This window comes from Phyllosticta citriasiana (genome assembly GCF_038021145.1).
Source record: "Phyllosticta citriasiana strain CBS 120426 chromosome Unknown IWZ02scaffold_6, whole genome shotgun sequence".
In the NCBI taxonomy this organism is placed as follows: domain Eukaryota; kingdom Fungi; phylum Ascomycota; class Dothideomycetes; order Botryosphaeriales; family Phyllostictaceae; genus Phyllosticta; species Phyllosticta citriasiana.
Window position 1 is genome coordinate 1112852 of NW_027117283.1, and position 1012325 is coordinate 2125176.

Sequence of the window (1012325 nt, forward strand, 5' to 3'; positions counted from 1 at the left end):
GCAGACGGACGGATAGATGTGCACCGCGTAGATAATCCAGCAGTCGGATCCGGGAATCGACTCGTCCCGCATCTTGCGTTTTCTTGCCAGACAATGGAAAATGGGGCAATTTGATATCACCACCGCGCGTCTAAACTTCCCCTTTGCCTCCCTCCTCTCTGCACAGCAGTGCTAGCCGTGATGGACGAGCCCAGTGGAGATAATGCAAAAGCGCCACGCCATGCCTTAGGATCGGATTCCATTGCATTGCTCGCACGTGTCGTTTGAGGAAGGGCAACTTTATGCGACCAGTAGCATGAACCACGAGCAACACTCCCATCTGGACTACGGCGCCCAAGGTCATAGACATGTTTGCAGCCACCCGTCCTCACACCACTCTCATCCCTCACTGTGGACGCCACCATGCGGAGAGGGCCGCCGTCCGCCACCCGCCCACATCCTCTCCCTGGCCTGCGCGCGAGCACCACTCCACCCACCCACCCATTTTTACCTACGCTCGACGACGCACCAGTGCACGGTACGGCACCATCCACGCGAGTGAGCGAGGGTTGTTTTGTTGCCTAATTTTGATGCTCCTTGATTTCTCCTTCCCCCTCTCCTTCTCACGCTCCCCTTGTCCATCTTTGGCGGTGGGGTTGACGACAGACACCGTGTTTACCAAACATGGCCTTCCAATAGACCATTCATGGTCTTGACTGGCCGCAGCACCATGGATGCTAGACCCGGAGAGCCGACGGACGGTAATCAGGCTCGGCTTGTGGGGGTGGAGAGAGGGTGTGTGCTCCAGATGCCTCCCAACCGCTGTGCTCCGTACCACGTTAAACGCGCAAAGGTGGGGAGCTGTCCTTCCCTGTTCTCTTTCATTTGCCTCATTCCTGGCTCCGCCGCGCTGTTGGACCCATGGTCCAACGGTCGCAGACAGGATGAATTTTCTGCTCGCTGTATCCGCTGTAAGCATACACAGCAGCACGTAGGACCAGAACTACACAACGGTGCGTAGACGCGTGCCGGACCCAATCTACCCTCTTGGGCCTAGACTTTTACATGCTTGATGGTACATGATGCGCACGCCGCGACATGCGTCCATCTTGCTCCCCTCTGGCTCCGGCTGACAGCGGACTGCCTGACAGACATCGTTGCCACGTGCCGGAGTTGCCGCCATGCCATCACCGCATCCTGCAGCTTCTCCGATGTATTGCGCCACGATGTAACCACGCGCGAAGGAAGCAAAAGAAAAATCGCTGCTTCGTGTGCTTCGCCGTAGGGCATGAGTGTGAAGGCAAACATCTTGCTTGCTTTGCAAAGACCCCTAGCTGGTAGTGGTGTGCGGTTAATCTTTCACGCAGACTACTTGCCTCCTGCTTCCTTTTTTGTTCTGCGGAGCCGGTGAGAAGTCCATTCAACAGTGGTCGGACTATTGAGCGGCTGCTCTGCTCGACGGGTCCTCTACGCCCCATCATCTCCATATCATCTCCGCAAACACATCGAAATGGGTTTGATGACTCGAAGTCAGCCAAGAAACAATCAGACCAACTCGTTTCGACACGGACAGACAGGACGATGTGATGAGACGAGCGCGACATGCCCCCAACCTGCTGCCCCCTCGCTCGCTCGCTCAGCGTCACACGCATGAGAAACAATATTGAGCCCTCGTAGAATGCGGTTCCTATCCAAATCCATCTCAGCGCGCACCAACGCGATCCATCCGTTCGTCTAGCCCTTCCTGTTTCTTCCTGCACCACTTGTCTCCTGCTTCTACTGCGCCTGCTTGCTCCCGTTTCTCACACCTTGCCCCCGCCTCTTGCCTCCCTTTCGAGCTTGCAATACATATAGACGTGCATCCTGGCTCGTTCGCGCCCGTTTGCCTGCGCGGGATGGAAATATGCTTGGTTTCATGCCATGCCGCCATGCGATGCGCGGGCAATGAGCTGCTGGGAGTGGCATGGATACTACATACTTGCGCGCTTTGCGGTACTCGTGGCTGGCTGGCTGGCTCGCTCGCTGCTTACCCGCCAGATGCTCTCTGTGCTTCTCTCAAGATAGCGATCCAGCTGGCGTCGGCATGATAGGTCCGCCACGCGGCCCCAGGCCATGGACGGATGTTTAGGTACGTGGCGCGTTTGCGCTGTCTGCTGGACTTTCCCCATCCCTTCTGGTCCTTCATCAAGTCTTGTGCTTGTCGGATTGATCGCTTTGATCACCTTGGCGTGGGAACAGGAGGAGAGCCGTTGGGCACGTAGTTGTACACACATGCCAAGAGAATTTCTGAGGCCATCTCCCTAGCCGATCACTTCTCGTGGCCCCTAGAACGCGTTGAAGTTTCGACACCGGCCGACAGAGTCAGAATCATGCGCAGAAGAAACATGTCTCTCAGCGCACGCCGCGCCGTCGCGTCTCACATCCCAGTACACCACCTAGCGCAGCAACACAACCACAGACACTGCCGGCACCTGAAAAGCCCGTCTCAACCTCGACTTCCACTGCTCCCATCCCTTCACACCACGCACTCACGCCTTCATGAGTGGCAAGCCGACGCTAACTATGCACAACTGCATCCAGCTTGCTTCCATGCAGGCGGGTACGTAGGCGGGTGGCACAAGACAGCGTGCTTCGGCCACCGGTAGCACAAGAACCTCGTGGCGTTTTCTAAGCGCTGCGCTGCGTGCGTGCGAGCGTGCGTGCCTTGTGCCCCCTCCCTTCCCTCCTCCCCGCCAATTTCGGGACGCCATGGCCGCCTTTCCGTGCCGTCGTCATTGGAAACTTTCGTGCTTCTCCCTTTGGCTTTTTTCATTCTTGTGTTCCCTGGACTGCTCCGTCGGTCTTGCATTGTGAATCAATCTTTGCTCGGCGGTTCGAGAGTGGCGCTGTGATGCAGAGTATCCATGCGGGTTTGTGACAGGGCACGAGTCATTGCGTTCACGGCTCAGGGGGAAAGAGGGACAGTTGGGTGCCGCACTTTCTGGTCTGAGCTGCAAAGACGATCATGTTGCTTTGGACTTGCTTATCATTTGCGATCTTTGACGCCAGTTTATGAAGGGCCTCATGCTGTGTTTAGCGATGGGTTCGCGCTGTGTCGTTCAAATAGAATCAAAGCAACGTCAGGGGGTTTTAGTTTTGGTTTTGCTGTTTTGGGCTAGCGGCTTGTGACAAAGTATCGCTCTGCACAGCGCCAATCGCAACGACACTTTGCTCAATTCGCATAGGTGACAACTGTAATCTATTGCGATCTATTCTTGAAATCTGAACTGACCTCTGTGATCGAATCTCCAATGATCCAATTGCTAAAGCTCGTCGCTTTTCAATGGTGTTGACTGACGAAAGTGCTTCCGAGCTGTTGCTTTTCTTCAACCGATGCTTTGCTCACTCTCGAAAGCTTAGCGATTGAACATTTGGGCAGTATTCTCTTTAAGTAGACCACAGCTTCCACATGCATTTCGTGGTGAACGTTTGATGTGGTCAGCGAGATGGACTATGCATGTTCCAGAATCGCAGCGGGATTCGAATGTCGTCATCCCGGGGTCATCCGTTATTGTTGATTACAACATGAACCATCACAGTCCACGACAAGGACGACTTCAAAAACACCTCCTCAGTGACTCTATCCAAACACTCAGTGCCCCCGGAAAGCTTCATTGGCCGACTCATACAATAAAAAACCCATGGCATTAGCTCCCAAGTTCGCCGGCCAAAAGGTCGCCGGGTCGGGCATCAAGACCGTCCACACGCTCGAGCTCTGTAAGCATTGCTCGGAGAAACTGCAGAAGAGAAGAGGTTCTAACCATGGAATGCATCGCAGATCTCGACTACGTCTGCCCCGTAAGCAAACCTCAGTCGCTCGACGCGACAACCCGCTCAACCCAGCTAACCACGCGCCCCGCAGTTCTCCAAGAAGATGTTCAACACCGTCTACGAGCACGTACTCCCGATAGTAAAGACACGCTACGCCTCGTCGCTCCAAATCATCTTCCGGCAGCAGATCCAGCCGTGGCACCCGTCCAGCACGCTGGTGCACGAGGCGGGCGCCGCGGTGCTGCGGCTGGCGCCGGACCGCTTCTACGACTTCAGCAAGGCGCTGTTCGAGCAGCAGACGGCCTTCTTCGACGTGTCGGTCGTCAACGAGACGCGCAACGCCACGTACAAGCGGCTGGCCAAGATCGCGGGCAGCGTCGGCGTCGACGAGGCGGACGTTTACGGCTTGCTCGAGATACCGGGTAAGGCGGAAGGGGATGCGTTGAATGTGGGGAACAAGGTCACGGACGATGTCAAGGTCATGGTCAAGACTAACCGGCTTGTCGGCATTCATGTGACGCCGACGGTTGTGTTCAATGTGAGATACCTTATTCTCCCTCTCTCTCTCTCTCTCTCTCTCTCTGCCCGGCCTAAACCCCCCTGGCTTCCCGCAGACCAGGTCGACTGACGAGAAATACAGGGAGTCGTTGAGAACAGCATTTCCAGCAGCTTCACCGGCGAGCAATGGGATGAGTGGCTGAAGAAGAATGTTGTTTGAGCCTCTCTCACTCTCTCTCTCTCTCTCTCTCTCTCTTACAATACCAGAAGAGCCACCCCACCCCTGCTGGGCAACTAATTTACAAAACAAAGGTCAGCAACGACATCGATCTGTCCTTTTCAGCGGGCGACGGCTTTGGTTCAAGCAAAATTTGATGTATCTATGCAATCTACGGACATGTCCTTTTCTGGCAATGCAAAGCGTGAAGGAAAATCTTGTCTCTTGTCACGTCTTGCGTCAAGACCCAGAAATGACAGGCAGCTCACTCAGCCCGACCCATCACACATTCAGAACATGAAGATCAAGCTCGCGCCCAAGGTCAGGAGCAGGACGCCGCTCTGAACAGCAAGTCCGGCTGCAAGACTCAACGGAGCCTTCGTGTGTCCACCATGATTGGGCCTCGACAGCTGCGAAGGCGAGTCAAACTCGTGGATTCCAGTCGGCAAGAGGTTCTGCACGGCGCTCGGCTTGTGTCCGATCTTGTGCTTGTGCTTGGGGTCCTCCTGCTCCTCAACCGAGTCAATCTTGTGAACTTCAAAAGGCCGCCCGTTGATGTTTTGCTTCTTCTTCTTCTTCTTCTTGTCGCCAGGCTTGTTCCTCGGATCGTCGCCATCCCGATGTTCGCCCAGCGTCTCCATGTTGCCCGCCCACCCCGAGCGGTCCACAAACTCGTAGTACTTGGAGTGATAGTCGTTCTTAACCATGACCTTGCGGACATACATCTTCCACGGCTCGTCCAGCGCTGTGACATTCACGTTGCCGCTGGCCATGGCGCCGATGCGCACGCGGGACGGCGTGTGCGGGTAGGCGGGCCCGCCGGCCGTGTCCTTGGCCGTCATGCCGCGCACCTCCACGTCGTCGAGCGACCACGCGATGCGGTCTTCGCTCCACTCGATCGAGTACTTGTGGAAGATGGGCTCGTTGTCCCACGTCGAGATCGAGGGCGCGCTGACGTCTCGCCGGGTGCCGGCGACGCCCTGCCCGGCGTAATTGATCTTGGGGAATGCCAATTCGTCGCCGTACATTTGCTGTGCGTGGTCAGTCTTGCACTTGCTCTGTTCTTCATTTCCCAACCAGGAATGGGGTTCGGGTCAGAGAACTCACCCAATTGATCTCGTCGCCGGTGTCGCTCAACAGCGTGATGGCGCTGATGGCACCCTTGCCCTTGATAGCTTTCATCTCGACATCGACGCGGCCATACCAAATATACGAGTCCAGCTCCATCGTCGGCCTATCACCTCGCCTGGCAAGCGTGAATTCGGCGCCGTCTGGCGTCCCCGTCCAGACGATACTGCCGCTTTCATCGCTGAGCGCGTTCCAGGCCTTGACCCCGCCGCTGCCGCCGCCGTGCTTGTTGTTGTTGTTAGTGGGCTTTTGCGAAAAGTCGTACGTGACTCGCCGCGGGTCGTTGAGCCCTGGCATCACGGGGCATGGGGAGGCCTGCGGAGGAGTTGGGTTGCAGGGTGGATTTAGCTGGTGTGCTGTGCTGAGGGTTGGCAGCGTGGCTAAGCCGAGCAAGGCGGCTAGCTGGAAGAGGTGGCGTTGCATAGTGATGCTGTTGTCGACCTAGAGGGAGCTGCTGTGATGAAGGAATGAAATGGAGGAGGAGAAGGAGCGGGAGAGGAACATGTTGTGTTGTAGCCAGAGCAGGCCAGGGACAGGCCTCACGGGTAGGGTAGTTGCGGAGAGAACAGTACCATTTTCAGTAAGTTGAGGAGATGGTGGTGGCGAGGGAGGGCGGAAGAGCTGGCTCGTTCCAAACCATGGTTGTTGTTTACAATCTCCTTGGCTCCGCAGTAATGTCTTGGAACTGCCGCCATGCTGGATTGTGTTGTCAAAGCCGCAAGAGAGTCACTTGTCTTGGAGAGTCGCAGGCACCGTGGGTGTCAAAGCGGAAATGGCAGCTGATGCAAGATGCTGAATGACGGGCTTCTGTGTAGTCGCAAAGACAGGGGTGAGTTTTCCTGTGGTACCCGCTTTCCATGGACGACAACGACAGCGAACCGTAGTCCACACACAGGTAAGATTTCTTGAATCTGAGGAACGGTCGAAGGAGCTGAAGAGAAGAAAAGGGACTGAGATTTCCAGAAAACGCTATGCTCTACAGCTCCAAGGCAAAACTCACAATCACAAGCACAAGAGACGCCGTGACTCCCTCCGCAAAGCATGGATGCTCTGAGAGGATCACCTCTCACAACTCATCCCGTTTCCTCTCGCCCTCGCCCTTTGCATGTGCTGCCTGTCGCTGCTGCTGCTCCGCCTCCTCCCTCGCCATACGCTCCTTCTCCTCCCCCACATCCATCATGCGCTTCTTCGGATTGCGCGGCTGATCCGACTGCTGCAGCGGCTGGCCGTCGCCGCGGCGTGGCACGTCGTCTCCCTGTCCCTGCTGAACTTGCTGCTGCTGAGCCCCAGCGGCCTCAGCCATGCGACCAACTTGCTGCGACATGCTGCCGTCGGGACTAGGGTCTTGCTCTTTCTGTTGGTGTTGTGGTCGATAGGGTTCCTGGGCCTGAGGTTCGCCCGCTTTGACGCCGACACCGCCTGCGCCTGCGCGGATGTAATGTGCTTGCTGGCCTGGTTGACGGGGTGGCGGTCTGTTTGACGCGGAAGGCTTGACAATCAAGCTCGACGACGCCGACGATGAAAAGACTGCTGGGGCAGTGGTGGTGTTGGGTGCGGAGCCCGAGAGCCCGACGGCCGCGAGTACGGCAAATACGAGCTTATAGGTGAGCTTGAGAGGCAGCCAGATAAGCCACCAGGTAGGGCCGTAAAGGAGGCGGCGGTACAGAAGCCAGACTAGTGTTGTGAGAAGTATATAAAGTGTGGTCTCAAGATACCAGGTGTCGGTCTTTTGGCTGCGAAGAAGAGTGTTGACCAGGGTCTTGGAGCTGGAGAGGAGCGTGTTGAGGTCTATATAGCGTTCGCCGAGCTCGGCGAGGGCCGCGGTGCTTTGGTCGAGTGTCTCTTGAGCGAAGCGCGAGCGTGACAGCTCTGATGTCATCAAATGGTGGGTTCGACGCAGGGCGGCAGTCACGTCGGACGAGGCGGCCGCGACGATTTCGTCCTGGGTGAGCTTCGAGTTGGCGTCGCGCCGTCGGCCTGCTGAGGGGAGTGTGTTGCCTTCTTGGATGCCGGCAAAGAGGAGCTCGCGTTCTTTCTGCTTGGCGGCTTCGGCGTTGCGTTTAGCCTGGAGTTGGGCTTTGCGGAACTGGCTGCGCGCTCTGCAGGAAATTCTTAGATCCTGATCGTCTTAAGATGCCTGGTTCTCTTACTGTTTGAGGTCTTCTCCTAACCGCGCGACCTGAATGCTCAATCGGCTCTTTTCCCGCTCTTTCTCGCTTTCCTTTGTCCCGGTACGAATTACCCGACTGCCAATAAGCTCCTCAACTTCCTGTCTGAACAATTCTAATTCCTCTTCTTGCTGCTTCAAGCTGTCGTGTATTTCGGAGCTGAGTTCAATGCGAACGTCGCCTTCGTCGCCTTCGAGCGGGGCGCTTCCGGGTTGAAACTGGAGCTTCGCGAGGCGGTGGATGAGCTGGACGGTCTGCTTGTTCTGGTCGGATAGACTGGACAAGCGCGTGGCGAGGGCTTGTGTGGTTGTCATGCTGCAGGAGCGCGGAAGAGCTGCGGACGCGGTGGACGGATTCTTAGCTGCCCAGCTGGCGATGTCATGGGCGGTCGATCGGCGGAGCGGAAAATGCCGGGCCAGCGACTCCTCCATTATTGCTGAAGGAGACGAGAGGGTCCGCGCGAACTCTAGGACAGCTTCCACGCGCCCACTGCCCGTCCAGCCGCTGCAAACCTCTTCGTCGAGTGCGTCTTTCACACTTTACTGCGTCAACTTGTGCCTGACAGTGGTGCAGAGGTCTAGAAAGGCTCTTCTTTCCCGGTCCACGCCAGCCCGCGCAGCTTCCGCATCCAGCCCGCCAAACCGAGACACGCTCGTCCAGTCGTCGAAATGATTACCCGCTATCTGACCGACGTGTCGTTGAAGTTCAATCCGTTCAGCAAGACGGGCAAGGTTGCGCGTAACTTTTTGGCGCTGCTGCCGCCGAACGCGAGGGCAGATGGCATGAAGATTGACGCGAAGCTGCTGCCGCGCTACAGCAAGGACGACACGCCACTGAGCCTCAGATTCAGTACGTCAACTACATACTCCATAGTCTTCGAGAAAATGGGCCGGATCATGGATGGCTAACAAGGGCGGCAGAGGATGGCAAAGAGATGAAGTTGGACCTTTCCAACCTTAAAATCAGAGACGTGCAGGAGGAAGTCAACCGTCATTCGCGCGGACTGGCGAGAGCAGAAGAGCTTCAGGGTTAAAAATGAACGGCGAGGCAGTCATCACGGAACTTGTGTCATCATGCATTTCACGGAGTTGTGTTGAAAAGAGCCCCCGGGCCACAGGCCCAATGGCACTACATTGTTGTGCTTTTGTCTATACCATCTCTGCAACTTCGACTATGTAGAGCCAATCAAATCGTCTCCTAAAGGGCGGCATGCGGGGTGTGGATGGCTGAGCAGGTTGACAACCGCTTACTGGGTGGGGGCACCAGAGATGAAGAACCACTTGTCGATGCTGGGGTCGATGGGAGCGGGGGAGTGGCTCTCGCCCTTGGGGATGTTGACGGAGCTGGGGTCAACGCGGTCAGGGGAGTTGGAGACGGTGGTGTTGGTTCTGTGCTGTATTAGTACCGATAATGAATGATAGCAGCGGTTCCGAAACTTACAGAGCAATGTCGCCCTTGGGGGTCTTGCCAACGATCAGGCGGTCCCAGGCCTCGGCACACTCGCGGATGACGTCCATGGCGTACCTGGTTGAGAAAAGTCAGTAAAGGACCGACTCATGCTCCCGGGGACACGTACTTCTTGTTCTTGCACTCGCCGGAGAAGGCGAACTGGTTCTCGGGCTTGCCGTCGGGGATCTTGTAGATGCGGAACCACTCGTTGGTGGCCCTCAGAAGACCGGGCAGGTGCCTCTCAACGTCCTCAATGTCGTTGAGCTTGGGAGCCAGGGGGTCGTTGACGTCGATGACAATGACCTTCCAGTCGGTCTCCTCCTCGTCGAGAAGGGCCATGACACCGAGAACCTTGACCTGCTTGACCTCACCGGGCTTGGCGACGAGCTCACCAATCTCGCAGACGTCGAGCGGGTCATTGTCACCCTTGGCCTTGGTCTCCGGGTGGACGGCGTTGGGGTCCTCCCAGGTCTGTTGTGACAATCAGCACTAGAGGTATACGCGACGATGGGCGCAAGCCGTACCTGGGGGAAGGCACCGTAGTTCCAGAGGTAACCCTTGTGGGGGAAGCAGTTGCGGACGTAGCGAAGCTTGCCCTTCTTGGTGTCCTGCTTGATGGGGTTGAGGGTCTCCTCCTTGGAGATCTGTCCGTTGCCAGGGGGGGTTAGCTGACGAAACGTGCGCAGGACAAGGGCGTTGCAACTTGCCTCCATCTTCGCATTGGTCCAGCGGGGGACCTCAACAATCATGTTGAGGACCGTCTGGGAGTCATTGGCGTAGAGGGGGAGGTCGTGGAAGGGCGAGATGGGCTGGCCATCCTTCTCAATGTAGATGCGGTGCTCAAGGGTGTTGGGAGCTCCAATCTTCCTGGCAGTGTAGGCGGGAGACATGGTGGTGGATCGAGCTGATGAGAAATGAAGGTGACCCGCGACGAGATGAGTGCGACGTTGAATTGTGGTGTCGAGTGTAGTGGGGTTGCGGGAGGTGGAGGGGTTGGGTGGATTTTTAGGCGCCGCCAGCGTTGCGAACGTCAGGGCGGGCGGTCTGCGCGAGACTGCCTGCCGGAGGCCGAGTGCGGGCGAAATCTGCAGACCACGGCTCAAAGTCCTTGCACACGGCGGGACAATGGCAGCGCACATCCAGTACGTCTTGCGAGCGCGGTTCGGATGGAGGGCTAGCTATTCAAAAAGGTTGTAGGGCGGTGTTGGACGACCGAGGTCTTGAATTCAAGTCGGAAAACCTACCTACGCCCGCCGCCTTCTGAGCATCCGATCTCCGCCGTGCCGGCACCACGTAATCTAATGCTCGCCGTGTACCAAAGTATCACATTACGTTGCCTAGTACAGCTTATGCCGTCTCCAAGTCCACTCGCCCTGTCCTCCAATGGCCGCTCTCGTGCTCGCAACAACCTCATCCGCCGTCGGACCTGGAGACCCTTCAAATCCTCCATCATATGCTTCATTCCGAACACCCGTCATGTCGAGGCCGTCGTCTGTCCAACCCCGAATCTCTCCGAATCCGATATCTGCGTACGCAGTTCCGATGAGGTTGGCATAATTGCCCATGTCAACGTCGTCTTCCAAATTCTCGCATGGGACCTCTTCAACTCCATTTCCCGACCACTGCCTTTCGTAGAAGCTCGGACGACCACGAATTGCACCCGACGCCCATCGTTGAGGCATCGAAGGGCGATAGACTTCATCTAGCTGACATGCCAGACCATCCCAGACGACCGGTAGGCTTTTAGAGACTGGACCCGCCTCCAAAGGGCTATCCCTATCTAGACAGCAATCATTGCATGCGTTTTCACAGTTGCGTAGCAATAGGCCCAGCGGCGACGAGGATCTTGGCGAAGTTGAGACTTTTGCTTTTGCATGGTCATTCTCGTTAGAATCAGCGTCGAGGAACATGGCATAGTCGGTGCGCATTTTGCTTTTCTTAACACGGCAATCAGGGACATCTCGGTCAAAGACGGGGCGACTTGGCTCATGTTGCTTGCCTGCAGTGTTCACAGCACCATCAACTTTTTCTTCCTCGGACTTAGCAGTCAGGAAACTCTCGTCCAATTGGCCATTGAATCGAGGAGATCCTTTTTCCAGTCGTGGCTCGTGTTCTGGGACCGTTGACTGATTTGATGTCGAGGGCACTAAGCGCTCAGCGATTCCCTTTGGTGTCGAGTCGCGCTCGCGATGCTCAACGTTGTGAGGAATGCCCCTTGAGTTATGAGATCTGCCACTTGTGGATCGCATGGCAACTTGGCTAGCCCGTTGAGACCTTTCGCCTTCTCCAGACGCGCCTGTGTCGCGACCAGGATGTCCACCGACCGACCCACGTGCCTTCGTACTCTGTTTGTGAGGTCGAAGCGATGACTGCATCGGTGGAAGCGGTGCGTCAGATGGCTGGTATTCCTGATGACTGGAATCCCGTACCGACTCGGACCATGGAGTGTAATAGGTGGGATCCGATGCAACTGGGTCGACAACCCGACTTCCAAATCCCAAATGCGGCTTATCGGGGAGCTCCATCGTTGGCTTCGCCGACTCGAAGCGTGTTGAAGTACGGGTTGGACATCTCTGGCGCAGGCTTGCGGACTTAGACCGATGCTCTGATGGCCTTTGTTGGATGTTCCGATGCTTGTCGGCGAGGGGGGGCCGTTTGGCACCAAAGTAAGAAGAAATTTCTTGCCCCTGGGCCTGGGTTGGGTCCTTTCTTTTTCGTTTGTTACGTGTCCCTTCTTGGGCCTGGTCCCTTGTGTCATCCTGCTTCTGCAAAAACCGCATCTCGGAAAATACCAGATCAGGTACTACGTGGGACATTAGGAGGTCTGGCGTGAGTCTGACGAGCCAAGGAATTCTTCACTCACAGCCGCGTCCTTTGACTGGCGTTGATGCTCGACCCTTTTTGAAGAGACCAATGCTTTGGTTAGGCTTCATCTGCGCACGCGTCAGTCATAGTAGACTGCACCAGACGACAGTCTACCCTACAGTCAGCCTTTCCTTGGTGACGTTTGTGGCCTGAAAGGCGTGCGCATGGTGCGATGGCCTGTCCTTTGCAGCCTTGCGCCGGGGCTTGGGCTTGGACCTCTTCTTCCCCTGCCCTTCTTTTTCCTTTTGGCGAGTTTGCTTCGCCATTTCCCTGTCACCCCCCAGTTTAGGCTCGTAGATCTCAGGTCTCGTCTTACGCCGAGGCCTACGAGCGTACAGGTCGGGGCCTTCATGTTGTTGCGGGTCGGAGGCATCAGAGGGAACTGTGGTGGGTCTGTCCTCCTCCAGAGATTGCCGCGGTGGGCGACCAACGTGGTCTGGTTTGTGCGCAGAGAGTCCTTGAACGCTGTCGAGGCGAGCCACCTGGACAAGTGAGCTGTCTGAGAAGAGGTGGTTGCATCTGCGCGTCTGGTGGGATGATGTTCTATCGTTTTGCTGGACCGGCTTTTCCCTTGCGTCGCGGCCTGGGGGCAGAGTCAAAGTTGCAGGAGGACCAGGGCCGACGGTCTCTTCTAGCCACTTGCAAACGTCCATGTACGTCGGTGGCTGCTGGCCGTGGGGGAGTCGAGCAAGCTCCAACGTTCACCGACTGTCTCCAGGAAGTGGTACAGCAGCGAGCGTATCGCAGTGGTCAGGCTAAATTGTCGTCGAGGGCATGACGGCGGCGGGGCAGGAAGCCGAAAGAGACGGGGAATGGCAATGTGGTGGCACAGCGGCAGAGGGTCTGGTCTGGCTGGCATCAAGGATGGCGATAGTACCTAGTGGCGGTATCGGGCGACAGTAGACGTGATGAAGAGGATGAAGGTGAAAAGAGAGAAGGAGGCTTCAGACACTGGAGTCAGGCGGCATGGGCTAAGGACAGAGATTTCTGGAATAGAGAAGGCAGTGGCCCAGAGAGGGTGCAGACGAGGGTGCAGCATTCCTGGTCGGGGTCCACCTCAGTCAACTAGTCCGTCCCGTCGCGCGCAGGGCTGCTTCCCATCCAGGACAGCGCAGCGCGCAGCACAGCGCAGCACAGCGGAGCGCAGAGCAGAGCAGCGCACACGTCGAAAAGCAGCGCAAATGGACCAAGGCTGGCGAAGGATGCAGACGCGCACGAATGAATGGTGTGGAGGGAGTCGAGCGGCCGCAGACGGAAGAAAGCGCACCCAGGCTTGTCGCAAAGGCCAACAGCAGGGAATCGGCATGTTCGCACGGCACACGGCACTGGGGATCCCAGATGCAGAGGCGACGATGGCGACGCGGATTGGAGGTGAGGGCGGCATGCGTAGTCAAAGGGTGTGACAGGACGGCGGTTGTATAGTGTAGTCGTTGTTCCCAGGCTCGCGGTGCTACACTGCAGCGCGTACAGGGCAGCAGGACAGTCGAGCAATGCATTTCACGATGCTGGCCTCGACAACGAGGTGCCGTCAGCTCTCGCCGTCTCAGGGCGCCCCGGGGGGGGAACCAGTGTCGACGGTGAATAATGTACTCTGCTGCCATTCCATTCAATAGGCCTTACAGGGCGAGCTTAGCTGCTAGGCCGCATGATCTTGCGAACACGGGACAGGCGCGTGGGTGGGTGTCGTCCAATGGCGCCCTCATGGACGGATGGGATGGCTTTCCCTACCGTCAGTCCCGTCGGTTCAATCAAAATTCTTCCCTTTTGTTGCTAGCCTTGCCTTGACGTGCCTACTGCCCCGCCGATTGACACGCACCGCAGCCCGCTCTCCTCTCCTCCCGCCAACACCTCAACACCTTCCCTCCTCCCACTCACCCACCCACCGACTCCTGCCACCTGACGGCTCCAAATTCCAACCCTTCGTCCACCTTCCTGCTCGTCACTGCGCTCCCGGTTCGCTCCTCCGCAACACCATACACCTCTCGTCGGTCTTTTCCAAAAGTCTGTCAAGCTCCAAGTAAGTCCCTGCCTTCCTAATCTAGCACCATGTCCCTGGCCTGGCCTGGACTGGCCTGGACTGGACCCTACTGCCCTGCCCGCCCTGCCCCGGTCCTCCCAAAACCCTCTAGAGCTCTTCGCGCCGTCGCAGTCGCCTTCGCCGTCGCGTGCGCGCGTCGTTGACTCGCCTCCCCTCTGTCGCATTGCTAACGCGACTGCCATCTGCCAGCTTCACTCCTGCCAAACATCACCATGTCCAAGCTTTTCATCGGGTAAGCTCCGTCCCAGCTCCAGAATCCAAGCCCTCCCGCTGACCATGTCACAGTGGCCTCGCCTGGCACACTGACGATGCCACCCTTCGCCAAAAGTTCGAAGAGTTCGGCCAGGTCGAAGAGGCTGTGAGTCATCAATTGCAAACGCGCGCCCCACACATGCACAAATCTGACGTGATGCCTCTCCAGGTTGTCGTCAAGGACCGCGACACTGGCCGTAGTCGCGGCTTCGGCTTTGTCCGCTTCACCCAGGAGACTGATGCCGAAACTGCCATCCAGAACATGAACAATGTCGAGTAAGTTCCGCTTTGATCCGGCAGGGCGACGGCTCCACGCTTGTCGCGACGTGCCTTGCACACCATACCTGCTCGTATCCTCAATGCGCTCTTTGCTCACCGTTGGCCAGGTTCGATGGCCGTACCATCCGCGTCGACAAGGCTTCTGAGCGCTCCGGTGGCGGCGGCGGCGGCGGCGGCAGCGGCGGCGGATTCCGCGGTGGTTATGGCGCTCCTCGTGGCGGCGGCTATGGTGGCGGCTATGGTCAGTCCTTCACTTACGTTCATTGTCCCCAGTGCGGCCAGCAGAGTCCTGCCTGCCAATGCTCCTTGCATGTCGGAGCCCAGACCTATTCTGGCTACCCCTTCGGCCCGCCGGCCCGAGCAGGCTTCTTACACGCGTCAAACAACCTCCCCAGCTTCTATTCTGACATGTCGTTTGCAGGTGGCGGCTATGCGCGCGGCCCGGGCGGTAAGCATGCAGCTCAACAACAGAGAATCGAAACGCTGACGCTCCCTCTCAGGCTACGCTCCCAACGTCCCTTCGTGGGGACCCGGTGCTGGAGGCTACGGCGGCCAGCAGCCCTACGGAGGCCAGCCTGGCTGGGACCAGGGCCAAGGTCAGGGCCAGGGTCCGCAGGGCGGCTGGTAATTGGGATTCCCCGTCCTTTTCTGCTATTTGCGTCAGACCGGCTGGTTTTATGACAAGACCACCGGAGTGATACCCACACTCTTTGCGGGCGCCGGGAGGCTCTGCCAGGGCGCAAGGACGGGCGGCTTGGATTTTGTTTACCAAGATTGATTGATTGCATGCATTGGGGGGGCTGGACGACCGGGTTCGAGGAGAGAAGATAACGAAAACCTGCATGCTCTTTGACCGCTCCCTGGATGATACCCCGAATGGATTGACGCAATCGTTGATGGGTTTTGAAGGACAGACGGCTGTTGACATGTCGTGATCACGCAGTGGTGGCCCCTTGGGCCAGGCCAGCGCCTTGGCTGCAGGCGGCATGTTACACGGTGCATGGGTCTCGCTCAGAGGGACTTGGAAGCCATGTGTGGTGAAGCAAATGGCGAGACATGGAGCTCAAAGGGCGTACAAAATGAGCTTTGGTTTGATTGGCGACAGGGGCAGGCGGACGGGCCGGTCGCTCGCGAGAGACAGCATCCGAAGAAGCTTCTTTCGGTTGGTGAGCAAGCTTAACCGGAAAATTATTTGGACCTTGCCTGGATAGCCTTTCGGCTCTTGACTTTGTGTCAACACCCACCGCAGCGAAGACCGCCAGCCAGGCCACCACGTGACAGCAAGCTGCCTACCTAGGTAGGCGCCCTGAGGTGGGTCGGATGGCAGCTCAATTCCTCAGCTTCCAAGACGGCGGTCAGCAGGCCTTCCAGCTCCATGGACCAATGTCCGTTGCGCCAAAGCTGCTTCGCCCAAGATAGCCCCCTCCCCCACCCCACCGCTGAAGCCTTATCGCCGCCGTTGGTGCTGCTTTTTCAACCTCCGCAGCGCCCAAGCTGCTCGCCTCATTTTTGTTCCTCCACCTCGCCGGCCTCACGATGAAGCACTTCAGGCTGTCGGTTGCGCCGACGCCGTCTACACGTAGCCCGTCCCCGGCCCGCCGCGCCGTCGTCTCGATTCTGTGCGCTTGCCTGGCCGTCTGGACCCTGGCCCGCCTGCATCTTTTCACGTCGACTGCCTGGCCAATCAGCAGACCGTATTTAAAACCCACGTTCTTTTCGTGGAACACTGTAAGCTATCTGTCTCAAATCCGAAATCTGCTGACATCTGCCAGATTCCAACGACGAGAAAGATATCCCTCGTGCCTTGCCATGGCGACTATCAGTGCACCAAAGTGGAGCTCCCGCTCGACTACTTTAATGGCACCACAGATGGGAAAATCAGCCTAGCCGTGGCCGTGCTTCCCGCCAAAGTCCCCATCACGGATCCACGCTATGGAGGGCCCTTGCTTGTCAATCCCGGCGGACCAGGAGGATCCGGCGTAGATCTTGTCCTCGAGACTGGCCACTCCATTCAAAACATGGTCGATTCTCCACTTGACCCCGCCGCCGCCACCACCAATGCAACCGCAGCCAAGTATTACGACATCGTTGGCTTCGACCCGCGGGGCGTCGGACACAGCTCTCCAGGAGCCCACTGCTTCGAGGCTGGCTCCATCCGCGAATCGTGGGAGCTGCGCCTGGACGCGCAGGGCATCCTGGGGAGCTCAGATGCCGTCCTCGGTCAGCGCTGGTCCATGACCAACGCGCTGGGAGACAACTGCGCTGCCACTGCCAATCAATTTGATGTCAAGCGCTATGTGTCGACCGCGTCGGTGGCGCGCGACATGATTGAGCTGGCCGAGTTGTTTGGCCAGCATCGCGAGCTGGAGAGCAAGCGCCGCATCCATCACTCGGTCAAGTGTCAGCAACTGCCTCTTCCGGCTTCTGCCACGCCTTACGTATACGAGCCCGGTGCCGAAAAGGTCCAGTTTTGGGGCTTTTCGTATGGCACACTTCTTGGCAGCACCTTTGCTTCAATGTTCCCATCAAGGGTGGGACGGCTGATGCTGGACGGCGTCGTGCACGGGTCCGACTACACCAAGGCACTCTGGTTCGACAACCTGCTGGACACAGAAAAAGAGATGGCACTCTTCTACAGCCGGTGTGCCGAAGGGGGCCCTTCGTCCTGCGAGCTGGCAACGCCAAACGCCACAGCCGCCGACATCGAAGCCACGGCGGCCGCCATCCTGGCCAACCTCTACCACAACCCGCTGCCCGTCGCGCACGAGCTCTTCCCAGAAGTCGTGACGTGGTCTGACGTGCGGCTCTTCATGTTCATGGCCCTGTACGGGCCCATGGAGGGCTTCCCCGCCATGGCCAAGATGCTGCACACGCTGCAGCAAGCCGACGCCTCGGCCCGCATGGCTGAGTACCTGTCGTCCAAGCACTTTTACACGTGTGCCACACCCCCTGGTGGTGGCAGCGACGGTGGCGGAAACGGCAACGACACCCAGGGCGCGCCCGTTGATGGAGAAGCCCTCCAGGCCATCATGTGTGGGGATGGTGACCCACAGGACTCTCTCAATATTACTGCCTTTGACAAATTTTGGCGCGAGCTTGATGCTCTGAGCCCGACGGCCGGCGCCATGTGGGCAAGACATCGCATGAATTGCGCGGGGTGGCGGATCCGTCCAGTGTACAGATTTGACGGGTCGTTTGGAGGCGAGACGGCCGCGCCTATTCTGTGGATAGGCAACACGGCGGACCCAGTGACCCCAGTTATCAAGTACGTGCCCCCTGGCATACCCTCTCCTTGTTCCCGCTTTTCCTCCCCTGATGATTCAACCTGACCATCCCTCTAACACCAAATTCCCTACAGTGCCCACAAAATGGCAGCCCTCTTCCCCGACTCTGTCGTCCTGACCCAAGAATCGCCTGGCCACACGTCGCTCGCCGCCTACAGCCCATGCACCGTGGCCGCGCTGCGCGCCTACCTGCACAACGGCACAATGCCGGCCGCCGGCACCGTGTGCCAGCCCGTCGAGATTCCGTTTGTGCGCCCGCGCCGCAGCGACAGCGAGCAGCGCACGCCGTGGGCGGCCGCGGCCGCCAGCTCAATCTCTTCTTCTGATGATGAGGCCGAAGCGAGCGAGGTGAGAGACTTGGTGCTCGCGGCTGGCGTGCGCGCGACTGACCTCGCGGTCGACGTGCATGGGTGGGACGTCGGTGAGATGGTCAGGGCGGGCGTCAACTTTCGACGAGTTAGTCGCGCGTGGAGTCATGGTCGCCATGGCCTTGGTGCCAGGGGTTTTGGAAGGGGTTTCTTTGCATAGAGTATTGTGGAGAGGAGAGAGAGAGGGGAGGGGCGCGTGTGTGATGAGAAAGAGAAGGATGTGAGGGCTACGTCCAGCGTTTCCGGCTTGTCTTTGGAGCTGGCTCTTGTGTTGGCTGGCTGGCTGGCTGGCTGGCTGGCTGGCTGACGTGCAACTCATTGAGCAAAAGTTGGCCTGCTGGCGAAGCTTCGACCGGTCTGGAGGCGGCGACGCATCATACCAAGCTCGCCTTGCCTATACGGTCAGCTCAGCATGCCATCATGGTTTTCGGCGTCCCAGCCAGCCGGCCAACCTAGAACCGTGTTCCCCCATCTGCGATGGTTGCTCATCAACACCATCATGCAAAGCAGCAGCAGCAGCGCCACCACCACTACCACAACCACCACAACCACCGCCATCAAACGTCACACCACACCACGCACAATGTCATGGTGGCTGCCCAACTTTCGGCTGGTAGCTTCACGTATGCGTTGTTGTTGCAGCGCAGCTACCCGTGTGTCTGCCTACCTGTCTCAGCTGAGCCTCAACGTCAGCCCCAACCAGGTTCTTCAAGTTCAGCTCAGGAGAAGCCGCAGCAGCCTCTCGAAGTCGACGATAACAACATCAACAAGAAGAAGGACAAAGACACACGACACACAACATACACGTATACGACAACGGCTGAACCAGAGCTCAAAACGGGCGTCTTCCGCTTTTCCTTCTTCAGCTGGCTGTGTTGCTCAGTTTGCTTGGTTCGGTTTGCTAGGTTCTGTTTGCTTGGTCTGCTTTGATTGCTTGGCTGCATCCATCACAATTTTTTTTTTTTTTTTTTCTTTTTTCCCCGGTTCTGACTGAAATCTCTCAATTCCTACACCTCCATTTCCCTTCCTTTCGACGCGTGCGCCTTCTCGTCCAAGGCGCTTGCCCGCTGCTCTTTTGAGCGACCGACGGCGCATTTTCCTCTTTGATTTGATTCGCTGCTGGCACGGTAGCGGTTGGTTGGTTGGTTGGTTGGTTGGGTTGATTGCTTGATTGGCACATCAAAGATAGGCACACATGCACGCACGCTTGAGCGGTTCTCATGTCTGGTCTGGTTTTGGATGATGACACACCATCCACCATCCATCATCCATCATGAAAGAAGGAAGGAAGGAAGAAGTAGACTTGCGAGCGCCTAACGATCTACGATTTGTCTGATTTTGTTCCTTTCTTCCTTTTTCCGGTTCGTTTGTTTATACTCGACGCTTCGTGTAGTCTCTCTCTCTCTCTCTCTCTCTCTCTCTATCTATCTCTCTCTCTCTCCACAGACAGACAGACAAACGAACGGACAGAAGGGGGGGGAAATCCACGAAGTGGAGAGTCGTACCCAGCAGAGCAGCAGCCAGGAAAGGAAGCAGTAGTACAACAACGACAACAACAACAACAACATGGCAATCAGCGAAGCGGGACGGACTGGCGAGACGAGACGAGACGAGAGGGGACACAAGGGCTTTGTTTTGATTGATCTAGATCATTTGTTCTTTCTTTGAAGCCACGCTCTGCTACCGCTATGACGGTCAAACCATGTTGTTGATTGAGAAGTCTATTCAGAGTACTCGTGCTCTTTTAAATGTGGATGGGCAGCGACGCCGCTCTCACGACTTAAAAAGTCACTCTCACCCAACACACATACACACACAGACACAGACAGACACAGACACACCAGGAAGAGGAATCAATTCACGCACGTAGCATCGGGTCATTGGCGAATAGAATGATTGGTTGGATTGAGAAAACACAAATGACGTGACGTGAGAGGTATAGAACGGGGGAAAAGTCAAAAAATCATGGAGGGAAGGAGAGGGAGGAGGGGAGAGAGAGAGAGAGAGAGAGAGAAAGAGAGAGAGAGAGAGAGAGAGAGAGAGAGAGAGAGAGAGAGAGAGAGAGAGAGAGAGAGAGAGGAAAGTAGAGTTGCGCGGCATGAAGGAAAAGCAGTGAGTACCACACAGAGGACGACTGTCTCTGTGTAAAGCCAGACGGCAGCGCCTCTTGAATTCACCCCATCTTCCTCATCATAGCTGTCCATCCATTAATCACGCCGACAGAATGAATAAGGCGAGACGGGACGGGACAGGAAGTAGATGAAAAAAGAAAAAGGTGGACAGGATAGGTCTCCATAGATGGGTGGTGGTATACTGCGCTCTCAACGTGCTACACACAACACGATGATGCCTCTCCTTCTCTCTCTCTCTCTCTCTCTCCCTCCTCCAACAAACTCACACATGCAAGTAAAAGCAGCAAAACAGCAAACCGACAAATGAACAAACAAGGCAGCAAGCGAGCAAACAAACAAACAAACAACATCAGCTCACCCCAACAACTCTCCTCTGATCTCCTCTCCCATAGCAAAGCGAAGCAAAAAATAAAAAATAAAAATAAAAAACAAAAAACAAAGAAAAAAGGTAAAAACCACACAACAGCCCGAAAACAGCAACAAAAAGCCACAGCCCGAAAAGATGTGACAAACGCGGCCAACGAACTAACTCAATCAATCAATCAATCGACCCGACGAGATGCAGAAAATGCAAAGCAAAGTGTGCCGCCAAACGTTCTTTCTCTCTTTCTATGATTCGTGCGCGCATGCCATTGGCGAACTCACTGCTGCCAAGGGCCTCCTCCTCCTCCACCTTTCATCCACTCACTTCTCTCAAACAGCGTGGTGGCTAGCTAGCTAAGTAGCTAGCTGCAACCCCACGTGTGCGTATGCTGGATGCTGGATGCTCAGTCGCACCCGTGGATAGATAGATGATGCATCGTCATGTCGTGCGTCGTTGTCGTGCTTCATGATCCCGTCGTATTCGTCTCTTCGTGTGTTTCGTATGTGTGTGGCGTCGTATGCGTCGTTCGATGATGATGATGATGATGATATTATTGGTGTGCGGGGAGGTTGAGTTGATGGGTAAGTGAATTGGAGTGGTGTTGTCCAGAGCTAGGTCGTTTGCTGCGCAGCTGATTGCCACTAGCATGTCGAGAAAAGGTAGACGGCGGCGGCGTGACAGAGGATTTGGGAACGTAGGGTCATGAGAGGCCCTCTGTACCTCTGCAGAACGCATCCCATCTCAAGTGGCGTGGTCCTTGTCACTGTTCATACCAGGAGCTCTCCCAAACCCATCCCTCGCCGCCGTCTCTGCGTCTCGGTGAGTCTGACCCGCGTCTCGCCCTCCATGCGATGTTCCTCGATCCACTCCAACGGTACGGTCCGGTACCTCTCCCTGTCCCTGCTCTTTTCCCTCTTTTGGTGGGTACGCAACGGCACGACTCTAGCCATACGTCCACGGCGACAAGCACCACCGCCGCCGGCTTTTGCGCTGCCACCATTCTGCGGCTGCACTTGGCCTTGCTTCTGTCGGAACTCGTGATGCACCGCCGCCGGCGATGACGAGCGCGCCATGGAAAACTGCTCAGCTTCGCCCCATCCAATGCGCTCAAACTCCATGATTCCGCCAAACTTGGCGTCGGCGTTGGCGACGAAGAAGCTCGACCCGTCAGGAACCCAGCTGACGCCTGCGACGGCGCCGAAAAAGTCTATCTTTTGGCTCTTTTGGAAGCTCACTGCGTCAATGACACTGACCACATCGTCCGCCTCGGCAGCCAGCAGCACGCGCCGGCCGCCGCCGACGGGAGAAAAGTGCAAACTGCGCGGGCATGCCATGCTCGAGGTGAACCACGTCAGGGGCTGCGACCAATTGCGCGCATCCCAGATAGCGATCGTCGAGTCCTGAGCGCCTGTCGCAACGTGTATTCCGTCGTCGGCCCAATCGCACGCAAATGCGTGGTCGCCGTGGACGCGGGGCAGGCGCTGCAGAATGGTGCCAGAGTCAGCATCGGTGATGAGGCCTTCCTCAAAATCACCGACAACGACGCGGAGGCGAGCATCCGGGGCAGTTGCGGCGCAATTGATGGCTTCCTCGTACGTTTGCGTGGCGGTGAGGGTGGCGGTATTACAGTCAAGGAGTCGCAAGCGGCAGTCGTTGGACGAAAGGGCGGCCGTGGGAACAGAGCCAGCGGCGCGGGAGGGGAAGATGTGTACGTGGTTCGTGATGCCATTGGCATTGTGTGTAATAAAGCCCTGAGTGGGCTTGGTTCCCTGTATGGCAGAGAGCGACGTCAGGGCGAATTCACCGTGGAAGCCGCCAGCAATAAGGAGATTGTCCGCAGCCGAGGTGGCCATGGAGGTTATATCAAATGTTGCCGAGTGCAGCGGGGAAAAAGACGTCCGTGCAAGGTCCATGACACAGTTGGTCGACTGACCAACGGAATCGGTGCGCATTATGCGCGAGCGGCCGGCATAATATATATCTTGGCGCGAGGTTGCAGAAACGAGGTTGCGGAGCTGAAAGTGGGCGATGAGGGCGTGGTGGTTGGTGTTCATCCTCCGAAAGTCGACATATCTCTCGGTGCCTCGTAGCCGCGAAGCCGTCCCTCCATGCATGAAGCTCTGTCCTGTGAGATGGTAGAGGCCAGACCTGGCATTCCTGGCGTGCTCCCGGGTGGTTTCGAGCTTGTCCCAATTGATACCCTGCAGATCGTGGCTGTTGCCCCGCAGATCATCCCTCGTGATGCTCCTTGGCCGTTGCGAATATCTGAGTCTTGAAGCCTCGGAGCCGACCATTGGCAAATTGCGGTATTCCTTGAGCTGGGAAAGCACCCTCCAGTGTTCGACAAATCTGCAAATGTCAGGTTTAAATGAATAGTCGTCGATTGACGGCGTGTTGGCCTCAATGTCAAAGTATTGCGGAACCGAGAAAAGAGCGTTTCCCAGACTGGACATGGTGGCGGTCCCAGCTTCTTCTGCGTCGTTGCTGGCGCTGTTAGGCATGGCGGGCGTGCTGGCTGATTCCATCAAGGCGGTTGTATTTTGGGACTGCCACGAGGCATTTTCGTCAATGTTGTCGTCGACTGTGGGCTGCGCGGGGCCTGTTGGAGCGGGCGGAGCAAAGTGCGGTGCGGCGCCTGATGCCAAGTGGGCGTGGGTTTGCGGGATCCAGGCGGCGTCTTCCATGTCTGAATCGTCATCCTGGGGCGGCATGTCCAGAGGGACGTCGACGTCGGGGTCCTCCTGAGAGGCAAGCAGCATGGCAGAGTGCGAAGACTGGTGGGTCAGACGGTGGAGGAGCAGAGGCGAGTCGGCGACCGAGGAGGGGTCATCGGGCGAGGCAGTTGAAGGTGGGAATTGGTCCGCGACAGAAGAGGCATGGCCAAGGGGTGCCATTTGGAGGCGTGAGGTAGAAATATTGAGAGGGGGCTAGAAATGGAGATGCGAAGAAGTCAACAACGGCGTATGTGCAGGAGGGCTCTCGGATGGCAGGCACGAAAGGCGGTTGGCTATGTACAGTAGAGAGAGCGAGGGGTGTTGCGTTAGTCGTCTGCCAGGACGGCAGGGTGCATGGCAAGAGGAGGGTGGGAGGTTGATGCGGAGAGGGTGTCTCGGAGGGGCACAGGCCTCGTGCAGGCAACGGTAGGGGAAGCGGAGGTGGTGATACAGGGTACAGGATGAAGCGATCATGGACGCATGAGGGACGGAGGATGCTGGGATGGATGCGAAGTGATGATGGGCGAGGTGGAGGTGCGAAGATGGGCTGCGCTGCGCTGCTCTGCCCTGCGCTGCGCTGCTCTGCCCTGCCCTGGAGCGATGGATGGATGGGGGCGGCGGCTGCGCGGGCTGGCGCGCGACCTTAACCGACGGTGGGAAGGCAAGGCGGGGGGGGAGGGGCTCCTCTACTGCTGCTGCTGAAGACTTTCTCTCACCACCTCCTCTCGTCGACTCGTCGACGACACACAGCCATCGCGTGGCCAGCTGGCTAGCTAGCTCGGGCCTCAGTCGTCTCCCTCTTTCAGCCGTTAGCTTGGCCTCGGCCGTGTGTCATGGCATGGCGGGCCAAACGGCTGCATGTGTGTGCAACCACGTCGTCCTCGCTCTTCTTCCGAACGCGTCCACCGGCATCGTCTGCTTCCAGTCGCCTGCATATCTCCCCCCGGCCGGCATGCCCCTTTACAGCTTTTGTTGGCTCTCTCTCTCTCCATTACTGATGCGTCCCCAGATTATCTGCCTGACCTCCGCTGCCGTCTCTCTCTACCTGCACGAAATATGGACATTGGGACAAGCAATGCATATCAACACCATGCCCAGCCCCTGCATGCCCGAGTTGCGCTACGCCCTCTTCATTCAACCCTCCACCCGTCAGCTCGGCGCCCCCCGTTCGTGTCATCCGTGTGACCGCCCACGTTGATGCACTCTTCTACGCTTCAAGTCGGACCATGCCTCCTATACCCCTGTTGCCCAATCACCCTCGCTCAAATGCAACAAACAGCCGCCTTGTGCCACGGCAAAAACGAAATGCCATGGAAAGAAAATACAACTCCCCCTCTCCTGTTCAAATCAGAGCATCAAATGCGCCACCATGCACCCCTTCTACTCAATCGTACCCCTGCTGCTGCTGCTGCTGCTGCTGCTGCTGCCACTGCGACTGTTGCTGTTGTGCCGACGCCCAGCCCGCCGAACTCGTCTGCTGCGTCCATCCGGCCGTGGATCCTTTGAGCCGTCGTTCTGCCGCCAAATTTTGTGAGCATCCTTTTTTGCCTGCGAAAATATGAGAGAATCAATGCTTACCCGCCTCAAAGTCTGTCCACCGCTTCATTGTAATCTTGCTGCTGTCAAACTCGCCTTCGTACTCAATGCCCGCCTTCTTCGTCTTCTCTCCCGCCGTCTTGCGCGTGTCACCCCAGCTGAAGTCGTCAAACTTCCAGTAGGCGTACGTCGGGAGCACGAAGTTCCAGATGGGCAGTGAGACCAAGTAGATCATCATCCATGCCACGTAAGACCAGCGGTGAGCCGTGAGAACAATCAGGACGGCCGGCAGACCGAGAATCAGGGCCAGCAGCACCAGCGGGATTGTCGGCACTTCGGTGTGGTTGATGGCCGCCATGATGGCCGCCACGACTGGACTCTGTCAGCATGTTGCATCTTCCAAAATTGCAAGGAAAAAAAAAAAAAAAAAAAAAAAAAAAAAAAACTCACTCAAGTAAATGGTAAAGGAAATGGCCGCCGGCAGCACCAGCGTGCCGACTAACTCAATGAAGACGACGAATTGCATGCTAAAGCAAAACGTCCCACACAGGTCTCGCACAAGCACGAGCTCCATCAAGTTGTGGACGGTGCTGTTGATCCATCGTCGCCGTTGCGAGAGCAAAACCTTGAACTCGTCGGGAACCGTCGTCTTGCATACCGCCTGGGGCACAAACACCTGCTTGCGTTTGGGAAACGTCTTGAGCATCAACGTCGACAGATAACGGTCTTCACCGAGAAGAAGCAAGTTCTTCTTGTGCAGCGTGTCCACCACGTTCTCCGAATAGTGCTCGACCACGTCGGGATTTGCCAGGATTGGCACCCAGTAGTTCTGCCCGCCCTTGGGCGCCTTGATCCGGTACATGCAGAAGCATCCAGGGAGACATGTGACACCGCCAAACACGGATTCGAACGACTTGGCCTGGTGATGAGAGATGAAGTACCTGTTGCTCGTTAGGGAAATTTGCGGGCCTCAAAAAAGCACAGGCCGCACACTTACTCGAACACTTGAATCATCGACACCCAAGATTGTCGTTTGTTGGCGATCTTGGTTTCACCGCAAAGGCCCATAATTTCAGGGTCTTTGACCATGGCGGAGATCATGTGTGTCAGGCTGTCGGGGAACACCTTCGTATCGGCATCCACCATGAGCACCGTTTCGTAAAAGTCGGGCGAAATGCCCGTAATTTTCCAAATGCCGTTGAACATTTCGTACTCGAGCTCCGTCATACGCTCGTCAAACATGACCTTTTGGAGAAACGACATGAGGATGATTTGGCTGTCGCGCTTGCCGCGATTGCCCGGCTTCGCCTTGTTGGCTTCGTCTGGAGTTCCGCACTTGACCACCACCACCATTGGCACGCGTTGCTGCTTCTCGTGCGGCACGCGCGAATCGTGGCCGTAATCGTAAAACCCAGAGTAAATCTTGGCCATGTTGTGTCGCTTGGAGCCGCTTGCGACGGCGACGTACGAGTACGGCTGGACCTCTTCGGGAAGAATCGCGTGGTCCTTCATCATGCCAAGGCACACGTCCGGGGTCGACAGCTTCTCGCCCTTGCCCTTGATGATACCGTCGCAGATGACGAGAATCAGCTTGTGGCTGTTCGGATATTCTGTGGTGGCAATCGAATCGAGCGTCGACCGTATTCCCTCCTCGCCTTCAGAATAGCAAGTCACCAGACAGATTGCGTGCGCTAGAGGGTAACCGAACGGCTGCCACTCTGCAGGGGGTTGTGGCACAACAGCCTCGTGTATGAAGCCAGCAGGGCCGGAACCTTCCGAATCGCCCATGTAGCTAGTGTTCCTCTGGTCTGAAGCCGGCGGCGCCATCAAGCTGACACGACTGTCGCTGCCGGGCCTGCTCGAGTCGTAGCCGACTGTGAGCTCGCTGCGATTTCCGCCGCGAAATGCAGGCTGCATGAGCCGCGCAGACGAGCTCTGGCTGGCCATGGTTGTAGGCGCCGGGCGGGATTTGCGAGAGTCGATTGCATAAGGGCTGGTGAAGCGCGAGGTGTTGGGCAAAAACCTGCTTCCGCGCTTACTGTTGCGATCTGGCGATGGCTGTGCAGCATCAATCAACTTTGGCGGCGGACGGTAAATGTCTTCGGCCCAGTCTTCGATTTCCTGCTTCCTCTTCTTCGAGTCGACGCCAAGGCTTGACCTATCAGCAGCATACTTTTTGGAGAAGAACCACTGGAACCACAAAGCAAGGACGAACTTGGCAACCACGATGGACAAGATAAAGGCCAATGAAACGTAAAGGACAACCTTGGAGGCAATGCAGCCAATGGTTTCCGTGTCAATCGAGCCTACTTTGATGGTCTCGGTGAGGCAGAGGGCAATCTTCCTGTCCTCTGATGAAGTAAATGAACGAGTGGCGTCAATTCCACGCAGGTCGGTGTTGTTGCGGATCTCGTCAAACTTGGTTGGATACGACACTTGGGTCTTGTTGAACCAGTCCAGCAGATTGAGGTCGAGAACGTCGCCGTTGTATACCATCAGGTTGCGACTTGAATTCTTGACGTCTTCCCAGGTAAAGTAGACATCTCCGCTGCTCCTGAGAGAATAAAAGGCATCTCTTCCGTTGGATCCTGTATGACAAGCATAGCCCGAATAATAGGGAGTCGTGAAGTTTGGCTTGGAAGATCCGTCTTGGTTGAAGGTGTTGCAGGGAAAATACCACGCGAGCTCGGAGCCGTCGTTTTGGGTCGGCACATCCGAGTCTGGAGCGGCTGTAATCAATCCTTTGCAGTGACCGTTGACGTTTTGAAACAAAAAACTGCCGTCTTGACCGCCAAACTTTTCCGGCAAATCAAACAGGACATTGGTGTTGGCAGGAATGCCAATTGCAGCCGGGTGGCGCGATTCCGAAAGATCGTAGGCTTGGCCGTGGAAAATCATGTACCCTCTGTCGACTTTGTTGACGCGCAGTCGCATGGGGCCGCCATTAGGACACACGGTCTGTGTGAAACCAAAAGTCAAGAATCCGACGAATGCGCAAATGAGCAAGATGATGCTGATGAGACCAATCTTTTCGCGCCACGCCTGTTGTTGGGCCTTCGCGGGCTTGCCCAAGACTTTAAGACAGCAATTCGGGCACCAGAAGGTAATGATGGCGCAGTAAATACTCCACAAACTTGGCGGTCTTGCTCCTTCGAGGGCGCGCCTGCGAGCCTTTTCTTCTGCAGTCTCCTGGTGGGACCTCTTTCGCGATCGCTTCTCGAGTCTTCGTTCGCTGGGATGTCGCTTGTGGATTTTGGGGGACTTTTCATTGTAACTGTTGCCGGAGCTCGTGTGTTGGACTCTGGGGTGGAGATTCTTGATTTCGGTACTCCCAGAGCTCGCCGTCTCAGCGTCGTCAGTGGTTTGAATCAGAGGATCGATCCCGGTGGTCGAAGGCTGAACATCCATATGCTGGGCATGTTGGCGATAGTAATAGTTTGGGTGGTCTCGATCAATGCGACTGCGCTCAGGACGGACCAGGCTCTTTTTCTGGCGCAGCTCAGTTGCGGGTAGCACCATTGGATCGTGCTCGGTGTGGGTGGGAGTGCGGGGTGAAGAGGGTGAGTGATGGTGGTGGTGGCGGGGTTGGTCTCTCCAGGATCTGGAAGGGCGCGATTCGTGAGAAGGGCGAGCGTCAATGTCTGAAGGTCTGCGACGCCTGGAGGAAGTTTCGCGGTGAGACGATCTCGTGTGCGAAGGGCGGCGCGAGTGGGTATGGTCGCGGCGCCTGGGCGAGGAGGGCTGGGACCTGTGCGGTGCCGACATGTTGCCTCCTGGCGACGATTAGCTGGCATTCCTCAAGGCTGGGCGAAACAAATCACTGACGACGGGACCAAGCTGGTCCGTTGGGCACGGGCGGCCGGAGGATGGAAGAGAGGGGACGTGTGGTGTTGGAGGAGTTAGTCTGCCAGTCGGGCGTTGACGAAACGAGGGACGGTCGACTGGGTAGCAGCGGCGGGCGAGGTGTTTGGAGTGCACGGTAATGGTGGTGGGCCGGGGAGATGCAGATTGTTGCGTCAAGCCGGCGACGGAATTCTGGTAGCGAGCGAGGGCGTCGCACAGCAGCACAGACAGAGGTGTCGTCGACAGCAGCAGCGTGGGGAGGAGAAGCCAGTACAGAAAGAAAGGCGGATGGTTGGGTGTGTGGGTTGGTGGAAGTGAGGGTGGTTGGATCAACGGACGGCCGGGGATTGCCCTGGTCGCGACGATTGACAGCAGCTGACGGTACTTTTTTAGCTTGACCAGGAGCCAGGGCAGGGTCAAGGGCATGGGCATGGGCATGGGCATGGATGGCTTCATCAACAACTTAGGTTTAGCTTCTAGGTTCGGTTCGCCGTTCCGTTGCTCGAGCAATCCCGCACTCGGGCAACCCTTCGCATACTTTTGAAAAAAAAAAAAAAAGAAAAAGAAAAAAAAAAAACCTGTGGACATGGCCATCGCATCCCACCGCATCGCGTCGCTCCCCTCGAGCTATTTCTGATGATGGCAAAGCGCCTCTCACTAGGTAGTGAGCCGCAACGCAACGCCCGCGTCCTGTGGCCGCCACAGCCTGTCCGCATTGGACGACAACACGGCCGGGTGCCTGATTGCGCGATGCCGGCGAGAATCATGTAGAAAAGAGAGAGAGAGAGAGAGAGAGAGAGATGCCCAGTCGTGCGCAGCCTGAAACCGGCCGGATGTTTCTTCACGCACGGGAGGGGCAATTTGCCTGTGCTCTCTCTGGTCAAAGTCCGGGTCCCTCTGTTGCTGTCGCTCAGGTCATCACGCGGAGCCTCAGCCGCGCCCCCACAGCCGTGGCCTTTGCACCCGGTTATTGTATGACTGCGTGCTCAAGACTCGACCTCTGTAAGAAGAAAGCGCCGGCGTCGCCAAGAGTGCTCGTCAAGTACGAGCATTAGCAACGCCATCCTTTGCACCTGTCCGCAAGGGTCGGCTCGCGCGCCTTTTGGACTCTCTGACACGTTGTCAGCTCCTCTTGTATAGCCAGTGATCCTCCTCTGTCTTGTTCGCAGCTCCTGTTGCTTCGACCTCTTTCATCCCTGGCTCACGCCAACCAGCCGGAGCTATCGGAGCTACCAGGCTCGAGGTACCTTCCTTCTCGACTGCTGTGACAGACCTGTCTCTCTCTCTCTTCCATCACCTCTCACGCACACACACTTTTCTTCTTCTCCAACCAAACCCCTCGCTCGCTCACGTCCCCCCTTCGCCCCCGACAACGCATTGATCCTCGACTCCCTCCGCACACGCAGACGCCTTGTCGATCTGCCGCCCACCGTCCAACCTCTGTCGCTATCGTCAGGGCGCACCGTCAAGGATACGGATAAGCCTGCTGCACGGTTCTGGGGTCCACTGCAAAAACAAAAACCTATTCGCTCTTCTCTTTCATCATGGCCTTTTCGGACGCCATCCAGGTCGATTGCGTCCCCCCTCCTCCACCCCACCGCTTCTCCGCCGTGAGCGATTCTGCCTCAGCTCCCTCGTCGTATGCAATTCGCAGAAAGAATGTTCCACCAACAAGTCAAGCTCAACCTGTCATTGCCATCTCAAAAACCTCCTTGGACTCTGTACACGGCGACCTGGCCAACAATCATAAAGACAACAGCTCGACGCAATCTAGAGCCTCGATTTCGAGCTTCGCTATGCTCTCGGGCGACTCCACCGACGCAGAAATCGCCGAACCCGAAGCTCACGTCGGCTCCGACACACCAGCATCGACTGCCCCCGATGGCTCCGTCAAAGCCCACTCCGAATCCAATGATCCCGAGCGCCAGTTCTCTTTCACTGCCGAAGACTTGATTGAGCAAGCCAAGGTGACCAGCGAGCTCAAAGCCAAGGAAGAGGAGGACTTGAAAAAGTTTGGACCAAAAAAATACAAGATCGAGGAGCCGGAATTCGAGATGCCTCAGTACTTTCACGCGCCTTACAAGCCTCTGCCGGTCAAAGTTGAAAGGCCAGAGGGTCAAGAACGACAATCGACTTATTCGGACTCTCAAGGTTTCTCGAACGGATCTGTCCCCGCTACTCACAGTGCGCTGGCTCTCTCACTAGGTGCGGATTTGCCGGCCCCTCAGCGAAACCCATCTCCTCTTTCAGTCAACCACCTTGCTCCGTCACCTACGCCTTCTCCCGCGCCACATGCTCGATCTACGGCTCAAAGTCGCAAATCCCCTGAGAGCCGATATTCCTATGTTGATCTGCTTCACAACATCCCGTATGCTCAGCAACATGCCCGCACGTACGATCTTACTCAAGATGCCTTGCGCGAATTGGTCGGTGAAGACGCATCTCTGCTAGACACTCAAAAGACAGTCGACATGTACCTCGCCAACGTCAAAAAGACACCAGACGCCATTGCCCAGTATGAATTTGGAGTTTTCCTGGTCAACTCTGCAAAGGCCTTTGTGCGCTCTGAGGATGCCAGCAAGAAAGAATACGCCGAGACCGTCATGATCAAGGAAGCGCGCGCCATTTTCCAACGCCTATCAGACCGCAGCTACCCTTTTGCTCAGTACATGCTGGCTGATGGCTACTACACGGGATTCTTCAACAAGGGCAAAAGGGATCCAGAAAAGGCGCTGCCGCTCCTCGTAGCAGCTAGCAAGCACGGCCATGCCGAAGCTGGCTTCCGCGTTGGAGTCATGTACGAATTCGGTTCAGGCTGCCGCAAAGACCTCGCAAAGGCTGAGCAGTTTTACCGCGCGTCCGCGTCCAAATACCACCCGGGAGCCTCCGCGCGCCTAGGCGAGGCGTGCATCTATGGCCAGCTTGGTCTTGGACGCCGTGATCGTGAGGGGCTAAAGTGGCTCAAGCGCGGCTGTGAATCTGCGGATGAGCAATACAACAGTGCCCCTTTCATCCTGGCCCAGTTGCATGAGACTGGCTATGGCGCCGACTGCTTCAAGGACGAGGCATACGCTCTGGAGCTTTACACCCAAGCGGCGGAGCTCGGCCACGCGCGGGCTTGTCAGAAAATGGGCGAAGTCTACGAGCACGGCCTACTGGGTTGTCCCAGGGATCCGCCTCTCTCTGTGCATTTTTACACGGGCGCGGCCGTGGCAAATATTCCAGAGGCCATGATGAACCTTTGCGCGTGGTACATGATGGGCGCGCCGCCGGCATTGGAAAAGGACGAGAATGAGGCTTATGAGTGGGCGAAGCGCGCAGCAGAATACGGTAAGCTTGATAATTCTCCTACCCATGCACATTGCGTACCCCTTCCGTCCACTTTCGTTCGTTCCGCACGTTCCTGGCAACGCATGACTCTAACCACGAGGCGTACGCGTCACGCCGCTATTTAGGTCTCCTCAAAGCCGAGTACGCTGTGGGCTACTTTACCGAAATGGGCATCGGATGCCGCCGCGACGTTCTCGAAGCCAACGTCTGGTACGTCAAAGCCGCAGAAAAGGGCGATGAGCGCGCAAAGCAGCGTCTCACTCGGATTCGCGCCGCGGCGTCGGGCGAAAGTCCCAAGGCCTTAATGGCGGCCGAGAAGAACAAGGTCAAGAAGAGGGGAAGCAAGGACGACAAAGACTGCATCGTCATGTGAGCCTTGTTGGACTCGAGAGGTGCTAATACCCAGGCCGGCATCTAGTTGCTTTGTACCACTCGCTCGACGTCCGGTCCGTTTTTCCATTTGGATTCCCGTCCTCTGGTCTATGAAGCGACAACAATTCATTACTCGGATTCCTCCGCCAACGATACCACCTTGCTATTTTTGTCGCCTGGTTGTCCATTGTTCATATGCCCCTAGCGCAAGTCTCTGAGCCCTGTTGAGTTCCATTCGTCATTCTCGGTCGGGTCTAATTTTCTTTTTGCTAATCGGCTGCCTCATCCGACTTGTTTCCTTTCTCTTTCCATTGAGATGGATGGCATTGGTCTTGGATTTGGCGGGTCGCAATGGGACGGACATGATGGGGTTCAGGCGTTGGGATTCTGCGCGCCCTGCCTTTCTTCGCGCCTAATGTTTCTTCTCCTCTTCACTCAAAGCCCGTTTTCATTTACACGCACTTTGCGAGCACCACGCACAAGCTTACGGCGGACCGTCCCCACAAAAACACAATTCGCGGCATAACCTTGATTGCATCTGGGATTATCAGAGCAAAACTGCAAAGTAGGCGCAGCAGCAAAGAGGGGTTTCATTTTCATGTCGTTGTCCGGTTGATGTCTTCTTCTCGACTGTGCATAGATTGGACACGCAAGCCAAACACGCGTCATATGCTTGACGATTTTCTTCACTATAGAACTGCAGCGGCGTCGCAGATGCAAGGTTTCTCATCGTCCCCCTGCCGCCCTCGCACCGCAACCATCCGCGCACTTACCGCCCATCGACCACGCACCTGAAGTCCGCCGTGTGGATTGGTGGCTCGCCAACCAACGCGTCCACCTCCATCTATCCCGCCGCTACCTACCCACCTCCACCTAACACGATTCAGCAAAAGCCGGCGCGCGCGCGACCAATCATGCGAGCCAGATCGCCCTTCAGCCCATGTGCCTCCGTCTGTCTGTCTGCCTGTTCTCCTGCCCCCGCCTAGCAACGTCCCGCGCACATGCACGTGTCTCTCCAATTTTCGCCATGTACGTGATACGCACGATACAAATTGGCACTTCAAATCGGTAGTAAGCGCGCCTCTGCACCACGCGCGCACACACACACACACAGCACACATGTAATAGATGTCTCAGCGCACGCACACACGCCGGCACGCACGGCAACAACGAGGCAAGTAAGTCAAACTAAAGTCACGACACAAGCGATACGCTTATCCACCTTTACCTTTTCTCTGCTTCCTTGGTCCAGATTTGCTTCGATGTCGCAATTGCGCCAATACGTCAATACACGACTACAAGGTGTGTACCTTGCCTTGTCGGATGCGGGTGGAAGGGGCAGGCACACTCGGTATATGCTTACCTACCTACCTGGTACCTTACCGCGCAGCCAGCCAGCCAGCCAGCCAGTCCCGCTCGCTCACCCGCGCGCACTCACTCACTCACTCACTCGCTCGCTCGCTCGCGCGACTCGTTCTTGACGTCGTGGTGCCTTGCGCGAGCTCTACCTCACATGGGTAGTTGGAGCCGGGCTCCCCAGTCGGCAGCCGGCGGCGCGTGCCCGGGCTGGCTGGGGTGCTGCCTGTTTGTTTCGAGGAGGTGCTGCTGCTGCTGCTGCTGCTGCTGGTTTGACCGAAGCGGAGGTCGGTGGGTTGGCAGTGGCAGGTAGGGTACCGGGACATGTGCAGTGTGGGAGCGGCGTGTGCGCGCGCGGCCGAGCGAGAGCTGCAGCACTGCACAGCCACAGGTTGGCTTTTTGCTCGTTTGGGCGCGGGACGGGGGACTAGGGATAGCCTTGCTATCCTGGAGATAGGGATGAGGCAGGGGACTGGGGCAGGGGAAGTGGTACTCCTGGGAGATCCTGGTCATGATTGTGTTTCGCGTTTTGCGTTTTGCGTTTCCTCGCTGCGGGGAGGGCAGGGCAGGGCAGGGCAGGGCAGGCTAACCACATTGATACTGCCGTTCTTTTTTGGAAAGTGACGTCTTAAAAGGGCATTTAACGGTCCCATTCTGTGATCTGTCTATTCGACCGTGCTACTTACTTTTTCTTCCAGTTCGTACCCAGATGCAGTGGCGCCCTCTCGCTCTCTCTCTCACACACACACACTCTCTCTCTCACATGAGGCACTACTTGCACAGCTGATGTTCCGTCTGCTGAGCTGAAGAGGCACTACAAGACGGGCCGATTCCAGAGTAGACATCGACATGGTGAGACACGATAGAGTGGCTGCACCCATGAATGACGGGCGCCAGATCAGAGCAAAGTGGAAATTAGCAAGTGCATGCGGCGGATTTTCAGCTCGATTTGACAGGTTGAACAGACTGTCCAGTTGCTCTTTTCATCGTCGCTGTAGCGAGCACTTGAGAGGTCTGGATACATCAACATCCATAGTCGCGTTCGTGGGCCGGCCCGTGTCGGACGGACGGACGGACGGACGGGCCTACCTCAGTGGCGTGGAAGCGCTGCAATCAATGGTGGGCAAGCGGGCGCGCGTGGATTGCATCCCGCGCCCCGCCCGCCTTGTTCTGCCGCTACGGGACGCCTTCTTCCAGGAGCATTTCCTTTGGGCGACTTGAGCCTGCGCGTCCTTGGAGTTGACCGGGATACTGCTGTTTCAGACAGGGAGGTGTTACTGGCGGGCTCCAGACGGGGGGGGCTTCTGAGACGGCCGAGTAGTGCTATACAGTAGTTTTGCCCGAGTCGGACAGGAATAGAAGCGGCTAGCAGGGCGAATAGTAGGGCGTTGGCTGTGCTGTCCTGGTTAGTTCGCGCGGAAAATTTTTGATAAATGGATGGAGCATCTGCGAGGGGTGACCGATGGGGATTTTCACTCGGACTGCTCGCGATGAGATCTTCAGCGGAAAAATGTGACTTGCGGACGGGTTGAGCTTGATCAGCGGTTGCATACGAGGCCAGAACAAGCACGGTCTGTGAATATAGAGACGCACGGCAAAGATGATGGCGATGTATCGATCTAAGTTGGAGTCGAAATAAGCAGCTGTGCGAAGACGAGGACCTGTGCGATGTGGCCATAGCTCCCCCCCCCCCCAACCAGCCCAGGTCAGAGACACTCACGGAGAACAAGTCCGCATCCAACGTTCAATGTTTTGCCATTGGAAGAAATTTTAAACGATTTCAGGCGCTTGCATCCTTCTTTGTTTTTCTTCTCCAAAAATGGAGGCCACATTGCGACGCGAAATTAGACCAACCATCCCAAGGAAGCTTGCCCAGAGGACCAAGCATTCCTGACCTCCGTTGTTGTCCAATTTTGTTTGCATTACGCAAAGTGGGCCAAGCATTCATTGCTGCAGCTTGTCTGCAGATTAATCACTGGTAGACGGTCGATGTTGTCTCTCGACGCTGACCATGCCCAAACGGGAGAGCTGCAGCTCACTGTCAATAAATGTATACGGGCGCCAGCGGTAGCATTGGCGTAATCCGACCGTTAGAGCTGCAGCTCGGTCTTGAAGCTACCTGTACCTTAGTCTGGTGCTAGCTCTGTTTTGTATGAACTCCCACTCCTTTGCTGTGGCCTGCGGTCGCCCAGTGTGCTCCGCATGCCTGTTATGGCGCCCTGGACTTCAGTTGCTGCAAATTGCAGTCCGCGCAGTCTAGACCCTTGGCTGCCTTGTCCTCTTCGAGCTGCAAAGAGAGAGCACATGACGTAGCAGGGCTCCAAGCCCGGATCGAGGGCCCAGTCATCCCCGGATTTGAGTCGTGCCATGGTTGAGATGGGCGCCGGCTCGCCGCTCGTGGCCTGGATCAAGATGTTAACCACCAGACGGCGAAATTCAGGCAAATTTCTGGTACGGGACATCGGCGCGATTCGCCAATGGCCATCTTCGCGTTCAATCCGGCGATCTTGGAGGGTTTGCTGCCACATGATCAGCCCGGTGAGCTCAGAATCCGGAATCTCAACCACCACAGCAGCTTCTGGGGCGACTACCCAAGGCACAAAACATCTGTAGAGTCATCAGTGAATATCATTGCAATGAGAGCGGTCTTTGTATGGTTGAACAGTAATTCGCTGTGCTGTGTTGTCACATCAAGGTGTTAATTTTTTGGCCGAGTCCAACAACTTTCTCGAGACAGCTAGACCGTCACTTCCTCTTGTACACGGCGATGGCCCTAGTTTTCGCTTCAAGGCAGGCCCGAGAGCCCCTCGCTGGACTATTTCATCCACCTTCGCTGCCGCCAACTCCCAAACAACCAACCTTTTCCACTCCCCTCTCAAACACACTCTTTTCATATGATACCACGCAACAATGGACATCGACGACCCGTCTGCAAGACCGGACTATGGACCCTTTGATCCACCCAGGCCGGCGATCCAACCACCACCACTCCGCCCAGGCTCTCCACACACCATCAAAATGAAGCGGGAACCGAAAAACAACTCATTCTCGCCATACACCCTGTGGGAGAAGCGGAAGATTCGCGAAGGCAAGAGGCCATTGAGAGACAGGACCAAGCGAAGGTGCCCAGTCCGGAGACGCACAATTAGCGGAGACGACGCGATTCGACGTCCCAAGTCACCCACGGACAACAAGCCCTCTTTGCGACGCGAGGAGACGGAGCCTCAGAGTCTCAGCCCTCCCTGCCGGTCCACCATATCACTGGCGAGCCACACATCCAACAATGACGACTGGGATGGCACCAGGCCTCTACTGCTTGATAACGACGAGGATAACACTGAGACCTCGCCCCAATTGGATCGCCGCTTTAGCGTTGCAGTGCTCGATCAGGTCAAGAAACCGTTTTTGCGCCCTCGAGTCCGTCCAAAGTCAACCGACCGAAATGTCCACGGCCAGAATCTCGCCGACCAAGAGCACTGTTCTCGAAGCCAGCCGTCCAAGACTGCCAGTGGGCGCGACAGCAAACCTCGCTGCGGCTCTTCGCCCGCCACTGAAGGCCTCCCATTCTTCTCCAGGCCCTTTAACCCTTTCTCCGGTCTTACTTTTTCCTGGAACAGCTCCAACGAGGCGACACCTCCCGGGACGAGCACGGGAGTCTCTTCTTCGCCGCGAGAGCATTCGCCCAGGGCAAGCCTCGAACGTCAAGAGCCGAAGCCACAGTATTTTCCCGTAGGCGCGGCGACCAAGGCCTTGATCTCACAGCCAGGCGCTTCGACGTGGCTCCGCGACCTGGAGACAAATCGTACCACGACCTGGTCTCTGCCGCGCGAAGCAGTCAATGGCGCCCGCTTCGAGATGGAGCAGCAGCGTCCGCAGAGGGATCCGAGCCGCGAGGCCTACTTCGTCGATCGCCCGCACAGTGTATTCGACCTGCGCACGTGGGGAGAGGAGAAGAAGGGGGAGGACGAGGACGAGAACGGTGCTGTTGCCGAGGGAGACGAGCCCGAAGAGAGGCCTGGAAGGCTGAGGCAGAGGATGGACTCGGCGCGCGAGTCGATTTCGAAGGGACTGCAGCGCCTGGTCGGGAGGAAGAACTCGAGTCCTGCTTGAGCTGGCTGGGATGGGATGGGAGAGGGTTCATCAGTTGATTTTGGGGCTTTTTTCGTTGGTGGTCGGTCGAGTTCCTTGTCTTTCTTCCCCCTTTTTCATTGTTGCGATGGTTTACCTTGATGCTTTCTGCTTGGACTTGGCGGTATACCCCCTGGTGATTGGTCTCAAGTCTGGAGTACGGCGTTGCTTACTTGTAAGCCACGGCTCTTTTTGCATCAGTCTGGCGTTTGCTAGCGTCGATTGACGTTGAAGATTCTGGGTAGTCTCTGTGAATGACGAGACAATCTTCCTCTCTCCGTGCCCTTTCAAATGTTGTGCAAACCACTTGTCTTGAAGCATGAGCACTCAGTCGCATATCCAATTATGAGAGCACTGCTTTCGGTCCGGGTAAGTGATTAAAAAAGCCATTTGACGTCGCATTATCGAATGCCAAGCAACATGTGCTAGCTGTACGACCGTCTCCCCGGATATGCTGTGCGTGCCGCATGTAGAAGAAAACGAGCCGAAGACGTAGAAAAAACCAAGTGCTAGACCCAGAAGAAAAGCCTTGAAATCCAAGGCAAATCGAATAGAAAATCAGACGATGTGTAAACTTCCACCCGTCCTTCCTCACATTAGCTTAGGAAGAAAGAAAGAAAAGACGAGACGACATGATCTGGATCGTAAATGATACGTATGCGTGGGAAGAGAAAGATCCTGAATGAAAGGTCAGTTTGTGTCGTCTGATGGGCCGTGAGATTTTTGGAGACTGTTAATACGAGGAGACTAGAATTGTGGGAGCGAGGGATGAGTGCAGCGCGTCGGGAGGTGAGGGTCGCGTGCTTGCCCACAGAGGTAGGTATGTTTGGGCAGGATGAAGGGCATTTGATCTTGCAGCGGCGATAGGAAGGGAAATGGGAAAAGGGGGAGAAGGAGGGGGAAATGAATTCGCAGCGCGAGACCTGCGCATCTGTTTGAAAGCGAACACTGAAATGAAACGTGGACGAGAGTTGAGTATGTGGGCGAAGAAAGCATGTGCTTCGTCCTCAAGTTCAGCTTCCTCTCTGGTTCATCCCCGCGTGCGTGTGTAGCAAATGCAGCAGCAGCCGGCTTTGACGTGACCACTTGAGAGTCGCAGCTCATGTTTGAGGGTCAAGAGAGATACCCACCCACCTCCACATGAGCGGGAGAATGGAAAATATCTGCTGACGGAGGAAGTACCCACGCTTAATGGTAGTGCTGCTCACCGCACCCATCCGATAGAAGCGAGAAACGTGGACCCTGGGACCCACTGCTCGCTCGCTCGCTCGCTCACTCACTCACTACATGATGAGATCGGAGTCATCTTTCAGCACCTCGGACACTTCACGTCATAGCTCTACTCGTCGGTGCGACGAATGCTTGACTCAGTAGATCCCAACTGTGGAGGAGATAGTAACGGAAATAAAGGAGAAAGAGAATTATCGACGAGGGGGACAAGAAAGGGGGAAAAAAAGAAAGAAAAAAGAAGAAAAGAAGGAGAAATTCCACGGGTGCTCGCCACCGCACTACTGCCACTAGGCGAGCGACTCAATCGGAGAAGCACAGCCGCACTATTGCGCGCGCGAGCACACCACATCTGCCCATGTGCTGAGTACGTACATACCTACCACCGCACCCACTCATTCTTGTACAAAAGTCACGAGCGCAGCAGCTAGGCGGATAAGCTCAGCGATTAAAGCCGGGAACCTCGCTAGCCCGATGCGGCAGGGCAGGCCTGTTCGCTCTCGGGTGGGTCTCGGGTGTGGAGAAAATGGGGGGCCTGCTACCCTGTCTATTGGGTGGCCAACAACTGGCCGGCCGGCCGGCCGGCTCGCTCGCTCTTGTTCAGCTTTGCCTGCTGTGCGCTGGACCGTAGAGTACGAGTACGGAATACGCGGGTCGTGTGTGGTGTGAGCGAGTGCGGGAGAGCGTGCGTGGGGATTTATACTGATTTTAGCAAGGCAATGAGGAAAGGACGGTGTGGAGGAGAGAAGAAGCATGATAGGGCGCTGAACAGCGGACACAGCGGTGGTTTGGATGAGAGCGAAGCAAAAGGAGAAAGCCAAGGACCTCTCGTATATAGCACGTGTTGGGCAACTGATGCATTGGTCCCACTGCGCGTAATACGGTTCGTGAAGAAGATGGAGAATATCGAAAGGTGGGGAGGGGCATCAAAAGAGGGGCCTTCGCCAGCCTATCGGCTCTTTCGATAAATGGTGTGTACATCGATACCCGGCACATACCGAAGGAAGCGAGACAAAGACATGACTGACGCCGCTGAAGACGACCGGGTTACAGTGAAGGAGTGGGGTAGTCAACTTCTCTTGCCCACGGTTATTCCTACTTGTCGTCGGGCAATGCAGGGTAAGCTCTATTTTGTGACACGCGGAACGCGCAGAGGAAGAGGAAGAAGCCAAAGGCTGCGGGTCCTCCTCCCGACGCAGAACCACAGACACAGCACGGGATGGACCGACATGCGGATGGATCCCGGACACTGTAAAGGACGATGGAGGTGTTCGTGCCATCATGGCGATAGGCGGGCTATAAATATGCCTGACTGCGTATTTGCATGCGCGTACCCGTAAAAGCAGCCAAGAGACGACCTCACCACGTCCAGATGCACGACGACGGCTCGGCAAAATTTTCCGTCTGTCGAATGTCGTCTGTTGTCTGCTTTGTCTCCGGAATCGTGAGTCAACGTTCGAGGTTTCTGCCTTGCGCCTAGCGGACGGGAGGGATGGCGTAGCGTCCACTTAGTGGCCGTGAGGCGCGCTTTGTTGGGTCGGCGTCTCTCGGGTGATGGAGCATGTTGCGGCGGCGGCCTCCGATGTGTATTCGCCTTGTTGTTGTGGGACGGACCGCAGACGAGCCGCAGCGGTTGACGGATGACGCGCGTGAGATGACTGAAGACTTTGTTGGTCCATGTGGCATTTTATGAAGGGAGAAGCCATAGTGTGGCCTACCATGTGAGACACCAAGCCCGCCGTCGCAAACACGGAGAAAAACTCCTTGGTACAAGCAAACCAGTAGCTATTTAGCGTGCTAAGTACCTAGTCGAGTCGTCCCATTACCTCGAGACCCCGCCGCTTTTTCCCATTCCGTCGAAGTCAATGTTTTGAAATTTCATCCCGTCACTTCCCCTTTTGATATTAGGTGCATGTAAGAGTCGTGGTAATGACACGTTTCATCGTACAGATTGCCCTCATGCTTTGGCCTCGTCATATGCTGGAGAATGAGAAAACAGCTGGAAATGAACGACCTGATGCCGTAACGCCCTGCCACAGTATGCCGCACGGATTTGTATGAAGAAGCTGAAGTGTTGGGCAATCAGAGAATCAGAGCAATGCCTCCGAACAAGCCACCAACAATGACGGCCAAGCCATAGCTAGCGCCAAAGTCGATGGCCATTGCGCCGGCGCTTGTTCCACTTCCTGATGAGTCAAAGCTACCGAAGTTGGAGCCACCGGTTGAGGACGCAGTGGCACTGGCGACGGCCGAGCTCGTAGTAGTGGTGATGTTGTAGCGCTTGGGACTCTGCGCACCGCAAGGGTTCGACGTTCGGCAGTTGCTGGCGCATTGGTTATTGCCAGAGGAGCATTTGGCAACGCATTGGTTGTTGTATTCGGTACACTCAAAGTATGGAATGGTCTGGCTGTACTCAGATACATTTGGCGACGCACCGTTGGCGCAGACGCAAGAGTAGTCGAGGGTGTCCTAGTAAGGTATCAGCCGATCCTGGTCGCAGTGCATCGTGGGATGTTTCTGCACTCACAGGGTCGCAGTCATTGTGCTGGGGGTCCGAGGAGCCTGTCGAGTTTTCGTAGACCTGCAGGCAGATGAGAGGGCACTGTGAGGTTTGCGAAGTGCACCATTGGTCTAGAAAGTGTCAGCTTCCAAGCCTACCTACAGCATGACGCAATCGCGGCATGTCCTACCTCGGGTTGAGCTGGAGACAGTGTCGGGGTCAATGGTCTGCGTCGAGGAGAGGCGGGCACAGCCGGCAACCAGGGCAATGGTTGAGAGAAAACGCATTGTGACAAGTTGGTTGACGTCTTTTGTTCTTGTCCTGGGGGGTGGAAAAGGTGTCAGGTCGCGGTTTTGATGGGGTTTGTCAGGAATGTAGCGGGCAGGAATGTTTGCACAGGGACGAGGGAAGGAGCAGGCAGGGTGGAATTCTCGTTTGAGGTTGAGCGAGAGATTGAACGGCCCTTGGAGGAGTGCAGAGATGGTGGAGCGACAGAGGGATTTATAAAAGCGCGGGAAGGAGCAAGGCCAGTGCCCGAAGCACGAAATGGGTAGGTAGGTGATGAGCTTGGAATTGGACTGTTAGAGGATTCATGCCACCAATGTCATTGGTCTCATCAACACTCACTCGGCAGGATGGTTGCCCGGGGTCTGCGGCCAATGGCTGGGCCCCAATGGAGCTCTTCAGGCCATGCGGCTGGGTGCTGATCCATAATGGTAGTACACGATGCGGACAGTGATGTTCGGTCTGGTGCTGGTGCATGCGGCTAAGGTAGGCAAAGGGTCTCCGCCAGCTCCAGCAAACGCCCGCCGGCCCGCCGCCAGGACCAGCCAGCCTCCTCGCTTGCCCAAGAGACCTGAGACCCGTTGGTTGTCATGTGCTCCCATTGAGCTAGGAGCAGCCTTCATTCCATCGCTGGGTGGCGAACGGCATCGGTGGCGTTGGAGCTACCTGTGCGGCTGACATCAACACCACGGCCATCTATCGTGTTCGCTGTGGCAGGGTGCAGGCCGACGGACCAGGGTTGCTGACCCCTCATCCGTGCTCCATTGGCTCCAATCGAGGGGGGCCAGAAGGCGGCAGATGCAGAAGCCGTGGGTGAGAACGGGCGTGGAGCTCGTAATGGGGAACCTTGGGAGTGCATGTGTCCCAAAGCATCCACCGCATCCACCGCATCCACCGACAGTCTGGAGTCTTTGTTGGGTGTCGGGTCTTGTCGAGGCGACGACGCAATAGGATACGGCCTGGGTCAGACGGACGGGTCCGCAACCTAAAGTGCTGGGATTAAGCATAAAGTCTACTCCACTCCTCGACCCGGACAACTTTGTGCCGGCGCCCTGCAAGTCATTGTCGAAATACATGGACACGACGACATGACGCATCACGTGTCGCTGTCTCCTGGTTTCCATCCACCGAACTTCTTTTTCTCCATGCAAGTGCTTTGGCTCTGTTCCGCACCGCTACCCTGTCGCTCGCCCCAGACTTCGCACAACCCCTTGCACCTCCTTCGCATCTGTTTGGCATCCTTCCCTTCGCTAGATGGATGGACGACACAACGCCTGACGGCCGTGGCTCGACCCCGACCCCGGACGCCGCCCAACACCAAGACATAGTTCCGCCATACTGGCACAGCCGTAACCGCACCGCCTCGGTCGCAAGTCACGCTTCTTCTGATCAACACCGGCCTGCTCCGATCCGTCTCGAGGACCACACTGTCGAAAACTCTGACCAGAGTAGAGCTTTGTGGGCACGGTCCGTCTCCATCGACGACTACGTCATCGTCAGCGGCAATGTGCCGGGCATGGGCGACTATGTCGTTTGGAACTGCACTGTCCAAACGCTGAATGTACGTCGCGTGCAAGGTGGTGGTTGGTCCTCCTAAGACGCTGATCTTGCGACAGGGTGGTCCTATGAAGATAAGAAAACGGTACGCCCCAAGCTGTCCCGGACCTGTCAGATGCGGCTCCCACTCATGGCCCGAATGCACAGCTATTCCGAGTTTGACGATTTACGGCAGCGTTTGGCAAGGACGTTCCCCCATGCCGAGGCTGCTCTGCCCGAACTCCCGCCCAAAAGCTTCGTTTGTACGGCAAAGTGCCAGCAGTTTCAAAGCCATCTCAAGCTGACCAACGCTGCACAGCGAGATTCAGGCCACGGTTCCTGGAGAGGCGAAAAGCCGGTCTATCTTACTTTCTCAAGTAAGTTGCTTGGCGCTGTGTATCGCAATCCAGCCTCCTAATGTCTCGCAGCTGTGTCTTATTAAACCCAGAGTTTTCAGCGTCTCCTGTGCTCAAGGACTTTCTTTTCTCATAGTATCATGCCGCGTTAGTTCTTCTTGCATAGCCGCCGGTCACAAGAAGATAATGTCTTATCAGTAATCGTCGGAGCCTTTGATAAACGATGGGCAAGCGGACCTGGTTGGATGGTTATTGTATGGAATTGCTTCTAGAACGAAGCGATCAAGTTCGGTTTCAAAAGAGCTGCTAATCTCGAATTCAAGGAAGTGAAGAGATGACTTGGAAGGTTTGAAGCAGCAAAATCGCCACGGCGCTGCGGTAATGAGGACAAATGCGCCGCTCGCGATCATCTACATGGAGCCCTCGACGCGGTCGACCAAACCACTCCAAGCGGGAATTTCGCCATCCAATATGCGTCAATGGCCAGAACTACTCATGAGACGCAAAGTTTGGACTTGAAGGTGTTGGCAAACGTTGGGAGATTCCTTGTGCAGCAGAGGCTTTTCGAACCTTTGGCCAGGCGCTCCGAGCTCGAGTAGCGGATAAGCCCAAAGGCAGGATGCTAAACAGTGTCTTCCTTTTGGCTTGTCCTGGCGTAATTGTGCATGCAACTGCGAAGTGAACAGAGTGAATGATGCTGCTAGCCCTTGCGACACGCAGAAGGCTTTCCCTTCGCCTACAGCCACGACCAAACTCAGAAGGGTCCCCTAACACGATCGCGGTACGCCCGAGCTCGCAAGCTTCCACAACGCCCATCAAGCACGCGGAATCCCCGAGACAAAGGCAACAAAAAGATGATCTTGGGGAGCCAAGTGAACAATGGTCAGCTCCTCGCGACCATTGAACCGCTCCTCAAGTGGGCGCTTCACACGTCGAGGTCCTAAAAATACCGCGACCGACAAGTCAAACGAGACTCACCACCACCCATCCATCACCGCGCCAGCCACGTCTGCTTCCCACCAAGACGCGCCATCACCCACCTCCAGCACGCCGATCGCTCCGCCCGACGACGATTCGTCGCTGTCATCCAACGACCCGAAACTGAATCCGTTGTTCGACTCCCGCTCGGCGGCGAGCAGTCAAGGCCCGTCGCGAAGAAAGCGCGCCACCCCGATCGCCAACTCTGAGCACCCGAGACCTCCGACCGAAGTCACAGTCACACAACCCCATGGTGGGCTGGCACAAACGACCAACGGCGTGCAATCCTCGCTCAATATCCCCCACGATCCATCTTCATCGGCGATTGCCACTCCAAGGCCCGACGCCCAGCGCGTCCAACTTGTTCCAGGCCCCGCCAGCGCCCAATCCCAAGACAAGCGTTCATTGAGGAGTCACGATGGGGGTTCACGACTAAAGAGCGACCTGGCAATATACTTTCCAAACTATGACGAAGTCATTGCGGGCACAGAGAGGAAGCCAGGTATGCTTTAGCAAGGGATGTTGTCAACACTGCGGCTGACGGGAAACAGATTTTCTCGATGTCGACACGCCAATTCAGGTTATAGACGAGCCACTGAACGAAAATCACACCGTACCAACCTCACCAAGGCATCCCTCTCCCACTGCAAAGCGTCGTTCCTCACTCCTCAACACTCTTCCAACCGAACGCCGAACACTCAACGGCTACAGGCCTGTGGCTCAGGTCAACAGCGGCATACAGTCTGTCGACTTTTCCACAATAGTCCGACACACTCCTCACCACATAACCAGCGATCCTCTTGGTGATGATGTCTTCTTTAAGGCACATCGCCGCGCTGAGCGCAAGGAGAAACAACTCCGAAACATAGAGAAGGAAAGGGCGATGCATGAGAAGGTGCAGCTAGAGCGGCTGTTGGACGGGCTTCTCGGCCACGACTGGCTCAAAGTCATGGGCGTCACTGGTATCACAGATTCGGAAAAGAAGGAATACGAGCCAAAACGCGACTATTTCATAGCAGAGGTCCGAGCACTTGTGGACAAGTTTCGAGTCTGGAAGGAAGAAGAGAAAAGGTTGAGAGTGGAGAAGGAACAGGCTCAACAGGCCAAGGACGATGAAGAAGACGATGCCGAAGACGAAGCGGTACCGGACTCTAGTGACGAAGACGCCGGGGCAGCGCGGCAATTGCAACAAGAGGCCATTTCTGCGAGCGGTTCGAGTGCTAGCAAACCAAAGCCACCGCCTGCGCCAGTCTACAGGTGGATGTTCAGAGAGCCTTCACCCGAAAAACCGTTCACATCTTTCTACTCGAAACCGCACTTGCGGGCTGCTGCCCTGGGACAGCAGCGGCATGGACGGAGTGTCACGGCCTTTGGTCATCCCATACCAGAACTACCCGAGCAGGAATTCTCTTTGCCGGACGACTTTATAACACCAGAAACCCTTGCAGCTCTTGAGCGAGAGAAGCGACGAAAGAGAAGAGCCGAAAGAGAAGAGAGATCAGCGCAACGAAAGAAACAGGCGCAAGGACAGGATGAGGCGTCCCGGGAGACGAAAAGACCGAAACAACAACAACAACAACAACAACAGCGACGGTCGTAATCCATCCATGGCATCGGCATTCATTGACATGGCGTTTACAACAAGGGGATTGCTGTGGGTGATATCAAGGCTGGGGCCCGGCGTTCGATGGATACGGTCTCGCAAGCCAACGGCACTTTTCCTGACAGGCTACCGTGGATCAACTTGCTTTCAGTAGCCTGGTTCTTTGTGTCTATATAGCTAGCATGGTGGTTTCAAAGCTATGAATTGCTGAACCAAGGTTTGACATTGTGAAATTTTCGAGTATTCACATGAAAGCCAACTTTCTCCATGAAGCCTGAAAACACCTGACGAGATTTTCGTGGGTGTGAATTTTTGGTGAGTTGAAGTGTAGATCATACTGACATGCACCTTCCTGTCTCCAAATCCTGGATTCATTTTGAAAATGTTTTGTTCTAAACTGTTAGATTGCTGTCGAACTCACAGCACAGGTCCGGTCGCCCGCCCGGCGTTTAGAGATCTTGGTGCCAAGACGGCAATTCTCCGGTCTAGCCACTTCCTGCCGCGTCACAGCAGCCCGCGCTGGGTGAGTTGAACGGCAGCCGTCTCTAGGTTGCGACAAACCCATCTACACCACCCGACCCGCCTTTCCCCCGCCAACGCACTCTCCAGCTCCAACGGCGCGCTCACGATAGACTCACCCGCTTATCGCCGACCTCACTCAACTGTCGGGCTCGTTGTCCCTGCGCCCGCCGACCTCGAGCGCGCCTTGGACTCTCGCGACTTTCACGACATTACCTTTGACTCCGCGTGTGTACCCGATCCGGCGATGAGTAGGGCAACATTTGTGCTGTGGATCACGGGTTAAATCCTGCGACGGCATTATGCCTGGTCCATTCGAAAATCCATCCTTGGCCACGGCCACTGACGCTTCGGCGCCCGGTCACGGCTTCTCTGTCGACAGCGTCAAGATTGACCTGGACATCGACTTCCTGCGACGCTCTGTGCGTGGCGAAGCGCTCTTGAATGTGCAACCGCTCTCTCGAGACCTTGATCATATTCGCCTCAATTGTCGGCAAGCCTGTATCCTTCGCGTCACGGTGAACGACAAGGACACCCACTGGGAGCATGACGATCCTCATTCACACATCTACCTGTCATCGAAGAGTACGGTCTTCCATCATGCCGCTTTGCGCCGAAAAGTGGAGGAAGACCTTGACGGAGTCGCTGACGACGACCTTGTCGTGCATATACCGCGTGGCGTGCGGATAAGAGAGCAGGATCCATTCTCTGGAGGTGGATTTGGAGGATTTTTAAACAACACAACGGCACTAAAGTCGGCGGATGAAGGAGGCGTTGTCTTTGCACCACTGAAAGTCGTCATACGCTATGAGATCAAGCACTTCCGGGACGGTCTACACTTTGTTGGAGTGGAAGACAACGACCCAAGATACCCGCATGTGTACACGCGAAACTCCCAGTTTCCTGGCACGGCATCCTGCTTGTTCCCTTGTATAGATGATGGCACTACGCGTTGCCCGTGGGACATCTCAGTCAAATGCCCAAGGACAGTTGGGGACATCTTCCGGAAGGCTCACGAGCCGACCAAGAACGGTGTCAACGGTCATTTGCCCAACGGGACGCTCACAAATGGCCTTGCCAAAAGCGCATCTGCCGATACCGATGTCCACGTGTCTGACGGCGACCTCGACTGCAATGGCCTCACGGAAGAAGATAAGGCTTTGGAAATCTCCGTCATTTGCTCTGGTGACTTGACCGATGATGTAGGTAGATGTGCTAATAATTTGAAGAACAATTCTGACGGTCACCCAGATCGTCGATCCCAAGGACCCTTCGCACAAGACCGTAACTTTCAAATGTGAAAGTGCCGTCGCGGCTCAGCACGTCGCTCTCGCCGTTGGTCCTTTCGAGCACGTCGACTTGTCAGACCTGCGAGAGAGCGACGATGACGAAATGATGGGTCAAGCGGCAATCCGTGTCCACGGCTTCTGCTTGCCCGGAAGGGGCGATGAGGTTAGGAACACGTGCATGCCGCTTCCAAAGGCAAGACCCTCAAACGCTCGCGGATATGGCGCCGTGCTAATTCTTTCTAGGCTACCGATCATTTCAGCAAAACGTACATTTCGTATCCGTTTACAAGCTACAAACTGGTCTTTGTCGACGACCTGCCTCAAGACTTTGCTCATGGCGCTTCAGTCACGCTGTGCCGGAACTCTTTGCTCTATCCTGAGGACGTGCTGGACCCTATACTCCCGGTCACGCACAAGCTCGTCCATGCCCTGGCCAGTCAATGGATCGGGGTCAATGTGTTGCCAAAAAGCCCTCAAGACTGGTGGGTGATTTACGCCCTGTCGCATTTCATGACCGACGACTTTATGGAATTGCTGTGCGGCCGCAATGAGCACCGGCTCCGGATGAAGCAAATGGCCGACCGTGTTGTGGAACTGGATGTCAATCGGCCTTCTCTCCAAGTTCTCGGAGACTACTTGGCGCTACACCCTTCGGAAATAGAGTTCATGGAGATGAAGGCACCGTTGGTCATGTTCATCTTGAATCAGAAGATCAAGAGGATGGCCAAGCTGGGCATAACCAAAGTCATTTACAAGGTCCTTCTCTATGCCAAGACCGGCAAGCTTGCAAATTGCTTGATTTCCACCGAGGACTTCACAGGAATCGTCGACAAGTACCTGGAGAGCAAACCGATCCCGGATTTTTGGAAACAGTGGGTCTATGGCGCTGGCTGTCCGCATTTCTACGTCACTCAACGGTTCAACAAGAAGAAGTCGGTCATCGAACTTGCCATTCGGCAGACGCAGGGGGATCGCAGTGACTTGGGCGAGACCGGGCGTGATCTGGACCCCGCGTCTTTCATGAAAGACATCAAGGAGCGCAACTCTGGCATGTCTATGAAGAAGGCAAATCGGCTCTTCACAGGGTCCATGACCTTTACGGTCCACGAAGCAGACGGGACTCCTTACGATCACATCGTCCCTATCAATGACGTGACGACGAAGTTCGACGCAACCTACAATACCAAATACACCCGCTTAAAGCGCAATCGCAGACAGAAAGAGAGGGCCGCTGCAGCCGCCGGAATAGACCTCAACGGGGACGGCGAAATCCCCGACGAAATACCTCTTTACTGTTTGGGCGATGTGCTGGACTCTGATCAAGATATTCAGGAATGGGGCTTCGAGGAATGGTCCAAAGATGAGGAAGAAATCATGAGCACTGAACAATTTGAGTGGATCCGGGTCGACGCCGACTTTGAGTGGATCGGCAAAATCACATTTAGCCAGCCAGTCTGGATGTGGGTTGCGCAACTTCAGCAAGATCCAGATGTAGTGGCACAAGCTGAAGCCTTGCATTATCTCTCGCAACAAAAGCCGACCAAGCTACTCTCGACAGTCTTTGCAAGAACACTAATGGACCGTCGATACTTTCATGGCATCCGCACTTTGGCTGCTCAGGCGCTCGCAAACTGCGCAAGGGCCCGCGCTGAGGATGTCGAGCTCAACTGGATTGGCCTCACTCACCTCGAAAAGGCCTTTCAAGACATGTTCTGTCTTCCAGGCTCAGCAATGGTGCGCTCCAATGACTTTTCTGACCGCAGCCAATATCTTGTGCAATGTGCTATCCCTAAGGCCATTGCCAAGGTGCGTGAGCCGAATGGAAGGGGTCTTATGCGAGCCAAGAGGTGGATTCTCGACAAGCTCAAGTTCAATGACAACTCGCATAATGCCGTAGGTTGTCCAAGTTTCTGAGTTGTCCGACCAACTGACGCGGAATGCAGTTCTCTGACAGCCACTATGTCGCGACGCTGCTTGCTTGCCTTGCGGAGCAACTAACTTACCAGGAGACGAGCACGATCAGCTTCGACTTCGATGATGATGAACAAGATGACCTTGAGTTTCAGAAGGATGCCCTCGATGAGATCAAGCGTCACTGTCGCCTTGACGAGTGGATACCTTCATACCACAACATCATAACCGTCACAGCTCTCGAATGTCACCGGATACTCACGCAGTCTGGGATTGTCAAAGGAGGTATACTCGAGTTTCTGCACTACACTAACCCGATGGCCTCAGATCTCGTCCGTCTAAAGGCTCTGCAGTGTCTTGTAGATTCAAATATGCTGAAACAAGGGGGAATACTTCGCCTCATCATCTTCCTTTTGGCATACGACCGTTCGCCTTACTTCCGGGAGCAGCTCCACTACATTGTCGGCCGCGGTCTCGGGCGCATTGCCATTGGTGTCAAGAACGAGGAAGAGCCGTCATCAGCTGAGTTTGGCGGCCTAGTCATTGAACAAGAAACGTCTACGGAGGCGAGAGCGACGATGATCGAGCGGACGCAAACGCTCGAAGGTGCCAAGAAAGCTCTGAAGATGGAACTCGCAGACAACAAGGTACTCCAGGAACAACTTCTGCTGGCTCTCAAGTCTCCTCGCGTGGGTTTGAGAGAGTGGGGGCAGTTGCTCGAGATCTGTTCTCTGATTTACGAGCCGAAGGCATCCTTGCCCGTCCAGATCACATATCCATTCTACTGGAGTGTGCAACATCTCGGCAAGGCTAAGATGCGCTTCTTCCGCAACTCTCACCGGCGCACCAAGCCCCTCAGCAAAATAGAGGAAGAGCAGGCCCCCATCCTCGCACAGAAGCTGGCAGAGAAGCGCAAAAGACCTTCAGTCTCCGACGAGCCCAACAAGCGCCACCAAGTCGGTCCGGCACACCTTCACAAGTCCAATAGCTCGGTTTCGCTCAAGATCAACCTTGCGAACTCCAACAAGCCGAAGTCGACCAGCGTTCCATCACCCGCTGCGACTCCCTCTGCACCACCATTTAGACCAGCTGGCAGCTCAAATTTCAAGTCATCGACGCCCATTCCTTCATCGAGACCGTCGAACGTTGGCGTCAAATCGGGCTCTTCTCATTCAAGTCCCATTATCAAGCCACCCACACCGCAACCACCGCAAAGGCCACCATCGTCTTTTGCAAAGCCGACTGCGCCTCTCATCAGAGGGCCAACTCCCAGTGGCTCCAGAGCACCTACTCCTACCTCTATGCCTGCCTCCGAGGAGAGGCCAAGGAAGAAAGCTCCTAGCAAGATAGTGAGGCTCAGAGTGTCGCCATCCAAACTTGCGGAAATTGTCTCGCGTGCGCCTCGACCCAAGACCATGACTGGGCCCAAGCCACATTCATCCAATTTGCACAAGGTGCCCAAATCCAAGGAGCACAAGACTCATAAAATTCACCAAGAACCGAATTCGCGTCCCCCCAAAATTCCCAAGGGCCACGGCGAGGTGAAGGAAGGGAGGAAAGAGGGCAGCTCACGGCCCATGAGTGTTTCGATACCTCCATCTCAAGTGCCCCGGCCTACAAACCAAGCTTCAGGTCAGGGAGGCACTCCTGGCACAACGCCTTCGGCCATGAGTCCGCCAGCAAGCAGTCCGCCAGTGGGCACGCCCACGGGCGAAAAGGCAGGCGGATTTAAGCTGAAATTGAAGCTGGGCAAGCCGAAGCCAAACGAGTGACGAGGAGGGGTTCACGGAGAAAAGAAAAAAAAAAAAAAAAAAAATTGTTTAGTCGACTCCCAAAACGTTGCGGGCTGAGGGGAGTCAACTTTTCTTGAACGTTGAAAGTACCTAGTCATCAGTGGGGTGAGAGCAGCCTGGCGTTTTGGGACTGGGTCCATAGCGGCGGTGTTTTTGCCTTGTTTGCGTTTCCTCGTCCAACAAGTTCCTACTTCTCATTCTTCGTCGATGATTCTCAGACTTGAACGCGAGTTGGGAGGATATATGGAAGAGTGGAGGGCCCGTTTGTGGAATCGGGGTGGAGCTGAGCAAAGAAAGGGCCGGTTGGTGGGCGGGGTACGTACCTAGGTAGTACCGTGGGTGCACGGCGTATCAAGCGGCAGGCGAGGAACAGACAGCTTCGATATCAAAATGAGCATGATTGTAAAAATGAAGGACAAGAAAAGGAGAGTGAGCAACGACGTCGAGGTACCGGAGACGACGTTCAATAGGAATTGCCGAAAGGTGGGTTGGGTTGGTTAAAGGGCGCACGTGAAAGCTTTGATGGCCGCCCGGGGGCGGTAAACAAACCAAAGCTCTGCGGGCAGGGATGACAGCCGGCCCGCCTTCGCCTTAGCTAAGACAGGCAAAATTTCGTTTCGCGCGAGCACAAAAGTTCGTAGCCGCGCTGGAAACCCTTCTTCTTCACCTCCTCAACCTCCACCCTCCCCCTCGAAAAAAAAAAAATCTCTAGCCATCATGAGTGACGAAGTCTACGACGGTGCGATCGGTATCGATCTTGGTGAGTCTCAATTGCCTCTTCGGATCCTCTTTGAATCGACAGAAATCGCTGACGCTCCTCTGCGCAGGCACCACCTACTCCTGCGTTGCCAACTACGAGGGCAACAACGTTGAGATCAGTATGTCTCGCCCCGACCTCCGCCTCTAACGACTGTCATACTCATGCACAAATTTTTTCAGTCGCCAACGAGCAGGGTAGCTTCACCACTCCCTCTTATGTCTCGTTCACTCCCGAGGAGCGTCTCATTGGAGAGGCGGCCAAGAACCAGGCTGCTATGAACCCGGCCAACACCGTCTTCGATGTCAAGTAAGGCTAGAATTCAACTGCGCTCGGTGGCCGTGATCTGACTTGAAAACAGGCGTCTCATTGGTCGTCGCTACGACGATGAGATTGTCAAGAAGGACATCGAGTCCTGGCCCTTCAAGGTCGTCGACCACGACGGCAGCCCCATGGTCCAGGTCGAGTACCTCAACGAGACCAAGACTTTCTCGCCTCAGGAGATTTCCGCCATGGTTCTTGGCAAGGTGCGTAGAGAAAAACTTTGATTGTGCAGCGTTGAGCGCCTGCTTACACCCACACAGATGAAGGAGGTCGCCGAGACCAAGCTGGGCAAGAAGGTCGAGAAGGCCGTCATCACCGTTCCGGCCTACTTCAACGACAACCAGCGTCAAGCTACCAAGGACGCTGGTGCCATTTCCGGCCTGAACGTCCTCCGTATCATCAACGAGCCTACCGCTGCCGCCATCGCCTACGGTCTCGGCTCCGGCAAGTCTGAGAAGGAGAGGAACGTTCTGATCTACGACCTTGGTGGTGGTACCTTCGATGTGTCCCTCCTCCACATCCAGGGCGGTGTTTTCACTGTCAAGTCCACCGCTGGTGACACTCACCTTGGTGGCCAGGACTTTGACACCAACCTCCTTGAGCACTTCAAGAAGGAGTTCCAGCGCAAGACCAAGAAGGAGTGAGTTTTCCATTCCCCGAGGTGGGTCTCGAAGAAAATGGCGTTTCCTGGCACCTTGATGGCACATAGGAAGTAGCCAGATTTTTCGAGACACTGTGCGCTTACCCGTTGACTTATTCTGACAATTCGCAGCATCTCTGGCGATGCCCGTGCCCTCCGCCGTCTCAGGACTGCTTGCGAGCGTGCCAAGCGTACTCTTTCCAACGCCACCCAGACCACCGTCGAGATCGACTCCCTCTTCGACGGCGAGGACTTCAACTCGAACATCACCCGTGCCCGTTTCGAGGAGCTCAACCAGAAGTCCTTCACTGGCACTATCGCCCCTGTCGAGCAGGTCCTGAAGGATGCTGCCATTGACAAGTCCAAGGTTGATGAGATTGTCCTGGTCGGTGGTTCCACCCGTATCCCCAAGATCCAGAAGCTCCTCAGCGACTTCTTCAACGGCAAGAAGCTTGAGAAGAGCATCAACCCCGACGAGGCCGTTGCCTACGGTGCCGCTGTCCAGGCCGGTATCCTCTCCGGCAAGGCCACTTCGGCTGAGACTGCCGACCTCCTCCTCCTCGATGTTGTTCCCCTCTCGCTCGGTGTCGCCATGGAGGGCAACATCTTCGCTCCCGTCGTTCCCCGTGGAAACACGGTCCCTACCCTCAAGAAGAGGACTTTCACCACTGTTGCCGACAACCAGCAGACCGTTCAGTTCCCTGTCTTCCAGGGTGAGCGTGTCAACTGCGCCGACAACACCTCCCTCGGTGAATTCACCCTTGCTCCTATCCCTCCCATGAGGGCTGGTGAGGCCGTCCTCGAGGTTGTCTTTGAGGTCGACGTCAACGGCATCCTCAAGGTCACCGCCACTGAGAAGACCTCTGGCCGCAGCGCCAACATCACCATCTCCAACTCGGTTGGCAAGCTTTCCTCCACTGAAATTGAGCAGATGATCGATGGTAAGTAGTTCGGAGACGATTTTGAGGAATTATGCAAGCTAACAGTGCTCCAGACGCTCAGAAGTTCAAGACCAGCGACGAGGCTTTCAGCAAGCGTTTCGAGTCCAGGCAACAGCTCGAGGCCTACATCTCCCGTGTCGAGGAGATGATCTCGGACCCTGGTACCTCGATGAAGCTCAAGCGTGGCCAGAAGGAGAAGATCGAGTCGGCCCTGAGCGATGCCATGGCCCAGCTCGAGATCGAGGACACTGGCTCCGAGGACCTCAGGAAGAAGGAGCTTGCCCTCAAGAGGACCGTCACCAAGGCTTTCTCCACCCGGTAAATTTGATATCACAACGCGGATGGAGGGGTTGGTCGGAGTGGAGCGGGGTTTCTGGGTTTCTCTTGCTTTTTTCACTACTACTCTACGAGCTGCTTCTTTGTTCTAGACATGCGGGTGCGTTTTGGGCTCTAAAATTTTCATGATGGCTTTGAATATGCACCCTGGGGTCTCTTTCGCCGGTTGTCATGGGATTGAGCGGGTCGACTCCGCTATGAGGTACTGCTTGCTTGCTTGGTACCCAGGAGGCAACAAAAAGTACGCGAGGAAGGGTGCGATGACACACAATCATATTTCTTGGTTCTACCACTGCGGTTCTGCTCTCCTACTTTTGTGTTATGCTTGGTTGCATCGTTGCCCGGATGTGAAGGCAAAACTGTCTTGGTTGGTGCCGAAAGGCATCGCCCGCTAGAAGCACGGAACTCAGAGAGCGATCATTCAGCACTGCGGATGAAGCCAGGGAGCTGCCGATTCTCTCGAGTCCCCATGGTACCGTTCTCTTCGCATATCCCTGGTTGAATTCTTTCCAACCTTCGTATATGTCATGAAGAGGATGACTGGGGTACAAGTCGCTCACATATTTCTCAATGCGGCTTTACCAGTCTACAAGATTTTGACAGGTATGTTACACCTTGCCTGCGCAGAACTTCTGGTGTCTTCCTTTGGGGGTCACTCTACGATGGTGCGATCGTGGTGTTGAGAATGCAGCCGCCAGATTGAAGAAGATTCGTGAGAAGAGTCATGAGGGAATCTGCCTTTGGTGAAGGTTAGTCGATATTTGAGGTGAATTACCGCAGGCTCCTGTTATTAGATAGCTTACTTTGATTCTACTAGACTTCCACACCATGAAGGGCCTGGGTTTTCGTTATGCGCCGTTCAAGTGGCTAGGGTTGACACTTCAGGTGTCCGGCGGCAACTTTGTAGTTGTCGCCGTCGCGGCTCAAGCCCTTTGAAGGTCCACGCCTTCCTCCAGTCAGGCAGTTAGTGGAGTTTTAGACGCCTACGTTGACATCGTCTGCCCCCCAAGGCCACGACCCAACATCTTCGCCCTCGTCCGCCAAAATCCCAATCCATCACCAGCATTCCCAGGAAAGCATCAAATCCTTGACATCCGGTGCGCATTCTCATGAACTCAAGATCAGACCTCGATGTTTCTGACAATCAAGATTTCTCAGCGTCTAAACAGACTTTCCCACGTTGTCGCATACCTACCGAAGAATCAACGCGACAACTCACCTAGATCAAGACCTGGAGTTCTGAACCACATTACATACGGGCGCAAAGCAAGCGCCTCACGACCCCGCCAAGTTCTCGACACTCCTGTCGCTCTTTCACTTCTAGCCCAACAACACCATGGGTGTGCTTGACCCCATCGTCATCACCGGCATCCTTCTCGTCGTGGTTTCCATCATTGCAGTCGCGCTTCTGCATTTCCGCATGTTGCGCCGAGACAGGCTCAAAGAAGTGCGCGGAGACGTCACAGACGACTACGAGTTGGACTTCATGAGGTCTACGAGAATCCCCATGGACTAGCTGTGACGAGGCTGGTCCTCGCACAGGATTCTTCCCTTCAGCTTCAAACTTCGACTGGGAGACCTGCTTTGTTGGATGACTTTCGTGCTCTATGGGGCGTGATATTGCCGAATGTCGGTACGCGCTGAAAGGGTCGCGCCAGGATGGGAAGGAACTCTCGCGGGCACGACCAACCGTCGACTAGGAGCAGGATTTGCACATCAGCCATAATGGGGGAAGGAGCTTCGCGTCGTCAACTCAGAGAAGGGCTAGGAAGGAATTACTTGCGTGCTCTGGGCCGGGCTCCTTGGATCGAATTCTGTGCTACTCGTGTCAGTCCTCAGTCTCTCCTTTTGCATCACTCACCCAGCAATCGATTGTTGACACTTGCCAGCGCTACTTTTCGAGTGTCATTTTGCATCTCTATCCGCACCATCTCTATGTTTCTTTTCACTGCGAGATTGAACCGCAGATCCGCCTCCACGTCTCGAATAATCGTATCAGCCTGTCTCTATAGCCACTCGTCGTTCGCGCAATACACATTCCGCCTGCTGGATATTATCCACATACCGTCATTAACTTCGCGAGCATGCCCTGCCGCGACACCTCCCACAGGCACAACCAATTCATTTGGCTCTGCTCCGGCGACTTCTCCATTTGCGATTGCGAACGTCTGTGCGACTTTTGCAGGGAAGACAAAGAACGCAAATTCGATTGGCGCTCGGCTTCCAAGCTCGTTCAGCATGTACAGAAGGTACACGGACCGTTTGGAACCCTCCAGGATGTCCCCTTTATCTCGATTGGCAAGCACACCGATGATGAGGATGAGCTGAACAAGTAGTATGTCTTGGTGCTCGATGTTCGGCTGGAGAGAAGCTGACCCGTCAACAGTATTCGCATTTGCCATTGCCACTCAGACCGTGATTTTCCTTTGGAAAAATACTTGATCCCGAGGAAATCCGATGTCCAGGAGGAAGAGCACGTTGAAGAGGCACCAGCGCTTGACTACCTCCAACGGGCTTATTCTCCTCCAACGGGGTTAGACCACCGTGCATCAAAACGACGAAAAATAACCGAAGAAGAAGATAAGGAGAACGATGCCTCTGGAAAATTGACTGCCTCGCGCAAGGAGGAGGAATTACCGATTGATCACTCCCAACGGAAAGACCTTTCAATCCGTCGACGAAGTCCACGAAAAAAGAAGGACAAGGATCAGGAAGACGTTGGCTGTCGGACATCCACTTCCCAAGAAAAAGACCGCGAGGTTGTGGACTTAACGGTAGATGACTTTGAATGGGTAGATCATCCTGTCAGTCCAAAACAACCACAGAATACTGGAGACGAGGATGACGATTGCTTTGTCATTGTCGAAAGTGTGGAGAAAGATGATGATCTAACGATATGTTCCCCTAAGCGCCGGGCAGCAGGTTCCCGCCCTCGACCGCGAAACAAGTCAATATCGCCTCGCAGAGTTCCTCAAGGCGCAGGCGATTCCGATTCTGAATCCACTTCAGGGAGTCGAGAACGCTTGTCCACTCGGTCTTCGCATCTGACGGCACCGGACGTCCGCAATGAGTACAAACTGCCGATCCGATGCATTCTTCGAGGTGGTGGTGGTATTGGTGATGAAGATGAGTTTACTTGTAACGACAATTCTCCGTGTCCAAATACCCGAGGACCCAGCACAAGCTCGACCATGTCTCCTGGCCTCAGTCCTCGAAATGACGACGAAGAGAACCAGACGGGTGTTACACAACAAGATGCTATGGAGATGACTGTTGAACGGTCGGGGGTACACAGCAACAGTGGGATGCCGGATGATGCTGTTGATGTAGACCACGGTCGTAATGTCTCCAAGCCTTCTTCCCGGCGGCCGTTTCGTGAAATATTGATTGCAGGTTATTTGGCCCTCAAAGTCAACGAAAACCAAATTACGAAAGACGAAGGGGACGATGCAATTATGGATTACGATGTAGAGGCTGTCGAGGACGAAAGAGAAAACCGCTTTGCTCGCCTGATGCAGGAAAAGGCGGTGTCAGAACCAGTATCGCTGAGTCCAGCGGACCGGGCTCAATTGCAGCAGGAGAAACGCAAAGCGATGGATACGTCTCTTCATGGCGTTGAATCGCAGTTTGGAAATCTCTCTGTTGTAGAAGAAAGCCGGAGGTCAAGCCATGTTGGGTCGAGCCCCATTGTCACATTTGCCCCTGACCGCACCAGCCTCTCGATCACACCTACAGTCAGTAATCCCTCGAATGGCCCGCTTTCAGATGCCATTCAGAAGTCAGTCCCGTTGTCTCATCCTTCGAAATCAATACCGAAGCAGGATCCGATCGAAGAAGAGCAGTTTCATGATTCACTGCAATCCAAGACGGAAGACCTACATGGAACGACATCGCCGGTGGAACCGGAATCACTCTCGAAATCGCCAGATTCAGTGGATATGGACCGATTTCATGAGATCCAGGAACGTAACAAGCATCTGGACCTCCTGCCGTGCGCCAGTGATCCGCATCCAACGTTGTTGAGACACATCAACGTCACACCGAGGACGTCGCCAACTCATACCAGAAACTCCAATCACTCGGCCCTATACGGTCCGCTTCGACGTATAAACTTGACGCCGCTCCGTACTCCGCCTCAGCGAGATGACCCGTACCCTTGCCGTAGCCTCAATCGTTTGACACCGCGTCGCACGCCACCGCAGCCTCTGCAACCTTTTGATCGCCTCAGATTAACTCCACGCCGCTCGCCGCTACAGCAACATCCCCTTCATGCTTTTGGTGGTCTTAATTTGAGTCCAGTCTCCTCGCCACTGCGAAGATTTCCCAGAACACGATTCGATTCGCTGCCTACGCGAGATGATGATGCTGGCAGCAGCAATGCTACTTCTCCCCAGAACAACGGCTTTCACCGTCGGCGTCGTCCACGACCGCCTTCACCGTATCCTGGCAGCCACTTGCGTCAGCGCAGGCGTTTTCGGCGAGAAGAAGGCGATGAAGAAGCGAACACATTGATTGAAGAGGATGAGGGAGAGGGCGACGCAGGACAGACGGTCAGAGCTGTCGCTCGGGTCCTGGGTTATGCCACTGAAGACGGCCGCTTGTCCCGGTCGTTTGCCAGCAGACTGAGAGGGGGTGGTCGGACACGAAAAGTCATGCGCAAGTTGAAGAGCCTCTTCCGTCGGAATCGTCCCAGGCCTCTGCCCACTATTGAGATACCAGGGGATGGTCAGCGCATCATTTTTCGAGATTTACGCCACAGAGCTCGGAGCTTTCGGGGGCAGATGGCCGATTTCGTCGCACAGGTTGGAAGACGGTCGGATTTGAATGATGAAATGCCACGGCCTGTGAACCCTCCAAGCACTTCTCCAACGCCTGTCAGTCATCTGCCGCATGGTGTTCAATCTGCTTCGAGGCCGCAGGGTCTTGTTCCCACTCCTTGGGCATCTCCGTCACTTCCATCGCAGGCTAGCCTTGGTGCATCTCTTCTGTCAAGTCGACAAGCTTCTCCACACCCACGACTTCAGAGTCATGATAATGCAAGCACTATGGGGCTGGCTGGAAGCAGTGTTGGGGATCGACAGGATTCCTATCAGCAATACGGGAATACGTGTGCTGATCGGTCCGGGATGCCACCACAACGGGAGCCGGAGCGACGTCAAGGTTCTAACCACCGACCCCAGCCAGCTGGGGAGGGTGAAGAGAGGCCAAGGACAGGCAGCAGTAACAGCAGTCTGCGCTCTCAATTTCAAAGGTGGCGAAGACTGAACCCACGCGTTGACGAAGATTCGTTTGGACCTTTCTTACATCAGAATCTGAGCAACCTCTTCCCCCAAAGAAGCCGGTCGTCAGAGCGCGATGCAGAGGGCGGCCAAGGAGGCAACCAAGGAGAAGGCGCTCTCCACCCCACAGAAAACACCAGGGAACGAAGACCGCGCAGCCGGCAAGGATCGACGAGGCGTTCCCTCAATATCTTCGTGGAGGGACCCTTGAATATCTTCGTGGCCCAGCGTCATAATATAGAGCGCCCGCGTGCTGTTCCCGGTGGCCCTCAACCGAATCCTCAAGGTGGCACTGCTGGAGGGCAGGTGGGCACGGCACCAGATCCTCAAGGCGGTACTGCCGGAGGACATTTGGGTACGGAACCAAATTCTCAAGACGACACTGCTGTAGAACAGGTGGGTACGACAGTTGACGGAGCAGTTGACACCACGGGCGGCCTCAATGGAATTCAGAACGCTGTTACCAATGGCTATGGACCGAATTTTGAAGACGAGATTGCCGTGTGGCCAGTGGTACCATTTGTCAACGGAGTCAACGGAGTCAACGGAGTCAACGGAGTCAATGGACATGGAGGTGGCTCCCCAAACAACAGTCCTCGGTCCAGCATAACACCATCCTCGTCCACATTTCCGGTAAGGAGTGCTGTAAATGACCGCCACGTTCGCTTCGCGCTATCTGTCTCCTCCATCAACACTGACGAAGTGGGCGGTGATGGACAGAATGCGACTCAACCCACAAGCTCGTGGAGCCCGAGTTCGTCAACCTCCACCGAAATGGAGCAGGAGAGAGGGCCGTTGCACGTGGTCAATGGCGACGACCAGGACGTGAACAATGGGAACGGCACTCTGCGCGTGGTCAACCCCGACCCCCTGCCCGTGACCAATGGCGTTGATGCGCACGAATCACCTGATCCAACTGACAGAGAAAACGGCAATTCAAATGGTGGTGCAGGGCCTTCAGCATTGCCCCTTCTCGATGGTGCTTTTGATGATGAGTTCACTTCACCCGTCAATGCTTCTGTTGGAAGCCCCATAGTTGAGCTTGACTGTGCCGCCGATGAAGCTATTGCTTCTCCTGCTGAAAGCGTAATTGAGGATCCAGACGATACCAGCATCAGTACTTCTGTTGCCGCTGGAAGTGTGAGTGAGGATGGTCAGCAAACCGATTCGCCTCCACCTAGCCACCACGACATTGATGCAAATCCAATTTCTGAAGCACACCAAGGCAATGTTGACGCCACAAGCGCCGATGCTTCCGCTCGTCCTCACCGCCCATCAGATTCAAGCATACAGTCGTATTTGCGCGTTGTCAACTGGCAGTATCAACAGGAGGATCGCAATCGACAGAAAAAGGTCAAACCCTCCACTGTAGTCGCTCGAGGCAGCGTCCGACCTGACGGACAGGTCATCCCCTCCATCAGTGTCATCCCTCCCTCGAGTTCCTCGGACGATGCAACCACAGCCCAATCGCCAGATTTGCACCTCCTCAGACCCAAAGCACTGCATTTTCACAGATCTGCCAGGTACGGGCTACGCCACTGCACGCAATGCCAGGTTTCCCATGTTCCTGGACCCAGGGGCGTCGATCTCAGGAGCTTCAGACCGTGCAAACGGTGTCGCCAGCTTATCATCAAAGGCGAAAAGCCATATCCGTGGAAAAGGCACTGTTTGCGGCAAAAGAGCTCCAAGAAATGTCTTCATAATGCAAGGTCAAATGCTTCGGCAGAGATGGCCGATGAGGAAAGCGAGAGCTTCTGGTGCTGCTGTATTCGGATCCGATTCAGAATTAATCCAGACCGTCGTGGGAGGCTGAGAGGTGGTGGTGTTGCTAGCGGTTCTGGGTCATTTGCATCCGACGGAGACTATTACACTGCGCCGGAAGGTGACAGCGATACCGATGAGAACTGCGATACTCTGCAGGATGATTCCAGGTCGCACTCGGACAGCCTCGTGGAAGAGTATGATCCGCCACCGCCGTTGCCGTGGTATCGTGGGGGTCGTGGAAGCTCGATTGCCTCTCTCATGACATTGAAGTCGAGGAAGAAGTTGGAGAAGAAAGCGAATGCACTGAAACAAGTCGATCGTTCACGCACATCCACTTTGAGAGATGCAAATCCCGATAGTGGTGTTTACATGGATTCTTCCGCCTCGTGGGAAGACGTCGAAACCATTGCAGACGCGGAAGGCTTAGAAAGCGCCCCTGCCGGCGTCCAAACACCTGGCCGCACATCGGGCATGGCTCTGCCGACAACTCCATTCAGCTACCAGGGCGGCGAAGAGGTACTTTCAGTAAGGGACTCATTTCGTCGCCTCTGTCGCCGCAGAGCCTTCTGGAGGGCAAAGGACGGAGAGAACGTGGTGCAAGGTGGAACAGACGACCGAAACCTCAGCCAACGAGCTGGTGTGTGCGTCCCTTGCGAGCTCGATGGAGCCAGGGAGCTTTGCGATGGCGCAACTCGTTGCGGGCGTTGCGGGATCTATGGGTACGAGTGCTATCCGTGGCAGCCGCAGCCGGAGCCGGAGCCGGAGCCACAATCTTTCTTTGATTTCGATTCCGATTCCGAGGAGGACAAACCGAAGCGAGGAGGTAAGCGGAAGGTGAAGTCCACGTTGAGGAGACTCAGGCGCCACTTTAGTTGTGGATTGGGTTGATGTCGTGTCGTTGTAGAAGTGGAGGTTGGCTCATTCGTTGGAGCATCTTTCTCTTTGACAATGCGCGGAGCAGGCTTAGCTTTCGTTTGGGTATCCATGTCATCTTTCTTTCAAGAACCAGGTCATTGAACCAGAATAGCAATCGTTGAATTCATCTTGGAATTTCGATGTCGTGTGGGATGCCGACTTGCTTGATCAGCGTTTGCTGTTGTTGGCTGTGCCACAAGTCGGTGACCAAACGGACTGGACATGGCCAGACAAAACACATCGATCCATCCCCGCAGTGCAGCAAGCAAGCCAGCCAACCATCCGGCGAGCAAAGCCGCCCCAGAGCCTCATCCGCCCGCCTTGCGTGCGTCTGGAGAGCTAGTCCCGGCAGCATTCAGGCTGTGCAATCACAGCAGTTGCGGACGCAGTGTTTCCTCGCACGCTTAACCTCTTATGCCGCCTCTTCACCGTCTCGTCTTCTCCACAAACAAAACCACCATCATCCGCCCTTTTGCTATTCAAGCCATGCCGTCCGGCGCCGCTGTCAAAAAGAAAGAATCGGCCGGTTGCTGATGTTTGATCATTTTGCGATCGCTGGATTGGCGCGCATTTGATTCCACAACCGACGATGCCGCCTGGACAAGAAGAAGAAAGAAGGGAAGGCGGACCAAGTGATGCAGAGGCCAGAGAAGAGAGGTGGAGTACCAGTCATATCAATGTCAGAGATGACGCCGCCGCCGTTGCCGTCGCGGACGTCACGGTCCCTGCAGCGGTGCCTCCCGCGAGCACGTCATCTGGAACGCTTCCGATAAGTGGGCACGCGACCATGGAGACCAACGACGCCGCCGCTGATCTCGAGACTGAAGCAGGCGCTGAGGAGTTGGCTAAATCGGCAAATTGCTCTTCGCTGCACTGCCCTCAAGCTAGCGGTGGAGTTGCTGGCGGGGATGGTCAAGCTGAGCACAAGGAGGGGAAGGATTCAACAGCTTTTTTTCGCACGACCAACACCACGACTGCGGCATCGGGAACAAGCTTGAGCTCGTCTTCTTCGAACGCGCGCGAGGGCAAGGATGAGGGGAAAGAGTATGAGGACGGCAGCGAGCCCAAGGATAAGGGCAAGCGCAGAGCAGACGACGAATTCATTGACGCCGGACCATGCAATCACGAAAAGAGGCCACCTGAGGACCTCGACGACACGAAGCTCAGCAACCCGAACCTACGCGAAGCCACGGAGCTCGCTGCTCTGCCTCCCTTTTCGTCGTCCTCGTCTTCCTCGGCGACAGGAGCAGCGTCTCGGTTGTCCCGGCGCCGGACTCATGGAAGTGGGAATGAACCGGGAGACGGCGGCAGTGATGCTCTATCACAGACGCGCAGTGGCGCGGGCAGCGGCAGCGGCAGCATGCGGAGCACTCTGACCGGCCCTCGGTGGTGGCAGGCGGTGCAGCGGTGGTGGAAACGGCACGTCAGCGTCACAGTCGAGGTCAAGGGCATGAGAGATCACTTGGGTAAGTAAGCAAAGCAAAGCAATCAACTCCACGTATCCAAAGCCTCGAGGAACCCCCATCTCCTCCAACCCAAGATCACCACCACGCTAACTCATGACCCCTCGGACTTTGTTCTACAGCCCTCGAGCGCACCTATCTCGGCTACCTGCGCACCAGCATCGCGCTGAGCATGACGGGCGTGATTCTCGCCCAGCTGTTCCGCCTGCAGCACTCGCTGCACCCGGATGCCCACCTGGGCTTCTACGTGCTGGGCATTCCGCTGGCATCGACCTTCATCGGATGCGCCATTGCCGTCGCGCTGCTCGGCGCGTTCCGCTTCTGGCGCCAGCAGAGCGCCATCATCAGGGGCAAGGTCCTGGCGGGCGGCTGGGAGATGCTGGTCATCATGATTGGCAGCTTGCTGGTATGTCTCGTGCTGCTCGTTTTGGTGGCTTTGGCGTAGATGGGATGAGTGGCCCAGAATCCTGGCGCGGTTTGAGATGATTGACTGACTTGTGCGTGATTTCAGCTGACGACGGCAGTCTTGATTCTGCTAATCTTGGTTGACGTGAGAAGAGAAAGTGATCCAACCTGGAAGACGTAGATGGCGAGCACAGTTGCTTCATGATGGCAGCCAAACTTTCGAGACACAATCAGGCAATAAATTCGACTAAAAACCTACCGCAAGCGCCAATCCCCTGTTTCCTTCATCCCTTGAGCACATCACAGCTCATCGTGATCCTGGTCCTCTTCCTTCGGCTGCTCCTTGACTGAACCTGCATGGGTAGAAGACTTCTTCACCGTCGGGTTTTCCGGGCCCGGAAGCTTGAATCCCTGAACCACAACACCCTTGGGGAGTTTTTCTTTCTTACCCTCGCCCATCTTGACCGCATCAATCCAGTCCTCCAGGTTCTTAGCCGAGAAGTCATCCTTGGTGTAGTGCTTCCACCATCCCTTTTTCGCGTTCGTAATAACAATCTCAACTCCTTCTGCCTTCAAATCTAGCTCCTTGCGCAGCTTGGCCGATGATTCGATGTCCGCAGGTACCTGATATGCTGCAAATGTGCGATGTCCGCCTCTCTGGTGCTTCTTCAGCACGCCAGCGAGGCCATCCAGAGCCTCCTTTGCATCTCCCGTCGCTTCCTCGCCTTTCTTGGTGGGGAGGAACGCCACAATGCAATTGCTGCTTTGGGTGGTCAGGCATGCGCCTTTGAGATGGCCGTCGACTTCGATGACGGAAACCAGCGGCTTTTTTTCCTTGGCTTCCATTGGCTTTTGAGCGTCAGACTCGGGAGCAGGCTTCTTGTCTGTTGGTCAATGTTAGCACGTTGTCATTTGCTAGCCACCGAACCAAATGGACACAGCGACTTTTGAGGATTGAGGCATCGAGCGCTGATACACTCAGGATAGGATATGGCTGGAATTCTCTTACCCTCAGGTCCCTTCTCCTCCTTGATGTCAGTCTTGCTCTTGGTTTCCTTCTTCTTGTCTTTGGTCTTGGGGTCCTTCTTCGAGTCCGCCTTGGCATCACCAGGTTTGGGATTTGGAGCGGCAACCTGGGAAACGAATTCCACCATTGGGTCCTTCTTGAGCTCGCCATCATAAACAAGGGCCGTTTTATCACCGCCGGGCAGCAGGACGAGCATAGGGAATTTTTCGACCCCAAATGTCTCTACCGCCTTATTCTCCTTGTTCCGGATCTGGGCAAATTGGACGCTTCCCAAAAAGTCAATCGCAAGCGCCCTCAAAAGCGCGCTTGTTGTGCCCTTCTCAGTGAAGAGGATAGCCTTGGCCGTGTTGTTGGCCTCGTTCAAAAAGTCGTCCAAGTCCTTGTCTCCTACTCTCTTGACATGGTTGGGAATCTTCTCCATAACGGCATCCACAATGGCTTTCGCACTCCTGGCGCCCTCATAGTCTTCAACAACAGGGTTCTTCTTGCCAGGGCGAACAACTTTCAGGGTCGGGAATCCTTGCACTCCCATTCGTCCGCAGAGCGGTTTGTTATCCTTATCGTCGCAGTCGATGGCGGCGACTTGGGCGAGACCGGCGAGTTTCATGGCGGCCTTTTCGTAGGCAGGCATGAATTTCTGGCAGTGGCCGCACCAGGGCGCGTAGAATCTGGGGTGTTCGCCATTAGTCAGTCTGGGGTAAAGTGGAGTCGTTCAGCAGGGCTTACTCCACGATCTGCGCAGTGGTCAGCGTGTGCTGCAGGCGAATTGGTCCGCGAAGGTCTCCAAATCACTTACAGAGGTGTAATTGGATTTTGCAATTAGCTTGTCGTAGCTTTTGTGGTCGATTTGGAGGACGGGCGAGCTCTTCGTATACAGTCTCTCAGCCAAAACTGGGGCTGAGAGACAAAGGGCGGCTGCCGCAGCAGCGAGAGCTTTGAGTTGGACCATAACGAACGTGAAGCTGTAGGGGAAGCGCGAGAGGGTGGTAGTACAGGAATGGGAGTAACCAACGCGGCAGAGCGCGGACGGGGTAGTTTATAGCTTGTTCAGTTACGGCAAGCTGGCCTCAGAATTTCGCGGGGTTTCGACATGCTCCCGGTGGCCAGAGCTCCCGCCGATCCCGACAGGCGGTGAAAGCCGCGGCAGAATCCCTCAACGTCCCACCACCAGCCGCATCTGCACCTGCTCTCTGCCACTCTTGCAACTGAATCCCATCAACCATGCCGCCCCAAATTCCTGCGGGCCTCAAGGCGGCCGACATTACTCGCTTTTCCCTGCGCGCCTCTCAGCTCGAAAAGATCAAGCCCGTCATTGCCTACTGGTGTAAGTTGCAGCCAAACCCCGACAACACTGGCGACTAACAGGCTGCAGGCGAGTACCATGTCGTCAACCAGATTATTGGCAAGGGCCTTCATACGAACGACGAGGAATGCATGACATACACGACCGCCCTGATGGACAAGCTCGAGAAAATAAAGGAGCAGAATCCCGACAACGACGCCATTTTGGACGAGGTTGCAGCCAAGGCGTACCTGGAGCAATTTGCGCTCGAGACGTTCCAAAGGGCTGATAATACTGTGAGGGCCAATAAAGTGACTGCGTATAGAATCTGTCTCCCATGTTCAGTGCAAATTTCTGACGCGATATAGTCAAACGGCCGACACTTTTCGTGCTGCCGCGACCTTTCTGGACCTATTGGCCATCTGGGGCCCACTTGAACCTGAAATCGCAGCCAAGTCCAAGTTCGCCAAATACCATGCCTTGCGTATAGCCAAGGCCTTGAAGGCAGGCGAGGATCCCAACTTGTCGAATCCTGTCCAGTCTCCATCTCCCGCCCCGGAAGAAGATCCTCCAGCTCTCGATCCGAACGACCCCGAAGTACAAAACATCAACAACGGCCAATCGCTGCAACCGACTGTGGAAGACGCGCCTCCATCTTTTGCGCCCTCCCCAGCTCCAGCTTTTGACCGATCCGGGACAGAGGAAATCGGGCCTTCAGGGCCTTCCAACGCGGCTCCCTTCCCTCCACCACCCCAGCATGATGTCTCTCCGCTAGATTCTCCCAGCCGAAAGGGTTCAACAACCTCGGTTGGGGGTGGATTCTTTCCAACGGTTCCAACCTTTACTTCTGAAAACGCCGCGCCAGGTTTACCAACTGCTCCGGAGCAGCCGATGGATACCGATACTCCAATGGCATCAGCACCTTCTGCCCCTGCAGCACCTGCGGACCCTGCGGCATCACAGCCCTCTGCTTCCGACCCTCAGGACTTTTATCGGTCTGCCCCCGCCCCCTTGCCTACCACAAACCACATTCCTCCAGCCCCTCGTGCTGCACCACCAGCGCCGCTCGACATGCAAATGAGCGGCGTGACACCCAGTGTTGAAAGCACGAGCTCAAGGGCATATGAAATGGACGATGATTCAATTATGAATGCTCAAAAGCACGCCAAGTGGGCCATTTCGGCGTTGAACTTTGAAGATGTTCCCACCGCAGTCAAGGAGCTTCAGATTGCACTGCAGTCGCTCGGTGCTCGCTGACAAGCTGGTCCCCCGCAGTGGCAGCTGAGACATCTTTGCATGGCATTTTCTAAATTATATAGTCAGGAGGTTTGCTGTGGAGGTGTTGAGTTGATCTTGGATTGGAATTCTGCACGTTCTTTCTTGTCTGTTTCGAAGATACCCCACGACAAGCATCGTTCGATCCCTTGTTCTGTCTCCCACTTCCGATTTGACTACTGTCGCGTGCGTGGTGCTGGCCGTGCTAGGCCCTTTGTTGTTGGATATTCCCACAAGCTCCTCAGGCGGGCATCCGCGTGTCGTTGTCGGGGGTCTTGTAACCACCTGTCTCGGTTCCATTTCCCGTCGGTTTCGCGAAAAGCCAACCGGCAACCGCGCTCACGACGCCGCCAACGACTGGTGCACCGTAACCACCCATGGCCGCCGTCTGGGGCGTGGCGAAAAACCAGCGCGCAGCAACGGGACCGATCAACGCCTGCCACGCGGCCGCGATGGAGCCTATACCGCATCATCCTCTGCGTTAGCACAACGAAGCCGCGACACAGCTACAACGTTGACGACACTGCAACTTACCAGCGGTAGGTCCAGCAGCCGTGAATCCAAGCATTCCAAGCAGCGGGCCAGTGATGAGTCCGGGCGCGAAGAAGACGACGCCGCCGACGACGCGAAAGCCGGCCTCGCGCGGGTTCTCCTGGACGTACGTCTTGATGTTTTCGGGCAGGTCCTCCCACTTGATGGAGAAGACGTACTCGGTCGTTTTGTCGAAGAGCTTCTGGGCTTGCTCGGTGCAGTTGGTGATGAAGTTGTTGAAGCTGTTGAAGAAGTTGTTGGCCATTTTGGAGGCTGAGTTTAGCCGATGATCGCGACCTCTGACAGTAAGCTGATGGAGAGGAGAGGATGGAGGTTGAGAGATGATGGCGCTTGCTGGCTTGTTTATCTACCGTTTGTTTGCCGCCAACGACACACGAATCTCGGCGGGGCTCTGCTGTGCTGTGCTATGTGGTGAGGTGACTGGCTAGCTGCCTGACTGCTACGCGTCGTCAAGCCAGATAAACCAGAAGGCTTGGAAAGGTCTTCAACAGCAGAGGGCGAGCAGGCGGCGCTTGCTTTTCAAATCTTCACCAAGTAGCATCCCGAGGCCAAGGAGAAGTGGCAGAAGAAGAAGTACAAGGTGTCAAAGCCATGATTCTTAATCATCTACTGCTGGTCGTCCATTCCAACACCCTGCATGCAGTACCCCTACCCTCACACCTCCAACCTATCAAAGCTCCCTCAGCATTTCAGTCGTACCCTCCAATCCCGCTCTCCTCTCGTACCCAGCATCATCAAGACCCTCAACCTCCATCGACCTATCGCTCATCATAATCGCATTCAAATCATCAGTGGCATTCGCTGCCGCGGCCGCCAAAACGGCAACAGCAATCTCCGACCCCAGAGCGCCAGTTTGCACGAGGCCACCCAACACGCTCAACAATACACACAAGAGTAAAGAAGACACCATCACTTACCAGCCGCCGGGCCACTCGTCGTAAGCCCCAACGCATCGAGCAGCGGTCCCGTCAGCATCAGCTGGACCGGCGCAACGAACGGCAGCCCGTTAAGCGCGAACAGCGATGCGCATGGATAAACGCGAGGACGGCTGCGGGCAGCGTCGCCCCAATCGACGCCGGCCAGCGCCGTGGCGATTTCTCTTCGACGGAGAAAGATGACGGGGATGGACAACGACGACGACGACGACGACGACGACGACGATGATGATGATGATGCTGCGTCGGTGAGCCATGGCAGCACATCGCTGGCGACGGCTTTCTCGACGTCTTGCGCCGCGTGATCGATCCGTGGTTTGGCTTCGGTGGCTGATGAAGCTATCGACGTCTTTGGGCGGCTTGATCAATCCGCGGTTTGGCTTCGTCGTTGACAAAGTTCTCCACGCCTGCTACTGTGGGTCGTCGACGGTCTTTTTTTTTTTTTTTTTTTTTTTTTTTTTTTTTAAGCGTTGGCCAAGAAGCTGTCCTTGAGTGAAATGAAATGACGTTGGGTTGCGGCCTCCTACCGTGCGTTGGGCTGTTGTCCTATGGTTGGTACTTGAGGCACAACCTAAGGGATGTGAATGTCATTGTGTTTGAAAAGACACAAGACTGCCAAACGTGATGGTCAGCGCGATTGTTTGCTCTGTGTGGTGTTATGGGTTACTCGCGTTGAGGACACCAACCTTTCGGGCTTCAGGAGTGTGGTCCTGAACTTTCAATTAAAACCCCCTGTAGAATGAAGGCTTGGTCTAATACTGAGATGTCATTCGTCGCAAGTCCTATGAAAGCCTGCCGGGAGGCTTTCCATAGTCATCAAACCTAATTCAGATGCCGATTCGACTTGTTCTGACCCTGTCCAATATTTCGTAAATCTTCAAGCGACGGTTACACTAGATCTTTGCAAATGATTCCAGAGTTGATGTTTTCGACTTCCTGCTGCTCACGACCAGGAAAGTACGAAAATCCGGAGGAGAAAATAAAAGGTCATCATCATTGTATTTGGTGTTTTCGTGAGCTAAGAACGTCGAGATGTCGTCCTGAACCTAGGAACCTCGTCGTTGGTCGTTAGGTGGGTGGAAAGATACCCAATCCCGCCGATCTCCCCGACGCCTGAAAGGCTTTTCTGCGAAGATCATGAGCCATACTCAGCACTCGCGCCGTGTTCTGTCGCCAGTTCAACATGGCTTGGAGCCAAGCGGAAGAGCGACTGGATCGGGTGCAAGGCCACTACAAGAACTTGCCAGCCAGCTTCATGAGGCCACCGCCGCTGCTGGAACCGCCACCGGAGCCGCCCATCTCCGACTTCATGTACATCTTGAGCGCCGTCTGGGCAGCCGACTGGATAGCGTCCTGCTTGGTGGCGCTGGAGTGCTAGAAAGGGGGTCAACAAGCGCACGTTCTCCAAGATGAATTCGAAGGAACACTCACAGCCTTGCCCGACGACTGCTGCTGGTCAAACAGCTGGCTGGCAAGGGACATGGCGGTGCCAATAAACTCCGTCTTGCCTCCACTGCCTCCACTGCCGCCCGAAAAATGCTTGAGCGCCTGCATCGCTGCGGCGGCGCCCATGTTGTCCGAAGTAGCCTCATGGCCATTGCCATCGTCCGTGTACATGCGCTTGTGCTGGCGCACGGCGTCCTCCTCGTCGACGTCCTCTTGGGCCAGGCTGCTCTTCTTGCCCGAAAGCATGCCTAAGGCCTGGCTGAAGAGCGAGTGGTCTCCGCTGCTGCCGCTGTGCTTGGATGCATGCTCCGCTGCGCTCGAAAAGTCGTCGTCGTCGTCGTCGTCGTAGCGCGCGCCCCCGCCATACGATGTGCCCGTTGAATGGCCGTAGCCGCCTTCGCTGCGGCCGTAACTCTCTTCGCGGCCAAAGCCGCCCTCGGAGCGACCGTAGCCTTCTTCACGGCCATAGCCTCCCTCGCCGCGGCGGGAGTATTCGTCATTGTAAGACATGGTGGGGATATTGAGGTGGTCTGAGGATTGCGGGGTAAAAGCGTCAGTTGGGCGTTACAAAGTTTGGACGCGGGATTGAGCGATTCAGTGAGTCCGAAGGGAAATGAGGCTCTCCTTTTACGTTGGGCAAACAGGCAGAGGGGTAGGCAAACAACGGCGACTAGACAAGCTGGCGTGAACAGGTGCGTCAGGGGGTGCGGAAAACGGCGGCGGGGAACCGTTGTGGAGCTCAGGGCCTGACTCGCGGGGTGATTGAATCGAGTGGCACGTACTTGGAGAGGTTTTTTCAGATGTGATTGTTTGCTCGGGTGGTTTAGCGAGGCGGCTTGACAGTCGCGGGGTGGAGAGAAAGTTCAAATTGGAGCGGTGATGGAGCGGGGGAGATGTTTGTCGTGTCAGAGTAAGAGGTGTTTGAAATTATGCCTGATGACGCATGGGGAGGGGCACCACCTAAGGGACGTCGCGGCCAAGATTGGCGCGTGCACCTCGACCAAGCTTGTTTTGGATGTGAGATGTCGGCTCCGTTCCGTTTTAAACCCGCCTCTCTCCAGCGACCAGCGATTTTTTTTTTTTTTTTTTTTTTTGGGCTCGAGTATTGAAAATGTCGTTGACCGTCAGGGATGACCTTGGAGCACATGGCGCGCAATTCGTGGCTGCGTCTATTTCAGGCGCACACGCGTCGGTTGTTCCACTGGAGCATCCGCCACGATGGAATTCAATGCTGCCATGGCGTTGGACTTTTACATCTCTCCGCATTGCGCGATGGTAACGTCCTGGACGGGCTTCTCCCGCTGCGTGCGAGTGTTTTCAATCTTGCGCACAACGTCCATGCCGTCGACGACCTGGCCGAACACGACATGCTTGTTATTCAAGAATGGCGTGGGCACGGTCGTGATGAAGAACTGGGAGCCATTTGTGTCGGGCCCAGAGTTCTATTGGGCGTGGTCAGCTGTGCGTGCATCATGTCCAAAACGAGTCGACTTACGGCCATGCTCAGCAGTCCGGGCGAGTCGTGCTTGAGCTGGAAATTCTCATCGGCAAAGGAGCGCGAGCCATAGATGCAGGTCGAGCCAGTGCCATCACCGTTGAGGAAATCACCACCTTGAATCATGAACTCCTTGATCTGAAAGATGAGGGCATGGTCAGCAAGAAAAGGAGCGGCTTGCATGTCGAGGAATACTTACGACACGGTGGAACTTGCAGCCCTTGTAGCCCTGAGGCCTGCCAAGAGCATTCCTGTTCTCGCCGGTACAAAACTGACGAAAGTTTTCAGCCGTCCGCGGGACGACGTCTTTGAACAGCTCCATCTTGATGCGGCCAAGCGGCTCGCCTGTCAGATTCCAAGAGTCAGCACAAGTGGCCGCAAATGAACGACGCCACGTGCGTGGACCAAGGCATGATTTGCAGCAAGGCAGAACAACATGTAGCAAATGCAGAGACTCGTGACGGTTCAATGTGTACAGATTCAGGCTTAGCCAATGGCGGGCAGCGCTAGGTGGAATCTAGTTGGTGGCGATCAAGCGTCGAGGATGGCTTTTGCAGGAGATCGGGCCATGGCGAGCAAAAAAAAAAAAAAAAAAAAAACCCGAAGTGGTCGGGGGAGAGAGACAAAGGAGACGGGGTTCTAGCCTACCACCGAGGGAGACGTCGAAGAAGACGATGGGGTTCTCGGGATTACGGAGTGACGCAGCCATGTTGGGATGGAAGTACAGGTACAGGAAGGTAGAGAATGAAGAAATGGGATGGTGGTGACGACAAGACGTGGGCACACATGTGAGTGTCAAGTCAAGTGCAGGTGGCTTGGCGGCGTGGCGGCGGGGCGGCGGGTAAGTGTTTGGTGTTGGTGTTACTGGGGCAGACGGCCGGTCCCGGCGCTGGAGGCATGTCAAGTCAAGTCAAGTCAAGCCAAGCCAAGCCAAGGCACAAGCGGGGGGTCCTCACCTCAGTCAGTTCTGGACTCGTCGCACTCAACTCGACTCTACTCTGCTCGCTCACTGATAAACCACCCCGTCGACCTTGCGCTTACTCCCTCGGTCTCCCCCGTCGTCCGTCCAGTCAGTCTTCCTTGCCGCCTGCCCGCCTGTCACCTGTCGCGCCTCCTAGCTACAGTAAGGTAGCTAGACCTGACCTTAGCCGGTTCTTGCTAGCCGCTCCCGCCCAGCCCAGCCCAGCCCAGCCCAGCCCAGGCCTGCTCCATATTCAACTCAGCCTTTGTCGTCGCTCCTCTGACGCCATCTGTCAAATCCAACCCAATTCATCCCTCGCGCCCCCGGCCAAGCGCCTCACTCCTTCTACATGAGTGCCCTACTCTTCCTTTGTACTTGGTAGGATTCTTCACCAAGAAACATTTCGCGTCGCACTGCGCCCGAGCCCACCATGAGCAACTCGACGAGTAGCGGCGCGCCTTCGGCCACCTCAAACTCCAACAGTAACAACAATGGAGGCGGCGGCCCTACAAACTCTCCCCTGCTCTTCTTCGTCGCTCTCGGCTTCGGAGTTGTCTTCACCAATCTATGGTTAGCGCTCCGCACAACCGCCGCAAAATCTCGCCCGGCCTTGCTGATTGATACTTTGCTCAGGATCATCGTCGGCGTCAAGTACTGCTTCCGCTACAACCAGCGCAGCCGCCGCGCCCGCCAGAATGGAGAGGCCGAAATCGATCTCGGCCAGGTCAATCCTCATCATCGCCGTCGTCGTCGCGAAAAGAAACTCATGACAATGGACGAAGTTAACGACCGCTTCCCATTGATCAAGTACAAGACGTGGCGCTCTGGACGCGAAAAGGACGGCCTCCCGACTGCTGGAGGTATCTCAAGGCCCGGCAGCCGCGCTGCCAGCCTTAAAGATGCCGATGCCATGGTCAGCGCTGAAGCCGTTCATCACGAAACGATTGACGCCGAGAAACGGGATTCGCATCCACCCGATCAACCCTCGCCATCTACTGCTACCGCCCCGACTGAGACCAACAGAACAGAGAACAACCGGGACTTGTCTACCGAAGAAAAGGACCTCGAGCTGGAAAAGTGCAAGACAGTGGCTAGCACTGTCGAACATCAGCACCTCAAGCCTGCCGGCGCCGAGGACGACGATGAAGATGACGACGACGACGACGACGACGACGAAGATCCCATCAGGACGGCCGCTCCGCCAGAACTACTCTCTTCCCGTGGCGACACTTGCGCGATCTGCCTTGAAGAACTTGAAGACGATGACGACGTTCGCGGTTTAAAGTGTGGCCACGCATTCCACGCCGGATGCGTCGATCCCTGGCTCACTAGTCGCCGCGCCTGCTGCCCATTGTGCAAGTTCGATTACTACGTTCCCAAGCCTCGTCCAGAGACGGAAAACGCTGGCGACACAGGCCGGCGCACTCCTGGGCTGCGCATGCCGCAAACACCAACCTCTGTGTGGATCTCTGCCAGCCCCCGTCGGCCACTGCGTACCGCACGTCTCATGGTCATTGGAGACCAGCGCAACGAGGGGCGCCGGAGCCCCCGAACTCCTCGCACACCTGCTACACCTGCCGCTCAGCAAGAAAATGCGCAGTCTCCTGGCCTTGGTGCCCGGTTGCGAGCTTTCAGTCCAACCATACCGTCTTTCAGCAGGCCATTCAGATATGTTTGGCGTCGCTCGGAGAACTCGAATGAGGCTAGAGCTGCCGCGGCACCTTCAGCATCCACAGCACCCACGGCGACTCCAAGCCAGTTGGAGGCAGGCACCCGCTAATTCACCACGTGCACATTCTCCTTGCATCCCACGACAATCTCATCTCGGTTCGACCGATACCCCTGTGCATTCCAGCATAGGCCGAGAATTTTATAATTATTGGCCAAAGCACTTGCAGTGGGATGCTCAAAAGCATCACATATTCCTCACAGCTTGGGGATTCTATGACTATAATCTCTCCTTGCCTCCTACCAAGCAAGATTTCCAGGGATGCATCTTTTCCGGCGCCGGCTAAGTCCGCCTACGGTTCTCGACAGGTGCGCAACGGCTTCGGTTTCTTATCTACTCTTATACTGTCACATCTTTTTTCGGGCAGCGGATGGTCAGGCGGTTGGTGGACGGCAGGGCTAGGGTTCAACAGGCTTTTTTTTTTTTTTTTTTTTTTTTTCAGAGTTGGGATTTTTTCCGTGTTTCATTGTCGCCGTCAGATACCCCATCTTACTTCCTTTGCTCTCTGTATATGCAGTTGAACGTTGCTCCGGTCGCTTGCTCGCCGCATGCCGCGGTCGATCGACGCTCAACGAACAACAACGTCAGCAACCCCCCATAGCGTCCAGCGTTTGCGCTTGCCAAGAACCACAACCAAAAAAGGAGAGCCGTGCGGAGCCAGCTTTGATAAGAGGGCAAAAATAGTCGAGACAGGTGGTGCGTACGGACGCGCGGTTTATGTCTCTTGTTTGATTCCGTCCTCTCCTTTTCTTCCAGCGCGCATGATGGGCTCTCCATTTGTTCTAGGATGATGACGCCTGCTGGGACCGTTTCTCTCATGGTCGCGCCTTTCCCATATTTCCTTGTCTCTCTTTCTCTCTTGTTTGACCGCCCCTTCTTTCCCCAGCTTGGAGCTTTCGAGGCATAAGCTCACTCCCTTCGTGGACTTGCCTCGTCATCTTTGCTCCTTGCTCACGACCGCTTCCCCAGCGCTATTGCTGTCTGGGGCAGGCGGTGCAGTGTACGTTTACTTACATATGTAGTTAGACTCGACTCGGCGGTGGCGGCGTTCTTTTTGATCCGTCTAGGAACTGGCTCGGACACACGGCGGAACGCTGCTCTAAGTATCATGACTGTTTCTCCCTGAACTTCATCGCTATGTTTGTCTCTGTCTTTCAGTTTGTGGATGAGCCTGTTGCCAAAGCTGCAACTGCTCAGGGGCTGTCCTCACCGACAAACTCCCCCTTTCCTCCCGATGGCCACACCAGGTACCCTCTATCGCATAGCAGCACTTTGTCGCCTCAACATCGCACGCATGAGCCAGCACGTCATCCAGGCCCTTCCGATCGATCGCCACCTATCCGCCCATCCACACACAGAGCCAACGACCCATCGTCACACATGCCCTGTTAAGGCCAGCCATGGTCATGGATCCATGCACCTCTCCACGTGCGTGCAGGAGTAGCAGCAATAGCATTAGCAGCGCACCACCCACGATTCTACCTACCCCAGCTAGAGCCACAGCTTAAAAAAAAAAAAAAAAAAAAAAAAAAAAAAAAAAAAAAAGAGGTAGCTAGCCGCACGCGCCGAAGCAGTAGCTACCCACCTACCTACCTACCTACCTTGCCTTAGCTTCTCCATAGCGCGCACGCGCTGCTGCTCGTCGTCGCTCTTACTTAAACCCCATGCCATGTCCGTCCCCCTACCTTTACGTCACACACCTCAATCACTGACAGCGGCTTTAGCTCCCGACGACGCTTGATGAGAGAGACTAGCAGTCCCCGTCTTCAGCATCTGCCCGTCTTTTGGCGCATTGGGTGGGTACGTACGTCATGAGCGGGTGGCATTGATGATATGGCGCAACGTCACAGGCATGGGTTCTATTAATCTACTGTACGAATCCAGGAAGGAAGCAAGGAAATGAAAATTCCTCGGATGCTGGGTATCCTGGACGGGGCACTGCTCGATGGACTGGACTGGACTGGACTGGACTGGACTGGACGCTACAGTACAAAGTGTGTAGATACGTACCATGAGCAAACCACCAAACCAAAGCGTCGAAAACTGGCGCAGACGGCAAGAAAGATGGAGAAGCCAACGTAGGCAAGGCAACGATGGCGAGAACCTTAAGACCCCTGCAGGCTCTGGCTCGTCCCCGCTTCCGCGCCATGCTTCCTGCCTGTCTACCTGTCTGCCTGTCTCCCTGTTGGCTGAGTGAGTGAGTGAGTGAGTGAGTGAGTGAGTAAGTGGGTGTGGTTTTGCGGGGTGCGTATGCGCGCGCCCGATGTCGGATGGATGCGAAAAGGGTAAGATGTGGGGGGGAACGACAGGATGACACGACGCGAGGCGAGGCGAGGCGAGACAAGCGAGGCGATACTCCGCGCCTCCACCATTCCATTAGCTGTATTGCGTTGTTGTTGTTGTTGTTGTTGTTGTTGTTGTTGCTGCTGCTGCCAAGGAAGGCGGAGACGGAGACGCCGCTGCGGGTCTTAGTGTGGTAATGGGGTAATCCCCCATTGGGACGGACGGACGGACGGACGGACTTGGTGTCGGGAAAGTGTGTAGGCGGCGGAGAAGGAGGGAGGGAGGGAGGGAGGAGGGAAGGAAGGAAGGAAGGAAGGAAGGAAGGAAGGAAAATGTCAATGGTGAGTGACGATGGGGTGACAGTGTTGATTCCTGGGTACGCTTGCACGGTTGTCAATCACCCACCCGCCGATCTAGTTAGGTATTTGATCTGCTGTGCTAGTAGCTGTAGTAGTAGTGCTGCTGCTGCTGCTGCTGCTGCTGCTGCTGCTGCTGCGGTCGTGGCTGTGTCTGTCTGTCACAAGTACATGCACCGTGTATAGTCTCTCTCCCATCTTTCATGCGTGGCATGTCTCTGATTGATCGTGCTTACATGTCGTCGCGCGATATGGACATGGATATATACAGATATGTACAAGTGCCAGTGAAGAAAAAGGCGTGGTCAAGTACAGGACCCACGACAGGCAACACACACATTCGGACGCATGAATGTGTAATGTAGACATTCCCCATGACCCAGAGGCGTCCGCAGTGCTGGAGGTGGCTTAAGCGCGAGTACCTTTGTGTTTTGTTTGATGCACCACATCCGCCTCCGCATCTGTCGTCTATGTACGCATACAGTACTTACAACTAAATCTGAGATTCTACTCCGTATCTGGTCAGGCAGCGAAAAACACGCTTTTTATAAACAGCAAGCCAAATGCAGAGAAAGAGGTATTTTGTAGCAATGGGGAAAAATATGTCATGATGTCGTTAGGTATATAGCAAGGACAGATATGGTACTAATGATACTACGAAGCAAAGAAGAAAGGGGATGGTGGAGGTTGGTGTGCGGATTAGGTCGTGCTAAGAGGAATCGGACAAAGAGTGTGAAGGGAAAGGGGAAGTGATGGGAAGCCATCATCGTCATCGGAAGAAGAGAAGAAGGAAAAAGAGAAAATCGATGTCGTCGTCCATTCATGTCCAAGGGGGAAACGGAGGAGAAAAGAAGCCCTACCAGTGGGAATGGTCATCTGTGGATGCCCGTCTCGGCAACCTCGATGTCAAACCTCCCTCAACGCCAAACCTTCCACCCACTACTTCCCCTCCTCTTGTGCTGCTTGGCGACTCCTACATCCTCAACTACTTCATCCGCGCCTCCGCAATCCCTCGTCTGCGCCTGCGTCGTGCTCGTCCTCGCGGCCCCGCCGCCGCCGCCGCCACCACCACCACCTATCAGCACCCTTTCCGCCCCGCCGACTTCCTCGCCCAGAATACCCCTATCTCCCAGCACAGCCCTGTCGCCCCTTCTCTCTACGACAAAGCTCCTCTCCTGACTGGTGCTTGGCCGACGGAACCCCGCGCTCAACGCCCGCAGCCCGCCTCTCAGCTCCTGCTTGACCTCGCCAAACGCATCCTTGAAGCCGCGCCCGCGCCCGTTGCCAAGCCCGCCACGGTCATCCTCGGCGTCCCAACTGCGCATGCTCGCACTCGTGCTGCGCCGCGGAATGTTGGCATTGGGGTTGGCGTTATTGTGCGTTTGCGGAAGCGAGTCGGACGACAAGTACCGCCCCTCGCGCGCTGGGTCGGCGCGCTGCAGGTTGCGGTTTGTTCCGTAAATTGGTCCTTGCCCGTATTCAACATTTGGCTCCCCTGGAGCAGGGCGTTGCGAAGCAGGAGGAGATCTAGCACGGCGCGAGACGCCATTGGATGGATGCGTGTCGCGTTCATGAAGGCCAAAGGTGGCATCGCCGCCGAGGTCGCGTGTCCGCGAGCGAGATCGAGAGCGCGTGCGCGTGCGAAGATGAGAGGTACCCATGTGTTGATCAGAGGTCCGTGGCTCAGTGCTCAGAGGACTGGCGTCGCGGCTGTCAATATAGGAGTCCCGCTCGCCTCTGCCAAATCCTTTCCGTCCACCGAGCCCTCCGAAGCTGCCAAAGATTCCTTTGAGCCCAGGACGTGCGGCTTTCTTCTTCATCACCTCATCGACGCTCTCATTGACGGGGCCGTCGTACTCAAGCGCGGGGACGAGGAGGCGGTACGGTGTCGTTATGCCTGCAGGATCGTGCTGCGAAACCTCGAGGTTGAGCACTACGTCGAGGCCATGCTCAAGGTTGATTGCGCCAGCCACATTATCTGGATCGTCCGAGTCGTACCCAGCATCAGGGTCAAACGGGCCTCCCTTGCGAGCGGCTTTGATGCTGAGGCCAGTGGGGCGGCGATGAAAGGGATTTGGACGGGGAGGGTCAGCAGCTGGGCGGTGCAGCTGTGGTTGGCTGCCGGTTGCATTGGTGGGAAGCGTCGAGTTCGTCTGGTTGGGATTGCCGGCATGTGAGATAGCAGTGCCGTCAAAACTTGCGGACCTTTGCCGGCGGCTGTCGTTGTAAAAGGCTGGAGGTGGTCCACGTCCCGAAAGTCGCCTTATGATGTTGCCCGGCTTAAAATCATTTCGGGACAGTGATCGTGTCCGACGGACGTGGGCTTCCTCAGCAAAGGAGCCATCTAATGAGCGGGCGCGCTGGCTGGGGGTCGGAGGCGGCGTTGATCCAGACCTATACTCGCGGAGAGAGCACCAGTTCCGCCGGGGGAGCAGGTGATGATTGTTGCGCGGCTTTCCATCTACATCGTGGGTGAACATGGGAATCATGTCCTCGTCAGTGTCTTCGTCAAGATGATGGACCTTGTTGCGCTTATTGAGGATGTCACCCATGAGCTCCGGTGGCGGCGTGTTGACTATGGCCGAAGAGATGATGTTTGGCATGTAACGATGGTCTCTGTCTTTGGGGATGTGTAGCCTTTTGTTGCTGTAAAACTGTCCCACGGCAGCCAAGTGGACGTCGCCACCAAGTATCGTGACTCGGACAGACTTTTCGGCAGCAAGCTCTTGCATTTCTTGGATGAACCAGTTGCGCTCCGCCTTGTGGTGCTTGGCCGTCCAGTGGTCGTCGAGGTCGTCCAGAATTTCAACACCGCCGTCAAACTTGTTGATAAAGCCGCCGAGCATGCCAGTGCGGCCCAGAGCCTTGATAGGATCCATGACTCTGGAAGTGAGGAGATTTTCCAAAAAGTTCAGTCGAGGATACGCGATTGGCTGACGAATTAGCATTGGAAATTAGATTGGATCATCATGCACTTACCACTCCAAGCAGCACAATCAGATGCTTGGTTTCGCCCTTTCGAATCTCTATACGGCATCGCTCAAAGATCTTGTAATAGGTGTCCTCGCTGAGAACTTCGTCCCGCATTCTCTCTGTCCGGCAATCGAGCCCCAGAAAAGCAACGTTCTTGCCAAGGAACATAAAGATGTTTCGGCTCAATTGGTTGATATATGGGCCAGGTGCCGCTCCCAGTAGCCAGGATTCCTCGTGTCTCTCGGTCTCATCTGGCACGCTTTGGTGTTGGAAAAGCATGTAATACTTGAATGCAACAGCCCCGAGACCGCAAAAGACTGGATTTTTCATAAAGTGATGAGGGTAGGAACCGAAGCCGTCGATGATGTCGTGGTCATCCCATACGTTGACCATCGGAATTTGGCTGGCCGCCATTCCAAACAGGCCCTGAGAAAACCACATGGCATAGCGTTCGAGGTAGAATTGCTCGAGCTCATCCCGCATTTCCGGCGTGAACTGAGCTGTGTGTTTGATCACAGCATTCTTGGTCGCCAGCCATTCTTTGAAATACGTCGTCGCCTGCGTCGACTTGTCATTATAAATTTGGTCGCCACCTCCAATCATGACATGAAACGGCCGAGTCTGATGGTTGTTGAGCACATCGCGCCACATGGGGTCCGGTCCGCAGAACTGATTTGGGTCGACGCTCAGAGAAAAGCCGTTGCAGCTGTGGAACATGACGTTCATGGTCTCGCCCCTGGCAGGCACCCAAAAACCAATGGCAGGTCCACGGTTGATGCGGTAGGCCAGGCGTGACTGCACCTTGCCGAGCTCAACTTCAATATTGAAGCGCCAAAAGGTGACTCCTCGCTCGGCGTGGAGTCTTGCCGCCTTAACCTCGCGGAACTTTCCTGCTTTTTCACCATCTTTTCGGCTGATGCGAGATCTGTTGTTTGATGCACTGCGTGATAATTCAAACAGGCCAGTGTCGTCTTCACGGGTTGATAGATCGATGCCTTCTTCAAGATCCTCAACTGGTCGGACGTATAGGGTCTTGCCCGTGCGACTGGACTTGGCTTCCCCAGCCAGGGGGTCTACGTACTCTGACGCGAGTTTTTGACCGGTGCTCTCGTCAAGTTCGGCCGGAGGAGGAGGCAAAAGATTTCTTGATTGAACAAAAAGACGCAAAACGGGTGGGGTATCGTAATTGGAATATCTGTCAATGGTTACAATCATCACACTGCCGCGCCACAACCAGCGGTCATTGCGGCCCATGCGAGACTCTCTCCTCATGCCAGTATATCGCAACAGCGGACCGCATTTCATGTAGAGGGTTGGATTGAAGCGTGTTTGGCCTGTCTGGTCATCGAAAGAACCGTTGAGACCGTCATATTGCGCTGAAGCGATGCCAGCCTGGCTGGTCCTCCGACGATGGGAGCCGGTGCGCTCCCACCAAGCTTGGGTAAGATCAGTCTCGGAGTCACCGTCGACATTGAGGTCGTCAGCTGTCAATATCGCCTTGTCTGCGGTCTTCCAGTCATCCAGTCCCTTAAAGGGTGCATATCGGCGTTCTTCGGAATGGTGCCGATGGAACAGCCCCGAAAGATGGTGGTGGCCACGCTCTTCTCTGTCCATGGCCACCACAGCCGGATCTTCTTGGTTGAAGCCAAGTTTATCTTGCGCACGCCGCGCACCCGCAGTCTGAGGCGGCACGTCGTATCTAGGGCCTTCGGAGGCCGGCTTGCGGGCTACCTCTCTTGGCACAGGATCAGATTCATGGTGAGTGTCAGCAGCTCGAGTGCCTTGGGAATGGCCCATGCGATCACTTGACAATTGTCTGTATGCATCTGGCGCTTTGACATTGTCCCGGTTTGCAGGAGGTGGCTGATATTCCTTGGGCACGATGCGCTTCTGCAATTTGCGGCTGTTGCTCCGACCCAAGCTACCGTTTCGTCCCATGGCAGGTTGAGGCTCTTGACGAAGCTCATTAGGACTGTCGATGCCCGCAAGCGCAATACCAGCGCTAGTGGCCACGGCTGCAGCCCCACTCGAGTGTGGTGTACTTGCATCGGGCTCGCGAAAGGTCACCGAGCGTCCAGGGCCATTTGCGGCGACGGCAGCCCTTTTGTCACGGTCGTCTGTTTTGTAGCTTTCCCGATTACGCTGGGCGCCTCGACGTGAGGATTCGGCAACATGTTGGTCCTGGCCTACAGGCTTCCGGTGGATGATGGCTTCATCGGTGCCTCTCTTTGGTCGATGAGACGCCGATTGCACAGGCTGCGGCATGGAAACATTTCTTCTATCACTAGACACCCGTTCTACGACTGGTTCGGGTGCGGCGGCACTGAAAACACGGCGATTCCTTGTTCTGGTGGTGTATTCATGCTGTTCTGAGGCATGTCTTGCGGCAAGTCTCTCTTCGGCCCTCGCTTCAGCATCGGCTACGCGTGCCCTGCGCTCCTCCTTGCTGATGTTGTCCAGCGCACCTTCGAGCTTTTGAAGGGGCGAGCGGTGCGAGACGGAGCCGCGTCGCACGGGAGCGGAGGCAGAAGAATCGTTGCGGTAGTCTAGGGCAGGTGGAGCGACGTTGGGGCTTGTCGGAGTTTGGTGGACCTGGCGCATCGGCTCGACTTGGGTGTAGACGTGGGCTTGAGGTCGGGCCCGCGTGGACCCTTCGGTTCGCATTGCCGGAGCCGGTTGGTAGCGCTTATGGCTCTGAGATCCCGCGGGAGCTGCGAAGCTGCCCGTGTAGACGTCGTCATAACGCAATGTCTCTGGAGCTGTCGCATAGCTTGAAGACTGACCGTTTGTAGAACGCGAATTGGATACGCTGCCCCGACGCTTGCTAGGTCGAGCTGAGCCGTTTGGGGCCGGCCCGCTGTATTGCTGAGCATAGATCAATTCTTCTGGGGGACGAGCGTAGGTTTGAGTGGGCTGCTGTGGGTAGCGGCGGTACAAGGCAGGCTGGTGGAGGTTTTGAGCCTGGTAAGCCTGAGGGGGCGGCGGTTGGGGGCCTCTTGTGTAGGGCCCGCTGTCAAGGCGGGCGTCCATGGCAGCGGTATTGATGCGTGCAGAGGTTAGAATGGCATTTTGAGAGTCGGGCCAAAATAAAGCGTTAGGTTGCAGTATGCGATGGTAGCGGTGGTGCGGAGAAGGCGGAAGGGCTCACGGGTGCGCCCAAGATGACGCGGGGGCAAGGCAGTAATCAATGGATCAAGAATTAGAACAAACGTCGACCATGATGATGCAGATCTGAGATGGGACGGACGGAAGAGCAGCGGAGGACCTGGACAAGCTGAGCGGTGAATTGAGTGTGCGAGCAGGCAGGGAAGAGGCAGCAGCACAGCACAGCAGGTGGTGATGTGGCTGGCATATGCCCGCCAGCCACAATCAGATGGCGACGACATGGGACGAGGAAACATGCAGGTGAGATGCAGCGCCTCAGCATCGTCGGACAGGTAAGGTAGATAGATAGATAGATAGATAGATAGATAGCCATGAAGGTGGTGACATGCAGGGCAGAATCTTGTCCGGTTCGTTTTGGGCCCTCAAAAGATATCCCAAACCCGGGCCAACGTAAGGCCGCGCCCCTGGTGCTGCTGGTGCTTGTGCTTGTGCTGGTGCTTGTGCTTCTTGTCCCTTGGCTGCCCGTTCCTTTCACTCCCCTTGCCTTGCCTGGCCTTACGACGACGACTGCTGCTGCTCACCATGTCCCAGACACCTGTTCTTACTTCTGTCGCTCTTTGACCTTTGTCCTCTTCTACCGTCCACGTCCCCCGCCAGACCCCAGGGTCTGCTCTGAACACTACTCCCTCACACTACCGCTACCGCTTCACTGTACGCGCTTGGCCCGCCTACGACACTAGCTCGACAACGGCCGCTAATTCGTCCCCACCCTTTCTCCAGAAGCGCTCCTCCGCCGACTTGCGCTCCCTCTCTCACCCTTCTCGACCACAGTCTCTTTGCGCGTCGCTATGCGGCGCTCCATCCTTTGCACGCTGCTGGCGGCGGCCTCGGCACTCTGCGCCCAAGATCTTCCCCCGCGCGACTACACTACCCACGACTTTTACGCCCTCGAACTACACCCCGACTCCTCACCGGCACAACTCGCGCAACATCTCGGCCTAGAGTACGACGGTCCCCTCGGCGACATTGACGGCCACCACCTGTTTCGCACCGCAAAGCACAACCATGACATTGTTGGCGACGCTGTCACCGAGCTCAAGAGGCGTAGACGGAAGAGGGACCTCCCCTTCGAACCAAGTCCTCTGGACCATGTCAGATTTCACCAAAAGCAATTAGCGAGAAAACGTCTCGTCAAGAGAGGTCCGATCCCGGATCCTGTGAGCGTCGATATTTCTGACTCGTGGTCCGGAGCTGTCGCCCTGCCGTCAACCATCGAGGCTGCTGGACAATTTCGCTCTAACCTCGTCGAGTCTCTCCAAATCCAAGATCCCATTTTCAAGGACCAGTGGCATCTGTTCAATGGCAAACAGCTCGGCAATGACTTGAACGTCACTGGCCTGTGGCTCGAAGGCATCACTGGCGCAAACTCGACTGTATGCATTGTAGACGATGGATTGGACATGGACAGCGAGGACCTCAAGGAAAATTACTTTCAAGCCGGATCTTATGATTTCAACGACCACGTCAAAGACCCCAAGCCCCGACTTTCTGACGATAGACACGGAACAAGGTGTGCCGGCGAGGTTGCCGCCGTCAGGAATAATGTTTGCGGTGTCGGCGTGGCCTACGATGCCAAGGTCGCTGGTGTGCGCATTTTGTCTGGAGGCATCACAGACGCCGACGAGGCGCTTGCCATGAACTACGCCATGAACGAGAACCACATTTACTCATGCTCTTGGGGTCCGCCGGACGATGGTGCCTCCATGGATGCGCCCGGAATCCTGATCAAAAAGGCCATTGTCAATGGGGTCCAAAACGGCCGCAACGGCAAAGGTTCCATTTATGTCTTCGCGGCAGGCAACGGCGCTGCCAACGACGACAACTGCAACTTTGACGGGTACACAAATAGCATCTACAGCGTTACGGTTGGGGCCATAACCAAGCACAACCAGCACCCCTATTACTCGGAGCAGTGCTCGGCTCAGTTGGTCGTGACGTACAGCAGCGGCCCGACTGATGGGATCCACACGACCGACGTAGGCACGGACAAGTGCAGCAGCACCCACGGAGGCACTTCTGCCGCTGGCCCACTCGGTGCCGCCATCTACGCTCTCGTACTCTCAGTTCGGCCTGACCTGACCTGGCGCGACATTCAGTGGCTCACCATTGAGACTGCTGTGACCGAGGGACTCGTGGGCGAATGGCAGGACACGCCCTATGGCAAATACAGTCACCAGTTTGGCTATGGCAAGATGGATGGCTACTCTATGGTCCAGACCGCCAAGAACTGGGAGCTTCGTAAGCCCCAGGCGTGGTACTTTTCGCCCTGGATGCACGTCAAGCACGAGATTCCCCAAGGCCAAGCGGGTCTGGCTAGCACCTTTGAAGTCAGCAAAGATATACTCAAAAGGGTCAATCTCGAGACCATTGAGCATGTCACGGTCACCATGAATGTCGAGCACACGCGCCGTGGCGACCTTAGCGTCGAGCTCCGCAGCCCCAGCGGCGTCGTCAGCCACCTCTCAACGGCGCGGCGCCACGACGACTACAATGAAGGCTACGTGGACTGGACTTTCATGTCTGTTGCGCATTGGGGCGAGCCTGGCATTGGAAACTGGACCGTCATTGTCAAGGACACCAACGTCAACGAGCACAAAGGCACCTTTACCGACTGGAGACTTCGCTTGTACGGCGAATGCATTGACGCCAAAAGCCAGGGCCTCATCCCCATGCCCGACGAGCACGAAGACGACGACCACGATGTTATCGTCACGCCCCCGCAGACCACCATCCTGCCCGTCCCCACGGCCACGGCCTCTGCCTTGGTTCCCCCAATCGACTCGCCCGACCGCCCAACCAAGCCAAAGCCCACGGGCACCGCCGCCACGGTCACGCCCTCGCTCCCAACTGCTACAGCTGGCTTCGAGAGTCCAGAAGAGTCCACTTCGGACGCATTCCTCCCGTCGCCGTTCCCCACCTTTGGCGTCTCCAAGCGTACGCAAATCTGGATCTACGGTTCTCTTGCGCTCATTGCCCTCTTTTGCGCTTCGCTGGCTGGCTACTTTTGGTGGGCGCGTCGCAAGCGCCTGCGGAACAACCCGCGCTCCGAGTACGAATTCGAGCTCGTGGGCGACGAGGACGGCATGGACGGCGACGGGGCCAACGGTGCCGGCGCGGGCCGAAAAGGCAAGCGCCGCGCGGGCGAGCTGTACGATGCGTTTGCTGGCGAGAGCGACGAGGACCTGTTCAGCGAGAGCGACGATGGCTACCGGGATCGCGATGATGATGATGATGAGTATGATGAAAAGACCGGCATGATGGGCCGCAGTGGCAGTGGAAGCGGTAGTGGGTCAAGCGACGAGGGCCGCAAGGGGTTAAGGTAGTTGCTGAGTGTTATAAATCGAGCTAGTTGCGTGCATGGTCGGCGGTGTTTGGATAGAGATGACTTTTTCTCTCACTCTGCGTTGTTGTTCGTCCTGTACAGTTGCATTTTATTTGCTCCTTTTTCTCTTTCCCTCTTTCATTCTTTCGCTGCCCTCCCTCGTCTCCGTCTGCTCTCACAGCGACGAGCGAGGGACGGGATCGCCCTTCTTAATCGTTTGGCATGTCTTGCATTATCACCGGTTCGGAAGCATGGGTCAGCCAGGCTACTTATGTGGATTGATGCATCATGGTTGGCTGCCATGAGTGGATGGATGGAGAAACAAGAGGTCGGGACAGCAAAGAGCGTAGTGCAATGGAAAAAAAAAAAAGACAGCAGCTACATAGAACGACCGAGCCTGCCGTCAGTCATGCACAGGTGGATGGACGACAGGGTCAGGACTTGGCTGACCCATTGATGCGTGACGAGAGGGTTTATAGAAGGATTGGCTGCATTGAACACTTGTTTTGGTTCTCGTCCCATCTTCCTCCGTGCCATGCTATCATTTGCCCATGTCTCGTTATCGTCGAGCTCGCCACGTACATCCGCAATATGACCATGAGTTGCGCAAAGGTTTGTTGTTTGGTGTTGGTTTTTTGAAAAGATAATGGAACATTGCCAATGTAGGCAGCTGGTCCTTCTTACCTCTCCTCCCAACATACAACATCGACAACCAAAAACCTTCAAAGGCCCGACCCGGTGTTAGTCTTGAAGAAAGTAATGTTGTCGGCGACGGAGCTAGTTGTATTTCTAATTCTCCTCGAATTCAACCTTTTATTAATTTTTATTCCCCCCTCCTCAAACACTGACTCAGGCCAGCACGCGGCGAGTTTTGACATGAGAGCATTGCACTAAAAAAAAAAAAAGCAGCGTCAACTATCCCAGTATAGTTCATAGATTCGAAAAATCATTACTTCGAATACCTCTAGAGGACGCGGAGATAATTCCGCAGAAAAGTCAAGACCACCAACGTCACCGTCCAAAGTAAAGCGGGGGAAAAGAAAAAGAAAAGAAAAAAAAAATTCCCAAATGGAAACCAACTCACTCTGGCTCCGAGGTCTAGCCAGCCAGCATCCCATTTCACTTACTCACCGCTGCGCCACCTCGCAGTGCCAGCAGTCGTTCAAGAAGGAAAAAAAAAAAAAAAAAAACAAAAACCCTCCAGCTCATCATCCGCCTGCGGCGCGTAGTCAGAAAACGCAGGGAGAGTGATGATGAGTTTGAACGACAGACAGTCGGACGGGGGCGGTGTTGCACCAGTCGACAGGCAGGCCATCCTTGCTGTGCTGTGCGTCCGTGCCGCGTCAGCGGGGCGCCACACCCGCACCGCTCTCGCTGCCAATGGTGGTGGTGGTGGTGGCCCGACCGCCTGCGCCCCTCGCCTCGCCATCACATCACCGCTGCACGACAGCGCGGAAACAAGGGCGATTTGGACTCTCTAAGGACGCTGACAGCGCCATCGCTACGTAGTGAAACTCATGTCAATTTTCACTGTGCCATAGTCTTTTTTTTTTTTTTTTTTGCGCACTGTTCGGGAGCCAGGAGGGCTCGCTAAGGTTGGAGTTCGAATCTCCCACCTTTTTGTGAGTAAATATATACTGATGCAGTCATTCCGACCTAAACAACTGGCAGCACTCCCCTTCCCCAGCGAAGGCGGTGTCCTCAATGGCACTTTGGCGGAGTGGTTAACGCGCTGGCCTGCTATACAGCGCTCGCCGAGCATCGGTGATTAACAGCTGGAAGCTGATGAGCCAGTTCCTTCGGGAGCGTGAGTTCGAATCTCACAGGTGTCGCGTCGATCCGGAGACTTTTTTGGTGTTTTGAGGGCTGTCGAGGGTGTTGGGGTGAGGTGTGTCGCTGGTGTTTTGGTAGTTCGAGGTTTTTTTTTTTTTTTTTTTCACCATGTCATTTTGGTGGGTGGTGGCGGAAGGAGCGGGCTGGCGGGCGCGTTGTAAGATCTCGCGTATGCTCTTCAAACCTCGGACAACGTGCGTAGGCTTCCTATCTAAGCGTGTCGGTGTCGGGGTTGAAGTGTTTGGTGTTTTGGTGATTTAGCGATTTGATATTTTCTTTTTCACTATGTCGTTTTGGTGGACGGTGAGGGGAGGAGCGGGCAAGCGGCAGGTTCTAGTTCGTGAGCAGACTTCGCTTACAGTTGAGACGACAGAAAACGCGCGGAGGCGTGGTCATTGCAGCAGCGTGTTGGTAAGTTTGGTGGTTCGGGGGGGGGGGGGGGGGTTTCATTGTCGTTTTGGTGGGTGCTGGAGGAAGGAGCGGGTCGGCAGGCAGGTTGAGGTTGAACTTCGTGAGCAGACCTCGCTTATGCTTTCGAGACGACAGGAAACATTGAAGAAACCAGTCAATTGTGTGTCTTGTGCTGGACAAAAGCAGACGCGCGAAGCGTTAAAACAACTACATACTAGGTACCTGTACGCAACCAGTCACCTTTGACGTCACTTGTCGCCGACCACCCGACGCGTGGCGCACAGGTCTCATTTCCTCCATCAAACATGCGTTGGCCCTGTTGTCGCAGCGTGTGGATGTTCGGCTTGTGGAAGAGACACTCAGAGAGCAATCAGGAGAGCTGGAATTATTTCAATGATAGCGATGGAATACCGAGTTGTATGACACCAAAGTCAATCCAAGAGGCCGAGAAACACCAAATCCCAACCATTCCAAAGTCCAATGAAAGTCCAATGCCACGATCAAGCTCGACGTTTGATCGTCAAGTCCAGCACCTATCCGTTTCGGCTGCCAACAGTCAGCATACCCCCAGGAGGGGCGTCATTAGTCGACTCACTTACCCCGTAGGAGCTCCCTCGTCGTTGTCATCCTTGTCCATGTCCTCATCTTTATCCTTGTTGTTTTTGAAGTCGTCCTCGGAATCTTCCCATTCCTCATCGTACTCCTCGTCCCCAATGAGAGTTTCCGCGTCATCGTCTAAGTCCTCGGTGCTCTGGATTCTGGTGATGCCCTGAACGCTATGCAAAGTAGGGAGCGAAATTGCATTTCTTCTTCTGCCAGGAAGGGATCTGGATTCTGTAACACTGGCAGCAGCAGCGGCAACAGCAGCAGCAGCTACAGCATTGGCGGTTTCTCTGTGCGTCCGTAAGCAAAGAAACGTTGATAAATTCTGGTAGATTGATAGGAAGATAGAGGTCCAGAAGATGGTGGGGGAACTTGGCACTGACTTCAAATCTGGCTCGAATAGTCTCTTTCCCATCAAAATTTTGTATATGTATGGCTTGGGCCTTGACACAATCAGTCAGCCACAGTTTCTCATGAAAACAAGAGCTGACCATACCATTTCTCCGGCTCGTCTGGATATTTCTTTTTCGCCCGTCGAAGCCTCATTTTGTAGTTCCTTATTTTTCGCCGCTCGAGTGGTGATGGCCGTGAAAACCGTTTCATTGTGAAATGAATGAATGAATGAATGAATGACTGTAGACTGGAGGGATAGGCGAGATGGGGCAGCTGTGTCGACTCAGCGCGATGGAGTAGTCGGGGCACGGGGCGTCAGTTCCATGTTCCAACAACGAAGCAGTTTTCAGAGCAGGAAGGCCCCCTCCTGCTCTCTTCAGAGTCACCTTCCAGGCAAATCCCAATTAATGACATTCCTGATCCATCCCCGCCATCCAAGCCAAACGACATCACTGGACGCCTTCTCTCTATTGTCATTCAACTCGGAGCATTTATGTCCGCTACCACAATGGTTAGAAAAGTACTTCCTCTAAAACTTATCCATGTACTCACAGTCACACCCCTCGCAGTATGAATCCGACGACGTAGAGCAAGCCCACGAGATGGAGCCCGAAGAGAAGAGCACACAGCAACAGCGGGGTGAAGCTTCTCGGGAGCCATGTGTACATCAGAATCGCCGAGGGCAACCGGATGAAAAGCAGCGACAAAAGTCTCGCAAGCGACGTTGGTATCTCCTCTCACTTTAGCTCAAGAGCTTGCTGACAATCTCATCGCAGGTTCAGATGGCGAAGCTCCTTCGGACGATCCCCGCATCACCAAAGCTCGCAAAGTTTCGGAGCACGACGCCGAGGCAGATTCCGTCATGATGGAGACAGAGCGGGACGAACGACAAGATTCCGAGGAATTCCCCGACTTGTTGGCCGATATCCCGATGCCCGATAAAGAAGGTAACAAGGACAATGGCCTGATCTCTCGCGCGGAATTCGATGCCCTCAAGCGAAAGCAGGACGAGACTCGTGCCAGGTTCGATGAGCTTTTCGGGCATATTCACGCTACTCGAGCATGCAGAGATGCGCACGGTGGAGGTCATCGCGGAATGAATGATGAACAGAGGGGTTGACAGGAGCGGTTTTCATGATACAGGGATAGGGTCAGCGTTCTTTTCTCAAGGCCAATCAATACAAGTGCATTTCTTCTTGTGCCTTTTACATGCAGACGTAACGTGAAAGTTGTGACAAGTAGAAGCTCCAGGAGGATGTAGGTAAGGGGTTGTGGCTCCCCATAACAGACCTTGTCTCTTCCTCTAAAACAAGCAAAGAGTCCGTCCCCTGAACTCACTTCCCCGAAACAAGATATTTCTCATCTGACCTTTGCTTGCTGCAACTCTGCATTGAGACGTACTTGCAAGTCCTATAACCAATCCCTCAATCTTCCCTCCTCTCCCTGCAAAACTTCTACCCTTCCCTTACCCAGACCCGCCGCGCTCCTTTCAGCCCCGCCAGCACTGATTGATTCGGCACTGGCACCATCATCGACGCCAACAACCTTGATTCTACGCTTCAACTCTTCACGTGCCTTGCCTCTTTTCCGCTCCCGCTGCATCTCAACAGCCTTGCGCATAAGCGAAAGGCCAGGAGTGACGAGCGAGCGCCGAGGCGCGTCGTCTGCCAACACAGAAACAGGCGTCACGGGCAACGATGTCGACGTCGTCGTGGCAGAGGAGGAAGACGACGCCGAAGGCAAGGGCGGTAGCGGCGCAGAGCGCGGCGAGAAGTCGGGCAGAGTTGAGGAGCTCGGGGAGAGCATGCGCGGTTGCGGGCTGTAGTCATGCGGAGGAAGGGGCGGAGGGGGTGGCGGCCCGGGGCTGTGATGTGGACGCAGAGACAGTGCTGCTGCCGCAGTTTTTGATTTTGTTTTTCGGCGCGGCTTCATCGACGAAGATGTGGGCACCAATGTCGCCGATTTGGACGGTTCAGCACGCGTCATCGGCCGCGGGTAGCCAACTGATGGGCTCGGGGTGCGTGCGACATTCGCCGGTGCCGACAGAGGCGGCGAGGGGTTTGGACTTGGCTCTGACGTTGTGAGAGCGATCCCAGGGGTAAAGAGCTGGGTGTGGGTAAGGCCATGCTGGAGCGGTGAGGGTGCGTGAGGCGTCTTGCCTGCCGACAGAGGAAGACGCGGGCTTTTGGATGCCAAAGAAGCGGTTGTGGGGGCGGGAGAGAGAAACATTGGAGGCGAGGCGGCCGATGAGGAGGAAAATTGTGAAAAGTGCGATTTTAGGTGCAGAGGTGCCGGCGGCCGCGCCAGCGGCTGCTGTGGGTTGAGTCCTGATCTTTGGAGTGCATTTGGACCCTGTGGCCGAAGGCGTCTTTGCGCGAGAGTCGTGCCTTTGACCGTGGCAAACGCAGATGGCGTTGATGGAGTTGATGGACGACCGGTAGTGGACCTGGGCGTCCCAGGAATTGGTGATATCGGAGGGAGACGCCGGCGATTTTCAGCAGAGGGTCGAGGAGAGGATTCGGTGGATAGTGTAGTAGGCAGGGTTAGAGGAAGCGGAGCCGTGTAGGGCGTGGACTTGTCAATTGCCTTGTCCTTTTTTTTCTTCTTGCTCTTCTTGGACTTCTTGGTTTCTGCAGGCTGAATTATAGAGCGAGGCCGAGAACCGTACATGCCCGAATATCTCTTGGTAGCAGGATACACGCGACTGCGAGGGCGCTGTCTGTTATATCTGGCTGGATTTGATCGTCCACTCTTCACCGGTGCCGTCTCGTTGACGCTAAAGGTGGTGGTTTCAGCCGGCGCAGAGATGGGAATATCACCACTAGTGGCGCTAGTCTCACTTGGCTTTCGGTTATGTTGGGATGGCAGTATCATCTGGAGGGTTCCGGTGGCCAGAGCTGGAGTCTTCTCTTGCACGCTCGCTCTGCGTCGTGGTGGAGACGGGGACCGCGTTTTCGGCTGCGGTTCCTGGTCCACTCCGTCGAATTCGTTCAAAGCTCTTGCCAAGCTGATCGTTTCGATATCGCGCGGACTCTCCACCGGACCCTTTTGCAGTCTCAGAGGTTGCGGTGCCATGTTGGAGTCGTCAGGAGAGACGGGGTGACGGACCAATGGCGGGGTCTCATCATCATCCTCAAACACATCGGGTGTAGGAGCTGCCAGTTCACGATATTGCTCCGCCAAAGCTTTGTGATAATCATGAGAAATTCGGTCCTGCGTCACTCGCCTCGTGGTCTCTTCAAAGTCTTCCCACTCGTCGTTGGCGCCAGGAGCTGCAGACCGTGGAACAAGTTTCTTTGGTGACGTGATGCGGATGGAGAACTGGTGCGCCAGCCCTCTGTCTCCAGGCGAGCCATTTCGTGTAGTTTTGCGGCCTCTTGGCGTCGAATCTGGGGTTTGCAAGCCGTGATTTGAAACTGACTGGCCGCGGCGATCAGGAGTTCCATAGACGGAGCTTGGAGTAACGGGTTGGCTCTCCTTCGCATTAGCAGAAGGCGACGGGGATGGAGGAGCTGGAAATTTCTCCAAAAGAGAAGTTCCCTTGACCTTGTCGGGCACTTTCAAGGGCACTGGTGGAAGCGGTGCTCTTGGGGGTGATCCTCCTGACGCCGGTCTCGGAGAAAATTCCACGATGGTCTCGTATTCAAACGGATGGCGATTTGTAGGTTCCGGGCTTGGGAGTGGCGAAGTATCTGGTAGGAGAGGATCAAATGCCCTTGGCTCCAGAAAAAGCTGTCCAGGTCCTTTGCCTCGATCCGCACCAGCCTGGTCTCGCGAGGGTGGAACATAAGTTTCGGGTTGCAGGACAATGCCATCTGGAGAGTGCACCTCGAATTCCGGCTTAGATTGAGCGTCGTCATAATCCCATGTTGAAGGTCTTGTCCAAGAGGATTCTCCCGAGATGCTGCTATGTGGATTCGGGGTCGTGACTGAGCCTGGGGATGAAGTTTCTGGCAGCTGAAAAACAGATTGGCCTGACTGGATTGGCGAAGGCTGCTGTGGTGGTGAATTTGACGGCGGAACAGTCTTTACAAAATCTCTAAAAGAAGGAACCTGCTTCTCTGCGCCGTCAAACGACTGTGAAGCCGGCCCATACAGAGGCCGCGCAACTGGGTGGTTGTAAGGCATCATTCACTGCTTCTTCACATGGAAGAGGAGCAGGCTAGGAACCTTCGCATCATGAAGGCGAGTGTTGCAAACACATTTGACCGTCTTCATCCAAAACAAAGGACCTTGAAGGTCCACGTGCGGAATGTCACAAGCATTCCGGATCAAGTGCTTGGCGATGTGAGGACAAAGAGGGCAGACGTAAGATGACGCGATTGGGACTCGACTGGGGCTTACGGATATATTTTTATGACGCAGGATGCGTCGTTTCTTTGCGATCATGTTAGGTATGCCATTTGGTGAAAGCGAAGGTAGTGCCAACAGAACAAGGCAGAGAGGGGGGTCGGCGGCCGCCTCGGTGCAGTGAATGCCTTGATATTGTGCTGCGACACAAAGAAGGTAAGTGTTGCACTCACTGCCTCCGGCACATTGAGCAAGAGAAAAGAGTAGTAAATCAGCTTAGCGTCACAACAAGCCATCCAATCCTGAGGGAATCTCGGTCGAGGGCTGGCCGAGCGTGCCGTGCCTCGTCAGCTATATCCGGGTGGCGAGCCGAGCGAGCGTACGTGGATATCAGAGAATTCATCATGGCGCTGAAGAAAGAGAGGGCGACTACGGAATCGGGTTGTGAGAGTGGTGCTCGGAATAGCTGTTGAGAGGTTTCGACGGAAGAGGCGGACAGACGTCCAGGCCCGCTAGCCATCATGGCGCTAAGCCTAGAGCGAATAGGAACTTGAGTCGCCACTCCCAGCCTCCCAACCACATGTGGCAGACTTCACTCCACCAACGCTAAAACTTTTGCTTCCACGTCGTTTTACGCACCTTTCAGCACCAGTCGCCAGCTCATGCAGCTACCTCCCACCGAGCGGTCCTGCCCAGGGCCTGTGGGTGCGGATAGCGGCTCCCCTGTGCAGATCTGGCACGGCTTGGGCCAGCATGAGACCCTGAAGAGAGCGGTATACAACATTTCTAATTTCCTGACCCAGTGACCGCGCCATGAGGTGGTGCAGTGGGCCCGCTGTTTGGGACGATTAAGATTCCAATGGCAGCCACGTTCTGTTCCGTTCAAATGTAGTCTCGGATCCGCCGGAGCCAGGAAGGGTCCCGGAGAAGAAACAAAGTCCAACACCAAGATTTGGATTTCGCCAGCTTGAGAGCGACGCGCAGCTCATTCGTTTGCCCATGTAGCCGAAACTATTGTCATATCTGGGCCGTTGACCTTGTCCCACTGGCGTCATATGTCAACACAATTGCCGGTCATCGCCCAGTAAGTACTTGTACTAGTCTCACTGCATGGCCAAAGTATAAGCCCAACCGCTTGGACCAGTCTGTTCTATTCTGTCCCCAACGGTCTAGTCTGCAGTCCATTCCTCCGCCCCCGTCTTTAGGTTCAACTGGAGGTATCAGGGCAAACTTAGCACATTCTTTTGTACTTAACTGAGAAGCCCTCTACATTGTACAGCGTCACAAGTCAAGCAACATGTCGCCTCCGCCCAACATGTCGTATCCATCACACCATGTGGGCGAGGAGCACCCGCAATTCTTGTCGCCATCCACCCATGATTCCTTGTATTCATCAATACCGGAATCAGCCCTGACAACGGCACCAACCTCGAGAGCCCTTTCCATGAAGTCTGGGCACTTTTCCGGTCACTACTTCAGCAGTTTCAATTCCACCGAAGTCCTTGCCTTACCAACACGAAGATTATCATACTTTGAACACGACGACGAGAACAGTTCTTCGAGGACGAATTTTCGGCTTTCAGATTTCAAGCCCGGCTGGCGTTTCTATGTTGCTTTTGGTTCGCTTAGCGTTGTATCTTTGATGGCGGCTCTAGATGCAACCAGCATTTCAGTTGCACTCCCGGTATGTTCTTCTCTTTTCAGTGTGCCCATCCAAGATATCCTTTTCTGATTCGCATGCAGGTAATGGCAAAGAAACTCAACGGATCTGCCATTGAAGCATTCTGGTCTGGAACATCATTCCTTCTCACATGTACGGTGTTCCAACCCGTCCTGGGAACATTTAGCACAGTCTTTGGACGCAAGCCTATCCTGATCTTGTCCTTGATATTCTTCGGCATTGGTGCCATTGTGGCTGCGTTGGCCAACGACTTCGGAGTCATTCTGGTCGGACGTAGTATTCAAGGTATCGGAGGTGGTGGAATCCTGGTCCTGGAAGAGGTCATTGTCACAGACATGGTTCCCCTGCGGGATAGAGGCAAATGGATGAGTGTTGTCAGTGCAGTGTGGGCACTTGGTACTGTCGCAGGACCGGTCCTGGGTAGGTCAGCTCCTCGATCACTTTTGACTGTTCTAACATACAGTTTAGGTGGTGGTTTCTCCGAGAATGTGAGTTGGAGATGGATCTTCTGGATCAACCTTCCGTTCATAGGTGTCGGCGCACCTCTCGTCCTGCTCTTCCTCAACCTCCACCATCGACCCAGCGACTTGATCGACAGACTGAAATCCATCGACTGGATCGGAATTGTCGTCTTCGTAGCATCAGCAACAGGTTTCCTCATTCCCGTCACCTGGGGCGGCGTCATGTACGAGTGGTACTCGTGGCGCACGCTTGTCCCTCTCTTTGTATGCGGCGCTGCTCTTGTCGGCTTTGTCATCTACGAGGACCGATTCGCTACGAACCCTATCATCAGGACTCATCTCTTCAAGAACCGCACTTGTGCTTCGGCCTTTGCTCAGACTGTTCTTCACGGCCTCGTACTTTGGTGCGCTCTATACTACGGACCATTTTACTACGAAGCTGTCAAGGGCTATTCGCCCGTCCTCGCCGGTGTTGCACTTTTCCCCCAAACATTTACAGTCGCTCCAGCCGCCATTGTGGTAGGTATTGCCATTGCCTGGACTGGCCGCTACCGCTGGGCTTTGTGGTCAGGCTGGTTCCTGACCACCTTTGGATACGGCCTGTTGATCTACATGGACGTCAACACGACCGTCATTCAGTTCGTTTTCCTCAACATAATCCCCGGTGCCGGTACCGGCATCCTCTTTCCCAGCATGGCCATGGCAGTACAAGCCGCAGCCTCCAATGCCGACCAAGCTGCAGCTGTCACCTTGTTCACATTCATGCGTGCATTGGGCCAAACCATTGGCGTTGCCATTGGCGGCGTCGTCTTCCAGAACGAGATGCGCAGCAAGCTGCAATCGTTTGGAGGGGAGCTCGCCGCGCAAGCAGGAGACCTCTCCAGGGATGCCAGTGCGCTTGTGCAAGTCATCAAGTCGATGCCCGACAGCGCTGAAAAATACAATCTCCGCCTCGCCTACGTCTTCGCGCTGCGCCGCGTCTGGATCGTCATGTGCGCTGTCGGCGCGCTCGCCTTTGTCATCAGCTTCTGGGTCGAGGGGTTGCCGCTGGACCGAGCCCTCGAAACAGATCAGGGCTTCATTCACGACCGTCGCTCAGAAATTGACGACGAGAAGGATTGAAACAACTAATGTAGTGCTTTTCTTTTACTAGAGAGAGACGGGGCGGAGCAGCATGTTTCGAATTTGAACGGGTAGAATACCGCGGCAGCGACTGATTTGCAGAAGCGTTGGCGCGCTTTGCTTGATTTGGAGATTGGGACGGCATTATTTACCTATCTCATGTTCAGGCGTTTCCGGGATGTTTCCATGCTCGCTGGCTGGCTGGGTGGGCCGAATTCACCATACCATACCAACGCTTGTTTCCAGTAATCATGTGGCTCTACATGCAGCAGAAATTCTACACCATCATCTTCATCCACCGTTCTGGCTCAATGCTTCCCCCACAACCTCACTTGGATGCAGACGCGCGTTTCATTCGCCTCCCAACGCCTCTCTCCGCATGCACCTCCTAGCGAATGATACCGCGGCTCGGCGGGAGAGGCAAAAGGGAGGCCCCGTGTCGAGCCGAGCGGCAGAGGATTAGCGACGGACCACCCACCCACTGCGGCTCCAAAACACACGAAAGCAAGAGGCAGGCCCAAAGGACGCATAAGATTGGTTTGGTTTCGACGCGGGACGCCATGCCGGATCGAAACAACGATCCGTCTGCCGTCTTGCCTGCTCACTGGACGACGGATCATGCTAACGCCGGTGAGTATGAGTTTACTCCTTCTCTGAGACAAGCCCTCGCGATTTGCGCCACGGGTAGCTCGGAGGGCGGCCGGCAGCTACGGTAAGGTGGGTAAGGGAGGTAATGTACCAACCTATCTTACTTGTCGCTTGCGCAATCAACGTGGGTGAGACGGTTCCGTCGTCTCTTTCCTTTCCTTCCATTCCCTTATCCGCAGCCAACCGCGCAGCCACGCGGATGGATGGACGGAAGGCGCGCGGGTGGATACCTCCTACGCGTCCATCCACGCAGAGGGTGAAGGAGCAACGAGGCTAGTCTGGCAAACGGTCACCTGGGTGGACGATCATGTTGGTGGTGAAGGACAGGCAAGCCAATGCGTAGACAACAACACACTCTACTCAGCGCGAGGGCGCATACAAGGGAAGCCACCAAGTCTACCTATCCAACAAAAAGTCGCCATACAATCTGCTCAAAAGAAAAAAAGAGAGAAAGAGAAAAAATGAAAAAAATGAAAAAAGAAAAAAAGAAAAAAAAAAGAAAAACTCTCTTGAACGAGCCGCAGCGCCTCGGCCGAGTTGGTGTGTGAGTCCCTCTTCCAATCTTTCCGCGATAAATCCCTTTCCTAAACTCTGTATTTGGCCACCCAACTGAGTCTGTACCTTGACTTGTGCACATGCTTCGTGTTGGGATCCAGTCGGAGCGTCTTATTTCTGCTTTTCTGCGCTTCTCGTCCTGTGCTGTCCACGGCTGTCTGTCAAGACAATCTTGGCACGCAATCAATGAGCCGGGAACATCCGTAAACTCATCAGATCACTCTGGTGCGCATTGGCGTAAGAAGTGGTATAGTGACAGTAGTGGTACATGACAGATTGAAAAACTCCCATTCTCTTTGAAATTGCCTGCTTTTCTGCCTGCCCTGCCTCATAGTGCAGCATCTCTTGCGAAGCAGCCGTGACGTTTCCCGTGCCTTTACCGAAGGAAATAAAAAAGCAAAATTCATCCCTCGATTGCGATTCCATGCTCTTTAGAAATTTCGAAGTATCTTCGTCATCGTCGATGTGAGATTCCATCGATTGTGGAGATGGGTTTGGGGTTGGCCGTCTTGAGCCATTCGCCGTTGAAAGCGTTGATGAGCCAGTTGTTCAGCTCTACGGGCAAGTCAGCAAACGGTAGAGCACGAGACAACGAACGAGGGGAAAGCTTACTATCATAGACGATCGTGTTTGCATTGTGAAAGAAGATGCCGTGGTCGCTGTCGGGAAAGACGTGGACGTCGTAATTCTCGACGCCCGCAAGGTCCAGGCGATCGAGCAAGGCCAGGCTGTTCTGGAAGTGGACGTTGTCGTCGGCGACGCCGTGCATGACGAGGAAGCGCACGTTCCGCGCCAGCGCCGTCGTGTTGCGGATGGCGACCTGGTCGTAGCCCTGAGGGTTGTGCTGCGGCGTGTGCATGTAGCGCTCCGTGTAGATGCTGTCGTAGTACCGCCAGTCGGTTACGGGCGCTACCGCCATGCCGTACTTGAACGTTTCGCCCGCGTCTTGCTCCAGTGTCTTGAGCGTCATGAAGCCGCCATAGCTCCAGCCCCAGATGGCCATGCGCTCCGCGTCGACGTAGCTCTTCTCCCTGAACATCTTAGCGACGAGGATTTGGTCGACCGATTCGTAGTGGCCAAGGTTTCCGCGGACGACGCAGCGCCCCTTGCGGCCGATGAAGCCCGTCCCGCGACCGTCCACGGTGACGACGATGTAGCCGAGTGCAGAAGCGACATAGGCCTGAAAGTCAACCGAAAACTTCTTTGTGACTTGCTGGCTGCCAGGGCCGTTGTAAAGGAAGAATAGGACAGGATACTGCTTGCTGGAGTCAAAGTGAGGAGGACGTCTCTCAACAATGTTCAGATCCAAGTCGTCGACTTTGAAGGTAGAGTAAACCAGAGTTGGCAGCTCGTGTTGCCGTGCCATAGTTGCCAGCATGGGATTTTCTTCGACGATGCTCGAGTAAGACGACGAAGAGCTGGGAGTGCTAATAATCTTTTGCCAAGGAATGTTGGGCCCTTGATATGAGAGAAGCGCGTACCCAGCTCCACTAGAAAATTCGACATCGTGGTAGCCCTCCTGGCTAGTATCTGTCAAAGCCTCGAAGGCACCACCTTCGAGATTGACACGGTAGACATGTCGCTGAATGGAGCTCTCCCGAGTGGCGACAAAGTAGACGTAGTTCTTCTTGAGGTCGACGGCAGATGGTGCATCAACGACTTCCCAGTTGCCTTCTGTAAGCAGTACTGGCTTCGAAGAATTCAAGGGCGTAAAGTAACCGAGATGGTCAAAACCGTTGTGAATGATCATGTCAATGTAGCCGTCATGAGGACGTCCGTTTTCTGGGTCGGCGGGGACAAAGGTCGTCTTTTGATTGACCTCAAACCATCCATCGTCCAGGGCGGCGACATTTTCAGTACGCACAATTCTTCCATTTCGAGCACGAACGTCGACGAGGCTGATTTTGAGTACGTCGCTTTCGCGGTTCGTCTCGCGGATCAACACCTGCTCGTTCTTGGCCCACACGACTTCTGTAATCAATCGATCGAGATCAGAGAAGTCTTGGTCGATTTTGACGGAAAAGACCTCCTTTTTCTGAATGTCATAAAATTGTAGGCTGACGATCGGGTTGGGCGCCCCTGCCTTGGGATACTTGATGTCGCGAACCTCTGGATAGTCCTCTTCACCTCCCTTTGGTTGAGCGCCGCTAGGCCTGGAGAAGAAATACTGGACAGGATACGTTGGAACCTGAGACTCGTCGGTGCGGAGAAAGGCAATGTAGTTGCCATCCTGGGACCACCAAGTAGCAACGCGGCCGCTAAATACTTCCTCTTCATAGACCCAGTCAGGAACGCCATAGAAGAGGTCGGGGCTGCCGTCGCTGGTAATTCTCGTAAGTGTGGTGGTTTCTAGCCGGCGCAGGAACATGTTGCTCTCTCTCGTAAACACGATTGCGTCCGAATTCGGAGACCACGTCGCAAGCTGAATTCTGACATCCGGGTGCTGGGTATCCAAGGGCTCACCAGTCTGCGTTTCCACGTTGAAGAGATAGTAGATTCCGTAAAAAGAGTGTCTCCAGTTGTGCTCCCTGTTCGTCATGACGAGCACCTTTTTGAAATCCGGCGACGGCCAGACTTCCTGCGGTTGCACCCATTTATCCCCAACGTAAAAGCCCGCACCCTTCATGAGAACGGTGGTATGTTCAGAAGCTTCTTTTTCGTCCCTGTGATGGACATCTTCGACAATGAGGTAGCCCTTCTTGTGCTTGCCACCCTTCTCCAGTAGCAGTCCATCTTCACCATTGGGTCCAGCTATCCAGGACAACCAATGTCTTTTAGGACTCCACTGTCCACGAAGCACCTCGTCCAGCTTAACTTTGCGTCCGGATCCTCTCGAGCTTGTCGCGGCCGGGTCGTGTGGCTTTGTCGAGGCGTGGTGGTAGGAGCCTTTGGAGATGAATGCGACCAAAGCAAATGCCCACCCCGTCGCGCATATTATACCAAGGATCCATAACCATCGTTGGAGTCGTTTGTCTGCGGGCCGCACTCGACCGTAGTGGTGGCCATCCTCAATGTCAAATGCCTGTCCTCGCGACGTGTTGTTGGGGCTGTTTGCGTCCGTGTATGGCTCGGATGCCCGCGCCTTCGAGTACTCGCCGTTCAAACCCTCGAGGACTAGCGAGGTGGTCGACGCAGTGCTCGTCGAGGCACGCGGCCCGTCTTCTGATTCCCGCGGCGCATCAGCGACTTCTTTGGTGAGTGGCTGCGTCTCCTCGTCGTTGAGGGGACGCTCCTTGGACATGGCGAGTCTCTCGGCGGTGGTTGTATGGTCGTGGGGTTGGTGGGCAACAACACTAGCAATTGTTTAGCGCAGCCGCCATCAGCTAGCCCGCTGGTCGGCCGGAAAATTAATTAGAGACTGGAATGTGTCGGTTCCTCGCATGGAGGCTGGTGGATTGCAAGTTATCTACTCAGAGCACGTTGGGCATGAATGCAGGCATCCTCCGGGCGACGCCAAGAGAGCTCTTTATTGGTGTGCGCCGAATTGACCGCTATTGATCACTATTTGCGGACCGACCAACATTAACACACACGACACATGTCAAAGGAATGAAAAACTTGTAGATCCTGCATGTATTCCATCAATCGGCTGGTTTGTGGTCCACAGCCACGCATAATCGTTTCGGAGACACGTCGGAAGGCCTCCCGCGTCCATTGTTTTGCATTATTTGGTGATCTGTTGCCCCCAAAATACGACGAGAGCATCTGTAGCTTCGTTGCTTTCGTTTCGCAGGGCGCTGGAAATGTGGCCCTGTGGCAAACTTGTTGGTCTGGGAACCTTGCCCTTCCCAGTGTCGCACAGTCGAAGCTCTTCCGTTTGATCAAAACGGTTCGAAGCTTGCGGACTTTGCCTGTTCGAGTATCCAACTCCATGTTCCCAAATATTACGGGTTCTCGTTGAGAGGTCTGACATAAACATAAGCAGCAGCCCCAGGAGTACAGTTGGAAGGGGCGGATGTTCAACGTACCCAAGATAGTCCTCCTTGATGGTCGCAATGGCGTACATGTTGCCCATTTCCGTACGGAGACCCTTGATCTTGACACGGACGTGGGTGCCTTTCTCAATAACCTGATCTGCGTTGTTGGTCCACTGTGGAGGAGTGGCGTTGCCGTCGTACTTGATGTTGCTGGGAATCATCTGGTTGGAGTTAGAACCTGCGCCTCGACGGGCCTCGAGCTCGATTACATACGCTGGAGACTACGAAGCCGTTGAGGGGGCCGATTTCAACAAAGAAGCCAGAGTCGTGGACAGCAGTGACGATTCCGTCCATCTGCACGCCGGTCAATGCCCAGATCGTATTCCGCAGTGCATCTAAACCTACAATCTCGCCTTTGAAGGGTCTCCACACAATGGCCTTGAAGTGAACGTTGTATTCAATATAGCCAGTTCCAGGCATCACGCGACCTTCCGACTTGTCCTGGGAGTCCATGACGCAGATGATGAAGTAGTTTTCAATCTGAATTCCCTCAACATCTTGTTTTAAGCGCTCCTCGATATACTCGTGTACGTTGGGGCCCAGAAACGATGGATGAAGAGTGATGGTGCGCTCAAGCTCGTGGAGAAAGAACATGATGCCGGAGTGGCGCGCAGCGCAACGGGGCGCTCTGAAGACGGCGGTTTTCGAGCTTGGGTCGGAGGAGCGATCAGGCGGTGGTGCGGCCGGGGTATAACAGGGCGGTCGGCGAGTGCGACCTTGGTTAAAGATGCGCAGGTATCGAAGGCGGTGGTGGGAGTTGCAGGCGTGGTAGGTAATTGGGTGGAAGTTTGGACGGAAGAGCTCTCCCCACGGGTGCGCACCGAGCGAGCTGGTCCAGGCCGACGACGCGCTCGCACACCCCGCAGTCGAGGACGGCGGCACTGCAAAACGAGGAGGGAGCACGCGACGGCGGGACAGCGCGTCTGGGGACGGGCGCTGGGGCGACACGAGCAGGTCGAGTAAGGCAAGGTACGACTGGAGGTGACAGGCGGTGATGTTGAAGTTGCGGAACAGGCAATATTTGCGCGCGGCTGGCACATGTGACGGCGACGGCGACGGCGACGGCGACGGGAGCTGCGGCTGGGGAAGAAGCCGACGGCTCCATGACGAACGACGGCTTGGTCTGTCCGCTCTCCACGGAACGGGGTGCCCACACCACCTCGGTCACCATATATCTCCTGTAAGACCTCTTCGGCTGGCCATTTTTCGACTCTGCTTTGGGACTTCTTCTTTCCGCCTCTCTCCACCCAGTCCTATCTACTGTTGCTCCCACACGGCCTCACTCCACCATGGCTCTGAACCTCGAGAAGCAGCTCACCTTTGTACGTGCCGCACCAACCTCAGCACAGCCTGCGCCTGTCGCATGAGCTAACGATCGCAGTATGGGAGCTACCACCATAACCCGGTACGATGACCTCTCGTTGGATTCAACCAGCGCAAATTGACACTCTTTCCAGGTCAACATTGGCGTCCACATTACTTGCGTCCCGCTTATCATGATGACGGCCTTTCTTTTCGTAAGCCTTCTGCGCGTTGTGGACCCAGCTACACCGTGACTGACCAGCAATCGCAGCTCGCCAACACCCCGGCGATTTCTCTTCCAGCGGCCGTCTCCGTTCCGAATCTCCCGCTCAATGCTGCCACCGGATTTGCCGCCCTATATTCATTTCTGTACATTTTAATGGAACCTGTAGCTGGAGGACTGCTTGCACCGCTCCTCTTTGCGGGCACAGCCTGCGTTCAACACCTGCTGGCCACATACGGCGCGACTGCCAACTGGTGGGCGCTAGGCCTTCACATTTTTTCGTGGGTCGCCCAATTCGTTGGCCATGGCAAGTTTGAGGGTCGCGCTCCAGCCTTGCTCGACAACATTGTGCAAGCTTTGTTTCTGGCTCCTCTGTTTGTGTGGCTCGAGGTCCTGTTTTACTTTGGGTACCGCCCCGAACTGAAGAGCCGAATCGACAGTGCCGTAGCGAAGAACCTCCAGAAGTTCAACGAGGACAGGGAAAAGAAAGCAGCCGCGAATGGCAAAGCAAATGGAATCAGCAAGTGAGTAGAGGGGATGCACATAAAAGAGGACGAGGGTTTTGTAAAAGCATAGCTTGGACGGCGGGAAGTGCATGGTTCTTTGACGTAATTCAGCAGATCCACTGGTCTGGGCAGACATATCACGGGAGCTGGTTCAAATTTAAGATTACGCTAGTGGTCCTCTGGGTGGCTCCAGGGTATCAGTCGACCGTCAGCGTGTTTGCACGCAGTTGAGGCGCAACCTGCATAAGCGCCGTTGTAGCCGGGTAAATGCCTTGGGGGGTTCGTCCCAGTCGGGTGTGCCATTCCGGGAGAGGTGTTGAGGTTGAGGGTGGTGGGTAGCACAGCTCGAGGGTTTGGACGAGGCAAGAGAGATAGAAGGAAGCTCGTAGTAAAGCAAACTTGATAAATTGAAAAAAAAAAAAAAAACCCCCCATCAACCTCTACCAAAGGCTGTCAGCGCCGTCCCGTGGCCGGCCGACGGGCGCGATGTTCGGATGCTTGGCGCTTTACTTAAGCGGACTAGCGGCAGTGCGAAGTTGAGAGGAGGCTCGGGTCCTTCGTCCTCTTCCACCAAGAGCTCCATCCCACCGAGCACCACTCTCCCCTCTCCTCCCCCTGCTTCAATCTCAATTGATAGCAGTGCTATCGAACGAAGCTTTCTGAGCACGCAGCCATGTTCAGGAACGCCCTCAGACAGTCCACCCGCACCGTCGGGGCAATCTCTGCCGCTGGCAGAATTGCTTCGGTAAGTCCATCAATCTCATCGCCGCCACGCCTCTCTGCGCGATGCGTTATCGAACCAAGCTTCTTCGACCTCAGTCCTGTCACTTCCGACCCTTTGGACCCCGAATTGGCGCTGCGGCGGCGTCGCTGCAATGCGCTGGAGCTCTTTGCAGGACCCGAGCGCTGACGATTTTTCCGCGCAACCTCAATAGACCCGTACCACCCCCGCTTTCTTCAACGCTGCCTCCAACGGCCTCCGCAGCTATGCCTCCGACGCCAAGGCTGCTCCCACTGAGGTTTCCTCGATCCTCGAGCAGAGGATCCGCGGTGTGCAGGAGGAGGCCGGCCTCGCCGAGACCGGCCGCGTCCTTTCCGTCGGGTACGCTCCCTCGCCAACATCATCAAAACGACGACGAATGCGCATTGGGATTTCTTGGGCTTGTCTGACACTTGGATTGCAGCGACGGTATTGCCCGTGTTCACGGCATGAGCAATGTCCAGGCTGAGGAGCTCGTCGAGTAAGTGCCACCGCGGTTTTGACACGCGGCCTTCCATCAATTGACAGCTTTACAGGTTCGCCTCTGGCGTCAAGGGCATGTGCATGAACCTCGAGGCCGGCCAGGTCGGTGTCGTCTTGTTCGGTTCTGACCGTCTGGTCAAGGAGGGTGAGACCGTCAAGCGTACGGGCGAGATTGTATGTTTCTGAAGCTCCAATGACGTATCCGACTGCAAGGCTGACTGTTATTCACACAGGTCGACGTTCCTGTCGGCCCTGAGCTTCTCGGCCGTGTCGTCGACGCTCTTGGTAACCCCATTGACGGCAAGGGCCCCATCAAGACCTCCGAGAAGCGCCGTGCTCAGCTGAAGGCTCCTGGTATCCTTCCCCGTCGTTCCGTCAACCAGCCCGTGCAGACTGGTCTCAAGTCCGTCGACGCCATGGTTCCCATTGGCCGTGGTCAGCGTGAGTTGATCATTGGTGACCGTCAGACTGGCAAGACTGCTGTCGCTCTCGACGCCATGCTCAACCAGAAGCGGTGGAACTCCACCAACGACGAGACCAAGAAGCTCTACTGCGTCTACGTTGCCGTTGGCCAGAAGCGTTCGACTGTCGCTCAGCTCGTCAAGACCCTCGAGGAGAACGACGCCATGAAGTACTCCGTTGTCGTTGCTGCCACCGCCTCCGAGGCCGCTCCCCTGCAGTACATTGCGCCCTTCACGGGTTGTGCGGTTGGTGAGTGGTTTAGGGACAACGGCAAGCATGCCGTTATCATCTACGACGACCTTTCCAAGCAGGCCGTCGCCTACCGTCAAATGTCCCTGTTGCTGCGTCGTCCCCCCGGACGTGAGGCCTACCCTGGCGAGTAAGTAGTTCCCAGACTTGAGATATGCATCCTCTAACATTGTGCAGCGTTTTCTACCTCCACTCTCGTCTGCTCGAGCGTGCCGCCAAGCTCAGCGACAAGCACGGCGGTGGTTCGCTGACTGCCCTTCCAATCATTGAGACCCAGGGTGGTGACGTGTCTGCCTACATTCCCACCAACGTCATTTCCATCACCGACGGCCAGATCTTCTTGGAGTCCGAGCTGTTCTACAAGGGTGTGCGTCCCGCCATTAACGTCGGTCTTTCCGTCTCTCGGGTCGGTTCCGCTGCCCAGCTCAAGGCCATGAAGCAAGTCGCGGGTTCGCTCAAGCTTTTCTTGGCCCAGTACCGTGAAGTCGCTGCCTTCGCCCAGTTCGGTTCCGACTTGGACGCTGCCACCAAGCAAACCCTCAACCGTGGTGAGCGTCTGACTGAGCTGCTTAAGCAGAAGCAGTACACTCCCATGGCCGTCAACGAGATGGTTCCCCTCATCTTCGCTGGTGTCAACGGTTTCCTCGACAACGTTCCCGTCAACAAGATTCTCCAGTGGGAGGCTGACATCCTTTCCCACCTCAAGACCAACGAGTCTGAACTTCTTGCCACCATTGACCGCGAGGGTGCCCTGAGCAAGGACCTCGAGGCTAAGCTGAGGGATGTTGTCAGGGAGTTCACCAAGAGCTTCACTGCTTAAACGGGGAGGCTCAAAAGGAGTATGTTCTAAGCAAAAAAATCACATTGGTTAGAACGTCGCTGATGAGGGTGACGTTTTAGAGATGTATAATAGAGCATGGTGATTCAAATGGCTGCCTCCAAGTAGGAAAGACCTCTAGTGCATTCTCGAGACCACCTCAAACCACGTCAACTGCATCACCAATTTTCTTTGTCTCTGCTGTTGACACACCAGCCTTTAAGCACGTGGCGACGGGTAGGGACGGTTCTAGCCAGTGTAGTTAAGCGCAATTTCGTTGTCCTCTTCAAAGCAATCTTCCATGACGTGATCACGTTGAATTTTCCTCATCCGAACTGTAGGTTTGCGCTGATGGAAGAGCATGGAAAAAGACATCCAAAGTTGGTAGAAGAATTGAAGTGGATACAGAAGGAAATGAGACCTCTAGGCAATGGTCGTCCGTCATCAAAGCTATGACAAGAGCGCAGTCGTTCGCCATTATAGCTGCGTTTAGGGAGCCATCGTCCGCTATCACAACGGCACCTGGGGAGCTGGTGCCCATAACGGCAGCTAGAACCAGGGAGTATCATTTTTTCTAGCACCTCCTGGTTAGTGAGCCACCAAGGACCCCCCCTCCGAATCGAACACGTCTCACGACTGAATGTTCTGGGCAGTACTTTCGAGTTCAATCCAGACCCATGGCTTGTGATTGCGCTTTGACACCGCAGGGGGCTGAGGTGACTGCTTTCCAACCGCCGAATGTCTTTGGTGCCCGCCGCCAACCAACTCCAGCACTACAACCTTTTTGACCCACCAAGACTTATCTCACAACGACTCAAAAATGGCATTCATGCCAACTCCGACCTCATGTCCTAATTTCGAAGAGCACCGCTCTGATTGTCAGTCTGCGGCGGAAGAGTTTCGCGAAGTCGTCTCATCTGAGCCGTCCGCCAACGACACCAAGGCTCTCGAAGCCCACCTGCGCATGCAATTCCACTCCGCCGAGAAGTTGATTCATCTCCTGCACATCGAAATTGACGACCGCCGCGAGATCAACGAGCTGGACATTGAAAAGATCTGGTACCTCTCCGACACTATCGCCGGCACCATTCAGCTGCTTAACGAGCTGCTGAAGTACTCCGAAAACATCAAGCAATTCCTTGAGCGCCACCGTGAGCTGGCGAGGCGCCACGACGAGAAGGAGGCGCGTTCAATCAAGTGGAAGGCTCGCTGCGACGCGGTTTTGGACTTTTGCGGCTTGACGTCGTTTGTTGCCGACATCAAGACCAAGATGGGCAAGGATGACGAGTCCAAGGACAAGAGCAGGTTCTCGGTTCGGCATGAATACAGCGTCAAAGCCGAAACTACGACTGACTCTGACAACAACACACTCAACGCTTCTCACAACATCCGCGCCGACTACAAAAAGCCCGAAGATCGCGACCTCTTCTCCAGCAATGCTACGCACTCCACATCTAAGGTCAACTACAATAGTCCGACCAACACTTACAAGGGCCCCATAGAGCACGAGACCTGCGCCTCCCTCGGCATCGGTTGCGCCGACGACTTCGATCTCGCTCTGCAGATCATCAACAAAAACTCGATCCAAATTGCCCGCCACCGCGGCATTATGAAGAAGAAGCTGGAAGACCTCACGGCAGGTAAGTGGCAGGTTGGATTCAGAAAGGACCTCAGGAAGCGCGGCGTCATGCCTTTTTCTCCGGCTTCGACGAGTTGAGGAGCCACCAGCTATTGCCATTGGGTTATTCATGATTTGGTGGCTCAGATTGGACATGGATGGATGCCCTTTGGCCGGATTGAGCTGCGACTTTGATTGAAGATCATGGTGCAAGCTACCAAAGCAGGAGCATACGCGGCCTTTGGTCTGTTGGATTGTCCAACATGTTGACCTGGGCTAAAGGAAGGGAAAAAATGATCAGGAAAGGAAAAGGCTTGAGAAGACCTCAAAGCAGACACGATTAGCCCCAAGAAACGGAAGTGTCAAGTCATCAGTACTAGAGATTCTCGTGAAGCCATTGATGTTGTGAGGTGCAGGTGGTGTACCGGCGGAGATCATACGGACGTCAACAACGCCACAGCTGTGGCTTGCCTCCAGCCCCGCTATGACGTGGGCAGTCCGACAGCACTTCCATGTCGGGAGCTTCCTTCCAATCCATCCTCACCACTTCAACACACGACTACAATACCTCGCCTGCTTCTTATGCTGTCCTCTTCTAGCTTGCAAAGTAATCTGCAATTGCCCTCCTCCGTCTACGAACGACAATCCATTGCATAAGCTCTATATTCACGAACCATGGCGGCCTCTTCAAGAAAAGAGCTCTTGTTCAAGGTGTCCAAGATGGTTCCGCCCATGCTCGAGAGCTTCCACAAAGGCAAGCAGTCACCAAAAACTCATGTCCAAGCTCCTGTTGGGGGCTAACAGACATAGCAGGTCAATTGGGACGAGTAGCCGTCATTGGAGGCAGTGAAGACTACACCGGCGCACCATACTTTTCCGCCATGGCCTCCGCAAAGCTGGGCGCAGATATGGTATGTCTACTTCCTCTCCAATGTTTCTCAATATCCCATTGATGGTGGTCCAGTCCCACGTCATTTGCGAACCCGGCGCTGGCGCCGTGATAAAAACCTACTCGCCAAACCTGATGGTGCACCCGTACATGCGCCAATCGAAGAACGCAGGCAGCGACGAGACGGCGTCGAGGGTGAGCGAGCAAGTCATCTCGATGCTGCAACGGCTGCACGTGGTCGTGATCGGGCCCGGCCTGGGGCGCGACCAGCTGATGCAGGACGTGTGCGCAGCTGTTATCAAGGAGGCGCGCGCGCGCAACATGCCCTTCGTGCTTGATGCCGACGGTCTGTACCTGGCGCAGACGCGGCCCGAGCTCGTCCAGGGCTACAAGGAATGCATCCTGACGCCCAACGTCGTCGAGTTTGGGCGGCTGGCGAAGGCAAAGGGCATCGACGTGAGTAGCGGCGATCCGACTAAGCTGTGCAAGAAGCTGGCCAAGGCCTTTGGCGGCGTCTTGATCATCCAAAAGGGCGCGCAGGACTACATTTCGAATGGCGAGTTTACGCTCGTTGGAGACGGCGAGGGCGGCTTGAAGAGGAGCGGTGGCCAGGGCGACACTCTGACTGGCAGCCTGGCGACCCTGTTGGCCTGGCGCAAGGCCTACTTGGACCGCATCTGGGACCACGATGGTGACCTAAGCGCGAGCGAGCTGCTGGCTCTGGCTGCGTATGGTGGCAGCTCCATCACGAGGGAGGCGTCAAGGTTGGCCTTCAAGGACAAGGGCAGGGCGCTGCAGGCCAGCGACTTGACCGAGCATGTGCACCAAGCCTTTTTGAACATCATTGGAGAGCCAGGGTCCAAGGCGGCTAAGATCTAAGGTGTTGAACTGTCAACTTGGTGGGGGAAGTAATTGAGGAGGACGAAGACGAGGTCTATGAATTCTACCAAAAGCAACAGCAGATAGTTGATCACATTTTTAAAACAAACGCACGATACGCGGAGGCAGCAAGATAAAAGAATGCCGATTTCGTATGAACTGATATCAATTGTATCCTCAGGAACCCCAATGCCCAGTTTTGATCTGAGAACCCCCATCCTTTCAACGCCATGCCATGTCCACGCAAGAAAAGCCCACGTACCATTCGAAAAGGGTATACCACGGCAAAGATGAAAAAGAATGATGCGAACCAGCACCATCACTCAACGCTGCTACTACTCATCATCATCATCGCCCAGACTAGCCTTCTTGAGCTCCAAGTCGCTCATCAAGCTCTTAACCTTTGCCATGAGGCGCTGCTTGAGCAACGGATTATTCTGGCGCTCCATCTGCTGCTTGGCATTGTCGACCTCGCGCTTGAGGTCGGCCACCTCCTCGCGCAGCTGTGCCTTCTCCTCTTGCGCCGCCAGCGCCGCCTCGTCGATTTCGTCGTCCTCGTCGTCATCGGCGTCGGACCCGGACGATACCTCTTGCTCCGTGTCGCCGCCGGCCGCCGACGCGCCGGGCGTCTCGCCTTCGGCCCCTGTGGGCGTGCCGACTTCGAGGTCGCCGCCGAGAGCCTGCGCTGCGACAACGTGCGCGGCGTCGATATCGTTTGCGGTGGGCGGCGCTTCGACGCTGGCCATGGGTTCGTCTTCGGCTTCTAGCTGCTGCTCCATCAAGGCCGTAAGGGCGTCTGCGTCGACATCTTCGCCCTCGGCGTCGAAGAGATGGCCCTCCTCTTCCACGGTGGATTGATCTTGTTGCGCCAATAACGCCTCGAAAGCGCCAACGTCTTCGTCAGGCTCGTCGGGCTTGTTAGGGTCGACAAGCTCATAGACTGATTCGCCGCCGGCCTCTTTAGCTTGTTTGTCTGCAGTGAGCAATCTTTCGAGCTCCTCTTCCACAGCGTCTATGACGTGGCGGGCCACACGCGGACGGAAGCGGCGTTTGCGTACGTAGTGCATGGGAGGCGTGAGACCGTGTGGGTATTGCCACGTCTTGTCGTCAATCTCCTTGGGAAGCGGCTTGGTTCTCGCATCCTCCTCCTTATCCACTTGCGCCCAGACTAGCAGAAGCTGGCAAATATCTGTCGTTTTGTACCAAGCACCTTTTCGCTCCCAGCTTTTCATTCCCTCAACCACACACGGTAGATCAAGCAACGATGCCGCGTAGTGATGTCCTTTGATGGTGACGCAAGCTCGCCGACCGTCTCTGTCAAAGAAGCGAAACGAGACGTCTGCGCCTCCTTCCTTAAGGGACACACCAATCTTCTTCTCACTGATGGCTTTGGCAAGATAATCGCAATCCGGGCCGGGCATCATTCGCAGTATGAAAGCATGTTCAATGGAGGGGTCTTCCTCTGCTTCATCGTCCTCGCTGTCGTAGCCGTAGCCTGGCAAACGCGGCGGCGGCTTTCCCGCATGCTTGACCTTGATCCTCGTCACCGTTGGAGTCTTTGGCTGCGTATTCCGAATCTTGAGAGACATTTTTGTGTTCGCAGCCGCGGCAGCAGGGAGCCCCGTCTTGAGCGACAGAGATGGCTTCGTCTTCTTGGCCGAGCCCGTTGCGCCATCTTCTCCACCCTCATTCTTCCTCTTGCGAGACTGCTTTGGACTGGTGGGCTTCACAGCAGCGGCGGCACCTTCGCCGGCAGCCTTTTCCTTGTCAGCCTTCTTTGTGTATTTCCGCTTAGGTTTTGCAGGCGCGGCGGGTTGCGGTGCAGGTGCAGGAGCAGCAGCAGGTGGTGGTGGTGCTGGTGGATTCTCGCTGACGGGCGTATTCTGCGCGGATTGGCCGCCCCATTTGATCTTGATCTTGTTGCTGCCACCAGGAGTCTGCGCGCTGGGCGTTTGGACGGAGGGCGATTGAGCTGCAGCGTCAGACGCGCCGGCGGGTCCAGACTTGGATCCGGATTTGAGCTTGAGCTTCATGATTGTCGGTCGTGGGTTGTCTGGAGATGACATGTCGGGATGAGACAGCAGCGACAAATAGAGTTTACAAGGTCGTGAACAGTCCGGCGGAAGGCGCCACCCCGATGCGGTTCAGTTGTGAATCTCGTTCTGACTGCCTCAGAAAGACGGGTGACGTCCGTTCAGAGCCGCGCCAAGACTTGATGCGCACTGGGGCGGGAGCTCTGCACTACCAACTCACTACGCTCCCATCCTCAACAGCCACCGCAACCTTTATCCTCGCAACTCCAGCATGATCTGTCGATGATAGCTCACCCTCTGCCATAATGTCTGCTCAAGAGCTCCACGCCGCATTACTCCGACCCGCTATCCTCCATATTCTACGCGCCGCTGGCTACCACAGCGCGCGTCCCTCAGTCGTCGATGCCGTCTCCGACATTGCTGCGCGATACATGCTTCTGCTGGCTCAGCGCACCGCCTACCACACGTGGAGCAATCACAATGATCCGGTACCGACCGTGACTGATGTGCGCATGGCCTTGTCCGATGCCGGCTTGCTCATTCCGTCCATGACGGGTGCCGAAGAGGCTTGGAAAGAGGTGCTTAGGAAGCCCTTGTCCGAGTATCCAGAACGCAACGGCATGCGCATGAAGGAGGCGCGGCGGCGAGATCTGGAAGACACGGCCGACGTCCGCGAATTCATCGATTGGGTCATGGGCCCGGCGAACAAGGAAATCATGAGAGTGGCAGGATTGGATGTTGGTACAGGTGCTGGCAAACCATTGGACGTGGCTACAAGTGCCAACGCGTTGAGAGAGGACTACTTGACGGGTGCGTGGAGACTAAACCTATCTTTCACACAGCTTTTCGTCCGAATGCTGACGAGACAACAGCGCTCAAAAAGAAGCACAGCAAGACAGGCGAAGAGTCACGCTTCCAGGGAACTGTCCTCGGCATTCCGGCAGAAGACAAGCACGTCCGCATCGAAGGTGGGCCTGAGTCGCTTCACGACTGGATCAAGCAGACGTCGGACAAGGCCGCCGCAAAGGCCGAATCATCAACAAACGGCAGCAGCAAGAATGGGAGGCAAAAAACACCCGAGCAGACACCTTCGCCCCTGCCGCTCACGAAAACCGAGGACGAGGATGCCGTCATGGAGACTTGAGCGTCCGAAGCCACGAACTCGAGATTTGAACAAAATCCCTCTTCACCCCTGCCTTGCCACATCATGTTGGTCATGCGCAACACGGGTGTGCAATCGACGCTTCCATTATTCGCCGCGGCAACTCAAATATCGACACCCGATTCCAGTCCTAGACAAAGGGCAACCGCCCGCTTCATCGACGTAGTCATAGCCATGGTTTGGCCCTCTCTAGCAACCCTGCAACACACATCGCCAGGCACGGAGAAGAACTGTCCAAGCAGGACTGCAATGTCGCGCTCAAATTCATACTACCGACATCCCACTTCGCCAGTACTAGTCGGTGCAGAAACCGAGCACGCTCTCACGTTGAGAAAGAGCTGCGCATCTTTTGGCGGGACGCCAGGATGAAGGGCGGACAGGGGGTGTTGGTTTGGCTTTCGGGGACAGTCAGCTGCACTGTCTCATTTCTATCTGAGATGCCACACGGCGAGAGGGCAATAGTAAAAGGGCAGACAGAGAGAAATGCGGGACACCACTAGGCAAACAGGTGGCATGTTCGGACGGAGAAGCTGGCAAAAAGACAGTTGGTGGGCTGTCTGACTGAACCAGTAGTGGCATTGGCATAACGGAAGCCTCAATCATTCCCGGAGCCAACGAACTCCATTTTTCCTCTATTCGAGTATCTTTTCTCTTGGTAAAGCTTCTATGTATTGTCTGATTCCCCCTCCGTCTTTTTCACTCAAGCCACCGTCCGCCAGTTGTACCGAAGCCAGTCATTTTCCAATTCCCATTCTTCGCTCAATCCCGCTTTAGGACACCGGATTCGCCGGGCCTCCTCTCTGCCCCAAAACGCCGCCGACATCAACGTCGTGCTTCCTCTCCTCCTTGACGGCCTCGCGCAACGGCGCCTGCTCCGCCTTTTTCCTGCACCACGAAAACAACTCGTCAGCTGTCATCCTCAATATTCGAACCCATCAAACCCGCACGAGACAGCAGGAATCAAAGTAGATGAAAAGAAGAGGAGACAAACTCACCGTCCCAGATCCTCCTCAGTCCCCAGCCCCCCCGCTCCCGCGGCGCCACTCTTCCCCTGCCCGCCGACCACCGCATCAGCAACGGCGCCTTCGCCCGGCGCTGCCATTTTCTCCTGGTCGTCGCGCGAGTCGCCTTCAGCTGTCGTTTTGTCTGCTTCGGCTGCGGTGCCGTGCACGCCGCGCGCCAGCGACGTGGGGACGCCCGATGATGATGATGATGGGGCGGACGAGGGCGTGCGGTGGGCTTCGGCCGAAGAGGAGTTTGTGTTGGGTGTGTTGGAGGAAGAGGTCGTGGTGGATTCGGCTGGGTTGCGGGAGACGGGGTTGTTGGATTGCGCGTAGGCGGCGGATGTGGGGGGTTGCTGGGGTGCGGAGGAGGAAGAAGACATGTTTGTCGTTGTCGTTGTTGTCGTTGTTGTTGTTGCTACTTAGGAAGTCTTTGTCTTTGGGGTGAAGTGTTTGAGTGAGAGAGAGGTGAGACGTCGTGTCGGTTGGATTCGCAGATGAGCTCTTCGTTAGGACGTCCTAAGGGTCGCAAGCTCGCTATGTGGTGGATGGCGAATTTTGTCTCTGGTTGTCGGGCGCGGATCGAGAAGAGACAAGCAAGTCGCTCGCAGAGGTGTGAACCAAGGGAAGTGGGAAGATAGTGAGCAATTCTGAATGCCAAAAGGTGTGCTTTATGCGCAGGGCAATATCTTGCGGTCGTTCAAAGGAAAATGTCTGAATCTAGTGTAAAAAAGAGCCCAGTCGTGAGTGTCGAGATGATGTCGAAAGTGGGCTGTCGAGTGGCTCCAGTCAGAAAGAAGGAAGGCGGGGAGGAAGCGCGCCTGGGTGCCGGAATGCAGGCAGTGACGTATGCGGGGCCAGGGCCAGGGCCAGGGCCATCCACCCGACGCCTCCCTCACATCGGATCTGATCTGATAAACGACACCACCGCACCCAATTGATCATGACCTTTTGCAAGACAGTTCATCAATAAATCATCTTTCCATCTAGCTGCCCATATCGCCTTCCACCTCAATCCGCGTCAATCGGGTGCCCCGGCCCAACAACAGCAACAACAACTTTAGAAACACAAAAAGCAGCTTCATCATTATAAGTAATAAGAATTCCACCAATCATACACTGTGCACCTGAGTAAGCGTAGTTACGCATTGGTACAGCTTCTCCCAGTTATGAAGCTAAGCAAAGTCATGCGGCTGGTTGGTATCAGGCGCTCATTGTTGTGCGTCGAACTCGAACCTGGGTACGATTCCTCCTCTCCCCTGCCTCTCCCTTTCTTTTCTTTTTGAATCTCGCGTCTCGCTCTGTTCTTGTTTGTTGAAGGCGTCCATATTGCTTCGTACAACACGTCCAAATTGGTAGCTAGTATGATTCAAGTGTGCCATGCGTTGTAGCTAGGGAGCGTGTGGTTGATCAATCCGTGGCCTACCCAAATACGGAAGCAACTATATCACGGCCGCGTCTAAGGGCAGTTCACGATTGCAGAACACTTGTAGCGACGAAAAGAGGTTGGAATACGATGAAATGGATTTTTGTCTAACAAAACGAGGACAAAAAAAAGCCAAGATCCCTCATAAGCAGAGATTAGGTGGTAGTCCTAGTCATGCCCTTCCCAAAAAAGACGAAAAGGAGATAAATTGATAGCCGCAAAACGCCGTCCCTTGCAACGATTTTCCTTGAGCAGGTAAACGTAGCTTGATCTTCCAACAATTCCATTACTTGATGCGTTCCAGGCGAGCACGGTTCATGGCAATCTGGTCGTCGACCTTGTCCGTCTGTGAAAGGTCGTCAGCAATCCGAACGTGCCGTGAAATTTGGTAGAATTTTGTCTCACCTTCTCCGTGATCCTGGTGATGTGCCTGTTCTGCTCGTCGACCTCCTTGCCCATGGCGCCAGCTAGGCCCTTCAGACGGCCGGCCGCACCGTGGAGAGCGTCCAAATTGGAATCGATTTCGTTTTCCATCTCGTCGTCCTCAGAGTCGGCCTCGAATTGGTACTTTGACCGCTCGGCCAGGTTACCCTTGCCACCGGCGCCACCTGAGCCACGCAGGTCGCGCTGGAATTGTTGCTGACGCTGGCTGGACTGGTAGGCAGCAGCGCGGGTGGCGTCGCGCTCGTCACGCTCGCGGCGGTGCGTCTCCATAATGGCTTCGTCACGCTGATTGCGGCGCTTAGACGCCGTGAAAGGATTGGAGACGTGCATGCTGCGTTACAATCAGTCGTTGCCAACGGGGCGCGGCGATGCCGCCAAGACGGATACATACGCAAACATGGACTTGTTCAGAGTCTTGAGCTCGCGAGCCTTTTCCTCAGCAAGCCTATTCTGGTTTGCCGAAAGGTCAAGGTTGCGCTCCGTGTTGTGGATGCGCTCTCCTTGAGCGCCCAGACGACCGAGAGTGTCTCGTCCGGTCTCTTCAGCCTGGGCAGCAAGGCGCAGAGCGTTTCTCGTCGAGGAAACATCCTGCTGCTTCATGAACCTGATTTGTTGCTTGGTGGACTGAATGTCCTCCTCTTCTTCCTCCCTGCAAAGCCAGTCAGCCATTGTTTCATTGTCACAGTATTCACCAAACTCACTCAGCAGTCAGCTTGCGCTCAGCGTAGCTTCCGTAGCCGCCGCTTTCGCCACCGAACCCAGCCGTACCAGAGACGCCGCTCTGCGCAGCTGGAGGCGGTGGTGCCTGCTGGATTCTTTCGGCAGCATTGCCAAAGAGCTCTTGTCTTCCAGTATCGTCGGCGGAGCCCATGCCGCCGTAACCACCAGCCCGGGCGGAACCACCACTGGAGCTTCCGCCGCCGAATCTGTCCTGGCCGTATGCGCCAGCGCCTCCGAAGGCACCACCACTGCTGCCATAGCCGCCAGGGGGAACGGGGGTCTTTTCGGCACGTTGCTGGGGATTTGGGCCGCCGCTGTAGGGCGGAGGAGCAGCCTGCTGGGCATAGGGATTCGAGGGCGCAGGCGACGAGCTGTTGGACTTCCGGTTGCCGAAGAGGGCCTTGCGGTTGGAGTCGTCGCCGGCGGCTTCTTTGTCCTTTTTGCTAAAGAGACCCATGGCGGGCGATCGATGTGTAGGATGTGGGTAACGGGAGGGTTGTGGGGTCGATGGTTGAGGGGTGGTTGGTGCTGCGAAGGGCACCGGCGACAAGAGGGAGAGATGGACCCTTTCTTTGGGCGGTGGCTGAGGGCGATGACGAGATGTCAAGGGTGAAGGAGGATGAGAGGGAGGAGAGCGACGATTCTGCTCTTAGGACAAAATACGGATACGTGAGGCAGTGCAGGTCTCAGTCTTAGCCTCTCCTAAAGCCCCCCCCCCCCTTCTCTCTCTCTCTCTCAGCCCAGGTCCCGTCCAGGTCCAGGTCCAGGTCCAGGTCCAAGCCCGGGCAGTCAAACCGAACGGGGGCTTCCGCGCTACCTTCCGCTTCCGCTTTCGCCGCAGCCGCCGCGGCCGCGGCCCGTCTTGGCTTGGCCGCCCTCTCGTGAGTCTCGTCCCCAACTGTTTGACCTTTTCTTCAAACGGTCGCTTAGCTCTTCTTCATCTTATCAATTTGGCGCAGTATCATGTAAATGGCATTGCACTACGTATACACTGCATCTAATTCCCTCCTGCTGCTCCACCAACATCAAGTGTGACCACAACTGAACAATGGAAGAAGTGATCAGCCTCCCGAAACTCTGGTCCAACAAGATGCAACGCGATGGGGTATCGGTACAACTCTACAAATGCTCGCTTCTACACCGTCCCGCCAGACGCCTGCAGATGGAATAGCGCTCGATCATTCCACGTGTACTCGTCGTCCTCTCCCGTCGTCGACTTCTCGTCCAATGCAGCGTGCTCCTCTTCGGTGAATATCTCATTCCCTTCCACGACCGGAAATGGTGTCAGAATTCTGCCAATGTCTCCCCACCACACCTCCCCGAACTTGCGGTACCAGTCAACCGTAATCTTCAATCCTTCGTCGAAGCTGGTCCTTTGTCGCCACCCTAGTTTGGCGAGCTTCGTGCCATCAGTAGCGTAGCGATGGTCGTTGAATGGACGGTCTGTCGTGTGCTCAATCCACGCAGAGAATTCGCGAGGACTGGAGCTCGGAAGACCGAAAAGCTTCAACAGTCGATGACACAGATCCAGGTTCGATATTTCATCACGAGATGCGACATTGTAGATTTGGCCGATGGCGCCCTTGTGGAAAATTGTGTCGAGCGCGTCCGACACGTCTCCCGCGTACAGGTACCGGCGTGTCGGCGAGCCGTCTCCGTGCAGCAAGAGCTTGCGGCCTCGGTGCAGCAACATTGCAAACTTGGGAATAATCTCTGTCGCAAAGTGGCTATTAGCATCCACATTGCGAATCATTGGTCGGTTGGAAGACATACTTTCCGGGAACTGGTGTGGCCCGTAGACATTGTTGGACCGCACGATTATGACCGGGAGCTTGAAACTCTTGTAGTAGGCGTTGACCATCATTTCGGCCGCTGCTTTGCTGGCCGAGTACGGGTTTGTGGGGGCGAGCAAACTGCTCTCAATGAGGTCGTCCCTGTCGGATGCCACCTCGCCATATACCTCGTCGGTCGAAATGTGTATAAATCGCCGGATTCCATGCGCTTTGGCGCTCTCGAGCAAAACGTGCGTGCCATAGACGTTGGTGTTGGTAAATTGGTAAGAGTTGCCAAAACTCAAGTCGACATGCGACTGGGCCGCAAAGTGGAAGATGGTGTCAATGTTGTGCGTGCGAAGGCAGTGCATGACGTCCGCTGGGGACGTGATGTCACCCTGCACAAAGGTAAAGTTGGGGCAGCCATCCAGGATCCGAGTGTTGTTGAGCGACGCGCAGTAGTCCAGCTTGTCAAAGGACAAGACGTGGTAGTCTGCCGGGTATGTCAAGACGAGATGGCGAACAAACCAGCATGCGCTGTTCCTGTCGTTAGCTGTGCAGAGGTCGTAGGGGAGCGAGCGCATCGCGCTCCACTCCCCGGATCCACAGTCGCGTGGTCGACTCGACGTACATGAATCCCGCTCCTCCAGTCACCATGATATTCCGCGTGTCGGAGTGCGGCTCGAATGCGGTCGAGCCCTTGAGCACCGGCGCCTGAGTCCATATTGCGGCATCGACGTAGGTCCGGGGGTTGAGGACCGTTGAGCTTCGGCGACCTGGTTTGCAGTCAGCGCCGCTACTGAGCGGGCCAGTGAGCGACGGCAGAACTCACGAGAGCGCCTGCTGGCGGCTGGCGGGACCAGGTCATCCGGAGCGGGAATGTTGTTGACCTTGGTTGCCATTATACGGGCGGTGCGGGCTGGAGTCGCACGTTGTCCTGCCGAGGGAACAGGCTCCGCGGTGAGATCATGCTAGGTGTAGCATCGGACGTGTGCAAAAGGGCGCATAATAAGACCAAGGTCGCAAAACTCAACCGCGGCGTCTTGAGGTCAGACAAAGCCGCAAAAGGCGCGTCCAGTAAGCGAGATGTCGTATGTCCAACCACCGAATCCGCCTCACCCCCTCCGACGCATCCTTCCCAACGCCCATGTCACCCCGTACCGTCACCAAAAGGCACAGGTCAGACGGTTGGAGCTTTTGTGCGGGGATCACCGGTTTCGAGGTGCGCATCTTGATCTGGATCAATAAACAGACGTTTCGGCTATGATGAGAGCCGCATTGATCTGGTACTGTTACTACTTGGATATTCTCATCCGCACCTTTGCTCGCCATTCCTCAAACTCGCCACCTTCCAATTCACTCCTCGTCCGAATGCTTTTAAATAACTGCTAACCAAGCCGCAGATTTTGACTGACACAACTAGGAAAGCCCTGCCTTTGGCTACTCCTCGAACCGCCCCATTCAGTGCTGTCTGGGCTCGCGTTCAATAGAGCCTATTTACCAACCCCGCCGCGCATGGAACCCACCAAGCGTTGCTGAGCGCCGCTTCGCTGGCGAGACCTCTGTTGTACCCTTTTGATTTACCAAGCGTCGACGTCAAAATACTCCTGCAATCATGTCAGCAAGGTCCTTGTCAATGAATCTCTGGAAAAGCGAACCTCGCTGAAAAACGTCACCACAACGGTGCGGTCCGCAAATTTCCTGCCGGCTAAAGCACGGAGTGCCTTTTGCGCCGATTCAGGGGTGTCGTATTTGATGTAGATTTTGCCGACGCCCTTTTCTTCCTTGCCATGGAGGGGTCTCGGGATCTTGAGATCCACGACTTGGCCGTACTTTTCACACTCCTCCTTAACATCCTCGCAAATTTCTAATTTTGTCAGTCAGTTTGTGATTCATATGAATCATCCATAGTTGACTTACCGTCGTACTCGTCCTTGTCCATCAATTCCTCAGCAGTGACCATGTTCAGGAGCATTAGAACTCTGCCCTGCTCGACATCTCCTGAAGAAGTACCAGCCAGCATGGACATGGCACTGACACCCATCTCAAGTCCAGAGGCTTGCTGGAGACCGACGCATGCTTTTTGGACCTTGATGTATTGGTCGCTGATTTGCATATTGTTCAAGCCTTCAACGGCAATGTCAGTGGCGGCGGGATCGAGATATTCGCAAAAGGCAATACCCTGTCCATGTTAGTAGAGCTCCTGCAGTTGCCAGTAGACTCTTACCCTGGACTGGTCCGTGCCACTGTCCTTGACCATGGCGAATGCCTTGAGCTCTCCAAAAGAGCCCAGCAGCTCGTGTGCTTGCTCTTCCATGAGGGCAGTTGGCAAGTTTGTGACCATGATCTTTTGCGGGCTGTCCTTGACCTTGTTGGAAATTACACCCTCTTGGTGCTCCTCCTCCTCAGCTTGTGCCGGAACGATGTAGTCCTTGGGACGGCGGATGACAAGACCAGAGGCAGCACCGTTGCTCGATCCGTTTGTGGCGCTGTCTGCCTCCATAGAAATGCCGTCCAATGCCAGAGCTGTTGTAGCATCCTCTGGCGTCTTGAATTCCAACAGCGCAAAGGTGCGGTCTTTTGAGATCTGAGCAGAGGTACAAGGGTCCGGGCTCGAGATGACGTTGAGGTGGTTAAGCTGGAGATTGAAAAAGTCTTGAACGGCCTCATCGTTGACGTGCGAGGGGATGTTGTAGACGAAGAGACGCTTTGACTGGCGGGCGTTGGATGCCTTTAGGGCGGAGGCATTGGCAGAGCCAGCAGGCTGGTTCATGAAAGCCTGCAGACGGCTGGGGTCCATTGGCTGTTGGCGAGGAGCTCCAGGTAGGGGAAACATGCCAGAAAGCTTGGCCTGTTCAGCCGTTACGTTCTCGTATCCCGGCGGCTTGATATCCCACTGCGTCATGCGTCTCTTGCGCTCCAGAACCGAGACGACATTGGTCAGGTCTGGAGTAGGCTCTCTCTTCTTGGGAGGCGGCGTTGCACTCCTTCTCCTGCCGCCACGGCCACCAGCATCATCATTCCTGTCTCGGTCTCTCCTGTTGCGTCCACCGCGGTCGTCGAACAGATCGCGGTCCCGGCGCGACGGCCTCTCGTCGTCATCTCTTCTATCCCGCCTGGAGCCACGGTCCCTGTCCCAGCCACGCTCCTCACGGTGCCGATCTCTGCCACTGTAGCGCTCCTCGCGTTCGCGTTCCCGGTAATCGCGGCTCGAAGAGTAGGTGTCTACCTCGTAATCGCGCCTGGAGCGGTGACCAGGCGACCTCGAGCGGCGACGGTCGCGGCGGCGCTCATCTCGATCACCGCGGGACGACTTGTAAGCTTGTCAGTAGGGGCTCGTCAAGGTAAAATGTCGAGGCCTTACGTAGTAGTCGCGCGAGCGGCCGCCGTCTGAAAAGCTACTGTTGGTAAGCTGTTTTGAGAAAGGCAGGAGAGAGCGATGCGGACCTCTGTCACCATTCATCTTCAAGGATGCAGCGCAACCCAATTGTATGCGGTGAAGTGCGCGACGGTGAAGGTCGCCGAAATGGTGAGGCGCTGGCGAGCGGAAGTGGACGGTGTAGGAAGAGCAGTGTCGCGGAGCTGGCCAACACGCAAAGGTGGTTGACGGGCGTTGCCGTCTTGCCCGCGCTAAACTCATTCAACGATGGAAACTTTGACTGCCCGTAGCCCGTGCACGCGGCCAAGAAGACGCGCTTGAGTCTGCTCACCGCGACTCGAGTCTCTTCACCAAAGCGGCAACTCTCGACAAGGACATTTCATGCTTATTCCTGGCTAAATACCCCAGAAGTCTCTCCCGCGAGCCCACGCAACGCGTCCAACGGCACCACGGGCAGCCAAAACGCGTCCAAGTGGCGTCGCGTCCTGCATTTAGTCTCGGGCGGAGACTGGCCACTGAGCATTCCTCTTTGCCTTCTTGATCACTCGTCCTGTCATCCACGAAATCTATTTGCAAACTCTTGCGTTGACAAGCTTGTCCTGCCTTTATCATCTGACAGTTGTGAACCCTTCGTCTGCTCCCATCTTCTGCCATGGGCAACCTCCGCATTACAGAATGGCAAAGATTGCCAATCAGCTTGACGGAATTGTGCATTAACACGACTTTGCGCTGTGGGCAATCATTCAGGTCTTACCTTGTATCTACGCGCCTCTTGTTTGCACTGACACTCGTCCTAGATGGCGCAAATCCGGCGACGATGAATGGTCTTGCGCACTTCACGGCCGCATACTCTCCCTCCGCCAGGATGCCGACTTCCTCCACTACCGCGCGATATTTCCCTCAAAGTCCAATCATCTCTTGCCCACCCCACCGCCTTCTGCGACCCCATCGGCGGCCGAGTCCCCGAGTCCGGAGGGCGACGACACATTGGCTCTGATCGAGCATTATTTTAATCTTCAGCCAAATCTTGGCCAGCTGTACGAGGAATGGGCGACCGCGGATAAGAATTTCAAGAGAAAGGCCCCGAAGTTCACAGGAGTACGGATATTGAAGCAGGACGCGTGGGAAGCACTTGTGGGATTCATCTGCAGCAGCAACAACAATATTGCGCGTATTTCGCAAATGGTGGAAAAGCTGTGCACAAACTATGGACCGTTGATCGGGCACCTGGGCCAAACTCCTTACCATGACTTTCCTCCAGCATCGGCATTAACGGATGCCAAGGTCGAGCAGCACTTGAGGCAGCTTGGCTTTGGATATCGGGCCAAGTATTTGTACCAAACGGCGCTCATGGTTCAAGACAAAGGCGAGGCATGGCTTGATGGTTTGAGAAACCCAGAAAGTCCTGTGCTGGGTGCTGAGCCATGTTCCGGTGGAGAATTCACAGATGGGGGGCGGGAGGGCTACAGAGCTGCCCATGAGGAGCTCCTGGCGCTCCAAGGCGTTGGACCAAAAGTCGCCGACTGCGTCTGCCTTATGGGTCTTGGATGGGGAGAAGCCGTACCCGTCGACACTCATGGTAAAGTCTTTAGTACCTCCATGCTTCGACCGCTAACCAGATGTAGTCTGGCAAATCGCCCAAAGAGACTACAAGTTTGGAAAGGGCAAGCACAGCAGCCTGACCAAAGCCACCTACGACGCGGTCGCAAACAAGTTCCGCAGTCTGTGGGGAAAGGAGGCTGGCTGGGCGCACTCTGTACTGTTCGCGGCTGATCTAAAGACTTTCTCTGAAAGACTTGTAGCCAAAGTGGAGGACAAGGAAGAGAAGATTGAGGTCAAGGTCGAAGAGGAAGACGTCGCCATTACCTCAAAGACTGAGGAGAAAGTCGTGATTAAGAAGGTGAAGCGGGAGGCAGAAGATGAGCACCAGACGGTTGAAGTTCAAAGCAGGACGACCAAGAGGACGAGAAGAAGTAGAGCGCGATAGGCGCATCTCTCAATTGCAGTCGTATGACAGGTCGCTGTGAGAACGAGAGCAGAACCAGGGTTCAGTGGGAAACATGTTTCGGCTCTGTTAGGGCAGCCATGCAGGCTGAGGTAGCGGGGATCACCTGCAACCTCAAGGACCTGGACCCCAGCCTCCAGCCTTCCAGCCATTCTCCAAAAACTACCACCACCACCACCCACCTCGCCATCGCTACCAAACCTCCACCTATTCAAGCCGGCGCAAAGGCGCCTCTTTGTACCACCTGAGATCCTCTGACCAAACACCTGAGACCAGAGACGATTCGAGCGGTGCGCAGCAGCCAGTGTCCGACCTATTACGTCACCTCACCTCGTTTGACAGCCAGGACTCGGACCGCCGCGACAACTGCTCGTCTGCTCCCAACATTTCGATCTGCGCGCCCGGTGCATGTTGACACAAACCTGCTACAACTGGATAGGCGGATCTACGGGCTCATTGCGCTTCAGTCACCATGTCGAGCTCGGCGCAAGCAAAGGCGCTTCCGCGTTATTTTCGAAACGACCAAGCTCTCACCAAGAGAGATGCCTTCAAACAGCTGGCAGCTTCGCTCGATCGCTTGATCAACAACTATCCGCCGGATAAGATCCCTCCTGGCGGCGGCCTATACTATGGCCCAATCAGTGTGTCGTTCCTCTTTTTCCGCCTCCAACAGCTCTACCCCGAAATGCTGGTGGGCGAACATCCGCTCGGCACCTGGTCCGCAGCCTACCTTGAGCTTGCTCAAAAGTCGATGAAGGAATACCCCGGACCCAGCACCAGCAAATGCGGCATCAGCGACGACATCATGTGTCTCCTGGCCCTTGGGGCAGCTTCGGCAAAGGATGCAGACATGGCCAAGTCTCTGTGCGACTATGCTGCCATCGCAATCGACGAGGAGGCTGGTAATGAGTGGCTGTACGGACGCGCCGGATACCTGTACCTGTTGCGCTTGGTGAGGGCCTCTTTTGAAGATGACGAGGAGACGACGATCATGATTGACGACGCCGCGGATGAGGTCATTGAGGCCATCATGGACTCTCCTCGACCGTGGAAATGGCATGGAAAGGCTTACCTCGGGGCTGTCCACGGCACCATTGGCATCATCACGCAAATCGTCCTCACCGATCCCGGCATGGCACCCAAGCTGGAGGCCGACCTTGGTGCTCTGCTCAGCTACCAGTACGAGAGCGGCAACTGGCCATCATCCATCCCGCCTGGCAAGGACCGACTCGTGCAGTTTTGTCACGGCGCGCCGGGCGTGGTCGCGTCGCTCCAGTCGATCCGCCAGTATTTCCCAAAGCTGCAAGAGCGCATGGACAGGGCCATCAAAAAAGGCCAGGAGTGCATACTGGAGCGCGGTCTCTTGACAAAAGAACCGTGCTTGTGTCACGGCATCTCGGGCAACGCGCTTGCGCTTGACGACCCGCACTTCGAGCACTTTCTCACTTTTACGACTGGCCATGAGATCAAGCAAATGGACAAGGAAGGCATGATGGAGCGCAGCGATGACCCATCGGCGCTGTGGTGCGGCGAAGCCGGCCGAGCATGGACCTGGGCTGTAGCAGACAAACACCTGGAGAAGCGGTTCTTGGGCTACAACGACATTTGAGAATGGAACGGCTTTTTCCCCCTGCGACGACTGGACGACTGTTACGAGATTATGAAATTGGATACCGAGGACATGGCGCGTGGGGTTTCGGTAAGGGTCGTTTGCTGGGGGTACGATGGCAGCGGCTCATGTGGGCCTGAAACCGTGGGACGCTGCGGCATTCAAGCATGCACGGCAGGTTTCGGAGGATTCAAGTGCTGCAGCAGCGGCAGTGGTACTAGAGAGGCTAGCATTATGAATCGACAGTTTTGGTCTATGGGGCGCAAGGTTGGTCAGTGAGCGAGCTGTGGAGCATAGACGCGGCGGTTGAGGCTGAGACGCGACGGGAGGCGTCAGCCGTGACGGAGGCTGTGGGCGGGTAGATGCAGGAAGGGAGTTGCACAACCAGCCAAGGCGCAATCACGGCACACACACACACACACACGTAGGTTATCTTGATAGGAACGGCGGTGGTGTTGACGACTACCTATGGCTGCCACGCTCCCGAGCACGCAGCGGCGAAGCAAGGAAGAGGAATGGCATGCCATGTTCAAAACAACGGAAGCCAACAGTGGAGGGAGGAACTGGAGATTGCGGCTCGCACATGGGTGCACCTCGGGAGAAAACATCATGTGGTCTTCTGCAGGTCCATGTCGTCTGCAAGTGATTCCAATGCCTAGGAGGACCATGTTAGAGTTTGCCCGCCGTGGCAGCGCGGGCGGGAGCCACGTCGAGTAGCCCAGCTGCTATGCCATAGTCGTCGTGGTGGATGAGCCCCTTGCAGCTTTCCCGTTGTGTCCGTACGGGCTTTTTTTCATCTCCTGCCTCGAGCGAGCGGTGGCGCGAGCGACGCAGCAAGACTGGAGCCAAAACCAAAACCAAAGCCAAAGCCAGAGCCAGAGCCAGAGCCAGAGCCAGAGCGCAGCCGACGCAGATGCGGCCAAGGACCCAGAGCGACGCCAGTGCAGAGCCAGACAGACCCGGACACGCCCGTCCGTGTCCTGTCTGTTTTCCTTCTCCTCCTCCCTGACCCATCCTCCTCCAACAGCCCAGGGCCCTCAGTCATTCCACAAACCTTCTCCCGCAGTTGCTGCCGTCACTCGTTAACCGATCGAAACGATCCTTTTTCTCTCTCTTGCATCATTCAACCAATCCCATTCTCACCACAGTCACTCGTTCCATCCTGTCGCAACCCCCCCCCCCCCAGACCGGCCTGCCCCTGCGAGTCTCAGCTCCCGGCCCTTCTTCTAACGTTTCCGCAAATCTGTTCGTGGACCCCGATTCGCTGTCATCCTTCAGATCTCTCATCTGCTGTCAAACCCCCCCCCCGCGACATGTCGGGCTCGCTACGATTTTGATCCTCTCGTTATCTCTTCTGCTTAGTCGCCGTCGCGCTTAGTCGTCGCGACTCCACGCTCTCTCCCGACTGACGTCTTCACCTACCTCCTCGCTGTCGGCCACGGCTATGAGGTTCCACTCCTCATCGCCAGGCTCCCCGGCCGGCAGACTCGTCCTCCTCCTTCTGACCTCCCTTTACGCTGTGCCGCTGTGCGCAGCTGTCAACTTCACTGCAGCAACCTCTCTGAACCTAGACCTCGACTCCCTCGGCCATGTCGCTCTCGCAGGCAACTTCGACGCTGTCTCCGTCTACGAATGGGTTGGCCAGAACCAGGCAACCTACACCCTTAACGGCAGCCAGTCAATCCTCTCGCGCTTTCCAAACGGTGTCTTCGCCCACATCGCTCAAGGCGACGCAAACATTAACGCCATGTGCCCCTGGGTGAAGGATGGCCAACTCCAGGGCATCGTCATTGGCGGCAACTTCACTAGTCTCGACAACCAGGCCGCCCAGGGTGTTGCCTTGTTCAACCCCAACACCTCACAAGTCACGCCCATTTCAGGTCTTACCGGCAGCGTCAAGAGCTTGTACTGTGACTCGGAGTCTGGCATCGTCTACATGGGCGGTTTCTTCAACGGCGAAAATTCAACAAACGCCATTGCTTGGGCCGACGACAAATTCAAGGACCTCCCCTTTGCCGGTTTCAATGGACCCGTTTACTCCATTGTCAAGGACTACGACGGGCATTTGCTTTTCGGTGGAAAATTTGACGGGCTGGGAAATACAAGCTCGCCCGCCCAGAAGGACAAGCAGGTCATTCCCTTGGGTGCCGGAAACATCACGGCAAGCGGTTCCTCGTCGACCGACGGCTTTGGCGATCCGAAGAACATTGTTTGCAAGACAGGCCAAGGTGGCTCAGGCAACGTGTGGCTCTTGGAAGACAACACTGCTGGATACTGGAAGGCCGAGTTTCAGTTTGGGTTCCAGCCAACCAAGTTACGTCTCTACAACACCAACCAGGATGGCCGCGGCACCCAGACCTGGCGCTACACTGCGCTGCCAGACAACGGAATCATGAACTTCACGTACATCGATTCGGACGGAAAAAACAAGAGCTGTGACGCCCGATGCCCGTTACCCCAAGGCAATACGACGTACCAGGACTTTCGCTTCGTCAACAAGGTTGGAATGAATTCGTTTCGCATCGACATTTCGGCCTGGTATGGAAGCGGAGCAGGCCTCGCCGGTATCGAGTTGTATCAAGATGACATTTACGCTTTTGCGATTAACTCGTTCAACGAGCCAACTTGTACCAGCGTCAACCAATCAGCTCAGGCAACTACCACCGGTGATTGGCAGATCGAACCTTCACACTCGAGCAGCTCCGAATGGCTGTCTGTCAACTTCACGGCCGGCGAGACGGTCAACAGCAGTTCTGCGTCGGTTGTTTTCGAGCCCAACATTCCTGAAGCTGGCGATTATACAGTCCTTCTCTACACTCCGGGATGCAAACAGGATGACAGCTGTGACCAGCGTGGCATTGTTAACATCACTGGAACCGTGAGAAACAGCAGCAGCACCTCGTCGAGCGCGCCCATTTCGACAACCCTTTACCAGACCAACTACTACGACAAGTATGACACGATCTACTACGGCTACATTGATGAGATTTCGGGGTCTTTCCGTCCCTCAATTACCCTGACGCCCGCCGATGGTCAGACCGGTCCGTTGAACGTTGTTGCCCAACGCATGCGCTTTGAGCTCATGAGCGCAAACTCTGGTGGCCTCAACGGTATCTACGAGTATGATCCAAGTATGGGAACCGTCAGCGAAGACCTTTCCACTTCCGCCATCAACGCCGCTGGCAAAAGTCTGGGCGACGAGGCAGTCATAAATGCCATGGTTACAGACTCCAACGCTGTGTTCCTTGGCGGCAATTTCTCCAGCACCAACGTCAGCAACATTTTTGCGATTCGCGACAACACTTCCGTGGCCCTTGCAGACCGCGGACTCAACGCCGAGGTTCACGCCTTGTACCTGAATGGCTCGGAGCTCTACATTGGCGGCAATTTCACCAACACTGCTGACAACAACTTCGAGGGCCTGGCTGGTGTCGCAATGTACTCGATTTCGGACAATACGTGGTCTGCGCTTGGCGCCGGTGTGCAGGGCAGCGTCATCAGCATCGTGCCTCTGCAGCTCAACCTGACCAGCGGGAGCCCCGAGTATGTCATTGCAGTTAGTGGTGACATTACCGAGGTGAATGCCTTTGGAAGTAACGAGACGTTCGCTGTCGAGGGCGTTGCGCTGTGGTCTCCATCGAGAAAGAATTGGGTCCACAACCTTGAAATCGCCTCCATCTCCGTAGCTGGACGCTTTTCGGCCATGACGGAAGTTCCTGGAACTGAGCCGCTGTATGCTGGTTCCATCTCGTCCCAGTCCGTCGAAGCTCGTGGCATTGTTTCTCTGCTCGAAGACGATGACACCCTTGGATTGTCGCCTTACTTTATCGACGTTACCAAGAACACAATCTCCAACTCGTCTGGTGTCACAACAGCCATGGTTTACGACGAAAACAACATCAACGTCACCATTCTTGGAGGTCAATTTACCGCCACTTCCTCGAACGGTACCACATTTTATAATCTCATTTTTATGGATTCCGCCAACAACAATGCCGTCACCGGCCTGACCAATGAGCTGAACGCCACGGCGACCGTCAAGACCCTTGCTACATCTGGCACTACGCTATACGTCGGCGGCCAATTCAGAGGCAATCTAACCAGCGCCCAAATCGACGGTCTGTTGGTCTGGGACCTGCAAAACAGTCAAGCTGCCTCTACTCAACCGCAATCTTTGGTCAAAGACGATGGCCAGGTCAGCGTCAATGCTGTTGCTCCTCGTCCCAGTTCGTCAAGCGTTTTCGTCGGTGGCGACTTTGACTCTGCGGGTGCTTTTGGCTGCCCTGCGTTGTGTGTCTACGCCACCGACCGTGGCCAATGGACATCTCCTGGTGGCAGCATTGAAGGCTCGGTTTCGTCTCTCTACTGGGTCTCGCAACACCAGCTCATGGTCGCCGGAAACATCACGGTTGGTGGAAATACAACGACGCTTGCCCTCTTCAACGCCAAGCAGTCCAACTTTCAGACTGTCGATGGTGCCAGCAATGTCCCTGGAGTCGTCAACTCCATGACGGCGGCCAACAGCGATGGATCCCGATTCTGGATTGCTGGGACAGCCACCAACGGCTCAAGCTTTGTCATGCTCACTGCGTCTGACCCCGCCGATTGGAAGAGCATCGGGTGGGCTCTTGGGGCCGACAGTGTCGTCAAGGGCATCCAAGTCCTGCCAGTGTCCAAGAATCACGACTCCTCGGACAAGATTGACAAGGACAAGGTCCTAGTGGTTCTCGGTGACATCAATTTGCCTAACGTTGGCAAGGTTTCTGCTGCCGTCTACAACGGCACCGAATTCTCTCCATTCATCCTGTCGACGCAAGGCAACAATCAAGGCAGCCTGTCGCAGATATTTGTCCAGAATCCGCAGAATGTCTTCAAGTCAAATGGTAAGCTTACCACATCTTCTGCCACGCACACATCTAACACGTTACAGGTGACAAACTGGCCTTGGGTCTCGTTGTACTTGTCTCACTGGCTATTGCTCTTGGGCTGACAATGGCCATTGTCGTAACCGGCATCATCGCCGAGCGCATACGTCGCAGAAAGGAGGGCTACATGCCTGCACCTACATCCATGGGCGATAAACACACCAACTTGAACCGCATACCTCCAGAGCATATTCTTGGAAATCTGGACAACCCGGGGCAAGAGCGCCTCTAGTCGATAGTGATGCCCCGAAAAGGAAAAATGCAGCAGTTGGCGTTCGCTGATTCCCCTTTCTTTTTCCCCCCTTCCGAGCAAGGGCGTAATGACGGCATGTACAGAAGAGAGTTGGAGAGAAGAAAGGGTCATTCAAAGCGTTGTGTTTTGATAGCAAGGCGTCACCGGCGGATTTTTCGTGTTCTATTACCCTTTTGAGTTTGTTTTCTTTTGCTTCGATTTCGAAGACTTTTCTCCCTTTTTTCAGTTCGTGTCGAAATCATCTGTCTTGGTTTGAGATTTACCGACCAGGCGGGATTCATAGAATCGCCGACATCGGAACGATGCATTGATGGATGGGATGGACGGAGGCTGGGAGGGTTCGGATGCATGTGCGAGAGCACGCTTCTTTGTACGAACTCGGGGTTTCTATTACAATCACTTTCTATCAATGCCGCCTCTGCCAATCTGCTGCCCTTTTCTTTTTCTCCTCTCTCTTCCCCCCTCTCTATCAAAATTTCCATATCTTCATCCCGCCCGGTTGTACGCGCGGTCCTCTCTCTCGCTCTCTCACTATCTCTTTTCCTTCCTCTTTACCACTGCTCGCCCGCGCGGGCCAAATAGTCGACCAACACGCTACCGGCAAAGGGCTGTTCGGCTTCACAAACCGTAAAAGTCGTACGGAAAGCCACTGTACCACTCGGTCAAGTATCCCACAGATAACGGGATGTCTCTGGACTGTCACCTGTTTGGCTGGATTGTACATGGACGGTATGGGATGAGTTGAGACGGGACGAGCTTTTTCTGCATTCCTTCCGTTTTAATCATATCTCCATCAGCACCACCGCCATCATTACCTTCACGATGACGCGTTCCACGGCCTATTCGCAAGGATTCGTCCGTCATGGTTGGCTTCGGCTTGGGCCCGTCGGCGGGGACAAAACGGGCAGAAAAGGGCAGGCGGACGTACCGTACCGTTTTAGTTCTTAATGTGTAGACCACGACCACGACCACCACCACCACCACTATTTCTCCTTCTTTCTCCACTTTGTTTCTCTTCTCCATGAGCTAGTATTCCTTTTCTCCGATTCGACTCGCTTCGATTCGGTTCGTCTAGATTTAGTAAGTTCGTAGTCTTTTGTGCCAGCGGTTTGTTGCTGTTGCTGTTGCTGTTGCTGTTGCTGTCGTTTTTTTTTATCGCAAAGCTGCAAGGCGCTTGACGTGTCTTTGACCGTCGGCAGTCTGTTGTGTCAGTCGGTTTTGTCGTTTTGCCACCTAATTTTGCTCTGCTGCTGCTGCTGCTGCTGCTGCCTTTCTACCCGATGCATCTCTGATGGCACTTGATGTCCGTTTCAATGGTTTGCCCGTTATGTTTATTTGCTTGTTTTTCTTGCGCTTTGACGGCATACCATACATGCGTTCTCTCTCCCTGCCTGCCTGTCTAGGTACCTGCCTCGATTACGACGATATCCACCGATCCATCCATCCGTCGCCGCCTCAACGCTCGCTCGCTCGCTTTGTTTGCGCTGGCTTGCGCTGGCTGGCTTGCACGAGCCCCATCGTTCACCGCGAACAAGCACAATACAACATAACACAACACAGCCGGACTCGACTCGACTGGACTCGACTCGACTCGACTTGCACGCACGCACGCAACGCGACGCAGTAGCTAGCTGGCCTGGCTACTCTCATGATTGACTAGTATTGGATTTATGGGTTGATGGATGGATGGATGGATGGATGGATGGGATGGATTAGATGGATTGGAATGAGGATGAAGTGGAACTAACGGATTGACGGATAGTTGGATACGACCACATTTAACGAATGCTGATATGATACGAGAAGATGAAGAAGATTTGAAGACCCATTTGAGGTATATGTATGACGGAGTAGTGGTGTGCGAACGAGGCTTGCATTAGGTGGTGGTTAGTTGTCTTTTGCTATGCACAATCTTCATGTCACGATGGTGCTTGGGTTTTCGTTGTGATTGATTTTGGATTTTCCGCGTCTACTTTGCGGCTTGGTTTCTCCCGGCTTCGACGTAATTAGTCCTGTCCCAAACTCCTTTTCGATTCCATCATCCATGCGGCCCAAGTAGTGCCCACGTTGCGACAGCTTCGCCCTTTCACCTCCCTCCACCTCGGCCACCTTTCTTTGCTCCCTCTCGACATCCCTCGCCCCACTCCCTCTCCACGTCGTCCCAGCAGTCGTACGTCAACAGCCAATCGCCAACGCCTCCCTGCCGCCAGGGAAACGGGTCGCTGCCCTGCTGCAAGCCCTCGGCCGCGGGGTCGACGTGCTCGCCGCGCGCCCGCCTCTCCTCGACGTCGTTCCATGCGCGGAATAGCGCGTCCCGCTGGTCTCGCTGCGGGCCGTCGTGCACGTGGTACAGGAACTGCTGCTTGTTGCCGCGGGCGACGACGGCCTCTGTGCGCTGCTTGCGGCAAGCCTCGTAGACGCGCAGGGCGCGCGCCTTGCTGGCCTTGGTTTTGGTGGATAGGCGGCCCAGGCAGAGGCCCAGCACGCAGGCGTCCTCGAAGCTCATGCCCGCGCCGCTGGCCAGGTACGGCAGCGTGGCGTGCACGGCGTCGCCGAGCAGCGTGAAGGCGGCCGACGCGTGGGACCACGCCGGCTCCAGCGTCGGCCGGATGCAGAGCCGCCATTTGTGCACCGATTCGCAGAGGGCTAGCAGCTTGGGGATGCGCGGGTCCCAGTCGCGGAACGGGGCTTGCATCTCTGGTATCGAGCCGGGCGAGATGGACACGTTGGGAGGCAGGTCGTCCGGAACCAGGAGCACCATGTTGAAGTATTGGCCGCCGCGGAGAATGTAATTTACTAGTGGTCTTGTTAGGGGGTGGGGCTTGAATCAAACAGAGAGAGGAGAACATACCAGCGTGCATGTCTGGACCCAACCAGTAGTTCACTTGAGGATCAAGCACCAAGTCTCTCAGCTCGTCGTCCTCGAGCATCTTCTCCGTCCTCAACAGCAGCCTGTACGCCAAATCGCCCGTCAACACTGGGGGATCTGGCCGGACCAGCATGATCTCTCGACACCGGGAGTTGATGCCATCAGCACCAACAACAATGTCCGCGCGCACGCGCTCGCCACTTTCCAGCACCGCTTCCGCAGCGCTCTGGTCCGGTCCCAAACCGCCCTCGCCTAAATCACCGTCGAAGCACACGACATCCTTGACGCGGCAGCCAGTCCGGACGGCGCCGCCCAGCTCGAGGAGGCGCGCAACGAGAGCGGCGTGCAGCTCGGCGCGGTGGAAATCCCAGAACTCGCTGCCGCCGCCGATGCGATCCGCGTACGATTTGAACGGCAGACTGGCCAGCACCTCGCCCTTCCACGACAGCATGTTGCAGCAGCGCGGCGTCGTCAGGTGCGGGGCCAGGTGCGGCTCGAGCCCCAGCGCCTTGAGTATGCGCACCGAGTTGGGAAGACATTGGATGCCGGCGCCGACGTCTGAGAGCGCCGCTGCCGACTCGAGGATTGTTACTTTGTGGCCCGACAATAGCAGTGCGATGGCGGCGCATAGTCCGCCGAGGCCCGCGCCGATGATGACAATCTAGGACCGTTAGTACGTTATAAATAACATGGGAACGACAGAGAGTACGTCAAGTCGTTCATCGGGAGCGCGGTGTTTTGGCGCAAGGACCGGAGGCGCGCGGGCTTGCGGCAAAGACATGACCACAATGCTGACGCCGGAAGTGTATGAACGAGTCTCAAAGCTTCAAGCAACTAACGCAAGCAAATAAGACCAGTCTTTACTGAGCGGCAAAAGAAGGGCAGACACACGTGAGACTCAAGTGCTCCCGACAGAAGGTATTTGAAGCATGACCGCGATGGAGCGCGGATTTGATATGGGCGTGGACATGGCAGCGTGGTACGGCGTTCCGATGTGTACGGCACGAGAGTTGAGAGCTACGTAGCTGGGGTTGCTAGCATGGAGCTAGGAAGTAAGTGGTGGCTTCCATGGATCGAGAAGTCCCGTTGTCGGTCTCGCCGAACGAGCAAGCAGCAGAAGTGGGGTGAAAGGTGGGAGGCCAAAAGTAGTTGCCGGATGCGCCGGCTCTGCACTATGCTGTCCGCCAAAATAATTTTATTCAGTATGGCCATTTGTATTGCTTTCATTGTAACACAGGACACAATGGAATCAGCCCGGAAACTCATATCTTTCCAGTTTCAATTTTTCATCTTCCTCGTTGTCGCCCGTGCCATTAGACTCCCACCGGCGGCTTCTTCAACATGTCGCCCGCAGCAGCGGGCATCAGAGCACCCTCTGGGACTGGATTCCTGGCCTTGAAGTCATCACACATTTGCTCCATTGTCACCCACTCGACGCCCTCGTGCTTGTTGATGTGCTCGATGATCCTACAGACCAAGTCAGCTCGGACCCGGGCACGTTTGCGCCGAGAACAACGTACCTCTCATGCATCAACAGCACATGCGGCCTTCCACTGACATCGGGGTGAATGGTCATGGGGAAGACGAACTCGTCGTACTCGCGGTAAAAGTAGTCAAAGTGGTCCTTCCACAGCTCCTCGACAACCTTGGGGCTGACCCAGCCGTGGCTGTTGGGGGCGCCCTTGATAAACATCATGGGCGGCAAGTCGTCGATGTACCAAGACCCAGGAATCTCGACGATGCCCGTGGGCTTGCCCTTGACGAGGGGCTTCATCCAGTCCCTTGCGCGCTTCGAGTAGTCAATCTTTGTCCACGAGTCGTCGGTGCGCAGCCAGTAGCACTGGTAGTCCGAGTGGCTCATCGAGTGGTCGTACTCGATGCCGTAGCTGAGCAGCAGGTCGGCGCCTTCGCGCGACACCTCCCACCACGGCGCCACGCTGCCGCGCGGCGGCTTGCCCGCAAACTCGCTCAGCATCCGGTACGTCTTGTCCAGCACGTCGCGCTGCTGCTCCAGCGTCATGTCCTTGGGGTTCTCGTGGCTGTAGCCGTGCAGCCCAATCTCGTGCCCGGCGTCGCGGATGGCCGCGCAGTCTTCCGGGAACGTCTCCAGACTATGGCCTGGGATGAACCACGTCGCCTTGATCTTGTACTTGTCGAAGAGCTTGAGCAGTCGCTGGACGCCAATTGTGCCAGCGAAAATGCCTGCAGGGCGTTGTGAGCGCATAATTCACACCAAAATGGAGGGCTGTTTACCCCGACTAATGTCGCTGGTCGAGTCCTCGCCGCCATACGACCCTAGCCATCCGGCGATGGCATCAATATCGACACCATAGCTGACCAAAACGCGCTTCTTGCCCATTGTTCGGATTGAATCCAAGTCGGTTTAGAAATAAACAAGCCCTGTGGCAGCCGTTCGGAATTGCTTCCTCGAAAGTACAAGCAGACGAGCAGAGGGTCGAGCAATCAAGTTTGTAAAGCAGGTAGGTTGCATGGAGAAAAAGGAGCAGAGGGAATAGAAAAGAAGGAGAACCCCACCATGCGACCAGCTCGTAACCCACCGGCAGATTGTAGAGAAGGCAACTAAGCTCTCCCTCGTCTTCCCGCGCCGCCACCGCCGCCGCTGCCGTCCATCCATCCATCCATCCATCCATCATCCATCGTATCTCCCAACCCGATCTCTTCTTCACCCTACTCCGCATCCACTCCCCGTTCACCACTCACACACGCGCGCCAGACGCCGTGCCGTCCATATGCCCAACTTGCCCTCCGCACCTTTTGCCAAACTATACAACTCAGGTTCATACATGTACCCAAGGAAAAGACTAATCCGCTAGATATATGCCCAGTTGGCCCCCCTCCCGCGCGCATATGCCCAAGCCATTTCTAGCCCAACACACTTTCACTCCCATTGCCTCTCTCTTCTTCCAACAAACAGAGTCGTCCTTCGGCCTCTGAACGCGCCCGCTCGCCATCCCCGTCCCCAGCCCCGCGTCGTGTGGTGTGGTGTTGTGTAGCTCTCGTATCGCGCAGCCGCAGCCGGTCACATCATCATCATCATCATCATCATCATCCATTCCCACTTAATTTTCCGGCACTATTCTCGAGAGGACTATTCATTAACATGGTCGTGCGATGATGGCGACGGCGGCGCGAGAGTGGGGGAAAGAAAGTGGGTGAGTGGTGGACAAGGGCCAGGGCCGATGGCCATAGCTCCCACCCCCTTTTAGGCATAGCGCCTTGTTGGACCCCGCATGATGTGAGGGTGCGGTGATTGGCTGCGAGAGACAGGGACCAAACCGGAAGACGGGGAGACGGGGAGACGGGGAGAGCGGAGCTAGGTAGGGTTGTAAGACAAGGTTGCGGTGCTGTGGAAACGAACATGTTTCTGGGGAGACATGGATTTAATTTTTTTTTTTTTTTTTTTTTTTTTGCCCTTTGAGGTGAGAGGTACAGTTGTGATGCGAGTGAGGAATGCAAGTTCATTGGTTCTGTTTATGCTGGATTCTAGGCCTATCAGACCACGAAAGCTCTCTTTCCAAGCTGTGCTTCTATGTCCATTCGTTGTGAAAATAACCAACCATGCAATTCAATCACCCGTCTGCCTGATAGAAGAAACGATCCTTTAGTCATTATCGTGCGCCTGCTTGCTTGCGAGATGGTCAAACCCATTCAACGCCCTCATCCTTCTTCCGCCAGAGATATTCATGCTGTTCTTTTATGCTTTCCGACCCCTTCTTCTCTAAACCTGATTAGTATGCCTGGCTGGGCAAATCGCACGTCAAAAAGCGCTCAAAGTAATCATCCAAGAAGCGCATGGCCTCGGCACCCTTCTCCCTCGTCGTGCCATCGTCCCAAACCTTGAGCGTGCCGACGTAGCCATCGGGGCGCACGACGGCAACGGCTACCTGGTCGGCGTCGAGCGTGTCGGCGCCCAGCCACTTGTCGGTGCACGACTGGCTGCGCGTGTCCATGTGCGCGACGTTGTCGAGGTAGACGGTCCACGGCGAGTCGCGCAGCACTTGGGGCAGGTCGGCGATTTCGAGCCGGTCCTTGGCCATGCGCGTGACGAGCGCAAACGTGAAGAGGCACGAGATGGGCGTGTAGCGCTCCGGACACACGAACTCGTCGTGCGGCGCCGCCACGGGCGGTTGCAGCGTGTAGCTGGCGTTGGCGGCGGCCGACACGCGGCCCATGAAGCTGGTGCTGCTGTTGGCCGTCGAGCAGGCCTTTTCGAGAAAGGGGCGGCTGCGCAGCGCGTCGTTGGCGAAGAAGTAAATGCGGAATTGGCCCAGCGTTGGAATGTCGAGCTGGATGTCGACAGGGTTGGCGTCAGTGTAGCGCGTCACCTTGGCCGGCGTGGGCAGACAACCGGGTCGCAAGTCACCGCAGCCCATCGATTCTGTTGCAACGTTGAGGTCGTTGGTGCCATACTCGGCCCCAATGCCGCTGATGAAGCGCACATTCTTCATGAAGTTCTGCGCCAGCGCCGTCGAGTCGCCCGCGGCAAAGGCGTTTGCGTGCTCATAGTCAAACGAAATGAGGTCCTGGGCAATCTTGCGGCGTTCTTCTTCGTACGAAGCCAGCAGCTCGGGCGTTGCGATTTGGCGGATGACGAGGTTGAGCTTCCAGGCCAGGTTCCAGGCATCGTGAAGCGAAGTGTTCATGCCTTGAGCAGCCTTTGGCGAGTGCGTGTGGCTGGCCTGTGCAGTTGGTGAGCTTTGTCCCCTGACATGGTAGCATGAACGAATCCTACGTCTCCAGCGATAAACACTCGGCCCCTGTCGTCGACAAATTTGGTCGCCACGCGCTGGCCCACTTGATACCTGCCGTACCATTCTGCAATCCTCTTGTTAGTAACTTTTCTCGTCTCCTCTTCCCCGAACCGACTCACCGACCGACTTCCATTGGAGGAAAAATGGGTGCATAATCTCCTGCGCCCTCTGCATGACAAACTCTTGCGTGAGCTCGTCCTTGGACGCGCTTCCTCTCGACTCGGACTTGAGTTCAATGTACAGCCGCGTCAGGTTACGCTCGCGCGGGATGATGAGCACCGAACCCGCCTCCTCCGAGTAGATGACGGCCTTGGACCAGAGGTCCGGAAAGTCCGTCTCTATCTGCCCGTCCAAGACTCCCCAGATGGCGTCCGAAGATGCTCCCAGCGGCTGTGCCCCGGGCATCGACTTGCGTACCTGCGAGTGCGCCCCGTCGCATCCCACAATGTAGTGCGTGTTCATGGTCCTCTTTTGCTGCTGCACGTCGGCCTTGCACGTGACTTGGATGGGTGATGTCTTTCCTGAAAGATACTCAAAGTCCATAAAGGCCGTGTTTCTTTGCACATCTACTCCCCTTTCCCGGAGATCGTTGATGAAGAGCTGCTCAATCATGCCCTGGTGCACGAGCAGAATGTAGGGATCCAACAAGTCTACTGTTTCGTGCGGATAATGCACCTCTCTTCCTGCTCTGTGCATCTTCTCCGTCAATGATGATCTCTGGGGAACGTTAGTGCCCAAAAACCAAGAAATATTGGCTCGCGCCTACCCAAAAGCAAATGTCAAAGACTTTGACACCTTTTCGAAGAATGGGATCCGCAATCCTCATCTGGCGCAGCGTCTCGATGGATTTTGGCTGAAGGCCATCCGCTCTTCCCGTCAGAGTCCGTTCTGGCCGGTCATCGATAATTTCCACCTTGATTCCAAAGCGGGCGAGGTTGTCTCTGGACGTTGATTTAGTCGGGCACGATTCACGTGAATTTGGACCGAGACGTACGCAAGCATAAGGCCGGCCGGGCCGGCGCCTACAACGAGGACCTCACTTTTCGAGTGTGTAGGGTCATGGGATGAACCAGGAACATAGGGGATATTGGCTTGTAAGATGTCGACGCTGCCTTCTCTGAGTTCGCCATTCGGAATTCTGCTGGGGGACATTTTGAGGAACCTTGGAGGAGTGCTGCGCTTGATAAGCCCCCAGATATGCGGAGCCATTGCAATAAAAAGGGCGTAGACAGTGGTGGAAGAGTGGGAAGAGTGGTGGTGGGAGTGGCCATATTGAAGAGTCGCGATGGGGTGTTGGAGGCAGCAGGGGGAGGGGGGGAGGGGGGGCACACATACACACAGTGGTTCAAGGATGCCGTTGCGGGTGGCCTGACTGCGATCCAGAATTTTTTTTGGTCGCAAGCAGCAGAGAGAGGTCCGTCATTGGGGAGCAGTTTGAGCCAGAGCAAAGAGGCGTGGGTGGTGTTCCGTTGGCTCCCCCACTTCCGGCATGCTACTCTTGCCGTGCTCCTACGTCGTCTCGTCTCCCACGCACGCTACAACGACGGGACTCGACTTAGTTTTCTTAGTGCTGCAGCCGAGCAATCGACCAGCGCCATCGGTGAGCTTCACTTGCAGACTCTTTTTTGGTCGACCGCACGCGCTGTTTCCGGCGTCGGAAGCGGCACATGAACACCAGCTCCAGTGTACGTCAACATGCCCTTTACGGGAGCCTCGGACGGGTGGCATCGCCTACCGCCCAAAGCGCCGTAAGAGATCCGACATGGCGCCGTCTTGGTCTTGGAGGCTTCCTGTTGTTCTCTTCGGGCTTTTTTGCGCCCTCAGGCGAGCCATACAGAGGCAGTGTTGAGGTCGTGTCCTCAGAGTAATGCAACACCACAGGACTCCATTTCACGAAGATCGTGACCCTCTCTCTCATCTTTGTCGAGGCTGCCTCACTGGGACAAGGCAACTAATTTCACCGACTCCTCTACAAGCCGGGCCATCCGGCCAAATAGCAGGCCGGTTTCTCCAGCGTCGTGTTTCAGCCTTACTGAACGGCTCGCTACCAGTCCTACGTCTCGGTCTGCAACCCTCGATTCCTGACTCGGCTGGACTTGGACTGACTTGTGCTCTTCACTTCCGAGGGATTCAGGTTCCGGGCTTGAAAAAGCTGTCCAAAATGTGGAAAAAAAGGCCAGAAATTCCGTCGTCGGCCGGGCCGAGCTGCTTGGCTGACCAGTCTCTCTTCTTTCTTCATGCTCGTCTGGTCCATGCACTCCTCCACACTTTGAACCCTGCATTTTCCGCTGGATCGCCAATTGTGGTGCGTTCCCCGTTTAGCCCTCCGCCTTCCAAGCGAAGCGAAGATCCTCTGCGCGTGGCTTTTGTTGGAGATGGCATCGTGCTCACCCCCTTTTAATGGTGCACCGCGGTAATGGCAGGACTTCGCTTGTACGACCAAAAGTGCTCTCGACGACGGTGATTTTCTAGCACTTCAATCTTGGGTTCCGGAGAGGCCTGTGGGCGTACGAACCACATTACGCACTTTTACATGCCCACCATGCGCTCGGTTCCATGTCCTCGGGTAAAGCCGCGCGAGGGTGCATGCATCTCCGCAAGACAGTAGTCGATGTCTGCTCTTCACTGGCGACCGGGGTCTCCATATTGCATCTCAGTCGACATGACGAAGTTCGAGCAGGGCTGAGCACTTGCCAAACTGGGAAGGCGAACAACCAACGTCCACATAAGATCCGATGACCCGTCTACTCGTTGGGTAGAGTGCTGGATGCCAGGCTCGAATCATCAAAGAACCTTTGTTCAGTCATATCAGCACGTGTGCCTGGAAGTCCTGTATTCAAGGGTTCGGGAATATCAAACCTCGACAGAATTGCCAAAAAGGGGTTGTTTGCCAGGTCAGATCAATCTTCAGCAACAGCGTCAAGATGATTGCGATGGCAGAGGACCAAGTCCATCAGAAGGGTTTTGATTGAGAGATGCTCGCAAAAATGCAGACCTGCTACTCCAATGGCATAGATGAAGGCTCTAACAGCGCAAAGGGCAAGCGCACTGCATTTTGGAAGCGCCCCTTGGACTTCGATACCTGGTTCGTTCGTTCGCAGAGGAACACGAAGCTCAGAGTCAGTTCGAGCCTCGTTTTCGACTGTTCAATTTCATTGCTAACGGCAACAGAATTTTGAGAATTCGCCCCTCCTTCGCATCCCCCGCGAACTGCGCGATGTCATTTGGGAATTTTCCCTTGCCAACGTCGAGCAGGTCCGCCTATTCGATGCAGTTACCCTATGGGAGCAGTCGTCCGCAGTCACAGCTACGCCTAGGGAGCAGCCGTCCGACATCCATCACGGCTTCGTCTTAAGGAGCAGTCGTCCGCAATCCATCACCACTTCGTCTTGGGAACGGCCGTCCTCGGTCACAGCTACCGTACCCCTTGGGAGCAGTCATCCGCCGTCACAGCCACACCTTGGGAGCATTCATCTACCTGTACTGCCACAACAGCGCTTGGCCAGCCGTTGTCCATAGACAAGTTAGAAATTCTCCAAATTGCCCAAATTCCTTCCATCTACTCCACTCCAACATCAAAATGCCATCCACAATGGACAAATTCAAAACCAAACACCCGCCAAACAAACGAATCAAACACTCCCGATATCAACACCACCCAAACCCATCCTAATACCCATTCCAACATCCACGCCGAGTCCCAAAACGCTTCCAGCATCGGCACCAAACGCAGCGCCACCGTTACCGCCAGCATGGTGAGCAGCGCCGAGCCCAGCCAGTCCCATGGCCGCGGTAGAGACGGCGGCTTCGCCACCAGCAGCAGAGTGACCGGCAGTAGTACTGCCGCTGAGCCCTGCTCCATTCATCGCAGCCCCATTACTTGAGGCGGTAGCGATGGCAGCAGCAGGGGACGCTCCGAGCCCCAGCCCCAGCCCCAGCCCCAGCCCCAGCCCGCCGCCGCCCAAGCCGCCGACGACACGGCCGGGCACCAAGCCGCGCAGGACCATCATGCCATCGTGAACGACGGCCCAGCGGACGCGGCTCAGGGCGTGAGCGACGACAGCCGTCAAGGCGGCCGTTTTGCGTTTGATGTTTTTGATACGCGGGAGAGCCAGGGGCGCGGCGTTCTGGGGCTGTGTCTGCGAGGCTGAGGAGTTCGATGCGGCTGCGTTCGCACTGCTGGTGTTGTCATTGTTGCTGTTGGTGTTGTTGGAGGGCCTGTTCGGCCACGAGGGCGGGGGCGGCTGAGCTACCATGGCTCTGAGCAGAGCATGCATTTCCGACGCCGGGTTCCAGATGGGCGCATCATCGTCGATGTCGTCGTCGTCTGCATCCTCGTCTGAACTTTGGCAGTATCCGTCGAGAGACTCGGTGTCTGGGTTGGCCGGCTGGCATTGAGAAGGTGAGCGCTGGCGCAGACGTCTTGTCGAAGCATCTTTTTCCCATGGTGCGTTTAGAGAGTCGCGTCTGTTGGAAGACGTGCCCGTTTGTATCTCGTCTCGCGGCTTTGCGTGCCAGTAAGCCCAGATACACAGACAGGCAAGATACAAGCACCAGGGGTAGTGGAACAAGCCGCCGGCGTCCCAATCGCGGAGACGCGTTGCCCCATCTCGGATGAGAGCGGCAGAGTGCCATGCAGCTTTGGCAGCATTGCTGTTCGTCAAGTTTGCCGCTTTACCAGAGTTCGAAGCTTCTGAGTTTTTGCTAGTCGACAGGTTGGCGCAGTCTGCAACCCTGGCTGCCCACCTCTTGACGACGCGCTGAGACCGGACAAAATCTGCGCGCTGCACTGGACGACCTAGAATGTGTCGAGCGCCGGCGTAAATCTGAATATCGAGAAACTCCGCGTTAAGGTGAAACTGCGCGGCGTGGTAGATGGCGGTGTTGGCAGTGGCGAAGAGGCGGAACTCGTTCTGGAGACTATGCTGAATCGATGACGGAGCCATAGTATGGTGATTTGGACAATAGCGAGAGGTATACGACGCGCAGTAAGCCTCAAAGTCAGACAGCCATGCTTCGTAGGACGCCGAAATGCGAGATTTCCAGTCACCAAGCGGTGTGTTGTTGACAAGTCCTGGGGTCCCGGTCAGATTATCGCAAAACCCGCAGTCAACCCAACTGACCTAGAGACGTCTGGTCTCTCCTCTTCATATCCCAGCTGATGGACATCAGGCCATGTAAAATCATCACTCTCGATAGAGCATTCAAATGTTTTGGAGACGACACTGGCTTGGGCGTCACCAGATAAGTCTTGAGCGTGCTCAAAAACAATGGAGGACGGGAATGCTTCTTCCACAGCCTGTACCATGTGTCTGGCGAATCTGCCTCCCAGAGCTGTTGGTGGGACGGTAGCGTCGACCGCAACTCAAAGGCAGACATGCAAAGAGATTGGCAGAAGAGTACTGCGTGCTGAACGTCCCACATGAAACAATGATAAGCAAGTCTGCGTTTGATCAGAAAATAGTTCAAGATTGGTTCAAAGGTGATTGGTTACCGCTTCTTTTGCTCTGCAATCACCCAGTGCTTCCATACCGAGTCCAGACTGTTTGAGGAAGGATCAAGAATTGATGACCCGACAGTTTGGCAGTCACTCCGTCGGATCAGGTTGATCAAGAGTCCGTGGAATAAATGAGCCATGTCGTGCTGCTTCTGGCCAGCGCGGCTCTTGCCAAAGCATTCGACTAGTAAAATGGTCTGCAGGGCCCAAAGATCGGGCTTGGCGTTGAAGCCGGGATGTGCAAAAATGTGAGGCCGCAATACGTCGTGAATGCATACCTACGTGGATTAGCGTAAGACTTACAATAGGGGCGTCCCTCTTACAGCCATTTGATGTGCGTCCTTTTCGCAATACGTGGCCCCGATGAGCAGGACAGACACAAGCAATAGAGGCTCAACACTGGCAGGATCAAAAGTAGGCTGGTGGATGAGTGGATACGCAGTGTTGAAGCGGGTAAAGTACATGTTGCTATACGTCTGTAGGGAGGGCAGCGTCAGAAGGGGGTGGCTCCTCGAAATGTAGAACCCATCCGGAGTGACGGGTTTTGCAGCATCAATCAGATCGACAATTTCATTTTTCGTAGCTTCATCTATTACTGGTAACATTGCAGATCGATTGAGAGTCGACATTGGCCGCTCAAAGTCCATGTCGGAAAAGCTCTGGGTCGGAGCAAGCGACTTGCGTGAGCCTCTGGCCTCGTTGGCTCTCAAGGACTCGCTGCTGTTGGCGACTGAGCTTCTCATAACGCTGGAACGCGGTGGACTATTGTCTGCGAGGGTTCGTTGCGGGGCTAGCGGAGGCAGTGAAATGCCGGTTTCCATGCTCCGCTCGGGTATCATGGCGTAATGGGACTGGTTCGTTGCATTCATGGCTCTTCCGTTCGTGGATGTGGCAAGATCACTGACAGCTGGCGTATGCCTCCTGTTTAATCCTATTTCCAAGGTATGAGTGGACGCTTGACTTTCAGGAGCTTGGTGTACGTGCGTTGGGGCAAACAAGTCTGGAGACGTCGACGGCAACGACGACTGCTGCGTGGCAAGATGATGATCCAAGTCAAACAGCCAGTTGTAATTGCTCATGGTGGTGAAGGGCATGTTGAAGGAGCTTGCTGTTGAAAAGTTAGCGCCGCAAGTCTACTGGGCTCATTCAGAATATACCAGTGTCCGGATTGAAAATGTCGTCGTAGGGTACGTCGTCATAGGGCTTGCTTATCCCAGCTGAGGATGAAAGCCCCTCGGTTGACCCCCAGAATCGCTCTGTCTCCTGGGGCAGCGTCTCCGTGTCTTGGTACAGCTCTGATGATTCGTGACCAGGACTAAGAGCCAGAGGAGGAAAGACCCAGTCGTCACTGGCAAGCTCTGTTGCAGTCGTGACGTGTGATGCTCTCCTCTCAAAGGTTTCGGAAGGATTCGAGTTGGCGCTGGAAATGGGAGGCGAGATTGGAATTTCAATGCCAAGGTCTCGCGCGTCGTCTTCGATGGATGCAGCCACGGAAGGCGACTCGTGCTGGATCTCTCTTGGAGAGCCTTGTTGAGAGTTGGTGCCGAGGTTGGGACGCTTTGTGACGATTTTCCCATCTACGTCCTTCCACATGCGCTTCCTGGTGTTGAGGATGCCATGGCCTTCGCCACCTGCTTCCTCGTCCTTTTGGCGGTGACGTTGCATGTGCCGTTCTTGGATCCATGTTAGTGGATTGCGGTGTGGTGGAACATGAAAAAGTGGGATGTGAACTGGTCCATGTTGACAGCCTTAGAGGACGGAAATAACCATGCACCCCATTCTTGACAACCATTGACCAACTGTGAAAAGTAAAATATCGAAAGGTGTACATATAAAACGCGCGGGCTCCCACGTGGGAGAACGGGTCGCCACACGACCAGATTCCATCCATTGTTCGACACGAGTCAAAAGGAGCTTACCAAGCAGGTCCTTGCGCTTGAAGTGAGCACGGCATCTTTCACAAGTGCTTTCTCCTTCGGTGTGGTTGAGCAAGTGTCTCTGGAGGTGCTCCGATCGCGTGAAGCTCCTGCCGCAACCCGAGTAACCACAGGCGAACTTTTTGACTGCAGAATCTCCAGAGACGCTCTTCTTGCGGGAGTGGGATCTCTGCGAGTCGGTGGACCCAGTGGCGGACGACGCTCTGCGCATGGCGAGGTGGGGGGAAAGGGCGATGTCGGCAGATGAGCGATTCAATGGCTTGGAGTGACAGTTCACAGAGAAGAGGCGATGTAGGTTCAAGAGCAGCGCAGCAGGATAGCAGCGGATACTCGGGTTTGACTGGTCTTATCGGGGTGTAAATTGAACTGGTAGACCCTGTCCAGGAGGAGCCGCAGGTCAGGCACGCACGGTTGCACCTGTTCTCCGCAACCCCTCTTGGACGAGCGGCATGTCGCCATTCAGGGCACAGGGATGGCCATGGTGTTCGCATCTAGCCATGGCGCGCGGCCGACGAGCGCGTTTCGGCTTCGGCGTCGACGATCCGACGGCCTGGGCATGGGCTGCGCGGCCTGTCACTCTGCCACGGACTGAATCAAGAGTGGAGACGACGGACATACATGAAGAGCAGCTGCTGAGTGCCATGTCCGTGATCTCAGCCCGCGCGCCTCGTGCACAGCTGGGTAGACGGAAGCACGAGACGGGAATAAGTTCCTGGAATCAGAAAAGCAAGATTTAAAAAAAAAAAAAAAAAAAAAAAAGGTCGAGGGCGGTCAGTCGACGGTCGACTCGCGCTGGGCGGCAATAGGATGGATAACGGCGTCTTTAGCGCCGTGATGGCACGGCATTTGCCCAAATTGGCCGAGAAGCTTTGGGGTTGGGCTTTTGATATCCGAAGGCTGTCGGTTGCGGTTGGGGCGGGGTCGCCTCGCGGAGCTGCCGCTTTGGGAGCCTTCGTATCTTGTACAGGATAGGATGTACTACTCACTGGAAAAAGCGTCATGGCCCCACCCTCTGCCGCCATCTCAGTGCAACGGAAACAAACAGATTTCATCCAGCTGTCTCTCACGGCGCCAACTTCTCGTCGTCTTTTGTCCCGACCGCGTCAATGGCCATCCACCACCATCAGGGCTAACAAATACCTAAACACCAACAACCTAACGCTTTCGTCATTGGTAATCAGCACAACATCGCTACGGCGCAGCGACACGGTCCGCGAACAAGCTCATCTCCGACAACTAGGTACACACTACTGCACAAGTTGATGGACCGCTCTTTGCTGGACCCAGAATCTGATAGCCCATCAATCATCGACCGGATGGTCCAAGTCCCGCCCTGAAAACGAATCAGATGGATGATCCGCGGGCCTCGACGGTCACGGAGCGGCCCACGCCCCCACGTCGATGAACACAACTCTTTCGACCCAGCAGCGAGTCCGCATCGCCGTGACTCCCCTCGATAAGCGAATCTTGTGTGAGGAGAGCCCTTCGATTTGGTGTTTGGTGCGCGAGTCTGTTCGTCCCATCATCAAGGGCGTCTCCATATCGCTTTACTCTACCGCATCTGTCAAGGCCGACAAGACAAGCGAAGTGTCCCATGCAGCCATGCCGCAGGGCGGAAAAAAACAAGAAATGCTTTCATTCTTCACAGCGTAACCCGGTGCCGATCAGTCTGGGAGCACCCACGCGCTTCCTTGCCAAACGCCAAACCACAACACCGTCAATGCCCACGCTCGCCGCGGATGAAAACTTACACGTTGGTCAAACTACGCCACCTCCACAAAAAATGCCTTCTCGCCATCCTTTCTCTCCACAGCCGACCGTTTAACAATATCGTCGCCGACTGCCAAACGTAACCGCTCTGCCGTTGCCGGTCCATGCAAGACGAGCGGCTCAGTGACGCCTCTCTCTACCCGTGCATCTCTCACGGCCTCCCTCAGCGCGAAGAAGACGGTGGCGCCCAAGAACAGAGGCGGTTCGCCAATGCCCTTGCTGCTCTGCACGCTGCGCAGCTGGTTCCACGTGAGCGCTTCGCCATTCTCATCGATGCGCAGCATGCCCGCGTTGAAGACTTGCGGGATGTCGGCAAAGGCCGGGATCTTGTAGGTGCCTGGGCCTGAGGTGGCGAGGGCGCCATCGCGCGCTGTCCAGAGTGACTGCTCGGTCGTGAAAAGGCCCATGCCCTGGATGAAAGCACCCTCGATCTGTCCGTAGTCAATGGCTGGGTTGATCGACTGGCCAACGTCCATCAAAATGTCGCTGCGCAGTACAGTGTGCGCGCCCGTCAGGAGGTCGAGCTCGACTTCGGAGCAGGCCACGCCCTAATGCATGTTAGCGATGGGATCAGGGTCAGGGAGAGAGCAAAAGCAGGGGGTGATTGATTCGCCTGAAAGCGAATGCGGTCAAGGAGCATAAAAGCTTCTCAACTTCTGGTGGTCTACCACGTACCTGCGTCCAATAGTAATACATTGGCTTGGCCTTCTCCGCATCATACGTGCCCCAAATGTATCCAATGCGAGGCATCTTCCAAAAGCCGTTGGCCGCCAAGTTGACGCGATCGAGATAGGCCGCGTGTGCAATGGTCTTGAAAGCAGCGTCTCGTCCAAACTTGTCCCAGTACGGCTGGAGACGCTGATTGAGCTGGTCGCAGGCGTCTTTGACCGCCATGCCGTTGAGGTCGCTGCCGCTACTGGCAGCCGTAGGACTGGCGTTGGCTGTCTGGTAGCTCTGCGAGTCTTGCGTGTAGACGGCGTCAAGAGGGACGCCCAGCTCCTGCGCCGCAATTTGGCACATTTTGGTGTAGAGGCCCTGGCCCATCTCGGTGCCTCCGTGGTGCAGCAACACACTGCCATCGGCGTACACCTTGACCGATGCGCCCGCCTGGTTTAGGTGGATGGCAGTCGCAAACGAAAGTCCAAACTTGCAGGGGACGAGCGAGATTCCCCTCTTGCGCCAGCGGTGAGAGGCGTTAAAGGCCGCGACATTGGACTTGCGCTGCTCATAGTCGCTCGACTGCTTGAGCTGCTTCAACATCGTCGGCACATGCCAGTCGTCGTCAATTAGCTGGTGGAACGGCGTGCGGTCCCCAATGTTGTACAAGTTGCGCAGTCGCAGTTCATCGACGTCCAGACCAAGTCCCTCGGCGACAGCATGCATCATCTGCTCGGCGATGAACATTGCCTGCGGCCCGCCAAAGCCGCGGAACGCCGTGTTGCTATGGATGTTCGTCTTGCAGAGGCGCCCGCGGATCCACACGTCCGGCACGTTGTAGCAGTTGTCCAGGTGCGTGCAGCACCGGTCCATGACGCCGCCCGACAAGTCTTGCGAAAACCCCGAGTTGGCGTATAGGTCTGCGTCCATGACGAGGAGTCTTCCTTCGCGCGTCGTTCCGATTTTCCAACGCGCCTGCACTGGGTGGCGTTGTCCAGAGGTCGCCATGTCTTCATCACGATTGAGCATCACGCGGATTGGCCGGCCCTCCTTTTTGGCAGCGATAGCGCAGTAGCAGGCAAAGGGCACACTGCGCGATTCCTTGCCTCCGAACGCTCCTCCCATGCGCTTCACGCGTACGTTAATGCGGTTACTGGGGACTCCAAGTACTTGACTAACAAATTCCTGCGTCTCCATGGTGTTTTGCGTCGACGACCACACCTCCATCGACCCATCTTCCTTTGACGGAATCGCCAGAGCAGCATTGGTTTCGAGGTAAAAGTGATCCTGTCCACCAACTCGCGTGACGCCAGTGAAGATGCGGTCGCACTTGGCAAAGGCCTCGTCCATGTTGCCGGCGACAGCAGCTCCCTTTCTGAGTTGGTTTTCGTGCTCATACATGCTGCCGGCCTCGATTGCCTCATCAATGGTCAAAATGGCTGGGAGATCCTCGTAGACAATCTTGACTGCTTTGGCAGCTGCAGAGGCATGCAAGGACGTGTCTGCGTAAACCATGCCGACAACTTGACCATGCGCCAGGACTTCGCTGTCGGCAAAGAATGGCTCGTCCTTGTATTTGGATCCCCACATATTGGCTTCTGCTGGTATGCTCTTTTTGTCAATATAACCGACTACACCAGCCAAGGCCAAGGCCGGAGTCCAATCGATGTCCGCAATCCTGGCGTGGGCTTTTGCAGAGAGGACCAGCGAGCCAAAGAGTTCTCGATCTTGTCGGGGGATATCATCTAGGTACTCTGCCTCTCCAGTGCACTGCTTCAGAGCTGACAGGTGCGGTACCTGCTTGCCGACAACTCGCTGCTCCAGCGGGTTGTAGTCGTCTCTGGTGCCAGTGGAAAGCTCACGATGAATCCCATCGATAATATCCTTGTCGAACCTGCCAATTCCAAGTTCTGCGACGGCTTCGTGCCAGAATCGGAAAAAGAACGAGAGCGCTAATGCTCGTCTGTAGTGCGCCATGCCTCCCGGAACAGTGTAGCTGAGATTGAAATCGGCAGCCAACGCATCGAGACCAGCTTCGAGAGTTGTTGACTCAAACCATCTTTTCCCGAGCAAAGCCTGCTGCGTTTTCTTGGCCTCAACCGTTGTTGGAGCCATTCCCCCGTATGCTAAGCAGACGTCTTCTACATGGGAGCCTTCGTCCAGGCGTACGCGGAATCCGGCCGTGACGATTGCAATGTCGTCGTCTTTTCTTTTGGCCTGCTTGTACGCTTTGGTAACTTCTTTGGCGCTTGCTGGGGGCAGGGGAATGCGTATGTGTGTGATGACACCATCGGGTGGCAGCGTTGTCGTCCTGTATCCGACAAAGAACTTGGACATGGGCAGAGTGATTGAACCTTGTTCTTTTGTTTGGACAATAATGTCCGCACCGGCGGCTAGCAAAACTGGGTTGCCGTCGGAAATAGGAGAGGCGGTAGCAACATTACCAGCCAGCGAAGCAACATTGCGAATCTGGCGGCCAGCAAAGTAACGAAGCTGCTTTCTCAAGGCCTCCAGAGCCAAGGCCCTCTGACCAAGCTTGCTGTATACGACTTTGCACACGTGTTCCAGTTCAGACAATGGAGTGTTTGCGCCCAAGTACAGTTCCGTGAGAGCATCCCACTCGGCATCAGTTTGGGGCACCCTGGTTTCTTGGAGCTCTTCAATGTCTGACACGTAAACAGACACGGCGAAACTGGAATTTTTGAATCTGACTTCGACCTGGACTTCACTGGCACCTCCTACAAGCTTTGCAGAGGGATACGCATTTTTCAGCTGCACAAGCTGCTCCAGTGTGACTGGCCTGAACCATAATCTCCGGTCGTCGCCGAAGCAGAGAGGAGTCTTTGAATGTTTCCAAAGAGAAGGTGGAAAGATGAGCTCCGTGTTGGGTTGATAAGGCTTGAAGATGTAGTGTGGAACTCCTTGCCTCGAAGCAGCAGGGGCTGCATCTAGGGCCGTTTGTGCTTTGGTGTTTTCCGGTTTTGCTCCCTCCTCTTTGGTCTCTTTGGACTTCATTGGCTTCGCATAAGCTGCGCCTGTCAAACCAACATCCACTTCCTGCTCGTCGCCAAGGCTGGCCGCTGCAGATGACGAGTCCGGTTCAGTCAGCGACGAGGACGACGATTCGACAGTTTCGCTGTCGGCTCCACTGCTACTGCTCGAGGGGCTTTTGTCCCTGCAACATCCTCCCGGTTTGCCGCAGGACCCCGAAGAGGACGATCCACAACCGCCCCGCGAAATCTCGGTGAGGTCAAAGGCAGGGTCCTCCTTGGAGTAGGATATGGTGCTTGGAGCTAAGCGACCATTTAGGTCCTCCCTAACGAACGTCTTAGCCGCATGAAGGATAGGTTTATAACCGGTGCAGCGACAGAGGTTTCCGTCGAGGTGGCCCTCATCCTCGATTTCATGCTCGCTAAGGTGGAATTCGCCGGTATCCGGATTGTATGCATTCCTTACAAGAGCATACAGAGACATGACGATGCCGGGGGTGCAAAAGCCACATTGCGAGCCATGGAGTTTGGCGATCCGCTCTTGCAAAGGATGCGGGCTGAGGACATTTCCGATTCCCTCGATGGTGATGATGTGCTTGCCGTCCACACCGACCAAAGGGAAAAGACAGGCATTGACGGCGAGGTACTCTATCTTCTTGGTCCGCTTGGAGATTTTGGGCGAGCTGAGTACGACGGTGCAGGCACCGCAGCCGCCCTCACCACAGCCGAGTTTGGTGCCTTTGAGGTCATGGAAGTCGCGGATAAAGTCGAGAAGAGTCCAGTGAGGGTTGGGGTTGTGGAGCTCGACTCTGTTGCCGTTGAGAAAGAAGCGGAGGGTAGGTGACGTGTAAGTGGTTTGGATGAGAGGTGTCAGAGCTTCGGCAGCGGAGACGTCGGTAGCGGGTCTCCTGGTTGCGAGGGGTGGTTTTGGCAGGGGAGACATGGTCCGTCTTTTGGTCAACAACAACACGACACGCTTCTTTGCAACACGAATTTCTGCTTCTTTTGAGGCAACAAAAGGCGCAAGGCCTTGTGGCAATGCCTCCTACTCCTCCTGAACGTAGCAGCTAACGTGCGGTGCGACAGCCGCGTTGCACCGGCCATTCAAGGCCCAGCCATTACGGATACCGCGCTTATCCGACTCCCACTCCTCGCCCACTCTATTCATCCCATCCTCCACTGTTCCGAGTGCATTTGGTGTAGCTGCTCACGTTAGCCTGCCATTGGCAGCCTCAAAGGTCGAAATGGCGCCGCCATATTTTTTGAACGTCGCGTCGCCCTTGTTCTTCGTCCTGCGGCACCTGGTTCGCGTCGCTTCTATTCATCGCCCGCCATGACTGTTACCAACGGCTCCTCACAAGCCAACAGCAGCGCCAATGGTGCTTCAAGCTATCCTCCTCTGAAAGATTCTACCTTGTTTACGCCGTTCGAGCTTGGGAAGGTTAAGCTTGAGCACCGCCTTGTCCTTGCCCCTCTAACGCGTCTCCGTGGCCGCAAGGTGAGCGACGGTGTGTACGCGCCGTCTGACCTACACGTGCAATACTATGGGCAGCGCGCGTCAAAAGGCGGCCTCCTCTTGACAGAGGCAACTGAAATATATCACCGCGTGAGTTGAATGAGTTTACGCCCGAAATAAACCCATCTAACAACCTCCAGTCCTGCGGATATCCTGGCGGACCGGGTGTGTATGACCCAGCTCAGTTGGCCGCATGGAAGAAAGTCACAGATGCTGTACATGCCAAAGGCGGCTACATTTTCTGCCAGCTGTGGCACACTGGACGCGCTTCTCCGGCAACTTTCCTTGCCGGCCAACCGCCTGTGAGCTCTTCTGATATCCCCATCAAGGGCAAGGCGGCAGATGGCAGCGACTTCGAGGCAACCCCCCCAAGGCCTTTGACGGTGGAGGAAATCCACCATGTCACTGAGAAATATGCTCTTGCTGCCAAATTGGCAATCGAGGAGGCCGGATTCGATGGTGTTGAAATTCACGGTGAGCTTCAATTTGCCCAGAACATTCTTTCTCAACTAACAACGTCAAAGGCGCCAACGGCTACCTCCTGGACCAATTCCTCCACGACAATGTCAACCTCCGCACTGACGAATACGGCGGCTCGATTGAGAACCGCTGCCGCTTCCCGCTCGAAGTTATCTCGGCCGTGTGCGAAGCAGTCGGCCCCGAACGCGTCGGCATCCGCCTGTCCCCTTACAACTACTTCCAGGATACGCGCGACAGTGACCCCAACTCGCACTGGGCTTACCTGTGCCAGCGCATAATCCAGCTGCCGCAGCGACTGACCTATGTGCACATGGTCGAGCCGCGGTTCGACGAGGTGCTCGACCATCAGGCCAAGATGGACGCGCTTGCCGCCTACAAAGCCAATGGCAACGGAAATGAGGCGGAAGCCACGCGTGGGAAGGAGGTTGCATACAAGCCCTCGCTGGCGCCTTTCTCAAAGATTCTGGCCAACGGCGGCGTCAAGTTCTTGACGGCTGGCGGGTTCAGTAGAGACAACTGCACCGTGCCAGTCGAAGAGGGCTATGGCGACGCGATTGTGTTTGGACGCTGGTTCATTTCAAACCCGGATCTGCCAAAGAGGTTGGCCGAGGGACTCCCATTGAATCAGTATGACAGGTCAACCTTCTACGGCGCGGACCCTCCCGAGAAGGGCTACGTTGACTATCCTACTTACGAGGAGACTGTTGCGGCATAGATGGAATGTCTGGCTGTCATTTGGGCACTAGAATGGACGTGAGACGGATTTTAGATCTTTTTCTCCCTTGAGGTACGATTTTCGGACACAGTGGCACCAAAATACTAGTCAATCACGACTTTGAAAATATCTTCAAATCGAGCACCTGCCTTCTCTACGTATCACTTTCCTGCGATCATGGATCAATGACTTTGCCAAAACTTCATTAGAGGGTCTTACATATCTCCACGAAAGAATCGTTGTGTTCGGCGCTCAGGCAGCCAGAGGCCCCTTGCCGATTGAGCCCATCTTCCAACGCGTGCAGGACCTACAGGAACATTCCTGGAACCCTCAACCAAACCCACCCTCACCTCCAATCCCCCGTGCCTTCAGCCGACGACGTCATCGGCTAGTCCACCGTTCCCTGATCCGACTTCCATTCCAAACCTCACGGCTGCCCATGGTGGACGGTGCTCTGAAAATAAAAGAGAAAAGGAAGCCGAGGGCCTCTTCTTGAACTTTTGGAGGAAAGTACATGTAGCTGTCAGGTCTACATCTCGCACGGCAATGGTGATGCTCAGCCGGAGACCCTCGATCGTACTAACACAAGTAGATACATATGAGGTACCGTAGCACGGCAATCACGGCATACGTTTCGTCTCGTTTCGCGCAACGACCGACAGACGCGAGGATCGAAGATCAAACGGAAAAGTCTCAAAAGAAATTGTCGTATGAGATCGCGAGTGGGCGTGTAGCTGCCACATACGGCAACTGCCCTATGAGGTAAGTGAGCTTGCTAGCTCGGACAGGGACCAGGCACCTAGGCTTCGTAACAAAAGTCGTGGCACACGCAAGTATGGGTTCCCGCAAACTGGGCCTTGAATGCTCCTTGTTACTATCCATCATAGACACATAGATAATCTATCCGCGTGTTTGAATGCTCCTTGTTACTGTCCGCCATAGATATATAGATAGGTAATCCATTCCGGTGTATGAGTGCTCCCTGTCTGCGGTGTTGTGTGCCACGACTTTTGTCACCAAGCCCTGCACGGAAAAGGGCGACCGGGATCCCAAGCTCGGAAGCGGGCTGCTCGGGGAGGGCTATCAAGAATGGAGGTGGGGAAAGGGTGAGGTGGGGGAGGATCCCACTCTTGGCCACATCATCTACCACTTCTGCTGCTGTGCGTCCGTATGGCCTGAACTGCGGGGAGCAGCGGGAGCAGGGGTCTCGCGTGCTGTATCTGGAGGTGGACGACAATGGAGGGCGTGTGCAGGGGTTCGGGCTGAAGGTGGGTTGCGCTTTGCTGACACAGCAGCGCCACGAGAGCGCGGCCGACTACCTTGCGCTTTCAATGATGGGAGACCCGATCAGTCGTCTGTTGGTAACTGTGTGGTCAAATAAGTGCGAGTGTGCTGGGTGTTAAGACCACCGGCTGGATTGCCTTGCACCAGCTCTTTGCTGCTGTAGAACGAACGACTCCTAGTCCGGCATCGTGATGGCGGCTTCTGAACCCAACACTTCGCGCAGCCCGCCGCTGCTCGACTTTTCGGTCTTCTACTCGCAGGATCCGGCGGCCAAGAAGAAGCTCGTTGATCAGGTGCGCGACTGCTGTTTGCACAATGGCTTCTTTCAGATCATCAACCACCCAGTGCCCGTCGAGCTGCAGCAAAGGGTCATGCAGTGGAACAAGCGCTTCTTCGACTTGCCGTTGGAGGTCAAGAAGAGCGTTGGGAAAGGTACTGTATTCGGGAGTTCCGATATTATGTCAAATGCGAACTTCTGTGCTGATGCATTAGTAGATCTCAACACTTGGAATCGCGGCTACGAGCTGCTCCGCTCCCAAATCCTGGAGGAGGGCACACTGCCCGAGCTCAAAGAGGGTTTCTTCATTGGCGAGGAGATCCCCAAAACGCACCCTTACCACGTGAAGAAGAAGCTCAACTCGGGCCCCAACGTGTGGCCGTCGACAGAGCTGCTTGCAGAAGTTGAAGACTTCAAGACGACGTGCATGTCCTACTATTCCGCCGTAGTGTCGCTAGCCAGGGACATCCTCAAAGTGCTGGCATTGACGCTGGACCTCGACGAGAGCTACTTCGGAGGCTTCAGCGACGGTGCAGTTGCCACAATGCGCCTTTTGCACTACCCGCCAACGGAGAAGGGCGACGGCGAGGAGAGGCTGCGGCGCGGAATCGGCGCGCACACAGACTTTGGCGCCGTAACACTGCTGCTGCAGGATGAAGTCGACGGCCTGCAGGTCTGGGATAAAGATGTCAAGCAGTGGTTCGACGTCATGCCCATTCCGGGCGCCTTCGTCGTCAACCTGGGCAACCTGATGATGCGCTGGAGCAACGACCGCTATATCAGCAACTTGCACCGCGTCATCAATCGTTCCGGCAGGGAACGATACAGCATCCCAGTCTTCTTCTCCGGCAACCCGGACTATGTCATTGACTGTCTGCCAAACTGCAAGCCCGCGGAAGAACAGGCCAAGTACCCGCCGATTACGGTTGAGGAGGCTGTCGGTGGGAGCTATCGTGAGAGTTATGGAAGGGCCGAAAAGTGGAAGGAGTCGCAGAAGAAGCAAGGTGTGGAGAAGGCAGTGGGCGCGCCGGTGGGAAACCCTGTCGCCGTCGCTTGAGTTTGCTGTTCATTTTGAACCATTTTCTTGGGATGGCGCGCTTTCTGTTCCGTGTTTGGTTTGGCAGTGGGCAGATGAAATCTTCCATGGGGAACCCCAGGTTTTGGTGATCATTCGCAAGTGCCACAGAGAGGCCATGGTCCGAGTTGAAGATGTCAGGATGCGATGATTTGATCGTGATTCTGGTGTTGAAAATTTCGATGGAGATCTCAACTTGAGAGCTAAACCATGTCGATAATGTGGTCCAAGTAAAACCCGAGAAAAGTCAAGGGAGATGAGTAAGAAGTAGTAGAGTTTGGCGGCGGATACTCGGCGGGTTCCAAAGCTCAGATGGAGTTGATGCTGATGAAATGCAAAATGAGAGCGTCGTGAACTGTCGAAATCCAGCAGCTGGCCCGAGCTTCAGCCCCACGTGATGCGCCCAATCCGGGGCCCCGTCGACATCGTTCGACGAATAGCATCACCGCCAACTCCAACCTCACCCGTTTGGCCGTTGGAAGCACCACCAACTTCCAAGCCATCATGTTCGCCGTCCGCCGAAACGCAGCTCGAATTGCGCAGACTGCCCGCGTGCAGCTCGCTCACCAGCCCCGCCGCCTCGCCCACGACTCCCACTCCTCGCACGCCCACCATGACGTCCCCGCCGACGAGCCCTTAGGCGTACGTTCCCGTCCCCGTTTGGCCTTCGCGCGGATCTCAATCCGAAGGGGAAAGGGAAGAGTGAGAAGACGAGCTACAGCTGACGGCGACTGGCGCAACAGAAAGGTTTCTGGATAGTGGTCGGGCTCATCCCCGTCTCCTGGGGCGTTTACAAGCTCGCGCAGCCCGACAAGGACGGCAAGCTGCCGTGGTTCACGCGCATCATCGACTACTACGGCGATTGGAAGGAGCAAAATATGGCCGACCACGTCCTGCACTCGCGCTTCCAGTCGCAGGCCGCCTTCGACAAGAACCTCTTCTTCAACTCCAAGCCGCACGGCTACCACACGCTGCGGACGCCCGAGTACGTGCTCAACGACTACCACCGCCGTCTCAGCCCACCACACTCTACTTTCAAGGGAAAAGAGAAAAGAAAAAGGATATGCTGATTTGGTTTCACAGGATGTTCAACACGGGCTCCCCCTTCAACGTCCCCGCCGGCTTCAACATCGACCTGACCAAGGTCGTCGAGCACTACGAGCGCGAAAACTACGAGGCCCAGCGTCTCAAGCATGAGCAGCTCAAGAACGGCTCCGTGCCCTGCGAGCAGCCCCCGCCGCGCATGGGCGACGCGGATTACCCCTCCCGTTTCTTGTGAGGACAAGCGTGACAAGTGCTGTTGATGATGGGTATGGCGGTTTGGGTGCGTTAGACAGCTGGAGATATCTAGATTCTATGCGGGGCTGTGTGATGATTGGCTGCTGACTGAAGCGGAGGTGGCAGGTAGGTCGGTGTTTTTCTGACGCAGTAGATGTGTGATGGTGGGTAGACAGCATCAATTCAATGCTGAGGGTTTTATGAGATTTTCTGTTCTTTGTTTCTTTCTGGGGCGCTTCTTCTTATGTCCTAACTCCATCTCCACCTCGTCGTTCTCGTTTCCTTACTCTACGTCCATTTTTTAATTTTCCTAGAGACCGCCTGGAGCATCCAAGACTCGCATCGTAGACGTCATGAGTGGATGCGAAAACTCAAGGGATTGACCATTACTGGCCGACCGGAACACTGCTTGAGGCTAGGGGAAGTATACTCAGATACAGTCACGCAGCACAGGAACCAAGTACGGAAGAATCCATGTTCACCTTCTGTTCAGCTACCTAACCACACTCAGGTCCATCCAGTATAAAGCTAAGGACCTTGGGAGCCATTATAATCCGACTCTCTTTACGCCGAGCCGGTCTCTGCCGGGAACGTCGCGACAGCTGGAATGGTCACGCTGCTGGCTGAGAAGGGCCAGACCGTGTCCGTCATGGTCTGCTCCGCCGTGGTCGCCCAGTGGATGCGACGTCCGCCCTCGACGGTGAACGTGCCTTCTTGGACAACTGTGATCGTATAGATCGGGTCCATGCCCACGGTGGTGAGCTTGACGGGCTCCGTGACCATGGTGGAAGCAGTCGTGGGCGTTGAGTCATTGAATGAAGAGGTCTCGAAGACGGTGGTCGAAGTGCTCGTAGAGGCAGTCGAGATCAGCATAGCTTGGCTCATGCCGGGGTAGTGGAGCGTCCAGAAGGCCGTCGTCATGTTCTGATACATGGCGGTCACGGTTTCCATGGCCGAGGTGCCAGCCGAACCACAAGCGGACGTAATGGACACCGTGTGGGTGATGGTGGTCGGCGTGTTTGGGCGGCCCATGCCAGGTATGATGGCGTCGGAGCTCGGGGCGGAGGGAGTAGTCAACGCCTCGACCGTCGTGGTGTTGCCGCTGCTCACAGGAGCCGTCGCGTCGCGCTTGGGGATGACAGTGACAGACGGAGCCGCGGTGACACCGTCAAACGTGAGCAAGCCTGCAACCTGGATCGTGGGAAATGCCTTGACACGGAGCATCGTGTCTTGAGCATGTGTCAGCTTGAGTTCTCAAGTGAGTTGAGGTCACATACCATTTTCCGTAACTTGGGCGAGGATCGAGCCGGAACCAGAGTGAGAGATGTCGGGCATGGTGCCAGAGGCAGAGAGCTCGGTGGGGATGACCATGTTTTCGACGACATAGGACGGCAGGGTCAGGTCGGAGGTGACGGTCGTGAACGCTGAGTCGACGAGGACCACGAGGGCCATCGCCATGACAACGAGGGACATGGAGAGCTTCATGTCGGCGAATTGAACGGCTTTGAGAAGAGTCAAAGAGCGGAAGTCTTCAAACGCCGGAGGGCAAATCGTCAAACGAACGGACAGGTTTGTGGTAGTTGGCGACTAATCGTCGTCGATGACGTTTAAATATGCGCGAGGTGGTAAACGCCATAAGCGAGGGCGCTAGGAGCGGAGGTTGCGTCGCCGGAGGCAGGTGCAGTCTTCTCTTGGACTCTTCTGACCCAGATTACCGTAAGTGGACTGGCGTGAATCAGAGCTGGGGGACTGTGCCAGGCCTTACGAATGCGGCAGCTTAGAAGCACTGGCTGCTGTTCGAGGTATAAGGCTAGAGATCATTCACTGACCTCGCCAACTTCCTCTGTATAAAACAATTCACAGGCTGTCCCGAAGCATCTGAAGAGATAGCTCAAGGGGGTGCCATGTCCAAAAACCAGACAGGATCTAGCACTTAAGGATATCCACAGGATGGAAGCACGCAACTCTCTGTTTAAACGTCTTCTAGATTTTTTGCTGAAAACATAGCAGAACACAATTTCTCACAAACACCCTCCTCCTCTTTCGCCGAAAATCAATCTCCAAAACTTTGAGACAAAAGACAACAAACGCACCGAACAACCTCCAACCCGAACGCCCTCATCCCATGCTACCCCTCCTAAGGCGACCAAGGAAAGCACTTAAGACTAGTAATGCGGCGGCTCATTCCATACGCACCCAAGTTGGGGGTACCAGGGTTGAAAACACTGACCGACTTGCCACGGCAGTAGTTGGTCTCATACAGCGTGCACATGCCGTACAGCTCGGGGCCGACGGACGCCATCTGGTCGTTCCAGGCGTTGCCCAGGTTGTAGCAGTAGCCCGGCGTGAACTGCTTCTCGATGCAGCGCCCCTTCCAGTTCTGCTTGTTGCAGAAGTAAAGCTTGATGGGCGGCGTGCGCTTGTCGTGTGTGTGCCACTCCTCGTCGCCGCCAGTGACGGCGTCGGTCGCGTTGAGCGTGAGCGTGGGCGCGGAGTCGTCCGCGATGAATTCGCCTGGTATGATGGCGTCGGTAGCAGCGGGAGCGGGAGCGGCAGACGTGGACGCGGCGAGTGCTACGAGAACGACGCTAATGAGTGCTTTGGTGTACATGTTTGCTGGCTTGACTTGAAGTAGGTGGGCTGGTCTGTTTCGCTTTGACAACTGGTGTTTGCGAAGTGTGTTTGTAGCGTAGCTGGAATGAGCGTACAAGATTTGGAATGAGTGTATAGGTCGGTGAATTGGCAATCAACTGGCTTGCAGTGAACAACAGACAAATATCGGTGGGTATGAGGAAGCAGATTCCTCGAAACGAGCATCACTTTATAACCATGATAGAAACTCGAAACGCCAAAAATAGAATTCACGTTGACGTGCATGCACGGAGAGTGCACAAAGACGGGGACCGTTCTGGATTCTGGAGCAAAGTGTGGGCGTTGGCTATTGAAACCCCGATTAGGAAGGTCAGTGGTGGTTTACAAGCCTTTTATCCTTGTGTTGACTGACATGGACGTTAGAGATGAGAATGTGACTTGCGAAGGACAAAGAAGGACTTGAAGACAAAGCTCGACGTGCCTTTGGGCAAGTCGAGAAGAAAGAATTATTTTGAAATTGGACAACCAGACAAGATGCCGACGTCAGAGTTGGAATACCGAAGAGTCTCGCCATGTCGGAGCAAACAGCTAGATTTCTACCCATGAGAGGTATTCGCAAACAGATGTGATATCTAGCAAAGGGCAAAAACAACCGAAGTGTCCAAATCCAGTACGCAGCAACGCCTTGCTTTTGAAAGACGAGCAAAACATCCTGACAGCCTGACCAGCAACATGGAACTGTAAGAATACTGCAAATATCAATCAGCAACAAAATCTTCGACCCGGGACACCTTTTCCCCAGCTACACGGCTCGCAGGAAAAGCCCTCAGATGATATTGAGCATTTCATCATCCTCCGCAGCCCCAGCGCGTCCAACACGATCGCTCTCCGGACTCTTCTCTCTCTCGCGCGACAAAGCTGCCGCAACTACCCCCTCGAACACTTCCACATCAACAGCGTCATAGCCTTCTTCTGACCCAGCTCTCTGCACGCACGTCCTCAGTTTCGCCGCCAGCGCCGTTACCATGTCGGAGTGGGCGCAGCGCAGCTCCTCGAGCACAAAGCAGTCGTATCCGTCTTCTGCTTCCTCCTTCCAGTCGGGGCGATCGAGTTGTGGATCGAGTCTGCTCACATCAGCAGCAATGCTGGGGATTGTGTCGGGACGAATCGTGAGACGTAGATTTTGCGTGTACGAGTCGCGGGGGCTGCGCTCCAAAGGGAGGTGTGCGGAACGCGATTTAGTTCGAGTTCGAGTGCGAGTACGAGGGCGGGTTGAAGGGCGAGGGGTGCTGATAGGGCCTTCGTCTTGATGAGGACTTTGTTCGGCGTTTGCGTTGGTTGGTGCAGATTGAGGGCGTAGTTGTCGCGTTTGGTGACCTTGGACACTTGGTGCATGTTGTGTGGGACCCTGTCCATGTTGGTTCCACGACTCGTCCGGCTCTTGCAGTCTTTCTGTTCTGCGGGACACTCTTCTCCGACTATGACCCTGATTGCGAGGGGTCTGATGTTCTTGGTGATTGGATTCTTCTGGATTGAGTGGTAGAGCAGCTGCAAATGAGTTCGTTGTCTGCCGTGCAACCTGCGGTACCTGATCAACGCAGTAGTCTGGATCCATAACAGCAGGCGTGACTGCAGCGGCCTGACGACGTCCCATTCTAGTGGCCATGAAGTCTCGAATGTCATGATTTGGGTCACGCTCCGGGTTGTTAAACTTCGGATCTGGACCGTCGGCAGAGATATGACGCATGCCGTTGCCTTGCCATTCGGAAACAAAAGATTGAGGCTCAATACGTCTGCCAGCTCGCCTTGGACTCGTAGTCGCTGAAGTTTTGGAATTCAGATTCATCATTGGGGACTTGAAGGGCTTGTTCACGCGGCCAGCCGGACGCTTCCTTCGGTTACCTGTTCGCTCTTGCTCTGTAGGTAATGCTGTGTCATTGCAAAGATCCATCGCGTTGTTTGGATGGTTGATGGGCATGAAGCCGCTCCTTGGTTGAATGCTGCTGTTCTGATTTCCTGAGCGAGCGGGACTCACGGTCGACGTTAGCATATGTTGATGCTTACGTGGAATTTCTGAAGATCGCTGAAGACGTCTAATGCTCTGTTCCATTTCAACATCGTCTTGAGGACTAATTTGGTGGGGTGGTGAAGACGCTTCAGGACTTGACTGATGTTCATTTCTCAGCGGCGACGAAAATTTCGGCGTGTTGGGCGGAGCGTTCAGTCGCGCCGGTGACCTCTCCCCTAAAGGTGTTGAGCGCTGGGAGAGCATAGTGACTGGACTACTTCGCGTTTTAGACGAGTTAATTTTCGCAATGGTCCACGGATTAGACAGAGCAACGCCCCCATTCAGATTTTCCACGTCGTCCATATCCACCTCTTCCGGCTCAGGCCGATGTGAAAAGTCCAGGTTTTCTTGTGAAAGGTCTTCCATGTCGAAATCGAACATGTTAGACTTCCAGGTCCGTCTTCTTTTCGGTGGTCGATCACTTGTGTCATCGCAGTCTATTGTTCTACCAGGGTCAGGATCGTCAGCATCAGGTTCTGGAGCACAAGGGTCAGATTCGGCGACGGTATGGCTTGATTCGGTTGAGGGTGTTGCTGCACGAGCGCCCCTTAAGATCTGACGCTCATACAAAAGGCTGAGCTCATCAACGTCTCTGTTCTGATCGAACGGAACGACCTTTGAGGAGTTGACATCAGGATCCGATCGTATTGGGACTATGAAGTCCCTTCTCCTCAACGTCGCCTCATCTTGCAAGCACTCATCCATATTTTCTCGGTGATCAATCAGAGCGACTTGCGAAGATTCCGCACCACTGTCTGGTCGAATTGCAAGTGTGAACCGGTTCTGAGATGTCGGCTGGTCAGGAAGACCCTTTGACGCTTCCAGCCGTGGTGTTCTGAGTCCCACTATGTCTGGAAATGGGGAGTTCTCCTCAACCGAGTCCATCTCGACGTCTCCAGCAGTCTCAGAGAGTTGCGTGAGGTCTTCTTGCTGTTGATCCGGCACAGCCTTTTTGAAGAAATTCTCCACGACCCGCAAGACCAAGCCCGATTCCACAAACAAGACGTCATCTTTGACCGGCTCGACGTTCGGATCGTAGGCTCCTGTTGGACACTTGATGTCCAATCGAAGGAAGGGATCCTTGATGCCCTCAAAAGCCCTTGCTCTCTTCTTTAGCCGTTCCTTGAAAAGTTCGACCAACCTCTTCAGTGTTCCTTTTGAAGTGCCAACGGGCCTCGTATCCACGCTGATGAATTGCCCGGTGCCGCCAATCTTGCTCGCGTCAGCGTCCCCTTTCGGCACCAATCCCTCGACCACGAATCCCTCCTCTTCATGCACCATCAAAGAGCATTGATTTATGCAGCTCAGGCCGAACACCGCCAAGCAGGCGTCCTGCATGGAAGTCTTCCCGGGACTTGGCGCATAGATCCAATTGCCCCTGGTAGCGCCCGCCTTGCCCTTGCCCTTGACGACTTTCAGCTGAAAACGGACTGCTGGCCGCGCCACAGCATACGCCATCATCAGTTTCTTGACCTGCCCAATAAACTTGTCCGCGTGCTTTAACGCTGCCTGTTTGCGAACAGGGAAGCGATCGAAGAAGCCTCTCGCCGTCACTGTCGTGCCAACCGGATGACTCTTGCGTCCAGGCCGTCCCTTGAGCTCGCCATTGCTGCCAACCTCCATGACGGCTCCCACCGGCTCGCCCGCGACGCGTGTTACGATTTGGAGGGTGCCCGCGCTCTCAGCTACCGCGGCCAGCGCTTCGCCACGGAACCCTAGGCTCGTGCCTCCAAGGCGCGCCACGTCGGCGAGGGATCGAATCTTCGATGTGCAGTGGCGTCGAGCAGTAAGTGGGCGATCGGCTGGGGGTATGCCGTGGCCATTGTCGCGAAGTTGGATTAGGTCAATGGTGTTTGCCGAAAGCTCGAGGGTCAGCGACGTTGCATGGGCATCGAGGGCATTGTCGATCAGCTCTTTCGCGATGGCAGCTGGTGTTGTAAGGAGCTGCGCGGATGAGAGAGTGCTGCAGGTTTCGGGCGGCAGAGTGTGCATAGTAGGTGGTGGTGCCAGAGCATCGTGAGCCGCCATGGTTTGATCGAATTCAACGCACTTCTTTAAGAAGATACCACGCCGAATCGATGGAAGAGCAGGAAAAGACGCGAAAGACGCATAGACGGCCTCAATTGGGTGGTTCGCGTGAAGGAGACGGGACGGCCGGAAGACGCGTAGAGGTGACGCCTGGACACGTGCTATCGATGACGTCATCCGTCATCCCCAACAACCGAACATGAACCAGGAACCCGACCGAAGTGGTCCGGGTACCTGCAGGTAACTAAGATACAGTAAGTGGTAGGGTTTCTTGCTTTGTAGTTGTTTGCAGGAAAAAGAAATCACTGAACAAGCTCAATGATGTTGGACACAGCATTCTTCTGCATTAGACCTTATAATCTGGAAGGGGCCACTGTACCTACCTGATGTACTATTGAAATTCAATCGCCCCGTTTGCAAGCAATCAGCGGCAGGACGCGCAGACAAAACCGAACCAAGTATTGTACAGCCAGTCAACCGGTCAGTCAGGCCGGTCCAGCCAAACTTCAGCTCATCCCGTGTGGAAGAAAAAGACGTGAAAAAAGACCTGGGTACAGAATGTCGAGGAATGAAGAGGGTACCAAGGGGAATAGTAAAATTCGCACAAACAAGAAGAGATCACTCCTGCAGCCAATCAATCCTGATCCATCGTCGCCGTAAAGTTGCAGCCCACCATCCATATCTCATGTGTCCGCCGACGCCAATGACGCCCATTCTCATCATGTAATTCCACAAGCGACCTACCTGATTGACCCCAAACTCATGAACTCGTCATTTCGACGTCGTCTCCTTTTGACTCGCGACCGGCGGCCTTGGAACCAGACTCCACAAGCTCCATGAATTTGGCCTTCCGAGAGTCGACGACGTCCTTGTCAAGGTCTTTCATCCAAGCGTTGTTCATCACGAGTTTCTCGTGTGCCAGATTGGAGCGGTTTTCCTTGACGTGCTCCATCTCCGTCAAACCGTCCTTGCTACCGCTGCGCGCTCGGTCGTTCTTAACCAAGTACTCGAACGAGCCAGGCTCGAAGACGATGTGGAATCTTTCCAGACTGATTCGGATGACCAGGTTTTCTTGACTCCGGTCGATCTCGTCAAAGCGTTCGTCTTGCTCTTCATCGTCTCCGGGAATGTCCCGTCTAAGGACCGGCCAGCGGACGCGACCATGAGGCACACCTTCGGTCGGAGCAATACGCGTGTAGGAAGAGAGATAGGCTCGCCATTTTTGCTCGTGACTGGCCTGCTTGGCATCGAAAGTGGGTTCTTCCCGTTTGAAAATCATCACGCGGGCGACGGAATTTGGTTTGTTCTGTTCATGTCAGCAAGTCATCAATGAAATCAAAATTGCATTACTCACATAAGTAATCTTATAAACGTCACCGTCTTTCGAGTACTTCTCAACTGTTCTCCGGTAGTTGAGCTCGGCGTCGTGAGTCGTCTCCTCCAGAGCACGATCCTTGCGGAACAGCTGGTAGATATCGTAGGTCTTGTCTTTGGAATCGCTGCTGAGAAGCGCAATAGCAAACCTAACCAACGAGCTGAGAAGCTTGTCAAACGAGTAGAGCTGCCATCCGGTCTGGAGGTAGTACCGCCTAAGCGTCTCCTCAATCTGGCCAAGCTCAATCTCACCCTTGATCTGATCCATGAACATCTCCAAGACTTGCTGATAGTAGTTGGCCATCGGCGAGGTATCGCGGAAGAAGTCCTCTGGACGCTTGTCAATGAGGTTGAGATCCAGGGCAGGCTTCGTCTGCTGCGCCCTCTCGACGAGCTCATGCACCTGATCCTCGTTTCTCTTGAGGTTCGCGAGACGTTCATAAAGAATGACGAACATCCGGAAGAAGCAATATATCGGGAGGTTGCAGTACATATTATAAGTATCCCGCCTGTAGGGGCAATCGGGAGCAATGTCCTGGACATCCATGATATTGCCGTCGATGGGGTGCTCGAGCCAGCGATCTGAGGTCGCATTGCTGGTCTGTGGAGCCTCTGCATCATCGGCCATCTCTTCATCGCCTGCCGATCCCGCCTCGGGAGTGCTGCCGCGGCTGCCAGACGCGACGCTGTCGTCGGCGTCTTTGCGCGAAGCCTTGCCGCTCCGGCCGGGATCAAGGACTCCACGGCGCAGATCTTGGGTTTTCCCATTGACCTTGTATCCACGACGCGAAGGCTCCTCTATCCCGCCCATCTCGTCATCCGTGTAGTCGGATTGAGGAGACCCGATGGCGTGGTCAAACTTTTGCGCATCTAAGCCAAAGAAGAGAGGGACGAACTCCTTGACAAACGTGTAGAGGCGGTGTGATTCGGCAGAGTTGCTATTCTCCGCATGCATCAGGAGCAATCGAGACGCATCCAAGAGGACATCGACGTCGCCGAAGCAGTATTCGAACTGGTACTTTGGTACAGGGAGACCTTGTACCTCGCGTTGGCGCTTCTGCTCTTCGTATTTGACCTGGATCTCGTTCTGCAGAGTCTTTGCCTGGAACTGACGCTTGTCGGCAGCCTTCGCACTCGCGCTCTGATGGTCCAAGCTCTTCCAGAAAATCCTCTGGGTCTGCTCACGCCACACCTTCTCCCACTCCCGCTGGGCGGCTTTCCATTCCTCCAACTTCTGCTTCATGCGGTTGAGGAGGACCGGGATTACGGTGTACGGTGTGGCAAAGAGATGCTCGATGACTGCGTTGCCGCGCTCGCGATTGTAGATCTTATAAATAACTCTCTTGAAGATGGTCTCACTCTGGCCGCCTAGATTAGATGGTAGTTTGAAGGCGATCCTCTCTTCGGGGCTCATGTTGATGAGTTGCTGAGCGATGGGCTCTAATTGCTGAATAGTCCGCACACATGCTTCGATAGTGTGATCGTAGTCATGACGCTCTTCCTCAATCCTATGCAAGCCCTCCTCAAACTGATTCTTGCGGTGAGCAACGAACCCGCTGTCTTCGGAAGCCCAGGTAGGGTGAGAAGCCCATTCGTCGTTCAAGACAGAATGACACAGTTCATCGCGACCACTGCACGGCCGCATCTTTTCCGCACGAGGCAGCTGGCGGTAGCTGGGACCTAGACCACGGCAATTCGACAGGGCGACACGGCCACTCGGAGGCTTGGGACGGTTCTCGAGCTTGTCTTCTTCCTTGTCGAACTCCAAGAACTTTCGAAACCAATTCATGAGCTCTGGATTGCCGCCAATGAAGGACTGCGCGCGGTGTAGCAGCAGAGACTTGTCGATGAGATCATTGGAGAAGAGATTGCACAGCTTGAGAAACTCGTTCATGGTATTCTTGTTGCTGATGTACTTCTTGACGCGGTCGAAGAAGGCCAGCTCGTCGGACTGGGCGGCGAGCGTCGTTGTTGGCAGCATCGGTTCTGGTGGCGCAGGGGTCAAGGTCGGCGAGACAGCTGGGCCATCGGCGATACCTGGCTGCTTGGCGCCATGTTGCTTGGGCCGCTTTGCAGAAATGTATTAGCGACGCTGTCAATGCAACTAACAAACACAAGGAATTCAAGGTCTGATAGGCCAAGCAGTCTAAACTCTGAGCATGAAGGGGTTTGCTCAAGAGGATACATAGACACAGAGAAAAGAGTCTTCAGGGGCAGGTAAGCTGAAAAAGCTGTTGGTAGGTAGGGTAGTGTGTGAACAGCGGAGCCGAGCTGGTCGTCCAGGTGGAGTTGGTCCGTGCGACAACATAAGCAATCAAGAGAGCACTTACCTTGCCCATGCCCGCTCCCATTGGAAGACCGCCTCTCTGACCACCAGTAGCTCCATCTGCCGGCATAGAAGTCGGCATCAGTGTTGAACTGGCTACAGTTCCCTGTCTGTCTCCCCGTTTCCTCTTGTTGTCGCGGCTTGCGCTTGGCGTGGGAGCGAAGTTGCCGACAGGAGGCAAACGTCCAGGACCCTGCTCGTTCCGAGGGGTGTGGTGCATTTGAGGAGTTCCACCGGGCTCGCCGCGGACGTTGCTGAACATGTACTGCTCCTCCGCCTGCTGCCTTGCCTGGGCTGCTCGGTGTTGAGCAGCGGATTCTGGTAGAAATTGCTTGAAATCCTCGAGAAGATCGGGGGCCGAGTTGAAGAGCTGCGTGACCTGAGCGTAGACATCTTGTATGGGCTTTGATTCTCGCTGGTAGGTCTGGAGGATCTCTAAAAATTGTTTGTAGATGTCCGGTTGGGTCGCGAAGCGATTCTAGCTCGCTTGTTAGTTTCATCAGCATCTCAACTTCATCTCAACACGCACCTTGATCTTGTTCACGTAGCTGATTGCATGGTTGAATTCGACAGGTCCCTTCTTGTCCAGTCCGCCTGGCGCGCCAGCTTGCTGGCCCATGGCGCCAACGCCGTTCATGTTTTGACCTCCCATCTGGTTGGGGGCTCCACCTGGTGCAGACATAAGGTCAGGCCTGTTCAGCATGCCTGTCGCAGCTGATACGGCGTTGCTCAACTGGGACACCCCTCTCTGCTCTTGTTGATGCGCGAGCGCGGCAGCAGTCATTGCAGCTTGTTGTTGCTCTTGGACGTGCATGTCCGGAGAAATCGGCGCTTGGCTGGTTTGGCCTTGCTGAGGAGGAAAGTGAGCCTGCCCAACTGGGCGGCTGGGACTGAAAACGTCGGCACCGCCCCCACCCTGTTGCTGGGGTTGCTGTTGGGGTTGCGGCTGCTGAGTTGATGACTGCTGGGCCCACGCCGCTATGGGCCCGCGGGAGTTTGCGTCGTAAAACTGCTTCTCGGCATTATTTGCGCCATCACCATTGACTGGCACACTGCGAGGATTCGACAGTGGACGAGGAACAGGCATCGAAGAGACCGTAGTCCCCATTGGTGTAGTGACCCTGATCGCATTCGGGTCGCCGCCCGTTCCACACTCAATCTTATAGCCCGGTGGAAGAAATGTATTGAAACCTTGGATGAGGTTCGGATGCCCTGCGAAAAGCGTCGAAACGCGCTCGATCACACCCGGGGTATCAATTCTGCCACTCGCACATTAGCAATTTTCTCGCGACGCTGTCAGTACTCGAGTAACTCACGCTCCACTCTTAAAGTCTTTCATGATATCCAAAAACTTGTTGTAAACGTCAGGGTGCTCGTGGAACTGGACCTTAACCTGATCAAGATAGCTCAACGCGTCCTGTGAAAAATTAGTCATTTTCTCACCTGTTTTGCAAACGACCAAGTTTGCAGAAATAACTCACATTCAAGATCGGTTGCTGTCCTTGACCCATGGCCAAGGACTGCTGCATACCCGGTGGGCCACCAAAGGGCACCATGAGGCTTTGTTGAGCTCCCTGAGCTGGATGTTGCATGCGAGGACCACCGTCACTTTGCTGCTGACCAGGACCAGCACCAAAAATTGCAGCCGGGCCATTCGGTCCACCCATGGAGGATGGGAGGGAGTTTGGTCCCATTTGAGACGAGTTGCCCAGTATGCCATTTGGGCCGTGCATGGCACGCACCTGTGGCCCTACAGCCACTGGCTGGTGCAGGTGGACGGAACCAGCGTGATTCTCGTGCGTTGCTTGCTCAGCTTGCTGGCGCTCTTGTATCTCGCGATCCCGATGCTCCTGCAGAGCCACTTCCTCTGCACGCCTGTCGTCCCTTATGTCTCTGCCCCGCTCACTGTTTTCCTGCGGTCCGTGGGCCAACTGCTGCTGTTGTATTTGACCGATCCCGGGAAGGGAATACCCAGGTCCTTGTGGCCCAACTTGATGTGCCTGCGGTCCGACGCCTGGATCTTGGGAGGAGGGTGTTAACCGTGACGTCTGGGCAGGCGATGCTTGTGACGATTGGCTCAACCCTGCGAGACCAGGTAGGTTATGCCCCGATGGCTGGTTCGGCGAGAAGAAGGGCGCTGTATAATGCCAGTATTAGTATGTTGTTTGGCTGAACAACAACATAGCTGGTGATGGTTCAATTTTGCTTACCGTTGGGAGGAGGAAGGACGGTTCCGCCACTCTGCGCAGAGACTTGCTGCGGAGGCTGTTGATTGGGAGGGTTTGAGCTGTAGAATGACGGCATTAGCTTCATGACGTGACGGGATACCAAGCTCCGGCGTTGGTGTCGAGTCTTGCAGCATCCACAGTCCAGCCTGCGTCTGCCCAGCTGACCCTGGGTAAAGGAAACGCTTACCCAAACCCACCCATGGGGCGAGAAGCGTGCGCCTGCGCTTGTTCATTGTTCTGAGAAGCACCAGCGCCACCCTGGCCGTGCGATGGAGGCCAGCTCTCGCGATTCGCTGGATTCATGACGATGCGACAGGAGTCGAGAGTGGAGGTGATCGGCGCGCACACGTCGTTGCGACGAGGGTCTCGATAGGAGAAGAAAGAGTAGTATCAGCCTGTGAATGACATGTGCCCCCAGAATCGGAGCTCGTCCAGGCAAAAGGCAGCGGTTTTGACGTATGCTGGAGCTTGCAGTGTGGACGTGTGCGAGGGCTGGCAAACGAATCCGGACGTCGAACGCAACAGAGGTGCCCGGTGTAAAGGATGTGGCGACCCTAGCTGGACAGTCTCAAGGGGCCGTACATGCGCAAGAGACCGCTGAGGAGCGATGTCTGCGTGGGTAGGTTGGCGGCTTGGAGCAATGGTGGGCTAGCTTGTGGTAGAAAGAGTCGCGCATCCACCGCGCGGGCCATTCCGTTCGCTCGGCACAGAGGAAACTCCGATGACGCATTGCCTAAACGGGTTCAAGCGTCTCACGTGGTGCGTTCACCGCCCGGGCAGAAGGGACCTGGGAGCTCCTACAGCATTCTGGCTCTGACGCTGCTACCAAAACCTTCCGTTCCGTCCTTTGCATGTCAGGGTCAACTGACAGAAGCTCACCATCTGAGCTCTGTCATCACTCATCTCACAAAATGCTTCGTTGGTAGCTGCGCCTGTGGAAAAATTGCTCGCTTCAACGTTCTTTCGGTGCATCAACCCCCACGTCACACGCTCAATTGCACGCATCTCATTGGCTAAGTACCTTCAGGCACTGATTGCATCATCTCGACTTCCACCACCATCTTCCTGTGCCATAATTTGAAAAACTGCCCTATGTCCCTGGCTCAAATCACTTTCCGAAGCACATCTCCGTGGCTTTGCAATCCCACAAGACTCCAGTGTGCTATTCGGCAACCCACTCGGTGCGCCAAAAGTCGATGGTATTTTGGGCATTCTCTTCTCCCATCTCTTCCACCATCTTCGCCCAGGCCTCCCGGCACGCAGCATCATTCGGGTCTGCCGTTGCTGCAGTGGCGATACCCTTCAGACTGGGGAACATGTCTGTCAAGGCAATGACGGCGTCTCTGGGGAGGGGTCCGATGCCTGCGGTGCAATGCGGAAGAATGTCGAGAGCTGCATCGCTGAGAGGGCGACTGGGTTGGAGAGTCGGCTGCGGATTCTCGAGATGACGCATGTATGATTTCAAGACTGACTCCAAACCCGAGATTGCTGGAACTGGAAGGATTGGCGGGGTCGAGCTGGAGCTGTCGTCCAACGCTCCTTTCAGGCGGTGGTAGGCATTCATGCCAGAGTGTGATCCAGGACATGAGCTGGGGCGAACGACCGTGATTCTTTCCGTCGTGAGTTCGATGCTCTGACGTTGTGACTCGAAAGGGTGCACCAAGAATAAAATGACCGAATGAGCGCCACCTTTCAAGGTCGAGAAGCGATGAACTCGTTCAAGAGTGGATGGTAAGCGATCCGTGGCCACTGATTGAGGCGAAAGGAGCAAGACCAGGAGATGATCTTGTTGGGATGGCAAAGGAACGGCGAGATCGTGGGTCTCGAGTGCGTTCTCTGACTGGAGTGAGCGAGCTGACTGGCGACGAGCGTTGTGTTTGACGTACCTTGAAGACGAAGTCCATTGGCAGCAGTGACAATCGGTATCACTGACGCAGTCGATGGACGACGTCGAAGACTACTGCAGAACATGGTGGGTTGGTGAGTGAGGCTCCAGATGAGAAAAGTTGTGATTCTCTCAACTCCGTGGATGAGGATGTAGGTAGGAAGAGTTGTGTGAACCTGCGAGGCGAGAAATCAAATACCTGGGTAGCCTTGACAGGTCATCACAAGACGTCTTCTGCTCGAATGCTCCTTGTGTGCACGTGGCCGATAGTCGAGCTGTCTTTCACAACTCAACTTACGCTGCTTCATGTATACTTCGCTTTGGGTCGGTATTTGATGATTCTATACATGGCAAAGCCCTGCCACCAACTCCAAATGCTGTGAGAGCCAAGTCACCATCTATGGACCAACAAATAGATAGTACACTTGAATATCCAAACCTTGCCAACAACGCCCAATTTTCTAAAAGTTTTTCAACAGCGCACGAATATGGCGCAATAAGTTCGGGTATCGAGGAGAGAATCTGAGCGTGGAGAGGGACGTCGGGTAAGGCGCGTGTCCAAAAATCGACCGGTCATGGCTTTTGAGCAGACTCAGGCTTCGAGTGAGGTTTGTTCTCGGGAGCATCAGAGGCCGCAGGCTTTTCCTTTTCAGTCTTGGATGCCTGTAAATGCGGCTCCACGGAAGTACCCTTATTTTCCCTGCCACCGGTTGAAGGAAGCACAGAGGCAATCTGAGTCTTCAGCGCAAGAAGCTCATCCTTCAGCTCCTGGTTTTGGCTCTGAAGCTCCTCGAGTTTGTCATCTACCTCATCCCGACGGCCGCTTGCCTTTTTCCTTGATCTCCACTGCTCAAATACAATGACGGCACCGGCAACCAAGAACATGAAGGTCTCAGATATGAAGGTCGCCCCCATATCGATAGCCTTGGCTTCTGACAGCGGCCGTACCTTGACGGGCCTCGACGACTTCGCCTTGACAAGTTGCTCTTTCGTCTTCTTGAGCGCTTCCTCGTCGGCCTTGGACTCCGCTTCGGTCTTGACCGTTTGGCCCTGGGCAGCGCGGCGTTTTGCTTCGGCTTCCTTGAGTTCTCGTTGTACTTGCTTCTCGATTACAACCGGATCTTGGAGCAGTCCGACGCGCCACCGCACGTCTAACCGGTGCAAGCCTTGAGCAAGCTGGACACATCGTCGGCGAAAGGCTTCGTGATCGCGGGCATTGCGCTTGATGGTATTCTAGGGAAATGGGTTAGCTCCGACGCAAACTTGCCCTCGATGACATCACCCACAGCAATTGGTTTTGCCAGCGTCCTGATGAACAGCGACCCAATCTTGAGGCTCAGCGACATGGCTGCAGAGGCTGGTGGAGGGACTCGGGGTGCGCCGGGGTTGGATGTCGAGGAATAGTTCTAGCAGGCCATGGGCTCGTCAGACAAGGTCCGAGGCAATTGAGTCAAGACAGTCCTTGCCTTGAAGGCTGCCGCTGACGCTGCGCCATGGTGGGAGCTCGTGGTTGCGGGTCTGACGGGGCGTGCTCGGGCCTGCAGTGCGCCGATGCAGACGGTTGAGGTAGCCGGTCCCTCCTGCTGCCGGGCGAGATGCGACGACGATTTGAAGAAGGCGCATCGAGAAGGGAGCAGACAAACTTCGACGACGGATCCAAACCTTGTCTCATCACCAGCAGAACCTAGCACACGACGATACCACAGCGCGCATCTTCAGCTAATCCAACATTCACTTGACAGCAGGACCGGCCACGACTTGGGTCAACGTCGGTTGCGGAGTGGCAGCCGCCCGAGGGCGGTGAGCGGGCCCGGTTGCTATGCGGCGGTTGTTTACAGCGATAAACCCACCCGCTCTGTTTTCTCATGCTGTCTCGTCCCGCTACCCGCGTCCATCTCCGCCACAACACCATCACCAGATGTCTGTCCACGCCGATCCACCGCCTTCGCGGGTGCGGGAGCCTCAGCGCTACGAGTATGATACGGCGGAACAGTTGGGCAAGGGTGGCTTTGCCATATGCCACCGCGCAACCGTCCTGGACCAAGGCCGACCTACGGGCAGGATAGTTGCCCTTAAAATTGTCAAATCAAAAATGGAGCCCCCGAAGCTTGCACAGAAGGTACTCTTCCCTCAATTGGAGGCTTTCTGAGACGCAGCATCATTAACGCCGCCGGTCACTAGTTTGTCACGGAGCTACAGATTCACTCCAAATTGTCGCATACCAACATTGTCCAATTCTACCGCGCCTTCTCCTATTCCAGCAGTACATACGTTGTCCTCGAAATATGCGAAAACGGCTCCCTTGCCGACATGCTCAAGAAGCGCAAGTTCTTCACCATGCCCGAGATACGGAGATTCCTGATCCAGACTTGCGGAGCCGTTAAGTATCTGCACCACCGTAACATTATCCACCGCGACCTGAAGACGGGTAACCTGTTCCTCGATGGCGAAATGAACATCAAGGTGGGCGACTTTGGCCTTGCTGCCGTCCTTGTGTCTCAGAACGATCTAGGGGCTAGACGGACGACCATGTGTGGGACACCGAATTATCTGGCTCCCGAAATCCTGGACAAGGGGGGCAATGGCCACAACGAAAAGGTGGATCTTTGGGCAATTGGTATCATCGCGTACACTCTGGCCATTGGAAGGGCTCCTTTCCACGCTCCAAAGAGGGAGGACATTTACAGAAAACTTCAAAACCGAGAGTACAGCTGGCCGGAGGGCACGGTGGGGAGCGACGTTTGCGAGGCGCTCAAAGACCTAGTGGGATCGCTTCTCGTGCACGAGGACGACCGTCCAAGCCCTGACCTGATTGTAAGCCACGATTTTTTCAAGCTGGGATACATGCCGCCGAGACTGGACGCCAAATACAAGATGGGGGCGCCGAAGTTTCCCATAAGATCGCTGTCGTCATCGACGAGGGCAAGGGGATATACGGACGAGTGGTTTAAGATATGCAAAGAGTCGGGGGTCGGTGAATACGCCCCTGGCAAAATATTTCCACTTCTCGGCGGCAAGAGAATTCGCTCGGTGGTTAAAGATTGCGAAAAGGAGCTCGCCTTGGGTCGTCAGCCTGTTGTACCGATACCATCGGACGTGGTGTACGTACCGTATCCGGACCGAAACGACTGGGACGATGCGAATGGTGGAGGCTTGAGCCAGATTGCAGAGGAGCGGGAGTCTTCACAAGAGGATGCAGCATATCTTGCCGAGATCAATGCGAACGACAGAAAACAGTCGGCGCTCAACAAGCCGCCCACCAGAGGCAACCGATTGGGTCTGTACAAGGAAAATGTTGCGCCGCAACCGCTTCAGACAGGGGAGGCTTTGGAAAGACCCAAGCGGACCAGGAGTACCCAGACGGCGATTCGGACTGTAAGTGCACAGCGGCCCCCGCGGCCGTCCAAAGAAGTCAAGCCCAATCCTGCCTTAACAGGAGCTGCAATAGGAAGGAAAGCCGCTAGGTCTCCGTCGGAGGAAGAGGTGGAAGATTTGGAACCTATCCCAAAAGCTGCTCCTCAGCCTAAGAGAAAAGGATCAGAGAGGATCGACTCCTTAGAGCCAATACCCACCCGTTCAGCACCCACATCTTCAACTCCCCGGTCTTCTCCGTCTTCAGGAGTGCCTTGGAGTGACCCAACATCGGTTCTCGAGCGCGTGTCCACATTCCGCGACAACATTGCTCGGGCCCTTGCCGGCAGGTCTACGCCAGGAAGAAAGCCGAACAGCGCGTACAGACTCCCTTTTGTCGCCAAATGGGTCGATTACTCGAGGAAACACGGCGTCGGCTACGTTCTCGAAGATGGAAACGTGGGATGTCTGCTCAGCGCAACTTCCCGTGATCCGGTCACGCATATTGTCGTCCGCAAAGGGTTCCAACACTTGCAATCCCTTTCCAAAGACCCAAGCTCGGTGGACAACGTTCCTATGACGTACCTCACAGACTGCGGTGAGGATGGAATCCAGATATCGGAGCTTTCACGAGAACGGAGAAGGACGTGTGGCATTTTGTGGGCAAAATTCGGTAAATACCTCTGCCAGCAGTATGTCGGCAACGACACGGAGCAGAATGAGCAAGAAATGCCCATGTTTGTCAGGTTTTATCAACGACTGGGGAGTGTAGGGATTTGGGGATTTGCGGATGGCTCTTTTCAGGTTCGTATTTTGGCGACTAGCGACGTTGAAGCGGTGCTGACAGTCAGGCAGTTCAACTTTCCAGACCACACTAAGCTGGTACTATCAGCAGACGGTTGTTTCTGCAACTTTACATGCCTCTCGCTCGAGGCTACTCAGCACCTTTCGGAGTTTGGAGAGCTTCCTTTCAAGTACATCAGGCAGCGGAACGTCTTGACGTGTCTTTTGCGCACTCTTTTGCATGCCCAGGGGTCCAACGGAGCAGAGATTAAGTCGCTTGCGTCAGCGAATCTCCTCAAGGAAAAGCTTGATTTCATAGTCATGGTGGTTGATGCCTGGATATGTGGAGGCGGGCTTGGACGGTCGTCGGATCGGCTCCAATGGAACGGGCCGCAATTAGACGACGGCAAGAAGCAGGATTGGATCACGGTCGGACGTAGTGGGGGTGATTGTCCTCGAGGTGTCTAGGCACCCGGATTGGAGATGACGTTGGTCTTTTCTCGGCTTTTCTGTTTTCTTTGGCGTCGATTATTGCCCTCATTTAGCGGAGGAGTTCGGGAAGCAGCACCGAGGCGTTGGCGGCGTTTTGGAGACAAGGCGGACAAGGAAGCTGTACAGGTGATGAGACGTTCCGGATGATGGATACCTAAGGGAAAGGCAACAGCAGCAGTATTTGTATTGTCAAGTCGTCGACGCGCAGTGAGTGAAGTGATGCGGTGTGGGAGCTGGGCTGCCCTGGCTGAGAAGTGATTGCGCGTAATGCACCGCCACCACGCCGCCACACCTCACCTTTCCAGTCGCAGGACCCACTCACGCCCGCGCTGCCCTACGCTGTGACGTCCGCTCGTCCCCATTCATTTGACCCTCCGTACCCAACCACATCACCCTTGACCCATCATCCTCGACTCTCTCTCGTTGCGACCCGTCCGTTCCTGTGATACCCTCCCCATCCTCTCTCCCGACTGAACAGGCCTGGATTCCGCTCCCGCCTGTCCAACCCACACCGCATCGCGCCCATCTGCCGTCTGCCTGACCAGAACCTGACGGCGCTTCGGGGCGAATTTTGGACCCACCATGGTAATTACCTCGACCGCCAGGCTGCCGCCCAACGACCACCTGTCCGCAACCTGTACTGACTTTTCAAGGCTGTCACCAAGCGCGCAGGGCGCAAGAAGGACGCCGGCGCCTCCAAGCAACCCGCCGCAGGCGGCGGAGGTGGAAAGGGCGGCTTCGCCAAGAAGGCCGTCTTCGAAACGACCAAGAAGAAGGAGGTGGGAGTGTCGGATCTCACTCTCATCAGCAAAATCTCCAATGAGGCCATCAACGACAACCTGAAGAAGCGCTTTGAAAATGCCGAAATCTATACCTACATTGGCCATGTCTTGGTCTCGGTCAATCCTTTCCGCGACTTGGGCATTTATACTGAGCAGGTTCTGGAAAGCTACAAGGGCAAAAACAGATTAGAGGTGAGTATGGGCATGCTCCAATCGCATTGGGTGCTGACCGTGTCTTCAGATGCCCCCGCACGTGTTTGCCATTGCCGAGTCGTCGTATTACAACATGAATGCCTACAAAGAGAACCCGTGTGTTATCATCTCCGGCGAGTCGGGAGCAGGCAAGACGGAGGCGGCGAAGCGCATAATGCAATACATTGCAAATGTGTCTGGAGGCTCCAACTCGTCGATTCAGGAGACCAAGAACATGGTTCTGGCGACCAACCCGCTCCTCGAATCGTTCGGAAACGCAAAGACGCTAAGAAACAACAACTCTTCGCGCTTTGGCAAATATCTCGAAATCCAGTTCAATCCGCAGGGAGAACCCGTCGGTGCAACCATCCAAAACTACTTGCTGGAAAAGTCGAGAGTTGTCGGCCAGATTAAGAACGAGCGCAACTTCCACATATTTTACCAATTCACCAAATCGGCGCCGCCAAACTATCGCGAGCTTTTCGGCGTACAACCTCCGCAATCTTATCTCTACACGAGCAAATCGCAATGTTACGACGTCGATGGCATTGACGACCTCGGGGATTTCCAAGAAGTGCTCAGCGCAATGCGCACTGTCGGTATGACGCAAGACGAGCAAGATAACCTTTTCCGAATGCTGTCGGCTGTGCTATGGCTTGGCAACATTTCATTCATCGAAAATGACGAGGGAAACGCGGCGATATCGGACCAATCAGTCGTCGATTTCGTTGCCTATCTCCTCGAAGTCGATTCGGCCCATGTCAATAAGGCTTTGACGGAAAGAGTGATGGAAACTAGCAGGGGTGGTCGGCGAGGCTCGGTGTATGACGTCCCGCTAAACAGAGCGCAGGCTAGCGCGGTCCGGGATGCCCTCGCCAAGGCCATCTACTACAACATGTTCGACTGGATCATCCTGAGAGTGAACCAGTCGCTCAAGGCGCGTGGTGGACATGCCCAGTCTATCGGTATTCTGGACATTTACGGATTTGAAATCTTTGAGCGCAACAGCTTTGAGCAGCTGTGCATCAACTACGTGAATGAAAAGCTGCAGCAGATTTTCATTCAGTTGACGTTGAAGACGGAACAAGAGGAATACGCCAGGGAGCAGATTCAGTGGACACCTATCAAGTACTTTGATAACAAGGTTGTCTGTGAATTGATTGAAGAGAAGAGGCCCCCAGGTGTATTTGCTGCTCTCAACGATGCTTGCGCCACAGCCCACGCAGACCCTGCCGCAGCCGACAACACTTTTGTCCAGCGTCTTAATGCTCTCTCATCAAACCCCAATTTCCAGGCTCGCCAGGGGCAGTTCATCATCAAGCACTACGCTGGAGACGTCGAGTACGCCGTACAAGGCATGACGGACAAAAACAAGGACCAGCTGCTCAAGGATTTGTTGAACCTGGTGGCCGTCAGCCAGAACCAATTCCTTCACACCCTTTTCCCACACCAAGTCGACCAGGACAACAAGCGCCGGCCGCCTACAGCTGGTGATAAGATCAAGGCCTCTGCTAATGACCTCGTCGCTACGCTAATGAAGGCGTCGCCATCATACATTCGCACCATTAAGCCGAACGAAAACAAGTCTCCTTCCGAATACAATGTTGGAAATGTTCTTCATCAAGTCAAGTACCTCGGTCTGCAAGAAAACGTCAGGATTCGTCGGGCGGGTTTTGCTTCGCGTCAAACGTTTGAAAAGTTTGTTGAGCGTTTCTTCCTACTTTCCCCCAGGTTGTCTTATGCCGGTGAATACACATGGACGGGCGACTTCCAGACTGGAGCACGGCAAATATTGAAAGACACCAACATCCCCCCTGAAGAATGGCAGATGGGTGTCACAAAGGTCTTCATCAAGACTCCTGAGACGGTCTTTGCGCTGGAAACGATGCGCGACCGATACTGGCACAACATGGCCATCAGGATTCAACGAGCATGGCGCAACTACCTCCGCTACCGGACTGAATGTGCAACTCGTATCCAGCGCTTCTGGAGAAAGCTCACTGGAGGCAAGGAGTTTATCGAGTGGAGAGACCAGGGCCACCAAATTCTTGGTGGCCGCAAAGAGAGACGGCGGTACAGTTTAGTCGGCTACCGCCGCTTCCTGGGCGACTACCTCTACATGAACAGCGACAACGGGCCTGGTGCATACATTGGCAACAGCGTCGGAATTAAGAACGGAGACGTTCTGTTCTCCTGCAGGGCTGAGGTCCTTATTTCGAAACTCGGTCGCTCGAGTAAATCTGAGCCTCGGTCGTTGGTGCTGACTAGGAACAGCGTATACCTCATCAAGCAGGCCATGATCAACAAGCAGGTCCAAATCGTCGCTGATCGGACTATAAGTCTTGGGGCCATCAAATTCGTCAGCTGTTCCAACTTGAAGGATGATTGGTTCTCGCTGGGTGTTGGTTCTCCTCAAGAACCTGATCCTCTACTTCACTGCTACTTTAAAACGGAGTTCTTCACGCATCTGAAGAATGCGACCCGCGGCACTTTCGACCTCAAGATTGGTCCCACGGTCGACTACAACAAAAAGCCAGGCAAAATTGTTTCGGTCAAGACGCAGAAAGATCCCCAGGTTCCGTACTACGTAGACGTCTACAAGAGCAGCACGATCCATACCAGCGCTGGCGAACCCCCCAACTCAGTTTCGAAGCCCACGCCAAAGGGCAAGCAAATCGCAGCCAAGCCCATCACAAAGGGCAAATTGCTTCGCCCCGGCGGTCCAGGTGGCGCTCCCTCGAAGTTGGCCAACCGTCCCAGGCCAACTCCAGCACCAGCAGCAGCACCGGCTGCTGCGGCCTCCAGGCCTGTTCCTCAACCCGTCGCAGCCCTTTCCAACGGTGCCGCTCCAGCAGCACGTCCAAACTCCTCGGGTGCCTCGAGAGCCCCGCCGCCACCTCCGCCGCCGCCTGCTCCCTCTGCCGCGCCAAAGGAACCCACGTACAAGGCGCTATACGACTTCAATGGCCAGACGAGCGGTGAACTCAGCGTCAAGAAGGACGAAATCGTGCTGGTGCTGCAAAAAGAGAACAACGGTATGTCTTTTCTCCCAACCTTGTCCCTACGTTTTCCGAAAAGGAAAGGATGACAGGAACTGACGCGTCAACCAAACAGGCTGGTGGCTAGCCAAACGCCTCGACAACAGCGCCCAAGGCTGGGCGCCCTCGGCCTATCTCGAAGAGCACATATCCGCCGCCAAACTCGCGCCGCCGCCGCCGCCGCCCGCTGCACCCGCGCGCGCCGTGCCCACCCCGCTCAACGGCAACGCAGCCAACGGCACCGCTTCCGCCGCTGCCGCAAAAGCAAAGGGCAAGCCCGTCCCCCCTGCCCCGCCGGCCAAGCGACATGCTGCGAAGGGCAAGCCGGCGCCTCCGCCTGCGCCTGCGCAGCCCAGAGATAGCGGCGTAAGTGCTGGTAGTAGTGGTGGCAGCATGGCGGGTGGTTTGGCGGAGGCGCTGAGGGCTAGGCAGGCGGCGATGCGCAAGGGTGAGGATGGCGACGGGGATGACTGGTAGATGAAGACTTGAGGTCGGATGGTAGATTACCTATGGAATGGGAGTGGGTAGAAGGTTGATGTGGACGGGTTTTGTCTTTTCTGATTTCTTCTTGGTTTTCGTCTACTTTGCTTTGTTTTCCTTTCGTCTTCACTTCTCTTCTTCTTTCTTGCAACAGCGAGCGAGGCTACCATGTCGTGTCGTGTCATGCGTCCGTGGAAGCGTGGGTCTGAGATTGCTGACCGCAGAGGGACGGGGACTGATTGATTGTTTGATGGATGAATGGATGGATGGGGGCTTGTTTGGCTGTCCTGGGACGGACGGTCTGGTAGGTAGGCAGGACAACAAACGACGGTTTTCGCATGTAGGCAGAGCAGGGAGTGCAGGTATTTTTTTTTTTTTTTTTTTGAGGGATGTTTTAGACGGCGGCGGCACTCAAGTCGTGGTCGTGGTGTATTGGGGAGCTAGCTAGCGAGCGAGCGAGCGAGCGAGTGAGTGAGATAGTAAATGAGCAGTGATTGAGACTTGACATACACCTATGCAACCAAGTATTCATGCCACCCACGTAAGATGGACAGAATGGCAGGTACGAGAGCAAATGAACATAGATCCGTTTTGAGCTTTGTTTTCGTCAGATAGACAGCCGAGTTTTAGAAAGCGAAGTGTAGGGTCTACGGATGCCCACACATGTTGCTGCAGACAGGTAGGAGTATTCATATCCCTTTGACCTTTAACAGGAAGAAAGTCATGAAGAGCAGCACTAAACGCTGCTTCAGGCCAAAGAATACTTCAGGACAATCGTTTTTCGAGCATTTAATCAATTAATAGTGTCGGCGACTTGGAGAAGAACCCGAGCGAGCACTTGAGCGCGCGATTTCTGGAGTCTCACCCGGCCTTGCATCCCAATTAAATAAATCAGGGCGATCGATCGATGTTATCCAGAAATTCCATTGGCGCTTCACGTTTTCGGTGGCATGTACTTTTTTTTCGTTTCTCTAAATAACAACCTGAAGTATTCAAGAAGATTTGGAACGAAGAAAAGCATGGCACGGCAAGGAAACAGGCAGATGAACGTTTTTCAATATGATTTCAACTCAACTCAACCCAAGTCAACAACGCATTGCTTCGTCTCCTCAATTCATCAACATCTACGACTAATACTACTCAACTCATATATTTGGCGTTTCTCATCCATTTCCAACGTCTCGCTTTCCCCATCCCTTCGAAGCTACTGACTGTTACCGCAATCGCAACCGCCGCTGCTGCTACTGCTGCTCGCGCCGCATCTATCCGAATGTAGAAACACACACACACAACACCGTGTACGGAAACAGTACAACAAGAGAGGAAGGAGGAATGTAACAAGTTCCAAGAGGGCTTTAAGGGTGACAAGAACGAGAATGATTAGGTAAGGCAGACAAACAGACAGCAGGCGGGAGAAATAGAGAAAGTAAAAGAGAGTGTGTGTGACGCATACATGCGTGCATACGTACATGCATACGTACAATACAGTCCGATACAGTACAACGACAGATAAAAAGAGAGTGTGGTGGTAGTGGTGATGCACTACTGTTTTTGTAGTTCCATGTACTGACTGGGAGCATTCAACGGCTGTGAAGCTCCTGAGCAATAAAGAGAGACTAGGAACAGGCGTGAATGTCTAGAAGCAGTGTTATTACCGTTCCAAAGGACGAAGAGGAAAATAACAAGAGAGATAGGAAATGGGGGCGCAAAACCCAAGCAAAAAAGCACCTGTTTCAAGGAAACGCCGGTGGGAAAAGGCTAGGCGGTGGGCGTGAGGGGTTGTATTCGAGGGACGCCGGTGCGGCTGGTATTTTTCGTTTGGGTAATGTGGGAATACAGAAATCTACGCAACCAAAAGTAGCAGGTCAATGGCATAGGAAATTCTTTTTTGGTTGGGTGCGGTCCTTGTCGGCGGTTCTTCAAGCTCTAGTGCCTGTGGCCGTTGGCATGGCTGTGTCCATTGCCATTCTGTGTCGTGCACGAGTCTTGCGATCCCTCTGCAGGTGGAGTCTTTGGCGGACAGCATTGCTTACCGTCGCCGCAGGCATCTCCACATTCCAGCAGACAACGGGCCTCCGGATCATCCTTACTGCCCTGACCGCCACGGAGACTACCCGTTGCGCTGGTCTGCTTGGTGAGAGTAGTTGACTTGGTATTGCCGTTGCGGTCGCCGTCGCAGGAGCTGTCGTCGCCGTCGCCTTCGCGGCCAACATGGTCGTGTTCTTCGTTGAGGCAGAATTCGGGCTGAATGGTAGAGCTGTGGATGCCGTACTCATGGAGGCACTTGCGAATAGCACGGGCCAATTCCATGTAGCGCGCAGATCCTTGGCCCTTGAAATCGAATTCAACCTGAACGTGGAGAGAGGCAACGAGCTTGGTGTCGCTGAGCTGCCAGACGTGCAGGTGGTGACAGCTGATGATGCCTGGGAGCTGAACGATGTCGTCCTGGATATCTTCAACGTTGATGGAAGAAGGGGCAGCTTGGAGGAGAATGCGCGACGCAGCCTTGCAGAGAGGGATGGCGGAGCACAAGATGATGACGGTGATGATGAGCGAGATGGCGGGGTCCGAATAGAAGCGCCACGAAAACGGAGTCAACCAAATGATGAGCGCAGATGCAATGACGCCAACGTTTCCGAGCGCGTCGCCCAAGACATGGAGGAAGACACCCTTCATGTTGAGATCTTCGTGGGAGTGACCGTGTCCACCAGTGCCCGATTCCTTGGGCTTTGCGTGATTGTGGCTGGCGTGCATGTCCTGTGAGCGGCGGTGGGAATGGCCCTTGTGCTGGCCAGAGTAACGCTTGGTGTCCTTGTTCAACAAAGGCGAATTCTCGCTAGGGTTGCCGTCCTCGTCAACAGCATCATCCTCAGAATCACTTTCGTCCCTGCGCGCAGCATTGATGATTTCGTTGCGAAACGAAGCGGGGTGAATGGGAAAGTCGTCAACCCTGGATCTCGAACGGCTGTGGCGGCGGTACTGCTGGCGTGTAGACGAGGATCCATCCTCAACTTCAGCAGAGTTCCTCTTCACGTTCTTACTTTGAGGCCAGTTGCCAATCTTGTTCTGAGGAAGAACGTCCGCCACATTTCCACTCTCATCGGTGACGGGATCGTGAGTGTGTCCATGTCCTTCCTCGGCCGCACTGAGCTCGTCGTGGCTATGCGAGTGGCCTTGTCCGCCGTGACTGTGACCGCCATGGCTGTGGCTGTGGTCGTGGAACAGGAAGAGACCGATGATGTTGGAGGCGAGTCCGAAGGAACCGACAATGAGAATGAGCTTGGGGTTGGAAACCTCTTGAGGCTCGACGAATCGCTGGATGGCTTCGAGGAAAATGGAGAGACAGAGGGCGACGAGGAAAACACCGTTGACAAGGGCTCCCAAAGTTTCGGCGCGTTGGAACTGAGGCACAGTCAGCCGACGGCCGTTACGAAGCACACAAACTTCTTACGCCATATGTATAGACGCGAGACCTCGTCTTGGAATTTGCGACCCGAACGGCCCATAGCCCTACGCACAGAGAGAGGACATCGTTGAGCTGGGCAGAATTAGTGTGATGTCACGGCGGCGCAATGTCTTGGTGTAACCAACCATGTGAAAAGCATCCGCCACCAGCGCCAGCGAATGCACGGCATAGCCTGTAGAGAGTCAGTCGCTGATGTTGACGGGTCAGAGGGAAAAACATACCGACAATCAGCTCGAGCAGAAAAAAGGCCGTGTCAATGGCGAGCAGGATCAAAATCCTGTTTGTCTTGGAGAGGCCCATGGCTGTCGCGCGCACGCAGCGAGGGCGAAAGCGATGACGCAGAGATGTAGAACCGGCAGAGAGGTCTGGTGATGGGACCGAGAGACGGTGCAAGACGGGTCGCGGAGGGGAGAGCTCAAGGCACACTCATAGGCAGGTGGAGAGAGAGTGGTTGGGGCGGGAGTAGAAGGAAGTGGGCGACAGGCGAGTATTGTCGGTTCGGGGTCGGGAGGGTTTGGTACCTATCGATAGCGGCCAGGATTTACCTTAGTTCCTCAGTTTGGCGATTCCGGAGGGTTCGTCGGTCCAAGTCGCTGCTCACGCAATCATCCGGCTAAACCAGTCCAGTCCACCCAGAGTGCAGCCAGCCAGCCAGCCATACGTCAAAGCTGGCGCCGGATCCAAACCAAAGGGTTGAGACGAATACACCTCGCTTCACAAGCCGCCGAGCGACGTGCCACCCGCTCAGGCCAAGGGGCAGGAAGGGGAGAGATTCATTTCCCACTCGCCGTCGACAAGCCCGCTGCAACATGTTTCGCCCGAGCGTGGCATTCCTCACCCATTCAACACTTTTCCAGCTAAGTACAAACGTACGAGGCATCGGTCCAAAGAACCGTCGGTCAAATTGCTGAGCCGAACTACGGCATCCATGGTCTTTAGGGAAGCCCTCCCCGCCTCCGAATCCAGGAACTAGCCCTCGTACTAGGAAACCTAATTTGATTCGTTGGGCTGCGTCCGCCATCTGTACATGACCGTCTGCTGTGCCATCCGACGAACCGAGCGCGTGAAAGGCGCAAGACGGACTAGACGTCTGTCGAGCCGCTCACCATCAACGGCCGCTATATTTGGGGGTACGTATCGCTACATGCGCGTCCTCCGTAGCTTCCAGTTTGCAAAACACTACAGCCTTCGTCTTGAACAGCACGGCAAACCTCACGGAATACTCCAATTGTGCAATGATACACAAGTGTCTATGACGGTCCTGACTGGGCAATCGACGTGTCGCTCATGATCTGGCCTGGCATGACTTGTCCACATCCCTGTAGCAGCACTTCAAGGTCGTTGTCGTTCTGTTTCTCGGTGCGTGCAACAGAAGGAGAACGGGACGGTGTTGAGCACCACGTAGGGCAATCGGGACTATACGCCTAGAGACATAGACTACTCAAGAAGAAATGGTCTATAGTGGGTAGAAAGGAACTGTACATGTAGATAAACCATGCATTGCCGCGAGCCCCGCGCCAATCCTTGCTCAGCCCTACCACGCACAGACCACTGCTTAAACGTCATGATGCCAAACTGGAACCGCCTTGTACTCGGCTACATGTACATGTACCTAAGGTACTTACCTGCCTACCTACCTACCTACCTACCTACCTACCTACCTACCTACCTAGCTCACATCGCTTTTTCACTATCAACATGTCCTCCCTCAGCCCTCGCATGGCCGACGCCATGCTCATGCTAGGCCTGGGCGTGGGCATCGCCCTCGTCGTGCGGGGCGTCAGCTTTGGTCTGCACACCATTTATCGCGACACCGAGGTCGCAGAAGATCCGGATCCGCCTCACGCTGTTTCGCAAGGCACCGAAGAAGGCATCAAACCCCCCTCACCAACGACAACCATGCAGTATATTGACAAGTCTTCCTGAGCAGACATTCCTCTTTCATCGCTTGGCATGCTAGCCACGACGCATCAAAACCTCGAAGTCCGCAAAGCCGCCATCGTCATCCTCACCAACCGCTTCCTCAGCGACACGGCCAACATCGGCGCCCTCCTCAACGACGCCCGCCAGCCATCCGGCACGCCGCACCAACGCGCCGCCGAGCTCGCCATAACCATGATCCGCGAAACCCACGGCGTCGACCTCGAAGAATGGGACGCGCGCGGCCAGCGCCAGCACGTCCGCCACCAAGAAGTGGTGCAGCAGGCGCGCCAGCTGTGGGAGGTGCTCCCGTCCGAACCCGACGAGCACGGCCGCTGGGAAATGCAGCCCTCGTCGCGCTACCCGTTCGTCGAGGACCGCGACGCCGCCGCCGCAGACGCCGATGAGTCGACATCGGTACAGCTCACGTTTCCGTTGCTGCCGCGCAACGCGCCCGCGCCTGAAGAGCCCGACGATGACGATGATGACGTCGACGACGACGATGAGGAAAATTGGGATGGCGGTGTTTTGGATCACCATGCGCGACTCACGCGTAACCTGACCGTCGCGGCTCGCCGGCGTCGCGACAGGTCCGAGGAGGTTGCCCGGCGGCGTGTAAGGCGCGAAGCTGTCGTCATCAACAATGGAGATCGGCCCATCACCCAAGACGATATTTTCCAGCGCCCCGCAACCCGCTCAACCACTGTCAATCTGCTGGAGCTCTAAGTTTGGGCTTGGACAGTGCAACGTTGAGGCACGAGCTAAAAGAAGCTGGTATTGAAGAGTTGGCTGGCGCATCTTGATACCCCCTGTATTCTTTTCTTTTTTCTTTTCTTTTTTTTTTTGGCCTAAATTATCCCCTTTTCTTTCAGGTTTTTCAAAAAGCATGGGACGCCACTGCGGTGGCAGAATCGAAAAAGTTTTGAGAATTTACCATACCGCACCTCGGTCAGGCGTCCGCAAGACACAACACCCGTCAATGTCAGCCTGACCCATCTACTCATCTACTTGAACAAATGGTTCTCGGAATGGCCAAGACAACAACTGGGTATCAAATTCAACGAAAGGCAAACGGCCTCCTTCCCGTCTCACTCACTCACGCCTTGCCCTCTTCTCCCAATCCAGTCCCCTGCCCATCCATATCCATCCACACGCTCACAACCCACGCCATGATTAGCGCATCTAGCGCACGCCGCTCGAGAGGCCGCTCGAGCCGCAACCAGCGTCCTGTCGTTTTGGTTTGCGCTTTCCTCGCCCTCTCACTCTTCTTCCATGGCGTCGGCGACGAGGCCTCCTTGTCTACGTCTACGCTGTCGTCGATGTTGGAAGTGGTGTTGTCCGTCCGCAGACTGACGCGACTCGCGACGCGCCGAAGAGCCAAGGCCGTGCTGCTGGACCGATGTGCGAGGCGTGAGGGCGTCGTGTTTGTGGTGCTCGTCGTGCCCGCCCTTCTCCTACTGCTCTGCAAATCGCTATCTCCGACTCCGCCGTTTCCGCGCAAATTGCCCATCGTGGGCGGTGCCGTTGCCGCGTGCGCAGGGACGTTGGTGGAGAGGGTTGTTGTGGTGGTAATGGCACCCGAAGTTGCGAGGAGTTGGGTTGGCATTATTGTCGGGGAGCTGACGGCTTGTGTGGAAGAGATGGTCGAGAACGGGGGAGACGGCGAGGAGAGCGAAACGGTGCCCGCGCGCCACTCGAAGACGCCATGGTGACGGCGCTGTATTTGCGATGGCTGTTCGGCGAGACTACCCTTCCGCCTGACTCGGCGTCCCCCTCCCTCCCCTTCTCCCTGCCCGCCACATCCCCCCGAGACCCCCTTGAACCTCTCCTTCCCCGTCCGCTTCGTCGCCGCAAACACGACATCGCGCCTCCACACCTCCTTCTCCCTATACTCCCACCGCCCATCTCTTTCCCCGCAGTCCGTCCTCTCCCGCGTCAACCGACACAGCTCCCAGCCCGCCCCCTTACCTTTCCAGCCGCGTCCTGCTGCCGCAGCAGCAGCAGAAAAAGACGACGTCGAGCTCGGCACCAGCTGTCCCGCTACCGTCGATGCTTTGTACCCGCGTATATCGGGCACCGCGGCGCGCGGGGAGTAGTACGTCGCGGTGTACAGCGTGAGGTCAATATCAAACGGGATCGCAGTCGTTGTTGTCGTAGCCGCTGCTGCGCCGCCAGTGGTAGTGGTAGTGGTGGTAAACGCGACGCGCCTGCTCTCGCTCCTCGTCAGCCGCCGCAGCGCCAGTTGGTGCGGGCGGCCGGCTCGCGTGTGCGAGAGGGAGACTTGGTAGCGTGGCGTTGATGAAGACGAGGAGGCGTCGTTGCTGCTGGCGTAGATGTAAGGGAAGGAGATGTGGAAGAGGAGGGTGTGGGGGTCGAAAGGCGTGTAGGCTGGCGGTGGCGGTGGGACGATAGATGCGTAGCCGTAATGGGATGGTGGCCTTGAAGGTGGGGGAAGGATGGGGAGGGGTTTGTTGAGGTTGACAGCGTTGCTTCTCTCAGACGCTGCTGCGTTCTCCTGTCGAGATGACTGGGAGTGGGGAGATGACGAAGCGCGTGATGAGGTGGTTGAGGCAGGAGACGGTGGACCTGGCGATGGCAGCGACTCGGGCGTCTTGAAAGAGTCTGTAGAGCTTGAGGCATCGCTCGATGGTGGGTACGTTGTAGGAGGTGTCGAGAGCGTGGGATTCGACGACGAGACCTGCAATTGAAGCGTAGAGTCTCTGCGAGCTTGCTTGCTCCTGGTTGACGATGGTCCTGAAGTGCTCTGGGAAGACAGGGACGAAGAGAGTGCTAGACTCGGAAGCCTTCTTCCGCGGCTCCAGAACCAGGTACTTGAGGTCTGATCTTGAATCATTCTAGAAACCTGACGAGATGATGGGAAAGACTGATGGGAAAGAGAGAATGCGACGTGCAACACAAGGACTTGGCACGTCTAGAACAAACCACCCTAGAGAGGCACCGTCGCTCGATAAGAAGACGACGTCTAGGAACCATCGTTTATATTGCTTGGTGAGAAACCAGCATGGCCAGGTCTGCGAGCCAAGCTCCAAGGCCGACTATCATCAACAAGCCGTATTAGCTGGAGCTTCATCGTTTTAGCGTTTGACACGACTGTGGGACTTGGCTGGAGAGACGGGACTTGGCAATGGGGGTTACAGAGCTGGGTGTCGTAGATGATGTGCTCGCGGGCTCATAGTCTTGGACGACGACATCGATTGGCCTGGCCGGGTTGACGCAGAGCGGGAGGCTGTCTATGAGGCGTCCCGCTGGCTTTTTGGACAGGGGATGCGGTGTGAGACAATGCTGTCAGCAGGCCCGGGAGTTGGCGAGGCTTGTTGTCGTTGGTGAGTTGTGGACTGAAGGGCGGAGGGCATCCTTGCAGTGGTGTAGTGAGCAGGGGGTGGGGGTGGTACTCGACGGGCAGAGTGCGGAGAAGAGGATGGGCGCAGGCATGGTCGACCCACGCCTCGACGGTGCTCCGCTGCTCGACACCATCGTCTTTCCATACCGACGCACGCGAACAATCAATTGCGCCACCAGGCTGCTTGTGGCTTGGGGCCTATGCAGCCATGACGTTGTGACAGAGTCCAGGCCTTGTCAGCTTCCCTGCTGCAATCCAATCACCACTTTCCCATCACACTCCGGATCTCGCAAATATCCATCCTCACTCTCCTCTTCTCCCCGTCTCTCACCTCCACTCTGCTCAAGCCTCCGGTCAACTTGAGCCGCCATGGTCTCGCTCTGGGGAACGACGAAGCGAGACGACGACGACGACAATGAGTCGTCCGAGCCTCGCCCTGGTCAACCGTCACGTCCGTCCTACGAATCGCGCGAGCCAGATGAGAATACACGACTGCTGGGCTCGCAGCGCCAGCGGCATGCCGACGGTTACTTGGACCCCAATGATCCTGCTGCAAGTTGCCGCTCTCATGTAACAAGATTGTTTCTGACATGGCCAGGTCTCGCCGTACAACCTATGGAGCGTTCGTTTCACTCGCTACCTGACCGTCCTCATCCTCGTCGTTACCTTCCTATGGTGGGTGCTGCTGCTGGTGTCAATCTTCGTCTCGCCTCCCGGCATGCACTCGCGCGGCTCCGGCTTCTTTGACTGGTCCTACACGACTTTGACCCTTGGGAATCTTCTGGTCGCTCTTCTATTCTTCGCTACCCCTTCAGCCGCGATGCGCGTATCGGCCGCACTGATAGCTCTGATACTCCTTGTTGACATGATTCTCATACTGTCTGCGAAGCGCATCCGTCTCGAAGAGGGCTGGGTTGGCATTGCATCCGTGGTCTGGGCTGTCGTGGTCGCCATCTGGTGCGTGATTGCCGACAGAATCGTTGCGTGGGGCAAGGCGGAAGAAGAAGAACGTCTCACTGGGAGACCAGAGACACGGCGCTCGCTTCGCGAGTGGTTCGCTGTCTTTGTCTCGACCATTATCCTTGCCATTTACGTCGTCATTACCGTTTTGATGACTGCGACGCTCATCATTCGCGCGCGCGACGCAACGCTCGGAATGCCAGGCGAGCGCTATCTGGTCGACGGTGACAAGTATGCCGTTCATCTGTCATGCGTCGGCAACGTGACTTATACCAATGAGCGCAAAAATCCAACCATTTTGCTCGAAGCTGGGGAGCATCCCAGCGAGTACAACTTCGAGCACTGGGCCTACAGCGCCAGGCAAAACAATACCATTTCGCGTTTTTGCTACTGGGATCGCCCGGGCTATGCCTGGTCGGACAATGCCCCTTCTCCGCATTCGGCTGGCATGTCTGCAGACGCGCTGAGTGAAGCTTTAGCTCGTGCCGGAGAAGAGGGCCCCTGGATCCTGGTCTCGGCCGGCATCGGCAGCGTTACGAGCCGCATCTTTTCCTCACGACACTTGCGCGAAGTCACGGGCATCATGATGGTGGATCCGATGCACGAAGACTTGCTCCACCGCATTGGGTCTGCAAGCCGCGGCTTCATCTTGTGGGGTTGGGGTGTTATCTCACCACTGGGTCTCCAGAGAATAGCCGCGGCCTTGTTCAAGGGTCGCAGTCGCGAGGATCGCGTTTACGGACGAAACGCCTATCAGTCGGGCAAGTACATCAAGGCGCAGCTGCAGGAAAACCTCGTCGCCGATTCGCTCAGTAAAAGCGAAGTCGTCAGCGCCCGCGCCATCCAAGACCGCAACACTCCGGTCGTCCTAGTCAGTTCAGGGATCGAGGTGCGCAAGAGCAGCGAATGGGAGCGCAAACAGCGGGATTTGGCTACCTTGACTGACAATCTGGTTGCGTGGGAGGTTGTCAACAAGGCCCCGCACCAGGTGTGGCAGACGCTCGAGGGCCGCACCGTCATGGAGAGCGCGCTGGCAGAACTTGTCAAGGCCTCTGCGCTCTACTCAAAGCCATGGGATGGGGGCGAGCGAAATGGCGAGCGAAAGCATGGACAAAAAGGAAAGCACAAGGGCGAACGTAAACCAGTGGCTTGGTAAACTGAGGATGGGGTGGGACTTTGCATGAGCACATCGAAACATGGACAAACGTTCTTGAGCCTGGCGCTGGATTGGCCTTTTTGTCTCGGATTTCTGGATTTTCTTCATGGGTTTCCCAGGCTTTGCGGTACTGTGAAACATTTTCTTACCGTCACACTTCTTTCCAAAGCACATCAGGGCGTCTTCAATTGAATTCGTCGCACTCGGCTTTCCCAGCAGGCAACTCCCAGCAACGGATGGAGCTTTCTTTCTCTATCATCGCTCGCACTAGGGAGCAGTCATCCACCACCTGGTAGTTGTCATTTCTTTCGATACCACACACTGTGCCGACACTTTGGCGAAATACCCTAGCTGCAGGCACCCCATTCCGGCATTCTTCCGGCCCCCAATTCTCCTCCAACTTCAGACGTCGTAATAAAGCAGCAGACGAAGCGCCGAGATTATGCTGGGTCTGCTCAAGCGCCAGCGCCAGCCAATGTCAACGCAGTGGGGACACGCAAAAACATATCACAGCCAACAGGGCCAACTTCAAACGTCTACGCATTCATACCAACGGTTGCCTGCATGGTGCGCTAGTCCGCAACAAACGGCGGGCGTCCGCGATCCCTGCAACTTTGAACTTCTGATTTCCCATACCGAGCTACGTGACCTGCTTTGGGATTCTCCTTTTCGCTGTTCTCGGTCCAATTTCAAACGTCTGATGGTCGCTCCGACAGGATCGATCTCTCTCGTCTCCCCCGCGGGCTTGAGGTTTATGACGGACGAGCGTGCCACGAGCAACTTTGAACGTGGTGCTTTTTATCCCCGCCGCAAGCCGGTCTCCAATGTTACTCACCCCCGGCAATAATTTCTGTCCACTCTGGTAACTGCACCTACCCAGTCGCTTTGACCCTTTTCGGAGTGCGAGTGACCCTTGCCGTGGTGGCACAGCACGGCGTCAATTTCCACCCACCACTCAAACACGGGCGCTCCCGCCAACTTCGAACGTCGTGAAGCAGTCTCCCGTCCAAGTTGTTGCACCAAACAAAAGCACGACAGCAGCGTGTCTCCACAGCAAGCGAGCCAGCCAGCCAGCCAGCCAATCCAACGCTTCGTCTAAGCGCCGCCGCGGCGCACATGAATTCCCTAACGCCCGTCCGTCCGTCCATCTGCATAGAAGCCGTTGTGTTACTGCGGCACTGGCCATTAGAAGCTGCTGGTTTGCCAACTTCAGACGTCTTGCGCTCGCATTCTTTTGTCGTCGACTTGGTTACGGTGAGGACCTGATGCAGCCAGGAAGGGGAGGAGTGTACATGTAAACAAACAGCATGACAGTTGTGCAGCCAGCCAGCCAGCCCGTGGTGGGTGGGTGTTAGGCAAATGTTGGAGTGCGAGGTAGCTCTTCTCTTGATTAAGCCTCTGCCGCTCGCTTCACCCTCTATCCCACCCACTGCTGGAAATGCTTGAATGCTTCTTGCGTGAGGATGCTCCCCACTGCCATGTGCCTGCCGCGATGGTAACTATTTCTCAAGCCTGTCTGCCTCCCTCCCTCCCAGTCCTATGCATCTTCCCTCTCTCTCTCCTCACTGCTTACTGCTAGGCACAGCTTGCTTGTACCACATCATACACATACTTAGACGCATGTGAGCGTGGGATGATACACGGAAAAAAGACCCACTCACCCACTTGCCCATGTGAGACGAAGCAGCAGCCAAGTTCGAACGTCGCACTCAATCTTACCGGCAGCATACGGTTACACGCGCGCGCGCGGGGCAGTTGGCTACTTGGGTAACTCGTCTGTGTGTTGCTTGGCTGCTTGCTTGGACCTCCGGGCACGAGTGCGTAGCCATAAGCTCAGCACTTGTAGTGGAGGTGGGTGGGTGGTCAGCTATGTACATACATGTGGATTGGAGAAAAATGTGATAGAAAACTGATCTCTCGCTGGACCCCTCTCCCGCCTTCCCCTCCCCTCGTCCAGTCCCAACTGAGCTACCTACATTTTGTTCCTCAGCTCCCCTTTTATCATCGATATTCCGAGTTGGCGTGTAGTTTTGTACAGCTCTTGCCCCCGTGCTTCTCAACGTACTTCACCAAGGCATCAAAAGACGGACAGGGCAGACTGCCCAAATGCTTGTTTCTCCAATCAAGCGTCCTGCTCTTACATCAGGAGACCGTTGAATGTACGGCATCTTCCTCTTGTCTGTCTTCTGGGAGCAAAAGCCAGGCCCTGCACAACCTCATCTCGAACAGGGAAAACGATCATCAAGGTAGTTGATTAAGAGAACATCTCGCTCAATAACGTCGTGCCTACTATATCGCATCTCTTCGCAATTCGAAAACCGCTTTGCGTACCACTGATGTTTGTCTGTCCTGTGGTCAGTCGACAGGATCCAGCATATCTTCCAACGTTCCATCTTCCGTGACAGCTTCTCGGCGTGAGCCCATTAGTTCAACCATCTTTGCTTCACTGTTCCTCCTTGCTCCCATCACCCGTTTCCCGTCCCATCATCAGGCAGCTCGACGCAGATGGCACACCTCAACCTGCCGTCTTCAGCCTCCCATTTCGCGTTTCCCTCCGCCACCCCGTCAACGCCGGCAACTTGTGCTTTCCCGTTGCTTCTACGGCTCAGGCGAGCCGTGAGTTCGGGATCCAAACAGCGGCGATGCCACAAGTGGCGGCAGGCAAAGACTACGAGCGGCTGCAGCGGCCCATTGGACAACGAGGCTTCGCCATTCGTCGACCTCGCGACTGAAATCTCTCCTGAATTTCCAGCAGTGCCATCTCCAGGTCCAACGGCAGACTGCTCAGCGCTACCATCAGCGTCGTCGGCCCCGGCTTCAGCGATGTCGACCATGTCGTCGAGCGGTTCCGCCTTGCCCTTGCCGCGGCGCGCCCTTGCGCCCTCCACGCCGCCGCGCCGCTGGACGTCGCGCTCCCAGCGTCTGCGCCACGCCGCCTTCTCGCGGCGCTCCCACTCGTCCCAGATGCGCGCACCACCCTCGACGCCCGGGCCCCACACGCGCCGCCGACAGCCCTCGCATACGTTGCCCTTGGGCCGCCAGCCGCGGCCGCGCCGCAGCGTCACGTCCTCCAGGCGCGAGAAGACGTCCTTGTCCAAAAAGGCGTTGGCGAGAGCGAGGATGGTCGATTCGAAGGCGTAGGCTGCGAATATGGAGGACAGGACGGTGCGGAGGTCGGAGAGCGAGGGCGAAGAGCGTGACGCGCGAGTGAGGAAGGCGCGGAGGATGCGGAGGAATGATGGGGAGGGTTGTCCAGCGGATGCAGGCGTGTGCTGTTTGCGCGCCGCGGCGATGGCGGCCGAATGGGTCAAGGGCTTGGGGGCTTCGACAGTGGCCATGCAGGCAAGAAGAGAGGAAAAGGTGTTTTGGACATTAGTGCGAAGGCTGTTTGAAATCTTTGACGTGTCCAAAACTTGGGAAGGCGGAGGAGTTCTGGGGGTGATCTTGCTGGTCGCGGTGGAAACCTCCTTGGTCATTACGACGACAGCATCGAGAAGATCGAGCCAAAGGAGTTCGTCCATGTCTAGCTCTTTTTCAAACTCTTTCATGCCATTGACACGGGATTTCTTTTCACCATTGACCTGCTTCTTGGCTCTTGTCTGCCCTTGACACAACCACACGCCGATTTTGGTGTACTTGTGTACAGCCTCCAGCAAATCTGCTGCAGCTTCTTCTGTGTTTGCGGTATCCGGGCTATTTCCAGACTCTTCAAGCAAGCCAACCAAGGCTGTCTCTAATGTTCCCAAGTGCTTGACAAGTCTGCTCATAGCATCATGTACCAGACCGTCTTGCGCCATGAGGACCACGGCTGCGTCAATGACGCCGCTACTCTCCATGGCTGGTAGGACCTTGTCGAGCCGCAAATTGCCCGAGCGAAGTAGACCAACATATTCGGCAACATGTCCCGGTTCATACTTGCACATGAGCTGAACGAATCTTTCGACGAATGCTGCTGTGGGAGATTCTGGTGGAAGAGATGTCTGTGCTGAGCCAGGCTGCCTTTCAGGCTCCAGCAGTGCTCGAAGAAACAGAAACTGCAGGTACGGATCCGGCTCCAGCTTCTCAAGGACACCTGCGAGAAGCGCTGGAGTGTGGCTCCGGATAGTACGGGCAGTCTTGGCTGCATCGACACCAGCAAGCTCGAGTGCATGCCGGAGGATCACAGTGTGGACCTCGCCAGTCTGCTTCTTGTTGAGACCTCTGCTAGGGCGGAGAATATCCCTGATACAATCAAACACTGCATTTCGGTCGTCAGAGTCATTCAAATATGCTTCGAGAAGCCGGGCATATTGTTTGGCGTTGCGAAATACTGCTTTGAGTACACGATGAAAGCCCGCACGCTCAAAAAGAGGCACGAGAGAGTCAATGTCCGGCGGATGGTAGACTGAGAGTAGGTATTCGACACTCAGCTGGCAGTCGTCCGCTACTGCCTTGGATGGATAGTCGCAAAGACCCTCGAGCAGCTTGTGTAGAGTACTTCCAGGGAGGATGATGTACTGAGGAAACTTGGGCAGATTACGTGCGATGAACATGTAGAAGTAAATGGTGTCCTCGGGGTTGAATTGGCCGTTGTTCATGACACCCAACAGGATGTTGAGAATGTACTGCCGTGTGGGCCTGCGAGCCGAGGACCTTTCTATGGCTTTGCCATTGACCGTGCCGTTTGGCGAAGTTGTTGGTTCTCCATTCAGGTACGAGTCCTCGAATGCTTCGTTGAGCATGCTCATGAAACTCCCCGTGTCAAATCTCAAAATCATCCGAAGATAGGGAAAAGAGTCATCCGCGCCGGCTTCTGCCGGCGGATTGAACACCTCTTTACTTCCTTTCGGCCATTTCACTGCTTTTCCCGAAAATATGTACGAGTACAAGGCCGCCTTAGCCTCGTCCGCCTCTTCGTCTTCCAAAGTGACGCCGCCGGGGTATATTCTTCCAGTCAAAGTGTATGCGAGATAAGGAAATATCTTCATTGCAGATGTCATTTGCTGCTCGTAAGCGACATCGCTGAGCTGCGAATTTGAAAGCAAGGTCCCAATGATCTTCAAAAGGTCTATCAGGGGAGTGATGTAGTCGCGTAATGACCGTGTCCAAACGTAGATGAGAGCATCGTACAAGTTGTACTGTCGGCAGAGAATCGTGACCTGATTAATGTCTATTGTAGAGGTGTCCAGTCGGCAAATGAGCTCCTCCAATTGGCTGGCTTGACCATCGGAGGCATAGTGGGTGATGAGGTTCTTCAAGACGTCGGGCGGAACCGAAGTGATTTCTCCGTCGACGATACGCGGCTCAAGCACGTCAAAAAAGATTCCTTGCAGATTTGCGCCCTGGAATGCTTCGAACACATCCTCGAACAGATCGTCCAGGTCACCCATACTTAGACAGGCGTTGAAGCTGGCGGTAGCCAGTGCGAATAGCTGTGATCGGGACGCTTCGTCATATTCTGACCAGTTTCGCGAGAATGTATATCTCAGGGACGCGGAAAGCATGTCGAGCAGTTTTTCTTGAACCAAAGCTTGTCGGGCATCGTCATCACTAGGCAATCCGACGGTCAACTTGTCAGCATCGCCGTTGTAGTATGCTGTGGCCAACTCCAGGGCACCTATATAGTCTCCTTCTTCCATCAGCGCCAGTAGACGATCAGCCCAGTTCGACAGTGTTCCAATGGAGACATCGTTAAACCCAAGGAGGAAGAGCCTGCCCTTGAATGCGCGAAAGCTCATGTAAAACGCATCAGCAACGACTCCATGCAAAGAATCGTCCCTCTCGTCGTGTTGCTCAACGACCGAGTGAAGCTGACGTGAGAAAAGGTCCTCGTGAAAAATGTGCTTCTGGATAAGATCATAGGAGTCGGTTTGTCTTAAGGAGTTGTCTTCCAAGATGACGAGCCGCTGGCTGATTGTCAGCACTCCAATGACAGATCTGCTGAGCCATTGCACAGCAACAATAGCTTCTTCAGCTCTCCACCTGCTGCGAGGCTGGAAATGGAGGATTGGGGGCTTGTTCTTCTCCGGGTGTTCCTGCGCATCCACATCCAAGACGGTCAAGATGTTGGACCAACAATACACAAGCTTCGTCTTGGAGACACCTTGCTCGTCATTGCCTGCGGCGTTTTTCAACTTGACAGCCGGGAACCAGGCCAGACAGCCGCTCAACGTGCCATGGGGAGCCATTTCCTTGGGTCTTGTAGCTTTATGTTGCGTTTCAGCAATGGGAGTAGTCGAAACTATTACCAGCAGGTAAGGGGTTAACAGGGCAGTCAGACCAAGAGTGTCCGTGGGTTGCTCAACATTTCCAAGGGGAAGTGGAGAAAAGGCTAGAACTGAGCTTGCCTTGCGAGCCGGCTCTGGGGTACTTGGAGAAGGAGGATAACGGCCCAGGATTCGAGTAGTCTTCACTGTCCGACCCATTGCTCCAAGTCCCCTGGTGGCCAAGTGAGAAAAGGCCATGCCGCCTTCGTCTGCAGATACCAGGGCTGTGTGGCGCGTGCCCAGAAACCCCAGGTGGTAGACCGAAACATCCGAGACATGGCCGTCGGACTGTCTGTTTCCGAGCTCTGATTTTGCAAGGGGTGGAATGTGGAGAAAGGGTCTTGCAGGCCGTGCCAGCTCCCAGGTAAAGATGTTGCCAGAACTGTGCCCGCCTGCAACAGTGCTGTGGTCGGCGGAAATAGCCAAGGCAGTGATGGCGCCACTTTCGATTGCTTTTGTTCCAAGGCCGATAATAGACTTGAGCGTCTGGTGATAGTCAAAAACCAGTATCAAGCCCTTGGAGGTACCCAGAATAATTGAAGAGGCCACGGCCAAACACGTTGGTCGACCAAAATTCCGCTTTCCCAGCTCAGAAAAGGCTTGACCAGATATCTTGCGCAGCTTTGTCCACCTTACAACCTCCCAGGGCGGCTGTGGTGTCTCTGCTTCATCCTGAGTTTGAAAAATCTGACTTGATAGCGATGACTGGCGGGAATGCGCGTTGAGAAAAGCCGGCGAGTCTGCTCTTGGCAAACCAAGGCTGGAGGAGGATGATATTCTTGCGGAAAATCGTCGCTCGAAGGGCTGGAGGGGAGCAGGGCGAGCTCGTTGAAAGGCGGCGAAAGAAAGTTGAGTGCTGCCACTTGGAGAAGATGGCGCAGAACCCTGAGAATATGAGTTGGAATACAAGCAAATCGAGACGGAGACGCACCTGAACGGATGGAGTGTCATCTGGTGGGGAGATGGAGCCTTCTGGGCTCATAGGACCAGCTGGTGGATCCTGGCGTGGCAGCGGCGCTGACAAGCCTTCAGACGCGGCATCTTCTTGTTCCTTGACCTTGCGATAGCCATGAAAGCTGGCGCCATTGGTATCTTCTGCCGATTTGGCGCCCAATTCCCTTTGCTCTTCCTCTATTATGTGCCTGAGCTCGGAGCTAGGACGTTCCGCACTGTCTGTCGCCAGACCATCTCCAGAGAGCGTGTTAGCGCTGACTTGTTCTCTGCCGCCGCTGACATTGCTCTCTCCGTCTACGGAGCTCATCGGGCTCGACTCTCGATGTTCATCGCTCCGCCGGAGAGGGCGTGGGGATTGCTGATAACTAAAGGGCGGTTCGGGCTTGGTTCGCGGCGACGATATGCGGGACCGTGGGCAGAGAAGAAGCACGAGCACCGGGACCGGAGCGGAGGCGGGGGCGGAGAGGGGAGGGGTGGAATTGGAGCTGTTTGCAGAGCGGGCGTCCGAGTCGCGATGGTCTCCCAGGTGTTTCTGGACGAAGAAATGGGGAAACGCAGCGGCATGCGAAGCCGTTGGTGAGGTGCAGTAGCTAAGGTACAGAAGATCAAGGTCGGGACGCGCCACGTGCTTGCGAGTGTTCCCTGCCTGAGGTGCCTTACCCTGCCACCACCTACCTAGATGCCGTACCCTACGACTCAACTGGGGTCAACCCTTAGGTTTTTACCACCTCCGGGCGCCAGCCTCCGCTCATGTTGCCCAAGATGCTTTAGCTATATTCTCTTCTCATCCGATCGTTTGCTCAGCACCTGCGTCTCTTTCTCCCTGTATCGACTTCTCCCTCCAGGCCACACTAGTTACGACTGTCTGACGGCCTCTTACATTGCGTGAAACTCGTTGCGTTCCGCCCTCCACAGCCACAGCTCAGGTCTCTCCCAACTTCACCGCCACGTCAATTGTCTGTCATTTGTCTGCTCTTTCTTTCCTTCTCATTGTCCTGCTCCAATCCCTTCCGTGTCTACTTCTCTTGCAAAATGCTTCTCCCTCGTCAAAATACCAATCTTCCAAGCAACAACAACAACGACCCCATTGTGCTTGATGATGGCGACCGGTTCGACAACTTTTGGTTCACACGCGTAAGAAAACAGCCAAGCTTGGCATTGGGCGGACTCATACTAATGACCCAAAGACTGGCTTCATTATCAAGTTCACAATATTCGGAGTTTTGATGCTGCTCTTCCTGCTCTGGTTTGTTGGAGGATACTATCATGCTCAACGCCGTATGAAGAAGGGACTGGCTCCTCTGCCATACCACCGTGTAAGCCAACAGGCTCCACCCATTCCAGCGCTGCTTCTGACCATGACAGTGGCTGCTTCCTCGTCATCAACGAGCTCGCTTCGAGCCGTACTTGCGCGAAGACTACACCATCTATCGCCCCAATCCCCAGTATCACGGCCACAACATGCAGGCTTACCCAGAGCCTCTGCCTCTTTACAACAATGATGTTCCCCCGACGTACCAACCGCCAGTGGGCTCAACAAAGGTCGCGCCGGAGCAACATTACGGTCCTCCGCCTTCCTCTTACAGCCCACCTCCTGGCCCCCCACCATTAAGTGGTCAAACAACTGGTGTGGTCGATGAGCCATCCCAACCCGCGCAGGCGCACCAAACGGCAGGCTCCACCCCTTGGCGACTTTGAGATCTACGGCCTGAAGCGTGAGGCATTGTGGCGTTGCACGCCAATCAGGGTCATGGCGACACCATCGCATACGTAGCATTTTTGCGCACTCCTTAATGATGAAACACGGCCTCATTGCTAGCAGGCAGTTCTGTTTCGGGGCAGGTAATCAAAATTGATTCGTCGCGGGTCGCATTTTGCCGTGACTGTTCGCTTGCAGTGTCTCGCTCGTCATTCAATATCCATTGGCTCTACGTCCATCTCCTGCTGGAGGGCATCGCCGTCAGTAGCCATCTCTTCGACATCCTGGGCAACAGCTTGTGCGCTGGTGGTAGGTTGCGTCACTGGAGGATTCTCCGGCGGCGACCAGTTTGGGCCTGCTCTAGCTCTAGCTTCGATGATGGCCTTCCTGACGCTGTCTTTGTCTTCTGGTACGCTCAACGATTGAGGTATGCCGTACAGTACTAGCTGGTTGTGCTGCGTAGGTTGCGGGACTTTGCTGGTCTTCAGCAAGTGGGGTGGGATGCGGTTGAGATGCTTCTCAATGTCCTGTAGAAAGATCGGGGTCTCCTCGTCCGATTCAATGTCGGCGAGCTCCTGATCCAAGTCGCAAATATAGATTCTGTCCTTGGTCTCGTCTATGGGCATCCAGTCGTCGTCAGCGCGGGCAGTATTGCGCTGGCTCGATTCGCCGTTGGGGAGGGGCTCGCGATGAGGCGCACTGGCCGTGGCGGGGTTGGCGGCGACGGGAATGTAGAGCTTGCCATTGCTGTCTGCGCGTAAGGTCAGAAATGGGCGCAGCGGAGAAGCGGAGTCGTTGAGCATACCGATGGTTAGCAGATTAAAGCGCTTTGCGAGGCGCTGGTCGCTCTCGAGTGCTTCGGAAGCTGGGCGCTTCTTGTTGACGCTGGAGGCTGAGGATGCCATTCTGCGGCCATCACAAACCATTCAACTTCATTCGCGGCGACATGAAGCTTGGAGCCGAGATCGATTTCGCGTCGTCAAAGAAAGCTGCGGGCCCTAGTGCATTTCGCGCAACGCCGGATCCTTTAATCGTCGACTTCAACCGAGTGAATGCTGCGTTGCAGAGTTGGCGCCGTGAGTCACGGTCGATATTTGACCTCGCTGAAGTCTCGCTCGAAGCTTCTACAAATTCCTAGCAACAACACCACGACCACCTCTGCCTCCACGCACTCCACCGTCTCTACTCGCGCCGAATCCAGCCTCCTCGGCCACTCCACCTGCCTTCCTCGTCCTCGCCCTCGCCGTCGCCCAGCCCCTCTGCTGCTTCCCGCGGCGTTTTACCGCACCATGGCCTCCGCCGCCGACCAACATCCCACCTGGTCTGCCTCCAAGGTCCGCGCCGCCTTTCTCGACTACTTCAAGCAAAATGGCCATACATTTGTGCCTTCGTCGAGCGTTGTGCCTTTGTCCGATCCGACTCTGCTCTTCACCAATGCCGGCATGAATCAGTACAAGTCCATTTTCCTTGGCACTGTCGACCCAAACTCGGACTTTGCCACGCTGAAGCGCGCCGTCAACTCGCAAAAGTGCATTCGCGCTGGAGGAAAGCACAATGACCTGGACGACGTCGGCAAGGACAGCTATCACCACACATTTTTCGAGATGTTGGGCAACTGGAGCTTTGGCGACTACTTCAAGAAGGAGGCCATTCAGTACTCGTGGGAGCTGCTGACCAAGGTCTATGGCCTGCAGCCCGACCGCCTGTACGTCACGTACTTTGAGGGCGACGCGAAGCTGGGTCTGGAGCCGGATACAGAGGCCAGGGACTACTGGAAGGCGGTCGGCGTATCCGACGACCACATTCTTACGGGCAATGTCAAAGACAATTTTTGGGAGATGGGAGACCAGGGCCCTTGCGGTCCTTGCTCCGAGATCCACTATGACAGGATAGGCGGCAGAAACGCTGCACACCTCGTTAACATGGACGACCCCAATGTGTTGGAGATCTGGAACAACGTTTTCATCCAGTACAATCGTGAGCCGGATAGGTCTTTGAGGTCGCTGCCCTCAAAGCACATCGACACTGGCCTGGGTTTTGAGCGCTTAGTTTCCGTCCTGCAAGACAAGACGTCCAACTACGACACTGATGTTTTTACTCCGCTCTTCAAGACTATCCAGGAGATCACGGGCGTGAGAGACTACCAGGGCAAGTTTGGTGACGAGGATGCCGATGGTATTGACACCGCCTACCGCGTTGTTGCGGATCACGTCCGTCTCCTCACTTTTGCCATTTCCGACGGTGCTATTCCAGACGCTGTTGGTCGTGGGTATGTTGTGCGCAGAGTGCTCCGGAGAGGTGCGCGCTACGCTCGCAAGTATCTCAATACCGACATTGGCAATTTCTTTTCAAAGATTGTCCCCACACTTGTCGCGCAGGTCGGAGACATGTTCCCTGAGATCAAGAAGAAGGAGAATGATGTCAAGGAGATTCTGGACGAAGAGGAGCAGGCCTTCGCGAAGAGCTTGGACCGCGGTGAGGTTATGTTTGACAGGTATGCCAAGCAATGTGAACAGGCGGGTACCAAGAAGCTCTCTGGTGCCGATGTCTGGAGATTGTACGACACATACGGATTCCCCGAGGATTTGACCCTTATCATGGCCGAGGAGCGTGGTCTCACCATTGACGATGCAGAGGTGAGGGCGGCGCAGGCGAAGGCGAAGGAAGCCAGCAAGGGCGCCAAGAAGGCCGGTGCAAACTTGGTCAAGCTCGACGTGCACGCAATCGGAGCTCTTCAAGAGATGAAGATCGCGCCAACCGAGGATGACTACAAGTATGGCCGGGATGATATTACCGCCCACGTCAAGGCCATATTCCACCCCGAGAAGAAGTTCATCAAGAGCACCTCCGAACTGGCCGAAGGCGAGCAGTTTGGTCTCATCCTGGACAAGACCAACTTTTACGCTGAACAGGGAGGTCAAGAGTACGACACTGGCAAGATCATGATTGAGGGCGCCAATGAGGCCGCCTTCGATGTCCAGAATGTACAGGTTTCCAATGGATACGTCTTCCACACTGGCTACCAGTCGTACGGAACCATCTCGGTTGATGACGAAGTCCTCTGCGAGTACGACGAGCTGCGCCGGCACCCTATCCGCAACAACCACACTGGCACTCACGTTCTCAACTATGCCTTGCGCGAAACCCTGGGCTGGGAGATTGATCAGAAGGGCTCTCTGGTCGCCCCTGAGAAGCTGCGTTTCGACTTTTCGCACAAGACGGGCGTAACGGAGCAGCAAATCGAAAAGATTGAAATAATCTCCAACGCTTACATTCGCGAAAATCGTAGTGTCTACATTCAGCCCCTTGCTCTCGCAGATGCTTACAAGATTCGTGGTGTGCGTGCCATTTTCGGCGAAAAGTACCCGGACCCGGTGCGCGTCGTCTCCATCGGTGTGCCCGTTTCCGACATCATGAAGGACCCTGACAATGCTGAGTGGGAGAAGCTCTCCATTGAGTTCTGTGGTGGTACGCACGTTGCGTCCACGGGTGAGATCAAGGAACTTGTTGTTCTCGAGGAGGGTGGTATCGCAAAGGGTATCCGCCGCATTATTGCCGTCACTGGCCAAGGCGCCTATGACGTGCAGCGCGTGGCCAACGACTTTTCCGTCGAAATAAATTCTCTCGAAAAAATGCCCTTCTCGTCCGACAAGGAAGTCGCTGCCAAGAGCATCCAGACCCGCCTCAACGAGCTCACCATTCCGCTTCTTGAAAAGGAGAAATTCCGTCGCCGCGTCGCTGCTGTTGCCAAAGGCATTCTCGACGAGCAGAAGAAGGCTAGCAAGGCTGAGAACCAGAAGGTGCTGGATGCGGTCAAGAACCACTTCGCTGCCAACAAGGAGAGCAAGTTTTGCGTCCAACGTCTTGAGTACAGCCAGCACACAAGCAAAGCCATCACCGAGGCCATCAAGTACGTCAGTACAAAGGAGAAGGACAAGTCGGTCTACCTGGTGGCTGGCGACGAGAAGGAGGGGAAGGTTGCGCACGGATGCTACATTGGAGAGGTGAGTGACTTCAGGTCCTTCATGCGGTCTGAGCACAGACTGTCCTCTGTTTCGACGTTTCTGGTCATGTGCGGTGCATCTGCTGACTGTTTACAGTATTTTGAATCTCAAGGCGCCTCCGCTGCCGACTGGGCCAAGGCTGTTTCCGCCATCATCGGTGGAAAGGCTGGTGGCAAGGGCAAGACGGCCGTCGGGCAAGGCACGAACCCGGAAAAAGTAGACGATGGCGTTGAGGAAGCCAGGAAATACCTTGAGAAGTTTAAGATTTAAGATGAGGTTGTCTAAAGAAGAAAACAAGAGCTGAGGTAGAAAAATTCCATCGCTAGTCATTCAGAAAAGAATGAAACCTTTTCCGCCATGGTCGCTTATTCTAACAAGCCAGCAAGACCAGGGGTTGAGCCTCGCCAAGGGGTTGGGCATCAGGGGTGACACAGCAAGGGCGACCTTTTGCGAATAACGGTGGAACGAATGGACCAATGAGCACGGCGGCTGGTCAAGAATATGGAGAAAAAAAAAAAAAAAAAAAAACCCCCCCCGGAGAAAAACCATGCTCGCGGTATTAAGCTTACTCGGGGGTGCCGCCAGCCACCGCCCTGTGCCACGGCACGCAAGCCCACAGTCGAGTCTGGCCCGACTTGAGAAGCGGCTAGGCAGGGTCTTGCTCGCGTCTCAAGACTCTGGTATAGCAGTCGCGCATGCATTCTAGAATCGTAATCGGCTAAGGTCGCAGGATGTGCAAGCTGGTGTGCTCGTTCCACAACTCCCTGTCATAGATAAGGCAATTGGGTGAAGGCAGACCGCGGGCTAACATTTTCAACATCTTGCAGACCTGTTTGTCCTGGTTGGGATCCGAACGCTTCCAGTCGGGCAGTGAGGCAGAGCGCCGATAGCCGTTGAAGAGACGTCTGACGGGGATTGATTGAGCAGCGCATGTGAAACGGCTCGCGGAATTAGCTCCACACGGCCGCAGTTCCAACACCTGCGAGGCGGACTTCCAATAAGCTCCGGGACTAAGGGCCACGGCGGGGATGGCTCGATTAAAACAGGCATCGCCCCCCAAAACCCGAAAGTCAAAGTGCCCAGGTACAGGTCGACGTCGACCAAAGTTACCTCGCACATCCATGCGACGCGGAACTAAAAGTGAAAATGGAGGACCCTTCACAAAGAGGGGAACGGATGGGCGAGTCGGTGCAGATGTATCACGCGCCGGCGGCGGATGAGATCACCTTTTCAACCCACACCTCGAGCTGCATTCCGACATCCTGCCTCCCAACTCCGTCGCGCCCGCGCTCTCGCCTGTCCAGGAGACGACCAAATAGCCGCCAGCAGCAGCACCCCGACATGGCGGAGAAGAACTCGACAAACCAGCAGGGTTCAGAGAACGAGGTCAGCAGCCCGTTGCGTCACCATACAAGGGGTGGTGGGGGTGAGCCGTCCAACTGATCTTGTCCTTGCAGTCCAAATCGCAGCGGCCGCAGAGCCCGTCGAGCCCGCGGCCATCAGCGCCCACGTCGACCGCAGGAGACGCGGAGCGACTTCAATGGAAGAAGGGCAACTTTCTCATCGAAGTCGTGCGCCAGCTGGAGCAAGAGTCGGAGCACTATGAGCGGCAGCTGTCGGAGCTGCGCTCCGAAAACAGCGCCCTTAAGGCAGAGGTCACGTCGCTGTGGAAGGAAATCAACCTGACGCACGAGCTCAAGAACGAGGTGTCGGCGCTGCGCAAGGACGGCACCAATAGCACGGCGCCGCTGCGCGAGGAACTCGACGTCGTGAAGACGCGCAATTCATCGCTGCAGTCTGAAATCACCGACTTGACAGAGAAGAATCGCCGCTTGGCTGAGGAAGGCTCTGCGCTGAAGGAAAACCTCCGCCGGCTCGAGCAGACGGTTACAGAAAAATCAAAGGAGCCTGACGTTCCGCCCGAGGTGCAGGAGAAACTCAAGTCATTCGACGCGGTTGAGCGTCGCCTGCAGCATCTGGAACACGTGAGTGATACACCCCTGGCAGTATCCGCCAAGCCACTCATACCCCCTTGCCCCCTGTATTCTAACCTACGCAGCTCCTCACCGGTGGCCCATCTCCCTTCCCCGACGACACTTTCTACACGTTCCGCCCGTCGACGTCGGGCACGGGTGGCGCATCCGGAGGAGGCGGCATGCTGGGCGTCGGCAAAACCAGCGTCGACTCGTCGCGCGCAACCAGCGAGTACTTCACCGGCGGCGACGCCACCAAGGGCTCGCCCAACCCCAAGACGCCTCGCGGTATCGACACGTCCAAAGCCGGTCACAAGGACGGGAAGGAGGGCAAGGGCGGCTTGGTCAGTGGCTTGGTCAGCCCGAGCAAGAGCGCAAAGTACAAGCGCGTCTTGCGGCCGACGGGTCTTGTGCCGAATTGGCCTGGCAGTGCGAATAGCGAGAAGAACCGTGACGGCGACCGGAAGGATTCAGGTGCGGCGTAGGAGTGGTGGAGCAGTCTGATGTTGGTGTTTTGATGAGCGGTCTCGTGGGTGTATGTGTGGATATCCATGCGTGTGTTGAAGCTTCTGGATGCATTCTTTACTTTGGCTTTGCTGTTGTAAGTAGTGCTGTCTTCTTCCCTTTTCCATTATTTATCTGAACGTCTGGAGTTGATGATGCGCTGCCTTTTCCGAGGTCAAGATTGTGAACTTCACGGATCTTCCCCTGCCACGCACAACTGCGCGACTTGGATTAAGAAGCCAGTGTGGCCGTACGCCTGCCGAGCCGAGGCGTGGGCCTGTCTTAGTATGCGAACCTAACAAAACTCGTGGTCTGCTGGGGAATTGATGCGTCCGGAGAAGTTTGTGTATTTCGGTGTGGTATTGCACGTCGCTTGATGTCCTGCCGAGTCGCTGATTGGACCAAGGGTAGCTGCTGGCGAGCTGACCGTTACACACACGAATAGGTCCATAAAAAGCGACTTCACGGTCTTTGGATGCTCCTGGGGGTCAGCGTGGAAACGCGCTGTGTACCTGGGGACTACCTACCGTAATCAGAACAAAGCCGGTAAGGACGAAGAAGGCAGTTGCTACAGATTGCTGCACCGAGCAACTGCCACTTGTTACTTCCGCAGCCGTCGATCTACGGCGGTAGCCTTTGGCATCGCAACCTCCAAGGGAACAAGACGAAGACATGATGGTCCCTCAATTCGAAAGGAGAAGAGCGACGACAAGGTGCAGTCGACATGACCCTGCGCCTGCGCGAAGGTAAACTCACTACCCGAACAGGTCAAGTCTTTCTCGGGTAGCTTACCACACGCTGCGCATGTCTCGCCCCTCACTTTTACCCCGGAAAGCCCCTAGAGCCCAATTAGCGGCCGAGAACACCTATGAAAGACCGGAAGGAGCATGACGAGCGCCACCCATGTACTGAGAAAGCGCACGAGCTGGGCACGAGCTGAGCAAGGTGCGCTAAAATGTGTCCTAGGTCGAGTTCTCGCCTGGCGAGCGACCTCACGCAGCCCTGAGGTGCCGCCTCGAGCTAGGAGAACACGCCCTTTGTGAGGGGGCGAGAGAGAGAGAGAGAGCTTATCGGGTCCTGCAGTACGACGGAAACGTATCATCAATCTGGCCAACAACGGCGAGCTTTTCCAACCTTGTTGATCGTCTAACTGTAAAAGATGTAAAAGACAGTGGTTTAACCATTCCGCCTTCACAAGCCGGAGTCCCTTTTTACCGTCATCCTCTTGGTCGCTCTTTCGGCCTTTCTTGTTCCCTGTTTGATTCCTTTTGCTTCCCCCGGCATTCGTGCTTTCGGGAGCCGCAACAAATTGAGGGCATTGGAGCTTGTCGCAGTGTGAAGACACTCGACTTACCTACGTCTGATCTATTCAATCGAGTTTTCTCGTTCATCCAGGATTCGTGCAATTGGAAAGCCATCATGGATCGCACCAATCGTTTCCATCGCATGTCGGGGACTTACACTCGTGTGGAGTCCATGTCCGATAGGGACCTCTCTTCAGACTGGCGCGCTTCGTCCAACTAGTAAGTCATTGGCACCTGCCTCTGTTTCCGCAACTAACAGGGCCCAACAGCTCAGGCTCGAGGCGTCCCCAGGAGATAGAGCTTGAAGAGCAACCAAGCTCCCGCGAAAGGCCGGGCCTTGATCCCCTGGCGAATGCAAAGTATTCCAGCGTGGAGACCGCCGTCGAGGTACCCGCAGAAGATCACATAAAGTCGAGCTCATACGGTCTCCTCAACAATAGCACACTGGAAAATGCACACCAGTCGACTCGTCCAGGGAGCGGATGGTGGCAGGGGCAGATGCTCGTTGACAGGTCTCTTATGATCATGGCGAATACAATACTCTCCTTGGCACTCGTCATGATTGTCATATGCCTTGCATTGACGCCGAAATTTCGCAAGCATGTTGGGTGGTCTTCTTCGACGACGTCTATTGCCATTTTTTCGGGCAGCGAGACGCAGATAAAGAACTTGAGCGAGGTACGTCTGGTCTACATACCCTATCTTATACACGAACATGGCTTAAGTGCACATAGGGCATCAAATTCGTCATCAACATTGCTGCAACCGTCATCTTGAGCGCATCCAACACCTACCAGCAGTTGTTGACGTCACTGACGATCAAAGATTTGAAATTTGTCCTGACACATTTTGGGGATTCCCGCGTCGGCACCAATTCTCCGTTTGCCATTAAACATAAAAGGTCTGGTCACGCAAAAGCCTGGTGTGGCTGGATCTTCCTGGTGGCTACTTCCATGGTACGTACTGCCTTGTAGTGGATGTTGAAAGAAATGAACCACCTCGGAGGCCCCCTTTCGTTCGCCATGTACAATGAACGTGGGTTATATGTAACATTTCTACAGCCAATCCATCTTCTCGCCAACTCCGTCGTGGGAGTTGCCTATTATCCGGAGAACACAGTCTTTGAGCCAACGAAACCCACCCCTGACAAATACAATATGACTGCGGACGAATATTCGTACAACCGAATGCTTTTCAATCCCGACGACAATGCGTGGGTAGATTTCCGAATAGGTGCAAAATATCGTGATATTTACCTTAGAAATCCACCAGTAAGCTCCGATGATACCAATACTTGGCCTTATGTCGGCAGCTGCGGGAACCTGCGACAGGATCTGTTGGACACCGCCCCCAATCCTTTTAACGAATCTGCAAATAAATGCGGAAAAATCGTGGTTCGACGCATATACTACGACAAGGATGCCTGTGGGGCATTGTTTGGCAAGCTCAAAAACTATGATGAGGCAGAGTCGGAATACCTTGATTCAGCTTGTTGGAAATACTTGAAGGAGTGGCAGTACACAGCTTCCATGGCTCTTGAGAATCGCACTTGCCCTGGACTTTCTATCAAAGATCAATGTACCGGGTCCGACATTGGCTACGTTGCCTCAGAGGAGGAAGCTTGCAAGTCGTACAAGTTGGTCGTCAGGTTGCTCGCCGCTCTCATCCTTGCCGCTTGCACCTCGGCAAAAGCCATCTACATGGTCGCCAGCAACATGCGTTCTCGATCCAAGGTCAAGTCGCACTGCTTAACGTTTGGAGACGTCATAGTTGCGGCTGTTCTGGAGGACATTCGGATCCCGAGCGAATGCCTCGTCAACGGCGGCGATTTCCACCGGCGGACAGTCTCTCACACATGCCACAAGCACTGCGAAAAGGGCATCGTAACTTCAGCCACGGGCGACGAGATCGGCCACTGCCAAAAATGCAAAAAGTCCAACATTATCAACAACATGCCAGACCTTCCGTGGCCAACGCTGGCGACCAAGAGCAAAAAGAGCCTGATCGCCAATTTTGGCCAGACGGCTGTCACACAGATGCTTACCCTGTCCTTCGCCTCGACCGGCATGCTGGTGGCCTCCATATTTGTCGGACTGGGCTTTCAATCAACTTACCGGCTGCCCTTTTGTGCCGGCTGGACCACGTTTACCAAGGCATCGACGCGGCCCATGTTGATCACTAGCTTTGGCGGCAGCTTTAAATCTGGGCTGGGCCCTGAGATGTCGGCTTTTGCCGTGTCCAACGGCGCGCAGCTCATCTATTCGATGCTGTACCTTCTGCTTTTGTACAACATCTCGCTCATATGCATGGAGTATGAGTGGGGAAATTATGAGAAGAAGCGCAAGCGGTTGCGCTGCACAATTGTCAAGAGCGAGAACTTTGAGCAGTCGTATCTGCTCCAGATGCCAGCCAAGATCATGCTACCTATCGTCGCTTACAGTACGACCATGCACTGGCTGCTTGGCTTGGCTATCTACGCTGACGAGACGGTCATGGCGAGCGACTCCCGTCAGGATTCGGTTTACAAGGTACGTCTCGGCCCGTCCACGCATTTCTCTGGTTTTGACATTCAAGCCAGGTCGTCACGGTGCCGTCGGCGCTTTGGGGCTCCTTTGCTCTCATGCTCGTCATGACGTTCGCTTGTGGGTGGGCCTTTACGTACAGCCGTGAGGGATACATTCCGCAAATGTTTGGCTCCATGCGTGCCGTTTGCTCGGCCGCCAGCGAATTGAATGATTTTCCCAGAGAGGGGATAATGTGGGGAGACTGTGAGTCTTTCATTTCATTCTTCCAGCTTGGACCATTCTCACTTCTTCCTTGATTGTCTCCCTTGGCGCTGTGCGTCGAATGCTCCTCGGCTGCTGACTTGAACAACCTTCACAGTGACAGGAAAGCCCCCGGACGAGATTAAGGGCGCATGGCGGCATGCTGGGCTCTCGTCTGGGCCTGTCGACACGGTCATACCGAACGAGCTTTATGCTGGGAGACATGGCGAGCCTCACGATTACCCTGAAGAAGCACACGAGGCATTGGCTCGCAAGAAAAACGTCTGATGAGTTCGGCACGTATTTTTGGTGCGAGGCAGCTCGTGCGCTTTGACACAAGTCATGATCTTTGATCCTCATCGGTCTTCCCTTCTATCTTTGCCCTTCTGATGTCTCAACTAGCAGGCGAGCAGAGAACCGGCGATATGGAACGTACACGAGTACCTCAGGCAATCCGAGCAAGACAGTATTCTACAGCGCACAGTCTTCATTTGCGTAGATGCGGAAGAATTGGTACAGTAATTGAGAAATTCCAACCCGATTTGAGGCAGCTTTTCTCCACGGGAGAACCGAGAAGTGCCGGCTCGTTTTACCACCCATAGTTGTTCTAACCCCTCACATCATTGTCATACCCCGACGAAATCCACCTCGATGTTTCCCACGCGCCCAGACACTGTCTCAAAGGAAGCCGAAAACACGCTCCAGCACAGCGCCGCCGTATCCGCCCATGGCCGCGCTCTGGAAAACGGCAAGGACGCCGCCGGCAGGAACCCATCCGAAGAAAGACAGCGTGGCGGCAGCCAGCGAACCTGAACGATGCGTTTGTCAGTCAAGGTTGAATGGACACAGGAAGCATTGGTCTGCTTACCGGCTATGATGCCTCCAGGGCCGAAGCCAGCGAGACCGAGCAGAGGACCAAGGAGAAAGAACGGCATGTTGTGACTGGTGAGAAGCTGCGAGTGCGACTGGTGTTTCGAGGCGAAGTAGAGGATGAGAGCAGCGGGTGTTGTGGTCTCTTTCCGCTTTCAGAGAGCATGGTAGCGGGGCTGGCCGTTTTGACCAGCAGACGACAGATGAACGTAGAGCGCCATTCCAAGCAAGCCTCCTGTAGAAACCACGCGTCAGCAAATCTTCGACGCGTCTCGAATGTGGTAGGTAGGTAGGTAGTCAAGTTGAGCACTTACCAGCAGCAGCCGCACTGGCAGCGACGCCGGCCGCGACGCCGCCGGGCGAATACACAACGACGACGGCGCAAAGCGCAGCAATACAAGTGAACAAAAGAGCTGCTTGCCCCGGATGCTCCTCGATCCAGAATTCGGTGTTGTGGAAGAGCATCTCGGCGTTGATGCCCGCCAGAACGAGCAGCGGGCGGACGGCGAAGTAGATGGGCCTGGGGCATAGCAGCCAGAAGACGAGCTCGTACTTGTGCGTTTTGGTCCAGTTCCAGGCGTGGCGGGGCACTTGGCGCCAGTTGATGGTGCGGATGCTGTCTGCCATGTCGTGACACTCTGTCTGGATGAAGTGTCTGGTCTTGATGATGGCTGAAGAGAGTAGAGCTTGCATGGGAGTGCTGGGTACGGGCATGGTGAAAGAGAGCTGGACAAGCGTGTTTTTTGCGAGAGGCACTCATTGATAGTTTCGAGCATTATCTTCAGGAAACACACGGTAGCAAACGGGGCAAAGGTGAGAGTGACTGAGGTGAAAGACAACAACAACAACAACAACAACAGAGCAAACAACAACAAAGAAAGAACCTCAGCAATCATCCCCAACGTCCCGCCCAAGGCGAGCAGCGCCAATGAAAAAAGCGAGTAGTGGTAGGTGCCCGTGGAAAACAACAAAAATTCTGCCAGAGGAGCTCCCGAAGGAACTTCATGCCAGGCAGCCGCCGCGATGTGCAATGCAGGGCGTCCTGGCAGCTGGAACCGCCAGCTTGAGCGCGGCCAGCCCAGCAAGGTAAGTGTAAAGAAGAAGAAGAAGAGGAGGAAAAGAGTTCGTTAGATGCGCGACGACGCCGTTTTTATAGCTACAGGTATGGCTGCTGGTGGCTCGTGCGGCGTCGCTTGTGCTGCGCCTGCCCTATGCCGGATTGGGAAGGAGGGTGCGCCTGGAGGGGCGTTGGGGAAGGCGCTGGGAAGTGGGCGCAACCATTGAGGTGGTCACGGCGGCAATGGATCTTGGATTACTCTTCGAACACTGGCTTGGCCCATGACTACGACATCATGGACGTGAGCCTGGTATACCGAGTTGTCTCTAACGTTCATGCGCCACACAGAAAAAGCCACACAGCGGTCGAAGTCAAACAGCGCTCAAGCTCCAAGAGAACCGGGCAAAGTCGTCTCAGTATTCGTGTCCCATGTCGTCGTCTCAACACCAAACGCCTCACTATGCCAGAAGCGCAGAAAAAGTCGTCAATTTCGTCTCTTCCACTCTCCCCTCTCATCATATCGAACCATGCGGCGACGACGCGGCCGAAGACGACGACGACGCATGGCTGTGCTGCTCACGCACCGAAAAGGCCTTTGTGACCTTGATGACGTTGGCGTTGCCCTGCTCGCCGGCCAACGTCACGTCGTCGTCGTCGCTGGTGCCGCTCTGCGAGCGCACCGTCTCGGTGACGGTCAGATTCTTGCCGTACGCCGAGCCGCCGTCGAGCTGGTACACTTCGGAATTGCGGTTCATGGTGTTGCCGGCCCCCGTCCTCGATTGCAGCGTCTTCCTTTGGTTGTTGGCGCGGCTGCTTTCGTTTTGTGACTCGAAGCCAACGAAGTTTAGCTTGCGCAGGAATGGCCGCAGCGAGGCTAGACAGGACGCCGTCATGCCCAGGCCGACTTCGACTACGGTCAGGAAGAGGGCCGGCGCGATGAGCCCTGCAGAATCATCAGTACCTGCCGGGTTCGATTAAAGAAGCTTGTCGTCTTACAAAGCGGGTCATGTTTGTCTCCAAGCGTCTTGACGTATTTGATGCGGATAATATTGACAACGGCAGCACTGCGTCCCGTCAGCAAGATCGCCACCTCTCTTTGCCTTCTTCCCAACTTACCTTACACCGAGGCTTAGGACGAACATGAGTGCGCCCTTGGTCTTGCGCGGCATGTTCAAGTTCCAGAACATGATCCACGGCAGCGTCGCATACACAACGTCGAGGATGATGGTGGCCGAGCACACCGAGTACCCAATGACCACCAGCGCCGTCCAACTGAAGCACTTGCCCTCCTTGTGCGGCAACACCTGCTCCCACGCATACGTGACCGGCCGGCAATGCAGCAGAAAGAGGCAGAAGCTCGTGATCGTCACGATGATGTTGGCAATCATGGAGAAGTAGAGAAAGTAGACGTATCGGCGCTGCACCACCAGCCGCAGCAGCGTCGAGCTGATGGATAGCTTGATGATACCGTTCAACCAGATGTACGACATTTCAAACATGCTCAAATACTGAAATCAGTGTTAGATGGGGAGGCTTGACAAATTTGGAGAACACATCTACCTTTATCGCCGGAACGATATTGATTGGCGGTTGGATATCGAGGAGGTGTTTTCCGATCCCATAATGCGTCCCCATCTTCAGGAAGGCAACAAAGACGAAATATACAACCTGCGAGCAGCATCAGCCACCATTTCGAAAAACGTTTCTTGTTTTTCTGGACGACTGACCAAGGCAAGTACCATTATCCCATCGTCCCAGCCAAAGTTTCGCACTACAAATGCCCGCGTATAGGATCGCAGGCACACAAGTATCGTACAAAGCACCAGGAAGAAGTATGCCGCTCCCATGAGCTTGTCACCTCTGTTCGCCATGACGGGCAGAGGGAAGACGGAGCGCGCTGATTAGAGTCCAAGGAGTGGAGACTGTGGAGGAGCGTGTGTATGAAGGAGAGAAAGAGAAAGATGTGAGAGCTGGCTGGAGAACACTGGAGGGAGAGAGAGAGAGGGAGCAGGAAAGAAAGGGCTTGGGGTCAATTGGGGAGGGGGATGAGACACGCGCAACGCAAAGTAAAGGGATCTTTACCGAAAAAGACGTATGCCATCAACCACTGATTCCCAAAAGACCAATGGCGATCTTGAAGGATCTCCGTCGATGAAGACGGCTCCTCGGAGGAAGGCTGGAGCTGGAGCCACGCTGCCCTGTCCCCCAGAGCCCTGCGACGAGGCGCTCCAACTATGCCCGTTGCATCCACGGATGAAAGCTGTCCCAGTAAGGCTCTGGGTGCTTTACGTTGGCAGAATATTGCTCCACCCAATCATCCAGCTTGCTTCCCTCGCTGCACCTGTCGATTGGACGAATTCGCCCGGCACCTAGGATAGCCACCTGGAATCTCATCTTCCCTTTTACGTTAGCTTCATTGATTTGCGCTGGCCGCGTGAAAGGGCTACGGATCAATTCAAGGTTCTGCGACTATTGCGGCGGGATTAAGAATACGATGTAATGGTTAGCAGGTCTTCGCGCCCTCTCTTCAACAGACAGCACGTTCGACGCTCTGACAACAGCGAAGGTGATCTGGGCGAAACAGACGGCTGATGAATTCCAGCCCCAGCCGGGCTGGCTGACTACGCTTCGGGTCGCGTCAATCTCCTGCAAGTGTGTGGGCAGCAGCGGTCCGTCCCGACATCTGCATTGCGCCAGACAAATGAATAGCGATAGCCCTACGAGTACAGCCGATTGGGTAGACAGTGAACGAGTCAAGAGCGAAGCCGTGTCCAAAGCCGACTCTGAAGCCCCGTCACACCATAACAAGTGAACATGTCGCCCAGCACGAGAGCTTCTAGAACGATCTATTGGCTCTCAGAGCAGCTGGGAGCGGTTCTCTGGTCTCTCCCGCAGATGGCGCTTTCCGATAACCTGTTGGAGAAGCTAACGAGTTTTCGACTAGATGCGCCGGTATTTGTGGTCGCTGGAGCCCTCTATTGCCGCAACCGAACATGAAGCATCTCAGAAGTTTAGGATACCATGTGCCTTATCGAATTTATAGACGTCCCTCGACTTGCGAGCTGCCTGCGCAATGACAGCTCGTCTGTGCAACGCTGGCTTCGAGCCGTTGGACAGCAAACATGCTATGCGTCTTCAAAAGTCTCAGAGAAGTCCTACCGGCGCATCATGTTGACAGGCCGCCAGGGACCTATTGAGGCAGAGGGGAGGACCCTTGCCGAACTCCTCGGTCCGAGATGCACTGTTGAGGGACAGCTGACGGAAAAGGAGCTAACCCGATGAGGAAAGTTTAGCTGCAGCCAGCCTTGGATCCAAAACTTGCTTGTTCAGCAGATATTGACAGCCCTCTGTTCCGGCGAGCAGGACGCGCAAGCCGAATTTGTTTCAGCTCACGCATCATTGGGAGACTTTGCTTGAGCTCTTGGTGATCTTGGAGTGCGCCAGAGGGAACTTGTGTCGATCAGCCAAGTCGGTTCAAGAAGAATGGTGTTGATTGCCAGGAATCAGCGATGCGAAAGCGACGGGGTTTGGATGAGCAAACTTTTTGCTTTTTCGCAGGTTCCAATACTAATCCCTTCGACCCGCATGCAATGCCTGTCTCCCTGCTTGCTTTCCTCGGACCAACGCAGCATCCGCACGACCCGTCCAAGCTGTTGGTCAGGTACGGCTCGAAACCAACATCCCTCGATCAAGTTCCGTGCCGGGCCTGGTGACCACAACTGTGTTTCTGCTCGCGGGACGGTCGCAAGCAGAAGGAAAATCGGACGACGCACGATTGGACTCTTGGATGCCGCCAGAGAGGGAGTGACTTCTCGGCGCATAGACGGCAGCGGGCTTCTCGAAGACAACAGTCTGTGTCGATTCCATGCGCACTAACGCAGGGCACGGCGTCCGAGAGACAGACTCTGAAGCCCAGCCGATGGCCAAGCCGAATGGGCTGGCTGCATCTAGCTCAACATCATCGACTACCATCGGCAGCACGGCCTGCGACGACCTCAGCAAAACTCTCTCCGCGGCGGACGTACGATCATGGCCGTGCCGCACGTAAGCACACTCAAAACTCACCAGCTCACCACCTGCCGGATGAGATGGCCCCTTAGTTTTGCCTCTCTCGGGCGATGATGCCCAAAGCCAGGGCGCCGTCCGACCCAGCGCGGAAAGGGCGCTAAGCCCAAAGCGTCGCCTGTTCGTCTTCTCTCGCAACCCTAATCATCGCCATTCCACCTCGCTGGGTGGGCCCAGCCGGCTTTTGCCGGACGCTGTTGCGTGTTGCCTTTGCCACCTTCGAAGCAGCAGCTCTTGATTTGACATGTAGGTATACTGTACAGTAGCTGCACCTCTGTGTAGCCATGTATGCGCGAGCGGTTGCAAAAGTCCATCATTGTGCGATTTAACCGCCAAAACAATTCACGGTGTTGTCTGCAGCGAGTGAGCCGCTCAATCAAATTTTGTCCCAACTTTCACCGTGTCAGGCGTTTTGGTAGAAAATAGATGCTCCACTCGCGCGGACTGTTCAACTCAATTCGGACCAGAAGGTGACAAGGTACCTCTCTCAAACAAGGCTGGAAACACAGTATTCAGTATCAGGCTCCAAACGTACAACCTTTTCTTCTCTTCTCCTCCTTGGCTGTCCGTCCATGGGCTGACGTATACTGCCCGTACTACGGCAGCAACTGCTCCGCCCTCCCCCCTTTTGACATCCGTCCGCCTCCATCATCGTGTTCATCGAGCACAAAGAAAACTCGACTGATCATAACCCAGTCAGTTCTGATTCCCCCGGCTGGCTGGCAGCCTGCGCTGCGCTGCACCACCCGGAGAGCAGCTCGTGCACGTCATGAATATGCATGTTGCCCAGCTAGCCAGCCAGCCTGTCAACCCTTCCTTCCTGCAGCGATATACGGGAGTCAGCTGGGCAGCAGCGCCGCGTCAACACATGCTTTTACGCTCGCTGGGAATTGACCCCGCCCCTGGTGCAAATGCCGTATTGGGGAGTTAAGAGATGCGGAGTAAGGAACACCGTCAGGGATAGGAGAGAGTGTGTGGATGGGTGCCATAGGTCGGGAATGGCCGGGTAAGGCTTGTTAATTCCTTGTCCTCAGTATTTGCTAGCCAGCGAAGGTCATGTAGCAAATACACGTCAAGTCATTGTGAACCTTCTCGTCATGATTAGTAGGTGCACTCACGACGATGAACCTGATAGCTGAAACAACGAGTTTATACGTCTCGATCCACAATGAAGAACACGTAGAAAGCGAAAAATAAGCAGACACAATCTGTTACCGCACCGAGCGCGGATAAACTACAGCAAACGAACCAGATTACACAATTCCAAACCAATTGTCCGTTATGATGAGCATCAACATCATCACCCCCAACGTGTCACCTTGAAACAAATCCACTAGATCCTGTAGTACACACTCAGGCCTTAAGAGCGCGAAACATCCTGTGTTTATAGCCACCACCGGTACCAGAACCGGATTCACCATTTTTCGGAGGTTGTTGCTGCTGGGTGTTTTTCTGGGTGTTTTGCTGGGTGTTCTGCTGGGTGTTCTGCTGGGTGTTCTGCTGGGTGTTCGGCGGGGCGTTCTGCTGGGTGTTTTTCTGCGTCGTTTCTAACTCATTGGTTGACGGAGGACTTTGCGGAGGGGAACCTGACTGAGGGTTGGACGCAAGAGAAGTAGTTTCAGGGCCGCCAGTACCAGGCTCTCCCTTTTTATCAGTGTAGGCATATTGACCGCACTATACTTTGTTAAAACACATCCCCTTCTGGCAACAGTGAAGACTCCAAAACTTACAGAGGCAAAGGTCACGATGTCAACAGAAGTTTTGACGTCTTTGAGACATGCATGGGCTTCCCGATCGTTACCGCACCTGAACGCCCTGCCCTCACTCCCAGTAGACGACTGCTCGCCGGTAGATTCGGAGGGATTGGAACTTGGCGCCGTTTGTTGCGTACTTAGTTGAGTGTTTGGCTGAGTGTTTGGCTGAGGGTTTGACTGAGGGTTTGGCTGGGGATTTGACTGAGTGGTTTTCTGGTTGTACATCGGAGGGTTCTGCTGATTTGGAGTTGTAGGAGGGGGATTATTGGTATTCGTCTTCAGGGCCGTGGATGGAGATCCCGCGGCTCCGGCTAGAGATGCTGGCTCATCACCAATACCGTCGTGCATGCCAATAGTCTCCACCCAGAAGAGGCCATCGTAAGTATGTCCAAGCGAAACGTCGGGCGAGCAGCCTGCGAAGTAGCCCGAAATCTGGGTTACATCACCAGTTGCTTGAAGATTCTCGTCGAGTTTCGGCACACGGTAAAAGGTGAGATTTTTATTGCAAAATTCCTCGATACTCTCAGATAGTAGCTGTCGTTGCGTGCAGAACGGGAGACCGTACGCCCAGGCAACAATGACACCATCAAGGTCGGTGTGCGAACTGAAGCGACAGTCAATATATCGAATCGGTATGCGGAAATAATCACTTACACCTCTTTCGCCAATAGGAGGGAGTAAGCGGATCCAACCGGAGAGACAGGGGGAAGAGGCTCACCCACCCCGACCTTACCTCCAACTGTGCTCAATCCGGATTGTTCGGTGGTCGGCGCAGTGCTCTGTGTTTGCTGACCAACGTTGGCGTCCGTGCCAGCAGGTGTCTGGGCCCAAGGCAAGGCGAGGGCGCCACCTGCGAAGATTGAGACGAGAAACGCTTTGCCGAACCCGTACTGCATCGTAAATACTACCCTTGGCGTGAAGAGAGGAAAAACGATTGAGTATTGAAAGAGCGATGGTATAGGTCAACGTTAACAGGTAAAGCAACTCTTTGTATATATAGTGTACACGGCTGGAAAGCCTCACCAGAGGTCCCGTATTCTTAGAACAAATAGATTGCAGGATTTGCACTAGGCAATCTTACCGGCTTCGGGAATCATTTCTACAGCGACAGCGAGGTGCAGATGCCCCATGTAGCTTGGCCGCGGAGACAAGGAGCGACAGGGTCTGGGGTAATGGATAATTGGCCTGGTGGAGCAAACTCATTGCCTCCGCTCAAAAGCCGCCTGCGGCCAATGCTTAGGAGCGCGCTTGGGAAGGTAGACTTGCAGCGTGACAAGGCTGTGGTTGAGACCGTGCATGGACGAGCATCAGGTATTGGTCATTGCCCTTCTCCACCCACAGCTGTTTACCCGGCTTCCGAAAGTACCGATTTCTTGAGTTTCCCTGTAGGCCAGGGAGCTCGCTGCCTTGTGGTAACAGCGTTGAATTGTGATTTGCGAAAACCCATGAAAATGCATGCTGTAGTCAACGGGCAGACCGAGGCCAAGGTTGTTCTGGAAACCAGGGTCTCGCAGTGGCGGCGGGGACATCCACTCGGTCATGCTGCATGGCCACCACTGGCGCCTTTGGCGTCGACAAGATTTTTGGCTCTGCGTTCCTGCATACGACGAGGTCTTGGGGCCTAGGTACAGCTGCCATGGCATGTTTGGCTCATCTGATAGTTTGTCAACCGTTCCTAGCTCTTGTTGATACGCTTGGCCTCTTGCAGGCCTCACGACCCGTTCCTGGATCTAAGAAACAATGCGGCATCGACAGTCCAAACTTTGCTATGCAACCATGCTAGAGCTCGCATTTGCGGTATACTCGAGTGAGTGGGAATGACATGACAACTTCCTCAGTTTCGTAGCTTCGCTCCGGGAGGAGTACGCGTATTCCCGCTTTGGAATGACACGCTGCTGCCGAGGGGCCAGCCAAGAGCATCCACAGCAATGTATGCTAGAGGATCGATGCCTGAGGTGCGCGAGGGCCGTTCCGTCCGTAGCCGATTAGTCAGTCCAAGAGGTAGGGGAGGAGGAGTGCCATGTTAGACGTTCCGCAAGAGCCTATTCCATCATGGTTATTACTCGCAAGGTTCTGGAGCCGTAAGCACATCAACAGGAGAACGCGGTGAATTTGGCCGCATGCATGAAAGACTTTTGCATGGAAATGACGCTTCGTGTCGCTCTCCACACTCTGGCAAAAACGTGTGCGCTGCGTAGTGCGGGTGGAGCTCTTGACCTGTTTCCGTTAGCTTGGTTGCCCGGGGACGTTGGATTTACCCCTGTTGCGACAAGAAATCACAGACCCAAGATTCCCGTCGCAGCCTTGCAGGCTCGCATTAGTAGCCTTAAAACCCTGACTAACTATTTTTGTTCTATCAGCGATCTTTCCCATCACAATTGGCCACCACATTCAGAGCCTCAAGGCACCACGTCGGTCATTTGCAAAACCAGCACCGTGGGCCGCATTTGTTGGACAGGCAGGCGGCTAAAAAGGCAAGAAAAGGTGCACGTCAGAATTGTTGGCCACGGGAAACAGAAAGCTCGTTGCCACTACCAGAACAGGCAAGGTCGCACAGCATGGGAACGCTGCCAACACCAAGACAATTTTGCGGGAAGACCGTTGAAGTGGCCTTGATCTCGTGGTCGCCGCAGCATGGCAGGTGTGACGAATGATGTGATCCCACAAGTTGCGCCATGAAGTACAATTCGGGTCTCCGAGCTTTGTTTACCCCTGGTTGATAGACTTGTCTGCTTGTCCACGTCGCGGTAAAAGGCGAAATTTGAAGAGCTTAACCCCATCGTGTTTACCAAATGAGGACTTTGGCCTGAAAATGTGCGTTCATAGCGTGCCTTCGATCTTTAAACTTTGTTATCTGCCAGAGAGTTGCAGAATGCGAGCCAGGTACCTGTGCTTCGCGCACGTCCAATTCTGGCCTTTGCGAACAACCAAGTTGAGCGGACTTTCGCCTTAGAGTTGCGCACGGCAGCACAAGATCCGTTATTTTGTTGTGCTACAGACTGTGGCCTTTGTGGATCGGCCCTCCTGAGCGCCCGAAACTCTGTGAAATGAAGCTAGAGTCGTCCCATTGGCAAGAACTCAGGTAGCCACCTAGGGGAATTTGCAGCTTTGCGCTCATCAACTGGTTTCGGAACAGGGAAGCAGTCGGTAAAGAAGGCTTGATCGACCGCCGGAAAACGGTGGCCCTCTTGTTCTGATTGGAGACTTACTGAGCTTGGCAGGTACACTCGATGGCTATGCTTTGGAACAGTCTCAAGGTGCGGATGCTTCCAGCAAGAAGCCCCAGGAACCAAAGCATGATTAGCAACACACGCCACTCGGTGGGAATTCATTTTCTTCTATTTCGCTGCTCATCCGCGCGAAACCATCCATGATTGGGATATTAAACTAGGAAATAAGACCATGGCGACTAACTCCAAGAAGGGGACCGTATCGACGAGTCAGAGATAGAGATTTATACGTAGGCGCTTAAACACCATAAGCGAAGGGATAATCACCATTGCGTGTCTCGCGAGCTAGTGCCATCACCGTCAGTGGCACCGTAACGCGCAGCCCTTGCTTTGGAACGACCAGTAATGTCTTGCCAGGTAGCGTTGAAGCGGCGGCCAGTACTAGCCAGCAGGCCTTCCTCTTCTTCTTCTTCGAGGTCAGCATCGAGCTGGTTGGTGTCAAGCTTTGGAGTGCGGAATATGGTGGTGACGAAGAAAATGAGGTAAATTGCTGTCAAGCGTGAGCGTGAATGCGCAATCTCGCATGGTGACCATTCAACTTACCGAGAAACGCGAATTGAGCCCAAAAGTCAACCACTCCAAAGAAGGGGAAATTAACGGTCACCCGGTTGATGAAAGTGCTGACCACGCTTGGCGTGCAGACATCCTTTGCGACTGGGTTCTCCGCCAGCTCTGTGCATTGTTTGATCGCACTTTTGTTGTTGGAGCAATCTGGTTGTCCACCAGGAATCTGTGCAGGTCGGTCGCAGTATGTCTGTGGGCCCCATGTCGAGTATTGAGGAGCAATTATCATCGCAACGGAGTAGTTGATGGCCAATACGATCAACGTCAAGAGGACTGTTGACAGCAAAAGCGCTTGCGGGCTAGTGTGGCCTTTGCGGATGCGGAAGATGGTAACCCACAAAAATCGAATACCAACTGTTGCGATGCCCACAACCGAGGAGCAGAATAAGAACAGGAAGAGGAAGAAGAAAATTATGTAATCAATGGGGAAGACCTTAGCAGATTGGACCAAGATCCAGTTGATGGGCTGGAAAATGTTGATGTGACCCAGAACGTATCCACATCCGGCCTTGCATATGGAGTTTTTGGCCTTGTCGATGCCCGTTATAAGCATAGATGCAAAGATGATAAGAGCGAGAAGCACCAACAGAACCCCACCGAGGAGCTTCAAGGGTCTGAAGACGGCTTCGATCTTGATCCAAGTCTTGACCAACCAGCTGCGATCTTGGCCGCTAGACTCCGCGGCGAGACGTTCCCGTCGAACAAGCGTACGTTCTTCACGCAAAAGAGCCTCGAGCTCCCGCCTGTCACGGGAATCCAGGCCATCTTGATGACCTTCGTTGCGGCGCTCGAGTTGCCTCTGTCTTTCGCGATTGGATTCAAGCTGAGCAGCTGAGCTTTCAAAAAGAGTCGGCACTGAGACTGAGGGAGCGGATTTGATCATTGCGACAGGCAGCAGAGCCAGACCACTTGCTGTGTAAAGTGTGTATACCAGCGTTCCGACGGTGATTAGTAGACCGAGAGCAAAGGTAAGGGCTCTCTCTCCGTCTAGTAAAGGTCAGCAATTTTGTGTTTTGAGAGGCAATTAAACATACGATTCTCGGCCAGCAGGTTTTTGAAATAGTCGAGATCCACATGTTTTTGCTTGGTGCTCCTCGCGGCCGGGACGAAGAAGCCGACGAGAAACAGAATCACTACCAATGCTACAAAGGCAATGGTGTACTTGAGGGCGCCCCAGATTCGGCCTCCGACATTCTGGGTTCCCTCGGCCTCTGCTCCCTCGTCATATTCCTCATAGAAAAAGTACGTGAAAGGGACGACCAAGAGACAGAGGACTGCGTCCAAAGAGTACAGCGTGTAGTAGACGACCTTGAGGGTGAAGACGATGTCATCGACCTTGTCGGGCGTGGCCCAATCCTTTCTGCGACCTTGTTTGGAGATGTTGGTTGATGAGACGAGGGCAACATCAACAGGCATGAGCAGGACAGTGGCAAGTAGGGCGCTTGTGGTGAAGATGCAGATTGTCGTAACCGAGGCGGCGCGATCTCGCGGAGTCTGGTAGAGGTAGACAAAGATGGAGGCGATTGCCAGCAGGATGACGATGGCGACGGCGTAGGCCACCCAGATCAAGCTGGTCTGAATGAGGGCCATGGCGAGGATGGAGCGGAGGTCGAGAGTGGTGATTGAGTCGCCGGGGCAGGATGAGGATGAAAGGGCGACATGCGTGAGCGAGAATGGAAGCAAAGGAGGGTGGATAGGTAGGTCGAAGCCTGCTTTGGGGAGCTGACCTGACCCGGCTGGACGTTCAGTTGACGGCGGCGATGACGCCAGAGGGGATGCAGTGAGGACGGCCCGGGAGCTGGAGCTCGGGCCATTTGGTGGGGCCTGCGCGCGAGCTGATCGGCGCCGGGGAAGATGGGTCCGCGTCTCTCCCAGACGCGACAACAATTCGTCTCCCAAACCACCACCACCACAGCAGGATGCTCCCGTCCTCTATGATTGACCATCCCATTCATTATGCAGGTCTACACCGAGCTCACCCCGCCGACCGCTGTCTCCCAGGCCGTGAACCTCGACTTTCTCGGTCCCAAATCGCACAACCTCGTCGTCGCAAAGACATCTCTGCTGCAGGTCTTTGAGCTCAAGTCTGTCGTCACCGAGGCAAACAAGGATGCCCAGTTCCAATCCTCATCTGCCGCCGAGGCCGGCGAGCCTGCCGACATGTTTGTGCAGCGCACAGAACACACTACCAAGCTTGTGCTCGTCGCCGAATACCCTCTCGCCGGCACCGTCATATCAATGGCTCGAATCAAGGCCCTCGAAACCAAGTCTGGCGGAGATGCGCTCTTGGTAGCTTTTCGAAATGCCAAGATGAGTCTGATCGAATGGGACCCGCAGAACCACTGCATCTCTACAGTCTCGATACACTATTATGAAGGGGAGGAACTGCAGGGTGCTCCATGGGATGCGGACCCAAGCCAATATCACAACTTTCTGGCGGCAGACCCGAACAGTCGATGCGCGGCGCTCAAGTTTGGGGCCCTTCATTTGGCCATATTGCCCTTTCGCCAATTGGGTGACGATCTGGTCGAGGGCGACTACGACCCCGATTTTGACGAGCCCATGGGGGAGGCGTCGGCACCACAGGGTCAGGCCACAAACGAAGATGGAGCGACTCAGACGCCTTACAGATCGTCCTTTACCTTGTCGCTCCCGCAAATAGACCCATCTCTCACTCATCCTGTGCATCTCGATTTTCTGCATGAATATCGAGAGCCCACATTTGGCATCATCTCTGCACCCAAGGCAATGGCTGCATCGTTGCTTTATGAAAGAAAGGACGCCCTAACATATACGGTGTTTACTCTAGACTTGGAAGAAAAGGCCTCTACGGCCTTGCTCTCTGTCCCGGGCCTGCCTTATGACACTCATCAAGTCGTCCCTCTGCCGCTCCCTGTCGGCGGCGCCCTCCTCGTTGGTGCCAACCAGCTAATTCATGTCGACCAAGCGGGAAAGACCAATGCAGTCGCAGTCAATGATTTTGCGAAGCAATGTTCTTCTTTTCCCATGGCAGACCAATCGGATTTGGGCATGCGATTAGAAGGGTGCCGCATCGAGCAACTGTCATCTGAAACTGGTGACTTGCTTGTTGTGCTCAGGGACGGAATTTTGGCCATAGCCAGCTTCAAGCTCGACGGCAGATCAGTCTCTGGGCTTTCGCTGCAGCGTGTAGGCCAAGACAAAGGAGGGCTAGTTCTGGCGACAGCGGCTTCTTGCACCGCCAGTCTTGGTCGCAACAGAATGTTCGTTGGCAGCGAAGAGGGCGACTCCGTAGTTTTGGGCTGGACGCGCAAGACTGCGCAATTATCCCGCAAGCGCTCCCATGCAGAAATGTTGGCCGATGACGCCGAGCTTTCCTTTGATGAAGAGGACCTTGAGGATGACGACGATTTGTACGGGGACGGGGCGACAACTACCAAAGCTGCGAGCAACTCCGCAGAGCTGAACGACCCTGGAAATTACACTTTTAGAATCCACGACTTCCTGCCCAGTCTGGCCCCGATAAAAGACGTCGCACACGCCAGCCACAAAACTCGGGACCTGTCAAGAAGCACCTTTACCAAGTCGGAAGATCACGTTGATCTTGTCATGGCCACAGGCAAAGGCAAGGCCGGTGCCATCGCTGTCGTGCGGCGAGAAATCGATCCCGTTGTGCTTCGCAAAGGGCAACTCTCGAATGCCAGGGCAGTGTGGTCTGTCCATGCCAAGAAACCAGCTCCGGAAGGGATCGAGTTCGCCGGCAAGGATGACGCCGAGGCCAAGCTCTCTGCAGACGTGGACTATGACCAGCTCCTAATTGTTTCCAGATCGAACAGCGCAGGTAGTGAAGAGACTGCAATCTTCAACATCACCGCAGCGGGGTTGGAAGAGAATGACAAGGGAGAATTCGAAAGGGAAGATGCCGCAACGATTGATGTCGGGACCATCGCGGCAGGTACGCGCATCGTCCAGGTTCTCAAAGGAGAAATTCGAAGTTATAATTCTGGTAAGTCCGATCTCTTTTGCACAAATCATTCTCGTAAGTTTTGCCTCGTCTGCGAATGCATTCGAAGTGGAACGAATCAAGCTTGGGCAAGTGTGCGGCACAAAGACGGCTTGCGATGCAGCGGATATATGCATTACGGTCCTTCAAAATGGCGTCTCATTGTCATCTTGCCTCCTTCGTCCAAAGCTGTGCTCCCTTGGGAACCACCAGCCTTGCAACATCAGCGGAGACTGAGGAGTCGGACAAAAAACATACCAGATCATTTGCTGATTAATCAATACTATCGCTTCCCCTCGCCACTTGTGCTCCTCGTGTCTGAATCGATCTCTTGTAAGCATGTGGCTAACTTTACTTCCCATCAGAGCTCGGCCTCGAACAGATGTTGGCCATGGAAGACGAGAATGACCAAGAATTACGAATCATTAGCACTAGTTTCTGCGACCCGTACATCTTGGTCCATCGCGAGGATTCCAGCGTCATTATCCTTCAGGCAGACTCAAATGGCGAGATGGAGGAAATCGACCGCGGCGACGCTGTCTTGTCTACAAAGTGGCTCTCTGGATGCATCCACAGATCAGTGTCCACTGGCGATAAACCTCTGGTCTACCTCCTCGGTGCTGAGGGAGGTTTGCATGTACGGTACCACTGATGATTTCGTCTTTGAGTAGGTGCTGATCGAAAACTAGGTCTTTGATCCGTCAAACTTCTCAGAGCCCGTTCACGTCGTTAACAGCCTAAGTTTCCTGCCAGCCTACCTGACTGCGGATTACACTCCGCGACGTTCATCTGCAAAAGCCACTCTTACCGAAATCCTCATGGCCGAGCTGGGAGACAATGTCTCCAAGTCTTCATATCTCATAGTAAGTCCTTCGCTTTGCAGAAAAGAATGACATGCTCACAAGACTAGGTGCGGACATCATCCAACGATATTGCTCTCTATAAACCTTTCCACTATCCCTTTCAAGAATCCAGGCAGTCCTTCGCCAATAACCTTCGATGGCTCAAGGTCCCGCAACCGAAATTGCCCGAATTCTCTGAAGAACCCGCTCTTGAAGCCGAGGACATGGCACTCGGTCGAGAGTCAATCTTGACCGCTCTGCCTAACATCGGAGGCTACAGCGCAGCCTTCATGACAGGAACCTCGCCTAGTTTCATCCTAAAAGAAGCGTCAAGTCTGCCTCGAGTGATCAAGCTCGAGGCCAAAGCTGTAAAATGTGTCGGCGGATTTCACACCGCGGATATCGAGAGAGGCTTCGCAATGGTAGACCAAGATGGTTATATGCAAGTTTGCCAGTTGCCCAAGGGCTGCCGATATGGTGATGTTGGCTGGGTGGTTCAGAAGATTCCCATGGGACGCGATGTCCAGAGTCTATGCTACCACACAGGAAAAGACGTACTTGCCGTGGGATTGGCGGAGAAGGAGGATTTCTCCCTGCCCGAAGACGAGCACCATCCAGAGTGGCGAGATGAAGGTAAGGTTGAGATTTCGTCGCAACAAGCACAGCTACTCATGCAATTGCCAGACATTTCTTTCAAGCCTCAGGTCGAACATGGCACTGTCAAAGTTTTCGAGACCGACAATTACACGGAAATAGACAGGTACAGACATTGGACCTCAAAGAAGGACCACAGTGCTGATAGTAATCTCAGATTCGACCTCGAGTCGACCGAGGCCGTCCTCACCATCAAAATCCTGAACCTGGAGGTCAACGAGATAACACATGAACGCAAGCCTCTGATCTGCATTGGCACTGGCTTTATACGCGGTGAAGACTTGCCCAGTCGCGGGTGTGTCTACGTCTTCGAAGTCATTAACGTCGTGCCTGAGCCCGGCCGCCCCGAAACCAATCGCAAACTCAAACTCGTTTCTAAAGAGGAGGTTCGCGGTCCAGTCACGGCAATCACGCAAGTCGGCAGCCAAGGTTTCCTTCTCATGACCCAAGGCCAAAAGTGCATGGTCAGAGGTCTCAAGGAAGACGGCACACTGCTTCCCGTCGCCTTCATGGACATGCAGTGCTACGTGACTGTCGCCAAAGAGCTTGCGGGAACTGGCATGCTCATATTTGGCGATGTAGCCAAGGGCTTGTGGTTTTCGGGGTACACGGTACGCAAGTGCACTCTGTGTTAGCAGATATCAGCTTGCTAATCATCTCACAGGAGGATCCCTACAAGATGATTCTTTTCGGAAAGTCACGCACCCACATGGAAGTCATGACAGCCGACTTCCTTCCGCATGGGAAAGAGTTGTTCATGATCGTAGCCGACGCCGATGGAGACCTCCACGTACTGCAATACGATCCAGACCGTTTGTCAAACCAAGCCCATGATCAAAACAACAAAATGCTGACCTACTCAATCCAGATCCAAAGTCCGTGAGCGGCGCGCGCCTGCTACACAAATCCACCTTCCAAACCGGCCACTCCATCACAACCATGACACTGCTCCCCTCGACGCTTTCGCCAACGCCCACCCAAGCCGACGGCAGCGGCGCGCCGAACGACGATCCCATGGATCTCGACGACGGCAATGAGTCGAAGCCGGGCGCCGCGGTCACGCACCAAATCCTCATGACGACGCAGACGGGTGCCCTGTCACTCGTCACGGCCGTCGACGAGCAAATGTACCGCCGCCTCACGGCCCTGCAGACCTTCCTCACCGCCTCGCTCGATCACCACTGCGGCCTCAACCCGCGCGCGTACCGTGCTGTCGAGAGCGAGGGCTTTGGCTCGCGCGGCATCGTCGACGCCGGCTTGGGTTTGCTGGGCCGCTGGGCGGAGCTGCCTAGTGGGCGTCGCGCCGAGGGTTGCGCCAAGGTCGGTGTTGAGGAATGGGTGGTGCGCAGCGACTTGGAATTTGTCGGTGGCCGCGGATTGGGGTACTTGTAGGAGATATTGGTGTGAAGAGAGGTCGTGGGTACATTGGCTGCGAAGCCAGGAGAAGAAAATTCAACAAGCGCATAGATGTGGTCTCCTTTACTTGAATGAAAACTGGGCTATTTCTGCCCCAAGAAAGAATTGTCACCCACTCCCTTCTTGCCCCACAGACATTGTGTTTGTGCACAACATGCACAAGTCTTCCAAAATTTGATGTTTCTAATCTTTTGTATGATGTACACACACCGACGACCTGGAGTGGACCAAAAGCGCTGGGTCTAGAGGCTGAGGCATCCTTCCTACTCCGTTGCGAAAAGGGTTCAAAGTGGGCACCAATTCAAAATACGCCAATCATTGACAACGTCGCTAGTCAACGTCAACTCAATTCATTTCAACAGGCATCTGTGATTTGTCAATGGCACACAATATGGTGCTCTGACTGATTGAATCAATCGACAAAACATTGACGTGAAGTTCAGACTTCGGTTTTTGGTGGCGGGACTAACCTGTGAGAGCTGGCGCATTGGGATATTATTTGTACAGCATGAGACCATTTACCGAGCCAAGTGATTCTTTTCTTCAAATTGCATATTGCTCGCGATACGATTCGACCGCGCACTCGAAAATTTCCCGCGACAGGAAAGCGGACAGACAAAAAAAAAAAGGGGGGGGTGGAGCTCTCCGGAAACTCACCCCTGCTCCCGTATACCAGCGGAGTGCAATTGGTCGGGCCCGATAACATCATTGGTCGGGTTCCAGCTCGAGAAATGAAATGAAAGGTTTTGGTTTTGTATCGATTTTTTCTGATGCGGCTGCTGCGTCTACAGGATATGTTTGTGAGAGGAGTGTCCTGGTTGAGTTTCAAGACGGCGCTTCAAAGTCAGGGGTCGATGGGCCCGAAAATCTCGAGAACGGCTTGCGAACTTGTGGGAAAGCCAACCGGCTCGTAGAACTTTCGTTTGGTAGCGGCTCATGGCATCCCAGACAGTGACTATTGCGTGCGAGAGAGTTGGGGACAGGCGTTCGCAAAGCTCTCTACAGAGACGTTTTTGAATGGCTATCTAACCATCTCACAAGTCCCTCTTCGTAGTGGGCGATTTTTTTTAAAGGTGATTTTTGGCCAGGGGGAAAAAGTGGTAAAGTGTGATGGTGTATATTTGGTCCAAATACCGGTCAATATTTTCCAATCCAATTCAATTCACAATGCATTCCGGTCTCCCTGTTGTCGACGCAGTATTAAACACTGGACGTCGTCAACTCGATATAATTCGACTCGCCTGTTGATTGAATTGGATTGATACCCATCCCACAAAGGTCTACTAGTCCATAGACCATCGCGGGTTCCTTGAGAAAGCAGGGAAAAAAAAAAGGTGCGACTTATTTGTTCACCTTTCCCAGACATTGTGAAAAATCCCAGGAGCAGCGGGTCAGAGGGGTGAGTTGAGTCCAGGGGGTTAAGTTGAGTGTCCCAACAAACGCTTTTCAGGACACTCGGGCAGTCCATTTTCCTGGGCCATGATGGTTACATAGGTGGTCCTACTTCATCGATTACCAAGATGTGAACAAGGGTTTGAAATGAAGCTAGTCTGGTGATGTGCCAGTGTCTGTGCGCGTATTCGCCGGATGAGCAACAGCTAAAATGCCAGCATGTGAGACGGTTATGGCACCAGTCATCTAAAAGACACCAGAGACACCAGAAGCAGCAGTATTGTCTCTCTTGCCTTACCTGGTACTCCCCTGCAGCACTGTAGGATCGACAGACGCATCGCAGACCCTTTTCCGACCAACTGTGTCCAAGCGCAAGTGAGGTTAGCAGATAAGGTTCTTCAAGACCACGGGGCGGGCCGCCGAACAATGACAGAAAGTCGTCGTTAGCACTGGAGGACTTGCAAAAGCTCTGTGCAGGTGGCTTCAGGCCTGATTTCCTTGTACGGCAGGCGAGTAAGTTGGTAGCCCCACCGTCTCCAGATCCTTACTTGTCCTCCGACCCGCTTTGCGAGTGCTTGCTACACCAGATTGAGCAGAAACCAGAGAGGGAGAGGTTAGTGGGGGGATTCGATCGGCTGGCTGGTCGAGATGACAACTATCTTGCAGAGAAGAGAGACGGACCTTTGCCAAAATGGATGCTGGTAGGCATCTGACGACTTTCTAGACAGATGGATGAGGCAGTCATCTACGCGAGAGTCTTGGCAAGACGGACAATTGGGATGAGGCTCAGCGACGTGGTTGGTTGGACGGTTCCCTGGCCCCGACTGGCGGGTAACTGGCGAGTATATGGCGAACCTGACTGGCTGACTGGACGTAATATGGAGTTTTTTTTTTTTTTTTTTTTTTTTCCTTCGCAGTCACGCGAGCTGAGTCGACGATAACGAGAAAACAAGCCGAACGATTCTTCTTCCTTCAGCCTGGATAGAGGTTTCTCATACCGCCTGTAAACGGGACGTTCGATCGTCTTTTGCAAGGACATGGGAGCTTCGCAGGCGGGTGATGGGCGCTCGTGCCCTGGAAACCTGAGTAGTGACTCGTCAACAACACACCGAATCGATGTGTGGCTCCAAACTTGTTGCATGGTGAGCGGTGGGGATTCGATCATGTGGGGGAGAGGCAGAGGGAGATTAGAGTTTGCGGGGGAAAGAAGGCCAACCAACGGAGTTTGGGCTGGGGCTGGAGTGGTGGACTAACTTGGGGAATGTGGGACGGCGGAACTGACTGGGGTCAGGCGCCAGCTGATACACTCACACATACGTCGACGCTGTTCGGTAACTTGTTTGCTGGAGGTCAGACGGAGGTCAGGTATATATGGGGCCTCCCAGGACGTATCGCTTATTGACTTGCTGCTTTCCGGGCGGGCTGTTTCGTCCTTTTGGTATCGCGAGACTTTGGATCGGAGAGAGGCGCTCACTTGTGAGGGTGACTTCAGTTGCTGGTGGCTCACGATCCGACCTTGGTGGTAAGTGCACAGCTTGCGAAGCTTCGAACAAGACGGTGTTCATTACTGACTTTGGTGGCGCAGGAGCTCTTGGCTTAGGCTTTGTAGATGGTTTTGTGGAAGTGTTAGTCATCACGGCTGTAGGTTCCATTGCTGTTCTCCTCCTTCTGCCCGTCGTTTCCCGCAAGAGCGCTTTAAAGTTTGCTGACCTTTGATTCAAAGGTTCATATAGTACTTCACTTAGTGGCTCGATACTTTGAATGTCAACGATTGCACGACACTTGCCTCCATTTGAAGACTTCCCACTGAGGTCCATTGACACTCAATGAAGGGGTACGCCTAGATAGAGAAAGGCAACCAGGACAAACCAGGGGTCGACAAAGGCTTCCCTCTCATGTGGCCAACATTCCATCCTCCACCGCCTTCCCAACACTTACGAGTCAATGGAGAGTGTCCCGGCCTCATGTGGGCTCGAGCAAAGGATGAGATCAACTTCTGATCACGAGTCACGTCGGTGAGTGTTGGCCTCCTGGCGCTTGTCGTAAGCTGTGCGCTGCACTGTCTTATTCAAAAACCTTTTTTTTTTTTTTTTTTCTCTTACACTTTTCGGCACTTCGTCCTCATGTCGTTAATGGTTTGATCAATCACAGCCACTACATCGTCAACTTCTGTTCCTCTCTCCTTGACACCACCGTTCTCCAACACTCCCAGATCGATCGAGCCTGTTGATGGATTGCTTTTCTCCGGAATTTTATTTCCGCCATTTTCGGCAGCATTTCCACCGAACGGATTGCCCGAAAATACAGGGCAGGACGTCGTGACTCATTTCCATGAATAATCGACAGGAAAATGAAAAGAGCACAGTGGAGTCGGACAACGGAGTTGGCAGGGTCCCGGAGCGCCGAAGGTGCTGTGAGGTATGACGAAGGTCCAATGCCAAGGATATGCTTCCCCACGACACCCCACGATTCCGCTTGTTTGGGCTCGCCAGCTCTTCATCACACCTAATCATTCGATCGACCATGGAATTCTCCGCCCCCGAAGCCATGGGGACCCACATGGAATGACGCCGCAGAGTTGCGTGTTGACAAAATGCCGTCGCTCTGGACATTCTCCGCACCGTCAGGCCAGTCTCACGGGCCCCAAGCGCGGTCGCGACCGAAAGTGGACAACTTCTCACCACGCTCACGCCGTCACCGATAGCGCTCTCGCGACTCGGGGATGCTGCCATTCGCGCCGTTGCAAGCCTACCCCAGGTCTGCACCGCGCCGCCTGCGCGCCTGGCAGCCTCGTCTCGACCACCGCTTCCATCACCAAGTTATCTCTGGCCATGGAATTCTTCCACTCTGGATTGTGACGAGTATGACGAGTGATCAGTCGGCTGAAGAGCGGTGCAGACATCAGACGGGGTCGATTTTTCAACAGATCGCACGACACAAAGGTCAAGAGAAGGTACTTGGGCAAGGGTTTGAGCCGCAAAGGTTTCCGGTCAGTTCAGGTTGAGCAGGGCCCTCGTGGAGAGCTGGAGAAAGTTCGGCGCACATTCCGGGGGTGGAGAAGATGGAGAAGAGTCGACGAGTTGGGGAAGCCGGGCCTCCAGAACTTCTCTCTCGGCCGCACTCTCGGCCCGACCTTTTGCCGCCAGCGACTCTGCTTCTGCTAGGAGCTTCGTACCCGATCCCAACTGACCACGAGGACATTCACCAGGAACATGTACCGGGCCCCAGCTTGACGCTGCTCGTCGGAGTACGAAGAACTCCACCTTATTCCCTCAGCTGTGGAAATACCCGTGCCAGCTGCCAGGCCAGCACTCTATATCCAACATAGTCACTGGGCGCCTGAGGGAGAACCAGGGATCACACTTCTACACCACCCGTGGAATTTGAGTGATTGGATTTTTACCTACTTGGTCGACAGGCCCGTGCCATATTCCCGGGCCAAACCTACCTCGGGGCGCCTCCTCTTACTACCACCGCGGTATATCTCCGGACATTGTTCGTGATGATTGACCATGTGCCCTCGCTTGAACGGCCAAAAGACTTGGGGGTGGAGCCTGCTTATGCCCGCCAACGCTTTCCTCCCCGCAAATTTACTTTGTGGAGCTCCCTTGGCCATGGAAGCATTCGCCAAATGACGTTTCTATCGTGACCATGGACGGAGCAGAGGCCCTCGGCGGGAACGTTCCCCCTTCCCACGCAACAATGGGCGTGGTTAGGGCGTGCCGACAAGTTGCCGTGGTTGTCAATAAGTATGCCTGAGAACCCGGCACCTGAGGATACTCAAGCCAGGCTTCGAACGACTCGACATTGACAATGGCGCCTCTCAAGAATGTGGCCGCTCTGCTCATCGGCGCTGTAGCAAGCGTCGAGGGCGCCCAGGACTGGGACCATTCCCTCTTCACGACTAGCCCGCCTGTCTACCCTTCCCGTAAGTCTGATTGCTAATGGCGGTTTTGGCAAACACTGATAATCTTGGCAGCCAACATGACTGGCGTGGACGCTGCCGCCCTCAGTGGATGGAGCGCCGCTCTTGAGAAGGCTGAGGCTTTTATTGCCAAGCTGACCGTTGAGGAGAAGGTCGTCTTCACCACCGGCGCCCCTGGACCTTGCGTTGGGTAAGTTGTCCGCCAGTGGACGTGCAACGCACTCTAACGTGATCTAGAAACGTCGCACCCATTCCTCGCGTCGGATTCAAGGGTCTCTGTCTTCAGGATGGCCCTCTTTCCATCAGACAAGCCACTTATGCTTCCGTCTTCCCCGCCGGTCTGTCCACTGCCGCCTCTTGGGACCGTGATCTCATGAAGCTCCGTGGCCAGTACCTTGGTGAGGAGTTCCGTGGGAAGGGTTCTCAGATTTACCTGGGACCTGTTGCTGGTCCCCTTGGAAGGTCTGCCCTTGCCGGAAGGAACTGGGAGGGCTTCTCGCCCGACCCTTACCTGACTGGTGTTGCCATGGAGGAGACTATCACTGGTGTCCAGTCTACGGGTGTCCAGGCTGTCGCCAAGCACTGGATCGCCTATGAGCAAGAGACTCAGCGCAACCCTGAGGGTACTTTCGACAAGGACACTGTTCCCAGCGTCGACCAGATCCAGTCTGTTTCGTCCAACGTTGAGGACCGTACCATGCACGAGCTCTATGTGTGGCCGTTCGCCAATGCCGTCCGTGCGGGCGTCGCGTCGATCATGTCGGCCTACCAGAGGATCAACGGCTCTTATGCCGGACAGAACTCTAAGACTTTGAACGGTATTCTTAAGGGAGAGCTGAACTTCCAAGGGTTTGTCATGAGCGACTGGATGGGAACTCACAGCGGTGTTGCTTCAGTTGAAGCCGGTCTTGACCAGACTATGCCCGGTAAGTCTACCACCGTGGGCGTCAGAAAAAATGGTGGCTCTTCTCTGGTATTTCGGCTGCATTTCGGATTTAGTCCAACAATGCAGCAAGATCCAGGGAGAATTAATTCTTTCTGCACCCACGCTGCTACTACATCTCAAACATTCAGAGCAAGTGCTGATTTTCCTAGGTGCCTGGAACTGGGAGCCTCACTTTGACGACGTCCCCTCTTGGTATGGTGGCAACCTCACTAAGGCTGTCCAGAACGGCACTGTCGCCGAGTCTCGCCTCGACGACATGGCCAAGCGCATCTTGACCCCCTACTTCCTCCTTGGCCAGGACGAGGGCTTCCCTGGCGTCGACCCTTCCAGCGGCATGTACCCCGCCAACAACAACTTCGAGCCCGAGAGCGACTGGTACGACCTCTGGAGCTCGGCTGGCTCTCTCAACAGCGAGTCCAACATCGATGTCCGTGGCAACCACTCCAAGTTGATTCGTGAGCTCGGTGCTGCTGGTATGGTCTTGATCAAGAACAACGGCGCTCTTCCTCTTAGCAAGCCCAAGGACATTGCTGTTCTCGGCAACGCTGCAGGTGATGTTGAGAACGGACTCTTCTTCCGCGATGTCAACTACGCCCCTGGTGTCCTCCCTGTCGGCGGTGGTTCCGGCACTGGTCGTTTTGAGAACGTTGTTGCTCCTCTCGAGGCCATCAAGGCGCGCGCCAAGGCCGACGGTACCCACGTCCAGTACATTCTCAACAACACTCGCCTCATCACCCCTGGTGGTTACACTCAGATGATCGCTCCCCAGCCTGAGGCCTGTCTCGTCTTTGTCAAGGCCTGGGCCTCTGAGGGTGCTGACCGCGAGACCCTTGAGCTTGACCAGAACGGCAACGAGGTTGTTGAGAACGTTGCCCAGAACTGCAGCAACACGATTGTCATCACCAACTCTGGTGGCCAGAACGTCATCCCCTGGCACTCGCACCCCAATGTTACCGCTATCCTCCTTGCTCACTTCCCTGGTGATGAGTTTGGCAACAGCGTTGTTGACATCCTCTACGGTGACGTCAACCCCTCCGGCCGCCTCCCCTACACTCTCGCTGAGAAGGAGAGCGACTACTACTTCGCCAACATCACCAGCTCTGTCAGCAACCCCAACGACACCAACGCCTGGCAGTCTGACTTCACCGAGCGCCTCCTCATCGACTACCGTCACTTTGACTACTACAACCTGTCGGTGCCGTACGAGTTTGGCTTCGGTCTGTCTTACACCAACTTCTCCCTGTCTGACTCGATCTCCGTCACCCCGGTCTCCGACTCGACCTCGCTTGCTGGCGTGCCCGTTGCGGCGACCGCTCCCGGTGGCAACCCGGCTATCTGGGAGGACGCATACAAGGTGACTGCCACTGTCAAGAACACTGGTTCTTTGACCGGCAAGGCCGTTCCCCAGCTGTACATCCAGCTCCCCGCGACTGCCGGCGAGGGTACTCCCGTTAAGCAGCTGCGCGGCTTCGACAAGGTCGAGCTGACTCCCGGTGAGGAGAAGACCGTCACATTCACCCTCTCCCGCCGCGACCTCTCCATTTGGGACGTTGTTGCTCAGGAGTGGAGCGTCCCCACTGGCACCTTTGGCGTCCACGTTGGTTTCTCCAGCAGGGACATCAAGGCCAAGTCGAGCTTCACCATTTAAGGGGATGAAGTAATTGTTGAAGTTGTTCATGATTGAAATGATTTGCCGAATTATGTTTTGGTTTCGGCAAAAAACAGAAGATACTATGTAAATATTTCCTCGCTACTCCTAATGCCAAGTCTTGATTGACAAGTATATATCTGCTGTTCATTGTTTTTGTTGAAGCTGTTTTCATGCTGTATTGGTGATGCCTCCTAATCTTGCGATGCGCGGAGGGAGCTGTCGATCGGTAATGCATCCACGCTTGAAGAGCATCCATTCACCAACACCGTTGCAACTAAGGAGCATTCATGTACACCGTGTGCTGGCGTCCAAAGCACTGTTGTCCCACGCTTCAACCACGTCCAGGGAGCAGTCAATCACAACCACCGATATAACCCCCAAGGGACATTCGCGGGAACCACAGGCCGTCGTTCGAGCAGTCTGAATCCGATACTCCAGCTGCTGCGCTCATGGAGCTGTCACTTCTTTCAAAGTTGTTTGACTGTGCCAGATGATGTGGATGCCACAGCCACACGATGGCAGTGGCGCATAGGCATGTGGCGGGGCCTCGCACCCGCATCCGTCACTCGACGATGACGTTCCTGCGCTGCAGTCGGGTACCCGTACCTTAGCCGACGGCACTGCTTCCTTTCCGACACCAGCGGACCGACAGCCATCATTAGCTTCCGCGGTCTCTTTGGTGGTCTTTAATACTTCTTTGGAGCTTGTCGAAAGAGTGCATTTGAATCCATTGCTTTGCCGCAAAAATTGAGGAGCTGAGCGAAACAGGTACGTCATTTTGGATGTCACGATATATGGATGTGTTCGGTATGTCCGCGTACTTTGGTTTCTGTGCAGCTTTATGCGTGTAGCCTCGTAGCTGACGTGGCTTAGCAGACTTTGAATCTTCTCCCAGTCAAGGACGCTTTCTTGCCTGTGTGCTCGCAGAAAGAGCAACTCAAACACAGCTCGAAGGCCGATCATCACTCGCAGGAAACATACGCACGGCGGGTGCCGTCGGGTTCAACCAAAACCAAAACAACAACAACAACCACAGCAGTTCAAAAAGAGAGGGATATTCGAACGAACTGCCAACCTACTACACACCACAAACGACCACGACACCACCCAAACCAACCATGGCAACACCCCAATCCCACTCCTCCCTCCTCCACACCCACATCTCCTCCTTCCTGTCCACCCTGACTCCCCCCTCCCCTCCACCCTCGCCCCCCGCCCTCCTCTCCACCTACTTCACCCCAACAAACCCGACAATCCACGAACACGGCCCCGCCTTCACCCAGCGCCTCCTCCCCTTCCTCGGCCGCCCCTTCACCGGCCGCGATCAGTGTCTGCAGTATTTCGACCAGATGGGCACGGCGCTGGAATTGCAGATTCAGCGGGGCAGTGTGAGCGTGGCTGTGGATCCTGATTTCGTCGGCGGCGGCGACGACGACGACGATGATGTGGTGGACGAGGAGGACGAGGAGGACGAGGAGGACGAGGAGGAGGAGGACGAGGAGGAGGGGAAAGGAGGTGATGGTGCGTGGAAGAAATGCCCCGGTCGCGCCGTCGCGACGGGTCGGTGTCGCTGCGTCTGTCGCGCGACGGGACGCGCGTGGAGCGAGGATGTGGTGTGGGTTTTTGGCGGGTTTGAAAGCGCGGGGGGAGAGGGGGAGGAGGAAGTGAGGTTTAAGCGGTGGGATATTTGGGCCGATGCGGCGAGCGCGTGGGTTGCGGCCGGAGGTGGCGATGCCGAGAGTGTGGGATGGAAGGAAGGAGAGGAGAGGGATGGGTGAGAAGAGGCGGATCGGGGGCAAAAGCAAGTGGTTTGGTCTATGAAGCCAGTTAGGTAGACAGTCCTGCTCGGAGTTATTGAGCAACCCTATTGCAAAAACCTCTGTACGCAATGCCGTCGCTGCAAAACACTTGACTGCATGGCTCGCTGTGGATCAATTGGACATTCGCACATGTTCTCTTTCGCCAAAAAGGGGTAAAGAGGAGAGAAAGAAAGGCTCACAAGGATACAAGAATCAGACCGAGAAATTGACGGAAATAGAGTATGAAATTGTTCTAGATAATTCCATCCAAACCAAGTCTGTTAGCAATGCAAAAAGGCAAAAGTCTACGCCCACGCACCCACCAAAGCCATTAGCGCCGCACCCGCAACCACGCTGCCGCACGCCTCGGCTCTCCTGCGGCCCCTCAGAGACACGTAGCTGTGATCGCTCAAGAAGTCCTCCGCAAGCAACTCGACCAGGCCCGCAAAGAGCAGCAAACCGGTGCTGACAGCATTCATGATGCCCACCATGAGCAGGCCCATCTGGGAAGCGGGGTCGTAGAGGCGGTGGACGGCGAGACCAATGGCCTGGCCAAGAGGGGTCGTGGTACCGTATGCGAGGGCCATGAGCCAAGGCTTGGGGGAGCCAGAGGGGAACGAGAGACTGGCGATGCGGCTGCCAAGCGCCAGACCCTCGAACGTCTGGTGGAAGGATATGGCGAGCAGGAGAATGAGGAAGGGCGGGCCCGTCGAGACGGAGAGCGCCATGCCGATGAAGACGCTGTGGAAGAGAATGCCGGCTTCGAGGAGCAGACATTGCAGGAGTGCCTTGCTTTGCTGCTGCGACGGCGAGAGGCGTCCGGTTGCTGCTCCTCCGTTACCGGCCACGTCGCCTGCGCTGTGGCTGCTGGGTCCGGCAGAAGCAGACGGCGAATCGCGCGAGCGGCGGTGCGTAGGAGCGCCATTCAGCAAACCGGCTGAGTCGGTCGTCGTAAACGGATCCTCCATGTCGAGGTCCAGCGACGCGGTGTCGCGGTGGTCGTCTTCCTTGTCGTAAGAGCTTGGGGAGCGCGGTGTCGGCGGCATGGCCGATTGCGGCGTCCGCGGCGACCTGCCTTCGACGAGCCCGTCAGTCTCGCCCGGAGTGTGGTCGTTGAGCATGATAGTCGCTGGCCGCTGGCTGTTCCCGTTGCTGCCGCCCCAGTTGCCCTGCTGCTTGAGCCGGTTGAAGCTCAGGCTGCCTCTGCGCCGATTCGCGCTACCGTTTTCTGCTCCCCCACTGTGCCCGTGGTGATCATGTTCAACCTCGCCCGCTTCGCCGCCGTCCAGGAGTGTGTCATAATCTCCCGTGTGGACGTGTCCAGCGCCTCTGCTCGCAAAGAACATTTCTATGCCTACCACGACGAAAACCGACACCATGGCGATCAGACCCGCCATGGGCGGGTATTTCTTGTTCCAAAAGGGCGGGAGGCATGGATCGGTGAGCGACGTGTACGCTGTGGGAAGCAGGTGGACAAAAGCCGTTGCGATGAGCACTCCGGTGCCAAAGTGCCGCGAGAGAAATAAGAAGTGGTGCGGAACCGGGAGTTTAGGGAAGCGCCGCACGATGATGGGAAAAGAGCACGCTGGACGCGATCAGCACTAGACGCGTTTATTCGAGCAAGTCCAAGTACCGAATACGCTCAGCACCAATATCAATATCAGCGCAAAGACGTGTAGCGGGGTGTTGTACGACCCCTTGATGCCGGACCCGCATTCTGGCCGCTCGCCATCGTCTTGTCGTCTCTGCAGCTCTCGCCTGAGCATGTCGAGTGGGAGTTCAGACCATGATGCCAATGTATCTACGCGATGGCGCGTCAGTTGATGCTAGGCCAGGGGGATTCTAGGCGCGTTATACCTCTGGCAGCTACAAGATGGGCATGCTCAGTCATGGCTCAGTCGCGAGTCGCGGGGAGTGGAGCAGTGCGCGGGAGACGAGGTCACGGAAGGAAGAGGTCGGTAGAAGAGATCATTGGTGAAAGAGACTTGGAAGATGGACACGGGCAGTGTTGAATTCACGGGCAAGCCCGGAGGTGTTGGGACTCGGGGCTGCGGGAGGAGTGCAGATGGCAGGGCGCCGGCCGCAGCAATGACGCCAAGCCGTTTCATGGATTCCAGTCGGCGCTGCCTGCACGAGAAAAGTCACGGACATCACAGGCGAACAAAAAACAACATGAAAGCCGCTTTGTCCTACTGACAAAACTCTCTCGCTCATTCAGTCTCGCTATCTTCCACCACATAACGCCTTCTATGCCGCTGCCTCAAGACGTCATTCTCGCGATCCGAGCTGCTCCTAGCGACCTTCGCCGTTGCCTGCCCCTTGGCAATCCTCTTTCGCCCAGGCGTCTTGAGCAGCGTGCCAATGTCTGGCAAATCATCGTCCTCTTCCTCGTCATAATCGTTGTGCCTCGGGTTGTCGTTGTAATCTTGCGAATCTGAAAAAAGCTTGACTGGCTGCCGCGGTCGTCCAGGAAGGCTTGAACTATATATTTGCACTTCCTCGTTGTCGTCTACAATAAAGCTCTGTAGCTCCGAGTCTAATTGCTCGTCTTCTGGATCATCAAACCCCTCCGTGTCCTGCGTTCCGAGGTTGATGCCTTGCGTCCCGATACGCATGCGCGGATCTGTTGGTGGCGGACTGCTCTCGTCTGCCTCCATGACCATGTCTGAGATGCGGTTTCGGGGCCGCGCTGGCGTTCGCGTGTCTTCGTGGTCTTCGGCAGCGACCATCTCAACCTCACTCTCTTCGTCCGCCGACTTCCAGCCGTCGAGATTGGAGGAGTGATGGTTCCTCTTGAATGCATCAATGCGCAAATGGTCTGCCTCGTGCACGAGATTCATCGTCGTGACAAATGCCAGGGAAGCACGACTGCTTGGAACATATTTGGTCGTCGTCAAGAGACGCTGAGACGCAGGATGCGCATCCAAAGCCAATGGCGGAACCTCCAAATCACCCTCCGCGTCGTGCACGTTTTGATACTGCCGTAAAAGGTCGTTTGTTTCTCGCTGGCTGAGAAAGACTTCATCCGCCGGGACTCGCTCTTCAGGAGGGTCGACATAAGCAGGCTGCTTTTTCCTGGACTGGAGGCGGATGTTGCCAAGTTCATCCACGTCTCCGCCATTCATTGTCGACGCCTTGATGAAGCCGTCCATGACTCCATCCGGCATGTGGAACTTTTTGGGCTGGCGCTTGGGAGCTCGACCTCCTTTCTTCGGCTCGGGCAAGTCAGGTTGCGAGTTCTCAATGGGAATCTCCACTTGTCTCTTGTCCACTCTGGGATCTACGCCTCTCGGCACAATCCTCCTCGCCAGGTCTGTGTGAAAGTTGAAATCGTCTCCCTTGGCAATCTTTTCTTGCATCTTGTTGTAGGCGTCCTTTGCCCTTTCAGAGTCATCCTCTTCCTTGCCAGCCATCATGAGCAGCAGAATGTTGCCCTGTCTTTTGCGGCCCGTCCGCCCCATTCGTTGCAGCATGCGAATGGGAGATGCCTTGGAGTCGTAGCAGACAATTAGGTCAATCTCTCCGATGTCGAGACCTTCTTCGCCAATCGATGTGGCCACCAATGTATTGTATTCTCCAGCCTTGAATCGTTGAACGACCTCCAGCTGCTTTTTCTGGTCCATGGCCTCGGACGTCTTGGTTGCCGCCTGTCCGACGAAAACGTGTGGTCGAATCATGGGCGAACTGAGCTTCAAAACTCGCACGATATCTTCTGCACTGTCTCGCCAATGCGCAAAGACCATTATTCGGGTCTTGGATCCTGAGGCGTCTGTCCCTTCACCGCAATCGAGGAAGTGGTTCAAGACTCGCTCTCGCAGAAATTCCAGCTTCGGATGCCCAATGTACTCTGGGTCTTCTGTCCAGTGCCTCAGTGTGTCCATGAGCTTCACAAAAGACGAATGGTCAACAATTTGTTTCTTCGTCTTGGTAGTGGCCTCGTTCTTGAATTCTTTCAACAGCCCGTAGAAAGGGCGGATGCCATGATACTTGAGCAGGTCGACACTGCGCGCCAAGCCTGTCAAGGTCATGAACAAAGTGTTGACCATGCCTTTGACAGCACCAGGTGCGTTTCTACCAGCCTGTGACCTCGACCACTCCGACCTCGCTTGAGTGAGGCCATAGAGACTCAGCTTCATGGGGTCGCGTGACCAGTACGCGTTGTGCTGGTTGAGCCTGTCCAAAACTGGTTGCACTGCTTTTGAAAAGAGATCGCTGCACACGAGTATATCTCGATTTTCACGTAGCACGCTCTTCTCGACGTGGCGGGAGTGGACGAATTGCTGAATGTCAAGCGAGTTTTCGGTTCTAATCTCGACCCTGGAAATTTCCAGATTGTCAATGACCTTTTGGACTGCTTCGACCGTCGCGCCAGGTGTGGCTGTCAGGGCCAGGATTCGAAAGCTTGTGTTGAATCGTCGAATGAATTTAACAATCTCGACGTACGCATATGCGCCTGTCGCGCGATGTGCCTCGTCGAAGACGACCAAAACGATTCTTTTCGGATCTGCGATTCCTCTTGCGAGATCGTTGACCACGGTTTGGGGCGTCATGAAGAATACGCGCTTCGTCTCCCACTCTTGCTGGCGCAGAGCTGGAGGAGTGTCGCCCGTCAAGAGCGTAGTTTGAGAACGGGAAATTCCAGCAATGTTCAAACATGCCTCGACTTGCTGGGAGACGAGCGGTTTAGTTGGTGCTACAAAAAGGACCTGGGCCTTTTTGGTCCATCTCAGCCAGTTAAGCATAACGGTTGCTGCGATAAAGGTCTTTCCTAGGCCTGTTGGAAGTGCCACAAGCAGGTTGTGGAATAGACCTCGGTGGACAATGTTGTATTGGTAGTCTCGAATGGTACCGATGTTTGTAGGGTAGACCCATGTTTCCATGGCTCCTTGATCGAGATCGTGATGCGTGGGTGGTTCTTCTCGGGCATAACTATAGCGTTTGTTGGCCTGCGACGGTGGGACGGGAGCTTCATTTCCAAAAAGAGTCGTCTGTCTCAAGCCGTTGAGGGGTGCTACTAGGCGACGCGGGGCAATTTCGAGGGCTATCTGAGATGAGGTAATTTCTGTGGCTTGCACTGGAGCCTTTCCTTTTGGATCATCAGGAAACGATAACTCTGAATCAGAAAATGCATCTGAAGGTAAATCTGCCAGTTCAGCCTCGATATCATGAGCCTCGGATCGACTAGAACAGTTAGTCACTCATTCTTCGTGCGTTTTGCGAATCCTTACCCTGGAGAGACTTTTTGCGAAGGGCTTTTGGCAGTGCTGGCGGGCACAGCGGGAGGCGGCATCTGGTTACCTGCTTTCGTGGTTCGGGACGTATCACATTCTTCCTCGAAATCATCATCGAAGATTGCCGAGGGAAAGTCATCGAATTCTGATTCTTTGGGGATATTCGGAGGAGAGCTTGGGCATTGTTCTAGGTCCACCTCTGCTTGGACTGGTTTCGGACTGGGAGCACGCTCCGCCTGGGTTGGAGATGCCTTGCTACTAGCATGAACAACTGATGCGGTTCTATTTTGGGGATGAGACTGCGGGCTTTTACTCCGCCGAGCAGGTCTGAGGTTTGGTGACAGGCTGTATAGCGAGTTAGGAGAACTTGGGCCAGAGGGGTCTGAGATGCTGCCTGGAGACTTTGCAGGCTTGGTCTGAGCTGGACCAGATCTATTCACAGGAGAAAGAAAGGTCTGCCTTGGGGGAGGCGGCGGATGTGCTTTTTGCTGAGGTTGAAAGGTCTGGAACGCAGGCTTTGGTGGTGGGGGCGGTGGTGGCAGGTCCTGCTTTTGCCAAACGGCTGGTCGTATCGCCCATGGAGGACTCTGGCCTCGGGGCAGTTGGGTCAAGTAGGTATCCTGTAGCGCGACATTGTACGTGGGTTCATAAATTTTCAGCTTTTGGTTTTTAGATGGCTTGTCAACATCAGGCTCGTCTGCCTCGTCGTCTTCCAGGCTGTTGCGTTTCTTCTTTCGTTTGGGTGGTGGAGATGCCTCATCGTCTTCGACAGTGCTCTTGCGCGCTCTACGGCGGGGCTTTGGAGGAGCATCATCGTCATTTTGCACACTCTTCCGCGGCCTTCCTCTGGGCTTTTTGGGCGCGTCGGCGTCTTCGTCGGCCTTGCGCTTCCGGGACTTCGGCTCCGGTTTCTTTGGAGGCTCGATCACGAGAGTACCGATGCCACCTCTAAATCCAGGTTCGTGGTCACTGCTGTCGGGAATGGTGACGGTGCGCTTTTTGCGCGGTGGCATGCTGCTGTGCGAAGGAGGTGTGGCGAGGGCTGCAGTCGGCTCGTATAGCCGTGCGCAGCGTTAGGTGCCAGGTCGGCGGCGGCAGAGCCAAGCACTGGACTGACAGGGAGGCAGGCTTGCGGGTCAGACGACTCGAGGGTTGCAACGGGGCATTCCAGGAATGGCGCAGAAGAGTCGAGCAGTGTACATACAATACTACAGTACAGTAGAAGACGCGCCAGGACGACGAGCATGCCAAGGTCTGCTTAATAAGGCGTTCAAGGGCGGGCAGCGGCGGACCAATGACAGCGGCGCCAAGGTGGAATGGTAGCGATTTTGGTATAGCCCATGTTTATTTCTGCCTCCCGCTTGCAGCCACCGGCATCCCATCGTGTCCGTCCCACAGATTGGCGCCAACACGAGCAGAGCCCATGCATGCTGCCTGCCCTGCCTGCGACCTGCCAAAAGGAACCGAGCACCCGAGACAGGGTTCTTGTCGCCTCCAGACTTGTTTATTTCTAGTGTCGTGTAGTGTATGTAGTCTAGAGCCCCCTGCCTCTGCTCTCCTGCCTCCGCTGGACCCCTTAGCCGGATCAACTTGGTTATAAGCTTCCCCATTCACTCGCTCTCCATCCCATCCCATTTCTCTCGCTCAAAACAAAACACTCGCTCCGCTACCCCGCTACCAACAACCTCAGTCTCCAACATGCGCTTCTCTACTCTCGCCTTCAGCGGCCTCGTCGCCTGTGCTCAATTGGCTCTCGCCGCCGACGAGCCCGCCCCCGAGCTCAAGCCCAACAGCACCGAGCTCTCCTCGACCTTGACCTCGACCTCGCTCTCGCCTACCGCCTCTTGCATTGCCGCCTGTGACGTTGGCGACGTCGACTGTCAGGCCAAGTGCGTGGGCGTCGCGCATCCCAACAGCGCTCAAGCAAACCAGACGACCGAGTGCGCGGCCAAATGCAACCAGGGAGACGGATCCCCCAAGGCTGCCCAGGAGTATGCCGACTGCCAGCAGGCCTGTATCAGCTCGTACTTCCCCATTGGCAGCGCCCCCAACGGCGTTGCTGCCACTGCCACTGGAGCAAACACGGCCGCGTCTGCTTCGGCCACAGCAACCGGCACCGAGGGTGCCAGGGAGACTGGCGCATCTGCTAGTGCAACCAGTACGTTTATCCCGAGTCAGGGATCAATTGGCAAAACATACACTGACATTGTTTTCCGCAGACACGTCTTCGGGAGCCAAGTCGTCGTCGACTGGCGCGGCGAACAGCAACTACGCCTACAGTGCGTCTCTGGCCGGACTTGGCGGCCTCTTCATGGGTCTCTTGGCACTCTAAGGGGTCTTTGAAGGGGACGCCGGCGTGCGCCAAAAAAAGGGTTGAGGTTCCCGGCGGAGAGGTTGGTTTCGGAAATAACAAGGTTGGGGGGGTGTTGTCTATCCTTGGCAATTCCTGGCGATGGTTGGGCATACCCGTCTGTGAAGGTTTTATTCTATTTTGTGTATTCTAATTGACTTTGCGTTGCACCAGCGGTAGCGTGCATTCCGTTGCGGAGGTAATGGTCAGTAGCAGGCGGAAAATAGCAATTTGGGCGCAGCGCAGGAGTTGAAACGCTAGCAGGCAGTTGGATGTCCTTGTTGCGAGGGGACTGTGACTGTCATGAGTTGATGTTTGGGTTTCGCGTTGCGGAGAAGCGGGCCAAGCGAAGCGAAGCTACGGGCCCGCTAGCTCCCAATGCGGCAGCAGATCGGCGGCGGGCAACCCCCATGTACATGTTGGTTGCTGTCAACTCTCCAGACTGCGACACCACTAGACCTATCACCACCTCAACCAGCCCGCTACCAACCTCACCATGACCTCCGCAGACCCCCTCGACAGTGCCCTGTCAGTCACCTCGCCCGCCCCGCCCCTCTCCCCCCCCCAGCAACCCACCAGCTCCAGCTCCAGCCCTCACTGACGCGCCCTGCGCCCGCGGCCAACAGGGACCTCCTGCGCCGCCTCAACCCCAAAGACACTTCGGCCCACGTGGAACGCATCTGCAGCATCAAGCCGGACCTGACCGAGGACCTGCTCGAGTCAGTGGACGTGCCGCTGGCCGTGCGACGATGCCCCAAGGAGAAGCGCGACTACCTGTGCTGCGACTACAACCGCGATGGCGACAGCTACCGCAGCCCGTACAGCAACGAGTTCGACCCGCCAATTGAGGATGGCGAGGGGATCTTGCCCAGCGAGCGCGTGCGCAGAATGGAGGTCAAAGCCAACGAGGCTTTTGACGTGTACAGGGAATTGTGGGTGCCTTCTAAGTGCCGGACCATGTCAGGGCGGAAGTTGATGGCAATGCAGGTACTTCGAAGGCGGCATATCCAGCGTGTACCTGTGGGACCAAGACGACGGATTCGCAGGCTGCGTGCTGCTGAAGAAAGGTACGTCGTTGAAACAAGCACAGAGATTAAGCACCAAACCCGCGCCCTTCTGCCAGCCTCCCCACCGCCTCCCGTGGTTAGTTTCCGGCCGCAGCTAGCTGACAAGGCCTCCTAGCCGTCACCCCCAGCAACAAGTCCAACGGCAGCTGGGACAGCATCCACGTGTTCGAGGCCTTTGATCGCGCACGCACGTCGCACTACAAGCTCACGTCGACCGTCATCCTGTCGCTGGGCACCGCTGAAGAGGCTTTGGGCAGCATGGACCTGTCGGGCAACCTGGTGCGCCAGGTCGAGCAGGACCACCCCGTCGACGACGACACGTCGCACATTGTCAACGTGGGCAAGATGGTCGAGGACAACGAGCTCAAGATGCGCAACCTGCTGCAGGAGGTCTACTTTGGCAAGGCCAAGGATATTGTCGGCGACTTGAGGAGCCTGCCTCCGCTCAGCCAGGCCAGTCGCGATCGTGAGACGCAGAGGCAGATGCTGAGTGACATGGGCAGTCGGTAGGGTGAAGCAAGCTTACATATGCGGACTGTAGCGGAGCAAATGGCAGCGTTGAAAATAACAAGCAACACGTTTTCGTTATCCGCGGAAGTCACAAGACAGCAGACAGTGACTAGAGACACGGACGAGTACTGAATGGTACCCGGGTAGACCACTCGACCCACCCTCTATCCCTCGCTCGCTCTACTTGCATACCCGGGTGCGTGACTACTTGCTCCGTCCCTCCTTTTCCCCTACCCACACAACACCCACAGGATGTGTCAAAAGTACCAACGTTCGCGCCCCAGCAGGAGCGGTCATAGCCGTTGGCACTACCACATGGGCGCTCACAGAGCTGCTACTCAACACCACCACCCGCTGCATCCCCATCTGTCCATCCATCTGTCGCCCGCTACCCACCATTCCATCCCAAAAAAGCACTTCCCCCCTCCCTCCCAGTCCAAAACAACTAACGACCACGCAACCAACGCAACCAACCATGCAACCGCCCGCCCAATGTCAAAAAATAGAAACAATCAACCACGCTCACGTCTGCCCGGGCCGCTGCCGCCCCGCCACGCCACGCCACACCACACCATGCCAGACCAGGCCACCCACCATGTCACACCTACATCACACGTACCTACCTACCTACCTACCTACCTACCTACCTACCTACCTTACTCCCCTACATTGGTCTAACAATTCATGCAATACTTTGGGCAGCAGCAGCAGCAGCAGCAGCAGCAGCAGCAGCAGCAGCAGCAGCAACAACAGTTCCCCCTTCCCCCCCTATTCGGCTTGGGTAGTGTAAGGTAGTAGGGTACGGTCGGGTCGGGTCGGTTGGGTTGCGGTACCTTTGGGGATTAGGGTTCGTCCCGTCCGTCTTGCCGTCTTGCCGTCTTGCCGTCCTTCCGTCTTTGCCGAGCGTCTGTTACTTGCAGCATGCAGCATGGGGCGTGCGTGCGTGCGTGCGTGTGAGGATGGTGAGGATGGTGAGGATGGTGAGGATGGTGTTTGATCTCGAGTGTGGGTATTGCGTTTGCAGTACACGTGCACGTACACGCGCGCACCCGTTTACTGACTCTTTCTTTTCGACGCAGTGGGTGGAGGAAGAAGGAAGGAAAAGGTGGGAGAGGACATTGAGGTAGGTGAAGATGAAGGTGTTTGTGATGTGGGGAGTATGTGGTGTGGTGATGGAAGAAAAATTGGTGAGAGAGAAAATTTGTGGAGAAGAGAGAGAGAGAGAGAGAGAGATGCAAAAGGTCAATTATGCAAGGATTCATGGGTTGGTAGGTAAGGTACACATTTTATACATGCGGTATGCGGCTGCCTATACTCTGATTTATCCAAGTGTGTCATTCTTCCACAATGTATAATCCAGTGGCCCAACCTAGTCCTACCTGTACCTTTCAACTCTCACTAATCCACCACAACGACAAACCACAATGAAGTGTAAGAGCGAAACATGTAGAAACAGGGAAGGGGAAGACGACCTTCTTTTCTCTCATGCCCACCTCCTGCCTCCTTCATCTTCCCCACTGTAATACCATCACAACCGCCATGACAACCAGCTCAATCTGAGGAGAACTTGGAAGGCTACAACAAGTAACAAAAAGGAAGCGGAAAAGGAGTTGTGAAAGCAGTGACGATTGCCGCCCACCCAGCCTAAAACTTAGCCTATCCTACCCAAACCTGACCCAAACCCGACCGATTCCCACTTTGATTGACTTGATGAAAGATATCCATATGAAATTAAAAGGGAAAAGAAAGAGAAAGAGAAAAATTAAAGGGCGCGCAGATAGAAGGCAAAGGAGTAGACGCACAAAAAAAAAAAAAAAAAAAAAAAAGGAAAAATGCTGTCGCTGCTATACCCGCCGTACGCTCAAAAAGGAGGAAAAAACAACTTGTCTGTCAACAGTCCCACAACCTGTGTCTGTCACACGCCACTGAACGCCACGCACGCCACAAGGTCATCCTCTCTCGAAAAATTACCACTACTCTCTAGCGTCTCCCCATCCGCTGCGCCTGGTCGCGGTCCCAGCTGGCGCCATACGGTAGTGGCGTAAAGCCACCGCCGCCCATGCCGCCATGCTGGCTGACGGGGCCACCGCTGTTCAGGCTCGTCATGCTGCCCAAGCCATTCATGTAGGGCCCTGTCGGCGGCGGCGCCATGGGCTGTGGCGCAAAGTAGCCGCCACCACCGTTTTGCGGCTGACCCATGCCAAACGGAGTGCCCGGCGAGTAGCCGTTCGTGGACGAGTGTTGTTGGGGCTGCGGCGTCCCCATAATCGACAGGTTCGGCATGCTCTGCATCCCCTGCGGCTGCATGGGCATAGACATTTGCGACATGTTGCCCAGACTCATGATCGAGTTGCGGTTTGCCGCTTGGTGCATTTGCTGCTGCATTTGCATCTGCTGTTGGAAAAGCACCGCTTGCTCCTTTTGCATTTGCATCTCAGCCCGGCGTTGCACCTCGTCCATTTTGCGGCGGTTCTCGGCCTCGGCCTGCGCGTGCGCGTGCAGCTGGCGAGCTTGAATGGCTTGGTGGACGAGGGCGGAGCGCGAGCCCTGCTTGATATTTTCCTTTTCTTTTTGGCGGGCGGCGATGGCGCTGACGAGACCAAACGACTCGGGCTCCTTCTTCGCTGCCGAGTTTTTGGTCATGCTGATGAGAGGCGTGCCAGTCAATCGAGCCACGTGCTCCTGCTCGCGCGCCGTGAGCTGCGAGGCATCGGCATTGATGAGACCAGCTCCTCCGGCACTGAGAAGCATCGAGGCCGCATTGCGAGAGTTGGGCCGCGGGATCCTGTCGGCTTCGGCGGCGCTCAGGAACATGGACGCGGTGCGGGAATCGCGGCGCGTCGCAAAAGAATCCCGACGAGGATCTCTCTCGCCTGACGGTGTGCGCTGGTAGTGCGGGAGAATCTGCGACCAGTCGCCGGACGCGTTGCGACTGATTGGTGGAGTAAGGTTGTTGGCTGACTTGTGTCGTCCATGGGCCGCCCCAGCAGGACCAGACACTGGCTGCGGCGCGGCGGCAAGGGAAGCGCGGTGATTGACCCATTCCTCTGGAGTGAAGCTCATGCGGTTGCTCGGGCTCGGAGTGCGAATAGGTCCGGCCGGCTGTGGCTGCCACAGGCTCCGTCGATTGCCGTTCATATCTTGCGGGGATCTCGAGTGGGCCCGGCGGTGAGACTCGACGCCAGGACTAGCCCTTCCCATGTGCCCATTCTCCATTGGGTTGCCAGAGCTTCCAGGTCGAATTGAGAGCGCGTCAAACCCAAGGCTCATGCGATCCCTCGACGCGGATCTCTCCTCGCCTACGACCGCATCCTCAGCTTGGCCATTGGCATGGACGGCCTTTGCGTCAGTCTTGGTCAGATCGTATGTAGGTCCAAAGTCAATCTTGGGGAGATTGAGTTGCTCCTCCGTCTTAGGCTCGCCAGTGTACTGAGCGTCGCCAGCCGTAATTGCTTCTTGCGCATCGGGCTTCGGAACGTTGCCCACCATTTTGAGCCTGCCAGTCCGAGGCCGTTCGACGCGCTCGGTGACTCGGACCGACTTCTCCGTGCTCACACTTTTGATACTCGCATAGTCGGGCGTGCCCGTCGACTCGTTGTCAAGCGCGGCCTCCTCGGCCTCAATCTGCTCCTGCTCGCGCTCAAATTCCTCCTGAGCATCCAGATGGCCAAGAATCAGGTCGGGGTTGATTAGGTCGTTTTGGAAACTGCCAACACTTGAGCGTGAGGGAGGACGAGGGGCGGCGGGGTCGTCCGCCCGAGGGAGGGGTGACCGACCTGGAAGTGGCTTGCGAGCAACAGCCCCTGGGGCAGGAGGGTCCTCGGCAATGTGCCCATGGTCAGCTTGCGCAGCTATGGCATCGGGGGGAAAGTAGCTGGGGAGCTCTCTGTGCTCGGGCACGGGCGGTCCAGTCGGCGAAAACGTGCCACTCGTTGCCGTCTGAGGTGTGCCTTGTGGAACATACGGCGACGCAGGAATGGTCGGCAGGCGCTCTTGCGGCTGCTCAGCCCATTGCTGGCGGCTCTCATCGACCGATCTGCGGTAAGAATGCATGGCTTGGGCGCGGTCACCTTCGCCACCTGGCCTGCCAATTCCATCGCGCTGGGCCAGGGCTGCTGCAGCCCCCATGGTCGCGGCCTCGGCCGGAAGTGGGTGGGAGTGAGCTTGCTGCATCTCTTGCAGTGTCGCCTCGTCAATGTAAGACTGGGCACGCCGCAGGTCTTGGGAGTCTTGCGGGCGATTACGAGGACGATGACCAGGCGCATGAGTGAATTGCGGGGGCTGCACAGCGGTTGGGGGCGGCCCAGACGTGCCAGTAGCCCCGAGCTGAGGCAAATTGATTGGCGAACTGCCAGACGAGTTTTGAAGTTGCTCATCAGAGGGAGTCGAGTAGCCGTCACCGTCTTGATTCAGGCCATTGAGAAGGTGGCGATGAGCTGGCGGACGAGGTGGTGAGTCGTCGCCGTTGGCCTGCCGACGCATTGGCCCAGCTTCCGACACTGATCGATTGTGGCCCAACATGGCGCTTGGCGAAGCAGTATCGGCACGTCTTGGAGCCGGGAAGCCAATGTCACCAGGCCGCGGAGGAGAAGAATTGCGAGAGCCAGGAGAAGAGCGCGCCGATTGCTGATCGTTGAATTTGATCGACTGAGTCCGTGAAGGCGGCAGACTCACGCGGCTGGCAGTATGACTGCGCTGCCTAAGGCGGTCAGGAGGGCCAGTCGTCATGCGTTTAACCGTGAGGTCCTTCAACTGTTTTCTCCATTCGCGCTCCGTCCAATTCCCGCTGCCTTGAGTGTGGAGCAGGCTGGCCACGTCCAAAATGTCCAAGTAGCCGTAGCGTCGCGACGTGGGCATTGCAAACATCAAGGAGCGAGTGTCGAGCGGATCGGCAATGAGGCGTGAGGGCCTGCCATAAATGGCAAAAACGTCAAACACGGGGAACAGAAAACGGAGCATCATTTCAAATCCAGACACGGCTGGGTGCACTTCGGGCATGACAAAGACGAAGCCTTCAGTGGTGGACTCGGGCTTGGAGTGTATCGTGATGCGGCCCTCGAGCTTGACCAAGGTGGACTGATCTATGAGGGGTTTTGATTGCGGGTATATGGCGTACGCGGAGTAGGCATCCTTGAGAGTGGCAATGGGCCGCGTCTTCTTGGTTACCTTTCTCGTGTCGTAAAACTTGACGTCGCCCTTGAGAACAGGCTGGGAACGGTCGTAGACGGATTTTTTTGCGGACTTGTTGGCCTTCTGGACGTCTTTCTCGTCTGGTGGTGTTATGACACACCAACACCGCCGCCATGGAGTTCCGGCCCCAAAACGCACTCTTGCCCAGTCTTCTTGCCTGAACCTGGTCTTTTCCATAATGGCGCGGATGTTGTTCAAAAACTTGCCTTTGGCGGCAATCAGAGAGCCCGTGTAGGCCTCCTGCAGGGAAGCATGCTCAAACATGGCGAGCCTGATGCCAGCGGTCCACTGAGTCAGTGAATTGAGCGAATTGAAGTGAAACAAGTAGCGATTGTTTCCGGCCGTGGACACGCTCAAGACGTTGGTCAAGTTCTGACCGCCCTGGCCACTCATGGGCAGGGATTCAATCTGGACTGTTAGCAACGACGACGACAACAACAACAACAGCCGGCTCGGGGGCATACCATTTTGATCGAGGCATCAGCCAAATTGATGAAGCTGGGCACAACCTCACCATCCGTCCCCGCCTCGTCGAGCTTCTGAGCGTCCCAAACTGAGAGCACCGTACCTACGAGCTGGGCAAACACCTCGGTCCAATTCCGATCCGGACTGGGCCGACCGCCTGGAGCAGTCAGATCACCTTCCCGATTCGGACTGAACTTGTACTCACGTCCATCCAAGTCATGCAACTTGAGAAAATAGCCCTCCTGATAGAGTTTGTTGGAGTGAGAGTTGAGGTATGTGAAGATGCGCTGCAGCTCTGGCAGGGTGTCCTGCTGGACGTCCATGACGGGAGGCTGGTGGGACTGGACCATGGAGACGGGGCGCGACGAAGGGCGCGAGTCGGAGCGAGAGCGCTGGGCGGCCGTGGGCGACGACGACTGGAAGTTGTCGAGGTTGTGGGACGAGGCCGAGGGAGGCGTAATGGGCGACGACTTGTCGGGGGTCGACAAGTTCTTTGGAGAGGAAGGAGCGTCGGCGGCGGGGGTTTTGGACCTGGGGGAGCCACCCCATTGCGACATGAATGACAGGACTGGCAAAGCAAGGGATTAGCGTGGTGAGACGCAGGTGGCAGCGAGGAGGAGGGTACCGCGTGGACGAGGCATTCTTGCGGCTTGCCAGGAAAGGCTGCCTGGAGAAGAAGCGGGCGGCAGCGAAAAAGAAAACGAGCGACGGGGGGAGACGAGCTGAAGAGAGACAGGAGAAGCGGATGAGGAGGGAAGAGAAGAGGAGGAAGAAGAAGAAGAAGAAGAAGAAGAAGGAGAAGGAGAAGGAGAAGAAAAAAGAGAGGAGAGCAGGTTGGGGGGTGGGTGAGGTTTGGTGTGGAATGGAGGATTGGGACGGGGAGATGGGTATGGCGGCGGAAGCAGGCGGGCTATGGCTGTTCGGGTGTGAGGCGAAGCGAAGCGCGGGCGTAGTCCAGGGAGCACCTTGTGAGGGCGCGGGCGTCGCACACGGGAGAGGATTCGGACAGGAAGAGCTGGAGCTGGACTGGAGGAGCTGGACTGGAGGAGCTGGACTGGAGCTGGACAGGAGCTGAAGCGGACTTGCGCCCAGGGCCTTTTGTCAAAAGGATGATGATGACCTGTGTTTTCCGTATGCAGCTGGAGGCCTGGGCTCAAACTGTGCGTTTAGCTCTGGGTGGTGGTGGGTAGGGTGCCTATGCCTACGGTAGGTACAGAACAGTACAGCAGGTATCCTGCTGCGTTGGCTGGTGGCTGGCGCCCGACCTCCTCTTCCCGTCGCTTCTCTTCTACCTACTCAAGCTGACCTGACCGTCAATCCTCCCGCGCTTGGCTCCCGCGACGAATTACATCATTCAACGCCGTCAAGAATGGACATACATGTTGTACCTTATGCCAGTCTTGCTGCTCCTACACAGCCTCTGCACTGATTTGACCCGGTTGCTGGGGCCCTGGTCGCATCTCCGCACTTCCAGCCGCATCGCACTGCATCGCAACTCCCGCAACCCAACCAACCAACCACGGCCGCCGGGCTCCGTTACGTATCCCATCCTTCGTCCATTCGCTCTGGACGAGTACGACGCATGGCACTGCCACACTCGCCTTGCCTTGCCTTGCCCTGCCCTGCCCTCGGCGAAGCAAAGCGCCTCTCACAATAATTAATACGACGCGTCTTCTTCTTCTTCTTCTTCATCATCTTCTTCTTGTTCTTGTTCTTTGTTGTCCTCTTTGGGCCAGGAGCCAGGCTGTAGATCTCCCGGTCCAACGAGATCAGGGCCTCCTCACAGCCAGACGATACTTTGGACCACCACCACCACCACCCAAGTAAATAGGATGCAGCTAGCTCATGCCAAGAGCAGCTACGGGAGCCCATGACGTGCAGATCGCCTGCAGGGTCGCCGCTCTCGCTCGCTCGCTCGCTCTCTCTCTCTCTCTCTCTCTCTCTCTCTCTCTCTCTTTCCCCCCCTTTTCCCTCTTCCTCCTTCTCTCCACATGCGTATCCGTGGGGCAAAGGGGTCGGTCCACTGCTCAACTGCTCCGTACATTCACGCTGCCCATCTCGCCCATCCCTCATCATCGCGCCCTCCAGTCGTCATGTGCCGCCGCTGATCCCATGCCGTCATGCTCGTCCTCTTCAGGCAACCACCCACCTACCTATATGTACCCTACCTACAGCATCATCGTCAAGTGTTGAGTCAAACAGAATATGCCAAGCCAAGCCGTTTTATTTTGGACTTTCGGCCTTCGCCTCCCCCTGCCTTCCCCCCGTTTCATCCAAAGCAGACGCACGCACCGCACCGCCCGCAGTCCAGGACCTGTTCCCCCCTCCCCTCGTCCGCCGCCCGCGGACTGTACCCAACTATGGAAAACTACCTAGGCACCCAGCTAGCTGCGAGACGGATGGCTGCTACCAGCTTGCTGCTGTACATGGGCACAAAAAAGTCGCCTCGGCTACCTCGGCTTGCCCCGAGCCTGGCTGCCGTCTCTCTCTTTTTTTTTTCTTTTCTTTTTTTTTTTTGGCCACCACCACCACCTGCACCAACACGACCACCATTGCCATCCCTACCACCGTCCATCGCCATCTGCTCCATTCGACCAGCGTCCAAACTCCCCACCAATCCACAAATCTCTCTCACATTTCCATCCCCCCCCCCCCCCCCCCCCCCCCAACGACTCCGCTCCTAACCCGATTCCATCTCTCACCGCTCACATAACTCCCCCCTCCTCCTCCCCACTCCTCCCCTAAAAATACACCTCCCCTCCCCGTCCAGCCACGGACGTCGTCGTCGTTCCTCACACCACATCCACATCGTTTACCGAATCCCGAGCCCGAAACCGAGAAGCATCCTAGCGCCCATCACGCAGCTAGAACGCTTGCAGACTACATGTACCGTGTGAGTCTGCGCCCGCCGCCGCCGCCGCCGCCGCCGCCGCTATATCCACCATTGCCGTTTGGCTCGCTCTTCGTGCGTGGTCTTGGTGGCTGCGGCACAGCGGGCAGGCAGGCAGGCAGGTAGGCAAGCAAGGCTGCATGCCATAGTAGAGCCCAGTTGAGACGAGAGGAAGCGGCGCGCTGACTGGTCGTGGGTGGGTGGGTGGCTGCGAGTACGTAAAGAAAAGAGAAACGACGCGAGAGGGAGAAAAGAGGCCAAGAATTAGAAAGCGAAGATGCATCCTTCCTCCGCTGATTGTGATGTTGCATGATTAGATAAAAGGGCGACATGAGCAAAGAACCTTTATTGCCTGCCTATTCAGGCCATTGAATGTGTCGTTAGTGAAGTGAACAAGCAGCAGCGTCGATTCGGGGAGGGGGGGGGTGGGGGGTTTCTTTCTTCTTTTTTCGTTTTTCCCTCTTTTTGTTTTAAAACTTTGGCCTGCTCAAAGTCGACGGTAGCTACCAGACGAAGATGGCAGATTCGATTGATGGGAGAACGGCTTGCTCTTGTCTTCCCTGCGAGTCTGACTGCGGCCAGACCGCTTGCACCTCGCCTTGCGCCCGCCTCTTCTGCTTCCAGGTCCATATACTCACGGCAGTCACCCTGAGCGTCTTGCCCTCCTGGGACACGTCTACCTCTTACCTGTTCACCTACCTACAAATCCTGTCAAAAGCCGATGTACGCAAATCCCGTCCGTTCGCTCTCCTGCTCGCGTGGCCGCCTGGCTGGCTACGTAGGCAAGTCACAGGCCAAGATAGAAGAAAGAAACAGGCAGGTTAGAATTGGCGACGACACAAGCACATCGGATGGCTGAATCCACAGAGTATCCACAACGATCAAATACAAGAAGAATCACTCAACCCCTCTATCCCATGTACTGTACCCACACTCCTCGCCCGTTGATTATTCTCTTTCCCCCTCATCTCTCGCATCATGCCTCCAGTTCCTCCGCCTTTCCAGGCTGCTAATTCTGAACCGACGCTCCCAGACACACCCCAAGGACCTGCATGACCCCGGAATTGGGCTCCTGGATGGCACCGAGAGGTGCTGACTGACTCCAAATCCACGACATGGAAGAATGACAAGACGTAAAAAGACAAAATGATGTGACGGCCGTACCAACATGATTTGAATGACCCGAGCTCGGTGATGATGACAACAACAGTCGTCTACTCCTCATCGGGAGAAGACAGGCGCATGACTGAGGGTACAAAAAGAAAAAAAAAAAAAAAAAAAGTACCAGAACGAAGCATCTTGTACATAAAGTGTTACAGGGTGAAAAAAGGAAAAGAGCGAGAAGACTAATAAGTGCTAGGTTCATGCGTCGAGAAAGGACATGTTAGGGCGCAAGCAGAGCAAACAACATTTGATCAAATCGGGTATAACGTTTACGGCCACCAGTTCATCCGCTTGTACGATTTTATCACCTTCTCCAACTCTTCCTTGGTCAATTCGGGGTGTTTGTACCTACAAAAGCGATTGTTAGCAAATGATGCCCGAAAACCATCGGAGCAGAAAGTGGCACTCACTCAAATCCAGTCTCCTTCTCGAAAAAGCTGCCATCCAGGCTCAGGTCTGTGTCCTTAAGCAGCTCCTTCTCCATGAACGGGCTCAACGGGCTCGACTTGGAGATGCCCGCCTTTTCTTGCAGGTCCGCCCAGGGATCCAGCGTCTCGTCGTTGACATCGTCAACAACGTGTTCCAGGTTCAGCCGCGCAAATGCCGAGATGAGAGTGCCGTGGAAACCGGTTGGGATGTTGAAAGTTTCGTGTATTAAATTGGCCAGGATTCCTTGCGCTGTGCCACTAGTGTCAGCGGCAAGTGCGAGACAAATTGCCAAATTCCATCTTCCGAAACGCGTCTCAGAACATGGAAAATGGGAGGCTGGGGCTGGGGCTGTGGCGCAGCATGAAACTTACAGGTGTCGGTGTGGTCGACGACGTTGAAGACAACCGGTTGCATTTTCTTGTTTTGCGCGTACCAGTTGGCGGCAGTCCACAGCGCTCTGCTGACGTCCTCGACGTGCACAGTGTTAGACCGCAGCTCGTCCTTCCACAGCCACTTCATCTCCTTCTCCAACGATTGGTACACCCGTGCCATGCAGAGAGCCGTGGCCAAGAACTTGCTCGTGTAGGGCCCGTAGACGTGTGGCAGCCGTATTATGACGAGGTTGAGACCCTCGACCTTGGAGAGATCCTCCTCAGCTTGCAACTTCCACTTCGCCACCTTCAACCACGGCTTCAGCTTGTCCGTCTCTTTCCTCGGCGTGCCTTCCGGTTTGTAGACCATGCCTGTGCTCAGCTCCACAAAGCACTTGACATTGCGCTTGGCCGCCTCGCGACCCACAGCCATAGAGAGCGCATACGAGCGGACCTTGTAAACCTCATCCTCCTGCGAATAGCGCGTCTCGCCGCCGCAGTTGAAGACGTAGTCCCACGGCTGTCCGTTTTCGCGATCAAAGATGCGGCCGAGGGATTCTGCGTGGGCCAGGCCGCGTGCGTTAGCGTTGGTGCGTCTTGCGCTTGATTATCTCGTGTCACTTACGTTCCCGGGACGCATCCGCCTGCATGAACTTTTGCTTGGAGCAGGCCTCGGAGAATTCTGGCGCCAGCCATGCGAGCTCGGGCAGGTGCTTGTCGACGATGCGCACCTCGGAGGCAAGGTCATTGTCGTGGACGTGCTTGGCCAGAAAGCGGCCAATGTAGCCTGCAGGACCGAGGGTGGATTAGCATGTGGCCTTGGTGGTGGTTGTGGTGGTGGAGGAGGGGCAGGTGCGTGGAGATGGCGACGTACCAAGGCCACCGATAATCAGCACCGAAGGCTTATCCGTGGGCTCGGCCATGGTGGAAAGTGTCTGGTGGAGGAGAGCCTCGAGTCTGCGGCAGAGATGGAAACGGAGCAGTCGCAGGAGATGAAGCGGCGGCGGCGAGGGCGCTGGCGAGGCGGAAGGGCAAAGGTCAGGAAAAGCTGTCGACGAAGACGAGGGAGTCGTCGAGAAGGATGGAAAAGGGAGAGATCTAGAGGGCAGTAAAAGGGTTTGGAGAGGTTAAAACAGCGGAACAATTGGCGAGTGTCAGTCGGCGGTGGTGTAGTGTCGGGGTCGCTAGGATGAGGCGGGTTGCAGCTAAGGGGAGGGATGATTCAGGTACGAGACGAAGGCAGCGGAGGGGGTCGCGTATTGCTTTAATTGACGCTGAGGACAGACAGCAGATCACCAAATTTCCCCGTCGCTCACGTCCAGTGCAGGCGCACACTTGGTCAGTCCACAACGCGCTTCCTTATGCGCGTCCTGGTTCTGTCGACGATTCTACACGACAACCCAAAGCACGATACCTTTCGCCTTCACCGCCGCCTCATTCTTGTGTTGTTCAAGGGCGAAGCATCACGCCGTCTCATGTGGCTATTGCAAAAAATCACGTCTGAGCTTCTTCGCCCGTCGTTTGCGCAGAATGGGAGAGCGCAGCACGCGGCCCCTGCCCCCGTCGACAATAATCATCATCGTCATCTACAATCTGTACGCGTGTGTTGCGAACCAGGAGGTTCCAGACGCACATAACCAGTCGACTGGTCACAGTGCACTCTCCATGCATCTGCCCAAGCAATGTACCTATTTTTTGTCTCCCTTTCTCTTCTTGCTTGCTGTGCCGCATGCCAAGGTACTCGACGGCGGGAGCACGTGGATCCTTCAAGGACCCCTGCCATTTTGTATTATCCACCTATTCATCATGCATCCTGCAAGGCCGACGGACATGCGGTGCTGTACAGTACATATTGCATGTGAATTTTGGCTGGCATTAATGATATGCCTTTCTCTCGACTCTGTACGTATGTACTGTCTATCAATCATTTCCATTGACTATTCCACCGAGCAGCCTCGCCACGCAGAGATCTCTTACGATCGTCCCGCGCCAGCAGATAAAGATGAATGTATGAAGTGCTCGGCTGCCCCAGTGTGGGGAGCACTGGGCGCGCATCCTTCCGCCAGCCGAGTCGCCAAACCAAACTTCCTCCAGATACACAGCAACTGGCCTCTCACGAGCAAACGCCCCCTGAAGCTCTGTGCCACTGCTCGCTATGCATCGAAAATCAACCTTTTCCCAATGCATCTCCCACTCCCCAACACTGCTCGCTTTTGTCTGTCGCTCCTGGTATTTTCCGACGAGGCACGCGTTCCGCCCGTCGGCCTCACCGCTATGCTGGTTCTTATCAACTCCACAAACTCCGTCAAAGCAAGTGTCTTTGTCTAATGTGTCCGAATCAAAACTCCCAGTTTTCGTCGACCGACTTGATGGCCCAGTCGAACTTCTCGCGCAGCGTCTTGGAGAAGAAGCGCTCAATAGGCACGTTGAACTTCTTTGTGAAGACGACCGTCAGGCGAGGGTCAATGTAGTTCTGCCGTCCATTAGCAGTCATGCCCTTTTGCTGCCCGCCAAAAACTTACGATCTTGGAGGTGCCCAGCGCGACTTCCTTGTTGTTGTCCTTGTCTTCCATCTGGACCTTCATCGTCTCAATGCGCGTCTGGAGCTTCTCAACCTGGCCCTCGAGCTTCTCAACCGTCGCTCCTTTGCCTTCGGCTTCAACCTTGCCTGTCTTGTTTTCTTTTTTGAACTTTTTCTCCATCTCGCCGGCCACTTCGAGACGCTCCTCAAGCTCCTTAGCCTTCATCTCCTTCTCTCCGTCGGCAATCCTCTTTTCGTTATCCTTTTCAAACTTCTTCCGAATCTTCTCCCGCTGCTCCTCAACCAGAGCCTTCTGGTGCGCCTCGACCCACTCCCGTGTCAAGTCCTCGGGCAGCGCAAAGTACTCGGCACCCTTCTTCTTTTTGATCTTGGGATCAAGGTCAATCATCATCTGCTTGATCCGCCACTGCTGGTACCGAAGACCATTAATCTTCTCTTGCATCTTCTCAATCGACGCCGCATGGCTGGCCGCAACGGTTCGCTTGTGGTTGCAAAGAATTGCCACCTTGCGGTTGGCCTCATTGTAGTCCTTGACCTTCTCCGCAATCGTTCCAGTCGACTTCATCTCCTTGAGCAGGTTCGACATTGTGTACGACGCGTTGTATGTACGGAAGACCTTGGCCGTCAGACCGGGCATGTACGTGCTCAGGTACTTGTTGAGGCCAGAAGTTGTCAATCTGTCAAAGATCTCGTCGCCATCCTTCTTCGGTGCTTTCTTGAAAATCTTGAGGTTCTTGAACACCTGAGCGTCAACCTCGACTTCGTCATAGAACCTGATGCTGTCCTTTCCAAGGAAGTCGAAAACAACCTTGTTCGGCGGCTTGAGCGTCACGTTCTCGAACTTAAGAGAGCAGCATCCGACCGTGTCAGCTTCGTCCTCGCCCTTTTCGTTGCCAGCACGCAGGGCAAACTTGTCGATGAGGTAGACAGCAGTGGCGCGCTGTCTATCAGCCATGACTTCGGACTTGAGGTCGCGCGTGTAGTCTTTGCGGATCTTATCGATGTACTTCTTCAACTCCCTGGCCTTTTCAAATTTCTTGTAGTCGCTCTGACCTTTGATGTCAGAGTTGGCGGCCAACATGACGTACTTGTAGGCCAGGTTTATGTTTTCCTGCCACATGGCGAGCCACGTTCCTGTCTGGTCGTGCTTGACTTCTTTCCACTTGTGACCAGCAGGCGGCGGCGGGACTCGGGCTTCCTTGCCAATGTTGATGGTGATTTGCTCGGGCAGAACCCTCTTCTTGACCTTGCCTGTCTTGGGGTGGTCGCCACGCCCGCGGAACAGGCCAGGAGGTTCGACGCGGAAGTTTCCTACCTTCTGCTTGCGGCCATCCCACATGCAGAACATGTAAGGCGCTTCAGCTTCGTCCTTGGCAGCCTTGAGAGCCTTCTTCTCAGCCGCGGGCAACGCCTTCTTGACCTCGCGTTGGGCGTCATAGTAGGCGAAGATGTCGTGGAAGTCGCACTTTTCAAATTTTTCAATCTTGATCTTTTCACCCTTGGGACTTTTGGCGTGGCCGGTCTTGTCGAGAACTTCCTTGAAGTCGTGGAAAAAGTTCTTTTGAAAGGTGGGGTTCTCCACGTTATGTGTCGAGTTGAGCATCGAGCCGAAGAACGTGGCCACCTCTTCAGCATCTTTGTGGAGAGAGACCGGAACGCCGTTGTATTTCATCTTGATGTGGCTGGGAAGCGGTTCATACTCAGGAGGAAAGACGACGCCGTTGTGCTCAAGTGTCGTCCATTTGACACTTCCGTCGCCTTGATTCGGTGCTTCCCACCACCTGTACTCGTCCTCCTCAGCTTCCGCCTCTTCATCCTGCTCAGTTTCTTCCTTCTTGACAGCCTTGCCCTTGGTAGCCTTCTTGGCCGGTGCTTGAGACTTAGCTGAAGCACCCTTTTTGGCCGGCGGGGCCTTTTGCCGCAGAGGAACATCATCATCCGACACTTCCTTTTTGACACCGTTGGAAGCCTTCTTCGCGGCGGGCTTCTTCTTCTTCGCAAGAGGCACATCATCGTCACTCTCGCTCTCGACCTTCTTCGTCTTTCTTTTGCTGATACTAGTTTTGCGCTCTTGGGCCCGGATGGCCTTGGCCTCCTTCTCTGCTTGTTTCTCGATTTTCTTTTTTTCAGAAACGAGCTTCTTTCCGAGCGGCTGGTCAGAGTCAGACTCCCCGACATCCTCGGGCTTCACCTTCGGCGGCTTCTTGACGTTACGTGCCAAAGGCGCGTCACTGTTCTCCGAATCCGACGCGCCAGCGGAGGCGTCCTTGGGAATGGTAGTCTTGCGCCGCTTGCTCTGAAGGGAGAGTCAGCGGACGAAATTCAATCTAAGGTGAGAGGACGCACCAGAGGCTTATCGTCGTCATCGTCTGAAGAGCTCGAGGCCCTATAGCAAGCGCCGTTGATGCTAGCGCGTGATTTGCGTTTTCCGTTCATCGCTCCGTTCGTGGCTGAGCCGTCAACGTCCATTTGCTCGACAGGTCCATTGCGGATCGAGAGGCCGGGCTCAAGTTGGCCATTGGAGACGGGTGCTTGCTTGTCCATGTCTCGGTCGATGCTTTTGGGGATGGTGTCGGCAGAGACGGCTGTCGTAGTGTCAGTTGAATTGCAGTGATGGTATGGATTGCGCAAGAGTGTAGAATTGAAGTCGAGGCACGCGCCTGTCTCGGGACGGTAGACAGCGAGGTAAGGGTGCGCCTCAGCCGAGCGTAGTGAGACGGGACGTACCTCCATTGGTCTTGCCCTTGACGAGCGGCGTATCGCTGTCGGAGGCAGACATGTTGCGAGGATGTCGTCGTCGCTGGACGTTGGGGGCGGGTGGGAGCTCGAATCGAACTCTTCGCTCAGCTGCAACGGCGCGATGGGTGGCGCCGAGTCGAGCAAAGATGCGCGAGGTTGATGATGTCGGATGAGGAAGGCTGGTGGGCAGGCGGCTGCGGAGGCCTACGCGCACCAAGAAAAATGTCGACAGGCTGTGGATGATGGCGAGTGTCAGAGGGCAAGAGTGGACGTGAGCGAGGAGGATTGGGGGAGAAAAGAGAGGGAGAAGAGAAGAGAGGTACTTACAGGTACAAAGGGTTGGCCGGCGCCGAGCACGTGACTTTCGGTTGACGCTAGGAAACTCACGCTTGGAAAGAGGACGAGCTCACAGCCTCTCCGCCGTCGTCTTAGCCGGAGCACCTCAACCTTGCACGCTTTTGTCTCAATCCATCTCCCCTCCGCAACCTCTACGGCCGCCGCCATGATGCTCTCGAGGGCTGCCCGTCCGGCCCTGCGCGCCGCCGCCGCCGCCGTCCAGTATGCCGTCCGATCCTCTACACCCCTCCCGCCGCCCAGCTCTGCTCTGCTCTGCTCTGCTCTGCGCGTCTCTCTACATCAATGACCATCCGCATGCTAATGGTACGATGCAATTGACAGGCCTGCGTCTTTCAATGCCGCCCCCAGCGCCGGCTACGCCACTCTCCGTGAAATCGAGGGCCGTCTCAAGTCGATTCGCAACATCGAAAAGATCACCAAGACCATGAAAATCGTCGCCTCGACCAAGCTCACCCGTGCCACCAAGGCCATGGAGTCCTCGCGCGTCTACGGAAACACCTCGAACGAAGTCTTTGAGAAGGCCGAAACCAAGCCGACCGAGTCGGAGGACAAGAAGACCCTCATGATTATCTGCAGCTCTGACAAGGGTCTCTGCGGTGGTATCCACTCTGGTCTCTCCAGGTTCACCCGCAGGCTGCTCACCGAGAAGCCCAACACCGAGCTTGTCATCCTCGGCGAGAAGTGCAAGGCGCAACTTAGCAGAGGAAGTGCCAAGAACATCCAGCTCAGCTTCGCCGGTGTCGGAAAGGACGTTCCTACCTTTGCGGACGCCCAGGCCATTGCGGACCAGATCACTCTTTTGCCCGGCAAATACGACTCGGTCCAGATCCTTTACAACAAGTTTGTCAATGCTCAGAGCTACGAGCCCACCATCATTGATGCCTTCTCTGAGGAAGCCATCTTGCAGTCGAGTTAGTAGCCGAGTTCCGTTTAGGGAAGGGCTATCACTGATCTTCCGCAGACAACATCTCTGCCTTTGAGCTTGATGAGGAGGTTGTTGGCAACCTCCGTGAATATGCCTTGGCCAACTCGTTATTCTGGGTAAAGTTGACAGCTGATCCTGGATTGGACAGTTGAGGCTAACGCTTTTTAGGCTCTGGCCGAGGGCCACGCCTGTGAGCAGTCCGCTCGCCGCAACGCCATGGACGTGAGTATAATTTGAAACCACCAGATTGCGCTTGAGCTGACATTGTAATATTTAGAACGCCTCCAAGAACGCCGGTGACATGATCAACAAGTTCCAGATTCTCTTCAACCGCACTCGCCAGGCCGTCATTACTGGTGAGCTGGTTGAAATTATTACTGGTGCCGCTGCTTCTGAGGAATAGACGGTTGGCATTTCATAATTTCCATGCTGCATGTGCTGGAGCTTGATCAAGGCACTTTATGTGTACGTAGAATACAACCAGCGCTTCTGATATCCTACGTTGGTAAAGTATTTGCCTGTCCGAGCTCATGATTCCCGCGGCCGTCGTACTCGATAATGCCAGGTTCTTACTGTGTTGCTGCGAACGCGAGTCACAACCGATGCACCAGTCTGGACAAATCGACCAAGATCCACGGACCAGACAATCGGTTCTGGCATTCCCGAGAAGCCTCGCTTTCATCGTTGTTCGTTGACTCGCGGCAAGAGAATCCTGCAGTGTCGTTGCCGAGCATCGCAGGGGAGAATTGGAGCCGTAATAAATCAATCGAGCATTCCACACACGCAGAAGGAATGGCTTGTGACGTAAGACTCTCTTTGAAACATCTGGGCTGTTCTATTCTCAATCATTCAAGGACACAGAGAGCCAAGCGATTGTCTCCCAGCCTGTCTTGAACTCAAGTTTTATTTTAGCTAGCCTTGTCGGCAGCCGATAGCATGGCCTGGCCTACTGGAAAGAACGGAAGGCCGCGTCCCGACGCAACGTCATCGTGACCAGGTGTACGGGAAGACATTCTCTTGCGAGAGAGATGCTGAAACGGCACAAGGACTACTCGCCCATGCCACGTAATGATTTGAGCGTCCAAAACGGAACAACACCCAGAATGCGCTTCGGTCGACCACGACTAAAGCGTCGAAGGTCTTCTGTCCGTCCCATCCGCATTGGCATGGTTCGCCTGGGCTCCATTATTTCCACATAGTCTTTTTGCATGCATGTTTTTTCGGGCCAAAGCGAATCATGGAGAAGCTTGTTTGCAGTCCGCCGTCCAGACTTCCGGAGCCAAGTCCATTGGCTAGAAAAATTCGGAGCTTCCATGCTGCTGCGGCGTAAGCACATGCTTCATCTGTCTAATCGAGTAGGGATACCCTTCTTTCGAGCTCTATGCTGACATTTGTGCCATTACCAAACCGTTCCCCAAGACTTCAGTGTAAATCAATGTCTAATTAGCTACCATAACATCCAAGGGCGTTTTCAACCGTCAATTGGTGCCCTCAGGATTGTCTTCACACGGAATCACCTGCAACAAAACAAGGCTGCCTTGGGGTCCAACTCCAAAAGTGTAAGAACAGCCACTAGTGACAACACTGTAGTTTCGGGACCCGAGACAGCCGCGTAGCGCCCATTATTGAGCTGAACCAGCTGGCAATTGCACCCTTCTGTTAAGCTAGTATTTCATGCGAAGCCGCCTTCTTGCCTTGGCCCTAGAAAAATTTCGTGGATAGTCGTTGGTCCCCCAAAGGACGGTTCCGCACTGCGCTCAGTGCTTCAACTGGAACACCATGTCTACCTTGACAATTGCTCCTAGCAACGGAGCATCAACACAGACGCGCCTCAAGATGGACAGAGACATGTCTACCCCAGTCGCCTCTGTCGACCGTTCGCCAAACCTCTCAGCTGCTGCTGTGGCAGCCATGGAGAGCTTTTCGTTCAGCGCTTGCAGTCCTTTGGGCGCTCCGAAGTTCAAGCTCCCCAATGCGACAGGCAATAGGAACGAGCAAGATCTGCGCAAGTCGCTGAATTCCGTCAAGCACCTTTACTTCGAGCGCCGCTACAGGCAGTGTGCTGCGCACTGCACAAAGCTTTTGGAAGAAAAGTGTCGCGATGTTTGTTCCTCCCTCTAAAGCTTGACCGCATTGAACGTCTACTTACATTGATACTAGGCCCATCCTCTCGTCAGATCTTACCTCTTTTTCTACGCTGCAGTCTCCTATGATACACTTGCCCGGAGCATGCACATTCGGTCGAGGGCAAAGGACCCAATGCTCGAGCAAGCCGGAGAGCTTTACCAAAAAGCCTTAACGACTCTACCTGCACCTTCATCGACTGAACCAGATCATGAACCCGCGAAGACAACCAAGGTGCATTTCTCGAGCGCCAGTCTCGCTGCTGGACAGTCGAAACGTTCAAGTGTTTCGGCGATGAAGGAGAGTCAGGATGAAAACAAGTTTGGCGAGCGCTCGCCTACTCCACGCGACTCTCGCCGCGACTCTGTGCTCTCAGTATTCTCCTGGATCAGTGGCCTCAAGAGTCACGTCGACGCCTTCTCCGACAGCGACTATGCAGCTCATCCGAGCGTGAAGAAGCCGTCACCTCTCCGCATCCGCAAGAACCGCTCCTCTCAGCAGCTGGACCAAGAGAAGCTCCCCGGCTCACCTACTGCTTTCAAGTCGCGTCCACAATCCATCGAGCCGCCGCCCATGACACCACCCTTCGACAAGACGCCTCTTGCACCCATCCTGAAGACGCCGACGCACCAGCGCACGCAACCGGCCACGACGCCCCCGGTCGGTCCACGTCCCACGTACAACAGCACCGTCACAACAGCCACCATCCCCATGACCCCCGAGCACGAGCACCCCGGCTTCATCGACAGCGCCCTGCGCGCCCGCCTGGTCAAAGCAGACGACTCGCCGCCGACCCAGCGCTCCGAGCAATACGGCGCCCGCGTGCAGCGCTACAACGCCGAGCTGGCCGCCTTCCACAGCATGCTGCTGGGCCACGTCGACTCGGTGCAGCTTGCGCGCAAGCATCTGGCTACTACCTCGAACCCCGCTGCCCACGGCTCCTCCCATCCTGTCGCCGTGCCTGAGCCGGTCAGCCGCAACATGACTGACGAGGATCGCGCGGCTCGCATCCTCAGGGGCAGGGAGAGGAGCTGGCAGCGCCAGAGGTGGGACGGAACCAAGTATGAGGAGCTGCGTGCCAGGGCCCTCGGTGACCTTTAATGGTTCACCATCTAACTTTGGATGCGTAGCCACCACTTTGTCTGACTACAGTGGTGGTTTCGCTTTGAATTTAGCTCGTCTCTTCGTCGTACTCGAGCTTGCACGTCGGTCCCGCTTTCACCTTTTCTTCGAAAACCTACCGGCCTTGCCTTACCGGGACGTTTTCCTATGACTTTCCTCCTTTTTTTTTTTTTTTTCTTTTTTCTTTCTTTTTCGCTGTACAATTTTACGGCTGGGAATACCAATGGGTCTAGGAGGGGCGGCTGGCCGCAACATGGCTAATTGACTGACTGCACTGGGAACATCGGGCATCATGGTTGGGCTTAATTGGGCGTATGGTGTTGGGCCTGGTAGTGGTGGCGGGCAAGGTTTCATGTGTGGCTTCTAGCAATGTCAATGGCGAGCATTTACCATTCTTGCGATTCATTCCATGACCATTTGGAGCTGGCTTCGTTGGTTGCAAGTCCCAGCTCCATCGTCCTTTTGTATAGACTTTACAAACTTTGAGATACGGGTTCAGTATAGTGGATGCCTCGAGAACTTTTGTCTGCTATCGAATGAGGCAAGCCTTACGGCCTCGAGTGACACAAAGATTTGCCCCTGACCCCAAGCATGACCTCCATGCTCTGTCTGACCGCGGATATCAGCTTTTTTGAACCAATCAGAATCCACCTAACCTGGCCTAGAATCCACACAATAAACTCCTTTCCAACTCCGAAACACCGTAGCTATGCAAGGCTCAATGGAACATGACGAGATTGGAAACTTTCCAAGCTACCTCATCAGGTTCTCCATGCTCTTCTTCATGATTTGGCACTTGGTCTTGAGGGCCTTGACGCTCTGGATGAAGATGTCGTCTGAATCGAACTGGCCGGTGCTTTCGACGCTGAAGATGAAGTGGTCCCGCACACGTCCCAGCCTGACTTTGTCCTTGAATTCGTCGTGTCGCAAGCATTCCCTGGTAACGGTGTCCTTGAATGGATTCTTCACAACCGCCTTGATCTCGCCCTCATGACCCTCATATCCGCTACCTGCCTGCTTGGCCTCTTCCCTGTTAATGGGAACTTCTTCGATAACACCAGGAGGGAAGCATCGCGCAAACTTGTGCGCATCAGCGCCGATGATGGGCTTGGTGATTTCGATGTGCGGCAGCAAACGGTAGGTAGCGGTTGCGACGGGAGAGAACTTGGTGTGGTCGGCACCGATTCCCTTGACGCAGTGCATCGAGAGGCTGATGGACTGATTGGGGCGCAATTTTGCGATCAAGATGTCTGGATAAGCTGGCTGGATGGCGTTTTCATCGGCGAAAAGCTGCACCTGTTTGCCGTGAGGAAGGAACTTGATCTGGTGGGCATAGACTGGAGTAAAGTCAGCAATAGTGGCTACGATGGGCTGAAGATTTTGCGCACCACTCGAGTTGATAAAGATCTTTTTAGGATCCGTCTCTCCCTTTCGCGCCATGTTTTTCCCATCTGGATGCCATTCGCAAGCAACATCTAGCTCTAGGACAACAGTGTTGTAGTCCGTTCTCTGGTCGTCTTCCTCGTCTGTTCCGGGAGTCTTCTTCTTGTACCACTTCATTTGCTTGATTGCTTCAGGGTTGCCCTTGAGCGGGATAAGACCCATACGATGGGCCAACACCTCGTCCTGGATGATGGAGGTGTTCCTCATGACGTACACATCCTCGATGGCTATGGTAGGGATTTCGGAAATCATGATGCGACGGAAGGCATTTGCGACGGCGGTGTCGATGCCGACGAGGGAAAACTGAGTGTTATACTGCTCGTGCTTGTGGAATTCGACATTGAAGCTCTGTACCGGGTCAGCCGAGTACTGAAGAGCTCGAAGGTGCTGCGCATACGTTTTTAAACTTCTCGAGGTCCCACTTGTGGTCCTCGCCGGGGTAGTGGCCCGGGAAGTCGGTCGAGGTAATGTTTGATACGTGCTCAGTGTGGACGCCGACAATCTTTGCTCTGGTTAGAAGAAGCCTCAGCAGCAATGTGGAGCGAACCGACCCTGCGCTTCTCGAGCTCCTCCTTAGTCGGCTCCCAGGATTGGCCCATGGTTGCTGGCGAAAATGCAAATGTCGTGGTGCAGCGGTTGTGTCGAAAAAAGTTCCGAGTTGATGGCGCGCGGGCGAAAGCCGCGATTCTGCCGCCCCAGGTTTCACCGCTCTCGGGCAATCCAATCGTCAACCTCATCATTCGCTTTACTAAGTTACACTTCTATCATCACCTCTCCACTCTACCTTTCCATCTTCAACCAACTCTCCTGTTGCATAGGGCCTGGCGTTGCGCAGAAGCAACAATGCCTGTTTTCTTTGCTCGTTTTGCCGGCCAGACGGCCAGGCGTATGTGCCTCCACTCCCAGACGCCACGCACTGCCCTCCCACATCAGCTCCGTTCGGCCCGCTGCCTCTCGACCTCCCTTCCCCGTCACTATGCGCAATATGCGACCGAGGGTCTCGAAGGTGGACCGCCCGGAACGCGTCTGGTTAGCGCAGATGCCGACTTCAAACCAATGGAGAGTGAAATCGACGTCGGCGAGGCGGGCAAGCGCAAAGTGCGCCACTACACTGTCAACTTTGGACCTCAGCACCCGGCCGCGCACGGTGTGTTGCGTTTGATTCTCGAGCTCAATGGTGAACAGATTGTCCGGGCGGATCCACACGTTGGCCTGCTTCACAGAGGCACCGAGAAGCTTATCGAGTACCGGACATATCTGCAAGCGCTGCCCTACTTTGATCGTCTGGACTATGTTTCCATGATGGCGAATGAACAATGTTACTCCCTTGCTGTCGAGAAGCTGCTCAACATTGAGATTCCCGAGCGCGCAAAATGGATTCGGACACTATTTGGAGAGATTACTCGCATCTTGAACCACCTGATGTCGGTCTTGTCGCACGCCATGGACGTTGGCGCGCTAACGCCTTTTCTGTGGGGCTTCGAGGAGCGTGAAAAGCTCATGGTAAGCTCCGGCCTCTTCCGGTGCGCCAATGCTTTGATTTACGTGAGATTGATGCTTTTCAGGAATTTTACGAGCGCGTTTCTGGCGCCCGTCTTCACGCTGCCTACGTCCGCCCCGGTGGTGTCAGCCAGGACCTGCCCCTTGGCCTCCTTGACGACATCTACCAATGGGCTACCCAGTTCGGCGACCGCATCGACGAGACTGAAGAACTTCTGACGGACAACCGCATTTGGACCGGAAGAACACAAGGAGTTGGAGTCGTCAACGCTGCTGATGCTCTCAACTACAGCTTCACTGGTGTCATGCTTCGCGGGTCGGGTGTTCCTTGGGACCTGCGCAAGAGCCAGCCCTATGATGCTTACGATCAAGTCGAATTTGACGTGCCCGTTGGCCAAAACGGCGACTGCTACGATCGTTATCTCTGCCGCATGGAGGAGTTCCGCCAATCGCTCCGCATCATCCACCAATGTCTCAACAAAATGCCCGCTGGTCCGGTCAAGGTCGAGGACTACAAGATTGCCCCACCACCCAGGGCTGCCATGAAGGAAAACATGGAGGCTCTCATTCACCACTTTTTGCTCTACAGCAAGGGCTACTCTGTCCCGCCAGGAGAGACTTACAGCGCAATTGAGAGTCCTAAGGGCGAGCTGGGTGTCTTCCTTGTCAGCGACGGCAGCGAGAGACCATATCGATGCAAGGTCAGGACACCAGGCTTTGCCCACTTAAGCTGTTTCGATCAAGTTTCAAGAGGTTACTTGCTTGCTGATGCCGTTGCCATTATCGGTACCATGGATTTGGTGTTCGGCGAGGTCGATAGGTAAGAGGTGGATCACTGAGGTGCGCCTTAGAAAACGCGACGGGCAAACCACGTGTATATTGTTATAGTTCGAGAGCCCGGGGGGCAAAGATTTTTCTGAGCTTTTATAACTTTCGATCGATTTCGCCTCGTTGAAGAGGACATACGGATTGTGGAAAGCGTGCAAGACAAAACTAGATTTCAACGCGAGCGCTGAAAAGACGCCGCACTTGAATCAAACTGGCATTTGGACAATTGCACTAAAGACTCTCGCAACAAAGGTCAAATGTGGACGCCAAGTGAAATGCTTAAATGCTCTACAGCGCTTTCTATTTTTCGACCTCTTCTTGTTCTTCTGTGCTACCAACCTGATGCAGCTTGCTGCCAAAGTGCTGGTCTCTCTCAGCCGTCAAGCTTCCTGCGGCTCTGGCCTCAATCTCCCGACACCTCCTGACCAAATCTGTAATATGATCATCGCCGCTCTCCTCGCTCAATCCAAGCAGAGCAGTCTCCAACATGTAAAGATACTCCTTATTCTCTCCGCTTGGCCCCCTGCTTTTCAATATGTGCTCAGCCAACGCCTGCGGATCCTGCGGCCCCACGAACTGGTCGTTTTCGGGCAGTCCAATGTAAACCATGCAATGGATGGGGCTCGGGTTCGCGTTCTCCGCCGTGGGAGCCGGGTGGAAAGGCGTGTACTGGATGCTGTACCCGTTGATCTCGCGGATGTCCAAGTAGTCGCGCACCTCGGCGGCGTGGCTCGACGGGATGTGGTACGCGGCGCCCCAGACCCTCTCGGCGGGGGCATTGTGCTTTGCGCTGTCAATTCCATGTCGCCACCCACCATCAACCAGGGCAAGGGTAAGGAAGGGAGGAGACACGAACGTGATCGGTCAGCGTCTCCCAGTGCGCGCGGTCGATGAGCGTCGCAACGCGCCCTGGGGCCTCAGGCGTTCCTCGGTGGTCTTGGCTATGCGGACGTGTCAGCCCTCAGGACGCGGGATGATGATGCGCAGACGTGTTCGTCTTGATGCTGGCCGTGTGGTAGCTGAGGTACCTTGCCTAGGTGCGTTTCTCCTTCTTAGCTCCTGTGCTCTCTACTCGTCCCACCCACGCTTCTGAGCGCCTGCATCCTGGACATACCTGCCAGAATCTGCGCACATAGCCCTCTATGTAGCCCGGGACGCGCTCATCTGTGGCGCGTTAGTTGTCTGGGATACGCGAGTGGACAGAAAAGTGCGGTTCGGAGGGTTTACCAAAATGCGGCGGCGGCTTCCAAATGAGACTTCTGCGCAAACGTATCAGCGGTTGTAAAGTCGAAGAACTTCCTGAGGAAATCAGCTTACCCATATCCAAAGAGCCAAAAGTCTTCTGCCTTCTGAGAGTCCTCCATCATGTTGTGGTGGGGCTGTCCGTGAAATCGCGGGGTATTTCTCGTCGTAGCATCTCCATGTCGTGATCCTTGGCAACAACGTCACATCCGAATCGTGACAGTGGCCACCGTTCAATCACAACCAGTCGTTCCCTTTGATTCGCGTCATTTCCCTGGCCTAGCCGCGTCTTTTCGATGATTTCTGGCTTTTTCGTGGTGGGTACGAGCCATCTCTGGGTTGTTTTGGAGCGATAGGCAGTTTCCAAGAGGCAGAGGAAGCCTGTTGTACAGGTTTGTTTGCCGGTAACGCTCGAGAATTCCTTTAAGAGGCTGAAACTTTACTCACAGCGGGATCGATTTAGACAACTAGCATTCATTCTATAGCCGAAGCTGATTCGGCAGTCTATTGGTCAGCTGCCGAGACGTTGACACTACCATGAGTCTGAAGAAGACTGTAACCTCTACAACGCCTCTACGAGAATGTCCCAACTGTCATTGCAGATTGAGCCCTTCACGCTTGAGATTCACTTCCCAGAAAACCACGGAAGTTGCCAGTGCAGTCTTTGAAAAGAGCGGTAAGGCTGCTGATTTTGGACATGAGAGGAGTTGTTGCCGATGTCTTCTTGAAGCAATGCAACTCCGTAGATGTGATTGTTTCAGATATCAGAACACAAGAACTTCGACAAACCGCGGGCTTTTCTATCATACGAATATCAAAGGTAGAGCATATATTCGGCCGGCCAGTTGACCCAGCATCGGCTTTTGAGGTGTCCTTGACTGCAATTCCGAATGTGGCTCAGAGATTAAAAAAACGTTGAAATGAGGAGAAGAGAGTCAATCACCTCTGAGCTACATCATAAAGCGAGCTAACATAAAGACCATGAGGATTTATGTGCGCCACCCCCATCTCTTTGTCACTCAAGAAGCTCAACGCCTATGTCCAGTCTAGTCTTTGCATTGGATCGACACCACTCAGCGCTGTGCGGCCGGGACTCCGTACTCGTTAAAGCCACTTCTGGCCTGCATCGTGGGCATGCAAGCGCAACAAACTATTGTACACATGTAGCTTCCCAACCGCCATCACCTATCTTGCAGTACCTCAGAGTCAAAATCCAGCACCGCAGGAATCTAGATTCAACATCGAACTCAACCTCGCCAACGCCAGCATGACTGTCCCACGCACGCATTCAGGCGTACCTACCCAACTCCTTGCGATGGGCCAGTGAGAGGACAGAGGAGATAACAAGCGCGCGCCTATGTATTGCCCACGGGAAGACACTTACACCATGGGCAGCAGCCCCATGGAGGCAACGACCTGGTAACAAAGCATCTCTGTACCTCGTGCCTTCTCCGCAAACTCATGATACGCCAGTATCCGGCAAGATCAACCAAGGCAATTGACGACAGCGTCTGATATCCAAGGCTAAACGGCCCCGATTTGACCGCTCATTCTTTCACTTCGACCCCCCACGTCCAACAACCAAACCCCGCCCCTTGCCCAAAGCAGCAACAGGGGCGGCGTTTTGATAACGAGCGAACCGAAGCACCTGAGCTGAGCATGGAGCGAGCTAGCGAGCGGCCCATCCCGCCATCGCCAATCGAGGTCCGTCCCGCAGTAACCTGCCTTTCTGCCCGCCGCTGTGACGCGGAGTCTGGTCCGGTCTGTCGCCGCCTCGCCATTTGCGCCTTCGAAACTGGTGCATCGGGCAGCAACCATTTGCATCGAGGGGAATTGCGTCGAAGAGGGGGGCCAAATTGATGGTTTGCTGATTGGCTGGTTGGTTGGTGTGCTGAGTCGGAAGGTGCCTAGATGTAGCCAAGAGCCGTGGCGGAATATGGTACGGCGGAGAAGAGTTTGAGTACACGCATCGTAGCTGGTAGAGAGCTGAATATCATGCAAGGCCGGCCATGAGCAAGGCGTCATCAGACAATCAATGGCGGAGCTCGGCCACTAGAGGTGTCACGTTGGGTGCGTCTGAAGAAACGATGTTCTCTTTATCTTTTCATTGTGGTGACTGACAGCTCCCTAGCTTCCTCTGAAGAAGTGAAAAGGTTGTTTGCTGGGTATGGATTGCTGCAGCTCCATGCGTCATCATTCTTTTCGACAGCTGTAACAATTCCTGCTGATCGATGAATGATCCTGATATAGCACCAGATTTTCTCTTCCTCTGTGTGCCGTAGACGATGTGTAGTAACCGAGTTTATTCTAGTCTGTGAAGTAACTTTTACAGCGGAGTGATTTGGAAGTGTCAAGGCCCGTCAGGAGAGGCAAGAGAGGACGAGCTTGAAAAACGCAAACGCCAAATTCGGTCTCATTCCCCTTTTGGGTTCCAATTTTGCTTTGGCTCCGTCCGAAAATGCAATGATGTCGTGTAATCAGAGAGGACAGAGATCTATCTTTTTTGATTTTGCTTTTATTTCAAGCCTTGGTTTGATGTCCGAGTTGTCTTTTTCTCTGCTCGTCTGGCGATCGCAGTAACGGTTTAGGTGGCGGATATGAGCGTGGAGACGAGTTCGTGAGGTACGCCAGAATGTACTGTGAAAGTCGTGCTGTGAAGGTACAAGCGCAGCTTAAAGGGGGAATGTTAAGCGATTGGTTGGGCGGAGGTTGAATGACACAGCAACTCAGCGCAAACCCGTGCTATGCTTAAACAGAAGCGGCGGCAAAAGCAATGGTGATGGGCGCGAGGGTTGTGCAGGGCAGCGCAAATCAATGCAGGGAACTTTTTTAAGCTTCGGCCAAAACCACAAGCCAGTGAGCAGCAAACATTGCAAACGCAAGGCAATCCAAAGCGAATGCTCATGTGAGATGGTGGGCAGAGAGATATGTGAACAGATGCGGTGATTTGACTTTGTCAAATGGCCCGTCCAAGAAAATGCCCAGCCATCCATAAGCCGTCCACACACATCCCGCCAGCCGGGCAAGGCAAACCTACCCACGCGGCACATTTCATCCCACCCACCCATCCATCCAAACGCCGTTGTACCGCGCACTCGATGTCCAGTCTTCGCGGGCATCTGCGCCGGCTCGGTGTCGCATGTGCGCAGTGATGTCAACGCGCTGCCAGCCCTTCCACAACGTCAACCTGACTCTTACAGGCTCTTCTCCACCTGGACCATTTCGTCAAAGGCCTCGCGCCACTTCTTGCTCTCATCCTTGTTGGGCTTGGGCAGAGGATTGCGCGCATAGCCGCCATATCCAAAGAACGACATGAGCGCACTCTTGGTGCCTACGATGCCGCCGCGGATGGCCGCCCAGTCGCCGCGCGCAACCACTTCTTGCAACGTTTGCGCTTCCTCAATCAGCCCTGATGAGTACAGCTGCATGATACGAACCATGGCCTTGGGCGCGACGTTGCCCAGCCCACCGATGACTCCGCTACCGCCAGCGATGAGGGTCTGAAGCATGAAGTCGGCGCTGCCTCCCATGCAAAGGAATCCTGTGCCAGGCTTGGAGAGGGTCGACGAGCGCGTGGCAGCCGTGATGCGCTGAAGCTTGCCCGTGTTTCCACATGTCAGTTTGCAACCGACGATGTTGGGATGCTCGGCTAGTGCAATGATGACGTCCGAAGAGAGGTCCAGGCCGGAGACTGCGCCAGGGTAGTTGTAGATGAGAATGGGGATTGGCGAAGCAGTTGCAACGTTAATGAAGAAGGACTTGATCGAGTCTTGGTTGAAGAGCCCTTGGTAGTAGGCTGGAGGGAGGACAAGGGCGTAGTCGCCACCCGCGTCGTACGCGTCCCGGCAGAGCTGTATCGTCTCACGAGTTGACTGCGCACCGCAACCAACCATGACCGGGACGGTTGGGAATCCAGCGGCATCAAGTGCCTCTCGGGTGGTGGCGGTAATTTGCTTTCTTTCCTGATTCGACAAGTGGACTGCTTCTCCATTGGAACCCTGGGTGGTAATGCCCGCTACACCAGCCTGAGCAAGCCGAATGGCATGCGAAGCGGTGGTGTCGAGGTCAAGATCTTCAGTGACGGGATCGAAGAAGGCAACTGTAGGAACGTAGACACCAGGAGGAAGAGGACGGCGTCCGCGGTTGTTAACAATCCGCGTGGTAGCAGGGGTGTTGCTTCCAGTCATGTTGACCCCGTTGACAGGAGAGGGATTGTTCTTGTGAGGTGACATGTAGTTTGAATTGGAAATGTTCGAGGTCTAGTCCGCAAGCAGGTACCACATGTAGCAGTAAGAGGTGTTGAAAAAGAAAAGCTGGTGAATAGATTGAGGATTGACGTAGTGCTTTAAAGGAACCAGGAGGCTGTGACAAAGGTACCAGGAACAGGGTACAAAGCACTAAGCTGTTCTGAAGTGATTCCCTAGAGCGGAAGCCGCGTGGGGGTCAGCGTGAACGAAAGACAGTCTGCGAGTGGAGTCTAGTTTGGAGTCAAGGTACAATAGGAAAAGATGGCCCGTCTTCTCGGAAGCTAAGGTCACCGTGGTATCACCTAGGTGGAGCCGCTACACGACACGAGACCAAGAGTTTTGTAGCGTTTCGAGCGGCCAGGCACAATAACAGATGATCCAATGCTAGTTCTTGGCGGGGTGTCAGTAGGCATTGAGACGGGAAGGATTGTCTATGGCGGAGGCTCGAGGATGCTCGCCATCATCCCAACGTGCGGAATCCCGGCCGCTAGGATTCTCGCGGATGGAGACTGGAGCGTGGGGGGCCAGCAGAGACGTGGCGGAGCTGCTCTTGGCTGGGACCGGAGATGGTAGCCATCATCTGATATCCGCCCTGTCTTGTCTTGTCTTGTCTTTCTCATGGCGGTGGCTCGCGGTCAATGAGTGGGCTGGAAGAGGAGCAATGCGAAAAGGCTGTCATGAGACCTTTGTTGATGCATCGCATACATACCTACATCAGTCATCGCAGCGGCGGGGGCGGGAGGAGCGGGAGCAGAGGATGTGTGAGGCCGTGTTTGCTGTCTGTGGCGAGTGGAGGTTGAAGTCCACCTGGGCAGAGCCGTGGTTGACCCCCACGGCTGCTCCCTCGGCTACAGCCTGCCAGCCATCAGCAGCCGACTCCCGTTCCCCCACGACACGACCACAACCTCCTCTACACACTACTTCTGCGCTGTACTCCACCCCCTCACCATCCTCGAAGTCACATTCTGCTTCTCGACACCACCTCCTCTGCCGATTCGCCCTGCTACACCCTTCAGCAGCCGCAACCCCTCACCCGAGCCTGCTTCTGAATCATGCCGTGCACCACGACGCTGGACAACCATCTCAGCCGCAAACTGGCGCCAAACCTACCATGCTTTGGTCGTCGCCGTTTTTGGAATCTGCTTGATGCTGCTGCGCAACCACCGATTGCCTGTCTCTTGTCCCGTCCAGGACCCATCGGGCTTCAGCAACACTGCTCCAAAAAGAGCTCTACAGAACGCGTCAATCTTGACGTCCTGCACTCGGCACCAGGGAGCAAATCCTCCGGGGAACCCAAGCTAGACTGACCAGTGGCCAGGTGCTGGGGACTCTGGGGGTTTCTTGATGACACCGTTTCAGTGCAGAACCCAATCGACTTGCCGCCCGCTTACCCCACAATCCCTCCCGATGCCGCGAACACGGCTAGCCTGGTGCAGGTAATACCTTGCCTTGCTGGCTGGCTGATTGTCATCGCTGGCCACGACACCAGTTTGCCATCGTTCGACCTAGCCAAGTTCGGTTTGTTGCGCCTGCTCTGCTCGGCAGGCATCGATGTCGTCCAACACGCGGCACTGACAGTTTTTTGATGCCTGCGCATCCTCTACTCGATCAATGATCATGGACCCATCCTTTCACGTAATATGTACATGTTTCCAAGCTTGGCGCTAATGGTCAACATTGCGTCGACACTCGGCCAGTCAAGGAGGGAACTCGGATCCTCCGACATTTTCTATTCCTAGCTGCTGTCACTCGACCAGTTGCCTTTTACGGAAGCTAATTAACGAATTCAAGCAACGGGACAGGAGCCAACAGATCCCTACCGAACGAATGCCCCGGCCCTTCAGTTCGGGTATGGACTTGCTTGTATGGATTGCTCTTGGTATCAACATACGCCCCGCGCATAGTTTATGGATCCTGAGACCGTGTTGTTACTCAAAACTACCTGCAAAGCAACCCAGCTTTGGCTGCAGCATACAACCTGCAACACGCCTACCGTTTATCTTTGGCACTGACTGCAATCACTGCTTCGACCTGACAGCTCGGGCACCCACTTCCCATCCCTCGCTTGCCTACGCATGTCTCCTGGCGCAAACGGCTCCCTCATCAGTCTCTTTCCGGCGCTCTCTGCGAGTGCATCCACAAGCTCTCCACAGTCATCCCCGCATCCCCTCAGCCAGCCAACCGCCGTCCCTGCTCACCAGCCCGGCAGAGCGGGTGATTAGATTGCACCGGTCTGGGCCTTTGATACCGCATCTACATACGTGCCCGCCCTACCACGCCAGCAGTCACATGGTGCCAGCAGTACGCATACATGTTCCCACGGATACACATACAAAGATGTACGAGCCCATATGTAAGTAATCCGTGGGGGAGTGGGGGTGGGGAACAAGTGGAGTCGAAATCGGACGCCCTATTCGCTTCGCAACGCATTGCCCCGAGCACGCGTGGGATGGGATTTCAGCGCAGGGCAGAGCGATTGCGCACAGCTGTGGGTCCGACAAGGTCTTTGCATCCGCGTGGGTTGGCGCCGAACTATCACGGCTCTTTTCTGACGACGCGTCCATTTGTTGATGTTGCACGTATCTTGACGGTTTGCCGTTCTCCCGTGTTATCCGTCGGATGAAAGACGGGGGCGCCCGATAGCCGAGGGGTTGTTCGGCATTCAGGTCAAGTAGGTGAGCATGATGGTTTTCTGCCTTCGTTGCCAGGGAGTTCATTTGATGCAAAACCCACGGGATTTGACCGCCTTTTCGAGTACTCTCCTAATTGGTGGTAGACAGACCATCTTGTCTCTTTTGTCTGTTCTTGGATCTTTCGGCACTGCTGCTGCTGTCCTTTCATCATCCTTCTCCATCTCATTCGTCAAGTCATCCAGTGCCTCCCAGCCGTCTTCCTAATTATTGAGCACCCTGCAAGACAGAAAGAGTGGAAGAGAAATCCGCTATCGAGCACCTGGTGAGCTTTCTCACACGCAACACGACCTAATTCTACAGGATGAATGGTCTTCTGGATCACACGGGACAAAGAGGCCAGACACCACCGACAAAGTCTTTGTCAGTACTCAAGGCCAAAGATCATGTTGATCGGCCATCCGGTGGTCTTGAAGCGACAAAGTCTTCAAAAAGCTCTTCTGCCATGTCATTCTTGCCCTTTGTAGCTCATGATCAGCCAGAGCGCATGTCTATCTCGCACGTTTCGAGTTCCGCGGTGGATGTCAACACTCGACTCACTCTTTGTTTCCTAGTTTACAGGCATGACTGACTTCTTTGCGCTCACTTTGTCTTGTTCTGTTTGTTCTGCAAGTACTGAGACTCCTTGCTGACGAGCAGGAGGACAAAATCACATTTTTCACAACAGAGTTGATTGTGTTGTTTAAAAAGCAGAGAATATGTGATCTTTCGAAAGCTATGTGGTCTTTAACCTTCTCAGGTTCAGAAGCCTTCTGTATCTCCACGCCGACATCTGACCTGAATTGTGTCGTCCAGAAATTACCGAACCAGAGAGCTTGATGCGGGACTTGTGGTATTCTTTGGAAAACGTCAAGTTGGTATGTCTCTTTCAGCTATCACGGACGACAATTTGGGTCCCTGGTAAGATCATTGTTAGTCTCCCTAACAACAGACCAAGAAAGGGAGCCTTCAAAGGCGTGTCTCACTTACATCACGCCCGCAACCGCCTTTGCCAAGATCGTATGAGACACCAACGAGAAGACCTCCACCCTGCTCCAAGGGCCGCTGACTTTGTTGATCGCGCCTCCGCATTTGCCGCACGATCTGTTCTCGTGGCGGTAGAAGACTTCGTTCTCGTCGTCATCTTCGCCATCGGGAGCAGGCAGGTGTCGAAAGAAGCCGACGTCGTCGGGCCTGAACTTCACGCCGACCAGTTTATCGATCTTGTGCAGACACCTCAGCATCTCAGGGCTGGCATCTGGCCACTCCACGTCGCAGTAGCATCGGCCTGGCTCCCTGGCGGCGGTGCCGGATTCCCTCGAGGATTGTATCTTGTCTAAGTAGGCGCGCATCTCAGCCTCCAGCTCTCGGGCGCGACGGAGGAAGTCATCTGCCTTCTTGTTCTCGGCATGGAGTCGGCCGAGAAGCTCCTGTTGCGAGGCGTGAACTTGCTCTACTAAGGTGGCAAGCTGGGAGCTAGATGCCTCCTCGGGCCTGGGGCTAGAGGCCTCGAGAGCGCTCGAAGTCCTTCAAGTTCGGGTCAGCAAGTGGGTTCTTTCGATTCGGGTTCGAGAAAACTCACGGTTTCTTGCCTTTGCTCTGGCGCTTCTGGTTCTTGGCGGGAGACATGGGGTGGCAAGAAATATATATAGCTCTGCTCGAGATGGTGACAAGGTTGAGTGGGAAGTTGTCGGGGTGTGGGTGTAGAAGTTGCTGAGGTGCAGAGCTCCAATATTTGTGTGTGTCGACGACACCCACGCGCGGCTTTTGGCCTGGCTGCAGAGAGTGGTCGAATGGATTATTTTAGATACTTACGGAAGAAAACAAGCCTGATGATTCCCAATTATACCAAAATCCTCAGCCCTTTGTGCCGTCTCCTGGCGCTTCATGTCAAAGCGGAGCCCTGGTCAAAACCTTGAATTATCCAGAACGGGCGGAGCTTTGAGTTGAGCGTTACTACCCTGTGAGATGCTGCAAGGCAAGGGCATGATCGGGCCTTGGTCTTCGTGGTATCTGCAGCGCCGGCAGCTTTCATTGACACTGAAGAGGGTCAGCTTTGCACACATACATGTGTGAGTTAATAAGATCACACGGACCTGCTTTCCCTGGTAATTCTTGTTCCTCCCCGCTACTCCTCCTCGGAATAGTCATCTTCCGACAATTCAGGATCGGGCAGACCACACCGTCCTGCATCAATCTCTGTGTAGACTTCTGCCAAGGTCCATGGGCCGCTGACAACCCATCTACCTCCATTGTCCGGCTGGCGAGCTTCAACCTTCAGGAATAACGGTCCGGCACCTGGAACATGGCCCACAATGTAGAAGCCCGTATCGAGTAGACCACGGGAGCGACCGTGGAGCAGAAGTGAGTCGTACGATGGCGGTCGAGACGTTTGGATTGTTGCTCCGGGCTCATGTGCTGCTTGCCTGGTGTTTGCCCTCTCGCTGCGTTGCCTGAAATGTTGTAGCATATCTGCCAGAGGGACTCTAACGCGCACGATTTCGTAGACGATGGCTGCGAAACGTCCGCCGTAAAGCGTCCTGCAGCTGAGGTCGAGGGTTACGACATCCTGGTCCGGGACGGAGCTGTTGGCCACAATTTTGATTAGGATGTTGTTGACCGTCGGTGACGTGGTGGAATCGTCCCTAACACTCCAGATAATGAGAGTCATAAAGCGTTCCGAGAGCGAGATGTTTGTGGAGTTACCGTGAGGTGTCAGACGAATCTGCGGCCATGTCGACGAAAGCCAGTTCGAAGATTCTGCTGATTGAGGCCATCGATGTGGTTGATGAAGTAGGTAGGGAGAGGAATCAACGTTTGTAAAGCAAAATGTTGACTTGTCTGCCTAGGTACGTGGGCCGCCAATGCGTAGGCCAGAAAAGACCACGCGCTGAAAATGGACGCAGTCACGCTGAAGAAAATAACGCAGGCCAGTGTTAAATTCCAACAAAGAAAGAAAATTTCTAAGCACTCAAAGAATTGTTATTTCCCAAGTCAATCCCAAGGCAATCTATCGCCTGTTTTCGCGGCAAAGCTGCACGCCGACGTCTTTCGATGCCGTTTCTAGCGTCTAGCTTCATTTGCATTTCCTGAGAACAATGACCATGTTGGGAAGCTGCGAGACGTCTACTTGAAGAGCCCATCTGAATGTGAGTCAGCCATGTACGGACTTGCATTCAGAGTACTGGATCTTACCTGATGAGCCGAAGCAGTGAAGCCCTCGTTTCCGAAACCGCCTCTGCTCTTGTGTATGGGCCGCTCACGCTGGCGGCTGCTCCCGATCCGCGGTCCTGGTGTTCATGGTGGCGAATGTAGACAACCTCGTCGGGATTGGGAGAGGTTATGATTGGCGTGAACCCAGCTTCCGCCAATTTCTCCTCTGAGACGGCAGGCTGAGCGGCAAAGTTGAGCATCATGAGAAATTGCGAACGAATCTGTCAATTCGCCCGATGAGCTGCGAGCAAGAGCCTCCATTGAGCTTGAAGCAGATCTGGAAGATAATGGTCTATCCAGAATCGATTTCATGAAGAGAGAAGCAATTTAAACAGAGAGGGCCAGACATCAAGCTTCTCGTGATTTCTTTTGCCTGGCAAAGTTTTCGCAATCTCTCTTCAAAGTTTTGCATGACGTTTGGTCTTTTCACAAACTTGGATTCTCCTCCAGACCAAGAACAACACTTCAAGAGCGTCTTTCCATCCATTAGCCGCGCACAAGCGCAAGAAGCCTCCTCCATCTTACTTGAAGCGCCTAGCAAGGCCAACTCGGACCTCATTTTCAGCCTCCTCCTTAGTGTACGCACAGACGTCGTCTACTCCAATAGGCCAGAAAGAATGAATGATGCCCTTCGTATCGGGAGAGCCGGAGACGAAGCCGGCTTCCTCGAGCTGCTCTCGTGACATGGGTCCGGCGCTGAAAATGCGCAGCGCATCATGCAAGTTTGAAATGACTTTCGGCGGAAAAATGACTGTGCGCACGAGGCGCTGCTCCCAAGTCTGATCGTATGTTGAATCGCGGGAGACGAATGTACTGTCCTGGATCTGAGTCTCGCTAGCATTGGACGGTCCGGGCTCGCTGTCAACGTCGCGGTTCGCGTGGACAATCACACTTCGAATGAATCAGCAGGTAAACAGATCTCGTGCCTTGTTTGGCTACCTTTGCTCTCCTTGAGACTCTCCCAATTGTTCAGGGGACATGTTGTTGCGCTTCAAAACTGATTGAATGGTACCGTGGCTGAAGACGTGGCGGGATTGAGAAAAGGTCTGGGTACAAAAACGGCGCGTTGCCTCCGTCGTGAAAGCACTAGCAGTGTGAAGAGAGCGGATTGCATTTCAACCGGAAACTTTTGTGGAGTACAGCGGGGCGGTTTGCAAGCAAAAGTGCGAACAAGGGCGAGCCCCAGAAAACAAAGTCTCGCAGGAAACTGGTCTTGATTGTACAAGTGACTTGAAAAAGTCTCGAGACTGCAAACAAATTTGATAGAGAATCAAAGAGGCTGGTGTGGATGTGTGATGTCGCGGTGGTCGCGCATTGGGAGCATTCACTTCGCGCCCACAGCGTCAGGCGTAGCGCAGCGCGCATGGAACAAAAAGGACATATAAAAGTCCCCATACATCAATGTTGCCTCCAGTGTATTTCTGATACCCTCGCTGTCGATTTTGACCACTGCTCCTAAGACCCCTTGTCACCCCTGAATTTTATGTTGATCAGCTTTGAGCTTCTGTCTTGCCACTTTGAGTTTCTGGCCATCTTTTGAAATGTGTAAAGATGGAACTGTGTCCATTGCGCGATTCCTGGATGGAAGGGCTGACTTGGGAGCTGGGGCACCGCTAAAGTCTTCAGGGAACAGTGAACGGGGCCTCCGACCTCTGAATTCAGCAATGACACCTAGGTCCAAGAGGCTATTGAGAATCAATCTGAGCGCTGATTCATGAGCGAAAGCTCCAAGAAAGTGGCAATAAAGGCCGTCACTCCGTGCCTAGCAGGGTAGCTCCAGATTCGAGAAAGTCTGAGACGTTTCATTATCTTTGAAGATGCAGTATTATACCGAGGTGGGAGAGTATTGGTTTCGATCTCGACGCTCAAATGGCAAGAGTAGAAGAGTAGGAAAGAGATGCACGTAAAGAAGTGAGGAGAAGAAGATTATTCAACGGTGACCCGAAGGCTTGGATGTAGAGTTTCGACGTGTTACATCCAGAGCTTTCGGTCGCTCTCATCTGAGTCCTGTTGCGAGACGCCTATGTTTAATACAAAGACTTTGTCCTTTTCATTCACAACGCCGCGCCAAGTGGGCCATGAAATCTTCTGCTGCGTCATCACAAGAAAAAGGTTTTCTCAACGATGCCTGTTCACCGGATCCGATATTTCCGCAATTAAAAGACCTAAGCTAGGTGTCATGAGCTGCTGAGCAAAGTTGGAAGGCATGCTTATGGTCCGACTGAGCCATGGCAAGGTATTTGGGGTATAGTGAGGATTGTAAAGTGAAAAGTCGACGATTGTGTGTTGACAGACTTTCGAAGGATTCGTTGCCAACTTGGTTCCTCAGAAACTGCCAAATCTCCCTGTACACTGCATGCGGACTTCCAGCTCCACCTGCTCCCTCGAGTATGGACCGAGGATGAATCCATTTGCACCGTCGCGGAAGCGACGAAACCAGACGCGTCGAACGCGGCCAGGCTCTCGAGTGGGAAGCTGGTGGGAAAAGAAGCCAATGCGACCTTCAAGATCAGCGTCGGAGAGACGAAACCGGCCAGAGGTGTCGAACAAAATTTCCAAGTCAAATAATTGGAAAGTCAGATGTCGCTGGAGGGTGATCAGGTCCCTGACGTGGTTTTCGAAGACGCCTTGCGACAAGAAAGAAGAGCTGGTGATGCCAGTCGCACGATCGGTGTTATGGCTGCCCAGATTGTTAGCTTGTGGATGCTTTGAGGATCTAGCTGCACCCACCCCTGCTGTATACTCTGCGGCGTATCGACGTTGATCCGGCGAGAGGAGGCTCCAATTGTGGGATCCGCGTGACTGTTTGTTGTCAGCGCAAGAAGGTTCGAGAGGTGACGGAATAGCTACCTTTGGTGCCGAGCATTGGAAGATCCCTCACTGGATCCATTGACCACATTGTTGGTGTTGGACTGGGCACGATTAGATGCCATCGCTGACAAAGAGTCTGGTCTTGCATTGAAGATGGGTGGAGAGTCAAGGAATGGATTGGAGGTGGAAAACATTTGTCTGTGTGCGCCCGAAGGATAGAAGGAAGGAACAAAGCAGAACGCCAGTCAATCTGCCCGGAATTAGCGCACTGTTGGCGCCGGTGTCGAACATGCAGACGCAGTACACATATCGAGAAGACACGGGCACAGAGAAGGAAGGACCACCAAGGCTTGCAATGCTTTGATGACGCAGATAGGAAAACTGAGAGGACAGGCAGAACTGAGGATTCGAAATATATGCGCTAACAGGACAATGGCATTAGCTGGTAACACTAAGAGACAGCTGGCTCACCTGACTTTCGCTCTGGCAGTCAATGGCCGGACCGTGAACAGAGGCCAGGCGTAGTTATACCATTCCTTCGACATTTTCAGCTTGCTTGCGATCTGTTTGCGAGGTTTCTGGACAGTGGTGCCGTCATGCATCTATGGGAAGCAACATTTCGCCCGAAGAAGCGTACTACGTGCGGCAGTTTTTCCGTGGATATTTTGTGACACATTCTTTGAGGCCCCGGAACAGTGGGAGTTGAGAAACACCTTGAATCTGCGGCTGCATCTGGGGAGCGTTCGTTCACAGCAGCAGTGGGAGCTGACGAGCTGTTCTCTCGTGACCGAGTTGCGCCCAAGGAGATGTTGCTTACTACCATGGCTACGTTCAGGGAGCTTTCTTCCACCAGGAATTCTCATTCTGAAATCCACTACGTGAGTGACAGCTGGACATCTATGTTTGGATAGCTCTATGCTGCGAGTGTGTTGGGTAAACAAATTTGGGTTTTGAGTGGTGACTGCTCAAGTAACCGACAAAACAAAGGTGGCGTGGATACTCTCCCGCCGGAATTCAGCGTCAGCGAGTTACAACTTTGTTTTTCACTACTAGTTAGGCATCCAGTTTAAAGGTCTAGCTTTAAGCTTTCTAACCCCAGTCTTTAACATCAGATCTATACATATAAGACGCTACGCCTTAGAAAGGAGCGTAGTAAGGGGATTTTAGCTACCTTATTGGCCGGGCTAAATAAAAGGCCCAAAAAAAAAAAAAAAAAAAACCCCCCGCAATTTCCCATCATTCTCCCGTCCTGCTCTCGTTTTTCCTTTGAAAGTTGCTGACGCTGAACACCGGCCTGAGAGTATGTGCTGACGAGAGGCTCGGCGGATTCTGCAGCATGGTACAATCCGTAGTTGCCTCAGGGAAATCCATGCATCTGGAGTAACCATGGGAGCGGGACAATGCATCGAATTTGAGCCAGAACGCCCCGTGAACTCAATCCACTCTTCTTTTTCCAAATAAGCTCAAAATTGAACCTCGCCTATCTTTGCCACAACTGGTCTACTAATCAAGCCTTTGCAAAGCGAAACTAACATCATGAGGGCAAGATTTGGTTTACGCATGACGATCATGAAAACACGAGCAGGCTTAGTCGAAGCTTCATCCTGAAAGCTAAAATCCTCGTATGTCTTAGCCCAGCGCGACAGTGCATTGCAAGTGAGCTTGCTGCTGAGAGTGCCACCAAGAGACTGCAAAGTTATTCATAGTTGCTTGCTTCATCATCACAACCGTACTGTAACAGAAGAAGCCAAGTCATATTCTCAGTATCTGCCATAAACAAGAGCATTCAAACTTAAAGACCATTGAAGAGCGAGTAGTACACCTTAGTCAAACAGGGCAACGCAACAGTCAAATCAACAGAAGTTGGACCGTAAAGCTGCTCATCAAAGTAGCTGACATCGCCAATGGCAAGCCCGCTATGGCTGTCCTTCCACTCGGCGTGTGTTCCGGCCGTGTGTGCGTGCAGCAGCACGGCTCCCGTAGCGATTTCAATGTGCTGCGTGGTGTAACATCGGTGCAACGGGTCGATGTTGTTTGGAGTGAATTGGACAGTGCACGCCGCCAGGTGTTGATGGTCCTGTTCAATGCAGTTGCGTCCATAGTCATCCTGACAGATCTCGTTGTCGTCGCAAGGAATATCTTGGTACACTTCGAGTTCGCTGTTGGGCACGCCACAGTAGAGGCGCACCTTTCTGCCGTCCTCACTGCATTCTGCCCTTTTCGCTTTATATATGCTGCCAGGGTCCTTCGCGCAGAACTCTGTATGGTAATGCTTGGCGGCAGGGTGCGCGTCCTCAGGGCACACGTTGGATTGTCTTTTTTCAAGGACAGCTCGTTCAAGGGGCGATTCCGGGTCCAATGGCATTCCTGTGTGTGTCAGGAGTGTTGAGAGGGGGATAGCGTCAAAAGCATACCTTCAATGAGGAAAAAGAAGAGAAAAAGAGACGCAAGCGCGTGGTTCAGTTGTTGTCTCATGTTTCCGCCACTAGGGTTGCTCAAAGACGAGTGGAGTAGTGTTCAAAATGCGTATATTCGTACTTCGTCGAAGAGATAACGATTGACTGGTCTACGTATCTCTGTCGGCGAGCAGCTGCGGTCAGGTAGTAGCTTTGTATACGTCTAATCCGGGAGTTTAAAAATGGAAACCCGGACAAGAAGAAAAAAGGTTAACGGCTAATAGCTAAGACTTTAGACTTAATGTAGAGAGATATTTTCATGGAGAGTAATGTCACGGTCTGCAACCGTTGGGTCCTCGGACGGGTCCTGCGGTCTGAGTGTCAGATATACGGCGTGTTAGGAGATCAAGACGTAGGCACGCGAGTTGACTCCTTTTTCACAGTAATGATTAGTCCTAGTGTGCTAGTCTCACGACGGTGAGGTTTGAGTACTAATCTAAGCGAGTGTGCAGGCGGAGAATCATGTTGTGCCTAAGGCCGGGCGGATATCGGCAGTAGACGATCCGATATCTGGCCGGATCGGCTTCAGGACATCCGAATCCACGATAAGTGATTGGTCAAGGTGTTTCTCATCTGATCTAATACAGCTAGCGTGACTAGGATCAGGATTGTATATTAGCAGCAGTTAGCTAGTTAGATTTAATGATTCATTCGTCATTACTAAGATTATAATAAATTAGCACTAAAGTCTAACGCTTAGACCGTAGGATCTATCTAAGGATGTAAACAGTTAGAAACCGTAACACGGCGCTAACACCTAGCCTATACTTACTTAGGGACTAGTATATAGCTATATTAGCTACTAAGCTTAACTTAGTATAATTAAGCATTACTATCCTAAATAAGAGCTATTCATGTAACTTTACTTTAGTCTCCTAATAAGTAACACCTTATAGAATAGTTTAAAAGCTTAGACTACTAGGTACTTATGCCTATCCTTCCTTTTAGATACCTAGTTAAGTAAGAAGAGTAGTATCATGCTACTACCCTAGTATATAGACTAAATAAGTAAGATAGTTACCTATCTTACTTACTATGCCTTTTTAGGCTAGTTAGTATAGTAGTATTAGCCCTACTACCTTATAAGTTATTCTAAACTAATAAAACTAAACTAGGCTTAGTAGTATTAAAGAATATAGGCTAAAGATACTAATATATAGGGTTCTATAGTTGTTTAGGGGAAGTAAATGCCCGTCTGGGCTGAACCGAGGCACGTCACCCTCATTAGCTCCGCCCGCAGCCATGGTCATGGATCCGATGACATTAACCTCATTTGCCCATGCTACATGAACCTTACCCAAACTTCAACCACAGCCCTATCCAACCGCGATTCACGTCGAAAGAACCACTGCGTAGCCTTTCAGACCCCTCTGATCGCATCTCTTGGGAAGAGACGCTCAATCGCTGCTCGAGTCAGCTCTCGAATACATTGAGCCGTGCAATGGACTCATTTCCATCATAATAATATGGCCACTCTGACGCCGGCCTCTGCTGTATGTATTCTGCAGCGCCGTGTCATCTGGAAGAAGTTGACCATCGAATACAGGCCGCTCTATCGCGCCTCCGCGCCTACCGCCCACCGCCGACTCAGTACTTCAATGTGCCAGCGAGCCGCCGTGCCGCCGTCCTGATCCTGCTATTCGCTGACCGACAAGGCGACCTTCGCGTCGTCCTGACGATGCGCAGCGCCGCCATGAAGAACTACGCCGGCCACGCCGCGCTGCCAGGTGGCAAAGCCGACTCGGCCACCGAGACTCCCTGGGAGACGGCGCGGCGCGAGGCATACGAGGAAATCGGCCTGCCGCTCAGCGACGCGAAGCTGCCGTGGCCGTGGCGCGTCGAGGAGCTGTGCCAGCTGCCAACCAACCTGGCGCGCACCGAGTTGGGCGTACGGCCCTGCGTCGCATACTTGGTCAAGGATCTGACTAGGCCGACAGGCCAACTGGGGCCCGCGGGCATTACGACGGGGACGGCGGGCGAGGCGCTGATCCCGCGGCTACAGGCGAACGAGGTTGCGGCAGTCTTCACGGCGGGGTTTCACAACTTCTTGAGCGCCGAATACGAGGTTGCGTCGAGTGCCGCAAGTGCGGGCGATCCGAACACGAGTCCCACAGCTAACCCAGGACCCGGAGCGGAGCGGGAGCCAGGACCAGGCATTGAGGCTGCCGGTTTCCCGGCAAAGTGGTATGAGGGTGAGTGGACCGACTGGCATGAAAGTCGCTGGCGGATGCACAACTTCTACGTCCCCGTCAAGGGTCCTGGCGCGCAGGTTGTGGCATGGCCGCGCAGCAAGAAGAACAAGAACACGGCCACTAGCAGCGAGGGAGGAGGCGTGGGAGCAACGGAAGGGCAAGAGGACAAGTCCATAAGAAAAACTCGGACCCAAGCTCAAAGTTCAACACTAACTGAACCTTCATCCAATGCGCAAGCTGGCCTGGACCTCCGCAGCCTCTCGCGCTTCCGCGTCTTCGGCATGACGGCGCGCATCCTGGTCGACGCGGCGCGCGTTGCCTACGACGAAGAGCCAGCCTTTGAGCACAACTCGCATTTTGGCGACGAAGAGATGATTGCGCGCTTGCTGCGCATGGGGCGGCTGAGCGCCGAGCGCAAGCCGGGCGAGCAAGGTTTGACGCGCCAGGTCTTGACACAGGCGGCTAAGATGTAGTAGATAGCATGAAGACGGATAGGCGCGTCGTTTGGTAGAGCGAGCATGGAAGACGAGGTGCACCTGCTAAGCGGACTACTTTGAAAGGGCAACGGTCGATTGGAACGGATATGGCATTTACATTCGATATATGTGTAAAAGAATCCTCTATGGAACACGTAGTCACGGGTGACATCGTTCTTCTGCCTGCCAGCCAGCCAAATCCCGATTCATATTTGACCGCACCACCACTACCAGTACTTACCGTCCGTTCAAGCGCTCGCCAATGTATGCGTGTATCCTAATACAGCCAGAGTCAGCAAAGCGATCCCAGACCAAACATTTCTCGTGCCCTCGCACAGCCAGCACATCCACTCCACTCCATTCCGACCCCAACCAAAAAGCAGCAGCAGCAGCAGCAGCAGCAACAAAACACACCATTCTCAGAGACAGATAAACCCTTTTCTAAGCAGCGACGACGGGAAGAGCCCCATGGGGGCCTCTCCGCCATACCTCTTCCGGCTCTTCCTATATGTAGTATGTGGGGTGTTGAAGCTCATCATTTGTGGTGGCTCTGTTGTTGCTGCTATTGCTGATCCTGCTGCTGCTGTGGGTTGCGGAGGCCTTCAGGCTGGCGGGTGTCCTCGTCGTTTCGTGGACGGTGGTTGCATTGACGTGCGTAGTTTCTCCACCCACGTGCGAGAGAAGCCGTAGATTACAAAGGGAATGGGAGGAAGAGGTGAGCTTACTTTGACTCGACCTACCTGCCTGCCTCCCAGCCTGCCTGGCTCCAACGGCAGTAGGTAGGTAGGTAGGCAGGTATGTCGTGAGGTCCAGTCCAGGCGGCCCAAGAGCTTTTGCCCTTTTCAAGCAAAATTCCGGTGTAGCTCCTATTCTCAAACGAGCTCGCAACATCCAGACATATAGAACAGTCGTTGCAATAGCGGCAGGGCGGCGTGATGGAGTGAAGGAAGCTCTGGCACAAGACGGTTGTCGTTGAGGCGGCGGAAAATATTCCCGTCGGAACGGCAGAGGCTGCGGGTGACGGAACGGGGAATCTGTTGATGCGGGCGGCTTGGCCCGTGCTTGTCTTACCTCATACATGCGTCCGACTCGGTCCCTTAAGATCTGCCAGGGTCTTTAACTTTCTCGCTTCACTTTTGACCACGAGCACTCGATTAAGGTCAAAAAGCGCTTTCTCAAATTTTCAAAAGAGTCGACCAGCTTCTTGCCAGTTCACACAGTATGCAGAGAAACTAACGAGGAAACCCAAAACAGTGTTACAATTGTTTGCAAGACTCTCATCCCGGTTTTCGCTGGGAAGATCCCATCTTATGCACAACTCGCATAAAAACACTTAGCTCTGCGTCGGCATGTTGACGCTCGCCTTGGTCGCGACTGCGTCCTCGGCGCGCCAAAGGCTCGTCACAGTCTTGGTCTGCGTGTAAAAGCTGATGCCCGGCTTGCCGTAAAAGGTGCTGGCGCCACCGCCCGCAATGCTCTTCTTGTTGCCGGTGAAGGAAAACATAGGCAGCGGCACGGGAATGGGCACATTAATGCCAACCTGGCCGGCTTCGATTTCGCTCTGGAAGCGCGCCGCCGTCGGGCCTGACCGCGTAAAGATGGCTGTGCCGTTGCCGTACTCGTTGGAGTTGATGAGAGCAATGGCGTCATCAATGGTCGGGACGTTGAGGCAGACGAGCACCGGTCCAAATATCTCTTCGACGTAGCAGCGCATATGTGGCTTCACGTCGGCAATAAGAGTGGGACCGACCTGAGCTTCTGAGTAAAGATCGCAATTGGAAAGAATGTGACGCTTACCCAGTTGCCGTTGGGGTACTTTTCAGGCTTGTATCCCCTACCATCAAGGACAATCTTTGCTCCCTCCTTCTCTGCGCTCGCAATGACATCCTCAATCCTCTTCTTGGCCTCGGGGCTAATGACCGGACCAAGGTCAGCACCAGGCTCGAAGCCGCCGTTGACGCTCAACTGTTTTGCGCGCTCTGCAATTTCGGGGATCCAGTCCTTTGTCTCGCCGACCAAGACTAGTGTACTCAACGCCATGCATCTTTGGCCTGCCGCTCCAAAAGCCGCGCCTGCGATTGCGTTCAATGCGTGGTTCTTGTTGCAGTCGGGCAGGACAGCAGCATGGTTCTTGGCTCCGAGGTTGGCCTGGCACCGCTTGCCGTTGGCAGAGGCGCGGCTGTAAATGTACTCGCCAGCCTTGTTGCTACCAACGAATGACACGGCCTTGATCCGGGGCTCGTCGAGGATGAAGTCGACCGTCTTGGCGGCACCGTGGACGACGTTGACGACGCCTGGAGGGAAACCGGCCCTTTCACACAACTCGGCAAGGATCATCATGGCACCGGGATCACGCTCTGAGGGCTTGATGACAATAGTGTTACCAGTGACGGTAGCCAGAGGAATCGACCAGAGAGGTATCATGGCGGGAAAGTCTGCACTCGTCAGCACGATTCCAGCGACTTGCACGAGTACATACTGAAAGGGCAAATGGCTGCCGTGACACCCAGAGGCTCTTTGTAGCTCCTGGTCTCCATGTCCTTGCTCACCTCGAGCAGCTCGCCCGTCAGCTGCGTCGTGATGCCGCATGCTGTCTCAGCAACCTGCAAGCCGCGGAGGACGTCACCCCTGGCATCCGCAAATGTTTTGCCCTGCTCCAAGGTGATACTCGCAGCAAGACGGTCCCAATTCTCACGAATCAACGCCACAAACTTGAACATGACCTGCTGGCGGTGCAGCAGACTACTCTTGCGCCACTCAGGGAATGCCCTCTCTGCGCTGTCTACGGCAGCCTTGAGCTCCGCGTCGGTGCTCTGAGGCACCCGTGTCACCAGGTTGTTTGTTGCAGGGTCGTACAGATCGATCCATTGCGAGGCCTTGGATGAGGTAAACTTGTTATCAAGGAAGTTTTGCGTATCGACAGGCTCGGCGATGCGTTCGTGAGTGGTAGGGTACGACGTGGCGGTCGACGCAGCCGTCGTGGTGGCAGGGTTCAAATGCTTTGCGGTAGCATGAAGACGACGAGTAGCCGTCAGGGTTGGCGTAGCTTTGGAAGCAGACATTCTGGCAGCCAGATGGACCGTTCGTGGAGCTTGGACGCGCGAGACAAGTGCGGGGATGTTGCGCGATACGACGCGGCGAGCGGCCATTGTCGAGGGAGTCTGAATGATTTAGCGATGTCTAGCTCAGGTGAATGACGAGCAAGCTATTTGAACAATAGACATACCGTGGAGGCGTGGGATGGCGGACAAGTTGAGTAGACGATGTTCGGCTCAAAGCGAGCTCAGCCGGGAGCTTTGGTGGGGAAAGCCGAGGGCGCGCGGAGACAAGCGGCGACCCTGGCTTCCATTCCCACCCGCATTGCACGCCCTCCGCCCTGTTTCTTGGGTGACATTTATTTGGCAAGTGATAACTCACGTGGCCGGCAAACACATCCTCTTTGGGTCGGAAAAACAATTGATATTTGGGTCGAACTAAAAAAGCTCCCAATCGTTTAATACACCCTGCTACCGGAACTCCAGTGCGGCGCGCCTACTATACGCAGCCAGAATTTTAGAATGCTTTGTCCGTCCTAGTCAATGCTCCAACTACTATCCAATCCACTACGAAGATGACCTTGTGGCACGCTTGGTAGCCTCCTGGGCCTTGTCGGCGCCAGAAGCAACAGCCTCCGCAGCCTTGTCCTTCGCGTCGGCCGCAGCGTCCTTGGCCTTGTCGGCGGTTTCCTTGACCTTCTCCTTGGACGGAGCGGCCTTGGAGCCACCGCCGAGGACGATCGACAGGAGACCGACAACAACCAGGAGCGCAGTGACGGCGCCAGCGGCGACCTCGGGCACCAGCTTGACAGCCGAGACGGGGTCCCTCTTGGCGACGGTGATGAAGAGGTCGGTCTTCTCACGAATGTATCTGACGGGGTCCTCGGTGAAGACAAGGTCGAGGGGAGACTTTTTGTCGTCCGGCTTGGGCTTGCTGGCATCCTCCTCGGCCTTTTCAACGGGAGCCTTGACGTCGTACGTCTCCTTCTGGAGAGCCACGGCGTCCTCAACGGAGTGACCAATGTAGATGTTGTCGAACAGAATGTCCTTTTGCATCGTCCAGATTTCGAAACCAATCTAAGTACGTTAGCTAGAGCTCAGCTGGCATTGAAAACAGGGACACTTACAGCGCCGATAGGCTCCAGGTTGGCAGGAGTCTTGTCCTCAAAGTAGTCGGGGTTGGCAATCTTGCGGGGAGCCCAGACGCCCTTGTAGGCGGGGTTGTCGATCAGAGGAGCCGTCCACTTGCCTTTGTAGGCAGGGTTCTTCTTCATGGGACGCTTCCACTCGCCGCAGCCCGAAACCTCGTCACACTTGGGGTTGGGAACCATGGGAGGGATGTAGTCACCGTCCTCCTCATCGTCCCAGTCCTCGGGCTTCTCAGCCTCGGGGTCGGGAATCATGCTCGGCTCATCCTCGAGCCAGTCTTCGGGCTTCTCAGCCTCAGCGTCCTCAATCTCAAAAGGCGCGTCTTCGTCCCAGTCTTCGGGCTTTTTCGCCTCAGGATCGGGGATCTTGGCCTCGTCGACCCAATCGTCGGGCTTGGAGTCCTTGGGGTCGTCAATCTCCTTAGGAGGGTTGACTGCGGGCGTGAAGTCTTCGAGAAGAGAACCGTTGCGGGCGGACTCGCCGTTGATCTTGATCTCAAAGGACTGGTCCGGCCTGACGATGAGGGTGTAGAGGGTCGTGGCCTTAGTAATGCGGGCGGTGGGGGGAGTCTTGAGGTGCTTCTCCTCGTACTCGCCAGTCTTGGGGTTCTTGTGCTTGAAGATGAAGTGAACCTGCCAAAGTCAGAATTGCGCGCAAATGGGAGTCTATGTAATGTCTCACCTTGTTGGTAGCTCCGCACTTGTCGGGACCGAACATGATGACGTACGGCGAAGCGTTGGAGAACTCGTCCTGGTGAAGGGCAGCCTCCTCCTTGAGAAGTTTCAAGTAGGCACCACCGCACTCGAGACCATCTGCATTGATCAGCGTTGCTACTTCGTTGCGCCATGGGAAGACTTACCCTGGAGCTTGACCTCATACTGAACGACTAGCGTGTCGTCCTTGTTGTCAACAGGCTTGGGGAACTTGGCCGAGATGGCGTGGTGGGCAGCCTTGTCCTTGATCACGAGACCCTTGTCGCCCTCAATGCCCTTGAGGACTGTAGGTTCCTCTACGGACCAAGTTCCAACGTAGGCCCATTCCTCCTCAGTGTTTTCCTTTTTGGCGTGCGACACCTTCCAGCGGTCCTCCCAGTCGTCGGTGAATTGCTCGAGGAAGGGAGCCTTGAGCGAGGTTGGCTTTGGGAAGAGTTAGCGCACGCAACGACAGCCAGGGATGTTGAGGCAGCTCACAGTAAAGGAAGACTTGGAGACGGCAGAAGCCGAGGGCGCGTCCTCGGCGCGCGCAACAGCGGCGCTCAAGAGGGCGGTGGTGAGAAACGCCGCACGCATGGTGATGGCGTCTTGCCTGGAAAACAGAAGCAAGGGACAAAGCCAATTGGTGTTGAGGCAGGACAAGAGAGGGACGGAGAGAGGAGGCAGGAGTGCAGAGGTGGAGTAGCAGCTGATATAGCTAGCTCCGGCAGCTGTAGAGACCACGTATAACTAACCCGCCGACCGCCCGCACAGTGATTGGCCGTGCCCCAGGCAAAACCTCGGGTGCGCGCTGGCTCGTGAGACGGGATGAGATACAGCCCAGCGACCATCAGATCGAGCCTTAGAACCATCTAGAAGCACGCCCAATCTCCGACGCCTGGAGACTGCTGGAGGCCAAGAAGAAAAGGGACTGAAGAAACATGGCCATCGTCTATTCATGCCCACATCAAATGTCTCCGCTCGGCCCAATCGCGCCAGACTAGCGGAGATCGGATCCATCTTCCCCGCCTATTCTATGCCAACATCACTCGAGTGGACTGCTCCAAGACATTTTTTCTTCTCAAGGACGGCCACTAACTGCGACTCATTCGGCATCATCAGCTGTCCAATCGCTTCAATCACACGCCCGCTGACCGCAATGAAACAAGAATGACAACATTTCCATCAGAAACAGCTGTACGGCGCAGCATCTTTTGAACTAGCCTCACCCTCCCGTGGCCGGCCCGAAAGACGCAGAAAAGAAGCACTAGACGTTAAATGATCTCGTTCGCTCCACCTCGGCCGTGTCATCCGACCATCCTCTCCAACTAAGAAACGTGATCTTCGCGGGACGAGGAGCTGTCCAGTCTGCAAGACTAGTTGTGATTGCTAGCAGAGGGACCAGCACTCGGCGCACTGGCAGCATCAGATGTTTGCTACATTGAACCGGGGTCCTGGCGGCTTTGCCACTTACAAGATCGATCTGTCGCCTATGTTAGCACCGTTTCTACACCGCTCCCCGTCCAAAAAGGTGACCCCCCTTACGGAACCACTCGACTCACTTTACAGGTACTACGTTGGCAAGGATTGATGCAGGCCGGGTTGCTTTGACAACTCTGCGTGTAGCATTAGAGCGTGTTGTCAACAATTAAGCTTCCGCCGACTCTTACCATCAAGCAGTCGCTGTAGGCGGCGTTGCAAGTCTCCTGACAGCCGGCGGCAACGCTGGCCACGAGCGCGGCTACAATCAGGAGGCGAACGGAAAGTAATGGTTCGGCCATCATGGTGAACGGTAAAGAGTCGAGAGTCGGATCCCTTGGACGTGGTGCCGGCGGGCGGTGCGAATCTCTCCTCTTCGAGGGGTTGAAAGAGGCTGGGGAAACATGTCCACTCGACGTTTGAAAAGAGATGCATGATGACGAAGCGAGTTGTGTGAGCTAGGCAATAGGAACACGCGCCGACGAGACATCCTTACCTTCAACACCATGCGTCTCCGACTTCTGCCCAAAAGGAGTCTGGCACCAACGCTCCAAATATCCCCACTCGGAAGGACTTCTCCCACAAGCTTCGCAGCCGCCGCCGTTTGCCATCCAGCACGGCGGTACCTCCCTGCAAAAGTGCTTTCAGCGCGCGGCATCAGTGCGTAGATGAGCGTATGGGCCTGTAGCACTACGGTGCAACGCTAGCTGAAAAGCAGAAAAGCGGGGACAAGCCTTTCCACGACACTGCCTCGACTAAACCCCGTTTGATCTGGATCAGCGGGACGGTGAGCCATGCGAGCGGAAGGACCAAATCTGGAGCGTCCCTTGGGACTATGATGCTCAGGAACTCTTGGTCAGATCTTGAGACCGCCGACATTTGTGACAGGTCATTTCAGCAGAGTGTACAGCTGGACAGAGCACGTGTCGCCATTGATCTCGCCAGACATCGTTCCTGAACCTAAAATCCGCCCGTTTCTGTGTTTCTCGTTTGTGCAGTTCGTTTGAATCTTTCGAATCAAATTTTATGCCGACTGGTCTCTTGAGCGCCATGTTCCTCAAATTCTCGGCAATTGTTCCAATCAACGCCTTTCTACGTCGAAATCGTACCACTTGACCCGAGTCAAGAAGAGCGTGGCCCTCGATACCGTTGCCGACGGCCGTTTCGTGAAGCCAAATTTTCCAGCAACACGGCAAGCCCCGTCCCTGCCAACCGTCGTTGCGGAAGAAGCGCATGGTCCGTCTTGACGCTTTCGAGGCCGACGTCATTTTTGCCAGGGCTGCGCTTCGGGGACGACGACAAGCAGACGAGTCGAGCTGAGCTGAGACACCAATGAGACGAGACGAGACGAACCGGTCCGCCACGCTGTGGCGCGGCACGAAACAAGGGAGCGAGGCGGGAGCGAGCGGGAGAGGCGTAGTGCTCGTCCCGGGTCCCGGGCGTCGCGGCTGCGCTTATGTTTGCTCAACGATGTGCGGTTACAAGGTATATCTGGGCAGCACTGAAACACATGCGTCGCTGACCTGCGCATCCGTTATGTTTCAGATGGGATCGGCCGATTGCACACGCGTTTCATGTGCTCTTGAAACAAGCGCCTCATCCAAGCTCTGATGTGCTGTAAATGCGTGTACCTGCGGATCCCTTTTCCCTATATACAACACTATTTTCTATCTCTTACAACTACGTACTCTGTCCGAATGCCGGCCCGTCTCAGAATTGTCAGTCTTCTTCCCATCAGACTTTTTGATGGATGAATCTCGCCAATCAGCTCACTTCCACATCGTGTACCTTGACAATTAGGTATTGTGCGGATGGTCGTCCGGCGTGATCAATCATTCCACAGCAATAGCAGCTGCTCGGGATCGGCTTTCCCACTGTTCCGCCGTTTCAATCCTATTTCGTGTCGTCTCATACCGCCTAAATCAGCTTCGCCCAACTCAGGTTCTTCCCGACCGACGCCAGGAAGCACTCCTTCTTCGCATTGTCCTCAAACCCTGTGCCTCGTATATCTTTGCCTTCGTTTTGTATCTACGACTGCGAAAAAAAGTCTTTGGAGAATCATGAGGTTGAAGCATGCCCACCTGCCATTTTCAGTTGGTGCAGACAAGCCGTGGAAGTGGGGAGAGGAACATGTCGGATGCCAGCATCCGAGCGGAAGCGGAGCGGAGGAGGCGGACGACGATAAGACAGCCAGCCAGAGAAAGGAAGAGACCACGACGACGACAGCGAAAGATTTGTTCGCGGTTGAGCCGAGAAGCATTCGTCACGCACACCACAAAACCCAAACCTGTCAAGAGAGCTTGCCTAAGACGACTTGCGCACGACTGAGAGGATCTGATGACAGACGAACAGTCCACCACTTCTATCTTGCATTTGTTAATCAACAGTCAGAAAAAGGCATCTGTTCTTCTGAACCTCTTTCAATCCTTCCTTCGTCATTTCCAGCCTCAGCATCAACCACACGTTTGAAGTTTCAACCGCCAGCGAAAAGGCGGGCACAACACCACCATAAACCCTCCAAAAGTGAAGGAATAATAAATAGTCTGAAAGATAGGGCTACTACTCGTACCTACCCTCCCTTTAGGGCACCTAGCGCAGTAAGGAGAGTAGGGGTATCTAGGATGTATTTATAGTAGTATCGCAGCAGTATTTAAAGTACTATTCATAGGAGGATTTATGGTAGCATTTATAGAAGCATTTATAGTAGGATTTATAGTAGGATTTATAGTAGGATTTATAGTAGGATTTATAGTAGGATTTATAGTAGGATTTATAGTAGGATTTATAGTAGGATTTATAGTAGGATTTATAGTAGGATTTATAGTAGGATTTATAGTAGTAGTAGTAGTAGTATATTTAGAAATTTACTAAAAGTATTAAGCTAACCTACTAAGGTAAGGTCTTATATATTAGTAGATGAACTTTAGTTATAGAAACTTTCTACTAATTAGATTCTTTCCATCTTTAGATCCACCAATCAGAGCATTCTGCCTCTAGAAATAGATACGCTCCACTCGTCGCTTCGGACCTTCGGCCTTTCGCTTCCTCGCTGCGCTTCGAAAAGACCAAAGACTTTTTCATCAAACATGTTGGATAAAAAAAGCACTCCCCTTTATGCACCGTCGCCTATTCCCTTGACAAAACCTACTCACCCTCACCCAGGAATCACGCTGCACGCGCCGCTCACGCGCTGTGGCTATGGACCCGGCCTTCTGCTCTTAGTCGACACGGTGCTGCCCCTGGCGCCGAGTGACAAGACTTTGGATCCGCCACCCTTGGTTAAGTGGGCTGAGGAGGGGTTTTGCGTCGCTCAAGTTGTGGTCAATGCTAGCCAGGGTCAAAGGACAGCCATTGAGAAGGCAATTGAACGCCTCAAGGACATGGATGAGTGCACGAGTTGGGGAAAAGAAGGCCCGAACGGAGGCCAGGAGGAAGGCGTTGGTATCATAAGTGAGTGTGAGAAGACGATAAATTCTCAGGCGCAAAGTAAGTGACGGCGAGACAGGATACACAGCGCACGCAATCTATCCTGATGTCTTCATCAACGAGTCCCCGGACATCGTCGCCATTGTCAATTACAGCACGGAACCTCTCCTCGCCTCAATCACCAAACCAGTACTATGGCACCATGCTGGACCGCTCCCTACTCCGCCTCCTACAACATCGCCAACAACCAAAACCCACGCCTACCCTACGGCCTCTGGGGATTTTGTGCTCCCCTCCTCTCCCACCTACTCCTCGGGCCCAACCTCCCTCTCCCACACCCGCACCCTCTCCTTCCTCAAACCGCTGCTCGGCGGGCCCCGCTTCGACCTCGAAGCCATCTGGGACGAACACACGTACCACGAGTTCGCCGCGCGCGACGTGCCCGCCACCATGGCCACCATGGTCGCCGCGCCCTACGTAAACCACATCCCGACGCTGACGGGCGGCATCGGACACGCGGCGCTGTCGCACTTCTACGCCACGCGCTTCGTCACCGTCAACCCGGCCGACGTGGCGCTCGAGGTCGTGTCGCGCAGCGTCGGCGTCGACCGCGTCGTCGACGAATTCGTCTTCTCCGGCACGCATGACAGCGTGATCGATTGGCTGCTGCCCGGCGTGCCGCCGACGGGAAAGCGGTTCGACGTGCCAATGACGTGCGTTGTTAATGTTAGAGGTGATCGCCTTTTCCATGAGCATATTGCGTGGGATCAGGCGACGCTTTTGCGGCAGTTGGGCTTGTTGCCTGAGGTATGGTTTTTTTTTTTTTTTCCTTCTTTTTCTTTTTCTTTTCGCTTTCCAGACCCCAACCCCTGAAATATATGATACGTCAAAGGAGTGAGTGAGTTGTGCTTGTGGATAGTAGGTGTTGACCATGCGGTGAATGGTAGTACCTCCCCTTCCCGTACCCCGTGCCCGGTCACGAGGGGACGGGGAAGCGCTTCGAATACCGGCTCCCCGTTGCCGGCGTGCAAACGGCGCAGAAGTTGCAAGACGAGCGCGCGGTCCCGTCGAACGAGATGTTTGGCTTTGAGATCAGAGAGGTACAGGACGACAACGGCAAGGCCTGAGTGAGACGTCAGAAGAAGCGCCCTTGGCTTCATCGAGCCCCTTTCCCACCAGAGGGCGAGTAACAGGGGAGATGAGGCCGGATAGGGGGTTCGTTTGCCAGTCCATCTGTCTACCTTGTATACAGTCCCAATCACGTACGTACTTACGACAAGCAGCAAAGAGCTCCGAAGAAGAAGATGGAGCGAATTTGAATCATTGATCCATCTACACGCCCAGACAAATGAACGTGTCTGTCTATGTAGCCATTCAGGTATCTACTTAGATAGCCCATCCATCCCGCAGGCTCTGCTCTTCTCTGCTCCATTTTGCTCTTATCCCATCCGCCGAGCTCTAGGAATCGCAACGCGAATGCTCCTCTCATTGACGCGACCGACACCCGTCTGTCCCGTGTATTCAAATCGAGTCGCCGCCGTCGTTGTTGTGTCGTCGTGTCAAGATGTCCATCTTTCTATGTAGCTGCACAAGCAAGCACTCTGTCTCCACCTATCTGTTGTATTTGCTCTTCTTCGCCTCCACATAATATTTATGTTCTTTGTCTTGAATTTCGTCTCCTCTGTCTCCCCAGCCCCCGCGACCTCCCCCTGAACGACAAGACAAGCAAGAGTAGAAAGAAAAAGGAAAACAAAAGCAAGAGAAAAGGATGCAAGTGTCTACAATCGATTGATCGATGCCACCCACCAACCCGGTCGTCATCTCGTCTATTCTATGCATGCATGCATGAAAGCGTGGTCTGTCTAGTCGTCTCACCCAAAACCCATCATCTATCCACCACCTATCCGTCCCTCGAATTCTCCGCTCCAAACATGCAAGCGACCGACCATGCCAAACCAAAGTCAAGCCATCGGCCACACCCAATCCGACTGACTGACTGATCATCGATCCAACCAAGGGCTAACACTTGTCGCCATGGGAGAAAAAGAGAGAAAGAAAGAAAAACCGAAAAGCGGAGGAGCCAGCAGAAGCTCTTTCTACTGCCAGTCCATTCGTCTATGCAATGTAGCAGGTGGCGCCATGGATTTTTTTTTTTTTCCAAGTATGCCGCAAAACGCCCGTTTCAAAACGCCCGAGAAATAATTCAAAAGGGTAATTCCTGGAGGTCACAGACGATTGTTTGCTCCGTCTATCCCATCGTGCTGTACAGTTGTTGTTTTGCGGACGTAGGTCGCAAAATCACTGAGACTCGGCGACACTGAGGCCCGCCCTTTTGAGTCCGTCTTTGAAATCGGCCTTCAAGCTGTCTTGCTGTTGTTGGTCGTGCTGTGCCGTCGACGAAGGACCCTCTACAGCGTCTTCCATTTGCGTGTCCTCATCTAGAGCGCCTCCATCTTCGTCCTTCTTGTTCTGCCCCTCGACGCATTGCATCATCATCTGCTCAACCATGGCAAGGCCGCGCTTGTCCGCCTTGTTGAGAGATGCACCGGGGTCAGCAGCCTTCTTGGGGCCCGCTGCCGTCTTGCCCTTGCCTCGGGCCGGGGCGTCTGAATCTTCGCCGTTGGCCGCCTCTTCACCAGCGACGCGCGCGTCGAGGGCGAGCTTGCTTTCGCCGAGAGCGTGAATTTGCTCCTCAATGGTGCCTTTGGTGACGAGACGGATGACTTCGACCTCACGGATCTGACCGACGCGATGTGCGCGGTTCTCGGCCTGGATGTCGTCTTGCGGGTTAAAGGAAGAGTCGAAGATGACCACCTTGTTGGCACAGGCAAGGTTGATGCCAGTCCCGCCGGAGCGCGTCGACAGCATGAATACCGGGATGGACGGGTCGTTGTTGAACCTGTTGATGAGGTCCTGGCGCTCAACAATGGGCGTCGAGCCGTCGAGGCGGAGCGCTTTCATGTCCAGAGTTGTTAGGACGTGCTCGAGAATATCCATGACCCGCGTAAATTGGGAAAAGACCAGAACGCGGTCGCCGTTGTCGCGAAACTTGACAAGAAGCTCTTTAAGCTTTTGCACTTTGCCGCTATCCATCCACTCGTCGTTCTTGAGGGCGTACTTGTTCAGGCACTTGAAGTACACACAAGCCTCGTGAACGCCCATGTCATCACGGTACTCCAGGTCCTCGTATACATCCTGGTAGACGCCAGTATTTCTTCGAAGATACTCCTTGGTCATCTTGGCAATCTTGTCATCATCGTAAATTCTGCGATGGAGGAGTGGATGGATTGCTGCTTGACGGAGCTTCATCATAACATTGGCGCTCTCAGTCTTAGGCTTGCCTGCTAGTTTGTCTGCCCAGACCTTTTGCTGCTTGGTGAGATACTCGTCGTAGATGCGCTTCTGACTGGGCAACAGGTCGCAGTACTCAACTCTGCAAGTCTTGGGCGGCATGGACTTAAGGACTTGTTGCTTCTTACGACGCAAGATGAAAGGCGTCATCATGGAACGAGCCTTTTCAATGCGCCGTGCGGACAACAAGGCAGCGTGGTCATCGTCAGTCGTCTTGGCCTTGTTTTTGAAAATGTACTGGAGGTGCTCTTCGTGATTGCTAAAGACGTCGGGCATGAGGAAGGCCAGCAGCGATACGAGCTCCTGAAGATTGTTTTGAAGGGGTGTGCCAGTCAAAAGCAGCCTGAATTCGGCAGGAATGCGCATGAGCTCCTTGTAGCGCTTAGACTGAGAGTTGCGCAGGTTGTGAGCCTCATCAAAGACGCAAACTTGGGGGCTCAGCAAGCGAAGAAATTTGTTGTCTTCCTTGTTGCGGCATGCAGTGTCATATGTCGTGACAACGATGGAAATGCTGTCTCGCTCGTCTTCGATTTTCGCCCGAAGGTCGGCACGGTCGGCTTGGGAACCGTAGTAAGGCTGGGTTCTGGCGCCCAACTCTGGCGAGAACTTGTTGATCTCAATGAGCCAGTTTTCCAATGTGGAACCCGGCACAATGATCAGATGCGGTCCAGTGTGGCCAATCTCGTAGAGGTGCGTCAGAAAAGAAATGACCTGGCACGTCTTGCCGAGACCCATCTCGTCGGCGAGAATGCACGACAACTTTTGTGACCAGATCAGCTTGAGCCAGTTCAAACCAACGATCTGATAGTCCTTGAGGACAAGGTCTTCGGCCATGATTGAGGGCTTTTGCAAAAACTTGGACTTGCGCTTGCCATTAACCTCGTCATCATCGTCGGCCGGGGCAGAAGAAGTCGGTGTGCCAATTCCAGAATCGTGCTTTGCGGCCTCTTCCAGGTTCGTGATGGCCAGCTCGCCATCCTTGGATGTGCCGAAAATGTCGATACCCCATCTCTTCATCTCGGCAGCAATTGGACGGCCCTTGGAGGTGCACTCGGCAACAAGCTCATCAATTGCCTCATATCCAACCCACATCTCTTCAACAACATCCATGACCTTTTCACCAGTCGTCTTTCGGACAGTGCGCTTCTTGCCAGCGGGAGGCGGACTGATGTCAACCTTGCGGACAGCATCGAGCGACTTGAACGGACGCTTCGCAAGAAGGCCCTCGGCGACATCAACTGGCTGGTTGGAGGTGTCGGCCAGGTCCCGAGGCTCGCAGGTGTTGATCCACTTAAGAATGCGATCGTCGCTGTCAAGACCGGCGTCCTCATCATCTCCTTTCTGCGATTCGGCGACATGCGACTCTGGGTCAGAATCAATTGTGACGACAGTGTTTTTGCGCGGCTGTGCTGGCTTTGGACTGTCTTGGACCTCTGGGCTACTCTCACGGGTAGGACGTGTACCTTTGACGAGGCGTCTTCGTTGAGTGGGCTTGACGGGCGACGAGTCGGCGTCATCGTCTACTGTTGCAGTGCGCTTCGCTGGTGCGCGTTGGGCTGTGGTGGAGGGACCGGCCTTGACGCCCCATTTGTCATTGAGCGACTTGGTTGATTTTGGGTCCTTCTTGAGTGTCGTAGAGGCCTTGAGCGGCACCTTCTTTGGGGACTCGTCATTATCAGATGATGTGAGATCGATAGTTTCACGCTGGACTTTTTGGCCCTGAGTACTGGCTTGTTTCTGCGGCTTTTGCCGCTCCTTCTCTTCCTCCTCCACAAGATATGCCATGGCATCATTGGGGTCGCCATGGCACTCCATGAGGGCGTTATACAAATCAAAGACTCTCTTGTTGGAAAAGGTGAGCGCCATTCGCTCCACCTTTTTCATGACCATAAAGTCCGGAATATCGCGCGCATCCATGTCAGGGAAACCAAACTTCTTGCGAGGAGTCGGACCAAATTGTGGGCGCTTAGGCGGCGCGCTCCTAGACGCTTTTCCGCCATCGTGGAGGAACTGATTCATCATGGATTGGAAGGCAGAAGGCGCAGCATTAGGTGGAGGAGGGATCTTTGCCTTGGGCTTCGGTGGTACCAGCGATGGTTTGATCTCGGCTTTGGAGGTAGCTCGATCGTCATCAGACGAATCGACAACGGGAGAATCGTAATCCGGCTGTGTCTGGGCACTGGATACGCGTGGAGGGGGTCGAAATGATGTGCCTGGCGGAGCAATGCCGGCGACTTGTTGCTTAGAGGTTGGGGAAGTAAAGGGTGATGTTGCTGCGCGGTTCGAGACAAGAGGGGAAGAAGCAGCAACTTGGACAACGGAATTTGGATCAGTCCGACGCGCAATGGGCGTGTCTAAAATCTGGGTCGGCTGGGTTGTGTTTGGAGCGCCGTTCGCGATGGACGAGAAATGTGGTGATTGAACTTGTTGTGGCTTGGAAGGGCTCGTCATCGGCAGGGTAGCAATCGTATCCTCGTCAAACAGATCGTCTCCACTATCGTGGGAACTGTTGTAACCGCCAGTTGGCGACATCTTTTGACGCTTACGGTCAGCGTTGTGGTCTTGGCCCGGAGAAGTTTTGCGCTTCGGTGGTGATTCTGCCACGCGATCGATGTCCATGGCGGGCGAACAGGAGCAGCGATCGAAGTCGACGTGGGGTAGGGATCGGCTTGGGCGAAACGGTGGAGAAGAAGGTGGAAGAGGTAGAACTGCGCGGTGGTTTGGACAAGAGGCGCGTAGGGTTTGTGTGGATATGCGCACAAGGCAAACGATGGCAGAATGTCGAGAGGAACAAAGGAGCCAACACGAGATGGAGAGAGTCAAGCGAGGGTGATTGGCGAGACGCGTTGACTGAGGAAGGTTGGGCGGGTGGTGGTGAATTAAAAGTGAAGGTGAAGCAGCAGAAGACGCGAAGAGAGAGAGGCTCCGCGAACTTCACTTGTCGAGTCTGTGCGGCGGCCCAGATTCCGGCAGTCCTTGTCACCGCCCTCGGCCTCCGCAAATCTTGGCGTCGCCTCGCCGCATCCCGTCTCGCGCACCCGCAGCCAGACAAGCGATCTCATAACATCAACACAGCCATGACATCGCGCCGCATCGCGACCAGCGACAAGACGCTGCTCGACCAAGACGATGGCGTCGGCGCTGCTCCCAAGAACTCCGACAGCAGCATTGCCCCGGCAGTCCCCGCGTGCGTCCGTCCATTCTAGCCATTTACTCGTCCCGTGACTGCGTGGCACCCATCTGTCTCACGAAGACGTGCGCCAACGCAACAACACAAGCGCCCAATGTGCTGACATGGCCGTTTCACGCGCAGGTCCGTCATCATCAAGCTCTTGGGATTTACTCTTGCCATGATTGCGCTGCCAATCGGCTCATATTTCTTGACTGTCAACACGATCTTCAGAGGTGTGTTGTCGCGTCTCATTTTCGGTTATTTTTGCAGACTTATTTCTCCAGGAAACTCCACGCTGGCCGGAGGTCTTGCCGCCGTCATGGCCAATGTCGTGCTCATTGCCTACGTTGTCGTCGCGTTCAAAGAAGATCAGTCGGAGAGGTTGGAAGCAGAGTCAAAGGAGAAAAAGTCGAGGTAGTTGCGCAAGCATATCAATTGGCCACAAAATTTCGACATTGCAGCGAACGTATGTACCTGAGGAAAAACGTAACAACTTCAGTTGGCCGAAGCGAAAACCACTACTTCAATCCACAACCACTCAACCTAGCCAAAGACGGGACGATGAACCACATGTCCCAGAAGAAAAGACCCTCCATCGAAATTTCGCAATAAAAGGCGGGGAATCTGTTAGAACCAAATACACCTGCTCCGAAATGCAAACCCCCATTCCAAATCATTACACAGCCGAGAACTGGATTTCATTACTCCTCGATGTCAAACGCGAGGCAACCGCGAACCAGGGCTTTGGATCTACTCTTTGCTGAATCGGCGCTTGAACCAGCTCTTCCTCTTTTCCGGTGGCGGGGGCTGGGGAACAGGCACTGCTTGGCGAGAGACAGGGCCATTGGTGTTGACGTGAGGGCTGATGGGTTGCTCAGGCGGCCCGTCGCCCATACGCACCATGTGCCCGTAGCCGTTTGGTGGCGCGTGGGCCATGGTCGGAGGATAGTAGACCCCGTTTCCTCCAACGGGCGGCGCACCGTAGCCAGCCTGGTTGCCGTAATCGTAGTCATCCACAGCGGGAGCCCCTCCGAATCCGTTGAAACCATACTGGTCTCCCAGATCTTTTACAGGTGGAACCGGAGCCCTCTCGATTGAGCTGTTCTCGCTACTCGGGTCGGTAGAATTTGGCCAATGTTCACCACTGCTATTGGACAAGCCCGTGTTGACAGTGTCGCGTGAGTGTTGATGAGCATGGCCGGGGTAGAGGGTTTGACCGGGCATGGGCTGTCGTGGATAGTCGGGCGCAACCATGCGCTGACCATAGCGGTTGCGGGACGGGCCTTGAATTGGGGCGGGTGACCAGGGGTCGTTGTTGCGAGCAGCAGGAGCACTGCCATAGAAACCGGCGCGAGAGCCATTATTGTAGCGGTGCGGATCGTGGCCTGGAAACGAGAACCAAAATTAGCGGTCGATCAACGATTTGGGTGGATCGGCGCCAAGACGGGAGGGGGCAGCCCGAACGGCCAGTGCAGGGCAGCGATCTCCCGAGCATTTTGAACAAAGGGATGTGAATAACAGAATGCAAAGCAAATGAGACAAAGATGAAGAACGTACTCGCTCCGTGGTAGCTGCTGCGACGGCTCGTGTAACCGCTAAATTCGGGGTTGGATTCTGTTGATCATCAGCGGCGGTCGCATTGGAACGGCTGCCTAAGTGTCATCGCAACACGTACGTTTATATTCTCCATCGATCTGCTGCTCAAACTTGCGAATCGTGTCGAGCGGACGCTCCCAGCGAGAACGAGTAGGATTTGACAGATCAGGGTCGGCTGCTTTCTGTCAGAAAAGGCGATGGAACAGCCTAGGGGCAGAAGACTGACCAATTGGATTGCCATGCTCGTCCCTGTGCTGGATGGCGCGGAGCGAGCCCATGGTTGCGGCTTCGAGCTGCTGAGCGACTGCAGACGACTTGTATCAGCGTTGGGTCGTGCGGGCGGGCGCAAAAGCCGGGGGTGGAGACTCACTGGGCTGGGCCTCCTCCATGGCGGCGTTGGGGTTGGCCTTGGTGTTGCCGCTCAAGTGACGTTTGTGCTTTTCGGCGGGCGTCTCGCGCAGGTCCTTGATTTTGGGGCGCTTGAGCGTGTCGGACTTGGAATCATGGCTCTTATCACTCTTTTCGCTTTTGAAGCTAAAGCCGCTCTTGGACCGCGGTCGCTGATGTTGGTGGCGGGCATCCATTGTGCGTCGTCACAGGGCTGTGTGTCCCGGCGAAGGCCCGAAAGATGGGGAAAACTGGATCGAGCGACGGTGTGGGTTCTGAATTAATCAAAAGGGTCGCAGCAAAAGGGTAATACGGGCAGCTATCATGCACCAAGCGAGCGGCGGGCGCAGTGTGAGCCCTGGACGGTGCAGATGCGGCGTGTCAGATGGGGGCCGGAGCACAGAGGGACGAAGATGGTTGATGTCAACGAAGGAACAACAGGACAGACGGGAGGAAGAGAGAGAGGGAATGGTGACAGGCAGAAGCGAAATAAGTTTGGAGGTTGGTTTTTCACTCAAGGAAGGGCGCGGGAGGAGGAGGAGCTAAGGTAGTTAATGATTGGAGGGCATGGGCATGGCAATGGCAATGGCGTGGAGGGCGAGGCGGGCGGGCACTGAGAACGGTCGGGGTGTGCGGTGGTCATGAATCTGGCGACAGTACAGCGTACAGCACACAGCACAGCACAGCCTCCACAGGCCGCTCGACAGACAGACGGGACAGACAGACAGACAGACCGACAGACCGTGTTACCTGCCGGCCACGTCTCGTCTCGTAAACCAGCCAGCTAGCTCATTGCCGTGGTGCTGGCCTCTGTCTGGTGATGCCCGGATTCCACCTCCACCTCTTCCTCCTGTTCCCCAGCCCATTTTCACGCACCTACGTGTGTCTGTCGTGTGCATTCCTCGACCACAGGCTGACGCCATCACATATCTCTCACTTCCTTAGGTTCGTTCCATCAACCACCCTGATGACGACGACCATCCCCGCATCCATGGGCACCGGCACTCGTTGCCCTCGCCCGCCCGCAAGCGTCGGCCCAGCATCGCAACCGTCTGCCATTATTACCTCATGGCGCGTGCCACACGACTCGTACTCTTGCCCAGTCTCTTGGTCGCTCAGCTGTGCCTGGATCTGCCAACCCACCATGCTTCCGCGCGCTCCCGTACCATGCAGGTCATGTCTCTTCTACCCGACACTGCAAGGGTGTCTACTAGCTGCAGTCAGTTTGAGCAACAAGCGCGTGCTTCATGGCAGTTTTATCAGGATGCTCCCTCCAGCACCTTCTCCTCCTAATTTCCTGCTCTATGAATTTCCCTTCGCCGACAACGTACGCTCTTTGTGATCCGGTCCGTTTGCTTCGATGCCATCGTTGGGACGTCTGCAACGGCTGTCGGCGGCCTTGCCAAACAATTCCAGAATGCTCTATACACCTTGAGCAAAAAAAAAAAAAAAAAAAAAAAAAAAAAAAAAAAAAAAAAAAAGGCTCTGCGCATCTCTGAAAACGCCGACCGCTTGACCGCCCGTGCTGCTGCTCCAACCAACTCCCAGCCAGCCAGGATCCGACCGGACATCCGTGTCCCCCGAACATGCTCTAGCTCGACACACCAGGCACCTTGACGCTTCCCGGCGCTGCGCTTGACGGCAACCAAGACCGACAAGATGCGTCTCTGCCTTCAGCTCTTCGTTGCACCTGCAAGACGACCATTTTCCTTTTTTTTCCCCCACATTTTTCTGCTGTCCAACATGTGTAGCTGGTGCACCGTTGCATCCAGGAAAATGGCGACGCCCTTGTCATCCTCCAACCCAGGCTTTCGAGTTTACTGTATGCTTGCTCAACTCAGTCGACCGGCGCGCTTCCCGCGGCGGGCCCTGCCGCTACTCACGCTACCGCTAGTTTTGAAGCCATTTCGTCAAGCTGTGCGCCCCCTGGCAACACCCAAGGCTTGGTGCAAAAAGCAACAGCAGCCTCTGTCCACATGCTAGGCAACGTGGGCGCCGCTTAGCCTGCAAAGTCCTTTTTTTTTTTTTTTTTTTTTTTCCCTCACTGCACTCGACTTGTCCCTATTGTCTGATTTGTCAAGTGCCTTGCATTATCATTCAATCAGCCTCGCAGAGACCCTTCGACCTCTCAGGTAAGCTTTTCCATTCGAAAATCCCATCGCAGGTTTTGCCTCCCTTTCCCTCCCTAAGTTAGCCTCTACCTCAACACCCGGTACCGTACTTCGCCACGACCCCTGTCCTCGCGTCGGCGCCGCCGCATCCAACGGCTCTGTCCGTCCTGCGCCACCATCTCCCCACCGCATTGCACCACCGCCCGCCACGACGACCGCCATCTCCTCTCTGCAGTCATCACCAGTCCATGCCCGCGCACGCCACACCACGCCCAGGGTCCGAGCGACGAGTGTGAGGACGGGAGACTCGTGCCGGACCCGCGAAAACGCCCGCCGAGAGGACGCGTCGTCATCACTATCGGCATCACCAGCCGCCTAGACCAAGCGCTTGGACCTGATCCACACGATTCCGCTGCCCTTGCCGTACGTACGTCTGTCTGTCCGTCTGTCCGTCTGTCCGTCTGTCCGTCTGTCCTTTTCTGGCGTTTATCTTGTGCTCCGGGATCGCTCGATGGTCCTGTCTGCTGCGCCGCTGGTCTGGCTGCTGATGGACTTCGGCAGCTCGGCAGCTCGATGTTCCATGGACGCAACCTCCAATCAGGGTCGACTCGACGGTGAACTAAGCTCTTTTCTTGAATGCCATTGACTTTTTCCAAATTTCCGGCACCGCCGTAAGGCGATTGGTTGCTGATTCCCTTACCTTTCTTCCCATCGCCATTCACCAAGTTGTCCAGGTCACTGTTTCTCGCGCCGGCACGCGCAAGACGAAGATCCATTCATCAGAGAGAAAAGTAGACTCCAGTTACGAACGCGTCACTACACTGGCGCAGCGGCCGCGCGGTATTTCTCTTCTGGCCCAGCCTCGATCTACGTCTTGCGCGGCTAGTAGTGGAGCGACGAGTGTGGAGACGAATCGACGGACTAGTCAACGGACGAATCGACGGACGGACGGACATTTGTGGAGATGGGATCGGCGGGCGGGCGGGCGTGGTGGCTGAGGTGTTTGTGTAGGCGGGTGTAGAGGTATAGACCTTCAGCAACAGTCAAGTGGTTCGCGCCGCGATAAGCGACGTGGATCGCAGAAACCGACCGCGTTCGCTCTAGAACATCAGACGAGGGAGAGACGGGGAGTATTCTCGAATCCTCTGGGTAGGTATGTACAGTGCTCCCGAGTCGGTGTTTGAATTGGCAGCGAGGAAGCGTTAGAGGTGAATGAGTGGCACCCACCCCCCGCACACGGAGGCCGGAAAGCTCTATCACAGCGAGAGGATCAAGTCAGAAGAAGAAGATTCACAAGTCACATAATTACTTCAACAACACACACCCCTCCCACCATTACTTCCTCACTCCCAACAATCAAACAATGCCGTACCAATCAGCCAACCCCTCTTCCAATCAATCAATCTGCATCAACACTCATCTACCCATCCATCACGTCATCCCTTGGGACCAATCCATCGATCCAAAAACAACACAACACCAACGCCCAAACCCAGCCACCTAACACTTCCACAATGGCAGCGACGGCACGCTACAATCGGTAGGCAGGCAGGCAGGTAGGTAGGTAGGTAGGTAGGCACGTAAAGACACAGACGAACCCTCGTCGAGACCCTGAGACAGAACGCTTCCTTCCGTCGGGCGGATCGGGCAGACGGCGGCAAGGAACATGAGGAAGGGAGGAGAAGGAGCCGAAGGATGGATGGTTGAATGCAGATGCGGCGGCTCTCCCGTGGTGGCATCGCGTCGCGCCGCGTCGCGTCGCGTCGTGGCAGCGCATGCACAAGGATAGAGTGCTTACTTTACCTTCTTTGGCTACCTTACATGCCTACATGCCGGATGCTATGCCTTACGCGCGGTATTCAGGGACTGACTGACTGACTGAGTGCACTATGTATTGGATGGGTGCGGTGGGCAACCAGATAAGTAGTCGGTGACCTAATGCAGGGGCAATGGGTGGTAGCGGCAGCAGGTAGCTAGCTCGGGTAGTTTGGTTAGGTTAATAGGAACCGAGACACGATGACAAAGTCACAGCACATGAGAAAGAATTGGCAAAGATGATTGATGAAGGCATTTTTATATGTACACGAGAACCCAGAACTGAAATTTATAAACTGGTCTAGGTAGTAAAAAAGTAACTTGGTATTCCCATCGCCACGCCACGCACACTTGACTGCGGGCGCTTGGTTTTTACAACTCCTCCCATTCCATCTGCTGTGCGGCCATGGTGCCGTCGTTGGGGTTGCCGTTGGGACGGGGCCGCGCGGCGTTGCCATTTTGAGGACCGTTGTGGTGCTTGGTTGCGGCTGCGGCTGCAGCTGCGGCTTCTTCGTCGGAGCGGACCTGGACGCCGTTTAGGAGGCGCAGCGTCGGAAACCAGCGAGTGACCTCCTCGTGCCAGTTTGGCACTGCTTGCTCGATCGGATTTGGCAAGAGGATGAGGTGGTCGAGTCTGCGGAGTTTTCTTTTGAGCGGATCCAGGTCGGCGAGTTGTGAGATGTTGTTGCTGGAGAGGTCGAGGTTCAGGAGGTCGGGGAGGGTGGCTGCCAATGAGCTGATGACTTTGAGGTCTGAGAGCTGGTTGTTTTGCAGGACGATGCTCTGAATCGCTTCCCTCTTTTCCGTGGCCGTTTTGAATTGCTTGTCGAGCGTCTTCATCAAGGCTGGGAGGCACTTGCTGGTAGTGGACGCCGTGTTGAAGATGCCCAGTTCGACGAGGTCGGGATCTTGGCCAATGGCGCTGAGGTCGAGCAGCTTGTTTTCGGTAGAGTACCGGCGCGCGAGCACCTTGAGGAATACAGCCATGAGCTCACTGCTGTTGGTTCCGGGTTGATCTTGCTCGGGGCTGTCTTTGTCTTCCGCAGGCGTGATCTTGATTGGCTTGCCCGCGAATATCCAGCCGTCCAGACGCCGGAGATAGGGCGCTTCCAGGTTTGTGACCGTGACGAGGAGCGAATCCGGGCCTTCGGTGACGTATCGCTTAATCTTGACGGGTTCAGGCGAAGCGGCGCCCCTGCTCTTTGCGTTCTTTTGCATATTGAAGGACACCTTCTTCTCGAGAAAGGCGACGAGAGAACCGACCCCGCCGTCTTCGTTGACTGACGCCTTGCTTGCCTTGAAGCCAGTAACTCTGTATTGGACTCTTATTGTCGGGGCCGGGGGTTGTGCGGGTCGCGAGGGCTTTGCTATTGATGATGCGCCATTGTTTGTGTTTTTGAGAAGCTCGCGCTGCAGGGCATTGGTGTTGACGCTTGGTCGGCCGCTGGGTCGTGTAGGACCGCCTCGCGAGCTGGCCTTGCCAACCCTGTTGGTGTTCTGGGGGCGAGCGTCCATGGAAATGTCGCCATCACGATCGGTGCGTGTAGCGCCATGTCGTCGCTTGGAGCCGCGGCCCGAGTTGTGGTTGTTGGAGCGCTTCATGGCGAAGCCGATTTGAAGGATGGACGGAGTTTATTCGGTTGACGAGGCTCGCCGGTTTCTGTTGAGAGAGCGGTGGATTTGGCTATAAGGCGTCGGCCTCTGGTGGCGGCGTCGAACGAGTGGAAGGTTTCTTCGTGGTGTTGGACGAGGTTTGTTCGGGCGAGAAGGCTCGAGTTGATGTTCTGAGGGTGATGGGCGGCGGAGTTTTGGTGGTTGGGCTGAGCGAGTGGTGTGCTCTGAAGCGGGTTGTTGGAGTGAGAAGAAGAAAGCAAGTTGTGGAGGGTTTGTAGAAAACGTGCGGGCAAGTCGAGTTGAAATAGTAGAGGGCGGGCCAAAGTGCGGGACCCTAGTTTCGACTGTTGGGCTCTGCGCACGCGTGCCAGTACCGCAACTTTGAAGCTGTCAGGGTACGGGGGGTTAAGGGATAGTGTAGACCAAGGGAACGGGACCAAAGACCCAAGGGAGGTTCAGCGGCACAAAGGTGGTGTCGGTGGTGGTGATGCCTTGTTTGAGTCTCGGAACAAGGCACCAGTCAGCCACACTAAACACCTGTGGCGGCTGCGGCGCATGCATGTGGCTTGGCCCCGCCTGCCTTGCATGTAGGTACCCACCCTGCAACAGTCTCGCGACACCAAAATCCCCGCGTCACGATAGCCATCTGTCCTCCCGTTCTCTCTTCTACCACGCTCGTCTCGCTGTTCCTGAATCACTCATGATAGATGCTCTAGGCTAGCCGCCGAAACTCTCCACCAGCCATGGAACATGGAACTCTGAACCAGTCCTGGAACCCCGAACCAGTCACGGCGCCCCGAGTTGACAGTGGTAGCCCTCGCCAGCATTGAAGCCAACGGTCCATGGTTACCTGAGAATCGACTCATCTTCCTAGTTCCAGTCACCGTGCCAGGGTCTGCCAATTCTTTTGACATCCACCACAGACATCGCTCGCCCCTTCGCTCCTTGCGAATGGGACTTGGCAGCCAATGCGTCACGAAAATCAATTGCGCCGCTCTCTCCTCGGCTTTTCAACCTCTCGGAGTAACTACATGTATGTACCCTTTTCACGGAAGCACGGCAATCCCCACGATTCATTCCTCCTGACACAGATCCGAAGACTCACGTCGAGAAAATTTGTTTGTTCTTCGACCGGCTCTACAGGACATAGATTCTGAGTGCTTCTCCTGCCGGAGGCTTGTGTTTGCCCTGTGCAACTCGTCGATTATGCACAGCATAAATCGCAACCTGTAAGATGGCAAACATCATTCCCACTGCGACCATGATGATCTGAGTCCTCAAGCCATTGTGGTAGCTAGGAGTGGTTAAAAACAGGCCGAGTACAACCAAGATAGGTGACTTACAAAGGGGTATCGTTTCCTCGATAATATTGCGTCCCAACCATCAACCCACTGACGGAGAGCATGACCCACATTCTGGTTGACTAGAGTCAGCACTCTCAGGCTCAGGATGAAGCTGCCAGGCGAATTCGAAAATACTCACGCAATGCTGATGCTTCTTTCACCAGGCTCTCGGCAGTTGAGTTGCACCCAAGAGTTATGGACTGGGTGGTACCCTACCGCAAAACTGTTGACTGCTGTCCACAGGCCCCAACGAGACCACTTCCCGACATGTGGATGCGCCTGACGAGCGGCAATCAGGACGATCAAATAACAGACGTGCGCACCAATCACCGAGAAGCCCCGTTTGTTGAACTTGTCGCTTACATAGGCGAATATGAAGACGACAACGAGAGCGAGAGATGCTCCTACTGCAGCGAGGGCGTTGGCAGCGATGCGGTCAAACCCAAGGTGCCTGCAACCAATCATCAGCATCAATTGGAGCCTCCGCATAGCGTGGGGTCTTTGATCCACTCACATAATGATTGTTGGAGTATAAGTCGTCAGTGGACTCCAGGTAGAGAACACGGCGAAGCTACTCAGCATGTGTGGCCAGCGTTTCCAGTGCAGAATGGTCTTCCACACGAGCTTTGGTGGAATGCGCATGCCTTGAGCCCCCCCGCGTCTCTCCTCATCATCCAACTCGAGTCGCTTTTGCAGTATCTCTCTCTCAGAGCCCTTGAAGCGGATGAGTCCAGGGCTTAGGAGCGGGTCGGGTGTGTCAGGAGAGCCAGGCAGGAGAAAAAGCATCGACAATCCGACAAAGATTGTGAAAACACCTTCAACTGTCCAAGTCAGTTAGAGACATATCCACAGCTGTGGTCTCGTCTCTTTCTTGCGGGAAGCAAAGAAAAAAAGGATGACGTACTCAGAAAAAGCCACTGCCAACCCTTCAATCCGCGCTCCCCCTTGAGTTTTAAGATGCCCGACGCCAGGATTGGACTCAGGGCATTACCACTAAACATTCCGAAGAAGCTGCTTTTCAGTCAGAAACTGGACGTCTCGAATCGATCCAGAAGCATACAGAACGGCGATACGCCTAGCGAGTTCTCGCCTAGTGTACCACGTCGACAGCGTGTAACATGCGCCTGGGATATATCCAGCCTCGGCGAGACCAAGCATCATGCGTGAGGCCAAGAAGCCTTTCCTGTTGACGAGAAAGACTTGCATCGTCGCTATAAAACCGAAAATCATCACTTGTCCAGATATGTACCTGCGCGGGCCAATCTTTTTTTGAACGCCATGTCAGTACACACTCTCTCTTATGTATTGGTCTGGTCACCTTTTGCAACAGCATGTTGGACGGAATCTCGAGAAGCACAATTCCGAGGAACATGAGCTGGTTACCGAGGTTGATGGTGTCTTGGTTGACTTTGATGTCCTTTGCAAAACCGCCGGTAAGAGCGCTGGCCAGATTCATGCGATCGAGTTGAAAGACGAGTAGTCCCAGGTACAAGAGCGGCAGCACGGAGCAGTCGATTCTGCAAACGAACGGCCAGTCAGTAAGACAGTGCAGCGAAACAAATCGATGCAATCCCATTGACCGACTTTCGACGTGCTCGATTTTCCTCCCGTTCTGTCCAGTCTGGCTCGGAGACCGGCGTCCCCTGTTCTGAAAAGTCGATAAATTGCAGGTCTTCCGGCTTCCCCATCTTGCGGTCTGCGGCTGGATGAAAGGGTGGTCAAGGGAAGTTTTGAATGCCAAAAGATGGATCCAGGTGCGAGGCAGGGCTGCATTAACTACCACTGCCCTGCAGGTACATGTCTTCCTAAAACGTCTCTCCCAAAAACTCAAGTTCGTCACGCCCCTCATGTGCCGCGCTCTTGGAGCATCACGCCATAGCTCCCAGTTGTCCATACATCTGGAAAGCTTTGTCTGGCCAGGAATCCTTCAAATGATGCAGCAGCCAGTGGAAAAACATCTGAATACAAAACCGCAGGCAGAAATGGCGCACAATTCCGCATCTTGCGAGGACAACAATTCAGCCTACGAGAGGCTCAGAAGACGGACATCTGGTTGCGACTTGATTCTGCACAGCGGCCTCAGACTTCGCCATACATAGATGTTCCCAAGTTGTCCACCTGCCATGCCAGTTTTGCAGGGATAGTCTGGTTAGCCCCGCGGTTTGACGACTGTCACAGTGAGCACGCCATCTTTCACCATCGTGCCAAGATTTTCTAAGTTTGTCGGGATTTGGACTTACCGACGATGATCACCATCGAAAAACCTCAAAATCGGCCGCAGTATTTACATATTTGCGACGCGTCGTTGCAAGCAACATTATTCTTTAGTTCCGCGAGCGCCTGAAATCGATACGATTTGTCTCCGCACTGTCTCTATGCTCTGCCATGCAAGCGCAGAATAGTAGGCCGAGCTTCAAAGACCGAAAGGAAGCTTGTGTGGAGCCGTCAACCTTGGTCAGATCACTTCGAATTTATGACCCCGCCCACCTGCTTGATAAGACGGAGCTTCCTCACTCCCGTAACGCCTCACCAAATCCCGTTTTCGCGAAAATCTGCTAGCTCAATATCTTGCCAATGGCGCCCACCAAGCGCGTAGCTGTCATTGGTGCAGGCCCAGCCGGCGCAATTGCAATTGACGCTCTTGCCAAGGAAAAGGCATTTGACATCATCAGGGTCTTCGAGCGTCGTGAAGCTCCTGGAGGATGCTGGTAGGCTACTCTCAAGTTCTAGTTTTGTTTTCCTTTTTACAACAATGCAGACTCGCAACATGCGAAGCCCAACGCAGCTTTCCCATATTCAATATTCAGTCGACGACAAGCTCACCTGACTACGACACAGGCTCGGCGAGTCAAAACCACCACCCATTCTTCAACCCTCTGAACTTCCCCTCCTGGCCTCCCGGACGGCAGATCCCCCTCTTCCAACAATTCCCTCTCGCCTCCCGGCCCAGACTTCAAAGTCCTCAGTTCCCCGCTACTCTGAGTCAACAGTTTATCCCTATCTTGAAACCAATGTCGACGCTGTTCCCATGGAATTCACTCAGGAGCCTTTTCCTACCCAGCTCTCCGAGTGGGCCAAGACTGTTTACGGTGAAGACGCGCCCTGGCGGCATTGGACTATCGTGCTAGATTACGTTCGATCGCTGGTAGAGCGGAATGGTTACCAGGATCTCATTAGCTACAATACCACCCTCGAGAAAGCCGAAAAGGTGGCCCGCGAAGGCGGTGACGGCGAGGAGTGGAAGCTGACGCTGCGCAAAGACGGTGAAAAGACGGACTATTGGTGGGAGGAGCGTTTTGATGCCATGGTGGTTGCTTCGGGGCACTACAGCGTGCCTTATATTCCCTTTGTCCCAGGGCTCTCCGAGTTTGCAAAGGCGTGGCCGGGAAGCGTCATCCATAGCAAGCACTTCCGCGGTAGGGACGCATACAAAGGCAGGAAAGTCGTCGTGGTAGGCGCGTCTGTCTCTGCTGCAGACATAGCTTACGACTTGACCACTACCGCGCAAACACCGATCCATGCCGTTGTAGTCGGCCACAGTTTCAATGGCTACTTTGGTGGCGAAGCCTTCAACCATCCCCTCATCGCCAGAGTACCCTCCATCACCCGCATCGAGCCCCAGACCCGCACGGTATTCTTCGAAGATGGCTCCTCCACATCTGGCGTAGACAACATCGTCTTCGGCACCGGATACACCTGGACGCTCCCCTTCTTCCAGCAGCCCTCCACCTCTCCAAATGGTCCCAAGAAACCCGTCCCGACGCCCAGGAACAACCGAATACCAAACCTCTATCTCCACACCATCTACACGCCCGACCCCTCAATCGTCTTCGTCGGCGCCGTCAACGCCGGCCTCACCTTCAAGATTTTCGAATACCAAGCCGTGCTCGCGGCGCGCCTGCTCGCCGGCCGCGTCAAGAAGCTGTCCTCGGTCCAGGAACAGCTGCAGTGGGAAAAAGACCGCATCGCCCAGCGCGGCGACGGTCCCAAGTTCAGCCTTGTGTTCCCCGACTTCAAAGAGTACATGGAGACGATTCGGGAGTTGGCGGGTCCGCCGACGGCGGATGGCAAGGGGAGATCGTTGCCGCCGTTTGATCAGGTTTGGTTTGACAAGTTCATGGCTGGTCATGAGAGGAGGAAGGATATGTGGAGGAGGTTCAATGCCAAGGCGAGGGAGGCTTTGGAGGCAAAGGCGGCGGAGAAACCTGTTATTAGTGCGAGGCTGTAGCCTTCATAACCTGATGATCGAAAGGAGGAGAATGTGGTAATCGTGTTTCAATCATGTTCTTTCTGTGTCGTTAAGTATCCAGTCTGTGGCGAGGACAGTATTTTCATAGTCAGTAGGGGTTTCAGAGCCCTGACTTCTACATGCGTTTAAACCAACGAGTGTACGCAAGCTTGGTATTTACTCATGCCACATTTTGCGCTCCGGAGATGTGACCAATTCCCAAGATACCGCGGAATTCCGAGAGACTTTGACCCCTCTTATTCTCAGGTAGTCTGTCGCTGTCTGAGGGTCGAAGAGGGACTCACAGAAAGAAGAGGGTGGGAATCCAGCTGCGAAGACAGAACATATCGCGCTGAGGCTACGCAAAGATCAGCAAGGGGTGCTTACCTTGAAACCTGCTCCTTTCGGTTAGCGATGCGTGCAGAAACTAACGTTGCTTAGAAAGTTGCGGGTGCACCTGATGGTTCTTGGGACCGTAAGGTAATTCAATATGCCACTCCGGAAATAGTTGATAGTGCGCTACCTTAATTGTTCGAATAAGCATGCCGCTGGTCTGCACATGCTAGGGACGAGGAGGCGGTTGCTCGTCGCGCTCTTCGCGTTTGTGCACTAGGCCGATTTCGGGTAGCCTGCATCTGTGACAGACTACCAACGTGTGCCTCACTTTCTGACCTCCGACTCCGCCCTTCCCCATCCAATCTCCCAGCAACTTTGATGTGATCGTCGAGTAACCGTCTCCCGTCACTGTTATAGCCCGCCTTCGACTCGTTGTCACCGTATGGATATTCAGATGGACAATATTCCGCAGCCCAAAGAGCCTGAGCCCTTCGAGCGGCACGAGAGGATCTCTCTCAACACATCGACCACCAGATGCTCAAACTCTCGGTCTTCTACTACTTTCTTCCTACTGAAATTTGCATCTCGTACTCTCTTCAATCAAAGGCCCAGCGCGGCATTAAAGAGCAAGCATTACGCGCCCTCCACCTTCTCTACCGACTGTTGAACCACAGTCTTGCTGTCCTTCCTTGTCCCTTCAATTTCATCGACAAACCTCGTCTCGGGAACAAATCCAGGACTCTTCCAGGCTCGGTCGATCTTCTCGTACAGTTCGTCCACCTGCTCCAAACTCAACCCCTTGGTCTCGTAGATGAAGGCCCACACGAAGATGATGCAGATGAAGCAACAGGTCCTGTCCCGCGTGAGCACCTCCTCAAGCATTGGTTTTGCTTCACTTACCCCCATACGAAGAACACCTTCGCCCCCATGTTTGCGTTTCCTGGCCCGTCGTCGACCATATAGGGGGTCGAGTACGCAATGGCCCAGTTGAGCAGCCAGTTGGATGCTGTCGTCATACTCAGCGACTTCGCGCGAACCTTCAAAGGAAAGATCTCTCCGGTCACGACCCAAGCGGCTGGGCCCCAACTGCACGCAAAAAAGAAGATGTAGAAGCAGACGAAAGAAATCATGGCCCTCTGCGCCGGCCTATCCGTCGTCTCAGCCACCGTTCCTGTTATGGCCACGACGAACTGGCAGAACGCCATGCCTATGGCGCCCATGAGGAGCAGGGGGCGCCGGCCCCACGACTCGATCATCCAAAGACCAGGCAAAGTCGTGGCCACGTTGATGCACGACGTGATCATGGTGATGGTGAAAGGGTTGTCGAAGCCCGCGTTTTTGAAGAACGAAGTGCCGTAGTAGAAGATGAAATTGACACCTTGCTGGCTGTCAGTGTTTATCACATGCTGCTGCGAATCTCATACCTGTCAACTGCTGCAACGCCTGCAGCGCGCATCCTGTCGCGAGACGGACGCCGAGATTTCCACGGCAGCAGTCGATGTAAGTGGCCCGGCCAAGAGACATTTCGTACATGTGGTTTGCATGAATTTCGGCAAGCTCGTCATTGACTGCTGGATGGCTAACAGGAAGACGGCGCAAGCGTGCCAGGGACTTCGAGGCTGCCGCGTAGTCGTCTCTTTTGATCAAATATCTTGGAGTCTCAGGAAGGAAAATCAAGCCGCCAACCAGTATTATGGCCCAAGCGAATCTGGCCATGATTAGTCTCTGCGTCTTTGCAATTTAAGCACGCAAGCCATACTGTACAGCGATAGGAATCCGATAGGATCCCGAATCGTTCCTGTTCTTGGTGGAATTGTCCACAATGGCAGCAAGGAGGAGACCAATTGTGATGGCGAGTTGGTAGCATCCTGGAATTTTCAGACACATAATCAAGGGAAAAGATACAAATACGATTTGCTTACCGACAATCGATCCACGAATCCATTTGGGAGAAGTCTCGGACTGATACAAAGGGACTATAAAGGTTAACTGCACTCTTTGCGCTCGCCGATCTCACTTACTCAGGGCACTGATCAAACCGACACCATATCCAGCAAAGAATCGGCCAGCAACAAAAAGCGGGATAGCTGTGGCAGCAGTCTACTCCAATGAGCCAGCTTCTAGCATTTTCTCGTCATGACTCACCTGGAACGCAACTCCTAGACAGAAGATGCCGGTAGACACCATCAGCCCCATTTTCCTCCCAAGATGATCACCCATGGGAGCTGCCGTCAGTGCGCCGAAGAAGGTTCCAGCCGACAGAATCGACACGATTTCCGAATGCTGGCTCGAGCTCACGTCCGGCTCTCCCTTCTCATTGATGTGTCCGGTCGAAAATTCGTTCTTCCAGTAATCCATCGCCAAGATTCCGCCTATCGTCCCAGTGTCGTAACCAAACAAAATACCACCGAAGGCAACGAATGCGCCAATGACAATGGCAGGCAAGGCAGAGCCCTCCGAGTCTGTGGGCCTTTGGAAGAGTGGCATGTTCGCGAAAGGGGTTGTTGATCCCTTTGTGTTGTGATCTTGTAGTACCGCGTCGACGCCGATTAATCAACAATCCACAGTGTTGTTCCCGCCGGCTCAGAAATCAGCCAAGGAGATCAGAAATGCTCACTTCCAAAACACCCACGGCAGGAACAGCTTATTATAGCGGCGCGGAAACAGACACGTAGTGTTGATTGGACACGCCAGCCACTAGCGATTATCACCACGCCCGCTATTCAAACTTCTTCCACAATCCATTCTAGCCATCGCCAACCCAGGGGACAGGGTATCAGGTGTCACAAAAATTACGAATCTGGCATAGCTGCGGGGAACCCGCAAACTGACCAAAACTCTGCTTGCTCTCTTGTGAGGCTCTTCAGCTGATGGCACGCCACAGCAGTCCAGAACTTCGCGGCGGGAAAATGGTGTCCGTCAAGATTTTTGCTTTTGCGGGGATGCACAGGTGTTTTCGGACAAGGTTTGGAGCGTTGCTGTCCAAGGTGGTATTTTTGCTTCAGCGGCGCTGGAAAGCTGACATCTGATCGAAGTCTATTGCAGCCATTGCATTTGTTGGGAGCAACGAGACGAGTTTGGAAACAGCATGGCAATCTCAGCATGTCCGTCACAGCTGACGAGCGTATAGGAATACATCCAACAAAACTTGCAAAACTAAAACAGGAGGCTGTTCGACGGCACCCACTTGCCAAACTCGAAGCGGGTTGAAGTCATCATCAAGCGCATCCCGGCAAAAGCTCGACCGGACCGAGCATGGATCATCCCTTCAATTTACAGACCACCCAGCACAAAGCGGAAGACCGAATTCTCTTGGAGCATTGACAAGGCCATGAGAACGAGAGGAAAAGACCTCACAAGCACCTGCTCATCCCCTTTACACGAAAATCTCCATTCCACTCTGATCATCTGCTTCCCTACACGCAGACGCGGCCGGAAGAATCCATTCGCGATTCAAACAAGCTCTTTCCAGAAGGCATCCAGGACCAGGGGCCCGGCTCTCTCCACACTCACGGTTTCGACCTCGCTCTCGACCGTCTCGCAGCTCGCTTTGTGACTGTTCCCTACTGTCTGAATTCACAACGCGAGCCCACCACGTCACCGCATCAACCAAGATCTCCACGCGTCCAATCCATGAGGCCGGAAGCTGGACCGCCAAACCTTGAAATATTCCCTGGACACGATGCAGATCCATGCATTCCGACCCCGCGGGGCCCCGCGACAGCAAAAGACAACGGGAGCGATGCGCACAGGGATTGAACCACCCGCCTTTCGTTGACGGCAGCTCCATACCATACCCTCCATCGCCAACATGGCTTGCTATCAGCAACGCCGCCGCCCTATGAGACCGTGAGTCTCCTGCCATCTGTCTCAAACACACCCGCGCAGATTCGTTTCGGCTGGCCCACGCGGTTGCGGGAATTCGCAGCCAACCGCGGCCGTCACCCGCAAAGTTTGCGAATCGCAAGGCGTTTAGCCATACTTTGGTGCTACTGTGCCTTTTGCGCGGTTGTGAGTGCACTGTGGCCGATGTCGGCGGAAATGTGCGAGATGGCGTGGGCTGATTTCAAGTCACTGCCTGAAGTTGGGGCGGAGAATTTTCCGATGATGCGAATGGTGCGTGTGATTATTTCTTGTAAGAGCTAATATTGCCATTTTAGTGGGGATACTCCTTTATTTGTAATGCCCTGGATCATTTGTTGATCAAATGTTTTGTCCTTCTTTAAAATGCTCCTCTCTCTTGCCTTCTCATTGAGTGGTCCATTTTTCATCAAGACCGCGATGTCACGGGCAGCTCCACGCAATTTTAAAATTTCACGAAATGCCGATTATCGAAAAGCAATTGTTTTACTAACCAGTAGTATTTCTAGACTTACCTATCGTCCTACCGTTGGCATTCACAAGTCCCGGCCACGCGCAGCGCGAACCGGAGGCTGTGGCACATCCTGGAGGCGGAACTCCTCAAACAGTGCCGACCGGATCAAGACAACATCACCGTTTCGGTTGCGGGCATAGTTGCTGCCGCGGCCCTCGTACCAGCGATGGGCCTCGTCTTCACCAAATTCTTGTGCGATAAAGAGTAGTTGCTCCGTTGACAGCGGTTGCTCTCGCGTGGGCATCTCGATCAGATGCTGCATCACCTCGAGCTCTACGGGCGAGGCCGACTGTCTCTGCTGGATCAGCTGTTGATAGTGCTGCAGGTAGTCCTGGTACTTTTGCTCTACAGCAGTTTGCGCCTCGGTAAGCGTACCTTCAAGGTTTTCGCTGCGGAGACGGCGCGCCGCGTTGAGGCGCCTCTGTTGTTGTTGCTGCGGGTTCTGCTCGGCCAGCCGTTGATAATGCTGCAGGTGTTCCTGGTACTCATGTTCAACGGCAATTTGCGCCTCGGTGAGCTTACCTTTAGTGTTCATGCTTCGGACGCGGCGCGCCGCGTCAAGGCGTTCGACATCGACCTGAGCGTACAGGGCAACCGAAGCCTCGTCGATATCGTCGATGTTGAATTTGTTGTTGTGGTCGTCTGAAGACACGCTGCAGTCGGAACCGCTGTCGTCTGAGCCACCACTCTCCGAGGAACTATCCTCATTGCTCTCGACGTCGGCGTCGTAGCCGTTGCTGCGCCGCTGCTGTCGAGACGTTCTTCGTGTAAGACGCTGTTGCTGTTGCTGTTGCCTCCTCATCTCATCAAACATTCTGCTACGCACGTGTTGCATCTCACCTTCGCTGTCGCGGACAAACGTGTGACCGCGGCCCTCGCTCCAGAGCTGGGCTTCGTGCTCACCGAAGAGGCGGCGGATCGTGGCGAGTTCTTGTTGGTTCACCATGTTTTCGTCTGTGGAAAAGGGATGTTTGGAGTGTTCTGAGGAATAGAGGGATGAGCTACTGAAGGACTGATTTTATGTGGGATAGAGCAGACATTGTTCAAGCGCCCTCAGTGTGGAACATTGGGGTGTGGTGGTAGGTTGACAATGCGCATTGTTCGAATCTCTTTGATGTCCAATCGAGAATGGATTGACCAATTACCGCATATACCTTGATAGTAAGAATTTTCTTCGCACCTCTTTCATGTCTACAAAGACTTGGAGCGGAAACCGATCAACCTTCGCTTCTTTTACTTTGGGCTGCACAAAATTAGATTCCGCAACAGATCTAATTCCAGCTGCCAACGAAGAGAAGCTTTGGTCGAGATTGATTGATTCCATTGTTTGTTCATTGCGCTACGCTCCTCGGCCCCTCTATTTCTAGCATCATAGTCTTTTTTTCGCAAGTCTTTTGCCAATAACTCTATTCGTCCTAGTTGGATCTTGGCGCAATAGCAAACATTGTGGCATCGCTGCCGGGGGAAAGCAAACTCATCGTGTCATCATCGTTATTGTTATTTTCGTCATGCATTTCCTCCCTGCGACCGCGAGATCTTCCGGTGTTACCAGCCGCAATGTTTTCGAATTTTCCTTTCTGTTTCTTACCGCGACAGGGGCACGTGTTGAAGCACTCCTTCAGGATCCCAATCGCTTGCCAACAACAACAGTGCCCCGCGTGGGCCGAGCTCAGTAGGTCTCCTGAAAAGTAACGTCCCCTGACACTGCGGCTGCATCCGGGGAGTATTAATTCAGCACTGCAAACGGAGCTGGGGAGATGTCATGGGCTGCAAAAATTGCGCCTAGAAAGCAGTCGAGCGTCATCAAATGAACTCTTTTGACACGCACTGGACAGGAAAAAGCAATGTTCTCTGCATCTCCTGACGATGGCATTTTCCAAGAAACTAGAAGCCAGAGGCATCCCACAAGCCCGAAAGCGTTGTCTTGAAGACAAAGGACAATGAAGTCAAGATTTCCACCACCGAAAAAAGCCCCAAAAATAGCCTTTTCAGAGCCCTGCTGATGGCACTCGTCATCTGCATAGAACCCTTACTCCTTTTCCTTCGCTGTGTAATTCCATGCACAATTGACACCTGTCTCTGACCGCCAAACGCAACACGTGAATAATATACAACACTCACTGGACAACCCAAACTCAAAGAAATGACACTTGACAAGGCAGCGAATCAACTCCAAGATGCCTCCTCGCAAGCCCAAAACATACCTGCAAGCACGTACAGCCATCGCTAAGGAGCAAATGGCAAAGATGACAAACGTAGTAAGTACCACTTCTGCAAGGAACTTTGAAGCACTCAAGTCTCCTCTCGGCTGCTGGATTTGAGAGTAAACTGACATCTCACACCAGAATATTTCTAGCGCCATGATTGCAAACAAACGGGAATTCCACCGCCGCAAGCTCGAAAAGCTAAAAAAGAAGCAAAAACAACGACAAGAGCGCGAGAAGGCAGAGACACCTGCCGCCGTCAGTGACAACACTGCCGCTCCAAAGCCGCCTTCGCCAGTGGACAATCTGGACGACCCTTTCCCCCAGGCGCCCAACGCAGAGCCAAAGGCCAAGAAGCGCCGCGGTTCTGGCAGTCCCGAGGAGAAGGCGAGGACAGCGGTGGTCGAGGAGGACAAGACCACGGAAACTGAACGACGTTTTCTGTTCTGACAACGCAGCAGGACAAAACGTCGCTCCCAACGCCGGCGCAGCTGCGACTCCGCAGTCCCTCCAGCCCAGGAATATCAGCGCCCTCATGCCCTCGCTCTCGCGCCGCAAGCGACCAGCGACCAGCCCCGTTGCGCCTGACCGCGCGCCGCCGCCGGCGCCGCCACAAACGTTCGTCAAGACGCGCGTGGGCGAAATGATTGAGCTGGATCTGGCGAAATCTACCGCCTCGAGTCTCAGGGGGCGGGGTCCAGCAAGGGGAAGTGAGAGCGAGGGACCGAGGCGGTTGGCGTACGTGCCGAGTCAGGCGGAGAGTAGTGTGCAGCGGATGAATAGGTTGATTGCGGAGTCGAGAGGGGCGTATGGTGGTAAGGAATTTGGCTGGGACCAGGGAGGGACGAGGGCTGGGTAGGTTTGTTGGTGATTTTGAATGGCAAGATGGCAAGTTTGGAGACTTTGTGTGGACTTGATGGTCACGTAACTTGTCGATGACAGTTGAACTTGGATGGATGTAGTGGCGTTCTGAAAGACTTCCTGCTTCAGCAGGAATTTTTGAAATCTCTTCTTGGTCCCTATGTTTACCGTGACGCCTTGCAAATGGCCCACACACATGACCATAAATCTTTATTCAACCTCTAATAGACTCCAGACCAACCAGCTTTCTCTCAACCATCCAAAATGCCACTCTCCTTTAAGCTCCTAAACAGTTCAGGCTCTAGGAACTTGCCCACGGCCACATCTTCAGCCAGGCCCTTGCGCCGGCGCGTCTTGAGGACAAAGTCGCGTGCAGTCGCTTGAGCGGCGGCCGGTTCGAGCGGGCGCAGACGCACGTCGCGGTCGAGAGGGTCGCCGGGGACGACGGACCAGCGGTCGAAGACGAGGGAGACGGTTGCCTGGCCTTGTGTGTGTATCTGTCGAAACGTCAGTTCTGTCCAAACAGAAGCCGGGGAGAGAACATACTCTCAAGTCCGTCTCAAAGCCAAACGAGTCAATGACCGGCAACAATCCCTTGACCTTGTACAGAGGCGTTCCAGCAATGGGTCCGTCTTGCAATACGTGTCCGCGTCGGCGAGCCAGCACCGTATACAGACTGCTCACCGCGTCCGCTGGGCCGATCATGTTGCATGCATAAACAGGCTCCATTAGACGCGGACTTGCCATCAAGAATGCGCTGTAGCAGGCCCGTCGTGCTGTTGGAATAACTTGACCACCACCGCGGAAAATGGGCTCAGGCGCCAGACTGACATCTGTAAGGCGGAACTTGGCATTGCGGATGGGCTCTTCGCAGAGAGGGCCCTCGCGCGTTGCCCAGCTGAAGCCCTGGCGGATCGTGTCTCTTACTGAGCGGAGGAGCTTTTGGTCCACATCCGAGGGCAGGGTATCGTTTTGGAGAATGTTGGGGCCTTGGTCGTCGGGTCCAAAGGCCCAAATGTTGCGTGACGCGAGGAGGTCGTAGCCATAGTTTTCCTCGAAAAACTTGCCTACGACGCGAACCGGGTCCTTGATGTTGACGCGGCCCGATTCAATGTCTTCAGCGATGCCTTGGTCAAGTGGCTCCGCGACCATAGTGAGCTTGTTCTTTTTATTCGGCGTCAGTGCATAGCATTTTATCGCTGATGTCTCGACAACGGTCTCGCAGAATCGCGTCACTGGGTCCGACACCTTGATTTCCATGTCTGCGTAGAGTCGTCGCAAGTCATGCAGCACACAATCCATGTACAGCTCGCCAGTACCAAGCATTATGTGCTCTCCAGACTCTTCTACTTTGGTGGTGATTAGAGGGTATGACTTGTTGATTTTGCGAAGACCCTCGAGCATTTTGGGGAGCTCCGAGGGGTTGACAGGCTCGACGGCGACCTTGAAGACGGATTCGAAAAAGTGCTTGACAGGGCGGAAAATGTAGGCGTCGTCAGCTGAGGGCAGTTTTGGCGGAACAATCGTCGCAGACTTGACAATGCTATTGTCAACTCCACCCAGGAGAGCCCAACTTCCTGCTGGGATGCCGCTCACGGGGACGTTGTACCGAGATTCGGCAATCCAGACGTCGCTGATGGTGGCAGTTACCATGTCTTCCTCATCTTCAATCGTGTAGCCTTCGCCCAGGACTCTCACTTGGTCGCCAGGCTTTGCAATTCCGCTGAGGACGCGACCAAAGGAATGGAACGTCTTGGCGTCGGTTGTGTTAAAAAGCTTTGTGACGTGAACGACCAGAGGACCATCCTGGTCACACTTCTTGAGAGATTCAGCCGTCTCGGTGTCCAGAGGACCAGTGTAGTACCTTTCCAGATATCTCTGTGATCCTTCGGTCGGCGAGGGTACGTGCCGAACGACCATGTCCACAAAACCGCCCGAGGTTCCAAAGAATTGCTCGCATGCTAGCTTGAGCAGTTCTCTAGCGTCGGTCTTGAGCTGCGAGGGCTTGAGTTGTATTCCTAAACTACCCAGCGTCTCCTTCAGATCTTCAGGACTTTCACTAATGGTGTGCGAGAAGAGCTTGTAAATGGGCTCGAGAACCCAGTGCACGAACGACCGTTTTGCTCCTTCCTGCAGGGGCTTCCTGGAAAACTTGCGGCTTCTTGGATTGAAGTAAATGTCTCCCCACAATCTCTTGCTAAAGTCGTCCGAGTTGATGCCAGAGCCGGGGTAGCTGTCGGAGTACATTTTTGCGAATGACGGGAGCGTAAAGGACCAGCCAAGCGTGCTACACGAAAAAGCGACGTTGCCCTTTTCGGGGCTGAGACGGTATTTTTCGCCTTGGCCGGGAAGGGTGCTCTCGATGACGGTGTTGACCTCCTCAATCACATGTTTCAGCTTGAAGTAGGCGTCGGCCGGAGGAAGCTTAAGTTCCAAAATCAAACGATCCATCTTGCTGATGACCAGAGTCAAGGCCAAGCCCTCCAAGACTGCGTGCTTGATAATATGCTCCGTGTTGACCTGAACACCCTCTACGACGTCGACGACCAAGACAACGCCATCTGCCAAGCGCAAAGAGGCCGCGACTTCGTCGACAAAGTTGACGTGGCCAGGGGTATCCATAATGTTGAAAAGATGCGACTTGCCCTTGGTGCTCTGCAAAACCAAGCTCATAGGGGCCGCCTTTATCGAAACGCCGCGTTGCCGCTCCAGAATGTGCGTGTCAGTGTATCTCAATTGCTCATCCCGGCTCCTGCCCGCCCTCTTGTCCAGCCTGTCTTGAATCTCGTGCGTCTCCATGACCAACATGTCCATGAATGCGGTCTTTCCGTGGTGTAAATGTCCAGCCAGAACGACATTTCGCACTTGGTCCGGGTAGTTCATAAGGTCCGTTTGAAAGTCGCGCGCAAATCGCACTGGCGGCAGGTCTGCCTCCTCGACCGTAAACTTTTTTTGCACCACCGGCTCCACAATGGGCTGCGTCAACGGCTGCGCATCCTCCTCTTGCACCAAAGTCTCGACATCTGCACCGTAGACTTGTTGCGCCGACGGATAGTATTGCTTGTCTTCGTGTAGAACTACGGCGTTCGATGGCCCCTCGTCGTCAACTTCCATCAGCTGCTGGTCATTGACGGGCTCGTCATCCTCGGGCTCCTCATCGTAAACATAGGCGTCGGCGGCGGGCGCGCCATTGTCGGATTCTTCTTCGGACTCGGCCTCGCCGATGAAGTTGCCAAACCTGAAAAATCAGCATTTATCCAGGTACCTAAAAAGACAAAACATACTCGTCGTAGAGGTCATCCATGGCGATGATGGCGCAAAGTTGGAGATGTTGGTTGACGTAAAAGAGACGGGAGCTTCATTGAGAGCGCGACATGTTGCTTGGCGCGCAGAGCCGTGGCGCAAGTGGCCGTGCGTTGGCGGTGAGAGTGTTGCCCTGCCGCAGTGAGTGGCTCGTGCGGTGGAGACCTATCGGGCTTCGAAGCTGACCCCTCCTCGATCACCCTATTGTTTTTCCTCCGCGCCCCCCAGCTAACTTTCTTTCATTCCTCTTCTCTCCTCACTCTTCCGCTTCAGACCATTTTCCTGTACCTCGAATCGCCATCATGTCTTCTCTCCCTCCCGTCTACATTGTTTCTGCTGCTCGCACGCCAGTTGGCATGTTCCAAGGGTAAAAACGCGTCCACCGACTTTGAACACTCAACCTTTGCTAATTGTTGAATAGCTCGGTCTCGAGCTTGAGCGCTGTCCAGCTCGGTTCTCACGCCATCAAGGGTAATTGGCGAGACCTGTCGCACACCAATGGCCTCAATTGCTGACTGAACTAGCCGCTGTCGAGCGTGCCGCCATCAAGCCCGAGAACGTCGAGGAGGTGTACTTTGGCAACGTCCTCTCCGCCAAGTAAGGACAAATATTGGAACAATATCGCGGAGGATGTGTCAGCTGATTGCCAACAGCCTCGGCCAGAACCCGGCCCGCCAATGCGCCATTGGTGCTGGTCTCCCAGAGGCCACTGTTGCGACAACCGTCAACAAGGTGTGCGCTTCGAGTTTGAAGGCCATCATCCTCGGTGCTCAGACTATACTCACCGGCAACGCTGAGATTGTTGTTGCTGGCGGTACCGAGTCCATGTCCAACGTTCCCCACTACCTTCCCAACCTCCGCACCGGCGCAAAGTTTGGCGACCAAAAGCTGGTTGACGGTGTCCTGAAGGACGGTCTTACCGACGTTTACAAGACGGAGCACATGGGCATTCAGGCCGAAGAGTGCGCTCAGGACTATTCGTTCAACCGCGAGGAGCAGGACGACTACTGCATCCGCTCATACAAGAAGGCCAACGCTGCTCAAGAGGCTGGCCTCTTCAGTACTGAAATTGCTCCTATCGAGGTCAGCGGTGGCCGTGGCAAGCCCAACGTCGTTGTCGACAAGGACGACGAGCCCAAGAACTTCAACGAGTCCAAGACCAAGTCCCTGAAGCCTGTCTTCATTCCCGGCACGGGAACCGTCACGGCCGCCAACGCCTCGCCTCTCTCTGACGGTGCCGCCGCCGTCGTTCTGGCCTCCGAGGCTGCTGTCAAGGCTCACGGCCTCAAGCCCATCGCAAAGATTCGTGGCTGGGGTGACGCCGCTCAAAACCCGTCCAAGTTCACGACCGCTCCCGCGCTCGCCATTCCCAAGGCTCTCAAGCACGCTGGCGTTGAGCAGAGCGCTGTCGACTTTTTCGAGATCAACGAAGCCTTTTCCGTTGTCGCTCTCGCCAACATGAAGCTCCTCGGCATTACTGAAGACAAGGTCAACGTCCACGGCGGTGCCGTCGCCCTCGGTCACCCTCTCGGTGGATCTGGTGCCCGGATCGTGACGACCCTTTTGGGCGTGCTCCGCGAGAAGAAGGGCAAGATTGGCGCTGCAGGCATCTGCAACGGTGGCGGCGGTGCCTCTGCTCTTGTGGTTGAGTCCCTGCAGTAGAAGGAGACGACAGGCTGAAGAATCACGAATTTGCGGTGGAACTTTATTTTCTTGTTTCAATATGCATAAGAAACTGGGCGGCACGAATGTAGCCAGCCGGCCTTTTCGATTTACGTTGTGGATGAGTTATGCCGCACAGAAAGCATTGACCTTGTAAAAGAGGAAGCATTGCAAAAAATTTTATCAGTAGACTTGTATTGATGAATCCAATGGCATGCATGGTGCGTACTGCACATCAATGTACAGCACATCAGCATAGCAAGGCATCGATTTACCATTTGGGAAAATTGACGAGAGACCCAACGCCTCAGCTGTCCGACCAGTCAAGTGCATTTACAAAGCCGCCGATCCGCGGATACTCTGGTGCGGCATCTCGTCATCGGCGACCGCAAGCAGCTCATCCGCCACGCGACGGAGAAGACGCCGACGACACCTGGCAGAACGGAACATGATGGGACGATGTGGGCGCCTTCGTTGTCGCGCCGGCGGCTTGTCGAGGTGTCGTAACGGAACAGAGTGCGCGAGAAAGTGGACAGACAGCGAGGTGTCGATGTGTAGCATGGTACATACGGGGATGGGCACGTGAAGAGCATTCGGACTTGGCGGAGGTGAGGTGAGTGAAAGGTGAGGATAACGTTATTATTGGCTTGGTCAGCGACCATTTCAACCCCACAGCACATTCGGAAGCGGTGTGGGTTCAAGGTTGTCGATTGGGTTTGAGTTTGTTTTTACTTTTGGAAAAACAGGGTGTTTACAGGGTAGAGCACTGTGTACAGGAGGAGGAGAGATGGGAAGGTAGGTAAGAGATGTGGATCGCTTAGCACTTGTATAAAGAAACCATATGGAAGATGTGAGGAGAGGAGATGTGGTCGTTTCGCTGAGGTGTGGTGTAGAGTCGCCGGATGGTAGTGCAGAGATGAAATTGTTGCGAAGTGGACAACGACGTCGAGCTGGTCGAGAAGCATGTGTCAATTAGAGGGTCGGAATGGCTATTTTGAAGCAATGAAGGAGGGCGTGAATGGTTGGCCAAAGACGTTGTGGGGCTTTTCTAATTGGAGACACGGTGGCTGCTGTGGGGAGTGCAGCGGAAGGGCGGAGACCAATGCAGGGGGCGGTGGATAGCGCGCGGAGCGGCGCGATGGAAGCAGTTGTCTTGGCTGCCGGAGAAATAAAAAGCGACGAATTCCAGGAGACGGATGATGAGAGAGAGTGACGTTTGGGAAAAGACACTTGGAGGGCCGACGTGGATGACCCATGCGCGGACGGACTATTGCGGCTGCCAATGCTTTCGGTTGCTTCGAGCATTGCATCAATAATCAATCAATGCAGGCAACATGGAAACAGAATAGAAGACACCTTGCCTTTCTCTTCAACACGCGCCTCGCAACATCATCGCCTGTTTCGCCCCGCCCCAACCATCGCAGTCAGCCGCTTGGCAGCACTCCACAGTGGTATGACCGCTGCTGTACCGTATCAACTCTAGCTGCTACGAGTCTGCGGCTCTTGCGCTGCACGCCACGGCGCCATCCGCTCGCTCGAATAAAAACCACCCTGTCCTCTTTGTTTGCAGACCCTTAAGAATCTACGTGCCCACGCCCCCCGGCTAACTCTCTCTCCACTCTGCCCACCTCGCCCATCTTGCGGGCGCTGCCTCTGACACGTCCACTGCACTACCGTCTTTCTAATGCGCCGGAGCGCACACGTCTTTTACCTGGCAGTCTTTGCGCTGCTGGGTGCTTCACACGCCAACCACGCGAAGAGTATATCGTCAGAGCGCGCAGCCCAGTGTGCTGTAAGGAAGCCCCCGGCTCGCCCCTTGCGTGCATCTTCAGCTAACTTTTTCCCCAGATCGACCCACGATCGACAGTGTCCGACGCTTGCGCATCCTTTTCCGACCTCGAACGCATAAACGACGCCGTCAAGCCGCTGCTCGACAAGATTACCAAGCAAACTGACTTCTTCTCCTACTACCGCCTGAACCTCTACAACAAGAAATGTCCCTTTTGGTCCGACGAGAATGGCATGTGCGGCAACATTGCCTGCGCCGTCAACACGCTGGAGAATGAGGAAGACATTCCGATTGTTTGGCGCGCCGAGGAGCTGGGAAAGCTGGAGGGCCCAAAGGCCGAACATCCGAGTCCTAGAGACCGCGAAGAGAGGAATGGGAAGCCGCTGGCTGGCGGCTTAGGCGAGGACACCGCCGAGACTTGTGTAGTCGAATATGACGACGAATGCGACGAACGCGACTACTGTGTATTGGATGATGAAGGAGCGGCGGCCAAGGGTGACTATGTCAGCTTGGTGGACAATCCTGAGCGCTTCACTGGGTACGCCGGTGCCGGAGCGCAACAGGTCTGGGAGGCCATCTACCGCGAAAACTGCTTTTCCAAGCCCAAGAAAAATGGCTTCTCCAGCTCGCCCATGGGTCTCGATGCCGGAAACCAGGCCGCCTTGGATCTACGCAATGTTATGCGCAAGCAGCCGTTGCGCCAAAGCATCCAGTCGGCCATTGCCCACAACGACAGCCCGGCCGGCCGCGTTGACCAGCTCGAGTTTGACGATGAATGCGTGGAGAAGCGTGTTTTCCACCGTGTCGTTTCCGGTATGCACGCGTCCATTTCCACCCATCTTTGCTGGGACTTTTTGAACCAGACCACGGGTCAATGGGGCCCCAACCTGGCCTGCTACGAGGAGCGTCTCCACCACTACCCAGACCGCATCTCGAACCTCTACTTCAATTACGCCCTTGTGCTGCGCGCAGTTGGCAAGCTGCGAAACCACTTGCAGAGCTACCAGTTCTGCAGCGCTGATCCGCTCGAGGATAAATTCACCAAGCAACTCGTCACCCGCTTGACAAACGCAATCCCGTCCAACCAGCGAGAAACCATTTTCGACGAGTCCGTCATGTTTGCCGACTCAGCAGGCATGCAGCTCAAGGAGGACTTCAAGCAGCGCTTCCGCAACGTCTCGCGCATCATGGATTGCGTAGGCTGCGACAAGTGCCGACTCTGGGGCAAACTTCAAACTAACGGCTACGGCACGGCGCTCAAGGTGCTGTTTGAATACGACGAGCAGGACGTCGCCAACGCGCCGCCCCTGCGCCAGACTGAGCTCGTCGCCCTCGTCAACACCCTCGGCCGCATCTCGCACAGCTTGGCGTCCATCAAAAACTTCCGCCGTATGGTCGCTGAGCGCGACGACTCGACAGCGTCGCCACCGCCTTCGTCCTCGCCCTCCGCGTCCGCCGTAGGCTCCTCCACAGCCGCCAGCAGCAGCAGGGCCTCTGGTTCCGCCCCCTCATCCAATGTCGTGGACAACATGTCCGCAGAGCCGTACATGCCGACGCCGCTGGCCGACGCCTACGCCGCGCGGCAATCTCTCGAGGCGGCCAAGGCGGCCGAGCAGCCCGTCGAAGACGACGATGACGGATATCCCGAGTTCCTGCTGCGGCCGCGCAAGGCCAATCCGACCATCGCCGAGGCGATTGCCGAGGAGGCCGAGCTCATTTGGAAGACGTCGTGGTGGATCTTGGGGCAGTGGGCGGCGCTGCCGGGGAAGCTGTGAGTCTCTTCTTCCTTTTCTTCCTCTTCCTCTTCGTCCTGTTTCCATCCGTTTTGAGAGAATGAAGCAACAGCTAACAAATACGCCAAACAAATAGTATCCGCATCTTCATCGTCGAGCTCTCCCGCCTGTGGGACTTTTGGCTCGGCCTCCCCGTCAAGCCGCGCAGCTGGGAGCTCCGCGTGCCGCGCCGCGAAGACGTCTACGGCGCCGGCGTCGTGCGGCCCGGTGGCGGCGGGCGCGCGAGGCAGCAGAAGCCGCCGAGGGGGAAGACCGAGTTGTGATGGAGGGAGGAGACCTTCTTGTGTTTGCATTTGCCGCCCGCCCGCTCTTTATCTTTCGTTATTGAGGGACGGATGTATGGATGGAAGCAAGGCGTTTTGGTTTGCGGGACTGGGGAGGGCTTCCGACGTCAGAAGTTTGTCAGTCATGTCGTCGTCGTTCCTGGCATCATCACATCACCATAGCGTGCGGCGTTGGCGTTTGTTGGGCTTGTGGTTGCGCGTGGGATTGGGGAAAGACGTCGTCTCCTTCTTTTTAGTGGTATGACCGTCATCATCAGATCAGATTGGGAAGAAGGAAGGAAATTCATCATCATCCTCACGTATCACTGCCATCACACTTGATTGCAGCAGATCAATCCATCAATTGCCATCTAACCATCTAACCAACCAACCACCCATCTCAGCCTCAAGCATCAGGGACAACCCTCACCTCGCCCGCAACGGCGTTGGCCAGCTCGACGCGCACGCCCGCGCCCGTCAGCACGTGGATCCACAGGCGCTGCGCGTCGCTGAGGCGGTCGTTTGCGCTCTTGACTTCAACGAAGAGGACGCCGCCACTGCTATTGCCGTTGTTGGTGCGACTGCCATTGCCAGTGCTGTTTTTGTTTTTGTTGCTGCTGTTGTTACTGTTGGTGCTGTTGGTGCCAGCTGCGCATTCTGGTGCTCCAGTACCGGTAATCCTTCTTTTGGGTTCGTTTTGTTGTTGGCCTTCTGTCTGTTCCTCGCTCTGCTTGACATCAGGCTCGGCGTCGGCGTCGGCGTCGGCCTTGCCACCAATGGCAGAAGGAGCAGCGTCATCATCAACCCTCCACAAAAACAAATCCGGGACACCCGCCCTCCTGGCGCCATATTCCTGACACAGCACCCTACACACGGCACTGAGTCCCTCCCCGCCAAAAGCCCGCAGCACCTCCCTCACATCCCCCCACGTCCACCTCGCCCAATCGAGCCCGACAACCGCGGTCCGGCGCTCGCTCTCGCTGTTCCAAACGCCCCTGGCAATATCTTCAGCGCCGCCGTTTTCGATCTCGGCGAGCCGGTGCCGGACGAGGCTGGAGCGCGCGGCGAAGAAGGCGTCGCTGGAAAGATCGAGCGGCGCCGATTGGTACGGCGTTTGGAAGACGTGCGGCACGTACGCGAAGAGGACGTCGTGGAAGAGGAGCGCGAAGAGCGTTGTTAGGATCGAGCCTTCGGTGTGTGCGCCGCGCCACCCCTGGCGCTGGTAGTGTGCGAGGCACATTTGCTCGACTGAGCACGTGGGCAGCGGGTTGGATGGCGAGGGTGCGGTTGTGGTATCGAGCCATATGGTCTTGGAGCCGATGGACGACGCAATGCGGGGTGTTGCTGTTGTTGCTGCTGTTGCTGTGCTTGTGCCAGATGAAGCCGCGAATGGGTCTGCTGGCCGCTCGATGCGCGTGCCTTCAATATACACTTCGACTGGCGCGGCCAGACGGACATGTGTGAACGAGTGCTGCAGGCGCTTTGCAACCTTTAGGCGCTTCTCGAGCTTCATGACCCGCTTCTGCAGGTCATAGTGGTAGACGAGGTGAGTAAGGTGGTCTTGGAGTCCCTCTTCACACGTCGCCAGAGCCACTTCTCGCCAGTGCTGCTTCTGCGCTTCGGGACTGCGGCCCTGCGTCGGTGTCAGGGCGGCCATGTAGTGTTCCTCTAGCAGCGCTTTGCGCTGATACCAAGGCCCGCGGCGCGCAATGTGGAAAAGGCGTTGCGCGAGGAGTTCTGACAGCAGCTCATGCTCGCGTTTGTGGTTCTTGAACCGCCCAAACACGGCTGCAGCCTTGTGTGCGATGCGCGTATACACCCATGCCGGCGACAAACGCCGCAGATATGCACCTTCGCCACTCAGGTAGATACTATCTTCTTTTCGCTGTTCGTCGTTGAGCAGCGCAAGCCATCGTGGATAGACTTCCTCAAACACTTCAAGGACAACTTCGAGATCCTTGCGCTTGGGCGTGCCGTTGAACTCGAGGATGTTGTCGATGCGGAACTGGGTCCGCAGCGCAGCTTCGAACTCGAGCAGCATGGCGCGTGAAGGAAAAATGTTGGAAGACCGCGATACAATGTACTGCGGAAAGTTGCGCCGTGCAATGCGTGCTAGGATGATGATCTTGAGCGACTTTTCGGTCCATTCAGTCGAGCGGTAAAAGACCAAATGCACGCGCTCAAACAACTTCAGAGCAGGCAGCGATAAACGCACGCAAGGGCCCGTCTCGTCTATAATCTTCTTCAGCCAGTGCGCATCGCGGTTGGAGTTTTCGTCCAGCGGCGTGCTCTCGCGCGTTGTGGTCTCGCCATCGACCTCGGACGCTTCCGTCTCGGTTCGTTTCATACGGCCCCAGGCGAGTCCAGTTTGCTTGCCGCTGGTCCGTCGGAACGACTTTAGCAGCTCGGTCTTGTTCTTGCCTTGAACTTTGGCGTCTTTGGCCAGTGCCTTGAGCTCGTCCAGCTTGAGCAAAGACGACGCCTCTTCCAGCGTCGTAATGTGCTCTTCTGACCGATCTGCAAAGGTAAAGGCGTTGCCGAGTGTTGTCCCTTCTGGTGGCTCTAATTCGCCCGGATGACTTGTCTCCGCGGTCGCAGTCGTAGGCAGCGGCCTCTCTTGCTGCAGAGTTTTGATGGCGCTTTCCATGTCAGAGATGTCTCGTTGGTATCCCAGCTTGTTGATACGAAACCAGGCCGATGTCTTTCTCAAGAACAATCGTACATATCTGTTCCCATCAGCTCAGACCTAAGTTCTCTGTTCTGCCAAACCCACAAGTACTTGGTCTCGTAATCCAGCCCTCTCCAGACGCGGAACACTTCATTCTCCTTGTCGTCAAAGAGGTGGCTCTCCTCTTCGAGCACTGTGTCCAGCGCCAAATCGAACGCGTCCACGTAAATGGAACTCCGAGTATATTGACCCCTACCTTCCAGGCTCAGCCGCAGCTCTTCCTCTCCCGCCGCCGCCGCCGCCTCTGCATGTTTGGCCCTTTCGTATTCCTCGAGAGCTTCCTCATCGGTGGTGATGCCGGAGAGCGCGGTTTCGAGGTCGGTCTGGCGGGGCGCAGTGTCTTCTTCAAACGCGTCGCTGTCAGGTTCATCGTCCGAGTCGGGGATCACGCGAGCTGACGGCGGGCGCCGAGCAGGCAGCTGAGGGTGTGACTCTGGATTTACAGGGTCCGGTGCGCTGACAGGAGACTTGGTTGGAGAATCGTCGCTTTTCTCATCGGATACTTTGACCCTCTTGACCGGTCGCCTCTCCCCATCGTCACTGCTGTTCTTTGGCCGCTGCCTCACGAGCAGGCCCGTCAGCTTCGTCTGTGTCTCCTTTGACGCCTGCTTCGGCATAGCATTGTGCTTTGATGGATTTTGAGGCCTGAGGACCATGACTGCCGCACGGCTTTCACATTTCCATGTATGCAATCAGGCCATGGCAAACCAGATCGCGACCGGCGAGCGACGGAGCAGAGGTCGCAGAGGACGAGCGATTGATTATGTGTAGAAGTGGTAGGTGTCGCTGCCAAAGCCAAGGTGGGCCACGGGTATTCGAAGATCGACAGACGGGAGCGACACGAACAAGTCGTCAATGAACCGTTGGTTGCGTCGAGGTGACGCGCTGACGTTGTCGATCGCCACTCCGCGCAGTCAGGTGATGATGACTCATCCCTCTGGAACTCCAGCCTCTTGTCGAGTTGAAAGGGAAGATCCCAGCAGCAAAGTCGGCCATCACAAAAGTTTGGGATGCTCCATGTAGGCACCAAAACGCGTCTTTTCTTTGTCGAAAGAAATGACGAATCTCCCAGCCCTCGAATACATCAACAGCTGGGCGCGCAGCTATCGTGTCCAGATACAGACATGATCAGCAGCGACGATAAGACCTGGGCAGAATCGTGAGGCGGGTAAGTGGGATGGCTTTTTTGTTTTGCTACCTTGATCCGTTGACCCGTACCTGTCCAGTTCGATTCGTTTCCCTCTGCGATGATTTCTTTTCGAAGCTGTCAAACGTGCGGTATGCCATCGCCAAGTCACAGAAACTGAAGAAAGCGCGTGGCGGACATATCCAATAGATTGACATTCCAGGCTCGTCCAAATCGTGAGTGGCACCATCATGACTAGCGAGATCCAGCCCTACCATGCATCGCTACCGAAAACCCGAGCCATGCCAGTTGCCCACCAAACCTAAGATACCGTTGCATGTCCATGCAAAATTCCCAACCCAGCCATCCAGCCACAAGGCCAGCCGATGCAAAAAAAGACGCCGTGCAAATGCCGCCTCGAAGTGTCGTCCCGTCGCGAGGAAGACTGTGGAATCTAGCACTCATGAAGTCGTCAAAAGAGTGGAAAGAAGGTGAGAAGATGATGCACAAGAAGAAAGAACAGGTTAAAACGGGTGCAGCGCAAAAGAAGCGAAGGTCATTGGCTGCGGCGCACCGAAAAACGAGGGGACGAAGTGAAGTTGTCGGTCCTGGTCCAAGGAGACGAGGCCAACCTGCAGATAAGCTTACTTTGGTCAGGCTGCCACAGCAAAGCTTGTTTCATCTGCCATCATGTCGATTGCGTAGTTGGCCAACGTTGCTGATGCGGAATGAACTAAGCGCGATGCCGGTTGGCGCTACCACGACGAGCGCATATGCTTACGCGGAAAGACGCACGGGACGCGCGTTGCGTGCATATGGCGAGGTGCTCCTCGCCGTGTAGTTGCCTGTCGAGTTGGTTGCGTTGGGCGCGGCGGGCACGATGGCGTTGTCGGCATGCTGATACACCTTGAGCGAGTTGATGAGCCAATAAGCATCCTTGAAGGCACTCGGGTTGTTGGCCACATAGTCGTCACAGGAGTCGGCCTGTGAGGCACAGGTCGAGTCGGAGCTCCAGCTGTTGCCGGCCCAGTCGCCGCAAAAGGTGTTGTCAAACACAATGGTCAGGTCGGAAAAGTGAGTCTCGACGTCGCAGCCGCCAAAGTGGGCCCTCGGCATACCCCAGGACTCCACGGTGGGCGTGCCGGCTTTGATGTCGGCGGGGATGTTGGAGCGGTTGAAGAACCAAATCTGAATGACTTGGTTGACAGGGTCAATCTGGGTGGCAAAGACTCCGCCCTTGTTGGCGTTGAAGCCCGAGTACGTCGAAGTCGAGTCGTCGTGGACGGCGCAGCCCGTGTTGCCGTCGGCATAGGCGTAGCAGTCGGTTGAGCTCACAGTGCCAGCCATGGCGCCGTGGGTCGAGCTGATTTGGCATCCATTGGCCGTGTGGAGCGTCATTTGGTTGGCAGACTGGGTGTTGACGCCCTCGAAAACGTCGATTTCTCCATGCTGCGGCCAGTCGGGTCCAAACATCCAAAAGGCGGGCCAGGTACCGCAGATACCGCCGGGGAAATGCTCGAGATCCAGGATGACCAGGCCAGAGTTGTAAGAGGCGGTGCTGTTGAGGCGCACGCTGGGACGGCCAGTGGAGGTGATGGTGCTGGTGTGGTCGACACCAATGTAGATTTGGTTTTGGGGAGTGATTTCGGTCAAGGCAGAGCTGTTGGCCGTCGCCGAGTCGACATATTGTACGAAGCCTTTTGGAAAATCAGCAACAAGTTGGGGATATTCCGAGTCAAGGTGAATCACCATTTGTCGGATCGGCCCCATCATAAAAGTCAAACATGTCGAAAAAGTTGTGATGGGCGTAGTCGTGCTGGATGACCCAGCTACCAGCAGAGGCTCCTGCGACCAGCGCAGAAGCGACAAAGAGGGTGATGGAGTGCATGTTGTAAGGAGTGAAGTAGCGTGCTCGCACGCAAAAAAGGAGTGGAAATGGAGAAGGAAAGATTGCTGGCAGCCTGGGGGCAGACTATCAATCACTAGCACGGTCAACGGCTGGCGAAGAGCAGTCAGATTCTGGGGTGCAGAAGGAGCATGCTAAATAGTGACGGTCTGGCAGCAGTAGATGCAGCGGACTGCAGCTGAGGCTGCGAGACAAGGAGAGCACAGTCGTCATGATTGGGCATATGTACATGCAGGGCAGCAAGGACGTGGAGCAGACTTGGAGGCGCGGATGTATTATCGATATGCGAGCAGACGACTGGCTGGGCTGGGCCCAGTGGTTGGTAGGTATGTTGTTTGCTGCGCTGCCGCTGACTTGAGCCGTTTCAGCGCCAATGCACGGTGGCCGTCACAAACCAGGGCAGGGCGGTTAAGGGAAAAGGAAAAGGGAAAAGGAAAAGGAAAAGGAAAAGAAAAAGAAAAAGAAAAAGAAAAAGAAAAACATAAAGAAAAGGTTGGTCCCTTGACGGCCCGAGAGCTTGACCTTCTCTGGCATCATGCTGGCACCCTCATCTCTATATCCACCTGCGTCCTCGCCTTCAGCTTTCCAGCCATGTTGAGAAAATTCGCCGCTGTGGATGGCGTGTATCACCTCAATCTGTCAAATACCTACCAGTTGGCTTTCTCTCCACGCTGCCGCAGTCCCACCGCAGCGAACATCACTGGCCCCTGCACCGAACCCTTAACTCGTCGACCCTGCGGGAATAAAGACATCAAATCAAGACCATCCACTGTCCTCCCAGCCTCACCATCTCAGTCTGTCCATCATCATCATCATCATCATCATCATCATCATCATCATCATCATCATCATCATCATCACCATCATCATCTCCAACCGCTGGCCGTGTTCGAGACCGATCGACCCGCTCTCAAACGCCGCTCATCTGCATCACCGCCCCACGTCCCTTGCAGACTTCCTGGACATGCGCATCCGTCACTCCGACGCACAAACAATCCCTTTCCCACGCCACCGTCGCTGACGTGTCCCATGTCGCCCTCGCAATAGCGGCCCGAATCCGAATCCTTTGACCACGGCATCTAGCACTCTGCATCGAAGTTTGCCACGCACTCGTATGAGCTAGTCTTCCGCACCGGCAATCCAAACCATTTCCGCAGCACCAAGATACAGTTGTATTCTGGCGAATGGCTGCTCCAACGACCGCCGGCATTGCAGTGTCAGGTGAATGACGAATTTTCGATCGGTTCGTGTGAAGAGAGAGTCCTGGCCCGTTTGTAGTACGTTTGTGACCACGTGGAGCGACCGGGGCCTATGCCTCTTTTGCTTTGGCAACGGGCCAGGCGGCGGCAAGCCGACTGGCCGCGACACATGCACGACCTACAGCGCCCACGTCGTGTTAGCTTCAGCACGACCGACCAAGACGACTCGCGGCTTCTCGGGATGCATGGCACGATTTGCTCAAATCTCATGAATGAAGAATAGGAACAATTTGCATTGATTGAAAGAGGAAAGCGACCAATTCAACGACGACTTGGATTAGAAGCAGCTTGCAAGGACTGAGAAAGAGAAAAAATAAAGAAGAGGAAAGAGACACCATTGGCGAAGGTGGACTTTGACGACAACTTCAGCATCTGGCTTGATCAAGCGCCCAAGACAGGCCGGATCGTGCTCTAGCTCTCGACGCCTCATGACCCGCTTCAAGCAAGCAGCTCTTTCATCTACCTCGGAGCTCCTGACCCAGCCTTGATGTCATTCAGGATGCTCTCAATGTTTTTGAGATCTTTCGAGCCCTTTTTCTTACGCCTCTTCGGTATAATTTCATTCAATTTCGAAGCAGCACTGTTCCGAGTCAGTTTACATACATCGGCCAAACAAGTTTGGTCCACTGGGGGACTTGGGAGTTTTCGTGCCTTTTAACTGAGCCCGGGCCATCGCCCTTTACTTGGGGAGAATTGGAGCCCTTTCCCTGACCAGCCCCTGCTTTCGCTTCTCCCTGCCCTGCGTCTTCTTTCGCTTTCGGGGAGACAGAACCACTATCTGGACCAACCCCTGGTTTCGATTTCGGGGACACAGAACCACTGTCCGGACCAACTCCTGGTTTCGATTGCGGGGGCACAGAACCACTGTCCGGACCAACTCTTGGTTTCGATTTCGGGGACACAGAACCACTGTCCGGACCAACTCCTGGTTTCGATTTCGGGGACACAGAACCACTATCTAGACTAACTCCTGGTTTCGATTTCGGGGACACAGAACCACTGTCCGGACCAACTCCTGGTTTCGATTTCGGGGGCACAGAACCACTGTCCGGACCAACTCTTGGTTTCGATTTCGGGGACACAGAACCACTGTCCGGACCAACTCCTGGTTTCGATTTCGGGGACACAGAACCACTATCTAGACTAACTCCTGGTTTCGATTTCGGGGGCACAGAACCACTGTCCGGACCAACTCTTGGTTTCGACTTCGGGGAGACAGAACCACTATCTTGACCAACCCCTGGTTTCGATTTCGGGGACACAGAACCACTGTCCGGACCAACTCCTGGTTTCGATTTCGGGGGCACAGAACCACTGTCCGGACCAACTCCTGGTTTCGATTTCGGGGAGACAGAACCACTGTCCGGACCAACCCCTGGTTTCGATTTCGGGGAGACAGAACCACTGTCCGGACCAACCCCTGGTTTTGATTTTGGGGAGTTGGAACCACCTCCCCGACCCGGTGATCCTGGGCGAGAATTCGAACCACCTCCTTGACCCGGAGATCCTCGACGAGAATCAGGACCGCTTCGCTGACCTGCATTGGTTGGCCGAGAACTACCAGTTTTCTTTTTGCCCGCCCCGCCCTTTTTCTTTCCTCCCATTGACGTAGGTCGTCTCTTAGGATTTATCGCGTTCAATGGCTTGTTCTTTCCCTTTCTGAAAAGATTTTTTAAAAATCGATTGACAGTCTGGACAAACTTTCTCGTGCTCTTCCCGCTAAGTCTCCTCTTCGCCAACCGGTTGCTAGCGTTGCCGCTCCCCGAGTCTGGGGTACCCGGTCTTTCGGGTGTATTTGGTGGCGTTTTGGCACTCTTTGGAGATCCTTTCAGCCTGTTAAAAGTGTTTAAAGGTGTCGTCTCCCTTGACCGCTGCGGTTCTACCTGACCTGATGGAGGGCCAGGTGATGATCTTTTTGAATCTGCCGTCCCTGGGCTGCTGGCATCGACACTGCCCCGATCCGGCGTTTGCGGAGGAGAAACGTCTTGCTGTTTCGATCCACCTGGGGGAATTTTCTCTTGCTCCGGCGTCTTCGGGGCAGCAGAATCCTTCTGTTGGGGAGTATCTGGCGGACTGCTCCCCTGGTCCGGCGTCCTCGGGGGAGGAGAACCCTGTTGATTTGGTGTTTCTGGCGCTGGATCTGGTGGCCCTCGTCCTTTGGCTGCCTTTGAGGGAGGTCCTCGCCGACCTGGTCCATCGGTCTTGTCACCCACCAACTTTCCAAGCTGCTCCCTGGTTGGCTCTCTCCCGCCGTTGAGTAAACGATGGTTGTCTATCCTTTGACGCCTCCCCTGCTCGTCTTGCGCATCGTATCGAGAATCCTCTGCATAACTTTGGCCATTTTTAGCAGGTGGCCTTCCTTGACGTTGTTGGGGCTCTTGTTGAACTGGTCCTTTCGTAGTTCCGCCTTGTCTACCTTTTTGCTTCTTTCCTTGCTGTCCCGGCCTTTCTTGACGTGAAGGCCCTTGTTGAACTGGTCTTTGGTACTCAGTTCCGCCTTGTCTGTCTCTTTGCTGCCTTCCGCTCTGCGTCAGTCTTTTCCGAGCTCGTCGATTCTTCAGTGAGCGAGGATCCTCTGAGGTTCGGCCGGATGCCTTGCTTCTTGGTGGCTCACCACTTCCAAGTCTTTGTCTCATGGTCCTGTCTATCGCCATCTCCTCCACCTGGTTTTTATAGAGTGGTTTATACTTCTCAACCCACCCTTTGGGGTTAGTATGCCGGAACTGAATGTCTTGACCTCTTAGGCGATCTTGCTCTATCTCAACGTCTTTAAGATGCCCCCAGTATGGCGAGTCATCCGTCTTCACATACCAAACTTTCGTTGGTTCATTCACGAGGTGCCATCCTCCCTTCGGACTCAATTTTCTCTTCGCGCTATTGCAAAACCTTCGGCAGCGGCTCCGCCATCTCTGGCTCTTGGGCCCGCGAAACCAATTGCGGACCCGTCCGCGAAAGGGGCTTCGAAAGCTCCCCAGCCCTCTTTTCTGCAACGCGTGTTTGCCATCATGCTCGATGACGTGCCCATCATCCTTCTTCAACTGGACAATGATGTCCCTCATCGCCCGAGCTTTCGGATTGAGCCTCTGACCGGGCGCGATCTCCTTCGAAGCGGTGGAAAATTGAGGAAACTCCTTCATAAAGAGACCCTTCTCCGTCTCGTCCGGCAGCTCGGCCAGAATGGCGTTTTTCTCGCCGTCGGTGAATTTGGAAATGGCTGCTTCCGCTTTTTGATCAATCGTCTCCAGTGCTTTGCTCTCCTGCTTGTCTTCTGGCAGATCTGCGATGGCTTTCTCTTCGGCGTCGGTGAATTCGCCGACTAGAGACAGAGTGATCTTGGCGAGCTCGTCGTCGTCGTTTTCCTCCTGCTCTTCGGCAAGCGGTTCAGCTGCTCCTTCGCGCTTGATGTGATGCGAGAAAGGCTGCATCTGGGTGTCCTGTACGTACGTAGGCTATCAGTCAGTCGTAAAAAATCTAGAAACAAAAAGATTCAGACGCACCCTTGGTCGCTGAGTGGTCCTCCACAGAAAAGCCTGCTGCACTCGCCCCTTCCCATCCCTTTCTGCGTCAAGCCTAGGGTCTTTCCTTTTCTGAATTGTTTGCGGCCCTTGATGGTCGCTGGCATCATCCCACCACGGCGGCGAGACCGACTTCTGGATCGGCAACAAAGGCACTTCATGCTGTTCCGGCAGAAGATGCGAACTCACTGCGCCGGTAATCGGCGCGGCCGATGCGCCTCGACTGCCCAGCAGACAGAAGAAGTAGCCGGCCGCGGCAAACAGGGTCGAGACTTGCGGGAGCGCCCGCATTTTTTGTGAGGTCTCGAGTGAGCAAGAGAATGTTTTGAGGGGAACAAAAAGATGAAGAGGGGGTGTCGAGCAATGAAAGACATTTATAGGAGAGTGTGTAGCGATCGAAGCTATCCACGAGCGTGCGGTCTATCTCTACGCTGCAAACAAACTAAAGCAATCGCCTCGCGCATCGCGCGCGTGGCATAGTCCTGGTTTGCGACGTACCGTGGTACGACGTCGTCCGTAGAAAGAAAGTGAGGGCCCGGAGTTGAAGAAGGAGTAGGGATATAGGGAGACATGGCAACATCGAAGACATCTTGTTGAACTTTCCGCTTTCTTCATCGTCCACGATTCCCCGTTCTCGAAGATAAAGCGGTACAGCATCTTCGACGTAGACATCGTGCGTCTTGTGAGTTGCGGAGAGGGGTGATGAGGCGTGCGATGATGATGGTGATGCGCCAAATTGACGAGGTGAAGTTATTCCTGCACTTCTTTTGCTGGTTCGGCACATGTTTCCGAACCAGAAACCATCACTCCTCCTTCCCCGCCGCAACTCCCCTCGATCCCCGTTCATGCCCCGTGTAGTTCGTGCACCGTCGTCTGATCAAGTTCGGTCGGTCCACCCGCCGCTCATCATCAGCGTTGCGGCGACCACGAAAAGGCGTGAGGAATCAATCGACAAGTCCTGCGGAAATCTTCTTAGCTCGCCTTAGCATCCATGCGAGTGATCAAGAAAATTACAAACGACATGTGAGCTCTGGAAGCATGTGCGTTCATCTACCACGTCCACATGCAGCGAGCACATGGAGACATATCTTCCAAACGAGGAACCCTGGTTGCCCTACGCCATGTTTATTTTGCTCTATGCCTCGCATCGTCAGTACTTGCTGGCTTCGGCGCTGCCGTGGCTCGCAGTTCCCCTTTCGGTGCGCTCAACGCTCTTCCCTGTTTGCCCATAGGCAGGTGTGTTCCACTCACTCCACGTAATTACCTAGCCAGTCTGTGCTGTACTTTCTTTCCTTACTCAGATTGAGTTCGATTCTTATTCTCGCTCTTTTGCTTGCCAGTCACGCCGTGCTTTTTTCTGATGATGTCTCTTTCCCTCCTCTTCAGCTTACATTACCTTCTCGTGGCTCGCTGCGGTCCAGAAGCACCGAAGCGTTGTCCCGACCCGGCCTGGACCGGGCGGCATTTGGGGCAGTCGGACGGGGGCGATTTTTGATTGTGAAAGAGAGGAATGAATCACTGATCACTGCTGGATAAGCGGTGGGTTGATGGGTGGGTAGACACGCGCTTTATTTGACCTTTTTCGTTTGCGGGCTCGCCTTGTGTGGGTTTTGAGAGATGAGGGAAGGCTTGTTTGGTGGGTTGGATGGTGGGCTAGACGCGCAAGGAGAGGATGGGAGGTCGAGTGGTGGTGTCTCAAAAATGAGGCCAGCCAGCCAATTACATCCTCCACACATGTAGGTAGGAAATATCTAATCGAGGCTCTTACAGCGCCGCCCATGGACTGACATCCTCACTCCAACTGACGTCCCTGCGCCACAAAAAATCGCTGCCCTCCTCGCCCGTCACCTGCGCCGTATCGCCGGTCAACGCACACACCTCGCCCCATCCCCCGACGCCCTCTAACTTCGCCCTCACAAGCCGCGCATACTCGCCGACCTCGCAGCTCCCGCCGGGCCCGTTCTGACACGCCGCAACGGGATACACGACGCCGTTGAACAGGACGCGCACGAAGACGCCGTCCTGGTCGACACCGCCCTCGCAGCTGCACGTCAGCCGCTCGAACCCGACCGTCCCGCGCATCGGGACCACGTTGCTGGCTCGGAGCGTGCGGTTCGGCGCCTGGCTGACGCCCGACAGCGGCGGCTGCTCGTCGAACACGCCCGTCGCCGCCGCGAGTTGCATGGTGGGGCCGTCGTTGGTGAAGGCCGCGATGAGCGGGTTCGGACGCCACACGTTGTTGCTCTCATCGCTGCTGTCGTCACATTCGTCGTCGTCGTCGTCGTCGTCATCGCTGGTGGTGGAATATTCGTACAGCGTGTCAGGACCGTCTTCAAAGCGGCGCAGCACGCCGAGCAGGAATGGCGCCATGGTCACATTGCCGACCGGATTCCCCGGCCCGTGACCGTACCAGTAGCGCAAGTCTTGCGCGTACTCGTAGGCGAGGATCTCGGACTCGGTGAGGACGTCGCACCACGGCGAGCGGCGCTGCGTGATTTGCGTCTCGAAGCCGCAGAGATAGGGGAAGATGGCGACGTCGGACGTGTTGAAGAGGCTGCCGGATGAGAGGAGCGCGTTGATGCGCGCCACGATCGGTGGCAAGTACGCGGCTTCCCACTCATCAAGCGCCGCGCCGCCGCCGTTGTCGTCGAATGCTGGACACGCGTCCGACGGCGAGAGCGAGTCGCCGCCTGGCACGGCATCCGGCGCTGTCGCGTTGAGCACGATGATGTGGCCGTCGATGGTCGTGTCGGAAAGATAGGACCGCGTGAAGAGCTTGGCCGAGTCGAGCACGCGCGGCGACGAGGCGTACAGGTTGGACCACAGGGTGAAGGACTCGTCGTCGGAGGGGAAGAGCGTGGGGTAGCGCGCCCGGTAGTGCTGGCCCATGGCTGCCAGCTCCGTGTGCCCTGTTGCTGAGAGGTTGGCGATTTGCAGCGTCGGGTTTGTGAGGACGGGCTCCCAGCTTGATAGGAATTGTAGCTCTGGAGCTGTGGTCGAGAAATTGGCTGCATGGATCTGGATGATCACTGTCAATGCTGTCTCTTGCTTGCCATTGGGGTTCTCTTCTCTCCGTCTGGGGGCCCCCAAGACCCCCAACATCCACTTTCTCTTTTTCTCCAGAAATTCTTCTTTAACTTCCCAAAATCTCAACAAAATAAATCAAATCACCTTCTCCACCAATGCAGTCCACTCTCCATACGCCCCCTTATCGGGATACCGACTGCCATGCCGCGAAGCAAACGCCGCCATGTCGACCTCGCAGCCCGTTGGCGGCGCGTCATCAATCCCAAACACATTCGGACCTGCAATCACTGTCAATGCTTGTTGTATGTACAAATACCGAGGTGGAGAGGGGGGAGAGCAAAAGAAAAGAGAGACGCAACGCACCTTGGAACCATTGCCCGTTGCCACCGAGATGCTGCAAGACGTCGAACAAGGCGGCAACAACCTGTGCCGCAGCAACGGCGACAAATGCCGTCGTCCTCATGTCGGCCGGCGAAAGCTATCAAAGTTTGGGCTTGAGTTGTGCTGGCTTGCTCGCTCGCTCACTCGGCCGCGGCCGCGACCATCCTCTTACCTTTGGTCGTTTTCCCGTCAATGTAACTGCGCCATCAGTCGGTGACTTGCCAATGCAGAAAGTCGCGCCGGATGGCGGCACGTATTCAGGACGGGCAGATGGAGAAAATGAGGCACCGGGTGGCAGATGTTGAAGAGGGTGATGTGCGCAGGGATCACTCAGGCACGTTTCGCCATGATTGGACACGCCGTTGACGGGCGCATCTTCATGGCGTCGACGTCCCGTCGTTTGCTGCAAGCGAGGTCATCACAAACTGTAGGATCAAAGTGGCTTGGATAACGCTGGTAGAATGGTTCAATGGCAACAGAGGTTTGCTCACCGTGCATTTCGACTTTATTCCACTTGCCAGCTACTTGTCCTCCATCGCTGATGCAACCACCTCACCCTCCGAAACAGCCATGAGAGCCACGCCAACGCCCTTTGATCCTCCTATTCGCAACCTGACCTTAACTCCAAATCTCCCTCTGACGAAGCTCAAGCCTGGGCGCCGACGTTGTGTGTTGGGCAATGGCGAAGATCTAGGGACACACGGAGCCGATGGAGTGAAGCAATGTCACTTCAAGCTAACGGATTTGACGCGCTTAGCAAGTTTTTCGCTTTCTGAAGGCGTGGATCCGACTTTGCCGTTCGTCTTGTCGGACGAGGCGCCGCCGGGAAAGGAAGCATCAAAGGTGCGTTTTTTGCGGAATTGTGGTTGCTCACCGGCTTCTCTGAGAATCGTCAAAAGCGTCGCCCAGCCTGGAGTGTGCTGCAACTGCGAGCCGTCCGCCGTGTTGTGTTCGACTGCGATGCGACACAGCAGCTCTTCCTCTTCCTACACTAAGGTAAGCAGATAATCTCTTGATGGATCGCGCTACTTGCCTTGCTCAAAACGCCGAGACCGTGAACAAAAGTCAGCAAGTGAAAGTCAGCGACAACGCCAACGCCGCCTGGTGAACTCAAATCTGCACCGCGCGCCTTAGCACCCAATTGCTTTGCAAGAGCAGTTGGCGTCTGCTCGATGCCCAATGCTTGCCGGTTCTCAATGGGGAAGCCAGTCAACGCAAACTTGGGATTTGGCTTTGTGGGGAAGCCGTGCGTAAGGGTCGTGAGGAGGTAGTCAACTGGGAAGGCTGGCTTTGCATTCTCCTGCACATTAGCACCGTACTCGTTGACCCGCCGGTAAAAGACTTCGGGAATGTAGCGAGAGCGGCCGAGTGTGGTCTCTTCTTCTTCACTCTGGACCAGCATGACAGTCGGGTCTGCCGAGGGCTCGATGATGTCGGCCCTCACCATCTCCATGGCGGCGTTGGACGCTTGGTACGACGAAATGGCAATCTGGCCCTCTTCATCGCCGCTAACGACGCAAGTGACAAAGTTTGATCCGAAGCGCCCCGTCTCGCTCCACTTGGTGTACCTTGGGAATTGAGCCTGATATCTTGCAGCAAAGACGACCTCGAGAGACGAGAGGTAGTACGAGTCTGCGTGACGCTTGCAAATGACGGAACCATCGCCTGCGCCAGCATCCAAGAGGTCCGTGTAGATGACACCAACGCGTTCCAGGCCACACTGTCGGGCCACCTCGTCCACCTCTTTTTCGTTGTCCCATTCCTGCAACGATATGCCATCCACTTCATCCACCTGCGGTGGTTCATATATGGCTTCTACCACAGCCTTGGTACCCAGGGGGATCTCCGAATACTCTTCGTAGCGCCCGTACAGGAAGCCGAGGCGTTGGTGCCCAGAAGATCTCCAAAAGTCCAGCAAGCCATTGATGAGATCGGGAGAGGCAAACTCGACGTGGTCCACCATGCGATACTCTTGCGGTTGCAGCGAAATTGCACTCGGCTGGCACTTGGTGCAGATTCCCTCGGGCCATGGCGCGTGTCCAGACGGACAGTCGGGTCGCACACGGTAGTACGGTTCGCTGAGAGGAGGCATGTACGAGCTGCCAGACTCGGGCTTGTTCTTGCCGGCATTGACCTTGCGGAGATATGCGTGAAACGACATGTGCTTGATCTTCTTTTCCTTGAGGTAGCTCGAGTCGTACGGCTCGAGGGGCATGCAGTAGTCGCACATGCCCTTGGGTCCATGTCTGCACATCTTTTGGTCCTTGGGCCTCGAGATTTTGCCATCCTGCTTGTCTAATCGTTCGTCGAGGGGCGATTGTGTGACAACCTCCCATGGATTCTTGATCAGCTTCGTGGCACCGCCGATGGGGACCGACGGGATATCTGATGCGGAAATGGCTTTGCCGTTGAGGCGCTGGGCCGTCAAGGAGCTCGAGGCAGCTCCATTCGTTGCGGTTTGCTCCCGGCCGTCGAGCACGAGTTCCGAGCCGTGTCTGATTAATTGTGAGAGGAGTTTCTCGGGTAGATCGCCAGCCTTACCTGATTCCAAGTTGCTCAAATGTGTGACCCTGGAGGGCGCTCAGCGGTTGGGTTTCCGAGCGTGCGGCCTTCAAGGCTACGGTGATGGATGATGGGTCTATTTCTGAAGGGAGTTTGTCGACGACATGCGGTGCGATGGACGAAAAGTCATCGTGAGGTTCGACGGTGAGGCGGAAGCGCCCAAAGCGACTTTCGAACCGGATTATCATGATGATGGAGCTGGGCGAGTGAGAGAAGGTGGCGATCGATGGGCGTGGAAGGGAGAGCGAGAGTCGAAGATAAGAAGGTGTCGAAGCGAGTGGACGACGGCAAGGTGGTTGACGAGCAAGGGCACAAAAGATGTTGAAGACGCTGGAAGCTCCAGTCAAGCTCCGTCGGTGGTCGTCGACGGGAACGCGCACCAGCGGAGCCTACGTCAAGCCACCTCGGTCGGCTGGTCGGCCGGCGGGGTGGCCCAAGCGCCGGCAGCGGGATTGGCCCGGACGCCAAGGCCGGCGGCGGTCGACACCTGGCACGTTGCGGTTGCGTCCTACCGGAGCCGCAGGTCAAGCCCTCTCTACTCCTTCTTCTTTGACATTCACTTCACCAGGGCACCGGCCAGAATCCAGCTGCAGCACAAAGCCGTCGGCCTCCCGCCGTCTTTCGACAAGCCTTTTCTTTCCAATGATATTCTAGGTCTCGAATTGCAACCCTCGCACCCAGTCCGCGCCGGATTCCACAGACGATACTTTTACACTACTGCCACCATGGTCGACTGGGTCTCGCTCGCTGTTCCCTTTGCCTACCTTGGTGTCCTCATTGGATCGCTAGCAACCTTTTCCCACCTGTATCGCGCCCGCAAAGCCAGCAAAGCCGCATCGCTGGCACCATGGTTCGGACCGCACCTTGGACGTAATATTTACCTGTCCTTGCTGCACATGGAGCCAGTCGAGGGACCCAAGGTTCCCGACAGCGTGCTAAAGGCCGCGCTGATGCGCCGTGCCGTCGAAGACATTCACCGCCTCGTCGAGGTCCGCAATTCCAAGCAGGCACTGCAGTCGCTGCTGCAGAAGGGCAGCGTCGGCGACGACTTGTGGCAGCGCTTCCAGCGCGCTGAAAAGGAGATTGAAGCTGAGCTGCGCGATGTAGTTCAGGAGGTATCCCGAACTCCCCATTTGTCTCTTTGTCAAGATGGACTGCTGACATTGCTATCCCAGGCCAACGCCTTTTCTCCCGGCTGGGGCCAGACCATCTTCCAGAGTGCCTCCGAGATCGCCCAGAATCAGCTCCTGCAGCAGCGCGTCGCCGAAATCCAAGCGCAAGCGTCCACGGAAAAAGCGTGGTGGGAGAAGAAGCGTGCAACTATCCAGGCCGACTTTATGAAAGAGCTGGACGGTGCCCAGACAAAGAACAGCGATGACGACGCCGTGCTTGTCGAGGCTGGGGGACCAGCAACAACTGGTGCGCCGCAGCAACAGCAGCAGAGGCCAAAGAGTCGGGGTAAGAAGAAGAAATAGGCCTCATCATCGCTGCTTGTTGTTTTTGACTGAATGTTTTGCTTGCAGATAACTAAGCGAAGCATTCCAGTGGGCGCCAGGCGTTGTGGTCGGGCCAATGGAAGGATCATTGAAAAGGGCGTGATTGAGAATGGCTTAATTGTAGAAAATGGTTTTCCTGTACATGAAACATGCCTCCCATTGCGCCTCCAAACAAGCAATCTTGTACATGAGTGAATCCCTTGCTCGCTCACAAGATAACGATTCGCAAGACGTGACCACATCCAGCCCTTCCCACTGCCGGCCTCCTCCGGTTAATGTCTCGATGACGGACCGGATACACCGGCCCCAATGACGCTCGGCAGCTCCTCCTCGCCCATGCTATACAACAAGCCAATGCCCCAGCTGACGGTAAAGGCAATGGCCACAGCGAAGCCAGCAAAGAGCCAGAATGGAACCGACACATCCTTCTTCTGGCATGCAGGGCCACCGTAGTACGTCGTCTTGTTCCCTGCCTTTGTCTGGTTCACCTGAGGCGCGCACTTGCACGCAAAGCAAGCCTTGTTGTTGTTATCCTTGTCCGTGTACTTCTTGACGCACTTGCCGCGACCCATGCAGCTGTTTGTCGCAGTGTCGCAGGCGGCCTGGGACGAAAAGCAAGCTGGCAGGATGCCCTTCAGCGGGTTGGCCGCCTCGACGTGGCTGGTGCCAATCTTGCCCGATTTGATAGTATCATTGAGGGACTCAATCATGTCGGAAGCAAAGTCGGACAAAATCGACTCGGACCGCGACGCGGCGGGCGAGGCGGAGCGCTTCCCGGGCATTTCATAATGACCCCAAGGCTTGTCCGAGCGTTTAGTGCGGCCGCTGCCGGGAGGCATGACAATAAAGGTGAGCGGCCAGCGAGAAGAACAGATGGATTCAAGGTTGCGCAGGACCGAGCTGACTGCGTCGGCCTTGATGTTGCTGCCCTTGACATGAGCGAGAACGAGTCCATTGCTGCTCTGATAGTCGACATTGTCCGACAGTGTGTTGAGAAGATCCTTGACGCTGCTCGGGACGGAACTATCGGCTTTGGACGTCGACAGGTCTTGTGCTTGAATCATAAAGTCTTGGAGCAGGCGAGAGTCGTCTTCGGCCGTAGGAGGGTTGGAGACAGAAAAGGAAGAATCAAGGGCTATTTCGTCAGCATTTGATTGTAGCTTCGTCGGGTCAGTCATACCCGCGCCGCCTTTGACGCCTTCGACCACAACCATGACCTGCTTGCTCTCGTCTACAAGCTGGTCCTGACCAAATAGGCGGTGTCGGTCTCCACCAAAGTCATTAATGTATCGCACGGCATCGTTGTCGATAGTCTTGATGTTGTGGTATTGCGAAAGGCCCAGCCTCTGCGCAAAGATGAGCCGGGCAGTATCCGGTGTCAGCGTAGGAGCTGTGTCGCGGTTGGCGGGCGGAGCGCTCAGGTCGTGCAGATAGACGTGGCCTAGAGAGGCGCTCGAGACCACCGGGACAACCAGGCCAAGCAATGATGAAACAGTGAAGCTGAGCGGAAGCTTCATGACGGGCGAGATAGTGGCAGCCGGGTGGTGGGAGAGCTTCCAGATGGCAGCTCGAGCTTTGAGGTCATCGATGGCGGTCCACGACTAGTGGATGCCCGCGATGGCGTCCGGAAGTTGGGGGAACTTTTTGCCGACGTCAGTTGCGCCTGGCACCGGCGTTCTAGAAGACACCCACATACCTACGCGTCTAGCACGGGCCCCCGAGTCTTGACCATTTCGCTCGTCTTCACGTTTCTTCCCTTCTCGATCTCGTCCAAGTGTCCGAGTGAGCAACCCGGCTCCAGAAGTGCTTCTATCCTTCGTTCAAGCTCAGTCCTCATCCACATTCTTGCCACGAATCGACGAGCCGCCTGCAGCTCCTCCGGCTCCGCACGCCTCTTTACATTGCCCTAGATCATGTCCACTGCCCTGACTTGCCGCTATCTGTAGCTTCTCAACGCATTCGTCGCCGACGCCGAAGTCGCCTGCTGCTATGAACCACCTACGCTCTGCCCGCCAAGTCGTCTCAACCACACGAACGCTTCCGACCCTGCCATGTCGAGCTCGGTATCCTCGGCCGCAAAACAGGGCTTCAACAGCGCGCTTCTATCGCAACTCGCACAACCCAATTTCTAGGGTGCAAAGGGTCATTTTCCATAAGCCGCGACTGTTTACGTGGAGGTTTGTCATTCCCCTCTTCTGCGGCGGGCTAAGCTAATGCGAAGCCCAGAAAATTTAGGAGATTTGCGCTCTATGCCGCAACAGCCGCAGTCGGCTTTGAGTATCTCTCTTATGGCCTCGATCTCCTTGTGGAAACATTAACGCAAGTTGAAGACGATGAAGATGACGAATATGAAGATGACGAAGAGTTGGACGACGACGAGGGGTTCGAAGCGCCTGAAGAGGATGAAGAGGAAGAAGACTTAGACCTGGAAGGCAGCATCTACATCTTCGGATTTCCCTTTGGAGCGTTTCTGCCGATGCCATGGACTCGGCGACAACTGCCACGGAAACTCTACGCCCCAGACGACGAGATTGTCAAAAGATGGAAGGCATTTATGAAGGACGAGCCATCGGTGCAGCAATGGGCACAGCAGACAAATGAAGAGATCATTGCTGCAGCTTCCAGTAAATACCGCACCGACAATGTCAAGGTAGGAAGGTGGGTTTCTGATCCGCGGCTTCCAGCCGCGCCTCCTCGAGACTACGATCAACTTGGGTAAGTCAACTACTATCATCTGTGTGCGCTGCAACTGACGAGAGCCAGCATCGTTCTTTTTGATGGCTTTCCCCGTCTGGAGAGACGCCCCGCACCACCAATCACCCTCTGCAAAGACGCACTGCAATCATTCGCCATTGCTGCTGGCGCCAGTTGCAGTTTTATGATAAAGACGAAAACGAATAAAGTCAGGCAATTTCTTGGCTGGCCTCCCTTGATCATCAAGGAATCCGAATTCTTCGATCTCTACAACAAGATGCTCCAAGACCTTCACAAGCTTCAAGAACAGCAGGCGAGAGCGGCCTCTAAGAAGAATGCTGCGCTGGAGAAGGCTGGCGACAGGAACGGGGAAGACTCTGTTGTGCCTGCCCAAAGTCCTTACCACGCTGGCTTGAAGACGGTCAAGTGGTCAGCTAAACATGTCTTTTTGAATGCATTCGTGAGGGAGCTCAATAAACGGCTCGCCGAGAGCTCAGACATCCCTCGGGACTGCTTCGCTGTTGTCGGGACTGTGTCCCTCCAGGTCAAGGGTGGGCCTCGCTCCTACCTCCATGACTTTAAAGGGGTCTATAGTATGAGACATAGACGTTTTGTCGGGTTCGATATACGTTTGAAGGAGTTCAAGCCAATGTAACCCGAAGCTTTCAAGGTTGAATTGTGCGAAAGGTCTCGTGGGAGGGGATTTCCTTTGGCGCTTGAAATCCGGGTTGAAAGGGGCAAAGGCATTAGCGCAGGCGTTTGATCAGTTTTGAGATACCAGTCTGACAGGCTCCTCGACAGACCTTTTGCGGTTCTTTGAACTTAGAAATTCTTTATACTAATGCCTTGCTCATCAAGAACATTGTTGCGGGGAATGCAAAAAGCAACGATCTTCCATCCCTCCCGAGCAACGCCTATACCTTTCCCTTTTATCGCCTCTCATCCCTCGGACAGAATTCCAGCGACTTGTAAGCACAGATCAAGGATCTCGAGGTGCTCGTCTGCACCATCAACCAACCTCTTGTCTGTCTCTGAAAAGACGAGCGTAATCTTGTTCTTCTTCAAATCTTCGATGCGCTCGTCGTAAAGGACCATTTCGTACAGCTGGATCACCACCTGTGCCGCACTCCAGCCGTCTGCAACCATGTCTTCGACTGCCTTGGCCACCTCGGTGTATACCTTGCCCTTGGACTTGGGCTGCATTGCTTGGAACAGTGACTCGAGCGTGGATCCTGGAATCACGCCTGCAATCTCCTCCACGATGGGCACCGAGACAGGCCTTCCGACCTTCTTGGATCCGTCGTCAACGTCCATATCGTCGTCGGTCTTTGCCTTGATTGGGCCAACCAGTCTTGCCGCGCTCTGCAAAAAGGTGATTGCCTTGCGGAGATCACCCTCGCTTGTCCTGACCAACGCGTCCACCGCGCCCTTGTCCAGCGACACACCCTCAAGCTTTGCAATCTCCTCCAGCCGCTGTCCCGCGCTGCCGACATCCAGGCTCTTGAACCGAAACTTGCTGCAGCGCGACGCCAGCGGGTCAATGATGCGCGTGACGTAGTTGCAAATCAAACAAAAGCGCGTGATGCGGCTGTACGTCTCCATGGTGCGGCGCAGCGCGCTCTGTGCATCCTGTGTCATGCTGTCGGCCTCATCCAGGACCACGATCTTGAACGGCGGGCATGGGTACTTGCGCCGGTATTCCTCGCCGTAGGGTCCCGCGGGCGGATTCGACAGCTGCTGGCGTGCAAAGTCTTTGACCTTTTCTCGCACGATCGAAATGCCGCGCTCGTCGGAGGCATTTAGCTCGAGTACTCGTGATTTGATGAGATCTGGGCCATAGAGTTGCTTCGCGAGTGCGAGGATCGTCGACGTCTTGCCGGTACCGGGTGGGCCGTAGAAAAGCATGTGTGGGAGGTTGGAAGATTGCAAAGTGCGCTGGAGGACGGTGATGGTGTGGTCTTGAGCGGTGACATCGTCGAGGGACTTGGGGCGGCTTTCGACACAAGTCAGAGGTGAAGTGCGTGTTACGATTTGGGGAAGCCTTACTATTTCTCAACCCATGGCTGCACGCTGCTCGTGTCTGTCTTGGTTGAGGGTGCCTTTGACGAGTTCGCCGCCGCTGCCTTTCGCGCTCGTATATCGAAGAAGTTGGCCATGATGATTGCAGTGAGTTGACGAGGTTGAGCGCGAGAACCAAGAAGACGCGTCGCGCGTCAGACAAGCTAGCGATAACCCTGGTGCCTTGGTTCCTTATCGCCGTCGCTTGGCAGCCATTTTTTCGTGGCACACCTCTCTTCGCGACCCATTAGCTCCCCACCAGACGCATCATCAACGCTTTCAAAGCTCCGACCGACCACGAGCTCCTTTGCGACTCCTCGACACCATCAGGCGAACCTTGCTGAACCACAACGCCTAAACGAAACGAGTCGCAGCCTGCTAGCGCCGCCGAGAGGGCGCGGAGCTCTTCAACATGGTCAAAAAGGCAATTGATTCGCGCATACCGGCGCTGATACGCAACGGTGCCCAGGAAAAGAAGCGCAGCTTTTTCGTTGTCGTCGGCGACCGCCAGAAGGACGTCATTGTCAACCTCTACCACATTCTGCTCAACGTCGATGTTAAGCTGAACAAATCGGTGCTATGGGCTTACAAGAACAAGCTGTTGGGATTCAGCAGTCACCGAAAGAAGCGCGAAAAGAAGATCAAGAATGAAATCAAACGAGGAATCCGCGATGTCGATACCGAGGACCCCTTTGAGCTGTTCATATCCACCCAAAACGTCCGCTACGTTTACTACAAGGAGACGGAAAAGATCCTTGGAAACACATACGGCATGTGCATTCTCCAAGACTTTGAAGCAATTACGCCGAACTTGCTGGCGAGGACAATCGAGACCGTCGAGGGTGGCGGACTGGTGATTTTGCTTCTCAAGGGCATGAATAGCTTGAAGCAACTGTACACCATGTCCATGGACATTCATGCGAGATACCGAACCGAGGCTTTCGGCGACGTTGTCGCGAGATTCAACGAGAGGTTCATCCTCTCCTTGGGCAGCTGCGAGTCTTGTCTGGTCGTCGACGATGAACTCAACGTACTCCCAATCTCCGGTGGGAAGAATGTGCAGGCGCTGCCGCCTCCGGACGCAGAGTTGGAGGGCAAAACACCACAGGCAAAAGAGCTGGAGACCATTAAGGAATCACTTGCAGACTCGGAACCCGTCGGTTCGCTCGTCCAGCTGGCCAAGACGGTGGACCAGGCCAAGGCTTTGTTGACATTTGTCGATGCCATCGCCGAAAAGACGCTTCAGAGCACTGTGACCCTGACTGCCTCCAGAGGCCGTGGTAAATCTGCTGCGCTGGGCGTTGCCGTTGCTGCAGCAATCGCTCATGGCTATAGCAACATCTTCATTACGGCTCCCAGCCCGGAGAACTTGAAAACGTTTTTCGAATTCGTCTTCAAGGGATTCGATGCCCTTGACTACATGGACCACGTCGACTACACCATTATCCAGTCGACGAACCCCGATTTCAACAAGGCCATTGTCCGCGTCAACGTTCACCGCAAGCACAGACAGACCATTCAGTACATTCAACCCCAAGATGCACACGTGCTGGGGCAAGCTGAACTTCTCGTCATTGATGAGGCTGCAGCTATCCCTCTGCCCTTGGTGAGGAAGTTGATGGGGCCTTACCTCGTCTTCATGGCATCCACGATCAATGGTTACGAAGGCACAGGTCGTTCCCTCTCACTCAAGCTGATTCAACAGCTGAGAGAGCAGTCCCGCGGCAACTCCAAGAAGAATGCGGACGCTGTGGTAACTGACCGGTCTACCGGCAAAGCGGCCAAGGATGGATCCGAAGTGTCGACTGGCGGCAGAACCCTCCGCGAGATTACTCTTTCCGAACCCATCAGATATGCTCCCGGCGATGCCGTCGAAAAGTGGATGAACAAGTTGTTGTGCCTCGACGCTACTTTGCCTCGTTCAAGAATGAACACTCAAGGATGCCCTCACCCTTCGCAATGTCAACTTTTGCATGTTAACCGAGATACCCTGTTTTCTTTCCATCCCGTTTCCGAAAAGTTCCTCCAGCAAATGATGGCTCTCTACGTCGCCAGCCACTATAAAAACTCTCCCAATGACCTTCAGCTCATGTCTGACGCACCAGCTCACCAGCTGTTTGTTCTGGTTCCTCCGGTCGACGAGGGGAGCAACAAGCTGCCGGAACCTCTCTGTGTTATTCAAGTCGCCATGGAGGGCCAAATCAGTCGTGAAAGTGTCCTCAGTAGCCTTAGCAGAGGCCAGAGGGCCGGCGGTGACTTGATACCTTGGCTTGTCAGCCAGCAATTCCAGGACGAGGACTTCGCTGGCCTGTCGGGTGCTCGGGTGGTCCGTATCGCTACCAATCCTGACTATATCGGCATGGGCTACGGTTCCAAAGCCATAGAACTCTTGATCGATTTTTACGAGGGCAAATTCACCTCGCTTTCTGAAGCCGAACCCACGGAAGAAGAGGCCATGGTGCGCGTCACGGACAACGAGCTCGAGTCATCGAATCTGTTCCAGGACAATGTCAAGGTTCGCGACATAGCCGCGATGCCGCCTCTGTTTGCGCGCCTCTCTGAACGGAAGCCGCCTGGGCTTGACTGGGTTGGCGTTTCGTACGGTCTGACTCCTCAGCTGCACAAATTTTGGAAACGTTCTTCTTACGCACCCGTATATCTCCGCCAGACGGCGAATGAGTTGACTGGCGAGCACACCTGCGTAATGCTTCGCACGTTGGACACACCCAACACGGATCCTTCTTGGCTGGGTGCTTTTTCAAAGGACTTTCACAAGCGCTTCTTGTCGCTTCTATCATACCAGTTCCGCTCTTTTGCCTCTGTCACTGCCTTGTCAATTGACGAATCGGCTTCAGCTGGCGCAAGACTGGACTCGGCATCGCAGAACAAGCAGCTCACAAAGGCGGAGTTGGATGCTTTGTTCACTCCCTTTGATCTGAAGCGTTTGGACAGCTATGCCAACAACATGCTCGACTACCACGTCATTCTCGACATGCTGCCTAATATTGCAATGCTGTACTTTACTGGATGCATGAAGAATGCTGTCAAGCTGAGTGGTGTGCAGACCAGCTTACTTCTGGCCATTGGTCTTCAACGCAAGGTTCTCGAGGACGTGGAGAAGGAGCTGGGTCTTGCGAGTTCGCAACTTCTTGCCATGTTCATCAAGGTCATTCGAAAGATTTCGTCGCATTTCCGCAGTCTGGTAGAAGGCGCCGTGGCCGAGGAATTGCCAGATGCCCCGGAAGATGAAGAGAAGGAAGATGGTGAAGGTGCCCGCCGCTTCCAACCACTCGCGCAAACACTGGATGAGGAGCTTGCTGAGGAGGCTGATGAGGTGAAGAGGGCCGAAAAGGAGCGCATGAGGAGCATGATTGACGCTCTGCCATTGGACAGGTAATTACGCTACCCTTTTCAAAATCCGAATATGCTGATTTTCCAGGTACGCAATCGCGTCTGGCGACGCTCACGACTGGGACGCGGCAGAGAAACAAGTCAACAGAGCCGTGCATGACGGCCGTAAGAGCACGACCGTCAGCGTCAAAGCAAAAGGCGACAAGAAGCGAAAAGCGGGTGAGGCAGTTGGTGATGCATTGAAAGAGGCTGAGGCCGTCAAGGAGAAGAGGGGCAAGAAGGGGAAGCACCGGTAAAAGCGCATAAGAGCACACATTCAAGTTTCTTTCGGCGCATGCATGAGTTGGAGTTGGAGTTTCTGGTTGATACTTGACGGTCGTTTGTCCGTCGAAGACAAAAAGTCGTTGCCAAATATTCGATTTGAGTTTTTGTTTTCGTCCTTAATCCCAACGACTCAACTGGAGACACCACGGCAGATTCGAAAGTGCCGACTGAAGTGGCAAAAAGCGCGAAACTCACAAGTCGTCTCTCAGCACACTATTCAGGACACTCTTGCCCGACTCTTGGGCCTCGGTCTTGCAAAAGACTTGCTCGTGCTGAAGTAAAAGGCATGTCGAAGCCGTTGGCCTATGTCTTTGAATCCTCCAGATCGGCCGACCCGTACCGATTCGATCATGCCGCAGAATCTCTGACGGACGTCGAAATGCAACTGAAAGTTGCATCGTGGATATTTCCACTTGACTCTGGCATCATTGCCCTCTCCAGGCTCGACCCGTGTCTGACTTAGCCATTATCAGACCGAAAAGTTACCCGCCAAGTATAAATCTTTATCACACGTTGGCTGTGCTTTACTGAAAGACTCGTGCGACAATACTTCCTCTTTTCGAAGGTGCGACAACCTTGACGCATCGGGGCTTTAGCCGCCGACACTGATTACGAGGGGCATCATGTGCGATTGACGCCTTCGCTCCGCCTCTGTTCCACCAAGGGATCCGACTAGCAATATCCATCGATTGACTTGGCTTGCAGGGACAATTGGGGACTGCCCAATGTCCCTCATTACTGTCTGGTGATACTAGGAGCTGTTGATCATAAGTGTGTTGAATGAGTAAGAGACGGACTTCCAATGGTCTGGATTGCTCGCTGAACCAGACCTTTGACTTGCAGAAATCTACTGACTTCCGTTCCTGCACCAAATTACCATCTCAAACAAGTTTTTGATAACTCCCGCCAGACTGTGTCATCATCCAACCGCAATCAGTAGCAAAACTCCGAGCGCTCAGCTACCATTCAGCTGGCAACACCGAAGTTTGACGGTCTTCATCTTTTGCAGACGAAAACACCGGGGCATTTAGTGACTAGCAGACCAAAGATGGCCAGCGAATGGGGTCCTCTGTCGCAGACCTTAGTTGCTCTTTCGGGCGAGTCTACCAAGTTATCTCCACGCCGAAAGTGAATATCACTGGTCACTTTCTGACAAGATGCTCCGTTGGATCTCAGACCGCTTCCGGCCTGAGACTTGCGATATTCATCACGTCCTAGCAGCCGAACTCGTAATAGTCCAAGTCGAACATGCAACAGCAACCGTAGCACTGGGCGGCAGCGCCCAGGGCCTTGGCAAGTGGTCACTCACTTTCGACAGGATGGCATTGATCATTACAACGACAGGAGATGGGTCTCGCTGCAACTCTCCATCCTTTGGTTCCGTGTTTCACGTGCACAACGAATATCTCTTCCACCCGCTTCAGCCGGACTTGACTGCTTGACGCAATATCTGGCCCAAGCATGTTCACGGACAAGCCTCAGTGCGACAGTGGCTTGTCACTGCGGTAGGACTGGTTGTGAAAGAGAGGCTGGGTAGCGGGTCAGAAGTTGGTTTAGAAACGACAGGGCCGCAGTTGAGTTTGCGCCAACTCCTTCCCAGCCATCAGACACACACAGGTCGAACCACTTTGACGAGACGAACTGACCTGTGAGCCACGGCTGCTGGGATGGTCCAAAAACACATTCGAGTACCTTGCAAGGACCATGTCCAGACTGACAAGCGTGGCTGGCTGCTCCCGCTGCCGCTGGTACACCACTCCAGAAAGCCGCTTACCGCATTAGGCAACTTTTAGCATCGACAAGCTTTCGTGAGGCAGCGCCAAGCTTTAGCCGGCGGCGTGAAGCATTGTCAGGAGCTCAGCGAGGCTCCTTAGCGTCGCTTACCCGCCTCTTTGACGCACGACTTTTCAGTCTCTAAGCACGAGAATTTAATATCATACGTCTCAGCAGTGTAGAGGAACCGCATTCTGGCTGCCGCAGTCGCCTCCGCTAATGCCTCACAGCGCACAGATGCGACTCGGGAAAGTCGACGCGGGTGTTTGGCCTCGGGATCAGCACCGCTGGTCCCTGTCCCATTGGACACTTGCGTTGCTGCCAAGCGAAAGCTGGAGTCTCATTGTAGCATGCAATTCGACGGATACTCTGGACCTGGGATATGCAGGAGTTATGTGGCGGTTACTCAGTGGGCTGGCGCTGGTCCAGGAGAGCGTCCCCTGCGGGCTATAAAGATCCGGCGTACGACGGCTGAAATCCAATTCTCCAGCACAAGCTCGGTCAATCAATCTTCTCTTCTTTCAGTTCCGCTCCCTCTTGACGCCTCTGTGAGGTCACTTGGAATTTTTTAATCTCTCACGATCCTTTTTTGAAAAAACAAGTCTTTTTCCTGCCGGCAGGATGCATTTCCCCACCGTCATCTCCTTTGGCGTCTTGGCGCTCTCTCCCCTCGTCGCTGGCCACGCAGCAATCATCAAGGCTGTTGGTGACCAGGGCGGCAATGGCTCAGCCATTGGCAGTACGTTCAATTCATTCCATCCCCTCTTGGGCATTCTAACTCTCCTTAGTTGACCCCACCACTCCTCGCGACGGAACCAAGCGCAAGCCGTTCCAGCAGGATTCGACCCGCTTCAAGGGTGATGCTGCCGACTCGTGTGGCGAGACCATTGGAGCTGGCACCAACGACCTGGAGGCTGGCACTCAGAGCCTGATGGCCATGAGCGGTGGCCAACTGCCCCAGATTTCCCCCGGCGGTGAGGTCAGGATGACCCTCCACCAGGTCAACGGTGACGGCGCGGGTCCCTACACTTGCATGATGGACGCCACTGGCACTGGTCAGTCCTGGCAGAAGATCCAAGTTACCAAGAACGTTCCCGGCAACGCTCGTGGTAACGACAACGACGGCGCGAAGACTGACTTTGTACGTTCATCGACCCACTTTCCCACTCGCAAAGACTGACCTCAAATAGGAGCTCGTTGCTGCTGTTCCCGCGGACCAGCAATGCACTGGCACAGTCGCCGGCCAGAACAACGTCTGCCTTGTCCGCTGCCAGAACCCGGCTCGCGCTGGTCCCTTCGGCGGCTGTGTGCCCGTCCAGATGGGCGGTGCTGCTCCCGCAGCCGGTAACGGCGCTGCTCCCGCTGCTGCTCCCGCTGGCGCGGCCAAGATCATTGCAAAGCAGAGGCCCGCCAGCGAGATTATCGCCCGCGCCGTGGAGGAGGACATTGAGGACGAGGAAGAGGAGGAGGAGGACGAGGAGTAAATCATGCTCCATGGGGATGGTAATACAGGCACAAGCAACTCAATTGCTTGATCGTAGTTAGTTGACGCGGGGATGGAAAATTGATTGACCCTATGGGCTTTGCTCATTTACATATTGCCAAATATTGTTCAAGTGACGCTCGTTATTTGCTCTTCGCCTGTTCTTGAAGTTTTTCAATCTCCATCATCTGTGTACTTGAACTCGTCTAGCAATCGCTTGTTTTCATACTGTTGTCTGAATTAAACATTAGCTGGACAAAAATTGCAATGAGTTTCGTGAAGTCCACTATAGGGCCAAAAATTCGATGCAGACCGATCCGGTATATCTGTTAAGAACAGTAGGTAAGACAGGCTAAGTGGAAAAATAGCAATACTATTCCTGCGGCATTCGCATCAGACTGAACAGGCAGCATTGCTGCAAAATTTAATTTGTGGTCGGAAGACGATTTTTGATGCAGAGTATTTGGTGTGGTGTACGGTTTCTGTATTTGCTCGCGTTTCTGGTTGACTCTTTCGGTTAGATCCATGACGTGTGCAGACGCCACGGAACCAAGACGCGTCTCCCATCTCCAGACCCGCGTCTCCAGTCACCAACCCGCAGTAATCATGAGCGACTACGAAGCGCGACGATTGCAAAACATCAAGCGCAATCAAGCCCTTGTCGAGGAGCTTGGGCTGGAACACAATGCCCTGCGCCCCGCTGATGCGAAGCCACGAAGCAAAGACAAGAGGCCGCCCGCTAAACGCCGCAAGCTCGCACAGCCGACACGGGCCTCAGCGAGAATAGCGAGTGGAGGCACTCGCCCTTCGTACAACGAAGACGAACTCGAGCGCGCAGCTGCCCCCGAAACGCGACAGTTGAAGTCGCCCAGTACTGCTGAGTCTGCAAAGCCCAGTGCTCCTCGCTTCGACTTGGAGACTCTGCGTAATGGCTGGACCTCGTGGAAGCCGGAGGCTTCAGAGCCAACTCGCGATAGGGCCGGAACCTTCCATTTTCCTTCGCATCCAGATTTCACGCCAAATAAGTCGCCGGAAGAGATCATGCGCGAGGGCAGCTTCGGCGGAAGCTATTGGAGACCACTTTACTCAAAGGTTTTGGGAGCAACGATACAAGACGACTGGAAAGAGCTGCCAGCAGAGTGGACAAAAGATCTCGACGTGAAGCGCTACCTGACGAGTCCTTCATACAGCCCGGAGGTCAACAAGTACGGCGTCGCGTGCGGACAGAGTATCGAGGAGTGGGAGGCCGCAGGCTGGATCATGCACGAATACGACGTCCGCGGCTGGTTCCAGTGGTACTGTCGCTTTAGGATGGGCAGGCGCTGTCCGGATGACGAGCGACAGATCTCCAGGTGGAAAAAGTGCGTTGGCGAGACTGGACGATGGCGGCGCATCTTGCTCAAGAAGTATGTCCAAATGGGCATCAAGACTGTGTTTGATGATGGCGAGGGCGATGAGGATACTGGCGACGTCAGTCCCGTCGTTCATCAGACCTGTCATCATTGGGCGTATGAGGTTCGCCAGGATGCTTTGGATCGGTTTTGGGCCACGGGCAAGTAGTCTCGCACCATCTGATGCTTTTCCGGCTCCATTGCAGGATCTCTGTCCACTCGGAGCCGCATTGCGTATCCAGGCCCGAAAATCACTGCCCTCTGCAGAACGGGGCAGCGAAATGCCCTCTATTATGAGCATGGGTGAATGCTGGACCCTCGCCAAGGAATAAGAGAGCTTGAATGCTCCACGCCAGCATTCAATCATATCATGGGAATGCTCCCTATGATTCTTCTCATATCTTTCGGCACCGAACTTTGTTGCTGGAGCTTCATGCGTAAAGCGGAGAAGCCCTTGCTTTACCGAGCACACGATAGGGAATCCCCGCTTGTGCCGAAGCACTCAACACCACCTTGGATAGTGGAGATGCGCGCTCAACGGCAGGCCTCATCCGTCATCATGGCCATACTCTGCACCTCAAGTATTTGGGAACATTGCAAGGGAACCTTGCAGTATCGTCGACTTTTAGCTGGATCGTAGGAGCACCACGCAACAAACAGCCCAAGCAACAATGGCTGAACAATTCATGTTCGTCATCCACACATCTCTCCTCTTCGATTCAAAGAAAAAGGCTTTTGTCTCAAATATTTCCGTAACTGTCGACCCGATCACTGGGCTCATCACCGCTATCAATGCCCGACCATCCTCGGCGCTTCCCAACCCGCTGCCATTCGGCGACATTGACCTGACTTCCAAAATCGTGCTCCCTGGCCTCGTGGACGCCCACACGCACATATTCCTACACTCGTACGCCGAAAAGCCCTCGCTGGAACAAAAACGCGATGTCTCAGCCGCTGAACGCGTCATCCGAGCCACCAACCACCTCCGCACCGCCCTGCTCGCCGGCTACACGACGTACCGCGACCTAGGATCGGAGAGCATGGGCGAGGCCGACGCCAGTGTCCGCGACGCCGTCGCCCGCGGCCTCACGCCCGGCCCGCGGCTCTTCGTCGCGACTCGCGTCCTCGCAAGCACGGGCGCCTACGAGCCACGGACGGAGAACGGCCACGGGTCGTGCGGGGGCAGCGGCGGCTGCAGTCTCCCAGCTGGCAGCGACTCCGTTGACGGAGTCGACGAGGCGCGCTAGGCGGTGCGGCGGCGCATCGCGGCGGGCGCGGACGTCATCAAGTTCTACGCCGACTACCGCCGGCGCGTCATGCGGTTTCCGCCTAAGCAGCTGCATCCTTACGAGGGCTCGGTGCTGTGTCCGCCCGAAATCCCCAACCCGGACGTCATGGTGTTTGCCCAGGAGGAGATGGACATGATTGTGCGCGAGGCCCGCCTGGCGCGCTGCCCCGTTGCGGCGCACTGTGGCACGGTTGAGGCCGGTTTGGCTGCTGTTGCCGCTGGCGTTACGACCGTTGAGCACAGCTACTTTGCAGACGATGAGCTCTTTCGCGGCATGGCCGCCAAGGGCATCGTCTTTGTCCCTACGCTCGCCGTCTGCGAGCGTTTGCATGGTCCCCGCTTCCCGCAGATTCTGGCGCAGACCAAGAGGGCGTACGACTTGGGGGTGCGCTTCGCCGCGGGCGGAGACACGGGAACGTTTCCCCACGGCGAGAATGCGAGGGAGGTGGAGCTCATGATTGAGGCAGGTATTCCGGTGGAAGACGCGCTGGAGTCGTGCACAGTGGGCGGCTGGGAGGCGTGCGGCGGTGACTGGTCCGGCTTTCGGTTTGGCTGGTTCGAGCCGGGCGTCAGAGCCGACATTATTGCGCTCGATGCTGATCCTCGAGAGGACAAGCAGGCGCTGAGGAAGGTCAGCTTCGTTATGAAGGATGCCAAGGTGTGGAAGAAGGACGGTCTTGCTGTCGGGATGGCGTAAGTGGAGAGCTTGATGTGAAGTACATATTGCTATTCTCAAGTCTTGTGCAGGTTCAATTGACTCGAAATTCATTACAAGACTTGCCCATCCTGGGAAGAAGAAATCAGTACTTGTTTGCTTTTTAACCTTTTTGGGAACCTCACTTGAAAGGCAGAGAATATTTGATCCAGATCAAATCCAGGAAAGTCCCATGACAGCTCGTCACTCTGGACGCTCGGTGCCAGACCGCCGGTAGGCAGATCGAATAAAAGATCATAGTTCCACGGACTCTCGACCTGGGTGGGCATGAACGGAATGCTGTCTGGTATGTTTTCTGGTCCGGCAGTGTTGTCTAGTATCGCCTGCAGCGACGTCACCGGCGTGGCGGGCGGAGCGGCAGCGGGCGATGCGACTGGCGAGTCCCCTGCGCCGTCGTGTTTCTTTTCTTTGGGAATCATGAGCCGTCTCAGCCGCTCCTCCAGCTCGATCAGCAGAGTGGGCAGCGGTTGAGCTCCACCGCGGCTCCATGGCAAGAAGCAGTCGAGACACGCCTCGGACGCCTCTTCCAAGAATTGCGCGTGCTTCTCGACCTGCGGCCAGCGCGTCGACACCTTGCGCAGCAGCTGCGGAATGGCCTGCAGCGTGCGCTGGACGACGGAAACGTCGAAACCCGCCAAGTGGCTCGGAGTCACGCGGATGCCAGAAAGGATGGTTTCGAGCATGCACACGCCGCACTCGAAGAGCTGGTACACGGCGTGCCAGATGTAAAAGAGCTTACCAAAGCGTGTGTTGCGCGAGTAAATACTGACGAGTACGATGGTGGCGTTGAGCGAGGCGCGCCGCATCTCGATGCTAGGATTCGGAAAGTGCATCGACGGGCAGTTGAGCCGGAACAAGTTCGTCTGGTACATGAGCTCGCGAAACTCGATCTTTTCTCCTGGCCGGCCGTTGCTGCTCGTGTGCACGGCGACATACCAGTCTTCTAGGCGTTGGAGCGCCCGTTTGCGCCATGCATCGATGGGGATCAGGCATTCCACTGGGGTGGCCGTGCCAAATTTGGGCAGGATTGAGGATATTTCTGCTTCGTATTGTCGAAGTGGCCAGACATGGATTACAGGAGAGGTATCTATCTCTGAATCACATGGTCCGAAGATGGAGTCAGGATACTGAAATTGTCAGAGGTTGACGACGGAGAATTGGGAGCCTCCTATTACCTTGGCGGTTATTGCCTCTCTGGGGAACACAAATGGCCGACCAATAACAAAATGGATGGCACTGTACTGGTGAGCGTTGATTGAAAAAAATGGCGAGATTAACTTACGCGTCGAGATTGTACGTGGCCCAGAACAATTTTCGTCTTGTATCTATTGTGTCCAAATCTGCCTTTTCTCGCTCAGAAATAGAGAGTTCTTGATGGAGTCCAAGTTGGACAGCCAGCCTGGGAAAGTCAGTCACGAAAGTCGTGGGACAGAAGCTAGTCACCTGGTTGCGGCCCCTGCGGTTCTCCACACATCGACAACACATGGATTGACAAAGCCATAATGGGTGAGCAAAAGTAGCACACGGAGTCGTTGAAGTGACGGGCCATCGGTTATGTACGGGAGCTGTGCTTTGGCCGTATTCCAAAATTCTTGGGCGGAGGCCGTTGCACGCTCCTCATCATGCCTGATGAGGGTAGTCGCCTGGTTTGTGAGATTACTGTTCCATCAAGTGTCAAGATATACTCACACTAATTGCCAATGCAATGGCAACAACAAAGACGTCAAAAGGAGTTTCGTTTCCGCGAGCAAAGACTTTTTCTGTAGATGCGTACAATTGAGAGGCATCGATGTAGGGGGATTGCGGCAGATAATTTTCAATGTAGTTTTTGAGCATGATGTCGATAATGTGTCGCGGGATCAGCGAGATTGTGCTGGATCTGGTTGCTCCAATTGCCGGGACGACGCCGTCATCTTGGACCGAAGTTGACGGGAGCGGCGGTAAAGGAGACTGCGACAGGTAGATTGGAGAAGCAAAAGACAAGAGTGTGCATCGATAAGAGCCCGAAAGACGAGACTTTTGAGGAGGCGAAGGGTCGCTGATGGCGTCGGCAAGGGACCGGGTCAAGGCAGAGATAGCCGCTTCGACCAAGCGCGAGTTGTCGACCGTCTGTTCAGATTTCAGACGGGCCAATTCAATTTCGAGCTGAGCGACGCGGTCCTCGAGAAAGGCGACAGTACTGCGCGGTCTCTCTCTACCCTGGACGGCATCGTAGCCAACACATGGCACACGAGCCCTGGCACACGAGCCGCAGACTGGAAAGTTCAGATCGCATTTGGTCTTGCGATGGCGACATCGGGCACAGGCCTTGGTGATGCGATGATTGGAGCCTGAAGTTCGTGTGGGAGGCATCCGGGTCGGAGCAATGCATGGTGATGGTGATGGTGATGGATGTGGGTGTGGGTGTGGGTGTGGGTGTGGTGCGTAAGCCAATTTTGCCGTGGTCGAGGTGCCGCCATCACCGCAGTCCCGCCTCGGGCTGCCATCCCGCGGCTGCCGGCCAGGGTTTGGAGCTGATCTCCACGCCATCTCCACGCCAATTTATCCAACACCACACGCAAATTCAGACACGCGACGCGCCATTGCTTGGCTTGGACTGAAACTCAAGATAACTGTCCTTCATCATTGCTACAAACACCCTCCTCGTTCCCAATGGCGCTCCAAACATGCAAACGGTGTCGGAAAAGGCGCATCAAGGTACGAATCCAGAGCCAGCTCTTGAAGTGCCCGCATTAATTGAACATTGCAGTGCGATCTCCAATTGCCGGCCTGTACTTCGTGTCAGTTGGTCGATCTTGAATGCTTGTACTATGATGATTCCCTTGGGCACGAGTAAGCATGCACAAGGCTTCTTTGACTGCCTAAGCCCTGTTTACTAACTTTTCATCTTCTATCTAGTGTTCCACGCAGGTCAGTCAAGGCCCCCCTTCCAACCCCGCATGCATCTGACCCATCTGCAGCTATCTGCATGCTCTGAGCAAAAAGATCGAAAGTCTGGAGTCCACCATCAATGCCATTAAGGGTCCTGCAGAAATCGTCCCGTCGCCCTCGCCGTTTTCCCATTCCGATTGTCAGACCCCATTGCAGACGTCTCAAGATGCTGGTGTTTTTCCGGCATTGGGACTAGGCACTTCTGCGGGGCTGCTGGAAAATCTTCTGAGGACTCTAGTCCAGCGGCAATTAGCTCAAGATCAAAATGCTTCTGGCTTGTCTAGATTAGCTGCAAAGGCCCGAGAAGTTGAGGACGACACGTCTCTGGCGTTCCCGCCACTCAGAATCAATTTTTCCAAACTTGACACGCAGTCGCTGCAACAGCCGCACCTCCAACGGGCCTTGATAGAGTATTACGCCAAAGTTTTCCAATCAAGCTATGCTCTGCTGTCGACAAGTCAGATCAACAACTTGTTGCGCTATGAGCACCCTTTGAGGCAGTGCACCGCTTCTGAGCGATTACCAATATACGGTATTTTTGCAATTTCATCCACGCTGGTGGCCAGAGACCTGGACAATGACCAAAGCATAACGGCGTCCATGTGGACCGAAAGATTCCACAGCTATATTGCCGGACACGATAGCTCCAATACCCCTGGTGAGGTCAGGATGAAGCAAACCATCGTAGCCTTGTGCTTCCTAGCTTTACTGGATTTTGTTTCCCCAGTGAACTCAAAAGAGAGCGTGTGGGAGGTGGTAGGCGCTGCATCTCGCTCCTATGTCAAATTGCTTGACGACCTGAGCGCATCATCTCTCGAAATGGACGAAGAATTTGAGAGATTGGGTCATTGCATCTATCTTTTGGAAAGGTAAGACACTTTTCTTCCGTTGCAGTGGGCGTCAAACAAACGGCCGCTCCTAGGGACCAATCTTTCACCATCACAGCTTTGCTTGCGGAGCAGATTTTTACCGCATCAGATGTACGCGGGGAGTTGCAATTTGTTTTGACGCCCATTGTTCGTGGTATCGATGCTAAATTTGGCAGCACCCTTTCGATTCACTTCCGACTTCCCTCGCTTTATTGTAACTCCGCTCCCACCGTCATCCCGAATGGCCTCTCCGAGCCTTTGTTGTACCACACGCTGTACACACTCACTCAGAATTTGAACTTTCAACAAGAATCTGCATCTCCCGACGTTGAAACTAGACTCATTCCGGCTTGCTTACGCATAAACTCCGAGTCCGCTTGGGGGAATGTTTCGCTCGGCCAAGCACAAGTCTATCTCACGCTACATCCCCTTTTCACATCTCCAGGGGCCGGCACCCACTGCTGCTCAACAAACCTTCTTTCAAAAATTGCCTTGGCCGCTGCGGCCTTCATTATGCACACCCACAAGTTGAACAAAGAGAGAAGAGTAATTAGCATTTGGGTCTCTGCGGAAAATGTCATTCAAGCCGGTGCAGCTTGGGCGGCATATCTGATGCTCCACAGTCAGAGGGACTCCCCGCTCCACGATTATCACATTCTCAACCTTGCCGATCTCCCAGCAATCGAGCCAATCGTCAAGTGCTCGAGCATTCTCGCGTCTTTTGCCGAACGGTGGAAAGGCGGTCGACGATATTGTCAAGCATGGGAGGCCTTTGCTGATATGCTGCTCGCCGACAAACACCTTTCCAAAGTGGCAGCCGGCTACCAGTCCTCAAGCCAACCCGGCTGACTCTTCCGAAATCCCACCCGAAACCCAGAAAATTCGAGCCATGGTTCCAACCAATGACTTTGCCTTTGCGCACTCAAAAATGTTGCCAAAAGAGACACCTCATGTAAAAGTCAAGTGGGAAGTAGTCTCGCGACTATTCTCAAAGTTCTTGGCGAGCTCTTCCCTTGGTCGCCGCTCCTCAATCTTGACCTTGTACGTCTTGGGGATGACGGTAGCTCCCTGCGGATTCTCGTTGAATTCGATATAGTCGAGCGTTGGAGGCGTTGCTTCGCTTGCCGTGAAGCGGAAGGAAACTATCAACCGAACAAAATAGCAGTAGAGGATCCTGTTGGAGAGTGCCACGGCAGTACACGCTCTTGAGCCGGCTCCGTACGAGTAGTGATATGGCAGGCCGACTTGGAACGGACTGCTTGCGTCGAGCCAACGTTCCGGGCGAAAGACGTGTGCGTCCGGACCATATGCGGTTTTGTCTATGCAAGTCAGCCCTCGATCTTCTGACCCGGTTGCATACTAACCATGGTTGATAGCCTGAGCATTCATGTACACTGTACAACCGGCGGGGACCTGCGCGCCTTGCCACTCGAATGGTTTACAAGTCTTTCTTGGTGGCAACATCTGAATCGCACAATAGTAGCGCAACATTTCGCGGACCAGCGCAACGACGTATTCAACATTTTCCTCGAGCACACAGTTCTGCCAAGCTTCCTCGGCAGTCGCATACACCTTCATAATCTCATCGTAAGCTTTTTGTTGGATCACCTGTCCCTCCTTGGAAGCCAGAAATCCGAGTCCGCCAAGTCCAGTCGTTGCAATGGTGTCGCTGCCACCCGAGACCAGGCCAACATTGATAGAGCGGATCTCGGCCTCTGTCAGTTTTTCCGATCCCTTCTCCTTGAGCAACGATTCAGCAATACACGAGACTGGCTTTCCGGATGCGACGGCCTTTCTGACGCGATTCAACAGAGCCTCGAGCCAAACGTCGCGTTTTTTCGTAATCTCTTTTGCCATTTTGGTTCTCGAGTTGGGCAGGTACCGGAGCAGCGGCACATAGTCCTGCATGTTGTTGTTGGTGCTGCGGAACGTGCTCACCGTCTTGCCGGTCGCCAGAATTTCATGCAGCAACGGATCGTCAATGTCGGGGAAGCGTGCGGCGTAACAAAGCATGAGTACAAAGTTCAGCGAGGCTCGCTGGAACAGCAGCCGCGGATCCACCTCGCTGCTAGTCTTGCCATCTTTGTCGAGGGAGGCTTGAAAGATGCCTTCGACCAGTCCGAGCGCTTCAATGTCGATTAGGGGAGCATTTCTTTGAATTGCAGGGCGCGTCATGTACGACCCAATGGCAGTGCGCTTTCGCTTGCACGAAGTGTCCCAAGGCGAAGTCCCAATAGTGGCGCCTAACGAAGTCAACATGGCTCAACTCTGCTCAAGTATCGACTCACCCTGCGTATTACTCACAAACTTGTGGAACGTCCAAAAGAGCGGGCGATCAATCGTCGCGCTGGAATTACGAATGATGAAGTGCTGCGCAGCCTCGAAAGTGTTCAAGACAATCACCCGCCGGTTGCCAAACTTGACCTGCACCAGCGGCCATGCATTGTCGACGGAGAAATTCTGGAGCGTTGTTGGATGGTCATCGCCGAGCGACTTGAGATGCCCGTAGAATGGTATCGCACCCTTCGGCTCCGGGATGCCCTTGATGTGCGGCACGTCGGTCGCGAATGCTGCCTGGAAGAGGAGATATCCCAGTCCGACTACGCCCAGGATCAAAAGTATGGGTTGATAGTGCGAGATCAGGGTCTCGAGTGGCCCAACGGAGCTGCCGATACTGTCCATGATGAGTTCGACCACCAAGTCTTTGTTGAAAGCAACCGCAGAACAGCTTGGAGGAAAAGGAACAAAGATGTATGACGCTCGAGGCAATCACTTGTACTATAGTAAGCAGTGTTCGGCTTTTGACGTGGCCGCAAAGTGGGGGTCGTCGCGCTTCTCCGATGCTCCTCTTATCGTCAACCTTGAGTACGACTGGACCTCTGACGAGGGTTTTGATGTGCAAACAACTCATCTGCACATGTGTTGAGACCCTGAACAGGATGGTGGGGTGGGCTCTGTCACAGAAGCTTAATGGCTCGTGATTCAGTCGTTCAGGGTTTGTGAATATTCAACGTCGTTACCCGCCTTTACATGCAGCTGGAACCGATTGTCACAAGACCTGCCCACGAGCGTTTTGGTAACGCCTAGTCAAGTATTTGTCTGATTGCGTCTTCGAGGCTTGGGACCAAAATGGTGCTACGAAGCAATAGGGTTCTGCGAATCATTACTATCGCCTATGAGTATGTGAACGATCCTTAAGCTCTCATTTTCCCCATTCATTTTGTCAAATGTGAGAAAGGTTTCAAGCTTTCGAAGATTTGCCAAAAATTGTAGTCAGAACCGTTCAATTAATTTGTAACAAATTTGTACATGGAGGTCGAGTCAGCATTTTGAAAGGCCATTTACCATCTCTCGACAACCGTGTCTCGGGAAATTGGAAATTCCATCTCAATGACCCTGATCACTGTGTTGATGGAATGACGGGGATTGTCAGCGTATTGACATGCTCAGATCCAAAGTGGATGCGATTGATGCCCTGGAAGACTTTTTGAGACCTACTTCGCGTCAGCTGAAATTCTACGACACAAACCAATGGACTTACCTATCCTGAGGGTCATTATGCTGAAAGATCCCCGCCCCATCCGTGTCACCTGAGCTGACTTCGAGAACCAAAGCCTGGCCCTTTTCAAGGACCACCGAAGTCGGCCATATTTCAACATCGACGGCATAAACCTCGTCGGCGACGACGGGTAGCACGTCTGTCGACCGATAGTCGCGGTGGGGAAGCCAAGAAGCGTGGTACGGGTGCTCGGGGTTCGTCTTCCGCAGACTAACACGCAGCCACCCCTTTGCAACTGGAACAGGCTCGCCTATGGCGCCCGTGTACGAAATCTGCTCTCCTGAAGCCGTCATGTGTCGAAGGGTCAGGAACAGATCGAGGTCTGACGGCACGTATCCACTCTCGGGATCCTTGGCCACAGAAACGTTCAAGTGCGCAACAATGTGTCCAGTGATTTCCGTTTCGGTCTCGACAGGACCGGTCGAAAACAATGCGAGGTGCGGCGACTGCAGCATTCCCAGGGCCGGGTAAGAAACCTCACATGTTTTGGTGATATCTGGCCGGTCATACTGGAGGCCACCGCTGGGCGTGAGAAACAGATTCTTGTACTCCGTCCTCGCAAGGGGCCACTCATTCTCCTTGCGCCGCGGAAACTGCTTCTCGGCCTCGGGGTCGTTAAAGCCAATCTTCTCGGCGCCCTTGCGGACTACAAGTTCGACTGGGGACACTTGACCTTTCCGAGACCATCCATCACGATCATCGCCTTTCAGGAATGCATCCAAGAAGCTTCGCTGGAGCTCCACCTCCTCTGGATAGTAAAAGGGCAGATCATGGCGACCAGTGATGAACCGAAGGTACTTGAACTCGGAGCCAGCGCGCATAAAGCCATGCACGTTGCCCCTGAGGTGGAGCGATGTAGCGCCCCAGTTGGCGATGCTCAGCAGCGGCACGCGAACGTCTTCGAGGTCAAAGTTGACCGACTCAAAGCGCTCCTCATCGCGGTATCGGTACTTGAAGATCGAGCTCTGTTCGACGCGATTGGCGGCCAATTCCTCCTCGGTCAAATCGCCCTCGATCGTGTCGGGGCCCCAGTGGCGCGCCTCCTTGCCCGGCAGTCCGTACTGGTTAGAGCCGACCTGGCGGGCCCACCAAAAGCTGAAAAAGTTGTTGGACAGGATGCCGCCGTGGCGGAAAGCGTCGCGGTAAAAGTCGCTGAAGCCCTCCCACGGAACCATTGCTGCGAGGCCTTTGGGGTTGCGCGCAGCGACTTGCCATTGCGTTGCCGCGTAGTAGCTGATTCCTAACAGGCCGACCTTGCCGGTGGACCAACTTTGCTTTGCACACCATTCGATTACTGCAAGGGGTCAGAGACTGCGGTCTTGAAGGCTTACAACTTACCCTCCACAAATGAGTCGATGACTGCTTTCGAAAGAACATCCAGTTTGCCAGGTGACTGTCCGATCCCGATCTCGTCGGCTCGCACGACGACGTATCCATGGGCGGTCCAGTATCTGGGAGTCGGCGTCTCCCACGCGCTGTGGTCGGTCTGGTGGTCCTTGTCTACCTTTCCAAAGCTCTCGGCGTGGAAGCTTCCCATTCAGCAATGATCTTGCCAGCAAAATTGCCAACTTACTCTTTGTACGGCACGTCTTTTCCATATGGTCCGTATGTGACTATGACGGGGAACTTTTTCCCCTCCGAGTCTTTGGGCAGGTACACATTGCATCGGACTGGCAGGCCATTGGGAAGAGGCACCGACACATTTTCTTGGTAAATGTACGGATGCGACTTGTTGTCGACCACCACAAGGTTGTGAAATCCGTTGCCCATTTTTTCGATTCGAGATTCCAGAAGATGCGAACAAATCGTCAGCAAATTGATTGCTTTATACTCGCGGAGAATCTAAAGTCTTCGGAGCTGACGTGCTTCGGACTTTTCATTCTCACAAGAGCCGTTGCGACCGGACCAGGAAGACCGACACGCGTTTGTCCAAACAGCGGCTGGCTTCATCCATAACCGCACTAGTTTGCTGCTAGTAGCTACCGGGGAGTTCCTCGCTTACTCACCGTGGTTTGACGCATCTCCACGTTTGACGTCAGCTTACGACTTGGGTCTCTTGGGATCCTTGGCCGGCTCGCGACACATCGGACGCTGGCAGAGCTGTTCTACTGCGCTCGCTGTCTTGCATTCAGTTCGGACAAAAGCGTCGAGAGCCGGCCCGCACCGAGCACAAGCAAAATGTGTGGTGACAACTCAATCGGAAAATGCAAGTGACATTTAGAAATTATGGAGGCTGGAAAGACCAAGGATTGACGTCGCAAATGTCAACAACCAAATGGACAAGAAACAGACGCTCACCGCTCGAAAAGGCGGTAGATTGGATCGATCCATCGCGAGACGCGCGCCACACAGCCATTACATCCGCAATCAATCTTCTCGACCACCGCATTATTGATTCGTCCTCCTTCGATGACAAGCTCGAATTCGCGGATCGACTTGGCTTTGCCGTCCTCGATACCCTCTGGAACCAACCCAAAGCGCAAAAGAAGGGAAGAGAAGTCCACGTTGCTGGGCTGGACCGCACTGGAGTATGATCCAGGTCGCTCGCCTCCGCTGCTCGGCGCCGGAGACATAGAAGCACCCGCCTGCTCGAAGGCGCCGTTGGATGGCGCGAAGAAGATGGGAGACTTGCCCAGCCCGTCCAGCGACAAGACCTTGTCAAACAGTGGGTCGACGATCTGGAGAGCGCTCGCAATCGTCGACAATTCCGCGTCTTCCAGAAGAATCGATGCCATTGTGCCCGTGCAACCTCCCTGTGAGGATGCCTCTTGATTGTTGGGTCCATTTTGCTGGTTCTGGTTTCCATTGTCCTGCTTCTCATCTGGACACGAAGAGTTGTCTTGCTGGGCGTCTTTATTCTCATCCCCATCTTTACCGGCAGAGTTGTCATCTTGAGGGCCTTTGTCCTGATTCTGGCCCGCCCCGGGAAGGTTGTCGAGAGAGACCGCGTTGTCTTGATTCTGATCTTCGCCAAAGTACCCAACGAACGGATCAATGACTTGATCAATCTTGTACACGAGACCGTTGACTGCTTCGAGCGGCTCGTCGGCACTCAGCACGGCCTGGCCATTGATCTTGGTGCCGCCATCTTCGAGCCGAAACCCGAGTTTGAAGCCCTCGACCGAGGTCAAGTTGGCACTGCCATTGTTCAAGGCTTCTGCCGGGAGAGAGCCCTTGGCAATGTGCGTCCTCAAGAGGGCCAGGATGAGCTGGTAAGAAGGCGCGGCAGTCAAGAGCTTGATGGCCTCTTCTGGGAGCTTTTCAAAGGCGTCATTGGTGGGAGCAAAAGCAGTGTATGGCCCAACGTTGGGCGTGTTGAAGCGCTCTTCGAGATCTGGCCCTGGGAGTCCAGATTCACCACCCGTCGCATTGAAGAGACTGTAAAAGGTGGTCAAGTCTGGGTCATGACTGATGGTCGTGAGAAGTGGGTCGCCGCCTTCTTGGGAAAGACCGCGGGCAATGAAATGAGTTATCGCGAAAATACAGAAGAGAGGGCACTTTTTGGGCATGATGTCAAGTAGCTTTCGATTGGCACTTAGAAAATTTCTGACTGGACTTTCAGCTGAGAGCAGTCGCCTTTTATTGTCACCATCTCCATCGTTGCCAGCCACACCGCACTTTGCTCTTTCAGCTACCGTGATGCGTGGCCAGCAGCGGCATGCTGGGTTCTCAACTGTTGAAAGTCAAACGCAAAGTGATCAGTAACACGGCCATGGAACACCAGAAGCTGTCGGCTGGGAGAGGCGGGTGACGTATCGCGGAGGGGCCTCCGTCGAGCTGAGTGTTGGGCCGTCCGAAGAAACCTGGCCAGCGAGCCAAGAGGCGCGGCACGAAGATGGTCAAGCACGTGGGGAGCCGAAACAGATATTCGATATTTTGTCGGTCAACGGTCGGGCGGAATCAGTACGTAAGACTTGGTCGCATTTTCAAGACGCTTGCCAAAACTCCGCCTGCATCTCGCGATACTTGGCACCAGGGAATCGCTCGAGTGCACCCTTCATGGGGTTGACCCGGCTGAAGAGAAAGATCATTCCACCATCCGTGACTTGGTGTCTTGGCTGGGGGACCGGTGGATATGGCCTCTCCCAAGTCCGAATGTTGTAGCCCGGGATGTCGGTGGGAGCAAAAGACCCGTCAGCGAAGCGCCTGGCATATCTCGACGCATAGGAGTTCGGGATCGATGCATCTTTCCTCGTCATTGTCCTCCAAATCCTCGGCGAGGGCGACAAGCTCGTTTGCGACATCATGCTTGTCGACCATGTCAAGAAGCGAGATGCAAAATATGCAGTCTGTCTCTTCAATCATGCCGTTGCCTTCGAGCATTACCATGCCCATGGCGCGGTACCAAAATGCGCGAGCGGCGTCCACCGCAGTGATGGCGTTTCTGTTTGGAGGAGCTTGGAGACGATCAATCGTCGTCTTGTTGGCCCACTGCACAAACTCGCCGCGTTTCTTCACGCCCCCGTGTTCAGACGTGAAAAAATTCGCTCCATTCGGGCATACCACCAACATCTCTGCAAAACCGAACTGCACTGTTTCCAGTCTCCATTGCTTGCCCATACTCACCTAGATGAAGATGATTGAGAGCTTTTAGGAGTGTAAAGCGCATGAACAGCGGCTTCCTGAATTCCTGCCGAACCATCTCTCCCTGGAGCAACTCATGCCCGAAAAAGCTCATAAGCAAGGAACCTCAGATCGTGAAAGGATTCGAAATCTTGTAATGACCGATTCTCTTGTACGCTACGGCGGTTTTGATGACTTCTTCGCCGGTCTTGAGAGCTTCAAACGCAGTTTGCTGCTTGCGCTTTGTCAGCATCACGGTGGTGGTAGTCTTTTCGGGGCTGGCTCCTTGGACTCTGATCTTGGCAAAGGCTCGAAGTCGGGCAAGTGGATCCTGGAGAGCATCCTCTCTACGGGGCATGACTGCCTTTGTCTCTGCCTCGTGGGGAAGTGCGATTTTCACCTCATAAACGAGGCCATCGGTCCGGTGCACGCCACCGGTGATGTATCTGCTCAAGTTTATACAGAGAGTCTCAAGTCCTTCAACGAGCAGAATGAAATAGTCAATGTCCTTGAGGTCGACCGTTTTGTTCTTCTTTGAAAAAGTGACCCGCATGACCTCTCCTGGAATTGAAATGGCCTCCCGTTTGGCCCGACCGATCCACATAGGACAATTGGGAAAGTGGCTCTCTTGCTGGTCTTCCGGCGTCAGCTTGAGCTTCCGCGTAGCTCGCTCAGCCACGACAAACTTTTTTTGCCGGCCTAGGACGCCCATGGCTTCTTCATAGACTTGCCGATTTACGCGCAGAATGTTGGTTGCAAGATTCCACTGATTCTGCATCAGACAGTGCGGCATCCATTGAAGGGGCGGCTCTTTGGTTCTGTCGGCCACGACCAGGTAGGCGTAAATCTCTTCCCGCAGCTCGCGGGGCATCTCCATGAACGGGGACCGATCCAGATCCTCGGGCGGCATGTCTGGGCCCATGTCCTCCCACTCTGAATCATCCGCGCCTTCTTCCCATTCGCCATCTGATTCCGGCTTTGGATTTTGCTTTGCATCCTCCTTGGCGGCAACTTCCAATGTGTCGCGGACGCTGAAGCCGAGCATTCCGTCCAAATCGATTGTTTTCTTGAGGCTTTGTTGGTCTGCGGAATTTTCGATGTGTTATGCTGGGAGTGTCAGCGACCGTTCCTCAAGCTGATCGGGACAGAATTACCGGTAGCTGTATCCGGCATCAGTAAAGCTCTTGCTCGTTGTATCCCTGCGCCGAGATCGAGCGGCGGCGAGTTAGGGTTGCCCATGATCGTTTGGAGCATAAAGCCGTAGGCTCCGACACTAATGCTTCAGCGGAATGTCAGAAGAGTATTCGAAACAGGGACTTCAAACGTACCACTTGCCATTCGAGCTCTGCCAAAGGCTTCTACCCATAGTGCGACTGCTATCGCGTCTCGAGCATCGAGCTGCGCAAATTCGATTTGCGAGAGCTGCAATCGAGTTCGTTGCAGGAAATCCCAGAGGCAGTGCAAGCTGTAGTGGGAGCGACGAGGATCGGAAGTGTTGAAGTCTTGGTGGCGTTCGACAGCGTCAATGGCAGTACCAAGCCCTTGCATCAAGCAGCGAGCATTGAAAGCCGAAGGGAGCGCCATATTCGAAAATGTTGATGTTGGATGAGCGCAGAAGGGAGAGATCGAGATGGAGGGGAAGGTCGGGCAGCGCGTGAAACACAACCCTTGACGCGTATCCCTGTCCCCAAAATTTAGGACGGCAGGCGGGCACAACAATAAGCCGTTGTTGATTCCAGAGGAAGATGGGCTTTTCGAGCTTCTCTGTTTCAAAACGCAGACTTCATATTCTGATCAGGCCCAGATGAACTTGATGACGCTTTGTGGTGGCCCGAGCTGCAAGGCCCAATACGAAAACACTAATTCATGTGCTCACGCGCCGAATTTAATCACCGTCGATGTCAAAACAAAGGATGCCTCCTCACGTCCTGAAAACTGCTCATTTACTACCGCAGATGAAATTGTGAATCTTACATCCGCTTCTATATCGGTGTCCAGGGAGCTATGGTTCACCATCGGCGCCAGACCCAGCGATAAGGTACCCATGTGCTACCTTACGGACGTCACCATGCATGAATCCGCCGTCGGAGCAGGACAACAACATTATTCTCCACGCCTGCTCTACATTGACCGCACGATAGCCGCTTGGTTTCCGACTCACGCGGCCCACAACGTGTCTCCAGAGTTATTCACGCTATAGGCATTGCTGTGCCTCGGGACCCACCAGCACCCACCACCTGCCAGCTTAGTCGCGGTCATGGCTTGAAACAATCTCGCAAATATCCATAAGGGGTTTGTCGGCTTTTAAAGTCTGGATTCCAATTTTTGGGATACTTCTTCGTCGAGGGATCTTTTTGTTTTTTCTCCCCACGACATTACACTTCATTGGACAATGGCCTCTACTGAAGCAACGGCAAACCGCGATCCAGCGGCGATGCTCGAGGTGGATGCAGACGTACGTGATCATGATTCATCACCGCGCTCAGAGCTGACAGAAACAGTTTGAGGGCGACTCGGCGGTGGGAGACGTCGAAAGTCAACTGTAAACCGCACGATTCAATAGCTCCAAGCTCCACCACTAAGAACGTGTAGATCAGCGTTTTCGCAGTCGCTCACTTCGAGCGTGACGGCGTACCCCGTCGAACACGGCCGCCGCTACCACGCTTACAAGGATGGAGACTACTTCATGCCGAACGACGAGGACGAGCAAGATCGGTTGGATCTCTTCCACAACATGCTGGGTCTGGTCCTCAACGGCGACCTGTTCCTTTCTCCAATCAAGAAGGAGCGATTGGAAAAGGGGAGGGTTCTGGATGTTGGCACCGGAACAGTGAGTCTTTGCCCTTTCAAAAACATCAAAGCTAACGCCTTGCAGGGCATTTGGGCGGTAGAAATGGGTGCGTCTTTTCGACAAACTTCCAAGTTTTGATGCTGTTGCTGAAGTCGGGCAGGCGACAAGTACCCCAACGCTGAGATTTTGGGCAACGACCTAAGCCCGGTGCAGCCCTCCTGGGTGCCGCCCAACGTCAAGTTCGAAGTCGACGACGCCGAATCTCCCTGGACGCACGCGCGCCCGTTTGACCTCGTCTTCTGCCGCTACTTGGACGGCGCCATTTCCGACTGGGCTGCGCTCGTGCGCAACGCCTACTCGAAGACCAGCCCGGGCGGCTGGACCGAATTCCATGCCTTCGATACCCACTTCAGATCGGACGACGGGACGTTGAAGCCGGAAGCCTTCATGAATCAGTTTGTGGAGAACCTGAAAAAGGGCTGCCAGGTCATGGGCAAGGAGTTGGTTCCCGGCCCCAGATTGGAAGGATGGTTCAAGGACGCCGGCTTCCAAAACATTGCTGTCAAGACGTACAAGGTTCCCTTGGGACCGTGGGCAAAGGACGAGAGATTGGTACGGTCCGCTGCTCATGGGCGAAAGCATCGCTGACAGAAAGCAGAAAAAAGTCGGCATGTTCAATCTCCTTCAGGCCGTCGAGGGAATCGAGGCCTTTACGATGCGCGTGTTTACCAAATGTCTTGGATGGACGCCTGAGGATGTACAGGCCTTCGACGCCAAGGTCGTCGCTGACTTCAAGAGCAAGTCGACTCACTCGTACTTTACTTTGTAAGTTTGGCAAGTATTTATGTTGATCGATGCCGCTGACGAGAATCGAAGCTATGTCGTATATGGGCAGAAGCCGGAGTCTTCGGAGTCATCGTAGAGCAAGTAAGTCGTGTTCATGGAACACTGGTAGGTGAGCACTGCGATTGGTAAAATAAAGTAAATGAGATCATTTTCAACACAGGACCTGGCAAACGGGAGAAACAGGACGTCGACGAAATCTCCCGCGCTTGGACTGCATTGACGACGGCCGTACCCAATCAGTTGAATTCCACCGCCTTGGGGCCTTTTGAGATGTACCGGAACAATCAATGCTATTTGCAAATGCGACTGACAAACGTGACGGAATTATTCAACTTTCCGGGGTTAGACAAATCGTTCGTCCGCTAGTTACGAGTGCAGTCATCACAGTCAATCAATTCCTTCGTGGTCAACCGGCCACACGTCTCGACTATCTGTGCGCTGAAGATTACAGATCTCACTCTCTTTTGCACATCAAATCCAAGCCGGAAATGAAACAAGCAGCAAAGCAACCAGTTGGTGATAGAACAGTGGCCAGCCGCTTTGGACAGTTTCGGTAGGTGTGCGATCTGGAGATTCGAGACCCGAGACAGCCTCAAAACCCTGCCAAACCCTTTGTTTTAGTTAGCCACCACCCCGGGCCTTTCGATGCTCAAGCTACGCCTTCGACATGAGGACGACCTCGTCGGCTTGACTTGGAAACTTCTGTCGGATGGATCCCTTGACGTTCTGGAATTTCTCTCTAGTAACCGCACAGAGGCAGGCCACACACAGAATTCGCTCGCTGCTACGCCACCGATTGGACGTCTTCCTGCCGCGAAAAAGCCATCCCATGGTCCGAAGAGGAAGATGCGGCCATAACAAGTCAGACATCTACCTGCTCAACGCTGAAGAAGCGGAGCCGCCGGCACAGTCGTTTCGTCAGTCAGTTGCAGGCCATGCCCGTGCTTGCCCAATATATACACACACACTCACACATACACACATGATTCCAAGGCACACGGCACACTCGTACCACCAAAGAAACCGAGAAAAAAGAAAAGGAACGAGCAATTTCCCTCCCGACTATCCGCAGTAGTAGCAATATCGTGCCGTGCCGCGTGCCGTGCCGGGCCGTACGTGCCTCTGACCGGTCTGTCTGTCTGTCGGTCGGTCAGTCGGCTGGGTGGCCCAGGCAGGCCGGTGACGGAGGCGGCGGGACGAGGTATATGTATGTATGTATGTAGGCAAGGTAAGTACCTGCCTACACAAGGGCGGCGGCTCGCTACGACGACGGCGACGGCGACGACAATGGCAACGACAGCATATGTGTATGTATGTACGTACGCAAGCGGATCCAGGCGACGGGTAAGTGGGCAGCCAAACAGCTCGTTCCCTGGCACTTTGGCAAGCGAGCGAAGATGTGTAGCCAACCAGCTGTCCAGTAGCTGCAGCAGTTGTGCGATGAATGAAAGGATTGGAATAGGGGCGGGCGGCGTGGACAAATCACAGCAGGCCAATGTACCGGGGGCTCGGTCGAGAGAGTGCAATGTACCTAGGTATGTATGTGTGTATGTATGGACGGAGCTCCCTTCCCTTCCATTCCTTCTGTCTTCGTCGCGTGCGTGTCTACATGCATACATGCATGAATGCATGAATGCCTGCCTGCTCCATGTTGTGTACGTTTGCATGCATCTCGGACGTGTACAGAGCATGCGCATCGTCTTCGTCTACCAAGCCAACCAACCAGCCAGCCAACCAGTCAGCAAGCTGCCATCCTACCCCCGGCTCTCGTCCAGCCAGACGGTAACTGCGTATGGGGGCGGCTAGGGGAAGGACAGTGACAGCGGATGGATGGGTGGGGGACGAGATACGAGCGAGGCACGTGGGACGTGGAAGGTTCATAACCGTCTCGCGTGTGCGCGCCGCCGAATCAGGGATGCTGCCGCTGCTGCTACCGGTGACGCTGCTGCGAAAACAGAGAATCCACCCAGGAAAAAGAAAAGAGCGTTAACTACCGAGGTAATCAGGGGAAGAAAGTGGACCAGGGAGCATGCCCGGAGAGAGAGTATTGGGTGAGTAGTAATGCAATTCACTCCTTTAATCTTTTTGGCAGGAGAGCAAGACGCAAGAAAGACCGACTTCGACGTCGTCGATGACGTTGAGAAGCGGAGAGAGACCCAGTAGGTGGGAGTGGAAGCAGCACGGACAGGACAGGCAGGGGACTGACTGACTGACCGAGAACCTAACTACGCAGGTAGCCGACTGCGACAGCACATGGTTAGTCAAACGCTTCTGCAAAAGAAGCCCTCATCCGTCGCGCTCAGAGTCAGGAATCCGTACATTGAGATGCTGTTTCTCAGCGACAATGGCCACGCGTCGGGACGGCGCATGTATGTACGTTCTTTTACTTTTTGGGACCACGACCACCCACCACCGTATGCCAATGCCGTTTGGACTCGGTTCGTGCTCGATCCGAGCGAGCGAGCGAGCAGCATCAGAAGAAAGAAACACTGACAATGAAAAAAGGAGGACGGAGACGATACTTCCATACATGCATACCTGAACGCCGTATCGTCGAAGAATCCAATTCAAGCGACGGAGAAGGAAGAAGAGACCCCTTAACCTCGCATCTCCATGTCTGTTGGTTTTTCCCCAAGCAGAAGCCATGTCTGTTGGTTTTTCCCCAAGCAGAAGCAGAAGCAGAAGCAGAAGCAGCAGCGTCTCGTGTGGGAAAATCTCCGCAAACGAGCGAGCGAGCGAGCGAACGCGTGAGGAAAAAGCAAAAAAAAAGGTAATCAGCGTAAGCGCCCGCCACACACCCAGGGCAGCGGGCCGGACGAAGCACACAGCCCGCGCGCGGTTGCTAGGTTGTTGGCTGCAGCACCACCATCACCACCGGCGTCATTATTTCCTGGGAAGAAGAAAGAATGAGAGAAAGAAAGGAAAAACACGATGGAAAGAGTTTCATGATGCTGATGCTGCCGTTGCCCATCAGCCCGCCCGCAACGGAAGGAATTGAGTGAGTGAGTGAGTGAGTGAGTGAGTGAGTGAGTGAGTGGAGTGGGGAAAAGGAAAGAAAGAAACGGAAGGGACGGGGGGGAAAAAGAAGAGAGGAAAATCACACCACTTACGCGCAACCAGCGTCTGGTGCCAAAGCAAAGTAATGTAGCCTTGAACAGCCGACTGCCGTCTGCCCGTCTTTCCTCGCCGCCAATGAGCAGAGCACCTAGATAAGCAGACGATGGTACGGCGGCGGCGGCGGCGCAAACAAGAAGAAAACGTGCAAAGAGCTCGCGGCAGCTAGGTAGGTTGGTAGGAGTTTGTTTGTTTGTTTGTTTGTCACTGGTGCGGTGCTTTCGTGCTTGAATGTAGCAAGACCCCACGCACGCAAAAGGAAGGGGGAAAAGGAGAAAAAGCAAAAAAACCCTCTCACTCACTTACTTACCGTCGGTCAGTGAATTGATTGACTGACCGCCGCCGCAGCAGGGAGCGCGTGCATCTTCTTGCCTCCAGTCCCCTAGATCGTACATTACATTACATACATACACACATTAGTTTGACGAAACCCCCCCCCCCCCCCCCCTCCCCTCCAAACAAAAAAACAGATGATTGCCCTCCCTCCTGCCCGGGTCCCTGGATACATGCGTACATACATGGTACTGTGTCTCTCTTGTCCTCTCTTCGTCCCTTCCTCGCTGCTGCTGATGATGATAATGATGTCTCTAGCTGTGCCGCACGCAAGCACGCGCACACGTGTTCCCATCTAAGTGTGTAGTGCAGACTCGTGGTAGCGGTGTTGGTGATGGTGGGTGGGTGGGCTTGCCTTGCCCAACCTGCCGGCTCTCCATCTCCTTGGGTGTTGTTGGTGTCGTGTCATGTCGTGTCGTGTCCATCGTCTACCTTTTTCTTTATCTAGCTGGCCGGACCGGTCGTCTGGCTGTTTACTGGTGGTCAGGTAAGGTGAGTAACTAGTGGCTGCCACACACTTTTTGATTGACTGACAAACCAATCGCCATCATCCAATGCCCTCCCTCCCTCCCTCCCTCCGTTCTCTCCGACAGGCGAGTGAGCGACGAGGGCGGCCCCACCCACTTACCCCAATACCTACTTGTCCCCCGCCACCACCACCACTACCGCCTGCTGATTGATTGATTGCCCGCCTGGCGGCCTGCCTGCGCATGATTTATGCGGTACGCCCCGCAGCCTGCCTGTGGCTGTCTGCCTGTCGGTCAGTCCCTATTTCCTGGTTGGCGGCGTCGGTGGTCCCGGGGAATGGCTGGGTGGTGCGGTGGCAGCAGCGGAACCGAAGGACCAACAAACGGCTACTCACTTCCTGGTGTCCTGCCCTGCCTGCTGCTGTGCACCGTTCGGCATGGAAGAGAGAACCCAGTCAGCTAAGCTCCTGTGCTAGGGAGGTGGGTAGGTGGGTGAGACATCTCTTGGTCACCCGTCTGCCCGTCGATTCGGCTTCTGATTGCTGGTGTAGGAGGAGGTTTGGAGTTGTCGGATGGTGGTGGTTGTGCTTTTCTTTTGGTTTTTCCCTACTCCGTCTGGCAGCAGCGCTGTCGCACTCAGTCCACAGTGTCTGTCTGACATGTGGGCCTCGAGAAGGTGAGGGACTGACTGGCTAAGTGTCCGTCCGTCCAACTCCAACCCAGCTTGTGCAGATTTTGCGCGGGTAAAATCTGGTGATGATGGCAACAATGGGCGGCAGTGAAGAATGAAACGGACTGACTTACCGGCACACACTGCAGAACCGCTGGTTGCTGCCCAGGAAAGAAATAGAGCTGAAAAAGCAAGCAAACAAACTTGGCGCGACTATTGCAGCCAGCAGTTGCTTGTCCACACACACACATACACAAGCTGGCTGCATGTGGCCCGTCGATCGATCGGTGGTTCCCGCGAAAAAGGCGTTGGACACCGGGCGTCTCACCTTTTCTGGGTCTCGTTTAATCTGCCGTCTTTGATTGGACGCCTGACTAGGGATTTTTTTTTTTCCCCGACCAATCACCTGTGTTGAGCGATGAGAGAGTGCTGAAGTGATGGTCGGAAGCATGGGAACTTTTGTACTTGATTTGCTCACCTGCTGAGGAAATCGGGTAGCAGTAGACCAAGATGGCGAGCTGGAGAGGTTTCAAGCGTAAGCGGACTGGGGCAGGACTTGATAGCGAAAGTTGTGTCTGAGTGTGGATGAGCCAAAGATGGACCAACCTTCAAGTGTCAAAAACAGGTCGTTGGAGAGCCGGACATTTTCATTTCCGCCTTCAATGTATTGTTCATTAAGGAAGTGTTTCTTTTTTGGGGCGGATGATGCAGAGAATTCTACTTATGTAAATGCATTTACATGGCAGGAGAAGCCAAAGCAAAAACAAAAGAGAGAAAAAGAGAGGGAGCGTGCAAGGGGTCCGTTACCCCTGAACCCAGCGCCCCTCGACCCCAAAGCCGATGATCGCCCAACACCACAACCTACTTGGTGTAGTCCTTCTGCAGCATCTTCGCAATGGTCGTAAGTTGAATGTTGCTCGTGCCCTCGTAAATGGCGCCAATCTTGGAGTCCCGGAAGTACTTTTCGGCAAGGCCCTCGCGGACAAAGCCCATGCCACCCATCCACTCGACCGCCTGGCCACTCACGCGGCCTGCGACCTGCGACGCGTACAGCTTGGCCATGGCCGCGTCGCGCACAAAGTCCTCGCCGGCTTCCTTTTTGCGCGACGCGTTGTACACGAGGGCGCGCGCGGCTTGGATCTCGGTGTAAGCCTGCGCCAGTTGGTGCTGCATGCCTTGGAACGTGCCAATGAGCTGGCCGAACTGCTTGCGGTCGTTCCACGCGTAGCTGTGTCGAGCGAGCGAGACCCTGTCAGCGCCGGCGCCAGCAGGGGGGGGGTAAAACGTTTCAGCGGCGAAGAAGAAGAAGAAGAAGAAGAAGAAGAAACTCACCTGGCGGCGTTTTCCCACGCACCCAGCGCCAATCCCGTCATCTGCGCCGCTATGCCGATCCTGCCCTCGTTCAGCAAGCCAATGGCGTACTTGTAGCCGTCGCCCTCCTTGCCGAGCAAGTGATCGGCCGGGATCTCGACGTCGTCCAAGTTGACGACGCAGGTGCTGCTGGCGCGGATGCCGAGTTTCTTTTCCTTTTTGGCGATGCTGAAGCCCGGCGTGCCCTTTTCGACGATGAAGGCGCTGATGCCCTTGTATCCCTTGGACGGATCGAGGTTGGCGAAGACGATGAAGAAGCCCGCTTCCATGCTGTTGGTGATCCACATTTTGGATCCGTTGATGCGGTAGCCATTGGATGTCTTGACAGCCTTGGTTTGCAGGGCAAAGGCGTCGGAGCCGGATGCGGGCTCCGAGAGACAAAAGGACCCTGTGGACTTGTCAGTGCCTGGATTGTCTCGCAAGATGATGGGTGACGGATGACGTACCAACGGTCCCCGTCGCCAATTGGGGCAGCCATTTCTTCTGGCTTTCAAGGCTTCCATATTTGAGAATCGCTGTGTTGACGAGCGTGTTGTGCACATCCACCATGACAGACACGCTGGGGTCGACGCGCGCCAGCTCCTCAATGGCCACGATACCCGCTGTGAAATTCATACCCGCGCCGCCATACTCTTCGGGGATCTCGATACCCATCAAACCCTGCTCAAAGCAAGCTTCGACTATTTCTGGGTCCATTTTTTCGGCCTCGTCCATTTCGCGCGCTCGCGGCAGCACCACCTCGGACGCAAATTTGGCCACCGTCTCGCCCATGAGCGCCTCGGTTGAAGACCGATGGGTGATGGGCGTTGGCGGAATGTCTGTAATGTCCAGGGCTTCTCCGGTTGTGACATCGCTCTTGCGGGCCGTGGTGGACAGGCAGCGAGTGGCGGCATTGTTCCTTCAAAACCAATGACGTTAGCAGGCGCGTCGAAACACGACGGCGGCCGACTCTATTCGACGTCGAGCCTGCAGCGATCGCGTGATGTGTGGGACAGGAAATCGGTCTGGACGCGTTGCGAGGACGGGCTCTCAAGGCATTTGCTCGGGCGTCATGCGCAGAATCGAAAAGACTGCGATCACATGCGCAAAAGAAGGCACAGATGCTGGGGAAGCTTACTGCGGGGAAAGGCGCACGCCAGCGACGCGCCGGGCAACTGGGCGAGCAGCATGAAGCGCAGACGAGGCGGCGGGCCTGAGGACGCGAGCAAAGGGAGGCATGGTGTCAGTGTAGAGAGGGTTGCAGGTGTTGAGAGGGAGTGTGGAGGGATGGCGCTTTGAGTCGCGGACCTAGAGTTTGGCTGGGGTTGTCTAACCTCGGCTCAGCCAAAAGGGAGATCCGGCTCCCGAAATCTGGGGACGGAGCACGGGCGGCCTGTTCCCCGTGGGCTGCCGCCGCCGCCGCCGCCAACACCACGGCAGCATGGATGTGTCATGGAAAATGCATCCAAGGCAAAAAACTTCAAAAACCGTTGCATGATTTGACGGTCCGCCGATTTGCGCCTGGACACCGCCCTCTCCAGCCTGGCTAAAGTACTTTTTGCTGCATGCGACCAACCTGCTCGTACTTGTCCGACAAAGGCAGCTGCTGACAGGAGAAGAAACCCTTGGCTGCAACCACGCACCTCCTTCTTTTCTTCCTACGTAACCCCTGTCGCTGATCGCCATGCGTGTAGAAGAAGACCAAATGAAACAGGCGCATAACACCGGGCAAAAAATCCACGCGACGATGCTCAAACTTAGAATAGAATAAAAATAAGAAAAGAGACAAAGAAGAAGCAAAACAAAATCAGCGACGAGAGAAAAAGAAAAGAAAAAAAAGGGAAAAAAAAAAAAAAAGAGCGCCGACATTCTAGAAATGGATGACGACAGAATCGACAAGCTGCGCGGTATTGATCAAGGCAATTTCCGCATGCTGACAGCAACACCCACCACACACACCACCAGATCCAACCAATATTGCTTGTACACCAAAGCACCGAGAGAAAAAATTTACCACCACCAACCATGTCGTGCTCCTGAAACGCCAGACAGTTTGTGCCGTGCCTCCTTTTTTTTTTCCCCCTCTCTCAGATCCGAGTCGTGGAAAACTTTTTTTTTTTTTTTTTGGTGATTTCCGTTTCCTGGCTGGAAAATGGCTGGAGCCAAAGTTTGCGAGCGAGGGAGGGAAAGAAAGAGAGAGAGAGAGGGGTGGCGGGCGCGAGCGCCCTTCGGGCCGGCTACCGCGGGGGAGGGTCGCTTCCTGACTGCCATGCCCATGCCGGGCGAAGCGTGAGCGCTAAAAAGGAGGCATGGGCATGGACGCCGTGGAATTGGGCTGCCGACCGGCGCACGAATGATGGAGCCAAGCCGACCAAATGCGAGCCCGCCGAAACATGCCGCATGCTGCTGCTTTGTGCGCCGCGCTCGCCATTGGTGTGTCGGGGCCCACGCAAGGCAAGGGTCGGGCGGACTCGACTCGTCTTGCATTCCTCCGCGCTTGCCCAGCCATGAAATCAAGAGGAGAGTGGGAAAAAAAAAAAAAAAAAAAAAAAGAATCGATTCGGCCAAAACGGGGGCTTGCAACCACCACGACGGCCATGGCCGCGCCGCGGCGCCAACAGGTAGTACTGGAAACATTCCAAAGCCGAAAGCGCACCCGCGAAGTAATGCAACGTGCATTAGATATTACTATGAGGTCGTCATGAGGTCGTCAGAGGGGTGGGGGCGCTCGATCAGTGTCCAGGCCTCCGTGCAGTCCAAATATGTCTGTCGGTCCACGTTAGCGCAATTAATAGCACACCAGGCCTGCAGGGGCAACCCACATGTTGTTGTACGCATGAATCTTCTTGGTCCGTATTGTCCTGATTGCGGCCTCGACGAGGGGCTTGACGTGTGACACGGCGTCCCAGCGATAGATGCGCGTCAAGGGGGCCAGACTGAGGGCTTCCAGTCCTTCGCAAATGCCCAGGTTGTACCACCGCCCAATCTCTTTTTGGTGCGGATCCGCCGGCCAGGAGTTGTACGGTGCCCGGATGATCGTCTCCTGAATGTCAATGAACCCTGCCTGTTGAAGCATGTGCCGCGTATTGTGGTTGTATGCGATCGGCCGGGAAGTCCGTTCGGTGGCGTCGGCGACGTAATTGTACCATTGCAACAGCGGTGAGTTGGCTTGCAGAGTGCCGTCGTCGCAACGAGGTTCCAAGTCGATCTCGACCTGCTCGATCCAGCCGTAGCCAGGCTTGAGGTGGCTGCAGACGAAGATTAGTCGTCGGCGCGTCCAAAAGAGTAGAGTGGAGAGGAAAAAAAACTCACGCAAATATCTTTTGATAGAGCTCGGGCCAGCTAGAGACGCTGCCGCAAGCCATTCGCAAGTGGATCAGGTCCCAGGAATCTTCGCCGAGCGACCAGGGACTCTCGTAATCGCGTGGCACGCGAAATCGCAGGTTTGGGGGGATTCTGCAGCGGGCGGTTAGCAGCGAGTCGCGGCGGCGGCGGCGGGGGGGAGGGGGGGGGGGGGGCCGGAGAGGGGTCCACAAACTTGTCGGGTTGAATGTTGACCAGGTCCAGACCGACGACCTTTTTCGCTGCGGGGTTAGCGACGGCGGGCTCCAAAGGGCCGCATTGGCGGTACATACCTCTGCGTCCAGATATTTGCTACAAAAATTGGTGGGGGCCAGGTCAGCGGCGGTCTCGAGGCGAGAGCAGAGCGTGGGGCACTCATTGAATAATAGCAGGGGACAACTCACTCGGCCATGTCAATCGCCCAGATTCCAGTTCCGCAACCGAGATCGAGAATGCGGGGCTGCCAGTTGGGATTGACGGGGGCTTGGTGTAGATTTTCTCGGCGAGCCACGAGGAACAACTTGTGGTAAATGTCCATGCGGTCCTTTTCTTGCTGTAGCAGGCACGCGACGTCAGAGGGGGCGGGCAAGAAGAGAGCTGGAGAGCAGCAGGACGCACCTCGTCGCAAGGATACATGTAGATGCCTCTTCTGTAGCCATGGTAGAGTCTGCCATGTTCTGTGTAGTTTTGGGGAACCACTACAGCCATCCTGATCAAGTCAGCGGAGGAGGAATCAGCGGGGCTGTGGTTGGCGGGATGGACGAGAATGGTGCAGGGAGAAGAGAGCAGGCGCAGCGGCAGGCAGACACGGCGGGCGGGCCAGGCATGTTGGGGAGCGAGATGGAGGCGAGCGGTGGGAAAGCGAAGGGACTTACCCGTTCGACGCCATCGTAACCATTGAGGCCAGCGGTGGAGGGGGAAGGATGCGAGAGCGGAGGCGGCGACAACGACGACGACGACGGGGACGAGAGCAAGAGACGACGGTGGTGGACAGGGCGGTATGGCCAGGTCATAAACGACTCGCCGTGGCTCCGGGGGCTCGGACTGGCCGGTCAGTGCAGGTTGGGCTGGCTGGTCGAGCTGCTGGGCTGGGGTGGGTGGGCAGCTGTTTGCTTGTGCATCCGACGAGGATCAGCAGCACCCTGGCTAAGTCTAGCGGGAGGGAGCGAGGCGAGCACGCGGCAAGAGGCAAGGCACGGCAGAGGGGAGCAGGAGCAGCGTGCGGTAGCTAGGAGGAGGAGGAGGAGAAGAAGAGGAAGAAGAAGAAGGAGAAGAAGAAGAAGGGGGGGGGAACGAGAGGCTGGACAGGACAGGACAAGTGAGCGAGAGGCGAGAGTAGTAGGAGTAGGAGGAGGAGACGGAGAGAGGGCGCGCTACCAGGTATGTATTAAACTGGAGAGGCGACGAGGGCAGCGAGGACAGCAGGGATGATTTGTTCTGTTTTTTTTTTTTTTTTTTTTTTTTTTGGGGCTGCAGGAGACACTGGAGTCTTGAGCGGAGCGAGCGCGTGCATGGAGGCCTGGCAGTCGATACATTATACTACCTAGTGTACTAGTCGATGCATTGCAGCAGCAGGAGAGAAGAGGGCGGACGGGCACGAAAAAGCAAGGCAGGCAGGCAGGCAGGCAGGCAGGCAGGCAGGTCAGCGTGAGGGCGGCGGGCAATGACTTCAGGTGGCCAGCACTCTCTCTGTCCAAGTCCCAGGACCGAGCTGTCGGGTCACGGCGAGCAGGGGGGGGCAAAGCCATGGGTAAATTAGGAAAACATGCGACCGGCCGCTTGGATACCTCGAGCTGAAGACGAGACGAGAGGGACGACATGGAACTATTACCCGGATCATGTAGAACCGTAGAACCGTCACACCAGCCCTCCCTTCGTTCTTCCCACAACGCCCACCTACTACCTCTTCAGCGTAATTCCACTTCGACCCGTCCCGCATCGTATCGCACCGCACCGCACCGCACCGTACCGCACCGCATCGCATCGCGACATTCTGCGTAAGCTTACTTTTGTCGAGTAGCCCGGTGCCATGGTACAACAACACTTGATCCGATTATTGCCATCCATTGCAAATAAGCACCACCGCTACTTGTCGACTCGACAGCCGCCACGCCGGTTCAAAGCGCGCGCGTGGTGCGGTGCGGTGCGGTGCGGTGCGGCACGCCCTGTCCGCGGACCGGCTTCCCTGTCCTGGCTCCGACCTGAAGATTATGAAACGCTGACGACTTTGACAGACGGACGGACATGACCTTCTGCAACGCGGAGATGACCTTGGCCGTGCAGCCGTTGACTTGGCCTCGGGATGCCGTCAGCTCCACCCTTTCACACTACCTAAAGAGTGGCTGCTTCCCGTCGCTCGACTCGCATCAACCCGACGCGCGCGAGGAAAGGAAAGGAAAAAGGAAAAAAAAAGGAAAAAAAAAAAAAAAAATAGTTGCCGTCTCCAGCAAAAAGCATCTACTTACCGCTCTGCCCGCCCGTGGCGGCGAGCGACGCGGCTCGACTGCATCACGTCGTCGTCGTCGTTAATTCATGCTTCTCGTCGCATCCTCGCTTCCGACTCCGCTCTCCTCCTGAAACGGTGGAACGAACAACGCCCTCTTGGGAAGACTTGCCGTCAACAATACCTCGGGGACCTTGCAGCCAACCTCTGCCCATAATTGCAAGGCACTGGCCTTTTGCGTGCTTCCACGTTCCGACACACGCGCTTCCACTCGACGCGGAGCGCCCTCCGACTCCCCTTCTTGTCTGATCCGTCTCCCGCCGACCAGGAAACGCGACTCTTTTCGACCGCGCGGGAACAGCCGACCTGGACCCCCGTCGCTGCCGGCCTCCACATCTCATCACGCGCCACTGCTACATACTCCTCCTCCTCCTCCTCCTCCTCCTCCTCCTCCTCCTCCGCCGCCGCCGCCTTGCCGATCCCGATTGAACCACAGAACCCGGGAGAAGCATGTGTCTCCGTGTCACGATTCAGTCGACGTGTTCCCTTTCTCCCAGCTCCGGTCCTCGTCGACCCCGTAAAAGATGCTTTTTTTTTTTTTTTTTTTTCCAACTCTGCACGCTGTCAAGACTTCGCCCGCAGCTCGTGTTCTCGTCCAATCAACTCGACGGCTGACCTCCCGCCGCGTCCAACAACACCCGGACGCGACAAGTTTCCGCTCCTGGAACCTCACCACTCCCCGTCGGTGCGACGGCTAAAAGGGAGCCCAAAGAGCGACTGTCCCCGGTACCATCATCACCTGGTCGCCCACGCGGCCGACGTGCCTCATCTTGCATTCGTCTGTTGCGGCGCAGCCGTTCCTCACTCCATCTCAGCGCGTGCCCCACTCCTGTCCCTCTGACCAGTCCCGACCCGCTGGCTCGCGCCTTCCCTGAAGACGTTGACTTGGCTGGCTCTCAGCGCCTCGCGACGAACCACTCCACGGGGCTCGCCAGAGTGGGACAAGATCCTGCACATTCGAACCTCTCAGGCCGTGGTCTTGGTTCCGCTAAGAGCTTGGAGGGGGAAAATTGCTTCATTGGCTGCCGTCCATGTTTTAGCCGACGACGAGAGAGGGCTTGGCTTGTGCAAGGGCCGCTCACCGCTTTGGCACACACGTCTGTCTGCCCACGCTCGGCCCTACCACCACCCCTCTGCCATCTTCCAATTTTCAATGGCTCTGACGTGTCTAGATGCTTCATCCCGCTCCTCGGTGACTGCCGCCGCCGCCTTATTCCTGCGGCGCCCGCATAAATCCGCCTCTTTAAGCTCGGCAGGATGCTTGGGTGTGTTGCCACGCTACATTGCCGAAAAAGCTTGTTCTAGAGTGGAGCCACTTGAAGACAATGTGGGCATAGTGCTGACGACGACGGCTGAGGGGCTGGTCTTGTGGTTGCAGTACCGCAAACTGCCTGAGGTGAATCTTGTTGCACGGATCACGACACATGTGGCGGACAGTTGACCCAGCGGGACGAACCGCGAGCCGCAAAGGATGTTTCTCGTGTGGACATGTTTGGCCTGACGTGGGCGCCCACAGTCGTACGACGTATCAAAAGTCTTGTCAATTCCCAAGTGCCGGGAGTGGTCGATGACGCTGCTCAGCCTCAGCAGATGCGGTGCACACCGCCTGTCTCTGAGCTGCGCAACCACTTTCAGGGGAACGGCAGATTCAGCAGCTTCTAGATGCGGCGTGTTGGCGTCTCAGTTCCAGACCGCTGGGATGGGTGTGGCGGGCCATGATTCGAACCTTGGCCGTCACTGGATCAACCCTCCACTTGCTCCCCACACTAGATGTTTGAAGTTCGAACTGACAGGTCTCTACCACTGACATGCGTTGTCTTGACAACCGCATAAGATTCAAGGCCACCGACTTGTGCTGCGCCCCCTTGCAATTGCTGACAGGTGAGTTCAGGAGTCCAGTCTTCACTGCCCTTGGGCTTCATGTACACCGACAGGACGGACATCGGCGAATTCGCAACGGGAGGGAGAGAAAAGAAGGGGAAAAAAAAAAAAAAAAAAAAAAGGTTGTTTCCGGTTCCAGCCAATAGCGCTACGCAGTCGAATGATTTGACCAATGACGCAAGGGCGGTACGGGACAAAGGCCCCCTACGGGATCTAGCCGACACATGGGAGCCATGACAGGCACAAGTGCTGGGTTGGCGTGGGGTCTACTTTGGCGGGCCCTCATCGCCCTGGACCGTTGCACGTACGATGACGGCGTGCCTGAGGGATTCGCATTTGGCGGGGAGGGCAAGCAGGAAGGACGGCATGAATGGCAGCCCAGCTTTTGCCGCTGCAACCGAGCCGTCGACGCGCAAGAGACCGACACACCGTCTGGCCTGGAAGACACGACGGAGCGGTACATGAGACGGATATATTGCCCCGGGCTCGTTTTGGTGGATTTCTTCTACTCTGGTGGTCTTCCAAAGGACGGCTGCCGGAAGAATGGGGTGCGCGTCCATCTGCGCGAGCTGGGGCGGGACATGACGTCGTCAAGCGTGGCCCGGCCTAGACCACCTGGGCCGCTCTGCTTGTCAACCACATTGGCTTTGCACGCGACGGGCTGGGAGCGGGAGAGGTGCATGACTGACCGACGGAGCAGAGAGAAGCTCTCAACCTTTTTGCTCTGCCTTTCCACCTCCTGACCAACCGGCCGCCGACGTCGACGACTTGAACCTTGAATGACGGAAGCATGTCCGTTTGCTGGTCCCAGGGCCATGGCCCTGGGCTGCCGGGGTGAGCCAGTGACGGAAGCATCTTTGCATCTGCAGCTTTTCTACCGACGGGACCCTTCCATCGCTTCGACCACCCTCACCACCGTCGTCAGGCTTTCCACTCTTCTTCAGAGCCTTTCTACCGGCCTCCCTTCCGTCCGGGACCAATGGAAAGCATCAATTGCTTCTGCCCCCCTTGGCTCTCGCCCGCCATTCCAGCCTTTCCGCACATGGCCCGCCCTGACTGCCTGCCAGCCTATACCCGTCCGCCCGGGCAATGCTGCGCTGCGCCTTTCCCAGGATAACCGCCGCTCCGCCCGTGGCCCGCCGCCCCTCCCATCCATCCCATCATCCCGCGCCCCTCCTGCTCCTCCTCCTCCTCGTCGTCGTCGTCGTCGTCGTCGTCCGCCGCTCCCACCCACCTACCTCCGTCCTTCCATCCATCCCATCCCATCCGCCTCCGTTGCATTGGATCTGGCCCAAAGCTGCATATCCAAATACGTACATGCAATCGGAGGTGCGTCGCCATCACGCCCATGTCGGGCCTTGCGCCAAATCATGCGCTCTCTCGCCTGGGCCGTAGTCGGATTCTTGCTTGCTTGCTAGCATGCGCATGCAGGCATCCCCGCCTCCTCAGGTCCTTTTGCTTCCTCTCTGTCTCTCTCTCTTGCCCTGCGAATCTATTAAGTCTCGCCAACCAAGCCAAGTCTAGCCAAGCGCAAAGACGCGAACCGGATTTCCCTTAACTTCTTGCCGCCTGCCTGCTCCAAAAACAGCTTGCGTACCCAGGGCAGGCGCCGGAAAGCAAGCAAGCAAGAAAGCAAGCAAGAAAGCATGCAGGACAGCTCCGCCGCACGGGATCTAAGCAATCAGGGAAAGGAAAGTAAGGCATCTTTCTACCACCCCTCGCTGCCCATCTGTAAGTCATGCCCACCCCACCCGGCACTGCTGCCATCACCACCACTACGGACAGCGGCTGCGCAGCACAAACCCGCTGCGACACAAAACACAGCACCGATTGCTTAGAACCAGCCATCCCCGCTGTACCCCATAACTCCCGGCTGGCCAGCAGGCAGTTTGGACGCCTATCAGGTAGGTTGATGCGGTGCTGTGCTGGCGGCTCGCGCGGCGCGGCGTTCCATCCGCTCGCAATAGCACCATGGCACCTACCTATCTACCTACCACCGTGTGTACAGTGGGTGGGTGGGTAGGTGCAGGTAGTCCGGGCCACGCCATCCGGCCTTGTATGCATGCATACATGCAAGTCGAAGTGCAGTCAGTCAGTCAGTATCTAGATGATTGACGGCTTGGCTCTCTAGTCAAGCACCTGTTCTGTCCGTTTCTCCATCTGTATGACAACTTCACCTGACCTCGGACTCGACATTGAGACAGTGTTATTCGTGGTAATATGCTGAAGCGACGACACACTGGCTGGCTGGCTCTTACACGTACCTACGCTGGATTCTCTTCCACACGAGGCGAGATTAAGCCATTCATTTGAGTTGATATCGCGCCTTTTGAGGCTCCCCCTCCCCCCTTCACTCTTTGCTGCACAGTGAGTAGTGAATAAGTACCTGACCACCTAGATGCGGTATGGCGGTGCTTGGGTATCGTCGTTTTTCTTTCTCGCTAATATAATCAACTGATTGCTTTGGATAAATCAACAAGCCCAACTCAAAAAAAATTTTTTTTTTTTTTTTTTTGTTTTTTTTCCAGGTGAGGCAGTCATGATGGTGGTTAAGGTTCTGGGAGTAAGTGTTTGTTCCTCCCCTCCCCTCACGGACTGGACTGATGGAAAGCGTTGTTCGGTTTACGTGCTGAGAATTGGAAATACACGTGCATGTATACATGCATACGTACCATAATCGTATCTGTAAACAGAAACTGGACACTTGTTTGTTTTTTGCACACCGCACACAAATGGACTACACATGGCTATCTGCTTCGTATCAAGCACACTGCATCATGCACCTGCATACCTGCCTGCCTGCCTGCCTGCCTGCCTGCCTGCCTTCCCAAATGTAAATCACTGTACGACAGCCCTGGCAACCGGAAGCTGTCTGTACACACCACGCACGCCCGCATAGCTGCAGAGATACCTAACACCCCTTCATTCCCTGTGCAGGGGAACCAAAAAGGAGGACAAATCAATGGCCGGCGGACCCGAGAAAAGAAAAAGAGTAGAAGTCCACGAATGATTGCCAAACGACCGACCAACCGACCGAATTACCTGCCAGCCTACCTGCGTGTCGACCTCGACCACGCCCATCACGACGCCGTCGTACCCTTCATGAACCAGTCAGCGCTCGCGTCGACCATGAAATGCGTAATGTTGAACCCATCAGCCAGACCCACGCCGCCGCCGCCGCCGCTGCCCGTCCCAGCCGCCGCGGCGCCCATGCCCCCAAGCCCACCCAATGCTCTCCCCCGTTCCGCGCCTCCCGTCGTCCCGCCACCACCACCACCACCACCACCAGTGCTATCACCAGGGCTGACGTCCGTTCCAGCGTTGCTGCTGCTTCCGCCGCCGTGTCCGCCGCCAGATTGGTGAGGGTGGTGGTGGTCCAGCACGGGCCCTGCGCCCACGCCCGTCAGCGGGAGCCGCGGCATGTTGAAAAAGTCAAAGACGTCGAGGTATTCGAGTTCGTTGGGTGCAGGGGTGCGCGTCGATGCCGCCGCCGCCGCCGCCGCCGCCGCCGCAGATGTGGGCGTCATGGATGCAAACCGGGTCGGGTTTGCGTGGTGAGGGTTCGAGTTGGAGTGAGTGAGTGTGCGCGTGGTTGCCGAGATGGTTCGAGTGCTGCTGTTGATGGGAGTGGCCGTTTGGCCCGCCACCGCCCAGCGAAGAGGCGGCATGCGCCTGTGTCGGCGAATGTTGGTTGGGCGGGTGTTGTTGCTGCAGGAGTGGTTGCCTGGATATCAAAAAGTCGAGATCGAATGCGCAGCGTCGCATGTCGGAGAGGATCTTGACACTGGACGGCGTACTGCATTCGCCGGCGCCTCCAGGCCCAGCGGTCGCATTGACTCTGGGAGCAGAGGGCCCACTCGTTGCTGCTGAGGAGCTTTGGCTCGCACGGTACTCGTCGAGGACGCGTTGTAGCAGCGTGGCGTAGCGCTCAGCTACGCGCCAGTAATGACCCATTTCGCGGAGAGTGTCAACAAGCGGCGTGATTGCTGGATCCACATGATGCTCAATCGTAGAGCCATGGACGAGCAGCACGCGTGCGGCGACCCAGAGCGAAAAGGCAAAGTGCGTCCCAAGCGTAGAGAGAAGCGCGTGGGACTTGACATAGTCATTCAAGGCAGAAATTGACTCAACGGCCGTGAGGCAGCGCTGAATAGCTGTGTAGGAAGGTGTGAAGATCGGGGAGCGTGTGGTTGGATAAGCAGCGGAAGAATGGAGGCGAATGACGGTTCTGTTGCTGTCAGCGTGTGCCCAATGATCGAAAGACCAAGACATGAGCCATAAATAGGAGAAGTCCATATTCTAAAAGATGGATGGACAAGCAGAGTTCAGCTCCTGTTTCATGGGAGATAGCGAGCAATTCAAGTCTTGAAATGAAACGGACAGGGAGCACTCGACCTCTCTGGGAAGATGCATCCAAGATCCCGAAGAAGTGTATGCAAGGTGCTCGCAGCTTTTCTAGAAAGATATGTGAAGAAGTCTGCGCGAGCAAAGAGAGTAATCATCCTTCGGAGGTGCAAAGAAGGTCAAGCTCCACAGGAGAAGTGTCTAATGTACGTCAACGAAATGTTAGCACTTACGTGTGGTAGGCAGCGTGTAACATGATCCAGCTACCATCAACGCGAGCGTCCCCTTTTGGATTGCCATATATTCTCGACATGTTGCCAAACTCATTAGGCAAGCTGAATTTCCACGAAGCAAGAGCATTATCCAGCTCCCTGAATTCGCGCTGCCAATTTTCGACATCAGTCAGGGAGCCAATGTCCACCGGCTTTTTGAGGAACTGGTGGATCTGGGACAATATGCCAACGAGCTCCACGTAGTATGAAAAGGAGCCCAGATTCTCTGGTTTGTTCAGCGAGTAGTCGGTCCTCTTGACGGTGTGAAACCAGCGCGTTTCCACAGCTTGGTTCCGGATAAAGTATTCGTCTCGGCACGGTAGCTTGCGATCAATCTCCTTCTCGTCGAGCGCAAATTCAAAGGCCGTCGCTACTGTGGCATATCTGTCAAGAAGATAGACCATCCAAAAAAGCCTTCTCCGGTTTTCATCCTCAATGAAGTCACTTGGTTCCGGAAGAACCATGGCCCTTAGGGTGTAAATTGATGGCACATTCGGCGACACAATACTTGAGGTGTTTTCCACAGCAAGGCCAAGCTGCACGACGGACCGAGTGATGAGCGCCAAAAGATTCCATCCCGGAGGACCATTGGAGAAGCCGACAAGGTCCAACGCAAGTATCACCAGGGCCTGGAGCGCCTTGACGGAGCTATTTTCCAAGCCATAGAGCAAGACCTTTTGTTTGGAAATGGAATGATATCGCTCGCGGTTTTCGGCCGTCAAGCGTGGGTCCGTGGAAAAGCGGAGCGTCGTGGCGACAATCGCGTGTAAAAGAATGCGGTCCGCTTCATCTAGCGAAATGGATTCAAAAAGCCGGTCCAAGGTCGAGCGACGATGCAGAATCGGGCACCAGGAATTGATGTGTTTGAAGTAGAGGTCCGCAAGCGCGTACAGCAGGTCGTAGGGAGGGAAGTCTGGCTCCTGGGAGCTGATGGCAGGCTGAAGAGGCGAGTGGTCGGCAATGTTTAGTGTCGGAGATTCCAACGGAGGATTGTTGTTGTTGTAGGTCGATGGCAAAACAGAAACGGAATGATGGCGGCCGTGGCCGAGAGAGTGCGGTTGGTATGGAATGGACGGCGTGCCTGGAATTCCCAGACTGCCGGAAAAACTCGTCGGCGGGAAGGGGGAAGGTTTCTGCAGGAATAGGGCTGTCTCAGGCTTTGGAACGTGTGGAGTTTGTACGACCGAGGGGTTGTGGTGGAAGAGGGATCCGTCGTGCTGAGAACCATCACCACGACGCCGTGACCGGTCGGCGGTTTGATCTACAAGCTGGGCAATGGTGGACTGCTGTCGCTGGATTATGTCCTCGAGGCGATCCAGACGGGCTTCGAGCTCTCTGCCATAGCCGGCGCGCAGGCCAGGCTTCTTGCGCTCCTTGTACTCGCAAGGCTGGGAGTTGCGGGCGCACCAACCGCAGCTTGGCTGGCCTCTGTCGCACTTGACCTTGCGCTGCTTGCATGTCTCGCAGGAGACGGACATGGGCCGCTTGCGCTTGCGCGACTTGGCCGTGGGGCCGTCGTGGCCACTATCATCGTCCTGGTCACGATCTTGGTCGTGTGTGTCGTTGTCGTTGTCGTTGTCGTTGTCGTTGTCGTTGTCGTTATCGTCGTCGGGGATGCTGTCATTGGCCTTGGGCGAGGCGTCCTGCGGTAGACGAGCTGACGGCTGATGCTGAGCCGACTCAGACATGGCCGACGTCACCATGGCGAGCACCTCAGTTGTTGGCATCGCGAGACCAGACACTCGGTGTGGTGTTGTCCCTGTTCGTAGGGAAATAGCCCGACGAGAACCCCCAAAATGCGGGGGATCAGGGACGGGAGGGTCCGAGGGCTTGCGCCAAAAGTCGTGCCCTGCGGCACTGATGTCCTCTGGCCGTTGTTGCACGACACAAGTGGCACGACTTTTCCTCCATGCTTCGGACCATCTCCACTGCGCCGGCTCGGCCTCTCAACAACACCATTCCCCGAGCCACCTCTGCCCTGCCCTGCCCTGCCCTGCCCTGCGCTTCCGTCCCTCCAAACCCGCTGAATCGCTGTCCATAGTCAGGCGATAATCGTCGCCCATTGTATAAAGTCTACCGTGATCCAATGCCACTTCTGCCATCTTGTCGCCCTCCAGTATCCCCTCCCCTAACCCCCACCAACGCCCTCCGCCATGTCTACGACTCGCTTTCCAACCATCAAAAAGGTCAAAACCTTTGTGATCCAGGGAGTAGGTTCCGGCGGTGACTACCACAATGTCAAGGGCGGCCATTGGCTCATCGACACCAAAATCTCGACGCCCATGTCGGGCTACGAGGCATACCGCAAGTCGCGGACCTCGTGGGGCATCAACGTGCTTGGCTCCTTTTGCGTCGAGCTCGAGGCCACCGACGGGACCACGGGCTTTGCAACAGGCTTCGGCGGCCCTCCAGCGTGTTGGCTGGTCGCCGAACACTTTGAGAGATTTCTCGTAGGAGCTGGTGCGTGATGCGCCGACAGATTTTGAAAAAAAAAGTCCTTTCTTGACCAATCACAGACCCCCGCGACACCAACCACCTCTTTGAGCAAATGTACCGCGCCTCCATGTTTTACGGCCGCAAGGGACTGCCCGTGGCCGTCATTTCAGTCATTGATCTCGCCATTTGGGACCTGCTCGGAAAGATTCGCAACGAGCCCGTGTACAAGCTCATTGGCGGCGCAACCCGAGACCGCCTCAACTTCTACTGCACGGGTCCCGAGCCCGCATCAGCTCGCAGCATGGGCTTCTGGGGCGGCAAAGTCGCGCTTCCATACAGCCCGGGCGAGGGCTTCGAAGGGCTTCGCAAAAACATCGAATACCTGCGCCAAAAGCGCGCCGAAGTGGGCCCCGACTTCCCGCTCATGGTCGACTGCTACATGAGCCTCAACGTGCCGTACACGATCGAGCTGGTCGAAAAGACAAAAGACCTCAACATCAACTGGTGGGAAGAGTGCCTCTCGCCCGACGACTTTGACGGCCACGCCCTGCTCAAGCGCGCGCACCCCACCATCAAGTTCACCACGGGCGAGCACGAGTACTCGCGCTACGGCTTCCGCAAGCTGGTCGAGGGCCGCAACCTCGACATCCTCCAGCCCGACGTCATGTGGGTGGGCGGAATGACGGAGCTCCTCAAGGTCAGCGCCATGGCCGCCGCCTACGACATCCCCGTCGTGCCGCACGCCAGCGGGCCCTACAGCTACCACTTCGTCGTGTCGCAGGCCAACTCGCCCTTCCAAGAGTACCTGGCCAACTCGCCCGACGGCAAGAGCGTGCTGCCCGTCTTCGGCGACCTCTTTGTCAACGAGCCAATCCCCGTCAACGGCTACCTCGACGTCTCGGTCCTGGACAAGCCCGGCTTCGGCCTCGAGATCAACCCAAGGGCGCCCCTGATCGATGCCGCCGGCATTCTGAACCCAGCGCCCAAAAAGGCCCTGACGCTGCCGCAGGACGACAAAGTAGACGAAGCCAAGTAGATTCAATTCTAGACCGCCCTCCGGCCCCGCCGTGGAGGGAGGGGCCTTGTGCAGGTTCGGCTGGGGCAGTTCTCTGCATGTACAGTTGTGTCCACACGATTCCCAAATTAGACTGTCTTACTGCGGAACGACTCGGGGACGAAGAGCGGAGATAAGGGGTTCTCATGCGTTGGCGTCGGCAATTTCTGGCAGATGGCTTTGGTTTGTCATTTTCACCAAGGGGGCGGAAGGAGACGTGATTTCAAGTATCTGTGGTTTTTACGCCGCGAATTTGTCAGCGAAGTTTTTTTCTTTCGCCTTTCTGGATACTTCTGGGTACTCGTGCTGGACAGAGGGAAGCAAACAAATCGATACAGTACAGCTCTGAGCGGAGAACATGAGCGAAGAGGGATATAGTCGGCGAAGGACCGCCGTACCAGGAGTAACGCCACCACTGTCAAACAACAACTCAATCGAACGACGAATTTGAAAACACTCATCCTTGTATCGTTATGTCTCTGCTTTTGGCGTGCCAACGGGCGGCTGTTGGACATGCTGCCGATGGCTAAGCAGCAGGAGCGGAAGCGAGGAAGAGGAATAGAAAATAGAGAGTGAAAAAAAAGCAAGCAGGCAATCCTCCCTCGACCCTGACGTCCTTACAATCAATGCATCCACCACAGCTACCAACCTCAGAGCCCCACAAAACATACAGCATCGCCATCTCCCAACCATCCCCTTCGCCTTCTTCTTCCCCCCCCTCTCTATCACTTTCTTAGCCTTCCCTCCCGAACCCCCCCCCCCCCCCCCCCCCCCCCCCCTCAACTCCTAAAACACAACAAACCGAACCCCCAACACGATGCCATCCTCGTGAAACTCGCCGCCCCTCTCCGTCCGTATCTGGCGCACGACGCCTCCGCCCGCGCCGCGCGGCATGCCCTGCGTCCACTGCGTCCCGCGATACGCCGGCCGCACCGCGCTGTACGACACGCTGGCGTCGGCGCTGAGCGGCGGCGCCACAAACGCGCGGAACCCCGCTTCGTGCTCCGCCGGTCGCTCTGCCGCCGGCTGCAGCGTTGTTCGTGGCGCGCGTGTGGATCGGCTGGGGCGGGTGGCGCTGGCCGGGGTTTGCGATGGGGACTGTTGTTGTTGTTGTTGTTGTTGTTGATGCTGTGATGGGCCGCGGCGCCGAGGCGATGGCGTTTGGGCGGCTTTCATGGCTGGGTTTGCCGTCGTTGTTGTTGTTTTAGACGTGGCAAAAGGGCTTGCGAGGGCGGGCGGCGTGTATGGGTTCGGAAAGAGAGTGTAAGGCGGATTGCCCGCTGCAACGATACCAGCAGATGTCGCCAATTGTGTAGCCGTGGTAGCGGGCGCCGCGGCGGTGGCGGTGGCAGAGGCACTTCCATTCTTTCCGCGAGCGACTCCGCGAGCGCGGGCGATGCGTCGGCCGGGCGTCGAAGTCTGCTTCGTGCGAGGGCGCGAAGGCGTGGTTGATGACGGTGGTGGCATAGACGACGCCTCAGGTGGCGGAATGGCCATCATGCTGGCAGGGATAATTGTGTCGAACGGGTTATCTGACATACCGCTCGTCATGCTGGCCAAGGCCCTGCGTTGGTTGCGGACGCGATCAATGTCGTTGTGCAAATTAGAGAGACGGCATGGAGGTTGGGGGAGCTGTAGCGTGCGGACGTGTCTGCTGCCGAGCTTGAAACCGACGCGAGTGAAGGGTCTATCAAGGACGCTGATGTTTCTGTGAGAGCGGACAGGCGACAGCGGCGGTGGCATTATGGCATCTGGATTGACATACTGCTTCGTAGGTGCTTGCAGGGCGGACATGTCGGTGCTGCTCCCGGCTGTTGTGAAAATTCCGCGATTGCTGATGCCGATTCCAGCTGGAATTTGCTCACCCATGGCAGTAGACTGCCTAGATGAGCTGATGCTGGGACCGCGACGACGCTTGCGAGGACTCCCTTGGCTGATGGTGGAGCATTGATGCCCAGAGCGGGTGACTCGCGGCCGAGGGGGCATTGTGTTGATAGCAAGGGGAGTTACTGGCGGTAAAGGCGATTGGAGAGACAGCCTTGAGGTACTTCGAATCAGCGAAGCAGGAGTGTGGGATCCCGGGGGAAGTTGGAAGTCGGTGGGCACTGATATCTCCTTCAGCCGGCCTTGCGAGTACCATGCTGATTTTGGTGGGCTTATTGGCGGCGGCAATGTACGAACTGGTGTCGTCGGCGCCTTCGAATACTCCGCAGAAGTTGCGGACGTTGTGATATTTTTCTTCAAATGACTCCGATCCAACACATTGTTTAACATTCCTTTCGCAGTGTTCCAGCGGTTGGACTTCTCGTTAGTTGTTTGGACGTCGAGGCCTGCTTTTTCGAGCGCTCCAGTCAGGAACTTGGGCAGCTGCTCAGAGCTTGTGATGACGTTTTTGTCTTTGTGGATCTCGATATCAGAGACTAATGTAGGTCAGTGTGTGATTCACATCATGGTCCCCGGCAAAATACGTACTTTTCCTTTGCTCTTGTTTTTCACTTGCGACTTCCATCCTGCCATTTTCATTCGCGTGCTGAGCATTGGGCATGGCTGTTCCTAGCCCAGGAGGCTGTGTACGAGGCCTCATTCGAGAGGGCACGTTGAGATATGCGGCTGAAGCGCCATCCTTCCTTCCACTTCCATAGGAGAGCACAATGTCAATAACAGAGTACGTTTGAGTACGCTTGTCATCCCACTGATCGAATTCGGGAGGCATTGTCATCTTCGCCAGAGCATCAAAGTACTCTATGACAGGTGTTCTTCCTCCAGCCTGAGTGGTCCTAACATTAACTTCTTCAGAGACAGCTTGAGAAAGCTTTTTCCAACGGTCTTCAGGCGTTTCAGTTCTTTGAACCGCTTGTCTCTGCGTGCCATCTTCGTTCTTGTCGCGAGGCAGTACAACCCAGGGGCGCTCCAACATGTAGTGAGTCCGCAAGCCACCGAAGGCGAGGACCTTGTTTTCTTTAGCAAAGCGCGCAGGAACAGTGGTCGCATGCGTGAATTCTCCATTGAGGAGGACGTCGACTTTGATATCCTCCATTGGCCGGTTGGTCTTCAAAAACGTTTGCTGCGAAAAGTCCAGGCGAATGGCCAAGGCATGAGGAGCACGAATGACATCTGCAGGATTGTCGCCGAGAAACCGAGCGTAAATGGCATTACGGACGGGATTAGGATGAAAAGTGCGGATAGGCATAGATGGCTGCATGGTGTGAGCTGAATCCGAGAAAAAGAAGACAAATGAAAATCCCGACTTACATTCGGGCGAAGCTCCTTGCCTGCGCGTACCATCATGAATGGCATGTAGGACCCTTCTCCAAGGAAATGCAGCGTATTGAAGTCATCACCACCGAGGGGAATGAAAGACTCCTTGAGCTCGCGTCCATTCCTTACTTCATTTTCGCAACGCTCCAAGTCGTTCCTGGTCTCTTCAGCATGGCCTCTCCGGAATTCCGGCTGTGTTGTCGTGGTCCTGTCCAGGTCCGAAATCACCAGGCTCGCTTTAAGCCGCAACCCATGATGAGTTGGCATCGTGAGAGAGGGACAGAAAGCAGCTTCGACCAGGCAAATGCGGAGTCGACGGCGGGAGCTTGCCTTTGGCGCAAAGAAAATTGAAGAGATGATTGTGACTGCGAGTTACGAGGTGGAGGACGTGGTGTGGTGTCGGAGGGCAGTGTGTTGACAACATCGCGACAAACACTCCAACACGACGCGTCGGCGCAACGAGCGTGGCCTCACAACAACATCCCCACGAAGCTCGGATGGAAAAAACTAGAGACCAAAGTCCCAGAGATGGTCTACACCAGCCAAAAGCGCTTTGAATACTCATCTTCCACATCTTCTGCCCACATGCTGGGAGCATCCATCCTCACCTCAAATGCGAGTTGAACATGTCGCTCTGTCGACTGACAGATCCCAGCCCAACACTGAGCTTCAGCGACCCTCCCAATCAATGGTCGCCCGTCAATTCTCCGTCCTTATTTGGATGCCAATCGGCGGCCCAGCATTCGTCAGCGAATCGCCCAGCTCCACAACCGTCTTGTCATACACCTTTGCGACCTGCAAATCCCACGCGCCTTCGTCCTCGACAGCGCCAAACTCCTCATCCACATCCAGATCGATGCCGCTCTCTTCTGCTGTTCCCTCAGCCTGCATCTCTCCCACATCGTCGTCGTCTTCATCTTCTGCGGTCCCCGGCTCATACTTGGCCATAACGCCTACGACGATGTTGCGCGTGTGCTGCACCATGCTCCAGATGCGCACCTTTTCAGTCGCATTGACGCCGCGACCACCCTGAAATCCGGGCAGCTCCTCGCCCGTCTCAACGTCTCTGCCTTGCAGCAGCGACGCAAAGGCGTGGTCCAGCTTTCCCAGGAGGCGGAAGAGCGCCTTGGGGGCAGGCGGAAACCCCGTCACGAAGCTGTTTACCAGATCCGCGATGGTAAGAAGGTACGCGATCTGCAGACTTGCTGAAGAATCGGTCAGCCTTGCTCTACAACCGCGACAGGAGAATTGGAGAGAAGCGGAACAAAGAAATGTCGCTCGAGCTTACGTGTGCCAGACACCCAAACCACGTCTATCACGTCCGCAAGGTCCTTGCTCGCTTCCACGAAGCTCGAATACCCCTTGACGTCTCCTTCTACTGTCGTTTCGCTGCTGCGCTTTGCAAAGCGCCGCTGCGTCTGCCTCAGGCGCTCATCAACATAGCGGATAAAGGCTGATTCTTTGGAGCCGCCCGTCTTGAGCGGCTTGGACCGCGGCTGAGGAAGGGATGAGGTTGCGGTGCTCGAGGACGCGACAGAAGATGCTGGAGGAGTCAGTCTGGATGGCGGGAAGAAGCCACCTGATGCTGATGGAGAGGACATGATGGAGATGAAAGTTTGTCCTTTGTTGGGTGAAGAAGGTGAAAGGAGATCAAAGGTTCAGGATCCGGGACAAGGTATCCTCAAAGCATTTCGGTTCTTCCTATTTGCAACATCTGGCTGGCAGCTCGTTGGGTTTGCATATCATAAGACAGATGCCGTTGTTGTTTAGACGATCTAGGCTGAGTGACGAGTGACGTCTGAGATAGCGTCTTATCAATCGATAAGATTTTGCAGGGACCAGGAATGCGGGTGAGTGGCTGGGGTGCAAATGGAACAAGGAACAAAAACACCACGAGGCGGCAAGCTTGCAATCATCACGACAAGGCTACACCGTCGTTGTTTGTTTTTCCAACCGCGACCAACCATTCTGCAACTACAAACTTCATCCGTCCACACCGCCAGAAAGATGATCGGCAATTTGCGAAACACAAGGCTGAGATACAGATCTTCGGCTCGTGCGCCTTCGTCGCCAGGAACAATCGACCCGACGAGCCGTTTCGCTGCGGCGTCTGCTCTTCGTGCCGTCTGGAATTGCACCATCATCTCATTTGATATTGCGGACCGTTTTCACGGCGTTGGGGGGCTCTGTGCGCTCGAGATCACCGGATGCCACCACTCGGACGTCATTTGCCAGCGAGTCAAGGAGGTCCTACTCCTGGGACCCTTTTGAGTAATTGTTGGCGAGACTTGGGGCTTGAAGCTCTGCTATTGGACGGCTGTTTTGCACACGTAGGCTGAGAGATTTCGGCGGTTTGGTGGAGAGTTGCCCATGACGAGCATCCGAACAGCTGCTCGACACAACCATGGAAGGCAAGAGATGAATGCGGAGAACTAAGCACAATCCCCGTGCGTGCAGTCCCGAATCATCCGGGACGTCATTTGCCGGCGAGTTGAGAAATTTTCGTCGCAACCAGACGTCTTTGAGCATAGGTTGATAGCACGTTGTTTCCAGACCATGTCGTGCTCTGCTGTGGCCCATGGAACCGGGGAGGCCGATGACAGAGCTGAAGTGGCGTACCTTGACGCCCCTCGCCCTACCCTGAGCCAGCCACCATGGCACCCGAAGCCAAAGATTGAGTTTAGGAGCAGGATGCGGAACGCGCCGGTGGCTACTGCAGGCGCACCACTTTGCTCGAACATCACCCCATCCATGATTTGTACCATCTTGACCGCAATGCTTCCACAGGTCTCTCCCCCATTTTCTGCACAGATATCCAGTCATACACAAGTAAACATTTTTGACAAGCTTATCCAAAACAAAGCAACTTTTACATCAGACGCCGGGCCATGTCATGCGCTTCCGGCTGTCAGACATCATGGCAGCAGACTGGCAGTTTCCAAGGGATGTCAAGTCTTTCCCGGCTCGTTCCTAAAACGCTCTCTCACATGTATTCCACGTCACTCGACCCAGCAACCAAGCATGGCTCAAAAGACGCTCACCTTGCTCATCCTGGTGTCGCCGAACCAGGCACGCGCAATTATCTTGCCCACCCCTACCCGGACAAAGCTATCGTCGCTAGAGGCAGCCTCTTCGTTGCGCACCACGAGTAGCACCCAGTGGCGTCGGAATTCCGCTTTGAGTGTGCCTCGTTCTTGGGCCTTGAGCCCCTGCATTGCGAGACAGTAGACTTGCCCCTTTGGGATGCATCCCTCGTCTAGAGTTGCCCAGCCAAAAGTTTGGTTTGCGCCGTCTGAAACTAGCCATGTTAGCTTCCAAGCACCAAGCTGGCCAGTGTCGTTTGATGCTAGATTTTGCTCCACGTCTTGCAGCACCTCAAAGAGAGACGGGTCAGAGATCTTTAGTTCTTCCCGTTCCGAGGAACACATTTCGGGCAGCGGGCTCAATTGCGGAAGTGGCTTCAGCAGGCCTGTGACTTCAATATGGCATTTGGATTTCTTGGCGTCACCGTCTGTCTCGTCTTTTTCGCCGACGATGCGGGCATATCGATACATGCTGCGTGCTCCAGAGGCTTTTTGGAACCGAACGCCATGAATAGTCGATGCCCATGTCCAAGTGGGCAAGCGCAAGGGACTCCTGGCCCTTTCGGCAGGCTGCGTTGAAAACCAAAGAAGCTGGTCGGCGAGAGCATCATCCCAGACGCCAAGAATGCATTTTGCTCGATTTCTCCGCTGCAAAGCATTGGTGAGGCCCTGTAACGCGATGAGCCGGTCCTCTGATCTTGTCAGCTTTCTCGCCGAGTATTTTTCGACAACCACCTTCCATCGGGTATTGCGGGCTGTGTCATGGAAGGTGTCTCGGGTCTCTCTTAGTGTTACCGTTCGACAAGACCACACCATGCACTCCCTTGTGTAAAACAACATGCGGCGTGACAAGAGCCATTCTTGTGTAGCCCAAGCTCGTTGGCTAAGGGGCCCGAACTCCGGGGAAATGGTTCGATAGTCATCTGGCAGGAGCGACGCATACATGTGGCCTTGTTCAACACCTGCAGCATCGTGGTACGGCAGTGTCACGGCTGGCGCGGGGGCAGGGCGTTCCCAGAAAAAGCCTTCAGTAGAGTCTGAGGCATGACTGGCACCAATTGTCAGTGTGGCTTTCTCATAGATGTCTCCCATTTTCTTGGACTCTTGCTCCCAGTCACGAGGGTCATCCTGGACGATGCAAAGCGAGTCGATCCACAGATAGCGCAAGCCGAGTTGACGGACCACGGTGATTGCATGCTGGAACGTCTTGGGCAAGCCCCCCCAGAAAATTTGTCGCCGATGTTGCGGCAGCGAGGCTTTTGTTGTAGTGAGGGGATGGTTTTCCGGGTGGCCCCAGCAGTGACTAAGGCAGGCGTATCTCTCACGCTTATTCTTCAACTCCACAATGCGCACATTAGCAGAAGCAGGAAATGGGGCTACGTCAATGACGCGCAGGGGCAGGAAGGGTGCCAGTTTCCCCATTCTGGTGTTGGACAGCGTCTCCCTGCAGCGAGGATGTTCGAGCATGCACGATTGGAGCCAGTCTTGAACCAGTACAAAAGCCTCTGGGCAGTCTGACGAGGGCAGTGGAGGCGTGCAGAGGAGCTGGCGACTGCGGAAAGCTGGACTGTCTGGGAGGCTTCAACAGATGGCGCCTGAGGATGGCGAGAAAAATGCATACCTGGATGGGCAAAGAGACGAATGTTTCCGGTGAGGACGCCGTCAGCAGTGTGGACGGAGGCGACGAGACCTTTTCCATATCGCCAGTGGCGGTCGTCGGGGTCGTGAGTACGCATGACGGACCTCAGCTGGATATAGACGGGGCCACCTGGACCAGGACCGGATAGGCGGGCGTTGTCAGCCCTGCGGTCAGGGTCCGGGTTTTTGCAGCGGCGGCTCTCTGCGCGAGAAAAGGCATCCTGGACAAGGGCGCAAAAATCACAGGCTTGGGCCGAGAGCCGCAGCGAGTGGTGGTCGCGGCTGAGGATGATGCCGGGTAGGGCCTTTTCGCCTTCAGCAGTCGATTCGTCGATGATGGACGTGGTCAGGGCAGTCGTGGAAATAGAGCGGCACGCGTCGCAGAGGAGCGACATGGAGGCCATGGGGGAATGGGCCGTCTAGCGATCGGGCGGTTACGAGCATGTAGAAGCCGTCGACGTAGGAGTGGCGCTGGGTCAGGTAGCGAGGGCGAGCGAGAAGCTTGTCGTGGTGTTGTTGAGCCGTGGACGGACGGGCTGGAGTCGCTCAACCTCCACGCCGGCGCCGCCACGATCATCACTCTTCATCCACTAACGCTCGTCGCCACCCAGGCGCTATTCGATGTACGGCCCAAGTTGCACACGGCGCGGCTTGGGCCCTGGCGACTCCTGAACCGACCACCGGCTTGGCTGGCCTCTCTCCTGCGCGTTGCGCTATGGTGCCTGCCCGGCCGATGCGCTCCTCCTCTCGACCTCTCTCCAATCTTTCCTGGTTCCCCTTGGACGCCATGGCGCTGCGGCGCAAAGCCCAAGCCGCGCTTCGCTCGCTCCCCTTCGATCGCCCTAGTTGCTCCTCCTCCTAGATCCGCGCCTTTCCTCAACCGACGACATATACAAGTACCACGCGCGGCCCAACGGTCCATCCTCCTACGACTCGACTCCTACTCTGCCTACACTACCCTCCCGTCTACCATTACCATACATACCACACTATTCGACACGTCTCAGCCATGTTTGAAAACTTCAGCTTCGAGGCCGCCTCGCGCCATCCCTCCTCCTTCGACGCCGACGACTGCGACCCGCACTGGCCCATGTCGCCCACCTCGTCGCCCGCGCCCGGCTTTGGCTTCGACTTCCTGAGCCCCCGCAGCGACCCGACGCCATCGATGGAGGAATTGTCGTGGAGATTTGCGCGCCAAAACATCCGTTCTCAACCTCCGCCGTTTTGTTTGGACGACCAAGACTGGCGCCGCGCTTCATCAAACGCTTCTTCAACTGCCTCGTCTCCACTAACGGCTGACTTCCCGGACGCCACCTCTTGCTCCGGTCCTTCGCACATTCGCAACCGCAGACAAGCCCACATGCAATTACAATGCGAGTCGACACACATGAGAGACATTGCGGACCTGGTCAAGAAGATGGTTGAAGAGGGGGACCAGTGCGTGCTGACGTCGCGCAACGATTCCATTTTCTCTTCCGCATCATCGACATCGTCAGGGGATGACGTTGAGCCAGGCGACATTCCACGCAAGCTTAGTGCGCCTCTGGTCTCCCAGCCGCTCAGATACAAGCGCTCAGGCGACACCTTCCGAGGCTCGGCAGTCTCCAAGGAATTCCGATTTCGCAAAAGGGCCCTGACTCCCCGGAAGCACTTGGCCCGGAAGCTCTCGAGAGAATAGAAGCCGTCAGTGGGATTGACGGAATTCACGGTGTTTTGGTTTGATTATGGGGGAATGGACATCACGCCCACTTTTGATACCCCTCGCGCTCAGGGCACAGCGCTACACCGGAAGAAACATATTTGATACGATTGCACCGACCGTACATGGTGCTAATATGGTTACATTTTGGCTTTCTGCTCTGCTGATCATGGGCCTATTTTTGGATGAATCTGGTTCTTGCACGCAAAAAGCGTTTGATAGAAAGTTCTTGGAGAGCCGCACGAAGCATTGCTGGGCCTCGATTCAATTACAGTATCCACATTGGAATTTGCAACACCAAGTTATCCCCCATGCTCCGTGTCATGATTAGAATCAAACTGATTCATTCGACGGCGTGACTTCCGTTTCCTCAACATGCCTCCAGGTTAGAACGAGGCCTGACGTACACATCGTCTATTTAAAGTTGCTCGTACGTGATCGTCAGGTTCATGGATGTACCTAGTTACAAGTCTGTAGGCGAGCTCGAGGTGCCGTGGACCAGACGGGAACGCACGTGACACAGCCCAAGCTCCTATCCGCCGTTCCACGCGTCAAGCTCGAGCTGTCAACTGCCCGTCTACCGCCGCCTTTTCTACCTTACCCGGTATCTTCGACAAGAAGCCACCATGGCAACCACTTGGAGCGCGGCCGTGAGGGCTGTCCACCTAAAGGTTCATCCCAGACCCCTCTCCATTGGCGAGAGTCGCGAGTTTCTGCGCGTGTTGCAGCAATTTGGCGAAGTGGCCATGTTTCGCCATCTCAAGGCAAGTCTTTCGTATCTGGCCATTGGCGACACTGACACGTCTTACTGGGTGCACAGTATGACCACCAGCCAGCTCCTCACTCCTACCTTGCAATCTTCCGCCATCAAGATGCTGCGTCGAAGCTTTTGAAAGCGTCACCTTTGCGCGTTACTCTAGACCCAATTCTTCCGGACCCAGATGCAGCCGAGAACCATCCGCTCAAGCAAGCTGCAAATTCCAATGCTTGGATGCCCGATGCGAGCCTGCAAGAGGACGCGGCAACGTCAGATGGACGCCATACAGCTGAAGACCCGCACTTGACAAAAGACTCCGAATTTGAGCTAGACTCTAGTCGCAGGAAGAGTGGTCACGAAGAAATGACACGCGCTAGCAGGATTCTCTTCGAAGCGTTGGATGCCATTGACATACAACGGGAATCGCAGGAGGAGCTGTCCTATGAAGCCCTCCTAGGGGCTACAAGGAAGGCCGACAATCGCAACCAGGATGTCGGCGCTGGTGAAGATGGATCTACACAAGATAGCGGCTCAGAAAGCGCTCGTCAACTGCCACCGCCTCCGCTTCCGCGGGAGTTTGATATTACTATCGACGTTTCGGACAGAAATCATCGCGATGCCATCTCAAGTCAAGTTTTTTGGAGCACTTTTTCCCCGAAAGCCAGGTCGCTTTCGTTTATCGACCTGACGAGCCGAGGCGTGTCGAGTAACATTGCAGATGTGTCGACACATACGCAGCCACCGTTCCGTGTCTTTGAAAAAATCAGGCGACATGCCGAGACGAAGCCAACGCTGATGCAGCTGTGGGAGGCAGGCCCTGCCGGGAAGGAGCTCTTGTCCGAATGGACTCGCAAGGCACATTCAGGGAAAGCAGACAGGAGACCCAGACCTCGAACCGAAAATAAAACGTGAAATGGATTTACATGTCGACCGCTCATGTGAGACCATTCTTTGGCAACCAGTCAAGGCAAAGATATCTTCTGGCAATGGTGATTGAGGTTGTCTGTCATCATTCCAATTTGAGGAGGACAATTTTGTGGCCAAGCCTCAAAATAACAAGGGCTAGGCGAGCACTAACTGCGGCATCCAACTCAATCACGGGGAATTGGAGCAAAGTGACTTGCATCCTATCCGACGTTCAGACCACCATTTCCAAATGGTCCGCCGCTTCAAGTGTGCTATTTGCGAAACAGACTGACAATCAAAGGCCAGCAATGTGGTGCGCTTTGATTGTGCGCATACGGGTGCCGCACGCGGAATTGCAAACAAAGCCCACACCTGCAGATGCGCAACAAAGGCTTTGCATGGACGTTTTTGCGCCGGGAACATGCTTTTCTATATTCGAAAGGCGTTGTAAAAAGCGTTCCCAATCTCAACTTCCGTCGCATCTGCTCATTCAGCATCTTTTTCATTCAATTCTTCTGGGACACTTGGGATGCCACCAAAGCGCAACGCAGAGGCCGCGGGCCTAGGAGGACTGAGGCGAAGCACGCGGCTGCGATTGCAGCAGAGTGATGCTTTGCACAGGAATAATGGAGACGACCGTCATGACGAGCAGGATGTCGATGAGCTTGCGTCAAACGATCCAGCGCACACGGTCGGACCGCCGGAAAGAAATACTGGCGATTCTGCATCATCGATTCCCACTCCGCCAAAGACAAGAAAGAGGCCGCGTCAAAAGGCGACCAGTGGTCCACCACCTCCACCACCTCTAGAGCTTCCATTACTTCCTCGTCCTCCACCGCCTCCATCGCCTCGAAAATCTCCGTCCCCTTCCCCCTCAGAGAGTAGTGGCGATTCTCCCTTGAACCTGGATTTGGAACAAGATTGGAAGGAGCCCGACTACGTCAAGACATACCGATACTTCTCGGACCAGCTGAACAAGCTGACAGGATGGTGCGAGATCACAAAGGACGACAAAGGCAACGAGAGATCCGGCAGAAAGAAAAGCGACTGGGAATACCACAATGGCGACATTTGGGATAAGCTCTGCGAGCCCTACTTCGGATTCGACGCGCCGCCGAATTCATCCAAAGACAGATTTTTGCAGGCCCTTGGTGAGATGGAGCCAGCCGCGGCACGAATCATCAGCTATGTGACCATGGGGGGTCCCAACGGTCGAGATGACTGGTACAGAATTTTCTGGGAACCCGAGACGCGCAAGGCGGTCGTGTACGCGGTGGTAGGGTTCATCTTGCAGGAGCACGTCTTCTCGAGCCTCTGCTTTGGCGCCAGCGACGCAGAAATCCAGAAGCTGCACGTAAAGGTAGACTTGAAATACCACGAGAATCACGATGGTAAGTTTCTGGCGCATTGTGTTGACGACATAACCGACTGACGCGGTTATAGGCTTCTACCGCACCAAAAAGCGGGCAAGGAGAGTCCGCGAACTCCTCTTCGACCAGCATGGCAATCCACAGCCGGTTTCCAGTGGCTTCATTGCAAAGTCCAAAGAGCTGACGTGGCAGATATATGCCATTCTGGAGGGGATCCTCATCCTACACCCGAAGTCGGCCAAGCGTCAGGTGAAAAAAGATAAAGACAGGCAACTGCGGCTGGAAAGCCAGCAAAAAATCCTGCGCGTCCTCTTCGAGCTCGTCACGCGTGCTGGGCGACTCTCGCTGCAGATGCGACTAGACGCGGACACGGTGTACTTCATGACACCGGCGCACAAGGACGAGCACTACGACGCCTCCAGCATGTGGGTGCTCAACGACGACTACATGCGCCGCAACAACCGCTTCCACAACGCCAGGTGGGAAGGCATGCCCGAGACGAAGCCCAAGCAGTGGAAGGCTGCCATCTTTGACCTTGCCCTCGTCCGCATCTGCTGTTTCCCGGGCTTCCTCGCGTTCAAGAAGGGGGGTTGGGATAAGAAATTCAAGAATATGGGTGTGAGGTTGTGTCAGCTCCAGGGTAAGGTCGTTGCGCTGAGGTGGGGGTCGGAGAAGCCGTTTGATCCAGATGACGGCACCTGGGAGGAGTGGTACATGGTATGGGGCAGAGAAAATAAGCTTCTCCCGGCCCAGAATCAGAATGTCGGGGTTGGAGGGAGTGGAGCAGGTGGAGCGGGCGGATCATAAGGTGAAGGTGAAGAACAGAGTGAGCTTTGAGGGTGCAAGAAGCAGGTTTTCTTGGTTCGAAAGTTGGGTGGATCATGGGATTAGGTACGACGCATGCTAAAGTTGCGATCGAAGCAATGTCCTGGTCTCGAATACCTGTACTAATTGATTGTTGAATTAACTCTGTTATGCAAGGTGTTGGCACAGTGGACGCAGTCGAGCCTCGTCTGAGTCGTCGACGAGAGAATGGAAATGGCACGTTTCTATCATTATTGTAGGCTCATCTAGCTCCAGGATTTCATGAGGGTGTAAGTGATTGTCACGAGAGAGCGCGGCACCCGAAGTTTCTACTTTCCTCACGATGGTCTGTTTTGATTGGAGGTTGTAGCTCGGATTCAAGTCTCGTTACTCGGAGTCAAGTTAGAGATCGGACCTTCTCAATGCCCCATCACCCAATCTGCCTTGCGCTGCTCTGTTGTTTGGCGTGTCTCAAGCTGTCGTCCAAACCCTTTGCCAGCACATATAAAGCAGCCAAGTTTGGCGTCTTGACACCCTTTTCCCTGGCCACGCGCAAGCAATTGCCCATAATGGCCTCGACCTCCAACGCCCTGCCGGCCCACACGTCGGCCAGCATGCTCGGCTCCACGCCCTTTGTCCCAATCCGCGCCGTCGCCCGCTCGAGCTGCCGCTTTGCCTCGTCCTCGTTGATTTCGTCGTAGCCGCAGGCGCGAGCCACGTCCACCACCTCGATCATGGTTCCCCAAACAGAGTCGCGCGCGTCGTCGCCGCCACTGGCCAGAAACTCGACATCGCGCAGCCGCGCGAGCGCGCACGTCGGGTTCCAGGCCACGTTGACCAGCAGCTTGGCCCAGCGGCGGGGCTGGACGTCGTCGAAGAGCACAATGGTTGCCGCTGCCGCGCTGGACCAGCTCCATCAGCTCGCGAAGCGCTGCCCCGCTGCGGCCCTCGGTCACGGGCGCGGCCGGGTACGCGCCCACTTCCAGTCGCTCTGTGTTTCCCATGTTGATTACGCCCGGCGATATCTGCGTTGCGGGGAGGTAGACAACGCCTGAGAGGAGGGGGTTGGACGGAAAGGCGGCCGCATATTCGGCTTCGATGGCGATGCCGTTTTGGAGGAGGACGAGGGCCGTCGAGGGCCCAACGCCGGTGCGATTAACGGCGGAGTCGCGCCCGGAATGGCCTTGGTGGCAACAAGGATAAAGTCGTAAGGCTGGCGGTCGTTTTCATTTATTGTCCATCTCGTACAGCTTCTTCGGCGCTGGGACACACGCGCGGCCGGCAATTGGAGCGGCAGATGCATGTCACGTCGCAGCCGCGCGCGCCAGGAGCCAGGCGTAGATGCTGCCGATGCTGCCGGTGCCGAAGATGAGTATGCGCGGCGTTGTCGTCGTGGTCATGGTGGGCGATGGAGCAGACGCAAGAGACCGGGAGAAGGCGGAAATTGGAAGAAGTGGCATGGCCGCGGTGCCAGGGGAAGGGGAAGGGAGACTTTCGGGGTGGGTATCCGGATAGAAGTGGGTGGGTGTGAGTGGGACGACGCTTGAGTGCTGAGGTCCCTCCCCAGCCAGGGGGTGATTCCGCTTGTGGGGCTCCCTTCCTGTGCCTCCGGCTAGTAACCAACTCTCCACACTGACACCTCCGCCTCGCCGTCTACCATTCTCGACCGCTCTTCTTTCACAATGGCTTTCTGGCTTCTTCGACCGCGTGCGGTCGCAAGTGTCATCCAGTTTTCTCTAAGGCCTCCAATCGTTGCTTTGTGCATCGAATAATCCTGTTGACGTCGGCAGTGACAAAGGAGCCGGGGAATCAAGTGGACATTTCCTTACCCATCTTCTAAGAGCAATCTTTGTGCTCAAAGAGCTTAGATTGCTGCAACCGGCGATGCCCAGACTACACAATCCCCTTTCACAAACGAATCGCCAAAGCCCCAAGTTGACCTAGACTGATGCTCCATTTTGCCATTCTCCGATACATGAATCCTTCTAGTTTCCTTTTTTTCTGTCGAAAGACTGAGCTAGTTTTCAAACCTCACACATATCAGAGTCCAGCCTGAAAAAAATATTGAGGCTGCGTCTGAACCCCAACATGGATCAGAGTCGATCTCAAAATCTGGACCAGGACGTCCAAGCGGCTTTGGATGAAGAAGCGGTCGCCAAAATCCCAGTCACTCTTGAAAACGACGCTTGCGAGCTGCAACCGGTTGATGGACGCGATCTTTTCCACTTTGCCGTGTTCAAGGACGCGAGTCGAAAGAGGAAAGACAGGGAACCCAATATTGATCTCAATCCCAGGGATCAGCGAAAGCTCAAAAGTACGACTTCGCCCAGTCAAACAGGTCAGAGCACAATGCTAACTATCTTGCAGTCGACAACGGTGACGCCGTCAATCAAAAATGGCGTGAGATACAAGAAAATCGCCGAGCATGGAACTCTGCTGCCCATCAATGGTGGCCTCCGCAATGGGAGGGTCTCAAAACAAAAGTGCAGCCTTTTGATGTGTTTTGCAACGATGATGAGGTGCATTACACTTGGCAAAACTTTCCCCATCACAGTGAAGGTGAGCATAGCAAGCAACTCCTGTCTCTTTAACCATCATTAATTTGCCAAAGACGCAATTAGGACAGAGTATCGCGTCGGACAATGGAATGACCTGAGACGCAGACGCAAGGAACCATTTGTCAGGGAAGCGAGAAAGATCAATCACGCCAAGGGATACAGATATAAAATCCGCGGCTGGAGGCCATTTTTCTTCCCTGTGCTACAAAAAACCAATCTCCTGAACCCGAAGATTCTAAGGCCAGAGATCCTAAGCTAAAAAACCTACACCCGAGAAAGTCATCGACAACTTGAAGTACAAAGACGATACCAAACTGATGCGGTCACTGTTCGAAGACGAGCTTGGCAGTGAAGGGAGATGGCATCTTGGCGCCAAGCTTGGCGGAGGTTCATTTGGTACTGCTTTGCGCTATGATTACATTGACAAAAACAATGTGATTCAACGTGTAAGCCCATTCTCTGGTATTGCTTTGGGGGTTTTTGCTAATCTTGGACAGCGCATTGTGGTCAAGAGAGACCATCATCACTTGTACTCAAATGACATGGAGCGAGCGCTCGGGGCGAAGCTCAAAGACAAAAGCAAATACATTTTGAACTACCTCACTCCAGGCACGAGAGCTGCTCAAGGCAGAAAGGCTACACGTACACCGAGTATGCGACTCACGGTGATCTATCCACGTTTTTCAAGTACTCCTCGGCCTATCAGTGAGTCCTATCTGTTCTTAATCAGCCAGTGCTAACTGTCTCAGGTTCATTTTGCCCGAGGAATTTTGTTGGTACCTGTTGCATTGCCTTGCAGAAGCCAGCTACGTCCTTGAAAATGGAGAAGCGCCATCCTCTGAAGGTTCCGGCCGCGATTCATTGGATCAAGACAGCGCAGAAAAATGGAAGCCAATATTTCATTTCGATCTGAAGCCAGGAAACATTTTGCTTGATTCACCAGCAACAGAACCCGAATATGGTGGCAAAGAAACTATCCCGTTCCTGTCGTGGCGGACTTAGGTGGCGCTGCGAGGTATCCGAACGATCTAAGCAAGCGGCCTGCTTACTTCGAATGCCCGTCTTCAGGAGGGAGCAAGAAGTACAAATATCCCGATACAGGTGAAAAGATGCTTTGTCACCGCCATTATGTTGTCGGACATGGCACGCCCGGATACTCTCCATTCGTAAGTTTTCAGAGCTTGTGCGTGATTTTTTCTGGGGGTGGGTGGCTGACACGATCATAGGAGGCCCTCTATGCTAGAGATCAAAAGAAAGCCAATTCGAAGCGTCGGGAGGCAAATGTCACCCAATTACCAGAGCTCCAGCTTATGCGCATTCATACGACGATATACCAGATAGGGTGTACTCTTTATCGGGGAATGACCAACACCAGCTGGCTCTCCACATGGAACAACTCTGGTGGAATAGACATACTAACCCGGCTGATGGCAAAGACGGGTGGATCAAGGATCCTCGAGAAGATTATCAGCCACGGCATTGGCAACGTTTTCCAGGCACTGCGATTCGGCGTCCCGGAGAGAATTGGGACGGCTCTGCGGACAAACCATATCCTCCGAAATGCGCATTACTACCACACTACAGTCATAAGCTGGTAGATTTGGTTTCCAAGTGCATGCACCCGCTTCATGACCAAAGACCATCGCCTAAGGAGCTCTGGATGAGACCAGCAAAATGATGGCAGAGTTCGACCGCATTTGGCCCAAACCTGGTTCGACCAATTCTGCCGCGGCTTCGGGTGACGGCCGAATGATGATGACATGGATGGTCTAGACGTAGATTACAGGTCCGCAGACGATGACGATGTGGATGCGGAAGTCCTACGTCAACAACGTGTGGTGATCGATGATCCGAGGAGGAAAATTGATAAACTGTACGAGAACATCCGAGAGCAGTACGTCGACGTGGAGCCCAAACAAGTGCCTCAGATCTGGAGAGTCAGGCACGAAGCTTCATCCATGATTGATCCCGTAGTTCGACAATGGCGTCAAGAGAAAGACAAAAGGCTCGAACGAAGGCGCGCCAGACGGGACAAGGAATACAACGAGACATTGAAAGTCTTAAATGACAAGAAAGCATACAAGGCCGCTCTGGATGTTTACATTACGACGGCCATTGAAAAGCTGAAACAGAGTAAGAAAGCGGGGCAAAACTGGGATTCCTTCACCGATAAGGAAAAGAAGGACAGAGAGGGTGAGCTCAGATACTACTTTGATGACGAGTGGAGAAAGGATGGAAAGCACGTCTTCACTAATGACGACCTTCGCGGCTTCGACGAAGACGCCGCACCACCAGAGAGGCCCCCCCACACCGTTGCTTGGGCCGAGACAATACGAGGAAATGAATCGTTCCATGAACCGCGAGAGCGAAAGTACCGAAACAGCTGAGCCGATCGGCAAGTTGCTTCGATATGGACCGCGCATGGTTGCGCTGCCTTGGGACTACGAGCCAGTCGGAGCAACTGTAATGCTCACGGATCGATGGAAAATCCCTCTCAAGGGGCCAACCGGCAAGCCTTATGAGTACGGGGAATTCGACGAAGGCAAGTCTGGAGCGGTAACTCCACCAGATCTCTATTCCCAACCTTTGGACTCTGAAGATTCTGACCCGTAGGCGGCCAACTACTGCAAGTACACGATATTCGCATGGAAGGTGATTCACATGGCAGGTGAAGAGGAAGACAAGACCTTCACCCATTCACACTCCACTGTCTATCCCCCTCGAACAACCACCTTTTTTAAACTTCCGAGTCCAGACGATCGAATGGAGCAAGTCTTGATTTCCCTTCTCTTTCATCAATCTGTTTGTTTCCTGAGTTTCTTCATTTCTTCTTTTCCTCGCTTCGTTCTTCTTCGAGAACTTTCAGGGGCGGGCTGATTGGAGAGGACGTCTGTTTATCTCTTTTTCAAGTTTCGCACAACGTTAGCTTGAATACGACATGTTTTTGAAAGCTGTTGGAATTTCCTTGGCGTGTGATTTCTGTAGTGCTGCTCCACAGCGGACTTGGAAAGGATTGATACCTCTCGGCATTGCAGATGAAGCTCGGGAGCTGTCGTCTAATGCCGTACTTGCGCCCTAGAAGCTGTCGTCTGCTTCCACATTCCCACCTGTGGAGCACCATTTCTTACGACACTTGCCACACTAATCACAATGGCTGCTGCTATTTCAACGGCCCCACGCCTACTCTAACGCCACATATGCACATCCAGATCCTGTGACCCTATCGGCAGCTGACCGGTGTTTTTGCCGGCTCGCAGCCACCTTGTGATGTTTGAACTTTGCAGAATTACCTGAGTGCGCAGTAGATTGTGACAGTGGTGCTGCGCGCGCAGCCACTGTCGCCGCCGCCGCTGCCAATTCACCTCCACGTCCACCACCTTACCGCCATCCACAATAACTACGAACACGGAAGATAGACAAGCAGAAAACAGGAGGCTTGTCCAAAACTTTTATTCAGATTGCGTATGAAACCAAAAACATATCCACTGCTGGTCCAATAGCAGTCAGACATAATATACAGTCTTCTGACATTGTTACGACAAGATGCAACATTCTATGTTCTCGCTTCACCGTTTCCTCTGCTCGTCATCCGATTCGATCCGAGTCCTTTGGCGTTCTTCATCCACTTATGCGCCAGCTACATGGAATCGATTCTCGATCCCGTAACCAAACAACAGCTGCAGAAGCAGCGAAACGATAAACGCCGGTTGTGAAAAGGGACAAATAAAGAAGCCGCCATTCGCGCCGTCACCGATTTCTCAATTGTCATTATTATCGTACTAGCAATTTTTTTTACCCTGCCTAGCCAAGGCACCATGCCCCTTGTAACACCACGCAGTGAGAGTGAGAAAAGACGCAAGCACAAGCAGTCGCAAATGATCTCGTGTCTAGAAGAAAAACATGGAAATGAAAGAAGAAAGGCGCTCGACTACGGAGATGCGAACTACAGACGAACGGTCCAACATCCAAGAGCGAACGAAGGACAGCGAGGAGAGAGCGGCAGAGAGGCAATGGTACAATCAGTCATCGTCATCAGACAGGTCGATAATGATGGGTACGTTCACGCTTCCTCTCGCGGGTCCTGTGGTAGCGGAAGCGGGTGCCATTGGAGATGTCGCACTCGTGTGCGCAAGCGACCCGACGCTGTTGATGGCCTCGACGGCTTCGGCGACCTCTGCTCGAACGGAATCAGGAATCTGTGCTTCTCCTCCTAGTCCCGCTGCCATGAACCAGGTCGAAGCTCCTGGTCCGGCCTCATTTGAAGCAAAGTTGAACAGCCCTCCGGCAGCAGAAGCGGACGCAGGAGTGGGTGCAGATGCGTCCTTCTTGGTACCAGTTCCAGCTGTGGCACTCGTCGCCCTCTTTCCTGACTCTCCGCGTGCTTCTTTCTTGACAGACCAACTGCCATCTGCCTCCACTATGATGACTGATGCTGTGTCGAGCACGCCCCGCGCAGCTAGTTGCTTTCTTACGTCCATCAAGAAACCGTCGACAATGAGCTGTGCTGGCCGTGCGTCAGCACGGCAATGGGGCATCGCCATTCGTCAGCACCCGTTATAATTCCAGGTCGCGACGAAAGAAACGTGGCCAAATCGAAGCAGTCTCGGTGATGGCACGCGAGACTGCGTACTGGACATCACAAATGCGAGAGGCTGATTGCGGATCAATGAGATTGATGGTGATTCTGGACATGGTGATGGCAATCTCGTCACCAGAGTCTTTTTCGTCATTGGTCTTGGGATCAATAGCGGAGCGAATAGACGAGATGACTGAAATCGCGGAGATTACGCGTTCAGGGGATGTTACCAAGGAAAAAAATCGTCTTTCCAGTCTGGAATTTGATCTTTTCAACGGCCACAGCAAAGGTGGACAGGGCTGGTTCCTCGGGCATGCGAAGGATTTCCAGGGAGAACTTGTTCAGTGAAGAATTGATGAACGGACACAGAGATAGAGGAATCCATTTGTCCTGCTGTTTTTGAGGCCTGGTGTTTGAGCCATTGACAATGATCAAGGTGCCCATGGGCCAAGTTGTGGAAGTTGACATCCACTCTTTTTGCAGATCACCAGAATCAGGAACCTTGATGCACCTAAGTCGATAGACTACCGTCTGCTCATGGACATCTCCGGCCTGTCGAGGTATGTTGGCGACATCCTCTAGCGGTATTTCGAATTCGAAATCGTGACCCAGCGCGTCTCCAAGCTTTTGAGGTGGGATAGCGAAGTCTACAACAGATTGGAAGAGCTTTTCACGACGGGTGGGCAGGGATTGCTGTGGAGGAAGCTGTGGAGCTTGGAGATGGGCTCGAGAGGCCATTCCGTAAGGTAGCCCGTTGCCAGACACACGCATTTGGTGCTCATTCGTCATGCGTTGCCCCGTGTGTTCTTGCATGCCCTGTTGTGGTCTTGGCCAGTTGAATTGCGCTGGCGACCGAACCCCGTTGGATTGGACAGGACTTTGGTGCTGGTGATTATCGGCTGTGCATGACCGGACTGGTGTCGCGGCATGGTCGGGTTCCATAGATTAGGGCTTGCAAGTGGACTCCGATAGATTTGATGAGGCTGGTGGCGGGGATCCTGTGGAGCGGACATTGATTGGTTCACTGCGTAGTTCGGTTGATTGAAGTAACCGTTGTGCGGGTTTGCAGCTGGGTTGTAGACTATCGTGTTGTGCGCATTAGACTGGCTTGGGACCATGGAAGGCCTTGAGTGCTCTGGATACTGCTGAGCGGCTATGGCTTGTCTTTGCTTCGCCTGCTCTTGAAGCCACTGTCTCTGCCTAGAAATCTGCTCGGATTTCTGGTTATGGACCATAGATTGCTGTCGCCGAGCGACCGGCTCAGGATGCGCTTGCCGTGGATCGGCTCGGCCCGGTGGAAATCCAAGTTGATGGCTGAAGGATGATTCGAGTTTGACATTTTCTTCATCTGCTCAATCACCTCGCGTGCTTCTTGCCGGAATTTCATTGCCTCCGCAAGGTCGCCCTTGACTCGTACATGCAAGCTGGTGTGTTTTGGAATGATTTCATAAGCCTTTGCTCAAATTCGTGCTCTTTGGCAACTTCTACGGAATTCCAACGCCTGTACGAGAAGCCGGACTTTGCCATGTTTGCGAGTCGCTGCCACTGTGGAGATTGCAGACCTAGAAATCGCCTGAAAGTCAGGTACCGTAAATGGATATATGCTTCTCTCGAACGAATTCCAACCCTCATTGAGCTTTTGAGCATGGCGACTCAATGAGGTATAATGAAATGTACATGGGCGTGTCTCTTTCCTGAGAGTCTTGAGGTTGAGGGAACATCACAAAACCAGCGTTGGAGTGGGACTGGGCCGCGGGTTCCCCGAATGCTACAGTGGTGATGGAGGCTAGGTGGGACATGGCCTCCTTGATCGCTAGAGATTGGCTGGCACGTCCCCCAATTCAGCCAGACTCATGAATTGGTGTAGTAACATGTACTCGTGGTCATTTTTCTTCATGGCCTGCTGAAGACTGCAGCATCGCGCCCGCGTAGCCGAGCTCAAAGGACGAGATCTCGTACACATTTGCACGGTTGTTGAGGGCAGGCTTGACGGTCGAAACAGGCGTACCTGAGGCTGGACGCGGTCTGGGTTTGCGGGAAGAAAAGGCCGACGTAGGCGTCGGCACCAATGGAGCGGTATTTTCCTCCAATGTTCGAGACGGAGGTGGGACTTGGGGATTCAGCTGCAAGCGGCGCTATGCTGCTCCTCGGAGTAGGCAGACGGCCAGTTGCGTCGGCTGGCGCGGCCCTTGATGCTGGGTGGGTTGCGGATGATTCTTGCTTGACGTGCGGTCGTCGCGGTTCCGTTCAAGTCTTGTACTTGTCGCAATTCCCACGAAGTTCTTGTGGGGGAGCGAGTGTCGGTGCGAGCGCATCAGGTGCAGTATTGGCTCGTTTGTTGAACGGAGGACGCTCCGGATGGGCAGGGCCGGGGAGACTCGGGATGGGGGACCGGATCCGACGGTCGACGAGGCAAGTCTGAGAAGTGGGCGAGGTGGGCTGTGGATTTGTACGTCCGTCGTTTGGGGGGGTCGAACGTGGACAGGGTGGTGGTGGGTGGTGGTGGTGGTCGCGGGGGACGCGGTGGAAAAGCCAGTCAATAGTTACGGCCGCCCAGCCAGGCAGTGGGCCGTGGCATTGGGCTGGTCGACGTGGTTGCGATTTCATAATGGAAATGAAAGTCGCTCTTCTCGCATGGTGTCGGGGTCGCCGACGCGTCGAGCGGGTTGCGAGATATAGGCGGGAGCAGGACCACGTAGCTGCGGAGATGAAAGCGCGGCATGTACAAAGCCGACTGAGGGTTGCACATGCGGTTGGAGACAAAACGGCGGTGACAAGGCGTGGAGATTTTTTTCTAGATGCGTGGAGCGGCTTGAGTGGGGGACGCGGTGCGTGTGTGGAGAGTGATGGATGACGGCATGCAGTAGATTGAGGTTGAGAAGGTTAATTGGGCTGAAGCCGGGGCTCGTCGTGCCGCCCACCCACCAGCCAACCGACCCACCTGCACCCAAACAGACGAGACCTGGACCAGCCGACCTCCACCTCCACCTCCACCTCACTTCACCTCACCACGACAACTTCCGGACCTCGACATCCTCCTCTTCTCACCCCTCCTACCGTAGTCCAAACTCCACTCCATCCTGCCCTGCGACTTGCCCCCTCGCCGCGAAGCCATGCCCGCTGCCGCCCTCGCCCAACCCCGACCCCGACCCTTGTGATCGTCCCCAGCTCATCTCTCCCTCTCTCTCCAACGGGACGCGCCTCTCCCATCCCAACTCCTCCCATCGCTCGCTCCGGATACCCAGTCATGTCGCGGCCTGAGATGGACCAGGCTCGCCCTGGGGACACGCTGCTCGTCATCCGTAAGTCCTCCGCCTGCTGCTCGTCCCGTCGCCTGCTGACGTCGCCCGCCCGTCATAGATGACTTTACCGCGCGCAGCCCCGATGAGCTGACCATGAAGCGCGGCGACCGCATACAGCTCATCGAGCGCGACGACGACTTCGGCGACGGCTGGTTCCTTGGCAGGCACCAGCAAAACGGCCCTCACTGGTCTCTTCCCCGAAGGTGAGCTCTGCGCTTGTAACACCAAGCTCGTGCAACCCTGACTTTGCGACTCAGTCTACACGCAATTGGCTCCGCGCACCGGCTTCGCGCCAGTCTTTCTCTCCAAACCCAATGCCCATCCGGCCGCCGATTCTTCAAAGACCTTCCACCCCCACCTGCGGACGAGGCCACCAATGCCGGCTTGGAGCGACAGCAGACCTTGTCGTCCCTCGCTGATTCCCTGGATGCAGGCCTCAATGATTCCACTGGTCAGTCCAACCCACCTACAATAAATGCCATTGGCCAGGCAATCGCCGGAGCCAATACCCAAGCATCTCTTCCGAATGCAGGCCACAGAGATTTGATCCCAGGAGACCAGAGGAGCCCAGTCATGAATGAGACTCTAAATGTAATAGATGAGCACTTGACAGATATCAACACCCCCCGCGGTACGAGCCACGAGCGATCTCTTCGATTTGGAGGCGATAGTTCCAGCGAGTATAGCAGCAGCCACCTTGACCACCGTTTATCCTACATCAACGGACACGAGACCGACGAAGAGGAGCAAGGCCTTTACACGCTGTTCGAAGTCCGAGCCTGGACGCCTGTTCGAGTCGCCGAATGGCTGGAAGATGAGGGGGTTGACACTCGGCAATGTAATGTCTTCAAGGAGCAAGAAATCTCGGGCGAGGTGCTCTTGGGAATGGACCAGCAAACACTGCTCATGAAAGAATTTGATTTGGGTCCCATTGGTCCACGTCTCAAGATCTGGCAAAAAATTCGGAGTCTGCAGGAGGAAGTTGCAGAGTTGGCGCGGAATTCACAGGCCTTTACGGATGGCTCCTCCTCAAGCCGACGACCTTCGGATACTCGAAATTGCAGCACTTCTATAGGAACCGTCTTGCCGAGGATCCCGAGTCTGCTGGAGTCCAATGGTGCGAGGCCGTCTAGCAAACAGCGCCACTCAAGGCAAAGTTCGTCGCAGCACTCCAAAAAGCCCTCGGACACAGCGCCTGCACCGGGAACACCCTCGTCATCACAGGCGCACCAATCCCGCCGCCCGTCGGCTGCATCAGTGAGGGACCTCAACCACAGCCGGCGGCACTCTTCCATCGACTTTGCCGCTGGAGGTTCGACGCCGAAGACCGCTGGCCTTGTCAAAAATACCGTGCCTACTCCGCAGTCGCACAAGAAGCAGGGCTCTTTTGATCAGGGCTGGTCAATGGGAGACCAGCTCAATGGCGGCGCCAGGCCAGATACGACCGAGTCCAGTCCACGGGAGAGTGCTCTCAAGGTCATTACGCCTGACCTGGACCGCGGCTACTTCTCAGGAGGCGAGCTCGACAATCGCAAGCAAAAGAATGTGTTGCGCAAAGCACCGAGCTCAAGTCACTCGAGAGATTCGAGCTTCTCCCATGAGGGTGGACGGCGTCTGTCCACATTCAGGCGCCACAGCCGCATTGGAAGCAGTGATTCCATCCGCGACTACACAGAAGCAGCCCTCTCTGGCAAGGGTTTGTTCCCGTCGAATCGTGCAAAGAACTCGCGGACTGCGAGCGGACCAGAATTGCGCCATGGCCCCAAACCAATCAAGGAGCGAGCCAACATTGTCACCAAGCTGGATTACGGGACACCAAGCATTGATGCAGTTGCCTCGTCACCCAACCTGTTGGAAGGAAGCGACCAATCCTCCCAGGGAAGGGCGTCACCTCCTCCAGCTATACAAAGATATCCCAAAGAGCAACGCGCAACGGGTTTGAGAGCTATTTCAGACGCGCTTGCAGGAACCCTGAGTGGTGCTAGGAAACCGCCACCTTCACCATTGAAGGATTCCCCTTTGAATTCCCCGGTGCGTACTACCTCTAGCGGCACGCCTTCGCATGGGTCCAAGAGTTTGGACGGGGAACCTGCACCCGACGTTTTGAGACAAGGAACCAGCGCTTCCATGCCATCCACCACGTCTGGTGCCGCACCCCGACGCAAATCCAAAAAGGAGACGAGTGCGTATCAGCGCGGCCTAGAACAGAAACCTCCCTCAGAACAGATTAAAGGATGCGACTACAGTGGCTGGATGAAAAAAACGCTCATCCAATCTCATGACGACGTGGAAGACCCGTCTGTTTGTCTTGCGCGGGCGTCGTCTCTCTTACTATTACGCCGAAGACGATACGGGTGAAAAGGGCCTCATTGACATTTCAGGTCACCGCGTACTCCCTGCAAATGACGAGCGCATTACTGGCATACACGCAGCCATGACGGGGGCCAAGTCTTCGCCCAGCTCGCCTATGAATGCGTCGATTCCGACTTCTGCATCCGTTGGGGAGGGCAAGGACGACGCGTCGGGAATGTTCATCTTCAAGCTTGTCCCGCCGCGCAGCGGTCTTTCCAAGGCTGTCAACTTCACAAAACCAACCGTGCACTATTTTGCCGTCGACAGCTTGCAGCAAGGGCGCGACTGGATGGCGGCGCTGGTGAAGGCTACCATCGACCGTGACGACAGCAAAGAGGTTATCAGCACCTATCAGCAAAAGACCATTTCCCTCACGAAGGCGCGGGCGATGCACCAAAGACCGCCTGCGTTGATGGCTGGAGAAGAGAGTTCTGAAGAGAATGGCGTCAACCCGTCGCGAATAGACGAAGTGGATGAAGACCAGCAAAAAGGCCTAGCAATATCGGGGCTAGAGGGCAAGAACGGTGAAAACGGCCATCATGAGGGCGACAGGAGCAACAGTGTTGGTGGCAGTGACACTACGCAAGCCCGGGGCAGCAGCTTCGCGACGGCGAGCGCGGGAAGCGAGTCTGCTGAAAATAAGGAGTAGCCTGACGCTGCGATTGTTCATGGCTGTCTCTCTCGCACACCGTTGTTCTTCTTGGTCTGTCAAATCTACGCTTTCCTTTCAGCGAGTTCTCCTTCCTTGGATGATGCTTCTGCAAACAGACACGGCTTTCCTTTTTCTGCAAAAGTTCACGATGATGGGTCAGAGCTGCGGTCGAGACTAGCATGAGATGCTAGTCAGCAGGCACTTGCGGCGGGTACCTACGCTAGGTCTGTTTCAACTTGGGCCTAGTGAGAGTCGTTCTTGTCCCTCGACTGTTTTGCCTTGCGGTACCTCCCGCACCCTGGGGTCTCCACTCTCATCATCCTTTCCGGTTCGTCTTGTTGTTGGAAGGGCATAGCAGTCCTTTTTGCATATATTGGTTGTGACTGAGGTCATGCCAACTTCCCCCACAATCTCCTACCGAGCAGATACCCAGATACCCACGATCCACAGTGTCTGTAGGCCTGACGACGTACTAGTTTAAGGCAGTACTCGAGATGAGCTTCCAGAGCTGCTTGATCGGGCCCTTGCCTCTTCTCCTTTCGCGCCTTTGCCATTGGTTTCTACTTTTTGCTCTCTTTCTAGTTTGACATTCAACCGCGCGAAGCCTCCTTCTCTCCTTTTTTGTTGCACCCTTGCGTTCGACAAATATCCTTCCTTTCGCCTGGCTTTTGAATATTCCATTCGTCTTGCGCTAGTTCGTCTTGAGGTTACTCGTAAAACTTTGTGTTTCAGCGAAACCCTTGCATTCCATACCACGATACCGACCGTATGTGACGACGAGAGCGGCTCCATCTTTCCTCCCACTCCTTTCTTTCCTTCACGCCACCTGCGGCTTCTGGTTTCTGGTCTTTTGATACGGCACAGTACACATACATATTTAGTCCAGTCAGCCCGCCATACCCTGTTGTCATTTGATGCACAGCGGGTCAGGAAGATGAAGCAGTAGAGTCTCGGATTTCTTGTCGACCTCATACATTCTAGCTGCCGTACGTCCCCAATTCGAAGTTGCTTGCTCTTGTATGGGCTTTGAGTCAGACGTTTAATCTCACCTGTTGTCATTTCGTTCATGTTCTTTGAAAATTTTGTCAAGTGAGATGGGTTGGGATGTTGTGTGTAGGTACCTACCCAGCGTCCAGCTGTAAGCGAACGGCCGGTTGCGGCGCCGCGCTGCCTTCTCACTAGGCGGCGATGCGTCGTCATTGTGGATTGAAAAGTTACTACATAGTCTATCTAACAACCCCTATTCTGCACACCGCCCGGCCTACCGCCTACTCAACTAGCTAACGAACCCGAGAAAATAGACTAGGACTTTCCTATACTACCCGGCCTACTACCTACTTAACTAGCTAATAAACCTAAGGAAATAGACTAGGACTTCCCTATAAGCCCTATCCCTCTATTATTCCTACTAATTATTATACTAGGCCTAATTAAGAAATAGTATACTATACTAAAGAGAACTCTCCTAGTAGATACTTCTAAACCTAACCCTACCTACTAAGGAAAAAGGACTAGGTTTAGATTTTATCTAAACTTTAATACTACCTAGGAGGTAATTAATATAGCCCTCTCTTATATACTATATATAATAAACCTTATATATAATATAGGTAAAAAGTAAAGACTCTATAACCTTAGTAATATCCTATAGGATTATACTAAGATAGGTTATATAGGTAATATATTATTAGTTCTTACTACTTAAGTTTACTCCCTTAAAAATACTACTTATATACTAGGAGTAAAGGTTTACTAGCTATAAAAGCTAGTTATCCTTCCTATAAACCTAGCTAAACTATTATATATAACCTAAGCCTAGAAAGTAACTACTACTAGAAAACTATATATAATAACTCCTTACCTAAAGATAACTATAAAGCTAGCTACTACTCCCCTAAAGACCCTATAGGATATATAGGTTATTATCTAGTAGTAAAGTCCCTTTCTAGACTTTAACCCTCTCTCTATATAAAATAATATTAATAATACCTTTAAGAATATAGGTATATCTAGCCTAGTTATGTTAATAGTAATATATATAGAGAAGGGTAATATCCTACTTACTAGCTTACCCTAGTATAACTCTAAATTCCTTACCTCCTATAAAGACCTCTTTACTTACCTATTCCTAGATACTATAGTCTAGGAGAACTAAACCTAGTATAAGGTTATTACCTATAGCATCCCTATTAAAGACCTATACATGCTTAATATTAGATAATTTATTATAGAAGAGGTCTATACCTTTAATCCTACCCTTTCTATTATTAGAACTCTATACTAGCTTACTTTAGCTAAAAGGAGGGCTACCTAAAAAGTAGGGTTAGTTATTATAGCCTTCTATATAGTAAAAGAGGTAGAGATAGCTATCTTAAAGCTATTCTATCTTATAGGGGTAAGTATAAGGGTTATAAAACTCCTTAGAATTACTCTAGATATATAGTATATAAAGTGTTAAGAATTTAGCTATAGCTCCTCTAGGTATTATAATAGGACTAAATGCTTACTATATACTAGCCCCTATACTATAGAAAAGCATAACTATAAATACTATATAAAGAGAGGTATAAAATATACCTATATAGCATTAAAGTATAGTAACTATAACGGTACTTATTACTCCTAGGACCTAAACTATCCCTATTATCTAATAAAGCTATCCCCCTAGCATAAATATTAGGTAACCTTAAAGTTATATAAGTTAACTTAAACTAGAATGCCTAGGCTATAGAAGTAGCACTCTAGGACGCTATCTAATTAGGTATCTACCTAATATTTATCTAGGAACCATAGATAATACTATAAGATAATATAGCTAGCATATAATTAATCTCTCACCCCTCTATAATATAAATTCTTCTAACCTCCCTATAGGGCTCCCGTCCTTAGATGATACTCTACCTAAATAAATCCCTTTCCTAAGTCTAGGTAAATTCTTACCTAGATATTTTCCCTAGCCTAGACTGCCTTACTATTAATTTAATCTATAGAGAAGATACTATCTACGTAGTTAATATCTATAATAAGGTAGAATAAGGTAACCCATCCTCCCTATATATAATAGAAAGAGTCATTAAGTATAGCCCCCCTACTATGCTAATAATCTATATAGGGGACTTTAACGAATACTATCTAATATAGGACCTACTCTCTCCCTAATCTTATAAAGTAGAAGCTCTATACGAATAGATTAAGGAAAACCGCCTTAAACTCTAAAACTAGCCTAGAGCAGGTACCTTCTTTCATATAGGGATAGAAAGGGAAATAGTTATTAACCTCTCCCTATATACTCTAATAATTACCGCTTAAGTAATCGACTAGTAGTTATAAGAGAACCCCCTATCTAACTATAACGCTATTCTCTTTACTATTACGTATAATAAGTTTTAGGATATACTAATACCTCTACTACGGTTTAATATTAAAAAAGCTAACTAGGCCTAATATAGGTAAATCGTCTAAGAAGAGTTAAATAAGATTATAATTCTACTTATCTAAGCCCTTCCTAATAGGGTATAATATATACTCTCTAGTAGGACCTTATAAGAGGACCTAGACTAACTTAGACGAAGCCTTATAAAGGTAATAGAGATAGTAGCTAAATGTAGCATCCTATAGGTAATACCTAGATAGTAATAAAAACTATAGTAGTTCCTACTCCTTATAACCTTAAGGATAACTACTATATAAGTAAGGCGTAGGGCATATTAGGACTAAGTTATATACGTATAAGCATAGAATATATATAATATAGCTATTAAGTAGGTAAAATAAGAGTACTAGAATAACTTCCTTATAAAAGAAACACCCTAGTCTATCTATAAGGTAATAGCGTACATGAAATTAACCCGATCTAAGCGGATCCCCTAGATATATAACCTTTAAGATTAACTCTAATTATTATACGACGGTAAGTATGCTACCTTCTATTAGAAACTCTTCCCCCTACTACTATACGTCCCCCTATATAACTAGATAAACTATAAGGAAGGGCTATAGGACTAGCCCTCCCTTATAGATAAGGAAGTATAGTATGCCTACTCTTATAAGATTAAAGGTACTACCCCTAGGCTAGACTAGATCTACTAAAGGATAATTACTAAGGTGTATAATACTTCTCCCGGATAATTTACCTAGGTATACTAAACCCTCTTTACGTATAGATACTACCTAGAATGCTAGAGAGAAGTAGTAGAAGTAATACTTAAGAAACTAGGGAAACCTAATTACGTAGACCTAAAAGCGTATAGAGTTATCTCCCTACTTAACTACCTAGAAAAAGTTCTTAAACGCATTATAGTAAAACGTCTTAGAGTACTTATAGAAGCTACCTACCTCCTATACCTATCCTAAATAGGCGGATGACCATAGAAGTTAGTAATTAATATAGTAATAATCCTTATATATATTATCTAGGATGAGAGGAGGGCATAGTATAAGATATTAACCCTATTCCTTAACGTATAAGGCGCCTTTAATTATATAGCCTATAACTAGCTCTTATATATAATAGGGGAAATTAGGCTTCCTACTTCCCTCCTAGTATAGGTAAAGATATTTACTAGTAGTTAATAACTCTAGATCTCCTTTAATAGCTAATAAGAGGACCTTTATCTAATAGTTTTAGGAATCCCCTAAGGAAGCCTAGTCTCCCTAATCCTATTTCTTATCTACATGTAAAAGCTCTTTTCCTCTCACTTAGTAAGATTCCTCTTATATATTAATGATGTTTTAATTATAATCTCCTTAATAAGTTAGAAGAAAAATGCGTAGATCCTCTAGTAGGAAGTAACCTAGCTCTTCTTACTTAGAACCTAGTATACCGTTAACTTTAATAAAGATAAAATAGACCTTATCCATTTTATAAGCTTAGATAAGGCTAAGGTAGCTATAATTATACTCCTAGGAGATTATATAGTAAAACTAAAGTAACTCATCTAATAGCTTAGGATATAGTTTAATATATACCTATTATTCTAGTAGTATACGATAATTTAAAATGCCTAAGTAAAGTAATTACTAGGATAACTTATATAGCTAGCTAATATATAATATAGACTATCCCCTACTACTATCTAATAGCTATACCTTACTTATGTATAAAGTATAGTAGATTATAGGTTCCTAGTTTTCTAGCAAGTTAGTAGCTCTAAGATACTTAGATGAACACTTTAAAATAGTAGACTATACTAAATCCTAGGAGCCTTTTACACCTCCCTAATTATTCCTATAGAAATTAAAGTAGGCCTTCTCCCCCTCTACCTTAGGAGGAATATATTACTTTAAGTATATACTATAAGACTCTTTAAACTTAGTTACTAACACCTAGTACGTATAATTATTAATAAGTTTAAACTAGAGAGTATACTAGGATGCTAGATATAACTTAAACATGTCTAGAATATAATTTTAGACCTAGTAATAGGTACTAAAAGCCTAATTAAGCATGGTTCCTTTCCCCTATAGAAAAAGACTATACTATATGAAGTTAAGATTAGCTACCTCTAAAAGGAATAAGAAGCCTAAGTATATATTAGACGTATAGGATATATAACTTAAGTAGTTATTCTATATTCTAATGCTTCATCTATCCTAAAAGGAAATAGAGTAGGTATAGGGATTATAGCATATAATACCTAATAAGATAGTATAAGAGTAGTAGTAAGATATAGAGTAAATACTAGACTATACTAGCTTATATATAATGGAGAACTAGAGGTACTTATAAGGGCTATAGAGCTAGCTGCCTAGAAATGGCCTAGGTAATAGATTATAGTATACATAGATAACTAAGCTATACTATACCGCCTCTAAACCCCGTCTAACCTACTAGGTTAAGGTCTATAACTTTAAGCTATAGATGTAGGCTACTTAATTATGGCTAGATAAGGTAGTCTTACCTTCTTATAGGCCCTAGGCTATATAGGGATTAGAGGAAACCTATAAGTAGACGCCCTTATAAAGGAGGCTACTAGGCTAACCCTAGAGAATAACTACTTAAGTACTACCCTCCTTAGGATGCGCGTATAATAAAGAACCATAATAGAATAGATAGTATATACTATATAATACTAGGAAGTATAGATAATACTATCCTAGGGGTTATATGTATATAACTTCCTATCTATACTAAGGACATCTATCTAACTCCCTAAGTATAGATAACTAGAAGTATTAGCCTACTTCTAATTAAAACTAAACTACGGCTACTTTAGAGCCTACCTAGTATAGTTTAGTAAGATAGACTAGGATAATTATAGCTATAATAACACCGCCCGATAAATACTATAATACCTTATTAGTAACTACCTACTCTATAGCTCTACTAGGAGAGAAGCTATATAGGTAGCACGTAAGGTATATAATAATAATAGTAGGAAAACAGCCTCTATACCCTATAGAGAGATGTTCTAAGGAGATATTAGTAGATAATTCATACTTAAATTCATACATCGGACGAAGGTTTCTACTAGGGCATAGCATATATAAATAGTAGACTAAGGGAAAAAAGAAGAGTAAAAAGAAGAGGAGAGAATCCATTCTAATCTCTACTAGTAGAGTAAATAATAAGCTCTATAATCCCTCTACTTATAGTTCCTATAGGCACTACCCTAGAACCCCTCTAACCGAAGATAATTAAGGAAAGGACCCCTATTAGCGGTATTCTATAAAGATAAGTAATATCTTTATTATATACCGTATGGTAGATGGTTTATAGTAGAGAATATAGTAGATTCTTTACTATAAGAGAACTTCCTTAAAGGACTAACTAGCAGGCTACCTAAGGGTGTTTATATAGAAGAACCTATAGATTCTAGAGAGTTCTATCTCTAGGTAATTAGTAATAGGTTCTTCTATTAATAGAAGATGATTTCTAATTAATCTAGACTAGAAGATTCTAGGCCTTAGTAATAAGACAATCTAGAATAAGGGCTAGAATCTGAAAGAACCCGTAGGAATAAGTTCTTAGTAATAGAGGAGGTCTAGAAGAGTCTAGAACAGTCTAGACTTATTCTTAGGCCTCTAACACTCCCCCTAACTTATTACGCAGGGTAATAGAGAGGAATTTAGTAAAGAGAGCCTTAGTAAGTACCTTAGTTAAGGCGTCTACAGGCATCTCTTTAGTAGAGATATAGGAGAATCTTATAAGATTTTCCTTAACTAGCTGCCTTAAGAAGTAATACCTTATGTCTATATTCTTAGACTTTTTAGTAGCATCTTCCGTAGCAGCTATAGCCGGTATGTTATCCCCTTTAAGGACTATAGGAGTAGGTATAAGGTCTTTATAACCTAACTCTTCTAAAAATCCTTTAATATAAAGGATAACCTTAGCTAGTATACTATAACCTATGTATTCTGCCTCCATAGTAGAAATAGAGACATAGGTTAGTCTACTAGCCTTCTAGGCTATAGGCCTATTAGTAGAGTAAATAATATAAGCTGCTAGAGAATGTCTATTAAGCTCATTCCCTAAGTTAGAGTCGGAGTAGGATTCTAGATTAAAACTAGTACCCTTATAGGTAATAGTATAATCTTTAGTTCCTTTTAGATAGGATAAGACTCTTTTAGCAGCTCTAAGGTGCTCTACTAGAGGGCAGCTTAAATACTAGCTTAAAGAAGCTAGTATATAAGCTATATCAGGCCTAGTATAGACTATAGCATATAGAAGAGAGCCTATTAAAGATCTATACTCTTTAATAAGGTCTTCACTAGCCTGATAGTCCGCGGGTGGTCTAGGAAGCTCCTTATATAAATAAGGAGTCTTAGAAGGCGTAATAGAGCTTAGAGAGAAAGTCTCTAAGACTTTAGAAAGATAGCCTTCCTATGATAAAGATATAGTCTTTTTAGACCTATCCCGGGTGACTTGAATTCCTAAATAATAGGAAATAGGTCCTAGGTCCTTAATAGTAAACCTAGACCTTATTAATTCTTTAAAAGAATTAATAATAGACATATTCTTACTAAAAAGTAGGATATCGTCTACGTATACTAAGACCCATATAAATAAGCCTTCTTTAAAGGTCTTAGTATATAAGTAGGCCTTAGATAGAAGCTATTTATAGCCGTTCTCTTCTAAGAAGTGGCTAAAATAGGCTGCCTATGCCCTAGGGGCTTATTTTAGGCTATAGAGAGCTTTCTTTAATTTATAGACTTTATTATTAAGCTTAAAGCCTATAGGTTAATATACATAGACGTCTTCATTTATTTTCCCATTTAGGAAGGCGGTTTCGACGTCTATATGTACGATTTCTAGGTCTAAATAGGTAGAAAGGCTTAGTAGTAGGCGTAAAACTATAGGTAAGACTATAGGACTAAAAGTCTCTTTATAGTTTATACTATACTCCTAATTTTAGCCTTACACTACCCATCTAGCCTTATAGCGGGTAATATTTCCCTTATTATTAGTTTTAATCTTATAGACCTATTTGCCTCTAAGAATTTTATTATCCTTAGGGGGGTCTACTAAGATCCAGGTTTAATTCTTAATAAGGGAATTATATTCTTCCCGTATAGCTCTCTACTAGTCTAGGCTATTAGGAGAATTAATAGCCTAACTATAAGTAGTAGGTTCCCCATTACTATAGAGTAAGTAATAAGAGATATCTTCCTCTATATTACTTAGGCCTTCTATAGTGTTAGAGGCCTAAGAATAAGTCTAGACTGTTCTAGACTCTTCTAGACCTCTTCTATTACTAAGAACTTATTCCTACGGGTTCTTTTAGATTCTAGCCCTTATTCTAGATTATCTTATTACTAAGGCCTAGAATCTTCTAGTCTAGATTGATTAGAAATCGTCTTCTATTAATAGAAGAACCTATTACTAATTACCTAGAGATAGAACTCTCTAGAATCTATAGGTTCTTCTATATAAACACCCTTAGGTAGCCTGCTAGTTAGTCCTTTAAGGAAGTTCTCTTATAGTAAAGAATCTACTACATTCTCTACTATAAACCATCTACCATATAGTATATAATAAAGATATTACTTATCTTTATAGAATACCGCTAACAGGTTATGAGCCCGGCTAATAGTAATCTATAGATTACTATATAGCTTGCCTTATAATTTATAAGTAGGATTTTACTTCCTTCCCTACTTATAAGAAAGAATATACTATTCTTTCTATACTAGACCGCTCTTATAAGTAAGGCTTAGTAAGACTATCTTAGTGGATAGCTATTAAGCTAAACTTATAAAGAAGTCTAGGGAAAGCCTACTTATTTATATAAGTAAGGCATTTTTTTAGGGTAAGGACTAGTATCCTAAGCCCTATCCTTAGGCTCTTAGCCTATTAAATTTTTCCTAGGACTGTTAGGCCTATATCTACCTAGGATTTTATTCTAGAACCTTCTAGTAGTCTAGAATAACCTTATTTACTACCTATTCTTTACCTTTCTCCGCCTTTCTCCGGATTTCCTCACATTTCTATTAACTACGTTGATATAAGGTGTGGCTACGCGGCCTCTATACTATATTAGGCCTAAGCGTTACCCGTTTACACTAGTTCCTGCTAGTGTCTTAGTATGAGGAATACTAAAACTTCACGATACTTTAAAACGTTTTCGACCCGCATCAACCCGAATACTTTACTTAGTAAGCAAAGTCATATACCGTTTTAAAGAGAAAAACTCGGTAGATAAGGATCTAAAATCAGATTCCTTATATCTCTACTCCCGGCTAAGTTATTAGAGAAAACATTAAAACTCTAATAATCTCCCTACTTTCTATTAGGTGCATCAGGCCTATTAGCACCTAATAAACTTTGAGACTTCATACACTTATAGTTTCCGCTTAAAACTATAAGTACATAGAGTTTTATACTCTAAAGACCTCTATAAGGTATAAAATCTTTAATATACCTTAAGAAAGAAACATCTTCTACTAGGAAATATAGGAAAAGAATTCCCTAGCATTCCTAAACTTAAAGGCCCTGAGAACTAGGAGTCTTAGTAATCTACTATAAATAATATAGTGATTATAGAAGGGCTAAAAGCCTATCTAGACTCTAAATCTTAACCTAAAGTAGAAGATCCTACCTAGGAGGTTAATGATGCTAGAATAAGGACTTTTATTAGGACCTCTATAGATCCTAAACTTTATTCTAGCATTACCTATTATAGAACTATAAGTTATATGGGAGAAGCTCTTAGAAAAAGATATAAATCTAAGGGACTTTTATAGGAAGTCTCACACTTTATAAGGCTACTAAGCCTTAAAGATACGGGAGATATTAATACCTAGGTGGCTAATCTATTAGATAAGATAACCCTATTATCTTAGACTAAGATAGCCTTAACAGAGAGGTAGAAACTAGGTGTATTCTTTAGTAATATACCTAGTAGCTATTCTTTATGGAGCGCCGTAGCCCAGCTAGGGCTAAAAGAAGAGACTACTCTAGACCACCTTATAGAGCATCTAGTAGAAGAGTCTCGGCGCCGAGAACTAGAAGAAGAAAGTAATACTACCCTTATTACTATAACTAGTAATAAAGGGAAATCTTCTTCTAAAAAGAACGCCTCTACTTATAATAATAAGAGTACTAAGAAGTGCTCTTATTATAAAAAGAATAGCCATCTAGAAAAGGACTACTATAAAAGAGCTAGGAATTTAAAGGGTAAAGAAAATAATAGTAGTCCTATAGATTTAGAGGATACCCTATACATTACGGGTTATACCTCTTATTTTACCGCGGGTCCCGGCCTAAATAACTAGATTCTAGACACCGGCACTACAGCCCATATATCTAGACATAAAGATCTCTTTACTTCTTTAAAAGAAGTAAATTTACCTATAAAACTAGGTAAAGGAGAGATCTATACTAAAGGAATAGGTACTATACCTATTACCTTTAAGTACGCTAATAGAAGGATAAATCTAACCCTTCTAGACGCTCTCTATATCCCTAATTTATCTATAAATCTTATCTCTATATCTAGGCTATATATACATAGTATATATCTAGATATAAAGAACTTAAGACTTATAGATAAAAGAGAGCAGATATATACCGAAGTTTTACTTTAGAATAACCTATTTATACTACCTAAGGTAGAATCTACTATAAATCACTCATATATAGCAGATTTAAACCTATAGTATAATAGGTTAGGGCATATAAACTTAGAAGCTCTTAGGGCACTACTACCTATTAAGGGTAGTAAAATAGACTATTCTATATGCCCTTTAGCTAAATCTAAGCGTACTATATCTACTATACTAGTAGCGGTCTCTAAACCTTATAAGAAAATAGGTCTAGATGTTATAGGACCTATTACTCCTAAGGGAATAAGGGGATATACCTACTATATAGCCTTTATAGACTATTATAGTAGGTTTACATAGGTATTCCCCCTATTTACTAAAGGAGAAGCCTATAATAAGATAGTTTACTATCTTAAACTTATAGAGCCGTATGGTAAAGTCTAGTCTTTAAGGCTAGATAATAGCCTAGAATATAGGGGAACTCAGCTAGATTTACTAGCTAAAAATAAAGGAATAACTCTAGAAAAGAGTTCTCCTTATAGCCTAGAGTAAAACGGGCTTATAGAGAGGACATATGGGTTAATAGATACTATTACCCGTTACCTTCTCTTAAATTCTAAGGTCCCCCTTACCTTCTAGCTAGAGGCTATTAAAACCGCTACTTATATTCTAAACCGGACCCCTAAGAAGTCCCTAGAGGGTATTTCGCCTCTAGTCCAGCTAAATATAGCTAAGGGCAGGTCTCCTACTATAAATCTCTCTTATATAAAGACTTTCGGAAGTAAAGTCTTTATAAACATCCCTAGAGAAAAGCGTACTATATCCTCTAAGTATTCTCCACACTCTAGGCCTAGTATATTATTAGGCTTTAAGGGGGAGCATATTTATAGATGCTAGGATATAGAAAAACAAGCTATTATACGCACTAGGGATGTTACCTTTAAAGAGGATGAATTTCCTTCTTCCTATACTAAAAGTATAGAAGATAAGGAAGATATAGACTATACTAAGCCTATATTTCCTTCTTCTATAACTAGCCCTCCTAATAGACTAAGATCTAGGTCTATAACTACTATAGATACTAGTAGGGAGGAGCCTAGGAGAAGTGAGCGCCTTAGAGAAAAATCCTCTAAGGAATCGACTACTATAGAGGCTACTATTAATAGCCCTATAGAAGAAGTAACTCATCCTCTTAGAGAGACCTTTAAAGAGGTTAGAATCCCTAGTAGTAGCAGCTATGTTACTATATGTTAGCGGTATTCTATAAAGATAAGTAATATCTTTATTATATACCGTATGGTAGATAGTTTATAGTAGAGAATGTAGTAGATTCTTTACTATAAGAGAACTTCCTTAAAGGACTAACTAGTAGGCTACCTAAGGGTGTTTATATAGAAGAACCTATAGATTCTAGAGAGTTCTATCTCTAGGTAATTAGTAATAGGTTCTTCTATTAATAGAAGACGATTTCTAATCAATCTAGACTAGAAGATTCTAGGCCTTAGTAATAAGACAATCTAGAATAAGGGCTAGAATCTGAAAGAACCCGTAGGAATAAGTTCTTAGTAATAGAAGAGGTCTAGAACAGTCTAGAACAGTCTAGACTTATTCTTAGACCTCTAACACTCCCCCTAACTTATTACGTAGGGTAATAGAGAGGAATTTAGTAAAGAGAGCCTTTATAAGTACCTTAGTTAAGGCGTCTATAGGCATCTTCTTTAGTAGTAGTAGGTTCCCTATTACTATAGAGTAAGTAATAAGAGATATCTTTCTCTATATTACTTAGGCCTTCTATAGTAACATAGCTGCTACTACTAGGGATTCTAACCTCTTTAAAGGTCTCTCTAAGAGGATGAGTTACTTCTTCTATAGGGCTATTAATAGTAGCCTCTATAGTAGTCAATTCCTTAGAGGATTTTTCTCTAAGGCGCTTACTTCTCCTAGGCTCCTCCCTACTAGTATCTATAGTAGTTATAGACCTAGATCTTAGTCTATTAGGAGGGCTAGTTATAGAAGAAGGAAATATAGGCTTAGTATAGTCTATATCTTCCTTATCTTCTATACTTTTAGTATAGGGAGAAGGAAATTCATCCTCTTTAAAGGTAATATCCCTAGTGCGTATAATAGCTTGTTTTTCTATATCCTAGCATCTATAAATATGCTCCCCCTTAAAGCCTAATAATATACTAGGCCTAGAGCGTGGAGAATACTTAGAGGATATAGTACGCTTTTCTCTAGGGATGTTTATAAAGACTTTACTTCTAAAAGTCTTTATATAAGAGAGATTTATAGTAGGAGACCTGCCCTTAGCTATATTTAGCCGGGCTAGAGGTGAAATACCCTCTAGGGACTTCTTAGGGGTCCGGTTTAGAATATAAGTAGCGGTTTTAATAGCCTCTAGCTAGAAGGTAAGGGGGACCTTAGAATTTAAGAGAAGGTAACGGGTAATAGTATCTATTAACCCATGTATCCTCTCTATAAGCCCGTTTTACTCTAGGCTATAAGGAGAACTCTTTTCTAGAGTTATTCCTTTATTTTTAGCTAGTAAATCTAGCTGAGTTCCCCTATATTCTAGGCCATTATCTAGCCTTAAAGACTAGACTTTACCATGCGGCTCTATAAGTTTAAGATAGTAAACTATCTTATTATAGGCTTCTCCTTTAGTAAATAGGGGGAATACCTATGTAAACCTACTATAATAGTCTATAAAGGCTATATAGTAGGTGTATCCCCTTATTCCCTTAGGAGTAATAGGTCCTATAATATCTAGACCTATTTTCTTATAAGGTTTAGAGACTACTACTAGTATAGTAGATATAGTACGCTTAGATTTAGCTAAAGGGCATATAGAATAGTCTATTTTACTACCCTTAATAGGTAGTAGTGCCCTAAGAGCTTCTAAGTTTATATGCCCTAACCTATTATACTATAGGTTTAAATCTGCTATATATAAGTGATTTATAGTAGATTCTACCTTAGGTAGTATAAATAGGTTATTCTGAAGTAAAACTTCGGTATATATCTACTCTCTTTTATCTATAAGTCTTAAGTTCTTTATATCTAGATATATACCATGTATATATAGCCTAGATATAGAGATAAGATTTATAGATAAATTAGGGATATAGAGAGCGTCTAGAAGGGTTAGATTTATCCTTCTATTAGCGTACTTAAAGGTAATAGGTATAGTACCTATTCCTTTAGCATAGATCTCTCCTTTACCTAGTTTTATAGGTAAATTTACTTCTTTTAAAGAAGTAAAGAGATCTTTATATCTAGATATATAGGCTATAGCGCCGGTGTCTAGAATCTAGTTATTTAGGCCGGGACCCGCGGTAAAATAAGAGGTATAACCCGTAATATATAGGGTATCCTCTAAATCCGTAGGACTACTATTATTTTCTTTACCCTTTAAATTCCTAGCTCTTTTATAGTAGTCCTTTTCTAGATGGCCATTCTTTTTATAATAAGAGCACTTCTTAGTACTCTTATTATTATAAGTAGAGGCGTTCTTTTTAGAAGAAGATTTCCCTTTATTACTAGTTATAGTAATATAGGCAGTATTACTTTCTTCTTCTAGTTCTTAGCACTAAGACTCTTCTACTAGACGCTCTATAAGGTGGTCTAGAGTAGTCTCTTCTTTTAGCCCTAGCTAGGCTACGGCGCTCTATGAAGAATAGCTACTAGGTATATTACTAAAGAATACACCTAGTTTCTACCTCTCTATTAAGGCCATCTTAGTCTAAGATAATAGGGTTATCTCATCTAATAGATTAGCCACCTAGGTATTAATATCTCCCGTATCTTTAAGGCTTAGTAGCCTTATAAAGTGTGAGACTTCCTATAAAAGTCCCTTAGATTTATATCTTTTTCTAAGGGCTTCTCCCATAGAACTTATAGTTCTATAATGGGTAATGCTAGAATAAAGTTTAGGATCTATAGAGGTCCTAATAAAAGTCCTTATTCTAGTATTATTAACCTCCTAGGTAGGATCTTCTACTTTAGGTTAAGATTTAGAGTCTAGATAGGCTTTTAGCCCTTCTATAATCACTATATCATTTATAGTAGATCACTAAGACTCCTAGTTCTTAGGGCCTTTAAGTTTAGGAATGCTAGGGAATTCTTTTCCCATATTTCCTAGTAGAAGATGTTTCTTTCTTAAGGTATATTAAAGATTTTATACCTTATAGAGGTCTTTAGAGTATAAAACTCTATGTACTTATAGTTTTAAGCGGAAACTATAAGTGTATGAAGTCTTAAAGTTTATTAGGTGCTAATAGGCCTGATGCACCTAATAGAAAGTAGGGAGATTATTAGAGTATCAATATTTTCTCTAATAACTTAGCCGGGAAGAGAGATATAAGGAATCTAATTTTAGATCCTTGTCCGCCGAGTTTTTCTCTTTAAAACAGTATACGACTTTACTTACTAAGCAAAGTATTCAGGTTAATGCGGGTCGAAAACGTTTTAAAGTATCGTGAAGTTTTAGTGTTCCTCATACTAAGACACTAGTAGGAACTAGTATAAACGGGTAATGCTTAGGCCTAATATAGTATAGAGGCCGCGTAGCTACACCTTATATTAACGTAGTTAATAGAAATGTGAGGAAATCCGGAGAAAGGCGGAGAAAGGTAAAGAATAGGTAGTGAATAAGTATATTCTAGACTACTAGAAGGTTCTAGAATAAAATCCTAGGTAGATATAGGCCCGACGGTCCTAGGAAAAATTTAATAGGCTAAGAGCCTAAGGATAGGGCTTAGGATACTAGTCCTTACCCTAAAAAAATACCTTACTTATATAAATAAGTAGGCTTTCCCTAGACTTCTTTATAAGTTTAGCTTAATAGCTATCTACTAAGATAGTCTTACTAAGCCTTACTTATAAGAGCGGTCTAGTATAGAAAGAATAGTATATTCTTTCTTATAAGTAGGGAAGGAAGTAAAATCCTACTTATAAATTATAAGGCAAGCTATATAGTAATCTATAGATTACTATTAGCCGGGCTCATAACCTGTTAGCGGTATTCTATAAAGATAAGTAATATCTTTATTATATACCGTATAGTAGATGGTTTATAGTAGAGAATGTAGTAGATTCTTTACTATAAGAGAACTTCCTTAAAGGACTAACTAGCAGGCTACCTAAGGATGTTTATATAGAAGAACCTATAGATTCTAGAGAGTTCTATCTCTAGGTAATTAGTAATAGGTTCTTCTATTAATAGAAGACGATTTCTAATTAATCTAGACTAGAAGATTCTAGGCCTTAGTAATAAGACAATCTAGAGTAAGGGCTAGAATCTAAAAGAACCCGTAGGAATAAGTTCTTAGTAATAGAAGAGGTCTAGAACAGTCTAGAATAGTCTAGACTTATTCTTAGGCCTCTAACATTAACATCTATAATAAGGCGGAATAAGGCACCCTATCCTCCCTACATATAATAGAAAGAGTTATTAAGTATAGCCCCCCTACCATGCTAATAATCTATATAGGGGACTTTAACGAATACCATCTAACGTAGAACCTACTCTCCCCCTAATCTCATAAAGTAGAAGCTCTATACGAATAGATTAAGGAAAACCGCCTTAAACTCTAAAACTAACCTAGAGTAGGTACCTTCTTTCGTATAGGGATAGAAAGAGAAACGGTTATTAACCTCTCCCTATATACTCTAATAGTTACTACTTAAGTAATTAACTAGTAGGTATAAGAGAACCCCCTATCTAACTATAATACTATTCTCTTTACTATCGCGTACGACGAGTTTTAAGACATACTAATACTACTATTACGGTTTAACGTTAAAAAGGCTAACTAGGCCTAGTATAGGTAATTCATCTAAGAAGAGTTAAATAAGATTATGAGTCTACTTATCTAAGCCCTTTCTAATAGGGCATAATATATACTCTCTAGTAGGACCTTATAAGAGGACCTAGACTAACTTAGATAACGCCTTATAAAGGTAATAGAGATAGCGGCTAAACGTAGCATCCTATAGGTAACCCCTAGATAGTAATAAAAACTATAGTAGTCCCTACTCCTTACGGCCTTAAGGATAACTACTATATAAGTAAGGCGTAGGGCATATCATAACTAAGTTATATATATATAAGTATAGAATATATATAACACGGCCATTAAGTAGGTAAAATAAGAGTACTAGAATAACTTCCTTATAAAAGAAACACCCTAGTCTATCTATAAGGTAATAGCGTATATGAAAGTAACCCGATCTAAGTAAATCCCCTAGATATATAACCTTTAAGATTAACTCTAATTATTATATAATAGTAAGTATACTACCTTCTATTAGAAACTCTTCCCCCTACTACTATACGTTCCCCTACGTGACTAGATAAACTATAAGGAAGGGCTATAGGACTAGCCCTCCCTTATAGATAAGGAAGTATAGTATGCCTACTCTTATAAGATTAAAGGTACTACCCCTAGGCTAGACTAGATCTACTAGAAGATAATTACTAAGGCATATAACGCTCATCCTAAAAAATTTACCTAGATATACTAAACCTTCTTTACGTACGGATATTACCTAGAATACTAGAGAGAAGTGGTAGGTATAATACTTAAGAAGCTAGGGAAACCTAATTATATAGACCTAAAAGTATATAGAGTTATCTCCCTACTTAACTACCTAGGAAAAGTCCTTAAATATATTATAGTAAAACGTCTTAGAGTACTTATAGAAGCTACCTACCTCCTATACCTATCCTAAATAGGTAGATAACTATAGAAGTTAGTAATTAATATAGTAATAATCCTTATATATATTATCTAAGATGAGAGGAGGGTACGGCATAAGATATTAACCCTATTCCTTAACGTATAAGGTGCCTTTAATTATATAGCCTATAACTAGCTCTTATATATAATAGGGGAAATTAGGCTCCCTACCTCCCTCCTAGTATAGGTAAAGATATTTACTAGTAGGTAATAACTCTAGATCTTCTTTAATGGCTAATAAGAGGACCTTTATCTAATAGTTTTAGAAATCCCCTAGGGAAGCCTAGTCTTACTAATCCTATTTCTTATTTATATATAAAAACTCTTTTCCTCTTACTTAGTCCGATTCCTCTTATATATTAATAATATTTTAATTATAATCTCCTTAATAAGCTAGAAGAAAAATACGCGGATCCTCTAGTAGGAAGCTAACTAGCTTTTCTTACTTAGAACCTAATATGCTATTAATTTTAATAAAGATAAAATAGACCTCATCCATTTTATAAGCTTAGATAAGGCTAAGTAAGCTATAATTATACTCCTAGAAGACTATATAGTATAGCTAAAGTAACTTATCTAATGGCTTAGGATATAGTTTAATACATACCTATTATTCTAGTAGTATATAATAATTCGGAACGCCTAAGTAAAGTAATTACTTAGTAGGCTTATATAGCTAGCTAATATATAATATAGACTATCCCCTACTACTATCTAATAACTATACCTAGCTTATATATAAAGTATAGTAGATTATAGGTCCCTAGTTTTCTAGTAAGTTAGTAGCTCCGAGATACTTAGATAAATACTTTAAAATAATAGACTATACTAAATTCTAGGAGCCTTTTAGACCTCCCTAATTACCCCTATAGAAATTAAAGTAGGACTTCTCCCCCCCTACCTAAGGCGTAACATGTTACTTTAAGTATATACTATATAACTCTTTAAGCTTAGTTACTAACACCTAGTATATATAATTATTAATAAGTTTAAATAAGAGAATATACTAGGATGATAGACATAACTTAAACATATCTAGAGTATAATTTCGGACCTAGTAATAGGTACTAAAAGCCTAATTAAACATAGTTCCTTTCCCCTATAGAAAAAGACTACTCCGTATAAAGTTAAGATTAGCTACCTCCTAAAGAAATAAGAAGCCTAAGTATATATTAGATGTATAGGATATATAACTTAGGTAGTTATTCTATACTCTAACACTTTATCTATCCTAAAAGGAAATAGAGTAGGCATAGGAATTATAGTATATAACACCTAATAAGATAGTATAAGAGTAGTAGTAAGATATAGAGGAAATACTAGACTATACTAGCTTATATATAATAGAGAACTAGAGGCACTTATAAGGGCTATAGAGTTAGCTACCTAGAAATAGCTAGGATGACGGATTATAGTATATATAGATAACTAAGCTATACTATACCGCCTCTAAACCCTATCTAACCTACTAGGTTAAGGACTATAACTTTAAGCTATAGATGTAGGCTACTTAATTATAGCTAGATAAGGTAGTCTTACCTTCTTATAGGCCCTAGGCTATATAGGGATTAGAGGAAACCTATAAGTAGACGCCCTTATAAAGGAGGCTACTAAGCTAACCCTAGAGAATAACTACTTAAGTACTACCCTCCTTAGGATGCGCGTATAATAAAGAACCATAATAGAATAGATAGTATATACTATATAATACTAGGAAGTATAGATAATACTATCCTAGGGGTTATATGTATATAACTTCCTATCTATACTAAGGACATCTATCTAACTCCCTAAGTATAGATAACTAGAAGTATTAGCCTACTTCTAATTAAAACTAAACTATAGCTACTTTAAAGCCTACCTATTATAGTTTAGTAAGATAGCCTAGGATAACTATAGCTATAATAATACTACCTAATAAATACTATAACATCTTATTAGTAACTACCTACTCTATAGCTCTACTAGGAAAGAAGTAATATAGGAAGCACTTTAGGCGTATAATAATAATAGTAGGAATATAGCCTCTATACCCTATAGAGAGCTATTCTAAGGAGATATTAGTTAATAATTTATACTTAAATTTATACGTTAGATGAAGGTTTCTACTAGGGTATAGCACATATAAAGAGTAGACTAAGGGAAAAGAAGAGTAAAAAGAAGAAGAGAGAATCTATTCTAAGCTCTATTAGTAGAGTAAATAATAAGCTCCATAATCCCTCTACTTATAGTTCCTATAGGTACTACCCTAGAACCCCTCTAACTAAAGATAATCTAGGAAGGGACCCCTTTATCTATAATCTACCTAATACCCTCTAGGCTTATATCCCTCCTCTACCTTATATAGAGTCTCTACTAAGACCCTAGCCCTCTAGATTAGGAAGGTGTTAATATAACTTAGATGACTACTCCGTAACTACTCTAGCTAAACCCTCCTACTCCTAATAATAATTAGATAACTATTTAGTAGTAAGGTAAGGGCTTAATACTATTTATCTATATAGTATACCTAGGCTAGGGCGGCATATAGAGCCCTATTATTAGTAATAATATTAATATATAGTTATCTAATAGTAGTAACTAGGCTAGATTAAATTATAAGTAATATTAATATAGATTAAACCTAGGTTCTTAAGCATTCTTTATTTTCTATAATAAGTATTAGCTAACTATACTAGTTAGCTAGAAGATAGATACTACTAGTTAAAAACCTTACCCGCTTTTTTTACCTTTATAGGTGCTAAGAAAGGTATTATATAACACTAACTAAGAATAGTACTATTAGGGATAGTACTAGAACACTATAGTAGAGCGTATATATAATCTACCTTACCTACTACCCTATACTATATTTACTTTTCTATGTATACCTTCTCCCTATCCCCCTTTCTTTCCTTACTCTTACTCTATGCCACCTATCTACTTAGATAATAGTAGGAAGGCTAGTCCTTAGCCCCCCCTTACCTAAAAAGAGCCTAGATAAACTATCTATCTATATCTACTCTATACTAATATTATACTAAGAATTATACCTTATTATATAAGATTCTTTAGCTAGGCATCCCTACTTACCTTATAAATATATATAGAATCCCCTATAGATAGCTCCGTCTTAGATAGCCTATAGCTCTAGTAAGACGTAAAATAATTAATTAATTAATTAATTAATTAATCAATTAACCCCTTTCTCCTCTTCTGAATGCGAATAAATTCTTAAATAGATTTTGCCGGAATGACGCTAACAACATCCCAACCTTTCACTTCTAAACCGGGTCGCTTAGCTCAGTTGGTTAGAGCGTGGTGCTAATATGGCGGGTCCTGACAACAGGAGCTTCATCAGTTGACGCCAAGGTCGCGAGTTCGACCCTCGTAGTGACCAGCTCGGTGTTGTGAGACAACCGGATTGTTGTCTTTTTGCTTTTTGCGTGGTCGTGGTGTGACAGGAAAGGGGTGGTGTTGTTTTGATGGCGGGGAAGTCAGGCGGGATGGAGGCGCGGTGTACTTGCTGCACGGCATGTCTGGACTGGCGCGGTAGGATGGATTTGGCAGTGTTGCATTTGCTGCTTCGGTGGTGGGAGGTTGGGAGGAGAGCGAGATGGGAGACGCAGTGGTGGTGAAGCGCGCTGCCCTGCCCGAAGCAATTTTTCGACAACAAAGGGGCGTGAAACTTGTGACTCTGGCAGTGGATCGGGCTCTGAATGTCAGAAACGTACAGCTGAGCTGTGGTTCAAGTCCTCCCCGCGTGCGTTTGGAAATTTTGCGGAGCATACGAGACTGGAGGAGAATCTTGCAGTACGAGTTTCTCGCCTGTGGCCGCATTCTTTGGGAATCTCAAAATGAGACGTGCGGTCGAACAGTCCGGCTTGAAAATTGACAGTCCTTGAGGCGAAAGTGACTGACTCACTGCTTTCTACGGTTCTGTCTGAATTTTGAGCCACTGGATGACATGCGTAGTGCTTGAAATACATTTGATAGTTTGAACTCATCGTTAGGGTCAAGGAAAAGAAGATGGATATACGCTGCAGCAGTCTGGATTGACTAATCTTTTTCAGGAGTAACAGTGAGCAGGAATTTGACAAGAATTTTTTCAAGGATTAGAGCAGCATAACAAAAGTAGCCAGAGCAAAGAAAAATCATGTCAGAAAGGCAATTGATCATAGTTCCACTACCACGGTTAACGCGACACGAACTCAAGTTTGAGAAAAAAAAAACAAAAAAAAACAAAAAAAGGGGGCAGCTTTTTTGACGAACAGTCCACTGTACTTTCATGCCACAACTTCCGGAGCTCATTTCAATATCTGATTCCACTTTCTCAGCAACCACACAAACGGCGCCCGCACGCAAGTGCGAAGATAGGCAGGCATGCACGCGAGAAGAGTGCCATACGTGGTGCAGGGAGAGAGAGACAGGCAGGGAAACAAGGAGTTGCTTTGCATTGCATTCCTCTTCCCTTCCCGTCCCGCCGTTCCATGCGGGCGGGCTGGCGGGGATTGAGTTAGTTTTTTTTTTTTTTTTTTTTTTTTTTTCCCTTGTTCCGGGTTTTGACAACGGTTCGCGAGTGGTTCGTGAGTGAAGGAGTGGAGGAATGGGGGAGATCGGCGGCTGAGAAGGAAAAGAGGCGTCCGTTTACTTTGGTACTTTCACATGCTGCGCGGGACAAGGAGATGGTTGGTTCGTTCGGCTTGGTCTGTAGAGTGAATGACTGCGGTCGTGGGGTAAGAGTATGTATGTACTGTACTAATGATTTACTCGTTGATTTATTTACAGAACGGGCGGGCGGGCAGCGAAGTGTGTGCTTCCCTTCCCTCCTCCTAGCAAACGTGATTCCAGAATCCAGTCGTGAGAGAGACGAGACGCATTGCTGACACCGCGGCTGGCCGCCTACAGATCAGATTACCGCACCGCGCAAACAGCACAAGGCGCGACGGGACAAGCAAATGGCGAGATAGAGTGTCCTGAGACAGCGCGGCCAAAAGCTTTTAAAAGTCAGCCAGCCAGCCAGTCAGACAGTCAGACAGCCTCTCGCAAATCTCACAAAAACCAATGAGAACGAAGACGACGACCCAAGAAGCGGCGCGGGGAAAGGCGTCCGTCCGTCCGTCTATCAGGGTTCACTCGCGCAAGGGGTATCCCTAGAAAAGACAGGGTCATGCATGGAAGACGCGTTGTGACAGACGAGCGGTAGTTGCATACAGCACATATGTCGTCGTCTGGCGAAGACTCATGGGTGACCAGTCAATCAATCACACTGTTTGCCAGTCAGTCAGTTAGTCGGTCGTTTGGTTGGTCAGTAGTTCGGTCGGGTTGGTGCATCTGTCATTGATTTGTCTCAGCGGAAAAGGCGGGGCTCCCTGTTTTCGTTGACAGGTACGGTAGGCTGGTATTGTGTTGAGCTGATTGACCGACTGACTGACTGGTGAGGGTGGGATGGGCTTCAGACTGCGGGCGAGCGAGAACGTCAATAGAATATCTCGTCCATTTCGAAGTGCCGCATATTGCGATGCCAGCAGACAAAACATCTCTTCTCTTTAACTACCGCAGGAGACAGCGCAAAACGTACAAGTACGTACTCATCAATCAATCAGTCAGCCGGTCAGTCAATAATCGAACCTAAGTTTGACACATGCAAGCACCACATAAACGGACGAACGGGTGAATTCATGGATGGATTCATGGATGGATGGATGGACGGAAGCGACGGTTCGACGGTGCTATCTGTACATACACACTGGACATACACACTACCTACCGCCGAAGCGCCGCGGACGCCGACGAAGCATGCAGGGAGGCAGAGGGACGGGCCGGCGTGAGGGGCGGCGGAGGCGGCAGGTCAACACATGGACTACCATTGGATCAGCTGGGACGGGCTGATAGAGGGATATACATAGATGCGTCAATCGAGATGGGATGGGATAAATTGAGACAAAACAACGTGGCGAGGGAGTCAAACCTAACGACCAGCCTTCTGCATAGGTCGGCGGCCGAGTAAGTACAGTAGGTAGTTAGTTGATGATGGTAAGAGTGAGCGCAGTGAAGCAGTCACTCGCGTTTAGAGTGTGGGTGAGGAAGGTCGACGCGGGATGGCTGGCCATGACTGACACGACATGAGGCGACTCGCTCATTCGCGCGGCATATCTTTGTCGTTGGCTCGTACGTACGAGCGATTGTGGTGGATGGATGGATGGATGGATGGATGCAGCTCAGCAGTATGTATTGATTGCTTGTGAAATGGGTTGGTCGGGGTTCATGCGGGGGCAAGCAGGGAAGCAAACGGGACGGACGGAAGGGACGGGAGGAGTGGACGGGGATGATGGGGGGTTTGTTGGCAAGGGACTGGATTTGGCAGGAGAAAATAATTGGAGAGATCAGAGTGAGCCGGGCAGTCAGTCATTTGGAGAGCTCACGGGTGTTGTGTACTGGATGCGCGTAGTGATGTCTCTTCCCCTGGAAATTCCCCCTTTTCAACTAAAACCATGCAAGTTACTACGCAAAAACTCTTGCCAAACACCATCTTCCGTTGAATCTTGCTTTGTTCATCTGGATAAGCGCTTTCTGCAGACCAAGTAAACGACTTCAAAAGAGACTCCCACACTTCTGGTTCCTTTAGGCGTGCTTCTCCGGCACCTACACGCAGGTACCCGTCTACCCGTGCAGCCTGCAAGAGATCTTCATTCCACGTACATGAAGAAACGCAGTACGTGCAAGCCGCGGATCAGTGCATGAAAAATGCCCCTTCTGCAGAGGCAAAATAAAAGAAAAATGAAGAGAATGAAAAGGAAAAACCGGCGTCACACGGCACCCGCAGCGCGTGTGGCAGCAGCGGCGGCATGGCTTGCATTGTCTTGTTTTCCATGTCTGCAGTGCAGCGGTGATAGAAGTACGATGATGCGACGTCTCTGCAGTGTGAGCGAGCAGAATGTACATGTCGTGCTGCCGTGGAGTGAGCGTGGCGGACTGAGAGTCCCTGCTTGCCTCTCTGCGCGTATTCTGAGCTCATGGAGTCGATCCACGCGCCTGCTTCTGAACTCGCAGTGAAGATGCATATGCAAAGCTGCTCGATGTACATAGACAGATATATCGAATCGTGGCGTTATTGTTGATTTGGTGACGGGGACCCCGAACAACAGGAGAAGGGCAAGAAGACGAAGAAAATCACTGACCGGAAAACTCCACCATCCTGCTGCTGTGATGATCGTAATGTGAGCAGGCGAATATCACAGCATTGGTCGCCTCTCTTCTGATTGACCTTCGCAGTGGTGCAATGCAGTCCTGACGTACATCTTCGTCCCCTTTCTATCACCACCATCTCGCATGCGCCAAGTCGCAAGGCCGTTGTCGACTGCACATATTCGACGTACACGCGCCCTGTCCGCAGCTCCGTTGCTGTCGTATGTACCTCCGAAGACTCGAGCTGTATCCGACAAACGGCTGCAGAATGCAAACTCCAGCATTGCCGACCCATGTCTGTTCACCGGTCGAGCTGCAGCATCGCGTCGGCAGGTCCGCCCACCCACTGACATATGCTGGCGGCCGCGTCCCGGGTGCTCACCAACCGCCAGTATAGCAGCGGCTTGCTGGATGATTAGCTTCCCTGAAAGATAAGGACCAGCCAGCCACGCGCAATGACCGGTCCGTCTTTTTGTTTTCCTTGCTCTTTTTGCGCGTGCATTATGCTGGCGCCATGTTGCCATTCCGTGGCGTCCATGGCAGTGAGAACCGCGAGGCCACCAACATCATGGCACCACTTGCAGTTGCAAAGTGTACTGCTAACGGTCCGACGAGAGGACGGCTTGCCTGCTTGCCTGAATTGAGATCATCGCAGCGGAGCCCTGCCAGTCTGTCAACTGTTGTTCGCTCATCCAGACGTCACCCCTCTTTCTTCGACCGCGCCGGCTCCTTGGTAGATGCCGGAGGCCGTCCGCAATGGTGTCCGTCGACCTGCCGTCGTCCACGGCTCGCAAGATCCTGTGAAAATTTTCATGTCTCAGTCGGTTGGGTTGCCAACAACGGCAATCGATGCAGCAGCCCAGCAAGGCGTACACAACATTCGCTTGCTGCGCAAACATTGCTCGCTTCGGCTCGTCCGTGATCGGTCGCTGCGCTCGCTAACAAGACAGGTTCCAGGGCTCCAGCAGCGCGAAGTTCCAGACCGGACATGCCCAGTTTGCCGAGTCCAGCCCAGCACAGGGTACTGTGGCTGCGCAGCGCAGCAACGCGTCTTCAGGGTTCGGTGTCAGGGTTTATGGACTCAGGGTCGATGGCCGCTCCGGATCCGGGATTTTGCAGCAGCAGCAGCGGCGGCGGCGGCGGCGGCGGCGATGGATCCCCCAGGCCAGGGTAAGGGTTGACAGTGCAGCACCCGACAGGGTCATGGTCAGGGTCAGGGTCATGGTCAAGGATAGGTACATGAGCAGGGACAAGGGCTCTGGCCGGGCCGAGCTGTTGGCTTGCTTCGTCAGGGAGACCAGGGTGCCACATCGAGCGACGTCGTCTCCATTTGTGGTACTTTTTCACGGACAAGCCAAAAACATCGCCTGCAGGATCGTTTACTCTGCCATGTGCCAGCAGCATGCAGCGTGGCGCTTGCGCATCGGTGGAGAGCAGTCCTCTAACCGCCTACCTTCTTTGCCACGACGATGGCGATGAGATACGAGTGTGCGCGTAAGGAAGTCGATACACAATGATGGTGTGAGAAGGGACCGAAAGAGGCAACTCCAGTCAGCGGCGCGTGCCGCGAGGTGCCTGATTAGTACACTGACGCATTCTATCGAGAAATGCGACAATCATTGGACGGCAATGGACTTGGGGGGCGAAAAGAGACAGGAGATGATTCGAGAACACGAAAAATGTGATTGACAAAATCCTCCGATACGTCGGTCGGCAGGCAGGCCAGGTCGAGGCGAGCGCGTGCCGACGGATCCTCTGCCAGCAAGGCACCAAGGTACATATCCATACATCGGTACAAGCTGAAGCGGGGTGAATGGACGTGACAAAGGGCTTCCGTTGGTGGAGAAATGGGCAGTCTGAAAAGTAGCCAAAGATGAAAAGAAGTGACTGAAAACAAGAATTCAAGGGTCCCGGCAGGTGGATGAAGTAGGGCACGGGCCGTGAGTCCAATGACGTTGTTGACAACCACGATGATGATGACGGCACAAAAGATTGTGCTTGTCGGATGGAAGATTTGTGCCCGCATGGCAGGGTAGGTAAGGCTCACTCACTTGTGTTACGTTTGGTTGTCTTCTCCCGTGGCTACATGTCTCTCTCTCTCGCTCTGAGCTGACCGGCGACTGCAAGGGCGTAGGGATGTCGAACCCTGGTCCTTGTCCCTGCATTTGACCCCGGGGAGGGGGGCACTCGTGCAGGGCGACTGGTTACTAACCAAGGGTGGTGATGGATGGAGGTGAAGGACGTCACGAACAAGGAGCTGGACGACATAAGCCATGATGCGCATGACGACATGGGCACAGAAAGGCGAGGTGTAGCATTCGGTTGCTCGCGCGAGCGAGGACTCCCAAGACGGCAATGTGAGCAATCGCAAAAGCCAGGGTTTGCAGTACGAGAGCGAGCAATGCACCTCAACACCATCTCAGCCATCGTGTCCGTCCGCTCGCCTCGGGGCTGCAGCATGCACGAGCAACATACATACGCACCGGATGACGCTTACGGACGCGCCGTAGGGCATAGGGGCAACCTCCGTTCCGCGACAAGACAGACAGGACAGTATCGCGATGACCCGCAGCCTGCAGCAAGCCTCGTGCCGCTGCATCGAGATTGCCGACGAGTAGCAAAGCGAAAAATACAAAAGCGAGACGGAAGAGGAAAAATAGATACGTCGGCTTTGCATCGGTCGCGTACCCGCCGCCCGAGGCCTCGTGCGAGGGCCACGGGTGCAGCCAACGGCTTTCTACAGAGCTAAGAACACTGGATACTGCGTGTTCCAGAAGAGGACGGGCTGTTGGCAAAGGTTCTAGATTCCGCACACCCTTCCAAGGGCTATAGGGGCAGAAAAAGGGAGCCGCACAGGCTATGGGACGTGTGCCCCTGGCAGAAGCCAAGGGGGTTAAGGAGCTCAATGTACAACAGGTAAGCAATTACCAGGTAAGCTCTGCTGCCAAAATTCGGCGAAGACAGACGAGACAGACGGTTGGGTAGGGAAGATTCATGTCGTACCAGAAGAGCACAGAAAGGAAGCGTGCATACCCCTGCTTGTAGTAGGAGAAGAGAACATCCAAGCCCTAGATATCAACCCCGTACCATTGTGCTCACAATCTCGTGACTACACACCAAAAGACGCGAAACCTCTTCGCCGTCGCCTTGCCTCGCCTCGGTCCGACTCCGTCTCGGGTCTTCCGCTCAGCAGCCGCCGGCTCGCTCGCGCTCCATTGACCCGAGCTCCCCCACAGACCCCGTGAGGTCATCATGGCGGGGTAAGGTGCACCGCACTGCACCGAACGACGTTGTGGCGGGCCAAGCTGCGGAGCCCCGCGGGAGCCCGGAGGCCTTGTAAACAGTTGGAATCCCCGGCGACAAAAGATCATTTCTCTGGTCGGAATGCCAACGCGGAAAGAAAAACGAGATTGACAACGCTGTTTTGATTCGGGACCGCAGTTCACCACCCATGGCTCTCCTCCTCGCAAACAAAGTCGCCGCCGTGACGGGCGGCGTCACCGGCATCGGCCGCGCCATCGTGCTCGAGTACCTGCGGCAGGGCGCCAAAGTGGCCGTCAACCACCTGGGCGACGGCGTGTCCGAGGGCCATTTCAACACGCTGGCCGAGCAGGCGAGGACGGCGGGAGGAGGCGCGACCGCGGACAACCTGATTGCGGTGGCGGGCGACATTTCCAAGCCCGAGACGGCGGCGCGGCTGGTGCGCGAGACGGTGGAGCGGTTTGGCCGGCTCGATGTCTTTGTGAGCAACGCCGGCGTGTGCAAGTTTGCTGATTTCCTCGAGTGAGTTCATCCATCCTCTCACCCAAATGTTGTCGCAGAGACGAGACGAGAGCACCGGAAACTGAAAACGACGCGTCAGGCTTGACGCGGACCTCTGGCAATTCACGCTCAACACGAACCTCGGCGGCGCCTTCTACGCCGTGCAAGCCGCCGCGCGGCAAATGGCATCGCAGGGCAGCGACGGCGGCTCCATCATCGGCATCTCGTCCATCAGCGCGCTGGTCGGCGGCGGCCAGCAGGTGCACTACACGCCGACAAAGGCGGGCGTGCTGAGCCTGATGCAATCGTCGGCGTGCGCCCTCGGCAAGTACAACATTCGCTGCAACGCCCTGCTGCCCGGCACCATCAAGACGCAGCTCAACGAGGAGGACCTGGCGGATCCGCAGAAGCGCGCGTACACCGAGGGCCGCATTCCGCTGGGGCGGACGGGCGAGCCTGCTGACCTGGCGGGCCCGGCTGTGTTTTTGGCAAGCGATTTGTCGCGCTATGTGGTGAGTCTGCGTTCGATTCTTGTTCCCCGTGGACACGTTGGTAGGCTGACGGCTGGCTATAGAATGGAGCACAACTCCTGGTCGACGGAGGGCTATTTGTCAACTTGCAGTAAAAGTAGAAATTTCAAAACAGAACTGAAGGCACATTGCATCTCTATTTCCGCACCCTCGGCGGCGTCAATCCGTACGCCTCGACCGCCGTACCAAACCACACCCTGTCTCTCTGCTCGTGGCTCAAGTCATACAGTCCGGTCTCGTGGCCGCCAATAACGAGTTCCACGGCGTCTCGCCAGGCGCGCCAGGCGCGCTCGTGACCGCCGGGCCCGCGCACGTTGCAGACGGGCCAGTCGCTGCCGAACATGACGCGCTGCGCGGTAAAGCAGCGGAAGACGACGTCGAGCCACGGCTTGAGGCGCGCGACGAATTGGTCGGCGGTTGCGTCGGGGGCGAGGTCCATCTCGGAGAAGCCGCCCGACAGCTTCATGTAAACGCGCGGCAGGCGGGCGAAGCGGTGCATGCAGGCAGCCCAGCGGTTGAAGGCGTCGAGCTGCGTGGACGTGGTGGGGTGTTGGAGCATGTCGGGTTTGCACAGGTGGTCTGGAGAGGTGATGTTGTTAGCGTGAGGTACCACCAGTGCAAGGCAAGCCACGTGGGAATGGAGTGCCCTGGCGCTAAGCAAAAAACAAGCAGTAGCAACCAATGACAGAAAAGGAACGCTAGACTCACTCAAAATGAACGTCAACCGCCCCTGACCCCCCCCTTGCCCCGCCCCCTCCGCACCTTCAAACTGCCTGACCTTCTCACACATGTCCGCCACAGCCTCCAGCTGCCAAACACCGCCACTTCTCGCATCAACGCCGATATCAAAGCACCAATCTCTGCGTCCACACTCCCTCAGATTTTCCGTCCACCCGCTGCTCCCCACCAGCTCGCGAAATGCCGCCTCGTTCGTGATGCCCTGGACGAGATACCGCCAGCCGCGCACGCGCGCCCACGCCGTCGCGCCCGTCGTCTTCTCCGCCGCATCCAAGTAGCGCTGAAAAGCAGCTGGCGTCGCATCGAAAGGAGCCCAGGGGACGAGGCCCCAGAGCATCTCCCTGCCCGTGTCGTCATGCTCAATCAGGCTGCGCAACCACGCCATCTCGTCCAGCGGGCCGGCGCAGCGCGTCAGGATCGTAGCTTCGTCGGCTTCGTCGTCGACGGGCGTTAGCCGTCTGTCCGTCTCGACGAAGACGGCGCCGACGATCGGAGCGCCGTGCGTGGTGGTGAGGTAGTCGGAGAGGAGGTAGGGCCGCGTGAGCGGCGCGTCGGGTGTCATCCATGTGTGGCCGTCTTCATTGGCGGCGGATGCGGGCCAGAGGTGGATGTGGGAGTCGAGGATGCGGGGGCCAGCGAGTGGAGGGGGAGCCATGGTTGGAGTTTGAAAGGTCGACTGGAAACTTTTTCAAGGGATATGACCTGTTGTTTCTGGTTGCGAAAATTGAAGGCGACCGACGAATAGATGGTGACGTCGAATATTTGGAGAAGGCGTGGAGAATGGAAAGCCGCTGGGTGCACGCAGCAGCGGAGAGCAGCAATGACACGATGACATGAAGAAAGCGAAGCATGTTACCTTGCTCGAACCTACCTCGCCGCCCACCAACCACATCACAACTCTCGTCCCGCGCAAAAGCCGTCCTCAAATGTCAACGCGCCTGTACGTAAGCAACAGCGGCATCAACGTCAACCTGTCAAAAGCCGTTACCTGGCAGAGACATGGCTGCTCGGCATAACGTCACACCGAGCGCGCACGCCCTACGCCCAACAACGAATTCGAGGGCGAGGGTGAAGAGTGGGGTGGAGAGACAGGTCGCTGGTTCGCTGATCGCGTCGTCGGTGCCGGTGCCGGTGGCACCCCCACGCGGGGCAGTTGGTAGCGCGCGTGGCGGGGGAGAGGGGTTCGCTGAGACATGCTGGGTTGCTATGTATTGTACCTCTCGCGCCTCGTTCCCGTCCGTCTTTCTTTTTTACTCTGGCAACTCCGTCTTCTCTCCCTCGCCCTGCCAATTCTTCGCGCCAGAACCGCCTTGCCCTGTGACCCAAGTGAATCTACAACAGCACTGACGGCTTGCGATTGAGCATTGAACAAAAGCAGACAACCCACCTACCTGTACGTACCTACAGTCTTGAAAATCTGTTATTGGTCCCTCTTTTCACGCCCATCGGGAAGCAAGCTCAGACACATCTTTCCTTGGCCTGCTTGAGCTGCAACATTCAAGCATCCGTCCCTTTTTGGCCAAGGGTCTCAACTCATCCCGCATGTACAGGCATTCCCCGAACTTACCTGCATCCTTTGCTCCAAAAGAAAGAATTCCAACCGTCAACATGGTTGCTTCCCCGCCCAAGGGCATCTACGTGCCTGTAAGTAGACACACAAAACCCACCTCAGATTCCACTCTCAATCCCACCATATGATGCAAAAAATCTGATCCTCATAACAGGTGCCCACCTTCTTCGCCGCGCCCACGTCGCCCGCCGAAGAGCATGCCGCTCCTCTCGACGTGCCCACGCAAGCCGCTCACGCCGTGTACCTGGCGCGCAATGGGATCCGAGGCCTCGTGATTCTGGGGTCGACAGGCGAGGCCGTGCACATCACTAACGAAGAGCGATTTGCCGTGCTGTCCGGGGTGCGGGCAGAGCTCGAGGCGGCCGGCTTTTCCGATTACCCCATCCTCGCAGGCACGGCGACGCAGAGTGTCGAAGAAACTGTCGCCCAGCTCGCAGACGCCAAGCGCGCCGGCGCCCAGTGGGGCATGTGTTTGGCGCCGGGCTACTTTGCCAGCGCCGTGAGCCAGTGGGGTTTAGCAAGGTGGTTTGAGCATGTGGCCGACAAGAGCCCAATTCCCATCTTGGTGTAAGTCCTCTCCCTTTCTCTTGGTTATCTCCCTTCTTATCCCTCTTCACATGCTGCATGTGGCTTTCACATGAACATATGCAGGCCTCTGGCGGTGAGGACAAAGACCGGCGGCGCGTGGCAGCCACATGGCCAAGACACCCTGTCAACAGTTGTTGCAGACCAGGGACGCATTTGGTAACTAACGATTACCGCTGGTCCGCAGGTACCACTACCCAGGCGTGTCCAACAACGTCGTCATCTCGGCCAGCACCATGGAGCGCTTAGCACAGCATCCCAACATCGTTGGCTGCAAACTTTCGCATGGAAACCTCGACGAATTTGGCCTTGTAGGCCTGAATCCCAAAATCGACGTCGAGGGCAAATTCAGGCCATTTACTGGTCTGGGCCAGGTGCTGCTGCCGGTGCTGACGCTCAACGGCGCGGGCGCTATTGACGGGCTGGCAGCTGTGTTTCCCAAGACTGTGGTGCGCATCTTTAATCTGTTTGAAAGCGACCGCCTGGGCGCACTCGAAGAGATTCGCAAGCTGCAGTACACGGTGGCCAAGGGCGAGAAGCTGCTGGCCAAATGGGGCGTGATTGGCGTCAAGGAGGCCATCAGCCGGCTGCGCGGCTACGGAGTTCGCGATGGAGGGCGCGTGCCGCTGCAGGGCGGCTTCCCCGATGGCGACGCAGAGTGGGAGCAGTGGAAGGGTGCCATGGCGGAGCTCGAGGCGGTAGAGAAGACGTTGTAGCTGCAGGATGAAATTCGAGCTGAGAGACCGTCTGAGCCCTAGGATGCGATAAACACTTGCATTAGCTTGCGGCTCTGCTCCCCCGCCGGGGGGGGGGGGGGGGGGGGGGGGGGGGGGGGGGGGGGCAGCATGGATTGGCTGGTTCATGTGCCGCGTGGCTTGGGAGGTTTGTGTGGAGGATCAGAGGCGACGCATGCTGCTGGTGCAGTAGATGGCGATGTTCAGGAGAGATCACATAATGTGGCTTTGAGAATACGATGCGGATCCGATGGTCGCATGTCACGCTTGGAGAGTGAAATGACAAGTGACCGGCCGTATGTGCCCAACGGCTCAGCGCAGTAGATGGCGTTGGTGGATGTCGATTTCGACATGTGTCATCGCGTTGGCTGACTGGCTTGCTTGCTGTGATTTCTGATGAGATCGTCGTGGTTTCCCCCGCACGCGGACGAGTCGTGGACAAGCTTGAGCGTTGACTAATTGGCGGCACCGTAAAGTATTCCCGTCCGCACGGGAGGGAAGGGATCACGCTCGAGACATCTGGCGGGCTTGAATCATGGCGGCAGCGGACCGAGTCAGACAAGGAGTGGGACTGCTCGGCGGAACCACCGTCGTCGAGTCCCCCAAAGACCGGGTGCGCTGTCAGTAGAGATATGATGATGGTGGCTGTGGAGGAGTGGGTTGATGGGACCATTGGAAGATGTGCTGCAAGGGCAAGTTGGCCAGCATTGATGTATGGTTTGTTCCTGATTGTCGTTGGCGCGGTAGGGAATACTGGCAAGTCTTCCCACTCGTTCGTCACGGGGCTGCTGGCTCCACGGATACGCGACTCTGACTCCGCACACCCACCCAACTGCTCACCAACGCCGGGCAATCTGTTGGCTGCTGGCTGACGTCCTAGTGATTATTTGCAAATGGCAAAATAATGACGCCCCGCCGCCGAAATTTCGCCTGCCATGGTGCTCTCTGCCCGGCGGGCACCATGTCTGTTCCTTGACGAGCTGAATATAGATGTCGTGTGCTGCGAAAGCTGTGTGGCGGCCACGACGGCGACAAGAAGGACGAGACGCGCGCTTGCGCAAGCAGCACGTATGCACTCACGGCGACGACGGACCTGAGGTGAGCAGAAAGACGGGATGCCGACAGCCAACCAGTGCATCTGACGAGGACGAGGTCACAACGACCAGGGAGCGAGGAAGTGAAGAAAGGGAGCCAGGGGCGCGAGTCGTATCGCGATCCATCATCATTGTTGGCTGTAGTTGGCAAATTACGCAAAAACTTCAGCGTCAACACCAGTTGCCCCTCCACTTTGGCCTGTGCGCGGCGATGAGGCGATGAGGGTCCAACACAGAGCTCCTCGCGGGATGATCCCTGGACGCCCTCCAGTCGAGACTTCTGACGCCCCGAGGATCTTTGCTTGGGACAGACACGTCGGCGCCGTTGTCGTGGGGTCGTCTTGGGTCACTGTCGTCGTCGTCGTCTTCGAAATGAGATGGTGCGGGCGGCGCTCAATTTCTCGCCCTCGACGTAGCCAGTCGGTCGCTTTGTTGCTCGCTTGCAACATGACTTGCTAGGGGCCTTGCTGCGGGAGCGACCGCGCGAATGACATACATGGGACAAAAAGCAAAGAAGCCCTCGATCGCCCGCAGGGCCCTGCGCTGCGCGTCTAGGATTCAGCTGGCTCCGACGACGAAGCGAGTGCGTCGCCCAAGGATATTGGACGGCCTGGAATTGGTCATCGCGAAGACAAGAGGGCGGCGGAACAGAGCGCGAGAAGAGCAGGAAAATCATACCAAGTTGAATGAATGTTGCTGGTCAACAAAACCCGATGACGAGTTCAATCGAGAACACATATGATCAATGGATCCAGATGTTGCAGTGGTGACATGGGGACTGGGTGTACTGACCCCAGGCCAGGCAGGTAGGTGCCCTTTGCACCATCACGCCGCCCGTGCTTGCCGCTTCCGCTGCCTCGGACCACCGCCTGTTTTATTGTCAGTTGATGGTAAAGGCCGACACCAACAGGCTCCCTCCTGGCTGGCTGGCTGGCTGGCACCCACGGCTAGCGCGGGAGCCGTCGGCCGGAGCGCACGCCGTCAGGATACAAACACCACCACAAGGTTGTACAACCTCATATCTCATCAACTGAATGGGCACACCGGTCGAGTCGCCGTAAGAGCTGCTTGCTGATCGAGATTGCAACAAGGGACTCCCCGGCAGAGGCCGGTGCTCAAAGCGGCGGCTTTTGGCGAAGATGTTGGGGGCGGCGTCCCCGGGTCGTCGCACAAACTGTCAAGCAAGCAAGCGAGCAAGCAAGCAAGCGACGGTCGACTTATAATCTGTGGCGCGAACTTGACGGTATATGTAGCTGGCGGTGCTGTCGGCTTGTGGATATTCCTTCGTCCGGTCTATTCCTTGCTTTGTCGTCGCCCTGCAAAAAGTCAGGCAGACAGGCAGGCAGACAGACAGGCAGGCAAGCCAGCCAGCAAGCCAGAGAACCCTTTTTTTTTCCCCCACCACGGGTCCAAGGCCGGTCATGGGGCTCAATGGGGAAAAGGCCTGTATGTAGGTACGCAGCGCTCAGGACCTTTCCCACTGACCCCATCATAATTCTCGTGTCTGGCGCAGCCTCGCAGCGGCATCCCGCCCCGGCCTGCCTGCCTGCCCTGCTTGCGTGACGAAATAATACTGGAGCTGCCTGGTGCGTGGCCCGCGAAAATTTCGCCGCAGTCGACCGGCCGCCGCCCGGAATCGACGTCCAACGTGTTTGCTCTGTGCTTTGTGTGCTATGAATGGTTTCTTTCTGGATTTTTTTTTTCCTTTTTTTTTTTTTCTGGCCTCCTTCTTGCCGTCGACAGTATTGTAGCAGTATGGAGGCGGCGTCTCCAATTGGCAAAGCTTGTCCATCATCCGCGCGGGAATAGAGCATTGGCACTACCGCAGCACCGCCCGTCCGTCCGCACTGCCGTCCGGCAACGCCCTAGGGACCTTGTTATGGCCGGGGCGCTCGTCTCGTCTCCGCTCGTTAATCCCTCCCCCGGCCAGCGGCGACGGCGGCGGCGGCGGCGGCGGCGGCGACGGCCATCATGACCAGGGGAAAGGAATAATGACCAGCACACGCGATTGAGACCACTTGTTGTAAACAATGCGCGCCGTCCTCTTCTGATGAAGTTGAGTTTAGCCGCGGAGCGGGAGAGACAGCACGGCCGCCCCCCTCGGCCGCCACTACTGTCGAACCTTGCAGGTTGGATGCAGATCCAGCGCTGAACGGGAAGAGCCATTGATGATGAATCGGAACTTTTTTGTCGAGCCCTCGCTCTGCCTCTCACCAGCCAGTCGTTTACTGACGCGGCGCATTTCCGGACCCGCCCACCCTCTCTCGCTTACTGGCTCGCTCCCACCTCTCCAGCCTCTCTCTGTCTCTCCCGGCATCCACATGGCCCCATTCGTCGTTTGTCGAGGGGGCGAGGCTCTGGTGCAAAAGTCATGGCACATACAAGACAGAGACTGCGAGAACGGCGAGTTTTTGTCTTTTCGAGGAAGCATTTGCTGCAAGCCTCTGAGCTTCCAAGCTGCACAGTGAGGTAATCAATAAAGAAGTCAAACAACCGTAACATCTCTAGAAAGACAGGGAGCATTCAACGTCCCCACAAAGATGGCTACAGGGAGCAGTCGAGTGGATGTGCGTGTTAGCGTCGGGGAGCTGAAGAAAGACGGAAAGATGCAGACAAAGAAGAGACCACTTGCCGATTGCGTCAAAGCCAGCATCATCCCGATAGAGTCACAGCTTATGTACACACACCCCTCCACCCCAGCGGGCGCCGCCGCCGCCATCTACTGCCACTGTCGCCTGTGATGCGCAATTTGACGCGCTCCGGAGCTGATCGTCACATGCGCCGCAGCCAGCCCACGGCAGCCCAGCCCATCCAGCTGCCAACCGTGACCGGCTACCGCCGCCGCCTGCCACGCGTGCATCGCCAAAAAGCCAAAATCATCTGTCATCAATGCAGTCGTCTTTTTAAAGAGTCTCTATAGCATTAACCTGTAGTGATGCTGTCTGTCTTTTTTGCTGTAGCCCCAGAAAAATCTAAATAAAACCCACCAGACCATTGACCATGGTCGTAAACGATGCTGCTGCTGCTGCTGCTGCTGCTGATGATGATGATGACGACGAAACAAAAAGAGGAAGAAAACTGCTACTACTGTACACAGCCGCCTGTCGTGATACAAGACAAAAGACAAGGAAGAAAGAGACGCCCAAAATGCCCAATGCAGCAACCTGAAAACCCCAAAAGTCGCTGCCGCCCTCTACGCCATTGCGGGATATCAATATGTAATCGACCAAAAAGACCCAGCAGCTCCCAACGCCCAACGCGATGATGAAGAGTGTGTGTGTGAAAAATGCAGCGGGAGACGGATGAGGAAGCGGCGGCTTTGCGAACCCCTGCTCCTCCGCCGGCCGGGGGCAAAAGAGAAGAACAAAAAGGGAATGAAGCTGACAATGCATGCATGCCTCGGACCCCCCTTTTTTTGGTGTTGGCCCAAGAAAAGACAACAACAACAACGACGACGACGACAAAAACAACAGCCGATAATGCAAGAACAAGCGAAGCAAATAAGTAAAAGTGCCCCAAAAAGGTGATAGGAAAAAGGATTAACCCAGGGCGTCTATTTTGGAAGCAGCAAGGACTGATGCAAAGACTTCTTTTCGCAATCCGTTAAAGGAGAAATGATGTTCGAGCGGGCCTTGGGAGGCACCATTCTGATGTCGTCGTCTTCGTCGGCGGCGGGTCTGCTGCCCCAGGTCGTCTGCGGGAGCGGGAGGTTAGCCGGGGGGGGGCGCGTGCGGGGTTGATAGCAGTAGATACTTACGGCATTGAGTGTGACCAAGCCCCAAAGCTTGATCAGGCCATGGACGTAGCCGAACATGACGACGACGGGGAGCAGGAGCATAATGTCCTCGGGATGGCGGACAAAATGGGGCATGAGCTTCGTGCACTTTGTGAGGACGACCCAGGCGGCGAGCAAGGCGACGCCAGCGACAAAGATAGGCTGGGAGAGGGATTCGCTCTGGGCGGCCAGGTTCCAGGTGTAAAAGAGGCAGAGGTCGTATGGCAGGGCCCAGGCGGTCAGGGTGGTTTGCTGGACGGCATATGTGCTCCAGGGCTGGCGGCTGGATACGGGGTCAGTTTTTTTTTGGGGAGGGGGGGGGGGGGGAGTGAGAGTAAGCAGGGGGTACGCACGACCAGGTGTGGCGCTCGACAAACATGGTCGTCAGGTTGCTGCGCCAGTTGCTGCGGACCCAGCGCAGGCATTGGCGAAGGTAGCGCGGGTTGCACTCGAGCGTCGTCTGGACCTCGGCCTCGGGGTGGTACTGGACGGTCGTGTTGAAGCCATGCGAGACCATCCAGCGAGTGATGAAGTTGTCGTCGTCGGCGTTGAGCGTGTAGCCGTTCCACTTTTCGTTTTGGAAGCCATGGGTAAAGTCGCCGTTCTGCAGGATTCGAGCGCGATAGGCGACGGTGCGGCCGCTCAGGCAGGGAAGCCCCCCGTCGAGCTGGGTGCAGGCCGTGATGTCGAAGTTGCGCCTGCGAATGTACATCTCGCCGAGAAACTGCCACAGGTAGGCCCTCGACAGATAGCGCAGCTCGCCGTTTCTCTTGACGCACTGATTCGTGCCCACGCCGCCCATGTTGGGGTGCTCAAACGGCGCCAGAATCCACGGCAGCAGGTTCTGCCCCCAAGTCACGTCGTCGTCGGCGAAGATGATGATCTTGGTCTTGACCTCGGGGATGGCCACGCACATCTGGCGCCGCTTGTTGGCCTGGGCCACGCTCATGATCCTGACCGTCCGCTCCGCCGCAGCGCCCATGGCCTTGACCATTTGATTGGCCCGCTTGACATTGGTGTCGATCGTCACCAGAAGGATTTCTGCTGGCCCACAGCTCAGGATGGACCGTACTGTCGATTGCAGCTCCGGCCCGTCGCCATCAATCGACGGCAGGATGACCGTCACGTCGTCGTTGGTGTGCGTCGGTTTTTCCGGAATGGGCGTCGGTCTGTACAGGCAGTAGAAGGCGACGGCATTGACAATGGTGCGAAGGCCCTTGAGGAGACTGGTCAAGTCAGTGCAGGGATTCTTTTTTTTTTTTTCTTTTTTCCTTCTTTCTTTTTCTTTTTCTTTTCTTTTTTCCTTTTGGGGGTTGGTTCCTCACAAGACAAGGAAAAAGACGGTCATCCACCAATGCCGGTCGACAATGGACCACAGAGTCTCCATGGCAAAACGAGGGACGCAATGAGACAAGAGTCCAAGGGACGAACGACGGTGAGGATGTTATTAAGAGGGAGGGCGAGGAAGGGGGTGGGATTGGGGGTTTGTGAGGGCGGAGGACCGACTAAATAATGCAGCAGCCACAATGATTGAAGCCCGGGGGGTGGGGTGGAGAAGGGCATGCGATATATCATTAAGAGTAGAGAAGAGACCCAGAGTAGCTAATAGTGCAAGATGATGTCGAAGAATAATTGCGCATAGCCCGGGGGCCCACCAGCGGTTCTGAGCACGACGTGCATGGAGCCATGGCCCTAGGCCGGATCGTCAGAGTGAAGGTCCCGCCGGTTGGAAAATGCGAGAAATGGGCAAAGCGCGGCATGGCATGGCATGGCATGGCATGGTAGTGTGGATGACAAGGGAGGGGATGGGATGGGGACGGGGTGTGTGGGTGGATTGCCCGAGCGGACGAGGGTGGGTGTCCGGGTGGTGAGGTGTGGGTGGCCCTGCTCCAGTCGCTGTACTGTCAGCCAGCCTGGACTCTCCGACGACGACTTGACTTTTTTTTTTTTTTTTTTTTTTTTTTGGGCGAGGGCGACCGATCAAGGTTTGGGCCTGCTGCTAGTGGTTTTTTGGAGGAGTCGAGTGGGGAGGTTAAGAATAGGCTGGCTGGCTGGCTGGCTGGCTGGCCGGTGTGCGTGTGTGGGCGCAAGCCGCGCGGTGCGGCCGGGAGTCTGTGATTGAGGCACGGCTGGAGGAGCGAGAAGCTCGTGCTCGTGCTCACTACCTACCCACGCTCATGTCCGTTGCATATGCAAGCTTGTGTGCAACGTTTGGTTTGTTGGTTTGGCTTTTTGCGTTGTGGTTGCTGCTTGCTGGTTGCTGTTCGTCGTCGGCAACGGCAAACACCAACGACAAAGGGGGAAAAAAAAAGGGAAAGGAAAAAAAAAATCATCCCTCCCTCATGCATGCACCTCCCGGGAATACTATTGACATCCCAACATCTCTATAATCACTTCGATCCCGCATCCATGGCATGGCGTCTGCACTCTGCATTTGCGCCGTCGTCCTTCCAGAATCCCTCGTCCATGTCGTGGTGTGATGATACCAGGGTCTGGCTCGGCACTCGATGCTTTCGGTCGGCTTTGGCTTCGACTTCGTGTGTGTTGTGTATCCCTCCCGTACCGACACGCGCCCGACAAGTCGAAAGCTCCAAAATTTATTCAATCCACGGAACATGGCGAATTGCCAGGCACCACGCCCGTCACGCGGCTCATGCCATCTGGATACTTGTACTACAGCTCTCACCCATCCCAGTCAGCGCGCCATTGACGTTCGACGCCCTCTTTTTGCTCCGCCCAAATCTCGCCAAATCAGCGCTGCACCACGTCCGTCACCCGGCATTGGCCTTGCATAATCTAACGCTGCACTTTCATCCGCAAATTCATCCGCATGCATGGTCCTCCAAGAAATGATCGCCTCATGGGCTGCGGGGGGGACTGCGCTTCCCGTGCCGATGCACCACTGTCACCTCAGCCAGCTATGCACGACGAAGAAAATGGAACACCCGCCCACTTCGCCCTGGCCTGCTTCTGTCCACCGCTCCTGTCTGCCTGCCGACCACTTGGGGGGCTGTCCTTCTTGCAGACCGCCCGCCCTTGTCGCCAATGCCGGCATTCGGGTCCCTCCTTGCGGCATTTTGCTGTCGGACCAATCTCTTTGGACGTGGTCCTGCGTCACCTCACCGCTGAAGCTGCCGTTGGAAAGGCCCACGGCTTTGACAGAACACAAAAACGGTCGTCCAGGGACCAAGCTGTTTTCGGGTCCGTAGGGCTGAGCCGCATAAACTCCCTGTCGTGAAACCCCATGCATTTCATGTTTGCTTTTTCCCGTCCCATGTGTCGACTTACGCCCCCCGCGCCCCCCTTCCCCCCCCCCCCCCCCCCCCCCCCCTCCATCACCAAAATCACAGCTTCAGACCCGCTCCAGAACTGCAAATCTTCTGCTCCGGGGCACCCCAGGTCTCGCTAACCTCTCAGGGAGCGCTCCGGGTGACGACATGGCCTCTGCATAATTGCGGCAAAAGCAAAACTGTTCCTGCAAATGTCCCTTGCCAGACCACACATCGTCCCAGCAAACGTCCACTCGGGAATACCGACTCTCCGGAAATGCTACGAGATCGATCTGGCATATCTGCACTTGCAGGCCGGGGCCGCCAGCCACGACATGGATAATTCTCGATCCTCGGGTCTGGAGCCATGTCTTCAGTTGGAGGGGTTAGCCGCCTCCTGCCGCCGGTAGGAACAAGCACCCAGCTCTTTTCAGCACACCTGCACGGGCTCGCTTTGTTCCTTGCGCCGAATCGTCTTGCCTGTCCCGATCTGCCGCCGTTGCTGTCCAATGAAAGGAGTCTGGACGAGGCCAGGGGATAGCGGCATGGCTGACGACATAATGCCTCAATCGGGGTCTAGCGGCGCGGGGGGGGGGGGGGGGGGGGGGCCACTTTGTTGGCGGCCGCCGTGGGCAAAATGTGTTGAGCAGGTCGTGCCAAGCGTCGCGGAGCTTTCCCGCGTGTTGTTTGTACCAAAGGCCCTTCTCTTGCATAATAACCTCTGTGAAAGCACATTGGTTGGACTCTCGACATGCGCGCAAGAGGACGCGCGCACGCGCGCTGCCTACTCCGTTTCGGAGATGTCTTCCCCGCTCGAGCATCGACTTGCCCATGAGGAGACATCATCAGTTGCTCAGCAGAAATTCACCGAGGATCGTGATTCCACTGCTCGTACTGATCAAAGCCCACGTCAGGCAGCCTCTGGTAGTCGCACCCTCCGCCATTCGTACGCGTCATCAACATCATCTGCTGGTGGTTCGGCCAACTGGAGGGCATCAAGCTCACAGTCCGGGGCGCCGGCTCTCCCGCTCCTATTTCGATTATCTGAAGAATCCAAAATTAGCACATGGCCATCTACCTCGACCCGACCCGGAGATGACTATGTCGAGCCTTGGAGGTGCCTTAAAATGTCCCGTGCGCCGCGAGGCTAAGCACCGCGAAGGGGCGATAAGCGATTTAACCAAGGTACGATCAGAAAAAAGGCATGCAGCAGCTGTCAATCATGCTGGAGCAGCTGCAGATGAACAACCGGGAGGGTCTCCGAGAAACCCTTTTCGACCTGCGCGAGAACGGCGTGTGGTGAAATTTTCTCCTCTCCCCCGCAGATTGTGGCAATCCTGCGTCTTGCATAAAAGATCGACAGCACAAAGATAGCCCGCGGGCAGCTTGTGTTGGCTGATGATAATCTGCAGAGCTCACCTCGCGTCCTCGGGCCGTTGAAAATCTACAATCTCTTTTCCAATATCTTGAAGGAGAAAATTCTTAGGCGCTTGCATCCCACAGGCAACTGGACCGACGCCAGCTTCATGATGAACAGCCTCAGAGGCGGAAAACATTCTTGTGCAGCAACCGAGATTAGGTCAGAACGGGTTTCATGCTGTCATTTCAACATCCAGTTTTGGAGTTGACGTAGGTGTATTTTTCATTTCAAGTCGTGCCGTCCACTTAGCTTGCTTGTGATTACTTCGGTCGAAACACTTTGGTCATGGACGGCTGTCAAGCTTGCCGGCATGTCCATTTTCGAGTGACAAATGACTCCGCATAGGTAAGCGGTCTCCGAAGCGCTGATGCCGAAATTTTCCACAGACAATGGCATGCGCCGAGGTTGATGAGAACTTTTTGTTGGGCCAGAGTCTCGAGACCTCGCGGAGAGAAGACTGTTACCAGCCGGCCTAGAATCGGATGTTCGCATTGGCCGAACAAGAGCCATCACCCCTTTGTGGGCGCAGACTCAGACCACTGAAAGGAGCTGAAGCACAGTCAACACTGATCTTGGCTTGCCTGTGCACGCAGCGGGCGGGAGCATCAACGGGCGGATGATCGAAGGCTTCCAGGGCGACATGGTGCGTCAGCACGATCCTCTACCCGTGGTTCACGTGCGGAACGAGGGGCCATGGCCGCTGGTCAGAGCAACGGCCGGGAAATATTCTACGCGAACATTATGCTGCAAGTGCTGCAGGGTGAATGTGTGGAAGCTGCCGACAAGTCTAGGGAGCCGCTGTCGATGCAAGGCGATGACAAGATGGGTTTGGTGAGGGCAGGCTAGTATTGACATCTGCTTGGCTTGGGTTCAGCACTGGTCCGATGGATATGCACGCCCGAGGTAGGGCCATCTGCCAAATTTTTGGCGCCGTGCAGACAAGATTGGCTGCCGGTATTTGGGCATGAATGAGACCATGGTGGATCGGCGCCATGGTCGTTGTTGCGAAATGGACCAGGTGCTGAACGGCGTCTCGACGCACAGGCGAGTGGGAAAAAGGCCACGGACGACGCAATAGTGGATGGGCTCGACTTTTGGACGTGAAGCAGTCGTGAGGTGGTGAGGTGGTGCATTTGGCGTGGCGAGCAAAGCCAATTGAAAGCCGTCGGCCGCTGGCTGGCGCCAAGAAATGGAACCGAAAAGCTCAGATCGGGCGTTGACGGCAGAGTTGAACTTCACGCTCCCGGAGTCCTAGCAGCCAGCCCCAACCCACCCCCCTCCCACCTCCATCTCCTCCTCTTCATCCCAGCCGAAATGTCTTTCGCTGCCTCTCGCGCCGTGCTGAGGCACTCTCGCTTTACTGTGCGACGCGCCCCCTTCCGCAACGCCTCGACGACTTCCGAGGCCGCCAACGCCGCAAAGGACAAGGCTTCTCAAGCTTCCTCCAAGGCTACCGAGGGCCTCTCTCGCGCCACTGCCTCTTCCGGCGCTGCTCTCTCCAAGGCCTCCGAGTATGGATCTGCTCTGCTGCAGCGCCTGAGCGCCATGGGTGGCAGGACCGCAAAGGTCGCTGGCTTCGTCCAATGTAAGTGCGCCCCAATTTCCAATACCAATTGCTGTGCCCAACACATATCTGGCGCTTCGACTCTGGCCTTGATGGACTGCACCGCACGTTGGAGCCATTGGCCGTCATCTTGGGCCGTCAGCTGTTTTCTCATCAACATTCATTCGTCCGAAAACCCATCCGACGCTGGCGCATTGGGAATGGCTTGATAACCCGTTATTGGCATTGCTAACTACTGAAACAGCTCTCATTCCTCCTACCGTCTACTACTCCAAGGTCGTCCTCGAGCTCGGCAAAATCGTCTTCGAGGCCCGCAAGATGAGCCCTCCGTAAGCGCCAGGCCTTCGAACGAATTGCTTCGTGATCATTTCGGTACTCATTCAACTCAATTAGGTCCGCGGACGTCTTCCAAAAGTACTACCAGTCCCTCCTTTCTTCCCTGAAGAACCCCAGCTCGGGCGCGATCAAGCCCTCCAACATCCTTGGCAGGTTGAGGAACATGAGCACGGCCGAGTACACGTCGGCGGGCATCGTTGCGGCTGAGGTTGTTGGATTCTTCACCGTTGGTGAGATGATTGGCAGGATGAAGCTTATCGGCTACCGGTCGAGCGCTTCGCACCACCACTAAGCGTTCCTCTTTGAGACGCTCAAACGGCATGCTAGGACGAGGAGAATGTCAAGGTTAGGGGACGAAGCGATGGACGCCGCGGACGGGAGCCCATTGTGTGTGACGAGTAGGTGGATTTTTCAACCAACCCTAAAAGCAGTAGAGTAATGGCCATTCTAGAGAAGCGACAGATGTCCCACGGGGCAAGACTGTACCACTTGCACATATGCTGCTTCTTGATTAAGTTTTTATTTCCTTTGTACCCTAGGTAGCAGGCAATGCATTTCAATTGGATCCAAATCGCGACCACGGAAGCAAGCTTTGATGGAATTATGAGAGCACGTGACATCGCTCCCGCCGAGAATTTTCGTGATGCGGAACTTTTGCGAACTACCGCCGCACCTTGAACTTCCAACGACATGCGACTTGCTCGACAACGGCAGCCCAAAAAGTGTCGAGAGCACCTAATTGACATACCGACACCATGGATTTTCTCAAAGTCTTGTCCAGAGGCACGCGCACCTCTAAAAGCGCCGGGAAAGCCGCACCAAACCAACAGACGCCGTCTAGCGGCGCAACGTCAAATCCACAACTCTTCGGACTCGACGCAGCCAACGCTCTGAACGCACAAGATCTTACAAAGACAGGCAGCAAGAAGCGCAAGCGTGTGCGGGCAGCTACAGCGCCTGCGATTGACCTCCCTCCGGAGCTCGACTTTTTCGGCGACGCGAAACATGCGAAAAACGACAAAACGGAAGAAGTTGAAGACCAAAAAGCTGAGGAGGACAAGGACAATGTTGAAAGAGTAGAAGAGACAAGAGATGATGTTCAGCCGTTGGACGAAGAGGAGTGCAAGCGCATACTGCGATCGCACAAGGTCAAGGTCACAGTGCTGAAAGACTACAACAAGGCCAATCAAGAACAGATGGATGCAGAGCGGAAATTGAAGAAGCGCAAAAAGTCAAAGGAATCGGCAGAGGCACCCCCAAAGAAAAAGACAAAGGAGCAATTGTTCCCTGAACCGTTGACGTCCTTCAAGCAGCTGCGCAGTCGTCATGGCATCTCGCGTCGGCTGGCCGAGAATATTGAGGCGCAAGGGTACACGATGCCGACTGAGGTACAGCTGGCGAGCTTGCCTTTGCTGCTTCAAGGGACCGCGCCGGAGAGCAATGGAATTGATTTGCTGACGGTTGCGCCCACGGGCAGTGGCAAGACGCTGGCTTTCCTCATTCCGCTTTTGCACTCTTTGCTGCACCAGAGACATGACCTGAAGAACAAGCCAGAGACGGATGGAATTCAGGCCATCGTTTTGGCGCCGACGAAGGAGCTTGCCAGCCAGATTGTCAACGAGGGAAGAAAGATGAGCCTCAAGACGGGGGTCAAAGTGTCGCTCATGCGCAAAGGCATGGAGGTCGTCGAGGAGGGTGCCGAGCAAGACGAGATGCCCGAAGATGACAAGTCTAGTGCTATTGAGAGCGATTCAGGATCTGAGGACGGGAATGCCACCAAGTCCGCGCCAAGGAAACGAGGCCAGCTGGTCAAGTCCGACATTATCGTCTCAACTCCACTTACTCTGCTGCATGCGCTCAAGCGGCCGAACGGAAGGGTTGCTCCCCTCAAGTCTGTCAAGCACATGATTTTGGACGAGGCCGATGTCCTGCTTGATCCCCTATTCCGCGAACAAACCCTTGACATCTGGAACGCCCTTACAAATCCCGGCCTCCGCGTCAGCCTCTGGTCCGCGACAATGGGCTCAAACGTCGAAGAGCTTGCTGTCAACACGATAAACTCGCGCTGGTCCTCGCTCGCGTCCGAGTCTGTCATCCGACCCAACCTCATCCGCCTCATCGTCGGCCTCAAGGATTCAGCAGTCCCCAACATTCACCACCAGCTCACCTACGCTGCCACGGAACAGGGCAAACTGCTCGCTGTTCGACAGCTGCTCCATCCCACCGCGCCGCGCAGTCTCGATCCAGCCGGCACGCCCTCGCTGCGGCCGCCATTCCTCATCTTCACGCAAACCATCCCGCGCGCCCAAGCCCTGCACTCGGAGCTGCAATACGACATCCCGCCAGAGGCGGGCGGGTCGTCGCGCATCGCGGTGCTGCACTCGTCGCTGTCGTCCAAGGCGCGCGACAGCGTCATGACGCGGTTCCGGCGCGGCGAGGTGTGGGTGCTCATCACGACGGACCTGCTGGCGCGCGGCGTCGACTTCCGCGGCATCAACGGCGTCGTCAACTACGACGCGCCGACGTCGGGCGCCGCCTACGTGCACCGCGTCGGGCGGACGGGCCGCGCCGGCCGCGCCGGCGGCGTCGCCATCACCCTGTACACCGAGGAGGATATCCCCTACATCAAGAACATTGCCAACGTCATCCGCGCCGCTGAGCGCCTGCGCGGCGTCGTCGTCGACGACGACGACGACGAAAAAAGCTGCGTCAAGCAGTGGTTGCTCGATGCGCTGCCGACTCCTAGCAAGCGCGACAAGAAGGAGCTCAAGCGTCGCGGTGTCGAGGCGCGCCGGGCGGGTGTCGAGGGCGAGCGCACTCGCGGCAAGTGGCGCACGCAGATTAGCACGCGCAGTGGGTTTGAGAAGCGCGTTGAGCGTAATCGGAGGGAGGCTGTCGAGGCGAGTAGGAAAAGGAAGAAGGGCGAGGGAAGGAGTGCGGCGGATGGGGACAGTGGGAGTGAGTTTGGTGGGTTTGATGACTAGGGTACGAAGAATGCTGTTTGATTTGGTTGGCTCTTTGGTGTAGACAGGTGAGAGTACTGGTGCGTTTCTTCCCTTGTCGAGGAAAAGCACATGAAATGGAAGACCTCGAGAGGACTTCGCCTCTCTCTGCGCATCAAGCATCGAAAAATGATTATTCATGGGCTTGGCTGCAGTGGTGAATGGTTGATCCCTGAAGAGAGAAAGAAACATTATGACAAGACAGCAACAGACAACCCAGTGAATAATATATAGGTGGACGAACAAGTAAATTGACGAAAGGGATGGACAGGCGGACAGAAGAACAGACAAATACTCTCGCGCTCCTTCATCTTCCAACACCGTCTGTCCCTTTGCCCTACCTCTATCCTCCGTCCATCCATCCATCCACCTGCAATACATACATGCACATCGTAACAAAGAACCCAGTCCGCCCACATCCATCTCCATTTCCATCTCCAACCCCATCTTCATCTCTCTTGTTTCTTGTCGGCATATTGCACAGTTTACTATCCCCGCCAGTCGAGCCAGCCTGTCGTTGTGGTGGTTGAGCGTTGCAATGACAGGACGGAGGAGGAGGAGAAGGAGGAGAAGGAGGAGGAGGAGGAGGAGGAGGAGGAGGAGACGAGACGTCTCTCGAACGAGTTCTGCCAGTTTGCCAGCTGTTTCAAAGAAGTCATGCCATGTCGTGTGATGCCACGCCACGCCACAAGCACACTTGACGCATGCATCGTTGTCCAACGAGCCAGCCAGGCTACTGCTTCTGTGTCTTATCTCAGTCTTTTTGCTGAGCTCTGTCCAAAACGGAAGGCAGAGGTCGACGTGGTGTCTGTTCATCCACTCATCTCCTCCGTCCCCTGTCTCCCTCTCTTGCAAAAAAATTCGCTCGCACAAGTTGCCGAAAAGTGTCGTCATCCTCGTTGTCTCGATGCGAGGATACCAAACACTTCAATTTATGTCCCTCGTCATCCGCCTGCCTTATCGAAAAGAGAAGAAGATGTTTGAATAGTGTGGGAGGAACAAGTAGACACCGAAAGGAGATTGATTGATTGATTAATTGATTGATTGTTTTACGTCTCGCTAGAGCCAATTAGCTATCTAAGATAGAGCTATCTACAGGGGATGCCGCGTACGTCTATGTTTATGTAGGGATGCCCGGCTGAAGAGTCTTATATAATAAGGAAAGTGTCTTAGTACTATGTTATATAGGGGTAGTCTAGGTAGATAGTTCATCTAGATCTCTCTTTTAGTAAGGGGGGGTTAATTTCTAACCTACCCGTCATTATCTAAGTGGACTAATGGCATGTAGTAATAGAAAGAAAAGGAAGGGGGATGGGAAGAAGGCGTATATAGAAGAGTAAATAGTAGGTAGGGTAGTAGGGGGTGGTAGATTATATATATACTCTATACTAGTATTCTAGTACTATCCCTACTAGTACTACATCCCTACTTACCTTACAAACGTACGCGGTATCCCCTGTAGATAGCTCCGTCTTGGATAGCCTATGGCTCCAGCAAGACGTAAAACAATCAATCAATCAATCAATCAATCAATCAATCAATCAATCAATCAATCCTACTAGTACTACTTATAGGGTAGTCACTAGGATTTCTCTTTTCTTTTTCTTTTTTCCCTTTCTACTCTACTATATGACCGTGCTATACTCTAGTAGAGATACCCGTACGGCATATAAACTCTAGAATAAACGATTATCCAGCTTACTGTTAAAATAGTTCACTATAGGGGAGTAGTGTTAATGGTAGTCTTTATCCGCGCTATTATCCACCTAGTACTATTAATTAATGAAACTTCTCTATAGCTTCCCTCCTACTTATACTATAGAGGGAGTAATCAGTAATGAGGTGTTGCGGTGTTTGTCGTGCACACCGAAAGGAGAAGAGAAAGGGAAATCCCGACGCCGCCTTCTACAGCTGCAGTCATGTTTTGGATTGCGAGGAAACATCAAGCCAAGATCCTTGGAGACAGACGGACAGATGACGACTGTGGAATTGATGGGTGCCTGCGCAGCCTCTTCTGGATGTCCAGATTAGACTGCTACCCTCTAGACACGTCGGCGAGGACGAATGCTCCGGGCCGAAGCAGCAAGAGCTGTCAGGAAGGTTGATTCAGTAGACTGGCAAGCTACATGCGTGCCATTCCATAGAGAAAAAAGGGAATATGAAAATGCCATAGGACAAGGAGGAAAGAAAATGAAGACCAGAAGCGCGAAAGTGGCCAGACAGCAGATGCGTTCAATCAGCCTTGATGGCGCTGTAAATGGAAAGTCAGTACCGAGGGTTCTCATGATGACGGCTCGGAAAGGAAAAACGTACCCATATATCCTACGCACAAACATGTAGGCGGCGAGGAAGCCAATGGAGCCCGTAAGCAGGCCGTAGACCAGACACGCCAGGAAGCTGTATGCAAAGAAGAGCATGCTCGACACAAAGCCTGTAATATGCAGACGCACGACGTAGAACCAGATGCAGGCGAGGAAGACCCAGAGGGCCGACGCGCCGCCGACGAAGAAGGAATTCCACCACCAGTGGTAATTCTGTATACTATGTCAGAGAGCAGCAGGGTCACAAGAAAGGACATACTGACCTCGTTGCAAAGTTGCGTGTAGGTGGCCACAATGGTGATTTCGATGACGGTGACGAAAAGAATTAGACAGACTGCAGCAAGAAAGCCGTAGACGTAGTAGTATCCGCTCTTGTCTTGCCACAGGCTCTTGAAAATGAAAAGCAGCTCGATGAAGATGACTGCAAAGGGAAGAAAACCAGCGGCGAGGACCGCCTGCAAGCTCCTGTTGTAGAAGGGCTGCGGTGGAATCTGACGAGGAATGGCGTTAGTCTTGACAGGGTGGGTCCATGCTCCGACACGCTCGAAACCGTACCAGCTACCCGCATATACGAGCGGGAGCTGAATCAGCAGCCAGAGCGCGAGAAGAGCGATCAAGGTGCCAAAGGGGATTGCAGTGCTAGATGACTGCGCCCAGACGAACAAGTTGAGGATGAAGACAGTTACGAATAGGAGGCCAGGGATGAGCGTCCCGGTGATGATGACGTTCTTTTTCCAGCGCTGTCCGCCAAAAGTCTTGTAGATGCGAGCCGAAAAGTATCCAGAGAAAATGCCGGCAAAGATGAAGAGCCCGATTCCAACGCTGAGGAAGCCACCGCGGAAGCTAGGGTTCAAGACGCCAACGGCACTCAGAATGAGCAATCCCGCGGCCATGAAAACGAGCTGAGAGCCAGATCCAACCAGGGGAGCCAAGAGGCCGCCGTACGGCGGAGGTCGAAAGACGTCTGCGTGCACCAGCTTCCAACCTGTAACGTCCTCCATGGGCTCTTCGTCGTCGGAAATGTCGGCGTCGCCGTCAGCATCGTCCACTTGTTCCAAGAGTCCATTCTTCTCCGGCAGCTTCTTCGGCTTGGGGCTCCGTGTGCGCCTGAGTATGGGCTTCTCCAGGTCGTCCTTGCGGCCTTTCAGATCACTGCGGATAGTCCGGGCAAAGATTACAGCAACGACGCCGGTCAAAACGGCGGAGATTAGAATCGAGTTAATGATGGCGATCCAGTGAATCTTGGAGCTGTCTTCCTGGTTGACAAAGTACATGTCCCAGCGGTTCTGCCACTCGAGCTTGTCGTCCTCGCGGAAGTAGACCGAGTAGGTGTATGGAATGGTGAGGGTAGCATTGTCGTCAATCTCCTCTTCCTCCGGCACGTACGACGAGTCCGCGTAGCGGGTTTGCAACTCGGTCTTATTGGGAGAGAAGTGCAGCTCCAGGCCCTTTTCCACGGCTTGCAGGTTCTTTGGAATGCCATTCTTGTCCCGGTTGCCGGCCTCGATGCTCTTGGTGTAGACTTCGAAACCGACAATGACCTTCTTTCCGCGCTCGCCGTCCTTGCCCGGCGCTGGACGGTAGCGGATGACCAAGGTGACGTGGTTGTTTATAAAGTAACGGGGCTTGCCCGTGGCACGGTCAAAGTCCTCGTAACCCATCTTGAATCCCGCCGCGTAGTACTTGCGCGACTTGTCGGTAGTGACGAAGCTGGTAGCGCCAGGCAGATTGTCCACGATCCACTCTGCGACGTAACCATCCTTCACAATCTCCCTAGCCTTCTCCAGCCCGTGTTTGTCGACCTTTTTGCTGCAGAGGTATCGGACTTCTTCATCGACGCCCATGACGAGCTCATAATCGGAGAGGACTATTCGGTCGCCACGAAGGACTTCGCCCAGGTTCAGCGAGAGGGTGGAGCTGCCGTGGGAACCAGCAGAGCGGCGACCGCTCGGGGGGCAGGTAAAGGGCAGTTCCGAGTAGGCATACTGGAGCTGGGTATTGTCCGAGTAGACCTTGTTCACGAAAAGCGGTATGGCCTCGCCGTCGGTGTAGCTCTTGATGGACCAGCCTACGCGGGGGTTAGTGAGCGAGGCTTGCGCGGCGTGGGGCTACACGGACCTGGGATGTAGAAGGCTTGGGCGAGGTTGGTGAAGATGGCGAGGAGCGCCAGCAGGCGAGGAAACCGGACGTCTGCGTGCATGGTCATGAAGCGACTATTGCAGAGGAGCGAGGATTGTGGATTCGACGATTGGTGTCAGAAACGGGGTTGACAGCGGATCCTGCGGTGTTGAGGCGTGAGACGGGGGCGGCAGGATGCGGAGGCGGCAATGTGGCTACAGCACAGCACAGCACAGCACAGCACAGCACAGGCAGCGGAGACGAGCATGCAGCGGTAACGTAAGAAAAATCCCGAGGATCAAGATCAATGAGAGGCGCGTACGAAGCGAAGATGGAAAGCGAACGAAAGGGGAGACAAGCGAGCGAACGAACGAAGGACGGAGAGGCTGGGGTGAGCTGGACGGGATGGGATGGGATGGGATGGGATGGGATGGGGTGGGGAGAGGCAGCTGGAGGCGTGCGAAGTCTATCTCAGGTTGAGATTGGGCAGAACTGCGGGAATGTCGCAGCAGCACGGGGCGCTTGGCTGCGAATCCGGTCTGGGCACAGGGGAGCGGACCTTCCAGTCGTCTTCAGGATCAATCAATTCAATTCGTGGTGTTGAGACTCGACAGGCACCAGAATAGAAAAACTGCCTGGCGCCCGCTTCAATTGTCCGCCGCATCGGATCCTGAGTCGAGCATCTATGGCCGTCGTCGTCGTCGTCGTCGTCGTCGTCGTCATCGTCATTCGATCACCACGACCATCCAATTGATTTCCCTCGGCGTCCTTGTGCAGTTGGCCGCAGGGATCCCCGCCCCACCCCACCTCAAAGAAAGCGAGAGCAACTCAGATTCCATTGCTCAACTACCTCTGCTAGGTATACATGCTGTCTCTCAAAAAAACAAATTCCGAAAACAAAGGAGCGTCCGGCCCACCACCGCAAAGCCCTCGATTGCCTTCATCTCCAACACCTGCTAACCTCGCCCTATGACACTCGGCCGTCTCTTACAAGATGCCGGGGAGGAGCCCCGGGAGAAGACCAGCCAGGCTGTTCAGGAGCCCGTTCAGGAGCGTGTTGAGCGAGTTCAACGTGCCACCGACAAGGCCAGTCAGAATGTCGGACAGCTGACCGTTGAGGCCAACGACGGTCGTCAACAGCGTGCTGAGAGTACTCGCAAGAGTCTGAATGACCGTGCCCAGCGAACCAGTGGCTAGATATCCACCGACGTCAGCAATCATGTGTCTCCATATTTCGATGGCTATGGTGTGTCACTTACTGAGGTTGACAATGTTTCGCAGGGCCGTCAGCGTGTTGAAGACGATGGTGACGATCTCGGCAACGGCGTTCGCGAGGTCGGTGAGGCCGTCAGTCTGACGAGCCCTGAGCTTCAAGCCAACCGTGTTCGTGATCGCAGTGGTAATGTCGCCGATGTGGAAGATGAGATCCGGCAGGAGAACATTCTCGATCGTGTCCAAGGCCTCAGATTGGCCCACCGTGTTGTCGAGGACGTCCGCGACCAGGCCCTCTGTTATGCTGTCAACCAAGTCTTCTTCTCCTTCTTCCCCTTCTACTCCCAACAAAGATGCGCGAGGGAGACTTACGGATCTCGGTGGCCGTGTTTCGAACGTCAGCAGTGCCGGCCTGGACGACTTGGGTAGCGCTGGAGATGACATCGCGCTTCTCAATGGCTGCCGTGTCGGCGGGAGCGGCTCCAGCAGCGGGGGCGGCAAGAGCGCCAGCAAAGATGCCGGCAAAGGCAAAGAGGGAGACGAACGAGACCTTCATGGTGGTGGATGAGACGAAGACGTTTAAAACGACTGAAGAGCTAGCTGGCTGGTCGAGCGAAGGTATCCGAGGATGCTGATGGAGATCTGATCTGCTGGATGATGCTTTCAAGTCGTCGTCTTCGTCCTCCTTTTATATCCTCTCGGTCTTGTCGTTTTCGTCCTCATTTTCCTCATTGATTCTGAGACCTCTCCCTCTTCCCCCGCTGTTGCCTCCGAGAGTATTGCTCGAGTCACTGGGCCCACCATTCACTTTGCTTCGTCGACGCCAGCTCAGCCAGCCAGCCAGCCAGCAGTCACACCTCCACCATTGCCATCGACAAGCGATCGCGATGCCATCGACTGGAGTGTGAGTGAGCGGGAGCATGCAGGTGGGTCCCTCAACCACCACGAACAACAAACAAAGCCATTCATTGGCCGGGAGCATGGGCCGTCGAGCCTCGCTCCGCGACCAAAGGAGAAGGTCGAACGAAAACCAGACAGACAGCCGCAGCCAGCTCTCGACGTGCACAGCCGAAAAACAAAGTGGGCCATTGGACATGTCTTTGCAAAAAGTAAGAGTAAAAGAAACAAAACTTCTCACGCATTCGTCCTTGAAGAAGAACTACCATGTCGTCCTACCACACTGACCCCACAAATTCTTCGAGTTCACGAGTAGTCGGTAGTGGTCCCGCCAACCCACACGTATTCAGCCTCGCCTCGGCGTGCACATCCGGCCTGCCAAAGCAATAGCCAAGTACCACCATTTGCCATGTGTGTGTGTGTGTGTGTGCAAGAGTAACAGCAAAAGGAACCAACCCAATGCTTGTCCTCCCTGACGAACCACATGTCGTCCCACCACACATACCCCTACGCGACCTACCTACCCCACACGTTCCCGCACCCACCCGTGCGTAGGTACCCGAGTGACCGCCGCCTTGCAGGCTGGCAAGTTGGGTATTTCTGGGGCCGAAGCCAGCCCGCGCTAACCATGTCGGGTAATTAGATGGGTGGTGCTTCTGCAAGGCGACCTGGCCCTGGCCCTGACCCTGACCCTGGCCCTGGCCCTCGCGAGCCTTTATTGGTTCTTCTTCTGCTCACGATTCACTGCCCACCACGAGCCTCATTGCTGCTGCTGTTGCTGCGGGAGCTGCATGCATGTCTTGCAGCTCATCACAAAGTGAGAGAGAGACCGAGGTAGGTAGGGAGCCTAACTCGACTGGCAAATCCTTAGCAAAAGATTCTAGTCAACCTGTCTGTCGTCTATGGATGGCCTTTTTTGCTTTTGCTTCTGCTTCGCCTGCGCAGCCCCTCCCTAGCCTAGCCTAGTCTAGCCTAGCCTAGCCTCGCCCAGCTAGCTGCCCTTCCTCTCGGACGTCTCCGCTTACACTTCTGGCAAAGAAGCCAAGACGAAACACGAAAACCACCAAGAACGCAGGAATAGGTAGGGACGGACGACAATCCAGAGCAGCAAAAAGAAAGCAATGCTCACCATTTTCACCTTGTCAGTCAGTCAGTCAACATGTCGTCGATGGCTTCTCTCCTGCCTTCTCTTCCCTTGCGTGCAATGCTATGCTCAGCCCATCCCATCATGAATCAAACGTCTCCACTCCTGCGAGAGAGTGCCAAGACGAGACGAGGCAAGACAGTCGCAGAGGCACGAACGAATGAATATGGGCAAGGTGAGGTAGCGTCACGGCCAACCAACCAACCAACCCATCCGCCTGTAAACGAGCTGACCATGGGCGGAGGCGTTAGCGTCGGCCCCCACGCAAACACACACACACACCGGCTAGAAGATCCCAAGACAAACAATGCATTTGGTGTATAAACACACTCCATACACACCTGTTTCGATCGACGGGGTGTGGTAGTGGTGATGCCTTGGCGAGACAGGCCAAGACGAGGAAGGAGAAGGAAGGAGAAGGACAAGGACAAGAAGAAGATTGTCTTTTGAAAATAATTTACAAATCCGTACCTCATTCATTCGTTCATTCGTTCGTTCGCCAATGAAACTAGATAGGTAAGAAACGACGCCTATCTGCCTCCATCTCATCCATCCTCCTCTTTCCACCACTCACGGTCCGAGTCCGCCGGGCCGCCCGCGTGGTTGTTCGGATGATGTTGTTTGGGTCGATCATCGTACGCTGATTGATTCGTCTGGTTTGTGTTGGTTGTCGTCTCTGAAAGGGGGGGGGGGGGGGGGGGGGAAAGGGAAGACAAGAAAAAACACCTCAACCTCTCTCCCCAAAGTACATCGCCCATTCGCCCAGTACGCCAGCCAGCCAGCCAGCCAACCAACCAACCAGCCAGACACAAGAGACAGACAAGACAGATAGCACGAGGAACCAAAACGCCGCCGCCCCCGCCGCCGTCGCCGCGTGCTCTACAATGGAAAGAAAAAGGTGGCAATCGAGCAAGCAAACATGTCATTCAGAGACGTCATGCCGTCATTCCAGGTTCTCAACCACAACCCACAGCAGGCCCTCGAGGTGAACACCGCCGTAGGGGAGGTCAGCGTAGTATTCGCCGCCACGCTGCTGCTGCTGCTGCTGCGGACCTCCTACTCCACCTCCTGCTCCCCAATACTCGGCCTCTATGCCGCCGCCGTGTTTCTCATTGCCACATCGTCTCGCCCACCGGTCTCTTCGCTCCTCCCTCCGGCCTTCCCTCCACAGCCGCCTAGCCTCCCTCCACTCGGCCTTGAGCTTGTCCTTCTCCACGCGCCAGGCCGCGCGCTGCTCCGCACGCAGGGCCCTCCTCTGCTCGCGCGGCAGGCCCTTGAGCTCCTTGTGCGCCGCACGGTTCGCCGCCCGGCTCTGGCGCCACTCGTTCTTGAGGGCGCGCATCTGGGAGCGCTTTTCGCGGCGGCGGGCCTCTGCCGCGCCGCGCGCCGACTCGGCCGCCGCGACAGCCTTGACGCGCTCCTTTTCGATCTCGTCGCGCGACCGCTTGCCCTTGCGCAGCGCCTCGGTTGCGTCGTCTTCAATCTCCTTCATGCGCCGCAGGAACTCGACTTCGATCGAGTCTTGCTCCGCCTCCGTGTCCCACTCGTCGTCGCTGCTGCCCGCGTCGCTGCCCTCGTCATCGCTGTTGCGTCCGTCGCAGCTCGCGATGTTTATGCTGCTGCTGGCGTCGTTGTGCGCGTCGCCGTTTGTCGTCGTTGATACTGGCGTCCGCAAGCTCGGCGTGTACCAGCCAAAGTCCTCGGGTGGCATGTCCGGCGTCTGGAGACCGCGATCCTCCCTTCGAATGTCGTTGACGGACGCTGAACGCAGCGGCATGGTCCTGCTGGCGCCCCAGCCCGTCTCGCTGGCTCCGCGCCAGTGCCGTGGTTGATACGGATATGGATACTGGGCCCTCATGGCCAGATGGTGTTGGCCCAGATTCAAGCTCTGCACGCGGCCGCCGGCTCGTCCGCCCCTGCCTCCTCCCCATCCCGTCTTTCGCCACTCTCCAAAGCCGCCATTGCCGTACCCATAGCCCAGTCCTGCGCCAAGGTCCATGCCGCCTAGGCGCCGCTTTTCTTGGAGGTCCCTGTTCCATGCGACGGCGCGCTTACCAAAATCGCTGGCATACTCTTCGCAGCGCTTGCTGAATTGCTGGCCCCAGTCCTCCCATTTTTTGCTATACTCGGTACCCCACTGCGTCCAGCTCTGCGCCCAGGGCGGGGTAGGTTGGACATCATCATTTTTGCCGTCGCTGCTACTCCGGCTTTTGCCGCAGCTGCCGCTGAATTTGTGGATGCTGCTGTTGCTGCGGTGCAGCGGAGGTACCAGAGGTGGAAGAGGCCCTGCCGTGGGAAATGGCACGCAGGGAAATGGTCCTGGTCGGGGAAACGGTCCTGGACAGAAGCGAGTTCGCGAAGCTTGAGCGCGTGCAGCAAAGGTTGCAGCACGCTGGACCGCGCAGGGCAGATTGCCCAAGGCGCCGGGAAGCGGCGGGAGCGGCCGATGTGCCAGGGAAAAGTTGGGCGGCACACCACGTTTCGTGGGTATTGGAGGTAGAGATTTGGATAATGCCGTGGACGAGGGCGGCGTATTGAAAGATCTTTTGGACGATGAGGATGAGGTGCTAGGAGCAATAGAGGCGGTCTCTTGCCGCTCGTCTACAGCATCCTCCTTCACAGCCGCAGCAGCAGCAGCTTCCTCGTCCTCTTCTTCTATTAACGCGGCCCATTGCCTCGCACCTGCCATTTCGTCTGCGTACTGGGCCGCTGCTTCCGGGGGCAGGTCAGGGAGCGGATCTGTCGGCAAGCCCTCCCAGATCAGTGGCTCGATCCACGGATCCAGCATCTCGACTCGCTCGCCCTCGCTCGCCCCCGGCCGCAGCACGTCACGGAGCAGCGCATTGCGCAGGCCAACTCGGCTCTCGTTGATGCGCAGCGCGCTCAGCAAGCCCTCCATGTCAACAATGCGCACCATGAGCCCGCGCGGCGCGAAGAAGACGGCATTGGCCCGCGCAATATACGTCTCCATGAGGTGCCATGTTGCGTCCTCGTCGTAGTCGGGCCATCGTAACGACGAAAACACTGTCGTCAGACCCTTGAGGAAGGCCAGGAACAATGCTGGTCGGATGCCAAATGCCTCGAGCGTCGGCGCGTATGACGGGAAAAAGGCGAGGGAGCCCGCGCGTTCGACGTGAGACTGAAACTGCGGTATTGCGATCGGTCGTGGTAGACGCGTTGAAGGCAAAGACTCCAGATTGCTCGTATTGTGCAGCGGGTGGGTGAATCGTAGCGCTCGGTCAAGAATGTCTTCCTCGGCCGAGTGTTGGATTTCAAACGGCGGCGGGTCGTCTCCTTGGTATGATTGGGGTCTCGTTCTTGGCCTCAGAGTCCTTGAGCGTTCATCTTGCAGATCATTGTGTATGCTGAGTCGGTTCAGGGTAAGGCGATTGACGGAGAGGTCTTCGAATGGCGGTGGTGGGGGTGGCAGCTCAAGCTCCTCCTCGCATCCAAGGTTGTTGTGACGGTGTACAATGGCCTCGACCTGGACTTGTTCGTAGCTCGGTGGAAGGTCCTCGAAGCGCGGGCCTCCAGGACTGGTGAGTGGTGTGTGAAGGTCCCTCCCAACCTCAGTCTCGACATCCGAAGTGTCCGAGTCGACGTCTGGTATTGAGGATTCCTGGTAGGCCAGAGAGCTGGCCAGAGAGGCGGCGCGGGTGGAGCGAGCTTGAGAGCGGCGAGGGAGACGGAGCGGCTGGGGTTGATAGTAGGCACTCATTGTCCTGGGGATCCGAGAGTGGTTTCGACAGGAAATGAGGAGTGCCAGAGGGTACGTGAGCAGTGACGTGGGATTTAGGTGGGCGGCGCGGCCATGGTGGTCGCGGGGCGGGTTTTGGCTGTGCCAATGGTCCTACGCTGGCGCAGTCTCGCTGATATCGGCCAGGCACGAATTGTTGCCTAGTGCGGCCCCCAGCCCAGGATGCTCACATGCTGCCGGATGCTCGGACGCCCATGAACCCACCAAAGCCACGCCTCAGCGCCGCCGAACCCTCTGCTGCGCCTCGATCCTCTGCCCAGTCACGTCGCCCGCTGTACACGACCTCGAATCCTCCCTCCGACTGCGTCGCGTCTCCAGCGACACTTGTCGATTGGCGCTTCGTCCCGAGAGACTGTCGCCGCGGCCAATGAGCAGCCCAGCGGTGCTCAAGACTCAATACAAATTAGCAGGATCGAAGATCGAAACGGGATCTGTAGCCAGAGCCTGCCTGCATCGCATAACTCGAGCAAGACCAAGCGAGGTCAGTGATGACCATCAATGCCTCGTCCATGTCGGCGCTCGATATGAAGCACCTGGGCGACGGGCCCGCGCAAACAGCCTCGCCATGTGTCGAATTCTCAAGCAAAGTCGCGCATCGCGCACATGCGCGCAAGCAAGTATATCCGGAACCAAGCAGTCCAAGACTGGCGAATGCGGTGCGGGTGCGGCGAAATGTCCGGTGCGGTCGTGCACGTTCTTTTGAGATGGATGGCAGCGCTTGCCGCTTTGACCTTCTGGCCATGGCTCAAACGGTTCTGCGGGAAGGTTTCGCACTTTGCTGCAAGCAGCCCAAAGCAGAGACACAATCATGCTTTGAAATGTCTCCGGATATGTTATTGAATACATATTGGACGGATGATAGTTAACAAGTCGGTCGCCGAGGGAAGAGGGTAAGAGGCCGAAGCCAAAGCCGACATTGCATGCGGGTGTTCGGCAGGGCTGCGCAATGGTCGAAATCTGACGTGAAATGAATGTTAGCGACGGTAGCGGAAAGCGTAAGAACTGCGACACACCTAGGTCCATGGTCACAGGTCAACCTGGCGGGAGTTCAAGAACCAAAACAAGTCAAGGCAAAAGCACAGAGGCGTCGATAAAAAAAAATTTTTTTCATTCAGAGCAGCTACTTATTACAAAGACCAAAAGAAGCCAAAGCCTGTCAGACGTCCTCCAGCGCCCACTCATGCAGGAAGACCGAAGTCTTAGAACCGCAAGAGTTGAGATCATCTCCACCGCAGCCGAGGCCGCAGTACAATACCATCACTCTAGGGCGCCGGGGATTGCAGTCATCAGCCAGGTTGGAGATTCTGTGGCTCTTGTAAGGAGCTCAGAAGAAGGCGTCTACTATAGAAATGATTCCATCTGCGAGACTGTTAGCTGCTGTCGTCGTCGACGTCGTCAACCTTTGGGGGGGGATGCGTACGAAGTAAGATCGCTGGAGTTGGAAGAGAGCGAGGCGGCGACAGACTTTTGTACTTCTGCGTGTGGCCCGTGCGTGGGCTTGCGTTAGTCAGCGTCTTAAGCGAGCCACCACGGTCCGTCCCGCCGAGAACATCCCGACGCCATCACCGTCGCTGGTCCATCTCGTCCGTCAGTCGTTGTGGCACTTCAACTCATAGGGAATTCTATCTCATTCGTTCTAGGAATCTACGAAACTCTCGAAACTCTGTCTTGGAAATGAAAACTCAGCGCTCTGGCAATCTCGACCAATCTCTGGCCCTCATGCTCTCCACTCTCGAGACTACTCAACCGTCCGTCCTCGTGCTCTTGGGGGTCAGGGCCCGTTCTTCTCCGGCTGGAGAGCTCTGTGTGCGCTTGACACGAAACGGGTCATGCCAATTGAAGTTGGGGTTCTGGGGGACGACATCCGTGCCCCAGTACGTGACCACCAGAGGGATCTGCACGTCGGCCTGCTCGTCTGTCTGCTCGTTGGCCCAAGGGGGAGGGAACCGGTCGTCGTAGAGAGCCGCCTCTCCTACCTTTACCTTCCCCATCTTCCGCCCGTAAGGACTCGGATCGTTCTTCCATTTGATGATCTGCTTCATGAGTTCCCTGCGATGGAACTCGATGAAGAAGGTTTTCTTTGCGGACCGCCACCCGACTGGCATGTGTTGCATGCTCTTTTCAAACTTGTCGATTTCAGCGGAGACCATTAGGTCGGTTCGGTGTTCGTAGGACCCTTCCATGGTTTTTGAATCGCGATGGAAGCGGTGCCATCTTCAACATTGGGGTCCCGGGGCCATTCGCTTTTATGGCCATCTGGTCAAAAAACAACAATTCCATCGAATTTGAACATGGCAGCTTCCAAGGGCTAATCTCAGTGGAGCATGTAAACCGACTTCATTGAGTTGCGGTTTTGGCGACTTGAGGGCCTGCAGACGCACAGTGAGTAGGCAAGTAACGGAGATGCTGAATCTGATTTTCAACTTTGCTGAACACAAAAAGATTGGGAACTCTCTCCACTGACCTGTTATTTTTCATGCCGGAACTTGGAACCCCATCATTCAAAATTCGTTCATTGAGCAACAACCACAAACTTCACTTCAAATCTTGCTTTGGTATGAAAACTTACTCAATTGCATGCTAAAAAGCGCGTCATGTCAGCACACGAGGGGAATCAAGTAGAAGCAACAGAACCCCGTGGCTATTAACTCCGAATCATCTAAGAAACAAAAGAAACCCATCTCATCTCTCATCTCTCTTCTTCTTTTTCTACATGACTCCACAGTCAGTGCCCCTCTCTTTGGCCTGCCAGACGCTATTCTTCCTCGGTCTCTGCACCGGCCTCTGCACCCGCTGCGAGGGCACTGACGGAGGCAACGTCGGATCCAGGGCCTGCGGCGGCATTCTGGCAGCGGGCCCAGCTGAACCACGGGCGGCATAAAACCTCTTAAATGAACGGCGCGGTGGCTGCTGCCGCCCGCCGCCCAACGTAGACGACCGCACGCGCGCGCGCGGCGGAAAGTCGACCACTGTCTTGGGTGACACGGGACGCTCCAAGAGATCGACCGCCGCACCAGCAGCGGACAAGGAGGGAGCCATCGTCGTCGTCGCATCTACTACGTTCACAGTCTTCGAGCCCCAAGGGCCCTCATACGCAAAGTTCGGATTCAAACCAGCCTCGATCCAGCTCCACTCGCAGCGGCTCTGCGGGACATCAAACTCACCCGTATCGCCAGCCTCAGCAGCGCGCTGCGCCGCGGCGGCAGCGACGTGCGGGAAAGGGGGAGGCGGCGGGAATCGCGCGTCCAAGACGGCGAGCTGGCTCAGGCGCACGAACAGGGTGCGCGTGGCGGGCTTGTCGACGTGGGCGACGTGGGCGAGGTCGGCGCGGCGGCTCTCTCTGGCGGCGTTGGCGCGCAGCGCGTTGATTTCGGCGACCAGTCTGGCGCGGAAGGCGGCGATGCCGGAGCGGGACGTGGGGTGCGTTACGGACAGCTGCGAGGCTTGTCGTTGGTCGTGTGGGTTCAGGGATGTGGGGCCCGTGGAGAACATGTACTCACTGTTGAGGCTGTTGAGTTCCATCTTGTCTTGCACTGCTTGGGGGTGTGATTGGCTGTCTGTGAACAGAGTCTGATGGGTGCGTAGATGGATGGATGGGAGGGTTGCCTATGTGAGTGAGTGATCCATGAGGACAGCCTGGTGTTTTGTCCTCCACGGCCATTTCGAACAGCGACATTGAAATTGAGGGAGGGCCGTTGCTGTTCTCGTTACCGTGGGCGTAAAGCGGCGAAACAATGTCTTTGTATACGCAATCAATAGACGCTGCGTTGCTGAGCAACAGATCAACATGAACAATCCCTTTGTCCCCTTCTCGTTTCGTTTCGTGTGTCAATCATGAAGTGGGGAATTTGGATGTCATGAAGACCTTGCTGTGTCGGCTTTGCTGAATCGTGGACATATTCAATTGCTAAATCACGACAAGGAGGTGATGTGTCATAATATTCAGCATGAAAAGGATAGAGACATGGTAGGGTGCGTTGAGACTCCTCAGGAGAAGCGACATTCATACCATGCACCAATTCCGACTCTCGCAATCAACCCTCCATCAATATATGCTCGTTCCCAAACACATCCAATCTCTCACACATCTACAAATGCAGGAATACAAGAGTATGCAAATATCGCCACCCAAATGCTGCCATGAATACTACATCTCTCAACTCCTATCCACCCTCGCGCATGCATTAAATCCATCTAGAATCCTCATCACCTCTTCTCATCATTGCTAAACCGCGGCGCGCCCTCAGGCACCGGCGGTGGCGCGTAATCCCGGCGGGGTCCATTGACAGGCGGCAAGTTCGTCGCAATCGCATCCTCATAGCTCGGCGGCGCGTCTTCATAGCCCGGCGCGCTCTGCGGTGGCAGGTAGCCACCTTGTGGAGGCATCATATGATTAGCAGTTCCAGCGGACATGGGAGACGGCGAGGACGGGGCATAGTACGGCGATGCGGTCATGCCACCGGGGACAGGCTTGCGGGGCGGGATTCCATTTGGTGACCCAGCTGCGGCTGCTGCTGTTTTGCATGGGTCCGCCATGGCGGCCAGCAAGGCGGGCGGCGGCTCGATGCCAGAGAAGACCTTGACGGGGAGACGTAGCGGCAGGACGATGAGCTGGTCCAAGCCGTGCTTATATGTGGCGTAGCCCAGGCCAACGCGCACCTCGAGCTCGTAGTAGCGCGACAGATTACAAGTCTCGAATGAGGGAGCCACCGTGTTAGGCAGCGGCTTGTCACTCCAATATTCCGGATTGATAGGCACCTCAGTGCCCGGCACGTCCGATGGCGCGCCCAGCGGAATCGCCATGTTGGAGAAGCTGGCGATAATCCAGCTGTTGGATTCGGTGCGCATTATCTCGTGCGCGCGCACTTGAGTGTAGCCAATGAGCTCGATTTGGAACATTTGCAGGTAGACCGGCTCCGTCCGCTCATTCAGCTGCTTGACGAGCACGCGGAGAGGGAGGTCATCATTGAGTGTAAGAATGGCCGGGTTCGGTAGGCGGGCATCGATGCTGAATCGAGGAGGCTCTATCGGGGGAGTGGAGGCAACGGGGCTGGGCGGTGCACTGCCAGATTTTTCTTTTAGCTTTCCAAGAAAACTACTTTTTCGCTCCGGTCCCGTGATGAGCTTTGGGTTGAACTGATGTTGTCGCCTGGCATAGACCTCGCCGTCGGCTTTCTGAGGTCTCGGTGGCTCGATGGGGAGGAAGTTGAAGTGGACAAACTGGTATGCAGTTAGCCTAGCTCACTCAGCATTGCCTTGCGAAACCTACGGATCTTGGATTCTCTTTCAACAAAGACGGACGATTGACCGTGCATTTAACAAAGTACTTGACCTCCGCCTCGCCAGGATAGCCGGTCAGTGAAGGGGGTAACGTCTGCTTGACATGTCGAGTTGGCGGCCTTGCTATCTCCAGGGTCGCAATGTTGAGTCCGCCGGTGAGGGAGTTGGTGGTGTGACAGGCATTGTTGAAAGGAAGCTAGCTGGAGTTAGCATTTCCCATTTCCTACACAATCTAAAGATTGGGCCGACCTTGAAGGCAAACGGATACTCGTACTCCCCAACATTCAAGGTGTACTTGTGCGATTCCCAGTCGAGCGTCTGAAGGTTTGGCGGAGGGAAAACGACGGCCGTTTTGTACAGGATCTGCAGCGCATTAGCCTTCGGCGACGACAGATACGTCGGTGAAGGAGTGATCCCGTGCCTTGTGAATTTCCAGCACAGGTCGCTGTTGTTTGTTCGGGTAGTCGGGCCTAGGCGGTGGAATGAGCCTTGTTCTGCTCTCGCCTTCGAGCTTGACGATTATCGACGAGACGGTGGTGTTGCTAGTTGCGCGCAAGAGCACGCGGCCAGAGATGGTATCGAGGTTCGTGTAGTGCGGCGGCGGCTGGTCGAGGAGAATGGAGACGAGCATGGTGGAGAAGAATGACGTTGATGGGCGGAGCAAGGGAACTGAGGTGCCTGGGATTTATCGGGACATGGAAGGCACCGAATCGCTTACTCATGGCACGCGGAGGGAAGCGGGAGCGAGCAACGCTGGAGAAATGTCTGTCGACTTCAGGTTGGAGCTCGGAGGGCCAAATGCGCGCTGCGCCATGCAATGACGACCGGGCATGGCCGGCTGGAGGAGCATGCCCGTGGTGGTGTTGAAGGCCGCCACCGTCAGGCTGAGGTGCCGCGAAACCCTGCACAGCCGCCTCGGCGCGTACCGCAACTGAACACCATCGCCTCCTCCTTCTCCACACATCCTCGCCCTGCATCCTGCGACTACATATCTCACATCGTCTACATCGCACCCGCTTACTGTACAAGCGTCACGGCTTTCTGGCGTGTCCAATATCGGCGACTGGGCTCGATAAAACCTCCAAGGACAGGCCGACCGTCGGTGCATCACAGCTCAAAGGACAGTTTCATTTGCGATCCAATGAAGCTCACTCGGCCTATGGAGTATGGCGTCTGTCTCTCTTTGCTGTGACCTTTCGCTGGCATAACCTTCATATGATGCATGTGATGGGGTTTCTTGAGAACATCCAACCCAGAGAAAGATGAGGGTAAGAACGCAGAGCCTAAGGCTCACTTTGGAAGTTTCCAGTTCCTCCAAGTGCGCGAGCGCTGAAGTCGACTTAATTTGGTCCAATTAGCAACAGAAGCTTTAAGTAGCGGATGCGCGGGTATGTGTAGGTGGATCGTCAGCGGTAGCCGGTCCATTGCCGCACGTCTAATTCTTGAAGATGCTTCGATGAATAATGTGCCTGTCCTGGGAGGCTTTCGTGGCTGGCCCAATGCATCAGACAAAACACAAAGTCGCCGAGGAGCTCATTGTTCTGTTGGATTTTCGCCAGATCAAAATGTCTTCGGTCAAGTGTTTGAACGCCACAAGCCTGAGTCGCTATACCTGGATCGCTGAAATCCTGAGCTGGAGCTTCAATCATTATAACCGTCCCGTCTTGTCATCGGTTGAACGGCAGCTTGATGTGCCGCCTCTTGGCCAGTAGCGTTGGAAATGCCGACCGAAAGCTTCTTGCGCCGCGGCCCGCGAACGCAGTGCTTTTCGGCACTAACGTATTCTGGAAGGTTGGAAACCAGGGAGCATCAAGGGAACCTGATATGCCTTGTTAAGTTAAACGGAATCGCGTTCAGGAAGGCGTTGTGGGCTTGATCTGTTGCTTGTAAACATTCAATCCCTATGATGGCGAGATTTCACGATGCGACAAGTGAACAGCAGATTTTGACTCATTTCCAAGCGCTATGGCCTCCACGACGCAGGCGCATGCATTGGCGAAGGGAGTGAGCGGACGGGAGTCATTGTCACGTGCTTCTGTGAGCGTGTAGTTATGCACGGTCTTCACGAGATGTCCGCAAGAGCCCATAGATTGAGTTGGCCTTTAGCAAAAAAAAGCAAGAGGAGTGTTGCGCCGCGCTATAATTGCACATCAACTCTCACTGCGGAACACCACACCTTGGCTGAACATTTGACATGTCGGATTTACCTTTTTCTTTTTTTTTTTTTCCGACAGCTAGACATCTGGATTGGTCGTGCTCTAGGGAGTGAGAATGCGCCAGCAAAGTTGTTGAATTTTCGAGTCTAGTTTCTTGAAATTTTTGTTCGCCATTTGTGAAGGCTATCTGACTACCTAGGGAGCAACCTGTTATGGTGGAGGACTGTGAACATTCGTCGACAGTCGATCGAGTGGATTTGCGTATCAAGATGTTTGCAACCACATGGTCGCGAAGGAATGAATGTGAGTGAAGCGGATAAGCGACCGTATTGCCATTTTGGAAGAATTTGTGTTCGTGACTTTTCTGGTACCGTCAAGCAAAGACATCTATCCAAACTACGAAGACCCCGAAACGTGCAGCAAGACCAAAGATATCCAATCAGCACCTTGTGCCCTGGGCGTATCGAGGTTGCAGCTGTCCGGACTTGCCAGCGTCGTACTTGTTCATGATAAGATCAATGGCAGAGCCCTTTTTCTGATTGCATTGTTCGGAGTTTCCATTCTGTTCCAAGTTTTGAGTGTAGTAAGATGCGGGATTGACGCTGGTCGTGGCCTGGTACAGCTTTTGAGGACCACAACTATAATCCGAGCCGTGAGCCAGGTGATGTGAAAGATGGGTAGGGTCAGGTGCTTACGGGATGCTCTGATCTTCTTTCACATAGATCAACAAGTTGGTCCCTGGATCTCCTCCCACAGTCGCAGTAAACCTGCTTTCACGGTCTTGGGATACGCAATCCCCAAGGTTGTAGGGCTGATTGTCGGGGGGTGGAGAGATCGAAGATGGGGCCTTGCCGGTGCAATAGGCAACGAACTTGTCCGTGTCCTTCTCCTTTATTTCGAATGCGGCCTCAAGAACATGACCCAGAGACCAGTAAACGTAGAGGTTCGCTACCGCATAGTTAAGAGACGTTGGAGAACCGTTGTCCGGGGGGGCGGGGGCGGGGGCGGCGGCGACGGTTGAAGCCGCCGCCAGAGTGAGTCCGGCAGTGAGAAAGTGGCGCATAGTGAGGTCTGATGCTAACACAAGACTCGGGCAATAGAAGCTAGAAACCGCGGGCGTGAAGTGTGGGAGGTGTGGTAGTTGACAATGGTGTTTGTCTGGGGAAAGCGCAGCGGGTGGCTTTGTATTTAAACACCGTTGGCGGCGTCGCCAAAGCAAGATTCCGGGTACTCATGTCGGATTATATGCCGCCCAGGATGTTCCAACCGAGTCCGAAAAGGACTACGGGATCACCAAGAGGCGCTCTTCACTCTGGGCACCGTCGCACAGTTGCCAATCCTTGACCGCTGGCCAATAGGGCCCGTAACACGAACAGTGGGCATGAGGAGACGATTCGCGACCGACCAATCCACAGACACGAGATGCAAGAGCGGCGAATCATCTGTCATTGTTGCGGGTAGCAAAGCTGATGCTTGCTCGTATTAGCCAGACTTTCTGTTAATGTCAGATCATTGCCATCAATTCTCCCAATTTGGCGCTCCAATAATACCTTCGCAAGGCCAAAATTGGTCCATCATGCTCCGCCGGCTCCCGCGGCATACTTTGGGATGTGGAGCATTATAGTTGTAGGAGGGAAAGACGCTGGCTGTTTTTGGCCGACGCGAGCAAGGACCAGTTGATGAGTGGGTCTATTTGCTACACAAGTTGACCATTAAGTCACCCCACGAATTTCTCCCGCATTCGCAAGCGACGAAAACGAAGAATGGCGCACACTGCAAGGGGATTAGATTTGCGCAGAGCGAGATGAAGTTCGGTCGGTAATCACGTGTCATCTAAATTTAGCTGGAGAAGCGCAGCGAAGCAGCTATGCTTGTCATTCGGCGGGGAAACTCGCGATGTGGCGCACTGCTCGAGTTTGGGCAGCCGGCAAAGGGCGGCTCAGTAATATTCATCATGGCGCTATGGGTGGTGTTTAGATGCGAGCGGGCGGTACATAACTGGGAACAAATCGAGGATTGTGTGGAACGGGACGACGGAAAAGAAAGTGACTTGCCAGAGTTTGGGTTCCCGAACACTCCGGCCGGCTTCCTTCGGATACACGGGCGGCCTCGTTCTTGGTTCTGTCAACAATTCGATCCATGTCCCAAGCCACGTCACTTTTGGACCACCGACGCCTTCATTCACGACCTGTCGTAAAGAAGCTTGTTGAACTTTATTCAAATCTTCGTACTTTGCCACAGTCCCTGCCATGCAGCGTCCAGATCCAAACCTTCCAGATTCACCCTCTTCGAAAGCGAGGGCATTCCACTAGGACAACAGTTTCGCAACTACTCTCCCGCCGGAATTCAGCATCAGCAAATTTCTCTTCCCCCGGAATTCAGCGTCAGTAAGTTGCAATTTTTTTTTCAACTTCCAATCAGGTAACCAGTTAAAAAGTCTAGCTTCTAACTTTCTAACCCTAGTCTCTAATGTTGAGTCTACAAATATATAAGAGGCTACGCCTTGGTAAGGGGTATAGTATGGGGATTTTAGCTAACTTATTAGCTAGGCTAAATGAAAGGGCTAAAATTAACATAATCTACCATCATCTTCCCATTCTATTCTCACTTTTTCTTCAAAATTTACTGACGTTAAATACTAGCCTAGGAGTATAACTTTTTTTTTAACTTCTAGCTAGGTAACTAGTTAAAAGGTCTAGCTTCTAGCTTTCTAACCGTGGTCTTTAATATTAAATATATAAATATGAATATACATATATCTATATGTGTATATATATGGGAAGCAACACCTTACAAAGGGGTTTAGTAAGAAGATTTAGCTACCTTATTAACCGGGCCAAAGGGAAAGGCCAAAATTAACGCAATTTCCTATCAGCCTCCCGTCCTACTCTCGTTCTGTCTTTGAGAGTTGTTAACGCTGAACACCGGCCTGAAAAGATCCCTTGCGATCTCAGCCAACAGATCTCTTTTGTGGACATCCACCCAAAATCAAACTCGCATGCCTCGCGAATCCAGCTTGACGGCCTTCGTGTGACCGCCAGGTGTATACGTGGAAAGTCGGTTGCAATCAGCATATACCATCATGAGGTGCCATGGTTCCAACACGTTGCGACAATTTTGTGGGTCCAGCTGGGAAGCGACAAGCTCCCGATCTTAACAACAAATACTGTCATGCATGACCGCTCCTTATACCCAAGTAAAATTGTCTAGCCGACTCTGGCAGTGCGTTCCGCATCCCCAAAAATGCAAGCAAAGCTTTCACACAACAAACTCCATTAAAGATTCGAGTCGAAATCGCGCGTCTTGTACAAGGAAGGCAATCACTCTTCGAGAATGTACTCATCAACCCCGGCGTCAGCAAGATCCATGCAGGATGGAGAGATGAAAGCCCACAGACTCAGCCAAGCAGGCAGGTGTTGTAGAGCCTTCCAGAAGCTACTGATTCTCTCCCCTGCATCTAGCATCAAGGACATAATCTCCACCAGGGGTATACTCAAACTGTTTCCCCAGCGAGCCTGAGGATCTCAAGCAGGACATTACTACGTTGGGTTTGTTTGTTGAATGCCTTGCGACAGCGCGTGCCAATATGTACAAAATCTTTTGTGCTTGGAAGATAGGCATCTATCTACTCCCGCATCTTCCCAAGAGGTTGAGACGACGGACGTTGGCTGCTTGGCTTGTTTCTTGTGAATTATTGTAGGTAGCGTGCCACTCACGTCTTTCCATCCGGTCTCCATTTAGGTCAGAGTATCAAAGGTTTGCTTGCGAAAGAAGTGTGTTTATTGACAGCCGCAGAGAGTAGGGAAGACATGAGCCAAGGCTTGATCCGTTGACTCTTCCCGTAAGATGCCTGGCACCCGGAAACCTGTGGTCGTTCCTGATCAGGTTCTAGGGACCTCGGTCCAACCGTGAGAGCCTTCATGGAGGAGTCGTAACTAATCATGGTGACTAGAAGCGAGTTCCGATGCCCACAGCCCAGTAATTGACCCGACAATGCTGCTGCTGCTGCCATTTGTCCTTCTCTCTGTCCAAACGAAGGCGATTCCTGGTGCTTCAATGACCAGGGAAAAGACGGCGAGTGTTTCAAATCCCATCTCGATCGAGGTTTGGCTCGCGGAACGTTCCAGCGAGGAGGAGCGCAGTAATGCTCAAAAGCGCGGAAGCTGAACGTCGATAGCGTTTTCGAAGAGCTGCAATTTTTCAAGTCATCGAAACAACGTATGCCACTCTAACTGGCGCGAACGACAGAAGACGCAAGTGCTCAATGGCAGAACAGCAGTGCGAGGGCAAGATTTTAATGGGCCGCCGGCGAGCGTCAAACTTTGATTTGGGAGCGGGTCATATCAAGCGGCAGGTGTTTATCAACATCCAGGGTGCGCGACGTTGCGTGGACTCTGGCAAATCGATAACCGTCTTTTGGAACGCCGTCTCCGCGCCCTTGTCGCTCTTCACCGAAAAAGATAAAGCGGCTGAGCGAACAGCAGGGAATGCGTGGGACAAAGTCGCAGGTACTGATAAGCTCCCCGGTTCGATAAAAACTTCTTGTTGAACTTCCCAAGATGCTAAGAGAGCTTCTTCGGTCTTGGTTTTGCAAACTGGTTGAAAGAGAATATCAATCATGGCGACAGTCCTACGACGGCGCGTCGATTCCGCGAAAAATAATCTCAAACGCAAGAACAAGGTCTCAGGATGGGTACTACCGAAGGAATCAACCTCATTTGCAGACCCGGACAAATGGTCAAACAAAGATATGGACGTGACGCCCATCGAGCGTCGGACATGGACATCATTGACAATCCTTGGATTCTGGGTGAGTATTCCGATTCCAGAAACACGAACACCTTGCTGAACTTCGTTGGAGATCTCGGACGCCATGAACGCCCAGGGATGGGAAGCTCCATCCTCAATCATCGCAACTGGCTTGACATATCGTGAGGCAATCTACTGTATCATCTTCGGCTCCATAATTGACACCATCCCGCTTGTGCTAAACGGTGAGGTTCCTCAAAACATTAAGACTTCCGGTTGCTGATCAAGCTTATCCAGGTGTAATTGGAGCCCATTTACACATTCCATTCCCCATCATCGCGAAGTCCAGTTTCGGGTTCGTCTTTGCCAGATTTGCCGTAGTAACTAGAATGACTACTGCACTCTTCTGGCACGCCATCCAAACGTACACCGGATCTACGGCAATGACGCAGTGTATTCGGGCAATTTGGCCTTCGTACTTAACGGCCATTCCCAACACTATTCCCGAAAGCGTCGGAATTACGAGCCAACAGCTTCTCAGCCACTTCATCTTCTGGACCGTTCAGTTGCCGTTCCTCTTGACGCCGCCTCACAAGCTGAAATGGTTTTTTGTTTTCAAAGCTGTCGTCGTCTTTGTCGTCTCCGTGGCCGTCGTCATTGCCATGTGCAAAAAGGCAGGCAGCACCGGTGACCTGTGGGACCAGCCTTACAAAGTCCACGGATCGGAAAGGTCATGGGCGATCCTCTCCAGCGTCATGAGCATCGCGGGAGGCTGGGCAACCATGGCTACCAACGTCCCGGACTTTACTCGATATATGAAGAAGGGACATGAGCGCGGTGTCTACTGGCAAGCGCTCTGCTTGCCCGTCATCTCTGTCCTCCTTGGACTCTTCGGCATCATTTCAACTAGCGCGTCAAAGGTCGTTTACGGTGAATACCTCTGGGACCCTACGGCCCTAGCAAACGAATGGCAAGGTCCCGCAGGCCGCTGCGGCGCATTCTTCGTCGGATTCTCCTGGGTTGTCGGGCAGATCGGGACAAACTTGTCTGCCAATGTGATTTCTTTTGCGAACGACGCCAGCTCGCTATGTCCAAAGTACATCAACATAAGGCGAGGCGTCCTCATTGCAACCTTTACCGCCGGGTGGATCATGTACGCTGCATCCTTGTCTACCACTTTGGGACGAGCTGACCACTGCCAGGGTTCCATGGAAAATTGTGCACTCGGCGCAAAGCTTGCTCAACTTCATGACGGGCCTTGCCATCTTCCTTGCGCCAATCTCTGCCATTACGGCATGTGATTACTGGGTTGTCAAGCACAAACACATTGACGTACCCTCGTTGTACAGGGTAAGAGAACACCGTGCATGGAACAGCAGATACTGAATCGTTCTAGCGTCGTGGGCTCTACCGCTACTGGAACGGCCTCAACTGGAGAGCTGCCGTCGCCTTCCTTGTCGCCGTCGTTCCCAACACGCCCGGGCTAGCCAAGGCCGTCAACCCGAGCGCCACTATCAGCGCAGGCATCGAGCACATCTATGACATGTAAGTCTCACAAAACCCTGTCTCGGCGGCAGTCAGATATTGACGAAGTGGCAGGAACTATTCATGGGGGTTTTGTTCCGCGTTCTTTCTCTACTGGGCCTTCTCACATTTCTTCCCGGCCGAGGAAACTTTGCTCAAGGCATGCATTTACGAAGACGTCGTCACGGTGGATGGCGTCGAGTACACCAATGATGGTGTGACGGACCCTAAGGCCGAGAAAGCTCCTGAAATTCTTGATTCGAGGAAGCAGCCTTATGCGGAGGCTGGTGCTGTTTGATGTGTAGACGTTGTTGGACTTGCCAGCACGCATGGCGGCGTCCGTACAGCAGGGCTGCCTGGAGAGTTGAGTTTGTATACGCTGGGAGTCCAAATTGTTAGGATTTGGCGGACAAACACCACTTCGTTTCCATTCGAATCTTGATGACGTTCGATGTTATCTCTGCCGGCACATGAGGTTCCATCAAGCTCGAATGTCAGGTAAAAAGATTTGCCGGCATCTCAGCGCAAAGTCGCACCGCTCAGGTTCACCAAGGAGATAGCGCTAAGAAGCATTTTGCTCGTTCCGAATGGATTCACTCAACCCTGTTGCTGAAACTGCAAGTACTATTTCGTCCCCTGCCTGCTTAGTCTCCCGTCCACACTTGAGCCCAGTTCGATTGTTTGCTAACCTCCCACCCACCAGCTGCTTCCTGAAAAATCACCAACGTTTCGGTGGCGGCGGCGGCAAGCCAGAGACCAGTTCACTGTCCATCCACCCCCAATGCCACTACTGAGCCATCTCGAGAGCAGCCGCAAGCTCTCTGTCGCGAGCATCAAGATCTTCAACCTTGGCCTCAATCTCCTCACGCAAACGCTCATAACCAGCAATGGCCTCGTTTCGCTCTTCGCCGACTTTGTCGATCAGGCCGAGAAGCTGGGTGATCATCTCTTGGTACTGTGTATGTTCTTGTGACCAGCGCTGTGGTAGTAGGGATCGCAGAACAGGACTGCGCCATACATACCTCTGCGCGGACTTTGCGGATGTTTTCAGCTATTACGGTGTTGCCTGAATCGTTCTGCGGAGGAGCCTGGTTGTTGGATTAGCGGAGGGCTTGTGTTTGAGGGAGGTGGACTGACTAGGGCGGCGGCGGCGGCGACGGAGGAGGAGGAGGAGGAGGAGGAGGAGGAGGAGGAGGAGGAGGAGGAGGAGGAGGAGGAGGAGGAGGAGGAACGGGAAGAGTAGGAGTAGAGTTCCTGAGGCATTGTTGATGAAGATTGTTCACGCAATTGGAGGAGATGAAAGGACTTGGTCAGTTCGAAAGTTGATGACGAGGAGAGAAGATATCTGATGAGAAGCCAAGGTCTTTAAGCAATCGCCATACGCCGTGGAATCGTGCAGTTTACGACACAAGATATTCACCTTGAGCCGCTGCGTTTGACGACGACAGACGTCCCGATTTGGGCAAGGACTGTTGGACGGAATGGAAACTTCTGCCATGGGACATTTGTTTCCGTGCATTTTGTTTGAATAGCATGGTTTTGAAGAGCAAATATTCAACCACCTGGATGTTCTAACCTTTATGTGTTCCAGTGTGACGTTCAAGGTTCCCGGATATCACCTGGGTCTCGGCGCTGTGAAGGTATCTATCTGCCTGACTTGTTCTGTCGTGGTGAGGGTGTGATGCCTACCTACCTACCTACCTATCTACCTACCTACCTACCTGTAGGTGTGGATGCGGGCGCCGCACGCACACGGAGACGCGAAGAAGTAAACAGTGAAGCGGCAGGTACGCTTTTCTTGCCGCCGCTCGAAACAACCCATGTTGGTTCGCCTTTTCGTCGTTCCACGCCCACCCGCTCTTGGGCTGCTCTACGCCGCATTTCACCTCGGTACTATGCGCGTTCGGACGGGAAGGCGACGGACCAACCAACCAGCCATCGCGGCCAATCATCAAACGAGCGAATAGCCGTAGTCGGTCGCGGGGTCTCGAGTCAGTCAAATGGATAGTCCGTGTGCCCGGCTTGGATGGTCGATCTCGACGGGCGTCTTCTCCCTCCAGCGCCTCACTGGCAACAGCAACCACCTATCCAGCGAAGCAGCTTGGCGCGGCGCGGCGCAGCATGCGTAAGAAAAGGGAGGGGGGAAAAGCTCAAGGACATTGCGGTAGGCTGGCAAACTGGTAGACAGCCAGGCGCGTGAGCATGCTGTTGGCGCATGAAAGCAGCCAGCCACGCCGCTCGTTGATGCGAGAACAGGCCGCCATCGAGAGCCTGATTTTCCAGGCGCCAAAGAACCAGGAAGAGACTATCGAACAAAAGCGGTGTACACCGCGTGCGCTTCCATTGCGGCACCGGGCGTGGCAGATAAAGGGGGAGAGGAAGAAGGAGACTTGACAAAGAAAAGAGGAGGAGAAGAGAGGTGCGAAAGACAAAGGGAGGAGGCATAAATTTGTAATCACTTGTCTCACACGCCCCTCGGGCGCGATGTACCATACGCACCCTTAATAGTTGCTCAACTTGCCTTCAACGACCAACTCAACCCTCGTTCTCACTTCTTCGACCTCCTTCGCTTCTTCGCAATCAGCCAGACGCCACCACGGCGACAACTTTCAACGTCGAGCTGCGCTCGACCCGCCCTTGCCATTTATTACTACTCACCCGCATCCTTAATTCGACGCGCGAAATCATACTCGGATACGCAGGCCGTGCCAGACTACGCCGACTCGACCCCAACGCGCGCTCCGCGACAACCGCCAGAAGCGATAATACAACATGTGCACATTCAAGGTGCTCAAGTACGCGTGCGGGCACAGCTACGAGATCAAGCTGCACGCATGCGTTGCCTCACTCCTCTCTCCTCCCACATCCTCGTCCTCGTCCTCGTCCTTTTCGTCAGACGACGAGGACGCGGAGCCAGCGTGTCCAGTGTACAACGCGCGCGTCAAGAAGGTGGCGCGGCACTGCGGGCAACGGTGCAGCGAGACGGGCGGTAGCGATGAGCCAGAGCATCCGGCTGGGTGTCGGGCTTACGCGTTTGGCTGAGGAATAATAATACATCTGGGGAATGAAATAATGACGGGATTTTCTTTTTATTATTCCTTGTTTCGATAAATATTTATTTTTGAGAAATTTCTTTCCAGAATCGAAATCGATGAGCAAAGATCAGAGGCCATGGTGGTGGTAGAACCTGGGGTATGTTTTGCTGGACGTGATACTGAAAATGCCGCCGAACGAGAAACGTGGTAATGTCCAGATCTGATACACAAAGAAGTAAACGTTTACTCAAATTAAGGCAAATTCTTGGTCATGGGCTGCTGTTGCTGCTGCGATCCGGAGACGGAATCTGCTCCTCTGGAGGCTTTTGCGCAAAAACATTGAACCTGTCGCTTGTCAGCAGCGGTCGGCCTCGCGCGGGCCGATCAATTTACATAACCCAGTAGTAGTGCTTTGATCGATCGTTAATATCCTTTCTCACGTCGACCAGGAACAGCTCCACCTCTTCTCTTGACCAGTCCAATTGACGTGTGAAGAGGGCCAGACTGATGCCCTGCAAGCCCTGAGAGAGATTCTCGTGAGTCCACACGCCAATTTGTTTTTGCTTTCTGCCCCTGGGCCACGAGCCAATCGCCCACTTGATGCACTCTTCTTTTATATTTGTAAATCCCCGCTGCAGTAGCATCTCGTCAAACTTGGTTGCTGCTTCCGTGTCGATTCCGCCTTTTCCAGCGGCTTCGCGAACCAAATGCGACCACTTGCACAGGGCATCGTCGGGGGCCACGCTATCATCGTCGCATTGCACCGGCAGACAGACGTCCTGTACCTCGACCCAGCCGCCGGGCTTGAGGTGCTGCCAGGCCTGCTCAAAGAAGCGCTTCCAGTTGTGCATGCCCAAAATCAACATGCGGGCGTGGACAAAGTCAAAAGGGGTGCCGCCAAAGTCCCAATCCTTTTCGGCGTCATCGATCCAGAATTGGCAGTTTGGGGGCGTCCATTCTGGCTGGATGGGGGACAGGTCTGTTCCAATTACGTGAGCGGAGGGATGCTCTTCTGCAAACTCGATGGCCCTGCGAGTGTCAGAGGGACGAAACGGAAAGTGGGATCACCTACCAGATGCCAGAGCCGGTGCCAACATCCAGTACGCGGTGTATGTCGGGGGCCAAAGGAGCGGCGAATAGTGCGCCGTCAAGAGTCATGCGCCTGGCGGATCATCAGAGTTTGAGACCTTTTGCGATTAGCTTGCGGCGTTGGACGTACCACACGTGGTGCTGGAGGTCTAGACGGTCGGCCTCATCCTCATCGTTGGGCAGCCAATATTGATCTTCGCGAAAGGCATGGTAACGGCGGCCAAATTCGAAGCGGTAGTTTTGAACCTCAGAGTTGAGCGAGGTGGTGACCGAGTTGGCGCGGGACGAGCCAAAGACCGAGTCGGAGTCAGAGGGCTGGTCTGGGGGTTCGCGGAGGATTTGACTGCGATCGCTGCTGCTGTCGACTTCGAGTTCGTAGGCGTGGCTGGCGAGGAGATGGGAGAGTATGAAGCCGTCGTGGTGGGTTGAGTTCAGATGTTGGCCAGGGTCCAGCGCCAAGTCGGCGCCGGGCGTCCGGGGTAGCGGCTCGGTCGCAACGGCGGCGGCGTCGTCCTGGTGGCTTGCATGGCCTTTGGCGTCAGTCATGATGGATGCGCATGTATCAGCAGCAGCAGCAGCAGCAGCAACAGGAAGACAACAGCCGTTTGGGGCATGGCATGGCATGGCCTGGCATGGCGTAGAAAGGGCGGGGCATGGCACAGATGTCTGGTGTTGCTAAGCTGACGCGACGGACGGAGCGGGCGGCCAGTCAGATATTCAGAGACATTTCTCGATACTGGGACACTGGGACACTGGTGTTGTGCCTCGGGTGTGTGTATGTGTGTGTGTGTGTGTGTGTGTGTGTGTGTGTATGAGGGAGCTGCCCTGGTGCGGTCAGTGCCGTCTCCCCCTCTCCGCTGCGGCTCCGAAAGGCGAGGACCAAGTTTCCTCTCGCACAGCTCTATCCGCCACGCCACGCCACGCCACGCCACGCTACTCCCACCGCCCTGCTTCAACCCTCATCTGCCTGGCCTGGCGGACATCTGCAGAGCCTCCTCCCCACCCCCGTCCCTCCATCTACTCAACCCAACCCAACTCCAGCCCACAGTCCACAGTCCACAGTCCACAGTGAACAGTCCACAGTCTACCTGTCTGCGTACATGTTCGGCCCCTTAAGGCCCACGATCTGCCTCAGCTTAACCGCGCCCCCGGACTCTCTCTGAGCCACAACTCCGGCCTTGTGCCCGTTCTCTCCGTTGCATGCCCGCGCCATGGCCGACCCTGTCTTTGCCATTGGCCCTCCTCAGTCCAAAGTCACTCGAGTCCGTCCCCAGCTGTCCTGTATTCCATGTCGCAAGGGCAAGCTGAAATGCAACCGTGCCCATCCTGCGTGCGACCAATGTGTGAAGCGGTCACGCGAGCCCGCGTGCAACTATGTACCACCACCACCAAAGGAAAAGGGCCGCAAGGCCAAGGACATGCGCTCTCGCATCCGTCACCTCGAGGCCCTCGTCGTCGACTTGATGAACGGCAAGGACCCCCGCTCTGTCTCGGTCAATTCCGCTCAATCCGCTCAATCCGCCCAAACCAACGCCGGACGCCTTCCCACGCCCGACCAGACTGTCCCCGACCACCACAAGATCTCTGACGGCCCCAAGACCTCGAGCAGCTCCGGCGAGGACGAACGATCTTTTCCTTCTGCCTGTGGCGCACTCAAGATTAGCGAAAACGAGAGCACCTACACCGGCTCCTCGCACTGGACAGCTGTGTTGCGCGATGTAAACAATTTTTGTTCCCTCTTTGCCAGAACTTGCTGACTCCTTTAGCTTTCCGAAGTCAAGAATCTGCTCGAAAGCGACGAGGATGACGACGAGGATGAGGATGACCAGTTCGACCCGGAGCCAGAGGACGCTCCGCGATCCATTTTGATCGTTGGATCGCCTCCGCCCGTAACGAGGCTTGAGTTGTTGCAGAATTTACCCCCTAGGGACGAAGTCGAGCGACTCGTCATGAATTGGCGCTCAGCTCAGGATCCAGCCACTTCTCTCCTTCATCCGCCTACTTTTCTGAACGAATTGGCCAGATTCTGGGTGAACCCGGACGAAGGCTCGACCATGTGGATTTCGTTTCTTTACGGACTACTTTCTCTTGGCAGCCTCTACATTCTGAGGACGGAACGAACCGTTAGTCCCCAGCACACGCGAGCCGCAATGAAACAAGCCAAGAAATTCCGAAGTCTGGCCGGCTCCGCTGCTGTCTTGGCCGACTTTGCAAAGCCCAAGCCTTACACCCTCGAGGCTCTGCTTGTCTACGCGGCATGCGAATATCTGCTCGGCGAGAGCAGCCCCACCGAAGTATGGCACGTCTTCGGCAGTCTTGTTAGGTGTGCCCTGCGCATGGGCTACCATCGAGATCCTTCCCATTATGGAAACATCAGCCCTTTTCACGGCGAGATGCGTCGACGCGTGTGGCATCTCATCTACCGTCTCGAAGTCCAGTTCTCTTTTGCCCTCGGCCTGCCCTGCTCCGTCAGAGGCTTTCAGAGCGACACTAGATTTCCGCGAAACTTGCGCGACGAAGACTTGTTTGCCGACATGCTCGACTTGCCTCCTGAACGGCCCGAGACTGAACTTACCCCCGTGTCTTATTCCATAGCCAAGTCACGGCTCCTCGCCGTCTTTGCCGCTGCCGCAGATGCCTCCCACGCCGTTACGCCTCCGACCTATTCTGAAATTATGGATCTGGATCAACGTTTGGGAGAAGCGTATGCCTCGGTGCCGCCCGCAATGCGGTTAAAGCCGCTCGATCAATCAACCAACGATCCGCCTGAGCTAATCATGAACCAATTCGACATGGAACTCTGCTATCAAATGGCTCGCTGTGTTCTCCACCGGACTTATCTGGTCAAGGCTCACAGCGACTCCCGATACGACCACTCAAGAGAGGCTTGTCTTGAGTCGGCCATGACTCTGCTGCAGCTACAGTCAACCATCTATCTCGCTTGTCAACCCGGAGGACATCTTAGCAGTGTGCGATGGTACTTTTCTTCCCTGACCAATCATGATTTCCTTTTAGCTGCCATGGTCGTGTGTCTGGAGATGAACCTGCGACATGAAGCGATGATGAGAGATCCTCAAGTCGCCTCAGAAGGCAGGTACACGTGCACGGAATTATTTCAGGCCATGGAAAAGTCCAGCAAGATTTGGGACTCGTACGAAGCCAATTTGATAGACTCGGCCGACACCAAACGAGCTGGAAAAATGTTTCGCACAATGTTGTCGAGGTTAAAGTCCGGCTCTTCTACACAATGCAACGGCGGCCGGGAACCTGCGGCAATCCACTGTGAGAGCAACTCTGCATGTCAATCCACATTTTGCTAATTTTCCCAGACTCGGCGGTTCCAACGTCTCACTTCCAACCTACTCCCGTCGTCCCTTCGATTGGGTCCGAAATGCATTACATGCCACAGCAACATCCCGTATCGATGGTACCACCCGACCATAGGCCTCCATACGGCGTGGCCCACCACGACCAATTAGGGAATATGCTGGAAATGCCGCTTGACATCAACTGGGTAAGCATTTTCCACGTGTTTTGCACCACGATTCTAACGTGGACAGGAAACGTGGGACCGCAACGTCATTCCATACGAACAATACATGCCCGAGCCGCAATGGCCACTGCCTCAGCAAATCGATCACTCTGGCTACCACGCGCAGCAATTCCATCCGCATATGCCATACCAGTACCATTCCTGACACGCGGAGCGCCTAACGACGTCAATCTCAGCGTGCAAAGCACCGGCACAAAATTCATTGCAAGGCGCTCCGGCTTTCATTTGGAGTATTCTACAGGAAGTAGGGCGATATAGCGGACATGTGTTATCACAGCCATACGTTTACAGGCTGAGGGAATGCGGGATGAGGATGTAGACGTGCAATTGATTGCCTGGGTTTAGGCTACGCGGCTTGGAAACTCGAGCGAATCGGCTGACGGCCAGGGGCGGGGAAGCGATGACGCTGCATTCTGTTTAGTGTAAAATAGCATTGAGCGTGTGATTTGCAGTCGCAAACAAGAGAAATGCCTCTTCCAAGCTTTTGTCTTTACCAAAACTCGATGATGCAAATTAGTATGGGAGGCCTCACAACTGACGGGACGGCATGCTCGGTAGCAGCCGAGAGCGGCCCGACTGGAAGATCTGTGCGTCGTCTAACCGTAAATGGCTTAAAGCTCAGCCTTATTGCCGCCGTGAACGACGTCAACCGAGCCCTGAGCTCCATCCCGCATCACCAACACCGTTTCCCCTACTCTTTGTCCGCGCCAGCCCATGATAGTCTATCGCTCACCTCGTCCTATTTGTCGCTTTTCAGTAATCTAGCCCCTTGTTCAAACCATGGAAAAGCTCCCTGACGAGCTTCTCGTCCACATTCTCTCCTGCAAGTACCATCCACCTGACAGCTCCTCGTCACAATTGGCGAAACTACTCTTGCTGATATCCGACACAGTCCTTTCACCCAATGATATCATCACCGTGCAATCCGTGTCCCGTCGCTTCTTGGCCGTCGCCCGCGACGCCAGCCTATGGAAAACTGTCTGGTGGGATCCAACCCATGCGCCGCCGCCTCGTCATTCTGGGTCGTCAGCAGAAAATGGGCCCTTGAGCCTCTTGTCGATGAGACCGATGCGGCGGCCACTGGCGACTCCGGCGTTTCCTGGTGAAAAACTGGATTTTTACGAAGAGTACATTGCTGCACATGCGCCCATCTATACGAGCTGGATCTGCAAGAGCTGGACCGACAAAGGCTTTCAACGTAACCACCACAAAGTTGGGCTTGATGAGGCGATTGGGCTTGGGGTATACTACAATGACAATACCCAACGAGCCGAGTTGGTCTTCGCTCCGATGGACGACGGAAGCATCTGTGCATGGGATGTCAATCGGGATAGCTCTGCGAAGAGAGGAGAGGTGGTTAGCCGGACACAACCAGGCGTTCTCAGAGGATCAGCACGTCAAGACGGAACCATAGGAAATGCTTCGCGCCACGACTATGGAAACGACGGCGTCAGCATCGACTGGCATTCAAAAAGGGGATACTTTGCAGTTTCCTCTACCCTGAACGAGGTAGATTTACAAACACTGCAAATCGTTTCTGAGCAAAAATTCCCTTTCGACATTTTGACTCTGTCAGAAGCGAGACATCCAATACCGATGACTGTTGGCACAATGGAAACAATACATCTCCACGACAATCGCCAGTCGGTCATGTCTAGTGGACCAGACTTTTCCTCTCGATGCGAGCTACTAACCGATACAAAAACCCGGTCAAGCGTCTGCGACTTGGACTTAGCGCCGGTTTCAAGGTCTCCGGTCTGCCAGCACAAACCGCTATCCATACTGCATTTGCCATTGCCAGGCGCTGCGGACGTCAGCAATTCCATTTGGGTTGCAGGGCGTTTTCCTTCGCTTCTGCATTATGATCGCCGATATTTCCCAAAACTTGCAGGAAACATTTACTCGGGAGGCAATTTGTGTTCTCTGACGTACCTGACAACCCCCTTTGTGTACTGGGATAGCCACACGTATGTCGACGGCACAGACACTACCATTGTCGCAGCTGGAGACTACAAGGGTAAAGGCAGCCTGGAACTCTACGGGGTAAACGCCGAGTCTGGATGTACTCTATCCAAACAACCGAGCTCCACAAACCGCAACTACTCGTCCATCTTTCGGATTCTCTCCATCGCCACCCAAGGCGGGCGCCTGGTGGGAACCGACGGCAACGGGAACATCAATTGGTGGTATCGCGACGGGAAAACCAAGGCGCGTACCTACAACATCAATGATCCGCTACGGAACGGTGCATCCTCATCTCAAGATCATGTGGACTACGTCTTTGCGCAGTACGCGTCAGATGTCAGCGATGACTGGGAGCCGCGAGAGACCGATATTGCTTGGAACATCAAATCCAGCATAGCGCCGGGCCCCATGGCCACAGAACCTCGCAGCATCAATGAAGAAGACTTGATCATCCAGACGGACAACGGTCGCATTGGACTCGTCAGTTTTGGCGAGGCCAACGCTCTGGAGCCAGAGTGGCACGAGGCCGCCGAGAACGCAGAGGAGATCGAGCACCATCGGCAGGAAAAGATGTATGGGGGCATGATGAGACAGGCGCTGGAGGAGCATACAAGGGAGCTGAATTGGATGAGAGGGTTGGGCATGGCGCCTTGAATTTCGGGGGCATCTGCTACTGCAGTTGAGAGGTGGAGGTGAGCAGAGAATCTGGAATGATCACGATTTACACACTCTAGACATAGATACGACACGATAGACAAACACGAGAACGACGAGACTCTTCCGATTCATGGCACTGCAATCACGCCAAGTCTGCCACAGCGTCAAGCCCCAAAAATCGCTCCGTCACTACCCTCCCATCCTGCCTCACCTCCTCCACTCTCCTCATCCACTCGCTATCATCGACCCGCTCTTCTCCATCCTCAAACTTCTCAGTAATCCCCCAATCTTTCAGCCCATTAGGCCCCATGGCCCTCAAAGCGCCCACAATCTCAGCCTCTTTGTCCGAAAAGACGCCAGCCCGTCCCTTTCCACAATCAAGCCCATCCAACGCCACCAACGGCAGCAATCCCGCCGCCACCATGACAATCACGGGCCGAATCGTCGCGCGACCTGCTTTGAAAACATACTTGGCCAACGCCGACGCGTACACAATTCCCTTGCCCTCCTCATTCGAGGATCGGTGGTGCTGGTGGTGGCGGTTACGACGCTCCACAAACCAACTCCCGACCACGATCCACTTGCGGTCCCAGCCGACGATGCGACTCGAGACGCTGTACCGCTGCAGCCCGATGCCGCGCTTGAAGTCTGCCTGTGCGCCGCCGAGGGCGACGGTCAGTTTTACGCCTAATCCGCCACTGCCACTGCCACCACTGCAGCTGCCGCTTTGGTTGTTTTTGGCGACGTGGCGAAGTGTTGGGAGGAACAGCCGCGCGAGCAGCGCTGAGCGCGAAACGTCGAGGTCGCTGAAGTACGTGCTGTTCGACTTGTGCAGGTTGCTGTCGTGCTCGAGGGGCGGGGCGAAAGTTGAAAGCGTGTGCGGCGTGAAGAGCGGGAGGGCATCTGCAGGTATTTCTTTCGAGACTCTGAGAGGGGCGGCGTGTCGGTGCTGCCGTTTTTGGGGGAGGAGGGATGGCAGGATTGCGAGGGCGATGCGGAGCTGTTGCGTTTGAGGCTTGTCAGCTCTCCATCTTTTTCTATCTTCCCCCCCCCCCCCCCCCCCCCCTTTTTTTTTTTTTTTTGGCTCATGAGGGAGGGGTTGTTCGGTGAGAGGAAGTCAAGATCCACATCATGGATACGGCACTGACGTGATAGACCCCCGGTAGCACCTTGATATTCCACACCGCAAATAGCAGCGCGCCGATGCGCATTGGCTTGGCTGCCTTCAACCAACCGATGGCGTCGCAAACGCTTGATTGCAGAAAGTGCCGCAGAGGTTGAGGAAGCGGTGTAATTGCGAGTGCGACCGCTGCCGTGAGAAGAAGGAGAATGAGGAGAGGGAGTGGAATGCGCGCGGGCGAGCGCGCGCTTGCTTGTCCCATCGTAATGAGCCTCCGGTCAACCAGGAAGTCGGTCGTGGTGGTTGCGTCTGTCAGGGGCGAAGGTGGATTTGGTGGTTTTCGTATGATGTCGACGCAAGAAGGTCGAGCGTCTGGCTACCTGTGTGTGAGGCTGGCTGGCTGGGTAAGTCTTGATTTATGCCATTGTTCGTTTACCCACCCACCGCGCCTACAAAGGTAAACCGCTGGTCGATGCGAGCATGATTGATTGGAAAAATGGCCGATGCATTGTAGTGCTTTCTGCTAAGCATGCTTTTCTGTGTGTCTCGATTATAGTTGGGGGGGCCACGCACAGCTGAGCTGACGGGACAAACGAGGTACGCTGAGCTTACTTGTACACGCCGCGGAGAATAGTCGCCGAGCGTGATATCGATGGTAATCAGGGCAGTCCACGTATATTCACCGAAGCGTCGTCTAGCTCCCCGGTATTCCCGATAATTCTGACTTCCAGAAATTCGGTCATTCGGCTCGATGGCCACTGTCAATCCTTTTCGCTTCTGGCAGTCTCCGAGTTTCCTTGCTCTCAAACAACCGACTGACTGCACTCCAGATCTTTTGACCAAGCCTTCCGCCCGCTTTAAGCTTCCTTTTCACGACGGAGTGCCTTTCCACGCCTGCGCTCGCGACAATAGCGACAGAGCCGATACACGTCGTAACAAAACTTGCAAATGGCGATGATCATGTAGCCCCTCAAAATGAGACGGAGGGTGTTCATCTTCGCGATGCAATCTGACAGTTGTTCCGGTGATTGGAAAACTGCATCGCGCTGAGAGTGCCCGTGAGCTGTCCTATCGAAAGGTGAGTAGGAGTCAGTGAAGGGCAAGTGAGCGCTCGCGTGGTGATGGACCCACGATTGAAGTGGACTTGGTGCCATGGTCAAACTTTGGCTTGGTGTGCTTTTGTTGCAGTGATGTTTGCCAGAGAGCCTCATGCTGTCGGGTCTGATTTCTTTGCCTTTTTAATCCCTCCTGAGCCTCTTTCTTTCCTCCACTTTCGGTTCTGAGGAGACGGATCGTTGGTGGTTTCATGTAGCGCGGCAGCAACGGCGCTTCTTCTTTTCATTGCGAGCGCGAAGATGGGCAAGTCGGGCCAACGTTGGTGGCTCGCTGGGGAGCTCAGTCTCGCATTCACGTAAAACCAATCGTTCAACCCTTTCGCTCGTCCATGTGATTTTCCAAAACGAAAAAACAAGCGCTTGTTTCCGAGGTCATCCACTGCATGATACGATATCTCTTTCTCTCTTGATTACAGCCTGTAAGACTTGTTGGATACTTCACCGCTCGACGAATTTTTCACCCACGCTTTTGCCAGTCAATGAGAATCAAGACACCCACAACAAACTCATTGTCAAATCGAACGCCGAAGCTGATCCATTTAAAAGAAAAAGGAAAGGGCAGTCCATCACAGCGAGCAAATCAAGAAACCCAAAGCGTAGTCTATCAACAAACCACGATCTCAACTGAATCACCCCACTCAAAATTCCCACATCACCTTCCAATCCATCCAACCATCACTCATCATCCGAATCCAACGGATCCCATCTTCCACGCATTCCAAAATATCGCGGCGGTGGCGATGGGGGCTCCGACTCTCCATCCTCCTCTCCATCATCATCATCATCATCATCATTATCATCGCGTGGTGTCGTCGCCCGCGGAAAGCTTTCCTGGCTGCGATACGTCGGCGGTCTACCGTGTCGGCGCAGCATGATTGCTTCCTCGCTCGCCATGCTAAACGCGGCGTGGAGGTACTGTGGTGGTGGGGTGTCGATGGCGTGCTGCCGCTCGTCCGCCGTGGTTTCGAGGCCCGATGCCACTGCGGTCGAGTCTGAGTTCGAAGGCGCGGTTTCGCGGCCCTGCTGTCTTCTTCGTCCTTGTCCTTTTCCTAGTCGCCGTCCCCTGCCCCATCGCTTCATCTTTCGAATGGTCCAGGTTAGGCTCATGGCCGTGCAGCCGATGGGGCAGGCGACTGCGGCGCATAGCACGAGTGCAAAGCCCTTGATGGCATCTGTGAGTATTTCGAGGACGCCGCTGACGATGAGGATCCAGCGTGGAATGTCGCCCATGACTTCTGTCGGGGGGGGGGGTGGGGGTGGTGTGTAAGTGGGTAGGAAGGTAGGTAGGTCGTTGGGTCGAATTGTTGCTTGTGGCGAGATGAAAGAGTGAAGGTATGGAGAGCAAGGTTTCTGTCTTTTATACTGACGACCCCCTTTTATTACCTCCCTCTCCAGCGCCAACATCACCAGACGGTCAGCATTGGCTTCCCAACACCGCGCATAGCTAATCGTCCAACGTAGCGTGTCTATCCCACTTCCTCGCAAACCAAGGCAGAAGCGTAACGCTAACGTTGGTGGCTTGCCGTCTCAGTGTCTCTCTCTACTCACAACCTCTAGCGTATCAACAGCATCGGCATCAAGAAACCCAACAACGTCCACAACAGCTCAAGCTCTACTACTCGACGCTTCTTCAAGCCCACCTAACCGGCGTACGCCCATCCGCCAAATCCCCCGTCATTTCCATAACCATCAACGCCATCTCATCATCACTACTGTCGCGTTGTCTTCGCCCCTGAATCCGCGTCCAATTCGGCTCGTCGTCTTCTTCTTCTTCTTCTTCGTCTTCATCATCAGCACTGTCACGATACCTAGGCAGCGTGTCGACGCTCTCTTCTCCATCGTATCGCGGTGGAGGGGACAAGCCGTTGTCGTCGTCGTCGTCGTCGTCGTCGCTGTGATACGTAGGCGGCCGATCCAGCGGCGGCAGTGAACGAAGCTGCGTCTCCATCTCGACCCCTCCCCCCTCACGCTCTCCCTCGTGCCCCACAGCCGCCGCGGTCGTCGTCGTCGTCGTCGTCGTCGCGCGCATACGTCTTTCTCTTCTTCCCCTCCCCCTTCTCCTCCTCCTTCTCCTGCCCCCAACGACGCCCTCGACACAAAGCGAAAGCAACCGCACAACCCCTTTACACAGGTACCACGGCGCGCGGCAGAAAATGAAGCCGATGCACCGGAGGAACTTGGCGCAGCCCCGCTCGTAGCCGTAGCATTCGAGGACGAGCAGGGTGAGGATGACGACGATGCTGACGCTTATGCCGAGGATTTCGGGCCAGTGCATAGTGATGACGGGAGGGGAGGCGGAGGTAGGTAGGTAGGTAGGTAGGTAGGTGTGGAATGGTGGTTAATTGAGTGGTGGTCAGTTGTTTTGATGGGTCGGAAAGGTGCAAATTCAATCCCGCCCTGACCGAAAGGCAGTACTCATGGGCGTGCGTGGTATTTGACCTTTTACACCATACCATGCGACCAATTCTTCTCTGCTCATTCGCTCGTAGTAGACAGTTGGGTGACTCCTTGAATGACTGACTGGTTACCAGGTTGGTTGGTTCTCTGGCGGCTACCTATCCATCATTGGCCCGGACACCGGTGGTCCTTCGACGCGATGATGGGGCATTGGACCGCGCATTTGACGCCATGAGCGCGTCTTTCTGTATTCTGCATCTTTCATGCTTACTCGGGTGGACTGAAGAGTCGATTTAGCTAGTAATGTACATGCTAGATTCGGGGATTAGGAGGTGAGGGAGGTGAGGTGGAGCATCTCCCAATGGACGCAATTTGGACAAGGGCAGTTTCATCAGGCTTTGCGGAAAAGGAAACAAGTCTTGGTAGTGTGTCAGGGTCGACGAGGAAGCTCCGCGGCTTGCTGATTGTTGCGTCTGCAGAGACAGCCGTTCGGGAGCTGCACTGGGGCCAGATGACTCTGGTAAAAGGAAATGGAGCTAGGCACTTTCTGCTGTACCCAGGTAGCATTCAATCCTACATACCTGCCGGTCACGCACACACTCAGTGCAATTCACACATCACCATTTTTTTCTCCTCCCCGGTCAGGCCCAGCATCTCCATCTCCAATCCAACTCCAGTCTCCACACTCTACTCCTCAAACTTGGTAGCCCCCTTGGAGACATCCGCATAGACATCAAAGCGCCTCTGGTCCTGGATGGGAATGCCCCTGCGCACCTCCTCGATGCGCTCCGGCCTCAGCTCAACGACGACCGTCTCCTCGCCGACGCCGGCCTGGCCCAGCACGACGGCCTGCGGATCGAGCACCATGCTGTGGCCCCAAGCGCGGTACTCGGCGTTCTCGTCGCGCGCGGGGCTGCACAGCGCAACGTAGACCTGGTTGTCGACGGCGCGCGCGCGGCCCAGCAGCTCCCAGTGCAGCGGGCCCGTCGTCGTGTTGAAGGCGCCCGGATAGACGAGCAGGAAGGCGCCGCGCCGCGCCGCGATGGTGGCCAGCTCCGGGAACCGCACGTCGTAGCAGATGGCCACGGCGATGGTGCCGTAGTCGGGCAGGTCCACCAGCGTGATCTTGTTGCCCGGCGACAGCGCGTCCGACTCGCGGAACGTGATGCCGCCGGGGATGTTGATGTCGAACAGGTGCACCTTGCGGTGCGCCGCCAGCTGCTCCCCCGACGGCGAGAAGATGAGCGACGTGTTGTATAGCTTGGGCTTGTCGGATGATGGGTCCGTCGTGTCGCGCTCAGGGATGCTGCCGCCAATCAGGTACACATTGGCCTCTTTTGCGATGGCTGAGAGGGCGTGCCATGATGGCGCCGTTTCTTGCGGTGGCGGTACTGGTCGCAGCGGTTCTGCGTAGCTCGGGAAGTATTTGGTGCCGTAAGGAGAGTTGAAGCATTCGGGGAGGACGACGATGCGCGCGCCGTGCTTTTGCGCAGCTTCGAGTACTTTTGTGCGTGCGGATGCGAGGTTGGCGGCTTTGGAGGCGCCCGTGGCGAGCTGCACTAGTGCGAGCTTGACTGGTTGTTTGAGGAGTTTCGACATGGTGGTGTGGTGATTGGGATGCTGTTGAAAGTGGGAGGGATGTTAGTTCAGGGTGTGGGAGACGGCGTTAAGGCCAACATCGGCGTTTGTAAAGTCGTGGCCAGCCAGACGTCATCATCCACGTCGACCTGAGCATCCAACTGGCAGCTCAACTTTTTTTTTTTTTTTTTTTTTCTTGCAATAAAGACTAAAACATTACCAGGGAGAGCAATTGAATCCATGGTCAATCTCTCCAGCCCGAACTGTTCACCAAATCCGATATCTTGTCCCCCGCCACTTCGATACTACCTAATACACAAAATACGTCTGCGCCAAAGGCAGAACCTCACTTGGCTCCGCCGTACACACCTTGCCGTCAGCCTCGACCATCTATCCACAGTTAGTGTCAAGCCTGAAACAAAAGGACACGCCAGACTCACATATCTCTCCGGATCCACCCTCATTTTAGGCATGATGTCGTTAAACTTCATGTCGGCCTTTGTCACGCTGCGGCAGCCCTTGACGGGCTCAACCCTCTTCCTCAGCCCGTAGCTACCGACAATTCCCTTGTCGATGCTTGCCTTGCTGACCCATGTGATGCTGGTGCTGGGCACCATGGGCGCAAACATGGGGCGCATGATGATGGGCTCAACGGTCGGAATGCTGGCATTGGGGTCGCCCATTTGCGCGCAGCTAATCATGCCGCTTTTGAGCACGAGCTTGGGCTTGGTGCCAAAGTTGGCTGGCTCCCAGATGACGAGATCCGCCAGCTTTCCTGGCTCGATGCTGCCAATGAGATGACCCATGCCTTGTGCGAGGGCGGGGTTGATGGTGTACTTGGAGACGTAGCGTTTGACACGGAAGTTGTCGGCGCCCGTACCGGCGTCCTCAGGGAGCGGTCCGCGCTGCACCTTGTTCTTGTGTGCCGTGTGCCATGTGCGGGTAATGACCTCGCCGCATCGGCCCATGGCTTGGGAATCAGAGGACATCATGCTAATGGCGCCAAGGTCGTGAAAAACGTCTTCGGCAGCAATGGTCTCGGCGCGAATGCGAGATTCGGCGAAGGCAACGTCTTCGGGAATATTACGCGAGAGGTGATGACACACCATCAGCATGTCAAGATGCTCGTCGAGGGTGTTGCGCGTGTAAGGGCGGGTCGGATTCGTCGAACTAGGAAGAACATTGGGACGCTCGACCACCGATATGATGTCTGGAGCATGACCACCACCAGCTCCTTCAGTGTGGTAGGTATGGATGGTCCTACCCTTGAAGGCCTCGATTGTCTGCTCGACAAATCCAGACTCGTTGAGCGTGTCGGTGTGGATGAGAGTCTGGACGTCGTACTCGTCGCAGACTGAAAGACAGGCGTCAATGGCGGCAGGTGTGCTGCCCCAATCCTCGTGCAACTTCAGACCAACAGCGCCAGCTTCGCATTGTTCTCGAAGCGGCAGCATCTCGGCGTCGTTCCCTTTGCCCGTGATGCCAAAGTTCAGGGGCAAGTCATCAACCGCCTGAAGCATCTGCCGAAAGTGTGTTTTGCCAGGGGTGCAAGTTGTGGCATTAGTGCCAGTGCTGCTCAAGTCAGTCCATGCTCCAAGTCAGAGGATGAAAACAAACCTCGGCCCAGTTCCTCCACCAAGCATCGTCGTGATGCCAGACGCGATAGCCTCGTACGACTGCTGCGGACAGATGAAGTGGATATGTGTATCAAAACCTCCCGCCGTGACAATCTTTCCCTCTCCAGCAATGACGTCGGTGCAGTTGCCAACGACCAAGTCGGGATGCACGCCCTTCATGACATCCGGATTGCCCGCCTTGCCGATGGCAACAATGTGCCCATGTTTGATGCCAATGTCGGCCTTGTAGATGCCCGAGTAGTCCACAACCAAGGCATTCGTAATGACGGTGTCCAGAGACCCAGCATCGGAGCGGCCGCCTGCCTGGCCCATCCCCTCTCGCAGCGATTTGCCGCCGCCAAATGCGCACTCGTCGCCATATTGCGCCATGTCTTTTTCAACCCTGACCCACAGGTCTGTCGCTCCCAAACGTACCAGATCTCCCGTCGTGGGTCCATACATGCTAATGTAGTGCTGCCGCTCCATGGACGCAACATCGATATGCGCCAGGTCGCCCGCCGGCTCCGGCACATGCAAAAAGCCACCAGCTTGCAATTTCTCCGGCAAGCCCTCAGCAATACGCACGTCACTGATATGTCCCGTAGCCAGGCTGTTGCCGCCCTTGATGATCTGATTTCCATCGATGCGGACCAGCGTGACCGTCTTAGTGTCGCCTGGCTCAAACCTGACCGACGTGCCAGCGGGAATGTCGAGACGGAAGCCGAGCGCGCGCAGCCGGTCAAATTCGAGCTGCGGGTTCGTCTCGACAAAGTGGTAGTGCGAGCCGACCTGGATCGGCCTGTCTCCCTTGCTCGTGACGCGCAGCCGCGTCCTGTAGCGCCCCTCGTTCAGCACGATGCGGTCCTTGACCGCGATGATTGCTCCCGGCTGCCGCTCTGGGGCGTATGCGTTGGGCTCGTCCAGCGCGAAAACATCGTTGTCTGGTATTGGAAGGAAACTGCCGAAGAGCGCCTTGGCCAGGTCGCCGTCGTCGGAGGCAATGGGATGGTGCACCGTGACGAGATATGTGCCCGTGGGAAAAGTTCCCTCGACTTGGAGCTCCGTTAGGGAGCTGACGACGGACGGGAGGACGTGTCGCCGGCCAAGCATCTGCTTGCCAATGGACATGAGATCGGCGACTGTGTGGCGACCATCGCGAATGAGCTGTTGCAAAACCCGTGAGCAATTTTGTCGTTGCGGAGTTCAAGGTCAATACCTCTTGGAGATTATTAGCGATCAGCGCCTGGAGTCGAGTCAGTGTTGGGACGCCGCGATATGACGCCAATGGCACTCACGGTAGCTTCGGCATGGTTGAGCTTGACGCCTCGAGCGAGACGGCGCTGAGCGAGCAGGCCGAGCTGCGTAATAACGAGCTTGTCGATCTGGACGTGTCGTGTCGTTAGCTGTGGGAGCGAGCTTGTTTGGAGGCTGCGGGATTGGCTTGGCTCACCTCTCTAGGGCAGAGCTGCATGGTGACACAATCAGAAAACCGAATATGTGACTAACACGAGACCGGGCCAGCAGTCTGTCCCGTCTGGATCTCGACGAACAGCTCTAGAAAGTAAAAAGCAGGTCGACGAGCTCAAGATGCGAAGCTTCAGGCATATCCCCAGACGCGGCAGTCTGTCGCCGCGCTAGGCATTGGCTGATAAGCTATCGTAGCTAGGTAAGCTGCATGACAGCCGCTTTCTTAAAGGCAACGTCGAATCATATGCTCATCAATTTGCACAGCTATCTCCGTACATTTTGCCATTGTTCACCCACCCTCAATCCGTGCTCCGGACCGTCAAGTCCGTGACATCGCAAGCGATTTTCGCCCTTCAATTGGCATGACTGGCTTGAGACATGAAAACCCCCCAAGCAACTTGGAATACAGACTCGCCAATGCCAAAAAGCACGTGGCCGCCTTCGCCTCACAAAAATCAATCCCTCAAGCAGTAGCGCCCTCGCTCTTGCGCTTGCGCTTGTTCTTCTTCTCTGGCGCAGGCGTGGCCGGAGCAGTAGCAGGCTCGGGAGCCGGGGCGGCGGGGGCCTCCTCAGCCTTGACCTTGCGGTTGCGCTTCTTCTTTGGCTCGGTCTCCTCGACCTTGGGCTCCTCCTTGGGCGCGGCCTTGGGCTCCTCCTTCTTTGCCTTCTTGTCAGCCTTGGACCGGATGACGGGAGTGCTGGCGACGCCAGCAGTTGGCAGGGGGATGGGGGTGCCCACCTGTGCCGGGGCGGCGGCCTGAGCAGCGGCGGCGGTACCATTCTCCTTGCCCGTCTTGCGACGCTTGTTGCCCTTTGGTGTCTTGGTCTCGGCGGGAGGAGTGGGAGCCTTGGGAGGTGGCGTGGGCTCCTTCTCAGACTCTTCCTCTTCATCAGACGGCGATTCGGTCGAGCTCTCCTCTGATCCCTCTTCGGCGGCAGCACCCGGGTTGGCGTCATCGGCCATTTCAGCATCTTCCTCAGTGGCTGCAGGAGACTCGATGGCAGCTTCGGCACCGGCAGCAGCCTTCTCGGCCTTGTACTTTTCCATGTCCTTGAGATACTGGTCGCGGTTCCGGGTGTACACCTCTTTCCAGCCCTGCGCAATGTCAGAAAAGCTCATCGTGTTCAGCGTGCGAGTCCACTTACAGACTTTTCCTCCTCGGACAGGTTCACCCAGCGCCTGTGAATTTCCTGCTCAATCTGGCCTGGCTGCGCCTCGGGACCAAGGTCCGACTTGACAATGGGACGCGCCGATGCGGCGTACAGAAAGTAGATGGTCAAGGGACGCTTGGGCTCATTGGGATCCTTCTCCTTCTTCTCCTTCTTCGCGCGCTTGCCCTTCTTGGGCTCCTCAGCGGGAGCTTGAGCGGCGGCGAGCGCAGCGGTCGCCGTGGAGGTGCCAGCTTCAGCGGGACTTGTGTTGCGCAGGGCGCCAGAGAGAAGTTCGCCGCCGAGAGGATTGGAAATGCCGATTGTGTCGAGGCTGTGAGGAGTAGAGCCAAGCACCGAGTTGGTGTGCTTGATGTATGAGCGCAAGAGATCGCTGACGGCCGTCTGGAGCGTCGTCAAGCCGGTAACCACCTGCAAGAAGACAGACTCATTAGGATGCGATTGAAATTGAATCAAAAGACGAAGCAGCTCGTAGGACAGCTCTTGGAGCTGGCGAGAGAACGCGTCGAGTCCCACGCGAACGCGATGCGCCTGGAGCGGCGGAAACGGCGTCATGCGAGACATTGACGCGAGAGAAACATAGGACGTGTCGACAGCGGGTTGGAGCGCATAGCGTCGTGTTATAGCGCAATGCAGCTGATGGAGTGGAAGAGGCCCTATTGTGTTGGGGGCGCGTCGTGGGCCAAAGCCAAACAGGCGGGAGGAAAGGTCGGGTGCGGTGGGTGCGCGACTTACAGAGTCACGGGTGCGGGCGAAATCCTCGACCGAAATCATCAACTCGGCCGTCTTTTCTTCCTTTTTGGGCCGGCCCATGATTGCAATTGATGGACAAGCGATATGTATCGGGTTGGTGGACAAATGGGTAGGGGGGGGGGTGGGTTTGCTGGGGCGAGGGAGGAGGAAGAGAGGAGGAAACGCGACCGGCGCAAGCGACGTGGTGGGCAGGCAGAGGGGTTTTAACAGAGCGGTTACCCCCCGTGGCAGGCGGGTTTTTTTGGCGCACGACCGCTGGCCGCAGGCCCCCCCAGCACCCACTCACGGCTCCAAATGCCCTACGCGTACTGTGCGACGTCTCGGCCTCTGTTGCTCGATGGGCCCCTCTGCTGCATCTGCCAGCCTGTCTGCCAGCCTGTCTGCCTGCCTCTCGGGGCCTACCTGTCCTGCAGTCGCTCGCTGCTGTCGGGCCCTCGTCCCATCGCCGTCCTAGGCTCTCTGCTCCTCTGTAGCCGCCGCCGACAGACAGACAGCCCGCCCACTCACCGCACCCTTCTACAGCCCCCCTCCCCCTCCCCCCCGACACGCTGCCGCACCGTTGTGGTACACCCGGCCCCCCCCCCCCCCCCCCCCCCCCCCCCCAAATTTTTCGCTGTTTTCCTTCCCCAACCGGCCCCGACCTGCGTTGCACTCATGCCTTACCATCTGCCCGACCCTTATCGTAGCTACCACCCATTTCCACGCTTCTCCTTACGCTCTACGCCATCGTCTCCACCATTCGCTCCACCCACCCATGCTCGCAAGTCGCTTTGCCAAAGTGACTGCTCTCAAACACTCTTTCCATCCATCGTCGCTGGGTCCGATGTCGTTGCACAGCAGACGCGTGGCTCACGTCTTTGGCGAATATCTTTGCCTTTGTAGGCCCTCATGTATCTATTTTGATTGAAAGGATCCTCTTATCTACCCTCGTCTTGTTTCACGCCTTGTCGATTGACTTGTCTGGCTCTTGGATTCACCAGACAACGAACCCAGCGTCTCTGCAGTTTCGTCCTCATGCGTGGGAAAGCAAGCACCAAAGCGCCTTTCCCCCACGTCACAGCGCACACAAGCTTAAATTTTCTTTCCCTTCATTACTATCTGCTCGTCGTCGTCGTATCTGCCATGCAATGCCATGCCGTGCTTTGGTCAATGTCGTCCCCGATGGAAACCGGTCCTACTATACAATGGGGCAAATCGATTAAGGAAAAGGGGAAAAGTGCAAGCAAGAAAATCAATCGAGCCAGAAGAGAGCAACTCGAGTAGCGCACTGAGCCGAAGGACGTTTGACCTGCACCCTTGGTGAATTGCGTCGTCGGTGTCAAACGAAACTTGGACAGACGGCCATTGAGTAGCGAAGAAGAAGCCAAATGTACAGGAAGAAAGTAGCCGACCTGAGTCGGTTATTCCAATCAAGAGCCGCGTGACAAGAGAGCATACTAGCCAGCCCAGTGGTAGCATCGGTGCGGATAATCAAGATTGAGAAGAAGTCAGCCGTATGCTGGTCGACGGCGAAAGCAAAGCGACTTGAGCCCGGTCTGAAGTAGCTGTTAGCTTCATATTTTGGTGGAGCGACTGTTCACGTCTGTTGGAGCATACCGTATTCGAACAGGCCCACGTGTCAGCCAAATCGTTGACGGCAGCAAGCATTTGATCCGGGCATTCGCAAAAAGCAAAACTGATTGTGCCAGCCAACCTAATGCCAGTGTTGGGGAAGAGAATACCAAAAAGCAAGCCCCAGGTTTCTCAAACGACGTCGCACATCTTGAGAACGTAAAAGACCAGAAGGAGGGCAACGCACTCGCCAATCGCCACTGCGAGGCCAAGCTTCTTCTGGAAAGCGCCAACGTGCTCGATTTCGCCCTCGGTGAAGTAGAACATGAGGGTATCAAAGTAACCGAAATACAAGAGCAAGCCACACGGGCCGAACCAGCCAACTGACCAGAAGATCTTCCAGGAAATCTCCTTCTTCAGCTTCACGAGGTCGACAAACTCGGCAGAAGCTGGGCGCGAAAACGGAGCAAGCTTTGGCGATCTGTGACGCTCTGGCTCGCCCATGGTCGTCGGTGTGCACATTGGCTGATCGCGCAAAGAGTCGCGACCGGCTTCAATGTCGCTGGGCCTCCTGTGGCGACGGATTTGCTGTGTGCCAAAGCTGGTGGTGCTCTGAACCGCGCTTTGGCTGTGGAGGCGAAGTGGAAGGACGGACTTCTGGCCACGCACAGCGGCACGAGGGTGAAGAGGATCCACCTTGCCACCGTGAAGACTGGTCTTGGGCTTCTCAGCCAAAGTCCTCTCGTCAAGCTTCTCCGACACGCGACGGCGTTCCTCCATGCGCCTCTGGGCAAGCGTATCTTCGTAGTGGGAGGAAGCGCGGGGTCTGAGGCGCCGCATGTATCGCAGATGGTCAAGTCCATGATCACCCGTGCTGCTGGCCAACGAAGGGGACCCCTTGCGCGACACCTTGTAGCTGCTGACGCTTGGAGTGTCCGTCACAGCCCTTTTGGACGCCTTGTAAGATGCGCCAGGGAACACAGCAGCAATAGAAGAACGTGCGGAAAAAGCGGCGTCGATACCATCAGCTGTCGGACTGTAGAAGAGAGCGTCTTCACCCCTAGGCCGCGTGGGCGACATCAGAGCAGCCCTGGGAGTCGTCAGGTCTCCACGGCCGGGCAGGAGCGGCTGGCGAGCTAAGGGGCTCGACGAAGGTGGTGAAATGCCAACATAGGCCCTGTGGCGATGCGTTTCCGGGGTTTCAAAGCCTGACAGACCCGAAGGATGTTCAAGCGGGAGCGCAGGGGGCGACGAGGGCATAATCTGAGGTCCGTCGTCGCCAACAGGAACGACATCAACAGGCAAGTAGTCGATGTTTGCGGACAATTGCCTCACTGAGATGCCACCTTCGCAAGAGTCGGCAACCAGTTGTGACTCTCGAGGGAAGCGTGGCATCTCTTGCAACTCCATCTCGATAGGCACGTCTGTGGCCGCGCTCTTCTTCTTGTTGCGCCATGGGTTGGTGTCTGACCGCTTAGGGACCAGACTAGCGTCCACGGATTTGTCAGGCGAAAGCTCATCGAAAGAGCGCTTGCGCCGAAGAGCTTGTTTGACTTTGACCTGAGCAGGCGACACGTCGGGGCTGACGCTGTGATAGAAACCGTAGTTGCTCTGAAACTCGCTGACACCCTCATCTGTGATCCATTCAGACTCTGTGTCGGCACGCAAGCCCGCAGATGAAGCCGCATGTTCCGGTTGGCTCAGAGTTCGCTGTGACTTTGCATTGGGCGACACCTTTCTCGCCCAAATGGCAGGAATAACAGTCGAGTTTGCGTCGTTGACGTGAAGGGACTTTTGCGACTTGACATTGGGGGACACTTTGCTGGCCCAAGCGGTCGGAATCTCACCAGTGGCTTGGCCATGGCCAACGTTGTTGCCAGCAGAGGCTTCCATATCGGATGCAGGTGTAGCCGGGCGCTTCACAAAGCTGATTCCCGCCTCGCCCAGAATACCACCGCCCGACGACTGAGACGAGCAACTTTCCCAGCTGTCGCGCTGTGTCTTAAGCGCATTTTCCAGATAGAAGGGATCTTGGCGGTCCATCGGTGAGCTTTGGGTGCTGCATTTATCGATGATACTTTGCAAAGGTGACTCAGGGAGACGGTCGCCGCTTTGGAGCGAGTAACGTTTGCCAACAGACAGATCCGAGACTGGCGAGGGTGATCCAGGGAAGATGTTCAGCAGTCGATTTGTATCGCCGTAGGAGCCCTGTCCAGACAGCTCAGTTGAGCCAACAGCAAAGAACCGTGGACGTGGGGGTGATCCCATGGGCGGCGGCGATTGGAGAGGGGGAGCGCCCATTCGAGACTCATGGACATTTATGCGGAGCCTTGGGAGAAAGGACCGGCCCTGTGTCTGATCTGGCGGGCTTCCACTTGGCGGAGCACCATTCAGGACCGCCACTTCATGCTTGGGCGTGGATACATGGTGGGAAACTGGCGTGCAGCTCTGAACATGGCTCAACCGAATTGAATCATTCTCGTCGACTCCGGTCGAATTGTGATTTTCGTTCGTGTCTTCGAAAGACGTGGCGACAGAAGACCCGGTCGGCTTGCCAATTTTGAAGCCGTCATCACCGTAACGATCGATAATACTACCAAGGGTAGTGTTGTTCACGTGAGAGAGTCCATGGGACTGCTCCAAGCCCTCCTGAAGTGAGTTCCGGTTTGATTTGAACCTCCACATGTCTTCGTCCGTGCTGACTTCGTTGCTGTAGTCCGTGGCCTTGTTTCTAACGCCCCACGGAATGCTACCTCGGTTGTTGAGTGGTCCGAAGTAAAGAGAGCCAGGCCGGCCGTCCGATTGGCGATAGACAGACGACGGCACAAAGCTGAAAGGCCGGTCCGAGTTCCGCCTTGCGTCGCCATTCGAATCCGGGTAGACAGAAGACGGAGCCAAGCTGTGGGGGCGCTCCGAAGGGCGCTCCGAGACGGATTCCCAAGCGCTATTGTCAAGCGACGGGCGATAATCTTCAGCTTCTTCTTCGAATGCAGAGTCATGCGGCGCTTCATCGAGAGTTGCATCCAAGGAAGAACTCTTAACGGGAGTTCCGTCCCCGTGAAACTCTTGCAACTCCTGCTCTTTCTCATGTGTGGACTTGACAGGCGAGCCCAAAATCCTCTCCTTCACACGGTTCATGAACGAGGTTCCGCGTGGACTCTTGATAGGCGAAGAGATGGCGGAGTCATTTGGGTGGTTCGCGCTGAAACTCCGCGGCGTCTCGATGTTAGACGGCTTCCTACCAACGGGAGTTGCGTCGAGATTTGGAACGCTGAAAATCCGGCGCTCCGGAGGCTGCAGGCACTCATCGCGTGGGCCATGCACCTTTTGTTGGGCGATGGATGCATAAGCACTTTCAAAATCGGCGAAAACCTTTCGGCCTTGGTGCTCTTGTTTGCTATCAGCCTTCTTTCCGGGGCTGTCAGAGTCGGCTGCCATTTCTCCAGGGAGCAGGCCTTTCAGTGTTGGAAACCTATCAAAGAATTCACTTCCGGTCTCTAAGTCGGGGTCTTCGGGGGGTTCAAAGTTACTGTTATAGAAGGATTTGCGTGGATTGACCACGTCGAAGGAAGTACCACGGTAATGCAAGGTCGCCGGCGTTGCCGGTGGTGTGTCAGGGAACGTAAATGTTGCGTCCTGCGGCAGATGAGGCGAGGCAGGCAAGATATTGACACCAGAGAACCGCTCAATGTTGACCCGCGATGGTGGTTGCGGAAAAGGGTATTTAGAAAGGGTGAATGTCGAGCTATCGCTCCACTCAGCGCTGGATCGCACGTCTATACTCGAGTTTTCTGAGTAGAAAGAGGCTCTAGGACGCGCGCCAATGAGGTTGATGTTGTCAGGACGCGGCAAGCGTTTTCTTGAGGCGAGCTTCTTTGCGAAGGATAAAGGGCGTTCTAGAAGTTTGCTTGTGTCTTGAAGTGACGCGTTGCGCGCGTAACTTGCGTGCTTATTGCGAGAACTTTCAAGCACTGGCGAGTCGGGCGAAGTTGGAGCCTTCAAGACTGTTATGTTAGGCACGGCAAGATTGCGCACGGTTCTTTGAACTTACGAGAAGAGGTTGCGCCTCGTCCCCCTGAAGCTTTCTCCCAGAGGATCTTTGACTGTCAACCAGAAGTTGACCTGGTTCTGCAAATGTCACACGGGGCGAGTGTTTTGCGGATTTCAAGCTTGAGGTGGCAGTCTTGCGCTTGATACGCTTGCTTCCAACCAAATCTGGAGTGCAGGACGAGGAAAGCTGCTTGCGGTACTCGTGTAGAGACAACGACTGGGAATGAGAACCGAAAGACGATTGAGAATGAAGAGATGGATGAGGAGAGTGTAGAGGAGTAATGGGCGTAGCAGCGCGCTCATGCAGCGCTGCCATAAACGTCGCCATGGTCCGTGACCTCGCTTAGCGTGGCGCAACACCGTGGCGTTTTGCAGTCCAGCCACACCTGGGTGTGGTGGTTTCCCAGCGTGCTTGCAACGCGTCCTTCTTCTCAATCTCTGCGCACCGTTCTCATGCTACCCGCCCTGCAATGACGCTATTCAGAGATTCCACAACAGGAGAGGGGTTATCTTTCGTCCTTTGAAGATGTTGTCACTGAACAATGCAGGAACAGGACTTCCAGGAGAGCACAATTATTACCCAGCGCCTTGGGTTTTCGGCTTCTCTTCTATCGTCAGACAGTGTCAAAAGTCAATCAAGAGTGTCCACATGCCCTCTGTTCTTCCGAACGAGACTCATCGTACACCCCAACCTCCACCAGGCTCTCCCCTCAAAGTTCTTTGGCAGTCCCTAGCTCTTTACTGTGTCCGGATCCTCAAGTACCAAGAAGCCAAAAGATCTCGGGGCTGGACAGGGCCGATTGATGAAAGTTGCCGCTCATGCGCCGACGATGGTCCACGGGTTGAAAGAGGCTTGACGAATGGCAATCTAGGGAATGAGGACGCGAGGACCCGAACGACTTGACAGAAAAGAAGAAAAGGAGTAAAAAGAAACGATGTGCTGGAGGACGTCAAGACAGCGTGGGTGCGGGGAAAGATCAGAGTTGCAAGAGGAAGCAGCAAAGCATGGTTGCTTGAAGCAAAAGGGGAAGCGGCGGATGTCATGAGATAAAGAGACTGGGCAGACGACACCACGACCAAAAGAAATGTTTCCAACGGACGTCGAGAGAGAGCGAATCTATCCGCTTGTGTGGACGCGTGCCAACCATTCGAGGCCGGGTTATACTTCATGATTCGAAGACGTGTGGTCGGCGTTACCTTGCACCAGGCTCTGTTCCTGGTCCCCCCATCTACATTGCCACGGGGCGTATCCAATCAGCAGCCAGAAGTGGCATAAGACGTGAGTGTGCCTGCACAGGAGCCGTACGCCGCTAGCTTGACCTGCACCAATCACCCAGGTCAACGGTTAGCCCATGTCATCCGCGATGGCAGACAGAGTCGCGCGTGTGGAGCCAATACGCGGCCGCAACGCCTGACAGCACTGGGCTGCCATGAAGCGGAGGCCGCGGATACGGTCAGCTGTAGCTGAAAGGGCTTGAAGAACGACAATCAACGGCCTCGAGCCACCACGATGGGTGAGGATACGGCTTCTGGGATGGGGATTGGCCAAGCGCGACATGGCAAAAGGAAGACGCGAGTTGTCAAAGGAAGGCTGCCTCGCGAGGCGTGAGTCGCGAAAGATCCTCGCGCGTCCGGCCCCCACCAAGTAACCGAGGACCAGTTTCAACGTCATCCCATCAACTCCCAGACCTTCTTCTTTACCCAGGTACCTCTGCACCCGCTGAACGCTGACCCACTCCCACTCCTGAACCATCGTCTAGCGGCCTGGAAACATCGGCTTCTGCCAGCTCACTAACTGCTTCCCATGCCAAGCATCCACAAGGGGTTTGTCTAACATGTGACCATCAACATGAGGAGCTGCTGAGCAACGCGGAATCAACCTTGTTCCAGGTCATCGCATCGGGGAGTACACTGATCTGCGGATTTTGGCTATATCGACTCCAGAGTTTCCTGCGCTTTCCAAGCGTGTGCAACCAGGCCCAGTATCGTCGTCCTGACACGGTCCGACAAAGCAACAATCATGGGAACGTTATCGAGAGTAGGTAGGAAGCTCAAGAAAGTAGCAACTTGAGACGGTGGGGGCCGATAGAGATGCGGAACGAAGTTGGAAAGAGCGGTTCCGTAGTCTAATTTGGGGAGGAACAAAGACATGAGCTTGGACAGCAAGCGCCAATCCAAGCGGCTTGAAACTCAACATCTTTCTTCGCGCCATTGCTTCATCAGACCCTCATCTCTTTCCTGTCTACCTATTCATTGTTTATCGTCTCGGCAGGTTTTTGAGAGCCGCGATCAGGATCAACGCCCAAGGACCGCCGCTGGCAGACTCGGATTTCACACCCCTTTTACCTCTGAGTAGGTCCAGGAATACCGATCCGTCCATTTCTACCCCGACTTAAATAGAGGTAGTACGTTGGCTTCCGTACGACCAGGGGATACACATGGAAAGTCACCGTGCCAGACCTCAAGACTGTGTGCCTCGGATAGGAAATGAAGGCCTTGTTCGCAGGCGTCACAAGCGTGACGGCTCTGCATCTTTGCGCGACAACTCCCAGGTCCATGCATTTCCAGAATGGAAGCTTGAAGATCAGGAAGTCAAATCAATAAACTCTTCCCACTCTTTTGCATCCAGCAGCATCTCAAAGTTGAGTGCATCTCGAAGAAAGCTGCCCTGGCTTTCCGGACATGGATCGCCACTTGCTGGCGGGAGTCCAGAATTTTCACCTGCAGCCGTCAATTCCCGCAGTCCAGTAGGTGGTGTAGAATCATCCGTTTCGAGCCTTGGAAGGTCATTTTCAAAGTCACCGCCTGCCGACCGTCTCAGAGTCCCCGCAACCGAGGAGCCTACCTCACCTCATGCTTTTTCTTCGATCACGTATACACCGTCAGTCTATAGTGCTGCAGCGACCGGCTCAGAAGATGCAAACCTCTCGAATTTCCACGCGAGGACAAAATCTTCTTATGAAGGACTCCTCGTTCCTGCAGGACATCTCGATGAAGTTATCGAGTACAGAAATCTGGACGACTCCGGGTCAGGAATCAGTCTGGAAGCGAACGATTCGCAACCTGATATCGTCGGCGATGCTGCGGCGGACAGGATCCCCTCTCCGTTTGTGCATCCTGTTGAGCTCTCTCCTTCGCCACTTTCACCAGCTCCAAATCAACCCCAAGGTGCTGTTCCAAGCCCTGTCCAGCCAGCACCAGTGGATCCGGGGCTGCATCGTGCCATTACTGGTCTAGAGAATCTGATTCAGCAACCAGCCGATACATCTCAAGCTGGGCCGAGCCACCCACGATCGCCCCAAAGTCAGTCCTCTTTAACGTCAAAAATGGAGCCGTTGGTAGTCTCGAGCTTGGAAAGCGTTCCTGCAACTGCTGCATCCCTAAAATCTTCTGTGGACTCCGGTTTTCCCCCACCACGGGTGATGTCGAACAACATTCAAAATCGCCCTTCGATCTCGGTACAGCCACTCAATGTTAGATTGCCTAAACCTTCATCGCCTGTGGTCGTCACCCCTGGAGAGTTCTACAAGCGTCCATCAAGAAAATCAGTGCCGGGCGACTGGGCCTACGTCAAGCACAATAGAGCGCAATCCAGTCCGTCCGTCCAGTCCTCTCCCGAATCGGACTCGGATCTTGAAAAAGGGCGACAGGAAAGCACCCACTGGCGAGCGTGGCACAATAACACGAAGCGTCCCCACTACCGTGATGATCCCGGCTACGTTGATCGGCACGATCGTCCAGACACTTCATTAAGGCAGAGGAAGAGAGCCCCACGACGCAATCAAGATCATTCTCATCAGTCGGAGCCAGGCCGTAGGGACAGAGTCGTTCGACGGAGGAGAGAACACCGGAGCGAGCATCGCGAACGCTATGGAAAGCCCCAAAAACAACCTCGCGAACTTCGAGTCGCCTATGCGGATGATGGTGGCTTTTTTGGTCATCCTGGCGCTCTTGGTGGGCAGAGCAGTTGGAATTTTTTCAAGCGTCATCGACGACAGCCGCTTGCAAGAAACTGGGGAAAGACGAAAAAGAGGATCTGCGCTGCAATAACGTGTATTAACACCGCCTTGGTTGGTTTCTTGATCGGTGTTTATGTGAGAATCTTCGCTCTCTCAAGTGGCTTGAACTTACTTGTCCTAGGCCGGAGAAGTACCGCGAATCCAATATGTCCTCGCTGATGAGAGCCATTCTGTTACCTGGGGCAACTTTGGGTCAGCCAAAAATCCCCACGAAAAGGAAAATGCTTACCCTTGAACTAGACTCTACCTCGGATTGGCTATCACAACTTCCCTCTTTTGGCCTCTTCCCCTTCTCCATGGTCGCAAACCCTACACACTGGGTGCTTTGGCAATCTTGCTACCGCTTCAATTTCCTCAAGCTCTTGCTATTGAGAGGTTGAGAGGCCCAGATCAAGCCTATCGCATCTGTTTGTTGCTTCCCAGGGCCTTTGATGGCCTTGTTCTCGGCTTCGCCAACATTAACGCCTTTGCTACTCTTCTCGACCTCTTCGGCGCCTCGCTTCAGACTGCCAATCCTCACCAGGAATTAGTTTTTGTCAATGACGTCCGACGACATGGCGGAGGAATGGGTCTCTGGCTGGGCATATGGTCGTGGTGCTTCATGGCCAGCATTGCAGTGGGTTTCCTCGTCGGCGCCATCATCATTGGTGAATTGAATCCAGCCTGGGGCTTCTACATCGTCATCATCATCATTGCATCGGTCCTGATGCTTAACGTTCTCGCGCCAGAGACTCGACGGGCACGTTTCCGCAAGTCGACAGTAGACATTGTCGATCCACGGTCCGAGTTCGTCTATCGACAGGTCGTCCAAGGCGAAATCAAGCTTCACATCTCTGCCGAAGGCCCAAGATGGTGGGGCGACGAGGTCATCGCAGGAGTCAGACTGTCTTTTCGCATGATATTCCAACTCGGCTTCAGCATGCTTGCTCTCTACATCAGTTGGATCTATGCGCAGTTTGTCCTGCTCATTGTTGTAAGTCTTACGCCATTGTTGTCTTCTTGAAGAGTCCTCACCAGCCCTTGTAGCTTCTCGGGGCCCTTCTCTCGCGTGAATATATGCTTGCACCTCGTTACGTTGGTGCGGGCGTCGCCGCTCTCGCTGTCGGTTCCTTGCTTGCCATTCCTCTCACCAAGGCTGGTCTCTTTTCTCGCGAACGCACTCATGGGCCTCGAACAGACAGCATGACGCTCGAAACACAAATCTCCTGGACAAGCCACATGACGCGCCGCATAATTTTCACCACATGCCTACCCCTATCTGGGCTTGCCTACACACTCACATCTGCTGGACGCGAAAAACTTCCATGGGCGGTTCCCGTTGCATTTGCCGGAGTAGTCGGGTTTCTAAGCACGCTCGCTTGCGCCGAGTGCATCGGCCTTCTCATGGAAGGCTTCGACACCTGCGATCTCCAGCCCGGCGCCAATAGCCGACATCGCCTTGTTAGCGCCCCCGAAGAGATACGGCGTCGCCGCACAAACTATTCGTGCTTCCCACGCGTGACAGCCGGCTTTTTCGTCGCGCAGACGGCAGCTTTCATCCTTGCGGCCGCAGCAACGCTGCTTGGCGGCATGATGACGCGAAGATGGGGCACGCAGACAAGCACGGGCATCGTGTCTGTCATCTTGCTGGCTCTGACAATCGCACTTACGGCCGTCATGTGGCGGTTCAGGAAGATGCAGGTCATCCCCGACAAGGCCTTTGGTGACAGCGGTGTCGGCGTCAACGCGCCCCATGAGTGGCGCGACGCCATGTTGGCTGAGGACGCCAGAGCGAGGCGACGCGAAAAGATGAAGCGGGCCAGAAGCCATGCCAGCGATGGCGGTCAAGTGTCGGATAAGGACGATTCCAGCGAGGACGATATGGCTGACGTCGAGCTCGAGCGGGATGATGACTGGAAGCCCGTCATCTTGGGTAATCCGTCGGGCAAGATTCGCCGCATGAATGTGCTTGAGTTGGGGCAGTGGAGCAGGTGGAGCGAGATTAGACGGTTGAATCTCTTGCTGAATGACCGTGGTGGCAGGCGCGACTTTTGAGTGTTCTTGTTCTCTGGTGCAAACACCTAAAGGGGGGAGAAACATTAAAGAGATTGTTTGGGAAACGAATTGAAAAAGGGGGATGAATGAGGTGAGTGTCTGAAGCATTCATACACCTAAAATCAAAGTCCCTGGGCCTCAAATCAAACGCAATGACAGTCCGCGGAATGTGGACTTCATGCTTTCATGGACTGTTTCCGACCTTGAAATAGTAGTCTACTCCAGCCTCAAACATCTAGTCACTCCCATTCTTCCCATTCATCTTACCACACAGCGGCATCGTCCCTGGCGTCTCCCGCAGCGCCTCTTCCATAATCCTCAACCCCTCCTCCAACTGCTCCTCCGTCGTCGTCGTCAACGGCGGCGCCAACCGAAATTCACCTCCAAAGCTCGCCATAGTCGACAACTAAGCCCACAAGCCCTTGCTGGCCATCTTCTCCGCCACGGCCGCCGCATCCTTGGTCGCACCCACCCGTCTGGACACTCCAGCATGCCGCCGGATGAGAGGATGGGCTCGACGATGAGTGCGGCGAGGCTGCCGCATGAGGCGCGATCGACGAGGGAGAAGCCGTCGGAGAGCTCCGTTTGGCAGTCGTAGGTGCCGTCGGCGTGGCGGAAGATGCTGCGGTAGGCGTTGGGGGCGGGGAAGATCAGGTTTCCTGGCATCTGCGACGCTTGTGTGAGACGAGATGCTGATGTCGACATGGATAGCACTCTTCAATCTTACTTACCATGGGGCCATGGCCAGTTCGTCCAGCGTGGTACTGCGCTCCGGCTGCCTGCATCAAAGAGCAATCAGCCGTTCTCTCTCTCCCACCTCACGCAGTGAATAAACCTACCACTCCAGCGACGCCATGCCAGCTCGCGGACAAGCCAACAATCTCAAATTTGCCAGTGTAGTTCTCAGCCCGCTTGATGGCCGCCTCGTTACTCTCACCGCCCGTGCTGAGGAAGAACGCCTTATCCAGCCCGTCTGGCAATAGGCCCGTCGGTTTCTTGCCCAGCGCGATCGCCGGCGGCGACAGCATCCCGCTGAACAGGTGTTCCAGGCTCGCCGCGTGTGCGCTGATCGTGTCGACGATTTCTGGGTGTCCGTGGCCGATGAGACAGGACTATTGGAAGGCACCTTGTCAGTGGAGGATCTCCAGAGGATGAAGACGATGATGTTATGGACAGGCAGGGGGTAAGTGTTCGTGAGGGGCGTAAACGGATTTGGAATAACCATCTGTCCGCTCGTCCAGTCCAACAGGGCGTGTCCATCAGCCGTGTATATAGACGCGCCCTTCACCCGCGTAATGACGTCTTTCGAATTCTGTGCCAAAATGCAGCATGGCCCAAAAAAGGTGCATCCGCTGACGAATGTTACTCGGCGACCTCCTGCACATATGCGGATTTCTATTGAGTCCCAGACTGTGAGCAAGCGCCACTGTCCGGCCTGAATTCACCACATTGCCTTGGATGTCCCCGAGCGGTCTGCCAGACAGGTCGATGAGCGCTGGGTAAAGGGTGGCCAGATGCGGCGTCAAAAAGTCCTCTTGGAGCGCGGCTATGGCCGACTCCCAAAAGCACTGCGAATTTAGGCATGGGCGATGTTTCAGGATCTTGGAGCGATTCCAAAATGTCAAGAATATTGCGTAAATTTGACAGTAGAGCGAAGAAGGAATCCGAGACGGGCGGCTGCAAAACGCTTCTTCATCCACGACTGGGAAACATACTCAAGTGCACGTGCTCAAAGTAGAGATTGACGACGTGGTTGAAGAAGGGTCCAAGAATCTGCTCGAGAATGTCGCGCTGGCTGCGTCCGGGGTCCTTGGCCGGCCGCGAATCTTCTCGTGCGTGCGGGATGGCCATGTTGAGGACGAGCTTGCCCGACACTCTGGATGCAACCTTGTAGCTCTGAGAGGGCCGTTGGCTGGCGGAATCCGCCTCGAGATGCTGAGGCAGTATTTGGACATCTTCAGCGACCATTGGCGCGATGATGATGACGACTCTGCTGCGTTTGAAGGGTTCGTCTGGTCCAGAAGCGATTGGTCTTCGTTAGGCACAGGCAGACCTGGCGATGGTGGATTCACCAAAGACTCATCTCGCCGTTGGCTCAACTCTTCGTGCACTTTCCTTGCTCTTTTCCGCGGCCTACCTGCCTGTCCCCCGCTGCTTTCTGCACCCGGAGCGGTGCGGGCGGCTGCATCGTCGAAGAGACAGGCGAATTCTTTCGTTTCTCAAAGTTGACACGGCGTGCCTGGGAGCAATATGATGCAGCGCACAATTCGCTGGCGACATTTGTCACAAGCTGGGACACGATGGCTGCGGTACGGGCGGGCTTGTTGTGTTGCCAAAGGTCCACGAAGAGATGGCGTGCAGATGCTGGGATGAACGTGGCCGGCGTGACGTTCGGGTAACCCGCACTGCCTGCTTCGGCATCGATCCGAGTACCACCTTCTGGGAAGAAGAATTTGTGTCCCTTTAGCAAGTTGCAAATACACATGGCCAATTGTTTTCAATTTGGAATTTGTTGATCTCGGGTATCATATTCGTAGAGTCATTTTTTCTTCACTTTGCAGCACGTCTCCTTCTACTAATTCTTGCCCTGGTTTATTTCCACAGGTATGTACAATGAATGGGCGATTGTCTATTACTCTTTGCCATGATTCGTTCTATGAGTCTACCGCCACATCCCTCAGCTAGATGGCGAAAAGGCGCTCTGGACAGAGCCATACCTGCAGTGCGTCAGCGCGACTCAAATCATGTGTGAAAAAGAGACTTACCCCTGCGGACATTGGCTCCCCAAAGCGACGCTTCCACTGCGCATGTAACACACCTTGGCCTTCGAACAAGCCTCGGTGGTACAATTGGGGCTCATGATGCTGCTCTTGCCCTGGAGAGTGTTGAACACGCTGACGAGCGTGGTGTTGCTCTCCATGGCTTCCGTGACGCGGTGCCAGAACGTCGCATTGAGCGGCGCGTCATCCGGCCACCCCGCAGCAGGTCCGTAGGTGTCGCGAGTCGAGTACTCGAGGCTAAACGTGGGGCCGGTGGTGTCGCCCAGTTCGGAAAAGGACGATACGTCTGCCACAAAGGTCCACGCGTCGACGATGTCAAAGGAGCCCGTGTCGACTTCGTAGAGCCGGAATCCGGAATTTAGGTTGGTCAAAGGTGTCACGGACGGTCCGATCCAGCCTGTAGTCAACGCATTTCCCGCGTTTTGGACAGTGCCGTTGTTGGCATAGTAGATCATGAGTTGGTCCTCGTGAGTGTGACCGAAGAAGATGTTGGCGATGACGTGTGGGCTGTAGCGGTCGACGATTTGGTAGAACAAATCTGTAGGGTTGGGAATCGGGTTGGTGCCATCCCAGCCTGAGAGGACATGGCCAACTATCCAAACACGCTCATCAGCGTCTTCGGCAGCTTGCAGCTCGTCTATCATGAACTTGAACATGCCAGAGTTGTCTGGGTCCGTTGTGTTGATGAAGTTCAGGTAGTTTGCCTTGTACCAGAAATCGGTGTTGAAAGTAATGACGCGGAGACCATAGTGATTCTTGATGCTATAGGCACCATAGTGAGTGCGGGCCTGAGCAGCCTCGGCTTCACCAATCCATCCCTCGTGCAACCAAAGGCCAGCAACGTGGTCAAAGTTCCACGACTGCTGTTGGCCAAGAGGGCCCGGGAGGTTGTGCGGAGCATCGATAGCTTCTGGATTGCTGTCATGGTTACCAAGTGCCGCAAAGATCGGTCCCGTAATGTACTTCTTGAAAACATCAAACAGGCTCGTTTCTGCGTACTCGGTGTAGGCCCTCGAGAGCTGGGATTGGGGGTCATGAGAAACCAGATCACCAGTGTACACTGTCCAAGCCAAGGGGGTTTCCTCGTCAGTTCCAGTCAGTGGGCCAACTGCCTCCAACGCAGCAAGTCCGAGGTCATAAGGCGAGTCGCACTGAAAGGCCCCGTACAAAGGGGCCGGGAAAGAAATCTGACCCGAGCCACGCAGGTCCGTGTTATGGACGTTCGTGCGACAACACATGCTCGCAGAGCAGTTTGCTTCAGAAGCGACGGAGTAGCGGGGATCCAGATGAATGTCGGACATGTGCAAAACTTTGACGCGCTTTCCGCTGGCCTTGGGCGCAGTAGCATTGGCAGGCTTGGGCTTGGGGAAAATGGGCGAGACGTCAAGGGGAGCCGTTTTGTAGACCGGACAAAACTTGTTGATCGAGTAACATATGTAGCGGCCATCGGATCCAGCCAGGTCGGCAGAGCGAAGAATTTGTGTCCAGATGGCGCCAAAGGTGGTAGCTTCGAAGTCTTCCTTGCACGTGGAATGAGAGTGCAGGCCATACTTTTTGCAAAGCTTCACCATGGCTTTGGGAACTGTCGATGGTGCGTAAAGAGCGAGTTCTTTCGCGATAGACAGGGCATCGAGACATTTGGAGCAGCTGCTGGCTGTGCTGTTGCTCTCGATGATTGTTGAAACATTAGCGATTACATCGTCAACAAGCTGGTTGACGTCGCGCGATGAAAAATTCAATAATGGTTCCGGGTAGAGAATAGGGTCCACATCCTTGTCCGGGATGGTCTTAGGGTCCGTCAAGTTCTGCGGAAAGGTAAGATTCAAGATGGGATCGTAGATGGCGGGTTGTGGTTCTTGCGTCGCCGCGGGTGGAACATGGTACGAAGAAAAGACCGACGTCGGAAATCCAGGGGGAACAACAAAGGACGACAGGCCGGGAGCTGTGTGCTGAGCAGAAGAGGTCAAGGCTAGATAGACCATAGCCATGGTGAGTGGTGTTGAGAGCAGGCCGGCCATGCTGGGGCCGAAAAATGTAGCGAGTGAAGCACTGCAGCTGACAGGGCCATGCCAGGCATACAGCAAAGCTTATGTGTCATGCCTGATGGACGCATGCTGTCTATTGTGGACTCGCGACAACAGCAAATGTGGGTGGAAAGCGTCCACACGTGCGCCGTAAGCGCGGTCCCTTGCGGCAAGCTAGTGCCGCTTTTCCCTGACCTTCCCCATCCATCAGTATAGCTCGTCCATCCACGCCTTTCTTTTTCGCTTTTCTGTCTCAGGAGAGACAAAAATCATGCTTATCGAGTGCCGACAGCCGTGGGATGGTATTTCCAGGGTAGACATTGGTCGGTCCAATCGCGCGGCACGACGCAAACAAGCATTTTGCATCGCTGCAAGGTTGATCAAACGACACATCCAAGCGAGAAATCGTAGGAAATTCCTAGCACTCTTTCCATGTCTTTGGAACTTCATATTGCGGCTTCGGTAAACAAAGACCCGTCGTCTGTCTAGCGTCACTGACGTCAGATGATCATCCACCATCCCAACTGCCGCGTGGGCTACATGTGGACAAATTGAAGCCTCATCGAGGACTCGCGACGCATGTTTCTCTTCCAAGTCTGCGCATGACTGCCCTTCGAAAGAGCTGATTTTTCGTTAAATCGGTCTTATCTGAGCCCGCAGCCGCTCTAATGCAGACTGCAGACAAGACTGAAAATCTTTTCCCAGACATTGAATCCTGGTGGATACGCGCACGTCTTCAAAGCGTGATCCGCAGCGATCTTCTGGCGATGAAAAGCAGCAACTCGGTGCGAATACAAAGCTCGAAACTGTGCAGCTTCTTGACGCATTGCTGTAGCTGTCGACTTGTCCGCTCGGTCGACAGCTGTCTTTCAATTCTCGTTGACTGTTGAGGAGCTGTTAATGCGAATGCTCGAGAAAGGGCAGCTGAGTCCGATCCCGCCCCAAGGGTGGAGTGTCGACTTCGAGTCTGAGAAATCAGCTTCGCTCTCTGGTCCTGTCATGGTTGCTTACCTTTAACGATTCATTCCATGATTTGCGACTCAACTCCTTGTAAAGCATCCCGTCTTCTTCGCGGCAGGCATTTAAATCATCCGCTCTTCTCCCTTTCGACACGTTTGCACCTCATCTTCAAACGTGTCCCTGTTCAAAGTGACCTCTTTCTCCCGATGCCGCAGGCCTTGTGACGAAATGGTACCTTGCAATCGAGGTTCAAAGGGTCGCCCTCTCCTGGACCAAGTTCTCCAGCGGATAATTCAAGTGAGAGTCAAGCTTTTCGTAGGACTTGGGAGCCGTTGGCCCGCCATGGCCAGGACAGCTGCAGACCAACGAAACGGCCCTCTTGGAATATGAAGCCTGTGCCTTGCAGCCTCTGTTCTCGCAGTGCCTGGTGAGCAAGCGGTATTGGCACTCGCAGAAAAAGATGTAGACGAGGTAGTGACACATGATTGGAGTATAACTGGTGACTTGAATAAAGAACAATGAAAGATGAGTCGGAATGTTGTTTATACGCTTGATGACGATAGAAAGAATAGATTTGAAGCGTCAGAGGGTACGATCCATTTGTAGCCGAGTGCTGAGTTAGGACCGTCGCAAAGGCCGAGTACCTTTATAGCAAAGGAATTAAGATGACTGCGCAAAGGCTCACGGACGCAAAGTGAAACTCGCTTGGCACTCGGGTCGAAAAGCGGCCCACTGCTTTGCGGGATGGTATCAAAGGGATAGGGAGGCCGGAAGTAACACGGCATGGTGATATGTTACCAACCTATGCGAGTTTGGCAAGATCGGTCCATCTAGCCCAGGAGGGAATCCTTAGGAGAGCTCGTGTTACCCGAGTGCAACAAAAGTTGACAAAACCAGCTAACAAGGCTGCAACAAACAAAGTAAACCTACGTGGCAAATATCAGCGTCAACTGTGTGGTGTTGCAGGGTATCTCGTCTTCTATTTTGGGGGCGGAAGATGACCGCCTTTACGGGAAGAGCTATTTGTACATCAATTCGGCTCTCTCGCATCAACCTGGTGTTCGTGGTTCCGCAAGAGAATGTCTGGGGCGTCCAGGCCATGGCCCCCAGGGCCGGTTGGACGCAGGTTCATGACCCAGTCGTTCGTTTTGAAACGGGGCCTGGGGCTCGTTGGGAGACAATGGCGCTGCCGGAGACTGCAGACTTAATGGTCCGAGGAAAATCTAGTCCACGAACCTGTCCAGGTGGAGAAACTCCATCGCAAGGGAGGTTCGGTTCTGCGACGGGGGCGCGGCTTCAGAGAAGAACAGTGCCTATGTCCGATCTAGACACTCTGCCTGTGATCTTCATTTTGACGATTTTCCCTTGCTCTTGGCTTTTTTGGCCATGTATGCCTCTACGGTAATCCCCTTTGTAGCAGCTTTTGCGGCATATTTTTTCATTTTCTGATTTGAAATCCCTTCGGCCACGACCGGCGGACTCGCGTCAGCATTCGCCTGAGCTCTTTCCGTTTTGCCGTTCGGCTCTCCAGCGTCCGTACCGTTCCGGCTGTCTCTGCTTTTGCTTGTGGATTTCCTTAATCTGCTTGCAGAGTCACGGTCTGTTTCAGATTTGACGCCTTCGGACGTGTCTGCGTGCTTTTTCGAGTTTTTTTCCGCTCTTTTCAGCCGGCGAGCCTCCTTTGCGGCCCATCTAACAAGCTTTGGATCTTCTGTTGCGATAGCGTCGACTGGGATTGACTTGTCATTTGACTTGTCCTTTTTCTTTCTCTTCTTGTCCGACCCTTCTTTTTCACCATTGCGCTGCCCATCCTCGTGTTCCTCGCGTTTCCTTTTCTTTTCACTCTTTCTTTCTTTGGTTCCCTGTTTGGATTTGTTTTTTGTGGCGGCAGGCTTCGGCTCGGGTGTCGTTGCCGTTGTGGAATTCTCCGAAGGGGAAGACGTTGAGGAGTTGCTAGTCGGCGCTCCTGTCGTTGAGCTTTTTGGTGATATGGTCCCAGGCAAGAGGCTACCTTTGACAAAGGACATGTACAAAGTGCCTCGTCCGGCGTTTTGTCTCACTGTGGCCAGCTCTGTCTGAATCTTTGGTGAGCCCTTGACCTAGAGGATCGCGTTTCGTGAGCGAAATGAGGATCGTCGACGAACCTGCTTGCCCGTGCCCAGCTCCTTGAGACCTGTATCATAGGCACGCATCCACCACTGATCCGCAACTGCAGTCTTCTTCGACCCGAGGCCGCGACCTTCTTGTCGCCTGGTGATAAGGAGAGGCCGGGCAATTCCTCTATCATTCTTGTCGAGCGAGTGGCCGAGACCACGCCATCCTTGTCTTTTCAGGAGGGATGCGGCATCCATCGCAAGCTCACAAGGTCCTGGGCGAGTCTGCGAGGCGGTCGGAGTGTGGGGGCAAAGAATGGACTGCAGAAAGTTGGAAATTTTGGTAGGCGCGTGAAATTCTGATTGAATCGTGAGATGGCTGACTCATCACGTAATTGACTCGCGCGCATGACATCCATCACGTCTTCTACCCAAGCATCTGATCAACAGCACTGAGTCTGTTTCTATCGCAGGATGCTGTGGACTATTCTAATTTCTAGCTGTACGAAGCGCAAGAATGTGCCATTTGACATGGGCCTTTGAAGTGGTTGAACAGTTCCTGGTGTGAGAAAGGATCGCCGCAGCCATTTCAGCCCTATCGGTGTCGGCGCAGCTGGTCGCCGACTGGATTTGCAGGCCGGCCTCAGCTTGAGATTTTGTCCAAGTTAACTTTCCACAAACACAACCTCCACCTCAAAACTAGGCACTTGCCCACCATGTCCTCTTCCATGCGCAATGCCGTACAGCGGCGTGTAAGTGACGTCTCAATCTACTCTTCCACAATCTAGCTCACAGATTCAGAACCACCGAGAACGCGCGCAACCACTTGAACGTCAAAAATGGGGACTCCTCGAGAAGAACAAGGACTACAAGCTTCGCGCAAAGGACCACAAAGAGAAACAGAAGCGTCTAAAGATTCTCCGGCAGAAGGCCGTCGACCGCAATCCCGACGAATTCTCGTTTGGCATGCTTTCAAGCGGCATCAATAAGGCAACTGGCACCAAGAAAGGAGACCGAGGAAATGAGGCCTTGAGCAACGATGTCGTCAAGCTTCTCAAAACACAAGATGCTGGTTACATTCGTACGATGCTGCAAAAAGTGCGAAAGGAACGACAAAAGGCCGAAGAGGGGTTCGTTCTGGACGATGAAAAAGGCGAGATTGAGGCTCTCAAGGGACGCGCAGGCAAGGGCAAGCACACCGTCTTTGTCGGCAACCAGGAGGAGCAAAGCAATTTTCAGCCCGAGGAATGGTTTGGCGCAGAAGACGAAGAGCAGCTCATGAAGCCCTGGGGCCGTCGAATCAAAAAGTTAAAGAAGCAGGACGATGACGAGGAAATGAAGAATGATCAAATCTCGAAGAAGCCCACACCGAAGGACGATGCATCAGCAGCCAGGGAGCATCGGCGAATCCGAAAAATGCGCGAGCAGGCACGAGAACACAAGCGATTGAGGATCGAGGCACTCAAGAACAGAGAAAGAGAATTGGTTCTCGCCGAGCAAGAAATTGAGAAGCAGAGGGCCAAAATGAGCAATCAAGTTGGCGGCGTCAACAAAAACGGAGTCAAGTTCAAAGTTCGCGAAAGAAAGAGATGAATTATGGCCGTCACACGTTGCGTCGTCCAACCATCCTACCGTCCAAATACACCCCGTTTCGACTGCTCCCGTAGCACTATTACAGTTTTGCAGGCATCCTCATGGCCGCATCCAATCTTATCACTTCTCCGTTCAACATGCCGTTCTCGACAATCTGACGAACCATGAGCGCAAACTCGTGTGGCTTCCCCGGTCTCTTTGGAAACTCCATGCCCTTCTCAAGATTCTTCCTTGCGCTTTCGCTCAACCTGGCTATCATGTTGGTGTCGAACAGACTGGGCGCGATGGACATGACTCTGATGCCGAAACGGCCCAAATCCCTGGCCAGGGGCAGAGTCATGCTTAGGACTGCGCCCTTGGAAGCTGCATATGCTGCCTGGCCCATTTGCGCCTCAAAGGCAGTGGAACTCGAAACCATGATAATGACGCCACGCTCCGAGTCGGGACCACTGGGCGTGTTTGAAGTCATGTGCGGGATTACCTGGCGTATGAGATCGACGGTGCCGCGCAGGTTGATGTTGAGGATATAATCAAAGTCGGACAATGGCATGGGCTCGTTCTTCTTGTTGATGATCTGCGAAGCCAAACGGCAAGTAGTCAGAACCACATCAATGACATTATAACCATCCCCCTGCCTCGTCTCGCCTTGATGTCTTACCACTCCGGCATTTCCCACACCTGCTGCAGCCAAAACGCCTCCCAAGGGCACTTGCGCCTCCTTTGCCCATTCGACCGATCCCTTGATTGCTGCTGCTATGCTGTCTGTGTTTGTGACGTCGGTCTCAAAGAAGCGACAGCGCTCGTGTCCCAACGCGTCGACCAGATACCTGCCCGCATCGCGCTTCACGTCGAGGACTGAGACGTATGCGCCATGAGCGTGGAGGTCTTGCGCCGTGGCGCGGCCTAGGCCATTTGCACCGCCCGAGATGATGAAGAGGCGACCGCGGATTTGCATGCTGAAGCTCTGTACGGTCAATAGTTCGAGCAAATTTCGCAAGTGAGAATGTAGCCCCGATCAAGTCCGCAACCGACGTCTTTATATCGTCAAGCCAACTGATAATTCCTTCACCGTACGGGGATATTGTCATCCGTACGGAATCGAACTCCGCACATGAATCAGCGTCATGGCGCCCATTGGATGCTCGTTAGCCACGCCTCAGTAGATCACCGCAACTCCTACCCAGGAAAGGGCGTAGATTCGTCGACGACGGGCTTATGCGTTTCTTGGCAGTTGTAGTTGGCAAAATGGACCAGACCCGATTCCCCGGGACGGGGACGCGGACCTCGCTGCCCAGCTCGACCGCCCGCGTCGCCGCCTTTTCGTCCTCCTAGGGCAGGCTTCCCAAATTCCGCCGATCAACCGCCAACGGTTTTGGGTGGAGCGACTCCATTGCTGTTTCGACTCTCGAACCACCTCAGTACAACCTCTTGCCGCTGGGAGCTGCGCTTGTGCTCTCCTCCCCGTCTATCCCGACCATTCGCTGCTGCATTGTCTTCCTCATCCTCTTTTCTGCGGCCACCGTCTCGCGTCTTACCGAACCAAAACTTCGACCCTTTGATCCGCTCGTTCCATCCCGCTTCTCCACACCTTCGCACTCTGTTACCCACTGGTCGGACATTGGAACCAGCAGGTCGAGCTAGACATCGCGCCAATTGGACCGCACCGGCCCTCGCAGCACGAACAAACATACCAGTCAGAAGCAGAGGGAGAGGCAGATCAAGATCTCGCCATGGCCGCATCGGCGGCAGCAACGGGCGGCAGTGGCAGCAATTCAGGTCCTGCAGGACCAACGGTGACAATAGACCGCGACTCGATACCGCGGGACCCGGTGCCGACGAGGCCGATTCCGCTCAAGGCGAGCCAGGAGGCGCAGGTCAAGGAGCTATACTATGCGCGCGTGCGGCAAAAGTGCGCCGATGAGATAAGAGGTACGCAGTTGTCTTTGGTGCGGTTTCCATGGCGGGCAAGAGGGTGATTTGGGGAACGAAAAAAAAGTATAATTGGAAGAGGAGGAAGTTCAGGCGTAGCAGGGTCTACTTCGTTCACCGGCTTGTCATTTTCCGTCGTCTCAGACCACTTTGCACGAATCTCAAGACACAAAACAGTGAAAACGGAAGGAATTCATAAGGCTAATGATCTTCTCACAGAATTCGCAACATGTGCTAGCAACCGCACCTTCACAGCCACCTTTGCCTGCCGCGCGCAACGGCTGGCCATGAATAGCTGCATGGTGGGCTACGCGACGCAGGAGGAGCTGGACCGCGCGCGCGAGGAGTGGTGGGCCACGCGCAGCCTTCGCAAGGCCGAGCGCGAGGCCAAGGAGCGCAAGCGTGTTGAGCAGGAAAAGTTTCACCGCGAGTGGTGGGGTCTCGACGAGAATGGCAGGAGAAAGCTGGCGGATAAGAAGGCTAAGGAGTAGAGAACGATGCAAGAAGGAAAAGCGGCGATGATGGTTCGAGGCTCTGGAGCCAGTCACCAGAGTTGAAAAGAGATGGCGGGCATACACGATGTTGGAATGTGCCCATCTGAAAGGCGATTTGTATGTACTTTATGCGCGCGGGTAGGGCGCCGCGCTTCTCCATGTACAGCTTTCTCGAAGACCAAAAACTCCTCCATTCAGCTCATCCAAGGCATAGTCACCACCGCCTCGGAGACCCCCTATTCCTCTTTCTGATTTTGGCATGCGCCATCCCGTTCCATCCACTTTTCGTGGACGAATACCATGCGCCCACTTGTGATGAGAAACCCTATGAATGAGCACCATAAACGCCAGGCGCCTTGTTGTCCGAAGGCCAATTCCCGCCCGTGCCAACGCGCCTCTGCCGTGTGTCTTTGGATGACGCCGGTGCATCCTATGCATCCATCATCTGGCTGTCGCCGCCGCTGCCGCCACCACCTCCACTGCCAACGCCCATGACCTCCTCAAACTCATCCTGATCGTATTCATCGTCGCCCTCCTGTCCTCCCGTCTCCTGAACGCCCTCCATCCTTTCCCCGCCGTTGACGCCATCACCGCCGCCCTGTTGTCCCGTCATGTTGACGTCGCCATCGTCGTCGCCGTCATCCTCAATCTCGCTCTCCCACTCCTCCTTGAGGTTCCACCCGGCGCCCGTGAAGCAGTACCGCTCGGGCGGCAGACGCACGCCGTACTCGCGCTCGGGCTTGGGCAGGCCGACTCGGTTCTTCTCGGTGCCGAGCTCGAGCAGGAACTCCTTGGGCAGGTTGGGGTTGAACTGGTAGTTGAGGCGGCTGGCGATGGCGCTGCGCACCGCGCCGAGGCTGACGCTACCCTCCTGCTGCGCGGCGGGTCCCTGTGCCGCGCCGCCGCCTTTGCCCGTTGTCGGTGCCGCGGCTGTCGTTTCGGCGGTGATGGATACCGCGTCCGACAGCACGCCCGCCGTGTAGCGGTATGCGAAGTCGAGCAGTTGGAGAGGCACGCGCTCTTGGTACGCTTGGACGCCTTGGTGCGCGAGCACCATGTGGATGAGTCGCGAGTCCTTGGGCCGTTTGCCTAGGCCAGAGTCGGAGATTGACGTGGGCGGTTGGACAGGCTGCGGTGGCTGCTGCGATGCGGGTTGCGCTGCTGAGCCATTGTTGATTGTAGGTGCCGCTCCGTCGGCGGGCGTCGTCGCGTTGTTTGCTGTTGCGCCTGGCGCAGCGCTGCTGCTGGGCGGCGTGCTCGTGTTCGCTGCTGCTTGCCCACTGGCGTTGGGATTCGTGGGCGTCGTGATGCCGTTTGGCGCGTCGCCAGTTGCCGGCGATGCCATTATGAAAGGCGAGCCGCACTGCGGCAGCTGTGGTCGCGAGTCGGAGGTGAGGTTGTCGTGTTTGAATGTGGTAGAGCTGCGTTGAATGGGGTGGATGGTGCAGAGGCTGGGGCGCGTTCCTAGCGGACGAGCTGGATTATCCGTGGCGGTAGGGCTGTCCCGCTTGACATGCACTCGACTCGATGCAGCTTAGCGCTCACTTTGTTACAACTTCAATCGCAGTGTAAAGAGCCCAATGCGTCAATCAATTGTCATCGAACGAGGAATAAATTCATGCCCAACGTCGCACATTAAGCCTCAAGCATTCCCACCTGACCAATCACTCTCTCAAATCCTTCTACGCTATCAGAATCTATCTATGACATAACCGTTCCCAAACTCGACCGACCCAGGCGTTTTTATTGAACTTCGACAGGCATTACAAGATGAAGCTTCCTGATTTGCGGGAGTTTCTCTCCGATCATTCCTCTGCTGATACGTACACCCTCCGGCACCAACAGCATACATCGCTGGGGTTGTTTGATCCTTCGATCTCGAACCAGGATACCGGATACTTCCACTGACAAGCTAAGCAAACGCGTGCTTGGTTTTCTGTGGTCTCAAAGCATATATCAGCTCCGATCAGTATAGCCAAAGCAGCGTCTTCTGGTAGCACGTCAACGTAGTCTGGTGTTTCAAAATCCCCTCGACGCCATGCTTCCTCCAATTCTTCCACCAATTTACTAGGCAAGAAGCTTAAGTGGAAGTTCAAGTCAACTTTGAAATCCGTTACTTGGGCCGCAGGGGGCTCATTGTCTCTTGCCGAGGGCGCATCATCTGAAGGCACAGAAGTAGAAGCTCTATGCTCTGGTGGTCGATCCGTCCGTCGGGTGATTTGAGGTGATCCTGCTGAGAGGGTGGGACTTGTTGGCGGAGAGTTCCGGCCTGATTCGACCGATTTTTGGCGTGCAGTAGAGATTGTTTGAAATTCGTCACTGTTGACAGGGCCCGGTGTCACGTTTGGATCTCGGTATTGACCGACCGTCCCTTGGGTAAATTGAGGTGGTCGTGCTGGGAGAGCGGGACTAATTGACCGAATATCCGGGTGTGTTTGGACGATTTGTTGATGTGCAGCAGAGAGTCTCTGAAATCCGTCACTGTTGACAGGGGCCTGTATCTCATCCAGATTTTGGTAATGACCGCCCGACTGTTGGGTGATTTGAGGCGGTCGTGCTGGGAGGGCAGGTGTTGTTGGCGGAGAATTAAAGCGTGGTTGGACGGTTTGTAAGTGGGCAGCAGAGACTCTTTGAAGTTGGGCATCGTTGAAAGGGCCCGGTATCATGTTCGGATTTTGGTAGTGACCGTGGTCTACCATGTGCGGTCTTGACTGGTTAGGTGCTGGTGAAGCCCAGGTCATGGGAAGCTGTGCGACCCTCTGCTGGAAACCATGCGGCGCTTGAACAGTCGAAAAGTTGCGCATTTGATATTGGGGTATCGTGCGTGGATTCATACCAGGCATGCCAGGCATTGGCGCAGTGTATCCTTGTCCATGTCTGCTGAAAAAACCGGGGGGGTTGCTGTTTGAGAGTTGATAATGACGAGCGACCATTACCGGTCGTACATTGGAGCCTCCTGGTAGCACATTGGTAAATACCGGCTGTCCATTGAATTGTGGGGCCAATCCATTAGTGCGTGGGAGTACTTCATTGCGATGTGTAGGAACTTGACTGGATTGCGCTGGTGCTCGATTGAAGTGTGCAGGCGGATTGCGATAAACGAAGTTTTGTGTCGGGGTGTTCGATCTAGGGATGGGGTTCTGGTTGTCGATCGCGTACTGTTGCTGTCCAAATTGACCAAAGCAAACTGGGCAGCCTGCGCAAAATGGATTGTGGGTTTCCATTTTTTGGCCGTCGTGTTCTTGATTGTCTGAGTCTAGAGCGACAGTCTGATGGTATATATGCTCGTATTCCTTGTTGGGGACTTGTTGGCAATGTTGACACAAGGCAACATTTTCGGTACCAAGGTTACCAGAGGGCTTGCTTCCCGGTAGCGGTTGACTGCAGTTGGAACAGTTCCTGGCACCGACTGAATCCAGGGCCGTCGAGCCAGACTTAATTGCGTCCATCTTCACATCGGGACTGTGTGTGTCGCCTTCTGTTCCAGACTCGATAAATTTCCGCCGCTTTCTGTAGTACCCCAGACACTTTTGACATGTTACTGTGGTTCTTTTCCAGCTTTTACTCCAGAAGTGTTCCACTGGAAGACTCTTTCGACATTTGCGGCATTTGCGAAGGACCTCGATATCAATCACAGATGTTTTTGACTTTGTTGATCTCCATCGCTGAGAGTTACGTCGCCCCCTTTCCCGAAATTTTTGACATTTTACCGTGGTTCTTTGACAGACTCCACTCCAGAAGTGTTCCAACGGTAAACGTTTATAACATAAGACGCATTTGCGAAGGCTGTCGCCGTTAACCTCAGACATGGAGCGCGTCTCTAGACAATGATTGACAGAATGAATGAAGCACCAGAAAGAAATGGGAGCGTGAATACCGGTGTCCGATGAAAGTTGGAGCATGCGGATCGGTGGTTCGCGAGGTGAGAAGTCAGAGTTGGGCTGAGCGCTTAGGGAGAAGTTCCTTCCCTCTACGAGACTTTCGAAAACAAAAGCCAACCATAAAGTGAAAGAACGACTTATAGCAAATGGCGCAGGCGCGGGGTTCTGACGACGCTCGAGCTTTCCATAGCCGACTCGCGGATTACATGGCGATAGTTGATATCAACGAATGTATGGGCAAACGAAGGCAGTGCGTGAAGCATGCCATGATATGGCTGCAAATGGAACAACTATGAAGAATGGGCGGAAATGACTAACGCCACGCCATGCATGTACTGATAGGGGTGTGGAGTACAATGAGGAAATCTGGTAACGCCGTCCCAATGCCCTCTCAATGCCAAAAGTATGCAACGCCGTTGACTCTTGAGCTCGACGTCTGTCAGGCCTCTGTCCCCTTTTCGGTCGACTCTTGAGTGTGCAACGCCCGTGCCAGATCCTTCAAGTCTTGTTTGGTTGGCTGTGCTTCAGACTGCGGAATTGGTGCATCGGAATCTAGATCAAGCTCGTCCAGCTGTTTGTCCAGCTCCAAAGCCTCTTCTTCATCGATTTCCAGGTCGCCTTCTTCATCATCCCCGAAATCATCTTCTTCTTGCTCAGTATCTTCATCGTCTTCTTCGTCGTCGTCGACGTCGCCCTCGATGCTTTCCATTATGCTGTCTTCCATATGCCCAGTTTCATCTATGCTATCCCTGCTCATGTAGCTTGCTTCGAGACCCCCGTCATCATCTTCGGCTTCAGCCTCGTCTTCGCTTCGCAAGCTCGTTTCGTCGGGCTCTTCATGCTCGTCACTGTCGCTTGCTGAAAATTCGTCTAGCTCGAGTGGCTTGTCACGCCAGTAGTTGAAGTCTGTGAATTCTTCGGCGCCATTCTGAACAAGGAGACCCACAGGCGGGAAAAAGTGGTCGACAATCTCGCGCATGGATGTGTAACCAGTCTTGTACTTATTGAGAGAGAGAAGATCAAGACTAACTTCGGAGTTCGCATTAATCGTGAAGATTCTGGTGGATGGAATGTTGACAGAGCGGTAACTGAGCGCGTCCGTAAATCTGTTGCCGAATCCCGCGTAGAAGGGGGTTTCGCCCTGCGGCTTGTTGAATAGCCCCATGATGTCTCTGAGACAAGCCATTTTGAAGACCTCGGGTTTGCGGAGGTATACTTCGCGCCTCAGTGCTGCCATGGTGCGATCCGGACTCATGATTACCGGTCCTTTGGGAAGACGATAGCCTTCTTGGACTACGCCGTTGAGATAGGCGCGTGTTGTGTCCGCCTGACCAACGGAACGAGAAGTCAGATACAATAGATTGTACCCGTTTGTCGCAATGTCAGTGTACAACTTGGCAACACCAAGATGCGTCCAGTCTCGGCCAAGCATATTCAGAACATGTCCGAGCGCATCAGATCTACTAGAATCAGAGACGGACCATGCGCTCAAAGTGCCAGGACTTACTTTGTGATGGTCCCATCGATATCGGATATTACAACTGGTACATCGTGCCTCCAGTAGTAAATGGAGGCCTGACAAGTTGCACGATTGACTGTAAAAGTCATGGTGTTTTCGCCAGACTTCAGCTTGAGTGCTTGAAGTTGCTCGTTCGTTAGTCGCAAAGTCTTGGCATAATTTTTGCTAGATTCACCCCCAGTCATCTTTTCCGGTGACTTGGGAGGGGTGAGAAGACCAACACCGCTGTCAGAATCCCGCCTGGCATGCTGTGCTCCAATTTCAGTTTCAGCATCGCTTCCAGCTTCATCGCTGTGGTAGCCGGGATCGCTAATAGCGTCGGAAGACCTGATCGCCTCGGGTTTCAGTCCAGTCAGCGCGTGTCTCCTAGTTGCAGCATCCTTCGCCTCTTCACTGCTGTAGATCCAAAGATTTCCATTCTCGTCGGCGGATATCAAGGATCCAATGTCGTAATTGCCCTCCAACTCCTCGGCCAGAATTCTCCTGGCAAGAACCTCTGCTCGCAGAGCATGTTCCTCGTTGTCTTTGCTACTTTTGTAACCGGTCATGTCTAGCATCAGGTCACCACTTTCCGTCACCTGAGATGGAATGTTGGAGGTCCACAGCTTTTTAGAGAGGTTCATGGCTCGTGCGACTGCTTCGCTGTGAGAGACGGGAGGCGGGCTAGTCGAGCGGTGGGTCAGCTCCCCCGGTTCAGGTTCCTTGACAACCGGAGGAGCCACAGTGTGTGCCTTGGTCAATGAATTTTTCATCGAAGGTATCAGCGCGTCGCTCTGGGCGCGGTCGAAATCCAGCGGTGGCCGTTGAGCTGTCCGAGGCATAGTCCGCGACCAGTCCCCTGAGCTTGAGCATTCGACAGTCGGACTGGCAGCATCACCTGGCTCACGTCAGTAACTTGGACGATGAGTATGTCAATGCGCCCCTTGTACCAAGATCGCTTTTCGCCCTCGATCTCCCCCGCTCATCTTGCCCATCAGTTGCCAGGTCCAAAGGCTCGGGTTCGGATAAGTGGTCGGATGGCTGCGATCCAGCTGGTTGGGCCTCTGGACTCTGTGCTGGCGAAACCAATGGAGAAGTTTGGAGCGATTCGGGGATGCTGTGGGAAGTCTCAAAAACAAAAAAGGCCTCGCCACCCTCGCCTAGTTTCATGGCATAGTCCTGCTTGACGCCATTTACCTTGAACTCGACCTTTTTCTCGAAGGGGCGAAGGAGGGAAAACTTTCCAAAGCGGACGTGGAAGGGCGAACAGGCCAGGGATCCATCTTCGTGCTCAACGACAATGACGTCGATCGCGCCAGACAGGGTCGCAGGGTTGATGGAATTCCACGTCTTGGAGACTGAGCTGCCTAAGCCCCGAACGTATTGCATAGTGCGTGATGCGGTGGCCGGTAGGAGAAAGAGGTGGGTGTGGTCAGGTAGTCGTCAAGATCGAACAGTGGCTCAACGGCGGCGCAAGTTGTTGGGTCGGGCCAAAAGTCCAGCGCCACGGCGGGCGGGAGAAGAATGTGCGTACGGGGAAAAGAGCGGCGAGGGATAGAAGACGAAGGGAGCGGTCGCAGACAAGGCCTAGGCGGATCAGGAGGCTTATAAGGGCACTCGCATCATGTCCTAGATCTAGGAGCAGGAGGAGGGGCGTATGATGGGGAGCGTCACGAGCGGCGGAGAGCCGCGTGCGGGCCGAGCTGGGGATATGAGTGGGCCAACCGACAAGGCTGGGTATCGGATGGCTGACCAGGGCAGCGATGACGATGGCTCGTTAAGCGGTGGCCGGACGAGGTGAGTGGATGGTTGGGCGGATCGATGACTGGGTGCAAGAGTTGGGCTGACAGTTGGAGAAATGGAAGAGAGCCGGCGAGCGCGAGCGAGGGCGTCCGGACGTCGCAAGTCAGGTCCTGTCGTTCCTGCGCCAAAGGTCCCGCGGAGTCGATTGGTCGGTGCGCCGGCCAAGAGTCAGTCGCTCACGTCGGCCGTCAGGATTCCTGCAACACCTTCACCAGGGCAAACTCCAACTTTTGCCATTATCTGCCACGCCACATCCATGTCCGGCTCTACTCCTGCCTGCGCTTAACCTGCTCGTCCCTGGAGCGTCACGGCCATGCCCTCGCCAGACATCATCGCCCACTGGCCTGTACGCGCTGCCGGCATGGAGCCGCTCGACGCTCTCACCTCCGCTCCGTCCTTGAAGGCTTTGGCTACATTTGCGGCCTTGCTATGGTGCGCGCTGCCTGATCTACTTCGCCTAGGCCTTGTCCTGGCTAACCTTCGCTTCAGGCTTGTCTACCGCACCTGGAAGGTCATGGCCATCCGGGAAGATGACCTTATCAAGCTTCTCGGCCTCGATGTGCCTGCCGCACCCGTGGTTTCCCTCGTTGCAATCAAGGCCGATAGCGCCGTCTTTCACTGGGAACTTTCAGAACCCCGAAGTGCTGTCCAGGCCTATCAGATCAAAGTCAATGGGGTGCTAGGTTGACCAACACTTCCTCCGACTGGGGCTTGCCACTAACCCAAGGCAGTTGAAGAAGTAGGTCCCAAGGACACGTCCATAAACGTCACCAACCTCAGGCCCGCCACGGCCTTTACCGTGCGCATCGTTGCCATCAACCACCACAACTTCCACACACAAAGCGAGCCTGTCCGATTCAGAACAAAACCGCCATCCTCGGACGACTTTTTCGACTTTGCCGCATACCAACGAGCCGTTGAGACCGCTCACGACGATGAGCATGAGGATGATGAAGATTGGTGGGTTGAGGCGAAAGTCGCGCCTTGTAGAAACTTCTTGGAACCTCCATCGCCAGCTCTGCCGCCTGCCGACATGGTCAGGTCTCACAGCAACAGCCAGGCGCATCCACGCAGAGCACAGCTTCCACGGCGCATCTCTCCTGCGACCGCCATCACTTTTCACCAAGATGAGATGAGCGAGGATCCCAAGTCGGGCGAGACCGAAGCGCAGCTTCAAGCAGAGGGTGACAGGCTTCGGGCAGACATTGCGACGACGAGAAGAGCAATAGAAGAGGAAGAGCGAAATTTCAAAGAACAAAAAGAGGTGTATAGCCAACGCCACAATGAGCTAAAGGATGAGCTCGCTCGTAAAACGGCTGCCAGTTCAGAGTTGAGAAAGGAGGTAGTGAATCTGGAAAAAGAGAATCAAAGGGCTCAGGCGAAGAAGGCGGCCGAGGAAAAGACTCTACAACAAAAGACTGCGGACAGAAACAAAATGGCCGACGACGTGCGAAGGTACCATACTCAGAGTGAAGAGATGGCGGCGGAAATCGTTTGCATCGGCCAGCAAAAAGAACAGCGTATGGGCATGACTGAAACTAAAACGAAAGACTTTCGGGAGAAGCAATCAGAAGAGCAGGCAACCATTCGCACTTTGGAGGAGTCTGTGAGAGAAATTGGAATTCAAAACAGAGTGTTGGAGGAAGAACGCAAAAAGCTGGCGACTGGAGAAGCTGATCCGGAGGCGCAAAGGAGGACGGAGTGGGCAAAAGAAGAGAAGGACTGGGGCGAGAAGATTCGAGCGCTTCAGCAGAGATATCAGGTTGCTTGGGCTGGATTGCAGACTGCTGAACGAACGTACGCTGAAGCTCAGAACCAGCTCCAGGTTGTTTCATCCAGAGCCTCGAATCAGCCGAATCTGTATCGGCAACCTCCAATATTGGATGACGCTCCATCTCGACGACCCAGTCAAAGACAAAGACAACACGCCGGCAGTCTGGGCAATGATAATTTCTCAGCTGCTCCGGGCACGTTTCCTGCCACCACCACCACCCCTTACAGCAACCCGAGTATTGCTAGCATATCACCTACCATCACATCATCGTCGCCCTTCTTCAACTTTGCCAATGGGGCAGCACCAGTCCCGGCGCATCGAGAGAGCAGCTTTACGCCAGCAGAAGTCGAGGCATTGACGGGTGGCGCACCTATGAGCCCCAACGCAGGCTCATTGCTCCCTTCGGACCTGTTTTCGAGCGACACAGACAGATCTACATACGCTGGGCTCGAGAAACATGACAGAAACAGTGCCGGATCATTCGGAAACCTGACGGGCCCGCCAGGACTGCCTATTCCCGGATTAGGGGCTATCCAGGCCCAAGAGGCGAAACAGAGTCCTAGCTCGCCAGTATCTACTCACAGTCATTCCCCTAGCTATTTTTCGAGTCCAAGAGCAAGCTCTGGGCAGCTGCCCATGCAGCATCCGCAAGGTGGCGATAGTGACACGAGATCCGTCAATTCGTTTTCTGGCTCCGGGAGAGGTCTGACAGGGACTGGCGCCATTCTCCACAGCCGATTCAACCAACTTTTCAGTCGACAACGGGGTAAGACCGTGTCCGACGATGGCCCTGTCTTTGGGTCGCTCAAGAGCTCTCAAAGCCATTCGTTGCCACGTCCTGAACATGAAGAGCTTCCACCGATAGGCACGGCACGCCGTCGAGGTAGTCACTCCGGGTCGAGCTGGATGGATTCGATCAGGCCGTTCCGCACCTCAACAGCTCCTGTGGGAACCAATAGCCCCAGTCATGTTCAAACACGCAAAGGACCCTTCAAAATTTTCCCTAGCAGAGAAGAGGAGTCCTCATGGCCCCCTGGGCTCGGTCCGGAACGATCTTCGTCTCCCCGTCCAGGCTCGACAAAGTCGTTCGGCGAAAATCAGCTACCCCGGCCGTCTACGGAAAGTTCCCAGCGCTTCGGATGGGCCCCTGAGCCTACAGGCCAACGATCATCCCCACTGAGTACAGCCGACCTGGGATTCAACGCTGCACTCAGTTCCATGAATCCATTTTCGCGCCAACACTCTCGAAGGCCTTCGATTCAGCATGGTCCACCTGGACTAGGCTACGATGAATCCGTAGTCGACGAATTCGACCATCCTCAAGACACCCGCTCGCCTCAACAGGCGCCAATAGGCACGCGTCCCCAGTCACAACCCCAGCCGGGGCCGTCAACTCCCCCAAGCGGCAAATTGAATCCAGCAGCACCCAACTTCAAGTCTCTATGGACCCGCTCTGCGGATAAGGCCAGGACGGAGAAGGAAAAAGTGGACAAGAAGATCAAGGGAAAGTCCAAAGCGAGAGATCTTCCAATCCCAGGTCTTGATGGCACAGACGAAAGTCCCACTTCTGCCACCGACTTTGCGAGTGGCGCCACATCCACCTTGTACCCGCCGTCGGCCGCGACTGTTGCTTCAGATGTTTTCATTACTAAAGGGGCCGATCTCTCGACCACGTTGACACGAAAATCACGCGACAGCCACACCGGCCGTGACCGCAGTAGTACTGTAGCAAGCAGCGTGGCCGAAACTGCGAGCCTGTCCCTATCGAGTAGCTGGAGCCCGCGACCTAGTCTTGACCGCACTGAGTCTCGCTCTGAAAGCGTGGCTGCTGCCGGCACCAGCGTGGGCAAGGAGAGTTGGATGAGTAAACTTAGCCGAAAGAGCAGCTCGTCCAAGTTCAGCCTTCCAGGCACGGGCGGTGGTAGCGGTGAAAAGAAGGGCGGCTTCTTTTCTCGCAGCGAGAAGAAGAACAACAGCAGTTTCGAGGATGCGGACGACGGCGATGGCACTTCGACGGAGCCGCCTACTCCAGCCTTTGGCGGTAGCAGTGCCGCGAGCAGCCCAGCTGTCGGGAGCGAGCAGCGTGGAAAAGAGGAAAAGAAAGCGGATCGCTCTAGTGGGTTGAGTTGGTCCAGCTTTCGCAAGAAGAGAAAGACGGCGAGTCTGGCAGAGAGTCTTCAAAGCGAGAAGACGGAGGAGGATGAACGCGAACGGGAACAGCGCGAGGAGTCTAAAGACTCTGAGGGCTTAGGTCTCTTTTCATCCTGAGCCTCCCATTATTGAATTTTCACTTTGTTGGAACCCGGCCCGCCATAGCTGTCGGTTCCGCTGCTGTTCAAGAGAGAGAATAGTCCAATTGGATAATGTCGTTTCAGCGAAGCGTGCTCTTGTTGAGCGTCGCTGGCTTTTGCTTGCCGTCGCTATTACTGCATACCTACACACACTCTTAGCGAGTTAGCATTGATTGGCGTTTGAGCAGGCATCATTCTCTCTGTCTTTCCATAATTGAGAAGGACCAAGTGACCTGCGGGCCTTGGAAAAGCGCATGCACATCAATCAGATTTCTTTCTCTTTGTAGAAACTGATCTGCGGGATTCATGAGGCGCATGACAGTGCTTGTGGAATTCTGCTGGCGCTTTTTACTTGATCCAAAAGGTGTCAATGCTACTCCGTACCCAAGACCTCGACTAACAATCTTCTAGGAACAAAGCAAGCGAATGCTCCTTTCGCGTCCCAACAATCTCTCTGGTCTTTTTTCGCTGCAGACACACCAGACTCCAAACAAATCACCATCAACCCTGGCCTAGCTCTTCGCTGCCAACTTGCGCAACAGCATTCGAACATGGCAACTTTGCTTCGAAAAGCAATCCGCTACCTGCTCAGCTCTCTTGAGAAATCACCAATCACTTTCAAACCTTTCAACCGCTTAGCTAGACTGGCTTGCCTTACATCAATCACGCTAAGCCTTGGTGTTGCAAAGACAGAAAAGACAGTGGTGTCCGCAGTATATAAGATCAACGCTGTTTCCATAACACTGGACGTGGAAGATTTCAAGGGCGAATATCAAGGGCGCAGATCAATCCCATTGCTTGTTCATATCTACACACAAAATCCTCCATAATCTCACCGCCTCTTCCCCCCCAACCCCCCCCCCCCCCCCCCCCCCCCAAAACCCCAAAACGCCGACGCCGCCAAATATGTTCTATCTCCCACAGGTTCTTCGCCTCACTTATCCCGGCCACTTCGCGCCACTCCTCCAAATATGGGCGGTACTCCCTGTCGTTCATGATCCCTTGGTGTAGTGGGCCTCCGTACAATAACAAGAGCATGGCCTATAAGTCCAGGTCTTCCAATGCGTTGTCAGGTAGTTGAGGATGCAGCGCCTCCTATCTCTCCAGCTCGGCCAGGTTTTACTGAGGCTGCTGCTGATGAAGCTGCCGCGTCCGGATCCTCCCCATCTCGACCTCTATCCGCCGCCGCTGATGTTGAGACCGCAGCGCCTCCTGCCTCTTCCTCCCCGCCAAGACCTCCTCAATCTGCTGCTGTTGAAGCCGGAGCGCCTCCTGCCTCTTCCTCTCCGCCAAAAATTGCTCGAGCTGCTGCTGTTGAAGCTGCCGCTCCCGGATCATCTCCATCTGCTGCCGCAGCACCGGCATCATCTGATTCTGCCATTGCTGCTCCCACGGTGTGGGGTACAAGCGGTTCCGCCACGAGTCGGCCTCTCGAAACGGGATTACGGCATCTGGATAAAGCGTCTGCGGCAGATACCTGCCGCAGTTCCCGTCGAGGCCCGGGGCCGCCTTGAAGCCATGTAGGCGGAAGCGCTCCGCGTGGTAGTAGGGCGTGATGCCACCGCCAGGGTCGACCGGAGGAGAGTACAGCTGCGTGAGGGAGCCTCCTGCGTTGAGGCCTGCGCCACTCTCGCCGGCGGGCGGAGTGGAGCGTGGAGGGGTGGGAGGGAGCGATCCAGAGGGGATAGGGAACGGCGGTGTGGTTCCCTGGGATGCAGCCCCTGGTCGGAGCAGCCTCTCTTCTCCTTTCAACGGTGGAGGAGGAGGGGATGTTGGGGCAGTGGCCCCCTGGAGAACACCGTTGGTGGAACCCGGCGGCGCTCTCTTCCAGGTCAAACCGGGAGAATCAAGGGGCATATTGCCTCCCCGAGGAGACGGCCCGGCAACACCGTCTCCTTCGATCTGCTGCCGCTGAAGAGTGCGGCGAGCCGGAGGCGCATTTGGCAGCGAGCGCTGGGCCCCCTGATCCCTGTTGCGCCAGTATTGATTTGTCTCGGCGCGCGAGGCACCGGATGCAGCAGGGCGCGATGAACCAGCGTTGGCGGGCTGGCGAGCAGGACGACGGGCCGGGAACCTCTTGTTGTGTTGGGAGATTAGAAACATTTTGATGGTGAAGGTTTAAAAAAGTGTAGGTCTTTAAAAGTCAGTCATTGCCAGATATCATTTAATTGACGCGAGGTAAGGCTTACTTGAAGTGTCGTAAATGCTTTGGGTGGTAGGTCGAGGTCTGTTGTCTTTGTCGCTGTTGTTTTCGCTGTAGTGAAAATAGTTGAGTTTAGATGGAGAGGCAAGAGGAACAAGAGAGAGAGGAACTCGCGCTTTTATGTGCTTTGGGCCTTTGCTGTTAGGGGGAAATTACTTCAACCATGGTCTCCAGGACCGAGCCATCCAGGGTGCAAAACTTTGGGAAGTTGCTTTCTTCCTCAACACCCCCAACAGCATCTGCTTCCGCACTTTCCTGTTACTGAATCAAACTGCTGGGAAAGTCTTACTTTGAGCCCAGAAACCAGCCATTCTACTCAACATGTGCCGAGTAAGGGAAAATTCTGGGGTACCACGAACTTCGCCCAAAAGTCTCAACGTCTGTTCCGTAGACACAAAACTTATCTCAAATTTGACTTCTATTTCTATTGCGAACTGAAAGCCGTTGATAACGTCAATCCATACTTTTCCGATGCCCATGCCATGGCATGATGCCGGCCTACTTCGCGGTGAACTCACTTTCAGAACTGCCATAATCTGGTTGCTTGATATATCTCGTTTCCTGGCTGAGCGCGACCACGGATCACTCGTTGCTGGGACGATGAGTTTTGTTGTGTTGGGGGCTCAGTGTTTCCTGCCTTTGGGTTCCGACCTTGGGTAGACTAGTTTCATCATCCATGGGATGTCCGCGTGGGAGAGCAGCAACAGTTCGGGCGCAACTTGAATAGCTAGTCATCAATGGTTGGAATCCGCGTTGCTGGTGTGTTGAATTTCTGGTCTGTTTGTGGATGGTGGTGGAGCAAGACGGCGTTCCCGGGCAGGCTTTCTGCACTTTCGGACCCATTGGAAATTGGCTAATAATCTGGTTCCGTACATGGCAATTCCCTTCTTCATGGCTGAAATCACCGTCTATCTGATCCCTTTATTTTCGAATGCAGAAATACCTGAAATGGAGTAATCGCCAGTCGCGCGCTGCCACACTTCAAATGTCTAGACCCTCAACAACTTCTTCCCATTCTCTCAAGACTCTATACAGCTTTGGAAGTGTGGCATTAAATCCGCAAGTATGCATTCAATTACATCCAACATCCAGACGTCCAGCGACCGGCAATGACCGCTCGAAGTATCAATGCTTCCAAGCACTCGAACACTCGAACGCTGGGCAGAATACCAAATGTCCAGTCAGCATTGGAGCAACTGGAGATGCTCGGGTGAAGAAACCATAGCCAAAACTTTGAAGCCTCGCCGCATCAGTCAGATACTCAGGGTCCATCGAAAAAAAGTCGCCGCTGACGTGATCACGGAGACCATTTTGCCCTAATCTACGCCCACGCAGCTCTACACGCGAGAGTTAGCTTTCTGGAGCGGTTTGAGAGTTTTTGAAGCAAAACGATAGTGCATTTGAATCACGCGTGAGACACGTGGCAGCAAGAAATTCTGCATGACAGGAAGGCAGAAAGTGGGAGCTTACACTAAGAGTTGAAGCAAAGATCTTTGCATATAAAGAATTGTGCCTAGTACTTCCACATAGCGGCAGATCTGCAAACGGATTGGTGGTGTAGTGGTAACGCATGCCGTGGCAACAACAGTCGTGCCCGCGGCAAGTCCCAGGTTCAATTCCTGGCCGATCTATCTGTCTTTTGGTCTTTTGATTTCTCTTTTGCCCCGATGGATTGCCTGTTGCTTTGGGCGGGCGACGGTGGTTGTGTGGTAGCGAGCATCTGTGCGTATCCAGGGGCTGTTGTGGTGGACTGAAGATGAGATGGTGATCGTAACTTTCTTTCTGGACATATTTTGCGACTCACAGTTCCAGGGATCCGCGGAACATGGTAGGATGCTACATGCTCACGTACGCACACTCCCCTGTTGAGCGCGGGTTAGTTTTTAGAGACTGCTCACGCGTCGATTCGCTCTTAGTTTTGGAGAGCGGTATGTAATTGAGGTTTTTTTCACATTTTTTTTTAATAGAGTGTACTGTTTCGAGACATCTTGGCGCAGCAGTGGTGACAACAGGGACAAGTTTTGGGTTTCGGAGTATGTTTGTGAAGCGCGGACGTGTCCCCGGGGTCAGCACTACGTATGGAGGCGACGCGGCCCGATCCAGAAGGATGAGCAAAGCACAGGTTTTTGTCTGACAGGCTGCTTGTATTTTCTGCGACAATTGAGGTTCTTAATTCTTTCTGCAACATGTCAAAAGATCAGTACGTTCACTAAAGCTCAGGGGTAACCAAGTGTTTCAGGGGTATTTTCCTGATTTGTTTCTAATCCCTCATTACGAATGGATGCTGGAACAGGTCAGAGTTCGCGCTCACGAAGTCATCGTCGCGAGATGTGGTAAGATGGAGCTCCCCACAACTTCGCCTTGCTCCACCAAGTAGCCGCGTCTGTGAAGTATTGCACCGAGAATGAGGACAACTGCAAATAGTTGAGAAACAAGATGCTTCCATTGCGCCAGCCGGTGACGTTATTTCGTGTGGTCTCAGCACGAGGATTAGGTATCTGAATTGTAGAAAAATGCGCTGTCATCTTGCAGCAGCACGAAAAGTCCAAAAGCGCCTCGCTGTGCCCGATGCAAATCCCAAACTCCAACACATGAAGGGTATCTTCAAACTCCCATAGCGGGCCGACTCCGCTTGGGTAAGGTCCAAGGCTTTGCGCATACGACCTGGAGAACAATCAGCAAAAAGTCAACAGAGAAGCAGAAAGAATACACGTACCTCGCCTTCGCTATAAGCCCAGAAGTAAACAACCATTCCAACAATGTAGTAAAGGCCAGCATTCGTTCCTTGGTAGATGAGCAAAGCCGCGAGGGTGCTCAGGGGATAAACGACCAATCGGGCTTCCATGGATCTGTGTAGAGCTGATCCGGCCAGAAGACTGAGGGGCCATTCCCAAGCAAAGCCCAGTAGACCGAGGAGGAGGTTGATGATTTGAAGTGCCGGAACTGGCTTCACTGCTCCATCGAGGTTGCGGGTCAAAAAGTCCCAGAATATCTTTGGCCAAAAGAATCCCTCGATGGATGCACCAACTTGATCTATTTCAATCATGTCAGAAAGGAATCAAGATAAGGGAAGGTCCCAAAAGATACGTACAAGCGGAAGCTGTGAGCATGATCAAGCGAGCCCAGTGGTTCTTGATTAATTTGCCCATGTCGAGAGTGATTGGCGAAAGTAGCAGGGGCGTGAGGGCAACTTCTTGATGTTGAGGAGCAACGACATTAGCAATATATCTATGACGAGGCGGTGGGGCTTGGGTAAGCCGAGTAGAGTGAAGGATCTGGAGTGTCAGGAATACGATTGACCGTCGCAACGAAGAAGTGGGCGTTGGAAGTTTTTGATGGATGGAGTGGAGTATGCATGCGAGGTGGGGTGCTGGGTGCTAAGCGCCCTGGGGCTGGTGCGCGCGCCGTCGCGCCAGGGGAAGCAGCAAATCACAGCCGCGGCCAACCCCAACCCTCTCCCATCCTCACCACCATGTCACACCCGCCATCGACGTGACACCCGCCCTGCACCTACTCATTGGCCCCTCTGCTCCTCGCTCTCTCTTGCCATGACTTGTCACGGCACCTCCACATCACCAAGGCCAAGCTGAGGCTTGACCCGTCAAAAGCCTCGTCCGCTGCCCGGCGACTCGCTCTCTCCATCGCAAAACACAACATGATGAAGCCACTTCAGGATCTTGGGCAGTGTTTCTTGGGAGAGTTTTCCATGCCTTGGCCATGATGAAGTTTCACTGGCCAGTCCTCACGTCTTGACAACGGCGCGGCCAAATCTCCAATCAACCTGCCAGAACATGTCGGCTCTATCGACTAGAGGCTTGGGCCTTGGCTCGGCCGTGTGTATCCTCTTTTGTCAGCACGATGCCTATGCTGGTTCCAGAGATATTGGAACAGCTTTCGCGTGCACGCATCGTGCATCATGTCGGCGCCTACAGGCTGCGTCCCGTTGGCTGCAGTCTAACGAGTGGTCAGGAACAGCTGCAGGCATTGTCCACCGCCTTCCACAACTTCACAAGCGCCCATGGCAAACAGCTGCCCTGCCACGCAATCGAGACATGATGTGGTCCAAGGGTGCTGCACGTTGCTCCACTTCTGTCGCCTGTCCGTCTTCTGCATATCCCGTGTCATCAAGACTTCTTTGCACCAGCTCCTCCAAACACCCCAAACATAGCGTCGCCCTCTGCAAAAACTGCTGGACTCTTCTCGGAATATCGGCCTTTCCGTCCAGAGTGGTGTTTGCACGCAAATTCCAAGACTATTTCGAACCACCGCCTCCATACCTCGACTACGGTTTCGTACACGAGCCCAAAACGTAGCTTTGGTCGAGTCAACAAGGCCTCGCCTCGAGAATCCTCCTATACTCTGAGGCAGCAGCCGACAATTTTGCGTCCGCGACAGACTCAACAGGATAGGCGTTGAAAGAACCTAGCAAGAATCCTTCGAGAAGCGCCTATCCCAAGAACTCGGCCGCGACAATCACAAGAAGTCTCAACATCACGTCGACACCATCGACGCCGCTAAGGAGGTCCAAGAATAGGCGAAAGTTGGTAACCGGCCCATCAGAGCCTCAGTTCGCCCCAATCAAGAGCTTGGAATCACACATCGTCGCGTCAGGATTGGAAAGATTTTTCAAAACATCCTCCGCAACATGGGTATCGAGTGTCAGTCTCAGACTTGACACACCCTTCCGACGGCAACGCGATTCCCAAGGCTGCTAGTCCCCCCAGCTTCCCGCATTCCAATACACGTTACCGCTCGTTTGACGACGCTGTCATCGTTATCCCGCTCCGCATCTCACACCACCAGGGGAAGCAGCCAATCATAGCGGCTGCGGCTCTTCACGTCAAATTGAGACAAGCTTTCCCAAGAAACGGCCATCCTTGTTGAAACACCTTTTGGAGGACTCTGCTGGGCATAATTCTTCGTAAGCAGTAGCGTTTGATCGGCGCGTGACTGCGCGACCGAGACAGTCAGCGTATTCTGATTGTAGGGACAAATTTTTTGTACTTTGTTCTTACAGGGAGTACTTTCGAAGCTCTGCTCGCCCATAAACCTTCCTTGCGTTCTTGGGAAAGGGCATCGCGTCCTCATCATTTTTCGGTGCATTATCTGTGGAATCTTTGTCAAAGCCTTGGGCTGTAGCAAGAGTTTTGCCTTGCTTTCGATCCTTTGTTTCTTGCCGTTCGTCAACGCGCACCTCGGAAGATTTCAATTTCGTGGAATTGAGCCTTGGAATCACCCGATATTCATTCTACGACGTCCGACATGGCTGTTCAACAGCAGAAAAAGAGCTGGAAGGCTCATTTCGAGCCGAGGAAGTTGGTATTTTACTTTTTGTTTTACGGCTTTCACATTGCAATTTTTGCAGTAGGATGGTAAGTAAGGCACTCCATGCGTCAATCACTTGACTGACATATTAATTGTAGGTGGAAGCAAGCAACAGACGAGCGCCTCGCAGCACTCAATAAACTCAGATGGTCTGTATGGATATCTAGAGGAGCTGGTCTGGTCCTATCGGTAGACACGCTCCTCATACTCCTCCCCATGTGTCGGACCCTTCTTCGAGTCGTTCGTCCAAAGGTCAGATGGCTTCCTCTGGATGAGTCTCAATGGTTTCATCGACAAGTCGCCTACGCCCTGCTGGTGTTTACAGTCATCCATACCGCCGGACACTACGTGAATTTTTTCAACGTCGAGAAAACCCAGGTCAGACCCGAACTCGCGCTCCAAATCCACTACACTCAGGCAGGCGGCATAACCGGACATATTATGCTCCTCTGCATGCTCTTAATATACACGACTGCTCATCACCGCATCCGCCAGCAATCCTATGAGACCTTTTGGTACACGCATCACTTGTTCATTCCATTCCTCTTGGGTATGTACACACACGCCACTGGATGTTTTGTCCGCGACACGACAGATCCAATCTCACCTTTTGCGGGGAGACCGTTCTGGAACCACTGCCTCGGCTACGAAGGCTGGCGATGGGAGCTTGTGGGCGGCGCCATCTATCTTGTTGAACGCATCGCGCGCGAGATCAGAGCGCGCAGGGAGACGACAATCACTAAAGTGATTCGTCACCCATACGGTAAGCATTAGGAACAGCAATGCCGGTCCAAACTACAAGGCTAACCCGTTTCAGATGCCGTCGAGATACAATTCGTCAAACCATCGTTCAAATACAAGCCCGGCCAGTGGCTCTTCATCAATTGTCCCGCTGTTTCCTACAACCAATGGCACCCATTCACTATTACGTCCTGCCCATTCGACCCGTACGTCAGCATCCACGTTCGGCAGGTCGGGGACTGGACTCGCGCTCTAGCCGATGCGCTTGGTGCGGGTCCCGCGCAAGCGAAGCTTTATGATGACATGGATCCAATGGGCATGTACGAGGTGGCGCTCCAACACGGACAGGAGATGCCCAGCATCCGCATTGATGGGCCCTATGGAGCGCCTGCCGAAGACGTTTTTGACAACGAAATTGCAGTGCTAATCGGCACGGGCATTGGCGTGACGCCATGGGCATCCATTCTCAAAAACATTTGGCACCTGCGTCTTTCGCCCAACCCACCGCGCCGTCTTCGTCGCGTCGAATTTATCTGGGTCTGCAAAGACACTTCCTCCTTTGAGTGGTTCCAGGCGCTGCTTTTCAGCCTGGAGTCGCAGACTCTCAACTCCGCCGTGCCTAAGTCTCCACTCGCGCCTACCGATGACACGGACTTCCTCCGCATCCACACGTACCTGACAGCGCGCGTCGACGTCGACACGGCGACCAACATTGTCCTCAACTCCGTTGGTACCGACAAAGACCCCCTTACAGAACTACGCAGTCGCACAAGCTTTGGCCGCCCCGACTTTTGCAAACTGCTTGCTGGCATGCGCGACGGCATCATGAGCCGTACGTACATGACGGGCTTGGAGGCGACGCTGCGAACAGATGTGGGAGTCTACTTCTGCGGTCCGAGCGGCGCGGCGAAAGAGATTAGGAAAGCTTGCGCAGGAGCGACGTCGAGCGACGTGCGGTTCAAGTTTTGGAAGGAGCACTTTTAACGCAGTTGTTGAGAGGGTGGACTGGGAGGTCACTGATGCACATAACGACCTTGTATGACCTTTGCTATTATCATGTTTCCATCGCGTTGATCTTGCGCTTCTTTTCCCATTTTTCCCCATTTTATCTTAGTTAGCAGCATGCCATAGCGCAACGGCTTCATTGTGGACTAAGGTGGAAGAACACGAGGATTTCCCCCACATCTAAATCTAGCTCATAATTCTTCAGCATTCATGTTTCCATAAGCTTTGTGAAATGGTGATCTCCAAAGCATTCAATCATATTGCCTCACAGAATATCCTGGAACATGAATACAAAAGATACATTTCAAAGGTATGAATGCCCTCGTTCCTAGACATGAAAATCGAGCCCGATTTCAATGAATACTGCTGACAAGATCTCAAAGAAATAGACACCAGGCACTTTAGTGCTTCTCGTCAGTCCTCATCCCATCCATTCCTTTATTCCGCATCACTCTTCACCTCGTGGAGCCAGCCAAAATCATCCGCGGCAGTCCCTTGCTGTCTCGCAAAGATAGCCTGAAGCAGACGGTTGCGGTACTTTCCACCGTCAGTACCGGCGTCCGGGTACTCAAACTTGTCGTTCGTGGAGAGGCAAGTGATGGAAGAAATAGAGACGAGCGCCGCCGCGGTCCCAGCAGCACACACCTCTGAAAAGTCTGCGAGCTCCTTGTATTGGATCTGTGGTGAATGAAAAGTCAGCATATTCATTCATCTTCGATGAACCTTTTGGATGATGGACTTACGGATCTCTTCTCGACCTTCCAACCCCAGCTCTCCGCCAGCTCAACGCACGTCTTGCTCGTGATGCTGGCGATGGCGTTTTTGGTGTCAGGGATGCACATGACGACATCACCGTCCGCACCCTCCTTGATCCCAATAAAACCGCTGGTACTAAACTCCTCAACCTCAGTCCGTGTCTTGCTATCCAGATGCAGCGTCATGGGAAAACCCATCTTATACGCCTTCGCGCTCCACGGAATGACAGGCGCATAATTGCCGCCGACCTTTGCGCCTCCAGTCCCACGCGGCGCCGCGCGGTCAAACTCCTCCATGACAAGGCACGGCAGCGGCCGCAGCCCGTGGTACGGCGGCGACGGCTGCACGAAGACGACGAGCCGGAACTCGGACGGTGGGCTCAGCTGCAGCTGCGGCCCGCAGCCGAAGCACAGCGGCCGGATGTACATGGCGGCGCCGCTGCCGTGCGGGGGCACGAACTCGGCGTTGCGCCAGACGGCCATGTTGACGCAGCGTAGGAAGTGCGCGGCGGGCACGGGAGGGATCAGCACCGCTGAGGCCGAGTGCTGCATGCGCTTTGCGTGCTCTGAGGGGCGGAAGATGTTGATTTGGCCCGAGGGGTTGCGGAAGGCCTTGAGGCCTTCGTAGATTTGCTGGCCGTAGTTGAGGCCCGGTGCCAGTCCGTGGATGCGGAGGAAGGGGTCGGAAACGAATTCGGGCGCGGACCACTCTCCCGTGGTGATGCTGAATGTCGATTCGACGTGGCCGTTGCTGTGCTCGTAGGTAAAGTTCATCTTCTCCCAGTCTGAAGAGGTCAGTCGTATGAGCTTTTGACAAGATTTTGCTGAAGGCCTACTCACCAACTTGATTTGTTGGCTGCGGAGTTTCAACAGCATCTGCATTCGATTGCTCCAAAGGGAGCGATGCAACTCCTTCCGAGTCAAAAGAGACGGGGGCCATTTTGCGAGAGCGTGGTAGTTACAGAGTAGGCCAGAAAGTTTGTGATTTCTTTGCGAACTTGACATTTCTGGGCAACATCATCTGCATTTATCTTCAAACAGAGTTCGAGGTGCGTGTGTCAATCACATATGGGGCTGAGACTCTAATTGCGGATATGGACCGGCGTTACTGTCCGAGGGGGCCAGCCCTACACTCCGGTCAGCAGGGCTGAGTGAAGCACCACCTCTTCGCCATCCGGCCACTATCAGGACAATAAGAGATTTTTGATTGGGTTTCGAAAGAGACTGCGCATGCCGACTGCGAGAAAGGATGGGCACGCACAAAAAGGAAAGATGTTCTCACAAGATTTTCTGGACCATCAACTCACTCGCCCTCTTCGAATCTCCCTCTTCCTGACAATCTCTCTCTCGATTCAAAAGTTTCAGCCCATTCAATAATGTCGTCCAACGATCTCTGGGCGGTTGTACTGTCCAAGGCACAACTCAAGTCCCACGGACTGGGAAAGGCTTTCTCAAAGGCCCTACCGCACCTATCAATCTCCCAGTCGGTACCACCTTCAACGATTGGCACCATCGCTGGTGGTTTGGCTCTTTTGATTTTTGTTATCCTGGTTCTGTACAAGAACCCGCAAATCATCAGTGCTGTATTGCACGTAAGTTGCAGAATGAAATGGCCGGAATTTTTTCGCTGAGTAGATCCTGCAGCCCTACCTCGACTGGTCGACGAAGATCAAGACCGCGGATGGCAAAAAGACCATGGATGGTCCCAAGTACCAATGGCCCCATGGAAACACGCTGGAAAAGTTCTTTGACCACAGGAAGAAGAGCGACGAGTGGCTGAAGGAATACGGCAAAACCTACCGCATCTGGGCCGGCACGTTCAGCGAAGTGTACGCTTTCTCTACGATCGAGTCCGGCTTTTACTCACTAGTGGTTCAGTGTCATCACTACCCCTGAAGACGTAGCCAACTTCTTCAGTGACGCAAGCCAGCACCGCAAGACCTTCACCACCCGTGGCGGCTGGGCGCTCACCAACGTCATGGGTCACGCCGTCGGCTTCATCAGCGGCGACCGCTGGCGCGAGGTGCGCAAGAGCGTCGACCCGCTGCTCACAAACACCATTGCCATGCGCCAAATGGGACAGATCAACCGCTCCGGTCAGGAGTTTGTCGAGCGCATCCGTGAATCGCGCGTCGACTCCGGATCCAACAACGACAAGAGCTTCGTCATTGATGCCGCCAAATCGCTCATGCCTTTCCCTTTGATGGAGACGTCGCGCGTGCTCTTTGGAGACATGACGGACACCGAGAAGAAGGAGCTGTGGGATATTGGCCAGATCTTTATGCTCATCTCTATCACAACGCTCAAGGCTGGTCTCGCGCGCAGAAGGCCGACGCGCATGATGTACACGCCGTTCCAGTACGGCATTGGTTTGGAGTACTCGAAGCGCTGGAAGGCGTGGAACATGATGATGCGGTCCGCTCGCTTCGACAGGCCCGAACTCCCCATCATGAAGCTGTGGAGGGATGTTGCTCTTGGAAAGATTACAGAAGACGAGGTGAGTAGTCCAGGCCCCCCTGCTGGATACGGGATCTTGTACTGACATAGCAATCAGCTCCTCCAGACAGTGGCCGAGGCCACGTACGCCAATCTGGACATCACTGCTCATGTTCTCGTCTCCGCTTGCATCATGCTGGCCGATGCCGTCGAGGTTCAGAAGGACCTCGTTGCCGAAATCGACGCCAACAGACACGACCAGCAGAGCTACCTGGCGCGCAAGGACACCCTTCTCCACTTCATCATTCTCGAGTCGCTGCGTCTGCAGCCAACGCTGCCGTTTTCGTTCCCTGAAGAGGCTACTGTCGACAAGGTCCTGGGCGGCTACTTCATTCCCAAGGGGGTACGTGTCGGCATATGCTCTGCTTGGAGTCCAGCCTCAACTACTAACGACTTACCTGCAGACCAGCGTCATCAGCGACACGTACGGCATCAACATCCGCAATCCCTTCTGGGGCGCCGACAGCAAGCAGTACCGCCCGATGCGGTTCAAGGGACTTACCCAGAACGACGTACGTCGACCCAATTCCCATGCCTCCTGGCGCCCGATTGACTGACTGACTGACTGACTTTGCTCAACAGCTCCGCTACAACCTCTACACCTTTGGATACGGCTCGCGCAAATGCATGGGCCAATTCTTCGCCGACAAGCAGCTGCGATCCGTCCTCATGCACCTGTACGACAACTACGAGGTGCTGTGCAAGGACGACTCCAAGGTCGAGGGCGCATTCAAGACGGACAAGAGCACGTGGGTTGGCATGTTTGACGTCGAGTTGCTCCTGAAGGAGAGGCTGCCGAGATTTTGAGTGTGTTGGAATGAGTTTCTGCTGTAGATTCCTTTGTCGTTTTCGGGCCGTTATTGGGTTTGACGGTTTTCGTTCGCAGTGCTTACTTATTCTATTGCGTATTCCTCTTATTCGTATTCATAAAGAATGACCTGTACTCCAATTACTTGGTATAGTGTAGTATTTGGCGATGAGGGTGGTACTTTTTCCGCTCTTGTTCTACACCACCTCAATGCCCCCCTTGCTATGACCTGTGTCCACGGGGAAGCTGATGGAAGACTCGGGTTGATGGCTCGATTATGATCTGCTTCGTCAACGGTTGTTAGAGCTGCTGGTTTGATTCGACAGGAAGGTTGCAAATGACTGTGTGTCTCCACCTGTTAGGTGACTACCACGCGTGACCAAGCGCGGAGTCGGGTTCTGGGTCAGGATCAGGGCCAGACACACGATCTGGACAGGGAACGTAGACGTGAGATGACGCGGTGACCCACGCACGCACGCACGCACGCAAGCGCTGTGGAGCGACTTTCTGTGCGTGCGATGACGGTGGGTATGGGGAGTGAGAGAATGAGTGGGACGCAGAAACGCAACAGGCCGAAGCGACCCGCACTCCAGGGGCAGGGACTCAAGGGTAAAGCAGCACAGGACAGGCGCGAAACAAGCAAGCGAGCAAGCAAAGGCGTCATGATGCATGGGCAGTACGTAGTTGAATTGACCATTCCACTCGCAGTGGAAACGCTCTAACATACTTCCACGCCCTCCTCCCTCCCTCCCTCTTGCCGGAGCAGGCGCGCGAGCGCCGTGCAGCTCGCTCTCGTGTCCGGCCGTAGTCTGATTCGTTTCGGGTCCCCCTTCGTTTACCTTACCCATACACTCTCTTCTCCTCAGGAGAAGCCCTCGAGCGCTGCGCACTTGCTTCTCCCTTCACACCGCAGGTCTCGACGCCAGAGGCGACGAGTGCGGTGCCAGTGACGAAATACCGGGCAGCTAAATTGCTGCGAACGGCGAATGAGGACAGCCGCAGCCGAGTCGCTCAACCTGGGCGAATCTCGCTCACGCACTCCAGAGCCTGCTGGCGCGTGTGTGGGACCCGGACAAGCGAGTGGGTAATGGTCTGCGGCAGCGCCGTCCTCGACCCGACGGGGACCAAAACGAGGGAAATATGGTCGTGGTCGTGAATTAAGGGTTCACGCATATCGAAATGCGGATCCAGCTTGTAGTGTTCTCCGAGGCCTTTCTCCTCTCTCCTCGACGCATAACGGTGGTCGAGTCTGCGAGAGAAGTGCCTGTAGGGAACGGGAAAATAATCAAACACAGGTGATAGCGACAGCAACGAACAGAAGCAGTAGCAGCAAGACACACAGCGAATCGTGAAGAGAGAGAGTGAAAGTCGTCAGATCTTGTCGACGCGACGAGGTGCAGCCGAAGCAGAGAGGTTCCGCCCACACCACATCGAGCCTCGGTGGCGTCGGTCTATCGACGCACACAGATGCCCTGTCGGCGCGTGGTGCGGGCGCGATACTCCTCGTCGTCCGACGACGAACACTCTGAGCTCTCGTCTGGGTAACCGCAGCGCGAGCCGCCACAGTCGAGCTTGACACGGTCTCCTGAACGCGTGATGCCGTATCGTTCACAAGTGCAGCAGGAGCTGGTGCTCGACACGCTGCTAGGCGAGCTCGAGTTGCTGCTGCGACTGCTGCGCGACGTCAGCGACGGCACATCTGAGTCAATGTCACTGTCGTCGTAGTCGTCCTCGTCGCTCTCGGCAATAGTCGTCCGGCTGAAGCGCGATGTGAGTGCTTCGACGGTCGCCGGCTCGTACGTCCCGTTGACGATTTGGCGTACCTGGCCTGGCTTGACCGGACGTGGTGATTTGATTTGCGAGGGCGAAAGTGAACGTCCCTTGGCTACGTCGATGGAGCTGTGTCGTGAGTGTCGCTTCGAAGTCGAGTGGTGCGTGCTGCTGCTGGTCGATGTCCTGCCTCCTGGAATGTCCAGGACATTGAGCTTGCGGCCAGTGGTTGGTTCCGTCGTGAATTCTCGGGCTGGGTCATGCGAGACGTGATAGCCGTCGATGATGTAGTAGTACCAGTATCGTTGGCCTTGCTTGAGCGTGGCGCCCTGGAAACGGAAGGTGCCTTTCCATCCACCAGCCTTGGTTGCGTCCTTGGAAAGGGGCAGTTGTCCATTGTAATTGTCCCAAGAACCAAGCAGATGAACCGTCTTGCAGTTGGCAGACGTGCGGAGAGTGAAGTTGAGCTGGATCGCGGCCATTTTCGGTCGTCGAGAATTGTCAAAATGATGGCTTTGGAAACTTGTGGAAGAGGTTTGCTTCGAGCAAGAAGAGCTGCTATTAGATTGGACTTTGCCGAATGCTGTGGTGCGTCGTCCAGCGACAAGAATGATGAATTAGGCGATTTTGGTTGATTAGTGGATTTTTCGCGTTGTAGTCGTAAAGTGCCGTATGATGTTGGGGAAGAGTGCCAGACTCTTGTGGGGTGAATTAGTGAATAGCAAGGGGGGGGATAGTAAAAAGAAGTAGAAGAAAAAAACAACAAACAACAGCTAACAGTCAGCTCTTGGTTTCTCAGGCTTGCTGAAGACCAGAAAAAGTCTGACGCGAGGACGGCAGCGGCAGTCTATATAGCATCGGGACCCAAACTCGCCTGGTCCAGTCAGGTTTGCGGCCCAGGCAGGCAGTGACGGACCGGGATGCTGCCGTGTCCGCATCGAGCATGACACGGCGTCCGCATGGGATGTGCATTGCATGGGGAGGTGGACGGTGGGCTTGCAGTCGAGCGCTTGGGTTTGGACGTCGAGTGGACGGAGGTCGAGTGCAACAGCACCGGCGGCTGGAGGGACGACGCTGATTGGGCCGTCATTGTGCACCCCGGCCCCAGCTCACGGCGACCACCGGCAAAGACATGGCAGCTGCCCACCAATTGCATTGCTCCATGACGAACCGACCGTGATACTCATGCGGGCACTCTCGCTCTCTTCTCCCAGCACGTCGACACTGGCCTGCCATGATTGCTCCACTCGCTGCCTGGCCGACCGGCGACCGCGACGCTCGACTTCATCCCCTGCCTGCCTGCCTGCAAGATGCTTTCGCGTGCTGCTTGCATCCTGCCAATTGCAGTCCTGCGGGATGATCATGGAAATACGGTGGCTGGCGTTTACTCGCATGCCATTCTATCGATCCTTCGCTTGCAAAAGGTGGCACAGCGTCTTTGGGCGTTGGAAGGGGGATTCCTCTTCACCGGTCAGAATCGAGAATCGAGATGGACATTGCAAAGGCATACATCATCGTGCTGCCCGTGCTCGAGCTGCCAACTTGCATCGACGACTGTCGACGTTGCCTGTGTCATTCAGCTTTCCAACAACTCGGATACTGGTCGATCCGTCAGCGAATCACTTTACCAGGCTGAGAAAATCTTCTTTTTTGGCACAGACCATCCCCCCCTCTCGACTGATACCAACGGCGGCTGGATGATAACACAATGTTGGTGTTATGCCTAGTCCTCGGTCATTTGCCTTGTTACTTTCCGACGCCCCACTGCGAACGCCTATTTGTAAAAGTATTGCCGGATAAGCAACGGCCTGCATGCCAGGGGTGCCATATGGAGGCGCAGTCCATGGTGCTCTACTCCTGCAGGTGCTCCAGGCCGTGGTGGGGGTTCGTCAGGCCATACAGGAGGCTGCAGCCTTCCGAGGACTCATGTGAGGACCGGTGTGATGCTGCTGCTGCAAACGTCGCTGCGTTGACATTAGCCGATTGTGGTAGGGTTTGGCAATCAGCATTGCATCCATGATTTGAAGATTGTGGGAACTCGCGCGCCTGTTTGCCGCCATTTCCGGACAGGATCCATCATCGGAGCAGTATTCCCATTTCTAAAGAGCAGCTGCCGCTCCGAAGGATAATATCTCGACCCCAAATGAGACATTTCTCGGAATGTCAAGAGAGGGATACTCCGAGCTGAAGTCAATCCGTGGAGGCGTTCTAAGTCGGGTACCTGGTGTCCATGATTGGTCCATCCTCAGGTCATAAATCCTGAAAAGGGATTTTGACAAGGACATGACGCCCTCGAGGGTTAGCTCAATGCGCTCGCCATTGTCATCTTGGTGACCAGCCCCTTGATTGGTCTCGTCGAACCGACATGGCAAGGACAAGGAGCCTGCTAGTAAAACGCCATCTGATTATTTGCATGAGTGCGATCGTTGCGGGGTTCCTCAGAAAGGACAAGAGGGGATTTGCTAGCGTGGAAACTTTGGACTTCGCATCTATACCAAGAGTAGAATTAGGGAGGTAACAAATGACATTCGGCTTCTGGGCATGACGAGAATGCACTTGGATGCTGTATCATGTCGGGTAGTCATACTCTTACATAGTACATTGCAATTGGCGCAAGAAACTGTACATAGTGCGCAGGGAAATGGCGGTGAAGCAAAGTCGCCAGCAAAGACGAAGAAGAGGTGAGTATAGAACGCTGATAGGCGAATGAAGAGAAATTGTACCTCCTGAGAATATAGCAATTGAGGACTTGCAATAATTTGTTCGTCGAGTCGTGGTCGTGTCGTTACTGGCGTTTGGGGGCCGGAACAAGTCAACCAATCCAGCGTTGGCTTTGCTTATCCCAACCAATGATGTCCAAGTCGATGTTGAGCGTCTTGAGCATCATGTCCATGGTGAAGCTCTGCCATGCTGTCAGCATCCATCACAATCAAGACTCCCAAGCAATGCCGTGCTCAGAGCGTCTTACATCATCATTGGCGCCTTCGTCCGTGGCTTTTGGCTGCTGAGCCTCCAGCTCTTCTTTCTCCCTTTCCATTTCCTCTTTGCGCCATTCTCTTTCTCTCCTTGCTTCAGCTCTTGCCTCGGCACGTTGTTCTTTGGCGATTCGCTTGGCGTCTCTCTCTTCTGGCGTCAGTTCATCATCGTCATCTTCGTCGTCGTCTTCGCTGTCATCCAGGTCGGGTTCCTCTTCGGCGGCATCAAAACCTTGCTTCCACTCGCGCTGTCTCTGCTCTTTTTCGCGCCAAGCACCGACGCCGCCCATCTTGTTCACACGATCGCGCACAGTGCCAAAGACCTCTTCTGCAGCAGCCCGACTGGCTTCTCGCCATTTCTGAATCACCTCCTCGAGCTCTTGGTCCTTTGTTGAAGTGGAGATCGCCAGGGCTTGTTCAAACGTGTCAACCTCAGACTTGATATTTGCGATTTGGCGGGCAATCCTCCGCTGCTTCTGTTCCTCTGCTCTGAGTTCTTGAGCGACAGGATCATCAGACGCAGCTTTTCGAGCCATCATGGGAGACATTCCCGGCTTAGGCAGTGGTCTGGGTGTGCTCTTCGATGTTACTGTGCGCGAAACGGGGATAGATGACTTGGTCGAGTCTGGCAACGCAGGCGAAGACATGGGAGAGGATTCCGCCGCGTCGCCTTGCGAGGCAGATGCCTGGGCGGCAGATGACTGGCTCGCCGAGTCTTCATCAGGTTTTGAAGTTGGACGGATAGGCGTCTTGAAGGGAGAGCGAAAAGGCTTGCGAAGGACACTTTGAGGGTCTTCAAGACGACGGCGTTTCGCCAAAGGCGTCGACATGGCTGCTAGGTTTCCGAGCTAGACGAGTTAGTCGAACGAAGGGATTGACAGCCAGCGCATTACAGTGAAGCCTTGGCTTTTTGCCGACACTGCGGTCCAAGATTCGTTGTACGAGCACAAGGTGGTGGAGGAGCAGAGCGCGTAGTTGGATGCTGCCGTGAGGTGGACAGCACGGCCGTGACGCGACGAGCGTGACTTGGCTGACTCATCGACGCTAATCCCACTTGAGCACCGCTTCCGACCTCGCCTCTTGCCCAACAACGTCGACGCGATGATACGCTCGCTGCGCTTTGTCACACCCTCTCGGCATGTCACTGTGGGAGCCGTCTGATCATTCGACGAGCCATCTTGCGATCTCTTGCAGACGACTTAGCCTGCATGCCTCTAGCGCACATCTTGCCATGCTCAACTGGAAGCTTGCGCTACCCTCAAGCCCGTGTCACCTTGCTATCAGCAGCTAGATTGTCTTGATACGACCTCCGCTCCAGCGATTCTTGACAAAGGCTTTCTACAGGAAACAAACTGGATAATGCAATGTTGTCAACATAATCCTATGGTCCTCCTCAGCTGTCTTCGGCTGCTTGTCAAGTGAACTGCGACCGCGACTGATTTGGACATGTGGACCAAAGGCTCGTCATGAAGGTCAAATCCAGCGATGAAGTCCCCAAAGGCATCCCTGCAGACTGTGCGATTGAATATGGAGAGGGTGGAACCATCCTGAATGCATCTGGCCACGCACAAGAGTTGGAACGCAACTTTAGCATTTGGAGCGCTGCCTCGGTCGGCATTTGCACAGGCAATACTTGGGCTGCTTTGGGTGGTAGCATTGTTTGTCTCCCTCTCCCGTCATCGACCAAGGGCTGACCAATTTGGAAAGGTTGTCTCTTTAGTCAACGGAGGACCACCAGGAGTCATTTATGAGCTGGTAAAGTCAAATGGCTTCTCACTCTTCAGACCACTGATTGGAGTAGTTTGCCGCTTCGTTCTTCTACTGGTTGATTGCAGCTTGCATTGCCGAATTAGTATCCGCTATCCCCTCGAGTTCTGGCGGTAAGTTCTCGTGAGATTCATCGGTCACCGTGTACGGCGCAACTGATTCAAATCTCGCTCAGTCTATCAATGGGCGTCAGTTACAGCGGGTCCAAAATATGGCCGAGCTGTGGGATACTTTGCGGGATGGTGTGTATGCCCCAATCCTGCAGAAGACGTGGCTGACCAGTTCCAGGTGGAACTTCTTTGCCTGGATTTTTGGAAGCGCCAGCATGAGTTCAATCCTGGCGAACGATATGTTGGCTATGTACGGACTCTTCCATCCCTCATTCGTTCCCCAGGCCTGGCACACATTCGTCGTCTATGTCATTATGACTTGGTGTTGCTGCTTGACTGTGCTCTTCGCCAACCGGGCGCTGCCAGCCATCAACGAAATTGGGCTGTTTCTGATTCTCGCGGGTGTCTTCGTCACGGCCCTCGTGTGCGCAACAATGCCATCGAGCTCTGGAAGCGGTCATGCCAGCAACGATTTCGTCTGGTGTGACTGGCTGAACCAGACAGGCTGGACTTCGGACGGATTCGTCTTCGTTGCAGGCATGCTGAACGCCTCATTTGCAGTCGGGACGCCAGACTGTATTGCTCACCTTGCTGAAGAGATCCCCAAGCCGTCAACCAACGTCCCCAAAGCCATAGCCGCCCAGATGGTCGTCGGCCTCACCACCGCTTTCATCTATCTGGTCGCAATCTTCTACTCGATATCTGATTTTGAGGCCCTCCTCTCCAACAAGTATACCTCTCCTCTCGCCGAGCTGTACTATCAAGCCACCTTGTCTCGCACTGGTGCCCTTGGTCTAATCATCGTCGTCTTCTTGCCTACCGTCTGCACCTGCATCGGCACATACATCACAGCAGGCCGTATACTGTGGACACTTGCGCGCGACGGCGCAACGCCCTTCAGCGCAACCATGGGCAACATCAGCGCGCGGCACAAGAACCCCTTCGCCGCGACGTTCGTCTGCGGCATCATTTGCACCGTCCTCGGCGCCATCTACGTCGGTAGTACCACGGCCTTTAACGCTTTTATCGGCTCCTACGTCGTCCTGGCCACTCTGTCCTACCTTGCCGCCATCTTACCTCACGCCCTCACTCGCCGCAAGTATCTCGCACCAGGCCCATTTGCTCTGAAGGGCCGGGCTGCCTACATTATTCCATACGTGTCGAGTGCGTACATTTGCGCCTTCGTCGTCATCTACTGCTTTCCGTATTCCATGCCCGTTTACGCTTCGAACATGAACTACTCCAGCTTGATCGTCGGCAGCTTGACCATCTTGGTCGGCGCGTGGTGGCTGTGGATAATAGGGCGCGGATACGTGGGTCCGCAAGGACTGGGTGAAACAGCATTCATGAGTGGCCGTGGGCATTGAATTGAGATCTTTTGTTGTTGTACAATACACGCCGAAAAGTTTGATGTTCTCTTTGTCTCCGTTCCGCAAATATCTTTGCTTTCTGTTACTTCTGCTCCATTGTCAATCAAAACCTATCGTCCTGCCGCGGTTTGGCCGACTTTTTACTCTTCCGGCTATTGAGATGTGTGGATTGGGTTTTCTCGATGCGCTGCTCTTCGTCAATGTCTTTGGTTGACAGGCGGCTGTTTCTGCTTCGTCGCAAGTCCTCGAAAGGCTAAAGCAGTACAGGGTACATGATTTTCTGTTGTGGCACTAAGTTACACCGCGACAGGCTCTCCCTTTCTCTCCTATATGATAAGTATACCACACATCCACACGCATCCCACCCCTCTAACTTCCTACTCAACACCTAAGTCATCGTTGCTCTCTCCCCCCTCTTCAATTATCGCCTCCGCTTCCTCCTTCACCAAAACCCAGACCCTCCATGCCATCCTCCCACTCGAACTGCATGTGGTTTTCTTCACACCAGGCCCTTTGCTCGACCTGTTCGCCCCAGGTGGTACCAAACACCCGACACGCACCCTCCTTTTCCCAATGGGCCAACAGCTCCTCTCCGGACCGGAACCAGCCATCGCAGCCATTGCAGAGAAGTGCGTGGTCGCTCTCCGCCCAGTGGCGATACAAGTCATTCGCGGTCTTGCCGTCAAAGATGCAGCCGCCGACGGACGCCATGCGCTGACACGGGAAGTGCTCGCGGTCTGGAGACGAGAGCTGCGTGGGCGGATAGAAGTGGTCCTGAGCAGCTACGACCGAGGGGAAAGTCGGGATAGCGCAACGCGCACAGAAAGTCGGTGTCTTATAGTACTTAGCTTTAGTCTTCGAGAAAGGGATGTAGGCGGGGAGATGGTAGATCTCGAAGTGTTCTGCCAGGTCCTTCTCAGAGTGAAAGTCTGTAGAAATGCCGTAAGGGCATGCCAGACAGGCCCAGTGTTGCATCGAATCCATGATGTGGCGCTTGAGGGCGAGGAGGCCTCCGAAGTTGACGTTGCAGCACTCGCAGCGGGTGTCGATGGGGGGCGAGTCGTACCATGTTGGGCTGGTGCTGGACTCTTGGAAGTGGCTAGGTTTCTTGGCTATGAGACTTCTTACTCTTTAGATCCTGCTGGTCTTCTTTAGGCTGTCTTTTAAGGATAGTGATAGGGTTATGCTCGATGACCCTCTTCTAACCTTACGTGGAGTGGCTTTTAGTAGACGCCTTGACCTTCTGCTTTACTTTAGTCTTCTAATCACGAGGGCTCTGACTCTTATAAGAGACTGTAGCCTTCCCCTTCGTGTCCTTCGCTTAGTGCTTTTTCGGCTGGCTCTTAGGAGTATCTGCGTTCTTCTTATCGGTATCAGTTCTCCTATCCTTTTTCGTATTCTTAGAAGCGGTCGCGATCTCCTACGTAGTAGCCTCCACTTATTCATTCTTTGGTTAGTTGTTTAGAGTGGCCACATTCTTTTGCTTAGCTGAGTAGGTCTGACCTGGCTCCGACTGGAATTTGACAGTATCCGCCGTGCTTAACTTGATGTGTCCTGAAGTCTGGCTTTGGGGTGCAGTGGTTTTACCCTTCTTAGTGAACTTCTTTTGGTCCCTTGTCAGCTGACTCGTAGGAGGGACTGGTGTCTCTTTCTCCGCGGCATCCTTCTGGTTTTGCTTAGGATTGCTTTTGGAAGGGCCCGCAGTGACTTGCTTATTGACGTTCTTCTGGCCGTGTGCACCGGAGTTCTTGTGGATGTGACCGCTGCTACTCTTGATGTTCGGCAGCTCTTCCTTCGGCATTCAGAGAGTCCTGAGAGGATGATCTTAATTGTACTTCTTGTAGGCGATTTGTTAACAGGCGAGACAGCGACGCTCATTAATGAGATGTCTGATCACAGTCTGCCCGGTGGGAAGGCCATTACGGTATTCCTTAAGCTCAGCGATGGACATTTAACGTAGTGGCTTAGAATAATCACCCAGCTTCACTCTCTTTTAGTTAATGAGATTGTTTTTACTGCGACTCTCGGATCTAGAGCCCGTGTTTAAGCCGTTGCTGTGTTTCGCCCTGACATGTTGGTCAAGCGAGGCTTGAAGCTTGAAAGTCTTCCAGCAGCCGTTGCATTTGAAAAGAGAACTGTGATAAGATCAGTGAGAATGCTGCCTGGCAAAACTCTCTGCAGCGATCTGGACTCACGTCATTGTCTCTGGTGGCTAGTGCGTTGGGGGCAAAACTGTCTGAGAATTGAGAGCTAAATCGTGAGTTTGGTCAGTAACGCTAGAGGTCAGAGACTGTAGAAAAGTAGCAAGGTTGATCTTACCGAGTGGTCGATGCGATGTTCAGGTTAAGGTGTACGAGAGTGTGTGGTGTTGTGGTGAATGTCCAGATCGCGCCCACAACGAGCGTACAACAGGCGCCGACAGCAAAACAATGCCGAATAACCCGCCCACCGGCACAGCAGGCAGGCAGGCAGGCACTCCTCAGTCCTATTTCTCTCCCTTCACAAAGTCGACAACACAGACACAGATACATGGGCCCAAAATTCCAAAAAAAAAAAAAAAAAAAAAAAAAACGCCGTCTCCTCGCAAGTCAACCTTTCGCTACGACGCCAACAAAATACACCACTACCACTAAATCTTCGCAACACCACCACCAGCCGAAAGCGCAAATACAAATGGCTGACCGGTTGCTGTTGCCATCTTTCCACCACCCAGTCGGCCTGTTTGACGCTTGCGAAAGTGATGCGTGCGACGTTGTCGCTAAAGAGGGAGGAAAGTTTCGACGGAACAGATTTTCCAACCACACAACGCACACCTAATGAACTTCCAAGCGACGATCCACGCGCTTCTGATTCTATCGCAACGTTTAAGAAGCGCTGATTACACTTGCCGAATCATGTGCGAAAGGAGAATGGGCTCAAAAGCAATTCTCTTCGTGGATGACACCAAAACGAAAACAGTATTCACAGCTTATATTTCGAGGGAGGATCAAGAGAGATGTAACAGGGACAGAGAGGCTTTGAAGAAGGAGAATTCAGTCTGAATAAATACCATGCCAGCCAGTTGTTTTACTGTTTTCAGGCTTGTTGGGGGCTTGGCGCTTCTGCCGCAAAGAGCTTGACCTGCTGGACTTGTTGTGGGCAAATGATTTCATTGATTTGACCGCGGGAGGATCCTATTGATGCTGTTTGGTGGTCCATTGGTGTTTCCCGGCTACTCGTCTGCTAGAAAACTTGCGTAGCTGCTTGGAGCCCTCCTGCCAATTAGCATGCATGCCGTTCGGGTGGTGAGAGCCAAAATACTTTTGCTCTGCAATCGAACTATTCAGCCTCCTCTCCATGCGTTGTTGTAGGCAGCTGAGATAAGAACTTTTCCTTCCGATAATGTACGCTCAGCTAACGTCAAAGCTAGTAGAACGCTCTGAACGTGAGGCCTCCAAAGACTGTGTTAATGTTTCTTCAGACCCACGACTCGATTCTAGAAGCGCCGCCGAAGGCTGTTCGCCTCCAACCACAGTTGCTCCTGTTCGTTCATCTCGACAGCAACCATGAGAAGCTGGAATGCAAGAAAGACAAGAACAATCTTCATCCAGAGAGGCAGGCGACGAACGGCAGCTGTCGTGAGCGTCCACAGGCGTTGCGCGTCTGCTGCGTGGCGATGGAGAGTTGCGAAGTCGCAAGGCATTTGGAGCGTGGGCGACGGTGTTGGTCTGGAGTTTGGGAAGTTGTGTGTGAAGTTTGCTATGGCGTGGAAGACAAGCGGGCGAAGGCTTTGTCCAAAGGCGCGCTGAAGACTGTGATGAGGCTCCTGAGACTGATCACCGTACTGGGAAGAGGTTCAGCGAGTGTTGGGCAGTCGAGAGCTTCAGTGAAGTAGCTGCGAGAGGCTGACTTAAAGTTTGTCAGTGAAGCCCGTCGAAACAAGACAAGGATCTGAGACAAGGTCAAGGAACAAGACTTTTGGTGATGCGTGCGGAAAGCACAAGCTATTTTGAGCACTGTCATCGCAGAAACCACCATGGATTCGAACGGCTTGGGATGGGGCGTTTTGGGGTTGTGAAATGAAGGATGGTGTGAGTCTATTCAGCATGATAACCTGCGACCCATTGAAAAAACTCACACAATGAGGAGTAGCTACACGAGTAAGGTGGATATTGAACTAAAAATTGGTGTATTTTTTTCAAGCTAAGCAAATGAGGATTGGGTGATCAGGCGCGAGGAGTAGGAGTACTCCCTTGGAGCAAATGACCATGTCCATCTTCGAGCTCATCGAGAACAATTTCTTCGTCACTGACCCTGCGCCATGTTGCCTTTGCCCGTGCACCTGCTTCATCGACCGATTGCTCTAATGACCTCGATCTTCGGCGAGTTTATACCAGGGGTGTAGATCCGGGGAGGGTAGTCCTTGATTAGACGGGAAAAGGGTCGAAAATACGGGGATTTGCACCGCTCAGGGTCTCCTTGGCTTCGACACGATGCAACGGGCCGGGCCGGGCATTGCGCAGCCTTAACGCGGCCATCCAGTGGTAAAAGCCTGCGCGACGCTGTCCGAGGACACAGAGCGATGCGTTCGAGGGCGCCGCTGACTCAACATCACATCTCAAGATGTACACAAAGAAGCCAAACTGGCCCAACTAAACAATGCAGCACTTGTAGATAGAGCATTCTATCATGATGACAGTCAGACAGGCCAGAGACACTGTACGGTGATATATTTAGAGAAAGATTTCCATTTCTTCCCAAAGGAATCGGGGCGCAATGGTGGGCGTGCATCACGACCAGGATAGAGTCGAGGAAGTACTTTCTAGGACTCGGTCATTATTAGTAGTATCCTTTGAACTTGACTGTTGCGCTACTCGACATGATTTGACTTACGTTGAAAGAAGAAAAGGTTGAAGAGTCGACCTCGCCAGAGTAATCGGAATCGAATGATACCGCAAGACGGTACGCCGCGTATTGCACTGAGGTGTCGCGCGCTTGGGCGCGCACACAATCTTCGCATTGACTCCCATAGGGGTGCAGACACAGTATGCAGCGCCCGGAGGCACTACAGCCGGCTGTCCCTGGTATTTCTGATGCCAAATGCAAGCGTGATTTCACGCCAAGCCCTCACGGGCAGCAGCCAGAGCGCCCATCACACGAGGATCCGAACGGTGGCCGTGTGCAGTTGAAGATTACTCCGAATTTCTCATTTGCAAGGTGGGACAGCTGAGGCGAGGCTCAGAGTCTGGTGTGAGCAAAGAAACGCGGCATTGGCGAGGGCGACTCTTGGAGGAAAAGAGAGAAGATGGAGACTCGACGATGGAATTTTTAGAGTAGCAGGCCAATGACTCAGCGGTTTTCTGCCACCGCTCACTCAATCTGGTATAGCTGCCGCAGTTCTGCCACCGCCTCCACCTGTTGAAAAGTCGCGACCGGCGGAACGGAATCGCCCGTCTTGATGCTTCACTCGTTAACCATGGCTGAGAGCCTTTTGGTCGACCTTACAATCCTGCAGATCCGACCAGCTTCGTGCCTCGAGGCGATGCAACAAAGTTCCTGACGTGCGGGGTGGATCGGACGCCTGTAATGCCCAGAGGCCGAGACTTTCGGGTTTCGGCAGCGGGCCGAATACCTTGGACCGCGCTAATCCCCGCTTGCGTGTGGCTACCACCGTCGTTCGTTAACTCTCGACTCCTTCGACGATTCCTTCAACTTGCTTGAACCGGCGCAGGCAATGCTGACTTTCAGGCCCGCAATGACCTAGCCCTTCATCGCCGCCCCCGCCTTCAACTTCACATTCCTCGAAAATTTGGCCACGGTTCTCCGCGTGTTATCCGAGCCCGAGCGAGCTCATTACCCAGATCGCCGATGGGGTACTGTCACCAGCGAGCCCATGACTAGAGGGAGCCCATGATATCATCCATACACCTTATCAAGAGCTTGAGAATATTTCAGCGGGTGACTACATCTAGGTGTTGGTTGACTATTCAGGCTTACCGATACCTGTCAACGAGTTGTGTTGCACTCTGGATTTCGAGAGAGTCGAGCACCCAAGCTCTGGCTCGAGCTTCGACTATACTGCCTGTCCTCGTTTTCGTGCTGATGTCGACCCGCAGAAAACGCGCTTATCTCCTGCGGCCAGCTTATGATTGCCCGAAAGCAGAGCACCGGCGACGAAGGACCAAAGGCGTCACGACATGCTGCCGAAGCCACATGAGACTACCGAGCCCGTTGTTGAGCGGTCCACTGGCGCTGCAGCTCGCGGCACGTTGACATGCATGGAACACTCTTCCGGGCTGTTTCGGCATGAAGATTGGGTTCTGTGGGTCGTTGCTGTGCCTCTCGACAGCGTCAACACGTCAGTCTTTTGTCAGTGTTAAAAAGACCATGGAATGTCTCACTACTCCTGTTCACCTCGACAGCCCTCATCCATGTACAATGTCATCCAGCAGGATTCATTGATGAACGGAACAGGAAAGTCCACCTCTTGCTTGTCGGCGCCCTCCGTCTGCTGTGAGCCTTGACCCTCGGCTTGCGCGAATCTAACAATCCTGCGTTGGGTCCATATCGTCGGACATCACTCGTAGACACACCCGGTGGGGTTTGGATTCCAGGAACATTCCTTATCCAGGAACCCGCATGAAACAATTACTCGAAAGACTGGGGACTGTTGCCGTTGATCCTTTGAGAATCAGACCCCGCGATTGTGGCGATTGCCATGTACCTTGCCAAGCTGAAAGATCCTCTTGCATTCCCGCTTCAATTCGGTTTGGCACTGCACAGCTCCCCTTTAAAAGCATTCAATTGGTTGCTTGAACAAGCCACTCTCCGCGTAGTCGGCCCTCGGGAACTGATGCGGAGTCCATCACCGATGCAGCCTAGAAAGTGGTACGAGTTCCCTGGGATGTCGCTGCACGTGTCGCTAAAGCGCAAGCACTGGGCCTTTCAAATCCCCATGCGCTTTGACCTAAATGTTGGCCTTTGGCAACGCCATTATGCAAAGGCGATCGTAGCCGCTTGGCTACAGACCGTTGAACAATGCCCTAGGAGCTCGATGTCGTGTCCACACTCAATGGCTTCAACTGGCTACACAATCAACTAACATGGTTCAATCGGCACACATGCTTTGTCTGTCACAACGGTGCGCCTTGGTCCGGACAACTTGGGATCTCACTGACTTGACCTAGCCGAGAAGGACTTGTAGAGCGAAGAGTCCAGCCCTCGGCCAAATGCGTGGAGAATTCCAAGGGTGTCGCTACAAGCTCATCGCGTGGCTCTCCGGAGGGCTTCCCAGGTGCTCCAGTTGGAGAAAAAGATTGGCCAATCGGTATTGTCGGGAGGCTGCGAATAATGATCTGGCTCTCGTTTCTTTGCGGTTAAAGAATTGGAGCTACAGGGTTCCCGTGGACTCTGCAGCTGGCTTGGCCCGTGCTTAGCCGGTAGATCTCAAAGCCAAACGCATCGGACGTTGATACTGCAGATCTGACTTTTGGCCCAAAAATCCCATGTTGCGTCAGATCAGAAATCCCATCGCCGATTGTCGTGTCGGTCCAATTCTCAAAGAATGCCATCCGAGTTCTGGATCAGACCATCAGGGCTCGAAAGGATCGCTGTCTCTCAGCCGCCCCTTTCTTGCATATAAGACGCTTTCTTCACACCCCTTCCTCGCTAGCAGACACCGAGCATCCTTCAGGCGCTTCCCTCTGTTGCAGCCCCCTGACGCAAGCTTCAAGAGCATTGCGTATTTCGCACAACACCAGCTTCTCTCTCGTTTCGTGCCAAACTTCATCACCATGTACCACCACCATCATCAACCTTCTTATAACCCATACGCGGCTCCTAACCCACCCCAGTATGCTTCTCAGTATGGAGGCACCTGGAAGCCGGAACACTTACAGCCCAATGGATCGATGAATGCCGACTCTTTCTCCTCCAGCTTCCAACGTAGCGCGTCGTATGGGCCTCAATTTCAACCGTATCAGCAATATGCGTACCCGCAAAGCGTGCCTCCACAGCAACAGCATCACCACCAACACCATCATGCTCGCACTTCAAGCACACCAGTCCCGCCGCCGTTTCAGCGCCACGACAGCCATCAAGACCCGAGCTGGTGCAGCAGCGGTCGGAATGTCCGACGCACATCGGTGCAACAACGATGGGATGAATACATCAACAGCGAAGCATGCACAGACGCAATGCAAGGTGGTAACTGACCCGTTCCTATTGACCACCTCCCCATGCACGTCTGTCCGGCTCACCAGCCTGTTGGACAAATACAAAAGCAAGAAACACACTGAGACGACGGCGGACATCCACTACCCAAATTGATTGACCGTATTCTTCCACAAAGTTCGCTGACACGGTCCCATGCCCGCTGTAGCCGACCAATCCTACATCAGCCAAGTCACAGCCGAGCTCGAGATGCGAGCGCTCTCAGATGAGCGGCTGAACCGCCAGCAGCAAGCTGCCGCCTCGCAGCCCCCTACCCCTGGCTGCGCTCCTGGCGCCTCACCCGACTTTTTGGCTGCACAGGCCGCGGAGCGTGAGCGTCGCCTCAAGTGGGCCCAGGACATGATCATCAACAATCCGGCGCTGTGCGCAGAGGTTTACTTTGCCATGAGCAAGCCACCGGCGTCGGCGGCCGCGGGTGCTGGCGCTGCCGGTGCCACGGGCGACGCAAGAAGTCCGGGGACGGCGAGCGCCGGCGGCCGCAGCAGCAGCAGCCCAGAAAGCATGGGCAGCCGTACCTCGTCGTACAGCAACAGTCCGACGTAAGCTTGAGAGCAGAGAGAAGCAGTGGAGTAGGTGAATGTGCGAGCTTGCGTGTCTGAGAAGTGGAAGATGTTGCGGCGATGTGGAGCGAGCCGAGTCGCAGATGCAGATAGAAAGAGTGAGGACTCAGGGGAGTACGGTATCGATCTTTTGTCCCACGACCCCTCCGCCTCTCACTCACCGCCATTCAGCGAACCAGCTGGCCACTAGCTTTCTCATGCACAGGAGCGGAGCGGGAGGGTTGGAGACGGCGGCAATAATCGCGCGCGCGCCTATGTCCGCGTCACACCGTTCGCTCGCTCGGTCGGCCGATTCGAAAACATCAACATCAACATCTTCATCTTCTTTTTGCTACTTTTTTCCTTTCCTACCAAGCAGCGTATTCGGTTCTGTCGGGCTCGATTTGTTTCAGGAAGGCACTTTGCGCGCGCGCACACACACAGTGGGAAACAGGCAACAGGAAACAAGAAATATTTCTGCAACACGTGGGGGTTCTCTCTTCTTCTTCTTCTTCTTCTTTTTCTTCTTCTCCTTCTTCTTCTTCTTTCTCCTTTCTCTTCTTCTTTTGCTCTCCACATCTATCCACATACAACCCTTTTAGTACACTGTGTGTATGCGTGTGGGTTGTGGCTACGGCGCCCATCACCACCACCACCACCAACACTTTGACGACATGGCATGGCACGTTTGGCTTGGTTGGCTCCGCTGCCGCCATTCTGACCACGACCATTAGTCGACGACTACGAGCTACTAGCATTGCGGGATACCAGGTACATCTATGTAGATGGTTGAGAGCAGACACCCAGGTATATATGATTGGCGGCGAAGGCGAAAGCGAAAGCGGAGATTTTGTTGATGACGATCGTCTTTGTAATGGCGGTAGCGGGGAGTGCCGTTAGTCTTGGGTTTCTAGATATAGGTAGTAGGAATACAAAAGGGCTTGGTGATGAATTCGTGCTGTGCACGCGTCTTTTGTGAGGCTGATCAAAGATGCGAGGACTGAATGCCGGTGGGGCGGTATGAAGAGTCACTGATTGATGGAACGGTCTGGCTGAATGATTGGATTCTGTGATAGGATGCTTCTTTCTTTGGCTGCTAGGTCATTTCGTATCCCCTATCCTCTGGTCACAGCGTTCGGGCACGGCGCCCTTGGACTGTAAAACGCTGCACAGATTTGTAGCCATAAGGGTATCGAAGGGTTTTCTTGCCATCCGCTTGCTACGTTCTCTTTTCTTTCTTTCTGTTTACGCAACCCGATTCGACGCGACGGCTCTTTCACGGTGTGAACAGTGGACAGGTGCCCGTTTTCCTCAGCGGTACAGCAACAAGCACATCCTCGATGTTGCAAAGGCCGTGTCGCGAGGGCCCAGAGCTACCTGTTCCCGTGCGCTTTGTCTATCGCCTCGAGAACTTCACCGACAAGGCGTGGGTCTCCTCCCGTCTCGAGATATCCTCCTTCCCAGGGCTCGCCTCTGAACGCACGTTCCAATTGCGCATGAACATCATCTTCGAGATGCTCCTGGCATAACGGAGGGTCAAAGTGGATTTTGAGGCCGCTGCCGAATTTCCCCTTGCCCGCTTCGAGCAATCGAGCGAGAGGCGTCTCCAGCGGATAATCCCGGCAATATCCGCCCCAACGGTGAAAGAAATCGCTGCGGTAGAAGCGGTGGGGCTTTGCGACAATGTTGATTCGTTCGATTTTGCTGCGGCGCTCTCCTGGCTCGAGGTCGAGAAAGGACCAACGCAGGAACTTGCTGTCGAACTCCCAGTTTCGCAGGTGAAGCGTCAATGGCCCGGTCCACGTGCTCAGCGCTTCCGGGCCCATGGATCCGAGCAGAGCGTGCACCTGAGCATCACCGCGGACATGCCAATGCTTGCGGCGGACAAGGAAGGGAGTGGTCTCGGCCAGCGCCTGCCTGTTGACGAAGGAAATGCCACAGTCCCGGTCAGCCATTCTGGCCAAGAACCTGATCGGGTGGAGGGGACGTCTGTTGTTGAACACTTTGGTGCGCACGCGAGAATGTTCTTCTTCCGATGCGTTCCGCGGCGTGTAAGGCGGGTTGGGAGAAGCGCGGTAGACGAAGCCGTACACCATGTTGCGAACTTCGGCGGGGAGCCCGAAGAATTCGAATTCCTTGTCGAAGCGCCGGGTCGAAAGTGCCAGGACGAAATCTTCGGAGCGTTTGAACTGGATGGAAGAAAAGGAAGTAAGTGAACGCGCGGCGATGCTTCTCCATTGTTTTTGGATGACTAGGGTCTTACCATCATGGGCATCAGCTCGCCCGTGCCAAAGACTCGCGGCTGCCCAAGTTTGTCATGTTGGATTTTGAGCTTGAAATTTTTGCCCGCGAACGCAACGGTGAGGTCTTGTCCGCGAGACAACACGACGGTAGTCCCTTGAGCTGCTTTGTCGTCGCTGGCGTTCTCGTTGCTATTGGTGGCGGATCTGGGGGAACATCCAGGGAGCTCAGCGGTCGCGTCAGAAGGAGGTAAGGCCATAGTGGAAGGATTGGCAAAGTTGGAGTGAGGGGAAAGAAGGGAGAGGAAGAGAAGGAATTTCAAGTCAGGACTCACCGAGACCGCGCTGAGGTGGGCACAGGTGATTGCTCAGATTCTAAGAGGTGCCCGTCGTACCTCTCGCACCTTGGAGTCACCTCCTGACGCGGACGAAACTCGAGCCCAATCATCTCATTTGCACACGAAGTGTCAACGACTGCAAAAGTCTGCTGATGATCCTCTACTCTCCGCTCACAGGCAGGACGCCCTAAATCCGTCCGCAATTTCCCAGTCATCCAAGTGTAGGGTCAGCGAGCCTGGCCACGTATTGAGGCCATCGACACCCATGGATTTGAGAAGTGCGTAGGCTTTCTTAGTGCGTAGGCTTTCTTGTCGCCGCAGACATGGTCGCGAATGAGATTGCGCCACCACCGGTAACTGACTTGCTCAGGCGTGCTAGGAAGCAGAGTGGCTCAACGGGCCGCTTCAAGTGGAATTTCTTAGTGCGGATGGTTGTGTCTTCCCCGGGGTCCAGGTAGGATGGCGGAGAGGGCGACATCTGGAAGGTGACGCCGTAGATCTGATCACGGATTTCGCAGAGCAGCTTAAAGAATTCGAATGTGTCACCAGAACGATGCATCGGAAGCAGCACGCTGGAATCCCCAGAACGTTTGAACTAATTCAAAGACCAGTTAGCTGGATATCTATTCCCATATGTGACGTCTTAAGGAAAGCTTCAGTCCCCTAAACTTACCGTCACTGCTCTCATCTCGCTGGTTCCAACGCCAAAGATTCTCGGCTTCCCCATTCCACCGTGATGAATTGTGAGCTTGACGTCGCTGCCCGCTAAAGAGACGGTGAGGTTCTGTCCAGCCAACACTTCAATTTTAGTTTCGCTGGGAGGCAATTTGCGGGTTGCTTTATTTTTGGCCATGATGCCTTTGATTTCTGCGGTCTTTTGGTAGAGGAATCGTGGACCCAGTTCGTCAATGTGCTCCATGACTGGGGACTTGACAGTACTAACAGAGAGGAGCAGAGAGTGAAGTTGAGAAAATTGCCAATTTTCAAAGGGAGACTCACCTTCATGATTCATGCTAAGGGGAGCAGCTTGCAAGAACTCGCGTCACAATGTGTTTGGAACAGGTATATGTTTGGGGTGTACGGCTTGTTTGCTCATATCAAAAAGCCAGCTGAGGAGCTTGCTTGCAACGACACTGCTCCCGTAAACAGAATGAAGTGCGGAATGGAGTGGCAAACGGAGAGGCAAACGACGTCGTTCACCCCACCCGTCGTTCACCCCACCCGTCGTTCTTCTGACCATCCCACTGCCAAACACGCGGTGGAAGCAGACTCTTGGGATCATGCGGTGTACAGTCTCCAGATTCACGTGTGGACAGCGATCTACTTTGGTAGAGACCAATGCTAGCACTTTGGGAGCAGCAATTGATCCTTATCTTCGCAGAGCTCCCGAACATTTATCCATGGCATGGGTGAGCAAAACGCTTGACAGCGCGGCTTGACACGAGCAAGAGCAGACATCACTCAAACGACTTGCCGAACTTCTGCTCCGGACGCAAAGTCGGCCGAGCCCCATCCACAGGGCGCAATCAAAGATCCTGACCTGCGGATGTATGCTGTCCGGTCTTATCCGAAGACACGACGGGGCTAGGCGCGATTTCGGGAGGGAGGCAGGATCGCGGAAAAAGGAGAGGAATCCAGATTGCGGCAGAATAATTGAGCGCAAGGGCGGGCGAGTGACAGCAAACGTAACGGGGACGAGGGGGTCTGCCAAGGAGCGTAGGGCTCGTATACTGAACGTGGGTGGAACAGGTGCTGGAGAAGCGCGCAGGCGGCAGTAATGAAGCGGTGCAAATACCGGGCTATGCAGAATACGTTGCGCAGGCGCAAGTGGGCGAGCTGCCAACCCTCTCGACGCCTGTGAACATGTCCAGACGGTCGGATGAGCCGGGACTTGGTTTCCTCCAACTCGAGCGTCACTTGGCATTTTGCTGATGAAGACAACGCCACAAGAGCAATCGTAATCGTGATCGTGATGATGGTGGTGCCACTGCTGCGACGCTGGACATGCCAACGACCGCATCTCCGTCGGCCGAACGACTAGGCTGTATGCAGGAAGCGTCGCTGCAGAGGGCGTTGACTTGCAGAAGTCTTGATTTTCACTTGGCACTTGGGACGCGGAGGTCGCCGCCGGCGCAGGATCGTGGCGCATTTGGAACAGTCGACGGGGCTGAAAGTACGGTACGCGTGGAGAGGGCTAGCCTCGTGCTGCGCTGTGGAGCGCGACAGACTCAGAGGTATGACGAACACAGCTGGCACTGTATCGTATCCCATGCCTTTCCCGGACGGACGGGAGGATGGGTGACACATGTGACTAGCATGCGGGACTTGGATAGAGAAAGAAAAGTGTGGAGCCTGCTTTGACTTGAGAGAAGTGGGTATCAGCCATGAATTGTTGGAGTTCTAGAATCGAGACTGCCAAAAAAAGACCAAGATAGAGGCTTGCGCCACTTCTCCACGTGGCTTGATGGGGAAGTCGGAGTGGCTGGCGGGGGAAACAGTGCCCATGTGGGCGATTCTCGCAGCTTGCGCGGCATTTTTGCGCATTGCATCGCTTTGGAAAATGCCGGTCAGAAAGAACAGAGGTCGGGTTGGATAGGACGAGTCGTGAAACGTTGCTGTGGGTGGGAGAGGAGTTCGAGACGGGGACGGCAATGCGAGACGGGAGGGAGACGATTTTGTGGCACAACGGAACGGCCCTTCGGCATCCTGAACTGGTGTGAAGTGAGAAGAAAAGTATGTGGACATGAGGTGTCGTAGAAGCCACGCGTTGTAGAGGCGCGGGTTGGTGATGGAGTTGGAAGACATAGAGAAGTGCTGGGGCGGTAGGTGGCCTGCGATGGCAGGCTGGTGCACTTTAGTGGTGGTGGTGGTGGTGGGCTCCGCTCCCGCTTTCAACATCACAAATACTTCAACACCTTTGGTTGAGACCACTCGGACCATTTGCTGACAGGTCGGGCTCTCATGGATTCATCAACAACGGAAGATGATACACGTCTTCAGATCAGCGACCACAAACCACACGCGACTCCTTGGCTAGCCGATCGCGTCGTCGACTCCTCCTGTGCCGTGACTCTGCTATGTTAAACACGTCAAGTGCACAAAAAAAAACCCTGGGCCGTCAGGAGATAACTTGGCGGTTGGCATCAACTGACCGGACTTTTGGAGAACCCCGGCTTGATCGCCCGCTAACATCTGTTGAACCGAATTGGCACCTACTTTTCACCACCGCCAATGTCATTCAGAGGGACTGTGCTCAACAGCTCAATCAGCGGCAGGGTTGCAGGTAAACTTATCGAGCCTTGCCCAATGCCGTCCAGCGCTTCACTCCAACTGCGCGGCAACAAAGAGCGCGCAGCTTGCCGTGCAGCCGGATCTCCCGTCGAGAACCAGGTCTGAATAGTCGAGGCTCTTCTGGCCGCTGCCACCCCTCGGGAGACGCTCAGGTGAGACTCGGCTCTTGTGCGCCCTCGACGACCAGAGCCAGACAAGCTCGACGACGTACCGCGTGTACATATTCAATCACTCTGTCGTTCTTGCCATCCTCACATTCACCAAGTCGCGGCTTCAGTCTTTCTGTGCAAGCGCAACCAAGACCTTTGACCCAAGAACCGCCCTTCCCCAGAGCCTCCCCTCTTTTTCACCCACCAATCCCCCATTTTTCCGGCCCTCATTTGCCACATCATGGCGGACAAGACATCCCAGAACGGCAAAGATGCGTCGTCCGTGGTCACCATTCTCCTACCCGCCCTCTTTGCTGTCATCCTACTGGTTTTGATCATCACGTGCGTGCCAATTTGACCTGGGCTGTCTGTCGCCCTCATCTCGTTGACCGTCGCGCAGAACCGCCTTCTTCCTCCCTCGTCTGATTAAGAGAAACGGCGCGTGTCAAAGAAGCGATGGGCAAAAAAGGCGCATGATGAATCTCGAGCGGGCATGCAAGACGCAAGCCTTCAAAGCGTGGTGCGCCAAGCACGAGGAGGCGCACCCAGAATACAAATCAGAAATCATGACTTGGTTCGTCTCTGCGTCATTGTGCCGGCACTAGCATGGCCGAGGGTCTGCCAGACTGACACGCGTTCCTGCAGTGTAATCTGTCTCGAGCAGATTGAGGACAAGGAAAAGGTGCGCGCCCTCGACTGCAACCACGTCTTCCACCAGAATTGCCTCGACGACTGGTACTGCCGCTGGAACGAGTTCTGCCCGCTCTGCCACCGGCCCATTCTGCCCCACCATGTTTCGTCCAAGAAGAGCGCAAAGTCCTTTATCAGCAGGAGCTCCGTCGATGCAGAGCATGATGGCCTCGCCGTCATGGTATGAAGAGACGCCAAGCCAGCCTCAATCATGCACCTATATTTTGCGCGGACGAATCTCGAACCTTTGAATCTACCAGGATAAAGCAGCCGCACGTGTATGCAATCTCTAGAATGGCGTCTTTTGGGCATGCACGCCGCACACCCACACCTACCGTCGCTGCTGCTGGAGCAGAGGTAGCACCTTAGCTCCGGCAAATGGACTATCTGCAGCCACTGCACGAAGGACATTGTTGCACCCGGACGAAAAAGAAAAACCTGAGAGCATATGGGACCTTCGCTTGCGAGAGAGCAAGCATATCCATCACAATCTCGACCAATCACGAGCGTCGAGGGCGGGCTTCGTGGGAGCAGCCGCCTGACTGCTGTTCCTAGGAATGTCCCAGAAATTTGAATATGCCCATGGGCTGCGGCGCCACCACCCACACCTACCACAACGCATCCACGCTCCGCATGGCAACGCCGTGGCATGGCATTTCGACCACCCAGCGGAACGGAAAGGCCGCTGCAAAGCGAGCATCCATCCTCCAGAGCGTGCCTATCTATGTGCCTTTCAGCCTGTCAGCATTGGCAGCTGCAACGGCGGCGATGGCGTTTGTTCGCCCTCCTTCTCCTGCTCCGCCTATCCATCCACTCATCCAATCCATTCCAAATCCCGCTTCCCCACACACCCTCTACAACCTCCGTTGTACAATAATATCCTAGTAATGCTCGCATAGGCGGGGGAGAACCGGCTGGCCGGTGAAAAAAAAAAAAAAAAAAAGGGAGGGAGAGATGGTCGGGAGAAGAGAGTCGATTATAATAGCGGCACTAGTCGCCAAACAGACACCTCATTAATCATTAATACCATGCATGACTCGCCAATGACGTTTATCCTTCCCTCTTCTCACTCATCGCTACGGTGCCGACGTGTTGGGCCACGTCACGGCGTCTGCCAAATGCCAGCCAACAGCGTCGTCCACCATGTGCGCGTCCGTCCGGTCCGGCATGCTCTGTGTATGTAGTGTAGGCTGCACGGTACATTTGGATCTGCCAGACCGACAGGTAGATGGACAGCAAGCAAGCAAGCAAGAAAGCAAGCAAGCAAACAAACAAACACATTGAACCTCTCCCTGTCTCGTCGTGGCGACGAACGGCGGGCAGCGGGGACGGCGGCAGTGGTAGCGGTAGCGGTAGCGGTAGCGGTAGCGGCAGCAGTGGAAGTGGAAATGCGTGCTTCGTCGAAACTTGCATTCCTGACCGGAAGGATGCCAAAAAAAAAAAAAAAGGAAAAAGAAAAAAATTTCATTTCCCGAGGGACGACTGTACATCTGATACTTTGTTACTGGGATGAACCGAGTGGAAGAAGGAAGAGGAGGAGGGAGGGACCTAGAGAAGGGGGACGGGAGAGACGAGAGACGGACCCCGGGCCCTCGACGGAACGGGAAGGCGGGACGGATGGATGATGCGTGCGGGCGGGCGGGATGGGCCGTCGCCGCCGCCACCATGACGACGATTACCTACCGTGCGTGTGTGTGTGTGTGTGTGTGTGTGTGTGTGCGTTCGTGCCTGGATATTGGGGGATCCAATTTTTTGGTTTTTTTTTTTTTCTTTCTTTCTTTCTTCATTTCTGTTCTGGTTTTGGTTTTGGGGTTGGGTTGGATCGGATTTTGCTCTGTGTCTGTCATGTGCGTGGGTTATGCTGTACTGTACCTGTACCTGTACCTACTTGCCTTGGCTCTCACAGTAATGCCCCTCGCGAGGATACTTCACTGTCTGGGAATGATGGGAGTTGGGGTAGATCCACGTGGAGGTTGTATACGAACATGCTGCTGCTGTCAGTCTACTGAACATCTTCATCTGGGCAGCGTCTTCTAAATTGTTTCATTCACTGTTTTTATCACTCTTGGTCTATTCCAAATATGGGGGCGGCAGAAGATGACCGACTGACCGACTGACTAACCCACTTTACCTACCTGGCTGCCCTACTTTCCCTTCCGTGTTGTTTCTGCATGTATGCAGCCAGCCAGCTGTGTGTTAGCAATCTTGGATCAATCTGTATACGGGCTTGCTTGCTCCAGCTATCTTGGCTCATCAGCTTACAGCACATGATCGCACACTTTTCGTCGTCGTCGTCTGCTGAGCTTTGCTTTGAAATAGACATCATTGGTGATCGCATTGGTTGCCACTCGTAAGTTCCGAGTGTAGAAAATGCCGGCATGCATGAGCAGCAGCATCTCCACGACTCGGCTGGCTAAGTGGGTAGGTATGCTGGCAGGGCGAGGCGAACGGGTACCTACGTAGGTGATTTTTTCACTTTGCCGACGTTCAAGCATCAAACTCGCATGGCAGGCGAGGAGGTGCAGCTCGCGTCGATCCAGCGAGCCAGTTTGACATGGCGACTAGGTCCATCCAAGGGCGGAACTGGCTTCCTCCCTCGTGGCTAGTTACATACGAGAGCAGGAATGTGTGGCGGTAGCTGGCTGGCTGATGAAAAGGCTGCTGGCGGGGGGTGGGCGGGCGCTGAGTTGGAGTGGCTCGGACGCTCGGACGGACGGAAGACCTCTCTTTGTGGAGTGGTCGAGTTACCCTGACTTAGTAAGGCAGGGCGGCGGTGCGCTGGTTGGATGGTAGTAGTTGGGCGCTGCAAGGCTGAGACCTACGTACGTCCTTTGTACTTGGGTGTCGTCTGCATGTATGTCTCGGTTTGACTGACTGACTGACTGACTGACTGAGCTCGAGGATGGGCTGGGCTGGCTGGCCGGCATGTCTGTAGTTGGAGACACACAAAGGATCGAGACTGCTGAGCAAGAAGCTGGATCTCGATTTTTTTCTGATTTCTTTTTGGTGGCTTGATTTCAGGTCGAGACTATTGGTGTTGGATGGATACAAGGAAATATACGGAGGGGCGAGGTTCAACCGCGGGGGGAAAGACGGCCGACGGCCAGCGGGCGCGCGGCGGGCGGGAGACGGACGAGACGACGCAGGAGCCGTGGATCAACCAAGTCCGTACAGATCTACGCTCGAAAGAGGGACCACGGGGCGATCCATCCCATCGTCTCTTTTGGACTCTGCACTGACTACTCTTGCTCGGGCGGCCACTATTCTTGTATAGTGGAAGGCATAGGCGGCGGAAAATCCGAGCAACAGCCCTGGCAGTGCCGACTCGAAATTCGAACCTTTTTTTTTTATTTTTTTTTTATTTTTTTTTTTATTTTTTGTTTTTCTCCTTGTCCTTGTCTAATTGCCACCAGCGCTTGGGCAAGCAGGCAAGCAGGTGGACAGGCAGGGGAAAACAGAGACACATTCCTTTGGCTAAAGATGCACGCACACATACAATCCTTGAGCGACCCAGCGCGGCTATTGCTGCATGCAATGCGGCGGCGGCGGCGGCGGCGGCGGGTTGAGCCAAAGCTGCGCAGGGGCAGACAGCCAGACAATGAGAGAAGCACACCTCCCTTCTTGGACCCGCCTGCTTGGATTTGGGACAGCAATCAATCTTTTCCTGGCGCCGGCAGAGTGGGGATAATGGTGAGCTGCGGAGATAGGGTCAACAACAAGTGCAGCAAAGAGGAGAGGACTGCATGTGGTGTTGTCAAAAGTGTGCCTGATGACGGAGTGAAACAGCCACGGCTAGTCAGTCGGTGGCTTTGCTAGGGCCGGGCCCGGCGCGGGAGACGGGAGGCCGCGGGCGGCTTCGGGTCATATTGCCACTACCACTACCGCTACCACTACCACTACCACTACCACTACCACTACCACTTCGACTTCATTTTCTGGTTGCACGGGCTGCGCATCAGACGGGCAGTTCGCAGTTCTGCACAGCAAGGAGCATGGCGTCGAGAGCGGCGAGAGGGAGGGCGACCGGGAGTTTAGAGAGGCAGCCAGTGTGCGATCGAACCACCAAGCGAGCGAGCATGCGCCTGTCGTATAGGCGAGAAAAGTGGCCTGATGTGGGAGACAACCCAAGTCCCATCCATCCATCCATCCATCCATCCATGCCTCCCTTGGCCGGCCGCCTCTTGGGGTTGACCTCACTGTACCTACACACACACACACACTCTCTCTCTCTCTCTCTCTCTCTCTCTGTACTACCACTGTGATATTCTGCTGGCCCTATACACCCTCCTGGTCAAAAGGGAGGGGCAGCTCGCTCACCAACCAAGTCCACTCCCGCGGATCCCACCTCGCATCCATCCCATCCACACCCCCATCCTATCTCGTACGCGCACCATCATCCCAAAATTTCACCATCTGCGCTCGAATGCACTTCACCTTTGACCCCCAGAGCCACACCATCCCTCCTCACCTCTACAACTGAGAGCCGCCCTTCAAACGCTTAAACGCGCCCGCCGCCTGCCGTCACCTCAGCTCTCACCACCCGCCTCCAAGTCTGCCAACTTTGGCCTGGATTACCTAAGCCCTCACGTCGCACAGCCCGGGCCCTTTGATTCATTGCCTCCACGCTGAGCCCGACCCGACTGTCCACTTCACCAAACCCCATCTCGACAGCCATGGCGCACCACTGGAACCCCTTCCTGCCGGAAGACGCTCTCAACTCGCAAAACGACCGCTGGGACCTCCCCTCAAGGACTTCCTCTCACCAAAACCAGCCCGCTAACACCTCGACTGCCCCCGCCACCTCTCACGCCTCCGCCCCGGTTACTGCTCAAGCCTCCGACTTTGCCCAATTCGACAATGCCGGCCAGGAGACGTACTTTTCCGACGCCTTCTACAACGACCCCAACAACTACTTTCTCAGCGACCTCGAGGTCCTTGAGCCGCTCGGCAACGTCACCCTCGCCGGCTCCACATCCGAGTCTTCGCCCGAAAACTACAACGATGTTACCCAAGTGGACCTGACCGACCCCTCTCGCATGGCTCGCTTTGAACCTGCCCGCTCCTCGACCGTCACCAACCCTCACATGACGTCGACGGCTCCCACTGCCGCTGCCGCCTCATCTTCGAGACAGCAAAGACCGGGCCCATCCACGGCTTCCCTTGCCGACATTCAGCAAACTTATGCCAAGGCCTTTCCTTCCGACCCTCGCTCACAGGCCTATGCTGAAGACCTGTCCTACTCGCAGCTGCAGCTGCAGCAGCAGCCCTCGAGGCAGTCTTCGAAGCAAATCGTCAACACCTTGGAGACGGTCGACGAGTTTCAGGAAACGGACCTCACCACCAAGCGCAACCGCGGCGGCATCAACAACAATGCCGACTCCATCTCCGCCTGCTGGACCTCCCCACTCTGCCCCAATCACAAAAAGGAGGGCACCCCACCCAATCCCTCGACTTGCAACGGTGGCTGCGCGCCTTTCCTCTTCGCCGACGAAGCGCCGCTCTTCGATCCGAACAATGCTAATATGACGGGTCCTGACCCCTTGCCATCGAAGGAATCGCCCGAGGGCATTGTTGAGATCCAGTCGAGACCGAAGCTGAAGCGTAGCGAGAGCGACTCCAACCGCGATGCTCCTTCGGGACGCGTCTTTAGCAAGAGTGGATCTGCAGCAACCGATCCCGAGCCACAGCAGCAAACCCAGCTGAAGAATGAGAGCAGCCCAGACTCGCATTCGCCTGAGGACACCACCAACGTCCAGCCCACCACTGAAGGAGACAACAAGAACAAGGGCCGTCGTCGTCTGCCCCACAACCAGGTCGAACGCAAGTACCGTGAGTCTCTCAACACCCAGCTCGAGTCGCTGCGGCGAGTCGTGCCCGCACTGCAGCAATCATCGCGCGGATGCGACGGCGGTGACATTGAGGACCTGCCAACTCCCAGCAAGCCCAGCAAGGCTGTAGTCCTGGCCAGTGCAACGGCCTACATCAAGCAAATGGAAAAGGACAAGAAGCAGCTGGCCGACGAGAATCAGCTGCTGCGCAGCCGCATCAAGGCTTTGCAGGCGTTGGTCAAATGCGAGGACTGCAGCCTCATGCAGTACGTCATGGATCTCAAGTTGCACAACGGCGCGCCGGGCGGCTAGCTGCCAGCGCAAGATTGGACCACAAAGAAAATAAATCTGACGATGAGACGGCCGCGCTGAGCATCTTGATTTACTCGTCGTGTTGAGCTTGCATTGCTCAAGTCTTTTCAATCTTTCTTCTCATCGCGAACGGCTCCCTCGTTGGGACTGGGGGCGTTTTTTTTTTTTTTTTTTTTCTTTTCTTTTTTTACCCTTCTTCATCGTACGAATACGCTCAGAGGCCACCACCTGAACACGCCACTTCACTCAACAAACACCGACGACCAATTTCCCCCCCCCCAACGTACACAGACTTGACTATAAGTCGGCAGCATCGTTACCCAACAGCATCACTGTGGGCGGGGCAGGTGGCTGGATGTCCACTTTCTTCCTGCCGCCTGCCGTCTGCTCAGTCACCTCGACGCATTCGCTGCGCTTTCTTTCCTCCTGGCTTCCTCCCTTCTCTCCACCTACGTTAGGGCGTTTCGGATTCAGGGACACATTTTCATCATCATCACCATCATCACCATAGGTGGACAAACCAAGAGCGCGCTAGTAAGCTTTTCCTTCAATTCTTTTCGTTTGTCTGTTCTAGCTGAACGCGCTGGCTGGGCAAGGGCGTTGCTGGTCTTTCTGTCTGTTTTTGACCTTTGTTCGTTATTCTGTTTCTTTCGACTCTTTTCGCTTTCGACGGCTTCCTTTCGTCTCGACGGGTGGAGTCTTGCGGCTGCTCGGCTCGAAGCGGACATGGTTGCGGGGATCGATTAGGGGGAGTTTGATGAGGCGCGCCGTCTGTTCGATGGCTGTCTGGAGGGACTTTGTCGCTGTCGTTGATTGATTGATTGATTGACCTGCGTGCATAGAGGTAAAGGAAAGGGCTTTGCTCGCAAGGAGAATTTGGGAGTTGGGTGAGGGATGGATCGTTTCTGCTGCCATGGACCGCTGCATTACGCACGGGTTACGGGATGGGAGGGATGATATGAGGGAAAGGGAAAGTAGGAAAAGGTGGGGATGAATGGATGGATGCGTGGGTGGGTCGAAGTAGAGAGAGAGAGATGAATGACAATGGATGCCGTCGACTTACTGCGCTTGGTTCTCGTCGTTTCCATGAATGGACGTGACGTCTCCCTCATCCCTCGCTCTCTTCTCTCTTGTCTTCCTTTTGTCGTCCTGCCTGGTTGACATCCATGGGGATAAGCCGTCTGTCTCTGCATTCGGTTGGTTTCGGAGTCGTGCGCAAAGGTGGATGGGCAACAGGTGGACTACGCTGGCTGCCGGGGTGGTCCAAGGAAGTGAGTGAGTGAGTGGTGAATCCATGGATGATGTTCAAGAAGGTCGGGTCGGATCGCTGACTCGTCGTCCTCGTCGTCATCGTCGTCGTCGATGTTGTTTTTCGTCACCCATCCAGCCATCGAATGCATCCATCGATCGCCCCTCTCTCTCTCTCTCATCATCATCCCCATCCCATCTTCTTTCTTCAAATTTCCTCCTTCCTTCTTTCCTACGCATAAACTCCCACTGTATTCTTCCTCTTGGGCGACTACTCCCTGGCCGCAACCGCGCCGAAAACCATAACCATGAACCAAATGAGGCTCGCTACTCTCCGCTGCTAAGCTCTTCGTCTGACACATGCGTGTCTTTTGTCGTTTGTCTCTTCTCTCCTCTTCTCTTCTCTTCCGACGTTCGGTTCCTCTTCATGCCCCTGCCTGCGCGCCTGCCTGCCTGCCCGTCTTGTTTTGCCACGACCATCATCCGCCTCCTCCCTACCTTCTTCCCTCCTCTTTCCCGCCGACATCGCCTCATTTCCCCTTCTCCATTACTTCATTCCCGTGTCCGACGAAAGACGAATGAATAATCGACTCGTTCGTGCGTGCGTCGACGGTCTAATGTTAAGGAAGATGAGGGGATCGAGCGCTGAGCGATGCAAAGTGTTACGAGACGGACGAGGGGGGGTTCGTTGCGGGCAAGGGCCGTAGAGGAGAACCGAGAGGAGACGAGAAGACCTGGACTCCGTTCGGCAGTCAGGCAACAGGGAGGGAGCGGTCAACGGGCGGCGGTACTGGCTGGCTGACTGGGTGGCGGGTTGGGTTGGGTTGGTTGGGTGGATTCGACCGGCCGGCTGGTGAATGCGAGAGACTCGCTTCAGATTAGGTGTAATTTGGGGTCGAAAAAGGGAGAGGTGTAGGAGGAGACAGCGGCAGCAGCGCTGGGTTCTGTCCGAGAGCAGGATTGGAGCAGTAGCTGGTGATATCGTGCTCGACGGACACGACCTACGTAGTTGTCATCGTCTAAAGATCGGCAGAGAGTTTTGGCGAGCGAGCAGGCGATCGAAGTCCACAAGGAAGAAGTGTCAAGTGCGGGAGTGTCAACGCAGTGGCGGCTCTAGATATGTGTTGTCGGTGTTGGTGTTGTTAGCAGGAGCTTTTCCAACAGCCGTTGAGGGCATCTTCGGCGTCAGATCTGGAAAAGTTCGTTGGTACAACAGGCCGCATGGTCAGATAGACCTGGTCTTCCAGAAAGTTGTCGAGCGAGCTGGCCGGGATACTGCAGTGTGTCCCTTTTTTTCATCGAAAATACAAACGCTTGCGTTTTGCGGATGGCTACATAGACGGTAGATTGCTTCGTCGATCAGTCAGTCAGATAGAGCCAATCCAACGCCGTAGTTGGCCGATTAATTTCGCCTCCAATTTCCGTTCTCGAGGAGCCTTTGTCCGGTTATGGCGGTCACGCCAGTCTATGGCAGCGGGGCTCGACTGGACTGTCCCGAAGGATTTCCCCTGGGGGACATTTTTGGTTCGAGAAAGAGGCAACAAGGGTGAAGGATGTTGACGGCCCAGAGCTGGAATACTTGAGGAGGATCACAAGTTTGAGTAGGTAATAGATTGCTTCCGGGTCGTCGAGATTGTGGATGAGTAGAGTGGCTCGTGGAGGTGCAGCGCTGCGCTTCAGAGCCCTGGGTGCCGCCTTTGCTTCATCCAGTGTGCTAGCTTCTTTCATCGCATTTCCTCACATTACGACCCTGTTTGGTTGGGTTAAGGGAAGCGTGGCGCAGCAAATGATCTCTCGCTACTTGCGTGAGCCAAAATACTGTAGATTTCGAGTGGTTGGATGGTCTGGTTACGATTTTGTGAGGGAGAAAAGGGCGTCAACGGAAAGTGAGGAGATGGACGACGGGGGCCATTGGAGTAGGAAAGGAAGTCGTTTCCAGATACGTCGGATTCAAAATAGCAGATGTGGTGCGACGAATGGAGAAGTAGTGGATGTGTGATCAATGACGACCTCGAAAGTCAACATGGAGGCTTTGCTGCACCGGTTAGCATTGCAAACGCGAGACTGATAGTGGAATGGAATGGACGAGAACAAAGTATTACGAGAGGTGGGGAGAGGTGGGAGACTGAAGAAAGACAAGTGGTGTGGAAGTGTTGGCGTCGCTCGTAAACACCGAGACATGGCGAGGGATGTCTCTCGACACTGACGTGACAAAGTCGATGGACAAGACAATGTGCTTTACGGCCACGAGCTACAGCAAGGGAAGGAAACGTTCGAAACGCACTCATCTCCGGGACCGTCCAAGCCCAATCACAAAGGTCTTTGTCTGCGGGCCCCTTGCCAACCACCATGAGATCTTTCCACCTACCAGCGTCGTGCTTATGAGTGAAGGTGACAACGCCAAGTCTTCCAACTGGAGCATCACTGCCAAAGGGCCGAGCCATGTCCACGTAATGCCCTCTCCAAGCCCAGAGGAGTCGGAAACCAGCCGGAAAGCAGAGGGACCGGGCACAGCAGAAGCTTTATATCTCAGCCTCTGGGAGCGGTCCCGATCCCGACCACCCCTCCCCTTCTGCACATCAGCATCAGCGCCCATGCAAGAAGCCGGGCGAAGGCCAAGGATGCAAGAAGAAAAAAACAGGGAAACATGGCTCATGAAAGCACCCACACCACCGGACGGTCCGGTCCGAGCAAACGACGACGTGACCCACGCGGGCTTCCTGAGGTAGGTAGGTATGCCGTCCGAACGCCAGCCGCAGCGCGGAGTTTGGCTGCATTCTTCATCCTCATTATCACCGGGGGCCGGCACCCAGGGGGACGCAAGGTAGGAGCAGCAGCAGCAGTCAGTCGCTTGAGTTTTCCCTGGTCAGCCCTGCGGTAATTGGTTTGGATGTGCAGACGAGGCGCTAGCTGCTTCTGTGTCGCGGACAGCGCTGCAAAGCTGTCGAGGTCAAGGTGCAAAAAAGGAAGCTGGCTGTGGTTGGGTGTCAACCGCCATGTCGCCAGTCGACGTCTCGGAGCGGAAAGGGATGAACGTGGGCTATGATCGACGACGGATGTCGCTCGGTGGCACAGACGGTCGGACGGTTGTGGGACCACCGCACCTCACGCGGCGGCGAACACCATGACCTACCAGCTTAGCCGGTGCCATCAAGGTTCAGCCTGCCATCCATTTTTTGCGGCCAAGGAAAGAAATTGTCGCAAAAGCCTCGTATCAGATGGCTCGAGTTGGAGACAGTTGATGCGCGGCGGACAGGGTCTCCGCTCAACGCATCTCTCGTCTCCACTTCTGCTATGGGCAAGCGAAGCTGCCGATGGCTGCGAGAGCTTCACGAAGCACTCAGCTGAGAACCGTTTTGGGGCAGACCCAAGTCCCGAAACAGTCGCCGGTTTGCATTGTCTAAACCGCATTCGGGCCGGGCCAGTGGCCGTTGGACGTCAACAGGGGTTTGCGGCTGCTGCCGAGATTGGTGGTGTGACCTACCGTGACCTCGCTCCCTCTCCGCGGAACCTTTGATGCAGGGGTGAGCGAACAATGGCAGAGGCTGCGGCACGACTCGGGCTGTTTGCTGCTGCTGCTGCTGCTGCTGTGAAATCGAAGATGCGAGCTGCTCTTGATTCACGCCCGGACGCTGGTCGTTGAGGATCGGGCGTTGGGTTGCGGGGTGTCGTGATGCTATGGTCACTTGGGACTTGGGGGCGGAGGGCGCGGTGGCGTGTCTGTCGGGCGAGATGACGGCGCGCTGTGGTCGTCGACAGCTGAGAGGCGCGGGGACGTGGAATGGCTGATGTTGGAGTTGAGGAGAACGGAGGGAAGGAAGGAAGGGTCTAGAGCTACGTCATCCTCTCTCACGCCATGCACTGTGGACATGGCCGGGACATGGACCGACCGTTGTTCGAGACTCCAAGGTAGTGGAGTGCATGCGCGCGGGGCTCAGGGCTGAAGACGACTGCCATGGAGATATATTGAAGCTCATCCTTCCATCTCAGAAATTATGGAGCACTCCATATAGCGAACCACTGCCGAACCACCACTTCTTTTTCTTCTTCTTCCACCATTACCTTTTTGGGGACTTCGCCAACACCAATCAGACACGTCTTCCTCATGGCCCGCATCCCCTCGCAAGGCCCTCTCCACACAACCCGCCCTCCCACTGCGGTAGCCCAAGCCCTTCACAAACTCAAGCGGCTCCCTCTACCTGTTCCCATCCACAAATATACCCCAGAAAGCATCCAAGCCGCACAGCAGCGTCTGCGCAACCGGAGACGCGACGCCCTTGCTCCCGATTTCGACGTGCGTGAAACCGACAGCGCATTCTACCTCGAAGGAGAGCTCCCAGGTATCGCCTCAACCTCTGCCATCCGCCTCCACTGGATAGACCGCCGCACCTTGACCATCGAGGCCACCATTGAAAAGGTCGATCTCGAGGCCGAATGGGGTCTGTTGAGGCCGATTCGCGGCACTTCGGTGCAGTCGAGCAGCGATGGCGATGACATGGTGGTCGACAAAAGTCCCCAAGTTGAAGGAGTGGTTGAGCCCAACGCTGTCGAGGACAAGCCGTCCAAGCCCGTAGTACGGGAATGGTTGGCCGAAAGGAGGTGCGGCCAATACCAGAGAACCTTTACCTTTCCGACGGATGTGGACGCCGAGGCAATCAAGGCAAGGCTAGGACAAGGCTTGTTGCGGGTCCTAGTGCCAAAGGTGGTGAGGACTGGCGTCGACGTAAAGAGGGTGTCGGTGGAGGACTGCGAGGACTAACTTTTTTACGATTTTGGGCGGGCGCTCGGAGTTTTTAGGACACGGACTATACCTGGTGTCACCTTTTTGGCGAGCATGCGCGGTCGGATTGGAGTTCATCGGCTCTCGGGGCTTACGACGGTGTCTGGGTTTTCGGCGCGTTTTGTGGTCTTGGATTGTACGATTGGCACGAATGAGTTTGGATTTGGGCAGCGTCAAGACTAGATGTAGCACAAGGAACGGGACAACATGCTTCAATACTCTGTTCAACATCCATCAGTCTTTTGCAATGTCAATATGTTGATATGCGAAACACTCACCGATTCGATTTGGTAAATCTATGAGGGACAAGCGTCCAAGTCTTCTCAGCGGATCATCGTAGCTTTCGCTCGTAAAGATCCGGTGGTCCACGAATTCGATGCCCGAAGGTTATCAGACCTCGCTGCTCTTTTCTGAAGAGCGTTCTGCTCGTCTTCTCTTGACCCACTCGCCAAACGGCCTCCAGATTTCCTCTTTTTCAGCCGGTTTGGTTGAAGCCGATAGCCCGCTAGTGCTTGAAGCCACAAAGACACGAGCTCCAGCCCAGGCATCGCCACCTTGGCCAATTTCCTCCCCATCGGTACAATTCCCCATGTTCTCTTTCTCTTCTTGCCATCCGTATTTGAATTCCTTCTTCGTTGGGTTCTTCCCGTATCGCCACCTCCAAACAGCTTCCCAGATGCCTTTTCCGACAATGCACACTGCTTCGGGTTTGTATTGTCTGATTTTGGCCTCCAGTATCGGCGTCCCAGCTGCCATCTCTGCTTTGGATAGCTCGGCGGCGTCTTTTGTTGGTCGTTCGACAATGTTGGTGTTCCCCATTTCGTATAGGCGGGGCAAGTCTACGTCTTCTTCAGGGCGACAGCGTCGATCGGTGCAGCCAGAGGAATGCAGCAGCTTCCAGAACAGATTGGACGGGTGCGCGTAGGCATGGCCTGCTGTGGCGGTCTTGATACCCGGATTGGTGCCAACGAAGACACAAATGAGGTTTGGCTCAAGAACATCCTTCAGCGGTGCTAAGTGCGCATACTTCGAAGGAGGCGCATATCTGCTGGGAGTGCGGCGACGTTTCGCAGACAAGGCAGTGCTGGCTCCGTCGGACTCGGTCTTTCCGTCAGTCGATTCTGCGCGCTTCACGCCCCGACATGGTGAGGATTCTGTTGAAGCCCTGGATTCAGCGTCATTGACATAACGGAACTTTTCAAGGCCGGCTCTGAAAGTCGAAGGCGCTGTCTCAATCTGCTGTGGCGCGAGGTTTCCTAGCGCCACAGGCTCAATCACTTCCAAAACGGGTGAATGGCCATTAGCGTTGCCGTTTGTCTGGGAGGGTCCAGCTGGCTTGGTAACACTAGTCCTCGTCTGAACCATGGTGCTTGTTGTGTACTCTGAGTGGCATGATGGGCACGTAAAGCCGGTGTGGACGTTGTGAGGTCGTGGCGGGACCTGCGTTGAGTGACGTATGCTCAGGCACCGCGCTAACCCGCTCCAGCTAAGGTGGCACCGCACCCTCTCTTCGCCTGTTCAACCACACAACAACAGCCTCATGTTTGGTCCTGATTCTTTGGAACTTCCGTCCCGGTTTCCACCTTCAAAACACCATTTTCTTTTGGGCGATTGGCACTGCAGCTGAATACATCATGGTTTGCTTATTGTTTGGATCAGCAGCGGAGACAATCAAATCCACCGTTCATAAGGCCATCTAACAAGGCATATGACGGAGCCTCTTCGCACGGTGTCTCTGCAAGGCGCGATAGCTGTCCCGCCTTGAGACCACTGGATCAAAGCTTTCCTTGCACGTTTTGTTCCTGGCTTCCGTCCATATCAAGGTACGAGCTTGTCCAACTGAGGCAGAGCGACGGCCTTTGCGGAAAACCCTTGGCGACACGAACATTTTACTTGGTTACAGTAGGACGAAAGCCTGGTTTCAAATCGAACCTGCCTTCCGTTCCCCTTGCATGTCTCCAGCGTCATAGCGGCCATGTTTCACAAGTCTCAAGGAATAGATAGGAAGGAGGCCGACAGTCCTCCCATCGTCCTTTCGAAGTTTGTTCCATCACCACTCCCAAGACATAGATGAGAGTTCAACCTCGGACGTTTTCCTCGAAAATCTCTTAGCCATCCTCCAAACCATCATGCGCATTCCAGTCCTCGCACTCGCCTTGTCCACCTGGCTTTGGCTTTCCGCAGCTAGTCCTCTCACGCAAGCTGAACCACGAAAATGCAACAAACAATATGACAAAGCTGCCTGTGGCGCCTGTCACTATTGGAAAGACTGTTTGGCTCCGAATGGCGCATGGTATTATCCTTGGTATGATCATCGTCAGCTCTGACAAGATTGATGTTGACAAGAATCCTTGGATAGCGCGGCCTGCGACTTTACCTCGTGGTGCAATTGTACTGCCCCTGCTGGCCTCTTGGGACCGGAGCCTGGTGAAGCAATAATTTCAACAACAACTTCCTCGGCGTTGACGAAACCGACACCGAGAAATTCGACTGCAATTTTTAAACACGTTTTGCCGAATTGACTCAACACAACGGGTTGGGATCAACATTGAGAAACCGCCGGGAGAACTATCAGCTTTGTGGTGCTACCGAAACTCCACCATTGCAACTTTCACTTGCCTTTCCCGAAATTCTGCCTGGGTATTGCAAGTATTCGAGGCGTCACTGGTGGAACGAAGTCTTTGCGCGGTGTGTTTTCTCGATGGCTGGGTCCGACAGTTGGTGCCTTTGAACTCCACCTGGAAAGCTAGAATGAATTTTTACTCTGGCTGACGCGCTGCTTTCGTCACGGTCTAAATTTTTCCATCTACTCTCTGTTCTTGTTCAGATGCTACTCGACTCGAGTCTTGTAAGAGGACAAGCGAGGTCAGAAGATCATAAGTCTATCACCAAGCTCTCCTTGCCGTATGACAGATGCTGATTGGAATATGTCAAAGACGGAGCGTGGATCTCTGGTGAGGTGCTCTCAACATCCAACTCTCAACGAAGATCCTTAATTCCGCCACAACCACAAACAAGCCCTTGATCAGGCGGAGGATCTACGTCATGAAACCAAAGCCCATATTGAAGTGACAACATCATCTGGCCATTCTTTCTGTCAACTTGCAATATGACGCCTGGTTCTTTGTACCGCGGTACCGAGCCACAAGTCACGAAATTGTTTAAGTATTCCTTGGTTCGGGGATGCGAGGCGGGGCGTACCATGTTCCTGTCCACGAATCTTTCTAGCACCGCTTGGTGGTCAAAATCGGTATTGTTGAGTCCTATAGAGCTATATAAGCATCACCATTTCTCGATTCATCCGAATCCATCGTCCGTCTCTGCATAACAACCCGACTTTGCTCAAAAATCAAAAGCGAGATCTCTACAAGTTAATCCACCAACAGTACTATTCCACTAATACTTAAGGACCCTTTCGACCCTCCCTTTTCCAAACAACAGCTTGAAAGCCTTCTTTGGTCCTTCGAAACCAGTTCCTCCTGGTAAGCAGCTGCCTTTGGTGTCTCTTGAATCAATAATGACTCTTCACTAGTCAAAAATGGCCTCTAACTCCAGCAAATTTGGTCAGCGTCACGCCGAGCAACCCTCTGGGATCCACAAATCCAAATCCTGGGCCCTCCTCGAGACTGAACCCTTCGAATTTGTCGTACAGGGCTACAGGCCCAAGAAGACCGCCCGAGCTTGCAAGGGCAAGGTTGCCAGACTCGTTTGCAACATGAACAATTTCAGCCCCCTTGAAGAAATCGAACTCGACCAAGAGCAGCCAAGGGAGGAACTTAGCAAAGATGATCAAGCCTTCTCCGACGTTTCAGGTGGATTCAAAAATGATCGTCCTCGGACCTCGACCTCCATTGACATCACCAATGGTACTGAGAAAGACTCAAACGCGTCTGAGGAGAATTCCGAAGATGAGCAAGGAGAAGAGCAGACCACCTCTGACGTCTCCGACAATCACAGCTTTCACGTTCCCGACGGTTTCGAGAACGACAAATTCGTGCCTAAGAAGAAGCCCGGAGAAGTGAAGATCAGCTCTGATCATGGAAGGCAGTTCTGGGGCTCCATCGATTGCATCCCCCACGAGAAGGCGATTTCTCAGGTTCTTAGTCACGTCGATCCATTCGGCAACATCAACCCTCAAGACTGCAAGGTCAGGACTTCCCGGGGCACATTCAACAAAGCGTTCATCGTCACACTTTATCTAGACTTGAAATACGTCCTACGGGTTCCCCGATTTGGGATTCGGGAGTCATGGAACTCCGATGAACAGACCGCCTTCCTCACTACGATGGAGACGATGGAGTACATAGAAAGGACGACAAGCCTCCTCATGCCGGAAGTCATCGCATTCGACGACACCCACGAGAACGAGATCAAACATCCGTACTCAATCATCTCGTTTATTCCGGGACGCAACGTCTGCTCGGTGTGGAGTGACCCAAAGATCCCCAATCTTGAAGAAATGCGGCAAAACATCCTCCGCTCCTTGGCTCAAACCGTCTCTGCCCTATCGAAGCTGACCTTCGATTCTCAAGGGTCCCTGCAATTTGAAGACGAGTCTTCCCACCCCACAGTGGGCCCATATAAGCAGGTCAGCTGCAACACCTACGACCCAGACATCGGCGTCGTCCATCAGACCTGGATGCACCCAAGAAACGACTCGTGGAAAGCCGCTCTCGAGCGGAAATTCAAGAGAGAAGTCAAGCGGGCCGATTCGACCGATGATGAGATCCCAAAGTGTGTCAAGCTTGGGCAGCTCGAGATCATCGGGATGCTGCTGGAGTGTTTCCCCAGCGAGGCAAATCATCTCGACGAGAACGGCAAGGAAAGGTTCAGCATCAAGCCTCCCGATTTCGACTGGCAGAATATCCTCGTCGACGACGACGGCAACGTCACCGGCCTGATTGATTGGGACGACACGCGCACCGAGCACGGTTTGAAGGGATGGGCCTCCTGTCCGCGGTTCCTGAGGCACGACTGGATCTATCCCGGCCAGCCCCCTTGGAGAGACGACATCGACTTTTCGCCTGAGGACCAGCTCAGATACCGGAGAGACTACGCCAACTACATCTCCGAAGCTGTCGATGGCAAAGGCGACGCGTGCTTCACGTTCAAGTCGGCCGTCTGGCTAGCCATTGAGCAGGCCTTGTACAGACCGTGGGACCGGACAGCCATACTGCAAAAGATCTTGGCCGACGTCTTACCCGGAATTGGCCATATCAGATTCATGGCTAAGGTCTGCACCAAGGGCTTGAGCCCTGACTTCAAACCAAAACTCAAGTCCATGTTCGAGGACTACTTGGCTTGTTCTCCTGGAGGCGACGCCCAGCTCGAGTCGACGTTCCAGACCTACTTGGCTTCCGCTCCTAGAGGCATGGAAGCAACATCTAGCACGACGCCTGAGAGCTGATGGATCTCTCTGTTCCCTTTCTCCAATTCTTTTCCTGGAGGGATTGAAATCACGGACGGTCGGAACCGATGTGTCGAAAGCCTTACATTATTGTTCTTGCCATTTCTTTTGCTGTAGTTTCCGTTGCTTGTGTTGCTTCTTTTGTTAGAATTTTGAAAATCTCACAGTCCTTGGAATGTCCTGTTTTCTTAAGTTGTAGCAGCTGCATCTATCTCGTTAAACCTTTGTTGTTGGCTTGTTTCCTATTCATTTGTTTTCCCCCTGAAGTTGGAGCAACTGCAGCTATCTTGTACAAACGCCGTCGTTGTCTTGATTCTATTCACTTTATATACCCAAAAGCGGCATCTACAGATTGACAGCGAGCAAGAAACATGTCTACCGAAAGTCTTTCAGCATAGAATCATCCAATACTGGTATACATACTTCCATTTGCGTCATCTTGGGCTGGAAGCTCCTGATAGATGGTGAAGACATCGGCATTGTGCAGAGTGACTCTTCTCTAAAACCCTGTGTATTTTGTGCATGACATTGCGCCCGAGCTCAAGTGTTAATTCTGTCGGCGTAGGCGTGGGTTGACGACTGTTTGCGCCGCCGCCGCCGTCGCCGTTGCGCCTGCCTCCTCTGCGCCAGGCTCGCCCACAACACCACAAAACTCCCGATGGCGGTTCTCGACTCAACTGCAACCTTCATCTCTACCGTCCGACCTTTACACTCTCATCATTGCATCCACCATCCCACCGGCGCCTATATATCTTGGAAATATCATCTCATCACCTACATTCTCACAATCAAGTGAACCTTTACACCACAATGGACGCCTTCGAGAACCAGCGCAACACGCAAAGCAGCAACTCTGGCAACAACAATACTCTAGCTTCGGCGACGAAACCGGAGACTTCGCCAACGATGCCTTCGCCAATCTCGAAGAAGCCAGCGCCGAGCCCAAAGTCCATGGATATGGCAACGCGAAGGACAATCTGCTGGAAACATCGGAAGGCAAAGACCAGCAGCCTTGCGTGGACCCACCATCTTGCAAGTCGGATTTGGAGTCCTCGTCTGAGTCCTCGTCTGAGTCCTCGTCTGAGTCCGATGATGAGTCCGACGATTCCGACGATTGTTCGCGATACGACTACACCGAATCGCATCTCCAAGTTCCTGCGGAGGATATTTTGTGTGACGGATGTTACTGGGGCAGCGTCCTTCACATCAACAATCTGGCGGTCACCAAGCTAGTCAAGTCTTTCGTCGATCCGCAGAACACGATCAGAGAGGACGAGTGCAAGGTGGAGGGTTTCGGGCAAGGTTCAACCAACAGAGCCTTCACTGTTCGCATTGGCAGCAGGAAGTTTGTCCTCCGTGTTCCTTCGATCGGTGCCCGTGGCGTTTGGAACCGACACGACGCCATGGAGATGAGGTCAACAGCTCTCGGCATGAAATGGATCGGAAAGACCACTCGGATGCCAGTTCCAGAGATCATAGCCTACGACGTAACCCACGACAACGAGATCGGCCATCCATTCGTCCTGATGAGCCATCTCCCCGGAAAGGTGCTCTACGAGGCGTGGGAGGACAAGAACAATCCGAATCTCGAGGCCATGCGCCTGAAGCTACTCGAGTCTGTGGCCAAGCTCGCAGTACAGCTGCAGGGACCTTCCTTTGCCCGGTCAGGCATGCTGCACTTCGACGACGAGAGCGCGACGAACCCGAAAGCTGGTCCGACGTACGATCTGGCGGAGGACTATATCACCGGGACTGAAGTTGTCCATGGAGTCGAATTGATTAAGCCGATAACGTCGTCCTACCAAGAGTATAGCCACCGGCTGAAGGTCTGGCGAGACATGCGGGACCGTCAATTGGACAACGACAACCTATCTGAGGACCCCGACGCGCTCGGTTTGCTCAAAGGCCAGCACGAAGTTCTTGGTATACTCGTCGATTGTATCCCATTTTCGAAAGCCCAAGGAGCCCCGGAGTCAGAGGAGACGTACGTCCTCGCCCACCCTGATCTCGACTGGCAGAACGTCCTCATTGACGACGAGGGAAATGTCACTGGCCTGATCGACTGGGGCTGCACCCGCGCAGTAAGCCGCTTCCAAGGCTACGCAGCGCTTCCACTGTGGCTCGGTCGAGACTATTTGGGGTGCCTGGCTCCAAGGGGAAGATGTGGGTCCTTTCCGGAGCGCCTCCCGAACAATCGAGCGTTCTACGCCCACGCCATGGCGAAGGAAATGGAGGGCGAGGGAGACTGCATTTACACGCACAAGTCCGTCTTGTTTCGTGCGCTCGAGGACATCCTAAAGTACACAAAGATCACACTCGAAGTCCTCGGAAAGATTATCAAGCTCGTGCTTCCGGTGGTCGACATCAAGTCCTTCCTCACGCGCATTGGAACGCAAGGGCTTGCGGATCCGGAAAGGCAGCACCTCCGGGCCATGTTTCAAGAGCTCTTTCGATGCGGACCTGGATATGACACGCGCTTCTACATCTGAAGGAAGCATAGACACCGAACCGACATGAGGAATAGGGCTGCTCACATTTCTTCCTTGTCGCCCCGAGCAGGGAAAGTCGTTGGAACAGAGTTGAATGTTCGTCTTGGGCTCATGTTTTTGCCTCATTTCTCAATGGACTTGCGAAGTAGTCGTCTGAGCGTTGAACAGTCGCTGAGAGCGAGTGGTTAGGAAGGGACGGAATACTAAGTGTTGTTGGTTAGAGGTGCAAGTGATTGGGAAAAATGATCAATTCCAGTTTCGTGAAAATCGCCAAAGACTTGTGTCTCGAATTTTTCTGTGCTTTGATTAATCAGTTGAAGAGACGAGGCCAAATAGCAGGCGTGTCGGCCTGGTAAGAGGACTTGTGGTCGTAAAGAAGTAGGCACGCCAGAATGATGGCCATACATCTTAATTTTGACCGATGCTAGCCCTTGCTCTTCAGATGTGCACATTTTCAGGACGTGGTACTGTTTGCGAATTGGAAATCAAATGTTCCCCTACCTGGGGAGGTCTGTACACAAACCTATCAAATCGTCTTAAATGCAGCGCCAAAAACCCACCCAGTCTATAACAGCCTAAGCCTTTGCAGTCCAAACCCTTTTGATAGCCTCGGTAATACCAACGTCCTTCGACTCGAATTCGTACAGGCCGTAGGCGACGAGAAGCGTGAATCCCCTAAGGACCCACGTCAAGAGTTTACGCACACCGGGGACGCGTCGGTTGGGGAAGTAGTCAACGATGCAAGCACTGTCGAGGTCAGCTACCATTGTTCTCCGATAAATCACCATGCGCCTTACTCGAAGCCAATGTGGGAGTGAACGACGAGCAAACTGCAGAGAATCGCATCGGAAATTGGGTTCAGCGAGCCAGCAGCGAACGGGGCGACGGTGAGAGGAATCAGAGCAGCCGAAACAATTCTGGAGATACGTCAGCCATGTCGCGGACGGCGCAGCGGATATCGCACCTTTCAAAAGTCCAGTGATAGCTGCCGTGGGTGGGCGAGGGCTCAGGCACAGGCGCGGGGTCGTTGGTGGTTCCCTCAACCTTTTGGGGCAGAGGAGGGAGAATGGCCCGGCTGGCAGTGGCGTGGAAAGGCCTCAGCGAAGGCAGAGCACTGCGGACAAACGCACTCTGGACTGGCTTCTGGACGAGCGGCTTGGGTGTTCTGAAAGCGGCGGCGGCAGCGGCAGAGGCCTTGGTTGAGACGACGCGCTGGGTGGGGATGGCGGTGCAAGCACGCAGGGTGGGACGGAAGATGGACGCCATTGTGCCTCGCTGGTGGGTAGGACTGGACTGGACTGAAGCTGTGCTGGGCGAGGGAGAAAGGTCGCGGTGATGGTCGACAGCGTTGCCGAGGGTAGCGGGACGAGCGATGATCCAAGACGAATGCTTACTCAGAGGCCTGCAATTGGCCGGCCGGGACCTAGAGCCGTAAAATCGAACATCGCAGCAGAGCTACACCACACACACTGTCACCAACCTCCGACCACCCGCATCTCTCCCATTCTCCCCACCACTCGTCGCCATGGCTTCCCGGCGGTTGGCGTTCAACCTTCACCAGGCGATGCGCAGCCGCGCCGCCATCAACAGCGTCAGGTCGCCGATTACCAGAGGCCTGGCCACTCCGGTCAGCCATGGAGCAAAGACTGAGACGACGACCCTGAGCAACGGCTTCACGGTATGCCGAGTCCTCGCCGAATGCACGAGCGACAATTGACCTGATTGATGGCAGATTGCGACGGAGCACTCGCCCTGGGCCCAGACCTCGACCGTTGGTGTCTGGATCGACGCTGGCAGCCGCGCCGAGACGGACAAGACCAATGGCACTGCGCACTTCCTCGAGCACCTTGCTTTCAAGGTATGGATGCCGCTCTGGACCGGCTCGGGATGATACTGAAGACAGGCGACAGGGCACTCAAAAACGCACCCAGCAGCAGCTGGAGCTTGAGATTGAGAACATGGGCGGTCACCTCAACGCATACACTGCGGTATGTTGCCCAAGAAAATCCTTACTGCTGGGTCTAATAAGCAACAGCGTGAGAGCACTGTCTACTACGCCAAGTCTTTCAACTCGGACGTCCCCAATACCGTCGACATTCTCGCCGACATTCTCCAAAACTCCAAGCTTGAGAAGTCTGCCATTGAGCGCGAGCGCGATGTCATCATCCGCGAGGGTGAGGAGGTCGACAAACAGATTGAGGAGGTCGTTTTCGACCACTTGCACGCCACCGCTTACCAGGGCCAGCCCCTCGGCCGCACGATTCTTGGACCCCGCGAGAACATTCTGAGCATTCAGCGCGAGGACCTCGAGAACTACATCAAGACCAACTACACTGCTGACCGCATGGTTCTGGTCGGTGCTGGTGGTGTCCCCCACGCTAAGCTCGTCGAGCTCGCCGAGAAGCACTTCGCCAACCTTCCCCCCGAGACTCCCGCTGCGTACCGTTCGACCGCTGTTGCCCAGAAGCAAAGGCCCGACTTCGTTGGCTCCGAGGTCAGGATTCGTGACGACACCATGCCCACTGCCCACATCGCCATCGCCGCCGAGGGTGTGAGCTGGAAGGACCCCGACTACTTCACTGCCCTCGTCGCCCAGGCCATTGTTGGCAACTGGGACCGCGCCATGGGCAGCTCCCCCTACCTTGGCAGCAAGCTCAGCACCTTTGTCCACAACAACAACCTGGCCAACAGCTTCATGAGCTTTTCCACCAGCTACAGTGACACTGGGTAAGATATGAGACCTTTTAACATTTCAAGCAAATTGTGGTCTAACGTATTGCAGTCTCTGGGGTATCTACCTCGTCTCCGACGCCATCACCCGCCTCGACGACCTTGTTCACTTCACTCTCCGCGAATGGTCCCGCCTGTCGCTCAACGTCACCGAGGCCGAAACCGAGCGTGCCAAGGCCCAGCTCAAGGCATCGATTCTCCTCTCGCTCGACGGCACCACCACCACGGCCGAGGACATTGGCCGCCAAATCATCACAACCGGCCGTCGCCTGACGCCCGAGGAGGTTGAGCGCGTCATCAGCCAAATTTCGGAGAAGGACGTCATGGAGTTTGCCCAGAACAAGCTGTGGGACCGCGACATTGCCATCAGCGCCGTCGGCAGGATTGAGGGTCTGCTCGACTACGCCCGTATCAGGGGCGACATGACCAGGATGCTGTCGTAAGCAAGGGTTAGAATAGAAGAGCGGAATCTAGTAGTTGTGGGTTTGGTTTCTTGAGCGCGGTGTACTCCTATTATTTGCGTGGATATAGAGAAGGTCATAGTGTACACTTAGCCCTTAGTTTCCTTGCTGTAAAAATTCCCTTGACGCTGCTTGATGGAACCCTGCACGTTTCCGAATGTTTCCGAGACTGACCCGAAGGCAGGAGGTTGCTCGGTTGGAGAGGGGAGGGGCCAGACAGTAGGGGTCCTGGGACAGCATAGGGAGAAGTTGGCTGGGATACATATATGGCTGAAGCTCGAGTACCCGCCGACAGGGCGCCAAATGCTCTTTTCCCACCTCAACTGTCAGTAACCATCTGTGCGCTCCAAGCTGACGTCTTCTGTTGCCAAGCAAAGCTGGGTTAGCTGTCCTGAGGGCAGCGCATTCAAGATTATCACACCACGCTCGAGTAGATCAGGGAGTTGGAAATCCGAATGATGCCTTTCCCGGGGCGCGTCTGGCAGATTCCTATTCGGCGCTGGCTTTTACGCCCCACATGCAACGGACACCTGTATTCAATACCGCACACCGGGGGTTCCAACTCTTTGTTCTTCGGGAGATTTCTTGGCCACTAAACAAACGAGCTCACGCGTGACCCAGGAAAACAAACAGTTTCAATCTCGCGAAAATGAGACTGGACAGACGCTGTTGACCAACAGATGATGTTCAATGCATTGACGTCATATCTCTTGTAGCTAGCACGAACCCCTCATGGGTTCCTCGACTTCGTTATGGGGATTGGAGTACGGTAGTGACGCCGCTCGACAACTTAGTTCTGCTCGCCGCCTTGGCTCTTGGTGAGCTCCTCACTGCGCAAAAAAGTGCGTCAGCTCAGTTGTTCCGTGGGGACGCGAGAATATGCGAAAGCTTGGGGGGCGAGGAAAACGTACATGTGCTTGTCCAGCTCGTCGAGGTGCTTCCTCTGGCTGGCAATCTTCTCCTTGAGCTCCAGGAGCCTAACAAACGTCGTTAGCCGTGGTCGTTCCCTTGTGGTGCTGGCATGCGTGGTGTTTGAGACTCACTTCCTCTTCTCTTCCTGGCGGATCCAGAGCTCCTCCTGCGCGGCCTCACGCTTGGTGAAAGCGTCACTGGAAAAAATTGTTAGCCTTGGGCCAATGCTTCTGAGGCCATTGAGGTCTTTGAGAGGATTCTTACCCAGCCCTCTCGCCGCCAGATCTGGGAGCGCCCGCGTCGCCAGCAGCCATGGCACGGACAGTCGTGGAGAAAGGACGGGCGGTCGCAGGGGCCCTGATGGCGCGAGTGACGAAGGTGCGGAACATTTCGGTGGTGCAAAGGAGGTAGGGGAATGTAAAGGCGGTGATGGTGAGGCTCAAAGGCGCAAGGTGGTGATGATGATGGGCTTGGTGTTTGGAGTGGAGTTAAGTACATAGGCTCGGACGCTTCCTGGCCAATGGCGTCACCGTGGGGGCAGCAGTCCCATCACGTGCGTCAGGCTGGTCACCTCAGCCGGCAGGTCTCTCTGGGGATCTGTCTGGAGATATGGGGATTAATACGGATGACGACTGGTATTCGGCTTACACATCCTGGAAATGGTCTCACGGCATTGCTACAAAACCCAGTACTCACGATGGCCCGTCGGGCATGTCCTCTGGTAGATCGACATGCCTATATCGAGCAGCAACGAAGCCCCATGTAGGCTCGACGAGGCGATTTTCAGGAACGGACGCTTGGCTGGCTTGCAGCAGCCCAACGGGCGTCGAATTGGCAATAGAGATCGACGCGGCGTGCGAGGTGCCAGGTGGTTGTTGTTGGCAAGGCACGTGATGGGCATTCCCCTGAGGCGACGCGAGTGGAGTGCCGGCATGAGGAGAGCGTGTGCCTGCATACTAAGCTTAGGTTTTGGCTTTGGGACAGCCCAAAGTCTAATGGCCGAGTCTCATGGATTCGGACGACGGCAGAAGGACAGTAGGTAAGGCAAGCAAGGTAAGGTGGCAGAGGTATGTGGTGGGTGACGATGCTGGGCAGCGGGAGGGTGCGGCTCTCGACAGTTGAGTTTGGCCAACGCTGCACTTCCATGAGATGAAGATAAGACGTGACGGACGGCAGACAAGTGGATGGCGGGCTTCATCGCTCTCTCCACTTCAATTGCCCTTCACATCGCCAGCTGCTCGTCCGTGGTTGCCCTTGCTGAGGTGCTCGCTCTTGGGTTGGAAGGCGGTGTAATACGTCGCTCGCTTATTAAGACCCCTACCACCTCATCTTTGACTTCCACTCGAGCCCGACCGTCTGCCAACGTCAACAAACACCCCTCGCCCGACTCCAACTCATCTCCCCACCCTCTGCGTCGCCGCAAGCTCTATTGCTCCAGCTCCCAGCTTCGACATCTCCCCTTGATTCGCCTTCCCTTCGATCTCTGTCACGACTTCTATCAGGTGAGAGACTCCCCCGTTCTTTCGTCATCCGTTCAGCCTCCTGGACACTGCACCCACGACGACGGCCCGCCTGCCATCCACCGTGACGACAATTGTACGCCGCCAGCCATCTGGCCCTGCGTGCGACTGCTTCTGCGACGTTGATGGTGCCGCCGCGTTGCGCGCTGCCTACTGCCCCACGTGTCAATACAACTCCTTACGACTCCCCCTTCCTCGAGCCCGACCGCACGCCTGCCAACGACGCGATCCGGATCTTGCATCCCATCGTCCTCGCTCAACCTCGCCGCATCGCTGCCACCTCTCCACTGCAGTTTGCGGCAGTCGGCGACCCTTATCGCGTCGCGAACCGTGGGCCTGCTGCCCCGCGCTGTCCGTCGACTCCTACCGCCGGCCCCGCAGTCCATCAACGTCGCATCGGCTCTTGCTTTCCATCATCATCATTGCACTGATTCAACACTAACGTTTGCGATTTGCAGAAAACAAACATTCACAATGGGTTACGAGGACTCTGTGTACCTGGCCAAGCTCGCCGAGCAGGCCGAGCGTTACGAGGGTATGTGTGCTCTGCTGGCCTGTTTTGCGGCCGAAGCTGACCGTGAGCCCAGAAATGGTTGAGAACATGAAGGCTGTTGCCTCTGCAGACCAGGAGCTCACCGTCGAGGAGCGGAATCTCCTCTCCGTCGCCTACAAGAACGTCATTGGTGCGCGCCGTGCTTCCTGGAGGATCGTCACCTCGATTGAGCAGAAGGAGGAGTCCAAGGGCAACGAGAGCCAGGTCACTCTGATCAAGGAGTACCGCCAAAAGATTGAGGGCGAGCTCGCCACCATCTGCGAGGACATTCTCAAGGTTTTGGACGACCACCTCATCAAGTCCGCTCAGAGCGGCGAGTCCAAGGTCTTCTACCACAAGATGTGAGTCAGCCCCTACGAGCGCGTCGCGAGCAGATGCTAAGACAACTTGTCATTATAGGAAGGGTGACTACCACCGCTACCTGGCCGAGTTTGCCATTGGCGACAAGCGCAAGACCTCTGCCGACAAGTCTCTCGACGCCTACAAGGCCGCTACCGAGGTTGCCCAGACCGACCTTGCTCCTACGCACCCCATCCGCCTTGGTCTCGCCCTCAACTTTTCCGTCTTCTACTACGAGATCCTCAACTCGCCTGACCAGGCCTGCCACCTGGCCAAGCAGGCTTTTGATGACGCCATTGCTGGTACGTACATGAGTGAGACGAGGTGAAGCGCACGCTGACAACTCGACAGAGCTCGACACCCTGAGCGAGGAGAGCTACAAGGACTCCACCCTCATCATGCAGCTCCTCCGTGACAACCTCGTAAGTCCTTCAATCTTTTCCTGCTCAAGGTTTGTTCTAACGCAAAAACCTCAGACTCTCTGGACCTCTTCCGAGGCCGAGCCCTCCACCGAGGCTGCACCTGAGGCCGCCAAGGAGGCTCCTGCGGAGACTACCGCTGCCTCTGAGGAGGAGACCAAGCCCTCCGAGTAAACGCATCAACAATAATGGTTCTCAGGCGTGGGGTTCGACGGTTGGGCATCTTGTTGGACGAGGACAAAAGCCGGGCTGGGGAAAGCTATCCCCTGCATTCGGCGCAGAAGCGGGGCTTGGTCTTTCTTGCTAAAGATTTCGTTCAACCTGCTTAAACACTACTAGAAGTTTGCGATAACCCCCCTGGTCTCCCTTTTTTCATTTCCCCTGGTCTTTTCCAGCAGCCCCCTCTCACGGCCCTTTTTTCCCCCCACTACGAACACCCAACTTTTTCTGCCCCCACCCCTTTTATAGTCAGTCGACTCTATCACAATCACGATGGCGCGTTCTGCAGCTGTACGGTCTTAGACCCTCTTATGAATTTTCCAAATGCCAAAAAACAAAATAAGGACTCTTCATGACCTAGGTCCCTCAGAATTTGGAATCTTGATGCATGCTTGCGTGAGTCACGTTTGTCTTTTTGGAGGGTGCAGTGGTTGGATGAAGCCGTCAGAGATGTGGTTGAGAAAATTGGAAGGGCTTTCACATGCAAGGAAAGGCGGGCTGAGGTGCGGCGAAAGTGTTCTGGGCCCTGGCGAGGAGCGTGCCTGTCTACCCATTTGCCTGTCTAGCTACGATTCGTGCGGGTGCATGGATGTGGTGCATTGGCTGCTTGCTGGTTTTGGTCTAACTACCTAGGTAGTAGGTTTGATTGGGTTTGGTTTGTGGTTGGTTGGCTTGCCGGACTTGGGTACGGGGTAGTTCAACTTGATTGAAGTTTTTTCGCCCTGATGTGTTTTGTTGGTGATGATGGCTGGCTGGATGGCTGGCTGGCTGGATGGCTGGCTGGCTGGCTGGCTGGCTTTGTCTTTTTGCAAGTCACACACCGTGTCTTTGTTGTGCGGTGGAGAAAAGGGAAGGCTGTGACGACATGATCCCGCCAGGTTATGTCAAATTCCCCCCGCCGGTTGAGCTATTTCCGAAAAGGGATATCGGATGTTATAAGAGAGCGTCCGAGACACGCGACAGGATAGGAAAGGACAGGACAGGATGGGCTCAGAAATGTTTGCTCCAAGCCGTCAGTCAGTCAGTCAGTCAGTCATTTGATCTTTCACTTCTGCGTCAGCTCGCAACCGGTCGGTAACTTCATACACATACTCCAAACCATAAACATACGCTGGCTGGCCCATCAAGCCTTGCCGTCAGCCGCATCTTTCTTATCCGTTCTGGTGGTGAATACCTTAGCGCACTCTCTCGCTTTGCGTACATGGATATATCTTGTTGCTTTTTCCGCCGGGACTCGGTCGTCACTGTGGCAGAAGGAGGGCGAGGGAGAAAGGGGAAGAAGAGACAGGATCAGATAGCCATCACAAACGTCCGGCAAGCCAATCGTCGAATCATGATCAGTCAGTCAGTCAGTCAGTCGGTAGTCTATTCGATCCGACTGCACGCAGCTCGACATTCCCGCCCTCAAAGAATCAAGGAAGAAAGAAAAGAGAGGGAAAGAGAAGGAGAAGAAGAAGAAGGAGAAGAAGAAGAAGAAGAAGAAGAAGAAGAAGAAGAAGCTGTCGATCCGAGTTTCTCGCATCCCCTAATAATCATTTCCCATCTCATCCACCACCTCACGCTTGATGTTGTACTTTCTCTCCCGAAGAGACGAGCGGATCACGGTGGGTGGCTGGCTGGCTGGCTAACTGGCGAGAGCAGCGCTTCTTTGCCCGCGTCAACGATTTGAATGTATGTGCATAATCGAAGCTTGGCCAAATATTCTAGTCAGGCAGTGTAAGGGCATGGACACAGGCAGAAGACTCCTTTTTTCCAGCGGTGTCGTTCATGTGCGAGGCAGGCAGGTAAGTGTGAGGGAGAAAAGGGGGCAAGTAAACTGGCAGCAGGTGAAGCATCAGAGGCAGCGGTTGGGTAGAAGGTCAAAGTCCTCACAGACGAGCTTTGCTGGTTGTATGTCGATGGAGTCGTGAAGATTTTCGCAAAGTGTGGTGCGTCGAGAGCCTCATCAGCGTCACTCATGTTGTATACTGTGCTCGCATTGCTATGGACTTGCAAGAGAGACACTAGTATTGCAGACGTGATTCAACTCTTGTCTGCCTGTCTTTCTCCTTGGGCACGTTCTCGGTCATCACACGCCTACCACTCCCCACTAATAGATGGCCAGTCCACTTCAGACCAGATAGAATCCCATCAATTCATCAGCCGGGAAGTTTGACGATACCAGCGCAAGTGAGCGAACGGGTCGTGTGTTCTCTCCTCGACTCACCACCCATTGACTCTCCAAGCATGTTTCAGTCGAGTGGACACGCCGTTTGATGGGCGTGCGCGGTCGCGGGAACAAGTGGGATGTGCCAAACACGACCAGCGAAGACCTGGACGCATAGACAGGCCTAGTCATGTTGCTTGCTCCCGAGCACTGCGAGTTTGAGAAAGGCAGAAGCCGGCTAGGCATTCTTGTGCATTCGACTTTTTTGCTCCCCAAGTGGTGTGTGGACTTGTCTCAGTCTCAAGTCTTGCTGCTCGCTCGCTCGGTACGGTACGGTACGCGCGGATGATGTCTCGCAACGAATACACCGAACAGAGGCGATACGGTCGGACGGACGGACATGGAGGCGCATCCTTTGTCCGACTAAATACGACTGTAGAAGAAATTTTCTTGGAAGAATTGGAAGATTTACGTATCAATGACGAACGAAGAGCAAACTTACGATTGCGATTGAGGCTGAGCGACAATTGCGGACTCACCAATCGTGTCTGGCCGGGCAGCATCAGTCTGCTTGCCCGTTCAGCTGCGCATGCTACAGGAACTAGCGGCACCAACTCGGTCCAGCAGTGCGATTTGCTGAGAGTGAACCGAGACGACGCGCATCTGCCTCGCGTCCGTCGGCTCATTTGGCCCGTCATCGTCGTCTGCCTACAACGGGACATCCGAGAATGCGTACCTGCGAGGGGTGCTTGCTCCCAACAAACGACGAGCCGAAAGGAACCGCGTGGGCGAATCAAAGCTGCGCAATTGCTCAACCTGCTGGGCGAGCGAAAGCGGAGGAGGCGCTTGAATCAAGCGGTCCAAGGCGGAAAAAGGGAGCGACGCTCTCACGACGTGCTGGCGGAGAGGTCCGACGCTCGCAGCACAGGGTGAAGCAGGCAGTCTCGGTTCGTCTACCTATGACAGGGCAGAAGGGCAGAACAGGGGGGAGGGTCAAAGGGCAAGCAGAAAAGGCGGGCGGTTGTTTTGTGATGAATGATTTGCAGGAGTCACGTCTTTGCGTGGAAAGCTGTTCATGCGCGCGCGGGAAACGGAATCAGGGAACAGGAGCATCATGAGCTCGTGCACCAGGCATTCGGCCGAGTACTGTCAATGGCTACTACAACGGTGACATTGCTGTGTGGCAGCACTGACGGGATAAGGCATGGCAGGGCTGAAGACGGAAGTCTGGCAGGACCTGGGCGTGACCAGGGCGTGGCAGGAAGCGGGAGAAAAAGCAGAGAAGTGTGTCCGCTTGTTCTGGAAGACATTTGGAAGGATGGTGATGATTTGCAGCTAGAGGAGACGAGACGAAATGAGGTGGAAAGGGACGAATTACCCGATGTGGAAATTGACGATGCAAGAGAAAAAAGAGTGGGCAGCGAGCAGAGGACTGGAGAAGAGTGACCATGTCAAAAGCTTGATGCAGCGAGTCAGATGGCATGTTGTTGTTGTTGTTGTTTTTGTTGTTGATGCCCAGGGGGCTTGCAGCGGGAGCCAGGAGGTGCGGGCTGCAGATGGAGACGCGCGACGCGACGCGGTTCCCCGGTTTCTGGACATGATCAAATGATGTAAAAGGTTCTGGCGGGCCTCGTGACTGGTCCCTGGACGAGTCGCTCACGGTCGGGGGGCTTGGACAAATGGTCGCAAGGACGTTTCGCGGTTGGATGGTGATCAGCAGGCGACAGAGGAGAATCGAGGAAAGGAGCGGCGGACGCTTTGACAGGTCACAGATGGCGCGAGACTGGGACGGTCCCGTCGGGTGTGGGAAACGGAGCTTTCTCGCTTGAGGAGTGCCGTGCCGTCGATGAAGCAGCAGTGGCGATGGTATCGTGGTGGTGGACTTGTTGGGCAGTGGTATGTAGCATTATGGAAGAGGCGAATCCGGGATCCGGCTGGGCTTCCGTCACGGATGACGCGAGGTGGTGGATTTATTTTTGCGTTTTTAGTGGTGGACGAGCAGGCCAGGAGGCCTGATGAAGCAGGGCCGCTCCGCCGCTCGTTGCCTCTACCGTGGTGGCCTTTGTTCGGCAATTTTTCCAGTCGAGAAATTTTTCGCCATGAATTTTCGAGTTTTCGGGGCAGGAGGGGCTCGTTCTCTTTGGTCCGCGGAGGAGTATCGCGCAGAGGCCGCAGCAAAATCAAAGATGTCGGTCATGAGGCACGGGGCAATGGCAGCAGGCGTGGGTTTGCATCTGCCAAGTCACAGTCGCCAGCTGACGGCAATCAAACACAGAGACCTCGGGCCGATGGCAGTGGCTTGGGACACGCAGCGGGCAGCAGGCGAAGGCGGAGACGTAGACGTGTCGGCCTGATTCAAGCCGCCTCCAGCTTCAATATTGATACGAGGAGAGGGGACTGACGACGAAGCAGCGACAGAGGCTGCAGTAGGCGAGGGAGAGGAGAAGAGACATTCGGCGGGTGAGATTGGCCGGCGTAGGTGGGCAGGGCGCGCAGAGAAATGGACCGTGGCAGATCAGCGAGCTGGAGGTGATGTTGATGGGCGGACCAAATATAATGGACGAAGGATGTTGGATGGATGGATGGATGGATGGATGGATGGATGGATGGATGGATTGTGGGTGGGTTGGGTTGGGTTGGGTTGGCTGTTTTGGTCGGTGGCACTCGGCAGTATCCGAGGGGGGAAGGACCCTGCAAGGAAGGAAGGAAGGAAGGACTCAACCCGGAGAAGACGACACCAGACTACGTGATGATGAAGTGACAGAGAAGCAAACGCCGAACATTAACAACAACAACACAGCATAGCGTGCCTGCAGGCCGCGTGGAACATAGTCAGTCGACCAGAAGTCACTCTCCCAGAGTCCCAGCCCAGTGCAGTTGACCGGGCTGATCATCATCTCTTGTCTGGCTTGACATCATCGGCCGAGTCGACGGGGCCATCACCTGCAACGGTCTTCGTCTTCCAGTTGCCTCGCGTGCGCGCTCCCTGTGTGTGCACCCACTGACTTTGGCTGCCCGGCTCGTGCTACCCGGTCCTGCACTGTACTGTACTGTACTGACTGTACTGACTGTACTGTACGCACTCCCCGTCTCCCGCTGCGCTTAGGTTGCTTCCACTTCCTCTCTTTCTGCTCTGCGCTTCCTCTCTCCCACTCCCGTCGCTTTTTCCATCTCTCCCCCTCTTTTTCCACCCTTCCCGTCGCCGCCCTTTCGCCGCCGCCGCCGCCGCCGCTGCCCGAAACAGGGTCCACCTCCACCTCCACCTCCCGCCAAAATCTTCTGCTACATATCGACACCACTCTCCAACCCTTCCCCCCCCCCCCCCCACCCGCCACGTGCTTCCTTACAGGCCTCCCCCCCCCAAATATCTCTCTTCGCTCTCTCCCTCCCTCACCGACAACCATCACAACCACCATGACTGCTCCAGCCCCCAACTCAGAGGCTGCTCCCACCTCGACCATGCCTCAGGCTGCCCACGATCCCGCCAGCTCCTCCGCCATCGTCGACGACGAGTATATTAGCCCGGCCTCCTCATCCTCCTCCATCAACGAAACCACCCAACAAAACAACATGCCACGACCAAAGCTCGGCAGCCGCAAATCCTCGGGCACAATCATCATCCCTCGCGACAGTCCACAGGTCGAGCTTGGCGAGGAGGAGGAGGAGTACGACGAAAACGACGCGCGAACCATGAGTCCGCGCAGGACCAGCGAGGAAATCGAAAAGATCAGCCAGGAAGCTCGCGAGGCCTTGATTCAGTGAGTCATGCCACCGCCAAACCTGCGAAACTCCCCTCCTGACCTGCGCCCTTTAGACAAGCAAAGGCTCTCCAAGCCAGTCTGCTCAGCATCGTCGACCGCGTCGAGTCGGTGCGTTGCGAGCACGAGAAGCTCGAGGGTGGAAACCGCTTCCTGCAATCGTATGCCTCTGCCGCCGCTCCTCACCCACGTTCACACTGATTCTCTCCAGATATATCGGCGAGCTCATGCAGACGAGCAAATTGACCGCTGCCGGCGCCGCCAAGCCCAAGGGCACCAAGGGCCGTCCGCTGAAATAGACATCAGCCGCATCTCTCGACGGCTCAAGCGACTCACGTTCGAAAATCGCAATCGCATATACCCGCTTCACACACCATCAACTGCCATCGATGCCACCACATTTCATCGGAACATGCTCCGCCGGACGGGAATCGCGCATCACACACACACACACACACACACACTACCACATTGAAACGACTTGTACACTCCTCGACTCTCACGGCCTCTCGGCGTGAAGCGATACCCGCTCCCGCAACCAATTGCATACACTCGACCGCTCCGCGGCACGAATGCTCGCCTTTTTACTCGCGTTTACGAAGCGTGCATAGCGAAGGCTTGTTTGGCGTTCATGGGCGTCATTTGGGTTCATTTCGCGACGGACCGCGTCACACCACCTACGATGAAAAATATCAAATCATCACTGCTCGGCCGATGGCTCTGTTACACCTGACCAAGGGCGGATCGATTTGAGGATACCACGGTGCTGGGTGGCCGCCGTCGCCGGCGTTTAATTTGCAATTTTTGGGGTTTTGGGAGGGAATTCCAGAGGGGCGTTTGCCAATCTAGTTACCCCGCGGCACCGCACGAACAGGTAGCCGTACATTCCTTTTTGGTTGTTTTCTAAAGATTTTCTTCTTGCGCTTCTGTTGTTCTGGCATTGCATAGGGTTCTAGGTTCATTGGGATGAGACGAGACCTTGGTGGATTCATCTACCCCTTTTTCTTTTATTCTTGTTTTTGATCTTGCATTATTTTTTTCTGCGGGGACTGACCAGCTATACCTCGGTCACCCCCAATTCCCCCTTATTGTTGTCCAATTCTGTGCAGCAAACCAAGGGCAAAAGAACCAAATTGATTTTTGCTGCTCTTGACGTTTCTTTTACCTGTCAAGTTATTGTTTTTTTTTTTTTTTCCAAACATTTTCCACTATTTTCGATTCTCTGGACGAGGTGGAACGAGGCAAGAAACAGCGTGGTCAATGACGAAGGAAGTCGAGGCGAGGATACCATAGCATCAACTGTTGGCCAATCAAACAATGCATAAGAGAGACACAGCGACATGAAGACATCAAAGGTGCGGTGGAAAAAAGGGAGCGAGGACCGAGCAGCCGCGACACTCTACCGCCGCAACGGGCAGGTGTCGGGCGCTTAGACGAAGGGGATGATGGGAGGCGTCATTATTGGTGGGGGTGGGGGCAAGTCAAACAGACAGACGAGACAGGCGAGCAGAAAAAACGGGAGAATGACAATATACCTCTACGTGTATGATGCGCTCTTGCATCACATCACACGTCACTTTTTCTACTTGCATTTTATTTGTTGCTGCTTCCGGGGCATGGGGATGCAAGGGGGCGGCGCGACTGCGGGGGCTTCGGTAGAGCCAGCGTTGTTAGCGTCATTGGTCATTTGTGTGCGCTTCTATTTTTCTTTCTTTTTTTTTTTTTTTTTTTTTGTTTTGGGGACGGTAGGGGGAGCGAGCTAATTACTGGGACTAGCGCGTTGCACGTTATGTGGGTGATGTCAGTACTTGTATCGTGCAGTCAAAGGCCGGGACTGATGGATGGACAAGAAGGTATAGCATAGTAGGTATTGTATTTGGAATATAGAAGCAGCAGCAGCAGCAGCAGCAGCCATAAATCAAAGCCAAATGGCAACCACTTAAAGAAGAGGTTTTTTTTATTTATTTTTTTTTTTTCTTTTCCCCTACATTCCACCATCAACGACTCCCTGCATCGACATACGCTGCCTCTATCCATTCCCAACTATTATTCCAAGCTCACCACTACGGAGAGGAGCAAAATGTAACACAGACGACTGCGTCTCGTCCATGTCAACATACATCATCAACGACAGACGGACGGACGCAGAGCCTCGAAATCAAATCAGCCCAGACCGAATCAGACGCGAAGCTGCGCGAGGCAGAAGGCGCAAGCATCCAGGCCGCGCAGATACCCCTGCTAAGCGAAGCCAAAGGCAGAGAGACAGGGCAAGCAATGATGAGACGACCAAAACAATCAAGCAGCAAGTCAAGAAGAAGCAGGGGTCCAAAAGCTGAGCCGAGCCGAGCCGAGCCAAGCCAAGCCAAGCCGGCGCGTTTGATTGATGATGATTTTGATGGAGGGTGTCGGCTACCTAAGCAAGGTGGTTGGTTGGTTGGCGAGTAGGTAGAGGAGCATGAGAAGATGGGGTTGGTGTTGAGTGAGTGGTGGTGGTGGTGGTGGTGGTGGTGGTGGCCAACGGACGGAGCAAGCGATTGGCTGACAGCCTTACGCCCGATGATGGAGGTGGTGGTGGTGGCGTCCATGGCGCCACGTTCAACGTCAGTCGGTCAGGGTCCTCCTCCTCCTAGGCTCCTGTTTGTTGCTTGTGTGCTGCGGTGTCGCTCAGTAGAGTACGTACCGTCTCTCACTGCCCGGCGGATCAGAGGCAGGCCAGCAAGGAGCAATGCAGAGGCTCCAGGCGTTGCCGCCGCCGCTGCTCATTCATTCATGCATTGATTCATTCATTCATTCGTCTGATGACAGTGGCGAGTGGCGGGCGGCTGATGGCAATGAAGGCAAGCAAGCAAGCAAGTCGGTACTTTGTCGTCACCATTCGTCTTCTTTGTCTGTTGTTTGTTCTGTAAGCATCGTCACACGTCTCACCACCACCACCACCGTGACGATCATCTACCGCTGCATCATCATCATCGGAGGAGGAGGAGGATTACTGCGACCCTGAACCCCCCACTCCCCGCAACAGTCAGAGTTATTCCCATGTGGAGAAAAGAGAGGGAGGGCAGCAAAACATCCACATCCGCCCTACCAGCCCAGTTTGGTTGGTTCCTTACTTGCTTGCTCGCTCGGTACCTGCACTTAAACATCTGGTTACTCAAGTAGGACTATGCAAGCAGCAAGGAACCGCGCCGCTGCCGTCATGTCGACAACGGCATCACCATGTACTGTACATACATGCTCAAACACCTTCCTTGCCTTGTTGTCCCTTTCTCCTCTCTCGCGTCAGTCAAAACTTTTGTGCCGTTCTGCGATCCAACGGCACAGACAACAAAAGGCAGGGCGAAACGGCGAGGAGCGCAGTGGTCTGCATGTTAATCAAGCGGGCCGTCTGTCCGCGCGTGGTGGCGATGTGACACCAGCGGATAGACGGTTGAACTCACCAAAGTGACCGTGACCAGATGAGTGGCGGAGGCGTTGGTCACTCAGTCAGCATGTGTTCGTCCAACAATGCTGGACCAGCCAAGCGTGTCGAGAGACGGGAAGAGAGAGTCTCGCAAACAAAGGGCGAACGTGCGGGAATTCTCTCTGTCGACGAAAGACGCACGGGATGATGACTTTCCAAAAAACAAAGCACTTTCGGGAGACCGAAGGAAAGAAACGTCGGAATGAGAAAGAATCAAAAGAAAATCTCAAAGACATGGGGGGGAAAAAAAAAGGAGAAAAGAAAAGAAAAGTAAACAAGCCACGACGCCCCCCATTTGCCCTGCATGGCAGCCACGCTGCCACCCACCCACCAAACAAACAAAGAAGCATCATCGCAACAAAGGAACCAACCAACCAACCACCCACCAAGACTCCGTCCGCCATCTACGTAGGTATGTACCCTTTCTCCTCACATCTTTTGCTGCCCTGTACTCTCTACCTACCTGCCTGCTGCTCTCACTTTCCATGCCCATCCGTCACACCTCGCGTCGGCGACCGGCGTGCCCTGCCTACCTACCTTGCCTCGTCGCCTTTTTGCCCTACTTCCCTCGCATTCCCATCGATCCATTCATCCATTTGTCCCATGTCGCCACCACCACCACCACCACCACCACCACGACGTCATCTCATCCAACCTAAAAATCACATGCATGCTGCCGTCCAGGGTACCTATGTGGGGTAGATCGTCGCCGCCACAACCAACGACAAACAACAACCCGCCGGGAAGCGTGGGGGTGTGGAATGGTAGCAGTTGTCGTTGTAGTAAGCTGATTGCCTTGCCTCTGCTCCCACGCGATTGTCGTGGAGGAGGCATAAGACTTTGTCGTGGTTGTTGGACCTGCTTGACATGATCGTCCCTTTCGATTAAAGGTGATTGGGTTCGCAGATCTTAGATTGAAATGCAGATGCGTTGTTTGGGGGGGGGGGGGGGGGGGGGGGTTTGCGGCAGATGCCGAGCGAGCGATTTATTCCCGGTGCATTGAAGTCGGGCGTTTTGATTTCTGTCGCGTCAGTGCAATGTGCGACAGTCTTATTCGACTGAATGACTGATGGGGGAAATATTGGAGAAGATACCTGAGACTCTGAACGAGAAGCAGGGTAGAGTCCCCTCCTCAACGAACTCGTAAAACGGCTAAGGGGGAAGAGTTCGATTTCCTGCATCTTCGAATGCGAGGAATCGATGGCCTCGAAGCAAAAAGAAGATGGGACTCGTGGGAGGGAGAGAAAAGAGCTAGGTGTCTGACTGTCTGTTGACGTTGACTGGGCCGAAAAATGCCTACCTCCCTCATTCTCGTGAATGTTAGCATGGCTGGCAACGGTTGGTGCAGTTCCTCCACATCGATCAACCGTTTAAACAACACAGGTACAGAGATGCGATCTGTTGGCGCACTGTGCGAGGCCACCAATGAGAGCAGCCATTATCTCAGCATCAGCAGGGCCACAGAAAAGAACCTACCACCTGCTCATCTCCCACCGGCCCCTCTTCCTCCACTTTGCCTCAATTTCGGGCAAGCCCAGCGGGGCAAAAGGAGTCCAGGGAGTCAGCAGGGCGGAGACAAGGCCGTGAGCGACGAGCACCGCACATTCAACCCTGGGGGCCAACGTGTCTGTAAACGGCGCGAGTAGTGGACAGGTGGTAGAAATTTTTTTTTTTTTTTTTTTTTGCATACGCACATGATTACGCATAGGTAGAGTACATGCGGTAGCCTTCGCCTATCGCGTGCCGGGCTGCGAGCATTTCGGTTGGGCTCCAAGTCGGATCGTCTCCGCGCAGCAGCGGTAGCAGCATCCCGTGTCATCAAACTCTGATGAGGAGCGTACATGTCGGTGAGAGCGTTGATAGCTATGGGCAGGCAGGTAAGCAAGCCTACCTTACTTACCCACGTCCGGTCCCGGACGCAGACGCAGAAGAAGCCCACCTGCCTACTGGCAGCCTGTGCCAGCTCGACATGTAGCCAGTCTGCCAGCCGCCCAATGCGGCAGACTGTGCTGCCATCGTGGTGTTTGAGGCGCCAACCTCGCGCTACACAGTCGCCGCTGTGGGTGCGGATGTGATGCACACGAGCGGATGGAATGGAGCGAGCGGCGAAGCAGCGCCTTGCCTTTTTGGCAAGCTGCCTGGTCCGACTTCCTTGCTTCATCGTCGGGCCCCACAGACAACCACCCACCTGCCCGGCGGACTGGGTGTCGGTTCAGCGCCGTAGCTCCGTGGTCATAGATGCGGGCTCCATCTAGTCTAGCCTCCGGTCTGCATGGACTCGACGCTGGATTCGATGGGCTGTTGGTGACACTGCCTGTCCGTAGATTCGTAAAGCCAACGTCTCGCTGTGCAGCAACTGGCGGCGGCGCGCGCGTCTACCGTAAGCGAAGAGACGAGGAACAGTGGAAGCGAAGACAAAGACGTTGCATGCTGCATGCCGCGCCGGCGATGCACCCCTGAGCTCCAGCACCTGCACCGCGCTGCCGAGAAGCGATGGGCCAACGGTGAGAGCCCGCCTGCTCTTCACGCCACCATGTGAACACCGCCTTGGGCCTGTGACTGTGTGGATAAGACAGCAGAACGTCCTGTCCTGCCTTGCAATTCCGCGCCATGCTACGAATTGACGATTGGGAAACTGCAGCAACCAGCAAAGGGTTCGCTGGCTAGGGCAGAGAGATGGACGGGCACGGGAGACAGGGGTGGGTGGCTTCGCTAGCACTACAATACCCGGGGCATGGGTAAGGCAGGGCAATTAATGTGCGGTGGTTGGATGATTGGCTGTCGAAGGGCATCAAATCAAGCACCATGACCGCCTCACGGATTTGCCCCTGCGGCAAGACCTTCTGGGAGCTGGGCGGCCTTGTAGTCCTCTGGACTGCCGAGTAAGCAGACGGACTGTTGCATTCGTCTTGCGTTGCCTGACTTGGTCACGGACTGCATCGTGTTGTTCCTTTTCTCGTCCAGCGTGCTTGCCGGGCTCCGGCGAGCTGGATTGGACCGGGGTCCACTTATGCATAACGATGCTGCGAAAAATCAAAACGAAGCCGACGGAGACCTCGTGGTGCCGCCGAGTGGGTGCCGTATCATGGCATGTACCACGCGTCTTGTGCGAAGGTGGGTTCGTTGACCGGAGGGGCCCGGCCACCCCAACCGCCCAACTCCACTATTTTCTGTCCATGCGGAGGGCGCGAAGACGACGACAGACGTGACCAGTGGCGACGGGGCCGGCTAAGGGCAAAGGCGGGAATGAAGAATTCTGCGTCCTGGCCGCCGCTCGCGTATCGTGTGATTGGACATTGGCCGCCAGTGAGGTGAGGCTGCGGTGCGGTGCCAGGACAGAAGGGAAAAGAAAAGAAAAAACGAAAAAAAGAGAGCTCAGGGAGGCAGGTGTTTCAGAAGCGCCGTAGCTTTGCTATGACGGGTGGTGGAGATGTTTGGTCGTGAAGCAGATCGTGTCGGGGCAAACACTCCGCTGGCGCCCCGAAAGCGCTGGGTTGGCATTATGCTTCCCACGCCTTCTCGAATTCGACCTGTTTGACCCCGGTCCAAAGAAAAGCTGCATCTGCCCAAAAAGAGGCTTCCGACCGGTTAAGCTCGAAAATTGTCACCAGACGAGCGGCCCACCCTCGACCTCAACCTAGAGCAGCGGAGCCTTGAATTTTCCAATTTTTTTCCCCGGAGATCACCGCAGCAGCGTGACAAGCTGTCTGATCAACACCGTCTTTTGTCATACGCGGTACAGCGAATCAACAAACCCCCCACTTTGACAAGCCACAATGCCTCTGGGTTTTTTTCATTCCCAGGCTGCAGCCTGCAACTGCTCAGCTTGGTGGCAGGAGATTGACGCTCGTTGGCAAGTCAGGCGAGCATGAAATCAACGTCATCCAGCACGCCAAAAAAGCAAAGTCGAGCGTGGTTGTACAAGGGCAAAGAAATGGCCTCTCGAGGAGCATCCAGGACAAGATCGGCAGCGCGGCGTGTGTACAGCGCTGCAGCAACGGCTCCAGGGTGTTGGGGAGGGGCGAAGATCAATGACGGTCAGCAAAGGCCAACGCCTACACAGCTCAGCCAGCCGTGTGCTGCTTTGCCTCTCCACATCCTCATTGCTTGGGGAAGTCCGGAGGCTTTGCCACCGTGTGACTCTGTTGCTGTGAGATGCCACCTTGCCGTTGGGCTCGGCGGCTGCGGTGCCGAACGAGCCATGCACGATGGCGTAAGTGTGCGCCCCTGTCGAGGCTTTGTGTAAAGTCAGCAAGGGCAGCCATAGGATGCCATTCTGCAAGGGTGTGTCTTGGACCAGGTCTGTGGGTTGGCCGTCGTGACTTGAAGATTTCGGTCGTGAATGGGTTTGATGACGCAGGGCGTGGACGGCAAAATGCGAGGGGCGTCGGACGATGATGAGGTGTCGGAACATTCTGTGCACTCGCGGTTAGTCATGATGCAAAGTGGCTTCAGACGAGGTCGGCATGGGACGCCTTAAATGTCTCCTGGTTTGATTGGATCCTCTGTTCCTGACCCAACATGAAGGGGTATCTCCCTATACAGACCCTCAAGAGACCGGAAAAGTACCCTCACGGTCGTCATTGCGATGCTTATTTGGTTCCAAACAGGAGACAAAACTTGACCAATCATTCATGTATCGCTTGCCGCAACAAGTAGGTGGACAATGGCACAAAGCATGTCTCACTCGACAATCCGCAATGGTGGCTCAGGTAGAGTTGAGGTTTTGGACCACGTCAATTGCGGATAAGATGGCCATGTGATGGTAAACACTTGCGGGCAAAGTAAGGAAAAGAGCTAGGCCAAGGAACTGGAACCCAGCTGCAATAACTATGGGAAATTCTCCCTTGACAAGCTTCCAAGGAGAGTCGATGAGCTCAAACAGTCTAGGGACAAGCCCCGAGTAGCCACCCGAGGAATGAACTCAAAGACGATGGCCGCATGAATTCCAATGACATACACTCCTTTTCCCTGCAATAACGGCAAGACCATCTTTTGGCACAGACATCTTGCGGTGCAGCTGGCACAGCCAAGAGTTATGGCATCGTGGTCCAATTTGCTGGATGCCTTGCTTCCTACATCAGAAGCTTTGACTGAGCGGCCTTTCGATCCAGGCGTCCCATATGGGTACTTTGGTCCTGGGAACTGGGACAAGGTCAACAACTGTCCATGATGGCGGCCCGATAGAAGAAGCCTATGTCGACATCGCTGCTCAGTTGTAGACAAGGGACTGGGCTCGAGACATTGGATAAGGTAGCAAACTGTGGATGACCTTTGAGGAAATCGAGACATTAAGGTTTGGATCTTGGCAGCATCCTTTTATCGCGATTGTCTCCTACTCCTACTGCCCATCATGCTGCCTTTTGTCGAACCAGTTGATCACAAAATGCATCCGACTTTTTCGACCCATGATCCATTTCCGCTCCAACCGAAGAGAGAATCCAACCCTAAAACGCCATTACCTGCCCGTGAACGGATTGCACTCGATGCTTCCATAACCATTGACGCTCAACATGATAGCCAGTACACTTCACTGGCAACTATCCCCAAATCATAAAATCAGCGACGGCCTAGGAAAGACCGGGCAAAGTCATCGGCAGGATCGCTACCCAGAGAGGCCTGGCCATTGAAGCGGTAGTTTTGAGTCTCCTTCTGCGCGGCAAGAACCTTGGCGTGAAGCTCAGCAGCACCCGTGTCGATTGCTTGGAGCTGGGAAAGGTGGCTGTTGAGTACACGGGCAACCTGAGTGAGCTGTTGAGTGTAAAGTTAGCACAGAAGATTCCACGAAGAAAAAGCAAGAGAACACCATACCGGATCGTCAGGCTTGTCCGTCTTGCTAAGTGTAGCCGAAACACCGTTGATCTCGTCAATCATGTAGGAGAGGTCCTTGTTGAGGTCGTTGAGACGGTCACACAGCTTTTCAGCAAGTTTGTACCTGCAATCTGTGAGCGAGAGTACCAAGTCCTGAGTCGAGGGATACATACGTCCTCTCACGCTCCTGGTCAGGTCCCTGAAGGCCATCGGATCCAGTTCCAGTGACCATCTTCTCCATCATTTCATCAACGTCTTTCTCATAGCTGTCCAACCAGCGCGACAGCTCCGCCTGGTCATTCTCAACAGCGGTGAGCTGACGCTCGACCTCTCCAGTATCCTTGCCAGCCTGAAAAGTCTTGGTGTAAAGTTTGGCAATCTTTTCACTGTTCTCCACCAGCATGCGGTCCCACTCCGCAACTTGCTTTGCCTGGCTCTGAAATCTCTTTTGGTATTTGGACAGGTCAGTCGCCCAGCGCGTGATGATCTCATCCATGGACTTATTCTTCAACCGGGATTGAGAGCTGGGAGGGTTGCCAATGGTGGATGCTCCGAGATTGGCGCTCGGAGTTGCAGCAGGGAGTCCAGAGGTAGCACTGGTAGAGGGTCCAGCAGTCGCAGTGGTTGTCGAAGTAGTCTGACCAGAAGTTGAGGTTGTGCCGGCTCCTCCAAGTGAAAAGGTTGGTGCCGAAGAGGTCTTCGTGGCACCACCGAGTGAAAATGTTGGTGCGGAAGTGGCAGTCGTGCTGGACTGAGCGGTGCCAGAGCTCTGCGTGGGTCCAGCGCCGAGCGAGAAACTCCCGCTTGGAGCTGTGGATGTGCTTGGTGCGGTGGTCGTCGCGCTTGATCCCGCTTGTCCGGCAGAGGTCGAAGTAGGAGTTTTGCCAAACACATTCCCAAAACTCGTCGTGCCCGTGGTCGCAGAGTTTCCACCAGCAGTGGAGGCCGGTGTATTATTGGCACCTCCGAAGATGTTGGAGCTGCCACTGCCAGCACTTTTAGCATCGTCTTTCCTGAACAGCGTGCTTGGCTGGTCGCTGCTCGTGGTCGCAGGTGTCTGGCTGCTGCTAGGCTGAGAGCTGGGGGCATTTTGTCCAGGCGAAAACGGACTGGCCGAGCCTCCGGTTGGTTGAGCCGTCGATGATGAAGGGAACGAGAAAGCAGGCTTGTTTCCAGTAGAAGCACTGTTGCTCGATGGTTGGTTCATGGAAAACAGCGAGGGCTTCGGAGCCTCTTTCGGCTGGGCAGTTGGAGTTGTGCCTCCAAACAAGGACGATGTCTGGGGCTGTGAAGACGCAAAAGCTGTCGGAGTGGACGTGTTGTTGGTGGACGGGGCAGCGCTGGCAGGAGTTCCGCCAAACAGAGGCTTAGAAGAGTTCGCACCGGCGCCCAAGCTGAAGGGGCTAGAGGCAGCTGGGGTTGTAGAAGATTGTGTTTCGGCAGGTTTGGCACCAAAAGAGAAGCCGCCTCCAGATGGCGGGTTGCCCGCTGGTGTGGTAGAGCCGCCAGTGTTGAACAGACCAGTCTTCGCAGCCGGGGTTGCGGCGCCTCCGAACAAGCTGCTGCCACTGCCAGCAGCCGCTCCGCCAAAAGGAGACTGAGTCGCGCCAGTGGAAGCCTTTGCTCCAGCGCTTCCAAAGAGACTGGGGCTCGAGCTTCCGGATGTGGTCGAATTCGCAGTGTTTCCTCCAAAACTGAAACCGGTTCCAGCAGCAGGCTTGTTGAATGAGAAAGGACTGGCGTTGTTGGATCCACTTCCGCCGCCGCCGCCAAAGACACTTCCACCGCTGGCTCCCCCGAAGATTGACTTGGGTGGTTCCTTGGACGAATCGTTCGACATTGTGAGCAAGACTCGACGCGTGCGTTGACAAAGTTTTGGATCCGCGGCCGGTGTGATTGTTCGGTTCCGATGCAGTGCAATGGGCCGGGTTTTGGATTCAGTGGAAGCGGGCAACGTGATGGAGCCCGACCGGGCTGGGCAGATTGTGGGGGAGGTGGTGGAAAGACGTCGAGGCGGGCGCGTTTGCTCCAAATGCAGCGTCAGGTCGGAGAACGTGTTTTGGCGGCTAGAACTCAAGGTCGTCGGCGGGCCGAGCCTACACGTGACGAGTGCAGGGTTACCTGAGGTCGATCACTGCTCGTTGCACTGCCTCTGGGGAGATCACTACCATGACACATCAACCACTGCCTGCCTCTCAGCAGTTCTACAATTCTAATCCTCTTCACGGATCCTCCATTCTTCGCTTGTTTTTCTTGCGATCTTTGAGGCCCTGAACATCATGACCGAACTGGAACCGCCCAGGAAGAGTGTTGAGCTCCAAGATCCCGGTGCACATGAGCTAGGTACGTCCAGTCCGCAGCATCCCGTTACAAAGCCTCCCTGCCTCGTGCGCGGTCTGTACTCTACTTTGGTTTGCCAGTTCTAGTGCTTGCTCGGAAACGGTCCTTTCTCCGTCTCGAGAGCGGCACCGTTTCAAGATGGCCTTGGCGATGCCCAGGGAGTGCTAGCAGGGACCTGGACACTCAAAGTCGCGTGTCCACTTCGCTGTTGAGCTCTCCTACTAACTTCCGTCCTCCAGCAGAGTCCTCAGACGGCGACGAACACTTTTCTGATGCTTCAGAAGGCCGCCCTCGTTCCGACGACCGCTCCAACCTAACGTCTCCCACACCCATGACACGAGTCGAAAAGGTCGACGACGAGCCGAGCTACGGAGAGGTTCCAGGAACAGAGGCATACAACAAGAGGATGCAGGATGCGGTGCCAGACCAAGTCGAGATTGTTCCCGAGGGCAGCCGCAGTCGCAGCGCATCCAACCTGAGCGTGTCTGACCGTCCAACTACCCCGCGGTCGCCTGGAGGCACACCCCTCGTGGTCGTCGAGAAGGTTGATCCGGAACATCCTAGCCATGGCGAGGTGCCTGGAACAGAAGCCTACCAACATCGCCAGGCGGACGCCGTCCCTGATCTCGTTTTGAAAGCGCCCGACGCTCCCGAACAAGGTGAGTCGCCGATTTCTTACGTGGCCGGAACTGGTCAGCGAACCTATTGACAGGACAAGGATCGCCAACTGCCTCTGATAGATCGGAAGCCTTGAGCAATGGTGACCAAGCCCCAGACGAAAGCAAACCCGAAGAGCCTTTAAGCTCTCAAGTTACGGATACCGGCGGACATGCAACTGGGGATGGTGACCACGACTTGGGTGATGATTTTGACGACTTTGAGGAAGGCGGCCAGGATGAGGACTTTGGAGATGATTTCGGAGATTTCGACGACGGCTTTCAAACTTCTGGGGACAAGGCTGGGGATTCCTGTGACGGGCCATCTCGGCCTGTATCCGATTCGATTCCATTATACGTAAGTCATTCAGAGCCTGTCGTTACCTCTAGGTTGGATAGAAATCACAAGTTTTTGGTCACCCAGCGACTTCCATGGATAGATAAAAGGACGGTGTCTAACTATCGTGGCAGCCATCCCCTAGTTACGAGGGGCTTGATGCCGAAGGCGTACTCGGCACAAGCCAGAAGTTTGTAACCCAGATCTTCCCATATCCCAATGAGAATCAGCCGCGGATCGACCACGAGCTAAGCCCGTCTCTTCTGTCAGAGAGGAGTCTCTCGCTTTGGGCACAGCTCGTAGCCCCGCCACCTCTGCAGCCGCCAAACTGGGTCCGGTCAAGGATCAGGCGACTGTTCCTCGTATCTCTCGGAGTACCCGTTGATTTAGACGAGATCCTGCCAGCGAGCAAGCAAAAGAAGCTTGTACTTCCATCAATCCACGGCGGTGGGGATCGTTCACCACGTCCTTCGGCAGACGAGTCGGCCAACGGGGCCGCCTCGAAGCTAAGGAAGGAGGGCCAGCACTCGAACACGTCGGTAGATGCCAATTCATCAAAAACAGAACGTAAGCGTCGTGGACCTCCACCACCTCCCGAATTCGATGTCAGCGCTACGACGATGTTGTGCTCGACCACCGAGGCAGCACTCAACAACTTTACCGACGAGGAGCTCAAGGCTCATGTGCAAAGGTTAAAAGAACTGCTCAAGCGCGCCGAGGAGGTGTTGGTCTACTGGACGAAGCGCAAAGAAAGCGCAATTGGGGACAAGGAAGCTTTCGAGGCGGTGATTGAGAACCTCGTCAAACACGCAAAGAAGGTCAGGAAGTGAGCAATTCGAAGTGGCGCGCAAAAGCCTATTTCATGGATCCAATGTTATCAACAACAAATAACACCGGTCTGGAGCACAAGCGACGAAGTTTCTCCAGCCAACCTATCACCACGTCTGTACGTGGAGCCGAACCTGTGCTCCGCCACTGCCAGAGAGCCCCGCCACGCATTCGTAAAACGGCCCACCTCTAGACGCGGCGTGGCGGCTCCTGTGCAACCGGATGCCGCTGGATCGAATGATTGACGACTACGGATATACCTACCAACCTATCACCGTTGGAGGATGAACGTGGAGTAAGAGGGCGAGGACACGCAGGCGCCGTAGCCCGCGTGTTGACCGCCGGGCAGTGGGCACAAAACAGTGGCGGCTCTCTCGCGGCAGATGCCCTTTTGGAGGCGGCGTGTCGGATCGACGTGCCCCGAGGGTCAAGCGCGCAGCGCCAGCACAGAACAATAATATTTGTCCAGTAATTCAACCTGTTTCTTCAACCGGCTCAGCCGACCACACGTCAAGATGGTGTGACGGAGAACAACTCTTCGCGAGGCATATTTGAACGTGGTGTTTGCCAGTCCTTGCTGAGGCAGCAAAGAAGAGACGAGCAAATCATGCACTAAGCGGTGGTGGGCACGGCAGGGGCAGAAAAAGGACAGGCAAGCTGGGGCGAGGGATAGCACAGAGAGAGCTATTCGGGCCGAGATTGAGGCGGGCTGCGATCTTCGCTGGCGGACTGAGCGGTTTTGAGACGCGGTGCGGTTAAGATTTGCAAGATGACGTTGATCACTTGGAGCGGGCAAATGGAGGGAGGGAGATGATGGGCGTTGGGGCGGGAGAAACGCATGAAAGATATGAGTTGTGTAGCGCAAAAAAGCGAGTGGGGGATGAAATCGAGAGATGCGGTTCAGCTCTTGCTGCACACCCCCCTGGCAGCCCCTGTGCCCCTAGTTAGCCAAGGTAGTAGGGCTGGCTGGCTGGGCAGACGACGTGCGGATGGCAGAACTAGTGAACGGGAAGAGGAGGACCCTGAAGCGCATTTGACAGGGCGGCCGGCGGCGGTTGACCGACCGGCGCCGTACCGTACATGTGGCGATCGGCGAGCTTAAAAGACACGGCGGCACCTGAAACCGGGCCTGTTGCTCGTGTACGACTGCGTTGGAGGGTGAAGCTCGAGCATTGAGAGATGGATGGCAACATTTCTCTGAGAGGGTAAGAGGGCGCGTTTTTGTGATGCGGCTGGCGGCTGCAAGTTTCCAAAAGCGATGGTTGGCCGCGCAAGTGGGCAACACCGCAGGCCGCAAAAATAATTTCTTTTTCTCTCTCTCTCTCTCTCTCGCTTTTCTTGTTTCCCTCTTTTCTCCACGACGCTCGGGGCCGACGCGAGAGAGAGAGAGAGAGAGAGAGAGAGAGAGAGACGACGACTGGCTCGGCTGCCGCTCAACATTATCTTGTGGTTGGCCGGCTGGCCGGCATTTGTCCAATGCTCCACCAGATATGCAATCCGCGCGTAAGCGAGAGAGGAGGCGAAGGAGTCGGGCGTGCATGCCCGGAAGCGCTACGAATCGGGATGAGATGTCGTCGTCTTCGTCGCGCCCGTCGGTGTGCGGAGACTACGGACGCAGAGAGAGGGAGAGAGACGAGAGGATGAGGGGCGGAGACAGGTCCTGCGACGCCGGCCGTGGGGATGGTGAGTGATAGCCGTGGGAGAGAGATTGCGAGCTACGCACCGCCGTCGTCAGTGGCAGTTGGTAGCCAGCAGGTCCGTCTCTGGCGGCAAGCCGACTACCCACGACGTGGAGGCGGACAAAACGCGCGAGCGCATGGCTTCGGCCAGGTACCGCACAGGCACAGACATAGGCACAGACACAGGAGAGCACAGGCACATTTCAGGCACTATGTACATGGTGTAGGGTAGTGGACCGGGGTGGCGAAAAAGCAGCTGCATTCAACGACGCGGATGCTCATGTGGAGGCATCACGGGGCGGTGTCAGGAACCACCTCAGCTAGGGGCGGATCGAAGGGATAGGTGGTAGTACCGAGTAGGAATTAAATATCAACGACAGAGAGAGTCGACGGTAGATATACAGTTCCGGGTAACCGGTGTACCGAGACGGCGGTTCATTGCTTGGATGGAGTAACTCACTCATTGGTAGTAGAAGGCGAAGGCCAAAGGCGTCGTGGTCGCACGCGCCGGGGAGCAGCAGTGCTCGCGAGGACGGACGGACGGACGGACGGACGGACGGACCGCAGGACAGACAGATAGACAGATAGACAGACAAGACAGGCTGGACCGAAAGAAGTCTGCGTGCTCGTTGGAACGGGGCTCATGTCCAGTCGGTGGCGTCCAGATGGCAGAATTCCAGCACACAAAGCCATGGTGGTGGTGGTGGTCGTGGTGGTGGTCGTGGGCGAGGCTTTTGGATCCTTCCCTTCTTTGTCGCCAGAGCCGGCGCTTCCACCCGCCATACGTCAGCGCCGCAGCCGAAGGAAACGAGAAAAAGGCCAAGAGACACGAGGAAGAGCCATCACTCGGAACGGCCTAGTCGGGGTCCGGCCCCTGTTCCTTGGACTGGTGCATGTTCTCGAGCTGCCTCGATTCGTTCGCCTAGATAGCTGGCTGACTGACTGACTGACTGACTGACTGACTGACTGACTTGCTTGCTTGCTTGCTTGCTTGCTTGCTGGAGCAATTGCGACTCTCTGCGCTGCGCAACTCCCACACGCTCCTTTTCCCTCTCCAACATTCCTCCTGCCCCTCCGACTCGTCTCGGCTTTTTTTTTCTCTTCTCACGCCTTGATTGTTTGTTGCCGCCTCCCAGCCGCCAAAGGCCCCCTCTCCTCCCTCCCTCTCTCTCTCTCTCTCTCCCTCCCTCTATCTCTCTCGCTTTCTCTCTCTCAACCTCCGATCTCTCTCGCAACTGAGCCCTCTCGCTCTCCGCCCCATCCTCGCTCCCCCGCCCCGTGCTGTGGTACGAACAACAGCCTCACAACGACACAAACGTCCCCCCCCCCGGACTCCCCAACCCCCGCTTTCCACCCTTTTACAACGCTCTGGCCCAATGTGCGGTGCGAGAAACACGCTGTAGTCGTGCATCCCAACGATGTCTCACGAAGAGACCGCCCAAGCGCTCGTCGCTGTCCTCTCGAATCTCGCAAAGCAACATGACCCTGTGGGAGACAGGTCGTTTCCCGGCCAAGTCGCCGCCAACGGTGGAAGGTCGTCCACGGTCTCTTTGCCCGGCCCGGACACCGAAACCAAGAAGTCGCTCGAGCGAGAAATCAACGCCCTCGCCTCGCGAATCCATTTTCTGGAAGCAAAGGCCAAGACGGTGAACAACAACACTCTGCCCATCACTCCCGGCGAACCCTCCCTCTATTCTCCCTTCCCAGGCGACAGCCAACAGCTGCAGGCTCCCCGAAGCGGACAAGCCAGCGGTAGGGACAGACAAGCGTCATGGGTCACCAACTGGCTTGCCTCGAAGGACACGCCTGGCGAGCGCCCTGTGCCCGCGGCGCAGCTCACCGAGGACCAGCTCAGCTATCTGCGCGACCACTTGAACAAGCAGGCCGAGCAGATTCAGAGCCAACGCGAACACATTGACAGCCTGAGCGCCGAAGTCACCCGGCAGCTCCGGGACCAGGACAAGGCATTTGGACACGGCATCGAGGACATTGGCGCTCTCAAGCGGGAACTGCAAAAACACCAGCAGGCCAACTTGGCTTTCCAAAAGGCACTGCGCGAAATTGGTAGCATTGTGACTGCTGTGGCGCATGGCGACCTCAGCAAAAAGGTTCTCATTCACGCTAAGGAAATGGACCCTGAGATTACGACCTTCAAGCGCACCATCAACACCATGGTCGATCAACTCCAGGATTTTGCTTCTCAAGTCACAAACCTCGCCAAGGAAGTCGGAACCGAAGGTCGCTTGGGCGGCCAGGCCGTTCTGACAGGCGTCGATGGTATCTGGGCCGAATTAACCAACTCGGGTAGGCCCACGTGAACCCTACAACACAACTAGTGGAGGCGCTGATCAATGTCCTAGTCAACGACATGGCCCGAAACCTAACGGAACAGGTGCGAGAAATCGCTGTAGTCACGACTGCTGTCGCACACGGTGACCTTAGCCGGAAGATTGAACGGCCGGCCAGGGGAGAGATACTTCAGCTTCAGGAGACCATCAATACCATGGTGGACCAACTCCGTTCATTTGCATCCGAAGTCACACGAGTCGCCCGCGATGTCGGTGTCGAAGGTATTCTCGGTGGTCAAGCTCGAATCGAGGGCGTCCAGGGCATGTGGAACGACTTAACCATCAACGTCAACGCCATGGCCTTAAATCTCACAACCCAAGTGCGCGACATTGCGCAAGTCACAACGGCCGTCGCCCAAGGTAATCTCACGCGCAAGGTCTCGGCAGAGTGCAAGGGAGAAATCGCAGAACTGAAAAACACCATCAACTCCATGGTTGACCAACTGCAGCAATTTGCGCACGAAGTCACCAAAATTGCTAGAGAGGTCGGTACTGAAGGTCGTCTCGGCGGCCAAGCCAGAGTCCACGGCGTCGAGGGAACCTGGAAGGATCTCACCGAGAACGTCAATGGCATGGCCGACAATCTAACAACACAAGTGCGAGAGATTGCAGAAGTCACAACAGCGGTCGCTCGAGGGGATTTGAGCAAGAAGATCAAGGCAGAGGTCAGGGGTGAAATCTTGGCCCTCAAGATCACAATCAACACCATGGTTGACCGCTTGAATGATTTTGCATACCAGGTCAGCAAGGTGGCTAGAGAGGTCGGCACGGACGGAAAACTTGGAGGCCAGGCCGAAGTCGAGAACGTCGAGGGCAAATGGAAAGACCTCACAGATAACGTCAACACGATGGCGCAAAACCTCACCCTTCAAGTGCGGAGTATATCAGACGTCACTAGCGCTCTTTCGCGTGGCGACCTGACGCGTCGTGTCCACGTTGACGCCGAGGGAGAAATACGTCTACTCAAGGACACCATCAACGACATGGTTGCCCGACTTGACGAATGGTCTCTTGCCGTGAAACGCGTAGCCAGGGACGTCGGAGTGGACGGCAAGATGGGAGGCCAAGCCGAAGTCGAAGGCATCACCGGGCGTTGGAAAGAAATCACTACTGATGTCAACACCATGGCTCAGAACTTGACGTCTCAAGTGAGAGCCTTTGGAGACATCACCCAAGCTGCCACGGACGGCAAATTCACCCAAATCACGGTGGAAGCTGCGGGTGAGATGGACGAGCTGAAACGCAAGATCAACAAAATGGTTTCCAGCTTAAGAGAAAGTATCCAGAGAAACACGGCAGCGAGGGAGGCTGCCGAACTTGCGAACAAGACCAAGTCCGAATTCCTGGCCAACATGTCCCACGAAATCAGGACACCGATGAACGGCATCATTGGCATGACGCAGCTCACTCTCGACACGGATCTTACCCACTCGCAGCGCGAGATGCTTACCATTGTTCACAACCTGGCTGGCCAGCTCTTGACGATCATCGACGATATTCTCGATATTTCCAAGATTGAAGCGAACCGCATGGTCATGGAGGAGATACCATTCTCGCTACGTGGAACTATTTTCAACGCCCTCAAATCCCTTTCGTCGCGCGCAAACGAGAGAAAGCTCAACCTGGCCTACCAGGTCGACAGCTCTGTCCCAGACTATGTCATAGGAGACTCGTTCAGGCTGAGGCAGATTATTCTCAACCTCGTTGGCAACGCCATCAAATTCACCGAGCACGGAGAGGTCAAGGTTGCCATTTCGATGGCACCAAACCAGGCATGTGCCCCTGACCAGTACGTGTTCCAGTTTGCCGTCTCGGATACTGGCATAGGCATCCACGGCGACAAGCTGAACCTCATTTTCGACACGTTCCAGCAAGCCGATGGATCAACAACCAGGAAGTTTGGTGGCACAGGTCTCGGTCTGTCCATTTCCAAGCGCCTCGTCACTCTCATGGGCGGAAGGATGTGGGTCGAATCTGAGTACGGCTGTGGAAGTACCTTCTACTTCACCTGCAGGGTCCGTCTCGGCGACCCTGACATCAGCGCTATCCAGCCACAGTTGTCACCATACAGCAAGCACACGGTGCTCTTTATCGACCAGGGCAAGACTGGCTATGGCGACGACATTGTCAACCACCTCAAGGCGCTCGACCTGGTCCCGCATGTCATTCACACAGACGAGACCACGCCACTGTCTGAGATTCCGAGCCCGAGCAAGCACGCGTATGACTGCGTCATTGTCGACTGCAACATGACAGCACGACGGCTACGGGTTGAAGAGCGCTTCAAATACATTCCTCTTGTAATGGTCACTCCGAGAGTGGCAATCAGTCTGAAGTCGGCACTAGAAGACGGTATCTCCAGCTTCATCACGACCCCATGCCTGCCCATCGACCTGGGCAATGCCTTGATTCCGGCTCTCGACGGTCGTGCTGCACCGCTCATCTCGAATCAGTCGAAGTCTTTCAACATTCTCTTGGCCGAAGACAACCAGGTCAACCAGCGCCTTGCCGTCAAGATTCTGCACAAGTATAACCACAACGTCACCGTCGCCGAGAACGGTCTCGAGGCTCTCGAAGCTATCAAGAAGACCAAATACGACGTGGTATTGATGGACGTGCAAATGCCTGTTATGGGAGGATTTGAAGCAACGGCCAAGATCCGCGAGTACGAGCGCGAGCACCACCTGACGCCGACGCCGGTGATTGCGCTCACGGCCCACGCAATGGTGGGCGACCGGGAGAAATGCCTCCAGGCGCAGATGGACGTAAGCAGAAATCACAGGAGTTTAGGTGACTTTGCTAACAGAATGCAGGACTACCTGTCAAAGCCTCTTAAGCAGAACCAGCTAATACAAACCATTCTGCGGTGCGCAACGCTCGGCGGTGCGCTGCTTGAGCAGGACCGCCAACGGATGGCTCTCGCGCAAAGCGAAAAGGAGGAGAAGGACAACCAGGAGAAGCAAAATCAGAGGGGAGGCGACCGGGGGTCACAAACGACACCAGGAGGTACGCAGCGCAGGCCACAGATTGATGCAAGAGGCTACACCGAGACAACTGTTGCGGGCTCGCAGAGCCCCAAGCTGCTGGCGGCAGATCAGCAGGACCAAGCAGACCGAGTAAGTTGCCTTTACCACAAAGTCTAATTAGGCTCGTTGCGCTGACATCACCCCGCAGCTCTTGCTTCGATCGCACAGCAGCTGATGACCGCTTAAACTCTTCATCTCACGAAGAAAGCACGTCAAGGTTATTCAGTCACGCTGACGTTTGCTGGGGGCTCTAGGCGACCACGAAGGCGACGAGTCGAAGTAGCGCCCCGGACGTCATTCGAGAGTGGTGCATCTTGCGACGAGGGCGCAGCCAGTAGCGTGCGAGGAGAGGGGAAAAGGAGAAAGATCGTAGATTCGGAGCGTGGGCGGAGCGGCTGCGGTGAAATCTTCGGCTCTTTCTGAGACATTCAACGCCCTCGACATCGTCGCGAATCTGGGGCAGCAAGCAGCGCGCGATAAGCAACCAACCACCGAGTTGCGCAGTTGCACCTAACTGTCGGCACTGCACTCGCAACTAGGCGTGCAGCCACTACGCGTCTGGCCTCATCATCGTCATCATACTCAAATCTTAGTTATACGTACCTACTTTTGTCCGATCGATTGCCGCGTCTATCCACACCACCACTATCAACCAACGCCCATCTCGTCTCGTCTCGTCTCGAGTCCCGAACGCAGCAGCCATGTACGCTTCATCGACAGCCAGCCGCAAAAGCATCTCCCATGTCGGCAAACGCGACCGTGGCCGGCCATCTGCCCGGTGAGTGCGAGCGCAAACATGGCGGAGTGGCGCGCAGAGGGGTGAATGTGGGGCACCGTCTTATTTTCTATTTACACTTTCTTGTCTCTTCTTTTCCTTCTCTTTTGGCCCTACCTATCCCGCTTGGCGTTTCTTGATTGTTATTCCTTGAAGGTGTACAAATTATCAGCGAGCGCGCGACGCGCAGCACAGCTAGCCGCCGTCGTCGTTACCATCGTCCATCGGCAGTTGGTTGGGGTCCTGGTGTATCATTTTGGCACGATGGTTGGGGAATCGAATAGGCAGGTATCAGCAGCACGCACGAGGCGCGCCGATCTGAGGGCTCGGTCTCATGGGCTTTCTGGGGCAGGGCGCCATTTCCATTATCTTTATTTGCCATAAGGGCTTTCGGAATCATTACACTTTTACTCATGGTGAAATTTTTTCTTGCGTTGGGGCGCTTGTGAGCGAAGCGATGCAAAGCAGAGCGAAGCGAAACCACCTTTTATTTTTATTTTTTTTTTTTTTATTCTCCTCTTGTCGATTTTGCTACGCCTCACGACCTCAATATGCCTCGCTTTCCCCGTGCTCTCCAGGTTTTTCTCCTCGATGCTAGGCCTGGTTGATGATGAGGCACCGAAGTGGTGATCGATAGACTGCTTGGCCGTCATTTGCGATCACTTTGACGGTCAGTCTGTCGTCGCCACATTACTCTCTCAAGTCTCTATCTATCTCGGCCGAAAGCTACAGTGCTCTTTTGTATTTTGACGTTGCTTTCCACCTTTCGTCGCTTGGGCTTTCTTCTCTCATGGTCTTGGATTACAGACGTACTTCGACTCCAACTGTCGGAACACCCTTTGCCTGTCAACCTGCGCCTCCCTTTTCTGTGTCCTGACTGTTTCTTCTTTGGATTTGTTGTTTGGCATCACAGCGGCGCGCGTTGGATAGCGTGTTCGGCGTTGGGTTGGATTTTGGACATCAAGATTCAAAAATCAATCAAAAAAAAATGAAGAGGGTCCGGATGGGACATACGAAGATGACGGACAGATGGACGAAATGATTGATGGGTTATTTGCTATTCTGGCTCCTGGATTGTGCTACGGATGGATCATCGGCAGACAGCATCAATTGTCAATCATGTTTTCATGCCGATCCATGTCGTCTACGTCTTTTGGTATTTGATCTCAACTTGACATCAGCCTCAGTCCCTCGCGCCCGCGTGCCACACGGGGCACTCCACTTGCTCAGCCTCGGCGGGCGCTGCGGAGAAGAGGATTCGGGTGGCTGCCGCGTGCCGGCCGAAGAACAGACGCGGAGCCCACGCACCGCCTCCAAACGCAGCGAACAAGCGCTCGAGCATGGCTACACAGGTGCTGTGCGTATGTAGAGCAAGGGGGATAGGTGAAGGGTCAGGCGAGGACATGGGGTCACAGGACACGGCGGCGGGGCATACATAGTCGTTGTTGTCTCGATCTGTCATACCTCTCTCACTGTCCGCCTACAGGCAGTGTGCATGGATGCACGGCGATCCAGGGAGCTCCCGCACGCAACAATGCCAGAACAGAAATGAGTTGTGTGGTGCAGCAGCAGCAGCGAGCGTACGGCTTCAGCTGGTAGCCTTCTGGTGCCTGAGAATCGCCTCTCGTTGCTCTCGTCCTGACCGACGACCGGACAGAATACGGACGACGAGGCTGGAGGACGTGTCTGCTGCCTTGGCCACATCAGTTGCTTGGTTGGCTCGGAGGGCCCGTCCTGTGAGCCGCACGATGGATGGATGGCGGGAGCAGAGGGCAAACACCACATTACGCACCGCACAGGACATGGATGGTGAGGGCGGGAAGGTGCAGAGAGCAAGTGCTGTACGCACACGTAGGCATTGATTTCGTGCCGCAGCCTGGTTTCGGCGTTGTACACACGGTGCTGTCGGATCAAGCAGCGCATGGCCAGCGACAGCAGCAGCTGAGTTTTGATCGTGAGTCTGTGTGTTTTGTGGTTGAGCTGTAGCCGGGCGTGAGCAAAGGTGTTGAGACATGTACCGGTGCTGGTGACGGAGGCGGCGGGGTCAAGGTGAAAATGCAAGGCAGAGGAGATGCGGGAAGACGGTTGTTGATCTCTTGGATTGCCCTTGCATGAGTACATGTGTGTGCCGTTTTATTTTGACCACGGCCGGTCGGCCGTTGGATGAAGCCAGCCAGCCATGGTACCTACCTACCTGGAGGTCAGGCACGCTGAACACCACAAAGTTCCTTCCATGGGGTGGAAATTTCTTTTCCCGTTTGTCAGTTTAGGCACAGTGCAGTGCCATCCGCCATGCCATGTCTTATGGCCGCCTCGAACACGATTCCCTACCCAACCTGAACCCACCGACCGCCGCCAGCCCTCCAACACCACGACACCACACCCCCCCCCCCCTTCTTGCTCTCTCACCTGCTTAGTTCCTCTACGCCCTTCACCAGCGCCGTGGTCCAGCTCGTGGCCCGTTTGCCTGGCCTCGACTATCGAAACAGCTGGGCCAAGCGCGAACACGTGAATGCGCGCCCTTCGCGCCCAAAGCCAACGTCTTGCCCTACCTACCACTCCGGCGCCGTACCAGGACCTGCTGTCGCATTGCGCTCGACGGCCGGCCTAAGTCGCTCACTTTGGCTTGCGCGTGTAACCACGACTCGACCAGACCTTGTCGTTCATTGGTCTGGGTCCCTCTCCCGCTCGCTGTTTCCATTTACGCCGCTCCACAGCGTCAACTGCCTGCGCTGCACATCTACCTGTGACACAGAGCCCTTCCTTTGCGCCCACCCTCTGCGCAGTCTGCAACTCCACATCGACGGAACCCCACACTACGCCAGCCACTTATTGCGTCTGCTGAACCGCCCTCGTCATGGAGAATCTTCCTCCGAATGCCACCGTCGACGAAGTTGACGTCGAGATTGCGTTCATCGGCCTCCTGATGTCAACCATGGATCAATGCTCGGACGAGTACGAAAGCGAAAAGCGACGGCGTGAACAGCAACTCCGTGACCTGACGGCTCTTCGTGAACGCAAGCTCCATGAACCTCCACGCCCTCCTGTTCAAACGCCCCGGCCCACCACCTCCATGTCTTCTACGCCGCGACCATCCAGCTCAGCCTTCGGCCATGCCGGCCCACACAATGGCTTCCCTCTCAGCCAGTACACCGATGACCAGATCAACCAAAATGCGCGTGGGAGGATACCGATGCTCCCAAGCTCCAGATCGCTGGGCAAACATGGTCGATCTGAAGACTCGCCGTTCGCAAGGTCGTCTGGTGCCGCCAACAAGGCAGCTCGCATGGGTCTGGGTACGGCGTCGAGTAGTGGACTTGCCAGCTCTCCGGGCAGATCGGCTCCAGGGAGGATTCCGAGCTCATCGGCGACACCGAACGGTTCGAGGCAACACGTGAGTAGCACATGGCAAATCGACGTTTCCACATTGCTAATGGAACTTGTGAATAGGCGCGCTCGAATCCCATGGCCACCCCACAAGGTCTCACACCACCGCCGCCCTACTCAAGCACGCTGCAAACTCAGCCGCAGAACTTGTCCTCATACAGTCGAAGTCAGGTTCTGCCTCCGCCACATTCGCTCCAAAACACTCCCAACTCGTTCCAACGTGGCCAGGCAGCTCGCGCCTGGCATGCCCCTCGTACAGCTGCGCTTCCAAGCTCTGTGCCCCGCCAGTTCCGTGCTTCTGCACCTGGTCCGACGTCTCCAATGCGCAACCAACAACTGCCTGGCTTTTCACAAGTTGTTTCATCGGCGACAAGGCCTGTAGAGGTAATAGAGTTAAGCTCGGATAGCGACTCAGAGCCAGAGACTTCGAGGAACGGTATGTCTTCCCATAATGTCGTGCAGGAGAACCCCAAAATTAACGACAACGGCGAAGGCGCCTTCATGCGCCGCTTCAACGAAGATGGTTTCATGAGCGCAAGACATCCAGGTTACTCGAACAACCGCCATGGCTTAGCCGGCGGCACCGCACCTGGCCAGGCGATGTACGAAACACTTAGCCAGCGGCCTGCCTATTCCACGGGCCTTTTTGCGAGAGACGGATTCGCTAGCAACTCCGCTACGCCTCCTGGAATGACCCCTCGCATGCCCGGTGCTTTTCCCACCGACTTGGAATCTTGGGACTACCCTCTCTACGGACGGCAGGGTGCTTCGGAAGAAGACATTACTGGTCTTTTGAACAACGTTAAAGACGCCGGCGATGACTTGCCCAAAGACCAGCGTCCGGCGACGCCCGAGGCTCTGGTCTATCCGCTGCTGGAACACCAAAAGATTGGTCTTCACTGGTTAAAGAAAATGGAAGCTAGCACGACCAAAGGAGGTATTTTGGCCGACGACATGGGTCTTGGCAAGACCCTCCAGGCTTTGGCTCTCATTGTCGAGCGGCCGTCGACGGACCCACGGAGCAAGACGACTCTGATCATTGCTCCGGTCGCGTTAATGTATCAGTGGGCATTGGAAATCAAGACGAAGCTCAAGCCTGGCTCACACGCCCTCAGAGTCATGATCTATCATGGGTCGACAAAGAACCGAAAGACTTTCAAGCAGCTTTCGGAGAACGATGTTGTGCTGACCTCCTTTGGTACCGTCGCATCCGAATGGAGCAAGAAGTCAGACGTTCGTCGACTCGACTATGATGCGGATGGCAGAGCTCAGGCGACTTATTATTCGACGGCACTTTTCGGAAACGAGGCTCACTGGCATAGAATCATCCTTGATGAAGCTCAAAATATCAAGAACAAAGAGACCAAGACCTCAAAGGCAGTCAACGAATTGCGTGCGACCTACCGCTTGTGCATGACGGGTACTCCCATGATGAACCGCGTCGATGAGCTCTACCCAATGCTCAGGTTCCTCAAGATCCCCAGCTACCAGGACTGGTCCGTTTTCAAGAATGACATCAGGACGCCTCTTGAAAGTGACAGGGAGAGGGGAATCCAGAAACTTCGGACTCTGCTCAAAGCCACCCTGCTCCGTCGCACAAAAGACTCCATCGTCGACGGCGGACCCATTCTCCGGCTGCCTCCCAAAACCATCAGTGTTGATATCGTGGACTTTGACGAAGATCAAAGGGATTTTTACAAGGCCATCGAACATCGCACGCAGTTGAGGTTCAACAAATATCTGCGCGAGGGAACCGTGGGAACCCAATACACCCAGATTCTCGTCCTGCTCTTGCGTCTTCGCCAGGCTTGTTGTCACCCGAACCTCATAAGGGACTTTGCTGAAAAGATCCCCACCGATCTCAATAATAACGACCTGTCAGAATTTGCGGCGAAGCTTAGTCCAGATGTTGTTAGGCGCATCAAGGGGGAGGATGGCGCATTCAGCTGTCCCATCTGTCTTGATGGCACGGCCAACCCGGCCATCTTCTTTCCTTGCGGCCATACTGCCTGTTCAGAATGCTTTTCCACTCTCACAGACCCAACGCGAGCGCAAGCAGGTGATGGTCTTAGGTGTCCGGAGTGCCGTGGGAACATCAACTCCAAAGAAATTACCGATTACAATGCGTTCAAAAAGGTTCACCAGCCGGAGCTAGATCAGGATTCCGAATTGAATGAGTTGTTGGGGCGGGGGTCGGACAATGACGGCGATTCAGATGACGACGAGGAGGAAGAAGAAGAAGAAGAAGAAGAAGAAGAGGGCGAAAGCTCCTCCAATTCAAAGGGAAAGGGTAGGGCGAAGCCGAAACAGACGCTGAATGAGCTCCGCAAGAACGCCAATCGCAACAAGGAGGCAAAAAGGAAGTACTTTGCCCGCCTTGCTAAGAAGTGGGTCAGCAGCTCCAAAATTGACCGCACCATGGAGCTGCTTCGCGAAATCCGTCAAAATGACGCTAGCGAAAAGACCCTCATCTTCTCGCAATTCACAGGCTTGTTGGATCTTCTCGAACTGCCAATCACGCGCGAGGACATTGGCTACGTTCGTTATGATGGTGCCATGGCAGCGAAGACTCGTGATGAAGCTGTCCAGCGATTCACGACCGATCCCGACACCAAAGTCATGCTTGTGTCCTTGAAGGCTGGAAACTCGGGTCTCAACCTTGTCGAGGGCTCGCAAGTCATCATCCTCGACCCTTTCTGGAATCCATACATCGAATATCAGGCCATTGACCGTGCGCACCGCATCGGTCAGCGTCGTCCGGTCACCGTGCATCGCATCCTGGTACCAGATACTGTCGAGGACCGCATTATGACGCTTCAGAAGCAGAAAGAGGAGCTCATCACTGCGGCGCTGGATGAGGGCCAGATGAAGAATGTGGGCCGGCTGAACGATCAAGAGCTGAGGTACTTGTTCGGGTTTGGTCAGCGCTAGACTGGGTCACCACCACAAGATAGATGCCTGTCTTAAGGCCTTGGATGGCATGATTTCTACTTTCTCTTTTTGTCGACTCTGCTCAAATTTTGCGGTTACTTTACTTTGCATTGCGCATAGATTTTCTTTCACACCCACGCAACTCAATGCGCTTTCAATAGCGCTGCATTGGGTCAACCTCTTCTTGCTTCCATGCTCATTTGCAAAAATTTTCTTTTTGGACAGGGCGCAATGGCGCTCGCAACATTCGGTTGGGTTGCTCTCGGATGATTCTACGGACTTAATGCCATGGTGCAGCAAGGAATGGGACTGGATTGGTTACAGGACAGTGATGGACTCGGTTTTCTCAAGGTGTAGGTAGATGGATCCATCATCGGTGTGCTGAAGAAAGGTATACCCTCCTCCGTGCCGATTTAGCTTGATACCCTGCGTATGATTACTAGATGTTGCTGTTTTGGGGATTGTATTCATTTTGTTTGATCGCCTTGTTATGCGCGTCATGTTGTCTGTTCTTGGTTTCCTTTCCTTCTGCTGCGCGAGATGCCTTGATTCAGAGTGTTCCGTTTAGAGCCCTGCCCTGGTCCGAATGTGTTCAGCGCGGGGGCTTCAACGAAAAGACATACGTCTGGCACGCCTTGACGTTTATCAGATGCGGGAAAGATGATTGCACGGGAAAGAAGAGGTTGGCGTATCGTAGGGGAGATGCGCGCAAGATGTTGAGAGAAAGGCGTTCATGGACAGTTTGCAGGCTTGCTGTGGTAGAGCCGCGATACAGCTGCGTGTAGATGGAAGGGTGCGCTGCGGGATTTTGGTTCACATAGACTCTTATTTTGACGGCCTGCTCCTAGATTTCTGTATTTTCGAAGATTCGGCGCGAAATATGTTGGTACATGCGGGTTTGGTGGTAGGGCTGCGTGGCGCGCTACGCATCCTCCCACGTCACGGCGGGATTGGCGCCACCCTTTCGGAGTGATGACCATTCCCAGGGCAACTAGGTAACAAGAGAATAACTCTTACGTCGCCAATCTTTGGTCCCATGGGATGTGCGACCGGAATCGTGATGTTCGAGCGACGGTCGGTGGTGCTCGAAGATCACGTGTTCTGATTGTTGCCCTGCCGACGACCCAAACAAACTTCCATAAGAGGCCTACATCAACCCGCACTCTGCCTTCCTCCTTTCCCTCCATCCAAAATCTTCAAATCCTCACACAAGCTTGAAGACCAAACACAAACTCAAAAATCATCCTCAAAACTGTCTCAAGCATCCTCTCGAACAGCGATTACGCACATTCTACCTCCAAACAACCCTAAAAAACCAAAGACTTATTCGAGCCATAACACAATGGCTTGCCCTCTGGTTATGAGCTCGCCTTCTACACCTACTGGCATCAAGAAGTCCTCCCGGGTCCAGCAAAAAGAGTCTCCTCAGACCCCGGTCCGCAAGCTGGTCTTGCAGAAAGAGAAGGACGAGTCGATTCACGTCCCATCGCCTCTCGGCTCCAACCGTCAAGTCTCCAACTCATCCAAGACCAACATCAGCCGCAACTCGCCAAAGCCAAAGAAGCTCGACTTGGGTCTTTCGGAGCTGACTCTCACCGGCTCTGGCAAGCAATCATCTTCTACAGCCACCAAGAAGACCAAGAAGGCCGCACCAGCAACGGTCAAGTCTCGCCCTCAAAAGTCCACCCTCCGCGTCCCTCGCAACCCCACCGACCGCTTCATCCCACAACGTCTTACGACTGAAGCAATCGAGAACGCAAATATCTCAAGGTCATCGCAGCGCGGCGAGCGTCCGGCGTCGTCGAGGGGCAACAGCGGAGACGGCTCTTCCGTCCTGGCATCTGCCGCAAACAGCCTGAACATCTTCGGTTCCAGCTCAGCGGACGACGAACTCATTCAATCCTTTGGTCGTGTCAACATCCACGACGACGACGACGACGACGAGGCGCCTAAAAGACCATCCCCAAGAACACTGGCCTACCAAGACTCGCTCGCTCAGGCCTGCGACATGAACATTGGCTCGCGCATCCTCGAGTTCAAGCCTGCGGCACCACAATCAACCAAGCCAGTGGACCTGCGTGCCCAGTACAACCGCCCTCTCAAGCCAGTCACCGGCCAACTTCGTCGTCGCATCGCCTCGGCACCTGAACGGGTGCTCGACGCTCCAAGCATTGTCGACGACTATTACCTCAACCTCCTCGACTGGTCTGCAGGCAACCAAGTTGCCATTGCTCTCGAGCGCGCAGTCTACGTCTGGTCCGCGGACACGGGATCAGTCAACCTTCTGTTCGAGACTCCCGAGGACACTTACATTACTTCGGTAAAGTGGAGCGGAGACGGTGCCTACATTTCTGCTGGTCTCGACAACGGCGAGGTCCAAATCTGGGACGTTGACGAAGGCACCAAGCTCCGAAGCATGATCGGCCACCAGGCACGCGTCGGTGTCATGGGCTGGAACAAACACATCCTTTCCACTGGTGACCGCACTGGTCTCATCATCAACCACGACGTTCGCGTCGCCGACCACAACGTTGCTGAACTTGCCGGCCACACCCACGAGGTTTGCGGTCTTGAATGGCGCTCCGACGGACAAATGCTTGCATCGGGTGGCAACGACAACTACGTCAACATCTGGGACGCACGCCACCTGAGCGAGCCCAAGCACACCAAGACCAACCACAACGCCGCGGTCAAGGCCCTCGCCTGGTGCCCCTGGCAACTGAATCTCCTCGCCACCGGTGGTGGTTCCAACGACAAGCACATCCACTTCTGGAACTCTACGACTGGCGCTCGCCTCAACTCAATCGACACGGGCAGCCAAGTCACCTCCCTGCGGTGGTCGACCTCGTACAAGGAGATTGTCAGCACCGGCGGCTTCCCCAACAACGCCCTCTCCGTCTGGTCATACCCATCTCTCGTCAAGAACATCGAGATTCCCGCTCACGAGCAGCGCATCCTCTTCAGCTCGCTGAGTCCCGACGGCCAGACTCTCGCCACGGCCTCGGCCGATGAAAACCTCAAGTTCTGGAAGCTGTTCGAGAAGAAGGCGGGCGCCACGCCCATCTCTTCCAAGCCCAACGCTCTGCGCGCCCCCACCACTCAGATTCGTTAAACAGCAGCGAGCGGAAAGGGAATTTGAACGAAGGACACGCAAGGATACCATCATGGAGTCGGGGTTGAATTTTGTCTGGCGTTTTTGTTTCTTCCCACACCCCAAAACACCAAAAAAAGGCCAATTCCTATCGAGTCAGGGCACTCGTGAAATAGCCCGGGTGGGTGGGATTACATCCCAAGTCTGACCCGCTTCGTTCGTCGGGCTTGGGCGGGCAACATCACTATCACTCAGTCAGCATCCTCACGACAATTCGACGATACGGTATGGCGCCGGTGGCGTCTGTCTTCTTTTTGCTGTTGCTCAACCCTGGCCAACCAATACCACCAACACTTGCATTTCACCCCATCCTCATCATTCATCCTTCTAACGCTCGCGTCTGTTTTTTTCTCGCTTGCGACTTTGCGGCGTCATTGGCTTTCTCAGATTGGGAACTGTTATCGATTTGGATTCGGGATCGGGAGCGAGCAAGCGAGCGTCATCGTCATCCTCATCGTGGTCTTCGTCCTTGTCGTCGTCTCTATCATTTGGCATCATCAGGTCAGCAGCAGCAGCAGCAGTAGCGCAGCAGGCTTTTCATATGGAGTATAGCCGTGGCGTTTCTTTGCAAATGATGGGGTTTTTCTTGTTTTTATTATTTGGTCGGTCCTCTTGGAGATTGGAATGTGCTGGCGGTTAATCAATTGAATCGATGATGATTGAGACTTATTTTTCGCATGTGGTTTCATGTTGGAGCAATGTGTGGGTGTGATTTTTTGGTGTTGTGTACGGCAGGATTGAGTGGAGGAGGAGGAGGAGGAGGAGGAGGAGGAGTGCGATGGGATTTTTCTTTTCTTTGCCGATTCTTATGCGTTGGGAATTGTGTCGAAAGATACATGGGCTGCAGTTTGAATCATTGGATGGATGGTCCCGTTTGCCCCGAATTTCCTACACTGCTAGATACGGAGAAAAGGACATTGTGGTCCAGGCAGCCGGCCAGGGGGCACAATACATGCTCCTCTCTCTCTCTCTCTCTCTCTCTCTCTCTCTCTATTCCGCATGATCAGCGCAGTAGATAGATAGAAATGGATCGCATGCATCTTTGGGCGAGGGCGAGCAAGAGGACCTCACCGCAGCAAACGAGGAGAATCATGCACAGATGATGGGTTCGGCACATTGCTCTGACGTCTTGCTTTGTATTGGACTTGGAGTAGTGTTCAGACAGGAGGATAGGTTTGCTTCTTCGTCCTTCTTCTCTGCGGTCAGATCTTTACTTTGACACTTTTACGATGACGAATGATATGACGCCGGCCGGGATGAGCGAGCTTCTGAGAGCTGGATTTGTTGCACAAGGAATGGCGTAATGGTACTGTGAGGAATTAAGGGAGGGTCTAGGTGGAATTGGCGCTGCTGGCGTCGGGCTTTGGGAGGAGGGAGGGATGGATGGATGGATTGATGGGTGGGATTGGAGAGGTAAGGCAGGTTTGGCGGCGTGAGTTGCTTGGTCCCTAGTGGAGGGGAAGGAGAGCCAAGATTGAAGTCGTGTCATGGAGGGAACAGGACGGACATGCGCAGCTTTTTGCCGCAGAAGTGTGTGGGTATTAGGATTCCTGGTTTCATGTCGCTGAGTGTGGACTGTAGGGCAGCGTTGATATCTGTTTTGTATGTGGACCCTGTGGGTCGTGATTGGGTCAAGGCGCTACTTTCTCCCGACCTCTCTCTCCTTTGCCTCGACGTTCGACTCCGAGCAAGAGCTTTCAAGGTACATGTAGTTACAAAGGGCGCGTCAAGTTGTCATCCTGATATGGACCGAAGACCCTCAATTACGCGCATCATGTGCTTTCGAAGCCACTCGACCCAGCTCTTCGTGTAATCCTCCTCAGGTCTCTCGCAATTGAAACCCGAAATCCACGATTCGTCTACTGCTCCAACGTAATGCTCATCCGGATCTCCGCACGCGCCCTGAACTGTTCCGTTGAAGGGACCAGCACCGCTTGTGATGAGCAGTACGAGGCCGCGGGTCGGCCCACCTGAGTGATCTGACGCCGGACAACCCGTTTGGATCTCTATTGCTCTGGTCTCAAGTGAAATTAAAGACGAAGTGGCTGTTTTCCCGGATACGCGCCAGCCATGAGCAGCGCCGTGTTTTCGGATGTCGGCAGCGTAAGGACTCTCTGCGCTGAAATCCATTTGACAATATATCCAGTTTCTGTACGGGTCTCTCCACTTTCGGAGACAATCTGTAGACAGTCTGTTCAATTCGTTGCCATGCTCCATTCTAAACCGAGAGTCCAATCCCGAATTGTCTTCATGGTCGCGATCAGGAAGACCAGGCCACAGCCAACCTATTGCTGCCGACGCAGGCCACTCTCGGATCCAAAGTTCAAATTCTTCTGGAACATTGCCCGGAAAATTCGACATGTACTCCTCGCGGTCGAAGTACCGAAGCTGCGGCAGGATATACCGGCGAGTGTCCGCACAGGCATAGGTCCCAGTCCATTCATCATATAGTTGGAGCAGAGCATAGCGACTGGGTAGTACTACCTTGGAGTTCGGGGCATATTTCTTGATCAGGCTCCGCCAATGCTTCGAGACACTTCGCATTTTGATCAATCCTTTGAGGTCAAGAAAGGATATTATCAAGAGATGAAGCTCGACAGGAAGCTCATCAGGTGACGTCGCGAAGGTGACGTGTCGGCGTTCGATTTTTCTCGAGACGTCGGGATCGTAGCCGCGCTCAGCTGCCCTCTTTTGGAGCAGACCCAAGGATGAGGGAGATACTCCTGTCTCGGCCTGGATGTCTGCTTCGGAAACGCCATGGACCTTGAGACCCAGTGCTTGGGCGCGCGTGGCTATGTCGGCAGGAATCATTCTTCTTAAGGCAATCAGCTGAAGCGGTGGTGAGAAAACATTTCACACAAACTCGAAAAGCATATACTGCGATGCTCTAGAGCTGGAGCATTTGATATTTGGGAAAATTTCAAGAAAGTAAAAGAACTTGGCCTCTCATTGGTCGAGAGGTGCAAAGATAGCAGCAATGAGAGGGTAAACGAGAATTTCGTTACCTGGAGTCGCCACGACACGGGCGAACTCCAACACTGCGGTCGTACGAGTGAGGTTGCTGAACCAACGGACGAGAGGAGGGCGACAAGAAGATGATGATGGAGTTGGAGGGTCCCGTCGGGCAAGGGATGCGGTGGGGAGGAACTGGACTTGGGGAGCTGATCGGCAAAGGGTCCGTGCATCACCTCGCTTACGCTTCCGCTTTCTGTCCGGACTGAAGGGCTTCGTGCGCTGCATCTTGCAGTGCCTTCTACATCCAACTCCACTCGTCCACACAATATGGCTCAGCCCTTTAGCTTTGGATTTGCTGGAGAAGACATAGATGTTGACGCTGACGTGGGGGGGACGCCCGCTTTGCATCCAGCGCCTTCGGCGACGTATGCTCCACCGTCACAGCTTCAGCCGGAGCTCACCCCAGCCCGGACTCACAAACTCCAAGAATTGGTGCGTAGGCTTTCGTATTTCGCGCATCATCTTAGCTAGTATACACTTCGCGCTCTGAGGATCATGTATCTCTCTTTGTTTTGCCGCGATTCGCTATTTCCTCCCGTCTTCCGGCTAAGGTTTCTCCACAGATAGACTCTCTGCCTTCCAAAGTCTCATTCAGTCTGGTTGAAATAGAATCACCCAAGGGAAAGAAGCTCAAGGTCCCACGCCGCGAAGTTTTTGATGTCCGGCTGCAACTGATGGCAGAGGATGACGCCGACTCGTCTTCCGCCACAGCCCCGACTGGCCTGGATGATTCAGACATCAAGACCAACGTCTACGAAGGCGGCTACAAAAGCTGGGCATGTTCAATTGATCTGGCGAAGCTTCTACTCGACCGTGGCCCACGCAAAGACATTGATGACCTCTGCCGTGTAGACCATGTCATTGAAGTAAGCATCACGTCTGCAAAATCCGAAAACTTGCCCAAAGTTAACAATCCCCACAGCTTGGTTGCGGCACCGCCATTCCCACTCTCATTCTCTTTCATTACGCGCTCACGCAATCCCTTCCCCTCTACTTTACTCTTGCCGACTACAACGCCTCCGTGTTGCGGCTTGTTACCCTCCCGAATCTTATCCTAACGTGGGCCTCAACGCTGGACAACTCAAAACCCACCGCTGCTCCATTTTCTGAAGACTCGACCAATCCATTCCACGACTCGGAAGAAGACCACGGCGACCTTTACATCACGCCCGAGCTGACTAGCGCGTTCCTCGAGGCGCTTTCCGCCTGTCCGCTGACTCTAAGCTTCATCTCTGGATCCTGGGCACCCGCGGACACATTTCTGGACCTGACGCCTTCTGCGGAGCAAATGAACACATTGGTCCTGGCGTCCGAGACGATCTATTCTCCCGCTGCTCTGCGCGCATTCACCGAGACTTGCGTTGGGCTCTTGAAAAGGGTCCGCTTGGGCAAGGCCATGGTCGCAGCGAAGAAATTCTACTTTGGTGTTGGAGGCGGCGTCGATGCTTTCAAAGAAGAGTGTGCGGCGAGAGGAGCAGTTGCTGCCGAGATTGAAAATTCGGGAGTCGAGATGGGCGAAGGAGGTGTGAGGAGGTGCCTTTTGGAGGTGCAAATGATGTAGACGCAGTAGATTGCTGCCGTGGGGCGCTTGTTGGATATTTCTTTCATGTCCTGTCGTCGACCCAAATGCTAGTGCAGACTCAGATACGCGGGTTTTGTTTTCCTTTCAGCAAATTTATCCAGAAACTACAGGACAGTCGCATGTTCAAAAGAAGAGGTGATCATGACAGTCCTTGCAGGCTTTGGAGAGTTTGGCGCAACCGCACTTGTAAAGAACAAGTACGCTTCCAGGACACACATCACTTTTTGACTTGCAGTCCCCACAAGACCTCGAAATTTTCCACTCTTTTGCGATAATGATGCTTGGCCAAACAATTTGGCGATGATGACTTTCAATGTTCAGCAGAAAAGGCGAATGCAGTCTCTAGGACGGACAGCCAGAGATGGACGCTGTCTTTCTCCTCCCGCAACCACACCGACAGTCCGAATTCTGTTTTTAGTAGTTCTTTCGACAGACCACCTTAGTGGTCTACTAGAACTGCGACGATGAAACGAAAATGGTACCGCAGCCGAGGACGTTAAATACAGTCGAACGCACAGTCCCCAGGATACATGAAGACAGGATTCTTCATATGGTATTCCGCATGGACAGCCACGAGAGACACCAGGCTGCAGGTAGTCTGATCATTCCAGCAGCAGACTCCACAGAAGTCGACTCGTGATACGTCCGCAGCCTGCGCAATCGGATCCATCAAGGAATGCGCAACATCTATATAAACTCCTTCAGTGCAGGGTTCTTGTCTTCCTTCTCATTATTCCCCCAAGTCTGCCGCGAGAAATGAGAAAGCAGCAGCTCAACGGCACCAAGAAAGCACTGTCTCTCGGGTCGCTGTGTCTGCAGATCAAGACTTGTTCTCCGATAATGGATTCTTGGATTCAAGTGCTCTTCATCGTCAACGGTCTGGTTTCTGACGGCATCAATGAACAACAAAGTCCTGTGTTATCGCCTCAAAAATATCTTCGGAAGGTAAATGGAGCCAAGTCAACCGCTAAAGAGAGAGAGCGCCAGTCAATGAGGACAACAGTCGATCGATAGTCGCTCCGACGCAGTCCAAGGAACGTTTTTTTTAATCACGGGTAAGGGGCTTCATCTTGATCCATTCACATGTGCCGAGTCACTCACGCGAATCCGAAGCATTCACGCGCCTTTCATGTCTACCCTGTGACTCTTCCACGTCGAAGCGATAAATTGGCTTCTCATCGACCACGTCTTCCTCCATCAAGCAGACGACCTACTTGGGCTTACCAATCAGCATCTCTCGCCGCTGAGCAGAGTGTCTCTGCGACTCCCGTTTCTCTGCATTGTCTTTGACTTGCCAAGATACCATACTTCCCGTGCGTTGCTTTCGTTTCTTTGTCTTGACTGATGGCTCGTTTAGTTTAGGGGCTCACAGCTGCTGCGTGCTGCTCCAAAGCATTATTCGGCAACGTTGCTTTGCAGTCTCGTGCTCCAAGAATTTTCCATTGTGTGAAACATATCGACGCAAAGAATGGGAAGGATAATGTTGATGCATGTCCCAGCTCACAGGGAAGTCGTTCTGATCTGGTTTCTGTCCCCCGTTCCCTGGTTGGGATAATAGACGAATTGTGAGAAGTAAGCCGCTGGTACTGCTTTTTTACGAAGGAACCGCAAGCCGATAAGCGGTCTGACGGAGCGTGTGATACGTACGCACCGTTCCTCCGTCGTCTGTTCCCGTTGTCTGGGGGTATAGAGAAAGCTCGTCATACTGTTTTGCATCGAAGACTTCATATCTATAGTAGGCAGACATCTTCTGAGCTTTCAAGGCGCCGTGTTGCACTGTTCCGGGGATGAATGCTTTTTTACTTCGATTCCATGCTCTTACTCTTTTCACTGCGTAGCCGGCCTACCCGAAGCGTCGAACACCACTTCTACATAATGATGAATTACGTCATTATCAGCAGTCTATGAAAAGCTGCATTGCATCTCAGACATCCATATAGTGTTTGAGAACACATTGGATCCTAAGCCGCTTGGGGAGACAGATGCTTGAGCAGCCCCTGGTTTAATTTAAGTCAATGTTGTTCCCCCCACCCCCCCCCCCCCCCCCCCCCCCCCCCCCCCCCCAGAGGACATGAGTGCCTTGTTCAGACTTCATTCAATCCATCAGCTCTGTCATGAAAATGCAAATTGACCCAGTGATCAAGTAGAGACAGAACGCCCGCCGCCAGCCCTAAAGAACAACAAGAATGATATCGTCAAATCAAACCGCTTCTCCATGGTGAATGCAACAACCCCTATACAGGCAAAAGACTCTCTCAAAATCCCATTTCCACATGGTTAATTCGCATACAACACCCATCCCAAACCAAAGATGTCACGTCACATTCGCAGCCTTCGCTCAGAGCACAGAGCTGCTGCGATCGTGACGAAGCGGCGGTCTCTCGCGAATGCTCATGGAGCGGCGAAAGTCAGCCTCGTCATCCGCAAACGAGACCTCCTTCTCCTCAGCCGACAACGAAGTCTTGGTAGGGTGCTCGTGGTAGTCGCAACGACCAAAGTCGGACCACTCGAGGGTGGCCCAGGTCGGATCCTCGATGAGGCCCTCGGACTTGACGCTGTAATCGAGCAGGAACTCGGCGGGCAGGACCTTGAGAATCTCATCTTCGCCTTTGCGGTCGACTTGGTTCTTGATGCCGTGCTTGTACATGACGGCGTGGACCAGGAACTTGCGCAGGCCGGAGCCGCGTCGCGTGTTCTCGTATACGTGGTTGATGGAGTCGTAGTGCAGCGAGCCGTTCTTGTCGAATAGCGCGTCGATGACGCGCACCTTGAGCGCTGGCACGCCGCGCTTGTCTGCGAAGATGTAGATCCGGTAGAGGAAGCGCGATTTCAGCTGGCTCGCGTCGAGCTTCTCCGAGAATTTGCGCGTGTACATCCAAGTCAGGACTGCTTCGAAAACCTCAGGGTCATCGTCGGGAAGCTTGATCGTCTTGGTTGTGCCGTCTTCGTCGTTGGGGCCTGCGCCTTCGCATGCCGATCGGAACCAGGATGAGTGGTGAGAGATGAGGCCGGTATGCACTTTGAATTCCGTCTTCTCAGGGCCCACGAGCACATTGATCATGCCACCAAATTGCTTGCTGAGACTTGTGAGTGCCTGGTGAATATATTTGTAGACCGAGACTTACTATGGGGGGTGGGCGTATAAGACCTCAGCATACGGGCAAGTCTTATTGTTGTGAGACAAAACAGATTGAGGTCGAGACATGTTGAACTGTGGTTGGACTGAGGTTGCTAGGTGTCGATGTAAAAGGTTGAAGCGAGTGTCTTGGAAGTCCTGAACAGAAGTTTTTGATTTGGTCTGTCCGGTCCTTCACGTGGAAACTTCACGTGGTACTTTTCCAGAGCGAATGACTGAGTGAGAAAGATTTTGAGTTGATCCTGTGCAATAGTACGCAATGCCTTGACAACCCTTATGTAGAGCTTGGACTTCGGTCCGAAGCGGATCAACGTCTGGTAAGGAAGTATTTTTGGAAAAAGTCAGGTTCCCAAGGGTGGGCTTGCTACCGTTGATGATCCCTCGTCCCATTTACCACATCAGGCGTGCAGTATATCGGGTTGGCCGACATGATGAATGTTGAGGTTGAGGCTCGGGAGGGCGCTTTTCCCTGTAATTGATTTGCGCCACACGGAATTGAAGCAGGAAACTCGCTTAGGGAAGCCTCAATGCCAGTGAGACATTCAGGATGCTTCTCATACAAGCAATTGGCCGCCGCAGCTTGGCATCAGGAACCACTCCCATCACGTGTTCGGTTGATGGTAGATCCAGGGCATCCTTTCAACCTCACACCCCATCGTACGTCACTTCACCCGCCTTATACTTTGAGCCTCCCGCAACACGAACAGCGCTAGAAGACATTTCGTTCGCCATTCCAAGGCAACGATGCTGTTCTTTATTGAATTGTCGCCACTGAGGGTCTTCATTGCCGTCGAACCGGCCAACGTTGAGTTCCCCTTCATCATGTCTTACCCAAATAGTCAGACTCAAGAGCCTTAGGATCTTCACAGTGGGTCGCAAGGGCAAATGCCGCTCCTCAAGAAGTTGTCGTGCCCGCAGATCCTGGAGGCCATCCCCAACATCGTCTGACCAGTGTTCCTTCTTGGAGTACGGTGCCACATGACGGCACTCTGCATCGTTTCCGAAATGAGCTACCTTCGGCATTTCATCGTTGTCACTCGGTCTTCTGCAGCTTGGTAAAGGTAGCGCTCTCCCGGTTTGTAAGGCTTTGTATGATGACTTTCGCCACTACACAGTCCCGTCCAGCCGAGGCTCTGCATGATCATGGAGGGCACAGCCTTCATGGAAGAGGTCGTGGCAAACACTATGAGGTTTTTCGGAAATATTGGTTCCGTGGCGCGAGCGACAAACCGCGGGCGAAATTTTGTATCATGGCGTTTCCGGGCTTTTTCGTGGATGTCCTCTGGCCCAAAGGACTGAGTTCCTGTGCGGCCAACAAATGACGTCCGACAGAAGCAGAGAATAGAGTGTACTAGCGTCCTGGAGGATGAGCAGATCAAGAAAGCGACCAAATATTTGGATGAAAGATGTTCTCCGTAGGCTTTCAAAGGGATTCGACACAGTCTTTGACAAGACAGCGACTGACCAGAGAACTTTCCAGTCACTCAAGTCCTCTCTTCTGATATCCGCATCTTTGAATGTGCACTCCTGTTAGAAGGTCAGCTTGAAGTCCTTGTCTTCATTTGCGTCAGCGTGATGGTCTGTTCCGGGATGCAAGTATGTAGATGCCCCGTTGAGAGACAAGAATCCAAGCGTGTAGGAGGGCGGAATTCCCTCTCAAGAAGAGCAGATTCTTAAACAAAATGGTTTTGAGTCGGACACAAAGTGGAGAAGGGTACTTGCTTATCGTTTTACTCCTTTCCCTTATTCAGAGACTTGCTGCCTGGCGTGGTATTCCATTCAATTGAAATCAAGTCCTCACGTCCGTCCGCGTCCAACTGTCTCCTGCCGAATTTTGCCCGCGCGCCCGGCGCTCTGTATCCATTTTGTCCAGATTGCATTGCCATGAACAGCTTTGACGCTATCGAGTTTCGTTGTGAAATTTCGTTGCAAGGTGCAGCCATGACGGACGAGGTAGTCCGCTCATCCTAATCACCGAAATGGTCTGGTAGTGTCAAAGGTCTTCAAAAGTCTTCAAGCATGATGAGATTATCCCTGGAAGACTTTAAGCGGCGGAAAGTCGAGAAGTGTCCATAAAATGGCATGAAGAAAAGTTCAAGTCAGACGAGATCAATAGTCCGGAAAGCCTGGATCAACATCTTGCCTCCAGGCTTTGAACCCGCCCCGAATATCGACGATGGTCCTCGAGCCACCCTTGTTCAAACCCAAGGCCTTCATTTTCTTAACGGCAATTTGCGAATCATTCCCCAGTCGACAAGTGACGATGATGGGCTGCTCTGGCGGTGTCTGCTGCAGCTGCTTCACCCAATCTGGCTGTGGCTCTTCCTGAGCAGACGGCGTGCTCGCTAATGAATCAGGAGTGACTGGTGTTTTGGCTGCCGAAATAGCTTGCACATTCACGTTCTCGATATCAGAAAAGGGTATGTTGATGCTGCCGTCCAAGTGTGCCAGCTCAAATTGTATTTTGTCACGTACGTCAACCAGCACGTGTCCATTTGATTCTGAAGTGGCAGCTTGGAGGTACTCCCGAGCTGAAATGCGTTCGTCTGGCGATAGCGCATTGACGGGACTGGAGGCACCGCAGAATTCAACATAATCCATGGATCCCGATGTGAGAGCTTCTCGGGTGACGGTGGCCTCGGCGGAGCACGCCGCGCACCGCGGCTTCCGAGATCGAAGGCCAAAAGATCGGAACTGCGGATTCCCGTACGCAGAGAATATCAACAGCGATGCTTTGTTTGGCGTCTTTGGTGCAGGACTCGAGCCGTTTGGAGTGGGGCCGTCAATGTCCATCGGGGTGTCCGCTGGAGGGCCCTGCGATTTCTCTATACCAGCTGCTATCAGCTTGATGGCCTCGAGAGCTTGTAGCACGCCCATGACTCCGACTACAGGACCAAGAACTCCTCCCTCGCCGCAGCTGACGACACTTTCAGCAGGTGGTGGTCTAGGGAAGATGCAACGGTAGCATGGACCTCCCGATGGATCACCGGGCGGAAGAGGTGGGTTGTTGAAGACAGTGAGCTGACCGTCTGTTCGCAAAGCGGACGCAGATACAAGAGGCTTGCCGAGCAAGACGCAAGTGTCTGATATTAGATACCGTGAGGCTGGCGTGTCGGTACAGTCGAGCACCAGGTCGTAGTCGGAGAAGATGTCAAGGGCATTAGCAGGAGCAAGTTGTGTCTTGTGGGAATTATATTTGACTGTTGGATTAAGGCTAGCAAGAATCAGCATTATTTCAGGACAGAGAAGTCATAGATACATACGTTTTGAGGTACATCATGGCGCTGTCTACTTTGGACATTCCCACTCGACTTGTCGCGTGGAGAATCTGGCGATGCAGATTTGACTCTTCAACAGAATCTCCGTCCACAAGACCTAGAGTGCCTACTCCAGCTCCTGCAAGGTATGCTGCAGCTGGACAGCCCAGCCCTCCCATGCCAATGATCAAAACTGCGGTGTCGCGAAGGCGGCGTTGTCCTATGCGTTAGGAGTCAGACACTGCCTTTACAAAGCGATCAATACTTGGCAAGAAGCGCGCTTGACTACCTTGCAATCCAATTTCTGGCATGATCAACTGGCGGCCATATCGCTTGTACTCGTCAGCCTTCAAAGGCCATTTCTTTTTCTGTGGCTGCGGCTGTTCCAGCACTGCTGACAGCTCGGCCTGCCATTCTGGAGGGAATCCCCCTTCTATTGCAAAATTCAAGAATGTAGAGTCCTGGCCGTCAGAGAGCAAAGTCGAGGGAAAATAACTGGACTGGTGCGAGTTTTCCAGGACCGGCGACTGAGTAGCGGCAGCGGTTTTGGCGGCTTGGGCTTCGGCATCGGCGAGTTTGGAGCGCAAGTGAATTAACTGGCGTTCGCATGAGGAAATCTCGTGTCGGATGGAGGCGATGGTCGCCTCGATTGGACCGTCCATGTCGCGGCGAATCTGCAAGGGCAGCGCAGCAGCAAGGAGGGTCGAAAGAGTTGGAGGGTTTAATAGTGGGAATGCGCACGCGCGCTGCGCGGGCCCCGCGCGTTAAGCCCTGGCCCCAGCGGCCCTTATCGATAGGAACGCACCAACCCAGTTTCGGCGCTAGCTCGGCTGCCCGAATCCTGGGCATAGCATGACATCATTACATCAAATCAGATTCGAGAGCTTACCTAGGTAGGCGCTTGGTTTCTTGATGCCACACGGTAACCCGTTCACGTCTTTTAACGAACGAGTCGTGTTCCTCTAGAAGCCCTTTCTCCCTCTTACTTTCCAGTATTCTTCTAGGCTCAGGACAACTTTCATAGCAGGAATTGTAAAATGACCAAGTCGTCCACGTGTGGCTAAATAGTTTTGTCTTGTTTCTCTATAAGGTTAAAGCTTGAAGCTTGAACTCTTCTAATCTGTGCGATTCCCAGCGTTTTAATGAGGCTGGCATGTTCGAAACTGTTTTGCAGGCTTTGAAGGCCTCTCTCATGTCGACACCAGTCTGCATTCTCTTCGCATTTTCCCTCCAAGGTTACAAGTCGTTTGCATTGTCCTTTGACAACTGACCAGGTCGAGGGGAGCAAGGTCTATACTCGCCAGCGGTCGACAACCTCGAAGAGCGTATCTGCGCCTCCGACATTGCCAGGGAATACGACGTACGGCAAGCCCGGATACTTGCAGGTGTCTTCGTCGCAGCGCCATAGCGGTACGCCCGGAGCAGCCTGACCAACAATAGTGGCCTTTTTCATATTCAAGCCCTTAGTGGCCATATCTGAGGACGTGATGCCACCCTATCAATCGATGAGCCTTCACAGCAGTTCAAAGTATGCGCACAATACAAGTCTCGACTCACCTTGGCAATCACGTATCTCGGTCTGACCTTGACCTGCTGCATGAACTTGACCAGCGCATCCGCGACGACAGAGCCAATGTCAAGGCTCTTCTTTGCATCGTCTCCAGTGATCAGCTTGCGGCTCGTCATGACTAGCACGTCCTGCCTGTGCGCAATCTCGCGCTCCGCCGTGGCCAGTGCTCCAGCTATCACTTCGGCAGCACTTTCTGGAGATGCAAGGAGCTTCTCAACATCGAGTACCACTGTGGTCAACTTCTTTCCGCTCTTCGAGACCAACGCTTCGAGTTGCGCCGTCGTCTTGGGCACGTATGATCCTGCAATGACCAGGCCGCCGGATTCCCTCGAGAGATGAAGTTGTTCGGCTGTGATTGGAGGAATTGGAGAGATTCCCAGGCGAGCCGAGACGAACGCTGCGGCCGTCCGGAACAGGAACCGCTTCCCTTTGGCTATGTACGCGTTAGCAGATTGTCCGAAACATTCCGGTTCTCAACTTGCCTGCGGCTGCCAGCAGCCCCAACACCACGACGTCCATATCCTCTTCTGCAGCTGCATTTACCACAACTACTGAGCCCTTGGGGAAATCATTGAGCAACTCCTCGACTCGCGCTGGTCCGCCAACTCTGATATCCTGCAAGCCCAGACCTACTACCTTATCCTTCTTAATCAGGCCCTTGCTCTTCTCCTCAACCCAGTCTTTCAGATCACTGCTCTTGTACCCAAACGTCGCGTCTTTGGCAAAAGGAGTCTCTCCCGCCGGAAGCAACGTTTCCCCCTCAGCAACATAATGCACGTCGCCAATGGTATAGCGGCCGCCCTGCAGAAAGAAGGGCGCAAGAACCCACGCATCGGCCTCCCCCAGCACCTTCTCGACAACATCACACTCGTCGGGGAAGTGGCCCCTGAGCGTCGAGTCGCCGCGCAAGACGACTTCAAATGGTTTGCCCGTGGCGTCACTCGCCGCCTTGAGATTCAAGCAAATCTCGGTCACGAGGACGCGCGCATCCTCGGCATGCAAGGCGCGCGAATTGGTGAGGATGAAGAAGCCCGAGCCCGCCCGCGTGGCCGCAAACTCGGCCTTGAGCGTCGGCACGTCCCAGACGGTCAGCACGGGGATGTCGTGGCAGGTCTGGGTGCCGGTAGGGTCGTCATCTAGGGCGATGAGCAGCGGGATGGACGCGGCGTTGGAGGAGAGGAACTGGCGCGTCTGCTGCGCGCGCAGATCGCCTGGATGGGCCGGCGGCAGAGCCGCGAGGGTCTCGTGGAGGGGGAGGGGCTTGGGGGAGGTCATTGTGGGAGAGGGGAAGGTGGATCTGGGGAAATCATGTGGGAAATGGTTGGCATGGGACAATTGGATCAGTTTATAAAGAAGGAACTGGGATTGGATTCAGCGCTAACACGGGCTGAAGAGGGTCCTCCGAAGCCATTGCTCACATGCCGGCCGACGAAGCTTGCTCGACGCCGCAAGCCGGATTGTTGCTGTCTCGTGAGCTTGAAATGGTCATCCGGCGGTGGTGGATGTGGGAAATTGGCGCGCGAAACGTCAGTGTAGGTGGAGCTGATGGTGACATAAGACAGGACCGGACAGAAGCGCGCGGTGGGCGGGAAGAAGGCCGACTCGCCCTGTCATCGTGCCGAGAGGAGCTGGTGGTGGAGTTGACGTCGAAGCGCCGCCCCGCACCACCAACCTCATCCCCCGACGCTGCCCCGCAATGGCCGACGACGATTTGATGCCTCTGGCGCGGGATAATACTTCCAGTCAGCCGGCATGCAGCAACAGCACCTGTACTCTCTCGAACGGATGAATTGATCCCACAGTCTTAAGCTCTTCAATTCCTTTGCGTTGACGAAATCGAGCTCACCTGCCACCACGCGCGTCCCAGCAGCCAACCTCACCAGACCAGCCATCCGCACGACCACAATGGCCGAGACCCAGCACGTTCTCATCACCGGCGCGTCCGGCTTCATCGGCCGCGAGCTTACGCTGGCCCTCCTCGCCGCCTCGCCCAACCACCACCTCACCCTCAGCGACATCGCGCCGCCCAGCATCCCGCCATCGGCCGACGCCTCGCGCATCACAGCGAAGCAGACGGACCTGACATCGACGGCGTCCATCACAGCGCTCGTCACGTCGCAAGCGCGCTGGCATGCCGTCTACGCACTCCACGGCATCATGTCGTCCGGCAGCGAAGCGAACCTGGAGCTGGGCTACAGTGTAAACCTCGACTCGCACCGGGCACTGTACGACGTGCTGCGCAAGCACCAGCCGGGCGCCGTCGTCGTCTTCACCTCGTCGACAGCCGTGTACGGACCGCCCGAGACGGCCGGGCCGTCGCGCGTCTTCACCGAGGCCACGCTGCCGCAGCCGCAGGGCAGCTACGGCACGCAGAAGTTCATGACCGAGTGCCTGCTCAACGACTACGCGCGCCGCGGCCTGCTCGACGCGCGCTGCGTGCGCCTGCCCACCGTCGTCGTGCGGCCCGGCGCCCCGACCGCCGCCGCCAGCAGCTTCGCCTCGGGCATCGTGCGCGAGCCCATGCAGGGCCAGCGCAGCGTGCTGCCTGTCAGCAAGGACCTGGTCATGTGGGTTTGCTCGCCGCGCACCGTCGTGCGCAACCTACTGGCTGTCAAGGACGTTGCAGGCGAGCGGTTTGGGCTCAGCCGCGTCGTCAACTTGCCCGGGCTATCGGTGACGGTGGCCGAGATTTTGGACGCGCTCGAGGCGGTTGGCGGCAAGGAGAAGAGGGCGCTGGTCGACGAGAAGAGAGACGAATCAGTCGAGAAGCTGGTTCTGAGTTGGCCCGAGAGGCTTGATACCAAGAGAGCGTTGGACCTGGGTCTCAACCCGGACGTGCCGCTTCGGGAGACGGTTCAGGCGTTTGCTGATAGCTTGAAGCAGTAGAGTGTTGCTTTTGGGCTCCTGTGGATAACGATGTGACGGTAGCGTACCTAGTAATCTCAGAGCACACTTACATCGACACGCCTCGCTACTCGTGCCTGTCGCCCGAACGCCTCATGCAATGGAAACGGGGAAGGCAGACAGGGGAAGGTAGGCATGTCTGGCTGTCGACATTGTGAAAGCGACCAAAGCCGATTAAGCGCTAATCCATGCAAACACACTTTGCGTATCTCAAAAACCGTAGCACAACAGCAGGAGAGACGTCATCCAAAGCTTGCTTTTTGATGAACAAGGGTTATTTGGTACAGAAAACCATGGGCCGGATTCTGTAAGATGCAAAGGACCAAAGGGGGAAAAAAAGGGAAGTCGCTGGGCGACTCACAGAAGACAAAGAAGCAGGCAGCCCGTGCGACTGAGCCATGCAAGATATCATGTTCTAACCCATCAGCCAGCCACGCATGCCCGAGACCGAAATGCACATCAAACCAACTCGTCCCATCCACCCAACAAACACCAACGCACGCACACTTACCTACCTGCCTCCCTCTCACGTATTACAGCCGTCGCCAAACTTGCGCTGCGTCAGGGGTTGGGGAAAGAGGCCAGCCTCGGCCAACTTGTACAAGTCCCACTCGGGGGCGCTCTCAGTCTTGAGAGTCCAAAAGATCCAGCCATTAGTAAGCTCAAACTGGTCGAGCTGCGTTTCGATGTAGCGGCGCGTGTCGTCTCTGAGGCTCTGGTCCCATTTGGAAATGTCGTCGTACGGCGAGCAGTCGCCGATCTTCTTCGAGTTGGGGAATGTGCCGTCATAGCGCGCGCCTTTGCTGACGCCTGTGATGCAGAATGTTTTAGTCAAGCTGGAATGCTTGTGTGCAGGTAAGAGGGGGGGGGGGGGGGGGGAGGAAAGTCGAAGAAAGGGGGATGCTGCAAAATGTGCATACCGTTCAGCCAGTAGGCACAGTCCGTCATGGCGGCAGTCCATTCGCCGACAATCGTCCACTTGTCCGATCCCAGCCATCGATAGTTGCGCTTGCACACCTGGTTGCGGTGCTCCTTGCGCGAAAAGGAGACTAGGTCGTTTTCAAACACCTGGTATTCGTGGTGGTCGAGCACCACGTTTTGCGTGTTGTTGTCCCAAGGCGTCAGCCAGCCATTGAACGAGCTGGGGTTCTGGAACGCGTCGTGCAGGACCACGGTCGTGTCCGACACACCGCGGTAGATGTTGAGCGCGTCGCGTTCAAACTGCTTGATCCTGTTCAAGTCCAGCGCGTAGCCAGCTGGCTCGTTGAGTACTTCGATGCCCATGATGACGTCTTGATACTTGGGCTGCGCGTATTGGTTTGCGATCTCGCTAATGACTTGGAGCGTCTGGCCAACGGTATCGCCCTGGAGCCATCCAGGATTGTCGAGTCGCTGGCCCGAGTTGTCATAACCATTTTGAGAACCCGGGGCACCGTGAAGGTCCAGAAGAACTTTGAGGCCGGTTGCGCGCGCCCAATCGATGGCGGCGTCAAGATATTCCTTCGATCCCTCGGCATAAGGGCTTCCGAAGCTTTCAAAAGCCCAAAAGCCTACGGGAATCCGAACAGTGTTGAATCCCATGGCCCTGATTTTGAGAAAATCTGCAAAGGTAATCCATGACTTCCAGTGAGGCTCGAGCACTTGCCTAGCCTTTTCTTTTCCGAGCACCTTTCCCAAGGTGTACTCATCTACCACTCCCTGCGAGGCATATGGTTTGAAAAGAGAAGGCTTGATGAAACTGGGACCGTGGTCAGCTTGACTGGAAATGTGCTTGATGTGCCTGCTGGGCTAACAGCGCAAATTTTGGTGCTTACGGTTCCGCCACGAGCCATCCACCTAGACTGACTCCCCTGACGTCCTCCGAACCCCAGTTGAAAGATACTTTTCTCTCCTGACTGCGCAATTCTTTAGCAACCTCGTGTTGTGGAATTAGCACAATTCCACTTACAGAACGGCGCCGAATGCGCTGACCGCAAACAAGGCGGTAGAAAGATATTGCGCCAACATCGATGCACCTGGATCCAAGGATTGTTTGTTCCAAATGAAAAGGAACTAGTTGCTCTCTGGTCTGGTCAAATCACTCTTTTCAAAGCGATCAAGGCCCAGATCCAAGTTGGTGAAACAAAAATGAGCGAGAGGCGAAGATGTAGAGAAAGGAGTAGAGACGGGAGCGCAAGGGAAAAAGGGAGCCAGAGTCACAAGGGCACAGTACCGATGTCCCCGGAGGCAGGTTGACAAGGTGTGACGAGTGGCGGGCAGGAAAGAGGAACCTGGGTAAAGGAGAGAGAGACAGAGATGGTGGCGGAATGCGGGCGGTTGAGCAAGCAACCACGACGACGTCCTATTGCAGCAACCACGTTTTTTTTTTTTTTTTTTTTGGGCCGGCCCGCCCAGCGAGGAAGCAGAACTGCAGTCCATATCAGTTAGGCCGCCCAACGGAGCTGCCCTGGACTTGTTTGTTGGTCCTGTTGGTGAGCGGTGCAGACATCCAGGCGGGCAAGAGGCGGCGAGCCTGTCCCTGGTCGTCGTCACCACTCAGTCAGTCGCCCACCCACGCATCGCTCCCGCTCGTGCGCCCCCGCTTCTCCTGTCAATCAGGTGTGCGTTGGGGCAATGGGTTGTTTCGAGCATGTGGATGCTCCCTGCAGCCAGCAGAAAGACAGAACTGCGCATGTGCTGGCAGGCGACGATGAAGAATGGCGGTAGCGCTAGAGGTGGATGGTTGGCAGCTGGCGGGTGGTGGCACAGCACCATGCGCTCGCACAGCCGCAACGGACCTTGTTCCCTGCTCCACACCGCGTCCAAGTGGCTGCGCGCGCTCGCCTCATCGTGCAGAGTGCAGAAAATAAAAACGTGCCTGGATGCAGCAAAAGAAAGAGCGTCCGTCGTCATTATGCCGCGTCTCGTGCTGCTCGCGCCTGCTGCAAGGGCACATGGAGCTTTCTCAGCATCAAGCAGCAGATGGTGTTTTCTGGCACAGCTGCGGCCTCCCGTTGACAGCTGTCATGTCCTAACTGTGGCACTCGCTCAGACGCATCACACAAGGTGCGCAGATAATGATGAGGGCGGCGCTGACGTCGAGTGTTGATGGAAAAGGCCATCCTTGTGTTTCTAGACCCGACCCGCTTCCCCTCCTCCCCACCACAGCCAAAAATGTCACTGTCTCGGAGTCGCAAAAGCTCCTCACGTTGCGACTTGTTGCCGGGCATTTGACCAACACGAATCCTGCAAATCCTCACCGGTCCAAGCCATTGACGACAATGTGCGTCGAATTGTTTGCATTATCGTGCTCTGAAAGCGCTTAGCTACTTCAGCAAAGTCGATTTTTTGTGCCCAGTTGTGTCAAACACTAAGCTTAAACCAGCTTGAACGGCCATTTTTGGCAGGCCGGGCCGCAGTGGGAGGGCATTATCCTTGAATATCAGGCAGGGCAGTCCTTTTCAACACCGAGTCGTTTATGACGAGCAAAGCCCAAAGCCAAGGCGGGATCGCCCCGCGGCAAGCTTCTCCTCCCGCAACAGCGTCGCCAGCAATTGGTCCTTGTTTGGACCTAGTTCCTTGAAGCAGCCATAAAGCTTAGGTCGCTGAAGAATATGAATATCATCGCGGAATTTTCCTTCTTCCCAGCATGTTTGTTGCTATTTAATGCGCTCAGGGATAGCTGTTGTCCTTCACGCTAAGAGAATGACCATTTTTGAGGCATGTGAGTGTCGTTGTCTCGGTTAGCAAGAGGAGCGGTAGAACATCTTTTTTTTTTTTTTTTTTTTTTTTTTTTTTGGAACGCAGGGAAAATTGTGCTCAGCTCACAAGACCTAGACAGTACGCTGTTAGCTACCCTGCACAAATCATCTGAAATCATGGTCTTACCTCTGCAATCGACTGCTTCTCAATGATGCTCTTTTGCTTCTCGTTACGGGATACACGGTAGTAGTAGTCGCAAAAGTCGCCGCAATTCATGTAGCGGAGGAACTCTTCGTCGTGTGTGATGACAATCAGCTGGAAGTTGCTCTGCTGCCGACGGACTCTAATGATTTCGGACAGTGATTCTGCAAGGGCTCGAATGTTGTCGCGGTCCAGATTTGTTGTGGGCTCGTCCAGAGCAATCAAGCCACAACTGACGCCAAAGCATTCGGCCAACGCAAGACGGATGATGATACTCGCTAGCACCTTTTGACCCGCACTACAGCGACCTCGCATGTCCATCTCGGCGTCTTGCTTCACCATGACGACTCTGTAATTGTAGCTGCGACTTTTGGTAGTCTCAGACTCGGATTTGATCATGATTGTGTCCACGTCCGTTCCTTGGTACGTTTTCTTCCAGAGCTCCTCAATGATGCGGTTGATTTCTTCGAGCTTGATGCTGTGGAACTTAACAATAGCCTTATCCAGAGCCGACTGGTACGTGGTGAGGTCATCTCTCGCGGCCTTGGTTGTTTCGTGCTTGATGTGCGCCTCCTTGTATTTGGATGCTGCATCTTTGTAGTCCGTCTCCCAGTCTGCTATCAGCTGCTGAAGCTGATCGTCCTTGGTCTTCAAGATACCCATGACGTTGGCTTCCTCAGCACTGAGCCTGTTTCGCTCCTCCTGCCACTTTTCGGCTTCGCGGATACAACGAGCTCTGTCGACCTCTGCGTTGTGAGCCTCCAGCTCCGAAACCTCTGCTCGGACACTTTCAAGCTGTCGCGTTGCATTCCGGAAGCGAATGTTCTCATTGATCGCCCGTTTTGTCTCTTGGTGGTTTCGAAGCTGGTCTTCAATCTTTCTGATGTCTCCTGTCAACCGTTTTTGTTCAATCTCCAGACGTTGGGATTCCTCTTCGAGGCCCTCAAGCTCCGCCTTGGCTCGCGCAACCTGGCTAGGCCCTCCCCTGGCAATGTAGGCGTCAATTGCCTTGCTGGCCAGAGCCAATTCGTTTACGCTATTGTGAAGCCTGTTGGATTGCTCCTGCAGGTCTTGCTCCTTTTCGGCGCCTCGCGCAGCAACATCGTCATACTTTGCCTGGGCCTGCTCAAGCTGTGGGGCGAGGCTCTGGATCTCTTGATCAGTCTTGCGCATCGAGTCTTTGTGTCCAGCGTTCTGATTTTTGACGTCTTGAATCTGACCCTGCAGGCTGCTCTTCTCTTTGAGCTGATACTCGGCTGTGCTGAGCTTTGATTTGGCATCTCTGAGCTCCAACTCAAGGTTGCTCAAGAGGTCACGGACTCGGTCCTTTTCAGAGGTCTGGTTTGCTAATGCTGAACGAAGAGCCCGAGTAGATTCGCTGTTTTGCTGCAGGTCGTCTTGGATGGTTTCAAGTCCTCTCAAGGTTCCCGTCTGAGTCTGCTTCACCTCAAGCTCCTTGATCTGCTCCTCGAAGCTGCACATTTCCGAGTAGCTTTTGACAATGTTCTGGACCGTCTTGGACATGGATTCGACATCTTTCTTCAGCTCCAATCGATCGTCCAAAGTCATGTCCTGTTCCTCGACGTTCGACGTGAGACTTTCTACACGTGCATCGAGCGTTCGACATGTTGTTTCCAACTCCGGAACTTCAGTCCTCTTCAGGCGAATCCAAGTGTCGTACACGGGCTGGAGGCCCCTGAGACTCTTGAGTTCTTCCTTGGCTTCCTGTAGCTCGGTCTCGAGCGCATGCTTGGCACTCTCTTTCAACTTCTGGTCCAATTTCTTCCTGAAGGGGCTGATGCCAGGATCTTGTCGCTCATATCTACGCTCGCACAAGAGACACTTGTTTTGCTTGTCGAGAGCGTCAAGACATGCTGTGTAGTAGTCTTTCATGGCGCCAAAATTGCTCAGGTCTGTCTGGAGAACGGTGACAGCTGACTCAACTTCTTGGAGCTCGTCGGGGAAATCCTCTATCGGCTTGCCGTCCAATGCGTTGGCGACTCGATCCTCAGCATCCTTGATCGAGACCTTTTTCTTTTTGAGGTCAGCTTCCACGGCTGTCAAGTTTTGCTTGACTCTGTCAAGCTCGCGGTTAGAGCCGTCGCGCTGCTTTTCCGCATCTTGAACGTCATTGGACTTTTGGGTCAGAACTGCTTGGAACTCAGCCTCCAACGTGCGAGGCTCCCATCTTCGACCAAGAACATCAGACAATCGGTCGCCATGAGCTCCAGTCAAGGTCTCGAGGCTTCGTTGTCTGTCCTTGAATTCTTTGCGAACCAAGTCGAACTTTGCCGAGTCTCTAGCTCGAAGCGTCGCGTCCGCAATCTCAGCTTCCAGATTGTCCCTCTGCTCTTCTCGTTCTCTAATCTGCCTGTTCAAGTCCTTGATCTTTTCATCCAGTCGACTGGCAGCACTTTCTTCTCGAACCTTCTTGAGACGGCTCTCGGTCTCCTCGATTGCAGATTCCAAGGTGGCTTTGCGGCCTTCATCGACGTCGATTCTATCAAGTTCTGCTTCTAGCTGGGATAGCTTTTGCTCGTTGCGCTGTATTTGCGATCTCAAGCTGTCCTTGCTTTGGCTCAGAACAGACTTGCGCTCGTTCAGTTGGCCAATGGCGCTTTGTGCTTTTTGAAGATCCTCCTGTATTTGTCGCCGTACGCGATCCAAGGTCGTCTGTTGGTCTCTCGCCATTCGCTGGAGTCTTTCCATGAATTCGCGCGCATGCGCATCAGTGATTTCGAGGTCGAAGCCTCGGATGTTGTGACGGCGAGCAGTTGCCTTGATCATGTTTTCCCTGCTTTGAATCTCGCGGTGGTGCTGCTCCTTCTCTGCCACGTATTTGCCGTGCTCAGCCTGCTTGATCCCCACAGTGGAGCGGTTTTCCTTGAGCCCTTCCAGCACTTTGTGATACTTGGTCATTTGGCGCTCCTTGTCATCCTCGTACAGGGCGACTCTTTCTTCAAAGCGATCCAAGCTAGCCTGCAGCTCTGCGTCCGTTTCAACCATTTCCTGAATATTTTGCCGTAGTTCTCTGACATTTTCTTCAAGGGTCCTGACCTGGATTCGCTTGCCTCCTAGCGTTGAGACAATGCTTTCAAAGGTTGCGGAGCGATCGAAAGCCGCGGTCGTCTTCTTTGCCGCCTCTTCTTTCTTGCTTGCGAGCTCCTCCACTTGGGCTCGCAATTCCTCAATCTCGTTGTAGAGCTCTTGAGACCGCTTCTCTATGCGTGTGCCTTTGTCCTTGTCCTCCTTTGCGTGCTCTTCCAGGATCTTGAGCTTCCCAAGCTCTTCCTTTTTGTTCTTGATAAGAAGTTTGATGTTGTCGATCGCCTTGGTCCATTTGAGCGCATCAAAAATCTCGTCGAAGCGTTTCTTGAGAGCTCCTGGCTCGCTCATTGGCCACAAACTCTCATCTTGGTGGCAGAAGACGACGTATTCGAGGATGGCCGCGGAGATTCCAAGGTATTGGGGCAAGATTTGGTTGAGCTCGGCCACACGGGAGGAAATGGCTGTGCGTTCGCCGTCCTTGATCATGAGCAACTGGCCCTCGAGTGCCTTGACGGTTCTGATGAAGTTTTTGCCACTTTTCTTGATGGAGAGTTGAAGGCTTCGGGTGGCGACCATTTTGGCGCCGGACGTGGCCTTGAACGAAATCTTAACCTGGGCGAGGACATCTTTTTCGCCACAGAGCTGGAGGAGTCAGTGTTGTTGGGCGAGGGGGAATAGGTTGTCTACATTGGGGTCATGGATGAACGACTTGCCGCGGTCACAGCCGGTTGGCAGCTCGCCAATGGTGGCATACTTTAGGCATTCGATGATGGTCTGCAAAAATTAGAAGATTGTCAAAAAAGAGGGCAATAGAGTACCAACAGTCTTTCCGGAGCCGTTAAAGCCGACAATGAGGGTGAGCGGGCTGTAGAACTGGATGGTCTCGCTGACGCGGTTGTCAAAGGAGCGGACGCTGGCGGCAGTTAACGAGGATGGTTGGCATGAGTAAGGAAGGACCAAAGCTCACCCGAGGATGGAAAGCTTGTCAATGTAGGCTGCGGGGCAGGGTCAGTGTTGAGGGTTTAATGTCGGCGCGAGACGCGCAGCACTCACACCTGTGGCGAGTCAGCGGCTGGCATGGGGACGACACGGGTGGAGAGTCACATTGTGGCAAGACACTCGGTGTCCGCAAGGCGAAGAGAGGGGCGAGGCGAGGGAAGGGTTGGAGAGAAGCAACGAAGACGAGAAAGGAAGACGTGATGGGAGGAGCGTGGCGAGAGACACGCGACCTGACCCGTCGCGGAGTCACTTGACCAGCCAGCAGGACCTGGACGGGATGGGGCGGTCGGGGCGGTCGGGGCGGGCGGTCTACCCAAGGTGGGTAGGCTTCTCCAGGCGAGCGGGACATGGACTGGGACTGGGGCTGGGACTGGGACTGGACGCCTGGGTGGCTCTGCTGCCTGACAGTGACAGGCCAAGCTAAAAGTCGGGCGCGATTCGCATGGGATTCTGGCTTTTGTGCATTCCCCCCCCTCCCCCAAAACTCCACCACCCGCGAGTCACCGCTCTCTCTCTCCAAGGTAGGCCCGCCGCCCGCCCGCTCGCAAGGACAAGGAACAACAGTGTCGTGTCGGGCTCCAACAACGGCTCGCTCTGTAGGTAGGGTACATGTAGGGTAAGGTAGCGTAGCGTAGCGTAGCGTACGGTAGTAGACTGCTGCTGAGCTAGTCCTCCAGTCCAGTAGCGCCCTCTTCCACCTCGTCGCTCTCCTGCCTCTCCCCACTACTACACTACCTACCTACCTACCCTCACTACCTACTTGCTCTACCTACCCCAGCGTGCATCCATCTGTCTCGCGCTCCCCTCGTGCCCATCTACACCTCCCCTTGCCGTTGGAGTTGCGCGCCCGACCAGACGTCGCACTACCGTTTCTTCACCACGGCTTCCGTTCTCCCCCCCCCGAACGCCAGAACTTGCATGAAGCCCCCCAGCCTCGACTCGCCCCCACCATGTACCAAAATGGCGGAGCCGCCGGTGATGTACTGCGCACCCTCGTCCCCGACATGACAAGGACTTCTCTACGCTGACACGATGCACGCAAGATGGCAGGTGCGCCGCCGAGCATGCCCGCCATGTCCTTCGCCATGGACCACGCCGGCCTCATGGACGGCCTCGACGTCACCATGTTGCCCGCCATGGACGTTGACCTGTCCGTTCCCACAACCGAACCGGACGCTCAGTCGTACAACAGCACCCCGATCGCCGCCCAAGCCTCTGGCCAACAACCGCCTGGCCAGGCCACCCCGGCCGACTCCAACGACGCTCTCGCCATTTCCTCCAACGTCACCTCAAACTTCCCAATGACGGGCATTGGCGCTGGCCCTCTGCCCACGGGCTTCGGCATGACCAACCAGAACCCCACCGGCAGCACCCTCACCGAGTTCACAAAGCGCAGAAATTGGTCGCAGCGCATCATCGAAGAGCTGCGCGACTTTTTGCACATCCTCACCCCCGACGGCCGCATCGTCTACGTCTCGCCCTCGTGCAAGACCCTGACGGGCTGGGACCCACAGCAGCTCATCAACCGCGTCGTCACCGAGTTCATCCACCAGGACGACAGCTCAATCTTCATCCGCGAGTTCAACGAGTCGATAGCTTCGCAGAACCCGCTGCGCTTCTTTTATCGCTTCCGCAAGTCCGATGGCTCCTACACCATTTTCGAGTCCCACGGACACGGCCACTTCGACCCCGCCGCACCCAGCTTTGTCCCCGGCAACGCCTTTCCCTTTTGTCGAGGGTTTTTCATGATGTCTCGGCCGTACCCCATCAAAAACACCTGCCTGCTGGATTCCTTCTTGGAACACAAGATTGAAAACGAGCGCTTGACAAAACGAATAGCGGAGCTTAAGCGCGAGGAACAGGCAGAACAGGAGACCACCGACAGACAATGGACCAAGAAGCTTGACGGGCATAGTAGCGTGACGCCGTCCGACACTCAAGCCACGCGTACAGGAGCTGGTACAGACACGCCAGTATCATACAACGGCATGCCACCACCCGCGAAGCCCGGCATATCCAACAATGCACTCACCCGCCAGAATCTGGACGAAGCGCTAGCAACCTTCAAACCTGACAGCATCAACGACAAGATGGCAAGATACGAAGGCGCAACTCATATCGACACTATCGAGATGCTGACAGGTCTTCGCTATCGCGACGGCGAGCGGTCCCAAGGAATCAGCACAGGCGATGCAAGTCCACATTTGATTAGAGGAGATGCGGGCATTGCCATTCTGGTGGACAAGGATAACCGAGGAAGCTCTGACAAGAAGAAGAAGCTCAAAGTAGCAGACGAGTACGTTTGCACCGATTGTGGGACCCTTGACTCGCCCGAGTGGAGGAAGGGTCCCAACGGGCCGAAGACTCTGTGCAACGCCTGCGGACGTAAGTCGATTCTCCACGACTGCAAACTGTGAGACCGATACTAACCTCTTGAGCAGTTCGGTGGGCGAAGAAGGAAAAGAAGCGCCAAACTATGACGGGAGCAGGGAGCCAACATCCGCCATCAATGCCGGTGCAAAACAGCAATGGCAGCGGGTAGATCTTTCCGAAACAGCAAAGCAATCATCAAATGGCAACGAACAACCGCAACCGCAAAAGCAGCAGCCCACTCTGGACTCCCCTTTCCAAATCACCAACTCCACCTCTTCCAGATGGAGATGACCTCAAACTCCCATGCCGAGACGTCTCGGTGCGCCGCAGTGTTGGCAACTAGCTCGTCGCTCGTTGTCAGGGTCTAGCGGGCGCGGAAGAAGCGTCTCGGCGCTGGCGGAGGTCCGTACATGGCGAGACAAGACACAAGAATCCACATGGGGAGATGGCTGCGGGGAATGATAAAGACACGGATGACGGCCGAGAAAGCATATGAGCCAGAAAAGCAAAGGCTCAGGGGGGAAAGAAGACGGTGCGGTGGCGACGACCACGGCGAGGGAAGCTGAGGGCAGCGCGGGAGATATTCACCTTCCTCCGCCTGCGCCTCCAGCTTCTTTCGACTGGGAGTGCGAAGCCCGCAGGAGCAGGAACACTCAGTTTCTGTGGAACCTGGGGCATACGTGATGGGGTTTAATAGTGGGTGGATGACGGCGTTGACACCTACACCAGCGCACCTCTCCACAACAACAAAAGTTACGACTCTCTTTTTCCTTTTTACCTTCGCTTCTTCACAAAGCAACGATTCACACGAAGACAAATGTACATTCAAGATTTTATGAAGAAGCAGCGCCACACGAGTACAAATGGGAGGGCATCGACCTACTACTACTACTACTACTACTACTACTACTACTACACTCTACACAACATGCAAACGCTACTCTAACTGTTATCGACTGATGGTCTCTCAGTATGAACCCTCACAAAAGAGACGACTACCTCTGGCACATCCACTGCACCTTGGGCGCTGTCATCCGCCTTGTCCACCAGCAGATCCAGGCAAGGGAGCCGTCTTTTCTTCAGCCACTCGCTATGTATGGTCTTGGGATAGAAGAGATGTTTGGATGAGATTTCTCATCTTTGTTTCCACTGCTGCGCTGCCTGTCTAGGTATGTAGTCTTTCCACAGTATACTTGCCTTTTCTCATCTCCTCTTGTAGACGGACCGCCTGCCTACTGTGCATGATGGATTCTACTCTACTAACGGCTGGCTCTACTGCTCCTCCGCCGACATGCTGGATCCTGTTCTCTCTATCTCTCTCTGGTCTTTACTCTTCTTCCTGGGTATGTAGGTAGGTTGGCGGGGGTTTTTCTTGTCATCGTCATGCGGTCTTCTTTTCTGGGCGACTGGAGTGACTCGTGGCTGCGATGTTTGTCGACCGGGGCGTTCCGTCTATTTGAATGTAGACGAGGAAGACAGACAGACAGGGGGGGAAAGGGGAGGGGGGAGGGGTCCGTAGACAGATACGAAGACGTTGCGAAACCCCGAAGCCAGAACCCAAGTGAGCGTCTTGAGCAGCCCAGCCCGTCCTGCCTTGATTCATATGCGGTTGATTGATCGATTGTCCCCTTCATGCGTATTTCGTTCTTCGGCTTCCACTCAGCTTCCTTTCCACTAGGTACTCCACCTCATCCCCATCCCATCACACCACCTCACCTCCTCTCCATCGTCCCGCCAATAAAGGCCCGCAGCGCCTTCCAGCGCTCCGCCGTACTCGCTGCCGCCGCCGCCGCCGCCGCCGCTGCTGCTGCCCCCGGCGGCGCCTCCATCATACCCACATCTTGCTGCTGCTGCTGCTGCTGCTGCTGCTCTTGCTGCTGTTGTTGCACCGGCACACCCTTCGCCATCTCGGCCAAATTCTGCTCAAAGCGATGCCGCTCGCGCGCCTCAACCGCCGCCTTGCGCTTAAGCGCGCCCGGCCGACTTTTCAAGCTGCGATTCTTGACGAGAATGCGAGCCTGCGCGCCGGGCACGTCGAGCGCTGCATCGGCACGCTCGCCCTGGTTCCCCGCTTGTACATTCGCGTCGCCGTCGTTGTCGACGTCGTAGTCGTGGTCGTCATCCGTTGGCAGCGCGTCCGCCAGCGCGTCGAGCGTCGTAACGAGCTTCTTGTTTGGGCGCCGGCGCTTCTTGCCCGCGGCGGACGCGGACGAGGGCGCCGATTTTGTGATTTTGGAGAGGAGGAGCGAGTGTTTGATGCTGCGCTTGTCGCGCTTGGACGAGGCGAAGGAGGGGAATGGCGATTCCATGGCGGGAGTGGTCGAGGTAGAGGAGGAGGCCGTGGTGGTGGTGGGTTTGGACGCGGCCGACGCTTTGGAGCGCAGGGATTTGCGCTTGGTTGTGGGCGCCTGTGTGGTTCGTCAGTCTCGCTGAAGCGGGGGAAGATTAATAGAGAGAGAGGGACGTACCATAGCTAAGTCTAATCAAAGAGGTTGAAAGGGTGGAGGAGTGGTTGTGCGATTTGTTGCAAGTTTTGGTAGTACAGCTGTCGCGGTGGCCAAAGTTTTGTTCGGGAGTCGTTGAATCTGGGGAAAGATGGACAGGGTTCATGGCGCTAGCGCTGCCCGCTGATGCACGGCCGCTGCGCGCCGTCGACTGCAACACCACCACTCGCATTGTGCCACTACTTTTGCTCGATTATTGGCTGTTGCAGATGCCAGGGCCTTGAGCTTGAGATGCTGCGGTTGGGCCAGTCCCGTGTTCATCATCCATGCGCAATCTGACGGAGACAAGGCCATAGCAAATTACCAGAGTCATGCTCCATTTAGTACCTCCATATTTTAGCAAATGGGACATGATAGACGTTTTCGCCAAATGACCAGTCTCCATTGCTTCGGTTGCAAGCAGCCTTGGTTCTCCAATATTGTGTCAAGCAGGTCCCTATTGTCGGAAAAATTCGCTTGTTCAACAGACACGATATTGACACTGGTTTTGATATCACATGGACCCAGACACGGGAAGACAGCAGGAGTTTCTGGGAAGCCCAAGGAAAGGCGCTCTAGATGAGATAGACGAACTCAAAACCTAATAGTCTTGATGTTTTTCTAGGGAGTCAAGATCCAGAACTAGATCGTGCTTATGCCGCAGTTTATTGGCCGTCCCCTGGTCAACGCATTCACCTAGCTTCTTTTTCTAGAGTCTTATCTTGGGTTTCCTCTCGTCGATAAAGGCACAGCGGGTGTCAAGAGGGTCGAAGTTCGCGGAGCATCTCCGTGGGGTTCAGCCACGGCTCCCAAGGCGCGGCCGTTCAAGGGCATGACAGCTCCCTGAGTGCAATTGTGGTTCGGAACGACAGATCCCTACCCACAACTCCTGATTGGGATGACAGTTCCCTGGCTTCGTTCGTAATAGCGAATGGATGCTCCTTGGATGCAATTGTTTGGCCCTACTGTGAAGGTGAATGTTTTTTGCATGAGCTTAATGAGCGCTAGGAATTGGGGTAAAACGCCGTGTTTCATCACGCCCGCAATTTCTTTTGTAGGTCGTTCGTTCCGCATATAATTACGGATGCTGGTTGCAGACCGCGCGGCGCCCAAGAATCTCCAACGACGGCGATGTCTGCGCAGCAGGTGTAAGAGTTTTGCCGTCATTTACGCGTCGGTGAAGCGCGTCGCGTCAGGTTGGCGACCTGATGATCGCGTCGCGCCGGACTTTCGGAGTGAAGCCGAAAAAGCTGCACCGTCTCGGAGCCGATGCCATGACGTGACAAGTCACAAGCTGCGTTGAAAATTGCTGGGTTCGATTTGAGCTAACGGAAAACGTTCTGGTTGGCAGTGAGTTGAAGTGTCATTGGAATCAAAGACCTCATGTCTTTCTTCTTGCTTTTTCTTCGTTTTGTCTTTTTGGCTGACTGGCGTTGCATGTACGAGCAGACTTGAGGTGTCAGAGATGCTTCGGCCTCTTGCCGACTGTGGTGAAGCGATAACGCGCGGCCTGGAACGTCAGTTGGGTAGGCTGTGGCGTGTCCTCGCAGACGGATGAAGGCTGTGGTCAAGAATGTCGCCACCTGGCTGTGCGTGGGTCAGTTGCAGAAGATATCCAAATCGCCGTGATATTTTGCTTCGCATCACAACCATGTGTTGCAAGGGCACGTGGAGTGACGGCCTGAATTGTAGATCCGAGCGCTGGCGACGAAGCAAAACAAGTGTCTGTAGCCGTGGCGATGCCAATCTAACTTGCGACTAAAATTCGTTGTTCGAAGTGACGGCCCCATCCCCGCAATGTAGCCCACGCTTCAATCCATGCCAAAGCAAGGCATCGCTTGCGCGGCACACGCGCCAACGCTTGCTTTTGAAGGTGTTGCCTGTGAAGTTTTTGACCAGCGTACAAACTTGGTGGCGATCCCAGGCACAGTCGATGCACAAATGGGACGATTGTTACTCGAGTTGTTGATGGTGCAGATCAAGTTGCATGGCGAGCGAGAAACATGGACATGGAACCCAGACAATTGGTACGACAGAGCAGTCAGCCAGCGCTCGCACCCAGGCAGGACCGACTGTCGAAACGGCCTCGGAGGCATCTGCTGCAAACGACGGCGGCGGTCAGCATGGTGATGGGCAGACATGCAAGGCTGCGGGTGACAAGTGGGCGTGCAGACGGCTTCAGGCACAGCGTGGAGCAGTGGTGCATGGCGGAAACGAAGCTTGGTTAAATTTGATTTAGTACGTGGGCGGAAAAAGCAGACGCTCAGCTGCGCGCGGCCGTGACGACCAAGAAGGGGCAGGGCCGCGGCGTTGCGCTGACGACTGGAGACGAGACGTGACGAGGGCGAGGGCGAGGGCGAGGGCGAGGGCGAGGGCGAGGGCGAGGGCGAGGATGAGTAGCGGTGGAGGGCTCCCGTCGTGGCGCCAGTTCCCTGTGATGGAAGTGGTTGGGAGACGGTGGCGCGGCAACATGGAACGTGTCATTAATGGTCATAAATCTTGTTCGCCTTCCTATCCTTGGGCCTCAAAGTCTCGTCGTCTTGGTGTATGTGTGGTTAGGTGGGATCGCCGGGACGGAGGGGGGACGGTGCACAGAGACGGCCGAAGACACGAAACACCAGATGCGTGGAATGCGGCCAAGAGGGCAACAACGACGAAGACGGCTGGCCGCGGGGGGGTGCAGACGTGGCTCCTTTGGATCGAGGTAACATTGGAGAGAGTATTAACTCAAGCAGAGGCATACTCTGCCAAGAGAGGCGCTCCGAGGGCGAGTGGGTGAGGACTTTGTTCCCTCCAGCCAGCTAGCTGCAAGGTAAGGCCTCGATAAAGCCTCTGCCCTCTCTGGCACCGGCCTCACCCGGACGGAAGCTCGCCACATGCACGGGGACCGAAGGGGCGCCGAGACGAGACGAGAGGACGACTTGAGGAAGAAGAGAATAAACACATACTACATGGCATATTCATCCGTTCACTGCGGTCGACGTGAGGTGTGAGAGTGACAGCCACAGCTCCCTCCAGTCAGCTGGGGCCGCTGACTAAGGCCGCCGACCAGGTAGCCGAGAGAGACGGGATTCACACTCTTCAATGGAACGAATCTAGCACCCACCAGGCGGGAGCTGCCACGGTCCAGTAGTCAACAATATGCCGGAACCTAAGCCTCCCAGGCGCCGCCTCCTGCCATCGCCCATGCCCTCACCTCTTCTCTTTCTCCTCCTCCCACCACCTCCATAGTCCTCTCGCACCTCGACATCATCACTCGAGACCAGCACCACCCCCCCCCCTACGAAATCCCACACTGCCTGCGCTCGGTTCACACTGTCACACCCGGGACTCACCTCACCACCCAGGAGGCCTGTGGCAGATTGCGACCGCAGACAGGCCCCAGGCTCAACACCACGCCATCCCATCGCCATCGCGTCGACCAAGACTTCATCTTCCCACGCCTCCGCCGACGACACCATGACAGCCAGGTCGCCCAAGTCGCTGCTCATCACCCTGCGTCTCGCGCCTTTGGACCTCGCCAAGTTTCCCACCGATCAAGCGCCCCAAACCGACGCGCGATCCAAGTCTTTGTCTTCCGCGACTCCCACTTCCACCCCGGCTGAACAAACCACCGACCCATCCGTGTCGCAAAATGCTCTGGACGCCCACCAACCTGCACCAACCACCAACGGCACCACTCCAATGGCCATTGACGCCAACAGCGCTCAACCGACTCCGCCCCAGAACGGTGGCAGGAGAAAGGGCATTCCTGGCCCCAAGCCCGGCTCCAAGCGTGGAGCTGCACTCACGGCCGACGGCATGCCCAAGCCGCGAGGCAAGCCTGGCCCCAAGAAGAAGCCCAGGCTGTAAGTTTGACTCCTCGCATCACTCTTCTCTCGACGCTTCAAGCATCTCAGCTAACGTACTTTCGCAGTGGAGACCTCAACAGCGACGCCAACGGCATCAAAGGACCTTTTGCCGGAGTCATGCCCATCACGCAAAAGCTAGGCCCCAAGGCCAATCAAGGTGCCATCAATGCCGGCCTTCGTGCTCTCGACCGTTCTGGCAAACCATGCCGCAGATGGGAGAAGAAGGGTTTCCAGCTCAAGAGCTTTACGGGCGTGTCCTGGGAAATTCCAACCTGGCGTGCTCCCTCCAAGAAGAACACTGGCGTCGACGAACATGGTGACGTCAAGAGCGACACGACCAGCAATAGCGAGACGGCAAAGGTCAACGAAAGCAGTGCCATGGCGAGCGAGAAGAGCAGCAGTGGCGGCAACATGGACACTCCGAACAAGCCTCTCCCCAACTTGGCCTCTTCGCCTATTCCGGAGATGACGCCGCTATAGGTTTCCTTTTTGCACACTCGGTAAGTTGTATACTTCACAACACCCCTATAAAAATCCACTTCGCATCTCCACATGCGCTTCTACATCTTGCATCCCTTCGCTCTGCCCAAGCTCTGCTTACTGCAAACGGCCAAAAACTAACGAGAGACCAGATCTGCAATCACGTCAACACAGACGTTTCGAAGACTTCTCGACTGACATGTTCATTGTAATTATATCTCTTTTCTTTTCTCACCTGCAAGGACACCGGGTGCTGGCCGGTGCTGGAATGCGATGCATAAGTTTTCGGGTCACTTCTTTCGGGCTTTTCGGGCGAAACATGTTCACGGTGTTTGGAGCGGGTCATAAAAATGGCGGGAGTTTGGACGGGAGGAAAGATGCCATGTGCGGCGATATACAGCGCGTGACTTCCTCGGCTGGGCCAGGCAGGTACCTACGGCAGCGGTATGATGGGACTTTTTTTCCACTGAGATTCTATTCGCAGTTGGGTAATGTCATCAGATAGCCCCCCACCCCAGTAAGGATGAAAACATTGCAGAGGCAGTAGACAGTACAGATAAGTTTATCCAGGCTGTTTGGTGGCGGCATTTGTCGATGCAAACAATGGATGCAGAGTGCTGAGATGCTGGTGGCTGAGGTCGGGAACTCTCGTCATGTCGAGAGCGGAAACCGGGGGCAGCAGCTCGCTCGTCCCCGCAATCGACGCCGACGCCGTCACCACCACGTCTGGCTGCTTTGCGCCGCACCCTTCTCCAATTCTACAACCGAAGCCATCTGCAATGCTCCCGATGATTGCTTGTGAGGCTGGCAGTGATCACGGCCGCCGTTGATTTCGCTGCAACCCTACCATCTCGCATCCATCGCATCACTGCCAACAATCACATCACGGCCGGCATATCGCACGCTTGGAGCCCATTCATAGGCCGACAGCACAGAGCCCGCTGCAGTCGCTTCTCCTGGTCTCCTCTCGAGCGCGCTGTCCCAGTGACGCCGCTCAGCTGCCTCTCGTTGCGGCGTTGGGTGGCATCAGGTCACTTCTCTCATGACCAACCTCCCCTCTCCCCGCTCTCACGCCTCGCTCAACACCCCAGCCGGCGTCGGATCAACAATGTTTCGAAGATCATCGTACGCATCCGTTGCGGCAGGAACAGCCAACAACAGATCAAACTCGACCAACCAGCCCACACGTTCAGGCGCCTTTGCCCATCTCCTCAATCACCAGGCCCAGACCGCCGCCGCCACCCACGGCTCTCGCGCAACCTCCCGAGACGCATCGCGCAGCATGGACATGGACGGACACAACTCTGGGCTGGACTCGAATAGAGCCGCCGGTGCCTTCAGCGGCGGGCAATTTGCACCCGGTTCAGAGCCCTCGGCACCGGCCTTCTTCGTGCCATCATACCTCGAGGGCTCGCGATATGCCGAAAGGATTGCAGAAGCACACAGCGCGCGCATGTCTGCGCAGCGAGACGCCAAATCATCCGACACGCGCTCCCTATCGCGAAGCTCCTCCAGCGCCAACCTCCAAAAGATGGTTCCCTCGTACCGCGGCATGACACACGACATCATCGAGCGAGCACCCCCGGTGTCTTACCTGGATGAAAGAGAAAGGTCGTGGCCTACAAGATGGAGCGATGATGACAAAGCTGTTGGTTTGGAGCTTCTCCGGGACGGACTGGAAGTAAAGTGCGGCACACAGAGCAAGACTCACGACGAGGCATTATCGGTGAGGGCGGACCATCCCATGCCCAGGCAAAGCGGCATTTATTACTACGAAGTCACCGTCGTTGGCAAAGGCAAAGAAGGGTCAGTATGCCGGGAGACTTGTTCGCACGCACGAATGCTGACCATTACCCTAGTCTGATTGGTATTGGATTCTCGGGTTCGAAAGTCGCTCTGCATAGATTACCTGGCTGGGAGCCAGATTCCTGGGGTTACCACGGCGATGACGGATACAGTTTCTGCAGCACGTCTTCTGGAAAGGCTTATGGTCCCAAATTTGGCACGGCAGATGTCATTGGCTGCGGCATAAATTTCAGAACGAATACTGCTTTCTTCACGAAGAACGGCGTTAGCCTCGGTGGGTAACATTTTAGCCACGGCGTCGCCTTCGCTAATCCAAAGTAGGCGCTGCGTTTCGAAATATCCCGGAAAAGGAGGAGTTTTACCCAAGTATCGGCGTCAAGAAGCCAGGAGAGCATTTGCGGACAAACTTTGGACAAGATCCCTTCGTTTATGACATTGACCGCGAGTTCCGGGTATGCAGAATTTCTGTTCCTCTGAAAGGCGGGTTGCTGACGAGTTGCAGAAAGAGCAATTTGCAATCCAGCGGGAGATCAGCATGAGGAATGTTTCCAGTCTCAAGCCAGGGCTTGACGAGTCGGCTCTAGTCAATGAGCTCATTGCTCAGTACCTTGCCCACGACGGATACGTCGAGACAGCGCGGGCATTTGCCGCAGAGGTCCGCGAAGAATCACATGCACTAGCAGGCGGAAACTCGCACATCAAGGATCTTGAGCCGGAAGAAGACATCGACGCCATCAACCGGCAAAGTCAGTCATTTTGATTCAAAGTGATGATCTGCTGCTGACAGCTCCTAGAAATCCGTGCCGCGATCCTTGACGGCGATATCGACAAGGCTCTCAAACTTACTAACGCATACTATCCCATGGTTCTCCGCGAGAACGAGAACATTTACTTCCGACTTCGATGTCGAAAATTTATAGAAATGATCCGCCGCTGTACAGACGTCCAAAATTCATCCATCAACCCATCATACGGAAAGCCTTCCACGACCAGTAATGGACACACGACCAACTCCGCCTACGATGACGTGTTTGACAATTCCATGGAAATTGACGACCGCGCAACAATGGATGGTAGCAATTCAGCAGCAGCGGGCAACACCACTTCGAACAATGGAACAGCCGAAAACATGGACACCAGCGACTCGGACGGCGTCAGAGTCGAAAACTTGCTGGGTGAAATGATCCAATACGGGCAAGAGCTGAAGGGCGAATTCAGTAGCGACCCAAGGCGAGAAGTGAAACGCGAGCTGGAAAACACATTCGCCCTCATGGCCTATAGCGACCCAAGACAAAGTCCATTGGCCTACATGCTGGACGAGAATGGCAGGACACCGGTAGCAGAAGAACTCAACAGCGCTATTCTTGGTGAGTGCCGGATGACTTTGACCCCAGTCATTTGAGCATCCGGTGGATTATTGCTAACGACTGACAGTGAGCCTCGGCAAGTCTTCAAGCGCGGCGCTGGAGCAGCTCGTCAAGCAGACCGAAGCGCTCGTGGACACGCTGGCCGAAGATGGCGGCCCCGGCGCCTTTATCAATGTGCGCGGAGACTACCTCGGCGCGCATGACCGCGAGTCGAGGGAAAGGCGATTTTGATTATTTTCGCGTGCTTTACACCCTCTCTGGGCGTCCAGGACACGCCTCAGATAACTACGCATCCCTACGTAGCATGGAAGGCCAGCCGCATAATGGACGAACGAATGAATGGGCCGAAGTTGATGTTGCTCGTACGCAGGCTGGCAAATAGAAGGGCGCATCATGAACGAACGGACGGACAGGAAACACTGACGACACATGAAGCGCTTGATGGACGACGGGGGACGGACGGATGGATGAATGCATCATGGTTTGGCTTTGACTCTGCAGCAACCACTTCTTTTTTTTTTTCTCTCTTCAATCCAATCCAATCAATCAATCAATCAATCAATCACTCTCATGGCAATCCAAGGTCGACATTTGCATCGGTGTCTCGGTTGTCGTCACCGCCCAGGATTGACGATGGCAGGCTGCTTGTGTCTCTTGCGACGTGCATGTAGGCAAACAGCCATGTATAGAGAATCAGCGAAGAGGGCGGGGTTCTCGAATCGTCTGACTTGTGTCTTGCTCTCCTTCTCCTGTCCATGGTCCAGTATTCCTCACTTCTTACTCCTAACCGCCCCTTTGTCTTTTGGTCTTCTTTCCCCCATCTTCCTGTCTATGCCACGGCCATGGGCTGCCAATGCTCTGTGATACCTTTGTATGCGGATCATCATGCCACTTTCGGTGCAGCTGGATTCGTTCGGAGCGAGGTAGGCAGCTGTAGACTTGACAGGACAGCATTGAGACTGAAATGTACCGAACGCGTTCGATAGAAGTTATTTTCAGGACGACCTGGTATTTGTGTCGAACAGGAGCGATGAGGCCTGGAATGGTTGACTGAGAGAATTCTGATAGACGTCTTGCATGTTTAGATTGGTAGTTGGGTGAGCAACGCAGAGAGAGTACATGTGAGCCGAACAGTGAGAGCAACAGAGATAGAAATCCAGATTGGCAATCAAGCGACGGTGCACCAGACAGCAGGACGGTACTCAGGATCACCACTTGTGTTTGCATGCTGTCATTTCTTGAATCGCCTTTCAAATCAGCTTGCCCCCGTGCCACTCGATGCTAGCGTCATAGTCGATGCTACCTACCGTATGGATACAAAAAAGAGCGCAAAACTTTGCGTGTGGTGTAAGCCACGACAACAAAAAATGGGGCGGAGGAAATTCCATATCCATGACTTCATTTCACAATTGTCTGCAACTCGGTAGCTTGCAGCGAGGCAGTGTTTTGTTGGTGAGATGCTGCAAGGGCACCACCCACCCACACCAACAACAGCACGACCCAACGCCTTGATTGGTTGGGCTGGCCTCACTTTTGTCGAGGCAGGTCACAGCGAGCGCCAAGACATGGTGGCCCCGGGACTGACGACTTCCGACTCGGACCATTTGCTGACGGTGCGTCTGTGTAATTCTTGTCTCCTGCTTTGTCTGACGTTTGTTTCCCCTCATTTTGAGCATGTATTTCTCTAGTCTTTGTTTTTTGGGAGGTTCTAAGTGAGTGAGAGAGGTGAGCCTGCTTGAAGCCGCGGAGAAAATCAGCAGTACAGCTTGAATTATTATGGACAACTCTCACAAATGTTTCGACCTAGGCATGATGGAGCATCTTTTCCAAAACATGATGAAAACGCAAGAGGCTGTAATCTATCGCAGCGGCCATCTTATCATACCATCAACTCCACTCCTTACGCTATTCTGAATAATTCGAGTTCAACCGCAGCAACCAGCAGCTGATTGACGCGCCGCGGAAGTCGGATGCAGCAAAAACGCAGCCCTGATTCGCCGTGGCAATCGACATGACGGCCATGACTAACCCGTAGACGGATCCCGTATTTTCATTTCATTGTTGACGGCGACCCGAGTGGGTCGGTCACCGGCACCCCAAGCAGGGACTGGCTTGAACTTCGGACTGGCGTGGCGGGACGAGGAGCGTCCGTCGACGACAGACTACTGGACCTCTGTGTGCGTGTGGTAACCTTTTTCTGCAATTTTCACCGTCAGCCATCGGCGGCGGCGACCTAAGCAGATCTGGGCAGAGCGGAAAAGAAGCAATCCGTCGTTGGTTGCGCTGTCATCGACCGTGTGTTTGTCCTCCGCCGCCGCTTTCTTGTATTTGTCTGGACGCACCCTCTCTCCCTCGATATTCTCTCGCTCCCTTCTTTCTCGGCCGACTTTTGCTCACCAATTTTTCTCTTCCCCGCACCTCCTTGTGACATTTTGGTCTTGTCGATTGGTTGCTCGGCTTTTTCTCTGCATTCGAACATACACGCTCTTTGGTGAGCTAGCTACGAACCGTCGTCTTGCACCAACGTTAAGCAGCCAGTTTTGAAACCCCACAATCATAGGTCCTTGCTAGTTTTTCAAGCTCTCTAGCAAAATCCCTAGCACTTCGTCCTCTTTTTCCTAGATACAGCCGTTTAATGTGTACGTACCGTTGCCGCCGCTGCCGCTGCCGAGTCCAACACTTGACCGCTAACGTCCCAAGCAGGAGCACGCGAAGCGAGAAACACCAAAGCACCTACATTGGCAACGAACACGCGGCTACCTTTGCTTACCGCGACTAGTCAAATCAAAGAAAAAGTGCGCGGCTATCACCATGGCGGAAGGATCGCGTGCGTCGGGCTGGTGGACGTCCGTCAAGCAGACGGTCCTGCAGAGTCACGAGAGCCCACCGTGGCTGCTGCGGTACAGGTCTAGTTCAGCCTTCATCTGTGGCAGTGTGGCAATGGCCGTCTTTACAGTATGTCGAGCGGCGCTTCTCCCTCCTGATCCCCTTCTCGGCCATCTTTGGGTTCTCTTGTCTTGGTCATGAGTGTTTGTCACGTGGGGATGCTGTTGCTGAAAATCAGTGTCAGGACATCTTCTTGTATGCCGTCATCGTCCCGGTCATGCCATTCGCCTTGACTGTCCGAGTCGGCATCATTCCGGACTCGAGTGAGTAGCCCACGACTGGTTGCAATCGAACCTAGCACATTTGCTGACCGCTTCGCAGTTCAGCACTGGAACTCGATTCTTATAGCCGTGTATGGCGGTGCTCTGGTCGTTGCTTCGCGTAAGAACTCTCCTCAAAACTCTGGGTGTGTTCCCAAAGCTGACATCGACGCAGCGATATGCGGATGGCTGGCAGACCGCTCCACCAGTCGTCGCCTGCCTCTCCTCGCTGGACTCCTAGTTCTCGCAGGCAGCACCGTCATGCTCAACGTCGGCAAGACAATTGGCATTTTCATGGCCGGCCGTGTCCTCCAGGGTTTCTCGGCAGCCGTTGTGTGGGTGGTAGGCCTCGCCCTAATCGTTGATACCGTCGGAAAACAAGACACGGCCTCGGCCATGGGCTACGTGAGTCTGGCGATGAGCTTGGGTATTCTGTTGGCTCCACTGCTCGGTGGCGTCGTCTATGACCGGGCAGGCTACAACGCTGTCTTCGCCATGACGTACGGCATCATCGGGCTGGACATTGTGCTGCGACTCGTCCTGGTCGAGAAGAAGATTGCGAAGAAGTGGGAGTCGCAGAGCTCCAGCGAGATTGCCGAGCTATCCATCGCCGAGCAGGGCGGCGGCTACGGTGCCACAGCCGCGACGGCGCCCATTGAGGTCGCTGAGCCAGAAGACGAAAAGAAGGACTCCGGTTCCATCACTGGTGGTCCGTCGAGGAGGAATGCCTCGTGTCAGGACCCTGAAAAGGCCGCCGCTGGTGACAATATAAGGCCGCAGTCGCCAAACACCACGGCAGACAATGCTGCTGGAGCAGCCTTGACGCCTCAGCGCGCGGCAGTATCGTCTCGCCGCCCCTTGTCTGCACGCATCTGCCAAAAGCTCCCACCCACCTTCACTCTCCTCACATCACCACGACTACTCGCCGCGCTCCTTGCAGCGCTCACAATGTCGATCCTGTTCGGTTCCCTCGACGCCGTCCTGCCACTATACACACGCGAGACGTTCCACTTCAGCTCCATCGGCGCCGGGCTGATCTTCCTCCCCATCGTGATCCCATCCTTCCTCGCTCCAATCTTCGGCTGGGTAGCGGACCACACGTCGCCGCGGTACCCGACGGCTCTCGGGTTCGTCGTGGCGGCGCCCATCATGGCGTGCCTGCGCTACGTCTACCACAACAGCCTGCACCAAAAGGTGCTCATGTGCGCGCTGCTGGCCCTCTTCGGCGTCGCCCTCGCCGCCATCTCGCCCGCCGTCATGGCCGAGATCTGCTACGTCGTCGCCGCGCGCGAGCAGAAGAAGCCGGGCATCTTTGGCCCCAAGGGCGCCTACGCCCAGGCTTACGGCCTCTTCAACGTCGCCTGGGCCCTTGGTGCCCTCATCGGCCCCATTTGGGCCGGCGATGTCAAGGACGACGCTGGCTGGGGCACCGTCTGGTGGAGTCTGGCCGTGCTCAGCGTGGCCACGGCTGTGCCGGTTGCCCTGTGGTGTGGTGGCTGGATTGGCGATGAGAGGGCCAGGAAGGGGGAGGAGCGGGAGCAGAGGCTGCGGCAGCAACATCAACAACAACAACAGCAGCAGCAGCAGCAGCAGCAGCAGCCAGGAACGCAAGAGGGGGAGCAACAAGACGTGCTCCAAGCGTAACCGTCAGCCTCTCTCTGGTTGAATGAGATGAAAGGCAGAATGACTGACTTACTTACCTATCCACTGACCGACCGACTTGCATATCTTTCGCGTTTTCTATGCATGGCATGGCATGGCATGGCAAATGGGCGCGGCACAAGCAAGGTGCAGCGGCGTACACAGACGGGTGGGTGCATATGAAAGCACGACTCCCTTTCCCCCTTTGGGACTTGGCAAAGCATGGCTACGGATGGCCTGCCTCATCTAGACTCTGTCTCGGCTCTCACGTAGGTAGACTGAATGTGCAAAACTTCATCTTCATGATTGACAATCCGAGTGTCTCGATGGTTGGTTGTATCAGCAACAGATTGTGCACTCAGCGCTCATTTCCCTGGCTTGATCCATTGAAGAACTCTTTGCCAGTCTTTTTACTCTGGCTAGATTGGGAAAATTGGCTCAGTCGAGTCGACGACGTCCATCATGCGCAGGTGACTTGAAGTAGTGCTACATGCTTGCATTTTTCTTCCATCAATCTACAGACCCGCAACAATCATTCGGAATTTGCCTGCACTTGAAACAAAGAGGCAAAGGTAAGCGACCATCCAAGCATCTGGATTTTCAACTTTTTTCATTGGTATTGCATTTTCTACTGCACATGTGAAAAGCAAAACCAGGTCTTTGTGTGTCCGCCATTTCGATATTACCTTTTGTCTTTTGTCCCGCCGAGACTCTGTGTCCATGATCCGACCATAATTGACCCGCAGCAGTGGCAAATCTTCTTCTCTGCCTCAAGCGGTCTCGTAATGTTGTCATCAAAAAGCAAGAGGACCAAGGAAACTTCCCAGAGACGGTGGCGTCGTGGGCAAGTATGAATACAGAGCAAGAAGGTGACTGATGGAATGGGGCATTAGGGATTGACTGAAACACGCAAAGAAAAGGAAAAGCAAGTTAGGGTGTCGTCATGCCGAACCGCCTTTTCAACGTGTCGAAAGGCGGTATCGAGCGGTGTTGTGGCATTGCGCGGCATGCCTGAAGAGGATCAGCAACACATTTTGGAATAGCAGTCGAGCATTTTTGCAAAAAGGTTCTGATGCTCATCGAAGTCGAGTTTTGCAGTAAACATTCATTCAGTCTTCGTCGAAACCGTGGCTGAGGTGTCGCTCGCAGATTCCCAGCCACGACAGAGTCTTGTGCGTTTGGCGGGATTTTCGAATGGAAGCAGTCCGCAGCGACGTGAGTGCATTGCGCAAGGTCGAGTCTATGACTCAGAGGTTAGTGTGCCCATCAGGAATGACGACTATTGGGGGTGTGCCGACCAGAACGACTGAGAGCACCAGCACTCATAGTCGTGGTCGTGGTCGTGGTCGCAACACCTCCATCGCTACCGAGCGTCCTGTTGATTGTAACGAGGCTCTCGTGTGCCATTTCCTGGTGCATGGCCGCCTCTCGAGCAGCTTGCTCGGCCTGCTCCCTGGAGATGTTCGCCTTCTTCATACACTCCACAGCTGTGATCAGGGCAGTGGCAGCAGCCAGCATTTGCGCTCTTCTCGGACTATCAGTCTCCTCGTGAGCCAGGTTGACAAACTTCATGGCAATGTTTGTCGCGTCCAGCATCTCGGCCTTCCCAGATTCAAAAGACTTTTCAGCAGCCTCGGGCGGATGTTCGGGGAGGGCTTTTTCCGCAAGGTGTGAAGGTGTACGCTTGGGTCTCAGATTCGAAATCCGCTTCTTCGGATGAGTCGCCAATGTGTTGCTGGGCATCTCAGGGACTGAGCTACTGGTCGGAGTCATTTGACCATCGGTCCGCTTCTTTCCTGCACCTTTGAGATCTGCGCTCTTCTTGTGGAAGAGACCGCGGAAGCCAGTAGCCAGTTTGCTTCTGGTCGTAGACTTGTGTCTGTTTGGAAAGGACGTGGTTGGGGACTCTGTGAGAGTGCATAGGGAGCTGTTGTGATCATTGGCGTGAATAGTCTTGGACTGCGGGAAAGAAGACGGATCGTGGCAAATGCCATGTGCAAGGCCCTGCGGAGTGCGAACGCTTTGCATAATCTGGGTATTATCACGGCCATGCGGCGTGGTCACAATCTGTCTCTGCTTCTGATTTGATGGGCGGCGACATGACGGGAATGGGTCTTTCGCCGGTACCGTGGGCCTTGACGAGGCAGTAGAAGGCACAGAAGCACGGTGACGAACATCCTTCCCGATGTAATGGCCATTAGAGGAACGTGGCGCCTTTTCAGAAAGGTTTGATGAAATGGGTCGACCAGTCGCTCCCTGATTGATTTTGACCATGCTTGAGCGAACGCTTTGAACGGATGAACGCTTCTTGCCGGTCAACTTCTTGACGATTCCAGCTGCACCGTCGAGATCAGCAGGCTGAGTCGAAGAACGCTTCTTGTCAGTGAACTTCTTGACCATTGCGGCTGCACCATCGACGTCGGTGGATTGGATGAGTTCTGTTGCGCTACCTTCGAGCCGTGCAAGCGCTGAGGTGTGATCTTGGAGCTTCGATGCTGTATCTTTTGGTCGGTCATCATCAGAACTAGGGGAAGGGCGGTCGAGATGGTTGTCGTTTGGCGCGAAGACACATCCTTTGGCCGTGACGGAGTCCACGTCTTGCTTGCGATGGCTGGGGCAGTCCGAAACTGCCAAATGCTCAGTAAAAATGGACGACTCACGACGTAGGCTTGTTCTGCGAGGGACTACGCTACCCTTGTGAGATGGAGCACGAGAGGGTATCGGGGGCGTAGGGGCCTCGTGGCTTGTCAGAGGGCTTGAGTCTGGATATGAGCCAACGTCAGCTAATGTCAATCGGCCATTCTACCGCGGCTGTGGGATGTGTTGGCTATTACCGTTTTTACCCAGCTTCTCTGAATCATGTGACGCACCAAAGTTCTCGTGAGGAGCGTCCATGGACTCTGAAATGGCACTGTACGCTTGAAAGTCTCTTCCCGAACCACTGTACGTGGGGCGGCGCTGTGGCCCACGTCTCATAAGAGTGCTCGCGCCCGGCTCGTCATCCATGCAAATCGGATCCTCATCCTCAATAATGGACAGAGAGTAATCAAGAGGGGATGGATCAGGAACAGCTGGTTCCATTGAGGCTGATGCAGCATGAAAAACAGGCGCGCTCGCGGCGGACGGAGATCTTGTCGGGACAGGAATGGAGCTCTTTTTGCGCGTAGAGTTCAGTTCATATTGAGGAGGCTTGGTGCTCTGAGGAGGGTCCTTGCGAAAAGGGTGCTGGATCCTCGACTGAGGAACGGCTCCTACAAAGCGAGGAATGAAGCCGTTGGGCGACTTGACCGCATGCATTGCTTTTCGGTTTTGCTCCGGACTCAGATGGCGAGGTGGAATGTCAATCAACTTGGCCTTGGAATGCGTAAAGCTCTTGACCGTGGTGTCAGACTGAGAAGTGGTTGGGCGATTCTCATCGCTGGCGCTTGGCTGGATGGTCAAAGTCTGAGGGTACTGTTGGCGACCTAGGTCAGTACTGATGAATTCATGGATGATCAATTTGGTGGTTCCGCTTACATGACCGTTTCTAGACTCATTGGCCTGGTTCTCGATGCCTTCTCCAGGCGAAATCACAGAAGGGCCGTCAGGTGGCAAGAGCTTGATGGTCATTCGCCCTTGGTCCTGGCTTTCGACCATCTCGTCACTTGGAGCGATACTGTCGACTGAGTGAAGCTGGGCGAATGTCTGCAGCGCGTGAGGGGTCGAAGGTTGTGAAGGGTAGAGAACGGGCCATTCCTTCTCGTCTGGCGTGCCGATGGAGACATGGAGGGGGCGTTCCATCGCATCAATAAGAGTTCTACTCTCCTTGGAGGGACTCGTGGTAACCATCTGAGCAAGAGGCAAGCCGGGAAGTGGTTTGTCCTGCGGCGAAATGGGTGTGGATGAAGTCGAAGAGCATTCACGGGTCTGCGCCTTGTCAGTCTCATTGCACGACTCAGAACATGCTTACTTACCGTAAGCGGGCTGTCTACGCCTGCACCAGTACTAGCAGCTTTCTGCCCAACTTTCTGATTTCCCGACTCATTCTCGTCTTCAATGCGACGACGATCACCGCGCTTTGCACCAAATGATAAAGCAAGCAGAGTGTGAGGAGTTGGAGCGCGCTTGTACGATTTCGTTGTTGGAGTTACACTTCGAGATGATGAAGAGGTAGTACCGGCCATGAAGCGAGGCGATGCTTTGTCAACGTCATCCACGTCAGCATTGAGGCGCTTCTCATCAGGCTTGCGCAGGTTCTCCTGGCGCTTAGGGTGCGGATCAATGGGAAAAGGAATGGCAGAGCAACCGGGCCTGTGAGCCTTGGTGCGCTCGAGGAGCGGACCAGGCATGGTGGCGACAAGAGAGGGTCAAGTCTGATGGATGGAGACAGGATAACCGAATGGGTAACAAGGAGAAGTGGCGGCAGCGCAGAAGAACCAAATCGCATTGAGAAGGAGGCGCAAATGAATGACTGAAGCTTGAAGTCGGGTATGCGTCTCGGTGGTGTTGTGGGAGGCAGTGGAGTTGGGGAGTCGGCGCGGAAAAGATTGGGGTCGACAGGTGCTCCAAGGCACCTTCCTACAACGACGACTGCCCCTCAGCCTGGGACCCGGATGCCAATGCGTCACAACGAATTAACACTGTCATGTCGACCTGAGATAATGACATTCTCTGAGCCAAGATGACTGCCTTGCTCCCTGGAAAGACATCCACTCTTTGCGATGGACCATACTCCCTTTCAAGCCATCTTCAGCCCCAGCCCACCCACCCTACACCAACCCTTTTGGCACTTGATGTTCTCTCTACCGCAACGATGACGATGGATCAAAATGGACAATGTTTTCCATGGATTCCGGTGTCGTCTTTCCCGTGGAACTACGCGGGTGGGGGAAGGGAGCCTTTTCTTCCCAGAAGGAGCACGGCTATCAGGATGGCATCTAGACAACATTTGAACAGCAGCCAGGTTCCAAACGGGGATGAAGAGGCAAACTGCCGAGTGAAAGCGATTGCGCAAAGGAAAGGTAGTCCCAAGGCCGGGAGCCGGACTTTCTTTGGTCCGTGTGACTCCCGGGCGGTCTGCGGGAGAGCGGGAGATCGGCAGAGGCAGCATCCAGAGGAAGACGCCAGCTTGATGCCACCACACCGCGGCGCCGTCTCTTTCTTGCAAAGCCATGGAGCCTTTGCGCTGATACTCTCTCCGCTTCTACGATACTCAATTCAAAAATGGTTTACGACAAGGCCGCCAAGGAGGCTTTCGTCGCCAATTTGACCGGAGGCACCGTCTGGGAGATCAACACCGTAACTTTCGTTGCGCCGGTACGTTTAGCTCTGCCACAACCACCCACTGCTCAAGGCTAATTACGCATTCGCAGGCAGCTGTCCTTCTGTGGTCAGACCTCCAAGCGCGCCAAAGCTTCTTCACCCCCTACACTGTCGCCGCAGCTGTCACCGACGTCTTGTTAAACTGCATTGCCATCCTCCTCGCTACCACTCTCTATTCGGACTCGCCGTGGCTGTTGAACGCCCTTTTCATATCGCATGCAGTCTTTGTGTCCTTTGCATCTGCGCCGCCGAGCACCCATAGCCATGTTCGGGCTCCATCCTCTTCACGGGCAGACGCCAACACGCCCGCCAGAGATCCTCTGCCTTTGAAGCCATTCGTCACAGCATGGCGGGGCGCAATGATGGTCATAACATGCGTGGCCATACTGGCCGTGGATTTCAAGATATTTCCCAGGCGTTTCGCCAAGGTGGAGAATTGGGGCACTTCGTTGATGGACCTAGGCGTCGGCTCCTTCGTCTTCTCTGCCGGCACCGTCTCAGCAAGAGCCATCTTAGAGCAACAAGCCAGTCGCAGCTCCACGCCGCTAGGGAGACGGCTATACGCGTCTTTCCGCCACTCTCTCCCGCTCCTTCTTCTAGGATTCGTTCGTCTGTACAGCGTCAAGGGCCTGGACTACGCTGAGCACGTCACCGAGTACGGCGTGCACTGGAACTTTTTCTTCACCCTCGGTTTCCTGCCGCCCTTTGTGGCACTGTTCGAGTCAGCATTTTCCCTCATTCCGTCCTATGCGGCCCTCTCTCTCATATTGGGTCTGGTATACGAAATGGCCCTCGATTTCACTGACCTGACGGCCCTTATTGTCGCCGCTCCGCGCAAGAATCTCTTCCTCCAGAACCGCGAGGGCATCTTCTCCTTTCTCGGCTACCTTGCCATTTTCCTCGCCGGCCGCTCCACTGGCATGTACATATTACCAAGAAGCCTGGCTCCTGCCACCGCTTCACCGAGTTCCTCGAACAACTCGCCATCCCGCAGTCGCAGCACTCGATGCCCCTCCACTATCCGTCTCGTTCAAGAAGCGCTCCGTGAAATCAGCACCGAGCTGCGCGCCCAGCGCTTCAACCCCTTTCGCATCCATATTTCAAACCTCCCCTCAACCTCAACTCTCCTCTCGCACCCTCTTCCCCGTCTCATCCTCTGGACTCTCCTATGGACGACTCTCTACCATCTTAGCACTTCCTACCATGTCCTCAACCTGCGTCCTTCGCGCCGCCTTGCCAACCTCCCCTACTACCTATGGGTTGCAGCCTTCAACAGCGGCCAACTCGCTGTCTTTTGCGCCGTCGAAACCCTCACCTTCCCGGATCTTTTCTCCGACAAGAAGACATCGCCCGAGCAGGAGCGCCGTCGTTGCAAGAACGCGACTAGCCGTGTGCTGTGGGCATTCAACCGCAACGGACTTGCGGTCTTCTTATTGGCAAATTTACTCACGGGGTTGGTAAATTTGGTTGTGCCGACACTGCAGGTGGGTGAAATGGTGGCTGCCGGAGTTTTGGTTGCGTATATTACTGTGCTGAGCGCTGTAGCATTGGCGTTAGATGCGTGGGATGTGTCGTTGAAGCTATAGCAATTGGCCAGATTCGGTGGTCTGCATGCAGCTGTGAATAGATTGGCGCATCAAGGTAGTTGTAGACTGCATGTGTGTTTGAGGAAAAACATATACCCATTTGGTTTACCATCATGCTCGGTCAAATCTTTTGAACGAGAACAGATTTGTCTTTTTTGCGCGGATCAAAACGCTTTTGCCAGATTGGCGAGTTGTTGCTATTCGGGCTCGTCTACCTACGTACATTCTACATAGATTACATACCGACTCATGCACACAGAGTATAATAGTGCGCTTGTGCCGAGATCGCAAGAGAAGCCCGCGGCACCCTTTTTTAGCAGCTTTTTTTTTCTCGTCAAATATGCACGATATCCACAATCGCGAGGACAAACCCAGGCCCACAGCCCGTAACCCGGGCAACTCCTGCCCAAACCCCAGATACCACCCTCACTTAGCCCCAGTCTTCTTCTTCTCCTTCTTCCCCACAGGCTCCGCCGCTTCCCCACGCTCCAACCGCTCAACAAACGCATGCCCCAACTCCTTATGCGCCTTCCGAATCGTGCCCTCGACAAACGCCCTGACAGCCCACGGACAAGTGACGGTAGCCGTCTCGCGGAGCAGCAACTTGCTCTCCTCTGGCCCCTCGGCCGCCGCCGCCGAAGAAGAGGCAACAACAACCCACACGCTCCTAGACTCGACGCCCAACGCCGCGCGCACGGCCGTCTCCAGTCCATCCGCCCGATCGACGAAGCGCGCCGCGTACGTCGTCCGGCTGCTCCAAAGCCCGCCTGGCAGAAGCGGCAGCGTGTCCGTGATGCGGTATGTGGCGCTGGCCTCCTCCTCTTCCTCTGCGTCGTCGCCGTGCCCTCCTTTGCGAGCGGTGGGGGCCGGCGGAGCGGCGATGTCGTCGTCGTCCGGGTCGCAGAGCGCGTAGGATTCGACGAGCGGGTTGAGCTCGATCATGGCGGCGTGGTTGTGGAGGATTGCGAGGGCGGCGGCGCGAGTTGTGGCATTTTTTTTGCTGTTGTTGGTGGTGGGGAAGGTGGGGAGCGTGGTGTTGGTTTCGACGACGAAGGTCGTTGGGGCTAGCGGTGCTGCGGGGGGGTTTTGTGTTTTAGTCTTGCCGTACTGTTACACTGGGTGTAAGGGGGATGCAGAACTGAGCTGAGGGGGGAGAGAAGACGAGAGACGTACAGAAAAGTGGCATCGTTGTTGTTGAAGCAAGTGGTGTGCGTTCAGGTCAACGCGCCATTGATCGGTAGGTTAGGATGGCACGGGCAATGGTAGTAGCGCGGGGAGCTCAGATCCAGGCACGCCCGACAGGGGACCTCCGCCTTGCTGATATCAACAACACAATGTTAGGACTAGACGACCATTGGTTGTCTTTATTCACGATTGTGAGCAATTAATTGGAGTGTTGAGAAAAGCGGACTTGCAGAGAGCTGAGCAAATCAATGTCGAGGAAGGATAAGAAAAGAACATGATGCAGATCCTCAGCCACGACCACTCAATGGAAAAAAAAGAACGAGTCTGCGGCGGGGGATCTACTGGTGCGTACATCGGTGGAGTGCGGGCAAAGAAGATATGCAGGGTCCAAGCGATGGATCAAGGCTTATTGTGATGCAGCACACAACTGTAGGCCGCTAAAACCTTTGACGCGATTGCTAGCAGAAGCTCCTTAGTCAAGCAAGTTTCTTGAGATTATGAATGGCTTCTTCCCTCTCCAAATGGAGATGGTCTCGCGAAGCCCTTGCCACTCGTCCTGCGGTCTGTAAGTGTCCTGACTTGTTGCACCCAGTCCACAAGCCGAATCAAAAATACGACAAAATCAAATCCCATTGCCCACAATGCACGTTTCAACCCACGCATCACTGGCAATATGCCAGAAGACAAAAGCAGCCGGAAGCCATAGCCTCCAGCGAAGCCAGCCACCGCCGGCCAATCAAGTCCATCCTTCTGCCGCGCACACGTCCTGTAGCGCCCCCTGCTCCTGAACGTCGATCCACTGCCCAAAAAAAGTTGCAAAATGACAAAACGTACAACAGCCGGGATTCGCTGCTGGTCACCCACGCAACTACTAATCGGCCGCAAGGCAGCTTATCTATGGAAGAGCGGACGGGGTTCCGAGTTCTCTACCTGCTATGGTCGTACGTGGAAGAACAATTCGGAAATTTGCAATATAGAGTTCTTTGTATTGGAGATGAGTGAGTACGACGAAATCGGCAGCTCAACGATCAAGTAGAATACGCAAGGGATGTTTTGAATATGGAAAGAGAACTTTGAGAATGAAGAGGACTTGTGTTGAGTGTGGAATTGCGTTTGGATTTCCATAGGGGTGGCCCACTTGCCGGGTCTACACACAAAGCACGACCCGGCCGCTTTCAAACATCTTTTCTTTCTGCTTCTAAACTGCAGCACAACTTCAGTAAAATCCTCTTTGGTGTCAGGCCACCGTCTCCCCACGACTCCGCCTCCCTACTCCGGGCGCCCCTTGCCCATCCCGACCACATTGCGCAAGCTACCAAACGGCTGCACATCTGCAATACGCTGAGCGCCCGTAAACAGCATGACGAGGCGATCTACGCCGCAGCCCCAGCCGCCGGTAGGCGGGAGGCCCCATTCGAGCGCCTCGATGTAGTTCTCGTCGACGGTGGCGCCGAGGTCGCGCTCCTGGCCGCGCATGTCGAGCTGCTGGCGCAGCTTGCGGCGTTGCTCCCACGGCGAGTTTTCCTCCTCGTATGCGTTGACGTATTCGCGGCCGCCAATGAAGAGCTCGACGCGCTGCGCGATGCGCTGCTCAGTTGACGGGCATACGAAGCTCTTGGCGAGCGGCGATATCGCTTCGGGGTGCTGTGTGATGAATTTTGGCCCCGTGCATTGCGGTTCGATGTAGTGGGACGCTAGTTCATCGAGCAGCCGCGGCAGAGTTGGGTCCGTTGGCACAGTGAGGCCCAGATCGGCGAAGAGCGATAGCAGGTCGCTGTGCGCGCTAGGCGTGTGGAGGAGAGGGAGTGGCCGGCCAATGGCAGCGGTGATGGTTGGGATGAATGGGAGATGCGGATAGGGTGGTGGAGGCAGCGGAGCTTGAGGTTCCAGGGTGCGGAGGAGTGGCGAGAGCGAAGGGTCATTGTGGAGAGAAGAAATGGTCTCGGAAAGGGTTGAGAGGAGTTTTTCGGTGCGCGCGATGAGCTGGGCCAGAGTGGCGTAGGGTTCGTAAAACTCGCATATTGAGAACTCAGGATTGTGAGTTGCATCGATGCCTGTAGTCTGAGTGAGCATGTAGTTGATTTGAGCAGCTTGAGGGTAATCTACCTTCGTTACGGAAGACCGAACCTATCTCATAGACGCGTTCGCCAGTGCCAATCACCATCCGTTTGAGAAAAAGCTCTGGAGCAATCCGCAATGTCAAGGGCTCATCCGGAAATTCTTGTGCACGAGTCTCGAAAGGCGTGGCTGAGGCACCACCAGCGCCAGCCGTGACGATTGGTGTGCTGACTTCAAGGAACTCGTTCTCTTCAAAGTACTTGCGCATGGTGCTGATGATGGCAGAACGGACGCGGAGAATGGCTGCTCGCCGCTTGTGAACCAAGAAGTCCACATGTGCTCGACGTGCAAGGATTTCGGGATTCTCTACTGCGTCTGGGATTTGATGGAGAGACGGTGCCAGCGGTCGAGGAAGCTCGGTAGCCAAGATGGAAATTTCGCCAGCTGTTGTTCTTGTGGGATGGCCAGTAATTGCTTGAACATGTCAATCGAGTCAGAAATCATCTCGAGGGGGGCAGCCGCACAGTAGATGTCTCCTTTCCTGGCAATCTTGGAAAAGCGCCTAAAGTCATCCCGGACAACGCCATGCTTCTCCAACTCTCCAAAATTGCAAAGACCCTGTACACTGTGGCCCCTGTCTTCAAGGTCGATGAAGACTAGCTTTGAGCCTGAGGCACGGCGGGAAAGCACTCGGCCTGGGCTCATCAGCTATTGTGTTTGGGCGGGTTACTTCACGAGACGGGGCAGGTCACAAATCGGCCGGCGAGTGGAAGATCACCATAGTATTTTTGCAGCTACCGTAGAACATACCAAAGACTGTGACTGTGACATCTCTCCTAATCTCGTCGTTGGCGAGCGCCTGAAACTCTTCACGTATCTGCCGTGCCGTCCTGGTGTTGGAGAAACTGGGATTCAAAGGGTAGTATCTGTTAAGATCTCCAGCTTCTTCCAGCTGTTTTGATCTTTTGGCAAAGTCATTGGTAGTGTATGCTGGAACAGCCTTTGACGAATCCTTAGATGCAAAGCGGCGTTGGAATGCGATGTACGCTCTGGCGTGATCAGGCTTCACAGTCCGCCGTACCGACCGTTGCAGATACGGACGAAGAAAGCGGCAAGCGGCGCTCATCCTTGAGTAAGCAGTCAGCATTGTGCATGGCAGCAAATCGCAAAATGGAAGTGTATTGAGATGATTCAGGTTGGGTATAAGGAAAGTTGTGAAATCAACCGCCGAAGCGTCATTCGCAACGGTTCTAAAATTCGCATTCATCATGGATAAGGGAGGATTGATAGAACAAGATGGCGACGTACCTGTGAGCTTTGGGCCTCCGGAGCGGTGTTGGACGCGCGTTGGTGTGGAGGAGAAACGTCGCAGCGGCCAAAAAAATAGTGCGCAAGGAGCTTGGACCACCCAGAAACTTCCTGGGCGACGACGACATCACCGGCCGTCGAGCATCGAGCCTGCTTCATCTCTGCGCCCAAGCTCTTCCCCGCCAACAACCCACGCCAAATCCAACCCGCACCTGCATTTCCGGACAAGCGACTCTACTCCGATCCACCAACATGTCTTTCCTCTTCGGTGGCCGCCCGCAGCCCTCGTCTGAGCAGAAGCTCGCTGCCGCTGAGGCCGAGGTCGAGATGGTGTCTGACATGTTCAACCGGTATGCCTCCTGCCACGCCTGTCGCGCTTACGCAAGCAGAGTCCTCGATTCGTGGCTCCGGCGCTTGCTTCAGCCCTTCTGACCATTTCAAAACGCAGTCTCGTGTCCAGCTGCACCAAAAAATGTATTCCGCCCACCTACCGCGAGGGCGACCTCGACAAGGCCGAATCCGTCTGCCTCGACCGCTGCGTGAGCAAATTCTTCGACGTCAACATGAAGATCTCCGAAAAGATGGCAGCGAACCAGAATGCGCAAAAGGCGGGCTCCGGCGGCATGTTTGGCATGTAAACGCTGTGACACGGGGACATTTCGATCAATTGAGAATTGGCCATGGTGGTATTATTGCGCAGCATTTCCAGCAAAGTGGCGCCTGACAAACAATGGCTCGGCGTAACGGTGCGTCTAGGGAGGGTCTCGTCTAGGAGCGTGGCTCTTGGAATTTTGAGAACGATGAGGATGCCTGAAGCATCCCGTTCGCAGCATGTCGCATGCTGGCGCTCCACTTCCACTTCGTGTAAAAAGGTCAATGGCGCCGTCATCTCTATAATTTGACAATTTCGTCACAAAGCCTTGTGACTTTTCTCTACCTGAACGCCATCCCGTGCTTTCAACGCTTAGCCCGGTGCATTGCCTAATCGACCCAAAATTGCTCATCATACAGCATGTCATAATTTACACATCCTTCTTGCGGAGCTCCTCGGGCAGCGTAGCCACCTTCTCGTTGAAGAGCTTCTCAGCGTCAACCCATACCCTGGCGGTCTTTCTGTCCTTCAGCTGCAGCAGGCTCTCCAGCAGGCCATCGCTGAAGGACTCTGAGGACTCGCGAGGGAGAAGGGATGGGAGGTGGTCAATCCTGGAAATGTCAGACTCTTGCAGAATGTTCCACTTCTTTGCTAGACTTACGAAATCACCGACAGAGGCACGTTGTTCTGGTCGCCCTTGACGTCAACGGGGACCGTAGGCTTGTCAAAGGTCGTGTTGACGCTGTAGATGGGGATAGGGTTGTGGGGGTTCGTAGTGTCACAAGAGACGTCGCACACGACGCTCAGCTTGCGGCCGGTAGCAGCCAGGAGGTCGTTGTTAACGAACGGAGGAATGGGGTCAGAGAGGTAAATCTGATGTCATAATTAGCACTTATTGGTCGCATGACGGATTCACGGCACGTACGGCGTTCAGGAAAATATCGCTCTCCACAATCTCCTTGTACGGGCCTTGCCTGTTCCTGGTCTCGTGGATGTCCCAACGGGCAAGGTTGGCCTCGGGGATGCCAGCCTTGACGAACAGGTCGCAAGCACCACGGCCGCAGCGACCCAGAGCGCCCATGATGAAAGCAGTGGGCTTGCGGCCCGCAATCTTCTCTCCAGCAGCAACATCCTCCGCAATCTGCTTGACGAGCTCCTCTTCGTTCAAGTAGTATCCACGGCCTCCGGTAAACTTCACAACGCTGGGGAGCTGCTCACCAGGGTGAGCGAGCTGCCATGCCCAGGTCTTGACAGCCAGCGCGGCACCAGCAAATCCGGCATGGTATCCGAAAGCGCTGACTCTCCTGCCCTGCTCGTCGACCAAGAACTCCAAGTCGTACAGGATGGAGCCGCCGCGGGGGAAACGCGACAGCACTTGCTGCCAACCACCCTGGCCCTTGTAGCAGTGAGAAAAGGCAATGTGATCGTTCGTGAGGGGAAAGGTCTCCTCGGGAATCTCCTTGAGACCCAGAATCAAGCGCGAGTTGGGCTCGGTAGTCTTCCAGCTGCCCTCGGGGACAAGCTTAGCGCCAGCGGTCTCGTACTCTGCGTCCTCGAAAATGCGCTTGAATTCGGGGTTTACCGACGAACGCTCGACCTCGACGGGATAGCCGGCCTTGACCAGAGCGCCAATGGTCGAGGGTGCAAAGGAGCGGTGCTCGAGAGGCTTGGTTTCGGCGCGGAGGAGGATGGTGGGGTAGGCCGACATGTTTACTGGATTTCTGTAGAAACTGCGGAGGGGAGAGAGCTGGCGGAAGAAGCGGTACGACAGTTTGGAAGGCTTTCGTGTTTGTGACACGTTCAATGGCGGGGAGTTGTGGATGGTTGAAGCTTCAAATAATGCTGGCAAAAATGTCTGGAGTCGTGAGTCAATTGGCCTGCAACGCCGCATCCTTGACCGCCTCCGACCCCGGCTGTCAACGCGCCCTTTGTCCCTGTCACCGAATCATCCAATTTTCATTGTCCGCCCTACCTATCATCGCATGAGGTCACATCATGTCAATCGGTCGTCCGTGTTACGTATTACTCGATTTCTCTCTTCGGCGACTCTAACGCTCTCTGACAGGAATCGCGGGATTGGTCGTCAACAGCAAATTGCCAGTGATTAAGCAGTACCAAAAGCTTCAAGTTCACTTCGGAGCTTGCTACATGTCTCCTTCCTTCTTCATCCCGTGCTTTGCTCGACGGCAACATTTCTTCTACCAAGTCACAAACTAGCTTTCCTCCTTTTCACAGGTCATTTTCATTTCCTCGGATGTCTGTCGAAACCTCATCTCCTTCTGACCTTTGCTCGGGTCTACCTTGAAGAGATTTTGAAAAAAGCATTCTCTTCACAAAGTCGTTTCCTAAGCCTGGGGTTGACTAAATGAAGTATATTTCTCTCAAACGTGTGGTCGGATATTGCAATTGGCAGGAGACTGTAGAGTTCCTATCCACACCCTCGGCACAAATGGCAGCTCTGTCATCTTTTTTGCTGTCTTTTGTGCCTCTCTAGACCAATACTTTCAGACATGGCTTTCCCTCACGAGCCGGCAAAGCTCCACCGTACGGAGAATGGCGACACGTCCGGCTGCGACATGGAGTTGGACTGAAGCGATGTGGTCTGTAAGTATCCCTGAGTACGGTGGCAGACACACCCACCCCTTCGCCCCCGCTCCCCGGCATCGCATTTCACTTCCAAAACATTCGTCGCGGACGCGCAGTCAAAGATGGACAGTACAGTCGCAAGCAAAGAGGTGTTCTTGATATAATCATCAACCACCACATTGCCACAGTCCAATGATTGGAAACTTCACAGTCTCAGTTCCGTGCGGGTCTCTGCTTGCCGTTCACAAGAATCGACTACACAAGACAGCCTTTCTGGCCCCAAGGAATATACTCAAGCTTGTTTGTTTTGCTCCTCTTGAAAGGCTTGGGTAGCAGAGCACTGATATTCAACACTGTTGTCCAAAAACATTCCTGGATTACTTCCATGCCTCCAAGAAAACATCACACTCGCCGAGCCAAGCACGTCAAATTTCCATCCGCACCGCTGTCAGCAACTCCCGTAAACAAGACACACACCAGCCAGTCATATCACAATGGCCCGGAATTTGCTTTTCACGGTGACAATTTGATCCCGCAATTTCAACGGATCTAAAGGAATTCCGACAGTATGGCAAGAGAGGAGAAAGCGATGGAGCGCGGCAGCAGCAAATCATATGTCCAAGTCGAGCAGTAAAGAGTTGCCCCAAAGGTGATGTTACAAAGGGCATGCACATTCAGCAGTCATGGATGTTGGCCCGCAGCCAAAAGGATTGGAAGGCCTCTTCTCTGGTAGGCGTCGGCCCACGGCAAGGTAAGTCGACAGACGAGACACTTTTCGAGGCGAGTCAGCAAAGTGCCCCCGCATCAATTCGCGGCTGCTTGGACATCGCATATCCAGAGACTTTGGCACGGGTACAAAGTACAGATACTTGTTTACGATCCGCCATCACGAAAATAAGCAACACTCTGCCCTTCTCCCTCGATTTCAAAGTTGCTTCAGACGCGGTTCTCAACACGCACAGATAATCAGTCAGTGAACTCTCACATCTACCTGCCGCCCAAACAAACAACCAACCATCACCAACCTCCAGGGGGCTCTCGCCCGCACCCGCAGTCTGCGCAACGAGCCATCCAGCACATGGGAGCCGGGGGGGATGGCTGTCGGTCCCGCATCATCCATCCCACTTGCTTGCTTGCGTGACGACCTGCCTGCCTGCTGTATGTACGTGCGCAGGTGGAGGTGGGTATGTTGCGGCTTGCTTGGGCTGTGATGACGCAGACAGTTGGGTAAGTAGGCAGGTGGGTAGGTAGACAGGCAGTGGTGGTCATTGGCGCGGCTAAAGGAGAGCTGAGGGGATACAGTAAAGCGCTAGGTAATACGAAAGTGCCATGTCCTCGAGCGCGGTCTCTTTCATTTGCATCGCCCCCAAGAAGAAGAAAATCCTCGGCTGATAGTAGTGTAGCAGGGTGTTGACGCGCAAGTGTCTGTAGACAAGGAATGTACGGTAGATGTCAGCCACGTACCTCATCACTGCAGCCTCCATGTGCGAGGCGGCCTCTGTCCAACCACTATATGCCCGACCTCGCTTTCATTTTGGTGGTGGCAGCTGAAAGCCACGCGTGTACGTATGCACGCACGCAACAGAAGCAAAGAAGAGACTGCATAATTCGCGCGCCAGACGCTGAAGTTCGTTCACCAGCACGCCACTCCCCCCCCACCATCCAACCGCCCAGAAAGAAGCACCAACAAAATCACCAGCCAGGCGAATGACCCCGCCCAACCTCCGGATTCTTCCTGCCTCTATACCAAGCCAATAGCCACACGACGCCGGTGACAGCCATCGGCCGTATTTCGTCTGCCCGCCTAGTGCTGGCTGGTTGGCTGTCGGGGAGGAGGGGGGCAGCGCAAGACGGGCGAGCGGGAATCGCGCCCGCATGTGGCGCACTGATTTCCGGTTGGCTGGCGGCGAACACGCTGCAGGCGAACGTGTTGGATGCCCGTCGCGGTGCAGGGATTGATGGAGAGCAGTCTGTTTATGGTGCGTTTTGTGCACGCAGGGGAGCAGAAGGGAGGGTCGCGGGGAGGGCAGAGTGCAAACGAGGACGATGCATGCGGAGCCAGACGGAAAGGGAAAGGCGAGGGCAAGGGCGTATGAGGGAGGACCTCGATGACTGGGGCGGAGCAGCTGCAGCTGCACTGTGGGTGAATGGCGCTACGAGGTGTTATACAGACGGGTGAGCTTGATTGTTGTCGAGGGGCGCGTGGAGGCGAGCGAGGATGACGCTCCGGCGTCCGTGGCGGGCAGTGGATTCCAGAGAGGACTCGAGACGTGCGTGGAAAGGACCTAGTGAATGGGGAAAGTGGAGGCGATTGTGCTTGCCTGGTTGAGGCTGGCTGCGGAACAGAAGGTGGGAGGGATGGTAAGTAGATCGATTGATTAATTGATCGATTGATTAGCGGGAGCGACGGGGATAAGGGTCGGCGGAAGATGGTGGTAGGACTCGGCCAGTGGAGGGAGGACCGATGTCGGGGCAGAGGAATATTGTAACGTGAAATCACCGCAAGTAAAATAAAAGAGAGGCGAGCTATTGAGCGGCTTTAGTGGAAGTGATTCGACCAAGGTGAAAAGGCATGACGTAGAGGCCGTGATCCTGAAGAACAAACTCAGAGGGAGAAAGCGAAACCATCACTTTCGAAGTTGAAAGCTTCCTCCAACGTCGAGGAGTATATCAGAACTTTGATCCAAAATAAAGACTCTAGGAATGCTGAGGACATGCTCGTTATTTCCATCACGTTAAAGAAAATCTGCTGGCATCATTTGCATTCAACGCCCATGCCTAGAAGCATTGTGTGCGCCCTTTGCGCCATCTAACTGCTCATCTATTAACCCGTAGTGTGCCCGCACTTCCCGAAAAACCGCTGGGCAAGTTTTTCATGCCCCACTCATCCATTCTGGGTCGTATGTATCGGAGCTGTTCCCGCGGCAGAAGCTCCGCGCGGTGTTTTGGTGCTCCACAGGGAAGTGCCTGGCGCATAGCTGGGCGCGGGACGGAGCGAGGAGCGAGACGAGGGTAAATATTGAATCAAAGCGTGTGCGCGCGTCGTGGTGCGGAAAGGAAGTAGGGCAAAGGGGTATATTGCATGGGTAAGATGAGTAGATGCTTGGTTGTCAGTTAATTTGGGGTTAGGATAGAAGGGGGTTTCAGGAGAACGATCGAAGGAAGTATTGAATTGTTGAGCTCGCCATAATCCGAAGAATGATCAGAGTAAAGCTTGTGGTTTGCGATTATGCGGGAAAGGCAAAATTGATGCAAAACAAGGCAGACTTTCGGTGGTTCGTTAGGAGCCGGTGGGCAGTTTTCCGCATGTCTGTTCAAGGGATTTGATAATCGAGGAAGTCCGGCAATGCTACCGTTCTCTCTGCTCTTGCATGGTGTCCAAAGAAAGGATAGCGAACTGAGAGGAGCCATTTGTAAAGCTTTGGTAAGAAGCTGTTCAGTGGCCGCACCCCTGTCTGCCCACCTACTTGCTTGTCTAATTACCTTAGCTAGCCAGCTAGCCTGCTCGTGAACTCGCTCGCATCCGCTCCCGCGTTTCTTTTTTCCGCCCATCCCAGTGGTCTATTACTACAGGGAGCTCCCTATCGCTAGCCGCTGAACCCTATCACCGGCCAGCCTCTCCCCTGCCCTGCCACCTGGCTGTACAAGGACCACCCAGCTATGTAGGGTCCTTGAAGGCGCCGAGTGAACATGGGATATTGTCCGAGCCCCGAACGCGGACAGGGCCATGGCTGTTATTATTGTTGGATGTTGTTCCTTTGGGCAGGCAGCATAAGACCCTGGCAACGACAATCTCCACCACAACTACGCGTAAATAGGGCGAGGTGAAAAATTAGAAGCATGTAGAGAAACAGAGATGGCAACGACAAGGCCTGATTTAGGACGTGACGAAATAAGCAACAAAATCCTATCCCTTCCAATTTGAATTATGCCCGGCCTGCCAAGTGTACACAAGGCAACTCGGACGCGTGCGCGTACTTGCCTGCCTAGTTCGGTCGCCGTCCTTCGGTCGTGAATTTCATCAACAACGCGTCCCAATCTATGACCCCTGATGTACACAACAACGAATGCCACCCTCCTCGATTGTCCAACTGTCCCACACACCAAGGTCCTCATGTGCTGCAATGGCATGCAGAGTTGAGCAATCCAATCTAAGATCCGCCCCCCTTCTTGACCCTAATCTGATTTGCCCTTCCCCTGCGTCCGCCAGCAATCCCTGCGACTAACTTCGCGTCAATCATGCTTGTCCGTCCGTCTAGGCGAACCCAAGTGCCTCATTTGCTTTTCTCAGCGTCGCCTTCTCGCCCGAACTGAGACCAGAGGCTTGGTCATCCCATTTGAGCAAACCCAAGGCTCGCAAACCGTCAGGACCCGAATATGCTGCCACATCCTCAATCGTGGGGCGACCAACGTGGCTCGACTCGCCTTCGCCGCCGCCAAAGTCTGGTGACGGTATGCCTTCCATGAAGTTTTGGCGCTGTCGGGCCAGATACTTGGCATTTTCGACGGTCAGGGGGCACGTAGGGATATAGAGGACTGACGAATCAGAGGAACCCGCATGTACTTTGTCGACGGCGTGGATGGTGTCACAGTGCCAGACAACATAGTCACCGGGCTTGACGCGTGGTACGTGCACCATGGTACGCGAAAGATCGAGGTGCGGATGGAAAGCGGCGCGCAGTTCCTGACCGTGCCCAGGGGTTGCTCCTTGGATCCACGACGACGGTTCCGGCTCCATGTTCCAGTTTGAAGGATCGAGGAATTCTGGCTCGAATACTTCCGAGGTTGGGTTCGTTGGAGGCTTCTTGGGTGTGAAAAATGGTCGGAGTAGATAGTAGGCGGTGGCTTTTGCAAGAAGTGGGTTGACGAGCAATGTTCCTTCATATGGGCCGGTGTTGCTCATGCTCAGCCAACCTTGAGACATGCGGAACATGCTGCACGCTCCGACCCCAGCATGTAGATCAGAGATGGCATCAAGCCGGCCGCTGGACTCCCACGGATCGAATTCTTCCCACCTCCCCTTCCACACAGCGTCGTAAACACCGCCACGACCATAGCCGGCAGGGTCCCATCGCTCGACACTGCCACCGTCGACATGCGGGCCAAGAGCGAATCGTGCATCGCCAGGGAGTCGCATACGGAGACGGTCCGCATAGGCAGTTGGATGCGCGAGCGAGACGTGGGCGGAAGGCAAGCGAGAGTTCCAGAATGATAGAATGTATCTCTGTGTTTGGAGGAGGTTGGCATGTGTGCGGGCACGCATCTGGGCCGGCGACCAGTAGAGTTCAAAAACCTGAGGGTTATCTGCTGGAAAAGCTGCACCAACGACATGAGCGAAAAGGAAGCTAGCCTCCAATTGTTAGATGCTTACCTTTGGTATGCGGATTTCTCCTAATATATTCTCTCAACTCTTCTTTCCAGCCCAAAATCTCTTTTTCATCGATGACGCCTCTAACAATGGCAACACCTCTCTTCCGGTGTTCATCCTCGAATTTTTTGCTGACTTGTGACTTGGCAATGTCGCTGAATTCGACCTCCGGTATCACATTGCTGCCCAACGCTACTATGGTTGAGATCTCATCTTGGAGAGTTTTGAGCAAACGGTCCCACGAGGCCATAACTTCTTCCTCATGGCCGGCAATCAGATTCTTCTTGAGTAATGCGTAGCTAGGGTCGAGAGGCCTAAACTCTTGGCCGCTGAGTGAAGCAAAGGCGTCTGAGATGTCGCCGGCGCGTTTCGGGGCCGTGGAAGAGTTGGTCGCGGTGGCGAAGGTACGGATAAGCCTTGTGGTAGAGGGAATGGTGTGGCGGCGTGTCGCGTTCAAGAGAGCGGATGCCATTGCAGATCCAGCCCTGTGGGAAAGAAATATCGAGGCGCAGGTGCTAGTAACAGTGCCAATGATGGTGATGATGATTCTGAGCGAGTTGTCGCATCGAGTAAGGTCGTGAGAGCATTTTCTTGACCAGCTTTATGTGGAAGAGCGGCGTTGGGTCCAGTGGGGTGGATTGAGGGGTCGAAGAGCGCGGAGGCAGTGGGGTGTTGTCGGAGTTGCAGGGCGGAGAGCGGAGGGCGGAAGGGATACCGTAAAGGGAATAGTTGGCCCCAGACTGCCTGATTTGCGGGGCGCAGATGTCAACGTCGTGTCAACCGGAACGGCAGGCGGCCCGCTACTTGCACCTTTTGACGCCACGCCGCCGCCCTGCAGAGACCTTGAGTCGGCCTTGTCGCACAGCATCAGACTTCCGCGCTTATGACGTGCAGTTGGTACGTTTCCGCTGGCACTACGTCGTCATCACCGCCATATACGACTCGACGCTTTCGAAATCGATTGCGTCGTCATGGCTGGACTTCAACCTGACTGCGACATTTGGTCTGACCATCATTCAGACAACGGACAAAGTCGACATCATGTCCAAAGCAGCCTTGCCCAAAGATTTTCTGTGGGGTTTCGCAACAGCAAGGTCTGCAGCTTCAACAGACAGTCGGACCATGCTGATGCATTCTCAGTTATCAAATCGAAGGTGCAGCTCATGAAGACGGCCGGCTTGATAGCATCTGGGACACCTTTTGCAGGAAGCCGGGTAAGGTTGCCGACGGTTCAAATGGCGATGTCGCTTGTGACAGTTACCATCGCAGCCAAGACGACGTCGACCTCCTCCAGCAATGCGGCGCCAAAGCCTACCGCTTCTCCGTGGCGTGGCCAAGGGTCATCCCCCTCGGCGGCCGCGCTGACCCAGTCAACCACTCCGGCTTGTCGTACTATGTAAAGCTCGTTGACGATCTGATCGCCGCCGGGATCGAGCCCGTCGTGACGTTGTTTCACTGGGATTTGCCAGACTCGCTGGAGACTCGCTACGGCGGTTTGTTGAATCGGGATGAGTTTGTTGCCGATTTCACACGCTACGCACGTGTTGTCTACGAGGCACTGGCTGCCAAGGTCAAGTACTGGGTGACTTTCAACGAGCCGTGGTGCTCTGCAATCCTAGGCCACAGTCTTGGTCAGTTTGCGCCAGGCAGAACTAGTGATCGCACCAAGAATCCCGAAGGGAACGCCTCAATAGAACCTTGGATCGTTGGCCACAACCTCTTGGTGGCGCATGGTGCGGCCGTCAAAGTATTCAGAGACGAGTTCAAGGAAAGGTTTGGAGGCCAAATTGGAATAACGCTTAATGGTATACAATTTTCGAGTGTCCAGACCGCTCTTTGACTGTCTACAGGCGATTATGCGTATCCATGGGATTCAAAAGACCCTCGAGACGTTGCGGCGGCGGAACGCAAGCTCGAATTCTCCATGGCGTGGTTTGGAGATCCGATATACTTTGGCAAGTATCCCGACAGCATGCGCCAACAGCTCGGTGCGCGATTGCCCGACTTCTCCGCCGAGGAGATTACTTTGGTTCAGCATAGCAACGATTTCTTCGGCATGAACCATTACACGTCGAATTTCGTACGCCATCTTGACACTCCGCCAGGTTTGACCGACTTCGTCGGAAACGTTGCGTGCTCGTTTGAGAGCAAGGATGGAGAGACCATCGGGCCCGAGACACAGAGCCCCTGGCTCAGGCCAAACGCCCTTGGCTTTAGGAGGTTGCTAAATTGGATCAGTGATCGGTACGGGCACCCGACAATCTACGTGACTGAAAATGGCACGAGCATCAAGGGTGAGAACCAGCTATCGGTTGAGCAGATCGTCGAAGATGATTTCAGGGCGTCATACTTTCGAGACTACATCTGGGCCTTAGCAGACGCGTACAGCAAGGATGGAGTGGACGTGCGGGGATACATGGCTTGGAGTCTCTTGGAGTAAGTTAACGCGCCGCGACGCGCCGTCCCGCTGCCGGCTTGTTGACAGCGCTCGGACTGGTGGCTGACCATGATGCGTAGCAACTTTGAGTGGGCAGACGGATACGAGACTCGGTTCGGTGTTTGCTTCGTCGACTATGAAGGGGGCCAAAGGAGAATCCCAAAAAAGAGTGCCAAGGCTGTTGGCGAAACGTTTACCACTCTGATGGGAGAGTCGAACTGAGGGTCTATTGGATGAGCGGCTTGGCCGGCGGAAAAGGGGGCAAGCAGTGTCGATGTCGATGCGCGAGAATGCCATCTTGCAGACAACCAGGGCAAGATTGCGCCCCCCCATCGTGGTTTGCTAAGTGGCGGTGATGCGCCGAAACGGCATGTTCCAACGGTGTGTGAAGATGAGCTAGTGAGGATCAGGGCGTAGTCCAGGGCTGCGGAACAGGATTCCAGCGCTAGTGTGACCGCTAGTCAGATGTTCTCCTGAAGACGTACAGGCTGTGATTGCAGATCGTGTTTCTGGCTTGGGTGGGTTTGCTGTAAGATGACGATGGCTGTAAAATGCAGTTGGGACGCCAGGGCCGCATTCGCAATCAGTGATGATGGATTGCGATGTGGTCCCGTTTGAGGAGGATTCGTAGCAATTGACAGCACACAGGCACGCGCAGAGTGAATGGACAATCTGGGATTGAAGCAGCTTGGGAGCCTTTTGCGTACACAGAGTTGGGCGGACGAATCTCCGCCAAAGATGCTGGCGGCGTTGGGCGGAAGCAGTCGTGGGGCCCTGGACCTTGGCTGGCGGGCAAGTTGATTAGCGCGACAAGGAGCCATGTGCGAGGATCTCAGGCCCGACTGTGCTCAGCTCGGCGTGTGGAGGAAGTGACCGCTGGCCGCCAGATCTGCGCGGTGATTGCGACCCATTGGAGCGTCAGTGCGCATGGCCGACAGTGTGGCAGACGCGAGCGCAGCCGTTTCAGGGCGATGGATAGAAGACGTGTTGCGGGTGGAGATGAGAGCGAGGCGAGAGTTTGTGAGGGAGGTGAGCTGGCCAGGGTTGGTGGGATGTGCAGGTGCAGGTGCAGGTGCAGGTGCAGGTGGTTGGGATGAAGGTCAAGGGAGAGGAGGGTCGGGTTCGGCTGATTTAGCTCCCGCAGTCTGCCTGAGGCACAAGGGTTCCGCTCAACCGCTCGTCCTCCCGCCGCAACACCAACCCACCACAACCACCAGACGACAACCACCTCGCGCTCCCTGCTCCTCACGGGCATGGCGGAGTTGCGCGTCGGCCGCACCCCTCGGCCCTGGCCTCCACCGCCCGGCTGGCGAATCAAGGTCCGCGAGACGAGGCTGGCTTTCGTCTGTCGCGTTGACCACTTCAGCAATCGGACCAGGGCTCCCCCAGGACCTGGACTTGTGCACAGTCGACGACTGGAGCTCTTGTGCCTGGCGATCTCGAGGGCTCGCAGCTCACGCGGCCATCAAACCACGTGCCGCCATTTTCTCGACGACTTGAGCCACCTACTGTCGCGCTGCTGAGGTGACGTGCCGCGGCCTCAATTCGGTCCCTCTGCGTCCTTCTCTTCTCTGTCCCGCTTAAGCTCAAGGTGCTCCAGCCTCCAGGATAGCCTCCATTGATTCCTTGCTCGCCGTGTGTGGGATATTGCGTGCCCGTCCAAGTTATGCTTCCGGTCATCTCCACCAACAAAAAATGTCGCCTTCACAACCAATCCCACTGTGCGCGTCGCCAGCTGAGCCTTGCTGAGATGGTGCCGAATTTTCAGGCCTCCCTCGGTCGCTGCATCGTCGACCATGGCACATGCCGTCGTCGTCATGGCCTCCTCCATGGAGCCATGGGTACCTCTGGTCTTGGGCCGCCACCTCAGCATCACTTCCTTGCCATTTGCTCTACCTCGCCAAGTGCTGGCAGGCGTCTCGAAAATTCCAAACTGAAACCCCTTCCCCGCAAATAGACGCACCTGTGCCTACCATCATCTTGGTTTCCTAGAGCCAGCAAGAGCCTGGCAAGCCTTCTTCACCTCCCGGAGCCAGTGCGTCCTAGTGATCCGTCCTCAGGCATATCTTGCCCTCACCTGATGGTATTAGTCCCGTCGAGGCCCTGGCCATTACCCGCGTTGCACGTCCTATTGATCTCTCGACAAGAGCTCTTTTTCTCCTGATCACCTCTTGTTATTTTTTATTTGCCGAACAAGCTTGCCTCTCCACTCCTCCAATCGTGGCAGCCTCTCCGCCTCCTCTCCGCCGCTGTGATAAATCTTCCGCCGCCGGCTCCCTCCCCACACTTTTCGCACCTTTTCCACACCGCCCTGCCCGCGCGGAATGTCCATAACCACTATAATAAGGCCGCTGCAGAGTCCCGTCGAGTTTCGGAGCCACCCTTCAATGAGTAATCAATCCAACCCAAGCATTTCGTCAGTCAAGACGACTCCCTCCTACGAGGGCCAGTCGTCCGACGCCGACTCGAAGCGGACCGTGACGAACCCTGCCGGCGCCGCGACCAACAGCGCTGCTGCTCCTACGAGCACCGCCGCCGCTGCACAGAACCCCAACGCCGGTCAGCCGGGAGCGAAGCGGAGACCCTCGAGAGCCGGCACTCGGTCTGTGTCGACTCTGACAGCTGCTCAGCTAGAGCGGAAGAGGGCCAACGACCGCGAAGCGCAGCGCGCCATCCGCCAACGCACAAAAGACCACATTGAAAATTTGGAAAGACGCGTCGCCGAGCTGACGGCGCGCGAAAGCGCAAGCGGAAAAATCGACGAAATCCTTTCACGCAACCAGGACCTGGAGCAGGAGAACGCCATCCTTCGACAACGCCTCAACCATGCATTGGCGGCCATGGGACAGGGTGGTTACACCGACAATAATGGTACGTCATCTTGCACTCCCACGAGAAGAACTCCTCGACCCTCCGCGCCCGTTGAATAACCCAATTTCACCTTGCTGACCGGCACAAATTGCAGGCCTTCCAAGCGAGAGTAGCATCCTTGCAAGTGCTGGAACTAATTCACCAACCAACAGGATTCATATCATGAATCAATCACGGCCGTCTTCCACGCCTACCGCGCGTAATGTTCCCTCGGTCACTGCTGCAAACGCGCCCAGCATCGCGTCCCAAGCAGACCAGTGGCATCACGCCCACGCGAATCCCCATGCCCATGCAGGTTACAGCAACGCGCCCACCTCGACTGGGGCCGATTCTGCGCCAGCGGTCGAAGTAGCTGCTCCACCAGACCCAATGCGATGGAGCCCACATGGTCAGCATGTCAACGCCCCCGTTTCCGTGGCCGAAAACAGCATGCACCCTGTCGACTCCTCGGTGCAACACTCAATGGGATACGGCTACGTCATGGACACCAACAGCCGACCTCTCCAATCACAATATGAACCGCAAAGCCAGCAACTGGGCTACAGTAGCCATCTGCCCGTCTCAAACCCTGCGCCGCCGCCTCCTTCCTATCACGATCAACGCCATCTCGCTGTTCAAATGCCAAACCCGCAGCCTTCTTACCAACAGTACCCACAGCCCCAGGGCTACATTCCTTCCTCCTCTCAGCATGGCGACAACGTCCCTTTGATGCAAAGACCTCTCATGGACAATCAGCAGATGATGTACAGCATCCCGTCCAACGTGAAGCCAGAACAGTGAGCAAAATTATTCGGAATTCATCCTCCTCCTTCATCCCTCCGTCGGACAACCGCAACGCTCAGTGCAACCCCTCGGGCCGGGATTCACGGATGGAACCGGCCTCAAGTCAGGGGACCGTGCCGAAGCCGATTTCGGTTTCACGCCCCATGCTCCTGGTCAGAGTGAGCTTTTTACAGGGCCGGAGAATTTCGGCACTGTTCCGTGCTTTGGTCTAAGTATGCCTCTACGTGGACGTTTTCCGGAGAATCAGATGCCGCGTACCTCTTCACACGCTCTTGTGAAGATCACTCAAACCACGCAAACCCCAAAAAAATGCGAAAAAAAGGCCATGCGCAGCATCCCACCAGCAGCAAAACCTTGATACGAATTTCCTCGCCGTACTTAATATCTCTTAATCAATCATCTTCTGGATCAAAAGAGCAAAACGCCGGTGTTGATCATCTTGTGGGACCAAGTCCATGTTCAAACAAAGGCCCCCCCGGCCTGAGCTGCTGCAGTCGAAAACTTGACGTTAGCAAGAGGAAAGTTCCGATGTCCCCCATCTTAGCTCTAAGGCGCCGGGGGTAGTGATTGTTGTGGATGACACCACGATTTGGCCGCACGATCCATCTGGACATCACGACCAACCAATCACCGTACCAAACCCCGGACTCGGTCGTCCCTGTGCGCACGACAGGCCCACGAAGGTTGAAGCATTTTCCTGGACGACGGGGCCGAGAGGCGCTGCTCGTTGCGGATCTGGGCTAGGATCTCCGGATGCAGCCGAAAAGGACACTCGACGGACAACTAAGCGAGACGAAGAAAGTGCGGTCAGGTAGGTGCAACAGCAAGGGTCAAGATGGGTAGGGTTTGGATGTTGCAAGAGGGGACGGGCCTCGGTGGCAGGGAAGGGCCAGGCAAAATGGTGCGAGGAGGGGAAATGGGCCGACGTCACCAACGAATGGTCTGGGCTCGGTTTGCAAAGCGAGGACGAGCCGCAAGGCAGGCAGGTCAAAGGCGAGCACATGCAGTGTGGGCGAACCAACGGCGGCACGTCGAAGGTCAACTCAAAGCCTGAGCCAGCTAGAGCGCGAGGCTTCCCGTTCGCCATCTCGGCTGATCTGCCTCGAGCCAAGCACACGAGAACGGGCCGAATTGCCTACTCCCACCGACACAGCATCTTTGATTGGCCAGAATGTGGACAGGGAGGCTGGCAAGGCGGGGTGAAGATGGGATTGGGATGACGAGAGGCGGACGCGCGCAGGGTTGGCGCCCCTGGTGTCCTTTTGCTTCATACTGCAAATCGAATGATGGTGATGATGGACGGCCAACAGTCCACTCCAGTCGGCTCGCTTCCTCTCCCTGCTGTTCAAAATCGAAACAAAAGTCAATTGATCCCGCCGACACAGCCACACGCTGCTCATGCTCTGGAAAGGGAAATGAGCGTTTTGAAAGACGAGAAATGAGACAACAATCAATGACGACGAGGAGACACCCATCAGAGCGCGAATAGGCCGCAGCGGGGCGCGATTGCGAAAAAATGCTCATCATTCAACTCGTCCCTTTCGCATCTAGATCTCCATCTCACAGCCGCACCGGGGCATCTCAACAACTATTGTGCCTCTCTTGCAACCTCACCTGCCAATATCTACCTCTTCGCACCAACCAGTCGGCTACACTACCGCATTGCTGCCCCGTGTCCAAAAGGCGCCGCGTGTCCGCGCCAGCCGAACGCCAATGTCTCACTGTTCAACGGCCCTGACTGCCGTGCTGACCACCAGTCCATCACAACACGACTCGACTCGCCGCCCAGCCGGCCGGGAGCGGAGCCGCGCCCGCTGCCGCTGCCGCCCGCTGCCAGCTAAATTCGTGCTACGGACATTGTTGGGCCCTGCATCTACTTGTGCAGTAGTTGGCGTCTATCAAACCGACCTGCCCGGTGGCTAGTCAGTCAGTTTGGAAACAACACCCCAGCCCACGCTCTAGCGTAATGATGGGTCGCGTGCTGTGGAAAATCCTGAAGCAGCATAGAGGAATGGCTGGCCGCCGCGCCTGCTGCCTGCGAAGACGTCGTTCAGCTCAGAGTCTCTGCATGGCGGGGCCAGATGAGGACACGGGACCGGTGCGGTCTTCCCTTCGTCCTTCGCTTGTGACAAAGGCTGAAGTTTGCTCCTGGCAAAGTAATACGATCGTTCGCTTGTTCTGGCGGGAACCACTTCGAGGTCTCACCGGAGATCCTCTCCAAGGGTTCGCGATCTCAAGAAAAAATGGTTAAACAAACGTGGAGCCGCCAAACGTGAAAAGCTGGACGGAATGGCGAATCACGAGTGGCATCTGGAGGACGTCTATGATACTTGCCCGACGCCTACGTCATGAGGAAGTATCGTCAGGGCAGCATACGTCTTCTTGTCTTCAAGCGGAGTGGTGAAGGTCGGAGAGACTCAATCAATTGACACAATTGGGAATCATCGCAGTGGTAATTGGTTTCAACTTTTTTACTCTTCAGCTCTTCCATTTTCTACCTAATACCCCGAGCGTTCTTCTGTTGACTGTGTCTTGGACTTCTGGCCACATGGCACTGGCGCAAGCGGTCAGGTCAAGTCGAGGATTTTGGAGACGGTATGGGCGGAGTGGTCAGACGGAGTAGCACTTATGGTGCCGTATTTTCCCCACCATGTATCTGGTCGTCGGTTGTTTTGGAAGGCGTGCTAGGTGGTGAGTAATGCGCAAGGCGGGTGTTGCTGAATGAGGGATTCACTGGGGTGTGTTTCTTCCTCAACTCATATTGAATGATTAATACCCACTGAAAAACCAGACACTGGTGCGAGATGACATTCGTTCTTTTCACCCGCTTTCAGCCCCAGCGACGGACAATAGAGAGAGCGGACCTCCGGGGTCTTCCAACGCAAGCAAAGATCTAGAAAACTTGACGAGACAACCATCCTCCAACCGACAGTGAGGGCGCGAGGGAGTAAAAAAGAAAAGCCAAAACAACTCTTCGGTTGCTTCACATGTCTATTGCATGTGGATTGTAGACAAAATTCATGACCACGCAAAAGCACTGAGGCTAAAAGGGAGCTTTCGTGCGCTTCTTCGCTCTGGCTCTCCTCAGTCATCTGCCTCCACTTTCCTCCCGCAAGAGTCCATCAAAGGCTACGAACAGCTTCGCCCAGCCTTCTCAAGTCCTTTGGGCTGCGCCACTTTGCGCAATTCCCGGCCTCTTCATCTCCAGCAGCCACTGCTCTGCTCTGGCACTCGGTCGATCACAGCAACCACGCCGCACGTCCTCAAGCCACTCAGCCACCCGGTTGGAGCTACACAAAAATCAGTCCATGCCCCCGTCCCTCCCGCGTAATCGATCAAGCACGCCATCTACCACGCAGCGCAGTTGACGCCCTCTTTCCAGCGCGTCGACAAGTCACAATGACGCAGCGGGTAGTAGTTGCCAGTCAGCCACTCGTGACATATCGTTTTGCGCTGCAGTCGCTGCGGCAATTGTGTTTTATGCGTGTCAGATAGGTAGGTGGAGGGTGGGGGGGCTCGCAGGGGGGAAAATTCGAGGCGCGTTTACACGCGCGTTTTAGTGTGCACATGCTTGTGTGCATGGGGCTTGGTGAATTATTCAGTGTTGTGCGGGTGGTGACGGCGCTGACGGCGAGACTTGACCGCATTTTGAATTTCCGAGGGAGTGTAGAGGCTGGCTGCAGTCGCCCAAGGGAAGACTTGTAGCGATAACTCCATCAGCGTTATGGGTGGGATACACATGTTTAGAAAGGACTAGGTGATGTGCTCTACAGATGGACATTGAGGATACGCGGACGCTGGCACTGCAGCCAGACATGCAGGCAAGCAGTGAGAGAGCGAGCACAAATGGCTCTTCTACAGCATTATTACGCCCTCTGCACAACAGCAGCGCTTGTGCACGGGCGAAGGGACAAGGCCAGGTACGAATAGGTAGGAGGCCGGACGGACAGACAGACGACAGCAGCAGGCCCCATCATCATCATCATCATCATCATCATCAGCCGCTCTCTTCCTCTCTCTCTTTTCTCCCTGATCCGCCCCCTCCCCTCCTCCCCCCCTCCCCCGTCCGTCCGTACGTCCGCCCACCAACCAGCAGACCAGGGAGTCGGCCGGCCAGTCAACGATCAGTGTCGGCCAAGGGAAGACAAGGGAAGTGATTGGATGTCGTGTCGGCCCAAGCGCCTGCTGCATCAGAAAAGAAGGTTTAATAGTAAGGCCGGGCGGATCCACTGCACCACACCACTTCTTGGGCACCAACGAACGACGACCGCACGCACACACGCACGCGGCGCCCGCAGCCAACCAACGGCTGCTTGTGGTGCTGGTGCTGGTGCTGGTGCTGGTGCTGCGGCTTCTGCTGCTCTTCATCCCATCCCAAACCCCCCCCCCCCTGGTCGCTTTTGCGTCTTTGTCTCTCGGTTGCGTGCCGTGATGCTCCTGTTGCTGCTGCTGCTGCTGCTGCTGCTGCGGCTGCCCCCCCCCCTGGCATTGACCACGTCCTGTCTAGGACTCATTTCACTGAGTGCTGGACACTTATGCGTGTGCTCATGGGCCAAGGCAGATCTGCCAGGTATCAACTGCCTCTCTTATGGCATCCTGTCAGAAGACACATGCTTTTTCATTGCTACATACATACACACTGCTATGTAACCGGGCTGGCTGATGACAGTGACGCGCAGCAGTCCTTCAATTTTCACATCCGTCCCCATACGTGATCGACACGCATGCACATCGTGCCATCCACCCGTCACCCACAGCACACACCCTCTGGCAATGTAAATCAGCAAAAAGTCTTTAGGCTCTTTTGGCCACGGTTGCCTCATTCTGCTCATATGCCGCTGCAAATATTTTCTCTGCTCTACGTACATACCCGCCGCCTGCCGACCCGATAGGTGCCCTCGTATCGTTCGTCGTCGTCGTCTTCGTCGTCATCATCGTCTATGCTGTACGTATGTGCGCGCGTGGGATGTGCGTGTACACCGCTGCTTGTTGTCGTGGTGCCCTGTCTGCGCGGCCTTGCTCGCTTCTGGTTAGTTTTGTGTCTTGGTCTTCTCTTGCCCGTGCGTCGATCATCTTGTATTTTGAATGCCACGAACTGCCTTGCCCTAATGCGCTCTGCTCTCTTGCCCAGACACATGTGCGACGCGATCATTGCGTCCCATTCATCTCATACTCAACACCTCACTAATAAGCTACATGTCGAGAAGTCTTGCACTCGACATCGGCACGTGGAATGCTCTTCCGCAAGTCCTTTTCCTGGAAACGGCGCCTCGTTGCCCAACTGCAGGAAAGAAGGAAAATATCCTACGCCGAGGTTCTTGGATGAGCACAGCCTGCTGCTCCGACATGGCATCAGACTGCCCGCAGATGAGCCTAACGCAGCAGCGGCAGCAGCCTGAATCGCAAGCCGAGCACGAGGGGCCCTGTGGTGGCTAGTGCACGGAAGAATGCCGAAAGGGGTGAGAAGGGGGTGAAGGGGGGATCAGAGAAGGTTCGAATGGTGGAGAAGAAGTGAGTGTTGGTTGGACGTCTGATTGGACAAGATGCGTCGTTAACTGACCGCCTTCCGTTCGCCAACGGAGGGTTTGTGCATAGAGAAGCGGTGTTTGGCCCAGTTGCGAGACGTGGTGTATGGGTATTTGTTATTGGTAGATAGATTGGGTACGTAGTAGGTACCCGCAGGCTGGTGCGGGTACTCGTGCGTGGACGCTGTATAGTGGGGCGTGTCGAGGATGGAGGGTGTATGGGGGAGACGCAGGGGGACGCGGGGGACTGTGGCGTTTTCACAGGCCCGTGTACAGACTCTGAGAGATTTTGCCATTCGGGCTTTGCTCTGACATTCGTTTCGGCGGTGTATAGGGTGTTGACCGAGTGTACTAGGGAAGTGACGGTGACAGTTGCACAGTCCTAGCGCAATCGGACATGCGAGCCTCATGGAGCTCGGCCTTGATGGAGTAGTACATAGGTCGATTGGACACGTGCATTTCCTGGAGCCGGGTCCATGTACACTTGTGTCGGAGATGGACAGAACAGGGAGTTGTAGTCGAAGTGTCAGGGCGCAGGGGGTTTTTGCGGCTACACTCAGAGCAACGGTGCAATGGCACACAAAGAGATTGAGGCCCCGTGATCTTGGACTGCCATCCCGCACGGCTCCGGAACCCAGGGCGCAAGAGGAACAGGGGAAAGGGGGCAGAAAATGCGGTGGCATCCGCATGGAAACCCACGCCAGAACTGACGTGCATGCGCGTCCGCGCGCCAGACGCCAAAGTTCCACACAGCAAGGCCCGCGCCGCACTTCGAAAGCCCGGTTTATGTTTTCCCGACGTCCGTCTGTCGCAATTGATCTTGCTCCCGCCTCGCGCCTTGCGTCTCCTCTCGCGCCGTTTGTCCCGTTCTGTCTGCAATTTGATGCTCCTTCCCGCCGGCCGCGTCCTCTTACTTTCGTATTGCACCCAAGCATCAAGGCCGGCTGCCGCCGCCGCGGGCCCTGAATTCGGCGAGCACCAGGTCGACCAGCTTGCACATAGCTCTCCCCCATCTTCATCTCCTATTATCATCTTCCTCCCACCTTGTCCAACGTATCAATCCCCTGGGCTTTGCGTTCTTGCTTTCGCGCCCTCGTCACTGCAACTAACGCCGCAACTCAATTTCTTGCGCGGCCGCAAAGCCGCCTAGGATCCGGGATTCTTTTTTAGGAGTGTCAAGCAGCCAGCTGCAACCATCCCAGAACCAAGACCGAAGACAGGGTCGCTCCGTTTGTCTGTTCCTATTTCCTGCGATTCTCCTTGCTTTCCAAAACAAAACAAAACAAAAAAAAAAAAAAACCAGAAAAAAAAATTCACGTCTTCTTGAACCCAGTCTTTCGCGTCCTCTCTTTCCATTTCCGTCGGCGGGATTTCGAGGTCGATGTTCGGAATACTGCCGAAGAGGAGATATAGCGATACTTTGCTTGCTTGGCCGGAGCGAACCTGCCAAGTCTTGATCTTTTCTTGAATGTTTTCGGGCTACGTTGAGTAATAATTTGCGTTGGTGGCAATTCCCCTGGTGCAGCGATAGGCAAAAGCTGTTGTTTTTATTTCGATTTGTTCTCTTCTCTCGTTCTCGTGCTGGGATGCTTGGTCAGTTATCCGCTCGTCGCACAACAACGTGACGCCGGCTGTCCGTCCGACGCCGAAGCGTACTGCATTCTTGTAGCCCCAACGCCACCAGAGCAATTATTCCCGGCTGCCGTCTCGGCTCTCCCCTTGCTCTCTCCTCAGATTGCGCTCGGCAGTTTCCATTACATCGATGATGGAGGTGGGTTTTTGCACAGCAATACAGGGTTTCTTATCGCCATGAGATGTTTGGGGTCTCGGTATTGGGTATCCGCGCCGATTCGGTTCTGGAAGACTTTGCGACGTGGCTGCGCGGGGTGATTCGATGTTGCGCAGCTTAGTCGCGCAGTGTCAGGAAGAGAAGGCCCAAAGCGATGGCCTTGATGAAGATGACGGCAATTGTCGAGATGAGGGGAACGAATGCCATGATCATCGGAAGCATGCGGTGCGTTCGGGTCGTTTAGTTTCGTTTCGTTTCGTTTCGGAACGAGATGTTGATGAGGGACAAAGATACGAGGTGTTCGCTGGTGGCAGAGCAGGTATAGCTGGAACTGTTGTCACACATGGACGTGTGCCAAGTTCGATGGATTTGGGCGGCAGAGGCGGCGCCAGCAAATGGGCAGGCAGGGCTGAGGCTGGCTGGCACGCGGGGCGACCACACATGATGGACGACGACATCTCACGCCTCATTCATCGCACGCCAACAACACATGATGCCTGTTACCGTCAGGACCTTTGCTGCTATGTTTTTCCTGGGTCACGTGCTTCCCAACGACTTGCTGGACTGCTCACCATGGCTACAGGCTAGCAAAACTGGCCTCTGAGCGCCAAGCCATTGATCCCAGACGGCGTGCGCGTCCGTCCAAACCCCATTGTGGAAGTCTTCTCAACACACACGTGCACTTACTACAATGACAGCAACATGGGAAGCTCCGCAGCAGTCTCTACTGTCCTGACGCATCTTTGCAGGCCAAGACAGAGCCTCGTGAGCATGCAAAACCAGCCACTGACAACTACAATGTCCGTCATCATGTGGCAGAACGGCCACAGACTTCCCGCGCTGATCCATCCGTGCCATCCTTCAACAAAAGAGCAATCAATATCATCCCAACTGCCCTGGTCCTTGTCCAAGCTTGCAGGTATAGGAGCGGCAGTCACGACACCAGTATGCTTCCTACCAGGGCTGCTGTCGGCAGTGAGTTAAGGTGTCTATGGCTTGAAGACACGGATCATACGCGCACACTCTGATCTCACACTCCTTTCTCAGCGATTATCAAGATTCAGGGCCGCCAGAAGTGAGTTCCCCAGTTTTCTGCGCATTGCGTTTAACGGTCACAATTCGGCGCAATGGGTAGAGGTTAAACGGCATTTTAGAATTAGTATTGTATAAGGACCGGATATAAAGGTTCAATTGTAGAGAAGCTAAGTTATGGACAAAAGGGCAAGTCGGCTCCAAGCGAGCTAGCTGCGTACGTACGTACGTACGGTGCTGAGCCACTAGACGAGCCAGGCCGGCCGGACAACCCTCACCCGTTTCTCGAGACCTGGTCGAGCTGACTAAATCTCCATCATCTAAGACTGCTGTTGTTGAATGGAAGATCCCCAGCTAGTCCTGCCTCCTATCATCCATGAATGCATTTGATCAAAGAAGAGAAGTTGTCGAGCCAAGCTGAAAGGCTGTGCGACTGCAAGCACCAGATGCCTAACGCTCTCGGCATCAGACCACTCGATGTCTTTCGGAAAGCGCCTTATCGCATGTGTCGATAGCAACCATAGCCGTTGTTGGGTGGTGGGTAATAGTAAGCGCAAAAAGTGGACCGTTTCGCCGCTGCATGCGCCGTTGTAGCCTGCCCAGCAGTGTGCATGCATGCAATGCCATGTCGAACCGATGGAAGGAAAAGAAGATGAAGAAACCGTCTCGCGGCATTGTGCAATTACCCTGCCTCGCCCATTTTATGCCCTCACGACTTCGAAGTGAAGTTTCCTTTGGATGCTGCCTTGTTTTGATGCCCGCCAGAGGCTTTGATGGCCAGACCGGAAGGTAGAACGCCGTGATCCCGTTCTTAGAGCCGATTCGAGTAACTTTTTGAACGCCATTGCCGCCGCCGATGTTTTTGATGCTGAATGATGCAATGTGCAAGCAAAGAAGCCGATGTGAAGAAGAAAAAGGAAGAGCCGTGAAAGCTACGGGGCGAACCACCGTTAACTAAGAAGCGCTCTTCAGCTGTGAGATGAACGCCTTAGGCATATGGCGCCAAGCGCTGGTGGGTGCTGGGATTCTTGAGGAATTCGTCAAGCGTGCGATCCCAGGCACGCTGCTCTTCGAGCTTCTTTGCACCTGTGTGTGTATGCGTGCACATGCACGCTCCCAGTCAGCCAGATTCGCATGCAGGGAGCATTCGCGTCAGCTTCACTTACGGAGAATCTCCTTGGCTGTGAGGGGCATAGGCGTGCAGGGAGGCTTCGATTGTCCCGCCTTGGCTTCGCGCGGGCAGGATTCGACCGGGGTGTTGAGCTTCTGGGGAGCCTGCGGGCGGCTGCGGTGCGCATTGCCGCGCATGGCGTTCAGTGCATTGCGCACGAGGGTTGTGGGGAACCAGCGCGACATGGTGAATATGGTTGTGTTTGGTAGGTGTGTGGTCTGGAGAACGAGAGGGCTGGTATTTGATGCGAGGAGTGGTTTGTTTTATTTGGTTGAGGGAGCAGAGGGTGAAAAGGTGTTGGGCGAAAGGGCTGTGTGCAACTTGGTTGTCTGGAAGGTTGGCAAAGACAACAGTGGCTCTCTCACAGTGGGCTACCATGGGCGAAGAAGTGGTGAGTGACTTGAACTACCATGGCCTTAGTGGCGGGTACATTGCACACCAGACACGTCAATATCAAACCGCCGATGGCCAGAAGTCGGATACTGAGTGCTCTTCTCTTCGTTTTGGAAAGAGCCATGTATTGAAACTCGAGTCCCTTGTCATCACTTCGTAACTGCCCGGCGCGACCCGCGCTCACAAAGGAAAAAACTGCTATTATAGGCAACGGCAAATCCCCCTTCCCAGGATGCATTACGTACCGATTATCGCTTCTCATTGACATGCTGGCCCTGCAAAGCCTGCCCTCCTAACGGCTCGCCAACGCCTGAGGAACCGCTTTGCGGCAGCGCGTTGCCGAACCCAACAACTCCACCGGGCTCGGATGAACCACCTCCAGGCTGGCCCGGGCCAAGATTTTCATTGGAGACTCCAGCTTTGTCCTTGACTTCTTGCGGGATTTCGCCGCCGTCACCGCCACCGACGACAACTTCACCTCCACCCTTGACGCGACCAACAACCATTCCCTTGGCCACTGACTTGAGCACTGCACGGCGCGACACGCCAGCAACATCAATATAGACCAGGCCAACATTCTTGACGCCTCCTGAAAGATCTGCTGTGAGACGGCCCGCGTCTTCGCCGTACTTGTGGCCGACCATGGCCGTAGCTGCGGCGCTGCCAGATTGCAACAGGCTTCTTCCAGAGGCTTCGATGCCGTCTACAACAGTAGAAAATGCAATCATGGACTTATTCAGAATACCAGGCTTGTAGTCGGGCCCCTTGTCCTTTCTGGTACGGCCGCTGATGGAAGCACCTAAGTTTTGTGCATACTTGGTCGCCTGGCCCACCGTCTTTGCAGAGAGACTGGCAGCGCTTGAGGTAAAATCGTGGATCTTCCTCACACGCTGGTGCGTTGCCGGCTGGAAAGTCACGGGCTTATTGTTTGGCTTTGTCTTTTTCATAAAACCTTCTGCCCCGGTTGTCATCATGTTGCTGACGTAGCTTGATCCGGTCACAATCAACCTCGAGGCCGCAGCGGCATTCTGTACCAGGGACGAGTTTTGGTATGCAGGATGCCTGGCCATGCGCAAATATTCCTCGGAGATTGGGTGGACCGCAACATGTTGTCCATCTGGGGAGATTTCGATTTCGACAGGAGCTGCGTATTGTAAGCTTCTATGCTGTCGGTCAGTGAGAACCGACATACTCTTTGAGCCGGGCTTGAGCGCCGGGTCCTCTTCGATATCAGCACCCTCGGCCAGCTCGCCAACCACGCAACCGTCATCCTCGTCGACGAGAACGACCTGGCCGTGCGGCGACTTGCCAGTGCCCTGCACATAAGCCTCTCCGGGCTTGAAATTTCCCGGATTGTAAGACTTCTCCCCAAAACCTGTGCCTTCGTAGTTGGGAGGTGGACCCTGTGCGCGTTCCAGGAATGCGGTGCACTGGGCTAGAATGGTCTCGAAGGTATTGACGTCTTCTTGTGTAACACCCTGTCCGAGGGGTGGGAATTCGATGCGCGTGAATGCGCCGCTCTCGGGACCGAGATCCCAGCGGGGGATCAGATAGCTATTTGGCGGCTGGTGGTAGATTTGCGTCGTTGCGGGGAGGGGCAAGTCCAACTCGGGCGGCAGGTTGAGATGCAGGTAAAAATCCTCTTCAGGAGCATCAGTCTGGGCGCGCGCAGCAGAAACGTCGGCAAAGGGGCTGGAGGTGGGGACCATGAGCAGCGACAGCGTTTGCGGGCCCGAGGGCGTCAGCGAGTCCTCCTGGCCATGTTGGATGTGGTAGGCCTTGATTCCAGGAATGGAGAACAGCAAGCGAGGGTCGTTGTGGCCGGCCATGTCGCGAAGGGAAGAGAGAGGAGACGGAAAGCGCAAAGCTGGGGACGTGGAGGTTCCAAGGTCTTTATGTTGGTGGAGAGGTAGGGTAGGGCAGGTAGGTCGGCGGAGCGATGTCATAGGTCGTCGTCAGTGCACAGCCACTGTGGCATTTGGCGCGGGATGCACGCCACAGCGCCTAGGAATGGAACCAAGTGTTCCACAGCATGATCAGCGTATGTAGCATGCCACCTCAGTTGAGTGCATCCATGTCGCGTCTCTGCAAAGCGTCATCGTCATCTATCGAGTGGTTTTTGCACCTACCTAGATCCGCCATCCATAGCGGCCACCCCGTTGGAGCTAACAATGCACTGATAACCAGACCATGATCGACGGCTCGAGCTTGGCGCGACCCCAGTGGGTCCCGTTTCGCCCTCCACTCCCACAATTCTTTTGCCGCTCCTCTTTCACCGCTCTGCTTCCTTGAAATCGTCCGACTTTTGTCTGCTCGAACCCTCACCGGTTTCGACGTTGTTCTCAGGGGCTCCAGATTCTCTTGCCGTCTTGTCGAGGAAAACAAATTCCAATCGCGCTTCACTCCACAGCTCTGGCTCCTCGCCAGGCCCTCAAAATTCCGTCGACACCTAGTCCCATCTTTTCCCCAGTCTTCGTCTGCGTGGCTGCCATCAAGCAGTCGCTGCAGACCATCTCCTTCACCACGACTTCCGTGCAAGACTCCGTCCTCGGACAGGCGCCGCGGCTTCACTCGGGATGGTGGAGCCACACCTGCGAATCCGATCCGCCCTCGGCCCTGTCTCGAGGACATGGCGAATTGTTCGACGCAAACTGCCGCCCTTGAACTTCATCACCATACACTATGCTTACTTCCTCTTTACCTGTCTCTTCTCGGCCATCATCTTCTGGGGTGCCTCGACTCCGGCCAAGAGCGTCAACTTCACCGACGCCATCTTCCTCTGCGTGAGCGCAATGACGCTGACGGGCCTCAATACGGTCAATTTGTCCGAGCTCAACACCTTTCAGCAATTCATGCTCTTCTTCCTAATAATGATTGGTTCGGGCATCTTTGTCTCGTCCTTTGTTCTCCTTGTGCGCAAGCGAGCCTTTGAAGCCAAGATCCATAAGGTCGTCCAGGCAGAAAAGGCAAAGCAGGCCAAGTCCAGAAGATTTTCCCTCAGGAGGAACTCGTCACGGGCAAGAAATGGGATGGCTCAAGACGTCCAGTCTCTTGAAGAGATTCGTCCCGACCATGCAATGTCCGATGGCGAGACGCATCTGTCTGTTCAAGAGCACTTGGCCACGGCAAACGAAAAGTCCGTCCAGGTTCAAGAGTCTGCAAAACCAGAGCCGCAGGTCGATGACTACATTCTGCCCTGCACTCCCAAGGACGATCATATCAGTTTCGGTCCCGATCTGACTCCTACCAGACGCCCCCGTCGCCACAGCCATCGTCTCCTCAACATGCAAGGCGTCGGGGCTCACTCGAGTGCAAGCCTGCCCCAGCAACTTGGTCCCCTGCGAAATTCAGTCTACATGCATCACTCTCAGCCAGTAGACCAAGACGATCGATCCACGGTTGTAGACGACAAGATTTCAGAGATGGACGAAAAGTCTCTTGCGCGAGGATTTTCAGGTTTCGTCGGACGCAATTCGCAATTTTACCACCTTTCCGAGGCCGAGCGGCTTGAAATTGGTGGGGTCGAGTACAAGGCGGTCAAGTTTTTGTCCATCATCGTGCCTTTGTACTATGTACTCTGGCAGCTTCTTTCCTGCATAGGAATCGGTGCATACGTTGCTTACAATCGACCATCCACAGCACACGAGAATGGGCTGAATCCTTGGTGAGCACGACCTGACCTGCTGGAAGTTGCACTCACTGACTACTTCTAGGTGGGTCGGTGCTTTTAATGCCGTCTCAGCCTTCAACAACTCGGGCATGAGCTTGCTTGATGCCAATATGACAGCGTTCCAGACAGCCTACTACATGCTCCTGACGATGGGCCTGTGCATTTTGGCCGGCAACACCTGCTATCCCATCTTCCTGCGCCTGATCATCTGGACGATTCGTAAGCTTCTACCCAATACTGCGCACTGGGATGACCTGCGCAACACGCTGAGGTTCCTCCTCGACCACCCGCGACGCTGCTACACCAATCTGTTCCCCTCGGAGCATACATGGTGGCTGGCGCTCTCGGTCATCACGCTCAACGCCATCGACTGGGCGGCCTTTGAGGTGCTCAACATTGGCAACAAGGCCATCAACGACCTGCCAGGCGCAGCCGAGGTCATCGACGGCCTTTTCCAGGCCATGGCAGTGCGATCCGGAGGCTTCTACGTCGTCTCCATGACCCAAGTGCGCGTGAGCCTGCAGATTCTGTACGTGATCATGATGTACATTTCCGTCTACCCCGTCGTCATCACCATGCGCAACTCCAACGTCTACGAGGAGCGCAGCCTGGGCATCTACGCCGACGACCCCATCTACAGCGACCACAGGGACACGCACAACGAAAGATCGCTCGTCGGTTTCGTCACGCGCCAGCTCCGCAGTCCCAAGAGCGACGGCGGGCCCCACACAAAATCGTACTTCCTGCGGCAGCAGCTGCGCGCGCAACTGGCCCACGACCTGTGGTGGCTGGTGCTTGCCGTCTTCATCATCATGATCATCGAGGGCAGCCAGTTTGAGCGGGACCCGGCCAACTTCAGCGTCTTCAACGTCATCTTCGAGACGGTCAGCGGGTACGGGTGCGTGGGCATCTCGATCGGCGTGCCGGACGACGCGTACAGCTTCTCGGGCTGCTGGCACAAGCTAAGCAAGCTGGTCCTGTGCGCCGTCATGATTCGCGGCCGCCACCGCGGCTTGCCCGTTGCCATTGACAAGGCTGTCCTGCTGCCGAGCGAGGCCATGTTTAGGGCTGAGGAGGAGGATGCGCAGATTCGCATGGTGAGGAGTGTTAGTCGCAGGGAGAGGGATATGGTGTGAGAAGGGACCGTTGCTGCGATCGGTCATCGGGTCGAGGCCTTTCAGTCTGAATGGTAAGACTAGACTGTAAGTGTCATGGATTTGGTTTCTCTCGACCGCGTGTGCGGCCAGCAGGGACCAACAGCCAACCTCCTAGCCTTCTATGTATGCACGTACTCGTGCGCAACTCGAAGTGTTCAGATCGAAGCAGATGGACACTAGATGGTTCGTGGAATGCTTCCAAGTGCTCTCTGGCCCTTGTCATCGTTAGCATTGCCCCGTCTTCCAGTGTTTCCTACCTTGCCCCCTCAAACGCCACGCAATCCCGCCTGTGGGCCGGCAATGAAGCGAGGCCGGTCATGTGGTGCGGACAGAGAGCGTGTATATGGCAAAGATGTTCAAACAAGCACAGTGAAAGTACTCGAGAGATTCGTCGACAAGGGAAAGGACGCTATTGGCAGTTTTATCCAGATCCGCAAATAGGCAGTGACCAGACGTCTATCCTGAATGCTCAACGAAGGGAATCTACCTATCCCCTCACGTGTGAACGGATGGACTGGCAGTCTTTCCTTCACGCATACCTGAGTTGATTCCGGGCGGTCGTCTTGTGAGCATCGCACTAGCACGGTGGGTTTAGAAAGAAAGGAGATCCCTCTCTCGCTTCACTTGCATCGCCTTCGCCGACGTGCCTCTCTCTCTCTCTCTCTCTCTCTCTCGTTAGCTCGGTCGATGGTGGTCTTGGATGCTGTCTGTACATAGCAGCGGGTATGCAGATTCATTACGACGATGACCGGATGGTCGCATGATCGAGGAGATGCGACGAGATTCGATCCGTCTGTCAGCTGCTTGCTACGAATCTGTGACTCGCGGGCTGAGGTATTTTAGAGGCGGAATTGAATGCATCTGTGTGAGTAGGAGGGGAAGAGATATGAAGGATGAAGTGGAGCGTCGGAGTCTGTGTTGGGTATGCCGGCTGTCAAATTCCACCTCAGTGGCGGCGGGCAGTGCCGATGGCACAGCGGCAGTTGAGCAGCGGCGTGGCTGGTGGAATTTGGACAAAATCAGGGTCTCGAGGCTTCGCGTCTGTGGACACGACTGGATCGCAGAGAGGTCAAGGTGGTCGATACGACCGGAAGAGACGTCGTCAGAAGATGGCCGTGTCGCGGCTGCTGATTGGCTGGTGTTGCCCCGTGGGGTCAGTCCGCAAACGGTCTAGTGGGCTGGACTCCCAAACCAACACCCAAGTTCGCATCTCGAACCGGCTGGCTCCATCTCTTTGGCTGCATCGCCTTTTCCAGAACTGCTGCTAGAGTAGCCAACAACGAGATGGGCGTCTGGCTGCCCTGTTCTGCCCTGCTGGGCTGCTGGTTGACGGTTCGGCGGCATCCACACAGGGCTGACCTGCCAGACGAAAATGCCTCAGCCAACATGCCCTCTCTCTGCCTGCACTGACTGGACTGGACTGGACTGGACTGGACTGGCCCTGTTCGCACTCACACACCGCCGCCTCGATCATGGCCTTTCCATCGCATACAGAAAAGACGCCACATCTTTGTCCATGTCTCCTCTACACAGCCACTGCCTCCCTTGACCCTTCACGCCTACTCCCAAAAATGCCGCAACCACGGTACCATCCGCCCGCTAGCTGCTGACGTCGGCTTCTGCTCTTTATCATCTCGTTTCCCCTACGAGTCGCCCACCCTCTTTTGTCTTGATCTTTTTCTGCTCGAGTTCCTTCACTCTCCGCCGTCTCATCCCCAGGAGCGTGCTCCTACACCTTGCCGCCATGGCCGACCCAAATCCGGCAGACATGCACGAAAAGTCCCAGTCTAACCTTGTCCCTCCCCAGGATGACCTGGAAATTGAAAGAGCTCCAAGTCGCACAATCCGCTATGCCGAGGATGTCGAGGCTGGTCGCCGTCGGACAATCCACCGACGAGGCTCAATGGACTCGACAAATTCAGGTCGCACAATGCGTTCCATGGGCCGCCGTGAAATCGACCCCGGTGTCGCTTTGCCCATTCACTTCCGCACTCTGTGCGCCCACCAAACCTCCATCTTTTGAAAATTTGCTAATCTCGTTCAGTTCCTTCAACGTTGAGCAGAGCCAGTCCAGAGAAGTTCCCGAGGCTGTCAAGGTCAAGAACAAGAAAAGGCCAAAGGAGGAGGATGCTTTTGGTAAGACGTCACGAGATTATTTACCTCCAAAACATCAACTGACCATTCAGACTATGCCACTGTCGACTGGCACAAAATTTCTCCCAACGAGCTCTCCCTGCGTCTCTCTACCTCATTGACCCAAGGTTTGACCACCAGCGCCGCCGCAAGAAAACTCAAAGAATACGGTCCCAATCAGCCTTCTCCCCCTCCCTCGCGATGGTTCCGCAAGCTGCTTTCATACTTTTTTGGAGGTTTCGGCCTCATCCTCCTGGGTGCCTCTATACTGGTCTTCATTGCCTGGAAGCCGCTCGGCGATCCACCAGCAGTTGCCAATCTGGCCCTGGCCATTGTGCTCACTATAGTATTTTTTGTTCAAGCAGGCTTCAACTTTTATCAAGGTCAGCCTCTTGAATGATCTATAGTCCAAAGCTCACGCGCCACAGACTGGTCCAGCTCCCGCGTCATGTCCTCTATCAAAAACATGTTGCCCGAGGATTGCATGCTCCTGCGCGAGGGCACGAAGCAACATTTTGCCGGTACCGACATTGTTCCTGGAGATGTCTTGTACCTCAAGATGGGCGATAAGCTCCCTGCAGACGTCCGCCTTGTCGAGTGCTCTCCTGACGTCCGATTCGATCGCTCGATTCTCACTGGCGAGACTGTCCCTCTCCGCGGCACAGTGGATATGGTCAGTTGCATCCTGGACATTTCAGTGCGCTGCTAACTTTGTAGACTGACGAAAACTTCCTCGAATCTTGCAACATTGGCCTCGCCGGCACTCACTGTGTCTCTGGATCCTGTGTTGGCATCGTCATTGGAACCGGAGATCGCTCTGTGTTTGGCCGTCTTGCGAAACTGACGAGCACTCCCAAGAGCGGTCTGACAACTCTCGAGAGAGAGATATACTACTTTGTCGCCGTCATTGTTGCCATCATGGTGACCATGGTCGTCATTGTCATTTCTGTGTGGGCTGGCTGGCTTCGACACAAGCACCCAGATTGGATTAGCGTCCCCGTACTCATTGTCGACTGCGTCAGTGTCGCTGTCGCTTTCATCCCAGAGGTGTGTATGATGTACAGGCCATTTCGTTGTCCACGTGCTAACCTAAATAGGGTCTTCCAATCGCCGTCACTGCCAGCTTGACCATCACTGCCAACATCATGAGGAAAAATGCGGTTCTCTGCAAATCTCTCAAGACAGTCGAAACTCTTGGAGCAGTCAGTGTCATTTGCTCTGACAAGACGGGCACCTTGACAAAGAACCAAATGCGCGTCACAGACTGCCTCGTCGGTCGCGATGCTCTGTCTGCTACTGAAGCTGCTGGCAAGGTTCAACTCTCTCGCGTCGCGGTCAACATTCAGGAGCCCTCGCTCGGCTGCAGGCACTTGGCTACGGTTGGCGCCGTGTGCAACGCCGGAGAATTTGATGCTTCCACTATGGACAAGCCACTGATCGGACGCAAGATTAACGGTGATGCCACCGACACGGCCGTTCTTCGTTTCTCTGAAGGTCTAGTCCCTGTTCAGGAGAGCCGTCAAAAGTGGCGCAACGTCTACCGCGTTGCCTTCAACAGCAAAAACAAATTCATGATCCAAATGGCTCGGCGCGACGTCTTCGAGATCACTGGAGATGCCCAGTTTGACGAGGAAAGCGCAAAGCCCGAGGACTTGGTCATGATGATCAAGGGTGCCCCCGATATCTTGATGCCGCGCTGCTCTCACTACCTTGACTACGATGGCCACAGCGAGCCCATGAGGCAGGAAGACGTCAAGTTCTTGGAAGATGCCAAAAATATCTGGTCGAGACAAGGCAAGCGCGTCATCCTGGTTGCCCAAAAAACCATGTCCAAGCAAGTCGCCGACATGACTGTCGAATCCAAGGAGTTTGAAGACGCAGTCATGGAGCAGAGCAAGAGTGATCTTGTTCTCGTCGGCCTTGTCGCCATTGTCGATCCTCCCCGCGACGAGATCCCCGAGGTTGTTCGTACTCTGCGGGCCGCTGGTATCCGCCTGTTCATGGTCACTGGCGACTTTCAGCTGACAGCCGCCGCCATTGCCGCCGACTGTGGAATCATTACCAACCCACCGGAAGAGGTCCACGACGTTTCTGCACTCCCAACAAACCCATCCAAAGAATTCCCCATCCCGGAAGGCAAGTCTGCCTTGGTCCATCCCAGCAACAGCAGTGACAGCTACTCTGGAGTTCGCTCTATTGTCATCTCTGGAGCCGACATGAACACTCTCACTGACACGCAATGGGATGCCCTCTGCAAGTACGACGAAATCGTCTTTGCCCGTACCACGCCCGAGCAAAAGCTCAAAATTGTGCTCGAATTGCAAGCACGCCACGAAACGGTTGGTATGACTGGGGACGGTGTCAACGACGCGCCGTCGCTCAAGCAGGCAGACATTGGCATTGCCATGGGCGGCGGCTCCGACATTGCCATTGAAGCTGCAGACATGGTCCTCCTCGAGTCGTTTTCGGCAGTCGTCGAGGCCGTCAAGTATGGTCGCGTCGTCTTCGACAACCTCAAGAAGTCCATCTGCTACCTTCTCCCCGCCGGCAGTTTCTCAGAGTTTTGGCCCGTCATGACCAACGTCTGCTTTGGCTTGCCCCAGATTCTGTCCAGCTTTCTCATGATCATCATTTGCTGCTTCACTGATTGCGCAGCTGCTACCGCCATCGCCTATGAGAAGCCCGAGGCCGATGTGCTTCTCCAGAAGCCCCGGAACCCGCGCAAGGACCGTCTCGTCGACTGGAAGCTCGTACTTCACGCCTATGGTGTCATTGGCATGATCCAGTGCGTCTCTTCATTTGCCATGGGCTACTGGTATGCCCAACGCCAAGGAATTCCCTTTTCGGATTTGTGGTTTGGCTTCGGCAACGTGCCTTCATATATCACTGAAGAACGCCACACTGCAATTCTCAACACGGCATCATCAATATATTTCGTCAACCTCGTCGTCATGCAGTGGTTCAACTTGATGGCCGTGCGTACACGCCGCCTGTCCGTCATTCAGCATCCGCCTTTCGGCAACAAGGAGACCAACAACTACCTCCTCTTCCCCGCCATTCTCTTTTCCCTTGTCGTCGCTTTCATCTTCTTGTATCCCAAGAGCGTACAGAACGTCATTGCCAGCACGACAGTGCCGGTTGAGTACTGGTTCCTGCCCATGGCGTTCGGTACAGGTCTGCTGTTGCTAGACGAGGCAAGAAAGTGGACCGCGAGAAAGTGGCCTCGTGGCACCGTGGCCAAATTGGCATGGTAGAGTAGGTAGTTTCTTCTTTTGAGTTAGATGTTTTCTGCACGGCGCTTTGTTCAAAACTCAACGGCCAGCCTTTTCTTCCAGATGGTTCTCCCTGCAAACCAGTCTTTCGCCAAACTTGAGCAAGCGCATCCTGGCGAAACTTCCAGCTTCAGTAGTATAGCACGTTTTCATTTGGTGTTCATAGCTCGGGCAGGCCAGATTGTTGAATCAATGAGCCCATGAGATGGCCCATGTTGCACACAGAATAGATACCATTCTCTTCCATTCCTTTTTAAGTGTCTTTGAGACTGTCAGTCGATGACAAGAGACGATGAATGAACTAGATTGAGGTGGATTTCCTATTTGTTTCTTACACCTCCTCCCACCTGTTTGCTGGAAGCAATGGGTACATTCCATGGGTTCGACGGACGGTCGAATGCTCCCTCTTTGAGTCCCGATTTACCCTCAACACCGGGAAGACAGCTGCGCAGTCAGGGCAGGCGCTCTGCTCTACTGCCTGTGCCCAAAAGCGTTAGCGTCTTAAGATCTTTATTCTCGCTTGTTTTTATATCGCGTCTTGGTGTTAGAGCCTCTCAAATCATCACCGCCTCCACCTCAACACCACTCTCGGCGTTCGTTTACTTCAAGCTCATCGCCCTCGACAACCTCACGCCGAGCAACACCACGCTGAGTCGCCCTCACGCTTAGTCGCCCTGCCGCCCACATAAAGTAAGTCCTCGCTGCAAAAATCTTCCGTCCCTCGTCATCCGCACAACCTCAAGCGTTGCTTACGATGGCGCCACTCTCAACCCCCCGCAAAATATCATATGCGGATTATATCGCCAATTCTAACCCTGACGCGCAGAGCCCCAGCTCTCCAGAGCCTGCGAGCCCAACCCCAAGACGTCGCGGTGCCAAAGCCGGTCGCGGTCTTAGGTACCAACCCTTCGACTACACCGCGGTCGAGACGCCGCCCAAGGAGCAGCCGTCGCAAGAGGCTTCGACCAACCAAGACGTCGCTGTTGACAACGAGCGGCAACCTGCTGCCGAGAGTCACGACGATCAGCACCAGCGTCCCCCTTCAAGCTCGCCCGTAGCCACGCCTGAGCGTCGGGGTCAAGATCACGACCAGCTCACCTCGCCCGGACGTCAAGAGCGCGTTCAGCCTACCTCGCCCGACCGTCAAGAGCGCATTCAGCCTTGCTCGCCCCTACAACGTCACCTCACTGCCGTCGAGCACGACACAACAGCTACTCAAGGCCAGCAGCGTCAGCCGACTCCCAAGAACGACACTCAACCTGAGCCTAACCATCAGCAGCCTCAGGTCACTGTCGAGAAAATCGATCAAGCTGAACCTCGCGACCAGCAGCCCCAGGACGATCCATTCGACAACGCCCCGACCCAACCTGCAAGACAGAGAAATCGGCGTCGTCATAGACAACCGCACAATCAAGCTGCTCAGCAGAACCACCAACCTCTCACGTCTGTCGACCACGACTACCAGCAGGGCTTTCAGCGCTCTCTGAATCAACCCGCCAACCTCAACCAGGCCTTCAACGCGGGCCAGCTACAGCACTACCCCGTTCCCCAATCCTACTCCAATCATACCGTGCTTCCAACACCTTCACTCTTTCCGACCGCAGAAGCCCACACTTACAGTCAGCTCTACGGCGGCTACTTCTCTCACCAAGACCTACGCTACATCAACCACGTCTTCGACACTCACGTCTTCGAAACCATGAGCCAGCAAAACTTCCACGCTCGCAACAACATGGCTTTCAACAGCGCCAACAATCCCACCAACCCACCCTCTGGTCCTGCCGCCGCGCCGCCTGCAATCAACGATGCCGCCTCTACGGCTTCTGACGAGTCCATGGACAAGTACGCCTGGGCCCGCGGCATGGTGGCTCGTGAACGCGCCCGTGAACGCGCTGAAGAAGAAGAGCGCAGGCAGGCTGAAGCGACTCCGTTCATGCAGTCGACTGCTCCCAATGTCCACGCGAGCCAGGTCCACTCTCGCCAGACCAGCGGCAGTTACAACTCCGGTCCGCGGCAGACCCAGCCCTCCTTTGGTCCTCACCCAGACTTTGCCTCGCCGCCCAGCGCCCCTAGCATGACTGCCATGTCCTCGGCCACGTACACCCCAATCAACAACATGTCAACCGCCACGTCTACCAAGCACAGGACCATTTCCCTCGCGCCCGACGTGCCCGCTACCAACGAGACGTGGCCCATGTTCCGCAAGGCGCTTGTCGAGCGCCTCGAGACGCTGCAGAAGGAGGCCCAGGACTTCGAGGGCCGCGTGTGCCGCAGCAAGGAGCAGTCCGCTGCCATGAGCCAGCAGCAGCAGACATTCGGCAGCCTCCCCATGAGGATGACCGAACAGCAGCAGCGACACAAGCGCAACAAGAGCAGCGAGACCAGCATCGCTTCGTCGATGCAGCAGCTCACCCTTGCCGACGTCGCGACCGGCAAGGTCGACATCAGCCAGCGCGAGCTGATGTCCTTCACGGACGAGGAGCTCTTCGGCCGCTTTGGCTTCCGGGCCCCCGGCCCCCAGCAAATCCAGGACCTGTACGACAGGTACCGCGCGCTGCTGGCGGAGCAGCAGCAGCAGCAGCAGCTGGCCGCCGGTTTCGTTCCCGCCGCGGCCTCCGTCTCCGCCCCCGCCATCCCCGGCCCCGGCCTGGGCTTTGGCATGGAGGCTCCCGCCGCCACCGCCGCCGCGGCCGCCGCTCGTTCTCCCCCGGCCGCTGGTCCCGCAGACCAGCACTTCCTCGCCGACACGTACTCGGCGCACGGTGGCCCCAAGCTGCCGGCCGAGCACGTGTCGCGCCGTCTGTGGGCGCCGCGCTCCCCGGCCGCCACCACCACCACAAAGTCCTCTTCGGAGGCAAACAAGCCTGCTTCGTCGTTGTCGTCGGCGGCCGCTGCCCCGGGCCGCAAGAAGGAGACGTTCGTTCGAGGCAGGAGCGGCGCGTGCTTCGGCGCGTTCGACCGCTCCGTCTGGAACGGACGTCAGCTGCCACGGGAGCTGCGTCGGGGTGGAGAGGAGGAGGAGGAGGAGGAGGAGGAGGAGAGGAAGAAGGAGGAGGAGAGGAAGAAGGAGGAGGAGGAGAAGATGGGCGGTTTTCTGCCCGGCCTGGGTTTTGACCAGGTCTAGGGGGAGAGGGAAGGAGGAGTGGTGGGGATGAGGAGTTGGGGTGGGAGATGAGGTGGGAGAGGGAGGGGGAGGGGAAGGGGGAGTTTTATACCCGGTCGGTTCGGTTTCTGGTTCTGGTTCTGGTTCTGGTTTCTGGTAGCCTGGTGTAGAATAGAAAGCAGTGCTACCATCTTTGACCCGTCAGTGACCGTGAATGCTGGGACGTGTAGGAGTAGGAGGCCTCCCACATGCTGGACAAAAGCGTGAGAGGGCTTGTTGAGGTTGGTATGAGAAGCACTTGTGCGCTTCGAAAGATCGGTGTTGGGATGATCCCTAGTACCATTGTATACATACCGTGGACCTCCAGGTATTCTGGTCATTCTGCAGGAAGACGAGCAAGCAAACGCAGATGGAATTGATGATGGCGTAGGATAATGGGATCAGAATCCTACTCATGCAAACTTTGAAAGCCACAAGAACAAAGTAACATGTCAGCCAGAACTTGACCGCATCGACAGCCGAAATGGGAGAGAACTCACAGTCTTGGAGTGGTGAAAGCAGAGAGAATACATCTTACAGACCACCGAATCCACTACGTTCTCCCGTCCGGATGTCGCATTCGCCCAGCTTCGCTCCAAGAGTGTTCATTAAAAATGTGGCATTCTATGCGGCCCAAAAGACTGCATGCAGACGAGCAATAGTTACGATCCCACCACTACCATCATCTGATCCAAATTAAGAACGCCAGCACGCGAAATAAGACAGCCCCCCTCCAGTCCGAGGTCCTGCTGCGCCCGAAACGCCATGCATGCATAAAGGGTAAGGAAGCAGATGAAGGAAGAGCGAGAAGAAAACCTTTCCAAAGAGACATGCCAAAAGATCTAGTAAAAAGAGAGAGAGAGCATCTCATAGAAGCACCTCCTTTGCGTCCCGCGGATGACTCTCGCCAGGACAGTAAGGACACTTGAAGCGCGCGCCCTTGCTGATGCGGTCCAGAGACTCTTTGGCGATGACGTGCCCGCACGGCATCATCATGGGCGGATTCTGGTCCGTGCCCTGCTCCTTGGAGACGGGGCACACGAAGATCGAGTGGAATTGGTATGAGGGTGGGAGCGGTATTTCGACCTAGACGAATCAGCATGCTTGAGGTAGAATTGTGGGGGAGAAGGTTTACGGGAAGCTCGTTCTGTGTCGTCCACTCTGTCCGCTTCTCCTTCATAATGGTCTGCAACTTGAGCAAGGTAGGCAGAGCTATTGCACCTGCAGTAGCAGCGATGTACAGAGGCGAGTCGGCAGAGAGGCCAAGAAGGGAGCAGAATTCCCTTGTGAAAGAGCTGGCGACCTCTTCAAAGGCATTTTCGTTGTAAAATGTACGTTTGTAGGGCGAATCCACCATGTTTTGCCAAAATGCCATGGCGCCGATGAGCTGCTGGATCTCTTTGGCGTATCGGTTTTGGAAGGCTCCAAATTCACTCCTAGCGTACGCCCAAGCCCTCAGGGGACCCTCCTCTGGCGATGTGATGGATCCGTCGTGGTCGTGACCCATGAAAAGACACACATACTGTAGCCTGCAGAGCTCGAATTCGAGGTTGCTGCCGCGTGCCTCGAGCTGAGCGCTATGCTGTCTGCTCCACGCGATCGCGGGCGTCAAGTTTTGTTGTTGCTTCAACTCATGCAATATGTGATACATGTCCGCAAATTGCTGCTGGAGCGCTCCGCTATCCATTGATCCACCGGTAAATGCCTTTTCCCATTGTTCGCTGTCGTGGGGTTTCGGGGTGCCGGCCGTCGGTTCTGGATGCGGAGGGTGTGTCTTTGCCTCTTCGATAAAGGTGGATGCCACGCCAAATTGGCCTTCGCGGAGGAGGTGCATCGCGATCGCGCGGTTCACGAGAGACGGGTGCGAGGATAGGGCGTCATTCTCAGCGGCGGGGAGAGGCTTGTCTTTGAATTTCTGAGGGCATGTCAGTCAGTGTGCGCCAGAGCAATCAAATCGCGCGGCACGCACCTTATCGAGAGCTTTGCCATATCTTCCAAGTGCCTGATGGACCTCCTTGAGATCTTCGTTGATCTTATCAAAAGACTGCTTGGCTGGCGTCTGCAGCTTGGCCAGTTGCATTTGCGCCGACGCTGGATCTGGGTATGCGTCAGCTTGACACGACCGAGGACAAGGGCGCGAGTGCTTTACCAGCAGCAATGGCAGCTCTCGTCTTGGCGAGCAAGTCGATGGTCTTTTGCACATCGTTGATGCTCTTGCTAAGGTTGCCCTTCTTCTCGAGCTTGTCGTGCTCGGCCTTGAGCGAGTCCATGACGGCGGGAGTGGCGGCGTCGGCAGTGCAGACAGGAGGATAGTGATCAAGGTCGAAGAGATGGTTCGAAATGAATTGTGGCAGCAATGGGGCTAGCGGTTGCCATGCTCAGCGCCCAAGGTGTGCGGTCGACGGAGGTGTGAGCTTGTGACCACCAGGCGGGACTGACGTCGGTTTGGGAGGCCGCGGGGATCGGGCGGGCGGGCGGCGGGAAGCGCGCGGGACGGGAGACGCCGCACGATTGGATGGATGCAGCAACTGACCCCGTCACGTCGTTAGGTCTTGCGCAAGGCTGACCTGTTGGTCTGCTACATGCCGCGACATCCACATCATGGACCCAGTGCCAGTCTCGCCCTTCTGCTCTGCCCAACTACACTCCCTCCCTAAACATCCACCCTGTCCGCATGGCCATGGCCATGGCCAGAAATCCCCCCGCGGACCCGGACCTCGACCCTGTACCATCGAGAGACAGCCATGTCTCCCTGGAAAAGACGTCCGACGCAAGCACATCTGACCCCTCGACCAAGGGGCAAGGTCGTGCCGGCCACCAGCGCTTTGTCGTCACCGACAGCGTCGCCTTTCGGTAAGGAGCTTGCAACACTAGCCCAGCCCCGGACTCTTACCAAAGCCTCCAGATACCTCGAAGAAGATCCGTCTACCGTTGTTCTCGACCGCCGCCGACGGCTCGAAGGCTATGAGTGCTACATTGTCGAACAGTGGGCCTGCGACAGGTCACACCCGACCTTCGTCATCACCACCTTCACAGGTGACCCGTCCCACAAGGTTATTGCTGCAGTCCTGAGCGTCCCGACAGACGAGACCAAGTGGTCCCTCCGACTTCGCATATACTTCAAAGCGTTGAACCAATTTCATGCTCGGCCACAGGACACCCCGTTTGGAACCTTGATGATCACAAACCTCAGCGCGTTCCCCTCGTCGTTGACCGTCATACCAGTCCCAGATGGAGACATCCGCAGAAATCGAGAATCTTTCTTTGTAAATGAAAACTTGAAGAGGTTGGGCTGCTCGGGTCGCGTTGGAATCACTCTGGCGCCCCCTAGCGGAGCCACGGAGACCAAGTTTTACCAGCTTTACAGAATCAGTGAGAAAATACCCCTGGCTGGCGCAGTGATTGAGCTAGTCAAGCTTTGCCAAGTAGCTCTGGTTCTGTTTGGCAAACTCGAGCCAGAGTACGCAGATGGACTACTATGCGACGTTACCGAAAAGGCCATAAACGACTGGTGGGTAGGAATAGGCAACGAATACTACAGCATCGAGCCGCATGATGGAATACTCGGGCCGACGACTGTTGCCGCATTGCTTGGAACACTCATGGGCGCGCGGAATCGCCTCAATGCTTGGGGTGCGCCGGTTTCCAAAGACGTCTTCGACGTCGAAAATACGAAGCGCGGCATCGCCTACTTCCAAAAAGCGCAAAGGATCCCCAAGACGCGAAGACTCGACCGCAAAACACTCAGCCACCTCCATCGCGCGACGGCAAAGACTGCTAGCGGCGAAGGCTGGACAGTACCGCGCGCAGTCAAGTCGACCGTTGCAGAACTCAGTGGAAAAGGTGGCGAAATGGTCATGGACATCGTGACTGGGCGAGACAAGGCAGGAATTGCGGAAATCGAGACCGTGGATATTGAAAGATTTGCCCAACTTGTCTACGGCGAGCGTGCCAAATGGCTCTGGCTTGGAAAACCTCGCAAGCATCATGTGAACATGTTCAGCAGGCTGCCAGATGAAGATCCAAAACAGAGCCTCGCGACTGAGGATGACCAGGAGCAAAAGGAGGCAGATTCTGATGCTGGCGCGTTGAAGAAACGTGAGATGGCGACGTTGGTCGACAAACACGGGGCGGATGATAGAGAGTCACGCATAAAAAGAGCAACTGGCAAATTGGGCGATGCTCGAAGTGGAATCGGAGGACGAATAAAGGATGTGGTGGGGCGACGAGGTCACCAGCACAAGCACTCGAGGGTGGACAACGATAATTTCCCCTATCTCGCGCGGGAACACAGTGAGGTTATTCTGCGGCAGGCAAGTCAGGTAGACGGTCAAACACCGTCCGAGTCGACCCCTCGAGAGTCTCTCGACCTGCCTAGCACGTCAGAGGATGTCACTGCCGAAAAACCAACAAAGCCTATGCCGCAGTTTGCGCGCGTTCTCTCTCAAACCCCTCTAGAATCTCAGCCAAGTCTTTTTCACAGCAAAGAGGACCTACCGGCCGGCGACGAACAGCCAGAGCTAGACGCCCCACTCGTCAACGAAAACTTGGTTCTATCTCGTGCTGAGACGGTCGAAAACTCGATCGTTGGCTCATTCTATCGCGGCATTGATTTGGACGAGCTGTTCGAGGACAATCGTCGATATGATCCTGGTAGATTGCTGCATCGAACCAACAGTCTTTCCAACTTTGTCACGCATCGCGAGTATGAACGCCATGGCGACCAGCGGTGGCCGCGTCATCTATCTTTAAGCATTGCCGAAGAGAGCCTGTTCCGTTGGAGAAGCATTATACTCGATGAGCTGGAAGACACGCTTGCCATGCCTGACCCGAAGAAGCAACTTATTCATGAGCAGCTGATTTCGGAAGAGGCATGTCACAACGGCGAGCAGCTTGCGCAAATAGGGAACGTTGTAAAATCCTGGGTCGATGAGCGTATCAACCATGTTCAAGAGCACAATGTCATGGCCGAGCGTGACCAACAAGAGCTCGAGGAGATCTACTATCCGAGACTAGAGGAGTACCAGAGATTGAACAAGGATGCGAAAGCATTGATAACGCAAGAGCGGGAAGGCCTTCAAGAACAGATCAAAGAAATTGAGACATTAGGAGCCAAGTTGGAGTACGAGATGAACGCTTTGCGAGGCAAGGTAGAGGACGTTGGGGATGCAGTCACTGAATTCGAGAGGCAGGTGCTTGTTGTCGAGGACATGGTGCAAATGCTCGAGAACCAGTGCAAGACAAAAGAAGGCTGGCTGAAGTGGATCTGCAGGACACTCGTTGGGCAGAGCACACCGGCTGCGGAAAAGTGAGGTGGTTGGTTCCTCCGTCGACCTCGTGAGACACTGCAGGCGGTGACCGACAAAGCTCCAAGATCCAGCAGGGAGTGAACTCTGTTTGTACCCACTTCAGCCATCAAAGCCGGTCTGTCGGCAAGAATCAGCCATTGTCTAGGTGTGCCGTCTTCGGATTTGATCAAGTGGCCAAGATTTTACTGACGCTGCATAGGTCGAAAGCTGTCGATTTTGAAACTGTCAGGCGCAATTGCACCCTTCCAATTTACCATAAAGAACAACGGCCAGACTTTTCACATGGCATGCAACTTGTCTGGGGCACGAACACAAGCCACTCTTGGATCTGGATTGACGTCTGCCAATGATGAAATACTCAACTTTACAATTCAACACCTAAGTACCGCCAAGGAAACACCCGGCCAACCAGCGGGGGCGGAGGGTCCGCCATCAAACAAGGGCGTGACGGACCAGCGCGTGAGAATTTCGTCAATCCAGGCTAGCCTCGCCTGTTCCTCACCACCTCAACGGCCCTAAGCTGCGTATAACGACCTGGAGTGCCGCGCCTCTAGTTCGGCTGGTCCTTGGAATTGATTCGAACGGCATGTCCCCGTTGGCGGCTCAGCGGCAACTGGCATTATCCCTACGACCCTGCTGATTTCTGCACGTCCCAGCCCCTTGCGGCGGACGCTTCATCAGTTTCGGGATACGATCGTAGCGAACCGCGCCTCATAAACATGATCGAGATGAAATTTCCTGCCGAAAAGGCGGCTAGAACGTCCAGCAACACGGCTGACTAGACAGGGAAGCGTACGAAATGGCTACCAAGTACGTCCTGGCAACATCAATCCGGTTGTTACGTGAGCCAAGCCTTGAACAAGTCAAATATGATTGCCTGCCTACCTCTTCGACTTTACCATGGCAGAATCATAAATGTTCCCGATCGGTAATCATGGCATCGGATCAACCACCGCAGCTTCCAATTTACTACGGCGAACGAACAGCAGATGGCCGTATCATCAAGCGACCATCAACAGATCCAGAGACGTCAGAACCCTTAGGGTCACCACCTGCACGGACAAGCGCAGAGCAGCAGTTCCCTACAGCAGGACCAACAATCCGAGATACTCAAATCCCCGACGTGGAAACTGCCTCCGACGTTTTCAACCAAGGACCACGGCAACCGCCTTCAGCAGTTCAACGTTGGGGAACAGTCGGCGAAGGACGCGCTGTGGATAGCAGATCCTGGCGCAATACGGCTGCAAGTCGGCGGCGTTTGAATGACGAGTACTACCTGGGCGAGTTCAGTAGTCGACCATACGTTGAGTACGACGACGAAGTGCCGCTGCGCCGCGCAGGGTCACGGTCGTATGCCACGCTCAAGGAGTCGCGCAGTGGGCCACTGATGTACCGCGGCGGTAGCCTTGCGGACAGGACGCGCATGGGTGACGGACCTCCACCTTCTCGGCCCATCACAGCGCGAATCTATTCTGAAGACGACGACCCCTATCGAGCAGACGGGGGCGGAAGGGGGCCGCCAGACGACATGATGCGCCTGCCCATGATGTGGTGGATGAACTCGTCAGCCAAGAATCGCAAGTCTCACCATCGTTACGATCAACGTGAAGTTTCTTACGCACATGCTGACCACTCTGCCGCAGATTTCGTAGCCTGCTTAGGCGAGTTCATCGGCACCTTTTTGTTTCTTTTCTTCGCCTTTGCCGGGGCTACAACAGCCAGCCTTGCAAATCCTAAGGATCCGACCACGGGCGACCCGATAGCTTTCAACCCTGCAGTGTACATTTACATTGCATTCGTATTTGGCTTTTCATTGCTAGTTAACGCATGGATCTTTTATCGCATCTCGGGTAGTCTATTCAACCCTGCCGTACGTTTCCCCATTATTTCGGACCTCCAAGCTTTCATGGATGCTGTAAGATGGTTGGGACAAATTGCTCACGCTCGACTTGACAGATAACACTTGGCATGGTGCTTGTTCGCGCGCTAACAGTAACGCGCGGGATTCTTGTCGCTGTTGCACAGTTGCTCGGCGGCATCTTCGCTGCGTTCATGGTGTCCGTCTTGTATCCGGGAGACTTCAACGTGCGCACAACACTCGCTTCCAACACGTCGACGGCACGGGGCGTCTTCATCGAAGCAGTCGGGACGTCTCTCCTCGTCTTCACCGTCTTTATGCTGGCCAAAGAAAAGCACAAGGCCACCTATGTCGCTCCCGTTGGCATTGGTCTGGCTCTCTTCACCATCCACTTGGCCACCGTATACTACACAGGCAGTAGCGTGAACCCAGCCCGCAGCTTCGGACCCTGCGTCGTCAACGGGAAATTCGACTCGGAGCACTGGATTTACTGGGTCGGTCCGGCGCTCGGTGCCCTGTTAGCCTACCTCTTCTTCACCTTCCTTAAGATGCTTGAGTACGAGACGGCGAATCCGGGCCAGGACGCCGCATACGACGACGAGGCCAAGGAGACAGCAGACCTGCTCAAGGAGAAGCGCAGCATGGGCAGCATGCGCGTGCGCCAGCGCTTCGACTCGCTCAAGGGTGGTGGAAGCGGCCGCGACGCCGGTACCATGGCTGGCACCGCGCCCACCGTCACCAGCGAGCAGCAGTTTACTACCAAATACCCTGAATGACTCGCGGCGCGCGTGCTGGGGCGACGCGGAGGCGGCAATCAGGGCGAGAGGGAGGCAGGGGATATCGACTTTGACAGCGAGTTAGCGGTGCACGGCAGCGCCGAGGTCGTCGAGCTGCGGCAGCAGCAGCAGCAGCGCGGCGGTCGCGAAGGTGGAATGAATCCGTCGCCCGAGAATGAGGTTTTCGAGGAGGGGTATGAGACGGCTGAGGAGGACCGTGAAGGTGGTGGTGGTTTACGGGCGAGGAGAAGAGCTTCAGCACGCGCCGGACAGCAGCGGGATTCGAAGCGGGAGAGCAGAAATAGTGCAAAGGTCCAGACTTACGAGGTGGTTGAGGTGGATGCTAAGGGCGTTGAGAAGCCGCAGCAGCAGCAGCAGCAGGAGGGGATTCAGGGGCCGAATCGCGGGTCGGTGGGCAAGGCGTTTTAGACACGGTCTGTCAGTCAGTCTGCGCTGTTCAGTTATCGCGGAACCATTGTCTTGCGTTGAGTGTGTATGATCGGTGGCTTGTATTCTCTTCAAAGCAGCATAATTTTTGCGGTGTGTAGCTCCTCTGCGCTCCTGCGATTTATTCGTGAAAGGTTTTCATCTTTATGTCTACGTTTTAAGCTGCTTGAGTACTTCTGGCAGCTTGAGGAGGAGGAGGAGGAGGAGGAGGAGGAGGAGGTACATAGACGGTAATCAGCATTCCAATTCCATCCATGTACAATACAACAACCACCCAGAAAAGTCGTGATTCTCTCCTGCGCTCTCGACCCGATTCATGGGCCAGCGGCATCAAAATAAGCGTTGACGGTGAAGAATTAAGCTTCCTTGTATGCACTTTTACGTGTAACCAACGACCATCAAACGAAAGGACCAGCCACCTTGACCGCACATCCGCGTGCGACCCGCTGCTATTATTTCCTGAGCCTAAACGCTCGCATTATCTTCCAACCGCCCCCCCCCCCCCCCCCCCCCATCATGATCCCCCACAAACGCAGTTGCGCAAGATGACTGCCGTCGCTGGCCCGTCCGACCTCTCTCCCGACGAGCAGCATTCCGTTCCTACGAGCGAGCGCAGAATGCAAAGCCACCAGCCAGGCCGTTCGTATCGAAACGACTCGACTCCCTACATGCGCTACGGCGGCACCGTAACGTCTCGCGCTGCGGGCGAGCGTAGCGAGTTCTGAGGAGGAGGAGGAGGAGGAGGAGGAGGAGGAGGAGGAGGAGGAAGGAAGGAAGTGGCTGGCTGGACAAGTTCAAGCTGGAAACGCCAACAGGAGGGAGAGGATTTCGGCGCATTGGCATGTTTCCAGAAACGAACATGCGCAGGGCAAGGAGCTGATCTACATCTATCATGCACTTGGGCGCAACTGTCGCCATGGGAGTACGTACGGTGGTGGTATAGGCTGGAGCAGATCATCGGTCGTCTCTGTGGTCAGCCGAGCAGATGCAAAGCAGGGTAACCTTAAAAGATTCCTGACAGGCATTCGTGGGGTCCACAGCGGCGGCGGCGGCGGCGGCGGCGGCGGCTGCGGCAGGGCGCAAGGCTGGCCGGGGAAAGATTAGCAAGGGCCAAGAAAGGCAAAAAACGGTCGGCGCTCGGAGGCTGAATGGTGTGGACAAAGAGGGCAAGGTTGCGCCAGCGCAGCGGGCTCCGCCTCCTTGGTTGCTTGCTTGGTTGCTTGCTTGGTTGCTTGCTGATCACCATCCAGCGGCGAGTCGGAATCCGTGGGAATGTTTCCCTGCTTCTAGAAAGCGGATGCAATGGATCAAGAATGCCCGCGTAGACTGCATGCTGTGCGCGCTGTTAGGTTGGTTGTTGTCATTGCTACCGGCAGGTACCTCTGTGGTTTCCTGCTGGTCGACGTCGACTAGCAACCAACCGTGTAGGCGCCACTACCTAGGTACTCTTGGGTTGGTTGTCTTCCAACACAGACGTCATGCCTCGCCCGCTCCTCCGGTGATCGCACATGCGCTTGAGGTGGAGACGGAGCCAAGGCCGTACCAGAGAATCTACGAGTGCCTGGATTCCTTGCATTTGAGCTTTCCTCCAACAGCGGCAGCGGCATGAACGCTGACGGGTAGAGCAGATTGGGGGAACTCGCGTCTATGGGTATGCTTTGTGGACGCGGTTTCAGAGGCAATGGTGCTGCGGCGCGGCAGGGGTGATGGATGCTCCGTGGGCCCGCCCCTCTGGCTGTGAACGGTCGCTGGTGGCCGTGGGATGACGGTGCTGTCAAAGGTTCCAAGGCCATGTGAATGTGGGATTGGTGTTGGCTGTATGCGCTGGTCATTGTTTGGGACAGCCACTGGACGAACGAAGTGGAGAAGCATGTCGCGCTGATATTGGTGTTGGCATCAAGTTAGAGACCGCGTAGGAGTCAGAAATTTTCGTCTGCCTGAGATCATCATCAGATGAAAGTAATGGCCAACAGCCAACGTGAGCTGGTAGGCCAACAGTGACGGCGTGGAGTTGGGCAATTCGCTTGTGGTCATGTGGTAGGCGCTAGTGCACAGCTACATGGCGCAGTGGACGTGAGAGAGTGAGAAAGGGACTGATGTTCAAGTGTCGAGCCGAAATTCGGAGGCATGAGCGGTGAGGCTGAAGAGGAAAAGGCAAGGGACGGGACAGGGCTGAAAGTTGAGTGAAGAAGTCAGTGCAGCGGTGTGAGTGAGGTTGAAGTTGGATTCCCGTGGCCCCCCACCAGACAAACAAACCCCAGACCCACCAGAAATCGCCGACAGGATGCGGCTTTGCGGCAAAGTGGCCCTTCCAATAGTATCTCATTCTTCGCAACTGCGCCCCAACCAACCGCTGCTCGCTCGCTCTGTGTCTTTGTCGGCCATCTTGGATGGAAGGAATCCTCGTACCACCAGCCATAAATGCTGCTCGCCCCCCCTCCCAGCACTACAGCCAGCAGCCTTTGACATCATCCATCACCACTTCCAGCTTTTCCCCTTGCACAGCGTCATAGACCATCACCATTTCCATCTTAAAACCAGTCCTGTCTCACAACTCCGCAATCGGCTACAACGACTGCTTTCTAGCTCAGCTGCTTCTCCTCACACAACTCGCTGTGCTTTACCCGTAATATCATCCACTGCCATCGGCGCATGATCCACATCTCAACAATTCGCCTTCAAGCATCCCCGGCGCCACCCAAAGATGAAGTTCCTGACCAACTTCTGCGTCTTGGCCCTTGCCAGTGCCACAACCGTCTCTGCCGCTTCGATACCGCAATCCCCAGACGCCCTCGCTTTGCGCAACGAGGAATCCGCCCTATCCAACGTCCTGGGACCGCGCGCAGCCGATATCGTACACGAGAATGCGCTTGAGAAGCGCAAGGGAGGTGGAGGTCGTGGTGGAGGCGGCAGCAGCAGCAGTAGCAGCGGCGGCGGAGGTACGTGCTGAATGAGATGCGCGCGATTCCGCGCTGCAAACTCTTCCCAACCCTCCAAGCCCAAGACTGGCATCGCACGCGTCGCAAGAGTCTTTCGTTAACATTTCACAGGTCGCTCATCAGGAGGCTCCTCTTCCTCCGGCAGAACATCCAGCACCTCCAACGCTGGCGGTAGCACGCGGAGCGGGTCCGGAAGAGCACCAGCATACGGAGGAGGCGCATACTACGCCGGCGGCGCCGCAGTGCCATTCGCCGCCGGCTCACGCAGCAAGCTGGGCCTGGTGCCCTTCCTGCTGCCGCTGACGGCTCTCGCCTTCATCCCGCTGCTGGCGTGGGGTTGGGCGTCCGGCCTGGGCGGATACCAATACGCATACTCTCGGCCCTACGTCTTCCACAACCGCAGCAGCGACGCCAACTCGACGACCAACACGTCGCTGCCCGTCGTTTGCTACTGCCAGCAGTATACGACGTGTGGCTGCGATGATAATACCTCGCCGGCCTATTTTGACAGTATCATTGGTAATGGCAGCTACGCCGGCCTCAACAAGAGCATCGTCGACGTCGCGCGCGTCAACGGCTCCGACACCCTCATCCTCAATGGCGTCTTGCCCAACGGCACCACGGCCGCTGGCGGCAGCGACTCGGCGGCCGGCCGCGCACTCGGAAACGCCGTTGTCGGCGGCTGGTTCGGCTGGGCCCTGTACGGAGCACTAGTCGCTGGCGCTGTTGCCGTTGGGTTGTAGCAGATCTTTTTGCTTCGTTTCTTCTTTTTGTCAATTCTTGGTCTTTGGGAATAGATACCACCTCTCTTTGTTGGCAGGGTTTGGCAGGCAGTCATGCGTTGGCGGGATGGACGGATGGACAGACACACAGAGAGAGGGAGGGAGGCTTCGATTCAACATTAGCAGTTGGCGTTGTTGGCACTTTGGGATACACCTTTCGTTTTATGGGGCTGGCTTGAGCGGGCCTTGGGGCATCTTGCGTCTCACGCATCCGTTTGGAACGAACAGTCTGTCACGGTACGCACCAGTGTAAGTCTGTCGTAGTCGAAGTTGTGTAGTTTGATGCATCGATCAAGCAAAACAGCACGAGCGTGTTCTCGATGAAAGCTTTCCACTTTCCCCGGCGTTTCCAAGCCTAGACTCGGGAGCACAAAGGCTTGGGAGAGACGTCGAGTGTAAACAGCGCGCAGTGGGTATCGAAAGAAACAACACTTCCCCCCCGGATACAGTTGTAGTACTGGGATGACAGTTTCTAAACGCAATTGTCATGGCAGATGACAGCTCCCTAGGCGCAACTAGAGTAGCGAAGGAATGCTCCCTACACGGAGCCGCGTTGCCAGGAGCCATCACTTGTAATCAAACGTCGTATTTTCACCATATCATGCAAATAACGACTTTGACCATGTCCTTGACAGTGCTAGCCGTTCATGTTCTTGGTATCATGCGAAGCCTACCCACCAGATATTTAAACCCAACGTGATGAATCCCACGCAAAACGCCAACAGAAAGCAGAGCACGGCAGCGCATCAGTCCGCCCGTCTTTTTTTACTCGCGCTCGAGTCCCTCGTCTTGCCCGTCCCGTTGGCAGCCGTCTTCTTCTCGTCTCCGCTGCCTGCCTGCTCGGCGCCATTCATCCATTCCTTGCCCGCTCCAGGGCTACGCCGACGGTATTGCCCGGCGCCGACTTGCACCTCGTCGTCCTCCGAGTCGCTCTGGCCTATGTCCAGCACGATGGGCATTTGGAACTCTGCGGGCTCGAATTCGGCTCGCCCCGCTTCGATGGTGAGGACGTCCACGTCCTCGTCCTCGAGGTCCAGCCGCCTCTTGTGTAGTTCTTCCAGGGGCTGGATGTCGAATTCGTCTTCTCGCTCGACGTACTCTACGTTTTCTTCGACTTCTGCAAAGTCCGGGGCGAGCGCTGACCAGCGCTGGGGGATTTGTATCGACCACAGGTAGATGCGGCCAGATTCGAGGCCACCGGCGGCAAGAAAGGGGCGGTGCGGGTGCCATTCCACAACTGCGATTTCTTCTCTTGCCTCCAGAATCTTTGTCAAACTGCCCTGGCCCCGCTCCCAAATGTAAATGTCGTGATTCATGTACGTCGAGGCCGTCACGTATTCGCCCGTGGCACTGAAGCAGACATGGTTCCACGACAGCCTGTTTACCACGTCTTGGAACTTGTGTTCAATGTTCAAGGCCATACTGTCAAAGTCCAGCTTCGGGTCCGTTAGATCGGGAAGATGGAGTGTCCGAATGATGCGGTCGGCGCAATTGATGACCATATCTCGGCCAGACGCTGTGAGTCGAATAAAAATGACAAGACTATTGGAAAGGCGCGTCGAGTACCGTACATCGCAGGTCTTCGTGTGAATAATGTTCAGCCACCCTTTGTTGGTCCCTGATAGTATCAAGTCTCCGCTGCGTGTGAAGACGGTTACGGTGGTCGTCTGTTTTGCGTCTTGCGCGGTTTGCTTCTCGGTCGCGTTCTCTCGTTCCACTTGTGATCGTCTTGGCGCAGAGGGAAGGATGTGTTTCCTTGGGATCGTTTCGTCCGTCATGTCGACTAGCACGGGTTGGTCTTCGAAAATTGCGGCGACAAACATCAAGCTGAACAATTAGTCGTGGCACCAGAGGATTGGAAGTCGAGGTCCTCACTGGTTACGAGGGTGAAGCTCCGCAATGAATACTGGCGCGCCGAATCTCACGGTCCGTATTCGCCTCCCATCTTTTAGGTCCCATAGCACGCATCTCCAGTCCTGGGATGCGCTGAGCAGGTAGCGATCGTTGGCGGACCAGCTGAGGGACTGGACCTGGCGCGTATGGCCTGCGAGCTTGCGGGCAACGCCGTTGGTCTCGAGATCGAATATGACGACTATTCCATCGCCCTAGCGCGTTGTGAGTTGTTGATTTGGCGGCGGTGTCCCAAAGTGCATACCCTTCCAGAGGCAAGGTAGTCACCGCGGTGATTGAAGCGCATGCATGTCGAGTGACCGCTATCTGAATCATAGGGCCAAAAGTCAGCAAGGCAATACATGCAACAAGAGCATGGCTGAGTGCGTACGGAGCCTTCCTGCGGGCGTCTCGGGCGTGTCCTGCGCGAGTACGGCAGGATCAATCAGAGGGAGATTCATGGCGAGGGCGAGCGCTCGATGTGGGATGTGCGCGCGGTCAAAAGTGGCATTGTTGACCCCGAGTCTTAAAGATGGCGACCAGAAGGTGGTGGATGGACAATGGATGGTGCCGTGCAGCGTACCCCAACACGCAGGCAGCGGGCCGGACACAAAAGGCGGCACGCGTTGTTGGCCCGTGCGCACGTTCGCCCTTTGAACCTCAACTCTCTCCGTGTAGGACATTCGCCTCTGCATCCTACCTCCATCCACCCACCCACCACCTCTCCATCGCGAGCGTCTTGTCGGCAGTCTCGGTCCACTCTCCTGTCGACATCGCCACGCCCTACACGCTCCACCCGTGCTCGAATCGCGTCGGCAGCCCCGTCCACCGCTGCAGGTTCGCACATCTCTTACCTTCGCCGCCGTGCGGCCAGCGCGCCCAGCGCCTCGAACCCCATCTGCGCTCGCCCGCCCGGCGACATCTTCCGCCTACGATACCACGCCGATTCCCTCATTTCGATAGACCAGGAGACGATTCACGCGAGGAACGATTGACCAGCCCGTCGGAGACGCAGTGACTTTGGCGTCATACCACTGCCCGGATAGACAGACCGTCGCAAAAGTTTCACCTGCCCAATTTTGAACTCAAAAACACCACCATCATGTCGAACCTCCACTTTGCGTCGTCGAGCGCGCCGCTCAAGAGCATCCAGGAAATCCAATTTGGACTCATGGCGCCTGATGAGATTCAAAACATGAGCGTTGCTCACATCATCTACCCTGAGACCATGGTACTTCTTCAGCGTGTCCTCAACCTTTGCGTTCTGGATGTTGCTGACGCGCGCGTGTAGGATGAGCAAAAGCAACGGCCTCGCGAGGGTGGCTTGAACGATCCCAAGCTCGGCTCCATCGACCGTGGCATGCACTGTGCCTCTTGCGGTGAGAACATGCAAGAGTGTCCTGGTCACTTTGGCCACATCGAGCTGGTCACCCCAGTGTTTCACGTCGGTATGTTGTCTCTGACTCGTCATGTCGGCATCTGTGGTGCTAACAAGCTTAGGCTTCATCAACAAGATCAAGAAGCTCCTGGAGTGCGTTTGTCACAACTGTGGCAAAATCCTTGCAGATGAGGTTAGTCACCCGCATGGGGTGGCTGTTCTGTGAGCAGGGCAGTGCTGACAAAGGCTCAGAGCGATCAACATTTCAAGGATGCGTTGCGCTTGCGTGACCCCAAGAAGCGTTTCGAGGCCATCTGGAAAGTCTGCAAGCCGAAGCTCTCATGTCAAGTAGATTCTCCGAGCGAAGACGGAGACCCGAAGAAGGCACCCAAGGTTCAGCATGGCGGCTGCGGAAACCGCCAACCCGAGATTCGCAAGGACGGATTGAAGCTCATGGGCACATGGAAGCCTCAGAAGAATGAGGAGGAGGAAGAAGGCCGCCAGCCGGAGAAGAGACCCATCAAGCCCCAGGATGCCATGAACATCTTCAAGCTCATCAGCGACGAGGCGCTTTCTGTTCTGGGATTGAACGTCGAATTCGCACGCCCAGAATGGATGATCCTCAGTGTCCTTCCGGTCCCTCCGCCCCCGGTGCGGCCCAGTATCTCGGTAGACGGAACTGGCCAAGGCATGCGTGGCGAGGACGACTTGACCTACAAGCTCGCGGATATCGTTCGTTCCAATGGCCAGATCAAATCATCTATTGAGAATGGCGCCGCACAACACGTGCTGAACGATTACGAAGACCTTTTGCAATGGCACGTTGCGACATATCTGGACAACGACATTGCAGGGCAACCGAAAGCCCAGCAAAAATCCGGCAGACCTCTCAAGACTTTGCGTGGGCGTTTGAAAGGAAAAGATGGCCGTCTGCGTGGCAACTTGATGGGCAAGCGTGTCGACTTTTCGGCACGTACCGTCATTACGGGAGATCCCAACCTTTCTTTGGACGAAGTCGGTGTTCCGCGCAGTATTGCGCGCACTCTTTCGTACCCGGAGACTGTGACGCCGTACAACATTGCCAAGCTCCACCAGCTCGTCAAGAATGGACCCGACGAGCACCCTGGTGCCAAGTACATCATCCGCGATGATGGATCTCGCATTGACTTGCGCCACCACAAGCGTGCCGGCGAGATTCAGCTTGCCTACGGTTGGAAGGTCGAGCGTCACATCGTGGACGGCGACTTCATCATCTTCAACCGTCAGCCTTCGCTGCACAAGGAGTCCATGATGGGTCACCGCGTTCGCGTGATGCCGTACTCCACCTTCCGCCTCAACCTTTCGGTTACCTCTCCTTACAACGCCGACTTCGACGGCGACGAAATGAACTTGCACGTCCCTCAATCAGAAGAAACTCGTGCCGAAATCATGAACCTTTGCATGGTTCCTCTCAACATTGTCTCCCCGCAACGAAACGGTCCTCTCATGGGAATTGTCCAAGACACTCTCTGCGGTATCTACAAGATTTGCAACCGAGATGTGTTCCTGAGCAAGGACCAGGTCATGAACATTCTCATGTGGGTTCCGGACTGGGATGGTGTCATTCCGCAGCCTGCTATTGTCAAGCCTCGCCCCCGCTGGACTGGCAAGCAAATCATAAGCTTGGCGCTTCCAGAGATAAACTTGGTCAAGCCGGCTAAGAGCCACGCACCGATCGATGACAGCGGTGTTGTTGTTATTGGTGGCGAGCTGATGTATGGACTCTTCAGCAAGAAGATCGTTGGCGCTAGCAGCGGTGGCATTATCCATACTATCTACAACGAAAAGGGTTGGGAGACGGCCGTCAACTTTTTCAATGCTGCTCAAAGAATCGTTAACTACTGGTTGCTGCAGACGGGCTTCAGTATCGGTATCGGCGACACAATCCCCGACGCGGTCACGACCGACCACATTCAAGACGCAATCAACAAGCAAAAGGAGGAGGTCGAGGCAGTCACTCTTCTGGCAACTCAAGACAAGCTGGATCCTTTGCCTGGTATGACCAAGCGTGAGACTTTCGAAAGCAAGGTTTCCGTCTTTTTGAACAAGGCCCGTGACGACGCTGGTGCCGTCACTGCACAGAGTGTCAACACTTGCAACAACGCGATTGCAATGGCCAACTCCGGTTCCAAGGGTTCGACAATCAACATTTCGCAAATGACGGCTTTGGTCGGACAGCAGTCAGTCGAAGGCAAGCGCATTCCGTTCGGATTCAAGTACCGCACCCTGCCACACTTCACCAAGGATGATTACTCGCCTGCTGCGCGTGGCTTTGTCCAAAACTCTTACCTGCGCGGACTGACTCCCACGGAGTTCTTTTTCCACGCCATGGCTGGCCGTGAGGGTCTGATTGATACTGCTGTCAAGACGGCTGAGACGGGCTACATTCAGCGCCGTTTGGTCAAGGCACTGGAAGACGTCATGACCAAGTACGACGGCACCGTGCGCAACTCCCTTGGCGACATTGTACAATTCGTCTACGGAGAGGACGGTCTTGACGGAATTGCCATTGAGAAGCAAGCGTGCGACTTTGTTGCGTGCTCTGATGCACAATTTGAACGTCGATTCTTCATCAACGTCATGGACCCATCCACATCGCTTTCAAGCGATGTCTTGGAGCAGGCTGATGCCATTGCTGGTGACGTCGAGGTTCAGCGTCTGCTTGATGAGGAATACGCACAGCTCGAGACAGACCGAAAATTTGTGCGCACCGTCACCAATGAAGCTGACGATCAGCGCCAACTGCCACTGAACATTTCTCGTATCATCGAGACAGCAAAGAGCAAGTTCAGGATCAAGGATGGCTCGCGCAGCGATTTGCACCCCTCGGAAGTCATTCCCAAGGTTCGGGAGGTTCTTGACCGTTTGATCATTGTTCGCGGCGAGGACGACCTTTCTCAGGAAGCCCAGGAGAACGCCACCCTTCTTTTTAAGGCTCAGATTCGCTCCAAGCTGGCCTTCAAGCGTGTCGTGCGCGAGTATTCTCTGAACAAGCTGGCCTTTGAGAACGTCCTCGGTGACCTGGAGAACCGCTTTAACAGAGCCATTGTGAGCCCCGGCGAGATGGTCGGTGTCCTGGCTGCACAGTCTATTGGTGAACCCGCTACCCAGATGACGCTCAACACGTTCCACTTTGCTGGTGTCTCTTCAAAGAACGTCACCTTGGGTGTCCCTCGTCTGAAGGAAATTCTCAACGTGGCCAAGAACATCAAGACCCCTTCGATGAAGGTGTTCACCCAGTCTCCCCTTGAGATGGACGACGATTCCAAGCAGAAGGAGGCGAAGCTGCTTCGTAGCCGTATCGAGCACACAACCCTTCGATCGGTCACAGAGTGTGTCGAGATATACTACGACCCAGACATTCAGTCGACTGTCATTGAGGCTGATCAGGACATGGTTGAGTCCTACTTCATCATTCCCGATGACTCGGCCGATGACATTGACAACCAGTCCAAGTGGCTTATGCGTGTCGTCCTCAACCGTGGTCGGCTGCTGGACAAGGGCCTCACCGTCCCCGAGGTCGCGAGCAGAATCAAGGAAGAGTATCACCGGAACTTGGCCGTCATTTTCTCTGATAACAACGCTGAAGAGCTTGTCATTCGCGTCCGTCTCATCAAGTCAGAGGGCAAGGATGACGAATCAGAGGAACAGGATGAGGCGCTGCTCAAGATGCTTGAGTCGAGGCTTCTTGACGACCTCTCTCTTCGTGGCGTCCCGGGCATCGAGCGTGCCTTCATCAACCACGGCCAGAGGCAGACCGTCAAGGAGGATGGTGCTCTTGCATGGGAGAAGAACAACGAGTGCATGGAGTGGTTTCTCGAAACCACCGGCACTGCACTCTCTCGCGTGCTTCCTGTTGATGGTGTCGACGCTTCTCGAACGTACTCCAACAACTTTTTCGAGATTATACAGGTCTTTGGCATCGAAGCCACGAGGGCAGCTTTGCTCAAAGAGTTGACCCAAGTCTTGGCGTTTGATGGTTCGTACGTCAACCACCGTCACTTGGCACTCCTGGTCGATGTCATGACCTCCAGAGGTATGATCATGGCTGTCACTCGCCACGGTATCAACCGAGCGGATACTGGTGCTCTCATGCGCTGTTCGTTCGAAGAAACCGTCGAAATCCTTCTCGAGGCTGCGGCTTGTGGTGAGCTTGACGACTGTCGGGGTGTCTCTGAAAACATCATGCTCGGTCAGCTTGCTCCTGCAGGCACTGGAGAGATGGACGTCTTCGTGGACAGGAACATGCTCAACACTTGCACGTCAGACAACTCTCGGTTTGGTCTTATGCCCGGCATGGCCGCCGCTGCTAGCTATGTCGATGCTGGCGCTGCCACGCCTTATGACCTGGGATCGCCATCGCACGAGGCCAACTATGCTGGCCCAGACTACGGTGCCTCCTTCTCGCCCATGGTCCAGGCAGGCCAAGATGACAGCGGTGGCTTTACGCAGTACGGACCGTCCTTCGAAGGTGGCTTCAGTCCGTACGCGGGTGGTCGCAGTCCTGGCTACGTGCCTACCAGTCCTTTCAGTGGCACCAGCCCAACATCGCCTGGCTACTCCCCGACGTCACCCGGCTATTCGCCTACTTCGCCTGGTATGGCTCTCACAAGCCCCCGATTCGGTCCAACGTCTCCAGGATTCTCTCCGACCAGTCCAGCGTATTCTCCCACGTCGCCTGGCTACTCGCCGACCTCGCCCGCGTACGGTGCGTCTCCCACCTCGCCAAGCTATTCTCCTACTTCGCCTTCGTACTCGCCAACCTCCCCCACCTCTCCGACTTCACCGGCGTACTCCCCCACGTCGCCAAGTTACAGCCCAACCTCGCCGGCGCATGCTACCTCGCCTAAGTACAGCCCCACGTCGCCGGCTTACTCGCCAACGTCACCCATGTACTCGCCTACGAGCCCGCAATTTGGTAGTGGCAGTGACAGGCGCTCACCGACATCGCCAATGTCGTACAGTCCGACAAGCCCCGTCTACAGTCCTACCAGCCCAGCTCAGGACCAGTACTCACCGACGAGCCCAAGGTTCTCGCCCACCAGCCCGGCGAACGCGCCTTACAGCGCCACATCTCCTAAGTACAGCCCAACGAGCCCGAAGTATAGCCCTACGTAAGTAAGTTTTGAGTGATTAAAATGTGGCCAAATCGCTAACAAGCTACTAGGTCTCCTCGACAGGACTAAGCTTCACGGCTCTCTGCGAGTGTGCCCTTGATTGGATCGACCTCGCATTTTCTTCCTCCTTGGCATGTTTTATTATGCGCACAATTGCATGAAAAGTGGCTTCCTTGACTGGGAAGTTTTTGATAGTGGTCAGGTTCGTGGTTATTCAGAGACCGTCCATAATATTCCTTGCGACGGAGTTGAGGTGTTTGGGGACGGATCTCTGCTTTGGGTGCTCTTTCAAATATTCCCTTTCTTCAAACCGAGTGCTTTTCACGTTGCATGATGCCTGGCGTCGCCCAGTCTAAATTGAAAAGATTCCCACAGGGGCACGGTGGATGAGCGGCTCTGAATTTGTTGTCGGTAAATACGGTTATCGAGCGTCATTGAGAGGCCGAATGATCTGACGGAGATGGATGGAATTCCGAGTGGTCGAGAGATAGAAAGCCGCTAAAACTGATAGCCTCGAGACACCAAATTTGAGCTTTGACGCTCAAATGGTGGATCTTGAGGGCGAAAATCAGAAAAGACTTTGGTCACCAAAAACTTGTCATGACTGGGATTGATGTCTTGCCCGTGATGTGTGAACGAGTTGGCTGCTGGCGTAGCTCGGGCCTGAGTCAAAGCTTGGACGGCCACGACAAAAACTTGCAACCACATCGCTAACCTACAAAAATATACATCCACGCTGCCACCATGGCGAATTCAAAGTACAAAATCTGCTCTTATTGGTAGGACCATAAGCTCATAAACCTCACAGATATGAATATGTCAAGGCTTTTGAGCGATGCCAGCCAGATATTCTCTTGCCAAACACGTGGATCGTGATCCGCATCGATGGCCGCGGCTTCCACAAGTGAGCTTATCCGAACCTCATCTCATCAACAGCACAACCCACAACGCTGCAATTCCTCTGTGGCCCTGTTCATACCGCGCTTCTCATTGAGAATGATCCACATCAAACAAGCTCCGTCGCAAGAAATGGCCCTACTGACCATGTCCTCTTCGCATTCAGGCTGACAGCCAAACACGACTTCTCCAAGCCCAACGACCGGCGCGCGCTGGATCTGATGAATGAAGCGGGCGTGGGCGTCATGCGCGAGCTACCAGACCTGATATTGGCCTACGGTATCAGCGATGAGTATAGCTTCGTGTTTCACAAGGACTGTAACTTGTTTGAGCGACGCGCCGCTAAGCTCGTGACGACGGTCGCGACGACGTTTACATCGTACTATATTCATCTTTGGTCCAAGCATTTTCCGGACAAGGAGCTGACGCCGCCGATGCCGAGTTTTGACGGGAGAGCCGTCATGTATCCGAGCGTTGGCAATCTGAGAGATTACGTTAGTTGGAGGCAGGTAGATTGTACGTTGGTCTTTGTTTCTTTCTCTTCGTCCATTTTCTACTTCCTCTTCTCACCGAGAGAGAACATGGCATACAATTTTCCAAGCCCCTGACTCCTTTCAGGCCACATCAACAACCTATACAACACCACGTTCTGGGCTCTCATCAACCAGGGCGGCATGTCTGCCACAGCTGCCGAGCAGCGCCTTGCCGGCACCATCAGCGCCGATAAACATGAAATCCTGTTTAAACAGTTCGGAATCAACTACAACAATGAGCACGACCTTTATAAGAAGGGCACCGTGCTGTACCGCGACTACGACCTCGAAGGGTCAAATCCTTCTTCCGCCACCGCAGAAACATCATCTTCTTCGGGTGTCGCTGCCGAGGGTTCAGCTGACTCAATCAAAGCTCAACTCGCGCCCTGCATGGCTTCTGCAGATGCAGCGATCGCGGTCATTTCGAAGACGCAAGCGGAAAAGGAGAAAAAAAGGAGAGCCAAGGTTGGCGTCAAGGTTGAGCACGTGGATGTCATCAAAGATGACTTTTGGCAGCGGAGACCGTGGATCTTGTCTGGGAGAGCCGGGAAGTTGAAAGAGGAGGTATCAAAGGCAAAAAGGGGAACAGCTGAATGATTCCTTTCCTAGCGGATCCATTTCGCATGCATCATGGCCTCAATAGGTGAGTAGGATTGAACATTACGGAGCTATTGCAAAATTTGAACAGCACCAGTCCTGATCGCACATGCCCACATCCGCCAACTCATGCCCCATGGTGCATACAGCGTTCGTTTCGCTGCCTTGAGCCACTGACATGCCGCATCAAACGGGCCTGAGGACGCACCTGGGACAGTAGCCAACTTGATAGTTGAGCTCTCCCGGAGTGGGCCGACGGCATTTCTTCTCGCAGTACCTTCTGATGTACGTCTTGCTGTGGCCACACGAGGTCCACACAAGCGTATTGTACACACACATGTTGGCTGGTTTACTGCGTTCTCGCTGGCGATGAGGGTAGACAGCCTTCACGGATTTGATAAATAGGTCTTTCGTAAATGTTGTTTAAGTGTGGAATGCAGTCGAAGCGGTTATGAATGGAGGGTGGTTGATAGAGGGAGATGTTTCTCTTCAGCGGCACTGATGGGGTTTTTATGCTGCCAGAACACAGCAGGATCTGCATTTGCGACACGCAGATGCCATGGAATCCACAGAGCTCTGTCGATCTACTAGCGCAGGTGCCGTGCAATGTCCTTCCTTCTTTGTGCATATCTAACTTGTTTGTAGCCTACTCTGGAATTTCCTTGCTTAAAGCCATAGCATGGCACCAACTGCATGTGCGGCTTGGAAGTTTCAACTGCGGCTAAACCTTTCACATGGCTTTGTGCTCTTGCAAGCGGATACTGGGCCATTATCAAAGAAGTAAGAAAAGGCAAAGGTAGACACGTACACTGGCTGATTTCCTCGCAGCGGAGCCAGGAAACAGTAAAGAACTGACTCGATTCAAAGCACTGACACTTCACCAAGAGAATGACCTATCTTGTTCCGCCCTGTTCCCGAGACTTTCCAAGCTGGCAAAACCCCACCTCTCTACCAACCATTCCTCCTCGCCTCCTCCGCAACAAACTTCCTTCCTGCCTTGGCCGTCCCACTTCCCCACTCCTCAACGCTGAACAATTCAAACATGCCCAACTTCCTAAGCAGAGGCAGGCTGAGGCGCATCTCGTTCTGGATCTTCTCCAACTTCTCCTGCGCAGCCGCCGGCTCTAGCTGGCCGGCCGCTGCTGCCTCAGCCGTTTCGTCGTACGCTTTGAGGTTGTACAGGAAGGCTGCAACCGTGCCGGTGGGCACGCGCTCGCCTGACGACAGCGTAATGACGTGGAAGCTTTGGCCTGGGGGGAGCAGCTTGTTGTTCACGGCCAGCACACCGGGCTCGTCGATAGGCGCGGTCTGGGCCGCCTGTGGAGGAGGAACACGTGAGTATGGTACGAATCTCAGGAGTGTGGAGCGTGTTTTATTTGCAGTGATGGGGCCGAGGAATATGAGATGCTTACGTGGGCTGCGGCAACTTCGTGGTCAACTTGGGAGGCCATTTCGTGAATGATGGTGTTTGGGATTTCAAGGGGTTTGTTTTCCGTTCTTCTCTGCGTTTGAAATGTTGCAGTGGACTCGACTGACTGAACTCTCTGGGCTTAATATACAGGTGTCACTCCCGAAGACTCCAGTGTTGCGTCGGGGCCGAAACGCCGTCAAGCTCCGTGTCGGGTAATATGTCGGTCGGCGAGTTTGGAAAATGACACACCTTACCGGGCCGGCGCTTATCGACATCGTGTGAGTGCGCTTTTTCCAAGACAGAATTAGAGTCGTTCAAGTGGAGGCCAAAATCGTGGAATCTCGGGGGACGCCTATAAACTTGGAAAAACAAGTCCAAAGGAGCACCAACGAGCGGAAACATTCCAAAGTTTTTTTCTTTTTTTTTTTCCCCCCTTTTTCCTCGCCACCGAATTTTCAGTCAATCGTCCACGATGAAGGAAGCACTCACGGAAGTCGTTCCCCTCGTCGCTGAGCTCTTCGATGGCGAGTTATCGCAACCTCTCAACCTAGTCAAACTCGTCCTCCACTTTGCAATCGTCGTCGGCATCCAGTACCAGCCTCCGCAATACCGAACCACAGTTTAGGTTGATGCAGAGCTTGTCGACCAAAAAGTTGGCCCGCGGATGGACATGGAAGCAAGTTTGAGATACTGGAATCTACGACCAACCGTTCGCAGAGATCGTGTTTGTCTTGCTTTGCACTGGATTCGCCGCAACAAGACATTCTTGAGAACTATCAAATCATCTTCAACTTCCATTGGGGCCGACACAGTGGATTTCCAAAGGATTGTTACTACTCGACACTATGGTTGCGTCTAAGGAGCATTTGTCCCCCACTTCATCTATACCCTGGGGGCATCAGTTCCTTCGATACCCGTCGTGGAGGGTGCCAGACCTATCCACTCTGACTGTCTGCATGAAGTTTAAAAAATCCAATCTGCCAGGCTCCCATCTGCCAGGCTAAAATGTTCGATTGGGCACTTTGCGCTACCATCTCTGGCCCAATCGAGTCAGAGCTCCGAACTCCAATGTCCAGTCTGACTGCGAGATTCAGACATGCGAAATTGCCAAACTGGGTTGCTCGGTCTTCTGGTGTTGTTATTCGCCTTCCTTAGTGTGAGCAGATACGCACGACAAAGATACTCTGAACGCGACGCCTTGTCTTGGATACAGGCCGGGACAAGACCTCCAACTTTGGCCTAGACACCAACAGAGAATATTCAAACTGAGTTCATGGCTGCAGGATTTGGTTTTGCGGACAGCAAGTAGTCTCAGCCAGAGGTGCCGCTTGTGACTCACCGTCGATGCTCAAATATGAGCGACTGCTCACCCATCATACAATCGCTTCTAGCCCTCAGCATCACTGCCAAGTCAGCAGATTATCATTCCTGCGCTGGACCTAGGTGGCTTTACACACATTCAAAGAACTATCTATCCAACTACCGCCTCAAATCAGCCATGAATGCCAACAGGTCGGCACTGTATCCTCCAGTGCATTGCAAAATTCCTACGCCAAACTACCAAAGTGTGTTGGACGCAAGTTCCCTCGAATTTCCAACGATACGTCCCGTTTGGGAGTCGATTGCGGCTCTCTGGGCCCAGCAATTTGGGATGATGCCACCTACGCGCCAGAAACAACCGAGTCAAGTTGAGGCAGCCCTCCGATCCCAGGCCAGACTTCAAGGTCACAGGAGCTGGGGTTACAAGCTCAATGGTGACCGTCACGCGTACAAAGATTGTAAGGCGGGACCTATGGCAAAGATAAACGAAACATTCACTCCGTTACTACTCATTCACAGTGTCACTCTTTCGTGGGTTCGATCTTAGGTGTTTGGTGTGTATCTAAAGATTGACTGAATTTCAAGTCTACTTCTTAGGCTCGGCTTGGATGCACCTCCCTCCTCGTAGCACCGAAAACCCCCAGCGTGCCAAGTGGGCCACTGGGAGAAGTAAGTGAGCGATGGCGCCTACCCAAGTTGCAGTGTTGTCGTCAGTGCTCCCTGTGCGGAAAGAGGGCAGGAAGGTTACATTACTCCACCGGGCGTGCAAACCCCTTCATCCCCCACACTCAACTCGCTGCATTTCCAAGTCTACTTTGCGGGTTTTCACTACGTCGGTAACACTCTTGCCTACTACGAAGTGACCTTATCTACGCTCTTGTTTCGTTGCATCATCGAGTCTGCATCTCAGGTCAGTCAAAGCATCTCAGAGCACCGTCAGTCGCTGAGCCCATCTTTTTGTCAGTAGTGTGGCGACGATCCGTCCAGCGTGACAACTAGGGCACTGCTGGGTTGTTCAGCAACACCTGTTCGCAATAATTATTTGAGTGCGACATCCGACATCCCTCATCAACATGAGTCAATCAGCGTCGCCGCCTCAAACACAAATTCCCGACATCTCTCAAAGCGCCATGAGCACGTCGATCAGGGAAATAGAAAAACGGCTTGAGAAAGTAGAGGGGGAAAGGCACAATGAATCTTGCGAGCAGGAATCCAAGATCAAGGACCTCGAGTGGGAACTCAAGGAAAAGGACAATCACATTGCTCGTCTCAAAGATGAACTTGCTGAGCTGAAGTGCCCAAACCTCCACTTCAATGGCGACCGAAGGGTCTACGGACATTGGAAAGAGTGTCTCCTGGCTAAAATCGACGAAGACCCAGAATGGTTCAACAGCGAGGACCGCAAAATTAGCCACTTGATGCAGCACATTACGGGTCTCGCTTTCGATGTATTGAGCAAAAAGTATTGCCACAGCGCACGGCAGAAGGCCAAAGAGAGTCGCGAGATCCCTACTTTCCAAGCTGCGCTTTCGGAACTCGACTTCACCTTTCGACGTGTTGATCCCTATGAGGCAACTGCAGAAATGCAGGAACTTCACATGGCGGAGGCGGAAGATTTTCCCGACTACTTCCCCAAGTTCATGGCGCTCATCAATCGCGGTGCATACACTTCCCCGAGGAACCCTGAGCAAGTCGACGATGTAGTGGCATTGACCGAACTTATGTTCAGCATTGATGGTTGGCACTTGCGCCATACTGTCCCCTCCAGGCTGAGTCCCGGGTTCACGTTCAAGGAATACGTTGAGGAATGTTTTCAATTCACATACTTCCGGAAGACAAGTCCCTGGAACAGTCAAACACTATCGCCGACAGCAAGCGCCCCGGGTTCCCCTGATCAGATGGCCAAGGATGCTGCTGAGTGAATTGTGCGATGTTACAGCACAGGCCTACCCAAATCGCAGAATGAGAAAACGAGAGGCACAAGGAAGGAACAAACATTCACTTGAACAACATAAATACAGTCTCACCAAAACGCTAATTATATCACATCAGCGCTCGTCAGGTTTGGAAAGCACGCAATAGAGGACCTCTGGCAAAGGAACTTTGCCTAGCATTACACATTGTCAGTGCATCGTAACCCATCCCTCCTCGCTGTTGCAATGTTACAACAAGACAGAAAAGAAAAGAAAACAGCAGAAGCTTTCATTGCCGGTGGTACCGCACCGGAACTTCGACCAAGAGAAGTACTAGAAACAGACTGCTTTCTTCAAATGGAATTCAATGGGCTACGTTCAGATTGTTGCTCCTCTGCGAGATGTAAAAATCGTCCCTGTGAGCACCCCACCTTCTCTCTTCCACAAAGAGATCTGAAGGGGGACAAAGGAAAGGCAAAACATTCATTTCTTCGTGACGCTGTCTGTCTACTTGTTCTCGGGACAAAATACCATTGCCACCCCAGCAAAGTAAACCAAATTGTTTGTCTGTTTGTTTGTTTATCCGTTTATTTGAAACTTGTATAAGGAGAAGGGGAGGAGAGACAAGAAATAGAGGGATAGGGCAATATCGAGAAAAAGGGGGGGGAAAAGGAGGGGGGGTATCGCATCAAGTGCTTTCCTTGCTCATTGCAGCATCCCATCATCCATCCATCCACCCTCGCATCAGGTGACCCATAAAACGCCACACGCCATTCCTACCAAGTGATCCAACCCAAATAACTCCGCGCCCGGGTTCTACACATCGCGGAACGATTCGCCCGTCGACCCACTGGTCCTCTCCCAAGCACCGCTAGAAGAGCCTTCGACGCTATCTGCAGCGCTACCGCTGCCCTCGCCAGTCTGATGCTGCTGCCTTCTCCTCCACTCATCCTCGGCCAGGCTCTGCCGCTTGACGTACTCGAGCACAATGTCTTCCTCCTCTCTGTCCTTGCGGCGCTGCTCCTCGAGCTGGCGACTCTCGTGCTCGGAGGCGGCGATGGCGCGGCGGAATTCGGCTTCGTCGTCATCCGTTTGTCCTTGTGCCCCTGCCTCTGTCGCGGCGGCATGGCTGTCCGGGTGGGTTGTTGCGTTGGCGTTGCTGGTGTTGTTGCGGTAGGGAAGTGTGGTAGTGGCGGCGGGCGAATGACCACCGGGCGGAGGCTCGGGGTGCCAGTCGTCGTTGTTTCCGGGCCCTTTGGACGAGATGGGTTGGTGGAACGTCGGCCCAGATTCAGTCGAGGCAAAGTCGTCGTCTGAGTCGTCGGGCCAGAAGGACGAAGCGCTCGGGGTAGTGGCGGTGTTGTTGCCGCCAGCTGCGTATTGATACGAAGGAGGCTCGGTCGTTGGTAAATCGAGGGACTGGCTACGCGCTTGGTCGGAAATTGTTGTTTGCAGTGGCGGCAGCGTCTGTATGGGTGGCAGAGGACTGCTGCTGTTGTTTCCAAGAGCGGTAGTGGCAGAGCTGCCTTGACTCGGCCTCAAGTGATCGGCGGGACCAGTGCGGTGTTGATCATGATCACGTCCCATTCCAGACCCAGCGTTTTCCTGTAAGCTTCGCCGCAGAGCTTCTTCCATCTCCCGCTTGTGCATGGCGTCATCTGCGCTGCCTTCGACGCCGACCTCTTGGGTCTGCTGGCGCTGGCGCTCGGCACTCTCTTGTTCTTCGTGCGCTGCAAGGGAGGCTGCGAGCGCACGGCGCAGCTCATCATCTTCGGTCGCGTCTGGGCGAAAGCGTTGTTCAACTTCGCCAGATGCTAGACTAGCACGGATAGCGCGTTCGACAAGCTCGTCCTCCTCTGGGTTGCCCGTAGAGGTTTCAGCGACAGACTGGCGGATTGCCTCAGCGAGAGCATCCTCATCCCACTCATCCTCTCCAAGCGTTTCACCTCCAGGACCGGTGCGTGGGGAGCTGGGTGGCATGGTGGATGAGTGTGCCGGAGGTTTATTTGAAGGAACTTGCGATCGTGACGACAGCGAAGCCTGGGATTCGTTGGTCCACGGCGCAGAAGTCAATGGTGATCGTGGAGTATTTGCTTGGTAATGGCTCGCCGGGGAACGCGAGCTTTCCCCGTTCATTTCACCGCGGTCAACAGTCGATGCTGGCATGGTAGAGCGCCGGGAGAAGAGGTTTGCCAGACGTTGGTGGTGGTCGTGCGCCTTTGCCTTACGCTTTTGGTTGACGCAATTCAGAACTTCTCGTTCGCGTTCGGTGAAGTTTCTCTTCTTTTGGGCGTGCGAGGAGACAAATCGGTATGTTCCCACAATGTAGGCGCGCTGATCAGCTGTGGAATTGTTATAGTCTTCCCAGCCTTGCGCGATGCGGGCAGCAATGATGTAGTTCTGAACACTGGAGCCAGAATGCTTGCGTGCCTCCATGTAGATGCCCTTCATCGTGTAGGCAGGGAGCGCAAAGGCAGCTGTACCATGTCAGCGACGATCAGCGTAAACTTCCAGAACAATTTACCTGCTTGAGGCTTCATCGCGATGCCCACCATGCCTTTACCAATTCCTTTGACGAATCCACCGACGCCGTCTTCCTTGGCCCCCTTGTACGGCTCTGTAACTATGCCTGTGAAGCCTTCGTACAAACCCTGACCAAACTCCCTCCCTGCGACTTTTAGCCCACTTGAGAAACCTGTGACTTTTTCAACCTTGCGAGGCTCATCACCATACAGCCTAGGAATATTGTGAAAGCCCTTGGACAGCCCCATCATGACTTCCATGGGAACCTTCATACCAGCCTCGGCAATTTTACCAACACTCCGGCCAGTTTGGACAGCGGAATCGACGGTAAACTGATTTTCAGATGTCCTCGTCCTGGGGTCCGAAGCGCTGCTGCCCACGCTCGGCGAATCGCCTCTTTCAGTTTGGGCGTGGAAAGCAGAATGGTCAACGAGCGCCTGAAGACCGTGTCGCACAGACTTTTTCTTCTTTTCTTGTCCAGTACTTTTGCTGCTGGTATAAACAGAACTGCGGTCGTCATTCTCATCGGTGATTGATATTTGGGGAGTCTCGATGCTGGCAATACTCGAGTCTGAAACTCGGGACGAGGCAGATAGAGACCTTCGATGGTTCGGACCGTGCTCAGCCAACATTTCCCGATGTGACTTCCTGGGATCAGAAGTGGCAGAAGTTGATGGTGCACGTGAGTGAGACCGGCTTTTGCTCCCGTGGTGAGAAGCAGCGGACTTCATAGAGCTGAGGGGCATATCAGCCACCCCCATCATCACGCTGGCCACGGTGCTCGTCACAGCTCCCGCGATACCAGTCACAGGATCCCAGGGACCAGACTCGGGATCAAACTCGTTAGGGCGATACCTGGAGCAAGGCATTAGCGAGTGTAGGGTGCACGGCAATAGAGATGCTTACAGCTTCAAATCCGCGAAAGTGATGACGCCTTCGTTCGCCAGGACCACAGCAGCTAGAGCGCTTAGTCTGACCTGTGTTTTTCTCAATCGCCAGACAGCAACACGGTTTGGCAGGATGGAGCATCTCAAAGATTCGACGTCGAGATGTTGGTGAAATCTTGAAGCACCAACATCACAGCCCCTTTCCCGGCTTATTTTGGCAGCCAGCTCTTCTGCTCGCTCTCTCGAGCTAGGCTTGAGTGCTTCCTGGATGGATTCGGCCAGCTTATCTGCAGTAAGGTGCTTATATGGAGTGGGCATCGGTCCAGCACCAGCCTTGGCTACCATGGCGCCCCAGAATGGTTGACTGAGTTGTTAGCATTGTATCGATGCAAGTGGCAGGATAACTTACTCTCCAAAAAACGGAACCACGACGGTGGGCTTTCCACAGGCTATTCCCGCAGCGGTGGTGCCAGCGCCTCCGTGGTGGACCACACAAGAAACGTGCTTGAACAACCAGTCGTGAGGGACGTTTCCAAGCATGAATACTCCCTCTGGAATGCCCAGCTCATCGGCACCAAGACCGCCCCAGCCTTTGCTGACGAGAGCCCTGACTCCAAGCTTTTTAATCGCTTCAAAGATCATGGCGGTCATTGCATTGGGGTCGTCCACGACTATACTTCCGAAACCAATGTAAACGGGTGGTGGGCCAGCCTCAAGGAAAGCAGCAAGGTCTGGAGCCGGGATATAGTTGGATGCCAGGGACAAGAAAAAGAAGCCGGCGACTGAAATGTGGTGTCCCCAGTCTTTTGGCTTCGGAATCAAGGCCGGTGACCAACAATATGTATAGGGTACGCGTAGACGTGCCAGCAACCCCATGGCGGAAAAGGTGCTCAGATACTCCAGATTGAGCGTTCGCGTCCGAAATTTGTTGATGATGTCGCCCAACCCCTGCCAAGTCAGAATATCTACAAGGCCATATGACATGTAATTCGCGACACCAGTCTCGGCATTCGAGCGCTGGATGTTTGCCAGAGGATGGGGAAAAGCTTGGGTTGGGGACCACGGCATGCTAGATGGACGATCAGCTGAGCGACTCACAAGAGTTGTGGTTTCTTACGTGAACATCATGTGCAGTGGAATTCCAAGTTTCTCGGCACAGTGAACGTGAGCGAAACTGGGAGGGTTCGCGATGATGGCGTCCGCAACAAACGGCTTCCCCGAGGCTGATGAGACTCCCGTATCGTTGCCTCCGCTGTTCACCCATGCCTCAGTGGCATCGACAGCATCAACACCAAAGCCGTCGCCGACTTCAATGCAAGATCTCCAGCAGCCCTCAATGATTTCAGCGATGCCCTTGCGCCTCTTGCCAACATCTCCATTTTTCAACGTTTCCATGCCGGGCATGAGACCCGGGTTCTTGACCATAAAGGCCATGAGCTCGGCAGGGTCACCACCGATGCTGAAGAATTCGAGGCCATTTTCCTCGACAAAGCCCTTGAACACTGGATGCGTGGCCAATCTGACTCTGTGATTGTATACATCTTTGAGCACCTTGCCTAAGGCCACAAACGGCTGCACGTCTCCTCGAGATCCCACGACGTGTATGACAACATTCATCGGAGGCGGGGGATTTCTGCCGCGCTCTCCCGCAAGCGTGGGTGGTATGTACGGCGGCGGCGAAGGCTCATTGGCGGCGAGGACGGCTTGGTTTCGAAGTGCGGGGATCAGCAGGTTTGACAGCCTCCGGTTTCTCTGGTCGATGCGGATATTGACACGTCCATCATCTGCGATTGGAATCAGCACAATGTTCAGCACATGAGGTCCAAATTGCCCACCGGCGACAGTCGCTTGTGTTCCCCAGTCTTCTTGCTCGTTTGATACGGTTCCTAATGTCTCGCTGTACGGCGGCGGTGGCTCTTCTCCTCTAGGCGCTGCTGCTGCGTTGGAAGAATCGCGCGGGAGGCCTCGACGGCTATCAGGTCTGGTAAGAGTAAGCTCTGGGAATATCTGGCAGACGCGCAAATGACTAACGTTGCGGATCTGTCGCCTTTTGCGTGCACCAGGACTCTGTGCACTTCCTCGGGATCCGGCGTGGCAGCATTTGGCGCGTGGTTTGGGCGGTGTTCCGGTTCTGCCGCAGCCATAGCCTCTTGCGCTTGCGTGTACGGATTGGGCATTGGTAGGTGTTCGTGAGAGGCCCCGGAAGGCGGAGGAGATCCGGAAGCCATGGCAGAGGCGGGAGAGAGGAGATCAGATTAGGTTCATGAAATACGGGAGCAAGCTAAGAAGTGGAAGAAGGAAGGAACTTGATTGCTGACTCGAGGGCACTCTGCTAGAGGTTGACATGGAGAGGCGCAAGCTTGATCGCATTGGTGGGCTACGTGGCGGTGCACCTCGAGCTGCTGCTGAAAGTTTCCCGTCAACAAACCAGAATGCAGCGCTCGGCATGTGATGCGACAGCCTTGCAGTTCAGCCTGTTTGTCTGCTGCGTCTTGGAGGGCGGAGTACTGAGACGGAGAAACAGGATGGATGGATGGATGGATGGATGGATTCTGTTGGCTTGGGCTCTGCCCGGGGTCAAAAGTCGGCAAGACGTCATTTCCTGGAGGGGAACGTCGTGGCAGTGCTCCGTGCGTAACGCGTCCCTGCGCCAATGAAAACTAAAACATCACCTCATCTCGACGACCACCTGTCCCCTTCGATTGTCACTCTCACAAATCTGCCCGTCTGTTTTTTCCACTGCTGCCGCCGCTTTCGCTCCGTCCGCTCCTCCCCACACGGCATCTGCGCCCGGCAACCCGAGCTGTGGTTGCGAACACGAGAAGTTTGGGATTCCAGCCTTTTCTAAACATGCAGAGAGCGCTAGTACTACGCGTTGAACGCTTCGGGCAGTGGTCCGTCTCAAGCCTCAAACCCGTCGGCAGTTGGTTTCTGGTGCTATTTTCGACACCACCCTCACATCAAAGCCTCTAGGTTTGCAGTGTCTTGAGCCACATGGCGCGGACACGACTATACGAATGCGAGCTCGGTTGAGCGAATGTCACGGCATGTTTGCTGCCACAAAAATCGAAAGAAAGAATACAGGTTAAAAACTTGACGAGTTTGACAAGAACCCAAAATAGTTTTTCGAAGTGCACAAGGAGCCTTCGATATCTCACCCATGTCAGAAATTCATCTTTGTCCTCCAGCTTCCAAACAACATCACAGGCCACCAAACCGGTGTCAGCAAATACACTAATATCATTTTCTGCAAGCCCAACCAAGTAGACATTAACCTCTCCCGCTCCCCACACCGTCCTCTTCCTCTTTTCGTCGTACCAAAACCCATTCCTCAAGAACCCTCAAATGTCAAACTGATTGCTGAACGCTAACCATGTAGAAAGAGAAGAGTGGGGGGTATCTATACGAGCGGTAAGTCAAAAGGACATGAGACGAAGAGAACGACAGGGGTATTCGTTTCTAGAGGTATTCGTGCGTAATTGTTTGCTCAGTGCGGAGGATGGAGGAGTGGAGGGAATGATGGGATAGGAGGAAGCAAAGCTACCGAACGGTAGCGAGTCTGCTGTGAATCTCTTCCCTTCATGACACCTCAAATGTCGCTCGCTGGCTCGCTACCAGCAAATACCAGCCAGCCAGTGGGCCAAGGCAATGAAGCAGTCGCCCTTTCCAGCGTATGGCTGCTTTCCAATCTCCAGCTTGTCTAGTGCGGGACGTCGAGGGCCTTTCGAGAGTGACTTCCAAAATGCTGAGCCCGGAATAGCCTCTCGTCTGCTGGACGAGTCTCCAACTTGCTTACGGGATGCCGAGCGTTGCAAGTGCACCGCAAGGCTGCCCAGCTTTTTGGTTTCGCCGGGCTGACTGGCTCATTTTCCCTTGCCAACTGCGCACCGCTCAGCCACTCAGCCAGATGGCCATCATCAAAGGAAAGACGGAAAAAAAGCCTTCAAGGCAATGAGCGCCAGGCTTTCGAGACGCAAAGATGGTGATAGGGCGCGTCGAGGCGATCTCCAGAAAATCAGGTAGGCTACTGCTCCTCTCGACCCCGAGGTCTTACTTTTTTTTTTTTTTTTTTTTTTTTTTTTTGACAAGGGCGGGTGGGGAAGTCGCAGGCCACTACATATATGGCAAGACAAACATGACGCGACGCTCAAGATGACATGGTCGCCACCATGCAAGGTACGCCGCCCTACGTTTGAATGGCAGTCCCTCCACCATTCATGACGCCCTCCTCGACTGCACACCCGAAGACGAGTCGGTACAGATCGCGAAGCCAGCCAAACTGCTCCGCCCGCGCCATCCACTGCACGGCGCGCCCGACCTCCGGTGCACCCAGGCGCAAGCTCGTAAGCTGTGAACCAGGCACTCGAAGCGTCGGGTCCGCGAGAACCAGTTTCTTGTAGCTGGAGAGCAGCGCGACCTGCCAAGAGGCGGGGCCGAATGATGTGGATGGCAGCGTCTTGACAAACTGTGGTAGCGTCAGGCCGAGGGAGCGCGTGTAGCCAGTCGTCATGGCAGCGGCGAGGATGAGCGTCTGGAGTCGTAAGAGGTGCGGATCTTCAGATGAGCTGGTCGCTGGATTCGAGTTGCGCGCGGTTGAAGAAGTCCGCGCCGAATCAGAGTAAGTAGAAAGAATTGAGGCAGACGAAGACCACCGGTCGTGTGTACGGGTCATGTTGTTCTCGGGGCCCAGTACTAGAATGTTTGGCACGTGCGGTTCGTCTTCGGGAGACAGCTCTTCGGTCGTGTCGTCAAAGATGGTAGTGGGCGTCTCAGGGGGCATCGACTTGGCCGAATGATAGCTGGTGGTAGCAGCATCGAGAGAGCGCTCGGAGGGTGGGGCAACGGATTGTCCGCGTCCTGGATGTGGCGTTTGCATATAAGTGGTCGAGGTCATGGCCGAGAATGCCGACTGACTGGGGCGTGGAGTCCCACGATCCGGGCGTATCTGGGTCCAGCCTTCACGAAAAAGGTCGCAGAGCTCCCAGCAAGCCTGGACAGCGGAACCTAACAGCTCCTCGTCGGCGGGTTTTCCCTCGCGCTTGTTTTGGCGCAGACTAAAGAGCATCTCGGCAAGAGACCAGCAAGCGCGGAGAAGCGAATCCGTCTCCTCAGGTAGGGAAGTCCTCTGCTTCATGAGCCTGTGGCATAGGGTAATGTAGAAGTCGAGGGTCCGTTCCCGAAAGGCCTCGGGCAGGTTGCGGTCCGCCGTATTGTACAGGTGGTTATTGAGCTCGAAACTGACGCGCAAGACCGAGTCAGACGCCTCGTCACTTCGGCTCCGCGCATCAAAAAGCGCCTGGCAAAATTCGCGGCACAGCTCCAGAGTCGGCTTGACCTCGCTGGCATGGTCTTCGCGCGTCTCGTAGAGTTTCTGGCACAGACGCCAGCAGCTCTTCCAGGCCAACTCGCCCTGTTCACCTTGGCCGGAGAAATTGAACATTCTCTCGCGATGCGACGAGCTCAGGCCGGCGAGGGTATTGCACAGAGTCCAGCATTCGCTGAGTGCCGTTTTGAGGGCCTTGATCTCCTTTTCTGCATGATTTAAATGCTTGAGGGCCTGGTCCATGGTTTGCGACTGGCCAAGATCAGAGGCGTCAGCCTCGCTGGTAGCGGCCGTGTCGATGCTCTGCCTGCGCGACTCGTAGTCCTCGGAAATGTCTGTCGCATGTTAGTTCGGCCCTGCAATTGGCGTGTCGCAAACGTACCTTCGAGGTTGGTGCTCGCGCGACTGCGCGGCCGGCGCTTCAGCTCGTCGTCGGCCTCCTGCCTCGTCTGCGCGCGCGGCGTGGGGCGGTCCGGCTTTGGTGGCACCGAAGTGTCGATTGCAGGCACCGATTCGGGCTGGGCGTCAGCATTGCTGCCTGCGTCTGTGGCCGTCTCATCTGGCGACGCGGGCGACACAACCGTGTTGGCCGAGTTCTCGGTGTCGGCTGGGGATTGCATCTCGGCGGGCGACTTTTCAAATTGCTGGAATCCAGGCGGCGCATGAATGACGGACCGGGGCGCGTCGTCCGAATTTGAGCGCGGGCGCGCAGACGTGTCGATTGGCGGCAGCTGGGAGGCTTCGTCGTCCATCTCGTCGGCTTCGCTCAGGCCGTGGTCGGCCACATCAAGCTGGGCATCGTCGTCGATATCCGTCGTGTTGGTGCCGTTGCTGTCGACAGGAGAAGGTTCCACCAGATATGGCGAGCGCAGCGGGTGCAGCGAATCCTGAGGGCCGGAAGATCTGTTGGATCAAATATTAAAAAGGTCGCCAGCAGGAGTAGAGCTTCAGGTATGGGTACCTGGTGGAGTGGGAAAAGGCGGGGCTGAAAGGTGCGGGCGAGGATGGCGAGTCGGTATAGGGCGAGAAGTGAGAGACGACGGACTGCGACTGGGGCATGAGATGGGCAGCGGCGGCCATGGTAAATAATAGTTGCAAATTGTTGGTTGCACGTCCAGCGTCGAAACAAGAGAACAGCAGCTGGCAGCAACATAAGGCTCAGAGAAGTACATGTAATGTAGTCGGTGCCCCTCACGTCGAGCGACGCGTGATAGGCCCGTTAGCCGCCCATGTCCAAACCGCTCCGCCGGGTCACCTTCTTTCTCTGTTGACATGCTGACTCTTGACCGTAGGTCGTCGACGTTTGCCGTACGCCTACATCTCTCTCACCTCCCGTCGTCGACACAATAAGCGCTCCCATATTGACCGGTCGGCTGTCGACACCACCGACAGCCATCGACGTGGCCTTCTCCACGCGGAGCCGCGACAAACATGCAAAGAGGCCCACAATCTTCGCCGTACGGCTGCCTGCTGAGCTCCCATCTGGCTCACTGCTTCCAGCCTTGCATGCATGCTTCCACGAGGCGCAGACCGGGGGGCTCCCATTTTGGATGCGCCAATCACACACCATGCCGGTATCTTTTCCCCATCCTCTGCCGTTTCCGTCGACCCTACGCCGCGCCCGGGCAGCTCAATTGCATTGCTGCGCTGGCCGTCTCTTGACGCGCCATTCCTCCCGCAAATGTGACAGACGCAACCTCAGCTGGCGTGTACCTTACCCCTCATGACGGCAAGAGTCGACCTACAAAGCTAAGAACAGAACATGCCAAAAACGAAACATGTAAACCATTGCTTTCCCATTGGATGAGACGGGTGGCCTACCTACCAAGCACGAGCCTTGCGACATCACCATTGCCCACCCGGAGGACGAAAATAAGAAGGAGCAATGCAAGCTCAGCAGATTTTCGCGTGCGTGCGTGCATGCGTGTCCAGGCTCAGCCTCACGCTCTCGCTTTTCTTGTTCTCCGCCCGCCGGGAGGGAGACCACCACACTATCCCCGAACAGACGTCGAGAAAACAAGAAGAGGTCCGTGATGCCCATACAAGGACATCCAGTCCCTTAACAGTTTCCAAAAGCCGACTCAGCACTTGAAATAATTACTGAAGCCTTCTCACCCATTGGCCCTCACCAAAACTAGAATCCACACACTTCCCCGTCCGCGTCTCCGGTCCCGTGGTCACTTCGGCAGGGCCGACGCCGATACATGTTCTGCTACAAGGTGCCGGGGAATACCTCCCGGTATCCAGCAGTAGCTCAGTGAGTGAGGAAAGAAAAGACCTTGCCTGATTCTAGCTACAGGTGTTTACAACAGCTTGCCAAGCGTAGTTGCGATAGTAAATAACTGCTCCCTAGGCGTGACTTTGACTGCGGACGACCGCTCCTTAGACGCGGCTATAGTGGCGCACGACCGCTACCTGGAGGACGTCTCATTTCTCTATGCATTCACTATGGTCATGCCAGGTTTTCGCAGTCATCTCTTTTGATCATTGCTCGCGGTACTAGAGCCGTGCAATGCTGTTGTGGTGTGATTTCTACGCCGTTGTGGACGCAATGCTGAATAAAATCTGATTAACTATGCCACTGGTACGCCTGTGCCGGCCCGTCGCCAACGCAAAAGCCGCATGCCAGCAACACCCAGGCAGAGAAATGTGGAGACTTGGAAATGCAGAGGAAGACAAAGAGGGAAGGGGGAGAGCAGGTGAAGTGTAGACCAGGCAGAGTGAGAAGTGGGAAATTGGAAATGGTCAACAATGGTGATAATGAGATGAGACGAAAGTCGAGAAAAGACTCAAACCAGGACTCTGCTCTCTCCGCCACCGAGATTGCAGCGCTGGACGTCTCTCCACGGATCCAACGCTTCATCCTCGTCATCTCCTTCCACTTCATCTTCGTGTCCAACGACGCCATTGTTCGCGTCGTCGTCTGCCTGCTGCCCGTCCTCATCGTCTTCTCCGTCCTCGTCAAACTCTTCCTGTTCCTCCTCATCACTCTCATCAAGCCCCCTCTTTTTGCCCTTTGTCTCCCCACCACTGCCACCCTTGCCGTTCAACAACCACCTCACTCCAGCGCCCGGCCAGCGCCAAGGCGTGTACCACCGAGCTCCCGTCCCACCACCGCTTTGACTCGCACCATCATTCGACACTCTGACCCAATTGTCGCTATCGCTTGCGCCGCACCGGCGGCCGACTGCTCCACGCTTGTCAGGTTTGCCCTCTCTCCCAACGTTGATCCAATAGCGAGCGCGCAGCAGCTTTTGTGCGCGGGCGTGGCTGCGTTTGGAATCGAACGTGCTTTTCCCCTGCTGCCCGTCTGCCGCGACGCCCGGCGCCATGACGGCAAGCACATCGACGCTTGGGCAGGCGTACGCGACGGCTCTGATGGCATCCGGGGACAGCAGTGCGTCGCCATCTTCATCCACGCCTTGTTGATTACGGCGTACTGGCCTCGAATTCTCTCCACTTGTCTGGCCTTTTGCGTCCTTTGCGCTCCCTGCTATGAATAGGACGCACTCGGCGCCTTCGGACGCAGGACTCGCCTGTGCAGCTGGCGCCCACCCATTGTGTAGCAGCGCGCGAGCAGAACTCTGGCTGCGCTCTTGCGCCTGTGGTCTTGATCGCGCGCTGGAGGGCATTGAGGGCGAGCAAGCGTGGTCCGGAGGGTTAGGCGTCGCAAAGGCGAAGAGGAGAGCGGGCGGCCTCGACGACGCCTTGTTCATGAGAGTAGACGTGGTGGCTGTCGCTGCTTGGGAGGATTCAGGTCTCGACACGGCGAGCCATTCGGGTAGTGGAGGCAGCGACGTGGCGCGCCAGTCGGGATCGTGACGCGAGAAGGACGGGATGGGACAGACGAGGCGGAAGTGGTCGAGGGCAGTGACGTTGGGGATTGCTTCCTGGCGCACGATTAGTCAGTTACATCGCCTTTTAGCACTGTGGTTTGGGAATCATGGAGGTCGGCGAACCTCGAGTGCAAAAACGGGGACGTCAGAGTTGATTTGGAGTAAAGCTTCGCTTTCTTCCGCGGAGAACTTCCCCTGCGAAGATATGACGACAACATCAATAGCTGCCTCTGACTCCCTCATGGATGCTCGCCCTCCTGTCCCTCTTTTCCCCTTGCCAGCAAGCGTCTCAACCTCCCCGATCAACTCGTGAACTTCTTCAATGCTCCCCACGCTCTTGCCCCTACCCATGGCTCTTGCAACCCACGACCGTGCCTCGGCATCATTCTCGTTTCCAAGTCCCTTGTCGCCCTCTGTCCGGTCCCTAAATATGGGGTCGATCAAGACATTGTAGAATCCACGGGCTCCGCGCCTCGTCGCAGCGATGGGTCGCGGCAATTGTAGGAGCCACGACGGGCCGGCGCGCAGGTGGTGCAAAAGGGGGCGCCGTCGATGGGTGCGCAGGAGCTGTATCGCGTGTTCGGATTGCAGTTGAAGTGAGGCAGCGGCCGCGTCGGCGTCATGAATCATGGTGCTGTTGTAGCTCATAGCGCTGGAGGTAGCACTTTTGTTGCTGACAGCTTGGCCGTTGCTGTCGTTGCTGTTGCTGCCACGGATGGCCAAGCGAGCTGTCGTGATTGACGCGATGGTGGGTCTGGAGGAGGACGAAGGTGAGGATGCATTGTCGATGAGCTCGACGTTGTCAGGAAAAGCTCTGGTTGTTGCTGTGGTTGCCATGACGCAAGCTGCAAGCTGCCGCCTGCACTCCCTGCTACCCTGTCTGTCGGCGCGCGGAAAGCTGAAAAGAGCTACCCCAAGCTCCCGTGCATGATGCGGTACCGTTCCGCGGTCAAGGCACGAGCACAAGGGTAGGGGTAAGTGGTGGGTTGGCGCTCTAAGTTTCGGTGCTAAAAGTCAATAGCAATCATTCATACAGCTGGACGGGGGAATCATTGGGGGCATTTAAGCTCCTGGACGATGAAGTTCTTAGGAGCATTCAAGCATCTGAAGCGCATACCGACTGGAATCATTCACAACCTCCACCTTGCGGAAGCGATGTTTGCGTGTGCCACTTTGCCACCACGCCTCGCTCGCTGGACCAGGGATAGATGGAAGGCTTGTTGAGAACGTCGTCACAGAGATTACGATATTGGGACAGGGAGCGTCTTCAGACGCTTCTGTGGTCCTTGGGACGCACCACGGAATGCTGAATTTCGTCGTGTCCAGAGAAGTAATGGGCTTGTAGAAACAAGGAGCGAAGATTCTAGATTGCGTTCGACCGCCTAGCTAGCCATTCGAGCAAACAGCCGTCGTGTGCGCTAAAGTTTCTAGCTCAAGTGTTGGAATTTCTTAGGTTGGACGGCAGTTTTGAATGCCAATAGAGATTTATTCTTGGTGCATCCTCCGAATCGCTGCATCTGCTGTTAACCAGACCCTTCAACGTCCTCCGTCCTAAATAATCTCACAAACTCTTCCTAGGTAGCAAAAATCTTCTCTAGAGTGCCGTCTTCCCTAACTCCAGCAACTTAAATGTGACAGCAATTGGTATAGAGCAATGCGTGGCCATACTGTAAGTAAAAGACAAACGCCGAAAGCCAATGCAGGCCTCTGGTTCAGCAAACAATCGAAGATTGCGTCAGACAACGTCCAATTCGGGTAGACGAAGCGAAATCGTAGCTGTGTCGCAAACGGTAGACATATCACGCCTTTTCAGGATCGTTGATGCCGCCGTTGGTGATAATGTAGGTGGCTTCTCCTTCGGGGCGGTCTGCAATCGTCAGTCAGCAACGCAACCTTCAAAGTCGCCATCGACATACCAGGTGAGTCCTGAATCTTGGCTACACGCTCGTCGCCACGGCCCTTTCTGAGCAGTATCCTCGTCGAAGAGGCATGCGCCAGAATGTGTCCGCCAACGGGCTTCCTGCCGTCGGCGCCCGCGAACATGGCGCTAGCGCCCGGGTCGCTCTGAACCTGGTTGGTCATGAGCACGACGACGTTGAACTCGTGCGCGATTTGGGTCAGCTTGGTCAGAAACTGATTGAGCTTTTGCTGGCGCTCATTTAGCTCGCCGCGTCCGGTGTAGTCGACGCGGAACAGCGCCATGATGCTGTCGACGATGAGCAGCCGGTACTCGTTGGTCGCAAACGACTCGGCCAGCCGGTTGAGCAGCTCGTGCTGATGTTCGCTGTTGACAGCTCGCGCGTAGATGATGTTGTCGAGCGTTTGGTCAGGGTCGACGCCGAAGCGCTCAGCGATTTGTGCGATACGTTCGGGGCGGAATGTGCCTTCGGTGTCTGCATTCATCAGTCGGTACCTACAGAAATTGGTGTATACAGTGGTGGAACAAACCAATATACGCCACCTTGCCATCTGCACCGCCCATCTCCTTGGGCAGCTGCGCAATGACAGACATGGTGTGCGACAGCTGCGTCTTTCCGCATCTAAATTCGCCGTAGACCTCACAGAGAGACATGCTCTGAAAGCCTCTGGGGCGAGTTAGCGCGCGCATCATCACCATCAGCCCGAGTGCAACCCACCCGCCCAGCATGGCGTCGAATTGCTTGCTTCCGGTTGAGATGGTGACGCAGCGCTTGCGAAACTGGCCAAGCTCAGCAGCCGTCATGAATCCGATACCATTGGGCTGCTGTGGGATTAGCACGACACTCATGACAAAGCTCATGGTGGATGTCAAAAAGAAAAAAAAGAAAAAAAAGAAAAAAAAAGGGCCATTTCCTGGCACTGCGACTGGGCAAGGGAGTATTGGTTCGCTTGACAGCCGGAGGGAACCAAATGTGAGTGCGTACCTGGCATTTTACAATGGCGTCCTTGACCTTGTCTACTTTGATCTCGCTGAATCCTTTAATCTTGAGCAAATTGCGTCGTGTGGCGGAGTGGACAGACTGCAGACGTCAGAGCTGAGTTGACACCAGAGCCGCTGAAGGCGCTTACCGCGACAGTGTAGTAGCCATTGGTTTTGAGCTTGGTGATGTCGACGGCACTGATGCCTGTGCTTGGCGTCAGCTTTGTGACTTGGGCTACGAGAGGATTGAATCATCATACCATGAGCTTGAATCTGATCAATGTCGACAATAAACACGTCCTGGCTGCAAGTCAGCAAGGCTTGGGGTACTGTTGGAGCTGAGAGCTCACATCTCCCGACTCGTCGCTGGCTACTGAACCGGGCATGGCGACAGGTGTGGCGAAGCAGTTGAGACGAGTTGAATAACAAGCGCTGTTGTGGCGCAATCTTTACATGTGTCGGTGTTGATGTTGAAGCAGGCACAGAGAGAGAGAGAGAGAGATGTGCCGCTCGCCAAAATTCAGGGTCCAAGGCTCAGTGCCAAAAGACGTCGCAGACACAAGACCGGGCCCTGAATGCTTCTTGTTGCTGTCCTTCATAGACGCTTGAATGCTCCTGAGTACTCTGGTATAATGGGACTTGAATGCTCCCAATTTGCGCTCCACTGCTCACCCAACTTTTGTCGTGTGCCACGGCTTTGGTCACCAAGCCTCGGTCTCACCTCACCTCTGCCGCGTCCACAGCACCACGTCACAACGTCGTCCGTACCAACTCCTCAACAAATCATCAACCACGGCGGGCAGCATATTCAAAACGGCATGCCCAAACAATCGCAGCCAAAGGTTTTGAGTCTGCCAAACGTCCTGCCTAGACTACCGACAACATAACAGCTTCTCTCCCTGCAACTCAAAGTCCCTCTCGCCCTCACCCTCGTACTTTCACTCGCTTCCAGCCTCCGCCTTCCGGGTTTTCCCCAGAACTGCCAACGTCTCTGCACTCTTCTTTTTCCAACATCCTGAGCCGTTGCCAATCGGATTGTCGAACCGGAAAAAAGAGATATGAAGCTGTAGTCCTGGAGCACCAATCGCTCGGGTATGAGGTGTCGTGGGGATGCAAATCATGGGTATCGGGATCTCGTCAAATTACTTTTTTTTGTGGTGTGGGGGTCGTTGTCATCGTTACGATGCCGGTGCCAGCGGAAGGGAGAGTGGCAACCTGAAAGCGACTGTGGAAAACGGGAAACAAGGGAAAAGCTTGGTGGTATAGAAGCGAAGTAACGACAGGTATTTAATCGACGCGGGCAGGACTAGTAGCCTAGGTGGTTGCCGTGCCCAAAGACCACCCACTGGCCGTGTTCAGTCACTGCCTAGGCGACAGCAGTCGTGGGCGCAGGGGGCTGGACCGGGGCCTGCTGGGGAGCAGCGAGACCGTCGTCGCCGTTGATTTCGGCCGCAGGGCATTCTCGAGAGATGTGGCCGGCCTGACCGCAGCGGTAGCAGGTCTTGCCAGCGGTGCTAAGAGGGCCGCCATTGGGAGCAGTGCAGTCGCGCGAGATGTGGCCGAGCTTGCCACAGGCGTAGCACTTCATGGCCTGAGCCTGGCAGTCGCGCGCAAAGTGGTTTGGGCCGCCGCACTTGTAGCAGGTCGCAGGACGGCCGCCGCCGAAGCCGCCGCGGAATCCGCCATAACCACCGCGAGGCATACCGGGACGCATTCCAGCGGGGTTGGGGCAAGCACGAGCAAGGTGGCCGGGCTGTCCGCATGAGTAGCAGCGGCCGCTGGTTCCGGCGCCGCTCAGGCGTAGGGTTGGGCAGTCAGCCTGAACATGGCCGAGGCCCTGGCAGTGGTAGCACTGCTTTCCCTCGGTGGTGCGCGGGTGGGGGCAGGTGTTGGACTCATGGCCTAGGACAATCAGATTGAGCGGGACTGGAATTGCGTCCGCACATACCAGGTTGCTTGCCTAGGAGTAGTCAGCATTAATTTGTCTTGGCCTGGGGTGAATCGACTTACAGTTGTAGCAAAGTCTCTCGGACGAAGAGCAAACCTCTTGGAACAAGTCAGCGGCAAAAACTACGCAGCAACAAAAGCCTCGTCTCCCTACCGGCGTAGTGACCAACGTTGCCACACTTGTAGCACGCGCGACGCGACAGGGACGACATTCTTCTGCTTTCTACCTCGTGTAACTGCGGGACGCCCAAGTCAGAGATTCGACCTTGAAAGTTATGATTGCCAGCTCTCCAAAAGATTTGCAGCTTGGGCTTGGTCATGGCGGGTGGCTAGCGGATCGAGGCGCATGGTGCGGAGGGTCGAAGAAGGTTGCGGCGTTTGGGTGATGGACATGACGGGCGGCAGAGAACGGCGAGCGCGACAGCCAGCGTCGAAGAGCGGCGGCGGGGTTGTGAGGGACTTGGAGGAGGCAATTGCGCATACCTTGGGGACAAACGGCGTAAAACTGCGCGTAGAGAGGCAGAGGGTCAGCGGCGATAAATTTTGCCTGAAGGAGGCACGGCACATGAGACGGCGCTGAGCAACGCAGCGCAGCGCAGCGCAAGTGACGGGCGTGAGGAAGCAGGTGCAGGCATTGTCAACTCACTCTCTCTTCAGCGAATCTGCTCGTGTACAAGGACAACGACTCAACGGCGACTCGCAAGAAGAGGGGGGTTTGGGCAGCGGTGGGTATTTGTAGGAAGAAGAGCGAGGGTCGCTTGGGTCGATCATCTTTTCAAGCGCACCGGGCGAGACTTGCGCACCGACCCACACCCACCTTGACCCGACCCGACACGGTCCACGTCCAGACAGAGGGACCGCGACTGCGAGGTGGGTGGCTCTAGGTGACGATGACGGTGCGTCGCCGTCCCCATAGCCGGGCGCTCCTGTCTCCATGCACGTCTGTCTCTGGTCTGGCCGCCGCTTTCAGCACATTATCCCCGTCGGCTTCGCTGCGTTGGCCGTGGCGCGCGCTCGCTGCGTGCAGTCCACCTCATGCAGATGCAACTGCAGCCCACCTCGGTCAAATCAAATCAAGACGGGATGACCATCCGGGGAGCTCGATCCGCCCACCGCGCTACCTACAGGGAGCCCGAAAAGCCCATTCGTCACGTGTCGCCCGCAGGGATCCTTCTCGACCTCCCCCACCCTTTTGGGCAATCTACAAGCAACCGGCCCCCCCCCCCCCCCCCCGAGCTCCGCAAGCCCTTCAGATGCTAGCTATCAGCTAACCGCTCGTCGCATCACTCCAGCTGCTGTCATATCACCATCGTCTCAGGTATTTTGGTGCATTCATCTGCCCTTCAAATGCTTGACATGTACATCTGCTTGTGCCGTCTTTGCCGCCTGCCGCGCCGTACCGCGTCCGATCGCTCACCTCAACCTTAGTCTTCCTTTTCAATGACGGCCGGTGCCTTGATGGTCCTGTCCTTGAGGAACTCGAGCCCCTCGCCACCCTGCTCAATGTCAGCAAATGCTCGTCCGCGGTTTCTCTGTCACCTACGTAGCTGATAAGCGGCGACACCTCGACACCCTCCTCGTCCTTTTCGCCCGTCACGACGCCGCCTGCAGCCTGCACCCACTTCTTGCCCTGGTCCATAATGTCCCTCTTGCTCGTGTCGGGATCATCCTCGCCCGTCCCGCGCGCATTCTTGAGCGGCGAAAATTCATCCTCGCGCCTCACCTCCATACACGCAAACTTGTCCATGGGCAGGAAGGGGAAGCAGTCAAAAACGAATTGCTCGAGCTTGATACCGTTGGGCTTCTCCGGCTTGATCGTCTCGCCGCTCTCAATGTTGACGCTGGGAATCTTTTTGCGCGCCACGTGGTGCGGCAACTTGTGTGCCCACTGCGGGATTCTGTCGAGGAAACGGAAAGAGTAGTAGTGGTTGACAATGTTGGCAGCGCGGAACTTGAGAAGTTCCGAGTTGCTCGAGTCCTTGGCCTCGGCCATTTCGGACGAGATTTCAGAGTACTCGACCACGTCTGGCTTGCCATTCCTCTGCATGATGAGACCGACAGACTCCTTGGCATCGCGCTTGCGAACTACCTTGGTGGCAATCTCAACGTCTTTGGACGCTGAGAAGCCAATAAAGGTAGGGTCGGCAACCCTGACCAAGCAGTTGTCGACGCAGTATGCATGGACGTGCTGGACACCCCTCTTTCCCATGTCGGAGACCACCGACGAGGTGATGAGAGCCTGGTAGATGCCTCCGTTGCCATCAGGGGCGACGGCGACCTTGCCCTTGCTCTCCAGCAGGATTTTGCCGTCGTTGGAAATGCACGGCAGCACACCCTGCTCGAAGATGATGACATTGTCCTTCTTCAGGCCGAAGTAGTTGTTTTTCTCGAAGAACTCCTCCGTCGGACCCCTGGTCGGTCCGCTGGTCATGACGTACCACGGAACAATTACCTCTTGTTTACCGTGCTTCTTCTGGGCGAGCTGCTGTACCTTCCAGATGCGCTCTGCTTGGAGCTGGAACAGCGACTTGTGGCTGGGCAGGCCAATGTCGAAGCAGCCTTTGGGTGCTGAGCTACCCAGACGCGTACCCTGGCCACCGGCCATCAACACCACCGCCACCTTGTTCTCTGCAATGAACTCAAGACCCTGGTCGTACCACTTTTGCAAGTCTTCTGGCTTGGAGTCGAGCACCGACGACGTGGCCGACGTGGGCAGCGGCTCGAACTTGGGTGCGGCATCTTCGCTCTCGGTCTTGGGCGGGTTGACGGCGCGGTTGGTGATTTCGTTAATGTACTCGGGGTTGATGCCGGACAGCTGCTGGAACAGGGCAGCTTTTTCGGCCGTGTCGAGCTGGTCGTAGAAGGTAAAGACTTGGCCCTGGCCTGCCTTGGTGTATTTTTCACGGAGGGCCTGGAGTTCCTCTGCACATATTTTAGCTCAGCAAACGCAAACAGGACGAAAACATTACCTGCCGAAGGCTCCTTGGGCGGGGCACCGCTCGAGCCAATGTTCAGCTTGCCGAGGACATTTTGTGCAAGGTCTTTGACGGCGGCCATGGTGGAAGCAAAATGTAGGTTCAGAGGGGTATATGAAGAGAGTATCGAGGTAATGGAGAAGAGGAGAGGGGAGCTGATCGTGTTTAAAGGAGGGGAGGGTGCAGCCAGTGCAACGGAGCCAGCCCCACGGAGAGGGCCATGATGCATGACTGCGCGCGCTTAAATTTAGCCTAGCGCCGCTCACCGCCTGCAGGGATGCGAGACCAGCCACGCCGCTTGCGAGGACGACATGTCTGCTTGCACAACGATTGCTGGATCTGGGAGAGCTGACTGGAAGGCAGTACCAGCTCGACTGCACCTCGCTCAATTGCCTTTCTTTCGACTGTTGTTTCTCCCTGCTATTTTGCGGCCTGGCTTCTCGTATGGCAGAACCACAGCGCCCTGTGTGACCCCACCCCTTGTGCCAGCCCTGGCCCCCTTCTTAGAAGACGCCACCTTGCACAGCCACCGATTCTTGGCCAGACTCTCTCCACGTGCCTCCCCTGCTTGTTTTCAATACGTCAGACAAACGCAGTTCTATAACAATCCAGCCGTTGTATGCACCCCCTGCCAAGCCAATACCCGCTCAGCTTTCCGGCTGTAGAATCTAGAGTCAGCCTCATTCCACCTAGTAACCCTGACTTGAACGTACCTTGATCTTTCCCTTGAGCGTCCTCATCCGCTCGACCCTCTTTCTGTCCTCTTGGAACTCGCGCTTTAGTTTCTCTGCCGTCTCCTTCTTCTTCTCGCGCGTCTGGAAGCGGTAGAAATTCTCTGGCGGCTTTTGCTTTTCCTTGAGCTTCTCCGCTGCTGCCTGTGCCTCTTCGACCCGCGCCGGGCCAGCCCGACCACCTCTAGTAACGGTGATGAAGCCATCGTCGTCTGGCACGCTGCGTTGCTTGGCCAGCTCTCTTGCTCGTGCTCCCTCCATATTGGCCCATCTTGTAAGGAAAGAGTTGACTGTGCCCTGAAGCATATCGCGGGGAGGAAACGTCAGGTGATGATGGATACGATATCCTGCACGCGTCAGCATTGAGTAGCAGACGCAGAACGCAAAACTCACTCTCGATACCCAGACCATCTTCGCCCTTCCACTGCACTTCTGTCCTCTTCTTTGCCGCCTTCACAACTTCCTTCAGAACCAACTCCGCACTCGCCTTGTCCACAAACACGAGCACCGCGCTACTCCCACTCTTCAGAAGCTCCTTGTCCCACGTCTGCGGCAGCTCCACCTCTGTAGTATCTGTTTCCCCGCCCCTCTTCCTCTTCTTGCCCGCTTTTGTTGTCCCGCTGCCTGCTCCGCTCAGCGCGGCGCCGCGCTGATTCTTTTTCGGTCGCGCACCCTCAATCTCAACACGGTCTAGTCTTGCGCCTCCCAGGTTTTCGCTGAATAGTGTGCGCAACGATTTCTCTGACGCGTCGATGGGGAGGTTGCTGGCAAAGAGCGAGCGGTGCGAGTCGCTGTCGGGAATTTTTGGCGCATGCGCGCGGACGTAGAGAAAGTGCGTAGTTGCGGTCGGGTATGAATCGGTTGGTGGAATGGCAAGAGGCAAGACTGTATAGTCTCCGACTTTGACAGGGTGCTTTGACGGGGCCATTTTGGACTGTATCTGTCGCTGTTGCGCGGGAGAGGTCTGTCAGTTGGTTTTGGAAATTGTTAGCGCAAGAGTCAGCGGAGTCGGGGTTTTCGGGCTAGCATGAATCGAGCATGACATCGGCCCGAATGATTGGCCGGCTCTGCTGGCCCCAGGAACTCCCGACGCCTTCATCCCGTCGACAACCTACATCCGATACCTTGCCACGCCTGAGCCGACCTGAGATTCATCCAGATTCCGCATTTGTCTGTGGCTATAGCGAACACGCGGTGCAGTTGTCAATCCTCTTGCCATCATTGTCCCTCGGCTCTGAAAATGCTCCTCGGCCCCTTGAGTGTCTGTCTACCTGCACAGGTTTACTCTTGTATGTTCTTGTTGCTTCCGTCGGACAAAGCTTGGGAAAGAAAGAAAGACTTGTACCTGCTATAGCACCTAAATGTTGTGGAAACATTGATGGACAACCTTCGGAAGGTTTGTCGCTCTTTTTCAGCACTACTTCGAGACGTAGGCTCGATTCAAGTTGTGCCATGGACAACTGTAATCTTCCCAATCTGGATGACTGGATGCTCTTCATTCATCCGGCTTGGGATGTCCTAAAGGGCCACTGTCCTTCTTTCCATTGACGCATCCGGAACTTCCCAGTCCTCTGTTTACACAGCGAATTCTGAGGGGAACATGAGCACATCTGCAACAAGCACTAGTCTGCTGGACTTATCATCTCAATCTACTGACTTCTCGACTTCTGGATTGCCGTCCTTCCCTGACATTGAAAGGGAAATACCTTAGCGGACTTCCACGTGTATACTTACTACAGGCAAGTAGGAGTACCTCTGCTTAGAAAAGATTCAGAAGCACGAGCATCGTTCTCAGGCTTCATCCTGCATCCAAAGGCTGGTGCAAAATATCATTCACTCCCGATTTCAATAGAAGTATGGGGAGGGGAGTATTTAAAGGCCTGGTTGCCAAAAGAGACTGGACCCGATTCACCAACTCCACAGAAGTGACCACAAAAATCGGTCTCTCCAATTGACTGACCATCAGAATCACTGTCCAATGGAATGGAGCCTTCATGTCTGCGGCAGATTTCACACGATACACTCACACGACTTACCAAAGCCATATTGTCGCCGCCCTCTGACATGCGTCTCTGCAACATACATGGGCGGCACTTTTCGTCTGCCATGCACGGCCTCAACCTCAACCTTACCGCCGCCACCCCAACTCTCCAACCATCCTGTCAACCCTCCACCGTGTCAAACCTACGAACAAGATGCTTCCTCCACGCCCACCACGTCATGAAGGACCGGTCCGCGAGCTCCCTCGCAGCGAGCGAGCCACTCTCACCAAAGGCCCCAAGGCCACGGTCGAGCTGCTCTTGACCGAGGACGGCACTCAGCGCGTCGTCGTCGAATGTCCGCGCAACGCGCTCAAAGCGTTTTCGAACCTGGCAAGCCGACTTCTTGTCTCCGATGAGCACACCAACCTGCTCATCCCCGCTGGCAACGTTGCGCTCGGCGCGCTGCGCTACATAACGGCGTGGATTCCGCGCACCTGTGAAGCGGCCGATTTCATGCGCAAGTCTACCCATCCATCCATCCATCCATTTGAGTCTGGTGTTGGCTGACTGCAGGCGCAGCGATCAAAAGAAAGGACGATTTCAAGCAGAACGTCCTGGTCTACCAGGCCGCCCTTTACCTCGAAATCACCGAAATACTCACCACTATTGGTGGCATGCTCAACATGCGAATCGACAGCTTCGAACGGGCTCCGTGGAGCTTTGATGACACGAGCTACATGCTTCTCACGCTACCTCGACACTGCACCATGGTCAATCGCCTCATTGATAAGGTGGCCCTCACGCGCAGACGCAACAACCTGCATGAGGTACTTGAAAGATTCAGTGGCGAGAAGCTAGTCGGCCCAGCTAAGACTCTTCTAGGTCTTTCTTTGGCAGCTCAATTCTCTGTGCGCGACGCATCCTCAGCTCGCCAAACGCTTCGAGGAGGAGGATCAGCCAAAGGTGAGTCGCGAACACTGAGAAGCCAAACTTGAACGCCATCGCTGACTTTTTCCCTACACAGCCCCGCCAAAACCCCTTCCCAAAGGGCGATTCGCCCACCGGAGACGACCAGCGCGACTATTTTGGCCACGTCTTGTCCGACAGAGAGGTCGACTTCATCATGTGCCGTCACCACCGCTAACATCTGGCATGTGATCTTGGGCCATTACCAAATTAGGTAATCTTGCCTCATGGACTGATCAAAGAGGTGTTCAGGGGTACTGGATCACTAATGCTCCCTGTGGGGGATCACGAGCTTTCTAAAAGCCCCTCGAGAATAGTCTAGGACAGGTCTGAATCAACCAAGTGGAAAGTGCTGTCGTGTTCCATTGTGGCACCCAAAAACTCAGGGAAATCAATGCTGCCAGGAGATACTTACCTACCGTTTGAATGCTCCCGAGGACCAGATCTCGCATAGTGTCAATCGATGTCAGGGTAGGCGGTCAACCAGGAGAGAACGGGCCGAGATCTGCCGTCAGTATTGACGTTTTAGGTTTGCTCTCTATCTTCCCTCCGCTCTACTTCTCGACACTTCTGCTTGTCTTGCGCGCGCCAATTCACCAAGAATGATAGTAACCGTTGATGGCCTTGTATCGAAAGATGGACCCACGAAAGTCCTCTGAGTCGGTAATGTTGGACAACGGGTGACGTGCGCAAGGTTCTCCACCCGAGCCCACTTTAAACAATATACCAACAGCTCCAATAAGCTGGATCTGGACCGCACAAATCAAAACCTCAATCGACCTTTGTTTGAGGAGCATTTATCTTCTCCAGCCTTCATCAAAGCAGCTATGGCCACTGCAACCCGGCTACCCGAATCTCACCGCGTTCTCCAGTTGGAATCGATGGAGCAGCCATTGCAATTCAAGACAGTTCCAACGCTCCAACCAGGCCCGGGAAGTGCTGTTGTGCAGGTCCTCGCAGCTGCCGTCATTTTCTACTCGGGCGACCTGTACAATGGCAAGAGACAGTATCCCAGCCAATGGTTCCCGGCTGCACCGCAATCGGGCGGGTCGCCGCCGCCGGACCCGACGCAACGACACTGGCGCCGGGCAAGCTGGTTCTCCTCGAGTGTACGATCCGCGGCCGTGACAACGGCTCTGCCGTCATGCTGTCCGGAATCGTCCAGGACTTCAACGACGCCAGCGCGAAACTCATGCACGGCGAGTGGCGCAACTCAACCTACGCGCAGTACTGCAAGTTCCCCCTCGAGAACTGCATTCCGCTGAACGAGACGCGCCTCTTGGGTGATCCTTCTGCCCGCGGCTTGGGATATCGCGTCGAGGATCTGACGCAAATTTTCCGCCTGCTTGTTCCGTATGGTGTGCTTGACGATATTGGCCTAAAGCCGGGCGAGGCCATCATCATTGCGCCAGCGACAAGCCAGTTCAGTAGTGTAGCCGTGCGAGTTGTGCTAGCCATGGCTGCTGGTCGCGTTATTGCCATGGGTCGCAATGAGGTAGCGTGGAAGCAGCTGCGTGAGCTCGACGGGTGCGTCAGCACATTCAAAATCACCGGCGACATGGAGGCTGACGCTGCCGCTCTGCGGACTTGGGGTCTCACAGATGTCTTTTTCGAAATTTCGCCGCCTATGGCTGCTGGCTCGACGCACTTCAGATCTGGCATTGCGGCGCTGCGGAACGGAGGGCGGATCAGCTTGATGGGTGGTTTGCCGTCCGACGTGTCGTTTGCATATGAAGACTTTATGGTGCGCGGTCTCAGCATGAAGGGAACTTGGATATATACGCGGGAGCAGATTGATGACTTCTTGAGACTAGTCGAGTCCGGGCTGCTGTCGTTGAGTAAGAGGGGTGGGTTGCGTGTGGGAGCGACGTTTGGTTTGGAACAGTGGAGAGAGGCATTCGAGGCAGCGAAGGTGGCTCAAACGGATGAGACTGTGGCAATTCGCCCGTGGGAGCTGTAGGGAGCGTTCGTGTGTTAACGGACGGCATTCCGGGGCAGTTCAAGTGTTCGCTTCAGAGACGAATGATGAGCAATCGAGGTCGTTGAAGACAAGGAAAGTTCGTCCGCATGTTCACAGTCATCGTGGGGGTGTTGATGCCTACCTAGGTGTAGGTCCACCCAACTTTCCATTTCAGGAAGCTTCCTGTCTGAGATACGGGTCCCCTTCAAGCTCTCCTCACCTCCCTCTGCATCCATCTCTCATGCTCATGGTCATTTTTCGCATCCATCATCGAATCGTCTACATCCCACACTTCTGTCATCTTCAGCATCGCCATCATCAGCGAGAGCCGAATTCTTCCGAAACCGCAGAAACCACCTCAGCCGCCAAACAAAATGGCCTCTGTACAATTCACCTTCCAAGGCTTTGTCACCATCAATCGGAACAACGGCGCAGTAAATGATCCTATGCCATTACATTACTCAGTGACTGACATAGTACGACGCAGACTCTGAGGATCCCAGGCTACGTGATCAACAACTTGCGTCCGTTTACACATAATCTCGAAGCCGCAATTGTACGAGTTCCCAGTCAAATAGAGAACGAGCCAGCTTGCTAACGAACAACAGAACAGTGCCGTGGTAAAGCACATCCAGTTCTTAGAAAGGCAGGAACAAAAGTGGGAAAGGGGAGTGCGTAAACGGGAGCGCATCGCAGCCGAACAGCTCGAGGAAAATGAAAGACGAGATAAACGCAGAAAGGAGGATGAGCGGTCGAACAATGTGGCGATCAAGCAGGAAGAGGAAGACGCATACATAGTAGCCTTAGTGGATAAACTTTTGTATGAGGATGTGGTCAAGACGGAGGAACTGAGGGCAATTGTTAAGGAGGAGGACAAAGATTCACGGGTGTGGTTAAGGCACGGATGACATTGAGGAGACGCGTCGAGATGGACTTCTCTCCAGTATGCTATGCAGCCGTATTCTCATCAAGTAGGCAGGAAGTCAATCGAATCCGTCACCCTCTGGAGAAAATACATACACAACCCATGGGAAGAGCCGACCTCTTCCACGGGTACCAAAACCCCCTAGAGACACACGAATGCTCTTTATCTATAGGAAAGACGTCGTGTGCGTTGGGGCCAAACTGGCGGGGATATCTCGTCCTCATTTCGCAGCGAAGAAAGGACAGTGTCTATTCTCGAATCTATCCGCCCTGAAGATGTATATCCAACGTAGGTGGTTTGGATATGTCCAGCTGGTGAGACTATCAGCGGGCGGTTCATCTAACTGGTCTCTAAACCCAATGTTCCCATCTCGATCCCTAGTCTCTCGTCGACTGCCAGTCAATGTCGTTCAGATAACGAGTGCTCCTTGGCTCTCTCCACATCCAAGGGCGAGATGTTCAAGTCCTTGTCGCCGCATATCCAAGCATTTTTCATCAAGCCTGGGCCCCTTAGCCAACCTACCCACCTTGTACACTCGCCCGTCACGACGTCCTCAGCAGCATTGTTCCCAACGCAAGCGTCGACAGCGCTGGATTCCTCATCGCGATCCACTGCCATGCTACGCCTGCCATTCCTTGGCGGGACTAGCATTCGCGCTTGCACTCGCGCTGGCACTGCCAGCAGCCTTCAAACGGCCAACAATCCCCTCCGCGACGCGGCTTCTGTCATCGCGCATCTTGAGCAGCACGCGCATGACACGCTTGGCAATCTCCTTGCGCGCATTCGTCTTGCCGTAGACGTTGGTGATTTGGCCGATGGGCTCGCCGGGCGCCGCCACCACCGGGTCGTAGGGGAAGTACGCCGCGCCGCTCCACATGGACGGCACCCGCGCGTCGGGGGTCAGGCGGAAAATGGGCTGCCCTATCCCGAGCGAGATGCACAGCCGATTGAGCTGCTCACCGGGTGACAGGTCCGTTGGCAGCGGCGACTGCAAGGGCGAGTTCGAGTTGGAAGAGCTCGATGACGGCGGCGATGTGCCCGTGGCGCCGCTAGCCGTTGTCATTGCCGTTCCCGTTGTTGCCGGCGCTGTTAATATTGAAGGCGAGGGCAGCGCCCCTCCAGCTTCTGATGCCGACGGCGGACGCGCCGGCATGTTCGTGTTTGAAGTGAAGCTGGTGACCAAGACGCTGGGGCCGGCCGAGGGAGCGTTGACGGCGGCCATGGTCGTTGCGTTGGCGGCTGCTCGCAATTTCTTCTTGCTTGGGTGTCCCTTTTCGAGCATGTCACCTCGAGCTTGTAGCCAGATGACAGCTTGTCGGGCAGCGTGGCGTTTGGCGCTCTTCTTGCTGTTGAAAAGAACATCACGTGCGCCAAAAGGCTGCCCGGGGCGCGGGGCTATGTAGCATTCGACTGAGAAATTGGAACCGTTGCGGAACTCTTGATACGATGGCGCTGGTATGTCCACAGCACAGCAATGTTCTAAATGCAGTGTCAGATGGAGAGGGGGGAAACACATCTATTGGACCAAGCATGAGTTGTAGATAGAATCGACATACCAGCCAGCAGACCGACCCAATTCTCGTCTTGCGGAATCCACTGCTCGCTCTGCGCCTGTGCTGCTGCGCTACCCTCGGGTTGGGCCGACACTTGGCTCCTCCCTGTGTCCTCGCGCATCCCCCTTGCCATTTGAGTATTCCGCTCCTCCAACGCCCTTTCAAGCACGCCGCGCGCGCTTTCGCTGGCGGCGGCCTTGGCCTCCTTCTTGTTGGTAAAAGGGCCCGGATCGCTCACCTCGTACCGATTCTCCTCGCTGTCAAACATGCGCACCGTAAACGACAGCTTTACGCTCCACCCGGGCCGACCATCGGGCCAGCCGGGCGTCTCGGTGAAGTCGAATATGGGCTGTACCGCGGACTTGAGGCATATGTTGTTGAATTGCGAGACCGACTCTGACGACCAAACGCGCCCGGCTTCGACAGGCAGCGGCTGTGAGTCGGCTGTAGCATATGAAGATGGCGTCGAGGCGCGCGTGCGCGTCAGCGAGGTGAAGGGCTGCGGTTGCACCGGCGGCGAAATCAATGGCATCGTGTTGAGCTGTTCTTCAAAGTCGTCAATGCGTTGGGTGTTGTCGTCGAGAAGGCGGAGGCCAGGGACGCGGCCTTGCAATGATTGCGATGATTGCGATGAGGAAGCCGACGTCGCCATGGCGCTGGGTGGGCGACTACGGCCGCTTTTGAATCGAGGCGCCACGCGGGGATGTAACTGGGGCGTTCTGGAGCGCCAATGGACAAGATGTTGGATGGTCTGTTGGTGGAGCCAAAAGACGCGGTGGATTGATTCGTCGTGGTGAAAGACGCGTGGCCAGCCAAGCTCTACTTGCATGTCGCAAGGAAAACTTTCAGCGGCTCATCGAAAAGATGCCCAATCGAGCCGAACTCAGTCGGCAGCTTACGCACATGCTCGCAGCAAAGGCCGAAAATCGTTTCCCCACCATGCTTCGCGAGGGCAGCATCTTGCACCGCAGAGACTGGGCAAAAGCAAAAGATGACGGCGAGTGAGGGCGAGAGCAACAAGTCACCTCACCGCAAACTTTGCCTGCTGCACGGCAAAGATGCCTTTGACAAACTAAAAAGCATCAGAGGTCCGCTGGGCGCTGTGCCTGGGCTGTGCCTCGCGGCGGCATACAACCATTCATCAACGGCATGGGTATTGGCTTTGGCGCGCAAAAAGAAATCGCGTCTTGATGGGAAGTAACATCTTGCCGATGAAGCATGTGAATACCAACACCGAGATCCAGTGCATGTGCTGAAGTATGGCTCATGCAAGCAGATTTTGATTCGATCGCCCCGCCTCGCCTCGCCAGTTCTGTTGTGCCCACATTTCTATTCCACACGTCTGATGCATCAATTGTACTGTATTCAGCAAAGCACGAGGGCTTCTCGAAACTGCCCTGATCGGCACCGCTGCAACTCATCTCGCATCTTCAAGCAGGCAGCCATCATCATCATCATCATCATCATCGCATCCGCCCCCAGTCCGACATCGTCAACCGCCCGCCAAACACGCCCAGTCAACCAGGGCCAGACAAAAACCTCCAGGGTTTAGCAAGCGACGGAGCAGCATCCATGACATCCCTTGACCCCATCATCCCTGCCCTACATCTCTTAGGACAGAAAATGAATCCATCAGAGGGAGAGGAGGGGCGGAGGACGGGAAAGCCGGAGAGCTGCCCCGCGGCGGCTGGAGCCGGGGGGATGGGCCAGCGCATCTGGTCTGGCCAAGGGCAGAGCGGACGGGACGGCAAATCCCCCTGCACAGACTGCTCGGCTTTGCTGGGTTCATGACTGAACTCGCAGCAGAGGGATGGTCATGTGATGCGAGGATGCCGGGGGCCCTTGTTGGCTTGTGGGGACGGAAGAGGCAAGAGAAGAGAAGACTCAAGAGGGCAGAGGCACTGTTTGGTGTGAGTACGTCATAGGGTTGATGGTTGTGTGCAAGGCATGTAAAGTACCTGGGTGGAATGAATGACTAGCTCTACACATCCATCACATCGCCATCACCTACCTTTTCTTTATCGCTACCGCAACCAACGACCCGAAAGAGGAAGCATCCGTAAACTAGCAGCAAGCAAAATGCGGCAGCCAAACCAGTCAACCAACCCGCGGCGAGTGAGGGCTCAAAGAGAGAAACGCAGATCGACATGCCAGATCGACCCATCTACCGTCGTTCAAGTGCATACTCATTACTCAGATTGCGAGCGCCCTCGACAACCACTGGTCGCACAGGCCCATCATCGAATCGTGGTCGTATCTGTTGGTCCGATGGAATAGCGGAATTGATTGCAGAATCGATGGGTGGATGAAACGAGGGAATGTGGGTAGGTAGGATAAGCAAGATCGGAGATTGGCGGTGGTGTTGGCGATCCATTCTTCATCCCTACGATTAGCGAGATTCGGTATGCAGGGTGTAGGCAAAGTAGAGGGTGAGAAGGATTGGGAAGGGTTCCTTCTGGTCTCTGCATCCTCTACGACGATGATGGAGTGCTTCGTACCGAGAAGTTGGTCGGTGGGTTAGTACGGGCTGCGTCGGAGAATGGAAGGCGACCAAACGGCACTGTCTATGTATTATTATTACTTCTATATCTGCTTTCCATGCATTGACTGAAGGACGACCATGTTAATCCACGCTGGGGAGTAGGCAACAGGAGGTGTGCTTTGTTCGATGGGAAGGGAGCCTATACTGAACATGTACCATGTCCGTAGACAGCCTTACATTAAGACATATACAACAACTGGTGTAGGAGACTGTAAGGGATGTATGTGTACAGTGATGATGCAGCCGATGACGAGTATTAGGGGCAGTAGCTGAAACGAAAAGGGTGGTCGCGTGAGCAGAAAGGATGAGTCCGGGGAATACGAAGGGCGTTGAAGGGAGCCGACGCTGTGATGTTGTAGTAGGACAGTGGCAGGTAGAGACAAGATGAACGTTAGAACAGGTCCATCCACCATGCACGGCGGACCAGAGGTTTCCTCTCATCCGTTCGGCCCGCCATCCTGCGCTTCGTATGTTTCGCCCAACTGCGGTAGTGCCGGGTCAAAGTGTCGAATGCTCCATGTGTCTTACCAGCGTTGTCAATGAGACGCGAGTTGGAGTTGAAGCAAGCTAAGCCGCAGCCAAAACCCGCTTCGACTCCAATGTGGTTGGTAAATGAGAGAAAGAAACAGGTATGCAGTGCAAATGCCGATGCCAGATCCGGGGAAGATGTGATGCGTGCGTTTGAGTGGAAAAGGGGAAGAAGGGGAGATGCACTGGAACGTATGATGCTGATGCTGGTGCTGATGATGATGCCGCCCAAAACGTTTCGCTCTATCATCTTTGACATGTGCGTTGCGACGCGATGCAAATCCACGCCAACGTACCGCGAGGCACGCCCATGTGTTCCATCTAATGTAGACAGGGCAGGGAGAAAGTTGATCCAGGGAGGTAGAGGAAGGGAGGGAAGGAACCGTTCACTACTTTCCCGTCCGTAGCGTAGCGTAGCGTAGCGCTGCAAGCAGCCCAGACAAAGCCAAGTAGCGTTGGTCCGTCGCGCGCACCACTTCGGTGCCTGCCGATTCCCTGCAGTGGTGGCCCCAGACAAGGGAGAGAGAGAGAGAGAGAGAGAGAGAGAGAGAGAGGGGTGCTTGAGTTGTTTCTCCCGCCGTTGCAGTTGCCCTGGCTTCTCTCGCCTCACGTCGCCGCTCCACCCTAACACGCTTCGTCTTGACTCACTGCCGCTCACAAGCCTGCCCGCTCCTCAAGTCTCCATCCACTGCCCGCTGCTGCACCGTCTGTTTGTCATGCAACAGTTACATCGATGCGTGGCCTGGATGGTTCTCTGGCTGGATTTTGCCGAACGGGAACAGACACGGGAAAGGACCCCTCCAACGCCAATCCCAACAACCCGCTTATTACAGCTGGTTGCGCGATCATAGATCGCCTCCCCTGGTGCCCTGGCCAATCACGCCTAGACTACCCATGGACGTCGGCAGGGCAATCGAGTCCGAGCCGGACCTTTGCACCGAATCCCTCTTTTCATGACCCTTGACCTTGTCTGCGACTTGGTCGTTGCCCTCGCTCTTCAGGTCTGTCGTAGAATGCGCGCCAGCACCGTTTCCATTGGTGGTCATGGCTGACGCGTTGCCGTTGCCAAGGGACATGCGGTGCAGGCTTTCGGCGAGATCGTGCTGCGACAGGCTAGCCATGGTGATTGGTGATTGCGGGGTCGACAGGGACGTTGTCAATGCCGTAGCCGTTGGAGCAAAAGGCAGCGCACAGTATCGCGCCATGGGATGCATCGACGGTGGCGGGAACGACGGCGGCGGCGGCGGCGGCGGAGGCGGCATTGCTGCCGCAGTCATGTACATGCTGTCCACAAGGTAAACGCGTTAGTCTCGAAGCCCTGGTGGTGCGTACAACGCGCGGGAGTTTTGAGCGAGCTCGGCGGGCGGAAACGACGTGGGATCAATCAGGCGGGTTGGGGGGGGGGGGGGGGGGGGGGGGGGGGGAGGGACGGAATCGACGACAGTCTGTACGGCACTGCACAATGATAGCACCCAAGAGCAACAGCACAGGCAAGGTCCAGCAAACAAGGCAAGCCGCATGCGAGAGCAAACACTGGTATAAAGCGCGCAATAATACACAAACGAATGCAAACCATAAGGAGAACCAATCATTTCCGGGAAAACCCATGAAACTAGCAAAGTTGCAATTTAGAGGAAAAGCAGCATGCTCTAAAAAGCATCCATCCCGAACGAGACCATTGGCTCGTCTGCAAAGGGGAATCGAAAGACTAGCTACAACCCGAGAAAACCTCCATGGCGTGTGGAGAAAAGAAGAAAGTGTCGTTCCCGCGAGGGCCGCAAGAAGATTAGGAGAGCAGCAGAAGAACCCCTGGCTAGGCCGTGTTGTACAGGATTTTCTCTAGACCGCCGTTGTGAAGAAGGGAAAGAGCAACTTTTTGGTATTGGGGGGAAAGGCATGAAAACCCGGGAAATTGACTGAGACCGAACTTGATGATGATGAGAGTCGTGACGTGGCATGCATAAAGTGAGAAAACCATGGACCAAGCCAACCGAGTTAAAGAGCCTTGAAAGACCTTTGAATGCACGACGTACGCGAACTCCCGCTGAACCCTCAAGAAATTGCAAGGAATTTAGCTTACTGTGGCAGGGTCAGCAAGCCTCAATTGAGGACGGTTCACTGCTGCCATACCTTCATGGGAGCAAACCCACCGTACGGACCGGGCATGCCCATGTTGGGGTAGACCGGGGGAGGAGGGGCCGGGCGGTATGGAGTGCCAGCGGGACCCGAATTGTTCTGGCTACGGCCCCAGCTAAGACGGACGCGCGAGTTGCCAATGGGATATCCCTGCATCTGGTTGATGGCCATCTCTGCGGCATGGCGCTGCACGAACTGGACGAAACCGCAACCCTTGCCCGGCGGGATCTTGACGTAGGTGATTTCACCGAAACCCTGGAAAAAAGAGCGGAGCTCGTCCTCGGTGACGTAGCCCGACAGACCACCGACAAAGACGGTCGTGTTGTTGGGGTCGGTGAATTGATTCATGGGCTGAGGAGCGCCGTAGTAGCCAAGAGGTGGTGCACCCATTCCGTACATTCCCACAGGGCCGGGACCGTGCATGCCACCCATGGGACCAGCTCCGCCCGTGCCACCGCCGCTCTTGTTCTTGGGAGTGGCAGTGGAAATGCGCATCGGGCGGTTGCCGCAGTAGACTCCCTGCATCTCGTTGAGCGCGCGCTGCTGTTCGCTCTCGTCCGAGAAGCGAACGAATCCGTAACCACGAGACATGCCGCTGATGGGATCCGTCATGATCTTGGCCGACTTGCACGAGGGGTACTTGTTTTGGAAAAGCGAGACCAGGACGTATTCGTTAACTTCGGGGCCGAGGTCTCCAACGAAGATCGAGTACTCGGGTCCGCGGTCGTCACGGCGGTCAGCGAGACCTCCGCCGGAAGCCCAGTTCAGCTTGAAGGGACGGTTCGTGTTGGGAATCATCTGGCCGTTGAGCGTAAGAGCCTTGGAAGCAGCCTCGGGAGTTTGAAAATCGACAAAGCAGTAGCCGGCGTTGTTTCTACCGTGGTTAGGGTTGGTTGAACGAGTCAAGGGATTCGTAACTCACCCAGAAAACTTGTCGCGGATCATCTTGACATTGACTTGCTCACCCATGCCGAACCAGACGCTGCGGATGAAGTTTTCGTCGATCCATGGCTCAAGTTCGCCCATCCTACACCTGTATTAGCCACCAATTGCAAAGTGTTGCGCGTCGACCTTGGGTGAAGTGAAAGCTTCGGACCGACGCGCCGTGTGCGCACGCGTACCAGAGGGTTGTCTTGGCTTCGCCGCCAGGGCCTGGTTGAGCAGCGTTGGGCGCTCCAACGGGCATGTTTCCACCTTGGAACTGGCCAGCCGCGCTCTCGATGGGCTGGCCCATCTGAGGTTGTGGTTGACCTCCAGCGACGCCCTGCGCGTTGGAGTCGTCGGCGCCGGGCTGGCCTTGAAACGAGTTGTCGTAGGGGAAGCTCATTGTGACCGCGCGAGGTGCTACGGTAGGTATATTCTGAAGTGTGAAAAAGTTGAAGAAGTGGCTGAGGTTAACGTCCTAGCGTTGACGACGGTAGAAGCTAGCCGGGCGAAGGATAAGTCAGCACAGGCGCTCTGATCGCACAGCGGAGAGCCATGTGAGAAAAGCATGAGGCACGAGCCCGCAGCCCAGATCAGGCTTGCAGATGGTTGACGCTTGGGGCAGAACTCACCTCGAGAAGAATGACTGCAGATGGCAGATGTATCGCCGAGATTGCGACAGACAACCTGGATTGCGCGCGCAGGCAAAGCCCAAGGAAGCAGAAGCAGCAAGCCAGATAGAATTGAAGGCGACTTGACTTGGGAGAGACCGCGCGAGCGAGCGTTCAGAGTTAGGAGAGCCTAGCAATGCTGAATGAAGGTCGTTTGCTTGAAGAGGCGGAAGCAGCAGAAGAGAGGTCACTCGCGAATCTGCCGAGAGATGAGAAAGAGTCAGTCAGCAGGCGGCGTCGGCGGCGGCAGCAAGAATGAGTAAGCGCAGGCCAGATCACATGCGCGCGCAAGGGACAGCGAGCAGAGGGTTGGTAGAGTGACGTTGGGCGCGAGGTGGGAAAGATGTGGGAGAGGGGTGGAGTGGTGGTTGTGTGCGGAGGGTTGAAGAGGTGCGGTCCGTGAGCGGCAGAGCGAGGTAGCGTCGTCGTCGTCGTCGGCGGCGGCGGCGGCGGCGGCGGCACGACCCACGACCCACGACAACGACAACGGGCCCAAGAGACACGCGCGCGCGCGCGCGCTCGCGCAAGGCAGTGCGATGGAGCGTGTCGGTGGGTCGACTCAGCGGCCGGCGACGCACAAGTTGCTGGGCGTCGAGGATTGCAGAATGAACGACGGCCGGGGCAGCGAGGATCGCGGTCGGTTGGGAGTGGCAGACGGGCGGACCGAAAGATGTCCAGTGTGGGCCATGGCCGTGGTGGGCAAAAAAAATTGAACAGTGGACTTACCAAGCTAATGACGACGGGCTGAAGCAGAGCGGCAATGCAGAGAGACTGGCGCCAGACTGGAGAGACGAAAGACCCAACACGCGCGACGCAAAGGGAAGACGAGCGGAATAAATAAGCGTGGGGAGTGGTGGTGAGGGATTAGTGTGTAGGTTGAGGGCGAGCGAGGAGAGGAGCGAAGGGAAGGGAAGGGAAGAGGAAAGGGCAGACGCAGTCCCGTGATTCTGCTGCTGGCGAGCGGTCCCATGTTTTGGCCAGAGTCTATCGAGCCCACGACCGCAACCCAACCCGCGTCCGTCCGCAACCAAAATGCCCGCCGTCTGCACGACATGTCGTCAAAAGTCTGTAGGGCTGTTTCAGCAAGATGAAGACGATCGTCTTGACCGCTTGCAGCGCCCCCCGCCCTCCACTCCCCTCCACCAAGTGCTCCACATCGGGTGCTCTCAACAGAGACCCGCGGGCCCGGATCTCCAAGCTGCAAACAGCTGGCGACGTTTGCCATCCATGGCTCCAAATGTTGTACCATGGCACGCCACTCCCGACGACCCGTTGCGCGGCCATCCCTCCCGACCACTTTTGCCCTTGACATGAGATCTGCTGCGGGGATTCCACTACGTCTCTGTCTGCCCGCGTCTGTGCTGGCCCGGACACCACGAGAATCACGTTGCTTGTTCTGTACAGGGGCCGCTCTTTGGTAACTGCTTCACTCGTTTATTGGCAGCTACATTGACGAGCTCGAGGCCACGAGACCAGTCATCAACCCCACCATCCCTCCCCAGTAACAATCAGCACATCTCCAACCCCAGCTTTTTACTTGCTTGGGGGAACGCCCTCGGCCGCCTGGGAGTCGCCAAACGAGTCGCGTCCAGACTCAAACACCTTGTCGAAGTCGTACTCGCCCCACCTGATGTCCGGGTTGAGGCCAGCAAACTTCCACTCGCCATTGACCTTTTTGTACCAGTGCGTGTTGGTGCTGTGCGCGTGTCCCTTGACGGCCACCTTGGTGCGCGTCGAGTCCGTGTACCGCTGATGCGGCACGCGCAGCTGGTGCACGCCAATGACCTCGTCGTCCGAAACCTTCTCCCACTTGGTACCGCCGATGAAGTGTTGAGTCTTTAGCAGCGGGTCGCCGAGCACATCAGGCGACGAAATCATGCCAATGAACTCCTCCGCAGGCATGGCCTCCCAGAGCTTGTCCAGGAACGAGCGGTAGTCGATCTGCAATGGACCATTGGCAACGGCTTCAACATGATGACGGAAACGTACTGACCCTCAACGTCGGCGCAATGCACTTGCGCAGCCTAGCCCAGTCCTTGGTATCGTAGCTATCGGCCCACTCAACAAGACAATTGCAGAGGCCAAGGTAGTCTGGTTGCCATTAGTAACGCACCATGGTCGCCAAGCTGGGCTCCATACCCTCAAAGGTGATGTTCTTGCTGGCCATTTTGGAATGCGTGGGATGGTTGAATCGGGAGAAATCGAGTGATTGGTACGTTCAGAGCAAGAAAGACGTCAATGGTCTAAGGTGCCTGATATATACGTCCATGTCACAGTTCCGGATCCCCATGCTAAGGCGTGTCCGGCGGACTCTGCGGGGGGACCCGAAAGCCGCGGGCACGATGCGAACCATGTTGACATGAATCTAGAAGAATTCGGATCGGTTGCGGCAGCTGGAGGCGAATGGGAGAATTTAGAAAAATGCACAAGTTTGGGTCGATAGACTTTGGGCCCTGGAAAGCATAGTCCTACTCCTAGGAGCAGCATAGCGTGCCATGGTGTGGAGGGGCCCGGCGGCTTCTGCCATTCCTCCTGTCGCCTCGACGCACGGGCAGCTTGTCAGTTCGCTATGGAGCAACCGTGGGATAGCCAGCGGGAGTGCGGGCCTTGACAAGATTGACGTGAGTCTGGGGCGGGTAGGGCGTTGGTGAAAATGGAGCAGCTCGTGCACCCGGACCGGAGCTGAGCTGGCGGTGGAGGTGGAGGTGGAGGTGGTGATGGCTGACGGGCGCGCGGGATTGCCGCCGGCCCGAAGCTTCGACCTTCGGGTGACCTCTACTGCGCTGTCACTAAAAGCAGTCAATGATCCTGAACAAGACCTTGCCATGCGTGTTTGAACATGTCCAGGTCCAATTCATGTCAATTTGAAAACAACATCAAGGCAAAATCCTGCGGCCTCAGGAGCCATTAGACGCACACTGAGCTCCAGCACAGCTCCAGTACCAACTAATATGGCTGGGTCAACGGTAAGCAAGACCACAGCACCGCATGTTGTCGCTGAGAGTGCGTTTCCGCGGCTTGAGCTGCCGGAGCTACTGCATAAATACCTGAACATCGTCTGTTGGTGCTTCACACAGACGTCGGTCTGGGGCCAAATGACTCGTAGTGCCTGAGCTTTAAAGAAAGCGCATTTTGGGGGGGGGGGGGGGGGGGGGGGGGGGGGGGCAATGGAAACCGCCATGAGCTTGACGACATGTCGAACAAAGGCCTTTTCGGCGGCAGCGACAATGCCTCGAACGGGCCATGAATGATCAAAGACCTGGGCAATAGGAGTGACGCAACCCGGAGCGTCTTGGCGCCACCGCGACTTTGACCCTCCTGCGACACGTCCAACGCAACAATCCACGTCCAACGCCTTCACAGGCGTCTCAGTCTCATCCTCTCCCAGGAACCAACCAGCGAGCAACCACCTTTGCCCCTGTTTCGTCCTCCCTTGACGCCCCTTCCTTTGCTTCCTCATCCTCGACCCGGCCATGTCGGACGCCAAATACCAGCCCGCACCGACGGCCGAACCGCCGCGCGACCCCCCGCCGACCTACGAGTCTGCCGTCGACACGAGGGAGCAGTCCGCCGCCAGTGCGGGCCCCTCGCCCAACCCTCGCCGTCAAACAATGTCGCGCGTTCCCCTGCCGCTGGACCTGGCTGCTTTGAACGAACTGAGGGGCAAGAGGGTTATTCTGGCTTCGGCGAGCCCCAGGCGGCGACAATTGCTCGCGCAGGTGCGTCAGAGGCAGCAAACACGGTCAATACAAGTCAGGTCTAACACAGGGGCATCGTCCACCACAGATTGGCCTGCAAAATGTTGAAGTAGTGCCGTCAACGTTCGCCGAGGACCTGCCCAAGAGCATGGCGCCATTCGAATACGTGCTCGAGACGGCGACCCAAAAGGCGCTGAATGTGTACAAGGCCGAGATTGACAACGAGGAAAAGGGCGAGCCGGCCCTCATCATTGCCGCCGATACCATCATCGTTGATCATTTCGGTGCCATACTCGAGAAGCCGCGCAGCGAGCGCGAGCACATTGAGATGCTCAAGGGCCTGCGCGATCACGGCGAGCACCACGTCTTTACGGCCGTGGCATGCATGAGCCCGCTCGAGAGCGCAAGGGATCCAGGCTATGCAATGAAGACGCACGTCGAGGACACGGTAGTGCGGTTCGATAGGAGCGGTACGTCAAATCAAACCAGCCCTAGTTCATTGTCCCCTTTGAAAAGCCCCATAGAGTCTGAGGCATCCGCTGACTTGATCTCGTCACACAGTCACCGACGACCTCATCCTGGCGTACGTGCGCACGCGCGAGGGCGCCGACAAGGCTGGCGGCTACGGCATCCAGGGCATTGGATCCATCCTGGTCGAGCGCATCGAGGGCACCTTTGACAACGTCGTCGGCCTGCCCCTGCGCGCCACGCTCCAGCTGATTGAGCAAGTAACCAAAGACGAGGACGAAATGGACGAGGACCTTGCCGCCGCCATGGACGGTGACGTGGAAGAATAGGATTAGAACTGCGGTTGAGAAACAAAGGGCAGGAACATGAGTTGTGTACGCTAAGGGGCCCTCGTGGAGTTGGAGCATGTGACGCGGGAGAACAGCAGGTCGTTCGCTGACCATTGGAGGGTCATGCCATGCTGCATCGGCGTACATACGGGGCATCGTTATTGGTCGACCGAAAGCAGAAGAATGTCGACGCAAGTCTCATATACCCAAACACCTACACACACACACACACACACACACGCACACCCGCCTGCATACATATCGTTGGCAGCTTGTTCATGGTAGCAGAGGCAAAAGAAAGCATCGCGCAACAGCCGTAGGCTCATGAGAGTATGTACATGACAGGAGAAAACAAAACGCCAAACGAACCAAAATTGAAAAAGACTGACCACATGTTCGCCTCTCTTCCTTTTTTTTCCCTCGATCGATCAATCATCTTCTTCGCTTGAGACCCCGTTCGAAAAGGATACGTAGGTATGTATGGAAAGGATGCAATCAATGAATGACTCGATGCCCTGTGTCGTTGTTGACCCCGTCCTGTTCCGTCATGTCATGTCGTGTCAAGTCGTGTCAAGTCGTGTCAAGTCATGTCGTGTCAAGTCATGTCAATACATACATACATAAGGTAAGGTACCTTGGTGGTCGCACGCCGTCTGAAGTCTTGAGCTTCGTCCATTTGGCCGACTTTCCTGGCGCGGGGCGGCACATGTGAAAGTGCGGTCTCTTTCAACTCTTTCTCTCTCTCTCTCTCTCTCCTCTTTCAGTGGTCTTGTTTCGTCACTGGTTAGAGAGAAGGGCTTCTTACCATCTCCTAGGAATTCTCTTTTCCCCTTTATCAAGCCACTGGTTAAATTGGCGGGACTGGAACTGCTCAGTATGTTGAGGTAAGGTTGGTTAGATTACTGCGACTATCAAGATATAGTTTCACACCCGGTGAACTTGTTGACATGAATTACTACGTTTGATTCATTCGTTGCTGGTCGTAAGATGCGCCCGCGTGCTATGCTTTCTGCCAGTCCGTCTGCCCTCTATAGACATGCCATCCATATCATGCCATGTTATATGCCGCCATGCGATGCAATGCCAAAAAAAAAAAAAGAAAGAAAAGAAAAGAGGAAAAAAAAAAACACACACAAAAACACGAAGCTGGAACAACAAGCCATCCGCCTGATATGTAGCCAAGTGAAGTGATGCGTCGTCGTCGAAAACAATCAACCGCCTCCTCTTCTGTCATTCTTTCTTAAACGGCGAAAAAACAACCTTACTCCTTGGCGATCTCCAGCACGGCCTTGCCAAAGTTCTTGCCGCTCAGCATGCCAATGAAGGCGTCGACGGCGTCGTCCATTTTGTCGACGTGCATCTTGGTCTTGAACGTGCCTTCGTGGATCCACTTTTGCACGTTCTCCTGGTGCGCCTTGGCGTGCAGCGGGCCCATGTCCGCGTCCATGACGATGAAGCCGCGCATCGTGATGCGCTTGCTGACGACGTGGAACAGGTTCTTCACGCCGTACCGCTCCTCAGGGGTCAGGTTGTATTGCGAAATCATGCCGCAGGCGACTGTTGTTGTTGTTGTTGTTGTTAGCAGGAGCATAGTTGTAGCCGAGCTTGGGAAAACTTACTGATGCGGCCCTGGTTGTTCATGGCCTCGAGCGCCGCCTCGAGCGTCTCGCCGCCAACGTTCTCGAAGTAAATGTCGATACCCTGGGGCGCCAGGCGTTCCAGCGCGTCACCGGGCTTCTCCTTCTTGTAGTTGAATCCAGCGTCAAAGTTGAGTTCCTTGAGGATAAAGTCGAGCTTGGCGTCGTCTCCAACGCTGCCGATGACCTTGAGGCCCTCGTGCTTGGCCAGCTGGCCGACGAGCTGGCCGACGGCACCGCTGGCGGCCGAGATGAAAATCGTCTCGCCCTTCTTGGGCTTGCCAATCTCGTAAAACGACGAGTATGCCGTCAGACCGGGCATGCCCAGCGCGCCAGTGAACAGCTTGGGGTCCAGGTTGTAGGGGTTGTTCAGGTGGTTAAAGCCGTTTGCCGACTCCTCGGGGAGCACGCTGTACTCCTGGATGGGGCACATGCCCGAGACAAGGTCGCCAGGCTTGAACTTGGGGTTGGCAGACTTGAGGACCTTGCAGACGACGTTGTTGTCCATGGGCTCGCCGAGGTTGAACGAAGGGAAGTACGACTTGGAGCCGGGCGTCCGCATGCGGCCACGCTGGTACGGGTCGAGCGAGGCGTATAAGTTCTTGGTCACGATACCGCCCTTGGGGGGCTCAACCGTGTCGAGGTCGATGGGGCGCGGCTCGACGGCGAGGTCAACGCCGGGCTTGGGCCAGCCCGTAGGCGCGTTCTTGTAAATCAAACTCTTGTTCTGGACTTGAACCATTTTGATGTCGAGTGCGGTGGTAGGGAGAGAATGACTGGGAGAGAATCAAACGGGCGGGGGGGGTTGGACTTGTGTAGGAAGTTGCGAATAGTTGGTATCAGAATAAAAGAAGAAGGCGAGAGGTGGGCAGGACGAATTTATAATATACACAGAGCTGCCAGCAGTGTAACCGCCAGCAAAGGGAAAGAGGGGGAAGAGAAAAAAAAAAAAATCAGACGGGCGATATCACCGCGCCGGAGCAGACAATCGCCGGCTCCTAACGTACGCACAGAGGGGCCTTCTTTCGCCCATCTTCGACGATTGCATCATAATAGGTCAAGCCCGCGGTCGGTAGTGGCGGGCGTCGGAGCCACTCATCGAACCCTCACGACTGGCCGTGGCCGAGTGCCGAAAAGGTCACGACGGGGACGGTGGGGGGTCACGGCCGCGAGCGCGACTGACGTTCTCCGCCCCGAGCGGCCCGAAGCCGTGTCGGTCCCGACGTAGATTAGAAATTATGACGCATTGAGGGTTTTGAGTGGCTCCTTTTGCTCTGGTTTGAATGGTTTGGAGACAATGAAGCTGTACAGTCGCAGACTCCTCAAGAACACAAGCCATAGTCACGTATCTGAAAACTCAGGACGATAAGAGGCAGTGAAGGGGCGCCGGGCAGGAGCACGCTTTTGGATGTCCGCTCCGCATCGCCCGGGCGTGCTGGCGGTGGTCCTTGTGCTGGGTGAAAGGGCTCAACGTGTTTTCGGTGCGAGGTCCAGGCGAAACGGGCCAACGGAGACGGAGACTGTATTGAGTATGTAAGCCGTTGACGGTGGCTCAAGGCTGGTGGTTTCTCTGACGGGACGGCCGATGGTGTGGTGTTTCGGAGGGCGGGGAGATGATTTGTGAGAAAAAGGTAGAGATGGAACGAAAGGATGGTGATCGGCTTGCGAAACCGCGGTGGCTGCCCCGCGCCTGCGATTGCCTCGATAAGCCAGACAGGTTGCTCCCGTCCTGCCTTGACCGCCGCCCCCCCAAAAAAAAGAAGGAAAAAAAAAAATAAAAAAAAATTTAACAACAGCGGGCATAACCCTTGACGTCACGTCACGGACCTTGGGGGCACCCTCGCCAGCCAGGTCCGGGTCCAACCTCCGTCGCCTCCTGAGATGTGCGCTCCCCGACCCACAGCCAACCCTGAGCCCACGAGCCCACGTTGCTGTTGCTGAGCAAGCCGTCGCCGATTAATAATCCCAAAGACGACCTGAGCATGTGTAAACTCGGCACGAATGCGGTACTACCTACGTGCAGAAGGCGTCCCAGCAGGCAAGCAAACATCGTCGGATACGAGGCAGCCAACGAGGCAGAAGCGCGAGGAGAAGAAAGGGGTGGGGGGGGAAAAACACCTTGTTGGACGGCGACTGACGCACCATGCCCAAGCACAAGCACCCCTTGGTACAGACAGTATCACCGAGGTGGTCGACGGACGTTGTTGTCGCAGAAGCAAAAGCAGAAGCACGACACAGCCAGCCAGGTGCAGGCAGATCAGCCAAAGAGCCGCGGTAAAATTAATTCTAGATATCTAGATCTGCGCCCATCAACCGGGGTCGGACGTCGCTCGGACCCAATTATTCGGGACTTCCTGCCTTGTAGGGCTCCGAAGCCCATGCGTCGTGTCTTTTCCCTGAATGTTCTGTCGCTGTCCTTTGTCCTTCGTGATGATGACCAAGCTGTCGACTGGTTGAGATGGAGCGGCGGCCATGTCCAGTCAGCAACGAGCAGCGACATGGACGTGGACATGGACATGGACATGGACATCGACATCGACATCGACATCGACATGATTCTCGTTGCTGGTGCCGTCGGCGGATGCGCCCAATTTCTACTTCCATCACCTCTTCTCTCCTTCTGCAATCATCATCATGTCTCATGAGATTTGATCATCCAGGGCCAATCATGTTGTCAACATGTCGTTGATGTGATTACCATGTTGTCGAGCTTCACAGTTTCGCAATCATGACGCAGCTCCTTCGTGCATCGTGCCATCCATTTGCATTTCTGAATTTCACTAATCACCCGTTTGACGCAGCGCAAACTCTGCTGTTGCCTTGACGCTCTCCTTTCCCTGATCCCTCTGCTCCCCCCTTCACACTCGCACTACCACTAAAAGTCGAAAGAAATGTTACCATCTTATCCACATCTGCACTTGCGGAGCAGTCGTCAACTACCACAGCTGCGCCTACGAATCATTCATGCATACCTGCCATAGGCTTGCTTTCAAGAACGTGCCATGTCTCTCATCATTCATCCCCCATCGCACCAAACCACCAAAAATTAAAAAAAATTTAAAAAAAAAAAAACCTCCTACCCCACCAAACCAATACCCACAATAGCCAACAGGCCCCACAGCACGGCCATGGTCGCCGCCAACGCCGCCCCGCCTTTACCTCCACCACCAACAGCCCCCGCGTTGCTGATGCTTGGCGTCGGCGTCGCGCTTGGCGTTGTTGTGGCGGCTGACGACAGCGACGACGACGCACTTGCAAACGTCGTGGTAGTGGTAGCAAGCGAGGATGAAATGGTTGATGAGGATGAAATTGCGGATGTGGATGTAGTGAACGTGCTCGATGGGGCCGCGGAGCTGGTGACCGAGATGGTCGTTGACGGCGTTGATGTCGGAAAAGACGTGAAGGGGGGGTATACCGGAATCGAAGTAGTGGAAATGATAGTGACGGTACAGGTTATCGAAGGAGCCGCGCAATCTGGCGTGTGAGGCGTGTGTCGCTGGACGCCAAACGGTAATTTCGACTTCTTCGTGCACCCTTCTAATACTGGTGCTGCTGCTGCTGCTGCTGCTGCTGCTGCCAGGTGATGCTCGTCCATAGGCACAGGCGGATTCCGCTCCGTAGTCAGGGGCGCGGGCACTGGGTAGAAGGTTGCAGTGATCTCCTGGGTGACAGTGCCGGCAGAGGGGACGAGATGAACCGTGACCGTATCAAGCGCTGTGACGGTCGTCCACTCCGTGACAACAACGACCTCGGTGATAGGAGCCTCCCCCTGTCTCCTCTCTTTGACAACACCCTCCTTTCCAACGGATGGACTAGATGGCTGCGAAGGCCCGTCAGTCGGCTTGGTCAGCGTCTCAGTGTACGGCTGCTCTATCGTCGTCTTGAACGGCGCAATGCTCGTTTCGGTGGAGCCATCTGCCTGTGGGATCAGCGTCGTGTGGTCCAATATAAGCGTAAATGTGGCAGTGGCCGTCTTGAAGTAAGTGATTGGGTCGTACGTAAAACGGGTGGGTGGTTCGTCAAGGTTGCAGCCATGAGGAAGCTCTCTAGGGGGGATCTGGTTTGTCGGGGGAAGGACGGTAGCAAGGTCGACGATGGGACCGATGGCGGCATTGAAGGGGGCGAGCGACATTGTGTGTAGCGGCATCTCGACGGACTGGTGAGAACCCATTTTGAATGTCGGAGGACTACACGTCGCAGCCAGTTCTCAGGTGGATGCTGGAAGACAGCTTTGAAGTTGCAACGGTTATAAAGACTTGAGTTTGCCTCGATCGAGGACGTCTCGTGATACGAGCCAACGAGACATAAGAGGAGACTTGTTTGCTTGCCGGCCAAGTTTGCTTCTCGTGTTGGAGTCTGGAGTATGTCGTGACGCGCATGTGCTGCTCTGTCCAAACACAAAGATAGTATGAAGAGCAATAAATTGTACCACGATTCTGAAGGGCGTCGGAGTGAGAAGCTCGAAAGGCTCCTTTGGAAGGTACAAGGAGAATTCGGGTCCTATCGAGGTGGTTTACAAATGAAGGTTTCATGCTCAAAGACATACTGCCGGCCAATTTTGCGCCCTCCGCGAGGCTGTCTTCATGTGCGCCCAAATGTGTACAACGAGCTCCAGTGTTATTGTAACGAAATTTGTACAAAAGCACAAACCCCGGGCGCACCGTTCAACGATGATATAAAACTGATAGATGTAGAACATACCTGAAATTTCAAGCTGCCCAAAATCAAATCGATGCATTCTATCCGCCTCTTGTACTGCAAAAGTAATGCAAAAATGGCACCCTCCATGCGCACATCACGGGGGATCTACTCTGCGGATTCCCACGACTCTTGCCATTCTCTGTTCCATGCCCCAAACGCGGTCGTCGACTAGCTGTATGTCTCTCTCGACGCCTTTGGCAATCCTTGACAGTTTGTAAGCCCCGAGATTCAAAAGCGGGATGCGTGGCACTTACAAACAAGCATCACCAATTTCCTTTGCGATTCTTCTGGTTTCCAGTCGAGCCAAAGAATTCATCATTGCGACGACAGCGCCCTTCTTACGCAGCCAAAGGTAGCGCTCACGGAAGCCTGCTTTTCGATATTCCGTCTTGTAGTAGTCATCGTCATCGCTGGGCGCGTACCCTTCGCCATTGCGCACATGAGGATCATGAGATGAACTCCGTCCTATCTCGACATCGTCGCGCAAGAATGGCCGCTCTAGCTCCCGAAAGTCGCGAATCAGATGCCGAATCGCTTCGCGCATGACACGGGTGCTGACGTCGTCGTGGTGTATGTCCTTGGCATCGGTCACTGCGTGGCTGTCCAACCGCATTCCGATAATCTCCTTCTCCGAGGCACTGCTGTACCTATTGTTGTTGTTGGGATATCTGTTGGTGCCGCTACCCCTTCGCTTTCCTGATCCGCCGCGAGATCCTCCCACAAAACGGCTGTGCTGGCGCTGGAAGCGGCGCACTTTGCGTAAATGCGCGCGTTCCTCGTACAGACCCTGCTTCAAATTGCCCAACGCGTCTGGGATCTGCGTGCCAGCTGCGGCGACGGTTTGTAAATTCTCCCAAGAGACGCGCAGGAACGTGGCAACAGTGAAAGCAAAGCTGACGAAGCCGATGGCTGTACTAATGAGCGAGAGCGGCGAAATCTCCGTATGGGTGCTGAGGACCACGCCCATGGCTTGTTTGTCGGCTTGGCGGGCTTGGGCTTGAAACGGAGAGGCCCTACTGGACGGTTTTCGTGTCAGCGATTTTATGTTATTGGGCTCTGTTTTCTTGGATTTCCAGAGTATATGTGAGCATTTTTGATGGCTCTTGATGCGAGAGGAAGGGTCACAGGTTTTGTTTCTGTTTACAAGCGCTTACCTTGATGGAAATCCTCCACCTTGCGAACGAAAGGCGTAACCCCAGTGTGAGTAGCTACACGTGGGCTAAGACATGGAGATGAAGATAAGAGCGGTGGAGGAGCAAACGGGCTTCAAGCCGACGTGGATGTGGCTGCAAAGGGCGTATATGAGCGGCGACCGTCAGAACGGCGAGATATCATGGGGTATGGGTTGAGGCGGCGGTATCGTCATGGCAAGGAGCGAATCTGGGAAGGAAATTGCCATGTCGAGGTCAGATGGCGATGAGACGTGATGAACGTGACCAGCGAACAAGGACCACGCGGGCCAACAAGCAGATGGGTCTAGCGGCATGGGCGAGGTCATGATAGAGTCGGGCTGACTAGGAGAGTTCGACAGTGGTGGTCTGCGGACGTTGGAGGCTGCCCACCGACAGATGGTTGAAAGAATGGACGTTGTTGTCGTCACTGCCACTGCTGCCAAGCGCGCGGCCGAGCTCCAAGCACTCGTCCATCGCGTGTGCCAACCCAACCCAACGCCTGCGCCTCCTTCCCTTCCCTTTCCTTCCCTTCCCTTTCCTTCCCTTCCCTTCCCTTCACTTCATGTAACTACCGTAGTCCTCGCTCGACACACCCGACACTACACTCGACATCTGATCCCTCATCGCTAGCCACATCCCATCCACCATGTTCTTCTTCTTCACCTGCGGCTCGCACAGTGAGTCTACCAGCTCCTCCGACGCTCGCAAGCCTCCCGGCATACTTGGCTAACACTCAACAAGCGTTCCAGTCGCTCCTCAAGGGTTACGAGAACGTCACGGTTCAGTGCCAAAACTGCGGCAACTGGAGTGGGCGCGTTTACAAGCGTTGGTAAGCATCAGCAGGAGCTTCCCCCAGCCTGCGCGTGCGCACGCGCCCGGCCTCCCGCCTCTCCACAACTTCTCCACACTCCCCATGCTGACTCGGCACAGGCAGTGGTTCACCTTTTGCTTCGTGCCCATTATTCCTTTCTCCCTGAAACCGTGGCACGAAATCGGCTGCCACATTTGCAACTTTTTCCAAGACATCAAGTCCGCCGTCGCCCAAAAAATCCACATCTCATTCACCAACTAACCACCTCCTCCTTTCTTACAGATATCGCCCCGACGTGCAAGCTCAGGCTAACGGCGGCGGCCCGCAATACGGCGGCCAGATTCCAATGGAAACTTACGGAGGCAAGCAGCCCCAGCCACAACCGGAGCCGGCGCCGCAAGCCCAATATCAGCAGCCGCAATACAAGTAACGCGCCGACGCCGGCAAGCTATCCCGCCGTCCGAGATTTGCCTGCGGCCCTATCATACCCCCAGCATGACTGCATATGGGCGCATGTGCTGAGGCGGACATGGCTGCGCCTCCGACGCGCGTTGCGCTTTCGCTGCATACAGTGTGTTCGAATTTGGCGGCTGCGACGAAATGAAAAGGAAAAGCTTCACAAGCAAGCACGGATGTGGAGTGCAAGCCCTGATGGTAATAGGCTGGACTGATGAAGTGCGGCCGGGCGTTTTGGTTTTCGATGCATACGTTTGGTGGGGATTGATACCAGATACCATAGGCTCCTCGAAACTGTTTTTTTCACTCGCAACTTTGAGTTTTGTGAATTGGGATTTGAAAGCTACCAAGTGCTCTGGCTTGGGCCTTACATGCTTCCTGTTAAATCGCCTGCTGAATCGTCCCAACTCCCTTCTACTCTCTTGTATACCACAGCTTAGACGTCCAAGTGTTAGATGCTGGATGGATTTTGATTTACCTAAGCATACCTTGATGTTAGCGTCTCTAACAAGTTGTGACCATTCCCCACCTGTAGCTATGCGAGGGCAACGTGTCCCAAAAAACTTGCAACATCTAGATTGCACATCATCTTCAACCAAGATTCAGTCACACCACATTGCAGACCTCTTTCCATCCCATCTCGACCACAAACATAAACTCCTAAAGCAAAACAACAGAGCCCAAAAAGATCCACCAGAGCAAACGGCAAAACAAGATGCAGCTTCTGTGGATCGAACACAGTACCTCCAGATACCGCACAGTGGTTTGTAGGCTGAAGTAGACTTCAGTCTGGCGCTCTCCCAAGTGAGCTAAAGCTGCAGTTTTACGCTAATTAAAAGTGTATTGCAATTTATATTATCTATTATGACATCATTTAATTAATTGATTAATTGATTAATTAATCAATTAATTAATTAATTAATTAATTAATTATTTTACGTCTTACTAGAGCTATAGGCTATCTAAGATAGAGCTATCTATAGGGGATACTATATACGTTTATAAAGTAAGTAGATTAATTAATTAATTAATTAATTAATTATTTTACGTCTTACTAGAGCTATAGGCTATCTAAGACGGAGCTATCTATAGGGGATCCCGCGTACGTTTATAAGGTAAGTAGGAATGCCCGGCTAAAGGATCTCATATAATAAGGCGCGATTCTTAGTATAATATTAGTATAGGGTAGGTATAGACGGATAGTTTATCTAGGCTCTTTTTAGGTAAGGGGGGGCTAAGGACTAGCCTTCCTACTATTATCTAAGTAGATAGGTAGTATAGAGTAAGAGTAAGGAAAGGAAGGGGGATAGGGAGAAGGCGTATATAGAAAAGTAAATATAGTATAGGGTGGTAGGTAAGGTAGATTATATATACGCTCTACTATAGCGTTCTAGTACTATCCCTAATAGCACCGTTCTTAGTTAGCGTTATATAACACCTTTCTTAGTACCTATAAAGGTAAAAAAAGCGGGTAAGGTTTTTAACTAGTAGCGTCTATCTTCTAGCTAACTAGTATAGTTAGCTAATACTTATTATAGAAAATAAAGAACGCTTAAGAACCTAGGTTTAATCTACGTTAATATTACTTATAATTTAATCTAGCCTAGTTACTACTATTAGATAACCGCACGTTAACATTATTACTAATAATAGGGCTCTATACACCGCCCTAGCCTAGGTATACTATATAGATGAACAGCGTTAAGCTCTTACCTTACCGCTAAACGGTCGTCTAATTATTATTAGGAGTAGGAGGGTTTAGCTAGAGTAGTTACGGAGTAGTCATCTAAGTTATATTAACGCCTTCCTAATCTAGAGGGCTAGGGTCTTAGTAGAGGCTCTATATAAGGTAGAGGAGGGATATAAGCCTAGAGGGTATTAGGTAGATTACGGATAAAGGGGTCCCTTCCTAGATTATCTTTAGTTAGAGGGGTTCTAGGGTAGTACCTACGGGAACTATAAGTAGAGGGATCATGGAGCTCATTATTTACTCTACTAATAGAGCTTAGAATAGATTCTCTCTTCTTCTTTTTACTCTTCTTTTCCCTTAGTCTACTCTTTATATATGCTATGCCCTAGTAGAAATCTTCGTCTAACGTATGAATTTAAGTATGAATTATTAACTAACGTCTCCTTAGAATAGCTCTCTATAGGGCATAGAGGCTATATTCCTACTATTATTATCGTACGCCTAAAGCGCTTCCTATATCGCTTCTTTCCTAGTAGAGCTATAGAGTGGGTAGTTACTAATAAGATGTTATAGTGTTTATCGGGCGGTATTATTATAGCTATAGTTATCCTAGGCTATCTTACTAAACCGTAATAGGTAGGCTTTAAAGTAGCTATAGTTTAGTTTTAATTAGTGTTAGCGGTATTCTATAAAGATAAGTAATATCTTTATTATATACCATATGGTAGATGGTTTATAGTAGAGAATGTAGTAGATTCTTTACTATAAGAGAACTTCCTTAAAGGACTAACTAGCAGGCTACCTAAGGGTGTTTATATAGAAGAACCTATAGATTCTAGAGAGTTCTATCTCTAGGTAATTAGTAATAGGTTCTTCTATTAATAGAAGACGATTTCTAATCAATCTAGACTAGAAGATTCTAGGCCTTAGTAATGAGACAATCTAGAATAAGGGCTAGAATCTAAAAGAACCCGTAGGAATAAGTTCTTAGTAATAGAAGAGGTCTAGAAGAGTCTAGAACAGTCTAGACTTATTCTTAGGCCTCTAACACTCCCCCTAACTTATTACGCAGGGTAATAGAGAGGAATTTAGTAAAGAGAGCCTTAGTAAGTACCTTAGTTAAGGCGTCTATAGGCATCTTCTTTAGTAGTAGTAGGTTCCCTATTACTATAGAGTAAGTAATAAGAGATATCTTCCTCTATATTACTTAGGCCTTCTATAGTAACATAGCTGCTACTACTAGGGATTCTAACCTCTTTAAAGGTCTCTCTAAGAGGATGAGGTACTTCTTCTATAGGGCTATTAATAGTAGCCTCTATAGTAGTCGATTCCTTAGAGGATTTTTCTCTAAGGCGCTCACTTCTCCTAGGCTCCTCCCTACTAGTATCTATAGTAGTTATAGACCTAGATCTTAGTCTATTAGGAGGGCTAGTTATAGAAGAAGGAAATATAGGCTTAGTATAGTCTATATCTTCCTTATCTTCTATACTTTTAGTATAGGGAGAAGGAAATTCATCCTCTTTAAAGGTAACATCCCTAGTGCGTATAATAGCTTGTTTTTCTATATCCTAGCATCTATAAATATGCTCCCCCTTAAAGCCTAATAATATACTAGGCCTAGAGCGTGGAGAATACTTAGAGGATATAGTACGCTTTTCTCTAGGGATGTTTATAAAGACTTTACTTCCGAAAGTCTTTATATAAGAGAGATTTATAGTAGGAGACCTGCCCTTAGCTATATTTAGCCGGGCTAGAGGCGAAATACCCTCTAGGGACTTCTTAGGGGTCCGGTTTAGAATATAAGTGGCGGTTTTAATAGCCTCTGGCTAGAAGGTAAGGGGGACCTTAGAATTTAAGAGAAGGCAACGGGTAATAGTATCTATTAACCCATGTGTCCTCTCTATAAGCCCGTTTTGCTCTAGGCTATAAGGAGAACTCTTTTCTAGAGTTATTCCTTTATTTTCAGCTAGTAAATCTAGCTGAGTTCCCCTATATTCTAGGCCATTATCTAGCCTTAAAGACTAGACTTTACCATGCGGCTCTATAAGTTTAAGATAGTAAACTATCTTATTATAGGCTTCTTCTTTAGTAAATAGGGGGAATACCCATATAAACCTACTATAATAGTCTATAAAGGCTATATAGTAGGTGTATCCCCCTATTCCCTTAGGAGTAATAGGTCCTACGACATCTAGACCTATCTTTTCATAAGGTTTAGAGACCGCTACTAGTGTAGTAGATATAGTACACTTAGATTTAGCTAAAAGGCATATAGAATAGTCTATTTTACTACCCTTAACAGGTAGTAGTGCCCTAAGAGCTTCTAAGTTTATATGCCCTAACCTATTATGCCATAGGTTTAAATCTACTATATATAAGTGATTTATAGTAGATTCTACCTTAGGTAGTATAAATAGGTTATTCTGAAGTAAAACTTCGGCATATATCTACTCTCTTTTATCTATAAGTCTTAAGTTCTTTATATCTAGATATATACCATGTGTATATAGCCTAGATATAGAGATAAGATTTACAGATAAATCGGGGATATAGAGAGCGTCTAGAAGGGTTAGATTTATCCTTCTATTAGCGTACTTAAAGGTAATAGGTATAGTACCTATTCCTTTAGCATAGATCTCTTCTTTACCTAGTTTTATAGGTAAATTTACTTCTTTTAAAGAAGTAAAGAGATCTTTATGTCTAGACATATGGGCTATAGCGCCGGTATCTAGAATCTAGTCATTTAGGCCGGGACCCGCGGTAAAATAAGAGGTATAACCCGTAATGTGTAGGGTATCCTCTAAATCCGTAGGACTACTATTATTTTCTTTACCCTTTAAATTCCTAGCTCTTTTATAGCAGTCCTTTTCTAGATGGCCATTCTTTTTATAATAAGAGCACTTCTTAGTACTCTTATTATTATAAGTAGAGGCGTTCTTTTTAGAAGAAGATTTCCCTTTATTACTAGTTGTAGTAATAAGGGCAGTATTACTTTCTTCTTCTAGTTCTCGGCACCGAGACTCTTCTACTAGACGCTCTATAAGGTGGTCTAGAGTAGTCTCTTCTTTTAGCCCTAGCTGGGCTACGGCGCTCCATGAAGAATAGCTACTAGGTATATTACTAAAGAATACACCTAGTTTCTGCCTCTCCGTTAAGGCCATCTTAGTCTAAGATAATAGGGTTATCTCATCTAATAGATTAGCCACCTAGGTATTAATATCTCCCGTATCTTTAAGGCTTAGTAGCCTTATAAAGTGTGAGACTTCCCATAAAAGTCCCTTAGATTCACATCTTTTTCTAAGGGCTTCTCCCATAGAACTTACAGTTCTATAATGGGCAATGCTAGAATAAAGTTTAGGATCTATAGAGGTCCTAATGAAAGTCCTTATTCTAGCATTATTAACCTCCTAGGTAGGATCTTCTACTTTAGGTTAAGATTTAGAGTCTAGATAGGCTTTTAGCCCTTCTACAATCACTATATCATTTATAGTAGATCGCTAAGACTCCTAGTTCTCAGGGCCTTTAAGTTTAGGAATGCTAGGGAATTCTTTTCCTATATTTCCTAGTAGAAGATGTTCCTTTCTTAAGGTATATTAAAGATTTTATACCTTATAGAGGTCTTTAGAGTATAAAACTCTATGTACTTATAGTTTTAAGCGGAAACTATAAGTGTATGAAGTCTCGAAGTTTATTAGGTGCTAATGGGCCTGATGCACCTAATAGAACGTAGGGAGATTATTAGAGTATTGATGTTTTCTCTAATAACTTAGCCGGGAGTAGAGATATAAGGAATCTGATTTCAGATCCTTGTCCGCCGAGTTTTTCTCTTTAAAACGGTATACTACTTTGCTTACTAAGTAAAGTATTCGGGTTAATGCGGGTCGAAAACGTTTCGAAGTATCGTGAAGTTTTAGTGTTCCTCGTGCTAAGACACTAGCGGGAACTAGTGTAAACGGGTAACGCTTAGGCCTAATATGGTATAGAGGCCGCGTAGCCACACCTTATATTAACGTAGTTGATAGAAATGTGAGGAAATCTGGAGAAAGGCGGAGAAAGGTAAAGAATAGGTAGCGAATAAGGTTATTCTAGACTACTAGAAGGTTCTAGAATAAAATCCTAGGTAGATATAGGCCTAACGGTCCTAGGAAAAATTTAATAGGCTAAGAGCCTAAGGATAGGGCTTAGGATACTAGTCCTTACCCTAAAAAATGCCTTACTTATATAAATAAGTAGGCTTTTCCTAGACTTCTTTATAAGTTTAGCTTAATAGCTATCCACTAAGATAGTCTTACTAAGCCTTACTTATAAGAGCGGTCTAGTATAGAAAGAATAGTATATTCTTTCTTATAAGTAGGGAAGGAAGTAAAATCCTACTTATAAATTATAAGCTAAGCTATATAGTAATCTATAGATTACTATTAGCCGGGCTCATAACCTATTAGCGGTATTCTATAAAGATAAGTAATATCTTTATTATATACCGTATGGTAGATGGTTTATAGTAGAGAATGTAGTAGATTCTTTACTATAAGAGAACTTCCTTAAAGGACTAACTAGTAGGCTACCTAAGGGTGTTTATATAGAAGAACCTATAGATTCTAGAGAGTTCTATCTCTAGGTAATTAGTAATAGGTTCTTCTATTAATAGAAGACGATTTCTAATTAATCTAGACTAGAAGATTCTAGGCCTTAGTAATGAGACAATCTAGAATAAGGGCTAGAATCTAAAAGAACCCGTAGGAATAAGTTCTTAGTAATAGAAGAGGTCTAGAAGAGTCTAGAATAGTCTAGACTTATTCTTAGGCCTCTAACAATTAGAAGTAGGCTAATACTTCTAGTTATCTATACTTAGGGAGTTAGATAGACGTCCTTAGTATAGATAGGAAGTTACGTACGTATAACCCCTAGGATGGTATTATCTATACTTCCTAGTATTATATAGTATATACTATCCATTCTACTATAGTTCTTTATCGTACGCGCATCCTAAGGAGGGTAGTACTTAAGTAGTTATTCTCTAGGGTTAGCTTAGCAGCCTCCTTTATAAGGGTGTCTACTTATAGGTTTCCTCTAATCCCTATATAGCCTAGGGCCTATAAGAAGGTAAGACTACCTTATCTAGCTATAATTAAGTGGCCTATATCTATAGCTTAAAGTTATAGTCCTTAACCTAGTAGGTTAGATAGGGTTTAGAGGCGGTATAGTATAGCTTAGTTATCTACGTATACTATAATCCATCGTCCTAGCTATTTCTAGGCAGCTAACTCTATAGCCCTTATAAGTGCCTCTAGTTCTCTATTATATACGAGCTAGTATAGTCTAGTATTTCCTCTATATCCTACTACTACTCTTATACTATCTTATTAGGTGTCATACGCTATAATTCCTATACCTACTCTATTTCCTTTTAGGATAGATGAAGCGTTAGAGTATAGGATAACTACCTAAGTCGTATATCCTATACATCTAACGTGTACTTAGGCTTCTTATTCCTTTAGGAGGTAGCTAATCTTAACTTCGTACGGAGTAGTCTTTTTCTATAGGGGAAAGGAACCATGTTTAATTAGGCTTTTAGTACCTATTACTAGGTCCGAAATTATGCTCTAGATATGTTTAAGTTATGTCTATCATCCTAGTATGTTCTCTTATTTAAACTTATCGACAATTATACGTACTAGGTATTAGTAACTAAGCTTAAAGAGTTATATAGTATACGCTTAAAGTAACATGTTACGCCTTAGGTAGGGGGGGAGAAGTCCTACTTTAATTTCTATAGGGGTAATTAGGGAGGTCTAAAAGGCTCCTAGGATTCGGCGTAGTCTATTATTTTAAAGTATTCGTCTAAGTATCTCGGATCCACTAACTTACTAGAAAACTAGGGACCTATAATCTACTACACTTTATACGTAAGCTAGGTATAGTTATTAGACGGTAGTAGGGGATAGTCTATATTATATATTAGCTAGCTACATAAGCCTACTAAGTAATTACTTTACTTAGGCGTTCCGAATTATCGTATACGGCCGGAATAATAGGCGTATATTAAACTATATCCTAAGCTATCGGACAAGTTACTTTAGCTACACTATATAGTCTCCTAGGAGCGTGATTATAGCTTACTTAGCCTCGTCTAAGCTTATAAAATGGATAAGGTCTATTTTATCTTTATTAAAATCGACGGCATATTAGGTTCTAAGTAAGAAAAGCTAGTTAGCTTCCTACTAGAGGATCCGCGTATTTTTCTTCTAGCTTATTAAGGAGATTATAATTAAAACATTATTAATGTATAAGAGGAATCGGACTAAGTGAGAGGAAAAGAGTTTTCGTATATAAATAAGAAATAGGATTAGTGAGACTAGGCTTCCCTAGGGGATTCCTAAAACTATTAGATGAAGGTCCTCTTATTAGCTATTAAAGAAGATCTAGAGTTATCGCCCGCTAGTAAATGTCTTTACCTATACTAGGAGGGAGGTAGGGAGCCTAATTTCCCCTATTACATATAAGAGCTAGTCATAGGCTATATGATTAAAGGCACCTCGTACGTTAAGGAATAGGGTTAATGTCTTATACCGTGCCCTCCTCTCGTCTTAGACGATATATATAAGGATTATTACTATATTAATTACTAACTTCTATAGTCGTCCGCCTATTTAGGATGGGTATAGGAGGTAGGTAGCTTCTATAAGCACTCTAAGACGTTTTACTATAATGCATTTAAGGACTTTTCCTAGGTAGTTAAGTAGGGAGATAACTCTATACACTTTTAGGTCTACGTAATTAGGTTTCCCTAGCTTCTTAAGTATTATACCTACCGCTTCTCTCTAGCATTCTAGGTAATATCCGTACGTAAAGAAGGTTTAGTATATCTAGGTAAATTTTTTAGGATGAGCGTCGTACGCCTTAGTAATTATCTTCTAGTAGATCTAGTCTAGCCTAGGGGTAGTGCCTTTAATCTTATAAGAGTAGGTATACTATACTTCCTCGTCCGTAAGGGAGGGCTAGTCCTATAGCCCTTCCTCATAGTTTATCTAGTTATGTAGGGGAACGTATAGTAGTAGGGGGAAGAGTTTCTAACGGAAGGCGGCATACTTACTATTATATAATGATTAGAGTTAATCTTAAAGGTTATGTATCTAGGGGATTTACTTAGATCGGGTCACTTTCATGTACGCTATTACCTTATAGATAGACTAGGGTGTTTCTTTTATGAGGAAGTTATTCTAGTACTCTTATTTTACCTACTTAATAGCCGTGTTATACGTATTCCGTGCTTATACGTATACGACTTAGTTATAACGTGCCCTACGCCTTACTTATACGGCGGTTATCCTTAAGGCCGTAAGGAGTAGGGACTACTATAGTTTTTATCACTATCTAGGGGTTACCTATAGGATGCTACGTTTAGCCGCTATCTCTATTACCTTTATAAGGCGTCGTCCGAGTTAGTCTAGGTCCTCTTATAAGGTCCTACTAGAGAGTATATGTTATGCCCTATTAGGAAGGGCTTAGACGAGTAGACTTATAATCTTATTTAACTCTTCTTAGACGATTTACCTATACTAGGCCTAGTCGGCCTTTTTAACGTTAAACCGTAGTAGTAGCATTAGTATATCTTAAAACTCGTCGTACACGATGGTAAAGAGAATAGCGTTATAGTTAGATAGGGGGTTCTCTCGTACCTACTAGTCGATCACTTAAGTGGTAACTATTAGAGTATATAGGGAGAGGTTAATAACTATTTCCCTTTCTATCCCTATACGAAAGAAGGTACCCGCTCTAGGTTAGTTTTAGAGTTTAAGGCGGTTTTCCTTAATCTATTCGTATAGAGCTTCTACTTTATAAGATTAGGGGGAGAGTAGGTCCTACGTTAGATAGTGTTCGTTAAAGTCCCCTATATAGATTATTAGCATAGTAGGGGGGCTATACTTAATAACTCTTTCTATTATACGTAGGGAGGATAGGGTGCCTTATTCCGCCTTATTATAGATATTAACTACGTAGATAGTATCTTCTCCGTAGGTTAAATCTATAGTAAGGCAGTCGGGGCTAGGGAAGATATCCGGGTAAGGATTTACCTAGATATAGGTAAGGGATTTATTTAGGTAGAGCATTATCTAAGGACGTAAGCCCTATAGGAAGGTTAGGAGAATTTATATCATAGAGGGGTAGGAGATTAATTATATATTAGCTATATTATCTTATAGTATCGTCTATAGTTCCTAGATAAATATTAGGTAGATACCTAATTAGAGAGCATCCTAGAGTGCTACTTCTATAGCCTAGGCATTCTAGTTTAAGTTAACTTACATAACTTTAAGGTTACCTAACATGTCTACTAGGGGGATATCTTTATCGGATAGTAGGGATAGTTTAGGTCCTAGGAGTAATAAGTACCGTTATAGTTACTACACTTTAGCGCTATATAGGTACATGTTATGCCTCTCTTTATATAGTATTTATAGTTATACTTCTCTATTACGTAGGGGCTAGCATATAGTAAGCATTTAGTCCTATTATAATACCTTAAGGAGCTATAGCTAAATTCTTAATACTTCGTATATTATATATTAGGAGTAATCCTAAGGAGTTTTATAACCCTTATACTTACTCCTATAAGGTAGAATAGCTTTAAGATGGCTATCTCTACTTCTTTTACTATACGAAAGGCTATAATAACTAACCCTACTTTCTAGGTAGCCCTCCTTTCGGCCGAAGTAAGCTAGTATAGTATTCTAATAATAGAAAGGCTAGGGTTAAAGGTACGGACCTCTTCTATAATAAATTATCCGATGTTAAGTAGGCGTAGGTCTTCTAGAGGGATACTATAGGCGATAACCTTATACTAGGTTTAGTTCTCCTAGACTATAGCGTCTAGGAATAGGTAAGTAAAGAGGTCTTTATAGGAGGTAAGGAATTTAGAGTTATACTAGGGTAAGCTAGTAAGTAGGATGTTACCCTTCTCTATATATATTACTATTAACATAACTAGGCTAGATATACCTATATTCTTAAAGGCATTATTAATATTATTTTATACGGAGAGAGGGTTAAAGTCTAGGAAGGGACTTTACGGCTAGATAATAACCTATATGTCCTAAAGGGTCTTTAGGGGAGTAGTAGCTAGCTTTATAGTCGTCTTTAGGTAAGGAGTTATTATATATAGTTTTCTAGTAGTAGTTACTTTCTAGGCTTAGGTTACGTACGATGGTTTAGCTAGGTTTATAGGAAGGATAACCGGTTTTTATAGCTAGTAAACCTTTACTCCTAGCGTATAAGTAGTGTTTTTAAGAGAGTAAACTTAAGTAGTAAGAACTAATAATGTATTACCTACATGACCTATCTTAGTATAATCCCGTAGGATGTTACTAAGGTTATAGAGTCTTTACTTTTTACTTATATTATACGTAAGGTTTATTACGTATAGGATATAAGAGAGGGCTATATTAATTACCTCCTAGGTAGTATTAAAGTTTAGACGAAATCTAACCCTAGTCCTTTTTCTATAGTAGGTAGGGTTAGGTTTAGAAGTATCTACTAGGATAGTTCTCTTTAGCATAGTATACTATTTCTTAATTAGGCCTAGTACGATAATTAGTAGGGATAATAGGGGGATAGGGCTTATAGGGAAGTTCTAGTCTATTTTCTTAGGTTTATTAGCTAGTTAAGTAGGTAGTAGGCTAGGCGGTATAGGGGTATCCTAGATTTTATAGTTACGGCCGTCTAGTAGAAGGGAAATAGGGTTAGGTAGGGCCTCCCCTTAGGGGGTAGGTACGGGTATACTTATAGTACGATACTTTAGAGGGTAGGTTTTTACTTTCTAACTTTAGTTATACATGTATAAGCCCGCGCTATAGAGTTATAGCGGGTATATATCACGTAGTAGTAAAATAACTTATAAGCGGGGGGTATAGCTAAAGTAGATCCGCTAAGAAGCGCTTAATTATACGTAATTCTAAGAATACTCCTTAATCTACCCTAGGCTATACTACCTTTTATATGCCTTAGTTAGACGATAATAGGATTACCTTCATCCGTAAGCTAACCGCTATCTAGCCTCGTACCGTAGTCTACTACTCTATATATGTATCTAAAGTAGTATACGTAGTTAAAGGATTTATCTAGAGTAGTAACTATTTCGTACGACCCTCGTACGATGAGTTAGTCGTTATAGCTTATGCCTAGGCAGTTAGATAGTTCGCTACTTAGGCGGCTAAGTTAGTTCATCTATTAGTTCTACTAAGTCGGTTTATTAGGAAGTATATTAGGCCGTATCTATTATCTAGGGTGTAGGCCGTAACATTCCCCCCCCCTAAAAGTAGGCATAATAATAATAGTTAGAGTAGCTTCATATAAAGGAGTATAAGGGAAAATAAACTTAAATTAAAATAGGTATTAGGTACGGGGTACTAGAATTATAATAAAAAAAACGTTTAAATAATTAAATAGTCCTAGTCCTAGTCCGTTAGATAATAAGGAGTAGAGAGGTAATTTTAAGGTTAGGGAGCGTCGGATTATCTACTATAATAGTAGTAGGTAATTAAAGTAGAGGCGCGCGTTATCTAGCGTGCTAGGTTACTAAGCCTAGTATAGGGGTTCGTATACTAGAATAGGAGGATGATAAAAGCTATTTAGTATTAGCGGTATTCTATAAAGATAAGTAATATCTTTATTATATACCGTATAGTAGATGGTTTATAGTAGAGAATGTAGTAGATTCTTTACTATAAGAGAACTTCCTTAAAGGACTAACTAGTAGGCTACCTAAGGGTGTTTATATAGAAGAACCTATAGATTCTAGAGAGTTCTATCTCTAGGTAATTAGTAATAGGTTCTTCTATTAATAGAAGACGATTTCTAATTAATCTAGACTAGAAGATTCTAGGCCTTAGTAATAAGACAATCTAGAATAAGGGCTAGAATCTAAAAGAACCCGTAGGAATAAGTTCTTAGTAATAGAAGAGGTCTAGAAGAGTCTAGAATAGTCTAGACTTATTCTTAGGCCTCTAACATTTAGTAAACTACTTTACGCGGCGGCGTAGTTTTCTTTATATGTTCTCTTAGATAACTAGGATGTTATCTATATTAGTTCTAATATATTCCTTTTCTTATACGAAAGTATCTACCTAGGTATAGAGTTACGCTAGTAGTCCTAGGCTATTTAGGTTCCTTTAATAGTAGTCCGTAATAAGGAAAGAAATTCCTATAAAGTTCTATACTAGGTACTATACATCATCCTAGTCGTGCGCTTTCTATTATACTTAGTACTTAAGCCTGCCTTAGACGATTTAACTACTACATATAAAGTCTACTTCATACTCTTCCTTATTTATATAAATAGTAGGAGGTTCTAGCTCTAGTTACTAGCCTAGAATAGGGTTATAGGCCTTATAAAGGTAATCTACATAGAATAGGTTATTAACTTTAATATAGTATAGAAGGTCTAAAATATATAAGTAGCCTTTCATGCTAGTAATCCGATAGGGGCCGCTATTAGGTTAGTCTAACTTCGTACTAGGCTAATTAGTCGTCTAACCTATTTTACGGACGTATACCTTATTACTAATACTAAAATCTAGCTTACGCCTAGACTAATTTACTTAATAGACTATGCGCTCCTAAGTTTTACTTAGGTATTTCTTAGCCTATTCTATAGTATCGTACGCCTAGTATGTGAAGGCCTAGGCTAACTTATAACTAATCTTCTTACTTAGTTTTACTAACTTTATACGGTGCTCCTAATTAAATTCTAGCTAAGGGAGATATCTAAGTACTATTTCGTATAGGGATACTCCTATTAATTCATATAGTAAGATAGCTTACGTAAAGTCTAGTACTAGTAGGCGTGCTACCTAATCATCTTAAAAATAACTAATAAACGGACGTAGTCTTAAATTAATTAATTAGTTTATAATTTCCGTACTACCGTTTATTTATGAGTAATATGCTAAGGTAAGTTTTACTTATATACTAGTTAGCCTACATAACTCCGTCTAGAAAGCTAAGATGAATTATGGCCCTTAGTTAGAAATAATTATCTCTAGAGCTCCGTACGTACGCTAAATTCGCTTATAGAATAGTTTAGCTACTCCCTAAGCTGTAATACTCTTATAGTAGGGTAGGCTAAACACTTATTTACTTAGGCGGTCGATAATAATAAGTATAGCATTATACCCTATATAGTCCTTTAGCATTTCCTTAAAATCTATTCTAATATACTACTATACTTAGTCTAGTATTAGTACTAGTTTTAGTAGTCCTAGGGTCTTATCCCTAAAGTTTTTTAAATATTAGCATGTCGTATATCCTTAGATAAATTCTTTAATAGTCCGGCCTATACTAGGCTAGTAGTAGAATTATGTTAACATCTTCTTTATCTTTATTTATTCCGGATATACGAGAATAGGGGAAGAATAGATAGACTTAATTAGTTTCGTATAAAGGTCGCCTTATATAGGTACTAATAGTTAGCTAGAATGAGTAAGTAGACTATTCTTTAACTCCTAGTTATTATAATTTATCTTTACCTTATTTCTCTAGTCCTATAGCGCTGGGTCTATCTAGTTAGCCTAGAGTATTTAATTAATTAGGTCTAGTTTATGCCCTTAGTCGAAGCTTATAATGTTAATATCTACGTCTAAAATGTTATTAGGGGGAATTAGATATATCGTACGAGATGCCTTAGCCTTTACCTTCTAGGTTTATAACTCCTCATGCTTATAAGTTAGAATATCTACTATAATGTTCTCCTTTCCCGGCTAGTAGGCGAATCGTACGGTAAACTTAGTAATTTTCTCTAACTAATAAGCTTATCTAGCCGTAAGGGCCTTACTTATTAAGAAATACTATAGCGCCGAATAGTCCATAAGGGCTAGGAAGGGATTTTATAGGCTAAGTAGTATACTCTACTACTCTTATAGTCCTTAGATAATAGCTAAAAGCTCTTTATTATGAATCTTATACTATATCTTAGGGTTAGATATTACCTTAGAGTAGAAAGTAACTAGTTACTACTCTTTTATAGGTTATATTTATGAGAGGACTCCGGCTACTACTCTATTACTTACATTAGTCTCGATCCGGGTTTCGTATGAGGGGTCGTAGTATGTAAGTACTAGGTTACTAGCTATTATTTCGCGTAGTTAAAAGAAAGACTCTTTTTTAACTTTACCTAGGGGGCGCTACTTCTACTTAGAACTAAGTTTCTTAAGTAGATAAGCGGCTTATCTATATTCCGGTATAAAGTTATAGTAAAAGTTATAAAACCTAAGGAAAGATTAAAGTCCCTTTAAGGTAGTAGGTATCTCCTATATTTATACGGTCTAGGCCTTCTCTAGGTCTATAGTAATTCTCTTAGTTAAAATAATGTATCCTAGAAACTTCGTATAAGTAATAGAAAACTTAGACTTTCTAATATCCGCTTAAAGGTCTACGTTATATAGAATTATAAGTACCGTCTAGACGTGTTTTTTATGTTCTTCTAGGTTCTCTAAAATAATAAATAAATCATTAATAAAGGTAATAATGAAGTTATCTAAATAGGGAAGTAGGATTAAGTTAATAAATTACTAGAAGGCAGCCGGTCTATTACTTAATCTAAAAGGTAAGACTTAATACTTATACATCCTATATCTCGTACGAAAAGTAGTAAACTCTTTAGACGCTTTATCTATTTAGATTTAATAAAATGCTTATTAGATGTTAAGCTTTATGAATACCTTACCCTTTCCCGTACGCTATAGTAATTTAGAAATAAGGGGGAGAGGGTATACGTCCTTTTTTATTAGCTTATTAAGCCTATAGTAGTCTACGTAAAATCTCTATCCTCCTCCTAGTTTCTTTACTATAAGTACTAGAGATCCGTACGGAGAATAGCTAGGTATAATGAATCCCTTCTATAAATTTTCGTGAATATATTCCTTCGTAGCCTAGAGTTACTTATATGTCATGCTATATAACGGGCTTAGGGGTAAATAAAAATCCTAGCCTAGGTTAAATTTAATCCGGTAGTCTATACCTAGATAGTATAGTAGTAGAGTATCTAAATCTTATTTTAAAAATACATTAGCGGAGTCCTTATACGCTAGGGGAAGCTTCTCTTAGATAAGTATTTTAGTATCCTTATCTTCGTCTAATACTTCTTTTTAGGCTCTTTTAATGTTATTAATAGTAAGAACGTATATATCTACCTAATATTCTCTAGTAGTATCTATAAGTAATTCATAATTAACTTCTTTTCTAAAAGTATAAATTAAAGTATAGAGCTTATCCCTTCCTCCTAGGTCTACTTAGTCCGTTAGACGAAGGTTTTTCTTTTTTATAAAGGCATACGGAACTATAAGTAATTTCTAAAAGGAAGGAGTAGTTTTCTTATTAGCGGTATTCTATAAAGATAAGTAATATCTTTATTATATACCGTATAGTAGATGGTTTATAGTAGAGAATGTAGTAGATTCTTTACTATAAGAGAACTTCCTTAAAGAACTAACTAGCAGGCTACCTAAGGGTGTTTATATAGAAGAACCTATAGATTCTAGAGAGTTCTATCTCTAGGTAATTAGTAATAGGTTCTTCTATTAATAGAAGATAATTTCTAATCAATCTAGACTAGAAGATTCTAGGCCTTAGTAATAAGACAATCTAGAATAAGGGCTAGAATCTAAAAGAACCCGTAGGAATAAGTTCTTAGTAATAGAAGAGGTCTAGAAGAGTCTAGAATAGTCTAGACTTATTCTTAGGCCTCTAATAGTAGATAGTACTAGAGAGGGGTATTCTATAGACCCCTAAGGTCTTATCTACTAGAATAGTAAAGTATAGGTACCTAATAGCACCCTACTATATAGTAAGATCTTTATACAGAATTATAATAACCTAGTAGGCGGATACTTTAGCATTAAACGTACGATAGAGGTTATTAGCTGTAAATACTAGTAGCTAATACTAGCTAAAGACGTAACCGCGTATATAGGAGACTATAATGCCTACTAGTAAAATAAGCCGCGGCGGTATAAGCTATATAGGCTCCTTAAACTAGTCTAAAGACCTATAATGCCCTAGTAACATTTTATAATAGATTTTATTACGGACCTTCTACCCTCCTAGGATCTATTAGGACGTGAATATAACGCCATCCTAGTCCTAGTAGATAGGTTTATAAAATACATATAGTATCTTCCTATATAAATAACTATAAGCGTAGATAGCTTAGGTACTCTTATTTAGTATAAGGTTATTATAGTAACTAGGTGCCTAATTAATATTATCTTAGACTAGGGTAGCCTCTTTATAAGTAACTACTAGAGCATATTCTACTACTACTTAAGGATTATCTAAAAGTTAAGTATAGTGTTCTACCTATAGACTAATAGGTAGACTAAGCGCTAAAACTAGGAGCTAGAGGCATACTTATATATATATGAGATTTAGCACCGTAGAGAGTTGAATTAAGGGTGAATAATAATAATATATTTAGTATAGATATTAGATAAAACCTTAGTTTATTAGGTTTTATCTCTTAGGGCGTTTATATGTCCTTACTAATACGTACGGCCCTCTTTAGGTCCTAGTATAGCCCCCTTTAGGTCCTAGTCGGAGTTCTCTAGGCCCTACCTTAGTTATAGTATTATACTATCCCCCCCTCTAAATAGGCTATCCTTAGACTATTAGTAAGTAGCCGTCTTAGGGGTACTAAGTAGTATAGAGTTAAGCGGTAGCATTACCTATTAGGTTATTATATTATCTAGCCTAAGGGTATAGTTATGCTATTAGGCGTGTTCTAGCCTGTAATTAGCGTTATTATAGCCCTAAGCATTATCGTATAGTAATAGGGTTTTCTTTATTTAAGCCTATAGAGTTATCTACTTTATTATTAGCCTTATAGCTTATATATAAGCGCCTAGGCGTTAGCTTATAGGTATAGAGTTAGTAGCTAGTAGCGTATAAATAGGGTCGCTTATCTTACCTATTATCTATCTTTTTTAACTATTATCTTTATATGACTTTTACTATAGCTCCCCCCCATCTTATATATAATGAGGTTCATAGCTACCTAGTTTATTTCTAGCCTTAGCCGCTATTAGATCACCCTACTTATGCGTGATATATTTACTACTAGTCTAGAGTACTACTAGGTAACCCTTTAGCCCCTATTATAAAGCTATAGACCTCTCCTTATAAGTATAAGGCGCCTAGCGGCTCTCCTAGGGGTGATACTAGTATATCATCATCTAGTAGTCACGAGCCATAGGCTTACTTATAGTAAGTTATTAGGGCTAATTTCCTAAATAGCCGTAGCTAACTATTCTAGAAACCCTTTAATTATTTAGGCCTAGATCTACATGTTATTTATTAGTTATAAGGTGCTAATAGGTAGGAGTAGTAAGTATATATACTACGCCGCTATAGCCGATTAGTATGAATAGGTATGCTATTTAGGTACTACTTAGGCGCGTTACTAACCGGTTATTAGTAGATTAATAAGCATTTTCGCTGCGTAGTTAATATTACGCTAGAGGAGCGTAAGTACTTAATTAACTATACTTACTATACTATAGTATATAATAAGTTAGAGTCTTATTACTAGACCTAGTCTTAGACTTAGGCGTCTTATTTATCTCCTATTCCTACATCTACTAGTAGTATAGCTACTATTCCTCTACTAGCGGCCTATTCTAAGGCTGAGCTAGATTATGCTTATAGGCTTTTAGATAAGGATACATACGATGCTACTACTCTAGCCTAGTAAGACATATTTATACGTCCCTTAGCTTCGTAGTTCGGCTATTTAAATACGCTAGAGTATATAGCTTAGAACTATACTAAGGCTATAGGTAATAGTGTAAAGAGTAAAGGGGTTACGCTAGTAGAGTTAGGTTATTATTATTAGGTAAGTTACCGCGCCGTATAGGAGCATTAGAAGGTAAGTTATTACTATTTATAACCCTATTTAGGTTCCTATTAGCTAACCTATAGTAGAATACTAGTAGTCTCTTTAGCCCTAATAAGCCCGCTAATATTATTATAAGTAAGGAGTTAGAGTAGTTATAGCTATTACGTATATATATCATGCCCGCCCGTTATAACACCCTTTACTATAGTAGCTAAACTAGGTTTTCTTTTCTATAGGATCTATTTATGCCGGTTAGGCGTTCCTATTATCCCTAGTTTCTATATAGGGTCCGGTTAGTAGAGTTATTAGGTCTTTTTCGATACCCTTACGGTAATTAAGGTCTTTTATGGGTATAGTTAGTAGAATAGTCTACTTACATTAGGCTAAGTCTATAGGATAGTTGTTAGCGGTATTCTATAAAGATAAGTAATATCTTTATTATATACCGCATGGTAGATAGTTTATAGTAGAGAATGTAGTAGATTCTTTACTATAAGAGAACTTCCTTAAAGGACTAACTAGCAGGCTACCTAAGGGTGTTTATATAGAAGAACCTATAGATTCTAGAGAGTTCTATCTCTAGGTAATTAGTAATAGGTTCTTCTATTAATAGAAGACGATTTCTAATCAATCTAGACTAGAAGATTCTAGGCCTTAGTAATAAGATAATCTAGAATAAGGGCTAGAATCTAAAAGAACCCGTAGGAATAAGTTCTTAGTAATAGAAGAGGTCTAGAACAGTCTAGAATAGTCTAGACTTATTCTTAGGCCTCTAACACTCCCCCTAACTTATTACGCAGGGTAATAGAGAGGAATTTAGTAAAGAGAGCCTTTATAAGTACCTTAGTTAAGGCGTCTATAGGCATCTTCTTTAGTAGTAGTAGGTTCCCTATTACTATAGAGTAAGTAATAAGAGATATCTTCCTCTATATTACTTAGGCCTTCTATAGTAACATAGCTGCTACTACTAGGTCTCCTACTATAAATCTCTCTTATATAAAGACTTTCGGAAGTAAAGTCTTTATAAACATCCCTAGAGAAAAGCGTACTATATCCTCTAAGTATTCTCTACGCTCTAGGCCTAGTATATTATTAGGCTTTAAGGGGGAGCATGTTTATAGATGCTAGGATATAGAAAAATAAGCTATTATACGTACTAGGGATGTTACCTTTAAAGAGGATGAATTTCCTTCTCCCTATACTGAAAGTATAGAAGATAAGGAAGATATAGACTATACTAAGCCTATATTTCCTTCTTCTATAACTAGTCCTCCTAATAGACTAAGATCTAGGTCTATAACTACTATAGATACTAGTAGGGAGGAGCCTAAGAGAAGTAAGCGCCTTAGAGAAAAATCCTCTACTATAAACCATCTACCATACGGTATATAATAAAGATATTACTTATCTTTATAGAATACCGCTAATAAGAAATGTTAGAGGCCTAAGAATAAGTCTAGACTGTTCTAGACTCTTCTAGACCTCTTCTATTACTAAGAACTTATTCCTACGGGTTCTTTTAGATTCTAGCCCTTATTCTAGATTGTCTTATTACTAAGGCCTAGAATCTTCTAGTCTAGATTGATTAGAAATCGTCTTCTATTAATAGAAGAACCTATTACTAATTACCTAGAGATAGAACTCTCTAGAATCTATAGGTTCTTCTATATAAACACCCTTAGGTAGCCTGCTAGTTAGTCCTTTAAGGAAGTTCTCTTATAGTAAAGAATCTACTACATTCTCTACTATAAACCATCTACTATACGGTATATAATAAAGATATTACTTATCTTTATAGAATACCGCTAACAGGTTATGAGCCTAGCTAATAGTAATCTATAGATTACTATATAGCTTGCCTTATAATTTATAAGTAGGATTTTACTTCCTTCCCTACTTATAAGAAAGAATATACTATTCTTTCTATACTAGACCGCTCTTATAAGTAAGGCTTAGTAAGACTATCTCGGTGGATAGCTATTAAGCTAAACTTATAAAGAAGTCTAGGGAAAGCCTACTTATTTATATAAGTAAGGCATTTTTTAGGGTAAGGACTAGTATCCTAAGCCCTATCCTTAGGCTCTTAGCCTATCGAATTTTTCCTAGGACCGTCGGGCCTATATCTACCTAGGATTTTATTCTAGAACCTTCTAGTAGTCTAGAATAACCTTATTCGCTACCTATTCTTTACCTTTCTCCGCCTTTCTCCGGATTTCCTCACATTTCTATCAACTACATTGATATAAGGTGTGGCTGCGCGGCCTCTATACCATATTAGGCCTAAGCGTTACCCGTTTACACTAGTTCCCGCTAGTGTCTTGGCACGAGGAACACTAAAACTTCACGACACTTCGAAACGTTTTCGACCCGCATCGACCCGAATACTTTGCTTAGTAAGCAAAGTAGTATACCGTTTTGAAGAGAAAAACTCGGCGGATAAGGATCTGAAATCAGATTTCTTATATCTCTACTCCCGGCTAAGTTATTAGAGAAAACATCGATACTCTAATAATCTCCCTACTTTCTATTAGGTGCATCAGGCCCATTAGCACCTAATAAACTTCGAGACTTCATACACTTATAGTTTCCGCTTAAAACTATAAGTGCATAGAGTTTTATACTCTAAAGACCTCTATAAGGTATAAAATCTTTAATATACCTTAAGAAAGGAACATCTTCTACTAGGAAATATGGGAAAAGAATTCCCTAGCATTCCTAAACTTAAAGGCCCTAAGAACTAGGAGTCTTAGCGATCTACTATAAATGATATAGTGATTATAGAAGGGCTAAAAGCCCATCTAGACTCTAAATCTTAACCTAAAGTAGAAGATCCTACCTAGGAGGTTAATGATGCTAGAATAAGGACTTTCATTAGGACCTCTATAGATCCTAAACTTTATTCTAGCATTACCCATTATAGAACTGCAAGTTCTATGGGAGAAGCCCTTAGAAAAAGATGTGAATCTAAGGGACTTTCATGGGAAGTCTCACACTTTATAAGGCTACTAAGCCTTAAAGATACGGGAGATATTAATACCTAGGTGGCTAATCTATTAGATGAGATAACCCTATTATCTTAGACTAAGATGGCCTTAACGGAGAGGCAGAAACTAGGTGTATTCTTTAGTAATATACCTAGTAGCTATTCTTCATAGAGCGCCGTAGCCCAGCTAGGGCTAAAAGAAGAGACTACTCTAGACCACCTTATAGAGCGTCTAGTAGAAGAGTCTCGGCGCTGAGAACTAGAAGAAGAAAGCAATACTGCCCTTATTACTACAACTAGTAATAAAGGGAAATCTTCTTCTAAAAAGAACGCCTCTACTTATAATAATAAGAGTACTAAGAAGTGCTCTTATTATAAAAAGAATAGCCATCTAGAAAATGACTGCTATAAAAGAGCTAGGAATTTAAAGGGTAAAGAAAATAATAGTAGTCCTACGGATTTAGAGGATACCCTACACATTACGGGTTATACCTCTTATTTTACCGCGGGTCCCGGCCTAAATGACTAGATTCTAGACACCGGCGCTATAGCCCATATGTCTAGACATAAAGATCTCTTTACTTCTTTAAAAGAAGTAAATTTCCCTATAAAACTAGGTAAAGGAGAGATCTATGCTAAAGGAATAGGTACTATACCTATTACCTTTAAGTACGCTAATAGAAGGATAAATCTAACCCTTCTAGACACTCTCTATATCCCCGATTTATCTATAAATCTTATCTCTATATCTAGGCTATATACACATGGTATATATCTAGATATAAAGAACTTAAGACTTATAGATAAAAGAGAGCAGATATATGCCGAAGTTTTACTTCAGAATAACCTATTTATACTACCTAAGGTAGAATCTACTATAAATCACTTATACATAGTAGATTTAAACCTATAGCATAATAGGTTAGGGCATATAAACTTAGAAGCTCTTAGGGCACTACTACCTATTAAGGGTAGTAAAATAGACTATTCTATATGCCCTTTAGCTAAATCTAAGCGTACTATATCTACTACACTAGTAGCGGTCTCTAAACCTTATGAGAAGATAGGTCTAGATGTCGTAGGACCTATTACTCCTAAGAGAATAGGGGGATACACCTACTATATAGCCTTTATAGACTATTATAGTAGGTTTATATGGGTATTCCCCCTATTTACTAAAGGAGAAGCTTATAATAAGATAGTTTACTATCTTAAACTTATAGAGCCGCATAGTAAAGTCCAGTCTTTAAGGCTAGATAATGGCCTAGAATATAGGGAAACTCAGCTAGATTTACTAGCTAAAAATAAAGGAATAACTCTAGAAAAGAGTTCTCCTTATAGCCCAGAGTAAAACGGGCTTATAGAGAGGACACATGGGTTAATAGATACTATTACCCGTTGCCTTCTCTTAAATTCTAAGGTCCCCCTTACCTTCTGGCTAGAGGCTATTAAAACCGCCACTTATATTCTAAACCGGACCCCTAAGAAGTCCCTAGAGGGTATTTCGCCTCTAGTCCGGCTAAATATAGCTAAGGGCAGGTCTCCTACTATAAATCTCTCTTATATAAAGACTTTCGGAAGTAAAGTCTTTATAAACATCCCTAGAGAAAAGCGTACTATATCCTCTAAGTATTCTCCACGCTCTAGGCCTAGTATATTATTAGGCTTTGAGGGGGAGCATATTTATAGATGCTAGGATATAGAAAAACAAGCTATTATACATACTAGGGATGTTACCTTTAAAGAGGATGAATTTCCTTCTCCCTATACTAAAAGTATAGAAGATAAGGAAGATATAGACTATACTAAGCCTATATTTCCTTCTTCTATAACTAGCCCTCCTAATAGACTAAGATCTAGGTCTATAACTACTATAGATACTAGTAGGGAGGAGCCTAGAAGAAGTGAGCGCCTTAGAGAAAAATCCTCTAAGGAATCGACTACTATAGAGGCTACTATTAATAGCCCTATAGAAGAAGTACCTCATCCTCTTAGAGAGACCTTTAAAGAGGTTAGAATCCCTAGTAGTAGCAGCTATATTACTATAGAAGGCCTAAGTAATATAGAGGAAAATATCTCTTATTACTTACTCTATAGTAATAGGGAACCTACTACTACTAAAGAAGATGCCTATAGACGCCTTAACTAAGGTACTTACTAAGGCTCTCTTTACTAAATTCCTCTCTATTACCCTGCGTAATAAGTTAGGGGGAGTGTTAGAGGCCTAAGAATAAGTCTAGACTGTTCTAGACTCTTCTAGACCTCTTCTATTACTAAGAACTTATTCCTACGGGTTCTTTTAGATTCTAGCCCTTATTCTAGATTGTCTTATTACTAAGGCCTAGAATCTTCTAGTCTAGATTAATTAGAAATCGTCTTCTATTAATAGAAGAACCTATTACTAATTACCTAGAGATAGAACTCTCTAGAATCTATAGGTTCTTCTATATAAACACCCTTAGGTAGCCTACTAGTTAGTCCTTTAAGGAAGTTCTCTTATAGTAAAGAATCTACTACATTCTCTACTATAAACCATCTACTATACGGTATATAATAAAGATATTACTTATCTTTATAGAATACCGCTAACATATAGGCTATCTAAGACGGAGCTATCTATAGGGGATACCGCGTACGTTTATAAGGTAAGTAGGGATACCTAGCTAAAGAATCTTATATAACGAAGTATAATTCTTAGTATAATGTTAGTATAGGGTTATTATCGATAGATAGTTTATCTAGGCTCTTTTTAGGTAAGAGGGGGCTAAGAACTAGCCTTCCTACTATTATCTAAGTAGATAGGTAGCATAAAGTAATAGTAATAAAAGGAAGAGGGATAGGAAGAAGGCGTATACATAAAAGTAAATATAGTATAGGGTAGTAGGTAAGGTAGATTATATATACGCTCTACTATAGCGTTCTAGTACTATCCCTAATAGTATAACTTAGAGGTTACCTAACATTTCTACTAGAGGGATAGCTTTATCGGATAATAGGGATAGTTTAGGTCCTAGGAGTAATAAGTACCGTTATAGTTACTATACTTTAACGCTATATAGGTATATTTCGTGCCTCTCTTTATATAGTATTTATAGTTATACTTTTCTATAGTATAGGGGCTAGTATATAGTAAGCATTTAGTTCTATTATAATACCTAGAGGAGCTATAGCTAAATTCTTAATACTTTATATACTATATATCTAGAGTAATCCTAAGGAGTTTTATAACCCTTATACTTACTCCTATAAGATAGAATAGCTTTAAGATAGCTATCTCTACCTCTTTTACTATACGGAAGGCTATAATAACTAACCCTACTTTTTAGGTAGCCCTTCTTTCGGCCGAAGTAAGCTAGTATAGAGTTCTAATAATAGAAAGGCTAGGATTAAAGGTATAGACCTCTTCTATAATGAATTATCTAATATTAAGTATATGTAGGTCTTTAATAGGGATGCTATAGGTAATAACCTTATACTAGGTTTAGTTCTCCTAGACTATAGTATCTAGGAATAGGTAAGTAAAGAGGTCTTTATAGGAGGTAAGGAATTTAGAGTTATACTAGGGTAAGCTAGTAAGTAGGATGTTACCCTTCTCTATATATATTACTATTAACACGACTAGGCTAGATATACCTATATTCTTAAAGGCATTATTAATATTATTTTATACGGAGAGAGGGTTAAAGTCTAGGAAGGGACTTTATAGCTAGATAATAACCTACATATCCTAAAGGGTCTTTAGGGGAGTAGTAGCTAGCTTTATAGTCGTCTTTAGGTAAGGAGTTATTATATATAGTTTTCTAGTAGTAGTTACTTTCTAGGCTTAGGTTACGTACGATGGTTTAGCTAGGTTTATAGGAAGGATAACCGGTTTTTATAGCTAGTAAACCTTTACTCCTAGCGTATAAGTAGTGTTTTTAAGAGAGTAAACTTAAGTAGTAAGAACTAATAATGTATTACCTATACGACCTATCTTAGTATAATCCCGTAGGATATTACTAAGGTTATAGAGTCTTTACTTTTTACTTATATTATACGTAAGGTTTATTACGTATAGGATATAAGAGAGGGCTATATTAATTACCTCCTAGGTAGTATTAAAGTTTAGACGAAATCTAACCCTAGTCCTTTTTCTATAGTAGGTAGGGTTAGGTTTAGAAGTATCTACTAGGATAGTTCTCTTTAGCATAGTATACTATTTCTTAATTAGGCCTAGTACGATAATTAGTAGGGATAATAGGGGGATAGGGCTTATAGGGAAGTTCTAGTCTATTTTCTTAGGTTTATTAGCTAGTTAAGTAGGTAGTAGGCTAGGCGGTATAGGGGTATCCTAGATTTCATAGTTACGGCCGTCTAGTAGAAGGGAAATAGGGTTAGGTAGGGCCTCCCCTTAGGGGGTAGGTACGGGTATACTTATAGTACGATACTTTAGAGGGTAGGTTTTTACTTTCTAACTTTAGTTATACATGTATAAGCCTGCGCTATAGAGTTATAGCGGGTATATATCATGTAGTAGTAAAATAACTTATAAGCGGGGGGTATAGCTGAAGTAGATCCGCTAAGAAGCACTTAATTATACGTAATTCTAAGAATACTCCTTAATCTACCCTAGGCTATACTACCTTTTATATACCTTAGTCGGACGATAATAGGATTACCTTTATCCGTAAGCTAACCGCTATCTAGCCTCATACCGTAGTCTACTACTCTATATATATCTAAAGTAGTATACGTAGTTAAAGGATTTATCTAGAGTAGTAACTATTTCGTACGACCCTTATATGACGAGTTAGTCGTTATAGCTTCTACCTAGGCAGTTAGATAGTTCGCTACTTAGGCGGCTAAGTTAGTTCATCTATTAGTTCTACTAAGTCGGTTTATTAGGAAGTATATTAGGCCGTATCTATTATCTAGGGTGTAGGCCGTAACATTCCCCCCCCCCTAAAAGTAGGCATAATAATAATAGTTAGAGTAGCTTCATATAAAGGAGTATAAGGGAAAATAAACTTAAATTAAAATAGGTATTAGGTACGGGGTACTAGAATTATAATAAAAAAAATATTTAAATAATTAAATAGTCCTAGTCCTAGTCCGTTAGATAATAAGGAGTAGAGAGGTAATTTTAGGGTTAGGGAGTGTCGGATTATCTACTATAATAGTAGTAGGTAATTAAAGTAGAGGCGCGCGTTATCTAGCGTACTAGGTTACTAAGCCTAGTATAGGGGTTTATATACTAGAATAGGAGGATAATAAAAGCTATTTAGTATTAGTAGTATTCTATAAAGATAAGTAATATCTTTATTATATACTATATAGTAGATGGTTTATAGTAGAGAATGTAGTAGATTCTTTACTATAAGAGAACTTCCTTAAAGGACTAACTAGTAGGCTACCTAAGGGTGTTTATATAGAAGAACCTATAGATTCTAGAGAGTTCTATCTCTAGGTAATTAGTAATAGGTTCTTCTATTAATAGAAGACGATTTCTAATCAATCTAGACTAGAAGATTCTAGGCCTTAGTAATGAGATAATCTAGAATAAGGGCTAGAATCTAAAAGAACCCGTAGGAATAAGTTCTTAGTAATAGAAGAGGTCTAGAAGAGTCTAGAATAGTCTAGACTTATTCTTAGGCCTCTAACATTTAGTAAACTACTTTACACGGCGGCGTAGTTTTCTTTATATATTCTCTTAGATAACTAGGACGTTATCTATATTAGTTCTAATATATTCCTTTTCTTATATGAAAGTATCTACCTAGGTATAGAGTTACGCTAGTAGTCCTAGGCCATTTAGGTTCCTTTAATAGTAGTCCGTAATAAGGAAAGAAATTCCTATAAAGTTCTATACTAGGTACTATATATTGTCCTAGTCGTGCGCTTTCTATTATACTTAGTACTTAAGCCTGCCTTAGACGATTTAACTATAATGTATAAAGTCTACTTCGTACTCTTCCTTATTTATATAAATAGTAGGAGGTTCTAGCTCTAGTTACTAGCCTAGAATAGGGTTATAGGCCTTACGAAGGTAATCTATATAGAATAGGTTATTAACTTTAATATAGTATAGAAGGTCTAAAATATATAAGTAGCCTTTTATGCTAGTAATCTAATAGGGGCCGCTATTAGGTTAGTCTAACTTCATACTAGGCTAATTAGTCATCTAACCTATTTTACGGACGTATACCTTATTACTAATACTAAAATCTAGCTTACGCCTAGACTAATTTACTTAATAGACTATGCGCTCCTAAGTTTTACTTAGGTATTTCTTAGCCTATTCTATAGTATCGTACGCCTAGTACGCGAAGGCCTAGGCTAACTTATAACTAATCTTCTTACTTAGTTTTACTAACTTTATACGGCGCTCCTAATTAAATTCTAGCTAAGGGAGATATCTAAGTACTATTTCATATAGGGATACTCCTATTAATTCATATAGTAAGATAGCTTACGTAAAGTCTAGTACTAGTAGGCGTACTGCCTAATCATCTTAAAAATAACTAATAAACGGACGTAGTCTTAAATTAATTAATTAGTTTATAATTTCCGTACTACTATTTATTTACGAGTAATATGCTAAGGTAAGTTTTACTTATATACTAGTTAGCCTACATAACTCCGTCTAGAAAGCTAAGATGAATTATGGCCCTTAGTTAGAAATAATTATCTCTAGAGCTCCGTACGTACGCTAAATTCGCTTATAGAATAGTTTAGCTACTCCCTAAGCTGTAATACTCTTATAGTAGGGTAGGCTAAACACTTATTTACTTAGGCGGTCGATAATAATAAGTATAGTATTATACCCTATATAGTCCTTTAGCATTTCCTTAAAATCTATTCTAATATACTACTATACTTAGTCTAGTATTAGTACTAGTTTTAGTAGTCCTAGGGTCTTATCCCTAAAGTTTTTTAAACATTAGCATGTCGTATATCCTTAGATAAATTCTTTAATAGTCTAGCCTATACTAGGCTAGTAGTAGAATCGCGTTAACATCTTCTTTATCTTCGTTTATTCCGGATATACGAGAATAGGGGAAGAATAGATAGACTTAATTAGTTTCGTACGAAGGTCGCCTTATATAGGCACTAATAGTTAGCTAGAATAAGTAAGTAGACTATTCTTTAACTCCTAGTTATTATAATTTATCTTTACCTTATTTCTCTAGTCCTATAGCGCCGGGTCTATCTAGTTAGCCTAGAGTATTTAATTAATTAGGTCTAGTTTATGCCCTTAGTCGAAGCTTATAATGTTAATATCTACGTCTAAAATGTTATTAGGGGGAATTAGATACATCGTACGAGATGCCTTAGCCTTTACCTTCTAGGTTTATAACTCCTCATGCTTATAAGTTAGAATATCTACTATAATGTTCTCCTTTCCCGGCCGGTAGGTGAATCGTACGGCGAACTTAGTAATTTTCTCTAACTAATAAGCTTATCTAGCCGTAAGGGCCTTACTTATTAAGAAATACTATAGCGCCGAATAGTCCGTAAGGGCTAGGAAGGGATTTTATAGGCTAAGTAGTATACTCTACTACTCTTATAGTCCTTAGATAATAGCTAAAAGCTCTTTATTATAAATCTTATACTATATCTTAGGGTTAGATATTACCTTAGAGTAGAAAGTAACTAGTTACTACTCTTTTATAGGTTATATTTACGAGAGGACTCCGGCTACTACTCTATTACTTACATTAGTCTTAATCCGGGTTTCGTACGAGGGGTCGTAGTATGTAAGTACTAGGTTACTAGCTATTATTTCGCGTAGTTAAAAGAAAGACTCTTTTTTAACTTCACCTAGGGGGCGCTACTTCTACTTAGAACTAAGTTTCTTAAGTAGATAAGCGGCTTATCTATATTCCGGTATAAAGTTATAGTAAAAGTTATAAAACCTAAGGAAAGATTAAAGTCCCTTTAAGGTAGTAGGTATCTCCTATATTTATACGGTCTAGGCCTTCTCTAGGTCTATAGTAATTCTCTTAGTTAAAATAATGTATCCTAGAAACTTCGTATAAGTAATAGAAAACTTAGACTTTCTAATATCCGCTTAAAGGTCTACGTTATATAGAATTATAAGTACCGTCTAGACGTGTTTTTTATGTTCTTCTAGGTTCTCTAAAATAATAAATAAATCATTAATAAAGGTAATAATGAAGTTATCTAAATAGGGAAGTAGGATTAAGTTAATAAATTACTAGAAGGCAGCCGGTCTATTACTTAATCTAAAAGGTAAGACTTAATACTTATACATCCTATATCTCGTACGAAAAGTAGTAAACTCTTTAGACGCTTTATCTATTTAGATTTAATAAAATGCTTATTAGATGTTAAGCTTTATGAATACCTTACCCTTTCCCGTACGCTATAGTAATTTAGAAATAAGGGGGAGAGGGTATACGTCCTTTTTTATTAGCTTATTAAGCCTATAGTAGTCTACGTAAAATCTCTATCCTCCTCCTAGTTTCTTTACTATAAGTACTAGAGATCCGTACGGAGAATAGCTAGGTATAATGAATCCCTTCTATAAATTTTCGTGAATATATTCCTTCGTAGCCTAGAGTTACTTATATGTCATGCTATATAACGGGCTTAGGGGTAAATAAAAATCCTAGCCTAGGTTAAATTTAATCCGGTAGTCTATACCTAGATAGTATAGTAGTAGAGTATCTAAATCTTATTTTAAAAATACATTAGCGGAGTCCTTATACGCTAGGGGAAGCTTCTCTTAGATAAGTATTTTAGTATCCTTATCTTCGTCTAATACTTCTTTTTAGGCTCTTTTAATGTTATTAATAGTAAGAACGTATATATCTACCTAATATTCTCTAGTAGTATCTATAAGTAATTCATAATTAACTTCTTTTCTAAAAGTATAAATTAAAGTATAGAGCTTATCCCTTCCTCCTAGGTCTACTTAGTCCGTTAGACGAAGGTTTTTCTTTTTTATAAAGGCATACAGAACTATAAGTAATTTCTAAAAGGAAGGAGTAGTTTTCTTATTAGCGGTATTCTATAAAGATAAGTAATATCTTTATTATATACCGTATGGTAGATAGTTTATAGTAGAGAATGTAGTAGATTCTTTACTATAAGAGAACTTCCTTAAAGAACTAACTAGCAGGCTACCTAAGGGTGTTTATATAGAAGAACCTATAGATTCTAGAGAGTTCTATCTCTAGGTAATTAGTAATAGGTTCTTCTATTAATAGAAGACGATTTCTAATCAATCTAGACTAGAAGATTCTAGGCCTTAGTAATGAGATAATCTAGAATAAGGGCTAGAATCTAAAAGAACCCGTAGGAATAAGTTCTTAGTAATAGAAGAGGTCTAGAAGAGTCTAGAATAGTCTAGACTTATTCTTAGGCCTCTAATAGTAGATAGTACTAGAGAGGGGTATTCTATAGACCCCTAAGGTCTTATCTACTAGAATAGTAAAGTATAGGTACCTAATAGCACCCTACTATATAGTAAGATCTTTATACGGAATTATAATAACCTAGTAGGTAGATACTTTAGTATTAAACGTACGATAGAGGTTATTAGCCGTAAATACTAGTAGCTAATACTAGCTAAAGACGTAACCGTATATATAGGAGACTATAATGCCTACTAGTAAAATAAGCCGCGGCGGTATAAGCTATATAGGCTCCTTAAACTAGTCTAAAGACCTATAATGCCCTAGTAACATTTCATAATAGATTTTATTACGGACCTTCTACCCTCCTAGGATCTATTAGGATGTGAATATAATGCTATCCTAGTCCTAGTAGATAGGTTTATAAAATACGTATAGTATCTTCCTATATAAATAACTATAAGCATAGATAGCTTAGGTACTCTTATTTAGTATAAGGTTATTATAGTAACTAGGTGCCTAATTAATATTATCTTAGACTAGGGTAGCCTCTTTATAAGTAACTACTAGAGCATATTCTACTACTACTTAAGGATTATCTAAAAGTTAAGTATAGCGTTCTACCTATAGACTAATAGGTAGACTAAGCACTAAAACTAGGAGCTAGAGGTATACTTATATATATATAAGATTTAGCACCGTAGAGAGTCGAATTAAGGGTGAATAATAATAATGTATTTAGTATAGATATTAGACGAAACCTTAGTTTATTAGGTTTTATCTCTTAGGGCGTTTATATGTCCTTACTAATACGTACGGCCCTCTTTAGGTCCTAGTACGGCCCCCTTTAGGTCCTAGTTAGAGTTCTCTAGGCCCCGCCTTAGTTATAGTATTATACTATCCCCCCCTCTAAATGGGCTATCCTTAGACTATTAGTAAGTAGCCGTCTTAGGGGTACTAAGTAGCGTAGAGTTAAGCGGTAGTATTACCTATTAGGTTATTATATTATCTAGCCTAAGGGTATAGTTATGCTATTAGGCGTGTTCTAGCCTGTAATTAGCATTATTATAGCCCTAAGCATTATTATATAGTGATAGGGTTTTCTTTATTTAAGCCTATAGAGTTATCTACTTTATTATTAGCCTTATAGCTTATATATAAGCGCCTAGGTATTAGCTTATAGGTATAGAGTTAGCAGCTAGTAGCATATAAATAGAGTCGCTTATCTTACCTATTATCTATCTTTTTTAACTATTATCTTTATATGACTTTTACTATAGCTCCCCCCCATCTTATGTATAATGAGGTTCATAGCTACCCGGTTTATTTCTAGCCTTAGCCGCTATTAGATCGCCCTACTTATGCGTAATATATTTACTACTAGTCTAGGGTACTACTAGGTAACCCTTTAGCCCCTATTACGAAGCTATAGACCTCTCCTTATAAGCGTAAGGCGCCTAGCGGCTCTCCTAGGGGTGATACTAGTATGTTATTATCTAGTAGTTACGAGCCATAGGCTTACTTATAGTAAGTTATTAGGGCTAATTTCCTAAATAGCTATAGCTAACTATTCTAGGAACCCTTTAATTGTTTAGGCCTAGATCTACATGTTATTTATTAGTTATAAGGTGCTAATAGGTAGGAGTAGTAAGTATATATACTACGCCGCTATAGCTAATTAGTATGAATAGGTATGCTATTCGGGTACTACTTAGGCGCGTTACTAACCGGTTATTAGTAGATTAATAAGTATTTTTACCGCGCGGTTAATATTACGCTAGAGGAGTATAAGTACTTAATTAACTATGCTTACTATACTATAGCGTATAATAAGTTAGAGTCTTATCACTAGACCTAGTCTTAGACTTAGGCGTCTTATTTATCTTCCGTTCCTATATCTACTAGTAGTATAGCTACTATTCCTCTACTAGCGGCCTATTCTAAGGCCGAGCTAGATCATGCTTATAGGCTTTTAGATAAGGATACGTACGACGCTACTACTCTAGCCTAGTAAGACATATTTATACGTCCCTTAGCTTTATAGTTCGGCTATTTAAACACACTAGAGCATATAGCTTAGAACTATACTAAGGCTATAGGTAATAGCGTAAAGAGTAAAGGGGTTACGCTAGTAGAGTTAGGTTATCATTATTAGGTAAGTTACCGCGCCGTATAGGAGCATTAGAAGGTAAGTTATTACTATTTATAACCCTATTTAGGTTCCTATTAGCTAACCTATAGTAGAATACTAGTAGTCTCTTTAGCCCTAATAAGCCCGCTAATATTATTATAAGTAAGGAGTTAGAGTAGTTATAGCTATCGCGTATATATATCATGCCCACCCGTTATAACACCCTTTACTATAGTAGCTAAACTAGGTTTTCTTTTCTATAGGATCTATTTATGCCGGCTAGGTGTTCCTATTATCCCTAGTTTCTATATAGGGTCCGGTTAGTGGAGTTATTAGGTCTTTTTTGATACCCTTACGGTAATTAAGGTCTTTTATGGGTATAGTTAGTAGAATAGTCTACTTACATTAGGCTAAGTCTATAGGATAGTTATTAGCGGTATTCTATAAAGATAAGTAATATCTTTATTATATACCGCATAGTAGATAGTTTATAGTAGAGAATGTAGTAGATTCTTTACTATAAGAGAACTTCCTTAAAGGACTAACTAGTAGGCTACCTAAGGGTGTTTATATAGAAGAACCTATAGATTCTAGAGAGTTCTATCTCTAGGTAATTAGTAATAGGTTCTTCTATTAATAGAAGACGATTTCTAATTAATCTAGACTAGAAGATTCTAGGCCTTAGTAATAAGACAATCTAGAATAAGGGCTAGAATCTAAAAGAACCCGTAGGAATAAGTTCTTAGTAATAGAAGAGGTCTAGAAGAGTCTAGAACAGTCTAGACTTATTCTTAGGCCTCTAACACTCCCCCTAACTTATTACGCAGGGTAATAGAGAGGAATTTAGTAAAGAGAGCCTTTATAAGTACCTTAGTTAAGGCGTCTATAGGTATCTTCTTTAGTAGTAGTAGGTTCCCTATTACTATAGAGTAAGTAATAAGAGATATCTTCCTCTATATTACTTAGGCCTTCTATAGTAACATAGCTGCTACTACTAGGTCTCCTACTATAAATCTCTCTTATATAAAGACTTTCGGAAGTAAAGTCTTTATAAACATCCCTAGAGAAAAGCGTACTATATCCTCTAAGTATTCTCTACGCTCTAGGCCTAGTATATTATTAGGCTTTAAGGGGGAGCATGTTTATAGATACTAGGATATAGAAAAACAAGCTATTATACGTACTAGGGATGTTACCTTTAAAGAGGATGAATTTCCTTCTCCCTATACTAAAAGTATAGAAGATAAGGAAGATATAGACTATACTAAGCCTATATTTCCTTCTTCTATAACTAGTCCTCCTAATAGACTAAGATCTAGGTCTATAACTACTATAGATACTAGTAGGGAGGAGCCTAAGAGAAGTAAGCGCCTTAGAGAAAAATCCTCTACTATAAACCATCTACCATACGGTATATAATAAAGATATTACTTATCTTTATAGAATACCGCTAATAAGAAATGTTAGAGGCCTAAGAATAAGTCTAGACTGTTCTAGACTCTTCTAGACCTCTTCTATTACTAAGAACTTATTCCTACGGGTTCTTTTAGATTCTAGCCCTTATTCTAGATTGTCTTATTACTAAGGCCTAGAATCTTCTAGTCTAGATTGATTAGAAATCGTCTTCTATTAATAGAAGAACCTATTACTAATTACCTAGAGATAGAACTCTCTAGAATCTATAGGTTCTTCTATATAAACACCCTTAGGTAGCCTGCTAGTTAGTCCTTTAAGGAAGTTCTCTTATAGTAAAGAATCTACTACATTCTCTACTATAAACCATCTACCATACGGTATATAATAAAGATATTACTTATCTTTATAGAATACCGCTAACATCTACCCCTATTACGCCGTCTATACGGACCTCCTAAGATAGAGAGTCCTTCCTCTAGCTATCTAGAAGTAGCTAGAGAAGGGACTTAGGGGGGTTAGTATATACCGTTTTACTAAGAGTAGCTACTACTACGTCTTAATAAGGTGTTAGACTTAGCACTAAGCTAATACTAGTAAGTAAGGACGCTATAAGGGGGTATTACTTATATTATTAGACTTATTTTAAGGGTAGCTTTACTAGTACCTCCGCTTTAAGTACGTACTATAATACGTCTATCTAGCTAGTAACTAGGGGTATAGTAGTACCTAGTAACTCCTTAAGGTCTTTTACTTAGAGCTTCTATTATAGAGTAGGTAATAGTACGTCTAATACTAGCTATTTATCCACTTCTTTAAAGCCCCTTACATAGTTAGGGTAGTAGGATAAACTATTAGTAGGGTTACTTAAGCTAGGTTTATAGCTAATCTTAAAGTTAAATTCCGCTAATAACTCCGTATACCTAGCCTGCCTTACGGTTAGGTATTTAGTATCTATAAAATAGCGGAGGTTATTATAATCCGTAAGGACTCGCGTTAGGGTAGGTATATATACTAGGTAGTACTACTACATCTTAAAGCACTCTATAATTATAAGTAATTCTTTATCGTAGGTATCGTACTATACTACTATAGTAATAAATTTACGTAAGTAGTAGGTAATTAGGTACTAATAGGTAGCCCTATTACTACTAATAGCTAGCTATAGGAGTATTCCTACGTGTACGTAGTTAGATACGTCCGTAATTAGGGTTAGTAGGCGCTTTAGATCATAGTACTATAGTAGGGGGCCTTCTAGGAAGGCTACTTATAGCTACTTAAAGGCTATCTAGGCAGCCTCTAGCTAGTACTAGGGTTAGTACTACCTTATAGGCCTCTTTCTAGTCTTTTTCTTCTTCGCTTCTACGGCGTCTAATAAGGTGCCGGCTAGGGCCTAACTAGCCTCCTATAGGAGTTTATATAGGGGTTAGGTTAGTATAGAGTAGTTCTAGATGAACCGGTAATAGAAGTTAGTAAAGCCTAGGAATACTTAAATATCCTTATAGCTTTATAGTTCTAGCTATTCTTTAATAGTCTAGACCCTCTTAGTATCTATTTAGACGCTATTAGGGGTAATTACGAACCCTAGGAACTTAACGCGTTTTATATAGAATGCGTACTTTAAGATTTTAGCATATAGTTTCTATTCCCATAGATATTATAAGATTTACTTTACGTGCCGTATATAGTCTACCTTATTTTAGAAGTAAATAAGAATATTATCTAGGTAGATAATATAGATAGAGTCTAGGAGCCTAGCTATAGCTTAGTAGATATATACTTAGAAAGATATAGGAGTATTAGCTAGCCTAAAAGGCGTTCCTAGTAGTCTATATAAAGGCGTAGGGTCCTATTAGCCTTAGGCACGAAGAGGATTAGGGCCCCTATAGGTAACTTACTTAGTCTAATCTATCTAAGGCGTAGCGTCTTTTCTAGGTACTCTCTAAGGATACTTAATTCTCTCTTAGATAGGTTATATATAGGTAACTATAGTAGTATTCTACCGTCCTTAAGATTAATTATATAGTTATATACTAAGTTCTAGGCTAATATACCGGTAAGATTACTATTAAAGACATTATTAAATTTAGTATATTACTCTAGGAGGCCCTAGATTAGGCTCCTACTAGTACCTATATAGGCTACTAGGTATAGAGTATAACCGCCTTTATTAGGGTAACTAGTAGTTACTAGTAATTATATGCTCTACGGGGTCCTACTAGGACCTAGGTAGCTAACCTACTAAGGTTATTATACTATAGACCTATAGGTCTAGGCACTATAGATATATCCCTTAGGGCTAACCTCCTTTCTTAATTCCTCTAATAATACTTATTTAATTATAGGTTTATAGTCTAGGTTAGCCTAGGAGAAAGATAGCCTACATCCCTAGAAGTACTTAAAATAGTATTTAGCCTTAGAAATCTATTCTAGGCTAAGGATAAGTTTAAATACTATATCTTAGCTCTCCTAGAATAGTTAGAGGCCTATAGCTTAGCTCTAACCTTAATTATCTTATGTAGTTATAGTAAGCTAATAGGCTAGTCCTAAGGTAAGAGGAGACCTATTAGCTAAGGTAGCGTTTAGGTAGTAACTAGGTAGCTCTTAGGTAGGGACTAGGCCCTTACCCTAAGCTACTAACCTCTAAACTAGGTTTAGGGTAGCGCTATTATTAATAAGAGCCGTTAGGGAGTATATCCTAGTAGCTATATCGTATATAATATAAACTACTAATAAGTTATATATTACTTAATAGTCTCTTTATTAATTCTCCTACTCTAGTTACTAAGATACTCCTAGGTATATAACTAGGACGCGCCTTTTTCTAACTTTTTATTAGTTAGTAGCGGTTAGTCTCTCCTTAGCTAGGGAGTACTACCCTTTTAGTACTAATTACTAGTCTAATAGTTCTTTAGCCTACTCTCCTAGTAGGTCGCTTTATTAGCTACGCCCCTAGATAGGGAGCCCTAGTATTTCTTCTTAGGCCTTAGCCCCTAGGGGGGTACTAAGCCGGGTTTAAACTAGCCCCTTTTAGGCGCCCCTTTAGGGTTACCCTTTAGGGATACCTACCCTAGGAGCTCCTCTACCTTCTTAACTTTAGTAAATATATTACGCTTAGTCTTTATATAACTCTTAGCACTTATCTTAGTTAGCTTAGTACGTAAGATTAGGTATACCTATAAGAACTAGTATATAATACGGTGCTCCTTATTAATAATCTTAAACTTAAGACGTTACTCCTTAGCTTCTAGTATAGACTATAGGCTTTTAAACTCTTACCTCTTTATTTAGGTCGTATTAAAGAACTTTATATATATCTTAAACCTCTATACGTTAGGGTCCTAGATCTAGTCTATAATAAACGTATAGAAGTCTTTAAAGTAGACTAGGAGGTCTATTTTTAAGTTAAGGGTATTAAATACCTTATCGCGTAGGTTTACCTTACTAATAGCTAACCCCTAGGTAGCCTATTATAACTAACGCCCTAAATCTTTAGAGGTACTATATATCTTAAACGCGTTATTTAGGGCCTAAAACTAGGAGTCTATATTCTTTACCTCTAAGCTTATAAGCTTAGGCGTAGGGGCCTTAATAAGGGAGCTAAGGGGGTTATAATAGGGAGCTTATAAATTAGGTCGTAAGTTAGGCCTAACTAGGGTCGTAATAGGTAGCCCTAAGAGACTTAATTTAATCTCCTAAAGCCTCTAAACCTATTAGTATACGTTAGTAAGCTCCTCTATATTTACGGAATTAAGCGTTACTAAGAGCGCCGTAATCTTATTATTAACGGTCGTAACGTACGGATTTAGTATTAGAGTAGCTAAGAGCTAGCTCTTACTATTATTTAGGGACTAGATTTCGATATAAGCGTCTTTATTAACTAAGGGGAGGACTATCCTCTAGTTAGTAGCCTCTTAGCCTCTAACTAGCTAGTTTATAGCTAGAGAGCTAGCCTCTAGGTTAACGCTTCCTAAACGAGTTATAGGAGCTATTTTTAATTTAACTAGCTATAGTAGTTAAAGGTTTTAACTATAAGATTTAGCACTATAGAGAGTTAAATTAAGTATAAATAATAGTAATATATTTAGTATAGATATTAGATAAAACCTTAGTTTATAAGGTTTCATCTCTTAGGGCGTTTATATATCCTTACTAATACGTATAGCCCTCTTTAGGTCCTAGTACGGCCCCCTTAGGTTCTAGTTAGAGTTCCCTAGGTCCTACCTTAGTTATAGCATTATAATCCCTAAGGCTTACCTTAAGTACTACTATATATTATACTACTACCCTAATATATAGACTAACTAAGTAAGATAGCTACTATCTTACTTACTATACCTTTTTAGGTTAGTTAGTATAGTAGTATTAGCCCTACTACCTTATAGAGTAAGTAAGATTTATACCTACCTAGAGGTTATTAGTTTAAGTCCTAGTTAAACCGCTCTTATAGGTATAAGCTAAATTTAGGTTATCGCTTAGGAGTATATATATTAGTAAGTAGTATACTTATATAATCCGTACGCCCTAGTACATGCTACGCTTTTACTACTACATGTACGCGCCGCGTTCCTATAGCCATTACAGCCTTCATTACGCTGCCTACCGGTCGGCCTTGTCCCCCGACCGGCCAGGTGCCTGCGTGTCGGCGGACTAGTTCCCCGTCGGTGCCGACTCGCGTCCGCTTCGCGGCCGAACGGGTCGAACGCGAGGATGCGTTCCTCTAAGGGGGAGATAGTGTCATGCCGCTACCCTAATATATACACTGACTAAGCGAGATAGCTACTATCTCGCTTACTATACCTTTTTAGGTCGGTTGGTGTAGTGGTATCGGCCCTGCTGCCTCATACACGGCCCCGGAACGGAGTAACGACAAAAGGAATGACCACGCCAGGGGTCGAACCTGGAATCTCTTGATTCGTAGTCAAGCGCCTTGCCATTGGGCCACGCGGCCAGTCATTTTAAGCTTGTTTCTCCTGTAACAACGTTATACGACTGGTGCCAAAAATAATATATAACCTTTAATGTCTCTGTCTTCAGTCCGCTTTTCATTGATTGATTGATTGATTGATTGTTTGTTTTACGTCTTGCTGGAGCCATAGGCTATCCAAGACGGAGCTATCTACAGGGGATACCGCGTACGTTTATAAGGTGAGTAGGGATGCCCGGCTGAAGAATCTCGTACGACGAAGTGTAATTCTCGGTGCAATGTCGGTGTAGGGTTGTTGCAGATGGATAGTTTGTCCAGGCTCTTTTCGGGCGAGGGGGGGCTGAGAACTGGCCTTCCCGCCGTCGTCCAAGTGGACGGAAGCAAGTCCAAAAAAAATCCTATAAGACGCACGAAATCCAACACTGAAGGTTCTAGAGGACGTTAGGAACACTTTAGGAGCACTTTAGCGGTGCTCCCTTAGAACCCACGATCAAACAGCAAGGGAGCATCGGTCCAGAATAATAAAATCAGACAAGAGGTCTTCCAAATTCGTAATTCAATTGGCCCAATCCAGATCCCGAACTCAACAACTAACACCGTCTTAGCAAGGGCGCTTCGGAGAAATGATGAGACAGTGCAACTGCGTTTCGGCATGAGTCTGGAACATACAGAGACGAAAGCGTGCCTTGGGAGTGTGTCACTGTACCTGCCTGCAAGTATCCGATGTAGCACAGTGATGCAGTGGTGTTTGGGAGCAGACCGAGGGGTACAACATCTCCACATCTTGCTACAAACCAACCGCAACACCCGCGCCCGTGATCACTCGAACGTTGCATTCGTCGTCCAAACTGGAGAAACCTGCTCGAGGTCTTGTTGAATAAGCTCAAAGTTGGTTAAGGACAAACTCGTCAAAATCTCCCTCGCTTGCGAGGCATGAAGAGACAATGAAATGCGCCCGCATTCCAAAACAAAACGACCTATCCGTCAACTATGACGTGTAAAGCACAGCAACAGAACCAACACGAGGCCGGTTTCTAGTGAGCTCCAAGAGAAGACGCGGGTAGTCGGCCGGGGACAAAAGTTTCCGTCCCGTTTCATGGCAAATGATCTGTGCACCAGCAAACTAGGCCGACCGCTCGGGCCGGAGATACTGCACAATAACATAACCACAACTCCGTATCCGATCCCCTCTTCCCCTCTCATTGTCAGCAAGCGCACTTGTAGGGAGTGCGAGGTTGGATCAGCAGCTGTCGTGGTCGCAGCGCAGCAGCGTTTGTCAGCTATGGCGACATTTCTCTACTTTTCTAATTGACTCCTCACTGGTCCCCTGCCCCATGGTGCTTGCCCCACATTACGTCAAGACATAAATACGTTCACGCCATGAGCTGTAGGCGCTTCCTGTTGACAACAGCTTGTCTACATTCGCCGCCTCAATTCAAGGAAGTTGCATGCGAAATCCATCCAACATGAAGGAAGTGATCGTAACCGACGCCGAGAATGCAAGTCCATCGAACATGTACTTTGAAATGAATTGACACATTAACGCACCCACATAGGTCGCCATTGTCGACTCTCCCATTCCCAAGCCCGGACCCGATCAAGTCGTGATCAAGGTCATTGCCAGCGGCTCTAACCCCAAGGACTGGAAGACGACCGAGTGGTCGCAAAACCCGCACAACTCCGGCGACGACATTGCCGGCATCGTCCACGCAGTTGGCGAGAATGTCTACGAATTCAAGCCCGGCGACCGCGTTGCTGCCTTCCACGAAATGACCAAACCGCACGGCTCCTTTGCCGAATACGCTCTTGCCTGGGCCCACACGACTTCGCACATTCCAACGACCCTGAGTTTTGAAGAGGCCGCTACTATCCCGCTGGCTGCTCTGACGGCCGTCATTGGATTATACGTCCGTCTTGGCCTTCCCGAGCCCTGGCACCCGGCTACGGAGAAGACGCCGCTGATTGTCTACGGCGGAGCATCCGCAGTGGGCGCGTTTGCCATCAAACTGGCGCAGCTGTCCAACATCCATCCCGTTGTCGCGGTCGCGGGTAAGGGCATCCCGTTTGTTGAGGGCTTGATCGACCCGAGCAAAGGCGATGCCGTCGTCGACTACCGAAACGGCGACGAGGCCCTGGTAAAGTCGATCAAGGACGCGCTCGCAAAGGCGGGAGTTGGTGCGCCGAAGCACGCTTTCGATGCCGTGTCCGAAAAGGGCAGTCACGAAAATTTGGTCGCTGTCCTTGCTCCCGACGCCAAAATCACCAATGTCCTGCCCACCGAACAGTTTGCCACGCCTGGTTTCAAATACCCCGACACTTACCAGGCCACCGAGTGGACCATGGTGGGCGACGTGCACCAGAGAAACAAGGAAATTGGCTTCATCTACTTCAGGTGGCTCTTCAGGATGATTTACGAGGGCAAGTTCTCGCCGCACCCCCATGAGGTCATTCCCGGCGGTTTGGCTGGCGTCACTGGAATGCTGCAGAACTTGAAGAATGGCAAGGCGAGTGCGGTCAAGTACGTTGTCAAGGTGCCCGAGACTGAGGGCGCTGGAAAGAATTAAGTGTTGAACGAGAAGTCGACATGTAGAGACAAATTCATGAATGACGACGAGATTGGCCTGCTTCATGCGCGCGTTCAGTTGCATAGGTTTCGATTGATATTCATGACCCTGTCGAGTTTGCAATTCGCAAATGGGAGGTGGCTGCCTTCCGATGCGGTCAGGTAATTGCGTCAAGGAAGCGACTTCAACTTCTGCCATTTCAAGTCTCATGCCACTTTTCCTTCAACTTCTTCTCCACCACTTGACCAACAACGTTTTCGACGGACTTTTCGGCATGATTGTATCTCGGACAACCAGCTCATGACTCACCTGGCACCAGATCAAAAGCCTTCGGACTTTGCGAAGGAGACATTTGCGTCGCAACCGCGAAAGCGAGTTTCAGTCTCAACTTCATTCCAGCAAAAACGTGCCTTGTCGACATTTCAAGCACCAAGGACTCGAATCCACGGGAGAACAAAGCATCTTGTCCATAGATTCGTGCTCCTGCATCATGTTCTCTCCTCTTGCTGACATGAGAAGCAAAAGGCACGTACACTCTCATGCGAACCAACAATCGTCCAATACAGGCATGGCCTGACATCCAGATACGGCCAACCTTCCAGGCCAAATGTCTCACAGCTCCCACTCGAAGTCCTGTCTCAAGTGTAATGCTACGCTACCCATTACCGCAGCATCCATACACCCTCAAACAAAGATCTATCCATCCATCCCATCGTCCGAAAACCCGTACCGTGTCTCCCACGACGCGATCAAAAAGGTGGAGCACAGCATCCATGAAACAGTCAGAGACGCATCACTGCCCCACGCACCAGACGTGAATGTCCAACACCTGCCGCAGAATATCGATGGCACACCCTTTGTTAGCTTCATGTCGTCAGGACGTGCAGGATGGTGCGTCGTTCGGTCGTCAGCCTCCTCCATCTGTGTAACGTTTGCACTACACATTCAACTCGAACCAGGGCACAACCAAGGGAAGAAAGAGAGAGGAGGAAGGGAAATTTATCATCTCCCCACCCCCACACGATAAGACCGCTTTGGCACACAGGAGCCGGGTAATGTTTCTCTTTTTCCTCGCGCCCTGCCGCAGGCCGTCCCCACTCCCTCCTCCCTCCAGTCTGGGCAACCAAGGGAGAGGAGTCCTGGCCGAGACGACGACGATCATCCACCGCGACTTACCACTCTCTCGGGACACGACAGGGCCAGGACGGGACGACGAGGCGCGTCGCCGCGGGACGAGTCGGGTCGAATCGAGTCGTTACCCATCCCACCTCAGCTCATCTCACACCCTTCCTGCCGCATCGAGAGGGCCAGCCATGCCAGCGCGTGCAAACGCCCAGCGCCGCCAACCCGTTTTTCCGAGGTCGCGTTTAATTACTGCATGCAGGGCCAAGGGCGTTTTCTGGTGATGGAAAAGGCGCCCTGGTCGAGACGACGACCGACTCAATCACCTAGACACCGGTGACGCGGAGCGCAAGCCACACTTGTACGAGGCAAAGAGGGAGGAGCGAGACGAGGGGAGAGACTCGTTTCTGTCTTTGTCTACTCCTTCCGAACGACGCGCCATCCATCCGCGCAACCGGTCAATCTACGCACACGCGTATGCATCGTACCTTCGCAGGTTCCGAAAATTCGAGTTTGTGCTTCTCGTGTCAAAATTTGCCGTGAAAATGCTTGCAAGATTTGAATTGGAGTCCTTTTGGCTCTTTTATCCAGTGACTTCCTTTTGCGAGTGTCGCTACTAGATTACAGGCTACGGTGTACATATTTTACTGTTGGAGGGGCTGCGGGCTCGAAGACTTGGTAGGAAAGAGACCGAAAGAAGAGGGGCAAAAGGAAATTCTCAGCAGCCATCATCGCAACGACTTATAAGAGCAAAAGCCAAAGAGAAACCAATATCGTCAAGAGAACAGAAAGAAGGAAAGGCTGTATCTAGACATGATCGGTACCATACTACTTGGCTCGAGTCAGTTTCTTTCTTCTCGAGCCAACCAAACCAGTCTTGCAAAACGAGCGCGCAACTTTTAGGGTATATAATTGGTTGGGTGGGAGCTTCCAGGAGGCTACTGCTTTTTGTCCCTCAGTAATAATGCTCAGTCATTTTTGGTCTCATACCTTCCGCGGCTTCATCTTTTCATCGTTGTCCTCGTCGTCATCACAGGAAAACCATGGTACAACGCACAATTACAGCCCGAGCATGCCGCTATCTCTCCTGCCACTGGACATGGGGCCGTCGAGATAGCCGCCGCCGCCGCCGCCTCCCATCCCCTGCTGCCCCTGAGGCTGCCCGCTCTTGCCCTTGTCTAGCGACACTTGGCCAGTAGGGTCGCCGTAGCCCGCGTCAGCCCCGTATCCGGCGTGATACATGTCGGCGTCCATGAGCCCGCCGTACGCGCTCCAGCTCTGGCGCGGGTTGTACGCGGCGAGGTGGTCGAAGACGGGCGTGTGCGGCTGCTGGCCGTCGAGGCTCTGTTGTTGCTGCTGCTGCGGGTGCGGCGTCGGCGCCTGCTGGTGATGATGGTGCTGGTGATGGTGGTGATGGTGCTGCGAGTGCTGCGACGACCCGGGATGGCCGGCGCCAATGTCGTAGTAGCCTCCTCCTCCTCCGCCACCACCGCCGCCGCCGCCGCCACCGTTGTTCGTCGTCGACACGTTGCTCCCGCCGTGCATGCTGACGGCCGGCTCCATCCACACGTTGATGTGGCCGCCGGTGAAGTCGAGCGCGTTGGCGTCCATTTCGGCGCTCATGTGCGGTCCGCCGCCCGAGGACGCCAGGCTGAGCGGCATGGGCTGCGGCAGCGTCAGGCCCATGGACGTGAGCGGGTCGAGGTCGAACGGATTGCCCGACGCGGCGCCGTCGAAGCTGGGCTGCGTCGAAGTCGTGGGCGTGATGAGGCCGGATGCTGTGGGCGGGATTTCGAAGCTGTACTGCGACTCTTGCTTTGGTATGGCGGCAAATGGCTCTTGCTGTTTCAGGGGCTCGTCTTTGATCGAAGGGGGCGTCTGGTGCGGGAGGAGGACGCGCCGCCACGTCGTCTCTCCTTCTGTGCCGGGCTCTGCGTGCCTGAAGGTCCATCCGACGACGAGGATGCGGTTGTGTGGCTCGGGATACCCGTTGCCGCCTTCGCGCGGTATGGCAAAAATCTCTTGCACGGCTGACAGAGACGCGAGCGCTGCCTTGACATTTTCCTTGACTTTGAGCAGCTCTTCGTCCTCGGCCTGGGCCGCGCCCATGGCGGGTATCAGAGTCTTTGCCTTTTTATTGGCCTCGCGCATCTTCATCGACAGGGGCCCTAGCTTCGCAGCCCAGAAGCCGCTGCCAAAGGTACCGGCAACAGCGTGAAGCCTTCGCGAGTTCATGTCGTAGCCCAAGACGCTCCGAATGGGGGACGTGGCGAGGTCGTTGCCATTGTAGAAGCGCGTATGGGACTCGAACCGGTCATAATGGGAGTGATTGTAGCTGCTGCTAAACTCAATCTGGATACCTAGCTCGTCCGAGTCTTTGGCAATGTGTTTTGCCATGAGCATGATGGAGGAGTCGGCGAGGATAACATCCGAGTCCGTTGTCCTGTCTTCGAGCAAGTCCCGGAGATGCTTTGGTAAGTTTGCCGTCTGTGGATCATTGTAGGCAAGGCTTTGCCGTTCTGCCCGCTTTGCGAAGTGTGTAAAGCAGTGGAGGGACCGTGGGGGGTCTGATGTTGTGTCTCGTGCATTCATTTCAAAACAAGCCGGAGTCAGTGTTGTAGACGAAGAAAGGATCTGCTGGGGAGGTGGCAGCTGCGCATGGTGTAGATAGGTGTCTTGGATCACTGGGTTGTAGTCGAGCGACCGCATGCTTGCTTGCGGGCCAATTGGCCGTCGCAGCAAGTCGGTCGAGTGGTGACGCTTGTGCCGACGGTCGCTGGTGTCAACCTTGGCCATATATCTCATAACTAGACGCAGTCAGCATAATTTCAAAATCACTCATGGAATTACACACTTTTGGGGAATTCCTTGAAGAGTGGCTTCAAGACCTGGATGTGACTGGAGACTTGCTTCCTGGTCCTGGCCTCACCAGTCCACTTTTCGATTGCATATGCGATGAGCTCGTTGCGACCGCGAAGTTTGCCCTCGTGCGGCTGTTTTTGGCGGCCCATGGGAGGGTACTTGACCAAGGCTGCAGGCATGTCAGACCACAACCCTCAACTGCAAGAGATGATGATTACCTGCAAAGAAGGCCTTCTCCATGTGCTCTGGCCACTTTTGGTCTTGCTTGTTGTCTGGCGTGCCGTCGTCCGACTTGGGCTGGCGTCCCCGATACTTGCGGTATGCGTCAGAACGCTGAAGCATTGTCCAGAGCCTATCTGCCTCGTGAACCACTCGCTCATCTGGTTCATTCATCATCATCATCATGAGACCATGACTTGAACGAGAGCTCTGAGACGGAGGGAGGTATCCGTGTGGCGAGCCGCCAAAATAATTCTCAGCAGGCTGATACAGCCCATGCTTGCGCTGGTCTTGGTCTAGAAAATCCTGCTGGCGATTGTGGCAACGCTCTTGGAGGATTCTGTTTTGCACACCCAGGTCGTCAAAGGCGCTCTCGTGATGAATAGACGGGGCGTTTGATGGCAGTACGCATGAGGTTCTGTCCATAGCCGTCCGGGAATGTTGCAGTAAGAATGAGGTCAGAAAAGTAAGAATGTCTGGGGCGGGCTGCGCACTCTCTCGAAAAGAGTACACGATGACGAAGGAACGTAGAGAGCTGGACCAAAGGAATGACTTGACAGAGAAAGAGAATGTGGACGAGAACTGTGGGAATGCACGAGACGTAGACGTTGTTTATAGGAAGGCTGGGTATGGACTCAGAAAGGAGTCTTGGGTCCTTGAACAATGCCACACGGCACCGTAGAAACGCCTGGCAGGAAAAGCTTGGGTCAATCAATGACATAAGATGGGTAAATTCTGCCCACAATTCACCGGGCGACAGGATTGGCTGGATCTCAGGTTCGTTTGTTGTCGTGAATGATGGATTTTCATGGATTGACTACTTGAAGAATGCTGACTTGCTTCTATTCTATCACGTTAGCCGGACAAGCAAGGGTCGAAAGGCTCCCATTCGCCATGACAAGTCGCTTTTCTGGTGAGGGTCTAGTTGAGACCCTTTGGAGGTTGGATGGGCCAGGGATGTGGCCAATGCGAGGAATGTTTTTTACACCCACACATTACAGTTTCTACAATCGAGCCGAGTCTCTCAACAGGAATGCGACGGAAGTTAGCGTGTATGATGAGAAAGAAATTGGTTCGCTAGGCGTCATAGCCCTTGACTTCTCGACAGCATGGAGTAAACTCGCGCCTAAGACATCAGTCGCAGCAAGGTCATTCACGTACGCGTATGGAAAAGGCCACGGGCGTTTGGTATCCGGTCGACCGCTGCCGGGACGAGATCGTGCTGGTCGGGCCGCGGTGGCGGGCCCCGCCAATGGGAAGGGGGAGCAAACCAGAGAATCGCGTCCAAGGTCGCGTTTCGCCGACGAAGCAAGGAGGCGCGGCCTGCAACGGCCAAAGGGCTGTCTGTGGAGCACCCTTTGGGCCAGCTTAAGCCTCGTCGAGGTCATCGTTGCCTGCAACGTTAAATTTCTTCCGGCCCGCTCCGGTGAGATTTTGCAAGGCCACCTTGTTGACTTGCTTGCCAACTTTCTCCTGCATCTTGGCGATCTCTTCTTCTGCATCCTCTGGATCTTCAGAGGCAAAGTCAAGGACCAGCTTGCGGCCCAGCAAGTGGGTGTTGCGCAGCGCGTCCATGGCGTTCTCCGCCTCGCGAGGAGTCGTAAAGTCTGCGAACGCGAAACCCCTCGCTGAGGCGTCAAATTTCTTGGGCACGCGAACAGAGCGTAGCTGGCCGTAGGCTCCAAATAAGGCGCGAACGTCCTTCTTCGATGCTTGGAAGGGCAGGTTCTTGATTATGATCTTGGTCGTCGCGGCCTTCTTCGCTTTGTCCTCTCTGCGACGCTCCTCTGCAGCATCCAGACCCCTGTGAGAGGCTTTGATGCTGAGCTGATGTCCATCGAGGTTGTATCTATCCATGGCCGCAAGGGCAGCCTGGGCTTGTTGTTTGCTTCGGAACTCGAGGAAACCGAAGCCCATGCTCAAGGTTTGACCAGGTTTCTTTGGATCCGTTTTTGTTCTGACAGTCGCAGAAACGAATCCGTCCAAAGGTTTGAATACTTCGGCCAGGCGCTGAGACGTGGTAGCGAAGTTGAGGTTCCGAACGTAAAGAGTAGAGGTTTCAATCTGTTCGGGTGCCGCCGGTGCCGCCAGCAAATCACTGGCAGCCAGTTTGACTTTGCCCTCTTCAGTCGAAGGCAAAGTAGCACCGGGTGCGGTGATGGGCTTGACACCTTCCTTGAAGAGATCCTTGGGAGCCTTTTCCAGAAAGAGAATGGAGTCTTTGATCTTGCGGTACGCAAGGGAAGCAAAAGCGGAGCGAGCCTGCGGAGGTTGCGCGAATTCGACAATGGCAATGGTGCCGCTGGGTGGCATGAGGAAGCGGGTGACCTTGCCATGGTCTTCAAACATCTTCTTGAGCTCGTCCGGTTTCGTTCCATACGGAAAGTTCTTGACAAGGATGGTGGTGTCCCCTCTAGCCTTGTGCCTGAACGCATCAAGATCGACTCCATTCTGAGTAAAGTACGCCTTGGTCTCCTGGATGACGTGCGTTTCTGCGTGAGCTTGCTTCACTGCAGCGTCTGCGGAGGTTGGATCAAGCAGCTCAGATTTACTGACGCCGAGACGATCAGCAACAGAGGACATGACTGAGTCTGCATTCATGTAGAGCGAGTTCCAATTGAATGTTGTTTTGGACGACTCGGCCTTGCGCAAAATTTGCTTCTGCTTCTTGAGAGGCAGCTTGGAGATGGCGAATTCGTCAAGCTTGTTCTCTCTTTTGGCAGCAGCGGGCAGGATATGCAAGAGTCGACCTTGGAAGATCCGGCCATCCATTTCTTCGTAAGCCTTGACAGCGTCCTCCGGTTCCTGGAAAAGCACGTACGCAAAACCTTTTCCTGAATTGGTCTTTGGGTCCAGCGGCACGTGTACCTGTTGGCGTCAGCAGCTGTACGTGAAGAGTGGCGCCTGGTATGAAAAAGTGGTCTTGCAGTCGTTCAGAGTTTGAGAAGCATCTACTAAAATATTCTCCCAGGGTATCCTCAGCTGCGAAGCATCGGTTGTCCCTATCTGGTGTTCATCATAGAAAAGCATGTGGAGATGAGACATTTGCGACTTACCTCCTCAATGTCTCCATGAGCGCGAAATACCTTGCGGATTTCATCTTCAGAGACGTCGTACGGCAGGTTCCTCAAGAAAAGGCGTCCCGTTCGATGTATCTTGTCGATTTCCGTTTCTACTTGTTCTGATGACTTGGAGTCGGGACTCTGCTCTTCCTCGTCTTGAACGTCGCCGTTCGCATCCACATCGCCGCTGACGCCAGCAGATTCATCAACCTCAGCGGGCTTTGGCCTAAGAGTGACCTCCTCTTCGTCGTCGTCTACCAGACCTAGCAGTCGGCTTGTCCTTGACCGCAACCAATCCACATCCGAAACAGGTCCAGCGGGAGCTTCAACGTCTTCCGAATTTCCATGAGCCGGATGCGACGATTCAGGCTCGTTTGTTTCGGTGTCCTGTAGAGCTGGGACAGGCTCGGCCAGGGGAGGTGGCGAGACGTGTTTGGGCTTCTTTTGCACTGTCTGATATTCGTCATCGCTTTCTGCTTCCTCGACCCGAACCGTTTTGACATTGGTGTCTTGGTCGTCAACAGTCTGGTCGACTTGGACGTCGTCGTTTGCCCAGGCCTTCACCTTGGAAGGCGCCTTCATTACCTCCATAAACTCTTTGAGCTTGGGATCCGAGGCAAGTTCCTGATCGACACCGCGCTTGCGCTTCAGAGAGCTTTCAGGCGAGGTAATAGTCTTGTGCTCCCTTTCATTGGAAACTGGGGCAGTCGGCGCTCGCTTTCGTTTCTTGGGTTCTGGTGCTTGGCCTACCTGGAGGGGTGGATTAGCAAAATCTTGCACAGCAACTCCAGGCTGAAGCTTACGGGATCGGCTAACGTGACTCCTATTCTGGACATGCGAATGAATGTCTTGTTGAAGTACTTGACAGCTTTGGCAGCCGCCTCTGGTGTTTTGTACCCAACGAAGCCGATGCGGCGGTGGGCCAGCAGCTTTGCGTCGGTGATGGCATCTTGCTGGGCAAAGTGCTTCTTGAAGTCGGCGTCGGACAAGGACGGGGGCAGGTTCGTGATGTAAATGCGTGAGGAAGCCATGGCGCGAGAGGGCTTCCGAGTGTTATGGGAAAGCTGCAGTGTAAATAGAAAATTTCGCGCGAGTGCCCTTCTCGCTACTAGCGTGGTGATCGCCCGCGCCAAAGCCGAGGGCCGCCAAGTCCGCGTCCCGTTTCCGTTTCCACCCCCTGCTCCAGGTCCTGCAACATCACCAGTCTCCAACTCTTTCGGACACACACACACACGCCGCATTCAACCAATCAACTCGAGCCATCAGCCGCTGTTCAGACCAAGATTAGCCTTTCTTTCCCTCGATTGACGCTCCTTGCGCGCAGCCATCTCTGTCGACATCGGTCAGCGTCATGGCTAACGAGAAGGGGCAGAATGCGGACCTAAAGCTTGAAGGTTGGTGCTGCTTTTCGGGCCTTTGAACTATATTTGCTAAGCTGTATTCGCAGCCCAAGTCAAGTCTGCAGACATGGTAAATCAATGTCTATGACCAGTCAAATGTAGCGTCGCTAAGAGCAAAGCAGACCTTGGAGATGCAAGAGCAAGCAATCGAAGTTGGTAGGCGAGCAGCTGTTGACATTGAACGCATCAAGTTCGGAGTTGCTGATGTCTTTTAGCCATAGAAGCCATGCAAAAGTTCAACATTGAAAAGGTGGCACTTTTGAACAACGTTTGACTTACGCTAGCTGAACCGCTGTAGGATATTGCGCAGTACATCAAGAAAGAAGTGAGTGAGCTATGCATGCACGCGGATTTATAGACTGACATTTTCCAGTTTGACGACAAGCGCGGTGCTACCTGGCACTGTATTGTCGGAAGGAATTTCGGCAGCTTCGTAACTCATGGTACGCGTCGAGAATGTTTTTCTTCGGACCGGTTCTGATCCATCGAGCAGAGACGAAGCATTTCATATACTTTTACCTCGGTCACTCAGCCATCCTGCTCTTCAAAACCCAGTAGTAATAATCTGGACCCGAGCAACATTCTCACGGCTACTTGAACCTCAGCAAAGCGAATCAAAGTGTCCCTGCTCATGCAACGCGGCTATCGACTGGAGTTGGCCCTATGCAGCATTCTCACTCGTCGTGTAGCAATACCTGCGGCTAGCTCGGTTTGTTAGATATGTCTAATGACTCTCGAATACGGTTACAGTTCTCTCAGCCAGATTGTCGTGAAATCAGCAGCCAGAGCAAGTCTACAATCCTTTGCCTTTGTCGGAACACAGCGGCGTTGGGAAGGTCCCTCTGATGGTTGCCTGGGTGTTGTTGCGCGCGGGACGCATCTGCTTGGAGGTGGAGCAAGTAGGCCGAAATTGAAACAGAACATTCTACGTCAGAATGGAAAGACTTTTGATCCTCCCCAAAACTGTAGTCGTCATTGATCACAGAGCGTGAAGAATTGAAAAACAATCTACCTGCTGTCTTGATCGCTTGCCTGTGAGGCATCACGTGACAAACTCCTATTGTACCTGTGGTCCAGGTGAGGCCCGTGCGGGCGTCACACGGCGCGCACCACAAACGCACTCACCAACTATGCAACTCGTCCTTTCAAGACCTTTGCGCAAGGCCACTTCATAATATGGTTTACGAATGGGAGGGAAAGGAAGCCGACAGCTATCGGCTGTATGTCGAGGAGCGGAGGTCTCTCGACGAAGTCATGGAGTACTGGAAGCTACGGGGTTTCACGCCAAGGTTCGTTCGTCTCGCTTTCCTGGCTTAACAGTCCACCGTACAAGACTACGGACGTCGAGTCGGACAATTTACACACAACCTCCTATGGGCCGTCACTGACCTCAACAGTAAACGAGCTTGGCAGACGCAGTTCAAGGTCAGGACAAATCCTCAGACACGACTGGTTGCAGCCTAACCTCTCGTGCAGCGATGGGATTTTCCAAGCAAGCAGAATCCGGCGCACAAGAATCCCGTCCTCGTCGCCCGCGTCAAAGAGCTATGGGAGGCGAACACCAGCCAGAGAGACATGCTGCAAATATTGAACGATGAAGGCTTTGAACTCCGGGAGCGCGAGCTTATGCGCGTCAGAGCGAAGAATCGCTGGCTTCTCCGAGTAGCCAACGGAATGAAAGGCACACCTACCATGCCCCAACCCCAGGGAATAGCATCATTGTCGGATGAGCTCATGACGGAAATGCAAAATGCAGTAGGTGTACGTTGTCCCATCATGTCCTCGCTATGAGATTCTGACCGCGGCCGTAGCAAGAGAATTCGAGGACGGGTGCAGCGCCCGAATCACCAGCCCCCATTGAACCCGCATCCGAGCAGAGCCCAGAAGTGCTCCGCGAAAGGCAAGATCGCCTGGAAAAGCGAAAGCAAGAGAGTGAGGAAAGATGGGCAAGCAAGAAGAGGAGGCGGCGCACTCGAAACTGGGCTGGCTTGCCGCCAGACCCTGCGCAACCTCCCCGTTATCCATCAGAGACGACAATTGACGAAAGCAAAGCGTACCTTAACTTGGACAATGAAAAATATCGAGAGCTGAGGGACCAATTCCAGGCCATTTGCGGCGAAGAGGGTGTCATCAAAAAAAGATTGGCCGGACCAGAGAAATGGAAAGGAGTCAAGGATCGCTTGATCGCAGAAAACGAACACCTTTCTGGTGTCTTTGCCCGGGACCATGCTGGAGAAGAAGGCGACAAACGAGCGCTGTCCTTGGATGTCATTTGCACGGACGTCACGAAGCGCATGCGGACCATGGACCGTAGGATGACGGTTGCCGAGGCCAAGAATATCATTGGTGTCAATCCAGAAGAAAGCAGGGTCATCAGGAATGATTTTTACAATCTCCTCAAAGCCGACCAGTTTACAAGCAAGCTGGAGATGGGTGTTGAGCACTGGGAGAAGCTCAAGGAGCGGTGGATATCGAATTCCCCAATCCTGCAGCGCATACTCGCCCAGGGAGGCGGAGGAGATCAACAGGCACAGAAACTCAAAGCGTTGGAATTTTTGTGCCGAGACGTGGTCAAGCGCCTGCATGACGACCTGTCCAAGCGAAACCCCTCGGGCAAAAAACTGCTCAACAACGGACCAGGACCCGGACCGGCTCCACCCAAAGTAGGGCAGAGCATTGCACGAGGACCAACATTGCAGAATCGTGGACCAAGTCCCGCGAAACAAGCTCCTCTGGGATACGCGCAAGCCACGAGTAGCACGGCAGCTCCACCACAGGCTGCAGATCTCCAAATAGATCCTTCACTCCTTTTGGCGGCCAACGATCTGGCAGACCAACAAAGCGAAGAGTGCAGCCGTCAAGCTTCAAGCGAAGCAGAATACATGGAACCTCAGCCAGGGCTAGAGTTTGCCTATTACACCGGGCCGGCACCGACACCAATTCCTGTCTATTTCAGATTGCACCAGCACTCGCAGATCCAAACAGAACCTCGAATATGGCTGGGAGCGCTGACTTCGGGAACGATGGAGGAGCTGCGCGGGCTGTCGACTCGGGCTCACCCGGGAAGCAGTGTTGTGAGGATTGAGGGCGTGGTCAAGGGGTCTGATCTCAAGGAGGTCAACTACCCAATCGACGACAACGAGGAGCTCGGAGGATATCTGGCTCACATGAGCTCAGGCAAGGTCACGTTTGCGGTGCAGCTTGCGTAAGGGCTAGGTCGGGTAGGTAGGCAGTAAACAGGATTGCTGGTGGTGTTGCAACGATGTACGTCAGCGGCGGGGACTCGGATCCCTGCGGCCATCAGGGCGGGCGGTTGTGACGTGAAATTTTGGTTTGTTGGATCCCGTCGCGTCCCGTGTCGTCTGCACGCGCGACGCCAACGCAGGACAGACAGACCCTTGATAGAGCTACGATTAATCGACCATTGACAGGCTCAAAACCCAGACGTCTGCCTCTTGCACTCGGCCATTCGCTGAGAGTTGCTGTCTGGAAACCAAGTACTCTCTTGGCGCCAAGCGCCAAGCACCCCTCCTGTTGTCACAGCTGCGCAGCTCATTGCCCCACCAAGCTTCTAAACACGAACACCCCTTCCACCATCTTTTCCTCTTCCTCTTCCTCTTCCTCTTCCTCCGTACCTATCCTGCAACAGATCACTAACTTAGCGTCTACTGAATTGTTCCCGTCTAAACAAAATGCCGACTCTTCGGCTCTCCCCGACCCTTTTGCTATCATGTCTAGTCCTGCTGGTCTTCCTGGCCACTCCGGGCTCCTGCTTTGGAGCTGGCAATGTCGCCTCAGTCTCGCGCATTGAAGGCATCAACTGGCGCCATGGCGATATCGAAGACGTGTGTTTTCCGCCCGCCCATGGATCATGACTTTCACTGACGACGCTCGCCAGACATTGCTCAACATCCTCATGGGCAAGATTGGCAAGGGCAAGAAGTTTTCAAAGATGGATGTCAAGCGTGTTTACTTTGGGTGCGTCGTCCCACGAAGCTTTGTCCGGATATTGGCAGCTAATACCGCGACAGAAACTGGCTCCGCGACTACAGCCAAGCTGTTGACGCAAGTTTCGCTCTGGACATTTCTCAAGATGCCGCTGACCTTTTCTTCGCAGGTCGGAGCGCTCAAGATGGTTTCTTCTGAGGCTATTCGCCTGCTTCTCTGGATCCTCGGCTTCATGAGCTTTGGCTTCGCCACTGGCGAGTTTGAAGTGACCCGCGACAGGTACACAACGCTCTCCCCGTGTTTGTTTATATGACGCTGATTGGTTTAGAATTGGCTGCTACCGCCCCGAGGAGCACATCGACAACCCCAAGGGTAAGCTCACTCACCACGAATACCTTTGGCAAAGCTGACTGGCACCTCAGACTATGCCGACAACATGGATGCTCGTGAATACGACCGTCGCCTTCGTGGACCCGTCGACGAGGAGGTAGAGCTCGCCGTCGACGAGCGCAGCGGACTCAAGAACTACATCGCGAACGAGAGGGCTAGGATTGACACTTCTGCCGGCCTTGTGCGCAAGCTGTTCGGCCGTTCTATCGAGCTTGCCCGGCGCTACCGCAGAGACGGCAACAAGGAAGACTTTTATGAGGCTCTACGTCTCCTGGGTACTGGCACTCACTGTCTCGAGGGTATGCGTCGGAACCTCCATGTACGGAATGTGGCTCACATGTCGCAGACTTTTCGGCTCACTCAAACTACACGGAATTGGCTCTCATCGAGCTCGGAGAGCGTGATGTCTTTCCTCACGTCGGTAGCCGCACCAAGGTCGAGGTTGAGGGCAAGCGTATCTGGCCCTGTGTAACCGGTATTTCCTCCAGCTTTGCCATTCACTTCGAATTCTAACACTTGAAAGGAACCTTTGGTGGTGTCGACTTCCTTCACTCCGTCATGGGCGAGGTCAACGACAAGGCAACCCAATCTGAAGTCCAGGAGCTTGAGGGCGCAATTAGCAATGCGCAGTCCAACCATGAAGCTAAGTCCATGGTCAAGGACCTTCTGAGCCAGCTTCCTGATGGTCTTCTTGGTGGCGACAACGCTTCAAAGGCCGATGAGATGGAGGAGACCGCTACTGCTGGACAGATGGAAAACATGGACATTAACCCCAAGGACCCGGAAGCATTCGTTGAACAGATGGAGCAGATTCGGCGCCAGATCTACCCGATTCTGGAGTGGCACGACAACCTCATGCAGAATATCAACGAGGCCATCGAGAAGGTTCCTGTCCTGCCGGACCTGCTTGAGAAGTTTTCTGAGAACATGAGCATCTTTGTCTTCTCGCTAATCGCTCCCTTCATTCTTCCGGTCATTCAGCAGGTCAAGGCTGAGCTGCAGACAGGTTCGTCCGAGGTCATTCAAAGCTCGGCGGATAAGCAGCACATTGTTTTCAATGACGACTCGTGCTCTGACCCGACACACTCCATGTTGGCCAAGGACCACTTCTCCAACGTTCTAAACGAGCCCGCCGGCAAGGTTGCCAGCCAGGTTTTGAAGTGGGCCATTCCCCAGATTGTCGAATGCTGGGACAACGAGGACATCGATGCGGACCGCACCATCAGCCGGATCATTGACGGTGTCTTGCACCACCCGGCCCTCCGCGACTACGGCGAAGATGGCGCCAGTGAGGGCCGCCAGCTCATGTTCCGCGTCGTGGAGCAGTGGTGGGAGGAGAAGGACGACAGCTCGAAGGACGATTTCCGCGAGAGGCTGAGCCGTGAGGGCGTAGAGCAGGGACGCAACCACAGAGAAGGGTAAGTGATTAGATTCGTGGCACGCATGGGCGACAACTGGGAGCTTTCAAGCCCACAGCAAGATGCACACAGGGTGCAGTCAGTGAATGTGTGCCACGAATCTTGCAAACAACAAACCAATCGGTAGCTGATTACATTGGCTAACACCTCAATAGTGTGCAGGACTCTGGCCACGGTTGCGGCAAGCCCCTCGGCATGTCCAGCTCCATCACCGGCGGCAACTACTCGCAGCAGTCTTCGAGCTCTGGAAACAAAGTCGTGGACCACGTCGGCAATCTAGCTGGAGAGGCTGTTGGAGGTGGTGCCTTTGGCGGCATGGTCGGCGGTCTCGTCGGCAACGTCCTGGGAGGCGTTCTGGACAATGGAAAGTCTGAAAAGAAGGAGTACGAGTCGCAGGGCTACGGCGGCGACGATTCTCGTCAGGAGTCTTACATGCAGACCAGCCGCCAGCGCCGTGGCTCTGGAGAGGAAGATCGCTATGGCCAGTCCGAGTACCGCCGCGAGGAGTATGGTGGTGGCCGTGGTGAGCGTGAGGAACACTCCCGGTACGAGCAAGAAGGCCGCTCGGGCGGTGGCTTCCAGACCAGCGTTGAAGAGCGTAACTACGGCTCTGGTGGATATGAAAGACGCCAGGAGGAACGCTACGACAGCTACGGCGGCGACTACGAGACAAGGCGCCGTACTGAAGGCTATGGGGAGAGCGGCGACTATTACAAGCAGGAGTCTCGGTAAGGTCCCAAGGCCACTTGCCTCCAACTGTGACTGACCGACTTCGATAGTGACTACGGCCGTCGTTCTGACGACGAAGACTCTGATGAGGAGAAAAGGCGCAAGAAGGAGGAGAAGCGCCGCAAGAAGGAGGAGAAAGAGCGCCGCCGCCGTGAAGAGGGCGACTACGACTCAGAAGATAGCAATGATTCCAAGAAGCACCACCGTCGCAAGTCTGGTTCGCGTGAGCGCCGCTCCTCCCGCGAGCGCGAACATCGCGGAGATGATGGCTACGGCATGAGCTCCGGCTATGGTGGTGCTCCGTCCTCTCAGGGCTACGGTGGAAGGTCTGAGTACTCCGGTGGCGGTGGCGACGGATATGGTGACCGCAGCGAGGACTATGGACGCTCTGAATATTCCAGCGGAGGTGGCTATGGTGGCCGAAGCGAGGAGTATGGACGCTCTGAATATTCCAGCGGAGGTGGCTATGGTGGCCGAAGCGAGGAGTATGGACGCTCTGAATATTCCAGCGGAGGTGGCTATGGTGGCCGAGGCGAGGAGTATGGACGCTCCCAATACTCTGGTGGTGGTGGAGGTGAATATGGCGGCCGCAGCGATGAGTACGGCCGTGGATCCTCTGGTTATAGCGGTGGAGACGAGTACGGCCGTGGACCCCCTGGTGGCTTCGGCGGTGAAGATGAATGCGGTCGTGGTCCCCCTGGCGGCTTTGGCGGCGAAGACGAGTACGGCAGAACTCGTCGCGAGAACCAGGGCGGCGGAGGCTACGGCGGAGGCTACGGAGGCGGCGGATACGATGGTGGATACTAAGTCCTACAGGCCCTGACTGGCAGGACCTGAAATTCCCTCGTCGTTGTTCCTGGAGTTGATGTTGGTAGACTGAGCGAAAACGATGATGATGATGATGATGATGATGATGATGATGATGATGATGATGATGATGACTTGGTGGATGATGTAGATAAATGCCGCTGCTACTTATGATGTCCATGACGGTCTGTCTCCTTTGTGCAGTGGACGTGAATTGTTACAAGATGGAATGTATTTGACGAAAGGGATATTGTTTGTGCTTACCTGAAGTCATAATGAAACCACCTACTCGACTGCGGCTTCCTTGAGGAACAGCGCAAGTGATCCCTCCCTGTTTCATTTTAATGCGTAGGGACCGAATGCTCACTCGCATTTAACTGCCACCTGCACGCATCCATTGTATTTACGAGCCATGTGAGCTGCGAACCGCACAGAGATTAAGGAAAGTAATCAAAGGTATCATCCAGCTTGCCAAACAAGACGTGTTGGTGTGACAGAGCAAGGCGCTCTGTTTATTGACAGAGGTCCTTCATGTAATGGATGGAAACAAGACGAGAGAGTAAAGGAGATGAGGGGTGAGATGAGATAGGTGGAGAAGGAGGAGGAGGAGGAGAAGGGGATGTCATGTGTGATGTGATGTGTGTGTGCGGGACATCAAGGTGTTCGAAGTGCAATTTCAATGTACCAGGTAGGTAGGTACCCACAGAGGTCCTCTGACGTCAGTCGCCCACGTACATGGATAGGCACTTAAGGTACTCACTTCTTTAGCTGCTTCCCATCTATTCAGTACGATGTGAGATGTACAGATAAGTGACCAGACTCCTTCCTTCATTTGCACGTAGACAACAAGCAAAGCAGGTTGGTATAGTATACCACAACAGCCCTACCGATTTTACTCAGGCCCAACTTTTCCCAAAAGATAGGAGGAGCGACAGACAGACTGTCATGTATACGACTTTGTACGATTGCTATATACTAGATGCTGTATTGACTAAATCCCATCCACACCCGTCTTCCTCTCTGATGACGACGGCAAACTAACGAAGAATGAATAGCTCACAATGACAGCAGGGAGGAACAAAAGAAGAAGAAGAAGAGAAGAAGCAGTAATATTTACAAGGCAACTATGAAAGAGAAACGAGAGAAAGAAATTTTCGTTCAGCGCGCTGACACTCTAAGTAAGTGACTGAAACGCTGCACACATGATTGGTTCTTGGATGTGGAATCAAATGGCCCGGCCGGCTGCTGAGCGATGGAATGGAACGATCACGTCGACGATGTTCTTTCTGCTCCGGAAATAGTGGCGTAGAAGGGGTTTGAAATATGAAAAGGGGAATAAAGATGAGATTGAAGGCTTCTTTGGCGGCGAGCAACTTGCTGGTCTTGAGGCGTGTAATCTTTGATGGCGAGAAGAACATCAAGAGCTGACTAGCAGAAGAAGTGAATTTATGAAGCGATTTGTAGAGGAGCTGGCGCGTAGATGGAAGAGTAGATAGGTGAAGATTTTGTTTGCGAGAGCTCTAGTAAAGGTGCTCATGGTGATTCTGAATGAGCCGCCTCTACCCGGTTGCTGCGACGTGTGGTAGGAGAGGAAGGGGCGGAAGAAAAACGGAGAGGGTAGACGAAATGACAGGCTAGCTGGCACACTACACCACCGCACTCGGAGTTGGAGGGCGAGGGTGGTAGTCTTCCTCACACGCGTTCTCGGCCTCGCGTCTTTCGTTTTGCAGTTCTATGTCCAGCGTTAGCCTATCTGCACAAATTCCCCAAGAACATGAACAGATTGCTACTGGAAAGAAGAGGGGAAGAGCAAGACTTACCATAGTACGTCGACACGGCCGAAAAAGCCGGCTGCACCAGCATAATCAACGACAGAATCTCGCCAAAGCCAAACACATTGGTCGACGGCAGATTCAACCCGCACAGACGCGGGCCCTCGTCGTCCTCGGTCTGCGGCGGCTCGGCAAACTTTTGCAAAAAGACAAACGCCAGGCTGATGCTGACGAAGAAGAGCTGCTGCACAAAGGCCAGGTGCAGGTTGCCAAAAAGGACGAACCAAGAGCCGGCGATGAGGCCGCGGCCGACCGACGACAGGGCACGCCCGGAGGCCGGCCAGCGCTTGGCGATGCGGGTGTGCAGGTCGAGGCGGCGCGGACACAGCGACGCGAGGCAGCTTGCCACGGTGCAGATGGCCGACTGGCTGAGGCGCCGGGCGCCCTCGAAGACCTGGCAAAAGGCGACCCAGAAGGGGTAGAAGACGAAGGCGACGGTGAGGAAGTAGAAGACGATGTAGGGCAGGGTGTTGGCGCAGTCAAAGTCATCGCAGCGGAAGACATGGTTGAGGAAGAAGACGAGCGCCTGGTAAAAGGGTGGGAACGGCATGGTTATGATGATGGACGACGTCAGGAACAGCGCGTACAGGAAGATCAGCACCATGCGCAGCCGCGCCGTCATGCTGTGTTCTTTGAAGTACTTTTTGAGCGTAATCACCGACGCCAGGTGCGACGACGACGACAGACAGCTCAGGTACATGACGAGGTCCACATGGTTGCGATGGTGGTCGTTGTAGTCGTTGTATCGTAGCCAGAACGATATCATGATGGCAAAGCCCGTCAGGAGCTGCTGGTCTGCCAGGGACAGCGTTACCCGGTCTATCATTTTGCGCGTCAAGCTGTATCGTCCCTTGACCGACAGCCCCACGCCCCATCGATCGTGGAGTCGCTTCACCGTTTTGGCTGGTAATACGGCGTCTGAGTCGCCTTGAAGAATCTATGTCGCATTAGAAAATGTTGCTATTGTTGTGGATGCACTTACATCTAATATGGCTGCGCAAACGGCCAGTCCCGTCGTCATGACCGCAGCAACGACAAACGCCGCAATAACCTGTCACTAATTCTCAGTGCCGGCCCAAGAAGACGGTGGTCAGAGACCTTACCCCAAGTCCAGCAATATCTGAGTCCACCTGGCATTTCTCCTGTTCGGCAGAGAGCGAAGCAAAGTTGACGATCGGAAAGCCCATGGCCAAAGGGACGACGACTAATCAAGGCCAAGTTTCATGTCTGCGTAAAGAAAGGACGTATTTATCATTTTTTGGCAAGTAGGAGGGCGAGGAAGAGCCACATCTAATATCGAGGTGGTGAGATCCAACCACAAGACAGGCCCGAGAGTCGGATATAGAGGCATATGGAGAGACCGATCGCCAACCGACGAGACTCACGACATTGATAAGAGCACTGCAATCCAGGACTTGGACCTGCCGCGTTCGAGGAGTGATTTTCACCGCCTAGCAGTAGCGCGTCAGTATGGCAGCCGACCCGCATGTTTAGCATCAGTCCGGAGCTGTAAGCTCACGACGGAGCTGGAGCTAGCGAGGCTCCTTTGCACAACGGCCGCTCTTGGCCTCTTCAGCGGTGAAAGCCCATGAGCCTTTTTATGCATGATGAAGCAAGAGCAGCAGTAGCTTTCTCTTTTTGACACAGGACGAGGGAAGTTAGTGGACGAGATTTGGGGAAAGTGGGGTGGTCGGAAGCTTGGAGGAGGAACAAAGCGGCATCGTCTAGCGTACAATTTGGTCTGCACCTCCTCAACTTTCCCTAACTTGTGGCAAGAAGCGAGTATGCCATCGTAAATCTGAAGACGGCTTTGCAGGTGTGGGTAGTTTGGATACATGATTCCGCCCAGACATGTGTTGTTCACGGGCTCCAAACACGACGTCCGATGGACTGCAGTCGGCCGAGATGTTCCTTCACAAAACCTGCTGTCTGTTAGCAATCACGAAAATGTCGAACATTTTGCAGTCGTTGGACAGCCAGTCAGTTACCACTCGACCGCTGAGAAACCACTCACCTTTAGTTGAAAGTCCAAGTAGCCAAGGCTCACCAAGGGCAGAGTCCATGAGAAGTCGGTTGTTCCAACTTGATTTTTCTATGATACAAAGCTACCACCAACAAATTCGGTCGAAGAGGCCCGACCTAGGACTTGTGCAGACGAGACATGAAGCGTTTCAGGTAGTCATGATATAAACAGGAAGCGAAACAAATGGACAAAGAGGAAATCGTGCTCGTTTTCAGTCCTTGGCGGGAGGCTCGGGCTTGACGTCGGTGACGGCGGCAAGCAGCTGCTCCACGACTTTGCTCCCGCTCTTGCTGCCAATGTCCTTGATGTCCTTGAGCTTAGCCTCGGTTTCCTTGTTGGCCTCCTCCTCGGCTTTTTGGTTGCCGCTCGAGTGCTGTATCGCGGCGTCAGCTGTACACCATCTCAAAGCCCGTCAGCCTGCGTGCTTGGCGTACCTCAGACTCGAACTTCTTGAACTCTTCTTCCTTTTGCTTCTTGTACTCCTCGACCTCCTTTTGGGCCTCGCTACGGGCGTCCTTTACTCGCTTGGTGCGGTCTGTACGGTCGCGTTAGACGTCATTCGACAGGGTCAGGTCGTCGGGGCGGCGGTGCGGCGGTGGGGAGGCAGCTTGGTACTACGTACACTCTCTGGCTGCGAGACGTTAGCTTGACATTGCAATCAAAATGTGTGATTTATACCCTTTTGAACAATCTTTTGCGCCTCACGCTCAGCCTGTTGGTTGCGCTTGCGTTAACTATCTTGTTGTCATTGTCGACTTGGCCCGGACTGGCTTCGGAGCGACTTACGTCGAGCAACGTCTGGATGCCCGCAGAGTTTTGGGCGGACTGAAAGATGGTTAGCGACAGTCTTTCAGGATGGCGGGATGTGATACTGACCATGATGGGCGAGTAGAGAGATATGAAGAGGACGATTTGGATAGCTGCTTGGAGGTGGATGCCCGAATGTCAGGCACGCCAATGCTGGAGCTCGCCGCCAAGGAGCTCCAGAGCGGGTGCACGAGCCGCCGGCCACAATTTCTTTTGCTTCAGCGTTCGAATTGGTCTGTCCTCGAACAACCTCATCTCCGCCATGTCGACCGCTTCCAAATTGACGCTCGCCGGGACCACCCTCGGTGCCCTGGGCATCGTCGTCTTTGTGCATTTCCAGCAAAAGGCCGAGCAAGCTGTACGACTCTGCCGCCCCAAATCCAAGCGCATCGTCTAACAATCACAACAGGCCATGCACGCCGGTGTCATTCGCGACCTGGAGCAACAACGGCTGAAGCGCGAGCGCCAACTCGACTTTGACATGCAGCGAAAACTGGAAGAAGAGTATAGGAAGATTCAGTCAGTGTCGGAAAGCAAACCAAGTGGCTAGCAGAGAATGAAACTAGCAACTTTGGATTTTCACCCTCCGATCTACACCTACTGGTCCAGGAAACACGCTGCAAAGCACGCAACCTGCAAAGGACCACATGCCCAAGAAGCAGAGTCATACACGCCAAGAGAATCACCCTGAGTAGAGGCACACCTGCCAAATTCCACCGATTGCCCAGGAACACTTCCCAATGCAGCTATATCAGTAGCAAAGTAGGCAATGGAAGCAAGCTAGACTGGAATATTTACTACGGAGCGCTCATGGTGTCATGTCTGTTCAGTTCTAGTCTTACGCCCAAGCAGAAGATTAAATCACTCGCTGCACCTTTCCACTCCGGCAGAATGCTCAACCTCGGCTCCAACGCTCCGAAAAAAGAAAACCACTTTTAGTTAACCAAAGCCTAGCCTCTCATCTTGACGTCGGCATTCTCATCCGTAACGTCCACCAACTTTCTCTTCGCAGAGCCAGACGCCTCACCCTCGTCGACGCCATCGCCCCATTCAACAACCTCCCATTCCTCTCTGACGTTGCCATCTGTCGACGAATACACGCCCCTAGTCTTCCGAATCTTTCCCAGGCGACTGTCCTCGATCATGGTCTCGAACCACTGTGCGCCTCTTTCTGATGTAACTTGCAGCGGTCCGAAAAATCCAGCGTTCTGCAGGTCGATCTCGCCGCCACCGCCGCCTCCGCCCTGAATCTGCTCTTGTCTGTCTTCGTCACTGGCTCCGTTGAACAATCCCATGTCTTCCAGCTTGCGCACATCGCTGTCGCGCAGGCTGCCTAAGGTCAGGCTGATGAAATCGGCATCCTCCTTGGTATGCTCGTGCCATGCCGAGAGCGGTGTACCGCAATAACCGCAAAACTGTCTGCGGATGCCGGCGCGCGGGTTTGCAGCGGAGCCGCTAGCAGGCGGCTCTTCCAAGAAGGTGCGGCGAATGTGGTTTGGTTGCTCGTCGGGAAAGAATGGCGTGGTCGAACTAGTCAGCCAGTCGAGTGGCACTCGGAGAAAAGCGGCGAATGGCGACGCTGCGTGGTGAGCACCTGTTGAGAAGACATGGGTGGTCAGTCCTGGCTCTCTTTGATGTCCCCGGTACGCGACTACTCACGAGCTCGACGCGTGTTGTCAAAGAGGATGCTGGCCAGTTGAGCAGACGATGAGGGCCTGACGACGTACTCGTTACGTCCGCAGGCACATGCGCCGTGAAGCTCCATGGCGATATGACGGTGATCTGTCTGGTGGAAGCTTGTCCAGTAATTGCCTTTACCGCCTCTTCTGTTGGTGACCAAGGGTAAAGCTGCGGGCTTATTTCCTCGCTGTGGTCGAGATGTACGACCTGAGTGGCGCTGTGGTGTCTTCAATAGCCGTCTCAATCGCAAAGTCGAGTGAATCAGTGGCAGCAACGGTTTTTGCCGCAGCTGTTTGGTTGCCGGATTCAAGGCGTCGGATGGATGCTTTGTGAGAGGATGGAGGCTTTAGCCCGCGCAAGCCGTACTCGTGTGTGGTCGAGCGTACGAATGGCGGTGACAGAGAAAAGCAATTGGGGCTTTGACGAGTTGGCGCATTGAAATGTCAGTCGCGTCTTGTCAGTTATGTCATGGGTCGACCACCCACAACGCCAGGGCCATATCGGCGCACGGGCCATCCCGACCCCGCGGCTCGCATCAATCGAAGCATCCTGAACCCTCCACAACCAACTAATCCGACCTCGACCATTTTCGTCGCCATGCCGCTGCTTCAAGGGCTTCCTTTTTGTTTGCCATCGTCGCACTCATGGAGAACAGCCCGAGACCCAGGGTTCTCCGTCCATCACAAGCCCTGGAAATAGGAACAGCGCGACCCACGGATCAGCATCCCGCGGCCCTGATTGGTCCGAGACGCCACTCTTCCGAGGGCCAGTCGCTTTTCACGGAGATGGCGTGAAGAATTGAGGTGTTACCAGAATTTGACTGTGGCACACTACCCAGCCCACCACCAGAACCATCTCGGCAGCCCAAGGCAAGCAAACTTCGTTATCGGCAGCAGCATCTCGACGCTTCGTCGGCGCTTCAACTATGCTCCAGCATGCTTGACTTTGCGTCGTGACTGACTGAGTGACTGGCGCAAAGCCAATGGAGGGCAGCTGTCGCTTACGATTCTGCCCATGAGAAAATTGTTCATCCTCAGCCTTACAGCGTCAGCTACGATGCTAATTTGAGCAGTCGGGCAAGGCAGGCCAACAATCAATCGGCTCTCTACATCTGCAACAACAGGAGAATGGCCTGCCAGCGACCACAAGACCATGATCTACGATTTGAAGATTTCGAGAGGGGCGGCGCAACAGCTGCACTGTCTGTTTTTCTATTTTCCAAAGTCCTCCTCCGTTCAAGTGCTCCCCGAATTTCATCTCTCAAACTACTCTTCTTGCATACTTCCTAGCCGACACCTTTATTAATCCCGTCTTTTCTGAATTGGTTATTTCGTCAGCAATGACCACTTCATTATCTAAACCTCTTGCAGCATGCGCCGCAGGTGCGACTCATCAAATTGTGCAGCCACGGTGGGGCCAAAACTGCCTTGCCGTATAGCACCGCATGGAGGCTTCGCACAAGAACTCAGCAGGCTGGGGCCAAAACGCTCTCCATCATGAGGGCTCCGCACTGCTTACCAGCATCCGTGTAACATCACATGCAGCCATTCGCTCTTGAGTGAGATCAGGCTGGAATCTGCCCGTTGGTTTAAAAACTCTGTAATTTGGCAACTAGACTTTAATGAATCCCCAGTTTCATTCGGTCGAACATGGGTTTCGAAAACATTGTGTTTTTCAACTTGGCTACCGGAGTAGAAGAAAAGTGCGACGATGTAGATGCCGACATAGCTGGCATAGGAGTATGCTACAGGCCTTTCAACCTCCATTCATACATTTTGCTAATTTCTTTCACAGGTGGTATCTTCTTTCTTCGCTGCTGCCCTCTTGACAACTTTGGCATCGATATATGCAGCTATTCTCGATGGTATTATAGGCGAAGCTACCGTCCTTCCAGATTGGATCAACAGGCGACTCCAAAAAAACAGCAACAACGTCAAAACGTACCAGTTTCATCGTGAGGTATGTTTACTCGGCATCGAGAACATTATCGTTGTTTATTGGGAACAATCAGGTGCTGGAAAAAGTTATGATCTCACTCGCCGATCAACAGCTCTTGACCGGCTATGCCATACTCATAAGTGGCTACATCCGCGCAAATCGGTCATCCCCAGCAATACCAACGTGGGATCCCAATCGGGGCAACTCGTACCACGCCAAGCTTCGTGATGCGCATTTTGACCTGATCATTTTTCTCTCCTGCCTCTCGGCCAGCAGTCATCTTGCCAGCGTTCTTGTGCTAAAGAGCTATTTCAAGAAGAGCAGGGTGGTCATGTCTATCCGAATGACCCTGATTGTCTGCTTTACGATCCTCTTAGCCGTGACTATTGGTCTTTCGCCACCCCTTAGCTTTGGCTATTCAATCATTTACAACATAAACAAACCCGCAGAGTCTACAGAGCCCACAGATTCTGAGCCCACATACATCCTGAGACTGAAAAAGACCGTATCTCTCTCCATTCTGGTCATGTACCTCGCAGTAGCGAGCTTCTTGGTCGCCCTTTTCGTCGAGGAAGTCCACGAGAAGTGGAACACAATTCTCGGTCTCTGGGGCTCACGCTTGGATCCTCGTCGACGATCGACAGTGGTCAGAACCGGACGGCTTTCGACTTGGGGCTTCTCCGTATTACCGACTGTTCAGTTTGTTTCGCAGCTCCTCTTATTCACATTTGCTCTCATTCTAGCCGCGTCGCAAAAGTTTGCAGAACCTACCCGTCATGAAAATCAACCAAAGATGTGTTCTCTCAACAGCCCCGATGCCAACCGCTGGGGCTTTGGGCAAACCTTGCCCATGTTCTTCTTGCTTCAACCGGTGCTCACGGGAATAGGCGAATACTATGGTTCGTAAGCGTAACGAACACGCAAAGACATGCGCTGACAGACACCAGACATCAAGAAACGCATTTTAGCGGGCAAGACGAGCGACAAGGAACTTTCTTCGACGACGAACATGCTGATACCGCCGCCGCACAGCCCTGCGTCGTCGACATACTCGCTCCCAATGCATCGCATCAGCCTCGACCTCGACATAACTCAACGACTCTCGGGCGACTGGCACAGGCGAAGTACTTCAATGGTGTCACCATCAACACGAACCAGTTATGACATGGCAGAGCAGTCTCGCAGCCCAGCGGCATCCGTAGATCTCAAAGCATCAAGTAGACAGAGCTCCGAGCAGAAGACGCAAACCACGTCATGTCCGTCAACACCTCCACAACAAGAAGTCCACGCTGCTTCTTTCCACGACGAGAATCCAACGCTGCAGCAGCACCTGTGGACCTCGAACCCAGAAAGAAAATGAGAGTGAGGCAATGAGGACTGGTGGAATGGGATGAGGAGGGACGGTCTGGAATGAATGTAGCCCACCCAGCATTCGGCGAATCACAACAATGCTCGAGAAATCCATTCCACACCCTAATATGGACTGGATAGCCTCAACTGCACAACCAGCACGGCCTGACCCAACCCAACACGGCGCATAAAGTTCATCGCCAGCAATGCCGTCGGCTTCGATCGCAATCTGATCGCGAAACCATCCCCTCAGTCTCACCACCATGCCGCTCTCCCTCCCGTCGTGTTTTGGCATTCCCTCCTCGCCACCCACTCACTCACTCACTCCAAGCGCATTCAAAATATTTACACACGCAAGATGTGACGCAACACGACGTGGTCAACGCCGACATTGGACCAACATTTCCCTGCCTTGCTTCACGCCCACTCCATCATCTCACTCACCAACGCACCATGCCCGACCAGAGCCGACCTGAGAGGAGGGAAGCAAGGTGCGGAAAAGGTAGGTAGGTAGGGTGTGCCACGCACGCATGCACGCACGCACGCACGCACGAGTGTGGCGGCCCGCCGCTGGTGCTGGTTGGGGAGCACGGAAAGAATTCAAGCATCTCGCCCAGCATTCCTGAGATCGGATGGTGCGGTTGCACGCACGTGGCCGACTGGCTGACCAACGAGGATATCGGTGATTCGGTGATCACGTACGGAAAGGGAAAGGAAGTGGGAAGTGGGAAGCAACATTCCTCAAATTGTCCAAACATGATGATGATGATGATGATGATGATGACGGGAGGCATGTTGTACTGTGTTCTGCGATCAGCTGAGTTGGATGCTGTTGTGGGCAGCTCGTTGTCGATCGAGGATTGGTGGTTGAGGGATTTGAGGTTTTTTTGTTTGTGGTGCTAATTCATCGGGCATTGGGGCTTCGAGAATGATGTGATCACGTTGCTGGTAGTCTGACGATGTTTCTTGCTCTTTACGCAGCAAACTATGCGGAGAAGGGTGAACGGAATATTCGGCGTCTTGGTATCGTTTGTTCGTTTTCTGTACATTATGGGTTCGAGTACAAGAGCTACTCTGATACTGTCTCTGTCTGTACAAATGCCGATGATGCTGTACTGATGCCGTCTGTGTGTACGACGCTCATGCAATAATTCTGATGCTCCAAGACCACGCAAATGCCACACAAAAGCCGCCATGCCATGCGAAACTGCTCTTCCTCTCCACCCTCTCTCTCACTTGCAAGCAAATCAACAGCCAACGCCAAAGTCCTTGCAAATCTCTCTGCCCTGCGCCTTGATGCCACTAACCAACCACAGGCGCTTGTTGGTGAAGACGAGCACGCCGCCGGGGATGAAGGCAAAGTTGTTGCTGGTCTCGCCGATGTAAATCTTGCCGATCAGCATGCCCTCGGGGTTCCAGACGTGGACGCCGTCGCCGTTGGCCACCCACACGTTGCCCTCGGTGTCAGTGTGCATGCCGTCGGGCACGCCGTTGTCGGCAAAGGCAAACGTACGCCGGTTCGCCAGGCGCTTGTTGTCGACGACGTCGTACGCGTAGACGGTGCTGGGCCGCGTGTAGTTGAACTGCATCCACTTTGCGGCACCCGTGTCGGAGACGTAGCTGAAAATGTGTTAGTTCCCTGCTGAACAGAAGGAGTGGGAGAGGAGGAGCACGTACAGCGTCTTCTCGTCGGGGGAGAACTCGATGCCGTTGGGCTCGACGAAGCCGTCCGCTACTACTTGGATGACACCCGTGGCGGGCTCGAAGCGGTAGACCTGCTTGGGAACCACCGGCTCGGGGCGGAAGTACTGGAACCTGTGCGGGAACATTGGTGAGCGGCGAGTCAGGGGTAGAGAGAGAAAAGGGGGTGAGAGCTTGGCGTACCATCCATAGTCGGCGTCGGTGAACCAAATGTCGCCCGTCTCGCTGTGCTGGCGCACGTCGTTGATGGACGAGAAGTTGCGGCCCATGAAGGAGTTGAGGATCACTTCGGACGTGTTGCTGGCCACGTCGACGGCCACGAGCGAGGATGGGTTCGTCTACCGCAGGTCAGCAATGCTGGAAAAGAGATGTCGGTTCAAGTCCCCGAAGAATGTTCAAACTTACCAAGTCACCCTCGTCTGCCCACACTTGGTGGCGCGGCGGAGCCGAGGTGTTTGATCCCGGAGGATAGTACGAAGTTCCGCCATTTGCATTGATGAGGCTCGGAAACACGGTCGATTGAACAGACCAGTCGTCAAGTGACAGGATGGTGATGTTGATGTTCTCAGGGGGAGGACCGACAACATAGTCCGACGAAATAACTATGGTGTTCGTCTCCTTGTTGTAGACGCCACCCTAATTGGAATGGTTAGTCTTTGGTCCGCATTAGCGTCCGGCTTGATGACGTGCCTCGTGAAATGCAGAGTGTGAGTGGTTGCTAATCATCTTGGCTGTCGCGTTAGGGCCCAGCAAATCTTTGAAGCTATCATGGTAGCTCAGCAAGGAAATAGCTGGCTCTACTCCGCTCGTCGCTGGAAGCGTGGAAAAATAGTTGGGGTTTGTGGCAAGTGCCAACAAATCAACTACACAAGTCAGAACGATGGGAGCAAGGCTGAGGGATTTCTGGGACAGCACCGTTGACGACCGGACTGGCAGCCATTATGTAGACAGCTATACACAAGATCAGAACCGAGAGCCAAAAAAAAAAAAAAAAAAAATCAGCTTTGAGAGAGAGATTTCGCGGAACGAAGCCAGCGTCCCCGAGGCGGCTGCTGGTGCTTATAACGGACCGGCCGCGCGATGGCCATGGGGAGACAAGTGCAAAGGATTTGATGCCACGGGCCTTGCCAAGTGCCGGCCTACTCTGGACCGAGGAAAGCGGGGTGTTGAGGAGAACATGGTGAAGTGCGGATTAGTCGCAGCAGTGGTGATATGCACCCCACCGGGGCCATGACCAAGAAGAGTTCGGCCCGAGCTTTCAGGCACCGGCACGCCGAAGTGTAATGCCGACCGCCAGCAATAACCATCATCACCCTCTCAGCCTCTTGCTTGGCACCAAACAACACCTCGGGCCCCTGATCTTGGCTCATTTGCTCGTCGCTGAAGGTCCATCACCGTGTTTTCTTTCCGCGGCTCCCATCCTTCCCGCCTGGCCAAGCCCGAGTCGCGCCGTCAACTCGCCATCGCCGTCATGCCCTTCCACACCGCGGACAGCAGACCGGCTCGTGCGGCGCAGCTTCATCACGGCGTCCGTCTTCGGCGTGGGGGTGAGCAGACCAAATGGCGAGCAACATGTACGGCACCCTCCGCTAAGACTGGGATGCGTATCCGTATATTTGTCAACGGCTCGCAACTGGATTGAAATGCGGATCCGTCGATTAGGCGACTCTCTGACTTCGTCCCTGGCCCTTGTCCTGCTTGCCAATTTCTTCGTCGTTGGGCCAGGCTGCCCCCAGGGCCTGGATCACCCGAACGTGTAATGAGACGTTGCGCAAGGCGATACAAGAACGGCATCAACGGCCACAGCGTGCCACAAGCAGCCACAGACATTCGTCTTCTCTTGACTGTTGTTTACCTCACGTGCCTGCCGATACGGGTTGTTGTTCGCCTCCTTGCTGCCTTTTCATGCACGATGCTGCGGGTGGGACCGCTTTTTACTCACAAAGGCAACTCGGCTACGTAGAAAGGGATTCATCTTCAGTTTCCGGTTGGCAGTATGTTGAATTCACGACGTGAGGGAGACGCGCGACGCGAGGACGACTGGAATGTGGGACGTCTTGTAGGACAGGATTGCCACCCCGTCGGTCTCTCATTTCTCGCTTCGTTGTTGAAGAGGCCATACAAAACCAACTTGGTTGTCTGCGACAGAGGTAGGACTTTCTAACAAACATCGACACTCTTTTGCGACGTTCTTTCCAAGATGCCACTCTTTTTCTCCAGCATCGCTGTGGCGCTCCTTTTCCTTTTCCCCGGTTCTTTTGCTCTCCCACACCAAGCCGTGAATGATTTGCGGCCAAGACAGACAGCTTCGGCCCCTGCTGGAGCATCAAGCTCCACGGCCGATCAACTCATTGAAGATATTGAGCGCCTGAACCAAACTCTGGTAATTATGAATCGGGTACCTGAAGTTTGAGTTTAAACTAAAGCGGCACAGACCGACCTTCCAGAAGATGCCTACAACTTCTTGAATGAAGTGGGCGACAAAGTAGAAGCACTGGAGAGTTTGTTTGCAAGTCTTCTCGGCATATCCACATCTGCAAGCTCGTCAACGCCTGCAACGCCAAGTCCATCTGCTTCTGCTACTCGGAGCGTCTTCAATTCTTCCTCGCCTGTGCTTACTCCGGCCATACCCACCGAGCCGTTTCTCACTATACTGCCTATCCTTGAGTCGCTGGTACCCACCCTCTCGCCCACGCTAGGGAACAGCACCATCTCTCCTCTGAACACTTCACTGCCTATTGCCTCTTCGGTAAATAGCACTTCGACTCCAGTCACGAGTTTTTTGGCATCTTCAACTCCATCCATTCAAACGCCCAACATCACTTCAACGCCACTGGTGTCTTTGCCGACAGCGTTGAACCTCACAACGCCTTCCCTTCTGCCTTCTCTTCTGACACCGACCCCCTCTTTGGCAAACGTTACGACCCCAGTGGTGTCCTTGCCAGCGGCGTCCAACGTTACAACACCTTCCCTGGCTCCTGTGATCCCCAGTCCGTCCTTGGAAAATTTCACGACTCCGGTGGTTTCCTTGCCGGCACCGTCCAACGTTACTACGCCTTCGCTGGCTCCCAGCCCATCGTTGGCAAACATCACGACACCACTTGCTTCCTTGCCAGCGGCGTCCAACATTACAGCCCCTTCGCTGCCGCCTATAATTCCCAGTCCATCCTTGGCCAACGTCACGACACCGCTGGTTTTGCCCACGCCTTCCAACATCTCTACGCCTGTGGTTTCACTTTCAATCTCCAGTCCGACATTGGGTCCTCCTAGCACAGGATCTCCTCTCAGCCAAAGCTCCTTTTCGAGTGCTCCATACTCTAATACCACCAGACTCGTGATTCCGCCGTACCAAGCTCCCACTTTTAGCTACAACCCATTGACTCCCGACTCGACAAGCGTTGGAACAGTTAGTTATTCTTCTACTTTTACTCCTCCGGTCCCATCTCTGGCCCCGTTTCCTTCCAGCAGTATTAGTCAACTTCCCTTGATCCCCGTCCCTTCGAGTAGCGACGAGCCTTTCAGCGACTATCCTCTGCCTTCGCTCTCTCTACCTTCTCCCTCAGTCAATGGATCCATTCTCCATATCCCGACCCGTATGCCAATTCCACAATCTGCCCTTTCGGCTCTAAATGCTAGCTTGGCAACCCGGACTGCCAACGTCAGCTATGCCACTCCCATCATTTCTACATCTCTTCTTTCCTCCCTAGTCACCTCTGTCCTTGGTGGTTCAGTCACTACCGTCTACCTTTCAGTAAGCTAAAGGCTACATTTCCGACCCTCCATTTTTCTTTATTAATTCCCTTCTATCAGACTCAGACAATCACAACCACCGTATGGGTGTCGCCGACCCCATTGGCGTCTCCACCCTACCGGAACTCGACGAGTGAGAAATTCTCGCTCGCCTTGTGGAAATCTTACTGACTTTTCGCAGCCCTCTTCAACCCCACTGGCACCAGCTAGAAACGCTACTTTCGACCCCCTTGCTCGCAACAACATCGCCTTGTACTATAATCCACGAAACAAAAGCTCGCCTCTTGATCTTGAAAGGTTTTGCCGAAATAATTCCAACTTCGACGTTATAAATTTACCAATCATCTCCGGCTTCAATGGCTCCCTACCAACTATGGTCGATTTTCCGGGATGTGGCCCTCTGGACGAAGCCACTGGCCTACGCGACTGCACCGAACTTGGTTCCAGCATCTCATCATGTCAGTCCCGAGGCAAGAAGGTCCTCATCACCTTGACTTCTGGCCGCTTCAACCAAAATGGCAGCACAACGGCAACGCCAACAGACATTGCACCTAGCGTCAGCTCGCCCTCGGTCACCGCCCTTGCCTACAATCTCTGGTCCATGTTCAGTGGGCAACGCCTCAACGGCTCGACACTCGCGGCGCAGCCACTTGGCAGCTCGACGGCCGTCGACGGCTTCGGCATCGAAGACGACCTGGCGCTTGCATACCCTTTCTACTACACGCTGTCCGTTGAGCTGCGGCGCCTTTTCTCCTCGCCAGCCATCTCCACCCGCATTTTCCGCGGCGCCACACCGTCTCTGCTGTCGGTTGCGCAGCCCTGCGTGCCGCTCACGGCGCAAGCGTCGGCCTCGCTGCCGCTGTTCGACCTCGTCTACCTGCGCACGCAGGGCACGGATTGCGCGTCGAGCGCCGACGAGCTGCGCGACGCGACCGAGGCCTGGACCAGCGCGCTGCAGACGATCGACCTCGAACTTCAGCTGCAGCAGGGCGTCGTGCGTGCCAACAACACCAAAATTTACCTTGGCGACTTGCTGCTGAGCGGTGGTGCGGTTGCGGACGCTGGAGAGGGCGTCGCCCTCTACAGAGTTGCAGGTGGCATCGGCCCTGGCTCTGTCATCAGTGCTGCCGCGGCCGCTGCGCGAAACAAGCCGCAACGGGCTCAGTCTGCTGCGTCGTTTGTCGACAAAATCGACGCGCTGTGGAACGAAACACCGCGCGTGGCTGACTTGGGCGGCGCTGCGGTCTGGGTCGATGGTGCAGAGACAACCGCAGTGAGCGACTTCCTCGCCAGCTTGAAGGGCGCTATGGACGCGCCGTGATGATGATGGCCACAACATCGATATTGTTCACTCTCTTTTTTTTCGATTTATCCCTTAAACCCCCTTTTCTCAACGGTCTTCACGACATTTCTAATCCTTTCGGGTCAGGCGACAGGCGATGCAAAGCAGCAAGCGAGCAAGAGGAGTTAGGGTAATACTGCGGTGTCGTGGCGCTGTTTCTGAATTGTCTGCCTGTGTGTACTTCGTGTGAAGGTCTCCCCGTCTCTCTCTCTCTCTCTCTCTCTCTCATTTCTACTCACTTTCTAGCATCATCAAAGTCGCTCTTTAATCACTGGTATTCGCCGCATGGCGCACGTAGTATGGAATGTCGGACAGGGCTTGGGGTTCAGGGTCTTTTCCCTCTTCGTCACAACATGCCTTGCCTATTTTGGTCGACCACCACTCTTTCTAAAATATGATATCCCAAATTTCTTTTGCTTCTTGCTCACTGCTGGTCGTATTCTGTGCTTCCAGAGCAAGACTGGCTCAAGGCTTTTCGATCGGATGGTCTTTGGAACTGCCATCGGCTTCATTCGCCGTGCGTAGTGCTGTGGACGTTAGTCGCCTTGTCGTCATCACCATCGTCATCTATCCCTCTCTCCCCGCTCGATAACTACTCCCAGATCAAGGGGGAAGAAGTCCAACTGAAACCAGGGCTCCGGATGACCAGCGTCCCCGTTGCCCGGTCAATCATGTGTACGGGTCCTGGTAATGGCTACTTGGATGTGTGACAGCCGAGTGAGGGATCTTTCCTCTTGCTCCTTACTTCGGTGATTTTCTACCCCCCTTCCTGCTAGACACCCCGACTGTCTGTCACCACATGTTCCTCGCATATCTATTGTCTGACGCTGCCAATGCAGCCAGCGCACTTTTAGGACCTTCATAAGCACATTAGAGATTCTCGCATTAGAAGTCGTTTCACTACTCGTAATCGCTGTACCTGCTACAGTACAAGCAACTTTCCACTAATCCACACCCCTTGACCGCTCCAACACGCCCTTCTTTTCCACAACGACGTCGGCCTCCCGCGCAGACACATCGCCATCAGTCTCCTCGACCGATGTCTCTTCGTAGTTGTCTTGTGCCGCAGCTTGCTTGCGCCAGTACCACCGCTCAATAAGCCCCATGACCAGCGAGCACCAGATGGTCAGCGCGACGACAAAGACAAGAGCCGCTGGGTAGCCGTGCGTTTTGCGGTATTTCGGCGCGTCGGACGCGGGGAACATGTATTGCGAGAAGGGTGTGAAAAACGCGCTGCGATTTCGTTAGACTGGTTCAGAGGGAAATTTTCATCTCGAGCTCAGCCAAAGCGAACTCGGGACCGTCTCGATGGGAGAAGGGGGAAGGACTACTCACTTGCCGATTGACATCATGAAAGCCATCACGAAGGCTCTGAGCTGATTATCACCGCCACACAAGCTATTCACCCAGCCGCTCAGCAGCGGTGAAAAGCAGCCGTACGACCCCTGCAAAAAGAAGGCCGCCATCTTGAGCGCCGTACTGGTCGGCCATACGACGTAGACGACGTAGCAAAAGGTCATGACGGAGCCGACAAAAGCCATGACAGGGGCACGGCTGCCGATCAGGTCGCTTGCCGCGCCGCTGCCGACCATGAAGAAGAAGTTGATGGCGCCCACGACGGTCGGGATATTGTTGATCTCCGGCACCGAGTAGACATTACTGCCGTCGGCGTGCTTTTCACTCTTGAGCCACAGCGCCATCCATGTCTGCACGTTGGTGCCGCAGGTAAGACACCACAAGCTGCAAGTACTGCGGTTAGCCGATATCCACAGGTTCGCGTATGGGGAATCCTCACCTCCAACCAATGCTAAAGACATAGAGTTGCCAGCTCTTTGAGATACGCTTGATCGCTTGCCAGTCCAGTTTTCCCCATTCTTCCCTGCCCTCCTCGCGGATACGTTCGCGGGCGTGCTCCTTCTCCCATTCGGATAACCAGAATGCCTTTGTCGTCGCCGGTGTGTCCGGGAAGACTATCATGCCGTAAATTGCGACCGGTATAGCCAAAATGAAGTCGAAAATGAAAAGCCAACGCCAGGCTGAGAGTCCCCCGACTCCATTCATCCCTGTGTACAATCCTGACTGCAGATACCCGGAGAACATTTGCCCGAGCACTCCGCTGATGACGAAGAAGGCGGAGCGGCGACCCAGCTCTGAAGCGCGGTACCATGACCCGATCTACGGAGAGTTAGTGTTCGAACGAAGACCATCGTTGCGGGGACGCGTATGGGGACTGGAGGCGGAGACCCGGGGTTAAGGAGAGAAATGAAGGCGAGAAACGGCAAAAGAAAGAAGCGAAAAGGATTCCAAATGGATGATAGAGATGGAGAGAGGATAAATGTCAGAGCGGAAGTGGCTTTGCAGATCTGCACTCCCGGTCAATGGTCAAGCGCTTGTCGGTTTAGCCATTGACGTTGTACAGACAAGCTTTGCGCGGCAGGGACAAGCTGCAGCGGTCCTGGCAAGAAGCAAAACTCAACAGAAGGAGGCAAAGAATACCGAGAGACTGGTGCAACTTGAAAATACTTTTTCCACTTACCACATAGTGCAGCCCTGGAAGAGCTGCAGACTCAAACATGCCGATGAAGAAACGCAAGACATAAATCTGCCACGCGTGCTCCGACTTGTAAATGCCAAGGACGAAGAATGACCAGCTGAGCAGGCACATCGGGAGCCATATGCGTGGCCGAACCACGGTCAAGATCAGATTCGAGATGGGAGCGCCGATGATGTAGCCGATATTGTAGTATGTCGTAAACAGGTTGAGCTCATTGCCATCTGCTTAAAGTCAGTAGTTTGTTTGCATGTACATCGACTTCACCCACATAAGTTCAGCTCTTCCTTCATGCCAGAAACATATGCATTGGAGACGTTGCCTGTATCCAAATACTTGATGAAGAAACACAGACAGCTGTACGTCAAGATGAAAATGTCGAGCTTGCGGATCAGCCATTTCTCCTCTTTGCTCGTGCCCGGCTCATGCCAGTGAAGCAGCGATGGTCTGGCTGGCTGAGGCTTGCTGCTAGACATCGTGGCGGCCGTGTTTGAGAAAGCGCCGCTGCCGGGAGTACTGCCATAGCGCCGCGGCGACCACTTGGCTTTTTCTGCATTTTCTACTGCTACTCTTTTATCGCCACGCTACCTTGGCATTGAAAAGCTGGAGCGTTCGCGTCGCCTGTCGAATGAAAACTCTGGATGGCGCAATCAGTTTAACGGCGGCTCAGTATTCTGTTTTGGTCAGGCAAGAGTGGGGTTTCGGATGAGATAGGCATGCCGACGCCGGGGCGATGGCCGGACTGTGTTTATAGCATGACTGGCCATGTGATTTTACCGCATTCGCCCCCGTGCCGGTCATTCTGAGATTCTGGTGGGTGATGTGCTCGTCAAAGTCCTCTAGTTGGGTGTCTTTGGGGATTAACAATGGATGCCGTTTCCCAGCCTGAGAACATCAGAGAAACATCAAGAAGTGAACGCGTGAAATTATCAGGTAGGTTATTCGGAAAACCATGCCACTCTCGAGATGCTGATCTATCACACTTAGAACGCAAAATGCCAAGGGTCACTCTCAATGGAGCAGATTTCGAATACAGCGTAAAAGGTCCTGAGAACGCGCCTCTCGTCATCCTTCTCCACGGAGGACGTGGGTTCGGTGACCATCGTTCGGACTTTGCAGCATTTCAAGGGCTCTCCAGCGATCATCGAGTTCTCGGATTCGACTTTCGTGGCCATGGAAAAAGCTCGTGTACTCCACCGTACACGTTCAAGCAACTGGTCGATGACATTGAAGCCTTCCGTCATCATTTTGCTGGTGCCGAAAGAGCAGTGGTTGCTGGAGGGAGTTTTGGAGGATATCTTGCACAGCAATATGCCATCACATATCCAGAGAAGGTCTCGCACCTGATCTTGCGAGGCACGGCTCCATCCCACCACCGTACGTATTGAGCTCTGATCGTCAAAGGTGTATGCATGTTGAGAACGGGCAGACGAAGAAGAGGCCATTGAGACCTTCAGAGCCCGGTTATACCGAGCTCCAAATGCTTCCTTGGGAATGCTAGGAAAAGTGTTTTCGAAGTTTGAGGACGACGAAGAGTTCCGTTTGATCATGTTTGCTCTGGGACCTCTTTACGTTGAAGAATACGATGCGGATGCCGCATTGGGGAAAAACCGCAACACCGTCTTCCGGGCGGAGACTCATAGTAAGTGCCGTGGCGCATGGAAAGCACATGTGACCGCCAAGTTGACATTGCTTCGCAGACGACCTCTACAGCGAAGGCGAAAAGTACTTTGATTACCGCGAAAGCCTGGCCTCAATTACGGCCAAAACTTTGGTCATCGTAGGATCCGAGGATTGGATCTGCCCACCAAGTGAGTTGCAAAAATTTACAAGATCCACTCCAGCTGACGTTGCGCTTGGCAGATCAATCGCGAAGCATCGCGGAGCGCATTCCAAACGCGCGTTTGGTGGTCGTTCCGGGGGCCAATCATTCGGTACAGGCCGAGAAGAACGATATCTTCATCGGTGAAGTCAGAAAGCTGTTGGCAACATGAGGCATTCATAGGAAGCGATAGAGGCGGAGTTTTGCTGATGATACGCCCTGGGGTCCAGCTAGCTGCGTGGTGATTGACAGCTTTCTGGGCGCAACTGGACAAGGCGCAGTTGTAACAGAGGACGAATGCTTCCCAGATGCAGCCGCAGTCCTGTGGGAGGTTGGATGAGAAAGAATGCAATTGATTGTTGGTTGGTGGTTGATGAGTGGGCACCTTTCCGTTGCGGCGACAAGCCGATCGCTCCGACGTCGGCGGTCGGATCACGCAATTCCAGACCGACTTGGAGCAACCTAACCACTCGCTCTCGTAAAGTCTACCACAATCAGCTCGGCAAATCAACCCGACAACGATCATTTCGCCGGCCTCTGGTGTTGGTAGCGTGAATCATGGAGAATTCTGCTGCGTCGCGGCGTGGCACCATCACGCCTGATTTCCCAACTTGTTGCATCAATCTTGAGAATGGCTGACGACGGGCGAATCGCCATCACAATTGGTGAGCCAGCTTCATGCTCGACAGAAACAAAACAAAGCTGACTTTACAGATCGCGGTGGAACATTTTGCGATGTTTGGGCGACAACTGCCGATGGGAGAGAATTCGTCTTCAAGCTCCTGTCGGAGGATCCGACTTCATACAAAGATGCGCCGACAGAGGGCGTAAGAAGAGTATTGGAGCTCGTGACTGGATCACCACTGCCGAAGAATGAACCAATTGACGGAACTCCGATCGAATCAATAAGAGTTGGAACCACTGTCGCAACAAAGTAGGCAAAAGAAAAAGCTCCTTAGAGCTCATGCATCCATACTGATTCAACAGCGCTCTTCTTGAACGCAAGGGCGAGAAGATTGCCTTGCTCACCACGGATGGCTTCAAAGATGTCTGTCATATTGGAGACCAGACAAGACCAAAGCGTAAGGACGGCAGATATTGTGTCGTGTCTCAGAATTTTTACTGACCCTTATCAGTGTTCGAATTGAACATCAAGAAGCCTGGTGTTCTCTACTCCAAAGTCGTCACTATTGACGAAAGAGTGACTATCGAAGACTATGTCCTCAATCCCTCTCCAGTGTCCATTGATGTCGCGAGTGATCCTGCCTTGGTCAAAACTACCAGTGGCGAGATTGTGCGAATTCTGAAACCCTTGGAGGATGCGCACGTAAGAGAGAAGCTGCAGGCACTGTTTGACGAAGGATTTCGATCTGTCGCCATTGCCTTTCTCCACTCCTACATATTTCCAGGTTTGTGTCGTGTCGCCGCGTCCCAATTACTTCTAACGAAGAAATAGAACACGAGCGAAAGGCAGCAGAGATTGCTCGCCAAATCGGTTTTGAGTTCGTTTCAATTTCTTCGGATTCTAGCGCAAACATCAAGATCTTGCATCGTGCTCAATCTGCGTGTGCCGACGCGTATCTTTCACCTCACGTGAGACGTTACGTCGACGGATTTCTCTCTGGCTTCTCCAAAATGCCCAAAAGAGTTGATTTCATGCAGTCGGATGGCGGTCTTTGTGCTGCGTCAAAATTTACTGGCCTCAAAGCAATACTGAGTGGGCCCGCCGGCGGTGTTGTAGCCATAGCAAAGACCTGCTATGACCCTCTAGAAGGGACCCCCGTCATAGGATTTGACATGGTAAGCTTGAGATCCAGAATCGAATATGCTAGAGCTTAAACTTCATCTCCAGGGCGGAACGAGCACGGATGTCAGCCGATTCGCAAAGAAATTTGAACATGTCTTTGACACTAACATCAGCGGGACGACCATCACTGCGCCAATGCTTGACGTGCGGACAGTTGCCGCTGGCGGAGGTTCAATTCTGAGCTGGCGGAATGGACTATTTGTAGTTGGCCCAGAGGTGAGTTCCTATTCCATCCGTGTTGGTACATTTGCAAGACACTGTGGTGTGTCTGTGTGGCTGGACCCGTGGAGCAGTCGCTGGTCATCATTGGTGCGCCGAGGAAGCTGTTACTGCTTGGGACACCTGCGGTGAGTCTTCGCAACAGAATTGCTCCTAACATCGTGCAGAGTGCAGGAGCTGACCCGGGTCCCGCTTGTTATCGAAAAGGAGGATCGTTGACCGTGACGGACGCCAATCTTTTTCTGGGACGGCTGCTTCCCGAGAGGTTTCCGTCGATATTTGGTCCTTCCGGAGACCAACCTCTGGATGCCGAGATTGTGAAGCACAAGTTTCAGGAGTTGACAGCAACAATCAACAGCTCGTTTGATGCCGAGCAAAGAATGACACCGGAAGAGGTTGCGTTCGGCTTTTTGGCAATGGCAAACGAAACAATGAGCCGACCGATTCGGAATATTACAGAAGCAAGAGGATTCAAAATAAGCTCACACAATCTTGCAAGCTTCGGAGGTGCGGGAGGTCAGCATGCCTGTGCCATCGCAGAAATTTTGGACATTCCCCGAATCATCATCCACAGGTTCTCGTCGATTCTCTCTGCCTATGGCATTGGTCTGGCTGATATTGTCGCCGAAACGGCGGCACCATCGGCGTGCCGGTATTCAGAAGACAACCTGAACGATATTCTCGTTCAATTTGAGAAATTGAAAGAAGAAACGACCAAGGATCTGGTCTCCCAGGATGTCCGCCCGGAGTTCGTAGAGCACGAATGCTTCCTGAACATGAGATATGAAGGATCGGACACGAGCCTTTCCATACGTCAGCCAGTTAACAACGACTTTCAAACGTCCTTTGTGGAAACGCATCGTCGGGAATTTGCCTTTGAGCTCGCCAACCGTCCAATCGTGGTCGATTCGATCCGGGTTCGTGGTGTCGGCAAGAGCAGAGACCAGGCCGCACAATCCTCCAGTCTCTTCCAGGAATTGGAGAACCTACTGAGCGTCCGGGCGCCAGAGCCACAAAGCGCACAATCAGTCTTCATACAGAGCGGCTGGGTCGAGGTGCCGGTCTTCGAACTTTCTTTGCTGAATAAGGGAACTGTCCTGTCTGGGCCGGCCCTCATTGTCGACAACACGCAAACCATTCTTGTCGAACCCTCCTGGAAAGTCTCCGTCTTGCAATCTCATATTGTTATTGACGCCCCTGTTGGGAACGAAAAGGAGTCAAGCGAGCAAAAAGGAGTCAATGCAGTTGAGTTGTCGACTTTTGCCAGTCGTTTCATGAGTATAGCGGAACAAATGGGAAATACTCTCCAAAGGTGAGACCGTGTTGTCGACGGCTCAGACATCTCACTGACTCTTGTCAGAACGTCCATCAGCACGTCAATCAAGGAAAGGCTGGATTTTTCATGCGCTCTGTTCACCCCCGATGGCAAGCTAGTGGCCAACGCACCGCACATTCCGGTTCAGTAAGTTACTTACTCATGAGGAGGTTTCATACTGATGGCCGAATCTCCAGCCTTGGCTCCATGCAATTTGCAATCCAATATCAACATCAGCTTTGGGATGGTAAACTTGCTCCTGGAGACGTCCTCCTTACAAACCACCCCGACTGTGGAGGAACCCATCTGCCTGATCTTACGGTTGTGACGCCTGTCTTCAACGATGGCCAGCTCATCTTTTACGTGGCCTCGCGAGGCCATCACACAGACATCGGCGGCATCGGGATAACATCGATGATACCCGACTCAAAGTTTTTGTGGCAAGAAGGCTTAGCAATCAAGAGTCTGAAGATTGTCAGTGGCGGCGTGTTCAGCGAAGATGTGGTGCGCAACGCATTTGCAGACGTGGCCAACATGCCTGGATGTAGCGCGACGCGCCGAATCAACGACAATATTTCTGATCTCAAGGCTCAAATCGCAGCAAACCAGCGCGGCATCACGCTACTGCAAAAGATGTGCGGGGAATTTGGTACTCCCAGCGTCCAAAAGTACATGTACGCCATTCAAGACAACGCTGAGCTGGTAAGCAAATATCGAAGCCTCCTTCGCAGCGTCCAACTAACTAATCGACCTCTTAACAGGCTGTCAGAAACCTGCTGAAGCGCGTCGCAGCCTCGCACGAAGGAAAGGCGCTGCAAGCGATTGACTTCTACGACGACGGGACGCCCGTTGCTCTTCGCGTAAGCATCGACGGCGAATCTGGCTCCGCCGTCTTCGACTTTACTGGCACCGGTCCACAGACACTGGGCAACATGAACTCGCCCATCTCAATCACACATTCGGCCGTCATCTACAGCCTGCGCTGTATGATCGATCTCGACATTCCCCTCAACCAAGGCTGCCTCGCACCCATCGACATCCGCGTGCCTAAGGGCACAATCCTCAACCCGTCCTCTTCCGTCGCCGTCTGCGGCTCGACCATCGCCAGCCAGCGCGTGACAGACGTGATTCTGCGCGCCTTTGGCGCAGCCGCCGCATCCCAGGGCTGCGCCAACTCATTCGGCTGGGGCATGGGCGGCAAGGACCCAGAAACGGGCATCACGATGCCGGGCTGGAACTACGGCGAAGCGCTCGGCGGCGGCAGCGGCGCCGGCCCCGGCTGGCACGGCACGTCGGCCGTCCAGGTGCACTCGACGAACACGAAGACAACGGACCCGGAGGTCATCGAGAAGCGCACGCCCGTCTTGGTGCGTCGCTACGAGATTCGCGAGGGCACCGGCGGCCGCGGCACGTGGAATGGCGGAGATGGCGTCGTTAGGGATATCGAGGCCCGCGTGCCGCTCAAGTTCAGCATTTTGAGCGAGCGTCGCGTTTACAGTCCGTATGGAATGGACGGGGGCCGCGATGGCAGCGTCGGGAAGAACTTTTGGATTCGCCGGAACGAGGATGGCGAGCAGGAGACCATTTCGCTGGGTGGCAAGGCCGTCTTGAATGCGCAAATGGGCGATAGGGTTGTTATTTGCACGCCTGGTGGCGGTGGATGGGGTCCTCCGGAGGGAGATGCTCTTGATGGAGACGCCAGACCGTTGCCAACTTCAGTGATGGGACGGGAGCCTGACAGCTAAACCAATTACGCATGGTGTTGCTGGCAAAAATGGTAGCCTACTGGACAATGTATGAATGCTCCTTGAGTGCCGTCTTTGCATCTATTACCGAATCCAATCATCCACGTGCGTAGTGCGATTCCGAGGAGTAGGTGCCCGCCTTCTTTCTGGATAACGGGAGAACCAACGAGCCAACGGCAAGAGCAGACGAATGAGCACGGCAAAACTTCTTCAGACTGTAGCGAACTCAATGACAAGGATTCCTCGCTCCACCAATCTTACCACGGACCTTTTTACACGCTCACAGAACGCTGTACCTCCCCTCATTCAAGCGCGTCTTTTCACGCCAGCTCTCCTCCACCCAATCGACCTTCACCACGCGCGGCACGCGCGCCCCAGCTGTCATTGTCTCAGCGATGCGACTGCGCAGCAGCTTTGCGCGCTCCCTGAGAGCCGTGTCCTTCTCCGCGGCCTCAACCTCAGCGCCAACGACGACGTGCGTCACAGTCTCGTCATCCAGCTGGCGTGCGACCTGGCCGCCAGCAAAGTGGACGGTGTTCTCAGCAAGCGCAAGGCGAGTCGAAGTGGGGGCGCGCGACGGGTCACTGTCGAAGAAGACGACGCAGCCGCGGAACATCCATCCGGGCAAGTCGTTGAGTTCAGCAGCTTCTCCGTCGTGGTTTTCTGTTAGCTGCCGCAGAAAACGCTCGGCAGCGCTTTTTCCATCGCGCGACGAGTGCTGTGCCGGCATGCGCTCTACCAGCTCGCGCAGCTCCGCTACGCTGGAAAAGTCGCGCGCGAAACTGTCGCCAAAGGCGTCAACAGCGGTTGCCAGCGTGTCGGACGCGGCTGAAGGGCAGTCGGGTTTCGCGTGGAAGACATGAACGGGCTCGAAAGGCAATAGGACGGGGGCGCGCGGTAAGTCGGCTTGAGCCTGAGCGACGCAGGACAGCAGCCAGGACGGTCGGTAAATGGAATGCGTGTTTTTCTTGCGCAGCGATGCTACGGCGACCACGTTCTTGTCGGCGATGCATACGATGGGCGGCGCTCCGGGAGCGGGAGGGGTGTAAGGATTGGGTGTTTGGATTATGGAGCCACCGTTGGCTTTTACGAGGTCTTCGAGTTCTCCCTTGGTCTTCTTGGGCGGCGCCGTTTCTTGTCCAGTCATGATGTCTGCCGCATTCGTTCTTAGCCAGTTGCTTTTAAAGTCTCAACAGGAAAATTCGCAACTTACGGAATGTCATTCCCTCGAATACCTTCGTCTGCGGCCCGGCATAGGGCGTCGGCACCTCTCGATCTTGCCCTACCACGACCATTTGTTTCTTCTTCCTGCGGTTGCCCCTTTTTCGAGCATCGTCGACCTTGAACTCCTTCTCAGCATGCTCCCTTTCCACATTGGCCTTGAGTTCGAGGAACTCTTGGATGGACAATGCCTGATCCCACTTCTTGTCCTTGCGCAGGGCCTTGAATCGCGGAAACCTCAACGTGAAGCCCATACGGAACTGATCTGTACCTGTTATTGAGGCTGCCTTGACAGACACAACAACAGACTCATCCGGTCTGATCCACACGTCCGGCTTCTCGTATTGCTTATCGCCGCCTCCTAGCTCAATGAATTCAGTTGGCGGCCGCTTCGAGTCCCACTTCTGCCACTTGTCGCCCGTGTGGTGTCGGATGTTGGCATAGTCATCTGAAGTCATGCCGCCGCCAACCTTGAAAAACGAATAACACTTCATGGGATTTGCACCGTGGCTGATTTGATGCTGGTCCACGCGCAGTCCGCACAAAAAGCTGGACAGCTTGCCGCCCCGATGCCCTGACCCATAGTATCCGCCGATGATCACGCAGTCGAGATCTTCGCCAAACTCGGTCATGTACTCTGGCTTGACCTTAATCCAGTCGTCGTTGCGCTCGTTTAAGCGATACGCAGATCGCGGATTCTTGAGGACGAGACCCTCCGAGGCGTCTGCCACCACTCGACGCAGTAGTGGGTCGATTTCGGATGCGCTGCGAGCTTTGATGTGGGGATGGATTTCCAGACGACGATCGATTGATTTGACGGTCGTCTCGAGCACATTTCGGCGATCGCGAAGTGTGTATTGAGTGATTGGCTTGTTGTTTATGTAGAGGCAATCGAACACCTTGAAAAGCGGCCTCATGGCGCCTCTGAACGGATTCTGTTGCTCGGACAAGGCTGCAGTCTTGAGTGTGCCGAAAGGAGCTATTGCATCCTGTTCCATGTCCCAGGTGATCATTTCTCCGTCTAAAATTATATTTTCGACACGTTCGTCAAAGGCATCCTTCAAATGGCGGGTCAGAGCACTTTTGTCATCTTCAAAGCCGCTTCCGTACAGGTAGGTGTAGTCCTTGGCCTTCCGAGACCAAAAGGCGAATCGTTTACCGCCGGGAGCGCTTTCATCTTCCATCATGTGTAGCTGCATGCGCTCGCCGTCCAGTTTTTCTTCAATCCAGAACTCATCGTCGTCTTCTTTCGGTTTCATTCTCTTGACCATTTGATCAAATGATCGCATTTGGAAGGCGGCCAATTGGGGCTGGAAGCATTGCATCAAGTTGACGCCTCTTTCCTCTCCGTCAAGGCGTATTGAAGGGTCGTAAAGCTCCCAACACACTCTGCGCAGGCTCGACGAAACATTGAAGAGACTCTCAGCATCCGGGTGCCAGTTGTTGAAAAGGGTCTTCTCCGTGGCTCCCACCTTCATCTGACGGAGAATAATTCGGATAAGCCACATTATCTCTTCGGCATTCATGCGCTGGTAGAATTCGTGGAAGATTGGGAGTTGGTCATCTTCTTTTGACACGACAGAAAGCTTGTCGAGCTTTGCATTTACCTCGGCAATGGTCATGTTGCCTGGCTTGGTGCGAATTGGCCTTTTCAAGATGACTTCGTAGCATCGTCCAGCAAAGTCGCCAGCCATGGCGGCTGTGGCCTTTAGACCAGGCAGTTTCCAGTTGAGCAAGTTGAATCCATCTTCGGAATTCTTGTCGATGCGCAGGACACGAACCAGAAGTTTGCCGATGGCTTTCTCTTTAAGGCCGTACATGGCTCTGTCACGATCCTTCTCAGGCACAATCAGGCGGAAGGCTGGATAAATGTCGTTGCCTACTTGCGCCCGCCATTTTGAGATGAAGTGATCAATGATGTTTGCTCGAACTTCATGCGGCGCCGGGTTCGAGGGACCGTAAGGCCTCTTCTTGAGGGCAGCACTTCCGGGTTTCTTTTTGTTGTCGTTCAGAGGGTTGAACAGATTCAGATAAAGGTCGTGGAATGGCAGCGTCTTGGAATGATTGTGGGGACGGTTTGGGTATCTGTGGAGTTTTCAACAACCATGGACTTGGATGTCCAAACGTCATGTGGTGTGAAATGATGCAAATGTGCTAGGAACGTACTTTTCACTCAACTCGGCTTCGGAGAGAGCACCGTGACCGTACATCATCTCCTCCTCGTCGGCAGCAGCCGTATCCTGCATAATCGCGTCGGCAGCCATGAGTGTGGATTTTCGTGTTCAGCCGGCCTTGTCGCGAGCTTGGGCGGGCTGAGAGCGGCTGACTCGGACCACGTCCAATCCAACAAAGAGGCTTGCTTGAGGTTGCCGGACAGAGCCGCCAAGATACGTCGCGATTAGCAGCGACGAAGGTGAAGATGTTGACATGATTCGAGGTTGAAGTGTTTGTTTGGTGTTCAGTCGATGCCAGGCAGCAAACGCCAATGACGGCAAGCGAGACGCGCCAACACGTGCGTAGGCTGAAGCAGGGTCAGGCCGCCTCTCATCCATCTTTATGCTCACCTCACCACCCGACCCGACATAATTCGCGCCGCTTGCACCGCCCTCCCCGACCGTCTCCGCTCGACATGCTCCTGTCCTCCACCGGTCTTGAGTTCCCATGCCTCCATGACGGCCGGCCCTCCTCATTCCCGGATGCCTTCAGCTTCCGCAAACCACCCTGACGCCCCCGTCCCCCACAACACTCGCAATGCCGCTCTAGTCGGAGCATCCGCCGCCTTTGCCAAACCACCTGTCAAACCAAAGCCCGCCATCAATACCTACAGTGGGAACAACGGAGCTGTGGCTGCTGCTCGGCAGACTGCTATCCCGCAGCCGCTGCTGCCGCAGGGAACGGGCAACAGCACCTCTTCGCGGGCGTCGCACGCCTCTCTCTCCTTGAAAGCTGGCACTGCTGGGTCTTTGGGTGTGCCAACAGTTCCAGGTGATCGAGCGCGCTCCCCATCGATCGTTGCGGCGACTCGGGCAGCTGCGAAACATACTCCTGTTGCAGAATCCTCAGCCAAAAACCGGAAGAGTTGGAACAACACTTCGAACGAGTCGTTGCCTAGTTCTGGACATGTTGGAGACCTTCGATCGAGGTTCGACGGATTGACGGTTGGTTCTTCATCATTCGGAATCCCAACAGGATCACCACCGAAGCTCGCAAGGACCTCTCGGTCCCCCAGCCCCAGAACCATCATTCAGCCCAAGCAGCCGACGACGTCAGCTATTGAGCCTCTCCCAAAACGAATTGAGGAAACTACGTCATCAACAAAACCTCCCCCTCGGAAACCCAAACCCAAACCGATCCTGACGTCGCAAGGCCCGCCTCCACCGGTCAAATCCCCAAAACCTCAGCGCAATTTCACTACACCTTTAGCATATCCAGGTCTCCAGGAACCTGTACATGATGAGGTACCGCTCTTCCCCAGAGCTGCCAGCGCAGGACAATCAGGATCATCTCAGGTCAAGTCCAAGCCACCCCCAAAAACTGCACCGAAACCAGCCAAGTTTTCAGGGGAATACAGGCGGGCCAGCGCGGCGTCTTCTTCCTACGCTCCACCAAAGATAGCACCGCCAGCTTCTTTGCGTGAAATTCCGGCCGAGGCCATTTCGGACTCGGAAGAAGATGCTGCGTATCTTTCTGCTCCAGAAAGCAAAGAGGAGGCCAAGGCAAAACCGATACTTCCTCCCCCACGCCGCAGTAATTTGATGAAGCCTGCAGCGCGGACGCATAGCGTTGATTCAACCAGAGGACTCTCAACTCCAAGCGACGAGAGGACAGCTATTCTGGCCAGATCTGAGAACCACACTCCTCTCTCCACAACCATTGTTAGGCCACAACCGACGAGCTCTGCATTTAAGAGAGAGTCTGCGAAAAGACTGGAGCCTCACTTTACTGGAGACTCGCTTGCGAATGCCATAGTGGGCGCTTCCCTGGCTACCTCTCGAACGTCCACGCCTTCCACCATTCCCCCTCTGCCTGCACCCCGTCGCGCTGGAAATCAGGCTAAACACCACCACATCAAGCCTCGTTCGCGAAATCTCAGTCCTCAGAAGCGTCCCGGTCATCTCCTCCAAACGCTGCGCAAAGAACCCTCCTCCAGTGATGTTGACAGTGACTCTGGACGAGATATGAAGCACAAAAAGAAACGCCATTTCCGGCCAAAACATCCCAACAAGCATAAAGAGGGTTCGCGCAAGCGATGGCGCGAGAGGGTGACAGAACGAGAAAGGAAACGGTACGATGGAGTCTGGGCCGCGAATCGCGGCCAGTTTTTGCCGCAGGAGTACCAAGACTGCGTCCATGGCTTTGTGGTTAAGGACATCTGGAGCAGAAGCCGGCTGCCCCCGCATGTGCTGGAAGTAATATGGGATTTGGTCGACCACCAAGGTATCGGCGTGCTGTCTAAAGAGGAGTTTGTTGTTGGTATGTGGGTCATTGACCAGGCACTCAAGGGCAGAAAGGTTCCGGTCAAGATACAAGATAGTGTGTGGGAAAGCGTCAGGGGCTTGGGCGTGGAGGTGAGAAAGTTGCACGGAGGCAGCAGGCGGTGATTGGGCGAGACAGCGTCTCCTTTTTGGCGTCATCAGATCATCTGCTTTTTCGACTTGGCACAATACCCCTGTAATGTTTGAAAACGCGACGGAAGCCCACTTAGCATTTTAGAACGCTTTCCTTTGCTTGCGCTCACATCGTGAAAGACTGAATCTGCAGTTTCTTCGGCTGCTTGAGCGTTCAGGGCCGGTTGAGCTACATCAGCCGTGAATTATACACAGCGGCGCGTGGCTCGGAGCGATCCTAACTATGGGCCCGGTCCCTCGACCAAGCCTACTTGGCACTGGTTCGCTCCTCGGGTACTCCCGACGACGTTCAAGGTTGAGGAGCTTCCCGCCGGTCGAGCCCGGGATCTTCGCTGGACCGCAACCGCCGAGACATGGCAACTGACGACCACCGTTGCGAAGCACGTATATCGAAGCAAGTCAACAAGGATTGATGGTTCGAACTCTGCCATTCTTCAAAGTATTGCAGAAACGCTATGAGATGCCGCGCTAAGTCCACGTCAACGACTGCCCCCTTTTCTGATCCAGAAGCCTCTACTCGCGACGCCGATCCGATGAGAAGAAGAAGAAGAAGAAGAAGAAGAAGAAGAAGAAGAAAGAGAGAGGAAGAAAGGAATAGGCTTTTCGGAACGAGCAAGCTCAGCTGCTGAACTCCATTTCCTCTTGCGGCACGGCCTCGCTCTTGTGCGAGATGATGGTGCTGGGGTGCCAGGTGTTGAAGACGATGCAGGTAATCAACATAAGGAGGGCGTCAAAGACGTACAGGTACACCTCATGCATCTGCAAAGAACCATGAGAGCCCTAAATGTACTCGGCCAGACGGTAGACGGAACGCCACAGGATAAGAGAATTGGCGACGTAGAGGATGATGAGGTACCGCTGCCACGGGACGGCGAAGGTCTGGGAGCGCAGCGTAAGAAAGGCGCGGATGCGGTAGTGGAAGAGGCCAGACGCGATGACGAAGAAGCCGAAGAAGAGAATCTGGACAATCAGACCGCCGAGGATGACGTGCTCGCCCAGCTCCTGCGCGTCCTGGTCCTTCGCCTTGGCCAGGAGGCCGCCGCCCGCCTACTGCATTAGGAACGACAGCATGTCGCCGGCTACGAAGATCTTGGTGATCCAGGTCGCGTGCACCACGCTGTGCGACTCACCCTTGGTTAGCCGGATGATGCGGCCCAGGATCATGTAGATGGATGCGGCGAAGAACGTGGGCCCAGTGAGCAGCAGGATCGATTGGATGATGTACGCGTTGATGGACCAGTTGGGCGCCTTGTCTTGCGGGTTCATGGCTCGACCGACGTAGCCGACTGCTTCGATTGGAGATAGGGCTGATTAGCTTTTGAAATGAGTTGAATAAAGGGGTTGAACGCGACTTTCAGATTCCTCCAATCACGAAGGGGATGAAGTACCATGTTTTTCTTCATGGTGAGTTGGATGACATGGGCGATGGAGCTAACAGCGAAGAGGATGATGAAGATGACAGCAGCCGCCGCGAGGCTGGGCGGGTAGTTGTAGAGCGTGTATTCGACAGCCATCTTGACGGTCTTGTTTGGTTGTGGAGACAAGAGAACTGGAAGGAACGCCCTCAAAACGTTTAGGATTCTGCGGCGGCGGAATTGAAGAATAGAAAAGAGGCGCCGAGGAGTGTCGGCGCGCTGAATGCAAAGGTGTGTTATGCCTAAGAAACAAGGCGCTCCGGTGGCTGTAAATTTTCGGACCATATGTACTCACTTGTTTCGTTTAATTCTTACCATTTGCAAACGTCCCGTCGTAGGGCGCAGTATGAGGAGGCGTTTTCTTGGTGGTTGGCGCATTTTTCTGCACTGCTTGAACGGGTTAAAATGCTGTGCGGGACCCGCTGCTCCCGCCATTCTTTCAAAGGCCTTGGCAACACGAGTACGATTATTCTTCGCGAATAAAGATCCGACGACTCTCACTGGACCATAGTCTGTAACATGCGGATGGAAGGCGGCTCTGTCCGCACAAGACAGCTATGTAAAACCTTTTCTTGTCCCTGTCGAAGATCCTTGGCCTTGACCACATCACTAGATCTTTGGATTCTTCCGTCAACAGTCGACCTTCAACACAAAACTTGATGGGCATCTTCTTCTGCCTCCAGATTCCAGCATCGGCGCCTTCAATTGACTGATATTTGGATCTCTCAGACTCACCGCCATGGAGGCGAAGGTATTGCGTCAGATGGACCCAATCCCTCTTTGTTGTTTGTCTGGAAGTCGGCAAGCAGACACGCATAGCGATCATACCCGACTAGCGTCCATGTTCGTCCCTTCGGTTTCGGCTGTGTCTTCCAATTTTTCGGATCGCCATTTTGCAAATATGCGGAGGAGCATCCACATCTGGCTGTCTTAAGCCCTGCATATTACACGTGTTGCCTAGCTGTCATTTGCACCGTGCTGGACGTTCACCAGGCCAGACCGCAAGAAATGATTTGCTCCCGAGGCCGATGCACAACTCGGAAGACGAAGGTACCACCGCAGCATCAAACATCCAGACTTCAGCAAACGGCGGGAGTACTTGACAGATTTGACATTTCTCTTCAACAACCCCCGGGAGAGGGCATGGATGGCAAGGGTCATATTGTTCGTGATCGGTCCAAAGGTCGCGCCAAGAGAGATATTTCGACAGGCATTCCACAGGCATTCCAGAGCACAGGCGAATTTATCTCGGTCTCGAGGGAGGAGTGTGTCAAGAAATTTTTCAGGGGCCACCGTGGGTGCATTAAGAAATGATGTTCCCTGATGCAGTGGCGAATGCTCCTCGAACGCAACCGTAGAGCTAGGAGTATCATTGCTTCGACATCTACTGTTGAGCTGTGTCAATGAAGAGGTTGAAAACAAGAATCAGGAAATTGGTACAAAGACTCAGCCGGAGGACTTGACAGCTGCAGTGACGTCGATGCAAAATACCGTCCCAGCTCGAAAGTCCGTTGAATGATGACAGTCAATTCGGGCTGCCGAGTCCGAAAGACATTGCTCCCAAGGACGTCATCAGCATAGTGACTGGCATGGTCTATCGATGAAGAACAATATTGAGCTAAACGGTGGTGTGCAGGATGGCTAGCGCAGGATTCGACAAGCAGGCACGCGAAATCTGGCGTGTTGCGTCAATCGAGCCATCTCGATGCTTTGTTCACATTGCTGCCCTGTTGGTGGTTCCGACACGCGAGCTCTTATGCGCCTGACCTGGGAACCACGCTACTCTTTACACCTCGGTTGATGCTCCCACGCCAAGGTCTCAAACGCGCTGCAAGTGGCGAAGAGAGAGACTTGGACGTATGGATCTCGTCGGTTGAACCTTCAGCCAGGTTTCGAGAAGGACCAGCGACTGCGCTATCGAGCGAAGAATACGCCAACGGTGGAAGTCTTGGTCGCCTTCAAGCCTCATCGGCATCTTGGCCCCAAAGTTGCCGAATTGGCTGGTTAGGAGATTGGATCAGTAAAACACCATAGTCCTCCAGATGGAATCCCTGAATCTCTTGCAAAGACAATTATGCCTCGGTAAGACAGCGGACCTTTGGCTGTACAACAGTCTTGTCAACGTTTTCTCTCTTCTATACAACTGACGTGGCCCACAAGAGGTGGTAATTCACCCTGTTATCGTCACTTTCCAAAAATATCCGGGATCTTCTGAACGACTTCACGTGCACAAAGCGGTCCGCATCCATGGCGGACGTAGCGGACGTAACCAAGGACTTGGAGCCTTGGGACCAGGGCATGACGGCCATGCGCAATTCGAAGTTTCATGCCAGCGCTAGAACGATCCCACTATTCGGAACCCGGGGAGAGCGAGATCTTTGCCTTGGAACTTCGAGATAGTGATGATCAGCAACGCGGAGTTGCCTGTTTTCCGGTACCAGACCTGAAGCACGATAGTCTCCGACGCCCAAAGTTCCATGTCATGCTGAGCCTCGACTTTCTGCCAGGCAGACCAGTCAGTCTTGATCGCTTTTGTACTAGCGTTTCCAGATACGTGGAGATCCCTTATACTGTCGCGGAGAACAGAGGCGACTTTTCGCCGACCGTTCGCTTGAGCTTGTTGACGTCTGGACCGATATCTGTTCCAAGGCAGCATCGTGAAGTAGGCCTCCGGATCCTGGAAACGCCCGAGATGGTGTGGTAGTATCCCTATATAGCTTGCCCTGCTCGCCTTAACTTCTGTCCATTAATACCACCAAAAGCACTGTACATCCAAGCACAAACAGTCCTCGAAATGGTTGTAAAGTCTTATCTCGTTCTTTCAGCATTCCTCGGATTGGCTGCTGCAGCGTCAATCCCGCGATATGACGAATTCGAATCCGAAGAGGGGATGATCACTCGACGGGCGAATGTCGATACACGAGCCGAAGTCGAAGAAGACAACAGGGGCGAAATTAGCAAAGGAAAATGCGCCTCCTTGATGGTCGTTTTCGCCCGTGGCACGACTGAAGTTCCTCCGCTCGGAACGATTGTGGGGCCTCCCCTCCAAACCGCATTAGAGGCCATGATGGAGAAGAAGAAGGATGTCATGGTTATGGGTGTCGACTACCCAGCTGATGTTGCCGGATTTTTGGAGGGCGGTGACGCCAACGGCAGTACGATGATGGCCGCCATGACCAGGGAGATGGTGAAAAGTTGCCCGAAGTCGAAGGTCGCGATGGTGGGCTACAGGTGCGTCAATCCCCCCTTTTTCAATTTTCCGGACACTCTTTGCCAGCGGAGACCACTCCGCGTTACAACTGACAGTCTCTTTAGTCAAGGAGGACAACTCGTCCACAACGCAGCCGCTCAGCTCGACACTGCTGTAGCCGCTAAAGTCTCTGCTGCCGTTGTCTTTGGAGACCCAGACTTCCCCAAGCCTGTTCCGAACATTGCTCCGGAGAAACAAAAAATCTTTTGCGCCAAGGGAGACGCCATTTGCAAGGGCGAAGCCGTTATCCTGCCTCCCCACCTAAGCTACGGAAGCGACGCTGAGGCCGCAGCTCAATTCATCATGGCCAGCTAGGACCCTCCTACAGGCCACGTCAATGTCGGCCTGCCGGCGTGCGAGTTGTGTCATACCCATTTCAGGACCTTGAATTGGCTAATAGATATCTGTGTACCTAATTCCTCTGGCTCTTTTCATTAGCAAAGACATAGCATTTCAGCGTGGTAGTCTGGGTAGCCTTGACAGTGATAGAATGGTTGGTCACTTTGCCATTTATTCGTGCTTGAGGTCCACAAAAGAAAAAGAGACCAGATCGCCAATCGAAGCGAACGAAGGGAGCCATGTGCTTGAGAGAGGGAGAGGCACAAGGAGTACCAAAGTTGGAACAACTACATTAAGGTTAGATAGTCACGCTTTCCCAACAGAACATCGCAGGACTTATGAATAAATCTGTCCGCTTGTGGTAGAAATTCATCACATCCATCATACTTTCAAATCGCTTGGTAGCAAATAAAGGTTTGCGCAATGACAGAGTCGCGAGAACCCGGGAGGCCTCCTGTGCCATCGCTACACGATCTTTCCTCACCACCACCACCACCACCACCACCACCACCACCATATCACGTCTCCAGCTCGACGAGGAAAGACTCATCTCAACAACTCCATCAACCTCCAACTCCCGATGCAAGCCACCATGTCGACAGGACAAACATTCAGGATCTGTTCGACAGCAGAAACAGCATCGAGCCTGTTCCTGCACGCCGCCGCGCCGAATTTCTCGAACTTGGCACAGACCAGAGGAGGGCATGTTTTTCTCCAAGGAGCCTTCAAATCGCAGTTTTCACCACGCTCTCCCTGAGTCTGATTGTTGCCACGCTCCTCACCATCTTTCTCCCGAGTCGACACCGCCAAATGGTTGGAAGTGCGTTGATGCTTTTCACACACTTCGCCACCGTAGCTCATGTAGCATTCGTCCGACTTCCGAGGTCGAAGCTTACTTTTTTCGTCCACGGACTCAGCGCCGCCTGCATTGGCCTTGGTACTGCTTTGACGTTCTTGCGGCAAGTAAACTTCCTTGCTCTTACAACCTAACGACTGGGCTTTCCAGCTGACCCTTTCATCCAGTTGATTACGAGAACTTGGTCCATTTCGAAAGCAGCCAGTTGGAGGTGAATGCCATTTCTGGGTTCACTAAGCAGCTATGCGACATCAGAGGGAATCCGCATTCGCAACAGGCGCAGATAGGGAGCATTTGAATTTTCGAGCTTTTCGAAGAGGATCTATTCGAGGATGAGAACGAGGCACATTCACCACCTACCCGATTGTGGGAAAATCAGTCGCGTGGGCCACGACTTTTCACACGTGACCCAAAAGGACCCCCGGCCGGCGGGGAACCATCTTCTCAAGTGCAGTGCAATGGACAGATGACGGAAAACTTGAACGCGAGGTTTCTCGGACACCGTGATATCAGAGAGCCGCGAGCAAGTGAGCCAGCTGCGTAGAATAAGAGACTGCCGTTGCTCCGAGGCGCGCGACAGGGCCATGGCATGGTGGCTGCCGTCTTCAAATCTGACTTGATCGATACCAAGTGACCCCGTGAAAGCGATTGACTTCCCATTCGATGTCCAACATAAGTGCAGGACGTCGGTTCCAAAATCTGCCGGATTAAGGGTCGGAGAGGTAGGCTTGTCCAACAGAGGTTTCTCAAGCAGCGTTCAACCACGGTTTGGGTTGTTGGCGTAAGCTGAGAGGATCATTTCTTCCCGTGCCCGACCGAACGATGGCTGGCACCCAAACGGCAGCCATAGAGGAGCGCCGTCATTCTCAGGGAATGGTCGACACCAGCTCAGGGAAAAGGATAGATGGAAAGTTTTCTGGTGGTGAGCAGAGACGACGACACGACGATGCGATGATGTGCCGGGATTTTGCCGTTCCGCAGAATCTTGGCCCCCGCGAACCGGACGGGAGTCGACGATGCCGTCTGGCCTGATCCCGGGGAGCGCGTCCCCGGAAAAGACGCCGCCCGCTGCTCAAGGTTCAAAACAACTGGAAGAACCTTTCCCACACCCATTTGGAGCCTCACCCGACAGTTGCGATAGGCCTCGGCTTCCAGAGTTCCATCGAAATCCTCAACTATCGCGTCAATGGCCTCCACACGCGCCCTATGCATCGTCGCGGTGCTCGCTGCTCTTCTCTTTCCCGTGTACAATTGGCTGGAAGCAAACCTCGAGACCTTCTACATCTTTGATCCCAAGGACCTGCATAGCCTGTCCCTACGCGCCATTGAGACCCATGGCAACGATACCAAGGCCATCGTCAACTACATCGCGTCTGAGCTGTCGGGGAGGGACTCCATCGCGACTCATGTCAATATGGAGGAGGAGTGGGTTTTCAACAACGCTGGAGGGGCCATGGGAGCCATGTACATCATCCACGCCAGTAAGTTTGAAAGTCCCTTGCAGCAATGAGTAAAGGTACCGTACCAATCATCTTCCAGGCATAACCGAGTATTTGATCATCTTTGGTAAGCACGAGAAAGGTCACAACCAGGGGTGTGATTGTTGAACCAGATGCAGGCACTGCTATCGGCACCGAAGGTCACACTGGCCGCCACACGGCTGATGACTATTTCAACATCCTCACGGGCGAACAGCGCGCCTATGTGCCCGGAGCATATGAGCCCGAAGTACGTGCTCTCGTTTATGCATGTCACTGGCCACAGCTGATCGCCGAACAGGTCTACCCCGCCGGAAGCATGCACCACCTGCACCGCGGCGATGTCAAGCAATACAAGATGGAGGCGTCGTGCTTTGCGCTCGAATATGCCAGGGGCTGGATTCCACCCATGCTCTTCTTTGGATACGCGGATACCTTTTCGAGCACACTCGACTTCCCAACCCTTTGGGCTACAACTAGGATTACCGGTCGCGAGATGATTTCGAATCTGCTAAAGGGGAAGTTGTGAGCATGGCAGTGTCATGTCTACCGTGCACTCTGAAAATATCCGAGGAACGAAACAGGCCTCCAACGCCGCCAAGCGTCCAAGTCGAAGAGCACAATCACCGAAGGGCCGCAACCCCATGGCACCTGAGTCGGTCGCCGACATCTACGGCTTCGAGCCATTTGTAAACGCCGAATAGCGGATCCACCGTAAAACACACGACGCGATTGGGGGAAAATAAGTACAGCAACAAGCAATGTCTTAAGCAAGTCTCGATTTGATCACGGGTCTACTGTGTAAATGGAATCCATGTTCAATATGAATGCACAGTTGACCAAATGGTTGGCCACGGCTAGCTCCGAGTCTGCGGTTAAAGACAAGCCACCCCGGAGATCCAGAACGTTAGAGTCTCCTAGCGGCATGAGCGGGCCCTGTGGCTAACGGCTTTTGCTCGCGCCGTCGCTAGAATATCAGTCTCCTTCCCAATCCAGGCAAAGTGCCCGTTGACCAAGATGGCCTCCTCTCTGGTTGCCTCGTCCCTCCAAGCAACCTGTGTACCCGTGGCCGTGCAGCTGTCGGCCACAGGGTAGCCGTGTGCCTTGCACGAGGAGCTGGCGGTCTTCTAAGGCAAAGCTTATATAGACACTATGAATTGCATCTACCACTGCAACTCCATGGGTGTCGCGCTCCCGTTTTTCTCCTCCGAACCTGGACCTTGAGCCCATTGACCGCCGGTCATGGCTCTCCTCAAGCTGTGCTCTTTGTCTTTCCTTTTGTCTACTGCCTTTGCTGCCGATGGCTACGCTCCTGTTTCGGCAACGTGCGCCTCGACGGCCCTGGTTCGCGACGCGTCGGGCCTCTCGACTGAAGAATCCACCTGGTCAGACTCCCGCAAGGCCATTGCCGACGAGGCCTTGAAGACCTGGCTCGCAAAACAAAACTCGGCCTGGGCAGATGCCACAACACTGCCAAAGCTGGCCCTCAGCAGCAGCGGTGGAGGATACCGTGCCATGCTTGGCGGTGCTGGAGTAATCAAAGGATTCGATTCGCGGGACAGCAACATTTCAACCTCGGGACTCTGGCAAGCGCTGACCTACCATGCTGGTTTGTCTGGCGGCGCCTGGCTCGTTTCGTCTTTAGCGGGCAATAACTGGCCGACCATTTCGTCTCTGGTCTCTGGATTGTGGACCGACACACTCGACGAAACCCTTTTGTTGGCCGAAGGCTTGGACGGCGCCATCGACATTGTTGGAGATCTCAAGGCGAAATCAAAGGCCGGCTTCGACACGACCCTGACGGACGCTTGGGGCCGCCTTCTCTCGTATCAAATACTTAACGGCGACAATGGAGGCGTCAACATCACACTGTCTGATATCGCAGGCCTTTCAGAGTACACTTCACACAATGTCCCCTTTCCGATCATGACTTCCACGGGCGTCAAGGTCTGGGAAGGAGATTGTAAACCCGACACCCTCGGAACGCAGTATGAATTCTCCCCCTTGGAATTCGGATCTTGGGACAGCGGCGTCGCGGCGTTTGTACAAACAGAGTACCTTGGATCCAGTCTCTCCAACGGCGCGCCGTCCGGAAGTGACTGCGTGACAGGCTACGACAACCTGGGCTACATGTTCGGTACCTCGTCGTCGCTCTTCAACCTGGTCTGCATCCCTGCCGACGTCAACGCCACGGAAATCGGCACTTTGCTGTATGAGATCCTCATCAAGGTGCACGAAGCCGCGACAAGTGACTTGTTCGGCGTCTTCCCCAACCCCTTCTATCAAAACACTGCCTCAAGCGACGTCGCCGACCAAGACACGCTGTATCTGGTCGACGGAGCCGAGACCAACCAAAACATTCCTCTGTGGCCGCTGATCCAGCCGGCACGCAGCGTCGACGTCATCTTCGCCAACGACCTCAGCGCCGACACGGACTTCAACTGGCCCAACGGCACGGGAATTCTGCAGGCGTACGAGACGGCGAAGGCCGAGGGCCTGACGACCATGCCCGAGATCCCTCCGGTCGACACGTTTGTGTCCGAGGGCTTGAACACGAAGCCCGTCTTCTTTGGCTGCAACAATCCGGACGTCATCACTATCGTCTATCTGCCCAACTACAACTACTCGTATGCCAGCAACGTCTCGACGCTGCAGCTCGTGTACGACGCGACCGAGACGGCTGGTACGTTTCTTTTCACACCGCGTAATGTACTTTTGCTGACCTTTGGACTGTACAGATCTCGTCGCCAACGGCGTGCAAGCTGCCAGCTACGGCGGTAAGGCAGACTTTGGTCCCTGTCTGGCCTGCGGTATCATGCAAAAGAGCGGCGCGACGCTTCCGAGCGAATGCACAGACTGCCTGGCGTCGTACTGCTACAACTGAGATTGCTGCATCTGTGCTGCCTTGCCTGCCTGCCTGCTTAGCGCTCCCGTCCGGAAATACCCCCTTGGCCAGCCCACACCAGTGAAAAGGCTGGGCTGGCTGACCTTTTGCCATTTTATTGCGCCAATACCATTTGTTGTTGTTGTTGTTGCATAGATCGATTAGAGATGAGAGAGCAAACGAGCGAGCGAGCGAGCGAGTCGAGCGCAAAAAATCTTTTCGGATTGTTCATATTGAGCGAGCGAGGTTTTCTTACTTTCAAATGTAAATATCTACGAAGCTGCCTTGGCCTCTCTGTCTGAATGGGACCTTGACTTTCCAACACACTCTCCTGTCATCATTTGCATGTCTGCCGCGCTGCTCGCTCCGTCCAGCTTTTCTTTCGCGCGTAAGTCCTTCTAAACATCCAGCCAAGATGCGCTACCGCCAATAAAAGCGGAAGAGAAAAGACACCGCAACCTCCGCGACTCTGTCGTGCCCAGAAGCCTTCCTGCCCTACCGAAATGAAGTCGGGAGGCCATGTTGCACGTGCGCGGTGGTGGTCGATTCGGAGGAGGCTCGTGCTCATGCCCTTTCATGCTCGTGCTCACGCCCTCTCATGCTCGTGCTCATGCCCTCTCATGCTCGTGCTCATTGCGCTCGCGCGCCCGGCTACTCGGAAATCTGCGCGATGAGGAGGATCCAGAGCTCGTGCTTGACGTATGACGACGGAACTCATCAGATCCGGAGCTGACTCTAAAAATCGCCGTCTCTTGCTACTATGCGCAGATCATCGAGAAATGAAACAGAGCAAAGGACGATCGAGACGGTGCGGAGCGGAGAACGCGACCGGAGACGTTGCGTCTTCCGTGCAGAAAACGCGGAGCACGTGGGTGAGTGGACAGGTGGACGAGTGGTCGGGGTGCGGCGCGTGCAGCGTGGCGCGGAGCTGCGGTGCCAGAGGTCGGGTGTGCTGCGTCAAGTGCTCGGAGCAGGGCATGGTTGGTGCGGTGCTTTGGCTTTGATTGGCAGGTAGATGTGGATCGATGGACTCTGGAGTTTCGGTGCAGATGGAGCTCGTGGTTGGGGAGGTCGATGATGTGGAGTCTGCGGAAGCGAAATGAAGCAAGCGAGGTGGAGGCTGAATGGGGAAATGGATGGCTGGGTAGAAGGAGTGGGAGTACAACATGAATGCCACGAGCGCGAGAGAAAGGGAATTTGAACTGGAAAAAAGCAATGGAAATCATGCAAAGTCAATTACCATAGATGAATGCAATTTTTCTGCTGGCTGGGCGGCATGTGGGATTCTGTATTCGGCAGCTGTTCCGCGAACGCATGAAGTCACCAAGGTCTTCCCCAAAAGCTTGGAGTGATGATATCAGCAGCAGCTGTGAGACCTTGCTTTGCGCGTCTCGCAACAAGGACAGGAGAATGCATGGCTGGCAGCTACTTGGTATCTCGGTCGTGGTTGTGTGTATGCAGGGAATATGCAGGCACAAGCGACTGCACACCGGGTTGAGTGCCAATACTAGCTGCTTTTTGATGCTTGGTTCCCCACTGTCCGCGCAAAAGATGCCAGCGACCAGAAGGAACCGCTGAAATCCATGTCATACCTTTTTAGCCGCACAGGGTATGTCTTAGCATCTGGACCATACATATGCTTTTTTCTGTCTCAGCTGTAGAGATACGTACCAGTAGTTGACGGCGACACAGATGCCTTCTTCCGAGCAACTTTGCGCCACTTTGTGATACCTAAGCCACCACCGACGATTAGTGGAAATGCTTGGTCAGGTTTTGGGGACTGTGCATACCACATGGCCGGTAGATAGAGCATGTCCCCTGACTCCAAGGTCACCTTCAACGGCTGGGCGAGATCGGAGAATGGACTTGTCCTTTTGGTTGGTGCATCAGGATCCCAAATTGGACATGGCACCTTCTCGCTGCCTTCTGCCATCTTGACTTCCAAGTCTCTAAGCTGCTCGTCGGGGAGGGAATCTTCTGCGCCTTTTTCGCCATTCATGTATCTCGGCCCATAGCGTGCGGCCGGTAGTTCTTGCTCATTGACGCATGCAGACTCGACAGGCGGCATTAGTGTGAAATGCTTACGGCCGAGCACTTGCACGTAGATATTCTCATAGTTGTCCTTGTGTAGGACCGTCGTGCTGTACGAGTTACCTAGCCAAAAGTTGATGGCGTCTGGTCCCGTCGGTTGCTCCAGAGCTATGCGGGCAAATGGTATATCGGCGGGCACATCCGCAAAAAGGGGCGTGTACTCCCCACGGAGGTTGTCGTTCTCTGTCGTTGGCAATGTCAAAACTCGAGTCCCCTGCATGCAACAACGGCCGGCGATGCGGGCACGTCATTTGCCGTGGGTTGGGCTTCCTTACGGGTTTGTGCATATCGCCGGACTCGAGGCTCTATCCCGCGCAGCTCCTGGTCGGCAATTTTGTCCAGGACCTGCGAGAACGGCTCTTCCCGCTCGTACGGCTCGACAAATATCAGTCGTCCGTCCGACGTCTCGACAGCCGAGTCAGCATTCCCTTCGTTGGTGATGGCCACGTTGACCTGTTGCGTCTTCATGACCTCCTTGAGATGGTCGGCATTCCATTTTTTGAGGGCATCCCAGTCCGCTGCGCCGGATCGTACCACAAAGGGCCTGTTTTTTGCAACATAGCGCATGTACTCAAGCGGGCTAGGCTCCTCATAGAGCTCATCCACCACATGCGCATTGAGCTCATGATAAGAGTTGATGAGTTCTAGCAAACGAGTCACATTAGAGGTTTGTTGACATGAGAGCAGACGTCGGGTTGGGCATCAAATTCCAGTACCTCGGACTGAATTCGAGACATTTCGGTCGGAAGAAGCCATGATGGAAGATGACGTCTAAGGAATGCCCTTGAAGTTCAGTTGAGAAGGGATCGAAATGAGGACGGACTGACATGGCATTCTTGCGTAATGGGACTTTGACTAACCGGTGAAGACCCTGAGTTTATTCAATAGAAATTCTGTGTCCAGCTCGCGGTGATCTTTGAAAAGAAGAATGCCGTCTCCGTGGACACAGCAAGATGACGGGATTGGCACTAATGGGGCCAAGTAGCTCCAAGAAAGTCAACCGGATCCAGTTGGATGGGCGCAAGGTGGGAAGGTTGATCTGCCGTTAACAAAGGAAGTTTGCCGAGCGGCATCCGAAGCTTATCCGCTACTTTTTCCGCGTCCTGCAGCGCGTCTTGACAGTCGCTCTCAACCACACCAAAGCCTTCCAAGACCTGCCTCGACGCCGAGACCCGTCGACGGCTTCAAATAAATCCCACAGCATCTTGGACCCAGCGTGCCTGCCTCTTCGATGTCAGCCCGATCCTGGCGCGCCGCCGCCGACAAAGGCATCAAGGATGCCAGACGCCAACTAGCCGGCTACATTGGTGGTGCCCTCATCATCCACGCTGTTTGGACCTACGGCTTCACAATCAAACCGACTATCGGCGCGTCAATGGTACCCACCTTGCCCACCTTTGGCGCCGGTGTCGTCATCTCGAAACAGTACCGACGCGGCCGCAACATCGAAGTGGGAGACCTTGTATCCTTTGAGCATCCAATGAAATTGGGCGAGGGGGCAATAAAACGCGTGATTGGTCTGCCGGGAGACTTTGTTCTGCGGGACACGCCGGGAAAAGGCGATGGCATGATGTTACAAGTGTGTGATATTTGGACATCGAAAGTCGGACAACAAAGCTGACGAGAGATTTGTCAGGTTCCTGAAGGCCACATGTGGGTTGCTGGAGACAACCAGTCTGCTTCAAGAGACAGCAGGATCTTTGGGCCGATTCCATTGGCAATGGTTCGCGGGAAAGTGATCGCACAGATTTATCCCTTCAAGGACATGCATTGGTTCAAAAACGGGATGGAAGAGCCCGAGGAAGATTTGGACTGATCCAAGGGTTCACCGGAACGATTTTGCAACCTTCGAATGGCATGGCAGTTTGGCGGTAAGGCTTTCACACCGTCGCCTGCCTTGCAAGTTTCGTGACTCTCCACAGGCCATTGTCCAACATGGACGAGGCCTTCAATCGGAAAGTTAGTACGCAAAGTGAGACAGCACAGCACATCTCACACCAAAGACTGCGTTGCGGATGCGACCGCTCTCGCCTGGTGAACCCCACGCGACGACGAGCCGTCCAGTGAGAACATGTCTGAGCGACGGGTGACCAAAAGCAAAATTCGGCTGTTACGGGACACTACCTTGAGTTGAGTGAGAGGCATTGGCCGGTGTAAAAACTTGGTAAATGTCAACTCTCTCCACATTGTTATCCTGGCTTGAAACTTGGGTCGCAAGTTTGTATGCCACGAGACAAAAGGCCTCTTTGCTCAGCGGCCGGCAACGCTCGCAGGCGCAGGATCCCTTGAGCCAATGGTGTAATTATTTTAGTCGTAGCGGAATTGCACTGCCTGGATCCACCGGCTCCATATTCTCCCGTTTCGCCCCCAGCGCGAGCGCACGATTCATGCCGACGATATGCCGCTTGACATTTGGCGGCCAAACATGGTGCACAGGGAGACGATGACTAGACCTGGAGAAATCAGGGATGGACTCAGTACTAACAAGGTTGAGTGTGGAGCAGACTGCGGCTAAGGCATCAGTGGCATCATTGATGGGCGATGTTGCGACTTGATGTGCGTAGAACAGCGGCAAATCAACGATCCCAAGAGCATCTATTTCATGGGACTTGACAAAGCCAAAACTTGGCAGGATGCAGGTTGGGGTGGTGAGGTCGAGTAACTCCTGTGAAGTCATACGGGGGAACAGACCAGTCGAGGCTGGCTGTGCTGTGCTGATCAGGCCACTGTCCAGCGGGGGCAGAATGGCGCTCACGATGCCAGCAGGAGCAATGTTGGTGAGATTGTCAAGTCGGCAGACGGATGCGTCCAAAAAAAAAAAAAAAAAAAAAAAAAAAAAAAAAAACAAGAAAGATGGGTACGCTAGAGGCGGGCCGGTGAGGGTCGTCAGTAACGGGATCTAGACCACGGTAAGCGGAAACCAACCAGCGAGGAGGAAGATCTGAAAGCATGGCCCCAGAAGTAAAGCGATCCTTCGGATGAGCGGGCCTGACGGGAGCTCGAGCAACGCGAGACGAGGTCGAGGTTGAAACGAAGGCGTGGTAGGGTGAAGAAATCCACGCCGGGGCGAAGTGCAGCACACAGCAGCAGCATCAACAAGATGCTGCGGTTCAATTAAGCTCGCCTGGCAAGCACCGGCACGTGTTGGCGGGAATGCTGACTGGCTTGACTTGAATTGGGGTTGGCCGCATTCTTTCTTCTCGTCTTCGACGACGTGAGCGGCCGGCCCCCAGACAAAGCGACACCGCCCGGTGGCCCTCACGCCTCTGACTTGCCGCCCACCTGCTTTCATCTTCATTCGCTGCTCAAGTTACACTGCCAACCATGGCTTCCTCTGCTAAAATTATCCCTTCTCCCTTGTTTCGTCCTTGTCAAACCCCGCGAGCCTTGCTGCCACGCCCACATGCTGTGTCCCTCTTTCACCACTACACGTTCCTGTTCCTGTGTCACTTTCCTCTACGCCCAATCCCTCCATTCCTCTCTTCCACACCTCCACCACGCCCATTCCTCGACCTCATTCTCTTCATCTCCCTCCCGCATTCCCTTGTCTGCCTTGGGTCTCTTCATGGCCAATATCTAGGCTCTGGTTCAGTTTCCCCTTGGAATTCTTCCGTCATCCTATCGCATCATGACGACCGCCGACCATGGCGAGGGCGCTTTGTCGCCTGAGCCATCAAAACAAACATCGCATGTTGAAGCCCCCAACAGCTCAACACAGCCTGAGGGCTCCAAAAAGCCCGAACGACTTGCGTGCCTGTCCATAATCCCATCCCGTTGGCGAGTTCCTGCAGTCATTGGTCTCGCCATGCTCGTCATTCTTTGCATCGTCCTCAGTACAGTCCTCAGTGTCGTCCTGTCTCGCGAACATGGACCTGGCCACCACCAAGATCCTGAGGCTTTCAACCCAATCATTCCCCCGTCGTACCCACTCGCCGTCAAAAATCCGTATCTTTCGGCATGGATTCCTGGCGAAAGGGCTCGGTCGCTGCCTTCTTCCAGGGCCGAATTCTGGACGGGCACCAGGTTGGGATGGTCTGTTATGGCTAGCATTGATGACGATGTATACCGCCTATTTGGAGTCGAAAATGCGCCTGATTCCGTCAAGACTGCCACCGTGGTTGGAGCTCAGTACACATCCACGAGGTCCATCTTCAATCTGACGGTTGGCGACAACATTCGATTCTCTTTGGAATTTTTGTCTCCCATCTTCCCGGATGCTGATGATGAAAGTCTGCGCAAGCAAAGTCTACCTCTTAGCTTCTTGACCGTCACTGCATTTTCGAGCTCCAAGAAAACTATTAGGGTTTACTCAGACGTTGATCACACCTGGCTCGGTAATAATTCCGTCCCGAAATTCAACTTGACCAAGGAAGTGTCACGCTCGACTCACCTGTGGTCATGGGAGCGGGAGGATCCGCGAGTCTGGACAGAGCACGAGAATATGGCCTTGTGGGGCCAATTCATTTACTCTTCTGTCGCCCATGACGGCATCAGCATGACTTCGAGTTTCGGCAAGCGCGATGACATTCGCAAGTCTTTCATCCAGGATCAGAAGCTTGGAAACTTCGACGCTGCAGTTCCAACCTGGAAAGGTTCCGGAGTTCCGGTGACCGGGTATGCCCATGATCTTGGAAAAGTTTCTGGGTCCAAGAACGTTACATTTGGGATTGGCATGACCCGAGATGCGGGAATTCTATTCTACGGTGAAGAGCAGACTTACTACTACCGACATGCGTATCCAGAGTCATCGCCTATCAGAGCTATCGAAGACGCATTCGGAAATCTGCCGCTCACCCGAGTGTTATGCGACAATCTCGATCAAAAGGTCCGATCTGAATCTCTGGCGGTAGGCGGTCCAAAGTATGCCGACATCACCACCCTTTCTTTGCGCCAAGTCTACGGTGCGCTGGACGTTACGATCCCACGAGCGTCGAGAAATACCTCCCAAGCATCTGTCTACATCAAAGAGATATCTTCCAATGGCGATATTCAAACTCTGGACATTATTTACCCCGCGGCGCCGCTGTTCCACTGGCTGTCGCCTGAATACATCCGTCTCATGCTCCGCCCAATCACAATCTACCTCGAAATCGGCCAGTGGCCTCACGACTGGGCAGTCCATGATCTGGGTGATCATAAATACAAGGGGGGATATCCAAAAGCTATCGGGCACGATGATGGACAAAGCGAGGAAATGCCACTAGAGTCGACAGGCAACCTCCTTATTCTCGCATACATGTACTACAACTCCACCCAGGATCGTAGCACAGCCGAAAGATTTGCCAGCGACTATAAGCCACTATTCACCAAATACGCCAGGTTTCTACAACGCAACGGATCGATTCCGTCGGACCAGCTGTCTACAAATGACGGCGCTGGGAAACTCGCGAACCAAACCAACCTGGCCATCAAAGCCGCTGTAGGTTTGAATGCTTTCGGTCACATGTACGACAACACAACCATGCAAGATGAGGCTCGGAGTATGGCAGAGAAAATTACTTCGCCTGAGTACGGTCTGTCTTCAGACGGCTCCCACTTGACTCTTCGGTACGGACATGACGACTCTTGGTCCGTCATGTTCAACCTGTACCCAGACGTCCTCCTCAAAATGGGCACATTCAACCAAACGACCTACCAGATGCAGTCAAAATGGTACCAGCACCTGCAGACAAACCGGACAGGCCTCGGCATTTCAATCGACTCTCGCGGAAACTATGGCAGCACGAATTGGATGAGTTTCGCCGGCGCGACGGACCCGAATAATGCAGCTGGCCAGACAGGCAAGCTCCTTATCAGCAAGATGCACGAGTACCTCCAAAATGAGAGGAACAATGTGCCCTTTTGCGATCGATACTTCGTTGAAGGCAAGTTTCAAGGGCTTGCCAGTCCCAAATTCCGCGCATTCCGCGCACGACCAGTCACTGGTGGACATTTTGCTTTCCTTGCACGGCGGCCATGATTTGATGACGCGATTCTCATGCATTGCAAAATGGGGATGGTTTTGGCGCTTTGCATTTGGGCAGGAATGGGTTTTTCTGTTTTGCATTGGCTGGATTGGCGTTTTGTTTTGTTGCATGATATCCCAAAGACAAGACTGGACTGGTTGGATACAACAGGCATCTTGCGGCATGGATTGGATTGGTAGAAAAGGAAAGCAACTCAAGACCTAATAGAGCAACCTAGAGGTAGACTGAGGACAAGAAGAGCATTTTCGAACTTAAGCTTTATTCTAAGGTTATTTTGTGCCTAGACGCCGTTGCAGGGGTACATCAGAGTCATGCAAGTCGGAGATGCGCTCGGTGCTTGAATCGCACCGCATCCAATTCGTCTCGGCTTTTAGACCTCTTCTTCCCTTTCAACAACCAAAGTGCCGGCCACAACGAGGTAATTGGGAGCAGTTCTTTGCAGAATTTAGCATCCAGATGCACAGCTAACAGGCACAAGTTTCGCGCTTAGCGGCAATCCCATCCTACTCTATCCCGCGCAAAAAATTTCCCATCCATCAACGCCCGCAACTACATCACCACCACCGCCACAACCTCCCACCGTCACAACTACGAGACTTCCAGATACGCCCACCATGTCATCGCCAGACCAGACGCCGGAAATGCAGACCGCGACCATTGCCGCGACGCCCGAAGCAGTCGGATTCAACAAAACAGCCAACAGGCTATCCTTCTGGCTGCTCATCGCCTGCCCAGCCATCGCGCTGATTCCCCCTCGCAAACTGGACATCTACACCTACGGCCTGGGCGCCATGACGCTGATTTCGGCGGACCATCTGCTGCGGTGGCGGGGCGGTCGGTCGGCGATGCAGTACGCAGGGCGCGCGCTGGGCGCGGACACGCGGGTAGCCATGACGCCGGAGGAGTTTGCGGCCATGGAGCGTAAGAGGGCCGAGGCGGCGGCGAGTGCGACGTCGCTCGATGGTTTGCCCACCGAGAAGGCGCGCGCGGTGCAGGAGGCGCTGCGCGAGCAGAAGCGGAAGAAGAAGGAGGAGGGCATGTTGACGAAGGTGTGGATGGGTGGTGAGGAGGAGGGGTGGCAGGAGAAAAGACTTAGAGAGGAGAGGGAGGCTATTGCGAGAGGTGAGGGTTACGGCGACTTGATCAAAAAGTATTTGGATGAGGCGTGGCCGTGGAGCAAGAAGGACAAGGAGGGCGCTGCTGATGACGTGGAGAAGGGTAAAGAGGAGGGCAAGAAATAAGGACTTCTTGGGAGGAAATGGTTTCAAAAAGTATGGCCATGGTGATGGGCGTTCGACAAGGTTTAGGACTGCGGGCTTCACACCCATTCAACTTTTCCAGGTCGGAATCATTGTAGAGACTTGTGAGTACCCATCAATCTCTCTGTTGCTTTCAAGTGTAGCCCTTAGGCTGACTGCTCGCAGAAGTGAACATTTACCTGCGGGGATAACAAAAATTTTGAATCTCTGCTCTTGCAACATGAGTACATAATTCGAAAGTCTCTTTGTGGATTCAGCCTCACTCCGCGATTTTGGTTAACTTTCCATTTTCATGACCACATCTACAAGTATCTGAGCTACCTCACTCTTAGGATATGCGTCTGGAGGGTCATGGAACCCTCCAATGATAAGCATACCATTCTTTGACTTGTGTAAGATTCCAGGGCCAGGATCATCAATCATGGTAGCCAAGCACGAACTCACTATCACGACTCCTGATCTCCCTTCCGTCAACGTCCAAGCTCTGACTGCGAGTCACCGATTTCTCCGGAGGTCAAGAGTAAGCAGAGTGTCTGAATCGGAGTCACGCCTCTCGCAACTACCTGCAGAAGAGCTTCACTGACATCCTGCGCCCAAGCCCTAGAACTTACCCGGGCTGGAGCCAGGTATATTCCGCCGGGGGCAAGGGTGGGCCAAGCAGTTGCTCTTGGGCACAAGGGAAAGCGCAAACATTCATATGCTTGTGAAAATGCGATCCTTCGAATAGCGCTCAATGGTTTTCGTGGAAACAGTCTTGTACCATGGCACTATGGTTCCGAATAGGAAACTACAACGCCTTGACCCAACCGCTTAGGGCAAAAGCCGTGTCACGGCCTATCAGTCGACCAAATTCGGCCGAGTGGGTAAATTTAGCGCTGCTAAATGGACATAAGAGGTTCCTCTCTCCCAGATTTTCTTCTCCCGCCCATCTAACACTGCTCATACAGTACATAGACTGCAATTGTACTTGGGCTCAGCAAATACCACCTAGTACAATCCACACGCACACCTCTCTTACAACGTAAGGTCACCCCAACGGTTTTCGAGCACATCACATACTTGGTAACTTATTTTTGGGCTGTACACTTCCGCAGTTTCTTGACCTCCGTTCCCTGTCATCGTCAGCATTTCGCACATTTTTGTCTTTCTTTGACTGCTTTTCGAAGTTGTCAACTTCAGCTCACAACAAGACAAGATGGCCTCCCCATCACTACTTCCCCGGCTGATTCGCAACCCGCGGCGGCAGTCACCACCACCACCACCAAGAGCGAGCCAGCCAGCCCGCTGATCGGCATGATCGAGCTGGCCACGGCTGCAAGGACCAATCACCTCCGCGTGTTCCTCTTGTACCTGCTCCGAACCGATTACACGACCTTCGCCACTCAAAATTTCCTGTCAGGCCCGTGGGTGACCCCTTACGAGTCGGCGCTGCGATTTAGCAAGGTCAATTTGCGTTTGGGTGCCTGGGAGAACCTGACGTGCCAAACTTGCTGAGACGGCGCTCCGTCCCACTGCCGCCCTTGGAATTTCTCCAGCGGTCGCCCTCGACCTCATCGCGCGCTTCCAATAATGCAGCTACGTCGGGCCCACGGGTCGCTACCGGGCAGGCTATCATAGCGCCCTCATCAAGAAACACGGACTCGCCGCCCTCGCAGCCAACCTCCTCCGGGACCGCGAGGTTCTCATCCTAGCTCTCACGGGCGACTGGTGGGCCGGCGACTACCCAGTCGGCGAATCCGAGTCCCTCAAGACCATTGGAGACAAGCTTGCAGCCGCCATCGCCATCACGGAAACCCAATATTTCGAGTCTCTGGACCACGTTGCCGCTGTGCACCGTCCCGACGCCCTGAAGACGCAAGTTCGCGTTAGCAAGAGCATCCTTCGACGACTGCGCGGCAAGAAGAACTTGGCGGTTGCTCCAGGACCGCACCGCGATCTGTCAATGAAAGGAGATCGCGGACGACCGGGATGGCAAGTTTGCAGAGCTCGTGGAGCAGTGGGAGCGGTGGGAGGTGCGGGAAAACCACGCCACTACGGAAAAAGCGGAGGATCGCTGATTCTTGCTTCTTGATTTTTCTTTCCCGTATCTTCTCAGCGTGCCTCGTGATACCCGGTCTCGCATCTCTTGTTATGTTTTCTCTTTTCTTGTTTTTCCCTGCAACCCTAAGCCTCCTTTTGTGACCTACCAACCCCCTCCTGTTTACTCGCACTTCAGTTCTTCTCGTTTGATCATTTGCTACTCTAAAGAACAAACAAATAGACGCAAGCTCCGCGCCGCGTGACTCGCTTGCGAGGCTTGCGTAGAGCTTATTGTTCCTCTTTCCTTGGTCTAGTTGGTAGATGACACAGAAAGGGGCAAGCAATTTGATTCCTATTTAGCCTTTTCTTTGGCCAATCAAGCAATTTTTGCCTTAGCATTTGACGAGTGAAGAGCATGTGTGATTTCCAATGAAATGACCCCATCTAGCGAAGACTCCAAAACTCCAGAGCTCCAACCCGATTTCCGAAGATGCCTTTGCCTCCCGTCCCAACAATGTGAAGCTTCCTTGCAGGGGAAGCCAAATCATGTAGTCTCCGAAACCCAGTGCTCCAGAAACCGCACAAACTCGCCCATAGCATGCGACTCAGTAACGCCCTCATGGCCACCAAGCTCATACACGCGGCACTGGACAACCATGCCCATGTCCTGCATAACCCTGCGCAAGCCCTCACTCCACGCAGCCGGCACGACGTCGTCGTCTCTGCAATGCAGGAGCAAGACGGGCCGTCCCAAAGCTCCCAGCCAGTGCGGCATGCCAGCACGGCCCGACGGCAAGAAATCACGCATGCGCCTCTGCGCCTCCGGAGCGTTCGGGCTGTCCGCGATGATGGTTTCGAGACGCTCCTGGCGCGCCAGCCAGCCCGCCAGCCCAACGAAGCAGCCGATGTCGTGCCAGCCGGTCAAGAAGGCTACGGCCGCCGTGGCACAGCCCTGGCCCATGCCCGCGAGGCAGACGTGGTCGCCGCCCACGGCTTCGACTTCGGCGTCGATGAGGCCTAGAAGCGGTCCGAGGTTTTGGGTCAGCTCCTCTCGCTGCTGCATGGCTTGGATGAGCCGTTCGGGTTCGATCCGGTTCCAGTAGGTGAACCAAGATGGCGTTGGCGGCGTTGAGACGCTAAGGGCTGAGGACGGAAAGATCCATTTGATGCTTGGGAAGACCGCCTCCAGACTTGAGCCGTGTGACGCGCTGCGCTCGAAGAATGCCGTCGAAAAGGCGGCGGGAGTGGTATCTTGATTATGGAGGAAGATGACGGTGTGCTCATGCTCGTGCGTGGGAGGGATGATAATCATGCCAGATTCCGGGGATGCTGCAATGGGTTGGAAAGAATCAGAATAGTTTGTGTTGGTCTTCTGTCTTTTTCTAGATCCCCTTTCTTCTTGAAAGGGCCGTTCGTTGGTCATGTTCTTGCCATATTGGCCTTGATCAACCATGATATGTTCCATGATATGATCTTCGTCCATGTTGTGGATGGAAACCCCTTGAGATTGAGTGAGGCGTTAGTGGTGACGGTGAGAGTGATTGAGGCGCACTCGTTCTTGGAGGGTGCCTTGGATGCCGTGGTTCAGGTGCTTTTGAGTCGAGCGGGAAGAGATGAGTTACCCACGGCTGATCACAGGGTAGATTGGTGTCGTCTCGAAGTGGTTGAAGTCGGAGTGAATTGTTCTGGAGAATCAAAGATGCACTTGCCTGTTGCTCCCAGCAGCAGGGGATGCTTGTGAGAAGTGCTTCAACCTGGCTCTCCTTCCTGATGTAGTTAGCATCCGCGCCCCACCAGCCGCATCCAGGATCCAAGAAGAGGTGGACGCTCAAATGCTGTCAAGGCGAATAAGTGACGGCCAGTCTTGCAGCGTCCTTCAACCTTAAGTGAGGATGAAAGGTCGAGTAAATTAGTGAGGGCCAAACTCAAAATCGCCGTAGTGAATTAAAGCGACGTGAAAGAGTACTCTTGGTGCGCTTTCACTCACAGGTAGTTATTCGCCGTGTGAAAGGTTCACTCATACCCAGAGCCTTGGTGGTGTAGTAGGCTGTAGGACATGATCACTCATCCGATCATAGAGTAAATTCTCTTGGATTCTTCTCCCTTCAGGCTGTCAATACGCAGATGAATGTTGGTCATGTTGCAGGCTTCGACTATCCAGTTTCGAGGGCCTGTGGTGGAGCCACGATTTTTAGACCTGCATGCATATGTGAGGACCGAATGCAAAGACGTCCAAAGTTGTCAAGAGCAGCCAATCAGAGGCTTCCGACCACATGGACAACCCACAGCCTTATGCGTACTTGAGACGTACGAACAGGAAACGTAGCATCCTAGGTTCTTTGATAGGAGCCAATCAAATGCAGAAGTCTGAACTCTGTGGATTCGCTGATGCTAGCGACCAATCAAGAGCGCGACTCTAGCGCCCGGCTTATGTACATCGGAGTGGAGATGCTACGAAGCTCTACAAGCGCTCTGTTGCCGAAGACTCCAAATATCCATATAGGTATATCTGTGGAAGTATGCGCGTTTCGATGTGTAGCATTTTCATTGCGCTGGCGGGAATGCCGAAACTCGAGCATGCGCACTCTGCTGGACTCTAGTCTTCCACAAGCTGTGGCAAGCGTCTTCTGAGTGCATAGTTGAGATGTAGATGCGGGAAAATGACTTCCGTCTTTCTGATATTTCTCTCTATGCCAGTCTCCAGTCTGCGGTAGCCATTCCTGGTCGTCTTTCTTGCTGTGAATTTGACTTTGTCGCGCTCTTTGCAGCATCAAAGCGTTGCATCATTTTCTCTGAATCGGTTGGCGATTTTCTCTCGAAGATGTCGAAAAAAGTCTTGTGGGCCGAGCTCGCTCATCTGAAGCCCTCTCCTTCCCATCGTTCTGTGTCGCAATAGTATCTGACCACGCTCTCGGCACCCAGTTTGTCATTCTTATGCAAGACCGCTAGGTCCATGTTGAGTGGGCTGTCCCATACTGGATTGCTGAGCAGTTGATGTACGCAGGTGAGGGTCGTGGAGATGGTAAAAGCAGGCGACCATGCGTCGTTCCTGTCCAAAATGTCGAGGCAGATCTTCCCGGTCTCGAACTTCACGTTTGGGTGGCATATCCGAGTATTGAAAATAACATGGGGAGGACTGAATGGGTAATCTTGGGAGGCTTGGATGTCAAGGAGCCAGCGACCATCTACACAACTTTAGTTTAGACGCGAAGGAGATTCAGGAGGGTATTCTACTCTCATATGGAGTCCCGGGGGAGCCTTTCATCACTGCTCGCCAGTGCGTCAAGTCGCTGTCGTCCAGAGGGCCTAAGCACTCGAGCGCATCCGTGTCTGTCAAGTCTGCTTGCGACTCGTCATAGAGACGCTTCATGCGCGACTGGAGTCTCCGAGCGCTCGACATTGGAGAGACCGACCGGCTGCTGGGCCGATGGTGCAAAAGCGTATTCGATAAAAGCTTAGAAGCAGTGGTAAGTTGAGAAGATGGACGGTGGATGCGCTCTCGATGTTGTTAGATGGTGGAAGCGCCAACCTCGGCTCAGTGCGTGTGGTGGACCACCAGCGGCGCCAAACATCCATCGGCGTTTCCTGCCACCGACAAAGTTTCTGGGGAAGCAACGCGGTCAACATCCTCGCGACTCCATTGAACCCTCCACATTTGCCTACACCATGGCTCCCGTTCACGCCTCCCTCTCAGACCTCTACCGTGCCGACGGATCGGCTACCTTCTCGCAGAATGGGTACAACGTGATTGGAGCGGTCAATGGCCCAATTGAGGTTCTTCGAAGAGACGAACTGCCGGAAGAGGCAGCAATAGAGGTCAATGTCCGGCCCGCATCTGGAGTTGGAAGTAAGATTTGAATACTTGCGCTCATCGGCAGCGCATCTAGTTGACAAATTGCAGGTCCAAAGGAGCGCCACCTCGAGACCCTCATCCACTCCACCCTCCGACAAGTCATCTTAGTCCGCAACCACCCACGCACTTTGATACAAGTGACTCTACAGGTGCTCCAGGTGCCTGAGGGTGACGCCTCGGACGATAGATCTCGCTCTTCGGTATGACGTGGAAGTACCTCTGGTCTAGGCGACAACTAACATATCTAGAACCTCTCCATCCTGCCTGCCCTACTCCAAGCTTCTATCCTTGCGCTTGTCTCCGCCTCGATTCCGCTCAACACGACTTTCTCCTCCGCCATCGTCGTAATCACACGAGAAGGTCAATTCGTCACATTGCCCTCGGTGAAACAGCTTACCTCCGCTTCGTCGACCCACGTCCTAGCCTTCTCTGCCCGTGGAGACCTGCTTGTGTCAGAGAGTGAAGGCGCTTTCGATATGGACGCATGGGACAGGGCGCATGACACGGCAAAGCGCGCCTGCACTGCCGCCACTGCAAAATCCGATGGAGACATGGAGTTGGATTTGCCGGGCGACCAACAAAACTTGCACACTGTGCTCAAAGATGCGGTCAGCCGAAAGGTCCAAAGGGAACAGGCCTGGAAGGACGCCCCCTGAGTGACTGCTCATGGATTTCGACTTTTTGGTATGGGTCGAATCATTCATGTCAGACCTGAAAGACCCTGACTTAGCCTGCCATCAGTGGCTTGACAAGTTCCTCCAGCAGCCCTGCTGTCGCCCGCAAGGACCATCAATTCTTCGAAACTTCCAAGAGTGGGACAATTTTGGGTACGCTGCAGAGGATCTGGAACACGGCGAAAAGGGTAATCGCGAGCAGCTCAACACAACTCCTTGAGTGCAGTCCTTGCTCTGCGGACTGGCCCTGCAGACATCCATAACGGCAGGGCTCCCATTCATGGAAACGAAGGATCTTGGACAGGCTTCACCTGATTCCTGGGCAACAGTGGGCAACAGGTCAGGTGAAATTGCCAAGCCTTCGTGGATCTCTCTAAATACATCCAGACGTAAACTGGGGAGAATCAAAGAGCAATGGACGAGGGCTTTAACAGCAATCCCAACCAGAACCTTTTCTCGTTTGTTGATCCCTGTGGTCATTTGAATTCATCTTCTTGAAGGCCATGTCCGAACCATGCTGGACTGAACTGAACGCATCTGATCGTGTCTTGCTCTGCTATTTGAATGGACTGCATATGCTGGGGCTTGCGCAGTTGTTGGATGTCCTGAAAATGACGAAAGTATGCATCTTGAAGTCTGTTTTTGCACGACTTACCAGGCCTTCGACCATTTTCCGCTCTTCACAACATTTCCTCTCCCGGTCTACAACGCAAATCTTCTTGGTAAACAATTACAGTGTCATTGTCATAATCGGTAAGTCTTATGAGCTCTGAGTATCTTGAATGGTTGCATCTAACTTCATATTTGAATGTTGGGTGACCTGAACGATAACATGCTGTAAGTAAGGTGTAATACAATGCGCGTCTATCATTAAACTCGAACTTGCGACCCCTTCCGATCCCTCCCCAAACGCCGCCCAGTGAGCTGTACATGGAATCATTTTAGTACGAGGATTTCTCCTCTCGCACAGCCAGTCTTTTGATGCTAATATGTCCATAAGTCGAAATTCCAGAGATCGTCGATTTAAACATGGTGAGGACCGCCTCCGTCTTGCCATTACGTCCTAGATGAAGAGCCGCCTGTCGTTTGTTGCTCAGGCCTTCTCATGAATGGATTCGACTTCCGAGAGGCTTGGGTCAGCTAGAAGGGCGTTGAGCCTTTCCTGAGGATCCCATTTTGGAATATTGTAAATGGTCTTGTCCGGAGTCCCCTCCAACTCCACGTTCTCGACCATTTCCCTGGCTTCGCGGAGCCACTCATCCCAAACTCTTGTCTTCGGCGCAGCTTCGCCGAGCTGAACCCATCCCGTCCGCTTGGTGACTGCGATGGCCGTCCAAAGCGCCTGAGTGAAGGTGCTGTTCTTGCAACTCTCCTCTGCTGGCTTCCCGTTCGTCTTAATCATGTGTCTCCGGACTCTGAATGCGGACGTGTTCCAATGCATTCTGGAAGGCAAGGCAGCGACCAGCCAATATGTGACGTTGAGAATCAAGTAGGCCGCGGCAACGGATACCTGGGTCTTGGTTTTGGCGTTGGCAAGGCAAATGACGCCCACCATGAGCAAAAGGGACCCGACAAGGGAAATGATGCGGTATAATCGCAGGTCCGAGACCAAGTATTCGACGGTTTCCGGGGCAAAGAAGATTTCGCGGGCGATATTCTCCTCGCATTTCACAATGAGAAAGCTTCCCCGAGGATGACGAATGACGACATCGCCACGCGGTGCGGTCCCTCCAGGGTTCCTTCTTCTTGGAAGCTTCAGAGTCCATTTGTTTCCGATTCCAATAACGGTCGCAAGGAGCGAGAGTGTGCAGTCGGCAATGAGGCCCATGCCATCTTCCCAAATGATCGACAGTATCAATAAAGCAATGGCAAATGCGCAGCCCAGGCAGATATTGAAAGTCAAGTAGCTGAAATTGTGCGTCTTTACAACGGGAGCCTCGTCATGGCGGTCGATTTCAACGCAGCGTACATCGAAGGGCTTCAGGGATTCCGTGTCGCTTGGAGGGATCAGCGTGAGAACTCATGATTCGATCTGGATTCTTACAGGACAATGTCGCCAATATGGTTGAGCTCGTTACGGTCATTTCCCGAAACGACTCCAGTAACTCTTCCCTGGACCGCTTCGAGCCTGTTCGGCCGGGAAACGCGAAGCATTGCATGAGGAGCGGGAAGCAGGCGCGGGAGGAAGATCCAATTCGATAGAGTCGAAACTTGGGCATTGGACAAAACGGAACCTTCGCCGAGAATGGCCAAAATACCAACAATGTCCAGGTCCAGGTCTTCAAAGTGTTGGATTGTGCTGAACCAACCAGCAGCATCCCCGTTTCCTTCTTTCTCGCGCTTCAACAACGAGAACATTTTTGAGGGTTGGTTCTTGTGCCTCTTTCCAAAATCGATCTCGATGAAGTTAGTATTGTCCGACGCTCAAGGGCGGTGCTTGCAAACGAAGGACTATATGGAGTTCAGCCTCTCGGCGTATAGGGCTCCAAAAAGTTCGAGGACCTCGACATTCGGAGACGAGAAGTCTGGATTTTGTTAATCGCATTGGCCCTCAAAGCCATTGCGGCCCCCACATAACACCAAGGTCGTCAGCCTTGCACAGTTCATGGATCGGTTGGCGGTGAGGGGCTTGCATCCAGACTCAGACCCCCAAGTTGTGAGCGCTTGCACTTGCTCCTCTCGACGAAAAGAATACCTGGTCCGTACATGAAGTGGGTACATAACAGCGGCTGTGCAGACCAGAAAAGAGCGAACACTGAGCTCTGTTGTTCCTACGTTTGTCTAAGCGCCAGCAGTGTCTTTGCGGCGAAGACGCTCGCGCTTGCGGATCGACGCACAGTTGCCAGCGCAAAGGGCAAGAAGCGGTCTTCCCGCTTTATTAACAACACAACTCTCAGAGTGGGGGCATCGACCACGGCATCAGAGCTCATCATACACATTACCGGCCGATAATAAGCTGTGAGTTCACCGCCACCTGATTTTCGTTCCATTTCATCGCCTTCGCCTTCCCTTCCTTCGCAAGATGAAGCCCAGGTATGGGCGACGTTGTGAATCAACCACGCACGGAATTAGCCCCCTGAGCCGTCATGTCTTCCCTTTTCGTCTCACTCTTCATCATTCTTCTCAAAAGTCTTGTAAACTTGTTGTACTTTGGCTGTCAAAGTCATGTTGGTCGCAATTACTCCAATCCACGCGTACAACTGCGCGGCGCACAAAGGGGGCGCAGCAACCCAACTTGTTTGGTGTCGCTGATGTTGTCGCGCGCGCGAATCGTTATCGGAAATTGAGGCTGACTCCAGCCTTCTCAGGCTGACAGCCAGAGTCAGATTCCCACACACAAAGTGCGCTTTGTCCTTGGGAAGAAGCTCACCCTCAGCCGACGTCGGGCTCGTTGACAACGGTCAAGACTGAAACCCGCTTTTTGATCGCCAGAAATAGATCTTCGGATTGTGCACCCGTTTAGCGCATAGCCAGATTCTACATCATCGACACGACAAGTGACCGTTTGGACGAAGGGAAAGGCCAAGAGGCTTGGACGAAGATCGTCTTTGACTGCATCACGTGCGATTTCTATTCAAAGTATGGTGGAATCTCCAAAGAAGCTGTTTGATGCAATTCTGCCAGCCAGGTCTGTCTCACCGCAAGTGCTGCTGCAATCACTTTCGTCTTGTTTTAGTTGCACAAGGCTCCCGGAACCCAAACAAAGAGCTAATGACCTCCAAGGCTCAAAAAGCACGACAACCGAACAACACCTAGTGAAAAAGACACGAAATCACGGTCACATCGACTTTTGATGCGCCATCCATCTGGGAAACGAAAGCGGGAGAACGCTGCTAGTGAAGAGAGGGCAAAAGCTGGCAAATCAGCGCAGATGGACGCAAGCACGAATGGAGGACCCAATCCCGCCCTTCGACTGCCAACAGGTGATGCTACCAAGCATGGAGACCAAGATTGGCAAGACGTGGTCAAAGAAAACCAAGAGGCTTTCCAACAATGCTTCGAGGACCCCGGACTCAAAGACTCTGTTCAACATTATCAAACCACACGTGAAGAGCTTTTGAAAGATCTGGAGCCCAGATGCTGGGATTACACGGCGAGGACCAATGCGTCTGAAGTGGAACAAAAGGCGGCCAAAATAGTGCAGCGAATCCGAGAGGACGAGAGAATCAACCTTTTTGGCAATGTCCCATCAGAAGCAATACCCGGGCCGACTGCCAGAGATATGGGCGGCCAGTTCTTGACCAACAAGTCGAGGATTGAAGAGAGCAAGCTGTTTGATATAGCAAAGCAGATGCCAAAGGGGGCCCACTTGCACGCCCACTTTAACGCGGAGCTCGACGTGAGTGATTTGCTCAAGAGAGCTCGCGACCTGGACACCATGTTCATAAGGGCTACCCGGCCTTTATTAGAGCCCCAAGATTACTTGGAAACAGAAATGGTGTTCACTGTGCTGCCCACAGACCATCCAGAAGCAGATCCATTCTCGAATGATTACAACCCAGACTGGAAATCTCCCGGAAGTAATCCTTGGGTGAAATGGAAGGCATTTCAAGCTAAATTCCTGGAAAAGCGACCCACAAACCTTGGGGACATGGATGCGGAAACGTGGGTATGGGGCAAAATGGTATTAGGGGAAGAAGAAGTTTACGGCACAAAGCAGACTTTGAATGGGTATGTGCCCATAACAAAGTCCCACGGAACCACTGAACTTAATTTTGTTATAGTATCTGGGCTCGATTCAACCAAGCCACCCGTTGCTTCAAAGGTCTCTTGAACTACGAGTCCGCTTACCGTGAATACGTCCGCTTGGCGATGCTCAACATGGTCAAGAACAAAGTCATGTACGCCGAGCTGCGCCCAATGCTCCTGGACAAGGCCTTGCCGACCGACGACGGCCACGGCAAAATCGACCTGAAGCGGCAAATGGAAATCGTGACGGAGGAGATTGATGCTTTTAAGGCCGCATTGGGAGAGACGGACATCCACAAATTTCCCTTTGGACTCAAGATCATTTACTGCACGCCGCGATCTATTCCCAAGGAACGCATGCGGAGCGAGTTGGCGGACTGCATCGCGCTCAAGGAACAGTTTCCAGATCTCATTTGCGGTAAGCGCTGATGTCTTCTTCGAGAATATCAATATCTGACTTGGGCAGGATTCGACCTCGTGGGGGCGGAAGACCGGCCCAACCACATTGGCTTCTATGCCGAAGAACTCCGCGCCTTCATGTCATTGTGCGAGAAGAAGGGACTCAGCATTCCATTCATGTTCCACGCTGGCGAAACCCTGCTCGACACGGGCGGTTCTCTGTCAAGCGACCCACACTGCTCCAACTTGTACGAGGCGGTGTTGCTCAACTCCAAGCGCGTTGGCCATGGCTTTTCGCTGCTGAAGCATCCCCGCGAATTCGTCGACAAATTCAAGGCAAATGGCATTTGCATCGAGCTCTGCCCCGTATCCAACGAGATGCTTGGTCTGTGTCAGAACGTCAAGCAGCATCCATACCCAGAGATTTTGGGTGCGGGAATCCCATGCACCGTTAATGCTGACAATCCAGCGCTCTTCCAGTAAGTTTCCTCCCCTGAAATCCACCATGCATAGAGAAAACTTTCTGACAATGCACTCAGAGCCAACATGTCGCACGAGTTCTACCAAGTCATGGTCGGTGATCCTACCATGAGTGTTCACGGATGGCGACAACTTGCCGAGTGGAGTCTACAGCACAGCTGTCTGGCGCCAGAGCAGGTTGAACAAGGGTTGAAGTATTGGAAAGATTCATGGGAGGAATTCTGTTCTTGGGTCGTGAGGACTTATGGAGACGAATAGAAGGTTTAGAGGCGGATAATGTGCACGGGGAATGGTTCTCAGGAAGAAAACAACAGTCTCAAACAAATACAAGCAGCTTTTAAAGGAATTCGAGCAATGGCCTACCAACTCATTCACGGGCCATACCACAGCTTTCCACCAATAATCCACCGACGTCCAATTCGTCAGTCCTGGAAATCCATCATCTGGAAAGTACCTGCAAATGAAGATTACGCGTCAGCTCTGTGCAATGACTTAAAATCGTCCACCGTTTCATCAAAATCCTCACGACAGAGTTGCAAAATTTATCGGTGGATTAATCGATGACCTTAGAAGTGGATCGGTTATATTGCACCCTATATAGATTAGGTTGTACCAAGCCGGCAACCGTGACGTCACGTTGGTGTCCGGAACTATGAACATGAGAATTAACCCTGGGCCATATAATCGTGGGGTCCGTAGTGAGGTGCCCGACGCGTACACATGACATTCTGTCCCAGATTTCTGTGACCTGCGGCAAGTTGAGAGCTTGTTTCTTCATTGAAGAGGAGAATTTGTTCCCGGAGTTACACAAAACCGGGCCATAAATGAGTATACACGCCAAAACTCACATCACCATGCCTCTTTACTTTTACTTCATCTCTGATCCCCTGTGTCTTATCCCTTCAGAGGCAGCAGGAAGTTGCCTCCAGACTGTCCTCCCTCAGCCGTCTTGCCACCCGGCAGGTACGTCACCGCTGGGTTCTTGGCCAACATTGTCGCAATCTCCTTTTGCGTCTCAATTCTTCTGATCTGGAGCAGACCGTCTCCTGACTTGGCGACCGCCTTGCTGATAGTGTCGGCGGCTTCGGCTTCACCTTCAGCACGGATGACGTTGGCCTGCCTTTCTTGCTCCGCTTTTTCGACGACGAAACGCGCGCGCTCCGCCTCTTGCTGCGCAATCTGCTTCTCCTCTACAGCCTTGGTGAACTCCTTGCCAAAGGTCATGTGCGTGATGGAGACATCCTCGAGAGCGATGTTGAACTCTTGGGCGCGCTTGAGTAGCTCGGTGCGGATGCGGTTGGAAACAGCTTCACGTTGGGTGATGAGCTCGGCGGCATCGAATTGGGCGACGATGGCCTTGAGCACTTCGTTGCCAATCGAGGGAAGAACACGCTCGTCGTAGTCGGTGCCAAGGCTCTAGAGTCGCAGTGTCAGTGGATGAATCCAAGACCACTTGGTATTGGAGATGGACGTCGCTTCGCAACACAAGATCATACCTGGTAAATCCTGGGAAGCATCCGAACTTCAGGCCTGTGCAGCACTCTGAGCGTCAAGCTCACCATCTGCAGGTCCTTGCTACCAGTTGTGGTGGAGATGTTCCTTGGCTTCGTGCGCACATCGTAAATGATAGATCTCTGCACCCATGGGATGAGGAAATGAGTGCCCTCATTGACCACCGTCTCTTTTACACCCTGGAACCTGTCGAAGATGACTGCGCGGGTGCCGCCTCGGACGTCGTAGATGGAAGCTTGAGCAACGGAGAGCGCAATGAAGCCGGGTACGGCCCATTTGTAGACGCGCTGAAAAACTGCCTCCATTGCTGCGAATGGAGCGGCCGGTTGCTGGGATGCGGAAGGAGAGGGACGACGGTCGTGGAGGCGTGGAGGCGTGAGGTGATGCGCCGATGGAAGCTTCGTCCATGTCCACTACCGACATCTCTTCGCGGAGATCGCGCGCGCCGACGGCCACGTGACGCCAAGACTCGATTGCTTCATCCTCGCTGCGATTCGGCGGACATGGACTTGGACATTGCAGAAGACATCCGAACTCAACCTCTCTCTCGTCCAGCTGTGTCGCCAGCAACTATCAACTTCAACCTCCTCTCAAACCATTTCAAACTTCACATCTCGGCTTCGACACAATGGGTGGCGGCGGCGAGAGATTGCCCAACCAGTACGTCCTTCTCGCCTTCAAGCTGCGCTTCGAAAACGCCGCGGCTGCCACCAGTTTCATCCGGACAGAGCTAACACGCTGCGCGCCACAGGTACATGGGAGGATGGGGTGACTTCGGTATGCGATTTTGATCTCCCACACGCCCTCGAGTGTCCGATGTCCACGTCCGCTCGACCTCTTCTCCTTGCGCCGACCTCGCAACAATCCACCCTCTGGACGTGTCAATGGCTGACACAAACACGCAGGCTCCCCTACCCAGAAGGGCGTCAGCTCTTACGGTCTTTCCATGAACCGTCAGCGTGCCCTTGGTGGTGCGTTCCACAACGCCATCTTCAACACCTTCCGCCGCACGAGGCAGCAGATCCTCTTCTGGGCTCCTTCCATGATTGGCGGATACTTCCTCATGCACTGGGCAATCGAGAGGTGAGCATACTATCATCTGTGGCTTTGGCGCCTCATCGAGGAGCGTTGTTGGCTAATCGATTTGTCTGTCGTAGGAACGAGTTCCTGAACTCGAAGGAGGGCCGTGCTATGTACGCCGACTCCGAATAGTAGGCTAGTCGCAGTAGGGGTTGGAGAAGGAGATTTTGATTTTGTCCGATTGGAGCCGTGTACAAAGATTCGAAGATTCTGATAGACTTGCACCTCACCTAAGACATTTTCTTGTTCCACAATCACGTCGAAATCCTGGATTCTTGATGTGATGCGAATGGATTATTCTGTGCCGAATCCCTGCAATTCCTCTCCGGCCTTTCAATCCCCTGTGACCATTTCACACCCATGATCCTATTGTTTTCCACCTTGACAAGAGCCATCACCACTCCGCCCCAAATGATGAGGACACTTGGTGATTATCATTCAAGGGATTTGGATTTGACTGTCCTTTCTAGCTGTTAGTGACCAAAAACTGGTCCAGCTGCACTTGGATTCAGTCTACAGCTTTGATCGACGCTAAGCGCTTGCGTTCATCATTTGGGATGAATATGCAGCTGACTTTTTCAATCCCTCAAAACCGCGCCGGCTCTCCCCTTTCGATGCGATCTTGCGGCAGGTATAAAGTCCAAGCGTTTGGACTTTGCCAATTGCATCCCTCTCAACAAATGTGACTCCTCTGGGAGCGACTCGTGGGGATGCTATCCACGTACAAAGAGGCGCATATTGGAGCGCTGCACCCGTCATCTCTAGTCAGCGCTTTATTGCTGGTATCTCGGTGAGTGCCATAGCTGCTGGCTGGATGCTCTTCAAAATGGCTTGGCGACTTTGCGGCTCTCAGTCAATCCCGTTCTCGGATCCCTGAATTCCTTCCAACTGATGGGATACATTTGATTTTCAGCCTCGCTCTTGGCCATGATTACGCCGTACTCGTTTGATGCAGTGGAGAGGTAGTAGTTCGACTGGTCACCGAGCGAAATCTGGACCAAGGTTAAGTGACTGAATCGCACTCCTCGGGAAGGGCCCGCGACTTACCACAATACCACGCACAATATCTCCGACGCGGAAGCACTCGCCCACCTTCACGCGGTCCTTCTCCGTTGCCCTGATGTCGTCCTTCCTGATTATTCCCTGAAATCCATCGCGACACACTGTCTCTCCAACGACCAGAATCTCTACTGTCACTTGTCTGGGCGTCATGCGCGTCACGCGCGCCAGGACGACCGAGTCAACCTCTGGCAGTATATTTGCAGCTCCCGCACTGGCAAGAGTCGAAGTGGAGGAAGCAGAGGGGCGTGTGACAGATAATGAAGGCAGGCTCGTGTTCGTGCTGGCGTTTGCGGCGCGCTTGAGGAGTTTGGTTTCGGCGACAGGTCCAAGAAGCGACGCGTAGAGATCGGAACCGTTGATGTGTGTTCCTGGACCGGGGGCGTATTTGTCGGCGGCACCAAGCGACTGGCCTGGCAGGACCAGTGGAGAACTCGACATGGCGTTGTGATCTGGCGGATGGTGTTTGGCAATGTCCAACTGGATCAGAGTGCCTAGTCAAGGTTGGTAGCTGTGTGGTCGACCAATTGGAAGCGACGTGAACTTTTTGTGTCACGTGAAGACGGTTTTAAGTCTTAAACCCGCATGACGTCTTTCCTTTTCGGTGACCGATCGATTAGTTTCCCGCCAGCTTCCCGCATGCTCTCCTCTCGCACCATCTCAATCGCTGCCGCTGTTCTCCTCATGAGCTTCCTCGCTTCAATTGCCAAAAGATCTTCTTTTCAATCGGTTTTCCGCACCAAGGCTAGGGTATTTTCTCATTCGGTTCCAATGGACCAAGCAAGCTCTGGCTGACCAAGATTAGATTCCATTCGCCCGAACCATGCATGTCGAGTCGATCCCGATGTGTAGGTTGGCCCCGGATCTACAGGCCACCAAGGTACTCGAGCTGATTCTTGGCCAGGGGAGGGGACGGGCAATAACTATGCCTACCTCGTTTCCGACGACAAGACGAAAGAGGCTGTGATCATTGACCCCGCAAATCCGCCAGAGTAAGCATGTGTTTGGTCCAGATGTATTTCTGTATACTGACGAGCAATTCAGAGTCCTTCCTGTTCTTAAAGACAAGACCGAGAGCGGCGCGATTAAGCTTTCCAAAATCATCAACACCCATCATCACCACGACCATGCTGGCGGCAATGGGGAAATCCTCAAGCACTTCAAGCTTCCCATTATAGGCGGCGAGGACTGCGTGCACAAGACACACACCCCGGCCCACAAAGAGACGTTCAAGATTGGTGACGGCATTACGGTCACCGCTCTCCACACTCCTTGCCATACCCAGGACAGCATCTGCTACTTCTTTGAGGACGGAAGCGAGAAGGTTGTCTTCACGGGAGACACCCTGTTCATTGGTGGATGCGGGCGCTTCTTCGAGGGTACTGCTGCGGAGATGCACAAGGCGTTGAACGAGACGCTGGCTGCACTTCCCGATGACACGAAGGTGTATCCTGGACACGAATATACAAGAGGAAATGTGGCGTTTGGCAAGAAGGTTCTGCAAAATGCTGCCGTCCAGAAGCTGGACAAATTTGCCCAGCAGAACAAGGAGACTCAGGGCAAATTCACGATTGGAGACGAGAAGGTGAGACAAGCGAATGTTATGAAGAACAACCCAGGCTGACAATCTCAGCAACACAACGTCTTTATGCGAGTGACTGACCCAGAAATTCAACAAAAGGTCGGAAAGACTGACCCTGTTGATATAATGGCGGCGCTTCGCGAGATGAAGAACAAGTCTTGAAAATAGTTGAACTATGATTTCACCCTGACTGTGCGCTCAATCGACTTGAGAATGTGGGGGCTATGCATGTGTTACACTTGCCTCGAAAAGACTCACACTACGGAACTTTTACAGGTTTGCATGAGGCCGCTCGATATTTGAATCCACCTCTCGTCCTAAACCTCGACTCGACCCCATGAATCAATAGTCCGCAATATCCGACCCTCAGAGTCGTTCTAGCTTTCATACCAGAAAAAATCGAAACCCGCCCCCTCACACATTTTCCAGCTAACACAGTCAACACCCTTCCATCAACACCAAAAACTCGCACCCCTCCTCCAAGTCGCCCAAAACCCACTTCCCGCCACCCGCTCTGTGCGCAACCGCCATCGCCTCATCCGGCTCCGCATGATCCAGATAAAACCTGGTATACGCGCTGGCGATGGCGCCGCTTCTCCATCTCCCTCCTCTCCCACCTATTCTATCCCCTCCTCCGTCTCTGCCCTCTTCTCGCTGCTCCCTTTGCGCATCTGCTTCTTCTGCCCTCGCCTCTCGCAACCAAACACCAGCAGCTGCATCCACCACCTCGTCCAACCCGTCGTCGTCCCTCCCGCCGCGGCCCTCGCCCTCGCCATCAAACAAGCTCCCCCTCCCCTCACCTCTGCCTCACAAACGTACTTGACCGGCGCGCCGCGCACGAGCGGCGGCGCCAGCCGCCGTATCAGCGCCAGATCGAGCACGCCGTCGTCGAGCAGCGAGGCGCCGTTTTTGAAGGCGCGGGCACAGGCTCGCAGGGTCGCCGCGTGCGAGGTTAGGATGGCGAAGAGGGTGGATGGGAGAGTGGGAGTAGGGGTGGCGGAGTGGATAAGGCGGAGCATCTGGGGCAGAAGGAAGAGCGATTAGTTTGGGGGGATGACGGAGAGGGGGAGAGGAAGGGAAGGGGAGTGACTCACGGCAGTAGCGATGCCCCTCCTCCGCCACGCCGCGTGCACGACGACCTGGCGTGATCCAGCATACATGTACGGGCTGACGCTGCCGGTCGCTGAAGTCGGCGGCGGCAGTGCTGTCGATCGGGACAGTCCAGCGCGTCGCCAGTGCGTGGCCGACGACCTCTTCCTCTCCGCCGTTTCCCCCTCCCTCAGCACCAACGACAGCGCGAACACACTCATTGTGCACATCCGTCACGTGTCCCTGTCCTCCCTTTTCCCTCTCTCTCTCCCTCTCCCTCCCCGTCGACTCCGCACAGAACTCCCTCCTCAGCCTCACAGGCGACAATTGCACGCGTTTCCCCTGCCGCGCCCGCTTGCCCAGATGCGTCGACGCGAGCGGGCCCCACACGCCGTAGTGGAGTGAGAAGAGGCGCGAGGCGTCGGCTATGTGTTGTGCCGTGATTTGGTCGTCGACGAAGCGCTCGAGGCGTGTTTGTTGTGGTTCTTGAGCTTCCATTTGGTAGGGAACGTGGGAAGTGGGAAGTGGGAGGTGCTGCTGCGGCTTGGAAGGAAGGAAGGTAGGCCGTTGGCGAGATGTGGATGCGGATATCTTTTTCTGTCGGATTTGGAGGGTGAGATTTTTGAGGGATTGGTCTGCGTTGTCTTGTTTGGAGCAATTGTGGAGAGGGAGAGGCGTGTTCGGTTGAATGTTAAGATGATGAGGGGAGACAAGCAAAAATCAAAGAACGTGAATTGTTGGAAGAGACGGTTGGGCGAGATTACGTATTTGCTACCAGTTGTAGCGTAGGTAGGTACCAACAAGTACCAATTAAACTGCCTGTATGCCTGTGATAAAATACTGACCCGGATATGGAGGCTCCGGGCCCTTTTGGTCTGTCTCTTTCTGTCACCCTGTGTCCCGGAGCTATATGGTGCCGCAAAAGCCACGCCAATTTTTCGCATCCACATTTTCCCTCCGCTTTGGTAACCAAAATGCTGCAGCGAAAAAGGAGCGTGGCGTGTTTAAATGAGAACCACCCAGCCAAAGATAACTTACCTCCCCCATATTCATCTTTCCCCCTGCTTGCGGGTATCTCTACGGCCACATGGGACAGCGTGCAACGCAGCGGGGAGCGGGATAGAACGCGTAATAGCGACTCGGAAACGGCGGAAACGGCGGAAACGACGAACGAAGAAGCGCGTAAAAGATGACGACGACGACGCGAACGAGATACGGACGAACGCACGAAACAACGCAAAACGACGGAACGACGAACGTGAAAGCGCACGCGAAAATGACGAGGACGACGACGGAACGCAGACGACGCGCGGGGGCAGGGCAAGGCAGGGCAAGGCAAGACGACGGCGTGTGCGTCTACTTGGACGACGACAACGACCGCAGCTTGGCCTTCTTACATAACCACGCAACAGCCTTTGAGAGCCCGAACAAGTTTCGGAACCCCTTTCCTGACAATCTCGTCAATCTCATCGTTCTGGCCTTGGCCTTGTTGGTGCTGGTTGTTGTAGCCGCCTTGCTGGTAGTTACCTTGTGGTTTGTTGTGGTGCTGCTTCTGCGGGTGGGCCTGGGGCTGGTCGTGTCCGGCAGCCGCGTCGGCGTACGAGGCGTGTTGATGCGATTCCTGCGGCTTTTCGTGGTGGGCGCCGTAGTTGACGCTCTGCGGGTGCTGCTGTTCGTGGTGCTGTTGGCCTTGGTTACCGTTGGGGATGTGGTGACTCGGGATCTGGCCACCACCGCCCAAGTGCGACGGCAGATGAGCCTCTCCGCCAGTCAAATCAACATAGATCCTTCCGGCATTCTCCTCGGTGCGGTACTGCAAGCCCAGCTCGCGGCAGACCTTCTCAACGCGAGGTTTGATCTTCTGCACATGGCCAGTTGAATGGTTTCCCTTGCCAACGATAACGTGCAAGTGGTTCTGGCCGTGTTGCTGAGCGTACCGAATGCGCTCCTCGATGATGTCCTCGGCCTCTTCCACAAACTGGCCGTGGAGGTCAATGGTATCGCCATCGACGCGGTCCGGCGCATTGTTCTCGCGGAAAATGTACTCGGAGGCCTGCTTGTTGTACTCTTCCATCTTGGCGCCGTGTCGCTTGCCGGCCTCTGAGAGGTCGTGGGCGGCCTTCCCGTCACCAGACTCGTAGGCTTCGTGCGCCTTGTCAAAGCAGTCCTTCCGCTTTGCATGCTCTTGACGGGCCAGGTCGCGTAGACGGTCATATTCTGCCTCGACTTCGCCAGCTCGTTCGTGGCCGTGGTGGGAGAATGCTGCGAGACGCGGTCAGTTGCTGGAGACAGGGGTTCAGGGTCCGGGTAGGGTCTAACGCTTGTGGCCGATTTGGGTGCTGGGGAAAGACATGGTGAAATATGACAAGTATTCAATGACGAGATAGAACTGGAAAGTGGACGACGTAGAAGAAATATCCAGGAGGGCAGAGGCAGATATTAATTAAGTCGAGGATGGTCGCCGGAGTGGTGCGCCCCCCGCATGCCGGTTCCTGGATCTCTCACCGCTGATCTGCTGGACCCGCCTGTGGCTCGACCGCCGCACCGCCTCAGCGCACAGCCGCACCATGACATCGTCCCTGCCGGTCGTATTCTGCGTGTCTCGAATTCCCCGACAGCAGACATGCCAACAGGCAATATTATTAGGGCTCATGGAGAGCCATCATACACCGCCATGGGACTGCATCTTGGGAGCTGCCACTCACCACTGCCCTGGCACCTGGAAAATGTTCTTTCAGCTCCTTGGACGCGCTCACGAAGCAGTCATTCACCATTTGTTCGCCATCTAGGTACTGTGATATCGACCTCAGGCTACCTGCTCAACCTCCCAATGCCCAGATTTCCCGTGCCAATCCAACCAAATTGCCTAAGTTCAATCAACTTTTACCCCTAAATCCATCCATCCCATTCTCAATCGAGTCCTCCAGCTTGGCCGTCGGTTTGGTCGTATTTAGTCCGACTGTGACCACACCACCAATACTCATGACTCATCAGAGATTGGGTATTGTGAGGAACTCTTGGTCGGCTTTCATGTCGTCGTTACCAATCTCGACGTTGAAAGCAGGCATCAGGCCTCTCGGCTTGCCCTTTGTCGGCGGATAGTACTTGAACGGATTGACGGCGCAGGCCTCGAGATCCTCGGCCGACAGCATCTTGGGACCCTTCTCGCGCTCCTCGTCATCGCTGTTCTCCGCACCCTTCTTTCTCCTCTTCCTCTTCTTGGCGCCATCGCCCGCCCTCTTCCTCTTGCCATCAGCGCCCGCCTCTGCCTCTTCCTCGTCATCGTCGTCCTCGTCATCGTTCAGCCATGGCTTTTGTGGATCCGCGAACGTGCCATCTGACTTTTCGAATGTAAAGATTTCGCCGAACCGCTCCATCTCCTTCTGACCCCGCTTATGCATCTCCATACGCTGGAAGCATTTTCGTTTCACAAAGTCACCAAGGAACCGCTGCTCCCATGGAATCAGGCAGACGCGCTTGAACGCCGCACGAAACATCTGAAAGGCCTCGTCGAAGCTGGCGCCAGGGTTGATCAAAATCTTCTTCTCTTCGACCCCGTTGAAACCAAAGTACGCAATGTGAACGGCATAGAATTTGGTCGTTTCAAAGTTGCTTTCGTAGAGACAGAGCTCGATCATCTCGGACGAGTTGGTGAGAATGTTGACACGCGTCAACGTAATGTTGTGCGCGAATCCCGTCAAGTCAACGTAAACATGGTAGTTGTCTGTAGGAGAAGCACATGATGAGAGGTTAGAGCGGATCTTTTGAGTGAGTGCTTCGGCGCATCGAGCAGCAGTAGCAGCGCGGAATGCTTCAAGCTTTTGGACAGAGGAGTCATGGGGCTGAGCCGGCGTCGGGCTGGGAGAGGAGGAGGAGGAGGAGGAGGAGCGCGTGCGCGAGGGCGAGCGAGTTCTGGACTTCGATTTGCGGGATGGAGATTTGTTGTCCGAGATGTGCTCTGTTTGACCGTCCGTCGTTGCGTTGCTCTTCTGTTTGGCCTTGCCTGAATCTCTGCCTCTGCCTGTGCCTCTACTTGTGTTGGTGCCTCTGCCGCTGCCGCTGCCTCTGCCGCTGCCTCTGCCTGCACCTCGGCACCTTGCTTTTCCTCTTCCTCTGCCTCTACCTCGGGTACCGCATGCTCCTCTGTCTTTACTCGTCGCTTCTTTTGCCGCGGACTCCGCTGAAGAGTTTTCAGACGTACCGGATTGGAGGTTCCGCTTGGCTGCTGCCGCACCCCTCTTGAAGTCCTTCACTGTTATGTGTCAGCAACAGCGCTAAACCAAAACCAAGGTGAAGTGAAGTAAACTTGCCCTCCTCACTTTCCTCCTTCTTCTCCCTCCTCTTCTTCCCAGTGGTGCTCTTGGCGGCCTGTTTCGCTTTCTCGACGGTCGTCCAAAGATACTTCTTTGGGGCGTAAGGGTGCTGTGCTCTGAGGCTATCTTCGAGCCAATCGTAAGTCACAATGTGAATTTTGGCTCTAGTCTTTGCATCCTTGACTGCCCAAGAAGAGTGTTAGTGTTTTGGTCTTTGACAAAAAGTACAGGTGAGGACGCCAAACGAATAGAGCGCTAAATGAACTCACCGATTGGGCTTTGATTCTTCCAATCATCCTCGGTTGCAATTAGATGGGTGACCTCATCGTTGACGACAGTCGACCATCGCCCACCAGCATTTTCAACCCACCTCTTCATATTGCCGGGGCCACGATCTTTGCTAAACGTGCCGCTGGCGGTAATGATGAGGCGCTTGAGGGGATCCTTCATCGTGACTTGGTTCTGGGATGAAGAGTAGGCTTCGGAGGGTTTGAGATCATGAAGGTTGGAGGTTGAAGTGGAGTGTTTAGGAGAGGAGTGGAGAGTCTGAATGGAGAGGTTTTATACCTGACCGCGCACGAAGTAGCTTAGTGGGAAGGAGGTAGAGAGGGAAGGAAGGGGCAGCCCACGCGTGGAAAGAAGTACCCACGCCAGTGCTCCGTCTTGAAGCTGTTCTTGGAGGAAGCACTCATGACGCTTCTCGAGCATGTTTTTCCGGATACACGTGCAAATAGGGGAGAGGAAGAGTGAGAGAAGTAGGGAACAGAAAGCAGCAGACTCAAACCTACTTGCTTTCAAAGCCAGACTAAAGACCTTTGAGGATTTGGACTGACACTGTGCAAAACAGCATAGACAACCAGAGCTAGCCCATTTGAGAAGCACATGAGGCTCATCAAAGGATCTGAACTATCGTCCGAGCTCTCTTGCGCAAGTATCTCGTGCACAGTATGGACAGAAATTACCAAAATATATGTTGCGCGATCATCTGGTCCGTCGTCGAGCGACAGCCCTGTCTGTAAGCAGAAAGTCATGGATCGACTTTGTCTCCGGACGCGATCGAACAAAGTTCATCACCGCGTGCTGAGATGGACGTGTGAGTTATAACATTGTAGTCGTTGAAAAAACAAGCGCTCGGTTGAGGGACCATTCTTTTGCTGGACAAACAGCTAAACGCTCAGTCTTTGAAGTGGTTGATTCCAGAGCAACGTCTTGGGGGACAACCGTTTTCATTTGAGCTTCACTGAAACGCCAGGGGCGTGGTCGCCTTCTACGAAACGCCGTTTGACTCGAAAACCTTGGGTCATCAAGGGTCTTCACCAAGACGACGATGCTCAGAGGAAGAAAACAGAGTGCCATGATTGGCCCATAAGTCCAAAAAAGTGTCCATTTTTGGCATCTCCGCTGCGTCAAAGTCGGCAGTCAGCGACCAAACCCTGCAGTCCATGACGTTGGATGGATGGTCTGAGAGCGGGTGGCTGATACCGCAACGGTCGCCAAGTCGAAGACGTCTTAATTAACCGGCGTGTCGACTGACGCGTGCAGCGCGGCTGCGTACGAGGCTTGTATCATGGAGCAGTTTCATCTGGTCAAGTTTGCTGCTGCTGTCGTTGATGCGGGAACATCTACACTACCACTGCGTCAAGGACGCTCAGTCAGCGATATGTTGTCAAAAACGTCCGATGTTGTTGTCTAGTGCAACAGCAAAGGAAATTGACATGAAGAAGGTGGTGTGTGACGTGTCGCGACGTTATTCACCCGTGCCGCCAGGATGACCAAATTCAGGAAAGAGGCGGGCGGAAAGGCTTCTAGGAAGGGAATGGAGCGTTGGGAAGAAGGGTGCTTGAGCAAGGGGCCCAAAGCAATTAAATGACAGGATTCGAGGCGACTGTTCGCCGAATCACGCAGCCATTATCTCTTCGCTCCCGTCTCCGAATGAATTAGTGGCAATCGGGTTAGGCAGCGAAGGTCAATTCGTTTTTGTTTACGGGAGCACAGAGAGGGGGTCCAAGTAGAAGGTTGTGCCATGTTGGCATGATGCAGGGAAGGACCTGGCGACAACAGTATGGGAACATGTATGGTCGGTGCCGAAGGAAATGATGACTCCAGGGATTTCAGCCATACCCAAAGAGCATTTGTTCACCACCGAAGATGAAGCTAGGTAGCTGTCATTTGCTAACGCAAAAAGATATATTGGAATATTGTTGGGATGGGAGAAATGAAAGATGAACTTACGCCTGCGCGGTACTGAGGTAAAGATCCTCAGGAGGTGGAAGAGGCCGTCGTTGGACCAGCCTGGCCCATCTCCTTCTTCTCCAGGGACCCTTTTTGCCAGTGCCAGTGCCCTCTTCCCAGCTCTTCTTGACTTCCTTCTTCGCCATCAATTTGTTCATGTCAAGTGAATCGGTCGACTCGCCAGCCCCATTGGCCATAGTGACACCTCCAGCTACAATCGCACGGCTAATGGCTGGGGCGTCGTCTGCGATGGACTGCACAAACTCTTCATCATAGTGAATGTCGGTAACCCAGCGCTCCCCTTCAACTTCGACCTCGACTCCAGTAATGCACCGCTCCTCAACCCACTCTCTGCTGGACAGGTCGAGCGACCATTTTTTGTCAGCCCACCGCCAGCCCTTGGGAGGCTCCACGTCCTCGAAGAACCGGCTCCCTCGTGGCCGATCACCTGCCACACGGTCCTGGGAAAGGGGCGTGTAGGGCGAGGTGCTGAAGACAAAAGGTTCATAAATGGCCTTGGGCGAGTCTCCCACTCTTCGCTGCAGCTCGAATATCTCGACTTCGCGGAGCTCAGGTTCCCCCGGGGCGAGGTCAACGTCACCAACGACAAATGTTTCAAACACTGTCTTGGACAGCTCGCCCTGGTGATGGACAAATTCGTCCACGTGGGTGCTGGTCAGGAATGCTTGAGAGCGGGGATGGAGGCTGCAGATGGCAACCCAGCCGCCGACGAGAAGGACGAGTCGCCAGGGCAGAACCTGGGCCACAACAAAGAGAGCACAAGCCGAGATGAAGAGCACGATATAGACTGCCGAGGACAGGGCCTCGTTGGAAAAGTTGGTGGGTGGAGCAAGGTAGGTGATGGCTGCGTCATGCAAACTTGAAAAGTCCTCCATGGCGTTTTGGAGGTCCCTCATGTTGCGCCAGAAATCCTTGCTCAACTCGGGAGCAGGCTTGATGTTCTGGGGTGGGCGGATAGGTGGGCCGTGGAAATCATGGATATCAGTGGGTCCATGGGTAGGTGGAGGAGGATGGCGCGCCAGGTAGGCGGGCACCATGATGAAAAAGAGGCATGCGGCTAGCGGAAGGACTGCAAGGAGATGAGGGTCCAAGACGGCAAAGGAGTAGACAGCCAAGAAGGAAAGCGTATGGGTAGGGTCCTTCCAAGAAAAGAGACGGATAAGGCGGTTCTCGAAGACGAACAAAATACCAACCCTGTTATTGGATCAGAGGGATCCGAGGTGAGGGTGGCAGAGGTTGACGCACCTGGCGTTGAAGCGGCGAAAGTTGTAGCCCATTGTAGCCAAATTAAAGCCCGGACGATCGACATATTTCCTCGACCTACGGTCTTTGGGCGAACCGGCGTCGTCGTCGTCGTCGCCGCCGCCGCCGCCGTCATCGTCGGCGACAGGGCCTATCATTTGCTTGAGGAGGCTGTTCATGGTCAGTCAGGCGCAGAGTCAAAGACGAGAGGTTCAAGAAGATATGATGTAGAGTAGGCCGACTGAGACGGTCATGCTGGGATGGGAGAGCCGAAAACAGCAAGAGGCAGTAGCGGGGGGAATGCGCGCTAAAGTAGATGGGCAGGCAGGTGGTGGACTTACGTCTCCATCACGCGGTCCTGCAGCTTGGACGAAGACTGCGACGACTGAGACGAAGACATGGAGTCGCTCCTGGACCGCGAGTGCGAGGGGTTGCAGAAGGTTTCGATCTTTTCCTCGAGCTTGCCTTTAAGCTTGTCGGACGAGAGCGAGTGGCGCAGGGCTTCTCGCTTGCTGCGGTGCTTGGGAGCATTCGGTCGAGGTTGCAGGTGATTGTCGTTGGGGGGCGAGATGGAGACGACGGGAATAGGGTCGTCACGGTTGGCAAAGTCCATGGCTATAGTTCCCCGGGTCAGGCACGCACATAGATAGGGTCAGGTGTGGTGATGTTGGCGGCGCCCGCATGGTCTGGTCAGGTCAGGCCAGGGCAGGGCAGGGCAGGGCAGGGCAGGGCAGGGCAGGGCAGGGCAGGGCGGCCAGGGCACCTAACTACCTTACCTTACATAGGTACCAAGGTAAAGAAAGGTAGGGAGGGCAGTTAGTCAGTCAACGGAACCGACGTGCCTGCATGGACAACACACATGTGATTGCCGTAGCAGCACTGCCAACGACTGGGCAGCAGCGGCCGACTCATATGGACGACGACCTTTGGACTAAGAACAACGTGTTTCTCCTCGCGACGGCACCCAGGGCAGCCGAAGATGCGTGTTGTTTTTGAGATACGATGGGTACGTGTAGATAGCATCTATCTCGAGGTCCTCTGCGCTAGACTGTTCCCTGCTTGGCGGCCGGGATGGCGATTCTGGCCCAAAACAGCCAAAGCCTGCAGTGCCCATTTGATGATACTGTCTTGCCTGTACGCCCTTTGTGCCTTTCGCAACCATCGACCTTTACCGCCATCATCCTCCACCATCCACACCCCCACACGCCGCCCTCGAACCACCAACTGCCAGGTACTCCATCCCCCCGCGCCGCCAGCCTTCACTCCGCGCTCTACTGTTCAGCCCATCGCCTTGTTTTGCCCCTTGCCCCTCCGCCCTCGCAACCGCTCGCTCCTCCGCCGCCTATTGCATACGCTGCGCTCCCGTCGTCGCCTGCGTCTGATCCCGCCGCCCGCTTTAGGCATGGAAGCACCCACGACGCCCTCCTAGACCGCTCCACCCTCTTGAGCTCGGACAAGTCCATCTCCAAGCCACGAGACGGGCACACACGGCTGAAATTGGTCCAAAACACGACCTGCGAGGGGCCTCTGGGGATCCAATCTCCCCCCCTTAACAATGGCCACGCGCAGGTCCGCTCAAGGACACCATCGAGACGCCTCGTTACCCGTCGCCCTCTCCTCTGCCGCCGACGACTCTGCCAGCTCTGGAAGTAAGCCAGCTCCTGCTCCGGGTACCTGCATATCCTCCGAGGCCCTGCCACACCGAGCTAACGCTGCGACTGTCAACAGCAGAAGCCTTCGTCCCCAGGCGCTTCCCCAATCGAGTCGCTACCGAGAATGATAGCCCCCAGCGCAAACCCACCACCTCCACCTCGGCCCAAAACATCTCCGCCGCCCCCCAAAAGTCAAACTTTGCTGGCCGACGCAGCTCTACAGTGAGGGACCACAAACCGCTCATGGGTCCTCGTGCCATGGACCAAAGCAGGAGGTATGAGCACACACGAAATGTCGGGCCTGTGCGCAATGGGGCTCTAGCTTACTGTCGAAGCAGGATCGTCAGTGGTTCCACCACCGCTTCCAACAACAATCCCTCCCGGCTGCCGACCTCTGCCAGCGAACCTCAGTCCTTGACTGCTCCCACCAACGGCTCAAACCCGCGCTTCAGCTTCGGGAAGCTGCCAAGCCGGGCGGAAAGCCATTCGTCCACGTCCGACTTTTTGCCTTCGTTCAACTTTGACGACTTCCACGAGAGCATCGGCACCGGCCCCAAGCTCAGTGAATTCCCTGTTCCAGGAGGCGGCCGAACAATGTTTGCTCTGGAAGAGAGTGACAACGACACCGTCAACACCGTGGCGTCTTTTGCAGACAGGAAAAGGGCCGGCAGCCGCGCCCCCAGCAGCTCGTCATTAGCTGGCAGGCCTGGGACTTCGCAGCGGAGGCAGGCCGCGAGCCGAACGGATTCAGAAGCCGGCAGCATGGGGCCGCCAACCGCGCCAGCGTCGAACCGCGCACGTCGCCAAAGTCAGGGTTTGGGTCCAGCTCCCGTCACAGGTTTTGCATCATTCTCATCGGCAGAAACCACAGTTCGCGGTCCTCGAAAATCCATAGGCCCAGGCTTCACTCCGAATGCCAGCGACATCCAGCCCCAATTTGGCCCCCGGCGAGAGCTCTCACACGGCAATTTCGGACGCGCCTCGTCACCCAACAAACCGAACCGCAGGGGAACACTGGTCCCGAGTCGCAGCGCAACAGACGTGCCCCGCCTAGCAGCAGCGCAACGCAGCAGTAAGGCCAAGAGTATGGTTGCGCCCTCAACCCAGAGTTATTCGTCGCTCATTTCGGAATTCGGCCGAACCACAGGCCCAGCGCGATCACCATCAAAATCTACAGGACAGAAAGCAGGGACTCCTTCAAACGCGAACAAGAGAGGATCTCTTCACCATGCCGGAGGCCTAGGCGCGCGCACAATAAGCCCTACGGATGCACGCCGACTAAAGCGGCTTTCCATATCCCAGAGCACCCCGGCGATGCCCCGTGATCCCCCGACTCCTCAACCCGAAATGCCTCAGGAACACTTAACAACACCCTACAGTCAGACTTTGGCCTTGAGGAAGAGCGTCACTCCCTCTTCATCTGCTCGCAATACCCCGGACCACATACCGAGACCTGTCGGCGCTGGAACCTCGTTAACAAATAGCTCCAGCCTCAATTCTCTGCGCGGGAATGCTAACTTGCCCTCTCGATCCAGCCAGCAAATCTTATCGACATCACGGCTACCAACACCCAAACCCAGGAATGTGCATAGTTCGGCCGGCACCGAAACCGAGGATGTACCCCCAGTGCCCGCGATACCAAAGGCTTTTGAGTCTCCAAACACGGAAATTGACCAGCCAGTCTACCCAGAGCGCCAAGGACCAGCTACACCAGGTGCTGAGGGGAGCGGTAATGTAACATTGATCCAGAATACTGAGAGTGATAGCAGCAATCTATCCTCGATAGATCAACCCGCGGAGACTGCTACAAAGGATACCAGGAAAACCAGATCCCTTAATCAAAGAAGACGAGGTTTAACTGTGGGCGACTCCGAAGGGGACAGGACTGCATCTTCGACGTCTGGAACGACGGGAAAGAAGAATCTTCAGCCACTGCGGTTGCCTCCGTTGAATCTCCTCCCGTTGAGCACACCAACGGCCAAGCGGATTGCATCATTCCAGCCTTCTGAAGGCGATGGTGATGGGGATTCTTCTACCCCGCCGCCAAAAAGAAACTACACCAAGACGCCGAGTACTCCCCTAACCGCGTCAAAGGCGACCTTTGGATTTCGGAATGAAGGAGAGACACCCATCGCCGCTGAAATGCGCAGCAGTACTTCTCACTACCATCTTAGATCCACGGAAACCCCATCTCTTCCCCCCCCGATCCCTTCAAAACCGATCACGACCCCTAATGCACGCAATGCCACAACCACGCCATATGGAGCCAACTCCTTACCCAAGCTGGGAGCGCAACTCGACCACTTGGTCCCAAAAGAGAGCGACGAGTTTGACTTCGGCAAAGCGGAGGCGGCGCAACAGAAACACAGGCAAAACCCACCTCGTGCTCAGAATATCGAAAAGCCGCACAAGCTCGATACGGCATCGGTAACGTCGACCGAACCAGAAACACCTTCGTCGTCGTCATCTATTCGCCGAAAATTAAGCCTGAGCAACTGGAAACGGTCATCGTCAAAAAGCTCGCACAGGGCCCAAGCGTCCCAAGGCCATGTCCCCTACCAGGCAAGCAGCGACGCACCGTCCCAGTCACCCAAACACAGCGACATGGCCCCTCCGCGACTGCCGACGTCTACCACATGGAGTGGCCCTGTCAGTGATACTGAAACCGTCGTAAAACCGCGCCCTTCATACGAAGCCGCGACTCGCAGAAAACCGTCAAGCACCCTCTTCGCCAGCGACACAGAAGCTCAGAAAACCCGCAACGGCGAGCGCAAAGCTTCCGCCGGAAAACCTGCCACCAACCAGGCCAATGCGTACACCGGGCCGGTGACCAGGTCGTCCTCTAGCCAGCTTATGCACAAAATGCTCGGTTCCAAGAACTCAATCTCGACGCTGAAAGCCCGTTCGTTGGACACGAATCTGGATCGCGAAGATTTGGCCGCAGACGAGGAAATGAGGAGGCTTGCCGCTAGGAGAAAGGACTTTGAACACGCCGCAAAAGAGGTTGACGAGCTGCGCAAGCGCGCCAAGCCTCAGGATCGTGTCTCGCCCGCCACCGCGATTCAGATGGTTCCCTTGAACATTTTTGAGCGAGGTGAAATCATCGACTACAAAGACATTTACTTCTGCGGCACGAAGCACGCCAAGAAGCACGTCGGCGACTTGCACGCTCAGACGGCCAATTTTGGCTACGATGACGACCGTGGAGACTACAACATCGTGCTAGGCGACCACTTGGCATATCGCTACGAGGTGGTAGACGTGCTCGGTAAGGGCAGCTTCGGTCAGGTTGTAAGATGCATAGATCACAAGTTGGGCAAGTTGGTCGCTGTCAAGATTATTCGCAACAAGAAGAGATTCCATCAACAGGCTTTGGTGGAAGTCAACATCTTGCAAAAGCTGCGCGAATGGGTAAGTTGGAGTATTTGATGAGCAAGGTCAGAATCTGACTTTGCACAGGATCCCGAAAACAAGCACAGTATGATCAGCTTCACGCAGCACTTTTACTTCCGTGGTCACCTCTGCATCTCTACCGAGTTGCTTGGCATGAACCTCTACGAGTTCATCAAGGCTCATGACTTCAAGGGCTTTTCCCTCAAGTTGATTCGACGCTTTGCCAGACAGATTCTGAGCTCGTTGGTGCTGCTCAAGGGCAAACGCGTCATTCACTGCGACTTGAAACCTGAAAATATCTTGCTCGCTCACCCTCTGCATTCCGAAATCAAGGTCATAGATTTTGGTTCCAGCTGCTTCGAGCACGAAAAGGTGTACACGTACATCCAGTCTCGTTTCTACCGATCTCCAGAGGTCATCCTGGGCATGAACTACGGCCTGCCCATTGACATGTGGAGTTTTGGCTGCATTCTTGCTGAACTGCTAACGGGATCTCCCATCTTTCCGGGTGAGAATGAGCAGGAGCAATTGGCTTGCATCATGGAAATCTTTGGGCCACCTGAGAAGCACTTGATCGAAAAGAGTAGCCGCAAGAAACTCTTCTTCGACTCGCTAGGCAAGCCCCGCGTTACTGTGTCGTCCAAGGGCCGCCGAAGACGTCCGAGCAGCAAGACGCTCGAGCAGTCGCTCAAGTGCAACGACGAAGCCTTCCTCGACTTTATCGCTCGATGCCTTAGGTGGGATCCCGAGCGCCGTCTCAAGCCTGACGAGGCGATGCAGCACGAATTCATCACGGGTATCAAGCGCCCCCGTGGAGGTCCTCGCTCGACAATCAACGGCGGATCGGCTGCTTCGCACTCGAATTCGCCCGTCAGACGCATGAACACGGTGGCGCAGACACCGCAGCGAGGCAGGCCTCTGCCCGAACCGCCGGCCACGAGCTTCAAAAACGCACAGGGTGCTGCCAACGTTCAAGGCAACGCAGCCCCGACTGGATCGAGGAACGTTTCTGGCAACAACGGCTCACCGGCCAAGGTGCCAGGACGTCGGCACTCGACAGTGAGTAATTTGCATGGCAACCTCGGCATCCGACGCGCATCAAAGGAGCAGTCTAGCGGGTCGAGCAACACAGGCGCGTCATCCAACCAAAGCAGCGGACTGCCTCGCGTGGCGCAGAGGAGTATCAGCGGCAAGCCTGATCTGGCGTCGGCGGCAGCTGTAGCGAGTCTGGTAAAGGATCAAACCTGAAGTCTTCAAAGACCGATTTGCTAACTCGGCAAACAGCGCACGCGGTGAGCAGCAACAGAGATGACGACACGCTACTGAAAGGCCAGCCGCTTGGGTAGAAGGGCATGCTGTACGAGGAAGACTTTTGTTTTGGGTCAGTCGAAAGCGTATCGACGACCAGTGTTTGAGTAGTATCACCCGGGGAGGCCAAACCCGAGGGACAGACATTAGGTCGCCGCTCTGGGGATGACCGGGTTTCTTCTCTTCCCTTTCACCTTTTCTGAAGCGCGCACACACCTACTTCTCCACAGATTTTATGCACATGCATGCAACAAGTGGCCGAACATTTTAGTCTTGCTTGGTTTCTTTGCCGACCTGCGACGGCGGCTGACCCTTTTTTTTTTTTCGTCTTTCCCCTTTTCTTTTTCCTTTTTTTTTTTTTTTTGTTTTCTCTCCTCATCGACCAAACTACTCATCACCCAACTATACGCTGTTGTAATACCCGGAGTTGGTTTTTCTTTTCTTTGAACCTCTTCCCTCATGGTCAGCTTGCTTGCTTCATGTCGTTTCCTTCTCTTCTTGATGGTTTCTAGGAGTGAGTCAAAGATGGATGGACGACTGGAGTGGTTGATTGAGGAATGGAGGGCGTAGAAGGATAAGCAGAGAGACACTTTGGAAGGGAAGGGAAAAGGATAGGAATGGAACATGACAGGGAAAAAAGTAAAGGAACAAGGGAAAAGCTTCTTGAAGTCGTCTTTTCGTTTGTTGCGAATTCAAACAGCGAGACACTGAGAGAGCGAGAGAAAGAGCGAGCGAGAGAGCATGATGGGCATTCATTGATGAGCATCTCCAGCTGCATGTACGCATGCATCATACGTGTATTTTTTCTCCAAGGGGACTGCGGTGCGTCGTCCTCCTTCTAAGCCGACCTAATCCCCGACACCCATTCTTCTGCATCATCAGTGGGCCATGAAGCCGTGGCAACAACAGCAGCAGCAGCAACAGCAGCATTATCAATCAGCATCCATATCATCGTGAGACCACCGTGGTCGATTCGGCTCCTTTGGCATCATGTTTTGCTCACAAATGATTGGCTAGCTACCCCTCACATCGTGTTTCTGTTTTTGACAATGCTTCCTCTCTTCTCCAATTTCACCGGGCGGCGGCTGTCTTGCTCCCATTTGTCTTTTCACGACCACGGCCCATCGAAAGGCAGGCAGCAGGTGAGCAAGCAAACTGGCGTCATGGTGACGGTGCCGGCAACGACGAGCCGACCCTTTGTCGAGGTACTATTGATGGCACCGGCACAGTACGCATGGCGGAAGAATGAGAACCGACTGGCTGGAACCAGCCAAGCTGTAAGCAGAGAAGACAGGAGGGAAGAGAAACCGTAGAAGGCTGGAAAGAAGGCGGCAGAAGCAACGATGTCCCCGCTACCGGTCGACCATGCAACAGGAGGGATGCGCAGCAGAGGACTACAAGGGACTTTATTGCTGCTAGGGTTTCGTCCATGTAGGGTATACCTAGGTAGGTAGACAGCTGGGAATGAGGAGGACGCTGTTCTCGCACCGTTGTTGCTGGTCGGGGTAAATTGACCAAAATGACTGCGCCGGGCTGAGGATTGATCGGCCTTTTGTGCGATTGGCTGGCTGGCTGGCTGGTCGGTCCGGCTTTGAAATGCGCCGGTTCGTCTGCGCTCTGCCCAACGAGGGGGCGGCTGGCTGGCTGGTTGGCTTTGCGGTTCTACATCAAAGGGGTTTTGTATATAGGAGTGCAGAGAGCGCATAGCAAAGGCTCAAGGGCGGCTAACGGACTGGCCGAGCAGTAGTAGTAGTATGTCGAGACGAATGGGTTCAACAATTGTGGTTACCAGTGGAAGCGGACCGCGGCGAGGGGCGGCTGTGTACCTGGTTTATCAGATAATGGGTGCCTTAGCCGCGCGAGACAGCGACACAGACAGCAATCCGTCAGTGTGATGGCTATTGCTGACGGGCGGCGGCGCCTTCGGTGAGTGATGTGCATGTTGCATATGTGTGGCTGCTGGGAGCCTTCAATGGTGGTTCCTGCGTTGGTGGTGCATATACAGTGATGACATTCACATGGAGAGAGTTGATGTATGTGTGTTATTGGTGTTTGTAATGGTCGTCTGTCGGAGTTAGCAAACGTCATTTTTAATTCAATTCTTGGTCCCTTTTTTTTTTTTTTTACCTTTTTTTTTTTTTTTAATTTCCTACCCTGATGGATGGTTTTGGAGTAGACCGTGATGTTCTTCTGCACGGCACGACCATCACGCCAGACTCGTACACAGCAGCATTCTTTATCAATCAAGTCTTTCGATCTGCCGGAATCGGCTGGCTGGATGATGGCCCAATTGACCCGCTTGTTTCGTCTGCGCCTGTTTCGGCTTCGAGTCGGCACTACAGTATCCCACATCTCATTGTTCAATGGACATTTTGCCCCACATCTACCCAGCCAGCATACACCACCACCACCGTCCAACACGACTAATCCTACTACCGAACCACCACACTCCATCCATCCTCCTATAAGACCTCAGCGCCCCGCGACCCGACCTGACCCTCCACTCGCCCTTCTCTCGCATCACGCCCTCTGTAAATACCCCTCCGGCACACCCCACATCCTAATTAGGTAATCCACCGCGCGACTGCTCTCTCGCACTATCCGCTAGTCTACCACATCATCACCCGCCGCTCCTCCTGTCCCCGTCTGTCTGGTCAAAAGTCTTCAGCCGTTTCTGCCGCTCCCTTCTTTTACCTGTCCTCCCAACCTCCTCCGGCACTCTTGCGCTCCACTCTCGCCTCGCGCCCACACAACCGCCTCCACCATGCTGCCGCAAATTCCACAATTGAGCGACTACGACGTGTCGCCCGTCAATGGCTTCCTTCCCACCGAGCCTCCCCTCGAGTTTCTGCCCGATCCCTACTACCAGCCTTGGGAGACGACCGTCGCATCGCTACAGGCATTGATCCTCACCCAGAGAATAAGGCGCGTCGTCGACGCTCTCCCCGTTCTCTCCACAAAATACCTGGTCGACGAGCGAGAATGGCGCAGGGCATATTCCATACTCGCCTTCATTGCCCACTCGTACATTTGGGGCGGCAACTCGCCAGCAGACGTAAGTGACCCAAGACCGCAGGCGGCGTTTGGTCACTTGCTGATATCAGACCACAGAGAGTGCCTCCCTCAATTTCGGTTCCTTTCCTCTCGTGCTGCCGTCACCTCGAACTGCCTCCGGTGGCCACGTACGCTGGTCTCGTGCTGTGGAACTGGCGCCCACTTGACCCCGCTGTCCCCGTGGACAACCTCGAAAACATTTTTACTCTCAACACCATGACGGGATCGCTGGACGAATCCTGGTTTTACCTCGTGTCCGTGGCCATTGAGGCGTGCGCGGCACCCACCATACCCCTCATGATTAGAGCGTTTGAAGCCGTCCGCCTCGACGACGGCGCAACCGTGACCGAGTGCCTTCGCTCCTTCGCCGAGCAGCTGGACAAGTTCGGCGCGCTCCTGCAGCGCATGTACGAGCAGTGTGATCCGCACGTATTTTACCACCGCATTAGGCCGTATCTAGCCGGTTCCAAGAACATGACCGACGCTGGCTTACCCAACGGCGTCATTTTCGACGACGGCTCCGACGCGCCGCAGCGTTACGTGCAGTACTCGGGCGGCAGCAATGCGCAGAGCAGCGTGATCCAGTTCTTCGATCTAGCTCTGGGCGTCGAGCACCGCCCAACCGGAGAAAAGGCGGCCCCGGGTGCTACGCCTAGTCCCACGTCTTCGCCGTCACAGGATGCATCCGCGCCCCCGGTCCCGCAGCACAACTTCATCAACGAAATGCGCACTTACATGCCCGGCCCACACCGCCGCTTCCTCGAGGCCGTCTCGTCAGTTGCCAACGTTCGGCCGTATGTGCGTGCCCGCCCTAACGACCGCGCTCTGACTACGGCCTACGACGCATGTTTGGCCATGCTGCGCGCCTTCCGCGACAAGCACATCCAGCTGGTGTCGCGCTACATCATCGTCAAGTCGCGCGAGACGCGCAACCGCAGCAGCAGCCGCTCGCGCCCCACGAACCTTGCTTCGGGCTCGGCGGCGCCGTTCAAGCCTACAGCCATCGGCAGCGTGGGTGCGGAGCGCATTCACGGCGGCAGCAGTGGTAACGACAGCAAGAACATTCGTGGCACGGGCGGAACCGCGCTCATCCCGTTCTTGAAGCAAGCGCGCGATGAGACGGGCGAGCCGGCCATCGACGCATGGGCGCGGCGGCTGCTCAACAATGGCCCATCAGACGCGACGAGCGTGGCGTCTGGATTCGGCGGCTGCGGCAACAGTGGCAGCGTCGGCGCTCGTCTAACAAAGGTTGGCGAGCACGCCAGCGGCGAGATGGAGATTGTTGGTTTGGCAGGTGTTTGGACTGCTGATGATAGCGAGGGTGGCATTTGTCACTGGTAGGGGAGATGAAGTAAGTGATGCGAGAGAGTTTGGTTTTCTCAATGCATAGAGTATCTGCCTGCTAGTGGAGATGACAGCAGCAGCAGCAGCAGCAGCAGCAGCGTCCGCCGTCGAGAGCGTGCGTCCCGAGGAAGAGAAGACTGAAGAAGACATCAACGATGCAGGGGCGCAAGACGGACAAGAGAAGAAGAACAACGATATACCAACAGACGATACGAACGACGGACGGACGAACTATATGCCCATGCTGCGGCGGCATAGCTTCTTCCCCTTACTTCTTTGCTTCGTTGCGCGATACCACGCTGCCACTACCACGCGTAGCTGGAGAAATACATATATAGACGAGAAGATGAAGACGGGATGGATAAAGAAGAAGAGTGAATGATTGAATGAATGAAATTTGAATCCATGGCATCAATCACCATGTGCTAGCCAGTGAAGAAGAAAGATAGAAATAACCTACCTGATTTCGTTTCTGTAATTCATGCACGGGTTTGGTTGTGAAAAAGGGTAGGTAGGTATTTGATGAGTCTTGACATTGACTATTTTCATTGATGGCTGCATACAACAGAGAACCGAAGGGGTCAGTAGGTAGGTTGGTACGAAGGCTAAAGTAGCAAGAAGAATTTGTCGTGCGTGGTTAGGTTACTCTTCCATTCACGCACCTGGGTAGGTAGGTACCCTACTCGCTCGCTTGTTACCTACCCAGCTAGCCCATCCGACCGGTCGGTGTCCATTCATCATCCATCAATCTATCCATCCATCCATCCATCCATCCATCCATCCATCCGTTCGCGTGGCCTTGAAAGGCTACCTTGTGGTTTGGCCGTCAGAAATATAAAAATAGTGGGGGGGATATCAGACAAAAGTGTTAAAGAACCGTCGACACAACAACTAACTCCGTCCGCTCCATCCAGCCAGCCAGCCACGACGACGACGACCAACCTCTCGCTCTTCAAACCCATTTCCCTCGCTCACCTCGCCTCACCACAATAGTGTGGCGACTACAGCCACTACTACTCCGCCTCCCCCTCCGCCGCCGCATTCTCCAGAACCTCCCTCTCCCGCGCCTCCTCGAGCTCGCCTAGGATATCCGGCAGCATGGCCTCGACATCCTCGCCCGGCCGCAGGCCCAGCGCGCCGGAAATGAGGCGCTTGAACTCGTCGGCGCGCTCGCCGCCCATGCCAGCCAGGCTCATGTTGCGGACGACCTCGGCAACGAGGCTGCGGCGCAGCGTCTGCGCGTTCCGCAGCGCCAGCGCCAGGCGCATCTTTTCGCGGAGGTAGGCGGGCGACGAGGCCGTGGTGGGCGAGACGGGCGGTTGTTGGCGGTGTTGTTGGTGAAGGGCCGGTGTTGGTTCTGCTTTGGTTTGCGGCTGCTGCTGCTGCTGCTGCTGCTGCTGCTGTGAGGGCGCGTTTGTAGAGGGCGTCTGCGCGGCTTCTTCTGCTCGCAGCTTTTCTTGTAGGAGGATGTGCTGCTCCATTTCCACCAGGGCTTCGGCGTCGCGCGTCAGGCTCTCCAGCAGATCTTCTTGCGAGCGCGCGTCTGCTTCCATGTCTGTCGTGATGAAGCTGCCGTTGGTACCGCCAGCGCCATCTCCTGCGGCTGCCACCGACGCTGCAATGGCTCCGTCGATGTCCTGGACACCCATGTCGCGTAGCTGTCGACGTAATGCGTCGACTTCTGCTTGACGTTTTCGCACCACGCGATCCGCGTCTGCAGCTTCCGCTTCCTTCTCCACCAGGTCTGCGTCGTACGCTCGTGCCAGGTTCTCCAGCTTTTCATTGATCGTCGGAAGCACTTTAGACATGAGGGTCTGGGCTGTTTGGCTGGAGTACTGGCTGTGGTAGGTTTGCTTCAAGAATTGTGCTGTTGCATTGGAAAGACCACCTGGAGGGCCGGTGCCGTTGCGGAACCCGAATGAAGGTGTACCCATCGTGCCATTCAGACCACGTCCATCGGGAGCAAAAGGTGAGGAGGAAGCGACGCGGTGGCGTGCATCGCGCCGCCTCGCATTCAGGTCACGTATCAATTCGTCAGCCGACTCGCCATGGTTGTTGGGCACGTCCACTGCAACGTTGCGACCTAGGAGCGCGCGGACTACCTTGCGGGCACCGTTCCGAGCAGCAATAATGATTGCAGTGTCGCCGTTCTTGTCTTGTTGGTTGAGGAGGCGCGTAACCTCCTCAGGTTTCCATGTTTCAGACAGTTTGTTGACGATACAGTCGAGATAGTAGCGGGCGCAGGCGTACTTGTTCTTGCTGCTGGTGGTCGCTGCAATGTGGTGAAAAACAGTACTACCAAACCAATCAGTCCGCACGACTGTGGCCTGTAAGAGTCTGAACAACTGAGGCATGGTCTGCTTGTCGAAATTGTTTGTGAACATGACGGCGCGCATCAAGGGCGTCTCAAGATTGTTGGATAGCGAATCGATGCGGGCGCCTCGGTCAATCAAATCTTTGACCACTGGCACGTCCCCCATGGCAGCGGCCCAATGCATAGCCGAGTGCCCCTTCTCATCTATCATGCGGTCAAGATTGACGGTTGGCGGAGGCATTGGTGCCTCAGGAAAGCGGTCCTCTGATTCCAGAAGCATGAAGTAATCCAAAAGCGCATCCGCCCACATTTGATGTTGTTTGTCCTCGAGGGAGTGTTGGTCCGTATCGCGCTTCCGTTTATGCCCTCGATTGGAGTACTGCGAATTTGGCATCATGTCATGTTCGTCCATCATGGATTCCGAAACGATGGTGACATTGTCGGGCGTTTCTTGCTCCTCGTGCGGTTGGCTGACGTTTTCGTAGTGATCTTCGCTCATTTGGCTCGTGTTTGTGTAGGCTAAGAGGTTAGCATACAGGCTTCGGAGCCTCACCCAGCTACTTCAAAACTTGTGTCCAACGCCATCGCAAGGCTCAGCCCAACCGCGTAAAAGGCTTGGCGGTCCGTGAAAGCGACGATGGGCTGGGGAACTCACCAGGGAGTCTTCGGGCGAGGCTTTGGCGCGCCGCCCTGGGCCTATTTGACGCAGCAGTCGCATGCTTTGGGGCAGGTGGTGGGCTTCGGTCGCCAGGGACGAAATCGAAAATGGGTAGGAGTTTGTCGAGGACGTTGTTGCGCTCGGCTAGGTAGCGTCCATCGTGGAGAGGAATCCAGGTTCCTGGACAGCTACTGATTCAACATGGCAGGTCATGATGTGTTGGTCAAGATGCTGACCTTGATATTTGCCGTATCCGCCCTGGACCTTTTCATGCACACCTTTTTGTACCTCGCGCTCGAGGATGCGGGTGCGGGCAGGCTTGTCAAAGTCGGCAACTTTAAGAATGTGAGTCGCGTTGATCCAGTCGTCGGCTCGTCGGCGCATGACATGATTGCCCTTGACGTTGAACTCGTAGACGGGGACCTGGACGAGGAGGCAGTGGTGTCAGCTGGGTGGTGGGATAGCTTTCGGGGCGGGCCAGGTGGGCTCACGTTAGAGTAGGTGGCCGAGTAGATGCGCGGGGGACTTGTTTCGGGCGGCATGATGGACAGCCAGTCGCGATGTTGCGACGATGGAGAGCAATCGACGACGCGGGCCTGGGACGACGTGTAGCTGCGCGTCGGAGGTTCGCAAGCCGTGGCCGGGGCACGTGAGGGGAGCGGAGCGGACGCGGACGTGGATATCTATCGGAGCACCGACGGGTCCCTGGGACAATCATGTCTCCCAGAAATTTACTTCAGTACCACCACAACAGCAAGGCCCAAGGCAGAGATGACGCGGCCTCAAAATGCCCGTTTTCGGCGCCAGACTGACGCTGCAGCAACCATGCCACCCAATGAATCGCTATCCTCCCGGAGGCTGGCCTTGCACCCATGGCGGTGAGAAGGGCATTCACTGCGCCGCCGTTCGGTGCCTCGCGGTGCTACATATTCGCCCTCGTCCCACGTCGATAAGGTTTCCTTCCAGAGGTCAAGGTTAGCTTTTTCCATGCGCCTTCAACTTCTGTCCCTCCTGCCGGGCCTTGCGGCCGGCGCCGCCATCACTACGCCAATTCATCAGCCTGATGGCCTGCATAATGCGAACCACATTTTCAACGCCATCCACTCGTCCCTCCGCCAATGGGGTTCTTCCCTTCAGCATAATGGCATGTCATTTTTCCTAGCCTCGGTGCCTGAAGGAACTCAGTTCTACCATGGCAGACGCAGCAACGAGACGGTAAAGGGAATCGAGTGGCTCGCGTTTGAGCCCGAACATGCCATGGTCTTTGCAGGTCCCGGCCTCGACGACCGCCACCCGGACGTGGGCCACCTGGAGAAGGCTCTGGTGGTGGACCTTCGGGAACACCTCCCATGCATATCAAAGGCGGACCTAGGAAACATGGCCGCAAGCCGCCGCATGATGACTATCACGGTGAATGGAACCCCACCGATGCCACAGACAGACAATCCCCCATGGGAAAGCCAAATTCCAAAAAGGCAAAGAGCGAGGAGGAGGAGGAGGAGGAGGAGGAGGAAGCGCGTGACTCAAGTCGAAGGTCGCGTGCCCGACGAGCGTGGTCCGAGAGGAGGATTCGGCGACATCACCTACTACCGTGCTGTGGCAGCCCGGTTCGATGGCATTGGTGGCAACCGCGTCCAGCTCAACTACGACGACTTTGTCACTGCTTATACCTATGGACTTGACCTCTTCCACGGCGAGCAGCTTCCACGGCTTGTCAATGCTTCCAATTCCATACTGCAGACGATGCGTGCCGATGTCACTGTGTTGGTGCTTTCGCATGCCCCTCCAGCGGTACACAAGAAGCTGCCGGCCCCTACGAATTGGCAAAATATTGCAGACATGGTTGTTGAGCGGTACTCGACAAGATTCCCCGATCTTCTTTCATCGCGCATCGACTCGTTGGAAAAGCTCCAGGCTGAGGTCAAGGCCATCCACCGTCCGTACATCGACTTTGGTCTTCGCAACAGCACAGCAGAGGTCGAGCGCTGTGCCACGCCAAACCTCTCACGCGAAGTCCTGGAGGCACCCGAGGCTGCTCCTCTTGCAGCGCACGCGATCCGTGGGGTCACGACGGCCATCTGCAGCAGTCTTCTCCACGCTTCCCAAGCCAAGACGCTAGAATACGCACGGGCAGGAATCCGCAACCTCACCGAATACCTTCAGTGGACGACGTGGAAGCGCTGCAGTGGTTGCAATGTCAACGAGGTTTGTTTTATTCCAATTTGGCCTATAGGACGGACGCAGGACTATGAGAACCCACAATGTCAGAGCAGCCTGCCAAACAGCCGAGGAGACTCTTACTGGAGAGGGTTTGGTCCTCACGGCAAGGAGGAGGAAGGGCACTACCCGTACCCCTATCCGTACCCCTATGGACAGGAGGGCCGCCGTGAAAACTATGAGTTGTAGATATTGGAGATACCCCGCTCGTTTTTCAGAGATATTGGCCATGGATGGGCAAGAAATGAATGATTTTCAAGCAAAGCGTGAGTCTGGCCATGTGCTGGAACCATGACGTCGGGAGGGTGGAACCCAACCATTCTTTGACAGGAACGGAGGCAACCAGGTTCGGAGCAACAACGGTTGGTGCGTCGAGGTACCGGGTTTAGCGAGGCCCTTAGGTGGACGGGACCCAAACGAGACACGGCTGGTGAGATAAAAGGTCTCGAATTGGAGCATCATGTGCGACGAAAACTGCCTCTGTGGCTGGCAGAGGAGAACAGAGGCATGTGGCATCGCAGCATTGCAGCTGCAGGCGGGGAACAAGTTATCGCGCCGCCTCCTCGCACCGAAAGCAGTGCAACCGAAAGCGCAGCGCAGGCCGGGAGCGTGCTGAAGAAAACATGGCGCCGTGCCTGTGCGAGTGCGAGTGCGAGTGCCATGAAGCTGAGAGCTGAGGAGGCTGGCTGACGACGTGAAGGTTCAGGTTCAGGTTCAGGTTCAGGTTCAGGTTCGGTTCGGTTCGGTTGGCCGTTGCCCTCTACGCCTGCGCGTGTTTGAGCACATTTCCAGGGCACATTGAGCCTCTTGGCCGACAACTAGTTCCCACAATACCTGCAACCACCGAAACACCATAAATACATGTTGCTTCCCCAACACCATGCTGTCTTTCTTCCCCCTTTGCTCTCCACTCGCCCATTCTCTCCTCTCCTCTCCTCTCCTCTCCTCTCCCTCGCCCTGTCTTCCGCCCGCCGTCCTTGACCTCCCGTCGCCGACTGATCCGACCCTTGATTCGCCACCTCCATCATGGACTCCATGTCGGGCATGTCTTCATCGGCAACGCCAACTTCAACCATGTCTGGCATGAACATGTCCGGAATGTCTGGCATGTCAATGACCGCCACCGCTTCGGCCGCCATGTCATCGAGCACCTCGATGAGCAGTATGGACATGGACATGGGATCCGGAAGCTGCAAGATTTCGGTGCGTGCCTTGAGCGACCGTCTCAGCTCCAGACACTTCGGATGCTAATTATCATTTCGAGTAGATGCTGTGGAACTGGAATACCATTGACGCCTGTATGTGCTGTTCTAGCGCCTTTTCGTCGCGTTGTCTGATTCGTCTGCTCTGTGCTTGGCCCTGCCTCTCTCTCTTGCCCTGCATTTCTCCATTGGGCAGGTCTGGGGAAAAAGCAGTCAATGGCCGTCTGCTTGCTCCAACCCACCCGATGCCAACCCCAAAAAAAACGCTTCATGTTCCGTTTGTACAGTCAGAGCGCCCTGACTAACCCTGGCCAGGCTTCCTTTCCAGCTCATGGCACATTACTTCGCGCGGCATGTTTGCCGGTTCCTGCATTGGCGTCATCCTGCTCGTCATGGCCCTCGAATTCCTACGCCGCACCGCCAAAGAGTACGACCGCATGCTGCTGCGCCAGCACCAGCGCGCCATCTTCGCCAGCAACAACTCGAGCCGCTCCACCATGCCAGCCAGCCAGTCCAACAACGCCGCCGCTGCAGGCAGCTGTTGCGACGGCCCCGACGGCGACGATGACGACTCACGCGCCGCAACGGCCGGCGGCAAGGCCGGTCCCGCGGCTACGGCCAAATCGCTGGCCAGCGGCGCCAGCTTCAGCAAGGGCTTTCGCGCAGCTGCCACCTCGGGCAAGACGCGTTTCCGGCCTAACCTCGTCCAGCAGCTGATCCGCGCGCTGCTGCATATGCTCCAGTTCGCCGTGGCCTACTTCGTCATGCTGCTCGCCATGTACTTCAACGGCTACATCATCATCTGCATCTTCATCGGCGCCTTCCTGGGATCGTTTGTGTTTGGCTGGGAAAGCGTCGAGGTCGGTGCTGGTGCCGAGGAGGAGGTAACTGTGTGCTGTGGTTGAGAATGAGCGCGTGGTGTGTGAGACCGACCCAATGTGACGAGACGAGACGAGTTTCCGGATCAGTAATACCTTGCTACTTCCTGTTCCCCAAAGTAATTACTGCATTTTCGAGGGTCTCTTTTGAGCGCGGGGTTTGCATGGCGCGGCGTCGGAGTCGGCGCAGAGAGACAAAGGCAGAACGGAGATACCACGACAGAGACGCCTGGCGTCATGCGAAGAGAGACAAAGAAATTGCCGGTTCATACATGTCCATTCATGTCCATATCAAGGTCTGGCAACGACGTTGACTGCAATGTGGAATTCTCTCGCTGGAGACTGCCATTGATCTCGTCTTTCTCCTCCGAGGCTTGGTGCGAAAAAGCGTGGCACGCACAAAGAAACAAAAAGTCTGCTTTCGCTACATACATACTCAACAACGAACAGGCCTGTTGTTCCTCTTACTAAGGTATGTGGTTCTACTGCTGCTGCTGCTGCTGCCGCCGTCGCCGCTAAGACGGACGTCCGGATCACCCTCGTCACTTTGATCCTACAGGTGGTATTCGGCATCGTGTGTCTACGACGGCGCGTCGTCTGCTATCTCTGTGATGCGAATTCTGCCGGGCGGCACACAGCGTCAGAAATGCAGCATGGCCGAGTCTGCATTGTGCGATTGACGTGCTTGGGCGGTCGCACTGCCCTGGGCGGGCCAGACCAGGCCGCGCGATCAACGGGCACTGACCGACCCTTCCCCCCTCCCTTGCGTTCAATGCGTTGCATTTGCGTTGCGTGCACCCTCTCACGTCTCTCTTCTCGATCTTCAGGAATTACTCGATTTGAATCATTTCTTCGACTTTCGTTTGGCAGTGTCTCTTCTCTCTCTCTCTCTCTCTCTTTTCCTTTGCTGTTCCGTACAATAATAGTTGTCGTATCGTACTGCTCTCTCTCTCTCTCTCGTTCTCTTGCTGTCTCCTTTGAGTCCGTACAGTGGTAAGCAGCGCTCCGTCCATATGGCATCGCATCGTAGGTATATCAAAAACGAAACAAAGCAATAAAGCCGTCCGCCGGTCCGCCCAGAAAAACGCCAGTCCGCCCGCCAGTGGGCTCAGTGGAAAAAAGAGAACGCCGCCATCGCCGTCCGTTCGTCCGTTTCGTAGGTGTGTGAGGGTAGACAAGAGTGCCACCACTCACTGTTCTCACCGCTCCCCCTATCCCCATACTTTGTCTCTCTCTGTCCTCCTTTTTTTTTTTTTTTTTTTTTTTTTTTTCCTTTTCTTCTTCTCTCTCTGCTCTCATCCAATCACCAAAACACATCCGTCCCCTGCCTTATCGCCCACTCCTGCCTCTCAGCCGCCGCCTCGCCCAACTTCCTCCGGCTCTCATGCTGCACAGCGACAGCCCCCATGGTACCCGCTCCCACCCCTCTCCCTCCCGTCGTCGTCGTCGTCGTCTTGCCGCTCTGGCCCTCAAGCGTCGCGACGCCCCTGCGCCCCACGGCGCGCGCCCCCGCGCGACTCGCGGCACCGACGCCACACAGCAGAATACCGGCGGCAGCGCCCGCAGCGGCGATTTTGCGGGTTGGGCTGGACGAGCCGGCGGCGGTGCCGGTGGCGTTGAGGGAGGGGTGGTGGGGCAGGCCGGCGAAGGAGGGGACGGCGTGGGCCGAGGTGGTGAAGTGGCGCGTTGCGGTTGTTGTGGGGTGGTGCATTAGGTGCTGCGAGGTTGTTGTGAGGGTGGATGTTGTGGGTGGGCGTGTCACTGGATGGGTGAGTTGTTAGTTGGGTTGGTGGTTAAGAGGGGGGGAGGGTTATGACGTACGAGGCATGTTTGTTGGATTTAAGATTGTGGTGATTTGGTGAGGTTCAGTGGTGGTTTGATATCAGATCAGATCAGATCTTGTGATTGCAGGGTCGGTAATGTTGGTTGGTTGGTTGAATTGATATTGGTTGGTGTGGTTTGTTTTTGGAGGGTGAGATTGTAGGTGTTTGCGTAGTCTCGTTTAGTTTTGTGATGGAGGAGGTCGATGAGGGTTTGACCAGGTATTGCTCAAGACAATATAGCAAAGGCGAGTTTGTGTTTGGTGTTGTGGTGATGATTTCAAGTCGTCAGTACAGCAACGATCCTTCCCTGGGCGGCACCAGGGAATAAGTAGGCAGCTGGGAGGCAATCACACTATACATCGGAATGGTGGTGTGCCACAAGCGGCAATGCATGTATGTGTGTGTGTGTGTGGGGTGGAGAGATCGCAATCCTGGCCTGACATGGGCGAGCATCAGCAGCAGCGTGGCGACTCTGGGCCAGGCAGGGCGCGCCGCAACGGGCAGAGCACCGCAGCACACGCAGCCAGTCCGGCAAGAGGGGCAAGAAAGGGTCGGCGTGCCAGTGACGAAGAGGTCAGGACACGCTCACGCAGAACCCCTCTCCTCGCATCACCCCACTCAGAATCCTCACCTGATCCGGCCCCAGTCGCGCCATCCTCGAACTCCCGAAACGGTTGCACAGGCACGAGCCCTCCCTTGTGAAGCGCATGCTTGGCCTAGATTCGTTTGCTTTTCTGCTTTCTGCCTCCGACAACGACATCGACTGTGGATCGACGCCTACCTTACCCGGTGCTTCACCAGTCCCGACCTACCTTTTATCATGGTTCGAAATACCGACCTAGCAGACCGTCGCCGCCGCAAACTGGAATCCGCATCGGACTCGACGACGCCGACGAAACCAAGATTCCGCAAGAATGGCTGTCAGATCGTTGAGCGACTTGCAGACTGGACTTCTGCCGGTCGGCTAACGTCGTGTGAAGCATGGCGACACCTCGGAGACACGCCATTGGCCGAAGCTGCGGTACCGGTGCGAAGGCATATGCTGAGGCTGTAGCAAGCTTTGATATTATTCGCCCTCTCGCCCTATCGTCCTGGGCGGATCGAGTTGCAAGTAGATGGTCTCGGTTCTTATCTGCTGCAGTCAAGGTGGAAAGATGGGGATGCACGCGAAACAAGAAAAAAACGATTCAATGCTTGCTCCCTTTCTCCGTCTATGCAATGCGCCAAAGCAGACCACGTTCGTGTATGCAGTGTAGCGGCTCGTCTCGAGTAGAACCAACCTGTTGATATCTTGACTCTGGCTCTGTATCCATCGTCAAGACTGAAGAATCTGAACCCGACAAGACGCGAAAACTAGGAAAATACGCAACTTCCGTTTCAATCACGTGCATTCGAAGGCCGAATACGGACATGTGATGTCTTATTCTACATCCAACATAGTGTGTGGGACAACTCGTTAAGCCTGGCCGAGCTTCCTGCGCAAGTTTCTGGTCTTCTTCATGAGCTTCTTGTACTTGTGCTTCTTCATCTTCAACTTCCTTTGTCGCTTGACGCTGATGGCATGCATGGTGGGGCGCCCAGAGATCTCGCCGCGCTCCCTAAGAAGCTGGAGCCACTTCTGCTCGCGGATCTCCATGCGCTCGAGGAACGGCTGGCGGATGTGAACAGCCTCGTCGACTTCTGGCTCCTCGATGCTTGCTCCGTTATTCGTCGGTACGCGGATGGCGGGCGAAGTGGTAGCGGAAAAGGTCTTGTGGCCAGATTCATCCGTCGATTCGGTGACGGTAATGGTGGCCTTCCACACCTTCTTTTCGGGCTTGTGGCGGGTCGTGGGGGATGCGGCATCGGCCTCGGCAACCTCAACTTTCGATGCGTCTTGGGTCCTGCCCTGCGGAGCGGGTGGTGGCGGCGGATTGAAAGGTCGCATCTGAGCCAAAGCTTCGTTCAGAGAATACTGACGTTGGCCATCCAGGTGGTGGACGACTCCGTCACTCTCTGCCGAGTTTTGCAGGATCTCTGCCCTGAGCTCCGTCTCCTCCGATTCTTGTGATGCGCCTTCCAGCGACTTGACAGCGTTACCCAAGGTATAAATGGTCTGTCCGTACTTGGACGCGTTGCTCGGTTTTCTAGATTCGAAAATGGCGTTGAAAGATGATTCGGAGGCGGTCGTGGGTATCAAGGTAGTGACGGACATGGGACGGTGGACAGAGAAGAAGGAGGAGAGGGCAACGTCTTTGATCCGTCAGCTCTGCCGCCGTCTTTGATTTACTCAAACATACCATTTTCCTTCAGATAGTTGGTTGGAGGGACGTGGGGCACGTTCATCTTCCTGCTCCTTCCCCGGGGTGCAGCCTTTTTCTCCGTCTGCTTGGATGACTGCGTCTGCGATGGACCAGCCCCTCTCGAGTTGTCCGGCGGGCATGATGTGCTCGAGTTGCGGCGCTGCTGGTTGCGACGCGCAAGGAGGTGGTTTGCGGCGGCTAAGGCACTGGCCGGACGGGAGCTGATGGCACACGAGGGGGAGGAGGTGGTGGAAAGCGAAGGTGCCGTGCGGACCACACGGCCCATGGAGGTTGAAAACATGGCTGCTCGGCTTGGACAGTCTGCGCGACGGTCAAGCAAGCTGGCGGTGGGCGAGTGTCGTGTCAAAGGCTCGACAATGCGCCAGCAGATGGCGACGGGAATCGGGCCAGCTCGGAGAAATCAAGCGCCGATCTGCGCGGCTCAACCGCCTCACCTCACGTGCGCGGGCAGCGTTGTCACGCTGCTCTCACTTTCTTTGACTGCTTCTCAGATAATCGGAAAAGATGGCCTAGCATTCCGCAGTTCCAGATATCAACAGTCGCCTCTGTGAATACATTGAGCCATCAATCATCCCTACTTTGTGTATTAAGAAAAGGGCGCTATGCAGCGAGGCGCCTGCAATGTTGCTGAAGCAAAAACAGGAATATTTCCCAGCAACACCAAACCGAGGTATCCTTCAAATGCAACCAAGTGTTTGAATGAAAAAGGTCGAAGGGGGCCAAACGCCCTGAACAGCGCAAAAAAAGAAGCCGCCCCAAAAACCAGCGACCGCCGACTTTTACAGTATTAAAGCGTTGAGGTTGCGCTGGACAATCATGTCTTGCACCGAAGCCATGGTCTTCTTGAGCAAGTCCGTATCCGTTGCCGTCGTGTAGTGGACGTAGAGCTCCTTTTTGGGTGCTCTTACAAGGTTCCTAAACTTGTTTGCAAAGAATTCTTGCGCCGCGTCAATGTCGTTGGGCTTGCCGTAATAGTCGGGGAAGTGCTTGTTGATTGGCGAGCTGCCCGTCAGCAGCTTTTCGCGGAAGAGATCGACCTTGTTGAGGAAGAGAATCAGGGCGGCCTTGTCAAAATACTTGGAATTGGCGATCGACTCGAAGAGCATGAGCGCTTCGTGCATTTGGTTCTGCAAAGGGGGTCAGCGGCAGCTCAAGATGCCCATGGTTGCAGCCAAACGCACCCCATTCCTGTCTTCGACCAGCACGTGGTCGTAACCGCTAATGGCTACGAGGAACAAGACGACCTGCACATTGTCGAAGACGTGTATCCACTTTTTCCGCTCCGATCGCTGGCCGCCGACGTCGAACATGCGGTATGTGAGATTGCCCAGGTCGAAAACGGTCTCGCTGATTCCGGTGGTTCGTAACCTTGTCCGCAGAATGTCTTGGTCGGTCGGGAGGTAGTCTTTGGTGAAGAGGCGGTCGATGTCGGTGAAGTAGCTTTTCTGGTCAGTTTCAAAGCGTCCCAGGGTCGCAGCGGTGTAACGCACTAGCTAAGGTTGTCATGCAGAGCATACTCGTTGCCCCTCATAATGGCCTGTTGCACGTTCTTGTCGGACCACAAGCCAACGAAGGCGTCCAGGTAATCTCGCGGCATGATATCTTCAGGGCCGATCTCGGGTTCTTGGTTGATGAGCTCTGCGAATCTCTGTGGCATTGCGTCAACAACGGACGGTGTGGCATTGGTTTTGGCTTTTTGATTTTCTTTTGGCGGGAGAGCAGGGGTGCAAACGAACCGTGGATTCGTCGTCGGCAAAGGCAAGACCTTGCTCTTGCATGGCGCTGAAGATTATTTCAAAGGCATTGATGAGGTTGTTGAAGATGACGACGCGCCATTGCTTGCGTTCGGCTTTGGAAAAACCACCGGCGTGGATAACTCGCATCTGCTTCAGGACAGTCGACTTGCCGCTCTCCCCGGCACCTGCGACATAGGAAGCAATCAGCAGACTGAGGGTCGCGCAGACGGGGCGACTGTACCGAGAAGCAGCAGCTTGACCTCCCTCTCCTGCCTTTTCCTGTCATTGCGGAGCTGACGGTCAATCTCCTCGTTCTTCCTGTTGCTTGGGTCGTCTGCCTTTTTGCCGAAGCACATGATTCCGGGTGCCATAAGCCCAAAGCACGAGCGCTTGTTTGAGGTCATTCACGATGAGGGCGGGAGGAGGAGGAGGAGGAGGATATTCGGAAGCGGGCTGACGGGGAGGAACGTGGTTTGGTGAGCAGCGGAGACTTTGACGTTGGCTTAGCGGGCGGCGGAACGAGAAGGACAGGGCAGGACAGGACAGGGCAGGGCAGGGAAGAGGGAGCACAGCAGGTTGGTGGCTTACAACAGTGCGAATGAGCCAAAGAACGAGCAGCGGGCGGATTAGCCAAACGGGCAGTAGGGCAGGCAGATAAAGCACGCGAAGACAGCAGAGGGACCCCTACTTGTCCGTGGATTCCCAGTGTCGCAAAACGAAGCAAAATGATTCAGGGACAGGAGAGATCCCTGTGCGGGAGGCCGAGATTGAGAGTGGACCACGGTGCGGTGCAGTGCGCGGGGTTTAGAGCGAGCGAAGAGACAAAGAGACGGCGGACAATAGACAGCTGGCTGGCGGCAAAGGGGGAGGATAATTTTTTAGAGTAGGACATGATGTATCGGAGAATTAGGCAAGGGGGCACATGCATGAGCAAACAGACAGATGAGAGAGTGCCTGCCTAAGCATGTGCTTTCTGCACCCATAGTGCTGCACTGCACTGCACTGATTGACGAGCTGCACGCTGCACGCTGCACGCTGCACCCCGAGGCCCTACCGGTACCTGCCAGCTGAGCCGGCTCTCCCGTAGCTTACCCACCTTGCCTTATACACCTTACCTGACCTGACCTTATGCTGTCCTCCATGACCCGCCACGTGAGCCTCGAGGGGCAACCCTTGTCACCGTCGAACCACGCACTCGGAAACTCTGGCGAGCTGATCATGCTGGACTGCTACTTCTCACCATGTACATGTTGTCCATGTCCATGTCCATGTCCATCTCTAGCCCATCGCCGCCTCGTCGTGCCGAAATCTCGGCCGTCGTCCCCATGCTAGTGCGACGTCAACTACCTACCTGTCTGATACTCGCCGTCCCCACTCACACACCAACGTCCAGCCCAGACTTCGTATCTCACCCTCCCTCAAGAGCGCACGAGCATCGCCATCTTCCTTGTTCCATCCGCTCGATGGAGACGCTCTCTCCATGAATAAGAAAGCCACAAAGACGCCCCCGGACTTGCACATTGCCCTTCTGCGCCTCGCTTGGAGCTCCTCCACAGCCGCACCCATTTCCACGTCGCCATGTTCAACGCGCTGCCAGCTTCCTGTTGTCACCAGCCTCCCCGGCTGCAATAATCCCACGTGGCCCACGGTCCGGCGGCGCTCATGTCGATCATGACTGTGGCTGTTTGAACCGCACCCAATTGTCATGCTTCTCCGCAAAATAAGGGGGCCATCATTTCCGACTCCTCAACGCTTAGCCGCAACACGCCCATTGCTATGCTTCGTAGAGAGGCAGTAACCGCCTGTCGCGTTGGTTCCGCCATTGACTGCCACCGCTGGCCCAGAACGAGAAGAGATGCCGAGATGCAGACCACAGATTCCGCAGATTAGCGAAGCCGACTGACAGGATAAGCCGACGGGTGCGTTATCCATGCCAAGATGCATCCAAAAAGACAGGGGATGAAGAACACCGCCTTGCCCCTCGTGCGAAAGCTGTGGCGTTTTACGCCACGACTCCTAGCAAGTCTCGACTCTACGCCTGCTGGCAGGGATCATGACGGTTCCCTGCCTAAATCACTTTGCCCTCCAAGTGCAAGCATGGATGTGACATCTTTCAAAATGCATGAAATTTGGCACCTGGCTTCAAGTACCTCCCGCCCTCTGTCTCACCATCTCTGGTGCGCGCAACCGAAGACCCAAGAGAGTTATCAGTTAAGCTTTTCGCCCCTTGTGTCGAGAGCCACGACCAACAACCACGAAAACAGGCGGCAGTGCCGTCTTCCCAAAAACGAGCTCAATGTTCCGCATGCGCTGTGTATCTCTCGCTGCGTCGCGATTCCAGCAGTCCTCCTTACGATCCTTTATGACCTCTTTCAATTATATCTTGCTCCAGGTCACGCATGCCGCTACATAACTGCCGTTAGCGCAACCCTCAGGGTCCCCTTGGAGCAAGCAATCCTGCGCCCAAGTCTAAAATATTAGTTTCCTCTTACTTTTGCGGACGGACACGTTAATTTAAATGGTAACTCTAGTCGGGGCTGTATCCGGTCGTCAAAGCTCAAGTTCTAAGTAGCAGAAATAAGAAGAATTAGAGGGCCAGAGTCAGATCCTTCCAATCGGCTCCCTTGGCGGGAAACCTGATCATGTTTATAGCAGGTAGTAGCGCTATGCTTTGCTTTAGTGTTGCACGCAAATGTGTCCGTGGCTATCTAACTAGTTTGCAGCCACCTTCAGCCGAGAGCGACGGTCGATTTGTTTAAGCGCCCCTTTCCTGCTAGTTGCTCTAGTCAGCGCACATTACTCCATCTTTCCTGGTTTCGCTCTCCATCGAAACTGTGTTCCAAGATGCCGTTCGCTAATAATTCCGTTTCGGAGGGACGCGCTTCCCAGCTTCCACGCCTTCGCGCGTAACATGGCTAATTCAGCCATCGGTGAGCGCGAAATCGGCGACACGACGCATCCCAAGAGCAGTGCGATGTTGACGATGAAACGGATCGTCCCAAAATCTAGGCAGGATCGGCCCGTCGCGCACAGCGAGTTCGTGACGATCGGCGGATGGAAGGACGGTCCGGGTCAGCCGTTCAATACCAGGTATTTACGGTCTTGTGTACGTCGCGGGCAAAGCGCCCCGAGCAGACGCGTATCAGAAGTTCTGTGTCGAATTGCGGGGGCAGCGTCAAGAGCGCAGCTGCAGGAGAGTTCTGTCGTGCGTAATCGTTGCGTACGCCACAAACACCGCCTCTGTGTCACCAGAAGGATGAACGATCGGATCGGAGTTCACAAATCACAGCCTGAACTTGTCTCGCGGTGTCGGCACCGACGCCCAGAAATCTGCAGCCTTGTCCCATTGGCAGAAGTCGACCGCGCACAATGAATGGGGTGAGTTCCACGTTGCCGATGCTGCACTCCTTCGCTCGACGACTTTTGTGAAAATGAAAAGCGACCCGCCCGGAGCGCCAAACATCCATGGGCTCCACGCGCATGATGACACTTGACTCGTCTCCCAACGGCTGTCTCCCGATTCGCCTACCGGCTGAAGGAAGCCTGACGTCCCTCGGGTATGCACCGGATCATCTGCATCGCCATATGGAGCTAGCCGCATGCCGACAAGTGGTCGATGTTCGCGTGACTCCTTGACTCGCGGGTCGACGATTCAATTTCAGCTCCACCAGCGAAAGCGATGAACCAGCGCGCTGGCAGCATCGCGGCCCTTGAGCAGACCTGTGCACGCCACTAGAACCGACTCGGAGAAATTGACGTCGCCTGCTCGCCAGCATGTTTGGGTTCGAGGCCGAAGGGAGCACGTCGTCGCTGCGTCTGAGGACGACGGTTGGCGAGAGCATCACTCTGCCCAGTTGGCGTCGACTGCTCATGGAACCGACAGAATCCCAGCCGCTGCTTGAGCGGCTCAAGGCGGCGGCCGACTTGTCAACTGGTACGCCAAGCTAGTCATTAGTCGTTTCGCGCCAGCAACACCTGTTCTCCTCCCGCTGTCATGATCACGACGACGTCTTTCATCGTCATCTTCCTCATCTAAGTCCCAGTACCAACAGCTCGCTGATGGATGTCTCTCTCCCAAGCCGACTTCGCCCTCGCCCGGCGCGACAAGCATGGACGCAAAGTGCCGCAAGCCATTGCCCACCGCGGCTACAAAGCAAAATACCCAGAGAACAGTATGGCTGCATTTGTGGGTGCGGTCGAGGCTGGCGCACAGGCAATCGAGACGGACGTGCACCTCTCCAAGGACGGTGCTGTCGTGCTCTCCCACGACCCCTCGCTCCAGCGCTGCTTCGGCAAGAAGGAGAAGGTCATCGACTGCAATTGGGACTACCTCGAGACGCTCCGCACAGTGGCTGAGCCGCATGTGCCGCTGGCTCGCCTCCGCGATCTCTTGAAGTACTTGACAACGGAGGGCTTGGAGGATGTCTGGGTCTTGCTTGACATCAAGGTGTGTGGGAACAACACTACCTGTGCTCTGTCAGCCCCGTGAAAGCATCGAGCATGTGCTCACCAAGACCTGCCGCAGCGCGACAACAAGCTCGACGACGTCTTCCGTCTCATAGCCGCCGAAATTGCGTCCGTCGCGCCCTCGCCCACGGGTAAACCATGGTCGCAGCGCATCGTCCTCGGCATCTGGGCAGTAAGCATCTCCATCCCTTACCCACACGCAAACCTCCAAACCCAAGCCGACTAACCCAATCAACCAGGCCAACTACCTCCCCCACGCCGCGCAGCATCTTCCACACTACCCGCAGACGTACATCTCCTTCTCGCTCCCCTGCGCCAACAAGTTCCTCCACTCGCTCCCGCACATCTCGTTCAACCTGTACGCGCCCATCCTCATCGGGCCCCTCGGCGCCCGCTTCCGCGCCCAGGCGCGCCGCCAGCGCCGTCCCGTCTTCGATTGGACCGTCAACAAGGAGGTCCTGATGCGCTGGAGCGTCGCCAGCGGGCTCGACGGCGTCGTGACTGATGAAGTCGAGAAGTTTGTGGCTGTCCGGGAGCGCTGGAGTGGGGGGCTGCTACTCTCGGAAGGGCGGCAGCAAGAGGAGGAGGAGGAGGAGGAGGGAGAGAGGGAGAGGGGTGGCGGCGGCGGCGGCGGCGGCGGTAGCGGCGTTGCGGCTGGCGCGAAGAAGAGCAAGGACGTCCCGCCCAATGAGATTTGGACCTGGGAGGGTTGGTGCTGGGCGCAGTTGGTTGATCTCGCGCAGTTGCAGGTCGTGCTGCTGCTGTTGACGCCCGTCTTGTGGTGGTGGCAGCGTCCGTGGAGCGCGCTGGATCAATTGGGCCGCGTTAAGGCGCAGGAACGGCAGCGGCGGATTGAATAGATGGTGCGTTCTTTGTTGATGCGGTTGAGAAAATCGCTTAATTGAGGAACGTCAGTTGGGTATGTTTGGTGAGAGTGTTGTATTCGCTTAGACCGCGTCGAGAGGTGTTAGGTGGAGAGAAGAGAGAGAGAGAGCGGAGGCGCGACGAGATGAATGCTGGGTGAAGAGGAGGAGCACTCGCATTTGCATTCGCATCCACTGGTTGCGTTGCTCGTTCAAATACATCGCATCACATTCCGCTAATGCCAAACCCGATATGGATGCTCTGCGTGAAACCCCAAAGACTAATTACGAACTACCAGGGTCCAGATTGGGTAGTTTCAATTCATTTGCATGGAAATCTACACTGTCTTTGCAAACTGAACACGAAGCAATCGACGATACAGAAAAGCTACCAAAGCACGCTTCAACCCCTGACCCCCCCCCCCCCCCCCCCCCCCCCAATTGCCCGATGACCGCTGCCTCCCAGCCTTAGGTTGGTAACCTACCTTGATTTGCCACTTAGTTGCAGCCGTTGCAACCTCTCTTCACGTACGGTTGGGTAAAGACAAGCGCCGGACTATACAAGATAAACGTGGGATGCGCCGTCAGGACGGGTTGCGCGAACGAGACAGACAGAACGACAATAATGAAAAGATAGACCGTGTGTAGAGATAAAAGACTGGCATGTACGTATACTCGGATAGACGACAGGGTAGTCGACGCATTCGGCTCACAATTTGATGACGTATTTGCCGCTGACCTGGGTGAGAGGAAATGTCAGCATGGAAGATCAATGTGCGTCGCTATCCAATCCAAACTAGACAAGGTGTCTTTACTCACTTTCCCTTGCGCCGTCTCGCGAAAAATGCGATTCAAATCATCCAGCTTGGCAGCCAAAGTCGTAGGCTTGACGAGCCCCCTCTCGACAAACTCGATAGCCTCGAGCAAATCGGTGTGTGTTCCCGTGCAGCTACCGATGATGCGGTAGCCAAAATCGATCAATTGCAGCGGGTGGAAGCTCATGGGTTGGTCGGGCGGTGGGATGCCAATGCCAACCATGGTCCCAAACGGCGCGAGCATGCTCAGCGACGCGTTGTATGCTGCACCGCTGCCTGCTGCAACAAGCACGGCGGCAGCGCCTTTGCCTTGGGATGCAGCCTTAACAGCGGCGCCTGCGTCGCGCTCGCTGGCCACGTTGACGTAACTTTCAGCACCCAGGTCTAGGCAGAATTGTCGTTTAGGTTCCCCGGCGTCAACGGCAATGACACGGAAGCCCATGGCTTTGGCATACTGGATGCTCAATGCGCCTACGCCGCCGCCAGCTCCACAAATAGCCAGAAATTGGCCAGGCGTGGCGCCTGAGCTCTTGAGCGCCTTGTACGAAGTGATGCCTCCGCATAGGATAGGAGCGAGGACTTCGTCGGGCAGGCCTTCTGGTACTGGCATCAAGTACCGCGCCGGTGCTATTGTGTACTGCGCAAAGGTGCCGTCAAACTCGCGGCCAGAATGGAGCTGTCTCAAACAGCGCGGATTCTCAGCGCCGTTGTCGTGCTGGCAGACATTACATCGCCCGCAGACGTCGCGGATCCAGGCGATGCCGACGCGCTGTCCGACAGGAATGTCGTTCGTGTTTAGTGAACTCCCGAGCGCTACGACGCGTCCGATTCCCTCATGGCCAAGGATGCGGCGAATGGGACCAAGTCGTCCAGTCGCGAGGGCAAAGTCTGTTCCGCAGATGCCGGTGACGGAAAGCTGGACGAGGACATCGTTTGGCCCAAGTTCTGGCAGAGGGACGTCTTGAACTTCAAAGCGCGGGGTATCAGACTTTTCCTGTCAACTAGTGAGAACTCGCTCCAAAGCCACTGCGAGCCATTAAGACGCGATTGAAGGAGGATGGTGAGTAGCGGAACAAGAATTTGATGTTGGAATGGCCAGACGCATGTATGAGATCATAGTCGGCTAGGAAGCCAGTGACGGAGGGGCGTGCGCTGTCAGCCAGATGGCAGATCAACAGGCACAGGTGGAGTTGATGGAGCAGGAAACCATGCTAAGTGGCACAGAAACACATGAAACCCGAGGGATTTGGTGAGAGAAGGCATACCACGACAACAGCAGCACGCTGGTGCGACGGGAGGTTGCTCATCTTCCTAGCTCTTTCCCTCCGGTCGGACCCTGGGATGGATGACAGTATGGCGAATCAGGCTGAAGCAGAGAGAGGAGAGGTCAAGAAAGGTTCGGGGTGTCGAGCTGGTCATAGACCACAAGCTGGCCCAAAAAAGAACAAAAAGAGTGGCAGGATGGGACAGGGGAAAACCTGAGGGCTGACATCGTCCGACAGTCCAGGGCTACCTCAGATATATCATTAGTCGTGTCGAGAGCTTGCAGTCGGCCTCAGATATATATCATTGGTCGCGAGCTGCTGTGTCGAGAGCTTGCGGTCGGCAGTTGTGGGACAAGGTAGCGGGGATTTGATTGTGGGGCCCCACACGACCATGGGCTGCTGTACGAGATTTTGGAGTGCCATGGCCCGAAGTCGCAGCCGTTGCGGTTGACAGGAGCAGTAAGGTACCGCCTTGGGGTGTCTGCACTGCATGAGAGCGCCGACGTCTCCAATGCGGGGGAGTGGAGCTGCCGTGTGCTGTGTCGGTCTCCGATCCGCCCCGGAGCTTTTCCGCGGCGGGCCTCTCAATAGGCAGGTCGCGAGGTATCCTGCGAGACTCCAAAAGAAAACCATCTCCATCCACCAACTCCCTCTGCAACGTCCCCGGGTCTGGAGGCTGACACGATGACTGCTCCCGACCTCATTGACCATTCTCCTCACCATCCTGCTGCCTCGCCGCCGCTCGAATCTGCCCGCAATCTCGTCCTCATCGACAACTATGACTCCTTCACCTGGAATGTTTACCAATACCTTGTCATCGAAGGCGCCAAGGTCACTGTCTTTCGCAACGATGAAATCACACTCGACGCCCTCATTGCCAAGAACCCTACGCAATTGGTCATCAGCCCAGGTCCGGGACACCCAGAAACGGACTCGGGCGTGAGCAGGGCCGCCATCCGGCACTTCGCGGGAAAAGTCCCAGTGCTCGGCGTGTGCATGGGAGAGTAGGTGCCTGCAGGCTCGGGGCAGGGCGCAAGCTACTGCTAACCTTGACGTACCCAGGCAATGCATCTACGAGGTCTTTGGAGGTCGTGTCGACGTGACTGGAGAGATTCTCCACGGCAAGACCTCTCCCTTGAGGCACGATGGCAAAGGTGTCTATGCAAACGTTCCGCAGGACGTCCCAGTGACGCGCTACCACTCGCTGGCCGGGACTCATCCGACTCTCCCAGAATGTTTGGAAGTCTCTTCTTGGATCGCGACCGGCCCGGACGGCGGCAGAGGAATCATCATGGGTGTGAGACACAAAGAATACGTGGTTGAGGGTGTTCAGTTCCACCCGGAGAGTATCTTGACGGCTGACGGCCGTTTGATGGTGCAAAACTTCTTGAAGATGCAGGGTGGTACTTGGGCAGAGAACGAGAAGCTCTCCAAGAATGCTGGGCCTGTTACGACTAGCGCGCAAGGCTCCAATAGCGCTGCGCCAGTCGACAAGAAAATTTCAATTCTCGAGAAGATTTACGCTCGCCGCCGGGAGCTGATAGCCGCTCAAAAGCAAATTCCGTCGCAAAGGCCCGTGGACCTCCAGGCAGCCTATGACATGGACATTGCCCCTCCGTTGGTCTCATTCCCTGATCGCCTCAAGCAGTCTCCTTACCCCTTGTCTCTGATGGCTGAGATCAAGAGAGCGTCTCCTTCAAAGGGAATAATTTCCCTTTCTACTTGCGCCCCCGCCCAGGCGCGCACGTATGCGCTCGCGGGCGCCAGCGTCATTTCCGTGCTAACGGAGCCTGACTGGTTCAAGGGAAGCCTGGACGACCTCAAGTATGTGCGCCAAGCTCTGGAAGGCATGCCCAACCGACCAGCGATCCTGCGAAAGGAGTTTATCTTTGAAGAGTACCAGATCCTGGAAGCCAGACTAGCTGGTGCGGACACTGTTCTCCTCATTGTCAAGATGTTGGATGAGGCGACCCTTAAGAAGCTGTACTTGTACTCCAAGTCCCTTGGAATGGAGCCGCTAGTCGAGGTGAACACTGTCGAGGAGATGCACATCGCCGTCGGCCTCGGTTCCAAGGTAATTGGCGTCAACAACCGCAATCTGACCAACTTCGAGGTCGACTTGGACACTACGAGCAGGTTGATGAGCATCGTACCAAAGGAAACCGTCGTGTGCGCTTTAAGCGGTATCTCTGGGCCCAAGGATGTTGAGCCATACAAGAATAACGGCGTTGGAGCCGTCCTTGTTGGCGAGGCGTTGATGAGAGCCAAGGAGACGGCGCTGTTCATTTCTCAACTGCTGGGAGGCTCTGAAGACACCGTCAGGACCACCAGCAAGGGTGCACCGCTTGTGAAGATTTGCGGCACGCGCTCCGCTGAAGCTGCCAAGGTCGCCATAGAGTCCGGTGCCGACCTCATCGGCATCATCCTCGTCGAAGGTCGCTCACGGTGCGTAAGCACAAACACAGCTCTCGAAATATCGGCTGGGGTTCACAGCACGCCCAAGGCGCGCAAAACAGACTCCTCAAGTAGCAACTCATCTAGTATACCCAACGCGGCCTGTGAGCACTTTGCCCACACCGCAAAACATCACCTCTTCCGCTCCGACCGAGCGCTTCTCGTCGGCGTGTTCCGCAACCAGCCTCTCGAGTACATTCTCGAGCAGCAACAGCTGCTCAACCTCGACATTGTTCAGCTCCACGGCTCGGAACCGGTCGAGTGGGCCTCTTTGATCCCCGTCCCGGTCATCCACGCCTTCAAGCCCGGCGAGCCTGGTCTTGCGCGTCGCGGCTACCACGCGATTTCCCTACTGGATTCGGGCGCCGGCGGCTCGGGGCAGACACTGGATTTGACGCAGGTCAAGGAGGCGTTGGAGAAGGACCAGACTTTGAGAGTCTTGTTGGCAGGCGGCCTGGGACCTGAAAATGTGAGAGATGTTTTGCAAGGATTGGGCAGTCTCAGTGAGAGAGTCGTCGGTGTTGATGTCAGTAGCGGTATTGAGGTCGACGGGAAGCAAGATTTGGACAAGATTAGGAAATTTGTGACGGCTGCGAAAGAGGTGGTTTAGAGCGAACAGGGGAGAGAGAAATTGATTGAAGATGAAAGGAAGCCCAAAAGTATTACATTAGCTATACTTCGATCCCTAGATTTTTGAAAAGGCAGAAAATCATGACTTCAATACCCGGGCATATCTGGTCTGAGCCTGTCTTGAGAAGAGATTGCGATCCTTGTGTGAGTCGACGGCCCAACAGCCGATGCAGTGACAATGAATGCCAAAAAGATCGATTTGTCGAAGGTTGACATAGTTGCCCAATTAATGGCCTTCAGAAAGCCTACAAGGAGGCTTATTTCATGGCATGCGTGGTAACAGGCATTAGTAGCTCAGCTGATTCAATGCTGCTGCCAGTGTAAGTGGTAGCTTGTCAAAAGGAACCAGCGATCTTTTCCTGTCCAAATTCGCAGTGTCTGGCAGATTTTCTGTAAGTACCGATTATGGCCTTCAACCCTCAACCAAGAAATCCAAAACTCCATGCTTTTTTCCCCTTTTCCTAAAAAACAGTAAATCCGTTGCGCAGCGCATAAGCTGCAACAATGACCATGCTGAGGACGGCCCAGTATACCTGCATCTCGACGACGCACCAAATCCACAGCGTGCCCACCGGCGGGGCCTGTTTCATGACAGCAAAGTAGCCATACGTATTCCCGATATACAGCGAGTAGCAGCCGGCCGCAATACTTGCGCCAAAGAATATGATTTCTCGCACAACGCCCAGCTTCTTGGCCGTCTGCGTGTGGAAGAGGTAGACGACGAGCCACAGGATGGGGAAGACGGGCAAGCTCTGCTGAAAGACCTCGCGCCACACAATCTCCTCGCGGTACTGGTTGTGGCACAGCACGGCGAAGGTGAAATGCGTCACGCCGAGCGAAAAGGCGTAGAGCACGGCTTCGGCTGCGGGACCAAAGTCCAGGTCGTCGTTGGGGCTCATCGGGAACTCGACTTCCTCGCCCTCGAGGCTCTCGATTGACTTGCCGTCGGCGTTGAGCTGCTTCATTCGCTCTTCCGCGATGTCGAGGAGCGTTTTCGACTGTCGTTTTGTGAAGTCTGGGACTGCCATGGGGATTTCCGGGTGCGGATCGTTCAGGTGCTGCGGTGTTGATGTCGAGGTGCCGGTGCTGCTTGCTGAGGGCTTGCCGCCGTTTGCGCGGGCGGCGGCGCGCCGCTCTTTGCGGTTGCGGGGCTGATTCGTCTCATCGGCCATATTTTTCGTCGATTGACGTGCCGTGTGGTTTAGCGGAGAGAGCGTGTCGCGTGTGTGGTGGTGTTGTTGTTGGCAAGTGAGTGGTGCGGCTCTGCAGTACATGTACCAATGGAGCTCAGTCGTCGTTGAATGATCAGCGCGGCGCCGACGTCAGTCAGGGTCCAGGATTGTTCCGCCTCACGACCTCAGACGCGAGGGGCTTCGCGTCGTCATTCCACCGCAATTGTTCTCTGGAGGCTCGGCTCATCATGAACTGGCTTCTGTGGGCCTCATTGCCCCTCCTTGCTCTGTCTGTTTGGATGTACACGACGCAGCTGAGCAAGTCTCTGCCCACGCTCAGGAACAAGAAGATATGTCTCTTGATCGCGCATCCCGACGATGAGGCCATGTTCTTCGCGCCTACGGTGCAGGCACTCGCGAAACCTGAGCTGGGTAATCACATCAAGATCCTCTGTCTCTCGAGTGGTATGGATGACACTCAATCTTGCTACAATTACTATCCTAAGTGCTAAAATCCTAACCTAGGTGACGCCGATGGCCTGGGTGAAACCAGGAAGAAGGAGCTCGTCAAGAGCGGCACTGTTCTTGGTCTGAAAAGCGAAGAAGACGTTCTCGTTATTGAAGACACGTACGGCATACCTCTCGCGCCCAAAAGCCTACCACTGACACCGCAGCAACAGCAACTTCCCCGACTCTATGTCCGTAACGTGGAACCCGCGCCTGATATCCAACCTCCTGACGAAAGCCTTTGCCCCACGCGTGGCCTCACTTCCAAATACCTCGGCCCCGGAAGCGACGATTGACGTGCTCATCACCTTCGACGCCCAAGGCATCAGCGGCCACCCAAACCACCGTTCCCTCTACCACGGCGCACACGCCTTCCTCAAGGCCCTGATGCACCGGCACGCCGGCTGGGAGTGTCCGATCAAGCTATACACTCTGACGACGGTCAACATCCTGCGCAAATACGCCAGCGTGTTGGACTCGCCAGCGACGGTTGGAAGCATACTGCTGCAGAGGAAGCAGACAGGATCTTTTCCGTCGCCGCTGCTGTTTGCCAGCGGTCCGTCTGACGTTGCTACCGCGCAAACGGCTATGGCCAAGGCCCATGCGTCGCAGATGGTTTGGTTTCGCTGGGGCTGGATCACGATTGGTAGGTACATGGTCGTGAATGACTTGAAGAGGGAGAAGGAGCCGTGAGATACCCCACGAAAATACTGAAATGAGCACTCGACTTTGAGGAGCCTGCACGACTTGACGCATGGCGATATTTTGCTGGCCTGCGCGACGGTTTGGCTCGTGACGGACCCTGGACTGTCTTGCCTGGTTGCGGCTGCCGTTTGCTCATCTGCATAGGCCGACAGCAGACCTGCATCACCATGTTGCTTGACCAATCTGCGCATGTGCCTCGCGGGCAGGTGCTCCGCAGCACAATCTTTTATTGACCATGATAACCGCCCTTCTCCGACCTGTCAAACCAGTCCACTTAAGTTTGCGGAAGAGAATGCGGCACGCACGGAAGCATCGATGCTGCTCCTGACTTTGATAAGTATTGCCATATGTTGCCACGAGCGATTGGTCTTTTTCACATGCTCTCTCCGTATTTCCCTTGAAAATCTTGTATAACTATTTTCATATACATGGGCAAGGCTTGAGTATCTCGTCAGTCTTCAGATCATCGTCTTTTCCAGACACGTCGACTATGTCATTTCTCTATATAGAGACTCAACATGTCGGAAAGCGACACCACCACGATTGTCTAAGGCTCCGACCAATCCACAAGTCATTTCATATTCGGGCTCTAACCATCACCATAGTTCCATTCCCCACGACTTTGCGCGGTTGCTCAGCATGGTGCTCAATTTAAGTAGCAGGCAGCCATGAACGCTGCCCACGTATGCAGACCCGCTTTCCGACCCCGCATACACGTCCCCTCAATCGTCGTCCTCCCGTCCAGCTTACGAAGATGGTCCTTCTTCGTCGCACCCCCACAGCTGTCGAAGGCAGAGTGGAAGCCTTCAAGAAGGAAGGCGGTCGCGACTACTCGCGAGCGATGGCGCTACCGACCAGCTGTGTGCCCTCTGACCTGTTCTTCCCCCTCTCACCGTCTCAGAACAGTCTCCGCTTTTGCTGGGCCATCAATCACCACAATGACGGAGCACTGGGTGGCACCATCATCTGGACTTCCTATCGTATCTGGACCTCCGACCGTCCCAGAAAGAAGGTCCGCTCAGACGACGTACTCGGGGTCGCGTACAAGGCAGCCATGTCGGTTGACCCAGCCGTCACGAAGATCAACATCCGATATGCTACACATGGTAGAGACATTCAAGTTGTCCCAGTCACGAAACACTGCAACTTCGATGCCAGAGAGAAACAGCATGTCCAGGACGCCAACAATATTGCCTCTGGCAGCTTCCTTGCCCTCTCAGCTTTACTGCGTTAGTTCAGCGCCCACAACTCTACTGTATATATCATCGACCACCACTCGCGACAACACATGTATATATTTGACGCAACGCCGAGACGCACCTTGGTCAACGACTTTGCTCGCAACCACCGGCCTTCAAAGCGCCATCACACCTGAACGCGGCATTTCAATTCTGCGTCAAGGAGACCATCAATGGGGCGTCGTTCCGGAACGTGGCAAGGAGTTCATCCCTCTGCGGCAGCTGCAGCTCCTGAAGGTCGCCAAACCACCCGATTCTCCTTGCTCTGGGGACAGCAAGCACAGATGCGCGTGCTGCCGTCTTTGTCTCCGCGGACGACGCGTGGATTCACGGGATGTCGTTCCCCTCCAGCGGTGGCAGAGTCCCACCACCCCTTATCCTGACCAACTTCCACGCCATGGAGCTTCCGCTGGGTCCGGCTGCACCTAGAAACTCACTTTTTCGAATGAGCTTGGTCGGGTCGCTCGACCTTTTCAGCCTACCTCATGGCAAGGTCTGCGTCAGCGGGGTTGTTGCTTCCTCCCCGTTGAGAAAATGGCCCCAAAATGCCAACTTGCAGGGGATCGGGCGACTCTGGATCCATTGTCACTCTTTGCGCGCATTGTGTGTTGAAGTGCGAGTGGAGTGGACTGGAAGAGTGCTCTTTCTTCGCTCGGGCGAAAGGGCAAAAAGAAGGAGAGTCTCTCTCACGACACTGGTATTGTGTGTGCTTGGAAGAGTGTTTCTGGAAAAGGCGCTGCGGCAAAGTCTATGGTTGAGAACGAGGTCATTGGTTGAAGCCAGGTCTGATGATTGGGAGGAGCTTCCGTTTGTATCTTTGAATTTCTGTGTTTTGAAAGAGCAGAGGTGAAAGTTAGTCAAGAGCATGATAGGATCGACGTTGATTGAAGTAAATGAAACTCGAAATTCAAAAGTAAGTCTATCTACTTCTATGCAAAACAAATGGGGACAAAAAATTGTACAAAACGAAGAAGCAATGCCGCTCTATAGAAGGAGTGTAATGTGTCGATGATCAAAGTCAACACGTGCAAAAACTGAAAGAATCAACCTTCCAGATGCGCGCCAAACGTCAATGAAAGACCGCGCAACAAGAATGGAAAGATGAAAATGCAGAAAATGACACGCGGAGAAAAACATAAATTTGAAAAAAAAACCCATGTCCAGGCGAAGCCACTTGTGGCAAGCCAACAAGAACCAGGACCCAATGCATCAACTTTTTTTTTTTCTCAGGACGACTCCGCAGCAAGCGCCTCAACCTGCCTGCGGTCCCACCTCCTGCTGACGGTAGCGTTGCCAGCAGACACCTTGAAAGCAGTCTTATCCGTGCCAATGGCGCCAGCAGCGATAGCGGGACCGACGCCAGGGAGGTCGAAGTCGGGGAAGTTGGGCCAGTTGCCGAGCGAGCCGGGGTCGCCGCCGACACGGATCCAGGTGGCCTTGGAGACGAAGCCGGTGGTGCCGTCGACGACAAACATCTGGAACCACGAGGGCGGGCAGACGGAGCTGTTGGGGGGCGCCGTGACCGTGCAGGTGTTGCCGTTGCAGGTGACGGCGGGGAAGTAGGTGCGCTGGCCCATCGAGTTTCCGTGCGTGCTGGACACGCCGCCGAGCAGCGAGACCTTAAGCTTGTTCGTGTCGGCGTTGGCGACGGTGAAGGAAACTTGTTGACCGTAAGCCCAGTCGATGTTGTTGTTGATGTTGAAGCTGGGGCGGGTAGCGTTCTTTGACTTAAGCATGTACGGCGGGTTGAAGACCTCGAGGCGGTACTCCTGGGGGTAGCGGGGGTCCTCAGGGTCGGAGCCGCTGACGAGGACGCGTCCGTCGTCCATAAGGACCGCTTCGGAGTGGTACAGGCGACCGATGGTCGTGTTGGCCATGATGGAGATGCGCTGGTTGGCGGGCTTGGTAGGGTCGTACAGGAGGGCGTTCAAGTTGGGGTCAACGCCCAAGCCGAAACCGGCAGTACCTTGGTGGGCACCGTTGAGGATGAGGAACGTTCCATCGGGAAGAGCAGTCATGCATCCAATGACACGCGTGCTAGGCATGCGCTCAATGGTCCAGTTGGCGTTCGGGGCGTCGGGGGCAATGGAGACACAGTTGTCGAGAGCCGCACCACCAGGCGAAGAACCACCGCAAATGAGGATGCGGAGAGGATCGGTGTAGGGGGCAACCTGGGGCATGAGCATAGCAGTACCCTCGAAAGGATAGGACCTGCCACTGAGGAAGTTGTTGACAGCACCAGGAATGTTGGGCAACTGCCTCTTGGGTTGCAGAGTGACCTGATCCAAGATCTGAGCCTCGTTGTAGTAAGAGACGAAGATGTCTCCTGAAGGGAGGTGTGCCAGGAAGGGGTACAGGTTGTTAGGATCAGTGCGGTTGAGGTAATCAGCAAAAACCACAGGACCAGCCTTGGGAAGAACTTCCAATGTGGGAATCGGTACTCCGTTCGAACCACCTTCTCCTCCAACAACGAGAACGGATCCGTTGGCCATGACCATGGCGGAGGGATACCAGCGTCCGTTTTGCAGGGTGAGCTCATTGGGGTTCTCCTGCCAGTCGTTCTTGCCGGACACACCAGGGATGCATCCGGCCACAGCAAACGAGTGCCGAAGGTCGACTGAAGAGACCAACCACCGATGTTCAACACACGGCCCGCACGATCGGGAAGCATGAGAGAGGCTGAGCAGAAGACGTCGGTCTTGACGTGCTGGGGCCTGAAAGCGGCGGAAATGTTGTTCGACAAAGACGGGTCCAGCTCATACGCGCCAGTGGAGTTGGGGGGACCAGTTCCCGACTTTTCAACAAAGCTGATCTTGCCGTTGCGCATGGGAGTCACAACAAGCGGGATGACGACGCTTCCCATGAAGAATTCGTAGGAGCCAGCGTCGTTGCCCTGAGGATAGTTGAAAGTAGTGAGTGCGTTGGTGCTGTTGGTGCTCTCCCAGGTGTAGTAGGAAATCCTGTTGCCCGCTCCGCAGAGTGTGGTAACATTACCAGTGCAAGGGAACGAACAATCAGACTCCGGAGCAAGTTGAGCGTTGGCCTTGGCAACATCGCCCTTGGTACCGCAGAAGCACTGGTCGCCGTATTCCATTCCACCAGCGTCATATCCGTAGGTGGAGCACATGGTCAGACAGTTCGTAGCAGTGTTGTTCTTGGAAAGGATGAGCTGGTTCGGGAAGACTCTGACTTGGTTGACATTGTCAATCAAACATCCCTTGTACGTCCAGAGACCGGGAAGACTGGAATTTTGCGCGGTAGGGACTCCGTAAGAGGGAACGGTGGTCAGGTTGGAATAAACCGACATGCGGTTGCCGGCACCGCACTTCTCAGCAGCATTGCCACTGCAGGTCATGGAGCAATCGTTGTCCGAAGTCAGGGTGGCGCTGTTCTGCAACAAGTTGCTGCAGAAACACTGCGAGGAGTATTGAGTACCGGCGACGCTGTATCCCTGCTTGGCACAAGTCTGGATACAAGCCTCGTTGGAGAGCGTGTTGCTGTCGGGCTGTTGGTTTGCCATGATTCGGCCGTTCTTGTTGTCAACGTAGCAGCCCTTGTAACTCCAGCCGGAGATGGAAGCGACCGGGGCAGCGCTGGTGCTCGAACTTGCTGTGGTGCTCGTGGTCGAGGCGGCGGGCGAGCCGTTGCTGTAGCGGAAGAGGTTCAGGCGGTTGGGCCCACCGCACATTTGGGTCGAGTTGCCATTGCAGGCCATGGTGCATCCATCGGTGGCGGGTGCACCTCCGTTGCGGAGTTGAGAATCACAGTAGCACTCTCCTGCGTATTCAACACCTGCAAGAGTATAGCCGCCCTTCAGACAAGCTGCCTGGCATTTGTCCTGGGTCATGGCGCCATCGACGTTCATGCCCTGACCGAGCGTGCGGCCATTGACTCCGTCAGTGTAGCATCCGAGAGAACTCCAGCCAATGAAGACACTGGAAGTTGCGGCGGCAGCAGACGAGGTCGTATTGGAAGCAGGAGTCACCCCAAGGACCGTGCTGGATGAGGTCTGGACAGCAGAGGAAGAGTTGACAGCTTGTGTGGTGCTCACGATGGCCGTTGAGGCCGTGCTAAGGGCGGCGGATGTGGTGTTGGAAACTTGTGTGGCGCTGACGATGGAGGCCGAAGTTTGAGTGGTGCCGGCTGCTGGCGTCGACGCCGCTGCGGAAGTGATGACCGTCGATGATGCATAAGACACAGCTACGGTCGAAACAGGAGCAGCCGTAGAAGCAACAGAAGACGAAGTAACAGGACCGGTACCCTTGATCGAGAGCTTAGCGCCCCAAATGTTGGCGTTTTGGTTGGCATTGCCAGCGAAGGAGCTCTTCAGGTAACAGGGACCATTTGGGGCAGCCCAAGAGACATCGACACAGCCGGGAGTGTTGTCGCAGTCAGCCAGACAGCCAGTGAAGCTTCCGGGGTTGGTGTTCTTGATATCAGCCCCAGCGCGATCGATACCACATTCGAGGGTAAAGACTGTCCCGTTGTACGTCGTGTAAGAGGGAACAGACGCGGTGGAACCAGAGCAACTTGGCGGAGGCTTAGCACTGCTCTTGTAGACAGACAACAAGTTTGGACCACCACAAGGCTCGGTGGCATTGCCAGAACAGGCCATGTTGCAGTTGGAGTCGGTCACATTGGCCGTGGTAATCGAGTTACCACACCAACATTCCTGGGAATATTCTCCACCTGCAAGAACAAAGCCCTTGGACTGACAAAAGGCAACGCAGGATTCGATGGTGTTGGTGTTGCCGGCCTGGTTGATGCCAGACAAGGCTCTTGGGTTGCCAGTATCGGCAAAGCATCCCAGGTAGCTCCAGCCCGGAGCTGGGTTTGGAGGAATCACCAAAGCGGCCCGCTTCTCAGCCAAGAGAGAGGCCGCTTCAGCGGACTCGAGAATCGAAGGTAAAAGAAGAAGGAGCGATTTCCATTTCAAAGAGTGTGGGTTTGGTGGTGCCATGATGGCTAGGACGGTATTTGCAAAAATACCAAGTAAAGAGTGACTGTCGAAAAAAGGAGTGTTGACAAAAGAGTGACGACGAAAAAACGGACGAAAGGAACGAAACCCGCTGTCTCCTAGAGAGTGAAGAAGATGCAAGGCAGTTGATGATGAGCAGCAATCATGGCAGATGTCGTCGTGTTTATTACTCGATCAACAAGGTATTGCCATTTTTGTCAAGGAGTCGAGACCAGCCAGCTGAAGGATAGCACGGCTCCAAAACGGCTAGTCCAGGGACGAGGACCTCGTGTCTAAGGTACTCTACTCTGACTTGGCTAGTAAGACGGTATTTTGGACCCTGGTTTTCTTCCGACACGGACAGAACCAGGCGTTGGTTTGAGGAGAAGGCAGATTTGCGAATAAACAGCTGCAGCGGCTCTGGCACTCAGCCGGGAGCCTCACAAAAAATGTCGGTCGGAACAGTCCGTTCTGGGACTGATCATGAGCTTCGTATAGTCGCGCGTTTGCGGTGCCAGGCGATGCGAAGAGAAGCTCGCCATGCTGCCAGTGTGAGAAGCAATCAAGCTTCGTCTCGAATCCTTGTGGCTTCGAGTCGAGTCTATCGTGGAGTTCAAGGTTCTAGCCACAGAGGGCCGCAGCAGACCGTCTGGTTTCAAAGGAGATGTGGAGGTGTATGGGCGGGCCCGGCGTCGAGATGGTGAGTTGACGGTCAGGCCGAGGCGTGTAGAAGGGTCCGTGCACAGACACCGGGGGCATCTAAGGAAGCGAGCGTCTGTGCGCTCTGTCTCCAAACGTCCAGCTGCCGCTGGAGCACCGCTCAACACCAAGATTTTTGCAGACTTGGCTGTCATATCTCTCTCGATGGCTCAATGTTCATTTCAGCTGGAGCCAGCTTATTGTGGTGCCAAGATCTTCGGCCTTTGTCCTCTAGACCAGACATTCCACGCCTGGCACAACTCCAAACCAGCCCTTTTGTTTGGAGGCCTTCCTTCAACTTGATCTTTCAGCCTTGTTTTATTCTCAAAGATCAAAAGCTTCCAACGTGCGGTGTATATCATGATTCTTTGTCAAGATCCAGTCGGAACCTCGCACCTGTGCTTTCTACTCAGCATCCCGATTTTCCTCGACTTGTGCACACCAAAGTAACCAAGAACCACAGGGACCGTGGCAGAAGCCTGCAAACCACAGCCTTGAGTAAGA

At 53.8% G+C, this 1012325-nt stretch overlaps 355 protein-coding genes and 5 non-coding genes across 360 annotated transcripts; 170 read left to right on the top strand and 190 right to left on the bottom strand.

Annotated features, from left to right (window-relative positions):
• Positions 1-3209: 3209 nt before the first annotated feature.
• Positions 3210-4543, top strand: IWZ02DRAFT_450745 (thioredoxin-like protein). Its single transcript, XM_066767486.1, has 4 exons — positions 3210-3735; positions 3797-3816; positions 3881-4327; positions 4430-4543. Exons 1-4 carry the CDS (start codon positions 3660-3662, stop codon positions 4505-4507), a joined length of 621 nt encoding a protein of 206 aa, XP_066623093.1. The 5' UTR covers positions 3210-3659; the 3' UTR covers positions 4508-4543.
• Positions 4544-4794: 251 nt separating this feature from the next.
• On the bottom strand, positions 4795-6137 carry IWZ02DRAFT_518541 (concanavalin A-like lectin/glucanase domain-containing protein; the record flags this gene model as incomplete). Its single annotated transcript, XM_066770721.1, has 2 exons — positions 5612-6137; positions 4795-5535 (listed from the first exon to the last, which is right to left on the bottom strand). The coding sequence occupies exons 1-2, from the start codon at positions 6053-6055 to the stop codon at positions 4795-4797; spliced, it is 1185 nt and encodes a 394-aa protein (XP_066623094.1). The 5' UTR covers positions 6056-6137.
• A 201-nt stretch (positions 6138-6338) lies between these two features.
• IWZ02DRAFT_450749 (Sec20-domain-containing protein) lies at positions 6339-8181 on the bottom strand. Its single transcript, XM_066767487.1, has 2 exons — positions 7783-8181; positions 6339-7731 (listed from the first exon to the last, which is right to left on the bottom strand). Exons 1-2 carry the CDS (start codon positions 8112-8114, stop codon positions 6699-6701), a joined length of 1365 nt encoding a protein of 454 aa, XP_066623095.1. The 5' UTR covers positions 8115-8181; the 3' UTR covers positions 6339-6698.
• On the top strand, positions 8098-8908 carry IWZ02DRAFT_257490 (mitochondrial 54S ribosomal protein mL53). Its single transcript, XM_066763281.1, has 3 exons — positions 8098-8323; positions 8374-8649; positions 8721-8908. The coding sequence occupies exons 2-3, from the start codon at positions 8469-8471 to the stop codon at positions 8831-8833; spliced, it is 294 nt and encodes a 97-aa protein (XP_066623096.1). The 5' UTR covers positions 8098-8323; positions 8374-8468; the 3' UTR covers positions 8834-8908.
• A 138-nt stretch (positions 8909-9046) lies between these two features.
• On the bottom strand, positions 9047-10139 carry IWZ02DRAFT_469459 (inorganic pyrophosphatase; the record flags this gene model as incomplete). Its single annotated transcript, XM_066768720.1, has 5 exons — positions 9047-9188; positions 9241-9324; positions 9377-9720; positions 9774-9893; positions 9957-10139. 5 exons carry the CDS (start codon positions 10137-10139, stop codon positions 9047-9049), a joined length of 873 nt encoding a protein of 290 aa, XP_066623097.1.
• Positions 10140-11046: 907 nt separating this feature from the next.
• On the bottom strand, positions 11047-12971 carry IWZ02DRAFT_257532 (uncharacterized protein). The gene is made up of 5 exons (XM_066763282.1): positions 12234-12971; positions 12113-12182; positions 11679-12052; positions 11249-11618; positions 11047-11186 (listed from the first exon to the last, which is right to left on the bottom strand). The coding sequence occupies exons 1-5, from the start codon at positions 12765-12767 to the stop codon at positions 11143-11145; spliced, it is 1392 nt and encodes a 463-aa protein (XP_066623098.1). The 5' UTR covers positions 12768-12971; the 3' UTR covers positions 11047-11142.
• Positions 12972-14364: 1393 nt separating this feature from the next.
• IWZ02DRAFT_490307 (uncharacterized protein) lies at positions 14365-15311 on the top strand (the record flags this gene model as incomplete). Its single annotated transcript, XM_066769655.1, has 6 exons — positions 14365-14384; positions 14438-14510; positions 14574-14680; positions 14791-14924; positions 15105-15131; positions 15184-15311. The coding sequence occupies 6 exons, from the start codon at positions 14365-14367 to the stop codon at positions 15309-15311; spliced, it is 489 nt and encodes a 162-aa protein (XP_066623099.1).
• Positions 15312-16038: 727 nt separating this feature from the next.
• On the top strand, positions 16039-18225 carry IWZ02DRAFT_450788 (uncharacterized protein). The gene is made up of 2 exons (XM_066767488.1): positions 16039-16411; positions 16456-18225. Exons 1-2 carry the CDS (start codon positions 16220-16222, stop codon positions 18010-18012), a joined length of 1749 nt encoding a protein of 582 aa, XP_066623100.1. The 5' UTR covers positions 16039-16219; the 3' UTR covers positions 18013-18225.
• A 428-nt stretch (positions 18226-18653) lies between these two features.
• On the top strand, positions 18654-19729 carry IWZ02DRAFT_257676 (uncharacterized protein). Its single transcript, XM_066763283.1, has one exon. It carries the CDS (start codon positions 18748-18750, stop codon positions 19327-19329), a length of 582 nt encoding a protein of 193 aa, XP_066623101.1. The 5' UTR covers positions 18654-18747; the 3' UTR covers positions 19330-19729.
• A 1869-nt stretch (positions 19730-21598) lies between these two features.
• On the bottom strand, positions 21599-23125 carry IWZ02DRAFT_376955 (WD40-repeat-containing domain protein; the record flags this gene model as incomplete). The annotated part of the gene is made up of 1 exon (XM_066764917.1): positions 21599-23125. The coding sequence occupies one exon, from the start codon at positions 23123-23125 to the stop codon at positions 21599-21601; it is 1527 nt and encodes a 508-aa protein (XP_066623102.1).
• Positions 23126-24225: 1100 nt separating this feature from the next.
• On the top strand, positions 24226-24927 carry IWZ02DRAFT_257717 (uncharacterized protein). Its single transcript, XM_066763284.1, has one exon. It carries the CDS (start codon positions 24384-24386, stop codon positions 24741-24743), a length of 360 nt encoding a protein of 119 aa, XP_066623103.1. The 5' UTR covers positions 24226-24383; the 3' UTR covers positions 24744-24927.
• A 2-nt stretch (positions 24928-24929) lies between these two features.
• Positions 24930-29270, bottom strand: IWZ02DRAFT_481683 (chitin synthase-domain-containing protein; the record flags this gene model as incomplete). The annotated part of the gene is made up of 5 exons (XM_066769129.1): positions 28907-29270; positions 26079-28854; positions 25532-26022; positions 25124-25453; positions 24930-25093 (listed from the first exon to the last, which is right to left on the bottom strand). The coding sequence occupies exons 2-5, from the start codon at positions 28844-28846 to the stop codon at positions 24930-24932; spliced, it is 3753 nt and encodes a 1250-aa protein (XP_066623104.1). The 5' UTR covers positions 28847-28854; positions 28907-29270.
• A 1198-nt stretch (positions 29271-30468) lies between these two features.
• On the top strand, positions 30469-32864 carry IWZ02DRAFT_518561 (uncharacterized protein; the record flags this gene model as incomplete). Its single annotated transcript, XM_066770722.1, has 3 exons — positions 30469-31129; positions 31175-32254; positions 32380-32864. 3 exons carry the CDS (start codon positions 30469-30471, stop codon positions 32625-32627), a joined length of 1989 nt encoding a protein of 662 aa, XP_066623105.1. The 3' UTR covers positions 32628-32864.
• Positions 32865-34629: 1765 nt separating this feature from the next.
• Positions 34630-35904, bottom strand: IWZ02DRAFT_450801 (uncharacterized protein). The gene has a single exon (XM_066767489.1). It carries the CDS (start codon positions 35658-35660, stop codon positions 35073-35075), a length of 588 nt encoding a protein of 195 aa, XP_066623106.1. The 5' UTR covers positions 35661-35904; the 3' UTR covers positions 34630-35072.
• A 695-nt stretch (positions 35905-36599) lies between these two features.
• Positions 36600-38186, top strand: IWZ02DRAFT_257770 (uncharacterized protein). The gene has a single exon (XM_066763285.1). The coding sequence runs from the start codon at positions 36893-36895 to the stop codon at positions 38090-38092; it is 1200 nt and encodes a 399-aa protein (XP_066623107.1). The 5' UTR covers positions 36600-36892; the 3' UTR covers positions 38093-38186.
• Positions 38187-41419: 3233 nt separating this feature from the next.
• IWZ02DRAFT_377512 (uncharacterized protein) lies at positions 41420-42124 on the bottom strand (the record flags this gene model as incomplete). The annotated part of the gene is made up of 3 exons (XM_066764951.1): positions 41420-41806; positions 41865-41968; positions 42028-42124. The coding sequence occupies 3 exons, from the start codon at positions 42122-42124 to the stop codon at positions 41420-41422; spliced, it is 588 nt and encodes a 195-aa protein (XP_066623108.1).
• A 1256-nt stretch (positions 42125-43380) lies between these two features.
• Positions 43381-44150, top strand: IWZ02DRAFT_469463 (PX domain-containing protein; the record flags this gene model as incomplete). Its single annotated transcript, XM_066768721.1, has 5 exons — positions 43381-43683; positions 43739-43764; positions 43827-43921; positions 43978-44035; positions 44069-44150. The coding sequence occupies 5 exons, from the start codon at positions 43381-43383 to the stop codon at positions 44148-44150; spliced, it is 564 nt and encodes a 187-aa protein (XP_066623109.1).
• A 1040-nt stretch (positions 44151-45190) lies between these two features.
• On the top strand, positions 45191-46472 carry IWZ02DRAFT_356099 (something about silencing, SAS, complex subunit 4-domain-containing protein; the record flags this gene model as incomplete). The annotated part of the gene is made up of 2 exons (XM_066764300.1): positions 45191-45494; positions 45544-46472. Coding segments are annotated over 2 exons (1233 nt in total), but the record flags the coding sequence as incomplete, so codon positions are not given.
• Positions 46473-47138: 666 nt separating this feature from the next.
• IWZ02DRAFT_475141 (transcription initiation factor TFIId 127kD subunit) lies at positions 47139-52086 on the top strand (the record flags this gene model as incomplete). Its single annotated transcript, XM_066769006.1, has 5 exons — positions 47139-48316; positions 48366-48596; positions 48647-50296; positions 50347-51306; positions 51343-52086. The coding sequence occupies exons 1-5, from the start codon at positions 47417-47419 to the stop codon at positions 52084-52086; spliced, it is 4485 nt and encodes a 1494-aa protein (XP_066623111.1). The 5' UTR covers positions 47139-47416.
• A 654-nt stretch (positions 52087-52740) lies between these two features.
• Positions 52741-55132, top strand: IWZ02DRAFT_258201 (heat shock protein SSB). Its single transcript, XM_066763286.1, has 7 exons — positions 52741-52867; positions 52935-52985; positions 53047-53173; positions 53226-53391; positions 53449-53828; positions 53961-54769; positions 54823-55132. The coding sequence occupies exons 1-7, from the start codon at positions 52825-52827 to the stop codon at positions 55089-55091; spliced, it is 1845 nt and encodes a 614-aa protein (XP_066623112.1). The 5' UTR covers positions 52741-52824; the 3' UTR covers positions 55092-55132.
• A 9291-nt stretch (positions 55133-64423) lies between these two features.
• Positions 64424-64971, top strand: IWZ02DRAFT_376432 (uncharacterized protein; the record flags this gene model as incomplete). Its single annotated transcript, XM_066764889.1, has 2 exons — positions 64424-64529; positions 64649-64971. The coding sequence occupies 2 exons, from the start codon at positions 64424-64426 to the stop codon at positions 64969-64971; spliced, it is 429 nt and encodes a 142-aa protein (XP_066623113.1).
• An 822-nt stretch (positions 64972-65793) lies between these two features.
• Positions 65794-67019, bottom strand: IWZ02DRAFT_450844 (thioredoxin-like protein). Its single transcript, XM_066767490.1, has 3 exons — positions 66755-67019; positions 66685-66692; positions 65794-66626 (listed from the first exon to the last, which is right to left on the bottom strand). Exons 1-3 carry the CDS (start codon positions 66905-66907, stop codon positions 65840-65842), a joined length of 948 nt encoding a protein of 315 aa, XP_066623114.1. The 5' UTR covers positions 66908-67019; the 3' UTR covers positions 65794-65839.
• A 139-nt stretch (positions 67020-67158) lies between these two features.
• Positions 67159-68594, top strand: IWZ02DRAFT_258310 (Vta1 like-domain-containing protein). The gene is made up of 3 exons (XM_066763287.1): positions 67159-67282; positions 67331-67559; positions 67609-68594. The coding sequence occupies exons 1-3, from the start codon at positions 67180-67182 to the stop codon at positions 68495-68497; spliced, it is 1221 nt and encodes a 406-aa protein (XP_066623115.1). The 5' UTR covers positions 67159-67179; the 3' UTR covers positions 68498-68594.
• Positions 68595-68756: 162 nt separating this feature from the next.
• IWZ02DRAFT_432887 (uncharacterized protein) lies at positions 68757-69311 on the bottom strand (the record flags this gene model as incomplete). The annotated part of the gene is made up of 2 exons (XM_066766245.1): positions 68757-68974; positions 69050-69311. 2 exons carry the CDS (start codon positions 69309-69311, stop codon positions 68757-68759), a joined length of 480 nt encoding a protein of 159 aa, XP_066623116.1.
• Positions 69312-71153: 1842 nt separating this feature from the next.
• Positions 71154-72319, bottom strand: IWZ02DRAFT_258324 (uncharacterized protein). The gene is made up of 3 exons (XM_066763288.1): positions 72231-72319; positions 71434-72127; positions 71154-71376 (listed from the first exon to the last, which is right to left on the bottom strand). Exons 2-3 carry the CDS (start codon positions 71956-71958, stop codon positions 71233-71235), a joined length of 669 nt encoding a protein of 222 aa, XP_066623117.1. The 5' UTR covers positions 71959-72127; positions 72231-72319; the 3' UTR covers positions 71154-71232.
• Positions 72320-72520: 201 nt separating this feature from the next.
• IWZ02DRAFT_450862 (putative peptidyl-prolyl cis-trans isomerase) lies at positions 72521-73832 on the bottom strand. Its single transcript, XM_066767491.1, has 4 exons — positions 73592-73832; positions 73143-73288; positions 72944-73081; positions 72521-72890 (listed from the first exon to the last, which is right to left on the bottom strand). Exons 1-4 carry the CDS (start codon positions 73650-73652, stop codon positions 72699-72701), a joined length of 537 nt encoding a protein of 178 aa, XP_066623118.1. The 5' UTR covers positions 73653-73832; the 3' UTR covers positions 72521-72698.
• A 94-nt stretch (positions 73833-73926) lies between these two features.
• Positions 73927-76070, top strand: IWZ02DRAFT_450864 (uncharacterized protein). The gene is made up of 2 exons (XM_066767492.1): positions 73927-74474; positions 74538-76070. Exons 1-2 carry the CDS (start codon positions 74335-74337, stop codon positions 75682-75684), a joined length of 1287 nt encoding a protein of 428 aa, XP_066623119.1. The 5' UTR covers positions 73927-74334; the 3' UTR covers positions 75685-76070.
• Positions 76071-77181: 1111 nt separating this feature from the next.
• IWZ02DRAFT_258383 (uncharacterized protein) lies at positions 77182-78166 on the bottom strand. Its single transcript, XM_066763290.1, has one exon. It carries the CDS (start codon positions 78008-78010, stop codon positions 77501-77503), a length of 510 nt encoding a protein of 169 aa, XP_066623120.1. The 5' UTR covers positions 78011-78166; the 3' UTR covers positions 77182-77500.
• Positions 78167-80035: 1869 nt separating this feature from the next.
• On the bottom strand, positions 80036-82859 carry IWZ02DRAFT_377663 (uncharacterized protein; the record flags this gene model as incomplete). The annotated part of the gene is made up of 2 exons (XM_066764958.1): positions 80036-81205; positions 81252-82859. Coding segments are annotated over 2 exons (2778 nt in total), but the record flags the coding sequence as incomplete, so codon positions are not given.
• A 1883-nt stretch (positions 82860-84742) lies between these two features.
• IWZ02DRAFT_475147 (peptidase S8/S53 domain-containing protein) lies at positions 84743-87645 on the top strand (the record flags this gene model as incomplete). The annotated part of the gene is made up of 2 exons (XM_066769007.1): positions 84743-85061; positions 85131-87645. A coding segment is annotated over exon 2 (2445 nt), but the record flags the coding sequence as incomplete, so codon positions are not given.
• Positions 87646-89438: 1793 nt separating this feature from the next.
• Positions 89439-89564, top strand: IWZ02DRAFT_t58. Its single transcript has one exon. It is a non-coding gene; the product is annotated as a tRNA-Ser (tRNA).
• An 887-nt stretch (positions 89565-90451) lies between these two features.
• IWZ02DRAFT_258429 (uncharacterized protein) lies at positions 90452-91639 on the bottom strand. The gene is made up of 5 exons (XM_066763291.1): positions 91525-91639; positions 91076-91472; positions 90963-91022; positions 90576-90869; positions 90452-90522 (listed from the first exon to the last, which is right to left on the bottom strand). The coding sequence occupies exons 2-5, from the start codon at positions 91180-91182 to the stop codon at positions 90510-90512; spliced, it is 474 nt and encodes a 157-aa protein (XP_066623123.1). The 5' UTR covers positions 91183-91472; positions 91525-91639; the 3' UTR covers positions 90452-90509.
• A 583-nt stretch (positions 91640-92222) lies between these two features.
• On the bottom strand, positions 92223-95351 carry IWZ02DRAFT_258445 (uncharacterized protein). The gene is made up of 2 exons (XM_066763292.1): positions 95317-95351; positions 92223-95250 (listed from the first exon to the last, which is right to left on the bottom strand). The coding sequence occupies exon 2, from the start codon at positions 95101-95103 to the stop codon at positions 92383-92385; it is 2721 nt and encodes a 906-aa protein (XP_066623124.1). The 5' UTR covers positions 95104-95250; positions 95317-95351; the 3' UTR covers positions 92223-92382.
• Positions 95352-96706: 1355 nt separating this feature from the next.
• Positions 96707-98526, top strand: IWZ02DRAFT_376773 (major facilitator superfamily domain-containing protein; the record flags this gene model as incomplete). Its single annotated transcript, XM_066764908.1, has 3 exons — positions 96707-96946; positions 97006-97363; positions 97412-98526. The coding sequence occupies 3 exons, from the start codon at positions 96707-96709 to the stop codon at positions 98524-98526; spliced, it is 1713 nt and encodes a 570-aa protein (XP_066623125.1).
• Positions 98527-100183: 1657 nt separating this feature from the next.
• Positions 100184-104300, bottom strand: IWZ02DRAFT_377734 (dipeptidyl peptidase IV N-terminal region-domain-containing protein; the record flags this gene model as incomplete). Its single annotated transcript, XM_066764962.1, has 6 exons — positions 100184-100284; positions 100342-103022; positions 103360-103537; positions 103558-103867; positions 103920-104000; positions 104052-104300. 6 exons carry the CDS (start codon positions 104298-104300, stop codon positions 100184-100186), a joined length of 3600 nt encoding a protein of 1199 aa, XP_066623126.1.
• A 441-nt stretch (positions 104301-104741) lies between these two features.
• On the top strand, positions 104742-106257 carry IWZ02DRAFT_450888 (uncharacterized protein). Its single transcript, XM_066767493.1, has 4 exons — positions 104742-105028; positions 105088-105111; positions 105164-105223; positions 105280-106257. Exons 1-4 carry the CDS (start codon positions 104996-104998, stop codon positions 105757-105759), a joined length of 597 nt encoding a protein of 198 aa, XP_066623127.1. The 5' UTR covers positions 104742-104995; the 3' UTR covers positions 105760-106257.
• Positions 106258-106728: 471 nt separating this feature from the next.
• Positions 106729-108673, top strand: IWZ02DRAFT_258579 (ATP synthase subunit alpha). The gene is made up of 4 exons (XM_066763293.1): positions 106729-106978; positions 107034-107154; positions 107214-107821; positions 107869-108673. The coding sequence occupies exons 1-4, from the start codon at positions 106947-106949 to the stop codon at positions 108509-108511; spliced, it is 1404 nt and encodes a 467-aa protein (XP_066623128.1). The 5' UTR covers positions 106729-106946; the 3' UTR covers positions 108512-108673.
• Positions 108674-109328: 655 nt separating this feature from the next.
• IWZ02DRAFT_432901 (uncharacterized protein) lies at positions 109329-110225 on the top strand (the record flags this gene model as incomplete). Its single annotated transcript, XM_066766246.1, has 1 exon — positions 109329-110225. One exon carries the CDS (start codon positions 109329-109331, stop codon positions 110223-110225), a length of 897 nt encoding a protein of 298 aa, XP_066623129.1.
• Positions 110226-110801: 576 nt separating this feature from the next.
• On the top strand, positions 110802-111894 carry IWZ02DRAFT_377427 (Ribokinase-like protein; the record flags this gene model as incomplete). Its single annotated transcript, XM_066764949.1, has 3 exons — positions 110802-110887; positions 110911-111037; positions 111091-111894. 3 exons carry the CDS (start codon positions 110802-110804, stop codon positions 111892-111894), a joined length of 1017 nt encoding a protein of 338 aa, XP_066623130.1.
• A 335-nt stretch (positions 111895-112229) lies between these two features.
• Positions 112230-113927, bottom strand: IWZ02DRAFT_377368 (TAFII55 protein conserved region-domain-containing protein; the record flags this gene model as incomplete). Its single annotated transcript, XM_066764947.1, has 1 exon — positions 112230-113927. The coding sequence occupies one exon, from the start codon at positions 113925-113927 to the stop codon at positions 112230-112232; it is 1698 nt and encodes a 565-aa protein (XP_066623131.1).
• Positions 113928-114069: 142 nt separating this feature from the next.
• On the top strand, positions 114070-115284 carry IWZ02DRAFT_258596 (uncharacterized protein). The gene is made up of 2 exons (XM_066763295.1): positions 114070-114737; positions 114800-115284. The coding sequence occupies exons 1-2, from the start codon at positions 114233-114235 to the stop codon at positions 115069-115071; spliced, it is 777 nt and encodes a 258-aa protein (XP_066623132.1). The 5' UTR covers positions 114070-114232; the 3' UTR covers positions 115072-115284.
• A 491-nt stretch (positions 115285-115775) lies between these two features.
• Positions 115776-116617, bottom strand: IWZ02DRAFT_258588 (uncharacterized protein). The gene is made up of 2 exons (XM_066763294.1): positions 116085-116617; positions 115776-115974 (listed from the first exon to the last, which is right to left on the bottom strand). Exons 1-2 carry the CDS (start codon positions 116471-116473, stop codon positions 115860-115862), a joined length of 504 nt encoding a protein of 167 aa, XP_066623133.1. The 5' UTR covers positions 116474-116617; the 3' UTR covers positions 115776-115859.
• A 1020-nt stretch (positions 116618-117637) lies between these two features.
• IWZ02DRAFT_258611 (plasma membrane snare protein-like protein) lies at positions 117638-119406 on the bottom strand. Its single transcript, XM_066763296.1, has 4 exons — positions 118662-119406; positions 118352-118609; positions 117922-118291; positions 117638-117862 (listed from the first exon to the last, which is right to left on the bottom strand). Exons 1-4 carry the CDS (start codon positions 119135-119137, stop codon positions 117803-117805), a joined length of 1164 nt encoding a protein of 387 aa, XP_066623134.1. The 5' UTR covers positions 119138-119406; the 3' UTR covers positions 117638-117802.
• Positions 119407-119815: 409 nt separating this feature from the next.
• IWZ02DRAFT_432907 (dTDP-D-glucose 4,6-dehydratase) lies at positions 119816-121354 on the bottom strand (the record flags this gene model as incomplete). The annotated part of the gene is made up of 3 exons (XM_066766247.1): positions 119816-120995; positions 121084-121228; positions 121285-121354. The coding sequence occupies 3 exons, from the start codon at positions 121352-121354 to the stop codon at positions 119816-119818; spliced, it is 1395 nt and encodes a 464-aa protein (XP_066623135.1).
• Positions 121355-122065: 711 nt separating this feature from the next.
• Positions 122066-123915, bottom strand: IWZ02DRAFT_432908 (splicing factor u2af large subunit; the record flags this gene model as incomplete). Its single annotated transcript, XM_066766248.1, has 4 exons — positions 122066-122319; positions 122373-122634; positions 122680-123765; positions 123817-123915. 4 exons carry the CDS (start codon positions 123913-123915, stop codon positions 122066-122068), a joined length of 1701 nt encoding a protein of 566 aa, XP_066623136.1.
• A 250-nt stretch (positions 123916-124165) lies between these two features.
• Positions 124166-125946, top strand: IWZ02DRAFT_450912 (DNA glycosylase). The gene is made up of 3 exons (XM_066767494.1): positions 124166-124578; positions 124629-125410; positions 125457-125946. Exons 1-3 carry the CDS (start codon positions 124484-124486, stop codon positions 125816-125818), a joined length of 1239 nt encoding a protein of 412 aa, XP_066623137.1. The 5' UTR covers positions 124166-124483; the 3' UTR covers positions 125819-125946.
• A 91-nt stretch (positions 125947-126037) lies between these two features.
• IWZ02DRAFT_258726 (uncharacterized protein) lies at positions 126038-127780 on the top strand. The gene is made up of 2 exons (XM_066763298.1): positions 126038-126126; positions 126179-127780. Exon 2 carries the CDS (start codon positions 126309-126311, stop codon positions 127443-127445), a length of 1137 nt encoding a protein of 378 aa, XP_066623138.1. The 5' UTR covers positions 126038-126126; positions 126179-126308; the 3' UTR covers positions 127446-127780.
• Positions 127781-128674: 894 nt separating this feature from the next.
• IWZ02DRAFT_258720 (cortical protein marker for cell polarity-domain-containing protein) lies at positions 128675-132770 on the top strand. The gene is made up of 2 exons (XM_066763297.1): positions 128675-132328; positions 132376-132770. Exons 1-2 carry the CDS (start codon positions 128890-128892, stop codon positions 132600-132602), a joined length of 3666 nt encoding a protein of 1221 aa, XP_066623139.1. The 5' UTR covers positions 128675-128889; the 3' UTR covers positions 132603-132770.
• A 1790-nt stretch (positions 132771-134560) lies between these two features.
• IWZ02DRAFT_475163 (FAD binding domain-containing protein) lies at positions 134561-136591 on the bottom strand. Its single transcript, XM_066769008.1, has 3 exons — positions 136202-136591; positions 135475-136153; positions 134561-135419 (listed from the first exon to the last, which is right to left on the bottom strand). The coding sequence occupies exons 1-3, from the start codon at positions 136271-136273 to the stop codon at positions 134710-134712; spliced, it is 1461 nt and encodes a 486-aa protein (XP_066623140.1). The 5' UTR covers positions 136274-136591; the 3' UTR covers positions 134561-134709.
• Positions 136592-136631: 40 nt separating this feature from the next.
• IWZ02DRAFT_450918 (polysaccharide deacetylase family protein) lies at positions 136632-138017 on the bottom strand. The gene is made up of 3 exons (XM_066767495.1): positions 137746-138017; positions 137013-137694; positions 136632-136959 (listed from the first exon to the last, which is right to left on the bottom strand). Exons 1-3 carry the CDS (start codon positions 137849-137851, stop codon positions 136806-136808), a joined length of 942 nt encoding a protein of 313 aa, XP_066623141.1. The 5' UTR covers positions 137852-138017; the 3' UTR covers positions 136632-136805.
• Positions 138018-138952: 935 nt separating this feature from the next.
• IWZ02DRAFT_450922 (FAD binding domain-containing protein) lies at positions 138953-141547 on the bottom strand. The gene is made up of 5 exons (XM_066767496.1): positions 141259-141547; positions 141031-141205; positions 140384-140981; positions 140246-140328; positions 138953-140192 (listed from the first exon to the last, which is right to left on the bottom strand). Exons 1-5 carry the CDS (start codon positions 141471-141473, stop codon positions 139242-139244), a joined length of 2022 nt encoding a protein of 673 aa, XP_066623142.1. The 5' UTR covers positions 141474-141547; the 3' UTR covers positions 138953-139241.
• A 2122-nt stretch (positions 141548-143669) lies between these two features.
• On the bottom strand, positions 143670-148115 carry IWZ02DRAFT_258808 (fungal-specific transcription factor domain-containing protein). Its single transcript, XM_066763299.1, has 6 exons — positions 147681-148115; positions 146919-147434; positions 146085-146869; positions 145759-146039; positions 145388-145707; positions 143670-145338 (listed from the first exon to the last, which is right to left on the bottom strand). Exons 1-6 carry the CDS (start codon positions 147907-147909, stop codon positions 143897-143899), a joined length of 3573 nt encoding a protein of 1190 aa, XP_066623143.1. The 5' UTR covers positions 147910-148115; the 3' UTR covers positions 143670-143896.
• A 1262-nt stretch (positions 148116-149377) lies between these two features.
• IWZ02DRAFT_258845 (molybdopterin binding aldehyde oxidase/xanthine dehydrogenase) lies at positions 149378-154253 on the bottom strand. The gene is made up of 2 exons (XM_066763301.1): positions 150144-154253; positions 149378-150016 (listed from the first exon to the last, which is right to left on the bottom strand). The coding sequence occupies exons 1-2, from the start codon at positions 154056-154058 to the stop codon at positions 149462-149464; spliced, it is 4470 nt and encodes a 1489-aa protein (XP_066623144.1). The 5' UTR covers positions 154059-154253; the 3' UTR covers positions 149378-149461.
• On the top strand, positions 154063-155996 carry IWZ02DRAFT_401664 (uncharacterized protein). The gene is made up of 3 exons (XM_066765631.1): positions 154063-154721; positions 154772-155105; positions 155156-155996. The coding sequence occupies exons 1-3, from the start codon at positions 154449-154451 to the stop codon at positions 155824-155826; spliced, it is 1278 nt and encodes a 425-aa protein (XP_066623145.1). The 5' UTR covers positions 154063-154448; the 3' UTR covers positions 155827-155996.
• Positions 155997-157006: 1010 nt separating this feature from the next.
• On the top strand, positions 157007-158811 carry IWZ02DRAFT_258871 (1-aminocyclopropane-1-carboxylate oxidase). Its single transcript, XM_066763302.1, has 2 exons — positions 157007-157542; positions 157606-158811. Exons 1-2 carry the CDS (start codon positions 157302-157304, stop codon positions 158442-158444), a joined length of 1080 nt encoding a protein of 359 aa, XP_066623146.1. The 5' UTR covers positions 157007-157301; the 3' UTR covers positions 158445-158811.
• Positions 158812-158914: 103 nt separating this feature from the next.
• IWZ02DRAFT_258883 (uncharacterized protein) lies at positions 158915-160063 on the top strand. Its single transcript, XM_066763303.1, has 4 exons — positions 158915-159104; positions 159206-159447; positions 159546-159786; positions 159867-160063. Exons 1-3 carry the CDS (start codon positions 158967-158969, stop codon positions 159739-159741), a joined length of 576 nt encoding a protein of 191 aa, XP_066623147.1. The 5' UTR covers positions 158915-158966; the 3' UTR covers positions 159742-159786; positions 159867-160063.
• A 241-nt stretch (positions 160064-160304) lies between these two features.
• IWZ02DRAFT_518628 (uncharacterized protein) lies at positions 160305-161641 on the bottom strand (the record flags this gene model as incomplete). Its single annotated transcript, XM_066770723.1, has 2 exons — positions 161018-161641; positions 160305-160969 (listed from the first exon to the last, which is right to left on the bottom strand). Exons 1-2 carry the CDS (start codon positions 161223-161225, stop codon positions 160305-160307), a joined length of 873 nt encoding a protein of 290 aa, XP_066623148.1. The 5' UTR covers positions 161226-161641.
• Positions 161642-161877: 236 nt separating this feature from the next.
• On the bottom strand, positions 161878-162351 carry IWZ02DRAFT_432921 (uncharacterized protein; the record flags this gene model as incomplete). The annotated part of the gene is made up of 1 exon (XM_066766249.1): positions 161878-162351. One exon carries the CDS (start codon positions 162349-162351, stop codon positions 161878-161880), a length of 474 nt encoding a protein of 157 aa, XP_066623149.1.
• Positions 162352-165351: 3000 nt separating this feature from the next.
• Positions 165352-166392, bottom strand: IWZ02DRAFT_376510 (histidine kinase-like ATPase; the record flags this gene model as incomplete). The annotated part of the gene is made up of 1 exon (XM_066764893.1): positions 165352-166392. A coding segment is annotated over one exon (1041 nt), but the record flags the coding sequence as incomplete, so codon positions are not given.
• A 796-nt stretch (positions 166393-167188) lies between these two features.
• Positions 167189-172432, bottom strand: IWZ02DRAFT_376538 (uncharacterized protein; the record flags this gene model as incomplete). Its single annotated transcript, XM_066764895.1, has 7 exons — positions 167189-167734; positions 167783-169870; positions 170133-170606; positions 170658-171387; positions 171445-171545; positions 171610-172265; positions 172339-172432. 7 exons carry the CDS (start codon positions 172430-172432, stop codon positions 167189-167191), a joined length of 4689 nt encoding a protein of 1562 aa, XP_066623151.1.
• Positions 172433-173400: 968 nt separating this feature from the next.
• Positions 173401-174571, bottom strand: IWZ02DRAFT_258946 (uncharacterized protein). Its single transcript, XM_066763304.1, has 2 exons — positions 174243-174571; positions 173401-174192 (listed from the first exon to the last, which is right to left on the bottom strand). Exons 1-2 carry the CDS (start codon positions 174325-174327, stop codon positions 173519-173521), a joined length of 759 nt encoding a protein of 252 aa, XP_066623152.1. The 5' UTR covers positions 174328-174571; the 3' UTR covers positions 173401-173518.
• Positions 174393-175689, bottom strand: IWZ02DRAFT_258982 (optic atrophy 3 protein-domain-containing protein). Its single transcript, XM_066763305.1, has 2 exons — positions 175528-175689; positions 174393-175474 (listed from the first exon to the last, which is right to left on the bottom strand). The coding sequence occupies exons 1-2, from the start codon at positions 175585-175587 to the stop codon at positions 174815-174817; spliced, it is 720 nt and encodes a 239-aa protein (XP_066623153.1). The 5' UTR covers positions 175588-175689; the 3' UTR covers positions 174393-174814.
• A 470-nt stretch (positions 175690-176159) lies between these two features.
• On the top strand, positions 176160-183356 carry IWZ02DRAFT_490359 (P-loop containing nucleoside triphosphate hydrolase protein; the record flags this gene model as incomplete). The annotated part of the gene is made up of 6 exons (XM_066769656.1): positions 176160-176360; positions 176423-178396; positions 178448-178804; positions 179521-179841; positions 179891-182876; positions 182956-183356. The coding sequence occupies 6 exons, from the start codon at positions 176160-176162 to the stop codon at positions 183354-183356; spliced, it is 6240 nt and encodes a 2079-aa protein (XP_066623154.1).
• Positions 183082-183871, top strand: IWZ02DRAFT_450963 (uncharacterized protein; the record flags this gene model as incomplete). The annotated part of the gene is made up of 1 exon (XM_066767497.1): positions 183082-183871. A coding segment is annotated over exon 1 (410 nt), but the record flags the coding sequence as incomplete, so codon positions are not given.
• A 1186-nt stretch (positions 183872-185057) lies between these two features.
• Positions 185058-187324, bottom strand: IWZ02DRAFT_259046 (zinc/cadmium resistance protein-like protein). Its single transcript, XM_066763306.1, has 4 exons — positions 187047-187324; positions 186951-186997; positions 186811-186897; positions 185058-186761 (listed from the first exon to the last, which is right to left on the bottom strand). The coding sequence occupies exons 1-4, from the start codon at positions 187123-187125 to the stop codon at positions 185286-185288; spliced, it is 1689 nt and encodes a 562-aa protein (XP_066623156.1). The 5' UTR covers positions 187126-187324; the 3' UTR covers positions 185058-185285.
• A 1113-nt stretch (positions 187325-188437) lies between these two features.
• Positions 188438-189638, top strand: IWZ02DRAFT_499174 (uncharacterized protein). The gene is made up of 2 exons (XM_066770227.1): positions 188438-188695; positions 188756-189638. The coding sequence occupies exons 1-2, from the start codon at positions 188524-188526 to the stop codon at positions 189469-189471; spliced, it is 888 nt and encodes a 295-aa protein (XP_066623157.1). The 5' UTR covers positions 188438-188523; the 3' UTR covers positions 189472-189638.
• Positions 189639-189656: 18 nt separating this feature from the next.
• On the bottom strand, positions 189657-191771 carry IWZ02DRAFT_259139 (uncharacterized protein). Its single transcript, XM_066763308.1, has one exon. The coding sequence runs from the start codon at positions 191597-191599 to the stop codon at positions 189842-189844; it is 1758 nt and encodes a 585-aa protein (XP_066623158.1). The 5' UTR covers positions 191600-191771; the 3' UTR covers positions 189657-189841.
• A 592-nt stretch (positions 191772-192363) lies between these two features.
• On the top strand, positions 192364-194443 carry IWZ02DRAFT_259073 (uncharacterized protein). The gene is made up of 2 exons (XM_066763307.1): positions 192364-192658; positions 192705-194443. The coding sequence occupies exons 1-2, from the start codon at positions 192476-192478 to the stop codon at positions 194220-194222; spliced, it is 1701 nt and encodes a 566-aa protein (XP_066623159.1). The 5' UTR covers positions 192364-192475; the 3' UTR covers positions 194223-194443.
• Positions 194444-196687: 2244 nt separating this feature from the next.
• Positions 196688-201449, bottom strand: IWZ02DRAFT_376719 (Golgi CORVET complex core vacuolar protein 8-domain-containing protein; the record flags this gene model as incomplete). The annotated part of the gene is made up of 2 exons (XM_066764906.1): positions 196688-201352; positions 201399-201449. 2 exons carry the CDS (start codon positions 201447-201449, stop codon positions 196688-196690), a joined length of 4716 nt encoding a protein of 1571 aa, XP_066623160.1.
• A 1004-nt stretch (positions 201450-202453) lies between these two features.
• IWZ02DRAFT_490365 (uncharacterized protein) lies at positions 202454-203119 on the top strand (the record flags this gene model as incomplete). The annotated part of the gene is made up of 3 exons (XM_066769657.1): positions 202454-202555; positions 202609-202737; positions 202787-203119. 3 exons carry the CDS (start codon positions 202454-202456, stop codon positions 203117-203119), a joined length of 564 nt encoding a protein of 187 aa, XP_066623161.1.
• A 210-nt stretch (positions 203120-203329) lies between these two features.
• IWZ02DRAFT_469505 (uncharacterized protein) lies at positions 203330-204025 on the bottom strand (the record flags this gene model as incomplete). Its single annotated transcript, XM_066768723.1, has 2 exons — positions 203330-203871; positions 203926-204025. The coding sequence occupies 2 exons, from the start codon at positions 204023-204025 to the stop codon at positions 203330-203332; spliced, it is 642 nt and encodes a 213-aa protein (XP_066623162.1).
• A 384-nt stretch (positions 204026-204409) lies between these two features.
• On the top strand, positions 204410-207394 carry IWZ02DRAFT_469506 (tRNA synthetases class II (A)-domain-containing protein; the record flags this gene model as incomplete). The annotated part of the gene is made up of 2 exons (XM_066768724.1): positions 204410-207124; positions 207221-207394. The coding sequence occupies 2 exons, from the start codon at positions 204410-204412 to the stop codon at positions 207392-207394; spliced, it is 2889 nt and encodes a 962-aa protein (XP_066623163.1).
• A 654-nt stretch (positions 207395-208048) lies between these two features.
• IWZ02DRAFT_259157 (uncharacterized protein) lies at positions 208049-209707 on the top strand. Its single transcript, XM_066763309.1, has 3 exons — positions 208049-208510; positions 208582-209109; positions 209184-209707. The coding sequence occupies exons 1-3, from the start codon at positions 208271-208273 to the stop codon at positions 209580-209582; spliced, it is 1167 nt and encodes a 388-aa protein (XP_066623164.1). The 5' UTR covers positions 208049-208270; the 3' UTR covers positions 209583-209707.
• A 1313-nt stretch (positions 209708-211020) lies between these two features.
• IWZ02DRAFT_490369 (uncharacterized protein) lies at positions 211021-213958 on the top strand (the record flags this gene model as incomplete). Its single annotated transcript, XM_066769658.1, has 6 exons — positions 211021-211124; positions 211175-211583; positions 211640-211861; positions 211967-213433; positions 213484-213673; positions 213789-213958. 6 exons carry the CDS (start codon positions 211021-211023, stop codon positions 213956-213958), a joined length of 2562 nt encoding a protein of 853 aa, XP_066623165.1.
• A 390-nt stretch (positions 213959-214348) lies between these two features.
• On the bottom strand, positions 214349-215254 carry IWZ02DRAFT_432936 (uncharacterized protein; the record flags this gene model as incomplete). Its single annotated transcript, XM_066766250.1, has 3 exons — positions 214349-214479; positions 214539-214685; positions 214855-215254. 3 exons carry the CDS (start codon positions 215252-215254, stop codon positions 214349-214351), a joined length of 678 nt encoding a protein of 225 aa, XP_066623166.1.
• A 603-nt stretch (positions 215255-215857) lies between these two features.
• Positions 215858-217565, bottom strand: IWZ02DRAFT_499183 (uncharacterized protein). The gene is made up of 5 exons (XM_066770228.1): positions 217325-217565; positions 217158-217265; positions 216714-217105; positions 216594-216661; positions 215858-216540 (listed from the first exon to the last, which is right to left on the bottom strand). Exons 1-5 carry the CDS (start codon positions 217466-217468, stop codon positions 216113-216115), a joined length of 1140 nt encoding a protein of 379 aa, XP_066623167.1. The 5' UTR covers positions 217469-217565; the 3' UTR covers positions 215858-216112.
• Positions 217566-220806: 3241 nt separating this feature from the next.
• Positions 220807-222420, bottom strand: IWZ02DRAFT_450992 (uncharacterized protein). The gene is made up of 3 exons (XM_066767498.1): positions 222071-222420; positions 221393-222020; positions 220807-221336 (listed from the first exon to the last, which is right to left on the bottom strand). The coding sequence occupies exons 1-3, from the start codon at positions 222310-222312 to the stop codon at positions 221016-221018; spliced, it is 1191 nt and encodes a 396-aa protein (XP_066623168.1). The 5' UTR covers positions 222313-222420; the 3' UTR covers positions 220807-221015.
• Positions 222421-224943: 2523 nt separating this feature from the next.
• Positions 224944-227004, bottom strand: IWZ02DRAFT_259253 (putative lysosomal cobalamin transporter). Its single transcript, XM_066763310.1, has 2 exons — positions 226245-227004; positions 224944-226197 (listed from the first exon to the last, which is right to left on the bottom strand). Exons 1-2 carry the CDS (start codon positions 226798-226800, stop codon positions 225140-225142), a joined length of 1614 nt encoding a protein of 537 aa, XP_066623169.1. The 5' UTR covers positions 226801-227004; the 3' UTR covers positions 224944-225139.
• An 87-nt stretch (positions 227005-227091) lies between these two features.
• On the top strand, positions 227092-232468 carry IWZ02DRAFT_450997 (CPSF A subunit region-domain-containing protein). The gene is made up of 8 exons (XM_066767499.1): positions 227092-229195; positions 229558-229829; positions 229882-230055; positions 230103-230667; positions 230719-230794; positions 230846-231299; positions 231353-231500; positions 231557-232468. The coding sequence occupies exons 1-8, from the start codon at positions 227167-227169 to the stop codon at positions 232078-232080; spliced, it is 4242 nt and encodes a 1413-aa protein (XP_066623170.1). The 5' UTR covers positions 227092-227166; the 3' UTR covers positions 232081-232468.
• A 1471-nt stretch (positions 232469-233939) lies between these two features.
• Positions 233940-235530, bottom strand: IWZ02DRAFT_259430 (uncharacterized protein). Its single transcript, XM_066763312.1, has 3 exons — positions 235069-235530; positions 234751-234998; positions 233940-234627 (listed from the first exon to the last, which is right to left on the bottom strand). The coding sequence occupies exons 1-3, from the start codon at positions 235311-235313 to the stop codon at positions 234242-234244; spliced, it is 879 nt and encodes a 292-aa protein (XP_066623171.1). The 5' UTR covers positions 235314-235530; the 3' UTR covers positions 233940-234241.
• A 1537-nt stretch (positions 235531-237067) lies between these two features.
• IWZ02DRAFT_259337 (glycoside hydrolase family 3 protein) lies at positions 237068-240109 on the top strand. The gene is made up of 4 exons (XM_066763311.1): positions 237068-237424; positions 237476-237611; positions 237659-238347; positions 238517-240109. Exons 1-4 carry the CDS (start codon positions 237310-237312, stop codon positions 240013-240015), a joined length of 2439 nt encoding a protein of 812 aa, XP_066623172.1. The 5' UTR covers positions 237068-237309; the 3' UTR covers positions 240016-240109.
• Positions 240110-240634: 525 nt separating this feature from the next.
• Positions 240635-241959, top strand: IWZ02DRAFT_259468 (uncharacterized protein). Its single transcript, XM_066763315.1, has 2 exons — positions 240635-240825; positions 240895-241959. The coding sequence occupies exons 1-2, from the start codon at positions 240801-240803 to the stop codon at positions 241794-241796; spliced, it is 927 nt and encodes a 308-aa protein (XP_066623173.1). The 5' UTR covers positions 240635-240800; the 3' UTR covers positions 241797-241959.
• A 92-nt stretch (positions 241960-242051) lies between these two features.
• Positions 242052-243867, bottom strand: IWZ02DRAFT_259448 (ZIP zinc transporter-like protein). Its single transcript, XM_066763313.1, has 3 exons — positions 243675-243867; positions 243451-243618; positions 242052-243402 (listed from the first exon to the last, which is right to left on the bottom strand). Exons 1-3 carry the CDS (start codon positions 243706-243708, stop codon positions 242123-242125), a joined length of 1482 nt encoding a protein of 493 aa, XP_066623174.1. The 5' UTR covers positions 243709-243867; the 3' UTR covers positions 242052-242122.
• Positions 243692-248301, bottom strand: IWZ02DRAFT_259451 (uncharacterized protein). Its single transcript, XM_066763314.1, has 2 exons — positions 247046-248301; positions 243692-246998 (listed from the first exon to the last, which is right to left on the bottom strand). The coding sequence occupies exons 1-2, from the start codon at positions 248059-248061 to the stop codon at positions 244028-244030; spliced, it is 3987 nt and encodes a 1328-aa protein (XP_066623175.1). The 5' UTR covers positions 248062-248301; the 3' UTR covers positions 243692-244027.
• Positions 248302-248409: 108 nt separating this feature from the next.
• Positions 248410-249857, top strand: IWZ02DRAFT_451016 (uncharacterized protein). The gene has a single exon (XM_066767500.1). The coding sequence runs from the start codon at positions 248747-248749 to the stop codon at positions 249389-249391; it is 645 nt and encodes a 214-aa protein (XP_066623176.1). The 5' UTR covers positions 248410-248746; the 3' UTR covers positions 249392-249857.
• On the top strand, positions 249704-251101 carry IWZ02DRAFT_259484 (F-actin-capping protein subunit beta). Its single transcript, XM_066763316.1, has 4 exons — positions 249704-249926; positions 250025-250330; positions 250386-250465; positions 250581-251101. Exons 1-4 carry the CDS (start codon positions 249895-249897, stop codon positions 250973-250975), a joined length of 813 nt encoding a protein of 270 aa, XP_066623177.1. The 5' UTR covers positions 249704-249894; the 3' UTR covers positions 250976-251101.
• Positions 251102-252874: 1773 nt separating this feature from the next.
• IWZ02DRAFT_451025 (uncharacterized protein) lies at positions 252875-257445 on the bottom strand. The gene is made up of 3 exons (XM_066767501.1): positions 257256-257445; positions 256630-257198; positions 252875-256573 (listed from the first exon to the last, which is right to left on the bottom strand). The coding sequence occupies exons 1-3, from the start codon at positions 257269-257271 to the stop codon at positions 252956-252958; spliced, it is 4203 nt and encodes a 1400-aa protein (XP_066623178.1). The 5' UTR covers positions 257272-257445; the 3' UTR covers positions 252875-252955.
• A 202-nt stretch (positions 257446-257647) lies between these two features.
• Positions 257648-258348, top strand: IWZ02DRAFT_451028 (uncharacterized protein). The gene has a single exon (XM_066767502.1). It carries the CDS (start codon positions 258010-258012, stop codon positions 258289-258291), a length of 282 nt encoding a protein of 93 aa, XP_066623179.1. The 5' UTR covers positions 257648-258009; the 3' UTR covers positions 258292-258348.
• On the top strand, positions 258236-259277 carry IWZ02DRAFT_451029 (uncharacterized protein; the record flags this gene model as incomplete). Its single annotated transcript, XM_066767503.1, has 1 exon — positions 258236-259277. A coding segment is annotated over exon 1 (323 nt), but the record flags the coding sequence as incomplete, so codon positions are not given.
• A 1160-nt stretch (positions 259278-260437) lies between these two features.
• On the bottom strand, positions 260438-261062 carry IWZ02DRAFT_259637 (uncharacterized protein). The gene has a single exon (XM_066763318.1). The coding sequence runs from the start codon at positions 260884-260886 to the stop codon at positions 260530-260532; it is 357 nt and encodes a 118-aa protein (XP_066623181.1). The 5' UTR covers positions 260887-261062; the 3' UTR covers positions 260438-260529.
• Positions 260822-262759, bottom strand: IWZ02DRAFT_259659 (NAD dependent epimerase/dehydratase family protein). Its single transcript, XM_066763319.1, has 5 exons — positions 262359-262759; positions 262110-262271; positions 261485-262042; positions 261095-261362; positions 260822-261032 (listed from the first exon to the last, which is right to left on the bottom strand). The coding sequence occupies exons 1-5, from the start codon at positions 262405-262407 to the stop codon at positions 260954-260956; spliced, it is 1116 nt and encodes a 371-aa protein (XP_066623182.1). The 5' UTR covers positions 262408-262759; the 3' UTR covers positions 260822-260953.
• On the top strand, positions 262397-263894 carry IWZ02DRAFT_259631 (uncharacterized protein). The gene is made up of 2 exons (XM_066763317.1): positions 262397-262710; positions 262769-263894. The coding sequence occupies exons 1-2, from the start codon at positions 262702-262704 to the stop codon at positions 263810-263812; spliced, it is 1053 nt and encodes a 350-aa protein (XP_066623183.1). The 5' UTR covers positions 262397-262701; the 3' UTR covers positions 263813-263894.
• Positions 263337-267052, bottom strand: IWZ02DRAFT_451036 (DNA topoisomerase 1). Its single transcript, XM_066767504.1, has 4 exons — positions 266754-267052; positions 266373-266611; positions 264007-266322; positions 263337-263957 (listed from the first exon to the last, which is right to left on the bottom strand). Exons 1-4 carry the CDS (start codon positions 266803-266805, stop codon positions 263823-263825), a joined length of 2742 nt encoding a protein of 913 aa, XP_066623184.1. The 5' UTR covers positions 266806-267052; the 3' UTR covers positions 263337-263822.
• A 218-nt stretch (positions 267053-267270) lies between these two features.
• Positions 267271-268450, top strand: IWZ02DRAFT_377646 (ATPase, F1 complex, gamma subunit domain-containing protein; the record flags this gene model as incomplete). The annotated part of the gene is made up of 5 exons (XM_066764957.1): positions 267271-267323; positions 267444-268033; positions 268084-268163; positions 268216-268269; positions 268325-268450. 5 exons carry the CDS (start codon positions 267271-267273, stop codon positions 268448-268450), a joined length of 903 nt encoding a protein of 300 aa, XP_066623185.1.
• Positions 268451-269826: 1376 nt separating this feature from the next.
• Positions 269827-271279, top strand: IWZ02DRAFT_518733 (uncharacterized protein; the record flags this gene model as incomplete). The annotated part of the gene is made up of 2 exons (XM_066770724.1): positions 269827-270150; positions 270208-271279. 2 exons carry the CDS (start codon positions 269827-269829, stop codon positions 271270-271272), a joined length of 1389 nt encoding a protein of 462 aa, XP_066623186.1. The 3' UTR covers positions 271273-271279.
• Positions 271280-271846: 567 nt separating this feature from the next.
• Positions 271847-273366, bottom strand: IWZ02DRAFT_259706 (putative DNA-directed RNA polymerase I and III subunit Rpc40). The gene is made up of 4 exons (XM_066763320.1): positions 273288-273366; positions 273134-273238; positions 272682-273084; positions 271847-272630 (listed from the first exon to the last, which is right to left on the bottom strand). Exons 1-4 carry the CDS (start codon positions 273333-273335, stop codon positions 272047-272049), a joined length of 1140 nt encoding a protein of 379 aa, XP_066623187.1. The 5' UTR covers positions 273336-273366; the 3' UTR covers positions 271847-272046.
• A 118-nt stretch (positions 273367-273484) lies between these two features.
• On the top strand, positions 273485-275295 carry IWZ02DRAFT_419366 (nife hydrogenase-like protein). The gene is made up of 2 exons (XM_066765818.1): positions 273485-274239; positions 274302-275295. Exons 1-2 carry the CDS (start codon positions 273580-273582, stop codon positions 275058-275060), a joined length of 1419 nt encoding a protein of 472 aa, XP_066623188.1. The 5' UTR covers positions 273485-273579; the 3' UTR covers positions 275061-275295.
• A 69-nt stretch (positions 275296-275364) lies between these two features.
• IWZ02DRAFT_490388 (ChaC-like protein) lies at positions 275365-276431 on the bottom strand (the record flags this gene model as incomplete). Its single annotated transcript, XM_066769659.1, has 6 exons — positions 275365-275847; positions 275921-276005; positions 276054-276097; positions 276179-276228; positions 276292-276323; positions 276382-276431. 6 exons carry the CDS (start codon positions 276429-276431, stop codon positions 275365-275367), a joined length of 744 nt encoding a protein of 247 aa, XP_066623189.1.
• A 2924-nt stretch (positions 276432-279355) lies between these two features.
• IWZ02DRAFT_259803 (uncharacterized protein) lies at positions 279356-280872 on the bottom strand. The gene is made up of 2 exons (XM_066763321.1): positions 280804-280872; positions 279356-280726 (listed from the first exon to the last, which is right to left on the bottom strand). The coding sequence occupies exon 2, from the start codon at positions 280536-280538 to the stop codon at positions 279501-279503; it is 1038 nt and encodes a 345-aa protein (XP_066623190.1). The 5' UTR covers positions 280539-280726; positions 280804-280872; the 3' UTR covers positions 279356-279500.
• Positions 280873-282265: 1393 nt separating this feature from the next.
• On the top strand, positions 282266-283231 carry IWZ02DRAFT_259829 (uncharacterized protein). The gene has a single exon (XM_066763322.1). It carries the CDS (start codon positions 282381-282383, stop codon positions 282912-282914), a length of 534 nt encoding a protein of 177 aa, XP_066623191.1. The 5' UTR covers positions 282266-282380; the 3' UTR covers positions 282915-283231.
• Positions 283232-283779: 548 nt separating this feature from the next.
• On the bottom strand, positions 283780-284851 carry IWZ02DRAFT_432957 (uncharacterized protein; the record flags this gene model as incomplete). Its single annotated transcript, XM_066766251.1, has 3 exons — positions 283780-284080; positions 284213-284749; positions 284805-284851. The coding sequence occupies 3 exons, from the start codon at positions 284849-284851 to the stop codon at positions 283780-283782; spliced, it is 885 nt and encodes a 294-aa protein (XP_066623192.1).
• A 499-nt stretch (positions 284852-285350) lies between these two features.
• IWZ02DRAFT_432958 (uncharacterized protein) lies at positions 285351-286635 on the bottom strand (the record flags this gene model as incomplete). Its single annotated transcript, XM_066766252.1, has 3 exons — positions 285351-286067; positions 286326-286365; positions 286418-286635. The coding sequence occupies 3 exons, from the start codon at positions 286633-286635 to the stop codon at positions 285351-285353; spliced, it is 975 nt and encodes a 324-aa protein (XP_066623193.1).
• Positions 286636-291016: 4381 nt separating this feature from the next.
• IWZ02DRAFT_451057 (uncharacterized protein) lies at positions 291017-292131 on the bottom strand. Its single transcript, XM_066767505.1, has 2 exons — positions 291661-292131; positions 291017-291613 (listed from the first exon to the last, which is right to left on the bottom strand). Exons 1-2 carry the CDS (start codon positions 291719-291721, stop codon positions 291039-291041), a joined length of 636 nt encoding a protein of 211 aa, XP_066623194.1. The 5' UTR covers positions 291722-292131; the 3' UTR covers positions 291017-291038.
• Positions 292132-292906: 775 nt separating this feature from the next.
• IWZ02DRAFT_451058 (uncharacterized protein) lies at positions 292907-294498 on the top strand. Its single transcript, XM_066767506.1, has 2 exons — positions 292907-293195; positions 293249-294498. Exons 1-2 carry the CDS (start codon positions 293169-293171, stop codon positions 294365-294367), a joined length of 1146 nt encoding a protein of 381 aa, XP_066623195.1. The 5' UTR covers positions 292907-293168; the 3' UTR covers positions 294368-294498.
• A 54-nt stretch (positions 294499-294552) lies between these two features.
• IWZ02DRAFT_259913 (uncharacterized protein) lies at positions 294553-295646 on the bottom strand. The gene is made up of 2 exons (XM_066763324.1): positions 294785-295646; positions 294553-294647 (listed from the first exon to the last, which is right to left on the bottom strand). Exon 1 carries the CDS (start codon positions 295448-295450, stop codon positions 294875-294877), a length of 576 nt encoding a protein of 191 aa, XP_066623196.1. The 5' UTR covers positions 295451-295646; the 3' UTR covers positions 294553-294647; positions 294785-294874.
• On the bottom strand, positions 295379-297610 carry IWZ02DRAFT_451063 (methylmalonate-semialdehyde dehydrogenase). Its single transcript, XM_066767507.1, has 3 exons — positions 296850-297610; positions 296168-296805; positions 295379-296120 (listed from the first exon to the last, which is right to left on the bottom strand). Exons 1-3 carry the CDS (start codon positions 297517-297519, stop codon positions 295704-295706), a joined length of 1725 nt encoding a protein of 574 aa, XP_066623197.1. The 5' UTR covers positions 297520-297610; the 3' UTR covers positions 295379-295703.
• Positions 297611-297762: 152 nt separating this feature from the next.
• Positions 297763-299970, bottom strand: IWZ02DRAFT_451067 (calnexin precursor). Its single transcript, XM_066767508.1, has 5 exons — positions 299745-299970; positions 299414-299690; positions 299236-299366; positions 298533-299186; positions 297763-298482 (listed from the first exon to the last, which is right to left on the bottom strand). The coding sequence occupies exons 1-5, from the start codon at positions 299841-299843 to the stop codon at positions 297973-297975; spliced, it is 1671 nt and encodes a 556-aa protein (XP_066623198.1). The 5' UTR covers positions 299844-299970; the 3' UTR covers positions 297763-297972.
• Positions 299971-300466: 496 nt separating this feature from the next.
• IWZ02DRAFT_259997 (uncharacterized protein) lies at positions 300467-301130 on the bottom strand. Its single transcript, XM_066763325.1, has 3 exons — positions 300917-301130; positions 300809-300862; positions 300467-300729 (listed from the first exon to the last, which is right to left on the bottom strand). Exons 1-3 carry the CDS (start codon positions 301028-301030, stop codon positions 300514-300516), a joined length of 384 nt encoding a protein of 127 aa, XP_066623199.1. The 5' UTR covers positions 301031-301130; the 3' UTR covers positions 300467-300513.
• A 2571-nt stretch (positions 301131-303701) lies between these two features.
• Positions 303702-305223, top strand: IWZ02DRAFT_260004 (carboxymethylenebutenolidase). The gene is made up of 2 exons (XM_066763326.1): positions 303702-304175; positions 304231-305223. Exons 1-2 carry the CDS (start codon positions 303812-303814, stop codon positions 305022-305024), a joined length of 1158 nt encoding a protein of 385 aa, XP_066623200.1. The 5' UTR covers positions 303702-303811; the 3' UTR covers positions 305025-305223.
• Positions 305224-306449: 1226 nt separating this feature from the next.
• IWZ02DRAFT_377362 (SNF2 family helicase/ATPase) lies at positions 306450-310034 on the bottom strand (the record flags this gene model as incomplete). The annotated part of the gene is made up of 2 exons (XM_066764945.1): positions 306450-309221; positions 309276-310034. 2 exons carry the CDS (start codon positions 310032-310034, stop codon positions 306450-306452), a joined length of 3531 nt encoding a protein of 1176 aa, XP_066623201.1.
• A 545-nt stretch (positions 310035-310579) lies between these two features.
• Positions 310580-311092, top strand: IWZ02DRAFT_432966 (VMA21-like domain-containing protein; the record flags this gene model as incomplete). The annotated part of the gene is made up of 3 exons (XM_066766253.1): positions 310580-310689; positions 310816-310907; positions 310959-311092. The coding sequence occupies 3 exons, from the start codon at positions 310580-310582 to the stop codon at positions 311090-311092; spliced, it is 336 nt and encodes a 111-aa protein (XP_066623202.1).
• Positions 311093-311424: 332 nt separating this feature from the next.
• IWZ02DRAFT_432967 (uncharacterized protein) lies at positions 311425-312854 on the bottom strand (the record flags this gene model as incomplete). Its single annotated transcript, XM_066766254.1, has 5 exons — positions 311425-312059; positions 312232-312288; positions 312350-312445; positions 312497-312574; positions 312641-312854. The coding sequence occupies 5 exons, from the start codon at positions 312852-312854 to the stop codon at positions 311425-311427; spliced, it is 1080 nt and encodes a 359-aa protein (XP_066623203.1).
• Positions 312855-313414: 560 nt separating this feature from the next.
• Positions 313415-314129, top strand: IWZ02DRAFT_260023 (uncharacterized protein). Its single transcript, XM_066763327.1, has one exon. The coding sequence runs from the start codon at positions 313478-313480 to the stop codon at positions 313997-313999; it is 522 nt and encodes a 173-aa protein (XP_066623204.1). The 5' UTR covers positions 313415-313477; the 3' UTR covers positions 314000-314129.
• Positions 314130-314745: 616 nt separating this feature from the next.
• IWZ02DRAFT_260193 (uncharacterized protein) lies at positions 314746-315874 on the bottom strand. Its single transcript, XM_066763328.1, has one exon. The coding sequence runs from the start codon at positions 315542-315544 to the stop codon at positions 314855-314857; it is 690 nt and encodes a 229-aa protein (XP_066623205.1). The 5' UTR covers positions 315545-315874; the 3' UTR covers positions 314746-314854.
• A 939-nt stretch (positions 315875-316813) lies between these two features.
• IWZ02DRAFT_451094 (uncharacterized protein) lies at positions 316814-318682 on the bottom strand. The gene has a single exon (XM_066767509.1). The coding sequence runs from the start codon at positions 318183-318185 to the stop codon at positions 316956-316958; it is 1230 nt and encodes a 409-aa protein (XP_066623206.1). The 5' UTR covers positions 318186-318682; the 3' UTR covers positions 316814-316955.
• Positions 318683-319207: 525 nt separating this feature from the next.
• Positions 319208-321228, bottom strand: IWZ02DRAFT_419387 (inner membrane transporter yfaV; the record flags this gene model as incomplete). Its single annotated transcript, XM_066765819.1, has 8 exons — positions 319208-319491; positions 319541-319612; positions 319680-319991; positions 320055-320361; positions 320445-320551; positions 320601-320803; positions 320859-321057; positions 321125-321228. 8 exons carry the CDS (start codon positions 321226-321228, stop codon positions 319335-319337), a joined length of 1461 nt encoding a protein of 486 aa, XP_066623207.1. The 3' UTR covers positions 319208-319334.
• Positions 321229-321714: 486 nt separating this feature from the next.
• On the top strand, positions 321715-323958 carry IWZ02DRAFT_260202 (uncharacterized protein). Its single transcript, XM_066763329.1, has 2 exons — positions 321715-322248; positions 322379-323958. The coding sequence occupies exons 1-2, from the start codon at positions 322115-322117 to the stop codon at positions 323766-323768; spliced, it is 1524 nt and encodes a 507-aa protein (XP_066623208.1). The 5' UTR covers positions 321715-322114; the 3' UTR covers positions 323769-323958.
• A 502-nt stretch (positions 323959-324460) lies between these two features.
• IWZ02DRAFT_475197 (general substrate transporter) lies at positions 324461-326591 on the bottom strand (the record flags this gene model as incomplete). Its single annotated transcript, XM_066769009.1, has 7 exons — positions 324461-324957; positions 325005-325482; positions 325529-325812; positions 325864-325972; positions 326027-326080; positions 326126-326204; positions 326250-326591. The coding sequence occupies 7 exons, from the start codon at positions 326589-326591 to the stop codon at positions 324738-324740; spliced, it is 1566 nt and encodes a 521-aa protein (XP_066623209.1). The 3' UTR covers positions 324461-324737.
• A 1910-nt stretch (positions 326592-328501) lies between these two features.
• On the bottom strand, positions 328502-329425 carry IWZ02DRAFT_432972 (uncharacterized protein; the record flags this gene model as incomplete). The annotated part of the gene is made up of 1 exon (XM_066766255.1): positions 328502-329425. The coding sequence occupies one exon, from the start codon at positions 329423-329425 to the stop codon at positions 328502-328504; it is 924 nt and encodes a 307-aa protein (XP_066623210.1).
• A 2179-nt stretch (positions 329426-331604) lies between these two features.
• On the bottom strand, positions 331605-334889 carry IWZ02DRAFT_499215 (elongation factor 2). The gene is made up of 3 exons (XM_066770229.1): positions 334829-334889; positions 332091-334782; positions 331605-332041 (listed from the first exon to the last, which is right to left on the bottom strand). Exons 1-3 carry the CDS (start codon positions 334846-334848, stop codon positions 331796-331798), a joined length of 2958 nt encoding a protein of 985 aa, XP_066623211.1. The 5' UTR covers positions 334849-334889; the 3' UTR covers positions 331605-331795.
• Positions 334890-335033: 144 nt separating this feature from the next.
• IWZ02DRAFT_260307 (acetyl-CoA C-acetyltransferase-like protein) lies at positions 335034-336671 on the top strand. The gene is made up of 2 exons (XM_066763330.1): positions 335034-335214; positions 335269-336671. Exon 2 carries the CDS (start codon positions 335478-335480, stop codon positions 336507-336509), a length of 1032 nt encoding a protein of 343 aa, XP_066623212.1. The 5' UTR covers positions 335034-335214; positions 335269-335477; the 3' UTR covers positions 336510-336671.
• Positions 336672-337872: 1201 nt separating this feature from the next.
• Positions 337873-340690, top strand: IWZ02DRAFT_499217 (endoplasmic reticulum Oxidoreductin 1-domain-containing protein). Its single transcript, XM_066770230.1, has 3 exons — positions 337873-338301; positions 338358-340069; positions 340168-340690. Exons 1-3 carry the CDS (start codon positions 338194-338196, stop codon positions 340352-340354), a joined length of 2007 nt encoding a protein of 668 aa, XP_066623213.1. The 5' UTR covers positions 337873-338193; the 3' UTR covers positions 340355-340690.
• IWZ02DRAFT_260477 (uncharacterized protein) lies at positions 340417-343946 on the bottom strand. The gene is made up of 2 exons (XM_066763332.1): positions 343128-343946; positions 340417-343080 (listed from the first exon to the last, which is right to left on the bottom strand). Exons 1-2 carry the CDS (start codon positions 343736-343738, stop codon positions 340761-340763), a joined length of 2931 nt encoding a protein of 976 aa, XP_066623214.1. The 5' UTR covers positions 343739-343946; the 3' UTR covers positions 340417-340760.
• A 777-nt stretch (positions 343947-344723) lies between these two features.
• IWZ02DRAFT_260475 (putative endo-1,3(4)-beta-glucanase) lies at positions 344724-346186 on the bottom strand. Its single transcript, XM_066763331.1, has 2 exons — positions 345958-346186; positions 344724-345905 (listed from the first exon to the last, which is right to left on the bottom strand). The coding sequence occupies exons 1-2, from the start codon at positions 346094-346096 to the stop codon at positions 344986-344988; spliced, it is 1059 nt and encodes a 352-aa protein (XP_066623215.1). The 5' UTR covers positions 346097-346186; the 3' UTR covers positions 344724-344985.
• Positions 346187-347618, top strand: IWZ02DRAFT_260499 (uncharacterized protein). The gene has a single exon (XM_066763333.1). It carries the CDS (start codon positions 346277-346279, stop codon positions 347159-347161), a length of 885 nt encoding a protein of 294 aa, XP_066623216.1. The 5' UTR covers positions 346187-346276; the 3' UTR covers positions 347162-347618.
• A 2027-nt stretch (positions 347619-349645) lies between these two features.
• Positions 349646-351179, bottom strand: IWZ02DRAFT_499220 (uncharacterized protein; the record flags this gene model as incomplete). Its single annotated transcript, XM_066770231.1, has 3 exons — positions 349646-349890; positions 350462-350807; positions 351078-351179. The coding sequence occupies 3 exons, from the start codon at positions 351177-351179 to the stop codon at positions 349646-349648; spliced, it is 693 nt and encodes a 230-aa protein (XP_066623217.1).
• A 604-nt stretch (positions 351180-351783) lies between these two features.
• IWZ02DRAFT_451125 (uncharacterized protein) lies at positions 351784-352354 on the top strand. The gene is made up of 2 exons (XM_066767510.1): positions 351784-351846; positions 351903-352354. Exon 2 carries the CDS (start codon positions 351952-351954, stop codon positions 352192-352194), a length of 243 nt encoding a protein of 80 aa, XP_066623218.1. The 5' UTR covers positions 351784-351846; positions 351903-351951; the 3' UTR covers positions 352195-352354.
• Positions 352355-354299, bottom strand: IWZ02DRAFT_451126 (acid phosphatase PHO12 precursor). The gene is made up of 2 exons (XM_066767511.1): positions 354060-354299; positions 352355-353906 (listed from the first exon to the last, which is right to left on the bottom strand). Exons 1-2 carry the CDS (start codon positions 354138-354140, stop codon positions 352653-352655), a joined length of 1335 nt encoding a protein of 444 aa, XP_066623219.1. The 5' UTR covers positions 354141-354299; the 3' UTR covers positions 352355-352652.
• Positions 354300-355021: 722 nt separating this feature from the next.
• On the bottom strand, positions 355022-357046 carry IWZ02DRAFT_469535 (NPL4 family-domain-containing protein; the record flags this gene model as incomplete). The annotated part of the gene is made up of 3 exons (XM_066768725.1): positions 355022-355282; positions 355330-356791; positions 356838-357046. The coding sequence occupies 3 exons, from the start codon at positions 357044-357046 to the stop codon at positions 355022-355024; spliced, it is 1932 nt and encodes a 643-aa protein (XP_066623220.1).
• A 317-nt stretch (positions 357047-357363) lies between these two features.
• IWZ02DRAFT_451132 (Sec62/63 complex, subunit Sec66) lies at positions 357364-358479 on the top strand. The gene is made up of 2 exons (XM_066767512.1): positions 357364-357973; positions 358034-358479. Exons 1-2 carry the CDS (start codon positions 357584-357586, stop codon positions 358331-358333), a joined length of 690 nt encoding a protein of 229 aa, XP_066623221.1. The 5' UTR covers positions 357364-357583; the 3' UTR covers positions 358334-358479.
• On the bottom strand, positions 358480-359935 carry IWZ02DRAFT_451134 (uncharacterized protein). The gene has a single exon (XM_066767513.1). The coding sequence runs from the start codon at positions 359869-359871 to the stop codon at positions 358627-358629; it is 1245 nt and encodes a 414-aa protein (XP_066623222.1). The 5' UTR covers positions 359872-359935; the 3' UTR covers positions 358480-358626.
• A 35-nt stretch (positions 359936-359970) lies between these two features.
• IWZ02DRAFT_260605 (uncharacterized protein) lies at positions 359971-361845 on the top strand. The gene is made up of 3 exons (XM_066763334.1): positions 359971-360531; positions 360581-361069; positions 361118-361845. The coding sequence occupies exons 1-3, from the start codon at positions 360344-360346 to the stop codon at positions 361701-361703; spliced, it is 1263 nt and encodes a 420-aa protein (XP_066623223.1). The 5' UTR covers positions 359971-360343; the 3' UTR covers positions 361704-361845.
• On the bottom strand, positions 361846-363275 carry IWZ02DRAFT_260642 (P-loop containing nucleoside triphosphate hydrolase protein). Its single transcript, XM_066763337.1, has 2 exons — positions 363095-363275; positions 361846-363041 (listed from the first exon to the last, which is right to left on the bottom strand). Exons 1-2 carry the CDS (start codon positions 363202-363204, stop codon positions 361988-361990), a joined length of 1164 nt encoding a protein of 387 aa, XP_066623224.1. The 5' UTR covers positions 363205-363275; the 3' UTR covers positions 361846-361987.
• A 1-nt stretch (position 363276) lies between these two features.
• Positions 363277-366863, top strand: IWZ02DRAFT_260619 (N-acetyltransferase-like protein). Its single transcript, XM_066763335.1, has 2 exons — positions 363277-366499; positions 366546-366863. The coding sequence occupies exons 1-2, from the start codon at positions 363519-363521 to the stop codon at positions 366751-366753; spliced, it is 3189 nt and encodes a 1062-aa protein (XP_066623225.1). The 5' UTR covers positions 363277-363518; the 3' UTR covers positions 366754-366863.
• A 2228-nt stretch (positions 366864-369091) lies between these two features.
• IWZ02DRAFT_260623 (MAS3 protein) lies at positions 369092-370129 on the top strand. Its single transcript, XM_066763336.1, has 3 exons — positions 369092-369293; positions 369343-369695; positions 369745-370129. The coding sequence occupies exons 1-3, from the start codon at positions 369176-369178 to the stop codon at positions 370036-370038; spliced, it is 765 nt and encodes a 254-aa protein (XP_066623226.1). The 5' UTR covers positions 369092-369175; the 3' UTR covers positions 370039-370129.
• A 514-nt stretch (positions 370130-370643) lies between these two features.
• IWZ02DRAFT_376429 (uncharacterized protein) lies at positions 370644-371597 on the top strand (the record flags this gene model as incomplete). The annotated part of the gene is made up of 1 exon (XM_066764887.1): positions 370644-371597. The coding sequence occupies one exon, from the start codon at positions 370644-370646 to the stop codon at positions 371595-371597; it is 954 nt and encodes a 317-aa protein (XP_066623227.1).
• A 228-nt stretch (positions 371598-371825) lies between these two features.
• On the top strand, positions 371826-373413 carry IWZ02DRAFT_518823 (uncharacterized protein; the record flags this gene model as incomplete). The annotated part of the gene is made up of 2 exons (XM_066770725.1): positions 371826-372657; positions 372718-373413. The coding sequence occupies exons 1-2, from the start codon at positions 372100-372102 to the stop codon at positions 373411-373413; spliced, it is 1254 nt and encodes a 417-aa protein (XP_066623228.1). The 5' UTR covers positions 371826-372099.
• A 35-nt stretch (positions 373414-373448) lies between these two features.
• Positions 373449-375852, bottom strand: IWZ02DRAFT_260675 (uncharacterized protein). The gene is made up of 6 exons (XM_066763338.1): positions 375121-375852; positions 374875-375074; positions 374714-374830; positions 374607-374667; positions 373557-374558; positions 373449-373502 (listed from the first exon to the last, which is right to left on the bottom strand). Exons 1-6 carry the CDS (start codon positions 375781-375783, stop codon positions 373485-373487), a joined length of 2061 nt encoding a protein of 686 aa, XP_066623229.1. The 5' UTR covers positions 375784-375852; the 3' UTR covers positions 373449-373484.
• A 117-nt stretch (positions 375853-375969) lies between these two features.
• Positions 375970-378169, top strand: IWZ02DRAFT_260707 (uncharacterized protein). Its single transcript, XM_066763340.1, has 5 exons — positions 375970-376128; positions 376181-376263; positions 376330-376341; positions 376392-377231; positions 377408-378169. Exons 1-5 carry the CDS (start codon positions 376084-376086, stop codon positions 378078-378080), a joined length of 1653 nt encoding a protein of 550 aa, XP_066623230.1. The 5' UTR covers positions 375970-376083; the 3' UTR covers positions 378081-378169.
• Positions 378130-380298, bottom strand: IWZ02DRAFT_260704 (phenylacetate 2-hydroxylase). Its single transcript, XM_066763339.1, has 3 exons — positions 379520-380298; positions 378596-379474; positions 378130-378550 (listed from the first exon to the last, which is right to left on the bottom strand). Exons 1-3 carry the CDS (start codon positions 379911-379913, stop codon positions 378180-378182), a joined length of 1644 nt encoding a protein of 547 aa, XP_066623231.1. The 5' UTR covers positions 379914-380298; the 3' UTR covers positions 378130-378179.
• On the bottom strand, positions 380297-382721 carry IWZ02DRAFT_451145 (X-Pro dipeptidyl-peptidase protein). The gene is made up of 4 exons (XM_066767514.1): positions 382364-382721; positions 382129-382319; positions 380773-382084; positions 380297-380725 (listed from the first exon to the last, which is right to left on the bottom strand). The coding sequence occupies exons 1-4, from the start codon at positions 382558-382560 to the stop codon at positions 380632-380634; spliced, it is 1794 nt and encodes a 597-aa protein (XP_066623232.1). The 5' UTR covers positions 382561-382721; the 3' UTR covers positions 380297-380631.
• Positions 382722-383084: 363 nt separating this feature from the next.
• IWZ02DRAFT_377529 (FAS1 domain-containing protein) lies at positions 383085-384299 on the bottom strand (the record flags this gene model as incomplete). Its single annotated transcript, XM_066764953.1, has 3 exons — positions 383085-383313; positions 383362-383579; positions 383736-384299. 3 exons carry the CDS (start codon positions 384297-384299, stop codon positions 383085-383087), a joined length of 1011 nt encoding a protein of 336 aa, XP_066623233.1.
• Positions 384300-385420: 1121 nt separating this feature from the next.
• IWZ02DRAFT_260766 (uncharacterized protein) lies at positions 385421-386535 on the bottom strand. The gene is made up of 2 exons (XM_066763341.1): positions 386508-386535; positions 385421-386460 (listed from the first exon to the last, which is right to left on the bottom strand). The coding sequence occupies exon 2, from the start codon at positions 386396-386398 to the stop codon at positions 385481-385483; it is 918 nt and encodes a 305-aa protein (XP_066623234.1). The 5' UTR covers positions 386399-386460; positions 386508-386535; the 3' UTR covers positions 385421-385480.
• Positions 386536-387649: 1114 nt separating this feature from the next.
• On the top strand, positions 387650-389403 carry IWZ02DRAFT_260773 (S-adenosyl-L-methionine-dependent methyltransferase). Its single transcript, XM_066763342.1, has 7 exons — positions 387650-387808; positions 387855-387895; positions 387946-388183; positions 388229-388250; positions 388305-388756; positions 388803-388969; positions 389021-389403. The coding sequence occupies exons 1-7, from the start codon at positions 387746-387748 to the stop codon at positions 389064-389066; spliced, it is 1029 nt and encodes a 342-aa protein (XP_066623235.1). The 5' UTR covers positions 387650-387745; the 3' UTR covers positions 389067-389403.
• A 3651-nt stretch (positions 389404-393054) lies between these two features.
• On the top strand, positions 393055-393843 carry IWZ02DRAFT_451153 (uncharacterized protein). Its single transcript, XM_066767515.1, has one exon. It carries the CDS (start codon positions 393148-393150, stop codon positions 393598-393600), a length of 453 nt encoding a protein of 150 aa, XP_066623236.1. The 5' UTR covers positions 393055-393147; the 3' UTR covers positions 393601-393843.
• A 357-nt stretch (positions 393844-394200) lies between these two features.
• On the bottom strand, positions 394201-396318 carry IWZ02DRAFT_451154 (acyl-CoA dehydrogenase/oxidase). The gene is made up of 4 exons (XM_066767516.1): positions 396063-396318; positions 395392-395843; positions 394907-395333; positions 394201-394802 (listed from the first exon to the last, which is right to left on the bottom strand). Exons 1-4 carry the CDS (start codon positions 396161-396163, stop codon positions 394436-394438), a joined length of 1347 nt encoding a protein of 448 aa, XP_066623237.1. The 5' UTR covers positions 396164-396318; the 3' UTR covers positions 394201-394435.
• A 471-nt stretch (positions 396319-396789) lies between these two features.
• Positions 396790-397733, bottom strand: IWZ02DRAFT_260874 (uncharacterized protein). The gene has a single exon (XM_066763344.1). The coding sequence runs from the start codon at positions 397601-397603 to the stop codon at positions 396935-396937; it is 669 nt and encodes a 222-aa protein (XP_066623238.1). The 5' UTR covers positions 397604-397733; the 3' UTR covers positions 396790-396934.
• Positions 397643-399292, bottom strand: IWZ02DRAFT_260857 (methyltransferase LaeA). The gene is made up of 8 exons (XM_066763343.1): positions 399142-399292; positions 398885-398975; positions 398671-398819; positions 398560-398578; positions 398463-398500; positions 398237-398380; positions 397747-398172; positions 397643-397690 (listed from the first exon to the last, which is right to left on the bottom strand). The coding sequence occupies exons 1-8, from the start codon at positions 399162-399164 to the stop codon at positions 397657-397659; spliced, it is 924 nt and encodes a 307-aa protein (XP_066623239.1). The 5' UTR covers positions 399165-399292; the 3' UTR covers positions 397643-397656.
• A 3478-nt stretch (positions 399293-402770) lies between these two features.
• On the top strand, positions 402771-403727 carry IWZ02DRAFT_451165 (uncharacterized protein). Its single transcript, XM_066767517.1, has one exon. It carries the CDS (start codon positions 402875-402877, stop codon positions 403391-403393), a length of 519 nt encoding a protein of 172 aa, XP_066623240.1. The 5' UTR covers positions 402771-402874; the 3' UTR covers positions 403394-403727.
• Positions 403231-404136, top strand: IWZ02DRAFT_260897 (uncharacterized protein). The gene has a single exon (XM_066763345.1). It carries the CDS (start codon positions 403430-403432, stop codon positions 404066-404068), a length of 639 nt encoding a protein of 212 aa, XP_066623241.1. The 5' UTR covers positions 403231-403429; the 3' UTR covers positions 404069-404136.
• Positions 404137-405451: 1315 nt separating this feature from the next.
• On the bottom strand, positions 405452-408954 carry IWZ02DRAFT_475214 (fungal-specific transcription factor domain-containing protein; the record flags this gene model as incomplete). The annotated part of the gene is made up of 4 exons (XM_066769010.1): positions 405452-405882; positions 406298-406878; positions 407228-408193; positions 408251-408954. 4 exons carry the CDS (start codon positions 408952-408954, stop codon positions 405731-405733), a joined length of 2403 nt encoding a protein of 800 aa, XP_066623242.1. The 3' UTR covers positions 405452-405730.
• Positions 408955-409159: 205 nt separating this feature from the next.
• IWZ02DRAFT_451172 (L-rhamnoate dehydratase-like protein) lies at positions 409160-411207 on the top strand. The gene is made up of 2 exons (XM_066767518.1): positions 409160-409726; positions 409783-411207. The coding sequence occupies exons 1-2, from the start codon at positions 409420-409422 to the stop codon at positions 410736-410738; spliced, it is 1263 nt and encodes a 420-aa protein (XP_066623243.1). The 5' UTR covers positions 409160-409419; the 3' UTR covers positions 410739-411207.
• IWZ02DRAFT_451173 (uncharacterized protein) lies at positions 411208-411503 on the bottom strand. Its single transcript, XM_066767519.1, has one exon. The coding sequence runs from the start codon at positions 411447-411449 to the stop codon at positions 411228-411230; it is 222 nt and encodes a 73-aa protein (XP_066623244.1). The 5' UTR covers positions 411450-411503; the 3' UTR covers positions 411208-411227.
• A 39-nt stretch (positions 411504-411542) lies between these two features.
• Positions 411543-414281, bottom strand: IWZ02DRAFT_490439 (uncharacterized protein; the record flags this gene model as incomplete). The annotated part of the gene is made up of 3 exons (XM_066769660.1): positions 411543-413176; positions 413229-413952; positions 414009-414281. The coding sequence occupies 3 exons, from the start codon at positions 414279-414281 to the stop codon at positions 411543-411545; spliced, it is 2631 nt and encodes an 876-aa protein (XP_066623245.1).
• Positions 414282-414497: 216 nt separating this feature from the next.
• IWZ02DRAFT_260975 (uncharacterized protein) lies at positions 414498-415749 on the bottom strand. Its single transcript, XM_066763347.1, has 2 exons — positions 415303-415749; positions 414498-415219 (listed from the first exon to the last, which is right to left on the bottom strand). Exons 1-2 carry the CDS (start codon positions 415613-415615, stop codon positions 414714-414716), a joined length of 819 nt encoding a protein of 272 aa, XP_066623246.1. The 5' UTR covers positions 415616-415749; the 3' UTR covers positions 414498-414713.
• Positions 415750-416938: 1189 nt separating this feature from the next.
• Positions 416939-419290, bottom strand: IWZ02DRAFT_260955 (heterokaryon incompatibility protein-domain-containing protein). Its single transcript, XM_066763346.1, has 2 exons — positions 418719-419290; positions 416939-418668 (listed from the first exon to the last, which is right to left on the bottom strand). The coding sequence occupies exons 1-2, from the start codon at positions 419137-419139 to the stop codon at positions 417041-417043; spliced, it is 2049 nt and encodes a 682-aa protein (XP_066623247.1). The 5' UTR covers positions 419140-419290; the 3' UTR covers positions 416939-417040.
• A 9-nt stretch (positions 419291-419299) lies between these two features.
• Positions 419300-420827, top strand: IWZ02DRAFT_451179 (uncharacterized protein). Its single transcript, XM_066767520.1, has one exon. It carries the CDS (start codon positions 419745-419747, stop codon positions 420411-420413), a length of 669 nt encoding a protein of 222 aa, XP_066623248.1. The 5' UTR covers positions 419300-419744; the 3' UTR covers positions 420414-420827.
• A 144-nt stretch (positions 420828-420971) lies between these two features.
• On the top strand, positions 420972-422365 carry IWZ02DRAFT_261008 (uncharacterized protein). Its single transcript, XM_066763350.1, has 2 exons — positions 420972-421198; positions 421255-422365. Exons 1-2 carry the CDS (start codon positions 421061-421063, stop codon positions 422101-422103), a joined length of 987 nt encoding a protein of 328 aa, XP_066623249.1. The 5' UTR covers positions 420972-421060; the 3' UTR covers positions 422104-422365.
• On the top strand, positions 422366-424487 carry IWZ02DRAFT_260999 (uncharacterized protein). The gene is made up of 2 exons (XM_066763348.1): positions 422366-423488; positions 423541-424487. The coding sequence occupies exons 1-2, from the start codon at positions 422627-422629 to the stop codon at positions 424272-424274; spliced, it is 1596 nt and encodes a 531-aa protein (XP_066623250.1). The 5' UTR covers positions 422366-422626; the 3' UTR covers positions 424275-424487.
• A 15-nt stretch (positions 424488-424502) lies between these two features.
• IWZ02DRAFT_451182 (2-dehydropantoate 2-reductase) lies at positions 424503-425671 on the bottom strand (the record flags this gene model as incomplete). The annotated part of the gene is made up of 4 exons (XM_066767521.1): positions 424503-425182; positions 425285-425484; positions 425520-425532; positions 425580-425671. 4 exons carry the CDS (start codon positions 425669-425671, stop codon positions 424702-424704), a joined length of 786 nt encoding a protein of 261 aa, XP_066623251.1. The 3' UTR covers positions 424503-424701.
• A 688-nt stretch (positions 425672-426359) lies between these two features.
• On the top strand, positions 426360-427831 carry IWZ02DRAFT_490446 (uncharacterized protein; the record flags this gene model as incomplete). Its single annotated transcript, XM_066769661.1, has 6 exons — positions 426360-426585; positions 426639-426830; positions 427109-427275; positions 427327-427358; positions 427439-427534; positions 427579-427831. The coding sequence occupies 6 exons, from the start codon at positions 426360-426362 to the stop codon at positions 427829-427831; spliced, it is 966 nt and encodes a 321-aa protein (XP_066623252.1).
• A 677-nt stretch (positions 427832-428508) lies between these two features.
• Positions 428509-429353, top strand: IWZ02DRAFT_261004 (uncharacterized protein). Its single transcript, XM_066763349.1, has one exon. It carries the CDS (start codon positions 428590-428592, stop codon positions 429214-429216), a length of 627 nt encoding a protein of 208 aa, XP_066623253.1. The 5' UTR covers positions 428509-428589; the 3' UTR covers positions 429217-429353.
• A 1495-nt stretch (positions 429354-430848) lies between these two features.
• IWZ02DRAFT_490449 (uncharacterized protein) lies at positions 430849-432143 on the bottom strand (the record flags this gene model as incomplete). The annotated part of the gene is made up of 3 exons (XM_066769662.1): positions 430849-431333; positions 431413-431598; positions 431636-432143. The coding sequence occupies 3 exons, from the start codon at positions 432141-432143 to the stop codon at positions 430849-430851; spliced, it is 1179 nt and encodes a 392-aa protein (XP_066623254.1).
• Positions 432144-434667: 2524 nt separating this feature from the next.
• On the top strand, positions 434668-437635 carry IWZ02DRAFT_469548 (polarized growth protein Boi2; the record flags this gene model as incomplete). The annotated part of the gene is made up of 8 exons (XM_066768726.1): positions 434668-434707; positions 434766-434910; positions 435077-435158; positions 435197-436773; positions 436828-436893; positions 436916-436952; positions 437001-437583; positions 437604-437635. 8 exons carry the CDS (start codon positions 434668-434670, stop codon positions 437633-437635), a joined length of 2562 nt encoding a protein of 853 aa, XP_066623255.1.
• Positions 437636-438040: 405 nt separating this feature from the next.
• Positions 438041-439202, bottom strand: IWZ02DRAFT_261051 (uncharacterized protein). Its single transcript, XM_066763351.1, has one exon. It carries the CDS (start codon positions 438909-438911, stop codon positions 438189-438191), a length of 723 nt encoding a protein of 240 aa, XP_066623256.1. The 5' UTR covers positions 438912-439202; the 3' UTR covers positions 438041-438188.
• Positions 439203-458705: 19503 nt separating this feature from the next.
• On the top strand, positions 458706-458813 carry IWZ02DRAFT_t59. The gene has a single exon. It is a non-coding gene; the product is annotated as a tRNA-Ile (tRNA).
• Positions 458814-461804: 2991 nt separating this feature from the next.
• Positions 461805-463005, bottom strand: IWZ02DRAFT_261089 (uncharacterized protein). The gene is made up of 2 exons (XM_066763352.1): positions 462595-463005; positions 461805-462410 (listed from the first exon to the last, which is right to left on the bottom strand). Exons 1-2 carry the CDS (start codon positions 462894-462896, stop codon positions 462077-462079), a joined length of 636 nt encoding a protein of 211 aa, XP_066623257.1. The 5' UTR covers positions 462897-463005; the 3' UTR covers positions 461805-462076.
• A 2696-nt stretch (positions 463006-465701) lies between these two features.
• On the top strand, positions 465702-467009 carry IWZ02DRAFT_261105 (uncharacterized protein). The gene is made up of 3 exons (XM_066763353.1): positions 465702-466384; positions 466464-466875; positions 466938-467009. The coding sequence occupies exons 1-3, from the start codon at positions 466053-466055 to the stop codon at positions 466986-466988; spliced, it is 795 nt and encodes a 264-aa protein (XP_066623258.1). The 5' UTR covers positions 465702-466052; the 3' UTR covers positions 466989-467009.
• A 20-nt stretch (positions 467010-467029) lies between these two features.
• Positions 467030-468286, bottom strand: IWZ02DRAFT_377426 (uncharacterized protein; the record flags this gene model as incomplete). Its single annotated transcript, XM_066764948.1, has 2 exons — positions 467030-467546; positions 467682-468286. The coding sequence occupies 2 exons, from the start codon at positions 468284-468286 to the stop codon at positions 467030-467032; spliced, it is 1122 nt and encodes a 373-aa protein (XP_066623259.1).
• A 561-nt stretch (positions 468287-468847) lies between these two features.
• Positions 468848-470593, top strand: IWZ02DRAFT_451200 (uncharacterized protein). The gene is made up of 4 exons (XM_066767522.1): positions 468848-469024; positions 469182-469275; positions 469356-469768; positions 469974-470593. The coding sequence occupies exons 2-4, from the start codon at positions 469240-469242 to the stop codon at positions 470500-470502; spliced, it is 978 nt and encodes a 325-aa protein (XP_066623260.1). The 5' UTR covers positions 468848-469024; positions 469182-469239; the 3' UTR covers positions 470503-470593.
• Positions 470594-475086: 4493 nt separating this feature from the next.
• IWZ02DRAFT_261214 (putative polysaccharide synthase Cps1) lies at positions 475087-476928 on the bottom strand. Its single transcript, XM_066763355.1, has 3 exons — positions 476715-476928; positions 475743-476615; positions 475087-475672 (listed from the first exon to the last, which is right to left on the bottom strand). The coding sequence occupies exons 1-3, from the start codon at positions 476774-476776 to the stop codon at positions 475168-475170; spliced, it is 1440 nt and encodes a 479-aa protein (XP_066623261.1). The 5' UTR covers positions 476777-476928; the 3' UTR covers positions 475087-475167.
• A 1806-nt stretch (positions 476929-478734) lies between these two features.
• Positions 478735-480166, top strand: IWZ02DRAFT_518887 (uncharacterized protein). Its single transcript, XM_066770726.1, has one exon. The coding sequence runs from the start codon at positions 479168-479170 to the stop codon at positions 479807-479809; it is 642 nt and encodes a 213-aa protein (XP_066623262.1). The 5' UTR covers positions 478735-479167; the 3' UTR covers positions 479810-480166.
• A 1226-nt stretch (positions 480167-481392) lies between these two features.
• On the top strand, positions 481393-484962 carry IWZ02DRAFT_469553 (P-loop containing nucleoside triphosphate hydrolase protein; the record flags this gene model as incomplete). The annotated part of the gene is made up of 4 exons (XM_066768727.1): positions 481393-481663; positions 481887-481971; positions 482096-482245; positions 482760-484962. 4 exons carry the CDS (start codon positions 481393-481395, stop codon positions 484960-484962), a joined length of 2709 nt encoding a protein of 902 aa, XP_066623263.1.
• Positions 484963-487022: 2060 nt separating this feature from the next.
• Positions 487023-489370, bottom strand: IWZ02DRAFT_377135 (endomembrane protein 70; the record flags this gene model as incomplete). Its single annotated transcript, XM_066764929.1, has 2 exons — positions 487023-487514; positions 487565-489370. Coding segments are annotated over 2 exons (2298 nt in total), but the record flags the coding sequence as incomplete, so codon positions are not given.
• An 869-nt stretch (positions 489371-490239) lies between these two features.
• Positions 490240-491259, bottom strand: IWZ02DRAFT_261310 (uncharacterized protein). The gene is made up of 3 exons (XM_066763356.1): positions 491004-491259; positions 490679-490927; positions 490240-490612 (listed from the first exon to the last, which is right to left on the bottom strand). The coding sequence occupies exons 1-3, from the start codon at positions 491185-491187 to the stop codon at positions 490407-490409; spliced, it is 639 nt and encodes a 212-aa protein (XP_066623265.1). The 5' UTR covers positions 491188-491259; the 3' UTR covers positions 490240-490406.
• A 1179-nt stretch (positions 491260-492438) lies between these two features.
• IWZ02DRAFT_451229 (uncharacterized protein) lies at positions 492439-493354 on the bottom strand. The gene has a single exon (XM_066767523.1). It carries the CDS (start codon positions 493146-493148, stop codon positions 492762-492764), a length of 387 nt encoding a protein of 128 aa, XP_066623266.1. The 5' UTR covers positions 493149-493354; the 3' UTR covers positions 492439-492761.
• Positions 493355-493418: 64 nt separating this feature from the next.
• IWZ02DRAFT_261327 (uncharacterized protein) lies at positions 493419-496494 on the bottom strand. The gene has a single exon (XM_066763357.1). It carries the CDS (start codon positions 496388-496390, stop codon positions 493616-493618), a length of 2775 nt encoding a protein of 924 aa, XP_066623267.1. The 5' UTR covers positions 496391-496494; the 3' UTR covers positions 493419-493615.
• A 2325-nt stretch (positions 496495-498819) lies between these two features.
• Positions 498820-500224, bottom strand: IWZ02DRAFT_518905 (uncharacterized protein). Its single transcript, XM_066770727.1, has one exon. It carries the CDS (start codon positions 499949-499951, stop codon positions 499139-499141), a length of 813 nt encoding a protein of 270 aa, XP_066623268.1. The 5' UTR covers positions 499952-500224; the 3' UTR covers positions 498820-499138.
• Positions 500225-500300: 76 nt separating this feature from the next.
• On the bottom strand, positions 500301-502340 carry IWZ02DRAFT_481817 (arrestin; the record flags this gene model as incomplete). Its single annotated transcript, XM_066769132.1, has 4 exons — positions 500301-501649; positions 501699-501905; positions 501959-502072; positions 502107-502340. 4 exons carry the CDS (start codon positions 502338-502340, stop codon positions 500636-500638), a joined length of 1569 nt encoding a protein of 522 aa, XP_066623269.1. The 3' UTR covers positions 500301-500635.
• A 1661-nt stretch (positions 502341-504001) lies between these two features.
• Positions 504002-505066, bottom strand: IWZ02DRAFT_451237 (uncharacterized protein). The gene is made up of 2 exons (XM_066767524.1): positions 504561-505066; positions 504002-504503 (listed from the first exon to the last, which is right to left on the bottom strand). The coding sequence occupies exons 1-2, from the start codon at positions 504926-504928 to the stop codon at positions 504305-504307; spliced, it is 567 nt and encodes a 188-aa protein (XP_066623270.1). The 5' UTR covers positions 504929-505066; the 3' UTR covers positions 504002-504304.
• A 3417-nt stretch (positions 505067-508483) lies between these two features.
• IWZ02DRAFT_518919 (permease for cytosine/purines, uracil, thiamine, allantoin-domain-containing protein) lies at positions 508484-510436 on the top strand (the record flags this gene model as incomplete). Its single annotated transcript, XM_066770728.1, has 6 exons — positions 508484-508675; positions 508727-508859; positions 508912-509767; positions 509817-509964; positions 510011-510159; positions 510214-510436. The coding sequence occupies 6 exons, from the start codon at positions 508484-508486 to the stop codon at positions 510434-510436; spliced, it is 1701 nt and encodes a 566-aa protein (XP_066623271.1).
• Positions 510437-513562: 3126 nt separating this feature from the next.
• On the bottom strand, positions 513563-514808 carry IWZ02DRAFT_469560 (S-adenosyl-L-methionine-dependent methyltransferase; the record flags this gene model as incomplete). The annotated part of the gene is made up of 4 exons (XM_066768728.1): positions 513563-514202; positions 514246-514335; positions 514393-514582; positions 514607-514808. The coding sequence occupies 4 exons, from the start codon at positions 514806-514808 to the stop codon at positions 513563-513565; spliced, it is 1122 nt and encodes a 373-aa protein (XP_066623272.1).
• A 321-nt stretch (positions 514809-515129) lies between these two features.
• IWZ02DRAFT_481821 (fungal-specific transcription factor domain-containing protein) lies at positions 515130-518295 on the top strand. The gene is made up of 4 exons (XM_066769133.1): positions 515130-515980; positions 516029-517544; positions 517592-517776; positions 517823-518295. Exons 1-4 carry the CDS (start codon positions 515474-515476, stop codon positions 517958-517960), a joined length of 2346 nt encoding a protein of 781 aa, XP_066623273.1. The 5' UTR covers positions 515130-515473; the 3' UTR covers positions 517961-518295.
• A 300-nt stretch (positions 518296-518595) lies between these two features.
• IWZ02DRAFT_377162 (uncharacterized protein) lies at positions 518596-520434 on the top strand (the record flags this gene model as incomplete). Its single annotated transcript, XM_066764932.1, has 2 exons — positions 518596-520083; positions 520135-520434. 2 exons carry the CDS (start codon positions 518596-518598, stop codon positions 520432-520434), a joined length of 1788 nt encoding a protein of 595 aa, XP_066623274.1.
• A 145-nt stretch (positions 520435-520579) lies between these two features.
• On the bottom strand, positions 520580-521648 carry IWZ02DRAFT_490470 (uncharacterized protein; the record flags this gene model as incomplete). Its single annotated transcript, XM_066769663.1, has 2 exons — positions 520580-521437; positions 521586-521648. The coding sequence occupies 2 exons, from the start codon at positions 521646-521648 to the stop codon at positions 520580-520582; spliced, it is 921 nt and encodes a 306-aa protein (XP_066623275.1).
• A 1699-nt stretch (positions 521649-523347) lies between these two features.
• Positions 523348-524947, bottom strand: IWZ02DRAFT_490471 (uncharacterized protein; the record flags this gene model as incomplete). The annotated part of the gene is made up of 3 exons (XM_066769664.1): positions 523348-523907; positions 524326-524564; positions 524808-524947. 3 exons carry the CDS (start codon positions 524945-524947, stop codon positions 523348-523350), a joined length of 939 nt encoding a protein of 312 aa, XP_066623276.1.
• Positions 524948-525351: 404 nt separating this feature from the next.
• On the bottom strand, positions 525352-526720 carry IWZ02DRAFT_261569 (carbon-nitrogen hydrolase). The gene has a single exon (XM_066763358.1). It carries the CDS (start codon positions 526666-526668, stop codon positions 525757-525759), a length of 912 nt encoding a protein of 303 aa, XP_066623277.1. The 5' UTR covers positions 526669-526720; the 3' UTR covers positions 525352-525756.
• IWZ02DRAFT_451258 (uncharacterized protein) lies at positions 526682-529909 on the bottom strand. Its single transcript, XM_066767525.1, has 6 exons — positions 529714-529909; positions 529559-529645; positions 529480-529506; positions 528265-529427; positions 527088-528219; positions 526682-527037 (listed from the first exon to the last, which is right to left on the bottom strand). The coding sequence occupies exons 1-6, from the start codon at positions 529732-529734 to the stop codon at positions 526957-526959; spliced, it is 2511 nt and encodes an 836-aa protein (XP_066623278.1). The 5' UTR covers positions 529735-529909; the 3' UTR covers positions 526682-526956.
• Positions 529910-531819, bottom strand: IWZ02DRAFT_451260 (uncharacterized protein). Its single transcript, XM_066767526.1, has 4 exons — positions 531636-531819; positions 530877-531311; positions 530470-530826; positions 529910-530388 (listed from the first exon to the last, which is right to left on the bottom strand). Exons 1-4 carry the CDS (start codon positions 531711-531713, stop codon positions 530194-530196), a joined length of 1065 nt encoding a protein of 354 aa, XP_066623279.1. The 5' UTR covers positions 531714-531819; the 3' UTR covers positions 529910-530193.
• An 848-nt stretch (positions 531820-532667) lies between these two features.
• On the bottom strand, positions 532668-533284 carry IWZ02DRAFT_261662 (uncharacterized protein). Its single transcript, XM_066763359.1, has 2 exons — positions 533250-533284; positions 532668-533188 (listed from the first exon to the last, which is right to left on the bottom strand). Exon 2 carries the CDS (start codon positions 533109-533111, stop codon positions 532800-532802), a length of 312 nt encoding a protein of 103 aa, XP_066623280.1. The 5' UTR covers positions 533112-533188; positions 533250-533284; the 3' UTR covers positions 532668-532799.
• A 112-nt stretch (positions 533285-533396) lies between these two features.
• IWZ02DRAFT_490475 (uncharacterized protein) lies at positions 533397-537570 on the bottom strand (the record flags this gene model as incomplete). The annotated part of the gene is made up of 2 exons (XM_066769665.1): positions 533397-537200; positions 537256-537570. 2 exons carry the CDS (start codon positions 537568-537570, stop codon positions 533397-533399), a joined length of 4119 nt encoding a protein of 1372 aa, XP_066623281.1.
• A 193-nt stretch (positions 537571-537763) lies between these two features.
• On the bottom strand, positions 537764-538511 carry IWZ02DRAFT_261690 (uncharacterized protein). The gene is made up of 2 exons (XM_066763360.1): positions 537908-538511; positions 537764-537859 (listed from the first exon to the last, which is right to left on the bottom strand). The coding sequence occupies exon 1, from the start codon at positions 538422-538424 to the stop codon at positions 537993-537995; it is 432 nt and encodes a 143-aa protein (XP_066623282.1). The 5' UTR covers positions 538425-538511; the 3' UTR covers positions 537764-537859; positions 537908-537992.
• Positions 538512-539692: 1181 nt separating this feature from the next.
• IWZ02DRAFT_433036 (uncharacterized protein) lies at positions 539693-543307 on the top strand (the record flags this gene model as incomplete). The annotated part of the gene is made up of 4 exons (XM_066766256.1): positions 539693-541348; positions 541395-541465; positions 541514-542246; positions 542300-543307. The coding sequence occupies 4 exons, from the start codon at positions 539693-539695 to the stop codon at positions 543305-543307; spliced, it is 3468 nt and encodes a 1155-aa protein (XP_066623283.1).
• Positions 543308-543769: 462 nt separating this feature from the next.
• On the bottom strand, positions 543770-544610 carry IWZ02DRAFT_355922 (aminotransferase class-III; the record flags this gene model as incomplete). The annotated part of the gene is made up of 4 exons (XM_066764298.1): positions 543770-543973; positions 544039-544086; positions 544147-544419; positions 544530-544610. Coding segments are annotated over 4 exons (606 nt in total), but the record flags the coding sequence as incomplete, so codon positions are not given.
• A 1374-nt stretch (positions 544611-545984) lies between these two features.
• On the bottom strand, positions 545985-548105 carry IWZ02DRAFT_433038 (acid sphingomyelinase and PHM5 phosphate metabolism protein; the record flags this gene model as incomplete). Its single annotated transcript, XM_066766257.1, has 2 exons — positions 545985-546024; positions 546073-548105. 2 exons carry the CDS (start codon positions 548103-548105, stop codon positions 545985-545987), a joined length of 2073 nt encoding a protein of 690 aa, XP_066623285.1.
• A 2031-nt stretch (positions 548106-550136) lies between these two features.
• Positions 550137-551484, bottom strand: IWZ02DRAFT_261826 (uncharacterized protein). The gene is made up of 2 exons (XM_066763361.1): positions 551216-551484; positions 550137-551146 (listed from the first exon to the last, which is right to left on the bottom strand). The coding sequence occupies exons 1-2, from the start codon at positions 551420-551422 to the stop codon at positions 550418-550420; spliced, it is 936 nt and encodes a 311-aa protein (XP_066623286.1). The 5' UTR covers positions 551423-551484; the 3' UTR covers positions 550137-550417.
• A 102-nt stretch (positions 551485-551586) lies between these two features.
• On the top strand, positions 551587-552797 carry IWZ02DRAFT_261862 (U3 snoRNP-associated protein-like protein Utp11). The gene is made up of 2 exons (XM_066763362.1): positions 551587-551916; positions 551966-552797. Exons 1-2 carry the CDS (start codon positions 551881-551883, stop codon positions 552755-552757), a joined length of 828 nt encoding a protein of 275 aa, XP_066623287.1. The 5' UTR covers positions 551587-551880; the 3' UTR covers positions 552758-552797.
• Positions 552797-554021, bottom strand: IWZ02DRAFT_261871 (uncharacterized protein). The gene is made up of 2 exons (XM_066763365.1): positions 553416-554021; positions 552797-553331 (listed from the first exon to the last, which is right to left on the bottom strand). The coding sequence occupies exons 1-2, from the start codon at positions 553710-553712 to the stop codon at positions 552837-552839; spliced, it is 792 nt and encodes a 263-aa protein (XP_066623288.1). The 5' UTR covers positions 553713-554021; the 3' UTR covers positions 552797-552836.
• Positions 554022-554100: 79 nt separating this feature from the next.
• Positions 554101-555394, top strand: IWZ02DRAFT_261864 (cytochrome c oxidase biogenesis protein Cmc1 like-domain-containing protein). The gene is made up of 2 exons (XM_066763363.1): positions 554101-554686; positions 554906-555394. The coding sequence occupies exons 1-2, from the start codon at positions 554488-554490 to the stop codon at positions 555175-555177; spliced, it is 471 nt and encodes a 156-aa protein (XP_066623289.1). The 5' UTR covers positions 554101-554487; the 3' UTR covers positions 555178-555394.
• IWZ02DRAFT_261865 (transcription initiation factor IID, 31kD subunit-domain-containing protein) lies at positions 555395-556626 on the bottom strand. The gene has a single exon (XM_066763364.1). The coding sequence runs from the start codon at positions 556523-556525 to the stop codon at positions 555611-555613; it is 915 nt and encodes a 304-aa protein (XP_066623290.1). The 5' UTR covers positions 556526-556626; the 3' UTR covers positions 555395-555610.
• Positions 556627-556938: 312 nt separating this feature from the next.
• On the bottom strand, positions 556939-559291 carry IWZ02DRAFT_261891 (uncharacterized protein). The gene has a single exon (XM_066763366.1). It carries the CDS (start codon positions 559080-559082, stop codon positions 556986-556988), a length of 2097 nt encoding a protein of 698 aa, XP_066623291.1. The 5' UTR covers positions 559083-559291; the 3' UTR covers positions 556939-556985.
• On the bottom strand, positions 559292-562164 carry IWZ02DRAFT_261908 (Lipin/Ned1/Smp2-domain-containing protein). Its single transcript, XM_066763367.1, has 3 exons — positions 561510-562164; positions 560569-561457; positions 559292-560521 (listed from the first exon to the last, which is right to left on the bottom strand). Exons 1-3 carry the CDS (start codon positions 561946-561948, stop codon positions 559501-559503), a joined length of 2349 nt encoding a protein of 782 aa, XP_066623292.1. The 5' UTR covers positions 561949-562164; the 3' UTR covers positions 559292-559500.
• Positions 562165-562435: 271 nt separating this feature from the next.
• On the top strand, positions 562436-566843 carry IWZ02DRAFT_451282 (uncharacterized protein). The gene is made up of 3 exons (XM_066767527.1): positions 562436-562794; positions 562852-563045; positions 563094-566843. Exons 1-3 carry the CDS (start codon positions 562676-562678, stop codon positions 566402-566404), a joined length of 3624 nt encoding a protein of 1207 aa, XP_066623293.1. The 5' UTR covers positions 562436-562675; the 3' UTR covers positions 566405-566843.
• Positions 566844-567546: 703 nt separating this feature from the next.
• On the bottom strand, positions 567547-568530 carry IWZ02DRAFT_433046 (uncharacterized protein; the record flags this gene model as incomplete). The annotated part of the gene is made up of 1 exon (XM_066766258.1): positions 567547-568530. The coding sequence occupies one exon, from the start codon at positions 568528-568530 to the stop codon at positions 567547-567549; it is 984 nt and encodes a 327-aa protein (XP_066623294.1).
• A 1646-nt stretch (positions 568531-570176) lies between these two features.
• Positions 570177-570261, top strand: IWZ02DRAFT_t60. The gene has a single exon. It is a non-coding gene; the product is annotated as a tRNA-OTHER (tRNA).
• Positions 570262-570798: 537 nt separating this feature from the next.
• On the bottom strand, positions 570799-571962 carry IWZ02DRAFT_451288 (uncharacterized protein). The gene is made up of 3 exons (XM_066767528.1): positions 571722-571962; positions 571347-571663; positions 570799-571294 (listed from the first exon to the last, which is right to left on the bottom strand). Exons 1-3 carry the CDS (start codon positions 571777-571779, stop codon positions 571235-571237), a joined length of 435 nt encoding a protein of 144 aa, XP_066623295.1. The 5' UTR covers positions 571780-571962; the 3' UTR covers positions 570799-571234.
• Positions 571963-573418: 1456 nt separating this feature from the next.
• Positions 573419-575882, top strand: IWZ02DRAFT_263104 (FAD-binding domain-containing protein). Its single transcript, XM_066763374.1, has 3 exons — positions 573419-574002; positions 574054-574718; positions 574773-575882. Exons 1-3 carry the CDS (start codon positions 573893-573895, stop codon positions 575678-575680), a joined length of 1683 nt encoding a protein of 560 aa, XP_066623296.1. The 5' UTR covers positions 573419-573892; the 3' UTR covers positions 575681-575882.
• IWZ02DRAFT_262916 (branched-chain amino acid aminotransferase/4-amino-4-deoxychorismate lyase) lies at positions 575878-577500 on the bottom strand. Its single transcript, XM_066763372.1, has 3 exons — positions 577297-577500; positions 576445-577241; positions 575878-576379 (listed from the first exon to the last, which is right to left on the bottom strand). The coding sequence occupies exons 1-3, from the start codon at positions 577394-577396 to the stop codon at positions 576140-576142; spliced, it is 1137 nt and encodes a 378-aa protein (XP_066623297.1). The 5' UTR covers positions 577397-577500; the 3' UTR covers positions 575878-576139.
• A 332-nt stretch (positions 577501-577832) lies between these two features.
• IWZ02DRAFT_518940 (cytochrome P450 monooxygenase GliC2) lies at positions 577833-580046 on the top strand (the record flags this gene model as incomplete). Its single annotated transcript, XM_066770729.1, has 6 exons — positions 577833-578048; positions 578101-578285; positions 578335-578953; positions 579011-579295; positions 579357-579464; positions 579535-580046. 6 exons carry the CDS (start codon positions 577833-577835, stop codon positions 579757-579759), a joined length of 1638 nt encoding a protein of 545 aa, XP_066623298.1. The 3' UTR covers positions 579760-580046.
• An 889-nt stretch (positions 580047-580935) lies between these two features.
• Positions 580936-582347, bottom strand: IWZ02DRAFT_262016 (uncharacterized protein). Its single transcript, XM_066763369.1, has one exon. It carries the CDS (start codon positions 582010-582012, stop codon positions 581212-581214), a length of 801 nt encoding a protein of 266 aa, XP_066623299.1. The 5' UTR covers positions 582013-582347; the 3' UTR covers positions 580936-581211.
• On the top strand, positions 582330-583430 carry IWZ02DRAFT_262960 (uncharacterized protein). Its single transcript, XM_066763373.1, has one exon. The coding sequence runs from the start codon at positions 582506-582508 to the stop codon at positions 583229-583231; it is 726 nt and encodes a 241-aa protein (XP_066623300.1). The 5' UTR covers positions 582330-582505; the 3' UTR covers positions 583232-583430.
• Positions 583431-584342: 912 nt separating this feature from the next.
• IWZ02DRAFT_377036 (uncharacterized protein) lies at positions 584343-585335 on the bottom strand (the record flags this gene model as incomplete). The annotated part of the gene is made up of 3 exons (XM_066764923.1): positions 584343-584432; positions 584499-584656; positions 584738-585335. The coding sequence occupies 3 exons, from the start codon at positions 585333-585335 to the stop codon at positions 584343-584345; spliced, it is 846 nt and encodes a 281-aa protein (XP_066623301.1).
• Positions 585336-585653: 318 nt separating this feature from the next.
• On the top strand, positions 585654-587916 carry IWZ02DRAFT_261976 (choline transporter). The gene is made up of 5 exons (XM_066763368.1): positions 585654-586163; positions 586213-586260; positions 586307-586385; positions 586448-586514; positions 586561-587916. The coding sequence occupies exons 1-5, from the start codon at positions 585972-585974 to the stop codon at positions 587747-587749; spliced, it is 1575 nt and encodes a 524-aa protein (XP_066623302.1). The 5' UTR covers positions 585654-585971; the 3' UTR covers positions 587750-587916.
• A 253-nt stretch (positions 587917-588169) lies between these two features.
• Positions 588170-589553, bottom strand: IWZ02DRAFT_490493 (uncharacterized protein; the record flags this gene model as incomplete). Its single annotated transcript, XM_066769666.1, has 2 exons — positions 588170-588864; positions 589256-589553. 2 exons carry the CDS (start codon positions 589551-589553, stop codon positions 588170-588172), a joined length of 993 nt encoding a protein of 330 aa, XP_066623303.1.
• Positions 589554-595058: 5505 nt separating this feature from the next.
• IWZ02DRAFT_263430 (uncharacterized protein) lies at positions 595059-596688 on the top strand. Its single transcript, XM_066763376.1, has 2 exons — positions 595059-595936; positions 596112-596688. Exons 1-2 carry the CDS (start codon positions 595237-595239, stop codon positions 596504-596506), a joined length of 1095 nt encoding a protein of 364 aa, XP_066623304.1. The 5' UTR covers positions 595059-595236; the 3' UTR covers positions 596507-596688.
• IWZ02DRAFT_263303 (uncharacterized protein) lies at positions 596426-597489 on the top strand. Its single transcript, XM_066763375.1, has one exon. It carries the CDS (start codon positions 596541-596543, stop codon positions 597102-597104), a length of 564 nt encoding a protein of 187 aa, XP_066623305.1. The 5' UTR covers positions 596426-596540; the 3' UTR covers positions 597105-597489.
• IWZ02DRAFT_263463 (uncharacterized protein) lies at positions 597490-599317 on the bottom strand. The gene is made up of 2 exons (XM_066763377.1): positions 598766-599317; positions 597490-598691 (listed from the first exon to the last, which is right to left on the bottom strand). Exons 1-2 carry the CDS (start codon positions 599000-599002, stop codon positions 597876-597878), a joined length of 1053 nt encoding a protein of 350 aa, XP_066623306.1. The 5' UTR covers positions 599003-599317; the 3' UTR covers positions 597490-597875.
• Positions 599318-599372: 55 nt separating this feature from the next.
• IWZ02DRAFT_433059 (uncharacterized protein) lies at positions 599373-600092 on the bottom strand (the record flags this gene model as incomplete). The annotated part of the gene is made up of 2 exons (XM_066766259.1): positions 599373-599675; positions 599754-600092. 2 exons carry the CDS (start codon positions 600090-600092, stop codon positions 599373-599375), a joined length of 642 nt encoding a protein of 213 aa, XP_066623307.1.
• A 2669-nt stretch (positions 600093-602761) lies between these two features.
• IWZ02DRAFT_433060 (uncharacterized protein) lies at positions 602762-603397 on the top strand (the record flags this gene model as incomplete). The annotated part of the gene is made up of 3 exons (XM_066766260.1): positions 602762-602862; positions 602921-603094; positions 603166-603397. 3 exons carry the CDS (start codon positions 602762-602764, stop codon positions 603395-603397), a joined length of 507 nt encoding a protein of 168 aa, XP_066623308.1.
• Positions 603398-607883: 4486 nt separating this feature from the next.
• Positions 607884-609350, top strand: IWZ02DRAFT_376554 (uncharacterized protein; the record flags this gene model as incomplete). The annotated part of the gene is made up of 2 exons (XM_066764896.1): positions 607884-608279; positions 608385-609350. 2 exons carry the CDS (start codon positions 607884-607886, stop codon positions 609348-609350), a joined length of 1362 nt encoding a protein of 453 aa, XP_066623309.1.
• Positions 609351-609668: 318 nt separating this feature from the next.
• Positions 609669-611207, bottom strand: IWZ02DRAFT_263850 (uncharacterized protein). Its single transcript, XM_066763380.1, has 3 exons — positions 610692-611207; positions 610414-610565; positions 609669-610255 (listed from the first exon to the last, which is right to left on the bottom strand). Exons 1-3 carry the CDS (start codon positions 610958-610960, stop codon positions 609987-609989), a joined length of 690 nt encoding a protein of 229 aa, XP_066623310.1. The 5' UTR covers positions 610961-611207; the 3' UTR covers positions 609669-609986.
• Position 611208: 1 nt separating this feature from the next.
• On the top strand, positions 611209-612091 carry IWZ02DRAFT_263572 (uncharacterized protein). Its single transcript, XM_066763378.1, has one exon. It carries the CDS (start codon positions 611456-611458, stop codon positions 611942-611944), a length of 489 nt encoding a protein of 162 aa, XP_066623311.1. The 5' UTR covers positions 611209-611455; the 3' UTR covers positions 611945-612091.
• IWZ02DRAFT_263573 (uncharacterized protein) lies at positions 612092-612692 on the top strand. Its single transcript, XM_066763379.1, has one exon. It carries the CDS (start codon positions 612238-612240, stop codon positions 612595-612597), a length of 360 nt encoding a protein of 119 aa, XP_066623312.1. The 5' UTR covers positions 612092-612237; the 3' UTR covers positions 612598-612692.
• A 1755-nt stretch (positions 612693-614447) lies between these two features.
• IWZ02DRAFT_264001 (uncharacterized protein) lies at positions 614448-615533 on the top strand. The gene has a single exon (XM_066763381.1). It carries the CDS (start codon positions 614704-614706, stop codon positions 615355-615357), a length of 654 nt encoding a protein of 217 aa, XP_066623313.1. The 5' UTR covers positions 614448-614703; the 3' UTR covers positions 615358-615533.
• A 117-nt stretch (positions 615534-615650) lies between these two features.
• Positions 615651-616820, bottom strand: IWZ02DRAFT_451345 (uracil-DNA glycosylase-like protein). The gene has a single exon (XM_066767529.1). It carries the CDS (start codon positions 616741-616743, stop codon positions 615769-615771), a length of 975 nt encoding a protein of 324 aa, XP_066623314.1. The 5' UTR covers positions 616744-616820; the 3' UTR covers positions 615651-615768.
• Positions 616821-619522: 2702 nt separating this feature from the next.
• Positions 619523-620581, top strand: IWZ02DRAFT_353414 (uncharacterized protein; the record flags this gene model as incomplete). The annotated part of the gene is made up of 1 exon (XM_066764264.1): positions 619523-620581. A coding segment is annotated over one exon (1059 nt), but the record flags the coding sequence as incomplete, so codon positions are not given.
• A 1547-nt stretch (positions 620582-622128) lies between these two features.
• IWZ02DRAFT_377511 (uncharacterized protein) lies at positions 622129-623274 on the top strand (the record flags this gene model as incomplete). The annotated part of the gene is made up of 2 exons (XM_066764950.1): positions 622129-622498; positions 622751-623274. Coding segments are annotated over 2 exons (894 nt in total), but the record flags the coding sequence as incomplete, so codon positions are not given.
• A 575-nt stretch (positions 623275-623849) lies between these two features.
• IWZ02DRAFT_377084 (CybS-domain-containing protein) lies at positions 623850-624540 on the bottom strand (the record flags this gene model as incomplete). Its single annotated transcript, XM_066764926.1, has 3 exons — positions 623850-624021; positions 624072-624191; positions 624239-624540. The coding sequence occupies 3 exons, from the start codon at positions 624538-624540 to the stop codon at positions 623850-623852; spliced, it is 594 nt and encodes a 197-aa protein (XP_066623317.1).
• A 186-nt stretch (positions 624541-624726) lies between these two features.
• On the top strand, positions 624727-626504 carry IWZ02DRAFT_264117 (Metalloenzyme, LuxS/M16 peptidase-like protein). The gene is made up of 5 exons (XM_066763384.1): positions 624727-624952; positions 625007-625132; positions 625185-625262; positions 625310-626001; positions 626057-626504. Exons 1-5 carry the CDS (start codon positions 624800-624802, stop codon positions 626445-626447), a joined length of 1440 nt encoding a protein of 479 aa, XP_066623318.1. The 5' UTR covers positions 624727-624799; the 3' UTR covers positions 626448-626504.
• A 522-nt stretch (positions 626505-627026) lies between these two features.
• On the bottom strand, positions 627027-627873 carry IWZ02DRAFT_264089 (putative ATPase inhibitor mitochondrial precursor). Its single transcript, XM_066763383.1, has 4 exons — positions 627642-627873; positions 627509-627574; positions 627377-627442; positions 627027-627295 (listed from the first exon to the last, which is right to left on the bottom strand). The coding sequence occupies exons 1-4, from the start codon at positions 627764-627766 to the stop codon at positions 627256-627258; spliced, it is 297 nt and encodes a 98-aa protein (XP_066623319.1). The 5' UTR covers positions 627767-627873; the 3' UTR covers positions 627027-627255.
• A 1498-nt stretch (positions 627874-629371) lies between these two features.
• Positions 629372-630382, top strand: IWZ02DRAFT_377177 (DNA damage checkpoint protein rad24; the record flags this gene model as incomplete). Its single annotated transcript, XM_066764934.1, has 5 exons — positions 629372-629432; positions 629485-629791; positions 629850-630091; positions 630141-630211; positions 630266-630382. 5 exons carry the CDS (start codon positions 629372-629374, stop codon positions 630380-630382), a joined length of 798 nt encoding a protein of 265 aa, XP_066623320.1.
• Positions 630383-631573: 1191 nt separating this feature from the next.
• Positions 631574-632228, top strand: IWZ02DRAFT_264309 (uncharacterized protein). The gene has a single exon (XM_066763386.1). The coding sequence runs from the start codon at positions 631629-631631 to the stop codon at positions 632094-632096; it is 468 nt and encodes a 155-aa protein (XP_066623321.1). The 5' UTR covers positions 631574-631628; the 3' UTR covers positions 632097-632228.
• A 2781-nt stretch (positions 632229-635009) lies between these two features.
• On the top strand, positions 635010-635431 carry IWZ02DRAFT_264321 (uncharacterized protein). Its single transcript, XM_066763387.1, has one exon. The coding sequence runs from the start codon at positions 635106-635108 to the stop codon at positions 635376-635378; it is 273 nt and encodes a 90-aa protein (XP_066623322.1). The 5' UTR covers positions 635010-635105; the 3' UTR covers positions 635379-635431.
• Positions 635432-635987: 556 nt separating this feature from the next.
• IWZ02DRAFT_490507 (uncharacterized protein) lies at positions 635988-636630 on the top strand (the record flags this gene model as incomplete). Its single annotated transcript, XM_066769667.1, has 3 exons — positions 635988-636331; positions 636388-636492; positions 636543-636630. 3 exons carry the CDS (start codon positions 635988-635990, stop codon positions 636628-636630), a joined length of 537 nt encoding a protein of 178 aa, XP_066623323.1.
• Positions 636631-641162: 4532 nt separating this feature from the next.
• Positions 641163-642059, bottom strand: IWZ02DRAFT_264363 (uncharacterized protein). Its single transcript, XM_066763390.1, has one exon. It carries the CDS (start codon positions 641950-641952, stop codon positions 641353-641355), a length of 600 nt encoding a protein of 199 aa, XP_066623324.1. The 5' UTR covers positions 641953-642059; the 3' UTR covers positions 641163-641352.
• Positions 642060-645216: 3157 nt separating this feature from the next.
• On the bottom strand, positions 645217-647680 carry IWZ02DRAFT_264348 (Nsp1-like C-terminal region-domain-containing protein). Its single transcript, XM_066763389.1, has 3 exons — positions 645776-647680; positions 645603-645726; positions 645217-645542 (listed from the first exon to the last, which is right to left on the bottom strand). The coding sequence occupies exons 1-3, from the start codon at positions 647440-647442 to the stop codon at positions 645351-645353; spliced, it is 1983 nt and encodes a 660-aa protein (XP_066623325.1). The 5' UTR covers positions 647443-647680; the 3' UTR covers positions 645217-645350.
• Positions 647681-647881: 201 nt separating this feature from the next.
• On the top strand, positions 647882-649765 carry IWZ02DRAFT_377520 (uncharacterized protein; the record flags this gene model as incomplete). The annotated part of the gene is made up of 4 exons (XM_066764952.1): positions 647882-647945; positions 648182-648601; positions 648640-648956; positions 649070-649765. The coding sequence occupies 4 exons, from the start codon at positions 647882-647884 to the stop codon at positions 649763-649765; spliced, it is 1497 nt and encodes a 498-aa protein (XP_066623326.1).
• A 3095-nt stretch (positions 649766-652860) lies between these two features.
• Positions 652861-656991, top strand: IWZ02DRAFT_433073 (two-component histidine kinase; the record flags this gene model as incomplete). The annotated part of the gene is made up of 4 exons (XM_066766261.1): positions 652861-653746; positions 653779-656555; positions 656604-656906; positions 656965-656991. The coding sequence occupies 4 exons, from the start codon at positions 652861-652863 to the stop codon at positions 656989-656991; spliced, it is 3993 nt and encodes a 1330-aa protein (XP_066623327.1).
• A 2014-nt stretch (positions 656992-659005) lies between these two features.
• Positions 659006-659747, bottom strand: IWZ02DRAFT_264495 (uncharacterized protein). Its single transcript, XM_066763391.1, has one exon. It carries the CDS (start codon positions 659710-659712, stop codon positions 659050-659052), a length of 663 nt encoding a protein of 220 aa, XP_066623328.1. The 5' UTR covers positions 659713-659747; the 3' UTR covers positions 659006-659049.
• A 701-nt stretch (positions 659748-660448) lies between these two features.
• On the top strand, positions 660449-663909 carry IWZ02DRAFT_490511 (RING-13 protein; the record flags this gene model as incomplete). Its single annotated transcript, XM_066769668.1, has 2 exons — positions 660449-660985; positions 661042-663909. 2 exons carry the CDS (start codon positions 660449-660451, stop codon positions 663907-663909), a joined length of 3405 nt encoding a protein of 1134 aa, XP_066623329.1.
• A 1003-nt stretch (positions 663910-664912) lies between these two features.
• On the top strand, positions 664913-667379 carry IWZ02DRAFT_264597 (cell division cycle protein-like protein Cdc20). The gene has a single exon (XM_066763392.1). The coding sequence runs from the start codon at positions 665252-665254 to the stop codon at positions 667019-667021; it is 1770 nt and encodes a 589-aa protein (XP_066623330.1). The 5' UTR covers positions 664913-665251; the 3' UTR covers positions 667022-667379.
• Positions 667380-668379: 1000 nt separating this feature from the next.
• Positions 668380-670178, bottom strand: IWZ02DRAFT_451393 (uncharacterized protein). Its single transcript, XM_066767530.1, has one exon. It carries the CDS (start codon positions 669869-669871, stop codon positions 668795-668797), a length of 1077 nt encoding a protein of 358 aa, XP_066623331.1. The 5' UTR covers positions 669872-670178; the 3' UTR covers positions 668380-668794.
• Positions 670179-670308: 130 nt separating this feature from the next.
• IWZ02DRAFT_419568 (uncharacterized protein) lies at positions 670309-671918 on the top strand. Its single transcript, XM_066765820.1, has 3 exons — positions 670309-670507; positions 670639-670941; positions 670998-671918. The coding sequence occupies exons 1-3, from the start codon at positions 670343-670345 to the stop codon at positions 671634-671636; spliced, it is 1107 nt and encodes a 368-aa protein (XP_066623332.1). The 5' UTR covers positions 670309-670342; the 3' UTR covers positions 671637-671918.
• A 1808-nt stretch (positions 671919-673726) lies between these two features.
• Positions 673727-675150, bottom strand: IWZ02DRAFT_264619 (uncharacterized protein). Its single transcript, XM_066763394.1, has 2 exons — positions 674783-675150; positions 673727-674734 (listed from the first exon to the last, which is right to left on the bottom strand). The coding sequence occupies exons 1-2, from the start codon at positions 674860-674862 to the stop codon at positions 673996-673998; spliced, it is 819 nt and encodes a 272-aa protein (XP_066623333.1). The 5' UTR covers positions 674863-675150; the 3' UTR covers positions 673727-673995.
• A 1641-nt stretch (positions 675151-676791) lies between these two features.
• On the bottom strand, positions 676792-678778 carry IWZ02DRAFT_264616 (uncharacterized protein). Its single transcript, XM_066763393.1, has 3 exons — positions 678340-678778; positions 678057-678270; positions 676792-678007 (listed from the first exon to the last, which is right to left on the bottom strand). The coding sequence occupies exons 1-3, from the start codon at positions 678710-678712 to the stop codon at positions 676903-676905; spliced, it is 1692 nt and encodes a 563-aa protein (XP_066623334.1). The 5' UTR covers positions 678713-678778; the 3' UTR covers positions 676792-676902.
• A 201-nt stretch (positions 678779-678979) lies between these two features.
• IWZ02DRAFT_451399 (uncharacterized protein) lies at positions 678980-681261 on the bottom strand. The gene is made up of 3 exons (XM_066767531.1): positions 680103-681261; positions 679608-680053; positions 678980-679545 (listed from the first exon to the last, which is right to left on the bottom strand). Exons 1-3 carry the CDS (start codon positions 680893-680895, stop codon positions 679342-679344), a joined length of 1443 nt encoding a protein of 480 aa, XP_066623335.1. The 5' UTR covers positions 680896-681261; the 3' UTR covers positions 678980-679341.
• On the top strand, positions 681262-682585 carry IWZ02DRAFT_451400 (uncharacterized protein). The gene has a single exon (XM_066767532.1). The coding sequence runs from the start codon at positions 681526-681528 to the stop codon at positions 682504-682506; it is 981 nt and encodes a 326-aa protein (XP_066623336.1). The 5' UTR covers positions 681262-681525; the 3' UTR covers positions 682507-682585.
• Positions 682586-682608: 23 nt separating this feature from the next.
• On the bottom strand, positions 682609-684531 carry IWZ02DRAFT_519135 (glycoside hydrolase superfamily; the record flags this gene model as incomplete). Its single annotated transcript, XM_066770730.1, has 4 exons — positions 682609-683334; positions 683445-684262; positions 684339-684467; positions 684503-684531. The coding sequence occupies 4 exons, from the start codon at positions 684529-684531 to the stop codon at positions 683051-683053; spliced, it is 1260 nt and encodes a 419-aa protein (XP_066623337.1). The 3' UTR covers positions 682609-683050.
• A 1848-nt stretch (positions 684532-686379) lies between these two features.
• IWZ02DRAFT_469590 (DNA repair protein Rad50) lies at positions 686380-690802 on the bottom strand (the record flags this gene model as incomplete). The annotated part of the gene is made up of 25 exons (XM_066768729.1): positions 686380-686790; positions 686818-686884; positions 686921-687094; positions 687116-687296; positions 687327-687414; positions 687442-687483; positions 687508-687634; positions 687659-687699; positions 687727-687873; positions 687907-687984; positions 688012-688060; positions 688088-688383; positions 688408-688440; positions 688462-688512; positions 688534-688587; positions 688609-688660; positions 688694-688823; positions 688845-689415; positions 689443-689472; positions 689494-689789; positions 689814-690096; positions 690142-690228; positions 690277-690367; positions 690422-690449; positions 690508-690802. The coding sequence occupies 25 exons, from the start codon at positions 690800-690802 to the stop codon at positions 686380-686382; spliced, it is 3702 nt and encodes a 1233-aa protein (XP_066623338.1).
• Positions 690803-691238: 436 nt separating this feature from the next.
• On the top strand, positions 691239-693157 carry IWZ02DRAFT_264759 (cutinase gene palindrome-binding protein). Its single transcript, XM_066763395.1, has 3 exons — positions 691239-691433; positions 691497-692838; positions 692895-693157. Exons 1-3 carry the CDS (start codon positions 691404-691406, stop codon positions 692993-692995), a joined length of 1473 nt encoding a protein of 490 aa, XP_066623339.1. The 5' UTR covers positions 691239-691403; the 3' UTR covers positions 692996-693157.
• Positions 693158-694490: 1333 nt separating this feature from the next.
• IWZ02DRAFT_264800 (ribosome biogenesis protein SLX9-domain-containing protein) lies at positions 694491-695410 on the bottom strand. The gene is made up of 2 exons (XM_066763396.1): positions 695295-695410; positions 694491-695234 (listed from the first exon to the last, which is right to left on the bottom strand). Exons 1-2 carry the CDS (start codon positions 695295-695297, stop codon positions 694539-694541), a joined length of 699 nt encoding a protein of 232 aa, XP_066623340.1. The 5' UTR covers positions 695298-695410; the 3' UTR covers positions 694491-694538.
• Positions 695411-698401: 2991 nt separating this feature from the next.
• Positions 698402-699740, top strand: IWZ02DRAFT_264826 (INO80 complex, subunit Ies4). Its single transcript, XM_066763397.1, has 2 exons — positions 698402-699157; positions 699226-699740. Exons 1-2 carry the CDS (start codon positions 698769-698771, stop codon positions 699638-699640), a joined length of 804 nt encoding a protein of 267 aa, XP_066623341.1. The 5' UTR covers positions 698402-698768; the 3' UTR covers positions 699641-699740.
• IWZ02DRAFT_264839 (uncharacterized protein) lies at positions 699595-700328 on the top strand. The gene is made up of 2 exons (XM_066763398.1): positions 699595-699660; positions 699793-700328. The coding sequence occupies exon 2, from the start codon at positions 699840-699842 to the stop codon at positions 700143-700145; it is 306 nt and encodes a 101-aa protein (XP_066623342.1). The 5' UTR covers positions 699595-699660; positions 699793-699839; the 3' UTR covers positions 700146-700328.
• A 420-nt stretch (positions 700329-700748) lies between these two features.
• IWZ02DRAFT_469593 (ran-binding protein) lies at positions 700749-703044 on the top strand (the record flags this gene model as incomplete). The annotated part of the gene is made up of 6 exons (XM_066768730.1): positions 700749-701446; positions 701500-701720; positions 701768-701898; positions 701949-702192; positions 702241-702813; positions 702881-703044. The coding sequence occupies 6 exons, from the start codon at positions 700749-700751 to the stop codon at positions 703042-703044; spliced, it is 2031 nt and encodes a 676-aa protein (XP_066623343.1).
• A 354-nt stretch (positions 703045-703398) lies between these two features.
• IWZ02DRAFT_451423 (uncharacterized protein) lies at positions 703399-704275 on the bottom strand. Its single transcript, XM_066767534.1, has one exon. The coding sequence runs from the start codon at positions 704038-704040 to the stop codon at positions 703597-703599; it is 444 nt and encodes a 147-aa protein (XP_066623344.1). The 5' UTR covers positions 704041-704275; the 3' UTR covers positions 703399-703596.
• Positions 704276-705428: 1153 nt separating this feature from the next.
• IWZ02DRAFT_264910 (MFS transporter-like protein) lies at positions 705429-707631 on the top strand. The gene is made up of 5 exons (XM_066763399.1): positions 705429-705452; positions 705514-705768; positions 705884-705962; positions 706021-706080; positions 706135-707631. Exons 2-5 carry the CDS (start codon positions 705625-705627, stop codon positions 707601-707603), a joined length of 1752 nt encoding a protein of 583 aa, XP_066623345.1. The 5' UTR covers positions 705429-705452; positions 705514-705624; the 3' UTR covers positions 707604-707631.
• Positions 707632-708660: 1029 nt separating this feature from the next.
• On the bottom strand, positions 708661-711928 carry IWZ02DRAFT_519152 (uncharacterized protein; the record flags this gene model as incomplete). Its single annotated transcript, XM_066770731.1, has 3 exons — positions 708661-710362; positions 710435-711506; positions 711554-711928. 3 exons carry the CDS (start codon positions 711926-711928, stop codon positions 708867-708869), a joined length of 2943 nt encoding a protein of 980 aa, XP_066623346.1. The 3' UTR covers positions 708661-708866.
• A 696-nt stretch (positions 711929-712624) lies between these two features.
• On the top strand, positions 712625-714657 carry IWZ02DRAFT_264935 (GWT1-domain-containing protein). The gene is made up of 2 exons (XM_066763400.1): positions 712625-712895; positions 712952-714657. Exons 1-2 carry the CDS (start codon positions 712803-712805, stop codon positions 714485-714487), a joined length of 1629 nt encoding a protein of 542 aa, XP_066623347.1. The 5' UTR covers positions 712625-712802; the 3' UTR covers positions 714488-714657.
• A 256-nt stretch (positions 714658-714913) lies between these two features.
• On the bottom strand, positions 714914-715673 carry IWZ02DRAFT_433091 (uncharacterized protein; the record flags this gene model as incomplete). The annotated part of the gene is made up of 2 exons (XM_066766262.1): positions 714914-715560; positions 715661-715673. 2 exons carry the CDS (start codon positions 715671-715673, stop codon positions 714914-714916), a joined length of 660 nt encoding a protein of 219 aa, XP_066623348.1.
• Positions 715674-716173: 500 nt separating this feature from the next.
• IWZ02DRAFT_519154 (uncharacterized protein) lies at positions 716174-716824 on the top strand (the record flags this gene model as incomplete). The annotated part of the gene is made up of 2 exons (XM_066770732.1): positions 716174-716237; positions 716265-716824. 2 exons carry the CDS (start codon positions 716174-716176, stop codon positions 716672-716674), a joined length of 474 nt encoding a protein of 157 aa, XP_066623349.1. The 3' UTR covers positions 716675-716824.
• A 117-nt stretch (positions 716825-716941) lies between these two features.
• IWZ02DRAFT_469596 (uncharacterized protein) lies at positions 716942-718856 on the bottom strand (the record flags this gene model as incomplete). Its single annotated transcript, XM_066768731.1, has 4 exons — positions 716942-717726; positions 717779-718204; positions 718255-718438; positions 718509-718856. 4 exons carry the CDS (start codon positions 718854-718856, stop codon positions 716942-716944), a joined length of 1743 nt encoding a protein of 580 aa, XP_066623350.1.
• A 434-nt stretch (positions 718857-719290) lies between these two features.
• On the top strand, positions 719291-719676 carry IWZ02DRAFT_377180 (mitochondrial intermembrane space translocase subunit Tim10; the record flags this gene model as incomplete). The annotated part of the gene is made up of 2 exons (XM_066764935.1): positions 719291-719388; positions 719487-719676. The coding sequence occupies 2 exons, from the start codon at positions 719291-719293 to the stop codon at positions 719674-719676; spliced, it is 288 nt and encodes a 95-aa protein (XP_066623351.1).
• A 290-nt stretch (positions 719677-719966) lies between these two features.
• On the bottom strand, positions 719967-721461 carry IWZ02DRAFT_475262 (uncharacterized protein). The gene is made up of 3 exons (XM_066769011.1): positions 720556-721461; positions 720292-720503; positions 719967-720241 (listed from the first exon to the last, which is right to left on the bottom strand). The coding sequence occupies exons 1-3, from the start codon at positions 721336-721338 to the stop codon at positions 720061-720063; spliced, it is 1176 nt and encodes a 391-aa protein (XP_066623352.1). The 5' UTR covers positions 721339-721461; the 3' UTR covers positions 719967-720060.
• A 4995-nt stretch (positions 721462-726456) lies between these two features.
• IWZ02DRAFT_265043 (uncharacterized protein) lies at positions 726457-728282 on the bottom strand. The gene is made up of 2 exons (XM_066763401.1): positions 727588-728282; positions 726457-727532 (listed from the first exon to the last, which is right to left on the bottom strand). Exons 1-2 carry the CDS (start codon positions 728054-728056, stop codon positions 726472-726474), a joined length of 1530 nt encoding a protein of 509 aa, XP_066623353.1. The 5' UTR covers positions 728057-728282; the 3' UTR covers positions 726457-726471.
• A 343-nt stretch (positions 728283-728625) lies between these two features.
• On the top strand, positions 728626-730243 carry IWZ02DRAFT_376782 (glycoside hydrolase superfamily; the record flags this gene model as incomplete). The annotated part of the gene is made up of 4 exons (XM_066764909.1): positions 728626-728678; positions 728725-729389; positions 729435-730020; positions 730102-730243. The coding sequence occupies 4 exons, from the start codon at positions 728626-728628 to the stop codon at positions 730241-730243; spliced, it is 1446 nt and encodes a 481-aa protein (XP_066623354.1).
• A 1919-nt stretch (positions 730244-732162) lies between these two features.
• IWZ02DRAFT_265161 (uncharacterized protein) lies at positions 732163-733828 on the top strand. The gene is made up of 2 exons (XM_066763402.1): positions 732163-732892; positions 732987-733828. The coding sequence occupies exons 1-2, from the start codon at positions 732346-732348 to the stop codon at positions 733670-733672; spliced, it is 1233 nt and encodes a 410-aa protein (XP_066623355.1). The 5' UTR covers positions 732163-732345; the 3' UTR covers positions 733673-733828.
• Positions 733829-738508: 4680 nt separating this feature from the next.
• On the top strand, positions 738509-739169 carry IWZ02DRAFT_265236 (uncharacterized protein). Its single transcript, XM_066763404.1, has 2 exons — positions 738509-738735; positions 738807-739169. The coding sequence occupies exons 1-2, from the start codon at positions 738627-738629 to the stop codon at positions 739109-739111; spliced, it is 414 nt and encodes a 137-aa protein (XP_066623356.1). The 5' UTR covers positions 738509-738626; the 3' UTR covers positions 739112-739169.
• IWZ02DRAFT_265230 (uncharacterized protein) lies at positions 739151-740657 on the bottom strand. The gene has a single exon (XM_066763403.1). The coding sequence runs from the start codon at positions 740217-740219 to the stop codon at positions 739227-739229; it is 993 nt and encodes a 330-aa protein (XP_066623357.1). The 5' UTR covers positions 740220-740657; the 3' UTR covers positions 739151-739226.
• A 3176-nt stretch (positions 740658-743833) lies between these two features.
• On the bottom strand, positions 743834-745414 carry IWZ02DRAFT_376569 (senescence-associated protein-domain-containing protein; the record flags this gene model as incomplete). Its single annotated transcript, XM_066764898.1, has 2 exons — positions 743834-744729; positions 744778-745414. The coding sequence occupies 2 exons, from the start codon at positions 745412-745414 to the stop codon at positions 743834-743836; spliced, it is 1533 nt and encodes a 510-aa protein (XP_066623358.1).
• Positions 745415-745970: 556 nt separating this feature from the next.
• IWZ02DRAFT_265280 (cation transport protein-domain-containing protein) lies at positions 745971-748492 on the top strand. Its single transcript, XM_066763405.1, has 2 exons — positions 745971-747249; positions 747299-748492. Exons 1-2 carry the CDS (start codon positions 746162-746164, stop codon positions 748389-748391), a joined length of 2181 nt encoding a protein of 726 aa, XP_066623359.1. The 5' UTR covers positions 745971-746161; the 3' UTR covers positions 748392-748492.
• A 1664-nt stretch (positions 748493-750156) lies between these two features.
• On the top strand, positions 750157-753799 carry IWZ02DRAFT_433101 (uncharacterized protein; the record flags this gene model as incomplete). Its single annotated transcript, XM_066766263.1, has 6 exons — positions 750157-750407; positions 750457-750548; positions 750599-750928; positions 750953-751218; positions 751263-751592; positions 751643-753799. The coding sequence occupies 6 exons, from the start codon at positions 750157-750159 to the stop codon at positions 753797-753799; spliced, it is 3426 nt and encodes a 1141-aa protein (XP_066623360.1).
• A 386-nt stretch (positions 753800-754185) lies between these two features.
• IWZ02DRAFT_265293 (uncharacterized protein) lies at positions 754186-757192 on the top strand. The gene has a single exon (XM_066763406.1). It carries the CDS (start codon positions 754572-754574, stop codon positions 756939-756941), a length of 2370 nt encoding a protein of 789 aa, XP_066623361.1. The 5' UTR covers positions 754186-754571; the 3' UTR covers positions 756942-757192.
• A 634-nt stretch (positions 757193-757826) lies between these two features.
• IWZ02DRAFT_376807 (CTLH/CRA C-terminal to lish motif domain-containing protein) lies at positions 757827-759229 on the bottom strand (the record flags this gene model as incomplete). The annotated part of the gene is made up of 4 exons (XM_066764911.1): positions 757827-758045; positions 758095-758874; positions 758929-759056; positions 759109-759229. 4 exons carry the CDS (start codon positions 759227-759229, stop codon positions 757827-757829), a joined length of 1248 nt encoding a protein of 415 aa, XP_066623362.1.
• A 416-nt stretch (positions 759230-759645) lies between these two features.
• Positions 759646-762271, top strand: IWZ02DRAFT_377253 (uncharacterized protein; the record flags this gene model as incomplete). Its single annotated transcript, XM_066764940.1, has 2 exons — positions 759646-759812; positions 759865-762271. The coding sequence occupies 2 exons, from the start codon at positions 759646-759648 to the stop codon at positions 762269-762271; spliced, it is 2574 nt and encodes an 857-aa protein (XP_066623363.1).
• A 656-nt stretch (positions 762272-762927) lies between these two features.
• Positions 762928-765150, top strand: IWZ02DRAFT_265418 (aquaporin-like protein). The gene is made up of 3 exons (XM_066763408.1): positions 762928-763845; positions 763912-764138; positions 764225-765150. The coding sequence occupies exons 1-3, from the start codon at positions 763068-763070 to the stop codon at positions 764900-764902; spliced, it is 1683 nt and encodes a 560-aa protein (XP_066623364.1). The 5' UTR covers positions 762928-763067; the 3' UTR covers positions 764903-765150.
• Positions 765151-766606, top strand: IWZ02DRAFT_265419 (uncharacterized protein). Its single transcript, XM_066763409.1, has 2 exons — positions 765151-765568; positions 766088-766606. Exons 1-2 carry the CDS (start codon positions 765398-765400, stop codon positions 766451-766453), a joined length of 537 nt encoding a protein of 178 aa, XP_066623365.1. The 5' UTR covers positions 765151-765397; the 3' UTR covers positions 766454-766606.
• Positions 766607-767955: 1349 nt separating this feature from the next.
• IWZ02DRAFT_265422 (uncharacterized protein) lies at positions 767956-769077 on the top strand. The gene is made up of 2 exons (XM_066763410.1): positions 767956-768288; positions 768400-769077. Exons 1-2 carry the CDS (start codon positions 768054-768056, stop codon positions 769029-769031), a joined length of 867 nt encoding a protein of 288 aa, XP_066623366.1. The 5' UTR covers positions 767956-768053; the 3' UTR covers positions 769032-769077.
• A 600-nt stretch (positions 769078-769677) lies between these two features.
• Positions 769678-771533, bottom strand: IWZ02DRAFT_265396 (WD40-repeat-containing domain protein). Its single transcript, XM_066763407.1, has 4 exons — positions 771352-771533; positions 771226-771287; positions 770946-771175; positions 769678-770897 (listed from the first exon to the last, which is right to left on the bottom strand). The coding sequence occupies exons 1-4, from the start codon at positions 771419-771421 to the stop codon at positions 769817-769819; spliced, it is 1443 nt and encodes a 480-aa protein (XP_066623367.1). The 5' UTR covers positions 771422-771533; the 3' UTR covers positions 769678-769816.
• A 402-nt stretch (positions 771534-771935) lies between these two features.
• IWZ02DRAFT_265499 (DNA-directed RNA polymerase II subunit RPB1) lies at positions 771936-777509 on the top strand. The gene is made up of 4 exons (XM_066763411.1): positions 771936-772191; positions 772252-772408; positions 772461-772531; positions 772591-777509. The coding sequence occupies exons 1-4, from the start codon at positions 772063-772065 to the stop codon at positions 777493-777495; spliced, it is 5262 nt and encodes a 1753-aa protein (XP_066623368.1). The 5' UTR covers positions 771936-772062; the 3' UTR covers positions 777496-777509.
• A 729-nt stretch (positions 777510-778238) lies between these two features.
• IWZ02DRAFT_490545 (Thg1 C terminal domain-containing protein) lies at positions 778239-779521 on the top strand (the record flags this gene model as incomplete). The annotated part of the gene is made up of 4 exons (XM_066769669.1): positions 778239-778252; positions 778303-778398; positions 778558-778907; positions 779010-779521. 4 exons carry the CDS (start codon positions 778239-778241, stop codon positions 779519-779521), a joined length of 972 nt encoding a protein of 323 aa, XP_066623369.1.
• Positions 779522-780469: 948 nt separating this feature from the next.
• IWZ02DRAFT_490546 (uncharacterized protein) lies at positions 780470-780972 on the bottom strand (the record flags this gene model as incomplete). Its single annotated transcript, XM_066769670.1, has 2 exons — positions 780470-780838; positions 780934-780972. 2 exons carry the CDS (start codon positions 780970-780972, stop codon positions 780470-780472), a joined length of 408 nt encoding a protein of 135 aa, XP_066623370.1.
• Positions 780973-782286: 1314 nt separating this feature from the next.
• On the top strand, positions 782287-784174 carry IWZ02DRAFT_433111 (uncharacterized protein; the record flags this gene model as incomplete). The annotated part of the gene is made up of 5 exons (XM_066766264.1): positions 782287-782710; positions 782772-782806; positions 782881-782921; positions 782955-783187; positions 783300-784174. The coding sequence occupies 5 exons, from the start codon at positions 782287-782289 to the stop codon at positions 784172-784174; spliced, it is 1608 nt and encodes a 535-aa protein (XP_066623371.1).
• A 403-nt stretch (positions 784175-784577) lies between these two features.
• IWZ02DRAFT_265520 (uncharacterized protein) lies at positions 784578-790168 on the bottom strand. The gene is made up of 7 exons (XM_066763412.1): positions 789607-790168; positions 789411-789556; positions 788693-789359; positions 787985-788644; positions 787595-787939; positions 786690-787543; positions 784578-786642 (listed from the first exon to the last, which is right to left on the bottom strand). Exons 1-7 carry the CDS (start codon positions 789801-789803, stop codon positions 784982-784984), a joined length of 4530 nt encoding a protein of 1509 aa, XP_066623372.1. The 5' UTR covers positions 789804-790168; the 3' UTR covers positions 784578-784981.
• Positions 790169-791637: 1469 nt separating this feature from the next.
• Positions 791638-794031, bottom strand: IWZ02DRAFT_475276 (uncharacterized protein). Its single transcript, XM_066769012.1, has 3 exons — positions 793860-794031; positions 793281-793801; positions 791638-793233 (listed from the first exon to the last, which is right to left on the bottom strand). The coding sequence occupies exons 1-3, from the start codon at positions 793976-793978 to the stop codon at positions 791762-791764; spliced, it is 2112 nt and encodes a 703-aa protein (XP_066623373.1). The 5' UTR covers positions 793979-794031; the 3' UTR covers positions 791638-791761.
• A 2544-nt stretch (positions 794032-796575) lies between these two features.
• Positions 796576-797283, bottom strand: IWZ02DRAFT_355572 (uncharacterized protein; the record flags this gene model as incomplete). The annotated part of the gene is made up of 2 exons (XM_066764291.1): positions 796576-796788; positions 796858-797283. Coding segments are annotated over 2 exons (639 nt in total), but the record flags the coding sequence as incomplete, so codon positions are not given.
• A 774-nt stretch (positions 797284-798057) lies between these two features.
• IWZ02DRAFT_265834 (RecA protein) lies at positions 798058-799323 on the bottom strand. Its single transcript, XM_066763414.1, has one exon. It carries the CDS (start codon positions 799201-799203, stop codon positions 798544-798546), a length of 660 nt encoding a protein of 219 aa, XP_066623375.1. The 5' UTR covers positions 799204-799323; the 3' UTR covers positions 798058-798543.
• Positions 799324-801437: 2114 nt separating this feature from the next.
• IWZ02DRAFT_265709 (uncharacterized protein) lies at positions 801438-802770 on the bottom strand. Its single transcript, XM_066763413.1, has 5 exons — positions 802227-802770; positions 802064-802085; positions 801735-801816; positions 801644-801679; positions 801438-801593 (listed from the first exon to the last, which is right to left on the bottom strand). The coding sequence occupies exons 1-5, from the start codon at positions 802514-802516 to the stop codon at positions 801529-801531; spliced, it is 495 nt and encodes a 164-aa protein (XP_066623376.1). The 5' UTR covers positions 802517-802770; the 3' UTR covers positions 801438-801528.
• Positions 802771-803004: 234 nt separating this feature from the next.
• Positions 803005-804637, bottom strand: IWZ02DRAFT_469617 (nucleotide-diphospho-sugar transferase; the record flags this gene model as incomplete). The annotated part of the gene is made up of 3 exons (XM_066768732.1): positions 803005-803076; positions 803124-804502; positions 804550-804637. The coding sequence occupies 3 exons, from the start codon at positions 804635-804637 to the stop codon at positions 803005-803007; spliced, it is 1539 nt and encodes a 512-aa protein (XP_066623377.1).
• A 565-nt stretch (positions 804638-805202) lies between these two features.
• IWZ02DRAFT_433118 (ribosomal RNA-processing protein 7-domain-containing protein) lies at positions 805203-806214 on the bottom strand (the record flags this gene model as incomplete). The annotated part of the gene is made up of 3 exons (XM_066766265.1): positions 805203-805214; positions 805269-805633; positions 805680-806214. 3 exons carry the CDS (start codon positions 806212-806214, stop codon positions 805203-805205), a joined length of 912 nt encoding a protein of 303 aa, XP_066623378.1.
• A 1168-nt stretch (positions 806215-807382) lies between these two features.
• Positions 807383-808620, top strand: IWZ02DRAFT_265905 (uncharacterized protein). The gene is made up of 4 exons (XM_066763416.1): positions 807383-807785; positions 807848-808095; positions 808151-808231; positions 808293-808620. Exons 1-4 carry the CDS (start codon positions 807482-807484, stop codon positions 808410-808412), a joined length of 753 nt encoding a protein of 250 aa, XP_066623379.1. The 5' UTR covers positions 807383-807481; the 3' UTR covers positions 808413-808620.
• Positions 808621-809061: 441 nt separating this feature from the next.
• On the top strand, positions 809062-810194 carry IWZ02DRAFT_469619 (uncharacterized protein; the record flags this gene model as incomplete). Its single annotated transcript, XM_066768733.1, has 3 exons — positions 809062-809199; positions 809250-809978; positions 810000-810194. 3 exons carry the CDS (start codon positions 809062-809064, stop codon positions 810192-810194), a joined length of 1062 nt encoding a protein of 353 aa, XP_066623380.1.
• Positions 810195-811598: 1404 nt separating this feature from the next.
• IWZ02DRAFT_265956 (uncharacterized protein) lies at positions 811599-813599 on the bottom strand. Its single transcript, XM_066763417.1, has 2 exons — positions 812676-813599; positions 811599-812598 (listed from the first exon to the last, which is right to left on the bottom strand). The coding sequence occupies exons 1-2, from the start codon at positions 813499-813501 to the stop codon at positions 811739-811741; spliced, it is 1686 nt and encodes a 561-aa protein (XP_066623381.1). The 5' UTR covers positions 813502-813599; the 3' UTR covers positions 811599-811738.
• Positions 813600-816587: 2988 nt separating this feature from the next.
• Positions 816588-817025, bottom strand: IWZ02DRAFT_433122 (uncharacterized protein; the record flags this gene model as incomplete). The annotated part of the gene is made up of 1 exon (XM_066766266.1): positions 816588-817025. The coding sequence occupies one exon, from the start codon at positions 817023-817025 to the stop codon at positions 816588-816590; it is 438 nt and encodes a 145-aa protein (XP_066623382.1).
• Positions 817026-817524: 499 nt separating this feature from the next.
• Positions 817525-819506, bottom strand: IWZ02DRAFT_266002 (mRNA binding post-transcriptional regulator). Its single transcript, XM_066763419.1, has 4 exons — positions 819435-819506; positions 819000-819302; positions 818801-818905; positions 817525-818752 (listed from the first exon to the last, which is right to left on the bottom strand). Exons 2-4 carry the CDS (start codon positions 819203-819205, stop codon positions 817858-817860), a joined length of 1206 nt encoding a protein of 401 aa, XP_066623383.1. The 5' UTR covers positions 819206-819302; positions 819435-819506; the 3' UTR covers positions 817525-817857.
• Positions 819507-820895: 1389 nt separating this feature from the next.
• On the bottom strand, positions 820896-821840 carry IWZ02DRAFT_265975 (Scytalone dehydratase). Its single transcript, XM_066763418.1, has 3 exons — positions 821613-821840; positions 821467-821564; positions 820896-821414 (listed from the first exon to the last, which is right to left on the bottom strand). Exons 1-3 carry the CDS (start codon positions 821638-821640, stop codon positions 821007-821009), a joined length of 534 nt encoding a protein of 177 aa, XP_066623384.1. The 5' UTR covers positions 821641-821840; the 3' UTR covers positions 820896-821006.
• Positions 821841-822833: 993 nt separating this feature from the next.
• IWZ02DRAFT_266067 (septum formation protein) lies at positions 822834-824047 on the top strand. Its single transcript, XM_066763420.1, has 3 exons — positions 822834-823192; positions 823260-823641; positions 823733-824047. The coding sequence occupies exons 1-3, from the start codon at positions 822947-822949 to the stop codon at positions 823966-823968; spliced, it is 864 nt and encodes a 287-aa protein (XP_066623385.1). The 5' UTR covers positions 822834-822946; the 3' UTR covers positions 823969-824047.
• A 1147-nt stretch (positions 824048-825194) lies between these two features.
• Positions 825195-826637, bottom strand: IWZ02DRAFT_266090 (uncharacterized protein). The gene is made up of 2 exons (XM_066763421.1): positions 825588-826637; positions 825195-825525 (listed from the first exon to the last, which is right to left on the bottom strand). The coding sequence occupies exons 1-2, from the start codon at positions 826345-826347 to the stop codon at positions 825230-825232; spliced, it is 1056 nt and encodes a 351-aa protein (XP_066623386.1). The 5' UTR covers positions 826348-826637; the 3' UTR covers positions 825195-825229.
• A 711-nt stretch (positions 826638-827348) lies between these two features.
• On the top strand, positions 827349-828250 carry IWZ02DRAFT_519228 (uncharacterized protein; the record flags this gene model as incomplete). The annotated part of the gene is made up of 1 exon (XM_066770733.1): positions 827349-828250. The coding sequence occupies exon 1, from the start codon at positions 827588-827590 to the stop codon at positions 828248-828250; it is 663 nt and encodes a 220-aa protein (XP_066623387.1). The 5' UTR covers positions 827349-827587.
• Positions 828251-828555: 305 nt separating this feature from the next.
• IWZ02DRAFT_266112 (uncharacterized protein) lies at positions 828556-829959 on the bottom strand. The gene has a single exon (XM_066763423.1). It carries the CDS (start codon positions 829774-829776, stop codon positions 828682-828684), a length of 1095 nt encoding a protein of 364 aa, XP_066623388.1. The 5' UTR covers positions 829777-829959; the 3' UTR covers positions 828556-828681.
• A 396-nt stretch (positions 829960-830355) lies between these two features.
• Positions 830356-831619, bottom strand: IWZ02DRAFT_266172 (uncharacterized protein). The gene is made up of 3 exons (XM_066763424.1): positions 831461-831619; positions 830561-831369; positions 830356-830509 (listed from the first exon to the last, which is right to left on the bottom strand). Exons 2-3 carry the CDS (start codon positions 831271-831273, stop codon positions 830401-830403), a joined length of 822 nt encoding a protein of 273 aa, XP_066623389.1. The 5' UTR covers positions 831274-831369; positions 831461-831619; the 3' UTR covers positions 830356-830400.
• Positions 831620-831911: 292 nt separating this feature from the next.
• On the top strand, positions 831912-832804 carry IWZ02DRAFT_266102 (uncharacterized protein). The gene is made up of 4 exons (XM_066763422.1): positions 831912-832155; positions 832220-832307; positions 832409-832507; positions 832572-832804. The coding sequence occupies exons 1-4, from the start codon at positions 832125-832127 to the stop codon at positions 832717-832719; spliced, it is 366 nt and encodes a 121-aa protein (XP_066623390.1). The 5' UTR covers positions 831912-832124; the 3' UTR covers positions 832720-832804.
• Positions 832805-833461: 657 nt separating this feature from the next.
• IWZ02DRAFT_t62 lies at positions 833462-833564 on the bottom strand. The gene has a single exon. It is a non-coding gene; the product is annotated as a tRNA-Phe (tRNA).
• A 38521-nt stretch (positions 833565-872085) lies between these two features.
• IWZ02DRAFT_t61 lies at positions 872086-872157 on the bottom strand. The gene has a single exon. It is a non-coding gene; the product is annotated as a tRNA-Arg (tRNA).
• A 1442-nt stretch (positions 872158-873599) lies between these two features.
• IWZ02DRAFT_469626 (chaperonin 10-like protein) lies at positions 873600-874697 on the top strand (the record flags this gene model as incomplete). The annotated part of the gene is made up of 2 exons (XM_066768734.1): positions 873600-873614; positions 873690-874697. 2 exons carry the CDS (start codon positions 873600-873602, stop codon positions 874695-874697), a joined length of 1023 nt encoding a protein of 340 aa, XP_066623391.1.
• Positions 874698-876878: 2181 nt separating this feature from the next.
• Positions 876879-879326, bottom strand: IWZ02DRAFT_433131 (TEA/ATTS domain family-domain-containing protein; the record flags this gene model as incomplete). Its single annotated transcript, XM_066766267.1, has 3 exons — positions 876879-878626; positions 878674-878850; positions 878900-879326. 3 exons carry the CDS (start codon positions 879324-879326, stop codon positions 876879-876881), a joined length of 2352 nt encoding a protein of 783 aa, XP_066623392.1.
• Positions 879327-880268: 942 nt separating this feature from the next.
• On the bottom strand, positions 880269-882993 carry IWZ02DRAFT_490570 (uncharacterized protein; the record flags this gene model as incomplete). The annotated part of the gene is made up of 3 exons (XM_066769671.1): positions 880269-881768; positions 881957-882712; positions 882766-882993. The coding sequence occupies 3 exons, from the start codon at positions 882991-882993 to the stop codon at positions 880269-880271; spliced, it is 2484 nt and encodes an 827-aa protein (XP_066623393.1).
• Positions 882994-883147: 154 nt separating this feature from the next.
• Positions 883148-884325, top strand: IWZ02DRAFT_451579 (dynein light chain type 1-domain-containing protein). Its single transcript, XM_066767535.1, has 7 exons — positions 883148-883356; positions 883410-883432; positions 883485-883518; positions 883578-883612; positions 883661-883687; positions 883736-883805; positions 883856-884325. Exons 1-7 carry the CDS (start codon positions 883314-883316, stop codon positions 883918-883920), a joined length of 297 nt encoding a protein of 98 aa, XP_066623394.1. The 5' UTR covers positions 883148-883313; the 3' UTR covers positions 883921-884325.
• Positions 884326-884484: 159 nt separating this feature from the next.
• On the top strand, positions 884485-886902 carry IWZ02DRAFT_266346 (uncharacterized protein). Its single transcript, XM_066763425.1, has 4 exons — positions 884485-884651; positions 884760-884787; positions 884839-885123; positions 885174-886902. The coding sequence occupies exons 1-4, from the start codon at positions 884539-884541 to the stop codon at positions 886569-886571; spliced, it is 1824 nt and encodes a 607-aa protein (XP_066623395.1). The 5' UTR covers positions 884485-884538; the 3' UTR covers positions 886572-886902.
• A 152-nt stretch (positions 886903-887054) lies between these two features.
• IWZ02DRAFT_469630 (heterokaryon incompatibility protein Het-C-domain-containing protein) lies at positions 887055-890654 on the top strand (the record flags this gene model as incomplete). Its single annotated transcript, XM_066768735.1, has 10 exons — positions 887055-887207; positions 887261-887340; positions 887394-887427; positions 887480-887589; positions 887639-887682; positions 887733-887999; positions 888047-888175; positions 888224-889118; positions 889274-889846; positions 889898-890654. 10 exons carry the CDS (start codon positions 887055-887057, stop codon positions 890652-890654), a joined length of 3042 nt encoding a protein of 1013 aa, XP_066623396.1.
• A 1574-nt stretch (positions 890655-892228) lies between these two features.
• Positions 892229-893709, bottom strand: IWZ02DRAFT_519252 (uncharacterized protein). Its single transcript, XM_066770734.1, has 4 exons — positions 893590-893709; positions 893469-893537; positions 892475-893423; positions 892229-892386 (listed from the first exon to the last, which is right to left on the bottom strand). The coding sequence occupies exons 1-4, from the start codon at positions 893671-893673 to the stop codon at positions 892301-892303; spliced, it is 1188 nt and encodes a 395-aa protein (XP_066623397.1). The 5' UTR covers positions 893674-893709; the 3' UTR covers positions 892229-892300.
• Positions 893710-894567: 858 nt separating this feature from the next.
• On the bottom strand, positions 894568-895493 carry IWZ02DRAFT_266493 (V-type proton ATPase subunit G). Its single transcript, XM_066763426.1, has 6 exons — positions 895386-895493; positions 895296-895334; positions 895188-895221; positions 895132-895140; positions 894944-895044; positions 894568-894882 (listed from the first exon to the last, which is right to left on the bottom strand). Exons 1-6 carry the CDS (start codon positions 895386-895388, stop codon positions 894721-894723), a joined length of 348 nt encoding a protein of 115 aa, XP_066623398.1. The 5' UTR covers positions 895389-895493; the 3' UTR covers positions 894568-894720.
• An 85-nt stretch (positions 895494-895578) lies between these two features.
• On the top strand, positions 895579-895866 carry IWZ02DRAFT_377569 (uncharacterized protein; the record flags this gene model as incomplete). Its single annotated transcript, XM_066764955.1, has 2 exons — positions 895579-895674; positions 895726-895866. The coding sequence occupies 2 exons, from the start codon at positions 895579-895581 to the stop codon at positions 895864-895866; spliced, it is 237 nt and encodes a 78-aa protein (XP_066623399.1).
• A 400-nt stretch (positions 895867-896266) lies between these two features.
• IWZ02DRAFT_376512 (uncharacterized protein) lies at positions 896267-897081 on the bottom strand (the record flags this gene model as incomplete). The annotated part of the gene is made up of 2 exons (XM_066764894.1): positions 896267-896910; positions 896985-897081. The coding sequence occupies 2 exons, from the start codon at positions 897079-897081 to the stop codon at positions 896267-896269; spliced, it is 741 nt and encodes a 246-aa protein (XP_066623400.1).
• Positions 897082-898398: 1317 nt separating this feature from the next.
• On the top strand, positions 898399-900509 carry IWZ02DRAFT_266584 (uncharacterized protein). The gene is made up of 4 exons (XM_066763427.1): positions 898399-898735; positions 898791-898955; positions 899008-899833; positions 899882-900509. Exons 1-4 carry the CDS (start codon positions 898646-898648, stop codon positions 900292-900294), a joined length of 1494 nt encoding a protein of 497 aa, XP_066623401.1. The 5' UTR covers positions 898399-898645; the 3' UTR covers positions 900295-900509.
• Positions 900510-901483: 974 nt separating this feature from the next.
• IWZ02DRAFT_266640 (lactonohydrolase) lies at positions 901484-903204 on the bottom strand. The gene is made up of 6 exons (XM_066763429.1): positions 902901-903204; positions 902676-902848; positions 902391-902621; positions 902169-902323; positions 901962-902099; positions 901484-901904 (listed from the first exon to the last, which is right to left on the bottom strand). Exons 1-6 carry the CDS (start codon positions 902923-902925, stop codon positions 901532-901534), a joined length of 1095 nt encoding a protein of 364 aa, XP_066623402.1. The 5' UTR covers positions 902926-903204; the 3' UTR covers positions 901484-901531.
• A 1-nt stretch (position 903205) lies between these two features.
• Positions 903206-903965, top strand: IWZ02DRAFT_266590 (uncharacterized protein). The gene has a single exon (XM_066763428.1). It carries the CDS (start codon positions 903269-903271, stop codon positions 903743-903745), a length of 477 nt encoding a protein of 158 aa, XP_066623403.1. The 5' UTR covers positions 903206-903268; the 3' UTR covers positions 903746-903965.
• A 220-nt stretch (positions 903966-904185) lies between these two features.
• IWZ02DRAFT_433140 (uncharacterized protein) lies at positions 904186-907056 on the top strand (the record flags this gene model as incomplete). Its single annotated transcript, XM_066766268.1, has 3 exons — positions 904186-904368; positions 904420-905736; positions 905917-907056. 3 exons carry the CDS (start codon positions 904186-904188, stop codon positions 907054-907056), a joined length of 2640 nt encoding a protein of 879 aa, XP_066623404.1.
• Positions 907057-907821: 765 nt separating this feature from the next.
• Positions 907822-910104, bottom strand: IWZ02DRAFT_419694 (major facilitator superfamily transporter; the record flags this gene model as incomplete). Its single annotated transcript, XM_066765821.1, has 5 exons — positions 907822-908310; positions 908413-908817; positions 908873-909252; positions 909614-909855; positions 909900-910104. The coding sequence occupies 5 exons, from the start codon at positions 910102-910104 to the stop codon at positions 908022-908024; spliced, it is 1521 nt and encodes a 506-aa protein (XP_066623405.1). The 3' UTR covers positions 907822-908021.
• A 519-nt stretch (positions 910105-910623) lies between these two features.
• On the top strand, positions 910624-911622 carry IWZ02DRAFT_469633 (prolyl aminopeptidase; the record flags this gene model as incomplete). The annotated part of the gene is made up of 4 exons (XM_066768736.1): positions 910624-911005; positions 911058-911270; positions 911329-911439; positions 911492-911622. 4 exons carry the CDS (start codon positions 910624-910626, stop codon positions 911620-911622), a joined length of 837 nt encoding a protein of 278 aa, XP_066623406.1.
• A 37-nt stretch (positions 911623-911659) lies between these two features.
• IWZ02DRAFT_266739 (Hydantoinase B/oxoprolinase-domain-containing protein) lies at positions 911660-916631 on the top strand. Its single transcript, XM_066763430.1, has 10 exons — positions 911660-912115; positions 912165-912384; positions 912438-912532; positions 912587-912859; positions 912907-913250; positions 913303-913473; positions 913644-914788; positions 914837-914938; positions 914989-915493; positions 915553-916631. Exons 1-10 carry the CDS (start codon positions 912082-912084, stop codon positions 916534-916536), a joined length of 3873 nt encoding a protein of 1290 aa, XP_066623407.1. The 5' UTR covers positions 911660-912081; the 3' UTR covers positions 916537-916631.
• A 45-nt stretch (positions 916632-916676) lies between these two features.
• Positions 916677-920238, bottom strand: IWZ02DRAFT_266744 (ATP dependent DNA ligase domain-containing protein). Its single transcript, XM_066763431.1, has 3 exons — positions 919924-920238; positions 917750-919842; positions 916677-917688 (listed from the first exon to the last, which is right to left on the bottom strand). The coding sequence occupies exons 1-3, from the start codon at positions 920019-920021 to the stop codon at positions 916817-916819; spliced, it is 3063 nt and encodes a 1020-aa protein (XP_066623408.1). The 5' UTR covers positions 920022-920238; the 3' UTR covers positions 916677-916816.
• An 83-nt stretch (positions 920239-920321) lies between these two features.
• On the top strand, positions 920322-922482 carry IWZ02DRAFT_266837 (uncharacterized protein). Its single transcript, XM_066763432.1, has one exon. The coding sequence runs from the start codon at positions 920427-920429 to the stop codon at positions 922356-922358; it is 1932 nt and encodes a 643-aa protein (XP_066623409.1). The 5' UTR covers positions 920322-920426; the 3' UTR covers positions 922359-922482.
• Positions 922483-923003: 521 nt separating this feature from the next.
• IWZ02DRAFT_469636 (RTA1 like protein-domain-containing protein) lies at positions 923004-923899 on the bottom strand (the record flags this gene model as incomplete). Its single annotated transcript, XM_066768737.1, has 4 exons — positions 923004-923165; positions 923193-923432; positions 923469-923692; positions 923758-923899. 4 exons carry the CDS (start codon positions 923897-923899, stop codon positions 923004-923006), a joined length of 768 nt encoding a protein of 255 aa, XP_066623410.1.
• Positions 923900-926690: 2791 nt separating this feature from the next.
• On the top strand, positions 926691-927365 carry IWZ02DRAFT_376625 (cutinase precursor; the record flags this gene model as incomplete). Its single annotated transcript, XM_066764901.1, has 2 exons — positions 926691-927031; positions 927116-927365. The coding sequence occupies 2 exons, from the start codon at positions 926691-926693 to the stop codon at positions 927363-927365; spliced, it is 591 nt and encodes a 196-aa protein (XP_066623411.1).
• Positions 927366-927686: 321 nt separating this feature from the next.
• Positions 927687-928487, top strand: IWZ02DRAFT_266881 (uncharacterized protein). The gene has a single exon (XM_066763433.1). The coding sequence runs from the start codon at positions 927813-927815 to the stop codon at positions 928377-928379; it is 567 nt and encodes a 188-aa protein (XP_066623412.1). The 5' UTR covers positions 927687-927812; the 3' UTR covers positions 928380-928487.
• Positions 928488-929186: 699 nt separating this feature from the next.
• On the top strand, positions 929187-930609 carry IWZ02DRAFT_266883 (C-8 sterol isomerase). Its single transcript, XM_066763434.1, has 4 exons — positions 929187-929726; positions 929785-929811; positions 929864-929973; positions 930025-930609. Exons 1-4 carry the CDS (start codon positions 929432-929434, stop codon positions 930250-930252), a joined length of 660 nt encoding a protein of 219 aa, XP_066623413.1. The 5' UTR covers positions 929187-929431; the 3' UTR covers positions 930253-930609.
• Positions 930610-932958, top strand: IWZ02DRAFT_266884 (lysophospholipase). The gene is made up of 2 exons (XM_066763435.1): positions 930610-932406; positions 932462-932958. The coding sequence occupies exons 1-2, from the start codon at positions 930966-930968 to the stop codon at positions 932605-932607; spliced, it is 1587 nt and encodes a 528-aa protein (XP_066623414.1). The 5' UTR covers positions 930610-930965; the 3' UTR covers positions 932608-932958.
• An 889-nt stretch (positions 932959-933847) lies between these two features.
• On the bottom strand, positions 933848-935753 carry IWZ02DRAFT_451651 (putative pla2g4b). Its single transcript, XM_066767536.1, has 6 exons — positions 935559-935753; positions 935415-935469; positions 934974-935342; positions 934398-934881; positions 934279-934338; positions 933848-934199 (listed from the first exon to the last, which is right to left on the bottom strand). The coding sequence occupies exons 2-6, from the start codon at positions 935452-935454 to the stop codon at positions 934115-934117; spliced, it is 1038 nt and encodes a 345-aa protein (XP_066623415.1). The 5' UTR covers positions 935455-935469; positions 935559-935753; the 3' UTR covers positions 933848-934114.
• A 7-nt stretch (positions 935754-935760) lies between these two features.
• IWZ02DRAFT_266914 (peptidase S24/S26A/S26B/S26C) lies at positions 935761-936783 on the top strand. The gene is made up of 3 exons (XM_066763436.1): positions 935761-936277; positions 936335-936569; positions 936621-936783. The coding sequence occupies exons 1-2, from the start codon at positions 935930-935932 to the stop codon at positions 936512-936514; spliced, it is 528 nt and encodes a 175-aa protein (XP_066623416.1). The 5' UTR covers positions 935761-935929; the 3' UTR covers positions 936515-936569; positions 936621-936783.
• A 1378-nt stretch (positions 936784-938161) lies between these two features.
• Positions 938162-941020, top strand: IWZ02DRAFT_266961 (uncharacterized protein). Its single transcript, XM_066763437.1, has one exon. It carries the CDS (start codon positions 938327-938329, stop codon positions 940655-940657), a length of 2331 nt encoding a protein of 776 aa, XP_066623417.1. The 5' UTR covers positions 938162-938326; the 3' UTR covers positions 940658-941020.
• Positions 940932-942260, top strand: IWZ02DRAFT_451663 (uncharacterized protein). Its single transcript, XM_066767537.1, has 3 exons — positions 940932-941082; positions 941143-942027; positions 942089-942260. The coding sequence occupies exon 2, from the start codon at positions 941279-941281 to the stop codon at positions 941903-941905; it is 627 nt and encodes a 208-aa protein (XP_066623418.1). The 5' UTR covers positions 940932-941082; positions 941143-941278; the 3' UTR covers positions 941906-942027; positions 942089-942260.
• A 2226-nt stretch (positions 942261-944486) lies between these two features.
• On the bottom strand, positions 944487-945254 carry IWZ02DRAFT_377324 (Alpha/Beta hydrolase protein; the record flags this gene model as incomplete). The annotated part of the gene is made up of 2 exons (XM_066764944.1): positions 944487-944698; positions 944747-945254. 2 exons carry the CDS (start codon positions 945252-945254, stop codon positions 944487-944489), a joined length of 720 nt encoding a protein of 239 aa, XP_066623419.1.
• Positions 945255-946401: 1147 nt separating this feature from the next.
• Positions 946402-947513, bottom strand: IWZ02DRAFT_267118 (ubiquitin-conjugating enzyme/RWD-like protein). The gene is made up of 2 exons (XM_066763439.1): positions 947177-947513; positions 946402-947127 (listed from the first exon to the last, which is right to left on the bottom strand). Exons 1-2 carry the CDS (start codon positions 947340-947342, stop codon positions 946796-946798), a joined length of 498 nt encoding a protein of 165 aa, XP_066623420.1. The 5' UTR covers positions 947343-947513; the 3' UTR covers positions 946402-946795.
• A 95-nt stretch (positions 947514-947608) lies between these two features.
• On the top strand, positions 947609-948451 carry IWZ02DRAFT_469643 (ribosomal protein S5 domain 2-type protein; the record flags this gene model as incomplete). The annotated part of the gene is made up of 3 exons (XM_066768738.1): positions 947609-947789; positions 947844-947995; positions 948044-948451. The coding sequence occupies 3 exons, from the start codon at positions 947609-947611 to the stop codon at positions 948449-948451; spliced, it is 741 nt and encodes a 246-aa protein (XP_066623421.1).
• A 748-nt stretch (positions 948452-949199) lies between these two features.
• On the bottom strand, positions 949200-951033 carry IWZ02DRAFT_267114 (uncharacterized protein). Its single transcript, XM_066763438.1, has 2 exons — positions 950514-951033; positions 949200-950466 (listed from the first exon to the last, which is right to left on the bottom strand). Exons 1-2 carry the CDS (start codon positions 950825-950827, stop codon positions 949563-949565), a joined length of 1218 nt encoding a protein of 405 aa, XP_066623422.1. The 5' UTR covers positions 950828-951033; the 3' UTR covers positions 949200-949562.
• A 1307-nt stretch (positions 951034-952340) lies between these two features.
• On the top strand, positions 952341-954295 carry IWZ02DRAFT_490599 (uncharacterized protein; the record flags this gene model as incomplete). The annotated part of the gene is made up of 4 exons (XM_066769672.1): positions 952341-953140; positions 953194-953576; positions 953625-954036; positions 954097-954295. 4 exons carry the CDS (start codon positions 952341-952343, stop codon positions 954293-954295), a joined length of 1794 nt encoding a protein of 597 aa, XP_066623423.1.
• Positions 954296-954537: 242 nt separating this feature from the next.
• IWZ02DRAFT_481940 (band 7 family-domain-containing protein) lies at positions 954538-955950 on the bottom strand. The gene is made up of 2 exons (XM_066769134.1): positions 955534-955950; positions 954538-955453 (listed from the first exon to the last, which is right to left on the bottom strand). Exons 1-2 carry the CDS (start codon positions 955852-955854, stop codon positions 954932-954934), a joined length of 843 nt encoding a protein of 280 aa, XP_066623424.1. The 5' UTR covers positions 955855-955950; the 3' UTR covers positions 954538-954931.
• Positions 955951-956895, top strand: IWZ02DRAFT_451689 (cytochrome b-c1 complex subunit 8). The gene is made up of 4 exons (XM_066767538.1): positions 955951-956209; positions 956301-956326; positions 956455-956632; positions 956707-956895. Exons 1-4 carry the CDS (start codon positions 956178-956180, stop codon positions 956759-956761), a joined length of 291 nt encoding a protein of 96 aa, XP_066623425.1. The 5' UTR covers positions 955951-956177; the 3' UTR covers positions 956762-956895.
• Positions 956896-957450: 555 nt separating this feature from the next.
• Positions 957451-958129, bottom strand: IWZ02DRAFT_377015 (uncharacterized protein; the record flags this gene model as incomplete). The annotated part of the gene is made up of 2 exons (XM_066764922.1): positions 957451-957621; positions 957677-958129. The coding sequence occupies 2 exons, from the start codon at positions 958127-958129 to the stop codon at positions 957451-957453; spliced, it is 624 nt and encodes a 207-aa protein (XP_066623426.1).
• Positions 958130-958327: 198 nt separating this feature from the next.
• On the top strand, positions 958328-959432 carry IWZ02DRAFT_490603 (hydroxyacylglutathione hydrolase; the record flags this gene model as incomplete). The annotated part of the gene is made up of 5 exons (XM_066769673.1): positions 958328-958438; positions 958494-958536; positions 958593-958680; positions 958733-959273; positions 959322-959432. 5 exons carry the CDS (start codon positions 958328-958330, stop codon positions 959430-959432), a joined length of 894 nt encoding a protein of 297 aa, XP_066623427.1.
• Positions 959433-960077: 645 nt separating this feature from the next.
• IWZ02DRAFT_433160 (uncharacterized protein) lies at positions 960078-960857 on the bottom strand (the record flags this gene model as incomplete). Its single annotated transcript, XM_066766269.1, has 1 exon — positions 960078-960857. The coding sequence occupies one exon, from the start codon at positions 960855-960857 to the stop codon at positions 960078-960080; it is 780 nt and encodes a 259-aa protein (XP_066623428.1).
• An 895-nt stretch (positions 960858-961752) lies between these two features.
• On the bottom strand, positions 961753-962712 carry IWZ02DRAFT_469649 (smr domain-containing protein; the record flags this gene model as incomplete). The annotated part of the gene is made up of 3 exons (XM_066768739.1): positions 961753-961929; positions 962014-962621; positions 962679-962712. 3 exons carry the CDS (start codon positions 962710-962712, stop codon positions 961753-961755), a joined length of 819 nt encoding a protein of 272 aa, XP_066623429.1.
• Positions 962713-963300: 588 nt separating this feature from the next.
• On the bottom strand, positions 963301-965446 carry IWZ02DRAFT_267123 (uncharacterized protein). The gene is made up of 4 exons (XM_066763440.1): positions 964942-965446; positions 964670-964855; positions 964561-964611; positions 963301-964083 (listed from the first exon to the last, which is right to left on the bottom strand). The coding sequence occupies exons 1-4, from the start codon at positions 965120-965122 to the stop codon at positions 963350-963352; spliced, it is 1152 nt and encodes a 383-aa protein (XP_066623430.1). The 5' UTR covers positions 965123-965446; the 3' UTR covers positions 963301-963349.
• Positions 965447-966900: 1454 nt separating this feature from the next.
• On the bottom strand, positions 966901-968780 carry IWZ02DRAFT_433163 (integral peroxisomal membrane peroxin-domain-containing protein; the record flags this gene model as incomplete). The annotated part of the gene is made up of 3 exons (XM_066766270.1): positions 966901-968119; positions 968171-968338; positions 968509-968780. The coding sequence occupies 3 exons, from the start codon at positions 968778-968780 to the stop codon at positions 966901-966903; spliced, it is 1659 nt and encodes a 552-aa protein (XP_066623431.1).
• Positions 968781-970317: 1537 nt separating this feature from the next.
• IWZ02DRAFT_355827 (uncharacterized protein) lies at positions 970318-974442 on the top strand (the record flags this gene model as incomplete). Its single annotated transcript, XM_066764296.1, has 2 exons — positions 970318-973230; positions 973279-974442. Coding segments are annotated over 2 exons (4077 nt in total), but the record flags the coding sequence as incomplete, so codon positions are not given.
• A 931-nt stretch (positions 974443-975373) lies between these two features.
• On the bottom strand, positions 975374-976679 carry IWZ02DRAFT_451720 (uncharacterized protein). Its single transcript, XM_066767539.1, has 2 exons — positions 976649-976679; positions 975374-976587 (listed from the first exon to the last, which is right to left on the bottom strand). Exon 2 carries the CDS (start codon positions 976223-976225, stop codon positions 975629-975631), a length of 597 nt encoding a protein of 198 aa, XP_066623433.1. The 5' UTR covers positions 976226-976587; positions 976649-976679; the 3' UTR covers positions 975374-975628.
• A 605-nt stretch (positions 976680-977284) lies between these two features.
• On the top strand, positions 977285-978915 carry IWZ02DRAFT_490608 (Indoleamine 2,3-dioxygenase; the record flags this gene model as incomplete). Its single annotated transcript, XM_066769674.1, has 2 exons — positions 977285-977575; positions 977632-978915. The coding sequence occupies 2 exons, from the start codon at positions 977285-977287 to the stop codon at positions 978913-978915; spliced, it is 1575 nt and encodes a 524-aa protein (XP_066623434.1).
• A 1016-nt stretch (positions 978916-979931) lies between these two features.
• IWZ02DRAFT_469653 (uncharacterized protein) lies at positions 979932-982717 on the bottom strand (the record flags this gene model as incomplete). Its single annotated transcript, XM_066768740.1, has 6 exons — positions 979932-980521; positions 980564-981771; positions 981836-982070; positions 982127-982313; positions 982382-982415; positions 982704-982717. 6 exons carry the CDS (start codon positions 982715-982717, stop codon positions 979932-979934), a joined length of 2268 nt encoding a protein of 755 aa, XP_066623435.1.
• Positions 982563-984610, top strand: IWZ02DRAFT_268318 (uncharacterized protein). Its single transcript, XM_066763441.1, has one exon. It carries the CDS (start codon positions 982878-982880, stop codon positions 984294-984296), a length of 1419 nt encoding a protein of 472 aa, XP_066623436.1. The 5' UTR covers positions 982563-982877; the 3' UTR covers positions 984297-984610.
• Positions 984611-985181: 571 nt separating this feature from the next.
• Positions 985182-986214, top strand: IWZ02DRAFT_376571 (copper transport protein ctr4; the record flags this gene model as incomplete). Its single annotated transcript, XM_066764899.1, has 4 exons — positions 985182-985310; positions 985375-985405; positions 985625-985849; positions 985976-986214. The coding sequence occupies 4 exons, from the start codon at positions 985182-985184 to the stop codon at positions 986212-986214; spliced, it is 624 nt and encodes a 207-aa protein (XP_066623437.1).
• Positions 986215-989381: 3167 nt separating this feature from the next.
• IWZ02DRAFT_268405 (mitochondrial 37S ribosomal protein mS38) lies at positions 989382-991022 on the bottom strand. Its single transcript, XM_066763442.1, has 2 exons — positions 990290-991022; positions 989382-990242 (listed from the first exon to the last, which is right to left on the bottom strand). Exons 1-2 carry the CDS (start codon positions 990591-990593, stop codon positions 989467-989469), a joined length of 1080 nt encoding a protein of 359 aa, XP_066623438.1. The 5' UTR covers positions 990594-991022; the 3' UTR covers positions 989382-989466.
• Positions 991023-991092: 70 nt separating this feature from the next.
• IWZ02DRAFT_469655 (guanine nucleotide binding protein, alpha subunit) lies at positions 991093-992405 on the bottom strand (the record flags this gene model as incomplete). The annotated part of the gene is made up of 5 exons (XM_066768741.1): positions 991093-991440; positions 991495-991753; positions 991804-991961; positions 992050-992234; positions 992291-992405. 5 exons carry the CDS (start codon positions 992403-992405, stop codon positions 991093-991095), a joined length of 1065 nt encoding a protein of 354 aa, XP_066623439.1.
• A 1467-nt stretch (positions 992406-993872) lies between these two features.
• On the top strand, positions 993873-994688 carry IWZ02DRAFT_268411 (uncharacterized protein). The gene has a single exon (XM_066763443.1). The coding sequence runs from the start codon at positions 993988-993990 to the stop codon at positions 994528-994530; it is 543 nt and encodes a 180-aa protein (XP_066623440.1). The 5' UTR covers positions 993873-993987; the 3' UTR covers positions 994531-994688.
• A 969-nt stretch (positions 994689-995657) lies between these two features.
• On the top strand, positions 995658-997619 carry IWZ02DRAFT_451756 (glycerophosphoryl diester phosphodiesterase family protein). The gene is made up of 4 exons (XM_066767540.1): positions 995658-995983; positions 996129-996496; positions 996575-996688; positions 996756-997619. The coding sequence occupies exons 1-4, from the start codon at positions 995824-995826 to the stop codon at positions 997374-997376; spliced, it is 1263 nt and encodes a 420-aa protein (XP_066623441.1). The 5' UTR covers positions 995658-995823; the 3' UTR covers positions 997377-997619.
• A 194-nt stretch (positions 997620-997813) lies between these two features.
• On the bottom strand, positions 997814-999941 carry IWZ02DRAFT_451758 (alcohol dehydrogenase). Its single transcript, XM_066767541.1, has 3 exons — positions 999460-999941; positions 998199-999188; positions 997814-998118 (listed from the first exon to the last, which is right to left on the bottom strand). The coding sequence occupies exons 1-3, from the start codon at positions 999499-999501 to the stop codon at positions 998089-998091; spliced, it is 1062 nt and encodes a 353-aa protein (XP_066623442.1). The 5' UTR covers positions 999502-999941; the 3' UTR covers positions 997814-998088.
• An 82-nt stretch (positions 999942-1000023) lies between these two features.
• Positions 1000024-1002562, top strand: IWZ02DRAFT_451761 (indole-3-glycerol phosphate synthase-domain-containing protein). Its single transcript, XM_066767542.1, has 2 exons — positions 1000024-1000463; positions 1000522-1002562. The coding sequence occupies exons 1-2, from the start codon at positions 1000144-1000146 to the stop codon at positions 1002521-1002523; spliced, it is 2322 nt and encodes a 773-aa protein (XP_066623443.1). The 5' UTR covers positions 1000024-1000143; the 3' UTR covers positions 1002524-1002562.
• Positions 1002563-1003004: 442 nt separating this feature from the next.
• On the bottom strand, positions 1003005-1003715 carry IWZ02DRAFT_490617 (uncharacterized protein; the record flags this gene model as incomplete). Its single annotated transcript, XM_066769675.1, has 1 exon — positions 1003005-1003715. The coding sequence occupies one exon, from the start codon at positions 1003713-1003715 to the stop codon at positions 1003005-1003007; it is 711 nt and encodes a 236-aa protein (XP_066623444.1).
• Positions 1003716-1003852: 137 nt separating this feature from the next.
• On the top strand, positions 1003853-1005178 carry IWZ02DRAFT_268491 (putative deacetylase LmbE-like domain-containing protein). The gene is made up of 3 exons (XM_066763445.1): positions 1003853-1004180; positions 1004241-1004343; positions 1004396-1005178. The coding sequence occupies exons 1-3, from the start codon at positions 1003964-1003966 to the stop codon at positions 1004913-1004915; spliced, it is 840 nt and encodes a 279-aa protein (XP_066623445.1). The 5' UTR covers positions 1003853-1003963; the 3' UTR covers positions 1004916-1005178.
• A 290-nt stretch (positions 1005179-1005468) lies between these two features.
• Positions 1005469-1006672, top strand: IWZ02DRAFT_268470 (uncharacterized protein). Its single transcript, XM_066763444.1, has one exon. It carries the CDS (start codon positions 1005596-1005598, stop codon positions 1006592-1006594), a length of 999 nt encoding a protein of 332 aa, XP_066623446.1. The 5' UTR covers positions 1005469-1005595; the 3' UTR covers positions 1006595-1006672.
• A 719-nt stretch (positions 1006673-1007391) lies between these two features.
• On the bottom strand, positions 1007392-1011125 carry IWZ02DRAFT_469661 (copper radical oxidase; the record flags this gene model as incomplete). Its single annotated transcript, XM_066768742.1, has 4 exons — positions 1007392-1007469; positions 1007524-1008782; positions 1008815-1010100; positions 1010677-1011125. 4 exons carry the CDS (start codon positions 1011123-1011125, stop codon positions 1007392-1007394), a joined length of 3072 nt encoding a protein of 1023 aa, XP_066623447.1.
• Between the last annotated feature and the right edge of the window lie 1200 nt (positions 1011126-1012325).

What these genes read in the sequence shown, in the direction of transcription:
- IWZ02DRAFT_451025 (XM_066767501.1), bottom strand. An exon ending in CTGATGCCTCGATCAAAATG is followed by an intron (nt 256,574 to 256,629) that starts GTATGCCCCCGA and finishes CTAACAGTCCAG; the next exon opens with ATTGAATCCCTGCCCATGAG.
- IWZ02DRAFT_263572 (XM_066763378.1), top strand. Translation starts at nt 611,456, where the DNA reads ATGCGAGAGACTCGCTTCAGATTAGGTGTAATTTGGGGTCGAAAAAGG.
- IWZ02DRAFT_451393 (XM_066767530.1), bottom strand. Translation starts at nt 669,871, where the DNA reads ATGATTCCTGCCGACATAGCCACGCGCGCCCAAGCACTGGGTCTCAAG.
- IWZ02DRAFT_266739 (XM_066763430.1), top strand. Translation starts at nt 912,082, where the DNA reads ATGGCTGACGACGGGCGAATCGCCATCACAATTG. An exon ending in GGAACCACTGTCGCAACAAA is followed by an intron (nt 912,385 to 912,437) that starts GTAGGCAAAAGA and finishes CTGATTCAACAG; the next exon opens with CGCTCTTCTTGAACGCAAGG. An exon ending in TTCAAGACAACGCTGAGCTG is followed by an intron (nt 915,494 to 915,552) that starts GTAAGCAAATAT and finishes ACCTCTTAACAG; the next exon opens with GCTGTCAGAAACCTGCTGAA.
- IWZ02DRAFT_263104 (XM_066763374.1), top strand. Translation starts at nt 573,893, where the DNA reads ATGGCTGTTCAACAGCAGAAAAAGAGCTGGAAGGCTCATTTCGAGCCG. An exon ending in GCAATTTTTGCAGTAGGATG is followed by an intron (nt 574,003 to 574,053) that starts GTAAGTAAGGCA and finishes TATTAATTGTAG; the next exon opens with GTGGAAGCAAGCAACAGACG. An exon ending in AGTGATTCGTCACCCATACG is followed by an intron (nt 574,719 to 574,772) that starts GTAAGCATTAGG and finishes AACCCGTTTCAG; the next exon opens with ATGCCGTCGAGATACAATTC.
- IWZ02DRAFT_259253 (XM_066763310.1), bottom strand. Translation starts at nt 226,800, where the DNA reads ATGGCCCTCATTCAGACCAGCTTGATCTGGGTGGCCTACGCCGTCGCC. An exon ending in AAACCTGCTGGCCGAGAATC is followed by an intron (nt 226,198 to 226,244) that starts GTATGTTTAATT and finishes GACCTTTACTAG; the next exon opens with ACGGAGAGAGAGCCCTTACC.
- IWZ02DRAFT_451229 (XM_066767523.1), bottom strand. Translation starts at nt 493,148, where the DNA reads ATGAGGTACGGATTTGTAAATTATTTTCAAAAGACAATCTTCTTCTTG.
- IWZ02DRAFT_260477 (XM_066763332.1), bottom strand. Translation starts at nt 343,738, where the DNA reads ATGGTCCTCAGGCCTCAAAATCCATCAAAGCACAATGCTATGCCGAAG. An exon ending in GATTACGAGACCAAGTACTT is followed by an intron (nt 343,081 to 343,127) that starts GTGGGTTTGGCA and finishes TGATGGGAACAG; the next exon opens with ATATGTACGATTGTTCTTGA.
- IWZ02DRAFT_265975 (XM_066763418.1), bottom strand. Translation starts at nt 821,640, where the DNA reads ATGGCCAGCAAGAACATCACCTTTGAGG. An exon ending in CAAGAACATCACCTTTGAGG is followed by an intron (nt 821,565 to 821,612) that starts GTATGGAGCCCA and finishes AATGGCAACCAG; the next exon opens with ACTACCTTGGCCTCTGCAAT. An exon ending in GCATTGCGCCGACGTTGAGG is followed by an intron (nt 821,415 to 821,466) that starts GTCAGTACGTTT and finishes GGTCCATTGCAG; the next exon opens with ATCGACTACCGCTCGTTCCT.
- IWZ02DRAFT_266584 (XM_066763427.1), top strand. Translation starts at nt 898,646, where the DNA reads ATGGGTTTCGAAAACATTGTGTTTTTCAACTTGGCTACCGGAGTAGAA. An exon ending in CGTACCAGTTTCATCGTGAG is followed by an intron (nt 898,956 to 899,007) that starts GTATGTTTACTC and finishes GGGAACAATCAG; the next exon opens with GTGCTGGAAAAAGTTATGAT. An exon ending in GGGAATAGGCGAATACTATG is followed by an intron (nt 899,834 to 899,881) that starts GTTCGTAAGCGT and finishes GACAGACACCAG; the next exon opens with ACATCAAGAAACGCATTTTA.
- IWZ02DRAFT_265418 (XM_066763408.1), top strand. Translation starts at nt 763,068, where the DNA reads ATGGCTACCAAGTACGTCCTGGCAACATCAATCCGGTTGTTACGTGAG. An exon ending in GAACTCGTCAGCCAAGAATC is followed by an intron (nt 763,846 to 763,911) that starts GCAAGTCTCACC and finishes ACTCTGCCGCAG; the next exon opens with ATTTCGTAGCCTGCTTAGGC. An exon ending in GTAGTCTATTCAACCCTGCC is followed by an intron (nt 764,139 to 764,224) that starts GTACGTTTCCCC and finishes TCGACTTGACAG; the next exon opens with ATAACACTTGGCATGGTGCT.
- IWZ02DRAFT_451126 (XM_066767511.1), bottom strand. Translation starts at nt 354,140, where the DNA reads ATGGCGGCGTTTGCTTCGCGGCATGGCAGTCGGTATCCCGATAAGGGG. An exon ending in GGACTGCATTGGTGGAGAAG is followed by an intron (nt 353,907 to 354,059) that starts GTGATTTGATTT and finishes GTGATCATCCAG; the next exon opens with ATCCATGCAGCCAATTTCTC.
- IWZ02DRAFT_261327 (XM_066763357.1), bottom strand. Translation starts at nt 496,390, where the DNA reads ATGAGTGCCTACTATCAACCCCAGCCGCTCCGTCTCCCTCGCCGCTCT.
- IWZ02DRAFT_451134 (XM_066767513.1), bottom strand. Translation starts at nt 359,871, where the DNA reads ATGAAGCTTCCGCTCAGCTTCACTGTTTCATCATTGCTTGGCCTGGTT.
- IWZ02DRAFT_481821 (XM_066769133.1), top strand. Translation starts at nt 515,474, where the DNA reads ATGGCCGACCCTGTCTTTGCCATTGGCCCTCCTCAGTCCAAAGTCACT. An exon ending in GGAACCTGCGGCAATCCACT is followed by an intron (nt 517,545 to 517,591) that starts GTGAGAGCAACT and finishes TAATTTTCCCAG; the next exon opens with ACTCGGCGGTTCCAACGTCT. An exon ending in TGCCGCTTGACATCAACTGG is followed by an intron (nt 517,777 to 517,822) that starts GTAAGCATTTTC and finishes TAACGTGGACAG; the next exon opens with GAAACGTGGGACCGCAACGT.
- IWZ02DRAFT_259659 (XM_066763319.1), bottom strand. Translation starts at nt 262,407, where the DNA reads ATGGCCGAGCCCACGGATAAGCCTTCGGTGCTGATTATCGGTGGCCTT. An exon ending in GGCGGATGCGTCCCGGGAAC is followed by an intron (nt 262,043 to 262,109) that starts GTAAGTGACACG and finishes TGGCCCACGCAG; the next exon opens with AATCCCTCGGCCGCATCTTT. An exon ending in CGTCGACCACACCGACACCT is followed by an intron (nt 261,363 to 261,484) that starts GTAAGTTTCATG and finishes CTAGTGGCACAG; the next exon opens with CGCAAGGAATCCTGGCCAAT.
- IWZ02DRAFT_451125 (XM_066767510.1), top strand. Translation starts at nt 351,952, where the DNA reads ATGCAGCGAGCACATGGAGACATATCTTCCAAACGAGGAACCCTGGTT.
- IWZ02DRAFT_268470 (XM_066763444.1), top strand. Translation starts at nt 1,005,596, where the DNA reads ATGAACGCTGCCCACGTATGCAGACCCGCTTTCCGACCCCGCATACAC.
- IWZ02DRAFT_450922 (XM_066767496.1), bottom strand. Translation starts at nt 141,473, where the DNA reads ATGGCTCCGCATATCTGGGGGCTTATCAAGCGCAGCACTCCTCCAAGG. An exon ending in CCGGCCGGCCTTATGCTTGC is followed by an intron (nt 141,206 to 141,258) that starts GTACGTCTCGGT and finishes ATCAACGTCCAG; the next exon opens with AGACAACCTCGCCCGCTTTG. An exon ending in GAGTGTTTATCGCTGGAGAC is followed by an intron (nt 140,193 to 140,245) that starts GTAGGATTCGTT and finishes CCAACTGCACAG; the next exon opens with GCCAGCCACACGCACTCGCC.
- IWZ02DRAFT_258445 (XM_066763292.1), bottom strand. Translation starts at nt 95,103, where the DNA reads ATGATGCCTTACAACCACCCAGTTGCGCGGCCTCTGTATGGGCCGGCT.
- IWZ02DRAFT_261891 (XM_066763366.1), bottom strand. Translation starts at nt 559,082, where the DNA reads ATGCTCCAACTTTCATCGGACACCGGTATTCACGCTCCCATTTCTTTC.
- IWZ02DRAFT_264001 (XM_066763381.1), top strand. Translation starts at nt 614,704, where the DNA reads ATGGCCCGCATCCCCTCGCAAGGCCCTCTCCACACAACCCGCCCTCCC.
- IWZ02DRAFT_265422 (XM_066763410.1), top strand. Translation starts at nt 768,054, where the DNA reads ATGAAGTTCCTGACCAACTTCTGCGTCTTGGCCCTTGCCAGTGCCACA. An exon ending in CAGTAGCAGCGGCGGCGGAG is followed by an intron (nt 768,289 to 768,399) that starts GTACGTGCTGAA and finishes AACATTTCACAG; the next exon opens with GTCGCTCATCAGGAGGCTCC.
- IWZ02DRAFT_258720 (XM_066763297.1), top strand. Translation starts at nt 128,890, where the DNA reads ATGAGGTTCCACTCCTCATCGCCAGGCTCCCCGGCCGGCAGACTCGTC. An exon ending in GAATGTCTTCAAGTCAAATG is followed by an intron (nt 132,329 to 132,375) that starts GTAAGCTTACCA and finishes AACACGTTACAG; the next exon opens with GTGACAAACTGGCCTTGGGT.
- IWZ02DRAFT_258429 (XM_066763291.1), bottom strand. Translation starts at nt 91,182, where the DNA reads ATGAAACGGTTTTCACGGCCATCACCACTCGAGCGGCGAAAAATAAGG. An exon ending in CCAGACGAGCCGGAGAAATG is followed by an intron (nt 91,023 to 91,075) that starts GTATGGTCAGCT and finishes GATTGTGTCAAG; the next exon opens with GCCCAAGCCATACATATACA. An exon ending in CTATTCGAGCCAGATTTGAA is followed by an intron (nt 90,870 to 90,962) that starts GTCAGTGCCAAG and finishes ACGGACGCACAG; the next exon opens with AGAAACCGCCAATGCTGTAG.
- IWZ02DRAFT_266493 (XM_066763426.1), bottom strand. An exon ending in GCATCCAGACGTTGCTCGAC is followed by an intron (nt 895,222 to 895,295) that starts GTAAGTCGCTCC and finishes CGCAACCAACAG; the next exon opens with GCTGAGCGTGAGGCGCAAAA. An exon ending in TCAAGAAGTTCGAGTCTGAG is followed by an intron (nt 894,883 to 894,943) that starts GTACGCCAAGCA and finishes GCCGCGATACAG; the next exon opens with CACTCGAGCGGCAACCAAAA.
- IWZ02DRAFT_261569 (XM_066763358.1), bottom strand. Translation starts at nt 526,668, where the DNA reads ATGTCGAAACTCCTCAAACAACCAGTCAAGCTCGCACTAGTGCAGCTC.
- IWZ02DRAFT_260874 (XM_066763344.1), bottom strand. Translation starts at nt 397,603, where the DNA reads ATGCACGTTGCATTACTTCGCGGGTGCGCTTTCGGCTTTGGAATGTTT.
- IWZ02DRAFT_265280 (XM_066763405.1), top strand. Translation starts at nt 746,162, where the DNA reads ATGGTGGAGCCACACCTGCGAATCCGATCCGCCCTCGGCCCTGTCTCG. An exon ending in GAGAATGGGCTGAATCCTTG is followed by an intron (nt 747,250 to 747,298) that starts GTGAGCACGACC and finishes GACTACTTCTAG; the next exon opens with GTGGGTCGGTGCTTTTAATG.
- IWZ02DRAFT_261051 (XM_066763351.1), bottom strand. Translation starts at nt 438,911, where the DNA reads ATGACGACGCATCGCCGCCTAGTGAGAAGGCAGCGCGGCGCCGCAACC.
- IWZ02DRAFT_259046 (XM_066763306.1), bottom strand. Translation starts at nt 187,125, where the DNA reads ATGGGCCTCTCCAAGACAAACAGGATTTTGATCCTGCTCGCCATTGAC. An exon ending in TCTGCTCGAGCTGATTGTCG is followed by an intron (nt 186,998 to 187,046) that starts GTATGTTTTTCC and finishes GACTCTCTACAG; the next exon opens with GCTATGCCGTGCATTCGCTG. An exon ending in TGGCGGATGCTTTTCACATG is followed by an intron (nt 186,898 to 186,950) that starts GTTGGTTACACC and finishes AATTCTGCCCAG; the next exon opens with CTCAACGATGTCCTCTCTCT.
- IWZ02DRAFT_450801 (XM_066767489.1), bottom strand. Translation starts at nt 35,660, where the DNA reads ATGGCCACATCGCACAGGTCCTCGTCTTCGCACAGCTGCTTATTTCGA.
- IWZ02DRAFT_261214 (XM_066763355.1), bottom strand. Translation starts at nt 476,776, where the DNA reads ATGGAGACTCTGTGGTCCATTGTCGACCGGCATTGGTGGATGACCGTC. An exon ending in ACCGTCTTTTTCCTTGTCTT is followed by an intron (nt 476,616 to 476,714) that starts GTGAGGAACCAA and finishes TGACTTGACCAG; the next exon opens with TCTCCTCAAGGGCCTTCGCA. An exon ending in GTCGAGCGCCACACCTGGTC is followed by an intron (nt 475,673 to 475,742) that starts GTGCGTACCCCC and finishes CCCCGTATCCAG; the next exon opens with CCGCCAGCCCTGGAGCACAT.
- IWZ02DRAFT_259337 (XM_066763311.1), top strand. Translation starts at nt 237,310, where the DNA reads ATGGCGCCTCTCAAGAATGTGGCCGCTCTGCTCATCGGCGCTGTAGCA. An exon ending in CCCGCCTGTCTACCCTTCCC is followed by an intron (nt 237,425 to 237,475) that starts GTAAGTCTGATT and finishes TAATCTTGGCAG; the next exon opens with CCAACATGACTGGCGTGGAC. An exon ending in TCTTGACCAGACTATGCCCG is followed by an intron (nt 238,348 to 238,516) that starts GTAAGTCTACCA and finishes TGATTTTCCTAG; the next exon opens with GTGCCTGGAACTGGGAGCCT.
- IWZ02DRAFT_475163 (XM_066769008.1), bottom strand. Translation starts at nt 136,273, where the DNA reads ATGTCTTTGCCGCAAGCCCGCGCGCCTCCGGTCCTTGCGCCAAAACAC. An exon ending in CTCCCGATGAACGACTTGAC is followed by an intron (nt 136,154 to 136,201) that starts GTACTCTCTGTC and finishes TAACGGTCCTAG; the next exon opens with ATTGTCATCATCGGCGCGGG. An exon ending in GGGTCCAGACATGCACGCTG is followed by an intron (nt 135,420 to 135,474) that starts GTATGTTCTCCT and finishes CAAGACCACTAG; the next exon opens with TAAATTACATTCTCCGCGGC.
- IWZ02DRAFT_261826 (XM_066763361.1), bottom strand. Translation starts at nt 551,422, where the DNA reads ATGGATGCCGCATCCCTCCTGAAAAGACAAGGATGGCGTGGTCTCGGC. An exon ending in AGCTGGGCACGGGCAAGCAG is followed by an intron (nt 551,147 to 551,215) that starts GTTCGTCGACGA and finishes CCAAAGATTCAG; the next exon opens with ACAGAGCTGGCCACAGTGAG.
- IWZ02DRAFT_259803 (XM_066763321.1), bottom strand. Translation starts at nt 280,538, where the DNA reads ATGTCACCTCACAAGAACAATCCCTCTCCTGTCAACGGGGTCAACATG.
- IWZ02DRAFT_260642 (XM_066763337.1), bottom strand. Translation starts at nt 363,204, where the DNA reads ATGGCCAACTTCTTCGATATACGAGCGCGAAAGGCAGCGGCGGCGAAC. An exon ending in CAGCCATGGGTTGAGAAATA is followed by an intron (nt 363,042 to 363,094) that starts GTAAGGCTTCCC and finishes TTGTGTCGAAAG; the next exon opens with CCGCCCCAAGTCCCTCGACG.
- IWZ02DRAFT_451260 (XM_066767526.1), bottom strand. Translation starts at nt 531,713, where the DNA reads ATGGGCCGGCCCAAAAAGGAAGAAAAGACGGCCGAGTTGATGATTTCG. An exon ending in TGTCCGAGGAGGAAAAGTCT is followed by an intron (nt 530,827 to 530,876) that starts GTAAGTGGACTC and finishes GACATTGCGCAG; the next exon opens with GGCTGGAAAGAGGTGTACAC. An exon ending in AGGCCGCCGCCCCGGCACAG is followed by an intron (nt 530,389 to 530,469) that starts GTGGGCACCCCC and finishes AAGAAGGCAAAG; the next exon opens with AAGGAGGAGCCCAAGGCCGC.
- IWZ02DRAFT_264616 (XM_066763393.1), bottom strand. Translation starts at nt 678,712, where the DNA reads ATGGACGGTCCAATCGAGGCGACCATCGCCTCCATCCGACACGAGATT. An exon ending in GCCAGAAATTGGATTGCAAG is followed by an intron (nt 678,271 to 678,339) that starts GTAGTCAAGCGC and finishes CCTAACGCATAG; the next exon opens with GACAACGCCGCCTTCGCGAC. An exon ending in GCCATGATGTACCTCAAAAC is followed by an intron (nt 678,008 to 678,056) that starts GTATGTATCTAT and finishes GATTCTTGCTAG; the next exon opens with CCTTAATCCAACAGTCAAAT.
- IWZ02DRAFT_259468 (XM_066763315.1), top strand. Translation starts at nt 240,801, where the DNA reads ATGTCACGATATATGGATGTGTTCG. An exon ending in ACGATATATGGATGTGTTCG is followed by an intron (nt 240,826 to 240,894) that starts GTATGTCCGCGT and finishes GTGGCTTAGCAG; the next exon opens with ACTTTGAATCTTCTCCCAGT.
- IWZ02DRAFT_257676 (XM_066763283.1), top strand. Translation starts at nt 18,748, where the DNA reads ATGCCATCATGGTTTTCGGCGTCCCAGCCAGCCGGCCAACCTAGAACC.
- IWZ02DRAFT_261908 (XM_066763367.1), bottom strand. Translation starts at nt 561,948, where the DNA reads ATGCAATACGTTCGGGGCTTAGGCAGCTCAGTCTCCAAGACGTGGAAT. An exon ending in GAGGGCGAAAAGCGATCTTG is followed by an intron (nt 561,458 to 561,509) that starts GTACAAGGGGCG and finishes GACGTGAGCCAG; the next exon opens with GTGATGCTGCCAGTCCGACT. An exon ending in ATCGATGGGACCATCACAAA is followed by an intron (nt 560,522 to 560,568) that starts GTAAGTCCTGGC and finishes TGATTCTAGTAG; the next exon opens with ATCTGATGCGCTCGGACATG.
- IWZ02DRAFT_259997 (XM_066763325.1), bottom strand. Translation starts at nt 301,030, where the DNA reads ATGATGGCCGAACCATTACTTTCCGTTCGCCTCCTGATTGTAGCCGCG. An exon ending in CCTACAGCGACTGCTTGATG is followed by an intron (nt 300,863 to 300,916) that starts GTAAGAGTCGGC and finishes TGCTACACGCAG; the next exon opens with AGTTGTCAAAGCAACCCGGC. An exon ending in GCCAACGTAGTACCTGTAAA is followed by an intron (nt 300,730 to 300,808) that starts GTGAGTCGAGTG and finishes CATAGGCGACAG; the next exon opens with ATCGATCTTGTAAGTGGCAA.
- IWZ02DRAFT_451288 (XM_066767528.1), bottom strand. Translation starts at nt 571,779, where the DNA reads ATGGGCAAATTAATCAAGAACCACTGGGCTCGCTTGATCATGCTCACA. An exon ending in CATGCTCACAGCTTCCGCTT is followed by an intron (nt 571,664 to 571,721) that starts GTACGTATCTTT and finishes TGATTGAAATAG; the next exon opens with ATCAAGTTGGTGCATCCATC. An exon ending in GGGCTTATAGCGAAGGCGAG is followed by an intron (nt 571,295 to 571,346) that starts GTACGTGTATTC and finishes ATTGTTCTCCAG; the next exon opens with GTCGTATGCGCAAAGCCTTG.
- IWZ02DRAFT_419366 (XM_066765818.1), top strand. Translation starts at nt 273,580, where the DNA reads ATGCCTGTTTTCTTTGCTCGTTTTGCCGGCCAGACGGCCAGGCGTATG. An exon ending in AGGAGCGTGAAAAGCTCATG is followed by an intron (nt 274,240 to 274,301) that starts GTAAGCTCCGGC and finishes GATGCTTTTCAG; the next exon opens with GAATTTTACGAGCGCGTTTC.
- IWZ02DRAFT_259448 (XM_066763313.1), bottom strand. Translation starts at nt 243,708, where the DNA reads ATGACTGAGCATGCCCATCTTGTAGCTGCCAGAG. An exon ending in CCATCTTGTAGCTGCCAGAG is followed by an intron (nt 243,619 to 243,674) that starts GTATAACGCGCC and finishes GCCATCGCGTAG; the next exon opens with ATACATTGGCATCATGGTCT. An exon ending in ATTGGTGCTGAGCGTATTCG is followed by an intron (nt 243,403 to 243,450) that starts GTACTTGGACTT and finishes GATCGCGTCCAG; the next exon opens with CGTGCTCTTTTCCCATCATC.
- IWZ02DRAFT_451154 (XM_066767516.1), bottom strand. Translation starts at nt 396,163, where the DNA reads ATGCCTCCCTTTGCTCGCGTCCTCAGGCCCGCCGCCTCGTCTGCGCTT. An exon ending in GGCGTGCGCCTTTCCCCGCA is followed by an intron (nt 395,844 to 396,062) that starts GTAAGCTTCCCC and finishes TTGGTTTTGAAG; the next exon opens with GAACAATGCCGCCACTCGCT. An exon ending in ATTGGCGACGGGGACCGTTG is followed by an intron (nt 395,334 to 395,391) that starts GTACGTCATCCG and finishes ACAAGTCCACAG; the next exon opens with GGTCCTTTTGTCTCTCGGAG.
- IWZ02DRAFT_266837 (XM_066763432.1), top strand. Translation starts at nt 920,427, where the DNA reads ATGACGGCCGGCCCTCCTCATTCCCGGATGCCTTCAGCTTCCGCAAAC.
- IWZ02DRAFT_401664 (XM_066765631.1), top strand. Translation starts at nt 154,449, where the DNA reads ATGACTGTTACCAACGGCTCCTCACAAGCCAACAGCAGCGCCAATGGT. An exon ending in CAACTGAAATATATCACCGC is followed by an intron (nt 154,722 to 154,771) that starts GTGAGTTGAATG and finishes AACAACCTCCAG; the next exon opens with TCCTGCGGATATCCTGGCGG. An exon ending in CGATGGTGTTGAAATTCACG is followed by an intron (nt 155,106 to 155,155) that starts GTGAGCTTCAAT and finishes ACAACGTCAAAG; the next exon opens with GCGCCAACGGCTACCTCCTG.
- IWZ02DRAFT_264935 (XM_066763400.1), top strand. Translation starts at nt 712,803, where the DNA reads ATGGTTTACGACAAGGCCGCCAAGGAGGCTTTCGTCGCCAATTTGACC. An exon ending in CCGTAACTTTCGTTGCGCCG is followed by an intron (nt 712,896 to 712,951) that starts GTACGTTTAGCT and finishes ACGCATTCGCAG; the next exon opens with GCAGCTGTCCTTCTGTGGTC.
- IWZ02DRAFT_261864 (XM_066763363.1), top strand. Translation starts at nt 554,488, where the DNA reads ATGGCCGCATCGGCGGCAGCAACGGGCGGCAGTGGCAGCAATTCAGGT. An exon ending in GTGCGCCGATGAGATAAGAG is followed by an intron (nt 554,687 to 554,905) that starts GTACGCAGTTGT and finishes ATCTTCTCACAG; the next exon opens with AATTCGCAACATGTGCTAGC.
- IWZ02DRAFT_258871 (XM_066763302.1), top strand. Translation starts at nt 157,302, where the DNA reads ATGGCGGCTTCTGAACCCAACACTTCGCGCAGCCCGCCGCTGCTCGAC. An exon ending in CAAGAAGAGCGTTGGGAAAG is followed by an intron (nt 157,543 to 157,605) that starts GTACTGTATTCG and finishes ATGCATTAGTAG; the next exon opens with ATCTCAACACTTGGAATCGC.
- IWZ02DRAFT_451145 (XM_066767514.1), bottom strand. Translation starts at nt 382,560, where the DNA reads ATGGGCAACGGATTTCACAACCTTGTGGTGGTCGACAACAAGTCGCAT. An exon ending in AAAGACGTGCCGTACAAAGA is followed by an intron (nt 382,320 to 382,363) that starts GTAAGTTGGCAA and finishes CTGAATGGGAAG; the next exon opens with CTTCCACGCCGAGAGCTTTG. An exon ending in CATAATGACCCTCAGGATAG is followed by an intron (nt 380,726 to 380,772) that starts GTAAGTCCATTG and finishes GACGCGAAGTAG; the next exon opens with GTCTCAAAAAGTCTTCCAGG.
- IWZ02DRAFT_258596 (XM_066763295.1), top strand. Translation starts at nt 114,233, where the DNA reads ATGTCTGCTCAAGAGCTCCACGCCGCATTACTCCGACCCGCTATCCTC. An exon ending in GAGAGAGGACTACTTGACGG is followed by an intron (nt 114,738 to 114,799) that starts GTGCGTGGAGAC and finishes ACGAGACAACAG; the next exon opens with CGCTCAAAAAGAAGCACAGC.
- IWZ02DRAFT_450844 (XM_066767490.1), bottom strand. Translation starts at nt 66,907, where the DNA reads ATGGTCCAACTCAAAGCTCTCGCTGCTGCGGCAGCCGCCCTTTGTCTC.
- IWZ02DRAFT_258201 (XM_066763286.1), top strand. Translation starts at nt 52,825, where the DNA reads ATGAGTGACGAAGTCTACGACGGTGCGATCGGTATCGATCTTG. An exon ending in GGGCAACAACGTTGAGATCA is followed by an intron (nt 52,986 to 53,046) that starts GTATGTCTCGCC and finishes AAATTTTTTCAG; the next exon opens with TCGCCAACGAGCAGGGTAGC. An exon ending in AACACCGTCTTCGATGTCAA is followed by an intron (nt 53,174 to 53,225) that starts GTAAGGCTAGAA and finishes ACTTGAAAACAG; the next exon opens with GCGTCTCATTGGTCGTCGCT.
- IWZ02DRAFT_451132 (XM_066767512.1), top strand. Translation starts at nt 357,584, where the DNA reads ATGGTCGACTGGGTCTCGCTCGCTGTTCCCTTTGCCTACCTTGGTGTC. An exon ending in TGCGCGATGTAGTTCAGGAG is followed by an intron (nt 357,974 to 358,033) that starts GTATCCCGAACT and finishes TTGCTATCCCAG; the next exon opens with GCCAACGCCTTTTCTCCCGG.
- IWZ02DRAFT_261690 (XM_066763360.1), bottom strand. Translation starts at nt 538,424, where the DNA reads ATGAAGTATAACCCGGCCTCGAATGGTTGGCACGCGTCCACACAAGCG.
- IWZ02DRAFT_261871 (XM_066763365.1), bottom strand. Translation starts at nt 553,712, where the DNA reads ATGCAAATCCGCGGTCGCCTCTTCATCATCTCGGGCGGTGCAAATGGC. An exon ending in GTGTGGGAAATGCCGGAGTG is followed by an intron (nt 553,332 to 553,415) that starts GTAAGACATCAA and finishes TTGGCTTCGCAG; the next exon opens with ATCATCAACAAGAAGAACGA.
- IWZ02DRAFT_258808 (XM_066763299.1), bottom strand. Translation starts at nt 147,909, where the DNA reads ATGCGCAGAGCGTCGTCCGCCACTGGGTCCACCGACTCGCAGAGATCC. An exon ending in CATTTTCAATCCGGACACTG is followed by an intron (nt 146,870 to 146,918) that starts GTATATTCTGAA and finishes ACTTTTCAACAG; the next exon opens with CAAGCTCCTTCAACATGCCC. An exon ending in ATTGCAGAGCAAAAGAAGCG is followed by an intron (nt 145,708 to 145,758) that starts GTAACCAATCAC and finishes GATCAAACGCAG; the next exon opens with ACTTGCTTATCATTGTTTCA.
- IWZ02DRAFT_499215 (XM_066770229.1), bottom strand. Translation starts at nt 334,848, where the DNA reads ATGGATGACCTCTACGACGA. An exon ending in ATGGATGACCTCTACGACGA is followed by an intron (nt 334,783 to 334,828) that starts GTATGTTTTGTC and finishes CTGATTTTTCAG; the next exon opens with GTTTGGCAACTTCATCGGCG. An exon ending in GCTTTGAGACGGACTTGAGA is followed by an intron (nt 332,042 to 332,090) that starts GTATGTTCTCTC and finishes ACGTTTCGACAG; the next exon opens with ATACACACACAAGGCCAGGC.
- IWZ02DRAFT_262916 (XM_066763372.1), bottom strand. Translation starts at nt 577,396, where the DNA reads ATGGCCCCCGTCTCTTTTGACTCGGAAGGAGTTGCATCGCTCCCTTTG. An exon ending in GCAGCCAACAAATCAAGTTG is followed by an intron (nt 577,242 to 577,296) that starts GTGAGTAGGCCT and finishes TGACCTCTTCAG; the next exon opens with ACTGGGAGAAGATGAACTTT. An exon ending in GGAAGGTCGAGAAGAGATCC is followed by an intron (nt 576,380 to 576,444) that starts GTAAGTCCATCA and finishes CATTCACCACAG; the next exon opens with ATCCAATACAAGGAGCTCGC.
- IWZ02DRAFT_451028 (XM_066767502.1), top strand. Translation starts at nt 258,010, where the DNA reads ATGTTGTACCTTATGCCAGTCTTGCTGCTCCTACACAGCCTCTGCACT.
- IWZ02DRAFT_265956 (XM_066763417.1), bottom strand. Translation starts at nt 813,501, where the DNA reads ATGCAAGTAGAGCTTGGCTGGCCACGCGTCTTTCACCACGACGAATCA. An exon ending in TTGGGTCGGTCTGCTGGCTG is followed by an intron (nt 812,599 to 812,675) that starts GTATGTCGATTC and finishes CACTGCATTTAG; the next exon opens with AACATTGCTGTGCTGTGGAC.
- IWZ02DRAFT_266883 (XM_066763434.1), top strand. Translation starts at nt 929,432, where the DNA reads ATGGCCTCCACACGCGCCCTATGCATCGTCGCGGTGCTCGCTGCTCTT. An exon ending in CATGTACATCATCCACGCCA is followed by an intron (nt 929,727 to 929,784) that starts GTAAGTTTGAAA and finishes ATCATCTTCCAG; the next exon opens with GCATAACCGAGTATTTGATC. An exon ending in CCGGAGCATATGAGCCCGAA is followed by an intron (nt 929,974 to 930,024) that starts GTACGTGCTCTC and finishes ATCGCCGAACAG; the next exon opens with GTCTACCCCGCCGGAAGCAT.
- IWZ02DRAFT_260605 (XM_066763334.1), top strand. Translation starts at nt 360,344, where the DNA reads ATGAACCACCTACGCTCTGCCCGCCAAGTCGTCTCAACCACACGAACG. An exon ending in CCGCGACTGTTTACGTGGAG is followed by an intron (nt 360,532 to 360,580) that starts GTTTGTCATTCC and finishes TGCGAAGCCCAG; the next exon opens with AAAATTTAGGAGATTTGCGC. An exon ending in CGAGACTACGATCAACTTGG is followed by an intron (nt 361,070 to 361,117) that starts GTAAGTCAACTA and finishes GACGAGAGCCAG; the next exon opens with CATCGTTCTTTTTGATGGCT.
- IWZ02DRAFT_260897 (XM_066763345.1), top strand. Translation starts at nt 403,430, where the DNA reads ATGACGGAAGCATGTCCGTTTGCTGGTCCCAGGGCCATGGCCCTGGGC.
- IWZ02DRAFT_450918 (XM_066767495.1), bottom strand. Translation starts at nt 137,851, where the DNA reads ATGGGCAAGAAGCGCGTTTTGGTCAGCTATGGTGTCGATATTGATGCC. An exon ending in GACCAGCGACATTAGTCGGG is followed by an intron (nt 137,695 to 137,745) that starts GTAAACAGCCCT and finishes AACGCCCTGCAG; the next exon opens with GCATTTTCGCTGGCACAATT. An exon ending in GTGCTGTTGATGCATGAGAG is followed by an intron (nt 136,960 to 137,012) that starts GTACGTTGTTCT and finishes CTTGGTCTGTAG; the next exon opens with GATCATCGAGCACATCAACA.
- IWZ02DRAFT_451016 (XM_066767500.1), top strand. Translation starts at nt 248,747, where the DNA reads ATGCGCTTCTCTACTCTCGCCTTCAGCGGCCTCGTCGCCTGTGCTCAA.
- IWZ02DRAFT_451179 (XM_066767520.1), top strand. Translation starts at nt 419,745, where the DNA reads ATGTTTGAAAACTTCAGCTTCGAGGCCGCCTCGCGCCATCCCTCCTCC.
- IWZ02DRAFT_451756 (XM_066767540.1), top strand. Translation starts at nt 995,824, where the DNA reads ATGTTTGGGTTCGAGGCCGAAGGGAGCACGTCGTCGCTGCGTCTGAGG. An exon ending in GGCGGCCGACTTGTCAACTG is followed by an intron (nt 995,984 to 996,128) that starts GTACGCCAAGCT and finishes CTCTCTCCCAAG; the next exon opens with CCGACTTCGCCCTCGCCCGG. An exon ending in TCGTCCTCGGCATCTGGGCA is followed by an intron (nt 996,689 to 996,755) that starts GTAAGCATCTCC and finishes CCAATCAACCAG; the next exon opens with GCCAACTACCTCCCCCACGC.
- IWZ02DRAFT_266172 (XM_066763424.1), bottom strand. Translation starts at nt 831,273, where the DNA reads ATGGGCGTGGTCCTCAGCACCCATACGGAGATTTCGCCGCTCTCGCTC. An exon ending in GAAATTGGTGATGCTTGTTT is followed by an intron (nt 830,510 to 830,560) that starts GTAAGTGCCACG and finishes CAAACTGTCAAG; the next exon opens with GATTGCCAAAGGCGTCGAGA.
- IWZ02DRAFT_261004 (XM_066763349.1), top strand. Translation starts at nt 428,590, where the DNA reads ATGGATGGTCTAGACGTAGATTACAGGTCCGCAGACGATGACGATGTG.
- IWZ02DRAFT_451036 (XM_066767504.1), bottom strand. Translation starts at nt 266,805, where the DNA reads ATGTCTGCCTCCGACAGCGATACGCCGCTCGTCAAGGGCAAGACCAAT. An exon ending in CAAGGGCAAGACCAATGGAG is followed by an intron (nt 266,612 to 266,753) that starts GTACGTCCCGTC and finishes ACACTACGACAG; the next exon opens with CCGTCTCTGCCGACACCATC. An exon ending in CGCTGGGCACCTCCAAGATC is followed by an intron (nt 263,958 to 264,006) that starts GTAAGTTTTTGG and finishes AATGGACGGCAG; the next exon opens with AACTACATTGACCCTCGCCT.
- IWZ02DRAFT_268411 (XM_066763443.1), top strand. Translation starts at nt 993,988, where the DNA reads ATGCATCCAAAAAGACAGGGGATGAAGAACACCGCCTTGCCCCTCGTG.
- IWZ02DRAFT_260619 (XM_066763335.1), top strand. Translation starts at nt 363,519, where the DNA reads ATGGTCAAAAAGGCAATTGATTCGCGCATACCGGCGCTGATACGCAAC. An exon ending in GACGCTCTGCCATTGGACAG is followed by an intron (nt 366,500 to 366,545) that starts GTAATTACGCTA and finishes CTGATTTTCCAG; the next exon opens with GTACGCAATCGCGTCTGGCG.
- IWZ02DRAFT_259157 (XM_066763309.1), top strand. Translation starts at nt 208,271, where the DNA reads ATGGAGGACCCTTCACAAAGAGGGGAACGGATGGGCGAGTCGGTGCAG. An exon ending in AGCAGGGTTCAGAGAACGAG is followed by an intron (nt 208,511 to 208,581) that starts GTCAGCAGCCCG and finishes TTGTCCTTGCAG; the next exon opens with TCCAAATCGCAGCGGCCGCA. An exon ending in GCCTGCAGCATCTGGAACAC is followed by an intron (nt 209,110 to 209,183) that starts GTGAGTGATACA and finishes TAACCTACGCAG; the next exon opens with CTCCTCACCGGTGGCCCATC.
- IWZ02DRAFT_451173 (XM_066767519.1), bottom strand. Translation starts at nt 411,449, where the DNA reads ATGGTTGGGAGATGGCGATGCTGTATGTTTTGTGGGGCTCTGAGGTTG.
- IWZ02DRAFT_264619 (XM_066763394.1), bottom strand. Translation starts at nt 674,862, where the DNA reads ATGTCTCGACCTCAATCTGTTTTGTCTCACAACAATAAGACTTGCCCG. An exon ending in TTATACGCCCACCCCCCATA is followed by an intron (nt 674,735 to 674,782) that starts GTAAGTCTCGGT and finishes CACAAGTCTCAG; the next exon opens with CAAGCAATTTGGTGGCATGA.
- IWZ02DRAFT_450888 (XM_066767493.1), top strand. Translation starts at nt 104,996, where the DNA reads ATGGCTCTGAACCTCGAGAAGCAGCTCACCTTT. An exon ending in TCGAGAAGCAGCTCACCTTT is followed by an intron (nt 105,029 to 105,087) that starts GTACGTGCCGCA and finishes TAACGATCGCAG; the next exon opens with TATGGGAGCTACCACCATAA. An exon ending in TGATGACGGCCTTTCTTTTC is followed by an intron (nt 105,224 to 105,279) that starts GTAAGCCTTCTG and finishes CAGCAATCGCAG; the next exon opens with CTCGCCAACACCCCGGCGAT.
- IWZ02DRAFT_266884 (XM_066763435.1), top strand. Translation starts at nt 930,966, where the DNA reads ATGGCTCTCCTCAAGCTGTGCTCTTTGTCTTTCCTTTTGTCTACTGCC. An exon ending in CGACGCGACCGAGACGGCTG is followed by an intron (nt 932,407 to 932,461) that starts GTACGTTTCTTT and finishes TGGACTGTACAG; the next exon opens with ATCTCGTCGCCAACGGCGTG.
- IWZ02DRAFT_518905 (XM_066770727.1), bottom strand. Translation starts at nt 499,951, where the DNA reads ATGGAACTCAACAGCCTCAACAGTGAGTACATGTTCTCCACGGGCCCC.
- IWZ02DRAFT_450749 (XM_066767487.1), bottom strand. Translation starts at nt 8,114, where the DNA reads ATGACAACCACACAAGCCCTCGCCACGCGCTTGTCCAGTCTATCCGAC. An exon ending in TTAGGAGAAGACCTCAAACA is followed by an intron (nt 7,732 to 7,782) that starts GTAAGAGAACCA and finishes AATTTCCTGCAG; the next exon opens with AGCGCGCAGCCAGTTCCGCA.
- IWZ02DRAFT_265230 (XM_066763403.1), bottom strand. Translation starts at nt 740,219, where the DNA reads ATGAAGATGGGGGAGAGCTATGTGCAAGCTGGTCGACCTGGTGCTCGC.
- IWZ02DRAFT_262960 (XM_066763373.1), top strand. Translation starts at nt 582,506, where the DNA reads ATGGGGAGGTGGACGGTGGGCTTGCAGTCGAGCGCTTGGGTTTGGACG.
- IWZ02DRAFT_481940 (XM_066769134.1), bottom strand. Translation starts at nt 955,854, where the DNA reads ATGGAGGCAGTTTTTCAGCGCGTCTACAAATGGGCCGTACCCGGCTTC. An exon ending in TGCTTCCCAGGATTTACCAG is followed by an intron (nt 955,454 to 955,533) that starts GTATGATCTTGT and finishes CTGCGACTCTAG; the next exon opens with AGCCTTGGCACCGACTACGA.
- IWZ02DRAFT_264363 (XM_066763390.1), bottom strand. Translation starts at nt 641,952, where the DNA reads ATGAAGCAAGGAAGTCGGACCAGGCAGCTTGCCAAAAAGGCAAGGCGC.
- IWZ02DRAFT_451663 (XM_066767537.1), top strand. Translation starts at nt 941,279, where the DNA reads ATGTCATCGCCAGACCAGACGCCGGAAATGCAGACCGCGACCATTGCC.
- IWZ02DRAFT_451165 (XM_066767517.1), top strand. Translation starts at nt 402,875, where the DNA reads ATGGGAGCCATGACAGGCACAAGTGCTGGGTTGGCGTGGGGTCTACTT.
- IWZ02DRAFT_451345 (XM_066767529.1), bottom strand. Translation starts at nt 616,743, where the DNA reads ATGGTTCAGACGAGGACTAGTGTTACCAAGCCAGCTGGACCCTCCCAG.
- IWZ02DRAFT_266640 (XM_066763429.1), bottom strand. Translation starts at nt 902,925, where the DNA reads ATGGCTGCCAGTCCGGTCGTCAACG. An exon ending in TGCCAGTCCGGTCGTCAACG is followed by an intron (nt 902,849 to 902,900) that starts GTGCTGTCCCAG and finishes TGACTTGTGTAG; the next exon opens with TTGATTTGTTGGCACTTGCC. An exon ending in ACCGACGCCGACTATGGATG is followed by an intron (nt 902,100 to 902,168) that starts GTACGCCAAGCT and finishes GTTCCCGCACAG; the next exon opens with GTTCCAGTACTTCCGCCCCG.
- IWZ02DRAFT_499217 (XM_066770230.1), top strand. Translation starts at nt 338,194, where the DNA reads ATGCGCCGGAGCGCACACGTCTTTTACCTGGCAGTCTTTGCGCTGCTG. An exon ending in AGCGCGCAGCCCAGTGTGCT is followed by an intron (nt 338,302 to 338,357) that starts GTAAGGAAGCCC and finishes CTTTTTCCCCAG; the next exon opens with ATCGACCCACGATCGACAGT. An exon ending in GCGGCGCTGCCGGGGAAGCT is followed by an intron (nt 340,070 to 340,167) that starts GTGAGTCTCTTC and finishes CCAAACAAATAG; the next exon opens with TATCCGCATCTTCATCGTCG.
- IWZ02DRAFT_267118 (XM_066763439.1), bottom strand. Translation starts at nt 947,342, where the DNA reads ATGTCGAGCGCTCGGAGACTCCAGTCGCGCATGAAGCGTCTCTATGAC. An exon ending in CCCCGGGACTCCATATGAGA is followed by an intron (nt 947,128 to 947,176) that starts GTAGAATACCCT and finishes AAAGTTGTGTAG; the next exon opens with ATGGTCGCTGGCTCCTTGAC.
- IWZ02DRAFT_451399 (XM_066767531.1), bottom strand. Translation starts at nt 680,895, where the DNA reads ATGACCTCCCCCAAGCCCCTCCCCCTCCACGAGACCCTCGCGGCTCTG. An exon ending in GGGGCTGCTGGCAGCCGCAG is followed by an intron (nt 680,054 to 680,102) that starts GCAAGTTGAGAA and finishes ACGCGTACATAG; the next exon opens with CCAAAGGGAAGCGGTTCCTG. An exon ending in CGAGATACGTGATTGCCAAG is followed by an intron (nt 679,546 to 679,607) that starts GTGAGTCGAGAC and finishes ATCGATTGATAG; the next exon opens with GGTGGCATCACGTCCTCAGA.
- IWZ02DRAFT_263463 (XM_066763377.1), bottom strand. Translation starts at nt 599,002, where the DNA reads ATGGCCTTACCTCCTTCTGACGCGACCGCTGAGCTCCCTGGATGTTCC. An exon ending in GCGAGCTGATGCCCATGATG is followed by an intron (nt 598,692 to 598,765) that starts GTAAGACCCTAG and finishes TCTTCCATCCAG; the next exon opens with TTCAAACGCTCCGAAGATTT.
- IWZ02DRAFT_259484 (XM_066763316.1), top strand. Translation starts at nt 249,895, where the DNA reads ATGACCTCCGCAGACCCCCTCGACAGTGCCCT. An exon ending in GACCCCCTCGACAGTGCCCT is followed by an intron (nt 249,927 to 250,024) that starts GTCAGTCACCTC and finishes CGCGGCCAACAG; the next exon opens with GGACCTCCTGCGCCGCCTCA. An exon ending in TTTGACGTGTACAGGGAATT is followed by an intron (nt 250,331 to 250,385) that starts GTGGGTGCCTTC and finishes ATGGCAATGCAG; the next exon opens with GTACTTCGAAGGCGGCATAT.
- IWZ02DRAFT_258982 (XM_066763305.1), bottom strand. Translation starts at nt 175,587, where the DNA reads ATGTCGCTGAGCCTCAAGATTGGGTCGCTGTTCATCAGGACGCTGGCA. An exon ending in CGCTGGCAAAACCAATTGCT is followed by an intron (nt 175,475 to 175,527) that starts GTGGGTGATGTC and finishes CCATTTCCCTAG; the next exon opens with AATACCATCAAGCGCAATGC.
- IWZ02DRAFT_264597 (XM_066763392.1), top strand. Translation starts at nt 665,252, where the DNA reads ATGGCTTGCCCTCTGGTTATGAGCTCGCCTTCTACACCTACTGGCATC.
- IWZ02DRAFT_258383 (XM_066763290.1), bottom strand. Translation starts at nt 78,010, where the DNA reads ATGGAATGGTGGAGGCGCGGAGTATCGCCTCGCTTGTCTCGCCTCGCC.
- IWZ02DRAFT_259430 (XM_066763312.1), bottom strand. Translation starts at nt 235,313, where the DNA reads ATGGACCTCAGTGGGAAGTCTTCAAATGGAGGCAAGTGTCGTGCAATC. An exon ending in AGAGCTCCTGCGCCACCAAA is followed by an intron (nt 234,999 to 235,068) that starts GTCAGTAATGAA and finishes TCGGATCGTGAG; the next exon opens with CCACCAGCAACTGAAGTCAC. An exon ending in CGCCGTCCCACATTCCCCAA is followed by an intron (nt 234,628 to 234,750) that starts GTTAGTCCACCA and finishes CCATGCAACAAG; the next exon opens with TTTGGAGCCACACATCGATT.
- IWZ02DRAFT_265520 (XM_066763412.1), bottom strand. Translation starts at nt 789,803, where the DNA reads ATGGCTTCCGGATCTCCTCCGCCTTCCGGGGCCTCTCACGAACACCTA. An exon ending in CCACTGCACATGATGTTCAC is followed by an intron (nt 788,645 to 788,692) that starts GTAAGAAACCAC and finishes TCGTCCATCTAG; the next exon opens with CATGCCGTGGTCCCCAACCC. An exon ending in CGCGATGAAGCCTCAAGCAG is followed by an intron (nt 786,643 to 786,689) that starts GTAAATTGTTCT and finishes GACATGGTACAG; the next exon opens with CTGCCTTTGCGCTCCCTGCC.
- IWZ02DRAFT_264089 (XM_066763383.1), bottom strand. Translation starts at nt 627,766, where the DNA reads ATGTTCCGCACCTTCGTCACTCGCGCCATCAGGGCCCCTGCGACCGCC. An exon ending in CGCCAGGAAGAGAAGAGGAA is followed by an intron (nt 627,443 to 627,508) that starts GTGAGTCTCAAA and finishes GACGTTTGTTAG; the next exon opens with GCTCCTGGAGCTCAAGGAGA. An exon ending in GACGAGCTGGACAAGCACAT is followed by an intron (nt 627,296 to 627,376) that starts GTACGTTTTCCT and finishes TTTTTTGCGCAG; the next exon opens with TGAGGAGCTCACCAAGAGCC.
- IWZ02DRAFT_264759 (XM_066763395.1), top strand. Translation starts at nt 691,404, where the DNA reads ATGTACCAAAATGGCGGAGCCGCCGGTGAT. An exon ending in ATGGCGGAGCCGCCGGTGAT is followed by an intron (nt 691,434 to 691,496) that starts GTACTGCGCACC and finishes GATGCACGCAAG; the next exon opens with ATGGCAGGTGCGCCGCCGAG. An exon ending in TCTGTGCAACGCCTGCGGAC is followed by an intron (nt 692,839 to 692,894) that starts GTAAGTCGATTC and finishes CCTCTTGAGCAG; the next exon opens with TTCGGTGGGCGAAGAAGGAA.
- IWZ02DRAFT_258310 (XM_066763287.1), top strand. Translation starts at nt 67,180, where the DNA reads ATGCCGCCCCAAATTCCTGCGGGCCTCAAGGCGGCCGACATTACTCGC. An exon ending in GCCCGTCATTGCCTACTGGT is followed by an intron (nt 67,283 to 67,330) that starts GTAAGTTGCAGC and finishes AACAGGCTGCAG; the next exon opens with GCGAGTACCATGTCGTCAAC. An exon ending in AGGGCCAATAAAGTGACTGC is followed by an intron (nt 67,560 to 67,608) that starts GTATAGAATCTG and finishes GACGCGATATAG; the next exon opens with TCAAACGGCCGACACTTTTC.
- IWZ02DRAFT_265236 (XM_066763404.1), top strand. Translation starts at nt 738,627, where the DNA reads ATGTGCGCGCGTGGGATGTGCGTGTACACCGCTGCTTGTTGTCGTGGT. An exon ending in GTCTTGGTCTTCTCTTGCCC is followed by an intron (nt 738,736 to 738,806) that starts GTGCGTCGATCA and finishes TCTCTTGCCCAG; the next exon opens with ACACATGTGCGACGCGATCA.
- IWZ02DRAFT_260999 (XM_066763348.1), top strand. Translation starts at nt 422,627, where the DNA reads ATGCCACCAAAGCGCAACGCAGAGGCCGCGGGCCTAGGAGGACTGAGG. An exon ending in ATACCACGAGAATCACGATG is followed by an intron (nt 423,489 to 423,540) that starts GTAAGTTTCTGG and finishes ACGCGGTTATAG; the next exon opens with GCTTCTACCGCACCAAAAAG.
- IWZ02DRAFT_475262 (XM_066769011.1), bottom strand. Translation starts at nt 721,338, where the DNA reads ATGTCGGCCTACCCCACCATCCTCCTCCGCGCCGAAACCAAGCCTCTC. An exon ending in GCGATATTTTCCTGAACGCC is followed by an intron (nt 720,504 to 720,555) that starts GTACGTGCCGTG and finishes TTATGACATCAG; the next exon opens with ATTTACCTCTCTGACCCCAT. An exon ending in GTGCCTCTGTCGGTGATTTC is followed by an intron (nt 720,242 to 720,291) that starts GTAAGTCTAGCA and finishes TGACATTTCCAG; the next exon opens with GATTGACCACCTCCCATCCC.
- IWZ02DRAFT_264117 (XM_066763384.1), top strand. Translation starts at nt 624,800, where the DNA reads ATGGCTTCCCGGCGGTTGGCGTTCAACCTTCACCAGGCGATGCGCAGC. An exon ending in ACCTCAACGCATACACTGCG is followed by an intron (nt 625,263 to 625,309) that starts GTATGTTGCCCA and finishes AATAAGCAACAG; the next exon opens with CGTGAGAGCACTGTCTACTA. An exon ending in ACCAGCTACAGTGACACTGG is followed by an intron (nt 626,002 to 626,056) that starts GTAAGATATGAG and finishes AACGTATTGCAG; the next exon opens with TCTCTGGGGTATCTACCTCG.
- IWZ02DRAFT_266961 (XM_066763437.1), top strand. Translation starts at nt 938,327, where the DNA reads ATGACGACCGCCGACCATGGCGAGGGCGCTTTGTCGCCTGAGCCATCA.
- IWZ02DRAFT_266090 (XM_066763421.1), bottom strand. Translation starts at nt 826,347, where the DNA reads ATGGTTCAAGTCCAGAACAAGAGTTTGATTTACAAGAACGCGCCTACG. An exon ending in GAACAACCAGGGCCGCATCA is followed by an intron (nt 825,526 to 825,587) that starts GTAAGTTTTCCC and finishes CAACAACAACAG; the next exon opens with TCGCCTGCGGCATGATTTCG.
- IWZ02DRAFT_451172 (XM_066767518.1), top strand. Translation starts at nt 409,420, where the DNA reads ATGTCTACGACTCGCTTTCCAACCATCAAAAAGGTCAAAACCTTTGTG. An exon ending in GAGATTTCTCGTAGGAGCTG is followed by an intron (nt 409,727 to 409,782) that starts GTGCGTGATGCG and finishes GACCAATCACAG; the next exon opens with ACCCCCGCGACACCAACCAC.
- IWZ02DRAFT_267114 (XM_066763438.1), bottom strand. Translation starts at nt 950,827, where the DNA reads ATGTTCTCGTTGTTGAAGCGCGAGAAAGAAGGAAACGGGGATGCTGCT. An exon ending in CATATTGGCGACATTGTCCT is followed by an intron (nt 950,467 to 950,513) that starts GTAAGAATCCAG and finishes GATCCCTCCAAG; the next exon opens with CGACACGGAATCCCTGAAGC.
- IWZ02DRAFT_264348 (XM_066763389.1), bottom strand. Translation starts at nt 647,442, where the DNA reads ATGTCGAACGATTCGTCCAAGGAACCACCCAAGTCAATCTTCGGGGGA. An exon ending in GACCAGGAGCGTGAGAGGAC is followed by an intron (nt 645,727 to 645,775) that starts GTATGTATCCCT and finishes CACAGATTGCAG; the next exon opens with GTACAAACTTGCTGAAAAGC. An exon ending in CGGACAAGCCTGACGATCCG is followed by an intron (nt 645,543 to 645,602) that starts GTATGGTGTTCT and finishes TACACTCAACAG; the next exon opens with CTCACTCAGGTTGCCCGTGT.
- IWZ02DRAFT_451720 (XM_066767539.1), bottom strand. Translation starts at nt 976,225, where the DNA reads ATGCGCTCTCTGCACTCCTATATACAAAACCCCTTTGATGTAGAACCG.
- IWZ02DRAFT_451058 (XM_066767506.1), top strand. Translation starts at nt 293,169, where the DNA reads ATGGCCACTCTGACGCCGGCCTCTGCT. An exon ending in CTCTGACGCCGGCCTCTGCT is followed by an intron (nt 293,196 to 293,248) that starts GTATGTATTCTG and finishes CATCGAATACAG; the next exon opens with GCCGCTCTATCGCGCCTCCG.
- IWZ02DRAFT_475276 (XM_066769012.1), bottom strand. Translation starts at nt 793,978, where the DNA reads ATGGCCGCCGCTGCCCATCTCATGCCCCAGTCGCAGTCCGTCGTCTCT. An exon ending in GCCTTTTCCCACTCCACCAG is followed by an intron (nt 793,802 to 793,859) that starts GTACCCATACCT and finishes TTGATCCAACAG; the next exon opens with ATCTTCCGGCCCTCAGGATT. An exon ending in CGCGAGCACCAACCTCGAAG is followed by an intron (nt 793,234 to 793,280) that starts GTACGTTTGCGA and finishes AACATGCGACAG; the next exon opens with ACATTTCCGAGGACTACGAG.
- IWZ02DRAFT_263850 (XM_066763380.1), bottom strand. Translation starts at nt 610,960, where the DNA reads ATGTGTCAGACGAAGAGCTTAGCAGCGGAGAGTAGCGAGCCTCATTTG. An exon ending in GACGACGACGATGACGACGA is followed by an intron (nt 610,566 to 610,691) that starts GGACGACGAGTC and finishes ATCCACCTTTGC; the next exon opens with GCACGACTCCGAAACCAACC. An exon ending in AACGACGAGAACCAAGCGCA is followed by an intron (nt 610,256 to 610,413) that starts GTAAGTCGACGG and finishes CCATGGCAGCAG; the next exon opens with AAACGATCCATCCCTCACCC.
- IWZ02DRAFT_451761 (XM_066767542.1), top strand. Translation starts at nt 1,000,144, where the DNA reads ATGACTGCTCCCGACCTCATTGACCATTCTCCTCACCATCCTGCTGCC. An exon ending in CTCGGCGTGTGCATGGGAGA is followed by an intron (nt 1,000,464 to 1,000,521) that starts GTAGGTGCCTGC and finishes TGACGTACCCAG; the next exon opens with GCAATGCATCTACGAGGTCT.
- IWZ02DRAFT_450997 (XM_066767499.1), top strand. Translation starts at nt 227,167, where the DNA reads ATGCAGGTCTACACCGAGCTCACCCCGCCGACCGCTGTCTCCCAGGCC. An exon ending in GTGCTGAGGGAGGTTTGCAT is followed by an intron (nt 229,830 to 229,881) that starts GTACGGTACCAC and finishes ATCGAAAACTAG; the next exon opens with GTCTTTGATCCGTCAAACTT. An exon ending in AATTACACGGAAATAGACAG is followed by an intron (nt 230,795 to 230,845) that starts GTACAGACATTG and finishes TAGTAATCTCAG; the next exon opens with ATTCGACCTCGAGTCGACCG.
- IWZ02DRAFT_258588 (XM_066763294.1), bottom strand. Translation starts at nt 116,473, where the DNA reads ATGTCTTCTTCCTCCTCCGCACCCCAGCAACCCCCCACATCCGCCGCC. An exon ending in ACTGAGGAGGATCTGGGACG is followed by an intron (nt 115,975 to 116,084) that starts GTGAGTTTGTCT and finishes TTCGTGGTGCAG; the next exon opens with GAAAAAGGCGGAGCAGGCGC.
- IWZ02DRAFT_451057 (XM_066767505.1), bottom strand. Translation starts at nt 291,721, where the DNA reads ATGAGACAACAACTGAACCACGCGCTTGCGTCTCTTTTTCTCTTCTTT. An exon ending in CTTCTTTTTCCTCATTGAAG is followed by an intron (nt 291,614 to 291,660) that starts GTATGCTTTTGA and finishes TGACACACACAG; the next exon opens with GAATGCCATTGGACCCGGAA.
- IWZ02DRAFT_268318 (XM_066763441.1), top strand. Translation starts at nt 982,878, where the DNA reads ATGCGCCTTCAACTTCTGTCCCTCCTGCCGGGCCTTGCGGCCGGCGCC.
- IWZ02DRAFT_258611 (XM_066763296.1), bottom strand. Translation starts at nt 119,137, where the DNA reads ATGGGTCTCTTTAGCAAAAAGGACAAAGAAGCCGCCGGCGACGACTCC. An exon ending in CTGAACAAGTCCATGTTTGC is followed by an intron (nt 118,292 to 118,351) that starts GTATGTATCCGT and finishes ATTGTAACGCAG; the next exon opens with CATGCACGTCTCCAATCCTT. An exon ending in TCACCAGGATCACGGAGAAG is followed by an intron (nt 117,863 to 117,921) that starts GTGAGACAAAAT and finishes GACCTTTCACAG; the next exon opens with ACGGACAAGGTCGACGACCA.
- IWZ02DRAFT_450788 (XM_066767488.1), top strand. Translation starts at nt 16,220, where the DNA reads ATGAAGCACTTCAGGCTGTCGGTTGCGCCGACGCCGTCTACACGTAGC. An exon ending in CGTTCTTTTCGTGGAACACT is followed by an intron (nt 16,412 to 16,455) that starts GTAAGCTATCTG and finishes GACATCTGCCAG; the next exon opens with ATTCCAACGACGAGAAAGAT.
- IWZ02DRAFT_451423 (XM_066767534.1), bottom strand. Translation starts at nt 704,040, where the DNA reads ATGCAAACACAAGTGGTGATCCTGAGTACCGTCCTGCTGTCTGGTGCA.
- IWZ02DRAFT_260023 (XM_066763327.1), top strand. Translation starts at nt 313,478, where the DNA reads ATGCCCGGATTCCACCTCCACCTCTTCCTCCTGTTCCCCAGCCCATTT.
- IWZ02DRAFT_260704 (XM_066763339.1), bottom strand. Translation starts at nt 379,913, where the DNA reads ATGGACAGTATCGGCAGCTCCGTTGGGCCACTCGAGACCCTGATCTCG. An exon ending in GTTTGTGAGTAATACGCAGG is followed by an intron (nt 379,475 to 379,519) that starts GTGAGTCGATAC and finishes TGACTTCGTTAG; the next exon opens with GCGCCACTATTGGGACTTCG. An exon ending in TGCTCAGGCTATCAACCATG is followed by an intron (nt 378,551 to 378,595) that starts GTTAGTATGCAA and finishes TGACTTGCATAG; the next exon opens with ACAAAACCGCATATGGTCCG.
- IWZ02DRAFT_258845 (XM_066763301.1), bottom strand. Translation starts at nt 154,058, where the DNA reads ATGTCTCCCCTGCCAAAACCACCCCTCGCAACCAGGAGACCCGCTACC. An exon ending in TGTATTACTATTGGACGCAG is followed by an intron (nt 150,017 to 150,143) that starts GTACGTGGTAGA and finishes AACATGCATTAG; the next exon opens with GGCGTGGCCTGCTCCGAAGT.
- IWZ02DRAFT_258324 (XM_066763288.1), bottom strand. Translation starts at nt 71,958, where the DNA reads ATGTCTTACAATGACGAATACTCCCGCCGCGGCGAGGGAGGCTATGGC. An exon ending in AGCAGTCGTCGGGCAAGGCT is followed by an intron (nt 71,377 to 71,433) that starts GTGAGTGTTCCT and finishes CCCCCTTTCTAG; the next exon opens with CACTCCAGCGCCACCAAGCA.
- IWZ02DRAFT_266881 (XM_066763433.1), top strand. Translation starts at nt 927,813, where the DNA reads ATGACAGAGTCGCGAGAACCCGGGAGGCCTCCTGTGCCATCGCTACAC.
- IWZ02DRAFT_450745 (XM_066767486.1), top strand. Translation starts at nt 3,660, where the DNA reads ATGGCATTAGCTCCCAAGTTCGCCGGCCAAAAGGTCGCCGGGTCGGGC. An exon ending in ATCTCGACTACGTCTGCCCC is followed by an intron (nt 3,817 to 3,880) that starts GTAAGCAAACCT and finishes CGCGCCCCGCAG; the next exon opens with TTCTCCAAGAAGATGTTCAA. An exon ending in CGCCGACGGTTGTGTTCAAT is followed by an intron (nt 4,328 to 4,429) that starts GTGAGATACCTT and finishes CGAGAAATACAG; the next exon opens with GGAGTCGTTGAGAACAGCAT.
- IWZ02DRAFT_258883 (XM_066763303.1), top strand. Translation starts at nt 158,967, where the DNA reads ATGTTCGCCGTCCGCCGAAACGCAGCTCGAATTGCGCAGACTGCCCGC. An exon ending in CCGCCGACGAGCCCTTAGGC is followed by an intron (nt 159,105 to 159,205) that starts GTACGTTCCCGT and finishes CTGGCGCAACAG; the next exon opens with AAAGGTTTCTGGATAGTGGT. An exon ending in CACACGCTGCGGACGCCCGA is followed by an intron (nt 159,448 to 159,545) that starts GTACGTGCTCAA and finishes TTGGTTTCACAG; the next exon opens with GATGTTCAACACGGGCTCCC.
- IWZ02DRAFT_499183 (XM_066770228.1), bottom strand. Translation starts at nt 217,468, where the DNA reads ATGGCGAACAGAGGTGACAAGCTCATGGGAGCGGCATACTTCTTCCTG. An exon ending in ATATCGTTCCGGCGATAAAG is followed by an intron (nt 217,106 to 217,157) that starts GTAGATGTGTTC and finishes CACTGATTTCAG; the next exon opens with TATTTGAGCATGTTTGAAAT. An exon ending in GTCCTAAGCCTCGGTGTAAG is followed by an intron (nt 216,662 to 216,713) that starts GTAAGTTGGGAA and finishes GACGGGACGCAG; the next exon opens with TGCTGCCGTTGTCAATATTA.
- IWZ02DRAFT_451063 (XM_066767507.1), bottom strand. Translation starts at nt 297,519, where the DNA reads ATGGCCGCTCGCCGCGTCGTATCGCGCAACATCCCCGCACTTGTCTCG. An exon ending in GGCAGCCATTTGCCCTTTCA is followed by an intron (nt 296,806 to 296,849) that starts GTATGTACTCGT and finishes TGACGAGTGCAG; the next exon opens with ACTTTCCCGCCATGATACCT. An exon ending in AGTACCCCAACGGCAACTGG is followed by an intron (nt 296,121 to 296,167) that starts GTAAGCGTCACA and finishes TCAGAAGCTCAG; the next exon opens with GTCGGTCCCACTCTTATTGC.
- IWZ02DRAFT_261105 (XM_066763353.1), top strand. Translation starts at nt 466,053, where the DNA reads ATGGCTCTCCTCCTCGCAAACAAAGTCGCCGCCGTGACGGGCGGCGTC. An exon ending in AAGTTTGCTGATTTCCTCGA is followed by an intron (nt 466,385 to 466,463) that starts GTGAGTTCATCC and finishes ACGACGCGTCAG; the next exon opens with GCTTGACGCGGACCTCTGGC. An exon ending in GCGATTTGTCGCGCTATGTG is followed by an intron (nt 466,876 to 466,937) that starts GTGAGTCTGCGT and finishes GGCTGGCTATAG; the next exon opens with AATGGAGCACAACTCCTGGT.
- IWZ02DRAFT_263430 (XM_066763376.1), top strand. Translation starts at nt 595,237, where the DNA reads ATGTTGCGTCAGATCAGAAATCCCATCGCCGATTGTCGTGTCGGTCCA. An exon ending in CACAGACGCAATGCAAGGTG is followed by an intron (nt 595,937 to 596,111) that starts GTAACTGACCCG and finishes TGCCCGCTGTAG; the next exon opens with CCGACCAATCCTACATCAGC.
- IWZ02DRAFT_451067 (XM_066767508.1), bottom strand. Translation starts at nt 299,843, where the DNA reads ATGCGTGCGGCGTTTCTCACCACCGCCCTCTTGAGCGCCGCTGTTGCG. An exon ending in TCTCCAAGTCTTCCTTTACT is followed by an intron (nt 299,691 to 299,744) that starts GTGAGCTGCCTC and finishes CTCTTCCCAAAG; the next exon opens with CCAACCTCGCTCAAGGCTCC. An exon ending in AGTGCGGAGCTACCAACAAG is followed by an intron (nt 299,187 to 299,235) that starts GTGAGACATTAC and finishes TGACTTTGGCAG; the next exon opens with GTTCACTTCATCTTCAAGCA.
- IWZ02DRAFT_264839 (XM_066763398.1), top strand. Translation starts at nt 699,840, where the DNA reads ATGTTCATTGTAATTATATCTCTTTTCTTTTCTCACCTGCAAGGACAC.
- IWZ02DRAFT_451579 (XM_066767535.1), top strand. Translation starts at nt 883,314, where the DNA reads ATGGCTAACGAGAAGGGGCAGAATGCGGACCTAAAGCTTGAAG. An exon ending in AGAGCAAGCAATCGAAGTTG is followed by an intron (nt 883,519 to 883,577) that starts GTAGGCGAGCAG and finishes GATGTCTTTTAG; the next exon opens with CCATAGAAGCCATGCAAAAG. An exon ending in AAAAGTTCAACATTGAAAAG is followed by an intron (nt 883,613 to 883,660) that starts GTGGCACTTTTG and finishes GAACCGCTGTAG; the next exon opens with GATATTGCGCAGTACATCAA.
- IWZ02DRAFT_451200 (XM_066767522.1), top strand. Translation starts at nt 469,240, where the DNA reads ATGGTTGCTTCCCCGCCCAAGGGCATCTACGTGCCT. An exon ending in CCAAGGGCATCTACGTGCCT is followed by an intron (nt 469,276 to 469,355) that starts GTAAGTAGACAC and finishes TCCTCATAACAG; the next exon opens with GTGCCCACCTTCTTCGCCGC. An exon ending in AGCCCAATTCCCATCTTGGT is followed by an intron (nt 469,769 to 469,973) that starts GTAAGTCCTCTC and finishes GCTGGTCCGCAG; the next exon opens with GTACCACTACCCAGGCGTGT.
- IWZ02DRAFT_267123 (XM_066763440.1), bottom strand. Translation starts at nt 965,122, where the DNA reads ATGAAGGATCCCCTCAAGCGCCTCATCATTACCGCCAGCGGCACGTTT. An exon ending in GAAGAATCAAAGCCCAATCG is followed by an intron (nt 964,856 to 964,941) that starts GTGAGTTCATTT and finishes CTTCTTGGGCAG; the next exon opens with TCAAGGATGCAAAGACTAGA. An exon ending in CAAGCGGAACCTCCAATCCG is followed by an intron (nt 964,084 to 964,560) that starts GTACGTCTGAAA and finishes CTTCTCCTACAG; the next exon opens with ACAACTACCATGTTTACGTT.
- IWZ02DRAFT_451258 (XM_066767525.1), bottom strand. Translation starts at nt 529,734, where the DNA reads ATGCAGCTCTGCCCTAGAGAG. An exon ending in TGCAGCTCTGCCCTAGAGAG is followed by an intron (nt 529,646 to 529,713) that starts GTGAGCCAAGCC and finishes CGACACGTCCAG; the next exon opens with ATCGACAAGCTCGTTATTAC. An exon ending in TCGCTAATAATCTCCAAGAG is followed by an intron (nt 529,428 to 529,479) that starts GTATTGACCTTG and finishes GTTTTGCAACAG; the next exon opens with CTCATTCGCGATGGTCGCCA.
- IWZ02DRAFT_261976 (XM_066763368.1), top strand. Translation starts at nt 585,972, where the DNA reads ATGAAGGTCAAATCCAGCGATGAAGTCCCCAAAGGCATCCCTGCAGAC. An exon ending in CTGCTTTGGGTGGTAGCATT is followed by an intron (nt 586,164 to 586,212) that starts GTTTGTCTCCCT and finishes CAATTTGGAAAG; the next exon opens with GTTGTCTCTTTAGTCAACGG. An exon ending in TATCCCCTCGAGTTCTGGCG is followed by an intron (nt 586,386 to 586,447) that starts GTAAGTTCTCGT and finishes AATCTCGCTCAG; the next exon opens with TCTATCAATGGGCGTCAGTT.
- IWZ02DRAFT_264910 (XM_066763399.1), top strand. Translation starts at nt 705,625, where the DNA reads ATGGCGGAAGGATCGCGTGCGTCGGGCTGGTGGACGTCCGTCAAGCAG. An exon ending in CGGCATCATTCCGGACTCGA is followed by an intron (nt 705,963 to 706,020) that starts GTGAGTAGCCCA and finishes ACCGCTTCGCAG; the next exon opens with TTCAGCACTGGAACTCGATT. An exon ending in TGCTCTGGTCGTTGCTTCGC is followed by an intron (nt 706,081 to 706,134) that starts GTAAGAACTCTC and finishes ACATCGACGCAG; the next exon opens with CGATATGCGGATGGCTGGCA.
- IWZ02DRAFT_451651 (XM_066767536.1), bottom strand. Translation starts at nt 935,454, where the DNA reads ATGGCTTCTTCCGACCGAAATGTCTCGAATTCAGTCCGAG. An exon ending in TGTCTCGAATTCAGTCCGAG is followed by an intron (nt 935,343 to 935,414) that starts GTACTGGAATTT and finishes CTCGTTTGCTAG; the next exon opens with AACTCATCAACTCTTATCAT. An exon ending in CTCTATCTACCGGCCATGTG is followed by an intron (nt 934,339 to 934,397) that starts GTATGCACAGTC and finishes GTGGTGGCTTAG; the next exon opens with GTATCACAAAGTGGCGCAAA.
- IWZ02DRAFT_258946 (XM_066763304.1), bottom strand. Translation starts at nt 174,327, where the DNA reads ATGTTCTGCAGTAGTCTTCGACGTCGTCCATCGACTGCGTCAGTGATA. An exon ending in CAATGGACTTCGTCTTCAAG is followed by an intron (nt 174,193 to 174,242) that starts GTACGTCAAACA and finishes CACTCCAGTCAG; the next exon opens with AGAACGCACTCGAGACCCAC.
- IWZ02DRAFT_257490 (XM_066763281.1), top strand. Translation starts at nt 8,469, where the DNA reads ATGATTACCCGCTATCTGACCGACGTGTCGTTGAAGTTCAATCCGTTC. An exon ending in GCCACTGAGCCTCAGATTCA is followed by an intron (nt 8,650 to 8,720) that starts GTACGTCAACTA and finishes CAAGGGCGGCAG; the next exon opens with AGGATGGCAAAGAGATGAAG.
- IWZ02DRAFT_264321 (XM_066763387.1), top strand. Translation starts at nt 635,106, where the DNA reads ATGTTGATGGGCGGACCAAATATAATGGACGAAGGATGTTGGATGGAT.
- IWZ02DRAFT_265499 (XM_066763411.1), top strand. Translation starts at nt 772,063, where the DNA reads ATGTCGAACCTCCACTTTGCGTCGTCGAGCGCGCCGCTCAAGAGCATC. An exon ending in TCATCTACCCTGAGACCATG is followed by an intron (nt 772,192 to 772,251) that starts GTACTTCTTCAG and finishes GCGCGCGTGTAG; the next exon opens with GATGAGCAAAAGCAACGGCC. An exon ending in GCAAAATCCTTGCAGATGAG is followed by an intron (nt 772,532 to 772,590) that starts GTTAGTCACCCG and finishes ACAAAGGCTCAG; the next exon opens with AGCGATCAACATTTCAAGGA.
- IWZ02DRAFT_265709 (XM_066763413.1), bottom strand. Translation starts at nt 802,516, where the DNA reads ATGGAGACAGGAGCGCCCGGCTATGGGGACGGCGACGCACCGTCATCG. An exon ending in GCAGATTCGCTGAAGAGAGA is followed by an intron (nt 802,086 to 802,226) that starts GTGAGTTGACAA and finishes CTCTACGCGCAG; the next exon opens with TTTTACGCCGTTTGTCCCCA. An exon ending in CGAGAGACTTTGCTACAACT is followed by an intron (nt 801,594 to 801,643) that starts GTAAGTCGATTC and finishes GACTACTCCTAG; the next exon opens with GCAAGCAACCTGGTATGTGC.
- IWZ02DRAFT_259637 (XM_066763318.1), bottom strand. Translation starts at nt 260,886, where the DNA reads ATGAACCTAGCACTTATTAGTCTTCTCGCTCTTTTCCTTTTTTCACCC.
- IWZ02DRAFT_266744 (XM_066763431.1), bottom strand. Translation starts at nt 920,021, where the DNA reads ATGGCTGCCGACGCGATTATGCAGGATACGGCTGCTGCCGACGAGGAG. An exon ending in GAAGCCGAGTTGAGTGAAAA is followed by an intron (nt 919,843 to 919,923) that starts GTACGTTCCTAG and finishes AAAACTCCACAG; the next exon opens with ATACCCAAACCGTCCCCACA. An exon ending in ATTCGAGGGAATGACATTCC is followed by an intron (nt 917,689 to 917,749) that starts GTAAGTTGCGAA and finishes CGAATGCGGCAG; the next exon opens with ACATCATGACTGGACAAGAA.
- IWZ02DRAFT_259829 (XM_066763322.1), top strand. Translation starts at nt 282,381, where the DNA reads ATGCCCCGGCCCTTCAGTTCGGGTATGGACTTGCTTGTATGGATTGCT.
- IWZ02DRAFT_260857 (XM_066763343.1), bottom strand. Translation starts at nt 399,164, where the DNA reads ATGGTTACGATGGCGTCGAACGG. An exon ending in GTTACGATGGCGTCGAACGG is followed by an intron (nt 398,976 to 399,141) that starts GTAAGTCCCTTC and finishes TGACTTGATCAG; the next exon opens with GATGGCTGTAGTGGTTCCCC. An exon ending in ATTCATGCGTACAACAACAT is followed by an intron (nt 397,691 to 397,746) that starts GTGGGTTGCCCC and finishes GTGGACCGACAG; the next exon opens with ACATATTTGGACTGCACGGA.
- IWZ02DRAFT_451758 (XM_066767541.1), bottom strand. Translation starts at nt 999,501, where the DNA reads ATGAGCAACCTCCCGTCGCACCAGCGTGCTGCTGTTGTCGTG. An exon ending in AGCGTGCTGCTGTTGTCGTG is followed by an intron (nt 999,189 to 999,459) that starts GTATGCCTTCTC and finishes ACTAGTTGACAG; the next exon opens with GAAAAGTCTGATACCCCGCG. An exon ending in GCGAGACGGCGCAAGGGAAA is followed by an intron (nt 998,119 to 998,198) that starts GTGAGTAAAGAC and finishes CCTCTCACCCAG; the next exon opens with GTCAGCGGCAAATACGTCAT.
- IWZ02DRAFT_260499 (XM_066763333.1), top strand. Translation starts at nt 346,277, where the DNA reads ATGCAGCGGACTGCAGCTGAGGCTGCGAGACAAGGAGAGCACAGTCGT.
- IWZ02DRAFT_260955 (XM_066763346.1), bottom strand. Translation starts at nt 419,139, where the DNA reads ATGGCCTCCATGTCGCTCCTCTGCGACGCGTGCCGCTCTATTTCCACG. An exon ending in TCGTCTCTTTGCCCATCCAG is followed by an intron (nt 418,669 to 418,718) that starts GTATGCATTTTT and finishes GAAGCCTCCCAG; the next exon opens with ACAGTCCAGCTTTCCGCAGT.
- IWZ02DRAFT_419568 (XM_066765820.1), top strand. Translation starts at nt 670,343, where the DNA reads ATGGCTCAGCCCTTTAGCTTTGGATTTGCTGGAGAAGACATAGATGTT. An exon ending in CTCACAAACTCCAAGAATTG is followed by an intron (nt 670,508 to 670,638) that starts GTGCGTAGGCTT and finishes GTTTCTCCACAG; the next exon opens with ATAGACTCTCTGCCTTCCAA. An exon ending in GTGTAGACCATGTCATTGAA is followed by an intron (nt 670,942 to 670,997) that starts GTAAGCATCACG and finishes CAATCCCCACAG; the next exon opens with CTTGGTTGCGGCACCGCCAT.
- IWZ02DRAFT_258579 (XM_066763293.1), top strand. Translation starts at nt 106,947, where the DNA reads ATGAGCAATGTCCAGGCTGAGGAGCTCGTCGA. An exon ending in TCAAGCGTACGGGCGAGATT is followed by an intron (nt 107,155 to 107,213) that starts GTATGTTTCTGA and finishes TTATTCACACAG; the next exon opens with GTCGACGTTCCTGTCGGCCC. An exon ending in CGTGAGGCCTACCCTGGCGA is followed by an intron (nt 107,822 to 107,868) that starts GTAAGTAGTTCC and finishes AACATTGTGCAG; the next exon opens with CGTTTTCTACCTCCACTCTC.
- IWZ02DRAFT_450992 (XM_066767498.1), bottom strand. Translation starts at nt 222,312, where the DNA reads ATGCAGTACGGGTTCGGCAAAGCGTTTCTCGTCTCAATCTTCGCAGGT. An exon ending in CTCCTATTGGCGAAAGAGGT is followed by an intron (nt 222,021 to 222,070) that starts GTAAGTGATTAT and finishes CTGTCGCTTCAG; the next exon opens with TTCGCACACCGACCTTGATG. An exon ending in ACATCGTGACCTTTGCCTCT is followed by an intron (nt 221,337 to 221,392) that starts GTAAGTTTTGGA and finishes AACAAAGTATAG; the next exon opens with TGCGGTCAATATGCCTACAC.
- IWZ02DRAFT_451237 (XM_066767524.1), bottom strand. Translation starts at nt 504,928, where the DNA reads ATGCGCCACTTTCTCACTGCCGGACTCACTCTGGCGGCGGCTTCAACC. An exon ending in AAAGAAGATCAGAGCATCCC is followed by an intron (nt 504,504 to 504,560) that starts GTAAGCACCTGA and finishes CTCGGATTATAG; the next exon opens with TTGTGGTCCTCAAAAGCTGT.
- IWZ02DRAFT_265905 (XM_066763416.1), top strand. Translation starts at nt 807,482, where the DNA reads ATGCTTCCTCCACGCCCACCACGTCATGAAGGACCGGTCCGCGAGCTC. An exon ending in GACGCAACAACCTGCATGAG is followed by an intron (nt 808,096 to 808,150) that starts GTACTTGAAAGA and finishes AGACTCTTCTAG; the next exon opens with GTCTTTCTTTGGCAGCTCAA. An exon ending in AGGAGGAGGATCAGCCAAAG is followed by an intron (nt 808,232 to 808,292) that starts GTGAGTCGCGAA and finishes TTCCCTACACAG; the next exon opens with CCCCGCCAAAACCCCTTCCC.
- IWZ02DRAFT_260675 (XM_066763338.1), bottom strand. Translation starts at nt 375,783, where the DNA reads ATGCCTCCCACACGAACTTCAGGCTCCAATCATCGCATCACCAAGGCC. An exon ending in CCATTGCATTGGCAATTAGT is followed by an intron (nt 375,075 to 375,120) that starts GTGAGTATATCT and finishes CTCACAAACCAG; the next exon opens with GCGACTACCCTCATCAGGCA. An exon ending in GCCACGTACAATCTCGACGC is followed by an intron (nt 374,668 to 374,713) that starts GTAAGTTAATCT and finishes TCACCAGTACAG; the next exon opens with TGCCATCCATTTTGTTATTG.
- IWZ02DRAFT_263573 (XM_066763379.1), top strand. Translation starts at nt 612,238, where the DNA reads ATGAGTAGAGTGGCTCGTGGAGGTGCAGCGCTGCGCTTCAGAGCCCTG.
- IWZ02DRAFT_259913 (XM_066763324.1), bottom strand. Translation starts at nt 295,450, where the DNA reads ATGTATGAGGTAAGACAAGCACGGGCCAAGCCGCCCGCATCAACAGAT.
- IWZ02DRAFT_266590 (XM_066763428.1), top strand. Translation starts at nt 903,269, where the DNA reads ATGCCGACCGCCAGCAATAACCATCATCACCCTCTCAGCCTCTTGCTT.
- IWZ02DRAFT_265834 (XM_066763414.1), bottom strand. Translation starts at nt 799,203, where the DNA reads ATGGCAAGGTGGCGTATATTGGTTTGTTCCACCACTGTATACACCAAT.
- IWZ02DRAFT_451153 (XM_066767515.1), top strand. Translation starts at nt 393,148, where the DNA reads ATGATTTATGCGGTACGCCCCGCAGCCTGCCTGTGGCTGTCTGCCTGT.
- IWZ02DRAFT_263303 (XM_066763375.1), top strand. Translation starts at nt 596,541, where the DNA reads ATGTGCGAGCTTGCGTGTCTGAGAAGTGGAAGATGTTGCGGCGATGTG.
- IWZ02DRAFT_264309 (XM_066763386.1), top strand. Translation starts at nt 631,629, where the DNA reads ATGGATATATCTTGTTGCTTTTTCCGCCGGGACTCGGTCGTCACTGTG.
- IWZ02DRAFT_265293 (XM_066763406.1), top strand. Translation starts at nt 754,572, where the DNA reads ATGGCGCCACTCTCAACCCCCCGCAAAATATCATATGCGGATTATATC.
- IWZ02DRAFT_451400 (XM_066767532.1), top strand. Translation starts at nt 681,526, where the DNA reads ATGGCCGAGACCCAGCACGTTCTCATCACCGGCGCGTCCGGCTTCATC.
- IWZ02DRAFT_260623 (XM_066763336.1), top strand. Translation starts at nt 369,176, where the DNA reads ATGCATTTCCCCACCGTCATCTCCTTTGGCGTCTTGGCGCTCTCTCCC. An exon ending in CAATGGCTCAGCCATTGGCA is followed by an intron (nt 369,294 to 369,342) that starts GTACGTTCAATT and finishes AACTCTCCTTAG; the next exon opens with TTGACCCCACCACTCCTCGC. An exon ending in ACGGCGCGAAGACTGACTTT is followed by an intron (nt 369,696 to 369,744) that starts GTACGTTCATCG and finishes GACCTCAAATAG; the next exon opens with GAGCTCGTTGCTGCTGTTCC.
- IWZ02DRAFT_451689 (XM_066767538.1), top strand. Translation starts at nt 956,178, where the DNA reads ATGGGTGGCGGCGGCGAGAGATTGCCCAACCA. An exon ending in GGCGAGAGATTGCCCAACCA is followed by an intron (nt 956,210 to 956,300) that starts GTACGTCCTTCT and finishes TGCGCGCCACAG; the next exon opens with GTACATGGGAGGATGGGGTG. An exon ending in GGGAGGATGGGGTGACTTCG is followed by an intron (nt 956,327 to 956,454) that starts GTATGCGATTTT and finishes ACAAACACGCAG; the next exon opens with GCTCCCCTACCCAGAAGGGC.
- IWZ02DRAFT_260475 (XM_066763331.1), bottom strand. Translation starts at nt 346,096, where the DNA reads ATGCACTCCATCACCCTCTTTGTCGCTTCTGCGCTGGTCGCAGGAGCC. An exon ending in TGGGGCCGATCCGACAAATG is followed by an intron (nt 345,906 to 345,957) that starts GTGATTCACCTT and finishes ATTTTCCAAAAG; the next exon opens with GCTTCGTACAATATGTCGAC.
- IWZ02DRAFT_259451 (XM_066763314.1), bottom strand. Translation starts at nt 248,061, where the DNA reads ATGCCACCGCGCAAAAAGCGCACCGTCACCATTCCCGACAGCAGTGAC. An exon ending in TCGCAAAAAGTCTCTCCAGG is followed by an intron (nt 246,999 to 247,045) that starts GTAAGGATTCGC and finishes TAACTGTTCTAG; the next exon opens with TCGATCCGAGGCTCATGATA.
- IWZ02DRAFT_450912 (XM_066767494.1), top strand. Translation starts at nt 124,484, where the DNA reads ATGGGCAACCTCCGCATTACAGAATGGCAAAGATTGCCAATCAGCTTG. An exon ending in CGCTGTGGGCAATCATTCAG is followed by an intron (nt 124,579 to 124,628) that starts GTCTTACCTTGT and finishes CACTCGTCCTAG; the next exon opens with ATGGCGCAAATCCGGCGACG. An exon ending in CGTACCCGTCGACACTCATG is followed by an intron (nt 125,411 to 125,456) that starts GTAAAGTCTTTA and finishes AACCAGATGTAG; the next exon opens with TCTGGCAAATCGCCCAAAGA.
- IWZ02DRAFT_259706 (XM_066763320.1), bottom strand. Translation starts at nt 273,335, where the DNA reads ATGGGCCAATCCTGGGAGCCGACTAAGGAGGAGCTCGAGAAGCGCAGG. An exon ending in AGGAGCTCGAGAAGCGCAGG is followed by an intron (nt 273,239 to 273,287) that starts GTCGGTTCGCTC and finishes ACCAGAGCAAAG; the next exon opens with ATTGTCGGCGTCCACACTGA. An exon ending in GATCTTTATCAACTCGAGTG is followed by an intron (nt 272,631 to 272,681) that starts GTGCGCAAAATC and finishes ACTTTACTCCAG; the next exon opens with TCTATGCCCACCAGATCAAG.
- IWZ02DRAFT_450862 (XM_066767491.1), bottom strand. Translation starts at nt 73,652, where the DNA reads ATGGCTGCGTCACTCCGTAATCCCGAGAACCCCATCGTCTTCTTCGAC. An exon ending in CTTCGACGTCTCCCTCGGTG is followed by an intron (nt 73,289 to 73,591) that starts GTAGGCTAGAAC and finishes GGAATCTGACAG; the next exon opens with GCGAGCCGCTTGGCCGCATC. An exon ending in GCTGCAAGTTCCACCGTGTC is followed by an intron (nt 73,082 to 73,142) that starts GTAAGTATTCCT and finishes CTCATCTTTCAG; the next exon opens with ATCAAGGAGTTCATGATTCA.
- IWZ02DRAFT_265396 (XM_066763407.1), bottom strand. Translation starts at nt 771,421, where the DNA reads ATGAATCTCCCTCTGATTGATCCTGCCGTACTCGCGCAGGACACGCCC. An exon ending in GACGCCCGCAGGAAGGCTCC is followed by an intron (nt 771,288 to 771,351) that starts GTACGCACTCAG and finishes CCTATGATTCAG; the next exon opens with ATAGCGGTCACTCGACATGC. An exon ending in ACTACCTTGCCTCTGGAAGG is followed by an intron (nt 771,176 to 771,225) that starts GTATGCACTTTG and finishes ACAACGCGCTAG; the next exon opens with GGCGATGGAATAGTCGTCAT.
- IWZ02DRAFT_268405 (XM_066763442.1), bottom strand. Translation starts at nt 990,593, where the DNA reads ATGTTTTCAACCTCCATGGGCCGTGTGGTCCGCACGGCACCTTCGCTT. An exon ending in CAACTATCTGAAGGAAAATG is followed by an intron (nt 990,243 to 990,289) that starts GTATGTTTGAGT and finishes GACGGATCAAAG; the next exon opens with ACGTTGCCCTCTCCTCCTTC.
- IWZ02DRAFT_261865 (XM_066763364.1), bottom strand. Translation starts at nt 556,525, where the DNA reads ATGGCATCGCCGGCAACTGGCGACGCGCCAAACGGCATCACGACGCCC.
- IWZ02DRAFT_257770 (XM_066763285.1), top strand. Translation starts at nt 36,893, where the DNA reads ATGGACATCGACGACCCGTCTGCAAGACCGGACTATGGACCCTTTGAT.
- IWZ02DRAFT_260766 (XM_066763341.1), bottom strand. Translation starts at nt 386,398, where the DNA reads ATGCTCGGCTTCAGCGTCCGCGACACATTGGAAGTTGCCGCCAAGGAG.
- IWZ02DRAFT_451094 (XM_066767509.1), bottom strand. Translation starts at nt 318,185, where the DNA reads ATGAAGCGCTCCAACAACCACAACTCGGGCCGCGGCTCCAAGCGACGA.
- IWZ02DRAFT_261662 (XM_066763359.1), bottom strand. Translation starts at nt 533,111, where the DNA reads ATGCTACCACTGGGCTGGCTAGTATGCTCTCTTGTCACGCGGCTCTTG.
- IWZ02DRAFT_264495 (XM_066763391.1), bottom strand. Translation starts at nt 659,712, where the DNA reads ATGTACTCATGCAAGGGCAATCCAAGAGATCAACAACCGTCTTCCCGC.
- IWZ02DRAFT_262016 (XM_066763369.1), bottom strand. Translation starts at nt 582,012, where the DNA reads ATGGCCGCGATCCAGCTCAACTTCACTCTCCGCACGTCTGCCAACTGC.
- IWZ02DRAFT_261862 (XM_066763362.1), top strand. Translation starts at nt 551,881, where the DNA reads ATGTCCTCTTCCATGCGCAATGCCGTACAGCGGCGT. An exon ending in GCAATGCCGTACAGCGGCGT is followed by an intron (nt 551,917 to 551,965) that starts GTAAGTGACGTC and finishes TCACAGATTCAG; the next exon opens with AACCACCGAGAACGCGCGCA.
- IWZ02DRAFT_259073 (XM_066763307.1), top strand. Translation starts at nt 192,476, where the DNA reads ATGGTCTCGCTCTGGGGAACGACGAAGCGAGACGACGACGACGACAAT. An exon ending in TGGACCCCAATGATCCTGCT is followed by an intron (nt 192,659 to 192,704) that starts GCAAGTTGCCGC and finishes TGACATGGCCAG; the next exon opens with GTCTCGCCGTACAACCTATG.
- IWZ02DRAFT_266102 (XM_066763422.1), top strand. Translation starts at nt 832,125, where the DNA reads ATGTTCTTCTTCTTCACCTGCGGCTCGCACA. An exon ending in CTTCACCTGCGGCTCGCACA is followed by an intron (nt 832,156 to 832,219) that starts GTGAGTCTACCA and finishes ACACTCAACAAG; the next exon opens with CGTTCCAGTCGCTCCTCAAG. An exon ending in AACTTTTTCCAAGACATCAA is followed by an intron (nt 832,508 to 832,571) that starts GTCCGCCGTCGC and finishes CCTTTCTTACAG; the next exon opens with ATATCGCCCCGACGTGCAAG.
- IWZ02DRAFT_260707 (XM_066763340.1), top strand. Translation starts at nt 376,084, where the DNA reads ATGGCGCTCCAAACATGCAAACGGTGTCGGAAAAGGCGCATCAAG. An exon ending in GTCGGAAAAGGCGCATCAAG is followed by an intron (nt 376,129 to 376,180) that starts GTACGAATCCAG and finishes TGAACATTGCAG; the next exon opens with TGCGATCTCCAATTGCCGGC. An exon ending in TGCATCTATCTTTTGGAAAG is followed by an intron (nt 377,232 to 377,407) that starts GTAAGACACTTT and finishes TAAATTTGGCAG; the next exon opens with CACCCTTTCGATTCACTTCC.
- IWZ02DRAFT_268491 (XM_066763445.1), top strand. Translation starts at nt 1,003,964, where the DNA reads ATGAACTGGCTTCTGTGGGCCTCATTGCCCCTCCTTGCTCTGTCTGTT. An exon ending in GATCCTCTGTCTCTCGAGTG is followed by an intron (nt 1,004,181 to 1,004,240) that starts GTATGGATGACA and finishes ATCCTAACCTAG; the next exon opens with GTGACGCCGATGGCCTGGGT. An exon ending in GTTCTCGTTATTGAAGACAC is followed by an intron (nt 1,004,344 to 1,004,395) that starts GTACGGCATACC and finishes CCGCAGCAACAG; the next exon opens with CAACTTCCCCGACTCTATGT.
- IWZ02DRAFT_266002 (XM_066763419.1), bottom strand. Translation starts at nt 819,205, where the DNA reads ATGAGCTTCCCCTACGACAACTCGTTTCAAGGCCAGCCCGGCGCCGAC. An exon ending in GAAGCCAAGACAACCCTCTG is followed by an intron (nt 818,906 to 818,999) that starts GTACGCGTGCGC and finishes ATACAGGTGTAG; the next exon opens with GATGGGCGAACTTGAGCCAT. An exon ending in ATCCGCGACAAGTTTTCTGG is followed by an intron (nt 818,753 to 818,800) that starts GTGAGTTACGAA and finishes TAACCACGGTAG; the next exon opens with AAACAACGCCGGCTACTGCT.
- IWZ02DRAFT_257717 (XM_066763284.1), top strand. Translation starts at nt 24,384, where the DNA reads ATGGCGGGCCAAACGGCTGCATGTGTGTGCAACCACGTCGTCCTCGCT.
- IWZ02DRAFT_266346 (XM_066763425.1), top strand. Translation starts at nt 884,539, where the DNA reads ATGGTTTACGAATGGGAGGGAAAGGAAGCCGACAGCTATCGGCTGTAT. An exon ending in CTTGGCAGACGCAGTTCAAG is followed by an intron (nt 884,788 to 884,838) that starts GTCAGGACAAAT and finishes CCTCTCGTGCAG; the next exon opens with CGATGGGATTTTCCAAGCAA. An exon ending in AAATGCAAAATGCAGTAGGT is followed by an intron (nt 885,124 to 885,173) that starts GTACGTTGTCCC and finishes CCGCGGCCGTAG; the next exon opens with CAAGAGAATTCGAGGACGGG.
- IWZ02DRAFT_259139 (XM_066763308.1), bottom strand. Translation starts at nt 191,599, where the DNA reads ATGATTCAAGATCAGACCTCAAGTACCTGGTTCTGGAGCCGCGGAAGA.
- IWZ02DRAFT_266067 (XM_066763420.1), top strand. Translation starts at nt 822,947, where the DNA reads ATGTCGGACGCCAAATACCAGCCCGCACCGACGGCCGAACCGCCGCGC. An exon ending in GGCGACAATTGCTCGCGCAG is followed by an intron (nt 823,193 to 823,259) that starts GTGCGTCAGAGG and finishes CGTCCACCACAG; the next exon opens with ATTGGCCTGCAAAATGTTGA. An exon ending in AGTGCGGTTCGATAGGAGCG is followed by an intron (nt 823,642 to 823,732) that starts GTACGTCAAATC and finishes CTCGTCACACAG; the next exon opens with TCACCGACGACCTCATCCTG.
- IWZ02DRAFT_265043 (XM_066763401.1), bottom strand. Translation starts at nt 728,056, where the DNA reads ATGGCATCCGCTCTCTTGAACGCGACACGCCGCCACACCATTCCCTCT. An exon ending in GAGAAATCCGCATACCAAAG is followed by an intron (nt 727,533 to 727,587) that starts GTAAGCATCTAA and finishes TCGTTGGTGCAG; the next exon opens with CTTTTCCAGCAGATAACCCT.
- IWZ02DRAFT_265161 (XM_066763402.1), top strand. Translation starts at nt 732,346, where the DNA reads ATGTCCATAACCACTATAATAAGGCCGCTGCAGAGTCCCGTCGAGTTT. An exon ending in TGGTTACACCGACAATAATG is followed by an intron (nt 732,893 to 732,986) that starts GTACGTCATCTT and finishes CACAAATTGCAG; the next exon opens with GCCTTCCAAGCGAGAGTAGC.
- IWZ02DRAFT_258726 (XM_066763298.1), top strand. Translation starts at nt 126,309, where the DNA reads ATGTCGAGCTCGGCGCAAGCAAAGGCGCTTCCGCGTTATTTTCGAAAC.
- IWZ02DRAFT_260975 (XM_066763347.1), bottom strand. Translation starts at nt 415,615, where the DNA reads ATGTCCTCTCCATCAGCATCAGGTGGCTTCTTCCCGCCATCCAGACTG. An exon ending in GGTTTGGGTGTCTGGCACAC is followed by an intron (nt 415,220 to 415,302) that starts GTAAGCTCGAGC and finishes CCGATTCTTCAG; the next exon opens with CAAGTCTGCAGATCGCGTAC.
- IWZ02DRAFT_266112 (XM_066763423.1), bottom strand. Translation starts at nt 829,776, where the DNA reads ATGGGTTCTCACCAGTCCGTCGAGATGCCGCTACACACAATGTCGCTC.
- IWZ02DRAFT_451282 (XM_066767527.1), top strand. Translation starts at nt 562,676, where the DNA reads ATGCCCTCGCCAGACATCATCGCCCACTGGCCTGTACGCGCTGCCGGC. An exon ending in ACATTTGCGGCCTTGCTATG is followed by an intron (nt 562,795 to 562,851) that starts GTGCGCGCTGCC and finishes CCTTCGCTTCAG; the next exon opens with GCTTGTCTACCGCACCTGGA. An exon ending in CAAAGTCAATGGGGTGCTAG is followed by an intron (nt 563,046 to 563,093) that starts GTTGACCAACAC and finishes AACCCAAGGCAG; the next exon opens with TTGAAGAAGTAGGTCCCAAG.
- IWZ02DRAFT_260773 (XM_066763342.1), top strand. Translation starts at nt 387,746, where the DNA reads ATGGCCTCTACTGAAGCAACGGCAAACCGCGATCCAGCGGCGATGCTC. An exon ending in CATTTGGGCGGTAGAAATGG is followed by an intron (nt 388,251 to 388,304) that starts GTGCGTCTTTTC and finishes GAAGTCGGGCAG; the next exon opens with GCGACAAGTACCCCAACGCT. An exon ending in GGGCAAAGGACGAGAGATTG is followed by an intron (nt 388,757 to 388,802) that starts GTACGGTCCGCT and finishes GACAGAAAGCAG; the next exon opens with AAAAAAGTCGGCATGTTCAA.
- IWZ02DRAFT_264826 (XM_066763397.1), top strand. Translation starts at nt 698,769, where the DNA reads ATGACAGCCAGGTCGCCCAAGTCGCTGCTCATCACCCTGCGTCTCGCG. An exon ending in CCCAAGAAGAAGCCCAGGCT is followed by an intron (nt 699,158 to 699,225) that starts GTAAGTTTGACT and finishes GTACTTTCGCAG; the next exon opens with TGGAGACCTCAACAGCGACG.
- IWZ02DRAFT_260307 (XM_066763330.1), top strand. Translation starts at nt 335,478, where the DNA reads ATGTGTCAGCTGATTGCCAACAGCCTCGGCCAGAACCCGGCCCGCCAA.
- IWZ02DRAFT_519252 (XM_066770734.1), bottom strand. Translation starts at nt 893,673, where the DNA reads ATGGGCTTTCCGATCGTCAACTTTGCTTCGCTCTCTGCCGAACAGGAG. An exon ending in CAGATATTGCTGGACTTGGG is followed by an intron (nt 893,538 to 893,589) that starts GTAAGGTCTCTG and finishes AATTAGTGACAG; the next exon opens with GTTATTGCGGCGTTTGTCGT. An exon ending in TTTGCGCAGCCATATTAGAT is followed by an intron (nt 893,424 to 893,468) that starts GTAAGTGCATCC and finishes AATGCGACATAG; the next exon opens with ATTCTTCAAGGCGACTCAGA.
- IWZ02DRAFT_261008 (XM_066763350.1), top strand. Translation starts at nt 421,061, where the DNA reads ATGGCAACCACTTGGAGCGCGGCCGTGAGGGCTGTCCACCTAAAGGTT. An exon ending in CCATGTTTCGCCATCTCAAG is followed by an intron (nt 421,199 to 421,254) that starts GCAAGTCTTTCG and finishes CTGGGTGCACAG; the next exon opens with TATGACCACCAGCCAGCTCC.
- IWZ02DRAFT_499174 (XM_066770227.1), top strand. Translation starts at nt 188,524, where the DNA reads ATGTCCTCCCTCAGCCCTCGCATGGCCGACGCCATGCTCATGCTAGGC. An exon ending in TTCGCAAGGCACCGAAGAAG is followed by an intron (nt 188,696 to 188,755) that starts GCATCAAACCCC and finishes CTTCCTGAGCAG; the next exon opens with ACATTCCTCTTTCATCGCTT.
- IWZ02DRAFT_450864 (XM_066767492.1), top strand. Translation starts at nt 74,335, where the DNA reads ATGAGCAACTCGACGAGTAGCGGCGCGCCTTCGGCCACCTCAAACTCC. An exon ending in GTTGTCTTCACCAATCTATG is followed by an intron (nt 74,475 to 74,537) that starts GTTAGCGCTCCG and finishes TACTTTGCTCAG; the next exon opens with GATCATCGTCGGCGTCAAGT.
- IWZ02DRAFT_518887 (XM_066770726.1), top strand. Translation starts at nt 479,168, where the DNA reads ATGAAAGGAGTCTGGACGAGGCCAGGGGATAGCGGCATGGCTGACGAC.
- IWZ02DRAFT_260004 (XM_066763326.1), top strand. Translation starts at nt 303,812, where the DNA reads ATGTTGGATAAAAAAAGCACTCCCCTTTATGCACCGTCGCCTATTCCC. An exon ending in GGAAGGCGTTGGTATCATAA is followed by an intron (nt 304,176 to 304,230) that starts GTGAGTGTGAGA and finishes ACGGCGAGACAG; the next exon opens with GATACACAGCGCACGCAATC.
- IWZ02DRAFT_266914 (XM_066763436.1), top strand. Translation starts at nt 935,930, where the DNA reads ATGTCAGCCCGATCCTGGCGCGCCGCCGCCGACAAAGGCATCAAGGAT. An exon ending in GCGATGGCATGATGTTACAA is followed by an intron (nt 936,278 to 936,334) that starts GTGTGTGATATT and finishes GAGATTTGTCAG; the next exon opens with GTTCCTGAAGGCCACATGTG.
- IWZ02DRAFT_260193 (XM_066763328.1), bottom strand. Translation starts at nt 315,544, where the DNA reads ATGGATCTTCGTCTTGCGCGTGCCGGCGCGAGAAACAGTGACCTGGAC.
- IWZ02DRAFT_265419 (XM_066763409.1), top strand. Translation starts at nt 765,398, where the DNA reads ATGATCGGTGGCTTGTATTCTCTTCAAAGCAGCATAATTTTTGCGGTG. An exon ending in AGGAGGAGGAGGAGGAGGAG is followed by an intron (nt 765,569 to 766,087) that starts GTACATAGACGG and finishes GAGGAGGAGGAG; the next exon opens with GAGGAGGAGGAGGAGGAGGA.
- IWZ02DRAFT_261310 (XM_066763356.1), bottom strand. Translation starts at nt 491,187, where the DNA reads ATGAAGGTCTCGTTCGTCTCCCTCTTTGCCTTTGCCGGCATCTTTGCT. An exon ending in AAACACGGCCACCGAGATCC is followed by an intron (nt 490,928 to 491,003) that starts GTAAGTCTCCCT and finishes ACAGCATAACAG; the next exon opens with AGGGCCTGGTCGCGGACGTC. An exon ending in GCGAAACATTGTCAACCTCA is followed by an intron (nt 490,613 to 490,678) that starts GTAAGTGACACA and finishes GTGGATATCTAG; the next exon opens with CCACTGGTTCGCTGGGCACG.
- IWZ02DRAFT_257532 (XM_066763282.1), bottom strand. Translation starts at nt 12,767, where the DNA reads ATGGACGTTTGCAAGTGGCTAGAAGAGACCGTCGGCCCTGGTCCTCCT. An exon ending in ACACTCCATGGTCCGAGTCG is followed by an intron (nt 11,619 to 11,678) that starts GTACGGGATTCC and finishes CCACCGATGCAG; the next exon opens with TCATCGCTTCGACCTCACAA. An exon ending in TGGTGCTGTGAACACTGCAG is followed by an intron (nt 11,187 to 11,248) that starts GCAAGCAACATG and finishes TGCCGTGTTAAG; the next exon opens with AAAAGCAAAATGCGCACCGA.
- IWZ02DRAFT_261089 (XM_066763352.1), bottom strand. Translation starts at nt 462,896, where the DNA reads ATGGGTCGGCAATGCTGGAGTTTGCATTCTGCAGCCGTTTGTCGGATA. An exon ending in CAGGATGGTGGAGTTTTCCG is followed by an intron (nt 462,411 to 462,594) that starts GTCAGTGATTTT and finishes GAATACGCGCAG; the next exon opens with AGAGGCAAGCAGGGACTCTC.
- IWZ02DRAFT_260202 (XM_066763329.1), top strand. Translation starts at nt 322,115, where the DNA reads ATGGCGCCCACCAAGCGCGTAGCTGTCATTGGTGCAGGCCCAGCCGGC. An exon ending in GAAGCTCCTGGAGGATGCTG is followed by an intron (nt 322,249 to 322,378) that starts GTAGGCTACTCT and finishes ACTACGACACAG; the next exon opens with GCTCGGCGAGTCAAAACCAC.